Here is a 1,100,200-nt window from a genome sequence, read left to right on the forward strand (position 1 = left end):
CAAGTTTCCTCATAATATTGCTTATTTACGAGTATAAATCCTACTCTTTATAAATTGCGTTCTTAAATACAATAATGTAACACGTAATATGGAGGAACAGGATTTAGCATATGCACAATGCAGCCTGATTAATGCAAGCACGGCTTAGGTTCACCGCTATATTCACTTCCGCGGTACATGCGTCTTCCTATGCAAATATCGCTAATTGTAGGTATACTACTACCCCCTTATTCATAATCGTCTACTAAAGTTGACAAGCCGATAATTATCGTTTGTCCCTTTCCATCATACCGATACGTCGGAAAGGGACAAACGATTATTACCGGCTTGTTAACTTTAGTAGACGTTTATGAATAAGGGGGCTAGTAGGTAACTGCTCGTTTATGTTTAGCAATACATTGCATTATGGATTATATAGGAAAAGGAATAGGGACAGTGACTAGTATTTATTATATTACGATTATCAATTTTTATTTTGTGTTAGGGAATAAAATATCATCATCATCATCTCAGCCATAAGACGTCCACTGCTGAACATAGGCCTCCCCCTTTTTTGGGGGGTGAATGCCATAATCGCCACGCTTGGCAGGCGGGTTGGCGATCGCAGTCCAGTACTTACACCGAATTTGAGGGACGCTGCTGCCCGTCCACCGGTGGTCTTGGACGTGGTTTAAGGACATACCCGGGTCCTGGACGCAGTTTAAGGACATACCCGGGTCCCGGGAATGAAATAAAATATAGGTACAAATAAGTAATATAAATGAATATTAGGGAGACGTCTTACACAGATCAAACTAAGCAAAGCTTGTGCTATGGGTGCTAGCTAGTGGTGACTAAAATGGCCAAATACATCTTAAACATAACCTTTTGTTATCATAAAGTTGGGTACCGAAGTATAAGGCCACTATATCTACGCTGTCTGCACAAGTTTACTCTGCTACGCGCTACGGCGTAGAAGGGGTATCATTTATATACCAACCGAGAGCGATATCTATAGTTCGTTTTTCTTAGCATTAGAAAGAACTCCGCAGAAGCAAGCGTGCAGTTTTTATCAGGCTCGTTAATTGTTAATAATTATTGAATTATCTAATGTCGCATGGTCAATACATATAATTTACTTCAAATTGTTGCCGCTAAAAGTGCCAGATTTAGAACCACAAGCGAACTTCTGCGAAGTTCTTTCTAATGCTAAAAAAACGGACTATAGTTACCTACATTGCGGACCATCGAGGTTACATCAATTCGGCAGACCGATCAAATAATGTAATTTAATGAAACTCGCATGCGCCCATGATATTAAATCTATTAAAATACCTATTGATTTAATTTTGATACGCTCGCTTGCACATATTGGTGGACGTAAAATGCACTGCAAGTAACGACTTGACGAATGAAATATCAATTTTTAAAAATACTGCATTGCTAATGCTGGTCCTGTTTACTGTCATAAATTCACAAGTTCAAATATTATAATAATACCTAAACTAAACGACTTAACAATGCCGCTGTAAATAATGGTTGTTAAAAACTAATAAGTGAATTCACCCATTAATTAGCATTCCACACGCGACGTCATAATTTTTAATGGGAAAATAAAAGTGTATGTTCAAACGTGACCAGAATTCAACGACTACCGTCCTTTCTGACGCAATTTGCTATTCTAAGTAGATTATAATTATTTTTAATGCGAATATACAGTGTGTTTTATGTAACAGGAGCAATAAATTAAACTGTAGGCTGTACTCCTCAAACTGATCAACATTTGTTCAGCAACTTTTGAATATAACTCATGGTTTGATTTTTATTACACTTTAAAGTTTATTCTAAGACGCAATGTATTGCAAATTTTGTTATGTTAAAAGCGTGACAAGTAACGTCAAATACACTGATGTCAGCGTACATTGAAGGCAATATTTATTTTGTTTGAAAAAGAGGAAGTCTAATGGAATCATAATTTTTAAAAGTTGCTGAACAAATGTTGGTCAGTTTGAGGAGTACAGCCTTTAATTTATTTTATTGCTCCTGTTACAGGAAGCACCCTGTATTATTTACAGCCCTTGTGTGGAATTGTTGGTTTCTTTTTGGTGACGCTCACTACACCCACGTGAAACCCACGCTAAATAAAGTTGCTTTCACAGTGACGGTCAAAGATAGCCTCTTATTTTAGACAACATTTGCATTGTACAGTGCCCTATGAATTTTATGGAGACTCAATGTTTTAGGTATCGTAGTACCTACTTACGAATACAATTGAGATCGCTGCTTGCATTTTATACTTTGCTTCATAGGTGCATCCTATGTTTGAAAAGGGTTAAATGAAGTCTTTTTTATGAGAAAGGATGCGAACAGTTTGCGAATTTCTATAGTACACATTACCCGTTCCACTACTCCGCTTAGCAATAGATACTAGTAAAACAAAACTAAATATTTCGTTTCGTAAGTTAGCTTAGATCTTGTTCTAGTTTAGCTAACTTGTAGAAATCTTGTGGCAAGCAACTTCAAGTTGTATTCCATTTTGCCGAATGCTCAGGGGGGCTCGGGAGCTCCACAAGGAGCTCAGCAAACGCCTGAGGTAGCCCACAAGTGACACTCGCGCGGGCAGCTTTCTCGCGCAAAGATTGGCCATAGCAATCCAGCGCGGGAACGCTGCCTGCGTGATGGGCACGTTACCAAGGGCGCAAAATTTTTAGTTGCAGTTAATTTTAGTATTCATTTTATAACACTTATTTTACAATAATTGAGTTTTCCCCCTTTACTTCCTATTAAAACACAAATAAAAACATAATATAAAAAATAAATCAATCAAAATAAAATAAATTTAATATTATTAACCAACTAGACTAAACGATATGTGACATATTGTGACATGGGGGAGGGGGGAGACACAAACTTTGTGACGTCACTTTAACTTCATCAGTAACCAAAAAAATTTTTAAATTATTTTATTCATTGTACATTTAAATAACAAGTTTTTAAAACGATAATCGTTTTTATTCGTTTAATTTTCTTTCCTAAGCAGTTTTGGGTTATAAAATTACTAATATTTATATCGTCAAAAATATTTTGATAAAATATTAATAATACTTAGGTACTTACTTAATTCGTTTTGGCGATTTCGTAGAAAAAATGTGACGTCACACTAGGGGGGAGGGGTTTGCCAAATGTGACCAAGTGTGACAAGGAGGGGGGAGGGGTAAAAAAGCCTAGAATTTCGTGTGACGTAATTAATGGATGACCCCTAATGTAATGGAAATCAAGGAGGCGGTCCTGGATAGAGTCAAATGGAGAGAGCTACACCGACAAGAGTCTAATGGTAACATTCCATTTCTGACTGCAGCTGCACTACTAGTACTGAACGCGTCGCTGTTATTGTCAATTTCCATAGTAAAATGAACAGTAATGCAGCTGTCGTTGGAAATGGACTGTCACCTTAACTCTTAAATTTACGACAACCAACTGCCTAGTGTATAATAATGGCTATTAATTAAATAGCTAAGAATTAATATAAATACAGCTCATAATTCATCGCAGTTGACCGCAGTGCTAGCAAAGCCGTTATGTGTTCTGTGTTAAGCTCTCGAGAATCATTCAACGCGGCTCAAAGGAGATCCTTCTGTAACCTAGAAGCTCTAGTTTACAGCCACAGAAAATTACACAGCCCACATATTTGACTGGCTAGCGTTCAATAAAAGTAAGAGAATTTGTGAATGAATGAATGAATGAATGAACGTTTATTCACAAGAACATATGGTACAGTGGATGTTATAAATTTACAATGTTGACCATACCACTCTTGATCGATCGTGAGATTTTAATTAACTTCGTTAAAAATGCTAACATCATTTTGGGAAAGAGCTGATACTTTTCAAACTGCTGGATAGATTTATCAAACATAGCTAAGAACCACCTTGAGTAAACTCGCTTTTACGTAAAAAATCCGCATCGAAATTGGTTCATCCGTGAGAGCTACGATGCCACGGACAGATAGACAGACAGACATTGGCGTCAAACATATAACACCCCTCTATTTTGCGTCGGGGGGTTAAAAACAAGGTTCAGTGTCCATCTATCATCATATCAAATCACATTTATATCAAAATTATAATCTGCTGAAACTTAGAATAGAAGGAAGAATACAGGGTAAATAAACGGGGAAGAGGAAGAAGGAGGATGAACTGGCTCGATAACATCAAAAAATGGACAAAAAGCAAAGGCGCGGCCAAGAATAGAAAAGACTTTGCAAAGGTGGCCACCGACATCCGCCAGGGCATGGTAGAAGAAGAACAAGTGTCCATCTAGTCCGACTACTGTATTATGAGCTTCTGTGATACGGGCGATCTGTAAACAAGCCGCTCGGTCGGAGTCGGAATACTGCTAATGAGTCTGTTTGCATACTCGTACATACCTATTCATGTTCTGAAATGAAAGGATTTCAACGGATTTACGAGTAGATACCGCGTTTTTATTTATCACTGGATCGTTTTAGGCGTAATTGGCGTAAGTGTTACTCGACAATTCGCAACGGTGAAAAATAGAGATAAATACTGCTCTTAAATTTAGGTCCGAACGGCGAATTTGCTCTCTAAATCAAGCAAAGGAGCAGTCAGCGACTTGTCAGCAACATAACAGAGTACCTACATCAACGTAAGACAAAGTAGCGACAACTAAAAACCTGCTGTGAATAACAAACGTTACTATCAGGCACCTGTTGGCGCGCCTCATCTGTCACGCTACAGGCACGATTGATAACATCACCCAAAGCCCAATAAAGCCTGAACAAAAGTCATTTCCAAAAAATGAAATTGAGTAGTTTAAACAAACTACGGCCAGAAACTATGATTGTTGCGTGTTCAGTCAAAATCAAATTATGGTCCATTGTTGTCGCAATAATATTATTAAATACTCCATAAACTTAAAATAGGTGGTCATCGTGATTAAGCACAAAGTTTCACAATTCGTTCCTGTTGAATTGTTTCATTCCGAAAGTAACATGACAAAAAAAGAAAAGCCTTTGTTCCTGCTATAATTCCGATAATGTACGAGTATAAGTATACATGTATACAGTAGTATAGAGTCTATTGAACACCGGACAGATGGCAGTGGATTTCCGGTGAGTGTGAAATTGTTCCGGATGAGCAGCGTCGTCTATACCTACCGACACCTCGCCGAGGATCGGGCCTTTTAATCAAACTACAGACCGGTACGGCGATATAGTAGATATTCATGACAACAGTACTCATGCCGGCTATTAACACAGTTCTTCTTCTTCCTGCCCTTATCCCATATACAGGGGTCGGCACAACATGTTTTTCTCTTATATTCTTCTCTGTCTTTCGTCACCTCAGCACTCACTCCTTTCTTTATCACACCATTCGCTCTACGTCCATCAATTTTCATCCTTAACATTCTTTTGCCTATATGATATGCCATTCATCCCTTTAACCTAACCTAACCTAAGTGACACAAAATCAGAATAATGTGTAGGACAGGATTTAATTTACAAAAATGCTTTTGTGGAATACGCTTCATAAATTACAAAACAAAAACATAAATACCAAATCCGCCGTAAGTGCAGATCAGAGTACAGAATTATTATCAGTGCAATTTATTGATGTTAATATCATTACATTCCATTATTATATTAATTTATATATAGTAGTGTACCCTATGATGGGCGTGGAACCAGTAATGGGACAAAAAACCACAAATCCTGTAAAATAAGTGTCTAAAAGTAGTTTATAAACACTGCCTGTATATTATCATAAATAAGAGTCCTAGAGCTGTTTCAGTTTGAATTTTTATTAAATTTGGTTGTTTTTTAAGAAATTGGCGTCAACCCAAAAGTTGTCGTGTCACTGAAAAAAAATACCACTACGAATTCTTAACAACTTCGCTAAGAGAGGTGAGTTAATTTATTAAATTTTAATTAATTAATACTTGATGAAAACTAAAATGTGTTTTGTTGATTGTATTTACCATGAGATAAGGTATACAACATACTATGTTGTGAGTCCACAGATGTAAAAAAATAGTGGTATTTGGCCCAATCCCATTATAGGAGCTGTAAAGCTGCATACCTCCTATAATGGGAAATTTACATAATGATGCTTGCCATGCCATCATTTCATGTTTAAACAATACAGAAGTAAAATGTAGTTACGAAATATGACAACCAGGAGGTATGCTCGGACTTCGGATAAATTAATATCGTTTTTTAGTGTGGGTCAGATCTTGGTAGCCGAGTTTGAGCCACTTTCCCGTTTTCCGATTGAGTTGAAATTTTGTATTCGTAATTAAATATGCAAATCGGATGATAATGCAATATTATGATAACATGGACCAGATCTGATGACCTATTTCAATATTTTATACTGATAGAGCAGTGTCCATTACTGGGGGGCCCATTACTGGAGCTTTGGTGTCCATGACTGGAGAAAAATAGCATAGTTTTAATTTGTTAAGTATGTGGAAACTCATTGCAGTATCTTTGATACAACACGCCTGAAACATGAAAGACGGGTAGGACTTTCATCTTTCAATACGCTAAGCGGTAGACCATTCACATGTATTAGGGAAATATCACAAATACTCCAAATTCCCTCTTAAATGTCCCATGACTGGTGCTGTTACTATATTTTTTTTTAAATCTCTGCCGTGTCATACTGTTGTTTTTATTGTTGTTGTTATTGTTGAATATACTATCAATTGATATCATCAGTTTTGTATTGATAAATTAATTTTAAATAGTCTGCAGCAATGTACGCTCTTCGATCGTTTCGTTTAATACTCTTATAAAGTTAGTGTACATATAGCTGTACTAAAATTTTATGACAAGTGGCATATTTTCATAGACTTTATATTTTTCAACAAATCTTTGTCATCCCATATAAGTCCAATGTGCTTATTGCAATAAATAGTATGCTGTGCCTTGCTTAAATGCGAGCGCTCGGGACGGATACGACAATTAGTGGAAAATCACTGACCATCCGAATTACGGCCACGAAAATTTATGAATGCAGTGCCTCAGCCGTCGCGATTTTTGATGTCATGATTTCATATTATTTTTTATTTTTATTTAGTTATTTATTATACTAGAAGTTACAACTTTATTGTTACATACAATGCTCCACAAAACTACATTTAGTTTGACTGTGGAGTCTCAGTATACTATAATACTATACTTAATTAAATTTAAAAATTAGAATAGGTTTACATTCGTAGTTGAAATAGGTAGGTATATCATGAATACACTATAGGGTAACATATTCCCTATAGAGTATTCAGGAGATACCTTTTTAGACTGATTTTAAATCTATTTATTTTGGGCTCTTTTACTATATCCGTGGGCAAAGTGTTCAGTAAATAGGGTAAACGTTTCTTTAGTGTCCTATCGCCATAATAATTATACACCCTAGGTACTTCATATTTGCCCGCAGTTAGTGCTCTGGTATTATGACTATGATTGACTAGATCCCTGTGTTCCTGGCTGCCATGACTGTTTACAGCTAACATATATTTGAGTTTTAATCCCACTGGTAAAATTTTACATACTTTAAATAATTGTCTATAGTCAGATTTGCAACTGTGTTTTATCTTTTTATTAACTAGTAACTTTAGAAAACGAATTTGTAACATTTCTAATTTATCTATGTTAGTTTTAAACGTGAGGCCATAGCAGTCAAGACCGTAACTAATAATAGACTCTACTAAAGAAGTATAAATACATTTCAACGTGCTAACAGGAACTTTAAAACTAAGATGGTAAAATATGCTTAAAAGTATTCTTAATTTATTACTAATGTAATCTACATGAGTCGTCCAGGAGAAATTTTCGTCGATTTTCATGCCAAGATATGTAAAACTATTAACTCTTTCTATGGGCTGACATTTACAAGTTCCGGAGTTATTAATACTATGAAAACATTGGAAACTATGAGTGAAAATGGATGGGATATCATTTTTAGGTACCAAGTATGGAGAATGAATTATCATGAGTTTTGTCTTATCGGCATTTAGTACGATTCCATTATCGTGTGACCACTTGACAACGGCATCTACGTCCTCCTGTACGAGCTTGCAGGTCTGCTCTAGGTCGGTGCCGGCGCGCAGCGTGCACAGGTCGTCCGCGAACATGTGCGCGGAGCAGTGGCGCAGAACGCCGCACAGGCTGTTCACGTGCATCAGGTAACAGAGGGGCCCGCAGCCCGAGCCCTGCGGCACTCCGCAGCGGACGGCCTGCTCGTCACTGAGCGCCGACCCGACCTTCACGCGGAAGGACCGCGCGGTGAGGTAGTCACGGAACCATTGGTTCAGTGGCCGCCCCACCCCGCACTCCTCCATGGCTTTCAGCAAAGTATCGGTCTCTAGGGTGTCAAAAGCCTTTTTAAAATCAAAAAAGATAGCTACCACAAACTGTTTATCTGCTAAATTATTGTTAATCTCATCTGTAAAGGCAGATAATAGTGTGTTCGTACTTTTCTGTTTTTGAAATCCATGCTGGCGACTATTTAGAATATGATTAGTTTGTAGGTACTGTGATATTCGGTCGGTAATACATTTCTCTATTATTTTGTCAACACTAGATAGTAAAGATATGGGTCTGAAGTTAGAATAATTTTTAAAACAACCTTTCTTATGGATTGGACGCACTATTGCCTGTTTGAGTTTAGTAGGAAATTTTTGTTGATTAACTGATAAGTTAATTAGTTTGGCTAGAATCGGGCTTATTTTATCTGCAACTGTTTTCAGGTCAGACATGCGTATGAGATCGCTTCCTGGTGATTTATTACTGTTCATGTTTCTAATTACTCGATTAACGTAATCACTGGATACTGGTTGCCATCGCATACACATGTCAGACTCATGTACATAGTTTTTCCTAGTCATCCATATGTCGTTGCACGAGTGTTTTATATTGTCTATTTCTGTAGTAAAAGAGGTTGCAAATTTATCACATATATGTTTTTCGTTACTTTCATTCATATTTGACAATATCTTAGTATCTAATGACTGTTTTTCCTTTCCCATCATAATATTAATCCTATCCCATATTTTTTTAATATTTTTATTACAGGATAAAATACTCTGCTTGTCGTATTCATTCTTGCTTTTTAGTATAGCTTTATTGCACTTGTTCCGATATTTTGTATATTCTAGCCTCTTTAACATGTTTTTTGGGTCCATGCTCCATATCTGGAATAATCTGTCTCGCTCAGCTATCATCTTCTTTAAATTGCTAGTTATCCAAGTTTTATTATTCCTATTACTATTCTTACTTATTATAACCTGCTTTTTATAACATTCATTGTAAATATTTTCAAATAGTTGCCGAAAAGCTTCGTACAGTTTGATAGGACAGTCTATTAACATAAGGCTATTAAAATCAGTCGAAAGTAATTTATCTCTTACTAATCTATTATCTAATACGCGCCGCGTAGCGGTGGCGGGGGAAGCAGGCACGCCGCCGCGAGCGCGCCGTGCGCGCACGCGGGGCTCTTCTCGGTCCGGAGCGGCCGTGCTGCTTTGCCCGCCGTCGCCAACTCCATCGCGAGTGTGTCTCCACTCCACTGCAACCGATACATAATAGTGGTCCGATAGTTTGTGTTGAATAACAGCTGAGTTGATAGATGCTAAAGGTGCTCTTAGATAAATGTGATCTAGGCAGGATTCTACTAAGTTTCCCATTAAGACTTCTCTCCGTGTAACCTGAGATATACATCTGGTAAAGCCGTATTCACATAAAATAGTTTCGTATGTAGATACTGTATTATCATTAATATTTAATAAGTTAATATTAATGTCCCCGCAGAGCACTGCTTTCGTGTTTTGAGGTATGCTAATAAGAAGAGCTCGGAGCTCTGCAAAAAATTGTGTTAGTTTATCCTGTTTGTTTATTTTAGGTGGCCTATAGATTGCTATAATATTAACAGTCTCTCGATGGTTGGTTAGTGTAATGGAGACGCACTCAGCCGCGCGCATGGCGGCCGCGGTGCCAAGCAGCGGCGCGCACGGGCGGACCGGGAGTGAGTCGCGAGAGTACACAATCACTCCGCCCCCGCTTCGCCCCGCGCGAATATAACTATTTATATTAAAGCCATCAATCTTATATAAGTTTAACAAATTAAATTTTATGTTTGGTTCCGTTATCACAATGACATCGAGATCGTTTATATGACTATTCAACGTAACGAGTAAATCGTAAAAATTTTTCTTTAACGATCGTATATTAACATGTAATAAGTGAAAATCTTTATTACTAAAAGTATGAAACCAGTCGTCTAAATTACTATAAGTAGCCGTTATACCTACGGCGTTTGTTATTATATCGATGTTATTAAGACAATCCATTATTTGAAATAAAAAGTTAGTACCTATTTAAGCTACAGTATCAGTATAGGTAGGTATAATATCGAATATAATAATACATGCATGCATACATACACAAATCTAATTCACCTTCCTTTTAATAGGCTGTTTATTTCAGTTTCAGCCCGGACCCATAAAGCCTTGTCACCTTCCGTTTTTTTTACCAGAACCTTTCCGTTGGACACCCAGATGAACTTATATATTCCGTTTAACTTATGCTTAGTATTCCACAGGAGAGATCGCGTAGTCGGTGTCAGGTCTTCATTGATAAATATCTTAGTCTGCAGCGTGCCTCCGGTGATGTTGCTGCTGGTGACGTCCTTAAGCATCCGTTTCTTCGTCAGCCATGAGTCATATAGGTATAGGTACCTATTGTAACCATCATGTTGTCAGCTGGAAGACGTTCACCGCTGACCAGATGCCTCTCTAGGGTTATCGTGTGCTGCATTCACCCAGCGGTTTCCTTTGACCCCGAGAGCTGATTCAAATTTAAAAGTGTTAGGTTTGAGCTTGTTTTGATAAAACCTTGACAACAGCTCACGCTGATTCGTGCGAGCGAAATGCACTGGAAGTTGGATTATTAGACATCTTGCTCATGACTTTTGCCGCGCGTGAGATGCAGTCGTATCAAGGTCGTGTCGTATCATAACAAGATCAAAACCATAACAAATTGTTTAGTCATAATCGGCTTCCAGTTCGTCTGACCTGTGGCCTATTTTATAAAGCTACAATTTACAATTTACAAGCGGAAGTCTCGCTCTATCACATAGGGTTAGAAAGAGACTTCCGCTTGTAAATTGTAACTTGTAGCTTTATAAAATAGGCCACAGCTCGTTGAATATGTGAGAATTGAGAGTGAGACACATGAATGTGGGGTGTTGTCACTAGCACTAAATATAGTTCAATCATAAAGTATTAAAGAAGAAAAAAATTGTTAAAAATTTTAATTATGTACTATAGCTGGTCAAGCAGATCTTGTCAGTAGAAAAAGGCGCGAAATTCAAATTTTCTATGAAACGATACCTCTTCACGCCTACATTTTTCAAATTTGCCGCTTTTTTCATCTGACAAGATCTGCTTGACCAGCTATAGTTACATAGTACATGAAGGTGTATTTTTTCATTATGTTAACGTTAATCTGTAATAATATTTTTTTTCCACACATAGTTAACAGCTTTAATTAGTGTAATCATACCGAGCTAATTAAACTGTATATGTATTTCACTATCAATTGCCTTAAACTCTCTTTAAATAATTTACTCAAGACGACATGTCAAATATCAACGTTAAACAAGCCCCAGAAAATATACTCAATAACCTCCTAACGTATACTGGCATTATAAATTTAAGCGTTACCTAGTTGCTTGGCATTTCAACAAAGTTGAACTATGTCCTTAAAAACTAAATTATCGCTACCCTATATTTAGGGTACGAGGTTTATTGTGTTATGAATTGTAAATCGGCTAAACGTTCATCTATTCTGCTTTCATTTTATGAGTCTCCAGCAGTGGTATACCTAGTATACCTAGATACTAGGTAACAGTTATTATTAGCTTAGCATGCAAATGTGTATGCAGATGTACTAAGCTAATGGTTTTGCTGACTGTATATATATTTAGGTACACAAAAATAGATAAGCCTAACATCATTAGTAAGGTAAACTAAAGGAGATCACTTACGTTACCATACAAAATATTTTCAAGCGCTCTAAAAATTGAGAAAAAATTTCTATAGAGTTTCGTAAACACAATGCGATAGACTTGTCTGATCTTTTAAAATGTATGAATTTGTTGCTGAAGCCTCTCGTAATAAGCTTTATTTTCGCGATATCTGCGAGGCAGTCCCGGCGGGGGCCGCGAGCACGCCCAGCTGCTCCCTGGCGAGCCGATTTTCATAATAAAACCATCAGGCTAAATGGACCCGCACCGAATGTCGCAATTTTGCACTGTCCCATCGCCCTCGCCAATTTATTTTATTCTGTTGTGACGCGACTATTCATTGATTTTTTAATGGCTCGCCCTTTAAGATTTCATCAAATTCAAAGGCGAATTTACGTAAATCCGATTTTACTCCACGAACTTATTTGCAAACAAAATACTGCCCGCTTTAAAAGTGTTAATAAAACTAAACGACCCTCCATTCCGTCCGATCACCCCCGCCTTCGTTATTTTGTAGCGAGCACCCCGACTTATAAAAATACGAGGATATCCATTTCAGTGTAAAGACACCTGTCAGAAGGATAAAAGAAAGTCTTACCAAGTATTGAGGTCACTTGGAGTGCTCTCCATTTTTGAACGAGATCGCCTCGCTCGCGGTCGCCGGAGTGAACAAAGACCCTCTATTTATATAAAGGATTGTATACGACATGGGACAAGACGGCATGCGAGAATGGTGAAACTTACATTGCCTCAGCCACGTTTCTATTTCGTTTGATGTTTATTTTCAGTGACAAGGGGGAAGAAATCGGCTCGTGTGTTTCTGAAATATCCTCGTGCACGTAAGAATTCAATTACGGATCGCTGGATCTGGAGCTTTAAGGAAGCTTATGCTTGATTGGATTAATTAATTCCTGTTTTATTATGTATAAGGAAAAAAGCTCAGTTCGCATCGTATAATATAACCGTTCCATTTATTTCCAGGTAATCCAAGGTAGGTAAATGCCATCTAAACCGGCACTTAAATATTTTTTGTTTATGTAGATTACATACAAATTCGTGCGCATGTAAAACTATCATATCGGTATTTCTGTAAGCGCTATTACAGTTCGGGGTAACGCTATTCGTTTCCTCAAAACCGCATCGCATTTTATGAACTCCGTCCGACGACAGATTGCCATTTTAAGTGTGGATCGCAACTATGAATTATTCACGAGCGAGCGTATCGCTCCAACAAAGAAATAAAATGCTGAAAGCAGTCATGTCATACATGCGCGATTCGAATTTGCTTTCGAAAAAAATGCCTGACTATGATGGGATACCAAGTAATGAAATGCAGCTTTGCTTAGTTTGCAGCTATCGATTCACCGGAATACCTATCGACCAGTGTTGGGCGTAATTAATTACTCGTGTAATTTAATTACTAATTGAATTACATGTAATTGAATTACAATGTAATTGAATTACATAAAATTTAATTACATGTAATTAAATTTCCTGTGTAATTTGCAATTGTAATTACATTAATTAGTAATTAAATTACTCAATTACTTTTCATTTACCTTTTTAATAATATGCAAATATGAACAAATTTACTTGGAGTAATTATAAAGAAAAACTTTTATGAATTCCTTTATACGCTGGATAACGTTATAACATATTTTTTGTCTCTGGAATCATACCTTTACAGGGTACTATGTGACAAACCACGTTGAATATGGCGGTCGGCGCTTACGTCGCGTAGCACCGCATTAGTATTGGGGCGCCGCTAATAATGACGTAAGCGCCAACCTAAGGTGTCTTTCGGGTTGGACTGTAGCAAAGGGAGGGCTGGGACTTAGAATTTTTTTTGACAAAGTGGTGTCATTATGACACTATTTTTAAATGATTGTAATGTGTAGATCACGTCAAAATAAGCATCTTTTACTGAAAAAACTTTTCTCTAAAATAAAAAATGGCTCAACTCAAATCGGGGAGTTGGCAGACCCCGCCGGCGATGGCGGGATGAACTAGACTCCTTTTTAAAGGAGTGGCCAGACACAGGAGAGGAAAGAGATCTCTGGAGAAATTGGGGGGAGGCCTTTGCCCAGCAGTGGGACACGTAAGGCTCCAAATAATAATAATAATAATAAAAAATGGCTGAGTTAGACGCCTCCAAAGATTGATGTTTTTAAAGGGAGCTGGGACTTAGAAAATTTTCATCGCGAGTGGTGTCATTATGACATATTTTAAATGATTGTAACTTATAGAACACGTCAAAATAAGCTACTTTTACTTGAAAAACTTTTTTCTAAAACTTTATTAAGAACTGTTTTAAAACCCCTGTTTTTTTCATTTTCTCAAAAAAAAAATCCAAGTCCCAGAAACGGCCCCCCTTTGATACTGTCCGCTATTTTCAATTTTAGAAAAAAGTTTTTCAAGTAAAAGTAGCCTATTTTAACGTGTTCTATACGTTACAATCATTTAAAATATATGTCATAATGACACCACTCGCGATGAAAATTTTCTAAGTCCCAGCTCCCTTTAAAAACATCAATCTTTGGAGGCGTCTAACTCAGCCATTTTTTATTTTAGAGAAAAGTTTTTTCAGTATAAGATGCTTATTTTGACGTGATTTACACATTACAATCATTTAAAAATAGTATCATAATGATTAATGACACCACTTAATCAGAAAAAAAATCTAAGTCCCAGCCCTCCCTTTGCTACAGTCCAACCAAAGTTAACATTGACAATGTTGCTTAGTCAAATTAAAAACCATTCAAAATGTTCATCTTATTTTGGAAATAAAGATGATCAAAAACTTGCATTCTATAAAAGTAATTGTAATTCAAAAAAGTAATTAAATTACAAATTTTAATTACAAAATGTAATTAATAATTTAATTACTAATTACATTTTGCAATTGTAATTAGTAATTAAAATTTTAATTACTTTCCACATGTAATGGAAATTATTTGTTGGAATTACATTTTGTAATTGCAATTGTTAATTAGTAATTCAATTACTTTTTGCCCAACACTGCTATCGACGCATCTGCATACATCACACACATAAATGGAATTGATGGTGGCACATCGAAATATAATATGTTCTGCACAGCGCGCACTGCAACAGTAACTCATTTACTACCTCGCAATCGTTGTGTTAATTTGGATATACAAATCCGTTGTACGACGGTTGTTATTTAATCGTGTTGGAATAATTATTATTTTATTTGCCATGCCATATTCAACCTTCGTGGCTGATTGGTAAACAATCGCATTTGTTTTGAGTTGCCACTTTCGATTAATGAACCTACCTATAGTCTTATTTTATCGTTATCTAAACAGAGATACAAAATAGGTAAACGTCTATAGTAGGTACGCTAGATGTTAACAGGTTTGTTGGCGTAGCCTATTTATCCGATATTAAGTTATTGAGCGAACTTTTTTAAATCTTGTATCAACACTTAGCAGTTATAATTTGGCTTAATTTTGTGACCCTGTGTAACTTCACCACTGGGTATAAGTCAATTAGAAAAATGCTTGCCACAGCTTTATTTGAGCAATACTTAGGTGTTATGTACCGCCTAAGATTGTTTAGGTACCTACATAAGAGTAAGGCAAGGAAATAATTTTAGTAAATACCCTATCAACAAAGTTCTAGGCCACGAAAGCAATTTCTGTTACACGTAGTGCTATTATGAATACCTTTATAGAGGTAGAGGTACGAGTATAATTTGAATAGTGCTACAAAGTATGCGAATTTCATACGTCGATTGTTTCAGTGAAATAAAATTCACAGCGATATTCTTTTTAACAGCCATAAACTTTCAACGTATTTGTATTATTCGATTTAAGTGTGAATTACCTACACATTTACATTTATATTCTCCTACATACTAAATCCAAACTAAAACCACTCGATCACCTTCCATTAGAGTGCACTACCTCGCATCCCGTTAACAACTAACTGGAACGCCTAATACCTATTTCAGAGAGTGCATATAACGTACTAAAAGCAAAATATTAATTGTTATTTGTTTTACAAGGCGGCAAAGTTGTTGTTTAACTTCTAGTGCTAATATTGATTACCCGAGCAAGGGAAAATTTCCAAAATTTGATCACGAGCGTAGATTTTTTTAATTATAGGTACCTACCTAGGAGGCAAACGAATTGACGGATGCCGCTCTAGCTAGCATTAGTAGATACATTTTTAATATAATATATCTAGACCGACCCTAATCTACTTGGTAATCTATAGTTCGTTTTTTTTAGCATTAGATAGAACTTGCAAGAAGGTAAGCGATCTTGACATGTCTTTTAATACAAAAACGCTTTATAAAAATATAAAACTATTACGTATGAAAGCAGAAAATTATAAATGATCGTATTAGATTCATAATTGTTACATATTTGCCGTAACTTATTTTTAAAATGTGTTTTTCAATTAAAAGACACATCAAGATTGTTTACCTTATTTCTAATGCTAAAAAAACGAAGTATATGTGTTTACTTTCATTCAAATAAATAGTTTAACGTAAAGGTTTAAACTCCCAGGTATCCAGGTATCCAGGTTCCTGGGACGCCCGGTAGGGCGGAGGCCGATCGGACGTCCCAGGTATCGCTGAGGCGATGCGGTTGAAGCGGACTTGCGCGATCTCCATGCCGATAACTGGCGGGAGATGGCGCAGGATCGAGACAACTGGCGTGTACTCGTGTCGGAGGCCAAGACTCATTTTGGGTCGTTGCGCCATTAAGTAGTAGTAGTAGTAAAGGTTTAAACTAGACTTCATCATAATTGTAATTGAAGGTAATTCCAACAATGTTCAAGGCTCCATCAAATCCCACGCTAACCTTTATCCAGTTTTCGGTAACCGTAGTTAATTCATGAACCCGCAGTGCCCTTGTAGGTCAGTTTACATGAAAGCCAACAGGTATTATACAACTAACTCAGGGACTCTGGCTGGTGCCGTTAACTAGGTCCAGGCGGATTGTTTAAACTTATAAATTTCGGATGTGTGCACTAGTACGGAGCTAGTATATGTATTTATTAGCCTGTGTCATAATATTATATATTTTATTTGAAACTGGGTACCTAACGGTACGATTCGAACTTTAAGATCCGCCGGATTTCTTTAAACAAAAACGTCACTTTTGACACTGACATATATCTAAAATCATACCGTTTCTAGATTTATTAATTGACGTGGAAATGGAAAATAATTTTACTTAATTTGATGTAAGTATAACTATAGCTATGCCTCTACGTTTGACTTTGTTCGTTTTTTTAATTATGTTAATAAATATTGAGCAAAAAACAGATTTCATACAATTTTTTAAATGCTTCTAACTCTTTTAATAATGAAAAATTCAAAAAGAATCAAACGTAGGAGCATAGCTGATATACACCAAATTGTGTCAAAATATATTCAATAATGTTAACTAAATATCGAGAGAGGAAAATGAGGACTACGTTTGTATGAAAAGGCGATTTTCCTCCACTTTCGTCTAGTAGTGTTGTATCCAACTTCCAGATTAAATATGTAAGAACACCAAGCGGGCTAACGACTCAAGGCTAACTGAGAATAGAACCAATCGATGGGTCCTATATGTGATTGCATTCACAGAACTTATGAATCGGCGATGAAGTGCAGGTGCTTCTGCGAACGATCCATGGTGAATCCATAAAAATATAAGTTATAACTGTGTTACGTTATGAGACTATTTTTATCCGGTCAAATGTCAGCATTAATAAATAGCTTAAAGAAAAGGTTATAGGTACATACATATAGCTATTAGGGCCCCCCCCACATCTGGCGTCTTTCGAGCGTCGGCGTCTGTCGGCGTCGGTCCAGCGCTATGGAAAATGACATCGCTGCGCAGTTGCGTCGACGCTGCGTCGACGTTGCGTCGACGTCGGCCATAGAATTGTAGACGCCGACGCTCGAAAGACGCCAGATGTGGGGGGGCCCTTATAGGTATGGGTTGCGGTAACTAAATTATATGTACTTAAATGCGAAATTGAAATTGGTTGGCTTTCCGTGTAGTCACTAGTCAGTACTTCGTGCCTATACAGATATTTTATATCCAATCAAAACTTTGATAGAATATTGTTACTTGCTTACCCTAAATATTTAAAGCAAATCAATACTTAGGATCATAAAATGAAATGTGTATTTAGTAGAGCGTTGGTCACGCGACTGCCTTTTCGCCTTTCATGACAAACTTAAGCGCGATTAATTTAAACGAATTTTACGGCTAATTAATAACTAAAAATTAAGGTCAACCACAAACCAGTGGGTTAGTTATTTAATTCGGGGTGAGTCTGACAGTAATTATAATTATGATACAGAATAGATACAGTTGTAGCTCTAGCATAGAAGTTTGTAGGGTAGAGGTCAACTATTTATTTTCTATCAAGGTGTCAGAAGATGGTACGGAGAAAATAAAGTGAATGTTAAGCCCTTATATATTATAGTGATCGTAATCGTTTTATCTATTTTTCTTTCTTCTCTTCTGAATCTTAGATATTAAATCATTATTTTACTTCGGCAAAAAAAATATTGAGGCTATAAATCTCGTGTCTAGATACATTAGTTATATACCGAAGTAAATTGATTGTACCCGTTCAACCTTCGTGCATGATTACATGTAATTTAAAAACTAACTAGAATAATTAGAATTTGAGTACGATCCCTCAATTACAGCGTGGTTAATGGTTTCTTTAATACTAATATTAAAAAGAAACAGAACTATTAAATACGAGTCATTATGAAATAGGGCTGTATGCGTGTCTTTCCCTAATAGCGAGGGATATTTTGGCAGCAATGACCTTGGCACACTGTTACAGCCTGTCATGTTATCTTAATATCATAGCACTGTAATAAAGCTATTACTAAATGTCACGCAGTCTTTCTGAAGGCATACAATCAAATGTTTAAGGAAAATAAAATTAAATGCTTTCGATTAAGTATGAACTACAAGAGTGAAATAAATTCTAGTACTAAGCAGAGACAACATTTTATTATCATCATCATCATTAATTTCTTCATCTTGCGAACTTCATGAGTAACAAATTTTTTGCTAAAATCTCATCTGCGATCGTCATCACCACCGTACCGATATACGGGCCATTTTATTTAAAGTTGTCCCCTACACTTTTTTTTTCAAAATTGTTTTTTTTAAATGTTATTTCTTCTCAGAATCATGAGCTCTTTTGATCCTAATAGGAGAAAAAAAGTGTCCCAAGATTTCCATACATTTTTCGATCTTTCCGTTCCGAAACCGCCATACAAAGTCTATGAAAAAATGGTAACGGAATGGAAAAAACACCTTGGGACGGTTTTGAAAAAAAAAATGTAGGGGATAACTTTAAATAAAAATATAATACATATCGAAATGCTTTTCACGCTAGCAGATCTTCTGCTATTCTGATGAAGCCTTGAATTATTGCAGCATGCGAGCGTCACATTTTTGGGGATATCAGGCTCACACTGTGTATACATAACTAAATTCTCCTGCATCGAATAATGGAACGCCATGCGCCGAGCGTTCACACTACCACATGTCGGACACGCCTCGAAATGTATTTGTGATTTCAAAGCTTCCGCTGCATAGGTACCTACTATATGTATAAGACACAATTTAGACAATTTAGTGTTGCATTTTTTGTTCATTTCTAACCCGAATAAGAAGCTGTAAAATTATATGGGACGAATAAAATACCTCATTAATTAGACACCTACGTCGAAACATTCTCAGAAGCTACTTTGAAATAGTATATTGTTATAAACATAAGTGTAAGCTAGAAATTAATTTCTGTAACTAAGTGAGTGCTTTATTTCGCTTAGTAAAGAAACCCCTCATCACATGTTTCATTAGTCCGCTATATGCTAGCTGGAACGTTTAGGTTTGTTAAAGGTGACCTTAGTTTCCTTTGTACACACTAGCAAATAAATTAGATAGCAAGTGAAATTGACACGGAATGATAAAAAGCAAACTTCGTTTTATACAGGGTGTTTGGTACATCGTTTGCCAAATTAAAACGGCAGATAGGTTGAGTCAATTGCTATCTTCTCAGGCCTAGAAATTATAAATTTGGTGAAAAAAATTTTTTCACTTCTATGACAGTTTTTCGTAAATTTCTAATTTTTACTTGCGTAGTAGTAAAAAAACTACGGCCAATTTTGTTTTTCTAGTCATGAGAAGATAGCAAATGAATCACGCTATCTGCCGTTTTAATTTGGCAAACGATGTACCATACAGCCTGTATAAAAGGTTGGGTTCGTTGGATAATATTGAAAAGTGTTGCTAATATTTGAAGTCCGTACTGAGGTATCTCTGACATATACGAGTACATAGTAGGTATATCCGAGTATTAGTGACCCTTTATTTTCCTTCACCGTAATGCTTTTACTTTGCTTAAATATTTGCTCCAAATTAAGGGAAATATGAAATGTGAATATATTTTACATTTCTCATTAATTTCTTTGATCCTTTAAACCTTGCTGATGTAATAAGCTACGGTAGTATTACTAAAAAACGAACCCTTACGTCAGATTAAAGAACGAAAACTATCTTAGGTATAATTCTATTTTTAGAATGTTCTTTTGACCAGAGTCTATTTCTTAAATATTTACTAGTTCGCTTCGACGTACAGGCCAATTCGAACATACATCATACATCAGAATGGATATCTAAATAATGTCATTTAGTTGCATTAACGTGCATCTCGCTCGCGCTAATATATATGCGGGCAAGTACGAGCGAACTGGACGATAATTAAATTACATAATTTAGATATGTTTTTGACCTTATATTGACTGTAGGTATAGTACGTTTTTTAGCATTAGAAAAAAGGTAAACAATCTTGATGTGTATTTTAATTGAAAAACATGTTTTATAAATAAGTCACGGCAAATATGTAACAATGATGAATCTAATACGATAATTTTATATTCTGCTGTTCTCATAAGTAATATTACTAATTAAAAAAAAGCTTTTCAATTAAAAGATATGTCAAAATCGCTTACCTTCTTTTTAATGCTACAAAAACGAAGTATAGGCTATGTAAATGTTTGTCAATGGCCAGGGCCCTGTGTCCCAGGCTCTAAAGTCGGATGCCGCCTGCCACAGCATTCATTATAATCACATTAACGTCAACACACGAACCGACAGGAATCAAACGCGAAATGTTCCGCTATAATATTTTAACGAGCTAACTAAATCCGAGGTTTACGAACGAAAATAGAAAGCGAATCACACATAACTGGGTGACGTCATAATGTATCATGACAGGTTAATATATCACGCTATAACGAGCTTTTTATTTTGGTCTAGCACTGTAGTGCCACTTCCATGAGTATGTTTTTAGAATACTTAATATAATATTTAAGGGGCGTATTCAGAAACATTAAATATTTAGCTTACAGAACACATTTCTCAGAAAATACAAACTACGGAAGCGAATCCTATTTATAAGTTGATTCTATGATACTCCTACCTACCTACTTATAACTTATAACTTATTAACAATATAAGTATGTGAATATTCCGTAAAGTTGATTTCCAGTTCTTACACATGATCGTCTAGTAAATTAATATACTCAAGAGCAATATTAATGGCCATTTTATTAATGGAGATTTTAACGCAAACTAACGCGTTAAAATCTCTTTAAAAATGGCTCGTTTTTATTATCATTGAATTTAAAACAATAAAATTAAGTAAGTACGTTAAATTATTTGTAATTTCACTAGGTTCAGTACGAGACGAACTGTCTCGTAATGAACCTAGTGAAATTGAAGCTAAAGATATTTGTGTAGGTAATGCGACTTATAGACATTGGTTGACCGACTTCAAAGTCTTGTTTGTGCGCCATTGTTGAAACTGAATTAAGCAATGAGCATTGCTTTGCCGGTTTGCTTTTGTGTCGGCGACTTGGGAAAATAAATAAACGTTGATCAGATAACAGTAATTGTATTAAGTGAAATTCTATTTATATAGATTGTGCTGCACAATATTATCGTGCCTCACGTTATGATGTTATAGGTGAACGAGTGGGTTAGTATTTAGGTTTATTAATACTGTTAAGGCAAGCTTATTTAATTAAAGGGAGTTAAGTACTTAAATGTTATAATATAATATATGTCTATGTACATATCAGTTTCCTTGTTTGATATCTCCGTGTAGTCCGTGGGGTCATGTAGCTAGTAGTTGTAGAGAGCCAGAATATTAAACAAATTTCAAACCCTATCCCTACTTAAATCTCCTTTCCCCCACAAAGTCCCTGGGCTGGTTTCATCATCATGAGTCTCGATTCTCTAGAAGCTAACTTCTATGATGTTCGCTAAATATAAGCAATATCGATCTATACGTACTTAACATTAAAAAAATATTCAAGTCAAGTTAATTTGTTTTTTAACACAAATTATTTAAAAATATTTCTTCATATTCATACTTATACTTACGTACTTATCATAATTATTATAACTTACGTCATCCACCATACATAAATAACTTACAGTCAGGCACAAAATGTAAGAGTGCCTGCCATTTGCCGAAGCAGTAAAGCAAAGTGGTTTATTGCCAACCATCAGTTGCTTTATGAAATAACACAACCTACCACAGGTATTCCTCTAGCCCATATATAAAACACCAGAAGTGGTGCCATTACCTTATGGACTACTTACTATATAATTTGCACTCAACTTATATAAGCTGCCAAAAGTGCTAGGAATTTTGAACCTAGATTTACGAGATTTTCTAGTGGTTGCTCATACAACCATTGTCATTAATACCTAGCTAAAACATCCTGTTATATCTATCTAAATTCGATCGCAAAATGTCCCCGAAAATAGACTTGTCAACCTGTCGCGCCGGGTACCTACCAGGGGAACGTATAGCATAGCTTTATACATCGCGTATTTACTTATCAAACCCTCAATCTGACTTCATGAATATGAATGTTATATCCGAACAGCAACCCTCGGCGATCCGCGTCTCTACCAAAGCGATAAGCACCGATATTTTAAAGTAAAACGACGCAGATCTCCAAAGGGTAATTAAAATGGTAACGTCGGTCGGTCTTTACACGAAGTGGGGACATTCAATTCTATATTTTTTCGCTCAGAAAGTTAAATAATGAATAAGAAAAAAGTTTTGCAAACTATTGTGCCCGAGCGTATGAATCGCAAGCATTAAAAAGCTTTTTGTACAACAACCGAACCGCAAAAGTCAAAAAGAATCTGCCTTCTACGCGAAACTCTTCAACTTCTTTCAAGTACTTTTGTTACGCCAATGTTTGTATTGTATTGGTATAAAACTTTGCACAAACTCGAGATCAACTTTATCATTGCTTCAATAAACTATGTTCTATCGTCATAACATAATGCATAAAGATAACTTGATACTGATAGTTCGATATAAATAGTTCAATGACGAAATTGCAGGATGATCCTTTCTGACTACAGATCGTTTTATTATGTAAATGGTTCTGTCTCAAACGTACAGATAAGCGAAGGTTACACGTAAATTATACGTAGCGTATTACTATTGCCTCAAGCACGGAGAGAATGGGGACTCATAACTACTACCTACTACGTATCGCGATCGAGTTTTGTAATTTAAATTCAGTACCGATGCTGAAGCGCTAAAGCGGGAAATGAAAAAGATACGGTGCGAACAAGAAGTGTAACGACTCGTTACACTAAAACGAAACAAATACATTGGCATAATTTTCATAACGACGCCTATTTGTGAGTCTGCGAGCGTGTCGCGCAAGCATCGCGCGGGGCGTGAAGCGAGCACTCGAGATACAAACCGCCGCAAACATCCGCGTCGGCAACACCGAGAGCCGGGGAGGGAGGTGCGCGGGGAGGAGGCTGGCAACATCACGGCGCGAGTACGGTACGGCGTGTTTATTCTGTTCTGCCGCATATATCGACCGGGCCCGTGGCGCGCGCCGCCCGGTCAGTCGCCGCCGCCGCTCGCACGGACCGCGCGTCTCGCCCGCTCGTGACAGCTGCCAACCTGCCTCGCACGCGACTAACAACTTAATAATATCAACAAATAACATACACTATCACATACTGTCATATACTATCATGCTGGAACGTTGTTACAATGAATAACGACTGAGTGTTAACGAACAAAACAAGATCTAAAGTGTAATGTGAGATTGTGTTGCTAAAGCTGGGTTGCATTTCTTCAGGCAGCTGTCCATACGGTAAGATTATGAAATAGTATGCTGTTAAGCGCTTAAATAATGCAGGAATAACTGTACATGTAAAACATGTGGAAGGTCAAAGCTCAAGGCCTTGAAAACTTGACATTTTATACTACGGGTATGGTTAACTATGTAGTAAACACGTTGCTACGTTACTTAATGAGAATTTAACGGTGCCAGGCCTCATTTTAAATACGCTAGTTACATTGAACGTATATAGAAAGTATAACAAGACTTTTTTTCATTATTCTGTAAGATAATGACTATTATAGAGATTACGAAATGAAATTAAACTCAAACTGGGATTGACCTTCCGTGCTCGTAGCAGGTGCTACGAAAGACTACGGCGTAGCAAAGTTATAGCGACGCGTAGCAATAAGTGTCATATTACTCGGGTTATTTACCTCCTTACGCTTGAACAAGTTAATCCCGCAGTTCACGCTCACTGAAATCACAAAACATTTTTGGAAGAACGGTTATATTTTATATTTACTTAATTATTTTGCGGAGAGAAGCAGTGGCTACACCAATTAAGTTTTATTTACATTGTACGGTGTGGAAGCTACCGAGGGTAGCAATTAAAGGTTATATTATTAGCTTTATTTAGTTGTTAATTGTTCAAGAACGTGGCCGATAAAGGAAAATAAACCGTGATAATGCAACTCCAGCACCCAATTAACCTCGTAAGACCCATTAAAATGGATCATCCAAAATGTAAATGTAATAGTCAACTTTTTTTTTCGCGATTTCAGGGTTGATTCCATAGTAAAAGTTGCTCAGTATAATCCCAAAACCTCCCTGGCAACAGGAATGCAGTTATTTTTTAGCCACTACTTTAGTAACACGCTTTTAGTTTAACGTACTAACGTAACAGCCGATGTCAAAAAATTTATCATCAAAAGGCATGTATATGTCGGCGGCCGATCGTAAGATCAGGCATATCGTGAAATTCCTAGGCATATCGTGAAACATGAAAATCTTTGACTCGTTCCCTGATGGGGCTCATATTTCTGGGCAGTTTGCCCTTCGGGCATCTGAAGCAACTTAACGAACCTATCCTACCTATATATTGGTTTAATGTGACTATCGTCAAAACATTACACAGGAACATTACGATCTGCCTGATCTTACGATCGGCCGCCGACATATACACGAATTCATCTGAATAAACATATGATATTTGAAATTCGGATGTGTGCATTTGCCGCGGGAGTTTATACTGCACTTGTATGTTGCAGCACCTGATATTTAAATTACGTGCAGCCGCTTTGCATATCATAGAGCATGTACGAGTATAACGCGGTCGATGTATGAATATTGTGGATTTTCACATAAATTCCTACATTATGGATGAGCTTTAGCGTTACAATATTACTCTACTGTCATCGATCAAGTTTGTAAAGACGTACGGTGTAACTGCCGAAACGTGCACTCACAGTATTATTTTTATAACATTTTGGTAATGTTAATTAATATAAATATTTAAATTAACGCTATCTACTAGTAGGCCAAAGGTATGGTGCAATCTTTTCGCGCCATAATGCGGCGCCACGCCATAACCTTTGGCCTAATACTGTCGAGTAGATGCCATTAATTTAAATAATTAACAAATTAACACATAACAGTGCAATAATTAGGATCAAGCCAAATGGCGTTCTAACAGTTTTAATCTTCTGTCGAAAGATGGCAGTAAATGTACTGTGGCTACATAATTTACCATGTCAGTAACTCCCTATACACTCACTCACTCAAATAGACAACTCTAACTTAGCTAAATTATGCAGATGACTCAATCACCGAGATTCCAAAAACGCTCATGCTCATGCATGCAGGTAGATGCTCATGAAAAAATGAGCCTATTAGCAACAATCTTAGGGTTTATTTATAGCCGGACCCGCTAACGGTAGGCGTTTACCACTCGCTTAGTCAACGCTAAATAAGGCTTGACAATCTCCAAGACAGCGGACATGCAATTCCAACATTACCTAAAGTTATGTGTTTACACAGACTACATAGACACCGCAATACGAAGCGTCTCATCATCATCATCATCTCAGCCATAAGACGTCCACTGCTGAACATAGGCCTCCCCCTTGGACCTCCATTCGTACCGGTTGGAAGCGACCCGCATCCAGCGTCTTCCGGCGGCCTTAACAAGGTCGTCTGTGCATCTTGTGGGTGGACGTCCTACGCTGCGCTTGCTAGTCCGTGGTCTCCACTCGAGCACTTTTCGACCCCATCGGCCATCTTCTCTGCGCGAACGAAGCGTTTATGTGGGCCATACTGAAAGTTTCTGGATTCTGATATATGAAGTGGCCAGTGCAGGAATTTTCAGTATGCCCTAAGTACCAAGAGCATGAGGTCACCACACATATGTACAATTTTACTTGTAAAATGCTACAAACCCAGCAGCACAATAGTATTGTATTCTATGCTATTTTACACTTTAATAACCCAAGAACACCCCTGAAGCTTAATAATTATAAATATATTTAAACTACCCGGGTAGTGGCCCTAATTGTGGGCGCAGCTAAAATAAGCGGTCGCCCTGCCATATAAAATTTGTACGGGAGAGCATATGTGTGGTGACCTCGATTGACTTAAATGTGCTCTGTCTATAGTTCGTTTTTTAGGGTTCCGTACCCAAAGGGTAAAACGGGACCCTATTACTAAGACTTCGCTGTCCGTCCGTCCGTCCGTCCGTCCATCCGTCCATCCGTCCGTCCGTCTGTCTGTCACCAGGCTGTATCTCACGAACCGTGATAGCTAGACAGTTGCAATTTTCACAGATGATGTATTTCTGTTGCCGCTATAACAACAAATACTAAAAACAGAATAAAATAAAGATTTAAATGCGATACAACAATCGTGATTTTTGACCAAAGTTAAGCAACGTCGGGCGTGGTCAGTACTTGGATGGGTGACCGTTTTTTTTTGCATTTTTTTCCGTTTTTTTTTTCATTGTGGTACGGAACCCTTCGTGCGCGAGTCCGACTCGCACTTGCCCGGTTTTTTTAGCATTAGGAAAAAGGTAAACAATCTTGATGTGTCTTTTAATTGAAAAACACGTTTTAAACATAAGTCACGGCAAATATGTAAGAATTATGAATCTATTACGATCATTTATATTCTTCTGCTTTCATAAGTAATAGTTACTGATGTTTAAAAAGCACTTTTTAACTAAAAGACATGTCAAGATCGCTTACCAGTCACCAGTCACCACATGCATATGCTCTCCCGTGCAAATTTGGCAGAGCGACCCCTTACTTACTTCAGCTACGCCCACAATTAGAACCACTACCTACTCGGATATTTTAAATTTATTTATAATCATTAAGCTGTAGGGGTGGTCTTGGGTTATTATAGTATAAAGTAACATATAATACAGTCACCTGCAATAATACACTTACTTACTGCAGGCACCTTCTGGGCGAGCTCGCTCCATCGTAGGCCACGTCTACGCCTCGGCTAGTCTGTGGCCATGAGTAAGCCCATTCATAATAAAAAAAAAATGTTACTCTTCGAATGCCGCAAAAATATGTGACACGCTCGTATGCCTCTACAAATAAGGTCGTGTCAGATATTTTTGCGGCTTTCGAAGAGTAACATATTATTGCAGGTGACTGTACAACTCTATTGTGCTGTTGGATTCGCATTTTACGTATAGTATAGGTGGTCTGTGGTTTAAATAGATTAAGGCCGGAAACAAGCACTAAATCGTCTCCGGTGACAAACTGCCGTATTCGAACTTCAAGATATACACAAGAGACGACACGTACTAGATCCATTCTAGACACGTTATAGTTTAGATATCAACTATTATCTTTTGCAGCGCAATTCGGGCAACCAATGTCACTTTTACGTTATTCTTCTTCTTCCTCGCGTTATCCCGGCATTTCGCCACGGCTCATGAGAGCCTGGGGTCCGCTTGACAACTAATCCCATGATTTGACGTAGGCACTAGTTTTTACGAAAGCGACTGCCATCTGACCTTCCAAACCAGAGGGTAAACTAGGCCTCTTACGTTATAGCGTAAGATATTTATTAGATGTGAATTAGATCTCTAAGTCATATCCTGTGGAAATCGTTCAAGAGTATCTCCAGAATCGCGCAAATGTCAAATTTGACAGGTTAGATCTTAAACATATCGTTATCGTATCATGGTGATGTCTAAAAGATGTCTAACTAATAAATGTCTATTTCATAATCCGAATCGGGCCCTAAGGCCGGAAACAAGTACTAAATCGTCTCCAGTGACAAATGCCGCGGCTGCAAGGCCGCCCGCCGTCCTTGAGCGTGCATTAATCATGCGAATAAGGGTTGCTTCCCCTTAATTAATAACGCCGAGCCCAAACACTTCCGGGTTACAGGGGATCAAAAGTCAAAACAAACCGGCAAACTGTACAATCACTACTTTAATCTTGCTTTAGGTATATTTACGAGCTTTTGCAATTAAGTTGACGAACTTTATTTTTCATATTAGGTGCAGGTAGCAATGTACAAGTTGCAGAACATTCTCAAAAATTCACTAACATTCTCGGGAATTTCCGGAAACTTACACGAGAATTTAAATTAAATTTCCAATGAGAACATTCCCTATGAGAATTTTCAAATGAGTATTATTTTAATAAACTCGTATAAGACAGTCTGTTAAAATAACGGCGGTGTCCAGCGACTTCCTGAATAATTTTTATGGTTCGTAAAATTTAAGGTCTGAGAACATTCCGTATGGAAAATTTCGCAACTTTGGAAACTTCTCCTTGGTGCATTGCTAGGTGCAGGGGATCTATTTTGATTTATATGTAGTTAATCTATCTAGTTAATAATGTAATACATGGAAGATATTTAGATTAGGATAATTTCGAAATTGTCCCCATGCAACTTTATTGAGTTTTACTCACATCGGAAAAAAATACATAAGTGTACGCAAGTAAGTACAAACCTACTTGCGCATTGTATGAGTTATGTTTAGTGAGAACACAGGACCACTCTAACGTTTTTGTTATACTTACTAACTAGCAACTGAGGTCATAATGCCATCTCTTTCACTCTTTGTTAATCTGAACAAGGGTAAAAGAGATAGCATTATGAATATTATGATTTCAGTCGCCAGTTGCGTTAAGTATAATCTCTTTTGGCTGCAACTTTTGAAATTGAGCAATATTTAAAATTGGGCCTTATTAGGTGCAAGTACCTTATTTATATTAATTTGCGAATTTAATTATTAGGTAAATTTCTTTTTGTTGTTGAAAAACCAAAACATTATTTTATACTGTACACCTCTTGACACTAAAAGCCGTTTGATCTAAGGGATATAATTAATTTCCTCTGAGTACTTATATTATTTACTCAAATACCGCAAAAAAATATTTTTGAGAGGTTGTTGGTCTCTAAATAAGTTTTATTTAGCTTCAGCCTATTAACTTTCCGGCGCGGTCTGTTTAGTTTTAATTGATGTTGTTTCAAGCCTACTTTGTTTATTTACGATAGCTTACTTCTAATTAGCTGATAAAGTGCTTAAAAGACCTTTCAATTATACTTAAAGAAGTTAACGTGACGAAGTCGCCTTTTTAAATCGTCCACAGATGGCTGTCATTTTCTGTACGAAACCGGTTTTTGCGGGGGAGGGGACGTCAAATGTATTGTTATTTCTGCATGATTTGTACGTACCGTACAAATAGCCATGTCAGTCCATACAAAAGTTTGCACAATTGTGCAAGTTTTTCGGCAGAGGGGTAAGCTCTTAAAGGCGACTCGAGTTATTAAATGCTATAAGACTGCCCTGTCGTCAGCATACAATTCCTAAATCGCGACCTTCCTAACTCGTCCAAATTGTTATATCATCAATTTTCCTGTCCATATTCCTAAATGGTCCACGCTAAACAGTCCTCGTTCCGCTTTTGAGTTTATTTTCCACATTTATAACAATTATAACAATAGGGGCATATTGATAGGCAAAATACATGCATAGGCCGCAGTATCAATTAGTTTACATTGTCTGCGCAAGGTTCTATTAAATTGATTGTAGTCCTAAGGATCATTTGTCATTATCAATGTTGTACAGTAGAGAATTAGCATTGGAACGTGATAAGCGGTTAAGGTGTTCACAATAAACTTTTTGACACTAAAGTCGTGGTACGATAATTTTTAACACCGCACTGTCATTATAATAGTTCCGCTACTCACTGTACCATGTGGAGCTAATGATAACGAAGGGTTGATAAATTTCCCTGGGTATAATAACTATATCATGGGTCTTTCAAATCTTTGAAGGTTTCGTTTTATATACTCTTTATTAATCTACGTACGTACTTATAAACTCCGACAGTAAATCTAGTATTGTGCCGTGTGTTCCTACAGTTAGTTAAGTCCTAATCATCAGGTGTGGCTAATTCCGTCATAGGGACTATTCCGTCCACTAGCGTTTTTTTTTATATTTTCGTCGACCACGCAGCGATTGCTTTCAGTTTCAGCAATCAGAAGCAAATGGTTTTTATTCCTACGATTGAAAATTAAAGAAATATAATATACGCTGGTGGACGAAATAGTCCTATGACGGAATTAGTCACAATTGACCTTGCCAACCTAAGAAGCATAAAAAAATATGTTACCTGCGAAAGTAATTTATTTTTAATATCTAACTAAAAGCAATTGAAAGGAAATACTGTTTTATCAACTAATTTTTATCAGTCACGCGTTTCAGAATAAGACCATTTCTGAATACAAAATTCAAAGCTGTCGATAGACTTGACCGGAGTGCTTTTGTCAACGTCAGTTATTTGCTTCACTGTGTGGGTGTAAATATACAATGTGGGTGGAAATATACAGGGGATAAGATGGGAAAATGCTGTATTACCGCGTTATTGCCCGACAAATGCCTCCGGAACCTGCTGGAACTTTTTAATCTCTGAATTTTCTATGGCGCCGAGAAAGCTAAAGTTTCTCCGTCGCTCTCAGTAATAATCTATTCGTAATTTTATTGCTTTCTTTCTCGCGCACGTAGGACACGTTTTAACTTGAGAAGTGAGGCGTATTCTGTACATGTTTCAAGCGAGTTGGAGTTCAAAATATAAGGATACATATTTTCTTTGCTGTGATTATGAGCAAAAAAGTACAATTTCTTTGATTCCTTTATATAATATTTTTACATGTCAGAAAAGTTAAAAAGCTGCTTATCCGTGCATACATGTACACTGGCGTTCAAAGGTGCAAGGACATGTTTCAACAGTTAATATTAAGGCATTACGGTCGACATCTATTCACGCCACTGTACCTATAAGACTTGTGACTAAATAGGTATTCTAACGATATGATGGTGGGTCTATATCTTCGGATATTCTAATAGGGGAACGTCAATATTGTGACGTGTTATAATACTTTATTCATTTGTAGGGCTACGTAGCCAAAATGTAAAAAAACTGTACCGTGAGGGTTTCGTTATGTCCGTCCTTCCGTCTGTCCGTAAATTACTTAATTTGTTCGCCCCATACTCTACCTGAAAAAAAAAACAGTAAATTATGACACATCACTACACAGAGGTCTTTAAGATTAAAATTAGGTTCTTAATTTTTTTGATAACGTTCACTCTTTAAAATAATCGCTTTGTAAGTCGAATTAAACAAGACAAGGGCCCGATTCGGATTTTGAAATAGACATCTATTAGACATCTTTTAGACATCACCAAGATACGATAACGATATGTTTAAGATCTAACCTGTCAAATTTGACATTTGCGCGATTCTGGAGATACTCTTGAACGATTTCCACAGTATATGACTTAGAGATCCAATTCACATCTAATAGATATCTTACTCTATCTAATGTAAAAGTGGCATTGGTTGCCCGAATTGCGCTGCGAAAGAGAACTAATTGATATCTAAACTATAACGTATCTAGAATGGATCTAGTACGTAGAATATCTTGAAGTTCGAATACGGCAGCTATTTTATATTTAAACAGTACATTTTCAGAGCCTTGACATTTTACCAGCTGCTACCTATCAGCTTGAACACAATTGTATTTGTAGGGTGTACTATGTATTTCCGGAGTTGATTCATTACGAGCACGAATAATGAATTAAATAAGACACTTGCCTACAAAGGGTGGGCAGAATCGTCGTCCATAATACAGTTAACTGCCACTGCTACTATCGTCCTAGTTGGCTATTCGAACTTACTAATATAGGTATATTAATATTATTATTTCAGTTTCCGTACGATACGAACTTACAACCTTTGTTTTTTTTTATTACACCAGTTAATCCTGCTAACGTCACGTAATTACCTAAATTTTCGCTCTGTTAAATATAACAGGTCAATATGTCGACGTTCCTAATGCTTTTGTCACCGTGTGAATTTGAGTAGGTAAATATCTCATGAGTTTCAGAAAGTATGATTTTTTTACATATGTTATCTACACAGATTGTAAAACAAAAATTATTTGCGGATAGCTTTTTGGATACTCGTATATCCACTGAAGATTGCGCATGACTTAAGCCGGATACTCATTAGCGAGCCGTAACCGTAACCGTTGCTTGTACTGTAACCAAAAAAACGTAGTGTGTACGTGGTTCGCAGGTTTGCGTATCCGGCTTTAAACATGTCGTAAAACGAATTACTCTAAAGAATTAACGAGACTGTTGGCACATTTTACGATTAAAATTAGAAACGCAGTTTAAGATAAACGTACTAGTGTTCGACATGCTAATGCCCAATAGATGACACCTTGCTATCACCTATATTGACAATGACTAAGGTTTCAAGATGACATATACTTGGACCGCATCGCCTCACTTAGGTACAGTCGCCATCAGATATATCGGAGCGGCCAAAGTGTTCACAATATCTGAACACGCACTCTAACGCCCTGACAATAGAGACGCGTTCAGATATTTGTGAGCGCCTTGGCCGCTCCGATATATCTGACGGCGACTGTACATGAGAACTATTTTCACTACACGTGTAGTGTTTCGACTGAGATATTCATCTGATAGTAAAATATAAATGAACTTGGATAAGACTGAATACAAAGGCTTTATTACGTAAGAGGCGGGCGGTCAAGGCCAGACCGGACCTCCAAATTCTATAACATTGGAGATATACAGTATGTGTTTGACCATGGGGCTTTAATTCCAGGGCTTGATTTTACTCGCTAAACTGAGCTACTTTTACTATGGGACCAACCCCTAAAATCGGGGAAAAAATTTTGGCTTTTCCATAGAAAACGTCCACATCTGGGGGCCGATTTTTGGAATTCGATCGTTCGATTTCGTCATTCGGAAATCGGTGGAAAACGGCGAAATGCTAATTTTTGATATACTAGCGATAGAAATTGGGAATCGAGTGGTATTGACCACTCGTTTTCAATTCTATTAGTAGAATTTAAATGCCTAGTAGTGGAGATATTATTGAACGAAATACATGAAATCGAGTAGTCGAATTTCAATAATCGGCCCCCTGATCAGCCAAAATGTATGAAAAAGTAAAAAAAAATTTCGGGATTTCGGGGTTGGTGCTATAATAAAAGTAGCTCAGTTTAGCGAGTAGAATCGAGCCCTGGATTTAAAGCCCCATAGTCAATAAACAACCTGTATAACCGCAGTCGTAGTAACTATACTCTGTATCTTTAGGTATTTAAATAAAAGTAAACAAAATCTACCCTCAAATGGCTCCTTAAGCTAGTTGAGGGTACGTGAAAACATTACATGATCAAATAATGTAGGTTAAAGTCCGGTCGTTCAATTACAGATCCAGGCGGTTTTTTAATTGGTAGGTTAACCAATAAATGTTATAACTACCCGAAATTGTTTGTTTACTTTTATTTAAATACCTAAAGATACAGACTATCAGTGGCGGCGCGTCAAACATATCCATAGGCAAGCCGGGGCTAAATTGGCTTACATATTTCCTTTACAACTATGATCAAACGTCCAAATACAGGCAAGCCGGTGGGAATCGACTTTTATGGACGCGCCGCCACTGCAGACTATACACATATGGTATGTATGTAGAGTACTATGCATATCTTACATTTAGACTGTAAAAATAAATGTTTTATGTGATTATTTACATGTACACTTTAGATATAGACTGATTTATAGTTATCTAATCAATAAGTAGTCAAAAATATTTAAAAAAAAGAATAACACGCGTATTCGGGAAACGAGATAATCACAAGATCTAGAGACGATATAGAGATCAACTAGATTTACATTAGATATCGACTAGATGTGTCTTGGATATCTAAGTCATGACTTGTCGAAATCGTTCAAGAGGACCTCCAGAATCGCGGAAACGTCAAATTTGACATATCTATCTTACAGATATACAGATATAGAGATTACAGATATCTTTAAATTATCCATATCGTAACTTGTTGAGGTCTAGTAGAGATCTAATTCATTTCCCGAATCGAGCCGTAAGTACGTTTCGCCATTCAGTGTATTAACACATTCAGGGACAAGAACCCGATTGTCGGGGACACTGTTCGTAGCAACTACGCGGTACATACGGCGAAACCGTGGCTACGCGCTACGAGCGTAACCCGTAGCACTTAGTGGCAATGAATCTGTTGAAGCTCTACGGCAATCTTCGCCATTTGTTTTGCTACACACTGCACAAGCTCGCTACACTACCGGCCCTATTCGAACTTTAAGATACGTCAGCTAATAGATCTTGAAACGATATGGATTAGATATGTCAGTGTCAAATGTGACGTTTCTTCAAACAAAAATGTCACTTTTGACACTGACTCATCTAATCCGTCAGTGTCAAATGTGACGTTTCTTCAAAGAAAAATGTCACTTTTGACACTGACTCATCTAATCCATATCGTTTCAAGATCTATTAGCTGACGTATCTTAAAGTTCGAATAGGGCAGTACAAGTACGTCGTAGAGGGTTGTGCTACATGCGCGTTAAAAAAGTTTTAACTAGGTAGGTAGCATGTTTAATTTCAAATCGCCGTATTTCCTAGTCGTTTGCACTACCCTAATCTATAGTTCTGGCTCGATTCGGGAAATGAATTAGACACTCACTAGATATGAAATAGTAAAGATATGTGTCATTCCACTGCAAAAGGTACCTTATAGCGGCTGGAGCCGCGATTCGGGAAATGAATTAGAGAGTCATTCGATATGAAATAGTGTAGATATGTGACGTTCCACGGAAAAAGGTACCTTATGGCCAGCGCTTACGTCGCGTAATATTGGAGCGGCGTTAATAATAGCGTAAGCGCCAACCGCCATAAGGTACCTTTATGTATGTATGTATGTATGTATGTATTTACTTTATTGTACATAGAAATATAAACACGAGAAACACAGTTACAGAGTCAATTAAATACAACAAAGGCGAACTTATCCCTGAATGGGATCTCTTCCAGTTAACCTTTGAGGAAATGAGTAGAACAGAAGTAACGATGAATGACAAACAAAAGCAAAAGTGTACAATCCCTAAAATAAATAAAATGCACGTTTTGTATACACATTACTCCAAATATACCTTTACCCGTGGGACTACACATATCTTTACTATATCGTATCTAATTAATCTCTAATTCATTTCCAGAATCGCGCCGTTCGTTTTTTTTAGCATTAGAAAGAACTTGCAAGAAGGTAAGCGATCTTGAAATGTCTTTTAATCGAAAAACGCTTTTTAAAAATCAAAAACTATTAGTTATGAAAACAGAAGTTTATAAAAGATCGTATTAGATTCATAATTGTTACATATTTGCCGTAACTTATTTTTAAAATGTGTTTTTCAATTAAAAGACACATCACGATTGTGTACCTTATTTCTAATGCTAAAAAAAACGAACTATATAGGACTCGAAATATAAAGTAGGGCTTAGGATGTAAAGTACCTAAAATAAACCCGCCACAACATTACACAAAAACTAGATCATTGTGTGTCTAAATATTATAATTAAAGTAATAATAATGTTATGTTTCGTAACGAACCCTGACTTTTCGCAAACATTCATATTAAGTAACTGCTCGCAGTCAGTAGCTTGTTAAACGATACATGACATAAAAGCCATGTTGAGGAAGTAAATTCGTATGTTATTAATGTTATAAAACATTCGCAGGTACCATCTCAATGCCAGATGTGATATGAAAATGTCGTACATTATTTAAGTAAAAGCGAACAAAAATATAGTATGATTGAATAGCAAAAAAATATTATAATATATAACTAATAAATAATAACTCAGCCTATATACGTTTACGTCCCACTGCTGGGCACAGGCCTCCTCTCATGCGCGAGAGGGATATAGTCCCCACGCTAGCCCAATGCGTATAATATATTAATTATCTACATATTTTTCAAAACAGTCAAAGGAGTGTTCTCGAATCGATATCAGAATAGGTACAAAAGATTGGTTGAGTACATATTTACATACGCTTTACAAAAGCCAGCCTATTGAGTATAGTACAACAAGCGGTTTGTATACCATCAGACCATCACAATAGCCCGCCCTGTATACCTACTTACAGCCTAATTTGAACGATATTTCAATTAATAAATCTAGAAACGATATGGTTGAGATGTGTCAGTGTCAAAAGTGACGTTTTGGTTTGAAGAAACGTCACATTTGACACTGACATATCTAATCCATATCGTTTCTAGATCTATTCTCTATCGAAAGTTCGAATCGGGCCGAGTGCCGTGAATGTTCATATGGATATTATGGATGTTATATATCGAATCCCCGAGCCCTCATTCCGACGTTCCCGGTAGTGATATTGGAACATTTGTGGATCATAAATAGTGAGCATGCGAAATTAGATTAGAATGTCAGTATATTTATCACTGTATAGTAGACTGAGGCGAATCGGATTACAGTGCGAATCGGTTCAGACTAAAAAATTGATTGATATTTAAAATATTTCTTATGACTGGTCGCAGGAGCGGAGAGACATAATTTAGTGCCTACAAGGTGAAGATTAAATTAAATTTAAGATCAGGATTTAGGCACCCTAACCAGTGGCGGATTTGCAGTCTTTGCCGCCCTAGGCCCCGGGCCCTATAGCCGCCCCTTTCGCAGCACCCATCATATTGACTACATTTTAAGGGCCCGATTCGGATTATGAAATAGACATCTATTAGACATCTTTTAGACATCACCAAGATACGATAACGATATCTTTAAGATCTAACCTGTCAAATTTGACATTTGCGTGATTCTGGAGATACTCTTGAACGATTTCCACAGGATATGACTTAGAGATCTAATTCACATCTAATAGATATCTTACTCTATCTAACGTAAAAGTGACATTAGTTGCCTGAATTGCGCTGCAAAAGAGAACTAATAGTTGATATCTAAACTATAACGTATCTAGAATGGATATAGAACGTATCGTCTCTTGTGAATATCTTGAAGTTCTAATACGGCAGTAAGTTATTTCTTGTTATCATCAGCGAATTTTTTGTCACAATTTGCCGCCCCTAATTTTTTTGCCGCCTTAGGCCCTTGCCTTAGGGCAAATCCGCCACTGCCCTTAACTAACGATTGCACTAAGATAGAATTCTTGATATACAAGGCAAATAGTCCCCGTATTTGGACGTGTTGGTACTAGGGTTGCCAATTTTTTTTTGGTGGAATATAGTATTTTCCAGAAATATAGTACATTTAAAAAAAATATAGTACTTTTAGATAAAACACTAAACATGAGTGTCAGGAAAATGGCCGAACGACGGTACATAAACTCGATTGATTATGGGGACGGTTAATAAATACATGCTTTTAAAAGATTATCTGTTAATTTTAATAAAATTGTTTAGCTAAAGTATACCTAATTAGTTGGTTTGTAGTTATTATCATTTTTTATCGACGTATAGATCGATAATGTTTTTCATACTTAAGTATTTAATGTTTGTATAGAATTGTCATCAATAAGTACTTTATTTACCTTATGTTTAATTAGCCCTACTGACCGTAATCCTATCATCTTGCCTCGTAATTATTTTTAAGGTAAACTAATAACAACGTAATAATGAAATAAACACGATCGACCTACTTTATATATATTATAGACACTGACACAGCAATACTTGGTTACTATGTGTAAGATAATGCAATACCTACATATGTATGTCTCAATGTTCATGGTTTTAATTTATTTATTGTTTATTGTTCTTTAAATTAGAATATTATCTCTTTGCCTGAGATACAGGATTATATTCCTAGTTCAGGCGCACGTAACATTGTACGTAAAAAGTAAAAGTTCACGTTCAATGTAACATTAGAAATAAGGTTATTCTCAATAAATTATTCTTATTCTTATTCTAGCGTAATATACGTTTAATCGGAAATATAGTATTTTAGCGTACTATATATTTTTCCAAAAGTATATAGTACAGAGAGCCAAAACATAGTACAATACTATATAATATAGTACGGTTGGCAACCCTATTTGGTACCGTACACGTGTACGGACGCTTCCAACCTTTAGTCCCGCATAAGAGAAACAATGTTAAATTCAAACGAGACTAAATTTACATTTATATGTTGTTCTTTTTTCTCGAGACAAACATTTCACTAAAAACATTACAAAGTGTGCGGTCGCAGTACTCGTGTTTAAAACAAAAACGTGTGTAATAGACTGCATACAATTAAGTAGGTTGACATACCTATAAGTGTTGACATTTGGAACAGGGCCCTGAAGCACCAATGTAAACCAATTAAAGCCGTCCGTAAGTGTTATACGTTTCACTAGAATATGAAATAGTAAAGATCTGAGGTACCTTACGGCGGCTGGCGCTTACGCTAATATTAACGCCGCTCCAATAATAAACGTCCGCCAAAGGTACCTTTTGCCGTGGAACGTCACATATCTTTACTATTTCATATTCTAGTGAATCTCTAATTCAATTCCCGAATCGCGCTGTTAATGTTTAAGTTATACGTAAAATTTACTATCTCTACTGTACACCTCATGTGCTCTGTGGTCCAATAGCCTTTCCGAGGCACACAGAAAAGCCGATTATCTAGATGTATTTCACGCCTCAACATTGTCGACGCATAATCACATGTGTTGGAGAAAATAGGTATATATTGTATGTTTGCAGTTATGTCGCGTGCTTAGGCAAGGTGTAAAAATCGACTCGGTGATCTGATGATCTATGCTATGTACGGTCAGCCAAGAAAGTGGTCTACCACTTTTCGACTCTAGCAATCAGATGATGTCAAAAAGTGGTAGATCACTTTCTTGGCTGACTGTATCTGTATTTTTTTCTTTGTGCCAAATTACGAATGAGATGAAAGAGAGAGTTATTAAGTTACCCCCTTATTCATAAAACTTTACGGGTCTGATTGAGTTAAATCAGGTTTTATTCCTTTCTTTCTTTGAATTTGTAATACATAAGTCAAAATGACACATAAAGATTGCAATGATTAAATGATTAAAGACCAACGATTCATAATAGCTAATTCAGGCCGCGTTTATGAATAGTATCGTCATTAGACTACAGGGCCGAATCTTTCAGACTATAATTTTATTATGTTACAAACATAAAATCCAATAGCATTTGTTTATATAGCATTTAATAATGGCGAATACACATGTTTGTTCCATTTTGTCTTAACGATACATACGACTTCGAACGAACCTGAAGTAAATTTCGCCCCTTCTCCAGACAGTGATCTGGATTTGCCAGTGTTTGTCCCGAACTGAGAAAACCTCGTTGCGTATATATGCAGCAAAGAGAATCGATGGTAATAGAGAGGTAAAGTTTAAGAAAAAAAACCGGGCAAGTGCGAGTCGGACTCGCGCACGAAGCGGAACCCTTCGTGCGCGACCCTCTTTCTTCTTCTTCAATCGGTCCCTCATTGCTGAGGATCGTGACTCCGTTTGATTCCGTCAACTAGTTGTCTCCATCGGTCCCGTTCTGTAGCTTGGTGGAGTGCGTCGCTGACAGGTATTTTTAGTTCCTCCGCTATTTGGTCCGACCATCTTTTGGGACTTCTACCCCTAGGCCTTTTTCCCTCTATTTTACCGGTCACGATAAGGCGTTCCAAATTGCTGGTATCCCTGCGTGCAACATGGCCAAAGTACCGCAATATTCGTTGCAAACAGGTTGTGGATAGACGTTGAGTATTTTCTATTTTTAATTGTTTTAGAATAGATATGTTGGTGCGGCGGGCCGTCCATGGTATTCTTAGCATACGTCGCCAGCACCACATCTCAAAAGCGTCGATTCTCTGTCTATCAGCGGCTTTGAAAGTCCACGTCTCTGTACTGTATAGAGCAATGGAGAAGACAAGGGTGCGGACCAGGTGTATTTTAGTCCGGTGGCTAATATTACGGTCTCTCCAAACTTTGCTCAGTTGGGTCATTGCAGACTTTGCCATGCCAATCCGTCTCCGTATCTCAGGTTCGCTACTTCCTTTGTTGGTAATCAGTGAGCCAAGGTATTGGAACTGGGTTACGGTTTCGTAGTCACGTAGGAGATTGGTGCATTGGATAGCTGTGCGCGACCCTACCATAATGCAAAAAACAAACAAAAAAAAAGCAAAAAACGGTCACCCATCCAAGTACTGACCACTCCCGACGTTGCTTAACTTTGGTCAAAAATCACGTTTGTTGTATGGGAGCCCCATTTAAACCTTTATTTTATTCTGTTTTTAGTATTTGTTGTTATAGCGGCAACAGAAATACATCATCTGTGAAAATTTCAACTGTCTAGCTATCGCGGTTCGTGAGATACAGCCTGGTGACAGACGGACGGACGGACGGACGGACGGACGGACGGACGGACGGACGGACGGACAGCGAAGTCTTAGTAATAGGGTCCCGTTTTACCCTTTGGGTACGGAACCCTAAAAACGTGCCCCTTAGTTTGACATCGAAAACAGATGGCGCTGTAGGTACTGAGCCATATGTTTTGCGATCACTGAATTGTCAAACTTTTGACAGTCAGAGTTGCCGCAAAAGGGTGCGTCGTATAATATATACCAACATTTGATATAATCTAATTTTAATATCATTCACAACATATAACACACGTTGGGACTACCAACAAAAAATATATGTTTATAACATATATGGTAGAAATTCTCTAACTTACTTCGTATATATTAATAAATAATATAAAGTTTGTATTGGCTAATTATTTTTTATATAACATTCATAACTTATAGGAATTATTAAAAATAAAGATTATTTGAAATATCTTATATATATTATAACATAATAATTACATGAGAAAAATACCTTCCAAAATATATGATCATCAATCAATCAATCAATTCATTTATTCACAGACTACAATGGTCCACACATAATATTACACAACACAATACAAATTATATTAACATACGATTATAATATACATTACATTAAAAATTAAATTAAAATTAGTTATAAATGAAATAAAAATACATTAAATTAATCCGCTAGTCACTTACCTACCGGCACGGCACGGCCCCCGTACGTGCACACTTATACAGTGATTGATGTAGGGGCAGTCCAGCCGGTCCGCGATCATGGCTAGGACACGCTGGCGTCTCTGCTGAGCATCGCCGCGCACCGCTTGCGCAGAGTGGCGTAAAAGCAATCGGTGCGCGCTTCTGCGAACATGCTCGACGCACTACAGTGGCGCGGCAGCCGCAACATCACCCTGAACGCGTTATTATATTGGACGCGTAGGGAGCTAAACGACCTTTGAGTGAAATGAGCCCACAGATTGCTAGTGTAGAAAGAAGTACAGTACGCCTTAAAAAGGGTTATTTTCACTAAAGATATATAAATATCATACATGTAACAAAGTAATTAGTATCTTCTGCTGGTTGTTCTTTACTAAAGCAGGTCTCCGTTAGGTACGACGACGAGCGAAGCAAGGAGGAGTGTTAGGTTGAACTGCGAACAAACAGTGCGCGAGCCGAGCGAGCGAAGCGAGCGTGCCGCGGCAGCGGCCGGCGAAGCGCCAGAACGAAATTGGTCCATGGTTAACTTACCGGAATTTATTATTCATTTATGTTCTTAGATCCGGTAACTGATATAGTTTTTGATCGTTCGACTATATAATTTTTATGAAATTCAAGTTTTATACAATATGTAATTTACTACATTGAATGTTATTCAAAAACAAATTAGCCATTTTGACATTATACGATTTGGGTTTTAGACAATGCAAAACTTATATTATTCAAATTTATACAAAGTGAGCGTATATCTTGTGAATATTATATTAATAATTGATATATATTAGGTATATTACTTACCCGCCGCAAAATGTTCAACAACGGCATCTTGTTTACCTGTCAAATTCAAACCACGAAATTATCTTGGATATTACGCATCCCAGTTAGGAATGCCTTATAGATGCCTGTTAACGGTTTTACCATGGAGTCGGATATTGATCGATATCGAACGCCGTATGCCCACTTGAATCGAGAATTAATTAATGTGTTCGATTGAGGCCGGTCATCCATGCGCAATCACGTGAAATATAGCGTGAGCCGTAATATATATTATAGTTATACATTTTAAACATATACTTTGTATGATCTCTTCTTCCTCTCATTATCCCGGCATTTTGCATCTTCAGGTTTTTATTTGACTAGAAAACGCGCTTTTGCTGCACAATGTTCGTGTAGAATCGTCTACTCGTTTGCCTGCTACAAAAAAAAAAATTCTATCAATCAATATCAAAATACTCGCGAATGAAGTCGCGGGAAACAGCTAGTGTCTGATAAATGTCAGTCTTAAAGATGACACACGTTAGACCGGGCCGTGTGCGGGCCGGAGCTTCCGGCGCTTACTTTTCTATGACATGACAGGCGATCACGTGATGCTTTCCAAAGAAAACGATGCGCCGGAAGCTCCGGCCCGGACACGGCCCGGTCTAACGTGAGTCATCCTTTACTCAAATTGTGTAATGTCACTAGGTATCTCAATCTAATAAATAGTTGCGTTCCCGCTTATAAGTAGGTAAGCCTATTTTAAATCCTCTCTTCTCTCTTTTCTTCTCAGCATATTTGCGTCCACTGCTAAACATATGCCTCTTTCATGGATTTTCATGTTGTTCTGTATGCGGCGGTTCTATGCCAGGTCGGCCCTGCCGTCTTTTTAATGTCGTCCGACCATCTGGCTCGTGGTTTTCCATCCCTCCGGCTTCCCAGTCGAGGTCTCCACCACACCTTCACGGTCACCACAAATTAAAGTACTAAAAAACGTGTGGCATTTGTCATGACTGGATTACTTTCATATTTGTATGGGACTATCCTACTGGATCGGACACTGTGCGGGGAGAATCTTACTGTAATCGAACGATGCAAAATCAGTGATGTGACCGACTTCTTCATTTTACGGACACATCATCCTTGTTACCAAGGGCCGAAAGGGATCCTAGTAAACCATCCAAGTATCCATTAAAATTGTGGGATTCACAATTTGATTATTTATTGTTATTACGGCGTATTTATTGGCAACTAAATTTCTCAGGGGCCTCCGTTATAGCTCCACACTTTATGGTAATGTCGCGAACCTCCTCGCTCGGCGTTATTAAGTTTACTTACGCTCTGTAACCCGGGCCTTAATCGACACATTACTGAAAGATAGCAGGCTGCACGATCATATCACAGCGATTCCCTGTAATGGCTTATATAACCGTTACTCTTATAAAAGACGGGCGTAACGTGAGTACTCCGGTTGCCCCAAATAAACTTCAACACGAAATCCACTCCAGTGTAAATGAACGTTAAACACGACTGACATTCAATGTTACGAGACTATTAAATAGATAAGTTTGTCAAGCAGATAATTGAATAGAACACTAATTTAAAGCTTATGTATATTACACGAAATCCCGCAAGAGGTTTGACATCAAACCAAGACTTGATTCATAGTAAATTAGGTGAAATTAAACGCTTACGCGGGGCTGATAACTTTGTTTAACCTACTTGTCCTTCAGATGTAAGACTAATAACCGTACCTAATAACTAATAACGTTAACGGCGTAACATAATTTACTTTTATATATTAGCATCAAATAAATAAATAATTAATGTCAAAAATCTAATTGTATGTAGTGTCGTTCTAGTAGGTAACTCTTTTGCTGTCATTTTATATTCATAGAACTAGGTTGTTTTATGTTCGTAAGTACTATCCTTAAACTCCTTAAAGTGTAGGGATATAAAGCTAACGTTTTTGGTTATGTTTAATCCAACATAGTCATATAATATGATTTTACTTTATAGATAGTTTTACTAGTCCAACCTCGTTAACGTTAATAATTATACACATTAACGTTAATAATTTTTCGTGGTAAAGTCGACCCCTGAGGAACTAGGGCGCGAACTTGGAAACTATTGTAAAACTATGTATCCGAGGCCGACATTGAACTTGCTCCGAGTTCACGGCTATTAATTGGACACTAGGTAAGCCAGCCAACCCCCTAATTACTGAATCAACCCTTTGCCACTCCTAAATTCCAACTAAAAACCAAAACAACAAATTGTAGCCTAATTAGTAATTATAATAATTGGAATTTAACAGTTTAAACTTTCGCGTTTTGTACACATATTTAATATCATCACCACACACACACACACACCACATCACCGCTCAATACAGCTGGTGTAACTCAGCTAAAACGTCGGAATTTAAAACAGTGAAATTATTCCGCGGAAGACCCGTTTGTGCAATTAAAATATGAATCTAACGACAGACACCAAGTATTTTCTTTGCTGTATTTATTGCGAACATTAAGCGAGTTTTAATCGTCAATCTCAGAGCAGAGTAAAATGATTATCTAAAGCCGGGTGCTTCAAAGTCAAGGTGAGTGTAAAAGGCAACTCAACTACGCTATTGTGCAAAGGTGGCTCGAGGCTCAATAGAGATAGGCGACCTTTCAGGCCCTCCACTGTCATTCATTGAATAACCTGCCCTTTTCAGCACAATGGCGCTGGATCTCGAAGCAAGTTGGTTTCCAAAGGGTTACGGAACGTACTTAATTTTGTTATTTTCAAATATCACTGAGACAATGGCACCGACCTTGGATTTTTATCGAACCCTTTGCCCTTCGAAAATGCACCTTTGCAATACTATATTTTTTTTAGTTTACTATTTTTTTTTACTTATTACTATTCCAATGTCTCAAGACATGTCAAACCTTACAATCTAATACAAAACGTATATGCACATAATAGAGATTAAAAAAAATACAAGCAAATACACTAAAACTACCTTAAAAAAAAACAAACCAAAATTAATAAACCTATCGAGTCATTTCAGCGAACGATCTCATAGCGAAGAGTCATCCGTTGGTTCCTCTCTCAGCGGCCCCGACCACCGGCAGCTTGGGCCTTGCCCCCTTGCTTTTATTAATCATAAACCGGCTAATAACTGCGATTCGGACCACGCAAAAAATAAAGTTATAAATAATTAAAAAACCGCTAAAAGTATTTCAGTATGTAGCCTTTAGAAATACTATTTCATCCATCGCATGACAAACCGTTATCCTTGGCCTCGACCAAAGGCTTGCATAAATACATAAAGCAAGTCTTATTTCCAAAACTCCAAGCATTTCAGTCAGTTTCGTATTAGCAGTAAATAACAGGTAAAGGCGTTCTTCAAGGCCCGGCCTTCAAAGAAAATTGCCAGTGCCGCGACTTGCACGTTTTTGCATAAACCCGCTGCAAGCCGGTAAACGCTGGCCTAATGAAACACCGGCTCAAAATTACCATGAAAATATGACCAAGGAAACGTCCGTGACACACCGCCTATGTAGGCAAGGCATGCTATAGCAGTTTAAACTCGTAATAGAATTTCCAGCGATCAATATACGTATTACGTTTTAGATTTGTTTTTTTTTCCACACACAAGCATTTCATGTTACAGTACCCGGCGATGAATATTGCACATCGGTCTTTAGAAAGGGAATATTGGTGACAACGAGAGAGAAAGAGGCAACACTACGAAACGGAAATTCCGATGTGCAAGATTTATCTCCGGATACAGAGTGGCTACCGCTATTCGCAAATTGCGAGGATCTTTCTCTTTTACTCCAACGAAGGCGTAATTAGAGTGACAGAGAAAAATCCCCGCAATTTGCGAACTTCGATTTTCGCGGTTATAGCCCTGTACAGTACATACTTATATCACTAATTAAACATTGACAATAAAACTTTTAGTAGCTCATAAAACATAATAAAGTTAAAAATTGTTTATGACTCAGCAACACCATAAACAAATCGAAATTTCTGTTATTTAGTCCATTATCGATCACTATAACTACTCGATAAATGCCAGAATACATTCACTAGATTGGCTTTTCTACCTTCAAATTACTGTTAATTTGTTTGATTAGGCTAGACAGAACAAAGTGACGCTATCCTATCAAGTTAAATGAACCTACAAATGTTATTGTCTGGAAGTAAATAAGTCGTTTTAGAAATACGTGCGTGATACGCGGTAGCTAACACTCGGTAAGCTTGTTTAATCCCTCAGGCGGCATTTAGCTCTTATCAAATGAATGCGTCTCGTTCACTCCAACGTCAAATAAGCTAGATGGAAAAAGATATTCGACCTCGGCTTAGCACTACATACATATTAGAATTCGTTGGCACCATATAGGTACCGGGTGTGGCCTGTAACATGAGCAAATAATTAAAACATAGATTGTACTCCTCAAACGGTGACACTTTTGTTCAACAAATTTAGACGTATTTAGACTCCCTATTTTTCATACAAAATAAATATTATCTTCAATTGACGCCATCGCCACGCCATATCATTGTAATTGACGTTGCTTGTCACGCCTTAAACATAACAAAATTCGCAATACATTGCGTCTTAGAATGAACTTTAAAGTGTATTAAAAATCAAACCACAAGTCGCTGAACAAATGTTGGTCAGTATGAGGAGTACAGCCTACAGTTTAATATTTTGCTCATATTACAGGCCACACCCGGTATAGTTAGACACCTTCGGATTGCGTCGACAACTGACTAGTGACCAAATAGCGAGTATTGTGTGTTTCATTGCGGGCTTCGTGATTAGCAGTTTCAAGACAATTTCTTTGCACAATTTAAATAGATGCATATGTACTTATAATGTATTGGCCATACATGTTAAACTTTTTCGATGATTCACACTGGTAAGTTTATAAAAATTGTTAAATATTTTGTTGAGAAAGGCGTTTTAAATCCGCGACCTGAAGAAATTTAATTTTGGAATAAAACGTAAAAATTACTGCGTAACTTTATGTTTTCCTCTAACTGCCTGTTTTATGATCGGTCGTAAAGGCAGTGCCCCAGAGGCCGCAGAGATCAATTTCATTCTTTATATAACATTCCGCCAAAAGTGGCTATTAAATATTCGTAATAAAAACTAGTCTTAATTATTTTAATGTAATTCAGATTAGCATAACTATCCGTAAATTGTTTTAATTTAGTTATGTTTATGTCAAATCCACTGTTCATCAAGTATAATAAAAGGCATATACTCGTACTAAGTATAATACAAGGTGTCAAATTTTGAAGGGGCAGTGTGTGAAAGAGACATTTAAACCGTTCGGCATTCTAAGTTATAGCTAAATTGACAAAAGATAAATTTAAATTTTAGTCAGGTTTAGAAATGTAATTGAAATATGGACTGAGACGAATACACTGTGGCCAAAAAATACGTGCATTCCCGTTGACATGGGAGGCTTTGGGATTATACTGAGCAACTTTTACTATGGGACCAACCCCGAAAACGCGTGAAAAAAACTTGGCTGTTTCATACAATTTGGCTGGTTCATTTTCTATGGGAGGGTAAATAACTTTTCGCGATTTCGGAGTTGGTCCCATAGTAAAAATTGCTCAGTACAATCCCAAAACCTCCCTGGCAACGGGAATGCACTTATTTTTTTGCCACCATGTATAAAAGCCATTTGTATTTTTGAGTTCAAATTTAAAAGAAAGCCAACAGAGGAACTAGGTAGTGCTTTGTTTAAATAAACACGCGGCGCAGCCAAATATTTAACCAGGCGGCACCGCAATTTATGCATGTTCCTGCTCTAAAAGCTCAAGAAGGTATTTCATTTCACACGTCTGAAAGAGTGGAGATTGCTTGCAGCTGAATTGAACCCCGCGAATTGAAAATGTCGACAATTCCAACACGTTCACTTACCTACGTTTCTAGTAAGCTAAGATATAAAGCGCATGGAACTTTGCAAGATTTATTTTTCAAGATTTTTATTAAAAAAACTAAATGTTTAGTATTTGAGCAAGAATATAGGTGCGTTTTGCCGACTTCTCAGGATCTAGACAATTAGGTATATACCTAATTACGAAATTACCTACGACTTACGCCGCCGCTAAGGCGTTCCTGTTACCGACTTGGTCGACATCCGCATCCGCATGAGCTCCGCATCGATTTTATGCGGATGCGGATGCAAATGAGGATGTTGAAAATAATGCGGATGTTCCGCGGATGCGGATGCGAATATTCGCAACATCCCTGCTTTGCAATCTCATTTCGCGCTTTTCAAACATTGAAAGAGCATTTTTGCTCAGTTTATTAATTCAAACATTTCAATCTCATTTGAACACAAGGCTGAAAGTTGAAGCCAATTTAACGTAAAAATGCACTGATAAGATCTCGGAGCAATTTTCTTTTATTAAGCCCGCAGATGTGTCACGACCACGATCCAATAAGCTATGTTGGGCCTTGGCGTGGAAATAGCCAACGTGACACGATTGGCGGTGTATTAATACTATACAGGGAGCCTTGACCTGCCCTTCGCCTGTCCCTGCACTCGGCAAATGCATCGCACACCCCGGTTGCAACGTCATTAATATAACTGTAGCTTTCCGTGAGTTTTAATGAAAATAACATTTTTGTTGTAGATATAGGTAGGTAGTTTTTTTTAGATAGGTACATACCTACTCCTTTTAATTGCATTTTAAAAACTATAACAAGATCTTGGGGCTTTTAAGTAAAAAATGCTTAATTAATACTTAAATATTAAGCTAATAACTGGGGTTTTGTAGGTGGAACATTTGGAACAATTAATTATGGCCTCAAGCTTTTTTAATTACTCAGATAGGTACTTGGTAAACATACCAAATGAATGACACCATACGAGGACGCTCAACGATTACGATGATTATCTAAGCTTCATTTATAACTAGCGTTTAAATTGTATTGAGTCAGAGACAATAACTTTAACTTTTAAATAAAGAGTCATGCCCTCTAATTTAATGTTATTGTTTTAACAATAACGGCGCGATTCGGGAAATGAATTAGAGATTATCTATAGATACGATATAGTAAATATATGTGACGTCCTACGGGTAAAGGTACCTTGTTAGCGCTTACGCTATTATTAACGCCGCTCCTACTTATATTGCGACGTAAGCGCCAGCCGCCATAAGGTACCTTTTTCCGTGGAACGTCACATATCTTCACTATTTCATATCTGGTGAATCTCTAATTCATTTCCCGAATCGCAGTGCAAGAGGCCATAAGGTACCTTTTGCAGTGGAACGTCACATATCTTTACTATTTCATATCTACTTAGTGAGTCTCTAATTCATTTCCCGAATCGAGCCGTAAGTGTCATAAATAATTATACACGCAAAGCACTCACACATGTTCACGTAAATACTTAAAGAATATGATTTAATGATAATATTTTTAGGCGTTAAAGACATATTTTTAAACTTATTATTTTAGCTTTTATATAACCATTATATCCCATGTTAAAACTCTTAAGAGATATTTAAATACTATATTTATAAGCGAGCGAGGGGTGTTACGGGGGTTGGAGCGTGTAATGCATTAAGTCTATTTTTGCCCTGCAGACAAAGAATCTTACCTTTTCTCATAAAACTTTCTGCTCAAGTAATTCAAGTACCTATCTAAAATCGGTAGTTTTATATCTTCTCTTATGTTTTATCGTTACTGCTCTTTCTCTAAAGTTAAGTCGTTACAAAAAGTCATAACGTCAATTGACTGTAGTTACGTGGGCACTATAAGCAGAAGAAATAGAAAAGCTCTTATTATATCTTGCAATATGAACTAGATACCTATACATATTATAGGTACTTCTTTTTTATCCGACTACATACGAAAAGGTGATTAGTTTTTATGACGCGATTTTGAAAGAGGCGGAGAGTTTTAACCGTTTTACTTGTGTAAGATACTCGTATCTTATTAAATAATAATATAATTATTCTTCTATCTATTTCAGACCAGATGCATATACATTTTAATTATAATAATAATCATCATCATCAGCCTTCTGTTTCTACATACTATATATTGGTTTGCCTGTCAGCACATGTATCATATACGGCAATGGTTTAAGTACTGACAGTCAAACCTTGACTCAAATGCCCTCAGAATGCTTTTAGAGCTGTGTAATATGGTAACCTTTAACGCCGGGAAAATATTCTTCCCATAAATGTCTCTGTTCGTCACTCATAACGTAATTATGTTTTATTTAGAATAGAACGATACATTCAAAGTGCTTCAAAAGAAGACACTTTGCTCGCGGAAGTCATCTATGTATTTATGATTAACCTATTTTTGTGAAAATGTTCAACTGCTTGACAATTGTTTTATGAATACGTTTATTTCGAAAAGCAAAACGTTCCCCATTTCTAAGGAGCTTCAAAGCTTTATAAAACAGTCTTATTCTTATGGAAGAGGTTCGGTAGGGCTTTAAAAAGGGTTTAAACTTGTATATTTCTTACAATGTAAAAGTAATGGACTTCAATTTTCCACGCAGCAGAGTTTTTATGATTCAGTAAAAGTACCCGCCAGTAGCGAGACTTGAGAAACGGCTGCAACTTATAGAAATCCTTTGACCTATTTTTCTAATATTTAATAAAATCGCTAGTGTGTATTGACTGGAATATATAGTTCAAAGCTATGTATTCAAAACACTTTGCTGCATTACAGTAAGGGTGTTACAATTTTGGGTGCAACGTGATAACGAACCAGAATATTCAAGGCATTTGTGTATATATTATTAGTACCTAACATTAGAATTTATCAGCGGATACAGAGCGGGATGAGCATATGTTGTATTTATGTCAAACGTCTGTTTAAAAAAAAATAAGTAGCATACTTATACTACAAAAAATGACCAACAGACTAGAGATTTCTTTGCAATCGTGGAACACGAATTTCAAACGCGTTCCACAACCCGCAATTTAAAATATCTTTTAGGTAACATCATACACTCGTAGAGATAACGTACAAAACGAGAATGAGCTACCAGGAAAGCCCGCAATCGCAAACTTTTGTTTCTCATTCTTTGACTCCGCGGAGACAATGCAGAATGTTGGAATTAGACGAGTAAAACTATATGCAGTCGCAATATCAACCGCTGGCACGTAGCTGCAGCATTAAATAAGTTGCAGCGGTACAATATTAGGACTCTTCATAACGTGAAATTCGTACGACTAAGGTGTAAACGTGTGAACTGGACTTATTTCACCACATAAACCGGGCGTTCGTTCGTGTCGTGCTCTCCGCAATCCGGCCGTGATTTCCTACCTTCGTGTTCTTCAACTTTACAACCTAACTTTAATTTTATCCAGCACAATACTCCCATGCCCCGCTTCAACTTCGAAAATGTAATTTTCACTTGGAAAATAGATAATTGTGTCTATTTGGATGAAGTTATGAGTTGGGAATAAGTTAAAGTAAAAATTTTAACTGGCAGTGGACGAATAATACTTGAAAATACTTATATAGCTGATAGCTATCTTAAATGTTCTCTTTTTAAAAGACTATAATGAAAAAATAATAATAGTAGGTACCTGAGGTTTTAACTTCAGTCCATTATCTAAATTTAAGTTTATTGTAATACCTTGGAAAATCTTGAAAAACACAAACTAACAATTATTTTCTTTTACAGGTGCGGGAGAGGCCGAACTGACATTATGGAAAATATGTGGTATGTCACGTTCAGTAATTAATGAAAATTATCTTATTAAATTCATGATCAATCTAGGTAATATGCAATAATTATGAATTTAGAAATACCTATAAGTGCATGTAGAAGAATGCAAAAGGAGATGTCTTGATTGATTTCAATCCTCTCTAAAAGCCCTGTTGTGCATGACTATTTCTCGACTCCGTGGCAACAGTGCGTGTTTACCGGACGAGAATATCTACTTATTTTGAACAAACTTCTCAACGCTGACAATCAGCAGAGTTGGATACGACAATCAAACTCCTTCTCGAAGTTGGACATGTAATTAAATACCAATACCCTATAGTTATTTAAATATACGCGTACATATAGGATATGTACCTATGTATATGCCTGTTGGCGCATGTTAGCATTTTTTTTCGTTGCTACAATATTTGACACGTTCATTTGTTCGTCCTTTGATGAAATAGTGTCTTAGAACTTAGAACTGTGTCTATTTGAAGAACCAAATCATTTCAATTGGCTACACAGTACATAGGTACGCTCTATATTGTATCGTCTTATTTGTTCTGTAATTGATAGGTACATTACTTTAATGATATGATGACAAGGGTATTAGCCACGCCCGAAGCATGAACTTAATAGCTTTTTCGTATAACTTTCCCCTTTCTTAATACGCTAGATCAACCTTGTTAACAACGTTCAATAGAAATGTGATTCTGGTTAACCTACTCCTACTCCCGTCTATTTCGCTAAATGGCAAACGTTAAGGTAGTGTGCTGTAGCCTTAATGAAGAAAGTGCGTGACACTTAAGCCTAACGACACGCATCGACTTGCAAGTTCCGAGAATTTCTTGAAGGCTTTAAATGTAAATAGAGGGTATACCTATAAACTTCTTACATAACCACTAAACTGACCTACGTAGGTATTAATGCCTTGTATAGAGTGCCCCATTTTTAGGGTTCCGTACCCAAAGGGTAAAACGGGACCCTATTACTAAGACTTCGCTGTCCGTCCGTCCGTCCGTCCGTCCGTCCGTCTGTCACCAGGCTGTATCTCACGAACCGTGATAGCTAGACAGTTGAAATTTTCACAGATGATGTATTTCTGTTGCCGCTATAACAACAAATACTAAAAACAGAATGAAATAAAGATTTAAATGGGGCTCCCATACAACAAACGTGATTTTTGATCAAAGTTAAGCAACGTCGGGAGGGGTCAGTACTTGGATGGGTGACCGTTTTTTTTTTTGCTTTATTTTTTTATTTTTTTTTGCATTATGGTACGGAACCCTTCGTGCGCGAGTCCGACTCGCACTTGCCCGGTTTTTTCAATTTTCTTGCCTTCGTTGAAAGAGTTAATTGTTCGTTGAAAGAGTCATACACCTTTACTTAATTAAGGTATACCAATAGTCAATTAAGCGGGGATGTTATAAAGTAATACATAACTTTCTTAAACAAACACGTAGATCGTCAGGAGATAGGTGTAACAATTTTCTTCCTTTTTGGGATAATGCAATGATAGTTTTGTATACGATACGAATATATCGTTCGTATGCCTTCATTGATACAATGATACTTATTGGTTTGGTCCGAATCACTTTATAATATATTATTTACATACATAAATACCAAATTTGTACGTTTACTATAAGTAGGTAACAGTCATTCCCTGTCCTTTAATTAAAAGAAAACATCGTCGTAAAATATTTAGGTACGGCAATTTAAATTTTTTATTGCAGATTTTGGTCACAAAAACAAAAACGATGGCGGCATATTTTCACATATCGACGTGTAACAGATAGAAGCAACAACTGTGATGCAAGTAGATGTAATGGCGTAGGTGATACGCAATGTCCACATAGGGGAGCAGACCACATGGGCCCGCATGGAGACGCGCGTGCAGATGAGTCAAGCGCTGCCGACCAAACGCACGGAAGCAACCTATAGGAGTTGCTCGCAGTCTCTGCCGCTCGACATTCTGTAAGTTTTGTAGTCTAAAAATAACATATAATGCTAACAATATAAGATAAAGATCAAAAAGGAAAAAAAAATGTTTATTCAAGTAGGCATATTACAATGCGCTTATGAACGTCAAATAAAGCTACACCTGCCCCAACCCTACACCTCTCTGCCTCGAGAAGATTTAAATCCTCCTTCAATTGGAGGAGGGTATCCCAATATGGGACCGGCCATAAACTCGGCGGGACGCATCTTTTCAAAACATTTTTACATCGAAACAATAAACTAAAATTGTTTAGGTTAAATTCTACAACGACGCCGCACAGTGTTTCGTCTAGAACAAGCTAGGTGGACAAAATTATTTTTTTATGTTTTTGGGTAGTATTCTGGTTAATATTGTTCAATTAAATATAATTTATTAAAAATTTTAAAATACCATGAAAAAAAGTAAAAAAATTAAAATAAAATATATATTTTAATTAATTATATATTTTTTTACAAATAATTTATTAACACATTAATAAACAAAATTTTACAATTCATTAGATACATTATTTTTTAAATTATTTACTTAAAAATATACAAAAAAATAAAAAATATATAGAAATTTAATTAAAACTTAACTTATTATGAATAATAAATTAATTATAAATCTGTTAATTATTAATAACCCAATAATCTGTTCTAACTCATGTATTATATCAGAATAATAATTGTTTTCCTTGTTTTGTGTAAGTTTTTTGAAGTTCTTCTGAAGGATTAACACGCATGTACCTATTGCATTGGGCAAATAATGATAGTATGGATATTTATGATGATCAGCCTTCATTGACCACTTTTTAGTCTGCGTGTAAGTTTGTATTTGTCGATTTTGACTCAATATAATACGATAATGCCTCATTAACACTTAGCTGCCTAGAATTCATTGAAGTTCCTACTGTTGTCGTAAAAACAAGACTACGTTGGCTTATGTGTATTTTCTCTAATATTTTTGCCGTATTCTATTTGCTGCCGATCACGAATCAATCGGGATTTCAGCAGCAGTTAAAAAACTACGTAATTGTACCAGATCTTTAATTCAGCGTTTTTTCGTTATGAAAAGGGGAACTTTTGAAGTTTAATTTGGGTATTCCTGCAGGATTAACATTTTCAAACGACGTTGATGCACTTGCTCTAGTTACACACACTCGTAATTCTATATTTTGGCCATCCAGACCACTTTTAAACTTTTCCACAAATTGCTTCTTTAATCTTGACGCACTATTCCACTTGGTATTCAGTTTTGATGAATAACTGGTTAAAGTATTTTTCAACCGTCTCTCAGACTCTTTCGTGAAATCTCGTAACTCAAATTTTACCAATATAAACTGATAAAGGTGGGAATTTCCGTCATTTTTCCCCTTATTTGTCCATTCTTCAAAAACCCCTTCCTTGAAATAGAGAAAACGTGTTCTGCAAAAAAAAAGAAAAAAAAATGTTGTGAAAATTTGTGAAAAATGAAATATACACCATCACAAAGAAGGATAATGGAAGTACATAATATGTAAAATCTAGACTGTTGTCAAGTGTTGTCAAGTGTTTCGTAGTCTATCAAAGTTCGATAACTTAGAAAAAATTCAACATTTTTAAAGTACATATTTAATGCTATATATATGGCATTATTACGAGAGATATGAATATGTTTAAATAAAAAATATAAAGTGCTTACCGTCAGCTATAAGATCCATCACTACAACTTTCCATAATATAATGTTTTACTTGAAAGAGATGTTGTTGAACGCATCACAGAATTGCAACTGATTTAATTGTGCGATTGTACTTATCTCGTTAGCTGACTTCGGCGCCCTATAACTCATAAAATTAGAAAGTTAAGCATGATGTATTGATGGGTTTGGGGGTTTAAGAATGTTATTTATCTAATCTAATTACTCATTAGTGGAAATTTGATAATGAATTTTGTCCACCTAGCTTGTTCTAGACGGAACACTGTGCGCCGGCGATGCATGGCGTGCGAACTTGCGAAGCTCATTTGCTTGCCCAAGCCATGCTGTGACCACCTGCGACACCGACCGTAGTGCTACACTCGCGGAAACCTCATAGCCTGTCAAACCAATTTGTCAATAGAAAAAAACGCCAGACTCAAAATTTTTCGACCCTTGGCGTCTATAAAGTTTTGCCCCTTTTTCTAAATACTGGCAATATAGGCCTGCCAGACTATAATAAGTACTAGATTTGTTTGTGTAGATGGTTGCCGCGGTCGTCGTTCCGGCCGGCAGAGGGCGAGCTGGCGGACTGCGTGCTCGTGGTGGGGGTGTCGCGGCCCAAGCTAGCGGCGGCGCTGCTCTCCGTGACGCTGCTGTCTCTTTTCCTCACCTTCCACGTGCTCTACGACAGCGCGCTTTACAGCATACAGGTAAGAACAATTTGGTCAATTACGGTTCAGGGGGGCCATTTTTGAATTTTCGTATGTCGTCACACGAAAATCTGTGGAAAACGGCGAAATGCTAATTTTAGAAATACGAGCGATAGAAATTGGGAATGTAGTGGTATTGACCACTCGTTTTCAATTCTATTGGTAGAACTGAAATGCTTAGTAGTGGAGATATTATTGAACGAAATACACGAAATAGAGCGGTCGAATTAAAAATTGGCTCTCTGGAGGACAGTGGCAGATCATAATAGGTTACCTTCGAATGGTAAACGTGACTAATTTATATCAGCATCTGTCATCCCGATACATTTTTTATTTTCGTTGGGCGTTTATCGATGTACGATTGTCATCTCGGCTGTCGGATGTCACACAACTTTTCCTATGGTTAATACTGCTAAGTCACAACCTGCACTTGGGTATAGTTCGTAGGTTTCAAATAGAGCCCGAGCTAATCCTATTGTCTATTGTTAAATAAAACCGCTCGTGCCACGTGCCACAATCACCTGCATAAAAACCTGCGTACTTCGGTTACCGAGTGCCGGCGAGTCGAACACTACAGAACCAGTCTAAAATGTGTCATCGAGATGCGTAACAAAGGCGCGTTATCGGAGAGCGCACCTACATTGGTTTTTTGAGCGTTGGACTAGCCCGCGCTCCGGTGCCAAATAGAATAAGTATGACCCTTTTTTGCAGGTAAATATTAGCACGTGCGGTTTTACTTAACACTATACTCGGTTTTTGGACAAGACTAGATAAGTACCTATAATAAAGTTATATGATTTTGGTTGCCTGGTTACTCAGGTGACCGAGCAAGTAACGGTGCCTTCATAAGTATAGCTTGTAAGTTAATCAGAAAACTCGGCCGCCATATAATTAACTTCATGAAAGACTTTGACAACAAAGTAAGTATGTAATGTGTGTAAGACTAGAAACTGCTATTTATATTTCTTAAATATAAATTTCGACTTAAAAAATATTCAAGTGATAATATTCCTTTCTTTGGAAATTATGTGCTGGAGAAATCATTATTTCAAAAGAATTGGCCATGAATCTGCCGAAACCCCGCACCTCTGTCCGTCGGCCTCCACACACGAGCATAATGTTTTATTTATTGTTATGTACAGTGGCGTTCAAAAGTGCATGAAGATGTTTCAACCGTAATATTAAGGCATTACGGTCGACATCTATCTATGCACTTTTGAGCGCCACTGTATGTCCATACCGAGAATGACGATCCACATTGTTAATGTCATAGGGGAAGTTTAGAAGCTGAGTCATAACTAAGGGTCTGACGGTCAAAATGAACAAATTTCCCGGAAAGCGCAAATGTATAAAATTATACTATTTACCAGAAAGTTGTCCTTGTGCCAAGCTGCCAAGGGTTTTAATACCAGTAGCGCAGAATAAATAATAGTACAGAAGACTCACTCTCTAACAAATCGCGTCTGTTACGATCAGGCCCCAATTTCACATCGGTGACAGGTGCGACGAATTGCAAAATCACTATTGCTGACGTCACAGGCATCCATGGGCTACGATTACCACTTACCATCGGGCGGGCCGTATTCCTGTTTGCCACCATCACTGTATTATATAAAAAAAAACTTCATTATATCGGAAAAAAACAGATATTTCTCCTGCGAAGTTTCTGACAATTGTCAAAGATTTAGAAGAATTGTAGGTAATTCTTGACAGGTAATGTCGGAATTTCGTGACAATTGTAGTGTTCCTTGTGACAATTGTCATAAACTTAGCAAGAGAAATATCTGTTTTTTTCCGATATCATAAAGTTTTTTTTAATAATACAATGATGGTGGCAAACAGGAATACGGCCCGCCCGATGGTAAGCGGTAACCGTAGTTCATGGATGCGTGTGACGTCAGCAATAGTGATTTTACAATTCGTCGCACCTGTCACGTTGGTGAAACAGGGGCCAGGACAGATATGGCCGCTAGGTGGCGACAGCGCCACGCGCCGCTTATGGCTAGCCACCAAAATTGGTGTGGAACGGATGTACCTTTAGCTACCTGTAGCAAAGCGACGAAATCGCGGAGTGAGCCACGCCTGCCAGTAGCCAGGTGCTATTTGTTTGTTTATCTTTAACAACAGTAACAGCAATCCAACAAATCAGTCGAGACAGGGGCACCGACTAAATTAACTAAACAAGGGTTGAACGATGAAACGACCTTAATATATTACCCAGTTAATTGTAGGTACTCGGCCTTTTTTGAGCAACTTTATGTTTTTACAAAAATAACTGCTTTTTAGTGTTCCGTACAAAACTTTGTTTACGCAACACTTATGGGATCACTTCGGTCTTGCAAATCAGTTAAATACGTTTTTCTCAGAGACCGTTTGACGTAGATACCTAAAATTTGGAACAGTTATAGCAATTACCACCACTCATATTGTAAATAAGTCAAAATTGCTTATTTCTTATTAAAGGGGGAAATTTAGGGGGTTGAGAGGGGTAGGCTGAAACTTTTTTCATTTGTAAGAATCGTGTGGGGTACCATTAGAAAGCTTGCAAAAAATTGAGTCGATGGACTGATTTTGACTTCATTTTAGACTGCAATAGTTTCGTCAAAAAATGCATTTAAAGTTGCAAGTTTTCATACAAAAATTTTCACCTCTGTCCTGGCGATTTTAGAGAAAACTATAGCTAACAGGCAGCTGACCAGTCAATACCCAACTTAAAGAAGCATGGAGACGGCGGGAAAATTATCAGCTTAACTTTATCTTTATAAGTTTTTCAACTGCAGCTTGATCTTTGGTTGCTTAGGGCTAGCAAACTGATGCTTACACTGGTCAATTCATATTAGGCAATTTTAGCGTGAAAGATCCTTAGTTAAAACTTTGGCATTGAAATTTATGACTTATGTCTTTGACACAAAGTTTAATTCTGCTTGCTTATTTTTGTATTTTTTGTGGGATATTTAATTTTATCTGAATAGCCTACTATAAGTATGAGAGAGATCTACAAAATACGACCTTATTATATTGCAAATAAGTTTAAATTTCGAACGGGCTTTCCAATGGACTAGGCATCTCAAAAATTTGAAAAATTCAAATTAAGTATTCCGTTCTTCACTGTCGTTGTGTTTTTTTTTTTCCACGATAGGACACATAGAGTTAGTAAGGCGTATAGAGATAATAAAGTCATTTAATATTTATGAACAGCTTTGGCCTCATCTATAGATTTTATTGAGGGTATCTGATTCGTCGAAACAATATACACAATATTCCTTTTCATTAAATACCATTACATTTATGTATTAATTGTATAATTATATTATCTATTAATTATATGCAGTACTTATGTATATTTTTGAACGGATCGGTGAGCAACAAGATTCAGGGCTATAACCGCGAAAATAGAAGTTCGCAAATTGCGAGCATTTTTCTCTGTCACTCTAATTACGCCTTCATTGGAGTAAAAGAGAAAGATCCCCGCAAATTGCGAATTTCGGTTTTCGCGGTAGCCCCTCAGTCCTGTTACGAAAAAATAATTTTGGAAGACATTAATAGTATATGACAGTTAAATATCACAGTTTTTAGAAACAAAGTTAAAATTGACGAAATATTTAAAGTAAGCCGATCTTGTTCAAACTTGTTTGAGAGATATTTCGTCAACCTTACAGCCAGCGCAGAGACAAAAATGTCAGTTAAGATTTGGTACTCATGAATCCCAGTTCTACTAAAATATTTTTTACAGTACATATGGTCCTATTTTCCCGCACTAGTGCGTAAAATAGCACTTTTCGTGCGATGTCAAAAGTTTAAAGGGCCATATGTACTGTAAAACGTTGTACGATACACGTGCGAAAAGGTAATTCGCAACTCGTGTCGATTTAAAACACTCCCTTCGGTCGTGTTTTAATTTATCGCCACTCGTTTCGAATTTCCTCTTTTCCGCACTTGTATCGTAAATAACTATTCTTTTAAATACAGTAATCGCAAAGATTTTCTTTTTTAAATTCTCTGAAAAACACGTTCCTCGGCCAAAATTCAAGACGTGCAGAAAATATTAATAACTGACTCATACTCATAACTTATGTTTTTTGTCAGCTTAACTCTACAGTAATAACACTAAATAACCTATTAATGCGGTTTATATTGCATTAGAAGTACTTACATTATAAAAACTTTAAGTTAGACCAAGAAAAGTCTGCACCGATTCGATTTTGATAGCCCAAGCAGTGCAAGTGTTATTTATACGTCATAATTTCATAGAAGTATGATGTTTAAAATAACGCTTGCACTGCGAGTGCTATCAAAATCGCTGCAGACTTTTCTTGGTCTAACTCTAATTATATAAACCCGGACTGAGTTTAGTATCAATTGAACGTAGTTAAGCGAAAAGGATTCATCCATAGACTACGTCATTTAAATTAATGGCTTTTGTTTTTGAATTTTATGTAACAGATTATCGTAGATTAAGTATATCCTTTTCCCTAAACTACGTCCAATTATTGATAGAATCGGACCAAGCTAACTCTGTATGGAATTTGCAATGACAAAGTGTCACTGTGTTATCATTAATGTCAATTTTCTATGAAAATATGACGTTTATCTCACTCTTACACTCTCTTACTTTGTTAGCTTAGACGGACTCTTTATTTTTTAGCAGTTCTAAATAATATTAAAGTCTATATATGTATATGGCATGGAACTAGAAACAAAATCAAATGAAAAAAAATAATGAGTTCTAAATTCAAATTGAAGGAGTATACATTTAAGGTATTATAGGCCAAGCGCGCACCACGATTTTAATTTCTGCGACACGATTTTAGAATCGCGCTGTAATATATCGCAGAAAATTCACTGCGCACACTGCGATGAAAAAGTCGACGATTTGTTCATTCTCAACATGGCTTTCGTACCAGTCGCTTGTCATGAAACGTGTCTTTAATATGCGATTGCTGTATGACTTTGAGCATTTATAACACAAAGGTGATCCCCGTCTATTTCCATAATTAAATGGTCAACATCTAGCGTCTCATTTTGAGACTCCATTGGAGATGCAGGTGCCGAGATGTTGGGGTTTGGAGAGCGGAATGCCGACTGAGGTCCGGCCGGGGTGCGATTTTATTATCATAGTGCGCGCGGGGCCATACAACTCCTCATGCTACAATTCACTTTGCGACAATCGCGTCGCGAACAATCGCGGAAAAATGTGACAAATCACAATTTTAAAATCGCTGCTTTTTTTTTGTCGCATAATATATGCGCGCACTAACATATAAACACATACGTTGCATTTTTGCGACAAAATTATCGCACGACAAAAAATCGTGGTGCGCGCTTGGCCTTACTCTAAATTATTATATATAATACATCAAGCATTCGCAAGATGCTCGACTTCGGTCGGCCTTCGGCCTTCGCACTTAGACACTTGTACTATTGTTGTTCTGTGTGTGTAGTTGAATACGGTATCCTAAAAACAGGCAAACAACCTCTGTAAAATGTAACGATGCGAGCGGTACGGCTACCATCAGTTTGGCATTGACATAAACGCTACCGTGGGCGTGAACGTAATTTACTTTCTATGCATCTCGCTCGTACTGACATATTAGTGCGAAAGAGATATACCTATAGGAAGTAAATTACGTTCACGATATCGTTTATGTCAATGCCAAACTGATGGTAGCCGTACGGAACACTAAATGCCTCGAGCTATCTCGGGCTTGGCCAAATTATTTTATTATACAAAGTTATCTTTTGCATTCGTAAATTGCATTTTTAATGGAAAAAACTCGGCTGAAGTAGATAGCTATTTAACCATAAATTTTATACAAACACAAATGTGTAGGTGTTAGCTGGTTTATTTTAAAAGCCGTAGTAACTAAATATTAGGTACTTATCATTTTCAGTACCTAGTTCACAAACTATTTAGTCAAATGTTTTCTTTGTTCAACTCAGCAGGCGTATTATGGATGGATTTATCCACGTGATAAATAAACGTCACTTTTAACACCGGGCGATTGAAAGTGACGGATGCCGTTTTATCACGCTGTCACGTAGACAAGAACGACCATCATATCCGTGGAGGCCTGCCACCTGAAAACTGAAACTAGTGTTTACAATAGTGCAATATTAATAGTATGGATCTAAAACCACATTTTTTATTCACGGAACAGGCCGCATAGCCAAGATGCCAATCGCTTACGCTCCGTAGCGATCGAAACGCAGCTGTCACTGTCGCACTAATATGGAATAGTGATAGAGAGACATAAAGCTTTTCGTTGTCGAAGCGACAGCGATTGTAACCTTGGCTAGGCCGGCATAGGCTTTAGGATAGAGGATTATAAAATAAAGGTTACATTTAAAGTTTTATACTTAATCCGTTTGGCGATCGGTTGCTAATTATTTGCAAGCCTGCTCCGGCTTCCGGCACGGGCGATGCGTGCTCCCGCGGGGCGTGGCGACCAAGCCCTCAGGCAGACTCGGAATGTTACACTGCAGTGCTTTATCGACCAAATCTCGACCGATTTAATCGAGATTTTTATCGACATATAGTTGGCGACTGTTCTGTAACTTTTCAACTATTATTTTCTTGCTGACTTCTTCCTCAGGACACCGTATACGTAATAGGTATCGACGTGATCGCTTGGGGCAATGACATAATATCTTATTAACTTATCGACATATATATTTAATTTTTTTTTTATCTGAGTCACCAAGTCCGCAATATTTTTATGAGTATTCATATCATATCCAAAATTGGTAAAATAAACCCATTTTGTTATTAAATAAAGCGATAAACTTGCAACTTTTCATGCGTGACGCTGATTAATTTTTCAAGCCCCATATTGCAGCCATATATTACATTATTTTAGGAAAACCTTGACAATTTCTTACTTTTATTTATATAAACTGATGTGTTCTTGAAAAATTTAAAGACGAAAGAAGCTTCTGTTTTGAAAATCGAAAAATTCGTTACTCGTGCAAAAATGTGAGCAATTTCAATTGGCAGAATGCAGTGTGCACCGCCCAAGCACCATAGGCCTTAGCCTATCGCACTGGTCGTATCGTAATCGTAATTAATGTTCGTAAGCGCTGTTCCCGCAGATAACGCCGCGCCGCCCGCGCCCTTCCTTTATGACGGCTGTTGTTCTACCTAAAGGGTTGCCGCCATGCTTTCGTTAGGACATTTTTATGGTACACAAGCTCTGTTTTCATCATCAGAGCGCAAGTCGACGGTAGACAAACCAGTATAACTGGTCTGTTTCCTTCCGAGTGTTATCTTCAGAGCCCCTGAAATATAATTAGGTAGGTGTAAGTGGTGTAACTAGCACGCGTATTCGGGAAACGAGATAATCACAAGATCTAGAAACGATATTAGAGATCAACTAGATTTACATTAGATATCGACTAGATGTGACTTGGATATCTAAGTCATAACTTGTCGAAATCGTTCAAGAGGACCTCCAGAATCGCGGAAACGTCAAATTTGACATATCTATTTTACAAATATCTTTCAATTATCCATATCGTAACTTGTTGAGGTCTAGTAGAGATCTAATACATTTTCAGAATCGAGCCGTTCGTTTGCGTAATAGAGATAACACTAATTAGGTCATAACAAAATCACAAAACAAAGGGGTAGGTAATACATAGGTAGGGTAGAAAAGGGATTTCAAACAATGTGTGGAAGGGCGGCACCGTCGTCGAACCCAAGCCACCTGGCAGTGGACTTAAAGCGGTGGCTTGTGCCTCGGATGCACAATTGCACATGCTGTTGGCGCGTATAACGGCGATACTGATCCTGCATCTTAGTCAGCCCAGTATGGTGCTCAGAAAACGATTCCACCGTTGAGATTCGTTGGTAGAATAGATCATAACATAAGGCGATTTATTACTATAATTTTGTTTACAATTAAAATTTAAAATAAACGCAACTTAATTAAAATAAGCAACAATATTTTGTTGATGTAATCATAATAGGTTCCTGCTAGTTAGATATACCTACTTGATGAAGTTAAAATTAACTGTTACTATAACTTTGTTGAGAATCACTAATTATGTAAGCATCCTTCCTACGTTTTAACTAGAAAAGGTATTGGGTTTCAGTTTGCATCACTTGCATAAGTACCTTCTCCTTTTACAATCTTCTGTTTAACTTTATCGGCGAGGAAATCGAAAGTTTAATTTCACAAAAATGTATTTAGTAACTAAAATACGCATTGGTATATTCCTGTGTGCCAGACTAATTGTTTACAGTCAAGTAACTGTAGGTCACGTAAATCTAATCTGCTTCGATGATAACTTTATTTTATAAATGTATTAAACAACGTATTTCCATTTATTTTTACACGTCTCAAGTCTTTTATCATCACTCATGAAACACCTCCCGGGACTCGTAAAAAAATTGCATATCTTCCGCTTTTATATCCCAAGCAATTTTAGTTTAATCCAGTCAATGGGGCTCGGTAAATAATCAACAGCAAAATACAGATCGCAGGTCAAATTACTGCAATTACCATTCACAATCCAAATTTAGCCATTGTATGTATGCGATTCGTATAGATTATCAAATAAGTGGAACACTGGAACATCATTAACACGTCCAATCACAGAATCATATAGTAGTTCAATTCGAACATATCCCTCTAATACCGGTGGGTTTGTGTTGCATAATCCGCTATAGTTATTAGCAATTAGTACGTGTTAATTGATAGGTATTCTCCTGCGATATGTAGGTATTGCTAATAAGACGTGCAACTGTAATCTTGACGTTTTTGATTAGCATACACGGCAACAATATACGCTCTACTTGTGTCAGCTTGTTTAGAATGAGATAAGACTCATTATTTTTTTTTTAATAAAATATAAAGTAACATACATTATAAACAGTCTTTTAGATATTTAATGATACACACGGGTCTGCCGCGATATAATTTCATTGTTTTTACCTTAAATTCCGACGTTTCAGCTCAGTTGCACCAGTCTTTCCGTGACCACAGCTCGCGGTAGACCCGTTTGTGTAATTAAATATGTGTACAAAACGCGAGAGTTTAGTGTTATAAAGTCTTTCAGCCGGCGTACTATGGGTAGCTTTATTCATCTTTATCCACATATAAAATAACTGTCGCTGTTTGACACCTTGGGATAGAAAGTGACGGACACCGTTTTATCACGCTGTCACGTAGACAAGAACGACCATCATATCCGCACAGAATTTTAAACTTGTCTAGTGTTTCTTCTGCAAAACATCAAAATGTCTGGAAATATTATTATTGTAGGTAATAGTTATCACGGAACAACTGCGCTGAAACTTCTCAAAAACTTCATAGCTTTATTGCTAACATCTTGAGACCAGGCATATGGCAATTATATGCTCGTGTTTGCTTTACCTATTGTATCGATACAAGCATCCACAAAGGAGCAACGGATATAACGTAAACAGCCGCTGAAGTGAACGTACATAATATAGGAAATTGTTTGACTCTTAATCCCCGGACAATATCGGATGATCGCAACATAGGATAATCTAAATGAGATCCGACTATGCCGATACAATCTCGTCGCCTACAGGATTACGCTCAAACTGAAGGTGTTTTAAACTAAAACGAATGCTCATTGAAAAATAACATCAAAGGTTTACTTCCACAGCCAACGTAAAAAGTGGGTACTCTTTTCCGGTATTGAATTCTTCTGTTTATTTTCGTACCTTCCAGCCACAATATTTTCGATGCCGTGTGGAGATTGATTTTCAAACAAGTTTTCGTTTTACGAACACCAATGTAGAACGGTTAGGCACTAGGCAGGTTAACTTTTAAAATCTGTGTGCGGGATTTAAAATGTTATACTCGTATATATTTATAATTTTCGCCATTTTTAGGGTTCCGTATACCCAAAGGGTAAAAACGGGACCCTCCCTATTCCTAAGACTCCGTTGTCCGTCTGTCCGTCCGTCTGTCTGTCACCAGGCTGTAACTCATGAATCGTGACAGACACACTAGACAGTTGAAATTTTCACAAATGATGTCTTTCTGTTGCCGCTATAACAACAAATACTAAAAGCAGAATATAATCCCACCAAAAACATAAATGTAAAAAAGGAGAGCCAAGTTCAATACAAAAATTATGCTTGGCTGTGGGGCTCGCCGCAAAAAGAATGGAGATCTAAATGAGTGCCACTGCCAAGTTCTATGCAAAATCCAAATATGTATTTATAGGAACAAAATAACATTATAAACAAGTATTAAACTCTATTTCTTTGCTTTATTGGATACCTATAACAATTGCTGTTATTTAAAAAAATGTGAGACCTTAAAGTAGGTTAGATTTGACTTGGTCAGTTTTCATTATATCAATCATTTTATATATATTGTAATTCTGATAAAACCTGGCCAAGCCAAATCTAACCTACTTTAAGATCTCACATTTTTTTTATCAATACTTTTTGTAAAGAAAACTAGGCAGGTATTGAGATTTAATGTTTTTTCTTGTGTTTCCGCTGTATGGTTTTTACTTCTGTTCTTTGTATAATTATGTGGTACCGCGCGCCGCCGACGACACACCGTTGGCCGGTTGTTTAGAGCGTATTAAAAGTTTTTTGTATGGGGCACCACTTATTTTTTGACTAAACTTTATTTTAATATAGCAAATATAATAATACATATATTGGGGTAGTTTCAAATATCTGCTTGTAACGGTTCCAACGCTACAATAAAAAAATATTTTCTTTATATGGGGACCCCCCCTATTCCAAATTTCATCCTTCTAGGTCATCTGGAAGTAGGTTAGGTTTAGGTACTTATATCAGTCCCAATAAAAAATGGTTTTTTTGTATGGGGACCCCCCCTATTTTTAAACTTTATTTTATTTTTAGATTTTTTCCTACGGTTACACACAATAACCGAGCTGGATTCCAAATTTCATCCTTCTAGGTCATCTGGAAGTAGGTTAGGTTTAGGTACTTATATGTCAGTCCCAATAAAAAGTGTTTTTTTTGTATGGGGACCCCCCCTATTTTTTAACTTTTTTTTATTTTTAGATTTTTTCCTACGCTTACACACAATAACCGAGCTGGATTCCAAATTTCATCCTTCTAGGTCATCTGGAAGTAGGTTAGGTTTAGGTACTTATATCAGTCCCAATAAAAAATGGTTTTTTTTGTATGGGGACCCCCCCTATTTTTAAACTTTATTTTATTTTTAGATTTTTTCCTACGGTTACACACAATAACCGAGCTGGATTCCAAATTTCATCCTTCTAGGTCATCTGGAAGTAGGTTAGGTTTAGGTACTTATATGTCAGTCCCAATAAAAAGTGTTTTTTTTGTATGGGGACCCCCCCTATTTTTTAACTTTATTTTAATTTTAGATTTTTTCCTACGGTTACACACAATAACCAAGCTGGATTCCAAATTTCATCCTTCTAGGTCATCTGGAAGTAGGTTAGGTTTAGGTACTATAAGTCATAAGTCAGTCTTAAAATTTACGACTTTTTGACCTTCATACCTTTATAACCGTTTGAGCTAGCTTCATGAAATTTGGGCTTCTAGATATCCTTATGGATATAATTAAACACACGTAGTTTTATGTGTTTACGTCAAAGATGTTTTGAGTTATAGAAGGGTCAAAAGTGGCACCAAGTGGTTCGTGTAATATTACACTCGGCGCTGGCTAGCCAGTTCCTTTGCTTGAACTTGGCTTGACACGCTGCCGCGTGTCTAGATAAATATTTAGTGTGGCTCCCATACAACAAACGTGATTTTTTGCCGTTTTTTGCGTAATGGTGCGTGTGCGAGTCCGACTCGCACTTGGCCGATTTTTTACAGTAATTCAGGTTCGGCAGAATAAATATTGGAATTTTTACATAGGTACCCAAGTTAATTCGTTGATAACGTGGATTTATAATTTAATATTTATGGTAGGTTACTCCCAAGCTCTACAGCTTTATTGACAATTGAAAATAAGCATTCCTTTGATTGTATTGTTATAATACTGGGAATTAAATAAAGGTACGCCTGGTAATCAAACCACTCGTACGTATACAATAAACAAAAGGTTATTTGTCTAGCACGTATAATTCCCCAGGCTGCCAGCCTGGCGTCCGCGGCGAGCGAGAGCCGCAAGATCCTGCACAGCCAAGAAATGGGCGGCCGCAGCATCAACCATCCCATGGCGTTACGGAAGAGAACTCGTCCCGCAAGGCCGCCGAGGCCGATGAAGAGGCTTCCACAGGTAAAACAAAGAAATACACGACGGAAAAATAACTAGAATTTAAAACCATTACGTGATAGGGTGTTACTTCAGTCTCAAAACAAGAAGTATTTATCTTATCAAACCACGAGAAAAGATGAAATATTGAACAGCCAGTGTTTATCATAGCACAGCGCTGCTCGTTGTTTTTGCACTTATAACCAACACCGCTTTAATGGAATCGCAAACATAGCGCGTACTTGACGGTTTACAGAAATTAGCTCCCGCCACACCACAGCGCTTTGCAAACTTAACAACATTGTTAAGTGTACATAAGTACTAACCCTTTTAATCTACATGTTTAACGTAACGTTTTTCTTCAGGCGTTGATAGTCGGAGTCCGCAAGTGCGGTACGCGAGCACTCCTAGAGATGCTGTACCTTCATCCAATGGTACAGAAGGCGTCTGGCGAAGTACATTTCTTCGATCGCGATGAGAACTACGCTCTGGGCCTGGAGTGGTACAGAAGTAAAATGCCACTGTCCTTTAAAGGGCAGATAACGATAGAGAAGAGCCCTAGTTACTTCGTTACTCCTGAGGTAAGAATCGTGCCTATATTTTACATTACGCTTAGGTATTCCTCACAGGTCAATTTCCAGTACATACTTCTAGTTTCTGATTCTCAGATTATCATATTGATTTATTGTCAGAACAGATGGAAGAAAATGGCTCGAAATACAATGGGGGATCTCTGTACGTATGTGAGCAATGGTGCCATTAGTAAATTTAGAAAGATACAGTCACTAACAATAATATATGTAACAAGTGCATATGGGGACTTGGGCTCTTGTTAATTACATGGTCACTGTAAACGGGTAGCGTATATTGCCTAATGATGTTATTCATTTCCCTAAAATGAAATCACCAATATTGTGTTCCCTCAAGGTGCCAGAACGCGTCCGCGCCATGAACTCCTCAGTGCGGCTGCTCCTCATAGTGCGCGAGCCGGTAACTCGTGCTATCTCCGACTACACACAGCTGCGCAGCCGCGCCACGCCTTCGGCCCCGGCGCACGCCATGACGCCATCCCATCCGGCGCCTGACGCCGCCAAGCCGTTTGAGCATCTCGCCATATCGCCCGATGGCTCCATCAACGTCGCGTATAGGTAGGTCTTATCATCTTCGCTAGTTACATATCATCTACCTCTGTGGCTCTACAAAGTGTACAGAAGTGCTGAATAATTTCTAGTAAATCTCTTATCCAAATACTATAAACCTGTGTATGCTAAATCTCTCTTATGTTAAATTTATCATGTTGACGATGGAATCATAAATGGAATTAACGCATGAAATTGTTCTAGGCCCATCGCCATATCATTGTACCACGCGTACTTGCATCGCTGGCTGGAGGTGTTTCCACGGGAGCAGATTCTGGTAGTCAACGGAGACCTGCTCATCGAAGACCCGGTGCCCCAGCTGCGGCGCATCGAGAAGTTCCTTGGATTAGAGCACAAAATTGGTGAGTAAACAAAATACTTTCACCGGCAAGTATTGAGTTTAGAAAAATCGCGACTCTTAAGTGTTGTTTTATGTAGGTACAAGGCCAAACTAGCACTTATGATGCAAAAGTAGCTTTTTGTGTAGATTATGTAGATAGTTCGACAACAAATGAAAAAAATAAAAACTTACAGTAAACTATGATTACAGTGGCGAACAGTGAACATGTTATAGGTTACATCTTACTTAAGTGTATCTGTTTTATTTTTGTACAGGAAGAAGAAACTTCTACTTCAACGAAACTAAAGGCTTCTACTGTTTACGAAATGACACTACGGACAAGTGTCTGCGTGAAACTAAGGGGCGTAAGCACCCGCGGGTGGACCCGGCCGTCGTCACCAAGCTTAGGAAGTTTTTTATACAGCACAACCAGAGGTTCTATGACCTCGTAGGAGAAGACCTCGGCTGGCCCGAGGACTAGGTAACTGGTAACGTTACCAGACATATGGACTCACCATATAGTTGTGATCGAATGTAATTCTTACATATCAAAATAAAACATATCATTAGTGCTTAAGGTTTTTAAAATATATGTATACATCTAGAGTAATTACAAATTAGAACACCTGGAAATATAAAAATTTTATTTATTTGTACGGGATTTTTTATATACAAAATTTTGCTGCACTTTAGTTAGACAATGTTAGACAGTTATTTATATATACTGATTTAATTTTCGGTTTATTGTACCAATCGAAGTGATCGTTTATACTGGATATATTATATTATATTTATTAATTTTGACAGTGTCTACGAAACGGGAACAAAAATTGAAAGTATGAAAGACGCGGTCAATAATTATGATTGTTTAGATCAGCGAAGATCCTTTACAATTATCACGCACTGATTCGATAGACCGACTCACTGGAACCCTGAGCAATATATTTTTAATATTAATAGCTAATAATTAAGTATTACGTGCAAACCTTTACACAGCATTTTTATACATTTAGGTATGGATTTTAAAGCTGTTTGTGATCAGTTCGTTCTTAGTACATATTCACTAGTTGAGGCGTAAGTATCTACTAAGCTAAATGTATTCTAATAGAGTAATTCCACAAGGATGCGTGTTGTGTACATTTTTCGCTTTCTCTTTTTAGATGTCGTAAGTTTTGATCGTGTCGTGTGGCTCGTAAATGTTATTATGTTACTAGTGAATGTGATTTTTCAAATTCTTAACAATATTTCCCATGTTTTCCAAATTCATCATTACAATGTTTAAAGTTAGTAGCTAATTGTCTTCTTTAAAACGATACTCTTGAAACTCTTAATCCGAATCATTATGTGTGTGTCTATAATAATATCATAAATTTCTTTGATCTCAGTGTTGTTATGGAGTCGTTGTTGAGTGTGTTGATCACACTGTAGATTACACACGATTTAAATTAAAGTAAAAGTGGAGAGATATCGATATACATTCAACGCGGGTTTAGGAGTATTCTATTTAAGCGAAACGTCCAAGACTGAAGAGTTAGTTGAGTAAGTTTAAGTAATATTTAGCATAAAGTGTCCAGAGGTAGCGCCGCCGCCGGACGGCGCCCGAGACGACCAGGCCGACTGCGGCATGGCACTCAACGCCATTATCAATATTTAATTTCCAAATCACAAGACAGTCAACGAATATTAATATTTTATAAAATGTAAGCCTTCTACGGATGCTTATCCAAAAAGAATATTTTTTAACTAAAGTATTTAGATGGGCAGAGAAACGAAAAATCTATGTACAAATTGCTCTAATATCTGGTATAGCCGTTACTGCCATCCTAGTCCAAAAGAGCAGCTGCCAATATGAAACTCGGATGAAATACCATTGTATTGCTGTTTACAGTCGTAGGGACCCACATGAATTCTGGGACACGGAAATGATACCAATTTCAAATTAATGAGGCAGTGGTTGATTCAGGTATTTTCCACGATTCTCTTCAAATATTTCTTTTATACATATTGCATAAACAAATTGGATTTGCGTTCGTTATAATGAAGGTATAACTCATTCTACGTGAATATACGATGTACCAGTATTGTGATGTATCGAAGATACAACTAATATTAGGAGCGGAGGCAACTTTCGAACAAGATACTTGCTGCTGACAAATATTTCACCACAAGTTGCTCAAGTAACTTTCAGTGATAAATAAAAGGTTGAAAGATACAAAAGAGAACAGAAGTAATTTCAGCTACTTGTGTGATATCAAGAATATCAAACATATCAAGATTATTGTTAGATTTATAACATAGTTAAGTATGTAAGGTTTAATATTTGTTTCGAGAGGCTGGTTTTATAAAAGTTTTAAATTATTCTCAAAGAGAAGTGAATGAAAACTATTTATAAAACTGACCAAGGTTAACAAAATTTATTGAGAGCATAATTTACTTTGTTTCGTTAAAACTGATTTGACTAGTTATTAGATAATTTTAATCACTGTTAAATGTTGTGCACGTTCATAAGGTGTAGTTTAAATTTGATTAGGATAATACTGTTAAATATAGTTAATTATTATTTTTAGAAAATTAAAGTAAAATATTATTTATATAATACCTACGGACATGTATATATTTTGTGCAATCTACTTTAACAGTTACTTGATAAACATCAAATACTATACTTTATAAGGTAAACGTACTGGTGCTCGACGCGGTCCCAGTACATGTCAGCTTGAAACTTAAGTCATTGTCAATACAGGTGACAGCAAGGTGTCATCTATTGGGCATTAGCATGTCGAGCACTAGTACGTTTACCTTATTTTACTTAAATTATCTGTTGTAAACCTTAAATGCGTTTATTTACATTCTTGTACTTTACATGCAATGAATTATATGGCAAAGTAATTCCTTACAATATCATTAGGTTAAAATATTGAATGAAAATGTTATTTATATATCAACTAAAATATATTTTACCCATGTCTTAAATTCTAAATTTCCTTGTAAATATCTTTTAAATTCTGTTAATAAGTTAACTGTATGTCTTCAATAAATATGAAGCGAGAGTACCTAAATGTGTTTTAATGTATTATACCTACCTACTTACTCGCTGGAATACATTATACGTCGGGAAGGGAATTCTACCCTATGAATGACACTAACCCTTAATTAATTTATTCCACAAACGAAATTATACACACCTCCGCATTCCAGAAATATATTCACATCGATACACATGCCTATTCGGATTTCGAGATAATCACAAGATCTTGAGACGATTTAGAGATCAACTAGATCTACATTAGATATCGACTAGAAGTGACTTGGATATCTAAGTCATAACATGTCGAAATCGTTCAAGAGGACCGGCAGAATCGTGGAAACGTCAAATGTGACATATCTATCTTACAAATATCTTTAAATTATCCGTATCGTAACTAGTTGAAGTCTAGTAGAAATCTAATTCATTTTCCGAATCGAGCCGACTGTCCAGTCGAGTTTACATTATTAATTAAGTTTATTCTTGTAAAATAGTTTGTTTTAGTAGTGGAACCAAATTGTAGGCGTATCTAACGTTAACAAACAGCAGTTAAGGGGCAAAAGACGCGTCTCTTATTCGGCAAACGAAAATGGATACTTACACTAATGACACGCGGAACTAACATGATGGCTCAACATTTATCACTACACGTAAACATCTTTAAGAATTTGTTATGGGATAAGTAAGTTGGGATATCGTGAAATGCTTGGGATATCGTGGACGGATTTCCGCACCAACTTGTCCATACTCCAGGAGCTCGGCATCACACAGCGTTTATCGACCGTAGTACAGTCGCATATACTGCAGTACTTTAGCCATGTCTCTAGGCGAGATAACGACTCCATAGAGCGACTGGTCGTACAAGGAAGAGTGGAGGGAACCAGATCGCGCGGCAGATCACCTATGCGCTGGACTGAGCAAATAAAATCCGCAGTGGGAAACCGCGTATCTGACTGTGCCAGACAGTCTGCCATCAGGGAGAGATGGCGGGAGATCGTGCGAAGAGCTGTGTCCGCCTCTACTACCGATGCGGACGCCTCAACGTGACCACGACCGCTCTGTCAACAGCGATACGACAGAGAAGAAGAAGTAAGTTAGTCAATGTTATATCAAATGTGTAAAGTAGGTATATCATTATATGTACGAGTCCTGGATGTGTTGATAATGACAAATAACCGACGTTAAAAAAAACACAAAAAATAAATATACCAATTAACTACAGCTATCAATTTTCCCTTGAACTAAAATTATATTATAATATCAATTCACTTTGAGTCTGTCGTTAGAAAATAATGAATATTCTCTATACGGATCATCGGTTCTACATACATATAGTAGTAAGTTCGAGAAGCCATTGCTGTGTATCAGTCATTACCAGTTACTAAATTCAAAAACCCATATCTCTTTAGTCGGATTTTTTTTAAAAGTAAAAAGTACTAATTCACAAATACGAATTTTGCGAGCGCTACACAGACCCCAACGCCACAACACACTATTGAAAAAAATGGCGTCAGTGTGCGCGAGGCATTTATTCTATATTCAGGTCGTGTAAACTAATTATTCCTGTAGGTTATTCACAACTTTGACCTTTGAGCTCTTGATTGAAGTGCACGCTTGCATATGTGATATACTCACCTTTGGCATTAATTTCGCCTAGCTCCGGAATATTTTAAGCTTTTACCCAATTCCCCTACGCGAAATTTTTTATGACGATAACATCTTAATGGAAAAACTACGTATCTCCCCTCTCTCTTACAAAAACTAATTTGATAATTTTTAACTTCATAAAGGTTTAATGTTTTCGTAAAGGAATTGCAGGATAAACAATGAGATATAGTTAAATTTAACCAACAAATGACTTAACATAAATTTATCACTATAATTAAATACCTACAACTAAGCAACTCAATCGCGGTCATTATTTTAATAGGGAGTTCCATTAATCATTTTACAACATTTCTTATGCATTTGTATTTAGTTACGGGCATAATTCATACCATACCTCTCACTCGATCGTATCACGCCTCGCAAATCGTATTGCGCGTTCTCTTAATAAGTCACAAGAAATTGTAATACAAAGAAAATAGAGTCAATACCGTAAACTGGGGTTACTTTGATTCGTGGGGTAACATTGACCAACGATCGAAGTAAATCCATTCTACGGTATTAGAAGTTAGTACTTAGAAAATTCTATTCGCTTTATTTTCTTCGTATTACAAACTTATTTTTAACAACAAAATACTTAATAACTGTAGTTAGTCAAAGTGTCTCATTTCAAACATAGAGAGAATACTATCTTTGTCTTACACTAGTACTAGCACCCAGAAGAAAAGGATGAATATAGTTTTTTTGTTCTTATTCACTGAAAAAAATTGGGTTTAACAGACTACAATATCAGTTGGCCAAACACATGATTGGCCAACTGATATTTCGCCGCGAGATAGACTACCCGTCTTCTAACTGTATTAATTAAGAGGGACGGGTAGTCTATCTCGCGGCGAGATACTGTCGCGCCAATCATGTGCATGCTACCTCGGCAGACATAGATACCTATATATTACTTTAACGTTCGTGCCAAGTTTAATGTTATTTCAGAATGCCGTTTTTAAACGAGAGCGTAATAACTTTGGCTTTTGTCGGCGAGTTCGTGTGATTCTTAACCTCTAGCCGCCCAGAGACCTATAAAAACCGGGCAAGTGCGAGTCGGACTCGCGCACGAAGGGTTCCGTACCATAATGCAAAAAAAAAACAAAAAAAAGCAAAAAGAAAACGGTCACCCATCCAAGTACTGACCCCTCCCGACGTTGCTTAACTTTGGTCAAAAATCACGTTTGTTGTATGGGAGCCCCATTTAAATCTTTATTTTATTCTGTTTTTAGTATTTGTTGTTATAGCGGCAACAGAAATACATCATCTGTGAAAATTTCAACTGTCTAGCTATCACGGTTCGTGAGATACAGCCTGGTTACAGACGGACGGACGGACGGACGGACGGACGGACAGCGAAGTCTTAGTAATAGGGTCCCGTTTTACCCTTTGGGTACGGAACCCTAAAAAGGTCTCCAGTTCCATTCTAATTTGAACTTTGTATTGACAAAATAAAATTTCATTCTGTCCCGATTATCTATAACAAATAGGTACTGAAAAAATAGGTAACATAAACATATCCATACTCGGTAGTATGGTTATCTGATATTCCTTCGTAGATAGAGGATGAATTCTGGTAAATCCTGACCGTGTATCCGTTTTCACATAGGCTGCTGTGAAACCACTTTAGAAATATTATACAAGTGAAAATATTACCAATTTTAGATATCATATTTCAGCTCTAACCATGGTTACCGCAGATAACTATATACTATAATATAGAGGGATTTAAATTTTATTAGTAGGTAGGTAACAGATTATGAAAGATAAGACGAAGGCAATGTGTAAAAATAGATTATGTATCTAATAGTACCTAATATATTATATCATATTCATGTAGGTAAACCATTATTCGATAATTATGACTATGTGTGGATTACATAAAATGTAATGTAATGTAAATGGTAATATACGAGAGCTGAGCTGGTCCGAACATTGTGAGAGATAGTAGTAGGTAAGTAGGTACTTATTGAGGTGGTGTAAAATAATTTGAAAATGCAATTTTTACTACGAAGAGTTTTTTACGAATCTTAACAAACAATCATCAACATTCATTAGATTTTATAGTTATGATATCAATTATTAAATTGAACTGATGAATATATTACATTACATACATAGATGATGAAAATATTAAAATGTATGTAGTAATGACGAGTATAATAACAAAAACGCACCTCATTGAGTTAAGGCTCATAGATGCCTAAAGGTGACAGTCCATTTCCAACGACAGCTGCAATACTGTTCATTTTACTATGGATTTTGACATCAGTAACAGCGACGCGTTCAGTACTAGTAATGCAGCTGCGGTTAGAAATGGAATGTTACCCTAAGGTAGAAGTACTAGTGTACTAGTATTCGACATGGGCACTTAAATCAAAGTGACAAGGATTAAATTTGAATACAGAAAAATCTTCGCCGTTCAAATTTAACCTATATTACTTTTACATAAAGTGCCCATGTCGAATACTAGTGCAGCGTCGAGCACTAGTACTTTCTACCTTAGGTGCATCGTAAAAAATGTCTAAAAAGAAATAAACATTTTTATAGGACAGATAATTTTAGCTGGGTAATTTTGTAGGTCCGTCAATAAAACAACACATTGGATTTTGTATAGGACACGAATTCCGGTCGCGTATTATACAAAAACCAATATGTTCACGTTCGTATACAATATTCATTAGTCAACCCTAATGAAACAATGTATTCCTCAGTGACAAAGGAATGCAAGTTTGCACCCGCCATTCGGGCCACGTAACTCTATGCAACTTTTAAAACCGCCTTTAATTTTTTTCTGGATCTAGTACTTAAGTAGAGACAGAAACTTTAATGTGAAGTTTAAATGGCTAGAAATTTTCAACGGTAGCAAGTTTAAGTGGCAGCGAGCTCTTAAATCTAGGGGGATTAATTATTTAAGTATGTACCTTCCCAAGCTTCAATTCAATTTGTATTTGAAAATTTACCAAATACCAACATACGAGTATATATACTCTGTACTAAAAATGAAAATAATGACTTGACTTCGATAAACATTGTTTTTGTTTATCTATAAATATTTTTGTTTCATATGAAAAAGAGCAAATGAGCATACATTCAATTCAAAAACTCGATGAGAGGTTACGATGCCACTTTTTTGAAAATTACTCATAGCAGCATATTCCTGTGTACAATTAAATTACTTAGTTGCCGTTTATTCCTAGATTGTTTTTTTTAGTTTTTGAGCCATACTATAATGTTTTTGTAATCTAAATTAGCAGTTCAGGTACCGCTGCTGCTCACAGCGAACTTAATTATATCGTTATCCATTCGCAGACAAAGCCCGCGGTACAATCAGGCTAATACAATGGACCGTGCCCAATGCTTTATGCACTGGCTGAATTCTCCAGTACATCACATACTATTCTTTGCTTAAATCCAAAGAAGCATAAGCGCTGTGTTATTATCCCTACCAGAAAGCATTCGCCAAACACCAGCCAGTTTAAATCGGATCTCCGATCGCTACATCTTGTTTTTGATTTTCAGTTTTGTTAAACTGGTTTAAACACAGCGTTGGAGCGACTTTCTAGTTTTAGATACACATACGTCCTTTTTATTCGATTGCGGGGAAAGCCGCGGTCGCCGGTCGCAGCACATAGAACGGAAATTTTGATTCTAAGCTGAGCAAACATTGCGCATTAGAGCGTAATTTATGTAACTTTAAGTTAGAATTGGAACTATTAGCAAATAAACTTTGAGAACTGTCAAACTTGGTCTTCAGTATGCTGTAGTAAATAGGTACTAGCAGTTGTACATGCAAGTTACCTAACATGATAATATAATATTAGTGGACTGGATTCTGTCTAAACTAACTTTGCACCGGCTTTAATAGGATAAAGTGAGGGAGTGTAGTAGTCTTGTATTAGCTATTTCCGATTTATTAAATGGAAATAGTCCCGAAAATAAATCAATAAATCAACTAATAGTTGTTACTTCGCAGGCAGATATGCGTTATGGTATAGAAATCATACATTTTACAGATGTGCATTTAATTTGCATACTTACTTTTTCATTGCTAGAAATAATTTATATACAGGGTGGAAAGATAAGTCGGGCCCTGGAGGGACACTACCTTAAATCTTTAAGCTGGCTCATTTTACTTAAAGGAGACATTCCATTTTTTTTAAAAGAAACAAAACTGCATTCAAAGATTATTTCTTTTTTTCTTCAAATTTTGCTTGTCTAAAAAATCTTGAGTACCTACTAAATATTAGATTTTATGGATATTTTGTACGACAGACGAGTGTAAGACCTAATGTTTCTGGGAGAAATGTTATCATTAACATTAAATGTATCGACTAGTACAATAAAATTGCGAGTTTTTATTTTTCGGAATTTTTGATCGGTTCGAGTCCCGGGCGAGGCAAGCGAGTTTTAGAAAATCTTTAAATGCAGTTTTGTTTCTTTTTAAAAATAAAGGAATGTCTCCTTTAAGTAAAATGAGCCACCTTAAGAATTTAAGGTAGTTTCCCTCCAGGGCCCGACTTATCTTTCCACACTGTATATATATATATTATAGGAAGTATTACCAACGTCCAATTCGGATACTACTATTACTACTACTACTATCTATTTAATATGGATCAAAAACTTTTTTGTGTGTGTTAAAATTATGAGTCCTTGCTGCGGACATCATAAAATCATGAATTTTCAAACCGTATAATCTTGCTGGACCTTTTGCATTTGCACCCGCCATTTGCGTTGGCAAATGGCGGGTGCAAAAGCAAAAGGTCCAGGTTGTGTTCAGTGTTAATTATTTATATCATCCACAGAAAAGATGCCCATCCATTAGGGCAAATGCCCCAGTTCTAGCCACTAGCTGAGCCGGTTTTGCCCATTTTCAACTTTCAAAAAAATCTGCTTTTACGTACCTATTAGCAACAACTTATTTCATAAGTTAGCAATTATTGGTATCTCACAACGTCTGTGGATATCTATCGCCCAATATATTTCTGATCTCCCTTATCACCCTGAATTTATAAACTCACATTCATCTTGCTTTGCAAACGTAGAAACTTATGTTAAGGATAGATCCAAAGAGGATAGGACTACGATAGCCAGAACTTTTCTGGAAAATATGGACAATAGAATTAAGTACCTATGCTTGCAGTCTTGCAACCATAATAAACAATTACCCCTCTTTTAGCTTTTCCCCTTCATCCTTGAGCCTATTTAGGTAAATACATACTTTGTGGTAGGTACCTACTACCTACGTACTTTGAGGGTGTGCAACCAATAAGTACCCACTTTTAAGTATATCTAATACTTATTAGTATTTTACTAATACAATCGCAAATAATTAGAATTACACGAGAGGGTTCAGGCACCAGGTACCGATATGGCATATGGCGCGATTCTGGAAATGAATTAGAGATTCACTAAATATGAAATAGTAAATATATGTGACGTTATATATATAAATATATCTAGTGAATCTCTAAATCATTTCCCGAATCGCGCCGATAATCTATAACGTATAGTTCTTACGAATATCACTACCATCTTACACTGGTTCGCCCAGAAAATCGACTCATCTAAGTTTGCGTAACCAATGAGAATTCACCTTTAGGGACGTGTCCGCATTATCGCTAATCACAGATAAGAAAACCTGTGCAAATTACACAGGACGCCCGCCTTCGACTGATTTTCACTAATGACTATCGCAGTCTCTTATCTCGACAAAAAACTATATCCAATAAACGTCTCTCCTCTATCCACTTAGAGAATAATTTGAAGTACACTTTCACCCGTAATCCGTACTGGTGAAGGCAAAGGCTATGTTAAATCTATTCAAATTATAGACTGTGCGAGGAGTTTTCTCTATAAATAGTCTTCTGGTTTCATCTGATACTGAGGGTTGGAAACTAAATACATTGATTACGGTCCTTCGATAAGTGTTAGGTGATTCATAATATACCTACTTTAATTTTTTATAAGGTTATAACATTTATCTACAATTTAATTACATTAATCACAAGCAAACATTAAAAACCTAAAGTACTTTTATAGTAAAAGATACCAAATTTAAAGTTTGTAGTACGTTGAAATTTCTAAGTGTTACCTAGCTGACTGGCATAGAAGGGAGGGAATTATTATTTCTGTTGGTGTTTATACGTTTTTTTGGCACACGCTTTTCGCCTTCTTGACAAATTCCATATCTATCAAAGTTGAATTCTTTCTAATTTAATTGTCAGTACAGCACTCATACACAGTGGCGGATTTGGAGTCTTTGCCACCCTAGGCCCCAGGCCCTGTAGCCGCCCCTTTCAATGCACCCATAATATTGACTACATTTTGAGTTATTTCTTGTTACCATCAGCGAATTTTTTGTCACAATTTGCCGCCCCTAAAAATCTTGCCGCCCTAGGCCCGGGCCTACTGTGCCTTCGGGCAAATCCGCCACTGCTCATACACTAAGTGACGCTTAAGTAAGTATGCGAGTCCAACCAATAGCGATTCGATCTACATATGTATAATAGTGAACAATGCTGTCCCCGGAAGTCAAAACAAATTGTGTACAAATGGGCACAAAACTAAATGTAAGTACAATCCCACGTTTTCTTTCGGCATTAAAACCCTGATCACGGGAGGATTCTGAAAACGATTCCGATACGAGGTTAGGATTAGAAACAAGGATGAGTGTGTTTGGGCCCGATTCGGATTTTGAAATAGACATCTATGAGATATCTTTTAGACATCACCAAGATACGATAACGATAATTATGTTTAAGATCTAACCTGTAAAATTTGATATTTGCGCGATTCTAGAGATACTTTTGAACGATTTCCACAGGATATGACTTAGAGATCCAATTCACATCTAATAGATATCTTACTCTATCTAACGTAAAAATGATATTGGTTGCCCGAATTGCGCTGCAAAAGAGAACTAGTTGATATCTAAACTATAACGTATCTAGTACGTGTCGTCTCTTGTGAATATCTTGAAGTTCGAATACGGCAGTTTTATCCGTACACGTGACACTGCAACTGACCCAGTTCAGGCACAAAAGATAGCTTTCTTTATAGTAATGGTGGTGGAGCTGTATTTGATACGCATACAGAGTAGAATAAATATATTAAGCATAGTTACGTTTTTAATTAGTACCTAAACTTTTGTTTTTGGTAATTTTGTATGATACAAATTATCGACTTACATTGTTTTCACAAATTCACGGTCGAGTAAGGATAATATATTAAAGATATGATGGAATACACGAGTATTTGATGAATCCTCACACACACCCATACATTGTAATATGAATTATGATTGTAGGTTTTTTTATTATACATATAGTAACTGGTAATTTAAAAAGTGCATTCGGTAAAAATATATGCCAAATCATGCATAGCCAGATTTTATCGTATGTTACATTCTTTATGTATTTAATCTGTCTGATGATTAATAACCGTTATTAATACAAAAAACAATGTAGAAACCGACAGTGAATAATTGAATATACAAAAGCCAGTAAAATCAGTATTGTTTAACTTTATAATAGAAAATCTCTATTATTCAATTTAGGACACGCAAACTTTCTGCACGAAGACTTATTTGAATAAGATTCCAATTAGGAAACCCATGAGAAAAAATTGCTCGTCTAAGATTCATTGTTCGGGGAAAATAATTTTACTGTAATTGTTTCCAGTAAAACACGGAGCTTTTATGGTAATTCTACGTACAGGGCTATAACTGCGAAAATCGAAGTTCGCAAATTGCGGGCATCTTTCTCTCACTCTAATTACGCCTTCATTGGAGTAAAAGAGAAAGATCCCCGCAATTTGCGAATTTCGGTTTTTGCGGTAGCCCCTCTGAAGTCGAAGACTTCTCCGTACAAACGTAGTCCCCTTTTCCCTCTCTAGATATTGACCCCCTTATTCATAAACTCGCTAAAAACCTCAAATAGCTAAAAATCATTTGTCTTTATCTGTCATTTTGACTAATGTGTTTGTGAGAAAGGGATAAAACATAATTTAAGTAAATCAGGCCCGTAAAGTTTGATGAATAGGGGGGTAAGTACTAACATTACAGAGAACTATTACGCTATTTGATGTAAATATACAGGGTGCTTCCTGTAACAGGAGCAATAAACTAAACTAAAGGCTGTAGTCCTCAAACTGACCAACATTTGTTCAGCAACTTTTAAAAATTATGATTCCTTTAGACTTCCTCTTTTTCATACAAAATAAATATTGTCTTCAATGTACGCTGACATCAGTGTGTTTGACGTTGCTTGTCACGCTGTAAATATGACAAAATTTGCAATACATTGCGTCTTAGAATAAACTTTAAAGTGTAATAAAAATCAAACCATGAGTTATTTTCAAAAGTTGCTTAACAAATGTTGGTCAGTTTGAGGCGTACAGCCTACAGTTAAATTTATTGCTCCTGTTACAGAAAACACACTGTAACTATTAATCATACACTTTATGGAAAATATTTATACACAATTACATGAGAGGCCTGTGCCTAGCAGTGGGATGTATTATTATATTATTATTAAGTATTTATCTAATTACTACCAGTGCCCAGATTAAATCGTTGGTAATTAATTTTATACGCACCACTTCATTTATACGCACGCATTATAATTATGAATTACCCCGACAAAGTTGCTTATTATTTCGGCCGCAATCGAAAAACGTAATGAGTTTGTTACATTTTCCGCAATGTTTGTTGATTAATTAAAACAAATGAACGCTACGTGGCTTTGTTTTGAGCTATGCTAATGAGATTCGTAAAATCACGTAACATAATCCATTATTTCATAATTATGTTGAGCCAACGACGGTTATTTACTTGTGACCTGAAGATACGATTATATCAGTCTTTTGTCATTATTATTAATGAATTGGTTCCTTGTCGATTTCCTTATGTATATTTTATTGTATAAACATACTCACATTTAGGTATGTAGCTAAATATTGAACGTTTATTTTACAATCCCAAATTTTCTTCACGTTAATATCACATTTAATATTCAGTTAAAGATTTGTGCAAACAAAAGTCAACAGCAAAAATTAAATTTCGCTTCGAGTAACATTTTGGTTACTGCATTTGTTTTGGGGTCCATATTGGGTCGCATAATAATTGATTGTCTTAATGTAATTGTTATTGTGCTGGAAATATTAACATTTCTGAAAAATTATAACACAAACCTAACCTAACCTACCCTATTCTACACAACCTATGCAAAATATTTTCGAAAATACTTTCTGTTTCAGCTGGAGAAAAAATAAGCGAAAAGACATTTAAGCGTAACATTACAATGACAATCAATTATTATGCGATGAGATAGGATCCCTTTGTTTTGTGAAGTCATCATCAAGCGTTAAATATTGTTGATTAATTGCTAGTTAATGTATGTAGGTCGGAAAGAATTAATGAACCCAATACGATAACAAAAAAACAACTTGAAAGAAATATATTGAAGTATATTTTTTCGCTAATCCTTTTTCTAGAAATGAGTGGATACAGGTAACTATAATGAAACATGTAGGTAGTTTCTATGCAGAGCCCATATTTTTCCCACATTTTATTAAAGCACGCTGTTTAAGAACTTCATAATAGATACTTAGATAATAGATACATATAGATACTTTTCAAAAACAAATAAATTGGATGCAAACTTAACTGAATTTACATACATACATACATACAATCACGCCTATTTCCCGGATGGGTAGGCAGAGACCACGGATTTCCACTTGCTACGATCCTGACATACCTCTTTCGCTTCCTTCACTTTAACTCCAAACTGAATTTAAAATTCAAAAATTCTTTTATGCTTCTAAATTTGACGTATGTCGACGAACAACGGCGTGAACCTGACGTAGAGCAAATTGGGGGTTAGTTTTTTGTCATATTTGATATTTGTACAAAACTATGCGAAACGGAGCTCGCGCAACTAGCGTGTTTTATCACAGTCCCTCGGGTAACTTGCGAAACTATTCCGTAGCTATTTCCCCTCTTTTTATTTCTCTGTAACTTGTTTCCACTCACTACAAGTTGTGAGGCTAATTTACATCGATTTCACCGTTTCTGTAAAGTTTCAGCTCCTTTTGTGGGTTTGCTATTCATTCATTAAAGTTAATTCTGTGTCTGTGTAGCCGTGCAACAACCGGCAGTGACTGCCGTATTCGAATTTCAAGATATTCACAAGAGACGACACGTACTAGATCCATTCTAGATACGTTATAGTTTAGATATCAACTAGTTCTCTTTTGCAGCGCAATTCGGGCAACCAATGTCACTTTTACGTTAGATAGAGTAAGATATCTATTAGATTTGAATTGGATCTCTAAGTCATATCCTGTGGAAGTCGTTCAAGAGTATCTCCAGAATCGCGCAAATGTCAAATTTGACAAGTTAGATCTTAAACATATCGTTATCGTATCTTGGTGATGTCTAAAAGATGTCTAATAGGTAGATATCTATTTCAAAATCCGAATCGGGCCCTGAGTGACACAATCGCACGTGGTGTTTGGAACGTAATTAAATTAGTCCAGTGACGGTAACGAATCCCACGTTGTGTTTAATGGGTTCTTATTAACTGCACATCGTATTGTTTTTGTTTATTAATCGAACTCCCGATGTTTGGCTATTAACCGACGATTTATCTTATACCTCTAAACGAGCAATTCTTGTATATTTATTTATATGTAGGTATATATTTCTCGGGGATCTCGGAAACGGCTCTAACGGCTGCTAAAGATTGCTATATGGGGGTATTCGGGGGCGATAAATCGATCTAGCTTAGTCTTATCTCTGGGAAAACGCGCATTTTTGAGTGTTTATATGTATTCCGAGCAAAGCTCGGTCTCTCCGATTAATATATAAATACATTATGATTAAAGCTAACGATACAATAAATATAGTTTTTAGTATTACATATATGAAATCTGCCTCATCAACTTACCAAGTAATAATTATAATAATTTAAGTGCACTTAAAAACGCAATTAAACGTAAAGACCCATAAACATAAAATAAACCTCTACCTCAACCTTGAAGTAAACAATACGGTTTAATAGCAGTCGCTCAATCCAGTAAAGTCACGCTTAGTAAAAATTGTCTCGGCGGGAAAATAATCCGCGGACCATGACATAATCACGACCCGCGAAATATTTGATGGAATCTGGGGTCGCTGAACCATCCGGGGTTTTTATCGATATTTCGAAACACGGTACGGCATATGGTGGCGTATTTTCACTTATCGCCTTAGATGTAACAAACTTAAGTCTGATAATAAATCAACCGACTGATAACTACAAAGCTATTAATAGAATAAAAAAATAAGGAGAAGATTCTCATTTCGTTGGCATCTTTTTTTACCTATACTTACGTCATTACTTCCTGTTATTTCTAAGACGGTTAAGCATGACTCACCTTAGACCGGGCCGTGTCCGGGCCGGAGCTTCCGGAGCTTACTTTTTTATGGCATCACGTGATGCTTTCCATTGAAAACGATGCGCTGGAAGCTCCGGCCCGGACACGGCCCGGTCTAACGTGAGTCATCCTTAAAGGATCGAATTTAAAATGTCGTGAGTCATACTAACATTAAGTCTATTTTACGGATTAACTCACGCATTTTAGTCACTCGCGCGACATGTTTCGGAAAGCCTAGGTCTTCATTTTCAAGCATGAGTAGCTGTGACGATGGCCGCAGTACTAAAAATAAGTGAGTTTCAATACGATTTCGGATTGTTTTTTCTTCACAGTTTGACCATTGTCAAAGAAAACCACATTTAGTGATTTCGAACTGCTGACGAAGACCACAAAAAAGACGCAATATTAAACATTTTTGTAAAACCTTTTTTTTTATCAAAGATTACATTTACTTTCCCCTTCAAGACTGCATCAATTGTAGACGCTTGGACGCTTTGCATCAGTGAATTAATCCTGGTTTATAAACAAATCCTATCGGTTCTTAGTTACGGTGCAAATAGGCAGACGACAGTTTAATTAGCGAGGCTGGATGGATGTCCCGCCGCCCTCGCCTCGCATGGCGCTATTCTGGAAATGAATTAGAGATTAACTAGATACGATATAGTAAAGATATGTGACGTCCCACGGTAAAGGTACTTTATGGCGGTTGGCGCTAACGCTATTATTAACGCCGCTCCAATATTATTGCGGTGCTATGTGACGTAAGCGCCAGCCGCCATAAGGTACCTTTTCCGTAGAACGTCACATATCTTCACTATTTCATATCTAGTGAATCTCTAATTCATTTCCCGAATCGCGGCGAAAGCCGCCATAAGGTACCTTTTTCCATGGAACGTCACATATCTTTACTATTTCATATCTAGTGAGTCTCTAATTCATTTACCGAATCGAGCCAGCACTCCCGAAGCACCCGCGACTGATTTTCTAAGAAAGCTTTGATGATTGAAATCACTTGACGAACGAAGGGCAATGGGCAATTTTTTCTTCAAATTCTTCTTAAGTCTTATAATATTTATCTAGTAGTTAGGTTAATTTTTATGTCAAAAAATATTAAAATTGGACTTACTGATACTGAAAGATGAGATACTGAAAATTTATGAGATCACCTCGGTTTTTAGATCTATCTATATAAGTAGAAGTACTAGTCCATTTTCATCGCGCTGTCTTAGCCTAGTTTTCTGGAACGAACTATTCAAAGAGCGATTAAGGGCATCGCGTTTCAGCTTATCATATGGTACAACATGCGTTCAACGTCTGCAAAGTTTTCAAATTATACTAGTTAGAGTAGTTTCATCATCACCGTACTAATGATATATAACCCATTTGTTTCATGCTGAGGCACGTTATACACACATGTGCGTAGTTTCATATATTATAAATGAGTTTGAATCAGTTAATACAGTTCAAACCTTAAAACTGTGGGCTCGGGGCCTGAGGAGGGAAGTAGAGTGACACTTTGCTTCCACGAAGCTCGTGTTCGAACTTTTTTCCTATTTCTAATCTTAGTTGGTTGTATTTTTAAAAATCTCATCTGGTGCTACATAAGTATATCGGAGTAGCCATATTGACTATCGGTACATCGAAGTGTTGAAGTGTTTGTATAGTAACGCCACCATGTCGGTCCGAGTACAGGAGCAGAGCACGAGGGCGATTCCATTGCGAAGAGGCGTAAGGCAGGGAGACGTTATCTCTCCGAAACTGTTTACTGCCGTAATGGAAGACGCCTTCAAGCTCCTGGAATGGGAAGGACTTGGCATCAACATCAACGGCGAATACATCACTCACCTTCGGTTTGCCGACGATATCGTAGTCATGGCAAAGTCGATGGAGGAACTCAGCATGATGCTCGATGACCTCAACCGAGTTTCACAACGGGTGGGCTTGAAAATGAACATGGACAAGACGAAACTTATGTCAAATGCCAATGTTGTGCCCATCCCAGTCTCTGTTGGGAACTCGGTACTCGAAGTTGTTGACTCGTACATCTACCTAGGACAAGTAGTCCAATTAGGTAGGTCCAACTTCGAGAAAGAGGTCAACCGCCGAATCCAACTCGGTTGGGCAGCGTTCGGGAAACTACGTAATGTCTTTTCGTCCGACATACCTCAGTGCCTCAAGACGAAAGTCTTTAATCAATGTGTGTTACCAGTGATGACTTACGGCTCCGAAACGTCGTCTTTCACTATCGGCCTCATCTCAAAACTCAAAGTCGCTCAACGAGCTATGGAGAGGGCTATGCTCGGAGTTTCTCTACGTGATCGAATCAGAAATGAGGAGATCCGTAGACGAACTAAAGTCACCGACATAGCCCACCGGATTAGCAAGCTGAAGTGGCAATGGGCAGGCCACATTGCACGCAGAGAAGATGGCCGATGGGGTCGAAAAGTGCTCGAGTGGAGACCACGGACTAGCAAGCGCAGCGTAGGACGTCCACCCACAAGATGGACAGACGATCTTGTTAAGGTCGCCGGAAGACGCTGGATGCGGGTCGCTTCCAACCGGCAAGTATGGAGGTCCAAGGGGGAGGCCTATGTTCAGCAGTGGACGTCTTATGGCTGAGATGATGAAGATATTCACAAATAGATACCACCCAACTAACATTAGGCGCTAAATTTAAGGGTTACAAGAGATTTATATAAGCGCCTATTTACTCTTTAGGTGTTGTTAGTACTCTAAAAATAGGAGTTATAGCCGGCTATAACCCCGTTTTAACCCCGGATTGGGCACAAATTTTATCACCGTAAGATTTATAACAGTGCTACAGTAGGGTTAGCGGATAAAAAAAGAGACATAAGAGCGGTATAGTGGAGCTACAATAGTGTTAATTAATTCTTTAGGAGCTATATGGGTTGCATATAGGTGACTACAAACTGTTGTAGTAGAAGAGCGCTAAAGTAGTGCTGTAATAGCGTTGATTAACAACTTACGCTACGTCTTACGTAGGCGAACAACGCGCGAACGCGGCGCGGCGCGGCGCGGCGAAATCAATCCTTTGATGCCCATAGAAGTGTCCTACGTAAGCGATCTCGTTGCGAACGCGGTGCGGCGCGATTTGCACGCGAATGTCAGGCGGCGCGGCGCGGCGCTGCGCGGCGGCGGCCGCTTTCGCCGCGCCGCGCCGCGCCGCGTTCGCGCGTTGTTCGCCTACGTAAGACGTAGCGTTAGGATTTAAAAGGGTGCCAAATAAGCGACTACTAACTGTTTGAGTAGTAGTGTAGAGCTAAATAGATGATACTTTCAGCTTTAGATGGTATATTAGCATTTAAAGTCAATATTTGTAACACTCAAGAAAGTAATTGCACATTTTTTCCTTAGCCCTGCCTGCTTTGGTTGCAGATGTTTCCATTTTGTATTATTATTTGTAAGCTTGCACTGTGACAGCTTGAAGTGAAATGTATAAATAAAAGCAAATAATTATTTTAGTTCACCGATGCCGGTGTTATCTGCGGATTTATGATGGCGAAATTAATTACACTGTCAATAACTATATGTATTACTAACAAAATTTTAAAGGGCCTCTGATCCTTTGCATATTTATCTGAATATAATATTTTTTAAATTGTGGTCCACCGTATTTAATTTTCGCAAAATTACACAATATACGTGAAGTCCGGTTTTAAATACAACAATACTAACATTATGTCTATATTGAGTAAAAGTATCGATTTTTATTAAGTATTTACGTTCTAATTAACAGTTTTTGTTTTGCTTATTGATTCATCGGTCATATTAACATGGCGCTATAGGCTTAGGTTGTAAGTAAGACTCTAATAACACTATAAGATGTACTAAGGTATTGAATAACGCCCGTCTGCGACTACATGATCTATAAAAGTGACTCATAACTTCTCATTTCGACTGTAAGTGAGACAAGAGAGTTAAGAAGCGATTGCGAGTAACGGAGCTATAAAAGAGTTTTTATCGCCTGTTTAGAACCTTAAGTGAAAATTGCAGCTGCTTATTACTCATATAGATGTTAAGGTAGTAGAATTCACTTTGAGCTATAACACTAGCTGCTTAAGATCCATTATAGCGGCCAAAACGGCTATTGTAAATCTTAAAGCTACACATGGACCTCTTAAAGACCTTGATGTCACCAGAGCCTGTAAGCTTAGAGTATATAGCTATTCTACAGCCGTTATATGTCTTTAGGTGATAAAATAAGTGCTAAGTGTCGCCTAATTGTTTGTTGGGCAGTTATAAATAAATTACTAACTCCACGCAGACGAAGTCGCAGGCAAAAGCTAGTAATAATCTAAAGAGTGTATTATTGTCCTGTTTTGTTGAGTGGTCTAACGCTTCCAAGTGACCTTTACCCATTCACAAACGATTTAAACCAGAACCCCTCCCTCGCACTCACCTTTTGTACGACAGCAATGAAATATTTGTGCATTTCATTACGCCCTCCAGTCCCCCCAAGTCCCTTTAGGGGGCTTAACGAGTGTATATTTCTGTAAATACCGCACCAGCCTAATGGGTGGTATTTAACCAGGAGACTAGGTAATAGGTCAGGAAATGAATGCTCAAAAAACGTTGTAGAGGGAAATGCTAGGAACACAATTTTTGACTCTGTAACTTTGTTTGGACTAGTTAGGAGGTGAACATATCAAAAGTCCCCGGCTGTAGCCCCGATGCTGGGGGGTAGAGGGGGGTAAGAAGGTCGAATTTTTCGGTTTTTCCGGCCGGGGACTTTTGAAGTTGTGTTCCTAGCTTTTCCCTCTATAACTTCTTATTGCTTGGCCTATAAGCAATTCATTATCAATATGCTAAATAGTATAAATGTAGAATTTTAGCGTACACTAATCATAGTTTGTTTCAAATCAATATCAAAACCTTTACTATAAGTGTAGGAAATCATGTTTTGAAGTGAACAAACATATGCTCGTTTAACTTCCCTTGGTTAGGGATGAATGGATGAATTTGCAAAAAGATTAAACTAGCATATCTAATGATTCCCTCATATTTCGCAGCCCTCGAAAGGGCTGTAGCGAGATGAATGGCCGCCTACACGCTACGGCGGCCGCCTACGCGCTACGCGGCTACGATCAAGTGCTACGGGTGCTACGACCCTACCCGCCACCGCACCTCCCCACACCCCCACGGTCTCGTGTCCATGATTCATTCGATTACAGTTTGGAATTCATAAGAAAACCAATCAGTTTAAAAGGTTATTTTAATAGGCAATATATATAACAATATTAAATTCTATGAATGAAGAAATTGTATTTAGAGAAAAGTTTTTAATATTGCTTGAAGCATTTTTATTAGCGCATGGCGTGATGATAATGGTATTCCAACTTTAGCACCGAAGCCTGCTCATTAGTTCAAATTAACTTCAAGCAAAACTTGAACACAATATTTTCTAGTTACACATACGGCTCGATTTGGGAAATGATTTTTTTTTTTTTAAATTTATTGAGAAACAAACAGTCATTCATTAACATTAATCAATAGATTGAGCAGCAGTAAATATACCTATAGTTTCCTTAATTAACATATCAGAAATACGTAGCCAATGCACCTTTAAATACAACAAGAAAAATCGTATATAAATGCAAAACGTTTTTTACAATACTTTAAACAAATAGCTGTGAGCTTGTGTACCTACATGAAGTTTAACATCTAGAAAGAAAAGTAAATTACAAATTTTTTGGTAAAATAAACAGGCAAAGATATGTACCTTAATTATTAGAAAAACATGCTTATTAGGTATTATTTATGCACCTTATATCATGTGAATGCTTTTTTCAGTAAAGTAGTTGTACAGTTAAATATATCCACGTGTGTGAGTTTTTCATTATTATTAAATAGTTTACAAACACGCTTAATAAACGCATTACCAGCATAACAAGTCCGACTGCGAGGAATAGAGAAAAGGTCTTTTTTGCGACACTGGCGCTCTCGTCTTCGCGGAACTCTGAAACCTATTTTTTGAAGCAAAGTAGGGGCGTCTAGTACCGAGTGAATAATTTTGAAAAGCAAAACCGAGTCCACTGCATCACGGCGGTCACTCAGCTTTTGCATCTTAAAACGAGTACATGTGTCCGTATAATTAGTATAAATTTGCCCAGTCCTAAACGCGAGTGATTTAATAAATTTCTTTTGTAACCTTTCAATTCTATTAATATGAATAGCGTGATATGGTTTCCAGACAGAACATGCAAACTCTAGGTGACTGCGGACAAAACTATTGTATAGGATTTTGTATGTTAAAGGATTTTTAAAAGGTTTTCCTACCCGCAAGATAAAACCCAGTTGTCTAAATGACTTGTTTAAGATGTTGTCAAGATGTGGGACAAATGTAAGGTTACTATCCATTAGAATGCCAAGATCGCGAATCTCTGTAACTCTTCTCAATGTTCTACCTAAAAGGCTATAATTAAATTCAATTTTCTTTTTCTTTTTGGTGAAAGTTATAACGTTACATTTATCCAAATTTAGAAATAAGTGATTAGCTGTACAATAGGTGACAAGGTTATTTAGATCGTCTTGTAGTTTAACACAGTCATCTTCATTTCTAATGATCCTAAAGATTTTGGTATCGTCCGCATATAGCAACAAATTAGAATGTTTAATGCAATTCGGGATGTCATTTACGTATAGTAAAAAAAGCAAAGGTCCCAAATGGGAACCTTGAGGCACACCAGAGCTAATTGGTTTCCATTCCGGCTGAAAACCCAGTATTAGTCCTGCAGCGCTGGCTATATTTTGAGCCCTAACTTAAAGTAATATTAAAGTCAAATTTTTTTTCGCTTACGAATGCTGTTTTAAGAAGTTAATCTTACATTTTGTTTTGTGTCACAGATATTATTTGCTTTTTAAGTTATTTAATAATTTGTGGTAATTATTTTTATTTTGAATTATTTTGGAGAAAAGAATATTCGAGAGAAAACATGTAACTGTGTCGCATTTAGGATAGTTTTTTTAATGTGAAAACATAGTTTGTGTCAATTACGTCCATTGCAATCGCATACTATGTCATACTATTCAAAATTACTCAAAAAATAATTAAAGTTAAAAAAAATTGCTGACGTCGCATATACGAGCCCCGATGCAAATTATTTCGTCTAGTTCCGCGCAACAATTTTGTTTATTTTAATAAATTTTACACATGAACATATAATGACCCAGTAATGGGAACCATAATAGCAATGTTTAATGTAGTTTATTTTGATCGTATAATAAAATTGCATGAGACTTTTATTGCTGAAAAAAAGGACTTTTCAAAAACGTTGTCCAAATCATATTGTCCTCTCTTACAGCACTGCTGCATGCATGGGCTCGAAACAAAATTGTCAGTACATCGGCAGAGCCCTATTGCTTTCCCTGGTAATAGCCCTTTTCACATACGTTGTAATCCCGTCAATAAAAAAATCAAAAATCATTATTTTTTTCTTTCAGTACAAACGGTATTTCTTGTATTTGGATTTAGTTATTGCAGAGTATTACCATATAAAATTAAATTACATTAGTATAAGCATTAAATATTAGTAATTTTTAAACAAAAACATTATTTTTGAACAAACGCGAGAACCTCAAAAAATGGGGTCACCTGACGAAAACATATGCATCGGGGCTCGTAATCGTGTCAATATGTACATTACATGTTTTTGTGTCTTATTGAGGCACAGCTTTATAAGATTTTTGATAATTTTGTTCTAACAAGCTATTACCATAACAAAAGAATATTAAGGTTACTAGAGGTTATTAATATATAAGGCGGGATAAATAAGAAATATGAAGTTGTGTCAGTTTCATCCATTGCATAAACAAATAATACAAAAATAATGTTCGCGTTCATACGACGCTAGCGGGTGGCTCTTAACGGGCAACGCGGGCCATGCACGGGGAGCGGGCGCGGCGGGCGCGGCGTGACCTTGGCGTGACGGCGGGTAAGGGCCTCTCTCTAAAAACCACACGTTGCGTACGCAACGCATGTTTACTTCGCCTGCGCGCCAAATTAATGCAACTTATGCAAAGTTATACTACTACAAAGAGAACTTATAAATATTGTACAATGTCACCATTTAGCAAAAGAACTGTAAGTAAGTACATCTTATTGCGAGAATTAAGGTCTGTTTATATCTATACACATTACGGTTACGCATCATATACTTGTGACAATGACAGGGAAAAGGTACCGCTTGAGTAAAATTTGCTTATTAATACTGTGACTTGAGGTAACTTTCATTCTTTGATAAAGATATTACTTCTTGAACTTAATTTATATTAATGTTATCAATATTTTGATTTCTATATCTAATATCTAATCAAGTCTAACTTCAATATATCTTAATATGGACTAATAAATTTTAATATAATCATTTTTTTTTCATTATAAATAGCACAAACCAGTCTTTCCATACTGAACGTAAATTATGCACATTATTTTTTTAATGTATTTTTTGTTCTTAGCATTTTTTTATAATAGATATTATTAATTATGTACACGTATTGAGGTTATTTAATGCCTGTTTATTCTGATGTTTTGAATACATTTACCTTAAATAATAATTACCCACACTTTTGATAGTTCAAGCTTCTTGGATAATAATTACCTTTGGGTTCAATTGGCGTAAAGGACATTTTGGCGAAAATGAGTTATATCCACTACCGTAACCTCAAAGGGCTTAACTGACAAAACGACAGGATATCTTTCCAGGAGAGCCAAAAATCAGTTTTGTTTTGAGAAAAAAATCTGACCTTTTTTGTTTGTTTGAATTAACTGATGCCTGTATGTGGCTTATTCCTAACTTTTTGAGGTCTTTCAAACTGATTTCTTGAATACAATGCTTATTTACAAAAATAGCATGTCCGTTACGCCAAAAAACACGACTATTTTTAAAAAGGCGTCCCTTAAAGGCGCCTCTTCTTTAATGTTTATCTTATCAGAAAAAGGGCGTAATGTACTAAAAATTAAACTGTTTTAGTACCATTTGGCGTAAATCCAACAATTTCGTTGCAATATTCGCAACTTGCATTTAGGGAACACTATACTTCTAAGTACTATAATTTAAATTTTTTTTCTGAAAATTTATAGAGATGTATGTATTCACTGTCAAGTTTTCCCCATTTTTGTTATTTTGGATACTTAAACGTGGAAAAGGTCGTTTTTAAGAAAACAATGTTTTTTTACACACTACAAAAACAATGTTTTTTTTTATATTACTTCTATTCAAGTATATTCATTAAATTAAATTTGGTAGGTGAGAAGAGATCTCTGCTAAAAACAATTGAAAACCGAAGGGGAAACATGTTGGGGCACCTGATACGTCACGATACTTACATAAAGTCTATAATTGAAGGCAGAATAGAAGAACAGAGAGGCAGAGGAAGACTGAGACGTGCATATATTGACCAGGCCAAAGAGAAAATTAATGTAGTGACGTATCAGGAGCTCAAAACAGTGGCAGAGAAAAGAACGGAATGGCGAATACTCTACCGACAAGAGCTAGGCTCTTAAGAACAATGATGATGATGATTACTTCAACAGAATCACTGCTGTCCTACCATTTATACAGGGTGTCCAGTAATTAATGGACAACCTTCTAACCATCGACAGGGCACCTTAGGCTGGTCCAGAAAATGCACTTATAGGTTTAGTAAAAGTTTCGTGGTTTTCGAGATAATCGCACTTTTCTAATTTTGGTTCCTTGTTTCACTGTAATGATCGCTTAGGACATAAATGAAAAGATTTTTACCTTCTGTTTTTTGAAAAATATTCTCAAATAGGCTTGCTAACCGAACCGATAGGCAATACAGTTTTTCCATAGCCAAGGTGTATTTTTAGAAGACCTTAATCCAAAAAAATACATTATACTCTAACATTTTTAAGACGTCTGATCGCTTGTGGTGAAAGAAAAAAACGTATGGAGAACAGAGTGGCCAACTTTCTTAAAAATAGTTTATCTAATACTGATTCTAAAATGGTATCACACATGCTATTTATATTTCTACAAACAAAGATATGGCCTAGATGGTGATTAAAGTGAAGTATGTTGCTAACTAGTAAAAAGACATAAAAGTGCGATTATCTCGAAAACTACGAAACTTTTACTAGACCTATAAGTGCATTTTCTGGACCAGCCTGAGGTGCCCTGTCGATGGTTAGAAGGTTGTCCATTAATTACTGGACACCCTGTATAAATGGTAGGACAGCAGTGGTCAGAGGAACTATACCTACGTTTCGGTTTTTCAGGTGCGCATTCGGCAGGTTTGACCTGTTTCCTAGTAAACGTTCGCGCACACTCATTTCTAGGTTCGAACTGAGTGCGCGTACAAGTCAGTGGAATGATTAAATTGTTTTAAAATAATAAATAAGTACGATTATGACCGTGTCTGTTTCTTAAATCCAATTTTATTACTCCGAAATCAAGCAATGTTACTATCCGGTATCCGGCCGGATAGTAAAATAATAGCCGGATAGGCCCATACCGGATAGTAACCGGATATCCGGTGCATCTCTAAAAAGTACCCACTAGTTCAGTTTAAATTGTCAAAATGTAGTAACCCTATAAATAAAGCAATGAGCACATGAGCAGGTAATGCAAGTACCTACTTAACAACAAAATTGACAAGGAAAGTAGGTATAACTAGGTCATCCCACTAAAACACAAAAAACCAGGCAAGTCCGAGTCGGACTCGCGCATGAAGGGTTCCGTACCATAATGCAAAAAAAAAACAAAAAACGGTCACCCATCCAAGTACTGACCACTCCCGACGTTGCTTAACTTTGGTCAAAAATCACGTTTGTTGTATGGGAGCCCCATTTAAATCTTTATTTTGTTCTGTTTTTAGTATTTGTTGTTATAGCGGCAACAGAAATACATCTGTGAAAATTTCAACTGTCGGACAACAGACGGACGGACGGACGGACGGACAGCGAAGTCTTAGTAATAGGGACCCCCGTTTTACCCTTTGGGTACGGAACCCTAAAAAGCAACAATTATAAACCCGAAATTATACATAGTATGGGGGCGCGGGCGTATCTCTTACATTTAATCTCTCTCTCGCATAAATATACAATAGATGTACATTTTTTGTACATTAGTTGTGGGCGTAACGTACATTTAGCACTCAAAAATTTCCGATGCAAAGGGGCGTATCGTACACAAAGTTGGGAGTTACACCAAAATATCTCACAACATTTTTTTGAATTGGCAGATACGGCCAAATGCGTTGGAAAACTGTGTTCAAGCATTGATTTTTCATAGGGCTTAACGGACATTTTTTTCAAGTTGTCGATACGTTAAATATACTATTCAATAGAGAAAAAAATACTGAGTATAACAGCATTTTTGCAATTTTGTCCCTTACGCCCTTTGAGCCTACGGTAGTCGTTATATACAGTTTTGTTCAGAATTCCAAGTGCTTTCGTTCTGTATAGTGAAAATTTTTATATCTCTTAAAAAGTTGCCTTTACGACCCAATTTTTGCACTATGAGCTTGCAAAAACAGCTTATCTCAAGGGGCGCAAACGACCAATTATAAATTCATAGATATTATCGTTAAGGTTACCGCTAAATATAAATATGATTGTAAATGACTTACATGTCTTTTGTCGTCCTTTAAGCCCTTCATTTGTCTTGATGATTTTTCATATCGTATCTCGTATGGTCAATATAGTCATAAAGGACATATTTTACTATTGACTATTATTATTTTACTTGCCCTTTATGACCCGCCCTAAAATGATTTTACCATAAGTATATGAAGCGAACAAGGTTGTAAAGGACTTTTCTAATATTTGTATCGTTTACTACCACGAATTAGTTTCTAAACTATACATTTAAAACAAATAACATGGACTTAGCGGTGTATAATAACAAATAAATAGTTTTCTGGGACCTATATTACTACATTGTAATGTTTGCCCTTAAAATTGAAAGCATTTACGCTAAGAGTTTTTTCGGCAGTTATCTTTGTTCATGGGCGTAAAGGTCTATAATGCCTAATAAATAATTAGTTTTATGGGTCCTTTATTACTAAAATGTCAAACATTACATTTCTCTTCAAATTAAAAACCTCAGCTCGGTGTTTTTCAGCAACTATCATCGTTTTACACGCAGTGGAATTTCTTATAGTATATTATATATATACATAATTTCTTATATTCTATAATATCGTTGTTTATCGACTAAGCCAATCTGTGTAAGAATGTCCTATAGAATCATTCATTCATTCAATTGTTTCATAATCGTTCTAACAGAAAATATTCTGCTCCTCAAAGGAACATATTTTTTTCAATAACTTTTAAAATTTATGAAGTCTTGTATTCAATGTACACCGTCATCATTGTAATTGGCGTTGCTTGCCACGCTTTATAAATCACAAAATTAGCAATACATTGCGTCTTAAAATAACCTTAAAAAGTGTACTAAATATCAAATAAAAGTTATTTTTAAAAGTCGCTGATGTGACATTCTCATTCAAAAGGTAGGGACCACTTTGTCATTTACCATAAAGACGAAATTTTATTGTAACTTTATACAAATAACCTGTCAGAGAGTCCTTATGGCAAGGATAAAGTGGTACCTTTTGATTGCGAACGTCACGAATGTTGGTCAGTATGAGGAGCCTACATTTTATTTTTAAATATACTTACAACATACCAACTCCCACACTATGAAAAGACTTAATATAATAATTATGCCTCCGAATGAAATAAATACACTGTAATGGCTCCTCTACACGATGGGCCAACGCCGGCCATTCCAAGGGACGCATTTATGCGCTAGAGGGAGCAAGTAGCCGGCGTTGGCCCATCGTGTAGAGGAGCCATAATGTTCATCTAACAAGCACCCTACCCGCGTAGGTAGCCTTCCCCGCGTACGCCGTTCATGCAAAGTTTTATTTTGCCAAATAGTAAAAAACCGTTGTTGAAAATGACCCAAATTATGAATGTTGTCTCGATGTGGCATTATAATAATGTAGACGTAAACTTAATAACATGAATTTTTTTTTGTGGCAGATACATGATGTTTATAAGAAAAAAAAAGATTAAAAATAAAAGCGGTGGATGAATTTGACACACATTTGTTTGAATAACATATTATAATATCCTGTGAAGTACAACACTTCACTTACCGACTATAATTTTATTTTAGGCATTTTAGGTTCACTATTAGGTATTTATTAAATGTCATTATACCCGTGGATGAAAATGACACAAAATGCGTTTGTACGTCGGAAGCCACTTTGCTTTTACAGGGAAACAAAGAATTTCATCTCGAATATTCTTTTTACCGAATGCTGTTTAAAAAAAGAAATACCTAAATTTCTACCTAAGCAAATACCTAGGATGACACAAATTATTATTATTAGGTTTAGTATGTGGTCTGAAAACTATATGTAAAAAATAGGCAACATTAATAATCTTATAACTTCAAAAGTTATTGCTACCGGACTAAGTAATACTACGGACTGAACTCTATTTTCGATATAAGATTTGATCCAACGGAACAGATCGCACGGAATTATAGAGATTCACTAGATATGAAATAGTAAAGATATGTGACGTTCCACGGCAAAAGGTACCTTATGGCGGTTGGCGCTTACGCTATTTTTAACGCCGTGGAACGTTACATATATTTACTATTTCATATCTAGTGAATCTCTAATTAATTGCCCGAATCGCGGCGCCAGCCGCCATAAGGTACCTTTTGCAGTGGAACGTCACATATCATTACTACTCCATATCTAGTGAGTCTCTAATTCATTTCCCGAATCGAGCCGATAGTTATGGTTTTGGAGAGTATGTTTCGTAGGGGGTCATCCATTAATTACATCACACGTTTAGGGGGAGGGAGGGGGTCAAGAAAATGTGACATATTGTGACATGGGGGAGGGGGGAGACACAAACTTTGTGACGTCACTATAGTGAGTGTCGGTTACCGTAGTAACCGAAAATTTATTTAAATTATTTTATTCGGTGTACATTTTAATAACAAGTTTTTAAAACGATAATCGATTTTATTCGTTTAATTTTCTTTCCTAAGCAGTTTTGGGTTATAAAATTACTAATAAAATACTAATAATACTTAGGTACTTACTTAATTCGATTTGGCGATTTCGTAGAAAAAATGTGACGTCACACTGGGGGGGGGGGGGGGTTGCCAAATGTGACCAAGTGTGACAAGGAGGGGGGGAGGGGTCAAAAAACCTAGAAATTCGTGTGACGTAATTAATGGATGACCCCTAATTAACTTTAAATAGTGTAACACGAACACCTTACGCCCTCATATTATATGTTAAAATAATGACTATTACAATGGTCACATGATTTTGCACAATATTTAGTACTTTTAGTAGGCAGGCTTTAAATTACATTAAGTTACGCCTATACTCCATTGACGTCATAGATTCTATTAAAACACATAATTTACATACACCATTCAAATCCGAGTGAGGATTTATTTTCCAATATGTCGTATAGCGAACTATAATTTAACCTTTGTAACTAAAAAAGTGAAGCGCTGGTGGCCTAGCGTGCAACTTTCAATATGGAGGTCGCGGATTCAAACCCCGGCTCGTACCAATGAGTTTTTCGGAACTTATGTACGACATATCATTTGTGACATTCCACGGCAAAAGGTACCTTATGGCGGTTGGCGCTTACGTCACATAGCGCCGTAATAATATTGGAACGGCGTTAATAGCGTAAGCGCCAACCGCCATAAGGTACCTTTTGCCGTGGACGTCACATTTGATATCATCAGTCCATCGTAGGCCACGTCTACGCCTCGGCTAGTCTGTAGCCATGAGTAAGCCCATTCATAATAAAAAAAAAAAAAAATATTTACCAGTCCCTTTTCGGTGACTAAAGGGCTAGTTTACCATCTGGGTAGGAAAGTCGTTTTCGTATAAGAACTAGTGTCTATGCCAACTCTTGGGATTAGCTGCCAAGCGGACTCCAGGCTCCCATGAGCCGTGGCCAAACACGAGGAAGATGACGTAACTAAAACTTATTATTATTTGTATGTACCGTCACCCGTAAAAGTGAATGGCGACTTTATGAATGAATTCATTCATAATTTTTCCATGCAATTTCGCGGCTCACTGTAGGTACCTCACAAATGGAGATTTACAGTAGAATTTAAGGACTGTAACTTTTTAGTGAAACAACCTAAGTACCAAAACTAATTTAGACCCCAAAACGAGATCAATGTCAATGCAGTCTATTAGCAATTTTAACAGGATCGCTAACTTCGTGTAGAAAATATTGGAAAAGTATATTTTTTGCCAAAGAAATGCGAAGAACTTTGATAGGATAAACAACGACTCACGTTGAAACGGTCCGGGTCCGGGCGGGGCATCCGACACTTCGTTTTCTATAGAAAACATCACGTGATCACCGATCACCCGTCATTTATTCATCAACTTCAACATTTATTCAGCAATTAGCCCACAAGGGTACTTTTACACGTCAACATTGAATTATACATATACAATTATAATATACATATCATCATCATCATCATCTCAGCCATAAGACGTCCCCTGCTGAACATAGGCCTCCCCCTTGGACCTCCATTCGTACCGGTTGGAAGCCACCCGCATCCAGCGTCTTCCGGCGGCTTTAACAAGGTCGTCCGTCCATCTTGTGGGTGGACGTCCTACGCTGCATTTGCTAGTCCGTGGTCTCCACTCGAGCACTTTTCGACCCCATCGGCCATCTTCTCTGCGCGTGTTAGAATATTATTATCCTATGTACAAATTGTATTACGTATGAAACTGACCTGTTTCTCTTTGAAGTCCAACGTTGATAATATATTGCACTATTTAAACACTTAAACACAACTTCACGTGAAGTTTACACAATTGGTGATTTGTGTGGGTACGATACGAAACCACGGTAGATGAGAGAAACAGGGGTAGTGGTAACTTTAATAATAATATAGTAGTTAACCTACTACTAAGATTTGTACATTACTTTTAAGTGATTTGTTATGTATTTATATTACTGATTAGTAATTATGTATAACGGAATTTAATGAAAAGATGTTATAATCATTTTATGTTGGATATTTCGATAAATGGACGAGGTACATGAGAAACCACGATTGTGACGTCATTTGTGGAATGACAAGTGGCATAATTAACCAGGTGCAAGTGGCTGGCTAGCGATGGGCATAAAAGGGCCCGACCAAATTCAATTGGGTCATTCTGCTTTGAGCATCAGCACTGAGTTAATCGTCGCCAAAGGAATATTGAAAGTTAAGTAAATACTATGTTGATAATTAATAATTATATATAATAATTAAGTATTTACTTGATTGATTAGATGGATTAATTAATTCAATCATCTCTTAGTGAATAATTACTCTTAGTAATTATATTTATTAGTTGTTGATAATAAGGTGAATAAATAGGATGATTGACTTTAATAAACAGTTTTATTTTTAATTACATCTGTTTATTATTTTATTTATCATACTTATAACCCCAATGACAACCAGTGATTGTTTTAGCAATTGTATATGCTTTGAATCAAGGTAAATAAATTACTAACGACAAGTTAAGCCTAATTTATACACTAAACATAGTGAATAACATAGTAAATATTTTTCGAAATCAGTTAGCTACTAATCTAATCTTATTATAAGATTTTGAGGTCTCCATTAAAGACTACGTTTGAATTTAGCTAAGCGGTTAAATATAATGGGCATTTGAATTGTAACTTACCGCGTGTCATAAGTTAGGTATGTTCAGCTGCCGGTTACATAGGTTAGTTTTTTTTCAATAGTCTGATATCAAATTCACATATCTTAAAGATAGATTTTATCTCACCGAATGGGATCTTAACAAGACACTGTTTAAATAAGTATAAACAGTAAATAAAATAATATTCAATTGTCAGGTCGTTTTAAAATGTATACTGTGTAGGATAAAGTCAGCATGCTTTTTAGTCTTCATTTACAAGCTCCTCGTAAGCTTATCGATATACAGCAGTCTGTAGTCGTGATACTTGCATAAATAGTAATAACGGTTATTTACAATTCTGTACCTACCGTCGTAAGATAGGAGACTTACTGCGAGTTCCGTGTACAGATAGTAATACGTGTTTTAAAATTTTGACATAAAAGCGTTTTTGATAGTATGCTTCCAGTTAGCTTAATAAATTTACTGATTGATTGAATATTAAATGGCTACTAAAAATAAGATATACCTCAGTGACAACTTTAGACAATACGTCATACAAAAAGTAGACTAGTCAGTATTGTTCTTGTGGTTATCAGAGGTAATAAAATTGAAGTCCCGTATTAGTAAATAATGTTTTGAAACCGTTAAAGTTGAAAGGTAGTGTTTTGCACATGAAAATTATTCAGTAAATAAAAAGGACATATTCTCTTGGTAATAAAATTACTTTATTAAAAAAAAAAGGGAAATACACAACATAGAGTAGGTACGATCGATAAATGAGTATAAGATAAACGTATTCCTTTAGGAAAATTCGTCTAGCTGACTTGTAAGGAACGTAAATAAAAAAAAAATACAATATTTTAAACCGTTATATGTATATGTACCACTATTCACATGGTCAGGTGGTAATTAATTGTACTAGGCAATTTTGTACCTATGACCTTCTGTAGGGCTAATACGGTCGGCTCTTTATCATTTGCCACCATGCCTGTCACGTTCTAACAAAAATGTAAGTGCGAGAGTGACTCGTGGAATGACGGGTGATAGAATGCGACCATAATACCGCTGTCCTAGAGAATGACTTTTGTATGAAAAGTACGCCTTTGTACGATAAGTTCTTTTGCACAATTAAGATTCAACTAGGAGATTATCGCGTTATCTGCTAAATAGGTTTAAATACAGTTACGATCGAAGCTAAAAAAAAAAACATTTAAGAAGAAGTACGTTTCCTATTATATGTAACCGCATTTTTGCCATCGAAGCTTCAGAGATAGATCTATACATATTGAATACATTATAGAGGATTCTGACCACTGACTTTTAGAGTACCTAGTTGTTTTGTGGGATGGCCGAACGGAGTTAAAAATTATGTTAGGTTAGGTTTATATAAAATTCTTAGGAGTGATCCAACGTAGGAAGTTCTAATAGAATGAAAATGAAAAAAAAAATTTTTTATTTCTGTTAAACAATAAAGGATAAGATCTCCTTGTAGGATAGACATTACCAGTGGCAGGAGAATGGTTTTGAAACATAATTTATTGTAAATTAATTAGGGACATAGGGCTCGCAGAATGATTTTCCATTTGTCGCAATTTTGAGCGGCTACTTCCAGCTCTTTCCAGTAGAGTCCACTTGAGCCAGCCTCCTTCTCAACTGACCGCCTCCATGTTATACAAGGCCTCCCCGACCGTCTAATGCCAGCCGAATGCCAAATTAATTTTGTATTTAACAGATACGTAAAGCTTAGTTTTATTTCCCCACTTTTAAGTTCATTATTTATTGTGGTTGTAAGCTTATATAGAATAAGAACTTAGTAAGTTTTACGGAGGTTGGAGGTCTTGGATTGGAAACTTTCATGTGTTGGCGTTTTCATTTGTCAAAAAAAAAAAGAAGAGATTGCCTACCAGGTTGGAGTTCCCGGGTTCGATACCCAGTGGGTACATCTATTTGTGTGTTTATCGGAAGGATTTGTTCCTTAGCCGTGAATGTTTATTTTATGTATATAAGTATGAATATTTATGTACATATGCATAAATATATTTATACATCTCTATCGTCTTCTAGTGCCAGAAACATAAGCTAGTTGAGCTTGCTATGGGACTAAGAAGTTTATATACTTATGGTGATAATTTATGTATTATAAAAAAAAAGACAAAGTAAAGAGATGTATGTAAGAGATGTATGTTGGTTGGTCATATGACTGACGATGATGATGGTGATGTTATGAGCAAGTCATATATCACTTTATGGCCAATAAAAAAAAAAAGAGAATGATGTATGAAAGAATGCTTGATGAAGTTGAGAAATCCATGGTGAAAAAAAAAAAAAAAAAAAAGAGAGAAATGCAAAAAGAAATAACTGGTGCATTTGTACACGTGTTGGCCTGAAAAAAAAAAAAAGAGAAATGCAAAAAAAAATAAATGGTGCATTTGAAGTGTTGGACTGAAAAAAAAAAGAGAGATGCGCAATATATATGTATATGTTTATCTTATATTTTTTTATTGGGTGCTAGTACTAGCATAAGGCAAATATAATATGATTCTTTCTATCTATATTTGAGATGAGACAGTCTCTGGCCAAACTATAGTAATGGGTATCCAAATTGTATGATCATACAATACTTACCTAACAGACCATAATGAGGTGTACTTCGGGAACGAAGTACAAGTCAGTATGGCCGTGTTAGAATATTATTATCCTATGTACAAATTGTATTACGTATGAAACTGACCTATTTCTCTTTGAAGTCCAACGTTGATAATATATTGCACTATTTAAACACTTAAACACAACTTCACGTGAAGTTTACACAATTGGTGATTTGTGTGGGTACGATACGAAACCACGGTAGATGAGAGAAACAGGGGTAGTGGTAACTTTAATAATAATATAGTAGTTAACCTACTACTAAGATTTGTACATTACTTTTAAGTGATTTGTTATGTATTTATATTACTGATTAGTAATTATGTATAACGGAATTTAATGAAAAGATGTTATAATCATTTTATGTTGGATATTTCGATAAATGGACGAGGTACATGAGAAACCACGATTGTGACGTCATTTGTGGAATGACAAGTGGCATAATTAACCAGGTGCAAGTGGCTGGCTAGCGATGGGCATAAAAGGGCCCGACCAAATTCATTTGGGTCATTCTGCTTTGAGCATCAGCACTGAGTTAATCGTCGCCAAAGGAATATTGAAAGTTAAGTAAATACTATGTTGATAATTAATAATTATATATAATAATTAAGTATTTACTTGATTGATTAGATGGATTAATTAATTCAATCATCTCTTAGTGAATAATTACTCTTAGTAATTATATTTATTAGTTGTTGATAATAAGGTGAATAAATAGGATGATTGACTTTAACAGTTTTATTTTTAATTACATCTGTTTATTATTTTATTTATCATACTTATAACCCCAATGACAACCAGTGATTGTTTTAGCAATTGTATATGCTTTGAATCAAGGTAAATAAATTACTAACGACAAGTTAAGCCTAATTTATACACTAAACATAGTGTTATTAGGCAGTGATGAGAATAGAAGTAATATTGATTATTCATTTTGAGCTTTATATTTAAATTTGCTTATTTACATGGAAGTGAGGTTTCTCCTTATTTACTCAGACATCTATTTTAATTCGCTTTTCTCACACGCGCAATGTGGCCTGCCCATTGCCACTTCAGCTTGCTAATCCGGTGAGCTATGTCGGTGACTTTAGTTCGTCTACGGATCTCCTCATTTCTGATTCGATCACGCAGAGAAACTCCGAGCATAGCCCTCTCCATAGCTCGTTGAGCGACTTTGAATTTTGAGATGAGGCCGATAGTGAAAGACCACGTTTCGGAGCCGTAAGTCATCGCTGGTAACACACATTGATTAAAGACTTTCGTCTTGAGGCACTGAGGTATGTCGGACGAAAAGACATTACGTAGTTTCCCGAACGCTGCCCAACCGAGTTGGATTCGGCGGTTGACCTCCTTCTCGAAGTTGGACCTACCTAATTGGACTGCTTGTCCTAGGTAGATGTACGAGTCAACAACTTCGAGTACCGAGTTCCCAACAGAGACTGGGATCGGCACAACATTGGCATTTGACATAAGTTTCGTCTTGTCCATGTTCATTTGCTGCTGAGTTCCTCCATCGACTTTGCCATGACTACGATATCGTCGGCAAACCGAAGGTGAGTGATGTATTCGCCGTTGATGTTGATGCCAAGTCCTTGCCATTCCAGGAGCTTGAAGGTGTCTTCCATTACGGCAGTAAACAGTTTCGGAGAGATAACGTCTCCCTGCCTTACGCCTCTTTGCAATGGAATCGCCTTCGTGCTCTGCTCCTGTACTCGGACCGACATGGTGGCGTTACTATACAAATACTTCAACACTTCGATGTACCGATAGTCAATATGGCATCGCTGAAGAGACTCAAGCACCGCCCATGTTTCCACCGAATCGAAGGCTTTCTCATAGTCCACAAACGCTAAGCATAATGGTAAGTTATACTCTTCGGTCTTCTGTATAACTTGCCGCAGCGTATGGATGTGGTCTGTGGTACTATAGCCTTTTCGAAACCCGGCTTGTTCGGGAGGCTAGAAGTCATCAAGTCTGTGTTCGAGACGGTTCGTGATGACCCTTGAAAACAGCTTATAGACATGGCTCAGAAGCGTGATGGGTCTGTAGTTCTTCAATAGGCTGTTATCACCTTTTTTGAAAAACAGCACCACCTCGCCTCTATTCCATGTTTCAGGCGTTTATATACAAGCATAAATAATAACAATACATCAAGTTCATCAACAATTTTATAAAATACACCTAACTGCAACTACCTTGAGTCATCCTTAAATCTGTAGAGTAGGCAGGTTATGTGCACGTTGTAGGGTCTGCCATCTTGTGGCCTGAATCGGAAACATATGTGCACATCTACATAACCAAAACAAGTGCGCCATCTACCTTTTTTTTTTTGTTTTTTTTTTTTTATTATGCATGGGTTTACTCATGGCCACAGACTAGCCGAGGCGTAGACGTGGCCTACGATGGAGCGAGCTCGCCCAGAAGGTGCCTGTTCACTCTTGATTTGAAGGTTGCCGGGTTATAAGAGCACGGAAATATAGACGCCGGCAAGGAATTCCATTCCTTGGCAGTGCGCATAAGGAAAGTAGAAGCAAAGCGCTTAGTGCGAATTGGCGGAATATCTACCAAGTAAGGATGGAAACCGGCCGTGCGTCTAAAAGTCCGATGGTAGAATGGGGACGGTGGAATGAGCTCGTGTAGCTCTTGGGCACACTCCCCGAAGTGCAACCTGTAGAATACCGACAGGCTGGCGACTTTCCGCCGATGGGCCAAAGTCTGAAGCTTAGCCGTTAGCTTCTTGTCGCCAATCATCCTCCTGGCTCTGCGCTCCACTGAGTCCAAAGCGGCGAGTTGGTATTTAGCTGAGCCATCCCACAGGTGGCTGCAATACTCCATACACGACCGGACTTGAGCTTTGTAAAGTGTTAGAAGCTGTCCAGGTGTGAAGTATCGCTTCACCTTATTTAGGACGCCCAGCTTTCTGGCCGCAGTTTGTGCTTTAGACTCAATGAAGCTGCCGAAGCCGAGGACTGAACTCAGCTCCATGCCGAGGAGTTCCAGGCTGTCGGCAATAGGTATACAGATGCACCCCGGAAAGAAGGAGTCAGGTCGAATGGACTCCGTTTAGCGGAAAATAGACACGCCTGCGTTTTGGAGGCATTGAACGTGACCAGATTGTCATCACCCCACTGGGAAACGAGACTAAGGGTCAAGTTCATTCGCTCAACCATGGCCTCTCTCTGTGAACGTATATCCTCCCTGCTGTCCCCTGCACTAGCCAAATATCTCTCAACAACCGTACTGTCATCTGCATAACCTACAATGCTGGGTTGCAGCATGTCGTTAATGTGGAGCAGGAAAAGGGTTGCGGAGAGAACAGACCCCTGAGGAACACCGGCGTCAATGGCCATGAGGTCCGAAGAGCAGCCATCAATAACTACTCTGATCGACCGTTCACTCAAGAAATCAGATAGCCAGCTACAAAAATCAGCAGGGATGCCGTAAGCAGGAAGCTTGCTAAGGAGACTTGCGTGCCAAACCCTGTCAAAGGCCTTCGAGATGTCCAGTGAAACAGCAAGCGCTTCACCGTTCCTCTCGATGGCCTCGCCGCAGTAGTGCGTGACATACGCTAAAAGATCCCCAGTAGACCGACCTATGCGAAAGCCATATTGACGGTCACTGAGCAGATCATTTGCTTCGAGGTATGCCAGCAGTTTGCCGTTAAGTACCCTTTCCATGACTTTACAGAGCATGGAGGTAATGGCGATTGGTCGGTAATTGCAGGGATCAGCACGACTACCCTTCTTGGGTACTGGCTGCACGTTTGCAAGCTTCCAGGATTTCGGCACCGTTCTTGTTTGGAGAGAGAGGCGGTACAGGCGTGTCAGTACAGGAGACAACTCAGGCGCACACTGCTTTAGTACACGTGCAGGTATACCGTCTGGTCCATTGGCCTTATTCACGTCAAGATTCAGCAGAGCTCGGCGTACCTCTTTTTGATGTATAGCAATTCTCTGCATAGAGGAACTGCAATGAGGTAGCGTAGGTGGAAGTTTTGAGCCTGCATCTAGACGTGAATTGCTCGCAAACAGAGAAGCAAACAAGTTAGCTTTCTCTGTCGCGGAGTGGGCCAGTGTCCCATCAGGTTTCTGCAGAGGTGGCAATGTGGGTCGGCAGAAGTTGGATTCGACCGCTTTCGACAGGGACCAGAACCGCTTGCTACCAGGAGGGTAGGAGGCGAGTTTGGCCCCTATTCGACTGACGTGGTCGAATCGAGCCTTTCGAAGCACCCGTTTGCAGGACTTGGCAGCTGAGTTAAAGGCTTTTTTCTTCGCGCGAACCCTCTGTGCTCCAGCTTTGGTATCGCGGGCTAGTACCCAAGCCTGGTATGCAGACTGCTTAAGAGCCTCGGCTCGAGCACAGTCCGAATTGTACCATGCTCGGGTCTTGTGATCGAGCGATAGGTCGGAGAACGGAATGAAATATTCCATTCCCTGCCGAATCACATCCGCAACAGCCTCAGCAGAACACGAGGGGTCACCCGAAGAAAAACAGACCTGCTGCCAGGGGAAAGACGCAAAGAAATGCCGCATCTCATCCCAGTCCGCTGACTCGTATCGCCATACTCTCCTCGTGCCCCTAGGGCAGAGATCAGGAGGAGAGTGGATCGACACGGATTTCACCAGACAGTGATCGGACGATCCTAGCGGAGCTGAGACCGAAACCGAGTGCCTGTCTGGATCAGTTGTCAGCAGAAGGTCAAGGCAATTGGGTGTATGGTCAGTAACATCCGGTATCCGCGTCGCAACATTTACCAGCTGGGTAAGGTTTAGGGATACAGCAAATTTGCGCGCTTCCCTCCCAGCGTGGCAAGTATTCTTGTACGGGAACAGCCACTCCTCGTGGTGGGCGTTAAAGTCCCCAAGGAATACGAGTTGAGCCGCGGGGTACCGCTGTTGGGCTTTATCTGCCATCTCAGTAAGGTGGTCAAAGAGCCTAGTTGTCTCCTGGTTTCCGCTGTGCGATCGGTAGACACAGGCATACAGAGTTTTCTCTGAGCCCGAGTCGACCATAATCCACAAAGTGGAAAACCCGGCAGCCTCAAAGCAACGGAGACGCTTGCAGCAAATGTCATCGCGGACGTACACACAGACCCCAGCACGTGCTCTGAACTTATGTTCCAGTGAGTAGCCTGGGTAGTTGAGGTACGACGCCTCCGCTGGGGTTTTGATTTGCGTCTCCGTCAAAAAGAATAGGTGCGGTTTATCGGTTTCAAGATGGTGGTGGACCGGATCGATATTTGAGTGCAACCCCCTGATGTTGGTGAGGTGCACTTTCAATGGGAGGAAGTGCAGCCGGTGTTTAACCCTATTCTTTTTTCTTTTTGTTTTCATATTTGTGGAGTGTGGGATGGGTGAAAAAATGCCTGTCGAGGTGTTGCGTTTACCAATTGGATCACTTGAGCTAATCCGGACAATGAGGAGCTCACTTGGAGACTGCGGGGACGCCCGAGCCCCCCTGAAATAACCCACCGGGTCCTCCCGTTTTCGAAGGTACGTTTCCTTGTGCATAGTAGGTTCTGCCATCTTGTGGGCTACATACGAAGCATAAACGACACATTTACGCCTCGCGCCCAAAATCTGACAGCTTCTACGCTGCCTCCTAGGTTATGCACGTCCCCTACACCAAACAGAATAGAGTGGATAGAGACGGATTGTCAAAGTAAATTATGTAGCCACTCTAAAGAATAATGTTCAAGGTCAAATGGCATTCTAACAGTTTTAATCGTCTGTCGAAAGATGGCATTAAATACAGGCTACAGTAGTAGCTACATAATTTACCAGACAGTAACTCTCTATTTCAAATTCTCTTTGCCTATACAGAAAGAAAGCACGTTTTTTATCAGACGGCCAGCGATCCAGCACAGAGGGCCTACCGCGAACCACGTTCAACGTGTTGCCTCTCTGTCGTCCTTGTAAATTCGTACTTTAGTGTGACAGGGAGGCAACACGTCGAACGTGGTTCGCGGGAGGCCCTCAGGGCAGCGTGCATTTACGGCCGGGGCAAGCGCGTGCTAAGGTCAAGCGGATCATCAATCTTGTCAGATTTACGGCTCCCTAGTTTATCTTGAGACCCGGATTACCCCCGGCTGCCTAACACATAACATGTAAATTACAAAAACCTCCAGTTTCGGCCTACTTTGTAACAAGTTGTCGGTAACCCAATTATATAAACAAATTAATTACTGTGACAGTATGTATTTTAGCAAGTTTGCAAATATCAAACCTTATCTAACAAACCTAAGGAATACCCATACAGAAGTCTCATTTAATTAATTTGGTAGCGTGATGTTTGAAATTAAAGTATTTTTATGTAACATTTTAAATATAAATATTATGTTATTAATGGTACATCACAAAATGTATCTTGCTCCGTCCCGTTTAGTTTATTATAGCTATTACATGTTCAAATGTTGTTAAATATTGTTACAATGAAAATACAATCAGCACAGCTTACACCTATAAATAAAACTTGTGGTCAAAGATTTTTTCATACACTAACTATTTACTTATATTGTGATAAATAATTGATATTGCGAAGCGATTTGATTTAAAGCAGAAAAGACTTCGGGCTTCACAGGAACCATCAATGGATTCGCGTTTCACCTGCGATCTTTGTGGCAGGAAGTGTCGTGCTGCGATTGGACTTTACAGCCATAGGAAAAGGTGTGCCGCACTCCCGGTCTCCGACGGCGCACAGACCTCTTCTCAATAAACTGTCGCTGCAACAATCATCTGTCAAGATGCTGTGGCCAATGATGATGATGATGATAAATAATAACCAGGAACATATTACAAAAACATTACTTACATTATTTATTTAATTGCAAACAAAAAATACAATAAACAACCAGCGATATATAGCATTTGCTACCATGTACATAACTAAATAAAAAAGATTGCAGAGTTCCACAGTTCGCAGTCACGCGTCCAACGTGACAGTGCAAAACAAGATAGCAGGGGAAATATTTTCGCAGAGAATCTTTTACCCGAAAGCGGTGAAAAATATTTGCCTTCCATTTCCCCGCCACGGAGATTGTCACAAATACCCCCAAAGTTCAAAGGTCAACATTAACGCGATCAGGGCGGGATTTCTATAGCTTACGATGTCTCCGAAATTTAACGGATAACAGATATTCCAATTTCGGAATAGTACATATTTAACCGTTGGCTTTAAACGCTTAGTGTCAATTTGACCAAGAGCAGAGTTTATATTGATTTAAATTAACACGACCCGTCCTCATAAACAGATATAGTAACTTTTACAGCATTTTTGGGGGATGCTATCTAATCGCATAATAATTGATTTTCATAATGTAATGTTACGCATAAATCTCTTTTAGCATAATTATTTTTTTCTCCAGTTGAAACAGAAAGTATTTTCGAAAATATTTTGCATAGGTTGTGTGGAATAGGGTAGGTTTGTGTTATAATTTTCAGAAATGTTAATATTTCCAGCACAATTATAATTATGCGAAATGAGTTTTATGCGTAACATTACATTAGGACAATCAATTACTATGCGACCCAATATGGACCCCTTTTTTGGTGCAGCGGAGTGGTGTTAAAGGAATCGGTATAAACAATTTCAACCCTAATGATTAATTAGCATTAATTACGTTAATATACAGGGTGATTCATGAGACGTGAGCAGGACTGATCCTGCACACTCAGTAACTGATAATTGATCGATCACCGTCGTATTTAGGTGAAACAACCACACTTTTTCCTATTTTTTAACTTTTTGGTGAGGACAATTTTAATTCTCTACAATCATTGTCACCCTACAAGACCTACTTAATAAACATAAAACCTCTTTTACGAAGAAAATAAAATGTCAAACCTGAGTGAATTACGAGTTTTCAAAAGTAACCAGACCGTGGTGACAGTGATGACGTTCAATTTGACGCAGAATATCGATAGTTTAGTATTCTAATGTTAGGGTGACCATCCATGTCGTAAATAAATTAATAACTTTTTTTTCAACACGACTAGAAAATTAACGTTAACCTCACTAATATTGATAGGAAACAGTTGCTTATAATTTACGAAATGCGCAGTGTTAGTCCTGCTCACGTCTCCTGAATCACCCTGTAGATTTAGATTTATTTATTTCATAATATGAAATTACAATATAAATTATTTTACACTAATCTAACCTTGATTTGCCATTGCAGTTGGAATTATTTATACCAATGCCGTTAACACCACTCCGCTGCACCAAAAATGCTGTAAACGTTACGATGTCTGCTCATAAACTAATCTAATATGGGACTTTTTCGTCCATATTTATTTTTTGTCCAAATTGAAACTAATATATTGATTTATACATTTAATATAGTATATACCTATGTACATAGTTATATTGTATATCTAGAAGGAAAACTCTTATGGTTTTATTAATTCTCACTACGGCAAAATACACCTGGGTGTATGACTGGGTCTGAACCCAGTACGTTTAATTGTTTAATATTAATGTGAGGTTCTCGATATAGATGCGCAACTGTGCAGTTTCGTTGGTATTATAAAATGAATTACCAATCGCTGCAAAAATAGGTGTAAAAAACCTTAATGCTTCAGTTGGAAAGTTTTTGCTAGAATGACAAAATCGTTCGCATTGGCTGACGAATCGTCGAAATAAAGCGATTTGAAGATTCCCCCGCCGCAAAAGTTTCCTGACGGCCTCTGAGGACTGACTGTCGGTGAAGAGCAAAATTGGGCTGTTAAAAATTAGCCGATTTATGCACCGACAGTGATAAACCTTAAACGATCTTACACATATAGGTAAGTGAGGAGAAACTTATTAGTACGAACTAGGATCCGAACCAACGCCTTTCTGTTTAAGTCTTACATTTAAACCCCCGGATTAAATAATAACACTAGGTACAGAAGGATCACTCTAACAAATACCTAGCGTCTATTGCGACAGATATGATCGCAAGGTGGCGCAAGCGCGAGTAGGTGTCCATTCTGTAGCGGTGCGCGGTAATTAAGTACAGTAACAGGAGTTAGACACAAACATTGGTGTGGGCTGCCGCATGTACTTACTTGTAGCGCCGCGACGAAATCGCGAAGTGAGCAACGCCTGCCTAAACAGCGAGTTAAAATATAATATTACAGCGAGGAAATGCCGCCAGCATCCTTGGTCCAATGCCTCAAGGGCCTATTTTAGATCTAACCTACTTTATAATTTCGTTTAGTAATACCACTGTATATATCTTGTTTGTCAATAAATGATTTAAATATTTAGCTATATTACATACTTAATACCAAAACTACTACAAAATCAAACGAGAACAGTATCAAACAGAAACGCCTGATTTACTAATGGGACACGAATGACTGTTAATAAAACGGCCATGTGACAGACGCCGTAATAGCGTTGTTTGCGAAGATGGATCCCAGTTAGTTTACTCGTCAACATAGCCAGCTGGAGCCGAATCACTTGACTAAAGTAACGGAACAGAGTAACTATACTGAAACTTCGACGATGGGGAACGCCAAGACGTCGCACATTAGACAGATACCGCTTTATAAAGAGAAGAGCGCGAGGTAACCACAATTAGGTAAAAGTGATACTCGCAAAATGCCATTCAGCGCGTAGTTAGAACTACTACCTACTGTTGCAATTTACTTACATCATTTTATACTAAAAGAGCTAAATGTTATTTTATTATTCTTAGAACAATTTTTTGTAGATGTTTTTAATTTATATGGGTGGAACGCAACCGGAACACAACTATAATAAGCGGTCGCATTCTCAGACTCTATAAATTTGTAGGGGAGCGCCTGAGCTGTGTATGGTGACCGCGAGTTTCTTGGAAATGCCCAAACTTGTATTGAAGCTAAAGTTGAGGTGATCTGAGAATGTAGTGTATTCTCATAGCACACATCGGTAGTATGAGGCCGTCACTCGGTTCAACATTTCTACTCATGTGGCCGAAGTATTAAATTAGAGGGGATTGTGCGCCTATTCGTCACATTATGTCATACGAGCCCCAAGGGACCCATTCCCTTGTTTTGCCGCCGTGATTGCGACTTTATTGTACTCACAAAAACGCTGTAACTGCTTTCAAAGTACCGTGCACTTAAGACGTTTTGTCCGAGCTATCAATAATCTCTTCTCCGGCACTCTACGTTTAAAACCTTACTCGAAAATGTTGTACATATTTTAATTTCGTTGCTTATTACTTTCTTAAATATAATAAGGATTTATTTAGTTTGAACATTGTTTTTGTGAAACATGAGCCTTGTTTCAGCTTCTTTGATATTTAAAATGAGTTTGCTGAAGGCACTTGCACGTAACATACCTTAAAATGTACTTAAAATTATTACTTATGCTCCAAAATGGCAAAATTCGACGGCTGACGCTCGCTATTTTATACCTTAATAATATTTAATGGCGTTGTAATTATGCATTTGCATCGAACGACGGCGATTTTTTTGCAGGGAATAAGATTGTTACCTGTTTACTGTATTTTGTCGTCAAAATACTACGTTAATAAGTTATTTAGGTAAGATTGTAGGTAAGTATTTACTTATTTCACAACAATTTCATAAACTTACATTTAGTCTCACGATTAAGAAGACCCTTTCCGACCTCTGGATATGATTTCGAATGCCACTCCACGCGTTGATTGACAAGGTTTCAGACGAGTAAGACCGTTTTTATGTGCGATGTATAACACTACGTAGTTTACTTAGCATTCGTCTATCTTGTAACCTGATACTCATCAACATCATGCGTGGGACTTATGGGATTACGGGACAAATTCTATGGCGGATATACCAGAGATTATACTACCGGGTAAAACTGTATCCATAACGTACATATTTTACACATAGACAAAAGTTAATATTATATTGATTCCTACCAATAAAACTCCTCCATTGGAGTTGCACTATAGGGTACGTTCCGTTATACAATAAAAATAATATTTCGATTCTGGTTTATTCTAGCCGTGGGCGTGGGTATGAAACAATGTTTCGTTGTTTTCCCTGACTTATAAATCGTTTTGTTTCTTAATACAAGGAAAACACCAAACGGGTTAGCGTTTGTTATTTATACACCCACGCTCTGTCAATGTTATGTTAGAGATGAGCCGAATATTCGGTATTCGGCATATTAACATGCAAGTTTTTTAATGTTCGTACTCGCTCATACATAGCGTATGTACTCTCTCGGCGTAAGTACATAGATAATATGTAAACAATCATAATTCAGGAACAAACAAATAAATAAATAGGTATTATGGGACAATTTTACACAAACCGACTAAGCCCTTCAGTAAGATCAATAAGGCTTGTGTTGCGAGTATTATGCCTTTGCCAGGGCTTGATCCCGGGACATCCCGCGTTGTAGGCAGGGTCACTAACGACTAGGCTAGAAGGGCGTTGAATCCATAGGATGGTTTGTTGATACGGAGATCGAGTGTTGTTTTGTTTGCGAGTTCCATGCATTTTTTTTTTTTTTTTTTTTTATTATGAATGGGCTTACTCATGGCCACAGACTAGCCGAGGCGTAGACGTGGCCTACGATGGAGCGAGCTCGCCCAGAAGGTGCCTGTTCACTCTTGATTTGAAGGTTGCCGGGTTATAAGAACACGGAAATATAGACGCCGGCAAGGAATTCCATTCCTTGGCAGTGCGCATAAGGAAAGTAGAAGCAAAGCGCTTCGTGCGAATTGGTGGAATATCTACCAAGTAAGGATGGAAACCGGCCGTGCATCTAAAAGTCCGATGGTAGAATGGGGACGGTGGAATAAGCTCGTGTAGCTCTTGGGCACACTCCCCGAAGTGCAACCTGTAGAATACCGACAGGCTGGCGACTTTCCGCCGATGGGCCAAAGACTGATTTTGACTACATCTTTAGCTGCCGCGCCGCCACTTTAACTGCCGCGTTTTCAAATGAATGTTTAGAATGATACAGATGAAGCGAATAGTTCGGTCAAATATTCGGTCCGGTAAAATTTGAATCGGAAATTTGGCCGAATATTCCTATTCGGAAAACTCCATATTCGGCCCATCTCTATTACCTATAATTTTTATATGCGTAAGTATGGTATACTCAAGTATATCGCATGTACACAGGAAATAAATGGAAAGACACACTGGAGTGGCTATTGCTGTGTGAAGTTGAGACAGCAAATGACGTGAGAAATACGTTATTCATAAAGGAAAGGGACGCAAGCAAATAAAGGTTATTATTTTTTGCACCAAAAATAGCTTGCTACAAAAATATTGGCATTTCTTGCTGCACTTAATTGCTTTTAAAATGAAGTGATTTTGACTAGACTAGGCAGAGTGAACTAAATGCAAAGTACTTACCTACTATTGATTGAACAATGACGGTATAAACCATAATTTTAAAAAATTAACTTGCTCTGTGTGATACAGTGACTAACCGTAATTATTAAACAAAACTGATAAAAATACTTATATACATTTTATTAATACATGTCAAATATAAAAACAAATCAAATCAATAAAATTAAATTAAAAGATAAATTATACAACTTAAATTTAAATTACAATTAAAACTTTTACAATTAAAAATTAATTAAAATTATATTGAACTACACTTATACTACGCCTATAAAAACCCCAATCATAAAAAGAATACCCCATCTAGCATCTAAGGATGTTAAACTTAAAATCTAAACATACTGATAAAATTCATTTTATTAACCCTTATCTTGGCAAGGCTCAAAATATCTTAAATATAAACATTTTTTTAGTTTTTTGTCACCTATTGAGCATACTAGACTATTAAAAAATAAGAAGAAAATTCCAAGATTTTCCAGTTTCGGAAAATCATATGTATCATATTTGATACAATGCCAATAACTCGACAAAATAGTTACCTACTTTTTAGAAGAAAAATGAAGATTTTAATAAAAATAAAACATGTAATGCAACAGAAATTAGCATTTACTGCTAATTAAATGCAATCTAAAGCATCAGATGACTATTAAACCTGTAAAAATAAATTATATCTACGAATACCTGATCACATGGGCGGAAAATGAGATCCCGTAAAGTTTCAAAAAAGTCGTCAGCAAAAACTTGAGAAAAATATGAAAAGTAAACAAATAATTAAAAGTAAAAAAAAAAATTTTTTTTTTACTTTGGAGCCATTTTTTGCCATACACATATTTTTCCGTGCTACGGGCTACGGCGTAGCAATAATGCTACGCCGTACGAATATATAGTTAAATAACATCTAGTACTTAAAAAAATCAAAGTTTAATAACTAAATAATACGACAACTAATATTAAATAATTGAAGCATGTTTTGTAACACCACAAAAATAAAAAAAAATAAAAATTATGTAAAAATATTTTGACGATAACTTGGCAATGTATTAAATGTAATACGATCCTTTAGATATGTGCATTTCTGAGTTCTTGGCAGTGTATCAAATATAATACATAACAGTTTCATGTAAGGTTCTGTGTATTAAATGTTTTTAAATTTGAAGGCATTGTAAATATGTATGCACTAAGAGACAGTAAAGATATCAAAATGTAGATAATGGAAAAATATATACTAACATAAGAAATAAATGCAATACTTCCAGTACGAACCGAAATCTATTGTTTCCGCGGCGCCATGTTGATTATTACTAATTAATTTACAATGACACTCGTGTCAATTATTTTTTTCTATAAGTAAGGAGGGTAGCTCGACATATTGATGGCAGAATTATTGTGTTAGGTAATAAAGTGAACCTGCTAGATTTTTTTAAGTTCCATGTATCACGGGTGTTACGATGCCAAGATAAGGGTTAAAATAACACAATTCCAAGCTAACTTTTGCACTATGACAGGGACTGAAAAAAAATGCGAAAATTAAAGGTAGCTCTTGAAATACGGCCTCTATTGAAATACGAGAGTACTGATTTGTTATTCGTGTCGGTATATATGCTGTAGTCAAATAAAATAGCGGAAACGTGAAACAAGAAAATAATTCGTTTTAGTTTTACGGCGGCGCCTCTTTTATTTTTTGTCAGTTGTCTTTCCAGCTGTCACGTTATACGGAAGAGTGATAGAGAGATACAAAGCGATTCGATGGCGAAACGCAGGAGATTGTGTTGTGTAGGTGCCTACTTGTTGGACGACTCAAATATTCTCCTTTCAGATTGCTTTTCAGTTTCCGACCTTTTTCCATACCGTCAAGATGATTTTAGGTCTTTTAACTCTACGGTTCTAAAAGACCCCCACGATTTTATCTGATCGAAAAGAATTTGACTTCCTGTAACCCGCGGTATACCTGTTTTTGACGTGATAACGTCTTAGAAATCAATGAACACCGGTAGCATGCACGAAAAAGTGTCACGTTGTGGGCAGATCTCCATGGTAACCTTGTGGACAGATCTACATGGTAACGTTACGGCCAAAGTATGCAATTTTTCATCAATGTTATGATGTTATCACGCAAAATTATCGTCCCCAAACCGACTTTACAGACAACCATATTTTTTTCTACATTACATTGATACAAGATTTTTGATTCAGAATCCCCCTGACCACGTCCAACTGCGACTGAAATATGTAATCTGGCGCACGTGGCTCCAGTTTAAACTTTCGCAGTCACATTTCAGTTGTGTCATTCTAATTGCTTACCGAGCAGGGATGAAACGAGAGCTTTTTAATCTATCCTGGCCGTGTAGACAACATGCCAATCGCTTACGCTCCATTTTGATAAACGCAACTGTCACTGTCGCATTAATACGGAAGAGTGATAGAGAGACAAAGCGTTTCGTTGTCGTAGCGACAGTGATTGTCACCTTGGCTATGCCGGCAGTACGAGCGCTCTCCGATTTGGCTTAGTTGTTACGATCGGTATGGTGCATTAGGGTAATTACATGTTACGGAGCACACATTCAGTTACTTCTAGCGACCCACAGTGGACTGTAGCGGGTCTGGTACATGCCGCGTTGATAAGGACGAACAGCCGTATTCGAACAATGAGATACGTCAAATACTAGATATTGAAACGATATGGATTTATGTCAGTGTCAAGCAAGTGTCAAAAGTGACGTATTCGTTTGAAGAAACGTAAATTTTGACACTCTTTTGACACTGACATATCTAATCCATATATTTTCTAGATCTTACTGAACTGACGTATCTTAGAGTTGGAATCGGGCCGGAAGTCCTTTATGTTTAATAGAAATGGAATTTGCAACCCCAAGACAGCTTATCCTGTAACATTGATCAGCGTGAGAACTGTCTTCGCCCGCGTCCTTGCAACCAATGATAATACCTACACGGTCAGGTCCTAACGTAGTTTGACAACGAACTAGGTCAGCCTGAATCTCTGACCTACGTTATCTGTGATTTAAATAAAAATCGGAAAAGAATTGTTCAAAAGCCAATTCTTGCTGTATATTTAGATATTTGTTATAAGTATCACCTTTGAGGACATATGAGCAGATTCAAAATATTTACTTGCACTAGGAGTGCACAACTGTACTTCCAATATTAAATATTGAACATTTAGATAATGAGTAACCATCAAAGCTAATTTACACCAGGAGAGGGAGAAGTAGAGTCCAAAATGCCTTCAGTAATAACGAATTAGTTTGTCTGTCGACATATGTAATGACAATATTTCATCCTTCACATGTATAGGTACTGATATACGTAGATTGTAGGCCTCTAAAGAGCCTCAAAAAAAGTATTAAAAAAAAGTTTTCTTTAACGCATTCACTGCCAGGGGGCTCGGCCTAGGAACAAACTTGTATGGCGGTGAACGCACATGTGCGTCCGGGCAGTGAATGTGTTAATCTGAAATAGAGCCAGAGGTTTAGGTACATGCACGTTCAATCTTTAAAACAGTCTATTCTACTACTGCCATTTTATGATCTGAAGTAAATCTACGTACTATATAGTTTTAAAACATCAGATTGTGTTCCGGAATAAAACAGGTTAAGTGTTCTGCAGTTCTGCACTCCGTATTGTCAATGAATAAACGTGTCTAATAACACAGTACGTGTGCAGAATTCATAGCAGCGCAAGTAGTTAACGAATAATACTCCTGTATTGGTCAATTTTAAAATTGAATATTTCAGGTGAGAGAAGTTCGAGTTTCATTCAGTTTATGCTGAAGTGTCACAATGATTTTGCAAAGTATAAGAAATCAGTAGATACATTTATATGTACATATATTATGTATAAAGATCATGATGTACCTGATACAGTGAATGTCTAAGAGACCACTCAAAAACTGCAAGACTAAGGCCCACTTACACCATCCTACAAACCCAAGGTTAAGCGATTAAACCGTTAACCTAGTGTCAAATTGTATGGGTAACCATGGTAACTCCAGGTTTAATCGGTTAACCTCGGGTTAGTGGAATGGTGCAAGTGGGCCTAATAAGTTTACATTCTAACTAGCGATCTTTGACATTTTCTATACAAATATAGTTCTAGATATTCTACTTCATGCAAAAGTTTCTGAGTTAATCCGTGCGAAACGCGGTACGGATATACCTAGTAGCAAGTGTCGCTAGTCAAAATGTAAAATGAACGAGCAGCTGCGCTTTTATTTATATTAAACTAGCTCAGTTTAGAGCTCTTCACTCGAACTTAACAGCGTCTGTCTCTCCCCATCCAGATACAACTTACTATAACAAAATCGCAGTTCATTTCTAGTTTTTATTTGAATTTGTACTCTATGTTACCAGCGGCGTGGTATCTTTTTGAATAAATATTCTAATTGAGTTAGGGATCTATGAAAATAAGCAGTTATAACACTTCGTTTAATGTCAGCGTATACTGCAGCACACTTCAGCTGGAATGAATGTTTTACAGAGTGGTATGAATGCAATTCCGAATGTAATTCAATTACCTTGTGTAGTACGCTGTCAATTGATTAACGGTTACAAGTGAGAGAAATCGTAAACAAACACAATTTTCCCTGGTCAGTAATAAATTTATGTAAGTCATTTTGTTAGTATTTTATTGCAGTAAATAGTCAATATTTGACGATTATGAATGAACTCTAATGAAATTAAGGTATAACCATAAATCAAATATAGTTTCCTACGTTGCCTCGTCTAGGTATAGGTAGCAATGCACTCACGAGAACTTTCCAAAGTTGCGAAACTTTCCACGTGAGAACGACACGAATTACCAGGTAATTTCTCGTTAACTTTTGAGAATGTTCTCGAGAACGAAAATTTATTTATTTATCGTAGTTTATACCATGAATATTCACGATAGTTTAGGTGTAGTCCTTATTACCCCCAGAAAGTTCCGCTTCCGGTCAGAAAAATGAGGTATAGGTAGTTAAATGTATTTAAAGAAGTTATCGAGCAATCAGCTAATTGATCAAACAGAGACGAAGTTAAGTATACGCAGCATTACAAAAACATTGTAGGTATACCTACCTAGTGAATAAAAGCGTATAATTGTATTTAATAGTTAGATAATTAGCGATTCAGAAATAGATTGCTAAAGATGAAAAAGGCTTACATATTTTATTTTTTAAACTTTACACAATCTCAGCCGCCAATTTACAATGTTAAGGAAGGTTTACATCATATTTCAATTTACCTCAGTATATAAAACATTTTCTGAAAATTAGAAAAAACCGGGCAAGTGCGAGTCGGACTCGCGCACGAAGGGTTCCGTACCATAATGCAAATAATAAAACAAAAAAAAGCAAAAAACACAACGGTCACCCATCCAAGTACTGACCACTCCCGACGTTGCTTAACTTTGGTCAAAAATCACGTTTGTTGTATGGGAGCCCCATTTAAATCTTTATTTTATTCTGTTTTTAGTATTTGTTATTATAGCGGCAACAGAAATACATCATCTGTGAAAATTTCAACTGTCTAGCTATCACGGTTCGTGAGATACAGCCTGGTGACAGACGGACGGACGGACGGACGGACGGACAGCAAAGTCTTAGTAATAGGGTCCCGTTTTACCCTTTGGGTACGGAACCCTAAAAAATGATACCAAAGAATATCGTTGCAGAAATCAAATCAGTCATTGCCCGAGTTTTCAATATCAATCAATTTTCCGGCCCCCGTTGACCCGGCGTTAATCACACGGATTCAACGACGATGTTACTTTTAATTGGATTAATTACGCTGATACCTTGCCTACAGCATTCGTTAAATTTATAGGCTTCATTTTTTTGTTTGTTATAACAGACTCCTGAGTAGGTATATTACCTGGATATATGTTAGGATAAACATTAAATAAAAAAAAATGTATGTAAGTACTTGGGTATGTAAGTACTTGGTAAAAAAAATGTATGTAAATATAAAAAAAATGTATGCAGGGGGAATGGTAATTTTTTGGCTATTTGTATTTTCTTAAATAACTTCGAACCTATGTATTTTTAAATTATACAAAAAATATGTCCATCTTTGGGTTACTAATTTACATATGTGTACCAAATTTCAACTTAATTGGTCCAGTAGTTTCCGAGAAAATAGGCTGTGACAAACAGACAGACAGACCCACGAGTGATCCTAAAAGGGTTCTTTTTTTTCGTTTTGAGGTACGGAACCCTAAAAACACTCCTAAGTTAGGTATGTACACGTAAACATACAAAGCTGTTTATTTATTTAACCGAGTAATTCCTCCGTCCGAAATTTTTTTACCAAATAAGTTATTGGTATTTCTGCTGGGATTTTTTTTATTGTTATGTCATATATTGTTGCAATACGTTACATGAATATTTCCGGTGGAGACGAAAGTTTGAACGGAGCATTTTTCCGTAAAAAGATATTAACGATTTAAGACTTTAGGTATTTACTTAAATACTATTACTATTATTCTTTGGATATTTATACAATACTTTTTATTTATTGATACTTTATCATACTGTAAAGTTTTTTCTGGCTGAGGAATTACTGCGGGGTCCACTACCTTTATTTACTACATTACTAAGCAAAGATTAAAATATGGATACAAGGCGACCACGACATAACTAAGTTAGCACTGTTCCAGGTAAATCTAAAGTTTAGTTTCTGTTGGGCCATTATATTATTGTATATTTCTGGCATGTATACATACCTACTCCGCATGTCCTATTTGATTCATGGCTTTGATCTTGAACGTTTTCGTCCTCTACTTGATCTCTAGGTGATTAGAACAAAGAGATAACACCCCCATCGCATTGTTCTCCGTATGTCCGTCATCTGTCAGTCGACCCTCTTCCTCATTGGGGTGAGTTTATCCTGAAGTCAGTAATACAACGTGGTTTAGCGGGAACATAGTTTCTTGTAATGAACAATACTATTCGCATGGGCTCCTCCAAAACTGAGATTTCCTTAAGATTAGTAAAGTCTTGTCATACAAAAACATTTTAACTTTTTAGCTTGTCGCCATTTTAAATCCGTCTAAGCTAACTCTGCACCGACGTTGATAGAACAAAGTCAGTGTCATTATACGTGTAACGTGCGTACGTCAGTAACAGGTTTTTTACGGTAACATAAATATACTTACACAAATACTCACGGCCCGATTCTATCTTTAACATACGTCTAATAATAGATCTAGAAACGATATGGATTAGATATATCAGTGTCAAACAAGTGTTAAAATTGAAGTTTCTTGAAACAAAAAGTAACTTTTGACACTTGTTTGACACTGACATATCCAATCCAGGATATCGTTTCAATATCTAGTATTTAACGTATCTCATTATTGTAATACGTCTGTTATTCGTGTATAGACTAAAGATAATGAAAACGAGCGAATATATAATATGTATATCCTGTAGAAATTCTCATACCTACGAACGAAGTAAACGGTACTTAATACTTGACGGTTGACAAAAGTACACTTTTCCTTTTCAATAATGCAAGTCTTAATGTATCTTTGACATCTCTGCCTGTCTTAGGCAAATTGGCATAATGACTTCAAAGGAGGAATACATCACTTGAATACTTACTTTCAAATTATTTACTCTTTTTGTGAAGACATCAACGTTGTGAGCGTTCAAGTGACGCGTTAGAAACATGTAGGTAAGTAAGACTCTTAAATATTCATGATATGAGTATGTTTCGTGCATCACGAAATCCTCTTCTCTCCATAGCATTAATACTCGTACATACGAATCATAAAACATGAATCATATAAAACGGAAAAGTCGGAAAGGAAAGTTCTATAGGTTCGCATCTTTTCAAGTTAGGTACTTGAGAAACAGTCCGCCAAATCGGAAGGCAAAGTTTCCCTAGTAAGCTTACAACCCAAGCCCGCTGCTGATCGGATTTACATACACTTTCTATTATTTACATGTAAGACAACTTTCTAGATTAGGTACATTAACCATTTTATTTTATACTTTAACACTTTTTTAAGAAGTTGTTCATCATTTATGACCTACATCTACATATAAATAATAATAATAATAAGCCCCCAGGGCAGCTTGTGGCGAGCTGAATGGGAAGTGACGTCCCTTGGGTCCCATACCCCCGAGAGTCGGTCAGGCCCCTCTCTCCGGCTTGCCTTCATTGGCCGGCTGGAGTGAACACTGAGCAGGGGCCGCAGGACTCTCACCTCTGGCTTGCGTTAACCGGCCGTCCAGAGTGGGGTGTCAGAGCTATATGCTCGCAGGGTGGAAGTGAAACATGCCTAAGACGCGAGTTGGCACAGTGGCTGCTTACAGCCACTGGGTAGAAAGCGGTGCACACCTCTCCACACCCTGAGCCGCTCACGCGATGTTGTCCCCTTGTCGCTCCGTGCGAGCGGCCGTTTTCGGGGAATATTGTGAGTTGGCGAGTCACCACCTGCCTATTTTTCATGTTTTATAACATATGATCAAGGCAGGTGCCATAGTTTCTTCCATAGTCACAGTTACCAGTCCATTAGCATCTCAACCCAATAGCCCATCAGTTCTTTTTGTTCCTTTTTCTTGCAATAGTCCTACACTAACCGGGGCTTGTCCTTGGGTGCACTACTATAGCGCAAACAGGTGTAATCGTCGGTTAGTGTCACATCACACTTAGAGTAAATTGTCAATTTACAAGGGGCCTCTACGTGTTGGCTTCGGCCCCACGCACGCCTACCAAAAGTCCGGGACCCCATGGACCCGAGATTATGTAAATGACACACATAATAATAACCCCAGAATTGTTGGCGTCTAATTAAAAATAGTAAGTAGGTACATATCAAGTTAGATATTACGTGCTTTGCTTAATGGGCTTTAAAATCGCTTCAGATTATGACACAATAGAGAAAGCAACACGGCCGAAGGGAAAATCCAGCGCTAATCGAATGCGATGATGACACAGTATACACTACTGATGTTCAGAACGGAAACGAGTGTTTTAATTAACATGTTAAATTGTTCAATATGGGTGTCATTCCCAACACATTGTAGGTACGACAATCTAGTTCCGGCATGAGACATAGCACAAAAGGCAATTTATAAATATTTGAAAAATATAATATTAATTATAGGTATCTGATTGAAAATAGTGCAACCATCTTACATCAGTTTATTAGTGGGAGATTTTATTTTATCATAATAACGGACAAATAAACAATTTAAAAACCTCTTTAATAATAATTACCACTTCCGTAATTGAAAATGTACATAGTCAATGCTAGTGAAGGTTTACTAAGTATCTATCGTTTAGCGCCGATGTATACCTCCATCAAAATGTTACTATTCTGGCAACTACTAATACTGCGTGTAAATCCTAAGGACGACCATCGTGAACGATCCAACGAGTCCAACTCTCGTGTCCGCATCGCCCACTTAAGTGCTCATCCTCAGCTTTCGCCCTGATTGCTCTAACAGCTTCACAGGATGGGATTCACAAAAAGTTTTGCATACGCTGTATCTCGTTTAAAATTGACTGCGCAAAAGTGAATTTCACAGTGTACTGTAAAATTTCTCAAATGCTTCCGTGACTCAATTTATACTAACCAGCAGAAAATTTGCTTTGCTCTTGTTATATACATTCAGCTAAATGTCTTGTCTGAAAAGTTAACAATTTTCATGCACTGACGAAAAAGGAAAAGTGATGTAATTAAAGTATGTAGGTACTCGTAATGTTGAACTTTAATCTTACACACGCCCTCAGCTCAATGATAATAGTGGAATTTAGTAGGTAAGGTAAAGGGCCCCTGTTTCGGCAGGTTAAGGCTCTTGAGAGTTAGTTGAGAGTTTGTATATTTATTTAAATATTACAAAGCATATCAATAACTTGAAAGATTTTGAATAAGTTATATTAGTTCTTTGTTAATAATTTTATGTATAAACTGTAGGGTTTTAGTTGAAACTTTTTTTTATATGAATTTTTTCGTGAACCTCTTATTTGGCTCCCATTTCGTGATACAAATTTAGGCCAGCTCTTAAGTTCGTGGATTCGTGTCCCCTGTTTCGACATAAAGTTTTCTTAGAGTAATTGGTGATAATTTGCTGACCAATGAATGAATCATTTTAAATATTTAACGGTCTTACCTACTTACGAATAATTGTAAGGTCAAATTAAAAATAATATTTAAAAAAAATGTTAAATTGAGAGCTAGCTTAAAGTTTTTTGTACTCGTCGACTTTAATGGTTGAATTAAGACTTTGTAAACCATATGGGTACTTTAATACTTGATTAAAAGCCAAAGTATTTAAATAAAAATAAAAAAAATTAAAAATTAAAAAAATTAAAAAATAATTTAATATTAAAATTATTAAAAAATAATAATTTACTATCTTCTACGTTAAATATAAACATACACAAAAATAAATCAAATAAATTTAATAATAAATAAAATTGTGCTAGTAGTTAATATGAGAATATACGTGGAACATACCTTAAAATTTTTAACTCAGGTCACATTCAAACTCGTTTTATGAGAATTCTAGTGAAAAAAACATATACCGAATTTCGCTCATTCGAAACTTCATGAAATACATTAATTATTTTCTAATTTATTTTATTCATTATCTTCGTTGTTATATTTAAAAACAAGCACTCAAAATGTACCTAGAAAATCCTTGATTCGTTAGTGGCACGAAACAGGAGACACACGAAAAATAAAATGACCGCTATTTCGTGAGTCGATTTATTGCAATTTTAAGTTATTTCTATGCATATATGCAATTTTTTTTCTTATCAAATCAATTAATAAGGAGCCCACAGAAACACTCCCAAAAACTTTTATTCGAATGGGTTTAGCTTTTCCTTCCTTTAAGCTTAACAAGTGAGAGCGCGCACCTTACGCCTAAAAAAAGTGCACGCATACAACACAGCTGTTGGCGGCCGTCTGACAGTTTCGACCGTCGTATTACTCTCAGTTTAATCACTAAAATATTGGTTATTATTTTTTAATACAGTTGCTCAAAAAGTGCTACTTTACGTAGCTGTTTAGCGTGCGGAAAGTTGGTTATCTCGAACTAGTGCTTTTTACTTTTCCAATTTTTTTAAATTAAACTTGTTCCAATTCACGACTACTTATTGATGAGTGTTAATATTAGTTTCCTTTAAACGTCGTAATCAGCATAAACACCTACCGTTAATGTAAGAATACGAAAAATATTACATATTTCATATTTAATTACTTACCTCTTCATCATTATAACACGTTTATTTTTTAATATTCAATATTGAAAATTCCGTTCTTAATAAGTTGACTGAATGGAACGGAATAGCTGCCAAACGCCCATAGATATAATATACTTAAAGACGACGTCTAACCGAGCTGTCACTGTTACCACTTTTGTTTAGTGTACGATTAACAATGTTTTTCTTATTTTTTCGCAACTGTATTAAAAAACGTCGTTCGATACACGTGCGGAAATGTCATTCTTCACTCGTCCCGAGTCTTGCCACTCGCCTGCGGCTCGTGGCAAGATATCTCGGTACTCGTGGAGTAATGACATACCTTCCGCACTAGCATCGAAATGTACTATTAACGGGTTGGCTTAAAGTAATGAGAATTTTTGTTTTCGGACATAAAAACAAAAAGACAATGGCCATGGATTTCTGGATGTTATACTGAAGAACTATGCAATATCCATCATTAGAACCAAATTCAAGAATGAAGTAATTGGCCTCCCTTGTGTTAGTTTACGTAACATGCTTCTGACCGTTTGCTTTTCACTTTGGACAAACTACCAAGTACTCTCTGACTGATCGTTTTGTAATTACACGGTAAAATTTATTTTATTCTATAATATTTTTGCCTACTATCGCAATATACATATCAGAGTATATAATATTTGCCAAAATTCTTCGATTGATTTAAGTCTTGGGGATATTCTAGGGTTGGAAACGTTTAGTCGTTTTTCCGCGAGAGCCTAAAACCAGTTAAAACGTCATTTCATACATTTTACCAAAATATGATACATAAACAATTTTCTCTAAATATCAATCAGTTGCAGATTTCATGTCAATTTTTAGTCAGTTAGCAATTGTGAATGATGGCATGATATAGATAACAAGCTAATATGCCGAAATAATTAAAATCAACGGCAATAAAATAGTTATGGAATGTGAATAAAACGTTGTCCAAAGCATGACGCAGAGGGTTTGAACACAGTTATGAGAAATCGGAAGTGGGAGACGTTATTGTATATATAATGTTTTCTTGTAATTTAAAATATGCTCTTGTTTATCATTGTAAAATTTCGGAAACCCATAGCTATTGTCTTTTTTTTATATTTTCGAAAACGAAAATTCTCATTACTTTAAGCCAACCCGTTATTGAAGAGATTAAATAATACAGATTTTTTTCATATGTATAATTTGAATAAAAGATATTTGAATTCCTTATTATTTGCGCCAGAAACAAAACTAACGAAATAACGTACTAACACGAACTTGGGGCCGTTTACCTTATGTGTTATCTATGTAGGATTTGTTTATATTTTTACTAGGTGTGTAAGTAATTCCAAATTCATACGTTTTTCTTTTTTCGCTTATCTTCATTATTCCATATACGTCGAGGTCGTCAAGTCTACAACAGCAACCTTAGAATAGAAAAGCTGCCTGTTACCTGTATATAGATGCATCAATCGAAGTGTTTTAGCTCCGGCAAAAATAGAAACTATCTAAAGCAAACTACACGAAATGTGTCTAGACAGTCCAGTTGGCAGTATCGTTTACTCTGCCCTTTCCATCGTGTTCTCTTCGATCACGCTAATTCTGACGAAAAATGGATGAAATCGCAGTCACGCAATAAGCCCCTTTGGCTGACAAGAACAGACTGAAGGTTATAAAAAGATAATTTGTGAAGAAGACGTAATAACCTTCTTTGACTCGTTTACGAAATTTAAAATACGAACTGACTCCCGGCTCCTTGGCTTTGGAATAATAACATGCAGAGTGGCTGACGAGCACAAAGATATTTAAACTTGTTTACTTTCTGAGTAAATCATGGTAAAATATTTTAATTACGTAGTCTTAAGGTATTTTTCGCAGATTAAATGCGGCGTTTTCCTTTAATTTGCCGGGTAATAGGTGGTAGGTGGCTGCAATATTGTTAGATGTCCGTGTAAACGAGGATATAGGTACTTATAAATAACAGAAATGTCTTATATCTCCTAGGACTATACTTAGCATCCCCGAGGCTCTTACAAGAAATATAATTCTCGGGTAACTTAAGCTGAGGATTTATTTATATATCGCAATAATGAGTTACCCCCTTATTCATAAACATTTACTAAAGTTGACAAGCCGATAATAATCGTTTGTCCCTTTCCGACGTATTGGTATGATGGAAAGGGACAAACGATTATTATCGGCTTGTCAACTTTAGTAAACGTTTATGAATAAGGGGGTTAATCTTTCTCTATAATTGACATTGCTGTAGAGCTAATGAGCAAACTTGATTGAGTTGATTTAAATCCGAGTCCTACAGTATCAACAACCAGCGGAAATCACGTTTACCTACGTATGAATAAATCACTGAATTTTAAACACATGCCAGATTCCCGATCACCGAAAACACATTGTGTCTGGCCTGGCCGAAACAGCGTCAATTTTCGAATGGGAATTAACGCATTAGTACGAAATTGAAATTCAAAAGTATATGAGACTGAATTAGTATTACTCCTATATTTAGGTTATAGTTATTTGGATGAACAAAATACACTTCTAGGAAATTTTTATGTATATGAATAAAGTACGATTTTAGAATTCGCAGAATAAATGTAATGGAGATGATTTGTGAATGTAACTAACGTCGATCATCATAATGGATAACAAAACAAAATCAAATGAATCAGAGATTTTAACTAAAACCACCTCAAGATAATCTATAAGTAAGTATTAAAATTATCTGATTTATCTGTCAATTTGCAATCAAACGTTGAGTATTGCGGATATTGAAGGCCTACCGCGAACCACGTGGGACGTGTTGCCTCTCTGTCGCACTTGTAAATTCGTATGTAACTCTGACAGGGAGGCAACATGTCGAACGTGGTTCGCGGTAGGCCCTCTGCTTAGTTTGAGAGGCGAGAGTTTTCAGGGATCTAAGAGCCTCGCAACGCATAATAGGTACTAGTATATGACTCTTCTGATGATGTCGCTCATGTCCTTTGACAAAGATGCTTTGTTTAATAAGGTGGCTCGAATCTGCTCACTACTTAGCTATAATACCTGTTTCATTTATACCTATTTTATTATTATATATATATTTTTATACCTATTTCACAATAAACTTGTTTAATATTTTGGTTATAGGTGTCTTTTTGACTGTTGTAACTTTTTAAAACGATAGAATATCTCCTATGCGCCTGCCTAAGGAAGGAACGGAAAAATTTGCACGCTTCTGGTAAGCTTCGGTAGCTCAGTTACTTAGTTAAGAGCAATTGGACCGGTATTCTAAAAAGTCGCAAGTTCGAATCATGCCCGACGCGGTAATTTTTTAAATTTTTCCTTTTATTAAACATAGGTTAGGTACCCCTAGCCTCACATGATCTGGAAGTGTCCAAGTCATTAGGTCACGCATTTTCTCAAGCCGAAGTGTCGCAAGTTGGCCGGGGTCCGAGTCACGTGCTGAGGATGCTTCAGTTAACTGAACTGCGATAACAGCTGAACTCGTGCTAACTGCTCTCGCGTCGAGTACCCGCCGTCTTGCCGCGATGACCCTACAGATTTGGCTTTTGTGCCATGTTCAAGACGGTTTAGTTTAATAATTATGTTTATGTATTATTTTTGTGTACAAGAGAGTTTTGTCTAAGAGCTGACAGGTCTGGCCTAGTGGGTACTAGTGGGTAGTGAACCCTGCCTGTGAATATTTATCTACATATATGTACATATACCGGGTGTACGCAGTACTCCTCATACGGACCAACATTTGTTCAGCGACTTTTAAAAATAAGTTGTGGTTTGATTTCTAATACACTTTAAAGTTTATTCTAAGACGCAATGTATTGCGAATTTTGTTATGTTTAAGGCGTGACAAGCAACGTCAATCACAATGACATGGCATGGCAATGGCGTCAATTGAAGATAATATTTATTCTATGAAAAATAGGGAGTCTAAAACTTCATAATTTTTAAAAGTTGTTGAATAAAAGTGTCACCGTTTAAGGAGTACAATCTATGTTTTAATTATTTGCTCATGTTACAGGCCACACCCGGTATGTATGTCTCGTAGCCTAGCACCCATAGTACAAGCTTTGCGTAGTTTGGGGCTAGGTTGATCTGTGTAAGATGTTCCCTAATATTTATTTTATTTATAGCTACAAGATCAATAAATATTTAGTAATACAAGTTATGGTAAAACCTATTTAGCACATCAATTATAGGGAAAACAAAGAAGTATAAATTCAAAACTTATTAATAGTGAATAACTTGCCGATTCTCTAAATCTTTTACTTAAATAAACCCGAATCTTTTACGGTCAGTCTCGAAGTAAGATTCTATGCTTGACGCCGAGACCGGATGTTTTGTTACACGTAATAAATAAGTTAAATAACAAATATTTTGTTCCTTAGTATTAAGGTACTAGTAAACTTGATGTGAAAATGAGAAATGTTTGAGATAACATGATTTAGCGAGGAATTAACGTAACAAAACCATTCTAGAATCTAGTCCCTAAAGTATTAACGGCACCCTCTTGCAAAACAAGGATATTAATTCAACTAATTAGGCTCTTCAAAACAATCCGAGATTTATGCTAAACAGGCAACCCTGCTGAAAGGTGCGAATGATGCTTCCAATTTACCTTGTTCCTTGGAACCCCTTAGGCACCTAATGACGGACAGATACTGCTTTGTCATTGAAATTACTCTATCCTGTAACAAAGTGAGGGCCACACATTAAATTACACGGTACCATCCGTCACCTGTCACAGTGGAGGTGTCATCAACCGCGCCGTGACGAAATTGAACCCTATCCCATAGACTAGGAATCCTCTAGACCGAGTTTAGAGCAATTATTTCATGCAAGCGATGATGCCAAAAATGCGGTGCGCGGGATGAGGTTAGCGAAGTCCCGTGCCGTGATTGGTCCGTTCAAAGACACGGACGTCACACAAAGACACTTTCGACTCGAACATGGAGTACCGTATGCGTGGCAGAGGGGGTAGCGCGACTATACTAAGTCTAGAGGATGTTTTGTCTGTACCCTATCCATTTCACGGGGTACGCGTGCATTACACGTGTAAGTATGGGTATATGCGGTTAGGTCCTTCGTAAACAGATCGCGTCAAATGCTATTACGAGTAGTAACGCGCGTTAGCACTACGTGGTATCCCCTCTTACATTCATGATACAGTATATGTAAGAGCGAGAAGATATCACATCGTACTTCGTGTCGATGGAAGGTACGGGACAGTCTTTAAGGGGCCCACTGATTAACAGTCCGTCGGACGGTATCGGCCTGTCAGTTAGAACAAAATTTTGACAGTTCCGAACAACTGACAGGCCGATACCGTCCGGCGGACAGTTTAATCAGTGGGCCCCATTAAAGTAAGTAGGTACTTGAAATCTAAAGCAATTAGGTACAAGGCAGCTGGGGGAGGGGAAACAAATAAGGTGATAAACGAGAGAGCATCTATCAGGCACCGTCGACGTGCGGTGCAAGTAATTGATTCCCCGCTTTCCTCTTTACCGACGTAGATACTTCTATAAATTGCAAAACCGCAAAGCAGCTGTATTGAGGTGACATTGACATTGATGAAAGTTTTTAACGAATTTAACCACCCTTTTAATTACCCCTCTGGCCGTTTTGGCAACTAAGTTTCGCAACCAGTTGTTGAAAAATAAGAAATAATATTGTTACGCAACTAGTTGCCCAAAAAGAAATTCTATTCCTGATCCACAACTACCGTAGATGACAGTGGAGTTTCGCAACCAGTTGTCGGAAAGGAATTAAATGTCTTTGTTTACAACTGGTTACCAAATAAGACTTTCATATCTCATTTCACAGCTAGACATCGAAGGGGAGTGTATATTTCCAGGCTGTTTCCGAACAGACTTCAGACCGGTACCCAACATACTGAGGATAAATTTCTTGTGCAAGCTCAATTTTTTTATATCACCTGGAACGAGCGTTTGCAGTCAACATTGCGGAGTAGGGGAAAATGGGTGGACACAAGTATTTATATGCCCCAACAACCGCACCGATTTCGACGCCCGCCACGTACAGGATATTGCTGATCTGCTTAGGTTCTCGTTAGAGATGGTGAATTCCGTGGTGTCAAATATGTTAAGCAATGTTGTGGACTAAAATAAATTTTTATAAAATATTAACCTGTACGCGTTATTTTGTATGTTTTGTGAAATTTAGTAAATCGCAGCCATGGTATTTGTACTACCACTCAACTAGGGGGCTGTCCATAAATTACGTCATCGATTTTTGACAATTTTTGAGCCCCCCCCCTAAAATCATGCTTCGAATGGCCCCGTTTCCTCCTACGTCATGCTACCATCATCCGATGTCCAGACCCCACCGCCCTAATTTGAAATGACGTAATTTATGAATAGCCCCTAGGTAAGCTTTAAAGTTTACCAAGAATAGCTTATTTATCTGGCTTTAATTATTAAAGTCAGATATACAGGGTGATTCATGAGACGTGAGCAGGACTAATCCTGCACACTCAGTAACTGATAATTGATCGGTCACCGTCGTATTTAGGTGAAACAACCACACTTTTTCCAATTTTTTAACTTTTTGGCGAGGGCAAATTTAATTCTCTACAATCATGGTCACCCCACAAGACCTAATCAATAATCATAAAACCTCTTTAACCGTAATGACAGCATTATGATTACAAAGAAATAAACTGTCAAATTTGAGTGAGATACGAGTTTTCAAAAGTAACCAGACCGTGATGACATTCAATTTGACATAGAATATCGGTAGTTTAGTATTCTAATTGTAGGGTGACCATGCATGTCGTAAATAAATTAATAACTTTTTTTTTAACACGACTAGAAAATTAACGTTAACCTCACTAATACTGATACGAAATAGTTGCTTATAATTTACGAAATGCGCAGTGTTAGTCCTGCTCACGTCTCCTGAATCACCCTGTATAGCTATCTTTAGATAAATTAGCTAAAAAATCATGATTATTTTTATTTGACTAAGAATAACTTATTCCCATTAAATTTTCTCATCTACGAATTATTCCAGACATAATTAATTATTCCGGACGAATTATTCCAGAATAAAATCACCGTGATTTTATTCTTGCAAATTCTTATTCAAATAATGATTTTATTCTTGAATGCCCAACACTGTATGTAAGTACTTTTATTTATACATTTGTTTTTGAAGCCTTGGAAACTAGCCACATTTTCTCTAAGTGTCTGAGCTAGAGATTCTTCGTTGGCAACTGGATGTCAAACATGAATAGAATTTCTTTTTAGGCAACTAGTTGCCTAACACGATGATATATTCTTTTTTGACAACTGGTTACGAAACTTGGTTGCCAAAACGGCCGGAGGGTAATTACTTATGGCATACTGAAAATTCCCGGACTGTCCACTTAGAAAAAATAATTCGTCTCATATATCAGAATCCAGAAACTTTCAGTATGGCCCACGTACTTTATACAAATCAAAATTAAGCATAAAATGACAAATTACCACCCATATTCAAACGCTTGCCCAATAAAAAAAAATGATTCGTGTTTTACGAAAAATCTAGAGACCAATAAAAGTCTTCTTCTTCCTGGCGTTATCCCGGCATTTTGCCACGGCTCATGGGAGCCTGATGGGGTCCGCTTGACAACTAATCCCATGATTTGACGTAGGCACTAGTTTTTACGAAAGCGACTGCCATCTGACCTTCCAACCCAGAGGGGAAACTAGGCTTTATTGGGATTAGTCCGGTTCGAAAAACTCATTGGTACGAGCCGGGGTTGGAACCCGCGACCTCCGGATTGAAAGTCGCACGCTCTTACCGCTAGGCCACCAGCGCTTGTAGAGACCAAGAAAAGTATGCAACAATTTTGATAGCACACGCGGTACAAGTGATATTAAACATCATACTTCTATGAAATTATGACGTATAAATAACACTTGCACTGCGTGTGCTATCAAAATCGTGGCAGATTTATCTTGGTCTAACTCTAAATATTTTGTCTGCTTCTGAAATAGCATCATTCAGAATAATTAGGTTATTATAGTAACAGCACCAGTCATGGGACATTTAAGAGGAAATTTGGAGTATTTATGATATTTCCCTTATATATGTAAATGGTCTACCGCTTGGCGTGTTAAAAGATGAAAGTCCTATCCGTCTTTCATGTTTTAGGCGTGTTGTATCAAAGATACTGCAATTAGTTTCCACATATTTAACAAATTAAAACTATGCTTTTTTTCTCCAGTCATGGACACCAAAGCTCCAGTAATGGGCCCCCGGTAATGGACGTGGATCCAGTAATGGGCCCCCTATAATGGACATTGCTCTATCAGTATAAAATATTGAAATGGGGAATAAGTTACGGCAAAAAAATAAATTTTTGGTATAAGCTTTCATCGCTGAATGTATTTTTCTTTCCACAGCCAATTATTATTGTATTAGATCCATCGAGACAATTCTAATATACCCAAACATAATTAGTTAGGGTTTATTGCGATAAAGTTCCCATGGCCACCTCCTGTCTCCATCATCAGATTAGGTCCATGTTATCATAATATTGCATTATCATCCGATTTGCATACTTAATTCCGTACTTACACAAAATTTCAACTGAATCGGAAATCGAAAAGTGGCTCAAATTCAGCTACCAAGATTGGACCCACACTAACTAACAGGGCAAGTTAAATAAAAGTTTGGAAAAACGATATTAATTTATCCGAAGTCCGAGAATACCTCCTGATTGACATATTTCGTAACTACATTTTACTTCTGTATTGTTTAAACATGAAATTATGGCATGGCAAGCATCATTCTGTCAATTGTCCCATCATAGGAGGTACGCAGTTTTACGGCTCCTATAATGGGATTGGGCCAAATACCACTATTTTTTTACATCTGTGGAGTCACAACATTATTATGTTGTATACCTTATCTCATGGTAAATGCAATTAACAAAACACATTCTAGTTTTCATCAAGTATTAATTAATAAAAATTTAATAAATTAACTCACCTCTCTTAGCGAAGTTGTTAAGAATTCGTAGTGGTATTTTTTTTTCAGTGACACGACAACTTTTGGGTTGACGCCAATTTCTTAAAAAGCAACCAAATTTAATGAAACTTCAAACTGAAACAGCTCTAGGACTCTTATTTATGATAATATACAGCCAGTGTTTATAAACTACTTTTAGATACTTATTTTAGAGGAATTATGTATTTTTGTCCCATTACTGGTTCCACGTCCATTATAGGGTATACTACTATATATACTTGTAAAATTAAATTTACGCTTCTTCAAAGGAATAAATTACCTCACCCGCAATGATCACCGTTGTTTTTGTTATATTCCGACAAACAACCCGTTCTTGCCATCTACCAGGCTTTGTTTTCCAATAATTTAACGCGTTTAGGATTATGCAACCGCAAGGTGCCAATTAAATCTTAAATTGTAATAATAAAGTGTTAGGTAGGTATACCAAAACACCGCCATGCCAAAAGCTTTTTTGGATATTATAAACCATACTACCTGACGCGTACCTTTTAGTCGTTAGCGTGTAATATGTCAGTGTTGACACTGTCTATAGTTCGTTTTTTTTTGCATTAGAAGTAAGGTAAACAATCTTGATGTGTCTTTTAATTGAAAAATACATTTTAAAAATAAGTTACGGCAAATATGTAACAATTATCAATCTAATACGATCATTTATATTCTTCTGCTTCCATAAGTAATAGTTACCTATTGATTTTTAAAAAGGGTTTTTAATCAAAAGACATGTCAAGATCGCTTACCTTCTTGCAAGTTCTTTCTAATGCTAAAAAAACGAACTATTATTTATTTATTGATCAAATAAGTAACACAGCATTACAGTATAAAACCAAGGCACTGTGAAACTACAAAGTAAAAGAAAAGACAAAGAAAAACAATACACATAAAAATGAAATTAACTAAACATTAGATTTGGATTAGGTTTAACTAAGTATACAGCTACACTGAAAGTGACTATCGTGGTACGGGTGCTCGGGTGCTGTAATCAATTAATATTTTCCATAGTAGGTATACGAAGTGCGAAACCTCTTGTCCGGCTGGCACATGGCTGTTTCTTTAATCTGGCTCTGAAATTAAACGTTTATCTACCAACATAATTTTTAATCTTGTGTTGTCTCTTGTATATACCTATACATTTAATCTATTACTATAGATTCTCGAGTGTAGATTGAGACTCGAGTATAGATACTCGAGTGGAGACCACGGACTAGCAAGCGCAGCGTAGGACGTCCACCCACAAGATGGACGGACGACCTTGTTAAGGCCGCCGAAAGACGCTGGATGCGGGTCGCTTCCAACCGGTACGAATGGAGGTCCAAGGGGGAGGCCTATGTTCAGCAGTAGACGTCTTATGGCTGAGATGATGATGATGATTACTATATATAGTATATATCCAATTAATGTGAAAGTTTACTCAGGAATTAAACATATTTGGCTATAAGCGAAATGTCTAGTGGGAGAAATAGAAGCAACGGCAACGCACGGTATGGGAAAAAGTCAATATTCACGAAACGATTACATATTGGATAAACGCTGGAAGAAGGAATCCAATATGGAAAGTAATAAAATGCAAAAACGTGATTATTTAATTGATAATCATCTAGAATCTAGACAACATTTTACAATTAGCTTACTCGTAGAGTTCTAGAGTTGATATTAGGACTATTAACTGAACAACAAAAAGCAGCTGAAAGTTAAGCAAAGTTTATGACAAAATGTAGCTCAGTTTCGAAGTTGCACTACATTTGTACAAGCCTCGGGCAGTTTGGGACGAATACTTAATGTATTCGCTGTAAAGCCTTTACTTGATGAGTTATTGGGCTAAGTTACTGTCATATTCAAAACTAGAATACCTACTTAATATATATTAGTACGTTGTTGGACTTATGTTGAAAACGTTTCAATAATTTAGTCAACATATTTTGTATAGGGTTCTTTACAATAAATTTATTTTACTATCATTTATATCTAGTGACGTGAAATTACGTTACATTACAACATCAAATATTTATAGTAAATTACATTTTCTCCATCTCTAATTACTGCAAACGCTGGCAACTTTTTTTAAGAAATTACAAATGTTATTTGCACTGCATACATACTCGTACATATAATGGATACGCCGTCAGTGTGATTTAGACGCGGAACCGGCGTTCGAGACATGAATTCACAAATCGCCGCGGACTCAATACAAACAGCGGGTGCGGAATTGAACAATATCCTCATATTTCAGATCCCTTGAATATTTCACAGCGATGCTCTTATGTGTTTAGGTTACCTAACTAGAATAAGAATGTGGTCAAGTCAGCGTTGTAGTTTGATGGAGAATACCGGGTGTGGCCTGTAATATGAGCAAAAAATTTAACTGTAGGCTGTACTCCTCATACTGATCAACATTTGTTCAGCGACTTTTGAAAATAACTTGTAATTTGATTTTTAATACACTTTAAAGGTTATTCAAAGACGCAATGTACCTACCTATTGCGAATTTTGTTATGTTTAAGGCTTGACAAGCAACGGCAATCACAATAATATGGCGTGGCGATGGCGTCCATTGAAGATATATTTATTTTGTATGAAAAATATGGAGTCTAAATACTTCATAATTTTTAAAAGTTGTTGATCAAAAGTGTCACCGTTTGAGGAGTACAATCGATGTTTTAATTATTTGCTCTATGTTACAGGCCACACCCGGTATTGCCTGTATACTTACGACGGTATGGAATACGTCAGTTCATCCAACGTCTTTCCAATAATATTCGTGTGATCGTGTCTATTTTGAAGCTGCTTTTGGCAGTTGAAGACATTGTTATTTTGGTATTATGGTGATAGGAAAAGTGCTTACAAGTTACTCGTAAAAGAGTTATGGCAAATGTAAGGTTTCAGAGGCATACATTCATGTATTATCCAATCGAATATGAATATATTATATAATACTTAATCATAATAAACCGCAAAAAAATAGTATTCTCTATTTTTCTATAAGTTATTTATTTAAGTACCAACTGTGGTGTGCAATTACGAATGTCGATATTATTATAAATCTCGAAATATCATGGATCTTAGGATCCAGACTTTAATTTCTTTTGTTGCAACTGTAACAGAGGCATTTCTGTAATTTTGAAGATCAAATCCATAACAGATTCAGAACAAGAAATTAAAATCAGAATGAGCTCCTACAAATATATCCCTATCTGAAAACTGCAATGCGACCGACAGACGGGGACAAAAGTTTAACACCCCCTTTATTCTTTTATTTTGTGAGGGAGAGAGGTGTTGCCTGCACCGATGATGTGATATGACCAGAGCTCGGCAGGGGTGAGCCATTTTGACGTCACTTATGTCAAGTGTAGATATTAATATAGATACACCTTAGAAAGAAATATTAAAATAAAACATTATTAATTATAATTAATCTAAAATGACAATGCCTTATGTACAAATAAACTTTAATAGTAGCATATGGATGCATATACATATTATTTGAAGAGGTGTACCAAAAAGCTTCCTATAAAATTCATTTGTTTCAATGGCGACGTAAAGATCGTAGCGGAAAGGCAGCGTAAATAAATAATTTCTTTAGTTATTAAATTACACCACATATACCACTGAATGACTAGGCATGTCCATGTTGTGCAAACTCTGAAAACAGCTCACCCCCGCCGAGCTCTGGATATGACAATACACGTCTATATGTATACCAACCTAGCTACTGTTTGTATGATGTGGTACTAAATACCGTAAAACGGGCTGAGTAGGTTTCGCGGGGAGAGATGGGTTATGAATGGGGTGAGAAGGTTTGAGAGGGGGGTGAGAAGGGATTTTAAGGCTACTGCTACAAAAATGATGTAATCCAATTTAAAATTGAGCTATAGTAATACGCATATTAAAAAAAAATCGATCCAACAATCTTCCAAAATCACCTTTGTATGAAAACCCCTCTCACCCCAAATACGAGGCACTACGGGGTGAGGTGGGTTTTCCTCTTTTTCGTCAAAGTTATGAAATGGAACTCCCCAAAATAAAATAAAAACTAAAATACAAACGTCCGGAACACTTATTATATACACCATTCAGTTTTCATATGTAAAAATAAAATGTTATCGAGGTTTAAATTTCAGTTTTGAACCTACTCACCCCATTTTACGGTATTTTAGGTTATCACGTTTCATTGGAAACTAAAAAATGCGTTATTAAAGTATCGGTAATCGGTAAAATTTAATTACAGTACAGGGCATTATCGCACCCTAAAATATAGGAATTGTACGAAAGATGTTTATTACCTACCTCATATGATCTAAGTTATTTAATTTACACTACTACTGCCAAAAACCGCAACACTAAATTCAGTAAATTTATACTTACTGGTATATATTTTATTGTAGATTAGATTATGTACGGACGTTACAAAAAGCTCATAATAAAACCCCCGCGAATATCTTTATTATGGGGGACAGTACAACTGCAGTACAACGATAACATAATATTCGTGCAGGCACGTGACGTGTGCTGTTGTGTACGGTCGTGCGGAAAAGTGTTTTATCTCTATTACACTTTGTGTGCTGCCCTCGTAGGCGACAATAAAAAAGTAAAAGCTGCTTTTAGTTCGCCTAAAGAGCAAGACGCGGCCTGTGTTAGTATATCATCTCGGGTGCGAATTGAAAATTATAGTAAGTATTTCGTTTGCAGAAATTTCGTTAATAAAATTTCATATGACTAAGTTGCATAATGGACATTCTCTCTCTCTGTTCCTAGCTATCTTGCCCACATGGTGGCGGGGTCAGCTTTCTTGCTTAAGCTTCTCCACTTCGCCCTGTCCACGACATCGTCCTCGGAAGTTACATAATGGACATTAAAGATCTTTGAAAATTGCGAATAAATTGCTTTAGGTCACCATGAAATTATGCAATTTATTGCCACACAAACAAAAACGACTGGTAAGTAAAAAAAAAGAACACAAGAAAAGGAATTCAAAAGCCACTCTGACGAAATGAATACTTATGCCTATTATTTAATTTTATAAACTGAAATATACGTCATACATTAAAGAGAAAGTGACCAATGGCTCGATTCGGGAAATGAATTAGAGACTCACTAGATATGAAGTAGTAAAGATATATGTCGTTCCACTGCAAAAGGTACCTTATGGCGGCTGGCGCCGCGATTCGGGAAATGAATTAGAGATTCACTAGATATGAAATAGTGAAAATATGTGACGTTCCATGGGAAAAGGTACCATATGGCGGCCGGCGCTTACGTCGCATAGCGCCGCAATAATATTGGAGCGGCTTTAATAATAGCGTAAGCGTCAACCACCACAAGGTACCTTTTTCCGTAGGACGTCACATATCTTTACCATATCGTATCTAGTTAATATCTAATTCATTTCCCGAATCCCGCCGCAAGTCCATCGGTAGGGGAAGCCGGAATCGAACAGGCGTCTTCTGTTTACGCGGCTCACGTCCTGACCACTAGACCACCCGGCCACGATCCGCGGACGGCGCCACGAAATTTGGGAAGGGTCAATCAATTCAATCGGGGTCAATCGACCCGGTACTTAAGTAGATACTTATCTATGCTTAATTACGAGTTAAACAAATTATATATAATTAAAAAAAATCTAAAAATAACCTATCTATACGTGCTCGTGGAGCAAATAGGCTTCCACAAACGTTGCTTCAAAGCAACCAAAGGCAGAGCGAACGCAGTAATAAAAATTCAATATCCTATTTGACGAGCAAAACAAGTAAATATGTGCTATGGGAGGTAGAGACCGTTATCGGAGACTATATTCTCGAATATATATTTGACGAATGGAAATGACACTGGAGAAAATTTTGGTTGCATGGGCTCGCTAGCAGCGACCGACATCTGATCGATGTAATTAGATTGTTGATCATCATGAGAGTTCATATAAAATCGGTTGACATCTCATATTATTGTCACTGTAACAAGGTGCGAACGGTGAAAAAATCAAATTCCTTGACCTTAGGAGGAGGTCATTCCAAAAAAGCGGTATGAGCATTCGAGTGACCGCTCGATAAGCGATTTGAACAACACCAACCACGATAACGTCACCAGAATTGTGTCTGCTCATTCAGTTTCATATATGGGAGCCTAGCTTAAATTTAAAACCCGATGGTCCTGCCGATAGAACTACGGCAGAATTTTACAGATATGTTTTTATTCTCCATTGTTTTTTAGATATGGCATATATTTGAAACGCATTCGATGTCCTGGAAATATCTGTACTATTGTCGACCATTTGCTTAGAAAACAAACGTAGAAAAATCTAAAACTTGTTTTAGATCCCCTCGAAAAAGTGTAGTTTTAGTTTTACATAGTTTTCACAAATTGGAATTTCAAAAATTTTCGAGGACAATTAATTAAATTACCTGTAATTTCAAGTTCTGTTTTTTTTTCATATTTTTGCAACTAAACAACTTAGATCCAACTTTACTCGTTAAAACTTATAAAATTGTACCATTTTCATTTAGGTAATCTTTGCAATAAAACACTCATTCAATCTTATTATGAAAATAACTAACTAATAATTTTGGTAAGTTTTCTCAAAATAACACAGATTTAGGTACCTACTCAAAATAATTCAGACTATAGAAAAGAAGTGAGTTTTTAACACAATATTATATATATGTGTATAGTCTGTAGATTTACTACATGTTATGACGTCTAATAAACCAAACACTTCATTCCACGAGAGAGAAACTGGAACATAAAGCTTCCATCATAATAACAAAACGTGCTTATGTTAATTGGATTAATTACGCCAACATAACTTAATTACGCATTTATACGGTCAGTTGATGAACATTACAGCAACGTAATTCCAGCAGAATCAACCTTAATTTCCAACTATTCAAAAGAACTTATTAAACCAGACCACTATGGGACAACACATATACCAAGTACCTATATAATAATTAAAGTCTTCCGGCGACGTTCCAGTTTTAAAAACATGCTTTTAGCGTGATAAAACGTACGTCCAAGTTGGAACACCGTCCAATATAACAGAGCTTCGAAAACATTGGACTATGAATAGTCAGCGGGCAGATTTTAAATTGGTTCAAACGGCGGAGGGCGTTTTAGCCAATGCGGGCAGGGAAAGTTTGGACAACTGATAGAACGCTAACTTTTCCTTTCTGATAGAACGCTAGTTAGAATAACGGTTAGTTTAGGTAGTTCGGCTACGCGAGGCAAATCGTTGAATGTCGGACTGTCGGTGGATTTTGTTGAACTTGAGTGAGTAAATATATAATTTTACGATCAACGTTTTGTGGGTTTTAGCGTAAAGGTCATTTTGAAAGGGTCCTATGACAAATTGTATGAATTCCCACATCTATATTAGACCTAAAAATAAAAGAACTATGTAGGTAGTATTAGAAGAGAAAACACCATACATCATTAAATAAAGGATTTAATACATAAAACATGGAAAACAGGCGTAGCTTCAAGTAAATCACACTCCGACGCAGCCATGGCAGGCGATCCTCCTCTGACAGCCCGGGTCGCGCCAATCTTAATGTCACAATTGACACCGACCTTAGAGCAGCGTTCGAGCAAACCACATAATCGGTTATCAGTTCGGCCTCCTGATGAAAAACCTTCGCCCACGAAGGTCAGCAAGTAGCACCACAGCACTTCAATCTTCGCGCACCTCCCCAATCGGTTAAAGGGAATCGTGACGTAGCCTACTGGTACTCAGCGACTCCGTTGACTGGGCTACAAATATCAAAACATAAGCTAATTGGCATCTGTTACAGTGCCAAGTCATATGCTGATGGATGAGACCCCTTTAGGCCACATCAGTATCTTTTTTTTTTTTTAGTAAGGCTCTTTATGCACTTTAGTAATTATTGTAGTTTTTTTTTTTTTTTAATGAAGTTATCACGGTATCATTAATTTGATCATCAGCTCTCAAGCAATAAACAGTCGTCCGCTCATAGTATATCTAACCGTGTACTATCTCTTTTTATTTTATTTTAGGAGAATTAAAGAATTATCATGTAGTCAAGAGTGACCCTTTACAGCAAATGTCATATAGACACATATCAGTTCTTAAATGAAACATGATGTAGACAATATTCAGCTCTCTAAGCAAGTATCAACTCCTGAAGAAAAGCATCAGGTAGACAAATTTAAATTCTTAAGGCAAATATCTTGTAGTCAACTAACTGTCAGCTCGTTAAGCAAACATCTTGTAGGCAACAATCAGCTCTTGAATCAAATCTCAACTTCAAAAGGAAAGCATCATGTAGACAAATAAAATATTCGCTCTTTAAATATTTTGTAGGCAACTCTCAGCTCTTAAAGCAAATAACAACTTCTAACTGAAAACTGTAGACTACTTTCAGCCTTTTTTTTTTATCTTATGGATAATTAATAAGCTCTTAAAGCAACCATCCTATAATAATTGTCAGCTCTTAAAGCTAACACCAAATATTAACTCCTGAATTAAAACATAATGTAAAACAAATATTAGCTCTTTAAAACAATCAGCATGTTGAGTCTACATTGTAGATAACTGTCAGTTCTTAAAGCAAACATCTTCTCTATTGAGATTCTAATTGTCAGCTCTCGAAGGGATAACAGTTACTGAAGGAAAACATCATGCAGATGTCGTAGATAAACTATCAGCTCTTAGCACACACATCTCAACTAGACTTTTATTTATTTGTTCAGCTGTTTGGGTAACTTTAAATCATGGGCTCTCTATAAGCAACTTTAATTTATGGGCTCTGTAAGCTAATTGGTATTATAGAGCTCTTTAACAGATTTGTAACATGACCTCTAAGAAAATGTATAAAATGGGTTTTTTTTAAGCATATTTGTAATATTAGCTCTTTAAGAATTTGTATTATAAGCTCTTTAAGCTGATACGTTTTATGGACTCTTTAAGCATATTCGTAACATGGGCTCTTTAAGCAGGTTTGCAACATGGGCTCTTTAAGCATTTGTACCATAAGCTCTTTAAGCTGATACGTTTTATGCGCTCTTTAAGCATATTCGTAACATGGGCTCTCTAAGCAGATTTGTAACATGGGCTCTTTAAGCAGATTCGTAATATGGGGCTCTTTAAGCATTTGTACCATAAGCTCTTTAAGCTGATACGTTTTATGGGCTTTTTTTAAGCATATTCGTAACACGGGCTCTTTAAGCAGATTTGTAACACATGGGCTCTCTAAGCATTTGCATAATAGGCTCTTTAAGCTTACTTGTATAATGGGCTCTCTAAGCATTTGTATCATAGGCTCTTTAAGCTGATACGTTACACGGGCTCTTTAAGCTTACTTGTATAATGGGCTCTCTAAGCAATAGTATCATAGGCTCTTTAAGCTTACTTGTATAATGGGCTCTCTAAGCATTAGTATCATAGGCTCTTTAAGCTGATACGTTACACGGGCTCTTTAAGCTTACTTGTATAATGGGCTCTCTAAGCAATAGTATCATAGGCTCTTTAAGCTTACTTGTATATTGGGCTATTTAAGAATTTTTGTAACATAGGCTCTTTAAGCATTCGTATCATGGGCTGGCTAGGCTGATACAACTCACAGGCTCGCTAAGCATTCGTATCATCGGCTCGTTAAGCTGATACGTCTACAGGCTCGCTAAGCATTCGTATCATCGGCTCGTTAAGCTGATACGTCTCACAGGCTCGCTAAGCATTCGTATCATCGGCTCGTTAAGCTGATACGTCTCACAGGCTCGCTAAGCATTCGTATCATCGGCTCGTTAAGCTGATACGTCTCATAGGCTCGCTAAGCATTCGTATCATGGCTCGTTAAGCTGATACGTCTCACAGGCTCGCTAAGCATTCGTATCATGGCTCGTTAAGCTGATACGTCTCACAGGCTCGCTAAGCATTCGTATCATGGCTCGTTAAGCTGATACGTTTCACAGGCTCGCTAAGCATTCGTATCATGGGCTCGCTAAGCTGATACGTCTCATAGGCTCGCTAAGCATTCGTATCATGGCTCGCCAAGCTGATACGTCTCATAGGCTTGCTAAGCCTGCTTTTTTTGTGTATTTATATATTTGTTTTTTATTTTTTTGTTAAATATTTTATTTTTTGTATAGGTTGGTTTTTGTTGTTGTATAGGTTCAAACATTTGTATCGGTGGCTCTTTGAGCATATTGAGGGGTCTTAGTCCCGCTATCACACAGGCTGCCTCAGTCTCGCAACGCCGCTCAGGTACGCAGTCTCGCACCGCCGCTCAGGTGCGCAGACTCGCACCATCGGTCGGCGCGCAGACTCGCACCATCGGTCGGCGCCCAGACTCGCACCGCCGCTCAGGCAGGCAGACCTTTGCCAGTACATTCTGCAACCATAACTTAGGGCAATAACTGTGTCATAACAAAGCATATTTGGATTCAACTTTTGAAATTATAGTTCAACTATCTTTGGCTCACTCAATATTTTCTAATAATTTATCAACATATTATTCGATCAGAATAGATTTAATGTCTTCCGGTGAAGACCTATGCCCAGCAGTGGTACATTGCACAGGCGGGTAATAAAATAATGATGTTGGCTTGAATTACATCAACATGCATCAAGATACACACACACAAGACATGTCGCATACTCTATTGAGATCCTTCATTAAGTATTGACACTATCCCTCGTATAAAAGAGTTTTGATAGAATAAATAATGTGAATAAAACATGTGGACAAGTTATTAGCTTAGGGTGTAGGTATACCAATACTGTGAGCTTTAGTAAAGCCATCTTTCAATGTTATTTCTTCACATAACGATATACCTAAGGTTTACCACCTTCATGACAATATAGCAATAATTTATTATATTTTATCTTTTATAACACACATGTAATGTCCTTGTCAGATTTTCAATAAAATGGGATATAGTATTATTATGATGTGCTTGCATGAAACAGCCAAATACTTCAACTTGGTGAAACAAAGAACTTGTGTTGAGAATACTTAACTTCTCTCATAGTGGTACATGCAGCATCCAACTTGGCAACTTTTGACATACTACCTGCGGTCATCTCTCACCACAGATTTCTTTCGCTGCAAAGAATCCATTGCACCATCCAGCCTGGTGAGGACTCCCCTCAAGCAGCTCCAGTGGCCTTTTTGAAGACATTTGAACATTCTAACAACACACAACATGCAACATTTAACAAACAACAAAACCATGTGATCTGTTTCTATCACATCTTATTCCACATTATTATTTGTCAATTAGATATAAGATTATTGCCTCAATTCAATTCAAGTAGTTTTGACCAAGTTTTCATGACTAAACAAGACTTAACTGGTAGGTCTCTTAAAATGACACAATTTTCAATCACCAACATAATATGAATAGTAAATAATTTAAATGAACTCTTTTACAAGTAGTTATCATCAGTCATCACCATATCAATTGTCCCTATTTTATTTTATTTATTAATTCACTGAACTGACTGCCTGTTATAGTACAGTCAACATTAAAAGTAGGCACTGCTCCTTATTAACGGCACATGTCACTTCATCCTTTCCATTTGGACATCACAGGCATTTAGTGGCTATGCTGACCTGTTCTATTTTATTTAAAACATATTAACACATACTAATTATTTAGTGTAGGTGCATGACAATTTGAATATGTTAGGAACATGCCTCAATCGTCGCTTTGAGTATAATTTGGTGTAAGTCAATTATATATCTGACCACTCACTTGTTATTATTTTTATTATTTTAACCATGCTATAACTACAAATGATATGTGAATATCGCTCACATAACACAACAATTTAATTTGGCCTTACCTTGTTCAATTTTGTATTGCTGATAATATTTCTTATACCACCAAACCTTTCACACAGGACAGTATTACTTACTCAATTGTGTGCAATCATTCTGCAAGTGCAAGGCTTCTGTGAGTATGCAGACATAAAGCTTGTTCTGGTAAACTATACCTCCAGCATAAAACACATTTATTCTGTGAAAATATAAATGAAGCAACAACTTTATCTGAAATGACAATTATTACCATTCCGTAATGTGGTCATGCTACGCTTCACACAACATTCTCAAAGGGATCATTTTAACATAGCCTTATAACACTATGTCATACAACGACCCAAGAAAGCAACTTGGTCGATCTTGCATAAATAGGCATAATAATAATAACACACCTTAGGCGTAGGGATGTGACGACCCCATCGCCCGCTGGTTTTACCAGTGCAATCAGTCAACGCAGGGCAGCTTGTGGCGAGCTGTTGGGGATTAGCGACCTCACGTACCCGAGTGCTCCTGGGGAGTTCTGTTACCCGCAAGGAGGGTGGGTGGGACAGGATTCTCTGCCTCTGGCTTGCCTTAGCCGGCCGGCCAGAGTGGAGTCGTTAGAGCTATAAGCTCCAGGGGTGGAAGTGAAATATGCATAAGACGCGAGTTGGCACAGTGGCTGTTAACAGCCACTGGGTAGAAAGCGGCGCACACCTCTCGACACCCCTGAGCCGCTCACACCGGTGTTGCCCTTGAGCCATCCTAGATGTCGCTTTTTTGTGGGGGCCCATCTTGTGAGGGCGAGTCACCGTCTGCCGGAAATAAAATTGTATACCGTTTTATTAGGCAGGCGTCCGGTTTTTTACCCCATAGCTCAGTACTAGTCCATCGCTTTCACCCAATAACCTAGTTCATTTTAGATTTCATCAACTCTCAATAGCCCTTACACCCTGGCGGGTGCTGCCTCTGCGTGCGTCCCATGACACGGGTAAGGGCAGCATCCGCTCGGTGTACCCCTTACATTTCATTAAAGTGTCAAAAGGGCCTCTACGTGTTGGCTTCGGCTCCGCGCACGCCTCCCAAAGGTCCGGAACACCATTGTTCCGTGATGGGAAAGACACACACCACATAAGTACTCTCAAACTATAGTACTTTTCATCTTAGAATGTTTTAAAATATTAGTAACATAAAGCATTACTCAATGTTAAATAACCAATCTTTCATGTCGGTAATATGTAAAATACTTAATCCATTTATTTTTATTGCTAATGCTAATATTATCCATCATCAATTATAGACTAAGGGCCGGTTGCACCAAACAGTCTGTCACCATTAAAGCGTTCGCTAAATTTTATTGTATGGGAAGTTTCATAATATACAGCTGATTGCCATTGATCAGTCTGTCAAGTGTGGATGGTGCAACTGGTGCTTAGTGTTTAAACATAAACTCAACAGTACATCATAAGCCAAACCACTATGACTGATAAATTTCATAAGCAATTTAATAAATACCTTGATAGAACTTTCTGCGCTGAACGTTCACCGACACTGTTTGACATGTTCACGAACATTGTCTCCGTTATATGATTTTTTATAAAATTGGGGTCCAGAATAAATATTATGGTGTGATTATAATGTCATTGCAGTAGTCTAGCTGGCATTCATAATCATAATGGTAATTCTGATTATTGCCTTTCTTTGCATATTCTAAGACTAAATAATTATGATGAATGATTGTATGCCATTATAGCTGATATTTTAGGCTGTAAATTGTTTGCATATGTGCAAAAGTAAGTGGATACGACAACCTTTCACAGATTTTCCTTGATTGTATAATGATATTCAAGATTTGATACTATGGCACATAGTTTTTGGATTACTTACCCATAGATCATTTTTATAACTTACGTGGCTTGGACATCGTTCCAACAATTGAAACGACACGATATAGCTTACCAAATGTCGTATTCGAACTATTCTTGTTTCTTCTCATATTGGGCAAGTGTGGTTATGACGCCATGAACTACGGTGATGTACGTACACCGTCATCAATAACTTTCTTCATCAAATATGCCTTAACAAGGCTTCACCAAAGATTTGTTTATATTATTCAATGATGAATGGTGCGAATATAATAGTAAAATCACTTGAACCGGCGTTCATTTGGTTAGCAACAATAAGCGGATGAATTACTGGCTTTTTGCCTTTCAGAATATATTGTGGACGTAAATTACGTATCCCACTTCTGAACTATTAGAAGAGAAAACACCATACATCATTAAATAAAGGATTTAATACATAAAACATGGAAAACAGGCGTAGCTTCAAGTAAATCACACTCCGACGCAGCCATGGCAGGCGATCCTCCTCTGACAGCCCGGGTCGCGCCAATCTTAATGTCACAATTGACACCGACCTTAGAGCAGCGTTCGAGCAAACCACATAATCGGTTATCAGTAGGTACATACAAAATTTTTAGGCACTTAAAAGTTGCAATTTTAAGTATGATGATGATGATGATGCATTCCTGTTATCCCTCATTAGGGACATAGGGCTCGCAGAAGAATTCTCCATTTGTCACGATCTTGAGCGGCTTCTTCCAGCTCTTTCCAGCCGAGTCCAGTTGAGCCAGCCTCTTTCTCAACTGATCGCCTCCATGTAGTACAAGGCCTCCCCGACCGCCTACTGCCGGCCGCATGCCAGCGGAGACCCTGCTTGGCCTGATGGCTGTCCGGCCTACGGAGTACGTGTCCGATCCAGCGCCATTTCCTTTCGAGGATTTCCCTTCCTATGGGCTTCTGTTCCGTCATCTGCCATAGTCTGACGTTGGAGATGGTTCGTGGCCAGTAGATCCCTAGAATGCGTCGCAGGCATTTGTTTACGAACACCTGCAGACGATTGGTCACATCTTTCCTCACAAGCCATGTCTCGCAACCGTACAGCAGGACCGACTTGACGTTGGAGTTGAACATCCTGATTTTCGTGCGTCGAGTTATCACGGTGGACGTCCATATAGGCTTCAGCTGCGCATATGCTGCTCGCGCCTTGTTGATGCGCGATTCAACATCGCTGTCCGCTCCCCCTGAAGGGTCGACCACGCTCCCCAGGTACGTAAATCGCTCTACTTGCTCAACTGCTTCACCGTTGACATATACTGTCGCTGCATCCAAGGTATTAAGGCGCATGTCCTTTGTTTTCGAGCAATTTATGCGCAGTCCTTCGTTCGCAGCAAATCCCGCAAGGTCATTGGTCTTGGATTGGAGATGTTCGCGTGACGTCGCGAGTAAACAAAGATCGTCGGCAAAGTCTATGTCTTCGAGGCTTCCTCCATTCACCCACGGGAGCCCCCTCCTCTCTTGGCTTGGTACTCTGCGCATCACGTCGTCCAAGACAATGAAGCAACCCTGTTTCACCCCAGCCGTGACAGGTATACGGTCTGACAAATGCACACGACTTATTCGTGATGCAAAAAAAATGTGTTCGTGTATTAATAGGAATCCGAAATTGGGAAAGTTATAAACCTCATTTTATTAAACTTGGCATACTCACTCTACCATCTATATATATTTATGAATTAGGCATATATGTAAGAAAAAACATTCACTTATTCCGAGAGCTACCAAATAAAAGACTAAAATATAAGCTTGAATTACCCGTCCCAAATTTAGAAATATACCGAAAAAGCCCTCATTATGCAGCAGCCAAATATTACAATCACATCCCGAACTATATAAAGGCAGAAGAAAGAGACACGGCATACGCAAAAAAGTTGAAATCGTTCCTTACAGAAAAAGCGTACTACTCTGTCACAGAATTCCTTAATGATAGTTTTCTTAAGTAAATTAATATCAATAATTTGTATACATTTAATTTTAAGGCTTGTTTGTGTTCCCAAATAATTTGGTTGATACTTAGCTTAAGAAAATGCTTGCAACACCCTTCTGGGGTCCATGAGAAACTTTTATACTTTGTATTTTTTGTAACAACTGCTTACCATGGTGCAATAAACGATATTATGATTATTATGATTATGCCCTTTATGCATAACTCTACAAGAGGAACCCATATAAAGATTTTGTATAATTTTTATGATCTTGTCTGGTATACCTCTTTTCCTCAGTATGCGCCATATACTTGCCCACTTGACTCTGTCGAACGCCTTCTCGAAGTCCACAAACAGAGTGAAAAGTTCGCTGCGCATTTCATTGCACTGCAATTTTAAGTATACTTAGTTGTAATTTGTACTGTTCCCTCCTATAAACAAAAGAAAACTTTTTAGATTTTATTTTTCAAATAACGGTTTGCCATAGTATGTAGGTATGCAATTAATTCAAAATTAATCAGGAGCCATTTCCTATATTCATTTGAAAATAATGCTTAAACTAGCGCTAGACCTCATTTATATTTTAAGCTAAGATTTATGCTTGTTCCCGAGATGAAATGGGACTATTAATGTTGTAGGTATGCAATTGGATTGCAAGTGTCGTAATTCCCGCGCAGCACAATCTAACTTTTTAACCGCGTTCACATCCTGATTTTCGTGCGTCGAGTTATCACGGTGGACGTCCATATAGGCTTCAGCTGCGCATATGCTGCTCGCGCCTTGTTGATGCGCGATTCAACATCGCTGTCCGCTCCCCCTGAAGGGTCGACCACGCTCCCCAGGTACGTAAATCGCTCTACTTGCTCAACTGCTTCACCGTTGACATATAATGTCGCTGCATCCAAGGTATTAAGGCGCATGTCCTTTGTTTTCGAGCAATTTATGCGCAGTCCTTCGTTCGCAGCAAATCCCGCAAGGTCATTGGCCTTGGATTGGAGATGTTCGCGTGACGTCGCGAGTAAACAAAGATCGTCGGCAAAGTCTATGTCTTCGAGGCTTCCTCCATTCACCCACGGGAGCCCCCTCCTCTCTTGGCTTGTTACTCTGCGCATCACGTCGTCCAAGACAATGAGGAACAACAACGGTGACAGCAAGCAACCCTGTTTCACCCCAGCCGTGACAGGTATACGGTCTGACAACTGCCCTTTATGCATAACTCTACAAGAGGAACCCATATAAAGATTTTGTATAATTTTTATGATCTTGTCTGGTATACCTCTTTTCCTCAGTATGCGCCATATACTTGCCCACTTGACTCTGTCGAACGCCTTCTCGAAGTCCACAAACAGAGTGAAAAGTTCGCTGCGCATTTCATTGCACTGCAATTTTAAGTATACTTAGTTGTAATTTGTACTGTTCCCTCCTATAAACAAAAGAAAACTTTTTAGATTTTATTTTTCAAATAACGGTTTGCCATAATATGTAGGTATGCAATTAATTCAAAATTAATCAGGAGCCATTTCCTATATTCATTTGAAAATAATGCTTAAACTAGCGCTAGACCTCATTTATATTTTAAGCTAAGATTTATGCTTGTTCCCGAGATGAAATGGGACTACTTATTAATGTTGTAGGTATGCAATTGGATTGCAAGTGTCGTAATTCCCGCGCAGCACAATCTAACTTTTTAACCGCGTTCGAGGCGTCTTTGTTCCGCGTAATTGAGTTTTGTTGAATTGCGAGTACTAAATGTGCTGGCATATAAATTTGCACCAACATATTATGCATAACTGACTAAGTAGCGGAGACCGAGGAGAGTTGTGACAGAGGAGAGTTGTGACATCGTCGATTTTTTGGAATCTATTAACTAGAAACTAGGTCGCAATAGCGCGCGTTTGTTAGTTCAAGTTACGAGCTAACAAACGCACACTGTTGCGACCTTGTTTCTAGTTAATAGATTCCAAAAAATCGACGATGTCACAACTCTCCTCTCTCACAACTCACCTCGGTCTCCCATACAGTTTGATACAGGAGTGAAATCGAAATGAAATGTACGTAACCAATTTTATTTATGACAACACTGATGCGTCATGGATTTAGTAACTCTTTTTTGTAGACCGCGAAAGTCTTTTATATGGGTCAGCTGGTTCCCGCTAGAAATATAGGCGACCGGTTGCCCTTTCAGTTCTATAAGTGGAGCAAGTACAGACTATTTTGTTACATGTTAGAAGAATTTTCGAACAAACTATAGCAACGTACCAAATGTTAGTATTGCCACAGAATAAATAATGGACGCACAGGAGGTTCACTGTATAATAAAATACTTATCCTGTTTAGGTATACCCAACGTGCCTAAATGTGGCCGATTGGTCATATTATGTATAGGGACTGTGCGCGTTGGAGGGTCTGCTATCTTGAGGCCTGATTCGGAAACATACGAGCCCCGATGCATATGTTTTCGTCAGGTGACCCCATTTTTTGAGGTTCTCGCGTTTGTTCAAAAATAATGTTTTTGTTTAAAAATTACTAATATTTAATGCTTATACTAATGTAATTTAATTTTATATGGTAATACTCTGCAATAACTAAATCCAAATACAAGAAATACCGTTTGTACTGAAAGAAAAAAATAATGATTTTTGATTTTTTTATTGACGGGTAGGATTACAACGTATGTGAAAAGGGCTATTACCAGGGAAAGCAATAGGGCTCTGCCGATGTACTGACAATTTTGTTTCGAGCCCATGCATGCAGCAGTGCTGTAAGAGAGGACAATATGATTTGGACAACGTTTTTGAAAAGTCCTTTTTATCAGCAATAAAAGTCTCATGCAATTTTATTATACGATCAAAATAAACTACATTAAACATTGCTATTATGGTTCCCATTACTGGGTCATTATATGTTCATGTGTAAAATTTATTAAAATAAACAAAATTGTTGCGCGGAACTAGACGAAATAATTTGCATCGGGGCTCGTACGTGTGCACATGTACACTGCCAAAACAAGTGCTACCATCTACCGTTCTCGTAGGTACGTTTCCTTGTGCATAGTAGGTTCTGCCATCTTGTGGGCTACATAGGAAGCATAAACGTCACATTTACGGCTCGCGTCAAAAATCGGATGGCTATTATGCTGCCTCCTATAGTTCATGCACGCCCCCTATACTTATGTGCGGTCAGCATTTTTTTCATTGTTTGTGCTACAAGCTAATACCAGAGATATATATAACTCCGTATAAAATAAATAAAGTCTAAGAAAAAAACGTGCCTCGGATGTCAAGCAAAAGTCACTCTCGAATAGATGGCGCCATATACCTTTGGCCTATTGTCGTTTAGATGGCGTTGGCGACACCGTTTGATATTTAACAATTTTAACACGTATCAGTGAAAGAACATGGGTCAGTGTGGAACAATAAAAATTAATAATCATATATCCGTAAACATATTTTAATTCATTTATACATTTTCAATTTTATTTTAAGTTTTAATCGTGTGTCGATAGATGGCAGTAAATGTACCGTGACTACAAAATTTACTTTGACAGGACCCCTCTATACTATCTATTCTTTTTGCTAATACGATGCAGTGTTTACTTGCTATAATAGATATATTTCTATGCGTCACCAGATCAGGTGCAAATCGCGCGGCACGGAGTGACATAATACGCCTGATATTGCTTGGCTGTTTGAAACGGCCTAGAATAATGATGTAGAAATAATCCCCGGGAGATAATTTTAACCAGTAGCGACTACCCAAGATTTATGCAAGAAATCAGATTGTCATATTTTACGACTCATTCCGCTTCTTTATTACAAATACTGTTTTCTTTTTGGTTTTGCAACACCGAAATCTAAACAAACACATACCTATACAACTAACTATAAGTACATTGATTTGATCCTCTCCATTCACAGGAGTCACGCCTCGTGAGGCAGTCTTGCCAAAACCGACAGTGTCAACATTAGGTACTCATTAACGGAGAGCGCTTCTAATTGGTATCATAACCCTAATTATCATCTTAGCTCTATAACAATTAACAAAGCCTTGCTTAGTCTGCGCTTTAACAAAATTAACCTCAAAGTCATATCAAAGTAGCACTAATTCCAGCGTTAAATTCACAATTGACTTAGGATAAATATACCTACAGTATGTTTCCATACCATATGTTCTTTCTTCTTATACTTATTTACCCCTGGGTCGAGAAGTTAGTTAAAAGTTGCAAAACACGGAACGAAGTTGTAGAAAGGTTTCTAGGCGCAGTTTAATAATTAAGAAGCTTGCAGTTCAAAAATGCCCCAGGACGTCGTTAACAGCAATACAAATCTACATCCATCTTCATTTGTATTCCTCAGAAATTACGAGCAATTAATACGAATTCCTATTTTCATTTATTCGTGTTAGAGAAACGTTCATAACTGGAGGTGGGGCTTAATCAATTTGAAGGGAGGAAAGTGGGAAAGTTTTGGAACTCCTCGAACCCCCGCTTTGACGATTTTGCGCCATCCACCGGCTCGTTAGTACTTTCCTTGAGCACTATCAATTTAATTAGCTTTCTTGCACGACTAAGAATACCAACCAACGCCCTGATGCAGCCTTATTTGCATTAGACAAGATTAGTTGAACTTTTAACATTTACTTTTATTCTCTGTGCTTATTCTCTGCCTCCTCTTTGGACAGGTGCGATGCTACGACCGATACAAAATGCTCAAAGTACATTTTATAAACAAAAGATGGAAATCAAAAATGGCGATAGGTATCACTTTTTTTGTTACCTCGGCATTAAAAAGGGATTCTACAGGTAGGTATAGGTATTGCGTAATAAGTAGGGCCCGCAATATCTAAAGATCAATTAGTCTTGAGACATTCTACTTACAAGCGATGTCGAGGAACCCCGGGGGCAATTTGTTTTCCATTTAATTAATATTATTTACTTAGAAGGGGTTATAAAATAAATAGAACATTTCAGTGATTTGCTCGAAGTTTGAGCGCAGATTTAAGATTCAATATTCATACCAGTGCAAAATGTATAACAGATGAATGTTTTTCGTATTAAATTTACATTGATATAAGGAAAACATTGATTTAAGATTGTCTAGTCTGCATAAGACGGGCACTACGAAGAGGATCAACTGATCCTCTTCGTAGTGCCCGTCTTATACCGAACTCGGTTGTGGCACTTTTATTGTGATTGTGACGCCAGCGTGGTTTAGTCGTCGACGAAAGACATTGCAGTTGTCAAAATCTCTTGTGGAAAAAGTCTAGTTTCTATACCTTTTAGTAGGCTGTAAAAACTAGAATATTTACCGACAAGGAAATAAAAATAGAAATGAAGTTTTTTAGCATCGGAAAATTATTTTAAAACACGATGCCATCTCATTATTAAACATTTTTTACGTAGGTATTTATTCGATTGCCGATTGTTGCCGAGATTCAAATGGCTGTCAAGGGTTTCTTTAATTTTTTAATAATACAATACAAAAGGTTTCACGAAAATCCGTTCAGAATACTTATGTTCCGGGGTTATTGCATTTTTAAGTCGAACTCTCTTCCACTACTACACCTATTCCACCGATACGTCAAAAGTATTGAGCTGAAATTACCTAGATACTATACTCTCACCTGCCGGCCTAGCCGAGGTTACAATCGCTATCGCTTCGACAACGAAAACCATTATGTCTCTCTATCACACTTCCATATTAGTGCGACAGTGACAGTTGCGTTTCGATCGCTACGGAGCGTAAGCGATCGGCATCTTGGCTACGCGGCCTGGCCGGTTTCGACCATGGCGACTGTTTCAGCTCCATTGTTGTATACGTTCGTGTGTCGCATGTGGCTCGCGTAACCGATTTTGTTTGTGAAGACCCGTGCAGAGTGAACACAAAAATACTTCTGTTACATTCCGTAAACCAGCAAAAACAGCCTCCAATTACGTGTACCTATAGCAGCCAAATGTTAAATACGTAACATAAAACAGACTTAACCAGATCACATCGATGTCCCTCTTGAAATACGAGTGGGCTTCCATGAAGCGTTAATTCGGACCACGCGGATATTTGCAATTAGATTACGACCGCGTACATACTTATTATACTGCTACAATGTGAGGACAACGTGGGAATTGACTGGATGATTCACGCATGAAAATCTGGCGAACAATATTGGCATCGTATTCGTTTGTATACAATGTAAGCTAACGCTAGGCGGTATATAGTACCACAGAATAAACTAGTAGCTATGTGAGCTGTATACCTCCCGAGCATAGCTTACCGTGCACGACGACAACGCCACACAGCGGTTTGATCGGAATTTTTAATTCATTTCAAATTTAAAAAAAAAACAATACGAAATTTAAGTTTAAATAAATACAAAATATTCTGTCTCAGCGTACAATTATTGGGAATCGCACCGGGGACCTTCCATGTGCAACCAAAAAAGCAAATGTTTACAAAATGCGCCATGATAGTTCTTAGCTAAGCTGACGAAATTCGGCTACTTATTGTCGAGTAAAAACTAAATATCTAAATACCCTTGCCATTTACTCTGTAAACATGTCTCAATAAGCATTTTTTATTCTATCTTTCTATCTTTCTTTTTTTTCTTTTTATTTTTCTATCTTTCTATTTAGTAAATAAATTGTATAGTTTCAATTTTCAATTTAAATGAAATTTCGTGGTTCTAAGTCATTCGTAACTCAAGAAACGCTATCATGATACAAATTCATTTAACTTGCAAAGCGAGATAGGAGAGCGTCAGTTCTCACTATAATTGTATTACTTATCTACTCACTCTGACTTTTAGTAAAACTCAAGAATTTGTGAAGCAGATTATACATTTCTATGCTAATTGAAATAATTTTGCAAGAACTACCTATGTACCTAAAGGTAAATTCTCTGCTTGAAACAAAAAAACTTAGGTATTTACTACAGTTATAGTTTAAGTAAAATAAATGAGTTAGTTTTATTCTCCTGGCAATTCATTATTTTTATTTGAGTGCTCATAGTTACTCAATGAATATTGTAAGCGATTTGTATTGATTGCTAGAACTCTTTTTAATATTTCCACTGTTTTTAGGGTTCCGTACCTGACTTATGTTAAAAGAAAATAAAAGAAATATATATAATATCACTCGTGTGTCAGAGCGTCCTTCTGTCACAGCAATTTTTCAAGTGTTAGTTATCAAGATTTTTTTTATATGTATGCATTTGCAATGACAATATACATATTTCTACCCATGTTAAACGTTTAATTAGTGGATATAAATGTGCCTACTAACCTTTGGCCTTCGATATATATTGAAAGCTTCCATCAATATTAACATGAATATACTTACTAACACAAATAAGTCAAAGGTTAACAAATAGAGCATGAGCCAAGTTCAATCCAGTTTCGAACCGAATTATAATTGTTTAGTCTTCGACAACGTCTCACGTACAAGAAGTAGTTAGTTCTCGAACTCATCGAACTTCTATTGACTAAGTCCTTTGCGTTGTTAACCTTAATTTAACAAGCGCAGGCTTCAGCAGAAATAGGTACTGACTGTACTGAGATATAATATGGTAGAAAACATTTTATATTGCAAGGAATAAATTCTATAACGCTGGAAAAATCGGGCTTAATATTATTTGAAAGTACCTATGTAAGAAGAATAAAATTAATCATGTCGTTTAATTAAACTATTAAAAAAATAATAAAGTTCTGACTACGATTTAACTGAAATAAAATTTAACGAAGTGCTTTGTTAAACTAGCATAGCAGCAACGCTTAGTCAACCGTAAAAAATAACTGTCGACGGACTGATTTTAATCCAATATCCAATAGCACTATGGAATTACTGAGCATCGTTCATTACGAGGTTATATTTAACAGAACGATACTATAAGTAATTATATTTCTTTCATGGTAGTAAAATGGAAAATTATAATAGGTCTAAGCAACATGCAACATAGAAAAACATAGTAAAAAAAACAAATGTAGGTAATATGTATAGGTATGTCGATCCATTTATTTGTGTTTATTTACTTTATTTTACATATATATCTCCTCTATTTTATAAACTATAATATTGTTTTGATACATATTTAATCGTGATTTAGGTGATTTAAAAACTATTTAACTCATGTTTTGATGTAAAAATGAGATTACAACAAAGTTAACGAATTCAATCTTAAAGGGCATTAACATAGCACTTTGTACCGGAATAGCTAACAAAGATTCTCTCCAAAGTTACAAGAGATTTACAAATGAAATTGTAAACTTATTTAATTCAATTAGAAAAGGATAGATGGCGTGTAGCGGGGGTAGAAATAAATAAGATTGTCATTCAGAACACGTGCGTTTGCAGTTTGTAGTTGGGTCTGTTTGAAATGGCACAGAATAAACGAACAGTGAATCCACCATTCTAATTAACAATTAAATAATTGGAGTGTCTTTAAATTCTGTATTACTATACTTATTTCAAATTGTAATCATTTAGTGAGGTAATGAGCTAATGAGGAACAACTTTTTGATTACAGAAGATAAGTAGGTACAAATAATTAACAAATTCACTGCCAGCGCACGCTACGCGCTAAAGGGGCCCACTGATTAACAGTCCGCCAGACGGTATCAGCACAGGCTGCTGCTGCTGCTGAGGCTAACTTACAGAACTTAGAACAAAATTTTGACAGTTCCGAACAACACCGTCCGGCGGACTGTTAATCAGTGGGCCCCTTAAAAGCGTCAGCGAAACGCCTATATAGTGGGTTGCTGGCAGTGAATGTGAAGGCAGACACTATTCCCGGATTTTCTTTATATATTGTTTGCAGGGAGCTAAATAAGTAATATTTTACATAGTCAATTAAAAAAATAGCTACCGATCGCCGAGAAAAAAATCGATGTTAAAATATTTGTAGCAACAACATAAGATGAGTAGAACATCAGAAAAAAAAATTACTTCTATCGTTTTTAGATGAAAATAACTAAATAAATTCGATGAACTACTGACATTTGGTAAGTTGACGTTTATTTTAAAAGTGAAAGCATCAATGTGAGCTGTGTCCCTCCTATACAAACAGAAAGAGCAGTATTAGCAGACGCTGACGCTATGCAATCAACGGCTCATGGCTTCGTTAGTATCCAGAACAATTATTGTCTTAAACTGAGTGATGACCAAGTGACGGAATCCAGCTATATAAGCGCCACTTACACCATCCCACTATCCCGGGGTTTACCGGTTAAACCGTTAACGGAGCATTCCACGGGCTGTCCCGTACAGACGCATTTTATTTCCTGTGTTGCGACTTTTTTTTCGGCATTTAAAGCAGGCGATTATTTTTCTGTGTATTTTTTTGACCATTTGGCATAGAAAAGGAAATTCTTATACCTGCAATTCTACAGAAAATTCGCGTTTGTACGGGACAAACGGTAGACAATTTCGTGGAATGCTCCTAACTCAGTGTCAAATTGTACTGGTAACCATGGTAACTCCAGGTTTAACTGGTTAACCCCGGGTTAGTGGGATGGTGCAAGTGGCCCTAAGTTACTCAGTATAAGTAGAAATCAACTAATGATAATGACTAATTTAGCTGAAAGTTGCTATGTATTTACTGACACGCTTATAAAACAAAGTCCCCCGCCGGGTCTGTCTGTATCTCAAAAAATACTGACCGGATTTTCATGCTATTTTAACCAAATGAGTGATTCTTGAGGAAGGTTTAGGTGTATAATTTGTTAAGGTTTTGTTTAACCAACTAGTGCGAAACCGGAGTGGGTCACTAGTTGAAATATAAATACCATTGTACTCATGTCCTGATGATGATAATCCAGAATTATGTATTATGGTAGTAATCATAATCGAGTGTAAATAAGTGACCAAGCACCGATTTTTCCGTTGTTGATAATGATAAATTGATACTTGGAAGTTATGAATTGATGAAACAATACTGCTTAGGCCCTGCACTGTCCCACTAACCCGGGGATATGCGGTTAAACCGCACCACTCACTCAGTACCAAATACTCAAACTACTCACTCAGTGCGGTACTCAGTGTCAAATTGTACTGGTAACCATGGTAACGCCAGGTTTAACTGGTTAACCCCGGGTTAGTCGAATGGTGCAAGCGGGCCTTAGACGGATTATGTCGTGTATAATGAATTTAATGTACCTGTACATCCCGATGTTTCGAACCACTGACTGATTACACGGACGGTTATGAATTGACAGCTAATCGGTAGGTAGGATATCTGCTCTATTACGACAAAACAACACTGTTTTGTCTGTCTAGATAATACAAATAGATAGAAATATGTAATACGATAGGTACCCTGTTTTGTAGTTATATGGCAGATATACCTATCTTAGGTATAAGGGTCAATTTATAACGGTCTAATATCAATTCTTAGGTTGGAGGACAATTAAATCATAAAAAAGTAGTTTTTTAAGTTATTTACAGTAGGAATCCCGCTAAACCAAAAACGTACAATTATATCATCGTCTCTTTTAAAACTGCTAAATTGAACTTTTACCACAACCACAAAAACAAACATTTTAAAGCACACTCTCCTCGTTACGGCCAAGTATTCCCTGCAACTTTGTTTCACACAAAAATGTAGAACTGAGCATGTTTAGAAGTGTTTCTTTTAGTCGACGGAGAGTTCCGTTTGATTTTGATAGAATTATTTTTAATGCGAGTCAGGTCCCGTTGAGAAGGGTACAGCGGCATCGATCTTGTAGAAGTAATATAGCAAGTTTCATGGTTAGGTCACAGAAAAAATTGTAGTCAGACCAAGAAAAGTCTACAACGATTTTGATAGCATACGCGGTGCAAGTGAATTTGAACGTCAAACCTTTATCCCCTCAATGTGGGAGCGCCTTTCAGGCGGTCATAAAATTGGCGGTTTATCTGTGGCTCAACCTGCCAGGTTCGCATAATTCGCGCCTAAACTTAAAGTAAAATATCAGTGAAACATATGTTTAACTCGCTCTGACATATTTAATCGTGGAGTGAATGAAGCAAGACAGCTAGCAAGCGAACATTTGAATGTTCAACGGTTGAAAGAGTCGTTAACTTTCGTCAGTCAAAAACAGCCACTGTGTCGAGTAGGATGTTAAGTGTTTTTATAGTAAAATTGTGGATTTTTATGGTGAAACCGTTAAAAAGCTGAGGAAATATCAGTAAACTTTTGTTAATATTATGTTTGGGTGTGTTTTTAAAATAATATAAGTGCTAAAGGTGTGAAGAAATGACATGCCAAGTCATAGCCGAAATTTTCTTACTCGGTTTCTTATTATTTGTATAAGTTTTACTATGTCTCAAAACAATCATAATATGTCGTAGTTTATATAGATTATATTAAATACAATGAAATTAGTTTAAAATCTGTTTAAAGTGAATAATAGCTATCAAACTAAATAACGGTCGGCACATATAACCTCTCGGGCTGTCGCAACAGACTGGACGAGCACCCGCCAGGCTGTCGCCACAGACGGCGCTGTCATGTTACTAACGCACGTTAGCATAGCATGGACATTCCACTTACTAACTAATTCTACGATACTTCTCTTTCCACATAGGCTATAATAACACAGCTCAGCGCAACTGTAATGAGTGAGAGCAAGGGCTGGACATTTAATTTGTAAGATTAGTAGTTTGGTCCATGAAGTCTTTATACTGAGAATGACGAGTATAAAAAATTTAATATAAATTAATTATGCAAGGCTTTTAATATGGGTACTAGAACTAGGCGACAGTGATGATGATGATGATTATGATAATAATAATGATGGTGGTTTGGTTTGCTACTAAGATTTTAGGTGTTACTCTTCACACAAATTCTGAAATATCCCTTTATTGCTCTTACGGTCTAGGTATGTCCATATTAATCAAACCATATAGATGTGATTTGGTCTATATTTGTCTTGTTTTCAGATCAAGTTTTTAGATGTTTTTTGTTTAATAAGAACAAGTGTGATTATTTATTATTAAATATTGTTTCATTAATACCCTGAGAAACGGAATTTCTTTGTATTAAGGCTGCTGGTTGCTGTGATTTTTCAACATTTTGTGGGCTGTCAATGGTGCATGAATAAATAAAAGCATTTTTTAAACATTTCTTACCATATAACTACTGCACCTGCATTACTATTACTTTGGCCACAGATAGTTTACAACTTAAATTTCTTATTTATGTATAAAATTATTACATAGGGTGTGGTAGGACTCCACAATGCATGTAATTAGAAACTTATTTACGTGCGCCATTTCTAGGGCGGGCAGACATAATTTCAATAAAGTTTTCAAATGGTATATATCATGTATTTAATTGATAAGCCTGACATTTTATGTTTTTTTTTATGTGTATGATTACATTATGTACATAATTAGAGTAACTGATACGCCTAAAAACTGTTTATTTTTATTACAATAGAAAATGAAAGATACATTTCGGTACCTATAATTTGAATTCGACTGTACAGTTATTTTATGTTAGTTTATTGGTCGTAATTTTAAGTAGCAGTTAGATAATTAAATAAAGGGCAGAAAAAATACAAACTATAGACTGTATCATTGTAAAAAACGGAATAAATCGCATTTTTCCACTTGCACGTGGACCTAGAAACCCTGTCTGTGGAGCAGACCCCTTAGGCTGCCACAGATATGCTTAAAAACTGAGCGCATACATTTACGATTCTCTTAAACTGTTGTCCAATATACGTACATAAGAGTAATACGCTAACTTAAATATGTCCTGTCCAATAAAAACTAAACTGATTTAATGCGATAAATTCGAGACTTGGATGTTTGTAGAACGAATAAGTGTGACGCAATCGAATATTACTTTTACTAATTAGTCGATAAGAATGATATGGATTTTTGAAGTACAATTATTAACCGAAAAAAAAAACGAAACTTAGTAGGTACATTAATTATAATTTATACGAAAATTATACCCAACTTGACAGTTAGGTGTAAAGTGTTAACTAAAGAATATGTTTACTTTAAGTTAGTTTATAGCTAGGTATATTATGTACAGTTTTGGATTAAATTTCTATAAAATAGAATAAGTAATCAAAAGAAACAGGTAGGTACATGAATTATGCTAATACTTCGCTAAGGATCCCTAAAAATTATATATCTCGTTAGCCAGGCGGGTGGCATGAAGTTCAACCGCTGTAAAATATTCGCCGCGCCGAGTGCTCGGCATTTGCAGACTGCTCAGACATCGTGACTCAAAGCTAGATAATATATTAGATCCTTCGATATCGTACTTAGTTTTGCGGTTTATTTTCTTTAACCATCAACTCCGCCGATGGATTTGGTGACCATCGCAACGCAAAGGTTAAATACCAAACGAGCCTATTTATATAACACGAAATAGCGAGCCTTTTGGCAATATAGAGTCCTAGTTAAGTACCTAAAACATTACTACTCAATGTCAAAATTTTCATTACAAGAGGATTTTTTCAAAATGCGGATATTGGCACAAGGACTATCCAATATTGGATAGTATAGGTACGGCGCTCGAGAAAGAGTTCACTGTGAAAACGACTCAACGAACTGTGTAGGTATTTTCTAAGCTTAACGCGAGGTCTACAGGGCACAAGCAGGGATTTACAAGTAACGACTGGTGATTTTTGGCAACGGATCATGAACATGATACTTACCTTATTTTTCCACCCTTTGTCCGTATTCTCCCGATTCAAATAATTCGACGTGGTTAAAAAGCGCTATCACTCCACAGGGAACCATTTTAAATTGCTTTTAGAGTTGGTGGCGCTATGCAATTTACGCAATTAAATAACGATTTCGTACAATTACAGTCATAAGCAAGCCATAATAAATATCACTATATTTCAGTCACTTTACGATATTAAATTTAGTTAGTTTATAAAGTGTTAGACTGTTTATATTCTGATGGACCTCGATAAAAAACTAAACGTGCTATTTTAAATAATATTGCATTTAATATACCTAAGTGCATACCTTACAATTATGGGAATGAGCCGTCGCAAAATTTGAGTTTGAGTTTCTCTGATTCTGAGATACAGAATTCTACAAAGCGCATTTGCGGCACTGCAACTTCGTAGTTCAGGCTGAATTGATAACGCAAACTAACAAGACTGTAATTAACAAAGAGACAGTGAAAGAAATCTTGAATTTCTCACAAATAATGTCATAAATAATTACGATGTGTACGGTGTCTGGATGAAATACTTATCAGAGAGAATTATTTGATTGTTTCGCTCTCCGTTTAAGATATGTACTTTAGTGTGTTTCGTTATGATGGAAGAGTTCAATAAGGATGAGGATACATAAGTATTATGTTTAAGCAATAAATTCAAGTTTAGCTACGCCTTGCTTACTTCTAAACAAAATGTAAAATGAAATCTTATTATTTCTCATCTCGTTAAATCCACTATAAGCAACAATGCAAGTTTATAGAGTTAAATCTGAATTGATTATGCAAACTCTACTCAACTTATACCTAAAGACTTGGTGCGAAAATTGGAGGAGTTCCTTTCTAGTCCATGGCTAATAGGCTTTTGTACTGTCTTTGTAACCTGATTACAGTTGCTAATTGAAGAACCTACGTAGGTACTAACTTGGTTTAACTTCGGTTTTTGAACGTTGTTGTTTTAATCAAGTTTTTAATTAATTGATTGAGTTTTGCATTATCTACCGCAAAATTTGCTGAGTATGTACAATTTAGTATAATACCTATTCTAGGAGCTTGGTTATTGCTATAAATGATTCATAATTAATTTATTATTATTAAATTTAACTTAATGTACTTACATATGTTTGCAATAAGAAATCCGCAACGCAGGCTTCGTCCCGTGGCTACAAATGCAAATCAGCAACATGCCTCGTCCCAAGGATGATATTAACGACCTTGAAAATGTCGTGAAATATTTTACAAGTATTTTTTCTTTAATTATTTTAGAAGCTTACCGATAGAGCTTGAATAATTTTATATGTCATATGAAACTGAATATTTCTTATTAGCTCAATAATTCACCAAAAGAGATTCTGAATTAAAGAATAAATTAATAATATATAGATAACGACAACGATTTATAGGGGGCCAATATGACAATCGTGGGTACAAGAACAAACGTAACGAAAAGAAAAAAATATTCGTATGACAGACGCTACGAAAGGTCAAGTGACTATTTCCTTTTCCTAGTGAAAAGGATTAACCGGATCTGAAACACTAGGTACGTTGCGCGCCAAAACAGGCATCGTCGACGTTGGGGTTAGAACCGGCAGGCCGGCAGGGTCGGCCTAAGAGGAGATGGCAGGACGATCTAGACGCATTTTTTAGCAACTGGACGGATGCTGCAGTTAATCGGGAGGATTGGAAGTCTAGGGGGGAGGCCTTTGCTCAGCAGTGGGGCACCATATAGGCTCGTTAAAAATAAAAGTTTGAATTGGCGTTTTCTATCAAAATTTGTCATCTTGGCTCCCCAGCCACCTAGCCAGATATTTCTGATGGATATCATCTATAAACAAACGTATGTTTTTTTATCCGCTATACTAATACGAATAAGAGCACAAGAGGGCCCAAATCTAGAAAAACCGGGCAAGTGCGAGTCGGACTCGCGCACGAAGGGTTCCGTATCATAATGCAAAAAAAAAAAACAAAAAAAAGCAAAAAGAAAAACGGTCACCCATCCAAGTACTGACCACTCCCGACGTTGCTTAACTTTGGTCAAAAATCACGTTTGTTGTATGGGAGCCCCATTTAAATCTTTATTTTATTCTGTTTTTAGTATTTGTTGTTATAGCGGCAACAGAAATACATCATCTGTGAAAATTTCAACTGTCTATCTATCACGGTTCGTGAGATACAGCCCGGTGACAGACGGACGGACGGACGGACGGACGGACGGACGGACGGACGGACAGCGAAGTCTTAGTAATAGGGTCCCGTTTTACCCTTTGGATACGGAACCCTAAAAACTTTGGATTTAAGTACGTAAAATTTAAGAAAAAGAACAAACAGATTTTTTTCACTATCTTGTAATACAGCACCCTTCAGCTAAGTGCCCTGATTTACGAATAAAATTCGTTAAAATGTGTTCCAAATTTAATAAATCAGAATTTCTGCTCGCACTTCGCAGTACACGTAAAATTCTAGTCACAAGAGACGAAATTAAAGTCATATTTTAGAGATTCAAGATGGAAGGCAATGCAATAATGAGCGAATTGCAGCCAATGCCAGGAGCCGGTCAGGTTCATAAAAACTTCACCAGGGCTGAAAAGTGAAGAACAGCTAGCACACTATAATATACCGTGTTTTTTAACCCTTGATTTTTTTCTTATTAAATTATTTCCCACTTCATTCTAATTTACGAAATATTTTTTATCTTTTTAAAGGCAGCACTCAGCGATACCAACCATAGAGATTTAAAATCTTAGTAACATTTAGAATTTGAAAAATGGCAACACCCCCCCACTAAAATTCTTTTTGTATATTTTTTCGTAATCTACGCACCCAAATTACCTAAAAACCAATCTTACTTAGTTTTTAAAAATCTCATAAAAAGTGTTCCGTTTGATTAAGGGTTAAACTCCGTTAGTTCAATAGTGCATTCCTGGCCTTAAATTAAGTTACTTTCACAAAGACACTAATTGATTACAATTTGGAGATAAGTAATCAATAATTTATTTTATCTGATAAGGCCCCTACGAGCGTGTACTTACCTTGGGGCCTGTTTACATATTGGTTAGTGTGTAGTATGAGTTTATACATTTGATACTAAACGCAAGTAGGTACTAAGTATGCGAACTAGGTGGGAGTTATCGTGCACAGTTTTCGACAAATAAAATAATGGCATTAATGGAGCTGTAGATATGTAGGTACTTAGCTTGCAGCAGTGTCAACACAACATACAGTTACTTAATAAATAATAGGCAGGCGTTATCTCAAAACAAAATAATCTATACACAGAAAATAGATACCTACACAGATCGATCTGTTGTGATCGTTCTTTGTTATTTATTTTTGTCTACATATATAATGTCACATTGAATTGTTTCGTTTTGATTGTCGCTTCAGATAGCTACATGATTATTAATGTAACATCTACCGGATTTGTTATTGTCAGAATCTACGAACGACCCAAAGCGTACGTACCTGCCGCATTGAATTGAATTCCAAATGGCCCGGGCCAACCTAAAGCTCGAATTATGCATGAAAACAGTATAGTTTGTACCTAATTGGTTTCAAAAATGCGATCGTGCTTTGTATATTTAAAAACCAATTATATACGCTCGCCAGCGTGCTTGCTCTTATTAAAGTTAAATTTCCTACGCCTTCCGAGCTTCGTACAGCTTTTTATAGCATGGCTTAAATTGGCCTAAGGTACTCTTTTACAGCACAGTGCCGAGAAATTCACGATAAAATGAAAGTTTACAACAACACCCGGCCGAGTAAATAAGCCCTCGTTTAAAAATATATTTAACGTACCCGCCAAATTACTTAGGTGCTTGAGTTCGTGTTGCTTACTGCTGACAAATTGACAATTTATCCTGTTACTGTTACGACACAGACATTTTAGTAGCCCTATTTAAATCAGCAAGTTATTTTATGTAAGTACTTTAATTTAGACACATAGAGAACTTTTAAATATATTTAAGTAACGAGTTTTTTTATTATACTATTATGTTTCGTATTATTACGCCTAGGTAGGCATAATATCTACATCTAATAATACACAGTTGTCTGGAAAGTTTAGCATAATACAGGATTAGTACATGATACAATACGTGAAAAGAATACTTCTAGTTCTATCTGATAACTAAGTATGATAGATGTAAATAGTTTTACTCGTAAAAGAGATCTCAGTTTTCTTCTTCAAAGAAAAACACGCAAGTTACCAAAATGTATAGAGGTAGTTATACTTACGTTTTGTAATAACATTATACCTACATTTTAGCATGTTATTGTTATTAAGCCTTTTAACTAAACAATCATAAATATTGTTAAGCTGCAAACAAACTTTCTAAAATGCACTCAACTCGCCGGATTCAAAGCATTGTGCCGTGTAATTAAATTCTGCATAACGGAATACTTTCTTCATAAAGCAATGTTTGCACGTGACAAAGGGCCGGCTAGGCGGGAAGTGCTAAATTACTCTGGTTTACTCTCCCAACATCCCGTTTCACTCATATTTATCAATTCAATTCCGACCTTAGTGACCTGGAAATAGAAATCAAGTTTCATAACGCAGACGTAATAGGTATGACGTTGAGAAATTGAGAGGATTTACTCACTTTGCATACGTCTGTTTTACGTTAACATTCCGAGAGTGCGCGATTTTAATTCTGTTAATTGGATTGCTTTGAAGTGTTGATGACGTGGAAGATGTTTTCTAGTGTTGTATTTTTGAAATTAGTCTATACTTTTCTTTGAATAATATAGGCAAATGGTAATAGTGGTAATGGTGGTTGTATCGATAATTGACACTTTAGAGCTTAATGAAAAACTTCAAGAAAAGAACGTAACGTGTATTCGGGTAATTCCGAATGTCGGATAATTCCGAAATTCAGATGAAAATCACCCAAAATTCCATCATAATAAAAGTCTCTTTTCGGAATTATCCGACAGTTTTCGACATTCGGAATTACCCGAATACACCTTACTCCCATCTCAAAGGCAGGCAACGCACTTACAACCCCTCTGATGTTGCGGGTGTCCATGGTCGGCGATAACCGGTTACCATCAGGAGCGCCGTCTGCTCCATAAAAAAATGAATCATTGAATTTTAACTATAAAATACCTACAACGACACGACCAATACCTTATGATGTACTTTTAAAAAGAATCTACAATACGTCTATTCATTAATAATAATTTTATATAATTTACTGTGCGATATAATTAATGTTTATTGCCTGTTGACACAAATATATACAGAGGGGTATTTAACTATGATGTTAAATTTTTTATACGCCCTTTTCAAATCCCAATCATACGAGATCATAAATAATTAATAATCATAAATTATTTGGAACAGTGTAGTGGAATAGGGCACTACCTACTATGGAATCTGCAAAGACGCATCGTACAACATCGTAAATAGTAAAATAAAAAAATACATTAACAAACCTACCTATTTATTCCTTAAAATTTTGGAGCTTACATCCTAACTAAGGTAACTACAAATATCATAATTAGCTTATCATACGAGTAGAATATTTATTTTGTACCTATAGATAAACCCCCGAAGAAATGTTTGTACGCTATATTAAAAGTGAGTTGTAAGCCTAAGTGATCCTGAATAAATTATGCTTTAAGAGCTTGCATCTGGCTTTGGTTACAGACTGTAATTTATGCTTTTCTTTAGTGCTAAAATCGTTCAAAATACACACGACAGGTTTAGCCTTTGAATAAGTAATGGACATTTAATGCGTCGTGTTTCCGCGCAAAATTTATTACATGTAGAAAAGCTCGTGGTTTTTCTTTATTTTAACACAATGTTGCAAGAGTATTTTAAATTAACTATATTGTATGCATACCATAAAATATTAACAATTGTTTAATCTTGAAATAAATCCCATCGTGTAATGAATGAGAGTGAGGCTTTGCGTCTTGGCCATACTGTACAATACAAGGGCCCAACGTTTTCTGTTCTATTTCACGACGCAGCAACTAGTATCATTTCTCTCTCCTCGCTCTTTTAAAATGCCGTTTGTCAAAAAAGGACAACCATACTGTTGACAAGGTGGACTTCAAATCAAGTGTTGCCTTTCTTGATGCGCCCAGGCTGTGTATGTGTGCGTAAAAGCGTATATGTGTGCTCTTTTAGGGATGTGAAAAGTCGATTTTAATCATGTTATATATCGATAAACGCTACACAGCGGAACGAAATAGCGATTAATTGAAGCTTCAATATCTTCGTTAAACATAAACATAATTGAAATGCTAATGGATAATGAATATATTATAATATAATAATATAATTCAATTATTGCGGAACACCTATTTTAGGAGGTATTTATGTATTTTAATTAAATATCTCAACTTTCCCTTGGTTCCCTGCTGGGGCGTGACTATAAAATTGTGATCTGATAACCACAATAAAGAATAAAAGCGTTTTTGGTCATTTTAGGTATCGTTAAGCCTTTGAAGTAAAATTAAAATTGCAAGAAATGTCGATAGTTTATCGATATGACTTTATCGACATGGCTACAGCAACGTGGGCCTCATTGTTAATCGTACACTAAACAAAAGTGGCAACAGTGACAGCTCGCTGAGACACCGTCTTTATATATTATAAGTCTATGGTACAATATCTACAATATCTGTGGTGGGGCTAAATTTATATGGATAACGGCGCGTATCTCTCGCTATGACAGGGATATGATCTAAGTGATTCAGATAGGAAGGTTTTACTTTGCAAGTTGGAGTTGCTCTATCCCACCTCGCATAACGATAGTAGGTACCTATGTGACATTGGAAAACAAAATCGAATTTGCACGAACCAATTTTATGTGTTCCGAATGTAACATATGGATGAAATGCCATATGCCCGGGGTTTAAGCAAGTGGGTGAGGTGATAAAGCAGCAGCCGCAAATGCTTAAGACACTTAAGCTCAGGAAAATGAAAAGCTGATGTTAGTTATGATATGGAACTAGATTTTAAGATTTCATACCATTACTTACATTAGCAACCCTCAATACAATTTCCGCCATAAAAATGTCTTATTTCTAAAACAATTTCTAAACAAGGCATAGAAAGTCATAAATCCATCCCACAGCACATACAAGAAACAAAACACCACATTTCAGATTACCATTAAATCCCCGAACATCGGAAATCCGGATATTAGGAGTAATATCTGAGAGGCGTATTGCAGTACTGGCCTGCCAACTTATCTGCGTTTTGGAGAGTACTTTGACACATTGGGAAAAGGTATATTGTCGCTTGGCTTATGGCAAAGATAAATTTGTGGGCCTATAGCCGCTGCGTCGCCGACACCTGCACTGGACGCGTGATGTGAAATCCGAATACTCTTCTTCTCCTTTACGAAATGGCGGTCCTTGGTTAGAAGTCTTCAGCCGTTACGCCGTTTTCTAAATAGGGCATGTGCATCTCGTGTCACTTACTACGGTTGTAGAATTGAGATAGGAAATTAATCCTCAAAGAGCTTCAACGATTATGCACTTACATAATATATTTATAAGTAACACTAGGTAAATGTTCCCAATTTCAATTAACTAATAGATATCAATATGCACCCAATTTTCTTTTCAAGAGTGGTAGCTTCCTTTTTATTATTTCTTTCTGATCTACCGAACATTGATAATAAATAACATGTGTTACAAGGGGCCACGGAAGACACCCGATCGTTCTTTGAAGTCGAGTACCGGATCGAAATTGGGGCAAGACACTTTGCTGAAGATTGACATCAAAGGCTTAATTGAAAATGTTTTATGGGTAATCCCTCTTTTTAATTAAGATAATTTATGTTTTATTACAATGTATGAAATAATTTAGACACGGTTTTAAGCCTTCGCCATAGAATCCGTCGCTTAATAATGTGGGTCTTAGGTTCATATTTTATTTTATATGTCATCAGTAGGTGATTAGAACGGTAGGAGGTCTCTAAAGACCTCTTATGAAGTATGGTTAGTTACGAGTTAAGCTAATTATTGCTTGCTATGCTTCATTGTTTCTTAGAATGTTATAGGAATCGACCTCTGTATCTGAGATAACGTCAATCTATGACCTCTCTTACTTGGACTTTAGTCTAAACGGAAATTCCGAATTCGGATATTTGTGTCTAAGACTTCAAGTTTTATTTAGTTAGAGTAAGTAGTTAAAACTATCGAAACGAAAAACAAAAAAAAAATCATTTATTTAAGTTCTAAGACGCAATGAAGTCGGTTTTAAATTTAATTTAACAAAATCCATTCTTTATAGAAGTAGAATCATTCAAAGTAAATTCGAATAACAATTTGAACAGACTTAAAATACTATTTACGGACAAGGATTATTTTACCTTTATTTATTGTTGATGATTATAATTCATACATAATGTTGACAAAATACCTTATTTACCACCTCTATAACTGAAATAACCTCTTTTCTCACCTCTATTAATGGAACACTCTATAAAGTGAGACTGAAATTTATTTATACCTGGCTAACTGAGACCCTGTGTAAGTGGAAAACCTCTTTAAGTGAGACAAATTTGCTCGTCCCTTGAGGTCCCACTTATCCAGGTTTCACTGTAATTAAATTGAATCCAGTAGGTAACTATAATTCCATTACGATAAATAAATAAACAAACATTTCCTTAAACTAAGATTTATAATTATTTACATAGGTAGGTATATCATGCAATAAAGCACAAAAAGTAGCATCGGTTCTTCACCAAGGAGGAGTTTTGGCCGAAGGCTGTCAAGTTTCACAGCGGGGCTGCAAATTTATACCTGCCTGCAGTGTTTAAGATTTGTTGTATAATATGTATGCTAGTTTAAAGGTATTTATCTATGATATTTCATTCATTCATTTCATATCAGTATCCCAGACCACTGTCCGTCGACGGCGACATCCTGAAAAATTTAAAAAGTTGCCACTAATATGACTAATATTGTGCCAACAGTTGGGCTGTCAAATAGGTACATACCCACGATTCGTATTTTTTTTACAACTGAATATTTTTATCATGTCCAACATTCGCTCTAATAAACCATGAGAACATAGAATTCCGACCAAACGCGTAAATAAATCAATACATCATTCGCGCCGACTGAAACTAATTTATTTTTTGTAGGGCGAGAAAATTAAGATCTGTAATTACGTACACACACAAGTGTATAACATACATATTCCGCATTTGGCACAGCTTCAAGTATTTTGCGGGGATCCTTAGCTATTCAACAGAGGTATCGGATAATCTCGTTTCGGACAAAATTAATTTGTCTAATATTCAGTGTTTATTAGATACCCTAAGTCCGACAACGTAATATGATATTTTGATTGGATGGACCAGTATTTTACCTACTAATATTAGTGCAGTCGACACCAAAGTTATGTTTACATTGAAGTTTGCGTTTATCTATACAAACCTACATTGCTCAATAATTTTCTTTTAGATTGATATTAGCCATATGATCATAACTTGTAAGACCATATTACCTGCCTGAACGAAAAGGAAAATGGATCAATATTTGATTAGGTATAGTCAGACAAGTATTAGGAGCACGTACAAGTGCTTGCCTTTGTATACCTATACCTAAATGATTTTTAACTACAGGGAACTGTATCCGAGCTAATAGTTGAAAATATCTTTATTAGAGGCTAGATACGGGATTAAACTGAAAATTACCCGTTGCGGTATAATACCAGTGCAATTTAACGCTGGCTCTGAATCTATAATGACCGCTAAGCGCCTTGCATGCTGAGATTATCGCAAAGGCGGTAGCTTTCTGTTCTATTTCTACTAGCTAGGTCAGAAAGGGATATACTTATGTTTTAGTTGAAAATGCAACCATGCTCTCATCGAAAGCAGGCAATAGTCGTTCGTTGGCAAGCAGTGCCCGCTAAGTATTTTGTCGTAGCAGCGAAAACCGCTAAGTACGCGGAAAATTCACTCGCTCCTTTAGAAGAGAGGGCTATTTCCGTTGCAGCCACCGTTTCCTGCTGTTAGCAAGTGCTCGTAAAATGGAGAACATGATAGTCATTGTTTAATAGAATCTATAGTGTTACTGTACGGATACGATGGTCGTTATTGTCTACGTGACAGCGTGATAAAACGGTGTACGTCACTTTCTATCTCACGGTGTTAAAAAACGACAGTTGTTGTATCACGTGGATAAAGATGGATAAAGCTATACATAATACGCCGGCTGAAAGGCTAACATACCTGCACATTATGAAACTCATCACAAAATTGTAATTTGTTTAAAGGGTAAAGGCACCACGGACAGCCTGGGACTAGGTATTTTTTTACTGTAACCAAAAAATAAATAGTAGTACTACCGTACAGAAAGGACACTTCCTACAAAACCGAAGTTTGACAGCGATTCAGGGGCGAATCATGTTATTCCTTTCTAACGTATGGCACTATCCCTTTCGGCTATTTAGGTTTGTCAAAATTCAAGTGATTATCTTATCTGGTGGTCGTGCATGCAAATGGACGCCAAGTGGTACCAACCCTAATAATTGCTCGGAGCAATGCTGAGCCGAACGGAGCCGAGATTTCCCTAAGTCAGGAGTGTCTCCCCACTGCTATAACTACGTTGTCTACTTGCAGTATGACAATTTCAAGGAATCGCTTGTTAAAATGTAACTCAAATCTTCACCGAAAAACTAAGTAGGTACTGGTGTTCCTATAAATAAAGGCAGATAATGTGTGAGAAAGAAAATCGTAAAATTGACATTACATTGCCGAAAGGACCTCCACATAAGTATTTTGAGCTCGCCCCGTTATGTCCGGTACACCATTGTCCAGTGTACATACGGGAATATTACGTGTTAGTTAATTGAGTTCACTCTAGTACCGGCACAAGAGTATAAGGGTAAGTTCTATACCATGTAATATTAAAAAGCTTTTTAAGATGGTTGGCGCAGCAAGCCAACGTAAAAGCAAAGCTTACTGTAGTGACCTAAAAATTATATACCTCTGGGATTTGCTGTAGTGTCGCATAAAAGAAACTCCGCCAAGTTAGTGCGCAGCGAGGCTAGCTAGGCGTTAGGTATATATTACGACTCGGAACGTGTATTATATGCTAGTTATGTGTAGCCGGTGACAACTAAATGTGAAAGACTGGAGATTCCCAAAGTTATGCCATTGTTCTAGATAGCGACCTCTTCTATGGTCAGTAAGTGTCCCATATTAGTCTTATGTCTCCATTGCAATTTTAACAACAATAAACCACCAATTTAAAAGATTCTGTAGAGACCACTCTACAAACTAAAAAAAAAAAAAAACAATTTACAGGGCCCAAATTCAAATTGAACTACACAGATCATCGTATTAAGCGCTTTCTACTGTATTCTAATACTACCCTACCCTACCCTACCCAGTGAGTTCTTCAGAGAACACGGATTCAAGTGAAAGTCTAATCACCACTCACAATGTAGATATATATTTCTAGTAACGAGAATTCACTGACGATGTCTTCAAGTGACGATGTCTCTAACAACTATCGGCTCGATTCGGGAAATGAATTAGAAATTTACTAGATCAGCATTTCTCAAACAAAAAGTTTGTACATTTCAATCACCTCTTAGATTTCTATAAAAATTGGTATGCTGGTAAAGTACATAAAGCTGAACCACTTCCACCATATTTCCCAAAATGTCCCAGAAAGTTTCTATGAAACATTCCTTTTTTGTTACCGTGAAGGTGACTTCATGTACTTTACCAGCGTACCAATTTTTATAGAAATCTAAGAGGTGATCGAAATATATAAACTTTTTGAGAAATGCTCAGATATGAAATAGTAAAGATATGTGACGTTCCACGGCAAAAGGTACCTTATGGCGGCTGGCGCCGCGATTCGGGAAATGATTTAGAGAATCACTAGATATGAAATAGTAAAGATATGTTACGTTCCACGGCAAAAGCCGCAAAAGGTACCTTATGGCTGGCGCTTACGTCGCATAGCGCCGTAATAATATTGGAGCGGCGTTAATAATAGCGTAAGCGCCAACCGCCATAAGGTACCTTTACCCATGGGACGTCACATCTTTACTACATATATCGTATCTAGTTAATCTCTAATTCATTTCCCGAATCGCGCCGTATGAGGAATACCATTTTTACCGAGTCTAGGCTATATTTCACTGGTATAGCTCAGCTTGTAGATACAATTTTGTAGCAAACGTCTAGTTCTATTTAATGGCCGCATGGCATTAATATGCGAGTAAACGGCATACTATGTATATTATGGAAAAATCTGCATCGTCACGCTGAAAACAAGCCTCCTACTTATGCATGGAAATGTAAATTAGCTTTGCTACGTCAATTATTATTCACTAGGAGTGGTTGCTAAGCGCCTTTTAAAACAGAATGCATAATAAGAGTTATAAGAGAATATTTATGTATATAAAATGTATAACGCCGTAACAGACGAGCGTACTGGACCGCAAACATGGAGAGGTTCTGGGAATAGCGTACATGTACAAGCCTGGTGTGGACGCCAATGCAACGCTAATTTCAGGTGAGGGCACAGACGGTGAGGGGTACTTATTTCTTGTAGGTATTATAAAAATCCTTGGTTGTGACTCTCGCGCTCGCGACTATGTGTTAAGTCTCCTCTACACGGTCGAACGTTCCTTGAACCGGACCGGACTATACTCATGGTTAGGCCGTCTGTTAATTAAATAGGTTATGTATAAGACTATGAAATACTTCTACATATGCATGAAGATCCATTCCTGTTATCCTTCATTATCCCTGATGAGGTTGAGAAGTGTTTCATATTCTTGCTGAAATGCGACACAAACCTTAATTGGACATGAAAACATAACTTGCTTGCTTTTGCATTGTGTTATGATACTTGGGTCATAAATAAATAGCTGATCATTCATTTCGCCGAATACCTAAGAGTGTATTTTGCAGTTAAACATAATAATATATGTTCATATTAAACATCACTCGTTAATCGTCACTATGGAATCCAGTATATATATGTACCTATAGGAGGAAGATTTATTCATCACCTACTGGTAAATAGGACTATAAGCACCATAAGACTACCTTAGTATTTATATTACACATCCGACATATTTACAGACATCATCTCAGCCATAAGACGTCCACTGCTGACATAGGCCTCCCCCTTGGACCTCCATTCGTGCCGGTTGGAAGCGACCCGCATCTAGCGTCTTCCGGCGACCTTAACAAGGTTGTCTGTCCATCTTGTGGGTGGACGTCCTACGCTGCGCTTGCTAGTTCGTGGTCTCCACTCGAGCACTTTTCGACCCCACCGGCCATCTTCTCTGCGTGCAATGTGGCCTGCCCTCTTTGCTAATCCGGTGGGCTATGTCGGTGACTTTAGTTCGTCTACGGATCTCCTCATTTCTGATTCGATCACGTAGAGAAACTCCAAGCATAGCCCTCTCCATAGCTCGTCGAGCGACTTTGAGTTTTGAGATGAGGCCGATAGTGAAAGACCACGTTTCGGAGCCGTAAGTCGTCAATGGTAACAGACATTTACAGACATAGTACGTGATAATAAAACAAAATAGATTCCTATCTACAAGTTATATCCAATTATCCATATTGTACTGAAACATGTAGATATCATCCGGCGTCCGGCCAATAGGGCAGGTGGTCTAGTGGTCAGGATCGGGGGCCTTATTCCACTTGTGCAAAACTGACATTTCAAATCAACATCACATCAACAGATGATTGTATCGCATTGTTCAATGGAATCGCGTTCTATCGCAAACTTGTGATCGAAAAATAAGTAAGAAAAAATCAACTTTGTTTTATTACTACTATACGGTTTATAATGACTTTGAACTCGGGGTAGGTCGGTTAAGTCGGTTTGGTTCGGTTGTCACCTAACTGTGGATTGCTAATGTCAAATTTTGACAGGCATGGATACTATCGCTAGACTTTTTTGTCCATGGGCTTGGGCACCATCTTGGAGTTTTTGACGTGCGAAAGGGTATTTTATAGCATAGAGTAAAGCTTTTTTTTTTTTCAATATATACGTTTACAGGAATTAATGACATCTTGTGAGCGATAGATGAACTACAGCGCTATTCATGGTGCGGCGGCGAGTAGTGGAACTATATGTGACAATTTCCATCAATCAAAAGGGGACTACACTGTTGATGGTCGATAAAGGCTATTATTAATTGAATTTTAACAACACGAACGCCTTATTGGCAAGCGCTCTTTTTGTTGAACCCACACCTACACGTCAAATAATGCTCGCTCCACACATTCACCTATGAACGCTCAAAAATGCCTATTCACGCAAGTTGTAATTAAACCATATTTAGAGAAGTCAGTTTTTATTACTGGGTGGAATTAGGGATGAAAATCCCGGAAAAAAACAAATGCTTATCGCACACACAAAAAACAACACAAAATTTCGTTTTTTCCGGTTTTTTTCCAGTTTAGGATGACTCACGTTAGACCGGGCTGTGGCCGGGCCGCCGGAGCTACCGGAGCTTCCTTTTCTATGCAAAGCGTTAAGCAGGCTACTGACCAGCCTTCCAAATGGATGCCGTTACAATGGATTCATCCAAATGGACGGCATCCTAATACTAAACATTGTACGTTTTTGACATTCACGGACCGATTTTGGAATGTAGCCACGCTATTTGGACTGTTGGAAGGTTCGTCAGTGGCCACCTTTATGTCATCACCAGGGCTCGGGAATGGCACGGTGCGGGCCCGGCTCGGTCTTGCTATGTGCAAAGCCCTGATCCCCCCGAGTTTCTTGACAATTTTCACTATGACATTGATGCATCAAGGTGATTTGCTTACAGTGCCTATGTTTACAGATAGGCTACCGCAAAACGTGATAATCGAAATTTCGTTATCTGCCTCTCTGTCGATCGAATGGCCATGAGTGATAGAGGCAGAAAACGATATTTCGATTTACGTGTTTCGCGGTAGGCCCTGGGATGTGCTATTAACGCAGGGTTTTGCGTAATATTGCCTATTTCCTGCCTCAAATTACAGTGTGACAAAAACCAGTAGAATATAAATAAGGGCGCCACTTTCTACGTTACTGTCTCTCTTTTTTGACGTAAAATGCTTAAAAAAATGGCATCAATTTAGTATCGAAGATTTTTAGTTCCAGTTTATTTAATTTCTACTATTTTATGTCGCACTTTGGGTATAGGCACTAACTACTGAAATAATACAATAGTACTCTTTGTATATATATTTTTTATAATAAACTAAACGGGGATTGGCTCTAGTCACACCTGATGGAAAGTGAAAACAGAGCCTAAGATGATGGAGCTTACCGGCTCAGTAAGTAATAATAGCCTATTCACTGTTGCTTTAAAGACACCGAGGCAGTGGCGTAGCTAGAGGATATGGCGCCCGGGGCACCAAATTTGCGCCCCCCCCCCCCCCCCCCCAAACTAAATGAACTAACGAAAGGGTCACTTTGTTACTTATTAAAGTTTACTTACATATAACTTAGACAAATACAGTGTATACAGGGCGTCCCAAGACTATGGGATGGGACATCAAGGGAAAGTACCTTAAATATCGTAGATAGGATATTTTGCTGAAAGAAGACATTATTTTAATTTAAAAAACAATTTAAACTGCATTCATAGATTTTTAAATAATTACATGGTTGAACCGGGAATCGAACCCGCTACACGAGAAAAAAAAACATCCAAAAATAATCCTTATCATGAATCCTTTCGATCGGTATGATAAAACTACAGGTGATTTTTTTCTCGTGCAGCGAGTTCGATTCCCGGTTCAACCATGTAATTATTTAAAAATCTATGAATGCAGTTTAAATTGTTTTTGAAATTAAAATAATGTCTTCTTTCAGCAAAATATCCTATCTACGATATTTAAGGTACTTTCCCTTGGGGTCCCATAGTCTTGGGACGCCCTGTATGTGTTTTTTTGGTACATCGGTGGCTAACAAGCTTACGACCTACCTGATGGTAAGCGGTCACCGCATCATATGGACGCCTACACTCCAGGGGTGTTATATTACATGCGCGTTGCCGACCATTTTAAAACGTATACACTTCTTTTTTGGAGGTCACCATAGCCTGTAGCCTCTCGAGAAAAGGGAATCTTATTTAACTTATTGTGAATGAGCTCCCTTTTCTCGACGAATTTCCTCCCGCCCGCTGTGAAGGGAATTCCTCTTAAACCGCACAGAGCGCGACCATTTAGATTCTAGGGTGTGAGGATAAACACTCTGCCTACGGCGAGCGGTGCAGTGATGGCAAGCTGTAACCGCTGGCAGTTGCCTAGTTAGACAGCATGTTAAACAATTTTTCAGACAACAGCTCATTGTACTTTACCTTTTTTTTTCTTTATAAGGCAAACTTTTTTTTCGCGAGATCGGGGTTGGTCCCGTAGTAAAAGTTGCTCAGTAAAATCCCAAAACCTCCCTAGCAACGGGAGTGTAGTTATTTTTAGCCACCCTGTATAGGAATCCCCAGTACCTACTGTCGTCCGACAGATACGCAGCAGCAGCTGCTATTGGAGCAGGTTCCGTCTACTACGGCATATATGTGCTTGCCGGACAAAGAGCTAGCGATCCATTTGCATAGGTAGTCTCTTGGACAGTCCATAAGATGGTAACTTCCCGACAGGAGACCCCTGACGGAAAAGACGCGCTAACATGGGACACAGCTCTGAAGCACTCAGCCCGCTCGCCTTTTAAAATGAAAGCATAGTAACTCCCGCCGAATATCCCTCTGCTTGATAGGAGTACCTAAAAGATCGGCTTTCTCTTTTGAGCTGTGGGCCAGATTACCATCCACATTTCACACTTCACAGTGGTGGTAAATACGACTGACGAAAGTATCCCTGCTGCTGTGCTTTTGGCAAGGCGGAGAGGTAGTCTTTTGCCCATTTTTGCGCCCCCCTTTGGACGGCGCCCGGGGCACGTGCCCCCTCCAACCCCCCCCCCCCCCTAGTTACGCCACTGCACCGAGGTCAAATTTCCCAGGAAACACAGATGACGGGAGCGCATTCCATTCCTTAATCGTCCTTACAAAAAAGATGAGGCAAATCGTTTTGTGCGGACAAATATAGATGGTCAAGCAAATCTTGTCAGTAGAAAAAGGCGCGAAATTCAAATTTTCTATGAGACGATATCCCTTCGTGCCTACATTTTTCAAATTTGCCGCCTTTTTCTACTGACAAGATCTGCTTGACCAACTATAGAATATTAACAACGAACGGGTGCAGTCGCTTTGCTCCTCCCGCCTGGACGTCCGACATTCACATAGACCTAGTATTAGGTACATAGATGAGCTATACGCGTGCCTCCGTGAGGGATAAAACATTCGCAAAGCGACAATATTAAAAACACGTTTTAACATTCCTGACAACATACCAAAAACAATCTACGTAATTCGGTCGGGTTATTTGTTGCCCACCATAAACCATATAAATAAATTTTGGTGGGGAACAAACAAAAAGTGAGACTGTGACAAGGACAAGCAATAATACCGCTTTCTCTGCTACTCCTACTGAAATTGCCATAAGTGCATCTGGTTCGGTCGTTTAGCCCCACCCCCGTGTCATCTCTATACACCGTGTTTTTATTGAATTCCGTTACCTTCGGGGTATGGATAAGTACGTTTAAAGCAGGCCACTGACGAGCCTTCCAAATGGATGCCGTTACAATGGATTCATCCAAATGGAAGGCATCCTAATATTAAACATTGTACGTGTTTGACATTCACGGACCGATTTTGGATTGCAGCCACGCTATTTGGACTGTTGGAAGGCTCGTCAGTGGCCACCTTAAGAGAACTAAATGGCGTAGAGAATTAAAAAAAAATCTTTTTTTTTTTTGTAGAAATATTAAGTTTTAAAAAGTAATTAAATGTAGCACATAGCGTTGTAGTAACACGGGCATTACATTTAACTCAACCAAACAATTGAAATCTGTGACATGTCAATGTTATTTTGAACATAAATCGACCGAGATTGTACTTACTTAAGTTTAATAGCAGATGTATGAACTCATTCTTAAACACTTATCAATATGTAAACCGGCACTAAGGCAAGTGTACACGCTTGTAGAGGCCTTATAGGAAAAAAATAAATTATTGATTATCTCCGAAATTGAGTTAATTAGAATATTGGTGTCTTTGAGAAAGTAATTTGATTTAAGCTCAGGAATGCACACTTGAAATTAACGGAAATAAAAAAAAACACGGTGTATTATTGTACCTCTATGACGTCCGATGATGAAAAGGGAAAGGTGGGATCAGGTCGTGCAATTCTTTTGGGTTATTCCCACTAGTTAACACCAAGTTCTTACGGGTGGGTCTACTGGGATTTTTTTCCCCACCTGTGGTAAACCACTGGTAACTACTGGGAATTTTTATTCCCACTAGTTACTACTGGTAAAAGGTGGGAATTTTTTTCCCAGTAGTTACCACCAAAATATTGCTAGAATGCAATACTAATAAAAACAGTATAAATACTAAAGGATAAATGTAGCGTGCTGTAATAAATAATTATACATCAGTTAGTGATTCAGTAAACTGCTTTAAAAGTGATCAAACATATTAAACCAGTTTTACCGGTATAAGCGTAAACACTAAAGTAGAAGAGTCTCATTCTAGTTAAGAAGAAATTAACTTATTATCCGGATTAAATTTATCTTATTAGCTGTAAATTGAATTACATATTTATACAAACGTACAATTCTCAAAACTCAATTTAAGGTTGTTTTATGCGATTTTAATTACTTACACGGTCTTCCGATAAACATATTTTCCAAAAGAATAAAAGTTAAATCAAAAAAAAGAAGTGTACCTCTGACTACTGATGCCCCACTGGTAGAGTGTTATTACCGTCCCGCTAGCGTGGGTGTTTAAAAGCAATCGAGCCAACCAGCGTAACATGACCGAGCGATGTACCCGAGCGTAATTGGAATGCGAACCTACGCTGGTTAGTCCGAGCAGTCAGCCGTCAGCCCATCCGAAGCGCGCCCTAAGCGGTTTTAATAACAACCATGCCCTTTTATTTAGCCTGACTACAAATTATGAATACCTACATATTCCAGCTCTGCGTCGTGTTATAATACTTATAATAGAACGAAATGAAGTAGCTCTAAATAATAAAACGAAATCAGTTCTGTCCGTTTTTGACTGATTGGTTTGTTCGTTTGTATAAATATGTAATTCAATTTACAGTTAATAAGATACATTTTATTCGGATAATAAGTTAATTTCTAGTTAACTAGAATGAGACTCTTCTATTTTAGTTTTTAAACTTATACCGGTAAAACTGTTTTAATATTTTTGATCACATTTAAAGCAGTTATTGAATCACTAAGCGACACATAATTATTTATTTCAGCACGCTACATTTATACTAAACTATTTATACTGTTTTTATTAGTATTGAATTCTAACAATATTTTTAATATAAGCCGAGTTGGTGGTAACTAGTGGGATTTTTTTTACCAGTGGTAAAAGGTGGGAAAAAATGCCCAGTAGTTACCACTGGTAAGAACTTGGTGGTAACTAGTGGGAATAACACATTCTTTTGCGCACTCCCTAGGATATATCCGATAGAACACCGATAGACATGTAACTCGTCGGCGATGATATTATGATCGAGGCTTTGTAACTTTGATTTGACAGCCATCGCCAAAAAGTATATGAGCCCGGCGCTCTATCGAGTCCAGGGCTGCCAGCTGATAGTCGGACCAAAAAAAGTCTGCAGCAGATTTGATAGCCAGTGGCAGCAGTATTCCATGCACGAGCGGACCTATGTTTAGTGCCGCCTCACCTTAAATAGGACATCAGGTTTTGGTAGCAGGCCTGGACTCAATTGTCGACCCGAAATTTTGGTTGGATTATTATTGTTCTAATACAAAGGCCGCAATGAGACTACCATAAAATTTTTGTTTTGTACCAAGTTTTGTTTCTTTTTAAAAATAAAGGAATGTCTCCTTTAAGTAAAATGAGCCAGCTTAAGGATTTAAGGTAGTTTCCCTCCAGGGCCCGACTTATCTTTCCACCCTGTATATGGCATCCTATTTGAAAGCAATCCTACAATTATGGTCATACACGCCAAATTTGTCAAAATTGTTGTTATTACACCATCATCTGTAAATATGTAGTTAGTTAATAAGTTTGTGCGTGTATCCTACTAACATTTGTTGTAAGATTTAAATTAAAATGACGAAATTGATCCTTAGTTGGCCTTAAATAAATTAAATTAAATTATTAATCACAGGATAATTAAATAACAACAATCTTAACAAATATAGCGTGTATGATCATGATTGTAGGATTGCTTTCAAATAGGATCAATAAACATTCTTTGAATAGGTAGGTATATCTTCCTTTGACGTGGCTGCTATAGTCTTCAGAATTTGATTTGCCGTGTGATCATTGCTTTCTGGTTGCAACTTGGTGCCATCGAGGAATGTCCATAGTATATAGGTATATGAAAGAAAAATATTTATCACAATACCTTCTACTACTACAGGGCGGCACCTTTAACCTTATTTTGGCAGTGATAATAATATATCCTTACTTAATATAAATTAGGTTAGGTGTCTACATAATTGTGTATCAATAATATTTTCAGTGGCTCATCTCTGTTATATATATACTAGCTTTTCCCCGCGACATCTTCAGCGTGGAATTATTAATTTAGGTAGGTAGCTATTATTTTATTCAATCAGTTAAAGGGTAATTTCTTGAATGAAAACTACCCTTTGTCATTCCCCGGGACTCAAACTATCTCTATGTACCCAACTAAATCGTGCACCAGCACCGGTAAAATTGCTGTGGCATATGGACGGATAGACGGACAATTCTACCTTAGTACTGTACTTATGAGCTTAATCACAGAATAAATAATAGTACTAAGTACAGAAGACTCACTCTCTAACAAAACGCGTCTGTTACGATCAGCACAGATATGGCCGCTAGGTGGCGACAGCGCCACGCGCGGCTTATGGCAAACCCCAAAATTGGAGCCGAACGGACGTACTTTTAGCTACCTGTAGCAAAGCAACGAAATCGCGGAGTGAGACACGTCAGTTAATATTTACTTACTTCTTTTTTTTACTTTGAGACATTCTTAGCGGTAAACGTATTCGCTATGGCCGAAAACAGTTTATAGATGATTATCTTATATCGATGCTTTAAATTATTGTTGCTTTCCCACAGCCATCGTAAATTTATTATCTTTTAAACTTTCGTTTTTCATGCGTTCCTGAAACCATAAAGTAACTATAATCTGTGCTGAAACTGAACAAATCTGTACACATGAACACTGAAGAACGTGAGATTGATGGAAGAAAATAATGCCAAAACCTGAAAGCTGAAATCTAAATTTGAAGAATGTAGCAGAATGCATTGAGCACTGTCAGTTTTTTGATATTCCATATTCCATAATATCAATATCCAGAGAGGAAAATTGCGACTACGTTTGTATGGAGAACCGGACATCCCCTTGCCTCTTAATAATGTGCTTCGGCACATGATTACACATATTTATATGTAGGTACGTGCATTGTATTTCCATATCTTACAAGCAGAGAGCCAGACGGTGCTTGCTGGATATTGGTTTCTGAAATCTTCGACTAAGTCTTGGGTCATATGAAAATAAAGCTCTTTACATAACATTGTATAATATTTTCCTTTTTCATAATTTTTTTATATAATATGCATTTTTTTCTTGGATATAAATTTCTTGACTTCGATTGACGTGTTTATTATTTTCGTTACTATGACAGCGTGAACATTGAAAAAAAAAAATAACGTGAAGGTTGAGTCCGCAGGTGAAGGTACAGTGACATTTATAGTTGATCAAGCAGATTTTGTCAGTAGAAAAAGGCGGCAAATTTGAAAAATGTACGCGCGAAGGGATATCGACTCATAGAAAATTTGAATTTCGCGCCTTTTATAACTGAAAAGATTTGCTTGACCATCTATATAACTCACACAAGCAAGAACCACCAACGACGATTTAAATTAATATGATAAGCATATAAATAGCAACTTTTTGGCGTTTATCGTGCGTACTTCTATTCGTCTTTTGGGAAAAATTACCACAAACAAAGGGCCTACGGTGAAACACGAAATTCCAAATTCGTTAACTGCCACTCTATCACTCTTGCATATCCGAGCGATAGAGTGGCAGATAAAGAAATATCGCTTTTCGGGTTTCGCGGCAGGCTGTAAACAAACCGCCTTGATCCATCAATGTTATATAAGTAGTTGGTCAAACCAATTTGTCAGTCAGTAAGAACCGGGAAATCTATAGTCGTCCTTTTCTTTTGGGTGCTAGTACTAGTGTAAAGTGTAAGACAAAGATTGTATGATTGTCTCTGCCTATGATTGAAAGGAGACAACCTTTGAAAAAACTATATTTATTCGAAACATCTGTGAAAACTTGATTACTTATGCATGCAAATTTTCAGCTTAATTGAACACCCGGGAAGTGGGTATTTAGATTTGATTGATACAAACAAACAACGGGGCAGGTGAAAGTGAAACTACATAAAAGCTTGTAAAAATGTGGCTTCTGGAATTTCCAAGTTCTATTGGAATTTCAGATGAAAACGTCCTTATTGCATTTGAAGCATAAAGACGTACCCTTATTATTTTATGGAAAGCCACAAATAACAACCAATTCGAGGCTACTATTATTAAGGTGGCAAAATACGAGTAGGTCAAAGTAACTCGTAAGCCTCGTAACACAAAATAAGTTTCACAGAACAAAATTATTTACATATTCTAATAAAAGGACTGAAGTGTAGTGCTGCGAAGAAACGGTATTTTAATGACATAATTTTATTATGGATACCTATACATGGTAGAAGAAGACAAGTAGGCATGGAATCCTCCATTTTGCGTGGTCTGACGCATCTGGCCGGGCTTTCCCGATTTTCTGTCGATGTCTGTGAAGACCTTTCGTCACAAAATACCTAAAATAATAAGTTTTAAATTAATCAAAAACTCTCCAGTTTGCTATTCATTCAAACTGAAAACATCCAAATTTCTAAGTCGTTATACGACCGGTGTCTTATATGCCACTGAAAATTCAACATCAATAACAACTAATTAGGCATAGCGTCCAATGTAGAGAATGGCACAGGCACTTAGTTCTTACGAATTTTACCTGAATTTATTAATCAAAGGAGCTGATGTAAAAGTGAGTTGGGAAAGTTGGCAGCTAGTCGCCGAAGGTCCGGTTTTCCAGAGTTTAGCCCCTAATCAAGTAATCATGCACCTCACATACCTCATGGCTTAGGGCTTTTAACAACACAATAAATGCTTATTTTGCCGCTTTCTCCACTATCTCTCCCTGCCATCTAACCCAGAGGGGAAAAATATATACCTTATTGTGGCTACTCCATCTTCCTCATGATAATTATTTTACTTCACAGAAAAGCAATTGGTTAAGATAGTTACAACAAAGTCATTGTTAATAGCCGGGGTTAGGACCCACGACCATTGGTTTAAAAATTATACTTTTTACCTATATGATTTGTAAGTATGTTTATAATAAATCTGTTTTCTTTTTGCCATTTTGAAGTAGTATTGTATCGCTTTATATTATTATTTGTCAATTATTTTTTTAAACATAGACAATTGTCACATGTTCGTTTCATGATAGATCTACACCCACGCAACTGCATGTCATGTTCTTGCGGTTTACTTTTATAACGCCAAGATCGAAATTTGACTGCTAACTCCATCTTGCGTCCAGTAGAAGAATCAAAGTATTGTAGAAAAATGAGCATGCAGTTTACTCTATGCCGTAGGATCCCCTTTTGAATGTCATAAATCCAAATATGGCAGCCATACCCATCGACAAAAAAGTCTAGTTTCATTGACAGTTACGATCACAAGTTGTCAAATGTAACAACTTGCGATACATTGTGATCCTAACTAGAGCTGGGACACGTTGGCAAAATGCGTACCAAAAGTACGTTTCTATGAAAATACCAGTTTTACGTGTACCACCCCAAATAGGCAATTTACGTGTTTACCGTACTTAAGCGACTTACAAATAAGGGTTATTTATGCAAATATCGACTTTTCATTAGTCTGATCTGACGTATCGTGACGTTTTGAGCCAAGGCCATTAATCAAATGACATATTAACAATGTAAAAATTATTTCCATTATTTTTTGATCCAACAGACACCCAGACGACTGTCTGTTAACAAAAAAATATTTTACTTAAAGTAAAAATAAGAATGGAGGTACGAGGTGTTGGCAACTTCATATTTGTTATATTTCGAAAAATAGAGTCCGTGCTTTTAAATACTCGACAAACAAAACGTCGTCCATTAGGAAAAACCTGTCCCAAAAACTATTTCAGTACAACACCCCCACCTCTAGTGTGGATAGAGTTCACTGACAGGTGGTGATTGTACGCGATTCCACAAGTCATGATTTATCCGCATCAACTGGATATCCTCATGATACGTCAAATGTCCGTTCTCGAATACACCCCCAGGACGTTAGCCACATAAGCGAAGACGCGAGTTCGATTCCCGCCTCGGCCACCAGTGGACTTGGTCACTTGTGTTGTATGAAAATTTCAGTTTATAATTTCTATATAATAGCGTGACTACTTAAAAAAACAAATCAAAACATATTTCATAAAAAAAAATTATCTTCCTAAGTAAAAGCTATATGCAGTTTATACAAAGATCATTCTTCTAGTTAAATATTTGTGGTAAATATTATCACATGAAATGGATGTTGTAACTAAAGTAATTTGACATGTTATTAGATTGTTATACTCGTAGTTTCCCGTTGTTTCCATTGTGATCCGATCAAAGGGACTCAATTTTCCAGAATAAAATATTAAAGCAGGAAAACGGAATTGCGGCTTGCTCTATATAGTATGTACTGGAGCTCAATATGTCTGCCACCGATAATATTAACGACAACAATAAGGACATTTACAAAAATATCGACGACTTGAATGAAAAAAAAAAATGAAAAAATATTTATTCGCTAACAAGCAATATTTAACAAAATACAGGTTGGTGTCCCTTTTTAAGTATAAAAATACCTGTGTTAAGGAACACCGCTCCACACAGGCGAAAAATCAATAAAAGTCGGACAAAACCAAAAAACTTCTAAGTAGCCCCAACAGGCAAAAACCAATCTTAGCGGGTAGTCCAATAAACAGTGCACGCTACTCGCATAATCATTTTCATGTTAGAGTCATCTACGCGACACGTTCTCATTCCAAAGTTCGACTTGTTCAAAGGCGAATATTTTACTGCTCTGCGAGTGTTACTTATGTGCTTACTTATTTATCGTTTGCTTTCAGAAAGTTGTGATTTAATGATGGATACCCTTCTAGGAGGTAATAACCTAATTACTAATAGTTACTTTTGATAGCTATGCTTGCTTGTTTATTATAAAAAAAAATAAGTGTAATGTCTTGTATTTTTTGCACATTGTTCAACTTCACCAAGGAGAAAAGTACAACTTCCTGATAGATCCGGTTTTGATATTATCAATTTTAGAAACTACAGAACTTGGGTTTTAACATACAACCATTATTTTATGCGACCTTACGCGACGTTTTAACAAAATTTTCATTTTAATCGATGACTAGTGTAATCAAGCATGAGCGCTTAGTCACATTTTTTTTAGGCAAATGGCTATGGAAAAGACTTTTAGTGTCTTCTGATCCTTTTATAACAGGACTAAGAAAATTGGGTAGTAAAAAGTCGCTTCCCATATGCCAAAATTTAAATCTTTTAGAAGAACCTGATATTATGATCAAAATTTAATAAAATGTCATAATATAATTGTAATTTTGTTTTTATTAGTTGGCAAACCTGCATTAATACGATTTCTATAATAATCCTGAATGTTTAGGTTTTGTCCGACTTTTATTGATTTTTCGCCTGTGTGCGCTCTTCCTTAGTGATTAACTACAAGCTAAAAGAAAAACTATAATGATAAGTTTAATAACAATAATATAAATTAAATTAAACTAAATTAAACTAAACAAATTAATAAGTTAACCATGTAACAATAAAACTAACATGTGAGTAGCAGAGCAACTAATGTAAATTTTAATAGTTTAAGAGCCACTTGTGTGTGTGTGTGTGTGTGTGTGTGTGTGTGTGTGTGTGTGTGTGTGTGTGTGTGTATGTGAGTGTGTGTGTGTGTGTGTGTGTGTGTGTGTGTGTGTGTCTGTGTGTTTGTGTTTGTGTGTATTAAGGGAATAGTTTGGTTGATTGAATTATATTAGATTATATTATGTTTAAGTAGTTTTTCTATTTCGTCGTAGTTTTTAGTCTTTAACCAGTTTATTACTTTTATTTTACATTCTCTATAGGTGGAGGGATATATTGAATGTAACGTCAAACATCAAACATTTATTCAGCACATAGGCCACACGGCACTTTTACATGTGAAATTTTTAAAAGCTGTAAAATACGAATATACGTAGGTAGGTACTTATTTTTAGAGTTAGGTATAAACGCTTCATAAGAATTCTTGAAATATTTTTTTAAGTTTTATAACTATTGCTACGAGTATGATAAAAAATACTGTGATTAGATTAATACATGAACAGCCGCTCGAAAATCGTTTTAACTATTGAAAATATGGTTAATTATTTTATGTATACGGTACAAAACGCGGTTTCGTTGAATATATGTTAATCAAACAATTTTGCATTGTGGATTACGTACTTCGATATTTTGCTAGAAGCTATCTGTGTTTAATCAACTATAAATCATTTTACCAAAAGTATTGAAAGATTCGTGCAGTATTATTAAAATGAAAATTGTCGCACTAAATGAAGGGACGTCATAAAGGCCACCAAAGACAGCAATAACAACGGACAGTGAGAGAGGATACTGAAGAGAGAACACAGGTAATTTATTTACCAGCAGATAATGAGATGCAGCATCACGTTTTAAATCTAATACCGGAATAGAACTCTGGGAACAATACGTGCCTATGTCAACAATTTAAAGGGGTACCTACTGTAAAACGTTGTACAATACACGTGCGAAAAGGTAATTCGCAACTTCCTACTTTTCGCACTCGTATCGTAATGTACTATTGTTAAAAAAGGTCGTGTAAAACACACAAAAGTAATTCATTTAAGTATTATACAAATTAATTTAAGTACTTGTAGTTATATGGCTCCCATTCGTTTCGAGCCATATTTGCGATAATTGAAGTTCTTCATAGACAATGTTCACGGTGTTCAGTTCACAACTACATTTATTAAATGAATTGGAAAACGCATTTCCATGACTACGGTCCTTTTAGTCAAAACACTCTGCAAGGTAGAATAAAGAAGCTCTAACAATCTTCGTTACAGTGCTTGCCATCTTCGTTATATCGTACCGAACTTGTAGTAGAAGAGCCGGCCGCAAATTTTCTAACCGACTTGATACCACGATGAAATACACAATGGGAAACCATAAAAGTGATGCTAAGTCCGAATTCGATAGTCTGCCACGGCGGAACTTGCCGAAAGTACGAAAAAGAAGGCCACTTCCGGTGCGAAAAAAGGGGGCTGATTTAACCCATCTGATACCGAAATAATAATTATGGCAGCAGTTAGAAATTTACATGTAGACACATAAAAGCGAAGTCTGCCAGTATTTTTTTAGCCGGAAGTGCTTGGCAGACGCTCTCAAAGGTGGCCAACGGGACCCCTAATTTAACCCATCTGATACCACCATGAAACCAATTCCAGTCGGTAGGTATGAACCCTCATGTCAGGAATATATAAGTCTGCCAAGGCTATTCCTGCCGAAACACCATGGCAGACGAGATTATGTAAGCAAGGTCGGCATCGGTTACCCTACACTAACCCATCTGATACCACCATGAAACCAATTCCAGTCAGTAGGTACGAACCCCCATTTTAGGAATATATAAGTCTGCCAAGGTTTTTCCTGCCGAAACACCTTGGCAGACGAGATTATAAGCAAGATGACCATCGGTTACCGTACACTAACCCATCTGATACCGCCATGAAACCAATTCCAGTCGGTAGGTATGAACCCTCATTTCAGGAATATATAAGTCTGCCAAGGCTTTTCCTGCCGTAACACCATGGCAGACGAGATTATGTAAGCAAGGTCGGCATCGATTACCCTACACTAACCCATCTGATACCACCATGAAACCAATTCCAGTCGGTAGGTATGAACCCCCATTTTAGAAATATATAAGTCTGCCAAGGTTTTTCCTGCCGAAACACCTTGGCAGACGAGATTATAAGCAAGATGACCATCGGTTACCGTACACTAACCCATCTGATACCACCATGAAACCAATTCTAGTCGGTAGGTATGAACCCTCATTTCAGGAATTTATAAGTCTGCCAAGGCCTTTCCTGCCGAAACACCTTGACAGACGAGATTATGTAAGCAGCATCCGCATCCGAGGGATCCGTATTTTGGAATTATACAGATTACGGACATTATTTGTATATTATTATGTTATTAATAAAATATATTTATAATTTATTAAACCTAAACTTAATACATTGGGAATTCATTACCTGCTTACGGCAGTAGTAGGGATTAGTGGGTGAGTTCTGGCTCACTGAGCCAGGCCAACAGTCCCTCCCCCTTTTTTCCCTTGTTGAGGCCCTGCAACCTTGCCTTGAACCCAAACTAATGTCATTGTAGCTCGAATCTAACCTAATCTATTTTTATTGCTTTTAAAATATTTCAATTATCTACTTTTGCAAAGTTAAATGTTGTAATCTCTTTTTCGCAAAATGGAATTTTAATGTGACTTTAATGTATGTGCAGTCTACTTAGTAATTGGGTTTAAAGATATAAAAACACACATTTTATTTCCTATCCTAAGTATCCTATCCTAAGTTTATTCAAATAATATTCTGAACATATATAGTAACATCATTACTTATTCTGTGTACAGTGGAGAAAACGAATGAAATCATGCAATTTGATTTTGCTATTTTTAAATAAAGAGTAACCAAACAGTATTTTCCAGTTGTTGGTAATGATACCATCTCTTACAATTTCTCTTCATGAACATTTTATGATACCTAACCTTCCAGTTTTCGCCCGAATTAATCAAAAAATTCACCAACACCATTTACACCAACCAAATAGAAAACGGGTCCGTGTCCGATTTCGCGATCTCGAGTCCGGGTCCGCGTCCGGGTCCAGGTTCAGGTAGAAGTCGAATTCAAAATCTTGCTTGTTTTACCAGTGGGGTAACTTGCTTAACAATCAATTAGAAAAAGACAAGTCGTCGAGGAGTTCCGTTCTGATCACCACCAGCAATACCACTTCATCAAATGCCACTGTTCTTAATGTAAATCCTTGTTTGCCTGATGAAAATACAAGAGTCACTATACAATGCCATTCAGATTTGTAGAGTTCCCTCGATTCCTTATGGATCCCGTCATTAGAACTTGAGCTTGACGAAAATGTGACTTAAAAACCTAACGTGCTTAACAAACATAACGAAGAGGACAAATCCCCAAACATGAGCTATGCGTCATTGAAGAGTTCCATTCTGATCATCATCAGCAGTTTCACTTCATCAAATGTCACAATTTTGAATGTAAAAGCTTGGTTTGTTTATAAAAACACCAGTATCACTATATGTTAGGGTGGTTCAAAAAACATTTTTTTTCCTAAGGGGCACCCCCTTATTTAGTTACACTTATTATGTTGATAAAATACACCAAGTTTCGTAATTTATCTCAACTACAAGGGGGTGCTTCACCACGTTGAAATTTTGTATGTTGTTTGAAACCCAAAAAAAAAAGAGTATTATTCAAAATTTTATTTAAATATCTGGTTTCACACTATTAGCACATGTGATGTATAAGTTTTGAAGTAGAAAAACATTTTCTTTCAAAATAATATCTTTTAAATCACACTTTCAAATAATGTGAAAACTACTACTTACATAAAAATCTAAAAAATAATAACTTAATTTTTTTGGATTTCATACAATTTGAAAATTACTAAGTGTTTGAGCACCCCCTTGTAGTTAAGATAAGATTACAAACTTGGTGTATTTTGTCAACATAGTAAGTGTAACAAAATAAGGGGGTGCCGCTTCTTCTAGCTAGAGTTTGAATTTTTCCCATACAAACGTGAACCACCCTACTACTATATGTATACCTACAAGATTTGAAGAGTGCCCTCGATTCCTCCTTAATCTCACCATCAGAACTGGGTTTTGACAAAGACGGAACCAATCTGTATGTATTGTATACTTACAAGTTACAACTCAACTAAAAAAACAATTTTCAAAATCGATCCCGAAATGACGGAGATATCAAACATTAAAAAAAACCGAATTAATACCTCCTTTTTAGGGTTTCGTAGTCAAATGGCAAAAAACGGAACTCTTATAGATTCGTCATGTCTGTCTGTCTGTCTGTGTGTCTGTCCGTCCGTTTGTCACAGCCACTTTTTTCCGAAACTATAAGAACTGTTTAAACTTGGTAAGTAGATGTATTCTGTGAACCGCATTAAGATTTTAACACAAAAATAGAAAAAAAATACAATAAATTTTGGGGGTCCCCCATACTTAGAACTGAAACTTAAAATTTCTTTTTCATGAAACCCATACGTGTGGGGTATCTATGGATAGGTCTTCAAAAATGATATTGAGGTTTCTAATATAATTGTTTTCTAAACTGAATAGTTTGCGCGAGAGACACTTCCAAAGTGGTAAATTGTGTGTACCCCCCCCCCCCCCTTTAATTTCTAAAATAAGAGAATGACAAAACTAAAAAATATATATGATGTACATTATCATGCAAACTTCCACCGAAAATTGGTTTGAACGAGATCTAAACTAGCCTCTAGACTGCTTGAGTCTCTTCAGCGATGCAATATTGACTATCGGTACATCGAAGTGTTGAAGTGTTTGTATAGTTACGCCACCATGTCGGTCCGAGTCAGGAGCAGAGTGCGAAGGCGATTCTATTGCAAAGAGGTGTAAGGCAGGGAGATGTTATCTCTCCGAAACTGTATACTGCCGTAATGGAAGACGCCTTCAAGCACCTGGAATGGCAAGGACTTGGCATCAACATCAACGGCGAATACATCACTCACCTTTGGTTTGCCGACGATATCGTAGTCATGGCAAAGTCGATGGAGGAACTCAGCATGATGGTCGATGACCTCAACCGAGTTTCACAACGGGTGGGCTTGAAAATGAACATGGACAAGACGAAACTTATGACAAATGCCAATGTTGTGCCCATCCCAGTCTCTGTTGGGAACTCGGTACTCGAAGTTGTTGACTCGTACATCTACCTAGGACAAGTAGTCCAATTAGGTAGGTCCAACTTCGAGAAGGAGGTTAACCGCCGAATCCAACTCGGTAGGGCAGCGTTCGGGAAACTACGTAATGTCTTTTTGTCCGACATACCTCAGTGCCTCAAGACGAAAGTCTTTAATCAATGTGTGTTATCAGTGATGACTTACGGCTCCGAAACGTAGTTTTTCACTATCGGCCTCATCTCAAAATTCAAAGTCGCTCAACGAGCTATGGAGAGGGCTATGCTCGGAGTTTCTCTCCGTGATCGAATCAGAAATGAGGAGATCCGTAGACGAACTAAAGTTACCGACATAGCCCACCGGATTAGCAAGCTGAAGTGGCAATGGGCAGGCCACATTGCGCGCAGAGAAGATGGCCGATGGGGTCGAAAAGTGCTCGAGTGGAGACCACGGACTAGCAAGCGCAGCGTAGGGCGTCCACCCACAAGATGGACGGACGACCTTGTTAAGGCCGCCGGAAGACGCTGGATGCGGGTCGCTTCCAACCGGTACGAATGGAGGTCCAAGGGGGAGGCCTATGTTCAGCAGCGGACGTCTTATGGCTGAGATGATGATGATGAACATTGTCCGTCACCCATGACGTCAGCGTGTTACGCGTTACGCTGTCTCGACTCGAGTTTATCATTTTTTCCCCACCTTAAAAAGTGCTCAGCGCCGCTAAAGAAGTTTTCACTTCAATAATAAAGCAAACCCAAAAAGCGGCCAAGTGTGAGTCGGACTCGCCCATGAAGGGTTCCGTAGCAGCAAGTAACATAACAAAATTGCGGTTTACGATTTATGACGATTAAAAAAAACTACCTACTAGATCTCGTTCAAACCAATTTTCGGTGGAAGTTTGCATGATAATGTACATCATATATATTTTTTAGTTTTGTCATTCTCTTATTTTAGAAGTTGAAGGGGGGAGGGGGGGTGCACACAATTTACCACTTTGGAAGTGTCTCTCGCGCAAACTATTCAGTTTAGAAAAAAAATATATTACAAACCTCAATATCATTGTTGTTTTGAAGACCTATCCATAGATACCCCACACGTATGGGTTTAATGAAAAAGAAATTTTAAGTTTCAGTTCTAAGTATGGGGGACCCCCAAAATTTATTGTTTTTTTTTTCTATTTTTGTGTTAAAATCTTAATGCGTTTCACAGAATACATCTACTTACCAAGTTTCAACAGTTCTTATAGTTTCGGAAAAAAGTGGCTGTGACATACGGACGGACAGACGCACAGACAGACATGACGAATCTATAAGAGTTCCGTTTTTTGCCATTTGGCTACGGAACCCTAAAAAACAGGTATTAATTTGGTTTATTTAATGTTTGATATCCCCGTCATTTCGGGATCGATTTTGAAAATTCTTTTTTTAGTTGAGTTGTAACTTGTAAGTATATACATACAGATTGGTTCCGTCTTTGTCAAAACCCAGTTCTGATGGTGAGATTTATGAGGAATCGAGGGCACTCTTCAAATCTTCTAGGTGAATGAAATGATGATGATGATCCTTCCGGCCGATTTCGACCATGGCGACCACTTCGACTCCTAGTTAGCTCGGCGCTCGTGCGCCCGAATATGGCTGACATAGCCGATCTTGGAGGTGAACCTCCGCGCACATTGAGGGCACGTGAGAACACCAGCCACATAGTGGTAGTGAATGGAAGCAGGCTGGCGCGCTTTCAGATCATCGCGTTTAGTGTCGAGGTCAACTTTACGTTGCTTCTCGAAATCGCGCACTTTGTCATGCACCAGCCTGCACCACTCCGGACGTTGTGCTGCATATAGTAGTAGGGTGGTTCACGTTTGTATGGGAAAAATTCAAACTCTAGCTAGAAGAAGCGGCACCCCCTTATTTTGTTACATTTATTATGTTGACAAAATACACCAAGTTTGTAATCTTATCTTAACTACAAGGGGGTGCTCAAACACTTTTTTCACTTATTTTTTACATTTTTATGTAAGTAGTAGTTTTCACATTATTTGAAAGTGTGATTTAAAAGATATTATTTTGAAAGAAAATGTTTTTCTACTTCAAAACTTATACATCACATGTGCAAATAGTGTGAAACCATATATTTAAATAAAATTCTGAATAATAAATACTCTATTTTTTGGGTTTCAAACAACACAAAATTTTAACGTGGTGAAGCACCCCCTTGTAGTTGAGATAAATTACGAAACTAAATAAGGGCCCCATAGGAAAAAAAAATGTTTTTTGAACCACCCTAACATATAGTGATACTGGTGTTTTTATAAACAAACCAAGCTTTTACATTCAAAATTGTGACATTTGATGAAGTGAAACTGCTGATGATGATCAGAATGGAACTCTTCAACGACGCATAGCTCATGTTTGGGGATTTGTCCTCTTCGTTATGTTTGTTAAGCACGTTAGGTTTTGAAGTCACATTTTCGTCAAGCTCAAGTTCTAATGACGGGATCCATAAGGAATCGAGGGAACTCTACAAATCTGAATGGCATTGTATAGTGACTCTTGTATTTTCATCAGGCAAACAAGGATTTACATTAAGAACAGTGGCATTTGATGAAGTGGTATTGCTGGTGGTGATCAGAACGGAACTCCTCGACGATTTGTCTTTTTCTAATTGATTGTTAAGCAAGTTACCCCACTGGCAAAACAAGCAAGATTTTGAATTCGACTTCTACCTGAACCTGGACCCGGACGCGGACCCGGACTCGAGATCGCGAAATCGGACACGGACCCGTTTCCTATTTGGTTGGTGTAAATGGTGTTGGTGAATTTTTTGATTAATTCGGGCGAAAACTGGAAGGTTAGGTATCATAAAATGTTCATGAAGAGAAATTGTAAGAGATGGTATCATTACCATCAACTGGAAAATACTGTTTGGTTACTCTTTATTTAAAAATAGCAAAATCAAATTGCATGATTTCATTCGTTTTCTCCACTGTACACAGAATAAGTAATGATGTTACTATATATGTTCAGAATATTATTTGAATAAACTTAGGATAGGATACTTAGGATAGGAAATAAAATGTGTGTTTTTATATCTTTAAACCCAATTACTAAGTAGACTGCACATACATTAAAGTCACATTAAAATTCCATTTTGCGAAAAAGAGATTACAACATTTAACTTTGCAAAAGTAGATAATTGAAATATTTTAAAAGCAATAAAAATAGATTAGGTTAGATTCGAGCTACAATGACATTAGTTTGGGTTCAAGGCAAGGTTGCAGGGCCTCAACAAGGGAAAAAAGGGGGAGGGACTGTTGGCCTGGCTCAGTGAGCCAGAACTCACCCACTAATCCCTACTACTGCCGTAAGCAGGTAATGAATTCCCAATGTATTAAGTTTAGGTTTAATAAATTATAAATATATTTTATTAATAACATAATAATATACAAATATGTATAATCATAAAGTAATAAATAAGCCTACAGCTATTAATAATGTCCGTAATGTGTATAATTCCAAAATACGGATCCCTCGGATGCGGATGCTGCTTACATAATCTCGTCTGTCAAGGTGTTTCGGCAGGAAAGGCCTTGGCAGACTTATAAATTCCTGAAATGAGGGTTCATACCTACCGACTAGAATTGGTTTCATGGTGGTATCAGATGGGTTAGTGTACGGTAACCGATGGTCATCTTGCTTATAATCTCGTCTGCCAAGGTGTTTCGGCAGGAAAAACCTTGGCAGACTTATATATTTCTAAAATGGGGGTTCATACCTACCGACTGGAATTGGTTTCATGGTGGTATCAGATGGGTTAGTGTAGGGTAACCGATGCCGACCTTGCTTACATAATCTCGTCTGCCATGGTGTCACGGCAGGAAAAGCCTTGGCAGACTTATATATTCCTGAAATGAGGGTTCATACCTACCGACTGGAATTGGTTTCATGGCGGTATCAGATGGGTTAGTGTACGGTAACCGATGGTCATCTTGCTTATAATCTCGTCTGCCAAGGTGTTTCGGCAGGAAAAACCTTGGCAGACTTATATATTCCTAAAATGGGGGTTCGTACCTACTGACTGGAATTGGTTTCATGGTGGTATCAGATGGGTTAGTGTAGGGTAACCGATGCCGACCTTGCTTACATAATCTCGTCTGCCAAGGTGTTTCGGCAGGAATAGCCTTGGCAGACTTATATATTCCTGACATGAGGGTTCATACCTACCGACTGGAATTAGTTTCATGGTGGTATCAGATGGGTTAAATTAGGGGTCCCGTTGGCCACCTTTGAGAGCGTCTGCCAAGCACTTCCGGCTAAAAAAATACTGGCAGACTTCGCTTTTATGTGTCTACATGTAAATTTCTAACTGCTGCCATAATTATTATTTCGGTATCAGATGGGTTAAATCAGCCCCCTTTTTTCGCACCGGAAGTGGCCTTCTTTTTCGTACTTTCGGCAAGTTCCGCCGTGGCAGACTATCGAATTCGGACTTAGCATCACTTTTATGGTTTCCCATTGTGTATTTCATCGTGGTATCAAGTCGGTTAGAAAATTTGCGGCCGGCTCTTCTACTATTGCATTCACCCCGGTTTCACTCTAACAATATTAAATGATCCTGTTCTGAAGTTTTCTTGAATTATTCATAAGTTTAAACTGACAAGAATCGTTTTAGACTGAACGAAATAAAATACCACGATATTGTTTACAATTCCAAGTCAAGATGAATTATCTTATCTTATGCAAACTTCAGTGTTAAAATGTCATTTCCCGTTAGGTATGAGTTAATTACAAAAGTAAAGTAGACAGATCCCAGGTTATCAAAGTAAAATGCTAATTACAATAATAGCATTTTTACAAGAAATTTGTTGTAGCATAAGAGTTTATTTTTATGCTGATCGTAATTTGCTTTTTTTTACGTGTTTATGATATTTGGGTGTATAATTGTATATGTATAAAGAATTCAAAATGTAATAATACTTAGTCGTTATAAGGCCTACTACTTATTTACTCCAGTGGCGCTATGAACGCAGGGAAAAAAGAAAAGTAGCTAGAAGGAAGTATCATGTCATGATTGTATTAATTTTTATTTACCTAACCTTTTGTATACATATATATATATATATATTAGATTTAATGAGCACTTCCTAGTATCAATGACCACGTCCAGCCCCTCCAAGCGACTGCCACGGCTTGGTGCGAGCATGAGGGTTCCAGTTCGGAATTATCACATCGCGATGCGTAGGCTTCCTTGGCAGACCATTAACTTGAATGTCTCTAGCAAATCTTTCATGCGGGAAGTCTACAATTTCGATATCATCAATAACCTCTGTAATGTCTATGCTCCTTCCATGTCGTCCTTTCCCACCGATACGATCCCAAGGATTCGTTTTGACATTGGGATTCCAGTTGGGAATTATTACGTCACGGTGCGTTGGCTTCCTTATTCCAGGGATTTGAATATCACGAGCAGTTCTGGCATATATGGGAATGCGAGGTACTGGTGCTGGAACACTTGGTCGCGGATACAAAGGCTTCGGCCTGAGAGGATTGAGATGACCGGGCAGCCTGATTTCTCGTGTGTTACGTCTGCTTAGCTTGGCACTGGGTGAGTCGAGGCTCCGTGTGTTTCTACGGTTATATCCCGGATGCGTGGCTCCGGTATCACGGCTTCCTGATGATGTCGAATGGCTGCCACCTCCGCGTTTCGCACTGGCTGAGTCTAAGCTCCTCACAGTCCTTTCCAGTAACTCCACTTCGTCTAATGATAGGTATGGAACATTATCTAACGCTATTGGTGTTAGTTCACCCACTTCCCGGACCCGACGTATGATAGGTTTTCGTTGTCTCGGCGGTCTATATGTTGGCTGAATAAACCGCTGGCAGGTTGACTCAGCCACAAATACCACCAGAATGACTCCGAGCAAGAGAGATACTTTCAACATGTTGAGTTGCGTACAACACAAATGTTAAACTTAAACTAATTAATGTAGTCCGGTGTTCACTACTTATAGTGCTGTTTGAGGAAACACAGGTTCTTCCCGAAAGGGGACGGCCTGAAGTTTATTAGTTTGTTTAATATATCATATCATAAAACAATATCGCATGACCTACGTGACCGTCACCGTCACGCTCTCTCGATTTATTTGTAGACAGAGTATGACGCATACTTCTTAGAGATAGTCGGGACTATGTAACAATCCGATGTTGTCCGATGAGCAGATTCTTGTCAAATTAAATTTCATAAAATAAATTAAAAGTGACAATGATATTATATCTTTAATTACATACTAGCCGCTGCCGTGACTTCAACGTTGTTAAGCTACTGGGTGTAGGAATGCTCCCGAGAGTGAGATTATAATACCTACCGTATACTACGTGACCCGGGAATTTCCATGTTTGGGACTGATTTTGTATAGAAAACAACATGATACCTGTGTGAATTCGAACAGACCGTGACCATTTTATTAACCTTTCATATGTGTGTGGTGGTCAAAAATCATAAGGTTTAAACCTCAGTTGTGCTGTATAGATCACAAAATAAAACATTATCGTAAAAAAAAGATGACTTACTTAAAGTTCGGTCAGGGTCCTTATCATTCATAGACAAAATGTTAATCGATTATGTTTATATATTCGTGTTTAACTGGACTTATATTGTTTGCTAGGGTAGGTAAATAAGAAAAACAATATTTTACCGACACCCTGACGGCATAACGGAGTAAGTAAATAGAGCAATAAACTACGTCTGTAGTTTTTCCTTGTCTAATTTCCATTAGCTAAGCACTTAAGCAGGTAGGTATTGATATAGCTATTTGTTTTACTTACCACAAACATTAAAAGTATGGTAGCGGGACATACCCTGATGAAACGCATTCCTGGTAGGCAATAAAAGAAACGTTCTTCCTTGTAACAGGAAAAACGTAAAAATATGTAGGTAGGTTATTACTTATACCAACTTATATCTTATATCTATAATGTTACAGCTTTTATCTACACACATATCATAAACTGTCTATGATGCCTTCAAAATTCGTAAATAATGGCCCACATTACGATAAACTGTTTTGTTACAGCAAATTTCTTATCTGTGAAAATGTGGTAATAGCTTCATTACTATATCAAAATCGATTTGGTAATGCATTTCAAATTTCGAACATCTCTGAAAAAAAGCAATTTGATTTGACCCCTATTCTAATATCAGTCGAGATGACGTTTTATTCGAAATCAAATGATAATTGCATACAATATTGACAAATCTCGCATGTAAGTTGGTATCGGACGATATGGTAATCGACCCCGACTCTAGTTTGTCTCTGAATTAAAAAAAAACTACGGATGCGTGACGTGCGTGAAAAAAGGTTTAATTTGCCGCCATTTGACGTCTTTTAATTAGTTTATAAGTAAAAAATAATTTGTTTTGTTGTTTTAAAAGGAACTATAACAAAAGTTTCGTGTAAAGATAGTTAAGTGCGATAAAGCTATTTAGGAGACGCCATCTCATATCCGCGAGTTCCGCCAGAGAGCAAAGTCGGCTGTAATATGAAGTTAGTGGATATATCATAGAAAGTTTATAATATGTGTGTAGATAAAGCAGTGTATGTAACTGTACATAATTAGGCATTAAAACACTCGTGTGATACTCACGGACGTAGAGAGTAAACGGGATAGTGTACACTGGCCAAAAAGTGTGTCCACATGAGACATCAAACCTGAGCCCTCCATCTCTTTCTAATTAGGGTGACCATAAGTCATATGTATGTGGGATATTAGCATAAGATGGAATGTATAGTTTGGCCAGGATCTTTTCTCATTCGTACATAATCAGAGAGAATCATACTGTATTTTCCCTATGCTAGTATAATTGTCCCAGAAAAGAGATGGATATAGTTTTTTTCTCTCCTGTAAAACGCTTCACACAACCTTACTTAATTTAGTCGTTATAACAACTTTTAGTCGTTATAAAAGCTGTTACAGATGGGATGGGCGTATTGAATCGCGATCATGGTCGATTGTGTGGTCCGCCGTACGTACATCAAAAACACAGCTATAAGAGAGAGTGAGACAGATATCCAGGATGGGGTAAAACGTTGTACTACGTAACTAGGTAAATCGCAAATCGTGTCGATTATAAACACTGCCTTCGGTCGTGTTTTAATTTATCACCACTCGTTATGAATTTGATTCCTACTTTCAACACTTGTATCGCAAATTACTTTATATTAATACTAAACCGACTAGTTATCGATACCAGTCATTTTGTCAAGCCCTAGCGTAGCGTGGCGTAACAATTTATGTATTGACTAAAATAATAAAATATTAGCACACAACGAAATAAAAACTTACATTTAACTATGTAAACCGGCATCTTACACTATTTATGCTTAACAAAATACCTATCACTATCAATATCATACTCATGGTGTGTTCATATACGTGATGACTTCCCTTTTGCATACTTAAGCTATTCTTTAAGCGTAAGCGTCATCGTAGATCTGTGATTGCAACAAAATTTTCAAATTTTCCGCCTTTGTATACTGACGGAAATGTGTGTCCAACCTATATAGAATCGATTACATATATATAAATAGTTAGAATTAACGTTTCAGTATTAAATATTATGTAAGTAAGGATAAATATGAGTCTGTAATGTCTAAGGACTTTGGATTTAATTTTTGGCAATTATATAGCTCTCATTACATGAATCGAATAATTAAACATGCCGAAATAAGTATATCTTTATTTATTTATTAGTTACTATTTAGGTAAACTTATTTTTACATTAAGTACGTAATAAGAATAACAATTCTGTAAGACCGATCCAAATCGCACCGATATCATAGTCACCCTAATGAGTTTGACAATGTTTTCTTGATTGTACACGTGTGTGTGTGTGTGTGTGTGTGTACACGAAAAATATGTCATCAAGTTGGAGATACCAATTAATATCCAAAGTTACTACAATTTCTACCATATTCAATTTAATGTTTTTTTGTTATGCACATGCTTGGTTTAATCAGTTAATAATATTGACATCATAATGATTAACAAATTATTTAAAAGATATCAGAACTGTAATCGGAATATAGCACTAAAATAGTATATGAAGGTAATTACTTTCAGTAGTATATTGATATAAATACTGCCACAATGGTATCTTTTTTACATTGGCAACATGTGCGAGTGAGACACGGGGCTCTGGTTTTTCTATCTCATGTGGACCGTTTTCTCTAGTCTGGTACGAACAACTTTCTGGCTCGGTGATAAGGTTCAATTTAGTATGACAAAAAAAGTGACAGTTCGCTCCCGATTAATATGTAACTTCCTGTGGCCCATTTTATAAAGCTACAACTTACAATTTACAAGCCGAAGTCTCTTTCTAACCCTATGTGTTAGAACGAGACTTCCGCTTGTAAATTGTAACTTGTAGCTTTATAAAATAGGCCACTGGTGATACTATTATGAAACTCATTTCATTCGTTTCATAAACCCACACTCGTATTTTAATGCCTTTCATTATGTAGCAGTCACATAAACTACTATTTCTTGTTAGAGCATTACTTATGGCATTACTTATTATATACTTATCAGTGTAGGTATGCTATATTCTTGTTAAATGAAATTTTGTACTAGATTTTGTCCGCGACTTCTGCGTGGAATTAGTAATTTGGGTACCTAGTACCTAGGTACCTTATTAGGGTTCCGTACCGCAAAAGGAAAAAACGGAACCTCCGAACATTTAAACAATAATAAAGTAGGTAAGTATTTATCTAAAACTAAATGACGAAAGTAACAAAATTGATTCACCGAGTGCAAACTGCAAACATCTGCCGCGCCAAATCTTGAAATTCCCAGAAATTGTCACATTTTTTCAATATTTTTTTATTTAAAAGAAAAACTTTTTAAATACTTTTGAAACTTTCGTTTTGTCTTTTTAGGGTCCGTACCCAAAGGGTAAAACGGGACCCTATTACTAAGACTTCGCTGTTCGTCCGTCCGTCTGTCACCAGGCTGTATCTCACGAACCGTGATAGCTAGACAGTTGAAATTTTCACAGATGATGTATTTATGTTGCCGCTATAACAACAAATACTAAAAACAGAATAAAATAAAGATTTAAATGGGGCTCCCATACAACAAACGTGATTTTTGACCAAAGTTAAGCAACGTCGGGAGGGGTCAGTACTTGGATGGGTGACCGTTTTTTTTGCTTTTTTTTGTTTTTTTTTTTTACATTATGGTACGGAACCCTTCGTGCGCGAGTCCGACTCGCACTTGTCCGGTTTTTGTATTCTTATAATGTTGCCAATGCAATTTTTTACAGGTAAATTATAACAGCTGTAACAGACAAGCGTACCGGATACCACCCTTGGTCCAGTCTGAGGCCTGTCCAATCGAGTTGAAGGTGGTCCGCCGTGCATCCGCTAGGGCTAGGGGTGCAGCTATAGGTAAGTGAAAGCGAGAAAGACATAATGACCGGACCAAGGTCGCTGTCCTGTATACCCGTTTACATATTTAAATAATGTTATTTGTAATCATACAATAACAAAGCTTATTATAATGAGATGCCTTAGTTTTAAACTGCTATAAAAACATTAAATATAGTTGGTCAAGTAGATCTTGTCAATAGAAAAAGGCGGCAAATTTGAAAAATGTAGGCGCTAAGGGATATCGTCTCATAAAATTTGAATTTCGCGCCTTTTTCTACTGACAAGATTTGCTTGACCATCTATAAAATAAGGTTTGAAATGATACGATTGTAGTAAACACAGAACTATCGAATCGAATCGAATCGAAACGTATTTTTTTACTACAGCAACATTACGTAATTCTTATGAAGATAATAATTATTTATTTTACAAAAAAAATCTTGACTTGTTGAAAATATAAATTTATTATTTTGAATTGAAATACTTTGGACTTTTATACTTAATTGCTTATTTATTGTAAATTTTTGAATGGAATTGTAGTTTCTATCAAGGCCCCAACGCTGTCTCAGCTGTTCTCTTTGACGGCGCAGCAACTAGTATCATTTCTCTCTCCTTGCTCTTTTAAAAATGCCGTTTGTCAAAAAAGGACAACCATACTGTTGACAAGATGGACTTCAAATCCAGGTGTCCCCTTTTTAGGTAGACCCAGGTTGTGTATGTGTGCCTAAAAACGTATATGTGTGCTCTTTTAGGGATGTGAAAAGTCGATTTTAATCATGTTATATATCGATAAACGCTACACAGCCGAACGCAATAGCGATTAATTGAAGCTTCAATATCTTCGTTAAACATAAACATAATTGAAATGCTAATGGATAATGAATATATTATAATATAATAAAATAATTCAATTAATGCGGAACACCTATTATAGTAGGTATTTATGTATTTTAATTAAATATCTAAACTTTCCCTTGGTTACCTGCTGGGGCGTGACTATAAAATTGCGATCTGATAACCACAATAAAGAATAAAAGCGTTTTTGTTCATTTTAGGTATCGTTAAGCCTTTGAAGTAAAATTAAAATTGCAAGAAATGTCGATAGTTTATCGATATGACTTTATTGACATGGCTACAGCAAGGTGGGCCACATTGTTAATCGTACACTAAACAAAAGTGGTCCCAGCTCGCTTGGAAGGTGTCTCTGTATATTATTATATCTATGGTTTCTATTTTATTTTAAATTGTCCTGGCAGCCCAGTAACTGTCAAATCGCGAATGAAATTGATTTGTTGATAGTTCTTGCGAGTTGCATTATTTAAATTTACAAATAAAAATAATGCCAGAAATCTCACTCGCATACTGAAAACTCAGTACAAATTTACTATTACAGGAATAAAAATATTATCAGAATGGGTGACAGCCAAAACGGCTTCGGTAAGATTTTTATTTTGTTTATATTTCGGATTATCTATCCTGCTGGGTGTGGATTACAGTAATTTGAGAAATACATAATTAAAAATGGTTTATAGAGGACAATGAGATGCTCCAAGCGTTGTATGACTTCGAAGCGACGTTGGCGAAAACCTTGAGCTTTACGGAGGGCGAATTTTTCTATCTGCAACAACAAAACGTGAAGCAGAGGAACTGGTGGCATGTCGTTAATAGAAAAGGTCAAGTCGGCTTCGTGCCCTCCAATTACGTCGCTACAGTCAAGGTCTGGCCCGTTCCTATTATGTTTTGTTATTAGCCGGGTTCACACAGCGAGCATACGCGCGAGGCAATTTCCTCACGCTCTAAACGGCCAGTGTAAACCTGCCTCGGACGCATTACCTCATCACCGCATTGCACTACTCTGTGTTGACCCGGCTATTAGAGTACAATTAGACAGTAATTCAGTGTGTGTTCACTTTTAGGTGGAGCCAGAGTTCTTTCTTGCGTTCCTTAGTAGTTGCATTAAGTCTTTGAATGAGGATAACGCCATGTCGGGGCAGAAGCAGGAGTTGTTAGCTAGGTTGAGTGAAAAGAAGAAGCAGCTGCAGATATTAACAAGGCCGCAGAACAAGAAAGCTCAAGCGCCCAAGCCTCCGCCACGCCTGGATGATGCTACACCTCCTAATGGTGTCTCTCCGTCTTTTGACTTGAGGCCCGTTGTGTCTCAGCAATATATTAGTGAGGAAAGAGATAGTTCTTCACCTAAATCTGTGATTGGTGAGTAATCTATTAGTTGTAATTGTTGTCATTGATATAAATTGTAATCACAATTATGAAAAAGAGAGATAAATAAAATGTATAAAGTATGAAAAAGTGCTTAACCTTATGAACGCCAAACGGCGCATCCATTTGCCGTGCCACTGACGCCATAAAATTTAGTTTTGTGAATAAATAATGCCAACCTAAAAGTGAAGTGTTTTTCAGTAGGTTTTCATCAAAAAACGATCGACGTCAAATGCCGTTTCGTGTCGTTGTCACGATTTTGCGTTGACGTCAATTGCCGTCTGTGGCGTTCAAAAGGTTAAAAATAATAATATTTTTTATATTATTATTTTAATATATCAAAAAGATTGTCCCAGATTTTCTTGACACAAACAATACCTACGTTGTACTTGATTCCAAGTTCCTGTAATTTACATTAAAATATTAGAAAAGTATTTCAACACCTAATAAAGGAATCCTAGCTGATTCCTGTTGCTCACATGTCTCCAAACATAAGTATACAGCACCTTCTACAAAAAGTTATTTTTACATATACATACTTTAATATCACATGGTCTGTCACACTAGTGCAATATTTGTATAAGGCGGTAATAATGCATTTCATAACTTATTGGAATTGAGTCAAATCATTTGACATAACATTATTAGAGTCCAACCACGCTAAGTTTTCATTCCAAGTGCTGTGTCAATTTTGTGCGACTATGTGATATGTAAGCATTGTCACTGTCAAGTCAGTCAAAAAAAAATTACACTATGAAATTTTTTTTATTACAGATAATGATGATAATAGCAAGAAATTTGGCATTACCAAAACCTCCTCAATCCAGTTATCCTCAGATACAGACAACCAAGATGACAGTCAGGACAGCAGTGAGAGCATCAAACCTAATGCCATCTATGACATAGTGCAGTCAGTCCGTAAGGAGACGCAGCTCAGTCATGAGATGTCTAAGGTGGCTGTGGAGACTGTCCTTATATCCTTGAGGGTAAGTTGGATGGTGATAAGCAATAATGTGTCAACCCACATTCATTTTTCAATAAGATGTCAACTCAAAAAATTTACGCTTAAAGTTGACATTTTATTGCAAAGTGGATGTGGTATGACTCATTTTTGCTAAACACCATCCAGTTATGATATTATTTTACATCATAGACTACAATAAACAACTGCATTATGAGGCATTGACAAAGAGTGCAAGGTCACTTATGCCTACACCTTGATCAGCATTAATGAGTTGCATCCTACACCATTTTATAATACAACAATCCATATTCATCCATAGAAGTAAATTTTAGATTATATTTTAAATTTACTTGAGCAAGTACAGTCACCACACAGGAGTGTTATGCCATTTAGGGTTCTTGCTAAATCGGAAGTTCTATAGCGTAAGTATTGAACAACCAATTTAGCTAGGACCCTAAATGACGCAAGAATTGCTGAGCGCGATGGTACTTTATATGCTCCATATTGTAGTTGAGAGTATCGGTTTACAAAACTAATCAATCAAGTAGCAGACTTAGGGTCATTGACACCGCACTATCTCTTATCAAAGTTCATTACAATCAGCCTGACCTGACTTTATGAATGTTGCATGTAGTCAATAGATAGAATATGTGGCTGTCCATCAGAGAAGAGTCCTTATGGACATGGAGCATAAGAACCTTTTAGGAATGGAACGCTACATATAGGAATAATAAAATGTGCGAGATTATGAATTAATGAAGGTAATTGATTTGTTTACATTATTCGCAATTTCTATTGAACTCTAACGCTTTGAACGCCATGCCTATCGTGTGCGTCATCGTGAACCTGTTCGAAATGCAGAAGGTAGATGTAGCCGCACGGGTCAGTTGACGTCTTTGGCAGTCAAAAGTGTAAATATTTGGTATTATAACCAGTGTTACAAAATATAGCTAGGTAATACAACTGAATAGAATGACATTGAAGCACCTCATGTTGCAGTTATTTATTATGATTATTTCCAGGAGTTCCTACCAGGTGGCGCTGCGCGTTCAATCATCGACGCGCTTCTCCGAGAAGCGAACAGCAACATAACATGCCCCCGTAACGCCATGGACGCGGCGCCGGACGCACTGCGTATGCTGACTGCGCTCAACGCGCTGTCGAAGGCGGCCAACGACGCGCAGCAGCGCGGCTGGGCGCTGCACGACGACGCGCACGATATACAGACACAGCTACTCGAGTTGATATCCGTTATGGTTGGTATTTCTATACTGAACGCAGCGCAGGACGCGCTGCGCATGTTGACGGCGCTCAACGCGCTGTCGAAGGCGGTCAACGACGCGCAGCAGCGCGGCTGGGCGCTGCACGACGACGCACACGATATACAGACGCAGCTACTCGAGTTGATATCCGTTATGGTTGGTATTTCTATACTAGACGCGACGCCGGACGCGCTGCGCATGCTGACGGCGCTCAACGCGCTGTCGAAGGCGGCCAACGACGCGCAGCAGCGCGGCTGGGCGCTGCACGATGACGCACACGATATACAGACGCAGCTATTCGAGTTGATATCCGTTATGGTTGGTATTTCTATATTGGACACGGCGCCGGACGCCCTGCGCGTGCTGACGGCGCTGAACGCGCTGTCGAAGGCGGCCAACGACGCGCAGCAGCGCGACTGGGGACTGCACGACGACGCACACGATCTTTTGAAATTACTGTGCGACCGGTCTGGCCTAGTGGAATTGGACGACCGGTCTGGCCTAGTGGGTAGTGACCCTGCCTGCGAAGCCGATGGTCCTGGGTTCGAATCCCAGTAAGGGCATTTATTTGTATGATGATACAGATATTTGTACCTGAGTCATGGGTGTTTTCTATGTATTTAAGTATTTGTATATTATATATATCGTTGTCTGAGTACCCACAACACAAGCCTTCTTGAGCTTACTGTGGGACTCAGTCAATCTGCGTAAGAATGTCCTATAATATTTATTTATTTATTTATTTACTGTCTTTCGTCTATCGCCATAACTTTCGCAAATATGTATATCCGAATTACACTCCTCTAAAAATGATCTGTTAAACATTGTCAATGTTATAAAGTCAAAACTTAATGTTAATATTGTTTGTTTCAGTCTAACGCGGATGTGAATATATCGCAACACGTGCTGAGCAGCCACAAATACGTTTACGTGACTACTCTGGTGCAGTACTACCAGATGGAGACGCGATGGCCGCTCAGACAACTCCTGCTGCAGGTACTTAAGTATTAACACTAGCTAAAAATAAAGATAAAAAGATAAAAATAAGTTAATTGCACACAAAACAGGCAGTAGGTACTATATATAGATTGTTGTGACTTCGGGTGGGTGCATAGCATGGGTTAAATAGAGCCGAATTTCCAGGGGTCCCCGCACTAGGCTAGGCCTGTACCGTGGGAGACCAAGTATGCATTTGTATATCATGAGTGACAGTTGGAATAATAGGGGAAAATTATGAACTAAAAGTACATTGTTTGTTAGTGAAATAATAGTTATTTGTTTTACAAGGGGGCAAAGTTGTTGTTTCACCGCTCGTGCTAATATTGATACCCGAGCAAGCGAAAGATTCCAAAATTGAACCACGAGCGTAGCGAGTGGTTCGAAAAATGGAGTCTTGAGCGTCGCGAGGGTTTCAAAGCACGAGGGTTAAACAAAATTTGCCCCCGAGTGAAACACATCATTTTTCACCACACCAACCCGAAGCAAATATTAAATGTAAAATATCAAACAAAATCAAACCAAAACAAATCCAAATGAATGTTATTAAATATTTATCATCCCAAATCATCATTTAAAAGTAAATTTTACCAGCAAACGTAAGAAAACAACTCAAAATTTGCATTTGATTACTTTGCCTCACATGTGAATAAAATGCAAATTTGCTATCAGTTTTTGAAGTGCTAAGTAAGCCTTTCCGAGCTGGTGTGGTGAAAAAACATTACATTACAGTTTTACAGAAACTACTTTCTTAGTGGACACAAGTTTAGATAGACTATAGAGTTAACCTTAAACTACCCTTACAAGTAAATTTTCAGCTATATTCATTAACTGACATAAAAGTAACTAGGTACATATTATTAATAATACACAGTACTGTAAATAGACGGCGGTTCATTCCATAAATATCTGTCTCACATCGCACTTATCAAGTTTTCTGACGCACTTATTTGAAGTAAAGGGCAAGTCAGTTATCTTCAACCCTGTCGACCCTTTTTTTATCTTCCTTTATCATCGAGTGAAGCGATTGTCATCCAATATAAAACAGTAACAAGTGCTTAGAAATCCCTTTTCGAGTCTTGTTGTCGCGTCGTGTTTAATGAACTTGTTCTTGATTATAGTCACATGCAATTTGAATTGTTAAAGACGCTGCACCTACTTAATATTTTGGGTTAAGCCCGTTGGTTGACTGGTAGAGAATGGCTTTAAGTCCGCCATGTGTACTATCTTGTATTGTGCAATAAAGATTAAATTCATAGAACTGTCAAAAATATATGACACTAGACTTATATCGACCGGGATATGGAACGTGATTACCTTTTGTATTGTTTTCGAACTCTTAAGGGCCAGTTGCACCAACCACAGTTAACAGACTGATCAACGGCACACAGCAGAGAACGCTTTAACGGTGACAGACGGCATGGTGCAACCGACCCTAAGTCTAGTGAAACTAACCGTGAATCATTCAAAACTGTTAATATATGACAGGCTTTTCCAAAATTAAGATAGTGGCAGCAATTTTGCACCTCCATGTACAGGTGAAAGTATTATAGTTCATCAGCATCTGTGTTTATATGAATGTACAGGTACCTATTTCTTTTTAGGCGTTCGGCGTGATGTGCGGCCTGGAGCGTACCGCATTAGCCACGCTGGCGCTGTCGCAGCTGCCACCAGAGATCGCGCGCGACATGCGCGACAACCCGCGCGCCGTCAGCCGCCTGTCGCACTCCGCGCTGCTGCTCTCCATGGTGCTGTCCATGGCCGACAAGCTGCCCGTCACACACTTCGGTAAATCATCATCATACCACCACCACCACTGCCACTGCTGAGCACAGGCTTCTCTTCGAGTATGCCACCCAACTAGCCAACGGACTCCTTTCGTCTGAAAACGGCCACCATTCCGTTAACATTTTGGTCCACCTGCCATCACTCTGCCTGGCAACATGTCCCTCCCAGCTCCATTTAAGTTTGGTGATGACGTGTCCGACGTCTACCTTATATTAACAGTTCAGTAACGGCCAACTTTGCAAGTGTTTGAATTTTTGTAGGCGTTTAGATCTCTGCTACATATATAGATAATATTTTGGTTTATCGAAATTCCACTGTGATTTCACGCAACATATTTCTCCATTTACTCTCTCTTTCTCTCTCTCGGGACGGTGCCTCATGTCTGAAGATCGTGATCAATATCAGTGTTGCATCTGGATCAGATGATCTGCCTCCACCGGTTTCTGGCCAACGCGTCTTTGACGACCGTCTCGAAAGAATAGGACGACAAGTCTTTAAATTTCTAAAATTACAGCAATTTTTTTCTCTATTTACAGAAATACTCGGTGTAGAATTCGCCGAATTCCTCCTAGAGCTGATCGAGAATCCGCCAGAGACAGACGTGGACGAACAAATACCGGATTTGTTTCTTACTCTGCTCCTGGCCTATAATCTACAGTTCGATACTCCGGTGGATAATCTGCTGCTCAATGCGCTGGAGAATAGGGATAATGCCAAGACTTTCTGTGAGAAGGTGCTGCTGCTGCTTAACCGTGAAGGTATGCTTGTACATGTAATGATTTAAAAAGTTTTAAAAAAATCTGAGGGCTCATACTATTTTTGGGTAAATACATAAACAGGGTTCGATATTAAACTTTCGTGAGACATATTGACGATTATTATTATTATTTGTATGTCTTTCCATATCTCGGGACCATGGGGTCCCGGACCTTTGGGAGGCATGCGTGGGGCCGAAGCCAACAGCACAGATATTATTATTATTGATTATTGATTGATTATTGTGTGACGGGCCCGAAACATGTCGCCAATAGCGACTAAAAATTCAAGTGAGTGAAACCGTTATCGTATAAACAATTTATAAACAGGGTTTATGTACTGGCTTTAGGTGCAAGTTGACGGCCTCATAACTTAATCGGTAGTGAACCTACCTACAAAGGCTACAAACCAAGAGGCCCCGGGTTATCCTGGTGAGGGCATTTACTTGTTTGTACACAGAAAATTGTTCCTGAGTTATGGATTATTGATTTTGAAATGTAAGGTGACAAGAGGTTCAATGCCTTCCTTTTTAAAATTTCCAACAAAGAGTTACCTCCTTATTCATAAACGTTTACTAAAGTTAACAAGCCGATAATAATCGTTTCTCCCTTTCCATCATACCAATATCCCGGAAAGGGACAAACGATTATTATTGGCTTGTCAACTTTAGTAAACGTTTATGAATAAGGGGGTTAATCTTTTTCAAAAATAAATAAGTAGGAGATTTATTAATAATGCCTGTATCCAGACGACCCCGTTCACATCTTCGACCATGAGCCCGCCCCAGCGCACTCGGTACTGAAGCTGGTTACCGACCTGTTCTCGCGCAAGAAGACCGCTGAACACTTCTACACCAACGACGTCAAAGTGGCCATCGATATCATCGTGAGGCAGCTAGCTGACTTGTCACCGGGAGAAACGGTAACTATTTCAATATAAGCCTAAAGGCTACCACCTACAGTTAAAAGAGTTAATCGGTTCTGTATTTATTTCGTCGTGTGTATTTATCGGTTTTGTTCTGTATTCTGTTCTCGAGCAAGTTAACCGCTGAACACATTACACCAAACCAACCACGTCAAAGTAACCACCGATATTATCGAGAGATTGTGGTCAATATGTTGCCAGGAGAAACGGTAACTGATTGTACCTATTTAAAACCCTTTTGAAACGCCTCAAAAATTCCATGCAACAAGTTGACCTAACTGTTTTGGAGAATGAAAGACTATGACTATGATGCGCTTCTACAATAAAGATTAAGTTCTATCTAATGAGATAATCGTTTTTTTAAGCGGTATACTTCTTTATCAACGAAATTCAAGTCGCCGCGTCGTTGAGGACGCTGGTTCGATTCCAGCCTGCCTTCGCCCCGTACAGTTGGGCCACGTTTTTTGTGTAGTTTAAGAAAGAGAGATTTGTATTAAACAGTTCCAACGATAAATACATTTGCTTTTATTTCTCAGAAATTTATATGCTTTTTGACTAAACATCCAGTTGCTACTCATATTTCTATTCAGCGTCGTCAAGAATACCTAAAGATCCTCCAAGGCATCATCCGCAACACCGACTACGGTTCTCACCTCCACCGACGGGACGATCTTCTCCGCTGCTTCGCCCGCATCTTCTGCGAGGAAGGAGACTCCAGCCGGGACGACCAGGCCCTCGTCAGGGCCATATCCAACGAGTTCCCCCAATACTTCAAGGCCTAAGGTTAGTATCAACTACTGGTATTGAACGTACCTTGAACGGTTACTGCAGGGTCGCGGAGACAGGCCTAAAGTGTTCCAATACGCTTTTAACCTTTTGAACGCTACATGGCAATTGACGTCAACGCAAAATCGTGACCACGACGCCAAAGACTGCATTTGACGTCGATCGTTTTTTTTATGAAAATCTACTGGAAAACACCACACCACCACAAAAAAATTTACCCCCGTGGCGTCAGTGGCACGGCAAATGAATGCGCCGTTTGGCGTTCAAAATGTTAAGACGGACGTGAATGGTATCTGCTTCTTTATCTTCTAGAATAGCCAATACATTCCCGATGCATTGAACATTAGAAACTTAATAAGGAGTCGCTAGAGCTAGATAGAAAATAATGGCGTTACTTTTGCCAATTTAAAACGAGGGAAGTAACTGCACTTTTGATTGTAATCTCCTCTATACTCGAGCGCACTAAAACTTTTTTTCTATATGATATGTAAGATATTTTTAGTCTAATTAAAAGCAAAGGGTAACATGTCAGAATGGGGTCTAAAAACATAACCATTCCTTCTGGGCTATAAAAGAAGGCATGGTGCGCACGACAATGGTAGATGTCTGTTAGCTGAATGAATAGACAAAATTCCTGATTATGTACGTAACTGGTTAACAATAATCCATATTATTTCAATTTAAAAAACCATTCTTTCTGGACTATAAAAGAAGGCATGCTGCGCACGACAATGGTAGATGTCTGTTAGCTGAATGAATAGACAAAATTCCTGATTATGTACGTAACTGGTTAACAATACAATAATCCATATTATTTATAAGTACCTATATCCTTAGATACTCATAAAACGTTCACTATACTATTACGTACTCTTATCTGAGTTTTACTTTATGTTTTAAAAATACTATGCATGTGGAGAGTAGATAAAAATTGTTATTACCTTTAAATAACTGTTACGAATTAATTACAGTTAAATTGGATTAAAATAGAATACGAAAAACTCTATTTCAGTATTTATTGGTATGAAAAGTGTCTATACAAATAAAAAGTTAATTTAACCATGTTATATTTCAAAATTTATGTCTAATGATGTTATAAATGTGCGTGTGCGTGTATGTGTGATTTGCTGGTGTCTAAATAAAGTGAACAAAATGTAATAGATACGTAAATATTATGATATTACTATGGAAAATACTTTAATAAAAAAATTATTTATTTGTGACAATACAAACAGTATAATTATACTGATCAGTTCTTTCAGTTAAATTATTAAAACTAAATAACTATCTAAATTTATATATACATTCTGAATCGTTCTTAAATAACTATTTGTTAAAGATATCTGTGTTTTTGGAACATCAGAGGTAATTAATGCCCTTCAATCGGAAAGCCATACTGTCACCAAAGAGTTGTTTTTCGTGTCATCGTTATTATGTACAATATTGGTATGTCAATTAAGGAAATGCTTTAAAACTGTCCAACCACAAAAAGTCGCACCGGTAGCTCAACCAGAAACACCGTAACACTACCGGCCTAAGTATTTTTATATTATTTAATGTTAAGCATAACGTTAGTAAGACTTAGAGAATTCAGTAAATACTTACAGTTATTTTATTGATCCTAAGATGGCTTAGCAATTATTTGCTTTAATGATCGTACGTAATGGTTGTATTAATTGTTCAAATTTCGCTAAATTAACTTGTTATACACGGTGTAACATGAGTAAACCGAATAATTTTAACAGCGTATTCCTGATCATATTTAGAGACAAAAATGTCCTATAAACTTTTTTGATATTCGCCTAGTTTCAGAGATATTATTAATTTAAAAAAAAATAAGATTTTATTGTTACACGGTGTAAAAGGCCTTTTTGATGGTGATGTTGCTGCTTAAGGGACATAGTCTAAATATCCTTATTGATAGATGTCAAAAAGTGACAAGTAGCACTTTGCAAAAAGTAGGTTCTACGAAAAAAAAATGTAAAAATCAATTTTAAGTGACAAGTTTACTAATAACATTTATTATTTATGTACAAATACATTAAAAAAATTAAAAAAAAAACGAAACAAAAAAAATTTTTTTTTGGCGAAATTGACCTAAACTCATATTACATTTTTTACTTCTTTTGACCTCAGAAATGCGTGGTTAAAATTATTCGGTTTCCTCATGTTACACCGTGTATATCTTATGGTATATGCATAAAATAGTTCCCAGTTTATTTTAAAGTTATATCAGGCAAATGAAAATTTTAAGTAAGGGCAAGTAGAAAATCAAAGCGTTATTATAAAACATATATTCTGTAAATTCATTAATTGTCGCAATAGGCGATTATCATATCTTATGATTGTTTTAAAACGAATAGATTATTATAGTGAGGAAACGACAAATGTTCGGGTTTATTTATGAAATTGATTTTTTCCTGCTGTGTTTAGGTATAAAATATCCGTAAAAGATCATAGTTTCAGAAATGAACCCATTCGTATGTATATTTCCATGTGATGCCATATTATATTTAACACATTTATTTTATGTAAAATGATGTACTTAACATAAAGAAAAGAAGCAATATTTTTGCTAGTCATTGTTCATTTAGGTACTTATACACGACTCATACGATATAATATAAATATAGAACACACAGCAGCTTTCTAGCTTACATGTAAAATGTTTCCTTAAGAGCCAACAGGAGTGGTCATTTCTCCATACAAACGTACTCCTCGTTTTCCTCCGTGGTTTTTGAAGCTAGAGCAATGATTTTTTCAACACAGATTAATATTGTCAATATCTGTGTCGGACCGTTTTGCTTTTTTTGATATTTTTGTTTTTTAAGGCGCTAGAGCCCTTCAAAAATGGCCAAAATGGCCTAATTGACTATGCCGCAATGAGAGGCGTGGCATTCAAAACTGATATCAATCAGCCAAAAAAGCAAAACGGTCCGACACAGATAATTTCATAATCATTTAGATTTACAAATTTGGTTACGATTGGTTAAGTTTTGGAGGAGGAAACAGAGGAGTACGAAACCTCGATTTTTGAGATTTTTACGCAGGATTTTTCGCCTTGTCCTTATCGCACTACTTTTAGGTGCCGCTTCCGTTAGCGAGACGGGTATATTTACCTAAAATATTTAAAACTCAGCTCCTGTTTCGTCTTAATTCTAAAAGTTAAAATTTGCACTTACAGTAGAATCCGTTTATTATGACTCCGCTTATACTGACCAACCGCTTACTATGACGTAATTACTGTGCGACGTTTGGTTTTTATATAAAACTCTTTGTGACAAATTCGGATAAGATGACTTCGCTTATAGTGACAAACCGTTTACTATGACCTAAAAATCCTATCTCCATGAAATTATATCCGGTTATACTGACACCTTCGCTGGTTTTCGTGGCCGTCACCACGTCTTTCCCTGCGAGGACGTTTGGTGCGTTCGTGGCGTGTAAGGTATTTTAGTTTTGATTCTCAGTGACAAGTTGATATTTGTTACAAATTTAATAAAACTCATCTCTCACAAAGGAATTTGAGATTAATTTGGAAAACATAACAAAAATAAGAAGTTGTACAATTATGCTTTATATCATTTATATGACATCCGCTTAGTATGACGTGTTTGTCAGTTCCCTTCGATGTCATTATAAGCGGATTCCACTGTATATTGATAATATAACAAAAAAACAAATATACCTACAGTAAATTCTTGACTAGAAAACTATTAATTCTCATTTATTAACACTAAACCTAATTTGTAAGAGATTGAGTCGAAGTAAAAGCAGCTACAGCTAAGATATTGTTTTCTATAGCAGCTATAATTAAATAGATGTAAAAGCACTATTAGCAGACTCACTATTGTTAACAGTTCCTCTACCCGTCTTTAATTATCATGATACTAGTATGAAGTCGATTTTCTAGTTAGCTAGAAGTATTTAACATTTTACTGATAAGGCATGATAAATGGGTAAGTAGCAACTTTTTTTTTTTTAAATATGTGACAGTAATACATTTTATTATACATAATATACATTTTTATGTTACAACTACTTACACCAGATTTTTAATTAGGATTATTGCACACAACTGGATTATTGCAGCAACTTTATTGCACACAACTGATTAAATATTTTCTCAGTTCCCATGCCCTTCTTGTATTGTAGAACTTCAGACTTTGATTATTTTCCAGAGACCGGTCTGATATCCCGTTCGAGGGGTTTGGAAGGGGTATTTCGTAAGGCTTTGCTTGCCAAAGCCATTGCTCTCTAAAACCCTTTCATTCGGCTTTTACAGCGCTTGGTAATACGGGTAAGCTCTTTTCGAGTGTCGGGTTCCTAGGTGCTAACTCCTTGAAGGGGTATCCCGTATAACGCTTATGACATTTTCAACTTTCTCTTCATGAAAATAGAAGGACTGGGTGTCTAGCGCGTTGACAGCACAGATGTCACAATTTTTTGAATTAGGAAGGGGATACCCTTACATTTGCGGCGGTAGCTCTGAAAGGGTAACCCCTTCCTAGTGCTAAGCAAAATGAACGGGTTATCAATTCAAAGGGATAGCAAATCATTGGAGCTATTCGAGAAACGACTAAGCCAGTCAAAGGCTGTTTTCTGGAAAGGGGTGGACGGGTCCCTGTTATTTGTAATCTTCTCAAGCTGTACAAGCTTTTCAACATTGTGAGGTGATTGTAAAGTGTTAATCAATAGCGTAAAGAGGGACGCCTTTAGATTTTTCTTTTACACAGATTTTTCAGACGCGAAATTCGATATCACTACAAAGCATTTAAGTCTTTATTTAAGTACCAGTTAATGGTTGTCGAGTATTTCTATTAGTGATAAGTAATTCTAAAATATCGCTTTTTATTGCGTATGTTAATCGGTAAAACGTACCTATTTAATTTTCTTGTCTTTCCAATTCATTAAAACAAAATCGATTCATTATAATGATTTTTATAAGGTGCTCAAGTTTGAAGCCAAATTTTAGTAGAAAGTATATATCGTGACTACTTTGAAAAAAACTCGTATCTTGTTCTGTCAATAAAAATAAAAATGTGGTAACTATGTATGGTATGCATACAGAGTTACTTCGTTTTAACTTTGAGTAGCAGTGCGAGATACGAGATTTTTTCAAAGTAGTGACGATATATATATTTTAGTGTATTTATAAGGTTAATTTACGGCGTGGCTGCTAAAATAATGAAATTATGTTTGTGAAGCTGACAGAATCAAATGTGGGCAAAAATTATAAATTTTCTGTGACCAAGATCTATTTTTGCAAGCTACCATCATCGCTAAGTTAGTTTCGGTCACTCGTACACTTCATATCAAGTACCAAGGCAATTTCTCGACACCATTTGTTACTAACCTATAAACTCTTTTTACATGCGTTGCCTTAGTAAGATCTTAGGAATTTCATGGCAAGTCAGGGTAACAAACGAAAGGGTTTTAGAAATTGCACAGCAGTCAAGCTTAACCGCGTTTCTTGATGATGATCTACATATAACATCGACTGTTGTTGTGTTCGATGGCAATTTAAATTATAAGTTTTATTTAACTATTTTCGTTTGTGGTTCGTTTTGAAAAGATGCATCTCCAAAAATAATCACGACAAATCATTACACAAGAAAAAACAACGGGTTGCACTCCGGGAGTGCCGACAGAAGTGAAAACTCAATGACTAGTTCAAATTGTCTGCAGCGTTATGTATAATTGACCCATCCTCCTTTCTATTGAAAAACTTTAGTTCCGAAATTGCTGGCCAATGAGCTTAAATTTGTAGCGTTAATTGTTTAAAATTCGAATAGAAATTGTAAAGTTACCTTGCAAACCTCGCATCTAAATATATTTGGTCATGATATTTTGAGTTATATTCACCAGTACTATAGTTCGTTTTTTTTAGCATTAGAAAGAACTCCACAGAAGCAAGCGTGCAGTTTTTATCAGGCTCTTTAATTGTTAATAATTATTGAATTATCTAATGTAACATGGTCAATACATATAATTTACATCAAATTATTGCCGCTAAAAGTGCTGGGTTTGGAACCACACGCTTACTTCTGCGAAGTTCTTTCTAATGCTAAAAAAAACGGACTATAGAGTTTACGTTTATTAGCGATTTCATCAAGATGTAGCTTTATTGAATTATATTTGAGTGATATAAAGTTAGAACTGAAGTAACTGTGAGAAGTAGAATGTAACTGTGAGATCCTCGTATTTCAGCCCGTACAAGATTAGAACATTGAGCTTTATTGCTTAATATAAAAGTCCAATTTTAAACAATTGACCTGATTATGATACGTTATGATTAAAGTTCTTTGGTGAATAACATTGTCCGTGACACATGAGGTCAGCGTTACGTTACGCGTTACGCTGAATCGAGTTTATCATTTTTTCCCCACCTCAAAAAGTGCTCAGCGCCGCTAAAGAAGTTTTCACTTCAAAAATATTCGTAGTTCCTTAGGTAATCTTATTTATACTCGTAGTTATGTACGTAATGTTATTGTTAATATCGAGGGGTGTAATATTAGAACGCAACGAAGGAGCTTGCAAAAATAATCTAATGGTGTTGTTAGTATTAATATCGACCAATCATCTCAGAGCTTGTATTTGTTCTGTTTCAACAAATTCTATTTAAAACATCAAATGTATTACTATATAATATTCATAGAATTTTATTGTTAGTTTTTCTTGCGCAAATTTAATAATTACATCACACTCTAAGGATCTATTTAATCTTGAATGATATGGTCTAATTTACCTAATTAATAAAATTATGAAATAAAGACGTTCCATCATCCTCGTATTTTTTATTCAGATACTTCTGCTCTGCTTGTTCCATTAATAGTATGTGTATTGCTACCCGATCGTAGCTAGGTCGTAGGGATACGAGGCCGGCAAACCCTTCACACCGAGGTATCGTCATTTGACAACAAAAACTCACTCATTGCAAAAAAATAATTACACAAAAATCAACCTTGTTTTATTAATAGTGCGGTTCACCATGGCTCTGAACTTGTAGTATTAATTAGTGAGTTTTAGTGGACATCTGACGGATTGTAAAGAGTTTTTCTCAAACTACTGCCTGGAAATATTACATTACTAAAAATCACTTGTCAATCTTAGAGAGAAGGGCCTGTGCTACTAAACACAGAAGTGTAAAAGCTCTAAATGAATCACTTACCAAAGAATGGAACAAAATTTTTAACAAACGTTTGCGTGTGTGGAGTCTATTTTAAAGAAAAGACTGAAGTTTTAATTTTTAAGTTACTTTGTAGTACCTAGTTACGTAAGTACTTAATAAAATAATTAGAAAAACCGTTGTCGACGTATTTTTGGGTGCACACACAACAATGATAAAAATACACCCAAAATCAATAAAATATGCATCTAAGTTCTTCGTTTGTACCCACAGATATAATATGTTGATAGAGTTAATATTCCGTTCATATTCTCGTGTTCTCAACGCGTGACGTTATCTTATTTCAACAATGTGCACAGGATATACAGGACTAGGGAAGAATAATAAAAACAACAAGTTAATACAAGTATTTAATGTACCATACGATTGCCGTATAAATATTTCAAAATGTAAAACAGTGATAAAATTCATAGTAACCAATATAACTGTCGCCAACGCAACTAAGCGAAATAATCGTTATCAATTACTCAATACTAACATAATACAATATTTCAAATGAATTTATAGAGACTACGCAACTTATGGGAAAACTTGGAAACTATTATAATTCTAGTTTTACATTAATAAGCAGGTACTGGATTTAATTCTCTTGGTGCGTTTAGAAACGAAATATTTGAAAATCTATTTCAACTGTAGCATATTTTCGTTTTGTATTAAAAGGGTGCATAACAGAAACTGTACAAATGGGGATGCTATAACAATATCAAAATTTGGCCCCAATATTTCAAAGGGATCCACAAAAACTGGAATATTTAAAATTTGTAAATACGTCTTTATCCAAGCAATAAACGATCGCAAATCCTGTAATATAATACAAGAGGACCTACTTATGAATGCAGTCTTTGTACGGATTGTATATTTTCAGAAAGAATGTCAAAAGCCCATCAAATGCTTCATTGGAATGCAAATTTACAAAATGGAATATAGATAAAACTTTATCTAAGTAATAGATAAATTACTCAATTTCTACAAAAGGAAAGAATATGTACCCTCCGTAAATACCTTGAGCATTATCCTACATTATTGATAAACACGCTACACGTAGGTATGTATGTGAATAGCACATTAATAATTGATTAACAAATTATATTACCGCACATTACCACTTTACAACAAATTTGGCAACTTGGATGAACACTTATACTGAATGTTCTACTACAAACAGCTGAATGCGACTTTGTTTAATCTCGCTCTTTCTTCAAGTACCTATACACATATCTGTACCTTAAAGATATAAAATGTAATAAATAAACTTTATAACATAAAATACTGGATTGCCAATCTCCATGGTAGGATAGATCAATAAATATTTAGACTGTAAATTTTCACTACGAAACTACAACTATCGAACACTCGCACATTACATTAATTAGAATAAAATTTATATACAATTACATCTAAAATAACCTAACTATTCGTCATAAAACATACCGACATATTATTAGCATGAATTTATGAAAACCTATATGTATGTATGGCATCTAAAACAAAATATATAATTGCATATTACACCCGGAGCTATGTCAACGCCAATCTAGTAAATATACATCGATTTCTTGTCCTTGGTTATCTACCCTTACCTCGTTAACGTACCTACATACTATATGTTCTAATAATTAAGATAATTATTTACCACAGAACAGCGGGTACAAGGAAGTTAATCAAGTTTCAAATTGTCAATTCTTCTTTGACTTTACAGTTACATTACATTCCTTTCCGCTTCGTTCAGTTTCAATTTGACTGCGGTCCTTACGATTAAACTACGCACCTTAAATAGTTATGGGGTAATATTGTGTAAATAATATTCAAAGAAATGATCTAATTCCAATATCAGTCGAATTAATTTTGCCTAAGACGGAATAACTCACAATAAAGGTAGATTTTCACAATAGAATAACGCACAACCGCCGAACAAGTGGTGTCACCAACCGAGATAGAATTTGTAAACCTAAAGTTAACAAATTGAGCTAAATGATATAATTTCATCAGGGTTTAATTTTCGAAGTATAATGGTAATCACAAAATCTAAAACCTTGTAAAGATATTGCTTAAAGTAAGTTTGTTCCATTTTGAAGTTACACAGAGGGCTTCCAAGATCTTGACGGACTGTGATTATGAAGTCACTTAATGAGCGGAGTCTTGAAGCCTCGAATTAATCTAACTTACACAATTTACCTCCGCTATCCCTACTGCATACCCTTTACGATTTTAGTTACCACTATTACAGAGTACGGTGTTACCTCGTTAAGCATAACATCAAACTTACAAACTTTAAAAAATTGTAGTTACAAAACTTCGTTTGGAGACAAATTGGAGTTTGCAAGTGACAGTTTGAAACATCGATGTATAAAAAAACGTTGCTCAGGACTACGTGAACGTCATATACGATACGTACTCATAGCTTTTGCAATCTTATTGCAGTTGCATTCTGAAGAATGACTTTGCCTCAGTGTCTTCACGAATTTTGACTAACTCTTCAGATATTAGCGCAAATTAGATAGTAATAAACATCAAAATCGCAAAAGCTACGAGGTACTAAAATATAAAGACAGGAACCTAAATAATAAAAACTGGTAGTCTCTATAAAAAGTTGCGCTCCGTATCATTGCTGTAGATGGTGACACTTAAGCGAAATCCCAATCATATATTTCTTCTTACAACGCCATATGTTCTCAGTGAGCTCACGGATGGTGTATTAAATTAACATAAATTTCAAAGCGTTGAGACCCCGCTAATATGAACACAACTTTTTTATAGGAAATACCAGGGGCCCATTTCTCGAACGATATTAGTCTAATATTATTAGTGTGTTGTCATGGCAACCCATACGATTTGACAGTTCGTGGACTAATAATATTAATCTAATATCGTTCGAGAAATGGGCCCCTGCCATTATTATTCACATATCTCCAATTAATACGCGAAATGAACCCGGCTACAAACTCACGTCTGTCGCCAAACGTCTGGATGGCGTGTATTAGTGCGCGGGCGCTTAGCTCGGATGGTGCGCCGCGACCTTGCGCAGGCGGTATCCCCCGGTGCCGCGCACGGTGTACAGCACCACGATCGCCACCGCCACGATGGAGACGCCGATGGCGTTCATCACGATCGACTCTTCGGACATCGTCGCGTAAACCGTGGCCCTGAGGATGCACCACGTGCCCCGAGGTTAGTAAAGAACTGTACATTATGTATAATAGACGTGCGAAATCGAAATACATTTTGGAGACATAATGAGTGCTTTATTAGAATGCGGTTTAGGCGCAAACAATTCAAGAAAGAAAGTCTCATTACATCGCCAAGATATTTTTTCCGATATGGTAAGTCTATCCTATCCTCTAGCCGCCCAAAGACCTATTAAAAGGTCTCCTATTCCATTCTAATTTGAATCTTTGTTTTGACAAATCCAAATTTCATTTATCTTGGCAAGTTTTTAAGTCTGGGAGGCTAGAGGCTATAGTTATGTTGTCTGTGGTTAGTATCATCATTTACTCATTGAAAAATATTTATTGCATTAATAACATAATTAAGGTCAATATGTTGCAACAAATACAAAATAGTAACTGCCCATTTATTAGTTAAGTAATTGGAATAATTTGAGCTCTTTAGTTCAACCAATCCAAACTTGCAATTTATAAAAAATTGTATATAAGTAGGTGAAATTTGTACTCATTTAAATTATTACCAATGTATCATTTCAAAACGGATTTAAACTGTACATACTTATAGGTAGATAATGTTATTTTTAGTGTTAAGTGCAATTTTTCTAAAATATTTCAGCCAACAAACACAGAATAAGCTAGTGAGACATGCATAAGTATAGAAATGAAAACAGGTTGTGAAAAAAATGTGACCTTATATGAGGATCTACTAGCAAGCATTAAAGATAAAATAAAACATGATCTTATATAGTATGTTTAATCATATAATTTGTAGATTTATTTGTAAACAATGTCTAAATTATGTTTTAATAGTTAAACCTAAAAATACAGTACTTTGGTCTGATACAGACCAAAATATATGTTGATAAATCTAGATATTTTACAATAGAGCCTCCTTAATAATACGTATAAGTTTACTAAATATGTAGAAAAAAATAATTCTAATATAACAATATACTGAAATCTGGCATGAGATTCTGGTCCGTAAGTTTACACATATAGGTAAGTATATATCAGTCGTAAGATATAAAATACCAAAGTAATGGACGATCTTACATGGACGTTATGTTAAGTACTTATTCCTATTTTATTTTAATGTAAATGCTACTATATAAAAATATATAAATTGCTGGACTTTTCCACGCAAAACACTTCGAATATGCGTTTTTATGATAAATCTAAGTAGATTTATCATAAAAACGCATATTCGTTGTTAAGTAACAACGTTGACCACAGGCTCAATCTGGTATAGTATAATTATATATTAAGATTTTATATCTTCCATGGCGAGGTAATAAAAAAATGTATGGTCAACAATCTAATTTTAGTACCTATGAACATCGTAAAATTTATGTTATTGATTCTTTAAAAAGTTTCACGCTTTCTTGAATAGCAAAAACACATTATCTGTCGATGAATCAATCTGATTAGCACATCGATTCGATTAAAGTTAAATACCTAGCTAAATTTAACTAGGTAAACTATAAAAGAAAAATATATTTTAATACAATGCGACACCTTTAATTTTTAATATCAGTCACTAAATGGAACGTGTTTAAAAAATGAAAACTAAAAATCCTACTCTGGACGTCATTCATCTATATCCGTTCGGGACGACATTGAAGTTAATCATCATATACAATTTGTAGCCCTATAACGTAGGCACAGAAATACTAATACGGAATTTCGTAATATGTTAAATTGACTAAATCTACAAATCAACTGAGGCTCTTATGTGGCCGTCTCTCGTCTCCGGCGCTCTGAACTTGTCCCTCGAAGCGATATACATGACGGTGGCCAGGATGGCGATGAGCGCTGCCCCGATCGCGTTCATGATGATCCCCTCATCTGGCATGCTGCTGTAGCGTTCCGCGCTGCAATACGCACACATAGGCTACATACACACAAGCGGTGAACATGCGGGAATACGTGCAACATTCACAAATGAAGATGCTAAGAATATTAAGGCCTAGATCTACGGAGCCGAGTTGTCAATAAACAGTTGTGTTTTGTTTGGCTTCCAAGTATATCTAAAGGCGACAGTCCATTTTCAACGACAGCTGCATTACTGTTACGATGTTACTGTCATTCATTTTACTATGGAAATTGAAAATAACACCAACGTGACGGAGCAGTAGTGCCGCTGCGGTCAGAAATGGAATGGTACCTTTACATCGAGAGAAGGACTTAGCAACTTGGATGTTACAGCTAGTTTTACTAAATAGCTACGTGCTGAAACTCACCTTCTAGGCTTTAATATTCTAAGTGAAGACATGTGAACGATCGCGACACTTTATGGAGTTGAAAAAAGTGATTTCGTTGGTTTAAAGTGCTACACAAAAACTCGCACGCGTAATATGTAGCATAATGTTCAACTTTCTTGTTATGGTTATTAAGCATCGTGATCGTTTAATTGCAACGGATAATTTTCAAAGCAAAAGTTATTTCATTGCAAACAATGTTGTAATAACAAAACACAAAAAAATATATCAGAGGGTATTTGATATAGTGATCTTAACAGCGTTTGTTTTACTAGTTTAAGTACCTACTTTTTGTAATATTCTAGCTGTGCAATATTCTAGAGATCACAAAAATATCTGCTGAAAAAGTGCTCTGCATATATGAGGTACCTACCTAGTAGATATCGCTTCATGGTCTTAATGGAAACGATGACATTTCATAATGTGCTATTTACTTAGTTAAGTTTTCAGTCACTGAAATGTTATTATGTAGGTAAGCTTTTCTGGGTAATTTTTTGGAAAGGAAAAGGTATTACTATTAAGATTTGGAAACGCTAAATAAAGGCACTGAGGTGGTGATCACATTAGAGTGGTAGTTAACTTACGGTAAAGGTGACAGTCCATTTCCAACGACAGCTGCATTACTGTTCATTTTACTATGGAAAATTGGAAATTGACAATGACAGCGACGCGTTCAGTACCGGTAGTGCAGCTGCGGTTAGAAATGGAATGTTACCATAATTCAGTTACCGTCTACTTAAATACTTTTTTGCATAAATTTTTCACACTACTGCAAATACGTAGCTCTCTGTGAGCCTACATAATAACCGCAAACTATCAGCCTAATGTGAACGCCACTTGAAATCTAAAGATGTTTCTAGCATACAATCTAAATAAAAAATGAACGTACGTAATAGTGAAGAGGGCTTTCTCAGTGAGTCCGGTGAGGCAAGCGCAGACGCCGAGCACGAAGGTAAGGATTCCGAAGGCGGCATGGACGGGCACGAGCGAGGCGCGGAAGTTGGCGGTGCCCTTGTTGCAGATCAGGAGGAGTAGGAAACTGAAGAAGCCCACAGCGTACTGGAATTTGAGATAAAATTCGTTAAATACTGAGTATTAAAAAAATAATTTAGAGAGATATCTTTACATTCTTTACTAACTCATATTTGTAGACGGGTCTAACGCGAAATTTATTCAATTATACATTTATTTACCGACGTTTCGACACAGGTTTCACTGGTCGTGGTCGCGGCTATCTGGTGGTGGTAGTAGATATCTTTACTGTTAGAAATGTTTAAGCTATTGACGACATCTCTCTCTAGATTGATGCTATTTGGAGACCGAAACTCGCGTTGGTTAGTTGGAAATGTAAATATGTTAATATGGTGCTTTTTATCGTTTAAGAAAATTGATTTCGCTAAATATGTAACTGTATGGGTAATAACGTAGGTATATAGTAAGTATGTGCACTGCTTCACACTTTATCGTGAATTCTAATTCCGAATTATGAGTATTTAATGCCAGATCAGATACATGAAGAGGAAAGAGAGAATATTGGAAACCGAAAATAACGAAATCAATGAATACAGACTTTACTGCTAAGCTGTGCTATGTAGCAGAAGTTGTAAGGCCGAGACAACTGCTTAGAAATAATGGCGATCCACTCCGTTTTTGTTTTATTACCACCTTCCAAACCAAAGGAAGCAAACAACATGTGAACTGGGAATTAAGATTTGTCTCCAGGCTGCTTATAATATATATAATTGAAGATATAATGAACTCTTATCACGCGAAGTTAAACAAATTCACAGATATATTTAAACACGACCACAGTTTAATGACCTATTTCGACGCCGGCGATATAATTACCAGCCTCAATTGGCTACGCTCGTGACGAGAGAAACTGAACTAAACTAAACTACTACACCACTCGCACGAACGCGACATGTATAGAAGTGCTTAACTACATATAAGTTGCGTCCTGAACAGCGCTGTAAGCCCGCTTAACGGCTTAAAGCATCTACCAAAGATGCTACGTTTCCATCCATACAGTTTTCTTTTCACAACACGTTAAACGACAGAAGAACCTACGGCTGAAAGATTAAGGATGTTTTTGCAATGATATGGTGCATCCGAGGGCAAGTAGGGAGATGATGTTAAGCACTCTTCGGCACGGGAAAGTTGATAATAGCTAAATTGTGTCTGCATGACTGTGCGTCACATTCAAGTATGTGAGTTGAGATATTGAGGGTGTTTACTGTTAGGTGAATATTTTTGGTGGATTTTAACAACGTTGTCAGCAAACAAAGTTATGCGACCAGTATTATGAACACGGTATATCGCAGTCTATGGACATATCTGACGCTTATATATGTCATATGTGGATTCTTACGCGATTTGGACTCTTTTGGGGATTCAATGTGTCTTAATTTCAACCGCGGCTACATCACTTTAAATATAGTGATCAGGGCCGTTTTAAACTATGCTGGGGCCCTTAGGCACATAAGAATTTGGGGCCCTTTTGGAAATTAAAGAAAACGAATGAAACTAAAAAATTTTATAGGTAATCAAATATATGTTACTGTCTGTGCTTCGGGGCCCCCTGAGGATGGGGGCCCTGGGCACGTGCCCGTGTGCGCTTATGATAAAGATGGTACTGACAGTGATGGGACATTACCTGTATTCCAAACAGTCCCATAGCAGTGAGGCCGATCCAGCTATGCAGCGAGTAGAAGTTGTTGATGCCCTTCTTGTTGTGGTAGTCCAGCACGGCGAGGAAGCCGATGACGATGCAGGGGAACGCGAGCGCGTGGAAGATCGCGTGCAGCAGCTTCACGTAGATGCGGCGGAAGCATCGGCAGATGCGGTACAGCAGGACGGCTGGAAACAACAACGGTTGGATTCAATAAATGATCGCATAAATCTCAATGTGTAAAAGACTAAGGGTCGGTTGCACCAAACCGTCTGTCACCGTTAAAGCGTTCGCTAAATTGTATTGTATGGGAAGTTTCATACTTCATACCACACTGCTGATTGACGTTAATCAGTCCGTTAAATGTGATTGGTGCAACTGGCCCAAGATAGTAGAAGGGACTATGTTATATCAGTTATATCTTGCAGATTATTATCATCGTCTATGTAACGCCTCACTTCAGGGCACAGAAATGCTCTCATTGTACAAGGTGACATCAGATCGATGGGTACTTATTCTATTCCATAAACTGACCAAATAAAGCGGAGAGGAAACAGCTTGGGGCAAAGTATATAGGTATTAATGCTGAAAGTACGAAGAACATAAGGACGTAGTTTAGCGTAAAAGATCCATCCTCTAAAATTTGTCATTTAAATGAATGACTTTTCCGTTTGACAGAAAGTTCAAATTTTACTAACAGATTTTTGTGGGTTGAATCTTTTACCCTAAACTACGTCCTTTTAATACGTTGAGAATCTTTCGAAAATATATGCATTCAGCATGCATGTAGCATGAATAAAAAGATTTTTAGATACCAGTCATTAGTAGGGGAAGGACTATATTTTCTTCCCAATCTCAATTGATACGATCACAAATATTCACTTTCTAGTAGCCGCTACTCATATTAAATTAGTTATGCTTACTCGCCACCCACTACGTTTCTTCAAAATAATTATGTTGATATGTCGGCATGTCGGTAACTTTGAACCTCTGAACGAGAGATTATCTACATCATATCATATTCATAACCATAACATTACCGTAATGTAGATCCATTTGGTAGAAACGTTGATTGGTAAACACCGCCATAGATTTGCATAAGGTTTCTTATTATATAATATAAAACAATAGGGTATTGAAGCGACGATGCATGAGTTGCGTTATATATAATAAATAAACAAAACCTCTCTGAAGAATGCCATGAAATTTCAAATTACAAAGGTCATAATCATAATGGTGGACTAATTTTTATTTAATACAGCTTCAAGTCAAAACTTAATCAATCATTGTCAGCTCCATACATTACAATCGTGTTGTTGGTAAACTCATGGGCAAACTTTAGTTCATAAGCCACCGACTGACAAAGTGATTATTTTGAATAACCTTTGTGTGCGCGCTGTAGTGAAATGAAATAGATTATGCACGAGTTATTGTTAATCGTATTTAATATGAAACTGCGGGCTCGTGTCCCATGTCCTCTTGCACTCAAATGTGATAGTTTTCCGGCCGCAAAAAAAAGAAAAAAAAAAGATGATGAATTGATGATCATACTTAATCTTTCTGTATACCTAACTTTGTGGCAGAATATGAAGGAGGTACTTTAAGATGAGACACAGATAACAAAATAGGAGATAATCAAATACCGGCTTTAATGGCTAACCTAGTCTTGGCCTCCGACACAAATTAACAGTTTGTCTCGATCCTGAGCCGTTTCCCGTCAGTTAACAATGACAGACTGGCAATGACGATAGGTAATCAAAAGCTAATAGTCTGTGCGGTTGGGAAAAACTGTGATAAAGATCTGAAGATTGACTAAATACTTCTTTGGTATAGACGGTTCACATAATATATATAGCTTAATAACCAAGCAGGTTACCTCTAGAATTAGAGAGCAAATACTTACAGAACCCGCTGAACGTAACGAACCCAGCAACCATAAGCGTGGGATGCAGGTTGAACTGCTTCTCGGGGATATCGTCTACCCAGGCGTAGCCCTCGCGGTAGAAGAGCGTCCAGAAGATGGTCAGCGCCGAGACGCCGATGAGCAGGATGGTGGCGAGCGTGATGACGAGTGCGTACTCGCACCATTCGCAGGCGCCCCGCTCATTGTCGTCGGAGTCGTACGAACGGCTCCGTTGGCTGAAAGAGAAAATGAACTATTAACATGAGTACAAATTAACTACGTTGCAGGAGTCATTTATTACTGCAGCAAACACTTTTTGTTAAAAATATGGCTGGCTAAATTGTAATTAATACTTCCTGAGAAAGTCACAGAGTGGATACGTAAGGTGCATAAAATTATATGTGGAAAGCAGACGTGATGCATATGGTAATAACGTTAAACAACTCTGACTAAGCATAAAAGGTGGTTTGCCGAGGGTGGGTTAATATTATACCAGCTTATGCAAGCTTATTACTCTCGTAAACTACGCAAGTGGAGGTACGAGATATGCCTAACAAAATATCGCTAATTTGCCTACCTACAAGTTGATCATCGTAGAAAAGCTTATACTTACTTACTACGTACATTTTATTACATTAACTACCAATTTACCAATTATCAAACACACTTTTCTTATTACTGTCACCGTCACGCAAAAATGTATTGTAATAACGAAACAATCCCTTAGGGATCCCCATAATTCGCAGTCCGACAAAATATGAAATTTAATTTGAAAGTTGTTTCAAACGTAGCAAATACTTCGTTTCAAAGGCCTGGGATGCTTTTGTTCTAACGGACAACTAGCAAACTGAACATAATGAAACCCGTTTGATTGAATAGATCGATCCATTTGTAAAGCAACGTCGGATGTTTAAACGAAGGCAACGGGAACATGTTACGTTGTTTCACTGAGAGCGCTAGATGTATCCGAGCGCTGGGAAGCGAGGCAGGAAACCACATCGCTGGGAGATGTCGAGGGATAAGTTTCGCAACTCGTATGCGACATAGCTATGTTTGTTCAAATTTAAACTTTAACTTTATGCAGAATGGTTGCTTTTAAATTTCTGCATTATATAGAGATATGAGCTTACTGAAGTTTATTCTCGGTATAAATAAATGCGTTAGTAATGTAAAACGTAGGTAGGTGGCCGACCGCATGAGGGTGTCAGGTGGCTTGAGATCACTGATAGTGATATAACGCCGGATGTTCGAATGAAGTCACTTATTGGAACGACAACCTGTACTTAGAGACCAAAACACGTTTTTTATGTAACCACAAAGTTAATGAAATTGCAAAAGGGTTCAATGTAAACTAACATTACTTATTAATTGATAGAAGCTTCTAAACGAAGTAAGTACATACTTATTTATTTAATATACCTACAGATGAAGGGTCTATTGTTTTGTTTACTACATCTCGGATTCGCGATTTCGTGTTGACTAGATGGAGTCGCAAATTCCTGCTTATCTTTTGAATAAGATCGACTTTTCTTACGTAAACATCACCTTAGAGGAACTGTTTGTTTTCCCTCAAAGCTACGCCGGCCTGATTTCGCAGTCTCGTATATTTCTTACGGCTCATTGGTCACGATATTTTTTTCACGTATCCTTCTACATATTCATTGTTACCGATGTTGAACAGCACGTTGCCTGAATATGAATTAGGTGAACCAGTAAGCGATTTGTTAAGTATCCTGCCTTCTCTTCTGAACCAAAAGTTTAGAAATTAAATGGGAAAAGTGACTTATTACATGAGAGTAGCTCAAAACGAATAAAGTGAAGCGATATGAAGCCGATCGTGTCTCGCAATTTGCGTGTCGAATGTAGGTATCGCATCATGGCAATGAACTTCATGGTTGTACTTATAGTCCGTGAACTATTTTGCGAAACTACCGTTGCAGAAAATTGTATTCTTAACTTTGGGAAAACTGATCAGTGCTATGTAAATCCTAAGAAAGAAAACCTTAGGGAATACTTCAGGTTATTGGAATCATTAAAAGTTCGTCCCATTATCTGAATAGTTTACATAGCACTGCCTGTGTCTGGCGCTCCAGAAAAGGAAAAATAAAGGGAAAGAGCGGAGCACCCATTCGGGACGAGTCGCGGTTCGCTAAGTACGCTGGGGTTCTGATAATAATAATGTAAAAAAAGAAAAGAAAGTCACTAGAACGCTCACAAAAGAATATTTTGTTAACGATACATAACTATCATTAACAAACGTCGGACTATAGGGGGCAGTTTGAGGGCAAGGTAAGGTTTACAAAAAAATCTTAACTTACGAGTATTATAATGTACCTATTTGTAACATAGTTAATTAAATTAGTTACCTGTTACCTAACTAACGTACAGCCTTAGAGCCGTGTTCATAGAACTTGACATGCCCAGTTAACTCATTTGTTTTGTTCCTTTCTCACAGCTGCAATTGTCTGAGTGACGGATCAAACCAAACGAACTTTTTTTGCCATTTTGACTTATGTGTAGTCCAAGTACGTTTATAAATAACGCAGTTAGTTGCTATGATATTTGGAATTTCTCATTATAAATACTAAGTACCAAATACTAAGTACAAATACTCGAAAGTGAATTGATTGATTTGCGAACCTTACCTATCATTCTGACATGCCACGAAAATGCCCGCTGGAGTCCGACGTATGATCATTAATATAAAGGTACGAATGCCGTGGAGTTTGCAATAATCGATTTTAAACTATTGTGAGACATACTAACATTGAATAATTTTACAGGCTCTCCGAAACATGTTGCGAGTGACTAAAAACAAAACTGAGTCTAAACCGTAAAATTATTCAATGCCGTGGGACTAAGAAAAGTTTGACGCCTTTCTTCATTTCATTATTAAACCTAACATATGTACCTAGCTGCAAAAGTACATACCTACTCACTTTATGAATGAGTAGATATACTTATACTATGGTATATGCCATAGACTGGCCAAGAACAGATTACCACTATCACCACCTAGCTACGTACCTACTGATTACTGATGCAATATGAAGAATTATCAACGTCAGAGATGCAGCTAAGGAAGTTATACATAGAACGTCATCCTTTGTACAATACGGACAATGTAGACTCATATTTCGTTCCGCACATTACCATTTTGACGTTGCTACTCGTAAAATTTAACATTTTAGTTTCAACTATGCTCAATGCTGCTTCTGGTATGTCGGAAATATGTCGTCAGGCAATTTGCCTATCGGATACCAAAGTGACCGCCGCTCGTGATAGGTCATCGTGAAAGTGGATGGAACGCGGCAGCCACCTTGCACCAGGTATTTGTGTTAGAGAAAAGCCTTTGTATTCAAATAAGCCATAAAGGTTTGCAACATGATGAGCAATGTCGTGGTCACTTGGTCAGACTGACTTTCGAATCAATTTGTCATTTCTGAATTTAATACGGAATATCAATCTAATATAATAGGTTTATATACTGCATAAGGTTGAAGATAACTAGTAAGTATTGTTTTTAGGATATTTTTTTTTTTGATAAACAAAATTTATAGTTCGTTTTTTTTAGCATTAGAAAGAACTCCACAGAAGTAAGCGTACAGTTTTTATCAGGCTCTTTAATTGTTAATAATTATTGAATTATCTAATGTAGCACGGTTAGTACATATAATTTACTTCAAATTATTACCGCTAAAAGTGCCGGATTTGGAACCACAAGCTTACTTCTGCGAAGTTCTTTCTAATGCTAAAAAAAACGAACTATAGTCAAAGTAGCAAGAGGTAAATGAAGCCAATACCGTAGATTTAAGGGATATGACGAAATTATCATTACGAAGAAGCGATTATTTGGTTTCAAAACGCTGAGTTCATCTTACAATTGTAATTGTAAATGTCTCATCTACGTGAAATCTGATGCATAATACGCAGAAACGGGCAGCTCCTGTTAATATTATTTTGTTTGTATATGCTGCGCTGAACACCGGCGCTACACTTGAGCAGATGTCTGCATAAGTTTCATTTCTTACGAATATAATAGATTGTAGATCATAATATGAAGTTACCTAGACATAATTGTAACAAACAAGGCATAGTTTTTTTATTACAAACTTTATTCGTGCTTACAATTATGCAAATCAATAGATATACATTTTTTTGTGAGCGGAATTTTAAAATCCAAATTTTGTTAGTTGGAGTTCACTCATGTATTTCTCCATCTATCTCATTTATAAACACTCGACGATTGTTTGATTTAAATAAGGCTCGAGCCGGCATTTGTCTTCATTAAATGACGTTTGCGTTATTTTGCCGTCTCACACCTCGAACCGTAACGAGAAACGAACGAGTTGATCAATGATCGTCGAGCTGATATAACAAGTAGGTAGGTAGGTCTTACTTCACAAGTTTCGATTTATGTCATACTTTAAGTATTACAAGATTTTCACCCAATGTGTTAGGGCATATCAGCAAAAAAAAAAATTAAACTACATTCTTAATAGGAATTAGATGTTACTATGTGATTAATGTGATTATATTGTTTTGCGGCAGGTACCTCTACTACTTCTCAACACCACTTCAACGATTCTTCCGGTACTTAGGTACTCTAGAAACACCTACATTGTAATTTCAAAGAAGACGGTTCAGAATATCGTCAACTAGTGGGAAGTCGTGGAACTGCCTAAGTACCCATAGTAAAATTTATTTATGAACTGTTCCTAGGTTCGCTACTCGTAGGTAGACTATACGAATATAGACACCAATTTATTCCAGTTGGAACTTTCAATGAAATTAAAACAGTGGCCGGATTACAACGTAATTTAAAACGTATTACTTACTTCCTCCACTTACACCGGCTAAACATGCTCCACCGAGGCAACGGCCAATCATTAAAACCACATTGGCAGAGCGTTCTCAGATAAACCGATTATTCTGACTCGATACTGACCACGAAACAAGCTAGTCGATATTATATTACAAACACATCTATCCAGGATAGACAGGTGGTACATTTAACAAAGAAGAATCGTTCAATATCTACACTTACCCAGGTCTAATGGTCATTGTAATTATGTCAATGTAACAAAATTATACCATTTCATAATATTATGACAATTGTTACGCTCAGATAAATTAAAATGCACTCAAACGGTCGCAACCAAAACGAATTTGATTGTATAACAGTTGTGTTAACAGTACCGTGTCTTATTATAACGAACTCTATCCGGAAATCGAAATGGTATATTCGACCCCAAACATGATAAAACAAAAGATAAAACGCTGCTGTAACCATGTTAAGCAAACCTTAAGAAATTTGTTACATGTAAGTAAAAGCACATTTTGAAACTCTCTACAGTCCGATTTTCGTAACAGGGGCTTGAGAAAAGAACGATAAAACCCAGCATTACTTTCTCTAACTATTCAGACAAGATTCACACATGCTTTGTATACGGTTTTAAAGCAATTTGTGAACCACTTTAGCAATAGATAGACAGGTTAACATATTTAATTGCACATGTTATTTTTTTATGGCTACGCCGCGCCGTCTAGTTTTCATATAAATGAACACACTGATAAATGGATCGGAGAATGCAGCCTTTGCATTGCGCTGGAGTGGAGAAATGTAGTAGGACAAGGCGTAGGTAAAGGGAAGGGGGAGGCGCGGTCACTGACCCGTCCGACCATGGTACTGCTGGCCTACTTAGGGAGAGATGGTTGAACGATCATTTTACCATAACTGGTATTCACAACATCAAATTTTATGTATGATTTTAACCATAATAGCAGTGCAGCTCTGAGATGCTTATCCACACACGCCAGCAACTTAAGTATATTCCCAATGGGTGGCCATAATGAAAGTTAAAATTCTTTATTGTTATATATATTTATATCTAAAAAAAAACATTCGAAAAAGATTTCCATCTTGGACAGGGACAGCCGCGAAGTAGCTTTTTTCGAAGTACATGGAGATAGCAATATACCTAGATTATCGGCTTTCCCTGTCTCTTAAATCCTTTTCCAGCAAAGCTTTAGGATTGTGTAACGATGTTGCCAATACCCGTTAAATTAACCACATTCGTTTGGTAACTTCTTGGAACTTGCTTCCCCTTCGTCTAGAGTCCTCCGAGTGCACTTAATTAACCCAGAACTAATAAGAACTTAACAGACGAAGAGCGCTTTTAACTTTGCACTCTCTTGAGGAATAAATAAGGGTTACTTTGCATCGCTTTATTTCAATAATGCCGCTGGCTAATTGAAATCGGAGTAAAAAGTACAAGATAAATTTGTTGTTTCAATGTGTTTTAGCTGAAGTGAAAGGGCCGAAAGGAAAGGCGTAGCAACTACTTAATAAGTTGTAGATTTCTGCAAGAATGCTGTTTCTATCAGTTATTTCTTAAGTCTTAACATTTATGGACAAATTTCTCTTAGTAAAACTAGTAACTTTGTTATCATTTAAGTAAAAAAGGCCGTTTTGTGCTAGATACGAGTTATAGGTACATCACGTAAATGGTTGGGGATCAAAATACCAAAAATCACATATTTAAATACAGATATGAGCATCCTTTTGTGATAAAATAATAAAAAAATTAAACAAACCTTCAAAGATAACACAATTATTCAAACGTTAACTAGATGAGTACTACACATTTAATTTCATGTCAGTAAATAGTTGATTGAGTAGGTACCTACCGGCACTGCCAGTTATTTCTCTTAGTAGGTATATTTAACGGCATGTGGCTAGGACACCATATGCTATTAAGGAGAGTGGACGTGAAATAAAAGAAGGCATGCGATGTCTCTCCTTGCAATGTATGTAAGTATAAAACCTGCTGCAAACACGAGAAAGCCACCAGCAACGGTGAAACCTAGAAAAGTACACGCTCGACTTTTAAAGCAAAAATATATTCATATAAAACTCCAATTGGTGTTAAGAAGTACGCGCTCTTTTATTGCAGGTAAGTTTAGTAATATTACTACAGGAACGTAAAAGGCACTACAAGGAAGCTAATAAATGCGGGAATTTTATAATATACAAATTTTAAAGTACCTACTGCACTTTTCTTAGTACACGAGCTCCTTTGTCTCGCCAGAAACTATTGAACAGACAGAAATAAGCGCTCCCTTTAATGAGGAAATGCTCCAGAAAAACTACACACCAATTATAGTTACGAAACGACCACTGTTCTCTGCTCTGTAATTTAAATAGGCTCAGTCACATAAAATTCTATAGCAGAAGCCTGACTAGGCACAAGTTTCATATACATTGAAGTGGACCATTGGTAATTGAGTTGCTACTTGTACAATACTTTGGAAAATAGTTCGTCACTTCAGTCCCTACTTAATAATGAAAACAAGCTAAAAAAATCCCTAATTCATGTAAATTACTTTCGCTCACGAGTGTCTATTAGAATTCGTTTTATTCAGCAAATAACAATACTAATAGTAGTAGTAGTGTAATACCAAGTAACACGCTTGTAGGCAGTAGCTCAGGCCTATATTTTCTGTGGCAGAGCGCATCAAACTTGATATGCCAGTACTTAGAGGATATAACCAACGGAGACGCCATGTCTAAAATTTTCGGTACAAAATAGTCTGTAGTTTTTTGCGGGGGAGGGGCACATCAAATGTATAGGTACGTCATGTTAGACAAACGTCAGTCCATACATATGCTTGACATGTGGTTGACCATTGGCCGCCTATTTTCGACAGAGGGGAACGCCTGTTAATGGCGGCTCCATTGTTAATTACTCCGAGTGCCAGTATGAGCAATGTACAATGCAATCTACGTCATTGCGCATTCTCGATACTGGCAGATAACAAAAGAATGCCAATTCTGTTTAACTAGCTTTGTTCCCGCTATAATACTGGGTTTTCAATAGTCAAGGTATTTTTAAAACATTTCATGATCTTTAATGTTTATTATCTTTAGAGAATTGTTAAATCCCTTGTCCGTAAAGTTGAGCTAGCATTAATTTCTTTCATAAATTTTTTTGGTCTTCAGGAAAGGTCGTCGATATTATACAAAGGGTGCAAGTGAATAAGTGTTCCCGCTATAATATTGCAACTTCAATAGTCATGGTCATGGTGTTTTTAACAAGACATTTCATGATCTTTAATGTTTATTATCTTTAGAGAATTGTTAAATTCCGTGTCCGTAAAGTTGAGTTAGCACTTATTTCTTTCATTATAATATTTGGTATCCAGGAAACGACGTCGATCGGATACGAAGTGTGCAAGTGAATAAGAAACCTCAAGTAGGTACCTCAACGCCATTATCAGACCTAGCGCTGTCATAAACGTTGATCGTTTTACAGCTCATCGAGCAATAAAACTGGCACTCATAGTAGTGTGTATAATATGAGTAGTTAACGTCGAAATTAAGCGTATTATTGGTACAAATCACGTCGGTAATAGAGTCATTATATTGTCGATTCAATCATTACTTCATTGAGCCAGGCTGAATATCGTAACGCATGCGGGCGCGCTCGCATGTGCTCAAGGATAAACGTATTATTGGATATCATGTTCGGGATAGATGGGGGTTTATTTGAGAACAGCATTAGATGAAATGGAAATTATAATACACCAGTATTTCACTAAATACGATAGTACAATAGGAAGCCAAGCTAATTCTTCACCGACCACACGTCAAGACAATGTGTTTAATTGCCACAGTAAACGTCATATTTTCATGTAACGACAATTATGCTGACTTTAGACCAATGATGATATCGAAGTGGCTATACGAAAGCAACGTTCTATTTTTTAAATGTTGATAAGTAGTCCAGAGAACACTTCCCAGAATGATCATAATCATTTATAACTGCCTTCTGTTATAATTCACAGAAAAATACTTGATTATTCTTGCAAATTCGAGATAATTTACAATGTTCAACAGAGTTTAAGCCTTCAAGGCAAGACAAATGGCGTTATGGAACCGCGTGGCGGAAACAAAACGGCTGGAAATAGCGTTTCGTATCTATAGACTTGCATCAGTTTCCTACGACTCGTGAAAGGCATAGACTCTGGTAAAATAATAGGGTTTATAGCGAGTGCAGTCAACTTGCTTTCTTTTCACTGGGGACATAGTTGCAAAACAACTTCTCGGATGGTTGACAAGTGTGCATTAAATATATAAGGATTTAATAACACTAAAACGTGTTTAGCAATTTCAATGAACTCTACTCCTAAGGAAGCTTTTCAAATCGAAATTAGTTTAACAAAAATTGTAGAGTTAATTTGATATCAGTCATAATATAACTATTCACAAAGTATAAAATTACCGATTGTAAAGATAAAGTTTATTTCTATGAACGTCAAATAAAGCTACGCCGGCTCTAACTAACCCTACATATTCTACAAAACCTATGCAAAATATTTTCGAAAATACTTTCTGTTTCATCCGGAGAAAAAATATGCGAATAAAGTTTTATGCGTAACATTACATTATGACAATCAATTATTATGCGACGAGATAGGATCCCGTCGAAAAAAGAACGATTTTGCTTTTTTTTATTTTTTTATTTATTACTATTATTAATACAAGAAATAACCTTACGATCTAATTCAGTTCCCTGCAAAACTCGTCAGTTGCTAGCGCATTTAACAGGGATGATAACCCTAATTCTTTTTTATACCGTTCAAAGTGAGTTATTCAATGATATATCATAGCTTTGTCGGTTTTACTCGGTAAAGTCTTATTATCAACTTAATTAATTTTAAGCAACGATATTTATTAAAAACAACGTTAATGTATGTACCTAATACTTGTAAAGGCGGTAACCAATTTTAATTGAATTTCTAAGTGTACAGACATGACGACGCTTTGCGTAAAAGATTTTCAATATTAATTGCATGTTTAAAACAATTATGCAAAACTCTATCTCTTCGTGTGATTGTGCATAATTGTTTTCCCATTCTCATAGAAATTATTATGCGTTTACAGTAACTAACAAACCTATGATTACTTGTTGATAGGAAACATAATGGTTAATTTACGAATGTGCATACAAATGCACTTCATGGTGATTGTATTGTCAAACGGTATAGGTCAGGCAATGAATGCTCAAAAAAAGTTGTAGGCGGAAATGGGACCTTCTTACACCCTCTCCCCCCCGGCTCATGGGCTACGGCCGGGGACTTTTGATATGTTCACCTCTTAACTACTCCAAACAAGGTTACGGAGTCAATAATTGTGTTCCTAGCATTTCCCTCTACCTTATTAATTGCTTGATCTACTAGAGCAGTAAGTACCTTTAGAACAAAGTGAAGGGCGCCTCTACCATAATTCAGTGGCGTAATACTTAGGTACCTACCTATCAAATGCATTTGAAAATGATGAAGTGTGAGTAACTAATATAGACATATAATCTGTTATTATTTCTTGACTATTTATGTCAATACTTTCATTATAAAATTCGTCTGTACTTAACCTTGTAATCTAGCCTGTATCAAATTGATATTCATCCTTACTACATCTAGGCTCTGATTAATGATGCCGGCAAGACCTATTAATAATTCTGTAGTTTTCTTTTGTTTTCATTGTCTAAACTCTAATCCATTAAAAGCAGTAGCACGACTTATGAATAAAGAGCTACTTAACCAGCTTCTAAGCCCTTGCAATATTAATTAATCCTCAGCACCGTTAGAAGAGCTGCCGCAGCCTACGCACCTTTTAATTGAGATTGAGCGTAGGCTCTTGAACTCAAGAGCTAATGAAGTTGTTAGAGATGCAGTGATTATTCAGGTTGCTGTTAGGTTGCAAAACATAGAGTGAGATGCCACCTCAAAGTAATGGGTAAAATCCATTTAAACAGCCTTTCTGTGCTTCATATACCTAAGCAAAACAAATGAAAAATAGGGTTTTGTTAATAACGGATAACTTGGAATATAATCAGGGGGAGATTTTTGAAATTCGACCACTCGATTTCGTGTATTTCGTTAAATGAAATCTCCACTACTAGGCGTTTAAATTCTATTAATAGAATTGAAATCGAGTGGTCAATACCACTAGATTCCAAATTTCGATCGCTCGTATTTCAAAAATTAGCATTTCGCCGTTTTCCACCGATCTTCGAGTGACGAAATCGAGCGATCGAAATTCAAAAATCGGCCCCCAGAACGGTTTTTATTCCATAGCTATTTATAACTATATATTAATAATAAACGGATTTTGAAACTACTTTATAATATGATGCACTAAAATATACTCCACGTCCACGTCCACACATTTATAAATTCAGTCGCCACCAGATATAATTATTATCTCACCTAATATATATATATACGCTTGTTTGAAGCAAATAAACATTCATTCATTCATTCTCAACACAGCTCTATTGTCATTGTCAATGCGTGTTCGGATGTTTTTGAGCACGTCGATATATATATGAATACAAGAATTTATATGTAGGTATGTATCGCCCTTACATTGCACCAAATAAAGGTCGCTCGTGTTGTGACAATTTATGTGATCGCGGCCGCGATCGAGGTATGCACCGCCCTGAGAGCCTACCGCGAACCACGTTCGACGTGTTGCCTCTCTGTCGCACTTGTAAATTCGTATGTAAGTGTGACAGGGAGGCAACACGTTGAAGGTGGTTCGCGGTAGGCCCTCCGATTCGTATTCTACGAGTATGCGCAAGCGAAGTGTTCGGAATGCTGCCGATTCGGTTCCGTTCCTTGTTTAACATAATATTTTATGTCGTTTAATGTTGGACCGCATATAATACTCGTAATATATGTAGGTATAGCTTTTTAGTCTACTCCCCAATCCTCATTGCTGGTGGTCTTCATAGTTTTTCCACTCCATTATCCTTGTTTGTAGCTTAATTAACTAAGGTACCAACCTCAATTACTATTTGTTTCATAGTTTAATCCTGAGTAAGTACGAGTATATTACTACTATGACAACTTTTGGCAATGGTGTGGTGAATCTAGATTATGAAGAAAAAACGGAGTAAAACTTGCATCGAACCAACATCACAACATCCGCTGAACCTGATGAACCATTTTCCGGATTCTCACATGTGTAATGGCAACTATTAATGTTGTAATTTTACACTCACACGCCACATTGCCGTCTAACGAGCCGATGTACCGCACAAGTGCACAAGTGTCGAAGGCGGGACGCGTTAAATTGAATGCGCGCCGCGTACATCGATATCCCACGCTTGGGTGCCTATAAAACGGCCTCTAGACTTGAAAAACAAAATCCGGTTAGTTACGAAGACTTTAAGTCGACGAACTAAGAGTTATATTTGAATATGCGGCATGTAACGACTTCTAGTGCTAAGATTGCGTGCAGTAATTGTACTTTTTGTGACAAACATTATTGCACCATGTGAACGATGCATCTTCGTGTAGGTATATTGCACAGTTGATTAGTCAAGTACTTTAGTCTAATGATAGACGAGACGGATGCATCTTTTTTTTCAGAGTGCTATTGCCGTTTCAAATATGTAGGTATGTACAGATATAGTGCATAATGATAAACCGAAACGTACGAACGTGTCTTGCTATTTCAGTCAGTCTAAGTACAAAAAATACTGAGGTTGACTGAAGTAGCACGACAAATACGAACGTTTCCGAGAAAATACGATTACGCACTACATCTGTAAAATTTATATCGAAGCGTCCAAGGTGCTGAAAGTAAATTCGCGAAAGGTAGTGGTTTGCACTTCTATTTTTCTATTAAATTATATCCGTAGCTGCTCAGCGTAGCTGTATCATTGCTATTAATAAGAGTCAAGCATCTAAAAATGCCTAATGAAAGTAATTAACTAAATTGCCTAGCACATTGATGCTTATGTTTAGTGAGCCATTTTAGAATAAATATTCCAGAGATAAACGTAAATGACGACCGTGGGAATTCGCCGGACTGACACATTAGAAACATGAGCCGTTTACTGTAATTAGGATGTTTATTTATAGTAATTGTATAGATATTAATACACTTCCTGTCTGGTCGAGATAAGATACAGGAACTCATTTGTAATTACAATAAGGAGTTTAAAATGGTTATTAACCTACATAAATATTAAGTAATTGTAAGGAAATTATTTTATTCCATTATTCTTTTATATTTTTAGAACATATATGTCGAAATAGTATGTAGGTACGTACTTAATTATAAAATAAATAACAAGAATAGTTTAAAGATTCTTAAATTAGCTAATCCTAATCACGTAAGAATTATTTGTAAGTATATTAAACACGGATGCAATTTTGCAATAAGTAAGTACTTAGCAGACCTACAAAATGATATATCGGAATGCCATACATTAAAGTCAGTTTAACACTGATCTAAATTCTTCTCACAAAGCCCATTTGTATTCGATCACGTAAAGGCTGTATGACAAGAAGTTAACACGAAGCGATAAATGGTAAAAAGTGGCCCACTGACCGCCGCCTTAACGGTATAAGCAACGCAGTTTAACTGTGGATTTGACTATCGGTTTGTGGTTGACTAGTTACAAGGGTCACTTAAACCCGCAAAAAGCACTTAAAGGGTATTTGGGAGATACTTGTAGGTTGGTGGAAAGGTTAGGGAGCGAGTCCTGAAATATTATCAGCGGTAAGGGATCTTGTTGTTGGTTTTTTATGTCGTATACTGACGGGGATAAACAGTAAGTACCTATAGCAAATTTTATCGTGTCATCGTAACGACCCGCTGATAATGTATACCTACATTACTTTAAAAATGACTCACTAATACGAAAAACTCCTTCTTGTTGGTTTCAGCAAATGCTTGAAAAACAATCAAAGCAATTCAAGGATTTTTCTTATTGGCGATTATTTGTGATGTCTTACATTTGCTTAATTTTTCATGCATTACAACAATTAGTTACATCTTATTCTCGCTAACAAGCGACAATATTTGTTGGTACTAATTGTATATGAATAAGTGGATAGAAAAAAGGTGTGTTAGTCTTATTGACCAATATATATTTTCCGAATACTTACTTGAGAAATATTTTGTTTCAAACATCAGCTACAATGCTAAATTTTTTATAACCATATTTACTGTGGACCATAGAATAAAACTAACCCCTACCCATAGAAAAAACTGACGGACATTTTTAGAGTCAGCAACAAAAAGTTGTTCATTCATCTTCCTTAGCTTGAAATACTTTTCCCGTTAAGAAGGCAATGAGAGTCAACCCGAAAGTTAGATGAGTCGGATAGAAAGAAACTATGTACTATAAAGTCTCGTAAAAGGGCCATTCGAGTTAAAAGAAAACCAGGATTTAGGATATCTTGGCTACATGTTTTTTTAGCTAGAGCATGATCATCCTCTTGATTCGGGCATCGAGTATAACATATAAAATTCACTGGTTGGGTAATAGACACACGGATTTTATTCATTTCTTTTCGATGTTTCTCTCTGAAAACCCTAAACAAAAGGTATGCGAAGACTAGAAAATAGTATACTTACTTACAGTGTATTTATTTGCAATAAGTATCTATAAGTGCTATTTCAAATAAACATCAAGATCGATAAATTGGCCTGTGGTCTGTGGTCATGCATAGATCCTTTTGTATGTTAAGCTTTATTGACATGAAACAGGTTGTGGGTTTCGGTCAATTTCCTATCGGTCTACCTCGATACAGGCTTATTGTTATGCTCACCCATCCGACTTACAAAAAAATAGTCAATTAATTGAAACACATTCAATTTATTTTATGCTTAAATGTATGCGCATATTGATGAAAAATGACAACGTAAATATGGCTAGTTGTCTAAATTTAATCGCTCTAAGTACAGTGATTCAGACGTTCTACATATGGTATGAATGAAGTCGTTCTAAACCATACCATAGTAGAAATTAGTTAGCGGATAAGTGAAAAGTTGTAGAGCAAACGAAAAGTGTTAAGTGGCCTACGTAGCGGAATATACTGTTACTTGTAAAGGCAATATGCGTTGTTTTCCATACAAATACGGACTGCCCTTAATACCTCATTCTATTCACATGAGCTCAAGAAGTATCTACTGACCCTTTTGTTTAATAAACATAGTAAATTTTGTGTAATATGTATATTAAACATATCGTTATTTTAAGAGTTAAACATACAACTTCAAAAAAAACCGCTAATAACATTTAGCAACAGCAATAAATACCTTCTAATCAATCAAGATCAATATGAGTATACATCTCGAGTAAGCAATATCGTAAAAACTTCCTACTGATAAAACGAGGTCGTTCATCACACTGGAAAAACTGATAACGTGGAGATGGCAGAGATAATTTATCGCGACCTTGGGAGCGACAAAATCAGTGGCATTATGTAGGATTCCACCTTATAATAACATCACACGGTCATGGTGGAATACAGGAGCATTCCACGGGCTGTCCCGTACAAACGAATTTTATTTCCTGTGTTGCGACTTTTTTCTCGGCATATAAAGCAGGCGATTATTTTTCTGTGCATATTTTTGACCATTTGTCATAGAAAAGGAAACTCTCATACCTTTAAATCTTCAGAAACTTCGCGTTTGAACGGGACAACGGTAGACAATTTCATGGAATGCTCCTACACGTGATTCGATGACCGGAGAAATATCTTCCTCTTAAAATTGGTTAAAGATAATCTTTATCAAGGGTCAGATGCAGAAGGCGGTAATTTTGGACACGGCGCGTATAGTACGTCGGTTCCTCACTCTGCAGCCCTGACCACCGGCAGCTTGGGCCCTGCCCCGCTGCTGGCGGCACCCTAGGTTAGGTTTTTTATAATGTGTTTATATGTATTTTTTATTGTTTTGTAAGTGTTTTTATATTTTACTTTTATATTCATATTATAAAAATACCTAACTTAAGACAAAAAATAAATAAAAATAATAATCTTTATCACTTTAGGTATGAATTGTATCTTCATGTATTACCTTACAACCCATTAGGTATAAAAGATCTTCTATTATATTAGTTTCATTACCTAATTCGGGTATAAGGCATCATGACTAACAACGTAAGCAACATATCGCAATAATATTCTCAGGCTCCTATAATAATACCTTATCAAATTAATTCCCTTACACACTCTCATACAAAGCTATATTTACGTAGTACATCTCGTAATAAATAACGTAATAGTAACCTCAGTGGTTCTCGAGATGGGAGCTGGATAAGATCGTATCGAGACCTTTAAGGCTAAATGTAACAACCTACCTACAGTTCGCAACATGAGTGCTTTTACTCTTCTCTATATGGATTAAAATGAAAGTATCTTAATGGTTGACTGTATTTTTTCTCTATAAGAGAATTATGTTGAAATTGACGACAATCATCAAGAAGAAAAGTCTATTCAGACATTTTAAGAGAAATCCTATCTTACAAATTGAAAGTCTCAACTGAAGAGCAAATTGTTTTCAAGGAATCGTTGACTCCGAAGAATCAGTAACTCTGCTGCTCCTATTGTACTTCATGCACTCAAGATGGGCTAGAAATTATATTCAAAAGCTATCTATTGTCATTTATTAATTCAATATTAATTGATTAGAATTAAAGTACGTTCTATTTGAAAACAGGAACGTAGATTCGTCACACAATATATGTAGTACTTGGTACGGAAATTCCTTTATCTAACAAAACTCATTTTTGACACTCTCATCGTTGTTTTTACCTCCACACAAGGCAAATTTTCTTTCGGCTCTCAAGGGTTCTCAATTCGAGCATCGTATATCAGAGATAAAATGCCTGTTCGTTTATCTCATGCAAAAAATAAACTGCAAGATAAATAAATAAGAAAAGATAATACTATAGGAGATTGTGCCAAAATAAAAAGCAGTAACGATACCTATAGTAGCGTTGCTAAGTCAAGTTCGACAGCGTGACGATGTTTTGAAGCCAAATCAGTCGCGCCGTTTATTGCTGGACGAAAAAATAAATTATATGCTGAAATACAATTTTGACATACCGTACACTATTCTGAAATATTTGTAGTGAATCTCGGTAATACGTACCTAAACCTATTAATTAAGTGATAAATTTTGAATGTTTAAAGTAAATATTTTTTTTACAATTTAGATTATTGTAAACTTCTCAGATTATTTTTCTTCTTCAGATTATTGTAAATTCTGAATGTTTAAAGTTAATATTTTATTACAATTTAGATTATTGTAAACAACAAGTAGCCTGGAACCTTTCGTATGCCTTGTCCAGTATATATACATTTAGACTGTAATTTCCAGTTTCAAGGTTATTAATGCAGTAGCAAATTTTTTACAAAGGTATACGAAGGGTTAAACAACAGGGAACAATATCATTGTTCACAATCACAAGATAAGCTATCCAGTGTTAAACAGTCAGCTTATAAAATTTCAAATATACCACAATGAAAGGACAATGCAATATACAGCAACATTAATAAAATTTAGACTAAGCATCTGAACCATCTGTCGTTTACATTGAAAGTTGACGCGAAGCCTCATCTCCACACGATATAACAACGACAACATATAAAACTCTAAATAAACGCTGCATTTGCCTAGTACGTGTAACACCACAGCTAATGCTATAATGATGCACGTGACAACACCGCCAACAACACTGGGCGTTCCCCGTCCCTGACTTGCCTTTGTCGAGTACTTAACGTATGCGCATACATCAGCGAGCGCCAGATGTCCGAATTATGAAACAGTGCAGTGGGAGGAATGCGAATCTCGTCGGCAACTTGTTGCAAGGCGAACAGCCTGCGTAGGAGTGTGAGGATCTAGTCTAGATTTAGGGCTGTGCATATACTTTATTAACATGCGCCAACTAAATGTGTACGTACTTGCTTCTAAAAGATGAAATGTGGCTGATATAACTTTTTGTAAAAAAAATATGCTTAGTAGCCAAGCCAATAAGGTCTTGTAAATGTGAGCAAGGACTGTGAACCATATTTGTTATACCTACATTTATATAAGAGAAAAATAGATCACAACATATATAATAACATAGCAAATTAGCAATTATTAATTAATAGCGTGAAACAAAATCTTCAAAGACAATGTTATGTAGGACAGTGTTTAATTAAAAACAAGGCTGGCAGCTTGCTCGCTGCTTTTATGGATTCGACCAAAATTGATAACTATCGAAATAAGTGCCGTTCATTTTTATAGAGCCGAACACGGTCGATTATAACTACCCATAGTCTCGTTTTCTATCGAGGAAGAAAGAACCGGTTTCAAGAACCCACAAACGAGCAACCACAACATTGACACACTTCCGACACTAGGAAATACCCTTGAGGAATTAATTACTTTAAAATATTCATAATTCATTGACAACCCTAGCTGGGTGGGAGCTTCGACCCCGAACGTACTTGACCGACGACAAGTGTGTGTATCTGGCTTTCTATTGTGATATAACGCCCCGATTGGGCTGAACAAAGCTATCACTTGAGCGATTCAGCCGTACGATTGCTCTACAATTGGCTAATCGATCACTTTGTGGCGTGGGCACTGCAGCGATGGAGATCACAACGAATCTTGATTTTTCTCTAGTTAGGAAAGCTCATACGTGAAAATGAGAGTAATGGTAACATTCCTTTTGTAACCGCAGCTGCACTACCGGTACTGAACGCGTCGCTGTCATTGTCAATTTCCATAGTAAAATCAACAGTACCTAATGCAGCTGTCGTTGGAAATGGACTGTCACCTTAAGTGAGAAAGCGGAATGTGCTTCCAGTGCGGCAAATTGAGCAACGCCTACATTCATCACATTAATTTTCACTTCATTAAATTCACATGTCAACGACCATCACATACAACTGTAATAAAATAACATAGCCAATTTATGTCAAAAATTGTAGGCAAATGTCCTACTATCTAATAACGTCCTTTTAGTTGGCACATTTAGTCGTAATTTCAAGCGCTGGTTAGCACCAGGCTATCAACTAAGTATTGAAATTAGGCTGTCAAACACTAGCAAATTGACCTTAGTTAACTGATGACAACATCAAAATTTCAAATATCTCGATTCTAAACTACGTATGAGAAAGTGACTCTGGTAATACTCGTACTTAGGTCATATTTAACAATTACTGAGTAAACTTAATTTTTACAAGCATTTTACTGGTCAGTAATATTTTAAACTCTTCGATTGATTATTACAGTGCTGCATCTGATTGATTTACTACTTAATTAGTATTTTGCAAAAAGGCAAGCTTGTTATATTAAGACTAAAATAGAAAACTGCTGTCGAGGTCTTTGAAACTTAACTATATCCATCGTTGTAAACCGGTAGCTGGAATCTACAAACTAATGTTAGTGCTAGCTTTTACATACGCTAATTAGAAAAACCTCCGCTTAGAAAGTGAAAATGGGAAGGCTTTTTATGGGGATCGGTAACGTTTTGTAATTATGGAGTGCATCGGCCGTGGCCAGTCAGTCACCATGGCAACGCTCTAATACTTCAAGAAAGTGAAACTAAGGTCGGTGACCCGCAACTACTCGTATAAGTATGGTGTTTGGTGTCTGTATACATGCCAGATGACTTGCGAAATAAGATGTACGAGTAGAAAACGTTTACATACCTATAGACGATGATAAATGTTTAATGAAATGGAGCCGACGTGGTAATGTAAGGAATAAGTAATCAGAGAATGTAAAGAGAGGTGTCAGAGGTGTACTGGTTGTATTTGAAAAACAATCTGGCTTCTTACAGATATTTATGGACTATTTAGTATTATACTTACCTACATATTGTCCTCGGAGTAATTAAAAACGGAGACGCCATGTCTAAAATTTTCGGTACAAAATAGTCTGCCGTTTTTTGCGGGGGAGGGGCACATCAAATGTATAGGTACGTCATGTCAGATAAACGTCAGTCCATACATATGGTTGACATGTGGTTGACCATTGGCCGCCTTTTTTCGACAGAGGGGAACGCCTGTTAATGGCGGCTCCATTGTTAATTACTCGGAGATATTGTCATAGGCCAATTATTGATAAGGTTATATATAGCTGTAAAAATAAGACCATCATGGAACACCATTTATTTGGGACATTGAGAATGTAGTAGTGTCATAATGTAGTAATATACTTTGTAGTGTGTAAGTATATGTATCGTTTCTAAGTTTGTTATTATGTTAATGGTTTTAAAAAATAAAAACGCAATAACTCAAAAAAAAAGTATATGTTAATATAGTACGAGTATGTGTTAATGTACTAGTGGCTGTAGTATATTACCACAAATTCAAGGAAAACTAGTTTGTTTAGTTACCCTTTATCATTTCACATAATCTAAGATGTCTTCAATATCTAAGATATCTTTATTTGGAATATTTGACCTCTTATAAAAGTGATATCTCTGTATGATCTCTATGTAACCACATTTTTTTGTCGCAAGCCAGTGAATGGGAACCCAACAGACAAAATTCGAAATAGCCGCAATCAGCCTGTCGCAACGCACTGCGCAACGTCACGACGCGTCTTTTGTCTTGCGCGTGAGTTGTTAAAACTCACTTTTCTATAATTGAACTGTATTCATGGAAATATTAGCACAAACAGACCGGTGACGGAGTTTACCTAGAGAAATCTGTAGGAGACTGAAGGTCTGTGTAATAGTTTGAAGTTTAATAATAAATATCCATTGCGTTATAGCAGCAGCAGCAGCAGATAGGTAGTTCACTAAATAGTTTGTTACCTACCTATAGTAGGTAGCCAAAATACTTTGGTGGTCCAATGACATCTTATTCTAATTTTAAAAAAGTTCTGTTTGTCTTTGTAATATCTTCTAAATGTTGTGAGTTAGGTATGTCGTGTTAAATTTAATTTAATTTAATGATGTCAGGTTTTTCATGTCACAAATTAGATACAGTATACCTGAGAATTCCGCCAAATGATGTCCCAAGACTATTCCAACAATACATCGTTAAACGTCTTATTCCCACGTGTCCCTAAGTGTGTTGGGTTGTGTTTGTTTCTGTCATAAGTTTAGGAAGCCAATGATGGCGTTTAAGAGCACGTTACACCTTCCTAAATTTAGTAACTAATGACAGGGACGCAGCTATAACTACTTTAGATAGACAAGGTAGTGATATCTGCAACTTACTTTCAGTTACTACATTCAGGAAGGTGTATCAAGCTCTTTACTTTGTTAGATCCAGGTCCACTACGTAACGCCGATTTTCTGCACTTTCTCTAACTGCAAAACCTGCGCCAGACGCCGATTATAATGCAAATCATGCTTAAGTTCCTACCAAAGTTTACCGTAAGCGTATCGTAAATTTTAAGCTCTTACATAAAATTAACTGAACACACTGTAAAGTGTTAGTCAAGATAAAAATTATGAGTATACAATGCTGTACGGATATGATGGTCGTATTTGTCTACGTGACAGCGTGATAAAACGGTGTCCGTCTCTTTCTATCCCGCAGAGTTAAAAAGTGACAGTTGTTTTATCACGTGGATAAATGTGGATAAAGCGATCCATAATAGGCTTGCTGATAAGTTTTGAGGACTGAAATTATGAATGCAAACAGCAAGTAAAAGCCGGCCAGCGACAGAAAATATATTTTAATAGCAAAAGATTGTCTAATCCCGTAGTATGGTGTATTATTCATAGAACCTAGCCTCATACAATTGGTAAGGCCCGGGCCGGCCGCTACGGTGAAATTTAATTTGCACTTTTGAGCTCTCTCGGCGTAATAGCAACGCTGTGAGGGATATTTCTCTAAAGTGTGATTAAAGTCTAACCTCGCAACCGAGATGCTCACGTTTCTACTATAGTTCGTTTTTTTTAGCATTAGAAAGAAGTTGCAAGAAAGTAAGCGATCTTGACATTTCTTTTAATTGAAAAACGCTTTTTAAAAATCAATAACTATTACTTATGAAAGCAAAATAATATAAATGATCGTATTAGATTCATAATTGTTACATATTTGCCGTAACTTATTTTTAAAATGTGTTTTTCAATTAAAAGACACATCAAGATTGTTTACCTAATTTCTAATGCTAAAAAAAACGAACTATAGCTTCAAGTTGCCCTTGATGTTTAGTTCTACGGTTTTAGACTGTTCGTAGAACTTGCGTTCTATGTTATGTATCTGGATCAAGACTGAACATAAGTATTTGGATTTTACAAATTCAACCAACAAACTCACTGTAAGTTTTTGTCAAAATAGGTACTTTACTTTCATAGAAGTACGTATTATTACAAAATAATACGTTGTTTTTTTACTTAATTACTATCAGATCAATAACTAAATATACTGATGCAATCTCGTCATCGTCACTAAAATATACTTATCTGCACAATAAGTCAACGTAAGGGTTGTATAAAAAATCTACTTTAACGGTTGTGATGTCAAGGCTCGAATTTTTCGGCACAATAGGTTTGAGCGGTATGTGTGGCTTCAGCAAGCAGGGAAAGCATTGTGTTCCTCGAGGAAAATCAACAACTGCGGGCAAAAACGCAAGGCCAGTCCTTAATAAACATATGGTAAAATACTAAGCGAAGTACCTAATATGTTATATGATTTGCACATATAAAGTTAAATTGACTGAGCTACGTAACATAAAGGAACCGGGCGTGCTCCGTCTCGTCCTCCAGGGATCAAGGGTCAGTCATAATTGAGTGGGGCGATGTACTCTTCAAAGAGCTAATGCTACAGCCGACGATCGACATTATTTGAGGCTCTTTTATACAATTACAGGAGGTACCGTCGCTGCCGCTTGTATAAAATATTTCGAACAGCGTAACAGATAGGGACGTCAATTATAGAATGCTAATATGACGACGACGTGTAGAATTGTATTTGCTCTTGTGCATTTCCAAGTGTACTTGATGCAAATCAGAATGAGATTGAATTTTAACTAGAAAAATAAACTGATGAACCAGTAAAAATATTCTTATGTCGTAGTATTACGCTTTGAAAACTAAGTAGTTACGTAGATTCTGTTGCATTAAGTTTTTTTGTCAGACTATTCTAAGAAAATGAGAATTTAAACAATGAATTAGTTCAACTTCGCTAAGTCATTATTAAAGCGATTCGTTTTAGAATCGTTTTGCACACCGAGACAATTGATACAATTTTTCGAAGCTGCAAGTTGGAAGCCAGCTTTCACAAGGACCAAGTTACAAAAAGCGCTCCTGTTCCCGAATATAGTACTTATAGATATATCTAAAATGGCCGCCTTGAGAATACAACGGAGATTTAAACGGGGTCGTCCTGAATATTGCAACTACTTTAGACCTCTACGTACATTATTGCATGTAGTTTTATCTCTGCGTTGCAGATGTCCATTACCCCATGCTATTGGGCACGGTTGCAAACGCGTTTCAAATTGGCTGTGTGAAAATGGCTTATGGCTCTGAAATTGTTTTGCATTATGTATTGATAATAGTAGTGGATATGTGAAAGTTGTTTAGTGTCAGCGTCAGCCTAATTGAGCATCTGTTTGAACTATTTCAGTCTGGTAAAATCATTTTCTAAAACATCTGTAGCTCGCGGCACTTACCTAATAAGTACAGAATTAAATAGTTTGTGTGAAAACGCTTTATGACTGAAATTGTTTTTGCATTATGTGATAGCGAATATGTGAAAGTTGCTTAGTGCCAGCCTTATTGAGCATCTGTATGGATTGTTTCAGTCTGATAAAATCATTTTCTAAAACATCTGTAGCCCGCAGCGCTTAATAAGCACAGATGCATGTTATTGCTAAAGTATGGCGTGGCCTATCATCTTCTACTTCATAGAGGAAAAAGGTATTATAAGTGTTTCAACATTATATAATTTTGAAGCATTTGCATTGTAGTACAGCGGTCTATCTGCGCTCCGGTCAGCGGCTTCTGACCTTTAGTTTCAGGATTTGCTAGAAGCCGCACCTTGCCTATAGCTGCATCGTCAAACAACCGAGTTATTAGCCACAGGCTACAATGTAGGTATTGTACAATTTTATGCGCAGAGACTACGTAATACGCCACTTCTTACGAAACACGAAGAACCTACGAAAACCTACACCGCGACTCGAAATTTGAATTTTAGCATACCTAAGCTTTAAGTTATTCATTTGAAGATTAATGATCCATAAATCGAAATCGTACTTAGCAAGGTCTGAAGTAGGTACTGCATTCTTCCTGCCTTCACTGGACTGCCTTGAGTGCGTCTCATTGGTTTCTACTTGCATTCTTTCAATTCGATAGGCGAATTCAATAACAACGTTGTAATTTTGATATTATCTCACTAATGGTGTTGAGACATTTCACGAATTGAGAATTAATGATAGCTTTAAGCTGGTTTTGATAGAGTAATCTGTTACGAATTGTTTAAAGCCATTATTACTCCTTGCCCGTTACACTATTCATATATAATTATATATTTGTTTATTGCAACAATCAAGGTAATTTTAATTTATATTTCCTCCTTAAAAAATACAACATGTACTACAAATATAAATAATCCACTTCCACTAGACACACAGTAAACAGCGTACATACACCAATTTAAGCTTCTGATCATAGTGGTTCTAGTTGAAATAAACTATTAACCCAAAGACTAACAAATGATTCAAAAATATAAAGTACCTATAGCTCTTTACGTCAGGAGGTGATACTCGTAAATGGCCACAAATCTGTAATGCTGCTGTGGTAATAATTTTGAATTTGCATACATCAATGGCTACTCCATTAACCCTGGGAGAGCAAAGGGTAACCAAGGGGAAAATAAACACGGCTCCACAAACACTCCAACAACTGTACCTACCACTTATTTACAAGATTCTTAACGATGCTCACTTGGCGTTGAAAGAGATGTTAAAAAGTTCTGAGCGTTCCCGTTTAGGTAACGTTCCCAAGATTAATGAAGTTGGGACTTTGAGACCATTTCATCGGACCTTAATTTTAGACTGTAAACTGGTAGCCGCATACAAATTTGAAAATAATGCATAACTATATCACTAACTATCGCGTTGTGTCAGCTCTGTTATATACTGAGCTTATATCTGAACAGTACTTACATACCATGAACCTTCTCTGTACCTACTCTGTATGCTATTTATTTACATACCTAATCATAAAGAAGAAGCTTGTCCGAATTAAACTTCCCAAAATAAGAATAGACAGATGTATCAAAAACTTATTAAAATACTATTATTGCATAAAGCTTGTGTCACATGAAAGGTTATTGCATTGCAAGGTAATATAATGAATAAATTACACGGCACTTTGGAACCGACACCTGTACCCACACTGACTCCGCTGACATTGAATTCGTTGCATTCCTGAGAACTGTTCAATAAAGTCAGGTGCAATCTGCTGTAACAAATAACCGATAATACGATGAAGGTTGCCAAAACGGTTCAATAGCCGCCATATACATTTTGACCCTATAGAGTAGTTTTTTTGATGCCCCAGGTCAATGGGATAAACGATAATATCCTTCTTTTTACTTAAGTATATTGAAACACTTTGACGGCAAAATAATAATCATTAAGTTTTAAGATTTTTCAGAATAAAAGTATCCTGTCACACAATGTGGATAAATTAAAGTAACTTTTCCTACTTAATCATTCATTTTCAATTATCTAGTAACTCGGCAGGCGCAGTTATTCATCATACATTTTGAGGCACCTCATGCACCTATTTATTCATAAATACAAATAAACAATGGTAATGGTATGCCGTGAAAAATGCTCCCGTTCGCTTCTTAATGTAGTGATTTTTCATTTTTAGGGTTCCGTACCCAAAGGGTAAAACGGGACCCTATTACTAAGACTTCGCTGTCCGTCCGTCCGTCCGTCCGTCCGTCCGTCCGTCCGTCCGTCTGTCTGTCACCAGGCTGTATCTCACGAACCGTGATAGGGGGTCATCCATTAATTACGTCACACGAATTTCTAGGTTTTTTGACCCCTCCCCCTCCTTGTCACACTTGGTCACATTTGGCAAACCCCTCCCCCCTAGTGTGACGTCACATTTTTTCTACGAAATCGCCAAATCGGATTAAGTAAGTACCTAAGTATTATTAATATTTTACCAAAATATTTTTGACGATATAAATATTAGTAATTTTATAACCTAAAACTGCTTGGGAAAGAAAATTAAACGAATAAAAACGATTATCGTTTTAAAAACTTGTTATTTAAATGTACTGCGAATAAAATAATTTAAATACATTTTCGGTTACTGATGAAGTTAAAGTGACGTCACAAAGTTTGTGTCTCCCCCCCTCCCCCATGTCACAATATGTCACATTTTCTTGACCCCCTCCCTCCCCCTAAACGTGTGATGTAATTAATGGATGACCCCTAGCTAGACAGATGAAATTTTCACAGATGATGTATTTCTGTTGCCGCTATAACAACAAATACTAAAAACAGAATAAAAATATTTTTATTTTTTTTGCATTATGGTACGGAACCCTTCGTGCGCGAGTCCGACTCGCACTTGCCCGGTTTTTATTACTTGAATCCATACGGCGCATGTACTCTTAAGCTAGATAAAGTGCTCTTAGTTTTAACTGCCATATTAAGGCCACAGTTTGCTTTCAACGAAAACAAATTGCGACATAACACTGGATATCCTGCTCATCCTCACATGTATGTCGCTTCGCTTGTAGGGGTCACGCCTACATTTTATTACCTACGGTGCCTGTATATGATACTTTTTTATGAAAAATATATGTAAGAGAAAAAATCATAAGTATAATATGACTTAGGTAGGTAGGTACATGGAGAGATATAAATACTAGTTACTGATTCATTTTATTTTAGGTATTATTTTGAGTCTTAATTTCTTCGTGGAGTAGATTTTTGCGCGTATTTACTGTCAAATGAATGCAATGTTAGTTATTCATATTTGTTTAGGTATGTATTAGGTAATAGTTATTTATAGTCATCGTACCAGATTCTCTCAATGATTTCCACAACGATCGGGTGTGCTGGATATAATAACAATAACAATACCTAACAATAACAATGTTTATTTGTTTTGTAAGTGTTTTTATATTTTACTTTTATATTCATATTATAAAAACCCTAGCCTAAGAAGAATGATGAAAAAAGACAATAACAATATTTTTATTTACAATAAGTACAGTGAACCCCGCACTAGGCATGGGCTGTATCGCGGGGGTCATGATAATCGCGAGATACCGATGATAAAAAATTATAATTATACTAAACATAAGAATAGGAATTATATTGAACATAAGAATAGGAATCAGGAAAGAAAGAGGAGTGTGTACTTGTGTGTTTGTAAGCTTGTAGTGAGAAGGGAGTGAAAAGTGTGTGAATGAAATCTAAGAATGTAATGACTGCAAAAGTTTGTTTGATATAAAAGGATGGATATTATTTTTTATAAGTACTAGGTACTTGTTTTTTTTTTACTTTTTCTTCCGAAATGCTTCCTCTGAAATGGCAGTACAATAATATGCAAATGAAACCGTAATGCAGTGAATAGTTACTCAGATTTAATTTTGAAGGAAAAAAGTTACCGCTACTTTCTTTTTTTTACGTTCTAAACATTATATATAGCTATCATCATATCTGTGCTAGCCATGTCAGCACTAATAGACTGGCAGGTTTAGTAACAGCCGAAATATTTGATAATTGCGATTCCGTTTCGCGCAGCCTTGTCGAAACCTTTCACGGTTGTTACACATGTCAGCCATGCAGCTAGTGCAACTGGCCAAACCACTATATCATAGCTTGTATAACCTGGCCAGAGGTCGACAATTTTTTTAGAAGTCCACCCATAGTATAAAACATCATTTTCATAAAATCAGCATGAAAGAGTAAAGAATGTAGATTTTTCGCCTAAAATAATTTAGAGGGCTAATAAAGCCGCAATTATTATGCCTCAAAAAAGGCGTTTGCCGGAACACGGACGCTGTTTGCCAAGCGAAAACAAGTGAATAAAAATTAATCAAATTTCTATATCGACATGTCAATCAATAATTTATTATACTCATGACTAAATAAATATTGTTACTACCTACCTACTCAAAAATGTAAATGCATTCAAATCATACAATACAAAATTATCACTTATTGACAAACTGGCAGGTGTATGACTCGACTGATGAAGTTGCAGTTTGTATATGGCGTTAATAACTGTTACATTGTACGAGTATACAGTGTGGAAAGATAAGTCGGGCCCTGGAGGGAAACTACCTTAAATCCTTAAGCTGGATCATTTTACTTAAGGGAGACATTCCTTTATTTTTAAAAAGAAACAAAACTGCATTCAAAGATTTTCTAAAACTCGCTTGCCTCGCCCGGGACTCGAACCGACTAAAAATTCCAAAAAATAAACACTCGCAATTTTATTCTTCTAATCGATATAGTTAATGTTAATGATAATATTTCTCCAAGAAACATTAGGTCTTACACTCGTCTGTCGTATAAAATATCCATAAAATCTAATATTTAGTACTCAAGATTTTTTTAGACAAGCCAAATCGAAGAAAAAAAAGAAAAATCTGTAAATGCAGTTTTGTTTCTTTTTAAAAATAAAGGAATGTCTCCTTTAAGTAAAATTAGCCAGCTTAAGGATTTAAGGTAGTTTCCCTCCAGGGCTCGACTTATCTTTCCACACTGTATATGGCTCTTTATGATGTTTGAATTTAATTAATGATATAACCATTACGTAAAGTCATTTCACTTTTATTTGCAATCGTTTTCTGATTAATGCTTTTATAGTTTAGTGTGCAAGTATTTTAAATTTTTCAGTTACAGACAGATTTCGTTTTATGTAATTTCACCTATTACAAATATCTCTGAAGATCATACTTACTAGTACTGTATAAAATGTATTGAATTAGTTCGAAATATAAAGAGATTTTCTAGGGAACTCGTGATAACTTCGAATTATAGAGAGGTTCGAATTATCGCAGGTTTGAATTAACGAGAGTCGACTGTATACCTAGAAGGAAATTTACCCAACTAACTGTAACTTTATTCTCAGCTTTCTGCAGATATCTTCTCTGTGATCGATGTTCTCTTTGACTAAACTGCTATTGGCAAATATCAAATAATGTGCCGTACATAACAAGAACTACTTTTCATACCTTCTTTTATAAATCGTTGTATATCTAAGCGTACATGCCACATGGTACCTACCGTAACCCCTCCCCCACAACCCCTCCTACACATACACCCGCAACTCGACTGGACAACTCCATTGCGCATCGTGTGACCGCATCTTCAAGACAAACACGCGTATTCGGGAAACGAGATAATCACAAGATCTAGAGACGATATAGAGATCAACTAGATTTACATTAGATATCGACTAGATGTGACTTGTATATCTAAGTCATAACTTGTTGAAATCGTTCAAGAGGACCTCCAGAATCGCGGAAACGTCAAATTTGACATATTTATCTTACAAATATCTTTAAATTATCCATATCGTAACTTGTTGAGGTCTAGTAGAGATCTAATTCATTTTCCGAATCGAGCCGAAAGTTTGGTTTTGCGAGCCACATTAGGGCATTTCATAATCCGGATAAGAATTGTTGATGGAGTCGCCATTGCCGGATACGGCAAGGAATTAAGGAACAGAGGGGAGGTACCTACCGTAAAATATTCCAATGTGTCGATATACTGTAACGTAAAACCAGCCACCCCTCTCCCACAGTACCCACCCCAACTCAATACTAACCGACGATCTGGAGAGCACTCTCTCGTTAGTTTGAATGGGCATATGTTTATACAATATTTTAAACTTTCGCGTTTTGAACACATATTAACTCACATTTGTAGACGGGTTTTTCATACACTTTTCGTCGGGTAATTGCACAAATCTCTGTTTTGACATTTTGCTGGGACATCAGTCAGCCGCGACCACGACCAGTGAAACCTGTGTCGAAACGTCGGTAAATCAAGGTAATTGAATAAAATTCGCGTTAGATCCGTCTATAAATGTGAGTTAATATATTTATACGTTGCATTTAGGCGTCTGTGGTTTAATCATCATAAAAGAGGTACTGGCAAAACCGATCAAATTAACGTAAGAGGAATAGGTATATTATCAGTAGGTATTTAAACAACGCCACAACACAATTGCCAACCCATTGGTGGCAATTGTCAAATAAATCAAAATCGAAGGCGTATTACTTTTCCACCCTATCTATACTAACCTATTAAAATACACCCCCTTCAAACTGAATATGAAAATAGATACTTTAAGTGTTATCCTATTAGCCAGAAGTAAAAACTACTGCACAATTACATCATAAGTATAACATAAATCTATGACGCAAAGAGTTAATACAACAACAGCGATACAGTTTTGATTCCAAAATAGCCCCAAACAAATGTAAAATAACAACACCCTTGAATATAATTATCCATTTATTTTCTTGTCTTGTTCCAATTCACAATAATATCATCTTATGACAAACGTTCGCTAGCACGACTCAACAACCAACTGAGACCCGTCGGCCGAGTGTAGTTTCTTTTTATACCCAACCAATAACAGTCTTTCAATTTCAAACTACCCTTAATAATAAAAACGAATTAAGTAGGTATGCTAAATACCAAAAACCCTACACTCGTCCATCCTGACTCCGTGTATGTCCTCATACACGTGCCAGGTGGAAACCCTACACTTGGCCGACAGACTACGCATACTTAACAGGGGATACACTAATCGCAAACCGATCAATTTCTTGCGATCAGAGTTAATGTATAGGATACGAACCAGTTCTATTCTCGCACCTACTACTTATTTGTGTCAGCACACGAACCGATCATTTTCTCGTGGCTTAAAACAGTTTCAATCAGTCATCAGCATGTCAAAATCTCAAAAACATCGTGTAAATAACCTTTCGTATGCCTGGTCCCGTATATCTACCACACAATTTGGACTATAATTTACAATTTCAAGGTTTTATTAATTCAGTAGTAAATTTTGACTAAGGCATACGAAGGGTTAAAATTGTTACTCTTCTGCCGGAGACATCCATTCGACATCGACCAGAGGCCGACACCGATGTCATCAGAATGGACGACCGTCGAGCGGTGAGAAGGGCCCTGGCTCTGGAGGTGAGCGCGCGCGCTGCGGCGCGGCCGGGGCACGGGAGCGCGGAGCGGCGGTCGCCGTGCTCTAGACGCGCACCTGCCTCTGGCGGCGCCGGCGCGAGGCGGGCTCCTGCTGGAGACGGCTCGCATCGGACTCTGGCGGCGCGAGGCGGGCTCCTGCTGGAGGCGGCTCGCAACCGGACTCTGGCGGCGCGAGGCGGGCTCCTACTGGAGGCGGCTCGCAACCGGACTCTGGCGGCGCGAGGCGGGCTCCTGCTGGAGACGGCTCGCATCGGACTCTGGCGGCGCGAGGCGGGCTCCTGCTGGAGGCGGCTCGCAACCGGACTCTGGCGGCGCGAGGCGGGCTCCTGCTGGAGGCGGCTCGCAACCGAACTCTGGCGGCGCGAGGCGGGCTCCTGCTGGAGACGGCTCGCAACCGGACTCTGGCGGCGCGAGGCGGGCTCTCCTGCTGGAGGCGGCTCGCAACCGGACTCTAGCGGCGCGAGGCGGGCTCCTGCTGGAGGCAGCTCAGTCATCGCCTGTTGACTGTTCTTGCTTCTGGCTCCTGGTGTCAGTGTCACGCGAAGAGAGGGACGCCGGTAGAGGTGCGGCGCTCAACTTGCTAAAAATATCCAACATTGACTAAGTAATTCAGGGTAACAGATGTATTGATCATCTCTATCTGCAGGTAGACAGTACACGAACCAATTCAATTCTCGTGACTGAAACATCTCTATTAAACAGTACACGAACCAATTCAATTCTCGTGACTGAAACATCTCTATTAAACAGTACACGAACCAATTCAATTCTCGTGACTGAAGACACTATCAATCTTCCTGCCATATAGAATACGAACCAGTTCAAATCTTTATTATTATCTTACTTAGCTGTGTCAGCACATGAATCAAATCAAATTCTCGTGGGTTCAACATCATTTTCAAATATCATGTCAAGAAATCATCAATTATAAACCTCACTCTTGAGACAGGAATATTTCCTGAGAACCTTTTCAATAACTTTAACCCTGATTATAATTTATAAAATATTACTATGATGAATAACAGCGATAATTAACTTCACATATTCATATGCAAAACATGTGTAAAACTGGGACCTTATTGTGTACAACTTGACCTATTACGTTTCCATTATCAATGCATCAATTCAATCATCAAATTGGTAACTAAAAACCCGTAATAGTTCCCCTCCCAATGTTTTCAGAGAAATATTATATATCGTATATATCGTATATTCTATATGTCGTATATTCTAGATTGTTAGGATTTATCCAAGCTGACAAAGTTCCATCAATTGCAAGACGCGTTGGGATTTCAAGACCATTAGATTTATTTTTATAATATGCATATTGTTTTATGAAAGACTTGAACAGTATATTAATACTACACTAGTAGTAGTAGTAGTAATCACTTTATTGTACACAACACAGGTTTACATAATATTTACAGAAATAAAGGTACAAAGGCGAGCTTATCCCTGCAAGGGATGATATTAATACTACACTAGATGTTGTTGTAAAACAACTGAAGTCTATAAACCTAAATTTCAACTTTATAGAATACCAAATCGCACAGTTCGGGAATAAACATAGCACCTAGGTCTGTTTCCGTAGAAAAAGGATCAGTAATATTTTTTTACACGTTAGTTGTTTTTCATAAATTAAAATAATTATACGTTTTAAATGTGACACGGCAGACAAACGATAGAACTGCAAAAACCTGTTATGCTTTACTTACCCGAACCTTCTAACTTGTTCTAAAAATGCCCTCAAAAATGTATACTATGGCATCGCATATTTCGTAACTTAAATATGGTAGGTATCATTTAACTACTGGGGTGATTACGATGACGTAATTATGTTATGTTGTAAGAAAACTACTCACGCAACATGTATCATTTACACTACCACTATCCACTCAGATTTCTTCAAGGAAATGAAACTACTTGCGTTAATCAAGTTCAACAATAAGTAAAAGTATAAAAGTGAATTCATTACCGTAATACGTGTCTTTAATAACCTCCTAGTTGAAAAATCTCTTTTTTTTAAACTGCCTCATTGGTAATCTATTATTATTTGATAACGTACAAGGTTATACAAGAAAATAATTATAAACTAATCTATTTTATTCAAGTTTCATTAACACACAATAATATAATCAATAAGAGGCTATCAATCCTCCTTGATCTCGGTTTAACTGTGGTGTTCTGTTCTAGTAGCTTACGAACCAAATCAATTTCTCGTAAGTACAAACAGGTTCAACCATGCAGTCTTCATTATCGCTTTCATTTCAATGTAATGCTGTAACATTAACTGCAGTAACCTATTAATTCAGTTATTCAACGATTCAATAATTCAGTGATTCAACAATTCAATAATTCAGTGATTCAACAATTCAATAATTCAGTGATTCAACAATTCAATAATTCAGTGAATCAACAATTCAATAATTCAGTGAATCAACAATTCAATAATTTAGTGATTAGACAATTCAGTAATGCACTAATTCAATAACTCTAAAATTCAGTGATTCAATAATTCAGTGTCTTCAATAATTCATTAATTCAAAATTCATTAATTCAAAATTCAATAATTCAATAATTCAAAATTCAATAATTCAAAATTCAATAATTCAAAATTCAATAATTCAAAATTCAAAATTCAATAATTCAAAATTCAATAATTCAAAATTCAATAATTCAAAATTCAATAATTCAAAATTCAATAATTCAAAATTCAATAATTCAAAATTCAATAATTCAAAATTCAAAATTCAATAATTCAAAATTCAATAATTCAAAATTCAATAATTCAAAATTCAAAACTCGATAATTCAAAACTCGATAATTCAAAACTCGATAATTCAAAACTCGATAATTCAAAACTCGATAATTCAAAACTCGATAATTCAAAACTCGATAATTCAAAACTCGATAATTCAAAACTCGATAATTCAAAACTCGATAATTCAAAACTCGATAATTCAAAACTCGATAATTCAAAACTCGATAATTCAAAACTCGATAATTCAAAACTCGATAATTCAAAACTCGATAATTCAAAACTCGATAATTCAAAACTCGATAATTCAAAACTCGATAATTCAAAACTCGATAATTCAAAACTCGATAATTCAAAACTCGATAATTCAAAACTCGATAATTCAAAACTCGATAATTCAAAACTCGATAATTCAAAACTCGATAATTCAAAACTCGATAATTCAAAACTCGATAATTCAAAACTCGATAATTCAAAACTCGATAATTCAAAACTCGATAATTCAAAACTCGATAATTCAAAACTCGATAATTCAAAACTCGATAATTCAAAACTCGATAATTCAAAACTCGATAATTCAAAACTCGATAATTCAAAACTCGATAATTCAAAACTCGATAATTCAAAACTCGATAATTCAAAACTCGATAATTCAAAACTCGATAATTCAAAACTCGATAATTCAAAACTCGATAATTCAAAACTCGATAATTCAAAACTCGATAACTCAAAACTCGATAACTCAAAACTCGATAACTCAAAAATCGATAACTCAATAACTCGATAACTCAATAACTCGATAATTCAATAACTCGATAATTCAATAACTCGATAATTCAATAACTCGATAATTCAATAACTCGATAATTCAATAACTCGATAATTCAATAACTCGATAATTCAATAACTCGATATTTCAATAACTCGATATTTCAATAACTCGATATTTCAATAACTCGATATTTCAATAACTCGATATTTCAATAACTCGATAATTCAATAACTCGATAATTCAATAAGTCGATAATTCAATAACTCGATAATTCAATAACTCGATAATTCAATAACTCGATAATTCAATAACTCGATAATTCAATAACTCGATAATTCAATAACTCGATAATTCAATAACTCGATAATTCAATAACTCGATAATTCAATAACTCGATAAATCAATACTCGATACTTACTTCAATGACTCGATACTTCAATGACTCGATACTTCAATGACTCGATACTTCAATGACTCGATACTTCAATGACTTAATCGAAACTCATTAATCGAAACTCATTAATCGAAACTCATTAATCGAAACTCATTAATCGAAACTCATTAATCGAAACTCATTAATCGAAACTCATTAATCGAAACTCATTAATCGAAACTCATTAATCGAAACTCATTAATCGAAACTCATTAATCGAAACTCATTAATCGAAACTCATTAATCGAAACTCATTAATCGAAACTCATTAATCGAAACTCACTAATCCAATAACTCACTAATCCAATAACTCACTAATCCAATAACTCACTAATCCAATAACTCACTAATCCAATAACTCACTAATCCAATAACTCACTAATCCAATAACTCACTAATCCAATAACTCACTAATCCAATAACTCACTAATCCAATAACTCACTAATCCAATAACTCACTAATCCAATAACTCACTAATCCAATAACTCACTAATCCAATAACTCACTAATCCAATAACTCATTAATCCAATAACTCATTAATCCAATACCTCATTAATTAAAATAATCCAGCTTTTTATAATTCGATAATTCAAATTACCTACTCAATTCAGTAATCCAACAACTCGATAATTCTAAGGGTAGAATAATTCCACAGTTCTAAAATTCAATAGCTCGATAATTCAATAATTCCATCTCTTTGATTGATAACTTCGATACACGATACGCGAAACTCGATACTAGATACTAGATATTTGATCAATAAATCGATTCACAGGAAATGTGCCGTTAATGAGCTAATTATTGTCTAATTTTGTTTATAATTACATGGGAATGTGGAGCTTCCTTGCAGCTCCATTAGAAATCACAAAAGTCGGTCAAATGGTTAGGGTGAGAACCACTCATCGATCGTAAGATATATACATATTTAAGATGCAATCTATACGCGTTATTATATCGCATTGATATATTTAGGCAAAATTTTCTCATAATTGATACACAAGTAATAGTTTTCTATCGGTTCATCAAATTTATTTTTCTCTCAACATATGTGCTAGATGTCGATGAATGAGATGAAGTCTCCGTTTTTAAATCAATTCACGGTATCCAACACATATTATCAAATCAAATCATTCATAATATAATAGTAAAAGTAGGTGTACATGACCTGATATCCAGTGGCGCGTGCCCCTCGCTAAAGCTGTCGAAGCGGGGTTACTCCAGACTTTCACAACAGGACTCTGCTTCGCTCTGGATTCCTTTTTCACTGCCGCTGTAATTCCAGCTACATTCTCTTTCGCGAAGACAGAGACTTCTGGTATTTGCAAGCGCCGTCGATCATCATGAGTCATCGTCAGCCATATTCTCCAACAACTCGGCATGAAACGTAAAAGTATCCGGTGTTACATATAGGTACCTATATACTTTATTATAATACCTTATAAACTTTAAAGCAATTTTATTATATACATAAAATTATATTTAATGGTAGTCCAAATTATAAACATTCATTTATCTTAAAAACGTGCGTCGTAGCAAAAAATGAATGAAAAATCAAGCCCTCTTTAATGCCCCGTTTGCATAGTAGCCATCTATTTATATTCCACAAATTTTAACATTAAGGATCAAAATCAAACTCAATCATCAATCAATTTGAGAGACCTGGTTTTAAATCATAAATATCAATTTATCTCGGAAACTATGCGCCGTAGTGAAAAATAATGAAAATTAAGGCACCCTTTAACACTCCATAACCAACACATATATCAAGACCCACGCGTTGACATATTCTGCCTAATTTCAACACGTGTAGGTACTTGATTTTATTAACTGAACATTTATTATACACCTAGCTGTCGGTGGTATGGTGGTTACTTTGAATTCTCGACCAACTGACGCATATATATTCTTATCTTATGCAATTAGATAGCCTATAATCATAATCATCATAATATTATTAACAAATTATGTAGGTACTTATTTAAATTAAATAAAACTGTTACCAGTACCATATTTCTTACGTAATCCATTAGAATTTGTATATTTAATTATCGCAAAGCTCAGAATAAGGGTCATGTTGTTATCAGTTATCTCACTAAATCCATAAGTAATAACAGTAGGCGTGTACTTACGTTCTGCACACTTCTGAAGTGTAAAATAACAACACCCTTGAATATAATTATCCATTTATTTTCTTGTCTTGTTCCAATTCACAATAATATCATCTTATGACAAACGTTCGCTAGCACGACTCAACAACCAACTGAGACCCGTCGGCCGAGTGTAGTTTCTTTTTATACCCAACCAATAACAGTCTTTCAATTTCAAACTACCCTTAATAATAAAAACGAATTAAGTAGGTATGCTAAATACCAAAAACCCTACACAAAATCCAAAGTCTCAACGACCTAATTTAAATCGCTAATAAATTACAGCCATAAAACAAATAGATCCATTACAATTACAGTAATCAAAACAGGTGAATACGATTGAGCCAGCGATAATCGCCGAAGCGTGTAATACGTCGTTGCCGCGGTGCATATTTTAATCCGGTCGTAAATTAGAGCCGTTGTGCAGAACTGGCTCGACAACGAGCCTTTTACTCGATGATTGGCTCAACTTAAATCTCTACCGCATTCCCGGGTAGGGTTATATACCTCGCCACGACAATTCTATTAAGAACTTCGGTGTCATTAGTATCGGATCGGAATGAAACAGACGAGACGTCTTAAACTATGTCAAAGTCAACAATAGCAAACAAATGATTGAGTTGCAATAACGAAGTGTGACAGTGTCAGTGACACTACCTCACTTTGTGCTATTCGGTGCAAAGTTGGCTTCGATGGACTCTAGACTTTAAATGACATAAATGCCCGAAGAAATTGTTTTCTTTTTAATTCAGTCCTGATCAAAGCACACGGTTTAATAAGTATTCAAGACGTCAACAATGCGCCAGCATCGTACGCAAACTTGTGATATGGCAGTAGGTATGTGGACGTGTTATCCATTTAGCTACAACATAGGTTAATTAATTGTACTTCGAGGCTGGTGATTTAAGAGCCCATCAAAGTGCTCACTAGCGCCACTGCTAATTAATCGTGATTATTTAAATTTAACGACAGGTATTTAAAAAAAGGGGGCCGCTACGTACTGTATTGTGTATTTCAGTACCTTTTGAATACATCAAACTGTTGCTGGATTCGTCAATCTATGCGTCCAAAGTTAAAACGGCCGTTTTTGTTTTGAGGTCAACGAATCCAGCAACATAAAAACTAGTTTGATGTATTCAAAAGTTACATAAATACACAATACAGTAGGTACATAGTGGCTCCCTTTTTAGGGTTCCGTACCCAAAAGGTAAAATGGAACCCTATTACTAAGACTCTGCTGTCCGTCCGTCCGTCCGTCCGTCTGTCACCAGGCTGTATCTCACGAACCGTGATAGCTAGACAGTTGAAATTTTCACAGATGATGTATTTCTGTTGCCGCTTTAACAAAAAATACTAAAAACAGAATAAAACAAAGATTTAAGTGGGGCTCCCATACAACAAACGTGATTTTTGACCGAAGTTACAACGTCGGGCGGGGTCAGTACTTGGATGGGAGACCGTTTTTTTTTGCCTTTTTTTGCATTATGGTACGGAACCCTTCGTGCGCGAGTCTGACTCGCACTTGCCCGGTTTTTTTAAATACCTGTCGTTCATTTTAAATAATTACGATTATTTAGCAGTGGCGCTAGTGTGCACGTTGATGTGCTCTTTAAGCTTAATGGCCCGTAAATTATTTTGGGGAAAGACGTGACAACCCTGATATCCAAGTGGCTGAGCTGGGACAGCCGCCCACGTTGTTATCTGCCACGGTAATGTAATGAAGTTTCCCCACCGTGTCTTTAGGCCCTTTAGGTACCAAATTTCGACATTATTAGGCCTTTACTTACATTATAATTAATTAGTCTAGACACCCTTCATTTCAATAGACGTTTAGGTTAACTACATTAATTAACAGTTTAATTGTTATTTGCATGTCACGTTTATCCCTCGCCAAGCACGCATTTTTAAATTTCCCAAGAGAACTTTAAATTATGCGGGGAATATGAGTAGGTATATATTATATGTAAGTATGCAGAGTCTTTAGTTTGTCCTAGTTAGTTGGCCGTTGTATAAGTAGGTAAAATCTTTGTTGAAATAATTTAGTTAAAAAAGTGTCTCTACGGATAGGTACAGTCAAATTTTGCGTCCAACCTAAATCGAAGAAAATAGTTCAAGACATTGAGATAAAAATAATAGTTCGTAAATTAGATTAGTATCTTGGTTGGCAAACAATTCCGCTTAAATTACTTCTAATCTTCGTTCCATAATGTCTGTACTACTTACTAAAGGCCTACTAATTTTGTGTTGCAATAGAAACGGTGCCTTTGAAAATATCAAATTACGTACTTGGAGTTTCTTTTCTTTGTTTGTAGAGGCCATTCGTTTTTTACGATAGACTTAAAGAAAACGTTTGCAATTATAGACTGGTATTTAGGAAATTTCGTAAACTCTCGAATGGCAGCAAGCGGTTCAAGTTAAATCATAAAGTTATTCTGAAACGCGGAAACTAAGATTACGGCAAGTAAGTGAAGGAAGTTCCACGGACGACGTCGCTTCTCGCAGTTACGATGACAATACTTTTTGTTACTTGCGACTCCGCTGAATTAACTTCGCTGATAACATTCAGAAGTTCTGTGAGGTATTCAAATTCAACTAAAATTAGGTAACTTTAGTCCACAACTTACAAGTATATGGTCCAAATTCTAATTCCAGTAATACATGTCAATGTATTTTTCAAATTATGTTGAGTATACAATATAGAAAAGGCATTATTTAGTGTATATAAGCTCCAAAATTCATGTAACGACTACTAATTTTATAGATAATTTGGTTTATTTTTATTTTTAATATTTGTATCTACCTTATAAATAAAAATATACAAATAATTATTGTAAAGAATCAACGTTAAAAACTGGACCATACTGGTAGTTGTATACGTTAGGACTATATGTAGCTACCTGATTTTACGATAATTATCTTAACAACGGCATCGGATAACTTACAATTTCCTTCATTCTCAGTTCGTAAGGAAGCTGTAACAATTTGAGCCAAATCATAAAATTACCTGCAGTTTTCATTAATCCATCCATAGTATAAATGAAGCTATTTCCGATGCCAATACCCTTTTATCCTTCATTAGAACGTCCTGTCTAAGGAAGGAATAAACGCAGGATATTCTATTAACAACGCCCTCTGGTAATAATTAACCGCTATTATGAATGCCGGTGGATTATATAACTCGCGATTCTCTAATTATGTAAATATTAGTAATACCACTGTATAGGTATATTTTATTTATAAATTAATGATTTTTCATATATAAATACTTGATTTTTCTATTGTTTTGTTTTCTTCCATTACGGTTTGAAGTAAGTATGTTTAGTTACGGAATTGTTAAACGGAATAAAATAAATATTACAAAGCTGAATACCTATTTATGGACAAACATTTTGTAATACCTAGATATTATACCTACTTTATTTACACAGATCGTTGGATGTTAATTATTAAGGTTTATTTACGGATTTAGTAAGGGATTTAAACCGGCAATAATAATAAATTTAACATTAACATACATAAACATAATTTTGAGTATCATTTTGTACCATTTGGAGTTGAAACTCTAGGTCCATGGGGTCCCAACGCGCATAAGTAAGTTGTTCGCAGAAATCGCGAAGCGTCTGGTTGACGTAACTGGTGACCGAAGAGCTGGCGGCTACCTCGCACAACGTATCAGTATTGCGATACAGCGGGGAAATGCCGCCAGCATCCATATGGTACAATGCCTCAGGGGCCTATTTTAGATTTAAGCTAGTTATTAATTTCGTTTATTTGTACCACTGTATATATATTGTATTTTGAATCTTTATGTCAAAACTATATTACTTATGAGATAATTTCGTTTCGTACCTACCTTGTAGACAATACACATTACTTAAGTATGCTACTTTTTTTAAATATATATTTTATTGATAAAAACAAAAAAAGAAATAAACAAACGTAATAAAACTTAAAAATCTATAGATAACAAATTTGCCCCAGATCTCCGTCAACGGGCAAGGTGCCCAGAAGGCTGGCCGTATTTCCCCGCTGTATAGGGATGCTAATACGCTAGGCGAAATTGGCCAGCCCTCTGGTCACCAGAAGCCTCTATTAGGCGCGCCGACAAGTCTTTGTACAGTCGACGCGCACTTGGCCCCCACGGCCTCAAAGTTTCGATTTCGAATATTTCGATACCAAACGCCGCAAATATGTAGCTGCTTCCCAGAGTGGCGCTTGGTACTTATTACTAGATGCATAGCTATATAGTAGCTATTTTCCGCGATCGTGCATCGAATTAATTAATAATTACAATAAAGATGATGACTTCATTGTGTCATAGTTAATTTTACTACTACAGCTTAATCTTGGGTATGAACGCATAGATTAACTGCGTACGTAAACCAAATGAGGAGGCATTGTAGTTACGATGTTTTTTAAAAGTGTTATTAAAACTATAAAATGATCAGTGAGAAAATTGGTGGCCAGGACAATTCCCAGTAGGTACTTACAGAGCAAAGTTAACACTTTATATATTAAAACTGTGACCAGACCACGAGGCCATTTAATGATGTATTTTTGTTATTATTGGCCCATGCATCTAGCTCTCTTATGGCTCCTCTACACGATGGGCGAACGCCGGCCACTCCAAGGGACCCAGCCATGCGGTACAATGAGATAGCAATATCACTTGCTCCCTCTAACGCATAAATGCGTCCCTTGGAGTGGCCGGCGTTGGCCCATCATGTAGAGGAGCCATTAGGTAAAAATGCGTGTAAAATTCACTAGCGAATGATACAATGACATCATATTGATACCAATAAGCATGTTCAAATTGGCCTCCAAGTCTCACGGACCATCACTGGACTGAATAGAGGTTTAAATTGATTTCAGCGTCCAATTAGTGTGTGCTGGGGCAAATGCTCCTGTTACTGACCCTAATGCCTTTAATTAGAGACAGTGCTGCAGTAATCCGATACGGGCTGCATGTGCAATTCATGCTCCTCGATGCATCGAAGTTTGCGCTTCATACATTTTAACAGAATTTTATTATACTATAAAATGGTTGGATGCTATTAATATATGAAGTTTTACCAAGAGATTGAATATTCGTTATTTGAATATAAAAACGTGTAGAATAAATTATGTTTGATTAATCATAGGTAGTGTCTAACTATACCTGAGTAGCTAGATAATTGAGTGTCCATTTAAACATTTTAAACGGAAAAGAAAATTAATCTACTTAATTGGAAATCTTCGGTTTTTACGAACTTCGGTTTTCCATGCTATTAGGTATATTATTAAAACGATATCTTTTGTTTTAATAATATACCTAATAGCAGACTTTGCATCATAACCTACTTTGCAGTATGACCTCGAGTAAAATTTTTAATTATTTTATTAGATTAGAACCATTGCTGCCTAGGCGTGCTAACGAAATTGGATTTTAACGTAAGTACTGAAGGTTCGCGTGAAAAACAGCTGTATTTGCAACCTGCAAAGCTCGCAGGATGAACTAGATCGTGACGTCACTCGTAATTAAGGCCACTTACTGTTTGTGTAAATATTGGGCTACAGTATCCGTCAACCAAAGTGACGAAGGTAATTCGTAATGCTATCTCTTTCACCATTATTGGATCCATAATAGCAAACTCTCCTAGAACACAATCTTATATTTATTTTACTTACATAAGTAATGTCATCTAGAGTAGAGAGAGGAAAAAGATGGGCTCCCTTAATTTCACGGCTCTTCTCTTTCCGCGCAGACTCTAAAGTCGTGGTGCCTAATTTACTTTCATCATGGGACCTATTCTCTTAGAGGTCATACATACTCCTTAAAGGGTCCAACTTTGCGTCAATTAAATTGGATTTTTTAATGAATATGTTTCGCTTGTCTGTTGGTTGTACCTAACACCATTGAATTAATATGTATTTAAAATTCAATAGTCATATAAAATATTCATATAATGTTATGAATCTATAGAACGGTTTAAATCTATGACTTTCTCAAGAAGCATAACTTGCGGCTTTCTACCGCATAATATTACCACATGCTCCATTACGTAAACTCAAATCTGCAACTTACCTGAAAAGAGATAAAAACACATTAACACATATGTAACAAATGATTATGATGATGATCGAATATCATAGGTCGTTCAACATTAAATCATGTGTATGGGTAATAAGACTAATAAGGGTATCGTCTTGGGTCGTCCCATTCGCTTTACGTCAAGTTCTTAAATTAGTCCTATTCTGCTTTCGTCACTCATTCTACATTCGTCACAATCGTCGGTGGCTTTCAATGTAGAATGAGTGACGAAAGCAGAATAGGACTAATTTAAGAACTTGACGAAAAACGAATGGGACGACCCAAGACGATACCCTAATAAGAATCTAGTTGTTTAGAGATTCTCACGTTTGCCTCTGGTTTGGGTAAGGGGTCGAATAGCAACGCATATTTTGCCGTATTCGCCTGATATTTGAGCGAGACAATTACCCTCTGCTTACACGGCCGCTGAATATTTCCGTCAAACAATGTTGTGTTACAAAACATTCGACGTTGTCTTTTCCTATAGCGACATACCGATCTACATAGGTGGATACATACTTGTGCATATAAGGCCAAATAAGCAGTTGTGGCTTATGGGGCCCACTGATTAACAGTCCGTCGGACGGTATCGGCCTATCAGTTGTTCGGAACTGTCAAAATTTTGTTCTAACTGACAGGCCGATACCGTCCGGCGGACTGTTAATCAGTGGGCCCCTTTAGGGAATAGGTACGTTATGTATGTACGTCTAGCTGCAAAAGTGCATGGCTACCTTATGAATGAATTCCATAAATAATGTGTCCATGCAATTTTGCAGCCCGCTTTATATACAAATTGTAATAGCCGCTCTTTAGGGACATAGGTACCTACACCGCGTAAAATGATTTATTATCTTCTACATTTGGTTATTACTCTTACTAGTGATGAATTCATGACAAATTGCCTAATTCAATACCGTAAGTAACTTCAATTGGTCCTTGGTAACATCAAGCTATCAAGTAGGTACTTAAAATTACCAATTGAATTGACATAGATTCCTTAGTAACCGAAGAGTTTTTTGTGTAAATAAGTACTATACCTACCCACGCATACTACGCTTAATAATATCTTAACAAATAAATACTAACAGCTGGTCAAAAGTTATCATTCAGTCACGAAATAACATTCTAAAATAAACTCATAAATCGCCGTGTGCCTGCTACACTGCCACATCTCAAAAAACCTTTTTTTCGAGAAATCGCGTCTCAAAGTTGTGAGAGTATAGTTCAGGGTGTTTAATAGGATTTTACTCCTTTAGTTTTAGGTCTATGAATTTAAAATTTAGCTTTTTTTACTCGGAATGATATAACCCTCCTTATGACTACGCCACTTTTTAAAAGAAATGTATATTTTTTAAGATACAGGGCCCGAAAGACAGGTATTTAGTGTTGTGGCCGTATTGCAGAAACGTTTTTTTTAAGATTTTGAGATGCGGCCAAATTTAAACACAAAATTATTGGATAAAGGTTACCATGTAAATATAAATAAGAACACCAAAATAGTTAAAATCCCTTTATTTTTACCCGACTACGGCAACGCAAAAGGAGGGTTATGATTTTGACCGGTATGTATTTGGGTATGTATGTATGTATGTTCATTTGTTCCCTCATAACTTCTAAAGTACACATTATAATTTGACAAACGATATGTCATTCGAATTATCTTAATCGTCCGCTGGTTATAGACTATATGAAGTCACAAAAAAATTAACAAGGCGCCCCTCTAGAGGTCATAAAGTCACGAACGAAAAAAATAAAAATAAGTAATGATTACGTGATGTATATCATTTGAAAGAGCTCAATTAGCACATTTCAAATATATAAATATTGTTAGCTTTTGCACCCGGCTTTGCTTGCATGCACCCGATGAAACATTAATTTATCGGGTAGGTAATTCGAACTACGAATCTACAAGCGCTCTGGATTCTATCCGCGTATTACCCGACTACGGCGATACAAGAAGGTATTTGCAAAATAAATTTGTTTGGCCGCTATAAACATAGTGTTTTTTTAATGACCTGCAATATTTTATAACGTGAATAGGTATAAAAGTCCAGATCAGCCAAAATGTATGAAACAGCCGTACAAGAGACGTACGAAGCTCGCTGTACGCGTTCCAAAGCCGGGCGCCTTCGGCGCCCTCATACTAGAAGAGTCGGGCGTAGCCCGATGTACGTGGCGCGCTGCAAGCGGTCCAAAGCCAGGCGACTTCGACTTTCTCATACTAAAAGTGTCGACATACGTGACACGCTGGACGCTTACCAAATCCGGGCAAATGCATGAAACAGCCGTACAAGAGACGTACGGGCACGCTGTACGTGTTCCAAAGCCGGGCGCCTTCGGCGCCCTCATACTCAACGCGTCGGGCGTAGCCCGTCCTCGTACGAAGCTCGCTGTACGCGATCCAAAGCCAGGCGCCGAAGGCGCCCTCATACCAAAAGAGTCGGGCGTAGCCCGACGTACGAAGCTCGCTGTACGCGTTCCAAAGCCGGGCGCCTTTGGCGCCCTCATACTAAAAGAGTCAGGCGTAGCCCGACGTACAAGACACGCTCTACGCGTTCCAAAGACGGGCGCCTTCGGCGCCCTCATATTAATAGTCGGGCGTAGCCCGACGTAGGAGGCGCACTCTACACGTTCCAAAGCTAGCTGGGCGCCGAAAGCGCCTCCATGCCAAAGGATGGCGCAGCCCGATATATGTGGCGCTCTGCGTGCATTTCTGTACTGGAGATGCCCTCGTAGAAGTAATATAAAGTGGCTTCGAATAGTTAGTAACGAAGTCATGACCCCAAAATTAATTAAATAAAAAATTCGTTCAAAAACTAAAACCCGACTACTGCAAATCGCGCTCTAAAAGTATGAAACAAGATAGAATTCTTATCTGAAGTTATCAAACAGGAAATATTATAAATTTTATAATTTTTTTAATAAAAAAATACAACGTAATATAATTTACTACATTATTTATATTTTTACAGAGATTCAGAGGATAGCTATGGTCGTATGCCACTTTACCTTAAAGTTTATAATCGTAGCATACGACCATGCACGGCGATCCTTTGAATATCTCTGTAAATATATCAAAAATGTAGTAAATTTTATTACGCTAATTATTATTTTTTAGGACGCAACTCAAAAGCTTAATTGAAAACGTGTGCTATATAGCCACAACTCAAAAGTGGCTGTATTGCAGGGAATTGTCTGACAATTTATGGTCAAATCCATAAGGCCACTTGTGAGAAAAAGGCTCTTAAAGACCTTTTTTGCTATGGCTCTCGAAATAAGGTCGTAAATTGAACAATTTTGAATACGAATCTGCAATAATCCAGAAAATCAAAAATTTTGAATTGTGGCCGTATAGCAGGCACACGGCGAAATATCTATAAAGCGGATCGCATTGTCTGGATTAAATTGATATGACTTTAGTATTTGTGTCTCAAATAACAAATTGGTAACAAGATATCGTTTGTACGGAAGATTTCCTACAACGCCACCGAGTGCATCGGTGCGCCAGGAATCCCATTGTTCCGACAAAGCCCGTGCATTTTGAGCCGACTTACTTTCTATCCATTGTATTTGCTAGCGATTGTGGTCAATAGACACATGTAATGACCATGTCACAAATAGACGAAGCGTTTTAAAGTTTAGTCACGTTCCGAGGCATCGCAATGTGGTCACGAAAAGCGCACAGTTAAGTATATAAACAAAATACGTACAGTTTCTGTTTAAGTTGGTACCGCTGACGCATTATGTCGTTCTCCAATAATAGGTAAATACAATAGTAAAATAGGTCAAGGTTCAGGCGAAATCACTACAACGTCGGTTCACAGGACGAGATAGGACGCCGAGCAGCCGTCGACACAGCACATGAACTGAAGTTAACTGGCAGACTAGAAAATGAGCTGAAGCCTCGTAAAAGTGTAAAATTGGCCGACAATTACCACATCGAGGATGTAATTACACATTAGTACGTGTATCAGTATGTCGGTTGGGCGCGAGACTGGCATGCGCCCGCGCGGGTGCCGCGATACACACCGATCAATTTATGCAAATTGTCGTCGGGCTCTGGCTAGTCGGTGGACGTGGCTAATTGCCTATCCGCACCGGGATGCATACGGTGCGATATGCTTGTCTGAATTTATAAAAATAGTGATAAACTTAAGGTAGTTACTGCAGTTTGTGGAATCCATATTGTATGGGAATCGGGAATAGGAAGAATTGCGTTTGGGTTGTCGATCGCATAATTCTTCTGAAATTAAGCCCCCCCCCCCCCCCCACATCTGGCGTCTTTCGAGCGTCGGCGTCTACAATTCTATGGCCGCTGCTCGACGCAACGTCGATGCAGCGTCGACGCAACTGCGCAGCGGCGTCATTTTCCATAGCGCTGACCAGACGCCGACAGACGCCGACGCTCGAAAGACGCTAGATATGGGGGGGCCCTAAACGGCAAGTGAATCCAGGTTCAATGTACATCTAATCGTATTTCAGTTTTCCTGACAACACAAACAGTAACACCGTTTATAAAAATAAAATCTAGCTGTATTATTCCTGACAGCTGATTTCCAGTTGCCTACACCCATTATCAACATAAATATTTTCCTCTATATCACAATACTCATTTCACCGAGTTTAATAACCGTAACGTTATGCCAGTAAGATATCGTCAGACCAAAAAGCAATAATATATCTTATCTAACTTTGCAACAATATTGCGTTCAGTTGCTTAATAGCAACAATGCATTTTGAAGCTATTATCGCCAGTATCGCCGACGACGTGCGTGCAAGCAAAAGCCTGATAAATTACAATACTGAACTAGAGCAGCTGACACAATAACATTAAAGCCTACAATCGTATACTAACAAAACATCTTTTGTCCAGAGTTTGTTTAGTGCGGAGTATAAGGATGTCATTGACCAAATTTGATAGGGATTTGTAATTTTTAGTTTTAGTTATTTTAATTGACGTTAGTTTTATATTCCTGTTTATGTCCTTTAGTTATTTACATTAATCAATATTTTAGAATGTCATTTGGTATTCTGAATTATATTCGGATCATCGGAAAAAAACTGGATCATATCGAACTTTGTTAATTTAATTCTTTCGATTCCATTCGCTATTATGAAACGCCTTGTCGATTAAAAGATATTTTACTATTAGATAATAGTACATTTCGATGCTAGTGCGGAAGGTATGTCATTACTTCACGAGTACCGAGATATCCTCCTAGCCTGCGGCTCGTGGCAAGACTCGGGACGAGTGAAGAATGACATTTCCGCACGTGTATCGAACGACGTTTTTTAATACAGTTGCGAAAAAATAAGAAAAACATTGTTAATCGTACACTAAACAAAAGTGGTAACAGTGACAGCTCGGTTAGACGTCGTCTTTAAGTATATTATATCTATGGGCGTTTGGCAGCTATTCCGTTCCATTCAGTCAACTTATTAAGAACGGAATTTTCAATATTGAATATTAAAAAATAAACGTGTTATAATGATGAAGAGGTAAGTAATTAAATATGAAATATGTAATATTTTTCGTATTCTTACATTAACGGTAGGTTTTTATGCTGATTACGACGTTTAAAGGAAACTAATATTAACACTCATCAATAAGTAGTCGTGAATTGGAACAAGTATAAATTTAAAAAAATTGGAAAAGTAAAAAGCACTAGTTCGAGATAACCAACTTTCCGCACGCTAAACAGCTACGTAAAGTAGCACTTTTTGAGCAACTGTATTAAAAATATATTTTTAGTTTCATACGGCTGAATATTTTTAGTAAAATTTTTGGCTACCATTTCTTTCTTCTATATTGTTATCTGCTATTTCTTAGCGAAATGAGAATACAGTAAATACCTATAAAATTTACAATAATTTAAAACAGCAGCGATAATTTATCTCAATTGAAATTCACTATAAAGTCCCTATATTATAAATATAAATATCCGGTTAAGTTCAGCATAAGTAGGCACCTAACTAAAAATTTGTCAACAGTAATTTTTTAGTTATTCATCACCGTGCGTAATTGAGTAAACTTTGTGTCACCTGCTTTTAGCGGTATGAGGGGGAAAGAGGGGAGGGAGGGTATTAATTATATCACCTCTTTTATCAGGCCCGTTATCATCAAGTGTGTCATGGCCGGGTTTCAGAAGATTTGCTCTTTATACAAAATTGTATATTTAGGCATAGGTACGTTTTCGAAGCTTACCTTACTTGTTGATAGAGAAGAAATGTTTTATACAGGTTGACTTTGTTATGTCTGATACCATACTCTGAGGGGTGAATATAAAGGTCGTACTGAGCAACTTTTACTTTGGAGTCAACTCCGTAATCGCGATAAAATTTGCTGTTCTATAGAAAACACTGACATATGATTGACTATTGATTTAGATAGCAGATTTTCGAGGTTGGTTCCTTCAGTATTACCTACATATTTTAATTAAAATTCATAAAATGAAATATTGTAGTAACGCTCCCATAAACCTACATCTATTGGGGCTCAATATTTTTTGTCTGCTTCTGTATGTTAATTTTTTTTGGGGGTCACATCACGAATTGCTGATCTAACTTTCAATAACTCTCCTTTCGCCATCGGGTAGAAACAATCAAGTGGTTTCCTCCCTTTCAAATAAACTTTTATTCCTATTATTTATTTATTGCGCGTGAAATTTTAAACGGCAAACTTAATCAATATTACAGTACAAGTAATTTCCATTTAAAATACAGCAATAAAAATTCCCCCGTTCCAATATGATAATAATTTATGCATATCGTATAAAGTTAATCGAAGCTTTCTGCACAAGGTCCACAACACCGTATTTAATATGCATCGATTTACCACCGGCTCCCGAAGTCGGGCTGTTGCGCTTCGGAACACGAATTGGCGGCCAGCCACTAACCCACAGGAGCACAGTCTATGAACTGAGAGAGAGATTAAAATATGAGACTGACTTATTTATTCTCAGCATAATACATATGTATATTATTAACCTTTTAACTGTGAGGGGATCCACAGAGAATCTTCCATAACATATATATATGTATATTTATTTATTATACAAAAGGTTAATGGTATATAAATAATCATACAAAAGTAACTTAAATATATCTAAATATTAAAATAAATAGAGCATAATTGTATATTATAGGGGCGAAACAAATAGTTATATATTTGAAAAAAAAACCAATTTGAACTAAAAAAGAGAATAAGAAAGATACGTAGGTAGTAGGTCCACAATGTTCACATTGGTTAATAATAGTTCTGATGGGAACCTAAAGCTGCCTGATTGTTTAAATAAGTCATGAAAATGTTTTGTAGAATCTGTGCCGTATCCCATTATAAGTACGAGGGATGCCCTGAGACTATTATCAATTATTAACTCAAAGATTTTATTTTTAAGTAATCTGAATGTGCCTCCAAGCTTCAGGTAACTCATTGCGAAAAATTAAAACAGCCTTTATATTGCTTGAATTATGTCTTTTAACTGAAGCCTATTTATGAAACTACGTCCTTCTTAAATATGGGGATACTGTTTAAATAATGTTAAGGTACCAGTTAATGTCTTTACGTTTTATTTAGGGCTTGTTATGTGTAAATGTTAAGTGCGAGTTCATACATTTGCTACTTGCCTTTAGTAGCAAATATAATATGTATTCGTACTAACTAAATATAATACTTACTAATCAAATAACAAACCATTGCAGCGTTCATTTTGTGGTTTATTACCGCCGATCAAACAATGTAACAACATAAGTTATGAAAAGCACTAAAGTAACGTGAATAGAAACTGCCGTCACTAACAATAAAAAATTCCATATTTAACATATGGAAAAATATATCTCAATAGCTCAGTAAAAAATATTTTTCTCAAACATGCAATGAAATATTGATGTTATGTTCCTTATAATAGGCTGCGAAGTATGACGTTTCAGGTGCGGCTAGGACAAAAGGTATTTAATGGAATTTCATACAAATCTTGCAGGCCTAGGCCGGCAAAGTCCTCTTTTTTAATTTTCATTTCACAGATATTTGTGACACAGCATCGTGGCATTCATCCATAAAAAAAAACTAGAGGCAGTATTGGCTTTATGGTTCGTAATGACACTGCCACTACGCCTATAAAAAAAAAAACAATGTTTGCTATAATTTGCAGTTTTATTTGTATAAAATCAACATGAACTTAATAAATAATACATTATTAACCAAATTTTATAATTTTAAATTATAAATTTAACTACACAAATAAAAACATTTAAAATATTTCATCTAAACGTTAGCGGTAAAAAGGTCTACTCAAACACGCGTAGTTATTTTTTTTTAATTGTTATGGAGGTAAAGTTGAAAAATTTTCATTCTGTTTTATTGGATTTATGGTGCGTTGTTGATTTTTTTACTTTAATATGAGTTCCGACTAAATAATGAAATTAATTGTAATCGTAGGTGTTGGAATTGGCAGCGTAAGCAGAATTGATTTTAAATAACTTGCTGCCTCTGCCGCCAAGTCAAAGACGAAGTATGTATATGGTTGCTTATGGCAATTTTATTATTTGATAAACTAAGAAAAATGGCTTACAGCTTATTAGAAACAGTTTTGTGGCATATTTTAAATGAATGTAACTACAAATTCATCAACACTGTGGAAATTATACTTATTTACTCCATGCATAAAGCAACGATGTATGTGAAACATGTTATCAATATGAAAGACTATGTAAACTTATGTGACGAAAACGACAGTCAGACGGATACAAGGCGAAAAAATCAAAGATACGTGAAAATATACGGGTAGTAAAAATACACGACTCGTGTAAAACATACGCGTGATAATGATATAGGTACTAGTACGTGTTGGTTATATTTTGGGTGTAGTTTACTTTTAGTTTTTTCTATAAATAAAACTTGGGTTTCGTGGATTTTTTATTTTATTTATTTCATTGCATGTTTGAGAAAAGCACTATACATACCTCGGCGGGAAATGGGGTTGCCCGCGCTCAGACCTATCCGGCCTCGCTTCGCTCGGCCGTCTATATGTCTTCGGCCGGCAACCCCTTTTGTCCCGGCCTCTGTAGTAATGTACTATACTTATCCTTTTATCAATAAGAGAATAAGATAATTCTTTGTTTACATAAACAGGAAACCACTTAAAAGGAAATTGACGTGTTCAGATCTCAATACTCAGCGATGTCAAATCTATTAATTATTCATAAGGCGGTTTAATTATTTTATTGCATATTTAATACCGCCGACATTCTAGAGCCTTTAATGAAATATTTCCTTTGTACGGAGAGGACCTCGTTGAAACAAATTATGTTGGTGTTATTTACCTCTGTAAAGTAGTTAATAGGAATTTATGGTCGCATTTATGGTGATTTCAGGAAGCGGATAGAAACATCCGCAAGTGAATCAAATACACTCTTGTAATATGACATGTGGTAATGTATGAAAGTTGTGTTACTCAAGTGTGTATAGCCCATAATGAATTCAAGTTAGGTCAAGCATTTTAGTAGGTAGGTAAATAAATAAAATCGAAAATGAGGTGTGTTCACAGCAAAAACATATTTTGCAACATTTAGTACTTAGTAGATTTTAGTAAGTTTGAGATTAGACATATACCTATATATGTATGTATGTATATTGATGATGATGATCCTTTCAGCCGATTTCGACCATTGCGACCAGTTTGACTCCTATTAGTTAGCTCGGCGCTAGTGCGCCCGAAGATGAACCCCGTGATGCGAGGTGAACCCCCGGGCATATTAAATAAAAAAATCGAATCATCTAAGGACACATATTTTCTGTAGATACTCCTAACATAGCTAGTTTTTTATTCTCATTCAAATGAACTCCAGTATCGTAGCACCACGGGGTAACTACTATCCCTGGACATTTAGATACGCTTGGATCAAACAATTGTGTTTTAGCAACCGACAGAACTCAAATATTGGTGCGTTCCAGCACAACAATGTACGAGTTTGCAGTATACGCAAACTGATGCGAGGCGGAATAGATTTAACATTTCCTGTCACTAACATTGTACTTAGTTCGCAGAAGGCAAGGCCAAATATAATTAGTTACTGTAAATAGTGTAAATAGAAGGGGCATGCCTACTTAATTAGGCTTAGGTGTTCATAATATGCATACATCGGGGTTTTTGGTGCGGGATTGTTTTAAACTAGCCAAATAACAGGTAAAAATTGTAAAAAACGATACTAATTTAACATTTCTAAGCACATTTGGACACATATTTTACAATAAACAAAGTTATAAATACACGAAATCATTCCCGCACCGAAAACCCGGATGTATGATAATATGAAAACAGTTTTTTAGGTTTATTGTTTTACTTACAAATTTTACAGGTAATTATGAATCATACTATCAATATAATTCAATATCTATCTTTCACATGCATATTGCTTATGTATCTCTAATATACGTTGCATAATCAGTCATGTTATCCAAGATAACTAATTAAAATTCGCAAACTAACCTACACATGTCAATGTGTCAAGTACGTATAAAGAAGGATACTAGAATTAATTTGGTTACGAATGCCGAACACTTGAAATAACTTAACTTACATGTTTCAAAACCCTTTGACCATTTAGATTTAAATTAAGTACTTCCATGTTTCAAAGTTCTTTGACCATTTAGATTTAAATTACATTCAGATACCTATTTAACGGCTACGTCCTTGCTAATGTGATGTAAAAGTTGCCAATGCTACAAGATAAACCGCGAAAAAGATTAACATCATAGAAAGAAAATTGGCGACGCCGCGAGACAACCGCATCGGCAAATGTGAGAGAAAGGTGACAATGGCAATGAAAGTGTTTGCCTTGGCGATGGCGCCATGCTGTGTCAAGTGATCAATTTAGGTCAAATAAATTGCGAATTGCGAAGTTTCAAACCAGGAAAGCTGAGCGCGGATTGTAATTGCAATTCTTTTGAAATAGCTGATAGCTGGTATAACACAGGTTTTATGCGTGGTAGTGCAGAATTGCACTTTGGATGAGGGAAGATAATTAACTTTCAATTTTTTTCTCTTGACAATTTCTTGAAAAACGTTATGGCCGGTATCACTGCATTTAAAGGCTAATTACCCAGAGGTATTTATAATTGAAACCCATTCATGCGCATTTATGACTTATTTAATTGTAATAAATTTTATATTGCTCTCTGATAAGGGGCCCACTGATTAACAGTTCGCCGGACGGTATCGGCCTGTCAGTTGTTCGGACCTGTCAAAATTTTGTTCTAATTGACAGGCCGATACCGTCCGGCGGACTGTTAATCAGTGGGCCCCTTATCAGAGAGCAATATAAATTTTGTTATTCTGGTTCTGGTTGTTTTTGTATGCATACGTCTGTATAATACAATTTAAAACAATAATTTTACTTTAATCGACATGAAATACAGAAACGATCGTCATTAGTAATAAATAAGTCGTAAACATGAGCAAATTAACTGCCCCATCCCATCTGATACACAAATTGAGTCTGCGTGATCCACATTTACGTCGAATGTAGCCATCATGAAATGCAATATTTCGACGGACAACTTCAGCACACTCCTAATCTCTTCGATTCATGCTATTGCGAATTCGACTTTACTTAATGGTATTAAAGTTTGAATTGTAATCAATCAGAATTACGCCATGCGAGCTCTCAGAAATAACTGTCCGATTCGTAGTAGCCCCACTAATGAACCTCTTACACTTCGTCAATTAGTGGAAACTCGTAACGAGCAAAATTGTGAAGTATACGTATAAATTTATGCACAGATTGTAAGTAATTAAGTAATACATATAGGTAATAACCATTTTGATAGGTATTTTTAATTTTTAGTTTTAGTTATTTTAATTGTAGTTAGTTTTAGTTTGAAATTCCTGTTTATGCCTTTTAGTAATTTATATTAACAAATGAAAATTGTTGGACAAAATAACTTGAAGAAAGTAAGTTAGGATAATTAGCAACGTTTTGAATACCTACCTATTTAGGATTAACTGATCACCTAGTTGAATCATACAAATGAAAATATAGGTTAACAAAGCTCTACCTACCGATTGCTGCTCACAAATTGTAACGGTTAAACTACAAATCGAAACTGCAAATACTACTTCTTGTTTATATAGGTATATCTTTTGTTCATTGTTGCTTGCTATCAAGAAAATATGTTTAATCACTCAATACGCTTCAGTCAGTTTCAATCAAGATCCCAGTTGGGTGTATCGAAAACCGATAAATAGTTGCTATCCAAAAGAATGCTACAGCCCGCAATTTTAAATTCAGTTTTCAAATATAGCTAGCTCTCATGCAATTTCTATGTTCCCGTCCATCCCGACCTGACTCAATTGGATCTGCATCGGACGGGACTTTCAAGCAACGCCCAACCTAGTCTAGGAATCAGAACCATTTGCTTCCGCTCTCGAGTTTCTGCTGCCCTGCGGAAAAATGAGAGAATTCCGAATGAAGATTATGCAGATACTACGTTTTTCTCTTAGACAACAGGCCGCGTAGCCAAGATGCCAATCGCTTACGCTCCGTAGCGATCGAAACGCAGCTGTCACTGTCTCGCTAATATGGAAGAGTGATAGAGAGAGATAATGCTTTTCGTTGTCGAAGCGATAGCGATTGTAATCTTGGCTAGGCCGGCTGGTCCGTTGCGATGGAAATGAGAAGCTTTCCGCGCATTTCTGCACCATTGTCAACGCGCCGGCAGATTTGAATATGGAATATCGCGAGAAATATCCGCTCTCCGGTTTTATTTCCACTTGAGACGAGACTCTTTTGTCCCACTCCAGATGTTATTGTATTGCTACAAAAAGAATCAGATCAAACCGCGCCCTGGTGGCTTGTACTTTTTAACTGTTTCAATATGTCAATAATTTGTACCGCTTTGAAGTAACCGTCTGGCAGGTTTTGTATAATCAAGTGGTAAGTTTAATTAACCAGTTTACGTAATTAGTTGATCGATTACAGTTACGGTTGACTGGAACATTGTGAAGCGCAAACTCGACAGACATTCAGATTGAAATGTGTGATAGCATTTTAATTGTCGTTTAGTTTTGAATAGTGCCACCCTCTATTTCGCAGGTTTGAATATGACGTTGCGCTTAAATTATGTATGTAGTGGGCACTGAGTAGTGAGTAATCAATCTAACCCCCTGCTCGATGCGACATACTTATTATAGCTATGTATCTAAAACGGATGTTTATGGAGTAATAAGTAAAAGCCAGTTTGTTGCCGGTCCCATATTGGGATACCCTCCTCCAATTGAAGGGGGACTTAAATCTTCTCGAGGCTGAGGTGTAGGGTTCGAGCCGGTATAGCTTTATTTAACGTTCATTGTAATATGCCTATTTGAATAATCCTTATCTTTATTTTAAAGGATAAATGGCTGCTAATAAATTCCATGAGCCCATGCATTGAATTGAATTTGAATTGAATCCCAAAAATATTGATTCACAAGATGACAAGATTACAATCGCAAGTATGCAGTAACTGAAGTTGTAAGTCTGTGAATTAAATACTTCAATTGAACGTCTTACGAAAGAATGCAATTGTTCAATTCATCATAATTATTAACAGTCCCTTGACCTTGCAGCAATGAGATCTGATCATAATACACATAACATAACTGAAATTCCTTTACATAGGTTTAGGAAAGTCTTTTACTCGTACATAGGTTAATATTTAGAGTCGAAGCAAAAATCACGTATCGTTGCGTAAGCGTTAGTTATTTGTTAATCGTCTTGATCAGCAATAACAGGGTCAGAAATGTCAAACAAGTAGGTGTACTCATACAGGATGTATTGGATTAACCTCAAGGTCTGAATGCGATGACAGGTGCCCGTCTTCATGTTCGCAACTAGGGGAGAAGTCTATTTGCTATTCATTTGAAGAGACAGGATATGTGTCTGTTTGGTAAGTATTCGAAATTTAGGAAATATAATTTAGCAACAATGAGGGTTTCCGCGATCGAGTTTTTCACTAGATGACAGCACCGTGGCGAGAGGTCTAGCTGTCGTAATCCACCAATCATGCTTAATCATGTTTTTTTTATTGGTGGATTTTGACAGCAGCTGTCAAAAAGACCTCTCGTCACGGTGCTGCAAAACGTAATTCAAGACCAAAAAAAGTAAGAAATGTTGCCACTTTTTTACTAGCGCGTCTTGTATTTATGTACAGATAAATAAATAAAAGTACTTTTTTAAATAGTAGGAGTAAAATTACTAATGAATAAATTATCTTAGCGTGATTATTTATCAAAAGGAATTTACAATTTTGGAAACAAATTATTACAATGGCAACATTGTCTCACTTTTTTTGGTCTTGAATTACGTTTTGCAGTATATTGAAAATCTCAATCGCGGAAACCCTTATTACCTACGTTCCTACGTTTAACAATTTTGGTAATTTCGGAATTCGACGTATGAATATGAAATTTTATTAAGCTGTATGCTGTTTTGCATCCCAGATAAGTAAACGAAGCTTAAATTACCCTTGAGATTATATGAGTATTTATATCGCAGACTATATTGAAGTATACTATAAATGCATCAGATAGCTACAGTCCAGCATGTGAAGTTGCAAGGATTGCATCGATCTTAATTTAGTAAAAAGCTTCACAGTCAGCCCTTTATGGGAGCAATGACCGTGGTTTCGTGATGTTATCGACTATAGACGTACGTGACGATTTGTCACTCCCTGATAGGCATAATGATCCTGTAGGGAGACTAGGGAGTGTAGGGAACACCCACATGTGCATTCATTCCCTGGTGATTAATATGGCTATCGTAAATATCCGAAGTGGGGTTGCAAGTAGAATGGGATTCTAAAAATCACATACGGGTACGGCTTGATTTTGGTATCCTAATAGGTACAAGGTACCTGTACTGTAAAGTTTGAGTATGTATATGGTAAGATGTAATTTTACCATCCGAATAGGTGGGAGTGGGACAAGCATAAGTACAAATTTTAGAACAAAGCTAATTATTTTTATCAAATATTTAATGCGGGACAAATGCCGTAATTGTACAAACGTTTATTCTTGAAAATAACTCTTATTATCCAAAAGATATACTAAGGTAAACGTACTGGTGTTCGACGCGGTCCCATACATGCCATCTAGAAACTTAAGTCATTATCAATAGAGGTAACAGCAAGATGTCATCTATTGGGCATTAGCATGTCAAACACTAGTAAGTTTACCTTATACGTGTATAAATGTGAATGAAAAATAATTTAGTGAAACTGCAGGAAAACTATAGTTACAATCAAAAACAATAACGCTACGTAGCGTTATGTATCTGTATCCGTAAGAACGTTAGGTCCTAACTTTAGGTCCTAACGTTCTTACCGATAAGTCTAAATCAGCGTAATCTTATACAGTCATGATTACTTGGAAAACAAAGGAATTCCGTGTTACGGTTATTACAAAACGCGACGAGATTATAAATTGTCTACTTTAAAAACACTGGCTGTTTTTGTGCTTTCACTGGTATTTTCACGACATTAAAGAGGAAACGGCATTTTATGAAAAAGGAGCCAAAGTTTGCTCCATTCATTTTTATTGAAGTAATATTTTGTGCGTTATACCCATTATAGGGGCGCTACACACAGGCAAGAAGTGTGTAAAGATGTATTTATATTTGCCTCTTTTGTCCCTACAAGAAGAGAAAAATATAAGTTAGAAAGGGTAAGTGAGTTGTTGATCTCGAATAAATTATAGGGTTCAATACACTAGTACTTAATTTTAAAATTAATATTTATATTCGTAACTTCGAGACAAAAATTAATGTGAAGGTTGTAATATAGGTATAATACGAACAGGATATTTGTCTCGCCAAGATTTCGTAACAACAACATACTAAAAGTAATTCAAAGTAACTTCGTTCACGCCCAATAACAAAGTTCGTAATGGATATGAGTTACGCTCGGACTCTATCAGGCCTGAAATATCCTTATTATATAACTAGGTACCTACTTGTAACTCGTAAGAGCTTTGTGATATATTTTAAAATAGGTACTTAGTAAGAAAAAGAGGAAGTATTTACCTACTTTGATTATGTTGTTTTAATTTCAGTTAAAAAACCATGATTTTTACGTGACGAAGGCAGGATAATATGTGAGTGTTGTTATGTCTGTGTATCTATTTCTTAAGCCAAGCGCGCACCACGATTTTTTGTCGCGCGATAATTTAGTCGCAGAAATGTAACGTATGGGTTTATATGGCGGTGCGCGCATATGCGACAAAAAAATCGCAGCGATTTTAAAATTGTGATTTGTTACATTTTTCCGCGACAGCGCGCGACGCGATTGTCGCAAAGTGAATTGCAGCATACGAAGCTGTATGGCCCCGCGCGCACTGCGATAATAAAATCGCAGCCGCGACCTCAGTCGGCATTTCGCTCTCCAAGCGTCAACATATCGGAACCAGGCCGCGTAGCCAAGATGCCGATCGCTTACGCTCCGTAGCGATCGAAACGGAACTGTCACTGTCGCACTAATATGGAAGTGTGATAGAGAGACATAATGGTTTTCGTTGTCGAAGCGATAGCGATTGTAACCTCGGCTAGGCCGGCTGCTTCTCCAATGGAGTTACAAGATGAGACGCTAGATGTTGACCGTTTAATTATAGAAATAGAAGGAGATCACCTTTGTGGTATAAATACTCAGTCATACAGCGATTGCATATTGTTTCACGACAAGCGACTGGTACGACATCCATGTCGAGAATGAACAAATCGTCGACTTTTTCATCGCAGTGCGCGCACTGAATTTTCTGCGATAAATTACAGCGCGATTCTAAAATCGTGTCGCAAAAATTAAAATCGTGGTGCGCGCTTGGCGTTAGACACGGCAGACCAGGCCGTGTAGCCAAGATGCCGATCGCTTACGCTCCGTAGCGATCGAAACGCAACTGTCACTGTCGCACTTATATGGAAGAGTGATAGAGAGACATAAAGCATTTCGTTGTCGAAGCGATAGCGATTGTAACCTTGGCTAGGCCGGCAGACGGTTGTTTTCTCGAGTCATTAAATGTGTTAGGAGATGGCACAGGCAACTGGCATTCGGTGTCTCATTATGTAATTTTTTTTTTCATTTGCTACACGACGCTAACCAAGCATTTATTTCTCTCTCAAAACCTGTCGTAAATAAATATGCATTTCGAATATCTGTCGAACTCGGTCAAGTCCATCAACATATACACTTATTTATATTACATTTCACAAGCCTTTAAAGGTAAGGAGGGCTGCAGACGAGACGGACACGAGCGACTTTAGTTTTTGCGCGACTTTCCACAACGGGGCATGGCGGCTGCGAGAAACGTGTTGGCACCCTGGCGCTGACCGACCAAGCTACACGCCTAGCGGATAGAGCTTTTTATTTATTTAAACTCTATTTTTGCCAATTGGGTATCTATTGTAAAATATTTATGGCGTCATTCAAAAACATTTGAGAAATCCAACTAACCGTTGATAATCGTTTGTCCCTATCCGTCATTCTGACTTTTCTGCCAGGCTAGCATAGGAGTCCCGCTGGTAGTCTATCTCGAGATACTGTCGCGCCCCTCCTGTCTAGGCCTGTTTTTTAGAAGAACGCAATTTTTAACAGGAGTTTAGTAAGAGGTTGCTAACTTGCTAAGTTTTATGAATTGAATAGGGTCGTTGATTATTTCATCTTGTTAAGAGAAAGGGAGATGGGCGGATTTATCTTCATTCAATATTCCTGTTAAGTTTTATTAATTAATGAATTAAGGTACTTATTTTTCGAAACGATCTATTAACGTAGGTATCATTATCAGTTTTCTGAACATTCGCTATAAGTAGGCGTTTTGATTACACCGACTTCGCAAAGAAGCTGGGCCGGCATCCGCAGGCCGGGCAGCACACTTACACTGATTTATAGAGGAAGCCGCAAGGGGGGACGTGACGCTATCTCCGGTACTTCTGTTTTACACTCCTACTCTAAAACGACACTTTATCTTGCTACACCTACGACGCTTACGACCTTTCTTATCTGTGGCTCTTTTGGTACGTGCCTATACTTCGATATTAAAACGACGTTCTATGTTCCAATTTCCATGGCGCTTACGGCTCTCTGGTTGTGTTACTTGAAATAGTACTGATACTGCTAACTGCTCTAGGGCAACCACACCGTTAGGTACTACAGATCTAAAACTACTACTAATAGTAGGTAGTTATAGGTGTTTTGAACGATCGCGCTTTGATTGAGCTGAAAATATCTAAGCAAAGATAACGCAGGACCAATACCGGGTGTACCCGAATTGATAACGTAAATAAGTAACCTTATGCATAATTTCTGGCTGCGTATCAGAAGTCATGGTCATTGTTGCGAACGCAACCTTTATTTGTATAATACAGTAACTAAACGCAGCCGTCGGGCTCGGCTAGTATTTGGAAGCTTTTTCTAAAGCACCAATAGGAGCGCTCCACATATTATGTATCGCGGCCAATTAGAGGAACCCAAATCTTAACCACTATTTTCGGACATTAAAATTATGCAAATCACTCTTTCATCAGCCTCCATACGATTACCACACCACTTTTACATTTAACCGTTTAGTCAAGGAACCCTTGTAAAATCAGTACCTATTGAAATTATAATAGTTTACTTCAAATCGAAGCTTTTTATTTGAGTCGTCGAGATCCTGACCTGCACGGCGGCTACAGTCATAAACAAAACTGAATATAGGATCGTAAACAAAAGCTATGTGTTCACGATACCGCTTGCAATGCTACGAAAGTAAAATCAAACTATGTGATAAACACATATGTAGGCAGGCTGCGGGTGTATGATGGTGTTAAAGCCCTTGTATGTATGTCTGCTATTAGGAACAAATATACACGATCAAGTAAGTAATAGGTATCCAACGCCTCTATAAAAATTAGATAAAAAAAAAGTAATAGGTAATATTATAAACTTGCATAAGTCTGCCCGCGACTAGATTCGTCTGCGTAGAATGAAAATATACGTAATCAAAACTATCTGATGTCCTTCTCCGGGACTCAAATTGTCTCCATACCAAGTTCCATCTAAATCGGTTCAGCGGTTGAAGCGTGAAAACGTAACAGACTGACAGAGCAACTTCTGCAATTATAACATTACTTAGCTAGCAGGGATTACTCGTATTTAAGAAATTGAAAGTAATTTTTAATTCAGAACTCTACTATGTATTAGTTGAAATTAAATGAAAGTCTCAAACTAATTACCCGCCCCTGTGGTATAACTCGCATACCTACCAAAAGCCTCAGGCAAAAGCTAGAAGATAATTTAATACCGCGAGACAGAGGCCGTTGGCTTGTCCTTTATGACCTCTGCCCGATCTTTGAGAGATTACTACAGAAAAATATAGTTTTCTTTCCTTTCTGGAGAAAACCGTAGAAAACCGTACTGACCGTCGATATGTTAATTTTCAATTTAGGTTTAGGTACCTACCTGTTGCTTGGAACCTTTTAAAAGTTTGCTTATATTCAATGGTTACGAGTATGTTATGTTTTTTTTTTTGAAAAATTAATAGCAGTTTCAGTTCTAACGCGCCGCCATTGATACATACTTATAAGTCCATTGTAAATAAAGAATATTTGTGCAATATGTAGGAGTATTCCTTGACGTTGACTTAGAATAAAGTAGTAGTAGTAGTAGTAGTAGTAGTAGTAGTAAACTCTTTATTGTACAAAAAGACATATTAAAAAAACCGGGCAAGTGCGTGTCGGACTCGCGCACGCAGGGTTCCGTACCATAATGCAAAAAAAAAACAGAAAAAAATGCAAAAAAAAACGGTCACCCATACTGACCACGCCCGACGTTGCTTAACTTTGGTCGAAAATCACGTTTGTTGTATGGGAGCCCCACTTAAATCTTTATTTTATTCTGTTTTTAGTATTTGTTGTTATAGCGGCAACAGAAATATATCATCTGTGAAAATTTCAACTGTCTAGCTATCACGGTTCGTGAGATACAGCCTGGTGACAGACAGACGGACGGACGGACGGACGGACGGACAGCGAAGTCTTAGTAATAGGGTCCCGTTTTACCCTTTGCCCGTTTTACCCTAACATACAATTAGCAAGAAGTACAAAGGCGAACTTATCCCTTTGAGGGAATAAAATGAGACAGAAGGGACAAATGATGATCAATATGCCTGATAATTCTATTTCACTAATTTAAGTGAAAGCTAAACAAAATGCATCACACTTTAACTATGCCATTCTATCTTGTTTTTTTTCTTTAAACAATAGAGATCCTTTATAAAACAAGTACAAGACTATTGTCATGCATTATTATTGTGTATCCAGAAGTAGGACATACCTAATACAGGCTGGATTGTTAAGGCAAATCATATAGCATACCTACATAAGTACATACTCATATATTTAGGTACTTAATCACAACTCCAGAGTGAGGGATATAATCTAAGTTCGTAAATTTCGTGCAACTATCTCATTCATTCTAATTACGCCTTAGTTGGAGTAAAAGAGAAAGATGCCCGAAATTGGCGAACTCAAGTTCGGTAGGCCCTTAGGTGACGATAGCTTGTCCGCAAGAACCCGAACCCTGCTGAACCCGAAAGTTGTAAGAAAAATAAATAATTTTAAGCGTTTAGGTATATTATGTTAACTGTGATGCCATACAACTGTAAATCTTTTGAATACTTTACTAGGTACTTACTAATGTCAAGTAAATAAGTGCAATAGAGTCTAATCACAGACAAAACATCCTCCAGACTGAGCATAGTCGCGCTACCCACTCTGCCAGGCATACGGTAATTTTACTCCATGTTCGAGTCGAAAGTGTCTTTGTGTGACGTCCGTGTCTTTGAACGGACCAATCACGGCACGGGACTTCGCTCACCTCGTCCCGCGCACCCCCGCATTTGTAGCATCATCGGCTGCATGAAATAATTGCTCTAAACTCGGTCTAGAGGATTCCTAGTCTATGAGTCTAATTTAACTTTACAACGACTTGGACAGAAGAATGTTAGGAAGTATTGTTATTAAAGCCATATTATTATTTTTATATAAATTTTACATAAATAAATTAATAATGACATTATCACACTTTGTCAGTGCAAATTCCAGCAGTTAGTTGGGTCTGTCTCTGCCTAAACCAAAACCAAAACTTGTTGTACCTATGTAAGTTGTTAACTTTATAGGTACGAGTACCTAATAATTTGTCTTAAAGGCTAAAAAGACCAACTCAATTCAACAATTTATCGTATTGTTGAATTCTGACGTACTTACTTAACTATAATATTACCAATGCTGAACAACTAGAACTTTTAGGATAATATTAAATGTGATCCGCGATTGCACACAGTTCGTACTGAACTCGAGGTATCTTTACGCCGGTTTTCTGAGGCCAACGCTCGCCTACACTCGTCCAACTATGGGAGTACAGTGTGCCCGCGCATAGATATAATAAAGAGGCTCAATTCATCCCATTTCCTGAGCCCGGCGCGGGCGACCCACACGGGAATTATTGGATTAATATAATAATACGAAGGCCGAATGCGGGTTCGAACTGCTTCACACTAACTCTAGGGAAGTATTAGTTCGTAATTTAGCATTAGAAAGAACTTGCAAGAAGGTAAGCGATTTTGACATGTCTTTTAATTTAAAAACGCTTTTTAGTTATCAAAAACTATTACTTATGAAAGCAGAAGGATATAAATGATCGTATTAGATTCATAATTGTTACATATTTGCCGTAACTTATTTTAAAAATGTGTTTTTTTTAAAAGACACATCAAGATTGTTTACCTTATTTCTAATGCTAAAAAAACGAACTATAGGGAAATAGAGTTAGACCAAGATAAGTAACGATTTTGATAGCATACGCAGTGCAAGTGTTATTTATTGAAACGACAAACTTCTATCAGGCGTGGCTCACTCCGCGATTTCGTCGCTTTGTTACAGGTACCTAGCTAAAAGTACGCCGCGCATGGCGCTGTAGCCACCTAGCGACCATATCTGCCCTCATCGTAACAGACGCGTTCTGTTAGAGAGTGAGTCTTCTGTACCTAGTACTACTATTTATTATGAGACATCGGTAAGTATAATAATACTTACGCTGCGTGTGCTATCAAAATAGTTGCAGACAACTCTAAACATATCCGTACACGGCGGGAGGAAGTTGATAACTCGAGATATTCTACTGAAGAAATTTGAACTTAAAGCTAAATTACATAAGGTTCAAATTTCTTCAATTTTTTCCAGCTAAATATCAACTTCTTCCCGACGTGTACGGATATTTTCTCCTTATTAATTTGAGATGTAATGTCAGTGTTGCCAACTTGGCATAAATGATGTCAGATCTGGCATATTTTCACTCGCTTTGGCACCAAAATTTTCCATTTAGCATCTGGCATATTTTTAGCATAATTTAGTCTAAGCCAAGTTTGCACCAACTTGGCAGCAACAATATGCGCCATCGCCTTATGTGGTTCATATTTTCATATGAATTTTGACTTTAGTGGACGGATGGACGTCGACGGACTATATAAAGTTGGTCAAGCAGATCTTGTCAGTAGAAGAAATAGGCAAATTTGAAAAATGTATGTGTTTTAAGTGTCTAATTTCAAGTGATATTTTAGCATTTTTTTAGCATAGAGGTATTTCAAAAAACGTTGGCATAATTTTGGCATAATCTAAATCAAATCAAATCAAATCAAATCAAATCATCTCATTTATTCGTGATAAACTATAACATACACAAGTAAATAACAACAAAGAAAGTTAAACATAAAATAAATATTTCCATTTAGCATCTGGCATATTTTTAGCATAATTTAGTCTAAGCCAAGTTTGCACCAACTTGGCAGCAACAATATGCGCCATCGCCTTATGTGGTTCATATTTTCATATGAATTTTGACTTTAGTGGACGGATGGACGTCGACGGACTATATAAAGTTGGTCAAGCAGATCTTGTCAGTAGAAGAAATAGGCAAATTTGAAAAATGTATGTGTTTTAAGTGTCTAATTTCAAGTGATATTTTAGCATTTTTTTAGCATAGAGGTATTTCAAAAAACGTTGGCATAATTTTGGCATAATCTAAATCAAATCAAATCAAATCAAATCAAATCATCTCATTTATTCGTGATAAACTATAACATACACAAGTAAATAACAACAAAGAAAGTTAAACATAAAATAAATAAATAGTTTACCACGAAATGGTCCCGCCTCAGCATAAAATGCTAACCCAAAAGTCAGCGCTGATCTTCCGGTGAGACCATTTGTGGGTCACGAACGCAGCTGTACGACACGGCCCCATCATAAAACAGAACGCGACTTGGCGGCGGAGAGTGGATGGGCGGACGGGCAATCAGCGCCATCTGCCGGTGAGATGTCAAGATGACATAAGGCCATGTCGTACAACACGTGCTGTTCAATAACAAGTCCATTCATTTTATTATTATCTTCTAAAACGACTAAAACACTAGTATCAGTGCATAACACTAAAGAAAATAATCGTGATTACATGATGAATTAAAAGAAAAGTACAATCTTACAACAAAAAACAAAGAATACTACCTATAGGTGATTAAGGTGTACAAATACTAAAAAAAACGACTGACAATGGAATAAAATAAAGCTTGACTTTTCGTTTTTACGAGTTTTTTACATGAAGAAGATGAATTATTACTTAAATATAAATATAACGCACAATAGTGATGCAAGAAGAAATGACAAAGAACAACAGTTTTCAGACGCATTGAGTGAAAGTGAGGATAGGACAGAAAAGACAGGTAACCTATATTACAATATTATTGATTTGCCCACAAGTATATAAAAAAAAAAGTAAAAGTAAAACAATTAACAACCACATAATTATAGGAATAAGAAATTACACTAAAAGAAGCTAGTATCATGTCTTAAAGTCTCCTGTTGCCGCTGGTGTTGTAGTGTACATAGTTTAAGCTTGGCTTTAAAACTTATTATGCTTTGTAGGTTCCTGAGGGGTGGAGGAATGTTGTTCCAGCAGCGGCTTGCCGTGTACCTAAAGCTCCCACGAAAAGCTGCCGAAGCATGTTGAGGTGTCACCAACTGCACACTGCAATTACGCGCCCCAAGTGACCTACGGGTGGACATCCATGATAACTTCTCGAAGAGATACGATGGGGACTTGTGTTTTACTACGCCAAATAAAAGATAAGCCAGATGAAGCTTGCGACGGTGTAGCATTTTGAGAATACTGTGCTTATTTAGAAAAGGAGTCACGTGGGCTCTTGGTGGAATGTTGAAGCAGAAACGAGCACAAGCATTTTGTACCCGCTGAATAAGTCGCTTTGTTTTTGCCAGAAGACGTGGACCATAAACCAAATCCATATAGTTTAATTTAGACAGGACAAGTGTTTCAATCAACTGAATGCGCAATGTTTCATTAATGAACGGTCGTATGTTATATAAAAGTTTAAGCCTGTAGAAACAGTTTCTCACAGTTTCCGCAACATGCTTTTCAAATCTGAGTTCACTATCTACAATTAAGCCTAAATTTCTAGCCTCATACACTCTTTCAATGGGTTCACCCGATAACATTACATCTCTAGCAGGTCCTATGTTGCTCAACTGAATTTTGGTGCCGAATATCAGATATTTTATACCCATACCCATATCCTTACCCATTTTTAAAAAACGTCTAAAAGAGCACTATTTATCTCTTTCTTAGTCTTGGTCATTTAATTCATATAAGTTAATTCCCCTTTATATTTTCGCTACCTGGTCGTTACTTCTCTCGCTTGAATGCTTAGCATTTATCTATGTAGTTTATGTAGTGTATTATTGGCAGTTAAATAATTTATGTAGTTTAAGTAGTGTATGTTTCATTGTTTTTAGTCTATAATTTAAAGTAAGCGTATCATATGGATATATAGGTACATATATTTTATTTTTCTGTTGTTGTTTTGCACTGCCCAATAGCTTACTTCTTGCCACTGTTTCGCTATCTGAAGGTTGTCTGGAAGAGATCGCTTTATAGCGATAAGTCCGCCTGTTGTTACCTACTCATTTAAGTCCTGTTTTTTTTTTTCTATTATGTACTTTTCTTTAGTAGTGCACAATAAAGAATTTTATTATTATTATTTGTATGTCTTTTCCATATCTCGGGACCATGGGGTCCCGGACCTTTGGGAGGCGTACGTGGGGCCGAAGCCAACAGCGCAGAGGCCCTTTAAGACACTTTAATCTAAAAGCAAGGGATACACATGGCGGATACCATCCCCGAACGCACAATGTGATACATCCGGAGATGGTCCCCTCCAGGTGCAAAGACTATTGCAGTGCAGCACTTTTGTGCTGCGATGGGAACTAAGGTCATGGGCTATAGATTTGAAAGTTGGATGGACTGGATAATGGGCTATGGGAGAGACTAGCGGACACCTGCCGTGACAATCAGTCTCAAAATTGTATAAGACAGGTGGTGACTCGCCAACTCATTGAGTGGGCCCCGCAATGGCCGCACGCACAGTGCGACAACAGGGCAACACTTTGGAGCGGCTGTGAGGTTGTCGAGAGGTGAGTCTGCGGTAGCCAGATCCCGGTAATCCGTTCAAGGGCCGCCGGCGTTATGACATTTTACACTTCCAACCTGGAGCATAGGTCCCGCTCTTGCGACTCCACTCTGGCCGGCCAATCAAGGCAAGCACAGAGGTGAGGGCCAGATGACAGGGCCCTCTGGAATAGGGGTCCGCGGTGTCGCCACTCACCGTCAGCTCGCCACAAGCTGCCCCCGCGGGGTTATTATTATTATTATTGTTTCTCCTTTTTGGACTTCACGGGCCTATAAATCCCGGTCTTTTGATAGGCTTGCGTGGGGATATAGATCCAACACGTAGAGGCCCTTTGGAGAGTTTTAATGTCATGTAGAACGCCTGCTGGAACCCGTTCACAGGCGCAACAATAGACACCCGTGAACCGGTCGCAGCAGGCATTGGGACTATTGTAGAAGAAGTGAACAGTATACCGGTTTATGGATTGATGTTTGGGTGGACAATGAGACTGGGCTATTGTAAAAGAGGTCCGGACACCTGCCATAACAATGTAAACACCGTCATCGAGACAGGCGATGACTCGCCGCTTACTAGATGGGCCCCTGAAACTGCCGTCGTAAAGACGACCAGGAGCAACATCGGTGTGAGCGGCTCAGGGGTGTCGAGAGGTGTGCGCCGCTTTCTACCCAGTGGCTGTTAACAGCCACTGTGCCAACTCGCGTCTTATGCATCTTTCACTTCCACCCCTGGAGCATATAGCTCTAACGACTCCTCTCTGGACGGCCAATTAAGGCAAGCCAGAGCTGAGAGTCCTGCGGGTCTCCTTGGGGTCCACTCCGACCGACGAAGACACGCCGGAGACGGAGACCCTGACCGACTCTCGGGAGTACTCGGGTCCGTGGGGTCGTTACTCCCCAACAGCTCGCCACAAGCTGCCCTGCGGGCTTATTATTATTATTATTTTGTCTTAGATGGGTTGAGCATAAGACTATTGTCTAGTGCCCAAGATGCTATGTTTGCAAGATCTATATTAAGTTTTTGTATAGCACTGTCAATTTCAGATGGTTTACAGGAAATGTATATCTATATGTCATCTGCATAAATATGATATTTGCAGTGTGTAATATGAGTCCCGATGTCTGCTGTATATAAAATGAACAGGATTGGGCCGAGTATCGATCCCTGTGGTACACCTCTGGAAAGGGCCATTTTACCTGAGACTTTAGCTGATCCATCACTTAAGCTCAGTTTAACATACTGCTGCCGCTCACTGAGATAACTATGAAACCAACGCAGTGCACTGTTATCAAAGCCATAATAACTTAGCTTAGACAGCAGCAGGTCTGTATGAATGCAATCAAATGCCCTAGAAAAATCAAGCAGTACAAGTAGTGTGCACATGCCCTTATCTTGTGACCAAAGTATGTTGTCTGTGACATCTAGCAAGGCCGTCACAGTGCTGCGCCCCTTCCTGAAACCCGACTGTACATCTGGTAAGATACCGTTACTCTCAATGTAGTTATTTAGTTGTTCACACACAATCTTTTCCAGTATCTTAGACATACATGGTAGAATGCTGATAGGCCTAAGGTCCTTTAATTCGGAGGGGTTAGAGGCTATCTAGACATTAGTATAGCATTTTTTCAAAATCCGAGTTGGCAACACTGTGTAATGTTGAGGCCGATGGGTACATGAGCAACTAAGACAACAGTTGTGGGAGTAAGTGGGCGGTTTAGGAACTTGCGTAAGATTAATAAGTGCGGTAGTTACATTTAAATGGGTTGCATCTAATTTTTTAAAGTACCTACATAAACATAACTACTTATATACCTATAGAGCATTGAGAGCAATACATTAATACGCACCTACGTACTAGGCGCGCACTTACATATATGTATTGTACATATTTTCTTATAATAACTAACGAAACTTGACTCAAGATATTACTCTTTGGGTAGTTACCTAATTATATTTTTATGCTATACCTTGCATACTAGACTAAGTAGCATCTAGTAATCATAAAACGTCTATGTCGTCTATGAAATGAAAAAAAAACTTTGAATTTGATAGAGGAAAATATATTTTTTATTTTCATTAACTATATACCTCGGAAAGGTACCTAATAACGCCATCCTGTCCCATCCATTATCGACCATACGTCATTTTTAGGGTTCCGTACCCAAAGGGTAAAACGGGACCCTATTACTAAGATTTCGCTGTCCGTCCGTCCGTCTGTCACCAGGCTGTATCTCACGAACCGTGATAGCTAGACAGTTGAAATTTTCACAGATGATGTATTTCTGTTGCCGCTATAACAACAAATACTAAAAACAGAATAAAATAAAGATTTAAATGGGGCTCCCATACAACAAACGTGATTTTTGACCAAAGTTAAGCAACGTCGGGACTGTCGGGAGTGGTCAGTACTTGGATGGGTGACCGTTTTTTTTTGCTTTTTTTGCATTATGGTACGGAACCCTTCGTGCGCGAGTCCGACTCGCACTTGCCCGGTTTTTATACAATGTCACGGCTTGTACCTGTCCACACCACATGCATGTTTGTAAAACATGTAATTATAGCAGATAATAACGCGCTTACCGCTTAACGTTTACCGCCGACTCGTTTACATAAAGTAAGGTGCGGAATCGTGTACTTTCCGTTTTATGGACCGTCTGTCCATAATTTTATGTGTTTTATGGACACGTACCCCAATTACCATGGACTCGATTACATTGACATCTTATTTTATAATTGTTTTGTTGTAATTTTAATCGTTAATTTATTGCCTAAGTATATTTTATGTACTTTTGCCATACGACTAAATAAATTACATTGTACTTAGGTACTGATGTGTAGTGTGTATGCACCCAAATGGCGACGCAATTAATTATTGTAAAATTTGGCAGAAGTTATTTATTTATATTTTAAAAGGGTGGCAAATTTTAAATTATTTGCATTTTGTTACTTAATAAAGACTTTTTTTTAACATGGTAGTAGTACGTTTAATTTACCATTTCAATAATGTTAGCATACAATTTCATCGTTAAAATTAAAATATCTGAGAGACCGAGCTTTTTTCGGAAAAAATAAAAACTCGAAAATACGCGTTTTCCCATAGATTACACCCAGCTAGATCGATTTATCGCCCCCGAAAATTATAGCAAATATAGCAAATTTCATCGAAATCGTTAGAGCCGCTTCCGAGATCCCCGAAGTATATAAATAAATAAACAAGAATTGCTTGATTAAGTAGGTATTAGAATATACAAAAAATGCTCGTTTAAAGGTATTAGATTAGAAAGATATTAGATATAATCTTTAAATATTTACTTGCTTATAGCATCCTATTCAGAGCAATTAAGCTAACTAAACAACACGACATGGTTAATTAAAGGGACAGAAGGGTAGTTACATTTCTCTACGGACGCACTTATCTTAATTAAGAATGTATAACATTCAAGTCCTACAAATATACAAGCAACTTTACTTGATTTACTACTTAACTCCCCGAAGAGTCTACATGCAAACCGGAACCTATTAGCAAAAGAAAAATATATAAATATTAAAAAAAAAATAAAAAAAAAATATAACATACGGTTGGCTCTTTCCTCTCGCCATTTTTCCGAAGCACTCACAAAAATTAACACTGGCCGAAAAATCACTGATCACCAATTCACCGTCGTTCGATTTTTAAATTCGAATTTAAAAAGTTTCGGCGGCAAGCTGTCACATGAGCATGTTCGCGGGGTCCGTGTCGCCTCTCTCCGAGATCTCGACTCGATCCGAACGACGCAGGCGCCCTACTTCGATACCATAACCAGTCGTTTATGTGAGACTGAGACCACACGTTATCGTCTTCAATTGATAGAAAGGGATAACATGCATTGTACAAATAACTTGTTTTCAATAGTATTGAATGGCAAATTTCTTTACGCTAGTATTGTTAATTCGTCATTCTTTTGATAACGTTGGTATTTGTTTGATTTAAACGTATTTTGTGAGTCAGCGCAGGCTTGCTCAGTATAGTACATGTTACGCCACCTAGCGCCCTTTAACTGCAATATTTCACTCGCTGCCTCGCTATGAATAGTGCTTTGCGTAACCTGTAATGACCATTCGTTAGTTTACAATGAAAAGTATAGATGGATGCACTGTAGCTGTAACACTACCACAATGTTTGAAAGTCGTTATTTAAACAAAATAAGTGTTCCGTGAACAAAGTTTTGTACGGAACACTAAAAAGTAATTTATTAAACTTGTTAGTAAATTTGTTAACACTGATACAAACTATCGTGATAATATAATACGTTACGTAGGTACCTCTTATGAATTAGTAGTATTTTTTTTCTTGTAGGTATTTACTAAGTTAACAGTTAACACAACTGTAAAAAAATGTGTTAAGTAAGTACCTACTTAACTAATTTAGCAGACTTCTCTGTTTCGGTAATCACAAACGGCGATGGACTACATATAACTAGGTAGGTACTTACAGTGTATGAATGTCCAAATATTTGTCCATATATAGTTGGTCAAGCAACTTTTGTCAGTAGAAAAAGGCGGCAAATTTAAAAATTGTAGGCGCGAAGGGTTATCGTCCCATAGAAAATTTGAATTTCGCACCTATAAACGTGAAAGATTATGTACCTATATAAGCTTTTTAGTCTTCCGTAGTCAACTAGGAATGTTGGTTAGCTCATTCACTTATGAAAATAAAAAGTACATAAAGCACAAAAAATAATGCCGAAATTATCAATTTGCATTTAATCGTATGAAAATAACAGTTACCTTTTGTTGGAATTTAAACTTTATAATTACCCAAATTTCAATTTCGCTGTCCCGCTTCGGGAAATTGTTTGTTTGCTCGGACTATCCGGACTTTATTGTCAAATCAAGGCAACCGCTTTAGTACCTAAGTCATAAACTCTCTATGTACCTATTTGACGGGTTTCTACTGAATGTAAGTATTAAGGTGACAGTCCATTTCCAACGACAGCTGCACTACTGTTCATTTTACTATGGAAATTGACAATGACAGCGACGCGTTCAGTACCGTTACGGTAGTGCAACTGCGGTTAGAAATGAAATGTTACCATTAAATGTTGTACATATTTACTGTGGAACGTACATTATGAATTAGATGTCTCAGACCCTCGTCACTGTCACGTGTGTATTGGGTATTGAACGAAACTGGACGAATCTGAGAAAAATCTGTCAGGTGGATCAAAAAGGTACCTATGCACAAATTGATATGGCTGCGATATTCCTGCGTAGATACAGGTAGATTATTTCTTATTTGTGATTTGTGATTGTCAGACGGTATTTATAGTTTTCCACCTGAACACAAACAAAATAAAGCCGATAATTAAAACACTTTCCCGGTATAATCTAATAATAATAAATAATCTATTATAAAAACCCTAGCCTAAGAAGAATGATGAATAAAGAGAATAATAAATAATCTCTTCAAACGACCTCTACGTGTTGGATCTATATCCTCAGTGGCAATACTATAAAGTGAAACGTTCAACAAAGTTTTATTAGGTAAGTAATTGTTTATAAGTATAACCACGTCAGATGTATTTCACGAGTAAATTCATTGTACGCGTATATATTTAATCCGTTTAAATATGTAGTTTAATATCATGCGTAACTATCACGGTATCCGAAGACAATATTAGTTTATGGTAAATATTTTAATTCTTTAAAACTGTGTCTAAATCAAAATCACTAGTAATTATACGATTCCCAGAATAGGGAACTCTACAAGTTCTACAAAGCGCGATGAAAACCTCATCAAATATGCAAGAGTTCGTTCACAGAGAGTTCACGAACTTTGTATACAAACGTAAATATATGCGTAGATATTGTACATATATAAAATATGACCATAGTAAAAGTTTTATTATATATCTATCTTTGTTCTACTCTGAATATTTGGGGAAGACTAATTAATAAAACACTATCTACGGAATAATAATCAATCACCAAATCATATGGCAATAAGTTTTGTAGAACTTTCTGCGTAGCTAATATAATAATATTGATCACTATCTTATTTGCTGTGTTTGTTAATTTTGCACAGATATTTCTAGTATAGCATAAGCTATGTAAATAATTTCTAAATATTTCTAATTTAAGACAATTAATGCTTGAACTACTTAATGTTGTAGAGTATATGTTGTTGTTAATGTTGAAAACCTTTAGTTAGCATTGATGTTATGGGCACGTAAAGTCGGTACCTTGCCGCGTTAACTAGGTGCTTTAACGTAGTTTAACGGTCGCCGTACCCATAGTTCATTACATTTTTCGTAGATGTTAACTACCTACACATTCGTAGGTAAAATTTCAATTAACGCGATGTTGGAAGTTGGAATTGACTGCTGTTGAAGCAATATATTTTATATTCCGGCAATTTTTAGCAACAAGATGAATAAAGATTGAATAACCAATAAGCAGCTCAAAAACCAGCAGTAAGCATCTCTACGATCGGAAGAAAGCCGAAAGAGAAGAGGATGTTGCCTCGTAGAGCTGCTACAGGCCTCCAATTAAAGCAATAGCATCGACTAGCCAGGTGGCAATTTTGCCGAGTGCACGAAGATTGGACGTTTGAACAATAGAGGAATGTCCTCTTTTCCGACGAGACGAGGGTACACCAACGACAGGTGCAGGGGGTGTATAGGAGGCAGGGAGAGCAATTTACACAAGCCTGCACTGAAGAAACCGTCTGCTAAGGGGACGGATCTCGCATGTTCTGGGGCGGCATTTCGATCGACGAGTAAACTGATCTCTGTGCATTTCCCGCACTGAAGGTGGTCACAGCAAGGGGTCCTTGACTGCTCGGCGTTACATAACGGTGTTCTTGGAGGAGCATGTGATCCCATATGATGGTTTTGTTGGATCCAACTTCCAGTTTATGCATGACAACGCCCGCTGTCACACTGCGTTGTTTGTGTGAGACTAACTGTGGAAGGTTGGGATCACCGTAATGGAGTGACCAGCAAGGAGCCCTGACCTGAACCCAATCGAACATCACTAGGATCAGCTAAACCGGCGGGTTCGGTCGCCTGATACTGCTCCTGCCACTCTCGACAGGCTTCAAAATGCCATTATTGAGGAGTGGAACAACTTTCCTCAAAAACGCATCGTGGCACTCATGACAGTCATGACTGATCACATGGAAGCTACTCGGAGGGCAAGAGGAGGCAGCACTAGGTTTTAAGTTTAGTTTTGAGATTGTTTTTTCTGTATCTGTTGATTTTGTAGTGATTTTATTCGTTGCAATTTTAACCTGAATACACGTCGATTCGTTTTTCCTGAAAATTTTCTTTTTGTATTGAGTAGATCGTCCATATTTTGACATTTTCTAATAGAGGATTTCATAACCTTTCAAATAAGGCCCCATAGTCTTATCTTGCCTTATATAATATAAGGTTTAAAACCGCTTGAAAGAAAAAAGTTAAGATGTGCGATTTTTTTGACGCTGAGTGTATGTATGCATGTAAATTTGAATATTATTATGAAGTACTCACATTTTAACCTTCTTTCCGTCCGTCTGCCCCGAGATCGTAGCAGGGGGCGGCGGCAGATCATCCATCGGCACCTCTTCGTTCGGCGGCGACGGCGGCGACTTATCGAACTCGGCGATCGGCGCTAGTTCCGGCATCGGCGACACCGAGTTGCTGTCCATCGCCGACAACTTTATAGGAGACACTTTGGCAATTTTTTAAAACTCTTTACAGCCCCCGGAACACCGGAGGAAGACACGAGATCGCGAGAGTCACAACACGGAACACAATTTTCGGATCCAAGTTTTCCAATAAGCCGACAACTTTCTGGATTAGCTCCGGACGTAACTCGGGACCTGCAAGCGATTAAACTGTTGTTTATTACTTCTTATAACAGTTTGTTCCGAGCTCTGAGTGAATTTGAGTTGTATTTATTGCTGTTTTCAGATTTTACGACAATAACTATTGGTCATTTAAACTTGTTTTCTTTCTCCATTTATTATTAAATGGGGCTAAGTGATCACTTAAAATAACGTTGTTTGTGTAGCGAATGTTTGTCTGGTCGGAAGCGCGGCAGGCCAATGTCCTGCACCCTACCATTACGCTTCCTATCCGCTTGACATGACACACGGAAGGGTCCGACGGACCCAAATAACTATACACGAATCACCACCGTCGGTCACGCGGCGTGAAATCAAAATAACCCATTATATACACCGTGTTTTTACTGAGTATTATTTACTTTGTCATATCACTGTTAATGAATAATTGGATACTATACCGGGTGTGGCCTGTAACATAAGCAAATAATTAAAACATAGATTGTACTCCTCAAACGGTGACACTCTTATTCAACAACTTTTAAAAATTATGAAGTATTTAGACTCCCTATTTTTCATACAAAATAAATATTATCTTCATTGGATGCCATCGCCACGCCATTATCATTGTGATTGACGTTGCTTGTCACGCCTTAAACATAACAAAATTCGCAATACATTGCGTCTTAGAATAAACTTTAAAGTGTATTAAAAATCAAACCACAAGTAATTTTTAAAAGTCGCTGAACAAATGTTGGTCAATATCAGGAGTACAGCCTACGGTTTAATTTTTTGCTCATATTACAGGCCACACCCGGTATAAAAAGACTTTAATTCCTTAACCAAATAGTTAATAACTGACTAACTACTTATAAGATATCAAATAAATGTTAAATCTAGGGTCGATTGCATCAAAAAGTTTCCTTAGGCCAGATTTTTTTTTAAATCGTCATTACTTTTAGTTACCTATATTTTAACTTCCAAACGTTTTATTAAAGATACCTAATCTTCATCACATTTTTATGAGTATTAATTTGACTCGTCGTCTCTTATTATTGAAGTGAAAATTGTCACTTACTTACTTATTCAATTTGGTTGCGCGAAGAACGTAATAACAGTTGATTTAAATTAGACTTAACGACTTCGGAAACAATTTGATAAGAGTCGATCGATTGCGGTGAATGGAACAATATAGGTAACAATATGGGCTTATCTTTGATTAAATTGATCACTCAATGAAGAAGCGTAGGCGTTGAGGCGATCACTGTAATTTATTAGGGTCTTGACAAGTGTGAATGATACATCATTGTACTCAATTAAAAAATGCTTTCGATTTGCGATTACAAAATACCGAAGTTATTTGTCAATTATGTTTGGATTAAGGGGCCCACAGATTATCAGTTCGTCGGACGATATCAGCCTGTCAGTTGTTTGGGGCTATCAAATTTTGCGTTTAACTGACAGGCTGATATCGTCCGGCGAACTGGTAATTTTTAGGCCCCTTTTAGATTCAAAATCATTATCCATATCTATTCTACAGAAACATTTACAACGTTTACAGCATCAAACTCTAACCTAGCATGTTTTTTCAGCAAATGGATTTTGGAAATGTACTTGTAGTAAAAAGCCATACTTTTTTATAATACGTCGGTGGCAAAAAAGCTGTTACTTAGTTCTGAAATAAATGTTTAAAAATCTGAATACTTCATTCTGATTTGGCTGAAAATGTTCCAATTAAGTGTAGCAAGTACGCGGTTTCAAATGTAAATCACATGAATGGAAAACATCAGGAGAGACGATTCAAACTAACAGCATTAATTAGGGTAAACTGAACAGCTCCCTTGCTTTGGCTCATATGTATTCCAAGCGGCAATCGTCCTTGTACACGAGGTTAATAAGGAAGCATATGTTACTGACATGGAATGATAGTTGTATCCTTTCAAATAGGAAGGTAGACGTCAGGTTTATTCAAATTTTGCATGCGCGTGGCGTGCAAGCGACACCCAATTACAGGGTTCTCTTTTGCGTCCATCTGCCGGCAAATCTGCATTGTTAGTCGCTGTCTAGACCAGAGCGCCTAGCCAAGATGCCAATGGTTTGCGCCGTAGCGAACGAAACGGTAATGTCTCTATCACTCCTCCATATAAGAGAGACATTAGAGTTTTGTTCGCTACGGCGCAAACGATTGGCATCTTGGCTAGGCCCCGAGGTAGGTAGAGTTTACAGTATACTTGGTCTAGGTCATGATTTATACAAACAGCAAATATGTTTCGTTTCTGTTAATAGCTATTATAAGCGCTACTATGATGTACTTATTTGTCGATCAAAAAATAATATCTAGGTATATTTTCACTTTTGCTGTAGTGGAGCGCATGGGTTTTCATTTAATTGCATGCGATTTATGAGATTTAGCATTTATAATTATAGTACCTTATACCTGTGCCAACGTAATAAAATTAATAAAAAATGTACTACATTCGTAGCACTTAGGTAGGTACTGTTAGGTTACAAATAGAACAGAACCTTTTATTTAGATATTTTTGCCGAGCTACACCGTTCGCTTTATACCTTTATTTTAAGCCACCGTTGGAGAAAGGACACCCCTTGCTATAAACCCGCAGGAATTACCGCTGTAAAAGTCAATTTGTGACATTTTACCACTTTTACTCCTTTAGTGAAAGTACTTTATTGACTCTTGTGGTAGGTTATGTAGGTAGATTATTATGTTATGACTCTATTTGAGGAAGAACTTTAAATGGATATTTTTAAAGAATTCGTACCTTATGTAGATTTTAATTTTTAGGTATCAGACGAAACTGTATCTTGGCTATCATAAATTCTAACTACAGGTTGGATGGTTAGCCTTTTAGTTAGACGTATCAATAAATCAAATTTTTGAAAAATGGCATATACTCGTACAGATGCTAATTGTTTTCGAGTTCACTCACACCAATATTTATCAACTATTAAAACTAGTCCTTTCACAAGTGTTTTCTTAGAATTGACCTATGAGTAATTACGTTTTTAATTTGCTAAAATTAGCTTACTTTCTGCACGTGGGAGTAAAAGTTCCATTATAATTAACCGATGGGCGAACGCGAAAACGAAAGCTTTTTATCATCGATCTATGAAACCAGTCGTCCGTTGCTTATTGCGCTTTTTACTATCATAACACGTCATGCGTGTATTTAATTACTTTATTTAGCTTTAAGGCTTGCTGAAGTGCTAAATTGGTGAGTATTTAATTAAATTCAATCTTTCAATTTTATATATTTAGCTATTCTATCTCTCGAATATGTACTCTGACAAATTTTAAGTTTAGAAAATAATGTCATAACTACTCGTGCCCACGGTGTAGGTATATATAGAATCGCTAAACATACTAAGCCAACTACGCCAAGCCAATATAGGGTATTTTGTTATATCTAACAAATGTCTGAATGGTTGTTCCATAGAAAACAACGACATAACATTCGGCGAAATGTCTGAAACAGTTTTTTTCGCATCCTCTAGGATGGTCCTATAGTATAGGTATACCATTGGTACCACCATATAAATATAGGCCATATAAATTGTCCAGTTTGACATACATAATTTAGGTCTCAAAGTATGGTCAAACATAACAAAATAGAAATACAAATATATATGTACGTGGATTCACGAGCGTCCAGTCAACATTATGGCTCCTCTACACGATGGGCCAACGCCGGCCACTCCAAGGGACGCATTTATGCGTTAGGGGGAGCAAATGATATTGCTATCTCAGTCTACCGCATGGCTGCGTCCCTTGGAGTGGCCGGCGTTGGCCCATCGTGTAAAGGAGCCATTAGTTCACTTCCCCGCGGGACCATGGCGGCGGCGCGGTTTTCGGTAAAACGAATTGCTGCTTCCATTGCCCCCGAGACGACTAGCGGCTCGATTCTGAAAATGTATTAGATCTCTACTAGACTTTATCGGTAATATCAGTCATTACCGGCGGTTGAATTCGGCGAGCCAAATTGGCGTTTGCGTCCGCACGTCCTGATTCGATCGGGCAATTTAATCAGACTGGCGAAAAATTGACTAGTCTGCATACGCCTTAACCCTGGTCTATCGGGAAAACCTCACCTACATAATTATGCAGGTACGGCAGGCCGTGCCGCGTAGGTACTTGTTAAAAAGTATATTTCAAAATGAAAAACGTGATAGGTTTATATTTTAAAATTCCTCCGCGTAAAAATAGTTGTACGTATTATTTCATGTGGGTAATAGATAATTGTTACATATATACCTATAATAGCACATTTTTAAATTACTGACCTAATAAATATTTAGAAAGAAAGCTTGATAGATTGTCAATGCAGCAATTTATTTCTATACGAAAGTTAGTGAGGTTGTCCCAAAGTAAACACGAGTGTCGGGAGTAGATAAGCAAACTCCTAAAGGAAAATAACGGACCATAGATTTTGAATATTCCCTCTGCCAGCAAGGACTAGGGTTGTGAAACTAATATCGGTAAATTAGAATTCAATCAGGTTTTACGATTTTTACCAGTTACCACAGCAAATTCTTTCTTTTGTCTAGTTAAGTCGTAGTTACCTAAATAATAATGCGGAATTTGTGGACGACATAATGCCCAGAAATAGAGATAAATCAATAAGTACATAGAATTAAAACATATTTTACAAATTCCGCATTGTGCCATCTGGTAGCCTAATCTACATATATTTAATATAGTTAGTCGGATTAGGCTTTGCACATAGAAAACTATATTAAATTAAAACTATAAAATTTTATTGTGCCTATTAAATGTGTCACAACCAAATAAAAAAAATTCTCAATTGTCACGGCGAGTGTCACTTTGTCAGTATGGCTTTGCCTCGTAAAATAAAGATTATAGCCCTAAGAATAACGGAAGCTTCATAACATAAATAAGTAGCAGGAAATTCTGAAGCTAACCGTGTCCAAAACAAATCTGCGTTACTTGTCACCGTTTTTGTGCCAATAAAGATAACATTGAGCTTCCCGTCTTTCAGATTTACGTTACGCGTGAGAAAAAACCGTACCCTTTTTGGTTTTTAGTCCGGTAGAGCTCGAAAGATTTAAGACTTTAAAGTAGAAGGAAGCTTGTTAGGATTACTGAGCTTAGAGCGGCTGAAGCAAAATCAAGTTTTAATTTTATCTGATGTGGTAAACCAGAGTAGCCTGCAGCATTTAATCATAGTTATTTCGTAGCATCAGATATGAATTACACAAAAACCCAAATAACATAATATACTGTTTGTTATCGCCATCCTTAGGAATTAGAAAAAAAATACCGTTAAGTAATATTTTGAATATCTACGCTTTACGTTCGATGTACCTTATATACGAACTCCGTAATTTAATTTTCCTATTAAAAATTTTGAAACAACAACCCCTGCACCCCATTTTTTTATTAAAAATCTACCAGACCAACACTCTTTTTATGTATAGGTACATAGAACACACATATGAATTAAACCTATGGTATTCTTTGGTACTGTACTGGATTATAATATTCCCGATATCGGTCGTTAATAACCGTCCAAAGCCGTCAAAGACCTAATACGAGTAACACTGTAACGTCAATAGCTTCGTGTCGGTGTCGATTGAGGCACTTATTTAATCTAGACCACTGAACAATGCGACGCGACCTCTCGATAACTAGAGAAATATGATAGTTGCTCATCTGTTGGTATAAGTACCTATAATTCGTAAATATAATTACTTCCTGTAATAAAATCGTCGGGTGACAAGCAAAAGTCACTAAGTACGAGTACTATAAAAAAATTAAAGTAACAATGCACTTTATTACACTTCTAACACGGTTTATTGTTCAATAATTTCAATGGTGTTAGTTAGTGACTTTTGCTTGTCACCCGACGAAATGTAAAAAAGTCGCAGCGAATCTTCAATCAAAAATTGCCAATGACAAACACATGTTCCATCAAATTCGTATTGATTCTGATGTTAAACTACTTGCAACTTGTTATCGTAAACTATATTAACGACAGAAATAAGTAGTATTTTGTTTACACATTCTACTTGTATTAAAAGCAAAATAAAAACTAAGCTCCTTGGTAAAATTAAGTAGCTGACAAGTTAAGTAAAGTGTCCCTCGTCCTAGCGGAGTTACTGCTGAGAGCGAGCGGAGAGAAGACGCGAATAGATTTTTAAAACAAGAAATGTTTATTCCTGCCTTATTGATTGGATGTCATTAAAAATCTTAATTCTTAGCAATATTTAGAAGTGACACACAAGGTGTGAACTTTTAGAATTAGCCTGTAGACTTGTAGAGTAATAGAGGAATATTAGAATTAGGTACACTAGAATTGTAATATACATACTTACATCACTACACCTTAAAAAACAAAGTCCCCCGCCGCGTCTGTCTGTTTGTGTGTTTGTTCACGATAAATTCAAAAACTACTGAACGGATTTTCATGCGGTTTTCACCTATCAATAAAGTGATTCTTGATGATGGTTTGAGTGTATAATTTGTTAACCCGTGCGAAGCCGGGGCGGGTCGCTAAAGCTAGTAATATAATTGTATAATTATAAAAAAACTGTAAACATTTCATTTAAAAAAATCTTATATATACAGATAATAAATTAATAATAATTAGCAATGCACGCACGAGAACTTTCCAAAGTTGCGAAACTTTCCACATGAGAATTTCTCGGTAACTTCTGAGAATGTTCTCGAGAACGAGAATTTATTTATTTATCGTAGTTTATACCATGAATATTCACGATAGTTTAGGTGTAGTATCCTTACTCCCAGAAAATTCCGACTTTTGGTCTACCGCTTCCGGTCAGAAAATTCTATGACGGCCCGGCCAAACTGTCACCTAGGTGGGGGGTGATCGACCAAATGTCATAGAGGGACCCTGGCAGTTTTTGACGCGGCCATGTTTTTTTCAATATGGCCGACTTTTTATTTAATTTTTTCAAGTTTGTCCTAGCGCGCTGAAATTTTGGTTAAGGAATCTCGGGGTACCCTAGATACCTATGAACAATTTTTGTTTTGAAAAATGCTACAATTGTGTGAAAACTGGCCACTTTTATTTTGTATGGCAACTTTTAAACGGTGCGTGATGATAGGTGGGGGGTGCTCGACCAAATGTCATAGAGGGCCCCGAGACAAAACAAACTGCATTAAAAAAAATCAAAAAGGCCGACTTTTTTTTTAATTTTTTCAAGTTGGTCCGAGCGCGCTGAGATTTGGCATGGCGGGAGATGCCTCTAGATTCCTATGAGAAAAAAAATTTTTTAGAAAAAACAAGATAGCGGAACAATAAATTTCCATGTTGCAGAATGTTCTGAGAACATTCTCGAGAACGTTTCCGCTTTTTGGGAATGTTCTGCAATTTGTACATTGCTAATAATAATTAATGATGAATAATCTTAAATAAAATTACAGTCCAAAAAATAAAATTTATGAAATTAAAATTCAGCGGAACCAAAAACGACTATCTTAAACATGTCTTAAACACTCACAATACTTGTAAACTGTCGGCAATACAGCATGGAATGAAGAGGTTACGTAGCATAAAACCTGTATGAAAGATCCATAGACAACCGGGGCGGCGACGAGAGCGAGAAATGAGGCCAGGACGCTCCAAGGCTGTTCTCCCCATTGCTAACAAATCCTCAGAGTAACCAGTATAACTAAGAACTGCCGAGCCGTAACAAATACTTCTAATTAGAGCTCATACTATTCCGGTTCGTTAGTTGAAATCCTTTTGGTAAGGAGAATGCCGGGCCAGCCTTGTCGAATGAGCGCGTGTTCTGAATACTTTTCATTCCCACTAAGGGAAACTTGCTTAATTCAGCACGCTGCCCGCAACGAAAGGGTTCGCATTTTTAACGGGATACACTTATATTTTATTTCTGTGTTGACCTAGTTAGGGATGTGTTGCATATTGTGCCTTTTGTTTTTGCTGAATAAAGGTTAACGGTCGTCACTGTGTACTGTCACATAGCGCCAGCTAGTGGTTTAGGTGGAACTTCGTTGGTTTTGATTATTTCTGTTAGTGTTAATTTCTTTTTAGAAATATTGAACAGGATTTAATTTAATTATAGTTTAGGTACAAATATAAATATTTGTATTTCACCTTTTTTCTTGATATTGTGTCGTTAGTTAATTAAACCTACATGTTTAAAGGGTAGCACGATATAACTGGCAACGTGCTGTTCGTATTGTAAAGAGCACTAAATTTGAAATGGAAGGAAAATAGAATAAGAAGAAAAGACAGCATTGATTAGTGTCAGAACATAATATGGTTTGTTACAAAAATTAGAATATATTAATATAAAACTCAGCGTGGAAATCCATTGTCGCTGTATATAGTTCCAGAAATACATATTGATATATATTATTGGATACTGGGGTTTAATAGATCGAGGCAAATGTTGCTGAGGAGAGAGGTGTGTGCCCATGAGCGTGGCAAGCTGATGTAAGAGACGGGTCTTCTCAAGATCGGGACGCCTTTCATGGCCATTGTCACAAGTTCCGACCCAAATCCTATTCTTGACCGCTGCAGACTTTTCTGTAAGTGTTACGATTCGGTTCAGTGTTTAGATGTCTGTCAGCAGTTGTGCACAAGCTAAATCTCATGATATCTGTTATATTTTAGATCATCTGTCTCGTTCGTCTGGCGGAATGCAGACGAGTTAACTTGGAGGAATTAACATCGTCTGTGGCAACAGGTATGTGTTGGCCCTTAGGTAGCCCTTAGGTAGCCCTTAGTAGGCTCATAGTTTACTTGAAGTCCAATTTTTATTATTGTCATAGATCGGTAACCTTTTGCTTTTGTCTCATTTATAATGAATAACTTTTTATATATATATAAGGTTTACAGGTTACAGGTTTATCCGTAATTTTTCGACAATTGCTGCCCCACGTTGGGCGCCAATTATGTAACCTGTAAACCTACGAAAATGTACCCGGCTGATTACATAATACTTGGGGAATGTATAAAATAAAGAAAACACAAGAATCCACTTGATAGTCGATTTATTTCTTCTCCTACATACCCTAAAATTACAACTTCTAGCTCAGACTGCTAACGGTAGAGCTGTTGGTTCAATAATATCTGTATTCTTACACTTAGGATAAACCACCAACAAACTAGTTGTTTAATTAAATCTTATTCAGATAATTATAATACGAAAGTTACACCTGAGCATTAAATTTGGCAAGTAACACTGTCCATTAGATCACAGTAAGCCTTAGTTACGATATTAAAGTTATTCATTATAAATGAGACAAAAGCAAAAGGTTACCGATCTATGACAATAATAAAAATTGGACTTCAAGTAAACTATGAGCCTACTAAGGGCTACCTAAGGGCTACCTAAGGGCCAACACATACCTGTTGCCACAGACGATGTTAATTCCTCCAAGTTAACTCGTCTGCATTCCGCCAGACGAACGAGACAGATGATCTAAAATATAACAAATATCATGAGATTTAGCTTGTGCACAACTGCTGACAGACATCTAAACACTGAACCGAATCGTAACACTTACAGAAAAGTCTGCAGCGGTCAAGAATAGGATTTGGGTCGGAACTTGTGACAATGGCCATGAAAGGCGTCCCGATCTTGAGAAGACCCGTCTCTTACATCAGCTTGCCACGCTCATGGGCACACACCTCTCTCCTCAGCAACATTTGCCTCGATCTATTAAACCCCAGTATCCAATAATATATATCAATATGTATTTCTGGAACTATATACAGCGACAATGGATTTCCACGCTGAGTTTTATATTAATATATTCTAATTTTTGTAACAAACCATATTATGTTCTGACACTAATCAATGCCGTCTTTTCTTCTTATTCTATTTTCCTTCCATTTCAAATTTAGTGCTCTTTACAATACGAACAGCACGTTGCCAGTTATATCGTGCTACCCTTTAAACATGTAGGTTTAATTAACTAACGACACAATATCAAGAAAAAAGGTGAAATACAAATATTTATATTTGTACCTAAACTATAATTAAATTAAACCCTGTTCAATATTTCTAAAAAGAAATTAACACTAACAGAAATAATCAAAACCAACGAAGTTCCACCTAAACCACTAGCTGGCGCTATGTGACAGTACAAATCCTCAATAGGTATAAATAACGACTGGGATTGCCGCCGTTTGCCGCACGAGTTACAAATGTTCCTAAATTGTAAAAGGCTTTTAGTTTTATCTTCGAGGTTAGCGGATCTTAAACAGATTTGTAATTTAGTTGGTTATTTCGGGTTAAAAGCATTGAAACAAATACCTACAATTATGATTATGACGAAGATCAAAACTACTTACGGTTTTGGCTAATATAGGTAATAAAGTAAGTTAGTGATAAGTATATAGTTATAAGTAAGTGAAAATCAGAAATTAAGCTCCTCCCTGAACTCGTCAGTCCTTCGGTTTGGGAATATAAAAGTTATGTTATTCTGTGTTTTTAATCCAAAAGTATGTTTTTTGGATTAGGTGACTCGGTGCCTACATCGCATATTATTTGTGAGTTATCTGATATAGAGTCTGTGAGGAAAGAGAAGACCCGTGGAATAAGGGAACCCATACATTCTAAGACTCTTCAAACACAGACAAAATTATAGTCGAGACTCTCTGTGTTTAATTTTTCTTTGTATAACCTGTCTGAAAACTTGAAAAGCGTTACATAATTTTTTAATGACGCAATTTAAGTAGGTATTAGGTAATTAAACCTATTAATAGGAATTTTACCCTCTGCCATTCTGTAATTCTACATGGGTACATAATTAAATATGAAACATTAATGAAAGGTTGGTTTCTAGGTCTGACGTAAGTAGCAGCTTCATTCAGCACGTGTAAGAAACATTATGTCAGTAAAACTCGATCAAGGACTTATGAAAATTAAATAACGATACAAATGTCAGTGGAGCTAATAACTCGAAAAGCTCGTAAAGTTGGTCTTTGTCAACAATTAGGTACATTGTGCCGTGATATCGCGCTTCCTGACACGAAAATGATGAAAGGTTCATTTATTATTTCTTTGTTCCATTAATCGAAAATTCTAACAATTTCTTTACTGATTGTGGTAGTATAGGTGTGGAAATCAATTTAATGACCAAGTTCAAGGTAAGTCAGACTTATATTTGTCTTCGGTTGAGCTAGGTATATTGGCGCCATATTGATCAGGAAATACTTATAATACAATGACATGTTCAATACAATCAATTAAGAGGTTCACATCATACTTTAGACGCATTAGATTAACTTTGAAATTTAATCACTACTGCAATTTTCCTAATACGTATAATACCGTCTCTTACTCTTAAATTCACATATAAGACTAAAAAGCCATTCATTACTCTTATGTACATGTGTTGTTAACAAAGTTACCAAGTAGGACAATAGACATATATAAGTATATCTCCTTCATCTCACGTCAATTGCCGCGGGCCAGCTCCGTTCCCAACTCCATGCGTTCCCCACAAACTCGTAGTGCGAGTGATTTTAATATCCACTGAGTACAAAAGCATGTTTTAAGTACAACAATCTGTTCGTCCTGCTGCTTTAACTATTCCCGTTTCCCGGGGCGACGAAACGACTGATTATGTGGCTTATGTGTGAAGGAATACGAGCAATTATCGAACGGCTGACGGGTGAGGAAGAGGACGATTTAGTGGCGGCCTCAAATCACTCTGGCACTGGGGAGGGATACGCTCGGAACCGTCCCACCTCACACGGTAACTAGCGTTATTTGTTTTTATGCTATATTGTACCAAAAGTTACTAACATGAAAATTGCTTCTAAAAATGCGTAATGTTATTCGTCAATTTCTTTTTTATTTTTAAAAATAACTATTCAATATACAATTTTAGTATGTGCGATCCCGTGCTGTCATAACCGTCCGCTCAGTGCTCAGCGAGCTGTGTTCGGAGAAAGACCTGAACTCACTGCACCTTAATTGAACGAGCGAACGAAGCGAAGTTCTTACATTCAACTTGAAATACACGGCTGGATAGGAACACGTCCCGGCATTTCGATGAGTTTACCTGAACTATTACAGGACAATATGTTACGCAATAGCTTTTCCTAATATGACCAGTCGCCACAACCACAGATCTCTTAAAAACTTAAAAACCTTTCAACGCGACGTGGCGCCTAAACACACTAAAAACGTTTACCATAACCAGCATTAACGGCTGACAGGCAAACAAAATTGATTCGTTAATTGAATCGCTCACGAAAATGGCAGCAGTAACAGGCTTATTAGAAATGATATACGGCAAGACACTCCCGCGGAAGCGTCACGGCGTGTCACCCGAGGGGTCACCGGGGAGTGTTGGCAGCGTGACAAGTCATTTTACTAATTAGCCGGGGGATTAATTTAATTTTGGGGGAATAGTTTTTTTGACGAAAAAAGAACTAAATGATACTGGTGATATTTCTCGGGGAAAAAATATTTTTCAGCAGATTTTGTCCACGACCAAACAATCCTACCTACCTACTTGACTTAATTTTTTTGTCACCTACCTCTATGTAGAACTAAACATTAATTAATTCTTACTTTCTTTAATAGCAACTGTCTTGAGTTTTGTAGATTACGACTAAAGTTTATAACTTAATCCTCTTAAAGCTTTTGGCATTAAAATTCCTAGAGCGAAATTTTCGCTCCGGTATTAGAACATTAATTCTATTGCCCGTAAAGCCAAACCGAGGTTCCTACGCCAACTGTGTGAAAATCTGAAATTCTAACTTCGCTATTTTACTTTATTTATAGCGTCTATTGCAGTGTATCCTCAGCTACCTACCTATTGCAACGGAGCCCAAGCAAGATCCTATAATTTATTAAAACGATTTTAGATTAAATTTATTTAAATCTCGACTCTTAGAGCAATTAAAAAAATCAAAAGTGAACAGGCACCTTCTGGGCGAGCTCGCTCCATCGTAGGCCACGTCTACGCCTCGGCTAGTCTGTGGCCATGAGTAAGCACATTCATAATAAAAAAAAAAAAAAAAAAATTAAAATGCTTTCAAGTAACTTTGGATTCGGTTGGCGTGAAGCGAAGTCTCGAGAGTCCTTTAATATCCTTGTGCCACTCAGCGCCCCAAGCTACTCTAGACAGTTATGGAGATGGAGGTATGTTTGTGAATAAAGTTTTTCTCATACATGTTAATTTAAATAAGTTTGATAATAAATCTGGGGTACTGAATGGAAACGTTTTAGTAAAATTAGGTACCAGCTGACCGAAGAGCTGGCGGCTGCCTCGCACAATGTATCAGCATTGCGATACAGCGAGGAAATGCCGCCAGCATCCTTGGTACAATGCCTCAGGGGCCTATTTTAGATTTAAGCTAGTTATTAATTACGTTTAGTAGTACCACTGTATATATATGGTATGTAAATAAATGATTTAAAAAAATATATGTATAAAATTATTTATTTAATAAATAAATATTAAATGGGTAGACCCCCCACAAGGTGGACTGATTACCTGGTGAAGGTCGCGGGAGTCCGCTGGATGCGGGTGGCGCAAGACCGGTCATTGTGGCACTCTTTGGGGGAGGCCTATGTCCAGCAGTGGACGCCCTCTGGCTGATATGATGATGATGATGATGAAATAAATATTTAAGATGTGATTTAACAAATATAAACTGCTAGGGATAATACCTATACACGGTATCGATAATATGATGGTTGTACTTTATCGTCAATTGCCTGCGTTACTTTCGTACACCTGCATCTGGCGTATTTTCTAGTCGCCTAGCCGTCCAGACACCAAAACTTGCCAATACAAATGCAATTTTCATTAGTCAAAATAAAGATTCAAATTAGAATGGAACAGGAGACCTTTTTATAGGCCTCTGGGCGGCTAGGGGATACGATAAAATCACTACCCACTATTTGCCCCGCAGAGATAAATTAAACTAAATACGTGTCGTTCTTAATTAGTAAAAGGTAAGTTAGAGGTAAACAAAAGACGGGGTGGTAAAGAAAACGAATCGACGGTGGAAATATCAATGAATATTTGATAAGCTATCGGGCCTTTGATCTGGCGGAGTCTTTGGCTTTTTGCCAATTTATTTATACACCTTACTTATCCATTAAGCTTTGAGGCTGATCCGGAAATAATCTACTTTATAAAAATAAAAAATAAAAATAAAAAAGCCCTTTATTCATTGTAAAAAGTTTACATAAAAAATTTAAAATAAAACTAAGACTTATATAATATGTGTTTTACTAATGAATCCCTAGTGGGTAAAGGCCTCCTCCAATGCTGCCCATTTGTCCCTGTCCTGTGCTGTCGCCATCCAGTCTGTGCCGGCTGTTCTTTTTAGGTCTTCATCCCAACGCATTTGTGGTCTGCCCCGGGGCAGACCACAAAATCTACTTTATAAAATATCTTAATTATTTGTCTAATGTTTTATGGGAAGATTGGTGAAACAAATGTTCTATTAAGGTATAGGTATGTAGACAAAACTAAATTGGGACCGGTTTCAAGTTACAACGACAAATTAGGTTCATGTTACCTACTCCCGAAATTTAGGAATACTGAAATCCATAAATTTCGGTAACAGAAGTGAATATTTTAGCTCGCTTGCCTGTCGTCACTTCCCCTAAGATCCCTTAAATAGGTACTAAATTGTTTATCGTACACTGAAGAAAAAAACTGTTTACCTGACAAATTTTAAGGAATAAGCACTTACAGGAACTAGTTTTTTTATTTACAATAACGGGGTATAATTCAGAGAACAAGTTAATACCTTTCCAATCTCCCCATTGTAAACTAAAATAAACGTCATACACTAAGAAAAAGGGACTCCAACGCCCCCAGTGCCCCAGGCTGGTATCGAACTAGCGTCCTCTGCTATCGCGGCAGGTGCCTGTGCTATTCGGCCACTGGGCCACAGCAGCATAGGTCAAATTTTTCCAAGTAGGTATACTTCCTTCTTACTGAACGCTTATGGCGCCTCCTGGCCATCCCTCCCTAAGGTAGAACAGTATAGTTCGACCTTTTAACTGCTTCTAGCGATTTAATTCGAGCTAGTGATTCCCCATTGTTTTTTTATACAAAATATAACACCTTTTAGAGAAAATGTAAATAAAAATGGTTTGTAAAGCTGTCAGGATGGGTGTCTACAGGACGAGCCGCACCCGGCGACTTCAAATGGACTCAAGATAAATATTTACAGGAGCGCGAGGTGGTCCTTTAATGACCGCTTGTTATTGTTTGTTTATGATATGTTTAACGTGACTTTAATAGTTATGGGGGAAGCGAACATTATAGTTTAGAATTATACATTTTCAAATTCAAAAATTATTATGGTCCTGCTGAACAACAATCTATATCAAGAATACTTATTTCCACTACTGTAAGTAAACTGGTAAATTGAGTGTGTGTGCAATAATTATAAAACACTGATAATTTTAATTTTATAAATAAATTATTATTATTATTGGGAGCCTATAATGTCCCACTGCTGGGCAAAGGCCTCCCCCACTTTTTCCAGTGTTCCCGATCCTGTGCAGTCAAATAAATAGCATAGTTAAATAAAAATCTACTACCGTTGCGGTAAAAATTGCTTATACAATATTTTGCACTACTTTACGCATCTCGTCATTACCTATTTCCTTGGTTGATGCTATGATGTAGGAATTATAAGAATTAATATTTACGTATTCAATTTTCAACCAGTACCTCCACTTTGAAATAACTGAAAACAAATAGTTTTTGTTCAGTTTTACACAATGGTTCGGTCAAATGGTTTATTTTTCCATAAACCGAACATGTTACACGTCAGGTTGACCGACGTGAGAATGAAATACACCCACAATACACCGGTATTTCGCACTCCGAAAAACTTTGGTGAAATACAAAGGGTGAATACCTATATGACCGGTATTTTAGTTGTTCATTTCAACAATCTAACCTACCATATCTGTCGTATTTATCTAGGTAAATACTTAAACCATCATTTAAACATATCGTGAATTAGGTTATCCTTTCCTAACATACGAGAATCCGCAGTCGACTCTCGTTTGTTTTTAGCAATAAGTACTATAAGAATCATCATCATCATCACTATAAGAATAAACGCGCACAGCTTAAAAAATTTGACCTATGCTGCTGTGAGTGCCGCAGGGCTCGGGCTGCGGGCCCCTCTGTTACCTGATGCACGTGAACAGCCTGTGCGGCGTGCTGCGCCACTGCTCCGCGCACATGTTCGCGGACGACCTGTGCACGCTGCGCGCTGGCACCGACCTAGAGCAGACCTGCAAGCTCGTACAGGAGGACGTCGATGCCGATGCCGATGAAATGCCGATAAGACAAAACTCATGATAATTCATTCTCCATATTTGGTACCTAAAAATGATATCCCATCCATTTTCACTCATAGTTTCCAATGTTTTCATAGTATTAATAACTCCGGAACTTGTAAATGTCAGCCCATAGAAAGAGTTAATAGTTTTACATATCTTGGCATGAAAATCGACGAAAATTTCTCCTGGACGACTCATGTAGATTACATTAGTAATAAATTAAGAATACTTTTAAGCATATTTTACCATCTTAGTTTTAAAGTTCCTGTTAGCACGTTGAAATGTATTTATACTTCTTTAGTAGAGTCTATTATTAGTTACGGTCTTGACTGCTATGGCCTCACGTTTAAAACTAACATAGATAAATTAGAAATGTTACAAATTCGTTTTCTAAAGTTACTAGTTAATAAAAAGATAAAACACAGTTGCAAATCTGACTATAGACAATTATTTAAAGTATGTAAAATTTTACCAGTGGGATTAAAACTCAAATATATGTTAGCTGTAAACAGTCATGGCAGCCAGGAACACAGGGATCTAGTCAATCATAGTCATAATACCAGAGCACTAACTGCGGGCAAATATGAAGTACCTAGGGTGTATAATTATTATGGCGATAGGACACTAAAGAAACGTTTACCCTATTTACTGAACACTTTGCCCACGGATATAGTAAAAGAGCCCAAAATAAATAGATTTAAAATCAGTCTAAAAAGGTATCTCCTGAATACACTATAGGGGATGTGTTACCCTATAGTGTATTCATGATATACCTACCTATTTCAACTACGAATGTAAACCTATACTAATTTTTAAATTTAATTAAGTATAGTATTATAGTATACTGAGACTCCACAGTCAAACTAAATGTAGTTTTGTGGAGCATTGTATGTAACAATAAAGTTGTAACTTCTAGTATAATAAATAATTAAATAATAAAAATAATAATGCTCAGATGGCGCTGCAATGGTTTCGATTCTATCTTAACTTCCATGTTAAAGTATTTTTTAATACAGTTGCTCAAAAAGTGCTACTTTACGTAGCTGTTTAGCGTGCGGAAAGTTGGTTATCTCGAACTAGTGCTTTTTACTTTTCCAATTTTTTTAAATTTATATTTGTTCCAATTCACGACTACTTATTGATGAGTGTTAATATTAGTTTCCTTTAAACGTCGTAATCAGCATAAAAACCTACCGTTAATGTAAGAATACGAAAAATATTACATATTTCATATTTAATTACTTACCTCTTCATCAATATAACACGTTTATTTTTTAATATTCAATATTGAAAATTCCGTTCTTAATAAGTTGACTGAATGGAACGGAATAGCTGCCAAACGCCCATAGATATAATATACTTAAAGACGACGTCTAACCGAGCTGTCACTGTTACCACTTTTGTTTAGTGTACGATTAACAATGTTTTTCTTATTTTTTCGCAACTGTATTAAAAAACGTCGTTCGATACACGTGCGGAAATGTCATTCTTCACTCGTCCCGAGTCTTGCCACTCGCCTGCGGCTCGTGGCAAGATATCTCGGTACTCGTGAAGTAATGACATACCTTCCGCACTAGCATCGAAATGTACTATTTTTATACAACAATTTCTTATTTATGGAGTTAGGACTCGTAGTTCACGGTAGTACTTAAAAATCCCTAAATATCTTTATTTAAAAAATAAATAATAACTGTTCCGTGAACAAAGTTTTGCACGGTACACTAACAAGTGGATCGGAAGGTACCATAGTCTACAAGTTCTACAACTCTATAGACCCTAGGGAGAGTTATAGTTCAAATAATTATAATCTTTTATATTATAATATTGTATGTTACTAAGCAATGCGGGATTATTTTTTATCTAGTTTTAATAAGCTTACTTTTATTTAAGAAACCTTCACTAAACAAAACCAGCAACATATGAATGAAGTTAATAAGATGACCGAGTTTCACACAATAGGCCAGAATTAACAAAAGAGCCCAATAAGGGTAGCCTTGAGGAAGCCCTTACCTGAAAAGCTGAAGCACGATACGATCGTAGTAACTACGGGCTACGGTCGTAGCGGGTCTACGGGGCCTCTACGAACATCATAGCCTCCAATAACTCTGACAAAGTGCCTGATTCGAACTTTAAGATACGTCAAATATTACGTCTAGATACCGGTATGGATTAGATATGTCAATGTCAAAAGTGACGTTTTTATTTGAAGAAACTCCACTTTTGGACACTGACATATCCAATCCATTTCGTATCTAGACGTAATCAATATTTAACGTATCTTAAAGTTCGAATGAGACAGTTTGTATGGAGATAAGCGGTTGTCCACTATCCTTTTAAAGTTCAAAGGTCAGACACATACCGGGTGTGGCCTGTAACATGAGCAAAAAATTTAACTGTAGGCTGTACTCCTCATACTGACCAACATTTGTTCAGCGACTTTTAAAAATAACTTGTGGTTTGAATTTTAATACACTTTAAAGTTTATTCTAAGACGCAATGTATTGCGAATTTTGCTATGTTTAAGGCGTGACAAGCAACGTCAATCACAATGATATGGCGTGGCGATGGCGTCCATTGAAGATAATATTTATTTTGTATGAAAAATAGGGAGTCTAAATACTTCATAATTTTTAAAAGTTGTTGAACAAAAGTGTCATCGTTTGAGGAGTACAATTTATGTTTAAATTATTTGCTCGTGTTTCAGGCCACACCCGGTATACTGTCAGCAAAGCTATTTGGCGCGCACATGCATACAAGTTAGTACGCAAGTAGCGCATCAAATAACTTTACCGACTGTACAATGTACAACAACAACAAAGCTCGTATTTTGTTTTCGTAGTTGAACGCCCGCTGGTTTACTGTACTATCGCTGTATCTCAACCAATGCCCGTTGAGGCGGCGCTAAATCTATTTCTGCGGGCTGCGAGTAGTGCAGCCATGGGTGGTTTAAATTATCATTTTCCTAACCGTCTATACTTAACTTAGGTATATTTTTGTAGAGTACGCCGAAAGAACAAATTAGTATGGGACATATGGGAAATTCGAATCTATGACAATTGAGAGGTAGGTAAAATCTGTACAAAAGTATTGTCGTGGCTTCCGACCTCCGTGGCGACCTGACATAGACCGATTGACTGACTGGCTGACTGACATACATATTTGGAACCTTTGGAACTCGGACTTTTAAATTCAAAATTAGACATGACAGCAACAAGACAAAACCAGACCAGTTCACGACAGATAGCCGACGAAGACGGACGACACAGACCCAACATTGGTCCTTCAACCTCAACAACCAGACTATGGAAAGAAGAGGGTCCTTCAACCTCAAAAACCAGACTATGGAAACAAGAAGTAAAAAGAGTAAGTTCATAGACTTGCCCGCCCGGGAGCTGTCACCAAGCGCCGGCCTCAGCCGCGCGCCCTCGCCGCGTTCCGCGCGCCACAGCTACGCACGCTCTTTGCGTTTCGCGCGCCACAGCCGTGCGCCTTTCGCCGCAACCGCGCTGCGCGCGTAACAGCTGCGAGACAAGACTCCGCGCCGGCGCCTACGATCGAACGCTGCTAACTAAACTTCTAGCAAGACAATCTGCCTAAGAGCTGCCGTTCTTTTCCAGAGACGCTCGCGGCTATCTGTCGTGAACTCAATTTCCTAAGTCGTCCCGTAAAATACGAAAACACATGACGTCGTAAACGGCCTTTGTTACAAACTCCGTGTAAGCATCGTGGCACCAATGACACTGACAGAAAAGACAAAAGAAATCGGACAAATATAAAATATATTTGGGAATTATTTCCAAACGACCGTCTATCCTACAAATATACGCCAGAAATTACGATCGCAGGACAATGCGAATTTCGGCCGACTGAATCATGGACTGCGAACGCGGCCACTCACATCGCACATAGTAGAGGAGCCGAGCCGTGCGATGGAGCCCGCGGCGCGGCGGCGCGCCACGCCGCACCACGCAAGAAGCTCGCGCTAGCGACAAAGCAACCTACGACGACGACACGCCGTGTTCACAGTAAGTCAACTAAGAAGTGTGTCATGTGCGAAGATAACCACGGTATAGAGAAGTGCCCTAAATTCCTGGCCCTCTCTATGGACGCTCGCTGAGAGTACGTGACAACTCAAAACTGTGCTCCTCATGCATGTCACCTCGACACCAGATCCTGGGAATATCACAACAAGAAGAAATGTGAACACTGCCACAGGTCACGCCACACGACTGCCGCCACACGACGCTGCACGCTGAGTCGAAACCCGCCGAAACGAAGCCTACGATGCCCGATCCGAAACCCTATCAGCCGCCGCTGTCGTCACTCACGTCATCCTCAAAATCGCTAGAGTGATGGTCAGTGGGCCGCTGGGATCGGAGACCATATCGACGATGCTTGACGAAGGAGCGAATGCCAGCCTTCCGGACGAGTACATCGCGCCCTGCCTTGGAGTCTCCTGCCCTGCGAGTCCTGCGACGGACCTAGGACTCACGGGAGCCTGCAGCCTGCGGGACGCAGACTGCAGCCAAGGGGCGGCAGCGCGTCAACATCAACGTCCACGACATGAAGGCTGAAGACTCCTATATTTTTGTGTTAAATATTTAGCTTTGCCTATGTATAAACATAACTCATACTTAGGTAGGCTATTTAGGTAGGCTATTTAGGTAGGCTAGGGCGTAACTACAATTTAATAAAGTTTTTCGGACGACTTAGGGACGACTGACGACATTGACGAATAACTGTTACTTCTTTTAGATAGTGACAATATGATAGACCTTAGTAGGAGCTTAGGGAGTTCTTCCCAGGGCATAACTGCAGTGACTCTACATGTCCCTGAGACACGTAGTGCATAGAAAAATCCTGACATTTGCCTAATGACGTTGCAGTCCTGCACTAATGCACTTGTGACGAACTCAATGACGCAATAAAACGGTCATTTTGACCGAGGGATTTGGTGTCAAACCGTACATCGATGTTCCTCGGTTGAAAAAACGACTAAAGAGCCATAGCCTTTTTGGAGAATACGTCAAAATTAGTAGATGACAGGTGGGAGACAGGCCTCCTTTGGAAAGATGACATAACTAACCTACCTGACATCTACAATTTGACGCTCAAACGTCCTGACGGCATTAAAAAGAAAATGTCTAAACTGCCAGAGTTCGCGAGGCGTTACTCGGATAAGGTTAAAGTAAACCTCCAAAAAGGCTATATTTTAAAATTAAATGACAGACGTATACATACAGCTGTCAGTACAGGAAAGACATGATTTCCACCACACTTTGCGGCTTCTAATCCTAGCAAACCTGACAAGCTGCGATTAGTTCTTGACTGCGTCGCTAGGGTGTCGAGGAAATCATTCAACCTCCTTAGCGGGCCTGACTTCCCGACCGACGTCATGGGTGCTAGTCTCCCCCGCGTTTTGAGGGAGTATCCAAGTTGACAGACCTACGACGTTCCTGACCGACTGTACTGACAGACCTACAACGCTCCGGACCGACTGACCGACTCGCCTGATTACTGGGTACTCTAGTAGTTGACGTTGTCTTGGGTGCTAGTCTCCCCCGCGTTTTGAGGGAGTATATCCAAATTTGACAGATCGACGACGACAACGATGACGTACGGTCTGTACTGACAGACCTAGGACGTTCCGGACCGACTAAAATTACCGGGTTTTAACCGTGGTACCACGGCTTTTGTACAGTCAGCAGCAGATATACCTGAGCGGGCAAGGTGTCCAAGAAAACATATACACTTCAATCGTCACAAAAATAAAGACATCTAAGATGTCATTTTCACGTAGGCTTTCAGTTCGTCACAAATACCTTAACTTCTGAGTTTTTCTTTAACACATACACCCTTATTTAATCACAATGACAATAACGGTTAAAAAGTCAGTGGTAACTAAGCAATCAAATTCAAGCTGCTGTCATTAATACCTACACGCACTGCCAATCACGTACGTCAGCAGCCAGAGTGCCACCAGTTGCTAAGCAGTTGTTATTTCAATGGTAACTAAGCATCAACATTGTATCTGTTTAACTTTAAAATAAATACTGTAGCACTACGAATTGACACCTCCTTTCTTAAAGAAGTATTTTATCGTTAAGTGTCAAACTTATACAATAAATAAGTAGGTTCTACTAGAATGATCGGTTTTTTTATTTTAACTGTCATATGCAGCTGTTCTTCCAAACCGTTGATCATATTATATACCTATGTTAATATATTTATTTAGCCCACTTATTGTAGTAAAATATACTATACAGGGTGGCCCATTTAGATCGGCCAGTATGGGAAAATCTGATACTATACGATATACACCGATCTCTTCTTAGGAATCATGTCATCGATTTTAGTAACACGAAAAACTACATTCATACATTTAAAAAAATGTGTACTCAGCTCGGGAATCGAACCCCGAACGTTTTGAAAAATAAAACTAAGACTATTTCTATTTCGATATCGATTGTGTAGGTCTTAAGCAATAAATGTTACTATGAAACATGATGTCTGAAATTAATAAAATGCATTGTTTTCATATCCTTTAATTTAATTTAGTCAGTTTTCGAAGAGACCAGCATTTTTAGGGTTCCGTACCCAAAGGGTAAAACGGGACCCTATTACTAAGACTCTGCTGTCCGTCCGTCTGTCCATCCATCCGTCCGTCCGTCCGTCTGTCACCAGGCTGTATCTCAGGAACCGTGATAGCTAGACAGTTCAAATTTTCACAAATGATGTATTTCTGTTGACGCTATTATAAGTAACAAGAAATACTAAAAACAGAATAAAATAAAGATTTAAGTGGGGCTCCCATACAACAAACGTGATTTTTGAGTAGTAAATATCAAATGGCATTCCGCACAGGAGTAATCTAAGTAACGCCCACTGCGGGTTCAAACCTACAACGTCCTGATAGAAAGTCGTACATACGCTACATGTGACATTATCTTCAAAAATTATATAAACTAATGCGAAATTAACATAAAACCAGAAGACACAAATTAATAATAGAAATGAAACCCAAAAAAAAAACAAAAAGCTGTAATCTCTAGGTGCGTACGATTGAGATTTGAACCCGCGGTCTCTGCTTTGAAAAGCAAACGCCTGTTACTGAGACCACGACGTGCCTTGACAATTGGCTCTAAATTCGGCTTCAGTTAGCTTTTGCTATGTGTCATTCGTCTTGACGATTCTGTTAAAAGAAATAGTTTGCAGTAAGTTGACCGAGAGGCTCCTGTCAAATGGTTGAAGGGCAAAACGTGAGATAGATGTATGTGATGACAAGACTGTACTGCTTTCGATGATTGTCAAAACGCTTTACCTGAAATTAGCATGGCTATCTTTTATTCAATATTCGACCATACTTGTATGCTTTAAAGTCTATTTTTCCATATTGTTCAGATATATTTGACACGTTGACCGCTTAGATACCATTGGTTTTTTGACAGCTAAGGTATCAATGACTTGTTGTAAGTGTAGAAATTAATGAATAGCGACTGTTAACATATTTGTGACACGTTGAGCGCTCACAAGTAAATACTACCATGACAGTCAACAACTTTTTGACAGTTTAAACGTTTACCTCTCTTTGAGCACCTGGAGTGTATAGCGACTTCTGCTGCTGACTGTACCACGGGGGACCACGGGTAATTTTTTTTCCCCGTATACCCACTGCACCGAAATGGGACTACGGGTAATTGAAAAAAACTGTGTTTTACCCGTTGACCACCGCTGTTATATTTTGCAGATTAGAAGATATATTGTTGTTATATTAGATATACAATCTCTTAGCACTTTATGATTTATGCCCTGCGTCACTACCTATGTCATAAATTTATTGGAAGTTCCGGACATCGAGAAGGCCAAAATATTACTTGGGCATAACTTTTATTTGCCTCCGAAATGTCGCATTTGTCAGCAGCACTTGGAAGAGAAGAACTGGGTTCAACTATCACAAACTCAAGACACTCTTAGCGATTTTGGACAGGAGTACACAAATGATGTCGTTCGTATTTTTAGAAACACAATAGCTTCCATAAACACTTCGGTCCAATTGTTAGTGAATTGTGTCCAAAATGTCTGAGACTTAAATAAAACTTTGTATGAACTAAAATGGCTTTAATTGGTCACATTTTTTTATTAGTTTTAGTAAAACAAAGCACCAAAATAAAAATTTAACTTAACTTTTCAAGGGCATGTCCGATTGGAATTTCGTGAGTTATAGTCAGTTGTATAAACTCGTCACGTTAAACATATTGAGTTCTACGCTTATTTGGAATCGTAGTTTCCATATATTTCTCAGTATCCGAAATAACATTTAATAAACGCAGCAATGTTACATTTTCCTCATGCCTTGAAAATATGCTTCGACAGAAAACTAAATACCTACTTGAACGAAGCTGTTTACGTAGAATTAAAAAAACAATATTAAGTTCTGAAGGATGCATGACATATCTATTGCAGTGGGACTACGGGGAATTTCTTTTTTCGAGGAATGACCCGTGGGCCCACGGAAAGTTTCGTATTCAAAACGATAACTTAAAACTGGAGCAGTGGGGTCTACGGGGAAAATACGGGGAAAAAAATTACCCGTGGTCCCCCGTGGTACAAAAGCCGTGGTACCACGGTTAAAACCCGAAAATTACCCGACTGACTGACTGGTTATCGCCGTTTGTCGCGCATCGCGTCACCAAGTGCCGAAGTCACCGAGACGGACTTCCGTGACTGGAGGTGGGTGCCAACGGACCCTGACCATGCCGACAACGCGACGCGCGACGCAAGCACCAACAACCGCTCAAGACGTCTAAACAGACCTGTCGACTTCTACTACTGACTTGCAGTTACCGGTGACCATACTTTAAGACCGACGACGCAGGTTTGAACTGACTGCCCCGACTTAAGCGACGACCTGACCAGACTTGACGCACTGACTTGAGTCATGACTTGACCAGACTTTGACTCTACGTACCGACTTGACGCTGCCTGACACGGACCAGGTCAGCACGGCCTGACACGGCTCAACGTGCTGACCCGGCCTGACATGGCTTGGCGTCTGACCCGGCCTGACATGGCCTGGCGTCTGACCCGGCCTGACACGGCCTGACGTGGTCTGACCCAGGCTGTCACGGCCTGACGTGGTCTGACCCAGCCCGATACGGCCTGACACGGCCCGACTGACTTGACACGACGACCTAACTTGAGGCGGCCTGGCGTCTGACCCGGCCTGACATGGCCTGGCGTCTGACCCGGCCTGACACGGCCTGACGTGGTCTGACCCAGCCTGTCAGGGCCTGACGTGGTCTGACCCAGCCCGACATGGTCTGACCCGGCTCGACATGGCTTGACACGACCTGACCTGACTCGACATGGCCCGACTTGACTAAGCCACGGTGGTCGGAAGCCCCTCGGCCTTTGAGTATTGGCAGACATCCAATACTGGAGGTGGGGATGTCGTGGCTTCCGACCTCCGTGGCGACCTGACATAGACCGATTGACTGACTGGCTGACTGACATACATATTTGGAACTTTGGAACTCGGACTTTAAATTCAAAATTAGACATGACAGCCACAAGACAAAACCAGACCAGTTCACGACAGATAGCCGACGAAGACGGACGACACAGACCCAACATTGGTTCGAAGGACCAATGTTGGGTCTGTGTCGTCCGTCTTCGTCGATCTGGATATACTCCCTCAAACGCGGGGGAGACTAGCACCCATGGCAACGTCAGCTTGGAGCCAGTAATCAGGCGAGTCGGTCAGTTGGTCCGGAGCGTTGTAGGTCTGTCAGTACAGTCGGTCAGGAACGTCGTAGGTCTGTCAACTTGGATACTCCATATATTTGGGAATTATTTCCAAATGACCGTCTATCCTACAAATATACGCCAGAAATTACGATCGCAGGACAATGCGCAATTTCGGCCGACTGAATCATGAAGACTGCGAACGCGGCCACGCACATCGCACATAGTAGAGGAGCCGAGCCGTGCGATGGAGCCCGCGGCGCGGGGGCGCGCCACGCCGTACCACCACGCAAGAAGCTCGCGCTAGCGACAAAGCAACCTACGACGACGACACGCCGTGTTCACAGTAAGTCAACTAAGAAGTGTGTCATGTGCGAAGACAACCACGGTATAGAGAAGTGCCCTAAATTCCTGGCCCTCTCTATGGACGCCCGCGTGAGTACGTGACAACACAGAAACTGTGCTTCTCATGCATGTCACCTCGACACCAGATCCTGGGAATATCACAACAAGAAGAAATGTGAACACTGCCACAGGTCACGCCACACGACTGCCGCCACACGACGCTGCACGCCGAGTCGAAGCCCGCCGAATCGAAGCCTACGATGTCCGATCCGAAACCCTATCAGCCGCCGCTGTCGTCACTCACGTCATTCTCAAAATCGCTAGAGTGATGGTCAGTGGGCCGCTGGGATCGGAGACCATATTGACAATGCTTGACGAGGGAGCGAATGCCAGCCTTCTGGACGAAGACCTCGCGCCCTGCTTTGGAGTCTCCTGTTCTGCGACGGACCTAGGACTCACGGGAGCCTGCAGCCTGCAGGACGCAGACTGCAGCCAAGGCGCGGCAGCGCGTCAACATCGTCCACGACATGAAGGCTGAAGACTCCTATATTTTTGTGTTAAATATTTTGCTTTGCCTATGTATAAACATAACTCATACTTAGGTAGGCTATTTAGGTAGGCTAGGGCGTAACTACAATTTAATAAAGTTTTTCTGACGACTTAGGGACGACTGACGACATTGACGAATAACTGTTACTTCTTTTAGATAGTGACAATATGATAGACCTTAGTAGGAGCTTAGGGAGTTCTTCCCAGGGCATAACTGCAGTGACTCTACATGTCCCTGAGACACGTAGTGCATAGAAAAATCCTGACATTTGCCTAATGACGTTGCAGTCCTGCACTAATGCACTTGTGACGAACTCAATGACGCAATAAAACGGTCATTTTGACCGAGGGATTTGGTGTCAAACCGTACATCGATGTTCCTCGGTTGAAAAAACGACTAAAGAGCCATAGCCTTTTTGGAGAATACGTCAAAATTAGTAGATGACAGGTGGGAGACAGGCCTCCTTTGGAAAGATGACATAACTAACCTACCTGACATCTACAATTTGACGCTCAAACGTCCTGACGGCATTAAAAAGAAAATGTCTAAACTGCCAGAGTTCGCGAGGCGTTACTCGGATAAGGTTAAAGTAAACCTCCAAAAAGGCTATATTTTAAAATTAAATGACAGACGTATACATACAGCTGTCAGTACAGGAAAGACATGATTTCCACCACACTTTGCGGCTTCTAATCCTAGCAAACCTGACAAGCTGCGATTAGTTCTTGACTGCGCCGCTAGGGTGTCGAGGAAATCATTCAACCTCCTTAGCGGGCCTGACTTCCCGACTGACGTCATGGGTGCTAGTCTCCCCCGCGTTTTGAGGGAGTATATCCAATTTGACAGACCTACGACGTTCCTGACCGACTGTACTGACAGACCTACAACGCTGCGGACCGACTGACCGACTCGCCTGATTACTGGGTACTCTAGTAGTTGACGTTGTCTTGGGCGCTAGTCTCCCCCGCGTTTTGAGGGAGTATATCCAGATCGACGACGACGACGATGACGTACGGTCTATACTGACAGACCTAGGACGTTCCGGACCGACTGACCGACTCGCCTGACTATAAATATTTACCCGACTGACTGAGCGGTTATCGCCGTTTGTCGCGCATCGCGTCACCAAGTGCCGAAGTCACCGAGACGGACTTCCGTGACTGGAGGTGGGTGCCGACGGACCCTGACCATGCCGACAACGCGACGCGCGACGCAAGCACCAACAACCGCTCAAGACGTCTAAACAGACCTGTCGACTTCTACTACTGACTTGCAGTTACCGGTGACCATACTTTAAGACCGACGACGCAGGTTTGAACTGACTGCCCCGACTTAAGCGACGACCTGACCAGACTTGACGCACTGACTTGAGTCATGACTTGACCAGACTTTGACTCTACGTACCGACTTGACGCTGCCTGACACGGACCAGGTCAGCACGGCCTGACACGGCTCAACGTGCTGACCCGGCCTGACATGGCTTGGCGTCTGACCCGGCCTGACATGGCCTGGCGTCTGACCCGGCCTGACACGGCCTGACGTGGTCTGACCCAGGCTGTCACGGCCTGACGTGGTCTGACCCAGCCCGATACGGCCTGACACGGCCCGACTGACTTGACACGACGACCTAACTTGAGGCGGCCTGGCGTCTGACCCGGCCTGACATGGCCTGGCGTCTGACCCGGCCTGACACGGCCTGACGTGGTCTGACCCAGCCTGACGTGGTCTGACCCAGCCCGATACGGCCTGACACGGCCTCGACTTGACACGACGACTTGACTTGACGCGGCCTGGCGTCTGACACGGCCTGGCGTCTGACCCGGCCTGACACGGCCTGAAGTGGTCGGACCCGGCCTGTCACGGCTTGACATGGTCTGACCCGGCCCGACCCGGCCTGACACGGCCTCACTTGACTTGACACGACCTGACCTGACTCGACATGGCCCGACTCGACTAAGCCACGGCGGTCGAAAGCCACTCAGCCTTTGAGTATTGGCAGACGACCAATACTGGAGGTGGGGATGTCGTGGCTTCCGACCTCCGTGGCGACCTGACATAGACCGATTGACTGACTGGCTGACTGACATACATATTTGGAACCTTTGGAACTCGGACTTTTAAATTCAAAATTAGACATGACAGCAACAAGACAAAACCAGACCAGTTCACGACAGATAGCCGACGAAGACGGACGACACAGACCCAACAAGTATCATGGCTTTCATTGCATACTTGATAAAAACTCGGTTCTAGAATGTAACCTTTTTAAAACACCGGTTGTAGTTTATCTCGAAAAACGATTGTCCCCGTATCTATAAGTAGAAGAAAATGGATACTTTCTACAAGAAAGGTTTAATAAAAATACAATAAATGCTTTAGCAGATTGAAATGACGACACATACTATAACGCATGGATAGCATTTTGCTGATTTGAAATACTCAGGGCTCCAGCACTATCCGTCCGCATTTAACTTAATCGCATCCTTCGTAAACTAGCAGGACTTAGGTGTGTTACGAGAAAGAGCTAAGAGAAAGTTATGCGTTCGTATAGTTTAGCACAAAATGTTATAAGTTAGGTACCTATTTATTTAGTTAATAGTTCAGTAAAGAACTCACAAAATCAACTTGGATAAAGTAAGGTAGGTAAGTACCTAAGTACCTACTAGGTAGTTAGTACCGACGTATTTTCAAATGTTGTTTTTTTTTTACTTTTTAAGTTGTAGGTAAAAGTTAGCAGTGAAATTTAGTTGACTCAAGCAAAGTTACCCATTTCATAAAAGGTATAACTGCATGCTGACAGCAAAAGTAGTTAGTTGTTAGATTGCATATATTATCAAAGTACCTAAGTATCTCGCTTGCCGTACAGAGAGGTAACGCAGCCAGCGATATGGGCTCAATGCCGCAGGCGGAGGTTTTGGAAGGGATTCTTATTATAACTTCTTTTTATTTTCTTCTATTTTATTAGTATATTTTAGAATAAATATTAGTTTAATTTTTAAGCCACTAAACATTTATTACGTCCAAAAAATATTATTACACGATAATAAGTAGGTTTATTTTAATTTTAGTTCAGTTTTGAAATCTTTAATTCATACATAATTTTACTACTTAATTTTACAGAGCATTGGTGTTAGCTGTAATGCTGTAAAATTTGATTCCAATAAATATCAAATATCAATAGTTAGTTTTAATTTTTCTTATAATTTGTTTATATCAATGTTAACTTTCCACATAGGTATCATATCATTAACTATTTATTTTAATTGCACTTATGTAGAAAATTACACATTTCTAAAGTCAAGAAGTACCTCAAAAGTCGCACGCAATAGGTATGTTTAAATAGAACAAAGCCGCTTGAGATCCCTGGGCCGGTAGCGATGGTGCTCTCAATCAATAATCTGAGAGGAAAATAACAAGAATTACTCGAGCAAGGATAGAATTGTTTTTCGCGAAACAATAACTGGGGATGCCTTAGGCACAAATGATTGGTATGTTTAGCTGAATTCCAAAACTATGAGGTTTTCTACGAGAACCAGTGCATTTGGTGCAATGAAGTTTCGAACTTGATGTATATAGCATATTTATAACTTTATAAATTTATATACCGTGGGCCCGAATTACCTGGCCTACTAACGCACAGATTTGATTTACCTTCATGAGGAAAACTAGTTCTTTTGTCCGTTTCTACTATACCCCAGTGTACAGATATTTATGTGTATGTTGGACAAGATTGATTCTCCCGTACCTAATCGAATTACGATTGGGTTTTTGTTGGTTACTAGCAAATAGAAAGGTAAGTAAGAGAAAGAGAAATGTTTTTAGATAGACAGATGTGGACAGATGTAAACGCATACGTATCGTAAACGTAAACGATTTGTCTTTTTTATCACAACACGCCCACACAAAATATCGATAAGTATACGGTGTCATATACTGCCCTCCTAACGATAAGTGCAATAACTAATTTTGAAATCTCAGTCGTTTGTGTGACATATTGTATGAGAACAAATTATATTATTTAATGATAATTTAATATAGAGCAGTATAGACTCGACAGTTTCAGCGTCATTTCATTTAGAATGTTCATCTTCATAATATTCCATATGTAGTTACGTATTTCTTTTCAAAGGTTCAGTTTATGAGCTAACCGGACGCTACAATGTCGCGGTCTAAAGTTTCCTAGACTTGCTTCAACCTATTACATGATAAGGTTTGACAGAAAACCAATTCTATTACGACTCCTATTGCATTACAGTGCAGCGAAATTCTCGAACTAATGTTTCTTAAAAGCATTTTGATGTCTCGGCGCAGTTAAGGGGTTATTTGAGTGAATAGCGTAATATCTAAGGAACAATCGAGCTAGTATTACGTAGTTGATTCGCGTAATATTGGGTACTCTATATGCTAAATAGTTTAAGAAAGTCCCGCAAAATCAAACACAAGTTACCTAACTTATTTGGTAATCTAAACAAACACAATCCGAATAAAATCGGAAAAAGAGTGCAGTTTGATAGAATTGATTTCCATCACATCAAACTTGGTTGATAGTTACTAATCAATTTTCAATTATTATTATTATTTTATGGGATAGATTTTAGATTTGACGACCGGTTTGGCCTAGTGGGTAGTGACCCTGCCTGCGAAGCCGATGGTCCTGGGTTCGAATCCCAGTAAGGGCATTTATTTGTGTGATGAACACTAATATTTGTTCCTGAGTCATGGGTGTTTTCTATGTATATAAGTATGTATATCGTCGCCTAACACCCATAGCACAGAATAAGTAATAGTATTATCATACCCATAGTACAAGCTTTACTTAGTTTGGGGCTAGGTTGATCTGTGTAAGATGTCCACCAATATTTATTTATTTATTTATTTATAGGCGGCAATAGAACAGACGAATCACCTTATGGTTAACAATTACCGTCGCCCATTGGTCACCTGCAACTCCAGAGGGGTTTCAAGTGCATTACCGGCTATTAAAATGGGAGTATGCTCTTTTCTTGAAGGTTTGATGGTCGTATCGGTCAATCTAACTATGTACTGCACATTACTAACGAATTTCTGAATATAGTAAGATTAACGGACTGAAAACTACGAAAAGCTGCATTCTAGAGATAGGGTGATTATACTCGTAGAGATATCTTGACATCATTCAATCTTGTACCTTGTAACGGTTCGGGGAGCCCTATAGTGGTATAAAATAAAAGTAATAAAGAAATTTGTATTAACAAGTATATTTACCATTCCGACAAGAAATTTAAGTGGTAATATTATAATAATAACTAGCTCAGTCGTAACTTAAATAAATAGGTATTAATTTTTAGAGCACAGGGGGTGAGTCTGTGTTTCAATAGGCTGGAAGACCTTGGTAACTAGGGGTAAAAATATTTAAATATTGGGCGCCTTTATAAAATAATAAAAACCGTCTGACCTCCAGTTAGATAAGGAATGAGAAATGAGCCCTGCAGCTTCGTGGTGGTGAGCAACCACTCCGGTGCCGCAGCCGCCGCCTCCGAACGTCCATGCTAGTTAAGCCGCCAAGGAAGTACCAGCTTCGCGCGGCCTGGAGCACATCCTTGCCCATGCCGACGCCCTCGACTAACTGGGGTACTGAAGGGGTAAACGAAAACCTCATCTTGAAAGACCTCCTCTTAAAAAAACCCTTTCTTGAAAGCCGTTCCTGAAGGCCGTTCCTGAAGGCCCTGGAAATAATTTAAAAACAATAAGTATGTGGCTTTGCCGATTCTCGACGAGAGTTGAAATTCGCCAGAACGGTTGAGCAACTTACCCAATGCAGAAAAGAAGCCGGCTTGTAAGTCCGTGCTTTCATGTCGATGCATGGGGCCTTCAGAGGTTATGGTACGAGGAACATAATATTCTCCCTGAAAATAAGTAATAAAACAATAAGCACTGAACACGTCTCGAACAATTTGATACGTAGATCAAGAAAAATACTTACGATTAAGCGGTTTAAGCCGCGATTTAAACAATATGGCTCACTGGCCTTTGAAGAAAACGGATCGACATCCTACTCCATCACATCCGAAATAAAAATGACAGCTGACAGATCAAACCTAAGATACTTCCACTGCTGCGCTGCGTTTCATTGCGCGCACGATGTAGATACAGCTTCCAAAACTCGTTTCAATAAGAAAAGATACTTAATAATAATTTCCAAAAAGGAAAGAAGAAAGTTGTATAATATTTAATAAGATTTTAATTTCTGTAAATTAATAGGAGTAAACATTTTATTTAAGAAAAATCCAATAGCGGGCTACTCACGCCCTCTGTTGATCAATGCAAGTATTACAAAAACAGTATTACTAACGCTCAACGCTAGATGGCCTTTATATTAGAAACGAAATATATTAATGCCTATGAGGCTTTAAAAAAAATGTTGTTACAGTACATCCCTCCCCGAATAAAATTTTGACGTAGGCAAAATTTTGAGCTGGTCTCCAGCTCCAAACATCCATCCGCAGAAAGTAAACAATAGTTACCCCGCACAAAATAATAAATTTAATAAAAAAAACAACCACCCAAATCGAACCCACGCACTAAACTATACTTACTTTATAAGGACTTGACATTCGCAAGTAAAGCTCTAAGCTACATTACTACGAAACGTCGCATCGCGTATATTCCTTGGTGACATAACGAACGGCCCAGGCCGCGGGTTATGCGCCCAAGTGATATAGCGGAAGACGGCATATAGCCAAGTGAAATTAAACTAACTAATATCGGTGACTGTACTACAACTAATTTAAATATATACAACGCGCATATCAGGCCGTGACTGTCAGACGTCACAGGTCTAAACGCGGTAATCAGACAATAACACAACAACAATGATACGTTGACCAGCTGTGTCTGAACGACAAGCAGACGGTAACGTTCAAAACAACACGAGACACAAGGAACTCGACTGTACAGGCTCCATTTCAGGCAATGCAAGTCTGTCAGTCTGACACACAATAATCCGATGTTTGCGGACAACGCTTTAAGGCGTGTACCACATAACAACCCCCTAACATCAACATTAACGTTCACGCATATGATTTAAGTCATACCGCAAAGCGTTAACAAAGAAGATGGCACTGCTATTAAGAGCTTGACGGTTTAAAGTCCGCCAAAACCCGACCAGCCAGTGCCGATTGGAATGCTGGTTTAAAGCGCCAGCACCCCGGTAAAACACGCGAAGAGTCTTTAAATCGTCCTCTCCGCCCACCAACAACAAACAAACCACGTGCCTGAGTTACGTTTGCTCAGACACGATCGAAAGAAAGTAATACGTAAACAAAACTCCTGCACGCAACACATAAAAAAAAACTCCTACCGAACATCAACAAAAAAAAAACGCGCAATCACCGATAGTCAACTAATAAGTAAATATTTACTCCATCTAAAGTAACAACAATAAGGAAAAACTCGATTTAAGTCGAAATAATAGATAAGGAAAAGTAGGTAATAAACATAACTCCCGTACGAAACAACTACAATAAGATTCAACAATAAAGACAAACCTCAAAGAAATGAACCCGGATATTGTTAAATGCGCACGTTGGACTAAGTTAAACCATTAAAGAACTAAGAGGTCACCCAGTTATTTAAAACTTAAAGGGATGTTACATTTTTTTTTTAGAATCAGCCTGTATGCTCTTCACATGTTTAACTTACTGTGTTAAAGTTCCAAAAGTACTAAATATTTAATATGAATATCTTGTGCTACCATTTACAAAACCGTAATTCACTATCATTAAGTTAGTAATAATATATTTATGGTAAAAACAGCACCAAATATGTGACTGACTGTACTTAATTATTCTCCTACACATCTATAGTAAGTAATATTATTTAATTTTAAATTAACCACCTTCCGGAACAAACAGTAATAAATTTAGTACAACATTATAAAAAAATAAACTGCTGACTGTACATCATTCACATCAAAAAGACAAATTCATCTTCAACTATTAAGTATAAAAAGAATAGATAAGTTTGCGGTACTATTTGAAAGAAAATTTAGGTATAACTTGCTTACACTTCACTTCGGTAAAGGAATAAAATAGGTAGGTATGGTCAGCACTTTTAGCAATTAAAAAATAAAACTGAATAATTATATTTGGTAACTCACTAAGCAAGGGTAAATAATTCCAACTGACTGTACTTTTAATACATAAGAAACCTCCTACAACAAAACATTCTAAATTAATTAATAATTTTTAACTAATATTTTAACAATTATTTTGCCAACCATACCAATGAGGATAAATGTACACTAAAATAGGTACAGAAATACTTGTAACACCTGTTCATAACATTCTACTTCAAATTATTTAACTTACTACCTTCATAACTACAAGATAACCTCTCAAAATTATAAATAAAATATTTAGTTTTAATTACACAGTACCGCAACACTAAGGTAAATTAATAAGTAATTGTAAGAATACAAGAATGGCTATTGCTTTATAACCTCCATTATACACAACACACGGTGCTTAACCGCTTTAACTACAAAGGAAATAATAAAAAGAATAATGGTCTTCCAGCTTGAACACACTAGAGCCACACGTAGGGCTGCCACTGTAACGGTTCGGGGAGCCCTATAGTGGTATAAAATAAAAGTAATAAAGAAATTTGTATTAACAAGTATATTTACCATTCCGACAAGAAATTTAAGTGGTAATATTATAATAATAACTAGCTCAGTCGTAACTTAAATAAATAGGTATTAATTTTTAGAGCACAGGGGGTGAGTCTGTGTTTCAATAGGCTGGAAGACCTTGGTAACTAGGGGTAAAAATATTTAAATATTGGGCGCCTTTATAAAATAATAAAAACCGTCTGACCTCCAGTTAGATAAGGAATGAGAAATGAGCCCTGCAGCTTCGTGGTGGTGAGCAACCACTCCGGTGCCGCAGCCGCCGCCTCCGAACGTCCATGCTAGTTAAGCCGCCAAGGAAGTACCAGCTTCGCGCGGCCTGGAGCACATCCTTGCCCATGCCGACGCCCTCGACTAACTGGGGTACTGAAGGGGTAAACGAAAACCTCATCTTGAAAGACCTCCTCTTAAAAAAACCCTTTCTTGAAAGCCGTTCCTGAAGGCCGTTCCTGAAGGCCCTGGAAATAATTTAAAAACAATAAGTATGTGGCTTTGCCGATTCTCGACGAGAGTTGAAATTCGCCAGAACGGTTGAGCAACTTACCCAATGCAGAAAAGAAGCCGGCTTGTAAGTCCGTGCTTTCATGTCGATGCATGGGGCCTTCAGAGGTTATGGTACGAGGAACATAATATTCTCCCTGAAAATAAGTAATAAAACAATAAGCACTGAACACGTCTCGAACAATTTGATACGTAGATCAAGAAAAATACTTACGATTAAGCGGTTTAAGCCGCGATTTAAACAATATGGCTCACTGGCCTTTGAAGAAAACGGATCGACATCCTACTCCATCACATCCGAAATAAAAATGACAGCTGACAGATCAAACCTAAGATACTTCCACTGCTGCGCTGCGTTTCATTGCGCGCACGATGTAGATACAGCTTCCAAAACTCGTTTCAATAAGAAAAGATACTTAATAATAATTTCCAAAAAGGAAAGAAGAAAGTTGTATAATATTTAATAAGATTTTAATTTCTGTAAATTAATAGGAGTAAACATTTTATTTAAGAAAAATCCAATAGCGGGCTACTCACGCCCTCTGTTGATCAATGCAAGTATTACAAAAACAGTATTACTAACGCTCAACGCTAGATGGCCTTTATATTAGAAACGAAATATATTAATGCCTATGAGGCTTTAAAAAAAATGTTGTTACAACCTACAGTAACTTCTTAATAAGATCGTGTCACATATTTTTGCGACCTTCGAAGAGTAACATACTATTGCAGGTACATTCTAGACCTGTGGTAAAAAAAAGGTTCGAATGCCTTAGCAGCTTGAATTTGAATTAATTTAATCAGTCGTCACCCAACGCAGACCTAGTAACAATTCCTCGTGCGTTTAACTTTCGCCGCGCACGCGCCGTTGCAATCCTTTATTGATAATATACCCGCCAACCCGCCATTAGTATTCCCAACTGCAAGGAGATGCAACTACTGATGCAACGGCGCCTTGTTTTCGAAACTATCTTATTGGATTGCGGCCAACCTACGAAAAATGAGTTGAGATTGAATGAGATCGCTGTGTTCATAGAAAGATCGCTTGCGCAGGACCTAACGGTTAGGATGGAGAATTCCTTTGTAAGGACTCGGACGACTATAGTCATTATTTTAAAGAATGGTTATGCATTGAGGCTATTGAGAGTGCCGAGATATCACTCACTGATACACCGTTTACCTAGGTAGTGTTTTTGTGTGCATGCCAGAATATTTTGCAGTAGGTAGGTAGGCGGCCCTGGATAGAGTCAAATGGAGAGAGCTACACCGACAAGAGTCCAACTCTTAAATTTACGACGACGACGACGAGGTAGGTGGGCGTTTTTAGAATTAGAGTCCGTCACGTAATGGAATTCCACAACCCAAAAAAAAAATTTTTTTGACTAAAAATGGGTTGAATGAAATCTACTATTTATATATTTTATGAAAATGTTACTTTCTTTCTATATAAATTATTTATATTCCTAATAAATCACTTTAAACTGAATGACAGCGAATGTGACGATCCATTACGTTACAAGTTTTAGGCAGGTTTTAAGTAGGGTTGCCAGATCGAGAGGTGCTATTATCGGGAAACAATATCATTTTTTCGGGATTTTGGGACTTAAGTCGGGAAAAAAATACATTCAAATTAAAGTAATTGTATTAAAAACAACGATATTTTACATTATTGGCACTACGTCAGCTCGCTCGCTCGACGACAGTTCGGAACTTGAAATTATTATGTGAAGCTGTTTTTCGGGACAGTTTGAACTTTGTCGGGAATCGGGAACACATGCTAAAAATCGGGAGAATCCCGCCAAATCCCGACCATCTGGCAACCCTAGTTTTAAGTGAAGATCGGAGTGTTTTAAGTGAACCAATTTTTATTTATTGAAATACATAACAATATTAATTTTCTAAAAACGAATAACAACTGCAATACTAAGTATTACAATAAAGTTATTTAAAGGAGTCTTTCCAATACGTCACATTTTTGTTTTAATTGTTGCTTTGCAATCATTTTGTTATAAAAAACGTAAGGTAAAGGTATTATAAAAAGTTGTTTTTAATAATTATCATATATTATTCTTGCAAATGAGATCGAAATCAGTATCAATTATCCTAAAAATTAATTTAAATTCTAATAAAATCAATCACAGCCACAGTAGGACAAAGTGACGTTATGGACCATAATATCGCGTTTAGGAACTACATGAAGGGTTTACATGTGCGGAAAATAGCTACTTAATTTAATACCTACTTAATGTTGTACTAAATTAAATAATTTAGTAATTAATACCTATTATTACAGTTTAACTTAACAGATTTTGAAATTTCCTGCAGTAATTATGCTTTCGACTGCAGCAGTATTGCAGCACGATAATACTGCCGACTGCATTACTGCTACAACTAAATCAAAATAGATGTTGCTGCCCAGTTTTTTGACATTTGCAGTTAGCAGCATTGTCGTACTGCAATACTGCTGCAGTCGAAAGCATAACCTGCGCCTGCCAGCGTTTCTTAGGTCGAGCCGCCACTGGTGCTAAGTAATTACTAGTAGGTCGAGTAGTTAGAAGAATATAGCTAGAATAAAATTATTTGTGTGTTTTTAATATCACTCTACCTACTATATTTTGGCAACTTAAACTGACGGCATGTAAACCGTGCATTTTCATTCCATACGTCACGTTTTTTTGTTCCACTAATACATCACGTAACGTTTTGGATGTGACGTAGGCATGCCGGTTGGTTAATAAAGCGAAATAGCGGTCTGATCGTTTGAATTTTCTTAATTATAATTATTTGATATCATACAACACATAATAATGTAACGTAATTCATAAATATTTAGTCAATAATTGACTCCTTATCTTCAGTTTAATTCAGTTCGTTGTGGAAAACAAATTTCTGCACATCGTGACGCACAACCTACACTAGCTTTTTTCGAGCCCAATTGCCTTGTAAAACCTAAACACCGGGTAATTATAGGAACATAATGTTACGATCATGTAAAAATCCGTATGATATTAGTAGATTTTTGCTACTAAGTTGGTAAAAACTCCGTGACGTTGGTGGAAATTTCCACTACGTCGATATTGAAGGACAACAATAAATTAAACTTTAATGCATATTTTTACTTTAGGTGCTAAAAAATAAGGTTTTTAATAGATTTTGGCTGGTACGATCTTATCACACAACAACCAGGTTCGGGCCTAGAAGGAGGCAGATATATAATATTTGAATCCAAAGTATGCAAAGTGTGCATGGGACACTCAAAAATCATCTACCTTTCTTCAGTTTTTGTACATTTTCTTTACTTTAAAGTACCATTTAATCAGTTTTTTTACCATAAATACTCAGATAATAAATCACTTTACAATTTTTGTATACATGTAGTACACTTTAAAACAGTATTTGACGGTAAAAAAGTATACCAAAGTCGTAGGACAGCGATATTTTACCCAAATATTTTTTTCCGAAAACGCCCAGGTACCTACCTATTAAAAGTATTTGTGGTACATACCGACTGAAATACCTTTTTTACAGTTGTAAGTCAATAATAGATTTAGATAAATATTTAAATACATAGAAAACATCCATAACTCAGAAACAAAATATCTGTGAACATCAGTAAACACACGAATATTGCCCTTCCTGCCAGGATTTCAACCCAAGACCTCCTGCTTTATAGGCAGGGTCACTTCACTACCGACTGGGCTAGGAGGCCGTTAACGTAAAATTAATAAAACAAAAATCTGAATAGCAAATGTTGAACTAACAGGGAGATCATATATTTAACGCATGCAGTAAACGCATAATGCAATGAAGTAATCGAGTCAGCCATGCTCAATTAATCGTGAACTATGTTGTTCACTCGATTTTTCCGAGATAATTCACTGTGTAAAAATTACACCGAAACGAACGCACTTTAAACAAGAATTTAATGCACCTTGTTATTTTTTTAAAACGCAACTGGTCGTGGATAGCTGATATCCCAGCAATATGTCAAAATACAGTTTTGTGTAACTACCCCACGAAATTGGTAAAGGTAATGTAATAAATGCGAAAGTAAATGTTATAAAACAAAACTGGCTATGTGCTAGTTATGACTCGTGAGACATATGAATGATTACAAACGCACCATACTAAACTTGAACTACAGAAAATTTCTGAATAATTAGTTATTATTATGTATGTAAGTACTTGTTATAGTATTGATCTTAATCACACAATCAGCGTGAGCTATCGTCAAGGTCGTATCAAAACAAGATTAACATCCTAACAAATGGTTAATCAGAATCGGCCACTAAATGATCCTTCTTGAACCTTAATAATATGCTATTGGATGGATATGGATTGTCGACTTAATATTTAGATTATTTAATTATATTATTTGTATGTTTATAGGTTTAATTGCACTCTGTGAAACATTCAAATGCAAAACCATGCGTAGGTTTTCTCAATAGAATAAGTATAGACGGCACTAATTTAGATGCCGCACATCATTCAATCTATTTAAAGGTATCCTGTCACGGCTAAGTTTCCTACAATACAATCTTGTGAATTCTAAGGAATCTTTTTCCCCGAACTAAATCATAACTGTCCTAGAAATATCTTCGCATGACTCAAACCCAGCGACCAATTGTGCAAATTGTGATGGCCTGGAATCGAGGTATTTCCGCTCTGCAGGGGGGTAGCACTGCAACCATGAAGTAATAAATAACTTCACACTCAACTGAATAGAATTCACCGTATCCTCTAGTGACACAGCTGCTACCTAAATAAATACATTATACCTAAGTACCTATACACGATGGCTAAAAAATAACTGCATTCCCGTTGCCAGGGAGGTTTTGGAATTATACTGAGCAAGTTTTACTACGTGATCAACCACGAACACGCGAAAAAAAAATTTACCCTCCCATAGAAAATGAACCAGCCAAATTTTTTTTCGCGATTTCGGGGTTGGTCCCATTGTAAAAGTTGCTCAGTATTATTCCAAAACCTCCCTGGCAACGGGAATGCAGTTATTTTTTAGCCACTCTAGATATACAGCAAGCCGTGCGTGAGGGTTCAAATCAAACATATCGAGTAAAATGTTTATGACAAAAATAAATCATTACTTTTGTTTACTTTAGTAAAGTTACCTAGCTTAATAGCTTTAGTCTTATGTGTAATTATGTATAAATGACCATTAATGACTTTAATGAGCCTATAACACACACGTGACTAAGCAAGCATATCGCTTTCTATCGCCCGTGACCGTTCCGGTTGCGATACGTCACGGTGTGACAGGCGGCCCATTACACCGTGTGTTAGTTACTTCGCACGCGTCGCTATTATGTCACTATGATGTTAATTGTGTGGCTACACGGTCTACAGGGAACCCTTGATGTCTCTTGTAAAACAAAAGAGCAAATAGCCACTTACAACCACTTCAAGCTCTTAAGGGCAATTTGTTGCCACCATGTTTAACGGATGTAAAATATTAAAATGACGATTAAGGGTCAAGTCGTGGAAAGTATCGTTTACGTTGAATGTTAGCGTAAGTATGTCATTACTGACTACGGTGAACGATTTAAAATATTTAAATAATAAAATAGTTAGGTATATGAGGAGTTCCCAACCACAGGGACGCGTTAGGGGGCTGTTGTAAGCGAGGCAGCACAAGGAATGTCATTTTCATAGAATTTCACTATCAAAGACTTGGTACCAAATCAGCTACAAAAAAGGTTGTTAACCCCTGCCGTATAGCTATTATTCAATTGCGCTAAAGTTGAAACTGCCTGTTTAACGACCAGCTGTTTTGCATTTATTTATTGGTCGTATTCTATGTTAAATAACTTTAATACAGAAAATACGACAAATCTTAACTAATAACATTAAAAAAACTAAAATTTACATAAACATAAATATCTGTCTTTCTTTTATCATTCATGTTATTTGAAGTAAGGTACACAATGTTTCATTGTTTACCGTTAATTTTAATTGGGTCAAACCAAACGACAAATATTATCTCGCTTTTAAAATATTTGTCTTTCATAGATATTTAACGTATTATATTTTAATGAAATTCCTTATACAAGACTCATTATTTGCAGACAGTGACTGCTCATCTTGATAACAGCGTCTTGGTAAACAAGGCTACTTTCCGTAATCGCAACATCGCGCGTTTCCGCTCCTTGTCGTAACTCAACACTCGACGCTGTCCCATTTCGCGGTAAAAACCGCGCGATCAATGCGACATGCCAAAACAAAAACGTACCTAACTATACGTAGATGCAGATTATTATAGAAATGGTAGTTGATGTTAACCACGGTATACCTACAACTACATATACCGGCCGGCGTCTGTTATAGATAGGGCGAGTTGGCGAGCGGATGCTGCGCTGTAGCCTCGCTCGGGCGTAGTACGGGAACAAAGCGTCCCGCCCTACCCCTTCCTCGGAAACCGCACTTTTCATGTATGGAACAACTACTCAAATTTACAACAGAGCTCGGTACGAACACTTAGAACAGTTTAGTAATTATGTAAGGAGTTTTATACTAGTGTTTAACACGTACAGTGAGTGGGAAGTCGGTGATCGGACGTGTGGCGTCGGTATCGCGGTTCGCGGGATACTGGCAGCCTCCAAGCGGGCGGGCGCGCGGGGCTGCGCGGGCCGCGCTTTTCATTAAGGAGCCGCCCAGCGGAGCGCCGCCCCGGGTCCGGGGAAGCTCAGGCCTCATTCTCTGTACATTCCATCTCAAATAATTCTGAAAACGTATTGGTTGAGAGTTCTAGAGCTAAACCGCATGCGTGCGAACGCAAAACATTCATTAAAATTAAATTGGTACTATACTGGAGAATGGTTAGTGGGTGCTCCAGCCTCCCTGATTTATTCGCGGATCGTTCATCCCGGTCGCCGGCCCTGTCCGTGGGAATGTTTTTATGGCGATATAATTCATGTTTTCAGCACTACATTTCGCATCAGCGAAAGCCTTTAACGGCGCGTCATCAGAAGTGTGACGTTTAAAATAACAGTTACACTGCGTGGGCTATCAAAATCGCAGCAGACTTTTCTTGGTCTAACTCTATTATGCCCTTAAATAAATTCTACAACTACGTTAATTATAACAAAACAACTAATAATTAAAAGGCATTTATAAATTTTAAATGCCTACCTAACGGTTATTCGATGATGTCACCCCGTGCGTTTATACATACCTACGTGTTTTGAAGGTACAGTAGGTTCAGTCTGCAGTTTTGATTCGAAACATGATTTCTTGACTTTCCCTCTAAAGAAAAAAAACACGAACATACTCGTAGGATGTGATTTTTTAGTGTTCCGTACAAAACTTTGTTCACGGAACACTTATTTTATATAAATATCGTCCGAAATCAGTTTCTATAGATGGTCAAGCAAATCTTGTCCGTAGAAAAAGGCGCGAAATTCAAATTTTCTATGAAATAATATCCCTTCGCGCCTACATTTTTAAAATTTGCCGCCTTTTTCTACTGACAAGATCTGCTTGGCCAACTATAGATCAAAATGTGTCGAGTTGAACAGGTATATATAAGTTACTCTATGTTGAACAGTCTGATACATATTATTTTTTAATTAATATGTGTTTAACGTATGAATTTACTTTTACCTACTGAAAAAAAAATCTGCGCCATGTGGCCATGGGCCATACCATGCAATTTAATAATAATAATTTATCACAAATATATGTGTTAGCGATGGGCGAGTCGAGTTATCTGATTCGAATAATCCGAATCAACCTACAGATGAGTTGATTCGAATCAAGACTATTGGCAATCCGAATCAACTCGGCCACTAAACTGACTGGTAACTTGGTATCCGATCCGCTGACTCGGCGAATGAATCGCCAATTCACCAACTCTCCGAGCCGAGTCAACGCTACGCTAAGGCCATTCAAAAATAAACCTTAATTCGATAGCCCGAAGGTTCTTTTTACAACAACTGCCGCTTGATTCGCCGTTTCAATCCGAGTTGACTGGTACTATGACCATTCAAAAATAAACCTTAATTTCGTAGCCCGAAGGTTCTTTTTACAACAACTGCCGCTTGATTCGCCATCCCGAGTCGAGTTCACTGGTAGTATGGCCATTGAAAAATAAACCTTAATTCGGTGTCCTGAAGGTTCTGTTTACAACAACTGCCGCTTGACTCGTTTGCGGCTCCGCGGCCCGTGACCTTGTCGCGAACCACGCAAACCGTCGAGTCGAGTCAGTTCGAATTTCAACTCGGATCAGTGGCCGAATCGATTCGAATGATTCGAATCGAAAAAAAGTGGACTCGTCACATCGCTGATATGTGTGTCGTGGGCTCATAAACTCAAGAATAATATTGATAGCGCGATTCAGGATTTTTACACTACACGGAACAGCGCTATCTACCATGCAATTCGGTAATTGAACAAAAATATGTGTCGGGCGGTCATAAACTCAAGAATAATCGTGATAGCGCGATTCAGGATTTTTACTACACGGAGCAGCGGCATCTACCATGCAATTCGGTAACTAAACAAATTTATTGTGGGACGCGCGGTCATAATCTCAAGACAAATCTTGATACCGATAACTGAACATTTTCATTTTGTTTTTTAAGGTTTTGATTCGATAAATGCGAGTACTATTACGTCACCTAACCTACAGCTTGGCAAAAAAGAGTCGAAATTAAAAAGTGGCAACACTGTAGTGTCGTCCCTCTCAAACCAATACAATACAAGCCAATATATTATTATTATAAGAAAACGGGACGACACTACAGTGTTGCCACTTTTTAATATCTACTCTTTTTTGCCAAGCTGTACCTTATAATTATTCATCATCATCATAACTTAAGAGCATTGCTCTTGTCGGTGGAGCAATCGCCAATCATTTCTTTCTTGTGCCAGTCTTTTAATTATTATCACAGCAAAAAGTGGAAAAATCATGTAGTCACCTACAACAATTATGTTACTCTTCGAAGGCCGCAAAAATATGTGACACGTCGCTCTCATGGCTCTACGAATAAGATCGTATCAGATGTTTTTGCGGCCTTTATTGTGTAACATATTATTGCAGGTGACTGTATAGATATACCGGAGCGACATAGATGCTTAAATTTTCCCGGACATACACTTTAACGTCTTAACAATAGATGCTTTGTTTAGACATTTGTGAACACCTTGGCCGCTCCGATATATCGAATGGCGACCAAAGAATATAATACTCACTATGGCGACTGTGAAGGTTTAAATCTTAAATAGGCTTCATTCTGTTGGTCATGAAAAATAAAATAAATATTACTTGTTAAAACCATCTGTCAACCACAATCAAAAGACTTTTGAAAATGTTAACTTTGCAAACTGAGAGTACAGTCTTAAAAAGTTACTATAAACAATATGAAAAGACATTGAAAAGAGCCATAAAAATATCTAAAAAGATACAATTTGCTAAACGGATCGACAAGTCCAAAAACGTCACCAAGTCCATGTGGCAAGTCATAAAGGAGCGGACTAACAGAGTCAGCAAATATGTTAAGCAGAATATACAATTAAGTAATGGTAATGCAATTATAGAGCAGCCTGTGGAAATTGCTAATATTGTTAATGATTATTTTATATCAATAGGTGTAGATAATACACATAAAAGTAAGAAAACTCGATCAGTTGTCACTAACATAAGCAATTCAATGTTTTTATCCCCTGTCACTGAAAATGAAATAAGTACTATTATTAAGGACTTAAAAAATAAAAAGAGCTTTGGTTTTGATGAATTTCCACCAGTACTTGTCAAACAATGCAGAGAAGAACTTGTGGGACCTTTAACATTTATGATAAACCAATCGTTTTTACTTGGTGTCTTTCCAGAGTTATTAAAAATAACCATAATTAAACCTGTACCAAAGATGAAATCAGCAAATGAACCTAAAAATTTTCGGCCAATTGCATTACTTTCAACTTTCTCAAAAATTTTTGAGTGTGCCATGGCTAAGCGGCTTACAGATTTTTGCGACAAATTTAACATCTTTCACGAAAGCCAAAACGGTTTTAGAAAGAAAAGATCGACCGTATTTGCTTTATATCAATTGCAAAATGAAATATTAAATATAATAAATGAAAAAAAGTACGCGATAGCCGTTTTACTTGACATGAGCAAAGCATACGACAGAGTGTCACACCAAATTCTCTTACATATTCTACGTCAACTAGGAGTTCGTGGACAAGCTCATGATTGGTTTTCATCATATTTAAAAAATCGCAAACAAAGTGTAGAAGTTGAGTACCATAATTTCGAAAAGAATATGACCAGCGTTGTTAGATCTAGTTACCAAATAACAAATAATTCTATACCACAAGGTAGCGTGTTAGGATGTATTTTGTTTTTGTTATATATAAATGACTTACCTAATGTTTTGAATCACAAGTGCATCCTTTACGCAGACGACATAACTGCCGTTATCAAGTGTACCAGTGAGGAAGATTTAAAGATACAATTACAATTATTTTTCGACCAGATAACAAATTGGCTTAGTGATCATAATCTTATGCTAAACGTTTCTAAGACAAAGTTGTTACAGATTATACCTCGCCAAAAAAAACCCTTAAACATTGAATATGTCTACAATACTAACCAAATAGCAACGGTTAACTCATGCTCTCTATTAGGAGTTGAGATTGACTCTGGACTAAACTGGAAAGACCATATAGAAAAAGTATCGGGAAAACTAGCTAGCTTTACATATGCACTTTGTGAATTAAAAAAGTGTACTAATTTAAATACCGCTACTAGTGCATACTATGCTTACGCTCATTCATTGTTAAGCTATGGTGTCATATTGTGGGGCAACAGCGCGCATGTTGACAGCGTATTGAAACTACAAAAAAGATGCATAAGAATTTTAGTAAATATTAGCAGTATGGATAGTTGTAGACCACATTTTATTCGTTTGAAAATTTTAACTTTAGCTTCAATTCATATTTTTGAGCTGTGTAAATTTGTAAGGAAAAATCAACAGCTATTTAGGCAAGCAAAAGACAACTGTAGTTTGTCTCAAAACCTGAGAAATAGAGATAGGCTAGTAAGCTCTTTCACTAGATTACAAATTGTTAGTGCAGGCACACATCATATGTGTGTAAACATTTATAATAGACTACCAGAAAATATAAAAATAATAGAAAAAGAGACTTTGTTTTTAAAAAAGCTTAAAGATTTCCTCGTTACCAATTGCTTTTATGATATTAACGAATATTACAACTTTATGGAGTCTAAATAATATTAAGAGCCTATACACATGTAAACCTTCTGCATGATACATATGTTGTAAATATTGCATGCTATTTTTAATAGTTTATAAGTACATAATAATGCGGTGCCCTAACAGGGTTTGTGGTAAACGTACTGATTTTTAGTTATAAGACCTATTGTAAACCCACAAAAGCAATAAATAAATGAATTATGAATTATGAATTAAGTAAATTTGGTTGCTTGTCAGTTCCAGAGGAAATATCCCAATAGGGCCCAAAGAGAAATAGTCGCAAATAAATAAAATATTAACTTTATTGTTACAGTCATAACAAAAATTAAATCTTGCTTACAATAAATTGACTAAACTTCAGTTTTTTTATTGAATTTCTTTTTCTTGTTTTTCTTACCTGTGCCTTTCCCTTGTTCAACTGGTTTGTCAGTTTTAACTTTATCTGTTTTCAGCTGTCCAATTTGTTTTTTATTCTTTTTCTTCAATTTATTTTTGAGTTTTTTCGCGGCTGCAGCTTCAACTGATGGCGTAACCTTATTTTCATTCTTATTTGCTATCGGTTGATCATTCGCCGCGGGTTTTTTATTTTTATTTTTGTTTTTCTTATTTTTCTTTTTATTTGGACTTGGTGTAGACGGAGCTTTCTTGTTGGCATCAGGTTTGGGACTAGCTTCCACTTTAGGCTGTGTATTATTTTCTATCTGCCGTGTATCATTAGAAATTACTCCTTGGCTAGCATTAGGCTTCTTATTTTTCTTTTTCTTAGGTTTTTTGCCTTCGTTTTTAGCATTTACGTTTTGAGGTTCCTTTGTTTCACTGGATTGTGAGTTATCCTTATTATCTGATCCTTGCTTGTTTTTCTTCTTCTTTTTCTTGTTCTTCTTTTTGTTTTCATTGGTTGTTTGGGCATTATTGACTTGTGGGCTGTAAAAAATAAGAAAACAATTAATGATTATATGCAACAGGTTCAAGAAAGTAGAAAAGCGAATTTGCAATGTCTTACTGTGCAACCTGAATAGGTATGCAGAACCAATGTCAGTAGAAAAAAAGCGCGAAATTCATAGTTTGTACAGAATATCAACTGTTACATATTTCAAATCAGACTTTAAAACTATTGATCTTGATATTCGCATTTTAGATATTGGTGCTATTCTATTCTATTCAATGATATCAATAAAAGTCTAAGCGACGTACACACAGCTGCAAAAGTGTATAGCCGCTTATGAAATGGAATTCATGAACTGAATATTTACACACTTTTGCACCTCACTGTACATATTGATCCCCTAAGTACCTATGGCGGTCCTTGTATAGATACATTTTTATATTTTTCATATCTTACCCTGGCTTAGCCTGATTATTTTTATTCGGTTTCGTCTTCTTGGCGGCCGGCGCTGGAGTGGCGGTGTCAGGTGCTGGTCTCTTGGTGGCAGTCTTATCACCTTCGGTACTTGTGTCAGCTTCTTCTTGTGTGGTCTCAGTATTCTCTTTACCCTCTTCTTGTTCGTCATCATCATCCTTGAAAGGCTCAGGCTGTAACATATAAAAGCATATATTAGTTAGTAATATTTTTTCAGTTCAGTTTATATTTATTTTGTTAATAAATGTTTTTGTAGTAATAATCTCAAATAATTCAATTTACTGTGGTATTCCACCAGTTCAATTTCTTTGTCCTATGTCTCGCTCTCTCATTAAAGCAAAATATGAGACACAATACACATCGGACAAAGAAATTAGATGAGTGAAATACCACCCTTCGCCATCTTTTAGAATAATTTCTTGCTCTATAACAATATAACCGCGGTTTGAACACACGATTTTTGACCATGACACACACATGAAAGGTTAAACAATAATTCCACAAAAGTATACGTACAATAACATTCGAGAATTTCTTCAATTTGGCAACAAAGAACCCGTCCATGTTATGCGTATGAGGATAGAATCTTCTAGTCAACTTTAATGAAGGGTGGAACCTGTGATGCCTATACTTCACAAAGCCCTCTGTACCAAAATCAAGACCTGTAGGGACCAGCTTCACATTCCTCCGTGTCAATGCATAGTTCACTACCCATTCATTTTCTTCAGGCAATATAGAACAAGTGGAATAAACTATGTACCCTCCAGTACTGGACCTCGCATTGCAACAATCAATAGCAGCTAAGAGCAACTGCCTTTGTAAGTTAAAGCATCTTTGAATGTCTTTCTGATCCTTCGTGGTTTTAACACTCGGGTCTTTAGCGATAACACCTGTACCAGTACAAGGAGCATCCAAAAGAACCCTATCAAACCCTTTTATCACTTCCGGGAACTGTCTGCCGTCGTAGTTACAAATAACAGCATTCACAACTCCAAGTCTATGGAAGTTGCCAACAATAGCTTTAGTTCGCTCCTTGTTAGCGTCATTTGCGAATAATGCCCCAGTATTCTTCATGATAGCAGCGATATGCGACGCTTTACCACCAGGGGCAGCGCACATGTCCAAAATCCTCTCTTTCTCTTGAGGTGCTAATGCCATCACAGGTAAATAACTTGATGCTCCTTGCAAGATATAATGGCCAGCCAAATACTCTGGTGTTGCACCAATAGGCACAGTGGAACTGTACACAACAAGGCCAACTTTACTCCATTTTCCAACCGGATCCAAGTTCACTCCTCTATTGATAAGAGCTTGAGCTAAATCTCTCCTCCTTGTCTTAAGACTGTTAGTTCTAATAGTCACAGGTCGCGCAGTTTCACTTGCCTCTAAAAACTCTACTAACTCTTGTACAGGGAATATCTGCATTAGTATTTCCATTAGGAATTCATTGTAACTGTAATAAAGACATAAGTCTTTGAGAAGTAGCTCAGTATATTCACATCTGGATCTACCATCTTCCTTCAAACGGTTGAAATCACCTAAAACATTGACAACATCTTTGATTCTTTGCAATACATCTTGTAAATTGCTTGGATTTTGTAATTCTTCTTCTGTAGGAAACGCAAATACATCTTGCTTAGCAATGTTTAGCTGCATCTCTTCATCAGCAAGTTTTTTGTCAAGTTTCTGTTTTTTCTTTAGCTTAATGTTGGCTTTTTCAATGGGAAGCATGTCATCATCATCATCATCGTCATCCTCGTCACTTTTCTCTTCGCTGGAGTCTGAATTATACTCTAATCTTGAAGATGTAGCTGTCCCTTCATCTTCAGAGGTGACATCACCATTTTCTTGATCTGAATCAGCAAACAAATCATCCAGTTTTCCAACCTGAAATAATAATAAATTAAAAGAGAGTGCATCAGAGAGGATGAGGAAGGGGAAGTAAATTTTTATGATAGTTATATTTAATTTATAATTGAAGGTAAATTACAAACAAATAAAACATTATTTGTATTTTAAAATAGGATAGAATTGTAATTTAAAATAAGATGGATCTAGCTAATCATTCAAACAGTTCTTACTAATTGTCTCAGTTAAGGACACCTAGGTCTTTTCTAACTGATATTGTTACGTCTACAGGCAGGCAGGACACAGTAAAATAAAACCAGGACATCATTGACCGCAAAATTACCTATCTCATGATACCTACCTTATAATTTTCACCAGCTTTAGGTTTGTCATCGTCATCACTAACGGCTTCCTGCTCCGACTCCTCAGCGGACCCATCATCAGAGCCTTCTTCATCAGAACCCTCATCATGACCACTGTCACTTTCTGGCTCAGGCTTCTGGGCTTTACCTTTCTTCTTTGGCATCAGCCATTCTTTGTTGTCATCGGTGAATCCTGTAAATCATCGATATTAACATCAATAAATTGCTCTGATAATTAGATTAAGATTAATTACGATTCATAAGAGCTTGTTGCTAGGCCTACGTGAATAAAGTATATTTTGAGTTTGAGTTTGAGTTTAAATGAAATGATGTGATGGTGATTATGCAATTAATTTAAAAAAAATTTAAAAGTAAATTTGTGGAAACTAAAAACAATAGTAAAGATACAATCCAGCAAAGTTATATTGTAACTTAAATTCAATCAAATCTTTAATTATTCAGTCAAAAGAGAAAAGGAACCTTATTGTTTAGTGTGACAAAATCTTACAATAAATAAAACAAATACCACAAAAAGACTTTGCCACTAGCAACCAAGTCATGTCTGAAAATATTTTGTTAAAAATAAGTTTTTATGTGATATGCACGCCTAGCCTAGTTGGTAGTGACACTATAGTGACCTTGTCATGTCTACCAAGTGTGAGGACCCAGGTTGTATCCTGTATAAATGCCCTGATTATCCTCTAGCCGGCCAGAGACCTATAAAAAGGTCTCCTGTTCCATTTTAATTTGAACTTTGTGTTGACAAAATAAAATTTCATTTTGCTTGGCAAGGTTTGATGTATGGGCGGCTAGAGGTTATTGTGTTCTTGATGTTTTTCTGTGTATGTAAGTTTTTTATTGTACAATTTTATTACAATATGTCTCTAGCCTTTTATTGTATTGTAGCCTTATAGAGAGTGTCCTTAAATATAATATTCTAATATTTATACACACCTTGTACACTCTCATCTCCAGACTCATCAGAATTGTCTTCCGCCTCCACCTGCTTAGCTACAGTCTGCTTAGCCACATTCTTTTTAGCTTCTTTCAGAGCTTTTCTCTTCTCTGCTAACTCTGCTTTCTTTTTGGCCCTTCTTGCTGCCCTCTGTTTCTGTCTATGGCTCATCTTTTTTGTCTCATTTTCATCCTCCACTGTAACATAAAATTACTATTATTAAATAATTAATCTACAATACAGTATAATCTCAGGAATGTAGCACTAAGGACTCATTAAGATGGTGCGAGAACTTGCATGCAAGTTTCATTATATTGCAGTATTCAATTGGTCGGCTGTATTGGATGTAACCTCAAAAGTCTGCAATGTATTTATGATCACAAGTCAGTTTGTAACACCTCTAAATTAGTCTTAATGCTGGCAGGAGCCTGCTGGGCCGATATAAAGCTTGGATTATTAGTATTATTACTATTACTACTACTGTATGAAGGAGCATATTGTTTGTAAGTATAATGAAAAGGTATATAAATTACCAAACAAATATATTTGTTTCATGCTTCACAACAATTCCAGGCAGTTTTATATAAACCACACCATCAACACCATGTAATACTTGGACATATATTACATCCAAGAGAGTTGAAATTGCAGCTCTTTGAAGGTGCAAGCTTAGACCAGGAATTGTAGTAAAATTAAAATAGATCAGGAATGACCACAGCGATAGAGGCTAAAGAACCTGATGTAACCAAGAAGAAGAAGAAGTGCTGTATTGTTAGAAGAACCTGTCCATCAACCAATAAGCTTGCCTAATTCAAAATAATGTTTCAATTAAACTTTCTAACTTCCAAAAGTAATTAATCAACACAAATATACTATACAAGGTTATATAGTAAAGTATATTCCAAAAGAGCATAACTAGCCTCAAAATTAAGCTCTTGTACCGAATTACGGTCCATTATCTGGCACCTACAGAATATATAATAGTTCAAGTAACCAATAGTTTTAGGTATGTTGTACGCCATATCGTTAAAGATAGTTTTGATATAAATATGAGGAGTTTAAGACAAAATTACTTACACAATTCTTTTCTGAAAACTGGATCCGGTTGTTTCCTGGCTTTTCTACCGGGACCCTTTTTAACTTTTTTGGTCTCATCAAACTTTGCTTTACGGCCCATTTTAAGATCAGTTTAATAATAAAATCTTACAACATAAAGTAAAATGTGCTAAAATCACTAATAACCACCACGCACACAGTAACACAACACGTGCTCTAAATCGAAGCTTGCTAAAACCGCGCCGCACCGCTACCGCCAGCCGCTACGCGCCGCAGTGAAGTCAGTTGTCAGTGTCATTAGCGATGGGCGAGTCGAGTTATCTGATTCGAATAATCCGAATCAACCTACAGATGAGTTGATTCGAATCAAGACTATTGGCAATCCGAATCAACTCGGCCACTAAACTGACTGGTAACTTGGTATCCGATCCGCTGACTCGGCGAATGAATCGCCAATTCACCAACTCTCCGAGCCGAGTCAACGCTACGCTAAGGCCATTCAAAAATAAACCTTAATTCGATAGCCCGAAGGTTCTTTTTACAACAACTGCCGCTTGATTCGCCGTTTCAATCCGAGTTGACTGGTACTATGACCATTCAAAAATAAACCTTAATTTCGTAGCCCGAAGGTTCTTTTTACAACAACTGCCGCTTGATTCGCCATCCCGAGTCGAGTTCACTGGTAGTATGGCCATTGAAAAATAAACCTTAATTCGGTGTCCTGAAGGTTCTGTTTACAACAACTGCCGCTTGACTCGTTTGCGGCTCCGCGGCCCGTGACCTTGTCGCGAACCACGCAAACCGTCGAGTCGAGTCAGTTCGAATTTCAACTCGGATCAGTGGCCGAATCGATTCGAATGATTCGAATCGAAAAAAAGTGGACTCGTCACATCGCTGAGTGTCATGTCAAAATGTATAACGCCGTAACAGACGAGCGTACCGGACCGCAAACATGGAGAGGTTCTAGGAATAGCGTACATGTACAGGCCTGTGGCCTATTTTATAAAGCTACAAGTTACAATTTTCAAGCGGAAGTCTCGTTCTAACACATAGGGTTAGAAAGAGACTTCCGCTTGTAAATTGTAACTTGTATCTTTATAAAATAGGCCACTGGTGTGGACGCCAATGCAACGCTAATTTCAGGTGAGGGGTACTTATTTCTTGTATTATGCCGGCTACATACGTAACGATAAACTGTGCAGTCCAACTGTGCAGATAAATCGAACCGTGTGTATGACAAATCGTTGTCGATTATCGTAACGATTTGTCATACACACGGTTCGATTTATCTGCACAGTCCGACTGCACAGTTTTATCGCAACGATTTAACGTTACGTATGTAGTCGGCATTATAAAAATCCTTGGTTGTATACTTGGTCAAGCAGATCTTGTCAGTAGAAAAAGGCGGCAAATTTGAAAAATGTAGGCGCGCAGGGATATCGTCTCATAGAAAATTTGAATTTCGCGCCTTTTTCTACTGACAAGATTTGCTTGACCATCTATAACTTCATCGCTCGCGACTATGTGTTAAGTCTCCTCTACACGGTCGAACGTTCCTTGAACCGGACCGGACTATACTCAGGCCGTCTGTTAATTAAATCTCTAGGCAGTATGGCCTATGGTCTTCGCCTGCCCGAAGGATGAATAAAAAACATGTAATGTCACTGTATGTGTCACTGTCACGAGACAGCCGAGACAGTGACACTGACAACCAGTGTTGCCAACTTGGCATAAATGATGCCAGATCTGGCATATTTTCACTCGCTTTGGCACTAAAGTTTTCCATTTAGCATCTGGCATTTTAGCAAAATTTAGTCTAAGCCAAATTTGCACCAACTTGGCAGCAAGAATACGCGCCATCGCCTTATGTGGTTCATATTTTTACATGAATTTGACTTTTGTGGGCGGATGAACGTCGACGGACTATATGTGTAATTTTTAAAAAATAGCAAATAAATTCAGTTAAATTAACCTCTGATGTTTTCGTGGATTTGACATATTTGAGTTACGTTTTGCAGATTTGATCAGACAATGAATTGTTTTTTACTGAATATTTATAGACACCATATTATTTTAAAAATGTCTAAGGTCGCCTCCAGAAACTCGCGAACTAAATTGACATGAGTTTGACAAATAAAATGATACCAGGAATAGCAAAGAAAAAAATAGTCACGGGTATATGTCGATTAAATGATATCGATAAGTTGCACTTACTACCCATGTCATAATTGTAAAGTGATCACAAACGATTTCGATTTGTATGAATGTGACGAAAAAAATGTTGGTTCGATTGTAAGATTGTGACGTTACCGATCAAATCAGGAGGTGCGGATACGAAACGGACAAATGTCAATGCTAGTATGTAGGTTTGGGGGCAAGTTGTTTATTTCAAGAGCTCGGTTGTCGCCATAAATCTAAAGACTAAAATTGGTGATTTAATGTTAAAAATGAGAAATTAATTACACTGTACAATATAGTTCCCCGTCTGAGCCGGCCTTTTTTTGTGTATTTTGAGCCAAAATCACTGTTTCTATGTTATCACCTAACTTGTTACTCTAGATGAAAGTTCTCCTAACAAATAAAACAAAATAAATATGTTTGTCCAATATCCTTTCTATTATGTACTATAAATTGCACAATTTCCGAAATACCAAGTAATATTTGTAAAATAACAAACTATACTTAATGTAAAATAACGTAAATTACTTAAAGGTATGTTTTAACTGACCGCGCAATAGTAGCGCCCCTAGCGGTAAATTCTCGCGATATTTTCTAATTCAAACTTTTTTGAAAATATCGATATGAACAGCACTGGCCAAACTGTGGTATCATTTGTGCACATTGACCTGTCAATTTAGTTCGCGAGATTCTGGAGGCAACTGTAAACTCAAGTGACATTTTAGCATATTTAAAAAAACTTTGGCATAATTTTTGCATAATCTACTTCTAGCATAGAAGGTAGGATTGTATAGAAGTGGTATACGCGTGCCTCCGTGAGGGAGAAAACATACACAAATGCGTCACTGTGATTGGTCGAATTCATTTGTTGCCCACCATTATCAATACTAAAAAAAGGTGGGGAACAAATAAAATGTGAGACTGTGACAAGGACAAACAATAATAGCTCTTTCGCTGCTACTCCTACTGAAAGATACATAAGACTATCCCGTTCTGTCAGTTACCCCCACCACTCATGCCAGATCCAGGTATATCCTAGATTCATGACTTCTAGACATTAGTCTAGCATTTTTTCAAAATCCGAGTTGGCAACACTGCTGACAACTTGCAGAGTAGAGCTAGAGTATGTCAATGTCAGTGCCAGACGTGCCAGTTACTTCCTGAAATCCTCCAGTCGAAACTACTGATGATTGTCTGGATTATAGAAAACATCCAGCGCATACAAATGGAATTCTAGTGACAATGTTTCGCAATTATCATAAAATAGGCACATTTGAACTTTCGAATATAATACAACATGGTTATAATGAGAATTTATTGTTCTGCTGTAAGACTCCTGTCAAGAACAGATTCAAAGTCAAGGTAATAGAAACGTAATAGATGTTTTTTTAACATATTTCGAAGATATTCATGTCATTACGTCGCCTAATTTCTTCCATTTATTTATTTTTTGGCTTAGAGTTTCAGCTGACCTTCAAATAAGTAGCCACTCTTCCTTGTTATTTAATTTCACTTCCTATAGGTTTCAGGGTCATGGCAGAAATAGACTAGTTGACAACACATTGCAGCAACAAAATCGCGCGTTCTTCACCTTCCCTAAACAAAGCCGTAACCGCGAGTACCGCGGGAGGCAGCTAGTGGGGTAAGTATTCTATGATACTGTAATTGTACCTTTTTAGTGATTATTGTGCCAAAATGATGATCTGTAACTAAGTACTTTACTGTTTAAAATAAGAAAATTGTAGAGAGAGTAAAGATGTAGCCTTCAATGATATCTATAAAATATCGGGGGGTCATCTTACACAGAACAACTTAGCCCCAAACTAAGCAAAGCTTGTACTATGATTGCTAGGCGACGATATACATTCGTATATAGATAAATGCACACTTATACATAGAATACACCTATGACTCAGGAACAATAATATTTGTGGTCATCACACAAATAAATGCCCATACCGGGATCCAAACCCAGGACCATTAGCTTCACAGGCAGGATCACTACCTACTAGAGGCCAGACCGGTCGTCAAATCCTATAATACCTACATTTATTTAGATATTAATTTCAAATCTCTGAATTACTAAATTGAGATTTTCATTTACATTATATTTATAGGTGATGAATGACTGCCAATTTTGTGCATCCTTCAGAGAAAGTTATATGAGTATAGTTACACAGCAAACTATTCAAGTTACATCCATCATTAGTTTACCTTACATTATCAATCGCAATAATTAGATACTTATTCTGTCTAAGCAATTGGTATTACCTCTATCTATGAAATATCTCTAAGTAATTATTCAATTAGCAAATAACTAATTATGTAGGTTAACAAGGATTTGCTCTACTATTGATCAACATAATACATTGTGGTACCTACAGAAGGACCCTTGCCTAGATTTAACTTATATTGAATTTTTGAGTTTGGGTTTACTCTTTCATGTCAAGCTCTTATTATGAATAGTCTTGATATTCCACCAATTTTGTTATTTTTTTTATTATCCTAATTTATCAAACCATACCTATTGACAAGTGTTTGCAGCATTTTCAAAAATATTAATATATAAGAAAACTGAACCCTACTTTTGACATAATGACAATGTGTTCTCTCTCCTATATAATTTTGTGTTACTCATTGTATATGGATTTGTGATTCCCATTAGAATAATTGTTCATTCACTTGTCCATATCAGTTCATTGGTTTGGAAATATGTATGTATTAAACGTATCTTTAGGCGTAGGCAGCATAGGGCATTGGTCCCACCGCGAGCTAGTAAGCTATGAGCTATCGGCTATAAACACGAACGATATTTATAGCTTACCGCTGGGCGAGTAACTATAAATATCGCCGTGTCTCTTTTATTTACACGGGAGTGCTTATCTTTTGTTCGTGTTTATAGCCGATAGCTCATAGCTTACTAGCTCGCGGTGGGACCAGTGCCTAGGTGACGTGGGTCACCTGTCACCCCTCTCAGGTCCTTACACCATTTCACCAGAAACTGTAGAATACTCTAAAAAAAAAGTTCTACACTTAATTATAGATATGCTCAGCCGCTGTTTATGTATAAAAGAAACAAGCTATTTATGACTAATAATAATTATAAGCGTTAGTCTAATCTTAAGTTTTGGTTTTTCAGATACACCATGGAACAAATGTATGAAGTTGTTGCCGATGTAGAGAATTATCACAAATTTGTACCTTGGTGCAAGCAGTCACTAGTGAAACAAAAATCAAGTAATCGACTAGTAGGTGAACTCATAGTCGGATTCCCTCCTATAAACGAAAGCTATACATCCATTGTGACCCTAGTCAAACCACATTTAGTTAAAGCGGAGTGTACAGATGGCCGACTTTTCGAACATCTCATCACTGTCTGGAGATTTAGCCCTGGTCTCAAAAAAGAACAACAATCCTGTGTAGTGGACTTCCACATAGATTTTGAATTCCGTTCAGTATTTCATTCCCAAATATCAAATTTATTCTTTGACCAAGTTGCCAAAAAAATGGAAGGAGCATTCATTGCTGAAGTTGGTAATAGATTTGGTACAGCCACTATGCCTCCAAGAAATTTACTAATCTGAAATTATTAGTACAGTTAAATTATCTCGCAAATTCAGCACTAATTCTGATAAAAGACACAAGAGAGCTGGATTCATAGAAAATTACTGAAGTTAGAGCAGATCTACAAAAGTACATAAGTAAGTGTAGTAAGTAAGTGTGTTTTAAGAATGAAATAATTAATTGAATAAAAATGACTTTTTAGCCAATTATAAATAAAAAGCACCCCTTTTATTGCCAGATTAATGGGTGTTCCAAACCATATAAGTGCCGGATTATCGAGATTTCACTGTACTGTTAATAGTATCAAGAGTATTCTCCTATTTGTGATCTGGAAAATGTTCTCAAGTAAGAATGTTCACCATGAAATCAGAGAATATACTTTAAAATTCGTACAACTCCTGAAATTATATAAGATTTGACAAATTTTGTTACCTATGTGTAAGTGATATTATATTATATTTTCCTGAAATAAATTTATTTATTGTAAAATAATGGAAGCCAAGCTTCCATGATCCAGAGGGAAATAAAAATAAGTTAAATTTAAAAAATTGCTTTTTTTTATTATTTACATTTGGCCACACTGTGAAATTGTGACTGGTATTTTTGGTTTATTATTAGGACCTGTGGGTACATTTTCTATTTTTCTCATAACCAATAATCCATCAATGACTCGTCCGAACACTACATGCTTATTGTCTAAGAAGTTGCATTTTGCACAAGTAATGAAGAATTGGCAGCCATTTGTGTCCTTCCCGCTGTTAGCCATGGACAGTAGACCTGGAGAATCATGTTTTAAGCCGAAATTCTCGTCTGCAAATGTACTCCCTCCATAGATACTCATGACACCAGTACCATCTCCCTGAGAAAGAAAAAATGAATGTATGTAAATAAAACAGATGGAATACTCATGACACCAGTACCATCTCCCTGAGAAAGAAAAAATGAATGTATGTAAATAAAACAAATGGAATACTCATGACACCAGTACCATCTCCCTGAGAAAGAAAAAATGAATGTATGTAAATAAAAGAGATGGAATACTAATAAGACTGAAGATGGTAAAATGTTGTGTACAATCAGCATCAAATATATAGGGATGACCAAAGTGGCCAAATATATCGGAATATACTTGTATTAGTATCCTATAATCATCACTTAACTTGATTAATTTCATTGGCAAAAAACTGGCTATTTTAGCGGTATGTTTAAAATTACAATATATACAAATCTTATAATCGAATTTAAATTACTTACATTTACAAAATCGCCTCCTTGTATCATGAAATCTTTGATGACTCTGTGAAACGTAGCGCCCTTGTAACCTAAAGGTACACCATCCCTTCTGTATTCGCCGGTACAAAATTCTCTGAAGTTTTCACTAGTCTTCGGTACAACATCAGCAAATAGCTCAAAAATCATTCGCCCTATTTCCTGTAAATTTGCAACATCAATTTAATAATAGAAACATTAAAACTGAGTAGCAAAAATAATATTTAAGTTTATTGGTTGTAAACCTACCATTGTTCCAACAGTAATATCGAAGAATACTACGGGATTGTTGGGGTGCCTCAATTGAGACTGAATTTGATTCCATGTCGGCATTCTCACAACAGTACCTTAGGTAAAAAACAGGAAATTATGGACTTTTACTTAAATAATAACAAATAAGTTAGGTTATTGCAAAAATGACAGCTCGTTCGCTTGAATCATAGACTTATAATATATAGAGACGGTGTCTCAGCGAGCTGTCACTGTTGCCACTTTTGTTTAGTGTACGATTAACATGAATCTAGGATATACCTGGATCTGGCATAAGTGGTGGGGGTAACTGACAGAACGGGATAGTCTTTTGTATATTTCAGTAGGAGTAGCAGAGAAAGCGGTATTATTGCTTGTCCTTGTCACAGTCTCACTTTTTGTTTGTTCCCCACCTTTTTACTAGGATGGAGAATGGTGGGCAACAAATGAATTCGACCAATCACAGTGTCGCATTTGCGTATGTTTTGTCCCTCACGGAGGCACGCGTATACCACTTCTATGCGATCCTACCTTCTATGTCAATTAACAATGAGGCCCACGTTGCTGTAGCCATGTCGATAAAGTCATATCGATAAACTATCGACATTTCTTGCAATTTTTATTTCACTTCAAAGGCTTAACGATACCTAAAATAACCAAAAACGCTATTATTCTTTATTGTGGTTATCAGATCACAATTTTATAGTCACGCCCCAGCAGGGAATCAAGGGAAAGTTCAGATATTTAATTAAAATACATAAATACCTCCTAAAATAGGTGTTCCGCAATAATTGAATTATATTATTATATTATAATATATTCATTATAATATATTTATTCCTTCTTTATTCATCATTTCTCTTAGGGTAGGGTTTTTATAATATGAATATAAAAGTAAAATATAAAAACACTTACAAAACAATAAAAAATACATATAAACACATTATAAAAAACCTAACCTAGGGTGCCGCCAGCAGCAGGGCAAGGCCCAAGCTACCGGTGGTCAGGGCTGCAGAGAGAGGAACCGACGTACTATCCGCGCCGTGTCCAAGATCACCGCCTTCTGCATCTGTCCCTTGATCCAACCACCTAGCGAGAGTCTCTCGAGATATATATTTATTATTATTAGCATTTCAATTATGTTTATGTTTAACGAAGATATTGAAGCTTCAATTAATCGCTATTTCGTTCCGCTGTGTAGCGTTTATCGATATATAACATGATTAAAATCGACTTTTCACATCCCTAAAAGAGCACACATATACACTTTTACGCACACATACACTGCCTGGGCGCATCAAGAAAGGCAACACTTGATTTGAAGTCCACCTTGTCAACAGTATGGTTGTCCTTTTTTGACAAACGGCATTTTTAAAAGAGCGAGGAGAGAGAAATGATACTAGTTGCTGCGCCGTGAAAGAGAACAGAAAACGTTGGGCCCTTGGGGCGTGTCGTGTTGTGCGACGTGGAGACCATAGATGACGTCTGTAGAGCCCATTACCACGCAGCATGAAAAAAGGCAGTATGGCTTAGAGCTTTAGCCTGTCCAGATGGACGAAAAAAAAAAAGCAGCATGAAAAATTTGAGGTTATGTTGTCAAACTTGTCAAATCAATTCAAATCATAAATCATACCCACGACCTGTGATCAAATCATAACAAAACAATATTTTTTCTACTTTACTTGGCAGTTGAAGTCACAGTATAATTTACAATACAATGTTTAAAAAGTCATGTGCTTGTGCGTAATAAATTGCCATTAATTCGAGAACTATTATCATGGCTAAAATTAGCCATGAATCAAAGTTTCCTGATTACTACGAAGTTCTACAGTGCCATAGAACTGCCTCAAATGAAGAGCTCAAGAAGAGTTACCAAAGTCTTGTACTGTCTACCCATCCAGATAAAGTAAGTTGTAATCAAGACCGTTTCCTGCTTATACAAAAAGCGTGGAATGTCCTTCGGAATCCAGAATCAAGGAAAGTGTATGATGCACAGTTATCCAGTTCAGAGCATAATAATTCTGAAGTTCTTCTATATGATGTGATAAGTTTGAAAGACATGGAATTTGATGATGGTGTATATACTTATTTGTGTAGATGTGGTTCAAATTATGTGCTTGAAGAAACCGACAGAAATGATAATGAAAAATCAGTGATTATTGACTGTGATGAGTGCTCATTTTCATTAAAAGTAAATTGTTAAATAATCACAGGTTTAAGAAATCAGGTTAGATCTATACTTGTTATATATTTATGTATATTTAAATAAATTGTTATAATTATTGTAGTATGATTATCATTTATTTCAGATTAAAAGACCTGTATATGTTTTTTTTTTAAATGGTGAAATGCTTATGAACTGTAGTGGAGGGTTGAAGATGAAACATGAAGTGTGTATGTAAGTAAATAAATAAACTTCTTAGTATTAACAGATTATGCTCCAAGTCCAAGCTAATGAAGACCTAATGCTACATAAGTACAGGCGCCATCAGATACATTGGAGCGGCCAAGGCACTCTCAAATATCTGAACACACCTCTATGTCAAGGTGTTAGAGTGCATGTTCGCATATTTTTGAGCACCTTGGCCGCTCCGCTATATTGTAAACAGAAGGCTCACCTATAGTTCGTTTTTTTTAGCATTAGAAAGAACTTGCAAGAAGGTAAGCGATCTTAACATGTCTTTTAATTGAAAAACGCTTTTTAAAATTCAAAAACTATTACTTATGAAAGCAGAGGAATATAAATGGTTGTATTAGATTCATAATTGTTACATATTTGCCGTTACTTATTTTAAAAATGTGTTTTTCAATTAAAAGACACTTCAAGATTGTTTACCTAATTTCTAATGCTAAAAAAAACGAACTATAAAAGATGTACATGCAGCTTATAGAAACTTATGGAGCAATTGATTTAAATGTATCTTTAGTGCTGTTTAGAACTAAAGCAGTAGTAATAGTTGTAGTTTAGTAGTAGAAATTCTTTTATATGGTAACACTGGTGAGTTACAAACTAAGTTTTTGTTTTTATACTGGCTTATTGGCTACAAGACAGTTTTTATTATACCTATTGTAACAAAACTTGCTATGTGAATAGTGTTTTAACACATTCACTGCCAAGAACCCTCAATGGGCTCATTTTGTATTGGAAATGGAGCACTTAGCAATGGAAGTGTTAAAAAAACTGAAAATAATCTCTGATCTCTTTTGCATGATGTATCTCATTTAATCGCAATATTTGTAGGAGTTAAGGCTTATTAGGCAATGTCTATAGACATTGTGTGCCTGGATAGGTTATTGTATCCAGTACTAAGCGCCACTTGCACCATCCAACTAACCCGGGGTAAACTGGTTAAATCGTTAACCCAGCGTCAAATTGTACTGGTAACCATGGTAACTCCAGGTTTAACCGGTTAACCCCGGGTTTGTGGGATGGTGCAAGTGGCCCTAAGTGCCCGCCTAGGAGCTACTAGGGTTGGGGCTGTTAAATTGTCTGCAGTCCCTGGGGCAACGTTCAGATTTGAGCCTGGGAGTGAGGTGAAAATTATCACAATAAAAATTGGGTAGACTTATTTAGAAATCATGGTCTTATGCTGCTGAGAAATTTTAAGCTGTTTCTTTGCCTTTATCCACTTGCTGACCGGAATTTTACACAGTACATAAAGCCTCAATTAACTTTGAATCTTTGTCAATTTGAGAGAGTTTTAGAAACCCAGTTATTAAGAGGTTAAATCTACGGGATGAAAACAACAAAATAAGTCTCATAATTTTAATAATACCATTTATTTCACGGTTAGTGCTAGTACATAAATATATATCTTTATAAGGGGTAAAGTATAATTATGTTTAATCATAATAATATGGTTAACTCATTATAATCAATGACTACATTAACAATTTATTCTAAGGTAAAATTTTGTACAATTTTCAACAATATAAGGTACAAGATGAATGAAATCAGAGTGCTGAAAAGTTAAATAACAGGTAAAACTAGCAATTTCATTATTTCACATAATAATTTCTAAAAGATCTAAGCTATCACATAAGCATATTGTAATTTTGTATAATCCGCTCATTTGACATTATACTTTATTGGCAAGACACTAAAACAAGAAATAATACAATATGTCCATAAATTCACATGTAATTTGTATAGAGAGTGAAGAGATAGAGAGATAAAAATTAAATAATTCATTAGGTATTGCAAGTCAGAAAGCGTAAAAGCAATTTGCCATACTACAACGAATAGCAAACTGTTGTATTCAACTTTATTGCCACCTCGTGCGGTGTTCTTGAAACACTGCAGGGTAGCAACTACATGTCACATCTCAATGGTCAGTCCACTTCATGCGCTCAAAGAGATTACAATTTTATTGATAAATAAATTCTTAGCTCCAACGGCTAGTTTTTAAAGCAACTATACATGTTACTGTGCTTTCATCATAAGGGCACATACACATTTAGGCTCTCGGTTTATAGAACTCTATTTTGAAGACTTCTTATATTAGACGCTTAGTAAGATGATTCACACTTCATAACATAATGCATGAGTCTAATGTGAACGCGCCCTTACTAATAACAGCGGATTTACGAGCCTGTATTCGTGTACAACTAACAAATAATTTTAACATCGACATACACAAATATATACACAATTGTGCACACTTTTGTACTTTAAAATAAGATTCACATAAATATGCGATAAGTCCAATAAGGCAGCCATTTACAAGGCACACACTGCAAGCGTATCGATTCACGGGTCGCACACATCATCAACATAGTCTAACTTTGTTCACACATCGGTCCATGAAGTTTTTTTTTCTTTTCGTCTGCGTGGCAGCTTCTACGGGAGTATCTAAGGTGTGGGGTGGTTCGTCCAGCATGCCATCGCAGCTTTTGCATCGACGCGATTTAGTCTCTTCACTGTAGTCCAAGTTGTCGCTACTTTCGGATAAGCGCTCTGGTAGACTGTGCAGGGACTTCATTGGGGAGGCGGTTTGTGTGCTTCCGATGGACAGCTGGTCGCAACTAAGTGAGAATACTGGCGAAGCTTTTTCTAAGGATGATTGGCGGCGTCTTCGCGGTCTGTGAAAAAAATGTATCGGTTAATATTTCTTGTAGTTTGCTCACAATCTCCATTCTGTACAGGGTTAGGATCTATTTTTTTTTTTTTATGAAATAGGAGGCAAACGAGCAGACGGATCACCTGGTGGTAAGCGATTACCGCCGCCCATGGACACCCGCAACACCAGAAGAGTTGCAAGCGCGTTGCCGGCCTTTAAGATGGGAGTACGCTCTTTTCTTGAAGGTTTGAAGGTCGTATCGGTCCGGAAATGCCGCAGGCGACAGTTCATTCCACAGTTTGGCTGTGCGAGGCAGGAAGTTTCTGGAGAAACGCACAGTTGAGGACTGCCAACCATCCAAGTGATGAAGATGGTAATGTTGTCGCGTAGGGCGATGGCGAAAAGAAGCGGCAGGGATTAATCCGAACAATTCCTCGGAGCACTCCCCGTTATACATGCGATAGAAAATGCAGAGCGATGCCACATCTCTACGCAGCGCCAAGGAGTCAAGCCGTTCCGAAAGCCGCTGGCAGTCGACAATTCGAGCCGCTCTTCGTTGGATGCGGTCCAGAGGGAGAAGCTGGTATTGGGGTGCCCCTGCCCACAGATGAGAGCAGTATTCCATGTGTGGGCGAACCTGCGCCTTATAAAGCTGTAGGCGCTGGGCCGGTGTGAAATACCGTCTCGATCTGTTGAGCACACCGAGCTTCTTGGAGGCTAATTTAGCCTTACCCTCTAGATGACCGCGGAACTGGACTTCACTCGAAATGTCGACACCAAGGATTCCGATACTGGCTGCGGCACTCAGGGGAGTGCTCTCAAAACGAGGTGACGCGACAAACTCTAACTTTTTTGCGGTAAACGCGCAAACCTGTGTCTTGCTAGGGTTAAAACGGACTAAGTTAAGTCTACCCCATTCAGAGACTTCCTTTAGGGAAGTCTCAATTTCAGACACAAGTTTGTTCCGGCTCTCGTTGACATTTTCCCGAGAGATATTGGTGCGGCCGGTGTAAAAGGCATCACCTGTACTATCATCAGCATAACAATGAATGCCGCTGATTTGCAGCATGTCATTGATGTGCAGAAGGAATAGCGTGGGTGATAGCACACAGCCTTGGGGGACACCAGCATTCACAGACATGGGGTCTGAGCATTCACCGTCAACTACGACCTTTATGCTTCTGTCTGCTAGAAAGCTACTGACCCATACACATAATCTCTCGGGAAGCCCATAGGATGGTAGCTTCGAAAGAAGTGCTTTGTGCCAAACCCGATCGAAGGCCTTCGCAATATCCAAGCTAACAGCCAATGCTTCACCCTTTGTCTCGATCGCCTGTGCCCAACGATGTGTCAAGTAGACAAGAAGATCACCAGCCGAGCGGCCTTTACGGAAACCGTATTGTCGGTCACTAAGCAACTGGTGATCCTCTAAGTACCGAAGGAGCTGGCAGTTGATAATGGACTCCATTATCTTCGAGAAAAGGGAGGTTATAGCTATTGGCCTGTAGTTGGACGGGTTTGAGCGGTCGCCTTTTTTAGGGATCGGGTGCACCAAAGCTGACTTCCATGAGGTTGGGACTATGCCAGAAGTGTAAGAGAGCCGGAAAAGACGCGTTAAGACCGGTGCCAACTCAGGAGCACACATCTTCAGCACAATCGCAGGGATTCCATCAGGCCCACTCGACTTATGAGTGTCGAGGGAAAGAAGTGCTTTACGCACTGAGCTTTGGTTTAACCGGATATCCGGCATACAGCTCTCGCACCGCGGTATGGTCGGCGGCGCGTATCCCCCGTCATCCAAAGTCGAATTGGACGCAAAGAGTTTGCCCAGAAGATCGGCTTTGTCTTTTGCGTCGTGGGCCAATGAATCATTTCCCATGTGCAGAGGCGGAAAAGATGGCGTGCAGAAATTGCCCTGGATAGCTTTGGCCAGAGACCAGAACGCACGAGTTCCCGAAGGGAGGCGCTCTAATTTCTCGCCAATTCTACCAATGTGCAGCGACTTTGCTTTGGCAATAACTCTTTTGAAGGACCTGGGGGCAAAGTTATACTCCTTTTTTAATGCGCTAGTCTTTACATCCCGTACTGCTGCTGCATCTACCCAGGCTTGGTAGCACTCTTGCTTTCGGCGAGAGGCCCTTTTGCAGAAGCGACCAAACCAAGGTTGGGATTTGCCACCAACAGGAACCACAGAGGATGGAATGAAAAGCTCCATTCCCTGCAGCACCACGTCAGCAACAGAATCAGCAACGACATTGGGATCATCCGGCGTGAAGCAAACCTGCCTCCAAGGGTAGGATGCAAAGAAGGAACGCATCCCGTCCCAATCTGCTGACCTGTAGTGCCACACACGGCGGCTACAAGCAACTCGCCGACGCGGCGGGCACGCGGGTGGCACCGTACTCCGGATCAGGCAATGATCCGACGAACCAAGTGGGGCTTCAACGGATACATTGTAGTCAACCGGATGAGAGGTCAGCAGAAGGTCCAACAGGGAAGGTTCCTGGCCTTCCACATTTGGGATTCGCGTAGGCGCAGTGACCAATTGTGTTAAGCCATGTGCCAGAGCAAAGTTATAAACAGATCTGCCCGCATGATCAGTCTTGCTAGAGCCCAGCCATTCGGCGTTGTGGGCGTTGAAATCACCAAGTATCAGTGGATCAGTCTCAGCGGATGGGATCTGTTGCTGCACCGAGTCTGCAGCCGTTTGGATCTGCTCAATGAGTCGGTCAGTTTCGGCATTACCGCTATGGGACCTATATAGGCATGAATAGACACGGGGATGATCATCGTTGTCTATACGCAGCCATAAGGTGGAGAGGTCCCTACCTTCAAGATTGCGGAGGCGGCGAGAACTGATATCGTCTCTAACGTACACGCACACCCCAGCCCTAGGCGAAAAGGAGTGTTCCAGTCCATACACCATGGCTATTATTCAATTGTTATCACGGCAGCCGAAAGTTGTCCACGTCCGCTGCTAGACGTAAATCTCTCTCAATGAAATAATCATACAGTGGTCGGTCTATTACCGCCCTGATCCAAAGGACTGTACCAGTGGATACGTCTTTACATGTGAGAATCCAACCCTATGCTTCTACTTACTACGAGTATCTATTGTAGGTACTACAATCTGTTGGGCCACTTGCACCATCCCACTAACCCGTGGTTAACTTGGTTAAGCGGTTAAACCATTAACCTATTGTCAAATTGCATCTACTGGTAACTCCAGATTTAACCGGTTAACCCCGGGTTGGTGGAATGGTGCAAATGGGCCTAATGAAATTAAGTAGGTACCTAATAGGCGGCAGCGTGTAGCTGTCTAGTCAATCGTTCTTGTCACTGCCCCGGCTCTCGCACGAGGCCATGCGCTGGTAGTTGGGCGGGCCGCGGCCGATGGTGGCCGTGCTCGGCGTGCTCACGTCGCGAGACCTCAGACCGTCCAACCGGTTCGACAGATTCGATTTGCCGCGGAGAAAACTGCAAATTAAAACGAAAATATTTGTTTATTTAAATCTGCGAGTGACGAAGATTACCACATAATATAATATGCCAGTCTTCTTTCAAACAATAGGTACAACTTTCAAGCCTCATATTCGTAGTTTGACAATGTTGCTTTAACATCTTAACACTCTTAAGGCCCCTACACATTGGGCCAGCGTGGGCCAGTCTGCGGGACGCATTTATGTTAGAGGGAGCAAGTGATATTGCTATCTTATTCTACCGCATGGCTGCGTCCCTTGGATTGGCCGGCGCTGTACCAGTGTGTACAGGGGCCTTTACACTTGGTTGTGATCAGTACTGTTTCATAGAATACTTAGTGCCTCGTGCTCTCCAGTATTAGAATGAACTTCTTGTACAGTCTGCGAAATTGCATGGAGAAATTATGAATGAATTCATTGATAAATTCGCCATGCAGTTTTACGGCTGACGGTTTTAAGTTTTTTCTAATAGGAGCTAGGAGTTTGTAGGTAGGCGACATAACCGCTTAACAGGCGAGTTGTACTTATTCTTATTTGCCACCATCATGGTATAAACAAATAAACTGATTTCTAGAGTTATCCAACCAGTAGGTACCGTTACATTTTTGTATACACAAATAAAATAAGTACCTAACTACAGAACAGATGTAGTGCATAATTGTTTTCCTTCTTATTTTCACGGAAACGTACGAATGTGTCCATTTCAGTCAGTCACCGTACAAAAAGTACTGAGGTTGACTGAAGCAGCATGACAAATGCGAGCGTTTCCGAGAAAATACGAAGCAACACCAGTGGCGGATTTGCAGTCTTTGCCGCCCTAGGCCCCAAGCCTTGTAGCCGCCCCTTTCTCAGCATCAGCACCGATGGGTGCAATATGATGATATTGACTACATTTACGAGTAGATCAGGCAACGAAAAGATATATTATAGAGGGAAATGCTTGGGACACATTTTTTACTTAGTATAACTTTTTTGGAACTTAGGAGGTGAACATATCAAAAGTAGGGGGGGGGGTTTGGTTTGAAGATCACATTTTTCGGTTTTTCGCTATACACATCACATTGTACCTACACAAAACATTGTATTTGCCTATTTTCTTGAATAACTGCTAAACTATTTATCCTTAAATTCTAAAAAAAATATTTGAGATTCTTACAATGAGCTCTTTGATTTGATATGTAACACGATATAGTTTGAAAAACTTTATTTTTAAATTTTCTCATTTACCCCCAAAAATGGCCCCAACAATTCATTTATTTACGTTACACGTCCATCTTTGGGTCACAAACTTACATATGTGTGCCAAATTTCAACTTAACTGGTCCAGCAGTTTCGGAGAAAATAGGTTGTGACAGACGGACAGCCAGACGCACGAGTACCTATAAGGGTTTCGTTTTTTCCTTTTGAGGTACGGACGCCTATAAACGAGGAACAAGGCGCGAAGGCGTCAACAATATGCAAAATCGACGATACACTCGCGTTCGCGGCTTCGCGCCGCGATTCGCGCACAAGTGTGGACTGGAGGGCCCTCCAGATATCGTAAAAATTGTAGCTTGTAGCAAATTTAACCAACTTTCATTTTGTATAATGATTAATGATCATGTCGTTAGAACGCATAGTTTCCGAGATATAAGCGAAAAACTGAAAAATGTGACCTTCAAACCTCTCTCTTCCCCCGGCTCAAGGGCTACGGCCGGGGACTTTTGATATGTTCACCTTCTAGATAGTCCAAATAAAGTTAGGTACAAAAATTGTGGTCAAGCATTTCCCTCTATAGGTACCTTTTTTTGAGAATCGTTGCCTGGCCTAGTAAATTTTGAGTTATTTTTTGTTATCATCAGCGAATTTTTTGTCACAATTTGCCGCCCCTAATATCTCGCCGCCCTAGGCCCGGGCCTACTGTGCCTTATGGGAAATCCGCCACTGAGCAACACAATTATGCACCACATCTGTACAATAATGTATGCAGATAAATAATTATTAGATTAGGGAATGGATAGGGAAAAGTGTGGTCACCTTTCTAGTTTCTCAACACAAGCATCTTGGTAGTCGTGTATCCACCTCACGGCGTTGAACTTGGACACCGCGCGCATGTCTTCGGGCAGTTCCTCGGGCTCCGGCCACGCGAAGTTGTCGATAATCGGCACTATGTTGCACTGAGACTGCAACGCTGCCACTATCTCCTGGAATTATAAATTCTTTAATTAGTCAGCTTCAAAAGGTATTATTAATGAGTGTGGAGGGAAGTAACGGGAGAGGAAATCCGAGAAAAAGGATGGACTGTGTGAGAAATGATATGATACGAACGCAAGTGAATGATGAGATGACGGGCTTGAGAGAGGTATGGAAAAAGACATGCTGTGCCGACCCGAAATGAATGGGATAAGGGCAAGCGAATGATGAACCTTATGAGAGATTGCTCGAAGGACTCCGTTGCAACTTGGGTAAAAATGCTACATGCTAAATACATGGCCTCGGAACTCTATAGGTCGTATTTTTAACTCAACCAATTTTCGTAAACTTTAGTGAACAGGTTTGATAATTATATATATTTTAGGGGATTACATTTTTAGATTTCTTTTTAATGGCGGAGCAGGGTTGTAAAATTTACAGCTTACAGAGCCACCAGTTTATAACTAGATCAAACAATTCCTTAGTTAGGTTAGGTTATATCCCTCTAAAATCCCTCTCCATTTTCCGTTACTTCGCCTGCTCACGGTCGAAAAAGCAGGTAGTAGTTATTTAATTAAATATAAATTTAAACTGACATTAGGTAATGGGTCGAACTAAAAGGTTGAACTAAAACTAAATTAAATAGCAAAGTTGTTTGCTTACCCGATGGACCCAGTCTTTTTGCTCATTATCATGCTTGCACCTGTCCAGTGCATGTGGCGTCAGAACCAATAGGAAGTGCTTCGCCTGTCTTATGCTCTGTAGGAGATTATTGTCAAATTTGCCGGCTTCTAGCCTCTCTACATCGATGAATACTGTGAAGCCTCTGAGTTGTAGGTGGACTTTCAGAAGACTGGCAAGTTGGGAGCCATTCGATCGTCGATAGCTCACGAATACGTCTAGATTCTTCTCGAGGTTCTCTTCGCCCTTGCTTGGAAGGGTGCTTTCGTAAACTGGAAGTGATAAACAAAATGCTTTAGGCCGATTCATCGTCAAATTTTCAATAGGTTTATGAATTATTGCTGTTTTGTTTTGTTTACAAAGTTTTTCTGGTACATTGGAACACTTGTTACGATAATATTTACATAGCTCTTATCGTAAATGTAACTGCGTTATTCTATCCGATAGATTAAGCTTGTGATAATCCTAGCGGCGTTAATGTAATTTCCATGTTTGACTATTATTAAAATAATTGACGTCGTATTTTCATCATATCTTTGATGCGCTATAACTTTGGACAATATTTACAGCGGAGACTGTGACTGGGTTTATAAACTTTATGCTCATCGTAAAAATATCGCGTCTCTTGCCTAAGGCAGGAAACAATTAAAATGATTAATGGTCAACTTACCTTTGATAGCATTTAGGATCTGAAGGCGGTGAATGCTGTTGACGATGCGACATTCGTTCTCCAGTTGTTCATCGCTGAGGCCGCGGATGGACTCCTTGTCGACCCCGGCATTCAGCATGGAATACGTGTAGATAGTGTACTCTGGACCAATTCCTCCTAAGAACTCGTTGAGGCTACCCGTGTCTCTTGAACTGTAATCTGCCATTTTCTTCAACTGCTGAAGTTCTCTTGTGAATCTGAAATACAAAAAACACCCGTTATATAAACACGCTTTAAATAAATTATGGCAATATAATGATTTGCAAAAGTTGAAACCTACCTTTTTCGTTTGATTCCATTTTGTAAACCTATATCTTCCTTGAGATTTTCTTCCGTCAGTTGCAGTAATAAATCTCCATCTACTCTACTCTCATAAAAGTTATTCGCATACTCAGAGAATCCTATTTGTTTCACCCATTCTCGTACGTCCTCAATGGACCATAGGGGAACCTGCTGTGAAAGTTTATGAGGCACTTCTTCCCCAATAAGCCGCAAGGCTTGTGCCGCATATTTGGACGCCACCGCGTTTGGACAGCTAGCCACTTTCTTCAAAGATTCTATCGCTCCTATTTCTCTGAATATTTCAGTATTGCCCTGTTGTTTTTTGATACCAGCTTCCATACAGAAATGGAATGCTGCTAGATTTCTCGCTTCCTCCCTCTTCGAGCTGAGTACTGGTACGAGTCGTTGCAGCCAAGTTTTGCTCTGGCCGTGGGCATGTGCAAGGTTCGATCGCGCGAACTCGGACGGATTATGTGTCGTAACGAAAGGTTCCACCAAATCTAATGTACCGGATTTCAGAACAGCAGCTTCGATTTCTTTGTTTGCTACTAGAACTGCGATGGCTAAGCAAGCGTAATACTTGATATTGTCGTCAGTGTGGAAAGCTAGGGGGAATAACCACATGGGAACTTTTCTTTTGATCATTGCCTCTTGGTTTTCGGCGCCTCCGTAGAGAGACAGATTGGCGAGCGCCGTCGCACAATGCCGTAGGGTTTCCACATCATTCTTTCTGCATTCGAACAGTACAGCATCCAAGCCTCCTAATTTGATCACGTCGCTGCAAGTACCTTCGCTGTGTTTGAATAAGTGTTGTAAAATTCCAGTGCCTATTCTAGAGTGGTCTACCGAGTTTGCGTGTTTCGTACAAACGCACGCTACGTTTACAACTTTTTCAAGGCCGTTTTCAACAACGTGCGCTCTGTTCTCAGTAGTTAGGCACTGTTCAAGAACTTTTGCTGATGAAAATTGTAAATCAGGATTGCTTGATTCTAGGCAGTTAGTCATTAGGATGTCCAAACCACCGGATGTTCGAAGTGTGTTGCAAAGGGAATATCCCAGTTCATGTCCGTATGTTGGTACTGCCCACGCTCTCCGTACCATCTCGTTTAATTTGTTAAATTGTACTGAAGCATTTTTTCTATCAATCTGGTTATTCTTAACAGATGTAATAAAGGCATTCATTCTCGTTGAATATTTCGCTATGGCCTGTTCAACATCCTTCTGATTAGAATTTGCATTTAGCTTGTCTAAATCATCAAAACTTAAGTTAGTTAAGTCTTCGTCGCCTGGTTTAATCGTTCCGTTTAGCATCTGACTCATCTGCAATCAGAAAATGTATAAATGTAGAAAAATCGCACGAGTTTAATCAGGTTATGAAATGTCAATAAATGTGGTGTAAGCGTAAGATTTTCCGCCCATAGGTAAGCTTACCTGTGATGATAGCATTGTTTTTGTGGAGAGGTTCTTGCTGGAGATTGTCATGTTGGAATGCGCGACGCTGGAGTGCTCCTTGTGGCTGAACATGCCGCTTGAGGTGACCGTGTGGAGCGCTTGCGTCGACGCCATAGCCTTTTTCTCTGCACTAAAAGCCTCTGTCTGTAGTTTAGAACTTGTAGCAGACATGTTCTTTGCTTCTTGAGACGTTATATCACCCGCTTTTAGCGACCGCTGCTCCTAAAACCACAAAATGCCTCGTATCAATAAATTGAACCGCGAACAAAAACGCTAATGACTGTCTATTAGTATTCTAATTTGATGCGGCAACAAACTTGTCGAATTCCGAATAACGAATAGTCATACTGCAAGCATTAATTCTGGAAAATACGTTTGACCTCAGTGCATGATGAACTTGTTATCACTATAGCCACTGTTATAATTTTTACCGCGATGCGATGTCTCACAAAACAAATATTTGGTTTGATAGTTACACCGGTTGCGATGCGCAATTTAGGTCTGGGACGTCGTCTCGAAGACATGGTTAGGTCGGAATACCACCGCGACGTGTCACAGCTCTAAGAGTACTACATTTATATCAAAAAACAGTCCCACGTAAAACGACTCGGATTATACGTCCTATCGCTTCTATTGGAAATAGGCCAATCGCGCGGAACTGGCGGGCTTTTCGTGAATATTTTAAGGTTTGTGTACAGACGTCATGTATTTAGAAGGTCGACCGACAGCGAGAACAGACTATTAGGAGAAATTGCTCTCACCGAAGGATTCTGAGTTTGCAGAGGGAAGCGCGATAGGACGCCACGATGGACTGGCCACGGGGCCCCCCCGCCCGCGGACATTCCGCTTCTATATATAAGCGAACTATTCGTGTACAGTATCGCGCCTGCGCAATATGACTTCCGCATGCGCTCGCGCGCACGACGGTCAGGCGTCGACTGAGCGCCAACGAAACGAGCGCGCGTCCAGCGATAAGCGCGCGTAGATAAATGCTCTCACCCGTCCTGGCGATCCTCCGCGCAGCATCCTGTTGGCCCATGCGACGATGCGCGCCATACTTCTACCATACTCGATATTTGCGGAATTTCTCCATTTCAATGTTGTGCTTTCGAGGCAAGGAGTTGCGCCGTACTGAATATTTCGGCGCGGTTATTGACGCTCGTACTAGCACCGATATCGATCGGTGGCTGTCTAGCGAGGTCACGTCCTTCGGCGCGCCTTTCAGACTCCTACTAGCCGACGCGGCGAAGACACTTATACGCTACTTCATGTAGGTACGTATTTGTAAAACGAGGTTTTGCGCATGTGCAATTGCTTTTGTTGTGGGGGTCGCTTAGATACCAAGTGGCATCATGCACATGTTTTGGGGCAGTTAATGAACAGCAGCAGATGAACTTAGCACTGCCTTAATGAAATTTTAATGTAAAAGTAAACTTACTTGAAGGTACGCCGCGTTCTGTTCGGCAGCGAGCCCCTCCGCTTGCAGCAACTTTCGTGACGCTCCAGCGGCACTTCTTTCCGCATACTGCAAGTCTCCATGCTGCAGATGTTGCATTCGTGAACTATTAGCTTTTGAATTTGAGGCACTGTATCCATCCGTCACAACCCGAGTAGAACTAGCCGACGAAACTTGTGCAGCGCTGTATTTGAGTTTGTTCGCCGAGTTTAGACTAGCGTTTATAGAAGCGGCATTAGCCAAACTAGGGAGCAAAGGATTCTCGCTGACAGGCGGAGGTGTGTCGGATTCAGGGAAGGTCACAAGCGGGCCGTCTTCAGAAAGCTCGCACATGTTTCCCATGTCTGTGATGTCACCCATGTCACTGAGATCCCGGATATCGGGCAAGCTGTTATCGCTAACTATATCTCCCTGATCCACTATGTTCTCCATGGAGCTTCTTAATCTGGAAAACGAAGATAATAGTTTCAAGAAATTGCTCACAGTTTATAAATAACTAACCTATTTATAAATTAGTGACTAATTACGCACACGAAAATGCACTAGAAACAAAATTTTAGACGGCCTCCCGAGAACAGGAGCGTTGCTATTGTTTGCCGGCGTGGAACTGCAAACACGAGAAGGGAAACATCGGGTGGGAATTGGCGGAGGGCCAAGGTCGCTCAGGTGAGCTAACTCCGACAGGCATGTGGCAAATACCATTAAGCCCCAATCTTCATTAGAAACTGTATATCTGTTATCTTAAAGGCCGACTAGACAAAAACATTGGCGCATGTATCTATATACACTCTGGTCTGACGCAAGTGTACCTAAAGCTGTTTCAAAATTAGCCGTTTTCTTGGACTCACCTGTTAAAGTTCATTGAAGCCGCTGTGTTGCTCAAGTTTTTCATCTCTGAGATGGAGCTCTTCAGCTCTGTGAGATCTGACTTCATGGAACTTGCTTTCATTTCGGAAGCTGTCCTGTGTTGATGTTGGAGTCTCTGGCTTGAGCCCTGCAGTCGTTGACTAGATGCAGCGCTGCTAGAGGTCGTGCTCGAAACCATCTACAACAAACACAACATTAAATATGATAACAACGTTACATTCTTATGCAGACGTAGTGCATCTAACGTAGTTGTATTTACTGATAGCGCACCGCTTGTAAACAAGAATATTAACCTCGAGAACACGGAAAATACCACGTTTTCAAGTAACTATTTACAAGAAAATAAAAAATGACTGTGGTCTGATAATACAGACGTCCTCCGAATTCGTTATCTAGACTACAACTGTGGGTTCAGTGCCAATGCTAGAGGAGTTTGTACGGAGCCGTCACGCGTCTTGGCGCACCAACGGCCGAGGAAAATAAGAGCCAGGGCTACGACAAAATAGAAATACGAAAATAACGCGGTCGTTTTCAATGTTTTGTTTCAATATTGCTTAACAATCGACAGTTGACGACTAACGATACCTACGCATTTGAGCGTCACGTGGCCTCTGTTCCTCTTGTATGCCTTCTGAATACTATTGTGTTAGCTGTCTATCACTGTGATCTCTCCTTACAATTAAACTTCTTGACAACCCAAGCACACCCGTGCTCGACGCGCACAATAGAAACAATGCGTATTAACTAATTTGTTACCTGCAAAAAATATGGCCAAGCATATTTTGGCATCGGGAGTCGTAATTGAGAGGTATATGGAATGAATCAGCTTGTGTGGGCGAGATGCAACAAATGGTAACTTTATCTCCGAGGGGCCTTGAACCCCGACTAAATCTCGGCGGAATCCAAATGTTTGCTGATACGACTTTTAGATGGCTTATAGTGTGGGCCCATCGTATTACTCACTTAGTAAGGAAACGTGTGATTTTTATCAAGCCATAAATTTTGTTAAAAATTAGGATTTAGCGCCCATTCAATGGAGCATATCACGAGTATCACGACAAGATAAGTCGTAATTATTAACATTACTTTACATTGACTAAAAATAAGTACGTGTTAAACTCAAAGACGAAGCTCTTTATTGTCTAAGTAACACAATTTGATGGGTGTAAGAAAATAGAGAAATAAGGTCGTCATAAACAAAAGAACAAAGGGAGGGTTGTTATTACAGTAAATAAAGGTCATCCAGCGCATAAAAAGGGTTAATATTTCAATTTAATAGCATAATTATGCAGAACAACGTAAAATCATTGAAATATCTAGTGAATGGAATGTGCTTCTAAATATTTAGATTATCAAACGAAGTTCTGAAGTGAAGTACGATTACTATTATAAAAGTCGTTGCATTCGAAGATATATATAGAATTTACCAGGCAGTACCCAGTACCTGCTATTGTTAATTAATTAATTATAATTAGGTAATTAATATTGTCCTTTTCTGCTTCAAACACAGGAATCCTAGGTCAGGCATTTATGAACGACTTTTCTCTAGTAAAAATTCTTAGTCTTTAAGAGCAAGCACTGTACGATACTTTTTCAATAAATTATTGTAGGATATTTGTATCCCACCAAAAACATAAATGTAAAAAAGGAGAGCCAAGTTCAATACAAAAATTATGCTTGGCTGTGGGGCTCGCCGCAAAAAGAATGGAGATCTAAATGAGTGCCACTGCCAAGTTCTATGCAAAATCCAAATATGTATTTATAGGAACAAAATAACATTATAAACAAGTATTAAACTCTATTTCCTTGCTTTATTGGATACCTATAACAATTGCTGTTATTTAAAAAAATGTGAGATCTTAAAGTAGGTTAGATTTGACTTGGCCAGTTTTCATTATATCAATCATTTTATATATATTGTAATTCTGATAAAACCTGGCCAAGCCAAATCTAACCTACTTTAAGATCTCACATTTTTTTAAATAACAGCAATTGTTATAGGTATCCAATAAAGCAAGGAAATAGAGTTTAATACTTGTTTATAATGTTATTTTGTTCCTATAAATACATATTTGGATTTTGCATAGAACTTGGCAGTGGCACTCATTTAGATCTCCATTCTTTTTGCGGCGAGCCCCACAGCCAAGCATAATTTTTGTATTGAACTTGGCTCTCCTTTTTTACATTTATGTTTTTGGTGGGATATCAATACTTTTTGTAAAGAAAACAAGGCAGGTATTGAGATTTAATGTTTTTTCTTGTGTTTCCGCTGTATGGTTTTTACTTCTGTTCTTTGTATAATTATGTGGTACCGCGCGCCGCCGACGACACACCGTTGGCCGGTTGTTTAGAGCGTATTAAAAGTTTTTTGTATGGGGACACCACTTATTTTTTGACTAAACTTTATTTTAATATAGCAAATATAATAATACATATATTGGGGTAGTTTCAAATATCTGCTTGTAACGGTTCCAACGCTACAATAAAAAAATATTTTTTTGTATGGGGACCCCCCCTATTTTTTAACTTTTTTTTATTTTTAGATTTTTTCCTACGCTTACACACAATAACCGAGCTGGATTCCAAATTTCATCCTTCTAGGTCATCTGGAAGTAGGTTAGGTTTAGGTACTTATATCAGTCCCAATAAAAAATGTTTTTTTTGTATGGGGACCCCCCCTATTTTTAAACTTTATTTTATTTTTAGATTTTTTCCTACGGTTACACGCAATAACCGAGCTGGATTCCAAATTTCATCCTTCTAGGTCATCTGGAAGTATGTTAGGTTTAGGTACTTATATGTCAGTCCCAATAAAAAGTGGTTTTTTTGTATGGGGACCCCCCCTATTTTTTAACTTTATTTTATTTTTAGATTTTTTCCTACGGTTACACACAATAACCAAGCTGGATTCCAAATTTCATCCTTCTAGGTCATCTGGAAGTAGGTTAGGTTTAGGTACTATAAGTCATAAGTCAGTCTTAAAATTTACGACTTTTTGACCTTCATACCTTTATAACCGTTTGAGCTAGCTTCATGAAATTTGGGCTTCTAGATATCCTTATGGATATAATTAAACACACGTAGTTTTATGTGTTTACGTCAAAGATGTTTTGAGTTATAGAAGGGTCAAAAGTGGCACCAAGTGGTTCGTGTAATATTACACTCGGCGCTGGCTAGCCAGTTCCTTTGCTTGAACTTGGCTTGACACGCTGCCGCGTGTCTAGATTAGCTTGTAGCAAGATCTTGGATTAAGAAAATTTAGGTAGTACAACAATCAAGAACAATTTTTAGATACAATAATTTCAATATTGCGCTAACATCTGGCATTTTGAATGCTATTATTGCTTATCAACGGTTGCAGCTAGAAGGAAATATGATTGAGCACTAAATCCGACAAAATACGACTTTAAGATCGTCGCGAAAAGGGAAACCCAAAGAAAAGTTACAAGAATAAATAAAAAAAAAAAAGATAAACGAAGTGTCTTCAGAACTTGCAATGAGAAGAAAAACTGAAAGGAACTGGCACGACAGCGGCAAGAGATTTTTGTTTTCAATTAATTTTGTATCAAGCAGAAACGTCTGCAAACGATGCTATCAACTTATCAAGTATCATGCTTAGAAATAAATCAATAAGCTTAGACTTGCGAGTTCGAGCCTCGCCCGAAACAGTGAATTTTTCCACATTAATTAATTCCTAAAATTTTCTATTACTTTTGAATATAATCGAATATTATTTTAGGAGAGCTTATGTATTGTAATATATCTGCCGGAGTGTCAGCGCCACGGTATTACCAAATGTGCCCTACGTTACGCCATGTCTGCCACTGGCTCGCCGCCAAACGCAGACACCATGTCTTGCTGCGCCCATAAGTCGGTGGCATTAATTACTAGAGGTATCACAGACACGGCTTTTATGTTTTATTTATGCGTGCTAAACACATGTTGGACTATATCATTACATTCGGTTTGCACGTCACGAATTTTAATTAAATTTAATGACAATACCGCCGTAGCCGAACACGTTACGATATGGTTGCCAACGCCTCGTTTAGATCAAAGCTCCGAATGATCTGTTTTGTTTGGTAATTTAGCTTGTGTGACTCAGTATCAGTATATCATTCATAATTTCTGTCAAACGGAATCAGTAGTGTTTGCCTTGAATTTTGCGATATTTCACACGCTCGGAGCAAGCTGTGAACAAACACATCTTAACCTAATTATCTGTAGATTATTGTAATGACAGATATATATTCCGCCAGGTTATGTAAGTACATTAGCTCATTTGTAAAGGCAACCATTAAGACTTCGCATCGCGTCGTCTAAATTACTAGGACCCATATAGCGCTCTGTGATTTACTCTTAAGACAAAGACGAGCTAATTTCGTTCAGCTGCAAATGATATGCATTCCGGTGACCTCGTCTCGATGCTCCCACAATAGGCACATCAGCCGACGGCGCAAGCATTATTTTATTTTAAATTTTACCGCAAACACGGCTGGTCGAATTGAAAATAAACCGGCCATTTTATGAACCGACCGAGGCCGGTGTCGAAATAACCATCTGCCTATTTATAGTTATGGGATATGAATGATCAAGAGTTTATCATATTGTTTATAGTACGGAAACATTAAACTTTAATTAAATATTAACTACTGCTTCTTAGAAGCGTTCAAGGATGTTCTATTTTGGAAGAAACGTTTTCTTTTTCGTTTCTATGCCGTGCCCTCACATTAAGATTGAGAAAGTGTTGTAGGTACCCCTTCATCTTGACCTTAACATTGTTGGTCCATTGCGTTGGATTTCCTCTCCTAGACTTGGTAACATTGCTTCCCACCAGAATTCTCATCACGCCAAAGGAGTAAGCATAAGCAAGCTAAATGGGCTGTCTAATGCTAGAGTTTGCCATGAACTAAAATTACCTATTCACAATTGTCTACCCAACTGGTATTATTGATTAAGGGCTATTGTAACTAACAACCGGCATCTCTAGTTTCCATTATCTTGTCAGAACATAGGACCCCATTAACCCATTATGCACATATAAAGGAGTGCCTACACGTGTTTACTGTGATACGGTTCTTGACCAGGCACTTTGCCTACTTATCTCTCTAATCTGAAGTTATTTGATGCTTTATTGTGTCGTCTAGAGAATAAAACAATAAACTATCACTAGAGTCTGGCTAGCCAAAAATTGTTGACAGATATTTCGTTGTTGTATCACCAATTGTCTATGATTTGAAAAAAAGCTAAAAGTCAGTTGTCGATTTATGTCATTCATTCAAATTGTTTGCGGTTTTTATGGGGTTTATTTTAAATAATATTAATAATTTCTATGCTGAGTGAGGTTCACAAACTATTATTTAAGCTCGTAAATAATTACGACAATGTGCGAAGTCGACGTGTAGCGTTGTATAATGAAAAAGTGCAATGTTTACAACTTCTAACCAAATGTAAACAAAATACGAGGTTGGTGCTCTATAAATATTTTGATACTTTAAGTACTAGTTCTAACATTTGCCGATTACTTTGATTAAGTACGTGAATTTATTAATGCCTGAATCTCATAAATAGGACAAGTGTATAAAGAAACGGATAAATTAAAAGTTCTGAAAAATATCTATAAAATCTAAATATTGGAACGTAAACATGTGTGTTTGTCGTTGACTGTACTTTAAATAGTGGTAGAAATTATGTGAGCTGACTTTGAGTGCACTTAAACGTTTATTTAGCTTATTTCCTTAGGTACCTTATTTGTGCACAGAATATCAAAGATATTGTCTAGTATCAAAACTATAATTCCTACTACACAAAGTGTGACCAGCCCAAGATTTTTTGAATTTCCCGCCAATAATTTAGGTAAAATTTCAGTAGCCAGACTCTATCAGCCAAGTCGCACGTGAATAGCAAACTGATAACACTGTGCTAAAAATTCCATGTTTATATGCAAATATCTAAACAAAATATTTAAAATTTAATAAAAATAAATGATTTTTTGACAAAAATCTGTCATTGTCTTAGGAATAAAAGGGTGGGAAGGCCCTAAACGCTGGTGGCCTAGCGGTAAGAGCGTGCGACTTGCAATCCGGAGGTCGCGGGTTCAAACCCCGGCTCGTACCAATGAGTTTTTCGGAACTTATGTACGAAATATCATTTCATATTTACCAGTTGCTTTTCGGTGAAAGAAAACATCGTGAGGAAACCTGCATACATCTGCGACGAAATTCAAAGGTGTATGTGAAGACCCCAATCCGCATTGGGCTAGCGTGGGGACTATAGCCCAAGCCCTCTCGCGCTCGAGAGGAGGCCTGTGCCCAGCAGTGGGACGTATATAGGCTGAATTATTATTATATTATTATTAATAAATACAAATAAAATAGTAAATACCTGTTGCGTGGAAGAACTAGTGACTTGCGTGTTTAGAGCCTGCTCCCGGCGGGAGAAGCTGCTCTTCTTCAAATTCTCCATCACGGATGCCAGTTCCTTGGCGCTTCCGTTGTGCTTCAAACTGCTGCTTCCATCGAGGGAGAAATCTGGGATCTGGAAATGACAGAGAATGATGTTTAGGTTCATTGGTTCGTCTACTTCCTCCATCCCAGGCACTTTTTGGCATGCCAGTGACACAGTTTTTTTTGGCATTAATACATAATCATTTTAGATATATAATTTCAATGGCCTTCTAGCCTAGTTGGTAGTGACCCTGCCTATGAAGAAGGAGTTAAGGTTAGAATCCTGGGTAAGGGCATTTATATGTGTGTGATTATCACAAATATTTGTTCCTGAGTTATGGATGTTTTCTATGTATATAAATATTTATATATAACTATATATTTTATATTGTCGTCTAGTATCCCCAATATAAGCCTTACTGAGCTTACTGTGTGATTAGGTAGGTAGATCTGTGTAAAATGATCCTATAAGTAGGTACTTAATATTTATTTATTTAGCACCAAGGTATGTATTAGAGAAGGAAAAAATTAACCTGCATATTCATCCATAAAATACATCTCGTAATTGTTCACTTCAAATTACAGAAAAGTATTACATTAGCATTTATCTCTGATAATAATTGCCAATGATTATTATTACCGTCAATACGGTCGTTATGTAAGTTCCTACGATTACAGATAATAATTTGCAAGTGCATGTAAATATTACGAGTAGGTACGATCGAGTCGATAACAGACGTTGAAGACCAATAGCGGCAAGCAATTCTACTATCTTTATCATACTAACAATTACAAAACGAATAGAACCGATATTCATTTACATATGTATTTGTACCGATCTGTTAGATTTGGTTGGAATTATTTTTGAAAAGTAGTGTGTTAAAAAAATATTTAAATAAACTACTTGAACAGTGCAAAAGTTATTACATATTTACATACCTATTATCCACTTAACTAAGTACCCTTGAAATACTACAAAAGATATACGAAACCGTTAACATATGGTAGCGTAGCACAGAACGGAAAATGCATAAATGACAATACACAACTGAATAAGCAGAAATTCTACTTCACCCATACTCGCAATTGTATGATAAACGATGCACTAACGATCTACGCAGATTTCTTTGAACAACGCACTAAGATTGATGGACATATAAACCTTTATTGTTATCACTAGTGTTCTGGGAAATATGGAATTAATATCGAATTTAGCGCGAGGACAGTAATTGCACTTATTGACTCTTTGAGTGGGGTCAAAGGAACTATCGATGAGTAGGATGAGTCATTGGGATAGTTGTTGGCGGTATCGGGAATCTGCTCACGGTTTACTGTCGATCGCTTGATGCGAATACCAATGAGACGGACTGTTGATCGACGCTCTATCGATTCAATAGATTACTTGTATCGATATGTCATCGTCACAATAACAAGAAATTTATGAGCTGCTGCGTCTTTTTAACGTGCACAGTGTAGGTTAGGTATCTCTTTGTGAAAAAGTGCTGTAACGACTTTTATTATTGACAGAGTTTGTAAAACAAGTGCGAGTCGGACTCGCCCACCGAGGATTCCGTACTTTTACGTATTTGATGTTATAGCGGCAACAGAAATACATCATCTGTGAAAATTTCAATACCGTTTCACGAGATATAGTCTGGTGACAGATTGACGAACGTCGAACAGTGGAGTCTTAGTAATAGGGTCCCGTTTATACCCTTTGGGTACGGAACCCTAATAAAAATGAGAGGAGTTGGGGTTTGAATAGAATTGAGACATCGGGGAAATAAAAACACGAGTTTTCTACTCCTAAAGCGTCTTGATTCATTTGGGTTGCACAACGCGTTTTACTCGTATTTTTCCTTTCCACACCGTGAGATTCTCGCGCCTATGACACGAATTGTGAAGTCTCATAACAGCCAGGGTGACTCATGTAGCCAAGCATTCGATTACGAAATGCTCACGATTCTCTATCGTCAATCTATCAGATACACTTGACTTAACTTACGGTTCATTTTGGAACGCCCACGATCAGTTACATACATTGACAATGTAGTTTGAAAACTTGTTCATATGTAAAGGATAGATGGTATCGATTGTTTAAGGATTTTTGTGGGATGATTGGTCTGCATGACGTCGGGTGACGTGGATAATGCTGATGTCATGGCCACGCCGGCCGGCGTCTGCGGCGTCACAACACAGGCATTTAGAAACTACCAATCAAAACGTGTCTAACAAAAACGGTCAATCACTAGTGAAGATTATTGAAACTTTTTACATTTCGGTAATTTAGCGATTAACCGGACGTTCTCATCTTATCAGATGATAATCTATCGATTCCATATATTAAAGCAAAAAGCGTAGCAAAGTTTATATCCTGGATTACATATTATGCGTCATTAGAACGGTTCATCAGAAATTTTTCGCAAGAACTTTTTGCAGACATTCCTTCACATTGTACATCCGAGTATTCTGTTGGTCTATCAACGTTATTACGCTCGCAGTTCATTGATAAGTAGGTATCTTACAATACAATGCTATCTTTAACACTCCCAAGCGATGAGCACGAAAAAAAAAACTCCAGTGACATAATAGGTCGATCCTCTGAATCATCATTTTGCAGAAACGTCGTCACAATCCAAGCGAACTGTATCACTGTTGTGATTATGTTGTATTACGTCAGTGAATTAAGTGCTGGTGCAATGCATGCGTCACAGGACGTAGTTTTACTAAGGTACACTGAGATAATACGCTCGGTTTCATTCATGTCGATAACGATAACGTATAAACACTTAAATTGGGCTGTTAATATATCAGCTTAATTGATGAATGTGTATGTTTGGAACAACATAATATCGGGAATGGTATCCAGGGAAGCATAAACTAAATCGTTTTCTGCCAGGAATTATAATTTTTGGGTTATGGGAGAGTAAATAAATCAATTCTTGAGATTAAAAGTTAGGTACGATACGTACGCTGACTGCAATTAGGTGCGTAGTCTTTCCTCTAGTCTATACTACGTTCTATGCATCTCGGCACTTACACGTGTGATGATGAATGCAATGATTAACATAGTTAGGCTACATTTTATGCATAAGTTACGTAGAATTACGGTCGATTCGTCTACGTGAACCGCTACTTCATGTGTGAATCATTGCTGCGTTGACGTATCCATAGTTACATATACATTCAACCAATGCTTATTGGAAAGTCATATGGGAAGGTCCTGATTAAATTTATTCAGTTCGACTTATTAAGGTTACGTAATAATTTTGGTTTGAATAACAGGGTAATAAGCGGGGTGATCTGATAGATAAGAAATTATCAAGACCTGAACATCAGTAGGACTCTAGGACTCTCTCAAAAGCTCGCTTATTTCTGCTGACACACACACAGAGAGAGAGAGAGGGAGAGATAAATAAATGAGGAAATGGTACTACTTATGTACCTACTCGTACATCGTACACATTCTTTGCAGAAATTGCAGACTAACTTGCTGTAAATGTTTAGGTAATGCATTTACATACACGCCAAAAAGGTGTGGTTTAGTTAGGGAAAGAGGAAAATAAACATGGATTTGAACAACCAAATAACATGTCCAGGAATTATATTTTTGAAGTATGACCATTACATAAAAAGGACAACGATTCTGCTACGGTTTGAACAATCATTCAGCTCACGTCCATGTGAGCTAGCCATGGGAAATGTGTCGTTGAACGCTTTCACGACTCATCGCCATTTCGCGAAAGAATACGTCGCCTTCCAATGGAATTCGGACCTTATGCGCTACGCGTTTTGTGTGTTATTAGTTCGTGTATAGTATTACATATGTATCAGCGAACATTATGCACTGTTCGTTCTATGTGCCAGATGCACCGAAGTCCGTTGCATGCGCGATCAAGGGACATTGTTAGTGAAGGTCAGTTCTGCATGCACAATCGCTCCATGCGTGATGAAACGACAAAGATAAATTAATTTTATTACATAACACCAACGCAAAGTTTATAATGGATAGTAAATATTAATGATCAGCGGTCATTGTAAACCTCCTAATGATCACTAAACTTACATAAATGGCCCAGATAAATTGTAGATCAAACGTGAGTAGTTAATTACATATGAATATCTAGGTATACAAGGTGGATTTGCTACATTAATATCCATTTACATAAGCCGGCGGATTAAGTAATGATATGCCTTACAGTGGAACCGGTAACCGATCAGACATTACACTACGCTAAGTAAATCCAGGGTGTTGTGTAAAATATCACTATTTACCATCAATCTATGGTTGTCAGACATAGATTTCAGGTTAGTTTAGCTGTTAGGCAATTTAGACCTAGTTCATAAATCGTTTAACTGTGTTAGTTCATCACGCACGATTTACGCTGATTTATTATAGTTCTTAAAATATGTTGAATTATTAGAATGTTGGTACATTAATTATTATGTCAATTACGTGTATTAAGTAATTTAATACGTGTGCTAATAAATTTGTTTAGGTATAAGTTTTTTCTCCGCAAAAGTTAACTTCTTCAATACTACAGTGAAAACAGTGAACACACACAGTGAAGTACATTTTAATTGATAAAAAATCATACATTTGACCTAATATTCATTATTTTTGCTTAAATAAGGTTCTAATCAAAGTGGTTACCGGCTCCCCGCTATGGTTCAAGTTCAGTATTATAGGACAGTATAATGGTTTACCTTAATTGCGGTTAGCCAACACCTTTAAAACTTTTATCACTGTATTAGTCCATCAACACAAATATCCGCATATTTTGCGTGGTGTCTTATCTTGTGTATGCACTGGTCAGTTATCGTGGTCACGTTCGAGCTCCGCGTGCGTATCGGATGCTGCTCTGGGGCGACGCGTGTCCCCGGCGCGGAGTTCGCGGTGCGACTGCCGGTGCCGGTTTGTATTCTTACACAAATCCGAACCCGCAAACTTCAAACCACAATGCTAGCTAATTAGAATGGCGAACGCGCCGGGTGGCGAGGTTCCGCCCACGGTTCTCTGTATCCGCTTCACGGTCTTATCATTCAACGAATTCAACAGTTTCCACGCGTAACCCTAAACATGAATCGCATTGCAACTCTAGGTAACTTGCTTAATTATCCGTAAGTCTTAATTCCGCTCCATCTCATTGGAATTAGAAATGCGTTCCTATGTTATTCGTGATATGTGTCAACGAGCTAGTTTTATCGTCGTGGGAGTGATGAACTCCAGACCTTATCAGTCAAGGCAGTTGCGGTGTTAAAGGGTATAAAAACTAACAGCTTTCCAGAAATTGATATTTAATGTCCTAAGATTTGCAAGAATTCAAATGATAAACCAAAGAATTTTAATTTCAGGTCCCCATCAGAATAATAACTTTCGGCTATTGAACCACGGATAAAAACAGCAAATCATTTTTATCAGATGATACACTCAAGGGCCGTAAAGAAAACATAACTAACTGAACATCCTGAAACACTCACAGCAGCATCGGTTTACATTCGCACACGTGGACGAGAGATTAATACACGCCACTAACACGCCCCTGCTGAAACACTATACTAAGTGAATGACAAAAAAAGTTCTAAAGGACGAGATCTTCGGCTTCTGTCGCGAAGCAACAAGTCGATGACCTTTCAATGTCAGCGTGAATCGTACGAATCATCGCTATTGATGATTAACGGATATTAACAATCTCGATGTTTAACCACCAGTTAGAGCGATAAAATTGAGATGTCATTAGAATTGCTTTGAACGATAGTCGATCGTCGTCTGGCCGTACTGTCCTAATTACACTTCCGAGCGAGATGAACAAAGAAATTCTTTGTCCGGGTTGCGAATTTAAAATTCAGTAATAGACCAATCTGCCGGGTTAAACAAATGAAACCTTTGACTTGCGCAAGTAGAAAATTTGATTCAAATCGCAGACTTGAAGAGAAGACGATTATAATGGCGGTTAATGGAATAATAACAAGGTTGAGTAGACATAGCCATATTGGGACTTAAGTGTTTTCGTTGGAGGATAAATTCCGATGTTATATGCCATATTGTAGATACCTGATTGAAGCATAGACTCTTACACCCACGCCGGACTATAGTTACATATCCATACGTACACAGTTGTACACCTTTGCTTCTTCATGGACAAATATTCCACGTGATTGAACAAATGCGTTGTAACTTATATTATAGCTATAACTTGCTTTAGTACCTAAGTTCCCACAGCTTGTTTATAAGAGACAATTGACCTAAAAAGCTTATGAATAATAAACCAAAGACTAATGAGAATTGATGTTAATAATACCTATTTTAATATTAATCGAACAAACCGTATGGAAATGTGGTAAATAAACTGGTTGTGTTGAGATGAGTCACTTCGCTCAATCGGCCATAGTCACACTTTAAGAAATATGAAGCTACTTGCCGTAAGTTAAGTTTAGGGGCACGATTCGACATTGTTCTCGACAGCTAGTAAACCATGAAATTAGTGATAATGACCCCTTCAAGCGCATGACATAAAAAAATGTCTGAATCCCCATGTCACACGTCGTCATTAGAGCGAGTCAATTTGGCCTCTTGATTTGTCATTAACTCCTTGATGTTTGTAATGTATAGCGAATGTAATTAGTCGCGAGTCCGCTGTAAGTGAAATGTTGGTAAATAAGTGAGTAAGCGCCCTTATTCATCTGGGGTTATCTTGCGGTGTGGTATAACCGCTGTTTCAATACCAACGGTGACTAAAAGTGCAAATTGATGCATTTGTAAACATTCAGAGCAAATTGAACACATGTTCATTTTAATGGACCCATTTTGTTGCATTCCCATAAAATAAAACTACTAATATTTTAATAAATAAATATGTGCAGACACTGTTCAGAGATTAGCAGACTAAAGATTTAATGGCATAATCATCAACTAGATTACCTACTATAGGTACTCAACATAGCTAGTTGAACAAGGATGCACAACCTACATAAAAATAGGATACCAACGAAGTAGTAATAAATAATAATGAATAGTGACGGTAAAAGTTTGAAAACTTTGAACAGTCATGTATTTATTTCTTCATGTAAATTTTTAATAAAATTTGACTAAAAAGACGAAGTTTCGCATCGGTTGCATGCTAACGTTGCGTTAGGAACTTTTCTTAAGTTGACACACTACGATACCTACTATCATCAGAGCGAAGTCTATTTTACGAGTAGAAATATTTTCTAAACCCTATAACCCTATATCCAAAAAGCCCAAATGGTCCAATTTACCAGATAATGTCACACGACATTATCTGTCTCTTTTATAGTTGACCGACTCATTTTGATAGCATGACTTAATCAATGAAACAAAACAAACAAGAATAGCTGCATCGCGTGAGTCAGTGCAGGTTTTGTGCGGTTCTGCGAAGGCATCTACGGTTTCTTCGAGATGTGACTAAACCAACTGAGTAGCTCCATTCATAAAACTATATTGCGGTCGAAAGAAGAATGCCCTAAGTTGATTCAAATGTTACTCATCCGTACTACGTTCCTTATCGAAACATGTGGTACAACAGTAACGTTTACCAAAAAGTATTTTTAGAAAAATTGTGTCATCATTGTCATCAATTGTTGATATGACATCAAAATTAGTGCGATTATGAGAATTATGAATTGGAAATTTGATAACGGAATTTGTAAACAGGCTTGCAGTAATACTGTTAAGGAAAGGAAGGAATCAGTTTAAAAGCGAAATATTTGATATATATGTATAAAATGTCGAAAAGTATGGTCAGGGTTCGATAACCATGAAAACCTTTTAGATGAAATGTTAAAATCGTAGATACAAGAACGGTCTAATTCATAGGCTTGGCACCAAACGCCACCTAACAATTTAATGTAAGTAGGTTTAGTCAAGAATTATTTGATACCTGAATTATGTCGCCAAGCTTAGTTTTTACTAAAATATATATTATTTATTTTGCTATCATAACATTGTCTGTTTATTGTGACAAACATATTAAATATTTCTTTTATGATTTTTAAAATTTCGATGAATATATGCGTAATTCTAAATACATATTTATCTATCAAATTATTACTTGCTATTACAATTGTTATGGTAAGCTTAATCAATTAGTGTCGATCTGCTGATGTACCTAATAAAAATGATTAGCCATCGTAAATATACGAGTATGGTTTATCCCGGTATCATAGTGATGGGTTCTTTTCTTTAACTTCTTTGCGTGTGTGTGTGTGTGAGTGTGTGTTTTTATATATTTTGTATGTAACGATTGTTATCGATATATTATATTAATAAATGCATATCCTTCGTTTCTTCGTTTTATATAGTTACATACTTAATGGGTTATATTTCTGTCATTGTTGTAGGCACTAGGCAGTAGAACGGTCCTACCAAGTGTATCTATATTATATTGTATTCATAATTTCCTATAACATCGACGCTGATTCAAAATTCATTTAGATAATTATTAGAAACCCTCGGAGTTAGATCATCGACGTTAATACAGGTTTTAGTAATGCTTATAAATTTTCCTTAGGTAGGTATAAGGGTATCGGCTATGCTAATCAAATGGATTTAGCTCTAATTACCTTTTTGGCATTTGAGTTAAGTGCTTGAATATGACTACATCTATGTTTATGATCGCAAATAGTCTTCCTGGAATGATCGTGATATTATATTGATGTTATTGTTACTATGTTTAATGTATAACTTCTGAGAAACAACTTTTTGCTATCAGTAATTACTTTTTATTAGTTTTCTATGTCAGTTATGATTGTTTAATTGTTAATAGGTGGTTGATGTGAGTCATCCTTCATTCACGTGGCCTCTTATCATAACACATGCAAGTGTTACGGCACACACATACACACACACATCACACAGGGTACCTGCGCGTGCGACGACGGAACAACTAACCATGACTATGACTCACCTGTACATCCTGTTCTACCTTCGCAGCACTTTCACGATTAGCATGCATTTATTTATGTTTTTTATCGATCGAGCACAAATTACAGAGCTATCGAGTCTAGACTATATACACTATTTTTCTCTCTGATTCATTCAATCTTATTTAGAGGCTCGAGTTCTTTTTTATTTGGAAGAGTTTTGCTTTTTTTATCCATACACCTATTGTGGATTAGTTACCAAGCAAACCCCAGGCTCCCAGAGCCGTTGCAAAAAAAGCCGACAATGAGAGGAAGTTGATTATTTAGATATTATTGAATCATTAATTGATTTGCATCTAGTTCTGCAAATAGATAGTATCTACTTAAAATTCCTCAATAAGGTCTTTCACACGAGTTAATTATTTCAATTGTCCTCATATCTTATCCAAATACTTATGAAATGTATATTTATTTACAATTAAAAGGCATACATTAACATTCCATTATTGTGAATTCCTTCAGATAACCTATCTTCTTTATAAAACTTTACAAAGTGACTCACAGACTCGATTTTCGGTATCGACCGAGCGAAATATTTCACATAAAAAACTTCGGATCGTCACGTAATGGTTGGTAACAGTATGTCGCAATTACTTGCGTATGTTATGAATAATATAAATGCTATTAAAATGCCACACGTTTAACAGGTACGTAGGAGTTGTTTTATTTATAATATAATATTTATGTTGTTAAAACTTTTGTGGGCTCTTTAACTTTAAAGATTATGACTTTCTGACCAGCCGGCCTAGCCAAGGTTACAATCGCTATCGCTTCGACAACGAAAACCATTATGTCTCTCTATCACACTTCCATATTAGTGCGACAGTGACAGTTGTGTTTCGATCGCTACGGAGCGTAAGCGATCGGCATCTTGGCTACGCGGCCTGATTGGAGTTAAAAGTGAACTTTAAGTACTAGCCTTTTTAAATAGATAGGTGAATGGGCTATTGGACTGAGCTAGGCTACTTTATCACAAAAATTGCCAACTGACAATTTAATAATTGCTTTATCAATAAATGATGTCAACTTAAACTTGCACCACTGCTGGACAATTAATCTCACAATTTATATAAACAGGCAGGTATAATTATACCTCGAGTAGGTTCAAAAAAATTATGAGTGGAATGTTCTAGTCGCAAGTTTTTTCGCTTTGATCCATCGTATCGTAGATAACAGACATGTGACGAGAGTACAAGCTACGTGTAGTTGCCATAAAAGTTAAATCCTCTAAAACATATTATCTACGAAATATCAGCAAATAAATTTTATCGTTGATTACGTGGAGTGGAGTCATAATACAAAATTAAGATGCGTTAGCATTAATAAATTGATATTTTTTTCGTTTACATATATATTATTCAATGTTACATCATCTTATAAATCGGCGTATTACATATTTGGAAACAGGTAAAACATAGCTAGCTGCATACGAGTACGAAAGCCATCATTTTAGTGCTCGGAATTTAGGGACTACAAAAGCAGAGGGCCTACCGCGAACCACGTTCGACGTGTTGTCTCTCTGTCGTCCTTGTAAATTCGTACGTTAGTGTGACAGGGAGGCAACATGTCGAACGTAGTTCGCGGTAGGCCCTCAGGTTGAATGGTAGCGTGTCGACTAGTGATAAAATATTGTTTCGTCCGTCCTCGGTCGGTAGAAACCCCATATCATATGCAATTATGCAGTGGCCTTAATTTGTCCAAAAGGGCTGTTGCTCGTCTGTTTACTTGTCTACTAAACACTGACTAAGCTCGGAAGGAAGCGCCGAATTATGCTCTGTTTGCATCCGCACATTGCATGGAGTAAGAACGGATGTGGCTTATGTGATGTGATATCAACTCGGTTCATTAGTATCTTATATGAATCACTGTTTTCATAGTATAATCGTATAATTATGAAATGTGGCATGATTGAGTGATTCTTACGATATAAATACATGAAGATAAAGTTAGAGGGGTGAGAAAAATATAGTTTATTTTGCTCGAGGAGAAAGAGAAATGGAAATGCCAAAATTGTTTAATTTTTATAAATGCTTTAGCATAGTCCTTTGCTCGCAGCAGTCGATATGGCATGTTTGGCAAGGTTTTTTTCGCGGGGGTTCAAACCGCTATCTCCGGATTTAATAGCTGCACACTTGATCGTTCGTCTGCTAGCTTTTCTCTAGATAAGTAAGAGGTTACATTTAATTTGGTACTGGTTTTCTCGGTGCGATGCGGTTTGTTAGCGTTGTGAATATTTTACCTGCAAGAGCGTTCAAAAACCTTGAACAAATTTACGCGCGCACATATAAATTCGATTTAATTCCAAGAAGTGATTGTACTCACACATCCAGCGCTCACAGAAACGCATGAACTTATTGGAGGAAAACCCGTATTTGCGAAACATACGCGTACCGTTCGGAATTCGCATTAGGAACAATAAACCGTGGAAAATCTACGATTTCATGGCGGCGAATTTAATGTTAAACGCTTTTTCTGTTGTTACCTTACATTTCTTTTTCATAAGTGTTCGTTTATCGCACAATGAAACGAGTTTATTATGGCAGTCAACGTCATTTATTTGGATTGTATCTCATTTCAGGATATTCGCTGTATTTTACACTGACATCCGAATGGAATTTGAAAGAAGTTCGAATGACTTCATGACCCAATACGCTAAGATTATTTAAAGAACCGAAGTCGCTATGCGAGTTATTAAAATTGGTACAATTTTATACAGACTTTAATGCTAACCTTTTATCCCAGCCAAAACAACTGCGTAGTTTATTTATTTATAACACGCACGCATATAATAAAGCACGAGTTAGTTGCATGTTATAACCTGAAAACTTAGTTTTCTTTCACAAAGTTTATAACTTTAAACGTATTTAGTGAATATTAAAAACTGAAAATGATTAATAATTACGTCAAACACGTGTTTTTAATAGAAAACATTATTATTTCTACATAAATAGGTAAGAAACTGAACATGAGGTTCTTTTGTGGCTGAAGGCTTGCGCCGTGTGTTTGCACACTGGCGAACATAAACAATATTATGTACACACGCTTTCCGAGTCTAGTTCGCGTACACTTGATACATACATACATGTTCAACAGTAACAAACATAATATGGAGTTGGATATTTTAAACTGATAGAGGATTTGGTTAAAGTTAGCAAACTTGGACAAACCTCGGTGTTTGTATTCTCGTCTGCTACGGGCTTTATATTCGAGACTGCTTGATTATGCCAAAAGTCTTATCTTATCTTAAGGTGATTTTGTTTTTTCGAACCAATGTACATTGAGAACTCGGAGGTGTCTCGCTAATTTTGTTGTAAATATTAGTTGTAATATTTTTATGTAAAAAATTTTATTTTTAAGTTTGACATACGATATTTTGGCACCTTCGGCCGCCAACTGTCAACATATATCCCAGACGCTTATCTATCTTTTCGTTTATCTTTGACATGTACAAAATGACTCAATCTTTGGTCAGGCCTATGGAACTCTCCGCGCGAGCTCGGATTTATACCTACGAATCTGCTCCCGTTCACGGTAGAAAAGCAAGCCAGTTGGTTGCCACGCGCGCTCACGTACGCACGTCACCGCGCGCCGCACTGTCAATTTTTACGATAGTTACAAGCTACGTAGTAGGTACCTGTACCTAACTACTATTGAATTTCTTTAATTAAACATGTAATGTTTATTATGTATGACAAATGTATAGTTTTAGATATCTATCTATTTGAAATAGGTAGCAATTGTAGCAAATTTTTAATTTATTTTGGTAAATGTTTATTTTAACGACAGTAAGTTAGCTTTACACCGGAAAATGCCTACTCATTTTTGCTCTGGTTAACTTATAATTAATTACCTGTATTCATTCATGGGGTTCCTATTATTTTTCTTTATTGTGTAACATTAAACTAATTCTTGCTGATGGGATTATTGCGCGGTTTATAAAACGTAAACACTGCGCTTACTGCAGGGACATATGACCTTTTAAAGTGACTATTTCGCAAACTCGTCATAATTGGAATATTAGGTATAATTTAAGATTTAGTTTTCCTTTTATTTCACTCCGCTGTTTAAGTAGGTATTTATTTATCATTTCTAAGCGTCAGCAACCCTAGCGTTGTGCCGGTGCGCGCGGTGCGGGGAGCGGAGCATTGAAGGTCACTCCATTGTATTTTTGTGTAGGTATCAAAACGGTAGGTATTTGCGTTTTGTTTGAGAGATAAGTATCTGTTCGTAAGAACTATTATATAATCTGTGCTTTGGTGACCACATTTTTCAAACAAAGCTAACGGTCTAGGTGACCGTGCTACCTAGCTGCATGGCTTCAATGAGGTTTATGAATTATATGACTAGCTCTACTTTCAGTACTGTGCTACGTCTAGCGCTTACATAAAGTATCCTTTATTATATCTTTATATTTAGTGCTTATTTTTAGTGATACTTTCTATGTAGGTATTTATTTACCCTAAATTATTCCTGCCGATAGTCGTATCGTGACTGAAAAATACCTAGTATTTGTGTGTATGTATGTAACCCTACCGTAAAATTTTTAACGTGTGTGAAATGACTCACAAGACTTTTTTTAAATTTGATCATATGTATTTACTTTATTTTATTCTGTATAGTGTGTGTGTCTTTTACTACTTAGTTTTAGTTATGCACCGACTACTCGCAAGATCATTTGAATGCTTATACGTACCTAAAATCATGCTCACACTCATAATACAATACGACTAACAACAATATTTACGAGCAAAACACTATTAAACTTTGGCATAAATAGTTATTAGTTAGTGGAAATAACGCTTAAATTTTTATTTATATCGCCGGCCATGTTGTCATTTTTACTACATGCTTTTGTCATTTGTTATTATACTCTACGAATATTACATGCACATGCAAATTATTATGAATTTTTATCGATGGTTCCTTAGTAACTTCTTACCACTCTTAGGCCCACTTGCACCATTCCAATAACCCGGGCTTAGTCGGTTAAACTGTTAACACAATGTCAAATTGTACTGGTAACCATGGTAACTCCATGGTTTAACCGGTTAACCCCGGGTTAGCGAATGGTGCAACTGGCCATTATAGACCGACTGCTTAAATAAGGGTAGCGCCACACTTAAATAGTCGTCCCTCCCCGTCGCCCCCGTACCGCGCAGGCGAGGACTTATTTAAGCAGTCGGTCTATAGCTTGAGTTTTACAATTTATTTATTATTAATACTCAAGCTAATTCACTACCTACTATTGAGCTGATTTGTATTAAATATTCATAAATAGAATAAAATATTAATCCAAGTGTGTAATTGTACTAATATCTTCATAAAGCTCAGTCTAAATAATGTTTAATTGTTAAAGTTCACCTTAATGATTACCCACCACCTATTAATGCAAGTTCAACATACCCATCGTGCAATTTTTGAAGACTTTTCGGGCGCAAGCAACGACTCTTCTGAACGTACCTGAAATTAAACAATAAAATAAATAAGTAGGTATAATCGATCGAGAGATAAGGTTAAACATATGTATTATTTTTACCTACTGCATTAGTAGGTAAATACAAAAAAAAACTTTTGCCAATTCAGCAGAACCATATTTTTACAGAAAGAGATTTTTTCAATACATATTGTATTCGCATAATTATATTTGAAAAGTGATTTTGGAATGAGTTAATTACAGAGACTGATATTCTTATACCTACGAGTCTCTTGTGTTACTAGTCAAACCTTAGAGGACAAACAGTTAAACATTCAGATTGTATTTTAAGCCAAAATAATATAAAAACAAAACAGCTCCACGACTAGACAATTGAAGATAAAAATGATCAGTTGTCCTACTTGTCATGAGTAAATGATAAACTTATCATCGACTTAGTGACCAATTTCACTTCGTGGAAGCATTCTGTGTAGAGAGAATAGAATAGAGAGCGTTTATTTGAGGAAAAAATAGAAGAAGAAAACAACACGTATCATATATAAGCCACGAAATGGTCCCGACTCAGCATGATGCTGAACGCTGGTCTTCCGTCGGGGCCATAATCTTGTGCTGCACTAAATGTAACACAATACATTAAAAAAAAAGACACGTATAATAACCTAATTCAAAATCCTATGGCGTGTAACTAAGACTGGATCCACATAAGAAAAAGTATAACTTTCATAAAAAGTATGAGCATAATAAGAGAGTCAAGTAGCGCTCGTGTCCCATGAGTCATCTAAATTATTGTTATAAATGAATCACAGTTCGTTTACCTGCCAATGTTGACACCGATATCCCAGATCGTCTAACAGATATGAAATTTTAAATTTATTGTCATTTCAATTTGGACTGCTTATAAATATTTCTGATTTATGTCTTCTTTAAAGTTCATCGTTTTTTGTACAAAAATGTTCGTTGAGAAATTCTCTGTTTGGCATTTATGTCTGCAAATCTCAAGAAAGCTGGTTTATTGCATTGAATGACACAAACTTATGGCTTCAGTGAGGCCGACGTATCTTTATTAGTGATTTGACTAGGCAGGTTGTATAATTACTGTTGTCTAAATCACAATCAGAAATGCTTATAACCTACATAAATATGTTGGTACAAATAAAATATGTGTAGGTTACTACCTTAATGTGTGTACATATTTTTGTCCGTGTCTTTCGTCGTGTATTTAATATACAAAAATACAAAATATTTTAAAACAATTACAATTGTTGCCCTAAAGGAGTACTTACTACTAACGTCTTCAGCTCCTTTGCTGGAGAACTACTTGTTTGAAAATAAAAAGAAGTAGGTAAATATATTGTATGTAAATATATTTCTGATAATATATTTATAAACTCCTTTATAGTGTCATTTTATATAGAGATTGTACACAATTTACAGAAAATTTAAGTATTTATGAAGACTGAAGACAGAAATGTATTTTTAATTTTTAGTACCTTTTTATTTTAAAATAAAATACTTAATTCTGTATCATAGCAAAGATTTATTTTATCATCATTTTAGACTTAATTACTTCAGACGTCAAAAGCAATTAAGTTTGTAGGAAAAAATTACCGAAATCATCGGTCTGTTTAAACTCATGCCGCATGACGAATTGACTTCGCGAAACTTTGGACGCATAAGGACGCGGCCAGTAAAAGTGCGTAGGCGCACGCCGTATTTGGCAGCTTTATATTAACCGTTGCTAAGGCAGCTCGGATCGGTTCTGAGAAAGACACAAAAGATAATCGGTTAAATTGATTGATTTTGACTGTGTTTGGATTTTGTTATTAGCACTTTAATTAAGATGAGTGTCTTAACTATTTCAAGGTTCATTAGCATCGTGCGTCTGAGAACAATGTCTTATAAAATCTTCACAAAGAGCTTTTCACGCTAAAAAAATGATACATACTAAACTTCATAAAGTACAAGCTATTACGTGTCGTAATCATCATTAGTTTTCAAAATAAGAATAAAAGAAATAACACCAGCGCTATAAAACTTCATTCAAAGAAACCATTGTAAACTCATGAGATTCCTAATCGTCGTTTATCGTTGTGAATGGACGCTTCAATTACCGTCGCGCTCGCAATGTTTTCAGCTCGCTTGTAATTTAATTCACATTACGATTATGAGACAGACGTGTGGGCAAAATGCAGCTCATAAGTGCATTGTAAACTCGATAAGCGCCGAGACGGCAGTAGGCGGGCGGAAGGGGCCAGTAGTTGACTTCCTACTTAGAGAGCCCGCTCGCTCGGACGGAAACGCTATTTTTGGCGCCCACCGCGCTTCCTCTGAGGAAAGTCCACTTGATGAATACAATCAAAGTAAATGTGATCAAATCGGGCTGCCTTCCTGTCTTGAAAGTAATTCGATCTGATTTTCATTGGAAATTTGAAACGTCTGTGTCTGAGTCATGAGTAAAAATCTCAATTAGGTACGATAGTGATAAAGTTTAGTTGAGTTTGTTTATTTATGTAATTTTTCATACTACATATATTATCTTAAGTAAACTGATATTAATATCCGGAATGATATTTAGCGTATTGTTATCTTAATTTATAGATTTAGATAATAATTTAATTCATGTACAGTGTATTGTGATTGATAATATTTTTTATGAATTAAAGTAGGTACATTAGTATTAGGTACTAGAACAAAATAGTTTTATAACGCTCGCGCTCCGGTGACTGATCATGAATAGTAAAAATGTAATTAATGTTGATAATAATATTGCTATGAAATCTCGAATCCCTTAACTAAAAAAGGGAATATAATCCTAATCATAATATTGACTTATCCTTCATCGAACTCTTTACCCTTTTGTTCATTGCGAACAAAAACCAGGGAAAGCCTTATTTTACGTATTACGGAACATTTAACAGTAACAAAACAATGTTTGCCAAGACGAGAAGTAGAAGCAGGCAAGGCAATAAATACTTTGGATTCCATTTGCAAGACGTATCAAGATAAAGCACAAAGGAGATCGGGATAGTGCAATACCACGAAACTAACAAAGTCGAAAGAGTTCAAAATTCAAACAATGTACAAGGTAATTGGACCATATTGCATTTGTTACTTACGCCGTATTGCACTAACCCGACACTATGCTATGCTATAGTTCGTTTTTTTTAGCATTAGAAATTAGGTAAACAATCTTGATGTGTCTTTTAATTGAAAAACACATTTTAAATATAAGTTACGGCAAATATGTAACAATTATGAATCTAATACGATCATTTATATTCTTCTGCTTTCATAAGTAATAGTTTTTGAATTTTAAAAAGCGTTTTTCAATTAAAAGACATGTCAAGATCGCTTACCTTCTTGCAAGTTCTTTCTAATGCTAAAAAAAACGAACTATAGACGATATCGCAAAACCCCTAATATTATGTTTTTCGGCTTTTGAAGAAGGGATGGTAATGCTTCATAAGTGTATGTTTGTTGTATTTTAACATGATCTGATTGCTCCGCTACCTGAGATTAATAAGATGTGTACTATTTTCCTAGTTGTGGACTCAACATGAGCCATAAATGCCATTATACAGATTTTATAATGATTATCAACAATGATTTGTCTCAACATCGTCTATTATACCTTGTTGCGCCCGTGCCATCAATGTGTCTCTATATTTAGCACCAGTGTATTGAATTTTATGATATAAAAAAAAAACAAAACACACGTCCCTAGTGGGACGATATCGCACAATGCCGGTGACATTTTTGTTCCATCTGCAAGTACAGGAAGATTGCCACGGGCGCTCCCAACCGCATTCCGGCGGCTTCCCTTCCACACGGTTTAGGAATCAACAGTACTTTTACCTTCAATGTGAGTCATGTCAAATTGAAGAAATAAAGTAGCCGCCATGAGACTCGGATGTCCGTTCAATTAGGCGCTCCGATGACCTAGAAAAAATTCTTATGGCGAAGAAAGAAAAAGAGAGCCGACCCCAAATAGAATGTTAAAAGGCTTAATAGGTAAGTACTTGTATTGAAAATAGCGCATGTCATATACGCATGTTAGGTATATGTGTATGTGACATTGCCGCTATTGTTTGCCATTATTGTCCTAGATTTATATTTAATATTGGGTATTTTTTTTAAACCTGGACTTTTTTTTATTTAACAAATGCCTGGTCTCTTGTTATGGTGCCCTATATCTAAAGAAGTCTAGTATGTATACAATTTTAATTGACTTAACATTATTAATGAATCCGACAATGGTTGCTCTTGTACTGTGTTTGGCCTTGTTAATTTTGTTGTCTTGTTGTGTTGTTGTTGACGCGGCTAGCGTTCGATTTTCATGATAGCCGGCCTACCTGTCTAATTGTTCAAAACGAACCTTCACAACATGTGGCAGCATAGCAACAATTTTAAAACAAAGAGCTATTGTTTAAACAAGCATTGGACGCATTATGCTTCTAATTATGCCTCCACGTGTGCGCCTATTTCGGTTGTGCCATCACTGCCACGTCAAGATACTGTTGTACCTGTATTGTGCCTCGGAATTCCCTTCATTGTGTCCACACTTGACACAGGAATGCGCCGGACCCCTCATTCCGAGGAACACCGGGCTTGGGAAGGACCAATTTGCCTCACATATTTTACTCGTGAGTCAAGATGTTTCACTCACCTTATAATTTTGTAAAAATAGAATAATTGCGTAGTTTGCACCGCGCTTCTATAGAAAAAAGTTGATAGAGTGGTAATAAATAGCAATGACATGACTAACCCACTACATTTTTTATTTTGTTTTGATAATATAAGTATACACAATTCAAGCCAGGCAACGCCTAATAAAAACACAAGATTAGACGTTTGATTATATCTAAAGTCATGCATCGTGTCGATATTATTATGCTTTTATGTTAATGTCAACAACAACAGGACACGTTTTAAGTTTACGGCCTTTGATACCTATCAACTTGTTGGTTGTTGGCAACCATGACCTATTTTGAGATACAATTAATTTGTGCCTCAAATGGCTGTGCAGAAGCTAACAACAAAGCCATGGAGCCGACATAGTGCCCGTTATCGGAGCGGCACATCAAAGGATTTGTTGAAATAGCCTTATTGTCATTGTGACAGAGTTCGGAATCGCTTGTCGATGGTATATCAGATGTGGACACGGCTGCACCCTTTAACCCGTGTGTGTAAGAATTGCGTTTGTGGGTTACAAATACGGCGATACAATTAAGCTAAATGATTCGATACTTAAGTATAAATAAACAATACTTTTAGTAAATAAAACAGAAAAAGCTGTAACTGTAATACATAATGAGCTCTACAAATCCGGTAGGAAATAAATACTTTGATACTTTTGTTATACCTGAGCAATATTATATGTAAGTAGGTACATTTTAGAGTCAATCTGCATACCTACAGTATTTTATCGGATGGATTCGTCACGAGTATTGAAAATTATAATAACAACGGCTTAACCTTCACCAAGTTCTTTAAGTTTAAAATGTTTTTGGTAAACATTAGAAAGCTATTTTGCATTATTCTAATTAAATGATGGATGATGTAAGACTTTCTCTATAATTTTCATATCACGGTGAATATTAAAAAATGAGATGTAGAGTCCCTCAATGTTGTAATGTAGTCAGTTAGGTACCTACATTGGGTACATATATTCATACCAAAATAAGTATGATTTAGATTATTTAGAACATCCCACATTCGTCCTGTCACCTAAACAAATGCAATGATGATGGAGTGGACTTCTCAATCATATTGAAGAGCTGTAGGTGTAGTTAAGTGATTTAGCTCAGAGGTCAAGATAGGTATATACGTTTTTGAGTACGTATTAATGCACATATGAAGGACATGATTATATAAGAGTCAGCAGCATGTTTTTCTGTAACTGCTAGCCTAACACTTCAGGTTATGGAAAGATGGACTCGCTATTATAAATATGTGTAGGTACCTACCTGACCTATTATTACTTATAGTAACAGCACCAGTCATGGGACATTTAAGAGGGAATTTGGAGTATTTGTGATATTTCCCTAATACATATGAATGGTCTACCGCTTAGCGTATTGAAAGATGAAAGTCCTACCCGTCTTTCATGTTTCAGGCGTGTTGTATCAAAGATACTGCAATGAGTTTCCACATACTTAACAAATTAAAACTATGCTATTTTTCTCCAGTCATGGACACCAAAGCTCCAGTAATGGGCCCCCCAGTAATGGACACTGCTCTATCAGTATAAAATATTGAAATAGGTCATCAGATCTGGTCCATGTTATCATAATATTGCATTATCATCCGATTTGCATATTTAATTACGAATACAAAATTTCAACTCAATCGGGAAACGGGAAAGTGGCTCAAACTCGGCTACCAAGATTTGACCCACCTAAAAAACGATATTAATTTATCCGAAGTCCGAGCATACCTCCTGGTTGACATATTTCGTAACTACATTTTACTTCTGTATTGTTTAAACATGAAATGATGGCATGGCAAGCATCATTATGTAAATTTCCCATTATAGGAGGTATGCAGTTTTACAGCTCCTATAATGGGATTGGGCCAAATACCACTATTTTTTTACATCTGTGGACTCACAACATAGTATGTTGAATACCTTATCTCATGGTAAATGCAATTAACAAAACACATTTTAGTTTTCATCAAGTATTAATTAATTAAAATTTAATAAATTAACTCACCTCTCTTAGCGAAGTTGTTAAGAATTCGTAGTGGTATTTTTTTTCAGTGACACGACAACTTTTGGGTTGACGCCAATTTCTTAAAAAACAACCAAATTTAATAAAAATTCAAACTGAAACAGCTCTAGGACTCTTATTTATGATAATATACAGGCAGTGTTTATTATAAACTACTTTTAGACACTTATTTTACAGGATTTGTGGTTTTTTGTCCCATTACTGGTTCCACGCCCATCATAGGGTACACTACTATATATGTATATTGTCAAATATGTTTAGGCATGAGCAGGTACCTGACGAGAAGGCAGGTAGGAATGTCAAATAAGGGCAGCCGTTACTTAGCTAAAGGGATCAAACACATTTCAGAAAAACGTCACTTCGGTGGAGTAATATGGGGTAGAGAGAGATAGAGTAATATACGGTGGATAACACAATTTTCTTATTTAAGTATCAAGTACTGGAAAAAAGAGGGTCCAGCGTACAAATTAGACTTTGATTCTCTTAACTTTGTGATGTCTACAGGAAAGACGCGAACGTATTACGCAAACAATGTGTATGACCCAAATGCGAGAGCCGGCAGTGTTGCCAACTTGGCATAATTGATGCCAGATTTGGCATATTTTCACTTGCTTTGGCACCAAAATTTTCCATTTAGCATCTGGCATATTTTTTAGCATAATTTAGTCTAAGCAAAGTTTGCACCAAATTGGCAGCAACAATATGCGCCATCGCCTTATGTGGTTCATATTTTCATATGAATTTCGACTTTTGTGAACGGATGGACGTCGACGGATTATTTAAAGTTGGTCAAGCAGATCTTGTCAGTAGAAAAAGGCGGCAAATTTGAAAAATGTATGTGTTTTAAGTATCTAATTTCAAGTTGACATTTTAGCATATTTCAAAAAACTTTGGCATAATTTTGGCATAATCTAGACATAAGTCTAGCATTCTTTCAAAATCCGAGTTGGCAACACTGAGACCCGGTTCCAAGAAAGTGCTGAGATGAGAAGACGATGAGTTTCTAGAATGTTCGATAAGACAATCGATGAATATTTTCGGAATTTACCCTCATCAATCGATAAGATCGCTCAACCTCCCTAGACCGATATAGAAGCCACTTCAAGATGTCAGATAATATTAACGCCGCCAATGGATATTACGCCGATATTTGCTTCTTAATCGTTATAAGCAGAAAAATTTAAAAAAATACATTATCTACTTTTAGCTTGAATTGATAACAATACTAGTGCCAAAAAGTGGCCCAAATATTTTCTCAGAATGTAAAAACAATCTTATTATGAGTACCTAAAGTAATTTTTTTTTTACATATCCATTCATATTATTTTGGTAACTGTAGATACCAGCTGTCACCCTTATTTTGGTCAGTCAGAGGTCAGTGAAATATATTAGTCATGTGAGTGGGTATAAGAATAAACATAGGTGTATAGCTTTTATTTAAACCTTATTTTATTTATTAACTACTTTTAATTCTGTACGTTTTCATTTGGCAATAATCACAACGAACTCTGTATAATTCAAAGACTTATCCAAATTAGAAGTTAGTAGTTAACCTACCAAGAAGTAGGGTAGCCAAATTATAAAATTCTGAACATAAATAGCAGGACCACATTCTATTTAAGCATGTTCACCGCAGCAGTTATCAAGTATTTCCGGAGTTAGAGGCAAGCGGCTAATCAGTGGGTTTTTTCTACTCGTGTGTTTATTATAAATATTACTATTTTATTATACAACTTAGAAGAAACCTGTTTGCTGGCAATTCAGAAGCGCGGAGCGTAACATCACGTAATATTACCGAAGTTTACCGGAGTTTTTATGATTACCGAAGGTTTCGACTCCTTATAAGTACCTAATTATTTTGTGATAAATGTCAGCGTATACTCGTAATAAAAAGTTTGAACACTTGACTAGAACGTTTGCAGTGCACATATGTTTCTACATGTCTCGTAACCTAGTTATATTCAAGTACTTATGTAAGTACTTGAAAGTAAGTATAAATGTTATTTTAAACAAAATTATTTGCTCAGATGTCATTCAGCTGCTGATGAAAAAAAAAACAAATACCAAGAATTTTTTGAAGTCATCGTTTGAAGTGTTAATAGATGTGGACTCTACGCTTACCTTCTTTGGGAAGAAAATCTTCGGTTTTCCCGTACTATACGTGGAATACGACGCCATGTTATCAACTTCAACAAAAACCATAATTCGACGCAGAACGCACTTACTCTAACCAGACAAGTTTACGATATGTCTGTTTACTTCGGCAGAACTAGAATATTCGATCACGTGCTCCACCGTGAGAGTATCAGTAACACGGTGAGATTATGACCGTTTTTCTGTATTGAGAACGCCAATTTTTTGTACAACTTGTTTTTCGTCACAATAAATTTTTAATCCTTGCCCGCGTCGCTTCCACGTCACTACCACGAAGTCGTTAAACCATGCACGCACATACATATACTTATAATTCGTAAGTCCACAATGCTTAATTATTGGTATAAATAATAATTCGCACTCATACAAAATCGCTGTCACATTTTAACCTCGCGCGGCTGTTTGTGAACGCGGCACATGTCCACACTTTGCGCACGTTTCTTTCCAAACTGAATTTTCGTTGTGTTCAACTGTTGCTTATATCAATTCAGTGGAGTCTCCCCTCCGCTTGCCGTCTCAGTCGCTCTACCCGCCTTGTGTAATGGATAGCTGCGATAACAATATACAGAATACACGCGCCTCGTTCGAATTACATAACTGTATAAATAGTATATATATCACAGACGTTAAGTTGCTATACATCGGTAGAGCTCTTTTAGACATTTTTGGATGAGGATCGGAGTAGACAAACAAAAGCATTGAACTCAAATATGCTAATCGGTCATTAGCAAAAACGAAGTAAGAAGGTTTATAAGTGCCTACTTTAAGAAATGTATGGAAAATGGTGGAACGTTGGTAATGACATTGAACAAACGCAGACTATTATCGCGCTACAATAAGATGCCCGATTGCGATGATAATTCTAGAGGATTTATCAACGAACATACTAAGTATATACCTGCGGTGTACAAATTTAATTTGCTATGTTTCTGTATCTTAGTTGCCACTTTCTGTGAACTGTAAACAATAAAATTAAAACTTAGATTAAATCTAGGGTAGAGTCTAATTCATGGATTAGTTAGTACATTGGTTTTAAGGTAGGTAAATTCTGTAAACAACAGAATAAAACATGTAGAATCAATAAATTATAAATAACAAAAACTGGGTTACACTTCACCATGAAGAAATCAATTTGCATTAAGTACTTACCTACATTTAATAAAAAAACAAGTTGGCCAGAAAGGTACCAAATTTTTTTTATAATGTTTTTGAAGGATAATTAGTTGAGAAATTTCAGAAAGAAATGCTATTTATGTATGTAGTCAACGTCCAAAATTACCGATACGTACATTTTTGGAACAAATGAATGAAAAGTTAAATAATTGATAGGCAGTAACAATGACCCTTGATCCATTACCATCGAATTAATATTTCCATTTCACGGATAAAGGATAATAAAGTAGAGGGGAGGTCGGCAAGTTTGTTGATACGATATCGCTGTTCCAGTTACGAAGTTTACGATACCAATACCATAATGAATGTACCTAATACAAACGAAACATAGCTAATTAAATCAAATTTATAACTTCAATAGGTTGATCACAAAACAAGATCAAGATAGAGCATTTATTAACGGCGCTTTGATGAAAAGCAGGACCATTCCGGCACCTTAAATGTCACGGAACACTCAACTTCAAAAACGAGATAACGATCCGTTCAGACATCACTGAATCACAAATCTCTTCAAAAGACTATTTAGTTTATTTGATGCTTTCTCGGGCCATATTCATTCACGGCGCCTGTTGGAAATAGAAACGAGTGACAGTGGTGGCTGGCGCCCGACAGTCACCGTCTCGGCGGATTTAGGATCTGCCTACCTTAACAGTCATCGATGACTTGATCTGATACATGTCTTTGCCCTTTGTGACACATAAGTACAGTCTCCTAGAAACAGTACAGTAAATATTACATAAAGAATGAACTGAACGAACGCATGCAAGCTGCCTTTCAGTTCTAATAAAATTTATCAAGTGATTGCCGAAATATATAAATTTTAATTAAATAAGTATGCATGCAAATACATGTTCGATTGAGCAGATAATGTGCTGTTTAGTCATTAAAAGAAAATACTGTTTTAGAAAACATACATCCTTAAGAGCAGTAACTAAAATAAAATCTGGTTATAAGTCAGTATGTCATAATTATTATCATTATAAACGTGCACAGTAAAATTAATAAAACGAATTCTACATATAATAGGTATGTTATCATAATAACAAATTTGTATCTCAACTTACTTCAAAAATAACAGAGAGTAAAGAAATATGTGACGTTCCACCAAAATTAGTCCGTTAATGAATATCGCTACACCTGTTACAATGAATGACGCAAACGGTCCTTTAACGCGTTTACTGGAATTTGTTTAATTAGCTGCTGTTTTTATTGATGCAGAGGTGGATATGAACCTTGGAATTATGAGTGCTTTAAATATATACTCGCTCGTGTATTTGATGGATTTTTCTAACAATAACAATACGAAGTTTATCACAAAATTCGTCGTTTTCGTCTTTTTAAGGACTAGCTTCATCTTTTGTAGCTCTTCCCATCAAGCTACAAAGGCATACATGGCTGTAAGGTAGCCAGTATGTCAAAATTGGAGGTCTGTGGGATAAGTAGGTATATATATGTATATTGGTCTACTAGTTGGTTTTAAGTAACTTTGGTAAACTGAATAGGTTTACACTTAAAAATAATCAGTTGAGATACTTATTGTACCGAAACACACTTATTCTGGTTGAAAATATTTTGAAGGCTAACCTTTTCCTGGATACTTGACGGTATGCCAAATATTTGAGATGGTACATTTAATGTATGTATTAATAGAAAACAAAAGAGATATACATATAAGGGCCATAAATAATCTGTAAGCAAATAATATTGTCCCCTAGAGGGCTACAGATATTGACGTAGTATGGTTTCTAATGTAGTTTGACCTATATAATCAAAATTGTTAATTTTTAATACCTAGATATATCCTATATCCTCAACATGCTAAACAAGAAAGACAAATAATGTTTTTAATGTGTAGATATGATTCTGTCTAAAAATTCGTTATGTTCAATCGTACGTGCCTTCACAGGACAAATCATGAGGTTTCTAAATGATTGTGTGCTTTAAGTATACATCACTACGTACGTATAGTACCTATTGACGGAAGTCGCTTATAAAACCTACTGTTGAGCAAACGTGACGATCCCTTGCATTTCAGATGTGCTGACAAACATAAATATTGAACAATAGGCAAAGTATATGTAACCTAAACCACAACTTTTAGCAGTCTAAGCCTTACTAACTAAATCTGCATAGCTACAGAACTGCAGCGTTCAAAATATACGGAAAAAACATTGAATTCATATACAAGTAATAGCATTTACATTTCCTAAAACGGCACACCTAATCTTTCTTATTCATCTGGTCTCGCCTTTTCACAATTTCACGGTTTGCGGTCATACGTGATACGACTAACAGTCATCTCTTGTTCGCCCACATTCATGATTCACTCAAAATCCATTGACTAAGTTAAATAAATGTTACCTGTATTATACTAAATCTATATTACATTCTCATGTATAATTAAATGAGGTCAGAAGCTGTGTATAAAAGATAATCCATATTTCTAGCAAGTTTAATTTACGACAGCAGTTGAGTTGAGGGTATTTAGATGCTTTCGGCCGATTTGCGAACTTCTAAACGAAATCATAAAGCGTAATCTCAATATTCTTAATAAGGTTTCCTAGAAGGTCACTAATAGGAGTCACATTATTGACAATTTGATATTAAAGTTTTGCTTAGGACATTTTTTGGCATTTCCTTGGGTTATTTAGGAAGGAAGCTGACATAAAGATGAGGAATCTCTAAATGCATTATTTACACAAAAAAAAATACCCGAGCGACACTGCGTAAACATTGAATCACTGGTTAAACTCACAAACCGCACAATGTGTAAACTATTTACCTGTGGCACTATTTTCGTAGAATACTTGATGAAGAAGGTATTCCCTTTGATGCAGCAAGTCACAGTTTTCTTCAGCTTCATGATTCACTCAACTATTAGTCCCGACACGCGGTAGTTTCGCGCTGCATGCTTTCGACGACTGAATACACATAATTTTTACTCTAAGCAACAAGAAAACCGATTGTTTGTATAAAATCCTAAATCAGCATACATCAATGTGCAGCCGACTATAATTTACTCTGCACTTTGTCCGTCGTTATGCAATAAAATCTAGAACAGATTATGGCTACGTCTGTTTGTATGTTTTGCATGAACAAATTTGAAAAACAACAATGAATTTTATAGTATTTGTACACTTATGGGTTTTATCATTAACGCACGTAAATTGTTATGTATTGTGACCAAAAGTGCCAGCGTCCGTTCGGTCAACGTACGACGTACGACCAACACGGTTTCGCTTTTTCAAACGCATTTTGACACCAATAAATAAAGTGCATTAGCAGCAAATTGGCAAAGTACATACGACGCAAAGGCTAGAATACGTGCGTGCTGGCAGATGTGCAAAAACAGGTTCCTAAATGCCGTCACATAATGTTCTTTTAGATGCAAAATGCACATTACCGATATAAAACGCTATAAATTTGATTGATTTGGCATTTTTTAATGAGAATAGCAATTACGTAGTTAAATTTTATTCAATAAGTTGATTTAAGTATGTATTTGATAAATGGATGATCAATAATGAAGTTAATAAATGGGGAGATGAAACTAAGACATTCTCGTCTTCAAACCGTCTCATCGTAATCCCACCCAGGTATATATCCCAATATAGGGAGAATCATACGGATAATATAGGTAAAAGATGTGAACGTCCCTTGGGGTATTGAGTTTGAGGTGCAGAACCGAAAAAAATAAAGATTAATATCATTAGGTACATGTATCTACAAAACTATCTATCTTATTAAACATATTTCAGAACGTAGTAGCAGTTTCAAGTTTAGAATAAAAAACATAGTTGTTAATAGTGCTAACAAACATAGTACAACACAACACCTTACAAATTGATTTAATCAAATGCGGAAATACACATTTATCACTTACAACAATGGGTGGGCAATTTGCGTAAATTAAATACGAGATCTCCGTAAATCTTTAGATAAATTTTGTAGTTGTCTTAGATTATTATCATATGGAAATGAGCCCTTTGAAGGCGGAAAATGTCTGATGTAGCTTGCAGCCAACATTTTGTAACGCAACTTTGTCAGTGCGTGTAGAATAAGCATTCTAATTAATAATAATTTTGTTGTAAATACACTTTTAACTGTTTCAGAATCTTATATATAATAATTATAGTTCGGACGCAAGGATTGTTTTTAAAGCGTCACGCGGCCCTATTAAATTTAATCCTAACAACAAAAGGATTTGAAGCTGCTGTGACATAAAATGCCTAATCTTAACAGCGTTCTTGGTAACAGAAAGGCAAATAAACATTGCATAAAAACTATATTAATATTAAACTTATTTCAAGTTATTTCTTATCTTAACACGCGCAACTCTTTGTTTATGAAAGAAATCACGTTCACTGTTGGCACGAGATATGCAAAATTAATGACAAAGGGGCCTGAATAAAAATTAAAACAAAAAGGTGGGTGTATAAGTCAATATGTAGTTTGTGTTTAATATTTTTCATTGACACATTTTTATCGTAAGGAGGAAGCGACTTGCTTCGGTCGAACGTCTACGTTTAAAAAAAAATAGAAGTCCTAAGTAAGTAAGTATTCTTCTCGATTCGTCCCTCTCGGTTCGCGTACTTGTTGTACGAGCTTTACCATTCCGCCATTTTTTAATAAATTGATTTATTTTTCCAAATTGTTAAACATAAAGGCTTGTTTAAATATATTTTTTTAACATCATACGGTCATAACGGTTCATATTACTTAATACAGCAGACAACTGTCCATACTTACAGAGCTGAATACATTATCTTTGATATTAAAGCAGCATACAAATTACTAACCGCTTTAACAGATTATACAATGTATAGAAACTGCGTAATATCACGTCGGCTTAGTAAGCAAGTATTGTACGCATGGATAATGTAATAATAAAGGAAATGTTCTCACCTTCTGTACATGGATGACCTCAAATTATTTGCACCAAACAACCAAGACCTGTCGGAGCTACTGAAAACCACGGAAGTCTTCAGTAGTGCCATCAACATGGAGTTTGGTGTCGATAAATGTGCGGTTATGCATGTACAGCGGGGGAGGGTTGTAAATTCAACAAATTTACAACTGTCTGAGACAATGTCTTTCAGATCTATCTCTGAATCAGAAACCTATAAATACCTTGGTATGTCACAGTCGTTGGGTATTGAGGACGAGGGTATTAGACGGTCGGTGAAGGAGCGCTTTTTCAGTCGGCTCACAAAAGTCCTTAACAGTCTTTTGTCAGGAGGCAACAAAGTGCGCGCCTTCAACGCCTGGGTAATGCCCCTACTCACATACTCCTTTGGCATACTAAGGTGGACTCAGACCGAGCTGGACGCCCTGGATCGGAGGGTCCGATCACTGCTCACCACACATCGCATGCTACACCCACGCTCGTCAGTTATGAGATTGTACATCCCACGGAAGTGTGGAGGCCGAGGCTTCCTAAACGCCAAGGATCTCCACAACCGCGAGGTGTACAATCTCAGGAACTATTTCCTTAACAACGAGTGTGGGATGCATCGTGATGTGGTGGCAGTAGATAGGAACCTCACGCCGCTTTCCTTGGCAAACGAGAACTGGCGCAAACCTGTGGTACTAAGTACTGCGGATCGCAAGGCGGCATGGGAGAGTAAGGTGCTACACGGGCGGTTCTACAAGGCCCTCACGGGACCCGATGTGGACCTGCTCGCGTCGGTGAACTGGTTACGATTCGGGGACCTCTTCGGAGAAACCGAGGGTTTTGCCTGTGCAATTGCAGACGAAGTGATGATGACGAACAACTATCGGAAATATATCCTGAAGGACGGTACGGTCGACATTTGTCGGGCATGCCGCCGTCCCGGAGAGTCACTCAGGCATATCATTTCCGGTTGTTCTCATCTTGCTAACGGCGAGTACTTGCACAGACATAATCTCGTAGCCAGGATTATTCACCAGCAACTTGCTCTTCTATATGGCCTTGTGGACTGCGAAGTACCGTACTACAAGTACTCACCTGCGCCTGTTCTCGAGAATGGTCGTGCCACGCTCTATTGGGATCGATCTATCATCACTGACAGGACTATTGTAGCCAATAAGCCTGATATTGTGATAATAGATCGATCGCAACGTCGGGCCATGCTCGTTGACATCACCATCCCCCATGATGAGAATCTCGTGAAGGCCGAGAAGGACAAGTCCAGTAAGTACCTAGACTTGGCTCACGAGATAACCGCCATGTGGGATGTTGATTCGACGATCATTGTCCCGATAGTCGTTTCAGTGAACGGTTTAATAGCGAAGAGTCTCGACCAACATCTCGAGAGACTCTCGCTAGGTGGTTGGATCAAGGGACAGATGCAGAAGGCGGTGATCTTGGACACGGCGCGGATAGTACGTCGGTTCCTCTCTCTGCAGCCCTGACCACCGGTAGCTTGGGCCTTGCCCCGCTGCTGGCGGCACCCTAGGTTAGGTTTTTTATAATGTGTTTATATGTATTTTTATTGTTTTGTAAGTGTTTTTATATTTTACTTTTATATTCATATTATAAAAATACCTAACCTAAGACGATAAATAAATAAAGGAAATGTGATACAGCCTGAAGCTCTACGTGGGAACCGAGTGCTGATATCTGAGCTAGGACACGCTGCAGTATTGATGAGATGATTACTTTATGTTTGGATTAAAATCATAATCTTATGTCAAAAACTATTAGCTGGTTCCGAGAAAATTGGTTCGTTTGGCCACGCATACCTACTTGAAAAATAACACTTGCCGAGTGTCCGTAAGATTTTTTCTTCTTTTCTGTTCAGTATCAGTTCCTCGTCAGCGTAATGACGCAACGTACCTTTTGGCAGTATATTACCTAAAGATTAACACAATCTTTCGAAATCCATTGTACATTTTTGAAGTACATATATAGTTTCTTTTTAATGTGCTAATTGTCTACTTTCTCATATTTTGCCGATATTGAATTTGACATTTAAATACTTCATAAAACATCATCTATAATTCTATATGTAGAATTCTCCATATAAGCGAAGCAGATGCAATTCTCATAATGTCCTTATCTTCATGGCGCGTGCCTCTAAAGACAATAAAAATGGTTTCAAGTGTCACAGTGTCGTGTAAGCTCGAAAGGTTTCATGTTGATTACTATTTACAGCATATAAGACCTTATGTTTAGTATGGTAACAATAGGAAATGTACATCAGCAGTTAATGTTGGTAACTTTGACTCAGGAAATGCTTAGCAAGCTGGTTCTAGCTGGTGACAGTTGGCTAGTTAAAAGTTCCTGTTGGTCACCTGTATAATTTTCATTTGTATTATAAGCTATTTAATTATATACAAGAATAGGTTTGTTTATTGCACTTATTACCTACTGTTAATGAGATCTTTTGATAAAAGGGTGTGGGCTTAGTAAGTGGAATCCCGTGATTTCTTTCTACCGCTGCACGCTGGGAGAAAATGATAATGCATTTAAAACGTCAAATATTGTTTATGTAGTTATTGGACGGTATTAAATATAAGATACATTTTATCACTGAGCTCTCTCGTCTCTACGTACATAGGTAGGTACATACAATCATAAAACAAGCGACGTATCGAATATAATAGTAGGATGTTTGATGTTTGTTTCATCATCTAATGTACAATTGGTTTTCCCACAATTATTTTACAAGCTGTAACATTCTCACACATATATACAAATGCATCTTAATAGTCTTCGTTTTTAGGGTTCCGTACCCAAGGGTTCGGGACCCTATTACTAAGACTTCGCTGTCCGTCCGTCCGTCCGTCCGTCCGTCCGTCTGTCTGTCACCAGGCTGTATCTCACGAACCGTGATAGCTAGACAGTTGAAAATTTCACAGATGATGTATTTCTGTTGCCGCTATAACAACAAATACTAAAAACAGAATAAAATAAAGATTTAAGTGGGGCTCCCATACAGCAAACGTGATTTTTGACCAAAGTTAAGCAATGTCGGGCGTGGTCAGTACTTGGAGGGTGACAGTTTTCTTTTTGCATTTTTTCCGTTTTTTTTTTGCTTTATGGTACGGAACCCTTCGTGCGCGAGTCCGACTCGCACTTGCCCGGTTTTTGTTTGTTTAATAGTGTTGTTCAAATATTTTTATAGTACGGTTGGACGAAAAGAGTTTCGAATCATAACATATCTTACACAATCAATCTAAGCTAACGATGTTTGTAAATCTGCGAAGATCTTACAGAACAGAGGGCTTGAGCTCCGCCAATCTTCACACGCAAAAATAACAAATAACTAGAGGTACTTGCGAGTGAAACTATTTTATAGATTGTTCTCGTTATTATCGATCGATAGAATAATTTAAAATTGATTAATTGGTTTCACACAACACGCCAATGGTACGTAGGTAGAATGTAGATCTGGTTAAACGTGCCATTTAAATAAATGTGCTTTTCAAAATTATGTAATTTAAAAATAATTGTATACACATAATGTTCTTGCGTAAGGGCCGGTTGAACTATAATAAAATTGTTGAACTGATTAATTTTAAAACGCAGTGGTCCCTCTTTAGAGAATACTTATGTACCCAAAAATAATAATTAAGGGGACATAGTTTTAATATTTTTGTTACTTGGTGCAACACTTAGGTCAATACCAACTTGTACCTGACATCAAACCGATATATGTATTAGAATCATATCAGTGCAAGAGGGAAGATTTTTTCCAATAGATAGGTGGTACATGAACTGTTTTCGATATTAGACAACCAACCCGTACCTAATTAAACAATCTTTATCATTGCAAAATATCTCTTTTTACATTTTTCTCTGGCATTGCAAACAGGCAGTAGGTTTCCAACCAACACAGTATTATTAAACCTCTAAGCGTGGGTTGCCTCATTCACACCGCCAAATGAATGGAGCATCTAGCCCCGGTCGGACAGGACATCCCAATAGAGTCACTCGTAAAGTTATTTGTTAAGTTTACTGCCTGCCCACGTGGCACGCACTAGAATATACTGTTATTGTCTCCCTCATTACCCACTTCCACCGAATCTGACCTTAAGGGGCCCACAGATTACCAGTTCGCCGGACGATATCGGCCTGTACGTTAAACGCAAAAGGTAACAGTTCTAGACACCTGATAGGCTGATATCATCCGTCGAACTGGTAATCTGTGAGCCCCTTTAGATAGGTCCTTAGATACATTGTTATTCTTGGGAGTATTTTCATTAGGTTTATTTATGCTATAATCTCATACAGTTTAGTGGTTATTCTATTAGTTTGTCCTTACAGGCTCATATCATAAGACATGACTGGCTCTTTATTAGGTTAGAACCATCATTAGCATAGTTAACCCTACTTATGTAAAGCATTCAAGGGCTTCGCCAAGGGGGTGCAGATAACAAAAGATATGCCCCTCCCCCTTTCCTTCGGCTATGTCAATAACTGCCCACCCTTGCGACGCTCTTGCAAGCACTGGTAATCTTGGTAGCGACGTAATAGTACCTATAGATAGCAATAGCATGATATTAAGCAGCATAAGGTAGGAGAGCTAGACATGCTATATAGATTACTTATCAAAGTGTCATGAGAACAATAACAAGATTAGGTGTATTAAAATAGCGACAGATTATGGAATTTTTAGAATTGGTTTTATAGGTAACCAATAAATTTGTGCTGTAGATAAAGATTTAAAGACGAGAAAAGAAACATTACTGAAACTAGACGCAAAGCAACGTACATACATATATATCTCGCAGAGTCGCAGATTGAGTTGGGCACTCATTATAAAAATCGGTAATTTAATCAAAAATCCTCATGGATCATATATTATAGGAAATGTTTGTTTGTACACCTGTAAAGGTAGAGTTTTGGTGAATCCATGTAAAATTGTTACAATAGTATTACTATGTATTAATGTAACCCATTTCTCACAAACAATAAAGATTATGATTATCCCTGAATTAAATATAAAATGAAATTCAATGGAATATTTTTAAAGGAATAAATCGTTATCGACGGACAGTGAATGAAACTTAAAATATCGCAAATCAACTAAATCCAATCACGATTAAAAATTATCGGATTGTAAAATCGCTTTAAAATAAGTGTTATTGAGTGTGGCCTATTTATTTAAGGGGGGAAGGAAACGATCAAACGCACTTGTCTAGCTGCACCCACGTTAGGGTTCTTCAAGCCTTATTCCTAGCGATTAATATATACACAATGAAACGATTAATCACTTGTGTCAAAATTCTGCAAATCATCTTCAATCACATAGTTAGCTGCGCTTGACATACGCCTTAATCGGGGTCGTAAACGGCACTTGGCGTTTGCGTTGTTGTTAATAAGAATGTTTAAGTAACAATAAATTACCTAATAATGTGTTTTCTGACAATTTGTGTCAATAAGCCGTAAATGCAATGAATCAGTGGTGTATTTTCCTCTAATTCATAGTAAGCCGATGCATTTCGGATATGATTTCATAATAGCTGTAAACGGCCGTCACATTTTCAACGAATTTCTATTGTAATTACGAATTTGTTATTGTAATTTCTAGTATAATATCATGCGTTGCATTTTCGCTAATAGGTCCTTTCCTAGGAAATTAGGTAGGTACAGCAGCGACGACGAACAAAATTCTGCTGAACTAGCTAAGACAATTTCACGTTAATTAATATCAACATTGTTTATTTACAAGAATGTTAATCTTCTTGGTCAGGATTTTAATCATCAACATACTAATAATACAATAGTATACATTTTTTTGTATTTTAAAGATGCACAGGTCACACATACGCATACATAGATAATATTATGGGCGAGTGGTCGAAGTTCTGTTTTATGTGACAATGTTAGTTATCTCACTGAGCTGTTATGAATGAATCGAATGAGTGAACGAAAGCATCTGTGTGTAAATCACAATGCCCGTTTGTAGATACTTAGGTAGGTAAGTAGCTTCTCATTTATATAACAGGACGAGTGGACTATATTCACATTATCTTACCATGTAACTAATATATTTAGTTCATTTCATTACTTGAACTAGGTATAGGGCATTAGGTTAATTCCGAGTACTTTAGAATGCCGGGAAATTCAGAAAAGGGACTAATATGATGGAATTGTTAGTGTTTTTCATAATTATTTACCGAGCATATAGGTATTAATGGTTAAAATTTTCAACCAAAAGATTTGTTTTTCCTCCATATTTTCTCACACAGCATTCTTGCGGTTTCTGACTCACCGCATCACGGTGCATTACTACTATGATTTCATAGTAATAAGTTAGGGAACGGAAATTAGTTCGGCTATCGTTCTGAATCATGGTGGATTAGCCACACACTTGCTTTTGGTAACCCTTATTACCAAGGTATAGAGCTCAATAGAATGTGAGTCGTTAGTCAAGTGCAGACGGGCCCATAAACTTGTTTGCACTGTTACTAAGGTTTGGATAAGCTTTGAAGATTAGAAACGGAACTCATTGTATTTATGATATGTTTATTTTGTTTCATTTTCTGGGAAAACATTGTTTCACCTTGGCACTGAAAGTGGTGCTAATAATTCCTGTGGACCTAGCCAAGATGGCAATCATTTGAGCCCTAGCGAACTAAACGCTAATGTCTCTATATCACTTTTCCATATTAGTGCGAAGGAGAGAGAGGCGTTTCGTTCGCTACGGCGCATACGAATTTCATCTTGGCTAGCCCCCCTGCGAAGAAAAGTCGATTCTAGAAAATTTAAATGTAACTATCACATTGAAAATATAACATTTATAAGACAGCAGTGGTTACTTTTAAACAAAAATGTATACTTAACTTACCAATGATTATTCAGAGTAAATAACTAAATATCTTCGAATTTCTGTATAATAAATACCTAATTAAACTTTTATAACCTAACAGGAAAAATCCAAAAGGAAAAATACTTTAGCAGCATTTAGATTAAATGTTGGTATCTGGTTTTGTATGACAAAAAAGTAAGTAGGTATCATCCAAATACAACCTCACAAAACTCCTTATCGTGGCTTTAAATTCAATATACGTTCAATTTAACGTGGCTCTAACATAATATTTACCATTCATGTATTTTGAAATCATTACAATTCACTGTTGACTGTTTGGTTCACTTTTTAGTGTCATTAGTTAAAGTTTTCAATAACACGACAGAATTGCCTTTTTATAAGGCATCATTAAGGGGCTTAGTGGATTTATGGTAGGCATTTTAATGCTATAATAATAAGATATTGCTCAATCCGAATCACGGTCAAAAGCTTTTTACAATATAGTGTTGAGGTCTGATGTAAGTATAATATTTTTTTACTATCATGGTGCCCAATTTGTTTAATTTACAGTTTATACAAATAAGTACTTAGGTTATTTGTGAGATACAAAAGTTGTCGCACATGTTTATACCTACTTTTGGACTTTACGGAAAAACATATCCTTATCGTCGATTGTGTTTTGTACGCCGAAAGCTTTTTCTCTACTTATATTTATTATAGTACTTTTCTCTACCTAGCATAACAAAAGGAGATATGTCTCTATACATATAAAGTACCTACGAGTAAATAAGGCTAATTGCAGATGCCTTTGAACGCGAACGGACGAGATAAATCAAAATAACACTTTAAACTCTTGCGTTTTGTACGCATATTTAATATTATTTAATATCTTCCACTTCTTTCACTTTTTTTGTGGCCTTTCCGCGTGAGCACAGCTGGTGCAACTTAGCTGAAACGTCGGAATTTAAGGTAAAAACAATGAAATTATATCGCTTTAGACCCGTTTGTGTAATTAAATATGAGATATATCAGTACCTATTTAGAAGAGTATTACAAGGTGGCAAGTGCTATTAGTGCGTTTGTTGCATCCGCTGCTATTACCTCTGACTGTACCTACCTCTTGTGATTGTAAAGAAGTGTATTCAACAAACCAGAGTTTATCCACATTCCTCAAGTTGTACTCTAATAAAGTACTAATCTACGTCCTTCTAAGGAAAGATGCAGGTGATTATCATAACAGCGGAGTTATAATGCACATGCTTACGAGTATGTGGTTACTGAGTTTTCCTTAAACGTATGCAACTGCTTACGTATACTTATCAAATAAAAGTAAACGTGTGGTCTCTTCCTTGATGATAAACATAATTCTACTAAGCTGTTCGTTCTATTTTTATAATAATTTTACTATAAAGCAACACATTGATTGGAATCGTGAGTTGGTGAGTGGTTCAGTTGAAGTATTTTTAAACCAGATTGTTAACAATTTGAGTCTTTAGCAACAGATAATGGTTTTTCGGAGTACCTTTACGTCAAGGGTCCTTAACCAGAGGCCGTTAGGAAATATTGTAGCTATTAAGGTACGGTTCAACAGATAATAAAATAACACTTGAATCGATCCGGACTATATTTTAATTTTATACGAGTCAAACTATATTAAAGAATACAAATGTAGAAATGAGAAACTAATTTCGGATTCCTTCTGCGCTTTGAAAAGAAAAAAACCGGGCAAGTGCGAGTCGGACTCGCGCACGAAGGGTTCCGTACCATAATGCAAAAAAAACAAAAATAAGCAAAAAAAAAAACGATCACCCATCCAAGTACTGACCACTCCCGACGTTGCTTAACTTTGGTCAAAAATGACGTTTGTTGTATGGGAGCCCCATTTAAATCTTTATTTTATTCTGTTTTTAGTATTTTTTGTTATAGGGGCAACAGAAATACATCATCTGTGAAAATTTCAACTGTCTAGCTATCACGGTTCGTGAGATACAGCCTGGTGACAGACAGACGGACGGACGGACGGACAGCGAAGTCTTAGTAATAGGGTCCCGTTTTACCCTTTGGGTACGGAACCCTAAAAATGAATGTTAAACGATATTACCACAGGAAGCTGTTAAAATTTAAGAATTCCGAACTCCCTTTATTTATAGATCGGAATTCAGGGCACCAAAATAGGTCTATGTTTTATGTCCCGCTTGCTTGCATGCTTGTAGTTCCGAAGATTATGTCATATAAATAAACACACAGCCGTGCGTTCGTCATATTAATGGAGTGTTGTTGCAATCCCATGGTATTTGAGAGCAACAAAAGTGCCTTTGTATCATATTGAGATGCAAGGTACTAATTTTATTTTATACTTATTTTAGTAGTGATCTTATTTAAAACAAGATCTAACTTTACAACATTACTCGTAATACGTATGGAAATTTAACAATAGTATTCGACTGCCACATATTAAGTGCAGGAGAGTCAAGGAAAATTCCAGTAAAAAAATATAGTTATAAAATGGATATATGTGACACTTTTAATTAGCAAAGTGGAACCCTACGCTATATTGAATTATGTAAATGTAACTAATAATAATAAAAATATAAGTAGGTACTTATTTATTACTTACTTACTTACTTATTTATTACCTTTGCCACAGTTCTATGTTCGTTTAAAGTCCAATTTAGTTGATCGTATGTCAAATTTTAATTTTAGTAAGTATTCTATGCTCGGAAACCTAATATCAGATACGACCGCTATTTTTGCAAATAAATACGCGAAACAAGACGTCATTTGATGAATTACTTATTGAGAAATGTGTAGCAATACCGATGGCAATCAGCAGATATCGGCACGTAGGCGTAGCCGTGAGCCCGGTGGAGGTACGTTTGAATGACGGCCTGGCCGCGTAGCCAAGATGCCAATCGCTTACGCTCCGTAGCGATCGAAATGCAACTGTCACTGTCGCGCTAATATGGAAGAGTGATAGAGAGACATAATGCTTTTCGATGTCGAAGCGATAGCGATTGTAACCTTGGCTAGGCCGGCTGTTGCCCGTTGACAAGCCGAGATAACTCTAGGCTACGAGTCCAGAGTAGAACAGCTGGTTCTGTGACTAAAAAACCGCTCACACGAAATCTGCAGGATAAGTGGTGGCAGTGATCCGCTGCGATTATAGGCATTATACCTCTAGGAATCGCTGGTGTACGAAACATGACACTCTTTTCTTTATCAAAAGAAGTGACTTGTGTACTTGATAAAGGACCATGGGCAACTTTGTATGGAGCCTGGCCCCAAAACCAACAGAGTTGAGAGTTAGGTCATTAGATAGATTTCTCTGTACTTCATTTCGTTCTCACCAAGCGGAATTCCATTGCAGAACAGAATTTCAGAATTCTATTGCCTATAAGGGTGACGACATTTTGACTAAAATACCAGTATCTCAGTTCTGCAATGCGCTGCCTTTTAGTGATGATCATATGCGATAAGAAAAACTTTATGATTAGTTGTTGATTTACTCAGTTAATAAAAACATATATATTGAATATTGCGCGTAAATTGCAAGAGCGACCACTTTGCGATAAACTTATTCTGTGTGATTGTGATGTCCTCTTATAGTAGATACTTTAGCGGCGTCAGGCTGGCGCCCGTCCTTACAACGTCCGTTTCGTATTTTCTAAATATGGGTATACACTTTATATTCGGTTGATCTTCACGAAAAAGTAAAAGCGTTAAGAGCCAACAGGAGTGGTCATTTCTCCTTACAAACGTACTCGACTGTTTCCTCCGTGGGTTTTGATGCTAGAGCAATATTTTTTTCAACCCAGATTAATGTTGCCTGGGCTATAACCGCGAAAATCGAAGTTCGCAAATTGCGGGGATTATTCTCTGTCACTCTAATTACGCCTTCATTGGAGTAAAAGAGAAAGATCCCCGCAATTTGCGTATTTCGGTTTTCGCGGTAGCCGCTCTGTGTCGGACCGTATTGCTTTTTTTGATATTTTTGTTTTTTAAGGCGCTAGAGTCCTTCAAAAATGGCCAAAATGGCCTAATTGACTATGCCGCAATGAGAGGAGCAGTATTCAAAACTGATATCAATTAGCCAAAAAAGCAAAACGGTCCGACACAGATAATTTCATAATCATTTAGATTTCCAAGTTTGGTTAGGATTGGTTACGTTTTGGAGGAGGAAACAGTCGAGTACGAAACCTCGATTTTTGAGATTTTTACGCGGGATTTTTCGCCTTGTCCTTATTGCACTAGTTTTAGGAGCCGCTTCCGTTAGCGAGACGGGTATATTTACCTAAAATATTTAAAACTCAGCTCCTGTTTCGTCTTAATACCTAGTACCTATAGAGGCGCCGGCGTCTGGCGCCCACCCTTACAAAGACTTACCGTTTCGTCTTTTCTAAATATGGGTAAATACCTACACTTTATGTTATTGGTCTTCACGAAAATATAAACCTATGTAAAAAGGGTGAAACGCCCACTGTTCCAACATAAGCTGTGTGACATGTCGCCGTATAGTAGCGGCGTCGGCCCGGCGTCGGCCCGGCGCCCGCGCTCACAAAGACACATTGTCTCGTCTATTCTAGGGGCTTTTAAGAAATTGTGGCTTATTGGAATTTACAAAGTATGCCACGAGGTCGGAGGTTTGTTTACGTGACTAATTGACACGTCTGCGTTTTTAAATACTTGGAAATGTATCACTATTAAAGATACATTTCAGTAGACATTTATTTAAACTTCTAGAATAGTCGAGGGTTATTTTGAAAGAGTGTTGTTACATTTGGTTCATTTTAGAGTCGGTATGTTTAATTTACGCGAACGCCTGAAGTTATATTAATACGTACATCACCCACTTGGGCCACTTGATATAAATACAATATATTATAAAATCTTTCAACTTATTACAAACTTAACTATAGCACCTAATTATCCCAATAAACAGCCATATACATTAGTTAAAAAACTTTGTTTACATAAAAATCTCCTATTATTTACTGGGGCCAATTCGACTCATCAAAGTTACATAATATTGCCAATCTATGTTTCCTTTAAAGTATCAGTCATTACGAGGAGTCTGTCTATGCTTAAATTCCATCGGAAACGGTGTGATTCTTAGGTGAATCATCAAATAAGCCAACCAAAGCGCCTGGAAAACCTGACTGGCAAACATTTCAGGCGCGGACAGTTATCAGACTACTGCGGTAGGCGTTGACACATGTAGCGCTACTCACGACACGTTTACACTAGCTTTAGCAAACCGCAAGGCTCCGGTATAAAATATGATGCTAAAAAATATGTAGCGTAAATTTATTCCCAGGCACAATCCAATACTCTAATATTTATTGTATTTTTATTTAACCTTCTGCCCTCTAGGACTAGTTTAGCACTCCTTACTCTATGTTTAAATTTTCCGTTGTTGTGTAACCCTAACTAAAAAATAAATCCCGTTAGACATCCCTAATCCTCGTTAAGTATGCCCACGCGCAGGACACGCCACTCTCCCGCAGGAACTAACAGTAACACACATGACTGACCATCGATGAACCTTATCTCGTCGGAATAAGGTTTACGTATGAACAGTTAATTGTGCTAACGATGAAGCTTTGAATAAAGAAGAAATATGATAGCCACGACTTGCGACAGAAACCGTGATAGTGCGATTTTAAGGTCAGTGAACTGGCATCCGGATCACTGGTCTGTAAAGTATGAAAAAATTGTAGTACCTACGTACCTAATAGGGCTGTTTGAGATTGATTTGGTGATTTGGTCTACCGATTCTATCGATACCGCTCGTAAGATATTGCGAACATTTATTTCTTTAACGAACTCATTCGATGTTTTTATAATTTTCTTATTCGTATAAATGTATCATATAATGAATTATTTATGGCTTAGTATATTTTTACCAATTTTTTTACAAAGTATAACTATTTGTTTTCAAAATAAAATAGCAATCTCTTGAAATTCTGATGTCTTTATAAATGGTTCACTGCGATGAAATTATCAATTAAAGATGATGGTCTTCATTAGCTTGATATAATTAAATTAGTCCTCATGCAAGCCGCTATCGATCTTCCCACTCACGAAAATATTTTACAATTAACGCCATTACAATTGAACCACATTAGATTAATTGTCCCCGCTTTATCAGTTTAATTGTCGCGGTGTATTTATGTATTCGTGGAACTACTAGGACTAGGTAACGTGTCGGCGCCGACCTCGCGGATATTAATGGGTGTCAAAGGCAGGCAATCCTATTTCAAGTAAAGGTGTGTCTGCATTTGAACCAGACCTTATATCATTCAGGCCTTTAACATCTTGACAGATGATTTATGCAGCGTCTGTAAGCGAGGAACGACGTCTCTCGTGGCTGTATAAGCCAATGCGGGACCGGCATTTGCGACCGCATTTATGGCAGCTGAAGCAGGGAGCCATGTCGGTATCATCAGGTAGATTGTGCCTCTTTGCGCTATTTCGGGCAAGGTCTTGGAACCATGCGTTGTCGTGGATTTCAGACCTTATATATAGACACTGTTTATTAGACGATTGATAATATGAAACAGTGTTTATGATCCTATTTTAATCGGATTGTCTACCTTTTGTAACTATAGAGGATTTTGTCCCTGTTTCCTAATACCACTAGAGAAATGAAATGTTCTCCGGACTAAAATTGTATGGCGATAACCGGGAATTCTCTGTTCTGGGACTGATTTAGTATATAGTACTTATTGTCAACAAAAACTTTAATTAAATTATTTTTACGGTTAAAATAGCTCAATTATTTTTAGGCACTCGCGCGACATATTCCGTAGAGCTTACTAGGGAAGTGGAAATATGAACCACGTTGACTTTAGGGGCATTCTGTGTTTTTAAATATTCAACGTATATAATACACATTGCAGGTTTTAATACATTTGTAGAATGTCCCTTCAGCGTAAGCCGTAGCGTTAGCCGTAGTATGTGAAGTGGCCATTATATTATAATTTAACCATCGAGAACAGGAAATCAGTATCTGGATAGTGTAAGCACGTCCTTTCCCGTGTCCGAGACCACACACCGCCAAGTCAATTGTAATTGACGGGCAGCATATCATAACACTCAATCGTCTGGAGAACTGGGTCGTGATGTTTTGATACAGCTATTATGAGCAAATAGACCATTATGACACATTACATGTTACAATGGGTCATTAGGCTAAAAATAAAACGGCTAGATTAAAAAAAAACTCAGTAAGTTAAATCTGTTAACTGTGATACGTTTCTCGCAGTAATTTTATATCAAGGAAATAGAAAAAAAATCGTTTATCCTTCTTATAGCATATTTAAGGTATGTACATATTCATTGTTATGTAGAGAGAGTTTCCAAGTTTTTAACTCATTGATGGTGTTTGTTAAGTCTAAATTTCTTATATACCTACTTATATGTATGCAAGAACACATTGGACAATAACATAATAATTATCACTAATTGTGCTAAAAGAATAACCTGTCAATTTTGAAATTGAGACGGAAGTTGGCTATAGGAAAGAAATTAATATTTTTAAATTGTTTGAACACTCAAAACAGCAACGCGTTGAGTGTTCAACGAATTTGGTATTATTAGGATTCCCTGAGCTGAGACTGACCTAAACACACTCTTATTGTCTTAACAATAAATTTGTGATCAGGTCATTTTGAACACCTGGCCCGGTTGCCTACTACTGCTGCTGACCGTAGCCATATAATAGCGCTACGGCGTAGCCTCAGTAACCAGTTTTCCCGATATGCAGCGAAAATGCACCGAAATTCGTACCTAATTAGCGACAAATGCGAAAATTTGCGATGAATAGTGAAAACAAGTATACGAGCATATTTATGTGCATTTTCTCCTTATAACAATGCAATAAGTTGTAAAAGTACAACAATGTAATACCTTTGAATCTATAAACAGAATAAACGGATCACGTAAAGACTGTAAAGTCATAACAATAAAGAGAAACGGCTCATTCAAAGCGGGAAAAACACTCGTAAACTCTACGCCTCACGGTCCAGGTATACTTAGATTAGTAATAACATTCTACTACCAGTACAATAGATAGTTATTCTTTTATGTTTTAATAATCAATTAATTGCCATAGAGTTATAAGGGCTGATTTACAAGGCGCGCGAACTCGCATACGATTTTAGTTACATTGCGGACTGTGGTTTACGTCCAATTCAAAAAAATAAAAATAAAAAGCGCTGGTGGCCTAGCGGTGAGAGCATGCGACTTGCAATCTGGAGGTTGGAGGTCGCGGGTTCAAACCCCGGCTCGTACCAATGAGTTTTTCGGAACTTATGTACGAAATATCATTTGATATTTACCAGTCGCTTTTCGGTGAAGGAAAACATCGTGAGGAAACCGGACTAATCCCAATAAGGCCTAGTTTACCCTCTGGGTTGGAAGGTCAGATGGCAGTCGCTTTCGTAAAAACTAGTGCCTACGTCAAATCATGGGATTAGTTGTCAAGCGGACCCCATGTTAGTTGTCAGCCGTGGCGAAATGCCGGGACAACGCGAGGAAGAAGAAAAAGAGAGGATTCTCTTTTTCTTCTTCCTCGCGTACGTCCAATTCAACCGACCGATCAAAACCTACCTACCTAATATGTACTTAGAGCATTTAGTTAGTGGCTGTATGTGTTAAAGTATTTTTGACCAATGATCGTTATTTATTTTGTTTTTGTTGATGAAACGTTCGGAACTGCGGTCCTGAAAATTCTATTCGCATTTATGCTGATCACATCATTACACTCACTCCATTTCCAAACTCTTCTTCTTCCTCGCGTTATCCCGGCATTCCGCCACGGCTCATGAGAGCCTGGGGTCCGCTTGACAACTAATCCCATGATTTGACGTAGGCACTAGTTTTTACGAAAGCGACTGCCATCTGACCTTCCAACCCAGAGGGTAAACTAGGTCTTATTGGGATTAGTCCGGTTTCCTCACGATGTTTTCCTTCACCGAAAAGCGACTGGTAAATATCAAATGATATTTCGTACATATGTAAGTTCAGAAAAACTCATTGGTACAGTCACCTGCAATAATATCTTACTCTTCGAACGCCGCAAAAATATGTGACACGCTCTTATGGATGGCTCTACAAATAAGATCGTGTCAGATATTTATGCTGCCTTCGTTGTGTAACATATTATTGCAGGTGACTGTACGAGCCGGGGTTTGAACCCGCGACCTCCAGATTGCAAGTCGCACGCTCTCACCGCTAGGCCACCAGCGCTTCACTCCATTTCCAAACATTGTAGTAAATGTCAAGTTCAATGTTTTCAAAAAAGATTGCGTGATTTACTGTCACTAAACCTGTCCATTTTTAGGGTTCCGTACCCGAAGGGTAAAACGGGTCCCTATTACTAAGACTCCGCTGTCCGTCCGTCCGTCTGTCACCAGGCTGTATCTCACGAACCGTGATAGCTATATACACAGTTAAAAAAATTCACAGATGTATTTCTGTTGCCGCTATAACAACAAATACTAAAAAGTACGGAACCCTTTTTAGTTTTTTCATCATACCAATCCCAGTCTTAGTAAAAAACATTTCAAGTGTTTCATTAAAGCCAAATAACTCAATCTCTTTTATTGGAGAAAATTACGCTGTGGGCGGCCTTTCCTGACTGTTATTCAAATTTCTACAATAACTTTTAGCTCAACCAGAATAAGTGTGACTTGGAGATTTATACCAACAATTTATAATCACGGATCAAATTATACTAGTTTGTTGAAACCTATCGAGCTTTTGGAATTCGGAGCCGGAACCGATGCGCGAGTTAGTTCCAGAAATATACGGACAACACTAACAACAGTGAGTCATACATTATACAAGTTATTAGATTAAAAAATGGGTCCATCTGGTCGTGTTGAACGTCATACCCAGCAATCAAATAGGTTTGAATCAATAAATAAAATATTGGCTATATTTTATGCTGAAATAAAATAAAATATGAACAGCCAGGAAGTCCGGCGTAATTATCTCAAATAAAAGACATTGAAAACCTTTCAATATGAAATTAAAATTATTGTAAAATATTTAAAGTAAAGTACATAATGTGTAAGTACTTTGAATTTAAAAACATATTAATCTATTAACTACTTAAGTACATTCTAAATAGATGGGTCTGGAATGGGTCATTACACTCATGACTCATGATTGAAGATCACACTGAAGATCAATATCTCTAACTATATTAATAAGACGGGTATGTGTATACTGTACGTAAAGAAGTTAGCACTAAATAACTAGCGGCTGTGGGCCTGTAGCCCTCGCGAACGCATCGACTCCGCCATTTCGAAAAAAATGCGAAAACTTAATAAAAGAAAAATGAATTTAATCCTTGTCACGAAATCTTTCATTAACTCATCCTAGTAGGGCGTTATAAAGCCAACCTGCTAACGGAAAATTCTTTATTCTTCAAAATTGTTGTCTATTGGATAAAACTATAAGCATTTGTTTAGTATAAAGTTCTGGTTCGATTTTATCGCTCCGCTGCAATCGCATCTTGTTCTAATCTAGTTTGATACGTTTGGCTGACCTAGACACTGCCTGCTACAGGCTGTCCCTAAACCACATTGCACATCTAAACACAACCTTGAATACACGGGTGAAAATCCTTTAATTTAATGAATTTTGATATGGCATGATGTCCGATAGAGAATATAATCAACCGGTTAGTTAAATCCCGAATGTCATAATTGTATTAAAATAAATAATAAATAAAAATAAAAATAATTTATTTCAGACAGTTGACAGTCCATATTTTAAATGAAATAAAATTAAAATTACAATTAAATTAAAGATTAAAAATTAAAATTAACCAACAACTTTAGAAACACTCACCACCATTTTCAACATTTCTTTTGGCGAAAGAACATGGACCCAGGCTAGCCTACCCATTAGGTTGGGCGGCCTGGGCATCCGCAAAATTTCCAGCGTGGCGCTACCCGCTTTCTTGGCTTCGGTACACGGTACTCAAAACCTCATCGGGAAAATTTTAGCCCCTTCCCTTGGGGCCCTGGAGGCTTCGCACTGTACCGAGGCCAAGAACGTATGGCATTTAACATGTCCTAACACAGACCCGCCTGTCAACCCATGTTCGCAGAGGCAGTGGGACGAGCCTCTCTGCCGTCTAACTAGGAACCGTCTCCTAGATTCGGCACTTAGTCCGACAGATCGCGCTCGTCTTCTTGCCACTGCGGAATGGGAGTCGGGTCTGTGGTTACAGACACTACCATCCACAACTGTGGGCACATTGCTGGATAATACTACATTCCGTTTGGCCACATGTTTAAGAATAGGGGCATCAACAAACATACCCCACCGGTGCCAATGCGGAATTATGGTGGATAATCTGGGCCACCACGGCCTCTCATGCAGCCGTAGCGCTGGAAGGATCCCCCGCCACGCCAGCCTCAACGACGTCATCCGAAGGGCCCTTGTCAGTGCCAAGGTACCGGCGGTCCTCGAGCCCAACGGTCTGGCCAGGGTCGATGGCAAGAGGCCTGACGGAATGACGCTGGTGCCTTGGAGTATGGGACGGCCACTTGTCTGGGACGCTACGTGCGTTGATACCCTGGCGCCGTCCCATATTCCAGGCACCAAAGTTGGCGCTGGTGCGGCCGCATCCTCGGCCGAAAGCCTCAAACGCCGCAAATATGTCACACTAGGTAGTAGCTACATATTTGCGGCGTTTGGTGTGGAAACCTTGGGGCCGTGGGGACCTAGCGCGCGTCGCCTCTATGGGGAGTTATCAAAGCGCCTCATAGAGGCCTCCGGTGACCAGAGGGCTGGCCTATATTTTGCCCAAAGGATCAGCATTGCCATCCAGCGGGGCAATGCGGCCAGCCTTCTGGGCACCCTACCTACGGACCATGACTTAGGGCAAATTTTTTATTTATAAGTTTTAGTGATTTGTTATAAAGTTGTAAAAATGTTATTAAATAAAATTTCTTCTACAAACAACTTACACATAATTAAAATACAATTTAAATTTGAAATTACTATTAACATTCATAAATAACATTATTTATATATAACATATAACGTATTAAGATGGTTATACTGAACAAGGTTTCGCAATTTCCCATGGGGACTGATATGAAAATCGTGAAAAAAATATGACCCTGCTGGGTCTATCTATACGTTTCGTCTAAATCGGGCGCTCATAATAAAGCTGTTTATTACATACTTTTCACGATATTCTGGATATTATGGATAGTCCCATGGGGAACTTTGTTTAGTATACCATCTTAACACATTCTTGACATTCAGGATCATAACCCCAAAATCACCCAGTATACTTTTATTTTCATGAAGTATCTCTGAAAACACTCTGTATTCTGTAACATAATAAAACGACTGGCTAACCTTGTTCCTCGCTACACTTTGTTACTTCTCAAACTGGAACGTTCGCTTTTATATCGATGTATTAATTCCAAAACCATAAACTATGCCACGTTATGTTGATAGGTTGGTACTTAATGTTCGTATAAAACCTTTACACATACCAGGGACAATCAAACCAAGGGCCCGATTCGGATTATGAAATAGACATCTATTAGACACCTTTTAGACATCACCAAGATACGATAACGATATGTTTAAGATCTAACCTGTCAAATTTGACATTTGCGCGATTCTGGAGATACTCTTGAACGATTTCCACAGGATATGACTTAGAGATCCAATTCACATCTAATATTACGCTGTTTAATAACGGGGGGTTGTATTTATTTATCACTATTAAGTGAATATAAAACATTAAATTAGCTTACAAATAATTAATAATACAAACTATCTCTAAACTAAATAAACTTAAAATAAAATGCCTATAAATAAAAAACGTCCCCCAAGTCACTGCCGATGGGCAGTGTGCCCAGAAGGCTGGCCGCATTGCCACGTTGTATGGCAATACTTATGCGTTGAGCAAAATACTGGCCAGCCCTCTGGTCTCCTGCGGCATCTATAAGGCGCTCCGCTAAGGCCCTGTATATACGGCGCGCGCTTGGCCCCCACGGCCCCAGCGTTTCGACCCCAAACGCCTCAAAAATATAACTACTGCCAAGGGTGGCATATTTGCGGCGTTTGAGGTCTTCTGCCATAGACGCGGCATGACCAGCATCTCTGCTGGTGCCCGGAAGGTGGGACGGCGCGAGGGTGTCAACACATGTGGCATCCCAGACTAGAGGCCGTCCCATCTTCCAAGGCACCAACGTCATACCGTCGGGCCTCTTGCCATCGTCCCTAGCCAAACCGACGGGCTCGAGTATGGCCGGGACTTTGACGCTGACAAAGGCCCTTCGGATGACGTCGTTGATGCTGGCGTGTCTGGGTATGCGTCCGGCGCTTCTGCCGCAGGAAAGTCCATGATGTCCAAATTTGTCCACCATGGCACCACAACGGCAGTGATGGGGGACGTTTGTTACAGTCCCTATGCGCAAACAAGTCGCCAGTCTGAAGGTGGTGTTGTCCAATAGGGTCCCTATGGATGGAGAGGGTAGGGCTTGTAGCCACAGACCCGACTCCCACTCCGCAGTGGCAAGGAGACGAGCTCGCTCCGCCCGTACTAGTTGACGTATCAACGAGATTATTCCGTACTAGACGGCAGAGCGGCTCGTCCCATTGCCTCTGCGAGCAAGGATTGGCAGGCGGGTCCGTGTTGCTGCAGGTTAGTGACCAAACATTCTTGGCCTCGGTGCAATGTGCTGCTTCTATGGCTAACTATATTAATAAGACGGGTATGTGTACTCGTATACTGTACGTAAAGAAGTTAGCACTAAATAACTAGCGGCTGTGGGCCTGTAGCCCTCGCGAACGCATCGGCTCCGCCATATCGAAAAAAATCCGAAAACTTAATCAACAAAAAAATGAATTTAATCCTTGTCACGAAATCTTTCATTAACTCATCCTAGTTATAAAGCCAAACTGCTAAAGGAAAATTGTTGTCTATTGGATAACACTATAAGCTATACATTTGTTTAGTATAAAGTTCTGGTTCGATTTTATCCCTCCGCTGCAATCGCATCTTGTTCTAATCTAGTTTGATACGTTTGGCTGACCTAGACACTGCCTGCTACAGGCTGTCTCTAAACCACATTGCACATCTGCAATTCTGCATGCCTATACTTTTTGTGTTGGAAATCCTTTAATTTAATGAATGTTGATATGCCATGATGTCAGATAAGATAATATAAGCAACCGATCAGTTAAATCCTGAATGTTGTTTATTTATATTTCCTGAATATTTCGGGGATCTCGGAAACGGTTCTAACGATTTCGATGAAATTTGCTATATGGGGGTTTTCGGGGGCGATAAATCGATCTAGCTAGGTCTTTGCGAAAACGCGCATTTTACAGCTTTTATGGTTTCCGAGCAAAGCTCGGTGTCCCAGATATTAAAGGTATTAAGATAGATGTAGATAGTAAGATGGTTATACTGAACAAGGATTCCCATGGGGACCACCGATATGAAAATCGTGAAAAAAATGTGACCCTGCTGGGTTTATACGTTTCGTCTACATCGGGCGCTCATAATAAAGGTGTTTATTACATTTCACGATATTGTGGATATTATGGATAGTCCCATGGGGAACTTTGTTTAGTATACCATCTTAACACATTCTTGACATTCAGGATCATAACCCCAAAATCACCCAGTACACTTTTATTTTCATGAAGTATCTCTGAAAACACTCTGTATTCTGTAACATAATAAAACGACTGGCTAACCTTGTTCCTCGTTGCACTTTGTTACTTCTCAAACTGGAACGTTCGCTTTTATATCGATGTATTAATTCCAAAACCATAAACTGACCGTAGTTCTGTAGAAAGCGACCAACTTTTTATTTTTGTCAAAGTGACTTACACCCTAACTCAATAGCTTTGGTCGCTTTCTGCATTGATAAAAAAACATGAGTTGGTCGTTTTCTGCATAACTACGGTCAACTATGCCACGTTATGTTGGTAGGTTGGTACTTAATGTCCTTTACACATACCAGGGACAATCAAACCAAGGGCCCGATTCGGATTATGAAATAGACATCTATTAGACACCTTTTAGACATCACCAAGATACGATAACGATATGTTTAAGATCTAACCTGTCAAATTTGACATTTGCGCGATTCTGGAGAAACTCTTGAACGATTTCCTCAGGATATGACTTAGAGATCCAATTCACATCTAATATTACGCTATTTAAGGTAAAAGTGACATTGGTTGCCCGACTTGCGCTGCATTAGAGAACTAGTTGATATCTAAACTATAACGTATCTAGAATGGATCTAGTACGTGATGTCGTCTGTTGTGAATATCTTGAAGTTCGAATTACGGCAGCAAGAATGTTACGGAATCTAACTTTGTTACTTTGCGCCAACTTGGACTAAACAAAGTAAGGGTGTCTCATTATAAACGTTACATTTTCATGGATGATATTACCGCACTTTGTCATTGCAAATTGCATGCAGTCTTAGCTTGATCCGACTCCACAGATATACCTACATATATTCTCAATGTCAGACACAAGATAAAGACACATTTATTAGCCCATAAATAAACTAACTTGATAAAATGAAAAAAAAAATAAGGAGATGCGTCTTTCGTCATCATTACATACCAATTAAAAATATAGACATGTATTTCAATGACACAAAATAAATCTTTAACGCGCCTGATGCACGAAATCTTACGCCAGTCTCACGTTCCCAAATGAGTTGTCAATGACGCCCATTTATTATATTTCCTATCGGTAAATAAATACCATATTATCTCGATGATTCACGAATCCCAGACACGATTAAGATTCAAGTATCACGGAACGTCTAACGATCGGGGCGCGGTCGAAATTTGGAGGTCAATCCGAACTTATATTTTGATAACAATACGATGTCGATTTGTTATTATTCGCGCGTGCATTTCGCTCGTGCTAGTTCGTACACGTATTGGCGCGAGCAAAATAAAATGGCATCATTTTGACATCAAGATGTTAGTTCGAATTGGACTCTTGAACATCATCTGCGCAAGAGTATGCATCGAATACGAGATATACTAGACAGGGCTGGCAGCTGACACATCTTTTACGAGAGTGGATTCATTAACCAAAAATAAAAACACATTCATCGAGAAATATGTGAGTTACTCGTACGTTTAGCAATCGTGGAATATAGCTGGATATCATTATCTAAGGGTCGGTTGCACCAAACCATCTGAAACATTTATCTATTAAGGACTAGACTGAAAAGGTTCTCCAATGTAGAAATAAATGCTAACATAAAGGTATGACTAATGTCTGTTTGGAAAATGCGTCGGGGGCGAGGCGTTCGCCCATAAAAAGGTTCGAAATCCCTTGTTCCATCATTAAAAGTGCTTTTTAGGGTTCCGTACCCAACGGGTCAAACGGGATCCTATTACTAAGACCGCTGTCCGTCCGTTCGTCCGTCCGTCTGTCCGTCCGCCCGTCCGTCTGTCACCAGGCTGTATCTCACGAACCGTGATAGCTAGACAGTTGAAATTTTCACAGATGATGTATTTCTGTTGCCGCTATAACAACAAATACTAAAAACAGAATAAAATAAAGATTTAAGTGGGGCTCCCATACAACAAACGTGATTTTTGACCAAAGTTAAGCAACGTCGGGCGTGGTCAGTACTTGGATGGGTGACCGTTTTTTTTGCATTTTTTCAGTTTTTTTTTGCATTATGGTACCCTTCGTGCGCGAGTCCGACTCGCACTTGCCCGGTTTTTATTGTTTATTTGTATATTATATCATGTTTCTTGCAAATCAGTGGCAACCCTATCCAAGTGACGTCACGCACAATTGACCCGCCGTGCCTATAAACAAATTTACACACAAAAACATAATTAATAAACATAATTATATTATAGTATTCAGGTAATCAATATATTTAGTTTATTTATTAGTATGTAATGTTTGTACGTTCATTACGTTATTAGCAAGTAATTGTTACATTTTCCTTAATTCAAATATATGTTCCTATTGTATCTGTGCTATTTATGTTGAACATTAATATTATTACGTACTATGAACTAGTGACTATGTATTTATTATATATATTACAATACAGTATTAAAGAAAAATATGTACCACCTGTATATAGGTCCCATATTTTATAAAACGCATGGCTTTGCATGATACCTAGGGTAATATACATATTTAGGAATGTCCTGCTCTTCAAACTTGTGCGATTTGATTGATATTTTCTAGGACAGCCTGTAGGTAGTATTTGTTGTTATAGCGGCAACAGAAATACATCATCATCTGTGAAAATTTCAACTGCCTAGCTATCACGGTTCATGAGTTACAGCCTGGTGACAGACAGACAGCGGAGTCTTAGTAACAGGGTTCCATTTTTATCCTCTGGGTACGGAACCCTAAAAACTGAAATTTTTACTTTAGTAAATGAGTTACGCAACTGACCCGTCGATTAGTACGTGTAAACTTGTGAAGCATGGTGTTGCGAGCCAAACAAATCTTTTTAAAATTGATTTTTAACAGACTTCATTTCTTTTATCTCCGGTTCTACGAATCCGAGGTTATAAATATTTTCAGCAAACAGTTGGACTAGACGTGATATTTTGTTGAATGATCGATGTAAACAAATGACTGTTTGACTACTTATATGTCTACAGGATGATCTTGAAACTATAAATTTTATTATTTGTGTCTTGCTAGGTCCCAAATATACGAAACCTCTAAAATATAATTATTTAATATACCTAGACAATTAGTCGTATAACATTTTATTACACAAAAACAATAATGGTTGCTTTAAAAAACAAAAACATTTCGCATAATTTCATTTAGCCGAATGATCAAGCAACTCAACACAATAATTCGTATGATTTCCCAACCTCACAGTTAGCAACTATACGTTAAGATAACAACTTAAAATGGCAATTTTTAAATGCTACTTTGTAGGTAGTCTTCGTAATAATTCGTAATTAAAAAAAATATTTTTATGTGATGTAAAAAGGTTGGTCGAATGACTCGAATGCTGGTTGCCAAAGTAAATCATGTGCGAAAAGTTGGTTGGCAAGTGAAAAACGAGCAATAAAACTTCGACGAAAAGGCAGAACACCAATAATTAAACTAGGGATATAATATTATAATATGAACAGGACTCAGTAGGTATGTATACCTATAAGTAGGCTTTCCTAAGAACAATTAAAATAGCACAAGGGTTGTTCTATTCTATACTTAGGTACCTACTTTTTCTTCACCCCTCTGTCCTTCCAATTTCAACATTAGTAAGGCACTAAGGCATACGAAGTATTAAAATAATGCATACTGTATATGTTTGCTATTCATAGAGAGCCTCCAAGGCCGGCCATTGTGCTAAACAAGAGCGCAAACACCCTTGAGTGGCACGAATCGCGAGAACTGCCGTTTTTGTGTCAGCCTGTATGTAAGTACGGTCGCCTACAAGTCATCGTATCCATGCCATAAAGGGGCCCACTGATTAACAGTCCGCCGGACGGTATCGGCTTGTCAGTTAGAACAAAATTTTGACAGTTCTGCATATCTGACAGGCCGATACCGTCTGGCGGACTGTTAATCAGTGGACCCCTTAAGATAGGTACAGTCAACATCATTAGTAGGTGATGAAAAAACGCTCCAAAAGTATCTTCCATCCTGGATAACTTTTCCCAGATAGAGAGATACGGTACAGTTTGCGTTCTAAAGTACCTTTGTGTAATTGTTCTACATACGTGCATACTGGGACTTATGTTAACCTATCCGTCCTAACCTTTTTGTTAACCTATTAGAGAATGGTAGATTCTTTTGACGCATAGTCTGATCCGTTACTTTTGATTCTGACTGTAATGTAACTATGTCTACTTGTAAGACTAAACAGAACATGGGATAGTAAATGGTAATCATGACTTGCACAAGCTTTTTCTATAGGGCTAAATAGGTAAGTAGGCATCACAAAAGTTTGTATTTTTGATATGTACCTATTTAATTCTAATAGTCGTTATCTATCAGACGACAAATGGACTAAACATAAACACTAATTACTTAGTCTAATCACCCTGGCGCTAAATTAAATTCCCTATTGCGTCGATCATGACTTTTATATTCCATATTCAATATTCATATTCATACTATCCTTGTAAATTGATATGATGAACCATTATATTTTATAGTTTCATGATAAAGCGAGGTAGACATTATAGCAACTCACATAAAAGCAACATAGTAACCCAATCGAGTTTAAGTTCGATTAGATGAGTAGTTCTAGTTACTGCTACTATTATAGGTACAATAAAACGTAGAGTTGAAAAAAATACAATAGCTTAAAATCATTATTTTTGTATTGTACATGTTTTTGTAGCTATAAAGGCATATACATTATGAGGAATAGATAATTATGTCAGTGTCAAATATGACGTTTCTTCAAACAAAAACGTCACTTTTAGAAAAAGAAATAATTTACACTAATAGTTAATAGTTCAGTCTTTTGACACCGACACATCTAATCGATATCGTTTTTAAATCTATTAATTGACGTACCTACCTAAAAGTTGGAATCGGACATTTAGATTCTAATTATTTCTGGCTTAATATCCTGGATAGTAGTCGAGTACAAAACTTGGCAAGTTTCATGGCAAGCAACGCACAAACGACGATAATTGTTTATTGCGATATCTCGTTACCTTGACAATGACAGCGTTATTTGGAGCAGAAAATCCATGACAGATAAATATAGATCCGTGCCAGAATTTACAGATAGATAATTATTTATCGTTCATAATTTTCTATAACTTGACAAGACAGAGTGAGATTAAAAATAATGTTTAAGCCAAGTAAAATGAAGGGTCTCTATACAGCGCACCATACGCAAAATTGCATTGGAACGTTAAAGTGCATAAGTATGTAGATACGCGTGCTGCAGTGCTGTGGGACGGTCAATTTTGAGTATAATTTATTACCGCTAATATAAAATATGTGCATTTTATAAACAATTTTGCTTATCGTTATTAGTTTTATTTATGTACGTAGGTAAGTCGTAAATTATATCCATTTTATCAACTTGACGCAAATTTGGTACTGTGCTTGATAACATGACCCGTAATTATGTAGAATATGTTGTAAATACGCCAAAAAAATACGAAGCTTGCGTTAAATTTAACCCAACATCATCACCTTCCCCCTTATGTACTTAACACGTTCGCTGGGTCGATTCGGCCCGATGCAATAGGTATGTTTAATTGCATTACCACACATTGACACAGCGGAAGTGTTAAGAATAAAAAGAATAAATAGATCGGTATACTAAATAATCTACTAAACTAAAAAAATAAAAATAGATATATCTTATATACCCACAAGATGGACAGACGACCTTGTTAAGGTTGCCGGAAGACGCTGGATGCGGGTCGCTTCCAACCGGCACGTATGGAGGTCCAAGGGGGAGGCCTATGTTCAGCAGTGGACGTCTTAGGGCTGAGATGATGATGATGATATCTTATATTAGATCTTAGCTTTGTTTTGTGTGTTAACATTCCGATAGACGAGAGGCAATGTCGATTTTCCTCATCAAATGTGCGCATAAAGCCAGGCACACGATCACGCTCCGAAATAGCTTTCCTATTTCCACGGTACAAAGGCAAGCACCGACATCAAACATCGCAGTTACATTATAAAGCGGAACCAGCGTTTGCTAACCGCATATAAATTCTCGAATGAATTCGGAACACCAGTTATTTCGGGAATTTTCTGGACACGCTCCAAAAGCACACTCGGTCACTTTCCAAGCTAAGTCAATGACACAGTGAGTGTGAGTAACTCTCTATAGTGACGTGCAAATTCAGGGAATATTCTAAATTTAAAGTTTTATTCATTATTTTGATTTCGGACACGATTTCGTGAGTCAGATTCGTAGGAGAGCAAATTCAGAATGTTTACAGAAGGAAAAACCGTGTTATGAGTCCACTTTCCAAATTTGAAACCGTTGGTTTAATCAATTTCCGTGTGTTTTTTTAGTTTCTAGATATTTAACATTAATCACGATATTGATTGAGAAATTATAGACTAAAAAAGAATACAATATGTGTTAAGATTATCTCAAAATGAAAAAAATTAATGAATGATGAATGAATGAAATGAAATTAATTCGCCTATTGGAATTCATAGATGACAACGCTATGACTTTGACCATTTTCTGGGATACGCGTTCACTTCCCGCTGTAAAATAAAATTTAAAAAAACCGGGCAAGTGCGAGTCGGACTCGCGCACGAAGGGTTCCGTACCATAATGCAAAAAAAAAAAAAACAAAAAAAAGCAAAAAAAAAACGGTCACCCATCCAAGTACTGACCACTCCCGACGTTGCTTAACTTTGGTCAAAAATCACGTTTGTTGTATGGGAGCCCCATTTAAATCTTTATTTTATTCTGTTTTTAGTATTTGTTGTTATAGCGGCAACAGAAATACATCATCTGTGAAAATTTCAACTGTCTAGCTATCACGGTTCGTGAGATACAGCCTGGTGACAGACAGACGGACAGACGGACGGACGGACAGCGAAGTCTTAGTAATAGGGTCCCGTTTTACCCTTTGGGTACGGAACCCTAATAATAGGGTCCCGTTTTACCCTTTGGGTACGGAATCCTAAAAAGCGACATTTGACAATTCGACTGAAAAGCGATTGTCCTAAAGATCACTAATTTTACTTGATAAATCCATAAAGTAACTAGGTAATAGGTGTTCTGGTGTAAACTAGGGATGTTACAGATCAAAGCGCGAGTGATATTTTTAAATTTATTTCGTAACACAAACGGTACACTAGGTGCCCACTCGTAACAAAAAGTAATGTTCAATATACACTTTGTACTTTGACCTTAGTTTCTGGTTAACCCTTATTATTTTGATGAGTTTAATGTAGTCATATATAACGTTAGTGCATGTTCTGTACATTAACGTCTTGACTAACATTATAATTGTGTATTTTGTTAATAAAAAATCGTCCTTTGTTACTAATGACCCCGTTGGCGTGCAGAAAGTAACACGTTGTGGGTCAAAAGTAACGAGACACAGTGGGCTGTAATTTAATATAATATGACATATCAAATCAAAATAAAAACCGGTCAAGTGCGAGTCGAACTCGCGTCCCAAGGGTTCCGTACTGCACACATTTTTGAACGAGCGAGCAAAGCGAAATTCTTAAGTACATTCAACTGTTTATTCAATTTGTCCACACACAGCTGGCTATCTTAGGATAGTTAATAGTTACCCATTTTTTTTTGTTCAAGTTTTATGTTAAGCATAGTGCCTACATTTTTTTTTAATTGTTAGGCGTATCTTCTATCTCTTCAATTCAATAACTTGTCCGGTATTCTTTCGTGTTTTGTGTGTTTAAACGATTGGTGAGATGTTTACTCCGGTACACGTTTACCTTGACGACTAAACTGTGTACTTATTGTCATAATATTAATTTGTTACGTATAATTGAGTTTATTATATTCAACATATAGTGAATGTAAGTCATGGTCCGTCTATTAGTATACCATACTTAGCAGTCTTATCACCAAAAAAGTAGGTTAACCATGTTAACCATAGTGTCATAATTTTAACAAAATATAAATTGATTTCAGTGGACTTTCGCCAAGTAACTCCTGATTTAATGAATTACTTAAAATTTATAGATATACTTGTTCGTATAGTTACAATATTTACTCTAATGTGGGCATATCGACGTGTGTAAGGTGCGAGGTCCTTGACAATTAATACATACAAGTTAGATCATCGCTAGAACCTGTCCACGCTTTAATGTTCCAAGTGTGTCTACTTACATGACTGTCTTACATATGAATAGCTATGCTAAAAATTAAAAAGCTACTTTCGTAAATTAATTAAACATTAATAAACACTTTAACTACTCAGGTCCATCCTTTAACAACTTGTGCGTAACGCCATATTGTTTATACGACAACGGTTTCACTCACTTGAAAAAATGTCTCACGAAAGTTTAATATCGACCTATGCATATACTCTTTTTTTTTAAATTATGGACTAAGTGGAGTTTTGCATGCATGTTATTAGTTTATTACTTGTAACTGTTCCTTAACCCTTTTCCAGGCCGCACCAATGTACAAGATTTTCCCGCAAAATCCAAATACATATATTCCAATTAAGCTTTGATCATTCATTTGAAGACAAGTCACATTTCCCGAAAATGCAAACCAATTTTAGCCTTAAATCGGATTCTTCCTCTTCTTCGCAGCATATTTGCGTCCACTGCTGAACATATGCCTCTTTCATGGATTTCCATGTTGTCTGTATGCGGCGGTTCTATGCCAGGTCGGCCCTGCCGTCTTTCTAATGTCGTCCGACCATCTGGCTCGTGGTTTTCCAATTAATTTCCATCCCTCCGGCTTCTCAGTCGAGGAATCGGATTGCTAGGGTTGACATTTTCTTGGCGCGTATGTGCGAAAAGGGTTCATATTTTCATGCTTCAATTGTTCAAATCTATACTTCCGTACTTAAAAAAAATACTCTTTAGGCAAACTTGCGCGTTTTCAGTTGTTTGTATAGTTAAGAGAAGGTAATAGTTTAAATACATTATGAATATTATGATTAATTTCCTGTAATAAGTTTACATATCTAACTGACTTGTTGTCATAATATAACTAATGAACGTGTATTCTGTCTAACATGTCTTATGAGCGTATTATGCAAAAAAGATTTTATTGCTGTGTCTTAGAAGATATTAATACGTATTAAATTAACAAAATATACCTACTTACCATAACAATAAAGTTACGAAATTAGGTACCAATAACGGTATTGTCCCATCCCTAACATTCCGTTGTACTCGTACGTACAATTTTATGCTTTTTTTTAATCCAAAAAAGGTGAAGGAGTTAAGCGGAATATAAATTGTGATATTTTTGGCGCATACCTTCCCTCATTTTAGTCATGGCAAATTTTATTATTTTTAACTTTATTTAAAGATTTTTTCACAATTAGGACAGTTAATAATTGAAACACGGGTTGTTCTCTGAATTTCGGGGTGTTTCGGGGTGTACTTAGCTGTATTGCGCAAATCATCTTGTGTATGTACATGTACTTACCTAAACAATTACACATAGAAGGTTGCGTATATTTATATACCTACTTACCAAACAAATATGAATAAAACAATATTGTTTTCCTGTGTACAAATATTTATGAGCGTGTAAAGTGGCAGTAAATTTCGGTATATATAACGGTTTGACAAGCCTCGGATACCAAAGTAGGTATTATTATTTAGTAACAGAACATAGCTTGTAATATATTAGGTAGTATGGTATTCATTTATGAAGGGAAAACCACAATTTCTTGACGTTTAAGGCCCATTTACATGGTGCGAGTTTCTCGCACGCGTTGGGGCGAGAAATCGTATGACATTATCGTATGCAATAATCGTCAGGCGATTATCGTATAAAAATGTTTACACTCATGCGAGAAATAAAAACTCGCCTACGATTATGTCATGCGATACTCAAATGGAGATTATCGCCAGGCGAAATAGTTTACACGGGGAGCTGCGTTCTAGGGAGATATTTGCGTACGATTTCTCGACTCGTCTAAACTGGTTCTCGTATGACATTTTTTCACGTACGTGCGAGTATCGCACGAATCGGTGCGAACCGATTTTTATACGAGTTTTACCTGTCAACTTACGTGATTAGTTACTAATCTTTTCACTATATTGTCAATATTCTTAGTAAATATTTCTTGTTTCTCTCATTATTATTAATTAATATATTTTAAGTTGCATTTACGAGTATTTTAATATTGGCTCTTGGCTGAAATAACATGACGTTGCTTTTAAGAAAAAAATAAGTTGCCGGGAAACGACAACATATCAAGTACACCTACACGGTGTTTCTGTGATATGATATCTGACTATACTCTGGGGGGTGAATACATACCTATGTAGCTCATACAAAAGAACTTTTACTTACCTACTCCATGGTAGGTAGATAGGTTGTCATAAATTTCGAAGAGTCATAATATGTAGGTACGTCAATGTTTTCTATGGAAAAAGCAGATTTGTTTCGCGTTCGCGATTTAAGGGTTGGCTCCACACTCTAAAAGCTGTTCAGTATGACCTAATTCACCCATCAGAGTACCTATGGTCAAACATCACAAAAGACACTGTATGAAAAGAAAAATATTGTTGTACGTTTTGGCATAAACAATAATAAAACATTTTAAATGTCCCAAAAAACGCATAAAATTGGGACTACAAAAAACATGAACTCGAAAGTCTCGAAATGCGATTCTCGCATTAAATTTTGTTTACACGGAGACATCCAATCAGCAAAGGCGAGGCGATTATCGCTCCTTCTAGTACGATATCGTATGTTTAGTTTACATGATACAATATTTTTTCTCGTGCTACGATAATCGTGCGTTCGAGGCGAGAAACTCGAACCATGTAAATGGGCCTTTAGAATCACATACCTACCTACTTACTATAAATTATATATTTGATGGCTAGATATATCATATGTTTTGATTGAAAGCAGTCACGTTTCATACGCAGTCCACTACAATATGTTAAGTTAATTAGTGAATAGTATGTGATAATGATAACACGGCGTCATATGCCTATCGCCATACTTATTAAGTATTATACTCGTACACCATATTCATTCATAGGGTCATTTTACTTTTCAGATGCGTATATATACTTACGTATTAGTAGTAAACAAGCATCTGTTTTATTGACTGAGACCCTCACGATAAGGAACGTAAATAAACAAGATAGCGCTTGAGAGCCATTATCAAGAGCAGCTGATGCAAAGCAGAAGTTCTCAGACGTCGGAATGATAAAAGGATTTAATGAACCGTATCGAAACGTGCCAGAAAATATTACTAAGAACATTTAAAATGAAATACGTGATAGATTAAAGAAACGATTCAAAGCGTTAAATAGATATTGATGGGAATGAAAATAGGCTGACCTGTGTGAAGAATCGCTCCCTCGCTTCGGCCATGCTTTCGTTACGTTGTCCGTCGTTGTCGGTGCCGGTGGTTCCCGGTTCCTGCACACTTGGCTGCGGCGGACCATCGGTCACATCTTCGGCAGGAGGCGCGGCCTGCGCCAGCGCCTCTGCTGGCGCAGCAGCAGGCGCAGCGCGCTCGGAAGACTCCTCGGCCATCACTTTGCAATCCGCACTGGGTTTACCACCAACAACGTTATTCTTCGCACTGACTCCTTTCGACTTTTCCTTCTTCTGCTTCTTCGGTTTCTTCGTCTTCTTGCCCTCTAGGAAGCGTCCGCTGGCGCAGCACTGCACATTACCCATGTCTGGTCGCGCGCATGTCGCGTTCACTCGGTCGGCGGGAGTCGGCTCGGTCGGTCGGTCGTTCGGTCGCGTCGGCGGCGGCGCCGGTTCGCGAATGAGGCTCAGCGTCGCGGCGCGCACCCGCCGGTATTTTTGACGCAAACTCCGAAATCGCGCTGACCGCCGATTACGCGGATGCCGCCGGCGAAGGATCGCATCCGAAAGCCGAACCGCGTGTCGGTCGCGGTGGCGTCATCATGCCTCGGCCCCCGCGCCGCAAGGTCAAGGCGTGATCATTGTTCCCGGTGCTGGCTAGACGCGCGCCGCCACCGCGATGAGATGCCCGCCGACAACCTAATCACGGTTCCCCACCAACAGGCGCCCGCCAGGCACGCCACGGTTCCGCACGCCACCGATGACCGTATCGATCACACATAACTAACTTCACGACGAGAACAATCCGAGCTCAAACACGTTTGAAGAAAGTTTTACGATCGTAAAGTCTCGCATATAATCAGTCTCACGTCCTGTGCTAAACTAACTCGTAAACGTGGCAAGGCTCGGTATATCCTAAGCGACCTTATTCCGTTTTATTTGTTTTCCGCGATGTTGATACCGCACGTGTTGTGGCAATGGTTGCCGGGCGACCGCTGATAAACAGTGGTACGCCACGAGAGAGCGTCGTAATGCAAACATTACTTTGCAACTGAAAACCCTTGTCAAGCTAGTTGCACCTAACTGACACGCAACTATGTAGAGCACATAAAAATACATATAGAGTTGCAATATAGGTTTAAATTAACCCTCCAAGTGCAATATTTGTGGCAAAAACACAATATTTACGGTCCATTTTAGTTTATAGTCCGTCACTGACAGACTAACGAACGTAGTTTTGGATATAAAAGAGTATAATTGAGCATTACAGCTTTTTTGCTTATTAAGTCTAGAATTCTATTTGCCAGACTACTGATACTTATTAATATGTAAGATGTAGGTCTGAGCGATAAATTAAGGAATTGAGCCTAGTCGTAACTTATACATAAACTTCAAAGCTTAAAGGCACCTTAAAGGCTATCCAAGGCTAGTAGTAGTAGTATTCTAAGTTTCCCAAGTACAATATTGTTGGTACTTGATAGGATATGCTCACTTTCAATTCCACCTATTGCGAATTTGCGAACATCATGCTATTAGTATGGGCACGGTGTATGCCATAAATTTAAGTACCTAAGTATATCGGCATGAATTTAGACTTCAAACATGCTTGCGGAATGTGTAATAGAATTTCAAGAGACATATTTAATGTCTTTCTTATATCCTTGGAACATAAAGCACCAATTCGCACGAAGCGCTTTGCTTCTACTTTCCTTATGCGCACTGCCAAGGAATGGAATTCCTTGCCGGCGTCCATATTTCCGTGTTCTTATAACCCGGCAACCTTCAAATCAAGAGTGAACAGGCACCTTCTGGACGAGCTCGCTCCATCGTAGGCCACGTCTACGCCTCGGCTAGTCTGTGGCCATGAGTAAGCCCATTCATAATAAAAAAAAAAAACCATTTCGTTCAGAAAATGTAGCGACTTTTTTTTTGAGTGGTGTACATGATGAACGCTAAAGATTGCAACGAAGAGAAGTCACATACATTTAAAGGCTTAAGGGACAAATAAACATCCATCGCTACACTACCTCTGGTATCTAAACTTACTCATCTCCGGAAACAGAACTCCTACATACAGCTCGATTAAATGAGCTACCGGAAGTTTTGTACTAGAATGTGAAAGTTTTCTTAGAAATTCGGCGCCAAATTTTGTTACTCATGTCAGTCTAAATATTTATAGGTACTTGAACTACATCATGTAGGTTTATATTGAAAAACCGGGCAAGTGCGAGTCGGACTCGCACACGAAGGGTTCCGTACCATAATGCAAAAAAGGCAAAAAAAAAAAACGGTCACCCATCCAAGTACTGACCCCGCCCGACGTTGCTTAACTTCGGTCAATAATCACGTTTGTTGTATGGGAGCACCACTTAAATATTTATTTTATTCTGTTTTTAGTATTTGTTGTTATAGCGGCAAATAAAATACATCATCTGTGAAAATTTCAAATGTCTAGCTATCACGGTTCGTGAGATACAGCCTGGTGACAGACGGACGGACGGACGGACAGCGTCTTAGTAATATTAGGGTCCCGTTTTACCCTTTGGGTACAGAACCCTAAAAATTGTCTTCATCTAATGTTTAGGCAGGTACATTCCGTCCCTTCCCAGTGACTAATGGGAAGTGGGTCATCTCAACCTGCAGACAGCGTCAACGCAGATTCGGACAGGCGACAGATGCGAACTAGGGCACGCGACGCAATTTCATGTCGCAACCACCAGTTACCTACTAATATCGATAAATGTGAACCCTTTAAAAACGAACCTTATACCAACTGCATGAGCTACATTATCAAATTAAGACTAAAGTCTTTATCCAGGGATATTAACGTGTTGTAAAATGTAAATTGGGACATCTGAGAAGCTTTTAATGTTAGGAAAATTGGGTTTCTTCTTGACACGCTCGCCAAGACGTTTTATTGCGCATCAGCTAATTGTTTCAGATACATTTTATATAACGCAAGAGAGAGTATGTACTGTAAATGTATTAGGTACATGTATAATGTATACATGTTGGGTATCTCATGGACAGCGCATCGCACCAACGTGTCTATTCTGAACGAGCTCAACATAAAAACCCGTCTCTCTACTATCTGTCTCAGGAGAATCCTCGGCTTCGTTGGGCACTTGGCCCGGCGGGAACCCGACAGTCTAGAGAAGTTGATGATCGGTGGCCAGGTTGAGGGCAGAAGAGGCAGAGGCAGAATACCCACACGTTGGTTTAATGCCATTGAGGAAGTCACACGTGGGGCATTTCACGCCAAGCGGGCAGCGAAAAAAGTGTCAGGTCATAGAATTTGCTGAAATTTGGAATAATTATACTACTCGATATTCTAAAAATACGCATTCTTTTAGTTTTTTTTTATTTGGCACCGTTTCCGGTTTGGAAGCATTTAAAAAATGGACGAAAATTGAGGAGAGCATTTTACAAAAGCTGATGCAGCTATTATTTAATAAACTGAAAAATAAGTTTAATATTGGTTTGTATACAATTTTAATTGCTTTATCTTGCAGTTATAACAATTTTGATATTTTTTAATTTTTTCATACAAAAAACCGGAAATGAAAATTTCAAGTCAAATTTATATAAAGTTCGGTATTTTTGAAATTTTTTATTTTTGCCTCAAAATGTAGCTTATAGTCCATCAAAAATACATGGAAAGTTTGAGAGTGGGATCTGCATTAGTTTCGGAGATACATGAACTAAAGTGCAAACGTGCCGGTCTGAGCGTCGTACTGGCGATTCCTTAGTTACCCAGTCAAATAAAGGTTTTGTCCCTGGAATGACAAATAATAAGCTGGAAACTCGTATAACCACACCTTCATTTCGGCGGTCTTTAAATTACGATAAAAGTCATAGAAAACCTCGTGTTCGCGCCGGAGTTTATTCAAGGTCAAAGGTCACAAAAATTGCTTTATCACAAATATCAAGGTTTCTATACCTCCAACGATGTTTACATATTAATGAAGATTGTAGAGCATACAATTTGAGACAAATCATGTTCAGGGCATTTTTCCCGATCCTCAACCGTTTTGTAGGAATTGTCGGATAATTCGGATATAGACGGCGCAAAACGCGTAGCGGTCAGCCATACGCTCCGTAATGCAAGTTCACCGTGAATTCCGGTTAATAATAACTTCTATAAAGTTATTTAAGTATTTCATAAGATGCTATTTACGGATCATACGCTTATTTTAGAACAAAAGTTGTCTCTCCTGTGGACAATAGTTAACAGCTTGTGTGATTTGATTTGATTTTGATGAAGCTTTTATCGCGGACTGTACTTTTTTCAGTTATCTGCTCAATTCTGCGAATATATTTTATGGCCATGATGATGGGCTGATGTCATTATATATTCTTATTTATACATTAAAAATGACCAGCTTCGCACGGGTTAATAAAATTATACATAAACCGTCCTGTTGAATCACTCTGTCTATTTAAAATACACAGGGACAAACAACGGGAAGCGACTTTATTTTAACTTATGAAGTAATGTCATTAAAATATTGCATTGTCATTGGTTTTTCATAAATATGCCAAATTTTAACTCAATGTAAAACCAACAAATAGTCAACGTTTGCAAATGTTGAAGACAGATCGAAAAGATACTTATTTCCATCGCCAGTTAAATAAAATATTGTGGAAATGTGTACTTGTATTATTTGTACTTCAACTTTACCTCTTTTCTGTGGACACTAGAGGCAACAAACCCTAATTTTCTAATTAATCCTAATGAACTACTTCTTTTACATATTAGCCTATTTCATAAAATGAATGCATAAATGCACAAAAGCTGTTAACTATTGTCCACAGAAGAGACAACTTTTGTTCTAAAATCAGCGTATGATCCGTAAATAGCATCTTATGAAATAAATAACTTCATAGAAGTTATTATTCACCGGAATTCACGGTAAACTTGCATTACGGAGCGTATGGCTGACCGCTACGCGTTCTATGCCGTCTATATCCGACAATTCCTACAAAACGGTTGAGGATCTGAAAAAATGCCCGAAATATGACTTGTCACAAATTGTATGCTCTACAATCTTCATTTATATAAAAACATAATTGGAGCTATAGAAACCTTGATATTCGTGATAAAGCAATTTTGTGACCTTTGACCTTGAATAAACTCCGGTGCGAACACGAGGTTTTCTATGACTTTTATCGTAATTTAAAGACCGCCGAAACGAAGGTGTAGTTATACGAGTTTCCAGCTTATTATTTGTCATTCCAGGGTCAAAACCTTTATTTGACTGGGTAACTAAGGAATCGCCAGTACGACGCTCAGACCGGCACGTTTGCACTTTAGTTCATGTATCTCCGAAACTAATGCAGATCCCACTCTCAAACTTTCCATGTATTTTTGATGGACTATAAGCTACATTTTGAGGCAAAAATAAAAAATTTCAAAAATACCGAACTTTATATAAATTTGACTTGAAATTTTCATTTCCGGTTTTTTGTATGAAAAAATTAAAAAATATCAAAATTGTTATAACTGCAAGATAAAGCAATTAAAATTGTATACAAACCAATATTAAACTTATTTTTCAGTTTATTAAATAATAGCTGCATCAGCTTTTGTAAAATGCTCTCCTCAATTTTCGTCCATTTTTTAAATGCTTCCAAACCGGAAACGGTGCCAAATAAAAAAAAACTAAAAGAATGCGTATTTTTAGAATATCGAGTAGTATAATTATTCCAAATTTCAGCAAATTCTATGACCTGACACTTTTTTCGCTGCCCGCTTGGCGTGAAATGCCCCCGTGTCAAGTGCCAGGGCTCTATACGGAAGGCAGAAGATCGGCCAGGTTGGAGAGCAATCCAAGTTAAAGCTACTTATGGCGGTCACGACCCTCAGTCATGAGGTTTCGACGAAGAAGATAATGAAGAAGATTAAACATTTATGAGAATATTCTGTATGTACATAAAAAAGGAAGAAAAAAAAGAAGTAAAAAAAGTAAAAAGAAGTAGTGTAAGTTTTAGGAAAAATTGTGAAATTCATTTTAATATTAATACTATAGTTCGTTTTTTTTAGCATTAGAAAGAACTTCGCAGAAGTAAGCTTGTGGTTCCAAATCCGGCACTTTTAACGGTAATAAATTGAAGTAAATTATATGTATTGACCGTGCTACATTAGATAATTCAATAATTATTAAGAATTAAAGAGGCTGATAGAAACTGTACGCTTACTTCTGTGGAGTTCTTTCTAATGCTAAAAAAAACGAACTATAGAAATAAACATAAGCTCGCAGTGCCCTTCACTCGGCTCCATAAAATTAAAAAATCATTCATGGGTAATTGTGTAAGATTTTATAACCATAACCCAAACCATATTACTGAATTATCTATTAATAAGTTTAAGAATTATGTAAACCGTAAACTTATTTCTAAGCTTATTAATCTTATTATACCACACAAGACTACTGAATGATAATACGACGTGGGATTAATTGTTATTCGAAATGATTATTTATTTATTAGGTATATTTGATTATTGATAAGGAAATGGATATTCCGATGTAATGCTATCTACTTCTTTTGTTATGTTTTTTTTTTGACATTTAGATTTTATTCTAGAAATGCTAGACTAGTATTTTTTTATACAATTTTTTTAATCGTAGAATCAATCGGATAAGGAACACAGAGCTGCGCTTCAAAACTGGAATCGCAGATGTGGGTGTGAAGGCCGCCAAGCTCAAGTGGGATTGGGCGGGACATATATGTCGGATGCACCCGGACAGATGGGCCAAAATAGCGACCGAATGGGCACCTCAGATCACCCGAGGCAGAGGCAGACCAAAAATGAGATGGCGAAACGACCTGGACTCATTTTGTGGCGACTGGCGAAAGACAGGGGAGGCCTTTGCCCAGCAGTGGGACAAAATATAGGCTATACAAAAAAAAAACATTTTTTTAAATGTTTGACAATCCTTTTGTGAAATTCTTAGTGTTAAATTTGATCTGTATAATAATCTGCGATGTGGGAAGTGGCGGCAAGATGTTGGTGGTTGATGGGTGTACCTTGAGTTGCTCTACACCTGCAGAGTTGCTGCCGCCTCCTGTAGCGGTTTGAGCTATCACGACCTTGTCCTTGGATGTTCTGGATCCCATTTCGCAGACGACGGCGTGTGATACCAATGTAGAATTTTAACAAACGCGCACCAAGAAAAAAAAGTTCCAAAGGGGTCCGTGATCTGGGACCCGTGAGGTCATATTTTGCCCGACACTTTAATAATTTATCGACAATGTCCTTCAGAAATTATTCACCTTCAAGGTCCATTTAATTTAACAACTCGCGACCTTCAACCGACATCCTGGCAGGATCGCCATGCGATGTGGGAAGTAATTGAAACGACTCGTTACCTTTAGGATGTTTATTGCAACTGCTGTATATGGGCCAATACACGTGTTATATACTAGCATCATAGATTAGTAGCACATAGAGGGTACACAAAGAGTATATATGCAGACATGTCATGTGGTATAATATTTATAACACTACAAATCCAATGTTATAATGGAATAATATTAACTTCAATAAATTGCTCTATTTAATAATTAGATTAAGATTAATTACGATTCATAAGAGCTTGTTAGTTATATTGTAGTTTTAATTAGAGATGCAACGGATAGTTGTTTGGCCGGATACCGGATACCGGATATCCGGCCTGGACACTGGCCGAATATCCGGTATCCGGCCGCCGGATATTCGGCCGGCGGAACTATACCTACATTTCGGTTTTTCAGGTCCGCATTCTGCAGGTTTGACCTGTTTCCTAGTAAACGTTCGCGCGGACTCGTTTCTAGGTTCGAAATGAGTGCGCGTGCAAGTCAGTGGAATGATTAAATTGTTTTAAAATAATAAACAAGTACGATTATGACCGTGTCTGTTTCTTAAATTCAATTTGTTTACTCTGAAATCAAGCAATGTTACTATCCGGTATCCGGCCGGATAGCAGGTCACTATCCGGTATCCGGCCGGATAGTAAAATAATGGCCGGATAGGCCGGATACCGGATAGTAACCGGATATCCGGTGCATCTCTAGTTTTAATATTGTTAAACATATTTTTTTACTTCACCACTAGCTGTATGAAAGAGCGAATACCTCCTAACACAAGTGTCAAACTTAAAAGGAGGATTCGACACTTAGGAAAAACCTTAATACAAAATAAACGATTTTTTTTTTCATTTTTTTGAAAACTGAAAATATGATTGCTAATTTAACAACTAAATAAAATAATATTATGAAAACCCTTAAGATATTAAAGAGAAAAATTAAACCCTTTAGATTTTTTAGTTATATTTAAGCTATGATTTGAAATAGATTGTTTAACTAGGTATAATTTGGTAAAGTTATCGAAAAAGACGTGTATATTTTTCGATTTGATTCGCTGATTAATTACATTATACGATGGAGCGATAATAAACCGATTTGTTCCAGACTAACGATCTATTTCAACTTAACAGCCGTTTCTACCAAGAAAAAAAAAATGTTTCTAAAAGTATAAAATATGTTTCGTTTAAAAGTCATTTATCACAATTATCATTATCACCCTTTCAATTTGGCAGTTTTCGCAAAATGATGCGAGAAAAGAGTAGAGTAGACATTTCTTTATAACTCTAAATCTGTCAGAGTGAATCACGGTTACTGTAGGTATAATATTTATTTTAAGAAAACTCTCTTGACATGTGTTTAAAGTCTTCAGTACCTACGTACTAAACGGTATAAAAGAAAAAAAACCGCATAACGAATATGGATTATTAGATAAAATTGAGTTACTAACTAAATTGCTAAAAGTGGTAGGAAAAGGTACTATTTATTAAACACCGTTTAATTAGCTTTTTAAACAATTAGTTAGTAAAATATCTAGGTCCGTGTCAGGGTCATTTTGCAAGAAACTTTGACATGTCAATCTTAATTATTAACATACAAATAACACAATTGACGAAGATGTATCTATGTGAATACATATATATGTTATATATGTCTGTGTGTCATAGAATGAAGCTTGTTAACTTTTTGACAATTCAAAGGTTGGATAAGTCAAAAGATACCGCAAAATATAATCATAGTTAAAGTTTCTATAGGTGCTTTTTCAACTTTGAAGAACTACCTAAAAGTGACATTCCATTTCCAACTGCAGCTGCAATACTGTTCATTTTACTATGGAAATTGACAATGACAGCGACGCGTTTCCATAGTAAAATGAACAGTATTGCAGCTGCAGTTGGAAATGGAATGTCACTCTAAGTGTTAACCTCTGCATTAACCAGAGCTTCTTGCATATTTAGATGCACCATGAATAGGTGTTTAAACAAACATGGCTAGTTCGTTGCGGTGATATGACCTGCTAGTTAAGTATAAGTAATATGTAATTATGTACATATGAATTTTACTATTACGGCCATCGTTTTGTGAGCTGATTTTGACTGAGTGGTTCTTTGGACTGAAACATATACGTAAGTAACCCAAGGCCAAAAGTACCTATAGAAACAAGCTTGTATTAGAAAATTATTACAATAGAAAAGTGTGTGTTTTTTTAAACGATGGATTTTATACTAGGTACTTATACTCATTGACAAATTTAAAAACAAAATGGTAAAAATAGTAAAAGTACATTTTATAAGTGAATTTCTCAAATTCTGGCTATGAAAGATGCCAGTTCAACATCTTGAAAATTTTTATTTATTTTTGACAATATATTATATGTTATGATATTCTGCGTGTATTGTATGTTTTTAGCGATTTTTAACCCGTTGGCGTTGTCTATAGTAAGTTTTAGGCTACAAATATACTACAAAGATAGAAAAGATTTCGTTGTTTCCTTACATTTGGCCTGGGGTGTATGACTTTTTTGTACAGTCGACGTCAAAGAGATCTTTACGACTAACGTTACAAAAAATTATTTACACGACTTTATTGTCATAGCATTTAGGTCGTGTAAACATTTTTTTGTTACTTTGGCTGTAAATTTCTCTTTGACGTCGACTGTACCTACTCGTAGTTTAATTGCTCGTCCAGTTTTAGGTGTGAAGAGATCTGCAACTTCCTCTTTAGGCAATATTCCGTGTTCGGTTCGGTATCATCTTAAACCTAAACTTACCGTATCGCCATCGCTTTCTTCCAAAGCCATAGCCGCTCCTCGCTCCATAAGCTGCTGCTCAGAGCGTAGCTGCTGGTCCATCTCTGCGGTGTCGAGCTCCAGCTGCGGAGATGAGAGCAGCTCTTCCTCTTGAGAGAGTTGCTCGTGGTCGTGAGAATGCGGCAGGTTGGCCGTCAGTGGACGGAAGTTGAGACGAGCTGGAATGGAGAAAAACTGTCTTTTAACCCTTTAGTCCGTAGCGGCAATATACTTGCCATCCATCATACTTAAAATAAAAACGCATCTCCACTATAAGAATTACAGTTCAAAATCGAATGACTAGAAAAGAATGTCAAATGGTTAAGTTGATATAAATGGACAATGGGAAATATATGAAGGGTGATAGTTACTCAAAAAAGGCACCATCATATAAAACTGCATCCTATACGAGTAATCGCATTTTTGTGCTTATAGCACTTTGCTGCAGCAAAGTAAAAATAAACTTAGCGTCCCCTTTTCCTTTTATTTACACTGAAATGCAATTAAAAAACTCACCTGTTTTATCTTCAACTGACACCACCCTACTTAGGTAAGACATAGGTAAAGTTGACAAAATATAAATTGAGCCGGTCTTGATCAAACTTGTTAGAGTGTTCGACTCGCTTTATATTTCGTCAACCTTACACACTTATGTTCTATTGTCAATTTAACGGTCAACTTTAACTGCTTGCTGCTGCTTGCTTGCAATCAGTTCAAAAAGCTATGTGAAAAGCTCACAGTCACGGCACTTGTGAATATCAGTCGATCTGGCCACCGGTCTGTTCCATATCAATGCAAATATTTAATCCCGCAGAGTGTTTGTCGTTACACAAATTCAATGACGTCATAGAGATAAATGGCAGATTGAAATGCATGTGGTTTGCATGGAAAGCTTGCAGGTTATTGACATATTTAGGATTTACGAGTAACGTAACGGTAGGTCTTACAGCTTTTACATGACCTAAAAGCATAGTATGAAGTTTTCTCATTCTTGAAAAAAGTAGGTACGTAACCGGATAATTAGGTTAATCTCGAAGATCGTCTCCTAAAGAAGAAGAAAACAGACAATAGGTAGCATAACTTACCCTTTTGTTGGTTTCTTTGAAGTTCCTTCATGGCTTCCCGCGCATTGTACAAAGTCTGTGTAGTGCAAGACGAAACAGGTCTGATGGAGATTTTCTGCAGCCCGCTCCCTTGCAGTAACGTAGCCATTACTCGTTTGGGTTCCTCTTTTTCCGGGCTTCTGCTGTACGTCCCGTACACATTCTGCTCTTGGTCGTCATCCATATCGACGAAGCTTTCCTCAAACTGCTCGAAGCTGTCTAGATCGGAGTCCAACTCGCCTCGCGAACCGTGGGCTTTTGGGCGGTAGAATGAGTCTGAGTTACGACGGTATTCTATTGCCTTTGGATCTGGAGTGGAGAAGCTTCTCATGACGTAGCCACCTTGGCTGGGTTGGGGTGCGCTTTCTGGATCCCTTTGCGTTGACGGGGAAGAGTAACTTCTAGGAAGCAGGCTTCGAGACGCTGGTATCATCTTACGCTGCTGTGGCTGATTAGATCTTATCGATATCAGGCTTCGTCCTCGCCCCGCACTGTGCACGGGCGTTGGGTCCTTACGCCGCATGACTTATTAACGAAGACGTGCGGTACTCACTCGATGCTTCAATTGACTGACACTACAAACTGTTGGACACTCGCATGTAACTTCACCCGTGCACCATCCGTGTCGGAAACTAGATCCTGTTTCCAATATTTCTATATATTGAGTTAATTCGATATGTCAGGACACGCATAACGCACAGATTGAATTGCTCGAAGGCTGCTCAGATGATATATCATATGGTAAGCAACACGATCGTCCTGGAGATAAAGCTGGGCATGCGTATACGCCACAATTAAGATTAATTACGGAGATTTCGCCCCCGCGGTCAGATCTGCGATAAGTTTTGGACTTAATCTACCGAACACGTGTGCGCGTATTTGTGACAAATTCAATTTCATGGTCCCGTTTTAAGTCGCAATTAATTGCACGATATTGATCGACACAGCTTAGCCAGCCACGGTATTAAAAACACACATAACACATCACATAACACGACTATTGATCGAATAAAGTTCTAAACTGCTGTAGGTTCTTATTTACACTAAACCACAAGTATGGCAGTGGTAAACATTATGCTAAATTTTATGGTCCAAGATCACGTGTCGTAAGTAAGAGCAGCCTGCGACACTGAGCTTTCGGCTCTCAATGCGAAGAGGTTGTGCGGGAAGCATCGTAGGCGGACAACTTTCTCTTTGCGCTTACATGATGGGCTTTAGATTAATAACTCATATTAAACTGCGCTTCGGTGATTTTCTTATCGCCAAAAATTATAGGAATCGCCTTCTAATTTAGGCATAACGTGAACGTTATTTATTGCTGTGTCGATGTCGTAATCGTAATATATACGTATTTTATGGCCATACTAATTCGTATCAGGTATCATTTGCCTCGGATGTGTAATTATTCTCACGTACATAAATAATTAATATAATATGATAAGAATTCATGGGATATGAATCATTTTAGCAAGTAAGTAAGTATATGTTTGGTATAAATGTCGAGAATTATGGACTCGTAAATAATGTAGGTAATTATATAGTTTAAAAGACAAATTGTACCTAATTCAAAACGATTCTGGCCCCGACATAGGTGCTGCCTTACGTCTACCTTTTGGTGGGGCACTTTCTACCGAAGTTCGATTATCGGATGTAGGGATTGTAGAGATGCATTGCCAAGCGTTCTTTCACGAATAAATATCGGAGCAATAGTTATTTGTTTTACAAGGGGGCAAAGTTGTTGTTTAACCTCTCGTGCTTAATATTGGTACCCAATTTTAAATAGTTACTGTTTTCTTAAATATTTTTCTCACTGCACCCACGTTCGAGATTTTCTGTTTCTCCCTATGGTTGACTGGAAGAGAATGCCTCAAGGCATTAAGTCCGGCAATTGTACTTATTTTTATTGTGCAATAAAGTTTACATAAATAATAAATGAATACCCGAGCAAGCGAAATCTTGCACGTTGCAAAGGTTTCACCGCACGAGGGTTTAACAAATTTTGCCACCGAATGAAACACAAAATTGATCACCACACCAACACAAGGAAAATACTAACTGTAAAATATGAAACAAAATCAAAGCAAAGCGATTCAAAATGAATTCTATTCAATATTTTGCATTCAAAATCATTATTAAAAAGTCAATTCTACCAGTAAACATAAGAAAACAACTCAAAATTTGCATTTGATTACTTTGCCTCACATGTGAGTAAATTGCATCTTTCTTATAAGTTTTTGAACAATCAAGGGAGCCTTTACCAGCTGGTGTGGTGAAAACGTAATTTTACTGGTTGGTTGCTAGCAGAATAAATAGTACATAATTGTATCATAAGGGAGCAATTGTATCATGCTATTTATTTATTTAAAATTTATTGCACAAAGTATATACAAAAATGTACAAATGGCAGACTTAATGCCAAATGGCATTCTCTACCAGTCAACCATAGGGCCAAACAGACATCTACAATTGGTGCAGAGAGAGAAATATACCTATTCAGTGAATAAAAAAAAAGCAAACTATACATATAAACTAGGTACATAAATAAATAAAATATATGTAAACTACTACATATTTATACAGTACATACTATATATATTGACTATATGATTCGCTTTACCTGTTTGATATGTACACAACACAATAAACCAAATAAGGTCCGTCACGATGGGTGAAAGGGTCAAGATTGTTGAAGCGACCTCAATTGGGAATATCATGGTGTCACTGGGATAAACAGATAGGTAATTGGTCATTCTGACAACTTATATGCGACATGTTATGGGTCTTATCATAACGAAAAAGAAGCTATTTTTGTCTACCCTGTGTAAAGGGATTTCAACGGGCCTACAGTTTGCCTCATAAGGTTAACAATTACCATGCGTTGAAATATACACCTTATTTATATAGAACAATAAGTCATATTTACTATACCATCGTCAGACCGTCGGAGCTTGACGAAGTAACTGATCCATCAATCAGGAGTAATAAGTATTGTGGTTTTAATACTTTTAATTACATTGTGACGGGTTTGTAAATACATAAATAAGTTTGTTTGTTATTATGGCAAAGGTTAGAAATTCAAAATATGTAATTATGTACTGTCATAATTATGAATGTTGATGTAATTTAAAATTATATTATTAACCCACCAATGCCACCCATGGGTGCATTACATTTGTTATAATTACTTTTCATATATTATAGTTTGATATATCGTTATTTTGAATAACGTAATAAATGGCATACACCCGTAACTCCTAATTAACGGTAGGCATAATGTTATTATTGGTATAATGGTCATAAGGTATAGTTACACTTCGTCAAATATACATTGCCATAATTATTACATACTCTAAAGCACTTTATTTGTTATAACAAGTGACATCACATAATTATTTATATGGCATAATAGTTGCATGACATAAATGGGTTAGGTTAGGTTGGAACTGCGACTCCGCACAAACGAATAACTACCTAACAAAAGGAGGGTCAGGTTAGGTTAGAACTTTGACCCTCCGTAGAATAAAATACTCGAGCAAAAAAAGTGCTTTAGGTTAGGTTTGAACTGCGGCCCCCGCAGAACGAAAACCGTGAAAATATTGGTTCGGTTAGGTTAGAACTGCGACATCCCTAAAATAAAATACTTAAAATAGCTAGCCAAAGCAGTAGGTCTGACTAAAAAGTACGTAGAACTACATTATCAGTAAAAGAAATATGTCAAAAAATGTTATACAATACAGGGTGATTCAGGAGACGTGAGCAGGACTAACACTGCGCATTTCGTAAATTATAAGCAACTGTTTCGTATCAGTATTAGTGAGGTTAACGTTAATTTTTTAGTCGTGTTGAATAATAAAGTTATTAATTTATTTACGACATGCATGGTCACCCTATATTAGAATGCTAAACTACCGATATTCTGTGTCAAATTTAATGTCGTCACGGTCTGGTTACTTTTGAAAACTCGTATCTCACACAAGTTTGACAGTTTATTTTCTTCGTAAAACGCTGTCATTACGGTTAAAGAGGTTTTATGTTTATTAATTAGGTCCTCTAGGGTGACCATGATTGTAGAGAATTAAATTTACCCTCATCAAAAAGTAAAAAAATAGGAAAAAGTGTGGTTGATTCATCTAAAAACGACGGTGATCGATCAATTATCAGTTACTGAGTGAGCAGGATTAGTCCTGCTCACGTCTCATGAATCACCCTGTATATGTATTTATACTTGATTAAATTGTATGTAGTATTACGTTATACAAAAATATAATATAACAAATGTAATTATAAAATATGTCTATATACTATTTGAAAATTATATTACATTAGGCATTATATCAATGACAGTTTAGATGAAATCACAATATAATAAAGGAAACGTATAATAAAAATTACATTATAACATACAATAATATATCAAGTGGCGTTATAACCAATGTATGATAGTTTTTTTATAATTATATTAACCATTACACACCCCCACCCATATTATACAATACTCGCTTCTGCCAGCAACTTTGTCTATGTTGAATGATGTCATGATTAAAACCTACCATATTCTGGCCTTTCCCGGGCCTCAGACTATTTCCCATGACAAATCTCATCAAAATCGGTTCAGCAGTTTAAGCGTTAAGAGATATAAACGGAAAACGAGGAAAACTTAGAAATTAGAATGTAGAAACGTAAGTGGGATCAAAATTGTTTCGCTCAAGTACACTTTAAAGCAAAACCTAGTGTTAATGGTTTTATTACTCCATTAAAAAAGCCATCAGCGATAACATTTATCGGTGCAAATAATGTATATTCAAGTGTCAACTATTGGTACTTTCAGATTTATAATATTAGTAGGGAACAATATACTAATCTATTGTAGGGAAGTAAATCGGATGATTTTAATGCCATCTAGCGAAGTATCGTGACTCTACCAAGCTCCAACAAGGCAACTACCATAGTTAACTTGAAAGATCACTAGTGTCAGAGCGTTTTGCAAGATGGTGCCACTATCTGTTAAATAGTTTCATATTGGTGCTTTACTCTACATAATTAGTATGCAGCAGAGTTGGGAAAACATTAACTTGAATAAGAATAAAAACACATTTTATTCTTATTTAAATCGATTTGAATTAGAATAATTCTTGCACTGGTTATTTTAGAATAAAATGAAGGTGAATAAATTATGTGACTTTTATTTTAGATGAGGAATAATAAAACAGAATAATTTTTCTAGAAGAGGGACTATTCTAAATAAAGTTTTATTCAATTAAAATGTTATTTAGAATTAAGTTAATTTTTGTAGTACAATTGGTTTTTTATTTTATTGTTATGAATGGGCTTACTCATGGCCACAGACTAGCCGAGTATATTTATATTTTGTAAGTTGATTTTCGCCCCTCTATTTAAAAGTCGGTTCGATCAGATATTTGTTACTTTAGTTTAGGATTGGTTTAGCTACAGTACCCATTGAAGAGTTCCGCTATAGGTACACTATCTAGTTCTACTTATCGTCCGATCAGAGGGGCTACCGCGAAAACAGAAATTCGCAAATTGCGGGGATCTTTCTCTTTTACTCCAATGAAGGCGTAATAAGAGTGACAGAGAAAAATGCCTGTAATTTACGAGCTTCGATTTTCGCGGTTATAGCCGGGTGCTTAGGCAACGTGCCAAACGTTAACGCTCCGTAGAGTTGTGTATAGGCATCTCTCGCTAACACTCTTACATATTAATGCTGGTGCCATCTATAAAAACCTTTGACTATTGCCAACCCCATTGGGCTTTACAATTTAGGGTTAAGTATGTTATGGGGTATTCATGTCCACATAAGTAGTCATAATTTCATAGAAGTTTGACGTTTAAAATAACACTTGCACAGTCTGTGCTATCAAAATCACTGCCAACTTAGCTTGGGCAAATAGGACCTTGTTTGTACGACCACGAACTTATGTTTATCGACTCAAGACCAAATGAACATCTTACATCAGTTCAGTCAATACCGTTGCAAAATCGAAGTGTCAAGCATATTCACTCACAAGTGCCTTTAAGTTTTTCGCAACGTTTTTCGTTGACGCGCCTCCTACCTGCACCAGTATTCACGAAGATTATTCGAGAAGTGAACTAGCTTAAATGTGACCTCTGAGGGGCTCATCGCGAAAATTGTAATTTCGTTGTCTGTCTGTCTACCACTCTTACACATTCAAGTGATAGAGACGTAGGCAACGATATTGAGTAGGCCCTCAGTTTTCCATGACGTGAGTGCAGATGTATTTTTGCTTCACATTGCGCGCCTCATTCTAAGCTCGCATAAAAAACGCTATGTACAGCGACCTGCAACATTGCATGAACATATTTTGGACACACTGGAATTAATTCATTAAGTGCTATGCACTTTTACAGCGGGATCTACAGCAAATTAGTGTGCGCACTCGCTTGTTTTGAATGCACTTTTAGGGTCTCTTGCACCATTCAATAACCCGGGGTTAACCAATTAAACCTGGATTTACCATGGCTACCAGTACAATTTGACACTGGGTTAATTGGTTTAACCGACGGTTTAGCCGCTTAACCCCGGGTTAGTAGAATGGTGCAAGTGGCGTATACCGATTTGAAAGTTCTCACTTATACTGGTTCGGGTAGTGAGAGATGGTAATACAGAGCCGCTGCGTAAGCGCAGGTTGGGTTGTCGTTATACAACCGAGTTAGTCGGCGCATACGACGCTGCTCGTACAGACAACTGCGCAGCGTTCAAGCGAGAAATAGCGATCGCGGGTAAGTAAGTTTTAACTTTCCTCTAACTAGTGAATCAAGGTATAAACATATAATATATTAAAATGTGGTCGTAGCTATTTGATTTAGAATCATAATTGTAGTTTCATAACGAATTTTTAAGTGTTTTTAACTAGTTTTGTCGCGGTGTATGCATGTGATAGTTGAAATGTTTGTGTTGTGTTACGTATTGAACATTACCTATAGTGTGCAATTAACTGCGAACTACACTAGTGACGTATAAAACATGATTATTTACGTGTTTACCCATTTTTGAAAGAATTGATGATAGCTGCAATGTAGAGGTTTAACAGAATAAATTAATGATGCTTCATTCGATAGACTCCGCAAGACATCCGTATATTATTTATAGTTTGATATGTTTGTTACTAACAGGAGATAAGGAGTCAGTTTATTAACTGACTAGGTGCTTAGAATATTTTCATAAATAGGTAACGAATCTCAGTGACAAAGTTGTGTCTAACAAATCGCGTGACTGAAATCAGGCTGACCAGGATATGACTCGCGAAAATGAAGAAAGTGCCTGCAATTACCAGTTGAAGTGCTGTCAACACACAAGTTTGCCATATCATCTCACTGTCTTTAATATTAGTTACTACTTTTGGGTCTTACATATGTTTGAGTTTTGTCAGTAGTCAATTCGCCGTACGTGAACTTATAGCCATATGACACTTTAAAAAAATATATAATTGATATGAAATTGTTTGGCATTACTTGCGGAACCACCACCACTTATCGATTATGACCATTATATTAACAAAGTGTTTTGTAACTAATGAAACATTTGTTTAAGCTTCTAATTAATATATACCTCCAAAAACAATAATTCTTTGTGCTAATAAGAGCAAGATGATGCAACAGAATAACGCCTCCAACGAGATTGATGGCTAATCTGTTTTAAATCGCATCGAACAATTGGATACAGGCAGCGCACTACCAGTCGTGGATGTCGTGTAGTAGAGTCAGCACCGTCTTTACTATAAGGGCACACGGGGCCCGTGCCCAGGGCCCCCATCTTCAGGGGGCCCCGAAGGACAGACAGTAACAGTATATTTTATTACCCATAATAAATAGAAGATCGTAGTAGTAAAATGTTAGTTTAATTCGCTTTCTTTACTTTCCAAAAGGGCCCCAAATTATAATGTGCCCAAGGGCCCCTGCGTAGTTTAAGACGGCCCTGAGTAGAGTAGGATGTCGGTGGTGATCCATGAGGGGACTCCAGTAGTGTAGGCTTTATACTCGGCTAATATGACGATAATGATGAATTTTGTCTGTGTTATCTATGTGTTATTATCATTAATCATCTGTAGAGCATAACTTTATATTTACTTCTACAGAATACTTCCTATTGCAAAAAAAAAGAACAGTAAAGAAAAGTGCACTTATAGTTTCCTGCTTAATGGCCAAAATGACCTTAATTCCGTTAGCCGCTTGCTTCACAGTTGATTATGCATTTTTAATTTGCATCCTTCAATTAGAAGTAAAATTACTGTATAATAACTATCGCAGTGTCTATCATTGACTGAAGATTTTCCTTATGGTACATACCTACATTGTTACCTTTTATTGGAATCGTAACGTTCGTTGGCGTCTCACGGTCCGATTCGAACTTTAGGATACGTCAAATATTATGACTAGATACAATATGGATTATTATTTTCATCAAATATCTTAAATTCGAATTGGGCTGTCAAACAATATTTTCAGAAGAACTTTTGCGCGGGCTACATAATTTATAACACTGTAATATAATAAAATAAGTTAGTTTAATGGGGTTACTAAACAATCAAGTGGGATTGTCAAGCAGACATCAACAATAACATTTCAGCGGGCCTTGCCAAGATGCCAATCTTTTGCGCAGTAGCGACCGAAACGCTGTCTCGCAAACGATTGGTGTCTCGGCACAAATGGTATATAGATTGGCTGAAGTTATGCTTAACAAATAGATTCTAATTATTTTTATTTTAAATGTCCACTTATACAGAATACAGATATTTATTGGTAAAAATAAAAGTACATTTTACAAGTCACAATAAAATACAAGTAATAAAACAATAAAATTAAAAAAAATATATAAAAATATTAAAAAAAAAAACTAAAAAGAAATAAAAAATAAAAATAATAAAAAAATAAAATAAATAATAATGAAATAAAAAAAAATATATATAAATAATGAATAAAATTATAGATTATCTTAATGTAATTGGCATAATTTCTGAAGATATATAAGAAGCGGCTTTATAGGGCCGATATGTACAACTGCATAAAGGTTCTGATAAATAATAATCTTAAAAAAAAAAACGATTGGTGTCTTGGCTAGACCGGGCGTGGGTTTCGCCAAAATGAATATCGTTCGCAGAAAACGAAATGTTACTCTATTGTCTCTCTATCTCTTCTATATTAATGCAATAGATAAAGATAGCGTTTTACTAGGTTTAGAAACAGAAATAAAAATGAGAATCGGGCTCCATGTTACTTACAGTATTGACAAAATTTTTCTTACGCCAAGCTACATTATTGACAAAGCTTGAAGTACTTAAATAGATGTAAATACATATTTGTCAATCTCCTTAAATCGCGATTCACAACATTACGTGCTTAATAAGCGCGTATATTATCTCTGGATTGTTTAATAGCCCGAAAAGTACCTATTATTTCTTACTTTAGCGGAAGCAGTTATAAAGTTGACCCAAAATTTTTTTATTAAGCTATGAGCTTCATCACATTTGTTCCTTGAGTAATTCTAAGCATTTCAAGCCTGGGAGGCAATAAGGAATGTGTGTCTACTCGGATTTGTAATGGATTCAAACTTTCAACCCCTTTTTAACCCTGTTAGAGGATGAGTTTTACAAAACGCTGAAATTACTTTTCCTGTCTTTTAATAATATCCCCAAATACAAAGATTCAAGTCCCGCGTTCGAAATTTTTTTTGATATCCATACAAACTTTCAACTCCTTTTTCACCACCTTAGGGGATGAATTTTCAAAAACGCTGAAATTAGTTTTCTTGTATTTTAATAATATATCGTTTTACGAAGTTTCAAATTCCTAGCTTAAAATAAAACTTGAACCCCATACAAACTTTCATCCCCTTTTTAACCCCCTTAGGGGTTGAATTTCTCAAAATCGCTTCTTATCTCTTGTACACTTTATAAATGTAATCTAGTGTGCAAATTTCAACTTTCTATCTTTTGTAGTTTCGGCTCCGCGTAGCAAAAATCTCCAACCAAATTTTTCACTTTTTTACGTTTTTCTTGTAAAATTACTATGAAATTGAAAAAAACAAATATCAGCAATGAATTCTACGTCTTTGGTTTATACGAAAATGATACCAAACTTGCCCTAGTACCCACCAGGATCAGAGTAGATTTTTTTTAAAGATAACGGGTGGCGGCCGTATTTGTACCCCACCCTCCCCCCCACTTCAGGCTAGAAATGCTTAGAATTACTCAAATATCAGATGTGATGAAGCTCATAGCTTAATAAAAAATTTTTGGGTCATGTATGGCAGCGTTACATAACTGACTCCAGTACTTAACCAAATTATACCTACTTTAAAGGTACCTATAATGTATGTATTACCTATGTAAAGGTTAGCTTAGGTTAGCCACGGAAAGTCACGGCCCCTCAATTTTGACTGGCATTGTTTTGTCAAATGAATGACGTATTTCGAAGTAAACGGAAAGATGGACTACCTACAGTCAGCGTCATATAGTAGGTAGCATTCAAAGTATTCAAATAGTTCGGTACACCATACATATGTACCTATGTAACGCTGACTATACCTATGTGAAGAAATATTGCAAACTTTTATGACATTGCTTCAGAGTTAAGGTCAATTGAGTAAAAGACCTTGGAATATAGGCACAGTTTTAATTTATTTACATGTAAATGCTTTTAATAACTAACCTTTTAACAGATTTGCAAATAAAATCAAATAACCTTAACGTTTATTTTTAGGTTTAGCAACTAAGGTCTGTAGCTCACAGACTAACATACATACAATAATAATAATCTTAAAACTGAGTAGAGACCTAACATCATATTATTCGACGCGATCGGAAGTTTGGAGGGTGGCGTGTTCAAATTACGAGTATGTTTTAATACCAATAAAATATGGAATATCATCATCATCATCATCATCTCAGCCATAAGACGTCCACTGCTGAACATAGGCCTCCCCCTTTTTTGGGGGGTGAATGCCATAATCGCCACGCTTGGCAGGCGGGTTGGCGATCGCAGTCGAGAACACCGAATTTGAGGGACGCTGCTGCCCTTGTCTTGGACGTAGTTTAAGGACATACCCGGGTCCACATATATAAATATAAATATATATATATAGTCCACAAATATGGAATATAGATCTTTCCAAATACGCACCTTTAGTTTTAGTTTATTTTAGTGCTATGGCGTGCTTTTTCCGTAGGAGCTAAGCGAACCAGTTTTTTGAATCCATTAGAAATATAAGAAACAATGTTTTAAAATTGTGAAAAAAATATATCTTATACTTAAGGATCTGGTAGATACGTTTTGGATCTCAAAAACATGATTAGATAAACTTTGCTCGATAGAAAAAAATTCCAAAGTTACGCCTTTTTGTAACAATAAATCAAAACCAGAGCTACAATACAAACTTTTTTGACTTGTTTTTTACATAAATGTATAGGTAATAAGATAATCTAGATGTTTTGGATCACTTTGTCTCGGTAACATCATTAAAATAATTTCTATGTTTCAATACCTACTAAATCCGCAAGCGCCATCACTCGCGAACGCACTTACGCCCTCTTCAGTCGCGCGGCAGCGCTTGTAGAGGACGGACCTGCGTCAGGGTGTTCCGCGCGGTCACGTGATTTTACCATTTACAAACAATGGGAAACAAAGCATATGAAACGTAAGAAAAAGTCACTAAGTGCTATAAAAACACACTTTCTGATAACAGAAGTATCTAATACTTTACGAGGTGTTTGAAAGCGCCTAGCTTTACTACATCAACAGTTAAAATATTTCAGTATTTTCACTAGGTCAGCAACCAATTTCAATGTAGGTAAATAATATTATATTCCTAGATAATATAATTGTGAGTATGTAAGTATGATATATTTACAGTATTTCACCTTTACTGATATACCTACGTCAGATCTGCAAAATGATTATATTCCTTCGTGCTCTTTGACTCCTTTGAAAATCAGAAATTATTTATTTGGATTGACACAGTATGGGGATGTATAGTGTTACGCTTTTAGTATGAGGGTGCCGAAGGCGCCCGGCTTTGGATCGCATGCAACGTGCCAGGCCCGTCAAGCGTGCAATTTCATCATCATAATCATAAATTTATATAAATATAAAATTTTTCTTTAATGTATTGTTTTTCGGGATGTATTCAAGCGATTTACTGAAATTTATTGAATAGTGTTCTTTATTTAGGTATGCCTCGATACTCAAAAACCGAATACCATTTGTCATATAAAAAAAATTACTCTCTACTCAACCGGTGTTTTACAATGTAGTATACAAACTTCGATTATGTTTGCGTTTTCTTATCAGGTTGTCGTATTTAAGAGTAAAATGCTTATCTCTCACCCCGATTGATTAAGGTTCTACCTACCTACCTACCTACCTTACCTACCTACCTACCTACCTATCTACCTACCTACCTACCTACCTACCTACCTACCTACCTACCTACCTTACCTACCTACCTACCTACCTTACCTACCTACCTACCTACCTACCTATACCTTACCTTACCTACCTACCTTACCTACCTACCTACCTTACCTACCTACCTTACCTACCTACCTACCTACCTACCTTACCTACCTATCTACCTACCTACCTACCTACCTACCTACCTTACCTACCTTACCTACCTACCTACCTACCTACCTACCTACCTACCTACCTACCTACCTACCTACCTACCTACCTACCTACCTACCTACCTACCTACCTTACCTACCTACCTACCTACCTTACCTACCTACCTACCTACCTACCTATACCTTACCTTACCTACCTACCTTACCTACCTACCTACCTTACCTACCTACCTTACCTACCTACCTACCTACCTACCTTACCTACCTATCTACCTACCTACCTACCTACCTACCTACCTTACCTACCTTACCTACCTACCTACCTACCTACCTACCTACCTACCTACCTACCTACCTACCTACCTACCTACCTACCTACCTACCTACCTACCTACCTACCTTACCTACCTACCTACCTACCTACCTACCTACCTACCTACCTACCTACCTTACCTACCTACCTACCTACCTACCTTACCTACCTACCTACCTACCTACCTACCTATACCTTACCTTTATATGAACAATACCTTACCTTAATTGACCGTCACCTTAAAAATGTTTATTTCCTTTCGGTACTTTAATTGTACTACGCTGCCATTAAATTAAAACGTTGTTACCGATCACTAAATAATAAGTGCACATGGCTCTGTAAAAATAATAATTCTAAATATAATGATCAGAAACACGTAATGAAAAAAATACATACATATACAATAAAAACTATAAAAACGTGACCCTTGCACGGTATGGTTAAAATACTGCCATCATAAGATCCTTATACTGTGACCCGTTTGCTATCGCCGCCGCGCACAGCGCGCGCTCACGTGCTCGTCGAGCGGGTCGGGACGCGCGGGCGGGGCTTCACGGTTTGCCGCGCACCTCACCCCCTCAGATTCGTTGATCAGTCGAATCATATCGCCTTAAGTGGAACAGTAGGTAAGGTACTTCGGCAAAGTTGAATTTGAAACTACTTAGGTATACGTATTCGCTGCGGGGACCTGCGCCAACAAATCTGTAATATCCACCTATCCTCCTAAGGCCCAACCATACAAATGTAAAAAGCAAAATTTGCCACAGAAATTTGAACCTTTAGTGTAGGCAATAGAGTTGATTTTGCGTTGTTTAAAAACTGAACGACACAAACGAAAAGCAACTCTATTCCAATCGAATATGATTTAAATTTCATTGAACTGAATAAGTACTATAGGTAGGACCATGGGCCTTAGGAGGATAAAAGACATCACATATAGCTTCTATCCGACAAAGAGCACCGGCCTAGCGAGGACCGATTGACTCACACAAATGATACAACATAGTAAAAAAACATACGGACTGACACTGTAGGAACAGTTGTGATTATCATTGGCTATCTTAATTTAAAGCTTAAACCTTGACCATGAAGAATGAAGAACAATTATTATTGCATTTTATCAAGTCCTGGCGATTTAAATATAAGCAATTCGTTTTCGCTAGATTTTGGTCCGTAGCAGTAGGGCGGTGAGGGTTGCGCAACCGTGTCACGATTTACCAGTTTGTGTGGCAAGCCGCAGGCACGCAGCCATGTTATGTTGGTAGGATTCGTGCCTAAGCTACCAGCAAAACTGGGCCTATTCCACATGTGCGAATACGGGCGGGGGCCTTACGCCATTCGTACTTACGTGCTGATTGTAGCAATAGTATGAGATGGGAGGGTAATTAAAAATTGGTCGCGATGGTCAATTGCAATCAAACAATTCGTTCAAAGATTTCTTAAGTCGTTTTGCCTATTTTACTGTTAACTGTTATTCCAGCGAACATGCGAACATACTAAAACGATTTTCAGATGAAGTAAGATACTATAGCCAGATCAAATTATAATACAGGTCAATAATGACTTCTTCTTCGAAGAAGAAGAAGAATAATGACTTAAAACTCGGGAGACTGAGTGTCTTCAGAATTTTTTTGGTTCTAAGCAATACTTCTCCCTCATGCCTGCGTTCCGCTTGGCAACTAATCCCGAGAATTGGCGTAGGCACTAGTTTTTACGAAAGCGACTGCCATCTGACCTTTCAACCCAGAGGGTAAACTAGGCCTTATTGGGATTAGTCCGGTTTCCTCACGATGTTTTCCTTCACCGAAAAGAGACTGGTAAATATCAAATGATATTTTGTACACAACTTCCGAAAAAGTCATATATTGGTATTGGTACGAGCCGGGGTTTCAACCCGCGACCTCCGGATTGAAAGTCGCACGTTCTTACCGCTAGGCCACCAGCGCTCTTTTGGGTTCTAAGCAATGCTTTTCAAAATACTAGAAGCTGCAGAACCAGATGATTCAGTGATCTTTGGCAAATCATACGCTCGTGCATAAGGACCTAGTCCTAAGTATATGTGGTAGACCACATAACAAGCTAAACCTACAACGCAAATCGCCGTTAAACCGGCGAGGATCGCCTCACGCACGGCCCGGCACCGGCGAGGCGTTTGCGTCACTTGCGTTACAAAATGCCGCAGGAAATCGATTGCAACTTGCAACAACGCTTCCCTATTTGCGTTGCGGTAACGTTACATCCGATCATTAATCTTGAACTAAATCATGCGCCAATTTTTAAGTGGTTACGTTTAACTTTTCATAAATTACCCAGTTGCATGAAACTGTATTAATTTAGCGTTCCATATCTAATAGCGTTCCTCATGTATGGACCCTTGAGACATCACTAATAACTACAATTTACAACTTACCTATCCATAAATTTATCATGCACCCGCAATCGTAGTTTAAGGGGGGAGGGGGAAGGGGGAGGCCTATGTTCAGCAGTGGACGTCTTATGGCTGAGATGATGATGATGATGAATCGTAGTTTAAAATTGTATTATTTCCTCCACAGATAAAACATGACGTCGGACATCAACGAGTGGTACCGAGGCCGCAAGGTCCTGGTGACAGGAGCCTCCGGCCTCATGGGCAAGGTGCTGATAGAGAAGCTGCTGTACTCCGTGCCCGACGTGGGCTGTGTGTATGCACTGGTGCGGAGCAAGCGCGGCAAGACGCCCGAGTCGCGGATCGAGGACATGTGGAAACTACCCGTAAGTTGACGAGTGGTACCGAGGCCGCAATGTCCTGGTGATGGCCTCTGGCCTCACAAGGTGCTGATTCATTTAGAAGTGAGCAGCAGATAACTATCTTACAGTATCTATTGTATATACGTATTTATTCAAACCCAATTTTGGGCTTTAGATTATCTATGTACTTCCATTTACATTACATAATGTCTTAGCCCCAAAATTAGCATAAAGCATTATTTCAAGACATTCAATTCTAAAAAGAAGGTTTATCTAGAAAAAGGATATAAAAAATAGGTACCTAATACCTACCGGATAACTGCATTATCCGCGAATCAAACACGAACCACTAAGTAGGTATGTGATAGCTAGCGTAGGTGTCATGGAGCACCTGGTTTTGTACCCTTGTGTACCCTTCAACGGCCAAGTCACACAACATTAACTATAATAATAAACAACTATAATCGCAGTAAGGAACCTTAGACTTGGCACGACTTTGTCTAGATTTCATTACTTTTTAGAGATAAACAAGCAGCTCCATCGAGACTTGGCTAGTTTTTTACAGAATGTTTTTGGTGGGATAACTATTACACCATCCTTAAACTTGTATTATTATTGCAGTCACGTTATTACTAGGTATTCGTTTCAAATAACCTTTAACCTGTAGGTACCACCTACCTGTACCTCTGTAGGTAGGTAGGTATCCTATGTAGGTCCTACCTAGGAAAAGCAGATAAAATGCGTTACATATAAGTATGGTATCAAATGGTGGCGGTCAGGATACTCAGTAAATGGACATGTAAACGCTATGATTTATTTGTTAAGCTAAAAATACAATAATTTATACTGTTGTTTTTTTATTGACGGCATCTTTTTGTAAATTACCGCGAACGATATAGTGACTTAGAGCATTTAAACTACTTAGGTATATAATAAAAGATCAGTAAAAAAGAGATTTATTCAATTCAATTTGAGTTTTTCGGAACTTATGTATGAAATATCATTTAATCTTTACCAGTTGCTTTTCGGTGAAGGAAAACATCGTGAGGAAACCGGACTAATCCCAATAAAGCCTAGTGTCCCCTCTGGGTTGGAAGGTCAGATGGCTGTCGCTTTCGTAAAAACTAGTACCTACGTTAATTCTTGGGATTAGTTGTCAAGCGGACCCCAGGCTCCCATGAGCCGTGGCAAAATGCCGGGATAATACCAGGAAGAAGAAGTGTGTAATTAATAAATTTTACTATACATTATATTCTTATTACCGTAGAAGCTTGCTAGTTGTTCTTCGTGTAAGGCCTGAGTGGACGCTCGAGTTGAGCGTGCAGCGGGGCGGGGCGTGCGGCGTGCATGTTAAATGCAAACGTATAGGAGCGGCCTTAGTGCACGCTGCTCAAATCACTTGTGAGCCTGACGCCACGCTGCACGCCCCGCCGAACGCTCCGCTCCGAGCGTCCACTCAGGCCTTACCTTACCTTTACCACTTCTCGTTACACACAACCTGTAAATTACAGCAAGTTTAGCTGTAATTACTATGTGAAGTTTATTTTCCGTTACAGTTATTCTCAAGGCTTAGAGAAGAGAAACCACATGTGATGAAGAAACTAATCCCCGTGACGGGAGACATCAGTTACGATAACCTCGGGATCGAAGATCAGATGTTGAACAAACTTTATAACGAGGTAATATATAGTTATTTAATTTGAATTCTCTTTCAGGTGAAACTTTGTGAATTAAGGGCTAGTGCACAAATCACGGGAGGGTTTTTCGGCTACTTCTTGACCCCCCCAGATTTCTTGGTTCTTGGCTACCGAATTGAACTTCGCGTGATTTTAACACATGCCCTAAGATCGGCTTGGATGATAGCAAAATTACTTTATGGCTCTAAAACTTTATGAGCATGTGAAGAGTCACATGCTCATAAAGTTTTGTCTTTATTAACGAGTTGATGAAATGAATTTATATGTTCTAGTACCTACCTATATATAGAAATAGAAATGGTCTATTTGGTGTTGAATACAAGCTTAACCTATAATGCAAATATCTTATTGTAATACAAGACACCAAAATGGATGCCACTCAGCATATGCCGATGACTAATGTCAGCCATTGCGATGGTTTTCATATGTAAAATAGGTAGTTATTAAAAATAAAATGTTTACTCTAAGACTTTTGTTGCATTAGCAATAGAGTCCACTCCACAGCCAACCCTCAGCGTAGACTGCTGGTTAATTGAGGAAAACTTCCATGGAGCTAAATTAACCTATTTAACCGCACTGGACTAGCATAGGTCCTACCTTTTCGTATTGCTTGGGATTTCCCTATGTTAATATTAACCCTAAAATTTAGTCATGTTTTTTTAAATACTTATTTAAAAAAAATCATTGACTTCGGACGATTCAATCCATAATTGTTCGTAACAAACTCATTCTCATCATCATTCAGAGCCCACTGTGTTCCACTGCTGGGCAAAGGCCTCCCCCCCCTCTTCTTTCACTCGTCTCTGTTTAGTGTTATATCTGGCCAGCCGCTCAGGAAGGAGTCTAAGTTATCCCGCCATCGCCGACGAGGCCTGCGAGTAACAAACTAACAACTATTATTATTTGTATCTCCTTAGATTTCACGGGCCTTTAAATCCCGGTCTTTTGATAGGCTTGCGTGGGGATATAGATCCAACACGTAGAGGCCCTTTGGAGAGCTTTGGTGTCATGTAGAACGCCTGCTGGAACCCGTTCACAGGCGCAACAATAGACACCCATGAACCGGTCGCAGCAGGCATTGGGACTATTGTAGAAAAAGTGAACAGTATACCGGTCTATGGATTGATGTTTGGGTGGACAATGAGACTGGGCTATTGTAAAAGAAGTCCGGACACCTGCCATAACAATGTAACAACTATTATTATTATTTTCACTTCCAGGTATCAGTAGTATTCCACTTCGCAGCCAGCCTGCGCCTCGAGGCACCGTTGAAGGAAGGGCTGGAAATGAACACGAGGGGTACTCTGCGTGTCATCGAGATGGCCAGGAGAATGAAGAACCTGGCAGCTTTTGTGCATCTCTCGACTGCATTCTGCTATCCTGACTACGAGAGAATGGCTGAAAAGGTATGATGCTACATATTACCATAGTAAACTAGTAAGTAGTATTTCGGGTGGAGCATATTTTATTTAATAGAACCGGTACATCCAGTCAAGAAATGGTGGTGGTTAAGATATAGATATAGATAAGTGCTATTACTAAAATAGTTGTTAATTAGAACAACGCTAGGAAGATAATTAACCTTATTTTTGAACTGAATATGGCTGTCAATTAGGTATTTTGGAACAGCCAGTGACACTCCGACAACCAGCAATAAGACGTCAGTAAAACGCACTCTTTTTCATTTTTCCGTAAGAATGTAAATTGCTAATCCACTTCTAACTTTCTAGGTTCACGACCCACCCCACAACCCTCACGAGGTCCTTCGCGCCGCGGAATGGCTGACCGACGCCCAGCTGAACCTCTTAGCCCCCTCCATAATGAACATGCATCCCAACTCGTACCTGTACTCCAAACGGCTGGCCGAAGCGTTGGTGAGGGAGGCTCATCCCGAACTACCGGTGTGTGTAGTTCGACCCAGTATAGGTGAGATATCAGACAAGACGACTTACTTCACGACCAACAAGAGCACACAATGGCTGACCGACGACTAGCTGAACCTCTTAGCCCCCTCCATAATGAACATGCACCCCAACTCGTACCTGTACTCCAAACGGCTGGCCGAAGCGTTGTTGAGGAAGGCTCATCCGGAACTACCGGCGTGTGTAGTCCGACCCAGTATAGGCGAGTGACGGAACCATAGGAAGTCAGAATTCATACGAAAGAAGTCCCTATTCTGCAGGGGTCTATACATTACCAAATTATAGCAACAGAACACTTAAGAATGAGTTTGTATGGTTAGGGCATTGAAACTACATTTTGCGTGGGTAAGCTATTCGTATCTGTCCTTATCATGGTTGAAACATGACCGTCTACCCTTCTGCTTCACGAGCGAAACAACTGATGTCAACGACAACAAGATTAATTAGCAGCAACTGACTTGTAGCGTTTAATTTCGTAATTGCGCGCTAAAAGATGCCTAAGCTGCTTAAAGAAAGCACCATATTGAAGTGATCATACGTCTGCTGAACCTAAGTAATCGTTGAAACATGCAGCCACCACAGGACAATAACCATTTCTAGATAACAATCGCTATAATGCACATCTTGTCATTTCAGTCACCCCCTCATACAAGGACCCGATACCAGGCTGGGTGGACAACCTTAACGGGCCCATCGGGCTAATGGTGGGCGCCGGCAAGGGCGTCATCCGCTCCATGCACTGCTACGGTCATTACCACTGCGAGGTCATCCCCGTGGACATCGCGATCAACGCCATCATCGTCATAGCTTACAAGATCGGCACGCAGACGGAACGGTAAGGACACTAAGGACAATTTACTCTGGCTAAGGTCGTTACCACTGAAAGGTCATCACCGTGGACATTGCTATCAACGCCATCATCGTCATAGCTTACAAGATCGGCACGCAGACGGAACGGTAAGAAACATCACTATCATTGAGAGGCCATTGTCATGGACAAATGTGAAGCTGGTTTAAAGAAACCAACATTATGTTCTCACAATTACAATTTGCGCTCTTATATATTACAGGCATCCCTAATTACAAAAACCCGACCCAACTTTATACAATTTTAAGAATTCAATTCATTAAGCCAAATCAGGGGTGCGAAACTCCTCTCTTCGGGCAAACTCGGCTCCGTTCGGCTCAGCATTGGCCCGACTGCTCCGAACAATGATTAGGGGTTGACCGAACTGGACGTCCCGTTGCGTGCACGACTACAGATAAGATAATGACTTGAATTTTGACAACCCTAAATAGCCGAAAGGGATAGTGCCATTAGAAAGGGACAGCATGATTCGATCCTGAACCGCTGTCAAACTTCGGTTTTGTAGGACGTTTCCTTTCTGTACGGTAGTACTATTATCTGTGGCCAAACCCAACCTTACATCCTTGTAACACAGCTAACTTTCCATTCCAGGTCTCCAGAGCTCCCGGTCTACAACATAACGACCGGCGACGACAGGGACACAACTTGGAAACAAGTGCTGGACAACGGCAAGGCGACCATCCGAAAGTACCCCTTCGAGGGCCCCCTGTGGTACCCCGATGGTAACATTCGGCACAACAAGTTCATACATAGCCTGTGTGTGTTCTTTTACCATCTTGTGCCTGCTTATTTGATTGATTTCCTGATGCTGATATTTGGACAGAAACGATTGTAAGTATAATTAGCATTACCCAATCCAATTTTAATGTAAGTGGGTATACATTCATGAAATAGTAAGTTCGTTTTGTTACTGCATAAACATTAAATGCCAAGTTTGACGTCGTAAAGAAACATTAAAGTCCTAACAAATTACCTACCTACTGCATAAAAGTTCTTTTTAAATTCGGAGACTGTTTTTTTGAATGTTACGCTTAGAAATTTAATTTATCCTATATCGTACGGACCCAACGATCCCAAACATGATTTTCGCTATCATAATAGCTGCATAAACATGGTAAATACCTAATTATACTGCAATCACATAGATACAATTATTTGCAATAAGTAGGTACCTAAATCACTGAAACCCTTATAATTTCCTTACAGCATGGTTAGAATCCAAAACAGAATATCCGTAGGCCTCGAAGTACTCCAATACTTCACAACCAGGGAATGGTGGTTTGACACCAACAACTTCAAGGCTCTACCGAAGTCACTCAACGCTGAGGACTTCAAACTGTTCCCTATGGACCTGACCATTATTAAAGACGAGCCGTATATCGAGAGCTGTATGATTGGCGGGAAATTGTACTGCTTGAAGGAGAAAATGGAAAATCTGCCAAAAGCGAGGCTGCAGAATAACATGTAAGTTTAACTTATTTTACATCTAGCGGCCCATCATTACAAGAAATATTGGCAGTCTTTGGTTCAATAGTATTGGAAAATAGAATAAAAAACAAAAGCAACTTTTTCCATTTAATAATAATTTAAATTTCCTTAGGCCCTCTTGCACCATCCTAGTAACTCAGGGTTAAACGGTTAAATAGTTAACCCAGTGTCAAATTGTACTGGTCTCCATGGCAACTCCAAGTTAACCAGTTAACAGCGGGTTAGTGGAATGATACAAGTGGACCTTAGACATAAGTCGTACTTATTAGGATCGTGGGACGCTAGGGGTTAAATACCTATTATACTTATAGGGTCACTACCCGAACCTAGGGTGCAGGAACAGGAAATCCATATTTTGTTTCAGATAAGGACCCTAAAACAATAGTGTTTATATAAATATACGAAGCCATTATTTTATTAGATTGTCGAAAGTAATTATTTTACTAGAACCATTAACTTTGAACGGGATTTCCTCTTGCAAAATGCGTGTTAACTGCTGCGATGACCTCTGTTTATTTACTCAAGCAATATACCTATGAACCTTATCAGAATGCACCAATTTCGATATAGGGCTGAAGCCGCGCGCGTCAGTTGATGTCTTGGTCAAAGGGTTAAAGAAAACATTTCCTTTTCCAGTCTATGGGTGTTAGACAAGCTGGTGTCCGTGTTCTTCTACCTGGTGATCGTGTACTGGATCGCGTCCTACTTCGAGCCCGCACGGGAGCTACTCTCCTACGTCCCTCTGGTGCGGTACCTGCCCCTCGTCGGGAAGGTTGTGTTTCCTCAATAGACATTAAGGAGAAAACGTAGTCCCATTTTACTTTCTGGATATTACCATTACAGAAAATATCTTTAGGTACACAATTTGATTGTATGTTAGCCACAGCTATGCCCCTTCGTTTGATTTTCTTTTAAGGAGCCTTTAAAAGTGGTGTTTGTTTTCCACTTCTAACTGTATATCAAAACATCACAAAAAGTATGGGGGTAGCTATGGTTAATACACAATATAAATTTCCATAGGTATAAAGATATTTTCCATAATATCAATATGCAGGGAGGAAACTGAGGACTACGTTTGTATGGAAAAGTGTTCGTCCATTATCCTCTTAACCAATATTCATAAAACTTAACGCTTCTTAGGCCCACTTGTACCATTCCACTAACGCGGGGTTAACCGGCAAAAGTGGAGTTACCATGATTACCAGTACAATTTGACACTGGGTTGACGGTTAAATCGCTTAACCCCGGGTTAGTGGGATGGGGCAAGTGAACCTTATTAGTTAAAATGCGCATAATGGTTGTGTTTACCACGTGATAAAGGCAGATACTTACAGTACTTTACTTTTGTTACTCGATAAATACTGGTAACCTTTTAGATTAAAACTGTAACTTTACTGACGCAAATGAGCTTGATAACCGTTCATATCAAAACAACTAATTTTGGTTTGTAATTAATTAAACTTTATACTATCTTAATGTCAAAAGTAGCTAAAATAATAATTTTATCCAATTGTTGGTACTTAAATAATGGACTTGCAAAAACGTGTGTACCTAGTATTAGGTATTACATTAATAATTATGACTACTACTGTTTATTTTAATATAGTTACCATTTATAATCATTTTGTAATTAAGTATTGTAAATACCTGTAACTACTTGTTTGTACATTTGCTAGTATACGTAATCGATAAGTTAATTACAGTCAAAGTACTTTGTTTTTCTACATTTACCCCAATGCACCCTGCATTGGGGTAAATGCGAAGGCGGGGTAGTTCTGAAACTGGCAAATATCTACTAAACTAGAAACAGTTCATACTTTAGCAACACTTACGCCGCTGCAACGCTTACATGGCATCTTGCGTACTGTTGCTACAGTAGAAAGTGTTTCTATTTTAGTAGATATTTGTCAGTTTCGGAATTACCCCGCCTTCGCATTTACCCCAAAGCACCCTAGCACATTTAATTGTGTGTGAACGTATTTTGAAAACTCAAAGTTACTTTTATTATCAGCTTTAATCGTTATATCATACATATTCTGTAAGCGTAGTATTTTGCTAGAACACTATATGTTACGTTTGTATATTTTGTAATAAAGTACCTATTCAAGTTATTGTTTTGAACATTATTTCATGGCAAACGTATGGTTCTACCTATACATGTTGATATTATTACTAGATCATCATCATCATCATCGTCTCAGCCATAAGACGTCCACTGCTGACATAGGCCTCCCCCTTGGACCTCCATTCGTACCGGTTGGAGGGTCGCTTCCAACCGGTCCGCCGCATCCAGCGTGATATGTGCAATAAATAATGATGCTACATAAAAAGCCTAGTAGAAAAATTCACATATCTACATACATAAATGAACCCTGAAAAGCAATACTCCTTTTTGGGACAGACCTGTAAAAAAGTAAAACGTTTCGTAGACAAAATAAGATCTAGAGATAAAATTTTAGGTACCTACGTATTAGTGAGTATTATATTCTTTGCTACATATATTGTTGGAATAAAACATACAAAAGATTAAGTGTAATAAACAAAGTTTATCATTAAAATTAAATACATTTGGCTTCTACGATTAGGTATAATAATTAGGGATGTACCGACTAGTCGCCGACTAGTCGGGAAAGCCGACTATCCGGCCACATTTGTAGTCGGCGATTAGTCGGCGACTAGTCGGCAAAAATGGCCGATTAGTCGGCACCTTATTAGTGAAAGAAAAACAGAAAAAAGAAACCAACAGTCAATATTTACCATATGTTTTATGTCTATTTTACCAAAATACCTATTCAGGGTGTGAAAACTTTTGTTCATATAATTGACCGTTTGATCGTTATCGTATGGTGGTAGGCTGGTGATTTCCTCTACAGGTCGATCTCAACTGATTCTCGTGTAATTTCATGGCCAAGTTCTATATACTTAAAGGATTGTATTATAATTCAGTTTTTGTTTTTTTTTAATGGAGGAACCATGGGGAACTATTAATGTTATTGCAAAATTTAGAGACTTATAAACAGGGCACGTTGCTCGTAAAGACGCTGACCACAGGGGATAGGTTCTTAACTGGCGACTACGTACGAGAAATAGAGCCTTAGAAATACCTCCTACAAGTTGTACCTACTGACGGTCTGATCAGGATCGCAAAATAAAAGAAAGACAGAATTAGAACGAGGATTCTTGTGATAGGTCTTTGAACCTGTAGAGAACACCTTTTAGCCAAGCTAATATATGAATAGCGCAACCTAAAGAGCAAAACTATTGTTTTTCACCTGATATTATACGAAACTAATGATCTGGCCGACTAGCCGACTAGTCGGCCGACTAATCGGCCATTCGAGCGCCGATTAGTCGGCTAGTCGGCTAGTCGGCCAAATCAATAGTCGGTACATCACTAATAATAATATTTTTTGATAAACAAATGGTCACAGTCGCGGTGCAACCAGCTATTTTGATTACACCAAATTACAAATGAGATGAATACTAGGTATTTAGTAAAATTATGATGAATTATGAATGTGTCTTGCGTCTCACATTTTGCTTAGTGAGAAAGTGAGACGCACAGACATTGGACAGGTGGAATACCACCCCAATCTACATTTAGCACCAAACTAAGCTACTTTCTACCGGGCGATTAGAAACAATCCTCGGTCACTTTATCAATGGCAATGAACGAGGAACGACACAAGTCCGCAATGCAGATACACAACTTGTGACTGCTTAGTATTGAAGACTACATTAAACTCTGTTTTATATCCCAGATACTTAAGTGCCAGTTTCAGTACTTTCAGTGCCGATATTTATTTTTTTAACTTTCTAACCTGGGTTTGTAGTAAAATGACATATTGAGTAGTAAACTTGGCTAAACTTGGCTATCCAACTGTCATTTAATTTTTTAAGTAAACTTTTTAAGATAATTTGTCAAGTAGGTAACTGGGATATTGACTTGTCAAAGTGTCATAATCATTATATCGTCATATTTTCATAAAAAAACGTTTATTATTAGGTACCCCATTTTGTCATTCCAAAGTATTAGTACACCAAACGAACACCAAACATTGCCAATCGGGGGAAATAACTCGTGTATAAGCCAATTTTGGCATGTAGGGTATGGTGTATTAAACAAGATAAGTACTAAAAGTTCCGGGGGGTGGGGGTGAAGATAACGGGTAGGGGGGGGTCTTAAGGTCCCTTATAGGTTTTCATAAATAACTCTTAAATCACCCGTAGCAAAACACGACGGTGGCCTATTTATACACGAATTATTTCTTCTGTAATTCCTTCGTCTGGTGGCCTATATGTGCAGAGTTAACTACACCTCAGTCTCCAAATCTCTCCTCTATAGCGCCAGTAAGCAGCCCCACATCGTGCTCGCATATGAAGAAGCACCGTTGGAAGCAGCCGAGGTCGTTCAGCCGGCCGTTATAGAACATGGACCCGCATGTCTCGTTGTCGCCACCGTCTGGCTGCTGGTTGCCCCAGCCCGTGTAGCCACTGTCTTCTAGTGAGGTGCCTGAAAACAATTGTTACAATTCGTAAATGTTTTATATAGGTAGGCTAATTCGCCAGTAACTGGCCAATGTTAGTAATTGGCCACCCGAAACAAAAAATGAATTCTATGTAGCCACCTTATGCTAGTTAATTGAAGGTTGGCCAGTTATTGAAACCTTATACTAAAATGAATTCTGTTTATAGGTACATATAATTCATTTTTTGTTTTGGGTGGCCAATTACTAACAGTGGCCAGTTACTGGCGAAAGTGGCGAATTACCCTAGGTAAGTTTTCTTTTAATTGAATGTTGTCGCTCTTGGTTAGACTGATCTTACCTCAGGGTTGGCAAACTGATAAAAAAACAACTGAATAGAAAAAAAAACAGTTTTAGGATGGTATTCCACTTATTCAATTTCTTTGTCCAATGTGCAATGGAGAGAGTGAGACGCAATGGCATTGGATAAAGAAATTGGACAGGTATAATAGGACTCTCAAACCGTCTTAGTTCATGAGTAGAATTGTCAATATTGTTGCTGTTAATAGGTACTCGAGTTAATAATACTACGCGCCACATATAATAGGTATACAATAACATAAGAAACATGATTAGACCTATATTAACCCAATGAAAAGAGCAATTAAGAGGAAAATACTGTAACACATATTTTGTAATAACACAGTCATATTTACCAAGTAAATGACTTCACGTCTACAAATAAATAAGTGCGTCACGTCTTACTTAGATTACCTATATTCAATTCTACTCAGGTATATTACACTCATTCTGTTGAAGTCACACAGTTGAAGAACAACATTCCAACCTTGGAATATGTGACAGGATAAAAATAAAGAAAAGAAATTTATGCCCAGTAACTCAGCTGTTGAAGTTTTGCGTAAAAATTATTATTCTATATTAATTATCCGGCTCGAAGGACCATGTGTCAGTGCGTTCAGATCTTGGCGTGTAAAAATTTTGCGTACAAAATCATAAAGTTCCTGCGTAAGTAGGTACCTAGTTAGTGGTAGGCAATGTAGGTACAACTACAACTACATAGCTAAATCAAGTTTTGAACTCGTTAAAGGATCAAAATTAAAAAACCCAATATCACACTGGGAATTGTAAGGTCAAAATATATTAGATAGTTCTGGTCGTGGTCCTATTGCAACAGTAGCATAAAAATAACTTACCTTTAATAGTTTTCCACCCGTCACTTTCCCTATTGTGAAAGCCAAGATACACCGCTCCGCTCAAGAAGTTCCCTTTGACCTTGCTCTTCGGGGCCTCCTCGGTGATTTTGACCAGATAGTCGGCCTCGGATTGGCTGTTGATGATGGCTAAATACGACTGTTCGGCGCTGCACACGGCGTGGGCGTCCGTCCAGTTCATTGGCGAAAGGTGGAATTTGTAGCATTTGCCGAATTCCTTATTGTAGTGGTAACCTGAAATTGGAGATTGTTATAAAAAATTTGGCCGATAAATGTGGCTTCGTGCACGGAGAGTTGCTTATGCGTGTGGTGATGATCAGACAGGGAACGAATAGGAAAAGAGAATCTGATGTTTAGGGCCACACTAGGTATGTCTTTAAGGCCTTAAATTTCAGATTCTCTTCTCCATGTAGAGCTAAAAGGCAGAGATACGAGTACCCATACCCACACCAACTCGTGGTTTGCTGTTGTATTGTATTTATTGATGCGCCGTCGGAAAGTTTCCAAAATTGCGAAATTTCCACATGGAATTTCCGGAAATTCATATTTTTGCATGGGAATTGAAATTTTCCATTTCCATAATAAAAAATTCCCTTGGTTCCTAGAAAGCAAATCAAGCGACGGGAATAGGGCTGCCACTTATTTTGACAGCTCCATCAATTTAGAAAATAGATTTCAACTTAGGGCCCCCCCCACATCTAGCGTCTTTCGAGCGTCGGCGTCTACAACTCTATGGCCGCTGCTCGACGCAACGTCGACGCAACTGCGCAGCGACGTCATTTTCCATAGCACTAGCCAGACGCCGACGCTCGAAAGGCGCTAGATGTGGGGGGGGGGGGGGGGACTTACTGGGATCAGGCATATCACAGAGCGTGTTCCAGTCCAGGTCAAGCAGGCTTTTCTTGCAGATAAAGGGGAATTTCTGGTCGCATCGGTCGTCGTTGAGCGAGTTGTCGCGCCGCCAGATCACGCAGTCTTCGACGTTGTTCGCGTCGTTCGGCTCGCCGGGACCCCAGTTGCTGAACACGTCTAGTATTGGACGACCTGGGAATGTTGATTATGGTTACGTCAACCTAGACTCAACATAATATCATTGACATATTTAGATCCTTAGGGACGGGCCTTACGGGCACTAAGAACTACACTACACTAGCACGCACTACGCTACGCGGGCACTAGGGGGTTCAGCGGTGTCCCTGTGCAAGTGTGCAGTCTACCTAACGCAACTAAGTAGTTGCGACCAATCGTGCGCGTGATGTGAACTCATCAACCAATCGCGTTCTGGCGCTAACTGCACGATTGGCTCGAATTCGTGTGCGTGATACCGCTGTACTGTGCGCGTAATAAATAAAAAAAAAAAAAAAAAAAAAAAAAAAAAAAAAAAAAAAAAAAAAAAAAAAAAAAAAAAAAAAAAAAAAAAAAATCATTTATTTCGGACCACAAAAATCCATAACAGGTTAGTAAACATGTACATGCAGAGCTTGTAATTTAGACTATGTTAGTACTTAATTTATTTGATACCTATCTACCTACTACATTTCATCATAGGGAGCTAAGGAACGGTGCAGGTTCGACCAGTGCTGCATATAGCGACTATCGAGCCTACCCGCTATCACACTCAGGATACTGTTGCTACTGTCAAGCACTCTGCGACGCGTCGCGGCGGCACGCTTTCTTATTGTAGCAGAGAAGCTGTCTACCTGCGCGTCCGCGAACATGCCTGACGCGCTGCAGAAGCGTGGCAGACGCAACAGCACCCTGAAGGCGTTGTTAAACTGAACCCGTAAGGCGCTGATCGATCTTTGCGAATAATAATAGTAGTAATGCCCGTCCTTAGATATATGTCAAAATGTCAATGCATAATATAGATTTTATGCAGATCAGTGGTCTGACTTCCGTCTGCAGCATCTTAGTTTTTGGTTTGGAAAATGAGTGGCGTTTCAGACGATATAAATACTTACCTAATCACTGAAATTACTATAAGGCACCTGGTTGCATTTCACTCTACATAACGACTAACTAATCAAGAGATATAGGATATTAATAAGATATAGGTATATAGAGAAGAACCTAAACTTACGGGCCAAAGCGATACCTACCTACCTATTTTGTGGCTTTTGGCACCTATTCATTTCATGGTGCACTGATAAGTTGTTTCCGATAATTAAATTAATATTCGAACCAAAACGTTGTTTCCCGTTCTAATAGAAAATAGAATAGAAAATATTTATTTGGCGTAAAAAACATACATTTGGTAAGTACAACATAAAGTAAACATACACCAAATAGGATGCCGCTCAGCATAAGCAGTGTCTGTAAGACACTGCGCTGGTTTTCAGGGCATTTCTAGAGGCATTATCGCGCGTAATATTGCCCATATAATTGTTCATCGGCATATTCTTGTTTTGTGAAAGTGGACGTGGAAAGGTGCCGGTGAAAGGTTTCATAACCAAAGGTAAAGGTAGGTTCACTTGATCGAGTCGCAAGTTGTAATTGTAACTAATCTCGCCCGTTTTCAGTGGGCGTACGTACCGCGAAAATCGTAAGATTTCTCGTTCTCTCTCAGAATTGGGATAGCGTGGGAGCGAGCTTATACCGCTTGATACCTTTTTTTTTATGTAATTGTCACCAAACGAGCAGACGAGCCGCCTGATGGGAAGCGGTCATCGTCGCCCAATGGACATAAGCAACACCACAGGAGCCACTTAAGCGTTGCCGACCCTTGAGAACCTTCTTGAAGAATCCCATGTCGTAGCGCAAAGGAAATACCTCAGGAGGCAAGTCATTCCACATTCTGCACGTTTATCCTGGGAAGAAACGAGCGAGATGCTCGCTTATTCTTGGTTTATTGTAGCCAACTTTGCCTCCAGGGGAAAATTTTCCCAAAACGACAATTTTAAACAAATTCGTTAATGTAAAAATATTTACAATACTTATGGTCACCCTGCCATTTTTAGTAAGCATTAAGGTACCTAAGAAGCAGGTTATCCTTATCTAAAGGTCAATATTTTTTTATGTTTATTTAAACTAAGGCTTATACATATAAATAATATGTATGTTTACATCAAAAACCAGTCAACTGATTATGATTAATGTTAATATGTATTACTTAAGTAAGTTCCGTTCAATTAAAATAGGTACGTTGTACTTCGATGGCTGAACTTTAGTGGTTACCTATCATAACCCTGACGTTTACTCTTTAATTGATTAAATTGGGCAAATCAAGCATTGCCTTAATTTTATCAATTTTATGGGTGTTTTTATATTAGAATTGACAACATGTTAGTAGCACTCACCGTCAATTGTCTCCCAAACTCCTTTCGCCAACAAATCCGATATTCCAACGTACACCCACGAAAACGGTTGTGTCCTATTCCACAAACCCATCACGGCGTCTGCCTCAACCTCATCTTCAGCGTAGAACAAACTGGCCCCCTCCATGGCGCATCTTTTCCTTGCATCTGGCCATGTCCGGTGTATCGTATGTATTTTATAAAACGCCTGGGACTCTTCTATGAAAGTGTAGTCTTTCCGGAAGAACTTTTGCTTCTGCTGCCCCTCTAAAACCGAAAAAGGCGCTTAAAAAATAAAATACGCACTCATCTGTTAATTGACTCATTGTTTTTAAATAGTGAATAGAATCAGGCGTTACTTTGCGGAAATCCATATTAATTAAAACCAAAATATTACTTTGCTAATCCGCGTAAAAGATAACGTGCTAGTCAATGAGTGCTAACCCGTTATACTTACTTGCGTATTTTTTTTACATGCAATTAATAACGGGTTAGCACTGATTGACTAGCACGTTATCTTTTACGCGGATTAGCAAAATAATATTTTGGTTTTAATTCATTGTTTTTAACACTTACGTGAACACTGACATATTAATTGCACTAATAACAACACTGAGAGAGTCTTGAGCGAGATCATGATGAAAATTACAACATGTAAACAAGCATGTAGCACATCACGACTTAGTCATAAGTTACTGGTACATGCGTGCAGTCCGACGATCCGTACCGCAATGAAGACGCTAAGCCAGCGGCCACTTGGCCTGTGATATGTCGTTGCGACCACAAACGAGCATAACAGGAAAAACGCCCAGATATTCGCTTTAGCGAACCGGTTGCAATGAAATATATTGTAACTTATGTAGGTTGCTTACAAAATTTTAACATGGAATATTAAATTTAATTGTCTTTTTTGCTTGTTACTTTATTAGCCAGGTCATGCATAAATACCGGTGAATTTAATAGTCCGTCCAATCTAACTCTGCAACGACATTGGGGCGAGTGTGGCAGTGGCACTTCCAACAATTTTTATTTCAGTACATTTGATATTGATTTGTTCACTTCCACATTGCCGCTTGCCAAATTGGTGCTGAGGGCCTATCGCGAACCACGTTCGACGTGTTGCCTCCCTGTCACACTTACGTACGAATTTAAAAGTGCGACAGAGAGGCAACACGTCGAGCGTGGTTCGCGGTAGGCCCTCCGAGTTTGGGTTAGTCGGACTCCGTTTTATTTACATTTGGGGCCACCCCTGCATAGTGGTGATATTTTACGTCAAGTCGTGCTTGATGTGTTAACTCTTTCAGTTCCAAGCGCTATACAAAATGAACACACGGTATCGTCTTGGGTCGTCCCATTCGTTTTTCGTCAAGTTCATAAATTAGTCCTATTCTGCTTTAAATAATCATATTAAAATAATAAAAAATGATAAAAAAAAGGAAAAAAAAATAAAATTTTCTTTCGTTTCGTTTCGTCACAATCGTCGGTGGCTTTCAATGTAGAATGAGTGACGAAAGCAGAATAGGACTAATTTAAGAACTTAACGAAAAACGAATGGGACGACCCAAAACGATACCGAACACACCTTAGCAGTGAGTGTGTTAGGTAGGTCGCGCGATGCAGCATGATGTGATGTGCTATATCTGTACCTATGCACTGTCGTTGTCATCCTGTTATGCAACGCGGTGACGATATATTTTTGCTAACTTTTATAGGTAGGTACTTATACAAATTCGAAAGTTTCTTGGGCACATCGATATAAAATTATACCTATAGGTACCATGCCTATACCTACGTTGGTGTACTCAGATGATTTTGTTATAAAATGAACTAGAAACTAAAACTTTTGCTTTTACTACCTACGTTACAAATTAAAAACCTATCTCGATTTTTTTTAATTCAATTGTTTAATATAGGTATGTACCTATACGTAATCATGCAGATGTTGTTCTCACATGACTGCTACGTGTGTGTACCTATAACGAGGCATACTTAAATGACCAACAACTCGTAATTATCAAACTATTATTCGTTACGTTACGTCGTTAATAAATGACTAACCAATACTAAGATTAGGCATGTTTCAAAAAGTTTGGTTTTACTCAAATATTTTTTCTATACCTAACATGTAAAGGAGTAAATAAAAGACTAGAATATTTTTTATAATTTTTAATATATTTATCTTGAGGTGTAAGTTTATTCGCATAACAATGTTTCATACAAATTTCCTCATTTTGTACACACCTTTTCTTGGTTTGTTTTGTAGTTATTATCTTTTATAAAAGTTGACTCTCTAAAATTTAACATATCGTCATGTCTGTTCCCTATATCTAATTCGCTCCACCACTTCGGTTAAATCATACAAAACAGAGGGTAAACAATTACTAAGGCGAAGTAATAACGAGGAAAAGAGTAATTATTGCGGACAGTAAGATACGAAATAAAATACGAAATTGTGTTTCGATGAACACGGAATGGGCCCTTATCGTTTACTATCAGCCTTCACATATCGTTCGACGTGGCACTAGTGTGTTGAAGAGTGGCCTTAGGGCCCCCCACATCTAGCGTCTTTCGAGCGTCGGCGTCTGGTCAGCGCTATGGAAAATGACGTCGCTGCGCAGTTGCGTCGAGCAGCGGCCATAGTTGTAGACGCCGACGCTCGAAAGACGCTAGATGTGGGGAGGCCCTTAGCTGCGGCGAGCGGGCGCAGTCGCGCGAGGACGCACTTTTGTCAGGGTAGGCCGAGTTGTTACTCAGCTATTCCGCTATTGGTCGACCGCGTCCGCCGGCCGAGGTACCATCGTCGACACAGTCAACTGACCATTCTTAAACCAAGGAGGTAAGTTTTAATAACGGTCGGCCAAGTGTGTTGCTGGTAGTACCCAATTGTTCTAAACGACATTGCACAATCACACTGGTATCAGTGGACTCGAGCCCGTCCACAAGGCAGCCAGTTACACCTAAGAAGACAATTCGTTACTAAATAACAACTAAATCACTTTAAAATCAATTCAAAATGTACATTATTCATCTTATACAAGTAAACAAATCTAATCTGCTACCAAAAATTAGCAAATTTAAATACAAAGATCACCTAGTCCATCTATATAAAATTAATCACTTAAGTATTAGACAAACACAACATTGAGAGTTGCACGTCGCACCCACTTGTGATAGGTAGTTTATTATGCGGCCCGTGGCATTCAAGAATGCTCAGCGATATTGCGTTGACACATTAAAACTAAAAATTGACTGTACATTATATTTAATATGTAAATATTTGTACATATTGCACTCTGAAGTAACAAAAATTATTAAGCAAAAAATCCGTCGAATTGGAAATTATAATTATTCACGTAGAACAAAAATATCGCCGTGGATACAAATTAAAAAAATTTGCAATCACAATGTTCGTAGCTCGTTCACTTATCTAAGTCCCTATGGCTTACAAAGCTTACAAAAGATAAATACAGAGGTCATTTACAAAAAATATACTTCTACCCAAATTATATAAAAATAACAACAGCCATCTGTACTTTCTTAGATGAATAAAATTAAACATATGTCAAACATATGACGATAGAATCTAAAGGTACCTATGTACAACATTTCAATGGAAACGACGTAGACTCCCCAACACTATAGTCCTCACTTTGTAATAGACTGGATGTGCCAAGCTTGGTCACTGATACCTACTCATACATATTTACTGTCAAACTAAATAGATCCAGAAAGGCAATGAAGTGCAACAGGTTGAATTATACATCCTGCTCCCTCGCCCAGTCTTATCGTCCTCGTCTCCCAACCTACCCCCTGCACTGTAACCACCATGGTGGCAAACAGGTATACGATCCGTCTGATGGTAAGCGGACATCGTCCATGGGCGCGTTTAACACTTTATAGGTACTGTACTTGGTGCGACTTTGTCGCTCGAAATGTATCCATGCTTGTGTTTCGTCTCACTTTCACATTATTATCCCAATAAGCGATACAAACTTATTTTCATACTTATATTTTTTTACCAGCTAAGACACAAATTATATTAGGGTATTTCATTACTTATTACTTTTCATGTAACATTATTACATACTTAATAAATCTATTACAATTTAGAAATCGAATAATATGTATCAAATACGACCGGCTGTGCACCGACGAAGCCGCAAACTACGAAGCTATCAGTTATGTGACTACGCGTCGAATCGAACCATGTATGTATAACTATTACTTAACGAATGGCAGTTATATTTGTCACAAACTCGAGCTCGAGGGCGAGCCGTCGCTTCACCTCAAGAGGGCCTACCGAGAAAATCTAAATTTCGTTATCTGCCTCTATCAATATTGCATATTCGAGCTATAGAGAGGCAGATAACGAAGCTTCAAGCTGTTTCCCACTGACGTCCAGTTTTTTGCAGGATCCAGTTTTCTGTAAGTAGTATGCATGCAGGATCCCGCAAACAGAATCCTCGTGTGAAAGTTACTATATTAGCATCTATACCACTAAAACGGGATCCCGCAAAAAATTGGACGTCAGTGGGAAAGCGGCCTTCGATATACGATTTTCGCGGTAGACTCTCAGGCTGCATCTAGACTGGAGATGCGGCGACCCGCCCGCGCCTTCATAAGGCATCGTATAGCGTAAAGGTAGTCAAAGACTGTCTTTTATATAACATTTCACAACAACTGAAAATCCAATAGAAAACCTGCTAATGAACTCACGCATACAATACCGCACCAACATACGATTACAATGGCAGTGTGTTGTTATCAATTACGCCTTATAGACACATAAGACACTCCAATAAACATTTGTGCTTCGTTATTATTAAGGCCCCTGTACATAATGGGCCAGCGTGGGCCAGTCTGAGGGACGCATTTATGCGTTAGAGGGAGCATTTGCCAGCTCATTCTACCGCATGGCTGCGTCCTTTGGTCGGCGCTGGCCCATTGTGTACAGGGGCCTTTAGGAATCGCCTACTACTAGAAGAGAAATCGAATGGAAGCGACTAGCGCATGGCCCGCGGTGCAAGCCCGATCGTCATGCAACTTCATATCATACTCGTACGTATATTAGAAATGCTTTTCCAAAATCCCAGGCATACGTGTAATGTAGACTCACGACACAGTGGCATACTCATTAGTAAAGAAGACACAATCCACACATCTAGAGACACTAACATTATTATAACGCATTATGTACTCGTTATGTTGTTTGGTGTTCGACGATGATATGAATGTTATGTGAACATTATGAATGAAATCGAACTATACTAACACTTGCAAACATGTTAAAGACGGACACTGTATTCAAATAACATGTATACATTCAGCTACCAAAAACCTGCACTAAACGATTATTATAGCATGATCGCATTCATGTCAGACTTAAAGCATTCGTCCTTCTCACTTTTGTAGTAACTATAGTGGGACACACTTTATGTGGGAAACAAAAGCGACCATGCTTGCCCCTCTGATAAAAATAAGAATGCCCAGAAAACGACGAGAAAATGCCTAAAGTATGAACAACGCTTATGGGTAATTGAGATCTATTACTTTTTTATTCTCTATATACTATGATTTCATTCATCAACAATGTAGGTACACATTACAGGTACCGCAAAATAAGGCATTTCTTTTGGATGTAGCTAGAATACGGGCAGTATCTTGTTGATCGAGTACTTAGAACATGCTTCGGTGAAGTGACGACTGTACAGATGTTACATTAGTTCAGCTATAGTCTGTATCTTTAGCTATTTAAATAAAAGTAAACAAAATCCACCCTCAAATGGCTCCTTAAGCCAGTTGGGGGTAGATGAAAACATTACATGATCAAATAATGTACGTTAAAGTCAGGTCGTTAAGTGACGGATCCAGGCGGTTTTGTATTTGGCCGATTAATCAATAACTGTTATAACTACCCGAAAATTTACGAATTTGTTTACTTTTATTTAAATACCTAAAGATACGCAGTATAGAGGCAGGTTAGGTTGTATGTACTTCACGTATCGCTGCGTGCATTGCGACATATCTCGTCTACCTTATATTGTTCCCATAGAGTAAGCTCGGCCAAAAGTTCACTTATTTTCAAACTAACATGTTAAATAAGCTGCCATTTTGTACTTTTTTCGTGTTAGTGGTGAAGGAACGTAGCTAAGCGAACGTAATAATTTATTTTGGAGAACATTTAAGGGCGCTACCTTTCTATGCTTTCTATACAATTTCGAACCTACATAACAGCTGCCTTTATACATGCACGCAACGCCATGTGTCAACTAATAAGTAGAACATAATTTATGTACTTAAGTAAACAAAAAATTAAGAAAACTGGGAATCGATAGCCAAACCTGCCTCTATAATTCTAAATTTAAAATAAATACGACACATTATTTAGTTTTAGGCACTACAGAGTTTCCTTAAGCAAAATAATTGTAAAATGCTTATCGCAGTGAAAATACTACATAATAATGATGTTTTATTCCTAATTATTGAGGTGTTACGAGTGAGAACGTTGTACTGTGGTCTAGGCTCCGTAGGAAGCGACTAGCTTCGCAGCTCGGTGCTCGCTGCGAACATGAATCGAGTGTATATCGTTATTTATTACAAAAGTACCTAAACAGAGAGACGAGAGACTCTTAATGCTTTTAAGAAAGCAACCGACGGCAGTAGAATTTTATATATGTAATAAGACACACTTATTTTCGCCTAAGTAAGTTTAACATGTTATAAATGTAATCACAGCAATAAATTATAATTACTCGTGTAGGGGACGCGGGACAGGACAACGGAACTCGAATCGGAACGAAACCGGACACGATAATGCGTCAGTATACTATATACAACCGGGCCGAGGGCCCGTCCAGATATATATCGATCGAAAAGGTCAAACAACGCATCGTTAATTTTGGTAAATAAACATAATTATTTATCTTTTCATCCAATAGAAACATTCTTCATATATTACTTTTTTTCTCTATAAACTCTCGTAGTGTATGTACGTATGATTATTTTAGGAGGTGTACTTATTGACGAAGTCTTATCATACAGTCGTATCCGAGTGACCGACTCGCCCGGGCTCGGAACGACTCCGCCCAACGATCAACACTAAATATATATTCTCCAAACGTTCAACAACACATATATTCACTAATCTCCCGCACATGTTCGTCGTCGGTCACCGAATACGTACGAAATGGGGCGCTCGCGCCCTTCTTAAGTGTTAAAATTTGCACAATCCTTATAAATACAATCATCACGTCCGACTAAGTGTCCGTGTCACTTCACTAAAACTAGCCAGTCTATGAGCGTTCTCTCCGAGTGTTCGCCGGCCGCAGGCTGGCTACAGGCAGCAGGCTGCAGGCTACAGCAGGCCGCGGCCGGCCGGCGAGCGTGGCGAGGGTTGCTAGAGCGCCGACGACTCCAGGACGGGCGCCGCCTGCGTCGTGGACACGTCCGCCACGTCCCAGATCTCCTCGAGGAACGGCGGCAGCTTCCTGTTCTTGAGCTTCAGCGAGATGCACATGTTGGAGTTCTGCGTGCCGAGGGTGCGCAGCTCGGAGAGGATGGAGAGGATCTTGCCGTACACCACGGACGTGCGCGGGGACCCGCCCGTCTGGTTCAGGATGTACATGCGCAGCGTGTTCAGGTAGTACCGCTGGATCTCCTCCACTAGTTGTGGCTGCTCCAGCCCGGGCCGGTCTGGAAACGAAACGAAATATGGGGTCAGTCTTAATATAATAGCTAAAGTAGCAGATGGCTAGCTGAATTATTATAGGCCTTGACGTTACAAAAAGTAATGAACAATTTATGGACTTGTTTGATAGGTTGGACTACGAGTATTCCACACTGTGGAATCCACAGTAGTATGAGTAGAGTTCACGTTTTCGCTTCCAAGTCATGTCTACCTCCTTAAATAACGTCGTGTGACTCGTGAGTAGCACGTAATGCACAAATGCTCCGAAAAAAATGCAGTAGACCGCTGACGTACATGCCAGCTTTTCTGTAGTAAGTCCACGTGTTTTGCTTTCAACGCTCGTCTAGTTACCTGAGAATATGACGACCGCCGTAAGCAACGCGTAGTGGACGTTGTCCATCTGCATGGAGTACATGCACCGGCAGAAGTGGAGTAGGTCCTCGATGACATACGCCATGCCGGCCTTGCGGTAGTTGTCCCGGGTGTACGCCTGGTTGTTCGCGAATAGCACGCTGTCGGTGGCCGCGTCGTATCGCCGCGCCACTCGGAGCATCATCACCTCGCTTGAACAGGCCTGGGGAAAATAATGGTTTTAACATTAATTTTACATAGCAGTCCACAGGTGATCGGCCTCTAACATGACACGCCTAATACTATCGACCGACCGCTGAAATGAGGCCTCGCCTCGCGGGGACGACGGGGTGACGACCAGTTGCACCAACCACATTTGACAGACTGATCAACGTCAGCCGGGGCGCCCCAGCGCTTTACTATGAAACTTTCCATACATAAAAATTTAGCGACCTCTTTAACGACACGAACAGTTTGGTGCAACCGACCCTAAGGGTGGCGGGGAAGGTGCGGGCGGCAGGCGAGCGGCGCCCGCACCTTCCCCGCCGCCCGCACGTCGTCCTACCCCGTCGCCCCCGTACCGCGCAGGCGAGGACTCATTTAAGCGGTCGGTCTAGAGCCACTTATACGTTTTGATTCAATCACACTAGTTTTAAAGATGAAGCTACGCAAGCTCTGTTTTCGTAGGACAGCGGTGCCGTCATATAACGGCCGTCTCAATACAAAACATATGGATGGTGTAGTATATTGTATGGAGATGGCCGCTATATGACGGCACCGCTATGCTAGGAAACCAGGAGCTTTACACGGTAAAATGTATAATAGAAATCCGACGTATAAGACGCGTCATTGCGTGCCTCTCCGCTGCGTCAAGCTTTCGTGTGGTCGGTCTTTTATGGTTGCTATAAGATACACGTGTAGTCGTGTACACGCTTTTAACATCGCGTCATAAAGCGTACCGTCATTCGGCAATTTCTGTATATATAATTTAAAGCAATTCATATAAGACACGCTCGCAGTTCAAGGTAGATAATTGGCTTGGTACATTCTTAATTACTAGTTGGTTCTCCTAGGGAGCCTTGCCCTTGCACATTACGTCATGGTTTGTAGCGTAATTAATAATATGGTCAATGTGCGTGTATAGTGGCAGTTTGCCGATTAAGACCTTATGGTCAAAAGCCGACTTTATATGTAACAAAACTTGCGTGTTCGGTACAACTATCTGCAGAATTTAAAACATCATTCATAAAAAGGCATCTTAAAACGATAAAATAAAATATATAGCGTCTTTTAACAAGTTTAAATGTTAAATCAGTTTATAAATGAAGCCAAGCTATATTTAGTTTTTTTTCTTGCAGCAAGGATTTATAGTGTGTTTTCTTCATAAACAGATTCAGATGATAAATTTTCGATAATTTCTGCACATGACGTACTTAGATATGACTTAAATGTAATGTATATTTTTTTTATTTTAGTGAAGGCTAAAGGCTCCGTCACACAGGCGCCTTTTGCGGGCGGCGCCTGAGCGGGACGCGCGGCTTTTACATATAAAACGCTCCCCGTCCGAAATCGCGCCTTTATTTAAACAAATACGATAGATATTTTAACAAATCTATCTTCCAGCTTACCTTTAACAGCGTGATTTGATCAGGCTGCGAGATCTTGGCGAAGCCCGGGAGGCCCTTGGCGAACTCCACAATGAGCTGAACGGTGAGGATCGTCATCTCGGTGATCTGTCGGAACGGCGCGTCATTCTCTTCCTCTTCGTCGTCTGCTTGCTGCCACGTCTGTCAACACATTGGTATTTTAATTATTCTCTACATATTTAAAATGTACAGCCGACGTCAAAAACATATTTACAGTCCGTTAACTCTCAGAATGACCTTCGTTTTTCGGGAAAATCGGACGTAATCGCGTAATAGTAATGAGTGTCTTACTGATTTAGTTGCAATCCAACACCCAAAGAGTGCAGTCGTCTTTTCAGCCTTAAACTATGTTAATAACTAGTAGGTAAATATTTAATTTTATACATAAAATGTATAATTTTACCATATGAAATAGTATAGTAAATGACGGTGTGACGTTAGCGATGCGAATTATTTTAGGTAATTGCGCAAAAATCTTTCCAATTATAAATATCTTCAAGCAATTTGGTAGCTGCCAAGTCCAAGTTATTAACATCTCTCTTTGAGGATGTAATTAACAGATTATTCCGTGAATTTGGCGTTTGCGGATATTACGCTTTGTACTTGTGGTACCAAAATAGGCGTCCGGAAATTAAAGGAAAAATTTGTGTTCTAAGAAAACCCCAAATGACTCCGGCCACAGACAAATTCTAACTGAATTATGTAGAAAAAATATTACATCGCGATCCTTTCATTTGGCAAGGGCAAGCTATTTATTAAGATTACTTAAATATTTCCGCGATTATTTATTTCTGTGGCATATGAGATTGACGTACACAACTGGATCTGATTACATTATTACAGTCTACTTTTTCAATTGACATTTTATGACTTAGGCCATTTAATTTAGTCTTAATACAACATGGAGCTCGACTCTGATTTTAATTTCTTGTTATGAAACGGTTATGGTTATGAATTGCCAGCTGTTCGCTGTGATATTTCTGGACCAGAACAGACGCAGAATTAGCTTTATTAGAATCGGGCGTGACTCTCTTAAGACTATCATCTTTCATTTCGCGCCATATCTACTAAAGATGTTCCGTACCTGTGTAACCCTCTTGAGATCCTCTTCAGAAGGCTGCTCGTACCCGTCCTGGTACCACACGAGCCTGGCGATGAGGAACTGCTGGTTGGGGGTGAGCGGGGGGATGTTCTTGAGCCGGTTCTACTCCAGGAGCACTGACTCTCTTGAGACTAACATAGATTCTCGCCATATCTACTAAAGATGTTCCGTACCTGCATAACCCTCTTGAGATCCTCTTCAGAAGGCTGCTCGTACCCGTCCTGGTACCACACGAGCCTGGCGATGAGGAACTGCTGGTTGGGGGTGAGCGGGGGGATGTTCTTGAGCCGGTTCTACTCCAGGAGCACTGACTCTCTTGAGACTAACATAGATTCTCGCCATATCTACTAAAGATGTTCCGTACCTGCGTAACCCTCTTGAGATCCTCTTCAGAAGGCTGCTCGTACCCGTCCTGGTACCACACGAGCCTGGCGATGAGGAACTGCTGGTTGGGGGTGAGCGGGGGGATGTTCTTCAGCCGGTTCTGCTCCAGGAGCTTGTCCGACAGGAACCGCGGCACCACTTCGTGCTGCAAACATTCCAGCTTCACGTAGGAAACATTTGGTTGGTTAGCGCTTCTGATGGAAACGGTAATTCTTCTTAAATCTACTCTAACCTCCTTATTCATAAAACCTAACCTCAAAAAGTCCCTGTGTACATTTTTTTGTACATAATTCCAAAATCTATTTTGATCTTTTATTGTGTAAATAAGCGTTCCAGTGCTTCTGGGTGTCAGGTTTAAAGGCATCAATTAGTTAAATTATGTTTTACACTCTGGCCACGCTAACTTTGCATAAACTTGGCAGCAAAATGCATACATATCTCTACATATAAGTTCCATACTTGACATAGCATTTGGCATGAAAAATTAGCGTGGCATGACTCTCTTTCTAAGTCAAAATAATAGAAATTTATTAATTGCTAATTGAGGATTGTAGCGCGTTTATTATCTATGAATAACGCTATAATTTCTTTCATAGTCTAGGTAACTTATTAGTCTTAAGTCATATATCTTAATATTTTATTTCAGTGGCGGTGCATCGGAATACTTATACTCGCCCCATTCTTTGGAATATTGGTTAATTACTATAATTATTAAGTCAAGGAGAAAAAAAAGTCCGATTTTCTTCCGAACAGATACAAGAGTTGCCTAAACTATATCTTCAAGGTTTTAAAAAGTGCAAAGACTTTAAAATGTGTCTCTGTGTGTCTTAAAATGTGGTATTCCACAAGTCAGATTATCTAAAGGAAATATACTGGGCAATCGAGAATCAGGTTTTGTGGAAGCCTTGTATTTATGATATGTAAAATTTCAAGTTATAATTAATCGATTAGATATGGGAAATAAACGTTTGCAAAATATATGAGCTATTCGCAATTCGCAATTTGGTAATTTTCTTTGATATATGTAATCTGTATTTTATACCGGGTGTGGCCTGTAATATGAGCAAAAAATTAAACTGTAGGCTGTACTCCTCATATTGACCAACATTTGATCAGCGACTTTTAAAAATAACTTGTGGTTTGATTTTTAATACACTTTAAAGTTTATTCTAAGACGCAATGTATTGTGAATTTTGTTATGTTTAAGGCGTGACAAGCAACGTCAATCACAATGATATGTCGTGGCGATGGCGTCCATTGAAGATAATATTTATTTTGTATGAAAAATAGGGAGTCTAAATACTTCGTAATTTTTAAAAGTTGTTGAACAAATGCGTCACCGGTTGAGGAGTACAATCTATGTTTTAATTATTTGCTCGTGTTACAGGCCACACCCGGTATATGTATTACATTACCGATTATAAAATGAAACTCTGAATTCAAAGTCAAATGTAGGGTCAACATACATAAGTATTTGTTGAAAGGTATGTAAACATATAAATAATTAAAGTTTCACGTAGCCTCCGCATGCAATTTGCATTCCAAATTGAATTTAAAAATGTCTAAAATATCGTCAGCAAAAAAACAGAATATCTAAGTAAATTCGATTATATCAATATGAATATAAAGATATATGATATAGTTGTTATATTCAGGCGGCCACATGATCTCAGAAAATGAAATCTGATCTTCCATTTCGGTACGTAAGGCCGACTTGTGTTGATTTATCAGGGTTGAAGATCAGTTAATCTCCAGCGCGGTTTAAGTGACCCCTTTGTGTTTAATCACGGAGTTATATCTAAACAGACGTCGTATGTATCGCGTATTGTATCCTATCTAATACCATTGTATGAGTAGTGTTTGTATTTGTAAAAGCTCTGGAAAAAGTTTTTAAATTAATATAAAATTTACAATATGAAACGTTACGAAAACGATCGACATCTGTATGATTTGCTTTTAAGAGATATCGTTTTCCAGAGTTGTCTTCGCTAAACGTGTAACTTTCTGTGACTATATGTGATTCTATGTCATGAGTTCACTAGGGCCGTTAATTGTTTGCTAAACCGCTTTCAATTGTTTTTAAACCGATTTTGATATCGAAAACCCACACACAGAAAGCGTCATCCGTTGTACGACTAGCGTTCTATTAGATATGTCGGTGCAGTGGCGTAGCTAGGCGTGGGCGAAGTGGGCCGTCGCCCACGGCCTCGCGCCCCAAGGCGGGCCTCGGGCCTCGCGCGAGGCCCCTTCGTGCACAGTGAAAGAAAAGGACCTCGCAGATGCGACTTCGCCCACAGCTAGATCAGTTCACGGTACGCCACTGTATCGGTTTTGATTAGGGCTCCTGATATCCGTGATACACGCCGATCCGTAGCTACGGGTTCTTAAGCCCGGCGGTACTAAGATCACGAATTTCACGAACACGGCAAGGTACGTACCTCGTACCTGCGTTCGCGTCCGGATTCACGTGACACGCCGTGACACGCCATGATACGTAGCCCGTACCTGCGTGAGCTTCGGGCTCGGTTCCGTTGAATACTTATCGCACGTCTCGTAGGTTCGACACGCCCGGGAGAAAAATAAATAAGGACTAACTCTTGGAGACCGCATCGTATCTATCTTCACTCAACGTCGCGGGCGGACCGAACCGGCGTGTTCTTAAGATACGTGAAGCCGTGATCACGCCTACACGGATCTACACGGATTCACGTACCCTAATTTCACGTAACCGAATGTCACGTGCGGAACGGACCAGAAAACCGTTGCCGTGATTCACGAAACCGGGCGCACGGCTACGGGTTCACGAATCACGGACACGACCGCGAGCCCTGGTTTTGATAATAAAGATACGAGATACTTACAATTCTAGCTGCCTCTGGCGGCGGCGGATCACACTGCATAATGGGCGGCATGTGATCGTCGACCGTCGTCGTACTGACCGGCAGTTTGTCCTTCTCCCTCTGCGCCTTCTTCTCTTTCCTTTTTATCGCGCACTGGTTCTCGGGCACCACGCACTCGGGCCTCATGCCGACTCCTAGGCACTTCTTTAGACGACACTCTTGGCATTTCCGTCGCATATACATGTCCATTTCACACGAGTGACCGAATTTGCAAATGTATACAGCGTTTTTGGTGACACTCCGCCTGAAGAAACCTGGAACGTTGCGAATGTATCGTCATTTTCTTGGTGTAAAGAACTGGAAGTAACAAGTTCTAGCCTGGTCATAGGCTAGAACTTGTTACTATGTACATACGACTTTATTTAATGGATTTAATTATTTTATCATGACTATCATGAGTTGCTGACTATGCCCATTTACATTACTATACATTTACCCAATATATACCTATACATGTCTCAAGTCTAGCGAATCTCAAAAACATAAAATTTCGGAATCTCTAAGAACAACCTTCTTGACTTCAGCCTTTTTGCAGTTTTTTTTTTAACTCTGCTTCAAAATGCTGGTGTGCAGTTTCAACCACGACATATCCAAAGCTCGACTACTGACACAAAAATGGCGTAAAAAATATATGTTAACTATTGTTTTATTCTCTTTGTCTAACATAACGGTGAGTTTAATGATATGATATGACATGACAGTATTTTTTTGCTAACGTACCTATTGTGTTCGCGATAAGATAATGTATTGGTGCTTAGACACAAATACGCAAGGTTGACTGAAAGGCAAGGTTCATTGACAGCCGCTCGGCTCTGCTTTTGGAAGCAATCTTATTGCTACGTGCAATATGGAGACTCCAACGTGATTTTCATACAAATTTTATCCGGTTTAAAACAAGGTTTGGCTTTATGTCTGTCTCTATTGAATTTTACGACCGAAATAGCGCTTAATAGTGTCAATTGGAAGTAATTAGTAATGCTAGTCATATTTAAAGATGTAGTTGCTTCATAGCTTGTTTATATCAGATGAAATCGTCGAGGGTTGGTTGTACGCTGGCGCCGATGGACGATAGCGTCAGTGAATCAGGAGGCAGACGTGCTGCAGACAGCCATTGTGACGTCTCGTCTCGACTATATGAATACAAAATGCACGCGCATCCACCTCGACATAATGCGCCAATTCACCACTGAATTGGCACGATCGTGGGCGACCAGGGCAAGGACGTCTAGCTAGCAACAGGGGCAGTAATGAAGGTCACACCTACGTAAGGATACTTGGCGTACCATTTTAGGTTACGTACGCTTGTTGTCTTACCTTTACACCCTTCACACGTGAGCGCATTGTAGTGGTATCCGGAGGCTCTGTCTCCGCAAACCAAGCATAGTTCTTCCTGCTGCCGCGGCGCCGGGCCCTTTTTCTGCCTTCGCGCATCGCCATCTGTACTGCACCCGTTTATACTGGACGCAGGCGACAACTCCTCGCGACCTGCAACAATTTATTAAGGAATGTTAATTTTGTTTACGCTGCAACTGCGCAGAAAGATTCGAACGAGTCCGGTGGCCCAGCGGCATCTCAAATCGGACGCTATAAAATTTGCATACATTTCATGAACCATTTGTCGAGTCGGCGGGCGAGTGAAGATCGTTTATTTTTCATTTTTACATGCGGGGCGATGTTCTTTCGCCGAAGATGTTTGTGAGGCGAATTGCGCGTAAGTGATTTTCGGCAGTCGTTTCCTGTCCAAACAAAAGCTGGCTAGGACCATGCTACGCATAGCAATAAGGGAGTACGACCATTTATGTATTCAAGACATAGAAGAGTTGGGTGATGGAAATGTAATGGCAATTGTCACCCGGCAATCGGAACTCCTTATAAAGTAAGCAGACGCAAACTAACGAGATTCTTAAGCCTTGGCCACTCCCTAAATAAGATTCAGTTACCGATCAAAAACAAAACGAGGAAACTTAAAAGGGGTAGCATAAAAAATTGTCTTGAATGCGTGGGTGTCCCATGTAATTTCGTAACGTAAACAAAAGGAAAAAAGGAGATGATCAAACAGCCGACGGGACAATAAGCACATTTAAGAGGGAGGGGTCAATTTAAGCCTGTTGTCCCATTAGTTTTATTTGCTTTTTTATTGTGTCCATTAGACGTCTCGGGTCGGTGGCCGGTTGCCGTACCTGCTTGCGCAACGGCCAGAAATGGCCGCCGCCAAAAAACTAGTTCCACGTGGGATCCGAGCTCCGAGGCCACGGCTGTCTCGGTTCTTCATACCGATCTCATAACATTCACTCCCACAGTCGACGAAAACTGATTGCTAGACTACAGTCATGTTAAGTTTGCTCTTTGCTCAGACATTAAAGACTGTTCTAGCGCTAATGGAATTGCTTTTTTATGAATGCGTCTTTAGATAATTTAAATGGAAGGCAGACTTGTTTGTTCAGCGATAAAAATACATACCTCAATAAAGAGGTCAAGTGCGGCGTTTATCGTTATTTGAGTGATGAGTGCTTACGCCTACCTTCTGCACTGACCTGCTCACAATACTAGGTATAGTCATGCTTTTGTCGGAGATAATTTCCAATAGGTACCTATCGATGGGTGGGGTTTGGGGTAGGTATATGGAATCTATGAGTTCAAATATAAGTCAAGCAAAATTTTGAATGCACTTCTTGGCTTTTGTCTCCGTAATAAAAAACTTGGGATTCTTAAATTTCTAAACAGCCCCATAAGTTCAAATTCACAATCAACGATACCTTTATCTCTCCCTGGTTCCTTCGTAGAATGGTGATTTCTTGTAAACTTTAAAATATGAGGAAAAAGCTAGTCACGTTCGTTTGCACAATCTCAGATCAGATCCACTGTCAATTATCGAGGTCAGGTTGAATTTCACGACTCTCTTTATCAATAGCTACTGGTCAAAGTCAAGAGATCAATCGCGCTGATCGCGTTGGCGACTTGGTAGGTTTTTATTGTTTATTAATAATATTATAATAGATAAGAGCGGTCGTCGTCCTCCTTCGAGAAGCGATTACGGATTGCGAACGTTAAATCATATTTTCGTGGACAATGACGCAATCGAGGAGGGCCGTCCGGTGAAAGTATAGGAGACAAGACCAACTGGTTTGGGCCAGCCAACCTGTCCGGTCCGAATGATAATTAGATTCTGTGAGCTATATTATGTTCTAATTTGGGCGATTTAGTAAATAAATATGTTATAAGCTGTTAGTTCGATATACCTCTTCAATAGTTTTTAAATATATAGCATCAGAGCTAAATAACGCACCTGGCCTGAAATATTAATAACAAATTAATCAGATATTAAATAAGTTGTAGTGGGTTATTGTCAGTTTCGTTCAAGATTAAAATAGTTACCAATAATTAAGTAAATTACGTGGTATTTGTATGTATACTAGTCCGTATCATGGTAACCCGATAACAAAAATGTTTTATCAAATCAGTGTTCGTGAAAAAGAAAGCTAATCAAAAGTTGAATGCACGGATGACCGAGTCAGTGTGTTATGTTATGCCTCAGCTGTTCAGTGTGTTGCGCTCGGGCATCGGATGGAAGGTCTAGTTCGTGGCGCGTCGGCGGCGTTCGGCCACGGTCGGGTCCTCGAGCGAGAGGCGCGAACGAGCGGCAAGTGGGGCGCGAGCGACGACCGGGGGCAGCGTGCGGCCTTGACTCTTAGGCCCCCTCCCCCCGCTCGCTTCTCCGCGCCGCGCTTACCGCGCAGCCACATTATTTATGATAGCTCAGAGCTCGAAGCAAGCTCGCGATTCTCTACCAACTATATACTAATAATAACTCGTTTTTCCTCTCACGCGACTCGCCTTTTTGCTCGATTTACTTACTTCTTTAAACCACAATTCTATCGGAATTAAGTACCCATTAAAACACGACGCCATGTTTTATAATGGGAACGTAAGCCGCTCTGTGAGGCACGTAGGCAGAATTCGATTAAACAATACGCGAAACTTTCTACTGTGACCGACAGACAACGCAACCATTTCGCAGGCGGGTCGCGTCAGCGAATAGTGAAAGTTGCCCAAAATATTGCACAACGTTTCTGCACATAGCACACGTAATTCAAATTCGGGTGTGGCGAAAGTGAGCCTAGCGACCACGTGAGCTGTAATCGGGGACATCGATTGTAAAAGTAAAACTTTCCTTGCGTGCAAGACTTTTATCTTGTTCGAAAACATACATTAATTAAGTTTTTATTTTACACATAATGACAGAGATCTCGATCTAATTAATGATTGTGAAAATCGAGCTACATACCGATAGCTGTCCACCCGCTGATGCACAATGGACAGGGAAAAACTGCAGAAAAAAGTGCACGTAAGATGCATCGGCTGGGCGGAGTTCGGCTCGCGTTCTTACTTTCTACGATACTTTCTAGCAAGAGATGTGGGCCGGTGCCGCGCAACTGGAGCGATCGGTTTCTCTACGCCGGGAAAATTGGATTGAAATAGAAATCGCGAGGTGAAAATGGCCATTTTCTCGCACGCTATCGTGGAAACTGTTTTCGTATAGTGATCGGGAAGCGTGGTGGTCGGAGGGATCTCTTAGGAGCGCGGATGCAGCACGTGAAAGTGTTTACATCCGGCAAATGCCGGCGTGGCGTGTCCGGACATAGTGGGCGGTCTATTCCCGAACTACAAAAAAATGCACTACGTTAATCTTTTCGCCGCCATTGACTTGATATAAAGTCAGTACATTTCGTGCCTCACACGCCACGACTTCATCTCAAGTCGTGGTTTTGGTCATGCAATTTTTGACATGGCGTTGACGACACTTTATTACTTCATTGACGTGGCGGCGAATAGGTTAAAGGCGGTATAGATAATTGGAAACTAGATATTTAGTAGTATTTAGTACACATCTAGTAACAATATAATAATAAATCAAGAGCACAAACGGATTAGCTAGCTACTTAGTTAGGAATCGTGCTTAAACCATCGATTTATATGTTTATTGCTTCGTGCCGTAAATTTAAATTAGGCTATTGCCACCTAATATTCCAGTCATGGGCTCTACAAGGGCTTCAAATGATAAACGGCTCGATTCGGAAAATGAATTAGATTTATACTAGACTTCAACAAGTTACGATATGGATAATTTAAAGATATTTGTAAGATAGATGTGTCAAATTTGACGTTTCCGCGATTCTGGAGGTCCTCTTGAACGATTTCGACAAGTTATGACTTAGATATCCAAGTCACATCTAGTCGATATCTAATGTAGATCTAGTTGATCTCTAAATCGTCTCTAGATCTTGTGATTATCTCGAAATCCGAATAGGCCTGAATGTTATTTAAGTCGTGGTGGGGTTTTATATTCGAACTTTCTTCTTCCATTTTAATGAAGGAATTAGGAGATAGCATAAAGCAGTTAGTTACATCAGCGTGTCTCCATTAAACCTCTCCAGAACTTAAGCTGTGATTCGTGACGGGACTATCAAAGACGACCAAGAATTCTTGGGATTCCTCGCTCAAGTAAAATAGAAAGCGGTTCGATCACTTAATATAACAAACGTAAACATATGATGCTTCAGTGTTATGCATAGGAACCCCAACAGATTTTTTTATTGGTCAATACTAGCATGCACGCCTCTCTTTTACCCATGGTGTTTTAATAGACGAAAGCGTGCTTTGTCTCTGTCTGCCCCCTAATTTAGTGAGCAGTCGTGGTGAACCCACGCCCGCCTTTTCGAGTAAACATGGGAATGGTTAGGTAAATAGAAAACCGGGGGAGATATAATTAGAATAAGTACAGCAGGGTTCCTTACCACTGCAAGTTTCGAGCGGGGCTTTTAACGAAGAAAGATAACTTAAAACATGCTTTTAAATTAATTATCGTACAGATGGTTCTTAAGAGTCCGTTAAGTTCTGTTCCATGTTATTCTGATAGGATAGAAAGTTAAAATCGTACCTGATATTATAACTTTTTAATTTAATGTCAAGAAACTCTTCGCAACTGACGTCAGAAAACTTTGTTTTGATTTAATTTTGCTACATTTTAGGTAAGTATCTAATGTTCTATGCAAAAGTTAATTTAACAAGTAATAATTAAGGAACAAATTTTAGAATGGTAACAAAATGCTTATCAATCTTATTATATAAGTACTTATAGAGAAAAAAAAGCTCAATTCTATAAATCAAATCAAATTCTTTAAAACACGATCACTACATGCAGAAAACCAATGTCTATATTTAGTGTTTCTATTCTAATAGAAAACAATGAATTGAGCTCAATGTAGTCAACAGCAGCTTACATAAATCTCAATTAAAGCCTATTAAGCCTAGCACAATCTATTCTAGTACTAGATGTCCTAGAGCACAGAATAAATAATAGTACTACAGTACAGAAAGGACATTTCCTACAAACCGAAGTTTGACAGCGATTCAGGGTCGAATCATGCTGCCCCTTTCTAATGTATGGCACTATCCCTTTCGGCTATTTAAGGTTGTCAAAAATTAATTAGGTATCTTATCTCTGGTCGTGCACGCAAAAGGACGTCAAGTGGTGCCAACCCTAATAATTTGCTCGGAGCAATGCTGAGCCGAACGGAGCCGAGTTTGCCCGAAGTCAGGAGGTGTCTCCCCACTGCCTAGAGTTAAGTAAAGCTATCACAGTGACCTTGCCCCCGTCCGCGGACCTTCGCGAAATAAAGGTGAATTGGAAAGTAGAACGCGTAATGGAAATAGCACTGGTTTAGTTTCACTGACCTAGTTGACTCGATATAAATTCCTGACTCGGGAAAACATCTGGTTTTATGGCATTTTTGTGTAGAAAAATAGCAGAGCAGAGCATTGCAGATGCAAAAATAAGTAGGATCATGTTACATTTTTTTTGTTTTGCAATTTTGCCGTATAGATATTTAGTATATGAATTACGAATATATGTTGGTTGAAGTTTGCGTTGTACTTTTAAAAAACAGAGCGGAAAAAATCTGTAGAGTTAGCATCAGGTAATGCGTACGGTCGACTTAATTTAAAAGAGCATATACAAATTCGTCTTAACTAACACGTCCTTACGTATACTTCGTCAAAAATAACCTTATATACTACCTAAATAGATGAACTAAATAAACGTATGAGTCAAGAATTGAAAGTGCGACTGCAGCAATTCTGAACGCACTACATTCGCGATTGTCTCATTAACCTAGTTCCAATTACCGTGGATTTACTTCTAAACTGATTTCAATATTATTCCGCTTAAGCGGGCGATTCATTGGCCCGATTCTACGAAAAATACCACAAGTGGGCCAAGGTGTGACGCTGTAACGAGGCCGTAGTACTATGACTTGAGACTAATTCGATCTCAGGTCAACGATCCTGTACGGCTGATAACATATTAAAAGCGAATTATGATACTAGGCCGGCGGTGCAGCATAACTATAAGTCACGTGCGGAACCACTAGGTTGTAATTAGAGATGCCCCGAATAGTGAATTTGGCCGAATACCGAATATTCGGCCCCCGCTCTCGGCCGAATACCGAATATTCGGCGACCGAATATTCGACATGACACGCGAACATTTAGAGCCACAATTATTATGAAAACTGTTCTTCAACAAAGCACAACGTTTGCTAAGATATATTTTTATGTTGAACAGAATTAATGAATGTAGTTAGAGTCAATCAAATCAGACCCATGATAAAAATAAAATATTTTGGAATCAACAAATACTCAAAAACGTGGCTTCGTATTTAACCACTTTCCAAGAATACATTTTAAATATTAAATATACCTAGTTTATTATAAGGTTATTTTTTTGTGATTTTTTTATTTTTAGGTAGGTGCAATAGATATTCGGTATTCGGCCGAATAGTAGGCAACATTCGATCGAATACCGAATATTCGGCAAAGTGGCCGAATAGGCCGAATACCGAATAGTTGCCGAATATTCGTGACATCTCTAGTTGTAATCTATAGCAAATAACGCTTACTCTATTAGACAACGGTTATTTTCGTTGTAAAGGACGATTTATATTTATAGCATAACGCGCATCGAAATAAGACAGCGGATATATACGAGTAGGCAAATGCTGATTTTTCTGGCATTGAAGTGTTGTAACGTCTGCCAAGCTTATGATGGAATGGAATGGAAAAATATCCATCACACTGGCACGGTCATACCTTGACGATGTATGTAATATTTACTTGTCACATTAGAACAAGCTGTAAGGCTTTTCACTGAGTTAATGAGAGAAGTGCGGGAATCAAATAATAGCACCGATGCCAATGGAAATGCCGCCTTACAATCTGAAATAATATCTTAAAAGTAGACTGTAAAATAGAAACTGACATTGTATCTAAAACGAAAGTAGAGGCCATGATGTTTTTTATTGTAGCAGATTAAGAAACAATTGCCGATCGTTGCTAGGTCTTTAATTCCCTCAGTCTCTAGCCTATTACGCTGTAAGCTATTAAATCGACTGAATGTCACGCATCAGAGAAGCCTTAGTCGTCATCATGTATGTAGGTACTTATTTATTATGCAAATTACAGGCTGATATTGTAAAGAATGGTTTAACAAGAGGAATAAACTGAAGTACTTATCTGATACAACTTATCGTATACAACTAGAAGATATCTAAAATTAATCCTTTATAAAATGCAATGAATATTTCAATATTTCGGCCCGAATTCCGGGGGTTCAATATTTGCGTGGCTAATAGACTGTCATGTTTACTTCTATCATATTTGGAAACATTAATAGAAGTAAATTTGGCAGTCTAGCCACCATTGTGGCGATTACAATTTTAAATATTTTCATTTCGATCAGAGAATATTTTATAGGAAGTTGAAGCTAATTTCTTACGTCATTGCAAAGGGTCAAAAAGGTTCGGGTAAATCTGCGTATTTTCTGTGGACATTACAAAAGTTAACGATTTGGATAACTACCTTTTTCTTTTATCATACAACTTGTAAGAAGTAAAAGGCTTTAAGATGATAAAGATAAAGTAAAAACAAGTCCATAGGCGAGTCCCATATCGTTTACTCATTCTAATAAAAGTATTTGACCCAGAATTTAACCTTATGTAGGCAAAATGTAGTCAAAGTCATAGGAAAAAACCTAGCCTGAAAGCTACGTAAACAAGTCTGTTGTTCGGACTAACCTATGTAGGTCATTAACACCGGGTTCCAGGAAAAAGGTCCAGTAAACAAGGATAATTCGGCACAACGCGGGCCGGGTAATGTAGGTCGAGAACGCCCTGAAATAACAATGACGGTGGCTAAACATTACAACATTTGCTGTTATGAAATCGGAATCTTTAATTTCTCTGAGATTACAACGATACCTACGACTTGTACGAAAGTTGTTGGAAAGTAAATTAACTGGCGCGCCGATTGTATTGTAACATACTATTTTTAACTTCCTACACAGAGGGGTTGTCTGTCTGCTAGCAGACCCCCCTAACACGGACGAACTCTTGTTTCAATAAACTTTTGTCTTATTCAATCAACTTTTTTGGGTAATCTTGGCTATAAGTTTGCGTTTGTTCTGTTTTGTCACATTGTTAATCCCTAACCATTATATTTTGAAATAATATTTGTTTCTACGTCCTTCTAAGACCTAGTACAGTACATACAAGTACATAAATATCGATTTCATTCATGCTCGCTTCTCGCCGAGTCTATCTTGGCCTTCGTGCATATAAGGTTGGTAATATTAACTAAAGCGGCGACGTGACAATTGCCTTAGTTATGGATATTACGCTACAGACACAGCTCATTTACTTACCTAGTAATACCTATGTAAACTGTAAACCGCTATATTTAACAGACATATGTCAAGTTTGTTCCATAAACATTCGTACGATTTTAACAATATACCTAAGAACGTATCACTAGAATATAATGATTAATGAGAAATATAATGGAAAAAACCTTAATACACGTGCCAAAAATATAGCCTTCAATTTAGGCTTATTGATCTATTTGACACCAGACTATGTTGAATATGTATTTACTAACGCCAGTGCCACGTTCCAGTTAAAAGAATATTAATCGACATTAAACTTATCATAGGACAAAGTTCGAAGCGCAATTAAAATTGTGATTTATTTCATAGGCAACAGGGCATTATATTGCTTATCAGGTATTAAAAGGGTTAATTATTTTTATTTGTTTTTAGGTCTGTAGTGCAGTGACAACGGCGGGCGCCGGGTCGCTGACCGGGTATCAGGGCAGATAAGTCGACGACAAAATGTTATCGCCCGAAGAATGCTTTGTTTTTGATTTATTCGGCGTCATACGCTCTGATTAGATTGATTATTACTTGAATTGAGTGATCGCTTCACCTACAACTATGAAGTCAGTGCTCGGTTTTACCTACTGTCCTCATCGGATCGAAACTGTAAACCTACTGCATGTGACCACACCCATAGTTACTTCATTCGCGGTGATGAATTGAGCAAGGAACATAAATTACAAAACGACTTCTGTCACACTCACGATAAGGTTTAAAATCAATTGATAACATCGAACATCAAGAGGCAAAGCTTATTGCGGTTAGTACCTAATAAAAAATAGTAAATACACAAGAAGTGTGGACGAAGTGGTCATACCGCGGGGCCTCTCCGTGACCAGATCGCAGTAACGAGCAAAAAACAAACGACATCCGAGTACGAGAAAAAACTTGCTGTATCACTCATACCCATAGACTAGGAATCCTCTAGACCGAGTTTAGACCAATTATTTCATGCAACCGATGATGCCAAAAATGCGGAGTTGCGCGGGAAGAGGTGAGCGAAGTCCCGTGCCGTGATTGGTCAGTTCAAAGACACGGACGTCACACAAAGACACTTTCGACTCGAACATGGAGTTAAATTACCGTATGCGTGGCAGAGGGGTTAGCGCGACTATGCTCAGTCTGGAGGATGTTTTGTCTGTGCTCATACCAAACCGATGTTAAAATGTAATTTGTGTTGTTGGATAAACACTTTGTAAGGCGTATGCCGCGAAACTAGACTATTAGCCTAATATGTTTTTATTCAAATTGACTACCTTTTGAACAAACATAGAGTTAAGAGTAAAACGGTTTTCACATTTTCCAATCCGATATCGGATGTCGGAAATCATCAAGACCTTTTATTACATTAACGCTTATTTTGAACATCATACATTTTTTTAATTAATTGATATAAAAGATTTTTTTTTTACATTTTATTTCTTTATGGTCGTATCCCCCATATCGGATCTGACATTCTGACAATGTAAAAACGCTCGAACACGGCAGATTTTCCTTGCTTTTCAAACTCGAGTAAGCGGCGTCAGTTCGATAATCTGCTGTTATTAAGCAGTTGAAATTAGCAAAATTAAAATGCTCTTAAGAGTCTTAAGAATACTTTAGGGAATTGCTAAATTATATTACAAAGTAAAGACTTAAGTCCGGAAAGTTTCGCAAATGTGTTATTTAAGCATTTATCGGTCAAAAACCCGTTTAAAATGTAGTGGAGAGAGTGGCCGGTAATAAGGGCGTCCCTGCAAATGGACTAAAACCAGAAAACCAAATTACATACATTAAATATAAAATTGCTTTATGCATTTTAAGTAATTCGACATTTAAAGTAAGTAAGTAATTATAATGAAAATATCGTTTCGAATGGAAACAATAAGAAATTGTGCAAGTTTCAAACTTTTAAGCTCTTTAACTTGGAAGTTAATTAATTTTAGCCTTCCTGATTGAAAAGTGCTTCTTAATTTTGTAGATGAATAATTTTTATCCTTAGTTAAGTTGGAAAGGGTTGTATTATGAATTTCTTAAATTAGCCAGTTTTTTCTGCATTTTATACAAAACGAGTCACATGACATACCTAGAATTTTTTACATGGTAACAAAATGGTGTACCTATGTACCCCGCTTATCATAGCGATGAAGACCTAATAAATCATTAACTACCAAATACTCAACAGCCGATTACTTAAGGGGCACCCTAAACTAAAGGGTAAGAGTTAAGACACATTACCTTAATATAAAAAAAATCGATTACTTAACCTTCATGCGGTTATCTATCACACTAATGCGGATCCTCATACCGGTCCGTTGTTCCGAAGCGAGACAGCGCTAGCTATGCATGTACATATTGTAGGTACATATTATAGCTATGTCCCGCTCGCACACCATATTCCCCGCGTTATTTATCCCCAATTGCAGTGAATCGCAGACGGTTGAGTAACCACAGGACGCAGGGCCGACCTTTATACGCGAGCCCATGACACAGTTCGGGACGACGCGTATTTCGGTCCACGTGCGATACAGAGGGCCTACCGCGTTCGACGTGTTGTCTCCATGTCACACTTATGTACGATCTTATAGGTGGAACAGAGAGACAACACCTCGAACGTGGTTCGCGGTAGGCCCTCAGTGCTGCCGGTGGGGACTGCCAGCTTCAATCATGGTCTGCTGGGAGCCATGCTTCAATGAATGAGCTATAAACATCGTTCATTTCATTAAAATCTTTTTTTTTATAGCAAATTAAACGTTTCTGGAATTTTGACACGTATCTGCAAAATAGTGAAGGTCTGTGGCTGTTGGTTGAGTTTTTCATTTTTAGTGTTCCGCACACAAGTTAGTTCGCGGAAATGGGATGGGATCGCTTCGGTCTTGCAAACCAGTTAAATGCATTTTTCTCAGAGACCGTTTGACGTAGATACCTAACATTTGCAACAGTTATAGCAATTACCACCACTTATATTGTTAATAATAATAAGTCAAAACAGCTTATTTCTCTTTTCAGTTTTTCAAAATGAATATGCGTAAGCGTGTAGCGGCTGCTTGTATTTTAAATACATATGATGAAACTAATGAAGACAAATCCGACTGTTACTGGCTGCCATCAATCTGCCAGTTAAAACGATGACGTACTCGTAATAATGTGCTGTTGTGATCATTTATCCGCTCATTGAGTCATTCGTGACCCCATTATTACTATCTCTCAGCAATCGTATATCGCAATAAGTACTAATTAAACGTTAAAGTAAGCCGTTTAGATATATTGTTTAAAATAAGAATGCTGATCGTGTTATGAGAATCGCATTCAATTCATATTTAATAGGTAATTCACGTGAATTCATCGTATCATTCTGCGGTTATTATGTAAGTACGTTAACATTTTTTTACTTCATAATGAACCTCCAGGTCTATTTTCTTAAGTATTTTAAGTACACTACATTGTACTATACAAATCCATTTGTGTTATGTGACTGTTTGTGTTCTAAATAAATTAGAAAAAAAAATTATTAACAGACACATCGACGTCGATAATTTCAAATGTCACTGGGGTCATTGATTTCCTTGTCACTGCCGACATTGACATTATAAATGGACTTAAACGAAGGTCTTTTAACTTATTACCTCCGCCCCGCGCTTCCAACTATTATAATATAATAACAGGTAGTAGCCTGAATCAATGTTGTATTGTTGTACCTTCCATAGAAGTTAACTGAAGACAGCAAAAAAGCTAAACACATTTTCTTTTGTCTGAAAGGGTTATGGAAGTGTAGTGGGGTTTCAACCGCTTTACTTTCGCTGAAAACATATCTGACGAATCGATTTAACCTTTTGACCACCAAAGACGTCATTCATTTGTGCATTCCAACAAGGTTCACGATCACGCGCCGCGTGCGGTGTGGCATTCAAAAGGTTAAAAATCATACTATCAGAATTTGATTACAGTCAGGGATTAAAACCCTATTCTATTTTAGTGAGAATCGCCCGTATAATCTGTTAGCTTCATGCCTGTAAATACTTAATACGCTTGTCCCACTTTCTATAGCGTCACGTCAACATTAAATCGTTTTATAAAAGTTGTCACAGTCCGTGGCATTTGTTACAGCTTTGTTATAAAAGGTGTCCATTTTAGTGAGAATCGCCCGTATAATCTGTTAGCTTCATGCCTGTAAATGCTTAATACAGCTCTTGTCCCACTTTCTATAGCGTCACGTCAACATTAAATCGTTTTATAAAAGTTGTCACAGTCAGTGGCATTTATTACAGCTTTGTTATAAAAGGTGTCCGTGGTGTACGTGCAAGTGGACTTTATGATGATAAGCGACGCACACAAAGGGAGTGAATGGAAAATAAACTGATTTGTGGAAGATCATGGTCGCTCGAGCGTCGGGTGGGTTAATTTAGTGCCAGAGCGCGTGCAGGATAGGTCGTAAACATGTGTGCTTGTATAGGCGCGCTAAATGAGGGCTATTGTGGTTGAGATTGCAGTGTTATTTTTTCATTGTTGTTGGAATAGGGGTATTTTAAGCTAAAAATACTGGAACGTGTGTTTATTTGAGTTAAATGATACAGCGATATTATCAAAGAAGAGAGCAGGAAGAGATCTCTTACAGGGATAAGTTCGCCTTAGTACCTTTATTTCGGTAAATATTATGTAAACCTGTGTTGTGTGCAATTATTATTATTATTTATTTATTTATTAACATAGAAGTATACAGCTTATACAGATACAATGTCCCACAAAACAGTTTATACGGTTTGACTGTGGGATCGTGCAGTCTCTACTCTCTTATATTACATTAAAGTTTACATCTGTTATTACTAATAATGCTCAACAATTACTAAATGTGATTTACTAGGTAACTACGCAGCTTTTTACCAAATTTTACTTTATTGACTTCCTGTCTGATGTCAGAGGGCAGGCTGTTAAGTATGTAGGGAAGGCGTTTATGAAGTAATTAATACTACTATGTACTACCACTACTGACATCAAAATTTGCCTACCCTTTATGTGAAAATGTAAGGTTATAGTATCAACTGTTACTTTATCAAATTATAAAAGACGCCAGCCTTCACCCTTAAATCACGTAACGATCGATCAAACCTAAGTGCGATATGGGTTTAACAACCCCGGTTTAACCCTACAAATGTCGGTGAAAGGCCAGGGTATGTGGCTGGTAATAATCGGTACTGTCAGCTTGATGGATGGTCGGAGGATGACGTGGCTAACCTTCCCACCCATCCCGTTTGGCGCCATTAGGCCCTAACGAGTGCCCTAAAGCAGGGCACTGTCTATTGTATCTAAGTCTTAAGATATTCAATACAACTAGGTATTTACTTGATCTTTTCACTTAGATTTTACTCGATTCTGTTGGTACAAGAAAAGAGAGATCTTTAACGAGATTATATCTAGCTGGGTTTTTAGGTTAGAAGATACAAGAATGTACTTTAATTGAAAGCCGTTCGACCAGAATAAAACTAATTAAAGTTATCAAACTTTTAAGTTGTTGGAGTAGGACTATCGGCTTTAAATTGCGGGAAAGTATTGAACTAACTTCCATTATTTAAAGTTTCCGTTGAATACTGCTTGGTTTATTTTAAACTGGTCTAGATACCTATTCTAAATGACTTACACGATATATTTTAGATACAATACGAACCATTTAATATACCTAGTAATAAAAATCATAACAATCATAATAAATATATAGGAAAAGGGGTAGATAGTAAATAGATAGAAGAGGGGTTTCAGTCGATGTGTGGAAGGGCGGCACCATCGTCATCTTACACGCTATATTGATTTCAGCTATGTTCATATTATTTTGAACGCTTCGCCCGCTTCCCTACTTCTCTTATTAGCGTAGTATGCTTCTAGAGACATCTATTGTCAGCACGTTTCTTTAAATAAATTTGTTCGAATGAAGAAATCTTGAGCGAGCAAAACCAATTGGAGACAAAGCAATTCAATTCTCGCTTCGCATTCGGTCCGCTCACTTCGTTCCGACACGTTTGACAATTTAAAACGAATGTTCCTCTAAATACATAAGTAATTTGGCTCAGCTGGCTCTTTGATGTAATATTTGAAGAATGTTTCCTCTAACTTGGGTCGCGCGAGTTCATTCTTGAAAGAAAATATAAAGATAATAGCCAGTATAATTAGTTGGTACATAAATCCTATAATTGTACAAGAATATTAAGTAGATAGAGTTAAAGTCTAATGATCGTTAGAAAAATGAATAACATTAAGAATAGCTTCGAAGACAAATAAAAGAACATCTATTTGCGTTTTAAAAGCGTTTTTAACAAAATATTCATCTTCGTTTATGCATTATCGTCATGCAAATGTTACCTTGAATTTCCACTTCAGTTTGTAGAGTGAGATTTACTGAATCGTGAAATTTAACGATCAGATGCGTGTGGGAGTGAGACATAACACGGGACGTGCAACGTTATCACACCTATGTCCGAGCCAACTCGACAATATCCTACCCTATATCGGAAGCCTAAACATTTACGACGTTTTAGAAAACCGCGGCGCGAGCCGACGAGGTGGGCAAATCGTGTTGACACCTATGTGACAAGTACACCGGGATATAAGGAAACATAGGATATTTCTGTCGACGTGTTTATGTTATTTACCGAACGCACGATGTTACACGAGAGCGCATAAGGCTAATGGATATGCTAAATTGGGAGGAATTTGAACGCTAAAATATGTTACTAGATAAGGTTGATGTAGTTTTAAGCAGTAACTTCAATCAAGGGAGTGCCAAGACGTTAGAACTTCCTTCTGGAAGCAATTGGTTTGATGTGGTTTTTGGGTACCTACCGTGCATAGTAATCGCGAACTTCAATAAAGGAAGTTAGACGTGCATGTCAGATCTTGTTTTACATATGCAGCTGAAAATATAGCAGTTTGTTAGCATCTGCGGTTGTTAGCGAGAGCAGAGCATTCCTCAGACCGGTTCCGGACGCGGGCCGTTTATGGCCTCAGCGCAAATATAAATAGATGCGCTCACTGCGAACCATTCGTCTTCGTGATGCTTTACTTCTAATGTTTCGGTGTGAGCACGCGTTTGTGAGTCTTTGTACATTTAATTTAATGTAGATGTCAGGAAGTAGACTGTCGATCGTTATAAACGCTTGGTTTTCTGCGTCGGGACGCTATTGTTACAGTACCTAATCATTTTCAGATGTGTCTGTAGCTTATAGGTACACAGCCGCTAGCACTTGTTTGTCATTGTGATTAATCCCCTGGCGTCTGTCTTTGTGAATTAATTATATCGTGATCGCGATCGTTGAACATGTTCATATATTCTGACTTCATAAGGTAATCTAAAGATGAACACTAGTCGGTTAGAATTTTACTATCACCATTAAGTGGTCGATATACCAACTTTATGATCAAATGTGTCGTGGGCACACGGCTCATAATCTTGTTATCCGTTATACAGGACGCAATTTGCACAAATTGCCATGTCGTAGCGTGATAGATTGTGATGTCTTCAATTTATATGTCGACTATCTAGACAATAGTGCTCGTTAGAGCTGTAAAGACATAGTCATAAAACAGTCTAATCAATGCAACTTAAGCTGAAGGATCGCCGCGGGACAAACTATGCGAGAAACAAATGGCGGTTAACTGTAGATTCGTATCTCTGTACGTTACTCGAGTGTGAGTTGTTCATTGCCGACAGAAGTTGGAAATAATAGCGATAGCATCAGCGAATTCTTAGTTGGACACGACGGCTCGCACTCACGAAACGCGGTGTCCACTTTCTCTTCAGAAACGTTCAGTATCCGTGACCCAGTGACACTCGGAAAATTCTCATTGGCAAAGCGTATGCGTTGTGTAACGACCACGTGGCATCAGGGGCAATGACACCGGGAAATGTCAAGTTGATATCCACTATCACGCACCTTTAGCGCAGATAACGCGTTTCGTTGAACGATAACGTAATTCGACACAAAAAGAGCAACCCATAAGACTTATAAGACCGATTAATCAGCTTCTTTGCGTCGGTGAAGGCGTTATGCAACTTATGCGGAGTGGAACTGAGGCAATGTGTTGCATAAATGACCTCGTAATGTCAAAGGGGGTCATTGGCGCGTCAGGTACGGTGTCTTAGATATAATTACATCGATTGAACCCGGTCTCCTTCGCTGTGTCTGTGACCCCGATGTAAATAACCCGCGCCGGTAAACAACTGACGCTTGCGTCAATGCGGCCTCGCCTCGCCATTGATGTGATCTTTGACTAGCCGACACTTTTCTTCTATTTTAGGGCCATGATTGACGTTAAGCATGCCATAATTCCAACTGAAAATAGCTAAATACTTATTTATACATTCACAAATAATCTACTGATATAATAGCGTTGTTATTCCGAGTAACAATTTTGAAATGTTAAATCTATTAAATATAGATCCACCGCTAAACTCTAATGACTATTCATTAATGTTACGGGTTTGTAATCTATTCAAAGCTTTGGTTTTTAGTCGAGCGTATAATGTAAATAGGATGGAAATTATATAAACGACGTAATTAAACAACCAAAAGTGAAGGCCGGACAAATTATTAGACGGTTTAAGCGAAAGTTGCCAAGAATATTACGCTATGAAATAAACGGTCGTGTAAATTCTACGATGAAAGTGCCAAGTATTCAGCAGTCAGTTATTTAATCGTGGTCTGTGATTCGGTTAAATTATGTTCTAATGTATGGGCAAGAAAAACTAATTATAGCCAGCATTCTATGAATGTAGTATGATACCTTTGGGTATGGTGCTTTACGCACACTAGCGTCCCTCCCCCTCCCCCTGACGCAACCCCCCCTTTTAGCATGAAATATGTCCCGGTTTACGGTTTTTTTTTATTTTTGAGAAAAGTATTAGAGTTAGGAAATAAGTGTCAAGGTAAGAAATAATCCTTAATAAATTTTAAACAAAAAAGGTTATATGCAACTTTTTAGTAAGACTCACCATATTCATGTATTAACTTGTTGAAGTTCACTATAAGTTAGTACGTGATAGTACTGAAAAAAATCTTATACGGAAAATAAGCTTGCAAGGTTATTGTCCTGTATGATTTCTTTTAGTACTATCACGTACTATGTTATATTGATCTTCTGCAAGTTTTTCAACGGTTAAATTTTGTCGAAGTTCATCTAGCCATAGCATGAATATGGTGCGTCGTATCAAAAAAATGAATATAACCTTTTTTGTTTAGAATTTAATAGGAAACATTTCTTTCATTGACACTTTTTTCCTATATTGTATACTTTCCCCAAAAAACAAAAAAAACTCCCAATCGGGACATATTTATGCTAAAAGGGGGGGGTTGCGTCAGGGGGAGGGGATGGGACGCTAGCCTGCGTAAAGCACCATACCTAAAGGTATCATACTACATTCATAGAATGCTGGCTATAATTAGTTTTTCAAAAAACACAATTTGACCGAATTACTGGCTTCACAGGCGTGTTTAGATATTGTACCAGTCAACACAGCATAAATAAACAGATAAAATGGTACTTGGAGCGAAATAACTATGTCTCATTGGCTAATACAGACAATGATAAATCTTCAATAAAGATTCTCCAAGATGATGACAATATACACATGTAAACGCTGTAAATTCATATTAACGAACTGAACGTTTAAAAATACTCTCAACAGGTTTTATTTCCTTCAAAACTCCTTTGAAAGTCGAATGCAACGTCGCCTATGCAGTGCATTATCTACAAAGTAAGGTGACCTATATGATAAGATTACTTCAATAGCTGCAGCTGCACACCAAGCCACTCGCACACACACAGACGCGGCGTATTTACATCGTAGGTACAATGACATTATCGACCTTGACTACTGGCTCGTACATCACACGAATACAGTTGGCGTAGGAATGTGTGCGTCATGTATAAATTCGTCTGAACATAATTCGTCAGATGTAGAGCTCCAGGTTTTCTATGGGTATATTTGGAATGGTTTATTCGTGGTGGATGAATTATAGCGATAGAACAGTTCAACACACGATAAGAGCGACGCCAACGTGCCGAACAGATTGCACCAAGGCCAAGAGAATTGTTATCATTGGCTTTAAAACGCATATGAAACAAAGCAAATACCTATCTAGGAGCTATTCCAAGGAACAATGTGTTGTTACTTGTTACATGTAGAGATGCACCGGATATTCGGTTACTATCCGGTATCCGGCCTATCCGGTCATGACTTTAATATCCAGCCGGATACCGGATAGTAAAATTGCTTGATTTCGGAGTAAATTAATTGGATTTAAGAAACAGTCTTGATCATAATCGTACTTGTTTGTTATTTTAAAACAATTTAAACATTCCACTGACTTGCACGCGCACTCATTTCGAACCTAGAAATGTGTCCGCGCGAACGTTCACTAGGAAACAGGTCAAACCTGCAGAATGCGCACCTGTAACCGAAATGTAGGTATAGTTCCGTTGGCCGAATATTCGGTCGCCGGAAACCGGATATTCGGCCGATGATCAGCCCGAATATCTGGTATCCGGTATCCGGCCAAACAACTACCCGTTGTATCTCTAGTTACATGCATCAAGCATAGTTTTTGCACTTGTTAAGTATGATGCGATATCTTGACAGCAAGTAACTACAAACATGAAACATTGTACCTAGTTACACCGCTGTAGCAAAACTGCATTGTTCGCTGGTATTCTACTAATGATGAATTTTAATTACTTATAGCATTCTAGCTATGCGTTACGGGACTAAGATCAATATTACAAGCTTTTATCTACACACATGTCATTAGTGCTCTATAATGCGTTCAGAAACCGTAGGAAATGACAAGCTTTATTACTACCAATTTTACTATGAGAACTTTCTTATCTGTGGTAGTAGGAAAATTTGTACTTTAATGTACATAACGTTATAGATTTTTGTAGGTTATGAGTTTAAATTTGGAACAGCAGTCCAAACTCAAGTAGGTCTCTATTCTAGTATCCATAGATATTAAAACAGTTATCGATACGAAACGTCAGTTTAGTATGTTTTTTAAATATAAACCGCACGATATTTGATCTCGAGTGACATGAGAATAGGGACTTCATTCTTTTGTTTAGGAATTAAAAAAAACTACGGATGTGTGGCATGCGTGAAAAAAGTTTTCATTCACCGCCATTTGACGTACAGTTTATCTTTTAGTTAGTTTTAACTATGTGTTTAGATAAAGTAGTGTATGTAACTGTACATAATTAGGCATTAAAACACTCGTGTGATCCTTTTAAGAAACTCACTAACGTTCGTTTCTTAAACCCACACTCGTATTTTAATGCCTCTCATTATGTAGCAGTCACATAAACTACTATTATTTACTTTCACCTGACCGTTTTCTGTCTGTAATCAAATTTTGCAAGTTAAATTTGATCCACTTCCCGGTTTCCGATTGAGCTGAAATTTTGCATGCATATATAAATCGTATGACAATGCAATATTATGGTACCATCGAGCTGATCTGATGATGGAGACAGGAGATGGGCATAGGAGCTCTGTGATGAAACAACGCAACCTAATCGTGTTAGGGGTTTTTAGAATTGTCTCGAGTAGTCTGTCGTAAGAAAAGTACAGTCAGCGATAAAAGCATGTACCAAAAATGAAATTTTTGCCAAAAACTTATTATTTTGTTAGTGTCTACTACATTATGAGAGTAATTCGTACTCATAATGTAGTAGACACAAACAAAAACTATATTAATAACATTACTAATTAGAATTATTATAGCTTTACTAACCTTATGTTAGCTAAGAAAGAGCTGAGGCTATTACTTACAGGGAGGCTCCATCCCTTTGCCTACATTTATCGTGTTACTTAGAAAAATAAAGAATTTCGTATTTGTATAAACCTCATTATTTGATCTGAAAACATAATTTTCACAGTGAAGATAATGAATAATCTTTTGTGAACTTCTCACAATTTAACCTAATTCAAACACTAAACCAGGGTTCTCCAAATCCCGGCCCGCGGGCCAAATTAGGCCCGCGACGCGTTCCAATCCGGCCCGCCGACACCCAAACAGTCCGGCCCGCGGGAGCCAGCGGCCAGAACTCCAGGGGTTCAGCCCTAACAGCAGCAACCAGATCCCCACCCCCCAACGTTGGCCCGCGTGAAGTTTCTGAGGCGCAATATGGCCCTCAGGTAAAAAAGTTTGAAGACCCCTGCACTAAACGGCTAACATGATGTAGGCAATAGCTGAACAAAGTAAAAATACTCTATCATTTATCATTTTACAAATTAATTAAGTACGTCTCACGAATGTCTTTGATCTTGTAAGCCCGGAACAGTCAAACGGTTTCTTAGTATTTTGAAATCTTATTACGCATGAATGCGTATCGTTTTGATGAATTAACATTTACGCTTGGAAAAACACGTGACAGGTGTCTATTTATTGTACGTAGTACTTTTTATACGAACGCTAATAAGTATTATGAGGTTGTTAACCTATTATAAGCAAACAAAACGTTAAACAGATTCTTGACTATAGTTCGTTTTTTTTAGCATTAGAAAGAACTTGCAAGAAGGTAAGCGATCTTGATATGTCTTTTAATTGAAAAACGCTTTTTAAATTAAATACTATTACTTATGAAAGCAGAAGAATATAAATGATCGTATTAGATTCATAATTTTTACATATTTGCCGGAACTTATTTTTAAAATGTGTTTTTCAATTAAAAGACACATCAAGATTGTTTACCTTATTTCTAATGCTAAAAGAAACGAACTATAAGGGCTGATTTAGACGGCGCGAGAACTCGCATGCGTTTAGTTTAGTTACATATACTTTTAGTTACACACACATAAATTTAGTTACATTGCGGACTGTTGGTTACGTCCAATTCAAACGATTGATCAAAACCCGCAATGGTATGAAACTCGCATGCAAGTTCTCGCATCGTCTAAATCGAGCTTAAATTCTAATATTTAATTGAATCCTATTACGCTATGCTACGGAAATCAATTTCTGAAAATTATGGACTTATGTAATAACTAGTGACCCGCCCCGGCTTCGCACGGGGTAACAAATGTTCTAAACCTTCCTCAAGAATCACTCTATTGATAGATGAAAACCGCTTGAAAATCCGTTTAGTAGTTTTTGAGTATATCGCGAACATACAAAGACACAAATAGACAGACGCGGCGGGGGACTTTGTTTTATAATGTGTAGTAATAAAAAATAAGAAATAAGCAGTTTTGACTTATTTACAATATGAGTGGTGGTAATTGCTATAACTGCTCCAAATTTTAGGTATCTACGTCAAACGGTCTCTGAGAAAAACCGAAGTGATCCCATAAGTGTTCCGTGACTAAAGTTTTGTATTGTGTTCTATGAAATTGAAGTCGGTTAAAAAATTGGCAAATCACAAAATACTTGATATTTTTTCCTTCATCATAAACAATCAAGGTAATTCAAACAAAGAGTTCGTTCTAACACATCGTTAGAACGCTTATCGCTTAAAATTCCCACGCAAAAGCTGACTAACTGTTTCTACCTCATAATAATTACACGATCACCATCACTTGTGAGCATGATAGTTTCCTTTTTTTAACTCGAACGTAATACATATAATAAAAATATATTTACTTTACGCATTGTGTAGTCTAGCTAGAACTGTAGGCCCTGTCAATCCCTAGAATCAAATTTTTATAATGGGATTTTAGGCCCTGGATGCCAACCCCTTAAGCCAAATCTCATAGAAAAAGGTGTAAGCTATGATGGCGCCATCTATGCAAACCTTTGACAGTTGCCAATCCCACTGAGATACAATATTTTTTGTGAGTGGCCAGCAAACCTTCTTTTATGGAAGAAGAGTTTGCTGGCCAGGCTAACTTGTTATTAATTACAATGTCACAACGACATAAGGGTGTGGACACAGCTTAACAGTGCAAGAGGTCTGACGATAATCGACGCAATTGTTACGCTAACATTACAGTTCCAGAGTCACGTACGGCATGCGAGTTCCGCGTTGAACGCCATCGCCATTTCGTGCGTCGAGTCCAATGGAAATGGAACGAGTTTAAAATAAAAATAATAATAAGTATGCGACCGGCGGACAACCGTTCAATTCTTTCCGGCCAGTTGCAACAATGTGATGTGATCTGCGAGTCTGCTGCTGTACGAATAAAAAAAAACCGGGCAAGTGCGAGTCGGACTCGCGCACGAAGGGTTCCGTACCATAATGGAAAAAAAAACGGTCACCCATCCAAGTACTGACCCCGCCCGACGTTGCTTAACTTCGGTCAAAAATCACGTTTGTTGTATGGGAGCCCCACTTAAATCTTTGTTTTATTCTGTTTTTAGTATTTGTTGTTATAGCGGCAACAGAATTACATCATCTGTGAAAATTTCAACTGTCTAGCTATCACGGTTCGTGAGATACAGCCTGGTGACAGACGGACGGACGGACGGACAGCAGAGTCTTAGTAATAGGGTCCCGTTTTACCCTTTGGGTACGGAACCCTAAAAAACCTTATCAACACCATCAGTGCTAAAATTACACTAAACTAGCGAATCTATGTAATCTTTCATGGTCCATGGTTTTAGAAATGTCTGAATCCAATTCTTATCGGTATGAGAAATCGTTTGGGCCGAAGTAACGCTAAGGTGTAATTTTGATTTAAGTCTGACCCAGATAATGTGCCAATTGCAGTACAGTTAATTTCATGTCTGACAGGTTTTTTTTCATCCGTCTTCGATTTGAATATGGACCGGTTTAATAGCTTGAAATCATCCCGTTTCGGTTCGTGCTGCAGAAAGCAAAAAAAAGCAATTATTTGAATTCTTTATTTTGTAGAATAATTTACCGACTGGATTTAGATTCGCTATTTTTATATCGTTTTATATCTTTTTGTAAATCTAGCAAAACAACAAAACAGATAATTTTGATTATAGAAGAAAACCGACAGGCTAAAGCTTCCGTCACACAGAAGCTTTTTTCGGGCGCGGCGTGAGCGAGGCGCGCCGCTTTTACATGTAAAACGCTCAAAACCCGCCCGGAAAACGCACCTGTGTGTCGGAACCTTAAACAATTTGTCAGTAGAAAGAGGCATGAAATTCAAAATTAATTTTGTAACTGACAAAGTTGGCTCGCCAGACTATCTATTATGTTGTGATCATTAAGAACGTTTGACAATGCTTTTTTGTTAGGTCCGTTATGGCATTTACGATCGTAGATTGCCCACAGCAGGATGTAGCACAGTGCTAAGTTTGTTTGGTCGTGCTTAATGCCGATCCATTCCAGAGATTACGGTGTCCATTTGATGGTATTTTGCGATATTATAGAACAAATTAACTTTTCTCAAAAATGGACGGCAAAGTCGACTTTGCCGTCTAAAAAATAGGTCGCGAAGCGCGGAGTTTATGGTCAGTCAAAAATTAAAAAGTTAAAAACATTGCAGTCTCGATTTTGGGACTGCAATGTTGCATACAAATTCCATTATATGTCGAGTTCCAAACTTTTTAAAAGTTCAATTGGCCATATCAAATGAAGGCACAGGCCCATTAAACAGCCAAACAGATGATTAGTACCGCGACTATTTAGCTGTCTCAAATAGTTTGGCGTATTTTCGGCAGAAAAATACACTTCTATTTTTTTATTAAAAAAAATAAAAAGGCGGCAAGGGCTTTTTCTCTGTGAAGATATATACGTAAGAACGTTGCTTTTGTAAAATATTTCTATGATATTTATGTTTCTTGCACCATTTTTGAGAAAAGCACTATATATGACTCGGCTGGAAGGCTACTTGCTGGCTTCGGATTCAATTAAACGGACTCCCAAGGTCGTCCGTTTAAACCGAATCCTCAGCCTGCAAGTAGCTACTTCCGAGCCTCGACAATAATGTACTATTTATCGTTTCAATTATTGTTCAATTACAATCAAAATTAAGTAACTGATTGTTTTGCCGAATAGTCGCTCTTTCATAGAATGTACGGAAGTATATTTACCTTGAGTAGATTTTATTAGATATGATTATTTCAAGATGAAAATTACACTATAAAGAAACATTCGTCAAAGTTATGGTTGTCTTCTCATTATGATCTTACAAAGTTTAAACGGCTTGAATAAGCATATAAATCTTTTCGTAGAGCTGAGGGCCTACCGCGACCCACGTTCAACGTGTTGCCTCTCTGTCGCACTTGTAAATTCGTTCGTAAGTGGGACAGGGAGGCAACACGTCGAACATGGTTCGCGGTATTAGGCCCTCTGATCGGAATGATAAAGAAATCCACATGTTAAAAGCACACAAAGTCAACGTCTCAAAATGTTACATACATATTTCAAAAGTACCGTCACTCAAACATATTTATACAATACCTATTATAAGAACGGGACCGAAAGGCGAAAACGGGAAAACAAGTAAACTAAGTAGACTATCAATAGTACAAAAATAAGTTTAAGTAAATATTGCAAAAAATAAGGCTTAACGAACAAGAAAGGTTTACTCTTTTTGGGACTGATTGTTATACTTGTACCGGTTCTTATAAATTTGTACCGATTATGTTTGTTCGGTGGCGTAAGTGGTATTGTTTTACAATTAAATAAAAAACGGCGGTCGTGCCTTAGCTAAAAACTTATATACCTCAATATCGACAGTTCGTGATCCAAAGAAGATTATCTAACCAGATTGCTTTGCAAGGAATTGAGACCCCGTGATTTGTCTCAAGATATTCGATCTCAAAGTGGTTACAGCGAGCAAGTCGGCTCAGATAATAGAACTAACAAGCGACGCGATGGCAGCGCGTGCGCAGCCGAGCGCGACGCGCACTCGACCGCATATCCGCTGCGATTCGTCTTCCTAGAGATCCTAGAGTAATTCACTACAATGTGAATGTGAAGGTGAAGATCCACGGCTCTCAAGAGCGCAAAGAACTAATTTAATGAATCAATTTAACAGATACAGATAAATTGATAGCATTAAAATTTGACTATTTCCATAAAATCGCTATTTGTCTTCATCTTTCGTGCGATTTATAAAGAGGTATTAGGAGAGTCGATGAACTTTAAATGTGAACACCGTCGTCATTTGTTTTTGTTACATAACAGGTAGAGTTAAGATTTTACTTCACTCGCCTAATTAACGCTGCTAACTTAATGTAGGTAGCAGTAACATAAAACCAGACCTTTTAATAATTAATTAGCAAGGCACGTGATTAGCATTTAAATCAATCTATACTTCAACAGCGGGTGTATAATGAAATAGAATGGCTTTTATAAAGTATAGTTATGAAATGAGGGGGTCAGACCATTAGATTAGTCAAAGGGTTGCCAAATCTAAACGCTTTGGACCCTTGCGACTTAGCGTAGCAGCTGCTAGTTCAATGCAGATTATTATTTTAACACCGCCGTCAGCTTATGCACGAAGTTGTCGCTTAATAGTTGCGAAGCTGATCCGATTTGTATGCTAATTACGGGACTCCAAGTCTCACTGAAACGATCCTTAAATAGCCGCTAATGGCCTAAGTACGAGCAATAACAAGATAATCTTGTTACTAATTCTATAGCTGTATTGTATGGTTTCAACAGTGAATTGGTTAATTTTGTAACTGGTGATTGGTCTTTTAAGTTAGGTAATCAGTAAGAGATTGTTATATGTAATATAGTAATCGAAAGGGACGCGCATGTAGCAACATCCTGAAAGAGGTAAGCGACCTCGTTTGATCAAGAATAATCAATCATGATGAATCGCGACATGTAGACATGAAGGGTGGATCATATTTCACTATTTATAACGACATAGGTATGTGGAACATTTTTAGGCGATGGATATATTGAATGTTATAACACGTGTAAGTTGTGCCTGAATATACATATATGTATTTGAGGAGGTAAGTAAAAAAAAGATTCTAGAACAGACAGACAGATTTTAATAAAAAAAGGTAAACTAGCATAAGAGCTGGCGTCACACAAGTTTTGTTTGTCACCATAGTAGTCAAGAGATATATAGTTAATAGAGGTCCATAACCCTGTCCGATTAGCTATTCATGACGAGAAACAAATAATTTCCGGCTAACTTAACCGGCAGCACACCATGAAGTAATTAGCAGTGGCCAACATGACTGCTATAGTCGGTTATTTATAAAGCCGAAGTGTCAAAAAACTGCGGCGACCTTGGTGCCCCCGCGCGGACTCGTCGATACGTTCACCTCAGGTGGGGCCCGCGGAACGAGTTGTACCATTACTCACATATGGTCTATTTTACACTTGTACATTGCTAAATAGGTAGCTCGAATGACTGTGGAATTCGCGGTACGCGTGTACAAAATGTGCTGCTACATAATAGTTAGCCAAAGGAATCAATACATTTTATTATTGCTTGTTGAACTCCTAACCGCATTGTTTAGATAGATGGCTTTGGCTTACTTTGGCGCCTATAAGGAAATAGATTGTAGCAAGATGGATGCCTTTATATTTATTAATGTTTTTGAAAAACGTCCGTAACATCAAGGCAAATAATACATAAAACTAATTTAAGCACAGTCTGACAGCTTTTCAAGATTACATAGCACGCAAATAATAGTAATAGGAACCAACTAATTAATAAAGTTAAACAACAAGAATAATATAATTTTTGAATAAAAACAAAACTGTGACTTTGATGGATTGTGAACTTGTGTGAATAAATATACCTGATCAGTGTTGTGTATAGATATATCATTCTGTCGGCTTTTTGAGGTTTAGAGAGAAGCCACATAAATTTCCCTTTTAAGAAGTGTTGTTTATCCAAGATCAAATATCATTTTCTTGGAATATGAAAATGTTTATTCAATTCAAATGAGACCAACATATTCCCATAAGTACCTACCTACAGTCTACCAGCATTAGGTATCAACAACAATGTATTTTTTCCTTCTGCCGTAAATTTGAAACCCATTTTATTAACTTAATTCTGTCATAAACTTGCCCGCATGCCAGCTCATTTAAACGCCAATAGACCGTTTTCTAAGTCATGGTAAGCCAATGCAATGAGAGACAGAGAATTGAATGCGGGTAACATTTAATACTTAGCAGTATAGTATTAATAAAATGTAAAATAATACTACTGTATGGAAATCACGTTCTTTAAATTAAAGCATCAAACAAAAGTAAGGTCGCTTTATTTAACGCGAAACGAGCAATCCAAACGTAGTTTGACAAGGAAGCTAATGTGTGGCATTGAACAACGCGAACTCGGAAGCAGCCCTGAATAGTTAAAAGACTAAAGCATACATCTTTTGTACCACCTACACACTAAACTGACGATAAATCAGAACTGAAAAGTTATTGTTTCACTGACTGAAAAGATTTAAGAAAACAAATAAATGCCGAGCGTATTAGCAACTAGCAAGATTGTAAGTAGTTCATAAATTTTAATGCTATGTTTAACGTTTGGGTGGATAGACAATTACAATTTTGTAATGGCCCTACTAAATTAAATGGGCAAACATTCAAACATGTCCCAAAATTGCGTCAATAAAAGCGGCTACCTTCGTATTCGCTCCAATTTCAATTGCTCTTTAATGATAATGCGTGTTTCTACGCTGCCAGATACTCAACCAATGGTAATTCAAGGGCCTTGATTAAAGTTTTCACTGTCGCGTTTAATTAAAGCGATAGCTACGTACTCGTTTTCTTATAAACAGTAGCTGCATGAGTGAAACGAAAGTTTACCGCATCAGCGCACATAGAAACCTGCAACATGCCATGGTGATGATTTTCTCATTTCTCGACAGGATGGAGCGATTTCTAACACGTTGCCTAAGGGTACACTTTATGTTATGTAGAAAACATGTTAGGAACTTATTAAATGTAGGAAGAAAAATACTAAAAATATTATTTACTAAACAGCCAATTAAGGGAAGCAACGAAGCAGATGAAGTAGTGTTGTTAGGTTGTTACGCTGTAAAGTAATAAGAAGATAGAATTTATAGTGAAAACAACCTGTATCTACTCTCTGTCTGTATCTTAAAATAAAAGTAATAATACGATACGATACGATACGATCATTTATTGATAAAAAGTATTTTACATGTCATAATATCTTAATATGTACTAGGTACTTAAAAATCTATTGCAATGTCCATTTTAATATAATCACATCATATTTCCTACATCATATTTCACATTCAGTATTTTATTGATGCGGTACTTTTTAGGATTCCGTCCGTACCCAAAGGGTAAAAACGGGACTCTATTACTAAGACTCTACTGTCCGTCTGTGTCATCAGGCTGTATCTCATGAACAGATATATAGTATATATCTGGTAGATATATGGTATAGTTGAAAATTTTACAGATGATGTATTTCTGTTGCCGCTATAAAACAAATACTAAAAACAAAACAAAATAAATATTTAAGTGGGGCTCCCATACAACAACCGTGATTTTTTTGCCGTTTTTTGCGTAATGGCACGGAACCCTTTGCGCGCGATTCTCACTCGCACTTGGCCGGTTTTCTAATTTATTTAGTCAATAGTTACGATTAGTGTGAGCAAGTATACATATAAATGCACATGCGTGCTTTGTCAGCCGATGCGATTTACCATCAGGAGTCAGGAGTGGTCTCTAAACCGGTCGGACCGGCCGCAGTCGCTTCGTCGAAACACCATCCAACTCACTTACTTAAATTGTTAAACTGTATTACTTGGCAAATTGAATGTGTCTCAAATGGAAGGAAATGACTTAAAACTGTTTCATGGCTTTAAGTACCGGTTTAATCTCACGCCATCTTGGCACTGGTACTTAAGTAGTAGGTACCAAGTTGAATTATGTTTAAATTTGTTTATACGGGTGAGCACTTATGTAAAACAGATATGTAACTAACTAAAAAAGCAAAAAATATAAAAGTAACGCGTATAAATAGGTTGCGTAGTTAAGACTGAATAACATAAAAAAAAAATGTTTCCTACTTTCTTGCAAAAAAAACTAATTATCCTACAGTCTTCATTTTCTTTGGTTTTGCTGTGTAACCATATTGGATACTGACATAAACTTCGTTTATAAACAGCTCATAGGTACCTATATAAGGGGACGCAGCCCTTCCAATTGCCGCACTATCCCCTATCCTATCCCCTATTAAAGCTTCCTACTCATGATTAGATTACATATTTCATTGCTACGAACGTGGCTGAGTAGACACATTTTTTGGCTAAATTATCATTGCTCTAAATTATATTATTAAAGATAGGTACGTGTGGATGAAGATTTGAGTTTTTTTAACTGCGCAGCATCTAGTTGTCTATCGCAAATAATATAAAGTCGCTTCACGCATCTTATAATAACAATATGCTATAATAAATTTTCCACAATAACCTTGCAGTGCTACACCTATAACGCGATAAGAATTAGTCATTCCATCCGTGGTGAGCCTCCCACACTTACCAAGTGGACGCTAATCAAACATTCTGTACCAGTGCTAGTAGGTACATCATAGACGCATAGGTACATGTGAGGAGACTAGGAAGCTTGTGGGAGGATGGGACGCTCCGGTCTTGTTCCGTTCAATTCAAAGGACTGCTTTATAGGTACCACGCGTTTAGTACTAGGTACTTGAACAATGATCACTATAGTATGTTTTAGGGTATCAAATTTCAATTAGGTCTCACTATCGAAATCTATTCTATTAGTCATACGAGTATATGACGACGGATGATGAGACGACTTTAAGGAGTTCTGATTAAGAATTTAGCTTGCGAGCCAGATCTTAATAATTGAATAAATCAATAAATAGGTACTTTAACTTATAGGATAATGAGTAATAATGACGGTACCAAGCTCACAAATTATATTTATAAACTGATGCCACTTAGCGATGTTACGATTCGACTTCACAAATCGGTTCAAACCGATTTAGGTCTGAAGTCGACTAAATCGACGTGAGTGTTCCGTAAATCGACTTAAGATACGTTCACCCGCTTTAAACGCATCCTTTCATATTTGTTGATGCGTCACTTTCATTTGACATATTGAGGATTAAAATGTACGCAAATCGATTTCAAACCACGAAGAAAAATGTTGCCATGCACATTGCCGCCATTATTGAGTCGAGTCGAAACTTGGTATCTACAGGTAAAGTAAAATGAAACTTATTGTTTATGTTGTAAGGTTCAATTTCGCATGGGCTTAAAGCGATTGATTTGGCGGTATACTTGGATCGGTTTGGCAGTTTTGCGCCGCGTCGATTTGCTAACTCAACGTTTCGCGGCAATGACACGAAATCGCACGAGACCGCACGCTCTTTCCTGCTTGCTCGAATAGTGCTTTCCCGTTTTAGCTTTAGAAATTATAAAATTGTGATTTTTAAGTCAACATTTTTGCTGTCGATCGGATGGAACAAAGCGTAAAATTGACAATTCAATTTCCTCAACTCAAAGACTACGGAGCGGTTTGAACAACTGATACTTATTTTAAGTCTTAAAAAGTAGAAGTTAAATCGACTTGGCCAAATCGGTTTGCAAACCGATTTGGGTTTAAATCGGAGTCGACTTATTCGGTTTGAAAATTTTTCGATTTGGCCCATCACTAATGCCACTTTACCAGCGATTGATCATAGTCTGATATAAAATGTGTCTACGCGGCCAAATATTAAATAGAAATGAGGAATTAAGGAAATGGTAGGTACCAAAAACTGGCACCAATTGTACCAAAAATGTTATGATTCCGGTACGTGGTCGAGCACCAAGTGGAACAAACTTTTGGCTAGGTAGATCGTGCAAACGGTAGTAGGTAGGTATGGCGTAAGTACCAGTATTATGGTACACGTCGACACCTACAGTGTGTTCTTACATACTGAAGCTATGTACTTATTTTTAAATATTTCGCCCACATACAATCTGCCATCAGTGGTGATTAGTCACATCGCAAATGAGGCAGGTAGGTGTATTCCTATGTAAACTATTTTTATGTTCTCAATTATTCAAAAGGAACTATTTTTAATGTTTTTCTTATTTAGTAAACTATGTTTAATTTAATATGGTACATAAGAGATAAAGATATGTACTTAAGTACCTTCTGTAGATATTAATGTTTACTATGCAGCGCACTGCATATCTCAGAGCAATTGCGTTAATATTGTGGGAGCAGTTTAAGTTCAGTCAATACTAAACAGGTGCCTTTCTTAGCTTATATAAGGGCCGTAGGTGTAAAATAAATAATCTATTAGGTCACGCTTCATTTCGAGATTGGTGTCACTAAAAGATGCAAAGTGCGAAGTTGCAAACTACTGATAAAACAGATGTTCTATCGAATGTGGGTAAACAAAACGCTTGTGACATTTTGTGACAGTCGCGGCGCGGCAAGGCGGCCCAGAGAGCGCAGCGCCGGTCAAGGTATACGGGCCAAAGGTCGACGACAGCGCGACCGCGCCAAAAAACCATGCCATTGCCAACACAAGTTTGCCGCGCAATTCTAACTAGAATATTCCAAATTCTAACCTGATGAAATGGATTCGTTCTCCGATTTTGGCGTCGTCGGCGGCATCGGCAGCGGCATCGAGGGAAGCGGCTGCGTCTGTTGCTGCTGCTGTATCGTGCATGTGTTTCCAAGTAAAGACTGGGCCGTGTTGTATGTCATGCCATCGTCGTAACCCCAAAGCTCGAGTCCGCCGTACTCGGGGGACGCGAGCGATTCCGGAGACATCACCATAGCCGGCGGCAGACCCAGAGCGGAAGACGACGTCACTTCGGACGAGCTCTCCTCGAGCATTCGCAGCGTCTGGAAGCCTCCGTTGTTGGACCAGCGGCGTCTCATGTCGACGAGCGCGTCACACGCTCCGAAATCCACTATCGCCGATGGACATCCTACGCGGGCTTTCACTTCACTTTTTCCTCGCACTAACTTTTAAAAACACGGCACTCCGCGCGTCTAACGTAACTAACGATCACTGTCAACCACTAGAACTTTTAAACGTCTCGATTTAATAACTTTCTCGTCACTACACAATCCGTGCAACAGGTTAGAAAAACTAGTGAGTCTCACGAGCGAACGAATTTATTTTCTATGGTACGAAGTTTGAAAAAACGAGAGGAGTGCGTTGCGCTCGCGCGACCGTCGTCAACGGAGTACATAGAGCGAGCGAGCGACGCGGCCGAGCTCTCACTGCCACGGTCGAGTGTGACGTCACGTCACGGTCCCCGCGCCGCGCGCCCGCCCCGCGCCGGCCCGCGCAGCCGTGGCACAGAAAGTCGACTCACGGCGACATTATGTAGCGCGCGATAAAACACCCTCAATTTTAAGTGACTCTATCAACTTTGCTTGTTACGTAAGTTTGGGAAAGCTATTTAGAAAAAAATATTTAAGTGGGCGATTAACTTCTATTACGTTAATTAGGTACCCTAGGTGCCGTATGATTGGCGGAAGATTTAGTTTAGCATTTTTAAAATAACAAATTAAAACATAGATATACTTGGGACCTAGGTACAATTACAATTAGCACAAAATAAGAAAAATAAATCTGAATAAAATATACCAGTGGGTACCCAGAAAAATAAATCTGAATAAAATATACCAGTGGGTACCCAATTAGTTGGTTCCTATATAGCTATTAACTTAGGTGCCAAGTTACCAAAAAACAGCTAAGTTGCCTAATTAATTACTATTAATTAGCGTATAAGTCCATGAAAGAAAAAATATGTAAATCTTCTCGTACGTGTCTGATTTTATTATGTAGCATGAATTGATTTATTGCAAAACGAAAACTAAGCGCTAGACTAGGAAATAGACCGACTAAGTACCTGTGTTTTCTCTTGCAGGTAAACAAATCCATATATATGTATAGGTACAGGCAGGTCCAGTAACTTCAAATAGCCAAAGATCTTAGACACTTTCCTAAAATGTTCCCTCACAACGGAACGTAACCCTAATCGGAAACCGGGGAGCCAAAGTCAACTAGGTCACCGCGGGATTCAGCAAAAGGTCAATGTTAAGAGGCCTATCGACCCCCCGACCTAGTTACCACCTATCGACACAGATATCAACTCGGCTAACCTGACACATTTCAGAACCGTGTCACCAATACATCACAGAACGGCGATGCCCTCAAATTTGGAGCGATGACCTGAATTTCAGGTAGTTATCGCACTTCAGCCAATATTCGAACTATCGGCGATAAAATCGCAATGTCCTCGGTCCATTTCGTTTCCAGAAACTCCGCTTATTCAACGATATAGATATAGAAAACACGCAAAATACGTCAACGTAAGGAACGGTGGTAAAAATGTACCAAAATATCCTAGAAAACAGCCAAATGCAATGCCCCCGCTCCATTTCTGGTTTAGTAAGCCGCGTTCCGTAATAGCATGCTTTTCGCACAGTCATGTATGCGTATGAGCCATGGCTTAGATTTAGAAGTTAGATAGCTCTGTGACGCGGCAGCCATGATAGAAGTTAATTGGCGTCATCAAATCACGTGCTAGGAGCGTTGACCGCCAGTGTTTTGGAAATACAGCGTGTAGTTATATGTACTTCCTTACTCATGCTAGACTTCATCTTGCGAGAGTTCCGGAGTTTATTACTCTGGTTTGATGCTATCGTGAAATATCGCTGTTAGAATATTGTAAATATAAGAATCATTTTTGTTGGAGCCATATTTTTGGAGCGGAGCCTACGAATACGAGCTCTCAGAGCTCTGTAGTCTGTAGTATACACTATACAGTGTGTAAGCCACCCCCAGAACGTAAGGGCTCCTCTACACGATGGGCCAACGCCGACCACTCCAAGGGACGCAGCCATGCGGTAGAATGAGACAGCAATATCACTTGCTCCCTCTAACGCATAAATGCGTCCCTTGGAGTGGCCGGCGTTGGCCCATCGTGTAGAGGAGCCATAACAAATGACACCAGAAAATAAACGTAAAAAAGATTCATTATAAAGGTTTTTATGAAAAAGAGTGAAAATTTTGTTAAAAATATAAAGATTACATTACAGATTCTAATTTTGTGTATACGTATAGAACTTGCGTATAAGATTTAACGATAGATCACTAAAACCCCAACGTACTACCTAATTAATAGACGAGAAAGCAATATGGAACACGTATATCATTAACGAATATGAATACATGTTCAAAGCTGGAATCTTGATTAGAGAGTTTCATGAATATTAAGATCTAACGAAGATTGCAGATTACTATTGCCGCGGCTTTTAGGCTCCAAAATATTATATATGTTACATACGTTTCATTAGAAAAAAAAAAGAAAAAAAAAATAGAAAAAAGTTTATTGTATAATATTTATAAATATTACCTATGTTGAATGATATCCACTACCATGTTTCTACATATAATATTCTTTTAAATCCTATAAATGACACTTGACAGGTTAGAGAACTACCCCACATAAGATATCATCACAATAATTATTGAAAAGTAAGTTGGATCCACCTGAGAGAGGAGTTCAGACTTCAGGTCTTCGAAGCATATCGCCTAAGAACTAAACGATTTTAACCTAAAGATAAAAAAAATTGTATTGGAATTCACTGCATAACTGATCTTACTTGATCACATTGCTACATGAAAGTTCATCATTAAAGTCTCATTCAGACATATCTTCAATTTCTTCGCATAGACCTATTCATAGAGAAACAATAGTAAATTTCTTCACTAAAAACTAGTTCGTTACATCTGCATAAAAGCTCCAAAAGTCCATTATTTTGCCGGTAGATTCCATTAGGTAATTTGGTCATTCGTGCGTGCAGAGCATTACAGAGTGTATCTACCCCGCCCGCGCCTCTCTTTGCCGAATTACTTTGCATTTATCTGGCGATGTTTACACGTTCCGATTCTCGATTCTGATTCGATCTTTAAACGGATTCGGACATATAATACCGACAGGCGTTCTATTTTCAAATAGGAGACTAAAGTTTAAAACTAGACGCGTTTCAATTAGTTCCTCAATTAACTGAATTCGAATAGGGAAATGACAATTGCTAGCTACAGCTAATTAGGTACAACTAGTACTTATAAAGCCGGCAAATAGGTATATAATATGTATATCACCAATAATATTTGTCGGTATAATTGTAATTAAGCTAAGGTTAAAGTGGTAAAAAGCTAAAGTGGGACTGGGTTGGTCATGTCTGCCCCATGCCGAACGACTTGTGGGCCAAGTTAACCACAGAGTGGGTGCCCTACGAGTCAAACCGGGGATTCGGCAGACCTCGTCGGCGATGGCAGGATAACTTTGGACTCCTTTTTGAGAGACTGGCCAGATGTAGCTCAAAACCGGGACGTGTGGAAGAAGAGGGGAGGCTTTTGCCCAGCAGTGGGATACAACAGGCTCATAATATAATATATAATATAATTGTAATTATATTTCTGATATTTTTGACAAGCGATATCTGATGAATATGTAGGATGTTTTCACCGAGTTTATTATACAAGCACGGTAATTGTCATAAGTAATAAGTACAACTCCGCGAGAGACAAATGAAATGAACTTTAAACGAACGAAGTTTCCTGACGACCGGTAACCGATTCGGCCTCGATATTTTAAACGATCGTTACGATTGTCGCTTGGAACATGACAAACGGCAGACTCTAAACGGCCTTTCCTGCACCGATTCGCCACAGCCTTGATCCCTACTAATGTCTATTAACAGATCGAGGAATCAACTCAACTTTTTGCTCGACTGGTTTCCATTAAATGTAAATTAGAGATAAAATTAATCGGCCAGTCGCCGGAGCCACATTATTACCGAGTTTGTGATGCTAATACAACTCTGCAGTAATCACTACCTGCCGAATTAAAGTTTGTTTATTGTTTCAGTTTCCACTGACAACTTCGTTGATTGCCATTATCTTGAGAGAGCTTTATGAATTAATTGCCTTTACCACTAATAACCTCTAAAAGCATTTCATTAAATCGCGAATTGCCGAGACGCGTTTCTGAGTTTGTTTTTTATTAATCGCCGCAGAATGAAAACCACTTGTCATGGCGATAGCGGTTGGTAGCTGAGCAAAGATTTATGTAGTACGGCGAATTCTACATACCGGAGAATGATTAATGTAATCGAATCTTGGCTGCTAGCCATCCAGTCCTTTGTTGGAGCTTTTAGGAAATAAGTAAGTAAACAAGGCGATCGAAACCACCCTGCTTTAACAATGGCGCTGAAAAGTCAATAAATTACCGTTCCGGGTCGTCAGCTACATAGCTCGCCTTACCTGTAACAAAAACAAAATAGATGAGAAAACTGATCGACCAACGAGACAACAACAGTCTAGCAGTTAAAATGTTAATCATAACAAAACGCATGTTCACTGCCATTACCGCAGGGGCATCAAGTTTTTCTTGTTTACATTGTTATTTGTAACTTATACCATTATGGGTTGATAAAAACAAGAAAATCTAAATTATCGGACGCGATCCGCAAAAGCATGACGAAGTGTAAGACGACGCTCACGAAGCTTTCTCGGTAGAGCGCACTCAATGTAAGCCGACGGTTTGCGATGGTTATGGATTACCTAGAGCTTTCGCAGTTTATAAGTGCTTTTCAGTCGGCCGGTTATGCGTCGTTGTCGTGTTTTTACTAGCGATGTGCAGGCGCATAAAAAGTGGACGCGGCGGAGTGGTCTGCGCGAGCGCAATTAAGACCAAGGTCTCCGGGTTATCAAACCCGAGCCGGCGGTGCCGCGCCTCGACGCCGTCGCAAAAAAATGTAACGAATAATGAAGTCGATGGTATTAAAAGATAATAGCCGGACTAACACGCCGGCTGTGTCCTTACCGGCAGCACCGGTTGCGAGCCTAGGCGATCCATTGCAGGCGCTGGGAACGGATCGACTCGGGAAGTTTTCCATGGCGCGGCGCCGAGTGCGTGGCACATGTCCTACCGGAGCCGGATAAAGCTTGTTTTTACAAGAATTCCGCAGTTGCAGGTGGGAATTATGTACATTAAAACATTCACATCAGAACGAAAGATCTCAGAGGCAAAGCATACTTTGAGAATTTGGAAATGTCTACGTTTAGACACGAACTTTTCAACGTCTTAAATGTCGCGCCATCGCTGCCCGTTGCCCGGCTTAGGGCATAATACATATTATACATACATACATATGTTATACTTTGCTTATATTATAAGAATGTGTGAAGGTTGTTTCCATATTTGACAGTGAGACCTTATAAAAATATAGTGTTTATTATATGTAAGTAGGTACATATAAGATAAAATCCAATCGCGCGGCCTTCATGGGCTTGTCGGAACAACAATAACTTTAATCTTTGCCCTAGATATGTTTAGGCTAACACCAGAAACGAGACGAACGACTCTTTCAAAATCACACAAGAAATTCCTAGTAGGTCAGTGAATGGTTCTGGCCGGTAGCCATGACGTGAAGTCAAGGCTGAAGAGCATCTATTGCATACGCAACGAAATCCTGTTCGTTGACTCCTATGCACTTGACAGACTGATGTCATTCGCACTGCAATGTGACCTGCTAAGGAACCACGTTACCGTTCAGTCACATGAGCTTACATAATGCCTAGACAATGTAATCTGATGTCGAGTGAACATAGTCTTACTGCAGTGTGCTTTGGTTGCACTTTCGCTTGGACACATTCGTACTCTTCAATCATTCGCAATCTCTATATCTGTGACTTTAAAACGTCGGTTAAATCTGAACTTTAAACTTTAGCAGGTACGGTTCAAGTTGAGTTCGAAGCTCCGCTTTTGAGGCGTTTCGAAATGATAGTTGCAAGTAGTATCATTTACGTGATGTAACTATCGAGTCCGAGTGATATGATTGTGAGCGCGGTTAGGGCTGCCGTGGGCATGGATTTTATTGAGGTGCTGGGAACGGCCGAGTAGTGCGTGCTTCGCACCAATTACCATCCATTGATGCTCTAATCATAGAAATAAACCCGGATAACTGTTCTTTAAGATTTACCACCCGCAGTACGGTATATTGTTTAGGTAAAGCTCAGAAGGGAAACTTCTAAAGTTGATTAAATTTGGAAGGATGTTTTTCTTCAGCACCGCGGCATGCCGAACCGGAAATTAATCACGATTAAAGTCAGCAAAACGTTGTAATTGGACCGGCGGTGTTTTATGAGCTTATTTACGAGTTTTCTCGCAAGTTTTTTCGGTAGAAATCAAACTTAGTGAAAATTCTTCTTGTTTATTTAGCGCTTTATTACAGACCTGTCTAAACAACCCCTGAAATGAGTTATTTAATTAAGAACAGAAAAGAATATAAGTGATAAAAAATCCTGTGACGAAAATATTGCGAATTGTTAATTGAGAATGTCATCGCATTTCTTAATTGAATTTTAGGAAAAGATTGTATGTTTTCCATTGTTCAGACATACATTGTGCTTTACTGCATGCATACAACATAAATTTCGGTAGACGTATATCGACCAGGATATTGACCTATTGTATTGTTTTCGAGCTCCCGATATTTCGATAAACTGTGTTTCAAAGTAACATCTTGTAAATAAAACCTATCTAGCATTCAAATCGATAAGAAATTCTACCTCTGTATAGACTAACATATCACTTCCCTTCATCCAATCAGTACGTAGAACTTATATTGCAAATAGGTCAGCACCGGACACGATGCGCCCGCGCCGACCGTTGGCTGCGCGTGAGCAGCTTACCGAGTGCACTTGTCGTTGCGTAACACATTGTCCTCGCTATTGTGGGATACCCAATCAGTAGCTTATCCAAATAGACGTCGCACGGTTAGCAATGTTAATAATTGTTCTACATTACGGTCAAGGTATTTGATATCCATTACGTACCATTACGTAACTTGTCACATTAACGATTTTATGTAATCTCTAGATGCTTTCTTATTGAAAAGGACTGTGACAAATTACGAAATGGCACGGAAATAGAATTCCTTGAGTGTAGTTTTGCCATGCTATCCTAACGTATGTATCCGCTAGAATAGCGTATGTATAGCAATCTAAACGCGGAAATGAAGTGATGTCACCATTTCAGTGACCGTGATAGTGATCAGAAAAACAAATGGAACTAGGTGTCGTGTTAACTAATTTTCAAGTTAAAAACTAAATCTAACACACTTCTTCATTCGTCGATAAAATGATTTGTAATGTATTCAATAAATATATGTTTTATTGGTCATATTTATCGGGTAGCAGTAGTGCAGTTGAATGATCTGTCCAGATATGTCTGTGTATGTTTACCTTAACTCTAGGTGCGATGACACAACGATGCATGCAATTGGGTCGGCTGTTACCAGGGAGGCTTAATGCATTGTTAACTATTCACTATACTTACGCTACACCACTTACTGGACGCTTTTTTAGGGTTCCGTACCCAAAGGGTAGAGGGCGTGCACCCAGTAGATGGTCAGATGTGGTACAAAATATTACCCAGACTTCGCTCCAGGCAACAATGCAGATGGCCGAAGATCGAGAGGCCTGGAGAGCAGTGGTAGGAAGAATAACCCATAGGAGTCACGTCCCTCAGACATGAGGTCACGACCACGAAGACCCAAAGGGTAAAACGGGACCCTATTACTAAGACTTCGCTGTCCGTCCGTCCGTCCGTCTGTCACCAGGCTGTATCTCACGAACCGTGATAGCTAGACAGTTGAAATTATCACAGATGATGTATTTCTGTTGCCGCTATAACAACAAATACTAAAAACAGAATAAAATAAAGATTTGAATGGGGCTCCCATACAACAAACGTATTTTTTTCCAAAGTTAAGCAACGTCGGGAGTGGTCAGTACTTGGGATGGGTAACTTTTTTTTGTTTTTTTTTTTTGCATTATGGTACGGAACCCTTCGTGCGCGAGACCGACTCGCACTTGCCCGGTTTTCTTATAGCATCATGTCATCACCAGTTTTTATTACGTCGTCATTAGTAACTTAAGATATGGTTTACATAATGGATGTTTCCAAAATAGAAGAGTAACATTATGCGCCGTGGGGTTGCGGTGAATTATGTGGGGAGTTTTTTAAGCGTAAGGTAAAAATAAGCATCAGCACTTAAAATATACGAACGAAAGGAATGAGGAACGTTGCTGTAGACATTGATAATGGCCACTAGCTTTTTGGTGAAGTAAAACATAGTCAGGAAATTTGCATAAGAACCTAATAGTTATACGTATGTATATGGGAAGAAATTCAAAGGTGTACCTATGTGAAGTTTTAACCTGAGGCAGCTTTAGGGACCAATAGCCCAATCCCTACCGAGCATGACAAAAACTCTATATGTTCAGTATTGGGACGAAAATAGGCTAATGCAGATGACGACGCAACAGCACTGTAATTACACAAATATTTGAAACCTACGCTTTCTAGCTTTATTAAAAGTTACAGCCATCTCCAGAGTAATTTCTCATGATCAGCCAGCCGTGGAACAATACGTCGACAAGCATTATTTTATATTCGTACAGTTTTACACAGACGATTCGTTTCTTTGACGTGTCCCATGTCGAGTGTCAAAGGAAACGTTGACTTCTAGCACGCTTTGGCAAAAAACATGGAAAATTAAAATAGGAACGTCTGACAGCCTATGTCGCCTCCCGCTTCCTTGCCAAGTTTGCAATTAGACAGAATACGTTTCTTATTTTATTAAAAAACAACCACATGTGCAGACCTCGTTATTTTGTATAGTTTTTTGCTTGGCTTATTTTAAGAGCCACGTTATTCCGCGAGCCAGATGCGACTTAAGCGCTGGACCATAAGGAAGTCGCAATTTTGTTCGTGTCATAATTTGTTTTACGACGGGCAATTAAGTTTTGCTGAGAAATATATTTGCAGAGGAAATATCAAGTAAACATCACCAGATCATAAACGCTAATGAGGTAGACAGGGAATTTCAAAAGTCACCATAATTGGGTGTTGGGGGAATCTGGGAAACTTATCCAGGTGGAAAAATTGAAATATCCCTCAAAATTCAATGTAAATTGGCGCTAAAACCACGATGATACAGTAGTCAATAACTTAATTTAATACGACTGGATATCAAAGGGTTTCTTTGCCGCTAGATTTCTTTGGTCGCATTTTGCCTAAGTAACGATTTGATGATACTTCCGGTTGCTTGGTAGAGGTCAAACAACCTTTAATTAAAATGTGGGGACTATACTTTATCAAGAATATGTCCAAAAAATTGACGGTTGAAACGCTTTACCATCGTGACCCAACCAATCTCTGTACAGTAGGCAAAGGAATACGATTCATATGCCCTTTGCCTTTAAACTTTACCTTGTCACGGTGAGAAATGACAATCATAATGAAAGCCGGAAATATGAAATACCTAGGATCTCTTACTGTATCTATGTCATATAAATGAGATCATAATTATATCAGCACAAATTTACATTAGATGTTGTAAAATGTCAAACTGTCCGAACGGTTCCAATTTTCCTGACTCCCTCTAGGTACGAAGAGTTATTAGTTAGCCCGACTAGACCTTTGCGAATAACATCGGGAGCTAAAATTGAAGGTAATTACTACTAATTGCGTACCATGGTCATGGCCAATAAGCACCAATAAGCGATAACATGGGAACCGAGGAAGGTCCACTGCAGACATGTTCTATTCTTCTTTTGTTATTGCTCCGACCATATGTAATTTGTACTACGGCCAACGGATTTAATGAGTGTGCTAATAAATTCACAATGTGATTTCTTCTGGACATATCTAGATAACTCTATAGAGTTATAGGTGTTTAAGTAGCGTATACTTACATTTTAACTACGACTTCTTTAGGGAAATAACTAAAAAGAACGACTAGTCGTAAGCTGAGTTCTACCCAACACCCAAGAAGCTTTATCATTACGAATGATTCACGAATTAAAAAGATATTCGTTATATTCAGCGTTTTTAAAATATAACGACTCCCGAAATACTAATTTAGGTGGAAACTTCAAAATTTATGAGTTTTATGACAGAATCTTTATCATAGTTAATTCCGAGCTCTTAGTGAGAAGGGAAAGGACGTGAAACTCGACACAATAGAATCCGAAATCTGAGCGCTGAGTCTTTTAAAACTAAATCTACTTCTTCAAAGTCAGACTCCATAACTCCAGCTTGAGTCTTTAACATTATTTCAAGAGCTGTAAACATTTACATAAGAGCTTGCACGTTTCCAACATGTACCTATAAGTTTAGTAGAAATTCCACGTAACCTATTAAGGCTATTGCCAACAACGGGCCGCCGATAGACACCTACGGACGCTTGCCCTACTTGCGTTGCGTTGGACTAACGCCAACGGCATTAGGTATTTCCAGATATCTATCTCGATTTGTTAGAGCTGATCCTTTAATGCTCCGAGATCTGGCCCCCTGAATATAAATGTTTGTTTCAATCCTAACTTCCGATTGAATTGTTGTTGTTGTAGAATTTAGCCAATGTACTTTGGTATTTTGCAGAGCTACATAGTTGCAGATTGAATGGGGATGATAGAAGTACTATAAATGTTAGACATAAATAAGGCGAAAGCCAAACAGAAATCTTAGGCAATACAAGCAATTTATTATTCATAGTGAGTAAAATACCAGATACATTTATAAGCGCGTAAAATAGTACTTAATATCACTGATGAGACAAATATATCCATATTTGTGTTCTCAGTGTTTGTTTTTTTGCTTACATTATATTTAATGTGTATTACAGTAATCGTTTATATTCATATTTATTTATGACTGACGATGACATATCACCACGTACTAGTTTATTTCACTGATAATATTACACACATAATATTATCACTATTGTAACGCAGAGATTCCCTTGTGAATAAAAGGATATTATATAGTTAATAAATTAGATCGAATTTATTAATTATGTAAAACATCGACAAAGAACAAAAACACAGACAGTTACGCAGCATGACACTTGATAGAAGAATATTTTCAAAACACAATTTAATATGAAATTACAGAATACAAAATGCGGCCAATACTCTGGCGCCAAATCATTTTGACCATTCTAACATTCACAAACGCAATGACAGCATAATCAGTCGCAATTACGTATTTGCCAATCATATGGATTCACTTGGTAACATACACGTTACATTATCTGAAACGCGTCACAAAATTGCAAACAGGTGCTAATGAGAGAAATTTCGAACCTTGGTTTACATAAAATATAGTCTTAGAATAGGTTCGAGCACTTATGCATTTACTTCGTTGTGTCCAAGTTATATATGTACATACTTATCATACCTTTACCTGAAAGGCTTTTGTTTTGGCTTGATATTTTGATTAAGAATGATATGTACGAGTAAGCTGCCTTTTTTCTTTTTATTATATTATATATTCTATCAAATAATAGATAATATTAATGCTCTTGGACAACGTCTTTGAAATGTTAAAGCTAAGTGCTTAATATTTCAGAGAGCTCAGTGATATTTCTTGAGTGAAGCATCCATTTTGGTTCTGTCCAATCTGTCTACTCTCTTCAACGTGCATCTACTCCAGTAATTTTACTGCTTTATCATGTGTATTATTGTATCCATGCATATTTATTGTGTACATACAGTCAGCAGCAGATGTTGCTAAGCGGGCGAGGTGTTCAAAATAACCTTGACGCGCTCTTATTCTCTTAACAACAAAGTTGCGTCAAGATCATTTTGAACACCTGGTCCGCTTAGCAACTTCTGCTGCTGACTTTACAAAGCAGAAGCCAACAAAATTTGACAGGTATAAATATCATTTGTTGTCGCTAGGTATGTATTTCTAGAAGGTCGGTCGTGGGAGTTTCTAGTAAAAGTATTGGACCTTATTTTGGGAGTTCATTCTGAATCATACACATGTACACGTGGCATATTCATAATAATCATAATGTTTTTACGTACAGTTGCATACACAATAGGAACTTCTACCAATCATAAAGAAACATAATCCCATACGCATAAAACCAGTACGGCACTAAAAATTGTAAGAAGTTATGCCCTAATGTTCTTGGTAGCTTGGTAAACCTACGTTTACCCAGTGTTGTGGAATACGTGTCGCGCGGGTCACGGGCACGTCTGCGTATTTATAGGATCGTAACTTAGGCCTTGAGTTCCCAACGGTTACAGAGCGAAGGCTTGACTCTAGGACTTATAGTCCGTTTTTTTTAGCATTAGAAAGAACTTCGCAGAAGTTCGCTTGTGGTTCTAAATCTGGCACTTTTAGCGGTAACAATTTGAAGTAAATTATATGTATTGACCATGCTACATTAGATAATTCAATTATTAACAATTAACGAGCCTGATAAAAACTGCACGCTTGCTTCTGCGGAATTCTTTCTAATGCTAAAAAAAACGAACCATAGTGCAAATCATGAATCCAAATAAAGAACTTGAACATTGTATGAGAATTTTGCGACATTTCTATAGAAACTTTAGAAAGAAAGGACGATACAGACCTCCTATGGCGTTAACCGGGGCTAAGGTATGTTGAACGCAGTGACATCAGGGAACTGACGCGGAGAGAGAGTCATACTATTTTTGACAAACAAAAAAAAAATTAAAACCAATCCGAGCATCACAATCGCTACCAGCCTTAGGTTAGCTGACTGCGCTTAGAACCACACCTTATCATACAGCATTTAGTGTGGTCCAACCACCACGAGTGGCTGAATTAGCGACACATAGCCGCCCTGTTCGAAATTGCAGTTAATGTGATTTGAAAATGCTTTTACTGCAATTTCGTAAAATTTTGCGTTCTGCGTTTAGAGATCTCAGGTATATGGTTTTCCAGGAGACGAACAGAGTGCAATAGGAATAATAGTCCTGGAATGACGGAATGAACGCGTATTACCCATTGTTCGCTAGGAATAAATGGCGGGCCGTCGATATGTGCACTTGTTTTAATTCCTTTCTTTGTTTTGCGGCTGGATTTGGGGTTTCATGCAAAGGGAAATAATATTTCGTATGCAATGTTTGTTTTAGTGCGATGGTGTTTTTACTGAATTTAAAAAATAGATTTAACCTTGTAGTGGTATATTACAAGTAAGTACCATTAAGTTTGCTACTTGTAATTCTATCTTTGGAAGTCTATTTAAAGCGCTTATAGAAGTAATGGTTAAATTGCCTCTAATGAGCCCGCGTGAGGTATTGACAAAAAAGAGTAATAATTTGAACGCTTGGCGAAAAAGCGAACGCTTATTTCCTCGAGCGCGAAATTTGCTCTTTGAAGGGTAAAGTGTTAAAATCATTTGTAAAGATCACAGCTATGAGAACCCTAAGTAACACTGTTGTATAAGATATTTTATTAAATAACTCATTTTGTGAAATTAAGCCATCGTCCAGCAAAAACTATGAAACAGTTACTATAGAAACTCTACAAAAACTGAACAGTTTCCCTACTTCTGCCACGATAGGTACATAAATAGTACTTAAATAAACTCCAATTAAAACACGGAACTACAACACAACTTTTACCAGGTCTCTGTGCAATTATACAAATATAAACGTAGAAGTCAAGTATACTGAACGGTTTCAAAACATGCTTTTAAACGGCAAATGAATGCGTGGTAGTGTTTTTATTTATTTCCTTTTTTTCCATATTCAGCACAATAGTAAGCATAATAAGTATGTAAAAGGCTTATTAAGAGGAATATCCATTAACCTTTAACTTCTCAAGGTTTCATTTCAAGCTCGGGAAGCGCCCAAGTTAATTATACCAAAAACAAATTTAAACGAGAAATTCTGAAAGACCACAATACAATCAAGCTGAACCATAAACAAGAACCTTCGACTTTTAATTTTATTGAACGCAACATACAATACCTACCCCATCTTAATCTCTAAAAGTCTTAAATGCCAATAATTTTCCAAAGAAATAATATCCTTTAATTTCATAAGCACAATAGCTCGGAACCGTTGCATGCCCTTTGATAAGACCTTAACTTAAAGTCAATTCAGAGAATCATACAGACATTCAAAACGATGTTAATTATAGTTTACAGATTGGATCAGAGTCGGAATGCGATGTAAGACTTGAGAGTATATGTGTACTTGCAGAGAATACTTACTGATAATTGGTAAATTTAGCAGAAATGGATACTTCAGTCTTCAGAATAATGAGTCACTAATAGGAATAGATGGAAAAAGCAAATAGTTAATGTTTTTGATATCCTTTATGCATCTATAAGAGAATAATTAATGTCAAAGCCGTAATGTTGATTTTGAGAATTTTCTAAATTAAGGTGCTTTGGGGTATTAACTTCACTTTCAACAGTAGGCAAGATGCTTTGATAAGCGTTGCAGTAACGTGAGTGTAGCCAAGCATAAAGTGCTTCTAGTTTAGTACTTACTTAACGATTACGTAGTAAGTACTTAATGATTTTCAAAATTATCCCGTTGTCGCAGTTACTCCAATGTATCTTCCATCTTTGCCGGTTTATGTTTAAGATTATTTCCGTATGGCTATTGAAACTATTATATGCCTCAGTCGTAGTTAAGCCGTTAATTTCAAATTACCGCGGTCACGTATAGTTGTATACGATAAGCATTATGATCTATCTACCGGCTCAAGGAAAATTATGTACTACGTCTATTCGAAGCCGGCATATATCATGGACGAGACATCGTAAACGGCTGGTACGGACAGGTCATCCATCCATAAAACCATAATAATATTAAGCAAGAACATGTTGAGCTTGATGTGCAACTCTGGTAAATCGATTCTTGCTCACGTAAAATATAAATAATCTCGTATTAAAGACATGGGAAAACAAAAGTTGTAACTCGAAATGATAAGGAATGGAAGCCTTATAAGGCGAATTTACTTAGCTTTTGCACATTCTGGAACATGAAATTCAGGTTTAGTAGGTATAGTTAGGTATACCGAATTCTCTTTATGACTAATGGTAACATTCCGTTTCTAACCGCAGCTGCACTACCGGTACTGAACGCGTCGCTGTCATTGTCAAATTCCATAGTAAAATGAACAGTAATGCAGCTGTCGTTGGAAATGGACTGTCACCTTATCTCGGGATACATTAGGTTGTGAAGTTACAAGACTTACAAACAACACACAATCACACACAACAGCGGGATACAAGACTTAATATACTCTAAGCAAACTCTAATCTACCTACCTATATTTTATATGTTCTTATGTAGGTATCTCTAGGTGATAATACAAATTTTTATTACGAGTACATTCTTGTACTTAGACATCGCCGAGAACTATTTCAATGCCACTAATTTGGAACTTAAAAAAATAAATTGCCCGCAATTTACTTTTTTAGTAAAATGGTAACACAGCGCGCAATAACGTGGTCTTATCCATGTTCACAGTGTAACCGATCACGTAGAAGGCGCAAGCGTCGACTTTTTACTATCTTATACTGCACATTAAGTCTGACATTTCAACGGTCACCATCGGCTTAATTACAACCTTGCTCTTGCATCCCTTTCAGCACTGATATTAACTGTATCGCCTGTCTTTCTTTCGCATGAACACTAACGAACTGCCTGGATGATAAATAATAACAGAAGTGTGGTTAAGTACTACTTTATTATATTCTGCAGTCGTTACAGCGGGTTAAAACGGCTCGGCTATAGGTATTAAGTTGTAAATGCTGTCCGGTTTACTGTTAAGGAAACTGTTTTCATTTTACTTTAGTTACGAGGATCCTTAATAAATTCAATACGATATAAAGCTAGTGAACGCGATATCTGAGCAAGAAAGGTTATGACAGGTGATTTTGTCGTCTAGGTACGTTGTCTCATCCGATACCTGTTATCGAAACCCATTAACCGATACGTGCCGTCTGTTCTACAATACATTAGCTATCTATCAAACTATGCCTAGCTTAAAAGCTATTGTCAACGACAACTTACCGATATCATTTTATTGTTACCGACTTACGCGACCCACGATATCGATTTATTAGCCTGATGTATTATGCAACAGCATTTTTCTTTCACTCATCTTTGTCAATGGCAATATTCACCAATCCTTTCAAAAGACGATACCTTACCTTGCCGAAATAATTTCTAACAGATTTCCCGATACATATTCTTTTATATCCATTCATGTGAAAATGGAATCGAAGTAAACAATAAATCTATTCACGCGGTTGCGCTATCGTGAACAAGCAATTTTGCTCGTTCGGAAAATTGCATTATTCCAGATAAAATATTAGCGGACGCTCATCTTCGCAGCCTTTGCCTCTCACGCAGATTCATTTGGATATCTTTTCCTATATATTTTTATTATAATATTTTTTACATCCGTCATTTTGTGTAGCAGTATTCCAATTACACGGATTTACTGAATAGTTTGATAATTCAAATGATTTCTGCTTTCACTTCCTAAAACACCTGGCGTTACAGTGGAGAACAAGCGTATTGCTGCCTGCCTGACGGAAATCGGCATTATAAATATTATATATTTACGCTAAAGCAATAAAACGCTCAAACTTATTTGTCAATTGTATTGTAATTCTAGAAAACTTATGTCCGTCTAGATTTATTGTAGGTTTTCATTTTGATAGATATATTTTGTAGCAAAACCCAGGCTATTTATTTATTAATAATTAGAAATAAACCGATTATTTCTGACACCTTCAAGATTCGGTAAGGTTCGGTTCATTGCTAGTAATCCCTATTTGGGGCCCTCAGCGGCGGCAAAACAATACAACAAAAGGGTGAAGAGCTCGCTCAAGTGCAAATCGACTTAGTAAGGCTCGAAAGACGATGGAGAAGTGTTAGTTAGATGTGTTAACATTAACACTTACTCGATACTGCGCACTGCTTAGGGGTTGTTAATAAATAAAACAGTCAGACGTGGGTTACTTAAGTAGGCAGGTATTTTAATAAGTTTCAAACAAATAAATTATTTTGGAAAATGGCAAAATGCTTCCCGTAAACAGAATAAAAAAAAATAACTCAATTTTCTCCTGTCATTTGTCGAAATCTCTTCTTCCTCTCGTTATCCGTGCATTTCGCCACGGTTCATGCATTTCTCTAAATCGTACTCTTTAAATACCGTAATCCTCGGCCAAATTTTACTACCAAATCCATAGTTTTACTGCCCACGTCACGGATTAAAATGCCGCACTCGGAATGTGCCAGTTGCATTCTTTGGTTGCGTAATGCGACGACCACTTATCGCCGTTCAAGGGTAGATAGAGATAGGTGCCAGGACTCGGTAATGACTTGAGCATGAACCGAACTAACGTCATGAGCCGACCATGCAATTAAAACACTGTAAAGATAAGAAATTGCGTTTACGTGTTTGTAGCAAGTGACAACTGACGCAGGGATATCGGTGACACCACCGATGGTTACTTTACAAGGCTAGTTTAGCTTTCCATTTATTGTATTTCTAGTGGTATTTTTGTATGTATAATCACTATATTATCTTATAAAACAAAGTCCCTCGCCGCGTGTCAGTTGTGTGTATGTATGTTCTCGATAAACTCAAAAACTAATGAACGGATTTTCATGCGGTTTTCACCTATCGATAGAATGATACTTGAGGAAGGTTCAAGTGTATAATTTGTTAACTAGTCGCAAGTAAATCATAAATATGTCTAGTCTAGATACATTTCTGATAGCTTCCGAGAATTTACTTGATGGAACGTTAAGTTCAGTTCCAGTTGATTGACTCAGTCTTGTGGAGCGTAAATTTTCCTACTAGGTCGAATTGATGACGCATCTGACATCACCTTAAACTGCATTATTTACACATGTCAAATCATTACACAACTATTTGCAATACATATTTCCTATTGCTGAAATCAGCAGATTTATTACTGGTTTCACTTTTATCGTGAGACGATATGTCTAAGTCCCATGATTACGTTAAGCTTACGTTAAGTTTTCGCTTCTGACATTATTTCAATTATTTGACAGACAGTGTCGACGTCTTTATTTTTATCACGTGATACGGTCTACGTTGGTAAAGGTTTATTTAGGACGCCTATAACAAGTTGACGACTTAACAGGACTATGAACTTAGTTCGGTCAGTGACGCTTTCCAAGTCAGAATGACACAATGTCTGTGTAACACTCGCTGCGTCAGTGGTCGCCAGTGCCGGTGAAGTTGAGTCAGAGGCTCGGGTCAAGGCTGCGCGGCGGAACACGGTCGTTCTGACCTGACCTGGTTCACAAAATTCAATAACTGCTGCCAATTGCACTTTGGTGTTTACTGCTTACTGACATGGATTAATAAATGCATGCGAGTAGCTATTAGAAAATTAACAATAATAAATAGCAGAAAAATAAAGCAAACACAACTGAGTGTGTTCTCGATGACTCAAATGACTGCATTTTGGAAGGACAAAGCTAATTTACAGATTATGAACTTTGTATAATGCGATTCCGACGTTATTTAAGGTAACAAAGTACACCTAAAACGTACCTAAAATGTGTTAAACCCAACACAATAAACCACAAAATGAATTCTGAATAAAAATGCAGACAATAAACACCCTAACAATGCCGCGAACGCACAAAATGATGTAGTCTGATGAGTAGTGGGCGGAGGTACGAATGGTAAATATAATAAATAACGTCCACCTTAACCCCACGTAGGAAGCGCGAACTGATGACCTTCCGTATGATGTTTCATTTGATTTAAATGATCGTCAGTGATGTCACTGATTTCGTGATGTTGGTGTTGGTTTGTCACAGTCAACGTTGGTAATTTCTCTCGAACTAACCACGCTGATGTCAAAAAGACTTCACATGGAAGAAAGGTTCCACTTCCCAGATGTAGGTACTCATTATCTGTAGTTCTAATAAATAAATAGATTATTTTACCAGTGCACTTGTTTGTTTTACGAGTATTATCTGTCTTTTGAAAAAATTGTAACATTAACAAGTCGCTGTTATGTTCAATTGCTCATTTATTTATACCCTCTTGATGACGATCCGCGTTCTACACTTTTGACTCTTGTAAACATGCTCAACTTCAATTTAAGTTGGCAAAATTTGAAACCCGGTCCTCAGAATGATATTCACATAGCTAGGGTAGGTATACTAACATTCAATAAATACGAAAACAAAAACTACAAAAACTTCTACTCCCAAAAGCGTATTTGTTTGTATACGTCAACCAATAAAGATAAAGCGACCAAAAACCGATTTCAATAAACGCTTATAAAGTTGGTAGTTAGTTCAAGGCATGCGTATGTTTAGAGCATCCTGCGGGCAACTGGGATGCAGAAGTGGGGCAAGGCTTGGCATTATTCTATTAGCCTGGGACCAGCTATTTCTGTTGCCCCGCGGGCGGTTGGAATAAGTTCCAAGTAATTACAGTACTTCGATTTAGCGGGAGCGAGGGTTTAGAGTACGTGCTGTAACTGTAGTTATTAATTATAGAGGGGCAGTTGAATAATACTGGTGTTCCAATAGCAAACTGTTTAAAAAAAATCTTTATAAATGATAATTAAGCACTTGTTGCAGTTTTTAGTGTTCCGTACAAAACTTTGTTTACGGAACACTTATTAAGTCTTAGCGTACTTACCTACATGAAAAGCTTGACCAATCTTAAACAAATAACCTAAAATCAATTTCTTTTTTGTCCCTTTTTAAGTTGTGTTTTTAATGATTTTTCAGTGTACAGAACGACATATTATATGTATTTTTTATCAAAAATAAAATTAAAAATAGTTCTACATATGAGGTACCTATAAAGTATAAACATTAAACAAGTAGTGGTATCTCGAAGGTTGCCAAGATTGGTAAAACATTTGACGCGAGTTTGGCTTCTACACAACTGTGTGTCTAGAAAACCAACTTCGTAATTCACTTTTTAACCATACAAAGTTGCATTCGCAATTATAATTCTGATAGAGATTTTCCCCGTGTCAACCAGTACCACCACTGATAAACCAAAAAACAAGTTTTAAGATTTCCTCTTAACAGGCATGACTTGAATGTATTAAATGATGGATTACCTAATGCCTATTTCCCTATTTTGTACGCATTACTTTATCCGGGCTGGGGGAACGGTAGTGCCGGGCCAAAAAGAGCAAAGGGAAGCTCAAGGGGCACTGCGTCTACCTTTTCTCGAAGCGTTTCGTCGTTTTTTTTAACCCTCATAACTTGGGTTTGGATTTTGGATTATACCAGATAAACAAAATTCTCGGGATATTATGTCAATAGTGGATGTTTCAATTTAAAGTCGTAATTTAAACAATAGGTGTACCTAGGTTTATTATTTACTTGATTGTCCTATACCAACCATGTTTTGTGTGTATGTGAATAAGTAATGTTTCAAGCTATAGCTTATGTTCGTAAATATGGCAATTATTTCACAAAATTCTTAACCTAAACAATGGTTTAGCTAATGAGCTAAAAACAGCTCGCTAAACTGAAGCTTTAAAATGAAGAAAGACTACCAACATAACATCGTTAGTTAAAAAGTAGGTACTCAAGCTGGTCGTAAAGACTATTTTCCTATTTTCGTCCCGTGCACATGCCCTGTGGGCCTGCTAACCTCCGTGATGGAATAATGAATCAGGCTACAAAATAGACTTCGTAAACAAAGTTAAATTAAATGAGTGGAGTACTGGGACCAAGCATGTGTTATTATGTTACTTATGTTCGAGGACGGCTGAGTAAAAGTATGTCATCAATGTTTACAACTTTAAATAGGAAAATAATTATGAAAATAAGTATCTACCCATTTCTTGTATGTATACACATATATAAAATATATTCCAAACCAAATTACTGACATAAAGATTCAAAATAAAATCATCATTCGATGTTGTGATTTGTAAACTTCAATCAGTAATCCTTATCAAGCAGGTGGCAATCGACAGTGTCAATGATTTTTGTTCAAAAATAATTGGCTAAATTAGTGAACGTTTACGTTCACTAAGTTGGCTATTTACACCACAAAGCGAAAGTAATACGAGCCCCAAATTATCGCGCGTTATCTATGAGTTTAACCTTGAAGCTCCTCGCAGGCGACACATTTTGGGACTGTAATTCATACAGCGCTTTTTACGCATTTCCGAGGCGCACCAGTTAAGTAGGATCTCCGACTATATAATTGATATATATGTAGGAATCATAGCTTTAAACTGGTTATACTGAGACGAGTACCGCTAAACAATGAAAACAATAACCAAGTCGTTAAACTGACAAATATGTGAGTCAGAAGACGCGAACGACTCAAATATGGCGAACTACATCTTTAATTTGGTACAATAATAACGATTCCTTCCGTATTGCCGAGGCCGCGATACGTTATCAGTTATGACCTTTACAAAATCAAAACAGAATGCACTCTTTTATCATTATCACGCGGCCTTCCGTTTCAGACTAATAAGTCAAGATTTGACGTGTTTTGTGTTGATTATACCTAGTATACTAGTTTGTGTTGATTATACCTAGTATATAAAACCTTCGAAGAGTGTGTGGTTTAGGATATTTTTAACACTTCCTGAAATACTATCAAGTAGATAATCAAACCATAGCCATCGATCAAGCGAGATTGGTAACCAATTGTAGGGACGGGTAGATAGAGAATCTGTTGAAGATAGCAGGAATTTTCGAACGGAGACAGACGGTCCGCTGTGATCTGTGGGATGAGCCTTTATCCAGTATTTGAAGTTTTCGACCGATATAAAAAGTATATTATTCTTGTAGACAGATTGACTGGTAGCAAGATCAATGCTGCATTATTCCTGTGATATATATATTAGACACAAATGTGATAAAGTATTGGCAGGTACCGTAAAAAATTATATATGTTTAGATTGTTTAGTTGATCCAGTTGGTTCGAGCTAGGCCTTTTGTCCACCGTATTGTAAATATGTAATAATGGATACAATAGCTTCACAAATACATAAACTAGATACATTGTCGCTAAGTATGTTTTAAAGTTGATTGCACATACGCGATGTAATAACATTTTAACAAATACCTACTGCAAGTACAATAGGTGTGCAATTATGTAAGGATGATATTACTAAATTTGTTTCGTTTTCATGTAGGTTGTACAGCTGGACCGTTATATGTAAGTATAGTCTTCAAAAGTTACAGAAATTTCACTATTAAGTAGTATAGTCTACTAATTGTGGCGTAAAAAAATAATTTTCTGTAAATTTTGAAAACTATGAGTTCTGCGTCTAATTTCTGCGTACCTAAAAAATAGTCGTTGGTTTTTAACTCGTACAATAAAGAGAATTTTACATAACATAACTATACAAATTTTCAACAGAACCTGTTAATTTTGTTATTTCTATTTCTGCCTGTACTTTTATAAGTTATAAGTCTGCAGTTTTATGTTTCACTGTTCTCGTAATAAGCTTCAAGAATTTAATTGTTATTAGCAGTCTGTTGCAGCATTGTATAAAACTTTACGATCTTTCATTTTTTGCTGAGTCACATTATGTCACAATAGGTAATTTTTCAAAACAATCGTAATGGACGTAGGCATAAGTTTGCTTTTCTGACGCAATTCTTTCATACGCGACGTCGAATTGCTTTTTCTACATAGCTACATAATATATGTAGGTAGCTTTGATATGAATTAAATTTTCTTCTAAGTGGTGTATGTTTTAAGATCGCAACTTTACCTAAAAGTAGAGATCTTCATACTATTATTGTTACGAGTAGGTACGTAATGATTCATTACTTAAACAAGTGTCTCTCCTCTCTTGCTTCTGTTTTCGCCATGGCTGCATACGTTTTCGCGTAACAAGTACAAGCGCCGCGTAATGGCGGCACAGTGCGACAACCTTGCGTTATCGGAGTTCTGCCCTTGGTCCACTTACCGCCAGCTATCTCGGGCACATCGAAGCATCTGATAAAATGACACGGTTACTTATAAACCTTAATACAGAGGCATATGATCTATTTTAGATTGTAGTTGATGTCAGCAGATGTAAACGATATTGTACACAATTTTTAATGGTTGTCCATGTTTGGATCGCATTTGTTTCTTTATATTTCTTAGACCTTGAGTCTTCTGTTCTGTTTACTTCAAACGCCTGCGTACTGTACACATAGCATATGGGAGTCAGGGCAGCGTGCCGTGTCAACAAGAGACCAAGGTCTATGAACGCTTATGATTACAAAAGAATATTTATTTTTTGTAAAGTTCAGACAGAACAATACAAAATTGTTTTGGAAAATACAAGAAATTGTAGCCCGAGGTACTTAATGATTACAAAACCAATGGCTACGTGATTCGATTTTGTTTCTTGCTGATGTTTTTTCTTCGGGATTCTAGTTTGGCATTCGACACTGTCAAATATTAGCGACTCGCAAAAAGTTGCATTCAATAGTGCTTCAGCCACAGACTAAATTGCTCATTAGGATGCTATTTGATCGATGATCGAAAGGCAAGCTGAGTTTGTTTGAAACAAATAATGTTATGATACTTGACAAAATATTAGCGATGAACATGACATTTTTGAACGCAAATTCCGGTTATTATTATGTGTTTGTGTAGTGGTGACGGCTATAAAATGGAAAAATAATATTAAATAGAAGAAATCCCATCATATTTCATAACTTTAGTTCGAATTGGGATTAGTATTAATCTACTAGCAGAACTTTTTCATACAAATTCCTATTAATTCTGTTTTGAAGTTCAACCTGCCAAAATCTGCCCATCACTTTACCAATGCATTGAACGTAAGACTAAAGGTATAAATACACTCTAAAAACTTAAAGGACATTGTTGTAACTTATTTGTATAGGAAATTATTTTCAAGGCAATCTATTTTTATTCGAGTACATCTGTTAAGTTCACAAATGTAGCTATCATTGTATGTAGCTCGTAGGTTAGAGGCGCAAAACCATGTTTTTATGCACAGTTCATAGTCGGACTATGTGACACCTGCGAGACTCCAACACCTGCACAGAATTCTTAAACAGCCTTTAACAACGTACATATAGGTACGTAAGCCGCTAGTACCAACACGAGAAAAATTAAAACCGTGTGTGACCGCAGCTGCCAAGTCAACGCCAATTAAACTTCTTTTACATGAGAATTATTTGCAACTAAAACTAGCTGGATTGCCAGATGATAAACATTAATTATTGCGATCTTTACCAAGCGGTCTTATTACGAACTTTGTTATCGTGTTTGTGTGAGTTTGTATTCAAGCTGTTTACTAGTCAAAACAACCTAGGCAAAACAAAGGCTTATATTACTATAACGTTTGTAGCCCGATACGACCTTGTTTGATCCAAGTATGCGTATTGATTACTCGGTCAGCCAAGGGTTGCCGCCATCGTCTATCGCCCAGACTTTTCCATTATTGATTAACCGAGTTCACTGAATGCAGTAATTATAGTTTAGCTCTCCAATCAGTTGCAAATGAAGTTCAGAGTCCTATATGTTATTCCGCGGCTTGTAATCATCGGAATGGTGCACCTAATGACTGCGAGCGGCTAATGAACAAAGAAATAACGACCGGGAAACGTGCTGTTACATGGATCAAAGCGTAATGTAATCAAGATTAATTTACTTTCTGATGAATGTGTACAGTTATGTTTTGAGAGGATTTTTCGGAATTTACTGTTGATAAACGATATGACTATGACGTAGCCGTAAAACTCAAACATACTCATATTTATCGTATAGCAGTAGCCGAAATAAAAAGATTTCGGCTACATCTTTTTAATCGAGTACCAACGTCCAACGTGTCCTTTTATGAGCATCACATTCAGAAATAGTACATTCAAATCTACGTCATATATGAATCTGTACGACATTCAATATCTAAGCGTGTGTAGGCAGGTGATGTGTCATAAAACTCATAAATATCATTGACCAAGGACAGTACACATTGTTAAATATTGTGTAATGTATTTTTCTTGATTCCTCAAATGATGCCACTCTTATTAAATATATTTTTACACAGAGTAAAACTATTAAAATGTATTGAAAGTATTTTACGGTAAAAAAAATTTATGTTATGCCTTGATAAGAACACAGTATTTCTGAAATTAATTATTATTATTATATAACTTATCACATACATATTTCAAAACGATGGGACAGCCACAAGAGTCACAGTTCAAATGATAATCAATTTGAAAACAGGTTTACGACTGTACAGAGCGATAAAACGAGTGGATTCCAAGCAAAATGGTATGTTTATAATACATCATTACGATGATTTATACGAATCTTATCACAAAGTACGATATACTCCTACTTAAATAACCTAAGGAAACGGAACGTTGAAGAATTTTTAACTTTGGATCAAGAACTTTTACTTTTAAAATTTGGATGAGTTTGAATTGCAATATTTTCCACATTTGCACCCGTGCTCTATTGGAATCGCTGTAATATGATAATATGAATATTGACCTAGTAAGGAACGAGTGAATGACTCGTATCCCAGCGGCTGCGACCCGGCTGACTGTTCCCGTGGGACTGAAATCAATTTAACGATCCAATTCCCGATGCAATATTCCATAAATCTTTAAATCAATTTTCATTGAACGAACATGTTGCACTTTGCTGAAGTCCGACTCAAGTCATGGACAACGGAAATACCTACAACAGCATGAATGGACTATGCTAACAAATCTATTGCTGTCCCACATATGTATGATTAAAATCGACATAATTTTTGTTGTGCCATCTACTTGGATTCATGGCTGGCACGGCGATTAGTTCTATCCGCAATCTAACAATTTTCAGTTTTGTTACACACGAAAACAATATCCTCTGACCTGTTACAATACCTAAATTTACCATTGTAATGTATGTAAGTAACCCCATTTCTCACGTCTACGTCGCCGATCTTGGCGCTGTCAATTTGTGATTTGATCGATGACTACATCTACACCCTTAGTTTCACATCGCAATATGACGCCCACTTTTTAAGGAACACGAAGTTTCTTCAATACTTATACATAATGTTTAAACTAACATGCCTTGGTTCAAAATGTCGCAAATTCTAGGCTTATTTAACAACCATAAGTGGTATTCCATGCATGTGGTTAAGCCGACCATGTTTGGAACACGAGAGTCATGCCCCAATAGGCCAATGTGTCACAAGACCTCTCTAAATATTTACAAAACTGTTTTACGGCGTTTCCATTAACGTCAAATATTTCAAAAGATTTACGGTAAAATTGCGTATACATATATGTACCGAATTTCATCAGATAACGGTAGTATTGATAGAGTAACGGGGGCAGGCCTAAACTTACCGGACTGGAGCGATTCAAAATGGTTGCGTGGCTGATATTTCGAAATGGTAACAAATTTGAAGTTCATCTTGTAAATTGTAGCACGCCTATCAAAAAATTCGGTTAAGCAATGCAATGATCGTAAAGTTACTGAGAACTAAATTGAGTTATTATCCTTAGCATGTATTGATTCGTAAGATATGGAGGTGGTCTTTAATCTTGCTTCAGTGAATTTTTTTAATGTTGGTTAACAAAGTGTATATGTCAGACGTTTGTAGAACTCAACCCATTAGCATGTCGCGCATGACTTTGACGTCTAATCATAAAAGTGAATCACGAATACTTAAAACCCCGAAAATATCACACGATATATTTGTATTTCTAATTTATAACGCAAGGAGAAAACGAGCGTTTTGCCTGACAAGAGCGGTTTTTATACAAATGTAAATAATCGTTTTTCGTTAGGTAAGTATGCCAACTCCCAATAGATGGCCCACTGCAGCTGCTGTCATCTATTAGCTTAGTCCGTCAGCTTATTCCGAGCTTATTCAGCTTATTACGAGTATTATGCACTTTCGCAGCTCGCTATGCTATCGCTATATTCTACTGGAACAGAAACTAGCACTAGGATTTTATTTTTCGCGGCAAGAACTTTACTACAGGATGGTAAAATGCCACATCAGGGGATCATACGAATACCAGCAGTTGTATAATAATATAATGTAGAATATGGAAGCCGAGGTGCTACCGTTATTATCTAAAGTATCTCTGTCTAACGTCTCTCTCAAATAGTTCAAGAGCAGTAGAGATGGATGAACTTCGAATTACGATATTCTCGGCAGCTTAAACTATTACAAGTTCAGCTTGCGCAAGCGCCGGGTGACCCAATAACGCGCCGGCGCATCCCGTCACGGTCCGACGCGGCACGTGGCGAGTACCAAGATGTACGGATTTTTACCAAAATGTTTATGAAGACACACAACAATAACAATATACAACAACAACAATAACAACATATATATATATATATATATATATTATATATATATAATGAAGTAACAATAGACGTAACTTTTTAAGGGCTGGTATTTTAATGATCAGCAAAATAAAAACTAAACTAACAAAAAACGAATTGCAAAGCAAAACATTCTGCTGTGCAAATAAGAATTTTACGAAGGACGTAGTTTTCTTGAAGGGTCGATTAAAAAAAGATGAGGTAAAATTTACATTCACACGATATTATTGTGTTGAACCCAAAAATCAAAAAGTACTTATGTAATTTAAGGCGAATTCATTCAATTAAAGTTTGCAATATTTTCGGTACAGTCGACTCTCGTTAATTCGAAACTCAGGGGACTTTCAAAATATTACGAAATTTACGAATTATCGAGAGTTTCAAATATCAAATAGTTCGAAATTTTTGAGAGAAAAAATATGAAAGTTCGAATTATTGAGTAATAATCAATTAATTTATTAACTGCTAATTTTTTACAATATCAAAAGGTTAGAGGTACCTACATACATATTTACATGCACATACATAATGTGACTTAATTATTAATCTTTGGGAAGAAGTCTCTAATATTAGTTTGCTTCAAAGCACATTGCTGAGAGTGATCAATATTTTTTTTTATCAGATATACCTAGTGCCGCAAATGATTTTACAATAACAAATGCATCTCGGTGTCTCAAAATGTATGCAATCTGATAACTTTGAATTGTCGAGTGTTTGCCGCCTGTGAGTTCGAATTAACGCGTCGGTTTGTTACGTAGCAATGACTTTTTGTTCGAATTACCAAGTGCTTAAAAATGTATTGAATTATTTCGAAATATAAAGAGATTTTCTAGGGAACTCGTCATAACTTCGAATTATAGAGAGGTTCGAATTATCGCGGGTTTGAATTAACGAGAGTCGACTGTACCTACCTTATTAGTAACAGGAAATAGACTACAATTTGAGACAAATAAAGTTATGGAACTTTAAGCGTATTTCAGTTTCCCATAGACAAGGTGTCGCTTTATGAAATAAGAAAAAGAAGTCAGTAAAAGACGCAAAAGAAATCATATAACGTTGAAAGATTAAAAAATAACGTTTAAGAATGGGCGCGCGCAATCGCTCATACATAACTACGAGTATATGTTAGTGTTTATGTGTGAGTAGATATTTACGTGTGTGATTAATGTGAATGTATGTATGTTTACAGATATCACGTCCGTTGCCCTCTCAACAACTCGGTGACATTGACGGAACAAAAATAAAGAGATAGCGATATAAATACGTAAACGTATATGAGAATTTTATATGTCAATGATTAAATGCAAAACTTGTAGATATTTTGGGTTTAATATTGAGCAGGATACTATTATATATTTACAGTCAAAAAATTCATTCCTGTAGAAAGTAGTGTTTGAAAATATATATCCATGCCCTACTTCGGGTTGACTGCCGTATTCGAACTTCAAGATATTCACAAGAGACGACACGTACTAGATCCATTCTAGATACGATATAGTTTAGATATCAACTAGTTCTCGTTTGCAGCGCAATTCGGGCAACCAACGTCACTTTTGCGTTAGATAGAGTAAGATATCTATTAGATGTGAATTGGATCTCTGAGTCATATCCTGTGGAAATCGTTCAAGAGTATCTCCAGAATCGCGCAAATGTCAAATTTGACAGGTTAGATCTTAAACATATCGTTATCGTATCTTGGTGATGTCTAAAAGATATCTAATAGATGTCTATTTCAAAATCCGAATCGAGCCCTGAGTCTACAGGTAGACAGATTGAGATAAGAGAAAACAGCGTCTGGGACTAGGATATCTATTTTCAGTCTCAATAAAATTATTTTCAACCCAAAACTGGCCAAACTCTACTCTAAACTTGACAAACATGCGGCAGTTTACAAATTTGTTCACCACTCTAATGTTTATGAACACACACATACCAATTCACGATGAAAATGTTAACCGTAGATCCTAATTATGCAATAATGCAATTAGTTGGTGTTAGTCAAAACTCCGGTAGAGAAATCGACGTAAGCAATGAATTCATTACAGGCAATAAACTCAAAAAGTCAAGGGTCGAACAACACATAAAACAACTTCGAATGAATGGAAAAGTTGTTTAGCGAAATATTACTTTACAAACAACCCCCATTTTCATTATAACCACGGCTTACTCAGCAATTTCTTTCAGTAGAAAAAATACGTCATGAAATTACATTTTCTTTTTGCTACACTACTTTAACTGATTGTATACGAGCACCTGAATAGTTTCCCATTTACGCCTGCTTCGATGTTGACTTAGGGCTGATTTCGGCGCGCGAAATCGCATGCGATTTTAGTTACATTGCGGACTGTTGGTGACGTCCAATTCGAGCGACCGATCAAAAACCGCAATGTAATGAAACTCGCATGCGAGTTCTCGCATCGTCTAAATCAGCCCTTATACTGAGAATAAGCAAACCAGTGTAAAGAAACGGAAACTGCCATAAGCGGTACCTCGTCATAAAATACGTCAATATCCTTTGAGAACTAGTCTTGAAAGATACGAGTTGCCGCGTATAAGAAGTTGAGTTGCATTTCTCTGGATATTAGCCCAATTAGAGTCTGTGCGGAATAAGTTTTTGGCAAAAATTTCATTTTTGGTACAAGGTTTTATCGCTGACTGTACTTTTCTTACGACAGACAACAACACAACAACTCATCGAGACAATTCTAAAAACCCCTAACACAATTAGGTTGCGTTGTTTCATCACAGAGTTCCTATGGCCAACTCCTGTCTCCATCATCAGATCAGCTCGATGGTACTATAATATTGCATTGTCATACGATTTATACATGCATGCAAAATGTCAGCTCAATCGGAAAAGGGGAAGTGGATCAAATTTAACTTGCAAGATTTGATTACACACAGACAGGCAGACAGACAGAGAGACAGACAGACAACGGTTAGGTGAAACTAAATAAAAGCTTGTAATAAGTTTTTGGCAAAAATTTCATTTTTAGTACAACCTTTTGTCGCTGACTGTACTTTTCTTACGACAGACAACTAATACTCATCGAGACAATTCTAAAAACCCCAAACACAATAAAATTAGGTTGCGTTGTTTCATCACAGAGTTCCTATGGCCACCTCCTGTCTCCATCATCAGATCAGCTCGATGGTACCATAATATTGCATTGTCATCCGATTTATACATGCATGCAAAATTTCAGCTCAATCGGAAACCGGGAAGTGGATCAAATTTAACTTGCAAGATTTGATCACACACAGACAGACAACGGTCAGGTGAAACTAAATAAAAGCTTGTAAAAAGAAGAGTCGTGGAATGTAAGGGAGCCCAATACATTTCACGACTCTTTTCTCTTCCCGCACAGACTCTAAATGTCTGAATGGTACTGACAGTAATTGTGGAATCTTCTGGAATCTTATTGAATAAGGGTAAACCGAGTGCGGTCTACACAACTTTGACACCCACCCGATATCATCAGTAAAGTTACCCGTCAAACAAGATGCATGTAACTGAGTCGAAATATCAGGAGCTCGAAAACAATACAAAAGGTAAAAGCTTCATATCGCGGTCGATATAAGTCTAGTGAAACTAACCGTGAATCATTCAAAACTGTTATCTTATTGACACTCAGAAATGTGGCAAATTTGAGTCTAACGGCACGGTTGCAGCAAAAGAACCCAAACATCACAATCAACAAACATTTCGAGTTGCGACGTTTGTCTCGCTCATTTTTGTGGCCACGGAGGAGTTCGTGATCGCCTCATGACTAATGTATTTTGCCATGGTGGTGCAATGATCTCACGGTACGTCGGATCACGGCCATCATCATTATGTTTTTAGGTAACGTAACGTTAGCACGTCCAAATTGTCTCTGCTTTTGCCTACAGTTGTTTCCCATTTGAGCTCGATCGTTTCACGGTCTATGGCAATTCCCGCTTCCTACTTTCACGTCTTTTTTGTTTTATTAAGTTTTTTAAATTCAGATTGGTGTTGTTTATTTGTCAAACTAACCTGATTATTCCAATAATCTATCAGTTCACTATTTAAAAAAGAAATCCATTATATTTAGGTATATATATTGATTAGACCGATTCAATTGATCGAAATTGTCTGTTCCTTGATAAATAAAGTATAGTATTACGGACATAGACCGGAGGCTATTCATCTAAGCGTTCCAAACACAAAGGTGACGTAATCTCAAAGTTTAGTGAACGCACGCCACCGAAAAGTGCGCGAGCGCAGAACGTCGCAGTATAAGGATACGTCTTAGAAATCAAGGACCAAGCGAAATCTTAATAATTAAAACAATACCTAGTTATATTTTAAATCACATTACTTAAAACAAATTAGAAAGAAACTAACTATGGAAAAACAGGAGGAAGAGGAAAATACAAAATCGTGTGGCGAATTATGAATTATGAACGATGCATAAATATTACAAAGATTTAACAACTAATCTGTGAACACCAATTTTCGTCTTTGATAGCATACATAATATGAAACACCTAAAATACCTCAAAACAAGCTTGCCAGTTTAAGTTCCTTTAGCAGCCAATTTTAATTATTAGGATTGTAAGTATTGTAACCAGACATAGGAATCCGCGAGGCAAATTGTGAATTAAGTCTTTATGTTTGGCACTTATGGTACTAATTACAACAAAATTTAGGCTTTTTTAAAAAGATTAGGAAATTAAAAACTAATTTTTAACTATTTTGTTGTAATTAGTACCATAAGTGCACAAACATAAAGTCTTAATTCACTATTTGCCCCGCGGATTCCTATGTCTGATTGTAACTAAACTTTGTACAAGGTGTTATCTCCGCTAGACGCTCCGTCAAACACGCGGCTCAAGCAGAGCTGGCATCAAGGTCCGGCCGATCAAGGCCACGGCAGCCGGGAAGTCATGGACTGTGTTTGTATAGTTTATTTGCCCCGCGGTTTTTTGTGCGCCATCGTGGAAAACCTCATTCTAAATCAATGACCGAAGATCGGGCTTGGTGGACGAATTCTTCCCTACTTTAAGTTGACCTTAACTTGGTTAAATAATATGTAACAAGCTTTGTTAAAAATGATTTAATTACGTTGCTACATGAGTACCGTAAAACCGTCCTATGCTACCCTGAAGGAGTATGTAGTAGATAGTGTGGATGGATATCAAACATGTACAATGGGACAGTGTGTACCGTTGTTAGTAAATGATAATAAAACCATGAATGAATAAGTATTGAATATACGTATCCCAGAAATGCCTATTACTGTACAGTGGGATTACAATGATCATGTTTGCCCTCTAGGGCAAAAAATTACAGTTGAATGATATGCAATGTGTTATATATCTATTACCCGATTCATGTAAACTCTACATTTAATTATAAAGACCATCGACACTATAAACCGGTTACGAGATTGAGCGAATTGCAAAAAAATACTGACGTATTTGCGCAATCTCTGGGAACATGAATAATAAGTATAGTTTAATTGTATACTTTAGATTTATTAAGGAATTATGTAAATCAATAAATTCAAGCACATTATAATATTATAACAAGTGATCAATAAGGCTTTTTGCGTTTCGGCTCACGTTGCATTGCGTCATGTAGAATCTAAAAGGACTGGTGAGTGGAAAAAAATATTTATTCAAATGAAGTGCCAAAACTCCCGCGGAATGTTGTTTACCAGTACTTTGACTCCGAGTTTATGAAGGAAAAAACTAAAAACGTGTTTGGAATTGAATCTTGGCGACAATAGTTTAATTAAAAGCTGAAAATCAGTGGGTGGAGCGATTTGGGATCCAATTACAGGGCAGAATGGCTCGATTAACAGAAATGTTGATTGCCTCTGGTATCTCAATCACGGTCGGGTTATAGAATTTCGTTTTGCCCTTAAAAAGCAATTGATAGGGGACAAAACTAATGAATTTCGTAAAACCAATAATCCTTAAATTTCCACTAATATATTTACACAAAAGAGTGATTCGAAGAAGGTTTAGGTACAAAGACAAAGGGATCCTCAGTTTAAATATAACATAAAAATAAGTATAAGTATAGACACTAACAAAAGCTTATTTCTGAAAGTGTCATTCTAAGGTAGGATTCTTTTGAAGTGTTGTCAAAAGAAGTCGTAGTATGTATATCGGGTCTTAATGGAATAAAACCGACCAAGAGTCGTGTAACTAAGAGCACTTTAATGTTCCAGTAAAAAACGAACGTCAACATTTAACTAAAATAAATAATTATCATTCCACAAACTAGACCCAATGACTTTAATGATTAATTAAAAGCCACGTTAAATGATAATAGCTGGTAATTAATGCAGTCATGGGAAATGGGTTTGTATATAGTCGCGGATTTACACTGGGGCTCGTTTTTTGTTTCGAGTTCTTCTCTGGAACGATGAGCAATCAACACTAGGTATATCTAGTCGTCAAAGAAAAAAGCTTTTACTACCTAACAATACTTAAACATCTTTAAAGTCAAGCATCTATGATTTATTCAATTAAATTCTAGTCAAAAGTATGTCCAGCTTGTACTAGTATATCCTGCTCGCATTAATTATTCATTTAATTAAACAATATTTACCTAAAACATTATAGACTTTAATCAGTAATTTAATCATCGCCGACTCGTTCAATCAAACCAAACATTGAAATCTGATCATTAGTTTAGTAGAATCCTTGCACAGGATTACATTAACGCGTCCGAGCGGATATACTCTCGCGCATGATATTAATGTTAACGATCAATGCTTCTAACTTACAAGAACAATGTCACATGTTACTGTAAAATATATCCACTTACAACTTTAATTTCCGAACGCATCTCCGACTTATGCACAGCCTTGAATGATACTGATATCAAATATAAAGTCGGGAATCATAGATAACTTTTAGTGCTTATGCTAATGAATGACGACATTTTAAAAGGTTCTTGAACGTTCACGCAATCTTGACTGATGGTATTTTTATCTCAAGGAATGCTACAGTTTTAAAAGCGGCTATACAGTTTTGAGACAGAATTTCAAGGTGAATTTTTGTACCCGCAAATGTGTCGTGGAGACAGTTTTAAAACACTTTACAGATGTTATCGCAAAGTAAAAATAAGGTTGCAGTTGTGGGCATTATTTAACAAAAATGAACAAAATGAAAAGCTATGGTTTATCTCGTAACGCCCACGGCGTCTGGCTGGTTGGGTCAGATCCTTATTTGGCAAGAAATTGTTGCAAGGGTGAGATGATTTTAAGTTCTGCAGAGGTGTGACTTCTGAAACGATAAACTTGATGATAACGATCTCGAGAAGCTTTAATTATGTTACGAGTAAGACAAGGATAAAAAAACCGGACAAGTGCGAGTCGGACACGCCCACCGAGGGTTCCGTACTTTTTAGTATTTGTTGTTATAGCGGCAACAGAAATACATCATCACGGTTCGTGAGATACAGCCCGGTGACAGACGGACGGACAGCGGAGTCTTAGTAATAGGCTCCCGTTTTACCCTTTGGGTACGGAACCCTAAAAAGCACAATATTTAGTACGTATTCGTATATATGTGTAGTCTGGTGATATAAGCTAATACTCTAAGCGCCACTTGCACCATCCCACCAACTCGGGTTTAAACCTAAACCGTTAATCCAGTGTCAAATTGTCAGCCAGGGTGAAGCCACTAACCCGGGGTTAACCGGTTAAACCTGGAGTTACCATGGTTACCAATACAATTTAACACTGGGTTAGCGGCGCAAGTGGCCCTAATACGTTTCTGGATAATAGCACAGAATAAATAATAGTACTACACCGTACAGAAAGGACACTTTCCTACAAAGCCTAAGTTTGGTTTGACAGCGATTCAGGGACGAATCATGTTATCCCTTTCTAATGTATGGCACTATTCCTTTCGGCTATTTAGGGTTGTCAAAATTCAAATCATTATCTGTGGTCGTGCACGCAAAAGGAATTCAACCCTAATTGCTCGGAGCTATGCTGAGCCGAACGGAGCCGAGTTTGGCCGAAGTGAGGAGTGTCTCCCCACTGACACTAGCTAAAGAGAAGGCGATGCATCGTCATCGTCGTCTTGAATACTCGTGTATTTTCACACAAAATTAGATACTAGGTAGGTACATTATTGCGCTTCGGCCAAAGAACTGACTAAAGTGCAAGTGCCCAGTATATTTAAAACAGCTAAGAATACTTTTTTAAAAGCGCTTAAAACTAATATGACATCGTCAGCTTCATTTTTACTCGCCGCGAGCGTTGGTAGCCGGTGAAAATATACGCCAAGAAGAAAAAAGCATAAGTAGGTAGGTATCTTTAAATTGGCTACAAAGTTAGTGTTTTATTTTGAAGTAGAATTACCGACGAACTATATAGATGCACCAAAAATATGGTACCTTAAAATATCTAAGCTATATTTGGAACTGGAAGCGATTTTGCATTAAAAGTTCTTCAAATATTTTATATTAGAAACAAAATTTCTTAGTAAAGTAAGAACAAAAAGCACTAATAGCACTATACTTATCCCTTTCAATTGGGTGCTAGTATTAGAGTAAGACAAAGACAGTATGATTTTCTCTCTGACCAAAATATACAATGGATGAAAAATATAAAACAGAAACAATCAGGAATTAGAAAAAGAAACTCGAACCAGTGTTTAATTGAATCATCCATCTCTGTCTTTCTCAGAAAAGGAAGACGAAATGAGACGAGGATATTAAATCCAGGTCGCAAATATTTCGCAACAGGTTTTACTGGTGTCCGACGTTTTATTTTAACGTCTGCTAGCTCTCCAAATAATACAAAACAAATGCTTTCGATTCAGTTTAATAGTACATTGTGTATTAAGGGCGGGAAATAAGAAATTACGAACGAGTGTCAATTTTAAGCCCGACGCGAAGCGAGGGCTTAAAATGTTCACGAGTTCGGAATTTCTTTACCGCCCGTGGCACACACAATGTTTTTCATCACACTTGTAAGGAAAAAAAGGAGAATTAATAAAAACAAACTTCTGTATAAAACACTTTTCCGCCCTAGGGCGAAAATTTCAATTTCCCGCCCGCAAGCCCTACGTGTAAATAAGTGTTTTTCATCACACTTGCTCGGAAAAGATTTTTTCCGCCCTAGGGCGAAAATTTCAATTTCCCGCCCGCAAGCCCTACGTGTAAATACATCTTTTCCGAGCAAGTGTGATGAAAAGTATTATAAAATTCCTCAACTCTTATTAAAAGGGTCGCAATTAAGTCTGCCATGTTCTAAATATTGTTTCATGTAGGTATTTATATCGTAGAGTAATATAGGTAAGTAATGCAAGAGTGGTAGCTCCATACATCAGAGGGCTTACCGCGAACCACGTTCGACGTGTTGCCTCCCTGTCACACTTACGTACGAATTTACAAGTGCGACAGAGAGGCAACACGTCGAACGTGGGTCGCGGTAGGCCCTCAGTTTTCTTACCAAAACGCGCGTTATTTCGTAGGCGGCATCTAACGTCAAGTAGTTCTATCACCATGAGGATGAGTTACCAATCTTCCTTTACTTATATTACTCTATGTTTATACGTACATACAACAAGAGCACAGTTAAGTAAAATGAAATTAAATAATACTGTTACAGATTTGGAATTGAAGTTCTGTTAAATATTGTATGTTTCGAAATTGCTCTTGAAATTTTAAACTACAACCGATGCATAAGTAAGTTACGGTTGTATATAATTACAACCTTTGGCAGCGATGTATTGACCGATAATATTTTCGGTACGCCCTTTGCTCTGTATCCCGTTAGGCGTTTATCTTTGAATCGGTCCAGACCGTTAGTTTCATACCTTAGGCGGTCGCATTTCTGAAATATGTGCCAAATATAAGAAGTAACCGCAACTTGGTTCCAATCCAACATACTTCCGCTATTTGTAATACCGACTTTACCATAAGGGCACACAGCACATCCTCAGGGGGCCCCGAAGGCCAGACAGTAAGAGTATACCTATTTGATTACCCATAATAAATAGACTGATACAATAATGATCAAGGGCAATAAACGTGTAAACTTTTAAAATAAGGATACTATGAGCTTTAAATTATATAAATTATTATAATACAGAGTCCGATGTGTGAAGATAAAGATAAAGATTGTCTTCAACCCTGATTCGAATCCATAGTAATGCGCATATAAAACGACTTTGGGAATCAAAGTTCCAATATCATAAGTAAATAAAACAAGCCTTAAGCGTGGCTGCATTACTGTTAACCCAAAAGGTGCTATTGACTTGCCTTTCGTTTAAATTAAAATTTTGTTTTAATAATTTTGGGACCCACGGACCACCATAGATGGTACTCGCCGGGGTGCAGGCAGACCAAAAAGAAGATGGCGGAACGACTTGGACGCATTTTATCCGGATTGGCGGGAACGTACAAACGACAGGGTTGAGTGGAGGAAAGGATGGGAGGCCTATGCCCAGCAGTGGGACACTAAACCAGGCTAAACATTTTTTTTCCATTATTTAGACTATTTAGAGCGTAAGCATTGATTTCCTTAATATGCAATGCATTTAAAGAAGTTAACGTAACGTAACAAGTCGTAACCAAAGGTTGAGTCTGGCTTAATCGTAAGCCTTTCCCTGTTCTAAGAACGGCTCCCTTTCCTGTAACGGTAAAAAGTTGAGAATTTCCGATGAATCACTACAAGCTCTACTCATATGAAGAATGTAAAATGCTAACAATTCGAGACGTGAACCCTAGTTTTTGAACATTATGTCCATAATAAAAATTCTACTTCTGTTGCTTGAAAATTATGAAAAGGAATCATAGGTACTGAAAATCTCAATGATTCAACAACTATAAACGACTTAATGACGGCTTTAATGCGGATAAATGATCACTATAATATATGGCAGTTTAACAACATTGTACCAGATACAAAACGCCATCAGGCATACCTTATCCCCTGCCACTATCATCGCTGACTTCAGAGAGAATCCAGACATACCTGAAACAAAAAACATAAAGGTTACAAACGAGCTTTTAAATATAAAATACCTTCCGAGATCAATTCGCACGTTACTCGGGCATCAATATTTAAAGTGTGAGCTGTTAGCGGCTTACGCAGTTACAACGGAGCCTTCTTAGCTGCCATTCTGAACCTATGTAATTAATACTAGAAATATATTTCAAAATACATAAGTCGAGGTTTTAAAGAACCAAGAGAATTACAATATAAGATTATTTTATAACACCGTATTTGTTCAAACTAAAGCATTGGTAAAAAACAATCCAATTCGAAATGAAAAAGTCTCTTAATATAAAAAATCCTATAATATCGAATTAGATACCAATGTTTTGTAGGGCTCACAGATAGTATTATCAAATTGGTACTAACAAAGTTTAAATCAACGTAACGTGTAAAGAACGATGATTAGATACCTAAAATTTCGTATTCCCATGCCCGAAAAAACCAGAAGCCTTACAAACAAAATTTGATACCTCAGAAATAGGATAGGATTTTCATGGTCAAATGAATAGAGTCCTTGGAAGTTTTAGTAGGTATACTTTTGGTTCTGGCATCCTTTACGAGCACCTGATTAAACATGTGGGGCGATAAGGGACACTTGATGTGAGACTTACAGATAACGTCGCCTTCCTGGCTGTAACACACATTGCTCCTTTTAAATTAAAATAAAATTAACATACTTCAAAGCAAGTAGAAGGAGTCATAACCAAAGAAAAGGAAGGCAACATTATCATAGGAAGAATAAGCAAAAGAAAACTTCGAGCAAGTAATTCTGCGTAAACGAAACACGAACTAAAGACTACAAAGGAGCACAAAGCCAAAGTAGCTTCCAGATCGTGGACATGAGTAAAAATCAAAACATTGAAGCGTCTTCCGTTTCATATGCAAATGGACTACGCTTTGTGAGACACACACGCAACTCGAATAGAAGATGCTTAAAAGAAAACCCTTCACAAAAGGACACTGTAGACGATACAGTGGATCACTCGCGCCTTAACTTGACATGCGTTTGCCGCTTTCTGCTATTAGAAATTGAAATACTTAGCAGTTTATTTTACTTGAATAGTGGTCTTAAAAGATCAATGATAATTCATATTTTTAGGTGATTCATTACATTTATATTCAAATCCTAAATAACTTCATTTCAGTTACAATTTTTTGTTTTTCATACTTTATGTTACAAGATAAATTTTTACTAGAGTCAGACCGAGATAAGTCTGCAGGGATTTTGATAGCCCACGCAGCGCCAGTGTCATTTAAAACGCCAAACTTCTATGAAATTATGACGTGTAAATAACACTTGCACTGCGTGGGCAATCAAAATCGCTGCAGACTTCTTGGTCTAAATCTATGAGCGCATTTAAATCAGATTCCTCTAAGTTTCAGGTTTTTAAATTATGGTAGAGCAGGTATAGTGTTCCTACGATGCTGTTACGAATCGGGAAAGTTGCTTGCAATACCTTGTGTTTTTATGGACATGTTCGTTGTTCTTTTTGCCTATGAGTGCGTCGCGTCAGGACCGACTGCTTTTTATAGCAGCTATTGTGAAGCTGCTTAGTATGCGCAGTGTCCATCGGCGGAGCGGAGCAATGATACAATGTGGACACGTAAAGTATACGACCGAGATAGTTAAATGTAAGTATGTCGGCAAATTCAAGAAGCGAATGTTTTAGCGCACACGTAAAGTGTGTACAACCAATATATGTTTGAACGGTATCTTTGTCTGCGTTCCCTCCGTCTGCGAATGATCTCTAAATTTGTTTCACGTCGCCAGTTTCGCCGCAAAACAGCCATTATTAAATTGCGTTTTCGGATCGACGTTCCTGTCCCTTTAATTCAGTTCGCCGAGTTGGATTGATGTCCCATTATATGCAAGTCAGGCTGCCGGCCCATGGTCAAAATTTCAATAGCCCAGAGCGATTGAACTGGCACGTGTAACTTTTTTTTGCAAAATTCCTTGGAATTCTTTTATATTACTGAGGAATCGGAGGTCGAGTCGTTATTATGCAACATTGTTATAGGGTCTGGACCAATTTGAAATTTTATACGATTTTGATTACATGTTTGGTTTTATAGCGCCATTCTTAGATTTTGGTAAATATATTGCGTGATAATAGGTTTACAAAAATGTGGCCTTGTGCTTTTGAAGCTTAAGGGAACAGGATTACTACAATACTCAATGGTTCGAGTAGCGATGTCTCCTACAGCGGAGGCGGTAAACTGGCAGTGCCGGCTACTTTCTACGCGACCTCAAAATGCTGCATTCACTTTCTTCACGACTTACACCGGTTACGCAACCAACGCGACCGACATATCGCGTCGCTCCTCCGTCACGTCCGACTATTTACTCCAACGACATCAAAGTTGTCCGACATCGTCATTAAACCTCTTCTTCAAATATTGTCCCTCACAAACTTTCTAAAATATTTTATTACATCACAGTAAAATGCACATAAAGGACCTCCGACTCATCGCGAACGGATGGAAGACTTGAAAAATATGTTCGCGGTATATTTGAAGGTCAGATAAAAACGCCAGGTGCCCTGCCTCTTGTGTCCAAGGCCAGTGTTTCCTAGAGCTGCATTTAGGTTTCGTTTTATTCTTTATTCGTTGCATGTCCCTTCGGAGCCGCTTGCGTGCGGCCCAAACCAGTTTAAGAGCTATTCTCCACACCGATCGTAAAGCAGTGTGCCCATTACAATCTAAGTTTTTATTTCTTTGCTCTGATGGAATTGTTGTCGTAATTGATCTAAGCATACTTTATTACAACCGCGCACGTAAATAATAATGGAATATGCGATCACTGCGTGATTGTTGAGATTTTTAATAGCAAGAGAAAATACCATACTTACAAGAATTTATGTACAAAGATTAGTACTTTCGAATAATCCTAAAAAATATGATTATTGCACTGTATTTAAAAGTTGTGAATGACCGTGTGTATGTGGCTTTAGACGGCAAAAGTGGAAAAGCAAGAGCAAAACATCAGGGGCGGGCTGCAAATTCGGCTTTTTCTTAGAAGCCTCCGACAACTGGGAAGCGCGGCAACAGGAAGTGGGGACGGACTTAGTTTATGTAACCTAATCACCTGCCGAGCTCGAGGCCAGCGCAGGCGCAGCGATTTGGAGGAATCAAGGCCACGGCGCACAAAATGCGAGCTCAACCCATACATATTATAACTATCCCTTGCCTCCTATAGCAGGATGTTACATAAGCTTTGTTGTTTTGTTATCCTCCGAGTCTACGTCGCATTTTAGATTAGTTTTTTGTGCATCCCGCATTTTATTTCTTATTCTTATATAGGGCATACGAAATTGAACGTTAATAATGAATACGGTGGTTCTAAACCGTGGACGTGTCTCATATTATCTTGGAGGAGTGACTTAAATATTCACATCGAAGTTGTTTGCGATGGTGGAAGTTTGTTGAGAGCATCAAACTATACTCGTTCCCACGTCGTCGCTTTACACCTCCGATATACGAACGCGGTCTTAAAAGTGTGGAAGTGAATCATTTTTCACGTAAAGTTTTCCGATTCCCGGCGAGTCATTTTGAATTTTTACTCGTTTTCAGCTTGCATCGCGGAGCACGGGAAGGAAACTTTTAGACTAAATGGGCTGGAGAGAAATTGAGACACCGCAAGATGAGTGGGTATCTGACGGTACTCTAAGTAAACACGCTGGATTTTTGCTACAGCTCAGAGAATATACTCTTCGATTTTTAACTGAAAACCTTCGGTACAAAATAAAGGTAATAGGTACCTATACGAGAGCATTTTATGTTTCGACACCCATGTCATTTATTTAGATACCTATCATTCAGAAATATCAATTTAACAACACAAAATAAATATCCCAATGCATTTATACACAGCCGTATGAGGCGATACGATCAGAAAAAAGTTCACCGGGGGAATTCCGCCGCGAGAAATTTCGTGGGTGATCCCAAAAGGGCACCATCCCCTGCTTTGAGACACGTTGCTAGGGGCAACGCGTGTCTGTCCCGGCCCATCTGTGTGTAACACACATTGTGTAATAGAGAATAGACTTAAACAGACAATATCTAACTGCGTTTTAATTGTGCTAGCTGTTGACATCGCTTGAATTATTCGGGGCTCAAGACTGATTTATGTGAGCGAGAACAAAAAATAAAAAAATCTATCATTACCTTCATATTAAGGTAGAATAAAACTAAAAGGAGCGTGGATGAGGCATGACTGCATACGAGCAGTTATTTATTCAAATGTTCAGTTTTACGAGACGGATTTTAACGTCCTGGTTTATTTAAGGCATCATAAACATGAAAAGCAATTTTATGGAAACTAATGTATGTGTGTGAGTTAGCTTTAAGCACTTTAAAATATTTTAATTGCTTGGCAAACGTGATAATAATTCATTCAGACCAATACATTAATGCTACGTCGATTATTGTTAAGCATAATCACAAGCATAATGCTTTGTAGTCATTTTTATCATGTGTACCTACTAAGTACAATAACATGCTTCCTGCCATACTCTTACATTCATGTACATAAATGATAAACGACATGGTTACAGGAACAAGCTATTTGACCTTTTACTAACTGACAAAATAGCGGCTGCAGACACCTTTTGACTTCAAATGATAAACATCCTAATTGTTCAAGAATATTTCAATAATTGTGCCGTTTTTCCTTTGGATGACTGATCGCAACAAATGCGCAGGTGCTAATCAAAACAACAGTTTTATTTGAAATGTTAACGCAATTAAATGAATTGTAAATGCGAAGTTATTCCATTTATACGACGGTACATATTTTGCTTTTGCACTTATGCTAGGTACTATAACAAAAACAATGGCATTTGCCTGGAATTTACTAGCAGTTATAAAGCAGTTTAAACTTCATGAGCTATGACCGAGCGTTTTTAATAGTATATTTATGTACAGATAATGCATTAGTATTTTAAGTATTTATTCATAACATAAGGTATGGCGAGGCATCTGTTAATAATTCCGAACCTATATCGAATGCTGGTTTAATCAATATGCACATAAGTATCAAGTAAGTCGCCTATCTCAGAACTGTATCCATAAATGGTACTACTTTTTTTACTGCAAATCGATTCAGTGACAGCTGCAAAAATCGGATGGGATCTCGATAATAATATACCGTGTTATAAGTGTTTATTGGTATTTAAAACACTGGGAAAGTCAAAGTTAAATATTTAAGCATTAGAATAATTATTTTTAGAAAAACTGTTTTCCAGAAAATATGGACAATTACAATTACGGATGATAAGGGATGACAAGTTAGCCTTAACGCGACGTGAAAAAAAGACCTGACGGTTTAACCCTTTTACATCTATTTTAACCCCAAGTAGGTGTAAGCCCTGACCTCCCTTAGTTATAATTTTGTCAAAAACATTGTTAGTAACAGAATTCACCAGTTCACCACCACAATACATGGCTGGCAACGTTTACATCAAATCTAAAAGTATAATGCCCCCGCGTAGACCATGATATTTTTCAAAAGATCTCTATGAATTATTTATTTCTCACATAGACACACCATTACAATTATTTCTTTTTCTACAGAAACGAGTCATGAATAATAAGTGGCCGGACTCGGAACCGTCGAATGCGGCGAAATAAGTTCAGTCCTAATTTGAATCATACTCGAATCGTCTGGCAGACTTGAGATCAGCGAAGCCTGACGGGAATGTTTTCGTTCTAGAGTAGTATGTATACATACCTACGACGTACGTAGTTGCGAATAATAAGGCATAGCAAAATTGTACCGACTTAAGAATATAATAATGCATAACATAATGTTAAATTAAAATAAAGATTTCAGTAAAGCAGTCATGATGTACTTAGGGCATTCAATGTATAAAAACATAGAGAAAGACACGAGTAAAATCAAGCCAGAATAATTGGTTCGCTTTCAAAAGTCGGATGTTATAAACTTCACATAAAAGTGACCTACTAGAACGTTATTACAACTCATACCTACCTTGATTTGAGAAAGAATTCTCGTGAAAGAAGAAATGAAATAAAAGAATTAACAAATTCATCAAACAAGACTAAAATGAGCATTTGACGAATGTACAATTGTATAGAATAGACCTCCACACAAATTCTCAATAGATTCGAATTCGAACGCGCGCAAAGCACCTTTAGCATCGCTTCCACGTATCTATTTCATAACGATCGTAAATTGCTTCATCACGTCGCATTCTCAGCAACCAAAGATCGATTCCAACCTGCCTACCTGCAAGTTCAAACCTTCCAACCGCACAACGCACCGAAGAATCGGAACGTAAACACAGGAGGTTGACGACCGGAGTTCAACTTGACACATTTCTGGGCGGCCCAATTGTGCGGGATGGTCGTGGCTTGCACAACGGGAAGACGCTTGCGTTGCGAAGGGCTTACTCGAATACTCGGCGGCGAATTCACTTTTTAAAAGTAATAAATGCCACAGCCCTGTTTATGACCAAATGCGGTACGGTGGCTTTACTCACACATGGTTGACATGTAATGGTGTTGGTCTTTAAAAATTGTTGAAAATAACTAGCGCCGTACTTCACGAGTTTCATATCTATAATTGTTGTTCTTGTAGAACTACTTTCCAATTGCATAAATGGAAAACTATCTCAGAATCGAAACCTAGAGTCATGTGGAAGCTGCTAGTAGATACAAAAATAGTAATTTTCACAGACAGTTTTAGGACGATATGATTTTCTTTTTTAAATAGGATGTTACCCTACGAACGTAATAGCAATATCCTGGCCTTTCTACCACAAGTGTTTGATAAATTTCCGATCAAATTGTTACAGGGTCCGTTGCGCGTAATACGGCCAACCCTTTGACGCTTTGATCTTTGTAGAAACGTTGATGATGAGATTTCTGATGCATTGTTTTAGTCGAATATAGCACCGTTATAACCTAACTACCCTTTCTAGTAATTTCTAAATTAAATACTTACCTAAATGGTACTTCTAATAACAAAAAATTTAGACGGTCACAAGATAGTTAACGGGGAAGGGTTGTCTATCGGAATGCTGAGGATGGAATTGGAATGGATACAGTTTCTTTTGGATTCTGCTTGCGTCACAGGGGGATGCAACAAAAAATGCAGGTAGGGGCCCGAGCAACGACCCCTAGGATTTTAATGGTGACGTCATCAAACAAAAATGGCTCCGCGTTGTGGGACTTCAAATTTAACTATGTGAACTATGATACATCTAGGTTTATCTAGTGTGTGAAATTAAGCAGGTTTTTCCCCCAATATAACTTTAGTGAGTCGTTGATATTTCTTGTGGTTTTAACTTAATATAACTTAAGGAACTGACAAGGATAAACCATCCAAATTTGAGACATTCGTGGTTTTGAATTTCCGCTACGTTCCAAGAATCCTTTTGACCGAGCACGCATGCGCGTCCACATTTGATGTTATTTTTTGCTTTCCTTTAAGTGTAACTATACAATTTGCACTAGCTCGAAGTCATTGACCTCTCGCCAGCTGTTTACTATTGTAAGTCGCATGCGCATTGGTAAGACGAGTTACTAAGGCATCATACCGGTACACTCTTTTATTCGATCCGTAACAAAAGAGCCGTGAATAATGACATCATTATTTTCTACACAAGCAGTCGCGATAATGAGGACAACGAACAAACGATAGTTGTAAAAGTCGACATAGTCGCGCGAATCAAGATCAAGCATCTATCACTGCCAAATAAAACCTTCATGCTCATAGACATAACTATGCTTGATCAAACGAATCTTGAAAGAACACGTAGAGTTATTGAAGATTATTCTTATACGAATGTTTCAATAGCATATTAAGCAGTTTTAGCCCGCGTATTGAATTCTAGTTGTATAAGTTAAAGAAAGGGCGTGGGCCATGAGGAAGAATAAATTTAGAAGTGTATAGTAGCTTCACAAACCCACAACAGCTGTGCATGGGCCCAACACATGCGTGCACCCCTGTGACACACACACATATAGGGAAATAAACGTAGACCCAACGTAAACACGCGCAGGTTATGTGTACCAGATGCCCCTATAGAGAGAGATGAACATATAAACGAATGAGGGGATAGACAAGATAAGCTAGTCGTGTTTCGGTTTGACAACGTGCCGGGAGCTATTAATTAAGCATTGTCGAATGAAGGTCGAGAAATAATAGGATGTTATAGAAATTATCATGATAAAATATCGTCTGTATAATCTTCAGGTACATATTTAACATAGTGCTAGTATTCAGGGCAATGATACTATTGACGTAGCGTACATTGCTCCTGAGCGTAGAAAAACAGTTGTAAGAAAGATAAACACAGGCCAGTCGAGGCCGTTTGTTAATTAACATACAGATAGTTTAATAAAAGGCAGGAAGCAGGCAACGAGGGGAGGAGGCGATGAAGCGGTAAAAATAGACGGGGGCGACACGACTCACGACAGACGCGGGATCGATCGCCGATGCGACTGCACCGGCCGACAATCAATAATAGATGCCACGGACGTTCCCGCACGCCATTTCACTTTTCAAATTAGGAATCAATTTTGGATTAGTCTGACTAGGCGTGCAAGTCACATGCAGACTGGGTATATTATACTCTTCCCTTTTTGGACAATGGTAAGGTTCGTAAGAAAAACCTAAAACATTCATAGTTGGAAGATTTATTTAGTGCGTCAACTTTGTTTTACAAGTATTAAATCCTAAATACAAAGGAAATAATTATCCCCTATTTTCTTGAAATATGTCGTTCAAATAATGCGACTTAATATAAGAATAAGAATACTTCAAAATTGTTTAACCATCATTTGGAATATAATACAAATTTTAAAGACCACTGGTGGTTTTTTGTATCGACATCGACACATATTTAGTAGAATACAAATAAATAACTTGTAACCAGAACCCTTTGTTACCTTGATAAGACAAGTAGGTAATGGAAACCTTAAAGAAACTTAAACTCAGATGCAAGTAAAGTTATAGTCATTGGCTTCGAAATAACTCTCTTATCGGATCAGATAATGTCAATATAAAGAGTCTCGTGTCATGTTTATGGTATGAACCTAGAGATCCGTTTGTGTTTTGTTTCGAAAAGTAAAGGATAAAACTATATCTCCATATACAATATCAAAGTTTTCTTTTTATATTTATTCTGTGTTCTATTATTACCTTGGGCCTTCGTGGGAAACAATAACATCGGTCCTTAAGATAAAATATTTGGGTCACCCCAAGACCTTTCTGACACAAATACTGATTTCCTTGACCCGAGAAACATTTAAGTGGAAGGAGTTTCACGTAAACAGGAAATAAAGTTAGTTGTACAACGCTTTAAATTAATTAAAATGGAAGCGTAAGTAATTGCGGATGTGGCTTGGCGTCCCGTGGGGACATTCGGCGCAGCTGATATTTTTAACGCAACCAGACGACATTGAGGCAGGTCAGGTACAGGCACTCCACCGTAAACCCTAAAGCACTAGGGGAGCATGTAGGTCACGAAGGGAACAACGAACGGCCGCCAGCCGGAAAGCAAATTCTCTTTTTACTTTTTTTATTGCACTCAAAGTCAGTGCAGCGTGAAGCGTTATCGGTGAAAATTGTGTGGGGTCAGTTAAGTGCAGTGCACCTGCTGATAAGACTGCTTATAACATGGATGTACTGTCTTTTTGCGCAATAATATTTATGGTCGTCTGGAACGAGTGAAGATAAATTAATAAAGTTGATACCTTCACATAACTTAAGTACCCGATCGATCCGTAAATATTAAAACACGGCTATATGTTATTTGATCTGTGGATTCCTTTTCTAATGCCAGGGGATCTTGATTACAGAAAGTTAAAAAAGTTTTTTTTTGTAATCGACGGGTTGGAATCGGTGGGAACGCCGCAGGAGTCCCACCGCAAGCATTATGGCGCATCTCACTTCGCTCAAGCAAAACCACGTCTAGACGCCGTTCCGTATAATTTAACACTTCCATTATAAACGAACCTGGGTATTCATTTTACTTTCGTTTTATTAATAATCGAATAAATAAACATTCAATGGATCCGCACGCTTTTGTTCATAATTCTTTCATACCTTTCGTGTCGCGCCACGGGTGGTCCCTAAAATCGATGATCGAATCGGGGAAATTTACTATTTTCAGAGCTGCAATTTGGTGTTGCAAATGATTCACCAACTCTTTGCTTTTCCAATTCTCGAATATATTTTACAGTTTCCTTTTGGTCAGCGTCGGCTCGGCTGTTGGTTGAGTGTTGGTGAGTCAGCGGTAGGTATTCGAGGCAGCCACCCTTTGTTATCGCAGTGTAAACGACCAAGGCGGACGGTCGGCGCGTCCTTCAGCCGATGAGACCTTGGATGGATTTAGACGGGGTTCGACGGACTTGCCGCTTGTCATTTGTTTTGCTATCGTAGACTGCGTTATCCGCCGAGAAAACAAAAGCTATTTGATGCATCGCGTTCGTTTTTCAAATTTCAGCGAGGTTTGAAATGCCATTCTTATTTTGAATTTCGGTAACCAGATTCGGGAGGTCGTCCACCGCGGGAACCTTGGCCGATTTTAAATACAAGTTCAACGATCGATGTCCGATTCACCATCGTTTTATAACTTTCCCCGGCGATAAAGTTTACGTCTGAACTTTGTTTCTTCATGACCTGACGTAGATATAAATACACTGGCCAGATGCTCTGTGAAATGTAACGGTATATCTTTTATAGTGTAAAAATACTTCTCCATCTTGTTTTAGTGCCAGTTTAACCTATTGGTTAAAAGTGTTTATTAAATATTTAAAAAAATGTGATCAAGTTTTTTTTTGCAGTAAGTATTTAAGTGAAAGTGAAAAATGCTCTTAACCACGGTAATTTGTGAAGTTTGTGTGGGAATGTTTAGTGAGGTATGGAATTTATTTATGTGACACCGCCAGACCTTGGCCGAATTTAGTAGGGTCAACGGCATAGCATCGCTTTCTCCGCTGCGCGCGCGCATCGCACTCTACTATTTGTTTTGATAATTATTATTACTTGTGTTTACATCTCATTTTTTGCAAAAAAATATGTTAATGCTTTAAGGCAATTTTTTAAATTGCATTCTATTATTGCACGCAAGTTTCATGAAAGACCTAAAACGACCACTTCAAAGATACTTGTTAGTTCTAGAGAACATCAAAATATCTAAGTACGTGCTATAATAAAAAACCTATTTGATGCTGATATATAAATAAAGATGTTAGGTTTAATTCCGTCATTAGACCGCCTGTGGTCTGCCTCTATAATTAATAATGAATAATTATTAATTATTCATTACCTAATTGTTTTTCTTTCAGCTGTATCTTTTACTGAGGTGTGCCAATTAAGAGTATTCTATCTATCTAACCTTTATAGCAACGTTATCGTTTAATAGTTTAAAATATACACAGTTAATCCAAGTTTGATCTAAATTGACTTATACAGGTAAGTATATATATTACATATATGTCTGCCGACAATATAGTAGGAAGTTAGTTCGAGTATGCAAACAAACACTCGATATATCTCGACCACAAGTACTGCATATTTGCTCAGCGCAATTGATTCGGCAAATAACGCTAAAAATATATACACACACGCTTTACATGTACAGTGATGCTTTTTCGAGGAAATGAAGGGAAATCGAGTCAATGAACTCTAAAGAAAAACATACGTAGGTAGTGGAAACATGCGTATGCATGAAGCGAGAAGTTACATATACAATTTGTAGTGGCGAATTCGTTTGTGGAAAATATATAAACATATTATGTACATAAATAACGCTCTCTTATTTCTGAAAATAATATTTTAGGGATTATACTTTCTAATGACTCGTGTACAGTATTCGCAGAAATCTAAAAATGGAGTAAGGAATAGTAGGTAAGTCAAAGAATCCGGTGTGATGATATACCAACAAACATTGAGTAAAGGAACTTATTGTACCTACGAATTTACTTATTACCTTATTAGACTTATCTGGTACGGGTATGATGGTCGTATACTACCTCCGTGACCGCGTGATAATGACAACAATGTCCCTCGTTTTACATCGTGTGGTGCTAAAAAGCGACAATTATTTTATCACGTGAGTAATGCCATCCATAATACATCTGTTACAGGAGCAGAATAGTCTACTAGTATGTATTTCACACTTCAAATTTATTTTTCGGAAGATTTAAAGCTCTGCTCAAATCCCAATCTAGCTCATCCTTAGCCATTACACTTACCAAGGTTACCATTATCAGGGGTTATCACCGCTCTGCATATTTGACTAAGTAACTGCGGTTCCCTTGGACCCTTTATCGTTGGAAAAACACGATAACGCGGAAGGAGTGCCCTTCGTATACTATCTGAGGGCCTACCGCGAACCACATTCAACGTGTTGCCTCCCTGTCACACTTAGGTAAGAATTTTCAAGTCCGACAGAGAGGCAACAGGTCGAACGTTACGTTGAATCCGTCTAAATAGCGGTTAGACATGCGTAAGCCCGTTTCTGCTTCGGTGATCGTATCTTTCTCATAGACAAGTCACAAGGATTTAACTTTTTTTTTAATTTAATTAATAAACGACACCCACAGGATGGATCTTGGGGCAGAGGAAGACCCAAACGGACATGGCGGGACAACCTCGATACATTCTGTTTGGAGTGGCGTGAGTGTGCATTAGACAGAGACAAGTGACGGGAAAGAGAGGAGGCCTTTGCCTAGCAGTGGGACACACGAATAGGCTAAAGAAAACAAATTAAAAAAATAAACGAACTTATAATTTAGTAAGAAAACCGCGCTAAACTAAATCCAATAAGGACTAGTTTTACCTTTAGCCATCAAGTGTATGCTAAATGAACCGTGGCAAATAGAATATTAGTAATGATGATGATGATGATTAATAAATTAACTTAAGGACTCAGCGAACTACAAATCGGGTGTGATTTTTGATACATAGCGGCTTTTCATCGATTAACTGAATTCGTTGAAGCTACACATACTCTGCAATGTCCCGAAAATCGCATACAATCTATTGCAAGATGAGTAGAGCCTTTATAACTACCTATTTACATAATTAGTTTGAACTGTAACCACCCACAGTGAAATTCATCACCACATAACGAGTGTTTGTCATCAATCTTGGGCTTAATAATGCAGAAAAGCAAATATTTGGAAGGGTGAAATGACATAGACGCAGCAAATTCATTCAATGTCTAAATATTTACTTTGAGAAGAGGATTTTCCATCAAAACGTGAAGTGAATGAAAGTGGATATTAAATTACCACAAATAATTTTGTAACATTCAAGGATAACCTTTAGTATATTGTTGGCTTGCTTTAAAAGTCTGAGATTATACCTATATATGCTATTTTTATATTATAATACATACCTACATTATTTGTCTATTCCAAGAGAGTAGGTGTACATGTTTTTATTACAGAACAGAATGAAATTTTTTATAACAAACCAAGTAAATACAGAACAAAGTCGTGTGATGGAATGCCAGTAGAAAAGGACAGATTCATAGCCATGTTTCACGCTATATATGTTTCATTGTGTTTTTATTGCCTTGGAAGATTACATCAATGTGGGATGGATGTAAATGTCAAGGATTCCTTACCAGTTCTGTACTGAATGCTAAATCCATGGTGTAAAGCCAAGTTAACTTATTTTAAATTAACCTTTTATACTGACGTGGAATAAGGCGATATATCAATACGTTAACGATACGAAAACCTTCTTATTGAGTTGTGAAATCAACGAAAAAAGGTATAATGCGTGCGGCGCGTAGTCGGGCATACAAATGTCCGAATAAATGTCATTTAACAAGTAACGAGCTGAAAGCATTGTGGAGTACTTTACTGGGAAAAAAGCGCTCAGACTCGTAATGATGATGTTAAAACTCCCAATTCAAAGGGAGCTTTTTTCTCTTATTTTTGCCAAATGATTAAGTACAGATTTATACCCGGCATATGGATTGATTGTAAATTGAATTAGGAAAATTATGTACTTGAAATTGAGAAAAAAAACAGTGACACTCCGTTTGGTTGCGTGGTAAACAAATGTCAAACAATACATTTCAATTCAAGTGACCTTCAAGAAACATAAAAGAAACTATATACCTATATATATACCTATGTTAGGTATGTTAATGTTAACACCTTAACCAAAACCCTATAAAGGTTATCATGTCTTGACGTGAATCTTGCCATTGAACCTTTGATGTTCAGAATAAAGTTCATAAATAATTAAGCCAATGTCCTCGAGGATATGGTTATGAATGTTATGATTATGGCATGCCCGCTCTCGAAGTTTTCCTGTTTTTGCTACGTGAGAAAACTGTGACCTATATCGGTTATTTTGTAGTCTCATGAACGTAAGACATTTAAAGGATAGGGCTATTTTTATAAGCTAAGCTTCATTCATACGACATCTGGATTTGACGCTGTTTAACGTAATGTCTGTGTCTTTTTCTTTGGCATGCATGCCTAGATGGCCTGACGAAACACATTTCGCATCGTGAACTTTCGTTAGGTGCGTCTATAAGTTTGGGGTGATACCTTTTTGTATGTCTTAAAATTTTCTTGTGTGCTTTTCATTTTGTTAGGGCTTATTCAAGATAGCAATGTAGTACAATAACCCCCCCATAAATATAACTCTAACTACGAATCGTCACTGTACTTAAATATTTCTACGGTGAACAACAAGAACGGACATTACAAAGTGCTTAAAACACGTTGGATGTAGTAATTTACATAATCTTCCCACATAAAATATATTATACGTAGTATTTTTATTTAAAACAACATACTTTTTAGGATTCCATATTTGAATTTGTTCCTTTTTTCTCGACACGTTTTTAAGATCGATTTTTATTATTTAGGTAGTAAGAGCTAAGAAAAAATAAATTCAATCAGAAAAGAGAATCATACACAAGTCATGAATAGGTAAATTTGGACAAATAAATACTTAAATACAAAGATATACAAGTTACAGAATCACAAAAACTAAAAAATTTCATCTAAATACAAATAGCCACGTCAAATTAAGCCGAATTTGGGCAAGCTGCGGAAATAATTCGTGTAGTTTTGAAAATTGGTACAGGCATACCTTGTGGTGTCTAGATAAACATACTAAAAGTCCTCGAGGGTAGGGGGTGTGCTGGGGGTGTAGAGGGGGGTTGAAGGTACCTTTTTTCATATTTTTGCTTATATCTCGAAAATGTGTACGAATTGCATTATAATTACTTCGGACAAAAGTTTTAACATAAAATTTACTACAAATTTGGTTATGTTTGTTTTTACTCTGCGATCAATACTTTAGGAGCTACAGGCTGTTAAAGTTAAATAAGAGATAAAAAATAGACGGTTTAAAAAAACGTCGTATTTTCATAATTGTTCATCATAAATAAAAATTTTAATTGAGAATAAGCAAGCTAAATGACCTGCTGATAAAATATAATAAAAACCGGCCAAGAGCATGTCGGGTCATGCTCAGTGTAGGGTTCCGTAGTTACCCGTCCGTCAAAATAGACTATTTGCAAAAACTCAAAAACTGCTTAATCTATTAGGTTCGCTATATTTTTCTCTGAAAGTCTTTACTAAGCTTTACTTTCACGATTTTTTTCATATTTTTTGGACCCATGGTTCAAATGTTAGGGAAACTAAAGTGGAAAACACAACTTTTTTTCTTTCAGATCGATTATTTCCGAAAATATTAAGCAGATCAAAAAATAGTTCTCAAAGACCCGTATTCGTTTTAAAAGACCTATCCAACGACACTCCACACTATAGGGTGGAAGCGAAAAAAAATTTCATCCCCTTTTTAATGTACGGCAGCCACCCTAAAAAATATTTTTTCTAATTTATATTTTACAACTTTGTCAGCGTAACTGATTTATATATTCGTGTCAAATTTAAACATGAAAACTATAAAAAAAAAATTTATGGTGGTTGCCCTACATTAAAGTGGGGATGAAATTTTTTTTCGCTTCCACCCTATAGTGTGGGATGTCGTTGGATAGGTCTTTTAAAACGAATAAGGGTCTTCAAGAACTATTTTTTGATCAACTTAATATTTTCGGAAATAATCGATCTGAAAGAAAGAAAGTTGTGATTTACCCCTTAGTTCCCCTAACTTTTGAACCATGGGTCCCAAAAATATGAAAAAAATCGTGAAAACATAACTTAGTAAATACTTTCAAGGAAAAATATAGCGAACCTAATCGGTACAGCTGTATTTGAGTTATGGCAAATAGTCTATTTTGACAGACGGGTAACTACGGAACCCTACACTGAGCATGGCCCGACATGCATATGGCCTATTTTTTTATATTTTATCAGCAGGTTGCTTAGCTTGCTTACTCTAAGCAAATTTTTTTATTTGTGATGAATAATTACAAAAAAACGACGTTTTCTTAACCTCGTAAGGCCCAAGCTATTTTTAGGACGTTTATCATATCTACCCAACGGCCTAATTTTAGGTACTTATACTAGCGGCCCAGACCTTCTACTTGCTATAAAATCTGAAATTGGCATGTTTTTAGCTGAAGTCTTATTAAGTACTGTAAATGTAAGTATTATGAATAAAATTAATTAAAAAATAACTCGAAAAAAAATGTCCTATTTTTAGGTCACTGGGATTATATTTTGTAAATATTTGTTATTTTATCTAGTCACTACATTTGCAATAAACCAATGAAATAGCTGTGAATCATTAAATAAAAACGAACATACATATTTCATAATTATTTTTATTTATGTATAGGTAGGTAGTACATTACAGTTGTACAAAATATCTAAACTTATGTATTCTAAACATCAACAAAAAGTACTTTCTTCTAAAATATTATCACATCAGCCTCAACTTTGTTTAACAATTGCACTTTAGTCTTTATTAAGGATGAGATCAAGTTTCTCACACTACTTACATAAACAATTAAACATCATAAAAAATAGTTTTTCCTGTAACATTACTATAGTATTACTATAGAATTCAGTAACCGACCATTTCTTGCAAAATACATCTCATTGGATTTGTCCACAATAATTTGCAATAAGCTGTCATTTATATACTGCCGCAGATAATCGTATTTCTCGAACAAATGCTCTGGATTTATTGGTAAATATGCTGGTTGTGTAAATGGAATACACTTGGGAATGAATTCTCCTTCTGTCCACTCATTAGTTGAAATATCTTGGATAACAACAGAATGATTTTCTTGGGACATGCTTTGAGACCTTCCACGTCCACGCGATGACCTTTCCCGACCACGAGCACGTGAGCAGCTTCGAGTCCTTGAATTTCCACGAGAACGGCGTGAAATGTGAGATTCTGCAGGCGTGACATTTTTATTTCCAACCGAAGCAGTAACCATCTGGGTCTCTGGAGGAACTAGTTCATTTTCATCTTCAGATGACGAAGATGTTGAGGAGTAAGAAGGCTGATCACGTCTCGGGGGTTGAAAATCCGCATCAAATATGTCATCATCGTAATCACTTATTTCTAAGTCGGATTCGTTTAGATTTAAATAATTTTCTAATTCTGCATCCCTCAAGCCTGTAACAATGCAACACTCGGAATAAACACCCGATGTCCCAAATTTATGACAAAACAATTATATTGTACTAATGCAATAACATTCCATCGACCTAATTTTAGGACATCGAAATTTGCTCGCATCTCCTGCTCGAAATAAATCATAACGGAAAAAAATTTTTAGTGATCGTCATAAAACAAAGCTTAAATAAGTATTTTTGATTAAATTTAGGTTAAAATAATTTAAGATACTGGTGAAAAAAACGGATTTACTTACAACGTTTTCGCGAGGACGCCATCTTCCCAACATCCGCGTGCCAAAAGACTGTCATTTGATTGTCAAACGTCAAACTGACAGGTAATCATAATAGCTGCGTTCAGTACCGCCATATTTAAGAAATAAAGGTTTCTTTACACGCAAAGATTTAGGATCGGTACGTGTCAGAAGTGAATGACCTAATTTTAGAACTCTGGGCCGCTAATTGATAAATTAATATAGTTGCTTGGGCCGGAAGGACTACATTTCTCAGTCCTAAAAATAGGACGTTGGGCCTTACGAGGTTAAACCGTCTATTTTTTATTACTTATTTAACTTTAACAGCCTGTAGCCCCTAAAGTATTGATCGCAGAGTAAAAATAAACATAACCAAATTTGTAGTAAATTTTATGTTAAAACTTTTGTCTTAAGTAATTATAATGTTATTCGTACAGATATTCGAGATATGAGCAAAAATATGAAAAAAAGTACCTTCAAACCCCCTCTACACCCCCAGCACACCCCCTACCCTCGAGGACTTTTAGTATGTTTATCTGGACACCACAAGGTATACCTGTACCAATTTTCAAAACTACACGAATTATTTCCGATGATTTTTCTAATTTGCTTAGGCTAAAAGGCATTTGGGATGAAACGTTGCTCCGCAAAATAAGCACATTGACAATAAGAAATTAAGAAAATTTCATGCTATTAAGAAGCGTAAACTCTAGTGCAATATATTTTCTAATTAGTACTGCTGTTTCTAAATCACACATTGATTAAAGTTTTCAAAAAATGTTCCTATCCGTAAAGATACTAAAGATAGACTATAATTTGTGAAGTGATTATTTCTATACCTTGACTAACTTGGTACGTAGCGCGTAATATTATCGCACTGGTACGGAACCCTCAGTTCCAACGAGTTTGACTCACTTAACATTTTTCTAATACCTCGAGCCTACGTGTTCGAGACTCAACTCACTTCTCCGTAGTTTCTGTAGTTAGTGCGACATTAAATTTAATGTTTCATTTTATGGAGGTTTTATTTTGGTTTTACGTGACTTTATGGTGCCCATGTAAGGCAGATCAAAGCGGACTACACCGGAAGCTTTGGGGGTCGAATGATTGTGCTTTTGTTTACTTCCCGTTTTGTGTAAAACGGTAAACAATCATTTGTTCTAATTTAAAGAAGAAACATACGCAACATTCGCATGAACAAGCTGTTACGTAAGTAAGTTTAGAGTGTTCGTTGCTAAATATGTTGATTTCCACTCACATATTCTTGTAAGCACTTACCTGAAATCTTTATTGATAACTACAACGACGCATATTTTGGTTGAGTTCGTCTAATATCATCACAATCGATCAATTACAGAAAAGTGTTACAAAAATAAAGCATGTTTCATTTTGCTCTTATACAATTAGTATTTAAGTAAGGTGCATTAAATGCACCTTGCATTGGGATAACTTTGATAGCGGGATCATTTTGAAAATGTCAAATATCTGTTAAGCCTAATACCACCACTACCACTAACGTTACTGCAACGCTTACCAAGGCATCATACTTACTGTCACTACAGTGGAAAGTGCTTCTAGTTTTGTAAATATGTATTTGACATTTTCAAAATTATCCCGCTTCCTAACTTACCCAAATGCAAAAACTGCAACAAAGCCACTGCCCAATACACACCACAGCACATAAAATAAACGTATACTTCCATTTCCTAGAATAAATGCATTTGTTTGTCGGCGAACTGAAAGCAGAAAGGAAAACAGATTTTGCATAACCTAGGGCATAAAAATATAAGCTGTCCGGAGCATGCGCCATTCCATTATTCTCTAAGCCGTAACGCCAACGTAACAAAAGGCCATTGTTACTTTCATTTCTTTTTAATTGATTTTCAATTTCAGTTTTACATTTATGTTGGTCAGTAGGTACATTAAAGTTATATGGTTCGGGTATGAAGAAAACATTTGTAATAGTTTGTTTTACGTTATTACATTTCTTAACATCAGTGTCTTGAACGAAATTTCTATTTTTAAATAACATATATGATATACTTCTCAATTCTTTTTCTTCTTCTGCCTGGACCTTATTCCATTTAGGTACTTAAGGTCGGACTTTCCTGTCCTTTCTTTTCACCCCGCACGATTCTCAATTGACGGTATTTCTTATAAATTGTCATATTTTAGATAATTTTAAATGTAGTTAGTCGTTAATAAAACATTTTATTGGTAGCAATTAAAATTCATTTCAATGCACTGTCCTTTGTCTGTCATCTTTAACTTTTGCCACTGATCAATATTCATCAGTGCATTTAAATACAAATGAAAACAAATGAGGTTCTATTTATTTTCTTTTGTTTTACTTGTTAATTTTGTTTTTCTTACTACATATGTATAACTAGGTTGACTCAAATAATTTCATTTCCTACTCGTAGTTGCTCAAAGGTAGGCAGCCACCATTCACAGCATAGTTTTGTAAACACTAAACAGCTATACGAGTGACGCTTTTAAATTTTATTATAGTGTCTTAGATTCTCGATTGTTTATTTACTATTTAAATAACATTCGAATCGGCTATTAGTGTTTTATATTTTTTACATTACTAGTATAGCAGCTGCCATCTTAGTGTCTAGATGTTTAAATTTCAGAGATATACAAGATACGGGGCTGACATCTGCCATTCTATTTATTAAATAGGGTTTTTTTTGTGGCTTCACTAGAATTATTCTTTAAGAAAATATAAACAGTTACAAAAGTTATGTTTTAAGATAAAGAAAAAACTCAAAATTACTTGGAAATGCTACAGAATCCCCTCGTAATTGCTTTTCAAAAACCTATCCCTGTTGTCTTCTGTTGGATGGTAAGAGGAGACATTGGATGATTGGAGACCCCTTAGTCCCAGCTCCGTTTAATTTAAGGTGCATCCACACTGCAGTTAACTTTAGTGGGCAACACAGTGCAACATGGTCACGTTAGGTAACTTTTGAGGCTACAGGTACAGATATTAACATAATATAAAGTAAAGTAAGACTTGTAAACGTTGCTCTATAGTGGTAACATTCCATTTCTAACCGCAGCTGCACTCCTAGTACTGAACGCGTTGCTGTTATTGTCAATTTCCATAGTAAAATGAACAGTAATGCAGCTGTCGTTGGAAATGGACTGTCACCTTAAAGATTACCTGCGGCGTGGATGCCAACTATTCAACCCGTCATGGAAAATCTAAATTCTAGCTTTAATATTTGGTAGGATGACGATCATCTAGATAGATCATCTTACCGTTTATACAATTGAGTTCAATAAGAGCATTCGAAAAATATATAAACAGTGGAAATGTACTACTTATTTCATGCACGGGGGTATAGTGGCGCACCTTGTTATCGATTTGGGCGGCAACACCTCACCCCTTGCTAGTTAATTTGATTTAGAGTTTTTCCTACCTACTTGGCAAGTTAATAGTATCCATATGTGAAAATTTACGTAAAACAAGTGCCTGTTTAAGTGTGAATGTACACACAGCTGCAAAAGTGCATTGTTTATTAATGGAATTCGTATATAAAGAGGATAATCGCTATTGCAGCTAGCTGTAGCTCATTTGTCGTAGCATCTTTTTCTGTCAGGTTTCCGTTTAGTTATGGGATGATAAATCCATCCGATTATTCTTGTGTTGGTAATAAAAGAGTCTTAAAATGTTATGACAATGACTAAATTACAAAGGAGAGGCAATGTAATAAAAAGCCGACAAGTGCGAGTCGGACTCGCCCACCGAAGGTTCCGTAATTTTTAGTATTTGTTGTTATAGCGGCAACAGAAATACATCAACTGTGAAAATTTCAGCTGTCTAGCTATTACGGTTCATTAGATACAGCCTGGTGACAGACAGACGGACAGTGGAGTCGTAGTAATAGGGTCCCGTTTTCGCCCTTTGGGTACGGAACCCTAAAAAGGGGCCGGTAAGGTGTATCGTAAAATTATTTCCCAAAGGATTGATATTAGTCATAGACATAGCCGCGGCATGACAATAATCAACTAATTACGCACGTTATACTTGAAGGAGTTTTAATAACATGGTTGTCATGGCACTGGTCATTAGTCGCATCGACAGCTTAATGATGCCCAGCCCAGTCTCGCAGGATGAGATCATTCGCGCGCGTCGAGGAACATTCTAGAAGTGTCGAGAATATATTTTACACGAAGGATAAGTATCAAGGTTTAGGAAAAGTTCCAAAAAGTGGCAATGTTCAATTTCATCAATATGTGACACATAGGTATACATCATGTTGTGTGTATGTTTAATAACAAATTTTAGAATTGATCATTTCATGATGTGGCAATCATTTCATAGTTTAAACCAACCAATTTATTGTTATTAGTTATTACTCCGCAATCAAGCACTTCATAAGAATAAACATGATCCAATACTTGCAAAAAAAAAAATCATTTCATGATGTTGCAGTCATTTCATGATATGATCGGTTGGTCACATCATAAAAGTTAAACCTAACCAGATCATGTTTGTGATCAATTCTAAAAAGGGATTTTATGAAATAATCATGTTCTGTGATCTGACTACAAACAGTGACTTTACGTTATATTAACCTACATATGCTTAGACTATTTGTCTTCAGTGAGAACTCTTTGAAGTAACAAATCTCTCTCTTAATTCTTATGTACAATAAACGAGTAGGTGGATGCGAATTTTTTCCAGTGTGCTGGAAACGACCCAATATATGTAGGTTATGCCGCGTTCGCTTTTCATAATAATTTTGTATTCAATTCAATTCAGCTTGCTTTACAACTAGTGTCATACACACATATAAATTGGATCTCGGAAAAACAGTTTATTCCAAAGTACGTGTAGTCAGAACATATGATTATTCACAAACATTTGTCTATTTTCAACATCGAATTAGATTTTACGAAATCAATTGCCCTTCGATATAGACAAAGTCATCAATTAATCTTTATGATATAAGTGAGTTTTTGCGCTTTTTGTGTCTGTGTGTCCGAGTGATCTCACCCGGGACATTGTGATTAACTTCGCTTACAAATTACGCGACGCTATCCGTCGATCTCTAATTGAAGGAATTACTTCAATAAGCAGCGTTGTGCTACTGAGGAGAACCAAGAAAAGGACATTTTTAGGGTTCCGTTTCCAAAGGGTAAAAACGGGACCCTATTACTAAGACTCTACTGTCCGTCTGTCTGTCTATCTGTCTGTCACCAGGTTGTATTGTATCTCATGGACCGTGATAGCTAGACAGTTGAAATTTTCACAGATGATGTATTTCTGTTACAGCTACAACAACAAATACCTACTAAAATGTACCCCTCAGTGGGCAGGTCCGACTCGCACTTGTCGAATTTTTTTATTGTTGATACCTAGTAGATTCTACACGGATTAAGTGCTCAAAATTAATTAAAATAGTTTATAAAACAAAACTTACGGTAAAAACCGATTTAATAAAAAAAAAGTGGAAGATAAGTCAATACTTATGGCCAAATTCGTCCTGTATACGAGCGTCAAACGGCAGAAAAAGCCAAGTCGAGTGATAAAGCATCGACTGAGTACCATCATTTAAAAGCAGATGGCACTGTTCAACGCACTAGCGGATGATAGGCCTGTGGTTCAACATTGACAGATAAAAATATCATTGTTCAATGAAGATGTAATCAGTTTCACAAAAAAATACTGAAATAAATTACATATTAAAATATATGATACATAAATATTTCATCTTCCTAATTAGGTATATTTGGAAACGTAAGAAGTTAATAGTTAAAAATCCAACAGCTTTTACTAGGTTTTGATCCCGCGCGGTCTTCGCAGCCAATGAATTGAGTAATTAGTGGCATGGCAATTTTCCTCACAAATAACAGGGTGCAATGTTGAGCCATTCGTTATTTTGATTGCTTTCTTGAACTTGGCTGTAGTCGATAAAGTGAAACGAATGACTCCGGGATTGGATAATAAGCGTCTGAAAGGGGCATATTAATAAATATATTATATATTCCCCATTACAATAATCTACCACAGTTTAAATAAATACTTGCCGTATTCCTGAAATTTCCTATATTTTAATAACAAAACTTCCGTAAGACACAGATATGTATTCGCTGTTGTGACAATAAATACATCTTCTTTCTTTCTTTCATAAGTTAAATGCTCGGTACGGAGAGAAACATCTCCAGCGTTTTTCGACTAAAAAATCTTAAAATACGTGAGTGACCCGTTCTTAATATATATCTATTATTTCCTATGTTAATGAATACACCATAAATCAGTAATACAAGCATTTTTATAACTAGCCATGAATTATTTGGCACTGATAATAATAATTGCAAGAGTTCTTACTTCCAATGATCATCATGTTAATATTAACGACAATTTAATACCTATATGCAAAAATAACCCACAATATTAAAGAAAAACAATATTTGTAACATTTCCCAGACATTTACATTTTAATCACAATAGTGTCCTTTTGCGATTTGACCTAGACCTAGATGGCTTAAGTACATTACGCTGTAAGAACAAGGAAAATCTTTATGTAACTCAACGGGGCGCATAACCATTTAGTAATATCGCGATCATTAATCAATCTGCATATAGTTTTGTTTGTATAATAAGCTTATATTTAAAAAAATAATACATGTAACCATACAGCCTGGCAACAAAGAGTAGAAATTAAAAAGTGGCAACACTGTAGTGTCGTCCCATTCTCTTATATAAATTGATTTGAAAGTGACGACACTAGTGTTGCCACTTTTTAATTTCTACTCTTTTTTTGCCAAGCTGTACAACACTTTCAGCGTCAAGATCATGGGCCCCTTCGTCTATTACAGACGATTTAAATGTTGTAGCAGCGAAGTTTTTGGTGGCTGAATAGACCGATGCGAGGCCGAGATGGAGATTCTTATTGTAGTAAAAGAGCGGCTACCGCGAAAACCGAAATTCGCAAATTGCGGGGATCTTTCTCTTTTACTCCAATGAAGGCGTAATTAGAGTGACAGAGAAAAATCCCCGCAATTTGCGAACTTCGATTTTCGCGGTTATAGCCCAGTAGAGCCTCACGGTCTACTGCATGCTTGACAAGACAAGAGAGGTTTCCGGAAAATGGTACTGAAATGTTAATTTAAAAAGATTGAATGTGAAAAGAATCAAAGCCAGCATTTCTATGTATAATGTCATTAGAGATTTTCTAAAAAATACAACTACATTTATTACTATTTTCTATCGTGCGTTGATTATACTCGTGCCGCATTGTATGGTATTCTATTTATACTTAGGGGCTATTCATAAATTACGTCATTTCAAATTAAGGGGGGGGGTCTGGACATCGGATGATGGTAGCATGACGTAGGAGGAAACGGGGTCATTCGAAGCATGATTTTTGGATGACTTTAGGGGGGGGGAGGGGTCAAAAATCGTCAAAAATCGATGACGTAATTTATGGACAGCCCCATACTATGTATATCCCACCGTGTTGGTTTGGTAGGTATCTCTCTGTCATATTATCTACCTACAAATTGCGTTTATAATATACTCGACATTAGCCATAGGTATATTTAGGTTGTAAGGCTTCATAAATTAATAAATAATTACTTTAATAGGAACAGCGGCCAGTCTGGCAGCTGTATTGCATATCCTTCCACGTCCCTCGGGTCGGAAACCGACTATTATTCTAAAGAAAAACAAAGCAGACTAAATTCAATAGACAGGTGCAAGATTTTCTTGCACCTTGATAATTTAGCAATAAAAATGCAAGCCAAACGCCGAGATCCTGCGAAATGGTTGTTATCTCGCTAACTACGGCATTCTTCTTTATAGGACTCGCACTTATCTCAGGCGGTAAAGAAGTTTTGCAGTGATATTCTAATTTATGTAAGCACTAAAACTAAAGTCATGGACAAATTTAGCGGTACGGAAAAAAAACCGGCCAAGTGCGAGTCGGACTCGCGTTTCTAGGGTTCCGTACATAAGTCCGACTCATGCTTGACTGCACATTTCTAATAGGTTTTCCTGTCATCTGCAGGTAAAGAACTATTTTGAGTATTTTTTTCAAAATTTTAAACAGTAGTTTCGGAGATGAAGGTCATTTTTTGGCTATTTTGTTAAATAACTTCGAACCCATGTATTTTAAAATTATAAAAAAAAACATGTGCATCTTTGGGTCACTAATTTACATATGTGTACCAAATTTCAACTTAATTGGTCCAGTAGTTTCCGAGAAAATAGGCTGTGACAGACGGACAGACAGACGGACGCATGAGTGATCCTATAAGGGTTCCGTTTTTTCCTTTTGAGGTACGGAACCCTAAAAAGGTACTTTAGGTGCAGTAATCCTTTAATTTATTTGAGCAGTGGCGTAGCGTGAACTAAGCTAGCTGTTGGCGAATTCGCATCTCCGAGGCGCTTTTCTTTCACTGTGCCCGAAGGGGCCTCGCGCGAGGCCCCCTTTGGGGCGCGAGGCCGTGGGCGACGGGGCCACTTCGCCCACGCCTAGCTACGCCACTGTGTTTGCGTTCCTCTGAATTTGTCCAAGAGTATAGTCATGTATAGTTAATATATATATTTTTTTTTAATTACCTTCTTAACAAGATACAAATCAGCTTAATGCAATTAAGCCTTCAATATGACCATTAGAACTTTTTACCAACTGCCTCAACGGTAGACCTATAGACATTTATTGTTAGTTTGTTACGGTGAGTATCCTGTATTAAAAAAAAAAACATGTAACGAAGGCTGACAAGTTATACGTTTTATATGCGGACTTTAAATGGCTAATTTTACGACAGGTTAATAACTGGCCACCTTATATACTAATTATATGAATTCTATTCACCTGTAAATAGAATTCATTAAGTTATAATGTGTCAATAACTGGCCACGGTTCAATAACTAGCCACCTTATACTATAAAATAAATTCTGTTTGTACCAAAGACCAATTTTGTAACCAAATTAATGTAAAATCTCATTCAGGGTCAAACAAAAGAGATGACCAAAACAATTAATTGATGTCGGTGGCTTAGTGCAAATAATAATCACGCCAATTGGGATCTTCTCTTTTTTAGTCCAATTAAAATAAATATGTGTCTTATTGTAAATATATGCTATTGGACAGTCAATGCGAAAAGCTTTGAATACGAGGTTTTTAGTACCTAAAGGTACCTTGTTCCTTTTTAGGCCCAGTTTGATACAAGGTATGTTAGTAATCAAATGGGAACAAAAATTTGCAAGCATAATTTTTCATATTATCGTTGTTTTTAAACATCAAAGGGCACTATGAACATTTTTTCCCACTGTGGACAAAACAAAAAAGTTAACGACCCGGTTACCTACTATTTGTACATTCATATCACGTTTTTCTTATACTTACAGTAAAATTTGTACCCTGCCTGTAAGGGTGCAGCTTAAAAAGAAGGCGATTTAGGCGAGTCTAAAGCTATTCACCTTTGCGACATCTTACTTAAGTACAGGAAAGACGCGAACGAATTAAGCATACTTACAATTGCTTACAATAAAATGTATTTGACCCGTAACACAGATTAGTGAGAGTTAGGTTAATGCTAACGAAATTTACCAGCCTCTAAACTTTCAAATAAATTACAGGGCCCTTTATTAAATAACACCTTTAATTTCGTGAATGTGACCCGACTGTACAAAACCCGTTTCGCAATTTATTATCCGGGACGTAGATCTAATTTGCATAAACGCCGATAGCGGCCGCACCCCGACCCATTAGGTAAAAAGACCAAAAAAGCCACTAAATAAAAAAGGTACTGTCAGCGACAATTCCTACTCATATTATAAGGGAGTTTTCAGAAAATAGTGTACCTACGCAATTAGCGTGAGTAGTTAGGAATAGTTAATCGCTGTCAGTTTTGTGACGACATCTGAAATCATGTCATGAAAATCTTTATACTTAAAGGAATAACTTTTTGCCTTTTTTGCATTGTGATATCGCATAATATAGTATATGAAATGAACACCAAAACCAAGTTTTCATTAAAATTTAATGCTTGATTATCGTCACAAAACTGACAGTGATTAATTGTGGGTACTCAAAAATGCGACAGTAACTCTGTCTTGTCTTTCTGTCTATCTGTTACCTCTTCACACTTAAACTGCACAATCGATATATTGTTATTATTGTTAAAAACTAAAATACCGCGTGTCTAACGCACAACGCTGTCTATTTTGACTTTTTCCGACGATGACAACATATAGATTGACAGTCTGGTCATTTACTGTCTCTGACCAGCAAAGTGAATGAAACCTTTGTCCCTCGGTTTACGGTGACCAAGAAAATAAAAATTCCAAACTACTGGTACTTTACTTTGTTTTTTACGAGCGGAGGACGCGTCAAGTGCATTGGTTTAGGTACCTATCGGATTATTTTTAAAACGCATGTTCGAGAATCACATAAATTATAGTTTATAAAATAAGGTAAGTACCTAAGACTTATCTAGATTTGTATACATGTATAACTTACAACAGTACCTAGTTAATTTCTATCAATGTTTTGAATAGAGCGATACAAATAGAATTTTATATTTATAATAGCAAAAAACTACTAGGTAGGCTAATAAATCATCTATGATGGCATATATAATAACTATGTTATATTATTAAATATAGTTATAATATTATGAGCAGCCGATGAGCTGGCGTTATAAAAGCCAAAAGTAGAGTTTCCATCTAATTTGATTTAACGATGTCGTTAACGCCATCTGTTGCACGAGACAGACATTAACAATGAATTTCAACGCATAAAAACAATAACCCTTTAGCGCTTCAACACAACCTCACATAAATACTAAACACGTTATTATAAACGTTAATCTTTTTAAATTACTAATTACATGTGATATAAATTCATATTTCAATGTCAATGATAATGACTCTAAATACATCAATATGCTAAAGGTTAATGTACTCTTTGATGATGTCATTAACAAATATAGCGTGACGTTCAGGAAAATCGCATAAAATGTTTTGTTTACCTAGGCATTCGTTGTTGTTACGTTACCTACTAGGCGGTGCTAGGCGCGAGTTCGTCTGTTGTGTCATGAACTCAATGTGGCGCAGTTAGGGTTGCCAGATGGTCGGGATTTGGCGGGATTCTCCCGATTTTTGGCATGTGTTCCCGATTCCCGACAAAGTGAAAACTGTCCCGAAAAACAGCTTCACGTTATAAAAAACAATGATTTCAAGTTCCGAACTATCGTCGAGTGAGCGAGCGACCCACGTCGAGCGATGAGCGAGACTGTTCAAGATCTCAAAGAATTTATACTATTTTTATATAAAAACGTTTATGAGCAGAGCAGCTGACGTAGTGCCAATAATTAGTGTCCGACCGAAGGTTCGGTTTCGGTTTCGGTTTCGGCCAGTTTCGGCCAAAAAATCATGTTTCGGCTGTAGTTTCGGTTTCGGCCAAAAAACGGCCGAACCTTTCGGCCGGGCCGAAACTTACGAAATCGTACTTCGGACAAAGACCAAAAGTTGGGGAATAAGTAGGGCAACAATATTAATATCTAGGTACATATACTGATTCATGTATAGGTACAGAAATTAATTGGTTTATTAAAAACACAATTCCACTAATGAGGGCGCCACTGGACGGTCGACGCAGTCTTAAGAGGCTGTCAATACTTATAACGCGCACACTGTCTAATTGTATCGGAGTGAATGAGATAGCACTGTCGCATGTTACTGGGCCCTCGGCAAGAGAATAATAAGAAAACTCATCATCTTCCTCGCGTAATCCCGGAATTTTTGGCGTGCCCTGGCAATGGGAATGGGAGCCTGGGGTCCAATAGACAACTAATTCCAAAAATTGGTGTAGGCACTAGTTTTTACGAAAGCGACTGCCATCAGACTGACCTTTAAACCCAGAGTGTTAACTAGGCCTTATCGGGACTAGTCCGGCTTCCTCACGATGTTTTTCCTTCACCGAAAAGCAAATAGTAAATATCAAATGATATTTCGTAGGTAAATAAGTTCCGAAAAACTTTTGCTTCGTCGAACGTCGACGAAACTGCGGTCTCGCTTTTTAATACAATGGACATTGGTTGGAGTCTGTGCTCAACTACTTATCCTGAAGCCTGAAGCACGGCTTTGACTTCGCATGAAAGTTCGCCTCACTGGGGCACTTCGGACTTTTAGGCCCAGGTGAAGATCGGTACCTGGCCTTGCGATATTGTTAACAAAATATTTCGCGCTCGCTGCGCTCGCGTTTTTGGTTGGTGTTTTGGTTGACCCTGTATCTACATGTTAGCTTGACTGGTGACTGAATAGAGTTAGACCAAGAAAATTCTGCAATGATTTTGATACGCAGTGCAACTAGTGCAAATGTTATTGATACGTCATAATTTCATAGAAGTTTTGATGTTTAAAATAACACTTGCACTGCGTGTGTTATCAAAATCGTTGCAGAATTATCTTGGTCTTAGTAATTTTCTTAAAAAAAACTGCTTAAGTAACATCAATTTCAAGGACATTCGGTGTTGACGCCCCATAATATGTGTATAAAAGCGGTTTTATAACATTTTTCAACGATTTTATCAAGTCTACAAAAGTTTCGGTTTCGGTTTCGGTTTCGGCCGAAACTAGAGCCAAAGCCGAACATTCGGTTTCGGTTTCGGCAAAAAAACATGTTTCGGTCGGACACTACCAATAATGTAAAATATCGTTGTTTTCAATACAATTACTTTTTCCCGACTTATGTTCCAAAATCCCGAAACATTTATATTTTTTCCCGATAATAGCGCCTTTCGATCTGGCAACCCTAGGCGCAGTCAAGAACGTTCGTTTACACCGTAGCGTCATTCGTGTTGCGTGTACTAGTGGCCCCATCTATCGGTCAATGTCGGCACGACGATGACGTAGCCGCCACTACGAGTACGAGTTCGCCGCCTAATGGATAGATGGCGCTAGTGGTTTGTTGTGATGATAAAAACACGTGGAGCTGTGGACTATGATTTGTAGAGTTAACCACCTTTGTAAATAGTCTCACTAAATACCTATTATATTTGTTAAAGTTATTTATACAGTATCAATTTTAAGAACCTTTGTCTTTATAAACCTAGGCCTGTATTAGTATTAGCAAGTATTACCTAGGTATATCAAATCAGTAACGTATGTTAAAATTGTATGAAGGGATAGGTAAACTTTCTAGGCGTCAAAAAGCGTTTACTAGAATATTTATTAAGTTTAGTTATCTCTTTATTAGTGCATTCTTCTCAGACATTGAACTGCCTTTTAGTTGTTTTTAGTGTGTGCTATATGGACTATGGACCTCTTGAGCTTGACTCTTTGAACATTCATTACATTACACCTTTTACTAATCGACATTTTGTCGCTAGTACCAGAGTTGTCGCTAGTTTTAGTAAAATCAAGGAATTTGATTTTTGTGTCACTTCATACCTTGTCAGGTAAGAAGTGGCACAGACATAAAATTTCTTTGCCGTACGTATATAGTAAAGTCAAATAAATACAATCAACAAATACAATTGACTATAAATTTAGTAACCTATACTGTTATACGTACGTACCTATTATATTTGTAAATTGTAATTCCTATTGGACTAAATACACCAACTAGTCAATTGTTTTCTGGCAAGCAATTTATGCCTTAACCTTACCACACCACATGCGCATAGGCATAAAGTGTAACGACCCTGTATTGTTGCCAGTTTCAAATTAGCAGCATTTGAAGTGATCTCATTGGTCGGGCCATTACTCATCGGCTGTCGGACTCCGCATAGCTACTTCTATTATTGGACTGATTACACAAGAAAAACAAATTTAGGAGCATTCCATGAGATTGTCTACCGTTTGTCCCATACTAACGCGAATTTTCTGATGATTTCGCGAGTTTCCTTTTCTATGATAAATCATCAAAAATATGCACAGAAAAATAATCGCCTGCTTTAAATGCCGAAAAAAAGTCGGAACACAAGAAATAAAATGCGTTTGTACGGGACAGCCCGTGGAATGCTCCTTAGGAGCACGTAATGACAATTAGATACAACAGAAGAACGCAACATAATTTTCTTTCGGTAAAATAAAGAAGTTAGGAGACTTTGGGGTTACTTTAATACTTATTTAGTGTTAAAAAGGCCACAAAATTAGAATTGCATTATTTTCTCGAACTGTCCATTTTATGAACGACTGTAATAAAAGGCACTGGTTTTCGGAGAAAACAAAATGTAATCTGTCAGTAATTTTAAATAGACCAAATACTTAGTAGCAAAAACCATTTTAAACAAAATATGTAAAAAATATAAAATTATAAAAAAGGTCTTGCATCGGCCTTATAATATAATATTACAATTACATTATAAACTCTTGTTTACCTCAAAAATCCCGCATTAAAATGTTGTACATATATGTATGTATTATTATGGCTTAAGCACGCCACTGAAACACAAATGGATGCCGTTACAATGGATTCATCCAAATGGACGGCATCCTAATATTAAACATTGTACGTTTTTGACATTCACGGACCGATTTTGGATTGCAGCCACGCTATTTGGACTGTTGGAACGCTCGTCAGTGGCCACTTTTAAATACTGAAACTTCAAAGTCGCCCCTGCATTTCAAAGTCAACCCGGTTGACTAGTATTTAGGTACGGAAATGTGATCTGACTGTTCTTTTCTATTATTTATTTATCAGGTTGGGTAATTTATTTGATTTAAAGTATTATAATTTCGAAGACGGATAATTTTCGAATATGTTTGTAGAAAGCATCTGCTGAACTAGAAGAACTTTATAAGTTTATATTCTAGCAGTAGGTACCTACTTGCCAAAGCGAAAATAGTAGGTATTGTCAAGGACCGTATTGTGCATTTATTATATCAGTGAAAAGGATTACTGCCGTGTGCATCTGTATTGTTATTTTAGACATGGTTCAGACAAATATAAACTTAAGAATCGGTAGCATGATTTGATTTATGTTTCATACCCCTATAGTTCTCGTATACTATGCTTAGAGCAGTCGTAACATTCGTAATATTCGTATTTACATAATTGCTAGCTAGTTGCTCTGTTAGTAGCTAATTCAAAGAATCTTTTCACAGAGATGTAGCTATGGACCACGCATGAAACGTCACATTACTAGGCCAAGCAATAAGAAGTTATAGAGGGAAATGCTAGGAACACAATTTTTGACTCCGTAACTTTGTTTGGGCTAGTTAGGAGGTGAACATATCAAAAGTCCCCGGCCGTAGCCCCGGTGCTGGGGGGTAGAGGGGGGTAAGAAGGTCTCATTTTTCGGTTTTTCACTTATATCTTGGAAACTTTGAATTCAGCACCCCCGATTTACACGAAAATGATACCAAACACGGTCTAGCAGCGTCACTAATGTAGATATCAAGATAAAATTGAAAGCCCTAAATAAACTTTCAAGAGCGGATATCTCAAAAACTATTCAAGATATCGAAAAACTTGACTGGATAAAACTTGTAACTAATTTTATCAGCTTTCGGTTTGTCTTAGTAGTCATGTCGCTAAGACGCAAAGTTTCCAAGATATCAATGAAAAACCAAAAAATTCGACCTTCTAACCCCCCTCTACCCCCCAGCACCGGGGCTACAGCCGGGGACTTTTGATATGTTCACCTCCTAACTAGTCCAAACAAAGTTACGGAGTCAAAAATTGTGTTCCTAGCATTTCCCTCTACAACGTTTTTTGAGCATTCATTTCTTGACCTATACGTTCTTTGAACAACATTTGTATACAGTCAGTGCGTCGTACTCCTTTCATGCTAGTCATGCTACACTTTAATTGGTGCCAGAACTCTGCCTTTTGTGGCTGAAAATTTAAAAAACCTAACCTTTCCCGCCATTTGCTTGTGCCAGCGCCTGGTTAGTCCATTCATTGAAAAACGAGATGCGTAAAATTGCACTACAAGTGACAAGCCCTATTTAGCCAGGACAAGCAGCGCACCCGTCGCCATTGTGTCGCCGGTCGCGCCCTCTGTCCGCGACGGTGCGCGACCGATCAACAATAGCCGTTCTGTAATTAGTCGCCTAGAGATAATAACGTATTTTTACGCTTAATTAACGTCAACCTTCAGTACTATGCGATATACCTAGAGAGAAATTTAGTTCAGCACCATCTAGAGTGAAGGAACGGAATTTTTATGTGTTGTTGCATCGAAGTAGATTCAGTTGAAATATTTCTTATTTAAGAGCCTGTGAATATAGAGCGAATGCAAATTTAAAATTATGTACTACTTAGTAGTTAAATTACACTCGTTTGTTTTGTTTTTGTTTTCCTTTATGCAATATTAATATTTTAATAGCATTATTAATATATTCTATTAGAATCTAATACCTATTAGGGGTCATCCATTAATTACGTCACACCAATTTCTAGGTTTTTTGACCCCTCCCCCCCCCTTGTCACACTTGGTCACATTTGGCAAACCCCTCCCCCCCTAGTGTGACGTCACATTTTTTCTACGAAATCGCTAAATCGATTTAAGTAAGTACCTAAGTATTATTAATATTTTATCAAAATATTTTTGACGATATAAATATTAGTAATTTTATAACCCAAAACTGCTTAGGAAAGAAAATGAAAACGATTAGAAACTATTTTCGTTTTAAAAACTTGTTATTTAAATGTACAGCGAACTAAATAATTTAAATAAATTTTCGGTTACTGATGAAGTTAAAGTGACGTCACAAAGTTTGTGTCTCCCCCCTCCCCCATGTCACAATATGTCACATTTTCTTGACCCCCTCCCTCCCCCTAAACATGTGACGTAATTAATGGATGACCCCTTAGATTCTACCTACTTATATAATATTTAGGCCAATTGCAACTGTCTACGTCAAGTTTATCTGTGGTTCAAGTCTTTTTTGTTTTCTTCGATTTAATAGGATAATACCTTTCGCATACTGTTTAGAAAATCTTTCTGAAATCAAGAAATTCCAACTGAGAAAATTAAACATTGATTGCAACATGAATAATTACGTCGGTAAGAGATTGGAAAGCAATAACGAGATAAGTGCAGCTCGCTTAATCTCAAACTCGCTACTGCTTCACAGTTTCCCACATTATGTACTCTATTCACATGCAAAAGGGTTTCTTTTTCAACGGTATCATCAAGTAATATAGAGTTTTCAGAAATGAGTCGGTTGCCTAGTTTAAATAAGAGGGCGGGATGGCGGTTACCCACAGCTTTCTACCGATTTCACCGAGATGTTGGCATGTTTCTTGTTTACTTGAGTATTGTTTACAATGTTTACATGTAAACACCACTTTAATGTATTTCTGCACTGCGGTGGGGGTGTATGGCGTTTTTTGTTTATGTTACCGTTAATACCCAGTCTTTTTAAACGTGCTTTAGAGTTTTTGGTGATAATTTTATGAAGATACTTGCTTTCAAAGGTTCGAATGGATCTTCGCAGGTTTCTTGCAGTAGGTATATTTATATAAAATTTATCCATCATCGTAGTGTCTTCTTCTTCTTTGTCGTCATACTCTTGTCAGAGTGGTCGTGGTCGTCATGTCAGGGCCGGTGGCAAGCTTCACAATCCGTCGCCATTCCTCCCGTACTGTAGCCCTTCTTGTACATTCATGGAGTGGTTCATTGAATGCACTTTTGACTAGGTCTGACCAACGCATTGGTGACCTACCGCGCCTTGTGCCTTCGACTTTTCCCTGCACTACAAGTCGTTCCACAGATGTACCATCTCGACGCGTAATATGTCCAAAGAAAGTGAGAATACGACACTGGACGATGGAAGAAAGACGTTGTTTAATACCAAGTTCCTGGAGAATTGAGACGTTGGTTCGGAACTGTGTCCAGTGTATTTACCTGTTTAAAATCAGTGCAAATGATTGTGCTACTAGTAACGTACTTATAACACACCATTGTAGCCAATTTCCACAGTGCATTTTCTAATAATTAATTTATCAAATGGCTATATCTCCTTTAGAATATTTTCTTTGATTATTATCTACGTACTTACGTTTTCACTTTCACTCGGATCCCCTTTGCAATTTAAATAATCAAAGCTTACCTGAAACAACAAAACAATCGGTTAATTTACAATTATATACGAGTACATAATATGTATCTTAAACCTCTAGATATATAAAGTTCCAAAAACAATTCACATTACGACTAACGTCTTAACAACAATACAATTTTCAACACTAACAAATGATAGCGACCTTCGTGCAGCGTAGCTCAATGCTTCCCAAAGGGGATTAGTCTACCTAGAATAATATACAGAAGTACTCGAACCGTAAAGTAGAATAGAACGGGTACCGCAAGCCGACACGTTCCAGGACTGTTATTCCAAACCCTTAGGGCAAACTCGCTTTGCAGTAACCAGTAAATGTGTTCTTTGATCGCCCAGAAAAGATACAGGTGTTGAAGACTAGTTTCCCAGAGGCATTGTGCTTGGTAAGCGATGTGAAACAGCCCAGATCCATTGTAGTGGGACGAAGGAATTAGAAGCTATGCGTACTGAAATGGCAAGATCACTAGGTATTGTACAATTTGAAAAGTTTTGCGAAATAGAACAGAGATAAAACGCATTAAAGAATGAACCTGTATTTATCTGATTAATGATCTGATTAGATAAAGTCATCTCTCAGAAAAGCGAAAACAAATGGTACAAGGGATAGGGTTGCTTGCAATGCTGTAAGAACTGTACCTACTTAATTGTAATTGTTATTCGACTAATATTCATGGCGGAATATTTTGCGCGTTGCCCTTCCGGTAGCATTCAAGAACCGACCAACACCATGATTAGACATCTGCTCTGCTATCCAACAAATGTTAACCACCTATCGCTAAGCACTTACTCCTTCCTAACCACTAATCACCTAACACATGTTGGCTATTAGAAAATCTTGTAACAAAAGGCGGCTATCTTTGAAGCAATTTGTAGGGCATTTTCTGCGCCGCTGCGGTTGGGAAATGGCTATTGTGTGGGATTCAATCAAGGGAGTCTGCCCTTGCACCTTTGTTCGCTTGTAATAACCCAATGCAGCCGTTGTTGGTTCCAGTATAATACTTTATTGTCATTGAAATTTTCGCTGTGAACTCTTGAGATATACTCGAACGACTCGTATCTACAGTACTTGTCTAAATAAAACTTAGATTAAATTTAATTTTACAGTAGTGGTACTTCGAACAATCTTTGGTAATACATAGGTACAGATCAAGCATTGGAGCGCGTCAACAACACGCCCGAAGTCTATATCAATAACCGGCGGACGGTGCTGGTAACTATACGAGTAGTTTGCCAGTTACTACTAATAATTCAAATTTCTAGGCAACACAGTTATAGTTGCGGTATTGTCTTTGCTCGTCTCATTCGTTTTTCGTCACGTTCTTAAATTAGTCCTATTCTGCTTTCGTCACCCATTCTACATTCGTCACAATCGTCGGTGGCTTACAATGTAGAATGACGAAAAACGAATGGGACGACCCAAGCCGATACCATAGTTTCTTATCTTTGTATCTCGAAGGCAGTCTTCGTATCAATCTTTGAGTGAGCTGTTTGTGTGTCGTGGAATACTAATGAATGTTCTAAACTTCTCAAATATCTTCAAAACACATTGAGTGATAAAAATATGTATCTACATAGTTCGGATTCGAACAATTTCGCAATTTAACGTTAATTGCTCCGTCATACCAACCGCAACACTTACCCTCTTATTTACCCGTGTTTAAAGAAAGGGAAAACATGCAGAGGTAAACATTATCGAATGCATTGCGAAACTCTCGAACGTTCCAGCGCGCAAGCGGGCCGCGTACCCTTGAATACGGATGAGGCGTCATGCGTTATGCATGCTGCAGCTCTCTCTCAAATATCCTTACAATATTGCAGCCAAGTTTGAGAGATAAGTGCAGGTTAAATCAGATCTTGATTTGTAAGATGATCAAGATATTCGAGACGCAACAGATAGTGTCCTTGGCCCTGTCTCGCCTGTACTCGTATGTCAGACAAACATGATGTCATGAGAGCGTCTGTTCAAGTGTATAGTCTGTATCTTTAGGCATTTAAATAAAAATAAACAAAATCTAACCTCAAAGGCCTCAAAAGGCTCCTTAAGCCAGTACCTAAAGAAACAGAGTATACATAAGGTTTGCAGAAAGTCAGGTACCTATACGCGACAGGCCGTCTCACTTACCAAATACCATTAATGACGTGGTTTGAGACGCAAACGCAGGATCTAATCTATCTTAATATCTAAGAGGAAAAAGAGATCGATATGTAGCTTAGAGTGCATCAGACAATGACATACTCTGTAGCTCCGAGTGTCAAGGTGTGGAGGAGCACGTTACACGGATCACATCTAAATAGCCTAGGTAACTAGTGGCATCAAATCACTGGTTATATTAAAATGGTCTAGTAATATTAAATTTATTTAATAACTTGTCGATTATCACTCGACGCGTTTCGCTCCGTTTCGCGGTTATCTATCTGAGCAACACCTGCAAGTATGTATATGCAGGGCGTGTACTTGAATTTTTTCATCCCACCAGCCCAAACCGAAAAGTTCATCTGATGCTAGCTGTATGTACTATACATACGCGTATTATAAAACGTTGTTATTACATTTTTACCATTGTAAGTGTCTACATATTTATCGTAATAGGAGTAAGATGATTTGCCAATTGAAAACGAAGGAGCAGTCGTTAATAGACTTGACTTATTTTTACAATAGAAGGACGTTCAAGTATTCAGTTCAATAGCTATTATATTTTAAAATTCATTGTTATGAAGCCTGATTTAAATTTCCTGTAGACTTTTTATTTCAAGAATGTCAGTCTTGAGTTGCTTCAATGACCTCTTCGGTATTGATAAAATAAATTCGTCTCAGGAAACTAATATATAGAGAAAGGAAATATAAGAGATGTCTAACGAAGATAGTACGGTGTGCGCGTATATGTGTAACGTTGATGGTTTCAATTGTAGTGTCAATATAATATTAATAAGTTTTCTGTGGTTGTTGAGATGGTTTGGACACGTGGAAAAAATTAGTGAAAGATGGCTAACAAAGAGTGTAAAAGGAAGAAGTAGAAGTGGGAGTTGGATTGGAAGGGGTATACCTCGGCGGACTTTCTGTGATCAGATTGGGGAAATCCTGAAGAAAATCTAGGTCAAGAGCACCCTAAACTGTGCGTGTATGAGGAATGTTATGAAAGTGAAAGAAGCGAATGAGGTATGTCAGAATCGTAGCATGTGGAAATCCGTGGTCTCTGCCTACCCCTCCGGGAAATAGGTGTGATTTATATATATGTATGTACTATGTATGTATCTGTGTTGCTTATCTATAAGAAATATGGCGAAATTGTATTACGTATATTTACGTAAACGTATGAATGATCATTGCTTAAGTTAGAAATAATATTGATACGATAGATACTCGAAAATACTATCTGATATCATGAAAATTACGTTAGCAGACATTTACAAACATAAACCTATTTCTATTAAAGTAAGTAGGTATTTGAAAATAATCTGTATTTAATTTTATTGCTTGTTTAATAACAATCAGTACGAATCGCGCTTAATTCCCATAGCAACGACATAGTGACCCATCTCCGAGCGAAATAAGCGGTAATATTGATTCGCTCGAATATAACTGTTTACATAACCGAACAATGTTATAAATAGCTCACTTTCCGCTCATGGGTGGCAGGAAAACAATAACGGGGTTATTATTGTCGAATAAATCCAGACGGGATAAGGTGGCCGCCGCTTTATCATTTGTCACCATGTCTGCCACGTTCTGACATGTTACTAACCTATTTATAAATGATTATCTTAATACACATTTAAGACGAAACAGGAGCTGAGTTTTAAACATTTTAGGTAAATATACCCGTCTCGCTAACGGAAGCGGCTCCTCAAACTTGTGCGATAAGGATAAGGCGAAAAATCCTGCGTAATAATCTCATAAATCGAGGTTTCGTACTCGACTGTTTCCTCCTTCAAAACTTAACCAATCGTAACCAAATTTGGAAATCTAAATGATTATGAAATTATCTGTGTCGGACCGTTTTGCTTTTTTGACTAATTGATATCAGTTTTGAATACTACGCCTCTCATTGCCGTATAGTCAATGAGGCCATTTTGGCCACTTATGAAGGGCTCTAGCGCCTTAAAAAACAAAAATATCAAAAAAAGCAAAACGGTCCGACACAGATATTGACAATATTAATCTGTGTTGAAAAAATCATTGCTCTAGCATCAAAACCCACGGAGGAAAGAGTCGAGTACGTTTGTATGGAGAAATGACCACTCCTGTTGGCTCTTAAAGGATTGGATTTTCTTTTACAAAAAAAGATTATGATTACGAGTAGATACCCCACTACATCATTAAGGTCACTTGTCTGCTATTATTGAAACGAGAACGGGATGGTAATGAAATGATATATCGTCTGAAAAACTCAATAATACCAAGTATATCAGCCGTAAAATAAAATTAAGAGGTCGTTTGTAATGAACAAAGAGTTTTTTATTGTTTATGTACAAAATATCGCTGTAAATTAACAGTAATGTCCGAAGTGAATAAAAAGAAAGCAGACATGCTCAAGGTTGATAATATGTTATTTCTGGGCATGAAACTGCACTTTGATGTTGATATAAAAACAAATTACGATTTACCGTTCTCTTGCAGTGTTGTGTGTTTTCAAGGTACCACTAAAAAGCGTGTACTAAAGAATAAAAATAAAAAGAATAAAACTTATGTATCTATTCCTTTTTATATTTTGTGTAAAGCTTCAGTCACTATGTCGAAAAATCCGTGAAAGGTCAAACCACTCAAACCATCTCTCGCATTCGTCGCATGTTTTATAAATATACTAGCGACCCAAGCCGGCTTCGCACGTGTTAACAAATTATACACTTAAACCTTTCTCGAGAATCACTCTATTGATAGGTGTAAACGACAAGAAAATCCGTTCGGTACTTTTTGAGTTTATTGCAAACATACAAACACACAAAGAGAGACGCGGCGAGGGACTTTGTTTTATAAGGTGCGAATTAATCTAAAACCAAGGCCCAGCTAAGATTAAAACGTAGTTATCCTTGATGCACCTTACGCATGGTAGCCCAGTTATCCCGGCCGCATAACTAGGTCAGCGGGCCGCGGGCCGACCCGGCTGCGACCTGCCCCACAACCCACAACCTTGCCAGCCCGATTCTGCCGAAATTGCACCGCAAGCGAATACTAATTAGGTTCAAAAAATCTATAAATTTGCTCGATGCCAATTACTATTGAGATGAATAAGTCAGCGTCTGTGTAGAGCGCGTTTTTGGGGAGCTTTTTTGAGGCCTTAGTGATTTTGCCTCATTGGACCGAATCTGGTCAAAAATGGGATGCAACATTGTTAACGCCGTGCTAGCGTTTACATTGAATGCTATTTAGAATTAGAAGAAGCGCTGGTGACCTAGCGGTAAGAGCGTGCGATTTTCAATCTGGACATCGCGTGTTCAAACCCCGGCGCGTACCAATTAAGTTATTTGATATTTATAAATATACCAGTCGCTTTTCAGTGAAGGAAAACATCGTGAGGAAACCGGACTAATCCCAATAAGACCTAGTTTCCCCTCTGGGTTGGAAGGTCAGATGGTAGTTGCGCGGAGCGGCCAAGGCGCTCATAAATATCTGACACGCCTCTATTGTCAAGGCGTTAGAGCGGGTGTTCATATAGGTATTATGAACATCTTGGCCGCTCCGATATATCAGATGGCGACTGTACTGGCTTTCTATACTAAACTCAAAATACAGATATAGTACCAGGCGTCGAGCGATTATGCTCGTAATGCCTACATATTTTTCTTAATAGCGGCCGGATACAAAAATCTGGTGTGCGTGCGTAACATGATTCATGTAGATTTCGTGCTCGGTAATAAAAACCCGTATCGCTTTTGGCCAGAGCCTGATCCATCATTTGGATGTGGAGTTTTGGTCACGCAGTTGATCTTGCTCGGAACAAGGACGTCCATATTCAATGCAGTTCACAATTTTGTTTGGAACGTCCTTTATATTTTGACCTTCTCAATTGTTAGGCACGTGCCCTACATGCGTCGCTTCTCGCCAGTGTCAACTATCAAATAAGTAGTTACTCTATGGAATACTACCCGATGAACACGTGGACGAACGTGGAATTTAATAGGCATAATGAAAAGATAACTCAATTAGACTTTTTTATTATATTATATTAGCGTTTTGCACGGTACACTTACGATGACTTTTCGTTCAAAGGGCTAATGGTATACCTCAAAAACCAAGCATTTATGATCTGATATCAATAAAGAATCAGACTGATCTACATTCTTAAATAAGGTTTTTTATATTTTTTAGTTGATTAATTAGTTATGTACTTAACTAAATATGATATGATATGGTAAAGTAATTAATTTTATTTATGAGATTTACATCAAAATCACGCTTTTCTAAAATCACATTACAAGTTAAAATCAAACAAAACCCCGTTAATAAACAGATCATAAAAGTTACAATTACAATTCATTTCGTACAATCATTACAATCCAGTAAAGTCTAATACGAACGGATTTACCTATTCAATAGCACGTATGTAAGTATAGTAATAATTACATTGTTCGCCGGCATCCGTGCGTGAAATTAGGTGTCTCTTATGTGTGTGTAATACATGTATAAGCGAGCATTATAGATTACTTTGCATAGATTACGTATTGTTAAGTAAGTGGGGTGCATAAGAAGACGCGCTCACGAAAGAGGCGATTTGATAAAAAAAATACGGTATACCGTATTTTAGCGTATACGCTAAATCACTGATATATGTAGAGTTACTTTGGCATTTATTTTATTTGTAGGGATTTATTTACAAGAACGATTCAAACCAATTTTTTTTATTGTATTACACTTGTATTTTCTGTCTTCAAGAGACATACGGCCCGATTCGAACTTTAAGATGCGTCAATTAATAGATCTAGAAACGATATAGATTTGATGAGTCAGTGTCAAAACTGACGTTTTTGTTTGAAGAAACGTCACATTTGACACTGACATATCTAATCCATGTCGTTTGTAGATCTATCGACGTATCTTAAAGTTGGAATCTCGCCGATAGTTTGGTCTCTTGAAGTATCTGGTCTAATAGTGAAATGATTATAAAAAAAAAATCTCAAAAAGTTCTCTAAAAGAAAATACATTTAAATGTGGATGCAGCGCTCCCGTAAACATGTTCATTGCAATATAAGAGGGTTCTTAGAGGCGAAATGAAGGCTTTTACCATTTCTGAAAACTCATTTAGTTTAATAGAGTCACGATTGTTGGCCGTCGGTGAAAAAGCTAGTGTCATTATGGCAAAAGTATCATCGAAAGTTAAATGACCAATTGTATACCTTATTGCAAGTAGATAAGGTCCAATGATGGTTCGTTCAGTGTGTTGCTGTTGTACGTAGTTCGTGACTGCCACGGCTTGTATTATGGATTTAAAAATCATTTTGAAAATACTTGGATGGGTATTGTATATTCTAATATGAGAGTGCATGCTATGGGAAATATTTTACGGATTTATTCGTTTTATGGTCAATGATATGGGTTGTGACTATTGAGTTCTTTTCAGTGTATTCAGTGTGTTCAATGTTTTTAGTGTTTTCACTGCTAAGAGTAATGGCCCGATTCCAACTTTCAGCCGTATGAATGTAAGTATTTAAGTAACAAGCGGCTCGATTCGGAAAATGAATTAGATTTCTACTAGACTTCAACAAGTTACGATATTGATAATTTAAAGATATTTGTAAGATAGATATGTCAAATTTCACGTTTCCGCGATTCTGGAGGTCCTCATGAACGATTTCGACAAGTTATGACTTAGATATCCAAGTCACATCTAATCGATATCTAATGTAGATCTAGTTGATCTCTAAATCGTCTCTAGATCTTGTGATTATCTCGAAATCCGAATAAGCCTGAAGGTCCAGGGATGAAACGGATGTGGTTTTATCGGAACCGAAAACGGAACGAGATGTTTTCAATTTAGTTTATCGGAATCGGAACCAAAAACGGAACCGAAAACGTAACCGGAACCAGAATCGAAACCTGAGTGATAGATAGATGGACGAGATGTTTTAAGGTAACGTACATATGTACAGTCAGCAACAAAAAGATAGTGAAGTGGTGACGACCAAACCTTTCTTACCATAGGAAAAAGAATGTGTTTTGTGTCTATGTATATTTTATTTATTGGAGTATCTATTTGATGCTGAAGAAATGTCATTCTATATCTGCATAATACCAACGATAAAGTCCCCCGGCGTTTCCTCTATTTGCAGCACAATGGCTCTAAACATCAGTATTGCAATTGTCCGCTGCTGCGCGCACGACGCCCTTAGCGATTCACATTCAAAACAGCTTATAAGACAAGTGTGTTAGGTACAACATAAGTCCTTTTAGTGTTAAGCTATACGGGCAATAGCATACTAAACCGAATGGTCGTAAGGGGACATTCTAGCTGGCGCTACAGATAGACAAATAAAAAAAAAACCGGGCAAGTTCGAGTCGGACTCGCACACGAAGGGTTCCGTATCATAATGCAAAAAAAAAAAACAAAAAAAAGCAAAAAAAAAAACGGTCACCCATCCAAGTACTGACCCCTCCCGACGTTGCTTAACTTTGATCAAAAATCACGTTTGTTGTATGGGAGCCCCATTTAAATCTTTATTTTATTCTGTTTTTAGTATTTGTTGTTATAGCGGCAACAGAAATACATCATCTGTGAAAATTTCAACTGTCTAGCTATCACGGTTCGTGAGATACAACCTGGTGACAGACGGACGGACGGACGGACGGACGGACGGACAGCGAAGTCTTAGTAATAGGGTCCCGTTTTACCCTTTGGGTGCGGAACCCTAAAAAACCAGCTTACGTCTCGGCTCTGTCTGTCCAAAATAAAGCCAATACTAATATTTTTAAGGAACAGTCAAGCCCAACTTAAAATTACATTTTTTACACTAAACAGCTCATATTTATCTAAATAGGTATATACGTACCTACGTACCATCGCCCTCGCTGTAAACTGACAGTTCGTAAACCTTATTACATGAGGCATAAGGTCCATCAATAGATAAATGTTGCTGTTTGTACGCTACAAATGTATGTAAGTATAGACTTGAGACTTTCTCATTTTAAAAGCTATCAGTATAAATGGCGTTTGCCGGCGCTTTTGAGCTGCGCGTGCGACCATTATTCGCACCCCGGTCCACTGCACCTGTGTACAGTAATCTGCAATATTATTAATAAGTTACACAACGAAGGCCGCAAAAATATCTGACACTATCTTATTTATAGAGCCATAAGAGCGTGTCTGTTACAAAAAGATATATGTATAGTATAACCTAGTAAGATTAAAACTACTTTTTTATGGGACAGAGGCAAACGAGCAGACGTATCGCCTGATGGTAAGTAATTACCGTTGCCCTTTGACACCTGTAACTCCAGAGGGTTTACAGTTGACCAGTTGAATTATTGAATTATCTAATGTAGCGTGGTCAATACATATAATTTACTTCAAATTATTACCGCTAATTAAACCGCGGTCAAACCGACAAAGTAATAATGAGACTATAATTAGGCTCTTAAATACCTACCACCTTCTTGTGAGTCCAGCTATTTGCCTCGAGCACTTAAAATATCGTGAATGTCGCCCTCCCACGCGAGAAAAAACTCGACTTCCGCTATAACGCTAAAAATAAGATAAAACAGACAAAAACATACTTTCGTATTTAAAAATATGCAGTCTAACATGCAAAGCGTCTAAAAGTAAAAGAAATATATTCGGATTTTCGCCTCGTGTAGGTGTGTATAAGGATAATTCATAATTGTTTCATGCTACAGAAACATTTCCATATTTGCAAAGTAACCATTGCACTAAAGGCACAATTTTATTTATTGGGAAACAAAAAGCATAAATTTTTACAAACTTACAGAGCCAAAACAGTATCCACTAGTGAATTAAACCAGAAATATATAAGTAAGTATGTATTATCCAGAGCGATCAACAATTCAAGGGAAAGGATCTAATTTGAAGTAAAATAGTGTGCTATTTAAATTGTGTCACAAATGCGCTTATTTTCATTGGAGTATCGTCTTTACGACGGCAGTTTCAGGGGCCCATCTAGTCAGCGGCGAGTCACCGCCTGCCTCGATGACGGTGTTAACATTGTTATGGCAGGTGTCCGGACCTCTTTTACAATAGCCCAGTCTCATAGTCCACCCAAACTTCAATCCATAGACCGGTATACTGTTCTCTTTTTCTACAATAGTCCCAATGCCTGCTGAGACCGGTTCACGGGTGTCTATTGTTGCACCTGTGAACGGGTTCCAGCAGGCGTTCTACATGACATAAAAGCTCTCCAAGGGGCCTCTGCGTGTTGGATCTGTGTCCCCACGCAAGCCTATCAAAAAACCGGGATTATAGGCCCGTGATATCCAAGGAGATACTAATAATAACTAACCGCCAATCGTCTTAAGAATCCTTTTTATTCAGTATGAAATATCTAACCATTTCCTGACGTAATGAAAAGTGTTGATAAGTTTTTAGTTTTTTCTCCACGCTGTTTTTAATCACCCCTAGTAGTATATTTTGAATACGCGTTAGGTCGCTATACAAGACCTCTATGTAATTTACATTATTTACAGGTACTGTTCGACGTTTTGTATGTATGTACTTACTTTATATGAATTAAAAAACCTGAGTAAATTATTTTGCTATCAGAGAACTTTGGCGTTATCTCAAAGGATTAATGGTTTGTCGAATATCTTAAGTTATTTTTATTAGAAGTCTTACATACGCCCACATCGTCGTACATTACGGTGTGTTATTTGTAGCGTGAAGACGTTTTTTGCACACATTTGTTATCTGTATAGGTATCACTTTATTTTCTTGTATACGTACCTATATATTTTATTATATCACTATTATTTATTATAATCTCTTTCATTAAAGCGAGGTTTAGACTAGCAAGAATTTGGATGCAATTTTCATAACATTGCGGTATCTAATGAAACTTTTGTTTGATTGCAGTTTTCCTTAGTACTCGGCAATGTAAAGTAAATTGCCTCGCTTATTATAAGCTTTCGGTTAGTAGGTTAAATAAAACAATTTTAAATAATATATCAAATTTTAAAAATATCAATCAAAGACCAAAATTACTAGGCCAGTACGAAACTCAAACAAAAGATTTTTTTCAATCCTACAAATCTTCGCAAGTTGAAAGGTGCCCAGCACGCCGGTAATCGATGACGTAAAAGGAAATCAGCCCAAATTTCAAGGAAGTTGGATTAAATTTAGAAGTACGTCTACGAGTATTACGAGACGCTGTACAAAATTACGGACACGACGAAAAAATGGAATACTTTAGGAAACTTTACTTGTTTGGATTCTTTTCATTCTTTGCAGTACTTCCGTCAGTTCCGTTTTTTGACCTGATAAAAAAATGTATTTTGACCGGAAACTCGGTTTATTGGGAAGTTTTCATGGTGAATATAAGTACCTACTTCCCCACTATAGGTATAAATATTTTTTTTTTGAAAAATAATACATATTTTGTCATGGTGTTTACAAAGAGGATTTTAGAACAAAAGTACATAATTATATTGGCGTAAACGGCAATCACCCCAGGAACCGACATATGTATGTACCCATACCCACAGACAACACAATTAGCTGTCAAGTCATCTAATTGACAATGGATACATCCATAAATAAACCATTTTATATTTTCAGTTATTTGTACCCGTTCTGTATCCGCCTCTGGGTAATCATCATCAACCTCCATTAGGCGCTCTTCTTCACGGTTAATTAATGAAATGTAATGGAACGTCCTTCTAGCTGTGACTTGCAAATGCTGCTTTAAGTACGCTCTTTTCTCGAAGGCTATTCTATAGTAGTGTAGTATTGAGTAATATAGTTGGTCAAACCAATTTGTCAGTCAGTAAGAACCAGGAAAACTATATATTATAATTATACTCACCCTTTTCTTTTGGGTGCTAGCACTAGTGTTAAACAAAGATAGTATGATTATCTCTGTCTATGATTGAAATAAGACAGTCCTTTGACAAACTATATACGTATAAGGGCCCCCCCACATCTGGCGTCTTTCGAGCGTCGGCGTCTGTCGGCGTCGGTTCAGCGCTATGGAAAATGACGTCGCTGCGCAGTTGCGTCGACGCTGCGTCGACGTTGCGTCGACGTCGGCCATAGAATTGTAGACGCTGACGCTCGAAAGACGCCAGATGTGGGGGGGCCCTAAAGGCTAGTTGCACCAACCACATTTGACAGACTGATCAACATCAGCCGGCGCGCCCCGGCGCTTTACTATGAAACTTTCCATACATAAAAATTTTGCGAACACTTTAACGATACGAACGATTGGTGCAAGCGACCCTTAGAGCCAGTTGCACCAACCACATTTGACAGACTGATCAACATCAGCCGGCGCGCCCCGGCGCTTTACTATGAAACTTTCCATACATAAAAATTTAGCGAACACTTTAACGATACGAACGATTGGTGCAAGCGACCCTAAGTATAGTAAAAGTTGAGCATCATGTACATATCTTGTATCACCTAAAAACGTCACCCATTATAACGAAATTTCGAATTTGGAATATTCCTCACAGATCAGCGGCGGCGGTTGGTTACATGGTCGATTTTGTAATCACCATTGTTTACGGCCAACCGGGGCCAAGGCCAGCTCTATCGCGCCGTTGAACCCGTGCGAACGTCGCGCAATCACTATATATCACACCCGGTATAATGTCGTAACGTATACATTACACTATTTTCCAAAGTGAAAACTTCTTTAGCGGCGCTGTGCACTTTTTGTGATGGGGAAAAAATGTTAAACTCGAGACAGCGTAACGCGTAAGGCGCTTGCGTGACGTCATGTGTGACGGACAATGTCATTGTTTTTTTTATTTAAATACCATCTAGTGAGTTTCTCTCAAACTGGTATTAATATAACTGTAATAAGTCAAGTAAGTCATATATAGTGCTGCAGATATTTTGCACTAGATGGCGCTGTCACTAATATTTTGAGTTACAATGTCGTTGAGTTTTCACTTTTGCCGGCACTCCCGGATTGCACCCCGTTGTTTTTTTATCCACCCGCTATGATGCGATCAAAAACCGCTTATTAACCGCAGTGTATATAAATGTAGATTATGTAGCAGTCACATTAACTATTACTACAAGCGTTTATTTTAAAATAACTCAAAATTTTAAACTTCTAGCTGACCTTTTATTAATTTTTCCGGCTTTGAAGTCTGAGAATAGCTTATTGATTTCTAATCCTGATAAAATAAAAATTTTGGTTGTTCTTACAATGCTCGTGACGGCACTGAATCAATCAATATTATCAGAAACATCGAAAAACGAAGTTTCGTGATCTACCAAAGACTCTTAGCAAGCAAAGAATAGAACTACCTACGTTCTGTGAGAAACGAATTTCTTTCAAAACTCTAATACAATAAGTACGAGTATGTCAGTCGAGGTTATACATGTAGCTGCCCCGGAGGGCATTTGTTTCAAAACAAAAACTCGTTCAAGGAATCGTGGCCTTTATACACAACCGACTTTATACTTACTCCCACGGGTAGAATCTTCCCTGTTATCGCAAGCAAGTAACTATGTCGCAAGTGACTCTTATATCTACAGATATGTAAGACATTGTTCTGTTGAAGATACAATATCTCGGCCAAAACTGGTGCTTTTAACTGCTTAGTGATTTATAGTTGGAGGAAACAAAGATAAACAAACAGTAAGTACCCTTCCGCGTCTGAGAGTAGTACATTTTGTTCTCTGTACCATTAAGGTAGGGTTACTTTAACCCGGCGGAGGGTAACTTTGGCCCACATGACAACTATTTAATAACAACATATACATCATAAAACCAACCAGAAAAAAGAGCTGCACCGAATTAATCCCAATGCACAAAGTTTACTCCTGGGCCAAGTTATGACCTACAATATAATATGTACTACCTATTCTGATTAACATGTTATTGCAATCAGAATACGCCTCTAGCAGGCCAATTCCACTTTACATTTTGATATTAAAATGATTTCATTTTGTTATCATTTGCCCGTGCATTCGGCTCGTTCAAGTCCGACATGTATTGGTATTAGCGAAACGCACAGGTGTATGATACCAAAAAGACATTAAAATGTACGTTCGAAATGGCCTTCAGGTCAGCTTCACCTACTAAGTGACCTATATGAACGACTGATCAGAACATGAACATCAGTAAATCAATAACATCTCATAATAAGGCTGAACAATCTCTTCGCTCATCAGCAATCACTTCAATGGCTCCATTGAGCGAAGTGTACATCAAATACAACGACACTTGTCGCTGTTCACTGGTACAATACTGAGGTGTCGACTCTTAACGCTTACCGAGCAAGGGCGAGTCGAAAAATAAAGGGCCATTTAAATGAGCGTTTAGTGTAACACGAAAAATAATATATTATTTATACGATTTTTCGTCCAAATAGCGAGAAATGCTTTGCTTTTGATAATTGAATGTGTCTGTGTCCATCTAAAAAAGTTAAATGCGAGAATCTTACTATAGTAGCTTGTTAACCAAGGGATAAAAGGCACCCATTTCAGTCGAACTAGTTTATATATTAGAACTAATATTATTCGCGAGCTGGGGGCCGATTTTTGAATTTCGATCGCTCGATTTCGTCACTCGAAAATCGGTGGAAAACGGCGAAATGCTGATTTTTAAAATACGAGCGATAGAAATTTGGTATCCGGTGGTATTAATATATAAGAATTTAAATGCCTAGTGGTGGAGATATTATTGAACGAAATACACGAAATCGAGTGGTAGAAATTCAAAAATCGGCCCCCTGTGCGCTGACCCACACTTTTTATAGGTCTCGAGATCATGTTACATTGGTACTCTTGAGATCTTGAGTCGGCCACGGTAAACAACCAATAGGAACATAAGGCCTGCAACTGACAATTAAATACTTCAAGCGACAATCAACCTTATCCTCATAATAATACCCCATAAGCTTAAAACAATACAAGACCGATTCACGACGTAAGCTACAATTAAATGATGCAGGCGATAATGTACCTTATTCTATTCTACTAAGGTAAGTACATAGTATATTTAAATTAGTCGCGTTGCAATATGAACAGTGCAATTGACAATCTAATTGACTTCGATAATATATATTCAATATTCAATTATGTGAAAGAGTTCTAAAGAGCAGCATATATTAAATCTCTTCTTCTCATAAATATACCTAAAGAAAGAGCGATATATTTATTGATTTTTACTTCGAATAACAATAAAGAAGTTGTTATGGACTACGGAATAAGACTTGCGTAAAACTCTTGTCGATTCGGAAACTACACCCAAGTGGCAAAAACTAATCAATTGACATCTCATTCATCAAACATGACCGAGTAGTTTGACACTACAACTACATGGATACGGTTTTGGCAAAAAAACATACCCCACGACATATTTAAATAAATATATTTAAAATGAACATATTGAAAACGATAGCACACAGGGTCAGTAAATTGATTTAGCTTCGGAAGCCCTTACACAAATGATAGGATGTGTGGATTAGATACAATTCATACAATGGTGTTGAAAAATAGCCACCAAGGCTGTGAATGTGAGAACTTCCGTAGTTTGGGCTTAGGTATGTGCTATTTAATTTGTATCAGTTTACACTATGTATGTTTTTGGATTTACGAGCCACATAAAAGCGTTTAATAATCCAGACAAGAACCATTGATGGAGTCGCCATTGTCGGGTACGACAAGGAAGACTGATGATAATTTAAGTTAATTGAAGATATTAACAAAAAACTAAAATACTCATTTTTATAAAGGTAAGGTATAAAAAAAAACTCGTTTCCCTCCTTTTTAAATTACCGACCATGAATGCAAACAAGAGTTAATTACTTAAATTTATAAATTTAAACTATTTTAAACGAATTTGTTAGTCTTATATTTCCTACTAATTAGACATTTCTTTACTTATTTTTATTACTCATTCTGAACAGTCCTTTTCTTTATACCTACCAGTATAAATAATTACAAGATAATGTTAACGTATCAAGCAGCATTACCAAATGGGGAGCTGGTCGTTAAAATATAATCAAAATTGCCTTATGAGCGGTCAGGGTAGCGGCGGAAAAAATACACAAAATCAGATAATATATTCCACGAAAACACGTTGCTAAAAAGTTTTAAGGCTTATGAATCAGCATCCGTCGAAGAACCGGATCGCTGATAAAATTTGCGAGTTCCTTTATTCTCGGGCTTCGGAGCATAATTATCATACTTAAAAATACAGTACCAGTATTTGAAGAGATATATTGCTGTTTTGAACCCTATATTTATCAACATAAGAATAAATTTCGTGTAAGTTGTTTGGAGTTGAGTCTACGTGTGAGCTTATTTCATTTGAAATATCGTAGCTTGACTAGCTTGATATCACACTTTGAGATCCGTATCCGCTTCTGTCACAGAAACACATTTTACAGCAGTCTGAAGTGTCTGAACACATACACCCCAGGCTAAAGGTATGGAAACAATGCGATTTTAGTTAAACATTGTTTTATATAATATCTCATGTTTCTATTATCATTATTGTTTAATGGTAACCAAAAACTTACATTAAGCAACCCAAACAAAAAAATATACCAAAAAAAACTTAAAAAAGTTAAAAATCGCCTTATTAATTGCCTTACAAAATATTGAACTGGCAAATTATCGTAACCAGAATTTGAGTTATTCACTTCTAAAATTTTCTATCACCATTTTTACTATTTTGTTATCTAATTGTCAATGAGTAGTATAAAAATCCATCGCATGAAAATCAGTTTCTTATTGTCATATAATATAAGTTTCCATAATTATGTCCTGGGGTAGGTTAAGGGATGGCGTCCATTTGGTAGGTAATCTTAATTCTGAGATAGTAAATTGCCCGTAGGGACAGAGTGCCTATCGCGAATCACATTGGATGTGTTGCCTCCCTGTCACACTTACGTACAAATTTACAAGTGTGACAGAGAGGCAACACGTCGAACGTGGTTTGCGGTAGGCCCTCTCAAGAAACAAATCAATCAAACTGTCTCTGATATATCTCGTTAGTTACTTGCAAGGCGAGGCACGTGTAACTTGAATCAAAGGCCTTCAATTCGAACTCGGTTTGAATCTGTTTACTTATTTCACTGGAATATTTTCTAGGTCAAGCTCGTAATGAGACAAGTACACTTACATCATTAAGAATATCATTTTTAATTTAAGAATATCTTTACAAACTTTTTATATGAATTTTTGTTTCTTTAATTTTTATGTACTTAAGTTACTCGTACCAGTGGCGGCGCGTCTAGATGGTTCGTAGGCAAGCCGTAGCTAGGTTGCCCTTCCTTTTCTTCATAAGTTTAAAGAAAATGGCCCAAGAGCCTGAATATCAGACAAGCCGATGGGAATCGAGTTGTAAGGACGCTCCGCGACTGCTACTTACCAAAATGACAATATACTCAATAATATGTTTGTTCATATACAAATACATTACTATTCAATAATATCATTGATATGCTGGTTTATTTTACAAAAAAAAATTAAGTATCGTGAAAGACTTATTGAAAATGTGTATTAATCACCTTTAAATAACAGATGTAAGAATAATTTCGGCCTAAACATGTGCCAAAAACACTTGATTTCGAACAATTGCAATTTATACCAGATTTAATTTCCCAAATCGCGTGCTCGATCGGAATGAATCGGTTTGAAACAAGGCCAGCAGTTGCTGGAACTAGGCGGTGCAATTGTAGTGCATAAAGCATTTTGCGCTGCGACGAGAAGTGAGCAATGGGCGGATAGTCAACTTTTGCTTAAACTTGGCCATCTATTGTTTGCTGTTTTATCCAATAGATTTGTTTATCTACGATATACTTAAACATGATTTTTTTAACCCTTTTCCAGGCCGCACCAATCTACAAGGTTTTCCGAAAAAATCCAAATATATTTCTATTGATCCAGCTTTGATGATCCATTTGAAGACAAGTCACATTTCCCGAAAGTGCAATCTAGTTTGAACCTTAAATCGGGATGCTAAAGTTGTAATTCTGTCGTATGTGGTCGATAAAACGTACTATGCCTGGATAAGGGTTAACGAAGAGAGTAGAATCAAATAAGTACTAAAACGGTTAATTCGCGCCAACAACATTTTGACGTTTAACCCACTTTTGATGAAATAATTTCTAAGCCGTACAAATATCTAACCACATAAAATAGTGTCATGAATCAATAATATAGTAATAAACATGATACTTAATAACTTCGTTTCGTAACGGAGTTTCGTATTACACGAGTCAGATTAAAATTTTAAATAAAATTAAAACAGTGCAATTTTGCAATGCAGCCAAGGTTAATTATCATAAAGCAAAAACTCTTAAGAGATAATATTAGCACGCTTCGTTACATCCACATAAATATACCACATTTAGAAATATTTTAAGTATTTTGACCTTTTCCACTAAAATATTAAATTCAAAAATTTCTTTGTTATTATAAAAATAAATAAAAGGCTGAACGACTACTACAGTTGAAATGCGCATTTTTCGTAAAATTTTGTTAGTACATCATTACAACTATTTTGGTATAGCGATTGTGTTACTTTAGCCCAAGGTCCGGGTTACTTTAGCCCTAGTGGGTAACATTGCCCAACCGAAAATTAATATTTTATGACGGGATTTTATTTAATCTTTGAAGTCGGTTTTTAGGGTTCCGTACCCAAAGGGTAAAACGGGACCCTATTACTAAGACTTCGCTATCCGTCCGTCCGTCCGTCTGTCTGTCACCAGGCTGTATCTCACGAACCGTGATAGCTAGACAATTGAAATTTTCACAGATGATGTATTTCTGTTGCCGCTATAACAGCAAATACTAAAAACAGAATAAAATAAAGATTTAAATGGGGCTCCCATACAACAAACGTGATTTTTGACCAAAGTTAAGCAACGTCGGGAGTGGTCAGTACCTACTTGGATGGGTGACCGTTTTTTTTTTTGCATTATGGTACGGAACCCTTCGTGCGCGAGTCCGACTCGCACTTGCCCGGTTTTTTTCTTTTTACGAATGTAATACTACGATAAAGGAACTTGGCATTGCTATTACAGCGCTAAGCCGTAAGTCTAGCAAATACCGCAGCAAGCACTAGAATTAGGCAGCCCTGTTATTTACTCGTACAGTCAGCAGCAGATATTTGCTAAGCGGGCGAGGTGTTCAAAATTAACTTGACACGCTCTTATTCTCTTAACAATAAAGTCGCATCAAGATCATTTTGAACACCTCGCCCGTTTAGCAACTTCTGCTGCTGACTGTACTTGTGCGCTAACTCAATGAGCATACCGTGCCAAGTTGGCACACATACTGTTCCTAGCTGTGACCTACAGCTATTTATGTGCCGATATGCACTGATGTTGGATAGATCGATAGTTTACACTTTTGAAGGTCTTTGACCTGTAGGTACCACATTAGCACCAGTTTCGACATTGACATATTCACTCACGTGTAAGTAACTTACTTTCTATGCATCTCGCTCGTACTCGTATATTAGTGCAAGCGAGATGCATAAGAAAGTAATTTGAGCATTTGTCAACAATGTCAAATGGCAGTTTGCGCAGAAATTAAAAAAAATAAAATAAAAATAAAATAAAAACCGGGCAAGTGCGAGTCGGACTCGCGCACGAAGGGTTCCGTACCATAATGCAAAAAAAAAAAACAAAAAAAACGGTCACCCATTCAAGTACTGACCCCTCCCGACGTTGCTTAACTTTGGTCAAAAATCACGTTTGTTGTATGGGAGCCCCATTTAAATCTTTATTTTATTCTGTTTTTAGTATTTGTTGTTATAGCGGCAACAGAAATACATCATCTGTGAAAATTTCAACTGTCTAGCTATCACGGTTCGTGAGATACAGCCTGGTGACAGACGGACGGACGGATGGACGGACGGACGGACGGACAGCGAAGTCTTAGTAATAGGGTCCCGTTTTACCCTTTGGGTACGGAACCCTAAAAAATCATTTATTTCAGAAAACAGGTTCCATAATATGGTTAAATTAAAAGGCATCAGTTTTGTATGGATTATTTTATGTTTTCATGGCGTATTGATCTATATTTTTAACGGTTCCGTACCCAAAGGATAAAAACGGGACCCTATTACTAAGAATCCACTGTCCGTCTGCCTGTCTGTCACCAGACTGTATCTCATGAACTTGTTACTTGTTGGAATTCGCACTTGTCTGGTTTTCTACTACATAGTCAGCAAACCTATTAGCTTAGCACCCCTTATGCAAATTAGCATAAAATCGGTTGCCGGTTGCCGGTACTATACTATACTGCAAAACGTAATTCAAGACCAAAAAAAGTAAGAAAATGTTGCCACTGCAATAATTTATTTGTAAAATAGTAAATTCATTTTGATAAATAATCACGCTAAGGTAATTATTCATTAGTAATTTTACTCCTACTATTTAAAAAAGTAGGTACTTTTATTTACTTATTTGCACATTAAATACAAGACGCGCTAGTAAAAAAGTGGCAACATTTCTTACTTTTTTTGGTCTTGAATTACGTTTTGCAGTTTAGTAGGTAACTTACTTGCATATTTCTAAAACATAGTACATATATCGTTATTTTGTAGTATACAATCGTACGTAGGATTTTTTTAAATAGTATTATACGTATATGACCCTGTTCTATGATGACATTGGTGACGAAACATCCATAGTTAAAAATAAACAATAGCTATTTGGCAATAGCCACTTCATATTTATACTTATAACAGTTATTTTTATCCAGAAAACCGATACTTGATCATAAAAGCCGCATTGACACAATTCAACGAGCATATTATGGTCTGTTGTCAATGAAATTACGTGAACAACATAATGATTTGTCTACGACGCCGCCAGATTAACCTCTCAAAGATTTCGCATCACTATAAGGGCTGATTTAGACGGCGCGCGAACTCGCATGCGATTTTAGTTACATTGCGGATTGTTGGTTACGTCCAATTCAACCGACCGATCAAAACCTGCAATGGTATGAAAGTCGCATGCGAGTTCTCGCGTCGTCTAAATCGGGCTTTAAGCCGTAATGTACAAAACTAACACACACATTTATATCCAACAACTAGGTTTCATAATTGACCAGTTTAAATTTAACTCTGTCAATTTGGTCGAAGAGAGCAGAAGTAGGAAAATTTTACAAGTTATTGACATAAGTGGTTGATGCAATTTCAATCTAAGCGTCAATTATTTTGGTCTCTTGAAGCCTGCGAATTCGATAGAATAAAAACCGAAACATTAAGCATGTCAATCGCCTTCAATCATTTCTTCTCTCGTGTCGAGGTTCCTCTAAAATTTAAACAGTGGATGCCCAGAAAGCAGCAGCGGTGCTGACAGCCCTGACCGTCGCGTCCCTCAGGTCGGATATGCATAATCATTTAAATGCATATAACAAATCGCTTCAATCGTGAATTTCATTTAGAGATTCTTTCCTCACAGACCTGTAACGGCTGCTTATCGGCCATTAGACGTACCATAAAATTTAAAATAAATAAGCTCCATCTAGTGGGTACTTGACTGATCTGTGCGACGCCCACACACCTTAATACTGAAGCTTATATTAAATCTGTCACGATACTACATCATTCACTAAGTACACACATATATATTATATTCATATCACATAGATCTTATTGAAAAGCGTACTTAGTTCGATAAATGGAGCGTGGGTTGAAAGAAATATAAAATACTTTTACTTGGTATTATTCTAGTGAAGCTATATCACAAAATGTGACGTTATCTATGAAAAGGGACCTTAATGTCGATGGCGCTTATATGCCCACGTCACCACTGATTGACTGGTAGAGAATTCTATTTGACATTAAGCCAGCCATTTGTATTTTTTGTACTTGTACAATAAAGTTTAAATAAATAAATATGTGACGTTATTTATGAAAAGGGACCTTATTGTCGATGGCGCTTACGCCATTATTAACGATGCTCCGATATAAATACAATGCCGCGCGACGCTGTGCCGCGTAAGCGCCATCGACAATAAGGTCCCTTTTCATAGATAGGTAATGCCCCAAATAAGCAATAGTACTTATTCTATACAGGACGAACACGCTCCACCCTGCCACCAATGCTGCAGATTAACAGAATCTCTTCTGTTTGATTAACCAATTAAAGGAAAGTTCAAAATGGCGGTAGGTATATTCTGTCATTATATAATGGCTCCTCTACACGATGGGCCAATGCCGGCCATTCCAAGGAACGCAGCCATGCGGTAGAATGAGATAGCAATATCACTTGCTCCCTCTAACGCAGATGCGTCCCATGGAGTGGCCGGCGTTGGCCCATCGTGTGGAGTAGCCATAATATACGCTTTAATTGTATAATAAGTGCTCCAACGTATGTACACAAGTACCCACGTCGCCTTACCACAGCTCTTATCATGAACAGCGTTGCCGAGCGCGACTTAACGTGGAGTCGCGCGCGACCACGCTAGTCATGCTAAGCGGACTGACTATTGCGTGTCCAGTTGTCCACCAGTGGCTGTAGCGTGTGCGTATAGAGCACAGCCACAGAATAAATAACAGTACTACGTACAGAAGACTCACTCTCTAACAAAACGCGTCTGTTACGATCAGCACAGATATGGCCGCTAGGTGGCGACAGCGCCACGCGCGGCTTATGGCAAACCCCAAAATTGGGGTGGAACGGATGTACTTTTAGCTACCTGTAGCAAAGCGACGAAATCGCGGAGTGAGACACTAGAGAGTGAGTCTTCTGTACCTACATAGTACTATTATTTATTCTGTGCCTTGGAGTGTAGAGGAGCCATAAAACCATTGACCAAAGTAAGAAACTTTGAAAGTAGGCTTAAAAATCCTGCCTTATTTAGCGTAGGTAGGTACCCCTTATTAAATTAGTAACACGAGCAAATAATTAAAACATAGATGGTACTCCTCAAACGTTGACACTTTTGTTCAACAACTTTAAAAAATTATGAAGTACATATTTAGTTTAGACTCCCTATTTTTCATACAAAATAAATAATTATCTTCAATGGACGCCATCGCCTCGCCATTATCATTGTGATTGACATTGCTTGTCACGCCTTAAACATTACAAATTTCGCAATACATTGCGTGTTAGAATAAAATTTAAAGAAATCACCCGGTATAATTTTATGTTATGTAGTCGCGTTTTTAATATAATTCTCTAGAACCATCGACCAACAAAATGGAGATTATTCTTTATAGCTATAATTCAAAACTGTCACGCGATTAAATACCCGCGATAAATTGCCCGACTAATTAATAGGTTCAAAAGTCGAAACATAAATTAAGATAAAGGTGGTTGAATAATACAGAATACGGTATTTTGCGGAACGTTTAGTAAGTTAATATACGCCATATTGTTTGAGAGTTATTTATGTTGTTTTAAATTGTGTTTTAAGGGGCCCACTGATTATCAGTCCACCGGACGGTATCGGCCTGTCAGTTGTTCGGAACTGTCAAAATTTTGTTCTAACTAACAGGCCGATACCGTCCGGTCATGGTCGTTCTTAGTTAGTCAATTTTCTACAAAATTTGACTATAGTTTGACTTCAAATATTTTCTAACAATTGTTCCTATATTAAAAGTAAATTATATTAAGTAGGTAGCAGTCCGAGTTCTCGTCACTATCCCAGTACATGACATCATCAAACGTAAGTAATTGTCAATAGAAGTGACAGCAGGGTGTCATCTATTGGGCATTTGCATGCCGAGCATTGGGACGTTTTCTTTATAACTAAAGCAATTTCCTCGAATATCTAATCTCAAGTCACATAATCTATTAGATTTCTGTAAGGGCCCTTTTTGAATAGGTTTCATGAGATTTCTCGACGTTGCTAAATGGGGCTTGCAATAACAAACAAAAACGTTTAGAAACCACTTCGAGATCTGAAAGTAATGATGTATCGACGTATGGGAACTATCGGGATCTTGTTAAGTTGCAGGTTGCAGGGAATAGTCATTTAAATACTATAGGAACGAGTAGAAAGACGAAGAACTGACGCATTTTACTCAAGGATAAATTTGCTCTATAAAATTTAGTTGTAAAATATTTTTTTCTTTGGTGTTAGGATCCAAGTGGTTATAGATAGACACATTATCAAAATGTGGGAAGCGAATATTATGGCTCCTCTACTCGATGGGCCAGCGCCGGCGACTCCAAGGGACGCATTTATGCGTTAGAGGGAGCAAGTGATATTGCGATAGCAATGCGATAGAATGAGATATCATTCTACCGCATGGCTGCGTCCCTTGGAGTGGTCGGCGTTGGCCCATAGTGTAGAAAATCCATTACATGCAGTGTCAATGTATTTTGGTAGGTATCTAACTGCTGTCGTGTGAAATTCACACTCTCGGCCTGATTCGAACTTTAAGATACTTGCCTACGTCAAATATTACGACTAGATACGAAATGTCACTTTTGACACTGACATAATATATGTAATTCATATCGTATCTTAAACTTCGATTCGGGCCTAAAAAACCGGCCAAGTGCGAGTAGGACTCGCGTTTCTAGGGTTCCGTACATAAGTCCGACTCACGCTTGACTGCACATTTCTAATAGGTTTTCCTGTCATCTATAGGTAAAGAACTATTTTGAGTATTTTTTTCAAAATTGTGGACTATTTAGTTTCGAAGATAAAGGGGGGGAATGATCATTTTTAGTCTTTTTTCTTAAATAACTTCCAACCTATGTATTTTAAAATTACAAAAAGAATATGTCCATCTTTGGGTCACTAATTTACATATGTGTACCAAATTTCAACTTAATTGGTCCAGTAGTTTCCGAGAAAATAGGCTGTGACAGACGGACAGACAGACAGACGCACGAGTGATCCTATAAGGGTTCCGTTTTTTCCTTTTGAGGTACGGAACCCTAAAAAAGATAAGATATCCTTGTAGACAGTCGACAGTGTCGACAGTCGACACTGACTCTTCACTTGGGGTAGGTATATCTTCTAAGTGTAATTATACCTCCAACAAAATCCTCGTCCGCGTCACTCAAACGTCAAGTTCACTGAACAGACTCGCGTAAACATTGCAGATATATCGACGAATCATAAAACGGCCAGCTTATTACATCTGCTTCGTAAGTACGAGCCCAAAGCTATGGCCAAAGAGAATAGAGTGTATAGAGGCGGATTGTCAAAGTAAATTATGTAGCCACTGGAAATTTACTGCCATCTTTCGACAGAAGATTAAAACTGTTAGAACGCCATTTGACTTTGATCCTTATTCTTTCACTGATATATGTGTTAATTTGTTAAATACAGAAATAAACGCCATCTACTCGACTGTAGGTAGGCCATAGGTTATGGCCCCATCGCTCGAAAAGATTGCACTATACCTTTGGCCTACCCTCGAGTAGATGGCGTTAACATTCATATTTAACAAGTTAACACATATTAGTTAAAGAATAATGATCAAAGTCAAATGACGTTCTAACAAATTTTAATCTTCTGTCGAAAAATGGCAGTAAATGTACTGTGTCTGTAGCTACATAATTTACCATGACAGTAAATCTCTATTTCAAATTCTCTTTGCTATGATGCTGTAAAATAACACCACTGAAATATTTTATCGACTGAGCATAAACTTCAAGAAAGTTATAGCTATTGGAAATTGGTCTTATACCGCGCAGGAAAGATTTTACGATGAAGCGGATTGCTAAATTGCTCATTTAAAATATTGTCTTCGGTAGCTTTATTGTTGTCGTTGCTCTTATTGCTAGTAAGAAAATTCAATTGTTGCCGGGAAAATTGAAAGGATAATAAATATTTCTCGATTCAGCTTTTCAATTTGCTGAATATCGTGTATCTTAAATTTTACTGTGTATGTACACTAACTGTATCTATTCGGCAAATTGCTCACGCAAGTAATACTTCTTGCATCCTTCTGGCACGGCTTGCATACTAAATTACACGTATCTTATTTTATACTAAATTAGAATTCTTTATCTACCTATCGTGATTGCGCTCAAACGGCTTGTATGCATCTTTCGTTTTTCTTTTGTTTTACCCGACCTCGTCGGCTAACGCGCGATGCGAGATTTCCAACAAGAATTAAAAAGTTCCTCAGAGTTTATTATGGCCGCGTCTTATAGGTCGTAATCTGGTAATTTATCGTACAATTAATCGATATTTGAACAGGTCGCTATTTGTATTGGCTTAAATTAGGTTAAACATTCGCTTAAGGTAAACGTACTAGTACTCAACATGCTAATGCCCAATAGATGACACCTTGCTGTCGCCTCTATTGACAATAACTTAAGTTTCAAGATGACATGTACTGGGACCGCGTCGAGCACCAGTACGATGGCTCCTCTACACGTTAGGCCAACGCCGGCCACTCCAAGGGATGCAGCCGTGCGGTAGAATCATCATCATCATCATCATCATTCGCTTGCCCTTATCCCATTCATTTGGGGTCGGCGCAGCATGTCTTATTCTTCCATACCTCTCTCTCGCCCGTCATCTCATCATTCACTAGCCCCCTCTAACGCATAAATGCGTCCCTTGGAGTGGCTGGCGTTGGCCAATCGTGTAGAGGAGACATTAAATTTCAAGTTGGCAACATTGACCGCGGCGCTCGTGCAGAATAAATGACATCTAGTTTTTTTGCCAACTCTCTCACTCTGGCGTGAGGTCAAAGCTATCGTTCGTGCACTTTTTGTACCTATTAGCAAAAAAACTGCAATAAACGACGTCGGGTATATTCTTAACGAGCTATTAATGAGGGTATTACGTCAAATAATCTGTTATGCACGCCTCAGACTAAAACATATTCGGTTGTTCTTTTTCTTAATTGATTCTTGGAACTTGGCCCCGTTTTTATTTGCCATTCCGAGGGGAATTTCCAATTAAATCAGTTCCAATGTTAGTCATCGCATGAACGGGTCACCTCTATTTAAAAGTATGAAAAGCAAACAAAACAAATACTATCGCCAGACGATCCTTCTAAACGATCACGGGATTCCGCGGTGCTGGAACAGGTTTCTAAATATTCTAACTAGGAACATTCTAGAAACTTAGTTCCATAAAGCATAATGCAATAAATAAATAAAAAATCCGCTACCTAAAGGTTGTCTGGGAGAGATGTCTTTTTAGCGATAAGACCGCCTGTTGTTTACTTCTACTTGTGTTGCCGTTTCCTTTATGTATTATTTTCTTCTATTAAGGTGTGCAATAAAGAGTAAGTACTTATGTAGTAGTATCTTCGTTCCGCAAACCATTTAAAATTTAACCAAAGAAGATGAAGAAGAGTCGGACCAAAAAAAGTCTGCATCGGATTTGATAGCCTACGCAGTGCAAGTGTCATTTATACGTCATAATTTCATAGAAGATTGACGTTTAAAATAACACTTTCACTGTGTGGGCTGTCAAATCCGCTGCAGACTATTATTGGTCTGACTCTAGTTAACTATGTACCTATTGTTAATTGGATTTCATTTGTTCAAATAATTTGCCAGACATAATAAATGCTAATGTATGTCTTAATAAAGGTGAAATACCATTGAAACTAAGTGTAAGGTACATTTTAAAATTTTAATGCATATTGGGTGGCCCGAGAGGATGTCAGAATGATAACAGAAATGGCTTCACTTCAGTTACCAGTACCCACCTTCTATAGTTCGTTTTTTTTTAGCATTAGAAAGAACTTGCAAGAAGGTAAGCGATCTTGACATGTCTTTTAATTGAAAAACGCTTTTTTTTTCGCTTTTTTTTTAGAAAATCAAAAACTATTACTTATGAAAGCAGAAGAATATATTTGATCGTATTAGATTCATAAATGTTACATAACTATTTGCCGTAACTTATTTTTTAAATGTGTTTTTTAATTAAAAGATACATCAAGATTGTTTACCTTATTTCTAATGCTAAAAAAACGAACTATACGCTTTATTATTCCATGTATTCACTAAGCTTTGGTTGACGTATAGACTTTCAAATTATCTGTTTTCTCAGCGTTGTTATCCGAGCGAGCTTGAGCTGACCTCACGGTTAATTTGACTTCAACTGCCAGGAAATGGAAAATCTACGAAGTTGGCGCATACTATGCTCAGACAATCAAATCATTTATTCCACAAGAGACTTGCGATGTGATCAGATACAAAGGTAATTTATTAACCATATATTTTTTTGTATTTTGCTTATGATTTTTTTTTGTTATGTCATGTCATTCTTGGTAGTTAGATGCACCACCTAAAATCTTTTTAGCTTTGCTCCGAGAACTTTTTCTATTGTAAAAAATGCAATAATGAAATACATCCATTTCTGCAGTACCTAACGTAACTGCGGCTTTTCGGCCCGCCCTATCTTAAACCAATGTATTTGTAAACTGTTGCAGGGTGTTAAATTAAAATAACTGGCATTACAATATTAACTAGAAAGCAAAAAAAACTTAGGATTAAAGGGAACTGGAGATGTCGCTAATGTGAGGCAATATTCGATAATGATGAAATGTGAATTACGTAATGAATTCAACTGTCTATTTATATTATTTTGTCTCTTTAAGAGTTTTATTTATTTATCGTATGGCATTTACATTACACTGTTCATTCATTACATGGTTAATTTATAATCTAAATCTACATTTTTCCAAGTAGGTGATGGCTGCACTCGTTATGGTCTTAAAATCTTCCACTGGGCCGTCGTACTTTGTAAGTGGGCACTCCAAAACAATATGCCGAACAGTTTGCTTTGGGCAACCGCATTCGCAGCATTCTTGGTCGCTCCATCCCCATTTTTTCCGGAGGTAGGCACAGTGGCCAATTCCTGTTCTCAGGCGATTGAGCATGCACCAGGTACGGCGTGATTCATTGAAACCAGGCGCGTGGCTCCGCGGGTTTAGTTCGAAGAGATCAGATGGAACGTCTGCTTGCGACCATTCTTCGGACCAGGCGTCGTTCAGGTTCCACTGGGAGCGTGGTTGGTGGATAAGGAGAGCCGGTGGGTTTCTGGACTTCAGCCTTGTGCACCTGAACGTAGCCAAGTCTCTATTCAGGGGTAGTTCCGGGCGTTCAAGGGCTTTGTCAGCTTCTCTGAGCAGGTGGTGTTTGCGGCGGAGGTGAGGAGGCGCAATTCCACTTAGAGCTGGGAGCCAGTGCACAGGGGTGGGCTTCATGCATCCCGTGATGAGGCGCATTGTAGCATTTAGCTGCGTATCAATGGCGCTCGTGTGGGCACTGTTGAGCCATGTGGGGGCGCAGTATTCAGCTGTTGAGTATACAAGAGCCAAGGCCGATGTTCGTAGGCAGCTAGCCGAGGCTCCCCACGTTGTCCCCGTTAGTTTTTGTAGAATGTTATTCCTGGTCCTAAGTTTTGCTGCGGTGTTGGTGAGGTGGGAGCTGTAAGTCAAACTTCGGTCCAGAGTAACACCTAGGTATTTGGGAGACGGGTTGTGATTGAGCACGGAGCCCCTGAACGAGATGCTGAGTTTCTTGGTAGCTAGTCGGTTGTTCAGATGGAAGCAACACACTTCAGTTTTCGCGGAGTTAGGACACAGGCGCCAGCGAGTAAAGTACTCGTCCATCTAGGAGTAGAGTAGGTACTGGTCAACAAATAGGTAGGTAAAAAAATATTTAAACAGGTTCTTGTCGTTCCAAATTGTCACTCTCACTATCCGCGATTAGCTAAGATAACACTTTACGAATGTGTTTTATTACGATATCTAAATCACGCAATATTAAGGTCGTTGCCCCCGGCTATCGCTTTGGACGATAACATTTACACGGAAAAAATCCGTCCTCAATATGGCTACAGATAAAATTATCAGCCAGTTTCAGTAGATCTTCCCCGCTTCCCTCCGGGCGAACGTTTTAAGCTCTATTTAGGAGAAAGAACGGAATGTCGGGGGTCTAGTAAGATTGGACAAGATGCGTTAACGATAGTGTAAATATGCCGTAAATGTCCTTGGGTGTGAACGCGGACGCCAAACAGAGGTCGTCTCCAGAGGTCGCTACTATAAATATTGGAACTACTTGAATTTCCTGTCGTGTTTAACTAAATATAAAAATTATGTATAAGTAAAAAGACTTTGTGCACTATAAACAGTAGGAGCTGCACAAGTTGGATACCTATACCTAGGGGAGACCGAGGTAATTTTTTGGAATCTATTAACTAGAAACTAGGTCGCAATAGCGCGCGTTTGATAGTTTAAGTTACGAGCTAACAAACGCACACTGTTGCGACCTAGTTTCTAGTTAATAGATTCCAAAAAATCGACATTGTCACAACTCTCCTCTGTCACAACTCACCTCGGTCTCCCCTACTAAATAAAATATAATCTTCAACACAAATAGCAAAATTTGAGTGGTTATACTGAAATGCCAATGAATTACCATTTTTAAAGCAAATAGAATAATAATTTTTAAGAAAAAAAAACCGACTTCTATGGGGGCCGGTGAAAGATTATGTAGAAAAGGAGGTAAAACCACCCACTTTTCTACTAGCATTTCGCTTCTGTAAGGGTCGTAGTTCTAGCCTAACCTAACCCACTTCTCTGATAGCAGTTCAGTTCTGTGAGGATCGCAGTTCAAACCTAACCTAACCCACTTAACGGCCCATGTGGTGCGGTGTACGGGGGTTTAAGCGGGAGGGGCTAGTAAGATTGGCATCATCATACTTATATACTTACACATTTTATGGTAGGTAATCATAGTGGTTTATTTAGTTAAGGTATCCTAGTGGTTTTCCGGGTCAAGGTCCGGGTCCGAGTCCGGGTCTGAGTCCGGGTCCGAGTCCGGGTTAGACATGTGCGCCGCGCCGCCGCCGCCGACGATTTTTCCACGCCGCCGCCGCCGATAAATTTGACCGGCGTATAATCGGCGTGGGAGATTTTGATACCTATCGTGTCTTATTCCATGTTGCGTAGTGAGTAGATAGTGTCAGAGGTATAATTTAAAGATCCTTATGCTTTTTCGCTTATTATTTGCCAGTGAAGCATATTAGCATAATTTTTGTTGTTGCGGTGTTAGCTGTGATAACGATTTAGCGTTTTTTGTCGAACGCATTTTGTTTTACATCAATAGTCTCTTTATTGTCAATTTAATCAGTGAACTAAAGTCAAGAAAATAGCAGGTTCATATCCTAGGACATAAACATGCTATTTTCTTCTTAGAATCTCCAGCAAGCTGTAATTGCGTATTTTATGATTTCTCGTATGATTCTGGTGACACGCATGAGAGTCATCAACAAGACATCAATGTCATCATATGATAGATATGATTTGATTTATTTATCACATAATATACAATTTCATTTAAAAATACACACGATCAATTCTTAGTCATTTTATGGTGATTATCAGCTTCTTTTACTTAGTAATATATATTTCAATCAAAATTATAAAAGTCAGGTTAAAGCTTTGTAATAAGCTATACCTAAACAATGATACCTACTTATAGGAACTTAAATCACCAAATATCTTCACTAAGCTAGGAGTAAAGAAAACAAAGTAGACCTTAATATTCTATAAAACGGGACACTCCAAAGACATTCTGTTGAGCGAATCAACCGGCCAGATAAGTTTACTTTCGAAAACGACGATATCTTTAGTCTTACATAGTTTTCTGTTAAACTTCAGTTCAGACAAATGTAAAGTATTCATCATTATATCGTAACGTAACAAATCCTAAGTGAGGCGACAGCGGCTGGGAAAAGTCAATATAGATTTAAGGCAACTTAAAGATTTTTTTGTGTTTTATTTGTATTTCGCTTAAAAGTAAGTAAAAATACTGCCTAAAATGTAGCGTTTTAAAGTATCCTTTTTAATTTAATATTTAAACATACCGTTGGTAACCATTAGGTAGGTATTGGTAATAAATGGTTGCCAAGTGACATGCCGGGATATAATTTTCGGCAATAATTTAGAAAACACACATAATATGCTTTGGATAGCCTAGTAAATACTCAGAAGGCTTTAATGTAGAGTTTCTACAGCCACGTTCTCATGCAGTATCAAAAATTATGCCACGCCGATTTCACGCCGATCACGCCGGTCAAAAAATCATCGGACGCCGCCGCCGATGATTTTGCCATCGGCGCACACCTCTAGTCCGGGTCCGAGTCCGGGGTCCGAGCCCGGGCTCGAGTCCAGGTCCGGGTCCGGGTCCGAACCGGATCCAGGTATGAGTCCGGTTCTGGGTCCGAGTCCGGGACCCAGTCCAAGTCAAAATCGAAATTCGTAATCACCAAATGTGTACTACGCGTTGTTGAAGAGTTCTATTCTGGTCATCATCAGCAGTTCCATTTCATCAAATGCGACAGTTTTTAATGTAAATGCTTGATTTTATGATGAAAATACAAAAAAATCTATGCGTATGCCTTTAATATTTGAGGAGTTCCCCCGATTCCTTATGGATTCCATCATCAGAACTCGAGCTTGACAAAAATGTGGCTTAAAAACTTAACTTGCTTAACAAACATAACGAAGAGGAACAATCGCCAAACGTGAACTATGCGTCGTTGAAGAGTTCTGTTCTGATCATCATCAGCAGTTCCACTTCATCAAATGCGACAGTTTTTAATGAAAATGCTTAATTTTCTGATGTAATTACAAAAATCTCTATACGCATGCCATTAATATTTGAGGAGTTCCCTCGATTCCTTATGGATCCCATCATCAGAACTCGAGCTTGACAAAAATGTGCATTAAAAACTTAACTTGCTTAACAAACATAACGAAGAGGAAAAATCTCGACACGTGAACTATGCGTCGTTGAAGAGTTCTGTTCTGATCATCATCAGCAGTTCCACTTCATCAAATGCGACAGTTTTTAATGAAAATGCTTAATTTTCTGATGTAAATACAAAAATCTCTATACGCATGCCTTTAAGATTTGAGGAGTTCTCTCGATTCCTCATGGATCCCATCATCAGAACTCGAGCTTGACAAAAATGTGCATTAAAAACTGAACTTGCTTAACAAACATAACGAAGAGGACAAATCGCCAACCGTGAACTATGCGTCGTTGAGGAGTTCCGTTCTGATCATCATCAGCAGTTCCACTTCATCAAATGTCACTCTTTTGGATGTATATGCTTGATTTGATGATAAAAACCCAAAAATCACTATATGTATGCCTTTAAGATTTGAGGAGTTCCCTCGATTCCTCATGGAACCCATCATCAGAACTGGGTTTTGACAGAAACGGGACCAATCTGTATGCATATAAATTCAATCAATAAAATAATTTTCAAAATCGGTCCAGTAATGACGGAGATATGGAGTAACAAACATAAAAAATAAAAAAAATAAAAAAAATAAAAAAAAAAATAAAAAAAAAAATAAAAAACATACAACCGAATTGATAACCTCCTCCTTTGGGATTTGGAAGTCGGTTAAAAATTAAGATGTTATTTTGAAATAGCAATGAGGAATTGAATACCTAATTAAGTACTTATCTGAAAAATCTATTCATTTATGTCTAAATTACAATCCTAAAAACTACCTGAGTATTGGTTTTGTAAAAATGTTATCGAGCGCAATTATATTACATTTTTCATGACATTTTAGTGCAGTTGTAGTTAACATTGAAGTTACCAGTATAAGAAATATAACATACCATAGATACCATATAATAAGAGAAATCAAAACCTTAGGTACAGTTGAAAGGTGAACAAGCCGCGTCAGAAAGTGAATGAAAAATTTCTTGCTCGAGAGGTTAAAAAATGACTTCTAAGCGTAAAAGATAAATCTTGTTCCGTGTCAATATTAGACATAGAAGGCCATAATGGTCATCTTTATAAAACATGGCTTCTGCCACGCAGTGAACATTCTCCACGTTAGTAGCTACTATTCTGTGATATAAATATAACCCTAGAGGATATCTTTGCTGGCATTAAACACAATAGCATGACCTTGGCTATTGTTATGTGTATCGGGTAGCAGGCTATAGTTAAGCATCAACTATGCCCCGTGGGGTGTCATTAATGAAGGCTAGGAAATGGACTATCGCAGTTTCTTTGTCAACGATATGGGACGTGTACAATAGCTGTTTATTTCTAAGCTCCCTACTGTTATGTTACTGCCTCTTTACGGTTATCAAGTAGCAAGGTAATACTTGCTTATTGTGCTACTTTATAGGTACCTTTAGAGATCTTTTCGACCAACCTTTAAAAATTTTATTGCGGAAAGTCCGTCTCTGGCTTGCTAATATCAAAGCGACAATAATATTTTGGCAAAATGGGGCAAATTCGGAAATCATAAATTACTGTTAAACTATAGTCATCATATATAAATTCCCGTTACCTTATACTGGTAATGGTAGGTACATCACTAATGGCTCCTCTACACGATGGGCCAACGCCGGCCACTCCAAGGGACGCAGCCATGCGGTAGAATGAGATAGCAATATCACTTGCTCCCTCTAACGCATAAATGCGTCCCTTGGAGTGGCCGGCGTTGGCCCATCTTGTAGAGGAGCCATAATATGTATGTATAAACGCATTGGTTATAAACTTGGTGCCTTAGCAAGAGCGTCAAGTACTTCTGGTAATTTGTGATAGGCAAGTATCTTTTTAAATTTACCACACTTTATTTTAAAATGCCGAATTACAAAGTTGGTTAAATAATAATACAATCTATAGGTACACTTACACAATGAAATGTTCTAGACATGATAATTGAAGACCGGTGATAATAAATTCGGTTTTTTTTTCTATTTTACTCATACCTACAAGTTTGTAACATTATGTAAAATCATTAAAGCTATAATACATTGTATCCTGGATGAAATTGCCAATAAATTAAATATTATAGTTTTAGTTTGACAATTTTATGAGTGTAAGTATATTATATCTGAGCAAACTGCTTAGCAAAAACGCTACTGTTTGAAATATGTCATAATTTACTACCTATCATGTTTCTAACAATGTTACCTCCAGGACTATAATTTATACTCTAAGACAGGTAACTACATAAAAGAAACACATACACCGGACAACAAAACCTTCTATTTTTAATTTAGATTTTAGTATAAAGGTAGATGTTCCTACGTGTAGGCATTTTTTTATTTATTAGTGTTCTTTTGGAGCATTTCATGAAATTGTCTACCGTTTGTCCCGTACAAACGCGAATTTCTGAAGATTTGCAGAAATAAGAGTTTCCTTTTCTATGACAAATGGTCAAAAATATGCACAGAAAAATAATCGCCTACTTTAAATGCCGAAATAAAAGTCACAACATACGAAATAAAATGCGTTTGTACGGGACAGCCCGTGGAATGCTCCTTTTCATTCTTCATAGTTCAGAAACATCATAAAAACCTACATTGTACCGTCATTACCGGGTTTCGACCGTGCCATTAAATTAAAAACGCCATCTTGAGCTTTCACGTATACATCATAGCCTAATGTAATTGCCTTCCTTATACGTGGGCCATCCTGAAAGTTTCTGGATTCTGATATATGAGACGACTTATTTTTTCTAAGTGGCTAGTTCCAGGAATCAGTATGCCCTAAGTATGTATATAATGTACTCACCTATTTTCCCATTGGGGCTGTACGGGCCGTAGCTGCCCGAGGACAGCGGCGAGGAATACCCGTTGTTCGGCTGCGGCGCCGGCGAGGGCGAGTTGGCGCCCGCGCCGCCCGCCATCCAATCCCGCACGTGACCGTTCGCCGCGCCGTTGTGACTCACGCCCGGCTCGGCCTTCACCGCGCCTGCCAGCCCGCGGTACGCCACCTCGTGCTTGAGGTCCATGCCGCTGCTACCGCATGATGCGCCGGCGCCGGCCCCGCCGCCCGCACTCCACACTTCTGTAAAGAAGAGAAGTGTTTAATAACCTTTCAGTGATTTTACCATTCGCAGAGAAGATAGCCGATGGGGTCGAAAAGTGCTCGAGTGGAGACCACGGACTAGCAAGCGCAGCGTAGGACGTCCACCCACATGATGGACGGACGACCTTGTTAAGGCCGCCGAAAGACGCTGGATGCGGGTTGCTTCCAACCGGTACGAATGGAGGTCCAAGGGGGAGGCCTATGTTCAGCAGTGGACGTCTTATGGCTGAGATGATGATTTTACCAATAGGGATAGATGGACCAATGCTTTGGCAAACAAAGCAGGGAGCTGTTGGATAAGAGCAGACCACAATCATTCTTAAGAAAGACTGTCCTTCTAAAGAAAGGATCCGTTGGAAAGGAGCTCACAATCGGATGATATGGAAATAAGTAATCTTTCTTTATTTCAACTGTAGAACCTTGGAGCAATCCCCAAGCTGCTACAGTTGATCAATGATCATCGGTCAGTTGACATCGTTGATGTAACAATTATTTGGCTAAGAAAGCAGGAAGCTTTTGTAGAGCAGAACACAATAATTGTGACGATTACTGGGATGGGAAGTGCTGTCTTTCTAAAGAAAGGATCCGTTGGAAAGGAGATCACAATCAGATATGAAAAGTTGTTGTTGGGTATACCCACTATCCAGTAGCTTAATTCTATCGGAAGACATGATATTGTCACCTTTAACAATATGGATAAACACATGAAGGGCGCACTGAATTGTGATGATCATTCCATCTCATCAGCCAAACAATTCCCACTCTTGCACAAAAGCCCTACAATAATGTACGTAATTATCGGTCCCTTGTCGCTTTCATCTAACAGACTCTATCAACCTTCATGAGATTATCAGCCTTGTGGGATCTAGTGTAGGTGTTGGTATGCGTATGAATGAGATTTGAGGTAAATAAATCATTATTCAGCGAATAACGTACCTATAGTTAATGGTATAAATTATTCCGATGTAACTAAGAATTAAATTATGTGCTAACCTGATAATTACTTCGGAATTGTATAAATCTTTAACTACTGACGTATCACGTCATTTAGGATGGTCTATGACTATGAAAAATTTTCTTAAAGAAACTGAGTTTACAATCTCTTTGTCTACAAACAAAACGCAAGGAAATGACATATTTCAAACGTAGTGGTTATATGCTCTTTGATTTCAAGTGGTTTCGGTATTTTCTTTTAAGTGTTTCATTTCGTTTACTCATCTTTCTAACAAAGAACAATACCAAATCATTGTATTCTATAATCTTTGATCTCATCTCAAGATTAAGAAATATAAACATTAAAGAATAGTTAACATGGCTTTGAAGAAAGAACAAAGACCAGTTCTGAAGGCTGAAGCCAAGGAAAAAGCGCTAAAAAGGTACATTTTACTAGATTTTTCTTAGCAACATAAAATATGTTGCACGTGAATGGACAACGCTTTGTTTCCATTTACAGATTAAATACCTAATTTGAAGTTTCTAAATAGAAATCGACATAATATGTTTGCTTTGAAGTGTTGTATAAAAGCTAAACAAAACATTTTTACTTGCTATTAATTTAATCTAACTAAATTGGAAGTCCATACAATGTTATTATTTCGTGACTGCCGACGCAGATACTTTTTTAGCTACGTGTAAGAAATATAAATATAAACTAACGACAGCAAATTATAACTCCCCCTTTTGTATTGATCTTGAGTAGCTAAGTCAAATGATAGGTTCATAATAAATAAAAAAAAACATTTAAGAATCAATTTAATGTTACATGCTGCTTTTCAAGCAATGTAAAATAAAACAGGTCGGTCAATCAAAAAGAACCCTATACCACCATAATGTTACCGCGTGGTCATATTAGGGCGTTTTCAGAAATAAATATCGAAAACCCGATTCTCACAGATCCCGGTGTTTTTGGGTTCTTTCAACTCAGAATCACTAGCATATTCAATTCTGATGATAAAATAAAATGTCCCAAAAATTTGTATGAAAATTGTACATTCCACTACGTCACGAACATACAAGTGAAAATTTTTTTTGTACTAAAACGTGACGTAATGGAATGGACATTTTGGGACATCTTTTTTTAATGGTGGGATGGAGAATGCTGTCGATTCTGAGTAGAATGAGCCCAAGAACGTCCAGATGTGAAAGAATCAGGTTTTCAATATTTATTTCTGAAAACGCCCATTAACGTTATAATACTTATAATTCAAACCTAAAAAACTTGTATTACTTGGCAAGGTTCTAGCGTTCCACTTTATGTATTTCTTATCTCCAAAGTTTTGTTGTGCGATATTACTAGCACGCCAAGTAAACTCTACAAGCATCTTAAATCTAGCAGCTATCTGTAATCACCTCGTAAAGCAGCGTCGCGGGATTAGCCCATTTATCCAGACTAATATGCCCGGGTTACCCGGGTATACCCGGGCATTCAACGTTACCCGGATAAGACGTTGCAAATTGGCTACATTGTTCGCCCATCGTAAAGGGAGATACATGGGTATTAGCTACTCAATTTCAAGACACAGATGTTCCAATTTAAAACAGTAGATGGAGGAGACTTGCTCTTCAGTATGTGACTTCTATTTTATCTTTAAAAGAGGTGTCTATTGGGCTTGTAAATATAAAATGGTATACTCAACAGTTTATTGTACTGTACACTCAGCCTACCATTTAAGGTAGGGAGGAAGTACGTAGTTATATTGCTATTTTTGTAAAAAAAAAATCTAGCAACAAGCAATGATAAAAAAACCATTTCCACAATTCATTTCAATCTAACTACAAGAAGCGAACAGTATGCCAAAAGTAACAGATTTAACTACCATTCAAATATTACTATACATACATAAATATGACCCTTTCTTCTACTTACTTAATTTGGTTAAAAATGTACTTATTTTTCTCAGAGTATTTAACTTATTAATCTTAATATGATGTATTTATTTTAACATAAAAAGCTACAAAGTCTTGACACACTGATGGATGAAAATGTCAAGCATCCTGTCATTCCACGAGGCATCTAATTAATATTGCATTCACGTCTCTTCGCGTTTTGCATCGCAGCTTTGCAATTGCAGACAAGGAAATTTACATAAAAGAATCATTTGTCCTTTATTGTTGGGCGTAATAAAATAACTCTGTAAAATATGGCGAGATATTTGCAATATTGAGGCGTACGTACACAGTACTGAGATAATTTGTGATGTTCCAAGCATAAAAAGTCCGTAGTACCTACATGTAGCATACCCTTTAGGCATGGATCGCCAACATGTACAACAGGCCGCGTAGCCAAAATGCCAATCGCTTACGCTCCGTAGCGATCGAAACGCAACTGTCACTGTCGCACTAATATGGAAGAGTGATAGAGAGACACAAAGCGTTTCGTTGTCGAAGCGATAGCGACTGTCACCTTGGCTAGGACGGCAGGTTTCGATACGTTTGAGTCTTTAGAATGTCACGATCTGTACATTTTAATAAGTTACCAACTTAATTTTACTGCACATGTCTACATTATTTCTCTTTTACGCCTATCTACTCAATTTTCCGGTGCTATAAATGGATAAATTCACCCTTGCACTTGACATTTTAACTAATATTTATCTACTACGTTGTGCATAACGAAGTGTTTATAACTACTTCAACATGCGAGATACTAGCTGGTGACCGTCCACAGTGGAGGCATATTGTGCAGACGCAGGTGCGTGAATTTGAAGCCAGGCGACACACAGAGCTCGACGTTAAGCGTGACGAGCTAAAGGCCAGACCACCTGTGGCCATCACGTATAATTACGTCGGAGGGGTGCTGACCTGCAGCGAATGTGGTCGCACATTTGCTGCAAAGATTGGCTACGTCAGTCACCTTGAGACCGCACCAGCGACGCTCTCAGCTGTAGCATAGCAGTCGCTGTAGCCGAAAACGGCTAGGAGGAGATGACGATTGTGGTGATGATATCTACTTCAAATTTACATTCATTACAACATAATGATTTGCAGTACGCGACCGGCTCGCATCATTTGCTCAGCTTGAAAAGGAATCCCTGAGAAGTCTGAAACATGTCACCCAGTGAGACTATAAATACGTGAGTAGAATCTTACTACATTAAAATAGATGTAACTGACTTATTTGTCAATTTATTAGCAAACAGTGCCAGTACTACCAAAGTCAATAGCCTTTTTAGGGTTCCGTACCCAAAGGGTAAAACGGGACCCTATTACTAAGACTTCGCTGTCCGTCCGTCCGTCCGTCCGTCTGTCACCAGGCTGTATCTCACGAACCGTGATAGCTAGACAGTTGAAATTTTCACAGATGATGTATTTCTGTTGCCGCTATAACAACAAATACTAAAAACAGAATAAAATAAAGATTTAAATGGGGCTCCCATACAACAAACGTGATTTTTGACCAAAGTTAAGCAACGTCGGGAGGGGTCAGTACTTGGATGGGTGACCGTTTTCTTTTTGATTTTTTTTGTTTTTTTTTTTTGCATTATGGTACGGAACCCTTCGTTCGCGAGTCCGACTCGCACTTGCCCGGTTTTTTTATAACACGACTGCGCTAACTAACTTGTGCAAACAAGGCTACGGGCTACTTAGGCTCCTAGCGTGTACACTACATGTTACCATACTGAAATTGAACTTTATTTGCAACTATGTTTAGAAAGAAATGACTAGGCATCTAATTAAAACAGGAGTAAAAGTATATATATAATAAGCTGCTTGAAGAATTTTATGAGCTATAAAGTAAAGTTTTACATATTTTACGACGGAACGTAAAATATATGCAAATCATGCGATTTTCTTCTAACAAGGATCGCCTTGCAGAGTATACACTGAAGGATAATAAAAACGGGTCACTTTTTACAAAAATTACAATAGTGTGATCTAATTTTATAGTTTTTGAGTCTTTAATAGTCTAAATATTTTATTTTTACCTTCGGATCCTGCCGGATAGAATAGCTGGGCATTTTCATTTAACTTGTACAAGTTAAGCGCGACTTAAGTCGTGTTTCAGTAACGTTTAACCGTTACATTCCTGACAAAATGTATGGGATTTGACATTGACCGTCAGTTTTGTAACGATTGCTAACCGGTCGTTAAAGGTGTTCAATTAAGTGAAAATGCCCAGCTACCTAAAGTTTCATAACTTTCTAAGGGTTTGAAACTTAGTGAAAAGAGCTACCTTCTAATGGTTCTTTAAGCAATTTTTATTTTTACATTTCTATATTGCCGCTGTTAGTTTGTCATAGTCCATGGCGCTAATTAACGGGTTGGCTTAAAGTAATGAGAATTTTCGTTTTCGAAAATATAAAAAAAAGACAATAGCTATGGGTTTTCGAAATTTTACAATGATAAACAAGAGCATATTTTAAATTACAAGAAAACATTATATATACAATAACGTCTCCCACTTCCGATTTCTCATAACTGTGTTCAAACCCTCTGCGTCATGCTTTGGACAACGTTTTATTCACATTCCATAACTATTTTATTGCCGTTAATTTTAATTATTTCGGCATATTAGCTTGTTATCTATATCATGCCATCATTCACAATTGCTAACTGACTAAAAATTGTCATGAAATCTGCAACTGATTGATATTTAGAGAAAATTGTTTATGTATCATATTTTGGTAAAATGTATGAAATTACATACGTTTTAACTGGTTTTAGGCTCTCGCGGAAAAACGACTAAACGTTTCCAACCCTAGAATATCCCCAAGACTTAAATCAATCGAAGAATTTTGGCAAATATTATATACTCTGATATGTATATTGCGATAGTAGGCAAAAATATTATAGAATAAAATAAATTTTACCGTGTAATTACAAAACGATCAGTCAGAGAGTACTTGGTAGTTTGTCCAAAGTGAAAAGCAAACGGTCAGAAGTATGTTACGTAAACTAACACAAGGGAGGCCAATTACTTCATTCTTGAATTTGGTTCTAATGTTGGATATTGCATAGTTCTTCAGTATAACATCCAGAAATCCATGGCCATTGTCTTTTTGTTTTTATGTCCGAAAACAAAAATTCTCATTACTTTAAGCCAACCCGTTAGTAGCAGTAATTGGTATATTTTAAATAGGCCGAAGGTCATGGCCGTTTTGCATCTCATTATAAACTTAATTAGCTCAGCTGTTCTCTAGAACTGGTATCCACCAAAATAATGAGCCGGTGCACGGGGCATAGTGCAAGTACGCATTGCACAACCCGCGCCGGCGCAGAGAAAGCGCGTGACGTCACGACCTCGACACGCTCACCTACTTGCGCCCCACTCCCACCAGCGCAAACCCAATGTCGTACCGGAGCTTTCTCCGTGCCCTCACATACGCCAATCAAGTCAATCAACCTAATCTCTCATCTTGGATCCAGATAGTGAAATTCCTTGACAAAGCCGATGGTGCGTCAACTCAAACGTTGCAGTCTATCAGCTTTTAGATCAAGTTGGGTTGTCTAGTGCACTTAGTATTGTATTTTTGCTCAAGCTTTCCGATTAGGTACGACGCTAGAACATAGGTTATGCTATGTATGATCCAGTTCCATTTCCAAACGCCACGTTTACAATGATCAAAGCAGACGAATCATGAACAGTTTTGTAGTACATACACCTTTATTCTGGCTTAACAATAGCTTTTAACTCTACAGATCTTCTTCAAGAGCGTTTAAAGTAGCAAAGTGTCTTAACTACACTAAACGTAACAATTGGGTCATTAAAACTAAAGTAACTCGGCACTTGTAAAGAGTTCCGGCAGTCGAGTTGAACAAATGGCACTAGGATCGCGAGACCTAATAGTTGAAGTAAAGCTTTGGAAAGTAACATGGAGTAGCGACCACTAAAAAACTTTAACTATTATACTATGATAGAACTCATAATCTCCAAGTTAATGTAGATCGTAATCATAACATTATATGTTACGACTTGACGTTAAAGCTTACAAACTGACGGCGACGCTTCGTTATTTTTCTCGTAGTACCTGACACTTCCCGTTTCATGTGACCTTTAAGTTCCACCGTTCGTTGTGAGAAAGCGATTTCTTAAATGGCTATGGCATGTCCTACTTCGATTTTCACGGATCGCTTGGCGGGTTGCGGCGCCAAGTCTGCCTTCGTGACGTCCATTGTTCAACACCATACGTGACATTGGCTCTCGTCTTCGTATTGCTGTTAAACTAGATGATTCTCTTTTATGACATGCCCGATAAAGTTTAATGACAAATTACAATAACGTTGGTATAAAATACGACAAGCACAATCGGAAGAATCTAAGTGCAGTGTATTCTGTTTCCAGAAATTTATACACCGCAGTCGCTAGTCTCCCCGATTGCGATCGCCAGATTTATGCGCGATTTTATTCTCTGTTCGCGCTCAGAAAATATTCAGTACTCGAAATAAATCAGGTATGGTTCGCCAGCGCGGACGTTAAGAATCTTGGATCGGTCAGCGGATATTCGCTTAGATCGAATAAAGAGATTTATCGGGAAGGAATGAGTACGTAGGAGCGCCGGATATTGGTGGCAGCGTCCTGGGAATGTTCTGGAATGCATTGAGCGTTGGCTCGTGAAGTTGTGATGTGTTGCAGCCTGCGTGGCGCGCCATAAGTATCTGGACGTTGCACATTTGTAATCTAAATGCAAAACTACGGTGCTCTCTCGCAGCGCCATTACAAGACGTAGATGACGCGGAAATAGAATTTACGATTGGCGCGACCCCAGGTGCACTGTTCACTCGATAAATTAAGCGAGGTCAGCGCGTTTGGCGCACCATTGCGTCATCGGACCTTGTTTTGAATACATTTTCGTAGATATCGTAGGCCTGGGTTCGATAACCGGGCGTAAGGTAGAAACAGTGTGTTGTCTGTAATTAGAGAGCCGAGCCGGTGCGAGGCTTCAAACTAAATTATTAAGCGTGGAGCAAAATTGAACGTAGCATATACGGCTCAAATGTGATTGCCGACACATGTGAGTTCTCATGAGGCTTACCTACTCCACGTAGCTAGTTAACATAATCTATCGGGATCCACATAACTTAAAGTTATTCACATTTAGGATTAACGATATTGTAATATTCAGATAGGTTACACTTTCGTGCCATTATTGAACAAGATTAGTAATCATAATTATTTTGAACGTATACATAGTATGTGAAAATCTAAAATTTTCGTAGTATGTGTACGAAATCTAAACGGAAAAAACGGTTTTTCGTTTTGTTGTTTTAGATATTACTTCAACTATCTACCGATCATAGGCAGGTCCTATCGTCTTATTCTTGATACATACATAGTTTTCACATATATACATTACACATTACATAGTAGTGGTCACTGGCAAAGTGGAAGGAAACAGACCTAGGGTCAGAAGCCCGATACGTTGGAGTGACCAGGTCCGCACCGCCTTGGACACCACCGTACACGACGCTCTTCAAGAGGCAGCAGATAGAAGCAGATGGCGCCGCGTGGTCCATGGCCGAGGAGGAGGAGAATTTCTACCACCACAAGGTTACTGAACTAAGAAAAGATGTTAATGAGTTAATTTTGCCATTAAATAAACAATTGATGCAAACAGTACATTAATGTCACAGCTCCGTCGAGTCAATGACACAGCTTGGGCAAAATGTTGGCCAAATAAAGGAAGAGCTCAATCCGCAGCCCAAGGTGACCGAGACCGGTCGTTTCAACGTACATATTTTATAAAAATAACGAGCGGTTTCTGAACGTGTCATATTAAGGACTAGACGCATTTATCAACATCTATTGGCATGTTTGAATGAATATATGCTTGTTTTTTTTTATTATTTAACTGCAGCGATGCACATTAAGGGATTAGGATGACTTTTAATGTTATACGTAGTATATTTATTCTAAAATTTTAAAGAACTTGGGTTCAGTGTCTCCGATCCCAACCTCTGTAAAAAATACTAGTCTATAGAGATGAGATGATTAATAACCTTAAATCGCAAAATATGTATAGAGATTACAGCTTGACAGCTGTAGGTTGGGTTGGGTACCGGTCACCGTACTAAGCTTTGTGTAAAATACCTACGAATAGGTACCGAGAGGGCAGATAAAATGTTTTTTTATTTAGTAGTGTCCCTTCATTAAATTCGAGGATAAATCAGATACACTACTAAAATTCCTTAAAGTTAGTTTACGACTGTAGACTGCTTCTAACATTGTTTACGAACTGATTAATATTAAACATGGCGCCGCCAGTTGTCATCCTAAAGTTCTAAAGCGAACTGTCAAACTTTCCATAAAAGCCAATTTTAACGAACTACTGTTACGTTTACTGAAGGTATGGGTACAACCAGTCCTTAAAATAAATTCTTCTGTGAAAAATGGCTGGATTGTATTATATGGTACGCAAAATACAATAGCAAAACCATAAACTATCGGTATTTGCAATTCAAACAATTGAACGAAAACGTTACAATCAAGATAAAATAAGTAGTTCAGTTGATACCTTTTCAAGTATGCAACGATGTAGGTAAAAATTTATGCTGCGGTATTGGTACAAGGAGTTTCTTGAAGAAAACAGAGTCATTCTGAATAACTAATATCGTAGGTAAGCATTCGATATCGTATTATTTGCAATTCTTTCCACATTGACTTCTATATTATTTTCCTGTTGTCGCTGGAATTGGCATTTTTATGAAATAGCAAGTCTTCGCTTAAGTTAAAATTGCATCCGAGACCTTTCAAAGGGGAATAGAATGGTATGTTATTTTTCTGCAATATTATCAATTGGTTTATTTACATTGTTAACTAGATTTTTTGTTCTCTGTTTTTAGTGCTCTCTGCCATGCTACGAAATGGAAAAATACGTATCACTATGTTTTTACTACATATTTTATTTCTTTGGAGGAGAGAAGCAGCAAATCGGGCTGCTTGGAGGAGATTTGGAGAGGCGTATGCCCAACAGTGGGCGCATACTCACTGAGGAAGAAGAGAAGAGAAGAGATTTTATTTAATAAGGTTTTTACTGTATTCTTTGCATATTATCTCTTCAAAATCACAAGTTTAGTTACCATGCTCGCTAAACGTTCACAGTTGGATAAATGGGAAGTCGTCAGCAAGCTTCAGTGGGTAGGAATAGGAACTCCATAACGATAGGTTAGCTATAGCCAGTTGCGTGCAATACACATTCATCTCCACATTTTTCAGAGGCTATCTGTGTACAGACGTGTTCGTTACTGGAGATTATCAATTATGTAAACTCAATAATAGTAACTATTCGCCAGTATCATTATGACGTCGCTCCCCGGATAGTCTGGAACTGGATGTTATAATGACGGGCAAAGTTGAAGTCACGAGCCCTATTCCACTCCCCCTGCTAGATGGTGTGCTGTGCTTAAATTACTGCACCTATGCAATTAAAATTGTACGAGGCAATGCGCTTGGCGAGGAACTGCAGCCTATGGAGGAACCTGTCTTCAGCAGAAGGACATGATGTTATGATCCTTTGCGTTGAGAGAACGACTGAGGAGAAATATTACAATCGGCAACAGATCTTTATTTATACGTAACTTAGAGGATTTAACCAAACGGAGTAGCCATTAACAGGTGTTCCCCTCTGTCGAAAATAGGCCAATGGTCATACACATTGCATGGACTGACGTTTACCTGAGATGGCTATTTTTACGTTACGTACCTATACATTTAACGTGCCCCTCCCCCGCAAAAATCGGCAGACTATTTTGTACCGAAAATTACAGACATGGCATGTTCTTTTGGTTATATCCTCTAAGATAGGTAACTTACTTTCGAAATAGCAAACGAAGTGTAAACAAAATCAAGCCGGTCCGCGCCTTATAACACATCGTGCCCATATTTGTTATTGTGCTCTCATAAAGAATTGTATACAATTTAAGTTGAGCAATTTGCTATGGCGCAACGCAATCAGCCATATCGACCGGCTGCGCATTGTGCCCTTCATTGGATGCGGGCTATGGTCTTGTCATGATTTAAATTCATTGTTATTTTTAGGGTTCTGTACCCAAAGGGTAAAACGGGACCCTATTACTAAGACTTCGCTGTCCGTCCGTCCGTCCGTCCGTCTGTCACCAGTCTGTATCTCACGAACCGTGATAGCTAGACAGTTGAAATTTTCACAGATGATGTATTTCTGTTGCCGCTATAACAACAAATACTAAAAACAGAATAAAATAAAGATTTAAATGGGGCTCCCATACAACAAACGTGATTTTTGACCAAAGTTAAGCAACGTCGGGAGTGGTCAGTACTTGGATGGGTGACCGTGTTTTTTTTTTTGCTTTTTCTTTTGTTTTTTTTTGCATTATGGTACGGAACCCTTCGTGCGCGAGTCCGACTCGCACTTGCCCGGTTTTTATTTTAATGTCAAGTCAAGCAATTCTGTGGTGTCTTAATGTTGATATAGAACGTTAGAACATTGACAGTTTTCATAATTTTGGTTGAATATAACATTGCGTGTATGAAAAATGTAACTTTAAGTAATGCGATGATTATTTGATTATAACAATGAATAGGTATCATACAGAAATAACAAGGAATAGTACATAAAAATGCGCACAACCTTGCGTTAACCTAAACCTTATCAAATCTATTATTAAGTTGTTCCTTATTTGTTTGGTTTCTTTCGAACTAGAAATGGTAATTAGTTGCATTTATTTCAATACGAGTAGTAATAGTAAACTCGACGCAAATACTATTCCTGTCCTTCCGACGTCCTTGGATGCGACGATATATTTGATTAAACAAAATCCCTGCATTGGCAGACCATCAGACTTCCTTTGCCGATAAAATGGCTACGTGATGTCCCTGAACCGATTCTATTTGAGCAATCTTTTCATCTATCCCTGCTAGACCAGAACCATTTCAATCGCTCAGTCTCCACAGCGAAAACCATATAATCTGGAGGAAACCAGTCTAAGAGCGTTTTCGGATCACGCTCACTTATTACGGATTTCGAAGTCGCGTTACAGTGGTATGTTCATGAGTTCGACTCGGCCGTATATCGCGTATGCAATGAAACATCGCCAGGTCTGAGCAGTAAACACAGGCTGTCATCTCGCAGAACCGATTTTACATTCAGCACATGTCTGGAAATCGCATTACTGAAGTACTCCCGCGTGGCTACTGGGTGTTGTCGAATGTCTTGAAAATCGACTTCATGTCTCGGCTTGTAATAACCGTTGAGAGTTAGCTCGATACGGCTTGGCCATAATGTGACGAATGGTTTATCGGTTGCTCTTATTGTATGTCCTATTCTTACCTACCTTATGCTTTTAAACATGTTGGCTAGCTGGAGTATATAGATATAATGGCTTGACTTAATAATAAAATTACAATGGCATTGGGAGTTCAAAAATCGAAAGAACAGCGCCAGGGAATCGATAGGTACTCAGTTAAAAATCTCATCACAAACATGATCGACAAAATGAGCAGGTATTATGTTTCTAAAAGAGAACCTGAATCACGTGTTGTATGTAATCAAGCTCAACAAATAGGCGCTATTGAGGGGTCTCCGTGGCAACGCCGTGCCGCCGGGGGCATGAAATCTATGCATACCACAAGCGCTGGCGTTGGGTTGTTTGATTTTGCCGTGAAATGAAACGTTACCCTCTTTAGAATCAACAACTGGTTGGAAATAAAAAAACGCATGCATGATTCATAAGCAGCGGTCACAACGCGATTCGCTTAATTAAACTATATTAGTTGGCAAAATCATGGATTGCCAAGTCAATGATTTACAAAGAACCCGACTTTCAAAACAGTTACCTACAGATGAATCGAAAATATCGAAATTATTTTAAGCTTCTAAGATGCCAAGTCCTCTCTTGTGAATTTGAAAAAGAATTTTGAAATAAATGTAAGAAATTAATGTAATTTGTAAAATTCAAATTATTTACGTACGACACCCCCGGTGTCGGTAAATTGTGGAATTTTCCTCGAGAGCGCGAGATATTTCAGAAGTTCCAACATAAAGCGAAGTTGCGATTGTTCCAACTCCCGAAGACTGTTTGTGTAATAGTTTTATTGTTATTTCATGTTCCAATACATTTTTATGGGATGCTGCGTTCAGGTGGGAAGGATGCAAATTTTAAAATGGAAAATATTACTTCGATTGCATACTATCTTCCGCTATAAGGAACTATAGATTTAAAAGTCTCTTTGTTTTCAATGAATGGCAGCATTTTCGCGCTTCTTGCAATATGCAAATCGGGTGAGCTTCGAGCAAACAAAACAGAATGCGTCATGGTTTTACCGGTAAAGTTTTAAGATAACGAACATGTTATAAATGTCAGTGATCGAGCCACTGACATTAATAATTAATTTTGTTTACTGTATGTCCCTCTATATACACTCTGTGGCAAAAGGGCACATTTACAACACCAGATAAGTATTTAATTTACCTATTATCAACGGCTTATTAGAGTTAAGTTAAGCTTAGCCACCAAGTGGATGCCAGTAGAGGGACGTGGACGCGGCAGGCCCAAACGGAGATGGCCCGGGATGGAACGGGATGACCTGGACAGCTTCCTCAATAACTGGCTGGAGGGAACACCAAATCGGGAGTCATGGAAATGAAGGGTAGAGGCCTTTGCCCAGCAGTGGGCTACTCAAATAGGCTACAAAAAAAATAGAGTTAACAGATGTTTATGAAAAACGCTAGCTAGCTGTGAACATGGCTCTAAGAGATTGACTTCCCTAAAAGTAGAATAGAACCAGTGGCGGATTTGCACTCTTGCCGCCCTAGGCCCCAGGCTCTGTAGCCGCCCCAGGCCCCAGGCTCTGTAGCCGCCCCTTTCAAGGCACCCATAATATTGAATATATTTTGAGTTATTTCTTGTTACCATCAGCGAATTTTTTGTTACATTTTGCCGCCCCTAAATATCTTGCCGCCCTAGCCTTAGGCCCGGGCCTACGTTGCCTTAGGGAAAATCCGCCACAGAATAGAACATTGAAAAGGTTTTATAGCCCATACATCACCGCCCACTTCACATACACTTTATAGCAATTGCGATGAAATACATCAAAATATTATGCAGGAATTGAAACCCACGTACAATCACAACAGGTGCACATTGTTATAATAAAGCGCAAAGATAAAAGGAATTTAATTAACAATAACAATCATTAAATGCATTATTCATTGCTAAGAAGGTTGACCTAAATACATTGAAAAGTGATAGTGATAGATGGTATCGTGTTAAAGTTGGGAATAAATAATGAGAGAACTGGTAATAAATCCAAAAGATAGTGTACCAAGACAAATGGTGACCTAGGGGAGGTAGGGGACTATTGGGCAGTCGGGAGGCTCGGGCACCCCCTTGTAAGGCCTGATTTACATTTATTCAGGTATATTTAAAGAGTTTGTACTAATAATCAGCCAAATGCGAGCATATTTACAGAACAAGACATTCTTGTCTGTGTGACTGATAGACATATATGTATCAGGTCGAAAGTATTAATTTATGACCCATTTCGTACCTTGTCACAGTGATAATCAATATGAAAGTAAAGTAAAGTAGTAAGGGTAACATTCCATTTCAAACCGCAGCTGCACTACTAGTACGAACGCGTCAAATGGTAGCACTGCTGTCGTTGGAAATGGACTGTCACCTTAAATACGAAGATAGAGACCTCATTCTATTGTCACTATGACGAGGTACAAAATGGGTCATAAATTAATACTTTCGACTGTACCTACGATGTCTAGCTAACATGGTGTATGGTCATTATGTTATAGCCTATTCCTATTAAATCGGAGTTCACTATGAGTTTTTTGAGTTCTCGATATTACAATGTGTGTGTGTGTGTGAGTATGTACTGTGTACAAAAGTGTATACACTGAGAGAAATGGATAACAAAAACACACTTAGAATTACAAAAATAAACTTAATCTGGGGACAAGGAGAGTCAACTAATAGGAACAAATTGACTTTTGCAATTTCTATTATCTGTTTGTTGAAATTAGATTTAGGATTACTGAGCTGTTTGTAGAAATAAATAATCTTTAAAGAAATAGTGAAACGTCTATAATTATTACTAAACTTCATTTTTTCCCCCAGTACAGAACTGTTTTTTAATTCTTGGTTATTTTACTAATGATTTTTCTCTCAGTGTAATTAAAAACCATCGTTACCTAACCCCTTTACTTGCCAAGTTCCAGAATGGCGCTAAGGAATCGATACCCGTAATCACGGGAGTGATTCTTATAGCGCACGACTCACACGAGCGTCGCCTTGCTGCAGTTTACATGCAAATGATTGCCAGATTACCTCCCAAAGACTGTGCGACTAGAACTAGGAGATCAGTGGTCAATTCGACTTAAATTGAACATCAAAATTTTATCTAAATAATGTCGTTTAGTTATTATTCACGCGTATATTTCGCTTGTCCATATTTGCATTGTCGAGACGAACGAGCGAATTATAACAAAAAGACTTTATTTAGATATCATTTTGATATCCAAATGTAAGTATGGATTGTCCTCTAGCTTTATTCGCAAAATATCCATAGATACGTCTATTCTCTCAAACTTTTCAGGATGTGCGAATATTCAAGGTCACCGTTTATACTTGCAAAGCACCGTTTATACATACTCATCTACGCCGGTCCGCACCAGTTTGTGGTATCGTACACCATTTCGTACTAAATTAGTCCATATTTATACCTAGATAGAACTCAATTTTATTTAATATTTACAATTTACGCGCTCATAGCTTGTACGTTGGAGTCAACTGGAAAAAGCGGTCACATCACAACGCATGGCTTGTCAATGCGTGGTGACTTGGAATAAGGAATATTACGCAAAACTCTGCGTAGGGGGTGCAACTACCACTATGCATCACAATCTGGGGGTCTATCGCGAAACAAGAAAATCCAAATTTCGTTATCTAACCTCTCTATCACTCTTGCATATTCGAGCGATAAAGAGGCAGATAACTAAATTTCGATTTTCATGTTTCCCGGTAGGCCTTGATGCATCAATGCCATATTTTAGTGTCTGTGAAAACTTGTCAAAAAACAGTTTAAGGCACAGTATTTATAACTTACTCTATGGTTTTCTAGCCAGCTTAGTGCTGCACTCTGGCGGCAGAACATTGCAGTAATACCCCCTATTGGAGTATGCTTATACGTTCCCTCTAGTGATCATTGATCAATGGTTCCGGCTAAGTGCCTAGACATAGTTACACTACGCCAGTGCCACGATGGCTCCAGCTCCGAGTACGACGCTAGACTAGTGCCACAATAGAGAGTGATAAAATCCAATGGCAGCAATCAAGATGTGACGAAATGATAGTGGAGGGCGAGGGGCGAGGATTTTCAAACCCTGAGACTTGAGGTCGGTTATTAAGAGGATAGTGGAATACTGCTTCTCGATACAAACGTAGTCCCCGATATTTATATTATATAATGCCAAATAATTTTATACAATGCCCTAGGGTGGTTCAAAAAACTTTTTTTAAGATTTTCTGGTGGGGCACCCCCTTATTTCGCTACACATATTATGTTGATAAAATACCTAGTATACCTACACCAAGTTTTGTAACATAGTATATGGGGCATATTATATGTGTAAATATTTTTGTTTAGAGAAGTGGTCGTCCCCTTTCCTTCCGTCGTTTCGTCTTTGTTTTTAGTGTTCCGTACAAAACTTTGTTCACGGAACACTTAGTTTAGATAATATTCTTTAGATTGTTACGTAATACCTACCTACCTTCTACCTTCCTTCTTTCTACCTTCTTTAGATTTTTATGTAAAATGAATATAAGATTATAGATCGGCCTAATCTTATTTTTTCTTACAAAGAGAGGAAGGGGTTCAAAAACTAGCATAAAATAGTCTTACGTAATAAAAAATAGAATAGCGCCTTAGCTTGGATTAGTAATTTAAAATTTGTTTTCATTGAAGCCTGGTTAGTTATATTTCCTCTAATGAAATAAATTGAGGTCCTTAAACTGCAAACGCCTCAATTAGTGCTCAATAATAGACCAATGTAGAATTTTTACGATTAGGATTTATAGCTGGTAGTAAAAGATTTATGGTCGAATAAAATGTGATAGCATATATCAAATTAGACTTTGCCTTAAATGTACAACCAGTTAATAAAAATAAGCTAAAAGTAAAATATATACTAAACCATTTCATTTCACCAAAGAAAGCGCTTCCGTGCCATCCTTTAAAGTTTAAAAAGTCTCACACACCGATATATCACTCCACATACGACCCGTAAAGGGAGCATACTCGTAAAGCAAATAAAAGAATGAATCTAACATAAAACGATAAAACTAACAAAGGATCATTTTCCTCAGCGTTCCATACACAGTTTATTACCTACAGTGGGATAACGGAAGCACTAAATTTGCGGGAGCACTTCGTTCCCGAAGCGGCATTCGAACTTAGTAATTTCAACTTGATTTAATATCTCGATCTCTCGTTCTCTTCATTTAGTTCACAAGGTGCATTGGATAACTTCGAAAGCGGGGTAAGTTTGAAAATGGCAATTATACTGAGCAACTTTTACTATGGGACCAACCTCGAAGTCGTGAAAACAAATTAGGCTATTTCATACATTTTTGCTGGTCCATTTTCTATAGGAGGGTATTTTTTTTCACGATTTCCGGGTTGGTTCCATAGAAAAGTTGCTCAGTATAATCCCGAAACCTCCCTGGCAACGGGAATTTTTTAGCCACCGTGTATATCAATTGATACGTTTAGGCATTATTATTAGCTTTAAAGCGAACGAACAAGCAAAAGCTTTGCTTATGTCTTATTTACCCCATTTATTAGCCCATTATAGGATTTGTAAGACTTAATGTAATAAGAGGATTAAGAGATTAGTACAAGTCAAAATATTCTCATAAATCTCATAATTAACACCTGCTTCACGTTAATCTTGAGTTAATTTCAAGAGGAACTACTTAATTATTTAAAGTAAAAGCCCCTGAAGAGGAAGCGCTACGAAACCAATGTTGCCATCATTTCGCTGGCTCAAAATTACAAAGATGTTACATTTTCAAGATAGTTGAAATTCGACTAAAATGCCACTATGACAATGTTCAAATTTCAGTTCGATAAAAGTGAAACATAGAACCATGTAATATTTTTTTTTTACGTAATGCTTTTTGGTGAGGGTCAATCGGTCCTCGCTAGGAGTATACGGGCGGCCGATTGCCTTTAAGTTTGTATTATTTATTAAATGATTTTAAATTATCTATGATGTATTTAGTGTAGGTACCTTAAAAAAGAGTTGAGGGCTTCTTCTTTTTCCGTAAGTTTGTTTATATTCAGTGGGTCTATGTTGTACTTGGTGCATATGGTATCGTGGATCGTTCTTGCGTAAAGGAACCTTGGGCAAGTTTTAATAAGGTGATCAATTGTTTGTTGTGTGACGTCGTCACAGGGACACGCGTCATTGTAAATTTTGTGAAAACGTTTTAGATAGAATTTGGTATATCCGTGACCGGTTAGAATATTGGGCCAGCGATTTGTAACCTGGGCCTCGGGTTGTTTTTCGATAAGCGAAAATTATCTCATCTCACCGCGATTTTACGGAATAAAATAAATCAACGGCTAGAGTCTAAACCTTCCGGAGAAAATGCTCTCCGACCTTTAATATTTTCTTTGTTTCGAAAACCTGTAAGATAACGGGAAATTACCCATCAAGTACAAAATAAAACAAAGAAAAGATTAGAAGTAACAAAGGAAGGATGTTTAATAAACTGATGATTGAGTGCCGGAAAAGATGTCTAGGTTAAATAAATATGATATTGATGTGCCAACAGCGAATCTAGAATACTAAATGTTGCTAAATGAAAACTATTCAAATCACTATCCATTATTAAGAATAATTATGCAATCCGTATCATTCTATTAAGGAGATTGACAGTGATATTTCCCACGCAAACGCTGCAACAGTAATACTGCTTTCCATCTAAATTAACCTTTCAAAATAGTGCCCCACAGTTTGTAATTGATGTGCGATATCACCAAAACCTTTGCTGTTTTGAACCGGGTCTTGCTTCACTGTAAGCTCGTGACAAGACAGGGCTTTAGGCTTTAATCCAGACGTGAATGAATCTGTCGCAGTGCGTGTGTTGTGTCTGTCCCTGCATATAAAAAACTGTTCTTTTTTTGGGAATTTTATCTAAATATGGAGTCATGAAATCATATAACGGTTTTGCTTTGTACATGTTCAACTGTAGACCTGTATTGAAACAAGGATTTAGAGCGTAATATGGCACCTATTGCTTCTAGTTAGGGTATTAGACAGTGAGACTTGTACCTACATATTATATCTATTTTGTGCTTTAGGCGCGCTAATCCAGACGTGACTAAATCAGCCCGCACTGCCCGCAGTGCGCAGTTTGTTGCCTTTGCATGTAAAAAAAACCGGGCAAGTGCGAGTCGGACTCGCGCACGAAGGGTTCCGTAATATGCAAAAAAAAACAAAAAGAACAAAAAGAAAACGGTCACCCATCCAAGTACTGACCCCTCCCGACGTTGCTTAACTTTGGTCAAAAATCACGTTTGTTGTATGGGAGCCCCATTTAAATCTTTATTTTATTCTGTTTTTAGGGTTCCGTACCCAAAGGGATGATGTATTTCTGTTGCCGCTATAACAACAAATACTAAAAACAGAATAAAATAAAGATTTAAATGGGGCTCCCATACAACAAACGTGATTTTTGACCAAAGTTAAGCAACGTCGGGAGGGGTCAGTACTTGGATGGGTGACCGTTTTTTTTGCTTTTTTTTTTTGCATTATGGTACGGAACCCTTCGTGCGCGAGTCCGACTCGCACTTGCCCGGTTTTTAATATTTGTTGTTATAGCGGCAACAGAAATACATCATCTGTGAAAATTTCAACTGTCTAGCTATCACGGTTCGTGAGATACAGCCTGTTGACAGACGGACGGACGGACGGACGGACGGACAGCGAAGTCTTAGTAATAGGGTCCCGTTTTACCCTTTGGGTACGGAACCCTAAAAATGGTATTTTTGTTGTGCACCTAAATGTGACGTCGCTGAAACGTCGAACAGGGTTACCCATTGCCGTATATCACTGATTACATAAATTTATTTGGCTCTCGCATTGCTATGAATTGTACCGAAGTGGTTATAGTTATATACTTATCACTCAGTACTATGCAAGCGGTGCATTGGTTATTCTGAAACAGAACGTGCTAAGCGACAGAAAAACAGTTATTCGAATGACATACATAATCACCCCTCACGGTATAGTCAGTCATAACAAAACCACCCAGTATTTTGTGCTTTAGGCGCGCCAATCCAGACGTGAATGAATCTGCCCGCAGTGCGCGTGTTGTCTGCCGTCTGGAGCTATCGATCGGGCGCCCTCGATTCAGGCTTCGGCCGACAGCACAACAAAACGGCCTATGAGCTATCTACTGAGCGTAGTCATCGGCTTTTTCAGTTAAGCTTACTGCACTATTCACAAAGGCCTAGAAAACTCTGTCTTATTAAAACGTCCCTTTTAGTCTTACGAGTAAATAAGATGTTTCTCAAGGGTGGAGGTGAAAAAGGCACTTATATGCCTAAATTGCCTAATAATACTGACATATCCAATTGAGGAGGGACTTATACATACTGTATAGGGTTAGAGCCGGTGTAGCTTTATTTCACGTACATAAGCGCATTGTAATTTGCCTACTTGAAAAAGTATCTCTATCTTTAACCCGCTTTTGTTGGCGGTTTCTACAAATTTTACGCACTTACTCAAATTATACAAAAAGGTTTATGAGGCGTTGCCCTTAGATACGTATACCTTTTCATCTTGGGATGAATGTGACAGCGCGTGAATTTATAAAAATAACGAGAAAAGCTTTGAACACGTTTATTTTGAACGGGCGATGTATTTTTAGTACTGGAATATTATTTTATGTAACCTTACATTTTTGTATTTATGCTTTAAATATTAGGTGCTGTAATCCAGTAACTGAGTAAACATATCGAATTCCATTTTATACACCAGTCACAGCACAATATTCTTTCACCCAATTTTGTCCTTTTCACCCTTTACACCCTTTCAACCTCTGTCTCTCATTGTTTTTGTTTTATCTTATATCTGGGATATTTTCTCTTTGCTTTCTGTTTTCTAAATTACAGCTCGTATTACATGTCTCATCCATCTCCGAATATCTTTCGCAGGTAGCCAGCCGACTTGGCTTGACGTCTGTATTATTGAGCCAATCCTCTAATATTTCTGAAAAAATATATGTATGATACGTTGCTGTTACGTTATTTACGTAATGTCATGTAGGCATGTAGATGTAGGTATATTTCACTTTACCTATCTTTTTTTTGTTTTATTTAGGTCCATAAACAATTGAGAACGGTCAAGTATTTTTTTATGATATAGGACGCAAATGAGCAGATGAATAGCCTGATGGTAAGCGATTACCGTTGCCCATGGACACCTGCAACACCAGAAGGGTTGTAAGACTTGTAAGTCTGTAAATCATGCAGGCTCCCATGAGCCGTGGCAAAATGCCGGGATAACGCAAGGAAAGAGAAGTACTTATTTCATACACAAGGACACTGTTCAATACAAGTATTTTCACCACACCAGCTCGGAAAGGCTTATTTTGCACTTTATAAACAAATAGCAAAGTTGCATTTTATTCACATGTGAGGCAAAGTAATCAAATGCAATTTTTGAGTTGTTTTCTTAAGTGTGCTGGTAGAATTGACTTTTAAATGATGAATTTAGATGATAAATATTTAATAACATTCATTTGGATTTGATTTAGTTTGATTTTGTTTGATATTTTACATTTAACATTTGCTTCGGTTGGTGTGGTGAAAAATTTTGTGTTTCACTCGGGGGCAAATTTTGTTTAACCCTCGTGCTTTTAAACCCTCACAACGCTCAAGATTCCATTATAAGAACCACTCGCTACGCTCGTGGTTCAATTTTGGAATCTTTCGCTTGCTCGGGTATCAATATTAGCACCAGCGGTTAAACAACAACTTTGCCCCCTTGTAAAACAAATAACTATTAATTTTGTCGTGGGTGCTTTTTCCAGATGAGACTTGAAAATGGAGAAATCCGAAGCTTAATACGTTCTTGTACTTCTTGTTAGTTTGAGGACGCTCCAGACTTCCTCCGATTTCGATTTCCTCTAAATTTCCAATCACGAATGGTATCCAATTTCCGCCGATATTTGTATTTACACAATTTTAAACGAATAATGTACAATGTACTTCAGAGTCTAGTACCTAAACAAAAAAGACTGACAAATACGCCGCGAGATTTTTCTTTGGTACAGATGGATTTTTCCGTTTTAGTTATTTACGTGTAAAATCTGTCACCCTACTGATATTTACAATTTCAAGTCGTATAATTGGACTTTTCCGAGTGATTTAAAGTCAAAAAAATATATTTTAAGGCATTTTATATTCTTGTTTGATGACGTCATCTTAGTGTTAGTGTCTCACGTAAAGCTAAAATCGAAAAATAGTAAAAAGATACATGTACAACAATGATTTGGCTCGCGGGAAAAGCTGTGTTGTATGGAGGTTGTCAGTCTTCATATTCTGTCTACTAGTCTCTGCTATATGTGAATTGTTATAGTGAGAGTACATTTATTTACGGTAGGCACTAAATAAACGAAGCCACGCAATATTGTTCTGATCAAATCAACATTCATGAATGTCTACAGACAATTAAATTATGTATTATTTTTACTAAATAAACGAAGCCACGCAATATTGTTCTGATCAAATCAACATTCATGAATGTCTACAGACAATTAAATTATTATTTTTCCCACACATATCTGCATTTACTAAATATCAAGTTACAGTAATATAGAGGGTAACTAAATAATTTGTCGCTCAACCGGTTTCTGCAGAATGTCGGTGGCTTAGTCGCTCCAAGTTAATCTGGTTAGCTGCTCGCCACTTAGCTAATTATTCGTAAAACATAAACAAGTATCCGCGAGGCACTTTTACATAAAGCAGTTTGGCTCCAAGTATCTCGTGGGTACTTGTTAACTGCTTTAGAAAGACAACAGACTTACTTAATCAAGTTATTAGCTTGAAATTGCACGAGTAGTTGACTTTGTGTTTACATATTTGCAAATAACCTTTTTTACAAATGCTTACAATATATGTTAGATGAGGTAAAATTTGTCAAATAATTCTATAACAATTGTTATCGCTGGAGCTTTGAGTTATGCAGTTGTTTTTTCGTGGTCAAATTTTACGCAGTTTTAATATTAAGCATCGTGGCACTTGTCAAGCCCCTAATTATAAATACAGTATACATAAACTGAGTGTGAAGTAAGGGCTCATTTAGACGACGCGCGAACTCGCATGGGATTTTAGTTACATTGCGGACCATTGAGATTACATCAACTCAGCCGACTGATCAAATAACGCAATGTAATGAAACTCTTATTAATTCTCGCAAATAAATGAGCACTTTGAATAAATCGGCACTGTGTTACCAACTTGAATTGATCAATTTATCCGCGGCTACTTACGAGTCATCAGAGCCATCGCTTCTTTCACTACTTTTTAGTTGCTCTTCTGTATAAACAACAATGCACCACATCCCTGCTTCCGTTCTATTTCCAGCTCCATCTGCTGATTGCTTCTCAGCACCACTATTTACGTTACAGTCATAAATTTCTCCTTTGTACTGTGCAAAATAGAAACCATTTCCCTAATTGAATTTGTGTTGTTTTTGCTCTGGTGGAAAATTGGTTGCATTCAATGCGGGGTGAGCGTGAGAAAGTGCATAAGTTTAGATGTTAGTCGGCAAGGCGAGCGCTGGCTTACCTATCTCATCCAATATATTATCTAAATAAATCTGTGCTAAATTGTTTTGTAAATTTGTTCGAAATATGTCACAATCTCGCGTTCATTATAAGAGGGAATTCATCACTAGCCTCCTAAGTACCGAGTCCCTTTAAAAAGAACAAATTAAAATCGAATTTTGAACTATAATGGAATAAAAAAAGGAACTGCAAAAATTCAAAACTGCAAAAATGACTCTGGGTCTTAGGAGGCTAGACTGGTTAAGGAATAAATCAAATTAAATACGACTACATACAAGGTTTAGTTGGTTTATTATAAACGCCATAATATTGATATTTAGAAGAGCAGTCAGTATAGTTATGTCTACGTCATTTTATAACGAATTAAAATTGAAATTATTAAATAGAATCGTATTTTGATTTCATTGTTTATAGCTCTTACTAATACATATAATATATATATATTTCAAATATTTAGATACTTATTAACACCTTTCGAAAAACCTACATTTTCTGGAAATATGTTAGAAAGATAATCAAGTCCAAAAAATTAAACATTCGCTTCAATTTTCTCAACAATACTTCAGTGTCCGAAACCGCCTAGTTGGAACAAAACTAAACAAACAATTTGCAGCCACAATGTCGGTTGAGACGCGTAGCTCAGTCGTGATGGACAATTTCAGTTTGTGAGGCTATTGTTCACCGATTTACATAATTATATGCCCGAGCCTCGTATCTTTGAGTAGTTGCTACCTAGGTAGCCTAGGTGTGACTGGAGTTCAGTATCGAAGAGTCGTATGTGACAATAAAGGTTTGAAGGGGGGGGGTTTGGAGTGCCGCGAAAATCGAATACGCAAATTGCAGGGATCTTTCCCTTTAAGGCTTAGGGGCCCACATCTAGCGTTTTTCGAGCGTCGGCGTCTGGTCAGCGCTATGGAAAATGACGTCGCTGCGCAGTTGCGTCGACGTTGCGTCGAGCAGCGGCCATAGAATTGCAGAAGCCGACGCTCGAAATACGCTAGATGTGGGGGGGCCCTTACTCTCACTAAGACGTAATCAGAGTGACGGAGAAAAATGCCCGCAACTGACGAACTTCGATTTTTGCGGTTACAGTCCAGCTTAATAGCTGTCTGTCTTGGTTGTTGAATTATTCTAGTTTGGATTTTACTTCACTCATGAAGGTAGAGTAATTTTCTGGAGTATACAGTCGCCATCTGATATATCGGAGCGGCCAAGGCGGTCACAAATATCTGAACACGCCTCTATTGTCAAGGCGTCAGGGTGCATGTTCAGATATTGTGAGCACCTTGGCCGCTCCGATATATCTGATGGCGACTGTACAAACACTTTGGATGGGGACGAATATCTATTAGTTTATTAATTATAACTAGACAGATTTATTTAGGTTTGTATTAATTAATACAAGATATCACGAAGACAGAAACGGAAACGACGAGGAGCATATCAACAACAATCTCCTTCGACGACATAACCTACCCCTCCTACCGTTCCAATATTGGCTTTCTTAGGCTGCATAGCCGGCTGGTTATAATAACATTAATAACTATCCCTCCCCATCCCAGAGGGGCTACCGCGAAAATCGAAATTCGCAAATTGCGGGGATCTTTCTCTTTTACTCTAATGAAGGCGTAATTAGAGTGACAGAGAAAAATGCCCGCAATTTGCGAACTTCGGTTTTCGCGGTTATAGCCCAGAGCGTGTCGTTCCCCACAAAACTTCGTCCCCTGGTATGCCGGCTAGCTGGAGCAGCCTGCCTAAATTATGCTAAAAATATGCCAGATGGAAAATATTGGTGCCAAAGCGAGTGAAAATATGCCAGATCTGGCTTATTTTATTCCATGTTGGCAACACTGGGAGCAGGCATGTTCCTGGCTGGGTGTGGCGACTGTCTTGCCTTGTCTCCATTACATTTAGTTTAATGAATGACATTTCCAGTTGCTGCAAATTCTTTTGTTTTTATTAATTGCCCTATGCTTTGTCAATAAGTAATCGATGTTGTTTAGCACTGACTTTGTACTCCACTGAGTATTCATCATTATTGTTCCTTTCGTCTATTGTAGATGTTTTATAATATAATGGACAATGGTACACGTGGGAGACACCGTTTCTGGTGGTCGAATAGACCGATACAACAACATATACCGCAAGCACAGAATAATTAATAGTACTACCGTACAGAAAGGAAACTTCCTACAAAAACGAAGTTTGACAGCTGTTCAGGGTCGAATCATGCTCTCTTTCTAATATATGGCACTATCCCTTTCGGCTATTTAGGGTTGCAAAAAATGTAGTGATTATCTTCTCTATGGTCGTGCATGCAAAAGGAAGTCAAGTGGTGCCAACCCTAATAATTGCTGGGAGCAATGCTGAGCCGAGTGGAGCCAGGCGTAGCTCACTCCGCGATTTCGTCGCTTTGCTGCAGGTGGCTAAAAGTCATCTGTTCGGCCCCAATTTTGGGGTTTGCCATAAGCCGCGCGTGGCGCTGTCGCCACCTAGCGGCCATATCTGTGCTGATCGTAACAGACGCGTTTTGTTAGGGAGTGAGTCTACTGTACCTAGTACTATTATTTATTCTGTGGTGGAGCCGAGTTTGACCGAAGTCAGGAGTTTCGCATCCCTGCCGCAAGCTTGACATTGCGGCAAATGGTGCCGAAACGCCTTGTCGCCGCATGTTGGGTAATAGGTTGATCTAAATAAGTAAACCTTTCTTTGTTTGTGACAGTGCTGTTAAGGGGTCAGTACTTCGGAGCATAAACAACCGGTCTAATGACGCATTCATTTGGCTGTTTGCCGCATAGGTACTGTAACAAGCGAGGGTTCAGGGTATTTTTCAAGCATTTCAGGTTCCGTACCCAAAGGGTAAAACGGGACCCTATTACTAAGACTTCGCTGTCCGGCCGTCCGTCTGTCACCAGGCTGTATCTCACGAACCGTGATAGCTAGACAGTTGAAATTTTCACAGATGATGTATTTCTGTTGCCGCTATAACAACAAATACTAAAAACAGAATAAAATAAAGATTTAAATGGGGCTCCCATACAACAAACGTGATTTTTGACCAAAGTTAAGCAACGTCGGGAGGGGTCAGTACTTGGATGGGTGACCGTTTTTTTTTTTGCTTTTTTTTTTTTTGCTTTGTGGTATGGAACCCTTGGTGCGCGAGTCCGACTCGCACTTGCCCGGTTTTTTTTATGTTATTTTATCTCTCATATACTATGATGATTTTGGAACCGTGTTCCTGATGTCTAAAATGTGTTAAGATGGTGATACTAAACAATTTTTCCCATGAAATAACCACAAAATATCGAAAAAAACAACAGTCCAGTATATTCTCCATCTTAATTCGTTTTTGACATTCGGGATCACGACCCCAAAATTACCCAATATATGTACATAGGTACAAAAAAAGCTTATCTAAACTCACAGTAGGAGTCAATTGCCCTTGTTTTTTGTTGCTTGGAACAATCAGACGCATGAATAAAATGTATGAAACTTTTATTATTTGATACATACAGAAGTGACCGCCTAATGGGAAATATGCAATCCTCTATAGTGAAACTTCTGAAACAGGTACGATTTTTATAATTAATCATAAACCTTAATATCCAGTAGCTACTATTACCGACCCTTTAAAAATATATATGTACAATCCTTTTCGGTATGGAGCTCATTTCACAGTCGAAGCGTCCGCGGGAGAAATTCCTCGTGAACTGCACGGCCATTACATCTAGGAAGTGAGCATCTGAAGATGAACACCTTGCCGACGGCGACCATTGAGGTGATAGAAAGCGGCCGTTGACATCATGGGGTGTATTCGAGAACGGACATTTGACGTATCATGAGGATATCCAGTTGATGCGGATAAATCATGACTTGTGGAATCGCGTACAATCACCACCTGTCAGTGAACTCTATCCACACTAGAGGTGGGGGTGTTGTACTGAAATAGTTTTTGGGACAGGTTTTTCCTAATGGACGACGTTTTGTTTGTAGAGTATTTAAAAGCACGGACTCTATTTTTCGAAATATAACAAATATGAAGTTGCCAACACCTCGTACCTCCATTCTTATTTTTACTTTAAGTAAAATATTTTTTTGTTAACAGACAGTCGTCTGGGTGTCTGTTGGATCAAAAAATAGGGGAAAATAATTTTTACATTGTTAATATGTCATTTGATTAATGGCCTTGGCTCAAAACGTCACGATACGTCAGATCAGACTAATGAAAAGTCGATATTTGCATAAATAACCCTTATTTGTAAGTCGCTTAAGTACGGTAAACACGTAAATTGCCTATTTGGGGTGGTACACGTAAAACTGGTATTTTCATAGAAACGTACTTTTGGTACGCATTTTGCCAACGTGTCCCAGCTCTAGTTAGGATCACAATGTATCGCAAGTTGTTACATTTGACAACTTGTGATCGTAACTGTCAATGAAACTAGACTTTTTTGTCGATGGGTATGGCTGCCATATTTGGATTTATGACATTCAAAAGGGGATCCTACGGCATAGAGTAAACTGCATGCTCATTTTTCTACAATACTTTGATTCTTCTACTGGACGCAAGATGGAGTTAGCAGTCAAATTTCGATCTTGGCGTTATAAAAGTAAACCGCAAGAACATGACATGCAGTTGCGTGGGTGTAGATCTATCATGAAACGAACATGTGACAATTGTCTATGATTAAAAAAATAATTGACAAATAATAATATAAAGCGATACAATACTACTTCAAAATGGCAAAAAGAAAACAGATTTATTATAAACATACTTACAAATCATATAGGTAAAAAGTATAATTTTTAAACCAATGGTCGTGGGTCCTAACCCCGGCTATTAACAATGACTTTGTTGTAACTATCTTAACCAATTGCTTTTCTGTGAAGTAAAATAATTATCATGAGGAAGATGGAGTAGCCACAATAAGGTATATATTTTTCCCCTCTGGGTTAGATGGCAGGGAGAGATAGTGGAGAAAGCGGCAAAATAAGCATTTATTGTGTTGTTAAAAGCCCTAAGCCATGAGCCAGGGTATGTGAGGTGCATGATTACTTGATTAGGGGCTAAACTCTGGAAAACCGGACCTTCGGCGACTAGCTGCCAACTTTCCCAACTCACTTTTACATCAGCTCCTTTGATTAATAAATTCAGGTAAAATTCGTAAGAACTAAGTGCCTGTGCCATTCTCTACATTGGACGCTATGCCTAATTAGTTGTTATTGATGTTGAATTTTCAGTGGCATATAAGACACCGGTCGTATAACGACTTAGAAATTTGGATGTTTTCAGTTTGAATAAATAGCAAACTGGAGAGTTTTTGATTAATTTAAAACTTATTATTTTAGGTATTTTGTGACGAAAGGTCTTCACAGACATCGACAGAAAATCGGGAAAGCCCGGCCAGATGCGTCAGACCACGCAAAATGGAGGATTCCATGCCTACTTGTCTTCTTCTACCATGTATAGGTATCCATAATAAAATTATGTCATTAAAATACCGTTTCTTCGCAGCACTACACTTCAGTCCTTTTATTAGAATATGTAAATAATTTTGTTCTGTGAAACTTATTTTGTGTTACGAGGCTTACGAGTTACTTTGACCTACTCGTATTTTGCCACCTTAATAATAGTAGCCTCGAATTGGTTGTTATTTGTGGCTTTCCATAAAATAATAAGGGTACGTCTTTATGCTTCAAATGCAATAAGGACGTTTTCATCTGAAATTCCAATAGAACTTGGAAATTCCAGAAGCCACATTTTTACAAGCTTTTATGTAGTTTCACTTTCACCTGCCCCGTTGTTTGTTTGTATCAATCAAATCTAAATACCCACTTCCCGGGTGTTCAATTAAGCTGAAAATTTGCATGCATAAGTAATCAAGTTTTCACAGATGTTTCGAATAAATATAGTTTTTTCAAAGGTTGTCTCCTTTCAATCATAGACAGAGACAATCATACAATCTTTGTCTTACACTTTACACTAGTACTAGCACCCAAAAGAAAAGGACGACTATAGATTTCCCGGTTCTTACTGACTGACAAATTGGTTTGACCAACTACTTATATAACATTGATGGATCAAGGCGGTTTGTTTACAGCCTGCCGCGAAACCCGAAAAGCGATATTTCTTTATCTGCCACTCTATCGCTCGGATATGCAAGAGTGATAGAGTGGCAGTTAACGAATTTGGAATTTCGTGTTTCACCGTAGGCCCTTTGTTTGTGGTAATTTTTCCCAAAAGACGAATAGAAGTACGCACGATAAACGCCAAAAAGTTGCTATTTAAATGCTTATCATATTAATTTAAATCGTCGTTGGTGGTTCTTGCTTGTGTGAGTTATATAGATGGTCAAGCAAATCTTTTCAGTTATAAAAGGCGCGAAATTCAAATTTTCTATGAGTCGATATCCCTTCGCGCGTACATTTTTCAAATTTGCCGCCTTTTTCTACTGACAAAATCTGCTTGATCAACTATAAATGTCACTGTACCTTCACCTGCGGACTCAACCTTCACGTTATATTTTTTTTTTCAATGTTCACGCTGTCATAGTAACGAAAATAATAAACACGTCAATCGAAGTCAAGAAATTTATATCCAAGAAAAAAATGCATATTATATAAAAAAAATTATGAAAAAGGAAAATATTATACAATGTTATGTAAAGAGCTTTATTTTCATATGACCCAAGACTTAGTCGAAGATTTCAGAAACCAATATCCAGCAAGCACCGTCTGGCTCTCTGCTTGTAAGATATGGAAATACAATGCACGTACCTACATATAAATATGTGTAATCATGTGCCGAAGCATATTATTAAGAGGCAAGGGGATGTCCGGTTCTCCATACAAACGTAGTCGCAATTTTCCTCTCTGGATATTGATATTATGGAATATGGAATATCAAAAAACTGACAGTGCTCAATGCATTCTGCTACATTCTTCAAATTTAGATTTCAGCTTTCAGGTTTTGGCATTATTTTCTTCCATCAATCTCACGTTCTTCAGTGTTCATGTGTACAGATTTGTTCAGTTTCAGCACAGATTATAGTTACTTTATGGTTTCAGGAACGCATGAAAAACGAAAGTTTAAAAGATAATAAATTTACGATGGCTGTGGGAAAGCAACAATAATTTAAAGCATCGATATAAGATAATCATCTATAAACTGTTTTCGGCCATAGCGAATACGTTTACCGCTAAGAATGTCTCAAAGTAAAAAAAAGAAGTAAGTAAATATTAACTGACGTGTCTCACTCCGCGATTTCGTTGCTTTGCTACAGGTAGCTAAAAGTACGTCCGTTCGGCTCCAATTTTGGGGTTTGCCATAAGCCGCGCGTGGCGCTGTCGCCACCTAGCGGCCATATCTGTGCTGATCGTAACAGACGCGTTTTGTTAGAGAGTGAGTCTTCTGTACTTAGTACTATTATTTATTCTGTGATTAAGCTCATAAGTACACTAAGGTAGAATTGTCCGTCTATCCGTCCATATGCCACAGCAATTTTACTCAAAAACTATATTATAATGAAATTTGGAAAGTAGGTATTTTTAATTTTGTAAGCCACTACTTACTCGTAGGTTAGAATTTCAACCGGTTGGCGGTGGTGAACCGATTTGGATTTTTTTTTAAAGTATAGGTATCCCGTTTTTATCAAATCCCAGTTCTGATGATGGGTCCATCCGAACTCCTCGAATCTTATAAGTAGGCATACATATAGCGATTTTTGTGTTTTCATCAATAAAGCAAGTATTTACGTTCAAAAAAAGTGACATTTAGTGAAGTGGATCTACTCATAGGAGGTTTGTTTTTAGCGTTCCGTACGTCAAAAAGAAAAAAAACGGAGCCCTTATAGGATCACTCGTGCGTCTGTCTGTCCGTCTGTCTGTCCGTCTGTCACAGCCTATTTGCTCCAAAACTACTGGACCAATTAAGTTGAAATTTGGTACACATATGTAAATTAGTAGTAGTTTTTTTTTAATAATTTTAAAATACATTTATTCGAAGTTATTTAAGAAAATAGCCTAAAAGTTACTTTATCTCCGAAACTACTAAGTCTAAAATTTTGAAATACAAAAAATACACAAAATATAAATACATAAAATCTTCACTTGTAGATGACAGGAAAACCTATTAGAAATGTGCAGTCAAGCGTGAGTCGGACTTATGTACGGAACCCTAGAAACGCGAGTCCGACTCGCACTTGGCCGGTTTTTTTAAATTACGTGTAGGTATGTTAGTAAGTAGATTTTTTGGTACTAGAAATAATATTAGTATATATATAGGTATACATACTTAACTTAATAGTTTTTCTTTCACCTATGTAAGTAATATGTAAAAGGGACCGAAATATGTAATAAGAGGTGTAAAGTAAATACGAGTATTACTATACGATATGTCCAAACAAAGATCGCTATGATCAGTACAAGTTATTTTTTTAGGTCCCGTACCTCAAAAGGAAAAAACGGGACCCTTTAAGGATCAATTCGTTATCCGTCCGTCTATCCGTCTGTCCGTCTGTCTGTCTATCCGTCCGTCTGTCTGTCTGTCAAGTCAAGGCCCTTTATCTCGGGAACGGGTGTAGGTATCGAGTTGAAGAGGAATAAAGTTAATACGATTATTACTTACTATAAAGTACTCGTATGTCTAAAGAAAGAACGCTATGATAAGCAGAAAGTAATTCTTTAGGTTTCCGTACTTCATAAGGAAAAAACAGGACACTTTTAGGATCACTTTATTGTCCGTCTGTCCGTCCGTCCGTCCGTCTGTCCGTCTATCCGTCTGTGCATCCGTCCGTCTGTCCATCTTTCTACCTATCTCTGTGAATGATCATTCCGTAAGAATTTATTCCTAACTCGTCTAATCTTACAGACATAATACATTTAAATTTGTTGTTGAATCATATGATGATCAAGCATTCAGATTAAATAAAATGAGTGATATTTAATGAAGTGGAACTGCTGATGAAGACCAGCTGGAACACCCTAACGACGCGTATTTCACGTTTGGCAATATGTCTTCTTCGTTATGTTTAATCTGCAAGTTATTTTTAAGCATCATTTTAGTCGAGACCTATTTCTGGTGATGGGTTCCAGAAAGAATAGACGAAACTTTTCAAATATTTTATATATAGGTACTTATAGTATATTTTTACATTTGCATTTAAACAGTGCTATTTGGTGAATGGAACTTTTTCATGAAGACCAGAAAGTAACTTCTCCATGACAAGTATTTAATAGGTGTTTCGGCTTAGGCTTTTAATTATTTATTATTTATACCCTCCCGGGCGGAAGAGAGGGAGGAAGACAACTGACCACAGCGAGTATAGAATCACTCCACCTTATAAAACCAAGCCCCCGCCGCGCGGTTTGTGTGTATGTATGTTCGCGATAGACCCAAAAACTACAGATCGGATTTTCATGCGGTTTTCATCTATCAACAGAGTGATTCTTGAGGAAGATTTAGGTGTATAATCTGTTAAGGTTTTGTGTAACCCGTGCGAAGCCGGGCGGGTCGCGGGGTTGCATGGTACTAACCAATATGGCGTAGTGGTATCGTCTTGGGTCGTCCTATTCGTTTTTCGCCAAGTTCTTAAATTAGTCCTATTTTGCTTTCGTCACGCATTCTACATTGAAAGCCACCGACGATTGTGACGAATGTAGAATGGGTGACCAAAGCAGAATAGGACTAATTTAAGAACTTGACGAAAAACGAATGGGACAACCCAAGACGATACCGGCGTAGTTGGTGTTCATTATACGTAGGTTTAGGAACTTGTCGCTTTTTTTAAAATTTAATTTCCAAAATCTCGATCCTAGAAGAAAAATTGTGAGGACCAAACTTGTAGAGAATCAAATTTCCTACAATTTTTGTCCTCACGGTTTTACTGTAAAATCAAAAATGCCCGAGTTATTCAAGAAAAACCGTTTTTTGAATATACACAGAAGCCTGATTCAGTCTACTTTTTGAATTTATACTCCCTTGACCCCCCCGAGGGACCTACGAAAAAAAAATCCAAGAACTGATTATTCACAGGTCAAAATCTATAATGACTGAACTAAGATACCTACAAAGCAGGTGTTATTGGCCCGTCTTTATACACCTGTATCCTGTATATAGTTATACATACAACCTACGGAACATTTTATTTAATTAGATGGGTGATGGGAGGATATTTGACCTTACAAATGACTGTGCCCAAACATTTCCGAAACATATCGAACGTTTTAGTTGCAGTTTTCAGTAGTGTAAAATAATTGGTATATTTATCGTACCTCGTGTTAGAGTCTGGCTAGCCAAAAATTGTTGACAGATATTTCGTTGTTGTATCACCGATTGTCTATGATTTAAAAAAAAGTTAAAAGTCAGTTGTCAATTTATGTCATTCCTTTAAATTTTTTGCGGTTTATAAGGGGTTTATTTTAAATAATATTAATAATTTCTATACTGAGAGAGGTTCGCAAACCATTATTTAAGCTCGTACTCGTAAATAATTACGACAATGTGCGAAGTCGACGTGTAGCGTTGTATAACGAAAAACTGCAATGTTTACAACTCCTAACCAAATGTAAACAAATTAGGAGGTTGGTGCTCTATAAACATTTTGATACTTTAAGTACTAGTTCTAACATTTGCCTATTACTTTGATTAAGTACGTGATTTTATTAATGCTTGAATCTCATAAACAGGACAAGTGCATACAGAAACGGATAAACTAAACGTTCTGAAAAATATCTATAATATCTAAATATGGAACGTAAACACATGTGTTTGTGGTTGACTGTAGTTTAAATAGTGGTAGAAATTATGTGAGCTGACTTTGAGTACACGTAAACGCTTATTTAACTTATTTCCATAGTACCTTACTTGTGCATAGAAAATCAAAAATATTGTCTAGTATCAAAACTATAATTCCTACTACACAAAGTGTGACCAGCCCAAGATTTTTTGAATTTCCCGCCAAACATTTGAGTAAAATTTCAGTAGCCAGACTCTATAAATGTAAATATAATATATTATTTTTTAGGTTCAATATACTGGCATTGGTTTCACCAAGAACGATGAGCGAGAAGCGATTAGAAATATAAAACTGGAAACGAGTTGGGGCGTCCGGCTGCGACCGAAGCGAGTTTTTGAATGCGAGTTTGACATTTTAAACACCGTATTTAAGGTTAATAAGGTCTACAAGCTTCGAGAAGGAGGTCAACCGCCGAATCCAACTTGGTTGGGCAGCGTTCGGGAAACTACGTAATGTCTTTTCGTCCGACATACCTCAGTGCCTCAAGACGAAAGTCTTTAATCAATGTGTGTTACCAGTGATGACTTACGGCTCCGAAACGTGGTCTTTCACTATCGGCCCCATCTCAAAATTCAAAGTCGCTCAACGAGCTATGGAGAGGGCTATGCTCGGAGTTTCTCTGCGTGATCGAATCAGAAATGAGGAGATCCGTAGACGAACTAAAGTCACCGACATAGTCCACCGGATTAGCAGGCTGAAGTGGCAATGGGCAGGCCACATTGCGTGCAGAGAAGATGGCCGATGGAGTCGAAAAGTGCTCGAGTGGAGACCACGGACTAGCAAACGCAGCGTAGGACGTCCACCCACAAGATGGACGGACGACCTTGTTAAGGCCGCCGGAAGACGCTGGATGCGGATCGCTTCGAACCGGTACGAGTGGAGGTCCAAGGGGGAGGCCTATGTTCAGCAGTGGACGTCTTATGGCTGAGATGATGATGATGATGATGAAGGTCTACAAGCAAATATCAGCCTTCGTGAATTAAGTATTGTAACCTTAGTCACAGAATAGTAGTACAGTGGAACCTCGATAGCACGGATCTCAAGGGAAACGCCAAAACTTCGTGTTAACGAGGTTTTATCTTATAGAGTGCATCGACTTAGAGAGGTTCTTGTAGGTTTTTGTTAGTCTTAAAAACACATTAAAATTCGTGTTAGGCAGGTGATTATACATAGACACGTAAAAATACAGTTTCTTTTTTTTTGAGTTACAGAGGTTCGTTAGTAATATCGATATAGATGTGGTAAAACAATACGACTATTTTTTCTAGTTGCATGGTCTCTCCCGACCGCCAAGCGAACATCGCTTAGCGAGTACCTACCGCTAAGCGACTTTATCGTTGACAGCTTTTATCGCTGCGAGTAAAGAGTGCAAAGAGAGTCCTCGCCGGCAATGTGAACAGCCAGCGATCAACTATTAATATAGGTACCTATCTATTGTCTTTTACCGACACGGAATCTCTATCTTATCGCTTACACGCCCTTGGTGCTTGGACTAGTGCATATCCATACTTAATATTATAAAGGCGAAAGTGTGGCTGTCTGTTTGTCTGTCTTGTCTGTTACCTCTTCACGCTTAAGCCACTGAACCGATTTATTTGAAATAGGTATGGTATAGAGATTGGTATTATAGTCCCGAGGAAGGACATAGGATAGTTTTTATTCCAGAAATCATCCCTTAAAGGGGTGGAACTTTGTATGGGGACTTAACACAAACTGGACAACAAACTTTGTCAATAGGAACTGTCCCGCCCGCGCGGTGTAGCACCGGTGCTGGTGCACGATTTAGTTGGGTACATAGAGATAGTTTGAGTCCCGGGGAATGACAAAGGGTAGTTTTCATTCAAGAAATTACCCTTTAACTGATTGAATAAAATAATAGCTACCTACCTAAATTAATAATTCCACGCTGAAGATGTCGCGGGGAAAAGCTAGTATATATATAACAGAGATGAGCCACTGAAAATATTATTGATACACAATTATGTAGACACCTAACCTATTTTATATTAAGTAAGGATATATTATTATCACTGCCAAAATAAGGTTAAAGGTGCCGCCCTGTAGTAGTAGAAGGTATTGTGATAAATATTTTTCTTTCATATACCTATATACTATGGACATTCCTCGATGGCACCAAGTTGCAACCAGAAAGCGATGATCACACGGCAAATCAAATTCTGAAGACTATAGCAGCCACGTCAAAGGAAGATATACCTACCTATTCAAAGAATGTTTATTGATCCTATTTGAAAGCAATCCTACAATCATGATCATACACGCTATATTTGTTAAGATTGTTGTTATTTAATTATCCTGTGATTAATAATTTAATTTAATTTATTTAAGGCCAACTAAGGATCAATTTCGTCATTTTAATTTAAATCTTACAACAAATGTTAGTAGGATACACGCACAAACTTATTAACTAACTACATATTTACAGATGATGGTGTAATAACAACAATTTTGACAAATTTGGCGTGTATGACCATAATTGTAGGATTGCTTTCAAATAGGATGCCATATACAGGGTGGAAAGATAAGTCGGGCCCTGGAGGGAAACTACCTTAAATCCTTAAGCTGGCTCATTTTACTTAAAGGAGACATTCCTTTATTTTTAAAAAGAAACAAAACTTGGTACAAAACAAAATTTTTATGGTAGTCTCATTGCGGCCTTTGTATTAGAACAATAATAATCCAACCAAAATTTCGGGTCGACAATTGAGTCCAGGCCTGCTACCAAAACCTGATGTCCTATTTAAGGTGAGGCGGCACTAAACATAGGTCCGCTCGTGCATGGAATACTGCTGCCACTGGCTATCAAATCTGCTGCAGACTTTTTTTGGTCCGACTATCAGCTGGCAGCCCTGGACTCGATAGAGCGCCGGGCTCATATACTTTTTGGCGATGGCTGTCAAATCAAAGTTACAAAGCCTCGATCATAATATCATCGCCGACGAGTTACATGTCTATCGGTGTTCTATCGGATATATCCTAGGGAGTGCGCAAAAGAATGTGTTATTCCCACTAGTTACCACCAAGTTCTTACCAGTGGTAACTACTGGGCATTTTTTCCCACCTTTTACCACTGGTAAAAAAAATCCCACTAGTTACCACCAACTCGGCTTGGTGGTAACTACTGGGAATTTTTATTCCCAGTAGTTACCACCAAAATATTGTTAGAATTCAATACTAATAAAAACAGTATAAATAGTTTAGTATAAATGTAGCGTGCTGAAATAAATAATTATGTGTCGCTTAGTGATTCAGTAAACTGCTTTAAATGTGATCAAAAATATTAACCCTTTACCAGGCCAAGGGAAATATTCCACCCACATCTTATATCGGTTACCGTAGTCAGGTTTTAACTCCAAACCACCTACAAAATATTTTGTCAATCCCTGAAAATATTATTTTATGATCTTCATTCACAACACGCTTCTAAATTGCGTAATATATCTTTGGCAGCCATTTCAATTCACTTGAACGCTAATTTCAGCAAACTACGGAGAAATTCGAACACTTTCCATAATTTCTATGAAACAGAAGTACATAGATCGAACAATTTTTTGATATTTTGTAGATTTTGAGTGTTGAAAGCAAATGTAATCGTAAACATTGCTAAATATTCATGCATTATTGTGTATGACCAGAATTAGGATGTGGGTTGACATTATCCCATGGCCTTATTAGAGTTTAACTGTGTGGGAGCTATTTTTCCCATGGCCCGGTAAATTGTCTTGTCATGTCATAAAAACTCACGTAAGTAATAAAACAGTTTTTGTGTTCAACCTAGAGCGAATTCATGTACCAAGCTATAAAATCTCCTTTTAAAGGCTTTCCCTGAAGAATTTCTTCTTGTAGATAGTATCATAAAATTGAATAATTGTGTTGCTTTTAACCAAAAAGTAATGAGGTAAGTATTTATCCCATTGCCTGTCTAGGTGTGAGACTGTGTTACATATATACAGGCTGATCAATCCAAATGGGTCAAGATTGAAAAAACGTTTGAATGCCCTTATTATTAAATCGAAGCTATGGTTCCTAAGAACAGATTTCGCTATCTCACAAAGTTTCTGACATCTCCATACTGACCCATTTGGATTGATCGCCTTGTAATATAAACGATGTTTGCAGTTAGACAAATACAAAAACACCATTCTTTTCATGAACATTATTTTATTGCTTGTTGCTGAGGTTATTACAAAAAAAAAAAAACGCTTACAGTTTTACTACGGAAAAAATAATATTGATACCATAACTTCGGGCCCTCCATTACAAACAAACTTAAACGAATTAGGTACCTACTCGTATTTTTGATACAGCCTGTATACTTAAAAATAAATAACAAAAACCAAAGAGCCCCAAAATCTAATCGGGTCATGGGAAGAATAGTTCCCACACAGGCAAATTCTAGCCAGGCAATGGGATAGAGTCATCCCACATCCTAATTCTGGTCATATCACAAGGACGCAGGAGTATTTAGCAAAATATATGATTATATTACCTTACAATCATTAAAATCATGAAAATAACAAAAAATGGTTCTATATATCTGCTTGTGTTTTTCTTAAATTCAGTAAAGTGTTCGAATTTGTAAACAAACCACTAACATCACTGGTCAAGTGGATTTAAATGGCTGCTAAAGATATATTATTGGATTTTGAAGCGTGCCATGAATGAAGATCATAAAATAATGTTTTCAGTGATTGATATAATGGTTCGTAGGAGATTTGGAGTTAAACCTTGACTATTATAACCGATATAAGATGTGGGTGGAATATATCCCTTGGCCTGATCAAGAATATAATAAGACAAAATCTAGTATGACAGTTCATTACTTAGACAGGCGATGGGATAACCGTAACCCACATTTTTATTTCTGGTTTAGAGGAAGATCTCCGACTTTCATAAATACATTTTTTACAAGGCGTTCAATACGGTTGCAACAGCATATAAAGTACGTATTAAGACACGCTGGTTCTTCGGGGCCTGGTAAAGGGTTAAAACAGTTTTACCGGTATAAGTTTAAAAACTAAAATAGTAGAGTCTCATTCTAGTTAACTAGAAATTAACTTATTATCCGAATAAAATGTATCTTATTAACTGTAAATTGAATTACATATTTATACAAACGAACAAACCAATCAGTCAAAAACGGACAGAACTGATTTCGTTTTATTATTTAGAGCTACTTCATTTCGTTCTATTATAAGTATTATAACACGACGCAGAGCTGGAATATGTAGGTATTCATAATTTGTAGTCAGGCTAAATAAAAGGGCATGGTTGTTATTAAAACCGCTTCGGATGGGCTGACGGCTGACTGCTCGGACTAACCAGCGTAGGGTCGCATTCCAATTACGCTCGGGTACATCGCTCGGTCATGTTACGCTGGTTGGCTCGATTGCTTTTAAACACCCACGCTAGCGGGACGGTAATAACACTCTACCAGTGGGGCATCAGTAGTCAGAGGGTACACTTCTTTTTTTTTATTTTACTTTTATTCTTTTGGAAAATATGTTTATCGGAAGACCGTGTAAGTAATTAAAATCGCATAAAACAACCTTAAATTGAGTTTTGAGAATTGTACGTTTGTATAAATATGTAATTCAATTTACAGCTAATAAGATAAATTTAATCCGGATAATAAGTTAATTTCTTCTTAACTAGAATGAGACTCTTCTACTTTAGTGTTTACGCTTATACCGGTAAAACTGGTTTAATATGTTTGATCACTTTTAAAGCAGTTTACTGAATCACTAACTGATGTATAATTATTTATTACAGCACGCTACATTTATCCTTTAGTATTTATACTGTTTTTATTAGTATTGCATTCTAGCAATATTTTGGTGGTAACTACTGGGAAAAAAATTCCCACCTTTTACCAGTGGTAACTAGTGGGAATAAAAATTCCCAGTAGTTACCAGTGGTTTACCTAGTGATGTGCCATGGGAATTTCCCGGGAACAAGGAATATTCCCATATGGGAAATTCCTGGGAAATTTCCCGGTGTTCCCGGGAATATTCCCCAAACAGGGGAATATTGAAATAGATTAAGTGTATTACAATTTTCATTAAAGCTAGCTGTAACGACAAGTGCGTTTGCGTTTAGTAAAATAAAGTAGCCAAAAACCGTAAAATGCAAAGTGGCTTTCCAAAAAACACTTGGAAAGTGGATTTGCTTACAACATTCGACACTTGAGATGTTTCAAAAAAAATATATGGCATCACTTTAAGCCCCCGATGTACCTGAATGCGAAGTCAGATCATTTCGAAATTTTCTCCGTAGAAATAGATACATATAAAAAAAAAATCTCCAAAAAATTATGGCTACAGATTATTTTATTGGATATTTTGATAATGTAATGCAAAAACATTCACAAGAACCCGTCCTTAACACTCGTATGTAGAAGAGTTTCTTGGTAAAAAGTTTACGGAACTCCACCATTCTTATTAGTACCTAACTTATTTTGACCCTGATTAAACAGTGATGATTTGTATTGATTTTGTTGAATAATGGCGTATTATTTAAAAAAATGTATTTTGGCCGAGTAATCATTCCCAGCAACTATGGGAAAATTCCCAGGAAGAATGGGAAATTTCCCGGGAAGAAAGGGAAAATTTCCCGGGAGTATAGGGAATTTACGTAGGCGAATGAGATACAGTTTATAATGTTTTTTTTCAAAGTTTAAGATGCTAAGTGTTGACTGAATTTCTGATAATAAAATAGTATATCTATGCGCCATTTCAAAATTCCCCTACTTTCCCTTCATATGGGAATTTTCCCGGGAACGTTTCCGGGAATTTTCCCACCAAGGGAATTTTCCCGGGAACGGCACATCACTAGGTTTACCACAGGTGGGGAAAAAAATCCCAGTAGTTACCACCCGTAAGAACTTGGTGTTAACTAGTGGGAATAACCCAAAAGAATTGCACGACCTGATCCCACCTTTCCCTTTTCATCATCGGACGTCATAGAGGTACAATAATACACCGTGTTTTTTTTTATTTCCGTTAATTTCAAGGGTGCATTCCTGAGCTTAAATCAAATTACTTTCTCAAAGACACCAATATTCTAATTAACTCAATTTCGGAGATAATCAATAATTTATTTTTTTCCTATAAGGCCTCTACAAGCGTGTACACTTGCCTTAGTGCCGGTTTACATATTGATAAGTGTTTAAGAATGAGTTCATACATCTGCTATTAAACTTAAGTACAATCTCGGTCGATTTATGTTCAAAATAACATTGACATGTCACAGATTTCAATTGTTTGGTTGAGTCAAATGTAATACTACAACGCTATGTGCTACATTTAATTACTTTTTAAAACTTAATATTTCTACAAAAAAAGGAAAAAAAGATTTTTTTTTAATTATCTACGCCATTTAGTTCTCTTAAGGTGGCCACTGACGAGCCTTCCAACAGTCCAAATAGCGTGGCTGCAATCCAAAATCGGTCCGTGAATGTCAAACACGTACAATGTTTAATATTAGGATGCCTTCCATTTGGATGAATCCATTGTAACGGCATCCATTTGGAAGGCTCGTCAGTGGCCTGCTTTAAACGTACTTATCCATACCCCGAAGGTAACGGAATTCAATAAAAACACGGTGTATAGAGATGACACGGGGGTGGGGCTAAACGACCGAACCAGATGCACTTATGGCAATTTCAGTAGGAGTAGCAGAGAAAGCGGTATTATTGCTTGTCCTTGTCACAGTCTCACTTTTTGTTTGTTCCCCACCAAAATTTATTTATATGGTTTATGGTGGGCAACAAATAACCCGACCGAATTACGTAGATTGTTTTTGGTATGTTGTCAGGAATGTTAAAACGTGTTTTTAATATTGTCGCTTTGCGAATGTTTTATCCCTCACGGAGGCACGCGTATAGCTCATCTATGTACCTAATACTAGGTCTATGTGAATGTCGGACGTCCAGGCGGGAGGAGCAAAGCGACTGCACCCGTTCGTTGTTAATATTCTATAGTTGGTCAAGCAGATCTTGTCAGTAGAAAAAGGCGGCAAATTTGAAAAATGTAGGCACGAAGGGATATCGTCTCATAGAAAATTTGAATTTCGCGCCTTTTTCTACTGACAAGATTTGCTTGACCATCTATATTTGTCCGCACAAAACGATTTGCCTCATCTTTTTTGTAAGGACGATTAAGGAATGGAATGCGCTCCCGTCATCTGTGTTTCCTGGGAAATTTGACCTCGGTGCAGTGGCGTAACTAGGGGGGGGTTGGAGGGGGCACGTGCCCCGGGCGCCGTCCAAAGGGGGGCGCAAAAATGGGCAAAAGACTACCTCTCCGCCTTGCCAAAAGCACAGCAGCAGGGATACTTTCGTCAGTCGTATTTACCACCACTGTGAAGTGTGAAATGTGGATGGTAATCTGGCCCACAGCTCAAAAGAGAAAGCCGATCTTTTAGGTACTCCTATCAAGCAGAGGGATATTCGGCGGGAGTTACTATGCTTTCATTTTATAAGGCGAGCGGGCTGAGTGCTTCAGAGCTGTGTCCCATGTTAGCGCGTCTTTTCCGTCAGGGGTCTCCTGTCGGGAAGTTACCATCTTATGGACTGTCCAAGAGACTACCTATGCAAATGGATCGCTAGCCCTTTGTCCGGCAAGCACATATATGCCGTAGTAGACGGAACCTGCTCCAATAGCAGCTGCTGCTGCGTATCTGTCGGACGACAGTAGGTACTGGGGATTCCTATACAGGGTGGCTAAAAATAACTACACTCCCGTTGCTAGGGAGGTTTTGGGATTTTACTGAGCAACTTTTACTACGGGACCAACCCCGATCTCGCGAAAAAAAAGTTTGCCTTATAAAGAAAAAAAAAAGGTAAAGTACAATGAGCTGTTGTCTGAAAAATTGTTTAACATGCTGTCTAACTAGGCAACTGCCATCGGTTACAGCTTGCCATCACTGCACCGCTCGCCGTAGGCAGAGTGTTTATCCTCACACCCTAGAATCTACATGGTCGCGCTCTGTGCGGTTTAAGAGGAATTCCCTTCACAGCGGGCGAGAGGAAATTCGTCGAGAAAAGGGAGCTCATTCACAATAAGTTAAATAAGATTCCCTTTTCTCGAGAGGCTACAGGCTATGGTGACCTCCAAAAAAGAAGTGTATACGTTTTAAAATGGTCGGCAACGCGCATGTAATATAACACCCCTGGAGTGTAGGCGTCCATATGATGCGGTGACCGCTTACCATCAGGTGGGTCGTAAGCTTGTTAGCCACCGATGTACCAAAAAAACACATACAGGGCGTCCCAAGACTATGGGACCCCAAGGGAAAGTACCTTAAATATCGTAGATAGGATATTTTGCTGAAAGAAGACATTATTTTAATTTCAAAAACAATTTAAACTGCATTCATAGATTTTTAAATAATTACATGGTTGAACCGGGAATCGAACCCGCTGCACGAGAAAAAAATCACCTGTAGTTTTATCATACCGATCGAAAGGATTCATGATAAGGATTATTTTTGGATGATTTTTTTTCTCGTGTAGCGGGTTTGATTCCCGGTTCAACCATGTAATTATTTAAAAATCTATGAATGCAGTTTAAATTGTTTTTTAAATTAAAATAATGTCTTCTTTCAGCAAAATATCCTATCTACGATATTTAAGGTACTTTCCCTTGATGTCCCATCCCATAGTCTTGGGACGCCCTGTATACACTGTATTTGTCTAAGTTATATGTAAGTAAACTTTAATAAGTAACAAAGTGACCCTTTCGTTAGTTCATTTAGTTTGGGGGGGGGGGGGGGGCGCAAATTTGGTGCCCCGGGCGCCATATCCTCTAGCTACGCCACTGCCTCGGTGTCTTTAAAGCAAGAGTGAATAGGCTATTATTACTTACTGAGCCGGTAAGCTCCATCATCTTAGGCTCTGTTTTCACTTTCCATCAGGTGTGACTAGAGCCAATCCCCGTTTAGTTTATTATAAAAAATATATATACAAAGAGTACTATTGTATTATTTCAGTAGTTAGTGCCTATACCCAAAGTGCGACATAAAATAGTAGAAATTAAATAAACTGGAACTAAAAATCTTCGATACTAAATTGATGCCATTTTTTTAAGCATTTTACGTCAAAAAAGAGAGACAGTAACGTAGAAAGTGGCGCCCTTATTTATATTCTACTGGTTTTTGTCACACTGTAATTTGAGGCAGGAAATAGGCAATATTACGCAAAACCCTGCGTTAATAGCACATCCCAGGGCCTACCGCGAAACACGTAAATCGAAATATCGTTTTCTGCCTCTATCACTCATGGCCATTCGATCGACAGAGAGGCAGATAACGAAATTTCGATTATCACGTTTTGCGGTAGCCTATCTGTAAACATAGGCACTGTAAGCAAATCACCTTGATGCATCAATGTCATAGTGAAAATTGTCAAGAAACTCGGGGGGATCAGGGCTTTGCACATAGCAAGACCGAGCCGGGCCCGCACCGTGCCATTCCCGAGCCCTGGTGATGACATAAAGGTGGCCACTGACGAACCTTCCAACAGTCCAAATAGCGTGGCTACATTCCAAAATCGGTCCGTGAATGTCAAAAACGTACAATGTTTAGTATTAGGATGCCGTCCATTTGGATGAATCCATTGTAACGGCATCCATTTGGAAGGCTGGTCAGTAGCCTGCTTAACGCTTTGCATAGAAAAGGAAGCTCCGGTAGCTCCGGCGGCCCGGCCACAGCCCGGTCTAACGTGAGTCATCCTAAACTGGAAAAAAACCGGAAAAAACGAAATTTTGTGTTGTTTTTTGTGTGTGCGATAAGCATTTGTTTTTTTCCGGGATTTTCATCCCTAATTCCACCCAGTAATAAAAACTGACTTTTCTAAATATGGTTTAATTACAACTTGCGTGAATAGGCATTTTTGAGCGTTCATAGGTGAATGTGTGGAGCGAGCATTATTTGACGTGTAGGTGTGGGTTCAACAAAAAGAGCGCTTGTCAATAAGGCGTTCGTGTTGTTAAAATTCAATTAATAATAGCCTTTATCGACCATCAACAGTGTAGTCCCCTTTTGATTGATGGAAATTGTCACATATAGTTCCACTACTCGCCGCCGCACCATGAATAGCGCTTTAGTTCATCTATCGCTCACAAGATGTCATTAATTCCTGTAAACGTATATATTGAAAAAAAAAAGCTTTACTCTATGCTATAAAATACCCTTTCGCACGTCAAAAACTCCAAGATGGTGCCCAAGCCCATGGACAAAAAAGTCTAGCGATAGTATCCATGCCTGTCAAAATTTGACATTAGCAATCCACAGTTAGGTGACAACCGAACCAAACCGACTTAACCGACCTACCCCGAGTTCAAAGTCATTATAAACCGTATAGTAGTAATAAAACAAAGTTGATTTTTTCTTACTTATTTTTCGATCACAAGTTTGCGATAGAACGCGATTCCATTGAACAATGCGATACAATCATCTGTTGATGTGATGTTGATTTGAAATGTCAGTTTTGCACAAGTGGAATAAGGCCCCAGGTCAAACAAATTCTTCAGAGAACATCCCGTTGTACAAGCGGGAGAACAAATACAGACAGTCTCTTCAATAACGAAAATTTTCACACGACAAAAAATAAATCATTTTTACCCACATATTTATATCGCACCCGTGTTCTCGGAAACAAACAAATTCCCAACGTAAATGAACGCAACCTTTTTCAAATTGGATAAAAAAAACCGTTATATTTGCAAATTGTTTTTCTAACCAAGTTGTTTCCTATTATACATGCCGCGTATCAATATGTATACAAATTAAATGCAAAACGAACATATACACTTAACCACCATTATTATGGAAATTTATTTATAATGTGACCCATTTTACTTGCTTTTGTGTACATAAGCCCTCGAATTCCACTTTTGAAGATACACGATGATTCTGTTCAGAGTTTTCATACGTCAAACTTTTTTCATTCTGCTAAAATATTCCTCACCCAAAGCTCGAGATAAGTTTATACAGGGTGATTCATGAGACGTGAGCAGGACTAATCTTGCACACTCAGTAACTGATAATTGATCGATCACCGTCGTATTTAGGTGAAACAACCACACTTTTTCCTATTTTTTTACTTTTTGGCGAGGGCAAATTCAATTCTGTACAACCATGGTCACCCTACAAGACCTAATTAATAAACGTAAAACCTCTTTAACCGTAATGACAGCATTATGATTACGAAGAAAATAAACTGTCAAACTTGAGTGAGATACGAGTTTTCAAAAGTAACCGGACCGTGATGACATTTAATTTGACACAGAATATCGGAAGTTTAGTATTCTAATTGTAGGGTGACCATGCATGTCGTAAATAAATTAATAACTTTTTTTTTTCAACACGCCTAGAAAATTAGCGTTAACCTCACTAATACTGATACGAAACAGTTGCTTATAATTTAAGAAATGCGCAGTGTTAGTCCTGCTCATGTCTCCTGAATATTGACTATGAAAGTCAACCGAAATATTCATCGAGGAACTGTTGCAAAACATTCTTTGTTTGACTACAATTTTACTAAATCAATTCGGATAATCTATCAGCCTCACAAAATCATCTTGCGTTTAAAGTAACTGCAACACGCATTTTAACACAATTTGTAACAATCGTCAACCTATTGATATTAAGCTGCAGCGCCTGCAGCGGCAGCGGCGCTCGCATTGGGCTTTATAGTCATTTGCGGAAGTGCCGCACTCTTAATATAGACGCTGTTTAAACCATCATCTTATTGATGTGACAGGCCAATGATGATGATATTAAGCTAATCTAAAAACAAGTTGGTATAATACCGGATGGCCCAAAAATACTTTGTAATTTTTTTTTTCAAGTGCATTATTGTTGATAATTTTACCAAACGTTTGCGTTTGTGTATCAAAGACAAAGGAAAAATCTTCAACCTACGTCCTACACAAATCTGTGGATCAAAGAATAAAACGAGATCGAGGCGCCCTCGCCCGTCGCAAATCCATAAAAGCAAGTTGACGCGTAATGCGCAGATCAACCCGTGCGGGCATCTTCGGGTAGGTCAGGCAGTCCCGGGCTAGAGAAACCGAAAGTACGGGAATCAGTTCAAGTGCAGCGTGACCCGGTCGCGGCACAGCCTCGCCCGGGCGAGCGCTGTCACACGACTTTTAACTCTATCTGTATTCTAAATATGGTTTAATATTGTGTGGCACATTGAGTTTGGGAAAGGATAAATTTTGATGTCGCGTCAAGCTTTTAATGTTTTGATGTTTGAATCTCGATTACGTATATTTGGTAGGTATTCTAGAGTTTTGGTATGGTAAAGATAAAGGTTAGCTTTTACCAAAACAACCTATATTAACATAACATTTATAGACGGGTCTAATACAGGGTATTTCAAGGATAGGTTGTTTTGGTAAACATTATCTGTTTATAGGTCGTTCATATTGTGTTTGTGTATGCGTATTTAATATGTTCGTAACTAGATATTTACCGTAAAATGGGGTGAGTTGGGTGAAATTTGACTTTCAAACCTCGATAAAATTTTATTTTTACATGTGAAAACTGAATGGTGTACCTATATAATAAGTGGTTCGGACGTTTGTATTTTAGTTTGTATTTTATTTTGGGTAGTTTCGTTTCATAACTTTGACGATAAAGAGGAAAACCCACCTCACCCCGTAGTGCCTCGTATTTGGGGTGAGAGGGTTTTTCATACTTACAAAGGTGATTCTGGAAGATTGTAGGATAGATTTTTTTTTATTATGCTTATTACTATAGCCCCATTTTAAATTGGAATACATTATTTTTGTAGCAGTAGCCTTAAAATCCCTTCTCACCCCCCTCTCAAATCTTCTCTCCCCATTCATAACCCAACTCTCCCCGCGAAACCTACTCACCCCGTTTTGGTACTGTTGATCTTTTATTAATGAGTTTATAACATACTAATCAAATTGCACTTGTTTGACAAACGAACAACATAGAGGCAACAAAACGAAAAATAGCTGAACAATCTTCACAAATAATATACATCATGACATGACATTCATGACTCATGAGATTAGTTATACATTCATCTCTGTTAAGTCGAGTAACTATTTATTACCTCTAAAGTAGAATTCAAACATTAATCAAAAACTCGTTAAACAAAACACTTAATTAACGCCCTATCATTAATTACACAACTTTATCGTAAATCCACAGCGACAAACTGAATGAGCTTATAAAATTCAATTGGGCCCGTTGCGTAAGTGCCGGGGAACTAGGTCACAGGGGTCAAAGGTCGCGCGTAGGTCGCGCAGCCTCTCGTAAATAGTCTACCCGGCTCACCTTCTCAAGGAGACGACTATAAATATAAATATTGTTAGATTACGGTCAGGCTATAATGGGGACGGACACGAAATGAAAATATTTTTGTCGAAGTTTTAGCTGCGAAAGCCGATTTTTATATAATGTTGAATTATCTAATGTTATGTTTTTAAGAATGAAGGTGTTTGAGTCCCGGGAAGTTTTTTTCACAGAAATTATCGCTTAGGACGTCCGATAGATGGCGCGGCCGCCAGTTAGCGTTGCTAATACTTTTTCTTCTTCTTTGTCGTCACACTCTTGTCAGAGGGGTCGTGCTTGTCATATCAGGGCCGATGGCAAGCTTCACAATCCGTCGCCATTCCTCCCGTACTGTAGCCCTTTTTGTACATTCATGGAGTGGTTCATTGAATGCATTTTTGACTCGGTCTGACCAACGCATTGGTGACCTACCGCGCCTTGTGCCTTCGACTTTTCCCTGCGCTACAAGTCGTTCCACAGATGTATCGTCTCGACGTGTAATATGTCCAAAGAAAGTGAGAATACGACACTGAACGATGGAAGAAAGACGCTGTTCAATACCAAGTTCCTGGAGAATTGAGACGTTGGTTGCGACGTTGCTCATACTATTTTTCCTTAACCCGCTCACCCGCTCCGTGCAACCGCGCTAGCTAGCGAAGGGGTGAAAAGGGGGAGGATTTACGGTATCGTCTTGGGTCGTCCTATTCGTTTTTAGTCAAGTTCTTAAATTAGTCCTATTCTGCTTTCGTCACTCATTCTACATTCGTCACAATCGTCGGTGGCTTTCAATATAGAATGAGTGATGAAAGCAGAATAGGACTAATTTAAGAACTTGACGAAAAACGAATGGGACGACCCAAGACGATACCGGATTTACTATGACAGACATACAAAGGTTGTATAGTCAGCCAAGAAAGTGGTTTACCACTTTCCGACTCTATTATCTGATGGATAGAGTCGAAAAGTGGTAAACCACTTTCTTGGCTGACTGTACTTTAGCAGGTGTACTTACGCTACAGCAACGCTTACGAAGCCAAGATGCTACAGTAGAAAGTGATAGATCTATAGATATTTGCCTCTCTGAAAATTGCCTCCTTTCGAAGTTACCAAGCACCAGTCACAATGCACCTACAAATGCCAAATATGGCATATACTTAATGCCAAACATTGCCTACTTTGAAAAACAATTATTTTTAGGGTTCCGTACCCAAAGGGTAAAACGGGACCCTATTACTAAGACTTCGCTGTCCGTCCGTCCGTCTGTCACCAGGCTGTATCTCACGAACCGTGATAGCTAGACAGTTGAAATTTTCACAGATTATGTAAGTATTTCTGTTGCCGCTATAACAACAAATACTAAAAACAGAATAAAATAAAGATTTAAATGGGGCTCCCATACAACAAACGTCATTTTTGACCAAAGTTAAGCAACGTCGGGAGTGGTCAGTACTTGGATGGGTGACCGTTTTTTTTTTTGCTTTTTTTTGTTTTTTTTTTTCATTGTGGTACGGAACCCTTCGTGCGCGAGTCCGACTCGCACTTGCCCGGTTTTTTACCAAACAGCTGTCAATATCTAGCAAAATTACGCATTGATATCACTACAATAAACAAAGTCCCCTCCATCTGTTTGTATGTTAGCGATAAACTCAACTACTACTGAACGGATTTTCTTGCGGTGTTCACCTATCAATAAAGTGCTTTTTGAGGAAGATTTAGGTATATATAATTTGCCAATCCGTGCGAAGCCGACGCGGGCCGCTATTAATTACATACGAGTATATCTTTACGTCAACTTAGCGCATATCAAAAGGGTGCCCACTACAATAATACATTTTTCATTAGATTTTTTATTTATTTTATTTAGAAATTTAATTCAGGCAACAAGGCCCATATTACAAATACCTTACAGACTAACATACATATGTATTTTATAAACTTAAAACTAAACACTATTTAGACGATAAAACGGCGTGGCTCCGTTGCATCGGCTGCTCTTGTGTCGTCGTGTCTTGTGTTTATGCCTGCGTCGTCTTAAAAAGTATATGTGTTTTACTTTTCATCGTCATCATGCTACCTCAGACTTACCAAAACAAGTATCTCATATTACCGAAACCTCTGCAACCCTTATCCATTAGTGCGAAAAACATGTATTATCTTACTGGGTTCAATCACCCTTTGATGAGACCGTCTCTCGTTTCGAAATCTACACCGTACTATCCTTTTTAGGGTTCCGTACCTCAATAAAAAACGGAACCCAGGATCACTCGTGTGTCAGATTTACTTTATTATTATCGTTGATAAAATAGGAAATAAGGATGTAAGGCAGTATTTAATTAAGACTAGTTAATTATTGCTCAAAGTAATGTATTTATTACAGCGACAACTACAAGGTTTAGAATATGAAAAATGGTAGACATTATTTAAGTAATATATTTATATAAGCAGATTGTAAGTAAAAGTATATTGTAGATTTACGGAACAATTAATCGGCTTTATTATCACATCATTCACAAAAATATTATTTTATGCGTAATAAATATTGGTGGCTTAATAGTTAGTACTGGCTACCTTGACGTACACACTTGGCATAGTTTAAAATAGTAATAAAGATCGAGCAATAAGCCACATGATGTATTACACCGTAATCAGTTGGAATATACGTTACATAGTAACTATTAAAAACTCATCAAAGGGTTATATTCACATTAAAGATTGTAACGTACATACCATCCGACTATAACACAAAGAAAACATACAGAAATTTATAACAAGTCATAAAATCACAATTAAATAAAATTGACACTTAACTTCGTTCGTCGTCGTAGCTCTCCAACTGAGAAGTGACCCACAACTGTCAGACACCCGCTTATATTCGATTAGACTTCACCCCTTCTACCACTTCTTGGTGGGAATAACAAGTAAGATGTTTCCTGCACATCCGGTTATTATAATAATTCAATTCAACAAATGTATTTGCTGCATTTAGTTTAATTTATTATAGAATAATTAACGCAAACTAATACAAATTTAATATCATGGCTTATTATTATAAAATACTTTATTTACCTTACTTATGTTCTGACAGTTATGGTCAAGAAATATACATGGAGGGTAGTTGTGTTATTGAACAGCAGTTCTAACTTATTATTTCGACATAAGTACGTATTAGCTTAGCAAAAGTGAACCATCTCGTAAAAATGTAAGTGTGATCTTTGTTTTTATACTACGTATCTCACACGGCCATACTGACAGGTGCTTCGTTCTCGAAGTACCTTATTTCTATATTTATTATTATTTATTTATTATATTAAACTTAGTATATGCAATTACTATTTTTTATTAGTCAGATACTATATCACATATCACATTAATCAAGTGAGAGCTCGAAGGCTCGGCAGCAATTATCCTACTTACAATCACCATACTACTGTTTCACTTATCACATCAAGTGAGCCTCAGTAGCATGTATCACCCTAGGTTGGCTGCTGGTCCACTTATAACATCAAGTGGGGCACACAGGCTCTGCAGCAGGTCCCTATATTGCTACTTTTTCACTTACATCAAGCGAGAGCTCGCAGGCTCGGCAGCAATTATCCTACTTACAATCACCATGCTACGGGCACTTATCACATCAAGTCAGCCTCGGTAGCATGTATCGCCCTGAATTGGCTACTGGTCCACCTATAACATCAAGTGGGGCACACAGGCTCTGCAGCAGGTCCCTATATTGCTACTTTTTCACTTACATCAAGCGAGAGCTCGCAGGCTCGGCAGCAATTATCCTACTTACAATCACCATGCTACGGGCACTTATCACATCAAGTCAGCCTCGGTAGCATGTATCGCCCTGAGTTGGCTACTGGTCCACCTATAACATCAAGTGGGGCACACAGGCTCTGCAGCAGGTCCCTATATTGCTACTTTTTCACTTACATCAAGCGAGAGCTCGCAGGCTCGGCAGCAATTATTAATCGGTTATTATTTTGTCAAATAAGCTTTTTAACTACAATGGAATGATGTACACTGGAAGTTCTCAATCGATCGATAATCAACTCATGTCTCATTCACATAAGTAAACTTTATAAACTTTTCTTTTTTTTTTCTTTTTTTTTTTATACATAAATTACCTTAAGTATATAAAACTTCTTAATCCTAATAATTTTATAAATTAACCTGAATCGTTTAACAGAAATAAACATTTTTCTTTTTTTTTTTTTCGTTCTTTTTTTTTTTTTTTCATTCCATTAGAACTTCCTACGTTGGGCACTCCCATGAATTATATAAACCTAATGTAACAGAATTTTAAACTCCGTTCGGCCATCCCACAAAACAACTATTTTAAAACTCAGTGATCAGTATTATCTATAATGTATTCAATATGTATAGATCTATCTTTTATTTAGCTGAAGCTTCGGTGGCAAAATAAAAATGTGGTTACAAATAATAGGCAACGTATTTCTTTTTATGAAATGGTATTTTGGAGCTTCCATCGTAACTGTCCTTAAACCGCAGGAGATAACGCGATATTCTTCTACTTGAATCTTAACTTATCGTACAAAGGCGGATTCATCTTACAAAAGTTGTTCTCTAGGATGGGTCTAGGATGTTTTGGGCTTCTGGGTAGGACACAATTAATTCGAAGACATATTATTTATATCAGTCATGCTTCATTATGGCAATAGGTTAGGTATAAATAAAAATAAAAATTGATGTTTGCTAAATACTATAGAATCAGGATTATACGATTCGTTTTATTCCTGAACAGCTCACTCATAGCAACAAGTGGCACCAAAAGGTTAATTCACCTATCTACCTTCCACTTGGCTTTATCAGTATTCCGGTGGTCTTATGTTTTCTTGTATGTACCAAAATTAAAACAAACATTAAAATGAACCAGAAGATCATAGGTACAAAATTGCCATTGTTATAGGCATTTTATTACCGCAGCATATTTAATTACCGCCAGACCAGGTAAATGGTGGTACATATACCCAAGGGCTTATGCGAGTTTACTACGAGAACTGGTAAAGTATATAACAGTTTAAAATATCGTATATACATGGTGTTCACAAGGAATGCGAAAGACCTTAACCACGCATTTCTGAGGTCAAAAGAGAGAAAATAATTTAATGTGTATATGTCAATTTCGCCCAAAAAAAAAATTTTTTTTTTTTAATGTACTTGTACATAAAAAGTATATGTTATTGGTAAACATGTCACTTAAAATACATTTTTACAAATTTTTTTTTTCGTATATCATAGTTGTTGCAAAGTGTTACTTGTTACTTTTTGACATCTATCGATAAGGATATTTAGACTACGTCCCATAGTAGTAACATCGTCATCAAAAAGAAAACTAGTTTTTTTTTATTTTTTTTTTATTTTTTGTATTTGTATTAAATGAACTCTGAAACTAGGCGAATTTCAAAAAGGTTTAAAGGACTTTGTCTCTAAATATAATCAGGAATACGCTGCTAAAACTATTCGGCCCCCTCATGTTACACCGTGTATATATTTTTTATATTCCTTACAGGTAGGGTTGCCAACCGTACTATATTATATCGTATTGTACTATATTTTGGCTCTTTGTACTATATACTTTTGGAAAAATATATAGTACGCTAAAATACTATATTTCCGATTAAAAGTATATTACACTCATGTTTAGTATTTTATCTAAAAGTACTATTTTTTTTTTGAAATGTACTATATTTTTGATGCCTTATTCTGGAAAATACTATATTCCACCAAAAAAAAAGTTGGCAACCCAGTTACAGGTCACCTAGATGAATTGTCCTAAAGGAATACGTTTACTTTGTACACATTTATTGTACTCTATGTTGTATATTTACCCTTTTTTTTTTGTAAGGTATTTTTATTACCAAAAGAATATGTGCTTTTTATTTACTGACTAATTTGCATGTGCAAAAATCTTTCAACTTTACGGTTTCAAAACATAATTTACTAACACGGGACTTGAATTACCTCTGATTACCACAAGAACAATACTGACTAGTCTACTATTTTGTATGACGTAATTGTCTAAGGTTGTCACTGAGATATCCTTTTTTTTTTTTTAGTCATTTAATATCCATCAATCAGTAAATTTATCAAATTGGAAGCATACTTTCAAAAACGCTTTTATGCCAAACGCGTATTACTATCTGTACACAGAACTCGCAATAAGCACTGTAGGTGCAAAATTGTAAATAGCCGTTATTACTATTTATGAAAGTATCACGACTACCACCGACTGTTTTAATATCGATAAGCTTACGAGGGGCTTGTAACTGAAAACCAAAAGCGTGTTGACTTTATCCTTTACTGTTTTAAAACGACCTGACAGTTTAATATTGTTTACTGTTTTATACTTATTGAAATAGTTCCTTGATAAGATCCTGATCGGTGAGATAGAATCTTTAAGATATGTGCCTTCGATATCAGACTATTGAACCTAAGTAACTGGTGTTATATAAGTAAATATTGATTCGTATCAATCGTAACAAAAATAAGAAATAATGTGACTAATAAAATTCAAAGGACGTATAAGGGTATTTCCACTTAACTGTATACCGTTAACGGCCGGTTAGGAAAAGTCACAAATCTGACGACAAATATCATAACCGCGACAATTAAATTAAGTATCAAATTCGTAACTAAACCGACAGCTGAACCTGACTTGATAAACGTACCTAACTTAAGACACGCGGTAAGTTACAATTAAAATGCCCATTGTTATTAACCGCCTAAAATTTCCAACGTAGTCTTTAATGCAGACCTCAAAATCTTATAATGAGATTCGAGTTGTAGCTAACTGATCACGATTAAAATATTTATCCAGGCCATAAATAACGTTATTCCAACGTTTGGAAACTTATTCAAACCAAACGGCTTTTCTAAAATCCAATTTCACAAATAGCTTCTTTTTTTTATTATTATTCGATTCAGTCATTAACTAAGTCGTCATTTAGAATAGTATAGATTAGAAAATATTTATTTATGCGTCATTATGGTTACATAACAGGTTATGAAAAGGACAGACGTTTACGTTTATCTAACTCTGTAACTATTCGATGTGATTCGATATCTAAACATACCTATACAGTCCTATTTTTAAGTGTAACCAAATTTTAACATACCAGAAACAACATCATTCATCAGTCATCCTTCCAGACAGGCGCCACTCCGCAGCGTCTCACAGGTGCGGCAGTTTCTGTTTCGCGAAGTACTTTTGAGCTGCTTGCTGCGGTTCTCCATAAAAAGCATCATGCTTAGTATACCAAATATCTTGTTTCACCTGGGGTTTTCACTGAAAGTGAAACACCAGTGTCCTTGTGTCCAGGATAGCGCGGCTTACAGTGTCTGTTTGGAGTTGGATGGCGTCCCGCTGTTGACTAGCATAAGCAGTCCTTATACTCGTACTGCTCCTGAAACATTAGTTTTGTAGGCATAGAATGTGTGTAATATCATCCCACTTCTGATGTCAGATTTACTTTATTATTATCGTTGATAAAATAGGAAATAAGGATGTAAGGCAGTATTTAATTAAGACTAGTTAATTATTGCTCAAAGTAATGTATTTATTACAGCGACAACTACAAGGTTTAGAATATGAAAAATGGTAGACATTATTTAAGTAATATATTTATATAAGCAGATTGTAAGTAAAAGTATATTGTAGATTTACGGAACAATTAATCGGCTTTATTATCACATCATTCACAAAAATATTATTTTATGCGTAATAAATATTGGTGGCTTAATAGTTAGTACTGGCTACCTTGACGTACACACTTGGCATAGTTTAAAATAGTAATAAAGATCGAGCAATAAGCCACATGATGTATTACACCGTAATCAGTTGGAATATACGTTACATAGTAACTATTAAAAACTCATCAAAGGGTTATATTCACATTAAAGATTGTAACGTACATACCATCCGACTATAACACAAAGAAAACATACAGAAATTTATAACAAGTCATAAAATCACAATTAAATAAAATTGACACTTAACTTCGTTCGTCGTCGTAGCTCTCCAACTGAGAAGTGACCCACAACTGTCAGACACCCGCTTATATTCGATTAGACTTCACCCCTTCTACCACTTCTTGGTGGGAATAACAAGTAAGATGTTTCCTGCACATCCGGTTATTATAATAATTCAATTCAACAAATGTATTTGCTGCATTTAGTTTAATTTATTATAGAATAATTAACGCAAACTAATACAAATTTAATATCATGGCTTATTATTATAAAATACTTTATTTACCTTACTTATGTTCTGACAGTTATGGTCAAGAAATATACATGGAGGGTAGTTGTGTTATTGAACAGCAGTTCTAACTTATTATTTCGACATAAGTACGTATTAGCTTAGCAAAAGTGAACCATCTCGTAAAAATGTAAGTGTGATCTTTGTTTTTATACTACGTATCTCACACGTGCGTCTGTCTTTCCGTCTGTCACAGCCTATTTTCTCGGAAACTACTGGACCAATTAAGTTGAAATTTGGTACACTTATGTAAATTAGTGACCCAAAGACGGACATGTAACTTAATCAAATGAATTTTAAACATGGGGGCCACTTTTGGAGGGTAAATGAGAAAGTTAAAAATAAAGTTTTTCAAACTATATCGTGTTGTTATATATCAAATAAAAGTCCTAATTTTGAGAATTTCAAATATATTTTTTTATAATTTTAAAATAAATAAGTTAAAAGTTATTTAAGAAATAAGCCAAAAAATGACCATTCGCGAAACTACAGGGTCTAAAATTTTGAAAAAATACACAAAATACTTCTTTACTCATAGATGATAGGAAAACCTATTAGAAATGTCCAGTCAAGCGTGAGTCGCGCTTGGAACGCGAACCCTTGGAACGCGAGTCCGACTCGCACTTGGCCGCTTTTTTTCGCACCATTATCGTGTCAATCAGAAACGACACACCGTTGACTATTCGTCTTTGTCGAAATATTTTTAGATACATCATAATTGACGCGAGGCGAAGAAAATATTATATTTTTCGTTATTACTTTAGCTCTTTTTCATCATTTAAGTATATTAAACATCTTTTATATTAAACACAATATTTCTGTCTCCAAATAAATAAGTAAAAAAAAAAGAAAAAGACATTCAGTTATATTTAGTTATTGAACTAAGAAGACGTTTAAATTAAGACGATTTTTTATGTTTAATTATTGGTATAAATAAATATAGCTTGATCTCTAAGGAATAATTCTTACGAAGAAAAAGTTACTGAAAAAACTATGTACGAAAGGGCAACTCATTGAAGTTAGCTGGTTTTCTCTCATAAAGTCATTATTACGACAGGTAAATACAATATACATAATATGTATAACGTCCCACATAGTTAAGGTCAGGCCTCATAGGAAATCTAGTACCTACATATTTAACTATCCGTATGAAATTGATGTACGCATTGGTTGGAAAGTGATAATTGTCGAACTGTATGTGCTAAACAGTCATTAAAGATTATAGCCGAGGGCATTATATGGTGGTACAATATTGATCATGGCCTTTGATCCTGCTTGAACCACATTAATCATTACGATTTCTCTTATACGGTTGTGCAATCGCACATAGATACATTATATATGTAACATGTATGTTTCTCCTATACAAAACACAATTGTATGTATTTAATCAGATTTAGGTGCACAATACTTTTAGTCGTACAAGTCTTACATATTGTGTTTTTAAATGTATAGAGCACAGTAAGAATACATACGCTTATTTAGAATTTTGATACGTCAAAATAAACTTATCTATTAACGTGAATATTTCGTATATTTTAAACCTTAAGCGAGATACCTACATGTTGAAAGATTTGTGTATTTCATGTTCGAGAATAGAAGAGCTATTTATATCATATTCAAATGTGTACAGGCACCTCTGTTATATTCAACTAGTTCCTGCGACGTGTAAACGCTGGCAATACTCTTTAAATTTAAAGTGTAATGTTTCGGAATAAATGGTTAATCATCCTCTCACGTCCACGTCGAGTGTTCAAGATCATTCCGTGTTACAGACCCATTGACGCAAGTTCATGTTATTATAATGTATTCAATAAATACATTCATGCCAGACACGACTAATCTTTATTTAACGCGCCCGTACCAAACAAGAAACAAGTTAACACTTAGATGGTCAGCCGCAACTATGCTTTCTTCTATCTGGATGCATTTTGTGGTTGGGACACCTGGACCGTTTTCAAAGTCAAATTTTGGATGAATTATTGAAAATAAAGGATGTAGAAGCTATTAGCATGTAACTGATGTTTATTCTGGGTGGTACGATGTATGTGGTAACTGTAAAACTGTTTGGTTTATCAGGATTGAACTAAGATGAACCGCGTCGATAGTGTTATAAAAATAGATCGCTTATAGTTACACTGAATGTGAAAAGAATCTTCTTCATATGCCATGTCCTAAAGGACGTCGGCGACCATCCTTGCTATCTCTCTCCTGCTCTTAGCCTCCTCACTTAGTGAAAAGATTGGATTAGGTTAAATATAAACGCCAATAAGACTTGTATCTGGGCCATTTTATTTAAAGTTGTCCCCTACACTTTTTTTTCATAATTGGGATTTTTTATGTTATTTCTACTCAGAATTACGTGCTCTTTCTATCCTAATAGGAGAAAAAAAGTGTCCCAAGGTTTTTTCCCATTCCGTTACCATTTTTTCATAGACTTTGTATGGCGGTTTCGGAATGGAAAGATCGAAAATTTTATGGAAATCTTGGGACATTTTTTTTCTCCTATTAGGATCAAAAGATCTCATGATTCTGAGTAGAAATATCATAAAAAAATCTCAATTTAAAAAAAGTGTAGGGGACAACTTTAAATAAAATGGCCCATCTCGTACATTCACGTCAAAAACATGCAGCTAGTTTTTTTCACTTTTTAAACAAGTTTTATATTAGTTCGTCGCAACCGCATATAAAATATGGCACGTTTATGGAAAAAAATCCTAAACTTCGACAAAATTAGGCATGCTACGGCACCTACTGTAATGATTAATACTACATCGTTTTATACTTCAGACTACTTCAGAGTAGTGAACGCCACGGTGCTAAATCTGCCAAGCCTCCGACAGGGTTACTTTGTTATTCGCATGTCCCACTGGAGATAACGTCAACCTCTCCGGTTTTGTCAGCGTATTTTTATCTATCCTTATAGAAAAACTAAATCAATGTTTAACGCGAAACTATGTGGAATAGAATAAAAACTGCATATGTATTATTTACTCAACATAAATATTTTTGTTATCAAATACTACTACTTAGCGATATTAAAACCTATAGTTACTAATATAAATTTGATTTTTCAACGAAAGGTTCCAGTCCATCAGAAGGCTAAATACCTAGAGTCTAGAGTGTCTAGGTCCTAGACACTCCAGTTTCATATTAATAGCACCATCATATAATTTGCAGAGAGGATAATATATCAATGTATACTAAGAGATAACAGCCAAGCGATTACAGTTCCTATTCCGTCCACTTAGATCTTTAGCAGAGTATTTGAGAGTATGAATAAAACCAGTTGAAGATTTCTCTAGTGAGAAACGTGCGGTACGCCTACCGCGCCCGCATTTCGTCTCACCTATCTACTGCTTTATTTTACTATAGAATTTATGTTGATATAAATAAAAATGTAGGTACATAGGTTACACTAAAATAGAGGGAAAGAGAAGAAGAGGGAGACCGAGAAAATTTCTTTCAACCAAATAAAAGAAAAGGTTCAGGTCGTGTCATACCAGAAGGTTAAGGAGTTGGCAGAGGACCGGACGAGTTGGAGATTGATCCACCGAAAAGAGCACAGCTCTTAAATATAAAGAGAGAGAGGTTACAGCATATCATTTTATGATCACATTACAATATCGATTTGTTTAAAATCAATAATAGTTTAACCTGTGTGTATATATCGAAATGGACCTACTTATTGAAGAAAGTTAATTAATGTTTGTACAATCTACTCAATCACTCGCTTGATTCAAACATTTGAAAATAAAAACCTTATTTAGACATCACGAATTTCTATTAATCTGCCGACAATTCGTTCCAATTCTCCATTCGATACCAGCGTGTATACAACGATCTCTTTATACGTTACTCCATTGTAATAAGGCGAAAAATGTAGGTATATGTCGGCCGTACACGCGATAGACTTATCTGCCAGGTATTTTTGTACCTTATTATGTTGACACAAGGCTTATTATTGCTTTGCTGTGTTTAAGTTGGGTATGTGCAACGCACGCACGAAGGTGAAACCGGCCTACAATCCCACTGCACTGCGGTGACGCCACGGCCGGTAACCGATAACATGTTATCGATATACGTTTTGAGATCGACTTTTGTAAACTGTGTTTTAGTGAGTCACGGTACTCGAAAAATGTGTCAATTGTACACTATAAGTATACCTTAATATCTGTGTACAGTCACCTGCAATAATATGTTAATCTTCGAAGGCAGCAAAAATATGTGACACCCTCTTATGGCTCTACAAAATATAAGATCGTGTCAGATTTTTATGCGGCCTTCGTTGTGTAACATATTATTGCACGTGTATTACTAGTAAATGCTTTTACAGGTTACATATATGATAGTCGGTCAATTCTAACAAACCGTTGATAATCGTTTGTCCCTATCAGTTATTTTGACATTTCTGTTTATTAGAAAAAGACAAAATTTGATTAAGGTTTGTAAGAGGTTAGGTACTAGGTTAATTATGAATAAGGAGATTAGTTATTAGTGTTATTACCTATCCATATTTGGATACCTAAGGTGCCTCTTGTAAGGTGGACGATTCGTTATTCGAAGTCTTGCACGGGTTTTCAATTACTAAGAACATGGGTCGTTAAACTTTTCAGAAAAAGAGAAAGCTGTAGAGGAAAATCTCCATGATTAAAAATTTCAAAGAGCCACGTTAATTTGGTCTGTTTAAAGTAGTCTAAATGTTAATTTATGAGGAACAAGAACGTCAAGAAACTCCATAATTTGTACAAGCGGCTCGCAATAAGTACCTACATCATACGTTTTTAAATTATATTTGGATGAAAATGCCTTGCAGTTTTCGTACTTGCAATAGATAGGTAGTATGTTACACAACGAAGGCCGCAAAAATAGAACACGATCTTAATTGTAGAACCATTAGGAGCTCGAGACATATTTTTGCGGCCTTCGAAGAGTAACATATTATTGCAGGCGACTGTCCTATCTCTTCCAATTTTACGGCTCGGCCACAACATTGAGCGACTTGCGACGGCGGCAGCGATAACCATAGGTTGGAGCGAGACACAGCGATCGGGCCTTTCGTTCCCACCTATGGTTGTCGCGTTACTCACGCGCTATGACCCAAATTCAAAGCGAATCCGCCTGTTTTTCTTGCGTAAAACATCGCATAGCTCACCAATTGCATGTAAGTAGTTACTTTTAGTATTTAGAAAATCTAGCACGAGCTATAAAAATGTATATATATAAGCGATGTATATACGTATGTTGTTTTCGAGCGCGCGGAAGTATGTAGGACGCTTGCGTCGGGGGCACGATACGTTATCTTATTAGGTTAACAACCTATAGCCGAGTATCACTGCAATCACAGCTATCGCTGTGGAGAGCCACAGACGATTGGCTTCCAGATTTCGATTAGTCACAAATAGCTCTAATTATTGAGGGTATTGAGTTTAAAATAAGTGGTTTTGTGTAGCACTTATGTTATTCCGTATACTTAAGAACAACAAGTTTTGTAGTCTACTTACAATAGAACCTAATAAACATTTACCTACTAACAGACAAGTAAAATTGAGTACAGTATCTGTATTACTTACGCGTACATGTGTAGGTATCTACCTACTTGCAAGAACTTTATTTTCGCTCTATTTATTAGGTATATATATAGGTACACATAAGTTGCTACTCTAGCTACAAGGGTCTAGATTCAAGCATACAACTCCTGCTGATATTTATTTTATCACAAGTACCTACTCCGTTACTGATTTACATAATAAATGAAACAGTGATATCTAAAATATTAATAGAACAAACCATAATTATTCATTACTTATCTGATAAAATGCCGTACTACTTCAACTCAACATCATCTTATGTTCTCCCACCAGATTAATTTAAAAAGATTTCATGGATATCCGTTCACATCGTTTAGTATCTTGTTAAATGAGCGGTTGCTTGGTACTTATTAGTGTTTTCAATTATTCCTACCGAGACGGTCGTAAAATAAAGGTAACCGGTAGTTGGCACACTACTACTCATCAGCTCATGACACCATCGCAGTGCAGTTAAAATTTTATAGCAGCCATCTTTTGTCTGTTTATTTTATTTCTATTGTAGCACCACGTGCATGTTCCTACATAAACAATTGTTGCACAGTAACAATAAGGTTTTGTGCATAATTCTTCCTAACATTAAATACTAGATGCTAGACTAAGGCTGACGAAGATGTGCTGATGTAGTAAAGCCATTAGTAATTCTTGTTATAAATATGTAATTGGAAATACTGCTATGATCATTCTACGAGCGACTGAGTTAGTTTAACTAGGTGTCTCTACTCCAAACTTTGCATCACAAAGTCCTACCCATTAATGTTAATTCTCACGCATGGTATAATAATATACTCCGCCTGGTACTCTCTTCCCGTCTTTTCGTGGTCACGTGACTGACACAAGCCTACGTCATCATGCGACAGCGCTATATGATAATATGCGATAGCGCTATATAAAGTGGCAATGTTATTGTGACGTAGGCTTGTGTCACTCTGGGAAGAGAAGACCATGTTTTATCACTAATGTTCCCACGTCAGTTCTACTTGATTGCTCTAAGAAGTTTAAAATAAATAACTGCCCCTTAACGTGCTTGCAACACGCGATTGGCCAGCTCTAACAATTTACACCATGATTGGTATCTGTTGTGGATTTATAGGAGCGTTTTTTCAAAGTCAACTCACCACTGGAGGCGTTTTCCGAGGCGAACAGCGGGGCGGCGTTGTAATCTGAAAAGAAAATACAAAGTTGTTTAATCGGTATATATTACATGGAGAATAGGTACTTTAACGCTATAGATTCTGTATATATGTTTTGCTTTTAAAATAGTTCGAAACAAAAACAGGACCGACATTCAGCTTTAGGAAATGAATGAAGTTCCCCAAAAAACGATGCACAATTTACTTTCCAGGAAAAATAAACTGTTATCTATCGTATTAACGAACACTATAAGACTTTTAAAAAAAAGCCGGAAATTCTAAATGCTAGTTTTTTCTTCGCTACTGGATCACGGTAGTAAATGCAATCTATCGAACTAATGGCCGATAAGGTTTCCACCGAGTCTCGTCACGTTTCAAAGTGGAACGGATGGCGTCGCGTAGAGCGGGAAGCGTGGCGAAGGCCGCGAGGTAAACGACACTGCGCTTACGCAACTCTACGTGTAAACTGTAACCTATAACATGGCCTCATTGGCCTCTAGGTCTAGGTTTCGAAAACTGGTAGGCGGTGATAGGTTTATCTCGGCAAAGACTAGACGACACTGCTTTCGCTGCGGACGAATCTCCAGAGTTCTCGTCTGTCCTATGACAACCGCTTCCGGGCTTCGAGAAGGCAGTAACGGTCGTATACTTAGATTCACTCTCGACACATAAAGGATGTATACGGATGAGCTGATTTATTGGATTCCTCCAAAACACGCAAGCACACCATGCAAAAGGTAGACTAGCCGCTAGTCACAGTGCGTCGCTAGTGACTAGCGATCTTAGACAATTTGCTGAATAGGGGCGCGGGCGGTACGACTACCTACTTGTTTTGCTGAATAAGTGCGTCGGTAAATGTACTTTGCTTGACGTCAAGGAAATTACTGTCTAGAATGATCGCGATCTTAGAAAATTTGCTGAATAGGGGCGCGGGCGGTATGACTACCTACTTGTTTTGCTGAATAAGTGCGTCGGAAAGTGTACTTTGCTTGGCGTTAAGGACATTACTGTCTAGAATGAAATAAAAGGTGTATTCGGGTAATACCGAATGTCGGATACTTCCGAAATTTAGATGAAAATCACCCTTAATTCCATCATAATAAAAGTCTCGTTTCGGAATTATCCGACAGTTTTGGACATTCGGAATTACCCGAGTAAACCTTACAACGTGTTGGAAGATTAATAATGGAGATGACCTTTGTAATCGAAAAATGTTCGCCATAGCCATGGCTAATGGCCTGTTGTTTATGCTCGAACGCGCCCAGGATATAAAACTTTTCGCATCGTTAATTGCCACCTCCACGTCCGTGCTCCGTGCCATGGCACGAAGATGTTTAGATAGTAGGAGTGACGTGCAAAGCGTTAATTCCGTTTACCATTATCTTCATTGTCTATAGATTTTGTAACTTCTACTTGTAGGTATCGCGATCTTCGAAAATTTGCTGAATAGGGGCGCGGGCGGTACGACTACCTACTTGTTTTGCTGAATAAGTGCGTCAGAAAGTGTACTTTGCTTGACGTTAAGGACATTACTGTCTAGAATGAAATACAACGTGTTGGAAGAGTAATAATGGAGATGACCTTTGTAATCGAAAAATGTTCGCCATAACCATGGCTAATGGCCTGTTGTTTATGCTCGAACGCGCCCAGGATATAAAACCTCTCGCATCGTTAATTGCCACCTCCACGTCCGTGCTCCGTGCCATGGCACGAAGATGTTTAGATACTTAGTAGGAGTGACGTGCAAAGCGTTAATTCCGTTTACCATTATCTTCATTGTCTATAGATTTTGTAACTTCTACTTATAATAGGTAAGCTTCTTTAAAATAATCATAACAAACATTATGCAGCCTTTATGTTAGAGGAACATTCAAAGTCAAAAAAATTGAGGACAAACTGCAAGAAAAAAACGCTTGCGGTGGTATGGACACGTCATGAGGCGAGACCATGGCCATAATCCATAATAGATATATGACTGAACTGACTGAGGAAATGAAGCGAGGCAGAGGCCGACCAAACGCCAATTGGAAGAGCACCATCGAAAAAGACCTTAATGCTAATAAAGTAGACGCAGGGACAACACAAAATAGATTGTTGTGGCGAAAACGTACGAGGACTGACCCCAAGTGATATGGGAATTGGGAACATAGCCAGGAGAAAGAAGAAGAAACATTATGCAACCTATAGTTCGTTTATTTTAGCATTAGAAAGAACTTGGAAGAAGGTAAACGATCTTGACATGTCTTTTAATTGAACGCTTTTTAAAAATCAGTAACTATTACTTTTGAAAGCAGAAGGATATAAATGATCGTATTAGATTCATAATTGTTACATAATTTCCGTAACTTATTTTTAAAATGTGTTTTTCAAAAGACATATCAAGATTGTTTACTTTATTTCTAAAGCTAAAAAAACGAACTATAAGTATCATTTCAGTACCTTTCGTTATGTCATTGGGATAAGGCTTAAAAACTGTATACTCGTACAGGTTTGTAACCGTGACTATTATTATATCTATTGTTACGAGATTAAATTACGTCGCCTCCGCGGATTAGGGCAAGCCCTACGAGCGTCCGTCGTGTGCGACGGTTCGGAATGAATGACAATGGTTTTGCTTTTGTTTTGCCATTCATGTTCATGAGATCATGAGGGACGCACAGTGACAAATAGATTTTGAGTAGTAAAATTGTATACGAAAACATCCACTTCCTTATAAAAATTCAAACAACCAAAATGTGTAATAGTAATTATCATCATCATCTCAGCTTTAAGACGTCCGCTGCTGAACATAGGGGCTGTCCATAAATTACGTCATCGATTTTTGACGATTTTCGACCCCCCCCCCCCCTATAATCATCCAAAAATCATGCTTCAAATGACCCCATTTCCTCCTACTTCATGCTACCGTCATCCGATGTCCAGACCCCCCCCCTAGTTTGAAATGACGTAATTTATGAGTAGCCCCATAGGCCTCCCCCTTAATAGTAATTATAATATTTTAATATTTTTAATGTAATATTTTTTACAAATATCGATCCGTAATAATAGGCAACATTAAATTCACATATGCACAAAATTGCATTTTTATGTAAGTAAATATTTTATTTATATTATATGACAGATATTATACATACAAACGAGACAATATACATACATATAGTCCGACAAAAATTTTTAAAAAATAAATTAGGGCGCCACTTTCTACGTAATTGTCACATTTTTGATGTGAAATGCTTAATCATGGCAATAATTTAGTACCTATGGAATTGTTTTATTTATTTTCTACTATTCTATGTCGCACTATATGTATATGTACTATCTATGCAAAACGTAGAAAGAAGAAATCTCATCTTGCTGGCATGAGTAATTGAGTATTTAACTATTTACTTAACTGAATACTAATTTTCTTCTGACACTAAACTCAATTTTGAAATGGTAGTCCTCCTTCCTTAACCCAACCATTATATTTAACTAATAATATTGCTTTTATTCAACTGTTCAAACTCAAAGTAACTTGACGCTGTCCACTTTCAACATTACCATACTGTTACAAAGTGTCAGTCTGACACACTGATCGGGTATTCAGTGAATCGTCTACGATAATGCTGGCAACACACACTGCATGCAAATTCCCGTCTACACACACAGCCAAGCGCGCACATACGATTGTGGGCATAAATTATTTACACTCACACAATGAAAACACATACACGTGTGGGTTCTCGGCCTCTTTACATGCCTACAAACTTAGCTATAACTGAACGATGTATGTAGACGAGTTATTCTCGGCGTTAGTAACAGTTTTTGTTGGAATTTCGTAATGTTATTGTCTCGGATTTCTGAAACAGTAGGTTTAGGTAACTACTTTGGACACGTGGCCAGACGGGAGCCGGACAACTTTGAAAATAGAGGATGGGGTAGTGGACATCCACATCCACTAACCCGCTGGAATGGAGAGCCTTGGTGCAGAAAATAACGACCTCATGTGGTCGCGACGCATGTGGTAGATTTAAGCATACTTAAAATATAAAAAAATAATAATGGCAATAACAGCTCAGTATTTTGCAAATACATACCTATAAGAAGTGCTCAGAGGTCTGTATTCATTATTCTTGTCCCTGCTTCCGGAAATGTTCACAAAATATATTAGGAGAGAAAAGCGTTTCTGCGTAAACGTAAAGCCAATAATCTAGTGAATTATTCAAGCTACAAGTAAACATTATTTTAAGGAATTTGTATCAAAAGTGAAGAAAAATTATCTTTATAACATTAATGTTTTCTTTAGGGAATAGTCAGAACAGAACAGATTTCTAGTTTTGGTTTTACTTTTACATCATATTTATGTTCACAATTGCAAAATAATTATTCGAATTATAGAAAATGTTATAAATAATGTATTAAACTCAAATATGTTGTTCCCATTCGTATATCCATAAAATACAATAATTAAAAGAAGATATTAACAACGCGTATCGCCTTTAAACACCAGTTATGGATGATAGTGTTATAACTAAGCTATAAAACCTGTCTCTTAGATAACCTTTGACTTGCTGGCGAGTTTGGTCTGTCTGGGCCGACAAGGACTTTCCAGACATTTTACAAATACAAAGAGATATGTATAGGTATGTGTAGGGTTGAACACGATTGACCGCGTTGACCGCGTTGGTCAATGGGTGACCAGTTGACCACGAACGCTGTAAAGGGTTCGAAAAGTCGGCGTCAGAATGTATTTTAAATTCATTATACGCGATATAATCCATCTAATTTATAGTTTTATTTCATGAATAACTATAGCGGTAACCGTTGATAATATTATCTGACTTGTAAACTAAATATGTAGTTGGTCTGGTTTAATTGCCAAACCAAAACAAAATCGTATCAGTACTGATACCTACTGCTTATTTTATTAACTTAAAGGTCAATCACTTTATCTATTCCTGCTCTTATTTATAAACTATTTATCGATATATTATAAAAGTAATAAATCAACTGACTTTATTTTAAAATTACTGTTCAATTATTCAAATCACAATAAGTAGTTAAAATAGTATAACATTAACCACAAACATGATAATTGCCTAAGTACAATCGAGTACGTAAGTAAACGTACTAATTTCCGCGTTTGTAACTAATATAACTAACTTAAGTGCCTAATTTACTTATCATTAATTCGTGCCATTATATCTATAAACTAAATAAGTAACAATTCTATAACTTTAAATCTTGAAGTACGTACGTTCGTATTTTGTTATTCTTGACCTACGGCAAGCAGAAATGCCCGAGTGACCGAACTGCAGGCCTTGCATACGTCTGTGTGCATATTACGCATGCATATTATGTGCATAATAGCACGCAAGCTCCCTTAGGTACTCTCCCTCTTTATGTAAGGAGCTAGGGTTGACGCAAGCCACACGACAACGTGTTGACAAGCGTGAAATTGATAAAGCGTCGCAAACTCGATAAACCACTTGAAATTGAGACTAGTAAAGAGTTTAATTTGTGAATAACTGGGTCATTTCCAAACGCTTGTTTTCAACAGCTCATTTAGATCACTGAGAGTGAAACAATATTTCCCAGTTATCAATTATAATCATATAAATTGACAAAAATTTAATTGTATGTCTAGGATTATGTTTTTTTTAAGTTTCTCAACGGATTACTTTGTATTAGATAGGTTTAGTACTTAGAGGTTACGATACGATTTTCATACAAGTAAGATACCAGATACCTAATACAGCAAGTACCTACTTAAAGAAGAAAATTAATGTTGCCTAACTTGCATTTAATTAGATGTTTATCATGCATGCCTCTTAACCAAGGAAACACCTACCTACATTCAGAAAAATTAAATGAATCTTCTTTTAGAAAAATGCCATTGCATGTTGCCTGACCTTTCCCTCTAAATCCTTTCCCGTCACAACAAAATCTCCCCCATACAAACAAATCGATAATGCTAAACCTTCCCCTAGAATGCACGCGCACTCGTTAAAGACTGCCTCAACATTCGCGCACCTTGTGACCTAGGTACCCTGGCAACCCTGTCCCCCCCCTCAGGGGAGCAGGGGGGAGTCCTGACCACGCACAACGCGTCCCTGCGCGACGCTATATTTAGCGCGGAGAAATGCAGTATTGAACGGCGATTGCAGGGTTTACGATTTATGACAGTTTGTCGTAAGACCGCGGAATTTTAGACTGGATCTCGAAAATGTGGAGATGTAGGTTCAATATAGGTTCTTATTTATTTCCTGTACAATTTCGTAGGAGTAACTATACATACTTACACAGATTTTGGTCCCGAGGGACACAATGACAATATTCGTATCAAACCGAATTAGATTTGTAGAAAATAATAGGAAAACATACGTATAAGTAGCTAAACCAATTTATTTACACATTATACACACATACCTAGGTAATTTTAAGTCTACCTTGTTTACAAGCCTTGAGGTTAAATATCTATACATAAGGAGAATGAAGAGATAAAGCTTTCTATTAAATTTCCCATGGAACCCTTATTTGACCATGCGCAACTATCCAAAGCATAATTTCACTAAATAACATGCAATTGAAAGCGAGCCGCGGACAAGTACCCTATTCTGATTACGGGTTGTCCGTGTAAATATTTTTATGTTATTTTCTTTGAACACGCAATGGGTCCCATTTTACTGTGCTAATTCAAAAGGGTGTAAGGCAGCTAGTTCTTACAATGATATTACGCATGTTTTAGTTAAAAGTTCATAAAAGCGTTTGACGAACGCGCCTAAACCGTGAAATGGAATATCATTTAGTAATCAAATTAAACTGTTATTTTGATGTTCTTTGTTGTTAGATGGTAGGTTATATCAAAAGACTTTGCTGCCTTTACATCATAAACGCCAGGGAAAAATACACTTGTATGTTATTACGCCATTGTTGTGGTAACATTGTATTGGAGTAGGAAATGGTGACATTGAATTGTGAGAATAGTACGTTTATTTCCTTGGGGACTCGACTTGCCGTGTTATTTGAAAACCAATATTTTTTCATTCTAGTTTGATAGCATTTGAAAATACGCTATTATTTAGAATTTCAACCTTAACAACCTAAGCTATACTTCCGCTTAGTTGCAAACAGATCGATACCCAAGTTATTTACCTAGGATATATGTTCAACTTTATGTAACCAAGTGTTAGAAGGTGTCATCGTTTGTAGGCGTAACCGCAGCCCTATCCCTTCACCCCCCTGTCCCTTGCCTCCATACATATCTTTTTGTACGGGAAGCTTGTGGAAATCGAATAACCTATACATGATTTGAGTCACGAATCACGATATGAGTTTGAATAATGCAATGAATTTATACACCAAAAAGTATAATGTCTGGGTTTACAATTGGTGCCGTGTTCAGGGTTATTTATATTACGAAATAAGTCACATAATAAGTTATAAAATGAAATATAAGTATTTAAGGAGACGAAGAAGATTTTAGCATTCCTGTTAAATTGTTTCACTATGAAATATGTAGAAATCTAATAAAAACTAACATATTTTTTTACAGTACTAATTAATGTGACAAAAGTCTTGATAATGAGTTCTAAAGCATCCGCAAAACAATAACGAGTGAAACGTGCATCATACTTTCAAATGAGAAGTTTCACTGCAGATAAGCTTTCTGCGAAAGAGAAACCGGACGACGCGGCGGAAAATCAAGAAAAACTTGTACGTGGAGTTGATGTAGAGGATATCGCAGCAAGCGCACACCAGTAAATCGATAATAGGAAGCCCTCAGACTAGTTCAGCAGTGCGTGCGAGCGACCTATACACCTACTACACGCCGCCGCGCCGCATGCAATGCGGGCTATATATAAAAGTGTACAGAGTCCGCCGCGTTCCTGCCTGCACCGCGCCGAACGGAACTTATGTCGCAACGACAACGTCTACAATTGCTTGTTCAGAGAAAATAACCGGTTACGATTCTGACTCGAGCTATACTCAATCTAATAGCCCTCGCTTTAAGTCTGAAACTAAACTGGCAGGTTGTCCGTTGTAGGCTGTTTATAAATGGAGTGGCAGCATAATAACACAGCTAGGTGCATTCTCGCTGCAATTTCGCTCTCGGTCGGGCTGTGTGTTTGTGGCGCGCTGAAGATCAGGGCTAACGATCGGCGTGCTTTCTCCGTCTCACTCGCGCACGCGGCCAGTCGCCGCCAGTCTAGCTTGTCTAGCAAAAGAAACTCTACGACTTTATCCGACAGCGACGCCCAGAGGCTTTTGTGCGTTTTCCATGTTTATGTTTATAGGAGAACACGTACAAGGGTTGCTTTGAATGCCGGTTGCTACAGTCTGAAAGAGGTGCATCGTCGCAGAATTATAATCACGGTACTCGGCGATGTTGTTATTACCGGGGAATGCAGCATCGAGCTCGATATGAAAGTGTTTTTAGATTACACGTTGAAAAGTTTTTGGCTCGGCCAAATTAAGTCGGAATCCAGTAAAATTTCTCCAACAACATTTCGCTGGATATTTCCTAAATGGGCCATCGCAATACTCGTAAAATAACAGCGTGCCAAGTTGCCAACGTCATTCCAAGATAAATAGCCTCAGTCAGCACTGCCGCTCTGTAAATATTATTTCACAATTTGTTATAGCTGGGTTTAAATGATCTGAGCAGTTTTGGTAAGCCAAATAATTCTAAAATCAAGACGGTCGGTCTGGAGAGAGAGGATATTTATTTGGTTTAAATTTGGTGCATTTATGTTTTTGACCTAAATTTTTACTTCTCTTACATAAAGTGTTCAATTTAATATCATGACGAGGTTGATGCCTCATCACTTGGTCCACGTTTTATTACAATATAAATTAGGTTAAAAATCAGCTTAAAATAAATATCAATAAAGAGAAATAATACTACAATCAACTATTCTACAAAAGTTAAATCAGGAATCAAATTTTGTTAAAAAAAATTACCTATTCGGAGTCGATCTTGAGAAAGCAGAAGGAAGTTTCAGCAGTTAGCGAAGTTATTTTTATTAGAACCTTGAACAACGCGGTCTGAACAAGAACAGTATCAGGAAGTTTACTAAAACTTCCTATTCAGTTTCACTAACTTTGAAGAACCCGTATTTTTTGCTTTTATATTTGTAAAAAAAATCTATCAGTTTATTAATACTATGTAGGTCGCCCTCCGTCACCGGTAGGTGGGTATGTAGGACTGTAGGTGTAGGTTTACCTCATCTTTTCTGTAATATTTGTATTGTTTTCTGTAATGAGGTGTGCAATAAAGAGTATTTGTATTGTATTGTATTGTATTTAGGTCGATCGATGTCAAACTTCTACGTAATACCTCAAGTATTGTTTTCTTAACATAAAACACCATTATCTACAATAGTTTATTGATCATTACAATTATTTCATTTATTACATGTTTACACAACAGTATTTAGATATTTTTTGAAGATTATCATCAGTCGTTTGCGTTTATATAGCTACCAGATTGTGATTCGTATTACGGCAACATACTTATAAGTATAGTTTCGTATAGTAAATTTGTTTAAATTTATCAGTTTAAAATTATCTACATCAGTACGTAAATAACTTACCACTTTGAATTCTATAATTCTAGTCTACTGGTGGACAGTGGCAATGTTAAGAGCTATAACATTCTGCAGCTTTCATACATTTATTTTCATATCTTTAAGTTTAAAGTATTAGACTACGAACACCAAGTTATAAATAGGTATTATATTATAAGTGATGGCAACTGGTACCTATTGATTCAATTAACGGTGCCCCGAGTACTTGAGAGGACGCTCAACTATTGGGGTGCCACTGCTTTCAATGCACCGGACGTCAATAAACGACCACTCAAATCTATCATAGTCCAGTTACATCATAGCACGGAGTCTAATGTTTATACCTATACAATACAATGGAAGCATTGAATCAAACCACGTGACGACAGCGACATAAACGGTTTTGCAATTTTTGATAATTATTTCTCTATCAATACAGATGATAGTTGAAAACCGGGCGCTTCGTGGGGATCTGACAAAAATTTTCGGACAGAAATAAATATGCAGAACAAAAAGAAGTCTGGAAAGGAAATTTCAAATACCTTTTAGCATTGCCGAAAATCCACAATACAGCATTCGCAAAGCTAAGATTTCCTTCGGATGCGCCATACAAAAGGAGTCAACGGTAACTTTATAAATTTAAACCATACATAAAAGGGATACAGTACAAGATACTCTTTGTGTTTTACTGACTGCACCAGTGAACAAAAGCAGGCACTTGAGGCACTAGACGTGCGCAAATTATCTCTAAATCTGTCTGAATTCGGAAATTGGTTGGTGTCAATACGGAAGACTGAAAACCGAATTGCACTAGGAGAGCAAGGAATGAAAAAGGTCACAAAGCGATGACCTCTATTTACATTAAAGGGCATTAAGAGCTAAAGGTAGTAAGTCTATATGAGTTTACAAGTTCACAAAGGCAGCGCACGCTAGACGCCTCGCGCTGATAACGTGACTCAGCCGCCATTACGCTGTGATTTAAGAAAACGGAGTGACGCGCGAATTTGGCTGGCGTATTACAACGATGGCGTAACGGGTAATACTATATTTACCTTCGGGCACGTGTTTCTAGCTGAATGGGGGCAGGCCTTGCCCTTGAACTCGGGGGGAACGCACGCCACGCACCGCCCAAACAGCCCAGGGTTGCGGGCTTCCCCGGATTGTTAGGCGAAAAACTGTTTATCATTTGTCAAACATGTATTTACCTAATTCGGTCGCTTAGCGTGACGGTAATGTGAAAATATGTGAAAAGAACGTGCGATTTATATTTATAACCATTTTAGTTGTTTACTTTTATTTACGAAGCTCATCTAAGCTCATTTTCACGGAAAGCATTTTCATACAATGTCGATCATCATTCCCTTGGGAATAAAAAAATAACAATATGAGACACGGATAAAAATGCTGTTTTAGCATCGAAGAGCTATCGGGTTCGGGGTATTAAAAATTGAGAATATTTTGCGTAAATAGTTATCGAATTGGGCTCGTTTTTATTAATAGTACCCTTCACAAACTTAAAAGTAGTTCAATAGGCGACTACATACATTTCTCATTATGATTAACACTGTTTATTCTTTAATCTCAAAAACAAAACGAAATAAGTGATCTCTGAACATCAAAAGAAAACGATAGAACGTATCGCTTTCACTCCCAAGCGCCGTTTTAAAAATTCTCTAAACATTTCCAAAGAAAGGAAATCTCAATCTTAAGGTGGTAAAGTGGCTTGGCTTTGTCGCGGCCAGTCGGCAACCCTAAGACCTCCCCCCTGTCCTACTTCCCCGTGATCAATAGCTTCCTACTTACACAGTTTCCGGCTTACACGTGCCTATTTTTGCCGACGTTGGCTGACGTGGTTCGAAGGTGCCCTCTTGGTTTTGAAGATTTGACGAAAAATTTATAAGGGTACGGCCGACCCTGCGGTTTGCTCTAGTTTCGTTTGGGACACCGTGTATGTGTCGCTCAAAACTGTGACTAGTTTGAGATCATCAGAACTTTAATATAGGGCATAAGAGTGCTTTTGCCCTTCATAAGCAAGCCTTGATAAGATTGCAGAGACTACGCGCCCCTATAACCCAAGTTATTTCAAGATTGCTTTTTTGAAGTCTTACCATTTTAACCTGTACCTAAACAAAAGACAAATTTTCCCTAGCTTATCTGTCAGATGAAGAGGTCTTTGAAGCTTTACATTTGTTCTAGTTTTCGGATATTTGTTTGCGAATCTTACCGCCCTGGAAGTTTGAGATTCCGAGGCTTTCTGAGTTAACGTCTTTACGTCTTATTCGATAATTTGTGATTCACAAATGCAGAGTTATTTTGAGAAAGTTAAGACGAAACGGGAGCTGAGCTAAAAGTCAATTTTGAGATTTCAAGCTGAATATACCCGTCGCTCTGACGGGGCGTAACCGCGGCGTGAGAGACTGTATTTGTATGTGTACGTAATGCACGCACACAGACGCGTGCGGTGCGCCCGTACTCGCGCTGGAGCGCACCTCACTGATTGCAATTTGCATTGCCACTTTTTGTTACTGCTACTACTAAGTAGGGTAATTCGCCAGTAACTGGCCACTTTTAATAACTGGCCGCCCTAAACTAAAAATGAATCCTATTCACCTATAAACAGAATTCATTTTAGTATAAGGTTTCAATAACTTCAATAACTGGCCACTTTATACTAAAATTAATTCTATTTATAGGTGAATATAATTTATTTTTGGTTTGGGGTGGCCACTGACGAATTACCCTATTGCGATTGAACTTTTTTACTTACTCGGCTTACGTTTAGGGAACTCGATATCGAATAGGATAATTCGCCAGTAACTGGCCGCCCTAAACTAAAAATGAATTCTATTCACCTCTATACAGAATTCATTTTAGTAGGTATAAGGTTTCAATAACTGGCCACCTTATACTAAAATGAATTCTATTTATAGGTGAATAGAATTCATTTTTGGTTTGGCGTGGCCAGTTACTAATAGTGGCCTGTTACTGGCGAATTACCCTATTTATGTACTTAGTGGTTAATACTAGTATCAAGTTTTTTTTTTTCAATAATGCTCAGAAACGAAGTATAGACATGACAAATATAAATATTAACGTCTTTGTAAGGCAGGATTGGACATTCTATAGAGTAAGAGTAAGTGTATGAAACAACCAATTCAGCTAGGACTAGGGAATGCAATCTAGATCTCGCAATTTCGAGATCTCGCTAGATCTCGCACGTATTTTCGAAATTTAACCTAGTTGACGGGAAATCTCGATATATGCAATCACGGTCGAGATCTCGATTAATATTTTCGAGATCTCGAACAAGACTGAAAGTGAAATACTTTGTTTTAAGTAATATATGACCTTAGATTCATGTTGTTCAGGCAGTGCTATTATGTGTCCGGCTTTAGCTCTATTATTGTTACGCAGTTTCTAAGTAAAGGTAGTTTAAAATAGTGGTTTAACATCGATAGCATTTCATAGAAGTAAAGTAAAAATTAAAATTGATTTTATGTTAAATATTTAATTTGTTGTTGTTATTTTCAAAATATAACATGAGGTACCTTAAATAAGTAGTATGTCGGCGGCATATCGTAAAATCGTAATCCTTGGCGTATCATGAAACGCCACCATTTCCTGATCTAATATTAACCCAGGCATATCACGATCTTCCTTATGAAAGAGACGGCAGATCCATCAGAGCAATGCATTCTTTGATATTCCTAGCTTCATAGCGGGCGCATTGTAAAATAATTGATCGAGAAATCATATATGTACATATTTTCAATGATTTTGTAAATGACTACAGTTATGACTACGGTTATTAGAAACCAATTATAGTATGTTTAATATTCTTTCTAATGGTATGCATCACCAATTGATCAGTAAAATAGAACCCGAGAAATAATGATCAGTTGAGGTCGGTCGCCCGCCATTTACGTGACGGAACAAAATTCATGATTACTTTGTTATATGTATAATATCATACATCAATAAAACTTATGTTTTTGGAAAGCTAATGAAATTTTTCGTATATTTTATAATAACATTAATTGCGGTAAAGTTATAATGTATGGAGTTAGACGCATGTTTTGTCAGTACTTATGCCATCCATGCACGGTAAAAAAATCATATATTTTAAATATTTTGTAAATGACTACAGTCATGACTACGGTTATTATAAAACAATAATTGCACGTTTAATACTCTTTCAAACGACATCTCACACGAACCGATCGGTCCCATAGGACTAAAGACGTGAACAAAGATCAATGCTGGTCGGCCGCCCACTTTTTCCTTCCTTTTTTTCGACACGTCCCCCCCCCCCTCCATAAAATATAAACCGGTTTATTCATATTCTGGAGACCACGAGGAACACGTCCATTCCATACCAGTTTTAGGTATTTAGAAGAGATGTCGACGAAAATCGTGAAGGAGACGACTTTTGTTTAATTTGCCTATAAACTATAGGAATATCAGAATATCACACCTTGACGTTTGCGCGGTGTTCGCTAGGCAGATCATGAAATGTCGGCGTTTCATTATATTCCTAGGAATATCTCGATACGCCCGATTTTACGATGTCTATATCTATGGAATTCTTAGAGATTATTGATTAAAATAACACATTTTTAGTTACTTTGTCAAATTCGATCTCGTCGAGATATTAATCTCGATCCCGAAAATCTGACTGTCGAGATCTCGAAACACCCAATCTCGATTCGGATTTTTCGTGCGAGATCTCGAATCGCCAATCTTGGTGCGAGATTGCATTCCCTAGCTAGGACCTTAAATTAGGATTGTTCATTTTTTTTCAAATGTTCTATTTCGAAAACCATTTCGAGATATAAGGTTTTTAAACAGTTTCCGACATTTGCTGCGATATAATAATTGAGGATTGAAGATATTTCAACAAATATCCTTATGACCTTAGTTTGACCTTCTCCTTGGCTGAATGTAAAGTCATTGCATAATAAAAGTTATCGAACCATAGTAAATAAATCCGTCACTCACGTATTGTCAAAGTTATCATTGTCATCGATTGTCATAACAAAATTTTTCAGTTAAACCGCTGCGCTTGTTTGTTACAATTTGATTTATAATTAATACCCAAACAGTAGATTTCATTGCTTAATAATATATCAAAAACCTTGTTCCTATGTGTGGGAATAATTCACAAAAATAATAGTTCGAATCCACGAAGACCTACGACGTGAAAGATGGTGCCGTGAATTAAACTTGGAATACCTACCTACTTCACGTGTTACACACAGTATTGCTGTGAGAATCACGTCGATGTAAGTATAAAATTAATATTAATTTACTACAATTAAGTATTTAAAAGCTCACTTTATTGGTAGGGTCGTGGTATCTATTTATTTTCTGTGGTAATGTAGCCAGAGTATCAAAAGGCAAACCGTTAAACAGAGATGGTGCCTACTAGAAAGAAGGAATATACAAGAATACATAGCCATACTCAATATTCAGCCTGAAACTGCTTTAAAAAGATATAATTTCTAATTTCCAGGTACATGTTGCAGTTCAAGCTGCTGATATCATGGTGGACAGGACTTAATAAAGAGTTGTGAATAATAAAACATGTTTTTGTTTACCTACTTTTTTATTAATTTGGGAAATATGTTATATATGTTTCCAAAAAAAATAGTAACTTTACATTAAATGTATGTTTATCATGTTCTGCACGAGCATCTGACAATGATGGCTTCTTGTTGACCATCCAGAAGAGAAGTGTATGGTTTGTTATTTACTCTGTTCCCAGGCATTATTTACGGTCGTAAAGTATTACGACGATTAATAATTAATATGACGTTCGTTTCAATACAAAATGCTCAACTTTGTTCTGGGCCCAAGTGCAGTTACATATCTCACAGCTGTATCTAAATAGGAATCACGATGACCTGAAATAATAGGATATAATTAGCAAAATTGGCATGCTCCTAATATAGTAATATAAGTATGTAGTACAATATCCAAACAATGGTGACAAGCCGGTAGAAAGCACCCACTGGGTGCTAAGCTACCTTTAGCAATGGACGCTTGTAACGATTTTATGAATCCAATCTTCTTACAAATCGAATCAGTTAAAATATATATGATGTAGGTAACTTACATTTGTATTTTTGCTCCCTTGATTTCAGCCAAGTTATGGTTGGAGTTGGATGCTATATGGATACATACTCCAATAAAACTAAGTTATATTATATAACTTAGGCAGATTTCTGGAATCAGCTTTCTCAAATTTATAGCGTAGGTATTTTGAAATTAATTATTCAAAACAAACGAGTTTTCCATTCCAGACGATTGTTATTTATAGAAACACGTGACACTGACATTGTCGACAGGTGACATTACAATCAATTGACAATGACAACTATTTTTTTAATGCTTGTTGTTGCTTGTGCATTATCCTAATCAGCCGACGACATGTAATTTACGAGAAGTCGTATCTCATATTTTCAATAAATTATAAATATTCAACCGAGCCACGAATTACTAAATCATTCAAATTGGTATCTTAAATTAACCTATATTTTCAGAAAATAAAATAAAAATGGGGGTCTAAAAAAAATGAACAATCCTAATTGCTTGACAATTACGGAGCGTGACTGTACCTAAAAATTTTGTAAACCCATAACCATGCAATAAAATATTTTTGATTTTGATTTCTAATTTGAAATATAGCCTCGGTAGAGAGTACTATTTTGTACCATTTGGAGTTGAAACTCTAGGTCCATGGGGTCCCAGCGCGCGTAAGTTGGCAGAAATCGCGAAGCGTCTGGTTGACGTAACTGATGACCGAAGAGCTGGCGGCTACCTCGCACAACGTATCAGTATTGCGATACAGCGGGGAAATGCCGCCAGCATCCTTGGTACAATGCCTCAGGGGCCTATTTTAGATTTAAGCTAGTTATTAATTTCGTTTAGTTGTACCACTGTATATATATTGTTTGTAAATAAATGATTTTCTATTTGAAATATTAGAATCAAAAAGTTCAAAATAGATTGTACCTATGTAACTACAAAAATGTGTTACCTCTCAACGCAAAACCCCTTGTGTCTTAGGAGGATCTAGATATTTTCACACAAGACGGTTTATCGATAACTTCTTACATCACTAGATTATCGACATTAAATGTCGACTATTGCCCATCACTTTTCTGGCTGTGTACGTATTTAGAAACTTGACTCCGCCCCTAAAATTAGTGCGATAGGGACAACTGCAGCTGAGGCGAAAAATCCTGCGTAAAAATGACAAAAATCGAGGTTTCGTAGTCCTCTTTTTCCTCCTCCAAAACTTAACCAATCGTAACCAAATTTGGAAATCTAAATGATTATGAAATTATCTGTGTCGGACCGTTTTGCTTTTTTGGCTAATTACTATCAGTTTTGAATACCACGCCTCCCATTGCGGCATAGTCAATTAGGCCATTTTGGCCATTTTTGAAGGGTTTTTTGCGCCTTAAAAAACAAAAATATCAAAAAAAGCAAAACGGTCCGACACAGATATTGACAATATTAATCTGTGTTGAAAAAATCATTGCTCTAGCTTCAAAAACCACGGAGGAAAACGAGGACTACGTTTGTATGGAGAAATGACCACTCCTGTTGGCTCTTAAGATGTTTTCCTCGAAGCGAAACTGGATCAAATTTAATATTGCTTTGATTATGCGCATAAGATGTTATAATTTGACATCATACAGAAGTTATCAAAGACTGATATATTTTATTATGTACCTACATATTAAAATGTATGAAGCAGTTAGGGAGTACACTTAAATTACTTTCAACAGTTTCAGTGTTTAAGTAGTTTAAGCAGATCTCTGAGGTTGTCTATACATCTTATCCGTTTATAGGTAGGTAAGTATGTATATTGTATGTGAGACACATCTATATATTTTCCTGTAATACGCTTTAATAGATATTTCTAATTTCTTACATGCGATCCTAACCCTATCAAAAGCATGCATCTATCGATCGGGCTTAAGAGAGGTTAGCATGGCTCTCTGATTTTTGCAACGGATTATAAACTAACCCTTTTCATGCACGTGTTAACTTAGGGAGCACAATTCGGCATTTGCATTATCAACATCAACTACTCCTCGTCTAGAATTAGACCAAGCTAAGTTGGCAGCTATTTTGGTAACCCAGGCTGCAAGTGTTATTTTCAAATCATCATTTCATAGAGGTTTGACATAAAATCGCTGCCAACTTAGCTTGGTCAAACTCTACTACTAAAAAATACCAATTGTCAAGTTTGCGCTGTTCTGTATTCGGGGTCACCTCGCTACACGAGGATCGGTAGGTAGCTTACTTACATATTAACCTACTTCAAAGAACATTGTATTTATACGAAAACATGAACAGACAGATACTAAGGTAGCGTAAACAAAATATCTTATCCGAATGACCGCATTGCTAATTTGACTTTTTTCATCATAAATTGCTCCGTATGGCAACCCATTGTCACCGGTCAAAATTCGTCCGTCGTCTACATACGGTCTGTTTTTGCTTGAACCAGATGCATTTATCACGTGGTCCTACATTCCCACAAGTTTGATTGTGTTCTTTTTGCATTTGTTTACTACTAGAAAAAAACCATTTCCGTTGTTTCAATTCTGTTTAAAGGGTGCCATGTCACGCGAACTCGTCGTGTGTCGTATCGTGGGTTACGTAACGTGGAGTAATCCTTCCAATGGCCAGCGATCAATAGTTTACCTACTAGTACTACAGCCGGCCTAGCCAAGGTTACAATCGCTATCGCTTCGACAGCGAAAAGCTTTGTGTCTCTCTATCACTCTTCCATGTTAGTGCGACAGTGACAGTTGCGTTTCGATCGCTACGGAGCGTAAGCGATTGGCATCTTGGCTACGCGGCCTGTTACTACGGTGGCGTCCTTCGGTTGCTATGGATAGATATTGAATAGCTTGGGATACGGGCAATTTGGCCAATGTCATTTAGGCAATACATTTAATTAAAGTGTTCAACTACAACTTAAAAATGTCAATATGTCAATGTACGGGATGTTATTTTTCAGTCTTGTCTAGATAATAGTTTATTATGACGGAAGGGGTTTAAACAAAGTTTTAAGAAATTATTAGCTACACTGTTATTCGCATTATTTGTTTACCAATCCAAGTAAAGTTAAAATTTAATTTTTACTTTTTTATGTCTACTAGTATTAAAAATAATATAGGTACAACAAGATTTCCAAATATCTCGTAAAATTAGGTAGGTATATACTTCTACCAGTTCTACCGGCTGTTTACCAAAAGACAAAAACAACGCAACATTATGAATATCTTTGTTGTGAAGTCGTCTGAGATCTATTGACATTGTAGCAAGTACGTGAGAATAGATCGCGGGCATTTATAACCTAAAATCACCTTGGCCGGTTTTCACATCTGCCCGTGCTGGTTCGCCGGGCAAGTGGAACGACTGCCCATTGTCAATCACCGCAATCTGGTATAGTTTTGTTTCTTCTATTGTTTGACAGACTTCAAGTTGGCACAGTTGGTCGCTAGATGTCGGTGTACCTGCTACACTTTTGTTTCTTCTATTGTTTGACAGATTAAGTTGTAGATGTCGCTGTATTGAAGATAAAGATTTCTACAACGCGCTAACGTTGTATGATTATGATGATAATGCTAGGTGATATCTTCTGTCACTTCACATACATATTTGAAATCTACGTAAGTAGTACGATTGTAGGTTCACACAATAATTCTAATTTAAAGAATGACAATGATGTTAACTCAGTTGCCGATTAAATGTAGAAAGTGATGACTGGTGTTATTTTAGTCTATCATTTTCTGAATCCCATTATAGGATATGATCATCAAATCAATTCTGATTCTTACAAGGTTATAGTTAGAATTTATTACAGATTATACGAAGTTTGATACAATCGTAACTATATACAGTATGTACACATATTGTGCCCACTTTATTAATATCATTATATGAGTCGCTTAAGAATGTTAATATAATAAATTGTTTGTTTATCTTATAATAGTTATAAGACGAATGTTGCTTTAAACGTTTACTAGTTTAACCTAATTCTATGCGTGCCAACGTTGGTCTACAACATTATCAGTCACATTTCTTAACTAAATATATATGTTTGTATAGATTATAGAGTTCAGAGGTACTACTAGGTAGTCTAGTAGACATTTCAAACATGTTCCGTAAACTTAGGCAGCTATAGTCTTTTACAACTATAGTCCAGTTTTTAACGTTGATTCGTTACATTTATTTTGGAGCTTATTAGATACACTAATGCTCTTTCTATAATATTATATACTCAACATAATTTGAAAAATACTGATATTTATTTTACTGGAACTTGTATTTTTGGATTAAAGATACCTGATTTTACAGTTTAAAAACCGACGCTTTATCCATTACAAATTTGGATCAAACTACGGACAATTACGCGGAGCGTTCCAGTTTCCTATTCCTTAGTGACTGGAGCCTTTTATATTTATTTTTATTTAGGTCAACGGCCGTGCCTATTGAGTGCTCCATTGACATCGATCCTTCTCTTTAGACCTACCGGAACTAAATAGGACTTAGATGAATGACTTCTTTGTCTATTGAATGTATTCAATCTACACGTGCAAAGGGTTTAGGAATAAGGGCTTTGGTCGCGAAACTGGTTAGGGTCTCGTGGCGTTTCAAAAAGTTAAATTTTAATTTTAATATGCTACACAATTACCCTTGTACACAATTACGTCAACGGAGCGTGATGAAAAGGGTCCCACTAAAAGGAGTTGACGTTAGATTTATTCTGTAGTACAGTCGCCAGATATATCGGAGCGGCCAAGGTGCTCACAAATATGTGAACACGCCTCTATTGTCACGACCTTAGAGTGCGTGTTCAGATATTTTGAGCACCTCGGCCGCCCCGATGTATCTGATGGCGACTGTTGTGAAGCAATTGCGAGGAAACTGGTTGTTAATAAATGAATCGATGCAAGTAATCGAATGCTTGTCGTACTAAATAAAGTTTGTAATTAAACAGAACATTAAATATTTGCTAAAACTATTCTGGCTATTATCGATGCCGATTAACATGATATAACACTACTTGACATAGTAACCTCACCACGTGTTTTTAAACTTTTTAATACAGAAACGTTTCATTTAGTAGAACTTCTACTTGTATTTTAAACGAGGTACCAACCGTCACGAACGATAAAATTAAAACTTGAATTTAATAAATCAATGCCTATTCTCAATAATTACAACGATAAAGGATAAGAACAAGGAACTAAATTAACAATTAATATTATGAAGGACTCTGAATCAAGGCATGCCTTTATTATTTAAAGTGATGAAATAAGTAAACGTCATGAATTCAACACAAACAGCATAAATTACGACCGCCATAAATCTTTCCAGATTTAATACTCGCATTCAGAAACAAAGGTTTCAAGCGCACAATGTTGCTACCAGTATTACCCAAATCGTTAATAGCACGCGGTGTTTGGTCTAGGCATTCGATCGTGTGTTGACCGGGCGACTCACCTTGAGACCGCGCCTCGCTAACCAGTATCGCCTCCTATAACCCTACCAAGAAAAGTAACACCGTCTAGCTTCAAACGTATACACTGTAACAGACGTATCTGCAGTGGTCGCGTATTCACGTTTCGTACAATGCTCAAGACCGGTCCATTCCGTTGTGGGTGAGCAAGTTGTGGAATGCATGGGACGGACCGGCATGATTCGAAACTGTGCAGCATTTTCGGTTATCGATTCAACCCATTCGATCCTTTTTATAACAGTTAAACGTCCATCTAATTCTATGTTTCGATTGCCATTTAAATAATTCTGCGTTTGCAATAATTACCTGAGCGCGGGTTCTACTTTTTGCACATTCAATTTCGAACGCAACCAGCAATTGTTTGGTAATTCAAAATTAGTTCCTGTAATCATACGCTGTAATTTTTATGGTCGTGCCCCATTATAATGGGTTAGGTGGTCCTGTATTATCATTACTGTGTGTAGACATAATAAAATTATCATATAAATATATTGTGTGTAAAAAGATCAAGCATGTCATTATTTCGGTTTAGAAAAAGAATGTACCGCAAGCAGTTTTACTTAAATGATTAATCCATGATTGTTGGGCTTAAAAAGTTCCCATATCTACAAAATAACTTTTTAAATCTGTGCATTAAAAGTATTAACACTCACTTCTTCAATTAGTGTATTACCGACTGGTTTCTCTTTATTCAATGCCACATTCGATTTGAACGCTAACTGGTGTTCCTTGGACCGCGTGCCGTAGTGAGCTCGTTTTTTTGGGGTCACTGACTTCGATATATTTCTGGTAAACCCTTACAATCTGTTTTTTGACCACATCTAATTTTGAATTTAAATTAAAATGGGTTGCATCATCTTTGCGGTTTCGTGCACCTTCCTATTTTGATGTCAACGTACGTGTCTAGCTGTTTAGGCTACTACTCTAACTTACCGCCTCTCTAATAAAATAGTTTATTTATTCTAAGAATATTTTTCTCCTGCCAATGTACCTACACATATACTTCTTCTTTCTTTTTGCGTTATACATATATCCTAGAAAAAAAAAACCGATTAAAGTTAAAATAGAAAACGTGGCAACAAATGCACCAAATCTATTATATGTTCTATATATTATGGTATCTCAAATTATTGAGTCATAGTTTAAGACTATTGCCTCGAGAAAAATAAATATTGACGAGGTAGCGTGTCAAATGTCATAACTAGGTGTCACGAACGCACACCACGGACCTTGTGCGAGGACCGCCGCGAAGCAATCAGTAGAAACCTTATTAACTATGCCTTAAATACTAAATTCCAATGACTAATTACAAATCATAAAGTTAAAGATCATTAACATGTGCCGAGTTGTAAGTTGTAGTAATTAAACAGCTTCCAAATAATGAAGAGGAAGTAGGTATAGGTACCTAAGCTTCTATTAAAGACACGTGTAGGTTTCATTTAAACAATAATTTCATGGTCAATTAGAATCTAACGATGCAGTTTCGCTGGAAGACTATAAAAGTGCTGAATGTAGAACCTACTTAAATGTGTAATTTAAGTTAGGAACTTAGGAATACTGCCAATGTGCCTTGCGCAGCTAGCGTCTAAATGTCTAGCGCTATATTTTTTATGAATTAATGAATACATTATGTAAACGTATTCAAATTGATTGCAAATCAAATTAGAAAGTAAAATTAACCGATAGCTAAAGGCGAACCCCTAAAAATTAAATAAAAGGCGAAGTAAATGAAACTTCTATTTGTGAAATAGCCGTGTCACCGGTGTAGACGGAGCAATATAATATAAACAATCACCTACATTCACCGTGGAAATGCTTCGTAAAGGTATCATGTTTTGATATCGGCAGTATTAATAACCTGCTTTGCAAGCGTATTTCTTACCGACACTGAATAATATCTTTGTATAAGACCACTGTTCGGTTTCTCAAACGCATATACTCGTATTGTATTATTTTGAAATTTAGACTTTATACAGCTTAAAGTAAGATTGCTTTTAGAATCAAATCACTCGGCGAGGAGTCGAGGACATTTACAATAATAAAATTATAATGTGGCGTCGCACTAAATATTTCTACAGGGTTCTTATATGTTACCTTTTGAATCGAAAAGTCAATTATAATTCATTCACAGGCATTAGATATAAACCAAAGATCAAATTTATCTGCCGAATATTCTCGATTCAATTTTCCAGTCCAATTGAATAGTTTGCCTATAATCAATTTATAACGAATAAATAGTCGTGTCGAGTTCGTGGTCGAATTTGCCGTAGACTTTTTTAACTCCAAATATTCAAACTGTAAATAGACTAATTTACTACATAGTTGGGCAAACCAATTTGTCAGCCAGTAAGGATCAGGATCTCGGGTCGCTGATAACCTGTGACGGTGGCTGCACTGGCGAAATACACCGCAGATCTGGCATGGCAAAAAGTGCAATGGCGAACCTCGACAAGATATGGAGGAACAGAAGTATTCGTCGTTCAACCAAGGTGCGCTTGACCCGATCTCTGGTATTCTCGATCTTCGTTTACGGTGCCGAGACATGGAGCTTGAAAAGTCGCGACAGGGCAAAAATTGACGCTTTTGAGATGTGGTGTTGGCGAAGGCTCCTACGCATACCCTGGTCGGCTATGAGAACCAACAAGTCTATCCTAGAGGAGCTGAAGATCACCACACGGCTCTCTACAAAATGTCAAGAACGCGCACTCAGCTTCTTTGGTCATATCATGCGGTCTAAAAAGCACGACCTAGAAAGGCAAATTATCTTGGGCCAAATAGAGGGCAAGCGAGCGCGAGGGAAAGCACCCACGAGATGGTCTGATGTTGTGAAGGGAGTGGTTGGCGGCAACATGCAGTGCGTGACCCATATGGCTTATGATCGCACACTGTGGAGACGTAGCATACATGGTCGCGATCCTCAGCAATGAGGGACCGAGGAAGAAGAAGAAGGATCAGGAAAACTATACTCATCCTTTTCTTTTGGGTGCTAGTACTAGTGTAAGACACAGATAGTATAATTCTCTCTGTCTATGGTTGAAATGAGACAGTCCTTGACAAACTAATGTTGAAAGTGTAAAATTTAAAGAAGGTATATTAAAGGTGCAACATGTTAAATCCGTAGGTTCAACGCCCACCCAGGTGAGCTAGCTATTTGTTATCATCCTCGCGGCTCGGAAACCCCGATGTTAACGGGACGCCCCAATTCGTCCCCGAAATAAACCACGATCTGCCCCAGATCCGTCCGTCCAGCGGACTCCCTCTAGAAACGCAAGTTAAATGTGACCTGACGCCACGTGGAATTGACAATGAAAATTGAAAACAACGGAGACTGTAATAATTTAAAAGAACCTAACAGAGTAGCTTTAAGTAACAATGGCAATATAAGCCATGTCAACGATGAGAACAATGAGGGAGACAATATATATAAATAATTCACTAGATAAATAAGAAGACACGACATAACACAACAAAGATAAAATAGAAATAGCCCTAATGATAAATATCAGAAGGGCCCAAGTTGACAATGGCCCGCCTAATTCCCTAATGAATGCGCGTACCCACATGGAGAGACATAATGATATTTTGAAGCCGGCACGTGACGATCCATCCGTCGGGCCTAATAGAAGTAGCTATGGTGTGGAAACTTGGGGAGTAGTGTAGCCAAATATCGGCGTGGGTGAATGACCTCAGTTCGCAGGCACCTGCAATCGCGTCGCTGTTGACACAACCAACTGACACGCGTAGCTCTCAAGTGATAATGGCTGCCGAGTGCCGGTGCAACGTACGTGCCGCTTTGTATTTTAAATTCGTTATTTATGGGACTGGTTATTTTGAAGCAAGAAAGAATTAGGACACGGAAAATGATTATGATTAGCGTTCTATTTACGATTACTGGGGGATTATGTGATTTATGTTAAGCTTTTTCCTTAGGAATGAGCCTCAAGACTATAATGATCGTAATTAACGATGATAGATTAGATTTTATTTTCATCTTTGCTATTGTACCTCTCAAGACTCAATGTTAGAGAGTTTTATTTACTTAAGATACGTATATCTAGATTTTGTGATACAGGCTAACAATAATGTTTGACTATTGAAAAGTTTTATATGGTTGACATTATATTGGGTATTATATAAAAACTATGAAAGAAAAGATACATGTTTAATGAAAAATTCTTAATTTACCAGATTAAATAATATACCCAGATGAAAAACGTTTTCAAAACTTCATGAAAAGCCAGTGTTTCAAATTACGTAGACAGTAGTTCATTAGAGTTGGTCCCGCGTGGAATCGGGGGCACGGCCTTGGCCCATTTCTCAAGATTGGCACTTTTTATTTGCTCTTTGAACTACGTCCAAAGCGGACTTGGGTTTTGTTTGATTGGTGGTGGATTCCGAATTTCCGATCCCTCGAGGAATAGCCGATACTTATGAACACATTGAATTGTAAGTTTTGGGTAGAAGGCAGGCATTTGTACGGATCCCATATATCGCAATCAATATCTGAGGTTTTGTGAATTTAATTTGCAAAAAACTTATGGTGAATTAGCATTATGAACATGAACTGCACCATTTTTTTTGTAAATCTAAATCTTTTAAGTATGATGTCACGAATTCTTTTTCTTTGAGCTTCATCTACACTGTCTCTTAACAGATAGTTCTTAATCTGTCTGTATTGCATCTATTCTATAGACTAGGTCATATTATGCTGTAGATGCTGTGGAAATTTGTCGTTTAGTGCAACAGAAAATAGAAGGCTTAAAATAAAATGGAACTAAAAAAATCCATACTAAATTGTTGCCATGTTTAGCATTTTACGTCAAAAAATGTGGCAGTGGCGCCCTCAATATTTTTTTACAATTTCTTGTCGGACTAATAGGTAAGTAATTTTTCATTTACTTTATTTATATGATAAATCATGCTTTCCTAACTGGTATGATTAAATTTTCATTAATTTCAATTAGCTTCGTATCAAAACAAAGAGTTCTGACTGCAATAATTTGTACGAAACATGCATTGATGTTGCAACGGCTATAGTGCAAAAACACTAGTCTAACTGGCTGAGCCAGTTGCAATTGTCGATAACAACGATTACTTCCATTCCTTACTAATAGGGTGTTTAGCTCAGACTCGGATATTGCTACTTGGAAAAAATCTTGAAGTCAAATAGGTAGTTTTCTTCCTTACGACCATACATTAAAATTCTACCTCTTGCACATAAAACAAAGATTGATTAGGAATGAATGAGATTCTAACGAAAAGCATCGAATGATATTGACTCTGATAGTGGACTCTGATTCTGATTCTGAAATAGGTAAGTTAACTCTAACATTGTATTTACCGGAAACAACTAATAAAATGAACATAAAATACAGATTATGAATGAAAAAATTTGATTTTTTTAAATTAAAGTAAAATATTTAGTAAAAATGGATGTGGATTGTAAGATCACATGGATTTGTACTTATTATAAATAATATATGTAGGTACATAATTTTAATAAAAGCGTTGACGATATTTTCAACTCTGTTAACTAGGCCGCGTACAATGGGACCGTCAGTAACGTAATTTAACAAAGAATTTAAAAGCGACGCAATTAATTAAAACTTCAAGCGAAGTTTTAAATGTTTTCAAATAAGACATTATAGCCTTATTATATCGCGGTAATGCATCTTCGTAAAGGTACCCACGGGATGGGATACATTTTGCTACTGATCATCAGGTGCTTATTTCTCCAAAACAATTTTCACCTGACACTGAAACTAAGAACTAATATTTTTATTCTTAAACACACAAAAGACTGAAGTATGTATAAGAATAACATACAAAAAAGAAAGTGCCACGAAATGGCCTCATCTCAGCACGTCGCTGGCGACTTCCATCACAGTCACATCAAATGAGAAAAGTCACTTTGTTGGACCAGCAATGTTCCATCACGTTCCGCGATTGTTGCACATTTAAGGGTCCTAGCTAAATTGGTTGTTCAATACTTACGCTATAGAATTTCCAATTTAGCAAGAACCCTAAAAGGCGTAACAATCCCGTATGGTGACTGTATTACGGGTAAATTGTCAATGTCAGGTGATAATTGTCAGCATGGCAAAACAAGGGCCAAACGGCCCATTATAGTCTGTGCGGAAAGAGAAGAGTCGTGAGTCGTTTCTCCTTTTTTTATGTTTCTCTGCACCTATAATTTTCTTTCTTGTGTTTGTGCTCACAAATAAAAATATTTCTATTCTATTCTAAAATATGGGATCCAATACATTCTACGACTCTTCTCTTTTCGCACAGACTCTAGACACTTTGTTTGTCGATAGTCATCATCATTTCAGTGGTCTATAAGAATGGTCGATGTATTGAAGTCGTTTGATCCGCTTATTCCATGTAATTTAATGGTCTATTGAAGATAGCTGGCACTAATTCAATTTAGCAAAGCTAAGACTAAGCTGGTGTGCAAGGCATCGGTTGATGAACTTAGTGCAATTGTCCAAATGGTTACTTGGACCTTCTTATACCTTGTTGATCATCTAAATCAAATCTACATCCACAGCGCATAAGATTTCGTCAAAAGCGTAGGTACTAATCGGACCTAGTGAATTACGAACCTATACGATCTTCACATTTTTAAATTATTGTACTGATAGGGGAAAAAATCGTTGGATAATTTCCAGTTGTCTTTTGTCTTGAAGCTAATAGGATTCCAATTGGAATTAATTAGGTACCTACTTAGGAAGTTTAGTTAGAATGAACTTTTTTTTGTAAACATAAACTGCACTAACATTAACCTGACCTTACATCCAAAAGGTTTCATTATATTTCCATACAATGACTAATGAAGGCACACCTTTGGGAGTAGACTACGGAAAGGTGGACCATCAAATTTTGAAAGTTAAATTAGTTTGTTCGCGTGCGTGTGGATTACCTATTTGTAATAAGATCGTGGCAATGAGGCCGTAGACGAATATTTTACTTTGCTTCTGAACACATTTACACATTTTACCTACTATAAGCCAATATAATCAGTAAGTAGGTAAGGCAATAGACGTCGAAGTGTTACGAGTTTTTCTTTTCATTGCATACTGAATGGAATATGCTTGGATTGTTTGTTGAGAATCAGCTGTGTCGAGTCAGCAGGCGGTCCGGGCCCCATACTCATCGACAAGTGACACTTTTCAACTTGCCAGCTATAAATATTCAACGTCCACTCTGCCAGCCGCTCTCACCGAAGCTGCTACTAACGATACCCACCTAGATACAGTTTGGGCTCAATTTTGACGGCCCACTCTTACACTCAGCCAGAAATATAGACGACTCGGCGCGGGCGGTCTGGTATAAACGCGCCTCTGTCTATTCATCCATCACTGCACATCCGCACGATACGGCTAGACTCACGATTTCACTGTCACAGCACGCGGCCAACCGGCCCGCCGGAGTCACGGCACTAGATGTTTTGACAGTAAGTATACGTAAGGATTGGCGAGAGCATCAGTCCACGGGTGAAATCGCCGCGCACTGAAAGCACGTCGCGAAGCCGGCCTCCACGCTCGAGAGCCGTCAAAGCCTGAAACGGCAGGTGTGCGTGCAGCCAAACGAAAGAGTTGGACGAGACGCCGCGCGCGACTCGCCGCCGTCGACTGACGGGGTGCGCCGCGACGAGCCTAGGCCGCACCAACACACGCGCACTCGCGCACACTCGCGCCCGCTGCCACCTCGTTCGCCTCCTCTCTCCCCGCGGCCACGCCGCCGTCACAACGCCACCACCGCCGTCACTCCACGTCTCTCCGGACTTGGAGATTCGGTGATATTTTAAACCAAATTTGACTTTAAAATCATATCGGATACGCCTCAAGACGTGGGCCTGTGGACAGGAATATTTACACAAATCGAAGCAACAACAGAGGACAGATTTAATTAGTTGCGCATTGAATGGACGGCGCGTGTAGATACGACGAGAGCGCATGCGCCACGCACACACGCCAACCAGCCGTCTACTAGAAATTCGAACACTTGTGTCTGTCTATACGCGACCAAAATGGGACGTGCAAAATAAGCCTTACTGCCTGATTGTAAAACGGGTACATGTATACTGACCGAACGGACAGTTTTCAGTTTCATGTGGCATCTATATATTTCATGTCTTGGTAAAGATGACATCATTAGTAAATAGATTCTGTAATGTTGACAGAATGCCCACGTTATGATAGTGGTGGCGATGCACCGCGAGTCGTGCGAAGGCTGAGAAGGTCAGTGCAGAACTATAGCTGCTATGCTACAATTGCGCAAATAGATGTTCCAATGAACTCGTTTAATATTAATAGCGGGCGTAGCGCGGGCGTCACTGAAGACACTAGCGTAGGAAGTAATGTCGGCTAGAAAGACTACTCAATACTCGTATCGTAGCAAAAATCGTAAATTGTGCCAGGATACGTAGACCGACTCGGAACGCTAGCAAAAAACGCAGCTACGCGGGTTCATGAATGAGGATGACGTTATCCGATACGATATAACAGGCTATATTGGTGTTTTGGGTTTTAAGAGCTATGGACTATCAGTGGTACTCAGGGTTCGTGGGTCTGACGCTCTATTGTCACACTACACGTCTGTGATATTCCTAAAAATCTATTTAATGAGTAAAATTAATTTTAGACAGAGAGAATGGGCGCCAGCACGCTGTAAGGCGTACAGAAAGGTAAAAATAAGATGAGGAAAAGAAAACTATTGTTTAAGCTCGAGACAATTAAATATAATATCAATGTTTTACACGAAAACAGTAGTACGGTTAGCAGTACAGAAAATAAGCTTATGCTATTATTATACTAAGAACACTATGCTATCGGACTGGTTACGCAGTCTCAGTTAAAGTTTATTATGTCTATACACTAATTATGCACTGAGCACTTGAAGTTTATTAAGAGGCCACTATTGCGTGAAGTTAATTAAAGTCTATTGATTAGTAGCACACCTAAATCACGTGTCTACAGAAAGAAGGCAGCCTAGCTGTGACCAAGTCACGCCAGAGGCGCATAGGTGGCAGCCAAAAGCCGCGGTGACACGTGCTGAAACCGCCAGCCACGTGTCCAAGTGACCGCCTATCTAGCACGCCAACGTCGCGATGCGCAACAGGAGTCACGAGCTCGAGAGAGCCAATAACAAAATAGATCTGACCACACCTGAGTCACGTGTCCGTAGCAGAAGCCGGTGAAGCCGTGGCTACGCACTGCCCCAGAGGCACGCAGGGGAACAGCCAAGAGTCGCGGTGACACGCGGTGATACCGTCAGCCACGTGTCCAGGTGGCTGCCTGCCCGCTTCGCCAACGTCGCGATGAGCAGCGCGAAGCTCCAGCCCAACGTCTACGGCAACGCCCAGCGCCGACACGTGCCCGCAGAAAAGCCCAGGGTAGGGACCGGCATAAAGGCTAAAGGGAAAAAAAAACCACATATTGAAACCCAATATAAAAAAAAGGATTGATTCTCCACTGAAATTAACTGGACAATTACTAAACTAACACACCGTTGTGGCATTTACAGGAAAACCTACAAATTGGCCATGCGGTCATCCGACACACATGGGCAAGGACGAAAAAAAAAGGTTACATTTCCTACAATAAAATCGCAAATGCTTACCCGGATCTCAAGTGAAGCGATTGATGCTACACTGCTGACATTTATAAAAAATATTTCTTTAGGAATTATCCTACAGGAATTCAATGTAGGACGCCATATTGCTCTGTTTGCTGTAACAAGGAAATGTAAAATCAGTAAAGACGAACGTTATAAAAAACCGGGCTATATTTCTATAAAGATTTGCGCTGTGGCTTACCTCGCTACAAAAAGTGAAGATGTATTTCCATATTTTACAGGGATGGCTCCCGTACAAAGCGACCAGAGAATATCTGCACCAGCTTCTTCACATGGCTGCGGAAATCTCAGTGACTTGATCTCGTTCGACAATCAATTTCCTCTCCTGTCACTTTTTTTCAAACAAAAACCCCGCTCAGAGCCAAGGAATTTTGCCAGGCATTGCAAACGATGTCCCAAACAATATTTGAAAATTATCATATTATAAGACCAACGATACCGAGTACTAATATTTTTGAGGAACTAAACCTAAATATTTCAACCATTAAAGAAAATATTTAATATTAAATAAGAACCATAATGTTTTCTAGACCGACAGCTCGCGACTAAGGGTTCAAGTGTCTCCTTGTGCGAATAGATGGCGCTGAAAACAATCCTGTGCCTATTTTATTACAATGCCGCTGTGAGTATCGAACTAAAAAAAAAGAAATTGCTTTAGTTACGTTTGAAACGTAACATTACCACCCAACTTAGATAAAAAAAAATGTTAATGTTAATGAAACATTTTTTTTTTTAAACATGTAATTAACTATATTGGCTATGCCATGAGGTTTACACAATCCTAACTACCAAGTTAAACTATGTTTATAACTAACATGCAAGAAAACTATCGACTAGTGAGAGATTGGGAGAGTAAATCTCGGCGGTGCAGCGAGCGAAGAATAATTCTAGGCGGGGTGCACGTCCGAGTTTTGCCTACTCCACAACCACTAAAAGCTAAGAGTAGACTGCAGAAACACCAGAACGTGGCGTACGGACAAGAAGAAAACAAAATTTCAACCTTATCGACTCCATGGAGGCGTGCAGCAGAAGAACACGAACTCCCCATGCACGGACCGCAAGCGAGAATCCAATGCATGAAATTAAGTAGACCACAAGTTAGCAGTCATATGCATTCCTAATTAAAAGAAACTACAAAATATTCTAAGTGTCAAAACCAGTGACACATTTTACCCCTCTCTCCCCTATTGTACCAAATGTGCAGAAGCACACCGAAGACTACCGTCCCCTTTCCGAGATACAAAGAGAAGCATCCAGATTAAACTATTTTATCAAAATATAAAGTTACGTAAGTATAAGTCCTTAAGAATTTGTCTCAACAGAAGTGAAAACAATTTCCCATACACTGTTTATAGAGAGAGAAACAGTGCACAACAAACAGAACGTACCTACCCAGAAAACTTCAATTTCTAATTAAAGTTTAAAGTTATTATAAAAATTAGAGTTTTAAAAGAGATGGGCACTAAATTTCCCCAGTCTCCCCTTTTCTAGTGTCACTATGTGTAGGAACACACCATGAAATTATTTCCATAATATAGAACACAAGAACTAACACTTGAACACAGATCCAATTAAGTTTTAAGTGAAACGAAACGCATATAGTTTGACGTATAGGCTTCCCATTCCAAAAGGTCGTAAGCGCCAAAGGAATTGAAAATGGAGGCTATTTACAAGTGCATAATAAAAAAAATTCGCTCCAGATGGGATTGAAACTTCATCCAATGTGCAAGGGAACATGGAATTACACATCACTGCACTTGTAATCACCATTTTCACTTCACAAAGCACTGATTCATCACTTTATTAGATGCACTAGACCAACCTTAAATGCCGAAATCAGCTGACGCACAAAGCATCAAAAGACGAAGTCACATCCAAGAAAACTCGTTGACAACGAAACCTCGATGTCAATAAGCTACAGCGAGCAAGCAAGCAAGCCGCAAGCAAGCAAGTCATAAGCCAGCAGTATCTTCATTGCCTGTAACCAGCCATAGAAGAAATCAAAGCGAAATCCAGCATAACAAAAACACTTTATTGGGTTATGGTGAAAATCAAACATAACAAAGACACTTTATTAGGTTATGTGAACTAAAGTCAAATCCAGGATAATCTAAACAGTGGGCTCCATGCCAAACTATTTAAGCATGTAGTGTCATAATAATGTATCTAAATAACTTGCTTTGTTGTTTTATTTCACAACCATGTTCATGGAACATTTAGATAGCAAAGTTATCCAGTGTCAGTGACCCTAACCTAAAAATATTTAAAGTAAATAACATTTACAAGAGAAAGTAGGTATTTGTACTTTGCAGAGAGGCAATAGTACAGCGTTCATTTTAGAACGATAGAAATACCTGTGCAACATTCCTTTGTTGAACATTGCATAAATTAAAAGATAAGTTTCTTAAGATAATACCTATAGTAGTAAAGTAACATCTATTACTAACATATATCTAACCGTCTGTTGAAAATCTGCATGCTTGCAATAAGAAAATTATGTTTACACTATAAAGTAAAGTAATATAATAATATCTATTAGCTAGGAATAGGTACTGTCAGCATGATCAGCACAGTATGTTCATTTTCAGAACACAGAGATGAGTAACATTTCTCATCATAAACATTACTTCTAAGTAAAAAGGAAAAAATTAAGTTTCTTAGACCTAACTATAGTAAGTAAGTATTTTAAGAGTATCAAGAAGAGGTAAGTCAGGCGGTAATAAAAGTTACTTTAAGAACTAAGTTTCCTTAATTAAGAAATATATTTAAGTATCTACAAAATAAGTAGGTACCAGCAGATAGGCTTGGTACAGTGTTCATATGTTAGAACATAGAAAGTATCTTCCCTTTCAGTGAGTAGTAGTAATAAAGTAGAACGCTTTAGCCCTAAATTACCAGGCCTATAAAGCAATAAATAAATAAATATTATAATATTTAAAGCGAGACAGAGCGAACTAACTTTGACCTTTCAGAAGAGATGACCTGTGCGGAGAGAACCAGAGATGACTGCGAGACAACGTTGAGAGGTATGAACCACCAGCAACATCCGCAGACCTGAAATTGACCAGCGACCAACAAGTTTGAGGAAAAAAAGATAGATTAATTTTAGTGCTAGCGCTTGGTGCATTTTTGAGAAAAAATAATGTATTTAAAGTTTTACTTAATAGTGGTCTCTTTTTACATAGAAAAATGAGTGCATCTTTGAGCAACAGTAAGCATACATATGTAAACCTATTTTACATACAGAGTAATATTATTATTAAATCTTGAGATAAATTTTAAGTACAGAGTAGTAAATCTTTAGAGAGTTTCTTATACAAAGTTTTAGAAAATACAGTTTCATGTTTTTAGTGAAAAGTAATATTACATTTTTTTAACATAGTAAAAGGTCAAAAGGTCAAAGTATTAAATAATTGTAGGCAAGCAAACAGAGAAAATAGTGGCGTCTTAAAAATAAAAAGAAAGATGTGCACAGTGCATTACAGAGCTCAAAAAATAGTAAAGAGAGATTTCTTCGGAGTCCACAGACTGTGACAACAATATTTAAAAAATAAAGCGTCGCCCCTTAGTTGGGTGTCAAATGTAACAGGCTATATTGGTGTTTTGGGTTTTAAGAGCTATGGACTATCAGTGGTACTCAGGGTTCGTGGGTCTGACGCTCTATTGTCACACTACACGTCTGTGATATTCCTAAAAATCTATTTAATGAGTAAAATTAATTTTAGACAGAGAGAATGGGCGCCAGCACGCTGTAAGGCGTACAGAAAGGTAAAAATAAGATGAGGAAAAGAAAACTATTGTTTAAGCTCGAGACAATTAAATATAATATCAATGTTTTACACGAAAACAGTAGTACGGTTAGCAGTACAGAAAATAAGCTTATGCTATTATTATACTAAGAACACTATGCTATCGGACTGGTTACGCAGTCTCAGTTAAAGTTTATTATGTCTATACACTAATTATGCACTGAGCACTTGAAGTTTATTAAGAGGCCACTATTGCGTGAAGTTAATTAAAGTCTATTGATTAGTAGCACACCTAAATCACGTGTCTACAGAAAGAAGGCAGCCTAGCTGTGACCAAGTCACGCCAGAGGCGCATAGGTGGCAGCCAAAAGCCGCGGTGACACGTGCTGAAACCGCCAGCCACGTGTCCAAGTGACCGCCTATCTAGCACGCCAACGTCGCGATGCGCAACAGGAGTCACGAGCTCGAGAGAGCCAATAACAAAATAGATCTGACCACACCTGAGTCACGTGTCCGTAGCAGAAGCCGGTGAAGCCGTGGCTACGCACTGCCCCAGAGGCACGCAGGGGAACAGCCAAGAGTCGCGGTGACACGCGGTGATACCGTCAGCCACGTGTCCAGGTGGCTGCCTGCCCGCTTCGCCAACGTCGCGATGAGCAGCGCGAAGCTCCAGCCCAACGTCTACGGCAACGCCCAGCGCCGACACGTGCCCGCAGAAAAGCCCAGGGTAGGGACCGGCATAAAGGCTAAAGGGAAAAAAAAACCACATATTGAAACCCAATATAAAAAAAAGGATTGATTCTCCACTGAAATTAACTGGACAATTACTAAACTAACACACCGTTGTGGCATTTACAGGAAAACCTACAAATTGGCCATGCGGTCATCCGACACACATGGGCAAGGACGAAAAAAAAAGGTTACATTTCCTACAATAAAATCGCAAATGCTTACCCGGATCTCAAGTGAAGCGATTGATGCTACACTGCTGACATTTATAAAAAATATTTCTTTAGGAATTATCCTACAGGAATTCAATGTAGGACGCCATATTGCTCTGTTTGCTGTAACAAGGAAATGTAAAATCAGTAAAGACGAACGTTATAAAAAACCGGGCTATATTTCTATAAAGATTTGCGCTGTGGCTTACCTCGCTACAAAAAGTGAAGATGTATTTCCATATTTTACAGGGATGGCTCCCGTACAAAGCGACCAGAGAATATCTGCACCAGCTTCTTCACATGGCTGCGGAAATCTCAGTGACTTGATCTCGTTCGACAATCAATTTCCTCTCCTGTCACTTTTTTTCAAACAAAAACCCCGCTCAGAGCCAAGGAATTTTGCCAGGCATTGCAAACGATGTCCCAAACAATATTTGAAAATTATCATATTATAAGACCAACGATACCGAGTACTAATATTTTTGAGGAACTAAACCTAAATATTTCAACCATTAAAGAAAATATTTAATATTAAATAAGAACCATAATGTTTTCTAGACCGACAGCTCGCGACTAAGGGTTCAAGTGTCTCCTTGTGCGAATAGATGGCGCTGAAAACAATCCTGTGCCTATTTTATTACAATGCCGCTGTGAGTATCGAACTAAAAAAAAAGAAATTGCTTTAGTTACGTTTGAAACGTAACAACGATGTTCCTAATTATGAGATTCGGAAATAAATTTTGCTCGCACGGCCCTAGTTTTTTTTGGATAAAGATGATAAAGATCGCAACATCAGTTTGATATATTAAAATGAAGCGTCGCATGATGAATGTTGTAGTTATTAACCAAATGAGAAGCTCGTATCATCAAGGACGGGCTTTGGGACTACTCAGAGCCGACAAATTACGGTTGAACAACGGCTTTTAAATTACGAGACCAACTGCTCCAACGAAAACAAACAACAATTTAATACAACGCAAAACGCTAATTAAACCATCAGATTATTTTGATTTAATACGCCTACACACTAACGTAATTAATAATCATTTATTTGCATAATAATTTAGAGTATCAGAACAAAAGCATGAAATTATAACAAGATAAACAAGTATTATAAATCAAGCACTTAGTACTATTTCTAACGACGAACCGAAGGAAAGGAAGAAAGAAAAATAGGATTTGCATAAAAATAGCAATCCTGATCTAGTTCGATTTGGTTGATGAAGCGTGTAATTTTGCAGTAAGTAATGTGTATATTTTGCACTTTTGCGCACATCTGTTAAAGTGTCCTGAGTCCTGAGGGTCAACCGCGAACATCAAAAATCGAAATTGTCTTATCTGTCTCCCTATTGTTCGAATATGCAAGTGCATAGAGAAACAGATAACGACGATTTTCGATTTTCGCGGTTGCCCCTTCTAATCAGTAAGATTTTCCGTTTCACGAAATGTCACCAATAATAAACAGTGGAGACAAAAACGCTGGAGCAGTGGTTATTCTCACGAAAAAAAAACAATGCAGCAAATTAACGCTGAGAAGACACTTCAAGATAAATTTATTTTAAGGGTTTTAAGGGATAAAATTATCAAAAAATTTTAGGCATTGATCAAACACAAAACACAAAAAAGTATTAAAGCTTGCACCCGCATAATTTCCTGCCTAATCACGGACACTTTTCTAATATTTTTACACGTAGAGGAACATACAAATGTTTCTATTCATCTATGTTTTTTTTTCACTATTCGGGTACAATTTTGGAGGCGCGATCCCCAGAAAACTGTGTCTTTACCGATGATTCTGTTCAAACCTAAACGAATTTCCAACCTCTGAAACTATGTAAAGGATTGGCTGAGTGCATACAAGCATGGTCTGTTCGAGCAAGGTGGTCGCCCGGCATGCCAATCGGGACTTCCGCCGGCGTCGGATCATTGCCAGAAACACTTAGAGAAAAACGAACACTTCAAAACCCTCAGTGACATGAAAGAACAATATTTAAGAAACTGTATTCTCTCGTCAAATTTTAAGATCTGATTAAAAGCAAAATTTTATGAATTAAGATGCTGAAAACAGTAACACGTAAGAAGTCAAGATCGTTATCAGGTGGAAGAATTTGTTAATTTTTTATTGATAGGTATAGACTGCGATTTAGTTAATGTGACGTTTGTGCTGTAAATAATTACATACGACGTGAATACGTGGTAACAAATTTATTTTACATAATTTATACGTTATTATTGATATATATCCTTTGTACTAGCCGCCGCAGGTACGTACCGATTGGCTAGTAATGTGTGTCCACAACGAACAATGCGACATAAACGTTCCGATGTTGAGCGTCAAAGTAGCGTATTCGCGATTTGTTCATACATAAAGTTGCTAACAAACAGTCGTAACTGGGTACAAACAAGCCATTACTATGAGTTGGACCTGTAATGGGAAGACTTCACACGATTTTGCTTGAAGATATTCTTTTGAGTTTCTTGGCAATAGGTAGGTTGGTGGTGGTAGTGAAGCTTAACTATCGGTATGAGATTCAGATTTATTGTCGAATACTTTGCCGTTTATTAAAGAAGATTATTAATACATACTCGTATTTATAGTTAGCTACTTAAATGGTTCCAACTCACGACGAAGAATTAAGTACTTCCATTGTGTAATACCATGTAATACTTACAAGATAGTTTGTAACCTGTGTGTACCAGGGGAAGATTGCATCTTTGTGAAACAGTCCAATCGACATATCTAGACACGCGGCAGCGTGTCAAGCCAAGTTCAAGCAAAGGAACTGGCTAGCCAGCGCCAAGTGTAATATTACACGAACCACTTGGTGCCACTTTTGACCCTTCTATAACTCAAAACATCTTTAACGTAAACACATAAAACTACGTGTGTTTAATTATATCCATAAGGACATCTAGAAGCCCAAATTTCATGAAGCTAGCTCAAACGGTTATAAAGATATGAAGGTCAAAAAGTCGTAAATTTTAAGACTGACTGACAGACTTATAGTACCTAAACCTAACCTACTTCCAGATGACCTAGAAGGATGAAATTTGGAATCCAGCTCAGTTATTGTGTGAAAGCGTAGGAAAAAATCTAAAAATAAAAAAAAGTTATAAAATAGGGGGGGTCCCCATACAAAAAAACCATTTTTTATTGTGACTGACATATAAGTACCTAAACCTAACCTACTTCCAGATGACCTAGAAGGATGAAATTTGGAATCCAGTTCGGTTATTGTGTGTAAGCGTAGGAAAAAATCTAAAAACAAAAAAGTTAATAAATAGGGGGGGTCCCCATACAAATTTATTTTTTATTGTGAGTGACATATAGTACCTAAACCTAACCTACTTCCAGATGACCTAGAAGGATAAAATTTGGAATTCAGCTCGGTAATTGTGTGTAAGCGTAGGAAAAAATCTAAAAATAAAAAAAGTTAAAAAATAGGGGGAGTCCCCATACAAAAAACCTGTAATACGCGCTAAACAACCGGCCAACGGTGTGTCGTTGGCGGCGCGCGGCACCACATAATTAATACAAAGAACAGAAGTAAAAAACATGCAGCGGAAACACAAGAAAAAACATTAAATCTCAATACCTGCCTAGTTTTCTTTACAAAAAGTATTGATATCCCATCAAAAACATAAATGTAAAAAAGGAGAGCCAAGTTCAATACAAAAATTATGCTTGGCTGTGGGGTTCGCCGCAAAAAGAATGGAGATCTAAATGAGTGCCAAGTTCTATGCAAAATCCAAATATGTATTTATAGGAACAAAATAACATTATAAACAAGTATTAAACTCTATTTCTTTGCTTTATTGGATACCTATAACAATTGCTGTTATTTAAAAAATATGTGAGATCTTAAAGTAGGTTAGATTTGGCTTGGCCAGTTTTTATCATAATTACAAAATATATATGTTGAATAACTTTATAAAATGACTGATGTAATGAAAACTGGCCAAGTCAAATCTAACCTGCTTTAAGATCTCGCATTTTTTTTAAATAACAGCAATTGTTATAGGTATCCAATAAAGCAAAGAAATAGAGTTTAACACTTGTTTATAATGTTATTTTGTTCCTATAAATACATATTTGGATTTTGCATAGAACTTGGCAGTGGCACTCATTTAGATCTCCATTCTTTTTGCGGCGAGCCCCAAAGCCAAGCATAATTTTTGTATTGAACTTGGCTCTCCTTTTTTACATTTATGTTTTTGGTGGTATGAAATATCGCGGTAGACTCTCATGATCGTGACAATTTGTCATACTTTGCAGGTAACCTATTGGCAATACGACGCCTATACCATATCATGTCGTTAATCTTGTACTCGAATATACGGATGTATTTTATTCGAAACGCGGTGAAAAATATACTAATTTTATATCTGCTTTTTGTCATTTGTCGTATTAATGGCACGGATAAATTATACAAGTAAGGCTTAAATTACATCCAATTTGTGCCAATTATCGGGTTTTAATAAGTCGATAAATGGATGTAGCGACTCGACGTGGTTCAATTACCGGCCAGCCTCCAAAACAAGTAAGTCAATGAAATTAAATAGAACAGCATAGAACTTGGCAGTGGCACTCATTTAGATCTCCATTCTTTTTGCGGCGAACCCCACAGCCAAGCATAATTTTTGTATTGAACTTGGCTCTCCTTTTTTACATTTATGTTTTTGATGGGATAAACTATTTAATAGTACATTATTGCAGAGGCCGGGAAAGGGCAATTCGTGGATGAGTTTCGATTTTGTCGGACGACGCGAAGCGGAGTCCGACAAAGAAGACGAATCCACGAATTGCTATTCCTGCCGAGGCATATATAGTGCTTTTCTCCAAACATGCGAGGAAATAAGCTAAAATAATTATTATTTAAGCATCAAGCATCACTCAAATCAAACCTTCACATCCAAAATGTCAAAAACAATTTCCCTCTTTAATTAATTTTTAAAAGTTAAGTCACAAACTTATTCTGCCATTCAGTACCATTCAATATTCGTTCATTCAATATAATTGCGCAATATAGTTTGTCAAACCAACTTTTCAGTCAGTAAGAACCAGGAAAACTACACCCATCCTTTTCTTTTGGGTGCTAGTACTAGTGTAAGACAAAGATAGTATGATTCTCTTTATCTATGTTTGAAACGAGAAAGTCCTTTGACAAACTATGTAAGCTTTATGAACACGGATGAGATATAAAAAAAATATAAAAATAATCTTTGATTTTATTAAGCAGTATTCGCACGATCATACACGTGAAATGATAGCTGATCGGGTCGTGTAGAAGCGGCTCGCGGCAAAAAAAATTGGCTGTTTGCGTTTTTTATTATTAAAAAGTAAAAAACACTACAGTAATAAGTTATTACTGTAGTGTTTTTTACTTCCCGTCCGCTAGAACGGGACAGCGATAGTTTGATGTTTTTTAGTTAGAGTTTGACATTAACGAAGAACTTCCCGTACTATTTTTGCTACAGTAAGGTGAACATTTCCGAGCATATTGGAGAAAAGTATATTCTGATTGATATCATCAAAGTTAAAAGTGTATGTCGCGTACTGCAAAAAGTTGGTTGGTACTTTACCTACCCGTACTTACTTATAAACATTTAGCTCTATTATTTCACCAATAACAATATTAAACCATCTGTGTAGCAACAGTTTCATATTACGATTTTACGATCCTAAAAAATGATTTCCAAATATGTTTAAACCTACACTACTGACCGTTTTATGCAAATTTATTGTTTAAACAAATATTATGTCGTTAGCATGCTGATACAAATTTTGTTCGAACAGCTTTAAAAAGTTATGGAAAATTACTGAATGGATTTCACTGACCATAGACATTTTTTACTTTAAAATAACGCTATCATTTTTTTCGACAAGAGTCCACTTAAGCGTTCATTGTTTTCGTTAAAGGTTACTTATCGAATCGAACATTACTTACAGTACCTCAGCCAGGCTTACCTTATAGTAGGCTACGTTTTGTTTCAAAGTTTGTTCCTAGTAAAATTATAAGTAATAATGTGTCATCGTCAGTGACTGAGAGCAAAAATCTCTAAGCTCAATTATTATGGTCAATCTCCTGATGATAGTGGTGACTGGTGAGTCAACGATTCGAAGTTATTTGACATAAAAGATTTCCATAAACGTGGCCGGGCATCGTTAGCCACGTTTTCGTAACTGAGTCATTACTTTATAACATAAAATTTGTTTTTTATGCAACGTTTGTGCGTGATTTTATCAAATAAGGATAGGTACAAATAATGACTAAATAATAACATATCTAAATATATGATGTAGGTACCTACGGAGGTCGGAAATGCTAAAAATAGTTGATATTAACGGCAAACTTACTTATTGTGAAGAAACGATATTTCTTTAATATTTTATCCAATTAATTTTATCGGGACAAGATACATATTTTGAAATTAGTAATAAAATTCCCATAAATTAACCCTGTAAGTTATTTACTGACAATGACAACTAGGCAGGTGGCAATTCAGCAGATTTTATCTTTCCTTCAGCTCACACTACACAAGTCGCGTTAGTGGCAGGTTGGTCCTGAATTTTGATAAAAAAAGCATTTAGTTAGTGAGTACTAAACCTTGTCCCAACATGTTAAAGCCTATGGTCATTGCTAGGTTATCTTTGTTCTGTTTTACAAGGTTTGCAATTAACACCTGCAGAGGTCGCTTCCTCTAACGAACATCCCGCGGCGCCTGCGCCCACGCTCGGCCCACGCGCGCCCAATGTCACTCGCAAAATCAGATAAATCAATACACCTGAATGAATATGTACGTGATTGTATAATTATTAGCCCATTTGATTTATATCCTGGTATTAATTTCACAGCAGGCCTTAACAATAAAACTTACGTTTAGGGATCAGACGGCCATATTTGGGTGTGATCGATCGGACTCGAGATATTCAGACGTTCGACGTTTCGGTATCTGGCGAAATGATAAATCGAATGCACGATCCAGGTGTTAGGGTATATACGCCTACCTTTCAGTCTCACGATTACTTTTGAGTTGTATTATAACAAAAGGTTTGTTAAAACTTTTATGCCTACCCCGCAGGCAGTACTAAAAAAAAAATCAATAACAATTACGGAATTAGGTGGGTATCTTTTGTTTTTAGTCTCTCCTTCGGCAGTCAGGTGTTAAAATGAATAGGCAACCTATCAATTTTACTATTGAAGAAATTATATAAACTATAATATAAATTAGGTTAAGTAGATGTGGGTATATGAAACGTCAAATAATAAAGTAGATTGCTACGCGGCAACGCGTTGCTAAAATCAATTTGAATGTGTCAGAATTATCTCAATTGGCAAAACGGATGCATTCCAATTACAATGAGATAGCGGCCAAGTTTTTTATTAGTCTGTGCTGAGTTCTTCTATAAATAAGAGTTTATACAAATTTATTCTACATGCGGATATAATAATTATGTGATAATTAATAACACAAATGTCTAGCTTCTGAATCGGGCGGGAAACACTGAAATATAAGACTAGATTCATATTTCGGCTGATTAGCTTAGTGACCAGCACTGGCTCTTAAGCTAGTTCTTTACCGTCTTTTTAGTCTTAAATATTACGCACTAAATGATTAAACAATTTTTTTTATATCCTAGATACTAAAACGACAGTTCGATTAGCCAATCTACTACCCAATCTATATAGTTTTGTACTAATACGTAACAGGTATTAGCCGAAAAAAAAATTAAAAATTAAATGCCGTCCTTAAAATGTGCGCTGCTGGTTTCCTGCAATCTTAACCATGTGCTCAATACACCATCTACGCAAATAGTAGGATTAATAAGGACATAACACACTAAACAAACACCTACAAATTATGGGTAAAACTGACAGCCCCATGTGTAGAGCGTGCATGGAACAAGAGTAAACAGCAAAGCATATCCTCCTACACTGTAGACAGGTAGAAAAGTATACACGCACCTATACCTAAGGACTCCGTGCACAATGAAGGAGGCAGTTAGCAGAGGAGCTGGTGTGGCTAGAGTTAGTGCCAGGGGTGAGAAACTCCTGACTTCGGTCAAACTCGGCTCCGCTCGGCTCAGCATTGCTCCGAGCAATTATTAGGGTTGACACCACTTGACTTCCTTTTGCGTGCACGACCACAGATAAAATAATCACTTGATTTTTGACAACCCTAAATAGCCCAAATGGATAGTTAGTGCGATATATTAGAAAGGGACAGCATGATTTGACCCTGAACCGCTGTCAAACTTCGTTTTTGTAGGAAGTTTCCTTTCTGTACGGTAGTACTATTAATTATTCTGTGGTAGTGCTAGCTCGTTTTCATGCAAAATAGGCACAATGGTTTTCAATATGCGGAAAATCCCCAGTACAACTAACTAGAGTTAGACCAACAAAAGTCTGCAGCGATTTTAATAGCCCTTCTATGAATTTATACGTTATAATTTCATAGAAGTTTGACGTTTAGAATAACACATGCACTGCGTGGGCTATCAAAATCACTGCAACTTTTCTCGGTCTAACTAACCATTTGCACAATCTTGACCATCCCACGATACGTTTCATACTGTTCTCTCAAAAACCCTTTTGCCCTTTCGCCCCATCGGTTCAGGTTCTAAATGAAACATTTAACCAGTAAACCTTATATGTGTTTCCTTCCAGCCCCGTCCCTCGCACACTGACCCAATGATGGACGAGTACCCGTGCAGTCTAAAAAGGAAATCCTACTTGCGCCGCCCAACCGATACGCGAGTCTAGCGCGCATTTACGATTACACTCATTTAAATTAAATACACTCGCTCTAAAGCTATGGGTACTCGAGGGCACTGAAAATGGGTAGATTTTGTTTGAAAATGCTTTATTGTGTTCATATTCATATTTCGGCTGATTAGGTGATGTTTAGTGACCAGCGCTGGCTCTTAAGCTAGCCTTATGCCGAGTTATGTCCATTTCACGTTTTTACTCATATTTTGTTCTATTTATTGTATGTTGATTTGAATCTCAGGTACACTTTTAGTGCCATTATTACCCTACATTAAAAAAAGGCAAGAGATTCTAGCATATTTATTTATATTTTATTTCAAGACAGTGCTAATTTAGGGCATAATATTTTCGAAACTATTTGTACAATCGCAGAGTAAAAACTTAAAATAGGTAAATGTAATTACATTAATTAATAATTTCTTACCTTTTGCACCTAACTCCGACTTGTTTGCCGACGAAAGTCATGAACTTTGTAAAGATTTTTTACGTTTTTGCGAATCAAACATGCAATAGGTAGCTTATTAATCGCTTTATTATTACATTACTTAGGTACTTAATTTTACAGTGCATTGGTGTTAGCTGTAATGCTGTAAAATTTGATGTCAATAAATATCAAATATCAAAATATGTAGTGCATAATTGTATTCCATCGTATTCTCATAACGTTGTCTTGCTATTAAAGTCAGTCTCGGTACAAAAAGTACATATTTATAGCTTAAGCATGCGACAAATACGAACGTTTCCGAGAAAATACGATGGTCACTGGTCAGAGTGCAAAGCAGTTGGCAGTTGAATGTTTAATAAATCTATCGGTGATAAGTTTGTGAAACAACAGATGATTCAATAAAATATTATACGAATATGGCAGGAAATTCAAACAAAAACCTTGCGCTAGCCGTGTAAAGCCCGTCATAGACGGAGCGATAAAATATCGGCAGATACCGACAAATATCTTAGAGTCTCGCTAAGCATCACAGACGCCGATACCATAATATATATCGCTCTCTGTCCAGCACCTACATTGTGAGAGAGACGAAACATACCAAAATAATTATATCGTAATATACCGAGCTATAACATATTAAGGTATCTTAAGATACCTTGCGATAAGATATCGTAAGATATCAAAATATATACTTATTACAGCTTCGTGTAAACTCTGTCAAATACTACTATTACTTAAACGGTAAAAATATTGTCAGATGCCGTATCTTACGGTATCTGCCGATAGTGCCGATTGCATTATCGCTCCGTGTGTGACGGGCTTAACCGAAGGCCAGTCGGCGATGTTTATATTTAAAAACTAGCCCACATATTTAACAGCGGCTTTAAAGCGAACCGAACGAGATCATGACCTAGAGAGGTGAACAAACGACCGATATTTGGGTTCAACATGGTTCAACCTAAATTTTTGACCCGATTCGATGTAAAAACATTGGGAGCGAACAGCGAACGACCGCTTGACGTAACTCGGGTTAGGCCGCAGATCATTAACCTGCTAGATACCTAGAACATTTTAGAGTTAGGCCAAGATACTGCAACGATAATGATAGCACACGCAGTGCAAATGTTGTTTTAAATGTCATGCTTCTATGAAAGTATGACGTATAAATAACATTTGCAGTGCGTATGCTATCAAAACCGTTGCAGACTTTTTTTGGTCTAACTCTAGACAACTCACGGTCACATCGCACATAAAACGTTAATGCAATTTCAATTAATATTTTAAACTTTCGCGTTTTGAACACATATTAACTCACATTTATAGACGGGTCTAACGCGAATTTTATTCAATTACCTACCTTGATTTACCGACGTTTTGACACAGGTTTCACTGGTCGTGGTCGTAGCTGGGTGGGGTCGGTAAATCAAGGTAATTGAATAAAATTCGCGTTAAACCCGTCTATAAATGCAATTTCAATTGTTTTAAGACATTTTTTTTCTCAGTGTAGATAACTAGATAGATGAAGCTGCTTAGTTCAGTGCGTTTAGTATCCGACTTACACAACTTTTGGGTTGACTGATGGAGTGAAAACAGTTGTGAAGTCGGTCTGAACGTAATTAGCTGCTTCCGCTTGACTTATGCGATTGCAATATTTGCAATATTATTTATACCTTTGTAAGGAGTCTATACCTACTTTACAAATATCAGAGCGCTTAGGTGAGGAAACTTTTACATATTGCAAGGTCTATGAGAGGTTGTCTACGAGTTAAGCAGGGCACTGACGAGCCTTCCAAATGGATGCCGTTACAATGGATTCATCCAAATTGACGGCATCCTAATATTAAACATTGTACGTTTTTGACATTCACGGACCGATTTTGGATTGCATCCACGCTCCACGCTATTTGGACTGTTGGAAGGCTCGTCAGTGGCCACCTTTAGACTCACAAAACGCGGAATGAATGGCCAGTTTTTAGGGTTACGCGGACGAGTCGGACGACGCGACGTGGGAGACAAGCGCTGCTCATTGTTTGGAATGTTTCCGATGCAATCGGACAAGTTTGGTGATGGAGAATGTAGCTTATCGAGGGATTAATGGGCACATTGGGGGTCTTTGATGGGAACAAATGACTGATTTTGTAGAAGCCGAAACGTGGTTGTTGATTACTCAACCGTTATTTTGGTTTAGGTTATTTTCCAAAATTTTTGGGTACTTCATCTACACGCTCAAAAACTGCTGCTATTAAATAACGACTCGCTATGGCATTGTTGTCTAAAAAACAATACCAATTTTTTTACTACTTTTTTTAATTTTGTCATGAATGTTGGCGCTAGAACTTTAGGTTAGGTTAAACTTACAGTTCATTCAGTGACCGAATTTCGGTCTAAAAGATTTTTTGAAAATTGGTAAAAGGGGCTGTCCATAAATTACGTCATCGATTTTTGACGATTTTTGACCCCCCCCCCCCCCCTATAATCATCTAACAATCATGCTTCAAATGACCCCATTTCCTTCTAGTTCATGCTACCGTCATCCGATGTCCAGCAACTTTTGTAAAAAAAGTTTAAGTAATAGCCGTGTTTGTTTATTTTCCTTTTTCGTGTAGGTAGGTAAACGTCACACACTGGCAATTAAATAGAGCAATATTTAATATAAAAATACTATGTTACTGTAGGTAAATCTATATATAGGTACTTTGCGCACATACAGGAATGAAGGTAATTTTATACTATTATACCTAAATACATCCTAAGTAATAACGACGAACAAGGAAAGCACCCACGCACCCGATGGGAAAAAGAAAACTATAATACCAAAAGCTCGTGTTTTTAAAGCGTGACTAGATAACAACATGATTTTTATAATTTATATTTAGTTGCATTATAATATGGCTTCCATTTCGAGGGGAGTCGCGCTTGACCGATTTCGAGCTTTCTTGCGTTTCTCGTCATAACGGGACCTGCCTCTATTAGGGTAGAGGTTTATCTAAAAGGGCGTATGTTCGTAGGTTTTTCTATAAAAGATAAGTTGTTTCTGCGGAGTCCAGTCACTAACATCCGTGACCCAGTGAAACAACGAATCGCATTGGTTAGGGCAACGATAATCTACTGTGAAGTTAAACTTTAAAACTGTAAATGAGTATTTTTTAATCCCAACGAAATGTATACGGGTCATCAAACCAAAACACAAAAGATTTTGTGAGTGATTATTTGTTAGTGTATGCAAAAACACCTATATCCAAAAGGTCTGGGCTATGAAAATTGCACCAACTTAGCTTAGTCCAATTCTATTTCATTTGTACTATTCTAAAAAACTATTCTACTACAAACCTGCAAGACAAAAATTATATTTAAAATGTTATGAAACTGAATTAAAAGTGCACAAATCAAGAGTGAACAGGCACCTTCTGGGCGAGCTCGCTCCATCGTAGGCCACGTCTACGCCTCGGCTAGTCTGTGGCCATGAGTAAGCCCATTGATAATAAAAAAAAACAAATATTAACTATAGGTGTGATATCACTAATCTGTATTTTATTCATACCATTCCGGACAAAGTCATTCGTAAAATGTAAATGCAAAGATAAAACTATCCGGCCGGGTCCAACATAGCTGATCAATAAGGCGCTACAATGGAGCACAGTAATCCAAGAGCATCGTACAGGCGGCACTTTTAAGGCGGCGTCGGTGCCTCTGGTTTGTTTATGGATACGCAAAGGCGCCGCAGGCACGAGCGCAGGCTTGGCTGTGGTATGTCTCCATCAGAGCAATGAGGTGAAAGGTTCACTGCGGGGTTGAAAAACCCCAGTGTTGAGTCACTAGTTTAAACGAATGGGGGACAAAGTCAACAATATCGGCCAATTCACCGACAGCTTCCAGATTAGCCGACCGAGTGGCCGCAGATCATTCTTACTCAATAAGACATGACATTTAATACGGAAATACTCAATAAAATAGACTGAAACCAATTCCATTATTCGCTCAAATAGTTGCTCATTAATGGGCATTTTCACTTATAAATGTACCTACCATTTACTTTTTTTCGAAAATCTATAAAATTTTGGGTTATTTTATACTCAGACGAGGACTATCGATAAAAAAGAAAAAATATATGGCCCAAAAAATTCAGTTTTGTGACTCATTTTCACATACATTTTGTATGGACCATCACTGTGACGGCGTCTCAAAACATACACCAAACATTTGTGTGTATTACAACTGAGGACACTTTTTTCTTTGTCTCATTCAATAGTACTCGTGATTCTGAGTCTAAACAACCGAAAAGTTTATGGCAATTTCGAAAAAAATATGTTTTATTTTCTGAAAACCTCCTAATATTATTTCAGGTTTTCTTGATACGTATGTTTGCCTCTCTAGCTCTATTTTAACCAAAGTTTTGCGGCCACTATCTGCAATACTCATAATTTAATATAGGCTCAAATGGGGATTTAGCTTAAACTGGAGCCTAGCGATGTACCGATCCTCGATTACCAGTAATGGTACAAACCATAACTTAACTAATAATTAATGCTTAACCAGAGACAATCCACGACTTTTATTCGATTATGGCTAGTTTAATCTTCTTTATCTCGTATCAGATTGGATGGTGGAATGTTCTGAGTAAGACTTCGTACGACGAATAAAAATACCACTTCGGTGGGAGGAATCCTCCATTTAAAATAATCGTATTCTTTATAACCTATTGCGCTGAAAACTACTTCTCGAAGAAGAATCATTCAAATAAAACAAAATAAAATTGTTTTAAATATTGGTTATTCACTGTAATTGACCCAAAATTATAGAGAGTTAATTTAAGGTACCAAAACACAAGGAGAAACATCAGCTGAAATAATACATTTATAAGTGGAATATTTATTTTGATCCGATGGATACCGTAAATTGCTGCCCCTAAAGTATTACTAATTATCGCTTCGTTGGTAGGTACTAAATTTAAGCAATTAGTATTATTAGTAATAACTAATAGAAATTATCAAGGGTATTCTATGAAAATAAATAAATAAAATCATGCGGTTTTAAGTTGGTTGGTATGTTACGCACATGACGCACACCTATCTACAATTTCCAGTGGCTTTTTAAATGTAGTTATATCATCATCATTTATAATTTCTCAAATATGACACAGCCAAAAGCATTAAAGCCATCGCGTTAATAAATACCCCATAGTTCATATATTTTATAATATCTGGCTGGAGTCTGGAAAATTTCGTATTCACCAAAACTTCGGTAATATATTCGGGGCTAGCTCATTACGCGCGGCGAAACGTCAAACTTTGCTCTAACTGCTGATTTTAGTAAATTGTTTTGCTATGAAATGTCTTATTATCTGCCTATTATGAATTATTCTTTATTTATCTTTTGTTATTTTTTCTGTGGCTTTGGAGGCATTTATTATGCGGCGGTAGAACGTGTGTCACTTAGGTATTTATAAGGATTACTTAGTTTGGTAGTTTATATTAAAGTTTTATACTTAAACAGCGCTGCAAAGTCAAATAAAATAAAAAGTTGAGTAAGAGATAAAATAAGTAAATCAAACCCGTGGCAATATTTGTTGATGTATTTCGGTAACATTTCGGTGTTTTTAAATACTTACCATATAGTCGGAAAAACGGGCTTTCAGTCTAAAAAAAGCTTGCTTACCTGTAAAGAAAGAAAAAGTTTATTGACTATATGAACATAACTTTTGCTACAAACAAGTCCGAACCCTGTTGTAATTCAAAAACTATTAAGAATTGCTAGGTGGGTATTTATAATATAATTAAATTACATGTAGAAGAAACACACACACACACACACACACACACATAACACATGTGCCAGAGAAGCATCTGCTACGGCATAGGCGTACCCACGGTGGGGTAAGGTGGGGCAGTTGCCCCACCCTGGTCTCTGACCATAAGCTTAGAGTTTCTGTTTCAACCGTACCCTGTTACAACGTACCTAGCTTCGCCCCTACTTCTGCCCTTCTGCCCCACCCCTGAAAAAATGCTGCGTACGCCCATGTGCTAGGGAGAATTAGCGTAGAATCGTTCGTAGTTCAACGTGACCACGACTGCTCTGCCAAGAGTAATTCGACGGAGAAGAAGAGAGAAGAAACAAAATATCAACATTATTAAGTGACTGGCTAAAGACCCGATTCGGATTTTGAAATAGACATCTATTAGATATCTTTTAGACATCACCAAGATACGATAACGATATGTTTAAGATCTAACCTGTTAGTTTGACATTTGCGCGATTCTGAAGATACTCTTGAACGATTTCTAAGGGATATGACTTAGAGATCCAATTCACATCTAATAGATATCTTACTCTATCTAACGTAAAAGTGACATTGGTTGCCCGAATTGCACTGCAAAAGAGAACTAGTTGATATCTAAACTATAACGTATCTAGAATGGATCTAGTACGTGTCGTCTCTTGTGAATATCTTGAAGTTAGAATACGGCAGTAAGTGGCTACTTTTCTTGGCCACTCGGCAACTAGATTTGCCGGCCATCTTCCTCGGTCATAATCAATAGCCCCATTTTCAGTCCTAAGTTTGATTACGAAGCACTAGGCAAGACTTTTGTTACGCCAAAGGACATGGAAAGCCATTTATAAAGCTTGAACACGCCAAAACGTGGGCACACATTTTTGCTTATAAATTTTGTAAAGGGTGGTTAAATTTTATTTCTTTACTTAAATTAAAATCGCTATAGTATGAGGAACATATGATACCACACAATAGTTGTCAATTGTATGATTCGTTTTCATGATAACGAGCTTTAAACAATAACGGAGCGAAATCACTTTGCACCAATAGCATTGGAAAAGTCGATTAGGCTAAAGAAACTTGTGAAAATGTTAATATATCGAGGATCTATTAGTTTTTGTGTTTTTGAAATGTTGCGGAGACGTCAATGAATGGAAAGACAACCAGAAAGCAGAAAAACACGAGATACAAATGAGAAAAAAAAGAAACTAGGAACACAGCGTTCTTACATAAAGACCGAAACCTAATTTTTCTTATGTTGCAAAAAACGTACAAATATCTCAAATTTATGTACAAAAAGAGAAGTCAAGTTAGATTAAGAGCTAGCAAGAGCTTATCTGCTCCCAAAATAGTGAAATTTGAATGCAATATGTAGGATATTAAAACGTTTGATCATTTTTAACGTATTTGAGCGTGTTAGGTGTTAGACGATGGTTCTATAGAAATACATACTTCAAGCAATACACAAAATAAAAAGTTTGACTTGTATGAGTTGCTAATACATTCCCGAAGATTGAAAGATAAAAATAATGCTAAGTATCCCCATTATTTATTGGTTGAGCCAGCTACTTGTGATTGCATCAAGCGACGCCGTTAATTGATTCGCATAAGGGACATTGACTATAGAAATGTATGCAAGAAACATTTGCGAAAATGACCTAAACCTATTTTAAAGAAGCCACAGCTCACAGTTACTATTTTGATAGCATTCATCGTGTTGTCATTACACTATAACAGTGACGAAGGGGTTATAACATGATGGACTTGCTGACAATGCCAAAAGGGTATTTTTGGCGGATGGTAATAAATGAAGGCGGATGGCAATGGACTGGGCCCTATCAATGAATATTTGAAAAAGACTCCTGTTAAAGTTATATTATCAACTTATCCGCAAATAACTCTGGCTTGGACTACTTAAACATACAGTAATCACGTCGTGCAAAGTGCCTGTGTCCTGGTCATCACGAAGTCTGTGACATGTCAAATCCTGAGGCTGAAATGATAGTCTAGTATATTAGCATGATAAACTATAATATTTTCAATTATATTCAATATATATTTCGCTCCATTAGACCTTTTTTTTTCAATTTATTTGTAATTTTATGTGCCCACGTTTTGGCGTGTTCAAGCTTTATAATCAACTTGTTAGCAACTTTTCACTTACATTAGAGAAACCTAATTATAACGTGTGTTACCACGTTTTCCATTGATCCTTTTGTTAAAGTTTAGGTAGGTTGTTTATACCTATATTACGAAGGATATAATGTAAATGAAATTAATAAACAACCTAAAATATACCTTATAGAAGTAACTTTAGAAATATGGGAAGAATAGTACGCTGAAAAGAAAATTATGACAGGGTCGGGTTGATTTTATGTGTTATTTTTACACTTATAAAAAAAAACAGGTCACTTTTATGAACATAGTGATCCGTTTTGAATGCTCGTGCTTTTTTAACCAGGGCTTTGGATAATTAAGGTACATACTTAATAGTTAAAATAGCTAGGTGTCTATAATCAAATAATATTAAATTATGTATATCTATAAAAACCACAATTGAAATCAGTTCTTCTCAGCTTGTTTACCTGTATTTAAACATTTGGGGTACCGTATAATTTACATACTTCCGCCTGGTTTAAATTCCTATTGTCATGCGTCTAATTTACTCACTCACTAATTGCAAATATTCAGACTGAATAAATATTTGATCGGCAACAGGTTGTATTGAAAGTGCAAGCCGTCTACGAAATTCATTCCTACCACTTGCGACTGGGCCACCATCTCGGTACCTTCGAAAAGGTTTAACCGCTGACCACGCACTTTGGAGAATTAACTCTATGAGGCTTGAAATAAGATGCAAATTTGTTTGAATCAAGAGGGTGCGTCAGCCGTTTTGAGTGCTGCGAAGGACCACTATTTATAGAAAGACGTGTAAAACCTGTAGAGCAGGATAGTGGGCATAATTAGAGAAGCGAACTTGGTTTACCACAAGTATCCAATGTTAGCTCTAACGCGAATTTCGTTAGTTAACCGCGGCGCTGAAAATGTGGGGCTTCTGTATCAGATTCTATTACATTCGTACTGGAATTTATTGAGCTAAATGAATGCAAACAATGGAGAACTGGGTTAAAATAATGTTTTCATTCTTTAGCCTTGCAAGCTTTGATATTTCATAATGAAATAGGTATTCGTCTCTGATCGTCGTCTCATGGCCGTGAATCGTTGTTAAAGTATAAGTAGGTACACAAATGACTATGCAATTTATACTCCTTGGAACTTATGATTTCATTATTAGTCTACTAGTTAGAGACAGAGTTATACACATAGAAGATTAAATTTTCCTTTTGCACTCTGCTTCATTTCTACATGAAAAGCAATTAGTGTGAGTGGTCAAAGCTAAGGGTTCCGCTCAGATTAAATCCTGCTGTGACGACCACGTGACAGCTTAGCGTACTCGCTCATCGCATGTTGTGCCACCACAGTCACTGGAAATCTAGCTAGCACATAACATTTTCGTGAGCACGCCAGTGATTGTTACAACTTACAACCAATTTCATGTCACAATGTTATACGGTTATTTTTATCGTAAAATGTTAGTATAGTATTTATATTGAAATTTTAGTGAATTTTTGGCTAGGTGGTTATAATAATTATGATTATATAATACTTACATAAACATTAAAGCAAAACAATGCAACCTCATTGATTTTAGGCTTATCAAAATGGTCTAACATGAAGTAGATGAGTACGTAGGTATACTTTTAGACATCAAAGTAGATTTGTTACCACGACAAGTATATTGGCAATAAAAATTTTAATTAAACCAAATCTTAGAAGCAATCCATGCAGACCAGTATCTAAAGGCGTTTTAATTTTGGTATTCATGAGAATCTGAACAAAATGCATTGAATAGTTACCTGGCGTGACCATATAAAGCAATCTTTAACTGTGTCTTTACCGGCTGAGACCTTTGAGGTCTTTTTATTGATGACGGTTCATTAAACTGTATTTTATTATGTGTATTAAGTCCTCGTTCAATAGATGATTAGGCCACAGCAGCATCAGTCAAAGATGATCTCGTCAAATATTAGGCTGTTTTTCGGAACAAATTGACATTAGCATAAACGCTTCGTTTATCTCATCACAAGGTGAATAGGGGTCGATGACCGATGAAGGGCCAATCTCCTTTCGATGCGGTAAACAAGTAGCTCTTAATGCGGTAAAAAATGGACAAGGTCTGTTCTTCCAAGCGCTTACCGAGGACAGACGAGTTAAGTGTTATGATCAGGTGTTCCAGATTATGCTTGGCTGCTCCCTTAACAGTAGTTAGGGAGAATCTCTGAATAGTAATTCACATAAAGAATGCTTAGGGCCCTTTAAAGGAGTCAACTAATTTCTCAAATTCTCATTGAGTATGTCTAAACATAGTTTTTTTTTTCAATATATTAAAAACTTGATCCTTCTGAACTAAAAAAGGTCAATTCGCAATTCTGGAGTCTTTTAAACGCGGATAAAACTCAGTCAGCTTTTTCGTTAGATGCATAAGATCCTCCTAAGATCCTAAGATCCCTCTAACCACTAGTTAGAGTTATCGGATCCACCCACCCAAAGTTGCTTACTTTCCACATGGATAAAATTCGGAAACTTCTTATATTTTTGTATGGAATTCAAAACTTTCCATTTCCTTTCATTTAGGGAGTTTCCTTTGTTTCCTGTGAAATTTTCCTGAAATTTCCAAGATCTTTGCCAACTTTTTGGAAACTTTTCGCAATTTGCACATGTGTAGATTCTCTGAGTCTCTATTGTTCCCCAAAAAGTTTTAAGTCATAATGTAGGTATTGTTTGTCCGCATTGTCGTTAGTCATAATTTGTTTGGTTTAAAAACGTGTAACTTTTCAAGATTGCCATAAAACAAACCTAACCTAACTTATCTATAGGATAACGTTACGAAAATCCTGAAAAGTTAACGGTTTCGATTTTATGATAATATGACAAACAATACATTACTGCCTTAAAACTTTATGGGAAACAAAGGGACCCCAGATTCTCTACACTGGTTTAGGTTGGCAGGTTGGCCATCTGTGCTTGGCAAGTTGGCAACTGTTGGGAATACAACCACAGTTGCTGGTTTGGGCAAGTCCAGTAATGTAAGTGAGCCAACAACCGATTAGGAGATGCCTATGTCCAGCCCTTTTATAAACCAGTTTGCGTCTGTGTAAGCCGCAGTAAGCTCTGTTATAATTTGACTAGTTTTTAAATAAACATAATTAAAAGAGCTACCGAAAAAATTACTGAGCAGCTAAAATACTAACTCGGAGACTGAGCATATACATAGCATAACAGCAATTTGTTGTGACATATTTATTAATTAGTTATATTATATTTTAATTTTAACGGCCTCCTCGCCTAGTTGGTACTTGGTAGTAGTGACCCTGCGTACGAAGAAGCAAATCCAAGTAAGGCCATTTATTTGTGTGTTCCATCACAAATATTTGTTCCTGTTTCAGTAAATAGTTAATGAAAATATAATCAACGTTGTCCTACGTGGACAAACGGTTAGGAACTACAAATTTATACTTGCCTAAAGGGTGGCGTTTTACCGTGTTGGCAATGTACTGGACATTAGTATTGACGTACATATATTAGTAGGTACATAAACTAAGATTCCTGCACGAGAAAGTCAGACAAGTGCATGAGAGCAAATGTAATCAGTGAGGTAATTTAGTGGCGGTCAAATAGTGATTTATCATCATTACAGGTCTACCAACTTACAACTGATTTAATAACGCCTTAACTAGATTCACAAACGGTTCATTTTGGCTTGAACCGTTTGACAGATAAATTTGTGGTCTAACTGCAATACCAAGTTATGTGTAAGTTGGAAAGATCCTTAAACCTTAGACTGAGAGCTCATATTTGTTTGATTGAAATATAAGATAAGTTGGTACTGTACTTGCAAGCCCCGCGGCTATAAAGATGCATGCCTGTTGTTGGGCATTAATTATAAGCCACTTTTGTGCCTGACTGTACGAGACGTAAGTGCACAGATTAGAACAGCTGTATTCAATTAAAGAACGAAATGTTTAAAAATACTAAACATTCGTTTTATATAAAAAAAAACTGTTTAATTAGGTACCTAAAGTCAAATATTCATAGTACATTAATATTACCCACACTTTTTAAAATCTTAATTCGAAATTATAATAATTATTGGAAGTTTCTTACTATAAATAATCACAATAGGGAATATTAGGCAAAGCTCTGCGTAGGTGGCACCTTTGTGGCCCATACAGTAAACAAACCACATTGACAAATCACACGTCACGTCAATCACATGGTCTACCGCGAAACAAAAAAATCGAAATTTCGTTATCTAATCTCTCTATCACTCTTGCATATTCGAGCGATAAAGAGGCAGATACCTAACTAAATTTCGATTTCCCCGTTTACCGTTAGGCCGTTGTTAACAAACCGCCTTGATGAATCAATGTCATATTTTATTATCTGTGAAAACTTGTCAAAAAACAGTTTAAGGCACAGTATGTATAAGTTAGTGTATGAATTTACTGAGTCGGTAGTGCTGCACTCTGGCGGCAGAACATTGCAGTAATATCCCCTATAGCCAACCAAATTATAATAAATAAACGCCTAAATTAAGATTAATCAAAGTGTTCTAGGTTGTACTAAACGCAGTAGCAGTAGATGCTACTTACCTAACTTACGGCCCGATTCGAACTTTAAAATACGTCAATTAATTGATCTAGAAACGATATGGATTAGATATGTCAGTGTAGAATGTGACGTTTCTTCAATCAAAAACGTAACTTTTGACACTGACACATCTAATCCATATCGTTTCTAGATCTATTAATTGACGTATCTTAAAGTACGGATCAGGCAGCTATTTTTATAAGCCATAATTTTAAGTCACAAGCCTCCGAGTACTTGCATAAGTACAAATTAAGTTCGAGTTTTGAACTTTTATACTTAGAAATAAAAGAAAGTTCTAAATACAATAGCAAAAAAAAAATGCCCGGAGTCTGACGAGGCAAAGTAAGTATAACAGAAATACTTTTTCCTTGCTTTTCATAAAAATTACCCAGAGGAGTTGAATTTAAAAAGCCTTGTGATACAGTTTAAAAATAGTCTTGAAAGTGACCTGAAAACAGAAATACTACGAACTTTGTAAAGAACTTCCTACAATATTGTTTGTTATTCAGCCAGTGGTCATTTGTCAGACAATTCGACTATTCATTGCGGTGCTAGCTACGATATATTACAGTGGCTTCTATGCAATGCTTAATGCCTACTAGTGGCCCACTATCCTAGGGTAAAACCTACAATTCTATTGAAGAGTAGATACCTAATAAAATAAAAAGTAAGTAGGATTATATAGGTATTATTATTATGTGGAGCCTTACGTGTCCCACTGCTGGGCAAAGGCCTCTCCCCAATTTCTCCACAGATCTCTTTCCGATCCTGTGTCTGGCCACTCCTTCAAAAAGGAGTCCAGTTCATCCCGCCATCGCCGGCGGGGTCTGCCAACTCCCCGATTAGAGTTTTCGGGCTCCCACTCTATACGAGGATTATATAATGTATGTAGAATTTTAAATATATGTATGATAGGACAAAAGAGACATACGTAGGGTATATCATCAAAATTCCATTGGGCAAGCGCCAAGGCACAGTGGTGAGTGATGTTGTACTTTAATGAATATCTAAAGTTAATGTCGTGAAAAGTGTTAAAAATATTTTATGCTAATGGCCATTTTATTTTAGAAAATAACTGAGCTATTACCGGCTTCTTAACAGTTTAAAAATTACTTAAAATGTTCATACACATAGGTACAGTCACCTATGTTACACAACGAAGGCAGCAATAATATCTGACACGATCTTAGAGTCGGACCAAAAAAAGTTTGCAGCAAATTTGATAGCCCACGCAGTGCAAGTGTCATTTATACGTCATATAATTTCATAGAAGTTTGACGTTTAAAATAACACTTTCACTGCGTGGACTATCAAATCCGCTGCAGACTATTCTTGGTTTGACTCTATTTGTAGAGCCATATAGCGCGTCACATATTTTTCCGGCCTTCGAAGAGTAACATTGCAGTACTGTACATCGACACCAATTAGTTCTAAACTAATCCTATGCTTATTTCACATTGAGAATCTTTCCAAAACTAGTTTAAGCTTAAATATTAGCTTTTTAGTTTAATAGCAAGTAGCTGATTTGGCCCGTATCCTTCGTGCAACAACATACAATACAAACATGGCAGTACGTTGAGTGGCGGTCCTTTCGTCCGTTCCTTTTCTCTTAAATATGTAACCAACCATGATGATACGTAAATAAATGTATTCTATTCTATATATTCAATACCAGATGTATTGAATACAATATCAAGCGTTTATTTTCCAAGTAGTTCCGCTGTGATCTATTCTGTGGTCCAGCCGCAGTGTTTCATAGCGAACCCACCGGAATAATGTGACGTACGGCCGGCGAGGTCGCGCCCGCATCTCCTCAAGGCTGCGTGCCAATTTCCATCGGATATCTGAAAAACTAGCTCGCTTCTACTCGTTTCTACGACATGACTAGTTTAAGAGGAAAGAGTAGCTTTTTGATCATAGTACTTTTTTGATGAAATTTCCATTTAGGGAGGAAACGGTTTCCGCTAACTAAATCTTAACAAATCACATCCATTTTGATGTCGATCGCTTCATCATAATAAATTCTAGGTTTATAGGTTTCGCTTTTTAAAAAACATAATTAAAACAACTATACTTTTAATGATGCTGATATACCACAGCAATCGTAGGAAGGCAGGTAGGTAGGGCACAGCTATTCCGGCCTATTATATTATATTAAAGTTTATAGTGTTTGGGTGTCGGCACAATTGCAGCATCCGACGCGCCGTCTGTCGCGCCAATTGCGCCCGCGCACCCATCGGTCACGATAGCCCAGTCAATAAGGCTATTGATTTTGACGCCCGATGTGGCCTTGTCACTAGTGTCCCTGCCTATGCAGCCGATAGTCCTGGCTGTAATCAAATATCAGCGCTCTCTCCAAAATTGGGCAGCTAAACTGATTTTGTCAGATGTTTCAACAATATCATCGGAAAAACATGAATGAATTTAGAAAGTAAACTGCATTAATAATAATAGTAAATTTCTTTATTTCGGACAAACAAAAGTATCCATAGAGTGTTAGTAATACAAGCAAATATCTTAAAAACTAGTGTTAGTATTTTTTACATTATAGACATTTAGGTTCGGCTAATTTATAATATGCCTGCCTGCCTACACTACTGCTACAGCATAGCAGGCACCTACACCTACACTACAAACTGCGCTACACCTTTAATCAACTCGGTCCAATTCTTTAGCATCGGACAATCATACCTATCAGCAATTTCTTTTAGAATGCTGTTGGGACTACACCTCACACGACTTAGTAATGAGGCTATATTTTTACGTAATATAGTCTGAAAAAGTAGGGGCCATAGATTCCAGCGCTTCCTTTTCTATGGAAAGCACCACGTGATAATCGATCAGCCGTACGGCCCAGTCTAGCGTGAGTCAACCTTTACATGGGTCCGTTTCTAATTGCATTGGTTTGAGATATTTATTGACAATGCTCACGAATCTTTTTCCTGTAATAATATATTAACAGAATTTCAATTCTATAGCATTAGTTAGCAGGATATTTCATACTCGTATTCCGCCACAAACTCGCATTGGTTGGACTACGAACTGGTGCTGCAGTTATGACTTCATCGCCGCTGTAAGTGACCTGTGTTGCCGTGCTCTTTTTGACACTGACATTTTAGTAGGAAAGGGGACTATAATTTGTCTGACTGTCATGTGTTACGATGACTATAACAATATGGGTAAATCTAATGATAAATTGTGACCTCTAATGACCGACACGCGTGATACGTCGACACGACACCTCTAATCCCCGAAACCGAACCCTAAAAGTTAGAACGAGACTTCCGCTTGTAAATTGTAACTTGTAGCTTTATAAAATAGGCCACTTTAGGCTACATCGGGAGCGTAAACTTCACATTTACGCCTCGCACCAAAAATCTGACGGCTCCTGTGCTGCCCCCTATAGTTCAAGCACGCTTCCTATTATGTTAGCAGCTCTATTCCTACTATAAATCTTAAGACCAGGGAATTTAAATTCTGTATTGTTGTTTCGACTGTTTTTCTCAAGTTTTAGTATAACTTCTCCACCTACTGCAAAAACAAGAGATCCCTCTAATTCACAAATAAATAAACAAACAAACAGTGCAAGTATATTAAAAGCTTCTACAAAGTTTAATGGCACTAGAGATGACCACATCGGCTGGCATTGACCGCTGTGCATTTATCGCATTTGACATTTAGGCTGACGCATCGTCACGCCTGGGCATAATTCGTAAGAACCAGTATAAGCAGGTCTCTGATAACGCACAGTTATAACTGATCTTGAGGTCACACTTATTCTGGTATTCCCTAGGCTAATGGCGTCAGCGAAAGAATGAACAGGCGTGGAGTGACCGCTGCGAGTGAACGTTAACAGATTGAAAACAGACGGGCATTTAGGTCAAATTTTAGTTGCCTAGTGCTGACACAACTTCCTTTATGTAGGTTAAAAATTAATACAATTAGATATTATTTTGTGGGTTTTTTCCTTGATATACAATATACATATACACACACGTGCAATCCGCATTGGGCTAGCGTGGGGACTATAGCCCAAGCCCTCTCGCGCATGAGAGGAGGCCTGTGCTCAGCAGTGGGACGTATATAGGCTGAAATGATGATGATGATGATGACACACGTGCAGAAGCCACATGTCACATAGTAACGTACAAGATTAAAGGATGACTCACGTTAGACCGGACCGTGTTCGGGCCGGAGCTTCCGGTGCTTCATTTTCTATGGTAAGCATGGTGATCACCTGTCATCTGACATAGAAAAGTAAGCGTCGTCGGAAGCTCCGGCCCGGTCACGGCCCGGTCGGTCCGGTCACGGCCCGGCCGGCCCGGTCACGGCCCAGCCGGCCCGGTCTAACGTGAGTCATCCCTTATGACTGTTTGAGGAGAAAACCTTCCATCGTACCTTCTCGTAGAGAATATCTGTCAGTCTGTCCGTTTTTACGACCGTATGAAAGTTTCGAGAAACGTTTAGTAACACATATTAATATAGGTACCTATGTTAAGCGACTGGCAAGGTTACAGTAGACTTTGTATAAGTATATTTCTAGGTACTTATGTAATTTTATTTGTAGTACCAATAGCATGGTAGAGAATGCCTTCTGGCATTAAGTCCGCCATTTGTACTCTTCATGTATTGTGCAATAAAGTTTATATAAATAAATAATAGCCCCTACCTCTGAGCCATTTTTTTCATTCATAATCATAAGTACGTTACTTTCTAAAATAGCGCGTTAATATTTTACTAGCGACGGCTGATGAATCATGTCATTCATTCGCGATCGTGACCACACGCCTCAGGTATAGATACAGGACTTCTTTATAAACTCGAGCTCTTAAGGTGACCGAGATTTATGCGTTATTATGTAACTTGTGTATAATATTTCTGGCACTGTTTGATGTCAGATGGATGTACAGCAATAAGTGTCATGAATAGCTGTCACATAACAACTTGCTCATATATTATACCTACTAGCGTTTATATTGTATAAGTTGTGTAACAAAGAAATTTAGGTTAACTTATTATTTGTCGAGGATGTTTATTATAAGAAAAATTAAACTGTTACAGATACCTTTGACCGCAAACTAAATAGCTTACCTATATAGGTATTTGTCAGATCGCACACAGGAAAGGAACGAATGGCGCGATCTAGTGTCGGAGGCCAAGATCCACTTCGGGTCGCTGAGCCAGCGAAATAAGTAAGTAGGTAGTAAATATATCGGTATTTGAAAAAGTAATTGAGGGTGCTGATACTTAGCGGATTTGGATGCAGACTGTACATGCAAGTGTACACATTTAAATATAAAACGATTTGCCACATCTTACCTTTTTAGAATGGTATTACCTGTAGGTATTACCTATACATAATCTGGCTATGCTATAGTTCCCATAAGTTAACGACCTAATTAAGGCACTTCAATATGCAGCAACATTCAAGGCAACTAAATAACAGAAGCAATATTACGTTTGCGTGACCAATCGGTGTAATTTGGACCATAATTAACTAAAAACGTTTGGTCCAATTCAACGCAAGGTCGGCCGTTACCCCCGTAGACCCACCATTCGAAACCCCGTGAATTATGAACGAACTGTGATGTATATGTTGTTTTTATGTTATCGAAGTCCACAGATCAATTACCTATACGACACGATTGAATGGCGCATATAAAAAGAATCACTGTGGCCAGGCGTTGAAGCTTCAACACTAATTCTGTAACTCATTTTAGTTACAATATTTAACCGTTGCGCGAAATTGTTTGATATCAATTAAAATCAGAGCTTAAAATTTAAAAATGAACTCTTAATGAATTGTTGCAGTTTAAAATGATGTGAGTGCGTGGTAGTTCCTCATAAAGAGAACCACCTATAGTGAACGCTACTCTTCATATAACACTTATTGTTAATTCTTCTTCAGGTGCTCTCCAACTAGTGAAGGTTAGCAATCAGCTCTGCATATTTTTGTTTGTCCTTGGCGAAAGAGACTATAGATTGAAAAAAAAATGTCCCAATAAAAATTACAGTTTTGTAATTTTTATTGGGACAATTTTGCACGCATTTTCATATATATTTTGTATGAACCGTTACAAAACTGACACCCAAAATTTGTATGAAAAAAGTGACACTTTTTTTTCTTTGTCTTATTCAATAGAACTCGTGATTTTGAGTCTAAATAACCCGACAATTTTATGGTTTTTGGAAAAAAAGTAAATGGTTCCATTTTTTCTGAAAACCCCCAATTATATACACGTTTAATTCATAGTTTGGTAATTATTTTACAATAAACAAAGTAGATATTTATTTTACAATAAATAAAGTTTATAACTTATAATTACACGAAATCATGCCCGCATAGAAAACTCCGATGTATGCTTATAGGTAATGTGGTATCTATTGGATTTAGACTGTGTTGATGCCACTAACCCGCGACATTGAGGAATTAAAGTGTGTACGTGTATGTACGACCTCTTTATCGGTCATCTAGTACGTGCATTTACTAGTAAAGCCGAGCTGTCTGAAGAACTAAAGGTGTACGCACACTGACGTGGAACGTGCTACACGCGCGTCATTTACATAACCGAAATAGCCAGTCGACGTGGAACCAGTAACGGGACAAAAAAACATAATTCCTCTAAAATAAGTATCTAAAAGTAGTTTATAAACACTGGCTGTATATTATCAATAATAAGAGTCCTAGAGCTGTTTCAGTTTAAAGTTTCATTAAATTTGGTTGCTTTTTCAGAAATTGGCGTCAACCCAAAAGTTGTCGTGTCACTGAAAAAAAATACCACTACGAATTCTTAACAACTTCCCTAAGAGAGGAGAGTTAATTTATTAAATTTTAATTAATTAATACTTGATGAAAACTAGAATGTTTTGTTAATTGCATTTACCATGAGATAAGGTATACAACACACCTATGTTGTGACTCCACAGATGTAAAAAATAGTGGTATTTGGCCCAATCCCATTATAGGAGCTGTAAAACTGCGTACCTCCTATGATGGGACAATTGACAGATTGATGCTTGCCATGCCATAATTTCATGTTTAAACAATACAGAAGTAAAATGTAGTTACGAAATATGTCAATCAGGAGGTATTCTCGGACTTCGGATAAATTAATATCGTTTTTCCAAACTTTTATTTAACTTGCCCTGTTAGTTAGTGTGGGTCCAATCTTGGTAGCTGAATTTGAGCCACTTTTCGATTTCCGATTCAGTTGAAATTTTGTGTAAGTACGTAATCCCACCAAAAACATAAATGTAAAAAAGGAGAGCCAAGTTCAATACAAAAATTATGCTTGGCTGTGGGGCTCGCCGCAAAAAGAATGGAGATCTAAATGAGTGCCACTGCCAAGTTCTATGCAAAATCCAAATATGTATTTATAGGAACAAAATAACATTATAAACAAGTATTAAACTCTATTTCCTTGCTTTATTGGATACCTATAACAATTGCTGTTATTTAAAAAAATGTGAGATCTTAAAGTAGGTTAGATTTGACTTGGCCAGTTTTCATTATATCAATCATTTTATATATATTGTAATTCTGATAAAACCTGGCCAAGCCAAATCTAACCTACTTTAAGATCTCACATTTTTTTAAATAACAGCAATTGTTATAGGTATCCAATAAAGCAAGGAAATAGAGTTTAATACTTGTTTATAATGTTATTTTGTTCCTATAAATACATATTTGGATTTTGCATAGAACTTGGCAGTGGCACTCATTTAGATCTCCATTCTTTTTGCGGCGAGCCCCATAGCCAAGCATAATTTTTGTATTGAACTTGGCTCTCCTTTTTTACATTTATGTTTTTGGTGGGATATCAATACTTTTTGTAAAGAAAACTAGGCAGGTATTGAGATTTAATGTTTTTTCTTGTGTTTCCGCTGTATGGTTTTTACTTCTGTTCTTTGTATAATCATGTGGTACCGCGCGCCGCCGACGACACACCGTTGGCCGGTTGTTTAGAGCGTATTAAAAGTTTTTTGTATGGGGACACCACTTATTTTTTGACTAAACTTTATTTTAATATAGCAAATATAATAATACATATATTGGGGTAGTTTCAAATATCTGCTTGTAACGGTTCCAACGCTACAATAAAAATATATTGTTTTGTATGGGGACCCCCCTATTTTTTAACTTTTTTTTTAGTTTTAGATTTTTTCCTACGCTTACACACAATAACCGAGCTGGATTCCAAATTTCATCCTTCTAGGTCATCTGGAAGTAGGTTAGGTTTAGGTACTTATATCAGTCCCAATAAAAAATGTTTTTTTGTATGGGGACCCCCCCTATTTTTAAACTTTATTTTATTTTTAGATTTTTTCCTACGGTTACACGCAATAACCGAGCTGGATTCCAAATTTCATCCTTCTAGGTCATCTGGAAGTAGGTTAGGTTTAGGTACTTATATGTCAGTCCCAATAAAAAGTGGTTTTTTTGTATGGGGACCCCCCCTATTTTTTAACTTTATTTTATTTTTAGATTTTTTCCTACGGTTACACACAATAACCAAGCTGGATTCCAAATTTCATCCTTCTAGGTCATCTGGAAGTAGGTTAGGTTTAGGTACTATAAGTCATAAGTCAGTCTTAAAATTTACGACTTTTTGACCTTCATACCTTTATAACCGTTTGAGCTAGCTTCATGAAATTTGGGCTTCTAGATATCCTTATGGATATAATTAAACACACGTAGTTTTATGTGTTTACGTCAAAGATGTTTTGAGTTATAGAAGGGTCAAAAGTGGCACCAAGTGGTTCGTGTAATATTACACTCGGCGCTGGCTAGCCAGTTCCTTTGCTTGAACTTGGCTTGACACGCTGCCGCGTGTCTAGATTAAGTAAGTATGCAAATCGGATGATAATGCAATATTATGATAACATGGACCTAATCTGATGATGGAGACAGGAGGTGGCCATGGGAACTATATCGCAATAAACCCTAACTAATTGTGTTTGGGTATATTAGAATTGTCTCGATGGTTCTAATACAATAATAATTGGCTGTGGAAAGAAAAATACATTCAGCGATAAAAGCTTATACCAAAAATTGTTTTTTTTGCCGTAACATATTCCCCATTTCAATATTTTATACTGATAAAGCAATGTCCATTATAGGGGGCCCATTACTGGATCCACGTCCATTACCGGGGGCCCATTACTGGAGCTTTGGTGTCCATGACTGGAGAAAAAAAGCATAGTTTTAATTTGTTAAATATGTGGAAACTAATTGCAGTATCTTTGATACAACATGCCTAAAACATGAAAGACGGATAGGACTTTCATCTTTTAACACGCTAAGCGGTTGACCATTTACATGTATAAGGGAAATATTATAAATACTCCAAATTTCCTCTTAAATGTCCCATGACTGGTGCTGTTACTATATATCAATGAAATAATAAGGATCAAAGTCAAATGGCGTTCTAAAAATTTTAATCTTCTGTCGAAAGATGGCAATAAATTTACAGTGGCTACATAATTTACTTTGACAATCCGCCTCTATACACTCTTTGATTTATTCTCTTTGGTCTTAGTATAGGGTCCCGTTTTTGCCCTTTGGGTACGCTTCATATGGTAACTCTAAACCAGCGTGCGTTGTCATGTTGGCAACTTTTCTCGTAAACAAAGTAATCAATTTGAAACAGGCTGCGGCTAGAACGAGGCCGAAGCCACAGCTGCCATCACTAAACGACCTTAGGCACATATTTAGATTGTATGGGGTAATAAAATTAGTAAAAATGTTGATGAAAGATGATGACGGTATTTGGAATACTTATGTTTTTTTTGTACTGAAACTATGTAAATATTATTATAAGTGAGTTGTTACAAATGGTAATAGTATATTTGTGTTTATCGTTTACATAAATAATTAAATATCCCAATTTTTTATTGTGTTCTATTGTAAATTGTTTATACGACAACGGTTTCACTCACTTGAATTGAGGACCCCCGACGGGCCCGAAACATGTCGCCAATAGCGACTAAAAATTCAAGTGAGTGAAACCGTTGTCATATAAACAATTTAAAATATGTCTCACGAAAGTTTAATATCTATTGTGTTCTATTGTAATAAAGTGAGACCGTGAAAAGTCTGCAGTGATTTTGATACGCAGTGCGTGTCATTTTAAACGTCAAACATCTATGAAATTATGCCGTATAAATAACACTTACACTGCGTGGGCTATCAAATCCGCTGCAGACTTTTCTTGGTGCGACTCTAGTATAAGGCATACCATAAACGTTTCTCTCCACCACCCACCATGAACGAATGATGGAAACCAGTCATAAATCATCGCCGATGATGAGTACAATGACATGAGGCTGTTTAAATAAATATTACATTGCTGTCGCGTGCGGTATGGCGTGAAGTCGATGACCAAAACAAGTTTGCTACGAACGCCTTTAACTAGGGATCCGTTTGTCTGGGAATACGGCCCGCCCGATGGTAAGCGGTAACCGTAGCCCATGGTGGCCTGTGACGTCAGCAACAGTGATGTTTTACAATTGTCGCACCTGTCACCGATGTGAAATTGGGGCCTGGATGCATTCCAGCGGGATTGGCGGGGAGGCCTTTGCCCAGCAGTGGGACACACACATAGGCTAAAAAAAAAGTCAAAGGACTCTAACACAGTGAAAAGTCGGCATGTAGGCAAGAGTAAGGTATGAATAATCGCGCATCAATATTCGCCGCGGATCGCGCAGATTAACTGCCCACCTCCGACTGACGTGATTATAGCATTTAACAACTGTCTATTAATATGATGAATATGTCTATTAATATGATGAGTAGGGGTGCTGTGGGCCGTCTATCGGTAGCGCCAGCAACCGGCCTATTGAAGGCGCTGGTGTTCAGCTGATTACGTCCCATACTCTCACTAGTGGCTCCAAGAAGCTGTTATGCATGCAGCGGCCACACCCCGGTAAACCGCGTCGGTTCGCGGGCTAAACTAGTGAGGGGACCCTGCCTTTGGTAGGTTAAACAGTGGAACCCTCCCGCTTCTAATGCATAAAGTATATCCCGGCGGGAAAGGCAACTCAACGCAGATATGCATTCGAGTTTGGCGGACCCGGCGGGATAACAAGGCAATGTGGACGGCCTAGGGCGATGATAGAGGGCATATAGGTATCATCGGCCAGACACATCATCTGATCTCATCTCCGGTCGTATCGGTTCTCCGTTCCACTGGGTAATGATGAGTGAGGACGAGTAAGTGCACCTGCGTTTGCGCGTACGTTTGTGCACTGGAATATATCCTGCGCACCTGACTGCTTCCGAATTTGGACTCCGAATACTGTTAAAAGTCCTGCGGCGATGGGCTGAAGTAGAGAGGTACAGTCCGATGCAGACTGGACTTTGTCTGAGGCCTGCACACAGGCGGCTCCAGGGGTGTTGTAATACACCGTGGTCGTTTTCGTTCTGCACTGGGGGGACAGAACGGTTTCGGCAGCACCTGGAGCGACAAAGCAGCCCTATTTAGGGAGGCACTGCTTTCCCTGCTCAGCCAGGGAGGGGGCTAGAAAAGGTGCCCTAAAAAATGCTCACCCCAAAACGCTAGGATGGTAGTAACCGTGGCTGCCTCCGCATCTTTTAATTCGCGGTCGAAGTAGCAAGAAAACAAAAAAACTAACTACATCTAATATGATTTTCGGCGCGTGGAACGTTCGTACGCTCCTGGATCGTGAGACTAACGCCTGTCCTGAAAGGAAGACCGCAATCGTTGCTCGGGAACTTCGTCGCTACAGTGTCGATGTGGCTGCTCTCAGCGAAGCACATCTTGCTGACGAAGGACAGCTGGTGGAGATCGGAGGTGGGTACACCTTTTTCTGGAAGGGACTACCCTCCTCTGAATCTCGACGGTCAGGAGTGGGGTTTGCGATCAAGAACCAGCTAGTTAAGCAATTACAGGAGTGTCCTATTCACATCTCGGACCGCGTTACCACGTTGCGCCTCCACCTGAATGACCAAAACTTCCTTAACGTCATCAGTGTCTACGCACCTACCTTAGATAAATCTGATGACGTCAAGGACCGATTTTATGAGGAACTTACACGTTGCATCGATTGCGTACCTCCCAGGGAGCAGATAGTTCTGCTGGGTGATTTCAATGCCAGAGTTGGTCGCGATTTTGAAGCTTGGCCTGAAGTTTTGGGCAGACACGGGGTAGGCAACATGAATAGCAACGGACAGCTTTTGCTTAGCCTTTGTGCACAATACCATCTAGCGATTACGAACACTATGTTCCGACTTCCAGCTAAGCACAAGAATACGTGGATGCACCCTAGGTCCAAGCACTGGCATCTGATAGATTACGCGATCGTTCGGCAAAGGGACATTTCCCAGGTCCAAGTCACGCGCGTAATGCGGGGTGCTCACTGCTGGACCGACCACAGGCTTGTAATTACAAAGCTGCGTCTTCGCCTCCGTCATCCTCGTAGGTGTGGAAGATCGAAGCCGGTATGTCTTAACGTGGACAGGCTCAATGACCGCGAGGCCAGGGAGACATATGTTGAAGCCTTAAACTCAAACATCAGGTCAGTCGACATGAATACGGGTGATGTCGATGCTATCTGGAGGACTGTGTCATCTCATATATTAGACTCTGCTAAGTCCGTATTGGGCAAAAGAGTTCGTAAGCATGAGGACTGGTTTGATGAAAATGACACAGCCCTTTCAGAAGCTATTGGCAAACACCGTCGTCTTCTTCAGCAGCACGGTAGTGCTAGCCAAGGTGGAAACGTTGCGGAGTTACGGCAGAGTAACATAAGTCTGCGTAAACTGTCAAGGGAAATTAAAGACAAATGGTGGCAGGATAAGGCTCGCCACATGCAGTTGCTCGTGGACACTAACCAGTTAGGGGAGTTCTACAAGGAGATCAGGAACCTTACGAATACCATACCACCTGTAAAAGTGCCTCTTAAGCCATGTAATGGCGAAGGCCTACTTAAGAGTAAGGATGAGGTATTGACAAGATGGGCAGAACACTTCAAAACTCTGTTGAATGTTGATCGGGCAGCAGATCTGGCACACATCCGGTCAATGCCTCAACTCCCTGTTGCCGTTGAACTGGATGAGCTACTGTCAGGTGACGAGGTTGCCCTTGCTATTAAACAACAGCAAAATAAGCGTGCGGCCGGCATCGACTTTATACCAGGAGAACTGATTAAATATGGCGGCGAGGAGTTGCAATCAGCTATGTGGAAACTTTTTGTTCTTATATGGGAAAAGGAACAAGTCCCTCATGACTTCAAGGTCTCTCGCATAAGGGCGTTGTATAAGAACAAAGGTGACCGTTCTGACTGCAATTCCTACCGTGGTATTTCGTTGTTATCGGTCCCAGGGAAAGTCTTTGCCAGAGTCTTGCTGAACCGCCTAATGAATATATCCGAAAAATTGCTTCCGGAGACCCAGTTTGGCTTCCGGCCTGACCGAGGCACCTGTGAAGCTATATTCTCTGTGCGTCAACTAGAAGAGAAAAGCAGAGAGCAAGGTTGTCAACTGTTTCTCTGCTTTGTTGACCTCGAGAAGGCATTTGACAGCGTGCCTCGTGAAGCCCTCTGGATAGTTCTGAGCAAGCTTGGATGCACGGAGAAGTTTGTAAGGCTAGTGAGACTCCTACACGACGACATGGAGTGCTGCGTTGCTACCGACGACGAACAATCGAACTTCTTCCCCGTTACGTGCGGGGTGAAGCAAGGTTGCGTCCTAGCACCCACTCTGTTCGCGTTGTATTTTTCGGTCGTAGTCAAAGAAGTCTTACACACATGCTCTGAAGGTGTTCGCGTCCGCTATCGCACTGACGGCAACATTTTCAATCTGGCTAGGTTTAAAGCACGCACAAAAGTCTCATACGCAGTGATCACAGAGATCATGTATGCAGACGATTTGTGCTTTGTGACTGAGTCCCCGGAAGGCATGCAACAGCTCATGTCCAGCTTCGACGAGTCCTGTCACAGATTTGGGCTCAAGATCAGTGTCAAGAAGACTGAGGTGATGTCGCTGGACGTGCTCAGTCAACAGACACTGGTCGTTAGACTCGGCGAGGACCAGCTGAAGCAGGTAGACAAGTTGCGCTACCTGGGGAGCACTTTAACATCCAAGTGCGACCTTGATGCCGAAATTAACAACAGGATCGGGGCTGCGGCTGCAGCTTTTGGCAAGTTAGACCACAAGGTCCTCAGCTCACACGACTTAAAACTGGCCACTAAAATATCCGTGTATATGGCAGTCGTGCTGCCCAACCTTCTATACTCCGCTGAAACGTGGACCGTTTATCGCCGCCATATTCGCATGCTGGATCGATTCCACCTCAGATGCCTACGCAAGATACTGAAGATCCGATGGTCTGATCGTGTTCGGAACACCGAAGTGCTGCGTAGAGCAAATGTGGGTGGAATCGAGGTATACCTCATGCGACGTCAGCTCCGGTGGTGCGGCCACGTTTCACGGATGAACGACCAGCGTGTGGCTAAGCGCATCTTTTATTCCGAACTTGAGGAGGGCAAGCGGAAACAGGGCGGCCAATTCCTCAGGTACAAAGATGTGCTTAAGCGTCACATGAAAAAGTGTCGTATAGAGCCCTCGCGATGGGAGCAACAGGCAGCCATAAGAACTGAATGGCGGGCAGCAATAAATGCCAACGTTACCGATTTTGAATCGCGACGGCGCACACAGGCGAAAAATCAATAAAAGTCGGACAAAACCTAAACATTCAGGATTATTATAGAAATCGTATTAATGCAGGTTTGCCAACTAATAAAAACAAAATTACAATTATATTATGACATTTTATTAAATTTTGATCATAATATCTTCTTCTAAAAGCGAAGCTTCTTGGGAAGCGACTTTTTACCACCCAATTTTCTTAGTCCTGTTATATAAGGATCGGAAGACACTAAAAGTCTCTTGAAAGTGTCTTCCATAGCCATTTGCCTAAAAAAAAATGTCGCTTAGTCACATTTTTGATTAAACTAGTCATCGATTAAAATGAAAATTTTGTTAAAATGTCGCGTAAGGTCGCATAAAATAATGGTTGTATGTTAAAACCCAAGTTCTGTAGTTTCTAAAATTGATAATATCAAAACCGGATCTATCAGGAAGTTGTACTTTTCTCCTTGGTGAAGTTGAACAATGTGCAAAAAATACAAGACATTACACTTATTTTTTTTTATAATAAACAAGCAAGCATAGCTATCAAAAGTAACTATTAGTAATTAGGTTATTACCTCCTGGAAGGGTATCCATCATTAAATCACAACTTTCTGAAAGCAAACGATAAATAAGTAAGCACATAAGTAACACTTCGCAGAGCACTAAAATATTCGCCTTTGAACAAGTCGAACTTTGGAATGAGAACGTGTCGCGTAGATGACTCTAACATGAAAATGATTATGCGAGTAGCGTGCACTGTTTATTGGACTACCCGCTAAGATTGGTTTTTGCCTGTTGGGGCTACTTAGAAGTTTTTTGGTTTTGTCCGACTTTTATTGATTTTTCGCCTGTGTGCGGCGCTTGGAGCTGGATGCCAAGCGCGACCAAGTAAAGGCCAGACCACCTGCGGCAATAGATTATAATTACACAAATGGTGTGCTCACATGCCCGCAATGTTCGCGAACCTTAAGTAATAAGATAGGCTACGTCAGCCACCTGCGAGCACACCAGAGACAGCAACGGAGTTGACAGCAGTCGCCGTGGCCGAATCGGCCGAGGAGTTATTATTATTATTATTAATATGACATATCTGTGGGCGATCATAATTCCATCTTATATTTTTCAAACTCGAAGGGTAGGACGACACTGTCATTTCCATACAATTTTGCGAGATTTGGCGTTGTTAGGTTATAAATTATATGGAGATGACAGGTGTCATCCTACTCTTTGAGATTGAAAAATATACGATGGAATTATGATCGCCCAATGTCATAGTAATAGACAGATGTTTTTTTTTCTATTTGTTTAATGAGAAAATTCTGAAAAATCTAAAACTTGACAGGTTTGATAACCAAAACTAGAAACTTGTCAGGTTTTTGGTCTATTCATAATCATAATCATTTATTCGTCGCAACCCATGGCATTACAGATGTTTTAAGTTTAAATGAGTACAGCATGGACCCTACAAGGGCATGGCAACATATATGTTATACGTACATAGGGTACACATTTTTCTATGGCACATAAAAATAGGATGGGTATAATACAAACAGAAAAAAATTCAATTCAAATATTTAAAATTTATACATGAAAACTAACTATGTGAAGCCATTTCCGTCAGTAAAGAAGACCGGCAAATTTTAAAAATGTAGGCGCGAAGAGTTTTCGTTCCAAAAGATATTTACCTGAATAAGTAGAATTGTATGACTGTTAAGAAAAATTGACGTCACTTTGTGACCTCTACTTTAGAGAAGAGCGCTATGTATATCCGTTCAGCACAATCATAATACGTCTGCAGACTGAATATTGCATTCTCGAGGGCCTTAGATTTCCAATGTTGCAAATGTATAGGTGTACTGCTCCCCCAGAAGACTTCTGTGAAGCATGATGGTTTAAGGAGACATTTCCGGCAATGCTACGAGGTAGAATTATTGTTACTTACTTATGAATGAATATCACTAATATCTGCCTCATATAAAATGTCTATATAAAGCGAAAAGGACACAAAGCCAGTTAACTTCATTCAACGAACCGTTTTGTATAAAGTGGCCCACAGATTATCGGCGAACTGGTAGGTAATCTGACGATGAGGACGAGCCCCTTTATATCTCGTAGCTGTTGGTAGGTAGATTAATCGTACCTACGAATACCTATATGGATGCTGTTAAGCAATAATGTGTCAACCCATCCATATTAATTTTACAATAAAATGTCAATTCAAAAAATTGACGCTTTAAGTTGACATTTTATTGCAAAATGGATGTGGGATGACTCATTTTTGCTTAATACCATCCATATAATAAAAAACATGACAACTAAGCATGGTCAAGCATGTTAACTTACAATGATTTATGTGTGAAACGTGTGAGTGAGTTCAATTGCCTATACGATTGATACTACATTCTATTTTATTTTCTGCGGATTTGATATGATCTTTGTTAACAAATAAGTAAAAATGAAAGTTTCCTGCTACTTGTCAAAAAGGTCAAAAATAAAAAAAAGTTTTTCTTCTTACAATTTTCTGAACCCTAGATTTTCTCGCGGGCGCCGTTATGAATATAGTCTTCAGGTCTTCACCTCTATACGTTAGCCAGAATCCTTAAAATTTAAGTTTGTATGACTTTAATATGCGAGAGAATAAGACATATGACATTCCCTGTGAAAGGTTGGTTATCAATGTCAAACCGAGCGGCGTGTTGAAATAGTTCGCGTATTCATTTGACATTTTTGGCGTTGCTTTATCCCGAACGTTCCCAATAAACGAATCCGTCCACATGACACTTGACAGACGCGCATGACAGACGGGCGCCTACGCAGCCCACAAGTGCCAAATTGTATAAAATGACTAAATAATTTGGTGTTAATTTATAAATGTCCACGTTTTTATTTAAAATGTAAACAAGAGTAAAAATAGATGTCAGTTTAAGAAGGATGTCGTAGGTAAAATAATCATTAGATAACAAAAATAAGTAAGTAATTATTAGTAACGTACAGAAAAGAATCATTCCTAGATTACATATATGTACTTACGCAGTGGTGAATTTCCCCTATATAAGGCCAAGTAGGCCCTGGCTTAGGGCGGCAAGTTTTTTGGGGGCAGCAAAATGTGACAAAAAATTCGCTGATGATAACAAAAAATAACTGAAAATGTATATAGTCAATATGATGGGTGCTGAGAAAGGGGCGGCTAGAGGGCCTGGGGCCTACGGCGGCAAAGACTGTTAATCCGCCACGGTATGTAATACGTTATCATACCTATTAAGGATGACTCACGCTAGACCGGGCCGTGCCCGGGCCAAGGCGTCCGACACGTCATTTTCTGTGACATGGTGCCTTCCATAGAAAACGAAGCGCCGGAAGCTCCGGCCCGGCCCCGGCCCGGTCTAGAGTGAGTCATCCTTTATTGCGAAGTCCAGATTTTAAAGTAGGTACTAAATAGTATTTGTTTATTTTTTATTTATTTGCTTCTGAATAGTCACTCCTCCAAATACACTGGAATAAGTTTACAAAAACCTACGCCGAGCTTTCGTAGCTCCGAACTTAGTTTATTATTTTATTTACATACTTATTCTGTTTAATAAAATAATATAACACGATTGCAAAAAAGGTAAACACGCTACTTAACACGCCACAGACGTTGTACGTATATTTGGAATTTTGGTAATCAAATATTAGCATACAGCCTAGCTGTACCGACTAGACTAACTACCTACCATAAAGCAAACACAAAAAAAACAAAGTTGAGTTGTAATTTACATACCATACAGGGTTTACAAACTATAGGCACCAGTAAGTAAGCAATTGTTACATATTATTTACAGTGACTTTTTTTTCAAAAGTGTTTTCTTTTTTCAAAAAAGACACGTCAAGATTGTTTACCTTTTTTCTAATGCTAAAAAAATTAACTATGGGTAGGTAGGTAGGTACCGTTTAATGAACAATCCGCATAATCAAATCGAGTGATCAAATTTTAAATCACCACTTCGACGAAACTTATTTCATAGGCAGTGCACCCCCAAAAAAAGAAAAAGAAATGAAAAAGGTTCTCTTCTGTTTGCAGCGTTACCGCATGAGCTGAAACTGTCGAACCCCAAAAATCAGTCGAACGCAGCTTTTTTTATGGAGTCGAACGCAGCACCAGCCATTTGGGGAGGTCGTTGTGCGTCGCCGTGACGTCACACGCGACCTTGACGCCTCTCGTTGCTGTGAAAAATGGCGCCGTCAATGTGCGTGTAAGTTTTTACTTTGCGTTGCTTTTTAGGGTTCGGTACCCAAAGGGTAAAACGGGACCCTATTACTAAGACTTCGCTGTCCGTCCGTCCGTCCGTCCGTCTGTCTGTCACCAGGCTGTATCTCACGAACCGTGATAGAACCATTTGAAATTTTCACAGATGATGTATTTCTGTTGCCGCTATAACAACAAATACTAAAAACAGAATAAAATAAACATTTAAGTGGGGCTCCCATACAGCAAACGTGATTTTTGACCAAAGTTAAACAACGTCGGGCGTGGTCAGTACTTGGATGGGTGACCGTTTTCTTTTTGCATTTTTTTTGCTTTATGGTACGGAACCCTTCATGCGCGAGTCCGACTCGCACTTGCCCGGTTTTTGAAACCGTTTATTTTTTGAGCTGCCAGTATTTTCCATCTTGGAGATTCTTAAGCTGTCCAACCATTTCTGCTTCAAGAAGAAATATAAAAAATCTACTAATATACATTATACAGTCAAGATCTATAATATCGACACGGACAAAGTGCCAAAAATATGTGCTACGCGATTTTTTTTCCTAGACTAAGACTTTAAACAGGCCCACTGATTAACAGCCCACCGGACGGTATCGGCCTGTCAGTTACAACAAAATTTTAACAGTTCCGAACAACTGACAGGCCGATACCGTCCGGCGGACTGTTAACCAGTGGACCCCTTAAGGGGCTTAAGGTATAAGTAGGTACTTTTTTGGCTTGGCCCTTTATCTTACTTTACTTACTGAGAAAATGCTTACAGATGTTTATGGTTCTGTTATTGGGTGATATGGCTAACCAGACTGTAACTAAGGTTCCTTCTTGATATGGATCAGAATTAACATATTTTTTTTCCTTATTTTCCATTTTTACTTGACGTTTGGTGTTTAATTGCCGAAACATTTATTTATGCTTCACTTCTTATTTTCACTTGCTTCGTTTTGATTATGTCGTAAATTCAGTGAGATGGGTACTAAAACTCCAAATTGCATATTATTTTTCGTTTGAAGTCAAATGTTGTTGTTCGATAAGCCAGGTGCACATACCCGTAGCTGCGTTACTTAGTTGCCTACTTATTCATTATTTTCACTTTGCAACTAGCTGTTGCTCGCGTATTTGCGCGCCTGGATACCTATGCCTGCTTAGTCTTCTCTGTGGTACAAAATGTCAAAAAACTTTTATCTACTGTAAGAGTAAAAACACCAGGCACCACTTTATAACAAGATTTATTAGGGAATCACAAATATGAGAATATAGTTCTGAAAATAATATGCGACAACGCTCTCGCGGAGAACCAATCTAAGATGGACGACCACCTCTAGTGATGTGACATTGTCGGTTGTCGTAGTGATGTCAAACACCGATGGATGACGATCTCACCGTTTACTACAGAAGAAGTAAGGTGCCGGGGGGGGGGGGGCAGTTTCGTCGAGTGTGTTGTATGTGACTCTAGTTAATAATGTACCTAAATTAAGGAAGATATGGATTAATTCTGGTAAGCTTCCGTAGCTCAATTGGGAGAGCTAACGCACGGATGGCGGAGGTTGCGGGTTCAAGTCCTGCTGGAAGCGTAATTTTTCCATTTTTTCCTTTAATATAAAATTTGGAATATCGCTAGCAGACGTATCTGCATGTGTAAATAATTTATATTTTGATTAGTTGAAATTACCCCGCAGTCGAATTTGACCCCTGCACCATAAACAGTATCTGTAATAATTCAAGATTTACTGATGAAGAGTATACCTTGAAAAAGGGACTTTCAGGACCGTTTTTTTTTTATTATGAATGGGCTTACTCATGGCCACAGACTAGCCGAGGCGTAGACGTGGCCTACGATGGAGCGAGCTCGCCCAAGCCGTTCTAGAGATTTCAAACTTTGACCTCGTTCGATTGTGCTATATGCCTTCAATTTCGGCGAATTCATGCTATGATAAAGTGTGTTTGAACAGAAGTAGGGTGCATGTGTATGTGTAAGCGTAAACGGATTTGCGGGCGAATGCGGGCAGTCAGTGAGTCGCTCGTAAAACGGGTGACTCAACCGTCTGAGGGCCGCCCTTGTGCTGTCCTCCGGGCTTGGGTAAAGCTGAAGTCATACATAAAGCGGGTTCCAGCAATCGATTATTTGCGGGCAGTCAGTAAGCCTCTCGTAAACCATGAGCCACATGAGGGCCGCCTTTGTGTATTGGGTAGGGCTGGAGTTATTCACATAGCGACTTATTCCAGAATGTTTTGATTGGCGGATGAATGCGCGAAGTCAGTGAGCCGCTCGTAAAGATGAGCAAACCGTCTGAGGGCCGCCTTTGTGCCGTCTTCCAGGCTTGGATAAGGCAGGAGTCATACATACTTCTATAGTGGATTCTTCCAGCAAGTGATGATTTGCGGGAGAATGCGGGCACTCAGTGAGCCGCTCGTAAAGATGAGTTAACCGTCTGCGCGCCGTCCTTGTGCTGTCCTCCAGGCTTAGGTAAAGTAATAAAAAATTTCAGGAAATTACCGGTGATAATTAAGTGAATAAACGATAAACCCGGTGAGTCAACAAAGGCAGCTGTCCTTGTCCAGTCCGTCAAGTTCTCTAGGCCTGATATAGTTGGAGTCACAATTGTGACTTTAGTTTACGCAAGCAAGGCAATGACCAGTACTTGGTAACTCGCTCCTCTCGCTTAACTGACTTCACCTTTACCGTAAGTTGAATACAAGCGGTCAAGTACACCATTTGGCTCGTTAATTATACCTCTCTAGTAGGGGAGGTTAGGTGACTATTGGGCAGTCAGGAGGCTCAGGCACCCCATTGTAAGTCATGATTTACAAGGTGCCCGAGCCTCCCGAACTCCCGACTGCCTAATGGTCCCCTACCTCTCCTACCCTTTGAATTCAATGCACTGTAACTACGATATACAGATAACTGCAGATGCAATGCAGATGCAGATGGTCTCTAATAATTTATCGAAAATGTTTACCCATCCCATATTTTCGTTTAGTCGCTCCGCTTATCGATGACTGCATCTTTACCGTGCGATATACGAGCGGTCAAGTACAGCATTTGGCTCATTCATTATACCTCTCTAATGATCTGTCGAAAACGCTTATCCCATTTTTGACTTCATAGCCCCTTTAGAAGGAAGGCTTTAATTTTTTTTGATCATAAGTCATAAAACGTGAAAGTCGTCCCCAATCAGCCCAATAATGTGATATTATGGCGATAATTAAAGGTTTACGTTTTAGATATAAGTAGTAGGTATGATTTTCATAATCAAAATATGTTTGTATGTTTAGTCAACAGTATAAATATGGTTAAGTCGAATACCTAAAAAAATTATTTCAATCTGTTGATTTTTATGCTCTTGTGTAATACACCGGCAGACTCTTAGTACCTAAAACATATGAAGATGCTGTATTTAGTGATAGCAAAGATTCAACGATTGTATGTATTTAGTAATAGCAAAGAATCAACGATTATTTATATTTATTTAATCAATTAATTTTGATAATATATACTTATTAGCTAGGTCATCATCATAAGACAAAACAAAAATCAGATTACACCCATCCGATTCATTTGAGAAAGAGGATCGAAAAGGAAATCCGGTATTGGTTGATTTATTTTATTAAAGTGCAATATAAGGGGCGATTGTAGGTACTGTGTTTTATTATATGACCTCTACTTGTACAGTTTTGTTTAATGATCGGTCTCTAATTCGCACCATTACTTATCCTCTTCAAAGAATAAATCAATGACAAATGTGATTATTGTATTGTTCTTCGGTGTTATTCAAATTTTCTCGAGCTTTATTTACTAAAAGGCATTTTCTTAAACTTCGGTCTTGCAAATCCGTTAAATGCGTTTTTCTCAGAGCCATTTAACGTAGCTACCTACCTAAAATTTGGAACAGATATAGCAACTACTAACCACTACCACAGTCAGTAAGTCAAAACTTATTTCTTAGGTACTTTATGGGGAAATATGGGGGAAGATGGATAATCTGAGATATAAAAAAAAGCATTTAAAAATCCTTTATTCATTTTACAACTTTGCCATGGTAGTTCCTTAGCCACAAAAGTCTTACTTGACATTGACGAATTATTCGATACCAAATCTACATTAAATATTACACATGAATAATCTAATTAAAATCTCAAGCGTGAGCGTTATATCACTTATATCAGTTATATCACATCGCATTCTGTTGCCATTGTTGTCCGGCGCCATTATGAAGATCGCCTTTCAGTAACTTACATGAAATTGAAGTGCCTACAAATAGCACATTGGAAATTCACAAGTTTGACTTTACCGGTCACTAGTCTCACGTCACACACGAGTACGCACTACGCAGGGATTACTTCTTACCGGGTGTGGCCTGTAACATGACCAAAAAATTAAACTGTAGGCTGTACTCCTCATACTGACCAACATTTGTTCAGCGACTTTTAAAAACAACTTGTGGTTTGATTTTTAATACACTTTAAAGTTTATTCTAAGACGCAATGTATTGCGAATTTTGTTATGTTTAAGGCGTGACAAGCAACGTCAATCACAATGATATGTCGTGGCAATGGCGTCCCTTGAAGATAATATTTATTTTGTATGAAAAGTAGGGAGTCTAAATACTTCATATTTTTTAAAAGTTGTTGAACAAAAGTGTCACCGTTTGAGTACAATCTATGTTTTAATTATTTGCTCATGTTACAGGCCACACCCGGTATATCGTTGACTGAACGTAGGCGGTTTTCTGTGCTGAACGTGTTTATGTATTGAACTCATAACAAAATACTAAGAACTCCATCTCGTTTGAATTAAGTCAGGGGTAATCGAGCAGTGAGATTGACTAAGTTTCTACGTTTGATATTCTTGTCCTGGAAACGCCTACACATAAAAGCACCACAAAACAGGATTTGTGTACAGTCAACTGTAAAAATATGGGTGTAGATAGCCAACTTATTCAAAAATATGTCCCATAGTTCTTAATTCGCTGACATAAGGCCTATGGGACATATTTTTGAGATGATTTGTGCACCCATATTTTTACAGTTGACTGTACAAGCAAATGCCATTTGGTTCCGTATTGTTCAAGTTCAAGTCAGAATTCAGATATTAGAAGATCGAAGTGACCCCGTAAGAGTTCCGCGAACAGTTTTGTGTGCAAAATATAAAATGCACTCAGGTATATATCGTGTAAATTTCAATCTTATAAGTTTATAAAAAAATACGTGATTCAAAGGCCGGAATGTTTAAACCTTTAAATGCGTTTTTCTCAAAACTGCGTTTTTTGACTTGCAGCGTTCTACAATTTGACGGCAGTGGTACTTTATATACAGGTATAAATATTGCTACTTTTATTATAGGGTAGCAAAGTCTGATAATACTAGCCCGCCGCCAGCGCCGGATATCGCTTTCAGCTTTCCCCAGCCTCGTTCTCCCGCCAATAGCGATATTATCAACACTTATCCTTATCTCTTATCTCACTCTGTGCGAATGTTCATTTGGTTATTTCTTTTATTTTTTGCCATTTTATATATTGTGACTTTTTTGTCACCTTTTGTTATTTCTAGTCAGGATCTCGAGCTCTTTTCATCATTATAGGAGAAATAGTGTCATATTTCCATACATTTTTCAAACTTGATTCATGACAAGAGTCTCTTGCATAATAATTATGTATGTAAATTAAAAGCTAAATATAACATGTAAACTCACCGTTTATTAATGCGAATCCGTCAGAAGCGTTGGTTGATATCGTCAGGATAACACTGTATCTGGAACAAACATGTTTACCTGAATGAAAGGCTCAAAGACAGAGTATTTGCACGGTAATTTAATGCTGAAAGGAAAATGGAGATCAAAGGATATCGTCGCATAAAACACATGCAGCCATATTCGAACTTTAAGAAATGTCAAATAATAGATATGGAAACGATATAGATTGGATATGTCAGTGTCAAACAAGTGTCAAAAGTGACGTTTTTGTATGTATGTATGTAAATACCTTATTGTACATAAGACAGGTTAAATTACAATGGAACAAAAAATATATATAATGTACAAAGGCGAACTTATCCTTATATTATATATATAAGGGATCTCTGTGTGTTTTGTTTGTAGAAACCTCACTTTTGACCCTTGTTTGACACTGACATATCCTATCCATATCGTTTCCATATCTATTATTTGACGTATCTTAAAGTTCGAATATGGCTGACAATCAGATACATATTTTAGACAAAAAATGAGACAGAGAGATTTTGATATAACAATAGGGTATTACACATTTTCTATGAATGGTATCAATCGATCAGGTTAGTTTTGAGGATCAAATGTCTGTAAGGGACCCATTGTCTTAAGGCTCCTCTTCACGTTGAGCCAACGCCAACGCCAACGAGGGACGCAGCCATGCGGTAGAATGAGATAGCAATATCACTTGCTCCCTCTGACGCATAAATGCGTCCCTCGTTGGCGTTGGCGTTGGCTCAATATAAAAGTCACAAATGATGGTCAAAGTCTGGTACTCGCATCTTAAAAAAAGGTTAAAAATTTTCCTGGGTTAGAGGTACTCCGCTTACCTATCATAATTTCTCCCCCAACTTTGCCACGTCAAACATTAAACTTGCCTACGATCCTCGAAAATAAAGACACTGAACCTTATTATGCTAATGACGAACGTGACTTTCAATTTCTGTTTGGCATCAACGTGGCATTAACGGAAAAAATTTGCTTGTATTGGTATATTATTATTTTTTTTACAAACTAAACTGTATAATCGGCATACAAAATAACGGATAGGACTAAACGTCAAAAGTAACTGCCTTTATCTAATAGCTTAATAAAAAGATATATGTTTCCTTGTAAAATGAAATATAAATCAAAAAAATTCCTACAAATACATTTAAATGAACACTAGAAGTAAACATATATATGTAGCTACCTATAAACCCCCAATAATAAAAAGAACAATATCTCCTTACATATGTAAAGGAATTAGACTGCAGATAAGTACTTTTTAATGCAATTTGTAGACATTTATGACTATTTGGAAAGGTTTTTAATTACTATACATACAAGGAATTATATATTTTTGTTAAACTATTAGAATTTGAATGGAATTTCGACGCATAGTTTGATCCGTTAATTTTGATGCAGCACCAAGCCTCCTATCGTCACTTTAAAGGCTCCTCTTCACGTTGGGCCAACACCAACGCCAACGAGGGACGCATTTATGCGTTAGAAGGAGCAAGTGATATTGCTATCTCATTCTACCGCATGGCTGCGTCACTCGTTGGCGTTGGCGTTGGCCCAACGTGAAGAGGAGCCTTAATAGAGACTAACCCCCTTAGTATAAGTATAAACGCGCTACTAGCTAATAATCGTTTGCCTTTATCTGTCATTTTGACTTATGTATTTGTAAGAAAAGGATAAAACATAATTTAACTAAATCAGACCCGTAAAGTTTTATGAATAAGCGGGTTATACGTTTTATTAGGTACCTAAGTAAAGATTCCATTTCCGAGACGACATTTATTCGTACTACGGGAATCCAAGTAATTCTACTCCTTTTAAACAGATTTTATCATTCAAAGATAGCTATCTCCTAACTAGCAAGAAGTTATGTAAACAATTTTCTTTTAGTGCCTTGTGTTTTATAGAATTAAATAACAAACCCCAGCAGAGAGCCGAGTCGACTCAAATTGCTTAGGAACACGTTAAGGCCCACTTGCACCATTCCACTAACCCGGGGTTAACCGGTTAAACCAGGAGTTGCCATGGTTAGCCATAAAATTTGACACTAGGTTAACAGTTTAAACGCTTAACCCCGGGTTAGTGGAATGGTGCAAGTGGGCCTAAGAAGTTTAGTACCTTTGTCTAAACTAGTATTAGACCAGGATAAGACTGCAACAATTTTGATAGCACACGAAGTGCAAGTGTTATTTATACGTCATAGTTTCATAGAAGTTTGACGTTTAAAATAACGCTCGCACTGCTGGCTCTTCCAAGTTAAATGTCAAGGTAGGGCATGGACACTGCTGCATTTAAAGAATTTAATTACTATCAGTAATAATAATTTATAGTTTCTCTTTAATCCTTCTGTTATGGCTACTCTACACGATGGGCCAACGCCGGCCACTCCAAGGGACGCATTTATGCGTTAGGATATTGCTATCGCATTCTACCGTATGGCTGCGTCCCTTGGAGTGGCCAGCGCTGGCCCATCGTGTAGACGAGCCATTAGATTTTATATACCTACATAAAAATGTTTTCTATTATTTACATTACAAAAAAACATTTTTCTCTTAGTTAATAAGTATTTCAGATCTATACATATATAAACAAAGACAAAGTACTAAATAAAGATAGCTATTAGTCGCCATACAAAAAGTTCCTTATCGATATATTAAATAATAATGTATGATATGAAGCGAAGCCTGTCGAGCAATAAGACTAAATATTAAATAAAACCCTTGGGCCGTTTTAATTTTAGTATATTAATGTCTATGTCTCATGGTAGTTTTATGTTGTTAAATCGAACATCATATGATCACCATCTTAAGTATACATATACATACCACATTGTAATAATTTTTAAAATCATTATATTTCGAAATTTGCACCAAATTCTGGAGCAAAGCGACACATTTTACGGTAAACAAAAATAGATAGTCTGTATTATTAGCTGATCTTTGATAATAGAAACATCTGCAGCGAAATGTGAAAAGCGTAGCGTAGGTTTGCGACGGGCGCGCGTTTTCTTTTTATTTCCTAGAACAGAACAAGTTTCTTCGCGTCTTTATTGTTTTGTACTCGGTACTTTACCGGCTTTGCACTTTTCTGCTTGCTGTGTTCTTGTTGGTAAACTTGTGAGTTAATATGATTAAGTTCCTACATATACGAAACGATACATTCGGTTGTTCGTATTTTATTTAGTTGTCTATATAAATGAATGTTTGTCTATTTAATTTAGGTCTTAGTTATCTTATGATACTATGATACTACTTAAAAATGTACGTCATACATTCTTAACTCGACATTATCTTAATTTTCAATATATAAGCGCGAGCGCGACCTTATGGCTCCTCTACACGATGGGCCAACGCCGGCCACTCCAAGGGACGCAGCCATGCGGTAGAATGAGATAGCAATATCACTTGCTCCCTCTACCGCATAAATGAGCATAAGGGAGCAAGTGATATTGCTATCTCATTATACCGCATGGCTGCGTCACTTGGAGTGGCCCGCGTTGGCCCATCATGTAGAGGAGCCATTAGATGCACTAAGAATATTATGACATCTTTTATTTTGTTCGCCGTTGCCATTGGGCACGCGCCGGCGCAGCCGATTACAACGTCCGGTGTGACGTCACTATTCACGATACTTTTCAAGCAGAAACACAAGTTACGATATGCGAATACGAGTCATCATAAAAAACCGCATTTCACCAATTTACAAGACCGAAGTGATCCCATAAGTGTACTGTGAAGTAAGTTTTTTTAAGGTGACTTTTGCAAAAGTTGGTGAAGGTTGTTAGTTGTTAGCTCATCTTATTTTTATTATCTTTTTTTATCATCTTATCTTTCTTCTTTTGAAGTTGATGTCTTCGATTTTTAGCTTGTTTTTGATCTATTTTTGTCTTCAAACTTTCGTAAAATAAATAATTACCCTCATCATCATCATCTCAGCCATAAGACGTCCACTGCTGAACATAGGCCTCCCCCTTGGACCTCCATACGTGCCGGTTGGAAGCGACCCGCATCCAGCGTCTTCCGGCGACCTTAACAAGATCGTCTGTCCATCTTGTGGGTGGACGTCCTACGCTGCGCTTGCTAGTCCGTGGTCTCCATTCGAGCACTTTTCGACCCCATCGGCCATCTTCTCTGCGTGCAATGTGGCCTGCCCATTGCCACTTCAGCTTGCTAATCCGGTGGGCTATGTCGGTGACTTTAGTTCGTCTACGGATCTCCTCATTTCTGATTCGATCACGTAGAGAAACTCCGAGCATAGCCCTCTCCATAGCTCGTTGAGCGACTTTGAGTTTTGAGATGAGGCCGATAGTGAAAGACCACGTTTCGGAGCCGTAAGTCATCACTGGTAACACACATTGATTATAGACTTTCGTCTTGAGGCACTGAGGTATGTCGGACGAAAAGACATTACGTAGTTTCCCGAACGCTGCCCAACCGAGTTGGATTCGGCGGTTGACCTCTTTCTCGAAGTTGGACCTACCCAATTGGACTACTTGTCCTAGGTAGATGTACGAGTCAACAACTTCGAGTACCGAGTTCCCAACAGAGACTGGGATGGGCACAACATTGGCATTTGACATAAGTTTCGTCTTGTCCATGTTCATTTTCAAGCCCACCCGTTGTGAAACTCGGTTGAGGTCATCGAGCATCATGCTGAGTTCCTCCATCGACTTTGCCATGACTACGATATCGTCGGCAAACCGAAGGTGAGTGATGTATTCGCCGTTGATGTTGATGCCAAGTCCTTCCCATTCCAGGAGCTTGAAGGCGTCTTCCATTACGGCAGTAAACAGTTTCGGAGAGATAACGTCTCCCTGCCTTACGCCTCTTCGCAATGGAATCGCCCTCGTGCTCTGCTCCTGTACTCGGACCGACATGGTGGCGTTACTATACAAACACTTCAACACTTCGATTTAATAATAATAATAAGTGAAGTGAATAAGTTTAATAATATTTATTTATTTCCTTTGAGTACAATTTTAACCTTACAACATGTTGTTCGTGAGAGTAGGAAACGATTCCTCCGTACTAGTAAAAACTGTATGACGGCAGGAAGCACCACCTCTCCCGGATCACATTTAATCTAACTAAGTCTAGACGCAGTATACATAGCATTTATGCATTACTAAATATAAATATATGTAGCATTATAAAAGATAAAGAAAGAAAAAAAAACATAACAAATGATAAGGGAAGTAAGTGTTTATGTGTATGTGTGTGTGTGTGTGTGTGTGTGTTGGTGTTATCACCAGTGAGATTCTAAAGACTAAGAAGGATAAATGGATGTATATATGTAATATATGAGGGAAGCACAACGTATATACAAAAATATGAAGTAAAATATATCAAGCGTTGCATGAACTGATGGTTTAAGTTTTAGGAGGAAGATAATATTTTTAAAAGTTTAGGCATTATTCAAGTCAGTGTTTTTCTATTTATGTTTTTTATTTGTAATTAATTAGGTTTAGACAGAAATTTTTAGAAGTCGTTCAGTTTCCTCGTAATCATATAATTTCAAAAAAGAGGTAACGGCCACTTTACACCGGTTCACTGTTAGCTGGGTTAGGTTGATCTTTATGGAGATCTTGTTGTACAGAAATGGGCCAAGGAAAAAGGCAAAGTCATGTGCAAAGCTAGTTCTACTAGGTGGATTGATAAAAATCCGATTTCTCCTTCTCTCAGAAACTGTCGCAGATGGCGCTTTCTTGTGTTGTTTTAATATCACGGACTTTATAAATAGTTGTCTTACCGATAGAACATTAAATTCCTTATATATAGCGGTTGTTGAGTATCTGAAATTTTTAAATGTAGCCACCTTAATAACTGCTCTTTGAGCTCTTTCAATTGCAATCATATGAGACTTTTTGGCACCTCCCCAAGCTTCAATACCGTATGATATGATGGACTGGCATAGTGCAAAATACACATTCTTGACAACACCAGGATCCCTTAAATGCCTAATGTTTTTAAATATATGCATTAGTTTTCTTACCCGAGAACATAAAGAATTAATGTGGTAGTTCCATTTTAAGTTTTGATCTATATTCACACCAAGATATTTTACAACATTAGTTGCTTCAAGTGTGTAGCAGTTACAGGGAGCTGTGTAAGTGTCTGGACAAGTGTGGGCTTGGAGACAAAAATTAGAAGGTTGCATGGAGTTCTTTATGCTAAACTTAACATATTTTGTTTTATTTAGATTGAGAGATAGGGAATTATGATTGAGCCATGTACCGATAATCAATATGGCATAATAAATAATTACCCTATTAACTATTTATTTTACGAATGTATCATGTCATATAAAAGAGATCAATGCTTTTTCTTTCGAATTTTCTATCCTTGTTTAATGTCTAGTCTCGTACTGTCACTGCTGTCTCGTACTATTTCTTTATTTGTGATTTATTTGGTATTATTTTCTTCCATTTGCGATAACATACTTTCACACTTTGCTCATATTATCAGTTGGTATATTTTTGACTTCATCGCTTGACGTGTACGAATTTGATTAAGACCGAATGAAGTCGATTTTAAGCAATTCCGAAATTAATGATTCGTCACTTTAGTACAAGATGTAGGCCTACACCATCAGTTAAGAAAACTTCAAAAGAGAAGCGATTACGTTATCTGATTTCGTCATACTTACTACATAAGTTTTGGTTGGCACCTTCTGACTTCCGCTCTAGAAAAACTGCGCCAGTCGGTTTCCAGATTGGAATTTGAGGCTAAATCGTACGTTGACTCATAAAATAAATTAGTCTTTTTTTTACTTAGCTACTTATAAAAAAAAATTGTATATTCTATTACTTATACAAAATTAATTGCATACAGCATAACCACCAACTAATTGCAAACGCGTCCCATTTCCCGAGGTAATTTATTTTATAGAGCGACACATAAACATAAATTTTATTAGAAGAGACGAGACAGACACGATAAATAAATAAATCTACTCGTATCAAAATTCTAGACATTTAGTGTTTAAATCACAGTTCTTAACACATTCACTGTTACCAACGCACATACTTATGCGTTATCGTCATACAAGTTTGTTCCTAGGCCATGCCCCCTAGCAGTGAATGGGTTAACATAAATTGCGTTTTTTAAATTCCAAATTTTACGTTACGTACGTTACGTAAGTACTGTCACCAACCCACATACTTATGCGTTATTATCGTCATACAAGTTTGTTCCTAGGCCACGCCCCCTAGCAGTGAATGGGTTAACATAAATTGCGTTTTTCAAATTTTACGTCAATTAAAGACATGTTTTATGGCCCCGCGGACAAAATTAGACAAGTAGAATTTATGAAGTCGAGTCGCTCTAGTATTTTATGTAGTGATTAATAAACAATTAACATAATTTTGCATCTTAAAACATTAAAATAGTACATAATTTTTTTGCGCGCTCAAATTTATGGTTTTATGGTACGGTACTTCGTTAGCGTTTATGTTATGGTTATGATACCTAGGTATATTAATAGTCTGATGACCTGACTTGATCGAAAGGTAATAGGTTGTGTAAAGCGACTGCTAATTGAATTAGGAATTACATATTTGGAACTAGACTTTTTTCTAACTTTTTTTCATGATATACTATGTTTTTACAAACGCTGCTTGTTTTTATTTTCACTTTAAAGCTAAGTTAGATATCAAAAACAATATATTTCACTTATTCTGTAATAAACGTAAAATTTTTCACGTCATAATTTTATTGATTTATTGTTTTTAAATATAAATTACTTACCTATCTAAAACCAGAAGGGGGTTGTGTTTTTTTTTTATGTTGCGACCTCAATACATCGACATTTATGAACTTATGAAATTCTTTGTTTAAAACGTAACAAACAAGTATTTCCGTTGAATTACTATTCTATGCCACAACATAATATTTTGTTTAAAGGAAAAACATAAAAGCTCATTTTACAATAAACAGCGCAGCATAGGTATGTAAAGAGCACAACGCATCACATCAACACATTATGGCTCCTCTACACGATGGGCCAACGCCGGCCACTCCAAGGGACGCAGCTCTCTCTAACGCATAAATGCGTTCCTTGGAGTGGCCGGCGTTGGCCCATCGTGTAGAGGAGCCATTACATAATAAATGCAAAATATTTAATTTTGCATGATGAATGAGTGTTGCGCAGGACCATAAAGCGCATATATTACGTACACTGAACAATTTTCAGCTCTCGTGTAGTAAATGAAGAGCATCAATCATCCACTGTGTTTAAAACTGATGTTGGAATTTTAATGTGTGCAATGATTTAAAGGACATTATGCATAAATGTCGACTGTTGGATAGTTTTCAACATTCGAATTAATCTCTCAGTGTTGGAAAATCTCTGTGACTCTGATCGTTATCGTACCGCAGTGATCTCTTAGAAGCATTGTTCGAATCAGGGCGAGTTTCGAACACTTTCGAGTCTCCAATCAGTACATAAGAGCTTCTATTGACTTTTACATGCTAAATAATGGAATTTTCGTTTTGAAACATTTGCACCTGGACTTGATACATATTTATTAATATTTAATAGTAATGAGACAGTACTTTTATAATTATATTCATGCATATCTTACAGAAGTTTAATGAGGTTTCTTGCTATTCCTTTCTGTTAGCAACAATGTTTCAATAAGGATACCGACGCTGAATACTCGTTTCACTAAAGATAGAGAATTGGATTTCGCTCACAGAAACAAAAGCAAAAGGATGGTTTGGATAGAAACAAGTAAATAATAAAGATAAAGAAGAAGTTTATTTTCAATATATTATACATATATACAAATACTACCATACTTTCAAACTATGTTATGTGTGGGGACGATTGAAACGCTGTTTCAATCGTCCCTAAGTGCGTTGTTTTTACCGTCCCCACATCGCAAGCTTTACTTCTAGGTCAAATATTATTTACAAACAAAACCCCATAGCTGTTTAATAGCAGTTAAAATATTCCATAATTCCCATCCAAAACACCAAACGAAATAATCAAAATACATACTGAAGTAAACAAAAACTAAACGAAAAAATATGCAAGCACAGGTACTTGACGTTACACCGCGAATTTTTTTAACGGTTCCTCAACAATACCGCGTTGCTCGCGTGCTCGTGCTCTTTTGATCCAGGATTTAAGAATGACCGACCGCATAGACTGAGTACTGTACTCCATAAGTGTTGCAGTTTTCGTGAAATTTTCCTTGTTTCAATCATGACGTGTTTCTATTGTCCCCGTTCTACCCTACTGTATCTATACTGGGTAAAAATAATGAGAAACAATACCTATTTTGTCACAAGATTACCAGTCTTTACTATTACTAGTCTGTAGTTTGGTCGAAACATGGCTTTTATCTATCTCAGACGGATTACTCGCCGCAGGCGCGAGCATCCTTTGTCCTTCTTCGAACGTGCTACAAGATAGGATGCTATTGGAAACATCTACTCGTATAGAAATATGTAAACCTTTTCTCGAAATTTTTGTACTTATTTAATAAATTGATAGACAAATAGGCAAGCATTTAACGTTAAAATAAATACCTAATGCTAATTTAAAGTTTGGTTATCAAAACTTGTCTTAATAAATGCGGTAGGTATGAGTAGTTAGATATTAAAATTTTCTTGCTACCTTTAACCTATTTAATAAAATGAAGGAGATCATCAATTCTACCGTTTTTTTGTATGTTTGTTATCTCAGATCCTAAAAATGGACAAAAACTTTAAAATATGAAAACAAAAAAATATTATGCACTAGCAACTGATGCACTAGTAACTGATATAAGTATTTGAAGTTGGTGAATGGTCTGTGGTATTAGTTGTGGTATTTTGAACAGTATAATAATATCCCCAAATTAATGCACGGGGCATTACTTTCAACTCGCCCAAAAACCTATACATTACAATATCGGAATAACCCTAAAACATCTTACAGTATATAGATTTTACCCTTTTATTGAGCAGCAGCTCTGTGACATAACGACCTCCATGATGGAACGAATGCTTGCAATGTCTGTCATTTCATTGGAATTCTCATAGTCCTCTCATATTATCAGACATCACAGGTATTGGGTCTGATAATAGAGCAATATACCTTTAGAATATTAACGCCAAGAGACCTAGTTCCATAAAATCTGACCTGTTAAAAATTGAAGCAAAAATAAGGACTCTTTGTCTCTTATTTTGTTTGTAAAATACTGTGCCCCGAGCTGCAAAACCCAATTTGATTTTTTTATATGTAGGAGTATATGTACTACGTTGGTGGCAAACAAACATACGGCCATTTTGATGGTAAGCAGATGTCTGAACTCCTACATTTATTATAGATATCTTTACTTTACGTAGCCACTGGTAAAAAAAACGTAAAATGAGCGGTTATACATACGTTCTCATACTAAATTACTGCCGTATTCGAACTTCAAGATATTCACAAGAGACGACACGTACTAGATCCATTCTAGATACGTGATAGTTTAGATATCAACTAGTTCTCTTTTGCAGCCCAATTCGGGCAACCAATGTCACTTTTACGTTAGATAGAGTAAGATATCTATTAGATGTGAATTGGATCTCTAAGTCATATCCTGTGGAAATCGTTCAAGAGTATCTCCAGAATAGCGCAAATATCAAATTTGACAGATTAGATCTTAAACATATAGTTATCGTATCTTGGTGATGTCTAAAAGATATCTATTTCAAAATCCGAATCGGGTCCTTAGTACGTGAGCACTAATGAATAATGATGCTACTACTGTTGACTGCAAGTCATCTTATCTTAATATACTCCATCTAGCGAAAGACCCGTGACAAATAAATAGAACTACTATATCGCCAAAAATCTAATTGATACTGGTCGCCCTATCGTTAGACTCGCCTGAAAGCACCAGGAACAACGCCAAGGTTGCCTAGCAACGCCGGGTAAACATTTGCCGACTGCCGCTTTTCTGTGACCCGTAAAATAAGTAGGATAAGTAAACAGCGGGGTAGTTAGACGTGACGTCATGATGGCCGAGATGGCTCGGCCAGCATTCCGTCTTATTTTGTAAAAGGCATGGTTTTACAAAATAAGTCGGAAGTTAAACTCAGCGGAGCTATCCAAGTTAGATGAGGAATCTTAATGTATTATGCTAGCTTCTGACACACCTGGCTCACGGTCGATATCGGACGCAATTTCGCAATACTACACATACATGGCCGCAGTCGTCTGCGTTACCGAATGTTCCCAAGAAAACGCATTTTGAAAATTCAGCGGTTTCATGACAGAGGATCTAGGTCATCTAAGATATGTCCCTTGCCCCAACACTTTAACTTACAGTCATTATTACAGTATTTTATCAATTCCGTTGCCTACTTTGCTCAAAGAATTACTTGCCGATCTAAAAGCTGCTAGGTACTGTCATGTATTACTTGAATGAAGGTTGTGATATAGTTACAAAAAACACAAACATACAAAAAACTGTTGGAGTAGGTACAAGTACAGTCAGCATACCTGAGCGGGCAAGGTGTCCAAGAAAAAATATACACTTCAATCGTCACCAAAATAAGGACATCTAAGATGTCATTTTCACGTAGGCTTTCAGTTCGTCACAAATACCTTAACTTCTGAGTTTTTCTTTAACACATACACCCTTATTTAATCACAATGACAATAACGGTTAAAAAGTCAGTGGTAACTAAGCAATCAAATTCAAGCTGCTGTCATTAATACCTACACGCACTGCCAATCACGTACGTCAGCAGCCAGGGTGCCACCAGTTGCTAAGCAGTTGTTATTTCAATGGTAACTAAGCATCAACATTTTATCTGTTTAACTTTAAAATAAATACTGTAGCACTACGAATTGACACCTCCTTTCTTAAAGAAGTATTTTATCGTTAAGTGTCAAACTTATACAATAAATAAGTAGGTTCTACTAGAATGATCGGTTTTTTTATTTTAACTGTCATATGCGGCTGTTCTTCCAAACCGTTGATCATATTATATACCTATGTTAATATATTTATTTAGCCCACTTATTGTAGTAAAAAATACTATACAGGGTGGCCCATTTAGATCGGCCAGTATGGGAAAATCTGATACTATAAGATATACACCGATCTCTTCTTAGGAATCATGTCATCGATTTTAGTAACACGAAAAACTGCATTCATACATTAAAAAAAAATGTGTACTCAGCTCGGGAATCGAACCCCGAACGTTTTGAAAAATAAAACTAAGACTATTTCTATTTAGATATCGATTGTGTAGGTCTTAAGCAATAAATGTTACTATGAAACATGATGTCTGAAATTAATAAAATGCATTGTTTTCATATCCTTTAATTTAATTTAGTCAGTTTTCGAAGAGACCAGCATTTTTAGGGTTCCGTACCCAAAGGGTAAAACGGGACCCTATTACTAAGACTCTGCTGTCCGTCCGTCTGTCCATCCATCCGTCCGTCCGTCCGTCTGTCACCAGGCTGTATCTCAGGAACCGTGATACAGCCTCAGACAGCCGGACGTAGACAGTTGAAATTTTCACAAATGATGTATTTCTGTTGCCGCTATTATAAGTAACAAGAAATTCTAAAAACAGAATAAAATAAAGATTTAAGTAAGGGGCTCCCATACAACAAACGTGATTTTTGAGTAGTAAATATCAAATGGCATTCCGCACAGGAGTAATCTAAGTAACGCCTACTGCGGGTTCAAACCTACAACGTCCTGATAGAAAGTCGTACATACGCTACATGTGACATTATCTTCAAAAATTATATAAACTAATGCGAAATTAACATAAAACCAGAAGACACAAATTAATAATAGAAATGAAACCCAAAAAAAAAACAAAAAGCTGTAATATCTCTAGGTGCGTACGACTGAGATTTGAACCCGCGGTCTCTGCTTTGAAAAGCAAACGCCTGTTACTGAGACCACGACGTGCCTTGACAATTGGCTCTAAATTCGGCTTCAGTTAGCTTTTGCTATGTGTCATTCGTCTTGACGATTATGTTAAAAGAAATAGTTTGCAGTAAGTTGACCGAGAGGCTCCTGTCAAATGGTTGAAGGGCAAAACGTGAGATAGATGTATGTGATGACAAGACTGTACTGCTTTCGATGATTGTCAAAACGCTTTACCTGAAATTAGCATGGCTATCTTTTATTCAATATTCGACCATACTTGTATGCTTTAAAGTATATTTTTCCATATTGTTCAGATATATTTGACACGTTGACCGCTTAGATACCATTGGTTTTTTGACAGCTAAGGTATCAATGACTTGTTGTAAGTGTAGAAATTAATGAATAGCGACTGTTAACATATTTGTGACACGTTGAGCGCTCACAAGTAAATACTACCATGACAGTCAACAACTTTTTGACAGTGTAAACGTTTACCTCTCTTTGAGCACCTGGAGTGTATAGCGACTTCTGCTGCTGACTGTACCCAGTGGAGAGCATAAAGAACGCACATTTTGCGGTATCAAGCACTCTACAAATTTTCTATTCTCTAGGTATAAGCCCCATAGCACAAACTGATCAAGGCCGAAGGTCACATCACGTTGCGTGTCAATAGACACCCTTCACCACTATTTAGACCCCTCGCTAGGGAAATCAGGCGCTTATCTCATCTAAGGGCAAGTTTCGCGGACAAGGGCGCAAATCCCGAACTCCCCGGGGGTATTAGGATGCCAAATGTATTGAGATTTCCACTTGCGCTCGGGTGAAGGTTTAGAGATGTTCAGTTTCTATGCTCGTAGTTCGTATCTAAACAAATGTGAAATGTATACGGCTTCCGTGAATTCATCTTAATCTAAGCAAAGTAGTTTCAACAGCACATGTTGATATCTGTGGCCTATTTTATAAAGCTACAAGTTAGAATTTACAAGCGGAAGTCTCGTTCTAACACATAGGGTTAGAAAGAGACTTCCGCTTGTAAATTGTAACTTGTAGCTTTATAAAATAGGCCACTGATATATTATCGCAGCGGCCAAGGAGCTTATAATATACATATCTGATTTTCAGCGGCGTAGCGCGTTTTAAGTCCAAACTATTTATTCCTAATAAAGGGATACAGTCAAGATATTAGGTAGTGATTTGCGACAGTATTAAATACTTACCCCCTTATTCATAAACGCGCTACAAACCTCAATTAGCTAATAATCGTTTGTCCTTATCTGTCATTTTGGCTTTTGTATTTGTAAGAAAGGGATAAAACATAATTTAACTAAATCAGGGCCGTAAAGTTTTATGAATAAGGGGGTTAGAATATTTAATAACTGAAGTCGCCTTCAAGAGCTTACCCCTCTGCCGAAAAACTTGCACAATTGTGCAAACTTTTGTATGAACTGACATGGCTATTTGTACGTTAGGTACGTACAATGTAGAAATAGCAATACATTTGACGTCCGCTCCCCCGCAAAAATCGTCAGTCTGTTTCGTACAGAAGATGACAGCCATGACGTCTCCAGTTACTAAATGCTCTAAGATTAAATATAATGCGGGTCATACTCGTGTTGATATCTTCAATTTTGCGGTGAACAGGAATTACTTACTAATTTATTTATATAAATAGCAATGATATAATCTAAATGGTTGGTATCGTCTTGAGTCGTCCCATTCGTTTTTCGTCAAGTTCTTAAATTAGTCCTATTCTGCTTTCGTCACTCAATCTACATTGAAAGCCACCGACGATTGTGACGAATGTAGAATGGGTGACGAAAGCAGAATAGGACTAATTTAAGAACTTGACGAAAAACGAATGGGACGACCCAAGACGATACCAAATGGTTCACTAGTAATAGTAGAAATGGCTCAAGACATCATGCTACCCTGGATTGTAATGACGTATAATGATAAAATGAATTAATTTAACGAGTCCTGGGAAACTTTAAATGAAACTGTTCACCCATCTAATTCAATTACGAAAGAAAATAGCAGCTATACAGCGAAAGTTCCACTTTCTTATTCAAATAAACCTTGAGACAGAACAAAGGCGGGCTATTCATTAAAATAATCCAGCGCAACTTGCACCAGTCCCGGTTTATGATAATAGGAATCGCGACGTATGAAACACCGAGACTGTCAGCACTTGCAAGATTGCCCTGATAAGAGAAGACCAGATTACAGTATCATCGTATTCATCGTACAGAAAGGCCACTATCACATTTATATTCCTCGCCAAGCGCATGGCCTTGTGCAGTTTTAATTGCATAGGTGCAGCAATTTGCGCGCACCATCTTCAGGGGGAGGGTTCTGAGGTCTCGTGCCCTCAACTTTGCCTGTCACTATATTTCTCTCCAGGCTACCCGGAGAGCGACTTGAGAGGTGTCCGAAGTATGTAGGTGTACGCCTGTCATATTGTTGAGAACCGGCGTTTTATGCGAATATCGTGAATATCGTGATTCATGATTCTTCTTTATTAATAGCACCTTCTCTCTTGGCTTAAGTATTTGCACCTTCCGCATTACCTCAGCTTTCTCACACATCATCACATAGGATAACAATATTTCACAGCGTATACATAACAATATTACTTGGAATCGCAGCCCCACACCTACGTATCCTCAAAGAGTTCTATTGTGGATTGGACTGATGCTGTGAGCAGCGCGCAGTCGAATATATATTCGAAGAATTAAATTAATTTCAACTGGAAGAGGCGAGGATAATATTCCCTAGATTAGAGCTAGATTGCTAGACTTCATTCGTTAGCGACACCGGATGTAATAGACCCATATACCGGACGCTTTACTGCTAATAGGAACCTAACTAACTAATGAATATAGATTTAATTAAATCATATCTCGGATCCGAGCGTGTTCCCGGACACAGACTCGTTAAATTCTACGGGTAAAGTGTAGTTTTTAAATTGAGGTAGCTAGACGGTATTAAAAGATTAAATATTTATAATGTCGGTCGCGGTATCTTTGAACTAGTTAATTTAACTATGCTCCTTGAAAGTTTGAACACTTTGCATGTTATGCACGTATTAGTTTCGAAGGAGTTGGTGGGAAAGGTGAAGATGATAAGATAAGTTTAATTAAGACAATGGATATTGCGATGCTATTAGTTTCAACATTAAATAATACCCTGTAACTAAGAAAAAAAAGTTGATTAGCCGATGTTAACCCCGGGTTAATGAGATGGTGCAACAGAGAATTAACAGAAAGTTAACACGTAAAGTTTAAAAACACTCGATAGATGGAGCCCACTAAAGATCAAGGGAACAAACCCATTAAGTTAGTAGAAAACTGGGTAGTTCCCATAATGCACCTTTTCTGTCGCATTCATACCTGTCTTCATACCACAACTTAAAATACTCAAAGTCAAGTAAACAAAGCCTGATTTAACCTCCAGATGTCATTCGCTTGTCTAATATTTGCATCACTGTCAAGTCTAATTGGATTTAAGATCGCATTGTGAAAAGCAAGATTTTGCCAGATATCGAGGGCTTTGCAAACAATGATGAAGACGCAATGCTTTATGTAAAAAAGGAAAATATCGCGGGAAAGAAAAATACTTACTGAAAATACTCCACAATTATTTTTGGAACGTCTCGACTTTATATTAGCGCATGCTAATTAATATTTTATAGTGTTTCATTTTGCATAGGTAACGATGTTCATTCTAGTTGTAACGATAGCTTAATGTGATGATTTGAATTGTAACGATTCATACGTGCTCGCTTTGAAAATCCCAAGAACCATTAAAATTTCGTTATTCTATTTACTCTGCTTCATACTAAATAGTTATGGTACACGGAGAAAAAAATATAGTGTTCTTTACCAGAATATTGTAAATTTAACTTGAATTTATTGTATTATATGTGACAACTTGACTTTTTTTACACATTAATAGAAAATTCTAGTTCTTTAAAACATCATTTCTAGTTCCTATTACCCACATACCTAGTATCGTAGAAAATAAATTTTGTGTAGTATACAAAACCTATCTGTAGCCATCATTATAGGACAGGGTAGAGTTTATCAGATATTTCATTAGTGTTCACCAGATTTTTTATTAGTTTTAAGTATAATTTTAGCTGACTGAAATAATCAACAATTTCTGTTTACTATATGCAGTATTGGAGAATACCAGATTTATGTTTGTATTAAATATAATTGTTGTGGCATGAAATAAACAGTATGTTCTGTTTACTGTATATGTATATTGTAGAGTTTAACGGGTTTTATATTTGTGTTCAGTAAATCATTATTGCGGACTGAAATTGTAATATACTGTCGAGTGAAACAGAGTTAGGTTAAATATCTTAGGTGAGTCTTCGCTTTAACATGCTTTTGTTGCGACGAAGACTTACCTAAGGTGTTTAACATTATTCTGTTTAACTCGGCAGTAAGTACCTACATTGGCTTAGTCCGCGATAATGATGTTTGTGGTATAGGTGTGGTGGCCTGAAACATAAACAGAAAAATCTCAATCCTAAATAATTACTATGAGTAAAGTAAAAACAAACTTTTTTTAAATGCCTTTTAATTTTAGTAGTACATAACATAAATTATCGACCGCAATTTTAGTGAGCGTATGGCAAATATAACACCAAAATTGGTAGCAAACACAACACACAAACAGAACACTCCAATATAACCTTATCACTATTAGCAACATATGTATAAATTTTCAATTAAACCGCTATCCGCTTCGTCCGCCTTTGTTCACTACACACAGACACTTTTATTTGCTAAAACCGGTGATATAAACAGGAATGCAACCTGATTCATTTATTATTGGCGACACTTGAAATGAACTCTGTCCGGACTTCGGTGAAAATGACAGAATGTTCTGGGCGCTGCGGGCGGCGGGGGGCCGCAGTTAGCTCATATCGTGGACTGAACAGTTTTTCGTTACAGGCAAATAATATTTTGTTTAGTGTGCAATAATATTGTAATGCCAACAATTTTTATTGTTGCTGGAACCACTCTTTATTGTTATCATTAAAAAGAGTATGTTAGACAACAGAGAACGTATCTAGTTATGTGTAAAAATATTCATAGTAATCAAGAAATTTCGAGTAAGGTAACAGCACCAGTCATGGGACATTTAAGAGGGAATTTGGAGTATTTGTGATATTTCCCTAATACATGTGAATGGTCTACCGCTTAGCGTATTGAAAGATGAAAGTCCTACCCGTCTTTCATGTTTCAGGCGTGTTGTATCAAAGATACTGCAATGAGTTTCCACATACTTAACAAATTAAAACTATGCTATTTTTCTCCAGTCATGGACACCAAAGCTCCAGTATGGGCCCCCCAGTAATGGACACTACTCTATCAGTATAAAATATTGAAATAGGTCATCAGATCTGGTCCATGTTATCATAATATTGCATTATCATCCGATTTGCATATTTAATTACGAATACAAAATTTCAACTCAATCGGAAAACGGGAAAGTGGCTCAAACTCGGCTACCAAGATTTGACCCACACTAAAAAACGATATTAATTTATCCGAAGTCCGAGCATACCTCCTGGTTGACATATTTCGTAACTACATTTTACTTCTGTATTGTTTAAACATGAAATGATGGCATGGCAAGCATCATTATGTAAATTTCCCATTATAGGAGGTATGCAGTTTTACAGCTCCTATAATGGGATTGGGCCATATACCACTATTTTTTTTACATCTGTGGACTCACAACATAGTATGTTGTATACCTTATCTCATGGTAAATGCAATTAACAAAACACATTTTAGTTTTCATCAAGTATTAATTAATTAAAATTTAATAAATTAACTCACCTCTCTTAGCGAAGTTGTTAAGAATTCGTAGTGGTATTTTTTTTCAGTGACACGACAACTTTTGGGTTGACGCCAATTTCTTAAAAAACAACCAAATTTAATAAAAATTCAAACTGAAACAGCTCTAGGACTCTTATTTATGATAATATACAGGCAGTGTTTATAAACTACTTTTAGACACTTATTTTACAGGATTTGTGGTTTTTTGTCCCATTACTGGTTCCACGCCCATCATAGGGTACACTACTATAATAGGTATTAAAAATCCGCTAACAGGTACGAGAAAATCTAGTTCCTATAAATGAATTACATAAGGTGGACCCTAAACAAAGATTTTGTAATACACACTTTTATTATTGGTGTGTTAAACTAGATGATGGTGAACCGAATTAATAAATATTGTAAACATCGCAATTATTGTAAAGTGTTGTATGCTAAATGCATATTTTACTCTGTTACTATTAGATTGTTACCAAAACGATATCAGAGTTTTAGTGTACTAGAATATTTTAACTAGAATATTCTAATATTGTCCAAAATACGAGTCTATTAAACATGGCTGAAATCTGTTTTCCTACACCAATCATAACTACTATACAATCTGGTAATATTGTAAAATATTTTTTTCTCCGTGTAATGAATACGTACGTGCCTAAAGATACCTACAGAAAAACATAAGCTGGCCATACACGGTACGGTTCATCAGAGAAGACGTGTTACAGGTTACCCATATGACGTAGCATGTGTGGGTCAATGCGATAGTTATATGTGCGAAGTGTAAGTTTGAGTAGGAAGAAAAATACGGCTTAGCAAACAATTTGTATTATTGTGGGCTAATATTTTGTTATGTTCAATTTACTTACAACGAAGAGTAACCACAGAAGTCTAGTCTGCTCCTAGTGCTCCTACACACGCTCTGGTTGGCTTCCAAATGCACACGGATTGAGCTGTAAGCGTCCATAGTCTACTGTAACCCTTTACCATCAAGCGGGTAAGATGCCTGTTTATCAGCGACAAGGTATAAAAAACCTTCAAACAGATCAATGTCAAACGTGTATAATCAGCTTTGCACAACCCAACCTTCGTACCCGCAAATCGGATAAAGACTGAAGTTAAACCTTGGTTCGACGGGAAATCTCACCAGATGCAGACTAGTTTAATACAACTTGGATAGTTGGCTGGAATCTCGCCGGTTCGTAATTAAGAAGTCGGATAATCTAGATGGATTACTAATATGTTGCATAAAATTTATTGTCATATTTTGCTTTCGCATAGCAACCCTTGGCAGAATCATCATTTCGCAGAATTACTTTTTGCATAAGTTTCATGGCATACTGTTGTTTCGCACAATTTTGTAAAGCAGAATAATGCAATGGCATAATCTCAATTTGAAGAATAATACTATAATAGAATAATTGTTTTGCCGAAAATTGCGTCGCATAATATGTACTTGGCATACTGTCTTTTCGCACAATTTCCTTAGGCAGAATAATTCATTGGCATACTGTTTATGAGAATAATATTTTGATGGATACTTAGTTTCTCGCCGAAATAGGTATCGCATACAGATATAAAATCGAATAATATTTTGCTAATTCTTGATTGTAATTCGATTTATGTTATAGTACTTTCGTATAAAGCGTAAATTGCACAAATACTATTAGTAGGCGCTGATAGTGGTGGTTACGGTGGGTATGTCTAATAATTTTATTTATGTGTCAATATTTCTTCGTAATTTGTTTACGTTAAGCAGTAAGCAGTGCCGTCGTTCTTAATACGCGAGTTATAATGGAAATACGAAAGGACAGTGTTTTAAACGTATTTAAGTCAACAAAAGGTGGAATCAAGTTGGAAATAGACGGTTTTATTTATGAAAAAAAAAAAGTGCAGGAGAATAAATATTATTGGGTTTGTGAGTTGCGACGAAATGAACGATATTGCTGTAAGACTAGAGTAATAACCTTGTTTGACGCCGTCAATAATATGCATTCACTGGTAAATAAGAAAACAATCTAACATAATCATGATCCGGATGTGTTAAAGTCTAAAATTGCGCGTTTAGTTAATGATATAAAACAAGAATCAATGTCCAACCCAACCAAAAAACCAAGCCAAATTATCAATGACTGCATAGATACAACATCAGAGGAAATTACTGCGCATTTACCAATACACCAAAACTTGAAACAAATAATATACAGAAATGCAAAAAAAAACCGTAAAATTGTCAAGGAACCCGAAAATATTGATTTTGATTTGGATTTGAGCATATTACAATTCGGTGAAATGGAAACTGATTTTATTGTCAAAGACCTAACCTAACCTACAGTTCTGGAAGCAGTTTCTTTTGAGGGGTGTGTAATGATCCGTATAACAATTTTTGATATATTTTCAAAATATATAACAACTTTTGATATAATTCCATGGTGTATAATCACTTAAGCGGTATAATGAACTTTTGATATAACAACAAAATAACTATTTTCATGGGATATAATGTTTAATCGATATAAAAGCTATTCGATATAACGTTTACTGGATATAATGAATATTTGTTATAAGTATTTATGGTATAATGTATTCAAATGTATAATAATAAGTTGAGGTTATAATAAAAAAAGTCGGTTCTGGCGCTGTAGGGTCGCAGTTCTACCTAACACTCCTCCTCGCTTCGCTCGTCGTCGTACCTAACTGAGACCTGCCTTAAGTTCGAATACGTAGGTTGTTATAATAGTAGTAAATATTACAAATTATACCAGTACTACATTATGCCAACTGAGCGTTATATCGAACTTAATTATATACGCTGTTAATGTTAGATTAGAAGTTGTTATATTACAAGTTCATTATACTTGACGATAGTTAGACTCTTTAAGAATATACCATGTATTGTTATAGCAAAAGTGCATTATGTCCCTCAATCGTTATATCGACTAAAAATATATCAAAAGTTGTTATATGGACCGTTACGCACCCTCTTTTGAGTAGGGGTCGCAGTTCTAACCTAACCTAACCTACAGTTCTGGCAACAATTTCTTTTGTGTAGGGGTCGCAATTGTAACCAACCCAACCTATAGTTCTGGCAGCAATTCCTTTTATGTAGGGGTCGCAGTTCTAACCTAACTTAACCTGTAGTTCTGGCAGCAATTCCTTTTGTGTAGGTTCAGTCAGCGACATGAGTATTATGCGGTAACAATTTCGGCAGAACTTTTATTCTGCGAAATTCAAGTCTACAATATGAGCAATATGCCATAAGAAATTCGGTGGAATTTAATTTATGCTACATACAATTCTGCGTATGTAAAATCGACGATAGTAGTATTCTGCTATTCAAAATTCTGCCAAATGAATGTTATGCGACATGACAGTTATGCTAATTATACAATTATGCCAAAGTATCATTCGGTTAAAAATGTTTCTGCGAAACCTGCTATGCGAAGGGTATTTCGGACAATCGATATTATGCAAGATAAAGGGAAGCCAATCTAGATGTTCTGCTGCCACGAGAGTTTCAAAGTTGCTTCTGGAGCTATGTTTTAAACATTTTTGAAAAGGTTTTTCTATCAGAGAGCTTCCAGTCATTAATAACGCTTTTTCATCTCGGCGTCATCCCGAAAACGCCTAGCTAAAAATATATCAGGTATTCATTCGGACCCCAAAAAGTTCCGGTAACTTGATGTGCAAATTTCACAACGGAAAATTTTCCTGCACCAATTTGTAAGACACGCTTTTAAGAATTTTAGTCAGTTCTTCTTATTAAGTTATTATAATAGGTAGGTATTATACATTCCAATTCCAAAATTTTCACAAACAATCAGTATTCACTTTTTTGCCAACCGCTCTCAAGTTTGTTTTTGTTGCCAGTGACATATCACTTCCTTTGTTCCCATCCGTCATTTGTTATTTACAAGATCAACGGGTCATCGCCCTTTAAGCATCATCATACGGTAGCAATAATGTGCAGTTTTCGATGTATTCTTAGATAATACGAAATAGCACTGTGAGTCAGGCGTCTTTAGTCAAGGACTTCGTTAGGTAGTTATACTAGTGGCATCTACCGACGTTATTTTAAACAAACACACGAACTAATTGTTCTAACCGAGTCGTAAAATAAACAGATGCAGTATTTGCATATGCATGCTTAATTTCGTATGAGATTATTCCGAATGTATAATAGAAAACTAAACTCTATTTGTGCTACTGTATAGTCTGTATAAAATTGCTAATATACATTTTTATTTTTTATTACGTGCATATTAATGGATTTAATATTGATGGGTTATCTGACTTATATGTGCATGATCAAATACATTAGTTCTGTGTCATATGCCACTTTAACTTACTATTTATTAACTAACGACGATAATAACTATCCGGCCAAAAAGGGATGAAGAGTCTCGTCATATCATTGTCCCGGTCGCCAGCCAAGCGGACATGTGACATGAGTTGACATGACAGTCAGATTTGCGACATTCACGGATCAGTGCCGATGTCGAATTCGCTTCGATGAGGTCGGTTCCGAATATTCCACGTTCCACGAGGAAGGGCGAGTCTAGTAATTGTAAAACCAGTATAATGTGAGATTTAGAGCTATTATTACTACGCCTAATCGGGGATCATTCTTATAACAGCTCTGTTGAGGTAACGCGATGAGAGTTATATACAGCCAAGGTTTGATCCGAATATCCGCTATTCCACTGTCCAACTCGATGAACCAGGGTCCTTCTTTGGCAAAAGGTCGTACGCGACATATTTCTCGTAATGAAATGCATCGTTTTGGTAGGGTTACCGAAGAAGCCAATAATCGAAGAATAATGGTTGACGAAGATCAATACTTAGTTAAATTATGTGTCCATACACGACTAAATATAACTGAACGCGACTGAATTTTGCATTTAAAGCTCCAAGGTCAAAGGTACACCTTATATATCCTTCCCACTTAAATAGTATCCTTTCAATCTGTCTGTTCTGAAACTTGAAGTAAACAAGCGTTGGGATTATAGACTGTAATATATTTATAGCCTGACTGTCTGCTAACAGCTTTTATTGAGTATTCTGGGAAAGTGATGAATGGACAGGGATCCACTGTGAATGGGGGGTCGTGGGAAGAGATTTTGAATATTATTTTACTACAGAACTTAAGGATAGTAAACAGATCTTAGAGTAATGGAGAATAATCAATGAGTTAAGGATATAGTCAGTGTTATGGTCGTAAATAATGCAGAACCTCACCTTAATACATAGATAGAATAGATGCATATAGGTAATAGCGGATTCCGAATTGTTACAATAAAACGGGTTGTTATCGAGTGTAGTGAGTAGCTTTTAAGAAGCTACTATCTGTCACTTACAAAATCATGTGGTAAATAATGTGTCTTGAGTACATAACAAAATAAATGAATCTAGAGATAAAAGCCAGAAATGTTAAGCGTTAATTACAGCGTCTGTGTTAGTATAGACGGATTACCAGGAACAACTTATTAAAGGTTACATTTAAATAAAAGGAGCATGAATGTTTACGAAAACCTTTTGGGTCGTAATGGAGAAAATTACGATTACGTTCCTTACGTGGGAAGTTGATATTAAGACATTCGTGTAATGAACAGTAGTAGTAGTAGGACAGGGTGTAAATGAGCGGTATCGGTAGGGGTTTAGCTTTTTCGTTTTTCATGCTTTCGGACAAACAATATTTGACGTGTTATTATTAAAAAAAAACTGAGTACGGACTACTTATCATAATCGTATGGACGGCTTATCATAAACACGTATTTCTCCTCTATGTCTTTATATATAAAAATAATCTATGTTAGATGAAAAGTTGCAGCTAAAGTCCTTTTTGATTTATCAGCAAAACAAAATTTTATCATTTGTCTACTTTTCAAAGAGGACGCCAACAAAAATGTCCTCAAATAATCATCCGTTGAGAAACTGTGTATCGCTTTACTGCGGTATTAATCTCATTACTCGAGCGAGCATCAACGTGTCCTCGTTTTCCCATTTTCCGCCAGGTACAGCTGCCAGTAATTTGATACACGAACGGTTTGCCATTAACTTTGAACTTCTGCGGCCAATAGCTGGAGCTAGATGAGAAATTTTGAGTTTACACGAAGCTTTGATATGCTGGAGGGCGGGAATTAGTAAAGGAGGTATTTGATTAGAGAAAAAAATTACGTTACTTACTTCTAGGTAAAAAAGATCTAACAAAGTATAACGATCTAATTACAGTTATTAACATACATACTGCGGTAAGCTGTAAAGAACAACGTACCTATGTATATAGAAGGAAAACAATTTATATTTTGTGTAGACTGGTAAGTATTTATATTTATTGGTTACTGTAAGTAAACCGCTTTTATTATATAGTTCGTTTTTTTTAGCATTAGAAATAAGGTAAACAATCTTGATGCGTCTTTTAATTGTAAAACACATTTTAAAAATAAGTTACGGCAAATATGTAACAATTATGAATCTAATACGATCATTTATATTCTTCTGCTTTCATAAGTAATAGTTTTTGATTTTTAAAAAGCGTTATTCAATTAAAAGACATGTCAAGATCGCTTACCTTCTTGCAAGTTCTTTCTAATGCTAAAAAAAACGAACTGTAGAGTCGTAAATTACTTTCAGCAAGGGTATTGGAGCCTTCCTTTTAAACGACTTAATTCTTGGGGTGAACTACATACGAGTATATGAGCTTTCACTCAGAAACTTTGTGCCCTACCTAAACTAAACACCTTACCTCCTAAAAAGAATACATTGTTAGAGAAAGAACAGAAACCATCCATCCTACTTGATAAAACAATATTAAAATATCAGATTCACCGCAATAATCCATAAAGTAATCAATGCTCATCCAATCCAATAGTAGTATTTATGCTTTCGATACCAGTATCGGTGTAAATCCAGATATACAATTAAATTCGTCAAATAGATGCTGGAATTTCAGCCAATAACGCTTCCGAACGATTATAAACAATGAAACTGTCATTGCCGTAGTTGTGTTTCAGTTTTTAATTGCAGGTTGGCTCGTGGCTAGGTCAGGAAAGTGGGTCACATCCCCCGCTATGACGGCCTGGGTTGCTGTTCCCATCGCTTCCCGATTACGGGCAAGTGGACACCAGGCTAGGGATCGTGGGACTGGGTAACGATCGGTAGCGAAGAGCTGGCCTACACCAGCCACACTATCATCCTCACAACGACGATGACTGACCTCCCCCACCCGGTGGGGAGCGAACCGCAACAGCCGTCGTAGCCGGAAGGCGGACACAGCCTCTCATACCTTTCTTAAGGGAGGTATCGAAAGAAACCCAAGAAGAAGAAGCAAGTCCAGAGCTTAATAGGCAGACCGGTGGCCGTTGCCAGGATCACAATCATTACTCCACAAACTCCAATGAAAAAGGAAGAATGTATCGGAATGACAGATAGGGCTTATAACGTCACGACATAATTTCCATACATTAAAGTTTAGATTGGAATTTTCTAAACACGACTGTTACTTGGCTAGACCCCTTAAGATCATGTTACATTGGTTTGTCAGCGCGGATTGGACGAGCTAACAATAAGAATACACGGCCCGATTTAGCATCAAATACGACACATGGCTCCAGGCTATGGCGTACGGGCATTGTGGTAGGTTCTGTATGGTAATCAAGTCTCTGGGGAAATACAAGTTTGTAATAGATATAATACAGGGATTGTAACAATCAAATTGTAATCTGATTTCTTTACAGTAGATAGTATGTGAAACACGGCCGTCGTGAACGCTGCTTGCACTGTTAGTGCTTGAGAAAAGACCTAGGCTCTCCGAAACATGTAGCGCGAGTGACTTAAAACAAGTGAGTCTAAACCGTAAAATTATTTAATAAAATGAATCTATTTTAATAGGACCGATAACAGATACCTACATAGGTATCTGTTATTGGTCCTATTAAAATAGATTCAATGCTGTAACCTTGTTGTTCTACTAAAAATTCTTTCGCATCCCGGAAGGCCAATTTATTCGTCAGATGGTCGCGTATACTTCTGTTTTATGGATATTTAATATAATTGAAATAATGCCAAATAGTTTTTGTTTTATGTGTGAGCTCATTAACAGATCTAGTGGACTACATATTTAGGATAATATGATTGAGATTTTTTTTGTGGCAAACGTTTCCTGTGTAACGTAAATATTTAATCATCATCATCATATCAGCCCTTTATCGCCCACTGCTGAGCATAGGCATCTCTTCTAGTACGCCACTTGTCCCGGTCCTGAGCTAATCTCATCCAGAAGTGACCCGCAACTAGCACTCTGCCTAGCAACATGTCCCGCCCAATTCCATTTTTAATAGTTTGGTCATGACGAAACCCACGTAATGCACCTTGGTGCGCGGTGGTATTTAATACACTGTAAAATGTTTAAACTACAGTAAAGTTTGCCACAAATCAAGATAAACTGTACCTATATCTGAAACATTAGTGAATAAGCTGCCTTTCAATCGCACAAGCTTAGTTGGACGGGTTTGGACGGTTTGGTATCGGCCGTACCTAGTGATAGTTTAGTTTCTTAGAACGGCGATAAGGGTGTTCAAGAGAATCATTCAGAGAGAGATACAATCTGTGAGGACACTAACAGCAAATGTCATCGTTAGTAGGGTCTTCTTATGTGCTAGAGTAAATTATGAATGAATTAATAATGTTTGTTATAAGAGCAGCGCGATCGGAAACTCATACGTACAGAAAAATAACTATTGTAGATAGGTACTTTTAAACGCGAACTATCGAGATATATCTTTACGGAAAAGTATTTGACGGTGGCAGATATTATTGAGGCGTTGTTTCATACGCTACTATTGACGCTGACTGTACATACTACTAAAAGCCTTGCCGGTGTAATCTACCTACTTGTAAAATTCCACTTAATTCAATGATATCAGTCATTAGTTATTAATATACAAAATATCGGACGACTCAACTACTGGGTAAATTCCAACTTGGAAATTCCAAGTGAAGAAAGATTGCGCGAATTTGCTACAACAACAATATTTATAAATATAATATGGCCGGTCAAATTTTACTTTTTAGTAAACCGGTCAGTGTCCCATACCTACTGTAAATAAAAAATACAAGGTTCACTGTTTCTTGTAGAGAGATATTACTTGCATACGAAGAATACGGTATGATTCGTTGGCTAAGCTATATCGCTTGAGTCGCTTAACCTTTTAACTGCCACAGAAATTTTCATCGAGCTCGTGTCGCCGGCGGTACGATTTTACACGAAGTTTTGTCTTATTTATCAGACCGTGACGAAATGAGCCCGATTTTGTATGGCTTATATATCAGTCTACGGCGATTAAAAGGTTAATGCACGTCTACAATGACCTCTAATCCAGGTAGGTATGTAGCTAAACCCTAGGCCTCGCAACATGCAAACTGCTTCCGAAATAGCGCGGCCGCTCGCCAGTTTCCGACTGCGTTCGGGCTAGATCGCTTGTCTATTTTAATCCGCTGTGATACAAAACAAAAAGGTCAGAAGCCGACGACCTAGTTTCCGAGCGGCGAATGCAAAGGTCGCCCAACATATCGGCCCGGGAAATGATAACAGCAAGGCTGGCTTCGCTATCAGGTTATGCAATGATTTATGTGGTGTACCTAGAGTGCTTCCTTGCCAGGGGCTGTGAATGATCACCCCTGCAACACCCAACACACCTTTATTCCTTACGCTACGTCTTACGTAGGCGAACAACGCGCGAACGCGGCGCGGCGCGGCGCGGCGAAATCAATCCTTTGATGCCCATAGAAGTGTCCTACGTAAGCGATCTCGTTGCGAACGCGGTGCGGCGCGATTTGCACGCGAATGTCAGGCGGCGCGGCGCGGCGCGGCGCGGCGGCGGCCGCTTTCGCCGCGCCGCGCCGCGCCGCGTTCGCGCGTTGTTCGCCTACGTAAAACGTAGCGTTAGTCTCGCTGCGGAACAATGTGCTATTAACGTTTATACGTAGTAGGTACATAAATGATGGATCAGTTTAAGGGTCGGCTGCACGAAACCGTCTGTCACCGTTAGAGTGTTCGTTAAATTTTATCGTATGGGAAGTTTCATATATCAGTGAGTCTGAGTGACGTTGATCAGTCAATCAACTGTGGTTGGTGCAACCAGACAAACTTAGGTTTGCCCCGTTTGCCGTTTGAGCAACATAGTTATTTGAGTTTCAGAATCTTCTTCCTCCTTCTTCTTCCTCGCGTTATCCCGGCATTTTGCCACGGCTCACATAGGAGCCTGGGGTCCGCTTGACAACTAATCCCATGATTTGACGTAGGCACTAGTTTTTACGAAAGCGACTGCCATCTGACCTTCCAACCCAGAGGGGAAACTAGGCCTTATTGGGATTAGTCCGGTTTCCTCACGATGTTTTCCTTCACCGAAAAGCGACTAGTAAATATCAAATGATATTTCGTACATAAGTTCCGAAAAACTCATTGGTACAAGCCGGGGTTCGAACCCGCGACCTCCGGATTGCAAGTCGCACGCTCTTACCGCTAGGCCACCAGCGTTTCATATTAAGATATTTGAGTTTCAGAATATATACATATATGTATAGTCAACGAAATTTCCAACAAAACGACTACTACTTAACATTTTTAAAAGTTCTTTTGAGCAGAGAAAGAGAATGACAAATCTTTGAATTTTTTTTAAAGTCCGTATAAAATTTCTCTCTCACAGATAGTGTATGCCTGCCATTAAGCTTTCTGATATAAGGGCAGGCATACGCTATCTGTGCATTGTTATTTCTAGAACAGACCTGTCAACATTAGGCATTAAATTTGTACATAAAGATTTTTATATAGTTATTGATATTTACCTACGTGAGTGCAGGATCGCTGCAGTTTGGGATTAAACGTATGTAAACTTAATTAGCATAAAATGCGGCGGAAGTACGCCATACAGAAAAAAATGTCCAGGCATATTGCCAACATTGTTTGCAAGAAAAACAAGTAATAAATTACTGAAAATTAAGATACAAATGGTGGACTAATTTTTAGACAATCGAATAATAGGCGTATCATTCACTCAACTGACCTTAATTTGATCTGACTTCATCTCTAATTAGAGCTGTTTTAATAATGAAGCTTGAAAAATTATGTCACTCAAACACTTTAAATCATTAGGACTATAAATAATGTCTAGTCCGTTGAACTGAATTTATTTCTCTAAATAAATCTTTGAAGTTGGCCACGCTTACTAATACTAAGAAACATGTCTTCTTAGTATTACATAATTTCATGTAATAAACAGTTTGATATAAGTGACACTGATTGCGGCAAGTTACGATTGTCCTTTACGACCGTTCTCAATGTTTTGATTTATTGCTTAAATCACTACCAATAAATGCGGGCGTCGCGTGTAAGTTACCACTTACTTGATAAATTATTTATCAAATAAGTATAAATATCAATATCACGGCTTTCATCAGTCAAACCCTATCATTCGTCAGCTTACGTGTCGTAATTCACACAGAGCTTTCATATACTGGGAATTCTGTATTTGAGAAACGCCAATTAATGTGTAAAGTCACCATAAAGTCACTATGAACCTTTTTAATGTGTAGGTACAAAAAAAGTAAATGTACCTACACGTTATTAAAATAACCTTTCATATTTATGATATTGATCGCGTCTCCTAACTCCTAAAGAATTGATCTTTTGTCAACGGTGTTAAGCTAGGTATTTATAATCAGAGCTAGCAACAATTAAGCCGTTTTATTATATTCTTGCAACTTTTATGAAGTAGAGTAGGTAATATGAACGTGTCGAGTATGTTTGATATGTTACCCATTTAGGGGTGACACCCGACCTTGAACATCAGTAGTGCCACCTATAAAAATTCGTAAAATCATGTAAAATGAAAGCGATGGAGTAAATCCTGAGCTATTTAACATAAATTACAATTACTCTTTTTAAATAAATTTTACAATTTTGATTGAATTTTGGGGTGACACCCACAATTTCCGCACCGGGTGCCACCCATGCTAGCTACGCCACTGATCTATCCACCAAATTTTATCACTAAATCTGAGAATAATTAAAAAAGCGAGCACAAAATATAAAATGGCCCAAAAATGTTCAATGAATTATGGCGCACAACTTTGATTATACAGGTACGGATCGAATTATGGCAAGATTGTTACGTGGCCCCTGTTTAAGAAACTCGACAAAATCTCAAAAGGTGACATTGCTGTCATATGACTGGAGCTGTGACCGTGGCACCTTGGTTGAATTTTTATCGCCTGTCACTATGCCTGTCACTTTCGCACTTACATATTTGTTAGAATGTGACAGGCATGGTGATAAATGATAAAGATCCGTCTATCTTAGCCCTACAGGCTGTGATAAAAAAGTGGCGTACTGTTAAGTGTAAAATTTTGCGACTTGTTTCTTTATAGTATTTTATCTTACATAATTTCATAGTGCAACTCACCACCATCACAATAACAATTACTGGTCATTGGTCATAACATGCTACATTATATTATTCACTTTCTGTAACTCTCTTTCTTTCTGTGAATCAGAGCGCCTACCGCGAAACACGTTCGACGTGTTGCCTCCCTGTCACACTTAAGTAAGGATTTACAATTGCGACAGAGGCAACACGTCGAACGTGGTTCGCGGTAGGCCCTCTGAGATATATTATGTGATTTTGCGTGCTCAATCCTACCTACCTACTAATAACGTCAAAATACAGGGCGTATACAAAGATTCACGTAAATAAATAAATCATTAAAGTTTTCCAACTTATGCCTCTATTTTACTTATGGAAACTCCTTCGCTTTGACTAATGGAATTACAAAACTTCTTCATTGAAAATCGTAAGTAGGTAAGTAGTAAATCTTCCAATGCAAGTTTTGGGAAGTAAGTAATCTAAGTCTGCTAGCAAATGAAACTAATTAGTTAATTCTAATTAGTTTCATTTGCTAGCAGACTTAGACTTTCTAATTCTTTTCTTATTTTTTTTTGTTTCATGACTTTTAAATGATATTGGGTGTACATTTTTTCAAAATTTTACTCAACCAATTACTATTAACCTGTAGTACCAACCACTACCTATACATATTCTAAATCGAAATTATATTAACCCATAGCCTTCTTTATTCTTTATTCAATTTATTTTATTCGATCGGTTAGCACCAACCATTGTAGATAATTTTATACCAACTGGCCGCGTAGCCAAGATTACAATCGCTATCGCTTCGATAACGAAAAGCATTATGTATCTCTATCACTCTTCCATATTAGTGCGACAGTGTTAGTTGCGTTTCGATCGCTACGGAGCGTAAGCGATCGGCATCTTGGCTACGCGGCCTGGACGAGAAAAACAGCCTCAGATTTATTCATAGCACAATTATACGGTCTTCGGTCGTTCCACATTTTAAATTTTAATCGTTCGTTCGCGGACCTCGACATGATTCTTGCCACTTTCATGTTAAAACCGTTTTACAGTCAACCTTGAATCGTCTCTAGCTGCTCAAAACATCTGGACAGGTCAATTGCAAAAACAAAACTGTACAGTTTTAGCTTTCGCAAGCAAATATTTGTCAGCGCTGGTGTAAATTTGATTAAGTTATTTGGCTACAAAAATTTTATTTGTATTATGACTACTGATCTATTCTATTTGTATTATGATTACTTAGACTCAAAATGGATAACCTTACCTGGTAAAGATCGCGAGAGTCCGCTGGATGCGGGTGGTGCAAGACCGGTCATTGTGGAACTCTTTGGGAGAAGAGGCCTATTTCAGCAGTGGACGTGCTCTGGCTGACATGATTATGATGATAAGACTCAAAATAATTTCAACGATGTTATTTCAATCTAAATATCTCCCTGACAATATTGAAATTTGAATACATAATATATTGTAAGGAATATCGTTCCTTTTAGGGTTCCATACCTACCGAAAAGGTAAAAAAGGATTGTCGGGCGACTCTGTCTGGTTCTGTTATTATGTTTGCGTAGGTATTTGAATTGCCTATCGCAGCTGACCATATTCTTCAAAAACACACAGGTTTTAATAATCATCGTAAAGTTGACGTCACTCTGTTTGTTATGGTTAGGGAGGCGAATAGGGGAATTTTCGGCAATACTCGAGCGTGGCAGTTTAAGATATGAGAGATACCTTAGACCTAATAGAACAACCTTGTAAAGTATTTAGCTCTATATGTAGTGACGCGCGCCTAGGATAGACGATCAGATTAGTAAAAAAAAATGGATAGTCTGAAATACTCGAGCGCGTCAGATTAAGATTTTGGGGGTTGATTTTAGTGTTTAAAGACTAAATTTAACTAATCTGACGATAAGTCCTTGACGCCGCCGAGTTATAGGGTCGCGAACTTGTAAAAAAAAAACGTTAATCCGGCATTCTCGAGCGCGATTTTTTTATTTTTTATTTTGAAGAATATAATCTAAAACTTACTAAAAATACAAAATCTGCCGGTTTCCGCATGACCGGAAGTGTGGAGGAGCCATTTCGTCTTCCTAAGAACGCGTTGCGGCATATAAGTCGCGAACGATACATTTTACAAAAAAAAAAGTTTAAATAAACAAAAAAGGTAATTTTATTTTACACAAAAGAGGTCTGTTTACATTTTTGTCCAAAGTTAAAACTTTTTGACTTGAAGTATCATAAAATCGGTCAGATTAAGAGAACCCACCAACATTTTTGTCAGATTAAAAAAATATGCTTTCAGGATACCGAGATAAACCTCCCCTATGAAAATCTGACGCGCTCGAGTATTTCAAAAAAACTTTTCTTTTTTGCATTTTCAAAAATTCATCGTAACTTATCGTCACGCCGAAATCGTCAGTTTTTTTAAAGGAAGCTTCCTTGGGGCCTACTTAACACCCCTTCCGAAAATCTGACGCGCTCGAGTAAATTTTTTTTTTTTGCATTTTTGACTACTTTATATGCCTACCCCCACCACGCAAACCGGCAGATTAGTATACCGTTGTTATCAGAGGCACTCGGGGCATATGTAGTATGAATATCTGACGCGCTCGAGAATGCCCAAGTAACTGTTTTTTTTAACATTTTTGAAAAACCGTACACGCCAAACCCACCGCTAAAATGGTTTTTGCCATACGAGCTTTTCTTTTCGAAATTATTTTATCTTTCGATTTTGATAGGTCTCGACGGCGCCGTTGAATTACGCCATTTAGCTACCTCGCCTCCCTAACTTTGTTTGAAATTTGATAAACATCTTTAAACATCTTGTAACTTTAGATTATGCTGTTAAGCCTATAAAACTATACATGCTACTCAGTATTTTTTTTTTCTATTTTCTTTCATATCTTCCTAATCAAGATCTGTCATTTTTTTGTAAGTTTTTATTCTGACAATGAATGAATTAAATTAATTTAATTCAGAAAAGTCATTTCCAAATACATTTAAAACAAATTACATAACAAAATAAAAACATAAAATTCAAATAAAATTACGATATTGCTCTCAAGGCCCCAGGGGCTCTCAGGCCTCAAGATACATACGTAAAAAAATCTGTAACTTTAGAAAACTGGCAGTAAAAAATAGAGAAGAGAATTCCCATAATCCTTACTGCTTCGTGCTCGTAACAGTTAAAATAAACCGTCTCTGCGGCGCAAAAAAACCGCAAACCTCGTGCTGATGGTCCCTTAGCGATAGCTTTTTAAGTCACTATCTCCAGTATCACGAAAGAAACAAAGTATTACTTTAACTAGGTATCTAAAAGAGATTTTCCTGATATTTCGCATCGCTGCTCGCTTGCGTGATTCGTAACAGTGACAGCAGTAACCAGTTAAATACGAGATCGAAATAATATTGACGTGCATAATGCTATTGCGATCTGATTGATCATTTTGCTATGTAATTTTGCAATAGCTTCTTATTGTTTCAATTTATCTCCTCTTTTTGACAGAAATATTGGCGCATCTATGGAAGGTAAAATAGTTCATAAAAATATTCAAATAATGACAGCGCACATCACACAGTCCATAACGCCTACGTCCTTAGCTACTCTAGCGCTACTCTGGAGATATTACTCTGGAACTATTATTTACAGCTGACTGCTGGACACTTTTACAAGAGTTATAAGAGATTTCGCTCCTTTTACTCTATACTTCATTTGAAATTGCAGAAATCGTAATTCAAGAGCGTCGGATCGTCTCGGCGTCACTTTATACTAGTTCATGTGAGACTAGTCTTTAGCTAAAGACCGAACTGCTCGATAGGAATACCTTGCTGAAACAGTGTGGGCAATTAACTGGTGGCTCGGTGCTATCGGCTTCATTATCTAGTCGGGGTGCGCACGATTTTGTAGATCTGGGCGACGGAAAAAAAGTAATTTGCATACTAGTTTGGCTAGAAGAGTTTAACAATGTGTTGAGAGATACATAAACAGTATACATAAGACGAATAAATTCTTCGGACGCCTTTGTGTTTTGAAAAATAATAAATATCATTCATCCCAGCGCAATTCGAACATCAATTACTTCTTCAGGTCCAGAATGAGGCTGATTTTCAAGCAGACATTTTCAAGTGTTGATTTTTACATGTAATTACTAATTAGATAAGGTTTTAATTTATAAAAAAAACATAGGAACAAAGATTGCTTCTAGTTACTTCAACATTCTCCATTTTTTTTTCGCTTGATACTGTAAATCAAACGAGAAGCTGCTGGGTCGTTTTTGTAAATATATTGTGTATACTTTGTATAGTTTATACAGTCTATCAGGTGTAATCGATTTTTATATCTAATATCTATAGCCTTTCTTTCACTAGCATATTCCGTGGTTGAAAAAATCACAATTGTATACTAACCTGTCTGTTACCGGGGTAAACCCGGCGCTCCTGTTGGCCGTGACGTTCTCCACTTTTCCTGTTGTCCCTGCCACTTTCAATGAACACTAGCAATGAGTATATAAGGCGTTTTAATATTAACTTAGTTATTGCGTTTAGTTCGATTCACAAGTATATCTGAAACAAAGGAAGAATATGTTAGTACTGTAATGCATGCCATTAGTAGATATGATACTTAATCAGTCATGTAATAAAGCGTTTATGTTAGAACATTAAGTATTTTTAGAAATTCAAGTTTTTGCAGCCTGCAGCCATTTGTGACGTTCCACGGCACCTCATGGCGGTTGCCGCTTGCGCTATTATTAACGTCGCTCCAATACTATTGCGGTTCTGTGAGACGTAAGCGCCAGCCGCCATAATAAGGTACATTTTCCAGTGGAACGTCACATTTGAACTAAGAAACTAGACCAACCAACGCGCTGTTGGCGCCCTCAACCCCAGCGAGGGGATAGACATAATATTAAGTCAAATAAGTGAACTAGAGTTCGACCAAGTTAAGTCTGCATGGCATCCGCAATGTATCATTCATGCCAAATTTCCATGAAAATATGACGTTTATAATGGCAAATTTTGTTGCCTTTACTTTGCCGGGAGAATCTTTATAAGTAAGTACCTACTTAATCAAAGATTTACTATAAATCACGCAACACCTATCTTCTTAAGATCTCAAAACAGACACATTCTTATTAATTAGCATGACTCACCAGTGAGTAACTTTAGAGATCTACGGTCTTATAATATAGATTGACAGCTGTCTGCTGCAAAATCTATGATACGATTAATGCCTCCTAACGGTATTTTCTACTGACGTTTAAATGTCGGCCTCGATGTTAGCTTGTATCTTTAATATCAAAGAGCAACGAAAATCATACCTACTAGAGTTAGGCTAAGATACGTCTGTAACGATTTTTATAGCACACGCAGTGCAAGTGTTATTTTTAACGTCTATCACTTCTATCAGACGTCTATCAAATTATGACGTAGGTATAAATAACACAGTGCGTGTGCTATAAAAATCGTTGCAGACTTGACTTGGTCTAACTCTACCTACTAATGTTTTCTTCCTACTCAAGTACTGTCACTTCAAAGAAAGGAATCTGGAGTTATAGTTGTAAGGCTTCTATTATTCTTACAGTTCATTGTTCTTAAATCACTACCAAAAACTGACCAATCCCAATTACGTAGCGTGTAGCGTGCAACCCAAGCAAGATGGCGTTTGACATTTGTAAAAAACAAAAAAGAAGAATGACTGAATGACGCACTTAAAAATAAACTTCTCATTGAAAATAACGACCGTCTGTTCTGCGGTTTTTTCTAATCAACTTTTCGTGCACGCTTGAAACATATTTTTCAAAAGAATCGTTCAGAACAATGGTTGACCGCGAATAACGCGCCATGTTAAGATGAATCGGTCAACAAATTCGCGTTGTACCCTTGCCCTTGGAAACGAAACGTACGGTCATTTCATTCCACATATACTATACATACTAAAAGAACCAGTATCCGATGCGATCTTCGAAAAGCGAGCAAAAGTAAGCTCTCTTCTTTTCGGAGTTAAGTTGAAATTTGTTCAATATCTGTACAGCTGTATATTGCATTTTGTTGCTAAGCGAATGCACCGCCGCTGCAATGAGTTAGCTAGACTGTTTGAATGTCAAACCAATGATCGGCGTCTGCCGCGCCGGCGCAATAAAAGAATAATTTATTCACGTCCGCGTAAATAAGATGATGGATACACAAATTGGAAATTTGGACTGGGCTTGGCAACGGAAGCCAAATTGATTGGGCACATCGTTTAGATTGCCTTTGCTCGTTGGCGGTAAATACTTTTTTGCGTCACGAGACTCTCGAGTTTCGTTATTAATTCATTTTAGAAATACAAACGTTTATTAAAACAATGAAAGTAGACAGATGATTAGCTTTCTCCTGGTGAAAAATGTTCTTTATTATTTATAATTTTTTATACATAGTTGACATTGCGTGATACGAACAAGGTGATGCAATACAGACAATACAGTGTTAAATAAGTATGCTATTGCTGAATTACTGAAGCTATTTGGTCTCTTGTCCATTTCCACGAGGTCAGTTGCTGGTTTATTTTGATTGTTTTGGTGGCAGGTCGTATTTGTATTATTTTGTTATATGGAAATTACTATTATTTTGATAATGGCACACCTTATGTAATGCCCTTTGTAAGAAAAATCGGTAGTTTATCAATCGTTTTAAATATCTTTACAAATCGGATAGAAAGTTGGATAAGTTTGTTGATATCAGTTGTTTATCGGTCACTGAATTAAGTCGTCGCAGTCTGATCCAATTAGTTTCTGGTTTAAGGTCAGATATAGGAGACAGAGTAAAGTTGCCCTGTATAGCAGACAGGTCGCCATATTTTAGGGTAAAACAATTTGTCACCAACTTTCAGCGCTCTCTTGGAACTAGCCAAGTAGGTCATGCAGGTCAGCTCTATCTAGAGTAAAAAATAGTGTTGGTCAATTAGGAAGTCTTACTTAGCTGCTCAAGATAGAAAAGCAGTTCTAAAAAAAGTAGGTACATTTATTCTTTATATATGTATGAATATTCTCTATCTCTGTTACTTTACTCGTAGAGTTATGAATTTTTTGATTTTATTAAGAGATTCTTTTATCTATAAATACTTATTATCTCTGGTTTTTGACGTACCTAAATCTGTAAACGGACCTTGCTGATTTTACCTCTTAAATGACCATGCAATATTGATTCGCGTGGGTTTTACCAAATTTGATTTGATCAATATTTTAGAGATTAGCGACTTGGGATACAGACAAAAAATATTCAGTGTCAGAGGAGCACCAATAAGTAATCGATCAAACTCTTTATTACACACCTTAGTAAAACGAAACAATAAGACATTTTATTAAAGTTAGAGACTGAAAAGGTGGTCATGCAGCTTGAAAACGATTACTTTTAGATAACTTTTGGATGGCAGAAAACCAGTAAAAAAGGAACGGCCACTAAACGGCGGACAAGAGGAACAACCACGGTCAGTACAAATCTTTCACCAAGGTTTTATGGTCGATACTTTGGTTCGAGTTTCTGTAGAGCAAAATAATGAGAAAATGCAAACTTATATTACACCTGGCCGCGTAGCCAAGATGCCAATTGCTCATGCTCCGTAGCGATCGAAACGCAACTGTCACTGTCGCACTAATATGGTAGATTGATAGAGAGACATAAAGCTTTTCGTTGTCGAAGCGATAGCGATTGTAACCTTGGCTAGGCCGGCTGAACATATTCTGTTCGGAATTCATCAGATTTTGGCATGCCATACTCCAATATCGTCTCGGCCTCGCGTGAGCGTGACACGTCAGCTCGAATCAAGACATCGGCTGCTTTGGCCTTTGGGAACGTTGGCCTAAGTTTTTGTCTTCGTGATGAAAATGTCTTATTTATTTGTAACGTTATTAAATTGTTTTCCGAGTCGCTTATGTTTACTGAGTAACTGATCGAACTGTGTCGGTCATCAGTCGGAGCGGACTTAAAAATTAATGTACAAGTCAGCTAACTACATACATAATATAAAATGAGATCAATTAGACGCAATGGCAGACATATTAAAAAGCTACGGCATCTATTACTTATCCCATTCTTAACACTAATCATCATCATCATCATCAAATTATTATTTCAGAGCATTTTATCACTTACTAAATACAGCTTCGAGTACGGCAATTGACGTGGTCGGTGCTGAGCTAATCTAAACCAGAACCGGCAATCTTCCGAATGCCGTTCGCCCATACCATACTGCAAGTTTCATTAAAAGCAATTGCAACGACAGTGTAACTAAAAGAACTAGAATTAGTCGTATAAATTCTTAAATACCCACTTTTTCTTTATAAATTAAAATTATCTCTGTGCCGACACACGTAATGAAACAATTTTACAAAAATGCGGGGTAATTTGCGAAGAACTATGCTATGCTGTCTAGGTATGTTATTTCCAACTTTCGCCTAATGTGACCAGTATATTTTGGCCTGGAGGTTCCTAACAACTATACTTATTTGGAGTTCACATACTTTCTAGTTTCCTTGAGGCAATGCTAACTAAGTCATTGTAATAATAGCTTAAGCATCGCTAACGAAAGTGTTTGCACTGCATTTTTCACTAACCGTTAGGGACAAGAAATGGCGTCTAAGATAAAATGACATTACATCGTTTAATCTTCCGTAATCGCCCAAGGACTTAGTTGCTTTGAAGAAAAACTTTTATTTTAACATGAAAGTTTCTTTTTTATGAAACCTGTTTTAATAAGACACATTAAGTTTTCTCGAATGACAACATTGTCTTAGATATAGGTTTTGTACGCGCGTCCTTGATCTTACCTATTTAATAACTTTTTTTCCATGTAGTTCATATTTTTACCCGATTACGGGAATGGTTAAAGTACCTATTAGGTTAATTAGGTAGGTATATTTGTCGACACAATCGTGGTACTGACAAGATTGGTTTGCCAGACTATAAATAATATCCGGGACTAAATTCCGAATAATTCATTGAGATGAGCTAGGAATCGACCCTCTTACTTCCGGATTGGCGTATCCTAACTTCGGCACCGCCGTTGATACCGAGGTAGAATTTAAAAAAATCAAGGAATTATTCTTAACGATTTCTTTGGGTAGTAATTAAACAGTTCACCTCTAAAGGTTAAAGACAATTAGTCTTCCTAAGTTAAAAAATCGAAGTATTACGCACACGTTCAGCCCGCATTGTTTTAGCCTCGAAACTTCACCTTGACGGCAAATCGGAGGACAAGTTGGTTTTATTTTTTGCTCAAATCTTTTTGCGTCGATACATAATATCGGTACAATGGTGCTGGGTTTGAAAGGAATACATTAGTGCGCGGTCGACGGCTTCGCCCGCTTAACAATGTGTGACAGATCGAATATACAACCAAGAGATAATATCCTGGGGTAGTGTTCGGATTGCTTGCACGATTTGAGGCGTTCAGAGGGCCTACCGCGAACCACGTTCGACGTGTTGCATCTTTGTCGCAATTGTAAATTCGTACGTAAGCGTGACAGGGAGGCAACACGTCGAACGTGGTTCGCGGCAGACTCCCTGATGATAGCAGTTTGCTTCGTGGATTGCAGCGTTGTATAGTTTGGGTCACTTTAGCTTGCAAAGGAAAGAAATGCAGCACTATTGTTGGGAAAATACGGCCATTGGACATAGGCGGCCCAGTGTAACATGACGCATATTAACATTAAAACTCCAACTTAATTTGCAACCCTTAATTTGCTCCACTCTCCTGGCAACCCTGTGCGGTAGACGTCAAAATAAAATCGGTCCCCGTTAATTCTATATTTTGTTGATAAAAGTGCTAATCAAGTTGTTTTTCCTGTCTCATTCAATGATAATAACTTATAACTAATGTTTTTAAAACTATTTGCAAACATGTGAAAGTGTTATTTGCTGAAACAAATCGGACCTCGAAACAGTGAAATCACATCGGTCATAAGCGCCGCGGTTTCGGCTGGCGCCTAAGCTCTTTTTGAACATTTGCATAAACATTAACCTATAATGACGAAAATGCTGGGCTCGGGTCTTAAGCGAACCCCGCCAAATACTCCGACACCGGAGCAACAAGACAGTGTTGTCGCAGGTACGCCCAGTACACAATCTCAGACTGGCACGACCTCCAACCTGTCAACCTTGGACAATGAACAAATGAGTTCCAGATTTAAACGTAAGCGTGAAGACAATGCAGAGTTCATAGACGAGATAAGGAGCCTGCTAGCGTCACAGTCCGCTAAATCTGACACAAAGTTTGCGGGCCTGCAGTCCGCTATGGACGAGATTAAGGCCCAAAACGCAGAAATTAAAGCGTCAATCGAATTCACCTCGAAACAATATGATGATCTCAAGATAAAACTCGACAAGCTTGAAATTGAACGAAAAGAAGAGCGGGCCTACATTCAGCAACTGGAAACTAAAGTGGAGACCCTAGAGCGGTATCTGAACATCACTAAACTGGAAATAAAAAATATCCCTAAGAAAAAAGACGAAACTAAAGACGACATTCGGAACTTAGTGACAGCAACAGCCAAAGTGATAGACATGCCAGTACAATATCATGAAATAAAGGATGTGTTTCGTTCTGGACGGCGGGACGATCCGGCCTCAACAATAGTGGTTGATTTTACTAGTGCTATCACCAAAGACAACATGTTAAAAAAAGCAAGAAAATTCAACATTAAAAACAAGCTCAGCACCAGCCACCTGGACAAGGAGGGACCGGCCCGTCCTATTTATGTAGCCGAAAAACTAACTCCTCATGGGCAACACATGTACTACTTGGCAAGATCATTCGCTCGGGAGCACAAGTTCAAGCATTGCTGGACCTCACATGGCAGAGTATTCCTACGCAGAGAAGATGGAGGCCGTGTCTATCCAGTTGGAAGTGAAGCTGACCTGCGTAATGTGCCTACCGGTTGACTAGATCTGAAATATGTTTCTGGAAATAATTTGTTGCCTTGTAAGATAACTTGCATACCATGCAACCAGTTAGTGTTAAGTAAATTTTCTTTAATATATATAAAACTAGACATAAGTCCAACACAAAATAAAAACACACACATTAACATTAAAATAAGTTCACAAATAAATATATATACATACTTACACAAACCCATAAACAACACACAAGTAAAACCTGGGGATTATAACTACTGTGGAAACCAAATTAAAAAAATTAAAAAAAAGCACCACTTTATTTGCACAAAAATGTATTATATATATTTTATTTTAAGTACCTAGATGGCATGTAACAATCAAAATATTATTTCGGATATTGATAGTGTAACTGTTGCCTCCGCATATAGCTGTGCCACAGAAGAATGTAATCTATTACTAAGTAAATCTAGTTTAAACTTGAACATTGTTAGTCAAAACATCCGTAGTGTATACAAAAACTTGGATGGTTTTATAGCACAAGTAAGTCGCTTTACATTTGATATTATAGATGTTATAATTTTAACTGAATGCTGGCTAAGTGATCATAAACTGGTACCTACATTGGATAATTATGTTTCATATTTCTCTTCTAAACGTTTAAACCAAAATGATGGTATTGTGATATATGTGAAACAAAACATTAAAAGCTCTGTTATTGAATTTGAGCCAATTGGGGCTAATTTAATGTTACTCAAAATTTTACCTGATATTTATATATTGGCAGTATACCGCTCTCCATCTATTCAATCTATTGATGGATTTCTTTGCTCCTTGGAACAGATTATTCGGCCCATTTCTCATGAAAATAATGTAATGATTGTCGGTGACATAAATATTGATATTAAACCAAATAGCACTGACAAGAACAAAGCACCATATCTTAACCTATGTGCAGAGCTCGGTATGCTAGCAGGTCATTCCTACCCAACACGGTTGTCAAACTGCCTAGACCATGTTATAATAAAGACGGCTGTGCCCGCTTCTATTTTTGTCATAGATTCTACTGTAACTGACCATGCGTTAGTACTCCTAAATCTTTCCCTGCGTCTTCCTGAATCTACAAATATTCAATTCTATAATAAAATTAAATACCAAGATGCAGTTGAATATCTTCATAATATTGACTACTCATTTATCACAAGTACAGCCGATGTTAACCAAGCATTTGCTCAGTTTGTTGACACATTATCTACGGCTATAAAAATTAACTCTAAATCTTGCCCGGTACCTTGTAGGAAGAGAACACTTAAACCTTGGCTAACGCCAGGTCTTTTACGGTGCATTCGCCATAGAGACCGTCTTCACAAAAAAAGTCAAAATGATCCAAATAATGAAGTTCTACTCATTTCATACAAGCGATATCGTAATTATTGTAACTCTCTTCTAAGAAAACTGAGACAAGAACATGATAGGACGTTGTTGCAGTGTGCTAAGTCAAATAAGGAAACATGGACGGCCATTAAATCAATAGTTAACTACAAAAAACAGCCAAGCTCAGCTCATGAATTAATTAGCTCAGGAAACAAGGCTTCTGGTGATATTGAACTTGTCAGTGATTACTTTTCTAAGATTGGTCAACAGTTGGCTGAAGCAATAACAAATAATAGTGCAAATTTAACTAGACACAGTGTTGCAATGCCAAGAGCTTTACAATCCATAGTTTTATTGCCACCGGAGGAAGCTGAAATAGAATCCTTAATACTTAGTCTTAAAACTGACTGTGCTACTGGTTGGGATCTTATACCAGCAAAACTGCTTAAACTTGCAAAAAATGTAATTGTTAATCCTCTCACAAAACTTATTAAAATGTGTTTTAAACAGGGGGTCTTCCCTGTGGCACTTAAAAGATCCTTAATTACACCTGTTCATAAAGGAGGAAGCAAAGACAATGTTGCTAACTACAGGCCAATCTCAGTTTTGTCATCATTGTCAAAAATCCTTGAAAAAGCTCTAAATAACCGACTTGTCAAATACTTGGAACACCACAAAATTTTAGCAAATTGTCAATTTGGATTCAGGCCAGGCAAGAGCACGGAAGACGCCGTCAGTGCTTTGACAGATCACGTTACTACCCTACTAGATACAAAAAAAAAATGCCTGGGCGTTTTCCTTGATCTTGCCAAGGCATTTGACACTGTCTCGATTCCAGAGCTTATCCGCAAGCTGGAGTGTATTGGCATAAGGGAAAGGGCTCACATGATTTTCAGTGACTTCCTGGTCAATCGTACACAACAAGTTAAAATAGGAAACACTGTTAGTAAGGATGCCCCTGTCATTTATGGTGTGCCCCAGGGCAGTATACTGGGACCCAGTTTGTTTCTGATTTACATAAATGACCTGTGTCAATTATCGCTTACAAAAGGTAAAATCTTCACTTATGCTGATGACACCTCTATAATTTTCCATGGAGATACATGGGAGGAAGTGTATAGTAATGCTGAGATAGGACTCCATAAAATCAGTAGCTGGTTACAAAGAAATCTACTTACCCTAAACTTAAGTAAGACCACATATTTACAATTTTCTTTAAATAAATCATTTATGCAAAATAGAGAACTTAAGGTTCACACATGTAGTTTTCAGACAGGAACTGATTGTACTTGTACTGTCATTGCTAAATCTGATTGCATTAAGTATCTAGGAGTACTGCTTGATGATAGACTGAGTTGGCAGCCACATTTAGAACTAACCTCAACACGAATAAGAAAACTAGTTTATATTTTTAAGAAATTAAGATCTGTATCTGAACTAGATTTATTAAAAACTGTGTATGTTGCTTTGGCGCAGCCAGTCATTGGTTATTGCAATGTTGTATGGGGTGGCGCTTGTAAAACCCATATGATAAAATTAGAAAGAGCTCAGAGATCCCTGTTGAAGGTCATGACATGTAGACCATATAGATATCCAACGACTCTATTATATAAACAATGTCAATTGCTATCTGTCAGACAACTATATTTATTACTGTTAACGTTAAAACAGCATAAGCTTACCCCCTATGATCAAAATAAAAATACAAGTAAGCGAACAATGACAAATGTAGGTGTGCCATATAAATGCAGACTGGCTACTGCCAGACGGCAACAGGGTTTTATGAGCATCTTTATATATAATAAAATTAACAAAACTCTAAATATCTATCCCCTAACTAAATATGAGTGTAAGAGAAAACTTAAGTCTTGGTTGCTGTCATTAGATTATGATCAAACTGAAAGCATCCTACATTAATATACTCATATACACACACACACACATACACACACACACACACACACACACACACACACACACACACACACACACACAATAAATAAATATATAGGGTCACAGAGTAGTTAACGGAGGTGACGCGGGCCGTACTTTGTTAATATTTATGACTTTATGAGACATTTTCGTTTGTCACTATTACATACAAAATAGCCAAGGCGGAACTCTGGCCCGCGGGCCGCAGGTTGCCGACCGCTGCTCTAGACGCTAATCGCGAAAACGCGAAAGTAATTTGTCGAGTAGGAAAACTTTAGCCGCTTTTGTTTTTTTACCGACAGTGGCAAAGCTGCAAGGACGGGTTATATTTTAATATGAATATATGTTTGTATGTTAGACGAGCGAGGGGGCATCTGGATGAATGGATTTGTTTGTATAAGTAGGTCGATAATAGGTACGTTTTATTCGACTCACTGATTATTACATTGTAACTTTTGTTGTATTGGTTAATTGTATTTGTATTAGAAGTGCAGTAGGTATAAGAAATACCTACGTGTATTTTTAAATATTTTGTTGCTGTCAAGTTCAACCATTTATACACCGCTATTGAATTCCATGTTGGTACTAAAAAAAAAAAAACATATTGTGTCAAAAAGGAATTGTTTACTTTAGTGGTGTATCGTACAATGGCGTTTTTACCTTGTACAACAACCTTGAACTCGAAGAAAGAAGAAGAAGCCACTTCATTTGCATATAATTGATTGACGCTCGTTACTATGTGGATTCTGAGGCAGATATGCATACCATGTATCTATTGTATCTATTTATATTTAAGATACAACATATAAAGACAAATAATATTTTAAACTTTCGCGTTTTGAATACATATTAACTCACATTATAGACGAAACGTCGGTCAAGGTAATTGAATATAATTCGCGTTAGACCCGTCTATAATGTGAGTTAATATATATAAAGACATGTGTTGATATCCTCTATTCTACATATCTAAAGCGAAATATAACTTAACTTGATGTCCCTTAATAACTAATATCCGAATATTTGGATGACTCAACTTTAAGTTCTGATTAAGTTTTAAACTCGGATTATTTTTAAGTTTTTAGGGCTATAATATAAGTCTGCTTTTGAAACTCTAGAACTTTCTAAAGAAGGCTTTAAAGTCTCTGATTTGTTTAAGCACAGGCAGCACAGCCTTAGAAAGCGTCTGTGTATTTGCGTAATCTTTTATTACGCAAATAATAATAATTACCACGCTTTACCAATGAAGCATGGTACTTAATGCGCCAATATGGTAAGGGAATAAGCATGTATATATTTGTTGCTTCTTTTGCCTCGGTCCCTCATTGCTGAGGATCGCGACCATGTATGCTCCGTCTCCACAGTGTGCGATCATAAACCATATGGGTCACGTACTGCATGTTGCCGCCACCCACCATCTTCACAACATCAGACCATCTCGTGGGTGCTTTTCCTCGCGCATGCATGCAAACAATTCATCGTCATCATTGGCCTGTCACATCAATAAGATAATGGTGTAAACAGCGTCTATATTAAGAGTGCGGCAGTTCCGCAAATGACTATTAAGCCCAATGCGAGAGCGGCAGCCGCGACCGCAGCTGGCAGGAGAATGCCGTGCCCGGTGACGAAGGTGGGAGAGCGGCGCGCTGGTGTCTCAGTTCTCGCCTAGTGTGAAGAAGGCTAAACCACGCAAACAATTAAGTATTAGGTTATCCATAAATGTCTCCAATAAAGGTGTTGTTGTACAAGATGTTTACATCATACCTACACGTGCTCCACAATTAAGCCCGCGATTGTAACTTGATACTCCCGATACTCCCGGTACATGCGATATTGAATATTATAGCGACCATGCGTGACGCCGCGGTTCGACATTAGCTGTTATGGAATTTGATATTCACGCACGCTTTACTCCAGTTAGGGAGAAACTTATTGAGACAATATACCCAGAACAAGTTTCGTCAACTGCCTACATACTCATACTAAACTTGAGAACTAATACAAAGTTACCCCCCCACTCTGATATAATTTATCCGCACCAAATGTGATAAAATACTGGCGGCATTCTCTCGCTGAACGGCTGTATTCCTTGGACCGGGAAAGAACGGACAATACATATTATTGATAAATATAAAATAATAGGGAATATTTTTCAATCACAGCCAGATAAAAGAACAGCCATTTATTAAAAAAATTGAATATTTTCCGGTTGATATCGAGCTATTTGTTCTAAAAACTGTCAAAAAAATACATACCACTGTATTTGAATAGTTTTTTTTTGTATAATTTATAAATACTACCTACATCGATTCGAATTCGAACCCGGGATCTCCAGTAGCCCCACTAAAAAATATTTGCCGTACCTAATGTCAATATTCAGAAAAGAAAATGGGGACTACATTCGTGTGGAGAAATGGTCTTTAACTTTCCTCTTAAGAATAACTCCTGAACTCGACACCATTTTATTGTTTTAGTAGCGCCTTAAAAAACCGGACAAGTCGGATGCGCCCACCGAGGGTTCCGTACTTTTTAGTATTTGTTGTTATAGCGGCAACAGATTATAAGTACATCATAGGTATTGTGTGAAAATGTCAACTGTCTAGCTATCACGGTTCATAAGATACATCCTGGTGACAGACAGACGGACAGTGAAGTCTTATTAAGGGCCACCCCACATTTAGCGTCTTTCGAGCGTCGGCGTCTACAACTCTATATTATAGCCGCTGCTCGACGCAACGTCGACGCAACTGCGCAGCGACGTCATTTTCCATAGCGCTGACCAGACGCCGACGCTCGAAAGACGCTAAATGTGGGGTGGCCCTAATAGGGTCCCGTTTTTACCCTGTGTGTACGGAACCCTAACAAAAGGTGCGTCAAGAGCGCAGACACGGGACGGAATTCAATTAGTTTATACTGGAGAGATTGATAGAGCGGGATATTGGTGTCATTCGTCACGGATATTAATTGGGGCCTTTATTAGGCCCATGTGTTAACCACGCTGAGGCAATAAACGTGGGTGCGTAGGACAATCGATCTATCTTAATATCGGGATTTCGGACATTTTCAATGCGTACGAGTAATAGAGTCTGGCTAGCCAAATTTTGTTGACAAATATTTCCTTGTTGCATCACCAATTGTCTATGCTTTTAAAAAAAGTTAAAAGTCTGTTGTCAATTTATGTCATTCATTCAAATTGTTTGCGGTTTATAAGGCGTTTATTTTAAATAACACTTAAATAATATTAATAATGACTATGCCGAGTGTGGTCCGCAAACTATTATTTAAGCTCTTAAATAATTAAGACAATGTGCGAAGTCGACGTGAAGCGATTATTAACGAAAAACTGCAATGTTTACAAGTCGTAAATAATTTAGTAGGTTGGTGCTCTAATAATATTTTGATACTTTAAGTACTATTTCTAACATTTCCCTATAACTTTGATTAAGTACGTGCATTTATTAATACCTGAAACAAGTGTGTAAAAAAAAACGGATAAACTAGAAGTTCTAGAAAATATCAATAAAATCAAAACATTGGACCGTAAACTTATGTGTTTGTCGTTAACTGTACTTTAAATAGTGGTATAAATTATGTGAGCTGACTTTGAGTGCACGTCAACGTATATTTAACTTATTTTATCAGGTACCTTACGTGTGCACGGAAAATCAAAAATATTTTCTAGTATCAAAACTATAAATCCTACTACACACAGTGTGACCAGCCCAAGATTTTTTGAATTTCCCGCCAAAACTTTGGGTAATATTTCAGTAGCCAGACTCTATAATAGATGATTGAGCTGAGTTGATTTTGTTATTTTTAATTGTGATTATCGGCGCGATTCGGGAAATGAATTAGACATTCACTAGATATGAAATAGTAACGATATGTGACGTTCCACGGCAAAGGGTACTTTATGGCCGCAATAATATTGGAGCGGCGTTAATAATGGCGTAAGCGCCAACCGCCATAGGGTACCTTTTGCCGTGGAACGTCACATGTCGTTACTATTTCGTATCTAGTGAATGTCTAATTCATTTCCCGAATCGCGCCGTATAACGATGTCAAAACTAGTTTTTCTGGAATCAAACATAGCTAAAGACATTAAATATCTTTCGCACGACAAATACTTAAGTATTTATAAAAATTAGTACCTATATTACGTTACAAGTGCGAAAAGTAGGAAATTCGCAACGAGTGACGATAAATTAATGTTTTAAATCGTCACGAGTTTTCGCACGTGTATTGTACGACTTTTTGCAGTTGCACCCTTTACATTTTCGACATACGCACGTATAGTGCTATAGTTCCTTTTTTTAGTATTAGAAAGAAGGTAAACAGTCTTGATGTGTCTTTTAATTGAAAAACACATTTTAAAAATAAGTTACGGCAAATATGTAACAATTATTTTCTTTTTTTTTTATTATGAATGGGCTTACTCAATCTAATACAATCATTCATATTCTTCTGCTTTCATAAGTAATAGTTACTGATTTTTAAAAAGCATTTTTCAATTAAAAGACATGTCAAGATTGCTTACCTTCTTCCAAGTTCTTTCTAATGCTAAAAAAACCGGGCAAGTGAGAGTCGGACTCGCGTATGAAGGGTTCCGTACCATAATGCAAATAAAAACAAAAAAAAAGCAAAAAAAAAACGGTCATCCATCCAAGTACTGACCCCGCCCGACGTTGCTTAACTTCGGTCAGAAATCACGTTTGTTGTATGGGAGCCCCACTTAAATCTTTATTTATTCTGTTTTTAGTATTTGTTGTTATAGCGGCAACAGAAATACATCATCTGTGAAAATTTCAACTGTCTAGCTATCACGGTTCGTGAGATACAGCCTGGACGGACGGACGGATGGACGGACAGACGGACGGACAGCAGAGTCTTAGTAATAGGGTCCCGCTTTACCCTTTGGGTACGGAACCCTAAAAATTGTAACACATTATTTTCTGCTCAATACCGTAAGACTTTTAATTAATGCAACGAAACGGAAAACAATTGCCGATAAAACGTACTGTTTTATTTTTAGCCAGCATGATGTTAGAATATTGATATTAAATTTGTGTATTAGAAATTCTGAATTACCTTTTATTACTTTATTGTTGAGATAATTTTCATCAGACATGGAAGATAAAAGGGATCATAATTAATCATATTTATATTCCCGAGTATCATGTGTGTTGGGTTATTTTTATGACCAACAATCCCACGCACTGGTTATATGCATTCAAATGTGCTTGGTACAAATCTGCCTGCATTATTTTAAACAGAATTAATCATAACAAATTTAGCAGATAGTTTTTATACTATTTTTGTTCATAAACAAAAATAATTATTATTTGTTGTTTGTTTTGTTTTTGTTTTTTTGTTTGTTTTGTTTTTGTACTTTTTGTTATTGTTGTTTGTTTTATTGTTTTTGTTGTGTTTGTTTGTTGTTTTGTATTGTTTTGTGATTGTTGTTGTTGTTTGTTTTATTGTTTTTATTCTTATTCTTTTTGTTCATTGTTTCCTCATCACATGACCACATGAGGTCGTTATTTTTTGCACCAAAGCTCTGCATTCTGCACGATTTTCGATTTTAAATACCTATATAGTTCAAACAATTACGTAATAATGTAAGTTGAACTACTAGTAGATGCAGTCAGCAAAGCTATTATAGCTTGGCACCATGGTATACACATTTGTATGGCAATCTAAAACTTTTGGCCAACTGTACATGAAAATGTGTAGGCTTTACAAAAAAATAACTTGACAAATTAACAACTAAAACAATACCACCGGAACTCGGATCCAATAATATCCCTTTCTGTGTACTTCCCACTAATTTATCAGGTTTCCAGTTTCCTATTGTTTCTGGAGCCTTTGTATTATAAATACATGTTAATGTTATAAATTTGAAAGCGTGCTTATTTATGTATTAATATCGTCAAATCCTTAACAAAAGTAATTTGTAGAGAGAAGTTACAGTTAAACAAATATCTCACAGGTGCCTATGAGTTATTTTATTTCAGTATTGTGCAAAACTACTCTTGTTAGTAGTACCAACATGTTTATTTTATGTTTTGATCAATGAAATAATAAACAAACACAATCAGAGCAATTTAGAAAACTTGTTGAAACACTTGAAACTAACTATAAGCTGGTTATTCATGTAGGTAAATCATGTAACAAATCAAGAAACCTTATATAAGTTTATTAAACTAGGTACAAGTTTCGATAAGTCCCAAATTGTGCCTATGTTCGAATATACAGAATTAGAATTATAGGTACAGTTAAACTAGTTTAAGGTATTTCTGTCGTAGATTATTTGTTATAAGATCCACCACTTCTTCACCACTGTTTAGTAGCAAAATTACATGGGTCTATTACTAACAACTTTCTGTATTTTTTCACGATCTTCGTCCATTTATTGTAGTTTTAAAATAATAAATTTTCTCTTCCTATCATAATTAAAAGACGCCATTTATATTTTTATAAACTTATCCATCAAGATTTCGAAGTGGCAAACAAATTTTATGAGCAATTAAGAGTTCCCTAGTACTGAGTCTTATTTATTTTGAGAGTCCGATACGCATCAAGATACAAGGTGAAAAGCTCAATAAAAGCTTTATGGTGCTGGCAGGTGCCATGCAAACTTATTTTGTAAAAGCTACGGTAAATACCGTAAACGGGGTGAATAGACACGATTTTCAACTTCAAGGACGATTTTCACCAATATTCCAAATGATAAAAGTAAAAATTTAGACATCATTTTATGAGTCTTGGTTAGTTCTTCAATTTTGCATTTGTGAAATCAATTTTGACCCACCCAATTCAGAGAAAATCAAAGAAAACTGCCTGTTTTCTCCATATTATCCTTAAAACGGGGTCGATAGACACACGAAAAGGGTGAATTGAAATGTGAAGTTTTAGTTGTCATAGGCTTCGAATTTGGTCATTATTATGTTGATACTCTATTGGCAAATAGTATATATATCTGTTAAACAGTTATTATCTATCTGTTAAATAGTTATAGAGAAAGGACTATAACCCTGACCTGGTATTTGTATCCAAAGACCCCTTGGATCATCCACTTCCTTGTAGCCGTTCGGTACTGTCCAATTTTCCGAACAGTCAACACAGACCCGTATTTTTGGAAATTGGCCTTAAAATTCCCCTTCATAATTCTATGCCCCTACCGCGATGGAACTTTGCCCGAGCGGACTGGGTGAGCTACGAGGAGCAGTTGGATCTAAATGTGTCTTCAGCTAACTTGGACCCTGTAGCCTCCAACTATGGAAACTTTTGTAAGCTGATAATCAAGGCTGCAAAGGCATCTATACCAAGGGGTTACAGAAAGGAGTACATACCTGGATGGAGTCTGAAAAGCGAGGATCTATATAAACAATACCAAGAAACGGGAAACCCTCATACTGGCGCCGAACTCCTCGCTTCCCTCGACGAGAGCCGAAGAGCAAAGTGGGAAACCGCAGTTGGGCAAATGGACTTCAAACGGTCCAGTAGAAAAGCTTGGAGGACCATCAACAGCCTAACTGGAAAAAACAGCCAAAACAGAGATTGCCCAAGCGTTAACCCAGATGCCATAGCCATTAGACTGGTTGAACTAACTAGAGCCAAAAGTGACAAAACCTTCACAAAGAAAATTAAGAAAGAACTGACAGCTCTCAAGGAAAACTCCCCAAGAAACCACGAGCTTGCCAGACCATTCAGTGTGGAGGAAGTTGTCACCGCTATTAAACAGCTCAAAAACAATAAAGCCGCTGGCCCGGATAACATCTTTAATGAGTTCATCAAGCATATGGGGCCCATCGCAGTCAGCTGGCTAACAACCTTGTTCTCTAACATCCTGTCAAACAATAACTTACCGAAAGAGTTTAAGTTAGCAAAAGTAATAGCTGTGCCCAAACCAGGAAAGCCTGAAAACCTTGTCGAAAGCTTTAGGCCTATTGCTCTCCTCAGCTGTTCTCACAAGCTGCTAGAACGTCTCCTTCTAGGCCGCATTGAACCTTATATAGAAGCGGTCACACCGCCCGAGCAAGCCGGTTTCAGGAAGGGCAGGAACTGTGTCGATCAGGTGTTAGCTCTCACTAACTTTGTAGAAGCCGGATTTCAAAAACGCCTTAAATCGACCGCGGTTTTTATCGACCTCACAGCGGCCTACGACACAGTCTGGAGGCACGGCCTGGTTTATAAGTTAATGTCAGCAATCCCAAGCAGAGAATTAGTAGACCTCATCTCCAACATGCTGTCTGAAAGGACCTTCGAAGTTTTCTTGGGAAACAAGAAGAGCAGGAAACGCAAGTTGAACAATGGCCTTCCTCAAGGTTCGGTGTTAGCGCCAATGCTGTTCAACTTGTATATCTCAGATCTTCCGCATACAGAAGCTACAAAGTTTATATATGCCGATGACATCGCACTTATCTCACAGAGCAAAGATTTTGAATCTGGTGCCCAAACACTGTCATCGGACTTAGAAGCTCTGACAGCATACTTTAGCGCGTGGCGACTTATACCCAGCCAAAGTAAGACTGAAGTCTCCTGTTTTCATCTATACAACCAGATGGCCAGCTATCATCCAACTGTTTACCTGAATAAAGAAGCACTCAAGTACAATCCCTGCCCAACTTATCTCGGTGTTACGCTGGATAGGTCCCTTACCTATAAGCAACATCTAACCAAGCTCTCGCAAAAGGTAGCAACGAGAAATAATCTCCTCCATAAACTCTGTGGCACCAGCTGGGGAGCTTCGGCGGATTGCTTACGCACTTCGGGTATCGCGCTTGTGTACTCTGCGGCCGAGTACTGCGCACCTGTATGGCTAGGTAGTGCACATATCAACAAAGTGGACGTCAAGCTGAACGAGACCATGCGATGCATCTCTGGTACTATTAAATCTACTCCGGCCCACTGGCTGCCAGTACTAAGTCACGTAGCGCCGCCTCATCTCCGTCGCGCTCATGCTTTGAAGAGAGAAGTGGAGAAGATTTTGAAAAACCCAACGCTACCAGTACATCAAGAGTTCTGCCACCCTCCTCCACAACGGTTGGTCTCTCGAAACCCACCCTGTGCTATGGCGCCAGGCCTAAGCAATTTCAACATCTCGGATAGGTGGAAGGCTGACTGGTCTACTGCTACGGCTGGAAAAGACACACCCTATCTTTCAGACCCGACGATAAAACCAAAAGGGTTTCACCTACCTCGTAAGATCTGGTGCCGTCTAAATAGGTTGAGAACAGGTCACGGCCGCTGTAATTATTTCCAACATAAGTGGGGCTGGAAGGAATCTCCCCTCTGCGAGTGTGGCGAAGAAGAACAAACCACTGAGCACATATTACGGCGCTGCCCTCTTCACTCCTATCCTGGCCCAGCTGAGGATCTGGATGCCCTGACACCCGACGTAGTTGCCTGGCTTAACAACCTCAAAGCTGTTCTCTGATTGCCTAATCATGTATGCCATACGATTAAATAAATAAATAAACAGTTATTTGATACAAAAAAATTTTTTCGTGTCTTTTAACCCCCAAGGCGTGTTTTTTCACCCCTTTGTGGTATCTAATCACCCCTATGACGTAACTATTCACCCCCTATGACGTATCTATTCACCCCATATGCGTGTCCACTGACCCCTTTTTCACGTAAAAGTACTTGTTGATAGTTTTTTGCAAAAAAATGCTTAATTATAGAGAAAATTGGTGATATTATTAATTATTTAGGTACTACAGATACTATATTACCAGGTTAGCTAACTTTAACTACGTTAATGTCACTACATTTACCGCTAGAACAAAGTTCAGACAGGCTTCATTTCTTACCTCGGTGAGGCCTTCCTTTAGAGTCAAAAAAATCTAACTTTTAGGCAGTTTGATTAACTTCTTTTGGTATCAATGTAGAGAATAAATAGTCTACTATATACTTATTCCAAAAAAATCGATTTTAGAGATGTACGTTTTTAAATATAACAACTTGAAAGAAAAAGTTCAAAATTTCTCTATTCACCCCGCGATTTCTGTTCACCCCGTTTTACGGTATTTTCTTTTGTGGAGTCGTTGGTTGAGAATTATTACCGCAATATTTTAGTTGAGTCGAGTTGAGTACGTATTTGTAAAGTCTGCAAAAGTTATGGTCATGACCACATGAGATGCAAGCATTTTATGTTTTAAAACTGTTACTATTTTGCTTGACATATAGACATAATTTTTGACAGCAATTATTTTAGTAGGTATTCGTGTTTGATTTAGTTTATGCGCTGTTGCCCACCCAAACACATTCCCAAACTTAGTTATAGATTGTACTAGCTACTTGCCCCGGCTTACACAAAACCTTAACAAATTATACTACCCCTGAACCTTTCTCAGAAATCACTCTATTTATAGATGAAAACCACATGAAAATCCGTTTTGTAGTTATTAAGTTTATTGCGAACATACATACAGACGCGGCAGGGGACTTTCTTTTATAAATTGTAGTGATTGTTATTCAAAACATTTTTATTCATATAAAGAGACGCGTAATTCTTTGTAGGTAATAGTTCAGCATCAATTATAGAAAGTATATAGACAAGTATTTTCTTAAGTAACTAGTTGTCAAAACTTGTTTTAAATAGCAAAAGGGTACGCTTGCTTAAACCCTGTCAACTAGTACAAGTAGTACACAATACACTCCCCAACAAAGGACTAGCCCTAAAATCCCTACTTTTACATAACTAGACTCCCATTCATAAAGAAATTACTATGAAAATGTAGTAATTTGCGGTCCAATTCACACGAACCGGTTTTGCCCCTGATTGTGGATGAAAGCTTTCATAGAGCACACAATCGGTGCATTGGTAGCCCTGAACTTGACATACTTTCCCACGATATCCTCCTAAGGCCCGGCCATACAAATGTAAAATCCAAAATTTGCGACTGTACTTTGAACCTACAGTGTAGGAAATAGAGTTGATTTTGCATTGTTGGAAAATGGAACGAAACAAAGCAAAAGTGACTCTGGTCAAATTGGATAGGATTTAAATTTCATCGAACTGAAGAGGTACTATAGGTAGGACCTTAGGCCTCAGGACGATATTCGATGGTGTATTTTAGCATAGTGTTAAAAACCGTTCGAACTCTACTGTTATCTGTGCGTCAAAAAATTTCCGATAGGATATGAATATGAATGAGTTTTCTGTGCACATATATTATTTTCTCTTTAACTAACAATTAATTTTAATTGATTTACGGGCGTTGGAATGATCATTCCTAGAATTTAATTGAAACAAAAAAATATATGTAGGAACTGATTTTTATGTCCAGACTACTTTGTTAATGACTTTTCAACTATATTTAAATTCAATGTCGACTTGCCACAACATATTTTATAACGCACCTACTTATATTCAGGTAAAGGTGTTTCTCTTTCTGTCTGAAAAGGCAAAACAAATTCTCCTATAGGTAATAAATTCACCCCTGCTTCATAAAACTATACTAAGTATTATTTAGTTATTTTTTATATCCCTTTCTTACAAATGCATAAGTCAAAATGCCCGATTAAGACAAATAATGCAAAAAAAAACAAAAAAAAAGCAAAAAAAAAACGGTCACCCATCCAAGTACTGACCACTCCCGAAGTTGCTTAACTTTGGTCAAAAATCACGTTTGTTGTATGGGAGCCCCATTTAAATCTTTATTTTATTCTGTTTTTAGTATTTGTTGTTATAGCGGCAACAGAAATACATCATCTGTGAAAATTTCAACTGTCTAGCTATAACGGTTCGTGAGATACAGCCTGGTGACAGACGGACGGACGGACGGACGGACGGACGGACGGACAGCGAAGTCTTAGTAATAGGGTCCCGTTTTACCCTTTGGGTACGGAACCCTAAAAATTAATAAGTATTTGAGGCTTGTAGCGCGTTCATGAATAACGCTAAAACCCTCCTTGTAAGTCTAACCGTAATTTTAAGAGCTATTATGATATAAACATTATTTCGTGTATATAAACAAAAATACTAATAAAATATTAGCCCACGTAGCCTTTCGCCAGCTTAAACCGGCATTACAAAGGAACGTGTTTGCCGAAGGAAGCGCTCATTTTATTGGGCCACAAAAGCGAGGAGTGCATGCGTATGATCACTTCTTATTGCAAGTGCATAATTCAATCAATATGTACTGTAAAGGATTTTTTGTTATTTTTACGAGTATATGTTTGTAATAATTTTCCGGTATTAAAGGTTTTCTTGCTCTTACAAAGATCGCAATTCGAAACGCGCGTATATATTGATTTTGGAAACTAATTCAAGAATTTCATAATTAGAATATAAATCATCATTAGAATATTACCAACCTCCAGCTGGAAACGGACCACCTTTTGGGCATTTGTATACAGTTCGTCTTTTTTAGCATTAGAAAGAACTTCGCAGAAGTAAGCCTGTGGTTCCAAATCCGGCACTATTAGCGGTAATAATTTGAAGTAAATTATATGTATTGACCATGCTACATTAGATAATTCAATAATTATTAACAATTAAAGAGCCTGATAAAAACTGCACGCTTGCTTCTGTGGAGTTCTTTCTAATGCTAAAAAAAAACAAACTATAATACCGTTTACTCCGACGTGTCGGAAGCCGGTGTTGCTCGAAGCACAACACTGTTAACTAGACTAATCCCAAGGTAATTTAGTTTAAACATACGATACCCACCATATTCTTATAACCTCCTAAGGCCCAAGGTCCTACCTATAGTACCTCTTCAGTTTGATGAAATTTAAATCCTATTCAATTGGAACAGAGTCGCTTTTTGCTTTGTTTCGTTCAATGTTTCAACAACAACGCATAATCAACTCTAATTCCTACAATTAGGTTCTAATTTCAATGGCAAATTTTGGATTTTTCATTTGTGTTGGGCCTTAGGAGGATATGGGTATTACAATCAAATATTTCGATTCAAATGCGAAATGATCCCCGACCGGCCTTAAGATCCGATTTATTTAAGCCTACTTTTATCTGGGTCTGATTTATTTTTCCTCTACGCCGCCCCCGTTCGGACACTAAATTTAGGTCATATAAAGATAACTTCGCATGAGATCCCGCATTATGAATCATATCATAAACGCAGCAGTTTCTAACACATGTGCCATTGGAAAAACCTTAATCTTAACAAGTTCTACGTGAAATGTAACAATTCAGTGGCATCCATGTGTGATTGTGTTCATTTTGTGCATTTTTAAAATAGGTACTAAGAACAGTAAGGAACACAACTTTGTACTTAATATAAAATATATAGTGTAGTGTATATATAGTTTAGGTCCTTATATCATACTAGGGCTTCACGCTAGTTCATTCATCCCCTTTTTTTTTTAATTACCTATCAAGTATAACTGAGTAAGTAGGGAAGCAAAATCAACAATAAGTTGTTGTCACATAACAATGTGATGTCGAATTGCGGTTATGATAGGTATTTTGTCTTCTCTCCTTACGTTAGATTAGATCTACCCTGTGGAGAGATATCTAGTAGGTATCTACGCTTTAGGTATTTCTATTTTCATTACCCACTTCGTTACGTCCCGTACACCCTTAATGACGGTCGATTACGGATTTAGGTCAGTTATTGAGTTTATGAGACCTACGTGGAACTTTGTGGAACTTTAGGAGCCCTTAATTACGTTTTGAAAAGCTATGGACTATCCGTGACGAAATTTTAGTCAAGGGACTTTCGGTGGGATTGGATTTTATCGGTTCAAAGCGTTTTAATCACAGGTATGTGTTACATGATATTGAGGGTGTAAGATTAACTATCTACTTGTTGAGTATGTATAGATTTAGGTATAGATTTATACTGGCTGATTAGTCGTTAAATGTTAGTATGAAACTTGACGAGTTCTATGTCAATATGTCACAGCGTCAATAAGAAAGGAATATCTGTTTTTGTATATTATGATGGTTTAATTTAAATATATTATGTTTCGGACCTCTGAGTATTACTTAATATGGTAGCAGCATCGTGTGAATGGTTAAGGAAGAAAGATATATACAAGTAAGTGGAAAAATGAGTAGTAACGATAAAATAATTATACCCGTGTTTGACGGAACCGAATATGCGAATTGGAAAATTCGGCTGATGAAATATTTACAGTTTAAAAAATGCAAGGAAGTAGCGACTAGAGATAAAACAGACAAGGACGATGCTAGTAAATGGGAAGAGATGGATATTCAGGCTACGAATTATATTTACAGCGCTATTACCAACCGGCAGTTAGAATATATAAGCGAGGTAGAGTCGGCATATAAAATAATATTAAAATTCGACGAAATGTATTTGAAAGAATCAACCGCTTTACAAATTGTATGCAGAAATAATCTAGAAAATATAAAGCTAGCTAAATATACGGATATAAATGTTTTCTTCGACGATTTTGAAAGATGTGTCAATGATTTGAAAAATGCCGGCGCCATTATTTCTGAAAGTGAAAAATTAAATTATATGCTAAAAGCGCTACCGGAAAGTTACAGCTATATAGGCGATTTAATAGACGTGTTACCGGAATCTGAAAGAACTGTTGAATACCTGAAAAGTAAAATACGAATGAAAAATTTACAAAAAGTAGATGAAGAGTTTCCTAACCGATCGAACGCATTTAAAGTAAATACTGAAAATAAACCGATTTGTTTTACGTGTGGAAAGCCTGGTCACGTGCGCAGAGATTGCTGGCACGGAAGTCGTGGTCGCGGACGCGGACATTCAGGTCCACATCATGGTCGTGGACGCGGTGACCATAATTTTAGACCAAATAGAGGTAGAGGATCTTACCAGAGCAATACTTATTATAACAGAAATAGCTTCCACACATCAATTGTGCATAATTCGACGAAAAGTGAAGAGAATACGGTAAAGTCGGGTCAGATAAATTGGCTTTTAGACAGCGGCTGTACAGACCACATCGTAAATACTGATGAATATTTTGACAAATATATAACTTTAAAGATGCCCGTAAAAGTAAAAGTTGGAGATGGAAGATTTTTGAACGCAACGAAAGTTGGCAGCATTACAACATATTTTCCTGTTTATGAGAATAAAAATAAAGTGGTCATAGGTAATGTATTTTACATAAAAGAGATGAAAGCAAACTTGTTGAGCTATGCGAAGATTACAGACAATCACACAATCATTTCGTCAGGACATTTGTCAAAGATATATAACCGGAATAGAGAACTAATAGCAATTGCGAAGAAGGAGGACAGATTATATAAAATGACAAGCTTCATTACAAAAACAATTGGTGTAAATGTCACAAGCAGTAATATGACAATTAAAGAAAAACTTCATAGAACACTTGGTCATGTAAATTTCAATCATCTTGACGTTATGTGCAGAAAACAACTATTGGAAGGAATACCTGAGCAATTAGAGACAGACTATATGAAATGTGCGATCTGCGTTGAAAACAAAATGCATAACTTACCATTTAATAATAATCGGACGAAAGCGGAAGATATATTACAGATTGTGCATACGGATGTTAATGGACCACATAGAACGACAGGACATCAAGGAGAAAAATATTTTCTAACATTTATAGATGATTTTAGCAAGCTGGCAAAAGTATTTTGTATCGGATCTAAGGAAGAAGTATATGACTGTTTTGTGGAATATGTAAATGAGCTACAAAATTTAACAGGAAAAGTAATAAAAGAATTGAGATGCGACAATGGTAGAGAATATATTAATAAAAGAATTTTTAATTTTGCGAGAGAAAAGGGTATTATGATTAAGCCCTGTCCAGCATATGTGCATGAGTTGAACGGTACAGCAGAAAGATATAATAGATCGATTATGGATATGGCAAGATGCCTTTTAGCAGAAGCAAAAGTTGACAGACGATTTTGGCCAGAAGCCGTAAAAACAGCAGCTTATTTAAAGAACCGAATATTGACAAATACTCAAGAAAGAAAGACTCCCTATGAACTATTTTTCCAGAAGAAGCCATCTGCAAAATATTTAAAAATGTATGGCAGTAAAGTTTATGTTAGAACGCCAGAAGAAAGGCGAAGGTCAAAATGGGACCATAAATCAGAAATGGGAATTCTACTCGGATATACAGATGTTGGTTATAGGGTACTGATTAATGACAGAATTATCATAGCCAGACACGTAGATATAATTGAAAAAGATGTGAAATTAATTGCTTTTGATGGCGAGGAAGAAAGTAAAGAGGAAAATAAAAAAGAAGAAGAAAAGTGGGAAGATACCCTAAATGAAATTGAACCTGAAGATAAAGTACAAGAGAACGATAATGAGAATGACGACAACGTAATCGACGAGACGAGAAAGTCTAAGAGACAAATTAAAGCACCAGTCCGTTTCGACGAAGAATTCGGCTACTATTGTATAACTGTTAATTATTGTGATGCGATGATTCCAGATACTTTTCAGGAGGCGACCAAATGTGACGAGGCAGAGCAATGGAAAGAGGCAATGGATAGAGAGATGAACAGTCTTGAGAACAAAAAGGTACTTGACGTTAAATGGGTGTATACGAAGAAAACCAACGGTCTCTATAAAGCAAGGTTAGTGGTACGAGGCTTTCAACAGACAGATAATGTCGAAGATACATATTCACCTGTAGCTAGAATGCAAACTTTGAAACTACTTTTATCATTTTGTTGTCAATTTAACCTACATGTACATCAAATGGATGTAGAGACTGCCTTTTTAAACGGTAAAGTGTTATCCGAAGTGTATGTCAAACAACCGTTAGGATATAACGATGATACTGGTAAAGTGTATAAATTATATAAGTCCTTATACGGATTAAAGGAAAGCCCACGTGCGTGGTACGAATGTTTTCATAAATTTGTGTTGACCTTAGGGTTTCGGCGAAGTAAATATGACTATTGTCTCTATGTGAAAACTGATAATAATCAAACAGTATATATATTAGTATATGTAGATGATTTATTAATTGCTTGCAAAGATGAACAAATGGTTGCTACGATAAAAAATAAATTGAGTAGTTATTTTAGAATGAAGGACATGGGAAAAGTTAAAAACTATATAGGAATTGATGTTGAGTATGATTACAGTAAAGCGAATATTTTAACTTTGAGCCAAGAAAAATATATAGAGTCGTTAGCAGTATAAAATTGAAAATTTTAAATTGTATAAAACACCGATGGAGATTAATATGAAACTTGACAGATGTGAGCTGAATGAGGATGTAAAATATAGAAATTTGATAGGAGCGTTGCTCTATATTAGTTCTGGTACTCGACCAGATATAGCTTATTGTGTCAATTATTTGAGCAGGTTTCAAAATAGTTATAACGAGACTCATTTTAAATGTGCATTCTCTTCTTCTTCAATTTAAGAGCTGGGCTCTTGTCGGTGCAGCGTGATGAAGATGTCTCCACCTTGGTCGGTCCAAAGCCAGCCCCTTTGTGTCCTGGTACGACACGGCCCCTACATGCTCCTTTACTTGGCTCATATGCAATGTGCATTGCGTGTTTTAAAATATTTATACGCGACAAAGAGTCTTAAGCTCACGTATTGCCAAAACTTGAAGGCTAATATTATGGATTGTTACGTAGATGCCGATTGGGCCGGAGATGTTTTAGATAGAAAATCTACCACAGGATTTGTAATAAGGTTATTCGGAAACACTGTGTATTGGAAGTCGAAGAAACAAAGCAGTGTAACTAAGTCTTCAACATTTGCCGAATATATAGCGTTATCCGAAGCCGTAACTGAGATCATTCTTTTACGAAGCGTGCTTAATGATGTGTTTTTAACGTTCAATGATCCAGTCAATATGTACGAAGACAATTCAGGTGCGATGATTATCGCCAAGTACGGTAATTTTACGAAAAACTCAAAACACATTGAAGTGCATTATCACTATGTACATGAGAATTTTAAAAATGGTGTTATAGATATTATAAAAGTGAATTCTGAAGATAATGTAGCGGATATCCTGACTAAATCGTTAGGACATGTTAAATTCTTAAAATTTAGACAAATGTTAAATGTAACATAATATACACCGTGTTATACATCGTGTTCATGATAAAGTTTAACAATTGTAATTGTTCAAAAATGTGATTTCAATTTAATTTAATATTGTAGATTAGTGTTGCAAGTGTTTAATGTGTTGCCATGTATAAATCTAAGGAGGCGTGTTGAGTATGTATAGATTTAGGTATAGATTTATACTGGCTGATTAGTCGTTAAATGTTAGTATGAAACTTGACGAGTTCTATGTCAATATGTCACAGCGTCAATAAGAAAGGAATATCTGTTTTTGTATATTATGATGGTTTAATTTAAATATATTATGTTTCGGACCTCTGAGTATTACTTAATACTACTGATAAAGAGTTATATGCCACCGATATTATAAGAAAATTTGTATTTGTGTTTATGGATCATTAAAGCGAACAATGCCAACAGAAACGACTTTCTTATAAAAGGAACTTTATAACCGTCCTTATTTATATACTCCTTTAATCTCGATGAAAGCAGACTCTATTGAGTAAATAAAGCGCCACCAATGAATAGACTGCGATGAATATCAATAGAAAATACCTATGCCATAATACCTATCCCTCGAATATACATGATGGTCGAGTGATCGTCTCACCCGTAACCAGGGTAAAATGGTCGCGCCAATCACACGACACACAGCTTCTCAAAAGGATGACTTACGCTAGACCGGGCCGTGTCCGGGTCGGAGCTTCCGGCGCTTCGTTTTCTACGGAAAGCACCGCGTGATCATCGATCAGCCGTCATAGAAAATGTCGGAGGCCTCGGCCCGGACACGGCCGTGTCTAGCGTGAGTCATCCTTGCGAAGCGCGGCCATTAAGTGTCAATCTTTTCTATTTTTTTGATTAAGTTTATTAAATCGTTCATAAATGTTTCTCATATTGAACTGAACTGGGACTGAGAATATGTACCATCAGCCGCAAAAGTGTATGGCGACTTTAACAATGAATTAATTCATAATTTCTCCATGCAATTTCGCGGCTCACTGTACTGTGAGTAAAGTATAAGTAGTAGGTAGTATAGAATTCATTCATAAAGTGGCTATGCACTTTTGAAACACTGAGCTACGGCAATTAAACATTGCAATCAATCACAGCTGGATCGGGTCGAATAGATCCGATGCAGGAGTGAAGGTGTACAGGCGCAAGAGTAACTGCCGATTCGAACTTTAAGTGTCAAATGTGACTTTTCTTCCAACAAATACGTCACTTTTGACACACATGTAATCCATATCGTTTCTTGATGTATTTTAGGTTTCTAGCACAATTCCTATCACCAAATCAAAATTATTCACCGAACATTCTTATCGTGCGCGGTACGTCTTAAAACGTCGTTATTGGCAAAATCCCTCCTGCCAATACACACAAGCAATTAAAAAAAACTTGCCGTATCTTAAAATCGGGCCGTCAAGTGCTCGCTAAACGATCAGAATAAAAGACTACTGGAGTCGGCAATACACGATGAAGCCATAAATGTCGATAACTGTCACCGGCAACAACGCGACTTGCGGCTTATTGTTGGCGCTTTGAGATTTTATTTACTTCATTATTGGCTTAATAAATGCTCTGAAAGAGATAAAGTGCTTTTCTTGACGTGGGTGTGTAGTACATATTGGTAATTTACCATAGATTAATCATAGAATTTGCAACTTAGCAGTTAGGTAACCAGATCGTTGCGTTGATATTAAAGTATGTAAACTTGATATAAAAAGTAAAATTAAACTACTACTAACTAAGACTAAAAGACCGGGCAAGTGCGAGTCGGACTCGCGCACGAAGGGTTCCGTACCATAATGCAAAAAAAAAACGGAAAAAATGCAAAAAAAAAACGGTCAACCATCCAAGTACTGACCACGCCCGACGTTGCTTAACTTTGGTCAAAAATCAAATTTGTTGTATGGGAGCCCCACTTAAATTTTTATTTTATTCTGTTTTTAGTATTTGTTGTTATAGCGGCAACAGAAATACATCATCTGTGAAAATTTCAACTGTCTAGCTATCACGGTTCGTGAGATACAGCCTGGTGACAGACAGACGGACGGACGGACAACGAAGTCTTAGTAATAGGGTCCCGTTTTACCCTTTGGGTACGGAACCCTAAAAATGAATACAAATTCCATACTTCATTCAGTCATCAGTTGCCTCAATCGTATATGTATTGTACTTATACATAAAATGTTTTCTAAAGTCTGGCTCTCTCTATACCCAATCTACTCAGTAGGTATTTAATGACTCTTGCAGCAATGCCATGAATACTGTACCTACACTATAGGCCTACTGTAATTTGAAAAAACTCGTTTTAGGTTATCAGAGCACTAATGAGTTCAGCTATTTTTTACTATCGAGTAATTCAAAACTTAACTAAACCTAATTAGGTATTAAAAAATAAGTTTTGATCAATATCCTAAAACCGATTTTTTGTGACATACCGACCCATTCGCTAGTGGGTAACAGATAGGTCGCAAGTCCCTAGTGTGAGTAGTACCTAACAATTAGGTATGCAAACGTTTCTTTCAGTGCGGTGTTATACACTTTACATAATATGAAACGTTCTTATTCGTGAATAAATATATCCGAATGGAATTTCTTCGTCATATTTAGTTCGGAACTAGCGCTTGCTTTGGCATGAATAAACAATCGCCTAACCTATTTCCAGCCTCACTTTAATGTTGTAGCTCAGTTAGCCGTATTCGAACAATGAGATACGTCAAATACTAGATATTTAAACGATATTGATCGGATATGTCAGTGTCAAACAAGTGTCAAAAGTGACGTTTTTGTTTGAAGAAACGTCACTTTTGACACTTCTTTGACACTGACATATCCGATCCATATATCATTTCAATATCTAGTATTTGACGTATCTCATTGTTCGAATACGGCTGAGTATAGGCAAGCCACTTATCGAATGCGATCGTCGGCTGTAACGCTAAAAAAATACTAAACTAAATCAAGTAAGATTTAATTAGGTATAGATAATGTAATGTGTAATAAACCCGATTACAAAATAAATGATACTGGTTACTCTGCAGATATGAATTGAGATGAAAATTATCAATTACCTATATTGAGGCGGTAACTATAAGTATAATAAATGATTACTTAATTCCTGAATTGTGTGCTATATTCACATGCAAGTATCAAAATCCTATACTTAATACCTATGTAGAAGTTAGAGCAAGTTTTTTTGGTTATTTTAAACGTCAAACTTCCTTGAAATTATGACACTAATCACACATGCACTGCGTGGGTTGTCAAAATTGCTGCAGACTTTTCTTGGTCAAACTCTACTATCTGACACTATAATTTTGATTTATTTATTATATACGTAATTGGTAACAGTCATATGTCTATAGGTAATGCCTATATTACACATGTTATATTAAGTTACAGTAACAATAAGTAGGTAGTCACAATACTAGTATATCTAACACACGGAACACACCACTGCAGTTACTCTGAATCTTATAAGATCTCATTCGCAAATGATTAGGTACGAACTAACAGTAGGTATGACTCTGGGTTCTGGCTACAAATGAAGGCAAATCAAACTCTACGGGTATTTTATTTATTTACATGACAATAGCAGCGCCATTCAAGTAAGTTTGTTTATTTCCGTCGCTCAAATAGATTTGTTAAAAATCTAGGTTTATTTAAAGATGTAACCTCATTCCTGAGCTCGCAACGGGCGAAAGTAACACGCATTATCTAATACCTACATATGCAAAGCGATGTGAATTAATATATATAAACAAGCCGAAAATCGATCTCCACGCCACAAACTTACCGTTTTGATATTGCCAGAACGACTCCTTCGGGGTTAAACTACACTTTTATGATAAAATCAATGTAACTAAATAAAACAACAAATAAAGTCCATAGGCGGGGGAGAACTGTTCTATTATTGACACGCGGTACGCGTTGCGATTCCGTTTGCGATTACAAATGCGCGCGTTTTTGACGTACGCAAGGATGCGTTCGCGTAAAATTAAATCAGTTTCTCTTATTGTTTTGAAGGAGAAGGAGAGGATAGTGCGACGACGTAGGACATTGAGTGTGCGCACTCGAAGCCGAGGCGGTACTGGCGGCAGCCGCTAGGCGGCGCTGCCGGCGGCCCGTATTGATAAAAGCGCAGGCAAATTTCAGTCCCCTACCGTGCGCACGACTTTAACGACCAGTATAACTTTTACTTAGGGCTCTTTACAACTATGCGGATCTTGAAGTTGCAGTTACACTGGTTACTCCGATCCGAATGGTTCTGTGATTGAAGGAGGGATGAGAATGAAGTACGGGGCGAGTCGCGGACGACGCGCGATGCGTCACACGAAATCGACCAACCTTGAACTCGGGCTATCGGATATTAGATAATATAGCCTTAGATAAAATAATGCGGTAACAAACAAGCATAATTGATAAGGGGAAAGGCGTAGCAACGTAGCCATGAACCGCTACGAGGTCGGAGTTTGTCGGCGTAGCCATGCTTTTATGGAAAGGGTATTCACGTTGCATTTAATCTGCGATATTCGAACTTCAAGATATTTACAAGAGACGACACGTACTAGATCCATTCTAGATACGTTATAGTTTAGATATCAACTAGTTCTCTTTTGCAGCGCAATTCGGGCAACCAATGTCACTTTTACGTTAGATAGAGTAAGATACGACTGCTCTGTCAAGAGTAATTCGACGGAGAAGGAGAGTAAGATATCTATTAGATGTGAATTGGATCTCTAAGTCATATCCTGTGGAAATCGTTCAAGAGTATCTCCAGAATCGCGCAAATGTCAAATTTGAAAGGTTAGATCTTAAACATATCGTTATCGTATCTAGGTGATGTCTAAAAGCTATCTAATAGATATCTATTTCAAAATCCGAATCGGGCCCAATATGACGTAGTTTGCAGTGGTGCCAGGTAGTAGTATAGGTAGGTACATAGGTATATACAGGATGGAACATTTCTAGAGACGAGCTTAAATGATAGTGTTTTATCTAAGTGATCTACAATCGAATTATTATAATCGTAAAGCTAGATTAATATGTAAAACAAAATCATTAAAATGAAATATATTTTATTCCATTGACAACCCTTGGCATTATTTTTATCCCATTGGTATTAAGTTCGCCTTCCGTACAGAGTGTTTTCTTATGTGCAATTAAGATTAAATTAATAAATAAACCCTGCAAAGTTAATTACATTTTAAACTGATACAAATGTCAATGTCATTCAATAGGAACTATACTTGCTAGGGATTGAAACATAGAGATTTTTGCACTAATGACAATCTGTATCTCACACAGACAAAACATCCTCCAGACTGAGCATAGTCGCGCTACCCCCTTTGCCACTCATAGGGTAATTTTACTCCATGTTGGAGTCGAAAGTGTCTTTGTGTGACGTCAGTGTCTTTGAACGGACCAATCACGGCACGGGACTTCGCTCACCTCGTCCCGCGCACCCCCGTATTTTTGGCATCATCGGTTGCATGAAATAAGTAATTGCTCTAAACTCGGTCTAGAGCAGCGGTTCTCAAACTTTTTTGGTGACAGAACCCTTTCGGCAAGCGAAATATTTGACGGAACCCCAAATTAAAAATTTTCGTTCATCACTGTGGACCAGATATACCTATAGAAGAGCTGGTTTTTTTGTTATTATTACAAGTATATTTTCGCGGAACCCCAACAGAGGCTTTGCGGAATCCTAGGGTTCCGCGGAACACACTTTGAGAATGGCTGGTCTAGAGGATTCCTAGTTTATGGTCTCTCATAAACTGTTACATCAAACATCATCAAACATCAAGTCCTTCGTTCTGTTCCACCCGATACAATAAAACATTATTTAATATCATTTAGTGATTAACATCATATAGGTACCTTACTCTAAAACGGAATAGGTAATGAATTTTATGAATATCTCTAAATGTTAATTTGTATAACCCCTTTAATTTAGGGTTATCAATCTTACTACTTATACACTAGTAACTTTTGTAAATATTAAGCAGAACTAGGCTATGACCAAAGTCCGGTGGCCCAAAAATTTTGCACATGGTGATATTTTTTTTTTAAGTAGGTACCTTAGGTACTTTCACATAATAGATATTTTCACACAACTAAGTACTGTGTGTCGTGGAAAGATTTTAGGATGGTCGCCTCAGAATGATATGAGATATGACTGAATATTAGAACTGAAACTTTAATACTAGAAATATGCAGTCAAAACAAAGTCCCCTGCCGCGTCTGTCTGTTTGTATGTTTGTCCGCGATAAACTCAAAAACTATTGAACGGATTTTCATGCGGTTTTCACCTATCAATAGAGTGATTCTTGAGGAAGGTTTAGGTGTATAATCTGTTAACCCGCGCGAAGCCGGGGCGGGTCGCTAGTTGATTTTAAAAAGTGAGTCGCATTATTTTCGACATAAGTGTGTATCGTGGAAAGATTTCAGGAGTCGCCGCGAAGTGATACGTCATTAGAATATTCATCAGCCGATACGTAAGTATTCCGAAGACGTGACTTGAATCACAATGCCCGCCGTAAACTTTGGAAAATTTTACGCATATACATTTGCGCGTAGGCGTGCTTGTTAAACAAGTAAACATTAAAAGAAAAAAGGTTAATAAACATTTTTACCTTGTGCTCTTTTTATAACTGACACGAATAGATTAAAAGTTTGCACATCGACGAGTGTCCACACTCACACTCTTGTACACAAACGAAATAGAAAATTAATGTCAAATTTATATGAAGACGTTTAACGGGTGTGGCCTGTAATACAAGCAAAAAATTTAACTGTAGGCGGTACTCCTCTTACTGACCAACATTTGTTCAGCAACTTTTGAAAATAGCTTGTGGTTTGATTTTTAATACACTTTAAAGTTGATTCTAAGACGCAATGTATTGCGAATTTTGTTATATTTAAGGCGTGACAAGCAACGTCAATCACAAATGATATGGCATGGCGATGGCGTCCATTGAAGGTAATATTTATTTTATATGAAAAATAGAAAGTCTAAATACTTCATAATTTTTAAAAGTTGTTGAACAAAAGTGTCACCGTTTGTGGAGTACAATCTATGTTTTAATTATCTGCTCATGTTACAGGCCACACCCGGTATAATGACACAACCTCACTTTGTTCAAAGATTCTAGTTGGTGCAAAGTTAAAAGGACTAGTTCCTGGCGCGACATAGTAGGTACTTATAGTGTGTGTTAGTTATTATTTTGGAGTAATTTTAGCATACTGCCAGAAGTAAATTCTTTCTTGTAACAATATAATGAATATATGTAGGTATTTCGTATAGTATCGTGTAAACTGAATGATCCCCGGGGTGCGGGCCGAGGCGAGCTACGTAAGCAGCCCGGGCGACATGTTTAGTGCGCTGCTCGCCCGTTCCAACCCCCTACCCAGGCATTCACGGTTACGTGCATGTAAATAAATTTAATATAAATAGCGAGACATTAGGTACTTATTGTAATATACACCGTGTTTTTATTGAATTCCGTTAACTTCGGGGTATGGTTAAGTACGTTTAAGAGAACTAAATGCCATAGTTAATATTAAAAAAAAAAAAATTTTTTTTTGCTTTTTTTGAAGAAAAAAAAACAGTTTAAAAAGTAATTAAACGTAGCATATAGCGTTGTTGTAACACGGGCATTACATTTAACTCAACCAAACAATTGAAATCTGTGACATATCAATGTCATTTCGAACATCGAGCGACCGAGATTGTATTTAAGTTTAGTAGCAAATGCATGAACTCATTCTAAACACTAATCAATATGTAAACCGGCCCTAAGGCAAGTGTACACGCTTGTAGAGGCCTTAAAGGAAAAAAATAAATTATCGATTATCTCCGAAATGGAGTTAATTAGAATATCTGTGTCTTTGAGAAAGATACTAGATTTAAGCTCAGGAATGCACCCCTGAAATTAACGGAAATCAAAAAAAACACGGTGTATAATAGAGACTAAATTGAATTCATTGAACTTGTTAAATCGTTTTTATTTTAGAATTTGACTATGGTAAGATTCGTAAGCATTTTGCCGCACTATCCTCTTTTCCCAGCAAATACCTCCTCCTTTAATGGTTCCTCCTTTTAGATAGTATATATATGTAGGTAATACCTAATTTAAATACTATAGGCAATGCATGAATTGTTTGATAATAGGGATAATTAAACAGTTAACACTTAAGTGCCCTAAATTATGTAATAGACGGTAGTACTATTAGTTATTCTGTGGTAATAGGTACCTACATGAGTACTAGTTAAGAAAGTCATAATATAACTATGACAGGACACCAATGTACACAGAGCTGCAAAAATGCATAAGTAGGTATCCAATTTATGAATGAATTAATTTTACTAAAAATATTAAAATATATATAACACCACGGCGTCACAGATTGAAATTATGTACTAGCTATTAACTCCGCCTCGTATCTTGACCTGCCAGCCAAAACACTCAACTCAACTATAACTCAAGTATAAACATTTGAATGCCTGAGAAATCTAGGTATCATTGCAGCTCATAGAACTACCAACCTAACTAACAGTATTTATCCAGTATTTAAGTTTTTAAACTCTGTTTTCCTCGCGATACCGTGGTACCGGGTGACCTTGGGATGTTGCACTAGTGCACTCGCCGCACTCTCCTTTCCCCCGCTCGCCCGTCTGCCCTTGCCCCCCGCTTTCTCCGCACCCGCCTCGCTGGACGCGTGCTATTTTCAAATGCTTTGGAGGAAAATCTAGGATAGATTTTCTTTTAGTCTACGAATTCGTGGGGGTGTAACTAATTGCTTATTATCGCATTTATGCTCCTTTATACACGGTGTAACATGAGTAAACCGAATAATTTTAACAGCGTATTCCTGATCATATTTAGAGACAAAAATGTCCTATAAACTTTTTTAAAAAACGCCTAGTTTCAGAGATAATATTGATTTAAAAATCAACAAGTTTTTGTTGTTACATAATGTAAAAGGCTTTTTTGACGGTAATGTTGCTGCTATGGGACGTAGTCTAAATATCCTTATTGATAGATGTCAAAAAGTGACAAGTAATACTTTGCAAAAAGAAGGCTTTACGAAAAAAAATGTAAAAATCAATTTTAAGTAACAAGTTTACCAATAACATTTATTTTTTATGTACAAATAAATTAAAAAAAATTGAAAAAACAAAACAAAAAAATATTATTTTTTGGCGAAATTGACCATTTTTTCCTTCTTTTGACCTCAGAAATGCGTGGTTAAAATTATTCGGTTTCCTCATGTTACACCGTGTATTGATAGGTAACAAGTCAAAATTTTGTTGTGTTATCAAAACTGTTAAAAGTTAACGACTGAGAATTACTTAATATATTTAGCAATGGAGAGCTATACCTATGTTTTTCAAGTGAATTTGCTAAAACAGTACGTAGGTAAATTAAAACTTAAGTAACGAAGCTTTTACTTGTGCCAAAAGATTGATAATATTATAGTTTAATATGATTGACTACCACAAAGTGGTGTTTATTTTATTATGCAATAAATCGTACTTATATGTAAAGGAGGAGGTAACATTATTTATATACAAATTTATTAAACGTAAACACCGCATCGTGTCAAAGACCTCTCATGCAGCTAATTGAGGTACAGAGTAATAACACATACAACTTTTATAATGCTATTCTAATCAACAATATAAACCGTATCACGATCACATAAAGCTCATTTAAACTGCTTTTAACAACATGACATATTGAAGCCCATCAACATGTAATTTAGACGCCGATAACTAAAATATTCAAGCGAATTTACAAGATATTCGCTGTCACCTAACATGGAACGAGTAGGTAGGTACATACATGGTAGATTTAATCTCGCGAAACGCGGTATACAACCGTATTCGGAAACGGGAATACAATACTAAATATAAATGTTAATTTAAATTTATTATGTGTAGGTTCACTTTAGTTTAGAAGGAGCAAAAGCGAAAAAAACAGGTATTCGACATAACATTGTAATAGGAAGTAGGTACCTATGTTCCTACGTGTAAAATAAAACAAAACAAAAGATGTCTGGGAGTGCATTTTGAAACATAAAATGAAAGTCTGATAAAAGTATCAATACTTGGTTTCGCTTTAAAATACCAAAGACCAAACTGAAACAATGAATTTTTTATACTTTAAGACACACATTCGAGAATGCAGCCCATGTGTCGTTCAATAGAATTAATCTTCTGATCGCTAAGTGCAGATTTAACAAGATTATCGGATCCCCGGACAGGTTGCAAGTTGCAGTCGCCGTCGCAAATTAATCAGAAGGACTGTTAATCAGGCATCTGGCTCTTTTAGGCTTAAGAGTTGTCATCATTAATCGTTAATCGTCAATCGAACCCCTACGATTAATGTTCATACCTACTAAAATGATAAATTTTCCATGAGGAAAATGCAAAAAATATGTAGGTACCTTTAGGAGAGACCGAGGTGAGACGTAACAGAGGAGAGTTGTGACATCGTCGATTTTTTTGGAATCTATTAACTAAAAACTAGGTCGCAATTAGCAATGCACGCACGAGAACTTTCCAAAGTTGCGAAACTTTCCACATGAGAATTTCTCGGTAACTTCTGAGAATGTTCTCGAGAACGAGAATTTATTTATTTATCGTAGTTTATACCATGAATATTCACGATAGTTTAGGTGTAATCCTTACCCCCAGAAAATTCCGACTTTTGGTCGTCCGCTTCCGGTCAGAAAAATGTATGACGGCCAGGCCAAACGGTCAGACTTAGGTGGGGGGTGCTCGACCAAATGTCATAGAGGGACCCTGGCAGTTTTTGACGCCGCCATTTTTTTTCAATATGGCCGACTTTTTTTTTAACTTTTTTAATTTTGTCCTAGCGCGCTGAAATTTTGGTCACGGAATCTCGGGGTCCCCTAGATACGTATGAAACATTTTTTTTTTGGAAAAATGCTACAATTGCGGGAAAACTGGCCACTTTTATTTTGTATGATGATATCCTGTTATCCCTCATCAGGGACATAGGGCTCTCAGAAGGGATTTCCATTCTTCGCGGTCCAGCGCGGCCTCTTCCAGCTCCGCCCAGCCGAGGCCAACTGATGCCGCCTCTTTTTCCACTGTGCGCCTCCAGGTGGTACGTGGGCGACCTTGTCCTCTTTTTCCGGGAATTTTCCAGGTCAGCCCTTGCTTGGATAGGTGATTGTTTGGCCTTCGTAAAACATGTCCTATCCAGCGCCATTTCCGCAGAAGTATCTCCTTAGCTAAAGGGTTTTGGCCAGTCAGTTCCCATAGTTTAACATTGGAGATGGTCCGTGGCCAGTAGACTCCTACGATTCGCCGCAAACATTTGTTTACAAACACCTGGAGTCTACCGGTTATGCCTTGCTTGACGGGCCATGTCTCGCATCCATATAGGAGGACCGACTTTACGTTCGAGTTGAAAACCCTTAGCTTGGTGCGGCGAGTGATGACTGTGGAAGTCCATACGGGTTTCAACTGCGCATATGCGGCGCGGGCTTTATTGATGCGAGCTTCAACATCCGCTTCTGCACCTCCCAGGGGGTTCATAACACTTCCCAGATATGTAAATTTTGTTACTTCTTCAACTGGCTCCCCGTTTACTAGAATAGGCGTTGCATTCTGGGCGTGCAGGCGCATAGCTTTCGTTTTAGCACAGTTGATACGCAATCCCTCTCTTCCTGCGGCATCGGCCAGGTCATCGGTCTTCGACTGCAGATAGTCTTGTGTCGTAGCGAGTAAGCACAGGTCATCAGCGAAGTCAATATCTTCAAGGGTTTTGCCATTGACCCAGGGCAGCCCCCTTTCCCCTTGACTGGTAACTCTGCGCATCACATCGTCCAAGACAATCAGGAACAGCAATGGTGACAGCAAACAGCCCTGTTTAACTCCAGCAGTGACGGGTATCGGATCTGACAATTGGCCCCTGTGCATTATTCGACAGGTGGATCCCTCATAAAGGCACTTGATTATTTCTATGACCTTGACTGGTATTCCCCTTTGCTTCAGTATTCGCCATATGCTTCTCCACTTTACCCTATCAAAAGCCTTTTCGAAGTCTACGAACAGGACATGGAGCTCGCTTTTCATCTCATGACACTGCTCTAGGATCATGCGCAGGACGTTAATCTGATCCGTACACGATCGTCCCGTTCTGAATCCACTCTGTTCATCCCTGAGTCTGCAATCGACAGCGGCCGACATTCTGTTCAGCAGAACCTTACACAGCACCTTGGAGCAGACAGGCAGCAAGTTTATTCCGCGCCAGTTGGAGCACTGGGACAGGTCTCCCTTCTTGGGTAGCTTGATGATTATCCCCTCCTTCCAACTTTCAGGTACTCGTCCCGTTTCCCAGATGTCTACGAACAGGGGATGCAACACACTAGCCATTGCCCTCGGGTTGCTCTTCAGTGCTTCCACCGGGATGCAGTCATTTCCGGGAGCCTTTCCACTCTTCAAACTTTTTATAGCACAGGAGATTTCATCGACATCTGGAGGGTCAACTTTTATGTCCAGGACCTCCGCTGTCTCAACTGGTTCTCCCTCGTCAAGCTCGTCATCCAGAGTACGGAAGACTTCCGTAAAATGCTCGTGCCACCTACACATTTGTTCTTCAGGCGTTACGAGTATCTTTCCAGCTTTGTCTACTATGGGTCGTGCCGCAGCTTTTCTATTGCAAAGCTCTCTACCAGCCCGGTAAAGTTCTTTAGTGTTCCCATTATGTGCTGCCGATTCCGCTTTTCTGGCAATAGATGCTGCTCTCCTACGCTTGTCCCTTTTAGCACTGCGTTTTATGTCGCTTTCACAAAGGAAGTACTCATAGGCTAAAGTTTCTTTCGTGCCTAGATCGCTTGCAACGTTAAGCCTGTCTTTGATGGATTTACGATGCGTTATTTTATCCCAGGTCTCTTTAGATATCCATTCCTTTTTTTCGAGGCTTTGGTGCCCTAGAAACGTATTACAACATTTGCGAAAGGTATTTTTTAGCAGTTGCCAATGATCTTCGACTGACATTCCTTCATCTTTCTGGGAGTTGTAGTGGTTGTGAACTTCCATGCTAAAATTCTGTCTAGTAACCGCATCTTGCAGCTTTGAGACATCGAACCGCCGAGATGATGTGGTTGCTGTGCTTCGCACCTTTGCTATCTTCAAGCGTATTTTGGCTACAATAAGATGGTGGTCACTGTTTACATCTGCTCCTCTTCTGTTGCGCACATCCAATAGTGAGTGTCTCCATTTTCTACTAATCATCACGTGATCTATTTGGTTCTCCGTTCTTCTGTCTGGGGAGATCCAAGACACCTTGTGACAGTTTTTATGCGGGAAAATTGAACCTCCAAGCACCAGATCATGTTCACAGCAGAAGTCCACTAGCATGTTACCGTTTTCGGTTCTCGTCCCCAGTGCATGTTTCCCTATCCATGGTTCTATGCCTCGGTTGCTATTTCCTATCTGAGCGTTATAGTCGCCCAGACAGATCACAATGTCGCCCTTTGGAATGCTTTGCATTGCTGTACCGAGCTGGCTATAGAATGCCTCTTTCTGAATCGAGCTCGCCGAGTTGGTCGGAGCGTAGCACTGTACTAAGGTGATATTCCTCACTTTAGACTTGAAGCGAGCTGTAATTATTCTGTCTGATACAGGTTTCCAGTCAAGCAGACTAGAACGGGCCTTTTTGGTAAGGAGGATTCCCACGCCATACTCATGCTTCTTTTTCTGCCCAGAGTACAGGAGAGTGTGGTCTTCAATCTGTTGCTCACCAAAATCCTTCCATCTTGTTTCCGAAATGCCAAGTATGTCTAATTGGTAGTCTCGCATATACTTAACAACCTGGTGTACACGACTTTCCTCGCGCATTGTGCGAACATTCCAGCAGCCAATCAGAGTCCTTATTTTCGCGCCAAAGGTCAGTTTGTTTAAATCGGTCCGTGTATTCCTTCCTTGAGTTTCAGTAATAGATTGTAGATTTCGGATATACAGGTTATTAGCCCATAGTACCCTAGACGGTTGGCAGGGCTGCTGCCTCAAAGTGTACCGCCGCACTTGATTTTATTTCAGAGTTCCTTCTCTTATTGGTATTTTAGAGGGCATTTGTACCCTCAAGGCCCCCAATGGCCTCTCCCAGCTGTTTTCCAACTAGGTGATAGGCTAATTAACCGCCGCCCATTGCTCGGCGTTGTTGTTCTTTTGGCGCCACCCGGGGGACACGTGTAGGGTAACAAAGGGCAATCTTCCTACGGACGCGAACAACTCAATCCCCCTCCAATCCTTTATTTTGTATGGCAACTTTTAAACGGTGCGTGATAGGTGGGGGGTTCTCGACCAAATGTCATAGAAGGACCCGAGACAAAACAAACTGTATTAAAAAAAATCAAAATGGCCGACGTTTTTTTTATTTTTTCAAGTTGGTCCGAGCGCGCTGAGATTTGGCATGGCGGGAGATAGAGGCCTCTAGATTCTAATGAAAAATAATAAAAAAATTGGAAAAAATTGTCGAAAGTCGAAATGTTCTCTGAAATAAAGTGAGAATTTAAGCAACTTATTGGTAAACTTATCACATCAACAAAATAGCTAACTGTAATAGACAATAATATATGGATAATAACATTTAGTTTTAAGTTATGCATATTTAAACTTTATTTCAAGTATATTTTCTTGTTTAAACAATAATTTCCATGTTGCAGGAATGTTCTGAGAACATTCTCGAGAACGTTTCCGCTTTTTAACCGACTTCCAAATCCCAAAGGAGGAGGTTATCAATTCAATTGTATGTTTTTTTATTTTTTTTTTATGTTTGTTACTCCATATCTCCGTCATTACTGGACCAATTTTGAAAATTATTTTTTTGATTGTATGTATATGCATACAGATTGGTCCCGTTTTTGTCAAAATCCAGTTCTGATGATGGGATCCATGAGGAATCGACGGAACTCCTCAAATCTTAAAGGCATACATATGGTGATTTTTGTGTTTTTATCAACAAATCAAGCATATACATTCAAAAACGTGACATTTGATGAAGTGGAACTGCTGATGATGATCAGAACGGAACTCTTCAACGACGCATAGTTCACGTTTGGCGATATGTCCTCTTCGTTATGTTTGTTAAGCAAGTTTAGTTTTTAAGCCACATTTCTGTCAAGCTCGAGTTCTGATGATGGGATCCATAAGGAATCGAGGGAACTCCTCAAATCTTAAAGGCATACGTATAGAATTTTTTGTATTTTCATCATAAAATCAAGCATTTACATTAAAAACTGTCGCATTTGATGAAGTGGAACTGCTGATGATGTTCAGAACAGAACTCTTCAACGACGCATAGTACATGTTTGGTGATTTCGAATTTCGATTTTGACTTGGACTGGGACCCGGACTCATACCCGGATCCGGTTCGGACCCGGACTCGGACTCGGACTCGGACCCGGACTCGGACCCGGACTCGGACCCGGACTCGGACCCGGACTCGGACCCGGACTCGGACCCGGACCCGGACTTGGGCCGGGACTCGGACCCGGACTCTGACTCAGAGACCCGGACCTTGACCCGGAAAACCCCTATGATACCTAAACTAAATAAACCGCTATGATTACCTACCATAAAATGTAGGTATAAAGTATGATGATGCCAAACCCCTCCCGCTCAAACCCCCGTACACCGCACCGCATGCGCCGTTAAGTGGGTTAGGTTAGGTTTGAACTGCGATCCTCACAGAACCGAACAAAAGTGGGTTAGGTTTGGTTAGAACTGCGAGCCTTACAGAAACGAAATGCTACTAGAAAAATTGGTTTGATTAGGCTCGAACTGCGATCCTCACAGAACCGAACTGCTATCGGAGAAGTGGGTTAGGTTAGGCTAGAACTACGACCCTTACGGACACGAAATGCTACTAGAAAGTACTGTTTTTACCTCCTTTTCTACATAGTGCACCATCTACCATAATCTTTCACCGGGCCCCATAGAAGTCGGTTTTTTTTTCTTAAAAATTATTGGGGAATGTTCTGCAATTTGTACATTGCTAGTCGCAATAGCGCGCGTTTGTTAGTTACGAGCTAACAAACGCACACTGTTGCGACCTAGTTTCCAAAAAATCGACGATGTCAGAACTTTCCTCCGTCACAACTCACCTCGGTCTCCCCTACCTTTATTTATTTAGATGCAGAACTGTTCATAATTATATGTTTTTTATGGTTAAACTGTGCGTGTATTTATTATTATTTCGATACGTCCATATATCACGAGTGTACCTACCCGTTCGATGTTTTATCGTAATCTATTCGGCATATATATATATTGTGGTGTAATGAATCGTATAATAATTATGGTATTGCCCTACTATTACATTTTAAAGCCAAAATTGACTACCATGTTTCATCTGAAACCTTAATTAATATTGGGATTGGGATCCATACATTTGCCTTGAGAAAACCAATCGACGATGATTTAGGTAAGATGCAAGTTTCCAAGTGGTGACAGAATTACGTAGATTTTTAAACTTGGAATAATACTACGTACGGCCCCGACACTATCATTAGCAATGACATGAAATTTCATGACGCTCCAGCGTTTGGTCCATTCAGGTCATGACATTCCTAAATCTCCCCACACACTTATCAGTATTTCTATCAGTATTTTCATCATTACCTTTCACGGGGAATTTTAAGTTATTATTTTCCTAACCGTTCTTAGTTATGTTGTAGTGTACGTTTTGAAGAACACAAAACCAAGACATTATTCAATCATCGATTCAAATATTTCTAACCTGTCGTAATTATACTATGTACTGTGGCAACTCTATGCCCGATGAGCCAGAAAAATGCAGAAAAAGAAATAGTCAATTAAAAATAATATTTATTTGTTTCAACCTTTTCGTGCGTGCATGCGCCATGACTGTGTGAAAGATTGGTAGTTAAAAAATGTATCCAAATATTTTTTTTTATTCTTACCACGAACCGGGAACCAAACTATTCTTAAAGTACAATCAGCATCATATAGTAGGTAGCATCCAAAGTACCTATTCAAATAGTTCGGTACGCCATACATACCCATTATATAGTGTACCGAACTATTTGAATACTTTGGATGCCACCTACTATACGACGCTGACTGTACCTACTGGATTCTTCTGTTATGTAAGAATGTATACGTATTTGGTTAAGAAAAAGGTATCTGATATGTAGGGATTGCAATCCGGTCCGGCGGATCCGGTAATCCGGCCGGATCCGGCACATTTTTCAAGATACCGGATCCGGCAAAATTCACCGGATCCGGTCTCGGATCCGGTAAAGTGAATCAAAGCGCTAAAATATAAAATAACAGCTTAAAACACTGCTAAAATTTAAAAGTTCTCGCCAATATTCGAATTTTCTCGCTCGCAAACAGCAACACAACAACTTGTTTGTTAGTTGACGCCAGTCTTCTAGCCGACGAAATATGTGTAGTCGTAGCGTTGAGATTTCCGTGCACCGTAAGTACTGGATTGGTTTATATTCAATTTATTGTGTTGTTTCATTGTAATTTAATGTACATGTTCTTTCGTTTTATTTTGTACAAACCATTATAGCCCACTTTAAGACACAGGTTTTTAGGGTATCCGAAATACTAATACTTGTACATAATTATATTAATTATTAAAAAAGTGGTTAGGATTTTGCTGATTAAAACTAGTCGGGGTTTCTGCGGTTGACTTGACGTTTAGTAAAAACAATATCTATGGAGGTTCGAAGTAAGGAGGTATAAAAAAAGAGTCCGTCATAAAGCAAGTTCGAACGGGATAGTCTTATATGGAACATTCAACCATAAACACTAACTATTCATTCTCAATTAGTCATAAAACTTTTTAAGCTTTACAGGCCTGATTTAGTTAATATGTTTTATCCTTCTTACAAATACATAAGTCAAAATGAGAGATAAAGACCAAAACGAGAAGATCAAAACTATTCATAGCTAATTCAGGCCAGTAACGCGTTTATAAATACATAATGCCATAAACCAGAGAGTTTACTTATAGGATAGATGCATACTTACAACATGTTATTATATAAGGCCATATACAGAATACACAAAATAGGGATGTTGACCATATTTTAAAAAATATATTGAACTCCATGCACGAAATAAAACGCAAAAGGGAATATTACGCAAAAGTCGGCGTAGGGTCCACTAGCAAATTCAGAGGGTCTACTTCGAAATGCGAAAATCGAAATTTCGTTATCAGTCTCTAACGCTCGAATACGCAAGAGTGATAAAGAGGCAGAAAACGAAATTACGCGGTAAGCCCTCAGTATGTGCTAGAGGCGCCCCCTACGCAGAGTATTGCATAATATTATTCTATTTCCCTGAATAGGGAATATTACTCGAAACTCTGCGTAGGGGGCGCCACTACCACAATCCATCACAATCTGGGGGTCTACCGCGAAACACGAAATTTCATTATCTAACCTCTCTATCACTTTTCATCATCATCATCCTCATTTTTGCATATTCGAACGATAAAGAGGCAGATAACTAAATTTAGATTTTCGCGTTTCCCGGTAAAAATATAATTAAATTGTTGTAAACAACATAAAATAAAAGGTTTTTAATTTTTATTTCATGTATGGAAACTTTTAGAAAGGGACAGAGATTTTCTTTGTGCATCGTATTCTGCATGTTTTCCTTTTTTCTTAAGAGTCAAGTGAAAATAAACTTTAGAGCAATGATAATAGAGTAGGTATACTTCACTTATTGATTTAAATGCCAGTAATGACTCTTGTTAGTATAAAACCTTCTTCTAAAGTACTTTAAATGACGGAATGAGGGATTAGAGTGATGCGCTCCACTCACTATCAGTATAATGTCATTATTTTGACATTTCTTCAAAAATATTAAAAATGTTTAATAACTTCATTATCGTCCATCATTCTTTCTGTCATTTCTGATTCCATCATTCTAATCAATTCACTGTCAGTATAATGTCATTTCTAGTATCATTACTTTGACATAACTCCAATACTGACGGAAATTATTAAAATAAACTTCATTACTTGCCGTCATTCCTTCATGACACTCCCTACACTATCACTAAAAACGTCATTCCGTCAAAGTAATGTCAGTATCCATGATAGTGTCGGGGCCGTAACGTACTTAAATTAAACGAAGAACGTCACTAAAGGCTTAAAATAAGGGCTCTATAGTATAGTTCGTTTTTTTAGCATTAGAAATAAGGTAAACAATCTTGATGTGTCTTTTAATTGAAAAACAAAAATAAAATAAAAATAAAATAAATTACGGCAAATATGTATCAATTATGAATCTAATACGATCATTTATATTCTTCTGCTTTCATAAGTAATAGTTTATGATTTTTAAAAAGCGTTTTTCAATTAAAAGACATATCAAGATCGCTTACCTTCTTGCAAGTTCTTTCTAATGAAAAAAAACGAACTATAGCTTAAGTTAAATCTACTCAAACCGGTCTGTTCGAACCAGACAAGTGAGGTTTAATTGAGAATTTTAAAAATGTAAAGTTATTAGTTTCTGTAATCCTGCGGGCGGGAAAGGAATCTGGAATAATTTGTCAGTCTGGCGAGCCAAGGCTGTATTCTGCCCTCCTAAGCTAAAAGGACGTATTGTCAATGGAAACTTAATGCAAATACCGCTTTTTAGCTTATGAGGGCAGTATTCCGATTGTTCACCAACTAATCTGGCAAAATTTTTACAAACCAGCGTATCGGGACCTCGGGACTAGTGACAAGTAATAGTATTCTAAGATCGTAGTTATATGGTTTTGCTGCTTGCGAATGGAATCCTTTAGACGGAGATTTGGGAGAGCCTTTTATTTTGCTATGTTTTGACAACTAATGGACGGATTGTGGTTGAAGGGATAAAATGTATAATGCTGCTTTTGTTTATGTATACGTCGAGATGTAAAAGTGGGTACAAGTGAAATAAATTAAACGTTTTAGAAATAAGCATGTAAAAAAGTATTAATTAGAATCAGTTTTGAATTAGGTACTCGCAACGTAAGTTGCATATATTGTTATCTACCAAAGCAATGGTACTAAAGTACTCTAATTAGAACGTATCTATTTTCATAATTTGTATTATTCTGCTGAAATGAAAACCTGAAATTTTTTTTTTAATATTACTATCGGTAGGTAAACTTTAACTTAAAATTAACTTTTATAAAGCTACAAATTGTAGCTTTATAAAATAGGCCACAGTAGTAGGTATTAAAAAAACCGATGACGTGAGCCGACCACCTCCACATACCAATGTTTCATAAGTACATATAAATAGCCATATGTAAGCGAAACTGATTTCATTTCCGATCTGGGAGTGTATCGTCATTTTCAATTTCTTGCTTGCTAAAGCTGCAGCTGCATTTAATTTGGCAAACATAGTAACATGTTGACTCAGAGTGCAATGTTCATAAGTAAATTCTAAAATTTAAATCCGATACTGAATCTTAAATCTGGAATAGAAATTGACTTACGTTAGAATTGTTATAATCATCTCAGCGTCGCTCTCAAAATAATTATTGTATCATATATGTATTTGAGCCTTTTGGGGTCGAAACGTTAGGGTCATGGGGGCCCAGCGCCCGGCCCTTATATAAGGATTTGGCGTCGCGTTTGGTCGATGCCACGGGTGACCAAAGGGCTGGCCAGTATTTTGCCCAGAGAATTAGCATCGCCATTCAACGGGGAAATGCGGCCAGGCTGGGTATACTGCCTGCTGGTGGCGAGTTAGAGGATGTATTTTATAGGTATTTGTAGGGTTTTTTTTAATGTGTATTTTTAGAGTTAGTGAGTTGACGAAGCCTGTTGGGGATTTTATCGCTGTAGTTTTTTGTGACGATGCTTGTAGCTGATCACCTGACTTTGTGTTCGTCCACGAAGCCTGCGGAGGTGGAAGTAATCCTCATTCGATACTGCCGGCCCGGTATCCGGCAGCATGCCCGACTCGGCTGCGTTGGAGATTCTCCCAGCCGCGTTCGGACCCTCCCCTCCACAGTTTCGACAGTTCACACACACAAAAAAGATGCTGATTTGACTTGTCATTGTCATAGTCAAAACCTAGGTACTGATGTTCCGTCGGAACCTTTCCAAAATTGCGTTCTTTCCACGTATAAACTTTAAGAAGCTTTAATTTTTTTTGTATGAGAATCGAAATTTCCGAAATGAATGATTGAATGAATGATTTGTTAGTCATTCTATTGCAATATTGTAACCGCCATTTTCGCAAACGGTCCCGTGTGCACATGCGCGGCGCGGGCGCGTCTCACGATGCAGCTAATGACCGCTGATTGATATTTATGACTTTGGAATCGACTGTATCGCATTACAGACAGGGCTGCCACTGTTTCCAGAACTGTTTTAGAACTTCCTGCCTCGCACAGCTAAACTGTGGAATAAATTGTCGCATTTGGTATTTCTGGACCGTTACGACCTTCAAAACGTCAAGAAAAGGGGTTTCTCCCATCTTAAAAGCCGGTATCAACCTCTTAGCAAGCGACAGAGCGTGGAAGTGCCACCAAAAACCTGTGCAGAGTTAGCTTAGACTAACTTTACATATAAATTTAATAGGTCATCTTAAATCCTATTAATGAGAATGCAGAAAAAAAGAAATTTCCTGTGTGTATAGAAAACTACAGATGTGTAATTTGCGAAAAGTTTCCTAAAAGTTGGAAAAATTCTCGGAAATTTCAGGAAAATTTCACAGGAAACAAAACAAACTTCATTTTAGAAATGAACAATTTCGTCTTCAACAGAAATATGAGAAGTTGCTGAAGTTTTCGTAATTTTCTAAAGTTTCCGACGTCACATCAGTAGTAGCAACGGCAACCCTAATTACACGCAGCAGGCTTATGTCATTCATGCACCGATGTGTTGACGAGAGCCAGATACCGCCCTTAATGCACTACTTGATACGCTGGCAACCTTTCAAAAGCTCGTATATTGATCAATTTGTGCACGCCGATATCAACCGTATGTAATGAGAATACGGGTTACATATACATATTTATAAATGCTGTGTTCCATAAAGTAATCGAGAGTTTATTACCTAATAATATAGTTAGTTCTCTAATCGTTTGGTTTTTTGTGTGCCGCTAAGTAAAAGCATCAGCTGCAAAAAGAAAAGTCCCAATTTGTGTCAGGGTTCCGTACCCAAAGGGTAAAAAAGGGACCCTATTACCTACTAAGACTCCGCTGTCCGACTGTCTGTCTATCTGGCACCAGGCTGTACCTCATGAACCGTGATAGCTAGGCTAGGGAAGGACAACGTGACCGCGAATTTTTCGCTGTCAGCTGTCAAACATTGGTTTAGTTAAACAATGATAGTTCTGTGCGTAGCACTATTATCTATTATAACACCGCGTCTTCCAACCTCGTAAGTCCGCGCATACTTGTACATGTACAAAAACAAATTAAATTTTAACTCTTACAGAAATAAGAAAATGGGTATCGTCTTGGGTCGTCCCATTCGTTTTTCGTCAAGTTCTTAAATTAGTCCTATTCTGCTTTCTTCACCCATTCTACATTCGTTACAATCGTCGGTGGCTTTCAATGTAGAATGAGTGACGAAAGCAGAAGAGGATTAATTTAAGAACTTGACGAAAAACGAATGGGACGACCCAAGACGATACCAAAAAATGTTCCATATTCTAAAGCACTAAAATTGGCCTGGGCCTTACGAGGTAGCCGCCACTCTGGATCCTGTCTTAGCACCTATCCGTTCAAGGCAAAATATGCCCCACTACCACACATCTATTAAGTTAGTTCATACAGATAGGCAAAACAATAGAACAGAGTGCAACAACGGGTCAACGTGGTGATGTCACTTCGCATTATGCACTGCCACTGTACAAGTGTGCACGCCCGAGTTACTGTTCAATTAGATTCGACATTCCCATTGATTACTTACACTCTACATACGTGGGTTTTCAGAAAAAAATATACCTTTTACTTTTTTTCGAAAAACTATCACCCAAGTAACATTTTAGTCCTATAATTTTAGTTTTTATCGCTAAAAGCTTGTATAGACGTCGTATTAAGGTTCCAGAGGTGACCACCTGTTGTATAAAAGCGTTTGGCAACACCTTTTTGCTCTATAGGCTTATACAGCTAATATATTCTATAAACAATTGATGTAAAGGTTTACATCATCATTTTATAGAGCCGTTATAGGCGTGTACTATGACAGGTTCAAATATAACCACTATAGAGCAATATTACTGTATAATAGTCTTTGGAATCACTTTTATGCGACAAATTTGCACTATTAAGGGTCCTCTGCAAGCCACTATAGTTTTGTGTTTTAACAGTGACAAAAACCCAACTATACAACGATTTTAGGATATAGTGGCTTTAGAGATCACTGCTATAGTACATAATACTTTAGTAGTTTGCTCTATTAAAGTTCCCTGCAAGCCGCTATAGTTCTGTGTTTTAACAGTGACAAAAACCCAACTATACTACGATTTTAGGATAATAGTGGCTTTAGAGATCACTGCTATAGTACATAATACTTTGTAGTTTGCGCTATTAAGGTTCCCTGCAAGCCGCTATAGTTTTGTGTTTTAACAGTGACAAAAACCCAACTATACAACGATTTTAGGATATAGTAGCTTTAAAGATCACTGCTATAGTACATAATACTTTAGTAGTTTGCGCTATTAAGGTTCCCTGCAAGCCGCTATAGTTTTGTGTTTTAACAGTGACAAAAACCCAACTATACAACGATTTTAGGATATAGTGGCTTTAGAGATCACTGCTACAGTACATAATACTTTATTAGTTTGCGCTATTAAGATTCCCTGCTAGCCGCTATAGTTTTGTGTTTTAACAGTGACAAAAACCCATCTATACAACGATTTCAGGATATAGTGGCTTTAGAGATCACTGTTATAGTACATAATACTTTAGTAGTCATATGAACACTATTATACAACTCTTTTGCTCTGTAGTAGCGTTTTTGGGACATATTTTTATAGCATTAAAAATCGCTTTCGTAGTTTTTAAATCCCTATTATATCTCATCGCTGTAAACGTCACAATGACTCTTTTATATCACAAAACTGTTGTATAGTGGTTTTTCTTTTTTCTTTTAAAAGACAACAACGTTATAGCTGAGTTTTTATGTCTTTTATAAACCGAGTTAGATACATAAAGGTAGAAACCGACTACTTGTAAATGATAAATTTGATCTGTAATGGCTACTTATATCTTGCTTATATAAGTTCAGGCCTAAGCCACATAATGTGGTTCCGTACAAAATATTTTTATATTAATGAATTGATAAAAAAAGACCCCAGTGATATTAGTGATTGTAGTTCAGATTTATCATCAATGGTTTAATACAAGCATATAATCGTGACGGTTTTGATATTTATCGCCATCCATTATTAGCACATTTTTTTTACCAATAACACTGAAAAAGAAAACAACAGTAATAACTACATCTTAATTAAAAAAAAATCCTACGTCTTTCTAAAGAGTTTGTTGGTGTAACTGGGTCACAGCAAAATTCTTTTGGAACCCTAATTTTAATCATGATGGCGGTGAATATTTCGTCGTAAGTTCTATAGTTAGCCTATAAAAGCGTCGGATTTACTTCTTGGCTGTATAGTAGTAAATATGGTGAATATCATAATATTTTATTAAATTATTTTATTAAAATCATAAATAAATCGAGGGGGCATTTAAAATTCCTCATTAACCTAATACTATTCTAACGGTAAAACTTCCGTCCCATATACATTTTGCGCTAAGGACCGAATTATTCGACATCTAAATGACGCATATTAATATAGTCTTTACTTGTCACCATTTTACTTAGTACTTACCGTTTTTGTGAAGTAAACACACAACAAAACCACTCACAACAGTTGATGGAAAACTTGATAGCAAATTGCGTAGTAAAGGAACTATAAATTCTACAATAGTATAAAAAAGCACTATAATAGAATTTCAAATACTACTATAGTATAAAACAAGCACTATAATGGAATCTCAAATGCTACTATAGTATAAATTGACACTATAATGGCGTTTCTGACAACAAATTAGAACAAGAATCATGCATTATATCACTTTTATAGACCTAAAACGTCACGACTGACACTGCTACAGGTCTACTATATCACTGAATGGCACTAAAGATGCGCCATTTTGGCTTTATACAACCTTCATAGGTCTTTTATAGGACCTTAAGTGGTATTTAGGAAACGTTCTATCGACTGCTATAGTACCACAAATTGTTACTTGGGCAACTTTTGGGTTGTTTAGACTCAGAATCACGACTACTGTTTAATGAGAGAAAGAAAAAGTGTCCCCACTCTTTCATACAAATTTCGGTGTCAGTTTTGTAACGGTCCATACAAAATGTATGTGAAAATGCGTTTCAAATCTAAATTTTTTTTTGAGACAAATTTTTTCTTTTTAAATCTATAGTCCTCGTGATTCTGAGTAGAAATATCCCAAAAGTAAATGGAATCGAAAAAAGGTAAATGAGTAGGTACACTTTTAAATAAAAATGCCCACTTACAGCTGGCTACTCATCATTATCATATCAGCCTTTTTATCATCCACTGCTGAGCATAGGCCTCTTTACGAGTACGCCACTTATCCCGGTCCTGAGCCAATCTCATCCAAAAGTGACCGGCAATCTTCGTTACTACTAGCATTATTAAACTGCGTCAAGCAAATCTTGTCAGTAGCAAACGGCGGCAAATTTGAAAAATCGCGGGTTAGCAACACTGTGTTCGAATAATTCGAAAATCGCGTGTCATCTGTGTTTTATCTGTGGAATGTGGATCGCGAATGACAGCCATCATCTTTGTTTACATTCTGAATCGATTCTATTTCCAGAGATATTTCTGCTGTGTCGCCATTAAATACCAATATATTAAATAAAATTGTGCTTAATCAAAGATAAGGTGCCTACAATGCATACAGTTCCAAGATATAAATCTAATAAAATATTAAAATCCAATAGGACATCTACCTACTGAAGCAATGATTTTATTCATTACATTCTTGTTTAACGGCATATTCCACTTCTAATTTTATTTTGAGATCTTTAAATTCACCACACACCGCTTTTAAATTGTCCGTCCATACCATTTTAAATGCCATTTAATAACAATTTCAAACATTTTCAATAGAGTTTTAAGATTTACCTCCGACGTTTCGAGGACGGCGTTGTCCCCGTGGTCTCGGAGAAGACTGGCTCAAGTTGACATCAACATCTTCTAGCCAAAGAAATAGGTGGAGGTAAATCTTAAAACTTAAATACGCGATTAAGTCCCGTTGTGCAGTTTGATAATGTTTAATAATCGTGAAAGTTTAAATCAGTGATTTTCAATAGAGAATCCACGAGTGACAATTTGAATTAAGAGGGCGCGCTCAGCGGCAAAAAAAAGTTTTGGTTCGATGTACATTGTACATTGCTGCTTTTCTTAGCGCAATACTACTCTTTGAGTGTTGCCCTACTTTAGTTTGCTTTACATTGCTACTGACAAGATTTGCTTGACGCAGTATATATGTATAAGACTATTAAGACTATTCGTGGTCACTACACATTTGGCACTGTCAAATTTATTCAGAATGAAAGCTTAATCATCCACGTCAGTAACCTCACTTATACCTAAAATCTACACATAAATTACTTACATTGTTTTTACATAATTATGAGTGTTAGGTTGTAATTTAAAATGACAGGTATCTGTAGGACAAAACTCAGTGCTGTATCGGTTATGTGTGGGCACCGTGACTGTTCATAAAAACGCATTATAACTAATGTGGAGTCTGGCGAAACAGTCAATGGTTATTTCTAAAGTGCTACATGTACGATGTAATTGTATTGTACCTAGTTACTTAGTTGCCCACTTTCTCATCATATTTTTTTAAGAAATGGTCAATAATAACAGTGCGGCAAACTCTCGCAAATTAGGTTTCGGTTATTATGTACCTACTTATTTTTATTTCATTTATTTAATTTTTAACCTTCCGTACAAAACTTTGTTCACGGAACACTAAGTTTTTAGGGTTCCGTACCCAAAGGGTAAAACGGGACCCTATTACTAAGACTTCGCTGTCCATCCGTCCGTCCGTCCGTCTGTCACCAGACTGTATCTCACGAACCGTGATAGCTAGACAGTTGAAATTTTCACAGATGATGTATTTCTGTTGCCGCTGTAACAACAAATACTAAAAACAGAATAAAATAAAGATTTAAATGGGGCTCCCATACAACAAACGTGATTTTTGACCAAAGTTAAGCAACGTCGGGAGTGGTCAGTACTTGGATGGGTGACCGTTTTCTTTTTGCATTTTTTTTGTTTTTTTTTTTGCTTTATGGTACGGAACCCTTCGTGCGCGAGTCCGACTCGCACATGCCCGGTTTTTTTTTTAATGTTCCGTACAAAACTTTGTTCACGGAACACAAAGTTTTTATACACACAGTACAGTTTCCTTAAATACTATGTCACGCATATTTCAAGCTATACTATTTAAGAGCCCTTAATAGCATCGTGAGTTGTGCCTATACTTGGTCAAGCAGATCTTGTCAGTAGAAAAAGGCGGTAAATTTGAAAATTGTAGGCGCGAAGGGATATCATCTCATAGAAAATTTGAATTTCGCGCCTTTTTCTACTGACAAGATTTGCTTGACCGTCTATATATAATACGTGACTTCCAAAATGGCTCTCATACCCAATAAATATTTCCAAGGCTTCCAGCCAGCGTCAGTACCTAATAAAATAGAGTAAAACCTCAAATTTCACCCTCCGTCTCCAAGTTACATGAAATATTAAAAAGTTCCATAATCGATTGACCTGAATAGCGGCTTTGTAGCTGCAGCACCCTCGAACCTCTCCAGCGTGACGTCAGCGGGAGAAGAGGCTTGCATATGCATAAATAGCTGAACACTTGTAGGCTTTATATCGGGGTAGTAGGGTTTACGAAAGGCTAGTTAACAGTGATATGCACCTCTTAGATCCAACCATACTTAATACACTGCGATATTTTCTTATATACGTGAGTGAGGAAGTTACCAGATCCGAGAGTACGCGAATTCTGTGTTGTAGGTTGTAGGTAAAAGAATAAAAAAACACATAGCAGAATCTGCAAAATATCTAGATTTTTAGTACCCATAAAACCCACCCTCCACAACTTATTGAGGGGCAGTAAACGTAAAAAGCGAAGGATGCCATTACCGAGGCAATAGAGATAACCTATAATTTTACCTACATATACATACATAACATACATAGCATAGCAGAGAAGATGACAGATGGGGTCGAAAAGTGCTCGAGTGGAGACCACGGACTAGCAAGAGCAGCGTAGGACGTCCACCCACAAGATGGACAGACGACCTTGTTAAGGTCGCCGGAAGACACTGGATGCGGGTATGGAGGTCCAACGGGGAGGCCTATGTTCAGCAGTGGACGTCTTATGGCTGAGATGATGATGATGATGATACATACATACGTTGGCAAATAGGTAAGTACAGTTTGACATGGGACGAGAAAACATTATTCAAATCTGGCTATAATTATAGGTATACACTATATGGCCAACTCATCGCCATCCCGCGCGCCAAAAGCCAACCGACACCAATACCCCCTCTACACGTTGTCCCAACATATTGGACCAATAGGTTGGGCCAACGTATAGAGGAGCCATTAAAAATAACTTGTGGTTTGATTTTTAATACACTTTAAAGTTTATTGTAAGACGCAATGTATTGCGAATTTAGTTATGTTTAAATGCGTGACAAGCAACGTCAATCACAATGATATTCCGTGGCAATGGCGTCCATTGAAGATAATATTTATTTTGTACTAGCTGTTGCCCGCGACTTCGTCCGCGTGGAATCTTATCTTCAACATTTTACATCTTTAGTACCTATAATTTTCAGGCGGGCGGGGCGGCGGAAAGCGCCGAAATTCTAAAACGTAACAAATATAAAAGCCTCGGTAGAGAGTACCCTTTTGTACCATTTGGAGTTGAAACTCTAGGTCCATGGGGTCCCAGCGCTCGTAAGTTGTTCGCAGAAATCGCGAAGCGTCTGGTTGACGTAACTGGTGACCGAAGGGCTGGCGGCTACCTCGCACAACGTATCAGTATTGCGATACAGCGGGGAAATGCCGCCAGCATCCTTGGTACAATGCCTCAGGGGCCTATTTTAGATTTAAGCTAGTTATTAATTTCGTTTAGTTGTACCACTGTATATATATTGTTTGTAAATAAATGATTTCCATTTAATTTTCATATCCAAGCAATGTTGAAATTAAGTACTTTTCTTTTTTAGCAAGTTGTATGAAGTTTTAAGTTTAGTGGATTTTGATGTTGGTCGCTGAAATTACTTTTCTTGTATTCTCATAATAGGTACCTATGCCCTTATACAAAGATTCAAGTTCCGCACTCACAAAATATCTGATCTCCATACAAACTTACAACCCCTTTCTCATCACCTTGGGGGATTATTTTCAAAAATGCTTGAATTAGTTTTCATGTTTTTTAATTTAATACCTTTTTTTTGCAAAAAGTTCAAGTTCCTAGCTTAAAATTAAATTTACACCCCAAGACGAATTTTCATCCCCTTTTTAACCCCCTTAGGGGTTGAATTTTTAAGAACGTTGCAATTACTTTTTTTTTAAATCGGCTATTATGTTTTTCTAAGAATTTTCAAAGCCTTTGTAATGGATTCAAACTTTCAACCCCTTTTTAACCCTGTTAGGGGATGAATTTTACAAAACGCTGAAATTACTTTTCCTGTCTTCTAATAATATCCCTAAATACAAAGATTCAAGTCCCACACTCGAAAAATTTTTTGATATCCATACAAACTTTCAACCCCTTTTTCAGCACCTTAGGGGATGAATTTTCAAAAGCGCTGAAATTAGTTTTCTTGTATTTTAATAATATATCTTTTTACGAAGTTTTCAATTCCTAGCTTAAAAGAATACTTTAACCCCATACAAACTTTCATCCCCTTTTTAACCCCCTTAGGGGTTGAATTTCTCAAAATCGCTTCTTATCTCTTGTACACTTTATAAATGCAATCTGGTGTGCAAATTTCAACTTTCTGGCTTTTGTAGTTTCGGCTCTGCGTTGATGAATCAGTCAGTCAGGACACTTGCATTTATATATATAGATGAAAAATAGGGAGTCTAAATACTTAATAATTTTTAAAGGTTGTAGGACAAAAGTGTTACCGTTTGAGGAGTACAATCTATGTTTTAATTATTTGCTCGTGTTACAGGCCACACCCGCTATGTTTGACCGTAGTTAGCACGTTTCCACGGGCCGCCGTATTAAGCCCTCACCAATTCCACTAGAAAATATTTGCATAGTAATCTTTGGAAGGTAAATTTGTTCGGGGCTTATCTGATGCGAGTCGAGAGGCGAAGAAGTGAAAACATTTCACTGCCTTGTCGGTATTTGTTTTGTGTTCTTTCGAGTTTGTGAAAACGGACATAGTGTGTGGGATTGTGTTTATCCTTTACGAAATAAGGTTATTCAATAGCATATTACAGCAAGTAGGTAAGTATCTACTTATATGAAATGTTTTCTAAACATGGTTAGCTAACTAGGGAACGAATCAAATATTCTATTGTCTTATTTTTATGTGTTATTTGTATTAAATAGAACCAGTGTTGTGTACTATAAAGTGATTACTACTACATATTACTATTACTTGTTAGTACTATTTCTAAGTAAAATCACTGTCATATACATTTTTAACTTATACTCGTATATAGTCTGTATAAACCACAGACCAACCCTATGCGTTCTATTATTATTGCATAAAAACCCGTTAGATTATTGTATTAAACTACTTTGACCTAAGCCAAGTTCAAGTAAGTATTACTTTAATTTAAACATTTGCATGGGAATTACCACGTAAATTGGCTAAATTCAATTACTAAGCCAAAGTAGTAGGAGCGGCGAGCGGAACGTAATGAATTGAATGAAACCATAGTAACGACGGCCTCAGTAAGGGGAGGCGATTGCGTAGACATATTTCGTCCTTCGTCCTGCGCGCCCCTGTGGCCTAATGGATAAGGCATCGGCCTCCTAAGCCGGGGACTGTGGGTTCGAGTCCCACCAGGGGTAAATTTGTTTTTATGTTAAATAATATAATAATATTATATTTTCTTGCAACTTTTCAGTCAAATTCCAATAGAAAAAATTAAATTTTTAGTAAAATTAATTAGTAGTCTTAAAAAAAACTAACTTAAAAAAAGTTCTAAAGGGTTATATTTTCGGGGTTAAATAAGTATCGTAAATATTATTTATTGTGCACTATAAAAATAATATGAGTTTTTTTTTCTATAGTGAGATTAGTGGGTCATATTTTCACGTACTTACATAATTTAGTTACTTGCCTATTTAAATTTAAGTGTCCTTAAGGTTTTAACGTGTATTAATATTATTTAGATTTTAGACAAAAGACCAAATGATATTAAAAACTTCAAAACCCTCGAAACAGAACAATTTATAAAAGACAAACCCTTTAAACCAGCGGTCGGCAACCAGCGGCCCGCGAGCCTCCCTGGCTATTTTGTATCTTATATTGACAAATGACAATGTCTGATAAAGTCATAAATATTAGCAAAGTGCGGCGCGCGTCCACTTCGTTAACTGCTATGTGGCCCTTGGCTGCTAAAAGGTTGCCGACCGCTGCTTTAAACGAACACGCAAAGGTTTAAGTTTAAAAACATTTCAACCGCAAGCGAAAGTACAGAATGCAATAACCACCCCCAAAATCACTAAAACGCCCTTAAGGTATAAATAAGTGCCTAAGGTTTAACGGCCTGCAGGCTGTGTGTGTGCGTGTGTGCGTGGTGCGTCCGTGTGCGTCGTCTGCGACCTTGCCGGGTCGTCTCCTGAAAGTTGCTGAAATACGCCGATGCGCCCGGTGGGGGGTGGGCCGAATCGATATTCAAATTTAATGAACAATGCATCAACGGTGATTAGATTAGATTTTTAAGTCGTGTTAAATTACATTGTTAGAAAGCGAATTGAGCTACGATCAGGATAACTTAATTAAATTCATTAGGTACTATACTTGGTCAAGCAGATCTTGTCAGTAGAAAAAGGCGGCAAATTTGAAAAATGTAGGTGCGAAGGGATATCGTCTCATAGAAAATTTGAATTTCGCGCCTTTTTCTACTGACAAGATTTGCTTGACCATCTATAGTTGCTTTTAAATGATTACTCGTATTGAGAACAAGATACCTACTTATGTATATTTTGCGAAGAAATACTTCTCTAATTATCCTACTAATGATTATATGTTCACAGATAGAGAGAGCTGTAGAAATTACTTTCATAAGTAGTACATACTGACACACAATTGTATTTTCCTGGAAATAAGCATTTAGTGTGAATTTTGGTTGTCAAGTGGGAGTGTCAATGCAGTTGGGATACCGTATTGTTTTAAATCGAATATTAATTGTTTGTAAAAGCCTGACAACAGTTTATTTGACCCTCGCCATTTTACGGATTTTCAATGGTACTAATTTCTTTTACTGGCAACAAGTACTCTTTGACAACGAACGTTGGATGTCATCGAATGTCACCGATGTAAACAAACGGAAAATATCTACGAATATATTCAAATATAAACGGTTTTATTACAAAAATGCCAAAAAAAATTACCAAAGATGCGAAAAAAATTATAGTGAACGCAATCAAATACTTACAGCTTAAAAAAGACGAAGGATTACATAGCTTTCCAATAAACAATTTTTTAAAGTTTGTTGTTGACATGACCGGTATTGACATTTTATAGTGCGGTTTTATTGAACTGGTTAGTTGTTTGGTTTAAACTTTAATATTTCATTTAAAGTCTATGTAGACCGACGATAAAAATCCTATAATGGAATTGGAGACTGAACGTTTTATAATCGAGGTTGGTGGTCCTAAAAGCGATACAACATCTGATGAAATCAGACTTCGTCAGAGTCAAAAAACGAAGAATATATAAATATTTAGAATCAGATTTTGACGAATAGGTAAATTGAAAGGACCGAATTCCCTGTAAGTAATGTTTTGACATTATACGAGTATCAACATGAAGCCAATGCCCACTACCCTGACTATTCATGACGTACGCACATTATTGCCATACGTAAGCTGTTTGCAGCGACACTATCTCAGGGTTAAATACTGTTAAATAAATACTGTTGTCAGGCTTTTTAATAAGTCTAATGTTATAAGGTGAGCAGCAATGTCACTTGTTTGTGCAGGTTCCAAATGTCATTGCTGTTAGGGGTTAGATGTACATAAAGTCTTATCTTCTCAATTCTCATCATACAAAAACGAACTCTCACAAATCAGCCTGAAAACACCTCACTTTAATGAAAACTAAGTGTACCTATCACAAGTTATGTACCTAACATTTGTTATTGAAAACATGCAATTATAATTGAAACGAATAGATTTTCCTATTTCTTCATTTACTTATGTGTTTTTCAAATTTTTACAAATATGTACGTACTTAGTGTTCTATTATTATGTTGTTGGTGTTATTTTCTTAGTGTTCTTAGTGTGTAAGTATTATTATTAGTGTTGTGTGTGTTATTAGTGTGTATGAGTTCTAGTTCACACAAATAAAGTCGTAGTAGGTACTAGATTCTGGGAATATGTCGCCCAAGCCTCGCCAAGAAACTTATTTCGTGTGAAAAAAGCTTTTTGTGGATCTTCTTAACAAGGGCCTTAACGAATTCATAGAAAAGTTCACTGCGGGGTATGGAAGTTATGCCAATTTATACTTTGTGTGCAAACAAAATCAAATAAAGAATGGTCAAATTAGGATCATACGAGACCACACGTGTATAGACCGACCGCTTAAGAGCCAACAGGAGTGGTCATTTCTCCATACAAACGTACTCAACTGTTTCCTCCGTGGGTTTTGATGACACAACACAGATTAATATTGTCAATATCTGTGTCGGACCGTTTTGCTTTTTTTGATATTATTGTTTTTTAAGGCGCTAGAGCGCTTCAAAAATGGCCAAAATGGCCTCATTGACTATGCCGCAATGAGAGGCGTAGTATTCAAAACTGATATCAATTAGCCAAAAACGCAAAACGGTCCGACACAGATAATTTTATAATCATTTAGATTTCCAAATTTGGTTACGATTGGTTAAGATTTGGAGGAGGAAACAGTCGAGTACGAAACCTCGATTTTAGAGATTTTTCGCCTTGTCCTTATCGCACTAGTTTTAGGAGCCGCTTCCGTTAGCGAGACGGGTATATTTACCTAAAATATTTAAAACTTAGCTCCTGTTTCGTCTTACGACGCCTGCGCGGTACGGGGGCGAGGACTGAAGTTAAGTGGTCGGTCTATAGCAACCAAGATATTGAATAGGATAGTCAAATATACACGGCTGATTTGTATCTTAATCTTACCCAGTGAACTCATTTTGCCATCTTATTTTCTATATCAATATGCGTAGCCAGAACAATTTTGCTTATTATATTTGTAATAGACAAGGTCCAAGGTTGACGGTAAGAGGACTGAGGGCCCGATACGGATTTTGAAATAGACATCTATTAGATATCTTTTAGACATCACCAAGATACGATATCGATATGTTTAAGATCTAACCGGTCAAATTTGACATTTGCGCGATTCTGGAGATACTCTTGAACGATTTCCACAGGATATGACTTCACATCCATAGATCCAATTCACATCTAATAGATATCTTACTCTATCTAACGTAAAAGTGACATTGGTTGTCCGAATTGCGCTGCAAAAGAGAACTAGTTGATATCTAAACTATAACGTATCTAGAATGGATCTAGTACGTGTCGTCTCTTGTGAATATCTTGAAGTTCGAATACGGCAGTGAAATTAATGGTGTGCCTTGGAGTATACAGGCTGATACTAGTGATACTTACTAGAGGTACTCTTTGGTCTGAGCCCTCTGGCCCTCGGATTTAATCGGGTAATGTGTATATAGATTCATGTAGGAGATGCTGTCAATTGGAAATTAGCATTTGTGCTAATTTTCCAATTGAAACTTATTAAGGAAGAGCGCTTGCGGTCGCTTGACCTGAAGCAATTATATAATCTAGGATAGTTCTATTTTATGATATTCGTGACTTATTTTACAAATACAAATACAAATACTAGGGTTATTTACTGACGTTGATACTAGCATCAGCAGATCAGCACAGGCCGCGTAGCCAACGCAACTGTCACTGTCGCACTAAAATGAAAGAGTGATAGAGTGACACAAAGCGTTTCGTTGTCGAAGTGATATATGGACTGTGTTATGGAATAACGAACTAAGTAGTTCGTTATAACGAACTACTTAGTTCGTTATACGTTCGTTCGTCGTTCGTAACGTCTTAGTTCGTTAGTCGATATAGCGATTGTCACCTTGGCTAGGCTGGATATTTATAGGTATATTGCATTTAAGGGCGTGACCGCCGCGACTGACGCGAGCCCACGGAGCACTCTAATACATGCGGAACACGCAATACCACAATTTGTGAATGCATTTTGGATGTTTATGACACACCCCATTTGAGAATCGAAAATTGTACAAAGAAAAATTTACGTATATATTTGCAGGTAAGTAGTCATTCCATGTTGAAAAACTCTTTTCACATCACATAATCAGAAAATGGATTTTTCTTCCCTGCTAGAAGGGATCAAAGTGGCACTTTTCTATTCAACGACATTTCATTGCCAGTATAAAATATTAGTATAATTAACTATGAACATCGTATGTACAGCCTGGCAAAAAAGAGTAGAAATTAAAAAGTGGCAACACTAAGATTTTTTATTTTCCTCATAGTTGATGTGAAAAGCAGTATGTGTCACACGGTATCAAAAATTATTTGGTCTTGGACGTTATTAACGCTTGAATCCCTCATTGCCGCTACCTCATTATCGCTTCATTCAGGATTCAATGTACTTACGCCCTTGACGGAAATATATCATTCTGATCCCTTGTAACACAAACTTCTATTTTTGTACAACACTGGTTCCCTTTATACGCGTCGCCCGCCATTGTTAAAAAACCATGTACGAGTATTTGATGTACAGTCATCTGCAATAGTATCCCAACTAGCAAAATAGTCGTATAAGAATTGATTTACTCAGCCTGTAATCGTATAACAGCCGAGTTACGGTTGTTGAAACACCAATATATCGTATAATAGCGGTTAACTCGACTATTTAGCAATTTTCGCTAATTAGTGCTATAATCATGTCGTATAAACGTTTATAGCACTATCTTTTAGCACTTTTATTCCACCTTTTAATAAATGCTGAATTAGCGCTACTAAATCACTTTTATTCAGCATAATTGTTCTATTAAAATCATATAACAGCTATAGAATAGCTAATTGTCTGAATAAGGCGCTTTAATACAACTGTTACTCAACTCTCTTCTCTGTTGCTATAAAAGCCTATTAAAAGCAATCCAATAACTATTTGGCAACAATGCTGCTGTAACAGCGCGCTTATATCATAATTCGGGTAATGGGGCTCAAACCGCTGTTATAGGAGCTGAAGTGTATTTACAGGTTTTATTCAAAATGTATTCAGCTTAGAGTACTTTTAAAGAGTTTAGAACTACATTAACAGCACAAGTCAGCCATGTTTTACGTTTCAATATAGTCCGGTGGCCAACTGCATGAAACCCTACCTGATAAAAAAATAGAAAATCCTACTCTGTAGGGGTAGCTGACTTTTAGTAGCATCAACTGCTCTTGGTCGGCCTCGGCTTAATTTCGCAAATTTTGCGTAAATGGCAAAATAGTGGCACAAAAATTCATCAAAAAAAAAACCCCATCGTATAATAGAATGAAACTTGCAGGGTAGGATAGCTGCCTTTGAGGACAGCAAAACAAAAGTGGTCAGCTACATCCTGTGTTGGCAGGTTCCTGTGTTCGACCGAATTTGTGGTACCACGTGACAACTACAATTTACCTCATCGAAAAATAGAATGAAAAAAACTGACTGTAATACCTACATTAAATTTGTTGACGTATGTCTTGGTCGGCCTCACCTTAGCCTGATAGCTTTTGCAGTCCGTCCGCATTAAAAAAAATGTGAATGGCAGCAATCCTACCATACAAGTGACATTCTATTTTTCGATGAAGTAAATTGTAGCTCACGTGGTACCACAAATTCGGTCGGACACAGGAACCTGCCAACACAGGATGTAGCTGACCACTTTTGTTTTTTTGATGAATATTTGTACCACTTTTTTGCCATTTGCCAAGTTAAGCCACGGCCGACCAAGAGCAGTTGAAGCTACTAAAAGTCAGCTACCCCCACAGAGTAGGATTATTCAATTTTTTTTTATCCGGCAACCTTCAAATCAAGAGTGAACAGGCACCTTCTGGGCGAGCTCGCTCCATCGTAGGCCACGTCTACGCCTCGGCTAGTCTGTGGCCATGAGTAAGCCCATTCATAATAAAAAAAAAAAAAAAAAAAACAGGTAGGGTATCATGCAGTCGGCCACCGGACTATAAATCCATAAACATGGCGACAACATGTGCTATAAGTGTAGCAGTAAACGCAGTTACTCGACTTATAGTCGAATTAATGAGATATAACAGAAACTAGATCGTGTAAGCAAATTTTTACTTATTTTAATTAATATTTTTTTATTGAAATTTAAGAAAATAGGCGGCCCATGAATATATATGAACCAGTGCCTTTGGTTTTATCAATAAAGTATTTTTCGCGCTAGGTTTTACTGTATTACGTGTACTTACAGACAGTAAAAACTTATGTACACAATCACGGTAAAAATAAATGTCATGGATGACAGCAGTAAAAAAATACTTAAGTACCTTTTTGTTTTATTATAGATACGTGAAGACGATTAGGCCTCAAACTTATTATATAATCAAATAATTGAAATATAATCGCTTACCTGAGATCGTTTTTAGCAGATATTAGTTGAATAAAAGCATTTACTGCACTCTTACACATTCAAAATGCCGAGTAAAAGCAATTCGGCTACTTTTACGAAACATTTTTGCTGAGAAAAAGCAGTGCGGTTGCTTTTAAAGAACACTTTCACTGAGTAATAGTAAATTGCTAATGTTTATAGAACGAATAGTCGAATAAAAGCACTATCGTTGCTATTAAAACACTAGAATCGCTTTTATCCACTTTTACTCAACTCTTACAGCATCGATTTGCTTCTTATACAGCGCTTACTCGATTTTTATAACACTTTTAGTCTGTATAAGTGCGCCTTTTCGCGTTGAGTAAACGCTTACAGGACTTTTATTCGACTGTTTTTACACCGTTTATAGCACCATAAAGCGAAAACAAAAACGTGCTCTCAACTTTTATAGCACATACATTTGCTAGTTGGGATGTTACTCTTCGAAGGTCGCAAAAATATGTGACACGCTCGTATAATAATAAGATCGTGTCAGATATTTTTGCAGTCTTCGTTGTGTAACATATTATTGAAGGTCCTTATGTTGTAGTTGTGGAAACGCGAGAGCTGCTTTCTCGAGGGTAGAAGTAGCGAGTAGGTATATACCTACTTCTCTACCCTACTTCAAACATCAACATTTATTATTCAGCAAAAGTATAATGGAAAAATCTTTATTTTTTACATAACAATTACATAGTTCTCTTTAGTTAGTGGTTCTCTTTTGCAGCGCAATTCGGGCAACCAATCAGCGCAATTCGGGAAATTAATTCATTTTCCGAATCCCCCGAGTTGATATCTAAACTATAACGTATCTAGAATGGATCTAGTACGTGTCGTCTCTTGTGAATATCTTGAAGTTCGAATACGGCAGTCACACGCGTATTCGGGAAACGAGATAATCACAAGATCTAGAAACGATATAGAGATCAACTAGATTTACATTAGATATCGACTAGATGTGACTTGGATATCTAAGTCATAACTTGTCGAAATCGTTCAAGAGGGCCTCCAGAATCACGGGAACGTCAAATTTGATATATCTATCTTACAAATATCTTTAAATTATCCATATCGTAACTTGTTGAGGTCTAGTAGAGATCTAATACATTTTCAGAATCGAGCCGTCAGTCTTTGGTGAGAGTAAATTTTATGTGTACCTACGCGTAGATAATACTTCCACCCTGTAAAATGCTGTAATTGCATGCCGGTCTAGATTAGCATAGTCGTAACAGGCAGCGGCTTGCTTTTACAGTCCTAGTTCTCACGTTCACTCTGTAATTATTATAATAATATCGTTTTTAATAGTTGTTATTAAAAAGGCAATTCTATTTATATTTATAACCGAAGAATAAATTAAAAGTAAATTAATGGAATTAAGTAAGAAGAGACTGCATCAGAAATGGTCCTTAAGTTGGTGGTTATTGCATCAGAATGCGACAAATATAAGGCCAGAGACTTTAGTTTTGTCGACGCTATAGTTAGTTCGTTATAATTATAGATAATATACTTGTATATATGATTGTATACCTGATCAACCATCAAGAGCCGATAACTGCTGAGTAGGTGGGTCAATCCCGTAACTCCCATTGGTCGTAATGTGGCGAATGTGTCAGTAATTTTACATAGCCATGATGCAACTTCTTTACTCCTATTAGCACGGTAGGTAGGGTATAGCTGTATTTAAGTGACACTGATTATGCACTTTCAGAACCGCCTTGCAAGCGTATACTCTCGAAATTGAAAAAATGTGTGCTGAATTTCTTGCATATAACATATAACATGCAGAAAAAGTACCCTTTTATTATTGCACCTGAGGTGACCTGAGTGTTATTTTCAAGGTTGCCTCACTTCACCTTCTGATAAGCGCGCATCCACCATAACTGTTCCGGCAACACTCTCATTCAATTTACAAAAAAACGCCTCACGATCCATCTCCGTCTATTACGCACATCAACTACTACCTCACGCCTCCCTCAGTTAGGCCGGCCGGTGGAATGGGCCGGCCTACCCGCTAGGTCGCATTTCAATGTCGCGCGTTCGTTCCCCACGCCTAGAGGTCGCTTGCACCTAAACCCCACCTCAAACTAAAAAGAGCGTATGTCTCGTTAGAGTTTAATAGACTTAAGTTGTTTTGACACTGAGTTGGAGTGTACATATACGTGTATTCAGGTTTAAAAAGGCGTATGGACCGTAGAAAATGGACGTAGATTAGACTTTGCGAAGCTGAGCGCCTGAACTTTGCAACAGAATTATTCCCGTCTTTTACAACAATCGAGACGTCGTGTTGATTAATTTGAACGTCTTGCTGGGTTACAGAGTTTGTAGTTTTTGATAAAAAAATGTTGTTTACGTCATGGTTTATTTGAGTCGCAGTCTCGCAGTTGGTGATAATCCGACAAACGCAACCAAAAACACCCAGTGTATGCAATAAGTAACCGACGAACTGTCAAATTTAGTAGGTAAGTAATTGTATTGTAAGCCCGTCTTACACATATATGGTAGTGACGTAACTACACCGTGAAATTTTAGTGGTTGTTTTCCCGCAACGAAATGATTCTGATATACAGTCGATGTGTAATCTTTTTTTTAAATAATGTTAAGAAATGCCAGATTTATAAATGTGTCGATCGAAACTCGAAAGTGACCTAACACCAGTAGTAGCACTGCAGTAGTACCTACCTAATTCTTTTGAGTGAATGAAACAAAATAACCTAAAAAGTAGTTCCATTTATTTTTCCTTCACACGTTTTACGTGCAGTTAGTTTGCAGATCCTTAAAAGTAAACATAACAAGTTAAGATCAAGCTTTTAATGATCAAAAACTTAAACAAACACTGAAACTTCCCGATACCGCAATAATTGTTCGAACTGCAATCCGCCACGTTCAATACACAATCACCTCTGCCCTGTGCATGTGCTGGCGTTTGAAACTGCCCGTGGTTAAGCAGCCGCCGCTGTGTTGCGGCGACAATTGTTCGTCCGTGTGGAACTTGGGGGTTTAAAATCCCCCGAAGACACAGCGACTGTAAATGGTCCGGTTCCGCGTAAAGTCGCCGGGCGGCGTGGGAGTCGTAGTTAGCCCTAGCGTAATACAGCTGCACCATCGCGACGTACTCTAAATTAGAATATTCGTATTGTCGATCCATTTTTACTAGAAATAGCAGTGATGACTGATGACATTGACAGGATCTGTTATCACAGAAGAGGATGTAATTATTCGATTTACCAAAGTTGACACAACGTAATGGCAATCATCAAACTAATAAAAAGGTTTTATTTCAACTGTTAATCGTGAAGGAACAGTCTAAGTAAATTTTAATTTCAGTTGTCAAACAGTAAAGCACTCTAGCCTGTTACACAGTTTAAAAAAGTAACATGTGCTTGTTTATTTGTTTATCTGTTTACAATATCGGGAACTGTCGTCGACTTGCAGTTTTAGTGTGTTACTATTGTTTTTCGCTTGTTCGAGTTTAGGTTATTTTATTGTAAGTTTTTTTTTGGAAAACAGTTTATTTATAAGTTTGGCTATCATAATTCGAAAGTACTACCGATAGCAAATCGCCCTGCCGCGGGAAAACAACCACTAAAATTTCACGGTGTATAAGTAGGGTAGAGGAATAGTCGTTCGATATTACAGGGCGTTTTTTGAATAACTAGCGATATTGTGCGAGGTGATTAGGTAGGTAAAATTTTTTGGCCGTTTCATACATGTTGGTCGAGTGGCTGTCGGCGTTTTCTATGGGGAAGGCCAAATTTTTTTTGGGATTTCGGGATAGGTCCTATAGAAAAAGTTGTTCGGTATCACCTACCTAATCAACTTGCACAATATAGTTTATATCTAGTTGTTCAAAAAACGCCCTGTACATATTTTTTAATCACAATGAAATAAGATTCGCAGTCATATTGATAAAGAAGGTTGATTAAGGAAATAAAAAAATGAAATGAAATGAAAATATTTATTTTTAATATTGGCCACGAATATCATTAAATCAAGTCGAATCGCGCCCGCGTTGAAGGATGCACCCTGTCAACTTGTCAAGTGCAAGTTGAGCTTCAGATCGTTTAGGTATATCATTTTTTGCCGACTTCATTAAAACACTGCTAGTTCAGTAATTTGGTTTGATGTTACTCTCGAGTTGTTTTTTCCGCGCCAGTAAATTGACATGACATGCTTCATTTGACAGACATTAATTGCTCTTGCGTTCGTAAAAAAGCGTAGGTGGGTAAAGGACTGATTCTAAGAAATCAACGAGAATGGCCGGGATTTTAGGGTTCTTTAACCAAGATCGAAATTGGATCCCTATCTATAGTTTCGTCATGTTCTATGTTAATCAAAAAATTAAGATGAGGACTTAAACCAAGACCGTGCGGCATTAATACACAATAACAATTTTTGTATTAAAAGAAAATAAAATAAAATAAAGTGTAATAAACACCATGAAAAATGAGAATTGTAACAAAACGACTTCTATGGATGGAAAATAAGAATCTTCAAAATTAATTTGACAATGACGCCATCTATGCCTGTTTAATGGAATTTAATATTCTTTTGAATTTAGCGCCATCTCTGAGCAGCATTACTAACTACTGTGTTCGAATTAGGACAAGCAAGGTTTGGCACGTTTTGTTAAGCTCGCTGTGATGGTTCAACGAGTGTATACTAGATGTCGCTGTAGGATCAGGTGGGGTAAATTTAAGACACTGGTAAAAATTAGTCTTAGGCCATTTGCACCATTCGCTAACCCGCGGTTAACCGGTTAAACCTGACACTAGATTCGCGGTATAACCGCTTAACCCCGCGTTAGTGTGTGTGCAAGGGGCTCTAAGTTTTGAACACTCTAATACTTGTTATATTTTCATTCCCATCCAAAAAGAAAGTCTACACACAAGGCTTAGCCTACCTACCGATTAGACCACCTAAGATTTTTTTGTAAGATTTAGTTTTTTCTTCAAGTTCAATTTTAGATAATCTCCGATGACTCCGATTAAGGATATTTTTTAATCACCGTTTTACTAAAATAGTTTAAGTGATTAACCTGATATGTTACCATGATTATTATAAGAAATTTTAAACAAATAAATAAATATTATAGGACATTTTTACACAGATCTACTAAGTCCCACAGTAAGCTCAAGAAGGCTTGTAGAAATTGGGTCAGTTTACGGAAGTTTACAGGTTATGGAAGTGTAAGTACCTCGATGTAGGTACGTCCAACAACAAACCCCCTTATTGATAAACGTGCTACAAGTCTCAATTAGGTCATAGCTAATAATTTTATTGTTTGTCTTTAAAATCTGTCATATTGACTTATGTTATGTTGAGTTAAAGTATGTATTTGTAAGAAAGGGATAAAATAAAACATAGGTAATTTAACTAAATCAGGCCCGTAAAATTTTATGAATAAGGGGGAAAGTATTACTTTAAAAGGATAAACATAAACACATTTCGGTTTCGATATAGTGTTCGCAGAAATAGTGAGTAGGGGCCCGATTCGGATTTTGAAATAGACATCTTTTAGACATCACCAAGATACGATAACGATATGTTTAAGATCTAACGTGTCAAATTTGACATTTTGCGCGATTCTGGAGATACTCTTGAACTATTTCCACAGGATATGACTTAGAGATCCAATTCACATCTAATGTAATTACTAAAAGTGACATTGGTTGCCCGAATTGCGCTGCAAAAGAGAACCAGTTGATATCTAAACTATAACGTATCTAGAATGGATCTAGTACGTGTCGTCTCTTGTGAATATCTTGAAGTTCGAATACGGCAGTAGTAAATGAGTCAAACAACTTGATGTTTATTTAAGTATGAAACTGCAAACCGGGTGACGTTATCCGGGTGACGATTATTAAGCAAATCTATTGAGTAAGATAACGAAAGGTGCCATTCAAGTCATTAGTCTAGATATAAATAGGTGAGTGTAGATACATTTAATATTAAGCCTTTTGGTTTTGTTAAGGTACTTTAATTTTAATGTTCGGAGTGTTTTAGTGTTGCATCACAGAATAAATACAGGTAATAAAGACTCACTCTCTAACAAAACGCGTCTGTCACGATCAGCACAGTACAGTTGGCCGCTAGGTGGCGACAGCGCCACGCGCGGCTTATGGCAAACCCCAAAATTGGGGTCGAACGGATGTACTTTTAGCTACCTGTAGCAAAGCGACGAAATCGCGGAGTGAGCCACGCTGGTTGCATGTAAGAGCTCGAGTTTTCGAGATATTTGGCTAAATTGGCATCAAAGTTGAACAATTTTAGGCCAACATGAACAAACTGGTTTTCTAGCCATACGTAACTTTTGTGTCAAAGAATGGAGATAAAACACTGAAAAACCAATAACCGTTTGTCTTAATCTGTTATGCAAATGTAAGACTTATGATTCAAAACTTGCCAAAAATCGATGAAAACCACAGCCCCTTAAAGGGGCCCACTGATTAATACAGTCCGCCGGACGGTATCGGCCTGTCAGTTAGAACAAAATTTTGACAGTTCCGAACAACTGACAGGCCGATACCGACCGGTGGACTGTTAATCAGTGGGCCCCTTAAGAAATTTTAATACGGAATTACGGAGTAAGTGGCAAAATTGCAAGACTTTAAACTACTATACTTAATTTACAGTTGCAACATAATCTGTTAAAGCGTTACCACGTATTACTCGTATTAGAAACAGTAATTGTGACGTTTGCAACCAAAAGGCACCACATTCTCGGTTGTCGATAAGGTTGATTTCCAATTGAAGCTACATGGAAATAGCGCCTTATTGACAACCGGCTATAAGTACAGTTTTGTTTGATAATGTCACAATTGATAAATAGTTTCGTTTTAGGAGCAGCAAGGAGGAAGAAATACGGGTTAGGCGGGCATGGCCGTCACTCACGGCACACACGGGAGAATGTTCTAGCAGAAGCGCGAGCGGCATTGGTGTTTGAAAGAAAAGAAAGAAAGAAAGAAGATGTATTTATTGTCACAACAACAACTCAACTTCAACAACAACTCAACAACTCAACTCAACTTTAACTCAACCAACAACTCAGGTTCAACTTTAGGCGGTTGTAACGATGATGTGGAAACGCTTGCCGCTCTGCTGTGGGAGCGAGACATAGAATATGGTTACAATTCTATGAACCATCTTCTTTTTTTTAAAGTTAGTACCTACTTACATATTCTATGAACATTCTAACTTGAAACTAAGAAAAAAGGATAATAAATAAAAGGAAGAAGGGACAATAAATAAAAGGAATGAGGGATTAGGCCATTAAGACCACGGAATATGTAATATTTTCTGTTCTGCAGTAACACCCGCAACGTCTCACTACGACAGTCATCGGGCCTAGTTTAGGCCTAGGGCCATCGGTTTTTACCTGGAATCTTCTCGGCTAGGATAGGTTTGGTGAAACGGCGAGAAACCTATTAGCTCGATTCCCTCGTCACATCCTCCTCCTCGATCAGGTTATGACGCTCTACTGATCTCGCTGGAGTGCAAATTCAGTCGAAGTGTTCCAGGGTGGTAAATTCAAGTCTGACGTGGAAAGGTCTTGGATTATTCCCAAGCTACCTTCCCTCAAACACCCCGATTACTCTGTGCACTCTATGGCTCCAAAAATAACTAAGTAATTAAGTCGACTCACGCTTGACTGCACTTTTATAATAGGTTTTCCTGCCATCTATAGATACAGAACTATTTTGTGTATTTTTAAATAAAATTTAGACCCAGTAGTTTCGGATATAAAGAAGGGGGGGAGGGGGGTCGGACAGACAGACGCACGAGTGATCCTATAAGGATTCCGTTTTTACTTTTGAGGTAACCCTAAAAAGATAATAAAAACCCGCAACGTGTGCGTCCGTCCTGCAGGCTCCGTATGTGCTCGTGACGTAAGTACGCGAACCGGCGCCTGCGTTTCGCAAACCGCGGCTGCGCTTACATAACGCTTTCTTTCCGCGCAACGCACCCGATACCCACAACACCGACCACACATGCTATCTTATTCTATTTACTCACGTGAATAGAGACGGAGGTATCAATTGGAGAGAAGTTTATGTTACAAGCGATATCGATTCGTATAATATCGATATCATCGGGGCATTGGATTCAATTAGCGAACAATTGGCGCCTAAATAAAGTTGGACTTTTTGTTAAGATTGGATTGGTCAGTTAGTTAGTTCAATAATAGGGTCGGGTAATGTTCCGTGAAACTGTAATTGTGTAGAATTGATAGGTTCCAAGAAGGACAACTCTATTTATGCAGGTAATTTAGTTTCTTTGACAATTACTTATTTTTAATAATGGAGATTTTAAACAAATGATCATAAATAAGGCTAAACCTAAATTAGCCTTTTTAATAATGAGCTGAATTTGTATTGATGCGATCAAGGATATTAAATAGCTTTATGCAGGTAGAAAATTACGTAATACACTATGTAATAGATAAGTATTAAAAAACTCTCCTGGTATGTAATAAACTTGAGGTCTATTCATATGGTAATTTCTTGAAGGATTATATGTAGGTACTTGTAGAATCTGTCAACAGTGATATTTCTTTAACGAAAAATAAATAAATAAAATAGATCCCCAGGTGTAGGAATGCATAATAGGGTGATTCACTTTTGTATGGAGAAAAAAAAGTTGTGATATTTTTCCTGACTTTGCTCACCAATGGAGTTTCCCCACACTAAAAACTATCTATTTCAATTTTCAAAAGAATCGAATAACGTTTAGAGGTTGCACAAGTTGAAAAGGTAGAGTGAGAACCCCATACATTGCGTGAAAATAAACTATGTTCTAAAATGACAAAATACATATACTGATCTGATACTGAAATCGAATGAGAAAATTGAATTTTGCGTCTAAAACACGATAAAAGCACTTTTCCTTTGGAAACAGGTGGAAAAACTGAAAAAATCTTAATTACAACATTTATGGAGTAACCAAAATCCAAGTTTACTACTAATTTTAAAATTTATTTATATGTAGAAGGTTCAGTATCACACTACTCTCCGCTTTGATGGTAGCCGCTTAGACCATTTTCTATCCTGCGATGTAGAGTCGTTGGTTGTTTGAAAAATCTTTGTTGATGTTGTGCAACCTCTAAATGTTGACCGATTTTCATTTTTTTTAACGTATAATTTTTTTTATCAGTTAGAACAAGAATTCGAGCGAAAAGTCAGGTGAAAATAGAAAATTCGGAAAAATGAAACACCCTAATGCATAAATAATATGCCTTGCTTGCCTGAGGCACAGAGATTTTATCGCTGAATCCATAAATATTTTTAAAATGAACACATAAAGTTTCGATTACACTTCAAAAGTGAAAGTAAGTACTTTCAATAATAACATGTTTCTCAAATACCTATAGTCAGACCGTAAAAAGTCTGCAGCGATTTTGATAGCCCACGCAGTGCAGGTGTGGATAGTTCTGCAAGTATGGAATGTTTGATTGGAAATATCCTCCTCTTTTTAACCGACTTCCATTTCATAGAAGGAGGAGGTTCTGTATTCGGTTGTGGCTATTTTTTTTTTATAATATTAATTTTGGTTTCTTAAATATTAATACTTTTTGAGATATTGGGGAAATAAAAATAACTAATTTTTCCTCCCTTTTTTTGTTTATAACTTTTGATATTTTTTTGTGTGTAATACACGCTTCGAATACATTTTTCTACACATCATGACGAATCTAATGAGGTATCACACGTAGTTTTAGCAGTAGTATCTTTATTTTTCATGGTTTTCAGGATCTCGAACAGACTAGTAGATATGGTATGATAGGTATAATAGCTAAGGACAAGCCTGTCATTTCGATTTGTCAAATGGGTCCTCCTTGCTCAGGCTTCTAAATGTCATTGACATTCAATCTGTCCATTAACCTCAGTCAAAAAACTGCCTCACATATATATATTTTTTTGTACTGGACGAGTCGTTTGCTAACAATATTTAATATGTTTTTGAATATAAGAGAAATGGAATAACCCATAGCCTCGGGTGACGAAACCTAAAATTAAGACTCTTACTTGCACCATCCTGCAAACCCGGGGTTAATCGGTTAAACCCTTAACCCAGTGTCAAAATGTAGTGGTAACCATGGTAACTCCAGGTTTAACCGGTCAACGCGTTAAACCGTTAACCCGTGTCAAATTGTACTAGTAACCTTAGGTTTAACCGGTTTACCCCGGGTTAGGTTAGGTTCAATCATAGTCATAATACCAGAGCACTAACTGCGGGCAAATATGAAGTACCTAGGGTGTATAATTATTATGGCGATAGGACACTAAAGAAACGTTTACCCTATTTGCTGAACACTTTGCCCACGGATATAGTAAAAGAGCCCAAAATTAATAGATTTAAAATCAGTCTAAAAAGGTATCTCCTGAATACTCTATAGGGGATGTGTTACCCTATAGTGTATTCATGATATACCTACCTATTTCAACTACGAATGTAAACCTATTCTAATTTTTAAATTTAATTAAGTATAGTATTATAGTATACTGAGACTCCACAGTCAAACTAAATGTAGTTTTGTGGAGCATTGTATGTAACAATAAAGTTGTAACTTCTAGTATAATAAATAACTAAAAAAAAAAAAAGGTTAGGGCCGGTACTAGTGGCGTTTATACACTACTCTTTCCTTTATCAGCCTACGTCTTTTTAACCCCCGTCACCGAAAGAGGGGTGTTATATGTTTTGAATGTCCAAGGGCAATTAAATTGGTAATTGCTTACCATCAGGCAATCCGTCTGCTCATTTGCCTCCTATAAAAATTTTTTTAAAGTATTTTGTAAACCATATTTTTGATACAAACCTATGTCATCATTGTAATAGAATCGAAGACCTAGTCCACATATTTAGTCCACATATAGAATGCCAAGTCGAGCGGAAAAACATTTTAGGAAATATTTTGGACAGTGCATTATCCATGAATATTTTGCTTTCTCAACCGCTATCAGAAGGGGCTGAGAAAATGTTTACATATTATAAAAAATATCTTGAATTAAGGTCTGAGAGTTAGTTACACACGTGAACTCTCCTATGAGGCTGGCATCGTCACCACGAGTGTACGAAAGCCTCTACAAAAATTAAGAATTAAAAAAGCCATATTTTTAGTGTTATAGTACGTTTTTTTTAGAATTAGAAATAAGGTAAACAATCTTGATGTGTCTTTTAATTGAAAAACACATTTTAAAAATAAGTTACGGCAAATATGTAACAATTTTGAATCTAATACGATCATTTTATATTCTTCTGCTTTCATAAGTAATAGTTTTTGATTTTTAAAAAGCGTTTTTCAATTAAAAGACATGTCAAGATCGCTTACCTTCTTGCAACTTCTTTCTAATGCTAAAAAAAACGAACTATAGGTATTACGACCAGTCATGAGGCAGACCAGCAGGCATTGCGTCAACACTCGAGTCATGGAACCTGAGCACGTTACACTATCGGAGCCATTAGGCGAGTATTAACCCAGTCTTGTCGAGATTACACACTGCCCATCCCACTTAGGTCTTAAGCAATGTGGAAACTACATATTGAAATAAGTCAAAAATAGAAATAATTACCGTAAACTGGGGTTACTTTGACCCACATGAAAACCTCATTTAAAAACAAATTCGTCAAAAGTTAGCTAAAACTAACCTCATGGCATATTTCAATAATTATGGTGCAATAATACCTATAACCGGGACCGAGTAAGTCTCAATGGCCAAAGTTACCCTCTCGGGCTAAAGTAACCCGACCTTAACCGTAAAGTCGGGTTACACAGGTTCCAGGTGTAATGGTTTGGAGTACAGATTTCAATCACAATGAAAAAATCAACGATGATCAAGGGTGATGAGGTGGTCAAAGTTGTAAACCTTAGAACGCAGGTGTCGCTAGTGACGTTGTCATGCAGTTGCAATGACTATATTCGCGTTGATTGAAGGATGGTCAGCTGGCGGATTTGGTAACGCATTGGACCGGCAATCCAAGGACCCACGTTCGAGTCCCACGTTGGCTACAGTTGATCATCGTTGATCATCGTTTTCTAGGGTTCCGTACCTCAAAAGGAAAAAAACGGAACCCTTATAGGATCACTCGTGCGTCTGTCTGTCTGTCTGTCTGTCTGTCCGTCTGTCACAGCCTATTTTCTCCGAAACGAATAGACCAATTACGTTGAAATTTGGTACACATATGTAAGATTGTGACCCAAAGACGGACATGTAACGTAAACAAATGAATTTTAAACATAGGGGCCACTTTTGGGGGGTAAATGAGAAAATTAAAAAATAAAGGTTATTAAACTATATCGTGTTACACACCAAATGAAAGAGCTCATTATAAGAATCTCAAATATATTTTTTTATAATTTTAAAATAAAACAGTTTAGAAGTAATTCAAGAAAATAGGCAAAAAATTACCATTCCCCCCCCTTTATCTCCGAAACTACTGGATCTAAAATTTTGAAAAAAATACATAAAATAGGTCTGTACCCATAGATGACAGAAAAACCTATTAGAAATATGCAGTCAAGCGTGAGTCGGACTAATTACTTAGTTTTTGATCCGACCCCTACGGGTTTTTCAATTCACTCGCGTTTCACATATAAAAAATACATTGTTAAAAATTGAGTAATGCACGGAACCCTTGGAACGTGAGTCCGACTCGCACTTGGCCGGTTTTTTTTTTCATTGTGATTGATATCTGTCAATGACCCACAATAAAAAAGGAAAAAAATAACCTATAATGGTTAGGTACCGCAAACTGCAATACATTGTTTTGTTTTGGATGAAAATAAATAAAATACTATTAAGTATGCTTATAATTAAGTACACATCGGTAACTCGTGGCATTTAGGTAGCACTTAAAAGATTTATTCTTAATTATTATTTGGGTTAATTAGTTAATAATATTAAACAAAGTTAAAAATTAATAAACAACACTATTCCTATATGAGTCGAGAAAAAGAAACCACTAAAAAAAAGGAATTAATTAATTTAACTAATCTTTTAAGTGCTACCTAAATGTCACGAGTTACCGATGTGTACTTATAAGATTTAAAAAGGAGTTCTCTCAATTCCTTTTAGAACCCATCAACAGAAACAGAATTCTACCATGACAAAAATGTTGCTTAAAACATATTAACTTTCTGAATAAACGACGAAGACAAGTACCATCGCCGAACTTGTGAAACACGTGTCATTGTGGTGTTGCGCTCTGGGCTACAACCGCGAAAATCGAAGTTCGCAAATTGCGGGGATTTTTCTCTTTTACTCCAATGACGGCGTAATTAGAGTGACAGAGAAAAATCCCCGCAATTTGCGAATTTCGGTTTTCGCGGTAGCCCCTCTGGTCTTCATCAGCATTTCCACTGTGTTTGTGTGTATTATATATTTTTAATTTAATACTTGCTTTTATTGATGAACATTCAATCACCATACAAATGATTCCTGATAGATTCCATCATTAGAACTTGTAGGTACCTACTTTCAATCGAAAAAAGCCAAATCGGTTGTGAAATGACAAAGTTGACAAGCATTAAAAGAAACACCAAATTGAGAACTCTGGTGTCTACAACGGGACAATACGTCCCGATACATAAGGAATCTAACAAGTCAAGAACAATATCGTCGGGTGACAAGCAAAAGTCACTAACTAACACCATTGAAATTATTGGACAATAAACCTTGTTACAAGTGTAATAAAGTGCATTGTTACTTTGATTTTTTGATTTGATTTTTGCTTGTCACCCGACGATATGTCGTCGAAGGTTAACTTTTCTATTTAATGCAGCCGACTAATCGTCGAGCTTTATCACGAATTGTCGGACGTTCCGTTCTACAAGACGTTCACCATAGCTAATCAAGTGTCACAATCCTCATAACCGGAATGTTACGTGAAATGGAACGCAACGTTATTCAACATTTACTTCATCGTGCGTTGTTCTGATTTATTCCTTGTTACGATCATTCGTAACGGAGTTTGGAGCGCAGGGGTTGTTTTTTCTTGGAATTATTTTTTCTCAAACATGCAATGAAATATTGATGTTATGTTCCTTATAATAGGCTGCGAAGTATGACGTTTCAGGTGCGGCTAGGACAAAAGGTAGATAATGGAATTTCATACAAATCTTGCAGGCCTAGGCCGACAAAGTCCTCTTTTTTAATTTTCATTTCACAGATGTTTGTGACACAGCATCGTGGCATTCATCCATTTAAAAAAAACTAGAGGCAGTATTTGCTTTATGGTTCGTAATGACACTCTGCCACTACGCCTGTAAAAAAAAACAAAAAACAATGTTTGCTATAATTTGCAGTTTTATTTGTATAAAATCAACATGAATTTAATAAATAATACATTATTAACCAAATTCTATAATTTTAAATTATAAATTTAACTACACAAATAAAAATATTTAAAATATTTCATCTAAACGTTAGCGGTAAAAAGGTCTACTCAAACACGCGTAGTTATTTTTTTTTAAATTGTTATGGAGGTAAAGTTGAAAAATGTTCATTCTGTTTTATTGGATTTATGGTGCGTTGTTGATTTTTTTACTTTAATATGAGTTCCGACGAATTAATGAAATTAATATTAATTGTAATCGTAGGTGTTGGAATTGGCAGCGTAAGCAGAATTGATTTTAAATAACTTGCTGCCTCTGCCGCCAAGTCAAAGACGAAGTATGTATATGGTTGCTTATGGCAATTATATTATTTGAGAAACTAAGAAAAATGGCTTACAGTTTATTAGAAACAGTTTTGTGGCATATTTTAAATGAATGTAACTACAAATTCGTCAACACTGTGGAAATTATACTTATTTAAGTACTCCATGCATAAAGCAACGATGTATGTGAAACATGATATCAACATGAAAGACTATTGTAAACTTATGTGACGAAAACGACAGTCAGACGGATACAAGGCGAAAAAAATCAAAGATACATGAAAGTATACGGGTAGTAAATATATACGACTCGTGTAAAACATACGCGTGATAGTGATAAAGGTACGTGTTGGTTATATTTTGGGTGTAGTTTACTTTTAGTTTTTTCTATAAATAAAACTTGGGTTTCGTGGATTTTTTATTTTATTTATTTCATTGCATGTTTGAGAAAAGCACTATACATACCTCGGCGGGAAATGGGGTTGCCCGCGCTCAGACCTATCCGGCCTCGCTTCGCTCGGCCGTCTATATGTCTTCGGCCGGCAACCCCTTTCGTCCCGGCCTCTGTAGTAATGTACTATTCTTTAGGTACTACATTAATGTTTCTCGCTTATAATTAGAATACAAATATTCATTATCGTCGATGCGAAAGGGTTTGAAACAAGTTAGCAATAAGCGACCTAGAATTATGTGAGTGACCCGGCCGTTTTTAAATTCACAAGAGTTATCGGGTTAGGTTATGACATTTCGTTGAGACCTATCTGTATTAACTTGAGGTTCTGTATTCATGTTAAAATCAAAGGAAGTATAGGTATATTTAAAGACTGTGAGGAACCGTCATCGTCTTGGAAAGGATAGATAGATTTAGGATAATTTCGCCTTCATGTTGAAGTATCACATTAATACTTTATAATTCGTCACATGCTTCAGAGCATTTTATTTAGAACAGATGTTTTGTGAATTCCTAAGAAAGTTTGACAATCAGTGATATCAAAAAAGAGCAAGTCTCTTATAATGTCTACTCATAGTTAAACTGCCTCTAAGTAAACACCAACGTAACAATTTCTTTATCGAGTCTAAATTCGCTCCGTTTTTCCGATCTAATATGACCCACATCGACACTTGCCGTCAACAGCTAAAATCAAGTTATTTTATTTATCGAATTTATCGTCTCGGGAGAACTATTGTAAATATGATCTCCGCTTACTTGCAGTTATAACTCGTGTCCAGCTCAAGTGGAACTTAGAAAAAAAGTGGACACAAAATGTTTGTGAACAGGCTGGGCCAGTAAAAACAAACAGTGGAAGTGTGTAGCGGAACGTTTTATCACCTCTTACCACCGTTATGTTACCTTTATGGATTTTATGGGACCGTTGCATGAATTTGCTAAATTATTGTTATGTCCGTAGAATGTGAGATGGTATGTCAAGATTTTTAGCGCGACTTTCTCAAATTTTTTTGGGTTGCGTCATAATTTACGCTAAATACTTAGTAGATTGTTAACTAAGGGTGGAAAGTGAGCCATTTCACCCGAGATATTTTGGCGCTCGAACGAAGAGAGAGCGCCAATAGTTCGAAGGTGAGATGATTACTTTTACCCGAGTTAAACACTCTACTTTTCATTTCGACTATGAGGAAAGTTAAACACGAGAAAATATGTAGGTTTATTAACTTGAAAATGTAAACGGCGCCAATTTCAATCATGCGGAAGCTAATATGAGAGCTTATAATATGGCGTATATTGCTGTTAGCCGTTGCTCGAAGTAAAAATTAAAAAAAAAAACTTTCCACCCTAGGGTGGGAAATGCAATTTTCCACCCGGTTATCATCTTATGAAAAGTAAACTTTCCGAACAGGAGAAATGAAAAATTAATTATCATGTTTTAATAACGCAGAACGGTCTCTAATAAATATTATAGCTACCGAATAAAGTTTGATATCTAATGTTCACACAAATGCAGGGTATTCTGTCAACAAATATCCAAAGGTATGCAACAATATCTACCTATTCCCTAAATCTATGTTGTCGTGTTGTAGCAAAGCAGTAGAAAGATATACATTAAGTATATCTAAAGATATATTTTATTTAATTATTTATGTAGGTAAAGATATATTTTAAATTTACTAAGTATATAATTTTATTAATTGCTGGCGCTAACATAACACCTTCAATTTGTGGGTAAAATTTCATAAAACGAACTTGCTTTGTTTTTAATTTTGAGCGGCTGTGCCTTAGATTCGTATCTCAGTCACCGTCACCTGTTAAGTGGCCAATTTGTTGTTCGGATGTGATTGGATTGAGCCGGATAAGACAATTCGTGACACCTAGATTAGGTAAGAGGAAGCAATGCATCTAATGGGTGCAGTGCATTACAGTGATAGTGACTAGGACCCAAGCTTTTATTTTCTATTGTATTTTTCTTTCAATCGTACAATAGAAGGCACGCGTGAGTTTGCATCTGGGAGGATATTAATATAATTATTTAAAAAAAAACCGCGGACGAGTGCGAGTTGGACTCGGCCACCGTACTACCGTACAAATTTAACATTTTTGTCTTTCTTATTTTATAAATTCATTTTTTTTAGATTTTTTCCTGTACTTGTAGTTGTAACACGATATTACTTGCCAAATTTCATAGTTCTAGGTTAACGGGAAGTACCCTATCAATTTTGGTTCCTTGAGAGTGTCAAAATATACGTTTTTAGCTATAAACGGCCGTATTTTTTTTTACGTTATCTTAGAAGTTTGATTTTTTAACAGCTTCAAGAGACTGTAGACCTTACCTTAGTTTAAGGTTTCAATTTCAGCTCAATACACGCGTTCCCGAGATAAAGGGTGTCGACAGACAGTCGGACAGACAACAAAGATAAAATATTTTTTATCCACATTACATTAGCACACAGATAAACCTTTTTTTTTTCGTCACATTAGCCACCATATAATTACGATGGCTGATTGCCACGAAACCGTATTGCTGGTGACATAACCAAGGGACGCGGTCAGTAGGCCGCTAGTCGGAAATCTCGCTCGGAAGTATGTCACCAGGCCGCGTAGCCAACATGCCAATCGCTTACGCTCCGTAGCGATCGAAACGCAACTGTCACTGTTGCACTAATATGGAAGAGTGATAGAGATACACAAAGCGTTTCGTTGTCGAAGCGATAACGATTGACAGCTTGACTAGGCCGGTAGTTGCGCGTGCGACGCAGACGACCAGTTTGCGTTTATTTACAATGCTATTAGATAATATTTGACCTTTGTCTATTTGTCTTAGAGCCTTTTGTGAGGCGGCGCCGTTAAAAAATATAATAATGATGTACAACAAATAAAAGATTCTACGAACAATGGTTCAGTTCAGTCAGATAATGGTAGATTTTAGGTAAGTTCATTGCCGTTGCTGTCCATAATCTATGCCCTATGGTCGTAACAAAACATCGTTTTGGTTCAGTGGTACTATCATCATCATCATGATCATCATCTCAGTCATAAGACGTCCACTGCTGAACATAGGCCTCCCCCTTGGACCTCCATACGTGGTACTATGTGGTGGGGTAAATATCTGTTGATGAACCCTTCATCAAACTGGTTATTGCGTTTTTGGCCACTTTCTGCTGGGAGAAAGGCACCTATAGGTAGGTATGTTGTTTACAACAGCAAGGCAAGCTAAAGAAGAATAAGTAAAATTTGTGTCTTGGATAACTTGTAAGAAATTACAATTACAAGATACAGATTCGGGCCACGCAATGCATGCATTATATCTAAGTAAGTTACTACCAGTGGCGTAGCTAGCATGGGTGGCACCCGGTGCGGAAATTGTCACCCCAAAATTCAATCAAAATTGTAAAATATATTTAAAAAGAGTAATTGTAATTTTTGTTAAATAGCTCAGGATTTACTCCATCGCTTTCATTGCACTGATGGTCACGGTCGGGTGTCACCCCTAAATGGGTGACACCCGGAGCGGACCGCCCCCCCCCCTAGCTACGCCACTGGTTACTACTTACTTACTTTAAAATACCTATAATAAAAGGAACTACACTTAAACGATCTAATTACTATATAACTGAAACAGGGCAGCACTATTGCATTGTACAAACATACTTTCTCGCCTAACGCCAACGTAACGCTAACACGTACCAATAATATGCAAAATTTTCAAACACACCCATGTGAAATAAAAGGAGACAAGAATAAGTAAACTTCAGCCTATTGTAAAATATTGTAATGTGACAAAAGAATAACAATATGGCGTCATGATTGTGCGATTGTATGGGGCCTTATTAATTTTATTTGTGGTGTAACACGAAGCGATGTTAGGAAACATGATTTGCACACATTTTCTTATCGGTAGAGTGATTTTTATGAGCCCCAGCTTTGATATGAGTTTATATGGCTGTAATGTTATGTGGGAAAAACTCCGCTGCAATACAAAATGTCCATGTCAGTAAATGGTACAGTTTCAAGCTTTTACAGACTTCAAACTTCAAAAGCATCAGTGAAACATTTGATACATGAGATTTCCTTTACCGTTATTTCAGAATGCACACTTCAAGATATACATATAAGTATACGTATTAAAGTTCTGCGCCTTCTTCACACAAAATAAACGGTATTTAAACAAAGATTTACTGATCATTACATTATTCTGTTGCTGTAACATAAAACCGGGCAAGTGCGAGTCGGACTCGCGCACGAAGGGTTCCGTATCATAATGCAAAAAAAAAAACAAAAAAAAGCAAAAAGAAAACGGTCACCCATCCAAGTACTAACCCCTCCCGACGTTGCTTAACTTTGGTCAAAAATCACGTTTGTTGTATGGGAGCCCCATTTAAATCTTTATTTTATTCTGTTTTTAGTATTTGTTGTTATAGCGGCAACAGAAATACATCATCTGTGAAAATTTCAACTGTCTAGCTATCACGGTTCGTGAGATACAGCCTGGTGACAGACGGACGGACGGACGGACGGACGGACAGCGAAGTCTTAGTAATAGGGTCCCGTTTTATCCTTTGGGTACGGAACCCTAAAAATGTAATGGAATAAATGTGCATAATTTACTTTTGAGACAGGTCGTAAATACCTACATAATATACCAACGTACTCACATCTGAACCACTTCACCAATTGATCCGTCATTTCACCCGATATCTATCTTCCTTTCGTTACACATCCAACCATGCTGTTATAAAATAAACTTTAATACACATAACTTAAAGATTACTTTCCAATACAAAGTCAAGAAGAAATAAGTGGTTATGAAAGTTACCGGTAATTTTGTCTAATATTCGCGTCGCTTTGTAACGCTTGCGCACTGGCCTGTAATGACGGTCTATTTACCACAGTGTAAACACGCCCTCACCTGCTTATATTAAAATATAGAAGTAGATTAATAGAATAAGTGAAGGTAGCTAAGAAGTATACTACTAAAAACCGGCCAAGTGCGAGTCGGACTCGCGCACATAGGGTACTGTACCATTACGCAAAATCCGGCAAAAAAATTGTTTGTTGTATGGGAGCCCCATTTAAATATTTATTTTATTTTGTTTTTAGTATTTGTCTTATTTGGGCCTTTGCCCACAGTGGACTCTGAAAATACATATTAGTATTTGTTGTTATAGCGGCAACAGAAATAGGTACATCATCTGTGAAATTTTCAACTCTCTAGCTATCCCGGTTTATGAGTTACAGCATGGTGACAGACGGGCAGACAGACAGACGGACAGCGGAGTCTTAGAAATATAGGGTCTTATTTTTCCCTTTGGGTACGGAACCCTAAAACGAAAGTAATTTTATATTATAGATACTCTTTTAAAGTCTCCATAATTTATTCATTCTGTGTTTTGGTAACAGCTAGAGCGCAAACTGACGGCACACTGACGTCATTAATCGATGGCAAAACCTCATGGAACGTGCATCGAATGCTTGAAGGCTAATATTCCTTGCACGTGCGCTAGCGGCCTACTGACAGGCAAGATCTCCTTATTGGAATCCGCGACTTTGAGCGCGGAGAAGTCGTTTGAGATAAACCCTATATTTACTTCCGCGGGGGCTTAATTTCATTAAACTTAGCGAAGTTTGACAACTTTTGAAAAATAACTGTTGTTGGCCCAATTGTGTTGGCCTACCTTTCGAGCGGTTTTCCGCACGAGCCGCCAATGTATATTAACCTTTTAACCGCCGTAGTCTATAGACATACAATATCTAGCTCATTTCGCCGTAGTCAGATATATAAAACAAAACTTTGTACCGGCGACGGCACGAGCACGTTCGATGAAAAATTCTAAGCTGTTAAAAGGTTAATATTTGTTCGAATATGGACTGCTCTGTATATCTATTCTGGCCCTCTCACGTGTAGGGCCCCCTACCGATAGTACAAGTCCCAATCAGTGTCATTATACTATTGAGTTATCTGCGACCTTTGAACCAGGATTAACTGCGTAACGAATACGTAACCAGAGTAGATGTTCTATTATTATATAAGCCGTGAATAAGCTTTTAACTGTGTTAGTTATTAGGCTATCACACTTTAGGCCCGATACCGATTACATACATTTGCTAGTAAACGCAAGTAGCAAATGTATTAACTCGCACTTATACTTCGTTTTTTTAGCATTAGAAATTAGGTAAACAATCTTGATGTGTCTTTTCATTGAAAAACACATTTTAAAAATAAGTTACGGCAAATATGTAACAATTATGAATCTAATACGATCACTTATATTCTTCTGCTTTCATAAGTAATAATTATTGATTTTTAAAAAGCGTTTTTCAATTAAAAGACATGCCAAGATCGCTTACCTTCTTGCAAGTTCTTTCTAATGCTAAAAAAAACGAACTATAACAATATTCAGTGTGTGCTGATTTAGACGGTGCGTCAACTCGCATGCGATTTTAATTAGATTGCGGACTGATGGTTACAAGTCAGTCCAATTCAACCGTCCGATCAAAACCCGCAATGTAATAAAACTCGTATGCGAGTTCTCGCATTGTCTAAATAAGCCCTAAATCGGACCTTACCTATCTATCGTATTGTAAAAGGATACACCTTATATTACAAACAGAAGGTCTGTAGGTTTGATTTTTTACCATAATTTCGGGGGAAAAGATAAGAAGTAGGTACAAAATTCTGACATTATATTAGAGGGAATTCTAAAGAATAGATAGATTTAAAAGAATTTTGTTGTTTTGTAGAATTTTGGTAAACCAGTCAAAGGTAAAATGTAAGAAGTTGGAACGGAACATATAAGGAGGATGGTACTTTGTTATCACATAACGTTTTTGTTTTTCGTTCCCGCAGACCTCAAGTAAATAAAGGACCCCTAAAGTTTGAAATAATTGCTGATTTATATACTTCTTTTACAAACATTACTATCATCATTATCTTATTATCATCATCTCCTGATTTCACGGGCTTATAAATCCCGGTGTTTTGCGTGGGATATAAATTCAACACGTAGAAGCCCTTTGGAGAGCTTTAATATCATCATTATTATTCCCATACCATGCCATCTCTTGAAATATAGGTAAGCCACTGCCAAAAACTTATACTTGACCAAATTGTCATCGAGAAGCGCATATAAATACAATATAATTTTTCTTATCTCTTACCAATTTACATACAATCGATAATTATAACGATAATAATATTTGCAAGCAATATAGCGTTATAATTTAACCTTAAACTTAGAACTCAAAAAGTCGCGATAATTTCACAGCGTTAATATTTTTCACAAAAAAACTAACAACAGTAGTAAGATGGCTTCTATTCACTTACCTTGCTGTGGCCTTACCTACAAAACTAAAATAACGTAATGATTTACAGAGATACTTTCGATGTTGGGCAACTTAACGGGCAACCCTGTGCAAGGGCAAATACAATTTAAATTAATATAGTTATTTATAAATCTACTATCATTTATATTCTGCCCGCATTTTCGTCGGCGTGGGATGATAATGATTGATAATGTTTACCCTAAATATGTCCTTCCCCAGGCCTCAAACTAGTTAGGCGTCTGGGCATTTTCCGCAAATCGACAACCATTGTGCCTATTTTGCGTGAAACGAGGTAGCGCTGCTCTAACCACCCCAGTCTCTACATGAAGCCTAGTAAAGTTTCCAGGTTGCTGCCTCTATTAGTGTGCAAGGTATTTGCTCATATATACATGTATACCTGTTTACAGTCTAGGAGAATATGTTTTGTTGTTTCATCTTCTTCCATGCACTCTCTGCATATGGGACTATCGGTTTTACCCTCTCCTCAAACTACTCCGCACTGTTACTCCTTAACAAATTTCATCTGTTTCAGCGCTTTAAGCTCTCTATTTAAGCGTCAAGAAGTAACAGCCAGACAGACGGAGATAGTCTCGCATAAATTTATAATATTAGTAGAGATTAGCCTCTGCTCGCTACTTTTTCTGTGTAGATGTCGAAAACCTTCAAACCCATTTTTATCACTTTATGGTTAAATTAAAAACCCTTTACATAGGGTGTCGAAGTCACCACTAGTAACTTAAGGTGTTCCTCAGTAGGTACGGTTGATGACTGTATGTAACGTCCGACGACGGTCATACATAATTAACAAAATTGTTAGTTATACAGGTAGCACAGGTTTGTCAGGTTTCCATTTGCGATTGCTATCCAATATTCATATTGAAATATACCTAAGTACATCATATTATAAATTTTCATACAGCCTTCATCGTGATCAGACGAATGTTCTATATAGAGGTCAAGATTATATTCTTTCGAAATAACTCCATAATAACATTGTCACTTTTTGTTTCTCTTGATTTTTTGCAGTAGCAAATTAGTTGTCAGTGAATAAGAAAATTGACATTATTTAATGACGCCAGTCTAAATAGTTCCGTATCTATAAATAACACTAATGATGTAAGTAAATAATATGATTATGTCTATACTATACTTTCTACTAGTATACAGTATGTAAACCAACGAAAAACATATGTTACTCAAACCCGTTAATGTGTAGGTTAAACTGAGCAACTTTTACTATGGCACCGACCCCGAAATCGCGATAAAAAATTTAGTTGTTTCATACATTTTTCTGGTCTAGTATTGAAATTTTCCATAGGAGAGTCAATTTTTTTTCGCGAATTCGGGGTTGGTGCTATAGTAAAAGTTGCTCAGTGTGACCCATTTAATAACGGGCTCGAGTAGATAAATGCATGTTCTTCGTTAATTTACATAATGTATATTAGATACCTATCGATATCTCAAGTTCGATTATAAGTATCCTGATATGTATTTATAAACACTGAAAACTAAACAAAATATACAAACACTCTAAGTAACTTTATTACATAAACTCACGCAACAAACACAAATAACAAGTTTGTCCTATTTATAATAATTACAGGTTATTTTCGTTCACAAGGTAATTATGACAATGATTAACTTATTATTTTTAGTGTGCATACGGGTATTATGCTGTCTTTCTTATTAGGATAATGGCCGCCGTGACGGTAATTCGTTGATGGCCGGATGTCACCCTGGCCCTTCAAATTACAACACTTGAAAATAGGATGCTGTAGATAAAAAAAAAAGATGCTTGGCTTGGAGATTATTAAAAAGATTACTTAATTAGATTCAGTACTTTCTCATCCTAAATATGGGTAGGTACCTACGCCATCCAGACGTCAAATATTTTTATACGCTTCGTCGTCTATGACATTTATGTAATTTAGGGTCCAAATGTTATTCAACTCTTTTCGTGAGATATACATTTAAAAGTTACATATTTTTCTAACCAACATTAAAAACAAAGAAATAGAAGAGCGGCATCCTTTCTCACTACACCTGTGGTTAATCTATAATTATAATATAATTTGGGTTAGCCCACCGATAGTGGAAGAGTCATGTCAAAAACGTCCCGTCACTTGACTACGGACTTTACCCTACAGCTTAAGCGTTCCCATCATTACTTTAATATGAGTGCGACCGAACCAAAATATGTTTTAATGAGACTAATCATTATTATGATAACATTCTTAGGAATTATGTAAATTTACTAGAAAAAGTAGAAACAGGTTTCACAACTTCCTATTCTTGCAATTAAGAGGAAATCTTAAAATCAATTATATTTGGAGTAAGTACCAATACCTAATGTATTTTACTACCTACAGTTAATTTCATATTAAAATTTTCCTATTAGTTAAAATTGCGTCTAGAATATACCGCTATTAATATGCCCTTACGCTACCGTAGTACGTTATTTTACAATACAATACTCCTTATTGCATCCTCACATAGTTTACAATAAATGACAAAGACAATTGGATAGAGGTATAACAACAGAGGGCCAGGTTTTAATTTCGTTCTACTTGTTTATGTGAATCTTGCGTGTTGCGGATGACATTTGTGAAAATATACATTTTATTCTGACGAAACCTGAGGTGGATGAGCTATCTGTATGATAACGAAGCCTGCGCTTGGATCAGAAAGACTCACAAACAGGGCTTCCGTAGCTACATCGAGTTCTGTGTCTTAGGGGCACTGCGCTACATTCTTAAGGAGACTGATGACTCTGCATACTGCCAAGAGACACTTGAAAATCATGTGGTGGGTTGAGGTGGTGTTACGCACCAGCTTCTGGGCGCTGATGGTGTACTGTTTACGAGAGTGGCTCGTTTCCTTGATGAATCTACATTTGGACTCGATATTCACAACGCTAAACCAATACCAAGCATATTGACTAAGACGTATGTATACCAGTATAAGTGATACAGCCGATCATACATAGTTACCATCGTTCTTGGGATCAAGGTAGACTAGAGACAAATTCCTATATATATCAGGTTTTGTGAATTGACCCACGTGCCCCTAGACATGGGGGACACGCAAATTGGAAATGTCCGCTCACTAATCAAATCGAACCTGAGCGTAGAACGACCTCATGTTAGGCAATGGGTCAAATTGATCTTTAAATAAGTCTTTTATGACAGACCAACTATAATCCTACCTACCTAACTAAGTACGTACTGTATTGATAGGTACTTCTTATTGGGTGTAGTACTTAATTATGTAATGCTTGCGTCGTCTACGTTGCATTTCTGTATAAATCTATTCTGGCCCTCTCACGTGTAGGGCCCCCTACCGATAGTACAAGTCCCAATCAGTGTCTTTTATGGAGAATTATATGTGGCCAAGCATGGGTCGAATCTCGACAACGTGTCACGAACAAGAATCAAGTGTACTGGCATGTTCTGGTAGACGCTAGGTGAATTTTGGGGCTAGTCTGAACAGTCGGCCTAGCCAAGGTTACAATCGCTATCGCTTCGACAATGAAAGGCATTATGTCTCCTATCATGCACTCTTCCATATTAGTGCGACAGTGACAGTTGCGTTTCGATCGCTACGGAGCATAAGCGATCGGCATCTTGGCTACGCGGCCAGGCCCCGTATACAACATGCCAATCGCTAACGCTACGTAGCGAACGAAACGCAACTGTCAGTGTCACTCTAATATGGAAGAGTGATAGAGAGAGACACAAAGCGATTCGATGGCGAAGCGCAACCGATCGTCTCCTTGGATAAGCCGCCTGGTATGAACACTATGAACATAGAACTTGATTTCATCGGCTTGACACTAGTCCTACAACAAATTGATACAGCTGTTGAAAAACCGGGCAAGTGCGAGTCGGACTCGCGCACGAAGGGTTCCGTACCATAAAGCAAAAAAAAAACGGAAAAAAATGCAAAAAGAAAACGGTCACCCATCCAAGTACTGACCACGCCCGACGTTGCTTAACTTTGGTCAAAAATCACGTTTGCTGTATGGGAGCCCCACTTAAATCTTTATTTTATTCTGTTTTTAGTATTTGTTGTTATAGCGGCAACAGAAATACATCATCTGTGAAAATGTCAACTGTCTAGCTATCACAGTTCGTGAGATACAGCCTGGTGACAGACAGACGGACAGACGGACGGACGGACGGACCCTTTGGGTGCCCTTTACCCTTTGGGTACGGAACCCTAAAAAGAGTAATGCAAACTAAGTTCTTCGGCTATCTTCCATTGCTCGACAATACGTTACGTGCAGCATAAAAGGCTCATCCCACATACATATTTATCAAACTACAAAAGTAACAGTTACCGTAAAATGGGGTGAGTTGGTCGAAATTTGACTTTCAAACCTCGATAAAATTTTATTTTTACATGTGAAAACTGAATGGTGTATATAATAAGTGGTTCGGACGTTTGTATTTTATTTTGGGTAGTTCCATTTCATAACTTAGACGATAAAGAAGAAAACCCACCTCACCCCGTAGTGCCTCGTATTTGGGGTGAGAGGGTTTTTCATACAAAGGTGATTTTGGAAGATTGTTGGATCGATTTTTTTATTATGCGTATTACTATAGCCCCATTTTAAATTGGAATACATTATTTTTGTAGCAGTAGCCTTAAAATCCTTTCTCACCCCCCTCTCAAACCTTCTCTCAATCAGTGTCTTTTATGGAGAATTATATGTGGTCAAGCATGGGTCGAATCTCGACAACGTGTCACGAACAAGAATCAAGTGTACTGGCATGTTCTGGTAGACGCTAGGTGAGTACCCTTAATTTTGGAGCTAGTCTGAACAGTCTGCCTATTAGCCATGGTTACAATCGCTATCGCTTCGACAATGAAAGGCATTATGTCTCCTATCACTCTTCCATATTAGTGCGACAGTGACAGTTGCGTTTCGATCGCTACGGAGCATAAGCGATCGGCATCTTGGCTACGCGGCCAGGCCCCGTATACAACATGCCAATCGCTAACGCTACGTAGCGAACGAAACGCAACTGTCAGTGTCACTCTAATATGGAAGAGTGATAGAGAGAGACACAAAGCGATTCGATGGCGAAGCGCAACCGATCGTCTCCTTGGATAAGCCGCCTGGTATGAACATAGAACTTGATTTCATCGGCTTGACACTAGTCCTACAACAAATTGATACAGCTGTTGAAAAAAGAGTAATGCAAACTAAGTTCTTCTACATTCATAACCAACTCTCCCCGCGAAACCTACTCACCCCGTTTTACGGGACTCGATAAAACCCAACCAAATATTATTTTTTGTTCATCAGACAATTTGGATCGATTACACATTTCACGCGCGCGTGACCAAAGTTATTTACTTTCACGTAAAAGCTGAATTGTTCATACGTGAAATCAGATTACAAAAAAAGAAATCACTAACGTTTTTATAATGTTTACTCGAAATTACTCGTGCGGATACCTACGCCATTTGTTGTGCGCTAGTTATAAACAAAAAATATCAAAATCACTGATGTGAACGACCAGTTAAATACTTACATTTTTATTTTTTAGGGTTCCGTACCTCAGAAGGAAAAAACGGAACCCTTATAGGATCACTCGTGCGTCTGTCTGTCTGTCCGTCTGTCACAGCCTATTTTCTCGGAAACTACTGGACCAATTAAGTTGAAATTTGGTACATAGGTAAATTAGTGACCCAAAAATGGACATATTTTTTATATAATTTCAAAATACATAGGTTCGAAGTTATTTAAGAAAATAGCCAAAAAAGAGCATTCCCCCCCTTTATCTCCGAAACTACTGGGTCTAAAATACTCAAAATAGTTCTTTACCTATAGATGACAGGAAAACCTATTATAAATGTGCAGTCAAGCGTGAGTCGGACTTATGTACGGAACCCTAGAAACGCGAGTCCTACTCTCACTTGGCCGGTTTTTTCAGTTTTCGATTGATTTTTGTTACCCTTGTCTTGATAAATGTCTCACACTTTGAAGATTAAGTATTTAACGAAATAGTACAGACGTATTTTTTTAGTTTTCTTGTATCTATTGTACTTTGTATCTGCACAAACACAACATGTACTTACATAAGCTCACAAGAAGTAAGTACTATTAATAGTAAAATTTTACGATTTATGGAAAATTCGTGTTAATTCCACCAAAGAAATTCACGACCGAGTTACAAACACAATAAAGAAAAAAAAATCAAACGCTAAACAGCAAGTTATGATTCTATAATTTAAAAACATAAATTTCGATAGATTAATTGTAAGATACCTATCAAATTTTTTATTGACCCAAAAAAATATCCCAGCCGTTAAAATTTTGAAATTTGGACTTTCCCCATTCCATCCCAAAATCAACCCACGCCATATGTGTTTTTTTCTGGGAATGATTATCTCTCACGGGATAATTCCACGGAGGGATACGTTGTTGAATCGCTATCAGAATTTTTTGATGTCACGTCAAACAAAGAGCGGTAGACCGAGTGATTATGATTACACTCGGAGAGTATTATAAATCATTATATCATTGAGGTGAAATATGTCCAACGTGAATTGCACTAAATTATATAAATTGTTACTTAAAAATATCGCAGACGAATGGAATAACAATAAATCCTAATATCGGTAGATTTTAATAACATTAGTTGGACTTAGAATTATTTACAGTGTTCTAGAAGCTATAACTCTAACCGAAGATTATCACGTCCTTATGATTTTGCGCTTCATCTAAAATATCGCCCAAGAGTGTAATTCTTCCATTTTTAGGGTTCCGTACCCAAAGGGTAAAACGGGACCCTATTACTAAGACTTTGCTGTCCGTCCGTCCGTCCGTCCGTCAGTCCGTCTGTCACCAGGCTGTATCTCACGAACCGTGATAGCTAGAACAGTTGAAATTTTCACAGATGATGTATAGTAGTGGACCCAGTAATGGACGTGGAACCAGTAATGGGACAAAAAAACATAATTCCTCTAAAATAAGTATCTAAAAGTAGTTTATAAACACTGGCTGTATATTATCATAAATAAGAGTCCTAGAGCTGTTTCAGTTTGAAGTTTTATTAAATTTGGTTGTTTTTTAAGAAATTGGCGTCAACCTAAAAGTTGTCGTGTCACTGAAAAAAAATACCACTACGAATTCTTAACAACTTCGCTAAGAGAGGTGAGTTAATTTATAAAATTTTAATTAATTAATACTTGATGAAAACTAGAATGTGTTTTGTTAATTGCATTTACCATGAGATAAGGTATACAACACACTATGTTGTGACTCCACAGATGTAAAAAAATAGTGGTATTTGGCCCAATCCCATTATAGGAGCTGTAAAACTGCGTACCTCCTATGATGGGACAAATGACAGAATGATGCTGATGAATGATGCTTGCTATGCCATAATTTCATGTTTAAACAATACAGAAATAAAATGTAGTTAAGAAATATGTCAATCAGGAGGTATTCTCGGACTTCGGATAAATTAATATCGTTTTTCCAAACTTTTATTTAACTTGCCCTGTTAGTTAGTGTGGGTCCAATCTTGGTAGCTGAATTTGAGCCACTTTTCGATTTCCGATTCAGTTGAAATTTTGTGTAAGTACGTAATCAAGTATGCAAATCGGATGATAATGCAATATTATGATAACATGGACCTGATCTGATGATGGAGACAGGAGGTGGCCATGGGAACTTTATCGCATTAAACCCTAACTAATTGTGTTAGGGTATATTAGAATGGTCTCGATGGATCTAATACAATAATAATTGGCTGTGGAAAGAAAAATACATTCAGCCATAAAAGCTTATACCAAAAATTGTTTTATTTTGCCGTAATTTATTCCCCATTTCAATATTTTATACTTATAGAGCAATGTCCATTATAGGGGGCCCATTACCGGATCCACGTCCATTACCGGGGGCCCATTACTGGAACTTTGGTGTCCATGACTGGAGAAAAAAAGCATAGTTTTAATTTGTTAAATATGTGGAAACTAATTGCAGTATCTTTGATACAACACACCTAAAACATGAAAGACGGATAGGACTTTCATCTTTTAACACGCTAAGCGGTAGACCATTTACACTATAAGGGAAATATCATAAATACTCCAAATTTCCTCTTAAATGTCCCATGACTAGTGCTGTTACTATATTTCTGTTGCCGCTATAACAACAAACAACTAAAAACATAATAAAATAAAGGTTTAAGTGGGGCTCCCATACAACAAACGTGATTTTTGACCGAAGTTAAGCAACGTCGGGCGGGGTCAGTACTTGGATGGGTGACCTTTTTTTTTGCCTTTTTTGCATTATGGTACGGAACCCTTCGTGCGTGAGTCCGACTCACACTTGCCCGGTTTTTAATATTCTAAGCTAGCTAGCATCGTTCGTAGACTGCTTGTTAAAAATTAAATTGTAGAAGTCTGTTGTCAGTGTAGGACTGTAGATCATCTCTCTCAAAGGATTGTCCTGATTATAATTACATTTTATTATTTTATTACAGACACCTCAATAAGAGATAAGCATGTAGCCGTATTCTAAGAAACTGTGAAGGCTTGGGTGCAATTAACTAAAATTAGGTTGAAATTGATGCAACGGTTTACGCTTCACCGCTTTTAGAGCAAAGTAGTCGAGCATTGCTGGTAATAATTAAATATAAGACATTGATTAATGTAAGTTTCATACATGCATACGTACTTGATAATGTATTTTTTATAAATTGTTCAACCTAGTTTCACCAATTAATTTATTGAAGGCACATTTAATACGCTTGCCAATGAATTGACAAATATGTATTAATCGTCGGATATACGTAGGTTGACGGACTTCGGAATACGTAGGCCGTTAATTGTATTTGATTTAAACCAAAAACGTACATTTTTAAAAGCAGTATTTATTAAGATAATTATTTTTGTATTTAATTGAATATCATAACTATTTCAACACGTCGACTTTCTACTTTCTTTTACTTAAGTACCTACTTATATAGGTATAAAAATTCAACTCTCGTTTTACTTTTGCGCGTGGAATGCAGATTCTCTCTTCTTTCTCATCACAATGAATCGTAAAATACCAGACACCAAAATATTTTCTGTTTTGTACTTTAAGTACTTAAACAAAACGCAAGAGATTCCACTCTTGTGTTTATTACACATTTATAATAAATTATAAAGAGATAATTCTCTAAGAAGTAGGTATATTTTAAATCGTGAGTTAGAAATCAGTAGGTAAACGGGTATAAATACTACTTACAAGGAAATTACAAGTTCCGTTCAAACTAGGAAGTGTACTTACATACCTACATTTAAAATTATTATTTTAATTTGATACATGTTATAATATTGCCTTGGGATCTCGCAACAAATACGAGTAATAAAATAAGCATCTGCGACTATTGCGAGAGACATCCATTTACATTGAGGAATTTTGATACTAAAAGAAAAATAATGCCGATGTAATATATGTACCTAACAGTAATCCTAAATCGCTGCACGTAAGTACATGCGCTGCATTCGAGAAATGACGCGTGCGCAACTGAGCGTGCCCGGTCACGCACCGAAACAATTGACGAACTAGGTATTTCAAACGATTTGTTTTTCCTTTTCCAGAAATATGTTTAGTTCACGCAGTGAACTAAATTAAATTTTCCATTTTTCTCAAAGCAAAATTTATGTTCAAAATAGCTCACAGGATAGTACTCAAAATAACTAAAGTGACATAATATGAGATACAGGTCTCTATCTAAAATGTCATTTAATTATCAAAACCATATTATAACCAAACCGTCATCATATTACTATCATATCTGTAGGGCTAAGATGGTCGGCTCTTTATCATTTGTCACCTTCTAACAAATGCTTGTCACATTCTAACAAATATGTTAGTACGAAAGTGTCGCATGGCCTGACACTGTCATGATATTTATTTTTATCACCTGTCATGTGATAAGAATGCGACCATGATACCGCTTCAGGCCGTTGTTATTAAGCTCAAAACGACACAATTTATAATTAAAAAGAAACTTTTTTATCTATTATGTACAAGGTAAAATAAAGTTGCGAAAATTCGCCGTATCTTAATAATAATATTAAATATGCACGAGTGCAACACCAGTTCCACAGAATGGTGGGCGCTCGGACACCAGGATTTTCCTCACCACTTTCACTGTATGCGCGCGACTGCTGCCCACACCAAAAATAAAAGTCGTATGCCCATCATACTTCATAGTGACATAACCCGTTTTGGTTTCGAATGGTAGGATTGCATGATTACCCGAGATATCGTTGAGCAAGCGTTTTGATCCGTGCGCTAACTTCACATCAAATGTTTTGTGCACTTGTTATTTGTATATTTTTGTTTCTCATCTAGACCTGCCTACAACTAGTTAAGAGCCATGGCACTTATGGCTATAAATTTGCGTTTTTTAGCTCTTTTTCACGTACATATAACTATCATAGTTATATGTGAATAAGGAAGGAAATGGATATCCATATTTGGTGCATTGCAACTTTCTTGCAAATGGAGCCAGACAGAATAATCGTACATATACCTACCTATCACAAAAAAATAATTTACTTAACAGGTAAATTAAATCAATAACGTTATTTAATGATACTTTTGAGCCTTTTCTTGTCAAAAAAAATAAATTTCATACCAAAAGTACGAACGATTCAAAGCTGACAATTCTTAATAATTATTTAGTAGGTCAAACACAGTAAGTTATTATGGACTTGCGCAAGGCAACGAGTTTTCCTTAGATATAAACTCGTTTATGAACATTTAAATTCATTTTATACGACTTTAGTAGTTTGTGTTTTATGAGGGTTTATAAAACCTTTACAAAATAACAAATAAAGTAATAAATAATCAAATGAAAGAAACACATAATTAGCCTCAAAATGAAAAATCATAAAAAATTTTACACATTAATTTAACCTGTCGGATCCCAAGACTCAAATCTGAGCCACAAAGGTTAGTGACCTTTCATACAAACAACATTTTTTTTGTATGAAAAGTCACTAACCTTTTGTGGCTCAGATTTCAGCCGTGGGATCCGACAGGTTAAATTTAAACCAATTATTTATGCAGCTAAAGGGTCATACCACACGGAAACATCAGTTAATCTCTTCCGTTTCTGAAAGTTCCTTAATCTCTGCTTGTGACTTATACACTTATAAAACTTTAATGTTTATTTAGACACAAACTTTATTATAACTGCCATCAAGAGAAATAAGTAATCTTAAAGTGCAAAGTCCACACCAGTTTCATTATTTAATAAATACATACTATGGGAGTCGTATGGGAGGTATGATAAAATCTATAATAAACTTATTTTAAATGGGATCTAGGTATGGAGTGAGCTGCTGATGACTAAGCTTACTATCTATACAAAAATCATAAATCAATACAGTTGCCACTACATAATGGCTCATTTAAGATAAACGACTAGAGGAGAACTAAATATTAATTTGGGTATTAGAAGTAGAACCAAATATATAGAGCGGAATTAGGACAAGGGCTTAATGAATGATTACTTAAAAACATTATGTGTAACATGCTCACAGTAAATAATATTAGTCAAAACCGCACGCGATGTATTTAGTCTGTTTCAAGATTGTAGCCAATTATTATTATTATTTATTTATTCATTAACAATATTACAATTGTGTCTGAATATTGACTATATCTAATACTTAATCTAACATGCGTTATTTCTACTACCTAATACAGTAAAAAGTGAAATTACAAAATGTCATAACAAAATATCACAAAATGAATTACAACATATAACATAATTCATTACAAAATAATTATTAACATTTATTGAAATTATTAACGTTGCCAATTGTCGGTAAAATATTTAATGAACTCTTCAATGGAATAAAAGCACTCCCGTAACACCAGGGTTCTTAATCTATTTTTAAAAATATTCGGGCTAGTAATGTTCTTCCACTCACCAGGAAGTTTGTTGTACAGTTGTACACCCTGGTAGTGTGCGCAATGACTCACTACTTTTAAATTCGGCTGCAAGTTACAATGTAGGTATTACCTTCTGGTTTTCTCCCGCATTTGTCTTTCTTCAGAGGTCTCGTATTCTCCTAGGTTTTTAACCAGGTCAGTAAGGAGCAAATTGTTTTACTTATATTTTGTATCTCAGTATTTTGATATAATATTTGAACCTATACTTACCTATTTATGACTTGACCCAACAACAGTGCAGCATAATCATAGCGTAAACGCCATTACATCAAAGTGATCCCAATACTGCGAGCGCTGGTGGCCTAGTGGTAAGAGCGTGCGACTTGCAATCCGGAGGTCGCGGGTTCAAACCCCGGCTCGTACCAATGAGTTTTTCGGAACTTATGTACGAAATATCATTTGATATTTACCAGTCGCTTTTCGGTGAAGGAAAACATCGTGAGGAAACCTGCATACATCTGCGAAGAAATTCAAAGGTGTATGTGAAGTCCCCAATCCGCATTGGGCTAGCGTGGGGACTATAGCCCAAGCCCTCTCGCGCTCGAGAGGAGGCCTGTGCCCAGCAGTGGGACGTATATAGGCTGAGATGATGATGATGATGATGATCCCAATACTTACGTGCCGGTTTTTCTTAAAATTTCTCCTACTCCGGTACACACGCACCCATACTGTTCCCACGCAAATAATGTCAGGTGATTGTGTGATCTTCTATGAAATTTATACAGACAATAAATAACAGTGCTTCATTTGTTCAATTCTGTCGCTTTACGACTTACAACCGCCTTACAACTATTGTTATAGTGTTTACGACCTCAGTCGCTTTGATTGTAGGATACTATATCAAATAGTTTCTGTCGTAAAGTCATTGATAGATATTTTACAACCTGCGTTTCGAAATTCGTCAAATGGTATTTTTTGCAAAGCAGGTAGTCAGGTAACAAACATCTGCTCAATAGAAATGGCAGTGGATTGTCAGAACCTACCTGGTCTGGGCGATTTATGTAACTTGACTATTATTATAAATACTGATTAATGCAGAGGGTGAACCAGTAAACTCTTTTTTTATAAAGTAATTGAGTTCATAATTATAATCAATCACTTAATGTGTGTATTATCAATTGTTCTATATTTTTTACGCTGTTCGTAGTATACCACACTTTAGCGTTGGATAGGGAGAGCAAAATCTAACTTTTAAAATCAAAACTTAATTGGATAAACGGGGTATAAACCAATACGCGATATAATCCGTTTTCTTTGTTTTATTTCAATATCAATTCGAGTTATGATCTTCAAAGCTTGAATCGCTCCTGGTGATGTAACAATCTCGACGAGGAGGAAGCGGCCCATGAGCGAGAACTAAATAATTGAGACGTCGATGACGTTACGAGTCCTGGGGCCAAATTCGACACGTACAACTGTCAGATTTTGCATCCACGTCAAATCAACAGTTGATTTTATCGCATACTGAGTGTTGATTCCATCAATGGTGGATAATATCATTTGGTACAACCAAAACTCAACTCTAAACTAAGGGTGGTTCGGTTTGGTTTGCTTGTCACCCTAACTGTGGATTGTTAATGTCAAATTTTGACATTGTACGTATTCGAGAACTTATGATTTTTCCCGCATCAACGGGAGATCAACACGATACGTCAAACGTCGCTTGTCGAATAGGGGTCCTGGCCGCGTAGACATACGAATTTGTACGACCCTATCGGCCTGATTCCAACTTTAAGATACGTCAGTTAATAGATCTAGAAAAGATATGGATTAGATATGTCAGTGTCAAATGTGACGTTTCTACAAACAAAAACACCACTTTTGACACACACATCTAATCCATATCGTTTCGAGATCTATTAATTGACGTATCTTAAAGTTCGAATACGGCAGTATGAATTTGGGCCTAAGCCTTTGCTACATATTCCTTAAAACAAGCAATTACTGCTCTAGTGGCAAAAAGCTCTTGCTGTTTATTCTTGTTATTTAATTTGGTTCGCTTTCGATATAAACAGTTATACATAAATATGTGCGCATCTACTAATTTCATATTTTAGTTTGCGCTAAATTGACGATAAAACTTTGTTTTATACAGAAATCACGCACTAAACTTTATATTCTTTATCAATCTAAGACCAAACAAACGTTTTTTTGCGTAATTTATGTATAAAACAAAGTCTTACTATTAATTTAGCGCAAACGAATATTCGAAAGTAGATAGGCGCATCTAGTAGTATTAATGTAGTAATAGTGTAGACTTAATAAAACGCATTTTTTTTGTGTGGAGAGCGTTCAGATTTTCATTGTTAGATTTGTTAGTAACAAATTATAATGTAATTTATAGATTGCCAGCTGCTATGTACAGTCAACAACAGAGCTATGAATACAGGCAAAGTGTCAAAAATATGTATACAGTACTTTATTGCCTGTACATTAAGGTCGTGTATACATATTTTTGTCACTTTGCCTGTATTCATAGCTCTGTTGTTGACTGTACGAGTATAGGCATCAGCAGCGGTGCTTCGATAGAACTCAGTTCCTTCTAACCGAATCACAATCATTTAGACATAAATGAATATCATATTCTACAGATCTCTGAAAATAATAGCCAATAAGTACGTTCAAGAACATCAAACAAGAGCCATCATCCATTTTTTGACATTCGCCATGGGCGCATCATACTTTTCTGGCATTACAGGTACATTAATATGTAAATTTAAACCTTATTTCATAACTGTAACATCGTCAACAACCTTGGAATACTATCATAAATGTAACCAATTAATGACGAAGAGATTTAAGATGACAAACCTTCAAAGGGACGGGAAAGCAGCGTATCTGTGGTAGGTAATTACTGCGCTAAGCGTGAAATATAAATTTACGCACGTAAGTGTTAGTTACCGCACCAGGGCGGTAAATTAGCACCATATTGTACTGTAAATAATATTTAAAATAAAACAAATGGTTGTTCTAAAATGGAAACAATATGCAAAAAGGCATGATGAATGTCAAAAAAACACGACCGTCGGTTTAGAAGAAAACGTCAACAGGTGCAGGTAAACGATCTGTAGCTGTACTGCGATCAGTATTAATCGAGACGTTCAAGAAAATAATACAACTATTAAACTACTTTCACAATACTTACAGAAACAACATTCTCTGGAAAAAAACAGCGATGTTTTTGTAGTATTTTTATTTATTTCCGATCGGAATCGGTAGAGTTTTTTTAATCCAGTAACAAGTACAAAAAGCTACAAGTTCAATCGAAAGCACAAAAGTGTGTAGGTATAGTCTGTCCCATTTCTAAGATCATATTTGCCATAGATTTACTATGGCGTACTTGATCTTAGAAAAGCGGAATACTTATGAAAACTATATCTTCCCTCATTTTAAGTGCTACCGCTAGATAGTTTTAAGTATGTATGGTTGAATTGAGTGCTCCCTTTTTACACTGTTTGATTATGAAAAAATCGTTTTATATTTCAGCTATGCTTTTTAAAATATTGCATCAAGGCTTAAGGTAGTGAAGTGCAAAGCATTTTTTTTTATGTAATAGTCAGCAAACGAGCAGACGAGCCGCCTGATGGGAAGCGGTCATCGTCGCCCATGGACATAAGCAACACCACAGGAGCCACTTAAGCGTTGCCGACCCTTGAGAACCCTAAATACCCGCTTCTTGAAGAATCCCATGTCGTAGCGCAAAGGAAATACCTCAGGAGGCAAGTCATTCCACATTCTGCACGTTCTGGGAAGAAACGAGCGAGATGCCCGCTTATTCTTGGTGTGCCATGTATCTAAGAAGTGGGGATGAACTTTGCTCCTTTGGCGGGAGGTGCGGTGATAAAATCGAGACGATGGCACCAAATCAAAAAGTTCTTCCGAGCATTCCCCGTTGTACAGACGGTAGAACATGCAAAGAGAGCCAACGTCTCTCCGAAGGCTAAGAAGTTCTAAGCCTAAGAGAGAAGTTCTAAGTAAGTTCGGGATCGCCGACAATACGAACTGCCCGCCGTTGGATGGAGTCAAGAGGAAGGAGCTGGTATTGTGGGGCGCCAGACCAGAGATGAGAACAGTACTCCATATGAGGTCGAACCTGCGCTTTATATAACAAAAGCCGGTGACTAGGTGTGAAGTACTGTTTGGCTCTGTTAAGCACCCAAGCTTTTTTGAGGCCAGTTTGGCTTTATGTTCCAAATGACTCCGAAACTGGACTTCGTTCGTAATGTCGACACCAAGTATCCCGATACTTTTAGCCATGGTAAGGGGAATGCCCTGAAACTTTGGCGCCGTGACAAATGGGGCTTTTTTAGCGGAAAACGCGCAGACTTGTGTCTTACTGGGGTTGAACTGGACGAGGTTACGTCTACCCCACTCGGAGACCTGTTCAAGGGACGTCTCGATCTCAGACACAAGTCGCATCCTACACTCCGACACCTGCTCAGGGGGGGCGTATGCACGACCTGTATAACAGCTATCGCCAGTGCTGTCATCTGCATAGCAATGAATATTGTTAGTCAATAACATATCATTGATATGCAGCAGGAACAGGGTAGGCGATAGTACAGATCCTTGGGGTACGCCATCGTTTATGGGCTTATAGTCCGAGCATATTCCGTCAGTGACGACTGAAATGCTACGCCCACACAGAGCTGGCAACCCATGTGCACAACCCCTTAGGAAGCCCGTATGAGGGAAATATTGAGAGAAGTGCCTTATGCCAAACCCTATCGAAGGCCTTTGCGATATCTAGGCTAACAGCCAGTGCCTCTCCCTTACTCTCTATGGCTGTGGCCCATCGGTGAGTGAGGTAAACAAGAAGGTCTCCAGCGCCTTGCATGTATACCTACTTAATTTTTAAACTGACCTCGAAAGCGTTCACTTGGAAATATCAATTACATATTAACTTAGGTTCATAGGCGTGATTAGTTTATTGTTAAATCGTATATTAAACTATTTCGGTAATATTATAATATTATATTATAATTATACATGTTTATTTGGGGATATGGGTAGAAACAATACCTTCGTGTTCGTTTTGACAGAAAACGTGCATACATAGGTCCACATACGCACTACGTACCAATTTTTAAAAACGTTAAGACAGTTAACTGCATAATTGTGAGATGAGTAATTTTACCCATTAGCGGATGGACTCGCTGCCTACTTTTTGCTCCATTGGTAATAATATATGTAATGTAGCTAACCGAGATGCGCTCCTATGAAATTTAATACAAACGGGATCTAGTCACGGTCTAATTTCTTTCTAGAATAAATTGACTACGCTTAAACATACATGGTTATAAACAACATGACCGTGAATTTAACTTGACTAGCGGAAAAAAACCATTAACAGAATAAGCCTTATTGTATTGTAATTAAATTTGTGTCTATGTATATATTATTATTGAAACCAAACCAATAATAGTGTATATGTAAATAAATACCACGCAGAGCGTATTGAACATGTCAGCTGTGCTAAGTATACTAAGAACGAATTAGTTAGTAATATTTACTAAAATATATGTACAAGTACCTACTTCAATAATAATATATTACGGCTTAATAACTAAACCGTTTGAAAACATGTAACTTCGTATATTTTTTTCGCATAGCATCTTGTCTTTAGAAGCCGGAAATATTTTTTATCTACATACATTAGATACTTTTGCTTTTCGACAACACAGACATATCCCTCCATACCTACTTGTACATACACAATTACGTAAAACACATAGTACATGACTCAGAATATTAAAAATATTAAAATCATAACCGTCCTATTAGCTTTACCGTGTTGGTTAAAAGAGTAGCTTAACATATACCTTAGTTTTTTTCAAAATTTGCTCCAAATTTCGAAATTTGAAGTTAACTTACCGATTTAAAATAAACCACTACTATGATGTTGTAATGCTTAATAAGGGAAACTATAGGTTTCATATACCTAACTATAAAAATTGTTTGGTACCGGCACATTTTACGGTATCAAAGGAGTGTGTGGATGTTCCTGAGTCTATGCCAGACGCAAGTTTATGGCTACACCAACTCTCGGCTCGATTAGATTAAAATAATAGCCCCGATGCCCAATGTAGCGGACGTAAGGATGTGTTTACATCATCCACGTCAAGTACAATTTGTATGTTAATATAGTTACATTATTAAATTAAGGATTAATCTAAGCAGGACAAAATGATAAGTTAGAAATAAATTACCACACTGTTTATGGCATTTAATTCTCATAATTATTTTTAAAATTTATGTAAAAAGCTAAACACTATTGCAAACGTCTTAGTTTTTATGTAATGACTACTTGTACCTACCTAGGTGTTAAGTAAATAAAATTTTGTTATTACACCTATCTATCTTATAATAAAAAATAGAACATTTAACATTACAAAACATGAAATGATACAATATATTATGTTTATGTGTCATTTTCCAACAGCATACATTAATATGAGGCGCAATTAAAAAGTAATGTCACGTTCGAAACGTCAGGCCAAATAATAAAAGTATTAAGCGCACGGGCTTAAGTCCCGTTTCACTTTAGATTATTTAAGATTACTTTATAACAGGTACTATTTCACGAAGCATGAAAATTAAAGTCACGCGTTACAGTATTACATACATTTCATCTTTGATAGCAAGTGGGTCTAATCCTAAGCATTCCGGCTCTATCTAGAGAGTGGGAGTACCGACCCCGCATGCCAAATGTTTGATGCAATTTCCCCATTAGGGGTCATCCATTAATTACGTCACACGTTTAGTGGGAGGGAGGGGGTCAAGAAAATGTGACATCGGGGAGGGGGGAGACACAAACTTTGTGACGTCACTTTAACTTCATCAGTAACCGAAAATTTATTTAAATTATTTAGTTCGCTGTACATTTAAATAACAAGTTTTTAAAACGAAAATAGTTTTTAATCGTTTAATTTTTTTTCCTAAGCAGTTTTGGGTTATAAAATTACTAATATTTATATCGTCAAAAATATTTTGATAAAATATTAATAATACTTAGGTACTTACTTAATTCGATTTGGCGATTTCGTAGAAAAAATGTGACGTCACACTAGGGGGGGAGGGGTTTGCCAAATGTGACCAAGTGTGACAAGGGGGGGGGGGAGGGGTCAAAAAACCTAGAAATTGGTGTGACGTAATTAATGGATGACCCCTTAGCAGATATCTCAAAGCCAAGCAATTTCAGTAAGTAGGAAGGTCAGGTTTTATTAAGGTTTGAGTTAAACTGCCATTTCAATCATGTCAGGACGCGGCTATCGCGCTTTTACTGAATTAACCTTCTTTGTCATTACCGTTTCCGCAGTGGTTTCTTTCATCATCATCATCATCTCAGCCATAAGACGTCCACTGCTGAACATAGGCCTCCCCCTTGGACCTCCATTCGTACCGGTTGGAAGCCACCCGCATCCAGCGTCTTCCGGCGGCTTTAACAAGGTCGTCCGTCCATCTTGTGGGTGGACGTCCTACGCTGCGTTTGCTAGTCCGTGGTCTCCACTCGAGCACTTTTCGACCCCATCGGCCATCTTCTCTGCGCGCAATGTGGCCTGCCCATTGCCACTTCAGCTTGCTAATCCGGTGAGCTATGTCGGTGACTTTAGTTCGTCTAGTCTTTAGTGGTTTCTTTACTTGAGTTAATTTTACGCTATTTGTTATATAATTTAAGGCTGGCATTTTCACACATTAATATGCTTCAGATATTAATAGTTAGTAGCAAGCACTTTTATTAGGGAAACTGAAAAAGTATCACCTACGAGTAACTGTGACCATATGTAGGTAAGTACCTATGTAAGATTAGATTCAAAAGTAAAAATCTTGGAAAATAATTGAGAAAAATCTAATTCGGTAAGAAAATATTTAGGTAGGTATATAATTGTATTAGTCATAGATCTCATTAATCTAAATAAACCAAACGTATTTTACTTTTTAATTCTTCAGAATTACAAAAATAGGTCGGGGCAGAGGTTGGAGCCGGTAAAGGTTTATTTGACGTTCATAAGCGCATTGTAATATGCCTACTTGAATAAACTATTTTTTATCTTTTTATCTTATCTTATCTTAAGTACTTATCTAAGTATTTATGTAGAGCTATAACTGCGTTTCACTGGTTTTATTGTGAATTGTTCCCGTTTCATGATATTACCGGACAGATCATAAAGTGACCAATTCTACAACCTGGCTACAGCATAGGTAAATACTTCGTAAATCAGGAACCGGTGTTTCTGATTACAATGATCATTATTCGTGTGGACCCACAATTAACCGATTACTTAATTGCAGCTTATAAGAACGTGAATACCTGATTGACAGTCACTGTTGACATGACAATGGTTGAACACCATTACATTATTATGTGATGTAAAAAAAAGTGATTATAAAAATACAATAAAGATCAACCGGGTTAAATCGAATGTTTAATTTGTCTTTATTTGCTTTTATTTGTAGTTTCTTTGTATTGTATTTTTTTTTGTAGTGTCACAGTGCCTTGGTTTTACTGTAATGCTGTGTTACTTATTTGACTAATAAATAAATAAATAAATATCGTAAAAATATGTAGGACAAAAAATAACTAGTATTGTGTTAAGTTTCCGCGGTTAGTACCTACTCATTTGGACATATGTACTTGTTACTCATTTGTTCAAATGTTTGTTTTTAAATACCTATTCGTAAGTAAAAAACTGTAAAGCTATTTTTAGATTTCAATACGTTACGATTTTTCTTACAAAAACCAGCAAGTTACATGTTTAACAAATACAATGTGTGACTATGCTGTCTTTGTGCTGGGCCTAGTAATAGTAGTAAAGCGGATCAATATCACCCAGCAAAAAATTTTACCATAAATATCAAATCTCTACGAAAATATGACATTTACTGTCATATTGCCCCAGTTTATCAAGTCAAAATCGGTGCAGAGTTTACTGACGGAAGACATTGCGACTATTGCAACTATTGCGAGTGATGAGTTCGCAACAATGATCCACAAAAGAGCGAGTGAAGAAAATCAGAAAGCGGATTCTGAGCTCTGATGCTGTTATTTTAAGCCATGGATACGATAGAGGGGCCTCTAAATTCCATCAAAATCACCAAAATAAAAACTAAAGGCCGTTCTATCAAAATGCCTATTGTTTCAGATGAAAACGTTCTTATTGCACTTGAATAGGACCCTTCTGTGTCGGAACACCACATAATAATAGCCATCCATATTCCATAACGCTTAACCACTGCCATTAACTTCTAGAAGCAATCGGCTTGTAACGATTGTGCGTCCACTGACTCGGTTGATGACTGTGGCGGGCGCAATCCGTCAGTTATACAACATCAAACGTCCGTGTGTTCAGATTAGTTGCGCAAACGCAGGCTATCTGAAGGACCAGTGCAATGTGAACCCTAGAAGGAACTACGCTTAAGCACAAAATAAATAATAGTACTAGGTACAGAAGACTCACTCTCTAACAAAACGCGTCTGTTACGATCAGCACAGATATGGCCGCTAGGTGGCGACAACGCCACGTGCGGCTTATGGCTTTCCCCAAAATTGGGGTGGAACGGATGTACTTTTAGCTACCTGTAGCAAAGCGACGAAATCGCGGAGTGAGCCACGCCTGGCTTAAGTGGCTCCTGTGATGTTGCTTACTCGTATGTCCATGGGCGACGATGACCGCTTCCCATCAGGCGGCTCGTATGCTCGTTTGCTATCACAAAAAAACTATCCTTTTTGCGGTACTAGCAATTTAGCACGAGTGATTGCTTACTGTGTCTCGACTGTTGCAGCTGGATTGGTCCACGAAAAAAGAAAGAAAGAAGAGTGATTGGTCGACTTGTGTCGGTACACAACAACTGTGGTATGAACTCTGCACAGTCATTAGGTATGACTTGACTCCCATTGCAGAGCTGCTTGCTACGCCGATGGCTACTTTGCTTCATCCGATGTGCTACTGATGTGTAGATTCTCAAGGTAGTTCCTAAGTTCTGGGATCAGAGGGCCTACCGCGAACCACGTTCGACGTGTTGCCTCTCTGTCGCACTTGTAAATTCGTACGTAAATGTGACAGGGAGGCAACACGTCGGACGTGGTTTGCGGTAGACCCTCAGAAGCCTGGTCTAATTAAATATGATGCGTAATCTCACAGCAGCTATAGGTACTGGTTTTCTAAAGTGAACATCGTAATTCAAGACCAAAAAAAGGAAGACAATGTTGCCACTGCAATAATTTGTTTGTAAAATAGTAAATTCCTTTTTTAAAAATAAACACGATAAGATAATTTATTTATTGGTAATTTTACTCCTACGATTTAAAAAAGTACTTTTAATTAAGGTTTACTCGGGTAATTCCGAATGTCGAAAACTGTCGGTTAATTCCGATAAGAGACTTTTATTATGATGGAATTAAGGGTGATTCTCATCAGAATTTCGGAATTATCCGACTTTTGGTATTACCCGAATACGCCTTACCTACTTATTTTTACATAAATACAAGATGCGCTAGTAAAAATTGGCAACATTGTCTTACTTTTTTGGTCTTGAATTACGATTTTCAGTTTAGCAGTCGACTTGTGCTCGTCAAGTAATTGCAACGACACCTTAACGAAGCAAAATGACGATTGTAGCGCTAAAAAAGCAATAGACCCTCTTAACAAAACAGTTGGTAAAAAATCTGTTGTGGGCTTAATTAAGTAACTGACTGGAATAAAAATCTTCTTCCTCGGTCCCTCATTGCTGAGGATCGCGACCATGTATGCTACGTCTCCACAGTGTGCGATCATAAGCCATAGGGGTCACGCACTGCATGTTGCCGCCAACCACTCTCTAATAATAAAAATAGGCTTGTACAAATTAATTTAAATCAATATATAAAAGCTGTATTGTTGTAAATCAGTTCGTAATGATATTTAAGATTATCAAATATGACTATATTTTGTCGAGAGTATTGGCAAGGGTACTGACTATTTTTGTTTTAATAGGCTAGTACACAATTCAACATTACATCAATCAAATAGCTATTCTCAAACCCGATTTCCCGTGTATCTAAATATAAAACAACATTTAGGTTCCGAGAACGGTCCGTATTTTGTAAATTATTTTCAGCATAAGTAATGATACCTACATATGTATGCTGTTGTAGGCTGTGAACCTTCATAAAAATAGGGTTTTTTACATTTTTTAAACTCTTACGATCTATTGTAAACCAAAACCACCCACATGGCACTAGAGGAAGCATAAACTATCAGATTGCATCTTGCGGGTCGTTGGTCACGTACGGGGTTCTGGTGGCAGCCAGCGCCTTTGTTTCTCCCTAAAATGTACAACCTAATACATTGTTATCTAAAGGTTTTGAATTACATTTTGAAGGGGTAGCGTAGGGCAATACATTGGTAGGTATATTATGTTGTCAAAATGTTAATAATGCCAGTGTGTTTCTGTTTATTTTTTAATTAGGCAGAGAAATTATTGAAACCCCACATGTTGTAAACGAAAAAATATATAGCGAAAGCGAATGATTTTTTATTGAGTACCTATCATAAAAAAGCAGTTCAATTTTATCGTAGGTATTACAAATTGCTTTAGTAGTAAATTTCAAAATCACAAACCGAACAATCTCAGCTTAGGAGCACCGTAAACACCGTGACGATCGCAGGTAAGTACGCCGTACTATACACACCAAATAGAAATACGGAGAATTCCTCCAGACAATGAGAGAAAAAAACAAAGTTCATAGACTCCAGAGGCTAAATCCTTTAGGGCCTTCGCAGCGGGAAGTCGGGTCCTTATCTTAAGTTAACTTTTTGAGTAGAGAGGACGGAGTGGGGCGGCGCAGCGCCACAACACTGCGCACCGCCACCGTCGCCGTACGCCGCGCCCGCGCATTCGAATTTCGAACGAGTCCGATTCCATTTTCAAACATTTAAAATGTTTTCGTTTACAGTGCTGAGGTGAATCTGTGAATTACATCGTGCGATTGTGCTTTGGAACGCATATTTTGTGAAGGATTTATTTTCGAGTGGAGCGACCCTTTGAAAATTTAAGGTAAAACTTGTGTTTAATACTAAAACCTAGATTTTATCGGAGCCATTTCAATCCTTTTGACATGTATGTAATTCCGTAGATGAAAAAATACATAAATATCATTTTAATATTTTTATTAATTGTGCAAATTCCGGAAAAATATAAATGTGAACGGACAGGTTGCAACCGCGCTGTCAAACTGCACATTGCAATTTGGTTTGAGGGTAATTACAACACACGTCCAGTGGCCGACACTTTCACGACGTTGCATAGAAAAGGGTATCTAGAACGATATCTATACTACAAATTGGCTGCTTATGTTGGCCGTAATGGAAAATCGGTGTTTTCTCTTAACACGAGACCTTGCGAGCAAGGAGAACGCAGTCTAAATATAATAATAGGTGCATAAGATGCTATGTTTCCTTTTAAATTAGTGTTTTAACTTAGTACCTTGAAATATGTATACATTTCAGACTACTATGGTATAAAATGAGTAGATGATATTTTCCAGTAAGTAAAGCCAAATTGCTTCGGGTTAAAAAGTCGATAGTACAAAAAGCCGGAAATTATCTAGCACTTTTGGCTCGTACTCGTGTGTCCGTCGTTACGTTACCAAAAACGTTCAAGACTTGTGCATTAACTATGTACAGATTTTTGTCATTTTAACTAAAATCTGTTTCTACTTCTTGTTTATAGAATTATGTATATATCTATTAAAATTATAACAAATCGCTTGGTTTTTGTTTTATCTAACAAAAGTTGAAATAGGTATAGGGTAAGTTACATACCTACTCAAATTGAAAACACTAAATAAGTACTTAGAGAGTGACTTTCAATAATGAAATAAAGGACATAAATAATAATAACTGCATTAAGCTCATGTTTTATAACTTTTATGTAAATTAAACTGTACCGTCTGTCACCGTCCGTCACCGACCGTGTGTCTGTGTGTAGACTTATGAAAAACTAAAAATGTTGGTTCAATAACTTTACCGGCAAGTAGGTACCTAATTACCGAAATAACTCGCATTTTTTAAACATGTGTTTGGCTATAGGTGCCTACTTACCACAATAATACTAGTACCTAACAAACACTCTAACAAAGCTAAAGACCAAATATAAATAAAGGAAATGAAATATCGCCGCTAATATGTATATCTGCTTTTTTAATTAATTTAAATATTAACTTTAAATACAGTGATGACTTCGCACAATAATAAGCACTTACTCAGATTATTAAGTATGCAACGAATTAACTAATTGCCGCTTCGTTTACAATAAAATATGTAGTTTTTTTCTAGGCGCCTCGCCTACAAATAGTTTTACAAGTTTGTAAAAATATACATTTTCCTCTCTGTATTTTGGCCCTAGATGATTGTTTTTATACATGAGCAAAATATTACCATAACGTGTGTCTGTACGTTTTGCTTTTTTGGATAATCCGGTTTTTATAAAAACAAAGTACGAGTAGGTTACTTCAAACAGCATTGAAAACGGACAAAAAAAGTTGCCCTAGACAAGTAGACAGACAGACAGACAAAAACACCAACAATAAACGTAAAAATCAAAACGAATAGACACAGATAATTTCTTTCTCGCTCCGTTCCCAAAATTTTGTTACGATTGGTTAAGTTTTGGAAATCAAACGTTAGCCTTTAGGTCTAAAATAGAGCATTACCAAAAACCACATGAAATTTATACAAGGTTCGACAAAGTATACATATAGACGGTCAAGCAAATCTTGTCAGTAGAAAAAGGCGCGAAATTCAAATTTTCTATGGGACGCTGTCCCTTTGCGCCTACATTTTTCAAATTTGCCGCCTTTTTCTACTGTTCTACTGACAAGATCTGCTTGACCAAGTATAAGTACATATGTACTAACCTTTGGTATAGAAGGTACTAGTGAGGTACTAACGAGTTTAACGACCGACGGGTCCTAAAATTATCTAATATACATAATGTGCGTGGCTCAATGAAGACATAGCAGCTGTCAAGAGCCCTTGTTCCACGACACGTTTCCTGCCTTAACACAGTAATAGTCTAGAAGATTCTCTATTTATTATATAAGTAACTAAATATTTTCACTAGTCGGACCAAGATAACTCTGCATAACTCTGCAATGTATGCCATCATTAATATAATTTTTTTATGAAAATATGACAGTTATAATGACACTCCCTAACTTTGTTCATATTCAAATCTGTGCAAGCACATACGGATTCTACCTACCTACATACGTTGTACTCTTCACTGCATGTAGTATATCGTATAGAAATTTCTTTAAAAACCATACATATGTAGTTATTATTTCATTTGTATTAATCTCCCTCAAAACCTCACTCATCATCATTAATTTTTTCATTTGTATGAAACTGCCTCAAAGATTTAATTTGTCCAGTTGACAAAGCAAGGATAAGCCGAATGTAATGATTAAATACGTTTAAAGAGGAAATCCTTCTTCCTCTATTGTTCTATTCTGGGTACGTTTCTTTCTGTTTGCATTTATCATTCCAGCGTGACGAAAGCATTAAGGTGACAGTCCATTTCCAACGACACCAGCACTACCATTCATTTTACTATGGAAATTGACAATAACACCGACGCGTTCGTTCTATTAGTGAAGGAGTGGAATGTTACCCTTATTGTGAAGTAACATATTTTGGACTTCTAAGCATTTTCAACAGTAATAGTACATTTTTTGCTTATATTAAATAATAATAATAATAATGGAGAAGTATAATCATTTCTGTCATCATATTTACCTATAGAACTCGTATTAACTTATCGACTATTTTCTGTCCGTCAAATTGGATCAAAAGCATGTTAAATACTTATGTATCGTTATTTTAAACTTAAGGTTTTATGTGAATTTATAAATCCGCGCAATATTTTCCTTCACCGATACGCTATATGAAACTCGATGATTGCACAAATATGCATTCCTATCCAGTCTTCGTAAAGATTGTAAAAGATTTCTAGTTGTAAATATGCTCTCATAATCCACTTGGAAACCTGGATTATTGCAGTTATTATTTTTCACAATATCGGGTGGCATTACACCTAATTCGCTCCAGCCAGGGCTATAACCGCGAAAATAGAAGTTCGCAAATTGCGGGCATCTGTCTCTGTCACTCTAATTACAGTTTAATTGGAGTAAAAGAGAAAGATCCCCGCAATTTGCGAATTTTGGTTTTCGCGGTAGCCCCCCAGGATTGTGGATGCCACTCACGAGCATTCGCAATGCTCTTGCGCAGCGTACGCGCTTGCGCACTTGTGTGTTGTTCCAATAGTCTACCGAGCGTTGACTCTGACCAATATAACTTTGCACAATATTGGCAGTAAGAATAGGTACTTACATAGTTATGCCTATATGCTAGGAATATAAGGATATGTTATGCGTTCTTTCAAGTGCCAAGTCAAGTATGGGTACACTGAGAGAAAAGTACAACAAAAATACACTTAGAATTACAAAAATAAACTTAATCCGGGGACAAGGAGAGTTAACTAATAGGAACAAATTGACTTTTGTAATTTCTATTAGTACTTGCAATTTCTATTATCTGTTTGTTGAAATTATATTTGGGATTACTGAGCTGTTTGTAGAAATAAATAAACTTTACAGAAATAGTGAAACGTCCATAATTATTACTAAAACTTCATTTTTTCCCCAGTACAGAACTGTTTTTTAATTCCTGGTGATGATTTTTCTCTCAGTGTACTTGACGTAGCACTTGGCCTGAAAACTTAGCGTTGTCCGACTCTAGGCTCAAGTAAAGCAATGTAAAACACCCAATAGTAAACAATTCCTCCAGTTAATCCCATTTCCTTTAATCGGTTAACATTATAACTACATTACTCCAGAGAATTAATACACTTGAGAACGTATATAAAAATACATACCTATTACTTGTGAATGTCAATAAATTGCCTCCGATTAGGCATTTACAAATTCTAGGTTATTATCAGATTTATTCGACAGCGAACTTAGAATGTTTTGTCTGAACTATCGGCTCTGTCACGCCACATGGGCAATCGCAATATACGTTCTGGCATCATTAATAGCGCCTTGGGCTCTATTGCCACTAAATTCCTGTCTAATAATAAATAATGTGTGTACTTCTACTGTGAAATTTAGCTTAGCTTCGACACCTGGCAATAGGTCATCTAGAAATTACGATATTACAGTGTGTCAATATTTGACTCTATGTAGCATCCCTATTTTATAGGTGCCTATGCATTTGAGCTTAATATTCCTACTATCTAATCAAATAAATAAATAGAAGCCATCTTCGTATATTAACAAAATCATACGAACAAATAAGTATAAATAGTTATTGTTCAGTTAACTGCATAAGAATTATTAAGATAACATAAAAACATCTATACTTTACAAAAAAAACTCTTCTTCTTCCTCGCGTTATCCCGGCATTTCGCCACGGCTCATGAGAGCCTGGGGTCCGCTTGACAACTAATCCCATGATTTGACGTAGGCACTAGTTTTTACGAAAGCGACTGCCATCTGACCTTCCAACCCAGAGGGTAAACTAGGCCTTATTGGGATTAGTCCGGTTTCCTCACGATGTTTTCCTTCACCGAAAAGCGACTGGTAAATATCAAATGATATTTCGTACATAAGTTCCGAAAAACTCATTGGTACGAGCCGGGGTTTGAACCCGCGACCTCCAGATTGCAAGTCGCACGCTCTCACCGCTAGGCCACCAGCGCTTCCATCACAAAAAAAAACTAATCTGTAACATACTTAAAGAGCACATGAATTATTCTCGTATAGAAAGCTGGTGAGATTGAAACTGCAGCCATTATGAGACCCATTGGCGCGCCTTTTGCGTAATTACCTATAAGAAACAGTCTAAGTAATGACGCGTTTGATGCACTAATCTTATCGATTGTTATGAGCTTCTAGCGTTACATTATCTTATAGTCAGACTAATGTATTTTCATTACTTTACCATTTGTCATCAGATTAATATACACGACATAATTTCATTGTTTTTACCTTAAATTCCGACGATTCAGCTGAGTTGCCCCAGCAGAGCTGTGGTCACGAAAACTCGTAGCTGTAGCTGTGCCCAGCTGTGGTGTGGTGTAGACCCGTTTGTGTAATTAAATATACAAAGTGTTTTCTGTAACAGGAGCAATAAATTAAACTGTAGGCCGTACTCCTCAAACTGACCAACATTTGTTCAGCAACTTTTGAAAATAACTCATGGTTTGATTTTTATTACACTTTAAAGTTTATTCTAAGACGCAATATATTGCAAATTTTGTTATGTTAAAAGCGTGACAAGTAACGTCAAACACACTGATGTCAGCGTACATTGAAGGCAATATTTATTTTGTATGAAAAAGAGGAAGTCTAAAGGATTCATAATTGTTAAAAGTTGCTGAACAAATGTTGGTCAGTTTGAGGAGCACAGCCTTTAGTTTTATTTATTGCTCCTGTTACAGGAAGCACCCTGAATGTACAAAACGCGAGAGTTTAAAGTGTTAGGTACACAGGAGAATCTGACTGATTTATGCCACTTCACGGTTGATAAGGCGGCAGATTATTAAGTAATTACTTAATAAACTATTGAGATCCCCATTCTTAGCTAATGATGGCCAATCAAAAGGCGAACATTATCTATTCGATGCTGTTAATTATCGATAATTTCTTGTTGGTATTAACATTAAATTGTATATTGATACTAATTTATGCAAATCTTAACAGTGAAGATGGACATAACAATGATGTTTATTAGGGACTGGGACTTGTCATACATAACTAAGCTTTCAATCCTTAAACAATTTAATTACGTATGATGGATTTTTACAAAGGACCCCGCAGCAAACATAGGGAAAAAGTGGTTTAGCTAATGATTATTACGTATACATGTTTTCACAATTCAGCTCGTGTTAACCGTGTTGTAAGTTTAACGTAATGTGAATATGGAGAAGACCGTATGGCAGGTAAGATCGTCTACCAGCTCTTTCATCGCTTCTAACTCTTGCGTTTGTACACATAATCCACTTAAGGCCACTCGCACCATCCCACTAATCCAGGGTTAAGTGGTTAAACCGTTAACCCAGTGTCAAACTGTACTGGTAACCATGGTAACTTCAGGTTTAACCGGCTAACCCCGGGTTAGCGGAATGGTGCAAGTGGCGCCTACAGAAAGTATCTTGCTTTCTGACCGTGTCTGAGCGAAGCACGTATACTAATACGAGAGTTCCTGCCTAATGACGGTCTTCCCAACCAAACAATCTTCTCCACATTGTCCTTAGTCGTTTGTTAATTTGACACTATAAACAGCTATCTCTACAAATAATCTTTTCTCAAAAATGGACGGCAAAGTCGACTTTGCCGTCTAAAAAATTGGTCACAAAGCGCGTAGTTTAAGGTCAGACAAAAATTAAAAAGTTAAAAACATTGCAGTCTCGATTTTGGGACTGCAATGTTGCATACAAATTCCATTATTTGTCGAGTTCCAAACTTTTTAAAAGTTGAAATTACCATATCAAATGAAGGCACAGGCCCATTAAACAGCCAAACAGATGAATAGTACCGCGACTATTTGGATGTCTCAAATAGGTTGGCGTATTTTTGGCAGAAAAATACACTTCTATTTTTTTATTAAAAAAAATAAAAAGGCGGCAAGGGTTTTTTCTGTCAAAATATATAAGTAAGAACGTTGCTTTTGTAAAATATTTCTGTGATATTTATATTTCTTGCACCATTTTTGAGAAAAGCACTATATATGACTCGGCTGGAAGGCTACTTGCTGGCTTCGGATTCAATTAAACGGACTCCCAAGGTCGTCCGTTTAAAACGAATCCTCAGCCTGCAAGTAGCTACTTCCGAGCCTCGACAATAATGTACTATTGTGAGAAGTGGATGAATACTGCTCGCACATATTGCATTCGATTATTTTAGTCATGAAATCATCATTACGCTAATACTTTTAAATATGTAAGTATTTTACTAAACCATGTTACGTATTTTACAAATCCTAGCGTACTTATTAATAACAATATAATCGTGATCTAATATAATTAAGTGACTAATTAGTATAAATATTGAAATAGAAACACGAGTCATAGAACGAGGTTTCTTTGTTATAAAATGTTGATAAACGTTAATGTGACCCGGTAATCTAAACTACTAATTTATTTGGCCTATAATATTAACATACTAATTTAAGTAACTATAGACATTAACTGTTATCCTTGAGTTATGAATATGTTACATTTTAGACAAACTACAAATAGAAGGATTTCATTCTCTTGCCCTTGTCCCATTCACTTGGGGTCGGCGCAGCATGTCTTTCTCTTCCACACCTCTCTGTCGCCCGTCATTTCATCATTCACTTGCATTCGTTTCATATCATCTCTCACACAGTCCATCCACCTTTTCCTCGTACTTCCCTCCACATTCATTCGTAATACCTTTCTCGTCACATGACTTTCATCCCTCCGCATCACATGCCCGTACCACGCTAGGCGATTTGGCCTTACTTTTTCTGTATAGAAGGATTTATTTCCTACAAAAATAAAAAGAATGTTAATTATACTCAGAATCAATAAGGGATACTACTCGTAGTTCAGTCATTATAGATTTTGACCCGTGAATAATTAGTTCTTGGATTTTTTTTTTCGTAGGTCCCTCGGGGCACTGGGGTGTAAATTCAAAAAGTAGACTGAATCAGGCTCCTGCGTATATTCGAAAAACGGTTTTTCTTGAATAACTCGGCCATTTTTGATTTTACAGTAAAACCGTGAGGAAAAAATTGTAGGAAATTTGATTCTTTACAAGTTTGGTCCTCACAATTTTTCTTCTAGGATCGATATTTTGGAAATTAAATTTGAAAAAAGCGACAAAAACTAAGAACTAATTATTCGCGGGTAGGGTCGGTTTTTTGGATATATACTTTTAATGACTGAACTATCGTATTTACATCGGCTAAGCCTACCCCTACTATGTGGTGGTCGCAAATCTCTTAAGGTTTGCGACCACCACATAGGCCACCCCACACTATAGCGCCTTTCGAGCGTCGGCAACAACTCTATTGGCCTCTGCTTGACGCAACGTTGGCGCAACTGCTCAGCAACTAGGGTCGCCAGATGGTCGGGATTTGGCGGGATTCTCCCGATTTTTAGCATGTGTTCCCGATTCCCGACAAAGTGTAAACGGTCCCGAAAAACAGCTTCACGTTATAAAACAATAATTTCAAGTTCCGAACTCTCGTCTAGCGAGCGAGCTGACGTAGTGCCAATAATGTAAAATATCGTTGTTTTTAATACAATTACTTTAATTTGAATGTATTTTTTTTTCCCGACTTAAGTCCCAAAATCCCGAAAAATTTATATTGTTTCCCGATAATATCGCCTTTCGATCTGGCAACCCTATCAGCAACGCCATTTTCCATGGCGCTGACTAGACACCGACGCTCAAAAGACTCTATAGTCGCACCAATAAAAGTCTGCAGCGGATTTGATAGCCCACGCAGTGTAAGTGTTATTTGTACGTCATAATTTCATAGAAGTTTGACGTTTAAAATTACACTTGGGGTATCAAAATCGCTGCAGACTTTTTACGGTCTGACTTTAACGCTCTATACATTTTAACGCAAAAATAGTCGCTATAATCTAGGTTACGTGTGAATAAAAAGTGGCAGTAGAGTAGTATCAGCTAATTGTGTGTTATGCAAAAATAGATTAAGTAACAAAGCAATCTTGACTTACTTTCGTCCATATCCGACCAGTCAACTTTTTGCTCTACCTCTATATTTAATAAGATTGTTGCGTTTTATCCATCCGATCAGAATTTCTGCTAGCAAAATTAACATCAGATCAATTTGGTATAACTGATTCAAGCGATTGTGATTGAATAACGAGTTGTTATGCATTACTTTGTAATTTTTATTATCCGACTTTACATACCTACAGGGTGATTCAGGAGACGTGAGCAGGACTAACACTGCGCATTTCGTAAATTATAAGCAACTGTTTCGTATCAGTATTAGTGAGTTTAACTTTAATTTTGTAGTCGTGTTGAAAAAAAAAGTTATTAATTTATTTACGACATGCATGGTCACCCTAAAATTAGAATACCTACCAAACTACCGATATTCTGTGTCAAATTGAATGTCATCACTGTCATCACGGTCTGGTTACTTTTGAAAACTCGTATCTCACCTAGTTTGACAGTTCATTATCTTCGTAATCAAAATGCTATCATTACGGTAAAAGAGGTTTTATGTTTATTAATTAGGTGTTGTAGGGTGACCAAGATTGTAGAGAATTAAATTTGCCCTCACCATAAAGTAAAAAAATAGGAAAAAGTGTGGTTGTTTCACCTAAATACTACGGTGATCGATCAATTTATCAGTTACTGAGTGTGTAGCATTAGTCCTGCTCACGTCTCATGAATCAGCCTGTATACCTAGTACATACATATATGTGTCAGAGGGATTCATTGACAAAACATCGTATATTTAATTAAGCATAACCAAAACTCACTAAGACCGACTAAATTAAAGAGAATTCAAGCAAATAAATAAGTCAACTAGTAGAGACAAATCCTTTTATTCGGGGGTAAGGCTAATTATAGCTCTTACTTATTTTTTATATATTTTACAATTATAATACATTTACATTGCTAGTTATTAATCATATGTATTTAGATATACCTACTATTTTTTTTCCTACTATAATACTATGGTGATTATTTAACAAAATAGTCTCCGACCACTACAATATTAATCCCGAAGGACCTATTCATTATTTTTGGTTTACTAACGAAAGGGCCAAAATCGTTTCCCAAAGTATCACATCCCAAACTATGTTTCCCAAATTATCATTTCCCAAAAAAATGTTTGGCAAAACAACTTATCGCAAATTTTCAGTTAGCAATAGTCTTTTTTGGCAAGTTATTGTTTAGCAAATAATTACTTGGACAAGTTTCATTTTACCAAATATTATTTAGTCAAATGTCTCATTAAGCATAACTTACATGTCCCAAAATATTGCATGTCATACAATTTACATACCAATAAAGTGGAGGCTGCAGAATTTTATTTGTCTAGTATTTAACTGATCATTACATATACATAGTAAAATGTAACGTCAAAAAAAACACACAACTTACTGCCAAAAATATGTAGTAAATGATCACTAAAATTAAAACTCTAAAAATAGTAAAAAACCACCAATATTTAAACCACATTTTAGTTTAAAATGTCAAGCAAATTTTTTACATCTTGTTATTCTATTCAATTAATTATTCCACTTCGATGACCTTTTTCTAGTACATAGTATTTCGTTTCTGTAAGGATCGCAGTTCTAACCTAACCTAATCCACTTTTCTAATAGTATTTCGATTCTCTGAGGGTCACAGTTCTAACCTAACCTAACCCACTTTTCTGATAGCGGTTCCGTTTTGTGAGGATCGCAGTTCAAACCTAACCCAACCCACCCAACCAAATTACGTAGAATTTAACGTACCTATATTAACATAACAAAAAGTACAAATTTAAATAGAGATGCCTATTTGTCAAATTTGAGAAGTGACAATTTTGACCAAACATGTTTTTGGAATATAATATTAGACAATAAAAAACGTTTGCTAAATAAGTTTTTGTCCTAATACATAACATTTGACAAAGTAAAATCATGCCAAATGATAATTTGACCAAATAAATTATATGCGAAGTGTAACTTTGCTAAAGGTTCCTTTGGGAAATGAAACTATTGCGATAAGTTTGTTGGGAAGTGAAATTTGGCGAAATGTATTTGGCCGAAACGAAAGTACACCATTATTTTTACATGTAAGTAACTTTGTGGACAAGCATTGAGTTAAGAGGTTTCTTTTTCTATGTTTGTGTGACCCAGATATTAGATGTATCTGTTACTGTAAAAGCCCGAAGAACGGCAAAACCTAGGATTTACCGGTAAAACCTAGGTTTTACCGATGCCGATCGGTAAAAGCCCGAAATGTTAAATCTTACTAGTTTACTTCGGGCTTTTATCAACACCGATATGGTAAATCCTAGGTCTTACCACGGCGACCGGCAAAGTTTGAATCATGCACTGATTCTCAATCCCTCCCGCTCAAACCCCCGTACAACGCACCGCATACGCCGTTAAGTCGGTTAGGTTAGGTTTGAACTGCGATCCTCACAGAATCGAACAAAAGTGGGTTAGGTTAGGTTAGAACTGCGAGCCTTACAGAAAGGAAATGCTACTAGAAAAGTGGGTGGTTTTAGGTCCTTTTCTACATAGTGCACCATCTACATCTACCATAATCTTTCATCGGGCCCCATAGAAGGCGGTTTTTTTTTCTTAAAAATTATCATTTAATAATCTCAAGAATCAGTGCATGATTCAAACTCTACCGGTCGCCGTGATAAGATCTAGGATTTACCGTATCGGTGTTGGTAAAAGCCTGAAGTAAACTAGTAAGATTTAACATTTCGGGCTTTTACCGATCGGCATCGGTAAAAACTAGGATTTACCGGTAAAATCTAGGTTTTGCCGTACTTCGGGCTTTTACGGTACCTAACATATCTACCATAAATTCAGAAATACCTACTGTTATTGATTGTTTATTTATTGCATTGTTAGGTTCAAGAACATTGACAGTCGTTGACGACTTTTTTAATTATATTTATTTAAAATAATAACGTAAGACTTCACTCCTTGATTTTCAGATTCCATTATGTATTTTTGAAGGCTGGCTGCAACAGAAACAATACCTAGGTGCATACAAAAATGTTTATTTCTAGTTATTTACGTAACATAATACATGCATTTTTACGTAGGTATTTCAACACAGCAGGAATTATGAATATGTATAAAATAATGTTTAGAGCATATTTGAGGAGATAGACTCTAGATCAGTTATAAAACGTTTAATAACTACGTTCAATATCAAGTAATATTCTCAAAAATCGACTAGCATAGCAATAGTCAATTAGTCAGTCAGTACCTACATATAAGCTTACATACCCGGCAACCTTCAAATCAAGAGTGAACAGGCACCTTCTGGGCGAGCTCGCTCCATCGTAGGCCACGTCTACGCCTCGGCTAGTCTGTGGCCATGAGTAAGCCCATTCATAATAAAAAAATAATAATAATAATAATATTTTACTTAAGTATCATATTATTTTCCCCGTGTCGGTGAAAGCAGGTATCTGCAAAGGTTTATTTATTTAAATTTTATTCTTTGGATAAAAAGAAAAATAAAGACAATGCAGTTTCCGTTGTATCATCCCACAACACTGTGTAACTACTTATTTGTAGGTATGTTTATTTATTTTTCTTCTTAGGCTAAATCATTTATAATATGAATTTAAAAGTAAAATACAAAACTACATAACAAACAATAAAAAAAACATAATTATATACACATTATTATGATCGGTTACAAAATACTGACTTAATATTCTCTGCTAGTTATATCACTTCTTAGGTTATAATAATGAACATAATTAATACTCATTTAAAACCCGTTGCCCTGTGTATCTACCTCCAATAAGCCTTAAATAAATAGGTAGGTACAATTACACGCAAGTTTAACAGACAAGTATGTTTCTAGCGATGACACAGCATAAAACTCATTCAATAGTCCGTGACGGGAGCAATCCATTCACAACTAAACTGCACAATAAAAGTGACATTCCATTTCCAACTGCAGCTGCAATACTGTTCATTTTCTATGGAAATTGACAATGACAGCGACGCGTTTCCATAGTAATATGAACAGTATTGCAGCTGCAGTTGGAAATGGAATGTCACTCTAATTCGCGCGAAGCTCAGTTTTATATAATTTTAACGTCATATTAAGATTACAGGTTGTTGCATAAGTTGATATCGCAAGCAGCGAAACCGAAGCATGCATACGCAAATGTGCAAGTTGCGAAGTAGACTCAACTAGCTTGTAGTATTACATATGACGTCATACTTAATTTCATACAGTATCAGTGGCAAACAAAAATACAGCCTCGCTTTAGTGTTTCACTTTAAACTGGCAAGCAAAAGCTGACATGCGTGCGCGCAGGAGCGCGTACCTATTCGTATTCTGATTGTAATAACCTGTTATGAATTATATATAAGAAATTTTGATACTGAGAGATCAAATTCATAAATTATTATTATAATCAGATTACGTATCCAGGTCAAGACGGACATGAAGGGGTAACAAATAATAAATTCAAGAAAATTATTCTCCCTCACAGTCTTTTTGATAAGAAAAAAAACTCGTAATGGTATTTTCTCAAAAATGACAGCGTTTTACACAAAAATAAAACGCTAATTAAATAACTTACCCTATTCGGAACCTAATAATAATATTGAGAATGGCAACCCTGTTGTCGGTCGTATTGTCCTTTTCTAGCATATACGTCCCTCTCTCTCCCACACTCCCACCACACAGCAGTTTGCTTTTTGGCGGTTGTCGCAAAAACAAATTTCCAACTCATTGTCTCAAAATTATACATATTTACACCAGGCAGGATTAAAACTTTAGGTTCCGAATAGGGTAAGTTATTTAATTAGCGTTTTATTTTTGTGTAAAACGCTGTCATTAAACAACTGTACCGCTATTCGGAACCTAATAATAATATTGAGACGTGTTTGTTATCGCCTGGTGGTGGGAAGACGCCAAGCCAATGTGATTATACATGTACTTATTATGTATATGTAATATTATTATATTATGAATTATGAGTGTTTAATTAATTATGCAGTACACCCTTTATTTTAACACCTGTGAGGAGAGAGGTATTTAGTAAAGCATACAATTTGATATTCCATTATATTATGATACTAACTTAACATTTTATATACGTACTTAATGTACTTATAAATGTTCAAAAAGAATAAGTGAGTCACCACAAGGGTGCTATACATAATTACTTAAATGTAGGTATGTGAAAACTAGGTAAAAGAAGATGTGATAAGTCAGTCTACTCTTCAAAGAGCATACAACATCTGTTATAAGGAGTAATGTAATTCAAGTATGAAAAGATAAAAATAATAAAGTACTAGAGTAGTTTTTATTTATAAGTCGCAATTATTATCAAATTTGATAATAATTATCTATAATAGTAAAGTAAGCAGTTGCAGGACTATAACAAGGACAGGACCTTTCTTATTTCCAGAATCCCTCGGGATTAGGTAGACGAATATTTTAATTATTCGTTATATCACTATCACCACAAACAGAGTTAATAAAATTAGGTACTTATTCAAATGTCATAGGGAATCACTAAATTTATTTAATGACTGTAAGCCATATACTTGGTTATAGGTTATAGTTATAGCTATAAAATGCATTTAACTCTTTTATATGCTTTACTAACGAGAACGCAAGTCACTGTACATACATAAATAAACCTTACTTAAAAGTGTGAAGGTTACTATGAGAGCTTAAGCCACAACACTCATTGTTCACTGCGCTGTGGCACTAGTTATGACGCTTTGTGGTGTTCTTGTGTAGAATTGCCACAGAACTTTATCAATAATATTTGCAGAGTCATTCTAATTAAATTCATGTTTAGCTATCATAACCTTAATTTTACTCAATAATTTGTATATATGTAGTAAGAGTAGTTTCTTAGTGGTTTACTTTATCTGGTGCCTACTGGTAGACATAAGCCTTAAAACTTTATTGGTTCTGACCGCTAAAGTGGCTTAATTTCTGTAAACTATTCATAGACATTGCTTAATTCTGAATATTCAGTGTGTAAATTATAAGGAATCAGATACTTAATTCGAAACCCTAGCTCATCGCATAGGTGCTTTTAACCGAAATACAAATTTATGTACTTATTTCGTGATTTTACATTATTTGTTGTGGGAAACCAGGGGGTTCCCGACCATTTGCCGGGCGCCTGTGGCCCCAAACCCAACAGCGCAGAGGCCCTTTAAGAGGGACCTATTTTATCCAATGCTAGAATCAACGCTTTGTCGAATCTATTAGATATTTAGGTATACTTATCCTCCTTATGAACTAAGGATAATTGTTACTTGTTTATATTTCAATAATAGCAAGATTGTAAATTATTTTATATTCTGAAATATAATATTACTTAATTTGGGCCAGTGTACTTTTGTATACTATATCTCTGGCCTACTACCTACTATATAGGTTAGTCTAATAACATCCCGCCTACTGGGAGGCAATATACAGAGTTCATGGATATATATTCACGATATCGCTAAGTGTGTGGATCTAGTTTTCCGACACTTGACTGCATGAAATTATTGTGTACATTTTTTACAGGTCTCGAGCAAGAAGGGTACCTATATATAGGTTGAGGTCCTTAACTTGTGGATTTGGTAATAGGAGCAAGACACAAACGGGGTGTAAATTAATTGATCCACCATGTTTCAAGAGATTCATGTGCATTGATGCCTTCAAGTTACACTGTACAGACAGACTATATAACTCTTTTGCAGAGTTTTGCCAACATATTATAATAAATGACTGCATTTGTTTGGGTGTACTTGTTCCACGACAAAAACATATTTATATATATTACAATGTATTTTTGAAAAGTACTCGCCTTTCAAAATAGCTTCGCCTTTTCGCAAGGCTTGCTGCTGTTTCACATTGTGCAAAGCAAACAGTATCGCAATGCTATAATTTTGTATAAATTGAGAACTAGAGGGTCATGCCCTAGACGTGTCGCCCAGAAGTTATACTAGAATCGTTCGTGCAAACCATTAAGTCACTGTTTATTAAAAACCTTATGACTGGGTACCTTACATTCCACGGTGGGTACATTTGTTAAACGTATAGTATCAAACTATGACGAATAATGATAAGTGAATTAAGTGATAACAATATTTGGTCCGTGCATAGAAGCACGTGCCTTTGAGATTAGTGCATGGGTAGTTTAAAATAAACTTAATCTGTGCATAGGAGCACTTACGATCAAGGTGGTTCGAATCCTCAAGGTTCACAAGGCAGACATAAGGATGTAAAATAAATCATTCATAAACGCCCCGTTAGGTCAGTTTTGTATATTTTTATTTCCAACATGCTTGTGCAGGACAATTTTCCTATATACCATGCCAGTCAGGGATATAATAATTAAATAGGTACCTAACCTTGGTTATGTCGTGTACCTACACAGGTAGGTACTCGTAAAAATGTTAACTGAAAGACTAGTGCTCTCGAGGCAAATATAATTTATATTAATTTCTAGTCTGTCATAGCAGGCATAGACTTCAAAGGTTTTTAGATATTCATAGGGCCGCTAAACGGAACCCTTTGTACACCTTGAGCAGGCTGTTTGTGCTCTTGTAATTTTATTTTCACACCATGAGTGATATTAAACATAGCTTATTTCAGAATTGAACCGTAAGCTATGTTGTGTCGTGAGCTTAAGTGAGCCTGATTTAATTAGAGTCCACAGATTATCTGGACCTTGGAGGATTGACCACACCTTATTCTAAATATCAATATTCTGTCTGGGCTTATGGTCGAATTTAGGTGACTAAATCTCTTAGTATTATCTATGCCACCAACGTTATGAGGCTTAGCGTCTCTAGACCACAATTTTATATTAGGGTGCAAAGATTTTTTCATCTTAAAATAAAAATAAGTCGAGATAGGCCTGGAATCTTAGGTTATTTCATATCTATTATATTATAATTTTAGAAATGTTAATTATTCCAATTTTGAGTTTAGCCAATAGGGTGTCCGGGACCCTTAAAATAGATTGGTAAACAATAATGAAACCTCGAATAACGAAGCCTATTTCGACTGATTTTTACCCAGAACATTATTTTGTTAGAACCCTTTTCACTTGTCCTTTGTCCAAAAGGAGGTATTTACATATTCATCTTTGTTATATTTTTATGATTGTGGCCTACTCGCTCGCCTGTGTTATGACCATATCATTTAATTTCTGACATGCCTTGCGCAGGCTTATATATAGGTTGTAATATCATCATCAGTGACTTGACATCAGTTTGTGAATGAATCAAAGATTCTTTGGCACACCTTACGCAGGTGGAAACATGGCAGCCTTGCGCAGGCTTAAATAGGTACACAACATATTGGTTTCATCACAAATAACTTGACGTTAGTTTGTGACTGAATAAAAGATTCTCTTAGGCACACCTTACGCAGGTGGAACCATAACAGACATAGCTTAAGAATATCATTCAAATGAAGTTTATGTTTATGGGTAATATTCCCTTAAGTAGTTGCGAGTTCTTCGCTCGACAAGGGGAAAGGATTTACTTTAATAGGCACTTTTAGAAAGTGTCATTCACGGTGACGAGATTTGCCATAACTAAACTTTAACTCTACAGTTAGCGAATATAATTTGAAATTATGAAGCAAACCATGCGTCTTCGTCAATGAATCAATCTAAACGTTCCCATATCGTTAATGCCCTTTCAAGTCACAGGCTTCCGATTTTACTTAAAACGTTTACAAGTGTAGGTACTATTTATGTAGGTAGGTAGGTAGGCTTAAAGAACCGTCTTGTATGTACCTATAGTTACATATAGAATGAATAATCCAGTTATTCAAATCCAAAATAATACAAGCACATATAGCAACTACATGCAAGAGTTCTTTTAAGCTGTTAGTACCTGTTATTTATTTAAAGAGATACCTATCTACCTACATTTTAACCTTTTTTTTTTTTTTTTTCAATATCCTTAGATCTAGTTGGAGAGATATAAATTGATAGGGAGTGAAATACTTAAGGATTTCCATGTCATTCTTGCGCAGAGCCATGCTAATATCTCTCTTTATCTAGTCAGACTTAAGTTTACGTACTGCCGAAGTACTCAGTTTCCACAAAAATAAATGCAATTCTTGCGATGTAGGTTTGTTCGTTACCTTGTGTCCCTCAGAGCGGAAATAGAAGCCCCGCGAAGCGGGGCTTCGTCGACTCCTAAGCGGGTATACATTATTTATCAGCAAGTTTATTACCAAAAAATTCATTTTGCAATATTATATTTATCCCGGAACGGGATAAACCGACAAGTTGCTGATAGATACTTGGACAGATAAACCCTACACGTCTATAAGCTTCTACCTTAATACGTAGGTTCTACGTAACACGTATTAACTATCCGATCCTTTCGTATTCGAAAACACAAATCACTTGAAAACTGAAGGGTATGCCTCCACACATCACCATTTAAGTGTTATACCTAATTTCAACAGTTATTATAGACACACAAAGATTTAAAGTAATAAGTAATAAGACTCAGAAGAGACTTAATGTAGGTATAATATTAATTAAATTTTAATGGTGACAAGTGCACGCTTTACCATCTCGATGTGTTTTCTACCATTATGTGTTTTGGTATTTTCATTAGCATAGCCACGGTGCGCGCAGGCAGCCTTTGAAAACTTACACATTACTATTCCGGATCGTTTTTATTTGCTAGATAGTTTAACGGACACTAAATTTAAATATTTATTTCGAACGGCAAAAGCCGTTAGAAACTGTTTTTCAATATAGTCAGCTAAACTGGGGTACAATTCAAAAACTCACCAGCAGTTTAGCTTCACGACCTTCCAGATGGAAAAACAGCAAGCCAATGTGTTGGAAATTTGTTTTTGCGACAACCGCCAAAAAGCAAACTGCTGTGTGGTGGGAGTGTGGGAGAGAGAGGGACGTATATGCTAGAAAAGGACAATACGACCGACAACAGGGTTGCCATTCTCAATATTATTATTAGGTTCCGAATAGCGGTACAGTTGTTTAATGGACGGCAAAGTCGACTTTGCCGTCTAAAAAATAGGTCGCGAAGCGCGTAGTTTATGGTCAGTCAAAAATTAAAAAGTTAAAAACATTGCAGTCTCGATTTTGGGACTGCAATGTTGCATGCAAATTCCATTATTTGTCGAGTTCCAAACTTTTTAAGATTTGAAATGGCCATATCAAATGAAGGCACAGGCCCATTAAACAGCCAAACAGATGATTAGTACCGCGACTATTTAGTTGTCTCAAATAGGTTGGCGTATTTTCGGCAGAAAAATACACTTCTATTTTTTTATTAAAAAAATAAAAAGGCGGCAAGGGCTTTTTTCTGTGAAAATATATACGTAAGAACGTTGGTTTTGTAAAATATTTCTATGATATTTATATTTCTTCCACCATTTTTGAGAAAAGCACTATATATGACTCGGCTGGAAGGCTGCTTGCTGGCTTCGGATTCAATTAAACGGACTCCCAAGGTCGTCCGTTTAAAACGAATCCTCAGCCTGCAAGTAGCTACTTCTGAGCCTCGACAATAATGTACTATTATTTAAGCATAAAAGTTAATTAGTTACGTACCAAATCGAGGGACCAAAAATCTTGTACCGTTTATAACTGTGTTTAGTAAATAGGTAATTACGAGTATTGTAGCTTGGCTTACCTCACTAATCCAACCAATCCAACAATTATCCTAGTGCAGAGATCTACAACCGGTTTTTGCCACATAAATGCCAGTACATAAGCAAAACTAGTTTGATTTCAATTAAAAAACAAACATTAAACCCATACAAAATACAAAGCAACCAACGCTATTACTATTGCTACTTATACCTGCTAGTCATTTATAAAAACCTCTACCTGCCTTAAAAGAAGAATACAAGTCAAGTCGCCAAAAGGTTGTACCTCTACAGCTGGCAGCCGCGTGTAGAATTGTAGATCCTTATTTATAATATAACCTATTGTTGGTATCGTACCTACCTGGTAGAAATTTGAAAGTCATCGAACATAAGGGCAAGAAGATATTGGTGCCGTAAGAGCGGATAATTATTTAATAATATTTCCAGCAAGCCTATTATGGATCGCTTTATCCACATTTATCCACGTGATAAAACAACTGTCACTTTTTAACTCTACGGGATAGAAAGAGACGGACACCGTTTTATCACGCTGTCACGTAGACAAATACGACCATCATATCCGTACTGGCATATATAATTTTTCATTAAGTATTAATTTAACCTATACGAGTACAATTGAACACGCTCGACTTCGATCAATGAATCATGAATCTATAACTAACAAATATACTTCGATTTGTTTAATTAAACACGTGGCTTGATTTGTTTACTTTTTGCGAAATAAGTACATAACATAATACCAATCAATACTAGTCTATTATAATTGTCTAACTAAATAAGCAAAAAACTGCATGTGATTTTTTATAGCTTAAGTATTATTTCTTTGTGTTTCCCTGTTGTAAACTGTTATTTTTTTTAACATGTGATCTTCTTAGATTTAGATTTATTTATTTCATAATATAAATTATTTTACACTAATCTATGAATTTATATTATGATCGTCAAGTATGAAAATAACAATTGATTTTAATTATACAAATTTCAAGCAATACACTATTTAAAAATCATTATAATAAATAATAATACAGTAATTTTATACATTTAGCGTTTGCGTTAAATCCGGTAGTTCCGCTTTTACTTACTTTATACAATTTTGTAGGAACAAAAAAAAACCTGCATTAAACATACCCAATGTAACCTACAATACCAATTAATCCATGCCTGTATGTGTCCCCATTGAGGTCCTATGGAACCTTTTATTTACGTGTGCTCATTTGTGAGCTGGTCACGTTTTCTTGTTTAACAGTGACGTTAACTTATTAAGACGCGCGCTGCCAACTGATTGGTTTCGAAAACAGATTGACTTGGACCAAGGTTAATTCTTAATTGAGAGCTGTTCCGTTACAGCCCTTTAATCGATAGTTAACTACTTTAACTATTTTGAACTTGTTCTAACCCAGGGCATTTTTTACGCTTTTAGGAAACAAAAGTAAAAGTTTAAAAGTAAACTATTTAGGTCAGTCAGAGCCATTTAATCCCACACACGCGTGGTATATCACTAAGTTGATGTTAATTTAAGATCAAACTTATCATACTGCCGAGTACATAGGTACGAAAGGCCTCAACCACGTTTGCCTTGCAATAATCATTTAAAAAACAAGTTTTTAAACACATAATATAGCTACACACGCGTACATTTATGGAATAAATTACTATACCATTCATCTTAGAAACCTACTTAGCGAAGTGGTATAGGTCCGAAATAGAAGCATAATACATTGAACGGTCAGAAAAAAAATCTATAACAAAACATCGATAAAGAATTAAATCCCATTAATTCTAGAATAATAATAAATATATTTCCATCGAAGCAGGTATAATTATTTTGACAAGACGACCTCCCAACAGTTGACGAATTCGTTTTTTTTAAATATATGAAAGTTTAATTATTTCCCAGTTCCGAAAATACCACATTCATCTTTCTTTAATCGATGTGCCAAAGGTGATTGTTATACCATGGTTGCGACATCTGCATGAGCTTTATTCCATTGTCTCAGAGATTATAATCGATTGATGGAACTGCATATTCTTCATAATGTCCGGTGGATTTACGAGTGATATTTTCATGACGGAAGCTCGGAACCACTCGGAAGTAATTATGGGACGGTATGCCTAGGTTAGTAATTTGCGCATCGATCGAGTCGGATAAGGTGTTCGAACTCATCAAGGATGGTTAATGTTTCGGTCGTTGACGTGTTACTTGTTTGGGCATAATAGGTCGGCGAGTTGAAGGCAACAGTAACTAGCAAGATTTAAACGTTCGACGCACTTAATCATTTTTGTCGTCAGGCTATACTTGTCCATGGTACATGGTTCTTATGAACGAGATAGCCCGGTGCGATGGAAGCGTTTGAAGGATTCTTTCACATGGTTGAATTGGTGGCGCAGCCATTTCTCTGTTTTTATTTTCTATTCACAGCGTCGTGGTTACCTACCTGATACATATTCAGGTACCTACCTAAGATACATATTATAGGTTACAAATAACCAGTGTTTTTTTTCAGAATTTTTTATCGGTCCCGGGCGAGATATGAAATAAAAAAAAACCTTTGAATGCAGTTTTGTTTCTTTTTAAATATAAAAGAATGTTTCCTTCAAAATGAGCTTACTTAAGGTATTAAGGCACTTTCCCTTCAGGGCCCATAATTTTTTTCCATACTGCATACAGCGACGCATATAGTAGCGACTCTACCTACTTATAAAATGATAATTTTGCAAAACATATGTTAAGTTAAACATTACCTACGTAAAATCTATTGAACTCTTATAATAATATTTCAATGTTAAAACTCTAAACAAGTAATTGTTTCGAGTATTATTATAAAAATACAGCGGCATTACACGTGTCAATCCATACGATCATTCTAACTTAAAATTAAAATGTATTTTCTAACAAGCCCGTCCTTTGACTTAACGATTTGGTTCAGCCCGCCATTAAAGTTTTTGTTTATTCGACTTATAATCTTATTATTATGCAACTGCATTAATATTTAATGAGTCAATAAATAAATCATGGCTGCACCGCTGTCGGAAGACTCGAAAGATCTCGATTCTGGTTCGCTCCCATTCAAAGGTTTCTAGGATTAGGGTTACCAGAAGAAACATTTTAATGACTAGACGGAAATTTAATTTTATCTTCATCACTACACCTTATAAAACAAAGTCCTCTGCTGTGTCTGTATGTTTTTATGTTCGCGATAAACTCAAAAATACTGAGCGGATTTTAATGCGGTTTTCACCTATCAATAGAGTGATTCTTGAGGAAGGTTTAGGCGTATAATTTGTTAACCCATGCGAAGCCGGGGCGGGTCGCTAGTTTAAATATAATACATACTTTAATTTTCATTTTATCATTTGTGAGACCGGTCGCCTGATACTATGAAATAACTGAATTTTTTTTACATGTATTATTACTGGCGGTACTGTTGAACGAATCAAGACGATTTACTACGGGATGCTCGATGCTCGAGCCTCCCGACTTTCCAATGGTCCCCTCCCTCCCCTACCTTAAGTATCAAAAAGGGTTAATTTTTAAGAAAAAATATTAGACTCCCAGTCACGATTGTTTTTTTTTAATTTCCAGTCTACTATGTTAGAACTTGATATGGTACAGCTTGCCAACCCTGTCTAAGATGCTCTCTCCCGAGGCCCCTAACACAATGTACAATGAGCACCTCAAGGCATATTTAGATGCTTAGAGAACAATGCCATGAGGATTAAATCGAAGGAACCGTTATACTAAATTATACGTACAAAGTCTTAAGGGATAAAGTCAGTATTCAAATAGGGGCAGGATTATGTAATTATTTTTTCATGTCTTAAAATAAGAATGTAACATTCCAGTCAAGAGGCTTAGGTATTTTTTTAAATCGTTAATCTATAGATTTTGGACAGGGTAGTATAACATTTAAAAGAATACTCACGTTATTGTTAAGTCAATAATTACCTACAGATTACGAGCCAAATAGTTTGAAACAAAAAAAATATATAATTTTTATTTCATTTTTTTAGTAAACTTTCAGTAGTCACTCTATCACTTATATGGACCGTGAATACTGTTTGTATTATTTTGTGATTTTTAGTACCTTTGTAAGTAGTATCTTTTAAATGTAAGAAATATTCATATCAAATTATTTCGAAAGGAAAAATCTACAAGAAAAGAATGAATAATTTAAACACAAACGACAGCATCATTTCCGGTAAAATCATTCCATATTCAGCAAACACCGTTTTCGGAATAAACATGATATTATTTACATGAATAAATATACAAAAGGCCCAATATAATACGCGCAGCCTAATTTCACGGTCGCTTAGATTTGCGTGTTTCGGATCTCCACGCGACGACCCATTCAATGACAGATCTAATACAGATAACATACAGCCTTCCGCACTACACGATATGGGTTTGTAAAAAATAAACACAATTTCCTGTGTACAGTCATCTGCCTTTATAGGACCAACAACTAAACACTTTACATTGTATCTAACAGCTCTACAAATGTTGCAAATATTATTAGATCCTAAAACATTGGGAACAAATCGAATTATTCTATGGCAAATATTTACCATTATATTTTTTGATGCTTTTGATATTATTATGATACCTATATGATACCTTATAAGGTATTAAATAAAAAGGATTTCCAATGAGTATCATTTATTACGTCGATGATTAGCCATTTGATGTTTGTTTTAATTAGTAGGTAAAAAATAATGCCAAAATATTAGGTCATTTACGTTACAATAACTTGCATTTAATATGGGGTATTTTCACAGGGTATTTAACATGCACGGTTGTTTGATTTAATACATGTTTTAAACATTTTCTCCTTTAATTAAATCTCTACACGACTGGTACATATTTCCCAGCAACAGTTATTACCTACTCCGAGATCTTAAATGTACTCGTAACGATCGCTTTATTTAATTCAAGGGTCTTATTTAAATTTTACCTTTCTCATTGGATACCGGTGAAAACGTGTATATTTATGAACGTACTACCAGCGACAATTTCTCCGCTGCCCTGTTTGATGAAAGCTGTTAATGATGCAGGTTATAATTATAATATTATAAACTGTACCTATCTACAGCCTCTCTGGCCATTAAATCGGTATCTGGAGCTTAACTGCCGTATTCGAACTTCAAGATATTCACAAGAGATTACACGTACTAGATCCATTCTAGATACGTTATAGTTTAGATATCAACTAGTTCTCTTTTGCAGCGCAAATCGGGCAACCAATGACACTTTTACGTTAGATAGAGTAAGATATCTATTAGATGTGAATTAGATCTCTAAGTCATATCCTGTGGAAATCGTTCAAGAGTATCTCCAGAATCACGCAAATGTCAAATTTGACAGGTTAGATCTTAAACATATCGTTATCATATCTTGGTGATGTCTAATAGATGTCTATTTCATAATCCTAATCGGGCTCTAAGTAAATAAATATTAAATAAAATAAATATTATAGGACATTCTTACACAGATTGACTAAGTCCCACAGTAAGCTCAAGAAGGCTTGTGTTGTGGGTACTCAGACAACGATATATATAATATACAAATACTTAAATACATAGAAAACACCCATGACTCAGGAACAAATATCTGTATCATCATACAAATAAATGCCCTTACTGGGATTCGAACCCAGGACCATCGGCTTCGCAGGCAGGGTCACTACCCGCTAGGCCAGACCGGTCGTCTAAGTAAAGCAGTTATCTTATCACTTGCAGTTACGGATACGGCGTCGCCAGGTGATAACCGCGATACAGATGTTTGTTTAGACTGTTTACCTGTGTTTAAATACTTTTAATTAGGTCAAGCGTATTAAATGTGAAAAACAAAACTTCCTTTTTAACTATTCTGCTTAAAGTAAATAATAAAAAAATATTTAATTATTAACCTAGATACCTATTAATATCTTCGTAGCAATCCCATTTTACAAATAACTGATCCCAATTCCTGTTTTCTTTAAGATAATTGATTTCCTTTATTATTTTACTAAATACTTTACTTGCCAATAACGCACATATCAGAAGTACTCAATTTACAGCAATATTTACACAACGTACACATCATCACACATATTAGTATAGATTGTCCGGAAAAAAGTGACAGAAACTAAATTACAGTGTGACTACAAAAAGCGGAAACGTAGGCAGCAGAACCGTGGTGTAACTTGTAGTTACCGCGACAATATTCCTCAATTTAAGAAGGTAGTAAGAATATACCCACTATAGCTGTTCGGCCTTTGAAAATTGGCGAAATTGAGTGTTTATTTCTTTGCGAATAGAAATCAATTTCGCCTAGCGTGGTTAAATCAGATAGGAGGTTTTCAAACTTTATTGGTGCTGGCTTCATGCATTCATGTTACCTTTGGGATTTGAGTAAAGCGTTGCCACACGGCGGGAACTCCGGCGACACTCGCCCCGTGTAAACATGCCTTTCATGGCACAAACCATTTCCGCGGAACTTGCGTATGCGTTTCAATGATAAATGGATGCCTTTTACAAACCACGTAGTTTTGCACAAGGACAGAGATTAATTCAAGCTTGCTTGCTTCGAAGAGATTTGTGAGCTGTATTATATTACAAAGCACGTAATTTTGCACTAAGTGTTTATGTACAATCAGCAAAATTATTATTCGTGCATACAAAGATAATGCAGGGTGCTAAGCTAATATTTAAGTTGACTGGAGTATTTTACGTTTGAAATGCTGCCTTAAAATAAAAATTAAATAACAAAGCATAATCTTCGATAAGACATAGAACATTTATTGTGAACTGTAAACATGAAACTTCGGAGCTAACACGGTTATGGTCTTAGCCAGAAAGCTATGGTTACTGCAAAATTTCCGCAACTTCATCCGCATAACAGTCGTTGACCTAATAGCCACTGCCTTCCGCCGCTTAGTAATCACCCCCGAAAAGAATTCAAGTATTAAAGGTACCCTTTAGATAGTTTAGATTATAAATAAATCACCTGTGTCAAATTTCATCCAAATCCTTTCAGCCGTTGATGATAAGCATCAAACATCCATTTGAGTTACAATAAAAGTAGGATCCCAGTTGAAGTCGGTTACGCCACAGGTGCCTGATCGTCAGTGAAAGCGTCCTGACCTACGACCAGCCACAGTTTGCGGTAGGGTGTCGTAAGCGGCGTCGGGCCTAGTCGGAGTGGTCGGACCCGTTTTTATTTCTGAACCGTTCGACCGTGCACGCTTCAATACTTGCACGCAAATGCATTCCGCGATACAAAATAGGAATAGCATTGGAACTTATTTCATCAAATGTCTTTTTGTCATTACTAATGACAATAATATGAATGAGAGAATTTTAATTCACAAATAATTAAGTAAATATAAAACATTAAATTAGCTTACAAATAATAATTACTAATTACATATGATGTTGAAAATGAGAGATATCATACAGTTCTAATCACGGTTTACAACTATTTGTACCTTTTAAAATATAATATAGAAACATAGATAGATATGATATATAGATAGAATAGGTACTCTTTATTGGTACACCTCAGTAAAATATATGATAGCTTGAAGATAAACAATCTATTAAAGATAGAGGCAGACAAAAGGCGGTCTTATCGCTAAAGAGCGATTCCTTTCAGACAACCTTGGGGTGGGGTAGCTTTACCTACCTAAGTAAAATACTCGTAAGATAGTGAGACATTCATGGTAAAGTGTGCATTAGTAGGCTTCAGTTTGAGCTTTCAGTTTGTGCCTTACAGCCGACCCAGATAGACTGCTGAGGGTCTACCGGGAACCACGTTCGACGTGTTGCCTCCCTGTCACACTTACGTACGAATTTTCAAGTGCGACAGAGAAGAATTAAACCCGTCGAGCATGGTTCGCGGTAGGTCCTCTGGAAACAAATTATATGGAATCAGCCTGCAGTCCATAATACACGATTCTTTACGGGAAAGCACACATAAACAGTTGCAGTTGAGATGCAGTCCGTTTGTGTCAGCCTATAGGAGAATATTGCTAGTTGACTGTAATTGTAGCTGCAAATCACTGATATTAGCAATATATGATTGAAAGTTCTTAACAGGTTGTTAATATAAAATTACGTCAAGCTTTTGTTAACGTTTCCGGTAGGGCCGTAAATGAAAATTAACCAGGAAGTTTTGTGTGGCCTTTATTTTAAACTTAATTATACTTTCATAAAACGTCAAGATCATTGACAACACGGCACCGCAATTACTGTAATAAGTTTATTGCTCCGTTCATCTTCATTCATATTCATTTATTAAGTGGCTCGCCATTATTACCACTATCGATTTGTAAAATAAGCAGTACGAAGATGATAAAAAACGCTTTGATTCACGTAAACACTAAGTGTTATCCAAGATTTTATACAGACATCTTCTCTTCTTCCAGTGCCATCTCCTACCGGAGGTCGGCTATCATGAGAGCTATACGAACTTTAGCCAGTTGCGCGGAATAATGAGTGTGTGCTCTGTTTGACCCATTTTCGGAGATTTTTGAGCCATGAGTTAAGTCTTGGTACCTATGGATGATCTTTTCCCTTGGATCTTTCCTTGGATAATGAATTGAAGGAGTTCATACTTCTCGTTTTGCATAGACATATACAGGACGTAAACTATTTAATCTTTGAATATACTAGATATATTCATCATCGTAAAACAGGTAATCCAAGATTGAAACATTAATTCTAACCTGCTCTAACAAATCAGTCAAAACATTACCTTAAAAATTCCAACAAATCATATATGATACGGTTTTTTTTTAATTAGCAGGCTATTCGATTATAGCACTTAACCTGTCGCCATAAGGTTCTGCGTCAATCATCATCATAATGCGGTTCTCTCGGCGCGTGCGCTGATCGCGTGCCGGTATTGCTGGCGCATGCACCTCGCTTTCCCTGCGTACGCTGACCATCATTGACGTCGCTAATTAACACTGATAACGTTTTTAAATTAAAAGTAGCGGTTACTGTAGGCTACTGCTACAGTTCGTTTTTTTAGCATTAGAAAGAAGGTAAGCGATCTTGAATGTCTTTTAATTGAAAAACGCTTTTTAAAAATCGGTAGGTAACTATTACTTATAAAAGCAGAAGAATATAAATGATCGTATTAGATTCATAATTGTTACATATTTGCCATACCTTATTTTTATAACGTGTTTTTCAATTAAAAGACACATCAATATTGTTTACCTTTTTTCTAATACTAAAAAATACGAACTATAGTACCCGACTGCTGACAAGGATGGTCTTCTAGTGAATTTTTGTAGCTTATAATACAGCGAGCTACAAAATTCATTCATATTGGCCATAGGTACAAGCCGGGTTCTGTGAGACGCTTCTGCAAACAGCTTCAGATGGCTATATAGGTAGTGGGTACAATTTATTTAATAACACGTCAAAGTACATTTTTCTAACAAGGCAAAGTATAGGTACAGTCAAGGAATTTAAATTCCGACCCATTTCGTACTTTGTCACAGTGACAACCGTATGAGGTCTCTAGCGGCTTTCATATTGATTGTCACTGTGACAAAGTACGAAATGGGTCGGAATTTAAATTCCTTGACTGTACATTAGAAATACTTGCTTTCATACTTGATAGTCACGAACGTAATAAAAACATCAGGTAGCCTTTTACAACATAATCAACATTTTATTATACTTGTATTTTAACGATCCGATCCGTGACGACGTCAAAAAACCCGTACAGATGAGCTTGGAGGAATTCAAAGAAAAAGTAGTATAGGCGCGCTTCCTTTTACGGGAAGCTATTTTTATTCCTTTCAAATACACAACTGCAAGTAACGATGAATTATATATCCTATGTATACCTTAAGGGGCACCCCACACTAGCGTCTTTTGAGCGTCGGCATCTAGTCAGCGCTATGGACAATGGCGTCACTGCGTAGTTGCGCCGACGTTGCGTCCAGCAGCAGCCATTGAGCCGACTAGACGCCGCCGACGCTTAGGGGATGCTAGTGTGGGGTGGCCCTTAATAAAATACATAATTAATGAAATACACCGCGCAATATCATAAAATTTTAACGTCAGTAAAAGTAAAGATTTATTTGCGTCATTTTACAAACTCTACTTTTAATAGTAGGTACCTAATTAAAATTATATTAATAGTTATTTAATTACTGTTAATTTATCCTGTAATGAATGCTTTTAGAAGTAACGTTCGTTTAGAAGTAACGTAAGTTTCTTTAGAGAAGTTGATGTATTTGTATTTCACATAATTTCCATATCAGTTCCGTGTACAACTATCTAAACGACTATTAGCCCTAATGTTGGTTGAATTACCCAATGATGCCACACGTAAAAAATACAAATGCTCACATAATTCTAAATTGTTATTCCGCCCATGGTAACTGTTCCGGTCCGCGTAGTTAAGGAAAGCCCTGGCCAACCTCGGCGCAGCCTCGCGCGGACGTGCTCTATACGCAGCCAGAGCATCCTTGCTCAAGCCTTGTGCTCGACCTATGACTCGACTTGAACTTGTGAATTACCCGCACGCATTCGAAATTTGATATTAGAGTTTGACCAAGGAAAGTCTGCAACGATTTTATAGCACACGTAGTGCAAATGTTACTTTAAGCGTCAAACTTCTATGAAATTGTGACGTAAATATGTGACGGCCAGTGGCGGATTTGCCTTAAGGCAAAGTAGGCCCGGGCCTAGGGTGAAAAGATTTTTGGGGGCGGCAAATTGTGACAAAAAATTATCTGATGATAACAAGAAATAACTGAAAATGTAGTCAATATGATGGGTGCTGAGAAAGGGGCGGCTACAAGGCCTGGGGCCTAGGGCGGCAAAGACTGCAAATCCGCCACTGGTGACGGCTTAGAGTGACATTCCATTTCCAACTGCAGCTGCAATACTGTTCATTTTACTATGGAAACGCGTCGCTGTCATTGTCAATTCCCATAGTAAAATGAACAGCATTGCAGCTGCAGTTGGAAATGGAATGTCACTTTTATCTTGGTCTAACTCTAAATACTAAGCTGTATGAAATTACGCAAAAGTGTTAAAATCTTGAATATAAAAGTATTCTTACAATACATGTTTAAAATTGAAAAGTAACAATACGAGTATACAAACTAATTGTAAGATACCTACACGATTTACATATTATGAACAAAATAAATACCTAAAAAAGTATGTAATAGACAGTATTACTAGTGATTATTGTGTTACAAGTGCTTCAAGGGCTTGTTGAGGTCTCTGGGGACAAAAGAGCTGGCAGCTTCCTCGCTCAACGCATAAGCGTTGCGATCCAGCGAGGAAATGCTGCTAGCATTCTTGGCACTATGCCCCAGGGGCCCTCTCTAGATATAGATTTTTAGGTGTTTCTTTTTTTTTAGGATTAGTTTTAGTTTTGTAGGGAGTTTTAATTTTAGGTTACTTTTTATTGTAACTTTGGTGAAGTCAATGTACCTACTTATATTAATATGTATTAAATGCAATAAAATCTTCATTAGTGCTTCATTATTACAACTTATGATATGGCTAACTAAAAATAACTTTCTTTGTCTCATCACCTGTTATCTAGACTGTATTAAATTTGCAATAAATTATCCTAAAAGTGTATATAATGTGTAAAACGTGTTTATGACTATTCATGAGTTTTCAAGTTCATTTTATATTTACATACAGCTAGATGAATATCAACAGTTTGGTTGTATATTTACTATAAGGTAAACGTACCTACTAGTGCTCGACATGCTAATGCCCAATAGATAACACCTTGCTGTCACCTCTATTGACAATCACGCGTATTCGGGAAACGAGATAATCACAAGATTTAGAAACGATATAGAGATCAACTAGATTTACTTACATTAGATATCGACTAGATATGACTTGGATATTTAAGTCATAACCTTGTCGAAATCGTTCAAGAGGACCTCCAGAATCGCGGAAACGCCAAATTTGACATATCTATCTTACAAATATCTTTAAATTATCCATATCGTAACTTGTTGAGGTCTAGTAGAGATCTAATACATTTTCAGAATCGAGCCGAATGACTTAAGTTTCATGATGACATGTACTGGGACCGCGTCGAGCACCAGTACGTTTACCTTACCTAGACGCCGTTCAGGGACTATTTGTTTGCTGCGTTTTCCGTCTGAATAATTGCCTACCGTTAACCTTAATGCACCGGTAAATATGTATACAGCACCGACTAAGATTAAATCTGGCGAAGTACTAAACATACCTAAGTACTGTTGACATGGGAAATATTCTTAATAACTACTTCTTAGGCAGTAGTAACCTAGATCTGTCTGCTTTGACGTATCCAAACTGTAATTAAATAAGAAATAACGAGTGGAGGTAAATAAATGAATTCACGTTCTATTTTGCAAATGAGCTTGTTTTTATGCATTTCTATTCATTCATTAGCAATTAAATACTGTTAGCACAGAGATTCTAATAAGATCTAATATGCATGTAGCACCTAGTAATTTTGACGCACTTAAGACATAGATACAGTCTGAAGATCAGATCGTTCATAGCGCGAAACAATACAAAAAGGCTATTGGATGTTGTTCCCATTGTTTTGCAAAACGTAACGGCTCAAAGATCATAACCGCTTGTGGACAATGTAATGTAAAACATAGACATGTGTGTAAGTAGGCCTCTCTCACATTCGGAACGAACTCGCCAATTTTGGAGCATTGTAGGTGAATTATTTATTGGGGTATTTTAATAGTGACGAGATAAATTTTTTGTTAAGGCGGGTTAAATTTTTGTATAGGTACTTATACTTTTTTGGAATATTTTGTCAATTTCGTTTTAGTTTCAATTACATTTATACAAAAAGGTAAAACACACAAGCAAATTCTCTGTTCTGTTTAATAATCTAGTTCATCTATATTGTTTAAGACGCAAAGTGATTAAGTACCTACATGTCTGGGGTATAGAAATAATAGAAAACAATATCAGTACGTGAGCTTCTACAGATGATACCCTCGACAGTCCATTGTTTCTTTACGATCGCTGCAAATATTTTCTTACACTTAGATACAAAACGTCTTAAATGCGTATATTTTTACTAAAGAGAATAGAGTCTCTAAGAGACGGATTGTCAAAGTAAATTATGTAGCCATTGTAAATTTACTGCCATATTTCGACAGAACATAAAACTGTTAGTACGCCATTTGACTTTGATCCTTATTCTTTCACTGATATGTGTTAACTTATTAAATATTAATATTAAAGCCATCTGTCTGAAATATAAAAATAATGAAGGGTCAAGCGCGCGAGTTACCTTATTAGATTGTTCCTGCTTACAAAATTAAGCCTCCTTCATAGAAAAGCAGTTGAAATTCAAACCCTAAGAATGAAAAAAAAAATGTTTTTAATAACTACGCGCGGACAAAGACGCGAGCGTATGCTAATTTTATTTATAAAATACATATCAGAAGACGTTATAAGTAAGCAAAGCCAGTTCCAAATATCATGTAGCATAACTAGGTACATTGGAATATTTGGAATTCACATTAGATTGCTTAAATTAAAATTCAGTACGCGTTCCTATTGCGTAGATTTACGAAGTCGTATATCACCCGAGTAGCGTGATTAATGCAATTTATTTGACGTATGAACGCTTAAATAATTTGTAAATATTAGGTAGAATATGTATGTAGTTGTGTATATATAAACGTAAAAATTCTGCAGGCAGAATATATAAGTAATCCATGAGCTCACATTACCTTTTGCGAGCTTCGATTTTACGAAATAAGACTCGCGGAATCGACCAATCCTAGTCTAGCAACAGAAGTTACTTAACTTATAATATACGTCACACCGCAACTGGGCTTCCAAATCGATATCAAAACAGTAAAGTGCATCTTGTTGATATTACTAAACAGAGTCATTAGGGAGCCCATTCCGCTGGTAGTGAAAGCTCAGCTCAAATGCGAACGAGTAATACTCGTATCAAATCAATCACGTAGATTAAATTTTGTATAATATGTATTCCGCTCCAGCCTAGCAAAGCCTGATTAACAACTTTGGGCCCGATTCGGATTTTGAAATAGATATCTATTAGATATCTTTTAGACATCACCAAGATACGATAACGATATGTTTAAGATCTAACCTGACAAATTTGACATTTGCGCGATTCTGGAGATACTCTTGAACGATTTCCACAGGATATGACTTAGAGATCCAATTCACATCTAATAGATATCTTACTCTATCTAACGTAAAAGTGACATTGGTTGCCCGAATTGCGCTGCAAAAGAGAACTAGTTGATATCTAAACTATAACGTATCTAGAATGGATCTAGTACGTGTCATCTCTTGTGAATATCTTGAAGTTCGAATACAGCAGTGTATTTATTGCTGAATAGGCTGTTTCTGCTACTATGTAACATTTGATGGCACGGCATGGCGCGCACGCGAAGCTATCATGTATATTTCTATTCCATGTTTTAATTGTTTAACACGCGTGCCTTTACATAAGTACAGTCGGAGTGAGTATTGTCAAATTATGTGCAAAAATTCAGCGCAGAAGCGATAGAAGCGGTGATAGATTATCATCGAATTTAGAGACCCGCTGGCGACCAGCCTGTTAATAAGGTATATAAGCGGATATAGTGTAGTATTAAGCTAGAAACAAATTAAAAGTGGAATAATTAACAGTCTTGGGTGGGGCTTGCACTCACAACCACTGCTAGCCAAATATTAAATATATTTACAATGAAAAATAACTGTGAACAGTTTAAAAACTAATCATATTGGCGTCTAAGCCCTGTTTTACAATAAGAGAAGGCCTGTGCCCAGAGGGGCTACCGCCAAAACCGAAATTCGCAAGTCGCTTTCTCTTTTACTCCAATGAAGGCGTAATTAGAGTGACAGAGAAATATGCCCGCAATTTGCGAACTTCGATTTTCGTGGTTATAGCCCAGTAGTGGAATGTTATAGATAATAGTGTTAATGATAATGATGATGATTTAAAACTGTGCGTAATCTGAGTCGGATTATACAATAATTAACCCACCGTATAGCTCTTTCGCCTGGCACGTTTCCTAACATTGCGTGTAGGTAATTAGATGAACATATTGAGAACTAAAAAGACAGTCATTAAAGACGAGGTAACGGCCCTTACAATTAATTTTAAAGGCGGTTAGGCAATCATTATGGTTAGCTCATTAAGTTATCCGAGGATGTTATTTTGCCGAGGATGTTATATTAAAAATGCCGCTATAAGTAGAGATGGGCGCCAGCGGGTAAATACCGGGAAAATACCCAAAACTACCCAATCTACCCGATATTTACCCGTATCTACCCAAATTGTTGGGTATTTAAAATTTGTTCGTATAATTGAAGAAATTCATTATATAACTAAGATATATCAATATTATTATCGTATAAATATGAAAATAAGTTAAAATAAAGTATACAAATCACAATCTCACAACTTTTTTGTACACAATTAATTTTTTTTCGTGAATTTTTTTTTATACCTATATACCTATTATTTTTTTATTGTTGTCATATTTTGGTTTTGATATTTCTACATTTTATTTTATTTATCGTTTAATACAGTAATTTTTTCGTTAGGTATATGGCCAAATTTGATTTACTATAACCAGTTTGGATGAAATTTTGTGTGTATCTAAATTGTTTGATCTCAACCAGATCCCGAAAATGAGGATTCGAGAGCCACATTAATCCGCCACTTTACCGAAAACATGCCAGAAATCAGCACTGAAGAAATCGAGATGCTCCTCAGGCAGCTTAAAAATGGAAGAGCCCCAGGCGAGGGCGGCGTTACGAGCTTCTGAAAGCGGGAGGTAAACCTGCACTGAAGGAGCTCCAGAACATCTTTAACGCCGTTCTTTTCGATGGGAGAACTCCAGAGGTGTGGAGTAGGAGTGTAGTCGTGCTGTTCTTCAAAAAGGCAAATAAGGCCCTATTGTAGAACTACCGACCCATTTCGCTCCTAAGCCACATCTACAAGCTGTTTTCGAGGGTCATCACGAACCGCCTTGCACGAAGACTCGGCGAATTTCAGCCACCGGAGCAGGCCGGATTTCAAGGAGGATACGGCACCATAGACCACATCTTCATAGTGCGGCAGATTATACAGAAGACTGAAGAGTATAATCGGCCCCTGTGCTTAGCATTTGTGGACTATGAGAAAGCCTTTGACTCCATTGAAGTCTGGGCTGTTCTGGATTCCCTGCAGCGATGCCAAGTCGACTGGTGATATATCCAAGTGTTGAGATGTCTGTACAACGCAGCTACCATGGCCGTCCAAGTCCAAAACCAGCAGACTAAGCCTATCCCCATGCATCGTGGTGTGAGACAAGGGGATGTGATTTCCCCCAAATTGTTCACAAATGCATTGGAGGATATGTTTAAAACGCTCGACTGGAAGGAACATGGTATTAACATTAATGGCGAATACATCTCACACTTGCGATTTGCGGACGACATCGTCACCATGGCTGAGACGTTGCAGGATTTAGAGCATATGCTGACCGGTCTAGCTGATTCTTCTCAACGCATAGGTCTCCGGATGAATTTGGACAAAACAAAAGTTATGTTCAACAAATGTGTTGCTCCGGGACCTATTTCAGTACAAGGGGCTGTTCTCGAGGTTGTTCAGGAATACGTCTACCTCGGGCAAATACTGCAGTTAGGAAGGAACAACTTCGAGAAAGAGTCGAATAGAAGGATACAGCTGGGCTGGGCAGCATATGGGAAGCTGCGTCGAGTCTTCACGTCGTCAATCCCACAGAGTCTGAAGACAAAAGTCTTCAATCAGTGCGTCCTACCCGTGATGACATACGGAGTCGAAACGTGGACACTCACGGTAGGGTCAGTCCATAAATTCAAAGTCGCTCAGCGAGCAATGGAAAGGGCTATGCTCAGAATCTCTCTGAGGGATCGTATTCGAAATGAAGTCATCCGTCAGAGAACTAAAGTCGTCGACATAGCCCACCGGATTAGCAAGCTGAAGTGGCAGTGGGCCGGTCATATTAGCCGTAGAACCGATAACCGTTGGGGTAGACGAGTTCTCGAGTGGAGACCGCGCATCGGCAAACGTAGAGTAGGACGCCCTCAGACTAGATGGAGCGATGACCTTCGCAAGGCGGCTGGCAAGAGCTGGATCAAAGTTGCCGCAAATCGTGCTCAATGGCGTGCAATAGGAGAGGCCTATGTCTAGCAGTGGACGAGAGTAGGCTGATGATGGTGAAAACACAATATGACCCAGTAGGTGGCACTGCTATCGGTATATATATAGCCAATAGTGTTTTCAAACAATCCAGGTACCGGTTGAAATATATACACAAAATTTCATCCAAATCGGTTTCAGTCAGTAATTTAATATTAGGTGATATACCGACAGCAACGCCACCTACCGGGTCCAATAGTTTTTCAAACCATCCAGATACCCGTTGAAATATACATATATAATAGTCATATACACAAAATTTCACCCAAATCGGTTTCAGTAAATCGAATTTGGCTATATACCGATAGCAGCGCCACCTACCGGGTTTAATTGTTTTTCCCAACCCTTCAGGAACCCATTGAAATATACACACAAAATTTTATCGTTATCGTTCCAGCCGTTTAGGAGGAGTAGAGTGACAAACACACGTATTGTAGAACATATGTTTAAGATATTAAGCATTTGTCAATTTTCTTAGTCAATACAAATATTATACGTTTTATATAACTACATGAGTATCAAAAAAACTGTTATTTGCAATATCTCCATTCAATTTACTACTCCGTTTCCAACTTTTATTTATACCCACTCATTTGGGTAGAAAAGGTAAATACCGGGTAGATTGGGTAAATACCCGATAAATACCCGATATCTACCCCGGGTATTTACCCGCCGCCCATCTCTAGCTATAAGACTCGACAAGGTTCAAGTACTACCATATTTTACCAGTATTACATTTACTGCTAGCTTTTTAAGGCAAGGCAGTGCCGGATTTACCACTAGGCTGAGTAGGCTGAAGCCTAGGGCGGCAGATTTTAGGGGGCGGCAAATTTGGGTCAAAAAAGTATTTTACGTCACCTTATATGCATTTTAATATGGCTATGGTGCCTATGGTGTGTTGTACAATAAAATTAAACGCCTCTGATAGGAAAGTACTTTAAAAAACCTATAAGCGAGGCGGATAGGGGCGGCAAAATCGGCATAGCCTACGGGCGGCAAATGTCTAAATCCGGCACTGAGGCAAGGTCACTAGCAAATGCTGGAAGAACATACCTCCACCTATTCGTACATTGCAAAACCATTAATAGTTTCAAAAATAAATACCGTATACTATTATATAACACCCAAAACATTTAGCGGCAACATTAATACCATCAGGGTTGCAAATAGAAAAAAAAACCAAATGTTTTTTTTTTCAAATTTATTTATTTATTTATTTATTTATTTATTTATTTATTTATTTATTTATTTATTTATTTACATAAGGAGATCCAACAGCTAACTAAATGACAATGGAATCATAAATAGATATATAGAGCCAATTACAGGAACTCGCAAATAGATATGTAGTAAAAACATATACTTAAGTAACACGCATCACACACACACACACACATTTATGAAAAAAAAAACATGAAAAAAACCTGGCAATTTGGTTTTTTTTCTAAATTAGGTTTTTTTTCAGATGAACAAAAATATGCCACAATAACGGTTTTTCGTGATTTATTTATATAAGTAACTTAAAACTAAGTGCCCCGATGCGGCGACGAGAGGCGTTGGTAACAGCCAACAGTAAATTGCGATAACTATACCACTACAGATTTCATTTATGTTGTTATTAATCAAAGTTGTTAAATTAAATTGGTTTAATGGTTAACATAAAGTCTAAAACAAGTAAAAGTATTAACTGCCTTGCAAATTTTTAATTTTTATACTTTTGAAAAAAAACGTTCTCCAGAAAAAAAACGGTTTTAACATGTTTTTTTTTTCAAGTCAGAAAAAAAACCGTTTATTAACAACCCTTGACCTTATTTCTTTCTTTCTCGCACTAGGCCTATTTAACTTCTTCTTTTCTCTTAACTTTTTCTTACTATATCCTCATGTTTTTGTTATGTTTTATGGCGGTAGGCCTCAACACATTTGTTATTTTTTAGTTCAGTTATATTTATTTTTCTCCTGTATGTGTTGTCAATTTTAATTTTCTCCTTATTAGTTTTAAGTTAGTGATAAGTTAGGTCCCCACCGAAAATCAGCGCTGCGGCTTACCACGTCGCAGCATTACGCTGAGTGGGGGTCCTATTTAACGTCTATGTCTCGATATAAAATTTGTAATTTAACTGGTCTATTGACGTAAATAAATGTATTTTCTTTCTTTCTTTCTTTCAAACGGACTTACTCGTATTAATATGTCAAAATAAATAAAATTGGTATGTATTTTAAAGAATGTGTATTTTTGGTAATTTATCAATGTACCCAGCTATATTATTTATGCATGAACTTTTTATTTTACAATAAATGAATAAACACGTTAGACAAGTCTGCAGTTAGATCATATTGAGTTTCCAAAGTCACGTTTAAAGAGTAACCTTGTTCGCACTTGAGCGGATTCCAATTTTCCGCCGAAACACGTGGCCGAAACTCGTGTGAAGTTGCTTAACGATATGTAAATTCAAACTAATATTGCTATTCCTGTACCGTTACTATGCGATTATAAGTCGTTACCGGGCCAGAAAATCAACCAGCTGGAGCGTAACCTGCGCTATTCCACAATGTTTTTCATGTCCCTGACATCATAATGTTTGCGACGTCATAATAAGGTGGTGGTGCTGATGCTCGACGCGATCCCAGTTCATGTCATCTTGAAACTTATTTGTCAATAGAGGTGACAGCAGGGTGTCATCAATTCGGCATTAGCATGTCGAGCACTAGTACCACCACGTTAGAACTAATCTTGATTTTTGAAGGTGTAGGGGCACCTTGTTATCTAGACACCCCTTTAACGCTGATTTATAATTTATTATTAATATAAAAAGACTGCATGTGTTATCCTTGTACTTTCCTATTTCGTAATGAAATGTACTCAATATTTTTAGGATCGCTTGATAACTATTGTATACATATATGTACATATCGATGATGCGTTGCGCGTTGAAGTCGAATGGCCTGCACAGCACTTATTTAAGCTCGAACCTGATTTTAATTTCTTATTATGAAATAGTTACGGATTAGATTTATCAGCAGCCAACTTAGTGTTAGTTGAAGTTGACAGCCGACAGATCAAATCTATAACAGTCTCAGAACTAGAAATTATAATTAGAATCGGACTAATTATCCTAATCACAAAATCTAAAATATATTCAAATGGCGGCTGGCGCTTACGTCGCATAGCGCCGCAATGGCGTAGGCGCCAACTGCCATAAGGTCCGCCTTTTGCCGTGGAACGTCACATATCTTTACTATTCCATATATAGTGAATCTCTAATACATTTTTAATACAGTTGCTCAAAAAGTGCTACTTTACGTAGCTGTTTAGCGTGCGGAAAGTTGGTTATCTCGAACTAGTGCTTTTTACTTTTCCAATTTTTTTAAATTTATACTTGTTCCAATTCACGACTACTTATTGATGAGTGTTAATATTAGTTTCCTTTAAACGTCGTAATCAGCATAAAAACCTACCGTTAATGTAAGAATACGAAAAATATTACATATTTCATATTTAATTACTTACCTCTTCATCATTGTAACACGTTTATTTTTTAATATTCAATATTGAAAATTCCGTTCTTAATAAGTTGACTGAATGGAACGGAATAGCTGCCAAACGCCCATAGATATAATATACTTAAAGACGACGTCTAACCGAGCTGTCACTGTTACCACTTTTGTTTAGTGTACGATTAACAATGTTTTTCTTATTTTTTCGCAACTGTATTAAAAAACGTCGTTCGATACACGTGCGGAAATGTCATTCTTCACTCGTCCCGAGTCTTGCCACTCGCCTGCGGCTCGTGGCAAGATATCTCGGTACTCGTGAAGTAATGACATACCTTCCGCACTAGCATCGAAATGTACTATTCCCTAATCGCGCCAATAGACTTCGTTCAATTAGTATCCAAGTCCTTTTTAAGCTTGTAGAGTTACGCTACGTCTTACGTAGGCGAACAACGCGCGAACGCGGCGCGGCGCGGCGCGGCGAAAGCGGCCGCCGCCGCGCCGCGCCGCGCCGCGCCGCCTGACATTCGCGTGCAAATCGCGCCGCACCGCGTTCGCAACGAGATCGCTTACGTAGGACACTTCTATGGGCATCAAAGGATTGATTTCGCCGCGCCGCGCCGCGCCGCGTTCGCGCGTTGTTCGCCTACGTAAGATGTAGCGTTAGGCCAAAAAAAGTCTGAAGCGATTTTGATAGCCCACGCAGTGCAATTGCTATACACTGCGTGGGCTATGAAAATCGCTGCAGACTATTCTTGTGGTCTAACTCCAGGTACGAGTACATTTGTTGGCGTATATTGGTTACTTAGTTACTGAAATCTGTAAATCATCCATTATGATTATGTTTTTTATACATACTGCATACGTTATGTGAGTAACCTGTTAGTCAAGTTTCAATAACTCGTCACCTTATCAAATCGTAAAATATGCATACCATCACGCATGAAATCATCAAAATGGCAAATATGCAAAATATTTGAATCAGCAAACTAGCCACTTTTATTAAATAGTGGTCTCATAATTTGGCTACGAATTAATTCATTACCTATTATATAATCTGTGTCATTACTAGCAAGACTAGTAGTGATGATACTAGCAATCTTTAAAATATAATATAAAACAATCCTATTAAAATACATAATCGTACACAATTTTTTTATCAACCTTACGAAAAAAAGGCACCGTATTTTTTCCCTTAACCAACTGCTATGCTCGCAACCAACAAGTTGATATTGACATTCAAGACTATCAACTTTTATACCATTATAACATTTATAATTATACTGATATACCTACATATTATGTAAAAAAGAATTTATAATTAACCTAACAAGGCCTACAAGAGGTCATCTCTTACAAAATGTTGATTAAAAGTTGCACGGACACAACAGATGTCATAATATCGCATAACTTTCAAATGAACTTATCGCAAATCCATAAAATGTTAAGATTGGATTGAGATCTTCAGGTTCCACTTGTATTTCCTGTTCCCAAAAGTGTAAGATTCGATTAATCAGTTTTTATTTACAAAATATTTAATTACTAGATGTGATATTCTTATATTATTCAAATACTTAGTTTATAATACTGAGTTTTTAGAATTTATTTATATTATTTAAAAACTTTATTTTAACATTCTTTTTCTTTTTTTACTTATTTAAACTCTAAGAACCTAAATAAATATAAATGTTATTTTAATATAACATACCCACATTTTACAGTTCTATTTTCTGTCATTTTGCAAGACAGCGTGCGTAATCGATAAATTAACGATAAGTTACGAAATGAATAACGTTAACTTTTCTAGACATGGTCGAGGCTACTATAGTGTTCTATTAAAACGCGTTCAGAAAACATAGCAATAATAATTAGTTGTAATGTTTTTATCTAGGCCGCAGTAGCAGAGGCCAAGGCCCTTTGTATTTGAAACGAATGCAACTTGAAGTAGATTTAGGTTATTTTAGAATAATAAACTATTAATCTAAATTTTAAAACGTCAACGGATCACATATTTACAATACACCGCTACAGACGATTCTGATGATGGTATCAGAGTATATTATAACCAGCTGTTGAGCAGGAAGGAAAAAGATGGTTGAAAATACATACATAATAAATAACAAACTTATTTCACAGACAGAATGACGCGAAACGAAAAAAGACATTCAAAATCCTAAAAAAGTACTTATAAAAATATAAATCGTCAAGAACTTAATAATAGGTAGGTACATACTAATAAAATACTTAGTATAATTTATTTATACATAGATACAATGAATTAATTAGATATGACATAAATATGTTAACCTACCTCTAGTATAAATATAGCTATCAGCAGCTTTTTTTCTTATTTTCCTAGACAGTATCAGTCTACTACGAGTATAATAAGAGGACAACTGTGAGGAAATCTAGTTACGCGACTTACGCGTATATTAGAAAAGCTGCATTTTTCACTGTAACTAGTGCCGAGGCCGACTGGTGCTACTAACTCAGCTAAATACACCTGCTCAGTTGCCTACAGTCACGAGAGCGCTTACGTGAATAAACCAAGAATAAACTAACGATACATTGTATAATTTAAATTAGTATTGACCTGTGATAAATGCACTTTATGGTATTTAGAATACTTTTGGACGACGACGAGGGACTAATATAATTTATAGAATGTTAAAGTTATCAATTAAGACTGGGAATTTGCGAGACAACTGTGTATAATGTCTATAACTCTTCAACCATTTGACACTCATTTCTAGTCATTGGATTTAGAACCGTAATTCTTATAGGAGAGATGCGTTTTTGTTTTAAGTATTATGGCGAGTATGTTGCCGCTGCCGCTACGGACTAAAGGGTTAATTTGACAATGTTCGCACTTTTACTATACTATGTATGTTATATTGTCTAATACCACATGGTACAGTACCATAAATAGTACAAAGCTATAACCTACTAAATATAAATATGACCATCATTTTCTAGTATTCCTAATACCTAAAAGTAAATTACAGCATGATCATAATATTATAAATTAAGATAACCTCATACGCCAGTGTCATTGGTCATTTATTAGACGCTGAATCAGTGAAAGGGTCGGTCAAGGAGATCTTGGATGTATTAAATAATTACTGCTTAAATATCAAGTTAGCAGATTCCTAATAAAACCTGCATACAAAGTTCGTAAAAAAATATCTAGCTTCTACGGGTTAGGGCTTGGTGTTAGTCGACCCGTAGACAAATCGTAAACAACTTAAATCTAGGACCGCTAAGCACAGAGTAATGTAATGAGTAACCAGCCTGGCTTGTATGCATAACCCTTATAGGGCTGATTTAGACGATGCGAGAACTCGCATGCAAGTTTCATACCATTGCAGGTTTTGATTGGTCGGTTGTTGGACGTAATAACTAAAATCGCATGCGATTTCGCGCGTCTCTAAATCGGCCCTTAAACTTTGATTCTTCATCCATCTCCAGAGACGCAATGATTTGCAAGATGGTATTGCATGTAATAAATGTGGCTACACGATGGAGTCAACAGGTACCTTGGAAATATCACGATTGCACTGATTAACGATTTTTCTAAATAACAGTTTTTTCCTTGGATAACTGTTTCACAGTTAGTCCGATTTCATTTGTTTTTATTTAAGTTTACGGTGCTTAGCGGTAGGTATCAATTAAACAACAAAAAATGCGTTCGATTGGGTAAGAGCGTATTAGATCGTGTATTTTTTTCTAATCTGACCCACTCTAGACCTCTATTTTAAGCAACCTGTTCCAACCCATCTACGCTCTGACTGAATTAAAAGCCTCAATGTTGGCGCCCAAATAGTAATCCTAGACTAATTTTAGCTACACCTACACGTCTGCAACGCTTACCAAGGCGTCTTGGTAAGTGCTGCGAGAGAATGCTTATACTATATATACTATTCCTACTCGTATCTATCTATACTTAGGTGATACCCGTGTAGAGCTATGCAGTCATTTTCATATTGAATGTTCGATGCCAATATTGCTACAAAGCGAATATCGCAACAAATTGTCCGCACGCATAACTCGCGAGGAAAAAACGGTGTGTCCAATAGTCGAGTAAATACCGACTGAAATAAGCCACAAATATGTAGGACTGTAGGTACCGTTTGAGGTGAACGAACGTGAATTAGTAAATTGGACCTGCAAACTGACTTTTTAGTAGAAACGACAATCTTTTGACATGTTTGTTCCGGATAACTGCAGATACTACTCGTGTAGGTCATTGTTTAATGACGTATATGTCCTCTTTACTCCGAAATACTAATTTTAAGAAGATTCGTAACGTGTCTTTAAATCTAAGAAGGCCTTAAACTAAGATGCTTTAGAACTTCCTTAATAATTACCTAGTCAAAGCTTAAACGCGCCTAGGTAAAGAGGCAGTCAATCTTTTTATTTTTTACAGTCTACTGATTGATATTAAACTTTCGTGAGACATATTTTAAATTGTTTATACGACGGGCCCGAAACATGTCGCCAATAGCGACTAAAAATTCAAGTGAGTGAAACCGTTGTCGTATAAACAGCCTACTGATTGTTTTATGAATTATGATGTACCTAGGCATAACCGTTGCAAAATATTATCATTGATCTGTCTTCATCTAAACACACTGGGACTAGAAACAGCTTAGGTACACGCAATGATGTAATTTATATATTGCGTTTTTGTCATAAACTGGCATGAACAGCTGAATGAACGTCATTTAGAAACCGGTATGGGCTATATCTGATGTCACACAATCCAATTAAAAAGAAATCATAAATTTTGGATAGTGAAAAGGAAGTAAGTAAGGTAAACTTACTTGGTGCTCGACGCGGTCTGAGTACATGTCATCTTGTAACTTGTCATTGTCAATAGAGGTAACAGCCAGGTGTCATCTATTGGGCATTGGCATGTCGAGCACTAGTACGTTTAACTTAGGTATAGTGTTTTTACTTCAAGCCGTCGAAGTAATCACACATTTTTTTTTGGAATCGACAAAGATTTTTACGAATTTTACAAAACCTACCTTGAAAAGAAAACACGAGGTATTTATTCACCCGACCTTTGTTTCTCATAATGCAAATGTTAGTTTTTGTCATTAACGAGAGCGAGTGAAATGAAGCTCTACCTCATTCTCGTGAAATGCAAGACATGTGTGACACTGACAATACGCGCATCGCTAAACACGGCTCACTCGGTGAAAACATTTATTAGCTATTATTCTCTCTCTATACTGCATACCTATGCCTACCCACCGTAATCTAAGTTAGTACTCTATTAGTTTTATGCGTAGTGCAACTTAATTACAATAGGTATTTGTGACAAACCAAATTTAAGTAAAATATCAGAAATTCAAGCTTCAATTTGTCTAAAATTTAATCAGGTTCGAATCCCTATACATAATTTCTCGTTTATTTAGACCATTTTCTTTGCTAATACTACAGAACATATTGAACAAAACAAAGTGAAAATCTAAGAAATGGGTCATACACAATTTATTGTAAGCTCAACTCGTTTGGGTCTTTCCTGGCATCGCAAAGTTCAGAGAATCCTAAACTAATTTTTACGTTGCATCCTGGTGTAATAGCAAGATACATTGTTTTAGCATTTAAGACGAGGAAGGAATTCAACGGATATACATAGAAAGAGCCATTAGGGCAAGCCACACGGCTCTGCCAATATACCGTCAATTTATTCTGCTTCGAGTCCATTTACCTACTCATATCTTACTTGGCTAATGATTTGCGCGGATAACCGCATGGCATTGCAGATGAGATTATCGTTCCATGCAATAGATCTCGTGCAGAAACGGGGACAGGCTAGATGTGTCAAGAAACGCCTAGACCGAATCGCACTGATGACATCTATTCTCATTCTCGCGCGAGTTGAGTTCACGATAAACCGGTGTAACGTGACCTCGAGGTCCGTAATCGTTGAGCATCCTAATTGACTGTATGTGCAACACAGCTTGGTACTTACGGCGAAAATAAGTCAAATAAAATGAAATTTTCCGCACACAGTCGAACCGAACGTCAATTATCGATATTTGCCGCGGCGAGGCGTGAGTTGGTAATAGTTTATAGTTCTATTGGCTATTATTTTCAATATGTTATTTAAATACTTAGAAAGCTTTATAGCTTATAAGAGTTATAAGTCTATTGTCGTAAGCAAAGAAGATGATTGCAAAGATTCTTATTTCGTCTTACTATGATATAAAAACTTCGAGGTATGCTTTTCATCGCTTTTAGTTCGTCTACATCGCATTTCACACTCAAATCCGAATCTCGAGCGATCTCACCGCGCTGGAGTAGCGATTGGAATGTCTGTTCGAGTGGTTTTGCTCATAATTGGTCGCGCGCATGGCTGTTTAGCAACTTAGCCTAACCTCAATGCAAGAATTACCTACATAGTACATAATCGCTTTTAACCTAGATGACGCTAATTATTTATCTATGATTATATTGAAATATCATGATTTTTCTTATATCATATTTTTTTAATAATAAATGAAAATTTATTGAATTAAAATTAATGGCATATGTACCTACCTATATATTTATCTGAATTATTCAATAAATTACTACTCTAAATATAATATTTAATTGCAAAAGAAGCTTGCGAGCTGTCCCTATTTGGTGCATTTTTTTGTAGTTTTTTTTTAAACACTTTTTTTTAATGTTTGACCGTTTATGGTTTTAGAAACCGTGTTACAAATATTTTATCGCCGCACCTTTATGTTAGTTCAGTTTAGGTTAGGATACTTTAGTAAACCTTTTTGAATCACCAACAACAAGTCAACAACCTACAGTATAAAGCGGGCCACAGACCATCAGTTTTAACTGCACAGTTTTAACTGTTCAGTCAAACTGTTCAGTTAAAACTGACATCCCTTGTGACTACACACTTTAGTTTTTAGAGCACCGTACAAAACTTTGTTCACGGTGCTCTTATGGGATCACTTCGGTCTTGAAAATCGGTTAAATGCGTTTTTCTCAAAGACCGTTTGATGTAGGTACCTGAAATTTGGAATAGTTATGGCAAGTACCATCACTAACACTGTGAATAAGTCGAAACTGCTTATTTCTGATTTTAGGGGGAAATTTAGGGGTTAAGAGGGGTAGGCTGAATTTTATTTTCAATTGTAAGAATCGTGTGAGGTACCATTAGAAAGCTTGCAAAAAATTGAGTCGATGGACTGATTTTGACTTCATTTTAGAATGCAATAGTTTCGATAAAAAATGCATTTAAAGTTGCAAGTTTTCATACAAAAATTTTCACCTCTGTCCTGGCGATTTTCGGGAAAACTATAGCTAACAGGCAGCTGACCAGTCAATATCCAACTAAAACGAGTATGGAGACGGCGGGAAAATTATCAGGTTAACTCTAACTTTATTAGTTTTTAAACTGCAGCCTGATCTTTGGTTGCTTAGGGCTAGCTAACTGATGCTTACACTGGTCATTCATATTAAGAAGTAGTTTTAGTAAGTAAGATCCTTACTTAAAACTTTGGCATTGAAATTTATGACTTATGTCTTTGATACAAAGTTTAATTCTACTTACTTACTTTTGTGAGATATTTCATTTTTTTTCTGAATAGCCTACTATAAGTATGAGAGAGTAAAAGATATGCAAAATGCAACCTTGTTAGAAAGCAAATAAGTTTAAATTTCGAACGGGCTTTCCAACCAATGGACTATCGCAGTGTGCTCAGTAAGAATCATATTTATTATTGGAGTTTATCATTTCAAATTTAAATTAAGAATTCCGTTCTTCACTGTCGTTGTGTTTTTTTTTTCACATTAGAGCACATAGAGTTAGTAAAGCGAATAGAGATAATAAAGTCATTCAATATTTATTAACAGCTATGGCGTCATCTACCTTTAGATTTTACTGAGAGTATCTGATTCGTCGGAACAGTACCTATTCCTTTTCATTAAGTACCATTATATTTATGTATTAATTGTATAAAGTACCGTAAAACGGGGTGAAAAGACACGATTTTCAACTTCAAGGACGATTTTCACCAATAATCCAAACGATAAAAGTAAAAATTTAGACATCATTTTATGAGTCTTGGTTAGTTCTTCAATTTTGCATTTGTGAAATCAATTTTGACCCACCCAATTCAGAGAAAATCAAAGAAAACTGCCTGTTTTCTCCATATACTTAAAACGGGGTCGATAGACACATGAAAGGGGTGAATAGAAATAGGAAGTTTTAGTTGTCATAGGCATCGAATTTGATCATTATTATGTTGATACTCTATTGGCATATAGTATATATATCTGTTAAACAGTTATTTGATACACAAATATTTTTTCGAGTCTTTTAACCCCCAAGGCGTGTTTTTTCACCCCTTTGTGGTATCTAATCACCACCTATGACGTAACTATTCACCCCCTATGACGTAACTATTCACCCCATATGCGTGTCCACTGACCCCTTATTCACGTAAAAGTGCTTGTTGATAGTTATTTGCAAAAAAAATGCTTAATTGTAGAGAAAATTGGTGATATTATTTATTATTTAGGTACTACAGATACTATATTACCAGGTTAGCTAACTTTAACTACGTTAATGTCACTACATTTACCGCTAGAACAAAGTTCAGACAGGCTTAATTTCTTACCTCGGTGAGGCCTTCCTTTAGAGTCAAAATAATCTAAACTTGTTTGAGTGACAAAAATGTCAGTTAAGATTTGGTACTCACGAATTCCAGTTCTACTAAAATATTTTTGCTTTTAAAAACTGATGTACAATAAGTCCAAAATTGTCCGGTAACTTAGATTTATATTCAAATTATACGCAAATCTTTGTAGCAACTCCGCCAAGTGGACGGAAACAGGTACTGGACGGCAACCTGACGCAGTTACCCTACTTGTACTAAAACTTAGACATTCTCTTTATTCATCATTCTTCTTAGGCTAGGGTTTTTATAATATGAATATAAAAGTAAAATATAAAAACACTTCTTCTTCTTCCTGGCGTTATCCACGTTATCCGTTATCCAATTTTTGCCACGGCTCATGGGAGCCCTGGGGTCCGCTTGACAACTAATCCCATGATTTGACGTAGGCACTAGTTTTTACGAAAGCGACTGCCATCTGACCTTCCAACCCAGAGGGGAAACTAGGCCTTATTAGGATTAGTCCGGTTTCCTCACGATGTTTTCCTTCACCGAAAAGCGACTGGCAAATATCAAATGATATTTCGTACATAAGTTCCGAAAAACTCATTGGTACGAGCCGGGGTTTGAACCCGCGACCTCCGGATTGAAAGTCGCACGCTCTTACCGCTGGGCCACCAGCGCTTATATAAAAACACTTACAAAACAATAAAAAATACATATAAACACATTATAAAAAACCTAACCTAGGGTGCCGCCGGCAAACTTAGACATTTATTATTAGGTACTTATTTCTGTGACTTTTATGAAACATGAGCAAATTGATTAATACTTTACGTTAATTACATTTTGAGTCAGAAACAAGCCTAACGTCAAAAACCGAGAAATGCCGAATCACAGACTTAATTGTAATATTATTCCTTTTTGAGTCGTGCCTGCCCAGTCTACAAGTTTATAATACAACAATTGCGACTATATCAAAGATTATGAGGACAGCCTCATACAGATGTATACCCAGTATTTTTGACGGATTTAGTTTTTCATGCTCGAAGTTGCCTGTCAACTCTGACGTAAGTATATTAAATTGTCAACTATTTTGGTGTTTTAAAAAAAAATCAATAATTGGCAAAGTGCCGTGGCAGAAAAAGCCATTCTCACAAAAAAAGAATCAATAATAATGAAAATGTTCAGACAAGTGGAAGAATATACATACTTGAATATGTTATGGATGCTAGTAAGATGTAAAAACAACAGTTTACGAAATGGTTTGTACAAATTACTACAGAGAAATTCATAATAATTTGTTTCTACTAGAAATGTGCCTTCACCAAACGTTTTAGATAAACGGTATTAGGCCTATATAATATAAACGTTCTTGATTTCGGTTGGCCGAAATGGGACTTACGATTTTTCCTCTTTTCACCTCCAAGATGAGGTTGATTGTTAGTGTTAGAAAGCTGTAATTTGGTATGGATATACAATCAACCCGACAAGGTGGTAAATAAAATCTATAATCTCTAAAAAATATATCTAAGGTAGAAGCTTTGTAGACCAGCGGTGGAACAAAAATGGGTTTTGATAACACAAAAGTTTTTTCTTTTTTGATATGTTATTGTAAGCATGTTAAATAACATTCATGTAAAAAGTTAGAAAATTCTAGGTGGAGCGTTCGGCCATATTTAAATATTTCAATTTTTGCTAAATAACTATGTAAATATAAAATTAAAGTTACAAAAAACTTTAACATATTCAATAACACTTTAATTTATTCACAATATTCGGTTTTTAGAAATCTGGAACAGCTGCTTTCTGGTGAACGTAAAAACACGAATTATTATGTAAATACAGAATTAGAGTAGCTGATATTGCAAAATTACGATATTACCTATCAACTTAGTATACATGTAAAAAGTTAGAAATGTAGACAATGTGCTTGTCTAGATATTGATTTCTGGTTAAGCAGTATAGCCAATATTGAATTAAAGTTTGTAGAGTTAATACTACACGGTCATAATAAAGATCTTACTTCTCACACAAAAGATTAGAAATATAAAATCACGGCGACACTAAATACTGATACGTAAGTATGCATTCCGAGCTTATATTAAGTTACATTTCAAACGCGCGGCGTTTTCGCGCGCCGCGCTGTGCGCCGGGGCAGGAGGCAGCGATCGACGGTCGCGGGCTAGCGGTTAGCGCGGTGACCTTAAAAATACGCAAAGCGTTTATAAAATTATTATCAATGGTAAACAGTTATTTTACACAGTACACTAATGGAAACTTACCTTTCCTTATTTATTTCTATATGTACTAGGGATTGCCCGCGGTTTCGTTTACGTAGAATTCGTTATCGTGTCAAGTATAGAAATAATAGATACATTTGAAACTTAATTTAGGTGCATTGTCATACAGATAACTACCCTTGTTAAAGTATTCTTCAAATTCAATACACAGGTGTCATTTCAATACAATTTTGCGTAATTTGGCGCTTTTAGATTATAAATGACTAGCGCCATATATTTTTTAAGAGCGATCATCTCCGATAATATTTACTTTATCATAAAATCAATTTCAAACTAACGATATTTATCATTTTAAAGTCAATACTACCAACCAACTGATCCAATTTACCTACGGAAACAACTCAAAATTTGCATCAAATTAAATGCCACTTTTCTTATCCGTTTGGAACAATCAAGAGGGCCTTTACGAGCTGATGTGATGAAAATTTTATTTAACCTTCGTCCCTCGAAACCTTCACTACGCTCAAGGTTCAATTTTACGAACCACTCGCTACGCTCGTGCTTCAATTTTAGAATGTTTGAATTTGTGAATGTACTTCCTGCCTCGCACAGCCAAACTGTGGAATGAACTGTCCGATACGACCTTCAAACCTTAAAAGACCCCCATCTTAAACGCGCAACGCGCTTGCAACCCTTCTGGTGTTGCGGGTGTCCATGGGCGGCGGTAATCGCTAACCACCAGGTGATCCGTCTGCTCGTTTGCCTTCTATTTAATAAAAAAAAATGTTTCGCTTGTTTGGGTATCAATATTAGCACGAGCGGTTAATCAACAACTTTTCCCCTTGTAAAACAAATAAGGTAGGTGAAGTGCAGGCATATGAGGCCCGGCGGGTAACAAGGCCCAGCATTCAAAAATAACAGTTGCTCCCTATTATTCCCAATTATTCTGAATTTGTACTTGTTGCTAAGAAGGCCCACTGTCAGTGCAGGTAAAAAGGTCCAGTCCCGGGCCTTATTGAACGTAAGTATGAGATGAAATATAAGATTAAAATATTTTAAGATAATTTTGAATATTTTTAATCTCTTATTAATAAGGTCGATTTGAAGAAACTTCTATAAAATTATGACTTATAAATAACACTTGCACTGCGTGGGCTGTCAAAATTGCTGCAGACATTTCTTGGTCTAACTCTAATAATTTATCACTTGCTTTATTGACCTAAAGACGTTTATAGAATCAAAAAGTCTAATAACATTGAGGCACTTATACTTTTTAAAGGCAGTAACTATTTACAAGTGACTTTTTTTGTTAATACATAGGTAGGTATTTACGATAGAAGTGCGAAAAATAGATATTTTGCAACGAGTGACAAATTTTAACACACGGCCAAAGGGAGTGTTTTAATGTGCTTATTATAGCACCGGTGTCGTAATGTAGCACCAGATGTACTGTCAAAATTATGTTAAAAGATAATACTTATTTGATACGAATAAATATTTATACTGTAAAAAATTATCCCACCAAACACATTTTCATGTAAATTGTTGCTAAGACGAAACCATAAGACTCGCACTGTCAAAAAGTTGTCAGATCTCTTGTCGAGCCAAGCTTCAAACTCTACAAGCCCTAACTTCACTAACTCTACACCTTAGTCAAAATATGTGGCTTGGCTGTTTCGCTACCGCCACATGGGCATAAGATGAAAAATTTATTAAATTCATTATTTTTAGGGTTCCGTACCTCAAAAGGAAAAATACTGAACCCTTATAGGATCACTCGTGTGTCTGGCTGTCCGTCTGTCACAGCCTATTTGCTCCGTAACTACTGCACCAATAAGTTGAAATTTGGTATACACATGTAAGTCTATAACCCAAGAACATACATGTAAAGTAAATAATAGAAATTCAAATAAAGGGGTCACTTTTGAGATGAATCATAAATAGAAGAAAAAAACACTATATCTTGTTATATATCAAATTAAGGGGCTCATTGTGAGAACCTCAGATATTTTTTTTAATAATTTTAAAATAAATAGTTTAGAAGTTATTTAAGAAAATACGCAAAAAATGACCATTCCCCCCCCTTATCTCCGAAACTACTGGGTCTAAAATTATGAAAAAATTACACATATTAGCTCTTTTCCTATAGATGCCAGAAAAACCTATTAGAAATGTGCAGTCAAGCGTGAGTCGGACTTAAGTACCTAGTTTTCCGATCCCTACGGGTTTTTTAAAGACATTTTACTCACTTTTCTCTAAAAAAAAAATATATTGTTAAAATTGTGTAATGTACGGAACCCTTGGAACGCGAGTCCGACTCGCATTTGGGCGGTTTTTGTATTATACTTACAATAGTTCTTGTAGAAACGAAACGACCAAGCCACATACTTTTGGTGTAGAGCTAGTAAAGTTAGAGGGCTTGTAGAGTTAGAAGCTTGGCAAGAGATCTGATAACTTTTTGACAGTGGTTTCGTTTGGGCAACATTTTACATCAAAATGTTTTTAGTGGGATTTCACTTCTTTTTGTAAGATGCTTATGACAATCTTCCATGCCCTAATTTAAAGGGTTGGGGGTGATTTACTATTAAAAATCCTGAAATAAGTATCTGGGGGCATCTGTTACACAATGTACTTCTTACTGATTCCCTATATAAACCCTTCACCCCATAAGGGTAAACTTTGGGGTTGAAATCTGCCTTCACCCCGTAAGGGTAAACTTTGAGGTTGAAATCTATTCTATATCCTTCCCCATAACAATACCTATCTACATACCAAATTTCAACTAAATCGGTTCAGCGATTATTGATTCCCCATACAAAATTAAACCCCCTGTTCATCCCCTTAGGGATAAAAAATTAATTTCAAGTTTTTGAATTTATTTGTTGTTTGTGTACTAAAACTATCTTACATACCAAATTTCAGCTTCTTAGAGGACTTCAGGAAGTACCCGGTATTGATGATCATCAAGTGAGTGAGTCAGTGACGAAATCGAAGTTTTTAGATATGAATAAAATCTAAAGTATAAGAGCTATGCAATTGATATGCTTAATAAGTCCGAGAACTTTGTTTATCTGGTATAATCCAACCCCAAGTTATGAGGGTTCCAAAACACGACGAAGCGCTTCGAGAAAAGGTAGATAGTGCCCTTATGCTTTGCTCGTCTGCCGTGCCCCCAGATGTTAAAAGATGATACTACTGTAAGTAATAAAGATTTATGTTTAGTTACCTACTATTTTCGCGTAAACTAGACAATTTTTATATCTTTAGTTATTAAGGCCCAAAATAATTATTTTCACTTATTATAAATAAATCCTCCTGTTATGAAGTATCAAATATTGTTATTTGTATATGTATAACTCTTAAGTTAAAAACAATAAAATCTGTTATTACCTACTGTCGAAATGATTATTTTTTGCGGGATTAAGTAATACACTGCTAGTGTTCAATAAGGCCCATAATAGGACTTTTAAGGTATATTTTCCAAGAGTATCGTAATATTTTTATAACTATTTTGGTATAATGAAGAAACTTAAATAAATGAGAAACCTATTTGAGTGAGTTTTTCATACTTCATATCCTGTTTATTAAAAAAAACCATTTTAATTTAAGGTGGGCTCTATCTATATAGGCATATACGGCCCACACGGAATATACAATAAGGTAAGTGGCCTCACTTACCTTATTGTATATTCAGGATGTATACCGTGTAATATTGAGCAGTTGGTTTATAATATACATATTATGATATTGACCTTGAATAGGACAGGACATGACAATAGGAACCAGAAATAGGTATAGTTGGTCAAACCATTTGTCAGTAAATAAAAACAAAAAAACTATATTCATCCTTTTCTTTTGGGTGATAGTACTAGTGTAAGTCAAAGATAGTATGATGATTCTCTCTGTCTATGTTTGAAATGAGACATTCCTTTGACAAAAAACCATTTTAATTTGACAAAAGACCAAAAAAAACCATTTTAATTTAAGGTGGGCTCTATCTATATAGGCATATACGGCCCACACGGAATATACAATAAGGTAAGTGGCCTCACTTACCTTATTGTATATTCAGGATGTATACCGTGTAATATTGAGCAGCTGGTTTATAATATACATATTATGATATTGACCTTGAATAGGACAGGACATGACAATAGGAACCAGAAATAGGTATAGTTGGTCAAACCATTTGTCAGTAAATAAAAACAAAAAAACTATATTCATCCTTTTCTTTTGGGTGCTAGTACTAGTGTAAGTCAAAGATAGTATGATGATTCTCTCTGTCTATGTTTGAAATGAGACATTCCTTTGGCAAACTATGTATAGTAAAAAATAGTTGTGAATATTTTGTACATTTTTATTACAATATTAGTCAAGATAATGAAATATAGCTGGTCAAGCAAATCTTGTCACAAAAAAAGGCGCGAAACACAAATTTTCTATGGGACGATATCCCTTCGCGCCTACATTTTTCAAATTTGCCGCCTCTTTCTACTGCCAAGATCTGATTGACCAGCTGTAGGTATTTTTACGTAATAAGATATTTTAATTTCACGTAATGTCCGTGTCGCAGTCGGATCGTATAATCCGCCGTATTACATTACGGCTAGCCGTTTTCAAAAACAGGGGCGTTTTGAAATGCGGCGGTTTAACGATTAGCCGTATTGAATGCGGCTGAATGAGAATCCGCCGGAATGTATTCGGCGCCATACGTTCTTCAACACGGCTAGCCGTAATGTAATACAGCGAGTCATTAGCCGCCGCTTTGACAGTTTTTAGTTCCCATTTTATACACTCGTGGCGCTGCCTGACAAACGCTGGGGTGTCCATCAAATCTGGAGTTTGTCGGACTGCTTCTTTTCAAAAAAAAATTTCCTTCGCAACTTAACTAGACGGAGCCCCGCTTCGCGGGGCTCCTATTTCTGAGCGGTTTGCCCTTCGGGCATCTGAAGCTACCTAACGAACCTAACCTACCTACCTATTGATTAAGTGAGACGTCCGTGAAAACATTACACTTTGGGGAAAAAAGCGTAGGTAGGTAATTAGGTTAGGTTCGTTAGGTAACTTCAGATGCCCGAAGGGCAAATCGCCCAGAAATAGGAGCCCCGCTTGCGGGGCTCCGTCTATTTAAGTTGTGAAGGAAATGAAACACATGTAGTGCGGTGGGACCATGGTAGAAATAAATTAAATTGCAAACATTGTCAAACTCCGGTTACGTAGGCGACCGAAAGAACTGGTCACTCTACAATGTACGAAGCGGCTAAACGTGGGCCGCCTTATTGAAGAACGTATCGCAGTGACAATCCGGCTAATCGTCGAACCGCCGCATTTCAAAACGCCCCTGTTTTTGAAAACGGCTAGCCGTAATGTAATACGGCGGATTATACGATCTGACTACGACATCCGCATCTAATTTATATATGTGCACGGTAAACAAACAAATGAATGATAAGAAAAGACAGACAGTGTTACTGAGCGGGAGGTGGGGCTAGGGGCGAAGTATAGGTAGGCTATGATAGGCTCTCGAGCGCCGCGCCGGCGACTGACGAACCAGCGCGACGTATGTATGAATTTCGCGCCTTTTTAACTAGATTTTACTATTACAATGCAAGCTACACGCAGAAATTTCTTACTTTCCATAATATGGCTGCGTATATTATTTTATAGTAATAGACTTATTTTTACAGACTCTAATTCAATATTGGATCTTATAGGACAAAAAACGCATATTAATTCTAGAGCATATATCTTATTCTTCTAGCTTTTTAGCGTGCCTATTAACTTAAAAAATGAGATATGTTGTTGTGGATTTATTAAACTTTAATTCAATATCAACAAAATAATAAGCTAATTTGTAGTTTGACAAAGAAGCACGTTAAAAAAATTTCTAATAATTTTACATTATAAAGCGTCATACATATTATAAACAATGGAACTTAAACATTGCACTTTAATTCAATATTAAAAAATCATTACTAAAAATATATAAATACCTAATTTATATCTAACGCTCGTTCTAACTTTTCATCATATATTGCAAATATGCTTAAAAATATGTCCCATATCAGATAAGTATCACTTTTTCAACTTTAGAATTATCAAAACTTATAGTGCAAAAATCCGGTCCCACTATTGAGCTATTGTAACTTTTACATTACCTATACTAGCCCAGAGGACTTTAATAAAAGTCCAAACTCCAAGGTCCCAGAGCTCCCAGACATTACCTTCTTATTTCCTAGTCAATAAAATGTACTTATGGGATAAATTAGTATTAGTATCCAAACTTAAAACCACCTAGGGATGTGTCGTACGGTGCTCTAAACACCGTAGTCTTGACTTCGTGCTTGGCCAATTATTATTTTAGTTAGTTATCCTTTTCGCTTGAAGTAAGACGTTCGACGGAATCATGGATGACGCTTTGGCAGTTATTGGATTATTGTGTATTTTAGAAAAAAGAAGACAAATTTAGTAGGAAAATAATGTGGTGTAAACATTGGTTACAGAGAAAACAATATACTTACGCATAATAATTTACTAAAGGAGATAAGAATTATTTAACCCTTTTTGTGTTCTTTATTATAAGCACAGCGTAAATTATTGACTTTTTAAACAACCGCTGCTTTGTCACTAGTAGGTTCAACCTCTCGAAGTTTAACCAATAACCTCCTGTAGACTGCCACTTTTTTGTCACGATCGTGCTACTTTACCTTACTTTCCACAAGGAAAGGTTCAGAATGATATAAATCGATAAATTCTTCGCAATAGAAAACGTGCTCACTGCAATGAAGATTCGTCGAAACTGACAACAAAACAGTTTTTTACCACAGACCATCAGTTTTAACTGAACAGTTTCAACTGTACAGTTTTATCTAATGAAATTTAGATTAGATCGTCAGTTCAACTGCACAGTTCAAAGATTTGCCTACACACGTACGTTTTAACTGAACAGTTTGACTGAACAGTTAAAACTGTGCAGTTAAAACTGATGGTCTGTGGCCCGCTTAAGTGAATTTAAAACTAGAAACTACTATCGGATCTGATAAGTAAACCTAATCGTCCTTGTACCAAGTTGGTAATGTGGAAACCGGCAACTTTTCAATTCGATGCTTATCTAATTCTTATTGCTCGTAGATAGAGCAATTTTCCTACCCTATTAAGAATCATAAATTAGGTTCTCGCCTTGGCAATTAACTAGTAAACTTGAGTAGGTAAGTTTCTCTAATGAATTAATTTATACATGTTTCCTAGATAAATCTTAAGATTTTTCCAAGATTTCACGCACAAAATTTTGCGTATAATTGTCTCCGGGATTTGCGTAAAATACAAAAAATCTCTGCTGCATAAGTCATTGCTCGCAACCAAAAATCATTCGTTACCGAATGGATCAAATGATGTCTAATATCCAGTTTTTACTATCTTTTTATGAGTAAAAAATTCAATGTTTCAAGTATGTTAAGCTTTAAATAAATATTTGAAATAATATCCTGTGTAAACTCTTGATATATGGACACTTGAGTATTTTAAGTGACGGATTAACTAAACAAATAGCTATGATTCACGAATAAGAGTGTAGGTAAAGAATAACTGAAGTAGGAAACTTATTCGAGTACTATGAATGCACGAGAGCACCAGGCTATGTGTATAATAGCTATCCATTTTTCTATCTATGTTAATTAGGAATAATGTACAGATAGTGACCCTGCTAAGCCTACTGTCTTAATACTGTAAAATAGAATAGAGCCATATATTCCATACAATCCGGCTCGCAAAAATGAAGCGGAGGGTTGACCGTTACTCGCGAAAGAGTTTGGTGACTTCTTATATTTATGTAGATCATACAGTATTTTCTTAAATCTCACCTGTTTGCATAGGTACGACCTATTTCTAATAAAAAACGTACATTGTTCCAGATGGGTTGCAAACTAACATTCGTCGACGACATCCTGAACCGGTCGTTCTACAAGCTCGGCCTGCTGGTCGGCCGCAATCCTGGCTACTTCATCATCATCCCAGTACTTCTGACCTTACTCATGGTCACCGGCTACCAGCGGATCAACTACGAGATGGACCCAGAGTACCTGTTCTCGCCAGTCAGCGGGCAAGGCAAATATGAGAGGCGGATAGTTGAGGAACACTTCAAAGTTAACTACTCGCACAGGTTTAATGTGGGACGGATTACCAGAGCAGGTGTGTAGATAGGAAATTTATAAACACGGTGAAAAGACGATGTCGTTTTTTTTAATTATTATGTTGTTTAAACAGATAAACTACAAGTATGAAAATAGATAGTAAAGACATTTTTTAACATAATTAAAACTATATTAACTGATAACACTTACTTGAAACTCTAAAAATTAAATTAATGCAAAAAAAAACTGTTTAGTTACCTACGTGAATTAAAAAAAACTTATACCTATAGAGTTTTTTTAATGCTCAAAATTATAGATGGTCAAGCAAATCTTGTCAGAAGAAAAAGGCGCGAAATTCAAATTTTCTATGAGACGATATCGCTTCGCGCCTACATTTTTCAAATTTGCCTCCTTTTTTTACTGACAAGATCTGCTTGACCAACTATACTAGCTTCCAATTTTAGAAATATTGAAGGTACTTACAGTCGTCGTTAAAATATATATTATACCTAGTGGGTAGCGGAAATATCACAACTAAGTCTACATAAATTAAGAACCGTATAATTTTAAGTGAAACATACATTAATTACTTCACTTGTGCTAGAAGTGTATTTTTATCAATACTTTTATTTTATCACTCGTTTTCCTTCTTGTATTTCAAATCTTCACCGTCGCTTCGTCTGTGTCTGTATTATCAATTGAATACGGATCCGTTAATCTTAACCAATCATCCGATTTCAACCAATTGCTTTGTCCTCCGAACTAAGTGCAATGACAACAGGTTATCGACTGTCCATACTGTGCAGTAGTTACAATACAACTTAATATAAATATTATTGTAAACATGTTTCGTGTTTCTTAATCATTAATTAATACATTGTAATAAAACTAATAAAGCCTAAAAACTATTATTCTTTGCATCACTAATCAATAGACACTAGTATTTTTGATTGTTTAATGTTTATTTATGCACACAATATACGTATTATAAGTGGCAAGGAATTCATAGAACTCGATTTCCACTTGAAAATAGGTATTTTGATATAAGATTGCCCTTTCGGTCCTGATTGTTTATCTATAACTTTTATGGCTAAACTACAAACCTTAATTTTGAATATCCACTTCCGTGAGGGGAAATAGAAATAACAGCAACGCCACAGCGGCAACTAGTGCTACTTTACATATTTATTTGATTGTACAAGTCCTTTTGACGACCGGTCTGGCCTAGTGGGTAGTGACCCTGCCTATGAAGCCGATGGTCCCGGGTTCGAATCCTGGTAAAGGCATTTATTTGTATTATGATAGGTACAGATATTTGTTCCCGAGTCATGGTTGTTTTCTATGTATTTAAGTATTTATATATATTATATATATCGTTGTCTGAGTACCCACAACACAAGCCTTCTTGAGCTTACCGTGGGGCTTAGTCAATTTGTGTAAAAATGTCCTATAATATATATATTTTTTTTATGTTACAGGCAGATTTGGCCGAACCATAATCGTCTCCAAGGATAACAACACGAACATGCTCCGAGCCGAAGTCTGGAAAGAACTGCGACAGCTGGATGAGCTCGTGCAGAACATCACCGTGACCCTGCCCAACGGAGAAACCTTCACTTACAAGGAGGAGTGCGCCAAGTGGGAGGGCCAGTGTTTTACCAACGATATCCTGAACCTGGACAAAATTATCGAGGAGGTAAGATTGATAAAAATTTCGACACCCCTGGGCACAGAAAACCGCCTGGGATTCGTTTGTGCCCCTGGGGCATACAAAGTATACACAAAGTGTGCGAGAGGTGGACGAGCTCGTGTAGAACATCACCGTGACCCTGCCCAACGGGGAGACCTTCACTTACAAGGAGGAGTGCGCCAAGTGGAAGGGCCAGTGCTTTACCAACGACATTCTGAACCTGGACAAAATTATCGAGGAGGTAAGATTGATAAATATTTCGTCACCCCTGTGGCAAAGTAGGTCGCCTATCGGTAGCGTGCAGACTCTTAATACCGCCCCACAAAGTCCCTTATTAAGGGTAATTTAAAAACCTATGACCCTATGACATGTTGATCTGATTTCCCCCTAATATTCTTACAATTTTATGGTTCACAAGAAGTTTACCCACTCCTATTTCTTGTTATTACACAATCAGTGTTTAACTGTAACTATTAAACTACTACAGAGGGTACAGCCTGGACTATACCTATGCTTGAAAACTACATCCTATTGATAGATAAGTTAAAACAAGCTGAAGAGGAAACATATAGGTACCTACACAGGCTACACATCTCAGTTAAGCAAGGTTGTAAACAAAACTCACGGTCAATTCTATTATATAGGAAACGTCGAACATAATTGTAGGGATTCAATTTTAATAGCTGCTATTACCATTACACTCGAATACAAAGCCGCGTATTCTGTATCAGTAATAACAATACACCGCAATATGTTACGGTTCAGCCATAAACACCTCTTGAGTTAAACTCAGTAAACATTCTGCAAGCTTTATTCATAAATATACAGGATGGTTAAATGGTAAATCTAAATGGAGCAGTGAGGAAAATAAGAGACAATAGAGACATATTTTTTTAACAATCATGATTCTGGCGTTGAAATTCAAACCCTGAATTATTTGAAATTTTTCGGGATACAAAATTGACGAACAAATTAATTGTAAGATAGGGCAAACTTTCTGCCGAACGGCTCTGTAGAGTAACGTCAGTGTCTAGGAAAGTCACCAATGCCGTCAAAGTTTATGTTGGTCGCTTACCGTCTCATCTGGATTTAACATCCTGTATTGTATTGTATTGTATTGTAGTACGGGCGATTTTCCGCAACTCGACGTCTTGCGCCTATTTTGCGTGTTAGGGGGTGGACTAGTCTTGCCAGCCCAGCTCCTCGAGGAATCCTATCAAACCTTTGATGCTGAGTAGGACCTCGGGGAGGTCTCTCGGGGATCCGAGATGTTTTGCCCTGTATGGGGCCAATCCGCTGCATTCCAACACCACGTGAGAGGCTGTTTCTTCTTTCTCCATGCACCCACGGCATAGGGGACTGTCTGTGACACCTGTTATAAAAAGATGTTTGTTAAAAAGTCCATGACCTGTTATGACACTGGTTACCATACTCAGTCGAACCTTTCCTAGTTGAAGGAGCGTCCTTGTAAGGTTACCGTTCATGCTAGGCATGGCTTGCTTGGCCTGTCTGCATCCAGCTTGGTTTAGCCAGTGTTCTGTTTAACATCCTGTATATTCGCTGTATGCATCAAGATTGTGGTGAAGCGACTCAATGTCGCTAAACCTACTAATGAGTCGTAGATTTTACGAGCCTCAAACCTAGCCAACAATCGGTCGTTGCATAATCTGACCCAAGTAAGTACGGGGCAATGCCACGACTCCCGGCCAGGCTACTTGACTTTAAGCCATATTGCTAAATAGTAAAGGATAGCGAGATATTTTTGAGCAATAAAATACAGGTAAATACTACCTTATACTCGTAGAATAGGTACCCTATATATTAACATCAAAGTTTGCAAGTCTAGTACCTAGGTACCTACATATCTTGCCGCGCTTGACGTGAGTCTATGTACTTAGATAAGGATAGGATAGATAACTTTGATGAAAATATGTATGGTGGACTGGTGGTGTATTTCTAGAGAGAAATATGTATAATCATTACATTAACAATCTACAGAAAAATGTAACACCTGACAACCACGTCCAGTCTCAAGACGAAAGAATTGTCTCGTTCTTTTGAAACTGGCCACCTTAGTGTAACTAATCACCATACTAACTTGCCAAAGTGTGAAATAATATAATATGGAAATACAAAAACGGCGACCAACCGCATGTTTCGGCGAACAGACATACTGTTTTATTTAGTCATGGGTATTAGAAATGGTTAATTTAGAGTGGGTGCTTCGTAAAGTCGGGTCGGTAATAATATTTTCCTCTATTAAAGAAAAAAAACCACAACGACATGTTGCATTTAGATGAAGATATGAGGCTATTTTTATCAGATCTGTCCAGTCAGCAACAGCCAACCAATTGCGGGTAAGGTGTTCAAAATCAGCTACACACGCTCTTATTCTCTAAACACCATAAACACCTCGCCCGCTTAGCAACTTCTGTTGCTGACTGTCCTTACAGTGTAGCGTCTTCCAGAGTAGGTATACCTAGTTGCCATTCCAGAAACTTGTTAAAATGATCAGTTCAAGTGCTCCGCCCACTGCCACTTTAGATCCGACAAATTTCAGAGCTATGCCAAAGGCATGGTGCTACATCTGCTTTTTTTAAATTTCTAACTTGATCTTGCAGGCTATCTAGAAATTGTATTAAAATTAGTTTCTGTCTAGAAAATGGTTGTAAGTACATACATATTTATTTTTTGTGTGTTAAAAATAAATATGTATGTACTTACAACCACACTCTACATCTAACATGGCTACCAAAAGGCTAGCAAATGGCTAGGTATGAACCAAGTAGGTATGAACAAAAACTGGATTTACAAAACAGTATATTTAAAAACATTAATTAACTTTGGGTCAATTCACTTTCGTTTTCCACTGACTTTCTCCCACGGCACGAACAAAGGTGCCTTTAACAAATACTTTAAGTATTGTTATTAAAAATAAATTGTTGAGTAGCGAGATTCACACCAATTGGTTGCGGTTTCGCCGGCAGAGTTGTAGCATCTTTATAGCTTGGTAAAATATTATTATTTACGTTTACCAACAATAACCACAATATAAATATACCTACATACCTACTATTAATCTTGATCTCACTTTGTTTCATATTAAGTAAGTAATCATATTCTATTTTGACTTGTCAACCTATTAACGAGAGGTGCGGGTTAAATAGATGCACAATAGGTTATGTTATGAATGTTTTTATCAGACTTATCTTGGTCTAATTCTATGTACCTAGATGTGGGTAGGTACCTACACTTGGCGACACGCTCCTCTCTCTAGCTTAAGTACTTAATGCATTACTTATTCCATATTATTCAATTAAATGTACCTACCTACACCATTATTATTATTAATCCTAATAATTTATTCGTTAAACATAAATTAACATGCTTTATCCCTGCTTTCTTGCCTGTTTGTCATTTTCTCCACTTCGTGTGCGATCGGACATAATGGATCCATTTTCTCACATGTGGCCTCGTGACAATTATAATTTTGGCGATCGATTAAAACTGCCGACAATTTCCTGGACGTCTCGTCTGTCCAAAGGTCGGTACTATTAGAATGAGTCACAGTCATAAAACGCAAAAGCGGAGTAGGAACAATAGACAGTTTTTAACGTCACTTCTATGTAGGTACATAGATATTATAACAAAATAAAACACTGACTGGCTTAATAGGTAATTTAAAAAAAAACAATTTATAAATGTCTGCAGTTCAGGAAATAAATCAAAACGTTGTTTAATAGTATTTCTTTAACTTAATCTAAAACTATAAGTAGCTCTTGTCACCCGCAGGTACAACAAGACGCTAGCATGAGTTTTATAAGTGTATATATATTTCAGTTACATGATAGAGATCGTCATTTTACGTAATACCCACATTATTTTAGAGATATCACACATAAGCAATCGTAAAAGACAAAGGCAACAAACAAGATATTCCTATCATACTCGTTAAATGCAACGAACATTGCCAAGTGTAAGTATTGTGGTCACACACAAAACAACACAGGTACTCGTAACATTCGTAGGTAGTACCTGTGCCGCTGCTGATACATCATGTCGGCTAACCATCATGTGTGTCACCGTTGATTTATATTCCGAACATCCACTTGTCGTAATGAGCTGCATCGGTCATTTGTCATAGTTTCGAGTATCTTCATTTAACATCGCGATTGGTATGTCAAGCGTTACAATATGTTCACTTTGCCACGTGATATATGAATGCGTATAGTTTAAATTCGTATTGGTATACCATGCTTTTAGCTTCATTCTTCGTTACAGTCATTGAGACCCTGATTATTTCTAGAAAGAAGGGCACATTTACTTCGCTTTAATAAATTGTGATACCTACATTACATTTTGTAATTACGCCAACAAATTGATGATGTTGATGATAAATTTTTTAAATTGACTAATTTTTTTACTATGTATTTATTAATTCCAGGTGGAACGCGGCGATCTAAACCTGACATTCCCTATAATGTTCAACCCAGTGACGTGGGAGGCCCACGCGTTCCCCGTCTACTTCGGAGGCTCGACCGTCGTTGACGACACCATCGTATCCGTGCCGGCTGTTCAGCTCGTCTGGTTCGTGAAGGCCGACACCCCGTTGCAAATACAAAGGTAAATGTTGTCACTTGAAAGCGACGTCTACACTGTTAAGCCGGCCTAAGATATGGCCGCTAGGTGGCGACAGCGCCACGCGCGGCTTATGGCAAACCCCAAATTTGGGGTCGAACGGATGTACTTTTAGCTATAGTTCGTAGGTTTCTAATAGAGCCCGAGCTCATCCTATTGTCTATTGTTAAGTAAAACCGCTCGTGCCACGTGCCACAACCCCCTGCATAAAAACCTGCGTACTTCGGTTACCTGAGTGCCGGCGAGTCGAACACTACAGAACCAGTCTAAAATGTGTCATCGAGATGCGTAACAAAGGCGCGTTATCGGAGAGCACACCTACACTGGTTTTTTGATCGTTGGACTAACCCGCGCTCAGGTGCCAAATAGAATAAGTATGACCCTTTTTTGCAGGTAAGTAGCACGTGCGGTTTTACTTAACAATAGACAATAGGATTAGCCGCCGGGCTCTGTTACAAAGCTACGAACTATACCTGTAACAAAGCGACGAAATCGCGGAGTGAGACACGCCTGGCTAAGGGAAGCTAAACGCTCTCTCCATGTCTTGGCATGTTCACGTGACATCACAGTCGCCATTTTTGTCAATGGCGCCATCGTGCTTAGGTTGTCTAGTCGTCAACGTTACGTTCTGACCGAATCACTATCTACAGACGAAGACACTTCGGCAATCGGGTAAAAAGTTAACCATGAATGTCCGTTGATCTAGTTATGGTATTTAGTTACCAGCTTAGTAAACCAAGGGCAGTAAGATGTTGTAACTCTTCGTTATTCAAAACATCATTTGACCGCTTTTATTATATTGCCATTGTTACGGAATGGCAGGTCATTAAGGTAGATACATATTCAATTTTAATAAAGGGTATCCTTCCTAAACAAATAATATTTCGCAGATAACCTAATGACCACACACCTACTTATCACACGCAATTTACGGAAACAATGATTATAGACGTAATATCTCTGAAAAGGATGCAAGTGCCTAACGAAGGTTCTTTCAGATTAGTTAATTGCTCTAAATGGTATTTACAAGATTTTTGTCTGGTACAAAATGGTTTTCCATTCAAGTTGAATGACTCAGTTTCTTAGATAATGGGTACCGATCTTGACACGGTTTCGGAAATCGTTTCGAATACTAAGCTCTGTGTAATGATGCCAGAATACCAATAGAAAGGTTTCACTTGTTGGTAAAACTAATAGTGGGTCAACGTGATGTTGACAACATTATCATAGTCATTACTGAGCGTAATGAGTTTTATTTACTTACTCGTATCACATGAAAGGTGGATATACGGTAATTTAAAATTAAGATTAGGTAGGTGCTTTTTTGTTATTCATATTTCACGAGTTTTGCAATGAATATTTAAGTAGTTATTCACAACTAATAAACATTTTCTTTTACAACACTTTTAAATATTGAAAGTCGTTTAAATGTCACTTTCTTCAACCGATTTCACAACCAACTGAACACTATTAAATATATTAAAAACGGGTCACTCACGTATTTTAAGTCGAAAAATGCTCGTCATGTTTCACTCCGTACCGAGGAGTGTCATCTGGAGCTTGCGTTTACGGTGACGGACCGGCGCAGACTGCGGGCCGCAGCTCTCCGCGCCCGATGACTCGGCGCAGGCGCCGGTGGCGGCAGGGGGGGCGAGAAACTACCCTCAACATAAACATGTCGAGCATTTTTCGACTTAAAATACGTGAGTAACCCGTTTTTAATATATTTAATATGTCTGTTTCTCACGGAAGTTTTGTCAACCGAATTTTATTTTAATTATGTTCATTTTCTTTTTCAGAGGTGCTGCATGGGAAGACGCATTTTTGGATGCAGTAGGCGTAGCAGAAGACACGGGGCGATTCAAACACATCTCCATCGCTAGATTCGCATCAAGAACTTTGGACCATGAGCTCGAAAAGAACACCAGGACTGTCGTTCCATTCTTCAGCTCCACGTTCATCCTAATGGGAATATTCTCGATTGTGACCTGTATGATGGCTGACTGGGTCCGGTCTAAGCCCTGGCTGGGTTTGCTTGGAAATATATCTGCTGTTATGGCTACTGCTGCGGCTTTTGGCTGCGCTATTTATCTGGGGATATCGTTTATTGGCATCAATTTGGCTGCTCCGTTTTTGATGATTGGTACGTATCTATCTCTCACGTTTTCATAAGTATTCTCATACTAATACTGAGTAAAATCTGAAACAGCTAAGTACCTACTTATTAGTTTACCTAACATTTGATCTCACTGAGCATCTGAACATTGATCAAAATTTTTGACCTCTTCTTGCCATCATCGATCAAACGAATGGTTTTGCAAGTTAATTAAGCATTTTCGTTTATAAATATATTTCTTTCTATTTCACAGGTATCGGTATAGACGACACATTCGTCATGTTAGCGGCGTGGCGCAGGACCTCCCCAAAACTGCCAGTGCCTGAACGTATGGCCATCATGTTGTCTGAGGCAGCGGTCTCCATCACGATAACTTCCGTCACTGACATGTTATCTTTCTTCATCGGCATATTCTCTCCATTCCCATCTGTCCAAATCTTCTGCATGTATTCAGGTAAACGGTAACATAATTATCAAGCTCTGAGAGACTACCGCAAAAATCAACATTTCGTTATCTGCCTGTGACACTCTTGCATATTCTAGCAATAGAGTGGCAAATGGACGAAGGAACTAATTAGAACTCAATGTTTTTCTTTTAACCATTATAGGCGTCAACTAAAACTGTTTTTCATTTTCAGGTCTAGCAGTCTGCTTTACATTTGTATGGCATCTGACATTCTTCTCTGGATGTGTAGCCGTATCAGGATACCGTGAAAAACAGAACAGACATACGATGACATTTTTGAAGGTGTTGCCGGAATCCAGAGCAAGAAAAGGTGCGTGTTTATACTTAAAGTCTATTTCAATAGAACTTGCTAACTATGTAAACAAACAACGTAACTTGGTTTTATCACTGTTTCTCTTTGAATTTTCACACCACTTCATCAAATACCATTGAAACCATACACATATACACTATTGAAACGGTCCGTTCCGTAAAATACATAAATATATGACTGTATCTTGGATATTTAATTAAAAGTTTGAAATGGTTTCATAAGTTAGGTTATCAGGACCTGATGGAATGACGGTTTTGTTTCTTTTAAATTCTACAATTGTCTATGATGGGTAGTGTTGTGACTAAAGTTTGTGATATAAACCCGCTACACACTACCCAACCCACGCTCTGTACCTACCGCCGCGGTTATAAAATACATCAATACATCATTCTTAAGTACTAACTTGTCTTCTGATCGTGATGAAACAAATTAAAAATAAGTAACTACTTTGTCTTTTACTTTTGGTATTTTATTATTCGATATGGTTTGACATTAGTAAAGTAGTAAGTATGAGTCTTGCCCATCACTAGTAAATTCATCATTCAAAGACAATTTCAATATGGCGGTTTGTTTACATAGTTAGCAAGTTCTATTGAAATATACTTTATCTTAGGTACTTCTTCGTAGTTTCCATATATCAGGATGGATAATACCCCTTCTTATTACGCGATCGAGCGTCATGTAAATGTCTGTATAAGTGTATAACCATAAAGTTTCTTCATCTTTCCGGACTATTGAACAGATATCGGTTCCTGGGGTTCGCTTATACATCCAGTCTGGTATTTCGCGTTTTTGAAGGCAGTGATCACAGAATATGCCCAATGCGTACCTAACTATTAATGTCACGTATCTTCTTATGACAAAAGCTGCTTGAAAATTGGGTAGTCAGTAGGTACTAGGTACTACTTGTAACTTATTCGTTCTCCTTCAGTTTACCTTGACCATAAAGTTAACTTTTGAATGCTTATTCGTTGTTACAGAAGAAAAATCGTGGCTCTACCGAGCATTTTGCAGCGGCGGTATAGACATAGCCGACCCTGACAACCCCATCGACAACAGAGAACACTGCATCATGGCCTTCTTCCGCGACACAATGGCCAATATCCTCAACAACAACGCAGTAAAGGCTTTCGTCATCGTCATTTTCCTGGCTTATCTTGCTGGAGCCGGGTACGGAGTCACAAATTTGAAAGAGGGTCTCGAAAGAAGAAAACTGTCCAAAGTGGATTCCTATTCTGTCGAATTTTTTGACCGTGAAGATTTATACTACAGGGAGTTTCCTTACAGAATTCAGGTAGGTAAAGTTCAATGATTTGTTACTTATTGAGTTGGGTCGTCAATGGACAAGATGAAATGACCAAGGGCACAGTTTCACCAAATAATGAGAATAAACGGGCAAAGCTCAACACCCTGTTATTGTTTACAATTTAACTGCTGCAACTTTGTATATGTTTTGCAAATCTTAGTCAATAATAATTTAACGGAAAAGATAAACCACTACAAACTTTTGGTATACTTAGGTCCAACAAGCGTCATCTAATGTTCATTTTGGCGTTATTAACCCCATTGATGTTGTTACAGGTTGTGATCAGTGGCGAATACAACTACTCAGATCCAAAAATCCAAGACGAAGTAGAGCAATTAACGCAAAGTTTAGAAAACACTTCCTACATATCGAACTCACTATACACGGAATCGTGGCTCCGAACATTTGTCAACTACGTGTCGAGAAATAATGACTACTTGAACGTGACCATCGATAATGAAGCGGATTTCATTCAAAATTTACGCGAGGTAAGCATAACATGATGTTTTCACCCGAAAAAAAACTGTGGCCTATTCCACATCAGTATTAAAAAGTACGTTGATAAAATAGATTCACAAGCGTTCTCCTGCACTGTGTCCCCTATTTTCCACTGACCTACCCAAACCTAATCCACTCGGCTACCTATTTTAATGCTAAGAAATAGCAAACTTTCAAGGGGGCATATAGACATCATAGATTTCTGCAGTGAATGGATTGATGCTTAAACCTCGAAGCTCGAAGAACAATTTCAATCAGCGAGCTGAGATATTGACAACAAATAACTTTCTTTTTCAGTTATGGCTATTCCCCGCTAATCCATTTTCCCTGGACGTAAAATTCAACGAAGCCGGAGACCGAATAGTAGCATCGAGATTTTTGATACAAGCGATTAATATCAGTGGCACCAACCATGAGAAGGAGATGGTCAAAGTCCTAAGAGATGTTGTGGCTCAATCTCCGCTGAATGCATCTGTTTTTCATCCGTACTTTGTCTTCTTCGATCAGGTATGAATCTATAAGCTTTGTTTCTATAATGTGCATCCGATCCTTGTGACAGAATTAGTCATGCCAACCATGTATCAAGACTTGTTAAGTAACAGTACCGTAATGTCCCGATAGCAAACACATGTCTACTCGTAAAATCTCTGTATGTGTCCAATAACATGTGTTATTTTTCTGTTCCAGTTCGAGCTAGTGAAGCCAACATCCATTCAGAACTTGTGCTACGGAGCCCTGATGATGATGATCACCTCCTTCATATTTATACCGAACATTCTGTGCTCGCTCTGGGTCGCCTTCAGTATCATATCTATAGAAATCGGGGTCGTGGGATATATGGCCCTATGGGATATCAACCTTGATTCAATCTCCATGATAAACTTGATCATGTGCATTGGTTTCTCCGTTGACTTCACAGCACACATCTGCTACGCTTACATGGCATCAAAAGCGAAATCTCCAAATGAGAGAGTTAGCGAATGCTTATACTCTCTGGGCTTGCCTATAGTTCAAGGATCCTTCAGTACAATTTTAGGGGTGGTCGCACTCCTTCTAGCGGACAGCTACATCTTCTCAGTATTCTTCAAGATGGTATTCATGGTGATTTTCTTCGGAGCAATGCACGGACTCTTCTTGCTACCAGTACTCCTGTCTCTATTCGGACCCGGCTCCTGTTCCAAAAAACATGAAGATATCAAAATGTCAAAAGTTGATAAGAGTTTTCCACACCCATACTGCATACCACACCCGCAACTTGTTTTAAACGATCAAATATTCAACGGAAAGAATGTAGGCCCAAATGGAGTATACAAAATTTACGGAGATGACAAGGATTTGGGTATTGGTACGTCTGGAGAGGACACGAGCGAAAGCAGCTCGAACCAATCACAGCGCCGTCAAATAGGCGACAATGACAGGAAATACGACCTCGGATGGAAAAGGTCGAGTTACGGGCAGAATTCTAGCCAATTCCAGCCATCAGGGGAGTTAGATCCGTATGTACTCGAGGCAGACCGGGCTTGGATGAGACAGCCTTACGATGATAGGCGCGGGGCTGACAATTATAGAAGAAGCCGTGCGGCTTCTAGAGACGATGATTGGGTGAGGCCTGCGCGCAAGACGAGCGACGCAGGCCCTCGGCGCGAGGGAACCTACAGAGTGATGCGCGCCCATTCCCACCACAACCTGCACCGACCGCGCGCTCCGAGGCGGTCCAACTCGCATCACAACTTAGAGCATTTAGACTATGTAGCCGAAATGCGTTTTCCTTGACAGACCCTTCCCACAATTTAGATAACATAAATCAAGTGCTCAATTTATGGACCAAAGTTCCACGATAAAGTTGATGGTCAAAACTGGATCGAACAGTGAGCTACGAAGCTCACAAGTTACGTTTCCGTAAAGATTTTGATTATTAGATCAACAAAAAACTGTATTTTATAAGGCTACATAAAATAATGTTTTTTTGTGGATTGCAGAAAGTAGGACTATTTTATGTATATATTTAGCAAAAAAATTAGGCCAAAAATGTGTGTGCGTTGCCTATAAAATGTGTACTGCGTGTAGAAATTGAATTCGTTTTAAAATAGTATTATTCATTATTAATCATGAACATTCAGAATCTTTATAGGTATTCTAATCAAAAGTACAGTCAGCTACAAAGATATCTACGAGTAGCTAAGCGTCTGATAAACGCAACAAATTATCAAACTGATTTTTCAATTTGAAAAAATATTAATAATGTAAAACTCACTATTGTGGCGATCCGTACAAAACGTATGGAAAGTTATTTTTCCCATTATCGAGTTAAACTATTAGCGTAGATATTTTTGCAGCTTGCTGTTCCTATATTTTCCCTGAAAATGCATAAGAGATTAGTTATCAAGCAGATTAGTGTGTAGATATCCAGTGTTACATTTATTTGGCATCTGGATTCCGTCAATGTTATATATAGGTATCCAAAAAGGTGCAAAGACCTTAGTATGTCAGTAATATAATAAGTTTTAGGTAATCTCTAGTAAAGTTTTAAATAGGGAGTGTTATGTTAGTGTGATAATATTGGGTGGGTGAAAACTGTGTATATATTTGTGTATTTAAAATAGTGTAAGTCCTCTTCTTTTGTGAAAGCTTTAAGATTCTCGACAGATGCTGTAAATATTAGTTGAGCTACTTATAGGTATCTTGTGGCCATTTCCGTTTCCTTTGGGCTTGTTAAGTAAGCTGGGGCTAGTATATCTTCGATTCCGTTTTAGAAAGGCCTTGGCCCACTCCAACTTATCTTTGCTGCCACAAATTTCCAATACAACTAATAACTTAGCGTCATGTGCCGTACGTTATGTATATTTTATTTAATAGTATTGAAATAAATCGTAAAATTGTCATATAATGAGAATGTGGCTATCGAAATTAAATCCGAGAGTGATAGATTTTTGTTTTTGAGTTTTAAATTAAGATTTGATTTTAATGGTATTCTTCTCATATTAAATAATGTGTATTAAATTAAGTATTATACACATTATCAATTCTACGATTTATTGCGTTAAATCTCATGACATGATATATTATGATGTAGTGGTGCTAATAAGTAATAACATTTCCGTTCCGTTCCTGACAGCAACAGCAATACTTAACAAAATAATGACATGTTTTTAAAACTATGAATTCTCATAAATACAGGTGTGAAAATTCGCACTTCAATACAATTTACGATAACTTATTTCATTAGTAGGTATAGTGTTAGTACCTCGCCGAACCCTCCACGTAGTCTTGTCGTAAACCTATTGTGATCGCGCGCGGTCAACACGACTGAATATATTGTAAATATTATTGACATGTTTTATATTGAATAAAACTAGTTTTGATAATCTTTTGATCTTTTATTTTCTTTTCATTATAAAAATAATCACTAAAAAGTCTAACGTAATTTAAATAACTTATGTTATCGCGTTAGTCTCATATAACGATCCAATGTACTTGATACATTTAGAATCTAAATGTGTTTAGTTGATTTATACCGAGTGTATACCAAAGTGTACCCCTGTGTGTATGTTTAACTGTACCTAGAACAGTCAGTCACAGACATCTATTAGGCTTGCCAAGTAGCTGAAGATACCATTATATTTGATATGACATTTTTCTATTATTGATGTCTCAAGTACAAGTATGTTTGATTAACGGTATTTTTACACTGCCTAAAAGCAGCGTAACAATACACTTTAGTTAGCCTTGAAATTGGTTAATTTTTCCTTACAAGTCGTATTTAGCCTGAATCTAACTATAGATATTGTCAGGTGAAAACCAAAACTCACCAATTGCAATAAAATATATATAAATAAACAATAATCATCCTTGCTTTGAACTAGACTATGGCTCTGAACTAGTAGTAGTATGTAATAAGTGTTGGTTGTCTCCCAACGATATAGTAACTATAATATATAGATACCTAGTAACAATCTCAGTATCTCAATTGTCACGAGTGAACTCGGCAAGTGAAACAATTGGTACATTAAGTATGTCAAAAATTGTTATATCAAACCGGCACATACAATACTATCTATCAGTGTTGGCCGAAAGTTAATGCGAATTGAAAATGCTGGCCATTAACCATTATAAATTGAATCGTAAACTGTAATCGTGCGTTACGGTTTAAGGTTCAATTTATAATGGTTAATGGCCGACATTTTCAATTCGCATTAACTTTCGGCCAACACTGCTATCTATCACGAAAGCGCAAAAAGGCACTGATACTTAAAACAAAACTAAAGTTTCTAATTCAGTCCAATCGTAAAATATGTACATGAATACGTTTGCACTACGAGGTACAATAACTATGATTAAATTAAATGTATTGTTAATTAATTAAGTTGATTTAAAAACGTACACAGTAATCATTCAAGAAATCTGCCACAAAGTTATTACTAACATCGGCATCATTTTCTACTGTGAGACAAACAAAATAAAATCAAGAGGAAATGATTTTGAAGCTGATTACACTTCACACATTTTTATCAGCAATACTCTTGTCATACACTTTTTGCATCATCTGGCTGCAAAACAAAATCAAGTCTTTAACATCAAATTTGTCACACAAGTAATTTTGCAGATACGATAATTCCTTGTTTCCGCTCTGGCCGTTTGCGTGTAGTTCGCAACCTCGCTGGATAACGCTGTTCAAAACACTCTTGGCGTCTGAACCGGTCATTTTCTTCACAAGCAAGTCCGTACAGTCTTTTACGGGTAGAGATTCTGCCAGTTTCAGTTTTGATGAGTTTTCTAATTGTTCTTCTAACTTAAGAACGAAGTCTTTCCTCTGGAATAATAATGAAACAATTAGTGACATGTCTATAAACTGAAATAGATGCCATATACACTAAAGAAAAAGTTACGAAGTCCTTGGTGAGTACCATTTAAGTAGTATGGTAGTGATACTAATTAAGAAACACAAATCAAAATATTTAAATTTGTTCCCGAAGTTGTAATATGAATATTTCCCTGAGTTATAACAATAATTGAATGATTAATGTTACATGCAGTGATATAAGAATTACGACTACTCACATCTTTAATACATGATGATACAATCTCTTCAGTTGATTTGTTGCCTGACTCATTTGTCTGAGAACTTGTTTGCTTCGTCATTACTTCGTCAGTCTGTGTTGATGAGAGCCTTTGCAATATCAAGGAGGTCTGTGTTTCAGTTTCGCACATTATAATATTAGTTTGTATTCCAACACTTGTTTGCACTCTAAGATCTACATCTACAGTTGGCTTCACTGCTTCATCCACTTCCATTATTTTATCTTTCCTAGTCAGTTGTGCTTTAGGAACTTTGACATCGATTCTGTCAACTTCATTTTCAGTGACCTTTGTTAGAACAACCACTGGTTCCGCCTCCATTTTTTTGGCCTTTTTAGATGATTTTTTAGTCACTTGTGATGTCGTTTTGTCAGCAATTTCAATTACTTCAGTTTCAGTCACTTTTTCTAGATCACTAGCTTTAGCCCCTGTCATTAAATCATCTTTTCCAGAACTTCCTACACTCGTTGTTCCTGTAAGATTTGGATTTACAGTAGTTTCGAGTATTTTATCTACCTCCATTACTTCATCTTTTCTAAGTCTTCCATCACTTGTTGTCACTGTAAGTTCTTTGTTTGTTTCTACTAGTTTATTCGCTTTCATTATTTTATTTTTTCTAGATGCATAATCCTCTAATACTTTTATGGCCACTTGTACTTTAGGAGTTTTGATACAAGTTCTATGTACTTCGAGTTCGGTTAACTTGGCTAGATCACCGACAGTTTTAATATTTCCTCCAAGTTCTTGTACAAATAATTCCTTCATAGTAGGAGATGATAGTTCTGAAGCAATATTATCAATAGAATCCTTACAATCTATGAGATCTGGGAATATAGGATCTGAATCATTTAATTCACTAGTTTTAACTATTTCCGCGGCAGGGGTCTGATCTATAGAGCTCAATTCTGTATCATTACTAGGATGTTCAATACTGCCGAAACTTTCAGCCGTTGAAGTCAGTACGGTCTCGAGATTAACAATACTATCAATTTTCTTTGGCGATTTTGGAGACTGGTGGCGTAACTGCCTTTCGAGTCGTTTAAATGCTGAATTCTGAGGTGATCGTACTCCACTTGTCTCTATATACTTTTGAACAACAACTGACGTCGACACTGGATCATGAAAACTGACTCGTTTTCTCTGGAAAGCGAAATGATATTATTACATTTAATACTTAATTAATTATATTAAATATTACTTTCATACATTATGAATATGTGTTTAAAAAGCTCAAATACATCATTATATCAGTACCAGCGAATTGTCAACGTAAAATGATGATGATGATTGATAAAAACTATCCTGTACTTCTCGAGATCTCCTTAAAGTATATTATCAAAATCTAATCTTTCTCGTAAATTGGTTGAGCAGTTGAAGTATGAAGAGGCAACAGACAGACGGATATACTATCACATTTGTAAGGATAGGGGACGCATATGTATGGATTAAATAGTAACTAACCTTGTTGGCAGGTGACGCTGTGGCTTCGTCAGCAATATCAGCTAGCTTCCTTTTTAGAATTGGACCGGCAGGACTACAGTCGGCACTGGGCAAAGCTTTCTTAAATTTCAGGAAATTCTCTGTTTCTTCTTTTTCGTCAGAACTTCCACTGTCTGCCGATTGAGCTGTTTGATACAACATTCTAAGGTTTCTACGAGCTGGAGTGTTTACGGGACTGCTTTTCTTAGGTTCGTCTGGCTCAGGTCTTTCAACATGCTTTATTGTCTGTAATCTGTCTGGTACGCATAGGCCTAACATTTGCGCCGCACGACCACCACTACGTACTTGTGGCCGATTTTTCTTCAGAGACAGTGAAGAACTAGGACTACTGTTAGTAACTGTAACCTCTGGTCGAGGAGGAGACTGATCCCTTTTGTCAGGTGAAGTTTTTTCTTCAGTAAATATTTCAGGTGAATTACTCATTTCTAAAGGTTCACCGTTCATTTGTACCGGACCAGATAGTTTAATTACTAAGAAATCGCTGCTATTTTCAGATTCAGGTGACTTAGGTTCAATTGGGCTTAAGGATTTTATAGGTGAAATTTCTGAAGTGTTGTTTAAGAAATCTTTTTTTCTTTGATCAGCGCCGATAGTGGGAGATGAAGCGCCAGTTTCTTCATTTTGAGTTATGTCAACAAGGGTTATGGTTCTGTCATCGGCTGTGGTAGTGAGCTGACTCTCATCAACTTTCAAATCAGTTTTTTCATTATCTTTAGTATCTTGAATAACATTCTGTCCAGTTTCAAATGCATTTGTGTCATTTACAAATTGGGAGGGATCTGTAGGTTCTGTATCAGCGTTTGCAAGTTCAAGTGTATCAGGTCCTGGGCCTGGCTCACATTCGGTATTTAAATCAATTACAGGATCGTCGTCGTTGATAATTATTACATCTCCAGAGCTTACAGGCTCCGTATCCATTTCCTCTGTTAAATCCATTATAACATTAGCTTGGACATCTGTCTTGTTGGCAGGTAATTCGGTGTCATCTTTAATTTCTTGAGACATTATGACGTCTGCAGTTGTATTTATTTCTTGAGAAGATTTGTCAACTAAATCTTGTGTCTCTAAAACATTCTTATCTATGCTTTCGGAACTACTAGATGGTTTATCAGCACACCTTCTGAATGATTTAACTGATATTGTTGTAGTCGTATCTTGAGAGCTCTCTATAACATCTTCAGAAAGATCTTGTGTAGCATCAGGGCTAACATCCTGTGTTTCGCAAACTGTAACAGGCGATTTTTCTATCTCACTGGCATTTTTTCTGGACTTTTCTTTTGGAACATCTGTATCGCTTATCCCTTTTTTAGTTTTCGAAGTACTCTTTGGTTCAGTTTTAGACTTATTTAGTTTATCAGCTAAACGGTTTTTACGGCCGCTGATTGGTGACTCTGTTAAGCCTTTTCTGGTCACTCGCTTATCTGATTGTAGTTTTAAAAATGGATGACCTTCAACCATATCTATAGCCAGTTCTTTTTCAATTCTCGATTTCTTTTTGGAAGTCGACTTCGTCTCGTCAGAATCTTTTCTCTTAGTAATATTTTTTGGCGTTGAGGTATTGCCAACTGAGGTATCCTTTTTTTGTTCAGGCTGCTGTGTTTCTTCTATTGATTTATCAATAGATGTGTCGCTTTGTGAACATTTCACAGTGTCCTCAAGATTTACGTTGGAACCATTTTCACTTTCCGGATCTTTATGAACTGCTTTATCGATGGGCGAAGACGAAACTTCTGTATGTAATTTGTGTTTTTCTGTGTCTACTTTTTCTACAGTAGTCGCAGTTTTGTGGTCATCAGTAGGAGCATCTGATTTGCAGACTTCACTTGTATCCGTTTCCATGTTGTTCACTGAAACAGTGGCAACTTTGAGAGTACTATTTATATCTTCATTATTTTTTTCTGCTAAATTTGTTGCATCTTCTGAAGCATCATTTTTGTCATATGACTGCGAGTCATTCTGAGTCGTAGAGTTACGCCTTTTCTTTTCTAAGTAAATTTCCGAGTCGTCAAACTTTTTAGGTTTTCTCTTAACACGAGCAGGCCGGTCAGCATTTATTTTTGAAGGCGCCGAGCTAACTACATTTATAGTTTCTTTAAATTTCGAAACTGGCGTACTACATGTGTTTGGATTAACTGTCTGATTTAACAGATCTTTGCTCTGTGATCCTTCTTTCGGTAGCGTAGATTTTTCAATCAAATTTCTAACATTACGAAATACTCTGTCTTTCAAAGCCATTCGCGGAGTTTTAACTGCCGGAGAAGATTTCGCTTGGTCACCTTTGCTCTGTTTCGGGCTGTCAGTTTGTTTATTTTCGTTCTTTTCTGTAGCCTTAGATGCATCAGAGAAGAAATTATCAATTATTTTAGGCACTATATCAGTGCCGGGCATGTTTTTAATTGTTGAAATATTGTCATTAGACGGTGTACTGGCTGATCTACTGTTTGTCGTAGAGGCATCTTGAGAGTCTGTTTTCCAAGATTTAAGTTTAAATTCATCTTGTGACTGCGATAGGTCCTGATACAAAGCCGGAATATCTTCTCGTTTCCTTTTAAATTTTTCTTTTTGATTTTCTGTTAGTTTTCGGGGATTGAATTTCCAATTTGATTTGATTACTGCAAATTCTTCACCATTTTCTACAACCGTATTTATAATACTGGCTTCTTTCTTTTTGGGATCCTTTTTAGCGCTTTTTGGCACAGGTGTTGTAAACTTGTTTTCATCCTGACCTTCAGTTTTAGAAACTTTATTTTTGGATTCCTTTGTTTCATTTTTACTTTTCATTTCAACAGTTTCAAAAGATGCCTTAATTTTTGCTCTTAATGATTGATTAATGCCCTCATCCGCCATAATTAGTTTTAACACAGCATCCAAATTGGAAGGCATCGTTGTAAATAAAGTTTGACACACAAGTAACTCGTCCAATAAAATGATTTTGAATTCATTTCCACCTTCAGTTTTGAAAAGATGTTCAAAAGCATCAATAACTTTTACCAAAAGCACCTCCCCAGTAGGATCCTGGAAATGTAAAATAGATTATGCTTTAATTGTTATAAGCGCGTCCAATGTATGTTCGAATATCAATACAAGAATATTGTACTTACGCCACGCTTAAAATGTTTGAGCATGATATTTAATGCTTTCCTTCCAATTACAAAGATTTCTTGGACATATTCACCGACCAAACGCTCATTTGTGGCAGCTGTCGCTAGGAGGTCCACTGTATCAATTAGTATAGGAAATACTTGTTTGATTTCATCATAATCATTGTATTTACACATCACATCCTGTAACATCTTGACTTCTTTGTTTATTCCCTCATCTGAAAAAAAAACGATTAAATAAAGCATAATTTCATTAAAGTTGGTTTTTTGTATTCCATTTATAACCCATGTTTAGTTGATATTTATCTTTGTCAAACCTATTAAGTAGTTATTTAAATAAATAGACAACGTTTCCCAACATCATAAGTTATATTTTTTTACAAATATGAATCGCGTGACATTCAACAATTGAAATGGCAACAGGTTCCTTGTATGTAAAAACAAACCTATTTACTTTCTAGCACACTTGGTGCTTTTTACCAACCACTACAACATGTAACTATAGTAGTATCTGGGTGACCGAGTTTTGCTCGGAAAACATATAAAAACTCAAAAATGCGCGTTTTCCGAGAGATAAGATCTGGCTAGATCGATTTATCGCCCCCTAAAACCCCCATATAGCAAATTTCATCGAAAAAGTTAGAGCATATACATATAAATAAATAAACAAGAATTGCTCATTTAAAGGTATTAGATATGTAAAATGTTAAAATAAAATCAAACCTTTCCATATCTTCTGAAACTTCTTTGTTTTGTTCGTGCCCCCGAAAACACTACCTACAGTAGTTAAATTTAATATTATTCCTGATTATTATGAGAAGCATTGACACACAACCTACAAACAGATTCATAAAATCCACAAGATACAACACAGAAGTTTTCGATATAACCATGAACTTATTTTTTAATTGTTACAAAAATTCGATATTTCGTGCTTAAATACTTAGCTCCAATACATTCTGCCTGTCAAGTCATGAGACAGTATCTTAATTTCATGATTACATATCTCCTTGATCTCCACTAACAACATCTGCGGGCCTACCGCGAACCACGCTCGACGTGTTGCCTCCCCGTCACACTTACGTACGAATTTACAAGTGCGACAGAGAGGCAACACGTCGAACGTGGTTTGCGGTAGGCCCTCCGACTATTGACGAAGTCTTCACCGGAATTCGGTTTGCATTCGTACCGCTCACATCATGCTATATATTTCTGTTTTATGTATCAATCACACAGATTATTTCATCTCAGGTTTAGACAGTACACCTTAGACATATTTAATAACTGGAGTGGCCATTAAGAGCTTACCCCTCTACCGAAAAACTTGCACGGTTGTGCAAACTTTTGTATGGACTGACATGGATATTTGTACGTTACGTACAAATCATGTAGAAATAGCAATACATTTGACGTCCCCTCCCCCGCAAAAATCGGCAGACTTTTTCGTAAAGGAAATGGCAGCGATGACATCTCCGGTTACTAAATGCTCTAAGCAGTACACAGAAACTTAAACTTACATGTCCTTGTGACTATTTTGGTCTTAATGACGGCAAGCAAAACGCATAGCACGAAGAAAGTGGCCGTGGCTCCTTTATTCACGTTTTCCGCCAGAATTCTGTCGATCTCCATGTGGAACCAGACGGTTTGCACCGTCGTTAGATGCATTACGCAGTACATATTATTCCACGTTAATGCAGCTGCCTGAATCTGGAATAATATTTTATTTATTTAGAATACATACAGTCATACATTATACATATTTAAGTCAGAATGGGTAATGCCAAGTGTGAAGCGCTGGTGGCCTAGCGGTGAGAGCGTGCGACTTGCAATCTGGAGGTCGCGGGTTCAAACCGCGGCTCGTACCAATGAGTTTTTCGGAACTTATGTACGAAATATCATTTGATATTTACCAGTCGCTTTTCGGTGAAGGAAAACATAGTGAGGAAACCGGACTAATCCCAATAAGGCCTAGTTTACCCTCTGGGTTGGAAGGTCAGATGGCAGTCGCTTTCGTAAAAACTAGTGCCTACGTCAAATCATGGGATTTGTTGTCAAACGGGCCCCATGCTCTCACGAGCCGTGGCGAAATGCGGGGATAACGCGAGGAAGAAGAGGGTAATGCCAAGTGTGACAGTGCGTAGTAAAGACCTATCTTTTTCCTATGAGAAAGTGTGACACGGGTAAGATATTAAGTTTTAGAGTAAATTATTGGCTCTATATATATTTTTAATTGGTCTGGCTAACCTTAGTACAAAATCAACAGGATGGGTAATAAATTAAATTACCTCAGGTATATCACCAGATCACCACAAATTTTAAATCCAGGCAACATTACCCTCAACCTCAACCCTCAAGGATAATAAAACCGGGCAAGTGCGAGTCGGACTCGCGCACGAAGGGTTCCGTACCATAAAGCAAAAAAAAAACCGGGCAAGTGCGAGTCGGACTCGCGCACGAAGGGTTCCGTACCACAATGCAAAAAAAAAACAAAAAAGCAAAAAAAAACGGTCACCCATCCAAGTACTGACCCCGCCCGACGTTGCTTAACTTTGGTCAAAAATCACGTCTGTTGTATGGGAGCCCCATTTAAATCTTTATTTTATTCTGTTTTTAGTATTTGTTGTTATAGCGGCAACAGAAATACATCATCTGTGAAAATTTCAACTGTCTAGCTATCACGGTTTGTGAGATACAGCCTGGTGACAGACAGACGGACAGACGGACGGACGGACGGACGGACGGACGGACAGCGAAGTCTTAGTAATAGGGTCCCGTTTTACCCTTTGGGTACGGAACCCTAAAAATTGGTTGAATCAGTTTAGAATTGTGTGTTTTTTTTATGATACTAAGAAGCCTGTTTTTAGGGTTTCGTACCCAAAAGGTAAAACCGGGACCCTGTTACTAAGACTCCGCTGTCCGTCTGTCCGTCCGTCTAACTGTCACCAGGCTGTAACTCATGAACCGTGATAGCTAAGACAGTTGAAATTTTCACAGATATTTATTTCTGTTGCTGTTATAACAACAAATACTAAAAACAAAACAAAATTATATTTAAGTGGGGCTCACAGACAACAAACTTGATTTTTTGCCGTTTTTTGCGTAATGGTAAGGAACCCTTCGTGTGGTTTTTTCTATACTTTGATGCTTCCTGACAGGATTTTTTTTACATAACAGCTATCAACTAAATGAAACTAGATACCTACATTACTGAAATGATCTAAGTTCAGCAGTGGCCAAAGCAACAAGTTGCACATTTGCTGCAAACCCTCCTGCCTCGATTTCGAGTCCTGCAATGCTTCCGCCAGGGCAGTCCACAACTGCAGCGAGCTGTCGTGCGGCGTCACGTCTTTAATCAGCCATTTTATCGCTTTGTCTTCTAAATGGCCGCACTCCAGGGCGAGAAATTCGGTTATTAGCTTCAGGTTTATGACTAAATTCTGGTTGATATGCCTGAAAAAAAAATTAGATAAAGTGCAATATATATTATTGTCTGTTATATTTATTCCACAAGTTAAATAATAGCAACAAAGGCTATGTCCTGTTAAAATAAATCATATAAAAGTTTATGCTGTGTTGAAAGGCAGCAAACAATGCCATGATAGTTCGCGTGTATATTGTAGCTGTAGCCTAATTAATGACATTTTACGGGGTGACCCAAATATATATGTTGACCAAGAATTATTAAGACATTTTTCTCTAAATTAAACATGTTTTACAAAATGGCATTAAAAATTAAAACTACAATCTTATCTGATATCTTAAAAACATTGTCCTTTTAGCTTTGATACAAAGGCACTGGTCCCACCGCGAGCTAGTAAGCTATGAGCTATCGGCTATAAACACGAACAAAAGATAAGCACTCCCGTGTAAATAAAAGAGACACGGCGATATTTATAGCTCACCGCTGGGCGAGTAACTATAAATATCGCCGTGTCTCTTTTATTTACACGGGAGTGCTTATCTTATGTTCGTGTTTATAGCCGATAGCTCATAGCTTACTAGCTCGCGGTGGGACCAGTGTCAAAAACGCGCGCGAGGGAGGCGCGAGGAGTTCTAACATGAGCTCATTCATCTATAAGACTTACTTTTTACAAGTCTCAACAAATGTCGGGTCCGTTAGAATGGAGAGAATTATTTGTATTGGTCCGCTTTGAAACTCCGTGGTTTTAAGAAGCTGCCTTAGTGAGGTTTCCTCGAAAAGCGAAGATATGAGGATATTGTTCACTATGTCTGCAAGCTTGTTGTTACTTGTGCTTTCCTGTAAAAGATGAATTAACTTTAGTTTTTTAAATATACATAGACACACAGAAATGGTTGGAAATTCCCTGTTATTTCCAAAAAATTATAGAGGGGAGATCCGTGGATCACCTTTACTCTCATTTCGTAAATCCACTCGCCTATGTGAGATGTGATATCAATACAATTTTAGTTTAATTTACATCAGATAAAGAACAAAAATTCGTAATTATAAATATGTTGACTTCATTTACCTGTGCGAGAAGTTTCGCAATGGTTAAAAGATCATTAAAAAGATCTTTTCTGATATTATTTTCTGGCATTTCAGCTATGGTCATCACAAATGATTTCCAAGCACACATGATTGGCTGTTTCCCGATCCCGACCTCTTCTTCTGCTGATACTTTTATTGCCATCTTTAGTGAATGAATCCAGTCACTCCAGTGGTCTACCAAGGTTTTAGGACTGATTAATTTGCCCTTTAATCTAGGTTTGGAAATGCAGCCTTCACAGTTAACATGGCCAACCATTTCAACAAATGTTTCAACACAATTTTTTTTAACTGTCGGTGAAATCATCCCGGGTATCAAAACAGTCTTTTCAGGAATATGTCTTCCAAAGCAAAAGTGTAAAAATGGATACAGCATCCTCTCATCTGCTCTGGCTTCGTATTGCTTTATAAGATGCCACCAGGTGTCGAGTTTGGCAAGTGCAGTTTCTTCAACTTTAGCATTGTTCGATCTCAAAGGTATAATAAGTAATTTTATCCTCTTGTTAACAAATAGTTCATTTGTCTCAGCAGAGAAATTATCAATTAACACATTCCAACATTCGAATGCTCTGCATCTGCTTTTTATATCCATTTTGAATGCCATTTCAACTACTGGCAACATTGAGTTGATAGGGCTGCCAACTCCAGGTTTGTTCATAGTTATTTGAGCTTTGAGCAGTTTGATAAAAATTATCCAAATCCTATGCCACAGAACACTGCCACTTGTTAAAAGGTTTTTCATTTGAGCTGGATATCTGGAAACATTAAAGAGGATTATTCCACTAGAGTTAGTAATATAAAATAATTTTTTAGTGTTAGGAAGATAATTTTTGCACTAACACAGATCATTATTTTGGCAAACAATTTTTTTTATTAGGTAAGTTATATTTTGTGTGTTGTGTTTATAATCTAATTACTGGGCAGTGGTGTGGGTTAAACCATTCTATAATACATGAAAATTATAAGGAAACAGGTGTATTGCTCCATTGGACACTTTTCCCATTAGAGTTGAAAGTACCTCAATATAATTTTAGGGAACAGGAACTTGTTCTATAGGGGCTTCCACCCCACTTGACCTTACACAAATATTTTAGGTAACTACTGCTTGGAGAAAATCTTAAGTTTATTCTAGGTTTTCATACTTACGCATTTGGGCTGTAAATATTTTCCAAAACTGTCTGCCACTGAGGATTAGTACTGTAGTCAATTGATGCAAGCTCTTCAGTCAACATTTCCAATAGTTCCATTATAGACAGGACCATGGGTGTGGTCCCTATGGTCTGTATTTGGAAATAGTTCATGGCAGTTGGAATCACTCTTGAAAACCATACTGCTAGGCCTTTTTTCACAAATGTTGATTTCTTTTCTGGAGTTAAGTTGATCATTACTCTGTGAGCTAGGTTAACAGGCTGAAAATAGCAAGGATATTATAATAAGTTAAGATTAATATTCATATTATTCAATTACTCCTTCCTCTCAACATTTACTTATTACTTACTTACTAGTTTGGTGCGATGATAGTTGTAGATTTTATTATAGAATTTGATGTAGGAAGCAAAAGGTGCACTGTCACACTTTTACATTAATCTATATATATAAATGCAAGTGTCCTGACTGACTGACTGATTCATCAACGCAGAGCCGAAACTATAAAAGCCAGAAAGTTGAAATTTGCACACCAGATTGCATTTATACAGTGTACAAGAGATAAGAAGCTATTTTGAGAAATTCAACCCCTAAGGAGATTAAAAAACGGGGCAAGTGCGAGTCGGACTCGCGCACGAAGGGTTCCGTACCAAAATGCAAAAAAAAAAGGAAAAAAAGAACGGTCACCCATCCAAGTACTGACCACTCCCAACGTTGCTTAACTTTGGTCAAAAATCACGTTTGTTGTATGGGAGCCCCATTTAAATCTTTATTTTATTCTGTTTTTAGTATTTGTTGTTATAGCGGCAACAGAAATACATCATCTGTGAAAATTTCAACTCTAGACAACTTTCGTATCACGGTTCGTGAGATACAGCCAGGCCCCAATTTCACCACGGTGACAGGTGCGACAATTGTAAAACATCACTGTTGCTGACGTCACAGGCATCCATGGGCTACGGTTACCACTTACCATCGGGCGGACTGTATTCCTATTTGCCACCATCATTGTATTATTAAAAAAAACTTTATTATATCGGAAAAAAAACAGATATTTCTCTTGCTAAGTTTATGACAATTGTCACAAGAAACACTACAATTGTCACGAAATTCCGACATATAACTCACTTCCTGTCAAGATTCACCGACAATTCTACAAATATGTCAACTAGAAAAAACAATTCCTGTTTCACAACATAATTGTAATACATACAATTGTAGCAAAATGCCTGTCATGTTTGTAAGTATTTCTATAGAAAATATTTTATAAAATTGTAATATGTCACCTGTCGCTCGACATATGTCACTGACAATTGTAGCCGTGGTGAAATTGGGGCCTGGTGACAGATGGACGAACGGACGGACGGACGGACGGACAGCGAAGTCTTAGTAATAGGGTCCCGTTTTACCCTTTGGGTACAGAACCCTAAAAAGTACACTAATGGGCTTGTGTCAGTCATGAACAAAGAACTGTTAAGAACGAAATCTTGTAAAGGACCGAAATGAATTAAATCTTATTTCCTTTAGTTCAGTGGGATTGGTGAGCGCTTGCTAACTACCCTAAATCAGTTAAGTGAGAGTGCCAATATCGAAAGTTGGGACAAATGGGAGATAAGCAGCGTGCAGAGACTGGGGAGAAAATGCGAAGATAGAAATCGACCCATCTTAGTCAGTGTCACATTAGAATGGAGAAAAATGATGGTGCTCAGAAACAACAAAAAGTTCCCACCAAATATCTACGCATCTGAGGACTACCCAAAGGAAGTCTTGGAAAAGAGGAGGGAGCTAAAAGTTCAGTTGAAAGAAGAGACAAGCAAAGGAAAAATTGCATACCTGCGTTATGACAGGCTAATAATTCGGGATAACCCAAGCAATCCAAATACGAAAGAAAAAAGGAAGCGATCCCCAACCACCTCACCCAACAACACACCTAAAACGAACATAGACACCACAAACAACCCGCAAAAAATTACGAAGACAAAGTCAAATGCATTCTCTCAATGGAGGTCAACAAACAACTCACCGAGCGATAAAAACTTATAGCAACCAAATAACCAATATTACCGGAACAATCCTACAACAACAACTGCAACAACTACCACACCATTCCCCAAGCCGACTGGTCATCGTGGGGAAATAGACCAAAACCCTTCTACAAAGAAAATACATACCAAGCATAAAAAGTGTTTAAATGTGAACAACACTAGAAATACAAAAACATATAATCAAAACAACAGTAACAATAACAAGAAAACTAAATTAAAAATAGCGTCGTACAATGTAAGAACCCTAAGATCAGAAGATAGATTGGAAGAACTATGTTACGAATTAGACAAGGTCACATGGGATGTCCTGGGCCTTTCGGAGGTTCGAAGACAAGGAGAAGAATGTATCAAACTTCAGAACGGGCATACCCTGTACTACCGAGGAGATGACAATGTCAGTCACGAGCATGGTGTCGGTCTCCTGATTCATAGAAGACTCAGTGATAACATCAAATGTATTGCCTCAGCATCGGATAGGATAATATATGTTATACTCCAGATTACCGAGAAGATTACTCTTAAAGTGATACAAGTATACGCACCAACTAGTACCGCATCAGACCTAGAAGTGGAGAAATTCTACGAAGACATTAGTGCTTGCATCCGTGACAACAAGAGCACATACACAGTAGTAACTGGAGACTTCAACGCCAAAATAGGCACAGAAAGAGATGACACAGAAACCTTTATTGGCAGATTCGGCTTCGGATCTAGAAACTCCCGCGGGGACATGCTGGTTAACTTTATAGAACAAGAAAAGCTGTTTCATATGAGTTCATTTTTCGATAAGAAACCTGCTAAAAAATGGACTTGGATATCTCCTGGAGGAAAATATAAAAACGAAATTGACTACACCTTCTGTAGCCACAAAAGTATAGTGCAAGATGTCAGTGTCCTAAACAGTTTTTACACAGGAAGTGACCACCGTATAATCCGAGCTACTATATATATTAACAAACGCTTGCAAAGATATGCCTCCATAAGGGCGAAGAACACAAAAGTCAATACGGTCCAACTGAACATGTGCAAAGATCAGTACCTACATCTGCTGACTCAAGAACTAGGTCATTTAAACAAAGATTGTGACCATGAGACAATCATTCACACCATACAAAATGCCCTGTACGGAATAGCGCGAGATTTAACATCTGGATCAGCAAAAGTAAACCGGCAAAAGTTTAGTACTGAGACCCGAGACCTTCTGGAAGAAAGGAGAACTTTACTACGCGAAGGCAAAGGGGGAACAGAATATTTTAAAAACCTTTGCATTAGAACTAGAAAACAAGTCGAAGCAGATATTGAAACATATCGGGAAAAAACCGTTAAGCAAATAATAGACAAATATCAAGGCCCTAAAGTATTTCATAGAGCTTTAAAACCAGGAACGAAGCAAATCACTAAACTCTTGGATGAAAATAACCAACTTGGAATAGAGTCAAAGCAACTACTAGAAATAACACATAAATATTACTCAAAATTATACACATCTCAAAACCCCAAGCCAAGAGGAGTTGCCAAACGCAAAATTATGAACGTTGGCTCTGAAGATGTTCCGGAAATAACAACAAGCGAAATTGAACATGCCCTCAGAAAAATGAAAAATGGTAAGGCACCCGGCAGTGATAACATCATTATCGAAATGGTAAAGGATGGGGGAGATAGAGTGATTGAGCTACTTAAAGCGGCTTTCAACAAATGCTTAGAGGAACAAACTATACCCGAGATTTGGAACTGTGCCACAGTCATCCTACTTCATAAAAAAGGCAACAAAGCAGATTTAAACAACTATCGCCCCATCAGTTTGCTCTCACACCTGTACAAACTGTTTACGAAGATCATTACTCTACGCCTCACCAAGAAACTTGACTCATATCAGCCAATGGAGCAAGCCGGATTTAAGAGTGGAAACAGCACATTGGATCATATATTGTCCATGAGAATAATTATAGACAAGACGACTGAATATCAAATGCCTTTGTGGTTAGCATTTATAGACTACAAAAAAGCATTCGACAGTGTTGAAACATGGTCGGTCATAGAATCACTACAAAATGCACGTATAGATCACCGATATACTGCTCTAATAGAAAATATGTACAAAAAAGCCACCTTAAAAGTGAACCTACCCCCGCTGACAGAGCCAGTTCGAATCGGAAAAGGTGTACGACAAGGTGACACACTCTCACCAAAACTGTTTACTCTGGTGCTAGAGGACATTCTAAGAAGCCTAAACTGGGAAAATTGTGGATTGAATATATGGGGTAGTCGCTTAAATAATCTGCGGTTCGCTGACGATATTGTTTTATTGGCAAGCAACCCCACTGAGCTGCAGAGCATGATCCAAGAACTCAGCGACGCTTCCATACGATGTGGCCTGGAAATGAATCTAGACAAGACAAAAGTTATGACCAATACAGATGTCAAGGCGAATATCACAGTTAACCATACCGCCATCGAAACTGTCGATAAATACGTGTATCTGGGACAAGAGATAGTGACTGGTAAGAAGAACCAAACCAATGAAATCAACAGACGCGTACGATTAGCCTGGGCAGCTTATACCAATCTTGAGTTTGCCTTCAAAATGAACCTTAAGGCCGAACAAAAAGCACGCATATTTGACCAATGTATCCTACCTGTTCTCACCTATGGAGCTGAAACCTGGGTTTTCACTAAGGACATATTACATAAACTGAACGTTGTCCAGCGGGCGCTAGAGAGAAAACTGGTGGGGGTCACATTGAGAGACCGTAAAACAAACGAGTGGCTGAGACAGCAGAGCAAGGTCACGGATGTTGTAAAACGCGTAGCAAATTTGAAATGGGAATGGGCGGGTCATATAGCAAGAAAGACCGACTCGTGGAGTAAACGACTACTCGAGTGGCGACCATGGGGGGAAGAGCGTCCCCAAAGTAGACCCAAGATGCGTTGGGACGACGACATCAAAAGGACTGCGGGGAAGAAGTGGCTTCAGGTTGCAAAAGACCGTGACCAATGGCGTAAAATGAAGGAGGCCTACACCCGAAGGGTAGAAAAAGGCTAAAGAGAGAGAGAGAGAGAGGTGAGCGCTTGACATGAGTGAAACAGAATAGACTGAACAAAATGGTTCACAATGACACTGGCACGAGTCAATTCTCAACAACCAAATTGAACTAAAGGAACTAAAAGACTGAACTAGTTTGTTTGACCGACTGACCAAGAGTGGATCACTCTCTGCAGTGACCGAGCAGGCACAAGCCTAGTTACTAAGTCCAAATAGATGTGATGTTACTACCTTGAACCTGATTTCCACAGGCATCTTGAGATGGCAGTATAAGTTGAACAGTTCGTAAATGTCATTGCATTCAGATGCCAGCTCCGCCAGCACATTGTCAGGGTACACAAGGAGGGTATTGAAGCTAATAGTTTGCAGCGACTCTGCTTTGTTCAATGCCGCTGCAGTTAGAAGGAAGTTTAGAACTGCCTCTGCTGACAATGCCAATTTTGATGCAGGAAGTTCAGTCTGTAAAATATAATGAGATATAATTAATGAAAATATAATGAGATCTGTGATTGAAGTATGTGAACTGACCCAAGTCCAAGCGTTACAGAAAATAGCTTAATAAGTAAAGAATGAAATCGAAAATCATTAGTTAAGTGATTTACAGTTATATTTATTGGATAGAAATATATATTGAATGCAATATCAGAGTCGCTAAAGCATTCATAATTAGTTTGTAGCAAAAAATATAGAGGCCCCAAGTTAATTATGAAAAAAAAAAGAAATATTCTTCTCTTCTCTCTTGTATCGCTCTTGACAGAGCGGTCGTGGTCACATTGAAATATTACAGAAGCATAACAAAGTTACTTCAGCTACTATAAGTAAACAGATATTTGGAAATAGCATATTAGAAAAGTAACAAGAATGTATCAATACCTGATGTTTATTCACGATCTTAGTGATTATATTCAAGCAAAAAACTGCGTGCCGCGCGTCTTCTTTCAGGTCATGTACACATATTGTCAATATTCTCTCAAGTTTTGGAACACCTGGGGTATTTCCTTTGTCCAACACATGTAGAATTGCCTCGAAATGTTGATTTCGCGATCCACTATGAGTAAATGTAGTGTCCTCTAAAATTTCGAGATGCTTGTCCAACATTTTGTTACTGTAATATGAACAACGAAAGTTTATAGATATAGGTGTACAATACGAAACATTATAGCTGAACTTTTTATCCAATACATGTCTACAAATAGCTTTAGCGTTTCTAAACACGATTTCGTTATCTTCAAGTAACTACGAAACTATTATAACCATAAATTGACACGATATGACGGACTGTCGGCGTATCGTTGTACGGTTACCAAAGAAAAACAAACAACAAAACACAAATGTTATCCGTTAAACTAGTGGCACTTCTTTACATCAAAAGGTATTAGACCACTTAAGAATGTGATTTTTACTGAATCGCATGTTATCAGAATGCAAAATTGCAAAAAATATTTGATCGTGGGCAAATGAAACGAAATTAATAATTTGTTTGACAGAATGACAGATGTGCGTTTCTGGCGCGAAATAGTTGTAAGTATCGAATAGTCTTCGATTTAACTCGATTTTAAGAAATAGAAAAAATAATGACCTTTTTAATCAACGCAGTTTCTGATTTAATTTACGTTTAAAGAGTTTAAAGATATGATGAAAATTGCTTTAACCTTAAACAGTTCTATTATATTTTGTGAGTCTTCGTCATGGACTCATGCATGGTTTTCACGTTTCAAACTTGCCAGTATTTAAATAGGCGGGAGCAGGCGGGAGTAGGACCACGACTTTGGTCCGGTGAAAACTTCGAGCAACACCGGCTTCCGACACGTCGGAAGGGAGGGGCCTATGAGGGGCCCAAGCGATATCTCACCGTACAAATCATTCTGCCATTTTTCGCGGGGGGAAGGTGCACACAGTCGCACTTCTCACACACTTACATACAAAATCCAATCAAAGGCCCTACCGCGAACCACGTTCGACGTGTTGCCTCTCTATGGCACTTGTAAATTCATACGTAAGTGTGACAGGGAGGCAACACGTCGAACGTGGTTTGCGGTAGGCCCTCTGTAATGACGACACAAATACATAGAAAATGACACACGTCAAAGACAAATCTTGCAAACCTCGATCTCTTTTTGTGTACGGACGAGTGACTAGTGTCACAACACGCACACTAACACATTTTCTTTGAAGTATGTCATTGTATTCTGAGAGATGAGAAGTCGGATTTGTCGCTCGACCGATCCGCAATTTGTACTGAGCGAGTAAAATCGATAAATCCAACAATTACTTGAGACTAAAATATAATAATTGTATTTAAATGTGATTAAACGTATGATATGTAAAAAAAATATTACATGTGAAATGTAACACATTCTTTTTGTAAGTTTGATGTCCCCAACCTCTTTTTATAACAAAAAACCGAACAAACAGGCATTTTTGTGCAGCAGTGTTCACGCGCGCGTCTGGACTCAGTCTAGTGAAAAATCCAAGTGCAACTAGTTTTATTACCCGCGCTAGATTTTATTGACGCGCTAATCTTGTACCTCGGCAGAGGGGAAATAGTACGAATGCCGCCTCCCTTCCGTGTTGCTCGAAGGGTGAAAAAGTTTCTTTCTCGCGGTGTCGTCGCGGTCGCGGTGCGGCGTACCAAGGTCGCGATGCGGTGCGGTAGTCTGTTATGGCTTTAAGGGCGTCATAGACATAGACTGGAGAAGGCCCTACCACTAACTTTGAAAATCGTCATCTGCCTCTTTATCGCACTTACAATATTTTTCGTACAATCAGATTAAATTCCCAAATTGAATCAGATTGCGCGAAAAGCACAGTCAAAATGTTTTTACATTTGAACTAGAATTTTCTACTTAATCACATGACATCGGGCCCATTGCAACGCGTGTAATTGGACCTTATGTACTTACTTAAGCAAACTAAAGTAATGAGTTTAATGATAGTCTGGAAAACCAATTTGTTTGGAAAATAGGCGCCAAATCTGAAAGATGTAGACGCGTAAGTTTACTTTCTTTTTCTACTGAACATTTCGTCAGAGGGCCTTCCGCAAACCGGTAGGTAGGGTAGGTATAATACCTATTTGATTTTTGATGTTCGCGTTCGGTAGACCCTCTGCTCTGCATCGTCGGCGAGTACCTCATAACACTGCTCATAACATTACCTATCTAATTTACCTATTTAATTACAATGACCTACATAATACTTGATAATGCCTATTACAGTAGGTAACTACTAAACTATGAGGAGCACTCACGTTTCAACGTTTTTCTGTACATCTAACCTAATTAAACAATAGGTTATTATGGCAGTAGAGCAGAAAACGAAAACACTACAACTACTACATACTTGCACTACAATGAAAGTTACTAATTACACACTAAGTAACTTTTACTGACAAAAACTCTTGATAGCCAAGCGATTAAAACATAAGTCGTTCCTACTTAATTATTAGTTAACATAAGTCGTGCGCCTATTCAACGCCAACAAGCAACAATTACCTATATGAACAAGATTGTATAATTATTCCGATAAGAAGGTGCTACTTGCACAGTTTACGAAAACTGCTTTCAAAGTTCGCGTGTGAATCCACAGTTTACAAATATTAGCAACATCTAGTAATCTGGTGGAACGCGCGCGGTCCTCACGTCTCGCATTCGAAGCCCGAAGACAGGTGCCGGCGCGCGCACACGGCCATAAGTTCCCCGCCTGTTGCATCGTTCGCTTGTCGAATGACTATTCCGTGTCAAGCATAACAATCACTCGCACATAATAAAACATACCATATTCGGATGGGACGTGCTGTGCGGTAATGTTTGTCCCCAAACTTGGATTCAGTGAGTTCTAGTGACAGTTCGGTGACGATGCCGGGACACGCCGGGAGCCCGTATTGGGCCGCTGTGGACTTTGATAGCGAGGGTGAGGAGCAGGACTCTCCTAACCACCGTGTGTACTTGGACCCCTGGGATAACGAAGCTTACGGGATCATTCAGGATACGGACGCAAGTCAGGGGGAGAATTTGCATTCGTTTGCTGGCGAGCCAGTCAGTGCTAGTTTTTACTACGTTCCGACTAAAAACTATGACTCTGAGGAAGAAGCGCCGGCGCCCCTGCCGCCGAGGAGGAACGTGACGCCACCAGAGATTATTCCATGCGAATATGCTGTGTACGGGAGGAAGATGTCGAGAGTAATACCAGAAATGATATACAATGAGAGACCAATGCGTAAGTATAGTTACGCTCAAATAGTTACCTAGTCAATAAAACAATGAAGACTATCTCTTTTGTTTCTAGTTAAGCCACATTCGAGGATCGTAATGTTACCTAATTGATAACACCTGGGTAATTATCGACAGGTGTTTTAGTTAAACTAGTGGAAATGTTTATGACACAGATATCAGCTGTAGTATGGCAAAAAATTCTTCCAAATCTATAAAAAAGTCATGTTGCAAATAAAGATTAAAGAAATAAAACCTACATAATTTTCAGGTAGAGTTTTACCTAGCTAGGTATCGTCGGCTAAAGTCGCAAACCTCGTAACTTCTTCGGGAGTTAGAAGGTTCGCAATTTTAGAAATTATTGACTAAAGTAGCAAATTCCTTCTGTCTTGTAATGAAGAATGTGGTTTGCAACTTTCGACGCCGCTATAACCATTCATAAATTAAATTTGAATAAAAATTACAAAAATACGGGTTGTGGTTAAAAATACCTATTCTGATTTGTAAAATTACTATGATAAAAACTAAATTGATATACCTACTCGTATATGTCACGTCCGTCCTTGGCTCACTCCTCACTCATTCTGCTGCAAAACTCAATCTGTCCCGTAGTTTTGGAGAAAATTGCCTGTAACAGATCAGGCAGACTGAGACGAGTGATCCTACAAAGGTCATTTTTTTTTCATTTTGATGCATGGAGCCGTAATTCCTAATCGCTGAGAGGAAAACCAATGGAAACGCACCCTTCGCATCTTAGCCTTGCCTAATTTAAATTTAATGATAGGGCATTCCCAATCCAGGAGACCGCAGAAGATCCATGTACATCGAAGAGCCCGTATACGCGCCTCACCCGATGATCTACGAGCCCCTTTACGGCCACGTGCTGCCCCCGCCCCCCGGCTACCTGCCCCCGCCGCCGCGCTCCAGGATGTCGCTGCCGCACCACCCCGAATACATGATGGCGAACCTCGGATACGGGAAACATAGGAGACATTCCAGGTAACTCTTTATGTTATTACTGTTATTAGAATAACAATATAATTAGGCTTGTCTTTCTATTCCTGAAAGTTAAGGACAAAAAATTGACCAATGACCACAGTTGGATGAACTTGTGGTTGCCCAGCGAACCCTAGGCTCCCTACGTGAGCCGTGGTACTATTGTTGTAAGTACATAAACATAATTCGAAACAATTACTTACTCTTAACTTTTTCTTGAAGCATATCAAAGTGGCGTAAAAAAGGTCCATCTAACAATACGTTAAATCAGGAACATTCTTCCTGGCCCCGGCATAATTATTTCCATTTCATATTTTAGGCTTACGATAGTTATGACATATCTACAGTATCTACACAGGCAGTAATTCAAGATTAATGTATTTTCTATAATGATTAAGTACTTAAACCCCAAATTCTTTTGAAGACTTTTTTGTTCGTGACTCAGCTTATGGAACACGATGACCTATTATTACTATTACTACTTTCTTGTCATAATATTTGATTTTCTTGTCAACGTAGGTGCTTTTTCTTTGTTCCTATTAGTAGTTCAACGTTCAAGTAGTAAATTGAATGGACAGCAAACACAACACTGTTTAGAAACAAACACTGTATCAATAGTGCAAAAACATAGGTATGACACTTTATCATTTAGAGCAATAGAGCAAGTCCTAATTCAGTTATACTGATCAATACCTTCTTACGTTATTTACAAACAGTAGACTTAGTTTAGAAAGGAAATGTATGAGGATGACCTAAAGTCAAGCTAAGTGTGTGTTTTAAGAGTTTTATGTAGGAGGGACTTAGGGGAATTCAAAATACCTAGATTTTTAGTGCAGTTATAGCGTTTTCCCGTCAAGATTTGCGGCATAATACTTGTAGCGTCGGTGTAGCACCTAAAACTGTAAAAAGCACCAAAATAAGTCAATAACCATGCTCAAACACCATTTGATAGCGTTAACCGCATATAAGCACAGCGGCGTTCCGCGCGCTGATCACAAATGCCTGCGCCAGATCGTGCATTCTTCTAACGCGCGAGCACAGGCGATATTAATTCTTCGGATAACCAGACTAAGGTGACCTCGAGTTCTTTAACAACTAAGCATAATCAAGCAATAGTTATAGTGGTTCTCCCGAGCATGATACTCGACAGTTCTCGAAGTTATATTAAAAACCCGGAGCACCACAAAACGCAGACGTTTCACGCTAATAAGACGATTAATAGAAACGCTCACGGGAACCATCTGAGGATTTCTAACACTCTCGACAGCTAGCGCTACCGGTCATTATGATGGGCTGTTGTTTTTGCGTTGCAGCGAAAGTTGATGCAAGTATCGTTGCGTAGGTATTGAGTGCGTATATTGCGTCCGTTCGCATAAGAGGTCGATAGTTCCTGGTTATTGGATGTGTAAGCCGTTACCAAGTTTGTTTATCTTCAAGTAAAGGTAAGGCCTCACCGATGCACTTTTATAGTCAATTGTCTTATTCAAACGCTATATCTGCCCTTAAGTTGCATGCCTTAGGTATAATATACCTACCTAGGTACTGATAATCGAAAATAAGACGGAAGATGAAGCTGAAATCCGATTGATTTGGACCTTAAAAGTTTCATAGTTAAAAACAGATGCAGCCTTAATAGACGCCAGCAATTTTATTTTGTAGAGTAAAAAATATTTATTACCTCATGCGTAGGTAGCAATGCACGCACGAGAAGTTTCCAAAGTTGCGAAACTTTCCACATGAGAAATTCTCGGTAACTTCTGAGAATGTTCTCGAGAACGAGAATTTATTTATTTATCGTAGTTTATACCATGAATATTCACGATTGTTTAGGTGTAGTCCTTACCCCCAGAAAATTCAGACTTTTGGTCGTCCGCTTCCGGTCAGAAAAATGTATGACGGCCCGGCCAAACGGTCAGACTTAGGTGGGGGGTGCTCGACCAAATGTCATAGAGGGACCCTGGCAGTTTTTGACGCCGCCATTTTTTTTCAATATTGCCGACGTTTTTTTTAAACTTTTTTAATTTTGTCCTAGCGCGCTGAAATTTTGGTCACGGAATCTCGGGGTCCCCTAGATACCTATGAATATTTTTTTTTTTGAAAAATGCTACAATTGCGGGAAAACTGGCTACTTTTATTTTGTATGGCAACTTTTAAACGGTGCGTGATAGGTGGGGGGTGCTCGACCAAATGTCATAGAGGGCCCCGAGACAAAACAAACTGCATTAAAAAAAATCAAAATGGCCGACTTTTTTTTTTAATTTTTTCAAGTTGGTCCGAGCGCGCTGAGATTTGGCATGGCGGGAGATAGAGGCCTCTAGATTCTAATGAAACAAAAAAAAAAGCTTTGGAAAAAATTGTCGAAAGTCGAAATGTTCTCTGATATACAGTGAGAATTTAAGCAACTTATTGGTAAATTTATCACATCAACAAAATAGCTAACTGTAATAGACAATAATATATGCATAATAACATTTAGTTTTAAGTTATGCCTATTTAAACTTTATTTCGAGTATATTCTCTTGTTTAAACAATAATTTCCATGTTGCAGGAATGTTCTGAGAACATTCTCGAGAACGTTTCCGCTTTTTGGGAATGTTCTGCAATTTGTACATTGCTATGCGTAGGTACTAAAATTTTTGCTAATTACGTTTCTATTAGCATCATGAGTCTTAAGCTGGGGTAACACATTCACGCGGTCTAGAAATGCCTTTTGAAAAACTTATCTTAACAAAGTTGTAAACAGTTCCATCGTAAACATTAAAATAAATTTACTTAAATAGACATTTACCTACTGTAAGTTCCCATTCTCATCGCCAAAGCGCGTGACGACTTCCACGGAAAGCATTAACGACAAAAACGCACGTTGCTCGGTGCACCATGTAAGTATTGTAAGTTCCTAACAGGGTTGTCAACTAAAGATAATAACCACTACGCGCTACGTCCACTACCTACTTTCAATATTGTCTGCCGTGTTTTTAACTTATCAGTAAGTAGTATCTTTTTACTTAATAAGTAAGTATGCAACTTTTACCTTTCACGATCAATAAAAACTCTCATTCATGCAGCCATTATTACACTGGAGAAAACAATGCCTTTCGATAATCTACAGATTCTAAAACAGTAATTGCAATAATGATTTAATTCCCCCCATGGTGCTCCTACAAATTACAGCCCTACGCTCTATTATCATTATAACGACGCCTCACTGTGAACCTGGGGCTCGTGTGAATGCGCGCCGCTTTTTGCTTCCTACAAATGAAAGTTGCACCTGTGTGAATCTGGCTCGTTTCTTGTTTGGAGAGAAACTGCCGACATTGACCCCCCGTGACCACTGCATTGCGTCATATGACATCGTAATTTGCGATATGTTTGCTTGTGTTTGGATAATCTGGTTGAAGGTGTAAAAAACCAACGGGTAGCGTGAGCTTTAAAATTGTTTGGAGTGAAAATTTGCTTCAAAAAGGTTTTGCATTAAAGTGTTGATCCCAAATCCTTGAGGCGCCTTGATTGCAGTAACATGTTATAGTACCAAATAAAAGAAAAGGTTCAGGTCGTGTCATAACTACCAGAAGGTTAAGGAGTTGGCAGAGGACCGGACGAGTTGGAGATTGCTCTACCGACAAGAGCACAGCTCTTAAATATAAAGAAGAAGAAGAAGATGTTATGGTATTGATCTAGATTAGTTATGGATTATGATCTATCAGTATTTATCTTCATGGTCAGTATCAAAAGTGACATTTTCTTCAACCAGAACCGCTTTCGAAACAATCAGAATAGGCTAGGCATTAAAAAAAACTAGAAAAAACAGTTTTTTTTATTTCCTTCCGAAATTTCGTACCTACTGACTAAATACTTAAAGAATAATACGCCTTTTTTTTAATAATTTTTAGTCGCTCTCAATGTTAGATAATCTCAAATATCTCAATTATTGTAAGTAATAATACCAAACGTTCAGAAATGTGGAATGGCAGAAATAAATGGCCAATACATAATCTATTACAACAACGACTCTTTCCTACTTCGGAAGCGAAAGTGTTGTAGGAAACATTAAAATGGTGATAGTCGATTTTTTTATGATATTGGTATCAATTCCAAGTATACGGTTCTCGGTTTAACTTGTTCACTTAATATTAGCAATCCATTTGCCTCCGATTACTAAGAAGCATCAATGCAGTCTCAGAAAAACTTGCATGACAATGTATTCGTTTTCTTGTGATCTCCATTGATAGTAATCATGGAATGTGAATGGAAGACACTTTCTCCGATGGTTGCTAATTAATTCTTAACTACATTCAATAAATATTATGGTATTAAATGTACCTAATGAGCGAAGTGGTAGCCTGTCTTGGTAGACGTTCAGGATGATTAATTATAATTATTTATTGTATCATTAAACTTATGTACCTAATGGTAGCACATTAATTGAAGAAGAAGCTTTTTTCCGGTTTTGCTACTTAAGGAAAAAAAACAAAGATTAACAAGAGCGTTAATGAATGAGAACATGGATGGTTTTATCAATTTATACCTAGAGTCATTGCTCCTCAAATGTTTGCATTCATCAAACATATTGGTAAAGATATCGCCGACCGCTGGAAAAGTTCCTTGGGTGTCCAGTGCAAAGATATATATAATCACTAGTTCAGTGTCGTATTGGGTTCGCTAAGATCGGACGTGCCACAAGCATGTGCAATGGGCATTGTGCATCCGTGGGACAAGGCACAGATTTAGGCCCCCCCCACATCTGGCGTCTTTCGAGCGTCGGCGTCTACAATTCTATGGCCGACGTCGACGCAACGTCGACGCAGTGTCGACGCAACTGCGCAGCGACGTCATTTTCCATAGCGCTGGACCGACGCCGACAGACGCCGACGCTCGAAAGACGCCAGATGTGGGGGGGCCCTTAGATCAATAAAAAATCCTTGGTTTTGACGATGGGGCAGCCCTACCCAGCCTAGAACCCCATTATAATTATAAACTAAATTGTATAGCAGTATATTTTTATGTTTGCCTTTTTATAACCCATAAGATTTACTGTGGTTTGTCATTAAAGTAAATCATACATAGATACGTATCTAAATACCTGATGTTTAATTATAAATGGTCCTGTATACATGTAGGTAATCTACTCTAGTTAATTATGAACGACGTTAATCCAGAGATGATGGCAAGAGGCCCGACGGGGTGTCTTTAGTTCCTTGGAGCTTGGGATGGATGCTGGTGTGGGATGCTACCTGTGTAGACACGCTGGCACCGTCCCACCTCCAACGGACTACTGTAAGAGCGGGCGGGGCGGCGGAAAGCGCCGAAATTCTAAAACGTAGCAAATATAAGAGCCTCGGTAGAGAGTACCATTTTGTACCATTTGGAGTTGAAACTCTAGGTCAATGGGGTCCCAGCGCGCTTAAGTTGTTCGCAGAAATCGCGAAGCGTCTGGTTGACGTAACTGGTGACCGAAGAGCTGGCGGCTACCTCGCACAACGTATCAGTATTGCGATACAGCGGGGAAATGCCGCCAGCATCCTTGGTACAATGCCTCAGGGGCCTATTTTAGATATAAGCTAGTTATTAATTTCGTTTAGTTGTACCACTGTATATATATTGTATGTAAATAAATGATTTATTTTATTATGAACTAAGATGATCTTAATGTGTCTATGTGATCTATGAAGTAACCCTTTCAAGATATAATTGTCCTTTTACTGGAAGTGCACCGGAAATAATGTAGCATAAGAGCAATTACTTGGCACACCCACTTTCTAGTCACGGATTACGTGGACCAGCATTGTTGAGGTAAATTCGGATAGCGAGAAAGCCACTCATACCGACATTACCGACCATGCTCATAATTGTCTCAGAAACTGCGCGTGAGATGGGCGCACATGTTTACTTGAAATCACGCTACGGAATTAATTTGAATGAATAGAATAGAATTGATTTATTCGTAAACACAAACAATCGGCAGAGGATAAATCGGAATCGGATCTGAATGACATCCATATATGTTTACAGGTTCCATTCAAATTTTTACTTGAGCCGTAGTAAAAAAACACATGGCCAATTTTCTTTTCTAGACATAAGCAGATAGCAAATGACTCAACCTATCTGCCGTTTTAATTTGGCAAACGATGTACCGAACACCCTGTATACAAAGTAACTGGAGTTTGCTACGAGCGGGTTTTCCACCGCGAGCGGAGCGGACTCATTAAGGACTTAGTTTAACTCGCACGACTAAACTACGTACTTGTGTTTCCACCAACAAATAGTCGAGCGGAAATGACAAAATGAGCAAAAAGAGTTGAAATGAGCTCGCTCAGCTCGTGAGAGTGGAGCGGTGTCATTACGGAGTCCGGTCAACTCGCAATGGTAAATTACATAAGTAGGCGCGTTTCCACAGGGAAAGAGGTGAGCGGAGCGAGTTAACTAGTTAAAATGAGCCCGCTGCGTCAAGGTCCGGCCGACTAGTTTGAAAAGGACTCGTTGCTGTCTCCGCCCCTCCCTCCCCCACCGCCGCCGGCACCGAGCGCACTTTCGTATTGCTGTGATAGCTGAATAACTGACGAGTCGTGTTTTTTGGCAATGGAGCGATTTATTGAAGCTGTTCGACAATACCCATGTTTATGGGACGTAGCAAGTAAATAAAAGAAGCGTGCTTGTTTTCTCTGTTTTATATACAACAATATGTATTTTTTCTTCTTGTATAATAACTCGTAATCGCTATCACTTGATTCCGTATCGCTCGACATCATGTTCAAACACGACCACACGCAACCAGTTCAAAACTTCAACTGAACTCGCTCTCTGTGGAAATCGACTATCCATTTTCTATTTCTCATTTTCCGTTCAGCCCGCTCCGCTCATTCCTCTTTTTCATTTCTCTTTTGCGGTGGGAATCAAACAACTAAACTCTTTGTTGGTGGAAACGCAAACCTATTTTTTAACAACGAAGTCCGCTCCGCTTTGCCATCTCTCGCTCATTACTCGTTCGCGGTGGAAAACCCGCTTGCCCAGTTTTAGTTTCTCATTTAATATACTTTGACTTCTTCAAAGTCGACTAATTGGTAAGGTTATGAGTTGGTACAGGTTTGATCATTAAAATTCGCCTGCATTTACCGGAATATAATATTTCAGCCAGGCTTATATTATTCTTATAAGTAAGACGTAATATTTTTATTTAAACTAACACCATATATGAGTATGTTACATAGGTATCTTCATAGCGAAATACTTGGTCCTTGTACAGTAAGTACATATGACGAGAACATACATACATACTTAAACGATCTCACAGCCTATGACTTTGCACTTCTGCAGTAATATCGTTTGCAAATTGGTGTGAATACTCGCACCTCGCACGTACCATAGGAAGTTCGTCGGTTATTTAACCGTTATGATCTATTGACACGGATGATAGATCGTAATCGTTGCTGAAGACGGTACGGTTACGTATTAATTGAACGGCCTAGTTGCGCGATATTGGACTATTTGTAATAGGTGTGATTGTTTTATTATTACCGCAATATTATTATAAACTTTTTAAGAGAGACTCCACAGACCACACTAGGGTCTTTTACCTACGTTTCCCACGTTTCTATAATTCACTTTCGGTAGGTAGGTACAGTCATCATCTGATTGATAGAGTCGAAAAGTGGTAGACCACTTTCTTGGCTGACCGTACTGAAGTTTTTACTGCCACCTGAACGATTTAAGTATGTACATATTTACTTAGACGCATACCTATATAACACACAGTTAGAGCGAGCGTGCAAAATATTTTAGCGCTGTTACCGCAGTTGTATTTTCGTTATGTTAAATACATGATCTTTGTAATACATACTCGTAATAACATTATTATTATGTTTTTAAGGTTAACGGACGCCTACGAGGACTTCGCCAACGAGCGGCTGTCTCCAGAATACGAAGACTGGGCCCGCCCCTTCCCCAAAACTGCGCCTGACAACTTCCATCTCTCTCGCTACGGACATCTGCAGATCGACTACTCTTGTAGCTGGAACTCGCTCGACAGACTCATAAGAAACCAGTAAATAAGCAAGGCCTGACAACGAACGGTCTTCTCGTTGAAAAGGATACTAAATACGGACCTACTACTACTATTACTTCTATTTGCAACACCCTATTCAGGGTTCAGGGTCCATGTGATACCATAAGAAATATGCAGAGGCGTAACTAGGGGGGGGGTTGGAGGGGGCACGTGCCCCGGGCGCCGTCCAAGGGGGGGGCGCCAAAATGGGCAAAATACCTCCCATAGAAAATGGACCAGCCAAAATGTAGGACACAGCCAAATTTTTTTTCGCGACTTGCTCAGTAGGTGTAATCCCAAAATCTCCCTGGCAAGGAAAATGCAGTTATTTTTTAGCCAACCTGTATACAGGATGGTCCAAACCTTGACGTCCAAAAATTTTTTTTAGTATCGTCGTCGTGGGTTATCAGAATATATATACCCCATGATTAGCCGATTTTTCGTAGTTTACGAAGTTTAACTTTTAACTTTTGTTAAGAAATTCCGGGGTGAAGCTTTGCTTTGCTTTTATGTCTTCTAATACATGTTCGTGGTATTTGCATATACAGGGCGTCCCACGGCGATGCCACATGGAGGGAAAGTACCTTAAATATCATAGATAGCATATTTTGCTGAAAGAAGACTTCATTTTATTTTTAAAACTTAGTTAAATTGCATTCATACTTTTTTAATTTTTTTTGAAAAAAAATGTATGGAAAAAAATTATCGCGTCATTGGAGGAAAAGTACCTTAATTATTGTAAATGAACATCTTACTGAAAGAAGACATTATTTCGATTTAAAAAAACAAGTTGAATTGCATTTTAAATAATTTCATGGTTAAACCGGGAATCGAACCCGCTACACGAGAAAAAAAAATACCTTGTAGCTTTGTCATACCGATCGAAAGGCTTCAATGTGAGAATTATTTTTTTGGTACAAGGTATTTTTTTTTCTCGTGTAGCGGGTTCGATTCCCGGTTTAACCATGAAATTATTTAAAATGCAATTCAACTTGTTTTTTTAAATCGAAATAATGTCTTCTTTCAGTAAGATGTTCATTTACAATAATTAAGGTACTTTTCCTCCAATGACGCGAAATTTTTTTTCCATACATTTTTTTTCAAAATAAATTAAAAAAGTATGAATGCAACTTTACTAAGTTTTAAAAATAAAATGAAGTCTTCTTTCAGCAAAATATGCTATCTATGATATTTAAGGTACTTTCCCTCCATGTGGCATCGCCGTGGGACGCCCTGTATAACATGAAATAGCGATGGGGAAGTGACACCATAAAATAATAGTAGAAATAACAAAAGAGGACTTTTTTAATGAATTACTAATTTGGAAGCTTTCCACCTCAGTTCCTTTGACCGGCGACTCTGAAAAATTAGGACTATTAAGTATCACTTTTTTGACCTTTTAAAAAAACTTAGGGTCTAGCAGTTTCTAAAATAACAAAAAGTCCTTGAAATCGCTTGTATTTTATCATTATTTATTTTTTATTTATTTAGGTAAGGGCAACATCTAAGCTTGAACTCAGCTCAACTCAGCCAAGTGAGGATGCTGTTGTTTTAGCAACTGCGCCGTTGGTCAAGGATTATGTTACAAAAAGAAACAATAAAGTTCAATAGTTTTTTTATAAATTAAATCTTCACCCCAGAATTTCTTAACAAACGTTAACAGTAATAAAAATCATAATTCGAAAACTACGAAACGTCGGCTAACGTACATATTCTGATAGCCCACAGCGTGAGAAATTTAAAAAAATTATGGACGTCAAGGTTTGGACCACCCTGTATAAGACATGCCGTGATAACATCGCTCGTTCTGTGATACTAGAATGTCGTGAAAAACCTGTGTCAGGTTTGTCAGGTTTCGATGTGGGATCGGGACAAACTAGTCCAATTCAATCCCACCAAGACTCAATTTTGCGCGTTTAGGGCTAAGAAAACCTCATTTTTCAAGGCACAAGCCTTCCCATGTCAGGGAGTATTGGGAGCCTCGATGTTGAGATCTCCATCAGTGACGTCCAATAATTTCGTAGCCACCTTGCTGGGTAGGCTGCGCTCGTATCCAAAAAAAAACTCGGTGTGCTCAATAAAGGGAGGCGATACTTTACTCTGGGGTAGACAGATCCCATTTATTGAGTACTGCTGTCACCTTTGGGCAGGAGCATCTGGATGCCACCTTGGACCCTTCAAATCAGTCCAAAGGCGCGCTGTACCTGTGAATAGTCTACGATCCCAAACTCACAAGCGATATTGAACCTTTAAGTCTAAGGAGATCTCCAAAAAATAAGTGTATAAGTTTTAAAATGGTCGGCAACGCGCATGTGACCGCTGACCATCAGGTGGGTCGTAAGTTTGTTAGCCACCAATGTACTAAAAACACTTTTTTGTCTCAATTAAAAGTAAACTGTAAGTAATAAGTAAAAAAGTAACTCTTTCGTTAGTTCATTTCGTTTTGGCGCAAATTTGGTGCCTACCCCGGGCGCCATATCCTCTAGCTACGCCTCTGGAAATATGTAAATACTACCCAAAAATGTACCATGGAAGCAAGAAATAAATGAATACTGAATACCCTATCCTAAATACTAGGACAGGCGGACATCTCCAACACAGCTCTGTCATCTGAACATCGACTATTCTTGTAGTGACTCGCTCAACAGGCTCATAAGGAACCAGTAAATAAGCAAGGCCTGACAACTAACGGTTGACTAAATACTATGACAGGCTAACCGCACCGACATGGCACCCTGTCATATGGACTACGACTATTGTAGTAAGCTTGAACTCCTCGACAGGCTTAGTAACCAGTAAATAATAAGCAACGCTTGTCAACTAATAAGACAGGCCTGCCAAAGAACGGTTGAACCTAGATACCAGGATAGCCGCACCTTCCCGACACGGCACCCTGTCATCTGTACGGTTACCATCAGTTTGTCACTGACATAAACGCCGTCGAGAACGTAATTTACTTTCTATACATCCCGTTTGCACTAATATGCGAGTGCGAGCGAGATGTATAGAATAGTAAATTACGTTCTCGACGGCGTGTGGCAAACTGATGGTAACCGTACTGTAAATAAGCAAGGCCTGACAACGAACGGTTGACTAAATACTAGGTCAGGCTCACCTCCCCGACATGGCACTCTGTCATATGGACTTCGACTATTGTAGTAAGTTTGAACTCCTCGACAGGCTTAGTAACCAGTAAATAATAAGCAACGCTTGTCAACTAATAAGACAGGCCTGCCAAAGAACGGTTGAACCTAGATACTAGGATAGCCGCACCTTCCCGACACGGCACCTCTCATCTGGACAACAACTATAATTAAATTTGTAGCTGATGGAACTTGTTCGACAGACCCGTATGAAAACAGTAAACGTAGGCTTTTAGTAACAGTGTTCAGAATTCGAGTACTCTTAGTCTAGCGCAGGGGACGGCAAACTTTTAAGAAAAAGATCTAATTGTAGCCAACATTTCTGAAATTCTAGAATCTAGAGGCCGATCGTAAGATCAGGCAGATCGTAATGTTCCTGTGTATTGTTTTGAGGATAGTCACATTAACTAAACCAATATATAGGTAAGATAGGTTCGTTAGGTTGCTTCAGATGCCCGAAGGGCAAACTGCCCAGAAATAGGAACCCCGCGCGTAGCGGGGCTCCGTCGACTCAGGGAACGAGTCAAAGATTTTCACGTTTCACGACTATGTTTCACGATATGCCTGATCTTACGATCGGCCGCCGACATATACATAGGTTGTCAATTGTTTTTGGAAACTAGAAGAGCCAGCCGTAAGTGTAGTACTATATAAGTAAATATTATAGGTACTATATAAGTAAATATTATAGGTACTATATAAGTAAATACTCCAAGGAGCTGCGCAAGACTCGTGAGCTACAGTTTAGAGTCTATAGGTACCAATTTACCTAACCTATGTAAATATTGTGTTTTCATTGTTTACACAAAGTGCCTTTTATTCAATTGATAATGAATACTATTTTTATGTTCCTTAGTTTTTTTTAAATCTATCGGTATTTTAAGTTTCCAAAAACCTATTGGAAAGCGTAAAAAATACCCAACTAGTTGTACTCAAGGTACATATGTAAAAACTAAAAACCAATATTGTTAAGAAAAAGAGTTGTTAAAAACGATACGGCCAAAGATAATAAACATTATACTAAATATATTTGTCTTTTATTTTGCAAACCAAACAACCAACTTGAGACATGATTTACGAAAAGAAAACTCATACAATGTGCCTACTTACCTGCTGTTTCTAAAATTGATAATTTTCTTTTATTACAGTTGTCAACATAGTTATCTCGTCTCGATTACGCTGCACTTTACTTTCCTTCAGACTTTATTGACCAGAATTGCCATTTATTATGTCGATGTGGTTAGCTTTCGATACTTCATTAGATAGAGCTGAGATAATCATCGGCTGAACGACTTAGCTTTCACCATTTGTCTGGAAAATTGATGTTGTACATTTATTTCTCTAGTTAATATCCGTGATGAAACTTTACATGAAGTAAATAAGCCAATTTGTAGTGTATTGGGTTGGCTTACAATAAAGTGACTATAGGGGGTTGTGAATGTTGTGATTTCTTTCTCTACGGGAAATTGTATTTAGGGCCTACGAAAATGTTGAGCACAATATAGCATAGTTCAAAATGTAAGTAGTTAAGGGGCCCACTGATTAACATTCCGCCAGATGGTATACCTACCTATGCCTGTCAGTTGTTCGGAACTGTCAACTTTTTGTTCTAACTGACAGGCCGATGTTAATCAGTGGGCCCCTTGAGACATGTAGTTCGGCCACGTGGTGTCCAACGGCAAATCTATCCGAATTAATTAATGGATATGTCGTAGTCAGATCGTATAATCCGCCGTATTACATTGCGGCTAGCCGTTTTCAAAAACAGGGGCGTTTTGAAATGCGGCGGTTCGACGATTAGCCGGATTGTCACTGCGATACGTTCTTCAATAAGGCGGCCCACGTTTAGCCGCATCGTACATTGTAGAGTGACCAGTTCTTTCAGTCGCCTACGTAACCGGAGTTTGACAATGTTTGCAATTTAATTTATTTCTACCATGGTCCCACCGCACTACATGTGTTTCTTTTCCAAAACATTTCCTTCACAACTTAAATAGACGGAGCCCCGCAAGCGGGGCTCCTATTTCTGGGCGGTTTGCCCTTCGGGCATCTGAAGTTACCTAACGAACCTAACCTAATTACCTACCTACGCTTTTTTCCCCAAAGTGTAACGTTTTCACGGACGTCTCACTTAATCAATAGGTAGGTAGGTTAGGTTCGTTAGGTAGCTTCAGATGCCCGAAGGGCAAACCGCTCAGAAATAGGAGCCCCGCGTTCGCGGGGCTCCGTCTAGTTAAGTTGCGAAGGAAATTTTTTTTTGAAAAGAAACAGTCCGACAAACTCCAGATTTGATGGACACCCCAGCGTTTGTCAGGCAGCGCCACGAGTGTTAAAAATGGGAACTAAAAACTGTCAAAGCGGCGGCTAATGACTCGCTGTATTACATTACGGCTAGCCGTGTTGAAGAACGTATGGCGCCGAATACATTCCGGCGGATTCTCATTCAGCCGCATTCAATACGGCTAATCGTTAAACCGCCGCATTTCAAAACGCCCCTGTTTTTGAAAACGGCTAGCCGTAATGTAATACGGCGGATTATACGATCCGACTGCGACAGATACATTGTGCTGTTAGGTAATATTTAATTATTAGTTTTAACTCTTTCATATTTAGTGCGGAACACAATTGCTGGTTTTATGTGTGCTGTGTCCAGTGGCCTCAGCGCTGTAAAGGTCGTCCCACCAATAATTAAGCAGTTCACGCACCAGAGGAGCTATGCGCCCAAATATGCAAGCCACACTGGACTGGTCAAATGTAGGCCACATGATGTAACATGAATAGTCAAGTAATTTTCATAATCGCATTCTTATTCATAAAGCAGTGCGATGTAATACAAGATAACAAACATTACGCAGATGCTCCTACGAATAGTTGAAATAAGTAATTATTTTTGACTATAAGTGTTGGTTTATTGCGTCATGCTTGATTTTAATTGCCATAGTTTTGACCGTTCTACATAACATATCTAAATAGGAACTACTTCTACTATATGAATAGTAATGCTCATTTGCGGTGATCGTTAAGCTTAGCATACCTACTAGCCTAGTAGGAACTGGATAAAAAATAATTAGGTAGGTATTACCTACCTAATTATTTTTTATCCAGTTCCTATAAAGTATGATAATATGAAACAACATATGTGCGTCAAGCAAATCTTGTCAGTAGCAATGTAAAGCAAACTAAAGTAGGGCAACACTCAAAGAGTAGTATTGCGCTAAGAAAAGCAGCAATGTACAATGTACATCGAACCTAAACTTTTTTTCCGCTGAGCGCGCCCGTCAATTCAAATTGTCACTCGCGGATTCTCTATTGAAAATGTTTGAAATTGTTATTAATAGGTATGGACGGACAATTTAAAAGCGGTGTGTGATGTTGATAAAAATGATTAACTAATTTGAAGATCTCAAAATAAAATTAGAAGTGGACTATGCCGTTAAACAAGAAGGTATGGATAAAATCATTGCTTCAGCAGGTAGATGTCCTACTACTGGATTTTAATATTTTATTAGATTTCTCAGTTGCCACCGTAGGCATTGTAGGCATCTTAGCTTTGATTAAGCACAATCTTATTTAATATATTGGTATTTAATGGTGACACAGCAGAAATATCTCTTGAAATAGAATCGATTCAGATTGTAAACAAAGATGATGGCTGTCATTCGCGATCCACATTCCACAGATAAAGCACAGATGACATAGCGATGGGCGAGTCGAGTTATCTGATTCGAATAATCCGAATCAACCTACAGATGAGTTGATTCGAATCAAGACTATTGGCAATCCGAATCAACTCGGCCACTAAACTGACTGGTAACTTGGTATCCGATCCGCTGACTCGGCGAATGAATCGCCAATTCACCAACTCTCCGAGCCGAGTCAACGCTACGCTAAGGCCATTCAAAAATAAACCTTAATTCGATAGCCCGAAGGTTCTTTTTACAACAACTGCCGCTTGATTCGCCATCCCGAGTCGAGTTCACTGCTAGTATGGCCATTGAAAAATAAACCTTAATTCGGTGCCCTGAAGGTTCTGTTTACAACAACTGCCGCTTGACTCGTTTGCGGCTCCGCGGCCCGTGACGTGACCTTGTCGCGAACCACGCAAACCGTCGAGTCGAGTCAGTTCGAATTTCAACTCGGATCAGTGGCCGAATCGATTCGAATGATTCGAATCGAAAAAAAGTGGACTCGTCACATCGCTAAGATGACACGCGATTTTCGAATTATTCGAACACAGTGTTGCTAACCCGCGATTTTTCAAATTTGCCGCCGTTTGCTACTGACAAGATTTGCTTGACCCAGTATAGTATTGTATACATATATCTCTGAATGCAGCTGTAGGGAACTTTAATTATAAAGGCAAATGTTTACCGGTTGTATGATAAAGAAACTTGGCATTCGTTTCCTAAAAATATTTACACAACGTTTGTATAATTAATCGAGTTCTATAAAAAGGTAAGGAAAAACTTTACTTCAGCTAAGAACAATTTTATTAGAAAAAACATTTTATCAAACTAGTTAAAACTAACATTACCACATATATGAAACGGTTCGAGAAGAATTAGAAATAATAAGGGTAAGCTGGGGCTAATGCGCCCATTGGAAGATAGGAACAGGTGTCAGTCGAAGTTCTTCCGTTTTTTGGCTGTCAGATAGGGGAAGTAATTCAACTGGCCCAATAATCAATACAGGGAATAATTAGAATTCTAGAAATTCTTTATCATTGTAAAGCTTCCTCTTTTTCGTAATATTAAATTGCCCTTTCTTCTCATTTCGTTGTGCACTTGGAGTTTTATTCCCATAATATGTAACTTGTAAAGTATTGGGTTTAGTTTTCTGCGTCGCTGACACCACTTTCTTCGGTGCTTCAAGTACTGGGCTCAAATCTACCGAGCACTGTTCATACGGATCTCTGTCCATCGAATAGGGTCTTTCAACTTGGGATTCCGAAGGATACGAGCTCTGTGCTAAGTAGTTCTTAAATTGACTTTGTTTTAGTTTCTCCTCTAATTCTTCAAGCCTCTGTAAACGGTGGCAATTATTTAGTGAAAGTTTCTAACAATCTCATGTTAGATCTCGTTTTTATGGGCAAAAGCGTTAGTAGGCTACTTAAGTTTGTTGAGTTACTATAGACGTAACTGAACTAGATTAAGAAGTTAATTGACATGCTTTTGGCGAACTGGTGCGAGTCAGAAATATTATACTGACTTTGAAATGACGTCACGCTACTGATTTTAATCAAGACTAGGTACTTGAAACAACATAATTGTAGCTCATTTTTAGATTTCCATCGGAATTTTAGAGAAATTTTAAGATGTGCGCGCAGTCCATGTCCTAGATTCATATATTTAAAGCCAATGCGTGCGTTAAAGTAGATGGTAAGGGTACGTTATCATTTAAATTGTTACCAATTATTGGTTTTAATTTAGCAATTACTACAATTAGTAACCTAACTAGGCACACTACTATAATTATTAATATTTACAATGTATTACTAAATGCATTTCGACGAAAACGCGTTGATTTTAGTTCTCGCAGCTAGTTGCTGCAACTTTGCGATGTCAAAATGCGCTGCATTTCCTCTTCATATAGTAGTATGTATAGTAGTTGTAGATATAAATGCCTGATGGAATCGATCTTGGTGTGTCTACCAGGTATGGCCAGGGTACTCCACAAACTTGTGACAATATTACAGCTACCGGACTGCGTCCAATGAAGCGACTTCTGGGAGCTTAACCAACATGCCTGACCATGCCAATCGTTAACGCTCCGTAGCGTGTAGCGTAGAGTCATCTCACTCATCTCTCTCTAGAGATAGAGATCACTCTTCCATATTAGTGCGACAGTGACAGTTACTTTTCGTTAGCTACGGAGCGGAAACGATTAGCATCATGTTGGCTACGCACCCTGCTCCTACATCTACGCGACAATTAAGGCCGAGCCACACCGGCTGCGTGTGCAGCACGTTGCGTGGCGTGCGCTGCGTGACGTGCGCAGCACCCCTGTCACACCGGGTGACGCGCACGTCACGCAGCGCACGCCACGCAACGTGCTGCACACGCCACGCAGGCGCACGCTGCAGCTCAGTCATGCGTGCAGTAAAATAAAATACTCCTGCGACAGTACCTACATCATGTTATTATAACTCCCGTTGCAAATGGAAGCTGCTCACCTAATGCCGCCATTGCAATTAGAAGAAAAAAATGTCTCATATTTGAATCGAGATAGTTGAGAGTACATAATATTGTTCACCGACGCCAAATAGTTCACAATACAACAACCTTGTTTTCCAATAGTATCGTTAATACCTAAAATCGAATCTTTCCCACAGGCCAAATTATTATTTTTTAAGACGTATTTGTGGTAATCTTTGTGCTATATTGTAAATTTACATTCATATTAACGAAAGATTTTAATTAGTTTTTCTTTTATCACTGAATCCGTATTAAAAACCAGCACGCGCACCGGCCGAGTTGTAAATAAATACAAGTGGCTGCGCGTGTACACGCACAGCACCTATGCAGCACCGAGCTGTGCGTGTCCGAACCTGCTCGGTTCGCCCTCTCAAGGCCAAACCACACCGGATGCGTGTGCGTGACGTGCGCGTGCACGTACGCGTCCCGCTGCGTTGTAGAATATGAAAACTCATAAGAGAGGACACACCGCTTGCGTGACGTGTGCGTGACGTGCGCGTACGCGTGACTTGCACGCAACGCAGCTCCGACGAGACAAACCGGCTGCGTGCTGCGTACAAGCCTGCACGCAGCGGAGCGGCAACGTCGCTTCGATGCGTGTAGTGATGACGTTGTATTTACCGGCGTTCCCTATGAGAGGGCGAACCGGGCAGGTTCGGACACGCACCGCTCGGTGCTGCATAGGTGCTGTGCGTGTACACGCGCGGCTCTGTTGTGTTTATTTACAACTCGGCCGGTGCGCGTGGAGGTTTTTATAATGGATTGCGAAATGAAAGAAAAACTTATTGAAGTAGTGCGCAAATACGAATGTATTTATAATCAAAAACACAAAGATTATAAAAATTCGACGTATAAAAACTTGTTATGGGAACAGATCGGTGTCGCAATTGGAATAGAAGGTAAGTCTATGTTTTGTTTTAGGCTATACTTTTTGTCTTGTGTATTTTGTGCGTGCGTCGTCAATAATTTTATTCTCGAGTATCTCGATTAAAATAGGTGACAAATTTTTCCCTAATTGCAATTGCGGCATTAGGTGACCTTGCATTTGTACGACGCAAAGGCATTAATGCACCGCCTTCCAAGTTTTGACTCGTTGCTGCATTTTCGGGCAAGTTTTGACTCGAAGTCGGTTCATTTGGAAGCATTCGCATCATGTCGCCGTGTTTAATTCTAACAAAATTGTGCAAGCAGCATGCAGCCTTTGTAACGTGAATGGCTTTTTCAATATGGCATTCCATAGGTCTATGGAAAATTCGCCATTTTTCTGCTAAAATTCCGAATGTGTTTTCGACGACACGACGTGCACGACAGAGCCTGTAATTATATCTTCGTTTTCTTTGGTCATGTATAGTTGTTGCTCCGGGAAATGGGCGCATTAAGAATGTTTGCAGAGCAAAACCTTCATCGCCGAGTAAAACGTGTGGCACTGGTTCGGTAGTACCAGGCAGAGGCTTCGGAGGCAGTAACTGTTTATCGTGTAGATATTGACGATAAAACGCTGAATTTTCAAAAATGTTACTATCACTGTGGCGGCCGTAACTGCCAACGTCTATCACGGTAAATTTATAAAATGGGTCGGCGACGGCAAACAACACGATTGAAAAAAAATTTTTGTAACAGTAATAGTTTGAACCACTGTTGCGAGGGCATTCTACCCGAACATGCTTTCCGTCTGCGCTACCGACGGCGTTTGGGAAGTTCCAAATCTCTCGATAGCCCAACTCCGATTGTTTCCAAATCTCTTCAGTAGGGCTAGGCATATATATAGGTTGTAAACATTCCCAAATAGCTTTTGATACTTCTTCTACTATTATAGAAACAGTGCTTCGTCCAATGCGGAATGAAAATGAAATTGTTAGAAAAGAGTCACCAGTTCTTATGTACCTGAAAAACATATAAACTTATTTTTATACGAGTATATCGGGTAATTCCAAAAATCTTATATAAGGTGTATTCGGGTAATTCCGAATGTTATAAACCGTCAGATAAATACAATAAGTGACTCTTCTTATGATGGAATATTGGACATAATTAACCTGTAGGTATTTCGAAATTATACGTCATACGAAATTACCCGAATACTCCTTACTTGTATAACTTTATATTTTTGTACAGATTATATATAATTTTAGTAATTGTTTAAGGTACCAAAGCCAAGGAAGCCTGGAGAACGTTGAGAGACGGATATATTAGGCACAAAAAACAAGTGAAAGGACAAACGGGTTCGAGTAGGAAATATTCTAATTATACATGGAGTTCCCACCTGACATTTCTTGATGGAACGCTCGAGCTACGACCTACTGGCTCTAATGTTAGACCTACGCAGGCATACTCAGATCCGCCACAGTCTTCATTGGCCGGACGATCCCAATCACCGTCACCACCTCCACAACGATCACCATCTTCACCACCACCTCCAACGCAACCACAAACACCAGTTGCACCACAATCTCGGCCATCTTCGCAAACACAACAACAACCAAGTACATTGCCGTCGTCAACGCCACGTACAACAAAAAAAAGGAATGACAGCGACATGGGACTAGACACCACTGACAGAGTTCTTGACTATCTCAGAAATAAAAAAAAGAGGGAGTGGGATAGTGTTGACCATTTGTTTATGAGCTATGCTAAAACTTTTAAGAAACTATCACTTAGAAAACAAGGCAAAATAAAAGTTGAGTTGGCGAAAATGTTCGCTGAGGCTGAATTGGATGATCTAGAAAATAATGCAACAACTAACCCCGACCTAAACATTGAACCCTCCTCACCGGTAATAATACTGTCTCCGGCGTATTCCATAATATCTGACGATTCAGGTGACCTAAGCCAGTCTTTATTGTTCAATAACTCTCAGGAAGAAGTACCCACTCCCACTGCCGATGATGACACACAGGTCCTTGATCTATCAAATTTACAATGATCTCAAGATTAAAATACCTAATAGTAATATTAATTGTTTTCAGTTCCTACTTTGTATTTGTTGATTGTCTTAGTTCATTGATTTTAAGATAATAATAATATTACATGTTAATAGTTTTGAGTTCCTATTTTGTATTTGTTGATTGTTTTAGTTAATTGATTCATTAAGTTTTATGACAATAAGGGCCACTTGCCCCATCCCACTAACCCGGAGTTAACCGGTTAAACCTACCGGTTACCAGTACAATTTGACACTGGGTTAACGGTTTAACCGCTTAACCCCCGGTTAGTGGGATGGTGCAAGTGGCCCTATTTAAGTGCTTTTAAAATACAAACCTTAAACAAACTGCTAGCCTTTCTCTGGTTCCTATAGCCTTCCTGTAGTTAGTGTCATTTTTTAATATATGAGGTCTCACTAAATCATGTAACTCTTCAAAAGAATCTCTTGACATGTGGAAATACCAGTAAAAACGATCTTCGTGAGACTCAAGTTCACGGCATAGGTTATGATATTCACTATGATCCCCTCTTTTTCCATTGATTTCGTGAATCCACACTCTTTTAGGTTTCGTTGGAGTATTTTGCGTTAAAAGTAAGAGGAGTGCCTCCTCTTCATCCGATGAACTGCTATCAAACATTGCTAATCGTCTAGATACACTAGGGACTAGGGAATAGTACGGAAATGGCGGCGGTCGTGCACGCAGCCTGCACGCAGAGCTGCAGCGTGCGCCTGCGTGACGTGTACAGCACTCTGCGTGGCGTGCGTTGCGTGACGTGCGCGTCACCCGGTGTGACAGGGGTGCTGCGCACGTCACGCAACGCACGCCACGCAACGTGCTGCACACGCAGCCGGTGTGGCTCGGCCTTCATAGGGAACGCAGTTACTCGTAAACACAACGTCATCACTGCACGCAACGAAGCGACGTTGCCGCTCCGCTGCGTGGACGCGTGCACGCAGCACGCAGCCGGTTTGTCTCGTCGGAGCTGCGTTGCGTGCAAGTCACGTGTACGCGCACGTCACGCACACGTCACGCAAGCGGTGTGTCCTCTCTTATGAGTTTTCATATTCTACAACGCAGCGGGACGCGTACGTGCACGCACACGTCACGCACACGCATCCGGTGTGGTTTGGCCTTTATAGCGCTGCGCTGAACCCTCTCTACCTGTCCCATGTATATTATGGGACAGGTACGCGTATATAGAAATTGTTCAGCGCAGTGCTAAGTCTGCCCTTTGGTTTTCCTACAAGGTAATTTCCTTACCCTTCGATACGCGTCGATATTAGCTTCAGTCCTTGCTGCTTGTCGCGACAACTGCTCCTGCAATTGCGCCGCTAGTGCTGCGCTGCGCTGAATTTTCTCCTCATATTCCAATACCACTTCGTTCATCTAAAATTGTATCAGTGGGTCAGGAATAGGTATGCAGAATTATTGAAACCACGACATTATTATTTTGCCGTTTTAAATCACAACAGAGATTTAAGGGCCCCGAAAGTGACAAAAAATTAATAACTCAAAATTTAGTCAATGGGTGCTAAGTGCTGAGAAAGGAGCGGGGCCTGGGCCTAGGGCGGCAGACTGCAAATTCGCCACTGAGCATAGGGCGGTTAATGTAATAATTGCGATCGGAATGCAGTTTTGCCTAAAAGCCAAATAAACAAGATTAAAGTTTTTTTTACATTTTTGTCTATTTTATATGTGCAACAAATCACCTTGTCCTTATAAGATGCTTCTTGCTCCCTGTTCTTGGCTCGTAACTCTTCTAGGGCACAAGACATTTGTGCGGCCGATGTATCGAAGTCCTGTTGGATCTGCTGAACTAAAGCACATATCTTATAATTTTTGCAGCTGACACTTTGTTACCACACATCTGTAATCTCGTAGGCTCGTAGCACAGGGGTCGGCAAACTTTTAAGAAGAGAGCCAGTAATCACCAGTTTAAGAAATCGAGTGTTATAATATTTTGAAGAGCCGCGATAGTATCTCAAAAGAGCCGTATGCGTTAGCGGTTTGGCCGGCTTAGCCGCTGTTTGCCGACCTCAGTCATTTTGAAGGCAGCACAGGTTAAGTAGAATTAATCTTAATTAGAGTAAAGTCCTATCTAAGGACGCTAAATACAAGGAATTCCGTACATTCAATGTTCGAAAGTCTTCGTGCCTAGCTTCCTTACGTTAGGTAACATGGATATGATATGGTAGGTAGGTAATATTGTAATAACGTTTATATGAATCATAATTAATCATCTCCAGTAAATTATCTGTACCTATTCTTTTGACTCAAATACGCTGCCATCATAATGTTACGAGATTAACCAATATGTTGGCTTACTAATTACGCAATTTACGGTACCAGGCAACAACTTACTTAAGAAATTCAGTTCATTACATGTACCTACGACATAACTTAGTAAACAGTAAGTATCTAGCTAACAATTATATAATCCATGAAACCCATGACAGAAGGTAAGAATGATTGTGTAACACCTGTTTATTTAATTCATAACTTCCATGTACTTAGTTAAGTAAATTTTACCGTGTAATAAAGTTATCACTTATCAATACGAGGCACGTATCCCGTAATCAATTTAGGTAGATTGCTTTCTTGTCTAAAGACAAGACTAAGACAGCTGTATCTAGGTATTTATATAGTAATAAAACTCAATGAGAATTTAGATTACAAGTATTTTATAAGTAGGTATTTTGCATCCAAATCCTCTGAGACACTTATTCAAGATAAAGTCGGAAGTGATGTTTTAAAAAACCTTATTTGTACTTATAGTGAGAATGCAGATTATCGAGCAAGATAAGGCAGTGGTGATACGAACTTTTTCTTTCATTGGCTATTGTTACTCCCTCGATGTGCTTCTCATGCACGGTACGTAACTCCTGAATGCTGGCATTGTGCTTCTGTATAATATTCTCCTTGTCCTGTGTAAACATAAACCATTTTCAAACTGCCAGGCGTGGCTCACTGCGCGATTTCGTCGCTTTGCTACAGCTAGCTAAAAGTACATCCGTTCCACACCAATGCGGCGACGGGGTGCGAGCGAAACAACGCTATGCCATATTCGCCATGCATAGCATTTGTCTCGCTTGCATGCCATCACCACACCGCCGGTTGTGGGGTCAGAGTGAAGCCCTACACCTAAAGGCCCCTGTACACAATGGACCAGTGCCGACCATTCCAAGGGACGCATCACGCAGCCATGCGGTAAAATGAGATAGCAATATCACTTGCTCTCTCTAACGCATAAATGCGTCCCCCAGACTGGCCCACGCTGGCCCATTGTGTACAGGAGCCTTAATGCGTCTTTAACGCTACGTCTTACGTAGGCGAACAACGCGCGAACGCGGCGCGGCGCGGCGCGGCGAAAGCGGCCGCCGCCGCGCCGCGCCGCGCCGCGCCGCCTGACATTCGCGTGCAAATCGCGCCGCACCGCGTTCGCAACGAGATCGCTTACGTAGGACACTTCTATGGGCATCAAAGGATTGATTTCGCCGCGCCGCGCCGCGCCGCGTTCGCGCGTTGTTCGCCTACGTAAGACGTAGCGTAAGACTTCTGCAGACCTTGCATCAAACTGCATGCGACTTAAAGTTATTTGCTGGCTAAGTAGGAGCAACGAATTCAATCGATCGATCAACTGCCGCAATGTACCTATGTATGTATTTATGTATGAACCTATATACTTTATTGTACATAGGAATAAAAACACGAGAAACACAGTTACAGAGTGAATTAAATATAACAAAGGTAGAATGTAGGTATTGCAAATCGAATGCGATTATCGGTTACATTCGCAGAGGCAATTAGATGTGAGGGTAGGTGCGGTGGGAAGGTGCGTAGTTTAAAAACCGGGCAAGTGCGAGTCGGACTCGCGCACGAAGGGTTCCGTACCATAAAGCAAAAAAAAAACAAAAAAAAGCAAAAAAAAAACGGTCACCCATCCAAGTACTCACCACTCCCGACGTTGCTTAACTTTGGTCAAAAATCACGTTTGTTGTATGGGAGCCCCATTTAAATCTTTATTTTATTCTGTTTTTAGTATTTGTTGTTACCTATAGCGGCAACAGAAATACATCATCTGTGAAAATTTCAACTGTCTAGCTATCACGGTTCGTAAGATACAGCCTGGTGACAGACAGACGGACGGACGGACGGATGGACGGACAGCGAAGTCTTAGTAATAGGGTCCCGTTTTACCCTTTGGGTGGGTACGGAACCCTAAAAATGGTGTAGCTTCGTTTGACTTACTTTTTCCAGTCCCAATATGATAGCATCTTTAGATACAATATCATCGTTTAACTTCTTGATGTCCCTTTTGAGATATACAAGTTGCGAAACAGTTTCCTGAAGATTTCCTATCATTTCTCGTGAAGTCGCTAAATGGCAACGATGTGATTTTTCTGTTTCGCGAGACTCTTTCAGTTCTAATTCCAGTTTCACGTTATTTTCTCGTAGCATTTTAATTTCTTCTTTCTCGTTTTTGAATTCCTTGAACGTAATAAAAAATATTTTCTTGAATTGCATTCAGTAAAATGTTGTAGTCTGTTCGGAAAGAGAAAAGTCGTAAAATGTATTGGGCATAATGGGCATACATTCCACGACTCTTCTCTTTCCGTACAGACTAACTTATAGCTTTATTTTGTTACAATGAATAGTATTTTTACTAATTTAATTGAGTCTAAAGTATTAGGGGACGCACAATTTTACATTTCGATAAACTCTGCAAAATGTTTTGTAGCCGATCATTAGATGAAATAGTCTCTTGTTTAAGTTCCATCATTTATCATGCATTTAATGTATATATATAAATCAGTTTTATTTCACAACATAAATAATAATACAACTTTTTCATTCCAACTTCCAACCCAAGTGCAAATCACAAGCCAAGTGTCAGTATCACAATGTCACATACATACACGTTTTTATTACAAAATGTTTTAAAATACTTACTTTTTTTACCGTTCCCGCCTTTTTGCTTTGAGGCGGTTTACTATTCGAAACACGATTTAAAACGCGGAAATTTGTTGCAAGGTCTATAGAGCCCTTTAGCCAGCCAGATATTTTTACGCTTATGCAACGTTCCGATACACGGTCATTCCGACATATTTTGAAACTTGTGGCCACAGCTTGTAGCGTCACCAAACGCGACCCTGTACTTTATAACCACAGTGTTATCCTGTTATCATAAAAATACATAACTGTTTTAAATTGATTTGGGCAATTGGGCATTATTACAATGTAATAATAATTGATCATATCATAATACTTTATTACTCTTTGAAATGGAATTTAAACTTCTGACGTATGAATAGCAAAAAAAAGCTGACAGCTGACAGTTGTTCGATGAAATTTTCTGAGATTAGGTTAGAATCCTCGCGGTTTTATTACCCTGCATTTTGATTTATTAATGTTACAGTAACCTTTTGCATTTTCCAGTGTTACAGACAGCGTCTTAAAACCGCAAATTGTCTTTTCAAGTTCATGAACTCTTAACAAATTTTCACAATGGCTGCAGCGTACGGAATACATTTGGGCAACAGTTCAGCATGTTTAGCATCCTACACAAATGGTGCACCTTCAGTAATCGCCAACGATGCCGGTGATCGTGTGACTCCTGCCGTAATCGCCCTTAATGGTGCAGAATGGGAGATAGGCTTGCCCGCCAAGTCCGGACAGGCTGCTTCTAAAGCAATCATTAAACATAATAAAAGATTAGTGAATTGTGACTTTACCGAAGATGATTTGACCTACGTCGAGTCTTCCTCGTCATGCCGCATTCAAAATGACGAAAAGCTAGTGTATGAATTTGAAACAAGTGAGACAAAGCTGTATTCAAACCCTGACAACATTGCTACTAAGATGTATGACAAACTATTCACTATTGCTAGCCATTCTATGCGAGATGACGGTGATCTGAAGTTGGTACTTGCTGCACCGTTGCATTGGTCGGATGCAAGCAGACAGCGCATTGTAAAATGTGCAGAGTTGGCTGGATTTGATGTGCTTCAAGTAATATGTGAACCAGCAGCCGCAATCATGGCTTATAACCTAGAAGATACTGTTGAAGATATCAATGTACTTGTCTACAGGCTGGGTGGATCATCTTGTGACGCTTCAATTGTGAAAATTAGTGGAGGCTTCATCAGTGTGGAGAAAAACATATTCCGATCTGATTTGGGTGGCCAATGTTTGACGAAAGATTTGGCCAACTATATTGCACAGGAATTTAAACAGAAGTGGAAGCTGGACCCACAAGAAAGCAGGCGAGCAATGGCAAAATTACTCAATCATGCTGACAACTGTAAGAACATTTTGTCAACTCTTAACTCTGCTCATGTTCACATTGAGTCTTTATTAGATGGTGTGGATTGGAACCAAAATGTGTCTAGAGCCAGATTTGAGAATGCCATTTCATCTAAAATCCCTTCATACATGGAGCCAGCGCAGAAAGTAATTGAAGAATTCGATGGAAAAATTAGCAAAATTGTTCTTTGTGGTGGAAGTATGAAAATACCGAAGTTGCAATCTGCAATTGCTAACTTGTTGCCAGAAGCCGAGCTACTGTCCGGTATCAACCCTGATGAGGTGATTGCTGTTGGCTGTGCTCGACAAGCAGGGCTCTTACTGGACCTACCAGAGATTACACTCAATGAACCTAACACTGAAGTTGAGTTTCTAGGCAAGGATGTTTACCTAAAATACCTGGATCAAACTGTTAAGATTTTCAAAGAAGGTTCTCCACCATTTTCTCAAAATGTTTGCAATGTTGATGTGGGCAAAGATGTGAAGACAATTGACTTCACTCTGCACGAAAATCCTGATGAGGAACAATTCGCTACAGAAACCTTTGACATTGAGAAGCTATGTAAACCATTTACTTTAAAAGCTACTTTACAACACTCAAAAATTGTTCTACAAGTTGAATGAGTTGGAAATGACTTGAGTTTTTAACTTTATTGTAAACATACCTTATTATAAACATTTATTTAAAAAATAATAATGCTTTTTTACTGACTTGTTACAATTTACAAGCGGAAGTCTCTTTCTAACCTAATGTGTTAGAACGAGACTTCCGATACGATAAATCTTGATTTTTTTCTTTTTCTATGGTAGGCCAAACCCTCACAAGCGGTTTAAGGCTCCTCTTCACGTTGGGCCAACGCCAACGCCAACGAGGGACGCAGCCTGCGGTAGAATGAGATAGCAATATCACTTGCTCCCTCTAACGCATAAGTGCGTCTCTCGTTGGCGTTGGCGTTGGCCCAACGTGAAGAGGAGCCTTTACATTCTCGCGCGAGTCACGAGCCGAGCCGTGAGCCACGCCAAGAGACTCGAGTGTACCTAATAAGCGGTGGAGGAGCGGTTTTTTGGGCACGCGTCCGACAAGGACGCGACTATTAAGTAAGAGCGAAAAAGAGATATTACCAAGGACGCGGTCCGGTACGCCTGTCTGTAATGGCTTTATAATTCATATCCATCGAAAACGAGTATGTGATGCCTCCTTTACGCTGCGCTATTCGAGACCTATAAAAAAACTCTCAACACAACGACAATATTGTCGAGAAGTGACATCTTGACTGACTCTTGTCAAAATAATTTAAATCCAAAATACAAAATAACACAAACAATGAGACGAAATTACAGTATTAAAACATCAGCACAATAATAATATTCCACAGAAGTATTCATAGAACAAAATAAGTCTAGCGTAATTATCAAAACAAAATGGGTATTAAGTTATATGTAATCACTGTTACTGTGTTGATTATTTTTCACGATGCAGAATCTGAATCAATTTCAGATGATATACGTAATCATTTGGGCTCTAAAACCCCATACAGGTTTAAATACCTTAAAGATGACTCCAAGATCAAGTTTCCCGGTAATTACTAAGAAAAAAATTTCGATTGCTGTTTGCTTCATATATTTTATTCAGGTATATTTTTTGGAATTTCCTACTTAAAATATGCGTCATTATGCCATTATTTCTAGGATGCGAAAGTACTAAAATGTGGATGGTTATACGGCACGGATCCAGGTTGCCAAGCGACGAAGATATAGCAGGAATGAACACTACTTTAAAGGAGTTCTCACAACAGATTTTATCAGGACACAAGGTTGGAAAAGGTTAGTATGTCATATACAAGCTTTTTTTAAATTTCAACTGTCCCGGTGTCCGTTTGTCAGCAAATATTATAATCGGAGATACTTCCTGGTTTCCAATAAGCTGAAGCTTAGTGTATGATATTGTTTGCAGTCACTTTTAATTTACCATAGATGGTTAATTGGTTAAGTCATTTTGTATACGTCAACTTCTTCAGTGGTATAGAAATAGCATTCAAACTTATACATCTGGGTTCCCTGCTTTCTTGTGATGGTTAAAAAAGCTGTGGCCATGGATATCCACAATAAAGTATAAAAGCAACTTATGTAAAACATGTTTATCTTCTTTTTTCACAACCAATAGAGTAAAGGATCGTGAGTCATCCTTTACTCTATTGGCTAGAATGATCTGGGTCTGGGCCAAGGCATCTGACACTTTCATTTTCTATAAACAGCATCACACAATCACCAATTACCCGTCATAGGAAATGAGGTATCGGAAGCCCTGGCTCGGATGCGGAATGTTCTAGACTAAGTAGTCATCCTTAATACTTCATAACTTGCCAAATGTGTGATTTGATATTATACAGGTCAATTAACCACAGAGCAGTTGTCAAGATTTGAAAATTGGTCAAGCAGTATAGATATAACCAAGGAAAAAGACCTAGTAGATGAAGGCAGGGATGAAATGACCCAGTTAGCTAAGAGGATGCATAAAAGATTTCCCAGTATTATTAAAAGTAAATATAATAGTGATACCTTTGAGGTAAGATCAACTTATAATTTAATTACCCAATTTATTTTGAGTAATACTTTATAGCGGAAGCAGTTATAAAGTTGACCCAAAAATTTTTTATTAAGCTATGAGCTTCATCACATATGTTCCTTGAGTAATTCTAAGCATTTCATGCCTGGGAGGCAATAAGAAATGTGTGTCTACTCGGATTTGTAATAGATTCAAACTTTCAACCCCTTTTTAACCCTGTTAGGGGATGAATTTTACAAAACGCTGAAATTACTTTTCCTGTCTTTTAATAATATCCCCAAATACAAAGATTCAAGTCCCGCGTTCGAAAATTTTTTTGATATCCATACAAACTTTCAACTCCTTTTTCACCACCTTAGGGGATGAATTTTCAAAAACGCTGAAATTAGTTTTCTTGTATTTTAATAATATATCGTTTTACGAAGTTTCAAATTCCTAGCTTAAAATAAAACTTGAACCCCATACAAACTTTCATCCCCTTTTTAACCCCCTTAGGGGTTGAATTTCTCAAAATCGCTTCTTATCTCTTGTACACTTTATAAATGTAATCTAGTGTGCAAATTTCAACTTTCTATCTTTTGTAGTTTCGGCTCCGCGTAGCAAAAATCTCCAACCAAATTTTTCACCTTTTTACGTTTTTCTTGTAAAATTACTACGCAATTGAAAAAACAAATATCAGCAATGAATTCTACGTCTTTGGTTTATACGAAAATGATACCAAACTTGCCCTAGTACCCACCAGGATCAGAGTAGATTTTTTTTAAATATGACGGATGGCGGCCGTCTTTGTACCCCACCCTCCCCCCCACTTCAGGCTAGAAATGCTTAGAATTACTCAAATATCAGATGTGATGAAGCTCATAGCTTAATAAAATTTTTTTGGGTCATGTATGGCAGCGTTACATAACTGACTCCAGTATTAACCATTTTTTTAGTTTTGTATATAACACCTCACAAAATTATTAATAAACTTTTTTTTCGGTCTGTCATTCTCATTAATTATCTTTGTTGTTTAGTGAAGTGAGGCATAAGGGCCCCTGTCTAAAGTTTGCCCTAGATATGTACCAAATATTAAACTGCAGTATATGCCCACTGGATATTTCAAATTTGCAAAAGTTTAAGGAGAGAAAATTGGTTGGGGTTAAGAAATATAATTTAAAAGTCCATGAGAGTTTAGCTTTATACCTTTTTATGCAAGCAATTTAAATAGTAATATTATTTACCCCGATTTAATTGCTTTGATGTGTTTTTCAGTTTCGTGCCACTCCAACAGAAAGAGCAGAGGAAAGTGCCAAGAGTTTTGCAATTGGCCTGTTTGACAAGAATGCGCCAAAAGTCATTATAAGAAAGACAAGCAAAGGAGACCCTGTGTTACGAGTATGAAGCTGTCACTCTATTGGACATTTTTGTGTGCCCTTTTCTCCAAATCCAAGCATGATATTCTATACCACTTAATATTTTGATTGAGGTTTAAAACTGATGAAAAATCTTAAGTTTTCCATTGCCAACAAAAGCATACTAAGAGCATACTCCCATCATAAAGCCTGGCAATGCACTTGCAGCGTCTCTGGGGTTGTAGGTGTCCATGGGCAACGTTAATTGCTTACCAGGCGAATTGTATGCTTGTTTGCCTCCTAAATGATAAAAAAAATCTAAAGCTGTCATTAGTTACTGTGCCCTCAGTACCGAGAATGACTAAATTAGAAACTTGTGTACACTGTAAGCCATAACCTTTTGAGTAAGGTTTATATTATGTACTTTATATGGCTTACTACCAATATGACCGATCAAATACCAATAATGTTGGCATGTAATGACATTTTGGGCAATGTTGGCTTGTTGGCATGTAAATGACATTTTTGGCAATGTCTAATGATTGGTAATCTAGCTTAATTCTTGTGGCGGCATTAGCAGAAAATGAAATCAGACTATCAATAATTACAGGTGAATTGGGTGTATGTGATATACCTAATATTGAAACATCTAATTTTGTCTTTTTCAATATTTTGGGTTATTTAAACAACCTGCATGCAAGGGTGCATGGGTTGCATGAGTGGTCTGTTTGTACCCCGACTAATCACTATCCCTCTTAAGTAAAATAGTTAAATTATTTAAGACCATCATCTTTCGTACTTAAAATTTGTAATTATAGTCTGGCAAACCAAATTTGAAGATTTATTAACAACAAATAAAACTATAGGTACCTACTCATAGCTTTCTTTTGGGTTACTAGGGCCCATATTGTAAGACAAAGACAGTATGATTCTCTCAGTTTGTTTAAATGAGACAATCCTTGGCCAAACTATTCATACACTTTTTATTACGTTTTTGATACATTTGTTCGTCTTAGATAATTTTAGTTCGATCTATTTTATTTAAGTGGGATAGCGAAACGGCTTTCCTATACTTAGTTGCAATTTTCCAGTTTTACAAAGACTGTGACAACTGGCAAAAGCAAGTTAAGAAAAACCCAAATACATACGCAGAGCAAAAGAAATTGGGGAATAGTCTTCTAATGAACCAAACTTTGGAAAAAATTACACTGAAATTGGGTCTCGATAACACTATTGATTTAGGTTTGTAGAAGCTTGCTATGCTATTTGCGACATGTTGGACCTTCTTCCATTAGCTTTTGGGTTTATATTTGAATGCTCATGTTTTATTCTTGTTATCTTGTAATTGTCTGTTTAGCTGAAGCAGATTTGATGTACAAGGCCTGTGCGTTCGAGACAGCGTGGTGGAAAGGCTATGTCGCGCCTTGGTGCTTTGCGTTTGATAAGGACACTATAAAGGTGAGTTCCCCTCCTAAGATCCAGCCATATTAATGTAAAATCAGAAATTTGAACCTGTGTAGTGTAGGAAATAGAGTTGATTTTGCGTTGTCGGAAAATGGAACGAAACAAGCAAAACGCGTCTCTTCCAATTGAATAGGATTTAAATTTCATCGAACTGTAGAGGTACTATAGGTAGGACATTGGGCCTTAGGAGGCTATATTAAAGACGAGAGGTTTGTTGCTTTAAGCGCCACTTGCACTATCCCACTGACCCGGGATTAACTGGTTAAATCGGTCACTCAGTGTCGAATTGTACTGGTAACCATGGTAACTCCAGGTTTTACCAGTAACCCCGGGTTAATGGGATGGTTCAAGTGGCGCTAATGCTGTAAGTAGGAAATACCTTGATACTTAATTAGATTTGGTTGCAAGTTTTGTGCCTTGCTTAGACTGGAGGCCACAAGAACAACTTGTCTTATCAGTAATCTTTATGTTTTCATGTACTTACCTACTTACCTCAGTTTTTTCTTTACCTACACGTGTGTGGGAAAATTGGCGTGCATGTTAAGATAATTTTTAGGGTTCCGTACCTCTAAAGGAAAAAACGGAACCCTTATAGGCTCGCTCGTGTTTCTGTCTGTCCGTCTGTCACAGCCTATTTTCTCCGAAACTACTGGTTTTTTAATAAGTAAATATATTGCTTTCATCTGTCTCGTGAAATTGAAAAAATGCTTGAATCAACAGTGTTTTGCAGGTACTGGAGTATTACCATGATCTGAAACATTATTTAATGGATGGTTACGGAAACGAACTTACCAGTCAGACAGCCTGCGAGTCTGTGAAGAATATGTTTGAACATTTAACGTAAGTCCTAATTCTGTGGCCCTAGTGAAAAAGGGTACAAGTCTCACGCAGCTTAGGAGTAAAAGGGCATAGGTGTTACTTGGAACTTATACCCATTTACAACCGCGCTGCCCGAGACTTATACCTTTTTTCACTAGGGACACAGAATTGTTGTTCAATATTTAAGAGCTATGCTCTTGTCGGTGGAGTAATCGCCACTCTTTGCTGGGCCAGCATTTTGTAATTGTATTCTCATCATCATCATCATCATCAATATTAAAGAGCTATGCTCTTGCTCTTGTCGGTGGAGTAATCGCCACTCTTTTTTTTTGCTGGGCCAGCCTTTTAACTTTCTATTTGATGTGAATTTATCATCAGCAAGAAAAGACCTGAATCTGCGAAAAAAATCAAAGGGTATGCAAATGGAGAACAAAATCCTTAAATATATTAAGTCGATTAGTCTATAGATTATGAATTTATGATATCTCTTGTCTATCTCGGTTTAGACATAATGTAAAAGGCCTAATTCAATCTAGAGTGGCGAGAGCTTTATAGTTGATTACCCTGACCTTTTTAGAACAATCCTATGAAAATTAGAAGGATGAACGAGGATTTTTTTGTTTCTAGTTCTAAAACCGGACCAAACGCTTCATTCCTGTTCGCCCATTCCGGGACTTTGCTAAAGATCCTGACGCATATGGGTTTATACAAGCCGGAGTTGCCGTTGACTGGAGACTTTATCCCGGAAGACAGTGTTTGGAGACTGTCGGAAATTGACTGCTTCGCCTCTAACTTAGCGTTTGTTTTGTTTGAGTAAGTATATATTTGCCCAGCACTGGGACGTATATAGGCTGAGATGATGATGATGATGAAGTATATATTTATTTGTCAAACAACACGGCAATTTTCTTCTGCTCAGAGCAGATTGCGACAACAGAGAAATTATAACATTTTATAAGTTTCTTTGCCGTTATTGTTGGAGGGTCTGCTACCTGATTCGAAAACATTTAACATTCCTGTAAGTAAGTACTGCCCTCTACTGTTCAAGCGCGCTCCTTTGCGTGTTAGATCGTCTCGTCGTCCTTCTAGTGGCCTAAATCGGAAACTCAATTTTGACATTAACATTTCGCGCAAAAATACATTCGCATCCCAATAGGTAGAAGCGCTTACTCGAAAACGATGATCATGAATGAGTGACCAAATAGGCCAAAAGTAGGCCAACTAAAAAGGTTGACTGTTTACAGGCAGTGAGCGTAACATATTAATCATTTTTGGTAGCACTAATACCTCTTTAAGGTGGTTCGATTTTCATACAAAATTCAATCAAAGCTCATTAAGTAACTACACACTATTAGTACATAAATATTTCCGCATTTATCTTCCTTCGAATATTCGTTTGCGCGAAATTAACAGGAAAACAATGTTTCATACAGAAATCATGCAAAAATCATAGTTAAATTTTCATCAATTTTACGTATGTGTGTGTCACAAATGTCGTGTACAGATACATTTGCGACGTTGCCATACCATTTCCGACGTTGCCGGGCTGACCACGGCGCGAATTTGGAGTGCCGTCATGTTTAGTGCAATTTTGTTGACACTGACGTTTGACAGGTACTTAATTGACCTAAGCGAGAATAAGTACCCGAAGTTCGTCAGCTTAGCTAAGAACTATCATGGCGTGTTATGCAAACAGTCGCTTTTTTGCTTACAAACGGAAGATTCCCGGTTCGATCCCCAGTCAATTGTATGCTGGAACATAACTTTTTGTATTTTTGTTACATCTAAATTTCGTATTGTTTTTTTATTTTTATTTAATTTTTCTTATTATCATAAATCGATTGATTAAGTATGGTATGGGCTACACGTATTCGTTTATTTTTCACAAAGAAAATTAGAAATTATACTCTACCTAATCTCTCTTATTTTTACAATCAGGACATCCTCACTGCAATAAAAAAGAGATATATAAAATTTCCTGTGGATAAAATAATGGATTTTGTCTATGAATGAAAAACACAATTATTACTATAGTTTGTTTTTTTTAGCATTAGAAATAAGGTAAACAATCTTGACGTGTCTTTTAATTGAAAAACACATTTTAAAAATAAGTTACGGCAAATATGTAACAATTATAAATCAAATACGATCATTTATATTCTTCTGCTTTCATAAGTAATAGTTTTTTGATTTTTAAAAAGCGTTTAAATCTGTGTGCCTAGCCAAGATGCCAGTCGTTCGCTCCGTAGCGAACGTTAGGGTAATACCTGTCTCTATCACTCTGCCATATTAATGCGACAGACACGGCTGCGCTTCGGTCGCTACGGAGCGTAAACCATTGGCACCTTGGCTAGGCACCCTGGTCATCTGGAAAGCGAAACACATACGGAACGCGTTTCTATTACTCAATACAGTGGCCAGTTGCAGATTCGGCGGTAAACTTAACTATACCTAAATCTGGGTGCCTAGCCAAGATGCCAGTCGTTCGCTCCGTAGCGAACGTTAGGGTAATACCTCTCTCTATCACTCTGTCATATTAATGCGACAGACACGGTTGCGCTTCGTTCGCTACGGAGCGTACACCATTGGCATCTTGGCTAGGCACCCTGGTCATCTGGAAAGCCAAACACATACGGAACGCTTTTCTATTACTCAATACAGTGGCCAGCTGCAGATTCGGCGGTAATCTTAACTATACCTAAATCTGGGTGCCTAGCCATGATGCCAGTCGTTCGCTCCGTAGCGAACGTTAGGGTAATACCTCTCTCTATCACTCTGCCATATTAATGCGACAGACACGGCTGCGCTTCAGTCGCTACGGAGCGTAAACCATTGGCACCTTGGCTAGGCACCCTGGTCATCTGGAAAGCGAAACACATACGGAACGCGTTTCTATTACTCAATAAAGTGGCCAGCTGCAGATTCGGTTTTAAAGTTAACTATACCTAAACCTGGGTGCCTAGCCACGATGCAGGCTAGTAGAGTTCTCTTTCACCTTCAGCAGAACCGGGAGATCCAAACCTACCTACTTTTCATCTAATAATCTCAAGAATCAGTGCATGATTCAAACTTTACCGGTTGCCGTGGTAAGACCTAGGATTTACCATATCGGTGTTGGTAAAAGCCCGAAGTAAACTAGTAAGATTTAACATTTCGGGCTTTTACCGATCGGCATCGGTAAAACCTAGGTTTTACCGGTAAATCCTAGGTTTTGCCGTACTTCGGGCTTTTACAGTAACATATATATAATAATTGCTCGTTTAAAGGTAAGATAACACAAAGGAGAAACAAAAAGAAATTACCTACTCGCACCAGTCTTGAACCCCAATCCTCTTGCACGTAGTTATTTCCACGAACATACCGTTACGCTATTGCAATGCAACATACTTACGTTGTGTGAAATTGTCTACTACAAGGATCACGGAAACACTGTTTGCATGTGTGAGTAATACTAGGAAAAAGCGTGACAGCAACACTCCGTCGAATTAAAAAGGTGGTTTTTGCACAATGAAGTATTCAATGTTTACTTTAATTGTTCAATATTTATTTAAAGAGTGCGCGAAACATACTATTAAGTATACAAATACCATGACCATTTCACAAAAAAATAAAACCTGAAATTTTGCAAAAGTGGTGCCATCTAGCGAGAGTTAAGTTTTGAGTAACCTAGGCGAACCACCTTAACCTCTTAAATTGTTTTGTCATTGTTTATAACATGCTAAGTGTTGTTTCATATTTATTTCCACAGATGCAAAGACGGCGATCATATCTTGACACTTCACCAAGAGCGTGTGGTGAAACTCCCGGCTTGCGAAAATGAGCTGTGCGCCCTCGACCATTTGATGCAGGTCTTCCACGATACCATACACAACTGCGACCATGCGGCCATTTGCAAATACAATGGTAGTAACGACGAATTATGAACAAATAATAAAGGCGGTGACGAATTATACGTACGTCACCGGAAGGTAGCAGTGATTTTTCGCTGATTGTATATTTATTTAATTTTTTATAAAAAAAAAATGCAAAATTGTACAATGTGTGTAGTTTATTTTATTTACCAAATTTAAAAATAATTTTAACCCTCCACGACGCGCCACCTATATCAGCTATATCCTCTATAAAATAATACATTCCCCGAACTATAGTTCGGTTTTTTTAGCGTTAGAAAGAACTCCACAGAAGCAAGCGTGCAGTTTTTATCAGGCTCTTTAATTGTTCATAATTATTGAATTATCTAATGCAGCATGGTCAATACATATAATTTACTTCAAATTATTACCGCTAAAAGTTTTGAAAAAGATTTGGAACCACAAGCTTACTTCTGCGAAGTTCTTTCTAATGCTAAAAAAACGGACTATAGAACTAGACCTAGACTACCTTAAATATCGTAGATAGGATATTTTGCTGAAAGAATACGTTATTTTAATTAAAAAACTTCTGTATTCATAGATTTTTAAATAATTACATGGTTGAACCGGGAATCGAACCTGCTACACGAGAAAAAAAATCACCTGTAGTTTTTTCATAGTAGAGTAGTTGATTATGAATTTTCCTTGTTGGTGGTGTAACTATAGTGCCTATAGTCTGTATCTTTAGGTATTTAAAAAACAGGGCAAGTGCGAGTCGGACTCGCGCACGAAGGGTTCCGTACCATAAAGCAAAAAAAAAACGGAAAAAATGCAAAAAGAAAACGGTCACCCATCCAAGTACTGACCACGCCCGACGTTGCTTAACTTTTGTCAAAAATCACGTTTGCTGTATGGGAGCCCCACTTAAGTCTTTATTTTATTCTGTTTTTAGATGGTTTTTAGTACAGTGCCAACCACTTAAATAGCCTCACCTATATATTGTGAGTATTATAATTATACGTGATAATTTTTATCAATATATCTTAAATTTGAATTGTACGCCCTGACGTTTATCGAACGACACATTCACAAGTCCGAACTTGTCTGCGCGCGAAACGTCGTGCACGCAAGAGCTAATACGGGTCGTCCACATGAATAGCCTCAGTGTAACATAATTGTCCAAACCGTGCATTTATGTTTCGCTTTCAAATTTATTTTATTATGATTATATAATACAGAAGGCATTCTATTAAGTACCTGCAGTAACGCGATAAACACAATGTTTTTGTGACTATAGGACGTGGCAAAAACTTACAAGTTTAGAAATTGAAAAGGTTAATTTTTATTTAACTCATAAACTATCCCATCGTGAGATAGCTAAAAAAATAGGTCGCAGCCCTAAAGTTATTACTAATTATGTTAAAAATAAGGAAAATTACGGCCACCAGTATAAAGGACGCACAAAATTTGCCACTATGGATCGTGAACGTCGACTTATTTTACGCTCTGCTTCAAATTTCACCAAGACCGCCAGGCAGATAGCTAGTGAAATAAATACTAGAATATCTCTCTCTACAGTTCCACGAATTATTAGAACATCATCCCACCTCAAACGAAAAAAATCGTAAGTAAACCTCCTTTGCGCGAACAACATGTGGCGGATCGACTGTCTTTTGCCAAAAAGTACATATGCTGGAAAACCGAGTGGCGAAATGTGATTTTTAGTGATGAGAAAAAGTTTAATCTAAATGGTCCAGATGGATTTAAATATTATTTTCATGACCTAAGGAAAGATCCGAAAGTACTATGACGTCATCACTCAACTCTCGGATCGGTGATGGTTTGGGGAGCAATTTCTTACTATGGTACTGTTGATTTAATTATGGTAGATGGAAGACTAAATGCTGAAAAGTATTTAAATTTATTAAAAGAAACAAAAAGTAAGATCAGAAAAGTAATAAGTAGAAAAAAAATGATTTTTCAGCATGATAATGCTCCCATACACACGTCAGCCATAGTTACAAAGTCGTTTGAAGAAAACCAGATTAAAGTTCTAGATTGGCCATCCTTGTCTCCTGATCTGAACATCATGGAGAATGCCTGGGGTTGGCTGTCTCGGCAAGTTTATTACAACGGAAGACAGTTTAGTAATAAAGAAGAACTGATTCAAGATATTTACACTTTTTGGGATTCTGTGGACGTTAATTACATACATTCTTTATATGAATCACTACCTAATCAGTGATTAGGTAGTAATCACATTTTCGAATTAATAAGGTCTAATGGAAGGTATACAAAATATTAAACGAAAGAGTTTTAATAACTAAAAAGTATCCTTTAGCATGTGAGGCTATTCAAGTGGAAGGGCCAATTATTTGTTTGACGTTATTTCTTAAAACTTTGATTAGATAACAATAAATATTTTATTTACTATTACAAGGCTTCTTGTTTTATTTCATATTTAATGTTTAATGTATATCTCCTTTTTATATTACTATGAGAAATATTAATTTTGGTGAGTGAGGCTATTCAAGTGGCTGGCACTGTATTTGTTGTTATAGCGGCAACAGAAATACATCATCTGTGAAAATTTCAACTGTCTAGCTATCACGGTTCGTGAGATACAGCCTGGTGACAGACGGACGGACGGACGGACAGCGAAGTCTTAGTAATAGGGTCCCGTTTTACCCTTTGGGTACGGAACCCTAATAAAAGTAAACAAATTGTAAATTTTCGGGTAGTTATAACATTTATTGGTTAACCGACCAATTACAAAATCGCCTGGATCAGTTACTGAAAGACCTGCCTTTAACCTACATTATTTAATCGTGTAATGTTTTTATCTACCCTCAACTGGCTTAAGGAGCCATTTGAGGGTAGATTTTGTTTACTTTTATTTAAATACCTAAAGATACAGAGTAGGTATGTAAGTATAACATTCTACTTGTTGTAAATACGTTTTTGATACTTTCGTAAAATACATAGTACCTACCGTCCTTTTAAGCGGTGACCTATTTTTTCCGGAAAGAAAGATAACTGTGGAAATTTGCTTAATGGCTTATAAAACGTCGTTAATGCTTGGTTTATGTTAAAGAAGATACATTTAAGTGCCTAATTATGAAGCAAAACGTACCTGATTAATGTAGGAGGGGCCGGACCCGCAGTTAGAGATTTATAATCTCGACTGTGCAGGTATTTTACTTGGTTTATATGGTTCCGTATCCGAAAGGTGAAAATCGGAAGCCTACCCATTAATCTAATACAAACGATAATATAATACTTCTGCTGGATGGTCAACCTCTAAATGTCGCCATATTTAACTATAGGTTGAAAAGTCAGGTCATAGATAAGTAGGCTGTCTGTATTATTGAAATGTCCCATCGATCGTATCGTATAATATACTTACATAAATAACAAAAGCTTAACAGATTTTTAAATCTGAATAATGCTCAGATAAATACTTAACAACAAGAACGTTTTCTGGAAACGTTACCATGTTAATTAGGGGTCATCCATTAATTACGTCACACGAATTTCTAGGTTTTTTGATCCCTCCCCCCTCCTTGTCACACTTGGTCACATTTGGCAAACCCCTCCCCCCTAGTGTGACGTCACATTTTTTCTACGAAATCGCCAAATCGAATTAAGTAAGTACCTAAGTATTATTAATATTTTATCAAAATATTTTTGACGATATAAATATTAGTAATTTTATAACCCAAAACTGCTTAGGAAAGAAAATTAAACGAATAAAAACGATTACCGTTTTAAAAACTTGTTATTTAAATGTACAGCGAATACTTACTTACTTAATGGCGCAACGACCCAAAATAATATGTTCTAAATGTACAGCGAATAAAATAATTTAAATAAATTTTCGGTTACTGATGAAGTTAATGTGACGTCACAAAGTTTGTGTCTCCACCCTCCCCCATGTCACATTTCCTTGACCCCCTCCCTCCCCCTAAACGTGTGATGTAATTAATGGATGACCCCTTAGTGATGACCTGAGTGGACGCTCGAAGCGGAGCGTTCGGCGGGGCGTGCAGCGTGGCGTCGGTCTCACAAGTGATTTGAGCAGCGTGCACTAAGGCCGCTCCTATACGTTTGCATTTGTTTTACATGCACGCCTCACGCCCCGCCCCGCTGCACGCTCAACTCGAGCGTCCACTCACTTAGATGTCTGAAGGTGCATATCCAACTAAGCGCATTTGTAACATTACGAAATCATTTGTAGAAATTAGTTTCATGTCAATCATGTCCATCAAACTCTACTTTTAACTCTTAAGTATTCATACAAATCGATCTCCAACTGATTGTAGTCTTCACTTAGGAATGAATAAGTACACAACTTGTAGAATTAAACCACAGAGGGGGGAGGGGTCATACTTTTAACTTTTAATTGCTAAAGTTTTCTTTATGCTTACAAGCTTTTGAAAATATTAATAAAACTTGAATAATTCATGTTCGAATTCGGAGTACGATACTTACATACCTACCTACTGGACCAGGTACCTAACTACTGGGATAGGTAGGTATTGGTATTCCCTACTGGTAGGTAAGTATGCTGTTTCCTACAAAGAATACGGTTTCCTTTCCTAGGTAAGTAGACATAGACATACTTTTTGAAGGTGTAAATATTTATTACCAATAGCAATCCGGAGATAGTTGTTAGGTTTAAGATTCCGTCTTTTTCGTTCCGCGTTCCGCGTTTTCCGGGCGGGGCGTGAGTGCGGCGTGAGCGTTTTATATGTAAAATTGGCGTGCCTAGTTCACGCGCCGCCCGCAAAACGTGCATGTGTGACGGAGCCTTTAGGTACTTCGTATCCGAGTTACTTAGGTAAGAAAAATCTAATTTATTTTTTGGCCAAGGAAGTAAAACTATGGTTATCCTTTCTTCTATTCTAGTCAAATGAACTGTTAGCTGCTTCGGTAAAGATGCCCGGATGTAAATGGGAAAACTATGAGAATCTCTACTACGTACCTATATGTATTATAAATGCGTAACGCTACGTCTTACGTAGGCGAACAACGCGCGAACGCGGCGCGGCGCGGCGCGGCGAAATCAATCCTTTGATGCCCATAGAAGTGTCCTACGTAAGCGATCTCGTTGCGAACGCGGTGCGGCGCGATTTGCACGCGAATGTCAGGCGGCGCGGCGCGGCGCGGCGCGGCGGCGGCCGCTTTCGCCGCGCCGCGCCGCGCCGCGTTCGCGCGTTGTTCGCCTACGTAAGACGTAGCGTAAGTAACACTTAAACTGATTACCCTACTAGAAAAAATTTGGTACCGAGATCGTTTAAGGCCTGACATAAGGTACCTAGTTTTTAACCGACTTCCAAATCCCAAAGGAGGAGGTTATCAATTCGGTTGTATGTTTTTTATTTTTATTTTTTTTATTTTTTTTTATTTTTTTTTGTTTTTATGTTTGTTACTCCATATCTTCGTCATTACTGGACCGATTTTGAAAATTATTTTTTTGATTGTATGTATATACATACAGATTGGTCCCGTTTTTGTCAAAATCCAGTTCTGATGATGGGATCTATGAGGAATCGACGGAACTCCTCAAATCTTAAAGGCATACATATGGTGATTTTTGTGTTTTTATCAACAAATCAAGCATATACATTCAAAAACGTGACATTTGATGAAGTGGAACTGCTGATGATGATCAGAACGGAACTCTTCAACGACGCATAGTTCACCTTTGGCGATTTGTCCTCTTCGTTATGTTTGTTAAGCAAGTTAAGTTTTTACGCCACAATTTTGTCAAGCTTGAGTTCTGATGATGGGATCCATGAGAAATCGAGGGAACTCCTCAAATTTTAAAGGCATGCGTATAGAGATTTTTGTATTTTCATCAGAAAATCAAGCATTTTCATTAAAAACTGTCGCATTTGATTAAGTGGAACTGCTGATGATGATCAGAACGGAACTCTTTAACGACGCATAGTTCACGTTTGGCGATTTGTCCTCTTCGTTATGTTTGTTAAGCAAGTTTAGTTTTTAAGCCACATTTCTGTCAAGCTCGAGTTCTGATGATGGGATCCATAAGGAATCGAGGGAACTCCTCAAATCTTAAAGGCATACGTATAGTTTTTTTGTATTTTCATCATAAAATCAAGCATTTACATTAAAAACTGTCGCATTTGATGAAGTGGAACTGCTGATGATGATCAGAACAGAACTCTTCAACGACGCATAGTACATGTTTGGTGATTTCGAATTTCGATTTTGACTTGGACTGGGACCCGGACTCATACCCGGATCCGGTTCGGACCCGGACTCGGACTCGGACCCGGACTCGGACCCGGACTCGGACCCGAACTCGGACCCGGACCCGGACCCGGACTCGGACCGGGTCTCGGACCCGGACTCTCACTCAGAGACCCGGACCTTGACCCGGAAAACCACTATGATACCTAAACTAAATAAACCACTATGATTACCTACCATAAAATGTGGGTATGATGATGCCAAACCCCTCCCGCTCAAACTCCCGTACACCGCACCGCATGCGCCGTTAAGTGGGTTAATTAGATTAGGTTTGAACTGCGATCCTCACAGAATCGAACAAAAGTGGGTTAGGTTTGGTTAGAACTGCGAGTCTTACAGAAACGAAATGCTACTAGAAAAGTGGGTTTGATTAGGTTCGAACTGCGATCCTCACAGAACCGAACTGCTATCAGAGAAGTGGGTTAGGTTAGGCTAGAACTACGACCCTTAGGGAAACGAAATGCTACTAGAAAGTACTGGTTTTACCTACTTTTCTACATAGTGCACCATCTACCATAATCTTTCACCGGGCCCCATAGAAGTCGGTTTTTTTTTCTTAAAAATTATTATTCATCATTACTTATTCCATGCACAAGTTTTTAATAAGCTCATGTTTCCTACATTTCATTTAACTTTCAAATGTATACTTAGTAACTTGAAAAAAGTTCATTTGTTTGCACTCATTTCTCGTATAACTTCTATCTAGTCGTTAAAAAGTGCGAGTTAAACAAAAATGAGAACGAAGGAAGCAATTAATTATTCTTCTTCATTATTTGAACTCAAGTTTTAATTTGCAGCAAAGAACTATCGGGTACTGGTAGAAACTAGCGAAGTTTCCAGAAGTTTCTACGGGTGTTTTACGGATCAACAGAAAAAGGCGCCACGTCGTAAACTAGGATTTGTTACAGGAGCATCTCGAATAGTCGTGTGTGTGTCGACGACCATACACGGGTGGATCGAGATAGAACAAAAAGTTCTTGTTCGATTATCTGCTTAGAAACAGGTAAGTTTAATTACATGTCCACGAATTTTAGAGGTCCTCGTCTTCGAATCAGCTGAAAAATCTTTGCAGCGCCTGAGCGCAAATATTCACAATATATTATAGAGGCCATGCACACAAAGGCATGTCGTGCATCTAATAGGCATAAGACTATTTTTACTGGATTTAGAATTTTCATTACAAACGGACGGCACGACGGTATGGAAGAATATATAAGACAGGCTGAGTGAGATGAAGGAAAAAATATACCAATTTTATAATTAATAAGGTAGGTAACCTTTCGTGTAATACTCGTAGGTAATCGGCTAATCGCACATTATACTAGCCGTTATTCACTTTATGGAACTCTCTGTACAGATAGCTATTATATAATATACGCTACGTTCTATAATATACGTTATATAATATAAGCTACGTTCCAAGCCCCATAACCCGCGATCCGCTATACGGATACTTTGTATCCCGTAATCTTGTCAGAGTTTAATAGTGCTATAAATAATTCACTTTATTACATAATATAACTTACGTAACCGCGAAAATTTACGATTTTATATAAATTACCTTTTTTGGGGTTGGGTGCGTTAATTGCTGGCAGATAATTTAATTAAGAATATTTAAATGGACAGATTGCAGATGTAACCATTAGGTTATACGGAGACAGAGAGGATGGGTTTTTGGTACCTAGGTCTTGATTAAATCAGAACATAATTTTTTGTCGGCATAGTAACATAATATGCAATACAACATTAGGTACGGTGAAAATAGTTAATATTAAAAAGCTCAAATAAAAAATAATGTCTGTTGAATTCTGCCATACAAACGTTCGTTAACGGTCTCCTAGCTTAGTCGGTAGTGACCCTGCATGCAAAGCAGGAGATCCCGGGTTCGAATCCTGGTAAGGGCACTTATTTGAGTGTTCATCACAAATATTTGTTCCTGAATTATGGACGTTTTGCTATGTATAATAACTTAATAAGTATTTATATACAGCTGGCAGAAATATGTAGGTAGACATACCGGTCGCAATATGAATTTGACATGTGTCATTCGGATTGCGACGGCAGCAGCGTTACTGTTGCGGTCGAAGTTCCTGTATTGTTTTGCAGTGCTGTCGTTCAATCCGTCACTCATATATGTTACACATTTACTTAAGTTTTATTTTATTTTTAACAGACAGGTAACCATGTACCCTACATATATGAAAATAATCCCATTTTATGTCCGGTCGATAAAAGTGCTTTGGTTATAAATTCGGCACAAGTATAATTTATTACACATTTCATCATAATTTACGGTAGGTATTCGGGTCAGTAAATTCCAAATCTTTTGTAAATTCCCGTCATAAAGTCTGTCTGAACATTACACCTCTTTATGGCTCATTAATTTAACAGCTACAAAATTGAGCCATTTCCCTGTTATAATTTTAGGAAAACACGTTTATTTCTAAACAAAGGTTTTAATATTCCAACCCAAATAGAACTTGGTAGAACATCACTTAGGTAAGTACCTAAGTAATAAAGTCGTACTAAAACTTTTGCCGCGTAGCGTAGATAGGTATTAAAAGTGTAATAAAGCAAAGGAGGTTAAAAAGATATCAAAATATTATGAGACTTTAAAATGTCACAAATTTTGCTAAAAATAGTGCGAAACTTAATTGACGCACATTATAGCTTGGTGCTTATCTATTAAAAAAAACACTACTGCTTAAAAAAATGTTGTATTTTTAGCCTTCTAACTGCTAACCAAATGACGACAAGAGTGCTTGAGATAGGAAACTCAATATTCACTAATGTGTCTATGCATCAAAATTGCCTTCCATCAAAATATCAGTCGCCATCAGATATGTCGGAGCGGCCAAGGTGTTCACAATATCTGAACACGCACTCTAACGCCTTGACAATAGAGGCGTGCTCAGATATTTGTGAGCACCTTGGCCGCTCCGATATATCTGATGGCGACTGTACATACAAAACACCTCTTTAAAGTTCCCCTATCTTCCTTTTACCACACATTTCTTGGAATAGATTCCTCAGATTTGGAGCTTTTCACTTTAGCGTTGCGGCCAGATGCATCAGATGGTATGAATGCATGCATAATGCCCCGAGGCGGGCGAGCAATATCCGGCTCGAAGGACCAACATTTTTCGTGCAAACTTTAAATAATCTGTTATAATCAGACATGGTAACTTTTACAGCATTTTTGGTTCAGCGGAGTTGTGTTAAAGGAATCGGTATAAACTTAACTTCAACCCTAATGATTAATTAGCATTAATTACGTTAATATTAACCTTAACTTACCATTTCAGTTGGAATTATCTATACCAATTCCGTTAACACCACTCCGCTGCACCAAAAATGCTGTAAAAGTTACGATGTTTGGTTATAATGCTGTTTTTGCGCTGGTCCAATTTGCGCGGATTATGTGCATCCAAAATCGCACAAAATTCTAAGGTAGGTATTTAACTACCCGTTTAAACATTTAAAACCTATACATATATTATATCTGTGCCTACATAATTATATGTGACGTCCCACGGGTAAAGGTACCTTGTGGCGGTTGGCGCTTACGCTATTATTAACGCCGATCCAATATTATTACGGCGCTATGCGACGTAAGCGCCTGTCGCCATAAGGTACCTTTTGTCGTGGAACGTCACATATGACGTGTCGTTAGTATTAGTCAAACTTAACGGGTAAGTAGTTTAAACTTTTTGAAAAAACTTAAATACTATTAACTTCGAAGCTTAAAATAATCTGAATTTAATACTTAACTGAAAAGGCTTAGGTAGACCTGGTAGACGGACTTAAAATAGAATTCATCCTGTTTGAGAAGCTGATTTATTCGGGTATGTGAATAAATATATTTCGTTTTTTTACAATAGGGAAAGAAGTACGAGGGAATGTATATTTAATACTTTACTTTGATGGAAGTCACCCGAAAAGGTTCTATTGAGGGATATTTTTTTCACAATACCTAACCAAATTTAAGAGAGACCGAACCGAATTTACCTACGGTATATTTTTTATATCTAAGTATATGAATAATTTATGTGTGGGTAGGGTTTTTTTTAATATCAACCTGCTTCGCACACATGCAATAGAAATAAAATCTGAAGTTCGTAAGATTTGGCTTGCTTAGATTTGAGCAGTGGTGGATATGCCCTAAGTCCTAAGGCCCCAGTAGGGCCGTGCCTAGGGCGGCAAGACATTAGGTGCGTAACCTATATGGTGCGTGCTGAGAAAGGGGCAGCTACGAGCCCCGATGCAAATTATTTCGTCTAGTTCCACGCAGCAATTTTGTTTATTTTAATAAATTTTACACATGAACATAAAATGACCTAGTAATGGGAACCATAATAACAATGTTTAATGTAGTTTATTTTGATCGTATAATAAAATTGCATGAGACTTTTATTGCTGAAAAAAAGGACTTTTCAAAAACGTTGTCTAAATCATATTGTCCTCTCCTACAGCACTGCTGCATGCATGGGCTCGAAACAAAATTGTCAATACATTGGCAGAGCCCTATTGCTTTCCCTAGTAATAGCCCTTTTCACATATGTTGTAATCCTACCCGTCAATAAAAATAAAAAATCATTTTTTCTTTCTTTCAGTACAAACGGCATTTCTTGTATTTGGATTTAGTTATTGCAGAGTATTACCATATAAAATTAAATTACATTAGTATAAGCATTAAATATTAGTAATTTTTAAACAAAAACATTTTTGAACAAACGCGAGATCCTCAAAAACTGGTCTCCCTAGACGAAAACATATGCATCGGGGCTCATAGTACCTAGTTACTACAGGGCCCGGGGCCTAGGGCGACCAACACTACAAATCTGCCACTGGATTTGGGAGTAGAGAGTAGGTATTTTAGTTGTGTAAAACGGGAAAAAGGTTGTATTTGGTTGACCGGCGCTTCGATCTCAACTATCTACTAACCTACATATGCGTACTTACTTTTCGTGGACACACCACACAATATAAGTAGTGATTTTGTTTTTTTATCACCTATTTCTTGTTAGCGCCTTCTAGTCAATATGTTTCGGTGTCAGACACAGACAATAAAACAAGTTACCAAATGAGTCAGTGAAAGCAATTGGCATTAGGTTGTTTTTCAATAAAAAAATCATGATTGCGGTTTATACAGTAGTGTTTGAAAATGAAGACCTAGGCTAAACCGTAAAATTAGCTTTATATTAGGTTAGGTTACCTTTTTCTAAAAATAAATACCGCTACCTATATTGTAAATTTTCTACCTACTACGATATACAACATCAAAACATATAATTCATGTCGTTGGCTGTGCAATTTCTGGGAAGAACTAGGTGATAAAGTTCTGTTGCAGCGACGTAACGCAGTGCGCTATGTATCAAACGGACAGTTAGGGTGCGTCGCGTCGGCGCCAAGCCCAACCAGTCTCTAATGGAATTTGATCAGATCTTACAATCTGTTTTTAGATCTTCTTCTTCTAAAAAATGGCTTTCATTAAATTTATGATGATTTTGCCAATGTCAAAAATGTGCTCGTAGAGCGTGACGTTGCTCGGTAGGACCTACCTATAACTAACTACCTATAGGTACCTGGTACCTATAGGTAGTTTCTAAGTAAAGTTATAGCTGGACAAATACGCGTTTCTAGATTAAGGGCCCGATTCGGATTTTGAAATAGACATCTATTAGACATCTTTTAGACATCACCAAGATACGATAACGATATGTTTAAGATCTAACCTGTCAAATTTGACATTTGCGCGATTCTGGAGATACTCTTGAACGATTTGCACAGGATATGACTTGGAGATCCAATTCACATCTAACAGAAATCTTACTCTGTCTAACGTAAAAGTGACATTAGTTGCCCGAATTGCGCTGCAAAAGAGAACTAGTTGATATCTAAACTATAACGTATCTAGAATGGATCTAGTACGTGTCGTCTCTTGTGAATATCTTGAAGTTCGAATACAGCAGTAATTCTTCATTAGCTGGAAACTTCCACGTTAGTTCACTCACTGCATCAGCTGGCTAGATTACACCACAGATTACACTAAACAATAATGAATGAATGAGCAAAAAACTAAAAATTATTCTGGAGAAGACTTTTTTTTCTCCTCCTGTGAAATCCTGCTTTTAGTTTTCTGATAGGTAATAAAACAATAGGTCAGTAGGTATGCCAAAGTACCTAACAAACCAGCCTAGGCTTTGTCTATATGATCTAAATTCTAGCTTTAAAACTAAAGTAATAGAGTGCTTTGGCATCACGGATATTTGGTGAAATTCCTAAAGAGATGAAATGAGTAATTAGTCCTTATCAAATACCTACAATGGTAACGAGTAAGCATACAACTTCAACTCTCAATTAAATGTAGGTACCTACTGTATGTAGTAGAACTGGCTTAGACCGACTTTTCGCATTAAGCCCTCGAGGTGTTGAACTCGAAAGTTTCGAACCACAAGAGCCTAAGTGCTGGAAGTATTTTGACAGAAGCATGAAATTTATTTGTTTTGCACGGTATGAATAATCAACAAGTTTATATGGGTTGTTTCCAGCTTTCGTTCCGTGTAAGATGTAGCCGAAACGTGTGTTTTATTCGCACAATGTTCCTGAAATGTTAACGCGAGGAATTGAAAATGTAACATTGTTGTTTTATGCAACGATGTGGTTGCGATTCAATAAAATTTTACATGTCTGTTGCGAGTATTATTATATGCAGGAAATGGTTCATTCTGCTAGAAAATGTGCCGTCTGCAATACTTACCTGAATGAATGGATTCACAATATTGATTGATTGAGATTGTGGACATCCTGGCTACTTATTTAGTTTATATAAAACAACAATTACTTATGTACCTAACAAATTATAAAATTTAATAGTAAGTTCATTTTCATATTAGGTTAGTCTCTTGAAGTAAAATAATCTTCAGCCATATCATAAGATAAGTAGGTACAAGTTTCGCACTCAGTTCTGTTGCTTGGTGAAAATATTTAATACAATAATCCAGATGCATCTTGAAGCTGAATTTGTATGGGAAATTCTGATATGCACTTCGGTAGACGTCCACAGGGCCGCATCGCACGCATCGGCCGCAATGCAGGCAACGGATCAGTTGTACGCACGCACTTGTGTGACTTTCTATACAAAGAATATTAAAATCCGATGCGTGCGATGCGGCACTGTGGACGTCTACCTTAAATATTTTGTTCCTATATGATATAGGTTAGGTGGTAATGGTCAATCAAAATGAGTAAGTAATGATACCTAAATATTCTCTACATAGCACATGAACTTATTTATTTTTGACAGCCTGATTCACCATATTGTTTAGTTGTTATTGAGGTGTCTGTAGTAACACTCTGACAATCAAGACAAAAAGAGTCATTAAATTTAGCCCACGCATTTGGTCTCTAGAGTGCCACTTACACAAAGTGAACAAACATACATAATATAGACTGATAAACACGGCATTATCTTCCGTTGTAGGGTAAAACTATTGATTAAACCGTACATGTAGATAATGTCACAGAGGAAATAATGGTACTAGAGACGGACCAAGAAATAGCCAACGCAATGCAAGTGTTATTTTAAACGTCAAACTTCTATGAAATTATGACGTATAAATAACACTTGCACTGCGCGAGCTATCACATCTGCTGCAGACTTTTCTTGGTCCAACTACCGTGCAGGATGGACACTTCCTGCAAACTCGAAGTTTGACAGCGGTTCAGGGTCGAATCATGATATCCCTTTCTAATGGCACTATCCCTTTCGGCAATTTAGGGTTGTCAAAATTCAAGTGATTAATTGATTATCTTATCTGTGGTCGTGCACGCAAAAGGAAGTCAAGTGGTTGCCAACCCTAATAATTGCTCGGAGCAATGCTGAGCGGCTACCGCGAAAACCGAAATTCGCAAATTGCGGGGATCTTTCTCTTTTCCTCCAATGGAGGCGTACCTAATCAAACTGACAGAGAAAAATGACCGCAATTTGCGAACTTCGATTTTCGCGGTTATAGCCCTGAGCCGAACGGAGCAGAAAGCTTTTTTTTTTGGGATTTGAGTAATTGATTTGAGTCAATCGGTCCTCGCTAGGATACGGGCGGCCGTTTGCTCTATGTTTCAGTATGAGCTGTATTGGTAGTGGATTGCGGTGTCTCTTTAGTGGTACGGAGCCGAGTTCGACCGAAGTCAGGAGTGTCTCCCCACGGATACCTACGAGTAATCGGCGCGATTCGTTAAATGAATTAGAGATTAACTAGATACGATATAGTTAAGATATGTGACGTCCCACGGAAAAAGGTACCTTATGGCGGTTGGCGCTTTCACTTTATCAACGTCGCTCCAATATTATTGCTGTGCTATGCGACGTAAGCGCCAGCCGACATAAGGTACCTTTTGCCATGGAACGACACATATCCTTACTATTTCACATCTAGTGGATCTCTAATTCATTCCCCGAATCGCGGCGCCAGCCGCCATAAGGTACCTTTTGGCGTGGAACGTCACATATCTTTACTATATCGTATCTAATTAATCTCTAATTCATTTCCCAAATCGAGCCGAATGTGTCGAGTACGGAGGCCAGTGACCCACTCTTATCCCGGGCACTGTGCCACGCCATTGCGTACATTCGGCAGGCGGGACCTACATGCCCGCTGATATATGGCCCGCATTCGGAAATTAAAACTTTAGCTTCTACAAATCTATTCTCAAATGTTCCCAATAACCTTTATTTATCTAATGTTCTTATTTTATTTTGCTAACTTATGTAGTTACATTTTCTAACCGATTCTGAAGGCAAGTCGATCTGGCAGTGACAAAAAAACTCAGAAACTAGAATCCATAGAAAATATACAGTGTGTTTTCTGTAACAGGAGCAATAAATTAAACTGTAGGCTGTACTCCTCAAACTGACCAATATTTGTTCAGCAACTTTTGAGAATAACTCATGGTTTAATTTTTATTACACTTTAAAGTTTATTCTAAGACGCAATGTATTGCAAATTTTGTTATGTTAAAAGCGTGACTAGTAACGTCAAACACACTGATGTCAGCGTACATTGAAGGCAATATTTATTTTGTATGAAAAAGAGGAAGTCTAAAGGATTCATAATTTTTAAAAGTTGCTGAACAAATGTTGATAAGTTTGAGAAGTTTGTTTGTTACAGGAAGCACCCTGTATAACGACAAGGTACCTATATATTCAATCAATCGCAATTATCTTCAATTTCTGAAGCAAGGCACCTAAACAAAAAAATCACAGACAATATATAACTTAGCCCACCTACTACGTGCCGTTATTCAATAAATAATATTACGCTATTTGAAAAAGGTAGGACCTAGAACCCTTACATGTATAAAAAGCTTTCCTGAACTAGGAAAAATTGTCCCAATAAAGCCTCCCTAGGGCGTAGTAGCAATAAATAAACCTCTTTATCGGGACATTGATAAAAGCAAAAAAATATAATACAACGAGAGCGTACCGGCACTCCAGAGTATCGTATGCTTGCCATCTGATGCTTATTGGAGTGAGAAAGCAATTTAGCATCCATTTCTTGTTGAGAATACTTAAAGCTTAGTGTGAAGAAAAAGTGGGAAGCGTGCCAAGGTGTTTTAGCGCATAAACGCTTCACTGACACTGTCTGAAAGATAAGAATTACTAAGCGGATTCATTTACTAAAACAGTTTAAATACCTAGTATGCATACCTAGTAGGTACCTAAGTATGTGTTTTTGTTAGTGTAGAACTTGATAATTACACTCCTATACAAACGTACATCTCTCGCATCTGCCTCCTGGGCTATGATTAACTGGCTCCTGTTTCACAACAGTGACAATTGTCACCTGACAGTGACATTTCAGTAAATGTCACGTGCCAATTGTCAGCGTGGTGAAATAGGCCCCCAGTTGAAAGTATTTTTTCATGTTTACGTTTATGCCGATTGCATGTTACATTTTCAGTTACCTACTGCCTCGGTGCCAACAGAATGCTTTAAAGTATTTATTGTATCGATTTGTCTAGGATTCAATCTAAGTATCTTCATTGCAAATGTTTTCTAAGTACAGTTTAACCCTTAAATGCATAGGGTTGCCAAATGTCTACAAACCATTCGACAGCTCACAGATTAAAAAAAAAGGCTTACGTTCTTGAACGCACCTTTATACCAAGAGTCAAGTAGTAGGGTAATGATTTAAGGGTTAAATTTACGCAATATTTTTAATTAATAAAAATTACATTCGTTTTAAGACGAAAAGTCGGAAAGCTTGGAAAAATCCAGAAGTTGATTATTTTTAGTAAGTATGTGATTTTGAATGGTGTTTTCGGGGTTTGTAATTATTTTATATTTAAAAACTTTATCATAGGTATATCACAAATAGTGTACCTTTCTAATCGTAGTAAAATATTTCATATATCTATTACTGAAAATTACATAAATATGATTTAGCCAATTCAACTTCTAACACTGATTTCGTAGTGAAAATGAAAGTTATATTTTTTTTACTATTTTTCCTAGAATCAGCAAACAATTATATGATACATAATATTAATTTCAGGCAAAAAGAAAAAAAACATGCATTTAAGGGTTAAGAGTGAAGTGGTAACACAGAATTATTTCGCATTTATAATATTTATCAGTAAGTGAAACAGGGTTCTCTGAAACAGGCGAACTCAAAGCGACAATAGATAATAAATGGAAAACTTTCTAAAGAGCTTTGCTGTTTAACGGGCGTGTTTCTCTTTCAAGTCATTGACTTTAATGACGGCTCGGGAATTTCATTAGAGCATGGTGAAACGCAATGGTACGACTGTACCCTTGGATATTGTACAACTTGTGGTATTTTACAAATTTGGTGGTCTCTATATTTGTAATAAGTAATTCATGATTCTGAATGGGGTTATTTCCGAAGTTGGAGTATTTTCTGAATATGTTCTCCTTTCTATGTAAAACTAACAGAGGCTGAAATAGAGAATAGTGCTTTACAATTTATATGGATTCATACTTGTAATGTTGTTATCGTTGTACATTTTTCATAAACTGCTTTCCTTCTCAGCGTATGAGAAATAAAACTACAACGTTTAAAACATGAACGTACATAACGAATAACAAATAAAAAAGCGGAAAACTATAAAATGTATTCCAAAAGATTGATCCCAATACGCTATAGAAGTTGAAAGCGAAATCTAGACTCGTAATGCCTTAAACTCGGGTACGACAACACATTGAAAGTATTGAAACTATTCCGAGCAGGAACTTGAAAGAACGCTCGACCGGTTTGGTTTCTGTCAGCCGTAAAACCGTACTCTGGCAAATTTCAGCCCAGTGCCGATATTTACTTCATCGTGATTAATTATGTATTGTGCTCGTCTTTAGTTCTGAGAGATTGACTGCGCCATTACGCGATTT

At 37.5% G+C, this 1,100,200-nt stretch overlaps 19 protein-coding genes, 6 long non-coding RNA genes and 1 other non-coding gene across 34 annotated transcripts; 13 read left to right on the forward strand and 13 right to left on the reverse strand.

The window, feature by feature from the left end:
- The first annotated feature begins 23,900 nt into the window (after positions 1–23,900).
- Positions 23,901–73,203, forward strand: LOC134665321 (heparan sulfate glucosamine 3-O-sulfotransferase 5). Its single transcript, XM_063522242.1, has 9 exons — positions 23,901–24,228; positions 52,091–52,129; positions 53,851–54,091; positions 56,315–56,483; positions 68,549–68,695; positions 69,037–69,252; positions 69,599–69,819; positions 70,015–70,172; positions 70,426–73,203. Exons 3-9 carry the CDS (start codon positions 53,997–53,999, stop codon positions 70,629–70,631), a joined length of 1,212 nt encoding a protein of 403 aa, XP_063378312.1. The 5' UTR covers positions 23,901–24,228; positions 52,091–52,129; positions 53,851–53,996; the 3' UTR covers positions 70,632–73,203.
- Positions 73,204–145,563: 72,360 nt separating this feature from the next.
- On the forward strand, positions 145,564–150,552 carry LOC134665269 (uncharacterized). The gene is made up of 2 exons (XR_010098347.1): positions 145,564–147,099; positions 147,333–150,552. It is a non-coding gene; the product is annotated as an uncharacterized LOC134665269 (long non-coding RNA).
- Positions 149,572–152,244, reverse strand: LOC134665268 (uncharacterized). Its single transcript, XR_010098346.1, has 2 exons — positions 151,032–152,244; positions 149,572–150,316 (listed from the first exon to the last, which is right to left on the reverse strand). It is a non-coding gene; the product is annotated as an uncharacterized LOC134665268 (long non-coding RNA).
- Positions 152,245–203,667: 51,423 nt separating this feature from the next.
- LOC134665589 (uncharacterized) lies at positions 203,668–204,605 on the reverse strand. Its single transcript, XM_063522556.1, has one exon. It carries the CDS (start codon positions 204,553–204,555, stop codon positions 203,764–203,766), a length of 792 nt encoding a protein of 263 aa, XP_063378626.1. The 5' UTR covers positions 204,556–204,605; the 3' UTR covers positions 203,668–203,763.
- Positions 204,606–210,298: 5,693 nt separating this feature from the next.
- On the forward strand, positions 210,299–224,088 carry LOC134665270 (NCK-interacting protein with SH3 domain). Its single transcript, XM_063522171.1, has 10 exons — positions 210,299–210,477; positions 210,573–210,757; positions 210,957–211,251; positions 212,032–212,243; positions 213,244–213,477; positions 214,357–214,479; positions 216,084–216,267; positions 216,804–217,025; positions 217,772–217,944; positions 218,538–224,088. Exons 1-10 carry the CDS (start codon positions 210,453–210,455, stop codon positions 218,727–218,729), a joined length of 1,845 nt encoding a protein of 614 aa, XP_063378241.1. The 5' UTR covers positions 210,299–210,452; the 3' UTR covers positions 218,730–224,088.
- Positions 224,089–226,259: 2,171 nt separating this feature from the next.
- On the reverse strand, positions 226,260–355,127 carry LOC134665325 (plasma membrane ascorbate-dependent reductase CYBRD1-like). Of its 4 annotated transcripts, none has more exons than XM_063522247.1 (6): positions 355,099–355,127; positions 312,135–312,466; positions 235,919–236,154; positions 234,001–234,203; positions 232,234–232,403; positions 226,260–229,065 (listed from the first exon to the last, which is right to left on the reverse strand). In XM_063522247.1, exons 2-6 carry the CDS (start codon positions 312,290–312,292, stop codon positions 228,915–228,917), a joined length of 918 nt encoding a protein of 305 aa, XP_063378317.1. In that variant the 5' UTR covers positions 312,293–312,466; positions 355,099–355,127; the 3' UTR covers positions 226,260–228,914. The 4 variants fall into 4 exon arrangements, with proteins under 4 accessions (XP_063378317.1, XP_063378316.1, XP_063378319.1 ...); XM_063522246.1 differs by lacking the exon at positions 226,260–229,065 and adding an exon at positions 229,827–230,957 and having other exon boundaries at positions 355,099–355,114; XM_063522249.1 differs by lacking the exons at positions 226,260–229,065; positions 312,135–312,466; positions 355,099–355,127 and adding exons at positions 229,827–230,957; positions 308,201–308,414.
- On the forward strand, positions 227,869–672,834 carry LOC134665344 (uncharacterized). Its single transcript, XR_010098360.1, has 2 exons — positions 227,869–228,791; positions 672,590–672,834. It is a non-coding gene; the product is annotated as an uncharacterized LOC134665344 (long non-coding RNA).
- Positions 266,178–267,238, reverse strand: LOC134665591 (uncharacterized). The gene is made up of 2 exons (XR_010098394.1): positions 267,111–267,238; positions 266,178–266,961 (listed from the first exon to the last, which is right to left on the reverse strand). It is a non-coding gene; the product is annotated as an uncharacterized LOC134665591 (long non-coding RNA).
- Positions 360,068–365,615, reverse strand: LOC134665271 (uncharacterized). The gene is made up of 6 exons (XM_063522172.1): positions 365,386–365,615; positions 364,308–364,505; positions 363,353–363,546; positions 361,660–363,030; positions 361,126–361,316; positions 360,068–360,707 (listed from the first exon to the last, which is right to left on the reverse strand). The coding sequence occupies exons 1-6, from the start codon at positions 365,483–365,485 to the stop codon at positions 360,134–360,136; spliced, it is 2,628 nt and encodes an 875-aa protein (XP_063378242.1). The 5' UTR covers positions 365,486–365,615; the 3' UTR covers positions 360,068–360,133.
- On the forward strand, positions 368,682–371,624 carry LOC134665272 (coenzyme Q-binding protein COQ10 homolog A, mitochondrial). Its single transcript, XM_063522173.1, has 3 exons — positions 368,682–368,904; positions 369,065–369,184; positions 370,682–371,624. The coding sequence occupies exons 1-3, from the start codon at positions 368,840–368,842 to the stop codon at positions 371,124–371,126; spliced, it is 630 nt and encodes a 209-aa protein (XP_063378243.1). The 5' UTR covers positions 368,682–368,839; the 3' UTR covers positions 371,127–371,624.
- LOC134665274 (peptidyl-prolyl cis-trans isomerase H) lies at positions 371,648–372,807 on the reverse strand. Its single transcript, XM_063522174.1, has 3 exons — positions 372,625–372,807; positions 372,361–372,537; positions 371,648–371,965 (listed from the first exon to the last, which is right to left on the reverse strand). The coding sequence occupies exons 1-3, from the start codon at positions 372,706–372,708 to the stop codon at positions 371,672–371,674; spliced, it is 555 nt and encodes a 184-aa protein (XP_063378244.1). The 5' UTR covers positions 372,709–372,807; the 3' UTR covers positions 371,648–371,671.
- On the reverse strand, positions 376,377–469,178 carry LOC134665300 (NAD(+) hydrolase sarm1). Of its 5 annotated transcripts, XM_063522205.1 has the most exons (13): positions 468,595–469,178; positions 467,492–467,688; positions 409,575–409,631; positions 395,167–395,319; positions 388,764–388,960; positions 387,898–388,360; positions 386,439–386,681; positions 385,006–386,327; positions 384,687–384,922; positions 383,999–384,288; positions 383,180–383,346; positions 380,979–381,161; positions 376,377–377,706 (listed from the first exon to the last, which is right to left on the reverse strand). In XM_063522205.1, the coding sequence occupies exons 1-12, from the start codon at positions 469,133–469,135 to the stop codon at positions 381,008–381,010; spliced, it is 4,020 nt and encodes a 1,339-aa protein (XP_063378275.1). In that variant the 5' UTR covers positions 469,136–469,178; the 3' UTR covers positions 376,377–377,706; positions 380,979–381,007. The 5 variants fall into 5 exon arrangements, with proteins under 5 accessions (XP_063378275.1, XP_063378276.1, XP_063378278.1 ...); XM_063522206.1 differs by lacking the exons at positions 467,492–467,688; positions 468,595–469,178 and adding an exon at positions 457,399–457,915; XM_063522208.1 differs by lacking the exons at positions 467,492–467,688; positions 468,595–469,178 and adding an exon at positions 418,458–418,915.
- LOC134665313 (putative fatty acyl-CoA reductase CG5065) lies at positions 475,269–492,340 on the forward strand. Its single transcript, XM_063522229.1, has 9 exons — positions 475,269–475,371; positions 484,080–484,278; positions 485,811–485,933; positions 487,172–487,357; positions 487,682–487,877; positions 488,510–488,708; positions 489,333–489,572; positions 489,948–490,205; positions 490,866–492,340. The coding sequence occupies exons 2-9, from the start codon at positions 484,087–484,089 to the stop codon at positions 491,017–491,019; spliced, it is 1,548 nt and encodes a 515-aa protein (XP_063378299.1). The 5' UTR covers positions 475,269–475,371; positions 484,080–484,086; the 3' UTR covers positions 491,020–492,340.
- LOC134665324 (uncharacterized) lies at positions 491,564–499,959 on the reverse strand. The gene is made up of 5 exons (XM_063522245.1): positions 499,797–499,959; positions 499,224–499,487; positions 496,777–496,971; positions 495,910–496,161; positions 491,564–494,742 (listed from the first exon to the last, which is right to left on the reverse strand). Exons 1-5 carry the CDS (start codon positions 499,855–499,857, stop codon positions 494,549–494,551), a joined length of 966 nt encoding a protein of 321 aa, XP_063378315.1. The 5' UTR covers positions 499,858–499,959; the 3' UTR covers positions 491,564–494,548.
- LOC134665340 (ecdysone receptor) lies at positions 502,466–546,885 on the reverse strand. Its single transcript, XM_063522270.1, has 7 exons — positions 546,483–546,885; positions 514,605–514,775; positions 513,252–513,544; positions 510,371–510,535; positions 508,887–509,045; positions 507,259–507,481; positions 502,466–506,912 (listed from the first exon to the last, which is right to left on the reverse strand). Exons 1-7 carry the CDS (start codon positions 546,796–546,798, stop codon positions 506,617–506,619), a joined length of 1,623 nt encoding a protein of 540 aa, XP_063378340.1. The 5' UTR covers positions 546,799–546,885; the 3' UTR covers positions 502,466–506,616.
- On the reverse strand, positions 602,048–603,160 carry LOC134665592 (uncharacterized). The gene is made up of 2 exons (XM_063522557.1): positions 602,893–603,160; positions 602,048–602,636 (listed from the first exon to the last, which is right to left on the reverse strand). Exons 1-2 carry the CDS (start codon positions 602,945–602,947, stop codon positions 602,053–602,055), a joined length of 639 nt encoding a protein of 212 aa, XP_063378627.1. The 5' UTR covers positions 602,948–603,160; the 3' UTR covers positions 602,048–602,052.
- A 21,859-nt stretch (positions 672,835–694,693) lies between the features above and the next one.
- Positions 694,694–696,266, forward strand: LOC134665275 (uncharacterized). Its single transcript, XR_010098348.1, has 2 exons — positions 694,694–695,180; positions 696,102–696,266. It is a non-coding gene; the product is annotated as an uncharacterized LOC134665275 (long non-coding RNA).
- Positions 696,267–753,408: 57,142 nt separating this feature from the next.
- LOC134665593 (uncharacterized) lies at positions 753,409–753,641 on the forward strand. The gene is made up of 2 exons (XR_010098395.1): positions 753,409–753,501; positions 753,542–753,641. It is a non-coding gene; the product is annotated as an uncharacterized LOC134665593 (long non-coding RNA).
- A 143,210-nt stretch (positions 753,642–896,851) lies between these two features.
- On the forward strand, positions 896,852–896,924 carry Trnar-ccu (transfer RNA arginine (anticodon CCU)). The gene has a single exon. It is a non-coding gene; the product is annotated as a tRNA-Arg (tRNA).
- A 44,763-nt stretch (positions 896,925–941,687) lies between these two features.
- On the reverse strand, positions 941,688–942,728 carry LOC134665594 (uncharacterized). Its single transcript, XM_063522558.1, has 2 exons — positions 942,149–942,728; positions 941,688–942,115 (listed from the first exon to the last, which is right to left on the reverse strand). Exons 1-2 carry the CDS (start codon positions 942,667–942,669, stop codon positions 941,740–941,742), a joined length of 897 nt encoding a protein of 298 aa, XP_063378628.1. The 5' UTR covers positions 942,670–942,728; the 3' UTR covers positions 941,688–941,739.
- A 7,241-nt stretch (positions 942,729–949,969) lies between these two features.
- LOC134665304 (patched domain-containing protein 3) lies at positions 949,970–1,023,629 on the forward strand. Of its 2 annotated transcripts, XM_063522219.1 has the most exons (11): positions 949,970–950,181; positions 1,009,017–1,009,293; positions 1,010,714–1,010,931; positions 1,015,370–1,015,548; positions 1,017,363–1,017,706; positions 1,017,933–1,018,133; positions 1,018,318–1,018,455; positions 1,019,439–1,019,752; positions 1,020,040–1,020,252; positions 1,020,560–1,020,769; positions 1,020,950–1,023,629. In XM_063522219.1, exons 2-11 carry the CDS (start codon positions 1,009,017–1,009,019, stop codon positions 1,022,033–1,022,035), a joined length of 3,180 nt encoding a protein of 1,059 aa, XP_063378289.1. In that variant the 5' UTR covers positions 949,970–950,181; the 3' UTR covers positions 1,022,036–1,023,629. The 2 variants fall into 2 exon arrangements, with proteins under 2 accessions (XP_063378289.1, XP_063378288.1); XM_063522218.1 differs by lacking the exons at positions 949,970–950,181; positions 1,009,017–1,009,293; positions 1,010,714–1,010,931 and adding an exon at positions 1,011,030–1,011,166.
- A 126-nt stretch (positions 1,023,630–1,023,755) lies between these two features.
- LOC134665337 (telomere-associated protein RIF1) lies at positions 1,023,756–1,042,151 on the reverse strand. Its single transcript, XM_063522268.1, has 12 exons — positions 1,041,554–1,042,151; positions 1,040,912–1,041,139; positions 1,035,593–1,035,855; positions 1,034,430–1,035,201; positions 1,034,025–1,034,197; positions 1,033,143–1,033,389; positions 1,031,457–1,031,646; positions 1,030,663–1,030,716; positions 1,029,940–1,030,157; positions 1,026,800–1,029,853; positions 1,025,321–1,026,478; positions 1,023,756–1,025,072 (listed from the first exon to the last, which is right to left on the reverse strand). Exons 1-12 carry the CDS (start codon positions 1,041,776–1,041,778, stop codon positions 1,024,758–1,024,760), a joined length of 6,897 nt encoding a protein of 2,298 aa, XP_063378338.1. The 5' UTR covers positions 1,041,779–1,042,151; the 3' UTR covers positions 1,023,756–1,024,757.
- A 2,148-nt stretch (positions 1,042,152–1,044,299) lies between these two features.
- Positions 1,044,300–1,053,946, forward strand: LOC134665595 (uncharacterized). The gene is made up of 3 exons (XM_063522560.1): positions 1,044,300–1,044,895; positions 1,045,689–1,045,887; positions 1,053,749–1,053,946. The coding sequence occupies exons 1-3, from the start codon at positions 1,044,535–1,044,537 to the stop codon at positions 1,053,924–1,053,926; spliced, it is 738 nt and encodes a 245-aa protein (XP_063378630.1). The 5' UTR covers positions 1,044,300–1,044,534; the 3' UTR covers positions 1,053,927–1,053,946.
- Positions 1,053,947–1,061,610: 7,664 nt separating this feature from the next.
- LOC134665596 (lamin-A-like) lies at positions 1,061,611–1,071,125 on the reverse strand. Its single transcript, XM_063522561.1, has 6 exons — positions 1,070,883–1,071,125; positions 1,070,432–1,070,671; positions 1,069,005–1,069,107; positions 1,067,893–1,067,999; positions 1,067,444–1,067,569; positions 1,061,611–1,062,087 (listed from the first exon to the last, which is right to left on the reverse strand). The coding sequence occupies exons 1-6, from the start codon at positions 1,070,961–1,070,963 to the stop codon at positions 1,061,764–1,061,766; spliced, it is 981 nt and encodes a 326-aa protein (XP_063378631.1). The 5' UTR covers positions 1,070,964–1,071,125; the 3' UTR covers positions 1,061,611–1,061,763.
- Positions 1,071,126–1,071,515: 390 nt separating this feature from the next.
- LOC134665276 (heat shock 70 kDa protein 14) lies at positions 1,071,516–1,073,183 on the forward strand. Its single transcript, XM_063522175.1, has one exon. It carries the CDS (start codon positions 1,071,689–1,071,691, stop codon positions 1,073,108–1,073,110), a length of 1,422 nt encoding a protein of 473 aa, XP_063378245.1. The 5' UTR covers positions 1,071,516–1,071,688; the 3' UTR covers positions 1,073,111–1,073,183.
- Positions 1,073,184–1,073,782: 599 nt separating this feature from the next.
- On the forward strand, positions 1,073,783–1,082,707 carry LOC134665320 (multiple inositol polyphosphate phosphatase 1-like). Its single transcript, XM_063522240.1, has 9 exons — positions 1,073,783–1,074,065; positions 1,074,176–1,074,310; positions 1,074,877–1,075,052; positions 1,076,307–1,076,429; positions 1,077,478–1,077,628; positions 1,077,744–1,077,844; positions 1,078,581–1,078,690; positions 1,079,297–1,079,482; positions 1,082,418–1,082,707. Exons 1-9 carry the CDS (start codon positions 1,073,909–1,073,911, stop codon positions 1,082,590–1,082,592), a joined length of 1,314 nt encoding a protein of 437 aa, XP_063378310.1. The 5' UTR covers positions 1,073,783–1,073,908; the 3' UTR covers positions 1,082,593–1,082,707.
- Positions 1,082,708–1,100,200: the final 17,493 nt, after the last annotated feature.

Source organism: Cydia fagiglandana, chromosome 6, assembly GCF_963556715.1.
Source record: "Cydia fagiglandana chromosome 6, ilCydFagi1.1, whole genome shotgun sequence".
Taxonomy (NCBI): Eukaryota; Metazoa; Arthropoda; class Insecta; order Lepidoptera; family Tortricidae; genus Cydia; species Cydia fagiglandana.

Excerpts from the sequence above, each read along its gene's own strand:
- LOC134665337 (XM_063522268.1), bottom strand. The coding sequence starts at position 1,041,778 with ATGTTGGACAAGCATCTCGAAATTTTAGAGGACACTACATTTACTCAT. Across the intron at positions 1,035,202-1,035,592 it reads AATATTTACAGCCCAAATGC|ATATCCAGCTCAAATGAAAA; the intron begins GTAAGTATGAAA and ends TAATGTTTCCAG. Across the intron at positions 1,025,073-1,025,320 it reads TATCATCATGTATTAAAGAT|AGGAAAGACTTCGTTCTTAA; the intron begins GTGAGTAGTCGT and ends TTATTATTCCAG.
- LOC134665270 (XM_063522171.1), top strand. The coding sequence starts at position 210,453 with ATGGGTGACAGCCAAAACGGCTTCG. Across the intron at positions 211,252-212,031 it reads TTCACCTAAATCTGTGATTG|ATAATGATGATAATAGCAAG; the intron begins GTGAGTAATCTA and ends TTTTTATTACAG. Across the intron at positions 213,478-214,356 it reads TCGAGTTGATATCCGTTATG|TCTAACGCGGATGTGAATAT; the intron begins GTTGGTATTTCT and ends TGTTTGTTTCAG.
- LOC134665313 (XM_063522229.1), top strand. The coding sequence starts at position 484,087 with ATGACGTCGGACATCAACGAGTGGTACCGAGGCCGCAAGGTCCTGGTG. Across the intron at positions 485,934-487,171 it reads TGAACAAACTTTATAACGAG|GTATCAGTAGTATTCCACTT; the intron begins GTAATATATAGT and ends TTTCACTTCCAG. Across the intron at positions 490,206-490,865 it reads GCGAGGCTGCAGAATAACAT|TCTATGGGTGTTAGACAAGC; the intron begins GTAAGTTTAACT and ends TTCCTTTTCCAG.
- LOC134665324 (XM_063522245.1), bottom strand. The coding sequence starts at position 499,857 with ATGATCTCGCTCAAGACTCTCTCAGTGTTGTTATTAGTGCAATTAATA. Across the intron at positions 499,488-499,796 it reads ATTAATATGTCAGTGTTCAC|AGGGGCAGCAGAAGCAAAAG; the intron begins GTAAGTGTTAAA and ends TTTCGGTTTTAG. Across the intron at positions 494,743-495,909 it reads CGGGTGGAAAACTATTAAAG|GCACCTCACTAGAAGACAGT; the intron begins GTAAGTTATTTT and ends AATTGTTTTCAG.
- LOC134665304 (XM_063522219.1), top strand. The coding sequence starts at position 1,009,017 with ATGGGTTGCAAACTAACATTCGTCGACGACATCCTGAACCGGTCGTTC. Across the intron at positions 1,010,932-1,015,369 it reads TGGACAAAATTATCGAGGAG|GTGGAACGCGGCGATCTAAA; the intron begins GTAAGATTGATA and ends TATTAATTCCAG. Across the intron at positions 1,020,253-1,020,559 it reads TCATTCAAAATTTACGCGAG|TTATGGCTATTCCCCGCTAA; the intron begins GTAAGCATAACA and ends TTTCTTTTTCAG.
- LOC134665276 (XM_063522175.1), top strand. The coding sequence starts at position 1,071,689 with ATGGCTGCAGCGTACGGAATACATTTGGGCAACAGTTCAGCATGTTTA.
- LOC134665592 (XM_063522557.1), bottom strand. The coding sequence starts at position 602,947 with ATGACAGTCTTTTGGCACGCGGATGTTGGGAAGATGGCGTCCTCGCGA. Across the intron at positions 602,637-602,892 it reads GGCGTCCTCGCGAAAACGTT|GCTTGAGGGATGCAGAATTA; the intron begins GTAAGTAAATCC and ends GCATTGTTACAG.
- LOC134665596 (XM_063522561.1), bottom strand. The coding sequence starts at position 1,070,963 with ATGATGGAACTTAAACAAGAGACTATTTCATCTAATGATCGGCTACAA. Across the intron at positions 1,070,672-1,070,882 it reads GTTTATCGAAATGTAAAATT|GAATTCAAAAACGAGAAAGA; the intron begins GTGCGTCCCCTA and ends ATTACGTTCAAG. Across the intron at positions 1,068,000-1,069,004 it reads AATAGCCAATGAAAGAAAAA|TTCAGCAGATCCAACAGGAC; the intron begins GTTCGTATCACC and ends TATGTGCTTTAG.
- LOC134665340 (XM_063522270.1), bottom strand. The coding sequence starts at position 546,798 with ATGAGACGCCGCTGGTCCAACAACGGAGGCTTCCAGACGCTGCGAATG. Across the intron at positions 507,482-508,886 it reads ATCAAATCACGCTGTTAAAG|GCCTGTTCAAGCGAGGTGAT; the intron begins GTAAGCTGGAAG and ends TATTTTCCCCAG. Across the intron at positions 506,913-507,258 it reads GGCGGTCGTCATATTCTCAG|ACCGGCCCGGGCTGGAGCAG; the intron begins GTAACTAGACGA and ends TTTCGTTTCCAG.
- LOC134665595 (XM_063522560.1), top strand. The coding sequence starts at position 1,044,535 with ATGCCGGGACACGCCGGGAGCCCGTATTGGGCCGCTGTGGACTTTGAT. Across the intron at positions 1,044,896-1,045,688 it reads ATACAATGAGAGACCAATGC|GAGACCGCAGAAGATCCATG; the intron begins GTAAGTATAGTT and ends TTCCCAATCCAG. Across the intron at positions 1,045,888-1,053,748 it reads AAACATAGGAGACATTCCAG|GTTAACGGACGCCTACGAGG; the intron begins GTAACTCTTTAT and ends TATGTTTTTAAG.
- LOC134665274 (XM_063522174.1), bottom strand. The coding sequence starts at position 372,708 with ATGCCGACATGGAATCAAATTCAGTCTCAATTGAGGCACCCCAACAAT. Across the intron at positions 372,538-372,624 it reads ATATTACTGTTGGAACAATG|GAAATAGGGCGAATGATTTT; the intron begins GTAGGTTTACAA and ends GCAAATTTACAG. Across the intron at positions 371,966-372,360 it reads AAGGAGGCGATTTTGTAAAT|GGAGATGGTACTGGTGTCAT; the intron begins GTAAGTAATTTA and ends TTTCTTTCTCAG.
- LOC134665320 (XM_063522240.1), top strand. The coding sequence starts at position 1,073,909 with ATGGGTATTAAGTTATATGTAATCACTGTTACTGTGTTGATTATTTTT. Across the intron at positions 1,075,053-1,076,306 it reads ATAATAGTGATACCTTTGAG|TTTCGTGCCACTCCAACAGA; the intron begins GTAAGATCAACT and ends TGTGTTTTTCAG. Across the intron at positions 1,077,629-1,077,743 it reads CGATAACACTATTGATTTAG|CTGAAGCAGATTTGATGTAC; the intron begins GTTTGTAGAAGC and ends TTGTCTGTTTAG.
- LOC134665325 (XM_063522246.1), bottom strand. The coding sequence starts at position 312,292 with ATGGACAGCAACTCGGTGTCGCCGATGCCGGAACTAGCGCCGATCGCC. Across the intron at positions 236,155-312,134 it reads GACGGAAAGAAGGTTAAAAT|CCAACGGAGCCGTTCGTACG; the intron begins GTGAGTACTTCA and ends TTTCTCTTTCAG. Across the intron at positions 234,204-235,918 it reads CGTTACGTTCAGCGGGTTCT|CCGTCCTGCTGTACCGCATC; the intron begins GTAAGTATTTGC and ends TGTTGTTTCCAG.
- LOC134665321 (XM_063522242.1), top strand. The coding sequence starts at position 53,997 with ATGGAGACGCGCGTGCAGATGAGTCAAGCGCTGCCGACCAAACGCACG. Across the intron at positions 56,484-68,548 it reads GCGCGCTTTACAGCATACAG|GCTGCCAGCCTGGCGTCCGC; the intron begins GTAAGAACAATT and ends ATAATTCCCCAG. Across the intron at positions 70,173-70,425 it reads TGGATTAGAGCACAAAATTG|GAAGAAGAAACTTCTACTTC; the intron begins GTGAGTAAACAA and ends ATTTTTGTACAG.
- LOC134665594 (XM_063522558.1), bottom strand. The coding sequence starts at position 942,669 with ATGTTATTGACTAACAATATTCATTGCTATGCAGATGACAGCACTGGC. Across the intron at positions 942,116-942,148 it reads ACTCCATCCAACGGCGGGCA|AACTTCTCTCTTAGGCTTAG; the intron begins GTTCGTATTGTC and ends GAACTTACTTAG.
- LOC134665271 (XM_063522172.1), bottom strand. The coding sequence starts at position 365,485 with ATGGGCCGTAAAGCAAAGTTTGATGAGACCAAAAAAGTTAAAAAGGGT. Across the intron at positions 363,547-364,307 it reads TGGAGATGAGAGTGTACAAG|GATTCACCGATGACAACAAA; the intron begins GTGTGTATAAAT and ends GATGATTTACAG. Across the intron at positions 363,031-363,352 it reads AAGCTGGTGAAAATTATAAG|GTTGGAAAACTGGATGATTT; the intron begins GTAGGTATCATG and ends TTATTATTTCAG.
- LOC134665300 (XM_063522205.1), bottom strand. The coding sequence starts at position 469,135 with ATGCGGCGTAAGGACCCAACGCCCGTGCACAGTGCGGGGCGAGGACGA. Across the intron at positions 384,923-385,005 it reads AATGGAATCAAACGAAAAAG|ATTCACAAGAGAACTTCAGC; the intron begins GTAGGTTTCAAC and ends TTTGTATTTCAG. Across the intron at positions 383,347-383,998 it reads AAAAAGACTGGGTCCATCGG|GAGATAGTGGCAGCGTTGCA; the intron begins GTAAGCAAACAA and ends TTATAATTCCAG.
- LOC134665589 (XM_063522556.1), bottom strand. The coding sequence starts at position 204,555 with ATGTTGAAAGTATCTCTCTTGCTCGGAGTCATTCTGGTGGTATTTGTG.
- LOC134665272 (XM_063522173.1), top strand. The coding sequence starts at position 368,840 with ATGGTTATAATGAGAATTTATTGTTCTGCTGTAAGACTCCTGTCAAGA. Across the intron at positions 368,905-369,064 it reads AGAACAGATTCAAAGTCAAG|GTTTCAGGGTCATGGCAGAA; the intron begins GTAATAGAAACG and ends CACTTCCTATAG. Across the intron at positions 369,185-370,681 it reads CGCGGGAGGCAGCTAGTGGG|ATACACCATGGAACAAATGT; the intron begins GTAAGTATTCTA and ends TTGGTTTTTCAG.